Here is a 1,153,433-nt window from a genome sequence, read left to right on the forward strand (position 1 = left end):
CTAATGGACCTCACTCTCAAGGGAGCTGATGTAAAAAATTGGTCTGTGGCTGCAAAAAATTCTTTCATGACATTAAAAAAATGCTTTTCTTCAGCCCCTGTATTGGTACAACCCGACCCGTCAAGACCTTTTGTCGTGGAGGTTGACGCCTTGGAAGTAGGGGTGGGGGCAGTTTTGTCTCAGGGCTAGTGTTGAGCGATACCGTTCGATACCCAAAAATATCGTATCGGATGGTATTGCCCGATACGAAAAAAATATCGGTATCGACGATTCCGATACCGGAAGTCCAATGCAAGTCAATGGGACTTCCGGTATCAGAATTAAAAAAAAGCCCTTTATTTCCTTGTTGGCTAATTCTACATAATTGAAAACAAATAAGAATCATGTAGAATGTATTGTGGGAGGGGGAGGAGACATTAAAGGCATAGTGGTTTATTCATATCACATGGCATAACATTAATTCCAATTTTTTTTTTCAAGACGTTCGGAGTTAAAAAGATATTGACTATGTTAACTTTTTTATATTTTGTCAGATATGTATGTTTCACAACTTCCATGCTCTTCACCTTCTTTTGTACTTCTCCCACACTTTCTCCTTCATGATCCGCAGCAGTAGCATTTTTTTATCAACTTTTTCTTCACCTTATTCATCTTCTTCTTCACCACCTTCTTCCCATTAATTTTTTTTTTCCATTCTTCATATTCTTCTTATTCAGCTATTATTAATTTTCATATGCTATTTCTTCATCTTCTTCCTATTCTTCTTTTTCTTCATTTTCTTATGGTGACAGGCATTCCTGTAGTACTTATCTATAAAAGTTATAAGATTACACCTTACGTTCTGCCTGTCACAAAAGATTTACAACAGGATTTGTCCGCGTTCAGTTTGGCCTGCAGCAGCAGGCATTTTCCAGGGGCACCACGAGGAGGAACGGACTCACCCCCATTTACTGCTTAGTCTTCTTCTGCTTATAATTTTGATATCTTCTATGCTGAATTTTAGTCTTATGCTTAATGTTCTTCTGCTTTTGCTTCTTCTGCTTCTTGTTCTTCTGTCTTTTGTTCTGTATCTTGGTGGTTGTCTTCATGTTCTTTGTCCTCTTGGTCATATTATTTAGGGTCATATTTCTGGTCTTCTTTGTTGTGGTCTTCAGAGTCGTCGTCATCAGGGTCGTCGTCATGGAGATCAATAAGGATTACCAAAGACAATTTCAAAAAGCTTGATCTTGGAAATGTAGCAGAAGGTACAAGAAGGCTGAGAAACTGGCGAGAACCAGCTGACAGTACTGGAACCCGTAGTGGCAGCAGAAGGAACAAGAGCCAATGGTACTACTGAGGAACAGCTGACGGTGCTGGACCCCGGTTACTATGCAGGAGGTACTTGTGCTAGAAACCACTACCAAGGACCAGCTGACGTTGCTGGACCTCGGATACCGAGATGGAGGCACCTAGGCCAAAGGCTCTGGCGAGAACCAGCTGACAGTGCTGGAACCCGGATGGGTAGCAGAAGGAACAAGAGCCAATGGCACTACCGAGGACCAACTGACGGTGCTGGACCACAGTTACTAGGCAGAAGGTACCTGTGCTAAAAAGCACTACCAAGGACCAGCTGACGGTGCTGGACTTCGGATACCGAGATGGAGGCACCTAGGCCAAAGGCTCTGGCGAGAACCAGCTGACAGTGCTGGCACCCGGATGGGTTGCAGAAGGAACAAGAGCCAATGGCACTACCGAGGACCAACTGACGGTGCTGGATCACGGTTACTAAGCAGAAGGTACCTGTGCTAAAAAGCACTACCAAGGGCCAGCTGACGTTGCTGGACCTCGGATACCGAGATGGAGGCACCTGGGCCAGAGGCTCTGGCGAGAACCAGCTGACAGTGCTGGAACCCGGATGGGTAGCAGAAGGAACAAGAGCCAATGGCACTACCGAGGACCAACTGACGGTGCTGGATCACGGTTACTAAGCAGAAGGTACCTGTGCTAAAAAGCACTACCAAGGACCAGCTGACGTTGTTGGACCTCAGATACCGAGATGGAGGCACCTAGGACAAAGGCTCTGGCGAGAACCAGCTGACAGTGCTGGCACCCGGATGGGTAGAAGAAGGTACCCATCCAAAGCAAAGTAGCCAGGCCGCAAGCCGGCCGCAGTTACCGAAACCCACAGTCCTACAGGGGGTCCATGTCCCATTGGCACTACGGAACCAGCCTTCGGTGCCAGATCCCGCAGTCCACATAGGAGTCACCTAAACTGCAGGCACCGTAGAGACGGCTAACCCGGCCGCAAGATGACAGGACAACGGATTGGTGGCAAAGTGACCTTGACACTACCCGGAAACAGCTGGCGTGCTGAAAACAGGCTGGGCAACAGGGAGTACCCATGCCAAAACACTGCCGAGAACCAGCTGACGGTGCTGGAACCCAGATGGGTAGCAAAAGCTACAAGAACCAATGGCACTACCGAGGAACAGCTGACGGTGCTGGACTACGGTTACTAGGCAGGAGGTACCTGTGCTAGAAAGCACTACCAAGGACCTGCTGACGTTGCTGGACCTCGGATACCGAGATGGAGGCACCTAGGCCAAAGGCTCTGGTGAGAACCAGCTGACAGTGCTGGAACCCGGATGGGTAGCAGAAGGAACAAGAGCCAATGGCACTACCGAGGACCAACTGAGGGTGCTGGACCACAGTTACTAAGCAGAAGGTACCTGTGCTAAAAAGCACTACCAAGGACCAGCTGACATTGCTGGACCTCGGATACCGAGATGGAGGCACCTAGGCCAAAGGCTCTGGCGAGAACCAGCTGACAGTGCTGGAACCCGGGTGGGTAGCAGAAGGTACCCATCCAAAGCAAAGTAGCCAGGCCGCAAGCCGGCCACAGTTACCGAAACCCACAGTCCTACAGGGGGTCCATGTCCCATTGGCACTTCGGATCCAGCCTTCAGTGCCAGTTCCCGCAGCCCACATAGGAGTCACCTAAACTGCAGGCACCGTAGAGTCGGCTAACCCGGCCGCAAGACGACAGGACAACGGATTGGTGGCAAAGTGAAATTGACACTACCTGGAAACAGCTGGCGTGCTGGAACCAGGCTGGGCAACAGGGAGTACCCGTGCCAAAGACACTGCCGAGCACCAACTGGCGTTGTTGGAGCCCAGGGACAATCATGGTGTAGGCGGAGGCCTACTTGGTGGTAGTTTTATATCGGTTCCGGACTACAGCTGACTGTCAACGTGCTCCAATTAGGCATCTGTCTCCACTCTGTTTCCAGGATTTAACCTGACCACCAACACCGCCAGTTTATGCGCACAGTAGCCGTCAGCCCAATCCACACGTGTTCCTGTGTTACTGGGGTTCTGTAATGTCAGCAGATCCCCTGATGTTTGTCTGGCAATGTCTCCTGCTCTGTCCACATTCCCACCACTTGTAGTGGGAAGGTGGACAGCGCAGGAAACAGTGCCGGACACACATTGGTGGATCAGCTCACGTAACAGAACACCAGGAACACAGGAACAAGTGTGGAATGCGTGGACGGCAACTGTGAGCAGGAACTGGCGGTGTTGGAGGTCAGGGGAAATACTAGAGACAGAGAGGAGACAGAGGCCAAATAAGAGAATGTTTAAATCAGAAGTAGTTACAATTTGGAGGCAGCAGCAGTTTGCCCTCCACACAGCAGGAGATCAGCTGATGTTACTGACCCCCACTTTCACATGAACAAGTGTTTTTTTCTGTGTGGACAGCACTTCCGAGCAACAACTGACGATGTTGGAGCCCAGGGATAGTCATTTTGTAGGCTGAGGCCTACTTGGAGGCAGTTTAAGATAAGACATTGTTTGAATTTGGAGGCAGCAGGAGAGTTTGCCGTACACACAGCAGGGGATCAGCTGACGTTACCGAACCCCACTTACACATGAACAAGTGGTTTTTCTGTGTGGACAGCACTTCTGAGCACCAACTGGCGGTGTCGGAGCCCAGGGAAAATCAGGTAGTAGGCTGAGGCCAACTTGGAGCCAGGTGTAAATCTGAGGTTGTTTGACTGTGGAGGGAGCAGGACACTTTGCCATACACACAGCAGGGGATCAGCTGACGTTACCGAACCCCACTTACACATGAGCGAGTGTTTTGTCTGTGCGTACAGCACTTCTGAGCACCAACTGGCGGTGTCGGAGCCCAGGGAAAATCAGGTAGTAGGCCGGCCGAGGCCTACTTGGAGCCAGGTGTAAATCTGAGGTACTTTGAGTTTGGAGGGAGCAGGACACTTTGCCATACACACAGCAAGGGATCAGCTGATGTTACCGAACCCCACTTACACATGAACAAGTGTTTTGTCTGTGCGTACAGCACTTCTGAGCACCAACCGGCTGTGTCGGAGCCCAGGGAAAATCAGGTAGTAGGCCGCGGCCTACTTGGAGCCAGGTGTAAATCTGAGGTACCTTGAGTTTGGAGGGAGAAGGACACTTTGCCATACACACAGCAGGGGATCAGCAGACGTTACCGAACCCCACTTACACATGATCAAGTGTTTTTTCTGTGTGGACAGCACTTCTGAGCACCAACTGGCGGTGTCAGAGCCCAGGGAAAATCAGGTAGTAGGCTGAGGCCCACTTGGTGGCAGTTTTAGATTGTTTCTACACTACTACTAACTGTCAACGTACTCCAATTAGGCCTCTGTCTTCACTCTGTTTCGAGCATTTCCTCTGGCTTCCAACCACGCCAGTTGCTGCTCTGAAATGCCGTCTGCACAACCAACACTTGTTCCTGTGTTACTGGGGTTCTGTAACAGCAGCTTCTCCCTAGAGGTGAGTCAGGCAATGTCTCCTGCTCTGTCCACTTTTCCACTACAAGTAGTGGGAATGTAGACAAAGCAGGAGACATTGCCGGACTCACCTCTGGAGATGAGCAGATGTTACAGGACCCAGGTAACACAGGAACAAGTGTTGATTGTGCAGACGGCACTTGAGAGCAGAAACAGGCGGTGTTGTAGGCCGGAGGAAATACTCAAAACAGAGTGGAGACAGAGGGCAAATCAGAGAACATATTAAATCAGAGGTAGTCAGAAGTTGTAGGCAGCAGGAGAGTTTGCCGTACACACAGCAGGGGATCAGCAGACGTTACCGAACCCCACTTACACATGAACAAGTGTTTTTTCTGTGTGGACAGCACTTCTGAGCACCAACTGGCGGTGTCGGAGCCCAGGGAAAATCAGGTAGTAGGCCGAGGCCTACTTGGAGCCAGGTGTAAATCTGAGGTACTTTGAGTTTGGAGGGAGCAGGACACTTTGCCATACACACAGCAGGGGATCAGCTGATGTTACCAAACCCCACTTACACATGAGCGAGTGTTTTGTCTGTGTGGACAGCACTTCTGAGCAACAACGGGCGTTGCTGTAGCCCAGGAAATAAAGTTCAGGTCATAGAAACATGAACACAACAGGAGACCTGGATCCTGTTGCCAGGCAATTATTTATTCTGGAAGAGGACTGGCAAATTCAGGTGAGATCCAGGCCTTGTTCATTTTCACAAAAGTAAGCCGGTCAACATTATCGGCGGATAGTCGCGTTCGACGGTCTGTTACCACACCACCTGCAGCACTAAAGACACCTTCCAATAATACACTGGCAGCAGGGCAAGCCAGCACCTCCAATGCATACTGACTAAGCTCTGGCCATGTATCCAGCTTAGAGACCCAAAACTTGAACAGGGAAGAGCCGTCTGGGAGTACACTAACAGGGCAAGACAAGTAGTCTGTCACCATCTGACGGAAACGTTGCCTCCTGCTGACTGGAGCCGTCTGTGATGGTGTAGCCGTTTGTGGCGGTCCCACAAAACTTTTCCACATTTGGGCAATACTGGCCTTGCCTTGTCCTGCGGCACTGCCTCTGCTACCTCTTTGTGCAGTGCTTCCTCCACTGCCTCTACCCACATGGCTGCTTTGAAAAGCACTACCAGCAACACTTGCGGAGGGAATGGAGAACATGATGGCCTGCACAAGTGTTTCTTGGTACTACCGCATTTTACGCTCCCGGTTCAACTGTAGTATGAGGCTTTGTAAGTTGTCCCTGTAGCGAGGATCTAGGAGGGTGTACACCCAATAATCAGCCGTGTGGAGAATGTTGGCGATGCAGCGGTCATGTAACAAGCACTGCAGCATGAAATCAACCATGTGCTGCAGACTACCAACTGGACCGGAAACGCTGTCCCCAGCTTGAGGCAGCATCTCAGCCTGCTCAGCATCACCCCACCCTCGCTGTACACACTGACTACTAGGGCCTTGTGTACCTCCCTCCTCTGGAGAGATGTGTTCCTCCTCCTCCATTGACTCCTCGTCATCCTCCTCACTAAGTGTCCCCTGCCTGGGCCTTTGTGTGGAAGCACGTTGCGCAGACTTGCCAGACGCAGATGGCATTTCTGACTCCTCATCCTCGACCTCTTCAAAAACCTCCTCACTTAGTGTTTGTAAGGTTTTTTGAAGCAGACTGATAAGGGGGACAGTCATGCTGACTAGTGCGTCATCTGCACTGGCCATCCGCGTGGAGTCATCGAAGGCACGCAAAACTTGGCAGATGTCCCTCATAGTGGCCCACTCAGTGGTGGTGAAGTGTGTCCGGCGCACAGTGCGACTTGTTTGCGCCTGATGCAGCTGGTACTCCATTACTGCTGCCTGCTGCTCAAACAACCGCTCCAACATATGTAACGTTGAATTCCACCTGGTGGGGAGGTCACATATGATGCGATGTTCTGGCAGGCGGAATCGGCGTTGCAGAGTTGCAATGCGCGATCTTGCCATGCTGGAACGCCGCAAGTGAGCACACTCTAGGCGAACCTTGTGGAGCAGTGCATCAAGATCCGGATAGTCCCTCAGAAAGCTCTGCACGACCAAATTGAGCACGTGTGCCAGACATGGTATGTGAGTGAGGTTGCCTAGGCCCAGAGCTGCAACTAGATTTCGGCCATTGTCACTCACTACCAAACCTGGCTGGAGATTCGCTGGCACAAACCACACGTCGCTCTCCTGCTTGATGGCATTCCAGAGCTCCTGTGCTGTGTAGCTCCGATTCCCCAAAGAAATTAATTTAACCCCTTCCTGACATCCGACGTACTATCCCGTCCACGGTACCCGGGCCCGTATGACCGTGGACGGGATAGTACGTCTACCGCGATCAGCGGCGCCCACGTGGTGAGCGCCGCTGATCGTGGCCGGGTGTCAGCTGATTATCACAGCTGACACCCGGCACTATGTGTCAGGGGCAGTTACGGACTGCCCCCGACACGTTAACCCCTTGCACACCGCGATCAAACATGATCGCGGTGTACCGGGAGTTAAAGGGAAGCATCGGCAGGGAGGGGGCTCCCTCCGTGCTTCCCTGAGCCCCCCACGGCAGCGCAATGTGCAGCGCTGCTGCGGGGGGGCTCCTATCCTCCAGGCCCCCGAATCCAAGATGGCGACGGGGGCCTTCGGGGACCTGAGGAAGCTGGCTTCCTCAGTGCCTGCAAAGCGCAGGCAAGAGGAAGTCTTCTTCAATGCCTGTGACAGATTGCTGATCTGTCACAGTGATCTGTGATGTGACAGATCAGCGATCTGTCACAGGACAGTGATGTCCCACCTGGGACTATGTAATAAAGTAAAAAAAAAAATTAAAAATAAATTTAAAAAAAATCGCCAAATAAATTAGAAAAAAAAAAAAAAATATTCCCTCAATAAATCCATTTTTTGGAAATAATAATAAAAAAAAACAATAAAAGTACACATATTAGGTATCGCCGCGTCCGTAATGAACCGCCCTATAAAACTGTTCCATTAGTTAACCCTTTTAGCAAACCCCTTAAAAAATAAAAATAAAAAACGAAGCAAAAAATAATGATTTATTATCATACTGCCAAACAAAAAGTGTATTAACGCGCGATCAAAAAGACGCATATAAATATTCATGGTACCGCTGAAAACGACATCTTGTCCCGCAAAAAACGAGCCACCACACAGCATCATCAGCAAAAAAATAAAAAAGTTATAGCTCACAGAATAAAGCGATGCAAAAATAATTATTTTTTATATAAAATAGTTTTCATTGCATAAAACCGACAAAAACATAAAAAAACGACCTAAATGAGGTATCGCTGTAACCGTACTGACCCGAGGAATAAAACCGCTTTATCAATTTTACCGCACGTGGAACGGTGTAAACGCACCCCCCCAAAAGAAATTCATGAAACGCTGGTTTTTGTTCATTCTGCGTCCCAAAAATAGGAATAAAAAGCGATCAAAAAATGTCACGTGCCCGAAAATGATACCAATAAAAACGTCAACTCGTCCCGCAAAAAATAACACCTCACATGACTCAGTGGGTCAAAATACGGAAAAATTATAGCTCTCAAAATGTGGGGATGCAAAAACTATTTTACAATAAAAAGCGTCTTTTAGCGTGTGACAGCCGCCAAACATAAAAACCGCCATAAATAGTAAGTCAAACCCCCCGTTATCACCCCCTTAGTTAGGGAAAAATAATAAAACTAAAAAAAAAGTATTTATCTCCATTTTCCCGTTAGGGTAAGGCTGTGTGCACACGCTGCGGATTAGGTGCGGATTCATCCGCGCGGATTTTGTAAAATCCGCAGGTGAAACCGCAGGTCAAAAGATCTGCGGTTTTACCTGCGGATTGCTCTGCGGTTTTGTCCTGCGGTTTTTCATCTCCTCAATAGAGGAGATGGCAAACCGCAGGAGAATCCACAGAAAGAATTGACATGTCAATTCTTTCTGCGGATTGAAAACCGCAGATAATCCGCGCGGAAAATTCCGCACCGTCTGCCCTGCGGTTTTTGATTCCCATAGGGAATCATGGTACTGTACACCGCAGCAGAAACTGCTGCGGGTCCGCAGCAGCCAAAACCGCTGCGGAACCGCAGCAAAATCCGCAGTGTGTGCACACAGCCTTAGGGTTAGGGCTAGGGTTAGGGCTAGGGCTAGGGTTAGGGCTAGGGTTAGGGCTAGGGCTAGGGTTAGGGCTAGGGTTAGGGTTAGGGTTAGGGCTAGGGTTAGGGTTAGGGCTCAGATTAGGGTTAGGGGTGTGTTGGGGTTAGGGTTGGAGTTATAATTGGGGGTTTCCACTGTTTGGGCACATCAGGGGCTCTCCAAATGCAACATGGCGTCTGATCTCAATTCCAGCCAATTCTGAGTTGAAAAAGTCAAATGGTGCTCCTTCCCTTCCAAGCTCTGCCATGCGCCCAAACAGTGTTTTACCCCCACATGTAGGGTATCAGCCTACTCAGGACAAATTGCAAAACAATTTTTGGGGTCCAATTTCTCCTGTTACCCTTAGGAAAATAAAAAATTGGGGGCAAAAATATCATTTTTGTGGAAAAAAATGATTTTTTTATTTTCACGTCCGAGTGTTATAAACTTCTGTGAAGCACTTGGGGGTTCAAAGTGCTCACTACACATCTAGATAAGTTCCGTGGGGGGTCTAGTGTCCAAAATGGGGTCACTTGTGGGGAGTTTCAATAGTTTAGGTACATCAGGGGCTCTCCAAACGCACATGACACCCGCAGACCATTCCATCAAAGTCTGCATTCCAAAACGTCACTGCTTCCCTTCCGAGCCCCGACGTGTGCCCATACAGTAGTTTTCTCCCACATATGGGGTATGAGCATACTCAGGACAAATTGGACAACAACTTTTGGGGTCCAATTTCTCCTGGTACCCTTGGGAAAATAAAAAAATGGTGACTAAAAGATCATGTTTGTGGAAAAAATACGAATTATTTATTTTCACGCCCGGGCATTATAAACTTCTGTGAAGCACTGGGGGGGTCAAAGTGCTCACCACACATCTAGATAAGTTCCTTAGGGGGTCTAGTTTCCAAAATGGTGTCATTTGTGGGGGGTTTCCACTGTTTTGGTACATCAGGAGTTTTCCAAACGCGACATGGTGTCCGATCTCAATTCCAGCCAAAAACGTCAAATGGCGCAGCTTCCCTTCCGAGCTCTGCCATGCGCCCAAATAGTGGTTTACCCCCACATGTGGGGTATCAGCGTACTCAGAACAAATTGCACAATAACTTTTATGGTCCTGTTACCCTTGGAAAAATAAGAATTGAGGGTGAAAAGATCATTTTTGTGGAAAAAATATGATTTTTTAATTGTATTGCTTTATGTTATAAACTTCTGTGAAGCCCTTGGGGGTTCAAAGTTCTCACCACACATCTAGATAAGTTCCTTAGGGGGTCTAGTTTCCAAAATGGTGTCATTTGTGGGGGGTTTCCACTGTTTTGGTACATCAGGGGTTTTCCAAACGCGACATGGTGTCCGATCTCAATTCCAGCCAAAAACGTCAAATGGCACTGCTTCCCTTCCGAGCTCTGCCATGCGCCCAAATAGTGGTTTACCCCCACATGTGGGGTATCAGCGTACTCAGAACAAATTGCACAATAACTTTTACGGTCCTGTTACCCTTGGAAAAATAAGAATTGAGGGTGAAAAGATCATTTTTGTGGAAAAAATATGATTTTTTAATTGTATTGCTTTATGTTATAAACTTCTGTGAAGCCCTTGGGGGTTCAAAGTTCTCACCACACATCTAGATAAGTTCCTTGGGGGTCTAGTTTCCAAAATGGGGTCACTTGTAGGGGGTTTCCACTGTTTAGGTACATCAGGGACTCTCCAAACGTGACATGGCGTCCGATCTGAATTCCAGCCAATTTTGCATTGAAAAAGTCAAACGGCGCTCCTTCCATTCTGAGCTCTGCCATGCGCTGAAACAGTCGTTCCCCCCCCACAAATCAGGTATCAGCGTACTCAGGACAAATTGCACAATAACTTTTGCAGTCCAATTTCTCCTGTTACCCTTGGTAAAATAAAAAAAATTGAACCTGAAGTATTTTTTTTGTGAAAAAAAGTTAGATGTTCATTTCTTTTTAAATATTCAAAAAAATTCCTGTGACGCACCTAATGGGTTAATAAACTTCTTGAATGTGGTTTTGAGCACCTTAAGGGGTTCAGTTTTTAGAATGGTGTCAATTTGGGGTATTTTCTATCATATAGACCCCTCAAAGTGGCTTCAAATGTGATGTGGTCCTAAAAATAAAATGTTGTTGTAAAAATGAGAAATCGCTGGTCAACTTTTAACCCTTATAACTTCCTAACAAAAAAAAATTTTGGTTCCAAAATTGTGCTGATGTAAAGTAAACATGTGGGAAATGTTACTTATCAAGTTTTTTGTGTGCCGTATCTCTGTGATTTAGGGGCATAAAAATTCAAAGTTGGAAAATTGCAAAATTTTCAAAATTTTTGCCAAATTTCCATTTTTTTCACAAATAAACGCAAGTTATTTGAATGAAATTTTACCACTAACATGAAGTACAATATGTCACGAGAAAACAATGTCAGAATCACCGGGATCAATGGAAGCGTTCCAGAGTTATGACCTCATAAAGGTACAGTGGTCAGAATTGTAAAAATTGGCCCGGTCATGAATGTGCAAACCACCCTTGGGGGTGAAGGGGTTAAGGACGGCCTGTTGACGTTTGGCCACACCTGTGCTCATATCTGGCCTAACAGGCTCATGCAGTGCTGATTCCGAGGAACTAGAGTAGGAGGACTCAATATGTACAGACTGCATTCCTGCAATCCTTGGAGTTGGCAGAGTACGTACAGAGCCACTCTCCAGATCTGTACCCGGCTCCACAACATTGACCCAATGGGCAGTGAGGGAAAGGTATCGTCCCTGTCCATGGCTACTGGTCCACGCATCGGTGGTCAGGTGGACCTTGCTACTGTAGTAGTTTAGTAGTGCATTTTTAATTTTTCCCTCCACATGCTTTTGCAGGGCAGGGACGGCTTGCCTGCAGAAATAAAAGTGGCTGGGCACATTGTATTGTGGAACTGCCAATGACATCAAGTTCCGGAAGGTGTCAGTCTCCACCAGCCTGAATGACAGCATCTCAAGGGCCAGTAGTTTGGCAATGCCGGCATTCAGAGCCAGTGCTCGGGGATGGTTTGCAGAGTATGGCTGCTTTTTCACCCATGCCTGTGCTACCGATTGCTGGTGAGTGGCCTGGGAGTGTGCTGATGACTGAGAACGTGGTTCAGTGGGTGGAATTTCACTGGGCCTCTGGACAACAGTGGCAGAGGTTCTTCCATGGCGTTCCAGTGAGGAAGCCGAACCAGCTGTGTGTGAGCTGGAGGAAGAGGCCCCAACAAGAGCTGAAGAGGTGGTAGGTGCTGCTGAAGGTTGGCCTACATCTTCAGTGTGTCTGTGTAACTCCACCTCGTGCTTGGTACGCACATGTTTCCACATATTTGTGGTATTGAGGTTGCTCACATTTTTCCCTCGTTTAACTTTCTGATGACACAGCTTGCATTTGACAAATCAAATGTCATCTGCAACTGTGTCAAAAAAAGACCACACACTGCAAGTCCTGGGAGCGCCCGTTTTGTGTTTTGGAAGAGGATTGCTCCTCACAGGTACCAAAGTGGAGGCTACAGGCAACCAAGTCTGCCCCCGCCCTCTCCCTCCTCTTTTGGCCGTTCGGGGAATCTCTTCCTCAGAGCTCCTCCCACCACCTTCCTGTGGCTGACGCCATGATGGGTCAAGGACCTCATCATCTCCACTCCCCTCTTCAAGCACCGGCTGGTCCTGGGTTGTCTCGCCAGCACTGTACGCATCAGAAATTAGCAAATGAGTCTCATCATCATCAGATGAGTACTGAGGTGTGCTGACAATAGGCACTGGCCCACCCGCCTCTTCAGATTCAGAGGGACAAAGCAGTTGCACATTACTGCATACTCCCTCTTCTTCACGCTCTAGAATGCTGCTTGGCTGGCCACCTCTTTCCAAGCCAACAGATTCTGAGAACAGATGTAAAGATTGAGATGGCTCCTGTCCAGGGCTCTCAGACTGCCTGGGCAATTTGGCAGGTGGTGAAGAGACAGATGGTTGCTCTTCAGTGCTCTGGCCCTGAGAGGATGCGGAAGTCATTGAAGTGGATGTGTTAGCTGCCATCCATCCGACAACGGCTTCAATTTGTTCGTCACGCAGCAGTGGGGTACGGCGAGGTCCTACAAAGCTGCGCATGAAGGACTGTTGCCTGGTAAAAGTGGGGGATGCCGGGTCACTGGTGGCCGCAGCAGACACCGAATCCCCACGTCCTCTCCCTGCTGAATCCCCCCGTCCTCTCCCTGCTGAAACTCCACGGCCACGACCACGTGCCTTACTCCCTGCCTTCTTCATCTTGGTAGACTGTTAAAGATAGGCAGAAAAGTAAAAAAGGGCGGGCTTAGTGTTCTTATTCCTGAACACCTGCTAACCAGTATAAGAAACACTAATTTTGCTAAGAGTGTGTGTACTACACTTTAATATGATCTAATGTGGCCTACACAACTCTAAAGTGGAGTGTTTGGTGAACTTTATTTCCTTTTTTTTTTTGGGGGGGGGGAATAAAAGGATGTGACCAAAGTTTGAAAGCTATAGTATCACAAACTTTTTGGAGCGATTACAATGCAGAAAGCTAACCTACAATGCAATTGATGAGGCTCCAAAAAATAGGGTGATACTAGTCTGGCTGGCCCTGAAGGGCACAAGCCAGCAAAAAGGCTCCTCTATCTAATCCTATATAGTGTTTGCAACCAACCAATGACAATGGATGCGGATGGAAGCACACTAATATAGGAGCAAAAATCTGGACAAATTAGCTGCAAAAAAAGGACTATGTATGAGGCAGTGACGCACGCTGAGCGGATTACAACCAGCGGTGGCTGTAGAACACACTGCAATGTGAGCTGCACTCACACACAGAGAGACCTATCAGACAGCCAAAAACAGTGCAGAGAAATGGGCTATAGCACTGAAAGGCTGCTGAAAGGCTCCACTGTCCACTCCTTTAGTGTTTGCAACCAACGTATATGGATACGTATGGAAGCACACTATACAGGAGAAAAAAAAAGCAGCAATAAAAGAAAAATGTGTATGAGGCAGAGACACACGCTGGGCGGCCTACAAGCAGATGTGCCTGCAGGACACATTACACAGCGTGGGTCTGCACTCACACAGCCCTTGCAGACAGCTATTAAAACAGCGCTGCTGGGCTAATAAAATGCTACAGTGGTGGATTATGTAGCCTGGGTAGAGCAATAGATATGTTTGATGATCGCTATTTCTAGCTGTCCCTCACAGTCTTCAACAGCAGCCTGTCCCTAACTGAATTCACAGCAGAGTGAACCCAAAATGGCGGCTGCTGCGGTATTTATAGTGCATCATGACATCATTTCAGCAGCCAATCACAGCCATGCCAGTAGTTAACATCAGTGGCGGGTCTTAATAGGGGCGGATGGGGCGGTTTTTTGGGGGCCCAGGGGCAGGGGCGGGCTGGGCCGGGTGGCAGAGAGGCAAATGCCCCCCGGGCCGCTCCCCCAGCACCTGTACAGGGCCGGCCGTGCCCTGTGCTGTGACGCCGCCGCCCGCCGGCAGCAGACAGCCGCCCGTGTCACATTCTATGAGGGGCCGGGAGCTGTGCACGGCGCACGGTGCACGGCTGTCACCTTGACGGCTGCTCAGCTCCGGCTCCCTCCGGCTGTACTTCCGGGTCAGATGTCGGGCATGCGCGATGACGTCATCGTGCACGCGCCGACATGTCCCGGAGGATGCTGAAAGCAGAGGCGCTGCTGGGGAGCGAGCCGGCTGTGAGGTAAGTATGGGGAACTTTTTTTATTTTTTTTTATTTATAAAATGAATTAAATGGGGGAGGGGGTGAGTGGGGGCTGTACACAATGAAGGGGGGGTGACTGGGGCTGTACATGATGAAGGGGGGGTGACTGGGGCCTGTATATGATGAAGGGGGGGTGACTGGGGGCTGTACATGATGAAGGGGGTGACTGGGGGCTGTACATGATGGAGGGGTGACTGGGGGCTGTACATGATGGAGGGGTGACTGGGGGCTGTACATGATGAAGGGGGGGTGACTGGGGCCTGTATATGATGAAGGGGGGGTGACTGGGGCCTGTATATGATGAAGGGGGGGTGACTGGGGGCTGTACATGATGAAGGAGGGGTGACTGGGGGCTGTACCTGATGAAGGGGGGGTGACTGGGGGCTGTACACAATGAAGGGGGGTGACTGGGGCCTGTATATGATGAAGGGGGTGACTGGGGGCTGTACATGATGAAGGGGGGGTGACTGGGGCCTGTATATGATGAAGGGGGGTGACTGGGGGCTGTACATGATGAAGGAGGGGTGACTGGGGCTGTACATGATGAAGGGGGGTGACTGGGGGCTGTACACAATGAAGGGGGGTGACTGGGGTCTGTATATGATGAAGGGGGGTGACTGGGGGCTGTACATGATGAAGGGGGGGTGACTGGGGCCTGTACATGATGAAGGGGGGTGACTGGGGCCTGTATATGATGAAGGGGGGGTGACTGGGGCTGTACATGATGAAGGGGTGACTGGGGCCTGTATATGATGACGGGGGGTGACTGGGGGCTGTATATGATGAAGGGGGTGACTGGGGGCTGTATATGATGAAGGGGGGTGAGTGGGGTCTTCACATGATGAAGGGGGTGAGTGGGGCTACACAGGATGAAGGGGGTGAGTCGGGGCTACACATGATGAAGGGGGTTGAGTGGGGCTAGACATGATGAAGGGGGTGAGTGGGGTTGTACAGGATGAAGGGGGTGAGTGGGGGCTTCACATGATGAAGGGGGTGAGTGGGGCTGTACAGGATGAAGGGGGTGACTGGGGTTGTACAGGATGAAGGGGGTGAGTGGGGGCTTCACATGATGAAGGGGGTGAGTGGGGCTGTACAGGATGAAGGGGGTGACTGGGGTTGTACAGGATGAAGGGGGTGAGTGGGGGCTTCACAGGATGAAGGGGGGATGAGTGGGGGCTTCACATGATGAAGGGGGGTGAGTGGGGCTGCACATGATGAAGGGGGGGTGAGTGGGACTGCATATGATGAAGGGGGATAAGTGGGGCTGCACATGATGAAGTGGGGGATAAGGGGGACTGCACATGATGAATTAAGGGGTAAGTGGGACTGCACATGATGAATTAAGAGGTAAGTGGGACTTCACATGATGAATTGGGGTAAGGGGAACTGCACATGATGAATTAAGGGGTAAGTGGGACTGAACATGATGAATTGGGGGTAAGGGGCACTGCACATGAAGTGGGGGTAAGGGGGACTGCACATGATGTGGGGGTAAATTTAACTGCACATGATGATGGGGGAGTGGGGCTGCACATGAAGTTGGGGGGGAAGGGGACTGCACATGATGAAATGGAAGGGGGGATAAGGGGCTGCAAATGATGAAGCGGCACTGCAGATGAAGTGAGTGGGTGATAGGGGACTGCAATGGATGAAGTAAGGGGACTTCAAATTAAAGTGGGGACATTAAAGTGGATCCCCTATGGCCAGGATCACGTTGGGCGATTTTGTGCGTATTGGCTGTAGGCCTACAGCTTATGTGCAACGTCTTTTTAGGCCATGTCCACACGTGGTGGAATGGTGGCGGGTTTTCCGTATGGACCCGCAGCAAACCAAGTGCTGCGGTCCGTACGGCTGTCAATTCCCGCACGGGGACCGCGGCGCTCAGGTGGGAAGGGGGGTACAGGGGCCCAGGTTTTGTGAACAGCCCCGGGCCCATAGTCCACTTAATCCGCCACTGGTTAACATGCCTACATGCCTAACACGATGTGCCCACACTTCTGAGGATCCCCATTGGCTGAATCAAATCGAGCGGGCTCCTAGCATTATGGGAACTTCCGATTCCGGTATTCGATATGAAAAAAGTATCGGAACTAAGTATCGGAATTCCGATACAGCTAATATCGGCCAATACCCGATACTTGCGGTATCGGAATGCTCAACACTACTCAGGGCCCGTCTACCCTTACTAATCTGAGGCCTTGCGCCTTCTTCTCTAAAAAATTTTCCTCTACCGAGAGAAATTACGATGTCGGCAATAGAGAGTTGTTGGCGGTAAAGTTGGCTTTTGAAGAATGGAGGCATTTTCTGGAGGGGGCCGTTAATCCCATTACAGTCATCACTTATCATATATTTTGGCCTATGTCGAGTCTGCCAAGAAATTGACCCCCAGACAGGCTCGGTGGGTGCTTTTTTTTTCTCGATTTCAGTTTACCATCACATTCCGCCCGGGATCTAAAAACATCAAGGGTGATGCCTTATCCCGAAGCTTTGATTCGGTGTCCCCTCCAGAACTTCCCTCCTCCATTCTTCAGCCAGGAGTAGTGGTGGCTAGTGTTGAGCATTCTGATACCGCAAGTATCGGGTATCGGCCGATATTCACTGTATCGGAATTCCGATACTGAGTTCCGATACTTTTAGAATATCGAATACCGGAATCGGAAGTTCCCATAATGCTATGAGCCAGTTTGATTTGATTCAGCCAATGACAATCCTCAGAAGTGTGGGCACATCCTGTTAGGCATGTAGGCATGTTAACTAATGGCATGGCTGTGATTGGCTGCTGAAATGATGTCATGATGCACTATAAAAGCCGCCGCCATTTCGGGTTCACTCTGCTGTGAATTCAGTTAGGGACAGGTTGCTGTTCAAGACTGTGAGGGACAGTTAGAGATAGCGATTTTCACAATCATAGTGTGCTTTACCCAGGCTACATAATCCACCACTGTAGCTTTCTTTTGCCTTGCAGCACTGGCGTAACTACCAGGGTAGCAGCCGAAGTGGTTGCTTTGGGGCCCGGCCTATATAGGTGCCCGGGTCCCCGGCTCCGATCAGCGCTACCCGGGTAGTGCAATTAAGTACATACCTCTCCTGCATGTCTCTTGCAGCCCCCTCTGCTTATTCCATCTTCTCAGCACTGTTCTTCCTGCTTTCAGTGGCTGCTCATTACATATGCGCATATGTAATGAGCGGCTCAATACATATGCGCATATGTAATGAGCGCCATCACGTGGACACTGAAAGCAGGAAGAGCAGCGCTGAGATGGAATAAGCACGGGGGGCTGCAAGACACATGCTAGGAGAGGTGAGTATAACGGAGGGAGCCATATTTACCTGTCCCCCATTCCACTGCTTCGCATCGCTCTGCTGTCTTACTTCCTCTGGCATGACGTAGTTAGCAGGCGCCCTCTGCCTGAACAGTCACTGTGCAGGGCCGGCAACGCTGAGGAGCAGCAGCTGCAGCTGCAGAGACGAGGTGAGTATATAGATTTTTTTTTCTTTAATTGAGGCAGCGGCAGCAGCATTGTAAGGGGCCACTAATGACCGTGCAGCATTGTAAGGGGCCACTAATCACTGTGCAGCATTACAAGGGGCCACTAATCACTGTGCAGCATTACAAGGGGCCACTAATCACTGTGCAGCATTACAAGTGGCCACTAACCACTGTGCAGCATTACAAGGGGCCACTAATCACTGTGCAGCATTACAAGGGGCCACTAATCACTGCAGCATTACAAGGGGCCAATAATCACTGTGCAGCATTACAAGGGGCCACCAATCACTGTGCAGCATTACAAGGGGCCACTAATCACTGCAGCATTACAAGGGGCCACTAATCACTGTGCAGCATTACAAGGGGCCACCAATCACTGTGCAGCATTACAAGGGGCCACTAATCACTGTGCAGCATTACAAGGGGCCACTAATCACTGTGTAGCATTACAAGGGGCCACTAATCACTGCAGCATTACAAGGGGCCACCAATCACTGTGCAGCATTACAAGGGGCCACTAATCACTGCAGCATTACAAGGGGCCAATAATCACTGTGCAGCATTACAAGGGGCCACTAATCACTGCAGCATTACAAGGGGCCACCAATCACTGTGCAGCACTACAAGGGGCCACCAATCACTGCAGCATTACAAGGGGCCAATAAACACTGTGCAGCATTACAAGGGGCCACTAATCACTGTGCAGCATTACAAGGGGCCACTAATCACTGCAGCATTACAAGGGGCCACCAATCACTGTGCCGCACTACAAGGGGCCACCAATCACTGCAGCATTACAAGGGGCCAATAAACACTGTGCAGCATTACAAGGGGCCACTAATCACTGTGCAGCATTACAAGGGGCCACTAATCACTGCAGCATTACAAGGGGCCACCAATCACTGTGCAGCATTACAAGGGGCCACCAATCACTGCAGCATTACAAGGGGCCAATAATCACTGTGCAGCATTACAAGGGGCCACCAATCACTGAGCAGCATTACAAGGGGCCACTAATCACTGCAGCATTACAAGTGGCCACTAATCACTGTGTAGCATTACAAGGGGCCACTAATCACTGTGCAGCATTACAAGGGGCCACTAATCACTGTGCAGCATTACAAGGGGCCACCAATCACTGTGCAGCATTATAAGGGGCCACCAATCACTATGCAGCATTATAAGGGGCCATCAATCACTGCAGCATTACAAGGGGCCACTAATCACTGTGCAGCATTACAAGGGGCCACCAATCACTGCAGCATTATATGGGGCATATGTTATTATGGAGCATGTTATAGGGCCACCATTATTCACTGTGCAGCATTATTAGGCATATTTTTGTATGGAGCATCTTATGAAACCCATCATGAACTTTATGGAGCATCTTATGGGGCCCATTTTATTTTTGGAATTTACCAGTAGCTTCGGCATTTTCCACCCTAGGCTTATACGCGAGTCAGTAAGTTTTCCCAGTTTTTTGTGACAAAATTAGGGGGGGTCGGCTTATACACGGGTCGGCTTATACACAAGCATATACAGTACATTACTGCGGTGCTCCGGTGGGTGCTTTGGCCAACGCTGTCTTGGGGGCCCGCCGGCCTGGTGCGTGTAGTGTAGGGGATCCAGGACCCTGGTGGAAAAAAAGTACACTATGATTTCGCAGCCTACGCTGCATTTCTGTGCCTGCTGTGCGGAGCGAAGCACATATTGGGCCCGCCTCCCTGCCTACAGCCAGTGTATTGCTTCAGACTAGTTCAGTCCCACCCTTTCCCTGAGCCCTCACTGTCTATTAGCTCTTTGCAGAGCTGTCTGCCGCATGGACCTCTGGGAAATGTAGTTCCTGGAGGTTGGTTTGCGCGGAGGAAGGCAGGCAGCCCTCACTGTCTCAGTTTAATTAATGACAGGCCAGCCACTCAGCCAACTCTAGCATGCATTATCGGTAAGAGGGTGTGTCTTGGAGGGGGTGTGTCTTGAAGGGGGTGTCTTGAAGGGGTTGTGTCTTTGAGGGGGCCCTGTTTAAAAGTTTGCTATGGGGCCCAATCAGTTCTAGTTACGACCCTGCCTTGCAGCAGTGTTCACAGCTGTCTGCAAGGTCTGCGTGAGTGCAGCTCATGCTGAGTAGTGTGTCCTGCAGCCACGTCAGGTAGTAGGCCGCTCAGCGTGTGTCACTGCCTCATACATATTTTTCTATTTTTGCTGCTCATTTTTCATTCTCCTATTAGTGTGCACTGTGCATCCATCCGTATCCATATACGTTGGATGCAAACACTATAGGAGTAGACAGCGGAGCCTCTCTGCAGCCTTTCAGTACTAGTGCCCAGCTTGCTGCACTGTTCACGGCTGTCTGAGAGGTCTCTGTGTGTGAGGGCAGCTCACGCTGAGTAGTGTGTCCTTCAGCTACGTCTGGTTGTAGGCCGCTCAGCATGCGTCACAGCCTCACACATATTTTTCTTTTATTGCAGCTCATTTTTTATTCTCCTATTAGTGTGCATCCATCCGTATCCATATACGGTGGTTGCAAACACTATAGGAGTAGACAGCGGACCCTCTCTGCAGCCTTTCAGTGCTAGTGCCCACTTATCTGCACTGTTCACGGCTGTCTGAGAGGTCTCTGACTGTGTTTGAGTGCAGCTCACGCTGAGTAGTGTGTCCTGCAGCTATGTCTGGCTGTAGGTCGCTCAGCGTGCGTCACTGCCTCACACATATTTTTCTTTTATTGCAGCTCATTTTTTATTCTCCTATTAGTGTGCATCCATCCGTATCCATCTACATTAGTTGGTTGCAAACACTATATAAGAGTAGATAGAGGAGCCTTTTTTCTGGCTTGTGCCCTTCAGCTGCAGCCAGATTACTATTACCCTATTTTTTGGAGCCTTATCTTTTGCATTGTAGGTTACCTTCCTGCATTGTAATAGCTCCAAAATGTTTGTGATACTATCGCTTTCAAATCTTTGGTCACATCCTTTTAGTTTTTAAAAAAAAATAAATAAATAAAGTTCACTAAACACTCCATTTGACAGTTGTGTAGGCCACATTAGCTCCTATTAAAGTGTAGTCCACACACACACTTCATAAAATTAGTGTTTCTTATACCTGTTACCAGCTGTTCAGGAATAAGCACACTAAGCCCCCCTTTGTACTTTTCTGCCTATCTTTATCAGTCTACCAAGATGAAGAAGGCAGGGATTAAGGCGCGTGAGTGTGGAGTTTCAGCAGGGAGAGGACGTGGGGATTCTGCAGGGAGAGGACATGGGGATTCTGTGCCTGCTGCGGGCAACAGTGAGTCAGCATCCCCCAGTTTTAGCAGGCAACAGTCCTTTATGCGCAGCTTTGTAGGACCTCGCCGTACCCCACTGCTGCGGGTGGAACAAATTGAAGCCATTGTCGGATGGATGGCAGCTAACGCATCGACTTCAATGACTTCCACGTCCTCTCAGGGCCAGAGCACTGAAGAGCAACCATCTGTCTCTTCACCACCTGCCATAGTGCCCAGGCAGTCAGAGAGCCCTGGACAGGAGCCATCACAGTCTCTACTTCTGTTCTCTGAATTTGTTGGCTTGGAAAGAGGGGGCCAGCCAAGCATCAATCAAGAATGTGAAGAAGAGGGAGTATGCAGTGATGCTCAACTTCTTTGTCCCTCTGAATCTGAAGAGGCGGGTGGGCCAGTGCCTATGGTCAGCACACCTCAATACACATCAGATGATGACGAGACTCAGGTGCCACTTTCTGGTGCGTACGGTGCTGGTGAGACAACCCAGGAGAAGCAGGTGTTTGAAGAGGGGAGTGTAGATGATGAGGTCCTTGACCCATCATGGCATGAGGAACAGGAAGGTGGTGGGAGCAGCTCTGAGGAAGAGATTCCCCGAACGGCCAAAACAGGAGGGAGAGGGAGGGGGCAGACTTGGTTGCCTGTAGCCTCCACTTGAGCACCCGTTAGGAGCATTCCTCTTTCAAAAGCCAAAACTGGCGCTCCCAAGACTTGCAGTGCATGGTCCTTTTCTGACACAGTTGCAGATGACATTTGCTTTGTCAAATGCAAGCTGTGTCATCAGAAAGTCAAAAGAGGGAAAAATGTCAGCAACCTCAATACCACTAATATGTGGAAACATGTGCGGACCAAGCATGAGGTGGAGTTACACAGACACACTGAAGACACAGGCCAACGTACAGCACCACCTACCACTTCTTCAGCTCGTTTTGGGGCCTCTTCCTCCAGCTCACACACAGCTGGTTTGGCTTCCTCACAGGATCGCCAAGGAAGAACCTCTGGCACTGTTGTCCGGAGACCCAGTGACATTCCACCCACAGCACCACGTTCAAAGTCATCCTCACACTCCCAGGCCACTCTACAGCCATCGGGTAGCACAGGCATGGGATAAAAGGCGGCCATACTCGGAAAACCATCTCTGAGCACAGGCTCTGAATGCTGGCATTGCCAAACTACTGGCCCTTGAAGTGCTCTAATTCAGGCTGGTGGAGACTGACACCTTCTGGAACTTCATGGCATTGGCAGTCCCACAATACACCGTGCCCAGCTGCTTTTATTTCAGCAGGCAAGCCGTCCCTGCCCTGCAAAAACATGTGGAGGGAAAAATAAAACATGCGCCACTAAACGACATCAGTAGCAAGGTCCACCTGACCACCGATGCGTGGACCAGTAACCATGGACAGGGACGATACCTTTCCCTCTCTGCCCATTGGGTCAATGTTGTGGAGCCGGGTACAGATCTGGAGAGTGGTGCTGTACATGTTCTGCCAACTCCACGGATTGCAAGAATCCAGTCTGTACACATTGACTCCTCCTCCTACTCAAGTTCCTCAGAAACAGTGCTGCAGTGCTGCAGGAGCCTGTTAAGACCTATATGAGCACAGCCGTGGCCAAACGTCAACAGGCCGTACTCAAATTAATTTCATTGGGGAATCGAAGCCACACAGCGCAGGAGCTCTGGAATGCCATCAAGCAGGAGAGCGACGTGTGGTTTGTGCCAGCGAATCTCCAGCCGGGCTTGGTAGTGTGTGACAATGGCCGAAATCTGGTGGCAGCTCTGGGCCTAGGCAACCTCACTCACATCCCATGTCTGGCACATGTGCTGAACTTGGTCGTGCAGAGCTTTCTGAGGGACTATCCGGATCTTGATGCATTGTTGCACAAGGTCCGCATAGAGTGCGCTCACTTGCTGCGTTCCAGCACGGCAAGATCGAGCCTTGCTGCTCTGCAGCACCGATTACACCTTACGGAACATTGCATCATATGTGACCTACCCACCAGGTGGAATTCAACGTTACATATGTTGGATCGGTTGTGTGAGCAGCAGGCAGCAGTCATGGAGTACCAGCTGCATCAGGCGCAAACAAGTCGCACTGTGCGCCGGTCACACTTCAGCACTACTGAGTGGGCCTCTATGAAGGACATCTGCCTCGTTTTGCGTGCCTTCGATGATTCCACGCGAATGGCGAGTGCAGATGATGCAATAGTCAGCATGACTGTCTCCATTGTCTGCCTGCTTCAAAAAACACTGCAAGCACTAAGGGAGGAGGCTTTGGAAGAGGTGGAGGGTGAGGAGTCACAAATGCCATCTGCTTCTGGACAGTCTGCGCTATGTGGTTCCTCACAAAGGCCTAGGCAGGGGACACTTTGTGAGGAGGATGAGGAGGAGTCAATGGAGGAGGAAGACATCTCTCCAGAGGAGGAAGGTACACAATCCTCTAGTCAGTATGTACAGCGAGGGTGGGGTGATGCAGAGCAGGCAGAGATGACGACTCAAGCAGGGGACAGCGTTTCTTTGGCATGTGGGAGTCTGCAACACATGGTTGATTTCATGCTGCAGTGCCTGAGAAACGACCGCCGCATCGCCCACATTCTCAACACGACTGATTATTGGGTGTACACCCTCCTAGATCCTCGCTACCGGGACAACTTACAAAGCCTCATACCACCGTTGAACCGGGAGTGTAAACTGCGGGAGTACCAAGACACACTGGTGCAGTCCATCATGTTCTCCATTCCACCCGACAGCAGTGCTGCTAGTGCTTTACAAAGTAGCTCTGCGCATCGAGGCAGTGGAGGAAGCTCGGCACAAAGAGGGAGCAGAGGCAGCGCCTCAGCACAAGGCAAGACCACCATGGCCCAAATGTGGCAAAGTTTTGTGTGTCCACCACAAATGTCTACACCATCACAGACGTCTCCATTCAGCAGGAGGCAATGTTTCTGTTAGATGGTGACAGACTACATATCTTGCCCTGTCAGTGTACTCCCAGATGGCTCTTCCCCCTTCAAGTTTTGGGTCTCAAGACTGGATACATGGCCAGAGCTTAGCCAGTATGCATTGGAGGTGCTGGCATGCCCTGCTGCCAGTGTATTAACGGAACGTGTCTTTAGTGTCGCAGGTGGTGTACTAACAGACCGTCGCATGCGACTATCCTCCGATAACGTTGACAGGCATACTTTTCTGAAAATGAACAAGGCCTGGATCTCGCCAGAATTTGCCAGTCCTCTACCAGAATAAATAATTGGTTGGCAACAGTATCCAGGTCTCCTGTTGTGTTCATGTTTCTACCACCTGAACTGTAATCCCTGGGCTTCAACACAGCCAGTTGTCGCTCAGAAGTGCCGTCTGCACAGAGAAAAACACTAGCTCCTGTGTTAGTGGGGTTCAATCAATCAATCAATCAAATTTATTATCGCCAAGTACATATTACATATATACAAGGAATTCTTTGTGGCAAAGAGGCAACATAATATATAACAACAGATAGAACAAGTAACATCTAACAAGACAGATACAGTATATAGTCTACACATGACGATTTAATTGTTGAACAGAGAGTGTATAGAAGCTGTTCATATGGCGGTTGGTGCTGTATTTGGGGACTCTGAAGCGACGTACTGAAGGGAGTAGTTGGAATGAGGAGTGTCCCGGGTGAGAGGGATCGGATGAAATTTTCAATGCGTGGGATCGAATACTCTTATCATAAAGATCCTGGATTTTAGGCAGGGGGGAACCTATAATTCTCTCTGCTGTTCTGAAAGTCCTTTGTAAGCGGAGTTTGTCATGCGCAGTGGCTCCCCCATACCAGACTATCAGAGAGGAACAAATCACAGATCTGATGACAGCATTAAAGAATAAGATCAGCAGATTCTTAGACAAACCATATCTTTTCAGCTGACGCAGGAAGAACATCCTCTGTTGTGCTTTTCTTATAACAGCATCCACGGTTTTCTCCCATTTAAGATCATGAGAGATGATAACACCAAGGAATTTGGTCTCTGTGACCCTAAGAACCATTTCGTCATGGATGTAGATTGGAAGTATCTCATGTTGATCTTTCCTAAAATCCACAACCATCTCAGCAGTTTTTTTAGTGTTGAGTACAAGATTACTGGCTTTACACCAGTCACATATTCTTTTCACCTCACTCCGATACAAGTCTTCAGCATTTCCCCTGATGAGACCAATCAGTGTCATATCATCGGCAAATTTCAAGATTTTTACTGAGTCTGCTGAAGAGATGCAATCATTCGTATAGAGAGAAAACAGTAACGGGGACAAAACACACCCCTGAGGTGCCCCGATGTTTGTGACCAAGGTGTCCGAAGTGAATTGTCCAACTTTTACACTCTGTATCCTGGCTGTCAGGAAGTTATAAATCCACAAGCATAAGTTGAGAGGGACTCCAAGAGCTACCATTTTCTTATGAAGTAAATTCGGATCAATGGTATTGAACGCTGAGCTAAAGTCCATGAAAAGAATCCGGACATATGAGTGCAGTTCATCTGTATGATCCAAAATATACTGCAGTGCCAGATTGACAGTGTCGTTTGCCGAACGATTCTCCTTATAGGCAAACTGAAGCGGGTCCCATAGCTTCTGCGTGAATTTTATCAGGAGGGACATCATAATTCTTTCGAAGACTTTCATAGTTACAGATGTGAGTGCTACTGGTCTATAGTCGTTCAACTCAGAGGATCCCACTTTCTTGGGGACAGGGATAATTGTGGAACTTTTCCAACACTGAGGTACAACGCACTCTTTCAGTGACACATTGTATATATTTGTCAGTATAGGGGCAAGCTGGGTAGCACATACTTTCAGACACATTGGAGATACACCATCAGGGCCAGGTGCCTTTTTGACGTTAAGTCCCTTCAGGATGCGTATCACCTCTGCCTCGGAGATCACTACTTGGGTGTTGCACAATGAATGGTCTTTATATGAACAGACTGAGGAGCTTAGAGATGAATAGCCACTGTGTGTAGAGCTTGCCTCAAATCTGCAGTAGAATTCATTTAACTCTGCTGCCAGACTTCTGCTGGGGTTCACTATAGTGGGGTGGCTTTTATAATTGGTGACCTCTCTTAATCCTCTCCATGCAGATCTAGTATCTTTTGATGAGAACCATTCCTCCAGAATCTTTGCATACTCGTGTTTGGCTAACTTGATCTCTTTAGATAGCGAGTTCCTAAGTTTCTTGAATTCAGTAATATCGCCTGCTTTATAAGCCTCCTCTTTTCTCTTACGGATCAACCTGACTTTATTTGTAAACCACGGCTTCAGTAACGCCACCTGCTCCCCTGCTGTGTGGACGGCAAAGTCTCCTGCTCCCTCCACAATCGAACTACTACTGATTTTTAACCGTGCTCCACTTAGGCCTCTGGCTCCTCTGTCTCTAGTATTTCCCCTTGCCTCCAACCCCACCAGTTGCTGCTCTGAAGTGGCATCTGCACAATCCACACTTGTTCCTGTGTTAGTGGGGCTCAGTCACGTCAGTTGATCCCCTGATGTGTGTCCGGCAATGTCTCCTGCTCTGTCCACATTCCCATTACTAGTAGTGGGAATGTGGACAGAGCAGAAGACCTTGCCGGACACACATCAGGGGATCAACTGACGTGACTGAGCCCCTGTAACCCAGGAACAAGTGTGGATTGTGCAGACGCCACTTCAGAGCAGCAACTGGCAGGGTTGGAGGCCAGGGGAAATACTAGAGACAGTAGAGCCAGAGGCCTAAGTGGAGCACGGTTACAATCAGTTGTAGTGTACAACCGATATAAAATTTGCTTCAAGTAGGCCTCAGCCTGCTCCATGATTGATCCTGGGTTTCAACACAGCCAGTTGTTGCTCAGAAGTGCCGTCTGCACAGAGAAAAACACATGCTCCAGTGTTAGTGGGGTTCAGTAACGCCAGCTGCTCCCCTGCTGTGTGGACGACAAAGTCTCCTGCTGCCTCCAAAATCACACTACATCTTATTTACTACTTGCTCCAAGTAGGCCTCAGCCTGCTGCATGATTGACCCTGGGCTCCAACATCGCCAGTTGCTGCTCAGAAGTGTCTTTGGCACGGGTACTCCCTCCTGCCCAGCCTGGTTCCAGCACGCCTGCTGTTTCCGGGGATTGTCAACGTCACTTTGCCACCAATACGTTGTCCTGTCGTGTTGCGGTCGGGTTAGCCGAGTCTATGGTGCCTGCAGTTTCGGTGCTTCCTATGTGGGCTGCGGGTTCTGGTAATAAAGGCTGGTTCCGTAGTGCCAATAGGACAAGCACCCCCTGTTGGACTGTGGGTTTTGGATACTGCGTCCTGCTCGGGGCCTTGCAACTTTGTTTATTATGGGTACCTTGTGCTACCCATCTGGGTTCCAGCACCGTCAGCTGGTTCTCGGCAGTGCCTTTGGCCTAGGTGCCTCCTTCTCGGTATCCGAGTTCCAGCAACGTCAGCTGGTCCATGGTAGTGCTTTGTAGCCCAGGTACCACCTGCTTATTAACCATTTTCCAGCACCGTCAGCTGGTCCACGGTTGTGCCATTGGCTCTTGTTCCTTCAGCTGCCACTCTGGGTTCCAGCACCGTCAGCTGGTTCTCGCTAGTTCCATAGACTCTTGTAGCTTCTTCTACCCATCCGGGATCCAGCACCGTCAGCTGGCTCTTGGCAGTGTCTTTGGCACGGGTACTCCCTCCTGCCCAGCCTGGTTACAGCACGCCTGCTGTTTCCGGGTAGTGTCAACATCACTTTGCCACCAATACGCTGTCCTGTCGTGTTGCGGTCGGGTTAGCCGAGTCTATGGTGCCTGCAGTTTCGGTGCTTCCTATGTAGGCTGCGGGTTCTGGTAATAAAGGCTGGTTCCGTAGTGCCAATAGGACAAGCACACCCTGTTGGACTGTGGGTTTTGGTAACTGCGTCCTGCTCGCGGCCTTGCAACTTTGTTTATTATGGGTACCTTGTGCTACCCATCCGGGTTCCAGCACCGTCAGCTGGTTCTCGGCAGTGCCTTTGGCCTAGGTGCCTCCTTCTCAGTATCCTAGTTCCAGCACCGTCAGCTGGTCCATGGTTGTGCCATTAGCTCTTGCTCCTTCTGCTGCCCCTCTGGGTTCCAGCACCGTCAGCTGGTCCTCGCTAGTTTCATTTGCTCTTGCAGCTTCTGACACCCATCTGGGTTCCAGCACCGTCAGCTGGTTCTCGGCAGTGCCTTTGGCCTAGGTGCCTCCTTCTCGGTATCCAAGTTCCAGCTACGTCAGCTGGTCCTTGGTAGTGCTTTGTAGCACAGGTACCGCCTGCTTAGTAACCGTGTTCCAGCACCGTCAGCTGGTCCACGGTTGTGCCATTGGCTCTTGTTCCTTCTGCTGCCCCTCCGGGTTCCAGCACTGTCAGCTGGTCCTCGCTAGTTCCATTTGCTCTTGTTCCTTCTGCTACCCATCCGGGTTCCAGTACCGTCAGCTGGTTCTCGGCAGTTCCTCAGCCTTCTTGTACCTTCTGCTACTTTTCCAAGTTCAAGCTTGTGGAAATGGTTTTTGGTTCTTACTCTGGATCTCCCTGACGATGACTCTGAAGACGACGACCCTGAAGACCACACCGAAGAAGACCAAAAAGATGACCCTCAAGAAGATGACCAAGAGGACAAAGAACATGACAACAACCACCAAGATGCAGAACAACAAGAGACAGAAGACGAAGAAGCAGATGAACAAAAAGCAGAAGAACCAAAAGCAGAAGAACATTAAGCATAAGACTAAAAATCAGAGCAAAAAATATTATCTAAATTATAAGCAGAAGAAGACTAAGCAGTGTATGGGGGTGAGTCCGTTCCTCCTCGTGGTGCCCCTGGAAAATGGCTGCTGCTGCAGGCCAAACTGAACGTGGACAAATCCTGTTGCAAATCTTTTGTGACAGGCAGAACGGAAGGTGTAATCTTCAAACTTTTATAGATAACAACTACAGGAATGCCTGTCACAAATAAGAATATGATGAAGAAGAATAGGAAGAAGATGAAGAAGTAGAATATGAAGAAGAATAATCGTTGAATAAGGAGAATATGAATAATGTACCAAAAAAGAATAATAGGAAGAAGGTGAAGAAGAAGAAGATGAATAAGGTGAAGAAGAAGTTGATGAAAAAGATGCTGCTGCTGCGGATCATGAAGGAGAAAGTGTGGGAGAAGTAAAAAAGAAGATGAAGAGCATGGAAGTAGTGAAACATACATATCTGACAAAATGTAAAAGAGGTTAACATAGTCAATATCTTTGTTACTCCGAACGTCTTTAAAAAAAAAAAATTTAATTCCTGCTATTCCATTTGATTGGGCTAAACCTCTATGGCTTTAATGTCTCCTACACCTCCCACAATACATTCTACATTATTATTAGCTGTTTTTCTTCATGTAGAATTAACCTACAAGGAAAGAAAGGTTTTCTTTAATTCCGATATTTCTGTTCCATTGACTTGAATGGGACTTCTGGGATCGGAATCGGCGATACCCGATACTTTTTTGATATCGGCCGATCCACTCCGATCCGATATTTTTCAATATCGGGTGGTATCGCTCAACACTAGTGGTGGCCGAAATCTCATCTGAGTTACAGAGAGAGATATTGGAGGTCCAGGCTCGGGTTCCGGGTGGTAAACCCCCGGGTAAATTGTTTGTACCGGAAGGTTTCCATCTCGGACTTATGCAGGAATTTCACGATTCCATGTTGAGTGCTCATCCTGGGATTGCAGCTACCCAGGGGGCAATTGCGAGGGGTTTCTGGTGGTCCTCTATGCTAACAGATATTAAAAAGTTTGTGACTGCATGTGGGGTGTGCGCTCGTTCTAAAAGTTCTCAGGTCCGGCCGGCCGGGGAGTTGGTGCCTTTGCCAATTCCGGATAGACCATGGACACATTTGTCCATGGATTTTATCACAAATCTTCCTCCTTCCAGGGGCAACTGAGTGATGTGGGTGGTGGTGGATAGGTTTTCAAAACAAGCCCATTTTGTACCTCTCCCTGCGTTACCATTTGCTGAAACCCTGGCCCGTTTATTTATTCAGCATATAATTCGATTGCAAGGAGTGCCTATGAATGTGGTGTCAGACAGAGGGGTACAGTTTGTGGCCAGGTTCTGGAGGGCTTTTTGCAAAAAGCTGAGGATTTTGTTGTCCTTCTCCTCTGCCTACCACCCAGAGTCTAATGGACAGACTGAGCGCATGAACCAATCATTGGAGCAGATTCTGAGATGCTTGGCCTCTTCAAGGCAGGAGGACTGGTGTGAGGTATTGCCCATGGCAGAGTTTGCATTCAACGGTCGTGTGAGTCAATCTACTGGGAAGTCTCCCTTTCTGATCAACTATGGGTTTAACCCACATTTTTGACAGTTTTCCCTCATAGATTCAGGTTGTCCTGGAGCTGAGGGTGCAACACAATGTCTTAGAATTCTTTGGAGGGAGATTCAGAGGAATATTTCCAAGGCCCAGGAAAACTATAAGCGGTTTGCTGACAGGAGGGGGACAGGTCCAGCATTTTCAGTAGGGGAGAAGGTGTGGCTATCCACCCGCAATATCAAGCTTAAGATACCATCTATAAAGCTGGGCCCCAAGTTTATTGGCCCATACAAAGTTGTGGAGGTTGTTAACCCAGTAGCCTAACAACGACTGCAGCTACCCACCTCCTTTAAAATTGCTGATGTCTTCCACAGGTCCCTGTTAAAGCCTGTGGGGATGGTGAGAGAGGATTCCTCAGCCAATGCTCCACCAGTACTGGTAGAGGGGCAGCTGGAGTATGAAGTAGGGTGCATTGTTGACTCCAGGTGGGTGCGCAGGAGACTCCAGTATCTGATAAACTGGAAGGGGTACTCTCTAGAGGATCGGTCATGGGTTCCGGCCAGTTCGGTGCATGCCGATTGTCTGGTGCGGGCTTTCCACGCCAGATACCCAGACAAGCCTGGGGGTCCAGTGGCCCCCAGTTAAGAGGGGGGTACTGTCATGGTTTGGACAGGGTTCTTGCCCTGCACTCACAGGGTTAAGTGTACGTGGCCTCTTTCTGGATCTGGGAGGGGTATTTAGACTCACTCTTTACCAGGGTTCTATGTCAGCTATACTGTTGTTCTGGCTGTGTGTCTGACCCCTGGTGGGCGTGCATACTGCATTGCTTGTTTGCTTCCCGTGTGTGACCCGGTCTGTCCCCTTACTCTGTACTTCGTCTCTCATTTTGGTACTATTGTCTTCTCCGGTTCTGACCTCCTGGCTTGGCTATCGTTACTCTGTTACAGTTTGTCCCTATTGTACCGTTTATTGCCCGTTCTGGTTTTCTGATTTATTGCTACGTCCTATCCATTCTGCCTAACCCTTTGGTACTGTTGTGCTATCTCATGCTTTGACACCGGCTTGATCTGGCTTCTGTCTCTGTCCATGCCCATTGGTAACAATGTCCAGTAATTACCCTTTTAGGAGTTTTCCTCAGCTCCTAGCTCTCTGGAGTTTAGACCACGCCCTCAGCAGTCACATGCTTCAGGTCCTGTGAGCCTGGAGCATGCATCGTCACCACTGTTACCCCACTCCACAGGTATCTTTGTGCACAGTTTTTGTACTCTGGACACGCGCACTGGCTCAGTGAGCAAATTCAGCACATGAGAACCTAGAGCTAATATTGGCTAGCAAACAAGCAATTCTGGTAAACAGGTTGTTTGAGACATTCCCAGCACACAGCAGCGGAGCTGGTTCTCCCACGAGCTGTAGTGGGCAAAATGGAAGAGGTGTTCGTGGTGCACACAGCCGAACTGGCGTTGGAGACAGGGGTTTCCTGACCATGTTGTGGTCTGATTTCTCAAGTCCCGCGCACACGACAGCTAATACAGAATCGATTGCAAGTGACAGGAGACGGCATTTGTCAACTATGGTTACAAACTACTTCTCCCATATCGAGGTTCTCCCTCACAGGTCATTCCCCTTTGATTATTGGGCCTCAAAACTGGACACATGGCCTGAATTGGCACAATGTGCCTTACAGGAGCTCGCTTGCCCTGCTGGTCGTGTGCTATCTGAAAGAGTCTTCAGTGCTGCTGGATCAATCCTGACAGAAAAAAGGACCCATCTGTCGACCCAAAATGTTGATGATCTAACCTTCAGTAAAATGAACCATGCATGGGTTTCAAAAGATTTTGTCCCACCCTCCCCTGATAACACATAGGTTGCCAGAAAAAAGGCTCGCTTTTGTCCTCCTCTTCCTCTGACTTCTCCAATTGCTCCATTTACAGCAGCTGAAAATCCAGCCTACACATCAACATATGCCATTTTTTAAACCACCCTAAATGGGCTGTCCCCCCCACCCCAGGCCCGGGATCAACACCTGCCACACCCGGGCAAGTGCTGTTGTCCTGATCAGGTGTGTGGGCCCACCCTTGGGTGACGGCACTGGCACAGAGCCTCTCATAGTACAATAATGTGTCTCTGATGGTGGGGCGGCCCACTCACCGTCAGACACACTGGCGTACTATGAGGGGCCCTGTGCCAGTACCAGTGCCCATGAGTGTGTCCCCCTGCTTGCTCAGGGACACAGCACTTGCAATACTTACCTCTCCCTGCTCCTCCACTGTGTAGTCTGGCCAGTTTAATCTGTCACAGGATCGGCCACTACAAATTTGGTGTACTGATCGATGATGATTAAGATGTAGCTATGTCCTGTCCTGTTGGCCTCTACCTTCAGATTACCAATGGCTACTATTTGTAATGGATGTCAACTCCCAATTGGATGCAGTGTTGCTTTATGATCACCTTTCACATTTTTCATAGTCACAGACTTGTGACATTCCTGCCACCATTTTTCAATGTCTCCTCTCATGGCAATCCAATAGAATCCCCTACGGCCTGTGGCTTGTGTGTTTTGCACTCAAAAGAGACCAGACAGATCATGATAGGCAGTGAGGACCATGTCTACAGCTCTCCCTGTGATCACAATTTGATGGAGACGAGTTACGGTGATGGGATCAATGCTACTGCGATACAGCAACCCTTTCTTCACCAATTTGCATTTTAGCTGTATCTACAGTTAAAGTTATTGAGGGTCAGCATCGCCTCTGCGAATTCTCCCGGGAGGTTTTCCTGTGATTACTAATTCCAAAACATCTACAATCACTTGACTTTACGTCTGTACTTTTATCCATCTACCTTCCTCTAGCGGAGAGTCTGGACTTGCTGACTGACACTGAAATATAAATGAAGATTTCAAAGTACTCCAACACTGTATACTGGTGTATGTTTCGAATACATTTCCCTTTTTTCTCATTTTTATATTCGGGTGTAATCCATACTGAGCCAGTGAGAGTCTGTTTCTGACTCTGGAAATATCTACTGAGATTTACAATTACCCCAACACTGTATGCAGCTGTACGCTTCTGATCCATTACTCTTTACTGCTTTTTATATTGTGTAATCCATACTGACCCTGAGAGCGTCTGTGTCTGCCTCTTGAAAAAAATAAGGAGATTTATAATGTTTAAACAATACTACATGTACTTTGTTTCTGGTGATACAGTAACCTTTGTATACTTTTTATATTCTTGGCTAATGCATACTGGGACTGAGAGAGTCTGTGTCTGCCTCATGCAATGTCTACGGAGATTTAGAATGTTTAAACTATACTATATATACATTGTATCTGGTCATACTGTACCCTTTTTCAACTTGTGACATTATTGCCAAATCCATACTGAGCGTGTGAGCATATGTGTCTGCCTCCAGAAATACATACGGAGATTTTTGTGTATTTTAAGTATACTAAATATACCTTGTATCTGCTGATCCAGTACACTTTGTGCCCGAAATTCATCCTCCACCCACCACTCAAAGTGCCTCATTGACACCTGGAACATTGGCCCATATGTGTGATTATTTCTTGCGGATCTTCTTTTTATATTATGGTGTGATCCATACTGAGCCTGCGAGAGGCTGTGTTACTCTTGACACACAGTATGTAGATCGCCAAATGACCACAACACTGTATACAGCAGTATGCTTGGGATCCATTCCCCTTTTACTGCTTTTTATATTGATGTGTAATCCATACTGGGCCTCAGAGCGTCTGTGTCTGCCTCTTGAAATAAATACGGAGTTTTTGAGTGTTGAAACTATACTATATATACCTTGTATATGGTGATATTGTACCCTTTTTCTACTTTTTAGATTGTTGTCGAAACCATACTGGCCATGACAGCGTCTGTGTCTGCCTCCTCAAATATATAGGTAGATTTATAATGTTGAAACTATACAATATATCCCTGTTATCTGGTGTTAAAATGAAAAGCCACGCAGGGCCGGGGGATACTCAGTACCGGGCCTTTCAGGCTCTTTTAAGGGGAAAGTATGTCACGGTCCTGATGGGTGTCCAATAAAGAAGATGACAGTTCAGATGAGGGGGAAGATGGTATGATAATTAATTTGGAAAAGGGGGATCGTTACGCCACCCGTAGGACTCGGCTAGGGTAGCCGACGCTGCAATGCAGATCCTCTGGGCTGGTGTTAAAGCAGACAAGATGATGAAGCTCTCCACGGGAAGAGCTGTATCCCAGGGCAGTTGAGATGGTGTTTATGAGCCGGTGATGGTGAGTGTAGCGTGTGTAGGAGGTGAGTTTTAAAAGCCACCAAGGACTCAGTTGGGTGCAGGTTCTGAGTTTTTCCTCAAAAATTTTGTGCACAAGATGACCCGATTGGTACTGTGCCATCCGAGGGAAGGGTCCGACAAAATCAAAGGTAGATAAGGAACACCTGTTCAAGACTCCTCCTTGTGTATCCTTTCTAGGCCGTGTCTCTGCGCTGATCTCTCCCTTCCTTCCTGCTGTGGGCCTTCACAAACAGTGTCCCAAGCCGGCAGCCACGGATCACACCGGGCGACGTGGGTCAGGCTCCGGGGTCCTTTAATCCAACTGCTGCCTTTTTGAGTATTGAATGTATATATACAGAGATTTACAATTATCCCTAGACTGTATAGCGCTGTCTGCTTCTGAAACAGTACCACATATCTCCTGGTATTTTGAGTCCATTTTCACAAAAATTATTATGTATGGTGGAAGAGGCTGTGGACGTGGGTGGGGGGGCAGCTGGTACTGATGGTGGTGGTGGTGCATCTGCTGGTAGTGCCAAAAGAACAATAGCAGCTAAGGCTGGAGGTGTTGAGCCTACATCATCAGCTGCCACAAGAAGGCCTTTAAGGCTCCCTTTTCTGGGAGTAGGTAAAGCCGGAGCATCAGGAACTGGTTTTGCCTTACATTGCCGAAAAAACCTCCAGCTCTATCGCCTCCTCTTCTGAAGTTTCAAAAAATGCAAGCACTGAGTCGTCAGCGCAGGCTTCTGGTCAGGAACCACCCCTTTCCTTGTCTCCTTCACCCCCACTAAAAGTGAAGGATGCGGCAGCCCACACTTAAGATTACTACATGGAGCTCTTTTCACAGGCCATGCCTGTTTTATCAAGTGAAATTCTGAATTCCCCAGTCCAACATGAATCGGAGATGGAGTGCACTGATGCACAGCCACTGCTAGATGATTCTGCTGATACATTGACCCACAGCACTACATTCCCCTTGCACTCTACAGAGCCAGAATGTGACACTGATGAAACTCGGGTGCCCCTTCCCGCATACTATACCACCTTACATGGTGACACAGAGGAAGGTGCAGATGAAAGTACCGGTTCCCTGAGCAGGTGGGGGGGTCCAACTCGTGGGCGACGGCAGTGGCACAGGGCCCCTCATAGTACGCAAAAGTGTCTCTGCCGGTGGAAGGACCCACTCGCCGTCAGACATACCGTCGTACTATGAGGTGCCCTGTGCCAGGGCCGTCGCCCAAGAGTGGGCCCACCATGCTGGCTCAGGGCCACAGCACGTGCAATACTTACCTCTCCCAGCTCCACCGCCATGATGTCTTCCGCCTTTCCTGATAGTGACATTCAGGTTACAGAGCGCAATTACATCACATCTGTATGCCCTCTACCGAAACAGTACAAGTGCCGAGAGCGTTAAAATGGCAATGCTGAGGAGTCGAGAGTAGAGCAGTGCCCAGCGAGGAGAGGTATTTAATTTTTTTAAATGTTGGGAGCATTTTTTGGGGAGAAATATACACTGGAGAATGATATATGGGGCCCATCATACACTGGAGCATCATCCATTTGGCCCATCATATACTGGAGCATTCCAAATGAGGGATATCAGACACTGGAGTAGCATTTACGGGCCCAATTAAACACTGGAGCATTAGAAATGGGGCCCATTATATATGGAGCATAATTTGGACCCATAACAAACTGGAGCATCGTCCATGGGGACCAACATATACTGGAGCATTCCAAATGGGGGACATCAGACACTGGAGCAGCATTTACAGGGCCCATTATACACTGGAGCATTAGAAATGGGGCCTATTATATATGGACTCTATGGAGCATTATTTTCGCCCATAAGACAGTGGAGCATCATCCATGGGGACCAACATATACTGTAGCATTATGTGGAGCTCATCATATACTGTATGGAACATTATATGGGACCAATTATTCTGTCTGGAGAAATATCTGGTGCTCATTATTCTGTATAGCGCACTAGGTGGTTGCCATAATACTGTATTGAGTAATATACTGTCCGTTTTTTGAGCTATTGTAGAATTTAAAATAGATAGCAGTCATGTCATGTAAGCAGTGAAGTATTTTTCATTGTACTATACCTGTTTCTGTGCCGTATCGGAGCATTATGAATTGTGGTATGTGTTATGATTGAGTGACCGTAGGAGGCAGACACAAAAATAGAAGCTACGTCCAGAAAACCAGAGGAGCTGGCAACTATCCGATTGCAGACCCCTGAACCTATCAACACAACTAGCAGTAGCCGTGGGGGGTTCCTACGGTGCCCTAGACCCCTCGATCACAGCCGGAGAAACTAAATAGCCTAAAGACAGAAAAGGAAATCTAAACTGCCCCAGAGCAGACCCCAAAGTAAAAGGCAGCCCCCAACATATAATGACGGTGAAGCAAGATGAAAAAACACTGACACAGATAGAAAGATAGGCTGAGCAAACGTTGGGGCCCAATCTAATCTAAACAGGAAAGGAAAGGAAAGCTGCTGTCTGAAATCGGCAAAAAACCCTATCAAAAACATAAGCCAGCAAGCTGAAATGGAAAAAGACCCTGAAGCAACTAAGCTTCAAAACTAAATCAGCACTCTGGTATTTTCAGGAGACAGAGCTAAGGAGTTCAGCTCACCCCAGCAGGGGATGGCTGAAATCCAGAAAAAACAAAGCAAGGCACAAATGCAAAAAGCAAGGAAGAAAACTTAGCTTTAGCAGAGCAGGAATTCAGACTGGACTCCAAGGATACCACAGAGAAATCACCCGCAGGGAGAATGGGCGTATGCAGCCTTATATCCAGTCTGTGACTCCACTCAGCCAGTCATCATCATTAATCTCAGGTGTCTGATAATCAGACTCACTACCTCTCCTTAGCAGAAGAGGGAGTTCCTCGGGCCTCAGTGATGCAGGGGAAAATGAACTCACAACAGGTATGTGTTAAAAGGGCACACTGACACTCTTTGGCCCAGGGCACACGAAAACCTGGCGCCAGCCCTACCCCCCCACAACTTGAGCCAAATAACCCCCAGTTTTCAATGCGTAACTATTATTATAAAGTAATTAAGTTTGACAAGCTTAAGTAATAAGAATTGATGTTGTTGGCATTGAAAAGTGCACTGTAGGTGTGTTTACTGTCCTCCACTCCCTGCTGACTTTGCTTCCCCATTGACTTGCATTGGGTTTCGTGTTTCAGACGGACCCCGTCTTTTCCCTATAGTCGGCTGATTTCGTTCGACCCGACTTTCAAGAAAGTCAGGTTTCATGAAGTCCAACTCGACCCGAAAAAAGGCAAAGTCGCTCATCTCTACCCATGACCAATAGTGCAGGCAATTGAGAGGACATGCCTGACAGGAAACAGTTGGTTTGGTGGCCATCATTATGAGAGTGAGATGAGCGCTGGAAGGAGGATATGTGACTTCTCCATCGAGTATCATCCGTTAAGTCAGGATCATATGCGAGGGTTGATATGTATCCCCCAGGATGTGCATAGATGCATAGGCCGCTGGAGTGCATTGCAGTCACAGGCATAGCTGTGGTTGCTGTGCAAAATAAAAGTAAGTGTGGACCTGGTCAAGTTATTTGGCAAAGGCAATGTACAGGAAAACCCGTTAAGAGCTTTTATTTTTGGATCGAACTACAGGATGTAGTGGTGCTGTTCACTCCTTCCAGCCAGGTCTTACAAGTAGCCTATAGCCACAGGTTCCATTTAAAAACCCTGCAGCAAAGGGTTGGGTGTGTCAGAGTTTGTTAGCAAAATGCAAAGTATTTGACTCTGCAACATCCGGCTTAGATGTGCAGTAACAAAGAGCCAAGGGAAGCAAATGCCTGGCGACACCTCAGTGGACATGGTGGTTCAGTCTCCCATGACAACCGGTCTCTGGTATGGACTGTTTTGACTCCCCAGTTGCTATTCGGAGGATAACATTGTTTTCCATTTGTAAGTTTCATTTGGACATTAAATGCACTTTCCTGTGGTCCCTGCCTATCTGTAGGACTTTAGCGTGCGCTGCGCACTTTTGAAGGTGCGCCGAGCGCCAAAATGCAACATGGTGTGTTCGGCGCACACCGGCGCACCTTCAAAAGTGAGCAGCGCAGGCTAAAATCCGACTAGCGCACGGTCTGCGCATCCTATGCTAAAGATAGGGTGCGCAGATCGCATGCAGCCGTGTGCGATAGTAAGTGGCGATGACCGGATGGGGCGGGCAGGGAGCCGGCAGGGGGCGGGGCTTAGCGGCGCCGAGCGCTACGTGGAAAATAAGCTAGTGTGAAACTAGCCTTAACCTGTTATATTTTGTTAGTTGGTGGAAGTGCACTCACTCTGAGTTTAACAGTAAAAGTTAATTTGACAAGGTTAGTGTTTACTGCTTTCCTTGTCCATGGCTTCTCGGTATCGTGGGGAGCCCACTGCCATCCATGGATTACTAGTTGCTGTATGCTGACACATAGTATATGTATACATCTATTCATGCTTTATTCAATAAAGCATGCCGAATCTTTCCACTCCTACCTAAACAATAACATTTTGACATGTGTCAACAAAGCATTTTTTTCTACTGTATTTCAAGATATACTTCTATCTTGGAATATGTAAGTATAAATTAGGAAGAGAAACTGCTGACTACAGAATAAAACTACCGTATTCACATCAAAGCGAGATTGAGATATTTAATACAGTTGTATATTTTATTAATGAACAAGCAAATAAATCTTGGTAGACGAGTGTATACCAGCTATGTGTACAAGATAGAAAACAGTTGTGATGTGATCTAAGTTGCTCCACTTCCACTTGATAGCACTAGTAGAAGCTCAGTTACCAATGAAACCTACACTGCAGGCGACACGTACGTCTTGGGAGACCTTACAGCACTTGTCATCACCTCTTCTATTAGCAGCAGTCAGTGGTGCCTCCATCTAATTATCAGCAAACCTTACTTTGTCCACCTATCTCTGCACTTTATTTACACACATCATTTTATTATTGATACATGACTTTTCTCAATATCATCAAGACATTTCATCAACCCAGTCTTACTGACAAATAACAATGATTTAACCCTTTTCAAGAGAGTTAAATTTACAGAGCTTTAAAGGATACAAAATGCGGAGGAATTTAAGAAATTGTCATTACAACATGGCAAGAACGTAGTAAGAAACTGCTACTTCTTAAAGCATATATATTGTTCTCATTAAGTTATTTTGTTTGGTTAGTGCATCAGATACTATACATTTTCTGCATTTTAATACTTAAATACTTTTTTTTTCTTTAATGGCCGTGTATCTTGTTACCATTAATTCTTGGGAGCTGTGGTTGAAGCATATGAGAGATTCATACCTTACCATTTATGGCCAAAAGATGAGTTTAATTGTTGTGATAAATGGAAGCAGAGTGAAACCAGCCAAGAATAGGCATTCTGTGTATGTAGCTCTTTCTTTTACTGGACACTTTTTCACTTTGTCTTCACTGGAATATGGAAAAGTGAGGAAAATATCCAAAAACAACAAGACACTGTAAGTATTATTTACTTACTGAAATAAGTATAATAATTTAATAATTATGTATTAAAAACATGTGTTAAATTCTTTCTTAAAAGTTGCACTCATTAATATTACATGTGTATTGTTTATGTATTTCCTCATTTCATACCATACTGTACAGGACTATGACACTATGTAATTAGATAATTAACAATAATGCAGCATGTCAAAAGTGAAATTCTAATTACATCTAACTAGAAAAAAAGATTGAGTATATTAGAGTAGTAAATATCTATTAAACAAAATCTACAATATCAATTCAATAATTACAGAACAAATTATAAGATATTTATAAAGTGCAATCCAAAAATATAACTCTTTCCACGATGCATTATAAGGAAATATATTAGGTACTGAAGGTAATCCTACAAGTACTACAAGGGGATTCATTGTGGGATCTTATGTTAATATCCCTTTCACAGTTCTATAGCATGTTACTTGTAGTTTAAACATTTTATTTTAGTGCATTGATCAAAAATACCAATTAGATGCAAGGTGTTTTAGAAAAGTAAATACAACAGTGAAAAAGCTAGAGTAACTAACAGTGACCTGTATAGAAATATAGAGAGATGATAGATACATAGATATGTGAATGGAAGATATCTATAATATGACCGGCTAAGCGTCTCTCTGTCCGAAGCCTTTATAGACTGCGCAAGCGCGACGCTCCTGCGCAGTCTGGCTCCAGACAGAATGAGGCAGCCAGTGGTGAGGAGTGTGTATGGCGTCGGAGATGGCGGTACGCATACACACTGCATACCGCAATGTCAGGCGCCATACTTACATACTTACCTGACAGGGAGGAGAGTTGCTGTGGCGCTTCTCTTCGGCCGGAGACCGGGGCAGGAGTGCGTCCGGAATCGCGCATGCGCATAGCGCAATCCGGCTCCATTTTACTGAAGACACATTTGCAGTGCGTCTTCAGTAATATGGCGCTGGACAGTGCTATGGGCATGTGCGTACTCCGGCGCCAGACTCCTCCCCCAGTCTCCAGCAGAACGTGACAGGCAGCGCTGGAGTACAGGGAAGAAGGGTGAGTATAAATTTTTTTTGTATATGTGTGTAGTTTAATAGGGGTGAGAGGGACCATGCATACCAGGAAAGGGGGTAAGGGGACTACGCATACCAGGAAAGGGGGGTGAGGGGACCACACATACCAGGAAAGGGGGTGAGGGGACCACGCATACCAGGAAAGGAGGGTGAGGGGACCACGCATACCACGAAAGGAGGGTGAAGGGACCACGCATACCACAAAAGGGGAGTGAGGGGACCACGCATACCTTGAAAGGAGAGTGAGGGGACCATGCATACCACGAAAGGATGGTGAGGGGACCATGCATACCACAAAAGGGGGGTGAGAGGACCATGCATACCATGAAAGGGGAGTGAGGGGACCATGCATACCACGAAAGGGGAGTGAGGGGACTATGCATACCATGAAAAGGGGTGAGGGGACCATGCATACCATGAAAGAGGGGTGAGGGGACCATGCATACCACGAAAGGAGGGTGAGGGGACCATGCATATCACTAAAGGATTGTGAGGGGATCATGCATACCACGAAAGAGGAGTGAGAGGCCATGCATACCACGAAAGGAGGGTGAGGGGACCATGCATACCACAAAAGTGGAGTGAGGGGACCATGCATACCACGAAAGGAAGGTGAGGGGACCATGCATACCATGAAAGGGGGGTGAGAGGACCATGCATACCACAAAAGGGGAGTGAGGGGACCATGCATACCATGAAAGGGGAGTGAGGGCACCGTGCATACCATGAAAGGGGAGTGAGGGGACCATGCATACCATGAAAGAGGAGTGAGGGGACCATGCATACAATGAAAAGGGAGTGAGGGAACCATGCGTACCACGAAAGAGGAGTGAGGGGACCATGCATACCATGAAAGGGGAGTGAGGGGACCATGCATACCATGAAAGAGGAGTGAGGGGACCATGCATACAATGAAAAGGGAGTGAGGGAACCATGCGTACCACGAAAGAGGAGTGAGGGGACCATGCATACCATGAAAGGGGAGTGAGGGGACCATGCATACCACGAAAGGAAGGTGAGGGGATCATGCTTCCATGAAAGAGGGGTGAGGGGCACATGCATACCACGAAAGGAGGGTGAGGGGACCATGCATACCACGAAAGCGGATGAGGGGACCATGCATACCATGAAAGGGGGGTGAGGGGACCATGCATACCACGAAAAGGGGGGTGAGGGGACCATGTATACCAGGATTGGGGGGTGAGAGGGCCATGCATACCAGGATGGGGGGTGAGGGGTAGCATGCATGCCAGGATTGGGGGGTGAGGGGTCGATGCATACCATGATAGGGGGTGAGGGGACCATGCATACCACGAAAAGGGGGTGAGGGGACCATGTATACCAGGATTGGGGGGCAAGGAGACCGTGCATACCAGGATTGGGGGGGGCGAGAGGACCATGCATACATGGATAGGGGGGTGAGAGGACCATGTATACGAAGATAGGGGGGTGAGAGGACCATGCATACCAGGATTGGGGGGGTGAGGGGACCATGCATACAACGAAAGGAGGGTGAGGGGACCATGCATACCATGGATAGATAATGTTATAGATAGATATGCGATTGATAGATAGATATATAGATATGAGATAGATAGAGGAAAAAAGGTTTTTGGAACAGCACCATTTAATAATTACTTACAAGTGGGTGCCAGACCTCCAAGCAAATGTCAATTTTGTTTCATATTAAAAATCCCATGGAAGGCAGCACCCCAAGCAAAACAAAAGGAAATTGAAAAAAATTGACTTTATTGAGCCCAGATGGCCATTTGGGCTCAATAAAGTCTATTTTTTTAAAAATATTCAGGATTGAGAGTCCTCAGTAGTTGATACCTTTTAATGGCTAACTGAAAAGATGGTAATACATTGCAAGCTTTCGAGACTACTCAGGTCTCTTCATCAGGCTAGACTAATACAAAATCTGAAGTCACATATTTATGCACAATACAGCCTAGAAAAAATGCAATAGATAAGACAAGTGACGTGAAGCAGAACTATCAATATGGGAGAGGGAGAAACATAAATATAAACATTGGACCAGTTCATAGATAAGGAGTCTGGATGTTTTATGGTCCTCTGATTGGGGTCTAGTTCTGTGTTGCCCCGCAAGGTTTTAAAAGGAAATTCCTTAATTGATGTAAAAAGACATAAATCCATGCGACACATTCATTCCAGCACTGAGAGTGTCAAAGTTCGTCATAAATTTGTACTCCCAAACTCGTCTCTCTCTCTGAGATGTGAAGTTACCTTTCAATACCAGTAATTTCATATCCATGCTGCTGTGATCAGGGATACAGAAATGTTTTGCCACAGGTAGATCCATTCTTTTTTCTCTTATAGTGTGACGATGAATGCTCATCGTCACACTATAAGAGAAAAAAGAATGGATCTACCTGTGGCAAAACACTTCTGTATCCCTGATCACAGCAGCATGGATATGAAATTACTGGTATTGAAAGGTAACTTCACATCTCAGAGAGAGAGACGAGTTTGGGAGTACAAATTTATGACGAACTTTGACACTCTCAGTGCTGGAATGAATGTGTCGCATGGATTTATGTCTTTTTACATCAATTAAGGAATTTCCTTTTAAAACCTTGTGGGGCAACACAGAACTAGACCCCAATCAGAGGACCATAAAACATCCAGACTCCTTATCTATGAACTGGTCCAATGTTTATATTTATGTTTCTCCCTCTCCCATATTGATAGTTCTGCTTCATGTCACTTGTCTTATCTATTGCATTTTTTCTAGGCTGTATTGTGCATAAATATGTGACTTCAGATTTTGTATTAGTCTAGCCTGATGAAGAGACCTGAGTAGTCTCGAAAGCTTGCAATGTATTACCATCTTTTCAGTTAGCCATTAAAAGGTATCAACTACTGAGGACTCTCAATCCTGAATATTTTTCTATCCACTGGCTAACACGGTACAAAGATATACATCTTTCCTGTATTTTTTTAAATGTACTTTTGTTTTGCTTGGAGTACTGCCTTCTATGGGATTTTTAGATAGATAGATATGTGATAAATAGATAGATATGTGATTGATAGATAGATATAGATAAATATTAGTGAAGGGCGAGCACTAAAATACTCGGGTACTCGTTGTTCGGGTCGAGCAAATTGGAATACTTGGGTACTCGGACAGAACAATGAGCCCAATGTAAGTCTATGGAAGACCCGAGCATTTATACTGCGATCCCCCCAGGGGTCCTTTTAAGGTATAAAAACATCAGAAAATTATGGAAACACTGCTCAAAAGACACGGGGACATCATGGGGATCGCCCCTAGAAGCATTAATGACTCCTCGTTCACAACTTTAAACAATTTTTTCAGAGTTTCACGGCATTTTTACCGGAGCACCAAAAAACATAACAAAACGAAACCAAAACGGATTTTACTGGGAAATATGTCAAGGTACATTCTTTCCAGGTTAATGACTTGTATATAAGTCAAAATAATTAACCCCAGATCGAAATGTACCTCCACCACTTGGGCTATGTTCAGGCACAGCGTTTTTGAAGCTTTTTTCAACTTTAACATTGCTTTCAACCAATACTAATGCATTCACTGTGAAATGTCATTGTAAAATTTAACAACCCTAGCTGGCCATGTGTTGTGTGACACAGAAAGAGACACATCTTGTTTCATTTCTGAAGGAGGGACTGTTAAAGTCACAAAGGCTATTTTTAGAGGGGCATCAGGGGGGATTAATCTGTTTAAAGGGCCATTATTAAACAGTGGGTCTCCTATGCTGTTATTGCCTATGCAGTGAGTGGCTGGGCTGCCAAGAATTACAACGCACCCCAATACCCCTTTCACGAGAGGTACAGGAGGGCCTCCTGAAAAAATGTTGCAATGAATGGAAGGTCTGCCCTGATATCAATACATATGCACCCCAATATGCCTTTGAACCCAGATACTGGAAGGCCACATGAAAACCTACTTCACAGCCTTCAGTTGGTCCTGCCATACAGTTTCCTTATGCATTGAATGCAAGGGCCGCCTTGACCCAAATTTGCACGCACCCCAATTCCCCCTTGGATGAAACATGGAGGAGGGCCTCCTAAAAAAAATGTCCCATTACAAAGGAGCGGGTCTCCTAGACTCGTCTTGCCCATAAACTAAGTGCATGGGTTGACAAACATTTCCCCATGGGGGGCACATTTCTTAAAAGTACACTATGGGCATCATAGACACCCTTGCCAAAAATTGGACTGCCTTTGGCAACACAGAACACGTTAACCCTGGTGATCTTGTGGCGGAGAATGAGGAGACATTGATGAAGGCATCAGTAAAAACTATGGCCAATTTAAAGGAGCTGATCTCCTAGACTTGGAATGCCCATACACACAGTGAATGGGCTGACAAACACTTCCCCATGGAGGGCACATTATTTAAAAGTATACTATGGGTATCATAGACACCCTTGCCAAAAATTAAACTGCCTGTAGCAGCCCAGAACAAGTTAACCCTTGTGATCTAGTGGTGGAGAATGAGGAGAAATAATGAGAAATAATGAAATAAAAAAAAAAAATTAAGAATGTGAATCCACCTATGAAAGAAAATAACAAAAGGGAGGGGCGAACAAAGGTTCATAAATATGAAGTCAGAATGTGTCTAACGAGATATGTTTGTCCCTAGCAACAGCTCAGAGACAGGGATATAAATAAAAATATAGTGACTTTTGCATCATGGAATACTTTGAGCCAGGCAAGGTACGTGTGTGAGCTCACCTTGCCTCAGAGCCGCCGCCAGGTTCTGGCCATTGTCACACACGACGATGCCTGGCTGTAGGTTCAGCGGTTTCAGCTCTTGCAGCGCTGTCCACAACTCTTCTGCATTGTGTGATTTGTCACCTATGCAGAGTAGCTTCAGCAAAGCCTGTTGCAGCTTGGCTGAAGCAGTGATGCAGTGCTTCCAGATTCTGACTGATGTGTTCATTTCAGAGATGGAGGCTGAAGAAGAGGAGGAGGTGCAGGAGCTGTATACTGTGGGGGCAACCCTGATTGACGTAGGGCCCGCAATCCTTGGCTTGGGGAGGATGAGTTCCAGCCCAAGGTCCGACAGGGTCCCAGCTTCCACTGTTTTAACCCAGTGTGCTGTTAGTGAGCTGTACCGTCCCTGCCCACAGGTACTTGTCCACGTGTCCATGGTTAGGTGAACTTTCCCAGTAACAGCATTGTTGAGGGCACGGGTAATGTTGTGGGACACATGCTGGTGTAATGCCGGTACAGGAGAAATAGTGGCGACTGGGGACTGAGTACCTTGGGACGGCCACCACAATCAGGTTCTGAAAAGCTTCCTTCTCAACAAGCCTAAAATGCAACTTTTTGAGCGCAAACAGGTGAGAAATGTGCAAATTAAGTACTGTGGCCTGTGGGGCATTGGCTGCATATTTCCGCTTGCATTCCAATGACTGGGGTATAGACAACTGAAGGCTGGGACAAGGACGTGGACGGGTTTGATGATGGTGATGGTTGACTGTGGGCAACAACAGGTGCAGGGCCTGAGGCATCTTCACAGGCATGGTGAACTGGGGATTGGCTTGGATGCGAAACAGTGGAAGAAGCAGTGTTGTCACCTGCAGACAGTGTTCCTGGAGCCTGGGGTTCAGCCCACAAAGTCGGGTGATTTTCTGCCATGTGCCTAGTCATGCCGTTGGTGATCAGGCTGGTAGTTTTGCTACCCATGCTGATGCGGGCATGGCAAGTGCTGCAAATGGCCTGTTTGGGGTTATCAGCAGAGTCTTTAAAAAATAACCAGACTCAGGAAAATCTAACAGAAAGAATGGCAATTTCCGTCCTGTTGGTGATGCGTGGAACGGATGTACGCCATTTGTCTGCGGCCACCACACTGCTTCTTCCTGCCTGTTGTGGTGATATGCCTCCTTCTCCATGTGTGCTGCCTTTCTCACTCTGCATGTCTTCCTGCCAGGTTGGATCAGTCACTATGCCATCCACCACCTCGTCTTCCACATCCGCACCCTGCTCCTCCTGACTTTCGAGCAATTGTGTCTCATCATCATCCACCTCAGGTGACCGAGGCTGCTCAAAGATTTGTGCATCGCTACATGGAATATCCTCTTGCCCCGCTTCAAGTGGAGCGGGCGAGAGGCACGAATCTCCAAATGGATAACTGAACAGCTCTTCGGAGTGTCCGAGTGTGATATGAGTTGTCTCAGAACTCTCAGCATGGTGGGAGGATGGAGGATCAGAGTGAGTAATATCTGGTCCACAATCACAGCTACTCAAACTTGACCGTGTGGAAGACATGGTGGTGGTGCTGATGGCTAAGTGACTGGAAGCATTATCCGATATTCAACCAACAACTGTTTCACACTGCTCTGGATTCAATAGTAGTGTGGTGCGGTCCCCTAGAAACTGGGACAGGAAGGTCGAGGGCGACGATGTGGGTCATTGCTGTGACCCGCTTTCTGCATGATGACGGCCTCATCCTCTGCATGCACCATAAGCATCACATCCACTTCCCCTTCCCGTGCCCCTTACCTGGCCCATTTTAAAGGTACTACTGAAATATTTGAAAAGCTCAATACAAATGGATTTTTTGGGAGAAAAATTAGATGTGATAAGTATGCCTGCAAAGCAAACAATTTTCTACCACAGATACACCAGGCCTCAGCCTGAGATAACAGACTGTATTAATTTTTTTTTTATTTTTGGGATACAAAAGACTGCTGGATATAATGAATGTGACAGCCAGGCCAAAAAAGGAAACCAAAGTAAACAAGCCAAATTTTCAACACACACAGAGATGAGCTGGCACAGAGAAACCTCGACAAAAAATGTGTGGTCTGTATGTTTTTTTGGACTAAATACTGCTTTATTTAACCAAAACTAACAGCCAGGCAAAAAAGAGAAAAAAGACGAAAACTGGCCAAACTTGCACCATGCACAGATATGAGCTGGCAAGATAATGGGTCGCCCCATCCCAGGGTTGTGGGGTACTCGGTACCGGCCGGTGTCAGGGGAACGTGTCACAGCAGCGGGGACCCGGTCCGTGGCCCTGAGCGCCCAAATCAATGGTGGTTTGTAGTTAATGAAATGGAATAGTTCGTAACGCCACCTGTGGTGTTTGGCAAGCAAGATGTTAAGCCAACGCTGCGTGCAGATTCTCTGGGGCTGATGGTGTGTTGCAGCATAGATGGTGTAGCTCCCCACAGGTGAAGCTGTAACCCCAGGGCAGTGTGTAGACGCAGACTGTGTGAGGAATGTTGGTACCAGATGTAGCAGTGCTGACGGTGTTGGCGCACAAATGAATGGAGGACACCAGGGCATGTAGTTCCAAGGCTTTACTCACAGTTCGTGGTACACACTGGTGCCTGCCTCCGTGCCGTGTCCTCCAGGGTAGAGACTCAATCAACCTCCCGAGCAAGTCAGGATTCTCCTCTCCAACACCCCGCCAACATGTACCTCTCCTGAATGACTCCTCTATTGTGCCTAGTAGTGTGAAGAGCTCCAGTACCGTGGTACTCTGAAGTTCCTCCTGTCAGATGTTCCTAACAGTTCTCCTTGTACGACAGACAGCTATAGCCTACTTTGGGGACTCCCTTTATCCTGAGTCACGGCTCTCTATACAGATGCTGTTGTGCTACAAGTCTTGGATGGGAGTAGTGCATTTACAGCCAACTACTCCACAGGTGTCTGCTGCAGAACCATAAGTGTCCATACAACCTCGGGGACCGGGCCCCGGCCTTGCGCTGAGAACCTATAGGCAGGGTTCCTCTTCCAAACCTCAACTCCTCTCTGTTCTCCTACTCCTTCATTCCGCGCTGTTCCTTCTCTCTCTTATGGAAGCTTAGGTTGCAGTTCTACGTCTTTCTCCTTCTGTTCCTTTCCTAGGGAGCTCGTTCCACTAAGACCAGTCCTCAGCCTCGCCTGATTGACTGTCTTCCTCCACCTTGAGCTCCCCTCAGGCTGACCTCCTGTCAGACTGCTCTCTGCCTCAGACTCCCCATCTGACTGCTTTGTAATTCTAAACTTTCCCACTCTTTTATATCTAACTCCACCCACCTCCCAGCACATCTCATGTTATGAAGCAAGGACCCACGAAAGGTGCTCTGCTATCCTCTAAGCATGGAGCCGCAATCTGGTCCATTGCTGAACTATCCTGTGTGTGGGTGCAGGTGTTGGAGGGTGGAAAGGAGTTCCCAACTTACCTAGGTGGTGGGGCACTACACCTTAGGAGAAGGTGCAGTACCTCTGTGGCGACTGAGACTCAGGGGCGCCACAATACCACACCAAAAAATGTGCGGCATGCATGTGTTTTTTTGACCTAAATACTGCTTTATTTAGCCAAAACTAACAGCCAGGCAAAAAAGAGAAAAAAGCCGTAAACTGGCCAAACTTGCACCATGCACAGATATGAGTTGGCACGAAGATACCGCACCAAAAATGTGTGGCATGCATTTGTTTTTTTGGCCTAAATACTGCTTTATTTAACAAAAAAATTCAGTTACAAACCAGACAGGCCCAAATGCATCTGCACTAATCCAGGGTGCAGCGGACCCAAGTAAAATGGCAGCTGCACAGGTGCATAAATACCAAACCTAACAGCCAGACAAAAAGAGAAAAAAGACGTAAACTGGCCAAACTTTCACCACGCACAGATATGAGCTGCCACGGAGATACCGCACCAAAAAATGTGTGGCCTGTATGTGATTTTTTGCCTAAATACTGCTTTATTTAACCAAAACTAGCAGCCAGGCAAAAATGAGAAAAAAGCTGTAAACTGGCCAAACTTGCACCATGCACAGATATGAGCTGACATGAACATACTGCACCAAAAAATGTGTGGCATGTATGTGTTTTTTTTGCCTAAATACTGCTTTATTTAGCCAAAACTAACAGCCAGGCAAAAAAAGAGAAAAAAATCTGTAAACTGGCCAAACATTCACCACGCACAGATAAGAGCTGGCACGGAGATAAAACATCAAAAAATGTGGGGCCTGTATGGTTTTTTTTTTGGCCTAAATGCTGCTTTATTTAACCAAAACTAACAGCCATGAAAAGAGAGAAAAAAGCCGTAAACTGGCCATACTTTCACCGCGCACAGATATGAGCTGACATGGAGATACAGCACCAAAAAAGGGTGACCTGTATGGTTTTTTTGGCCTAAATACTCCTTTATTTAACCAAAACTAACATCCAGGCAAAAAAGAGAAAAAAGCCGTAAACTGGCCAAACTTTCACTATGCACAGATATGAGCTTCACGAAGATACCGCACCAAAAAAAGTGTGGCCTGTATGTTTTTTTATTGCCTAAATACTGCTTTAACCAAAAGTGATAGCCAGGCAAAAAAGAGAAGAAAGACGTAAACTGACCAAACTTTCAGCACGCACAGATATGATATATGCAATGCTATATATACACACATGCAGTGCCTGCAGGCCTTGCATTGATGTGTATACAGCGACGCACACTCCCCTGCCTGCCTAACACTGGAACCTATATACTTCAGAATTAGTCCTTAAAAGGACTGGTGGTTTAGCTGGATGTGAGTATTTAGGATGGTAGGCCCCATACTAACTAAGAAATCCTCAATTCTGACCCTATCAAGGCAGCCGCTCTCCCTACACTCTCTCAATCCGGAGCTGAATGCGCCGAGCAGGGCTGCATCAGGTCCCTTATACCCCCTGATGATGCTGTGCGGCCAGCCAATCACTGCACGACCACAAGAAAGATGGCTGCGGTGTTTCATAGCCTGGCAGACAATCTCTGCACCGTGATTGGGTCTATAAAGTCCGCCAAAAATGCTGGGTGGAGACTCGAGTTCCCGACAAGTGATCCTAAAATACTCGGTAGTCGCCGAGTACCCCGAGCACAGTGATACTCGGGTGAGTACCGAGTAGTGGTGAGCATGTTCGCTCATCACTAATAAATATGTGATAGACAGATAGTGTTGCATACTTACTGTATCAAGCCACTGCAATTTGAACCCTGACATATACCTGTGAGGTGGAGCTGGAAATGAACCCGGTCTAAAGGAGCACACACACCAGTGGTTAGTTAATAAAGGACTGTAATTTTTTTACTTCTAACACCCTCCAGTGTGTGCGCTCCTTTAGACCGGGTTCATTTCCAGCTCTGCATTTTTTTTTCCTCTGTTGAGGTTCCCGGCTGGAGCTGCACCTTTTCCTTAATCACGCCTGGCTGGCACTCCTTTTTGGACTGTCTCACTTATCGCCTGGATATACCTGTAAGATGACACATACAGTAAAAATGTATTTGCATCAGTTTTGCTTTGTTTCTTTTTTCTGTGGTGAGCTACATAAATCTTCACCCAAACATTGTATGTAGTATGCATGCACACCAAGGGAAAAAAAAGTAAATGGAGTCTGTGTATGCAGCATCTCTGCACTTACTATACCACGCAAACATTAGGATCCATTCAGACCATATTCAATGAATATACTGATCAAATCTTCCCAAATATAATTAAACAATTAGTTTTGACTTGCCTCACAAATCTTTTTTTTTTTATCTGGATTTCAAGGTTTAGTTTTATCTGATAATATGTAAATATAAATTATCTACTTGGATTAAAAACTGTTCTCATCAAAGTGGGATTGAGAATTACAATACAGTTGTATATTTTAAAAATGACCAAGCCAATAAATCTTGGTAGGTGAGTGTATACCAGCTATTTGTACAAGATAGAATACTTTTGTGATGTGATCTAAGTTGTTCCAGAATTCTGGTGTAATTTGCATAAAAAGATGTTTGTTATAGCTTGCATCTTAGTTATTATGTGTTTTAGACACGTCTAGGTATATTTATCCCCTTTCTGACCTTTGACGTATTATTCCGTCCATGTACCCTGGGCCTTAATGACCATGGACAGAATAGTACGTCATACGCAATCAGCTGTGCTCAAAGGGGGAGTACGGTTGATCGCGGCCGGGTGTCAGCTGATTCTCACAGCTAACAACCGACACTAAGTGCCAGGAGTGGTCACGGACCGCTCACGGCACTTTAACCCCCGGAACAATGTGATCAAACATGATCACAGCATTCCGGAAGCAGGTAGAGGGGCTGTCAGCTCTGACAGCCCCTCTGCCTTTGGATCGGAGACCCCACGGCATGCCGTGGGGTCCCGATCGCTCCCATGGTAACCCGATGTTGTCATGACAACATCCGTGTTACCAGAGCTCAGAGACTTCCTGTCATGCGCAGTGCATGTCAGGAAGTCTGCGGTCAGTGTGACTTATAAGCGATCAGCCTGCACAAAATGAGTGTCCCATAGTGGGACACAGTATAAAAGTTAGAATGAAATAACAAATGTTTTTAAATAATTGTAAAAATATTTAAAAAAAATAAAAAATAATAATAAAAAAAATCAGTATTTATTCAATCAATAAATATTTAAATAAAACAAATCTAAACAATAAAAGTACACATATTTAGTATCACCTCGTCCGTAACGACCTGTCCTATTAAACTGTCCACTAGTTGACCCCTTTAGTGAATACCATTAAAAAAAAAACAAGGCAAAAAAGCAATGCTTTATCATCATACCGCCGAACAAAAAGTGGAATAACATGCAATCAAAAAGATGGATATAAATAAACATGGTACCGCTGAAAATGTCATCTTGTCCCACAAAAAACAAGCTGCCATATAGCTCCATCACTGGAAAAATAAAAAAGTTATAGCTCTCGGAGTAAAGCGATGCAAAAATAATTATTTTTTCTATAAAATAGTTTTTGTATAAAAGCGCCTAAACATAAACAATTATATAAATGAGGTATCACTGTAATCGTACTGACCCGAAAAATAAAACTGCTTTATCAATTTTACCACACAAGGAACTGTTTAAATGCCTCCCCAAAAGAAATTCATGAATTACTGGTTTTTGTTCATTCTGCCTCCCAAAAATTGGAATAAAAAGTGCTCAAAAAATGTCATGTGCCCGAAAATGGTACCAATGAAAACGTCAACTCTTGTGATGGGCGAGCACTAAAATGCTCGGGTGCTCGTTGCTCAGGTCAAGCAAATTGGAATACTCGGGTACTTGGACAGAACAGCGAGCCCAATGTAAATCCATGGGAGACCCGAGCATTTTTACCACGATCGCCCCGGGGCTCCTTTTAAGGTCTAAAAACATCTGAAAATGATGGAAACACTGCTCAACTGACACAGGGACATTATGGGGATCACCACAGTAAGCATTCCTGACTCCTAGTTCACAGCTTTAAACAATTTTTTCAGAATTTCATGCCATTCATACCGGTGCACCAAAAAACATACCAAAACGGATTTTGCTGGGAAATATGTTAACCCCTTTCTGACATCAGATGCACTATCCTGTCCATGGGACCTGGGCCCCTATGCCCATGGACGGGATAGTACGTCTAGCGTGATTAGCGGCGCCCATGTGGTGAGCGCCGCTGATAGCGGCCGGGTGTCAGCTGATTATCACAGCTGACACCCGGCACTATGTGTCAGGGGCGGTCACGGACCGTCCCCGACACGTTAACCCCTTGGACACCGCGATCAAACACGATTGCGGTGTACCAGGGTTTAAACTGAAGCATCTGCAGGGAGGGGGCTACCTCCGTGCTTCCCTGAGCCCCCCACAGCAGCACAATGTGCAGCGCTGCTGCGGGGGGCTCTTTCCCTTCAGGTCCCCGGATCCAAGATGGCGACGGGGACCTTCGGGGGCATGCAAAGCGCAGGCAAGGAGGAAACCTGCACACTGCCTGTGACAGATTGCTGATCTGTCACAGATATCTGTGATGTGACAGATCAGTGATCTGTCACAGGACAGTGATGTCCCCCCTGGGACAACCTAATAAAGTTAAAAAAAAAAAGTGTAAAAATAATTTTAAAAAAAATCGCTAAATAAATTAAAAAAAATATTACCTAATAAATTCATTTTTTGGAAATAGAAAAAACAAACAATAAAAGTACACATATTGGTATCGCTGCGTCCGTAACGACCTGCCCTATAAAACTGTCCCATTAGTTAACCCCTTTAGCGAACCCCTTAAAAAATAAAAATAGAAAACGAAGCAAAAAATAATGATTTATTATCATACCGCCGAACAAAAAGTGCAATAACTCGTGATTAGTGTTGCGCTTTCCGATAACCGCAAGTATCGGGTATCGGCCGATATTAGCTGTATCGGAATTCCGATACTGACTTCCGATACTTTTTTCATATCGGATACCGGAATCGGAAGTTCCCATAATGCTATCAGGCTGCTCGTTTTGATTCAGCAAATGGGAATCCTCAGAATTGTGGGCACATCCTGTTAGGCATGTAGGCATGTTAACTATTGGCATGGCTGTGATTGGCTGCTGAAATGATGTCATGATGCACTATAAAAGCCACTGCCGCCATCATTTCTGGTCACTCTGCTGTGAATTCAGTTAGGGACAGGCTGCTGTTGAAGACTGTGAGGGACAGTTAGAAATAGCGATTCTCAAAACAATATTGTGCTTTACCCAGGCTACATAAACCACCACTGTAGCTTGCTTTTCCCTAGCAGCAGTGTTCACAGCTGTCTGCAAGGACTGTGTGAGTGCAGCTCACGCTGTGGAGTGGGTCCTGCAGCCACATCTGGTTGTAGGCCGCCCAGCGTGCCTCACTGCTGCCTCATACATATTTTTCTTTTTGAGCTGCTTATTTTTCAAAAATTCTATCTAGTGTGCTTCCATCCGTATCCATATACGTTGGTTGCAAACACTAGTAGTAGACAGCGGAGCCTTTCTGCAGCCTTTCAGTGCTAGTGCCCACTTAGCTGCACTGTTCACGGCTGTCTGAGATGTCTCTGACTGTGTGTGAGTGCAGCTCACGCTGAGTAGTGTGTCCTGCAGCTACGTCTGGTTGTAGGCCGCTCAGCGTGTCACTGCCTCACACATTTTTCTTTTATTGCAGCTCATATTTTCTCCTATTAGTGTGCATCCATCCGTATCCATATACGGTGGTTGCAAACACTCTAGGAGTACACAGTGGAGCCTTTCTGCAGCCTGTCAGTGCTAGTGCCCACTTAGCTGCACTGTTCACGGCTGTCTGAGAGGTCTCTGACTGTGTGTGAGTGCAGCTCACGCTGAGTAGTGTGTCCTGCAGCTACGTCTGGTTGTAGGCTGCTCAGCGTGCGTCACTGCCTCACACATATATTTCTTTAATTGCAGCTCATTTTTTCTTCTCCTATTAGTGTGCATCCATCCATATCCATCTACATTGGTTGGTTGAAAACACTATATAGGAGTAGATAGAGGAGCCTTTTTTCTGGCTTGTGCCCTTCAGCTGCAGCCAGATTAGTATTACCCAATTTTTTTTGGAGCCTCATCTTTTGCATTGTAGATTACCTGCCTGCATTGTAATAGCTCCAGAAAGTTGGTGATACTCTGACTTTCAAATCTTTGGTCACATCCTTTTAGTTTTTCCCCCCCCCCAAAAAAACAACAAAGTTCACCAAACACTACATTTGAAAGTTGTGTAGGCCACATTAGCTCCCATTAAAGTGTAGTCGACACACACACTTCATAAAATTAGTGTTTCTTATACCTGTAACCAGCTGTTCAGGAATAAGAACACTAAGGCCCCCCTTTGTACTTTGCTGCCTATCTTTCTCAGTAGAGTTGAGCGAAACGGGTCGAAAAATTTCAAAAGTCGCCGACTTTTGGCAAAGTCGGGTTTCATGAAACGAAACCCGACCCTAGGATGAGGTCGGCCACGAGGTCGGCGACTTACGCGCCAAAGTCGCGTTTCAAAAGTTTGTTTTGCGCTCTTTTTCAGCCAATCAGGATCCATGGACACTGTGGGCAACGTGATGACATAGGCAGGGGTCACCACCATCTTTCAGAAGGGCATGCAAGTGATTGGCTTGCTTTGGTGGGCGTCACAGGGGGTATAAAAGGGCGTGCACGCCGACCGCCATCTTACTTCTGCCGATCTTAGCATAGGGAGAGGTTGCTGTTGCTGATTCTGTAGGGAGAGCGTTAGGCAGGGAAGAAGAAAAAAAACTGCTTCTGCTGCTAGCAATTTTGCCTGTACAACACACCAGTCATTGTGTGTGCAGTGCAAGGGGAGGCTATATTTTAATGGTTGTTAGGCTGCCTTCTAAGGCTTCCTGACGGCTGCATTGCTGTTTACCCACTGCTCTGCAAACTGCTTTTTTAAAATCCACAGTGAAGCTATCTGTGTGTCACTCTGTGAGAATAAGTCGAGGACATGTTCCGTTCTTACAGACCTGCACCTTCTAGTTTTGTCTAGCTTTCAAACAGTTAAATATATTTGCTGTTTGATCACATTCAAAACTATAGAGAGACAGCGTGTGTCAGTCCGTATACTTAAAAAACACGGAGCTTGACAATTTTACGTACACCGGACAGCCGTGTACGTGCACGCTCCTCTCAGTACCGTGTAACGGCTGTTATCACGGCCACAGTGAAGCTATCTGTGTGTCACTGTGGAATGATAAGTGGAGGACTTGTTCCGTTCTTACAGACCTACACTCTAGGGAGATTACTATTCTGCCCAATTCTATATACACCTTGTAGTTTGTGATACACTAGCCAATTTCTGCCTGTGACATAGCGCTGTGATATTCAGTGGGCCTCACACAATCCAAAAGTGTCCAGTGTCCACTAGTGTGTGCAGAAATTCAAAATCTCCGTGATCCTGTAGTCACTTTTTTCACACCTGTGCCATCGAACCTGTGACATAGCGCTCTGATATTCAGTGGGCCTCACACAATCCATAAGTGTCCACAAGTGTGTGCAGAAATTCAAAATCTCCCCTGTCCTATAGACACCTTGTACCTTGTTTTACATTACTATATAGTTTGTTGGATTTTGTCTACATTTCTACCAAAAATGAGGAAGGCTGGTGGAAGAGGCCGTGGAATTGGGCGGGAGTTGGCAGCTGGTAATGATGGTGTTGGTAGTGGATCTGATGGTAGTGGCAAAAGCAAAATAGGACCGAATGCAGGAGGTGTTGAGCCTGTGTTATCGTCTGGCTCCACAAAGCCTCAAAGGCTTACTTTTCTAGGAGTTGGCAAACCGCTTTTAAAGCCAGAGCTGCAGGAAAAAGTTTTGGCTTACATTGCTGACTCAGCCTCCAGCTCTATCGCCTCCTCTTCTGAAGTTGTAAAAAGTAAAAGCACTTATGAACCACACCTTTCCTTGTGTCCTTCACCCCAACCAAGATTGAAGGATGACGCAGGCCATACTACTGATTACTCCATGGAGCTGTTTTCACATACCATGCCTGGATTATCAAGTGAAATGGTGAATTACCCAGGCCAAGATGAATCTGACATGGAGTGCACTGATGCACAGCCACTGATAGATGATTCTGCTGGTACATTCACTCAGAACACTACATTGTCCTCGCAGTGTACAGAGCCAGATTCTGACCCTGATGAGACTCAGGTGCCCCTTCCCGCACACTATACCACTATACACGGTGACACAGAGGAAGGTGCACATGACATTGAAGAGGAGGTGATGGATGACCCAGTTGTTGACCCAGATTGGCATCCATTGGGGGAAGAGGGTGCTGCTTCCAATAGCTCAGATGAGGAGCATCCACAGCAGACATCGACATCGCAACAGCTGTTATCTGGCAGGCACGGAGCACTCCAAAGACAGGTTCCAAAAATCAAAAGAGTTGCTGGACAGCTTGTCCAGAGGGTCAAAATATCACAGCGTGCTAGGCCGCAAAATGTCTGGCAAAGTAGGAAGAGTGCAGTGTGGCACTTTTTTGAACAAAATCCTCATGATCAGGCCAAGGTTATCCGTAAGAAGTGTGCAAAGACCTTTAGCCGAGGGAAAAATCTGAAAAATTTGAATACCAGTTGCATGCTTAGACATTTAACCACCATGCACTTGCAAGCGTGGACACAACACCAAACCTCAAGTACCACATGTGCAACTGATCACAAAGAAGGTAGTCAGCAATGCTACATTGTTTCCCCCACTGTAAGCCCACCGGTCAGCACAGCAGCAAATGTTGAGGTGTCGTTGCAAGGCCACAGCAGTCAGGGAATCCCACTGTTATATCAACAAAATACTGAATCTAGGCAATCAGAAAGAACACCAAGTCCATCACCATCATCAACCCTCTCTCAGTCCGCCCTGTCCACCGCTACTTCCACCATATGCAGCTCTAAAGTCCAGCTCACCCTCCCAGACACTATGAGTAGGTCAAGAAAGTACTCAGTCTCTCATCCGCGTACACTGGGTTTGAACGCCCACATTGCCAAACTAATCTCGTTTGAGATGATGCCCTATCGGTTGGTGGAAAGCGCAGCTTTCCGCGAACTCATGGCCTATGCAGTACCACGCTATGACCTACCCAGTCGCCACTTCTTCTCTCACAAAGCCATCCCAGCCCTCCACCATCATGTGAAAGACCGCATTGTCCATGCACTCAAGCAGTCAGTGAGTGGAAAGGTGCACCTCACAACTGATGCATGGTCCAGTCGGCACGGCCAGGGCCATTACGTGTCCATCACTGCGCACTGGATTAATGTGGTGGATGCAGGGTCCACAGGGGACAGCGATGGTGGGACAGTGCTGCCTAGCCCACGGTATAGGAAACAGTTGGCTGTAGGCGTTCGACCCTCCTCCTCCTCCTCCAGAAGCGAAAGCTCGTCCACAGAGCGCAGTCGTACGAGCACTCCATCTGCAGCTGCCACTGTTGCACACAAGGTGTCCCCCTATCGAGCAGCTAGTGGAAAGCATCAGCAGGCTGTGCTGCAGATGATGTGTTTGGGCGACAGACACACCGCCGAGGTGCTGGCCGAGTACTTTCAGCGACAAACTGAGTAATGGCTGGGCAGTGTACATCTTGAGGCAGGCAAGGTAGTTAGTGATAATGGCCGTAATTTTGTGGCAGCCATAGCCCTTTCAAAACTCAGCCACATACCTTGCTTGGCTCACACCTTGAACCTGGTGGTGCAGTGCTTCCTCAAAAATTATCCGGAGTTAACAGCCCTGCTCCAGAAGGTGCGAAGACTGTGCGCGCACATCCGCCGGTCGCCTGTACACTCCATTCGTATGCAGAAGCTGCAGCAATTGCTCCACCTTCCCAACCACCACCTCATTAACGACATTGCAACAAGGTGGAACTCCACCCTGCACATGGTTGAGCGGCTGTGCGAGCAGAGGCAGGCCATAATGCATTTGTGTGAGGATACACGGCCAGGCACTTTGAGAGTAGACATGGAGTTGACAGGTGTGCAGTGGTCGAAGCTGAAAGACCTCTGTAAAGTCCTTCAGTGTTTTGAGGAATGCACACGGCTGGTAAGTGCAGACGACGCCATCCTAAGCATGAGCATCCCACTTATGCGTCTGCTCATGCAAACTTTAACGCACCTTAAGGAGCAGGCGTCTGCAGCCAATGTTGACGAGGAGGGAATCCTTGATGACATTCAGCCATTGTCTGCTCAGGGACCTCTCCTGGATGAGGTGGAGGAAGAAGAGGAGGAGGAGGATGATGATGGGGATGATTACTTAGGGGAGGAGGATGCATCTCCTGGGCCCAAGTGAAAATGTTGGTGTGGCAAGGTCTGGTACAGGGTTTGTGCGTGACTGGAGGGATGTGGATTTGCCAGAAAGTGCTCCTAAAACCAGCACTCGCAGTGCATCATTGACACCGGGAACATTGGCCCACATGTCAGATTATGCCTTGCAGATCCTAAAAAGGGACCCCCGCATTGCCAAAATGATGAACGATGATGACTACTGGTTGGCCAGCATCCTGGATCCACGCTATAAAGGCAAATTACAAAACATCATGCCACAGGAGAACCTTGACCTAATATTGGCTAATAAACAAGCAACTCTGATAAATCGGTTGCTTGAGGCATTCCCAGCACACAGCAGCGGTGATGGTTCTCACACGAGCCGTACGGGCCGGGGGCAGCTTGGCAGAGGTGTTCATGGTGCATACAGCAGAAGTGGCGTTGGAGACAGGGGTTTCATGACAATGTTGTGGACTGATTTTTCAAGTACCGCTCACACAACTGGTAATACTGCATCGATGGAAAGTGACAGGAGACAGCAGTTGTCAACTATGGTTACAAACTACTTTTCCTCCCATATCGATGTTCTCCCACACAGGTCATTCCCCTTTGACTATTGGGCCGCTAAACTGGACACCTGGCCTGAATTGGCACAATATGCCTTACAGGAGCTCGCTTGCCCAGCTGCAAGTGTGCTATCGGAAAGAGTCTTCAGTGCAGCTGGATCAATCCTGACAGAAAAAAGGACCCGTCTGTCAACCCAAAATGTGGATGATCTAACCTTCATTAAAATGAACCATGCATGGGTTTCCAAGGATTTTGTCCCACCTTCCCCTGATGACACATAGAGTGACAGAAAAATGGCTTGCTTTGGTCCACCTCTTCCTGGGACTTGACCTATTTCGCATTTTGCATCAGCTGAATGTCCAACATCAACATATGCCACTTTCTAAAACTCCCTAACTGTGCTGCCTCCCCCCCCCCCATGGCCGGGGTCACCACCTAGCGCACGACACCGTGAGAGTGCCGTTGCCCTGGACAGGTGGGTAGGCCGACTCTTGGGCGCGGGCACTGGCACAGGGTCCCTCATAGTGCAATCAAGTGTCTCTGACGGTGGTGGTGCACATCCGCCGTCAGACACACCGCCGTACTATGAGGGGCCCAGTGCCAGTACCGACGCCCACGAGTGGGCCCCCCTTGCTTGGGTAGGGCCCCAGCATTTGCAATCTTTACCTCTCCCTGCTCCTCCGCTGTGTAGTCTGGGCCGTCAAATCCATACTGTCCCTGACACCGTCTGAGCCTGCCTCCTGATGTATAGACATATATTTTGAATGTGTACACTATGCTATCCATACATGTTATCCAGGGATACGGTACCCTTTCTCACCTTTGTGCAATCACGTGCAATCCATACTGGGCCTAACACCGTCTGAGCCTGCCTCCTGATGTATAGACATATATTTTGAATGTGTACACTATGCTATCCATACATGTTATCCGAGGATACGGTACCCTTTCTCACCTTTGTGCAATCACGTGTAATCCATACTGGGCCTGAGAACGGCTGGCGAGCTGTTAAGCAATCTACAGCACCTGTGGTTTGCACACGTAAGTTTTTCATTTTTTCAGGAATGATGGTTAGGCCTAATTCCGGAACTGTGGTTGACCTGCACTTACTGGGAAATCATTGTTCGCGGGTAATAATTGTAATCACAGATCCCCATCACTAACGTTGTTCAGCGGGTTATCTGCACCTGTAAGCGACAAACGCTGGCCTTTTCAGTGTAGCGCACATGCAGCCACGGACATGTAAGGGCATGACACACCAGTTATTGGCCAATCTCATGTGCCAGAGCCTCACGTGTCCCTCTAGTAAGCCGGACTCGGACCGCGGGGCATGACGGAGTCTCGTTCGTTAACAGAATTAAGCTTGCAATGTGTGCATCTTTTCTGTAGCTGGCATGGTTGAGGTTTCCCAGGTGGAGTCGAATTAAACCGTAGGCTCCACTCCTGGTGGTGCCCTACTGGACATTCCTTTAAGGTTCAGCTTTGCAACCATACTGCCCACGTAAAACAAACACTTTGCCTTCATGAACGCTGTTTGGAGGGTCATGACTCGTGGGAATAACGCCGCCCAATCAGTTAACCTGCTAGAGAGATCCTTCGTTGCTCCCAAGCATGACATCACTCTCCCTAGGAGGAAGGTAATGCCACTGTGGCGACCGTACTCCTGGGGGCGACACAAGTGCACTGACGCCCAGCCACTGCTCGATGAATCTGCTGGTACATTGACCCAGACCACTACATTCCCCTCGCACGCTACACGGCCTGAATCTGACCCTGATGAAACTCAGGTTACCCTTCCCATATACAGTTCCATCTTACACGGTGACAAAGAGGAAGCTGCAGATGAAAGTGCAGGTTCGGCCCACCTGCCATCAGACACACCACCGTACTATCAGGAGCCCTGTGCCAGTGCCGTCGCCAACGAGTGGACCCCCCCGCTTGCTCAGGATCACAGCACTTGCAAGGTTGAAATACTGTGCAGTGAGATGGAAGATGGGAACGACGAGGAGTCCAGACTAGTACAGGGATTCCCTAGCGAGGAGACTTATTTCATTGTTTTCAATGTTGGGACAGCAATTTTTGGGGAGCACTATACTCTGGAGAATGATAGATGGGGCCCACCATACACTGGAACATTCCAAAGGTGGACATCAGACACTGGAGCAGCATTTACAGGGCCCATTATACACTAGAGCATAAGAAATGGGGCCCATTATGTTTGGAGCATTATTTGGGCCCATAAGACAGTGGAGCGTCATCCATGGGGACCAACATATACTGTAGCATTATGTGGAGCTCATCATATACTGTTTCAAACATTATATGGGACCAATGATTCTGTATGGAGAAATAGATGGGCCTTGTCATGAGATGTAAAAAGTGAAGTATTTTTCATTGTACTATACCGCTATTTCTCTGCCGTATCGGAGCATGATGAGTTGTGGTATGTGTTAAAGGGGCGCTCTTTCGCCCAGGGCACATGAAAACCTGGAGCCAGCCCTACCCCCCACAACTTTAGCCAAATAATCCCCATTTTTCAGTGTGTAACTTGTATTATGAAGTTAATTAAGGTTGACAAGCTTAAGTAAGAAGAATTGATGCTTTTGGCATTCAAATGGGCACTGTAGGTGTGTTTCCTGTCCTCCTCTCACTGCCGACTTTTATTCCCCATTGACTTACATTGGGTTTCGTGTTTCGGGACGACCCCGACTTTTCCCTATAGTTGGCCGATCTTGCTCGACCCGACTTTTGGAAAAGTCGGGTTTCACGAAACGAAACTCGAACCTAAAAAACCAAAAGTCGCTCAACTCTATTTCTCAGTCTAGCAAGATGAAGAAGGCAGGGAGTAAGGCACGTGGCCGTGGGCATGGAGTTTCAGCAGGGAGAGGACGTGGGGATTCTGCAGGGAGAGGACGTGGGGATTCTGCAGGGAGAGGACGTGGGGATTCTGCAGGGAGAGGACGTGGGGATTCTGTGCCTGCTGTTGGCACCAGTGAGTCAGCATCCCCCAGTTTTAGCAGGCAACAGTCCTTTATGCGCAGCTTTGTAGGACCTCACCGTACCCCACTGCTGCGGGAGGAACAAATTAAAGCCGTTGTTGGATGGATGGCAGCTAACGCATCGACTTCAATTACTTCCACATCCTCTCAGGGCCAGAGCACCGAAGAGCAACCATCTGTCTCTTCACCACCTGCCAAAGTGCCCAGGCAGTCAGAGAGCCCTGGACAGGAGCCATCACAGTCTCTACTTCTGTTCTCGGAATCTGTTGGTTTGGAAAGAGGGGGCCAGCCAAGCAGCATTCAAGAATGTGAAGAAGAGGGAGTATGCAGTGAATCATAGAATCATAGAATCATAGAATCGTAGAGTTGGAAGGGACCTCCTGGGCCATCTGGTCCAACCCCCTGCTCAAAGCAGGATTCGCTAAATCATCCCAGTCAGATGTCTATCCAGCCTCTGTTTGAAGACTTCCATTGAAGGAGAACTCACCACTTCTCATGGCAGCCTGTTCCACTCATTGATCACTCTAACTGTCAAAAAGTTTTTTCTAATATCTAATCTGTGTCTCCTCCCATTCAGTTTCATCCCATTGCTTCTAGTCTTTCCTTGTGCAAATGAGAATAAAGTTGATCCTTCTACAATGTGACAGCCCGTTAGATATTTGTAGACAGCTATTAAGTCTCCTCTCAGTCTTCTCTTTTGCAAACTAAACATTCCCAAATCCTGCAACCTTTCCTCAGTGATGCGCAACTTCTTTGTCCCTCTGAATCTGAAGAGGCGGGTGGGCCAGTGCCTATGGTCAGCACACCTCAGTACGCATCAGATGATGACGAGACTCAGTTACCACTTTCTGTTGCGTACGGTGCTGGCGAGACAACCCAGGAGAAGCAGGTGTTTGAAGAGGGGAGTGTAGATGATGAGGTCCTTGACCCATCATGGCGTGAGGAACAGGAAGGTGGTGGGAGCAGCTCTGAGGAAGAGATTCCCCGAATGGCCAAACCGGAGGGAGAGGGAGGGGGCAGACTTGGTTGCCTGTAGCTTCCACTTCAGCACCCGTTAGGAGCATTCCACTTTCAAAAGGCAAAAAGGGCGCTCCCAAGACTTGCAGTGCGTGGTCCTTTTTTGACACAGTTGTAGATGACATTTGCTTTGTCAAATGCAAGCTGTGTCATCAGAGAGTCAAAAGAGGGAAAAATGTCAGCAACCTCAATACCACTAATATGTGGAAACATGTGCGGACCAAACACGAGCTGGAGTTACACAAACACACTGAAGACATAGGCCAACGTACAGCACCACCTACCACCTCTTTAGCTCGTGTTGGGGCCTCTTCCTCCAGCTCATAAACAGCTGGTTCGGCTTCCTCACAGGATCGCCAAGGCAGAACCTCTGGCTCTGTTGTCCGGAGACCCTGTGACATTCTACCCACAGCACCACGTTCCAAGTCATCCTCACACTCCCAGGCCACTCGGCAGCCATCGGCAGCACAGGCATGGGAGAAAAGGCGGCCATACTCGGCAAACCATCCCCGAGCACAGGCTCTGAATGCTGGCATTGCCAAACTACTGGCCCTTGAAAGGCTGTCATTCAGGCTGGTGGAGACTGACACCTTCCGGGACTTCATGGCATTGGCAGTCCCACATTACACTGTGCCCAGCCGCTTTTATTTCAGCAGGCGAGCCGTCCCTGCCCTGCAGAAACATGTGGAGGCAAACATGAAACATGCGCTACTAAACGCCGTCAGTAGCAAGGTCCACCTGACCACCGATGCGTGGACCAGTAACCATGGACAGGGACGATACCTTTCCCTCACTGCCCATTGGGTCAATGTTGTGGAGCAGGGTACAGATCTGGAGAGTGGCGCTCTACGTGTTCTGCCAACTCCACGGATTGCAGGAATCCAGTCTGTACACATTGACACCTCCTCCTACTCCAGTTCCTCTGAAACAGCGCAGCAGGAGCCTGTCACGACCGATATGAGCACAGCCGTGGCCAAACGTCAACAGGCCGTACTCAAATTAATTTCATTGGGGAATTGAAGCCACACAGCGCAGGAGCTCTGGAATGCCATCAAGCAGGAGAGCGACGTGTGGTTTCTGCCAGCGAATCTCCAGCCGGGCTTGGTAGTGTGCGACAATGGCCGAAATCTGGTGGCAGCTCTTGGACTTGGCAACCTCACTCACATCCCATGTCTGGCACATGTGCTCAACTTGGCCGTACAGAGCTTTCTGAGGGACTATCCGGATCTTGATGCACTGCTGCACAAGGTCCGCATAGAGTGCGCTCACTTGCGTAGTTTCAGCACAGCAAGATCGCGCCTTGCTGCTCCGCCTTCCGGAACATCACATCATATGTGACCTACCCACCAGGTGGAATTCAACGTTACATATGTTGGAGCGGTTGTGTGAGCAGCAGGCAGCAGTCATGGAGTACCAGCTGCATCAGGCGCAAACAAGTCACAATGTGCGCCGGTCACACTTCAGCACCACTGAGTGGGCCTCTATGAAGGACATCTGCCTCGTTTTGCGTGCCTTCGATGATTCCACGCGGATGGCGAGTGCAGATGATGCACTAGTCAGCATGACTGTCCCCCTTATCTGCATGCTTCAAAAAACACTGCAAGCACTAAGGGATGAGGTTTTGGAAGAGGTGGAGGATGAGGAGTCCCAAATGCCATCTGCTTCTGGACAGTCTGCGCTATGTGCTTCCTCACAAAGGCCTAGGCAGGGGACACTTTGTGAGGAGGATGAGGAGGAGTCGATGGAGGAGGAAGACATCTTTACACAGGAGGGAGGTACACAAAGCTCTAGTCAGTATGTACAGCGAGGGTGGGGTGATGCAGAGCAGGCAGAGATCACGCCTCAAGCAGGGGACAGCGGTTCTTTGGCAGTTGGGAGTCTGCAGCACATGTTTGACTTCATGCTGCAGTGCCTGAGAAACGACCGCCGCATCGCCCACATTCTCTACACGGCTGATTATTGGGTGTACACCCTCCTAGATCCTCGCTACCAGGACAACTTGCAAACCCTTATACCAACGTTGAACCGGGAGCGTAAAGTGCTGGAGTACCAAGACACACTGGTGCAGTCCATCATGTTTTCCATTCCACCCGACAGCAGTGGTGCTAGTGCTTTACAAAGCAGCTCTGTGCGTCGAGCCAGTGGAGGAAATTCGGCACAAAGAGGGAGCAGAGGCAGCGCCTCAGCACAAGGCAAGAACACTATGGCCCAAATGTGGCAAAGTTTTGTGTGCCCGCCACAATTGTCTACACCATCACTGACGGCTCCAGTCAGCAGGAGGCAACGTTTCCGTCAGATGGTGACAGACTACATGTCTTGCCCTGTGAGTGTACTCCCAGATGGCTCTTCCCCCTTCAAGTTTTGGGTCTCTAAGCTGGATACATTGGCCAGAGCTTAGCCAGTATACATTGGAGGTGCTGGCTTGCCTTGCTGCCAGTGTATTATCGGAACGCGTCTTTAGTGCCGCAGGTGGTGTACTGACAGACCGTCGCACGTGACTTTCTTCCAGTAACATCGACCGGCTTACTTTTCTGAAAATGAACAAGGCCTGGATCTCCCCAGAAATTGCCAGTCCTCTGCCCGACTAAATAATTGGTTGGCAACTGTATCCAGGTCTCCAGAAATGGCCGGAGTGAGCCTCCCAACCCCCTGGAGGAGGCGTGGGCGGAGGCCAACATGACGGGGGGTTGGAAGTTAGTGAGGGAAGGGGAAGGGTTAAAGGGGAGGGGGAGCTAGGGGGTATTTAAGGCAGGGGCTGGGGGGAGCCCGCCCTCTGTTCCTGTTGTCCCAGCTCCTGAGCAGTTCCCACAACTTACCGGGATGTCGGGTGTGGACCAGGCCCTGGACAGGCTGCGGGCGGCAGCAGCGAGGCAGCCTTCTGGCTGGCTGGAGGCGCAGGTGGCCGGCCTGCTTCGCCGAGCGCCGAGGTGAGAGAACGGAGGCCCCGGCGGGCGCGGCCTCCAGAACACCTGTCCCCCGACAGCGCTCCCCGGGTCTTGCGTCGCCGCCGGAGCCCCTCCCAGGACCCTCCAGGCCGCGCTATGCAGCCTTCCCCGTCCGGGGGTGCGCGGCCTGGGAGGAATCCAGCCTCGCGGCGAGGCCCTGCGGCGGCGTCCGGACCTTCGCCCCGGGGCAGGAAGGGGGTGGGGCCGGCGCGCGCCCGACTTACGGCGACACCAGGTCCTGCGGGGGGCCGCGGCGGTGGTGGACGAGCCGCGCGGCCTGCTTCAGCGGGCGCTTCGGCCGCGGATAGAGGGGCGGCCTGCCAGGAGGCAGGGCCGAGCCGGGTCGCATCCCCCGGCTGTGGGGGGGAACGTGCAGTAATGGGGGGGCGCTGCTGTGGTGCCCCTGCAGCGGCGCTTGCCTCTGACCCCCCGAGAAGGTGCCACAGCCCTATGGCTGCAGCGGGATCAGAGGGCAGTCCGGCGGAGTCGGTGCCAGCTGCCAGAAGACTGGAGCGGAGGACACTGTCGGGCTCCCAGTTGCCGTGGGGGGCTCCGAGCGACCGGGTGCCTCGCGATGGCGGGGCCGAATTGATGCTCGGCGGGGGGAGGCAGGAGCCTTCCTTTGTGGGGGTGTCCCGGCCCAGTTCCATCGGGGGGTTTAGGCCTCTCATCCCGGCTCAGTCTGCATCGGTGTTCGGGCCGCAACAACATGGCGTTGAGTTCGTCGCCGGGAGGCACGAGGTCCACGAGGCGTCAACGTCTGGGGATCCAGGATTTCCGGCTGGAGGGTACACAGCCCCCTCGCAGCCTGGTGAGTATGAGTCTATGTCCCCTGTTTGTCACCCGCTTTTGTCTTCATCTGCGGTGGTAGGGGGCCCCTTAGCAGAGTCCGGGGGCGGTGGGGTTGAGGCTGGTTTTAATAGTTCAGGGTCGGCTGGGGGAGTATGTGATATGTTGGCGGATGTGCGTAGCTTGCTTTTACGTTTGGAGCAGGGTTTCGTGGGGTCGTCGCCGGTAGCAGCGTGGGTTGGGCCACAGGGTGGCGGGTCAGGGCGCGGCTGCGTCGGGCCCTTGTGTCAGTACGCCGGTGTCGGTGCAAACCGAGAAGGAAAAGGAGTGTCGTGTGCATCTGGATGATCGTGCGCATGGCGAGGTGTATGTGTGTTTTGAGGGTTCGTTGGGGGCCCATTTGAAAAAGGAGGTGAAAGAGCGGATTTGGAAGGATGAATATGTGGAAATATTTTCGCTATTGCCTCTTGCGAAGTTTAATTTGGACAAAAGTAAGAAAGAGGATAGCAAAAAAGAAGAGGAGGAAAAGCGGAGGTGGCGCTTGATTCCTCAGACATTTGTAAATTGGCAGCAGGCGTTTGCTATTTTGGCGAGTGTTATCGGGGAATAGGCCCCTGATAATTGCTCCGCATTATTTTGTTATTTGGATGCTATCGGGGAGGCTTATAGAGTTTACGGCGGTCAGGCGTGGCTGCGGTATGACGAGCAGTTTTGTCAGAGGAAAGCTGTGCGTCCAGCTATCCGCTGGGACCAAAAAGACATTGGCTTATGGATGCGTGTGATAGCGCAAAACAAGTCTGGGAGTTCCTTTCTTTGGGGGGCTGGAAGCACCAGCCAGAATAGCGGCACTGCCGGCTCTACGGGTGGTGGGGGTCAGGGGCAGTCGGGAACGCACAAGGCGGGCGTTTGCTGGCAGTTTAATGACGGCCAGTGCAAGTTTGGGGCCAACTGTAAATTTAAACACCTCTGCTCAAACTGCAACGGTGCTTCACATGGGGCATCGAAGTGTTTTAAGAAAGGGAAGTCAAAATCCGGCGGGGGTAATTCGCAAGGAGGAGACTCCGGTGAATCTGGAAAGGATGGTCCCCTATCTAAATAGATACCCTGATGGGGTAAGAGCGGGGCTGTTGTATTCGGGTTTTCAGGAGGGTTTTCGGATTCCGGATCCTCCGTTTGAAATCCCGTTGGTTTTGAGAAATTTGCGCTCTGCTTTGGAGCATCCGTCAGTGGTTTCGGAAAAGATCCAAAAAGAAGTTTCATTGGGGCGCATGGCGGGCCCTTTCGTGTCTCCTCCTTTTTCCGAATTTGGTCGTTTCCCCGTTGGGGGTGGTTCCGAAAAAAGAGCCCAATAAGTTTCGGCTCATTCAGCATTTGTCCTACCCACGGGGGAGGTCGGTTAACGACGGTATTGATCCGGAGATTTGTTCAGTGGTTTACTCTTCATTTGATGAAGTGGCGAGTTGGGTCCGGCAGTGTGGTCGCGGGGCCCTGCTGGCTAAGACTGATGTTGAATCCGCTTTCCGTTTGCTTCCGGTTCACCCAGACAGCGTGAGGTTGTTGGGCTGTTTCTGGGAAGGCAGGTTTTTTGTAGATAGGTGTTTACCTATGGGTTGTTCTTTGTCTTGTGCGTATTTTGAGGCTTTTAGTTCTTTTCTTGAATGGGTCGTGTGCGATGTCTCTGGTTGCGATTCAATAGTTCATTATTTGGACGATTTCTTGTGCATTGGCCCAGCGGATTCTTTACATTGTCTTAGGATTTTGAAAGCGATTGAGTGGGTGGCGGACCGGTTCGGGGTTCCGCTGGCGCCCGGGAAAACTGAGGGCCCTAGTACGTGTTTGCGTTTTCTGGGGATTGTCATCGATACTGTTGAATGGGAATTTCGGTTGCCGGAGGACAAGCTAGATGATTTAAGGTCTGAGGTGGTTCGTGCACGTCGGTTGCGAAAAATATTGTTGCGGGACCTTCAGTCGCTGTTGGGAAAGCTTAACTTCGCTTGTCGGGTGATGCCGATGGGTTGAGTTTTTTCACGTAGGCTGGCTAGCGCTACTTCGGGGGTTCGGGCTCCCCATCATTTTGTGAGATTGTCGGCGGAGCTCAGGGCCGATTTGGTGGTTTGGGAGTCCTTTTTGGAGAAGTACAACGGTCGTTCGTTGGTAATGGCTGATGTGGTCTGCAACGATGCTTTGGATTTGTTTACGGACGCGGCGGGTGGATTCGGTTTTGGTGCCTATTTTGGAGGGCAATGGTGCGCCGCTCAGTGTCCCACTGCTTGCGTTTCGGCGGGGTTGGTGCGTAACATCACGTTGTTGGAAATTTTTCCGATTCTGGTGGCTGTTCATTTGTGGGGTCAGGAGTTTCGGAATCGGCGCGTTCGTTTTAATTGCGACAACATGGGCGTTGTGAGTGCGATTAACGGTCTTACTGCATCGTCCCCTCCAGTGGTCAGAGTTTTGCAGAAGTTGGTGCTAGTATGTTTATCTTTGAATGCGCATGTGACGGCGACACATGTGCCTGGGGTGAAGAATGAGATAGCTGACTCTCTTTCTCGTTTGCAGTGGGATCGTTTTCGTTCCTTGGCCCCGGACGCAGAGTTCGAGGGTCTGATTTGTCCGGAGGAATTGTGGAGGGTGGCTTACGAGCCGCTGAGTCACTGATCGTATCATCTTTGGCACCGAAAACCTGGGAGGCCTACCGGAAGGTGTGGTGTGCGTGGGAAGAGGTCCTTAAGGCTGGCTCCATCAGTGGGGCCAGGCTTGAGCAAGAGGGTCTGTTGTTGTCATGGTTGGGGCAGGGCGCGAACGAAGGTTGGTCTCGGGCAAAGGTGACACGTTTGTTGGCCGGATTGTCTTTCGGTTTTCGATTGCGCGGGTACAGGGATTTGACAAAAACGTTTTTGGTCAGACAGGCGGAGAAAGGTTTTCACCGTTTTCGGGGGGGGGGTGATTTAAGGCGGCCCGTGTCGTTTAATATGCTTGAGCAATTGGGTCTGGTTTTGGGATCGGTATGCGCGGATGGTTATGAGGTTGCGTTGTTTCGTCTAGCTTTTTCCTTTGCATTCTTTGGGGCGCTGCGGATTGGGGAACTCGTGTCTCACAATAAAGAGTCTGTGGGCGGGTTGTTAGCCAGGGATGTGACTTTGACCGCTCAGGGCGTCGAATTTTGGCTGCGCAGGTCAAAAACGGACCAGTCTGGGAATGGCCGTCGAGTTGTGTTGGGGGTTGTCTCTGGTTCCGGGATGTGCCCGGTTCAGTGTTTGGGTACATTTTGGGACCTTCGTCCTAGTCTGGGCGGATCTTTGTTGTGTCACGCAGACGGTGGGAGTCTGTCTCGGTATCAGTTTGGTGCGGTGTTTAAGAAGTCAATTCGGCTTTTGGGCTTGGATGATTCTAGGTTTGCTTCGCATTCTTTTCGGATTGGTGCGGCGACTGAGGCAGCTGGGCGCGGTTTGGGTCCCTCTTTCATTCAGTGTATCGGAGGGTGGAGGTCGAATCGTTATCGTAGTTATGTTCGGCCTTAAGGCGTGTAGAAGGTGTGTCTGGTTGGCGTGGTCCAAGGGGTAGACTCAATATTGCAAGTGTGGAGCGTTTCTTTGCGATATGTTTCTGTGAGTGTTGTTTTGTGTTTCAGGTATGGGACTGCTGCTGGTCTGGATATTTGGTCACTCCTTTGTTTACTGGGGAGCGGTGAGAGCCGATGTCAGGACTGACGGCAGACAGTTGGGAATTTCCAGATCGGCGGCGGTGGTGCGGTGGATCGGTTTTCGGGGCCTGACATGGCGTCGGGTGTTGCCGGAAATTCAAGAGTGTGTTCGTTTGGACCGAGCACCAGATGTTCTCGTTATTCATGCTGGGGGTAATGATCTGGCTGTCCGTCCCTTCCGGACGTTGATCAGGAACATTAAGCAAGATTGCTAGCGGTTGTGGGTGACTTATCGGGAAGTCACGATTGTGTGGTCGGAGATCGTGCCACGCAGGCGTTGGTGGTCCATGAGATCGTTGGAGAAGGTCAACCGGGCCAGGATCAAGGTTAACAGAGCAGTGTCCACTTTTATAGTTAAAAACGGGGGAGTTGCCGTGCGACATTTTGATTTGGAGTAGGGTGAGGGCGATTACTGGTTGGTGGACGGGATTCATTTGAATGCAGTGGGTTCCGATATTTGGGCCCTTGCCCTTCAGGAGGGTATAGAGAAGGCTGTCGCTTGACGGGTTGTGGGGGGTCTCAGGTCATTGAGGTGTTCAAAGGCCCCTCGTTGTGGTGGTTTTGGGGGAGGGGGAGTCCTTGAAGTTGGTGGAAATTGGTTTGGGAGACTCTCTGGGTAGGGTCTCCTTCATTTAAAGGTATGCTGGTCGTGATCTGGTGAAAGGTGGATGGGGAGTTTTCCGTCGGAAGAGGGCGGATCCCCAAGGAGTTTGTGGACAACATCTATTGGTGTGCTGGTGCTCCCGAGCCTGTGGGGTAACGGCTGGGAGCAAATGGTCGGGGGTTGTCCACGTTATCTGGTCTATTTCACCACGATCTTGTGGCTTCAAGGACTTCTCCTTCCAGGGGTTAATTTCATTGTACTCATGTTGTTTATGATACAGTGTTTATTGTTTGTGTATTGTTATAATAAAAGGCTGCTGTGGCCATAAAATTCCAAAAGAAATATCGGTGTCTGTGTATTAGTTGGCGCCGAGGTGGGGGTGGTCATTTTATGGTCACGGTGGGGTTTTGGGGGTAAGTCAAGATGCTTGATATCCCCTTACGAGGTAAATACTTGACAATACCAATGTCATGTTGTGTTCATATTTCTATCACCTTAACTATAATCCCTGGGCTTCAGCACAGCCAGTTGTCGCTCAGATGTGTCGTCTGCACAGAGAAAACACTAGCTCCTGTGTTAGTGGGGTTCAGTAACGCCAGCTGCTCCCCTGCTGTGTGGACGGCAAAGTCTCCTGCTCCACCCACATTCAAACTACTACTGATTTTTAACCCTGCTCCACTTAGGCCTCTGGCTCCACTGTCTCTAGTATTTCCCCTGGCCTCCAACCCCGCCAGTGACAGCTCTTAAGTGGCGTCTGCATAATCCACACTTGTTCCAGTGTTATTTGGCCTCAGTCACGTCAGTTGATCCCCTGATGTGTGTCCGGCAAGGTCTCCTGCTCTGTCCACATTCCCATTACTAGTAGTGTGAATGAGGACAGAGCAGGAGACCTTGCCGGACACACATCAGGGGATCAACTGACGGGACTGAGCCAAGTAACACAGGAACAAGTGTGGACTGTGCTGACGCCACTTCAGAGCTGTCACTGGCAGGGTTGGAGGCCAGGGGAAATACTAGAGACAGTGGAGCCGGAGGCCATAGTGGAGCACGGTTACAACCAGTTGTAGTCTACTACCTCTATAAAACGTGCTGCAAGTTGGCCTCAGCCAGCTCCATGCCTCATCCTGGGCTCCAACAACGTCAGTTGGTGTTCAGAAGTGCCGTCTTCGCAGAGAAAAACACACTCGCTTCTGTGTCTGTGGGGTTCAGTAATGCCAGCTGTTCCCCAGCTGTGTAGACAGCAAAGTCTAGTGCTGCCTCCACATGCCAACAACATCAGGCCTGAGCCTGCTCCATGACTCATCCTGGGCTCCAACAACGCCAGTTGGTGTTCAGAAGTGCCGTCTTCGCAGAGAAAAACACACTCGCTTCTGTGTCTGTGGGGTTCAGTAATGCCAGCTGTTCCCCTGCTGTGTAGACGGCAATGTCTCCTGCTCCATCCACATGCCAAAACAATCAGGCCTCAGCCTGCTCCATGCTTCATCCTGGGCTCCAACAACACCAGTTGGTGTTCAGAAGTGCCGTCTTCACAGAGAAAAACACACCAGCTCCTGTGTCAGTGGGGTTCAGTAATGCCAGCTGTTCCCCTGCTGTGTAGATGGCAAAGTCTCCTGCTGCCTCCACATGCCAACACCATCAGGCCTCAGCCTGCTTCATGCCTCATCCTGGGCTCCAACAACGCCAGTTGGTGTTCAGAAGTGCCGTCTTCACAGAGAAAAACACACTCGCTACTGTTTCTGTGGGGTTCAGTAATGCCAGCTGTTCCCCTGCTGTGTAGACGGCAAAGTCTCCTGCTGCCTCCACATGCCAACACCATCAGGCCTCAGCCTGCTCCATGCCTCATCCTGGGCTCCAACAATGCCAGTTGGTGTTCAGAAGTGCCGCCTTCACAGAGAAAAACACACTAGCTCCTGTGTCAGTGGGGTTCAGTAATGCCAGCTGTTCCCCTGCTGTGTAGACGGCAAAGTCTCCTGCTGCCTCCACATGCCAACACCATCAGGCCTCAGCCTGCTCCATGCCTCATCCTGGGCTCCAACAACGCCAGTTGGTGTTCAGAAGTGCCGTCTCCGCAGAGAAAAACACACTAGCTCCTGTGTCAGTGGGGCTCAGTAATGCCAGCTGTTCCCCTGCTGTGTAGACGGCAAAGTCTCCTGCTGCCTCCACATGCCAACACCATTGCTCCATGCCTCATCCTGGGCTCCAACAACGCCAGCTGGTGTTCAGAAGTGCCGTCTTCACAGAGAAAAACACACTAGCTCCAGTGTCAGTGTGGTTCAGTAATGCCAGCTGTTCCCCTGCTGTGTAGACGGCAAAGTCTCCTGCTGCCTCCACATGCCAACACCATCAGGCCTCAGCCTGCTCCATGCCTCATCCTGGGCTCCAACAACGCCAGTTGGTGTTCAGAAGTGCCGTCTTCACAGAGAAAAACACACTCGCTACTGTTTCTGTGGGGTTCAGTAATGCCAGCTGTTCCCCTGCTGTGTAGACGGCAATGTCTCCTGCTCCATCCACATGCAAACTACTACAGATTTGTAACTTTGGTGAACTTAGGCCTCTGGCTCCACTGTCTCTAGTATTTCCCCTGGCCAACAACCACGCCAGTTACAGCTGTGTAGTGGCATCTGCACAATCCACACTTGTTCCTGAGTTACTGTGGCTCATTCCCGTCAGTTGATCCCCTGATGTGTGTCCGGCAAGGTCTCCTGCTCTGTCCACATTCACATTACTAATAGTGTGAATGAGGACTGAGCAGGAGAGTTTGCCAGACACACATCAGGGGATCAACAGACAGGATTGAGCCACAGTTACACAGGAACAAGTGTGGATTGTGCAGACGCCACTTCACAGCTGTAACTGGCGGGGTTGTTGGCCAGGGGAAATACTAGAGATAGTGGAGCCGGAGGCCATAGTGGAGCACGGTGACAATCAGTAGTAGTCTACAACCTCTATAAAACCAGCTGCAAGTTGTCCTCCGCCTGCTACATGCTTCATCCTGGGCTGCAACACAGCCAGTTGTAGCCTGGAAGTGCCATCCGCACAGATAGAAACACTCGCTCCTGTGTTAGTGGGGTTCAGTAACACCAGCTGATCCCCTGCTGTGTGAACGGCAAAGTCTCCAGCTGCCTCCAAACTCACACTACAACACTTTTTCTCCTCGCTCCAAGTAGGCCTCAGCCTGCTTGGAGCATTGATCCTGGGCTACAACACAGCCAGTTGTACCCTGGAAGTGCCGTCCGCACAGATAGAAACACTCGCTCCTGTGTCTGTGGGGTTCAGTAACGCCAGCTGTTCCCCTGCTGTGTGGACGGCAAAGTCTCCAGCTGCCTCCAAACTCACAGTACAACACTTTTTCTCCTCGCTCCAAGTAGGCCTCAGCCTGCTCGGAGCATTGATCCTGGGCTACAACACAGCCAGTTGTAGCCTGGAAGTGCCATCCGCACAGATAGAAACACTCGCTCCTGTGTCTGTGGGGTTCAGTAACGCCAGCTGTTCCCCTGCTGTGTGGACGGCAAAGTCTCCAGCTGCCTCCAAACTCACTACAACGCTTTTTCTCCTCGCTCCAAGTAGGCCTCAGCCTGCTCGGAGCATTGATCCTGGGCTACAACACAGCCAGTTTTAGCCTGGAAGTGCCATCCGCACAGATAGAAACACTCGCTCCTGTGTTAGTGGGGTTCAGTAATGCCAGCTGCTACCCTGCTGTGTGGACGTCAAAGTTTCCTGCTCCATCCACATTCAAACTACTACTGATTTTTAACCCTGCTCCACTTAGGCCTCTGGCTCCACTGTCTCTAGTATTTACCCTGGCCTCCAACCCCGCCAGTGACAGCTCTGAAGTGGCGTCTGCACAATCCACACTTGTTCCTGTGTTACTTGGCCTCAGTCACGTCAGTTGATCCCCTGATGTGTGTCCATAAAGGTCTCCTGCTCTGTCCATATTCCCATTACTAGTAGTGTGAATGAGGACAGAGCAGGAGACCTTGCCGGACACACATCGGGGGATCAACTGACGGGACTGAGCCCAAGTAACACAGGAACAAGTGTGGATTGTGCTGACGCCACTTCAGAGCTGTCACTGGCGGGGTTGTAGGCCAGGGGAAATACTAGAGACAGTGGAGCCAGAGGCCTAAGTGGAACACGGTTACAATCAGTAGTAGTCTACAACCTCTATAAAACGTGCTGCAAGTTGGCCTCAGCCAACTCCATGCCTCATCCTGGGCTCCAACAATTCCAGTTGGTGTTCAGAAGTGCCGTCTTAACAGAGAAACACACACTAGCTCCTGTGTTAGTGGGGTTCAGTAATGCCAGCTGTTCCCCTGCTGTGCGGATGGCAAAGTCTCCTGCTGCCTCCAACATCACACTACATGTTATTTTCCACTTGCTCCAAGTAGGCCTCAGCCTGCTCGGAGCATTGATCCTGGGCTTCAACACAGCCAGTTGTAGCTTGGAAGTGCCGTCCGCACAGATAGAAACACTCGCTCCTGTGTCTGTGGGGTTCAGTAACGCCAGCTGTTACCCTGCTGTGCGGATGGCAAAGTCTCCTGCTGCCTCCAACATCACACTACTACTGACTTTTATCCGTGGTCCACTTAGGCCTCTGGCTGTACTGTCTCTAGTATTTCCCCTGGCCTCCAACCCCGCCAGTGACAGCTCTGAAGTGGCGTCAGCACAATCCACACTTGTTCTTGTGTTACTGGGGCTCAGTGACGTCAGCTGATCCCCTGTGGTGTGTCCGGCAATGTATCCTGCTCTGTCCCCATTCCCATTAATAGTTGTGGGAATGTGGACAGAGCAGGACACCTTGCCGGACACACATCAGGTGATCTACTGACGTGACTGAGCCCCAGTAACTCAGGAACAAGTGTGGATTTTGCAGACAACTCTGCAGAGCAGCAACTGCCGTGGTTGGAGGCCAGGGGAAATACTAGAGACAGTAATGCTAGAAGCCAAAGTGGATCACGGTTACAATCAGTAGTTGTGTACAACCAATATAAAACTCGCTTCAAGTTGGCCTCAGCCTGCTGCATGATTGACCCCTGGGCTTCAACATCGCATGTTGCTGCTCAGAAGTGTGTTTGCCACGGGTACTCCCTCCTGCCCAGCCAGGTTCCAGCACCGTCAGCTGTTTCTCGGCAGAGCCTTTGGCCTAGGTGCCTCCTTTGTGGTATCCGAGTTCCAGCAACGTCTGCTGGTCCTTGGTAGTGCTTTTTAGCACAGGTACCTCCTGCTTAGAAACCGTGTTCCAGCACCGTCAACTGGTCCACGGTTGTGCCATTGGCTCTTGTTCCTTTTGCTGCCCCTCCGGGTTCCAGCACCATCAGCTGGTTCTCGGCAGTGTCTTTGGCACGGGTACTCCCTCCTGCCCAGCCTGGTTACAGCATGCCTGCTGTTTCCGGGTAGTGTCAACGTCACTTTGCCACCAATACGTTGTCCTGTCGTGTTGCGGTCGGGTTAGCCGAGTCTATGGTGCCTGCAGTTTCGGTGCTTCCTATGTGGGCTGTGGGTTCTGGTAATAAAGGCTGGTTACGTAGTGCCAATAGGACAAGCAACAAGCACCCCCTGTAGGACTGTGGGTTTCAGTAACTGCGGCCGGCTCACAGCCTTGCAACTTTGTTTTTTCCTGGGTACCTTCTGCTACCCATCCGGGTTCCAGCACCGTCAGCTGGTTCTCGGCAGAGCCTTTGGCCTAGGTGCCTCCTTCTTGGTATCCGAGTTCCAGCAACGTCTGCTGGTCCTTGGTAGTGCTTTGTAGCACAGGTACCTCCTGCTTAGAAACCGTGTTACAGCACCGTCAGCTGGTCCACGGTTGTGCCATTGGCTCTTGTTCCTTCTGCTGCCCTACCGGGTTCCAGCACCGTCAGCTGGTCCTCGCTAGCGTCATTTGCTCTTGCAGCTTCTGCTACCCATCCGGGTTCCAGCACCGTCAGCTGGTTCTCGGCAGTGCCTTTGGCCTAGGTGCATCCTTCTTGGTATCCGAGTTCCAGCAACGTCTGCTGGTCCTTGGTAGTGCTTTGGAGCACAGGTACCTCCTGCTTAGTAACCGTGTTCCAGCAACGTCAGCTGGTACACGGTTGTGCCATTGGCTCTTGTTCATTCTGCTGCCCCTCCGGGTTCCAGTACAGTCAGCTGGTTCTCGGCAGTTCCTCAGCCTTCTTGTACCTTCTGCTACTTTTCCAAGTTCAAGCTTGTGGAAATGGTTTTTTATTCTCACTCTGGATCTCCCTGACAATGACCCTGAAGACGACGACCCTGGAGACCACACAGAAGAACACCTAAAAGATGACCCTGAAGAAGATGACCAAGAGGACAAAGAACAGGAAGACAACCACCAAGATGCAGAACAACAAGAGACAGAAGACCAAGAAGCATAAAAACCAAAAGCAGAAGAACATGAAGCATAAGACTAAAAATCAGAGCAAATGATATTATCTAATTTATAAGCAGAAGAAGACTAAGCAGTGTATGGGGGTGAGTCCGTTCCTCCTCGTGGTGCCCCTGGAAAAGGCCTGCTGCTGCAGGCCAAACTGAACGCGGACAAATCCTGTTGTAAATCTTTTGTGACAGGCTGAACGGAAGGTGTAATCTTCAAACTTTTATAGATAACAACTACAGGAATGCCTGACACAAATAAGAATATGATGAAGAAGAATAGGAAGAAGATGAAGAAGTAGAATATGAAGAAGAATAAAAGAAGAGTAAAAGAAAAAGAATAAAAGAAGAATAAAAGAATAAAAGAAGAATAAAAAGAAGAAGAAGAAGAAGAAGAAGAAGAAGAAGAAGAAGAAGAAGAAGAAGAAGAAGAAGAAGAAGAAGAAGAAGAAGAAGAAGAAGAAGAAGAAGAAGAAGAAGAAGAAGAAGAAGAAGAAGAAGAAGAAGAAGATACTCCTGCTGCTGAAGATGATGAAGGAGAAAGTGTGGGAGAAGTTAAAAAAGAAGGTGAAGAGCATGGAAGTAGTGAAACATACATATCTGACAAAAAATTAAAGACTTTAACATAGTCAATATCTTTGTAACTACGAACGTCTTTAAAAAAAAAAAAAATCCTGCTATTCCATTTGATTGGGCTAAACCTCCATGGCTTTAATGTCTCCTACACCTCCCACAATACATTCTACATTATTATTATTAGCTGTTTTTCTCCATGAAGAATTAACCAACAGAGAAAGAAAGGTTTTTTTTTGAATTCCGATATTTCTGTTCCATTGACTTGAATGGGACTTCCGGGATCGGGATCGGCGATACCCGATACTTTTTTTAGATCGGGAGATCCATTCCGATACGATATTTCTCAGTATCGGGTGGTATCGCTCAACACTACTTGTGATCAAAAAGACGCATATAAATATCCATGGTACCAATGAAAACGTCATCTTGTCCCAGAAAAAAACGAGCTGCCACACAGCAACATCAAAAAAAAATAAAAATAAATTATAGCTCGCAGAATAAAGCGATGCAAAAATAATTATTTTATATATAAAATTGTTTTTATTGCATAAAAGCGCCAAAACATAAAAAATGACATAAATGAGGTATCACTGTAACCGTACTGACCCGAAGAATAAAACCGCTTTATCAATTCTACCACACACGGAATGGTGTATATGCACCCCCAAAAAGAAATTCATGAAACGCTGGTTTTTGTTCATTCTGCATCCCAAAAATCAGAATAAAAAGCGATCAAAAAATGTCACGTGCCCGAACATGATACCAATAAAAACGTCAACTCGTCCCGCAAAAAATAAGACCTCACATGACTCACTAGGTCAAACTACGGAAAAATTATAGCTCTCAATATGTGGTGATGCAAAAACTATTTTTACAATAAAAAGCGTCTTTTAGCGTGTGACAGCTGCCAAATATAAAAACCGCCATAAATAGTAAATCAAACCCCCCGTTATCACCCCCTTAGTTAGGGAAAAATAATAAAATAAAAAAAATGTATTTATTTCCATTTTCCCATCAGGGTTAGGGCTAGGGTTAGGGCTAGGGTTAGGGGTGAGATTAGGGTTAGGGGTCTGTTGGGGTTAGGGTTGGAGTTAGAATTGGGGGGTTTCCACTGTTTGGGCACATCAGGTGCTCTCCAAACGCAACATGGCATCTGATCTCAATTTGAGCCAATTCTGCGTTGAAAAAGTCAAATGGTGCTCCTTCCCTTCCAAGCTCTGCCATGCGCCCAAACAGTGTTTTACCCCCACATATGGGGTATCAGCCTACTCAGGATAAATTGCAAAACAAATTTTAGGAGCCTATTTCTCCTGTTGACCTTAGGAAAATAAAAAATTGGGGGCAAAAATATCATTTTTGTGGGGAAAAAAATGATTTTTTTATTTTCACACCTGGGCGTTATAAACTTCTGTGAAGCCCTTGGGGATTGCAACTGCTCACTACACATCTATATAAGTTCCTTAGGGGGTCTAGTTTCCAAAATGGTGTCATTTGTGGGGGGTATCCACTATTTAAGTACATCAGTGGCTCTCCAAAGGCAACATGACACCCGCAGACCATTCCATCAAAGTCTGCATTCCAAAACGTCACTACTTCCCTTCCGAGCCCCGACGTGGGCCCATACAGTAGTTTTCTCCCACAAATGGGGTATCAGGGTACTCAGGACAAATTGGACAACAACTTTTGGCGTCCATTTTCTCCTGGTACCCTTGGGAAAATAAAAAAAAATGGGGACTAAATGATCATGTTTGTGGAAAAAATACGACTTTTTATTTTCACGCCCTGGCGTTATAAACTTCTGTGAAGCACTGGGGGAGTTCAAATTGCTCACCACACACCTAGATAAGTTCCTTACGGGGTCTAGTTTCCAAAGTAGTGTCATATGTGGGGGGTTTCCACTGTTTAAGTACATTAGGGGCTCTCCAAATGCAACATGACATCAACAGACCATTCCATCAAAGTCTACATTCCAAAACGTCACTACTTCCCTTCCGAGCCCCGACGTGGGCCCATACAGTAGTTTTCTCCCACATATGGGGTATCAGGGTACTCAAAACAAATTGGACAACAACTTTTGGGGTCCATTTTCTCCTGGTACCCTTGGGAAAATAAAAAATGGGGACTAAATGATCATATTTGTGGAAAAAATACGATTTTTTTATTTTCATGCCCAGGCGTTATAAACTTCTGTGAAGCCCTTGGGGGTTCAAAGTGCTCACCACACATCTAGATAAGTTCCTTAGGGGGTCTAGTTTCCAAAATGGTGTCATTTGTGGGGGGTTTCCACTGTTTAAGTACATCAAGGGCTCTCCAAAGTCAACATGACACCCGCAGACCATTCCATCAAAGTCTGCATTCCAAAACGTCACTACTTTCCTTCCGAGCCCCGACGTGTGCCCATACAGTAGTTTTCTCCCACATATGGGGTATCAGTGTACTCAGGACAAATTGGACAACAACTTTTGGGGTCCATTTTCTCCTGGTACCCTTGGGAAAATAAAAAAATGGTGACTAGAGTTGAGCGACTTTGCCTGTTTTTGGGTCGAGTCGGGTTTCATGAAACCCGACTTTCACAAAAGTCGGGTCGAACGAAATCGGCCAATTTTTGTGAAAAGTCGAAGGCCGACTGAAACACGAAACACAATGCAAGTCAATGGGGAAGCAAAGTCGGCAGGGAGTGGAGGTCAGGAAACACACCCACAGTGCCCTTTTGAATGCCAAAAACATCAAATCTTATTACTGAAGCTTTTCAACCTTAATTTACTTCATAATACTAGTTACGCACTGAAAAATGGGGGTTATTTGGCTAAATTTGTGGGGGGGGGGTAGGGCTGGCTCCAGGTTTTCATGTGCCCTGGGCCAAAGAGTGCCCCTTTAACACATACCACAACTTATGATGCTCCGATACGGCAGAGAAATAGCGGTATAGTACAATGAAAACTAGATGTGTATTTCCTGAAGGAAGTACAGATAGTGGTTTGAAATGGTGCCCGGGCTGCCCCTTTAAGAGAGACTTGCCTGCTGCCCCTACAAGACATTCAACTCAGGATCCGTTTTAACTGTGAGTGCCTCTCAGGGGCCACTTTGGCCTCATGGTCTGATTTGGTGGGTGGGGCCCCTCAGGATCTGATTCCTTGGCCTGGGCTCCTCAGAGATTGAATTGTTGGCCGGGATCCCTCAGGCTCCAATTCTGTGGGTGTGGCCCCTCAGCGTCTGATTTTCTGGGTGGGGCCCCTCAGGGTTTGATTTTTTGAGTGGGGCCCCTCAGGGTCCGATTTTGTCGCTGGGGCCCCTCAGGGTCTGATCTTGTGGCCGGATCCCCTCAGGGTCTGATTTTGTGGGTGGGGCCCCTCAGTGTCCGATTTTGTGGCCAGGGCCCCTCAGGGTCCGATTTTGTGGCTGGGCATCCTCAGGGTCCGATATTGTGGATGGGGCCCCTCAGGGTCCGATTTTGTGGGTGGGGCCACTCTGGCTCCGATTTGTTGGGTGGGGCCCTCAGGGTCCGTTTTGTTGGGCAGGGCTACTCAGGGTCCGATTTGGTGGGCAGGCCCTTTAGGGTCCAATTTGATGGGTGGGGCCCCTCAGGGTCCATTTCGGTGGGCGGGGCCCCTCAGGGTCTGATTTGGTGGGCGGGGCCCCTCAGGGTCTGATTTTCTGGCCGGGGCCCCTCAGGGTCCGATTTTGTGGGTTGGGCCCCTCAGGGTCCGATTTTGTGGCCGGGGCCCCTCAGGGTCCGATTTTGTGGCCGGGGCCCCTCATGGTCCCATTTTGTGACTGGGGCCCATCAGGGTCCGATTTTCTGGCCGAGGCCCCTCAGGGTCCGATTCTGTGGCAGGGGCCCCTCAGGGTCCGATTTTGTTGGAGCCCCTCAGGGTCTAATTTTGTGGGTGGGGCCCCTCAGGGTCCGATTTTGTGGTTGGGGCCCCTCAGGGTCCGATTTTGTGGGCGGGGCCCCTCAGGGTCCGATTTGGTGGGCTGTGCCACTCTGGGTCCGTTTTGGTGGGCTGGGCCACTCAGGGTCTGATTTTTTTAGCGGGGCCACGCTGGGTCCGATTTGGAGGCAAGGGTGGATCAGCCTCCGATTTGGAGGTCGGGGTGGCTCAGCCTCCGATTTGGAGCCTGGGGTCACTCAGCTTTCGATTTGGCGCCCCGGCCCTTTAAGACTCATTTCGGTGCACCGGCCCTTTAAGAATCACTTTGGAGTGTCGGCCCTTTAAGAGCCAGTTTGGCTCACTGGGCTTCTAAATCCACTTTGGCGCACATTCTCTCTCAGTGGCATGCGTCATGTGATGAAGCTAGATTTGCATTTAAGCTGTTGGTTTTGCTTTAAGAGCTGAAATTATCTGCCAGAAACGCTGTCCTAGAGAGGTTATGTGAAGTTCGTAGGCATTGGCATAGTAACTGGGTGAGCCTGCGCATATCAATGAGCTTAACTGTCACCTCACGACTGTCCCATGTTTTCCCTATGGCAACATTTTCCCATTGAAATGCATTGAGGAAAATGTTTTTTCAAACGCAAATTGCGCAAAAACTCCAAATCCGATCGACATGAAAAATACTTAGCACACCACTCGAGGACGCTGGCTTTGAAACGAGGCCTCAACGGAGTCTGTGCGTGTAGCGGTTCGGGCCGCATTAATTGCGGAAATCAACTGAATAGTAATAATAATACTAGATGTGTATTTCCTGAAGGAAGTACAGATAGTGGTTTGAAATGGTGCCCGGGCTGCCCCTTTAAGAGAGACTTGCCTGCTGCCCCTGCAAGACTTTCAACTCAGGATACGATTTAACTGTGGGTGCCTCTCAGGGGCCACTTTGGCCTCATGGTCTGATTTTGTGGGTGGGGCCCCTCAGGGCCTGATTTTGTGGGTGGGGCCCCTCAGGGTCCGATTTTGTGGTTGGGTCCCCTCAGGGTCCGATTTTGTGGCAGGGGCCCCTCTGGGTCCGATTTTGTGGGTGGGGCCCCTCTGGGTCCAGTTTGGTGGGCGGGACCACTCTGGGTCCAATTTGGTGGGCGGGGCCTCTCAGGGTCCGATTTTGTGGTTGGGTCCCCTCAGGGTCCGATTTTGTGGTTGGGGCCCCTCAGGGTCCGATTTTGTGGCCGTGGTCTATCAGGGTCCAATTTTGTGACTGGGGCCCATCAGGGTCCGATTTTGTGGGTGGGGCCCCTCAGGGTCTGATTTTGTGGCAGGGGCCCCTCTGGGTCTGATTTTGTGGGCGGAGTCCCTCTGGGTCCAATTTGGTGGGCGGGAACACTCTGGGTCCAATTTGGTGGGCGGGACCACTCTGGGTCCGATTTGGTGGGCGGGGCCTCTCAGGGTCCGATTTGGTGGGCGGGGCCCCACAGGGTCCGATTTGGTGGGCGGGGCCACTCAGGGTAAGATTTGGAGGCTGGGGTCGCTCAGCCTCCAATTTGGAGGCCGGGGTCGTTGAGCTTCCGATTTGGAGGCCGAGGTCAAAGAGCCTCTGATTTGGAGGCCGGGGTCGATGAACTTCCGATTTGGAGGCCGGGGTCGATGAGCCTCCGATTTGGAGGCCGGGGTGGCTCAGCCTCCGATTTGGAGGCCGGGGTGGATCAGCCTCCGATTTGGAGGCCGGGGTGGATCAGCCTCCGATTTGGAGGCCTGGGTCGATCAGCCTCCGATTTGGAGGCCTGGGTCGATCAGCCTCCGATTTGGAGGCCGGGGTGGATCAGCCTCCGATTTGGAGGCCGGGGTGGATCAGCCTCCGATTTGGAGGCCGGGGTGGATCAGCCTCCGATTTGGAGGCCGGGGTGGATCAGCCTCCGATTTGGAGGCCGGGGTGGATCAGCCTCCGATTTGGAGGCCGGGGTGGTTCAGCCTCCGATTTGGAGGCCGGGGTCGATCAGCCTCCGATTTGGAGGCCGGGGTCGATCAGCCTCCGATTTGGAGGCCGGGGTCGATCAGCCTCCGATTTGGAGGCCGGGGTCGATCAGCCTCCGATTTGGAGGCCGGGGTGGCTCAGCCTCCTATTTGGAGGCTGGGGTGGCTCAGCCTCCGATTTGGAGGCCGGGGTGGATCAGCCTCCGATTTGGAGGCCGGGGTCGATCAGCCTCCGATTTGGAGGCCGGGGTCGATCAGCCTCCTATTTGGAGGCCGGGGTGGCTCAGCCTCCTATTTGGAGGCCGGGGTGGCTTAGCCTCCGATTTGGAGGCCGGGGTGGCTCAGCCTCTGATTTGGAGGCCTGGGTCGATCAGTCTCCGATTTGGAGGCCGGGGTGGATCAGGCTCTGATTTGGAGGCCGGGGTGGATCAGCCTCCGATTTGGAGGCCGGGGTGGCTCATTGTCCGATTTGGAGGCCGGGGTGGCTCAGTCTCCGATTTGGTGTGTCGGCCCTTTAAGACTCATTTGGGTGCGCTGGCCCTTTAACAATCACTTTGGCGCGTTGGCTCTTTAAGAGCTAGTTTGGCTGACTGGGCTTCTTTTAAATCCACTTTGGCGCACACATTCTCAGGGGCATGTGTCATGTGATGAAGCTAGATTTGCATTTGTGCTGTGGGTTTCGCTTTAAGATCTGATATTATGTGGCAGAGGCTCTGTGCTGGGGTTCAAGTGAAGTTCGTAGGCATTGGCATAGTAACTGGGTCTGCCTGCGCATATCAATGAGCTCAACTGTCATTTCAATCGCCTCAGGGCACGTTTTGCCATTTCCTATTGAAAAGCACTGAGACAGTGCATTCCAATGACTGGAAAAAAAATTTTCAAACGCAAATTGCGCAAAAACTACAAATCCGATCGACACGAAAAATACTTAGCACACCTCTCATGGACGCTGGCTTCGAAACGACACCTCAACGGAGTCTGTGCGTGTAGCGGTTCGGGCCGCATTAATTGCGGAAATCAACTTAATAATAATAAGAAGTAAGATGTGTATTTCCTGAAGGAAGTACAGATAGTGGTTTGAAATGGTACCCGGGCTGCCCCTTTAAGAGAGACTTCCCTGTTGCCCCTGCAAGACTTTCAACTCACGATCCGTTTTAACTGTGGGTGCCTCTCAGGTGCCACTTTGGCCTGTGGGGCCCCTCAGGGTCTGATTTGGTGGGTGGGGCCCCTCAGGATCCGTTTCCGTGGCCTGGGCTCCTCAGGGCTTGAATTGGTGGACGGGATCACTCAAGGTCTGATTTTGTGGGTGGGGCCCCTCAGGGTCCAATTTGGTGGGCGGGGCCCGTCAGGGTCCAAATAGTTGTGCGGGGCCCCTCAGGGTCTGATTTGGTGGGCGGGGCCCCTCTGGGTCTGATTTGGTGGGCGGGGCCCCTCAGGGTCCAAATTGTTGGGCGGGGCCTCTCAGGTCCGATTTGGTGGGCGAGGCCCCTCTGGGTCTGATTTGGTGGGCGGGGCCCCCCTGGGTCCGATTTGGTGATTGGGGCCCCTCGGGGTCCGATTTGGTGAGTGGGACCCCTCGGGGTCCGATTTGGTGGGCGAGGCCACTCTGGGTCCGATTTGGTGGGCGGGCCCCCTCATGGTCCGATTTGGTGGGTGTGGACCCTCAGGGTCTGATTTGGTGGGCGGGGCCCATCAGGGTCTGATTTGGTGGGCGGGGCCCCTCGGGGTCCGATTTGGTGGGCGGGGCCCCTCGGGGTCCGATTTTGTGGGTGTGGCCCCTCAGGGTCCGATTTTGTGCGTGTGGTCCCTAAGGGTCTGATTTGGTGGGTGGGGCCCCTCAGGGTCCGATCTGGTGGGCGGGGCCCCTAAGGGTCCGATTTTGTGGGCGGGGCCACTCTTCGTCCAATTTGGTGGGTGGGGCCCCTCGGGGTCCGATTTGGTGGGTGGGGCCCCTCTGGGTCCGACTTGGAGGCCGGGGTCAATCAGCCTCCGATTTGGAGCCTCGGGTCACTCAGCTTTCTATTTGGCGTGCCGGCCCTTATAGACTCATTTTGGTGCGCCGGCCTTTAAGAATCACTTTGGCGCATCGACCCTTTAAGAGACAGTTTGGCGCACTGGGCTTCTAAATCCACATTGGTGAACATTCTCTCTCAGGGGCATGCGTCATGTTATGAAGCTCGATTTGCATTTATGCTTTGGGTTTCGCTTTAAGAGCTGATATTATCTGGAAGAAACTGTGTCCTGGATGGGGTCATGTAAAATTAGTAGGCGTTGGCATAGTAACTGGGTCTGCATGCGCATATCCATAAGCTTAACTGCTGCAACTGGTCCTCAAATTTGAATCGCCTCACGACTGCCCCATGTATTCCTATGGCAAAATTTTCCCTTTGAAATGCATTGAGACAATGCATTCCAATGACGGGAAAAAAAATTTTCAAACGCAAATTGCGCAAAAGCTACAAATCCGATCGACACGAAAAATACTTAGCACACCACTCGTGGATGCTGGCTTCGAAATGACGCCTCAACGGAGTCTGTGCGTGTAGCGGTTTGGGGCGCATTAATTGCAGAAATCAACTGAATAAAGATAACAAAATTAACACTAGATGTGTATTTCCTGAAGGAAGTACAGATAGTGGTTTGAAATGCTGCCCAGGCTGCCCCTTTAAGAGAGACTTGCCTGCTGCACCTGCAAGACTTTCAACTCAGGATCTGTTTTAACTGTGGGTGCCTCCCAGGGGCCACTTTGGCCTCAGGGTCCGATTTTGTGGGTGGGGCCCTCAGGGCTCGATTTTGTGGGTGGGGCACCTCAGGGTCAGATTTGGTGGGTGGGGCCCCTCAGGGTCCGATTTGGTGGCCGGGTCCCCTCAGGGGCTGATTTGGTGGGTGGGGCCCCTAAGGGTCAGATTTTGTGGCCGGGGCCCCTCAGGGTCTGATTTGGTGGTTGGGGCCCCTCAGGGTCCAATCTTGTGGCCGGGGCCCCTCAGGGTCCAATTTTGTGGGTGGGGCCCCTCAGGGTCCGATTTTGTGGCCGGGGCCCCTCAGGGTCCGATTTGGCGAGCGGGGCCCCTCAGGGTCCGATTTGGCGAGCGGGGACCCTCAGGGTCCAATTTGGTGGGCTGGGACCCTCGGGGTCCGATTTGGTGGGTGGGGCCCCTCGGGGTCCGATTTGGTGAGCGGGGCCACTCTTGGTCTGATTTGGTAGGCGGGCCACTCTGGGTCCGATTTGGTGGGCGGGGCCCCTCAGAGTTCAATTTGGTCAGCGGGGCCCCTCAGGGTCCGATTTTGTGGTTGGGGCCTTTCAGAATCCGATTTAGTGGGCGGGGCCCCTCAGGGACCAAATTGGTGGGCGGGGCCCCTCAGGGTCCGATTTTGTGGGTAGGGCCCCTCAGGGTCCGATTTTGTGGGTAGGGCCCCTCAGGGTCCGATTTTGTGAGTGGGGCCCCTCAGGGTCCGATGTTGTGGCCGGATCCCCTCAGGGTCCGATTTTGTGGGTGGGGCCCCTCAGGGTCCAATTTTGTGGCCGGGGCCCCTCAGGGTCCAATTTTGTGGATGGGGCCCCTCAGGGTCCAATTTTGTGGATGGGGCCCCTCAGGATTTGATTTTGTGGGAGGGGCCCCTCAGGGTACAATTTGGTGGGCGGGGCCACTGTGGGTCTGATTTGGTGGGCGGGGCCACTCTGGGTCCGATTTGGTGGGCGGGGCCACTCTGGGTCCGATTTGGTGAGCTGGGCCCCTCAGGGTCTGATTTGGTGGGCGGGATCTATCAGAGTCCGATTTGGTGGGCGGGGCCATCAGGGTCCAATTTGGCTGGCGGGGACCCTCGGGGTCCGATTTGGTGGGCGGGATCCCTCGGGGTCCGATTTGGTGGGCGGGGCCTCTCAGGGGCCGATTTTGTGGTTGGGGCCTTTCAGAATCCGATTTACTGGGCGGGGCCCCTCAGGGTCCCATTTGGTGGGCGGGGCCCCTCAGGGTCCCATTTGGTGGGCGGGGCCCCTCAGGGTCCCATTTGGTGGGCAGGGCCCCTCAGGGTCCCATTTTGTGGCCGGGGCCCCTCAGGGTCCGATTTTGTGGCTGGGGCCCCTCAGGACCGATTTTGAGGGTGGGGCCCCTCAGGGTCTAATTTGGTGGGTGGGGCCCCTCAGGGTCCGATTTTGTGGGTGGGGCCCCTCAGGGTCCGATTTTGTGGGTGGGGCCCCTCAGGATTTTGTGGGTGGGGCCCCTCAGGGTCCGATTTTGTGGCTGGGGCCCCTCAGGGTCCGATTTTGTGGCTGGGGCCCCTCAGGGTCCGATTTTGTGGGTGGGGCCCCTCAGGGTCCGATTTTGTGGGTGGGGCCCCTCAGGGTCTGATTTTGTGGGTGGGGCCCCTCAGGGTCTGATTTTGTGATCGGGGCCCCTCAGGGTCTGATTTTGTGGTTGGGGCCCCTCAGGGTCCGATTTTGTGGCCGGGGTCTCTCAGGGTCCGATTTTGTGGCTGGGGCCCCTCAGGGTCTGGATTTGTGGGTGGGGCCCCTCAGGGTCCGATTTTGTGGCTGGGGTCCCTCAGGGTCTGATTTTGAGGGTGGGGCCCCTCGGGGACTAATTTGGTGGGCGGGGCCCCTCAGGGTCCGATTTTGTGGCTGGGGCCCCTCAGGGTCCGATTTTGTGGCTGGGGCCCCTCAGAGTCTGATCTTGTGGGTGGGGCCCATCAGGGTCCGATTCTGTTGGTGGGGCCCCTCAGGGTCCGATTTTGTGACCGGGGACCCTCAGGGTCTGATTTTGTGGGTGGGGCCCCTCAGGGTCCGATTTTGTGGCTGGAGTCCCTCAGGGTCTGATTTTGTGGGTGGGGCCCCTCAGGGTCTGATTTTGTGGCCGGGGCCCCTTAGGGTCCGATTTTTGGGGCCGGGGCCCCTCTGGGTCCGATTTTGCGGGTGGGGCCCCTCAGGGTCAAATTTTGTGGGTGGGGCCCCTCAGGGTCTGATTTTGTGGCCGGGGCCCCTTAGGGTCCGATTTTTGGGGCCGGGGCCCCTCAGGGTCCGATTTTGCGGGTGGGGCCCCTCAGGGTCAAATTTTGTGGGTGGGGCCCCTCAGGGTCCGATTTTGTGGCCGGGGCCCCTTTGGGTCCGATTTTGCGGGTGGGGCCCCTCAGGGTCCGATTTTGTGGCCGGGGCCCCTCAGGGTCTGGATTTGTGGGTGGGGCCCATCAGGGTCCGATTTTGTGGGTGGGGCCCCTCAGGGTCCGATTTTGTGGCTGGGGCCCCTCAGGGTCCGATTTTGAGGGTGGGGCCCCTCAGGGTCTAATTTGGTGGGCGGGGCCCCTCAGGGTCCGATTTTGTGGGTGGGGCCCCTCAGGGTCCGATTTTGCAGCTGGGGCGCCTCAGGGTCTGGTTTTGTGGGTGGGGCCCCTCAGGGTCTGATTTTGTGGGTGGGGCCCCTCAGGGTCCTATTTTGTGACTGGGGCCCCTCTAGGTTCGATTTTGTGGCCGTGGTCTCTCAGGGTCCGATTTTGTGGTTGGGGCCCCTCAGGGTCTGATTTTGTGGCCGGGCCCACTCAGGATCCGATTTTGTGTGTGGGGCCCCTTAGGGTCTGATTTTGTGGGTGGAGCCCCCTGGGTCCATTTTGGTGGGCGGGGCCACTCTGGGTCCGATTTAGTGGGCGGTGCCCCTCATGGTCCGATTTGGTGGGCTGGGCCCCTCATGGTCCGATTTGGTGGGCGGGGCCCCTCTGGGTCCGATTTGGTGGGCGGGGCCCCTCTGGGTCCGATTTGGTGGGCGGGGCCCTTCAGGGTCCGATTTGGTGGGCGGGGTCAATCTGGGTCCGATTTGGTGGGCGGGGCTCCTCGGGGTCCGATTTGGTGGGCGGGGCCCCTCAGGGTCCGATTTGATGGGCGGGGCCCCTCAGGGTCCGATTTGGTGGGCGGGGCCACTTTGGGTCCGATTTGATGGGCGGGGCCCTTCAGGGTCCGATTTGGTGGGCGGGGTCACTCTGGGTACGATTTGGTGGGCGGGGCTTCTCAGGGTCTGATTTGGTGGGCGGGGCTCCTCAGGGTCCGATTTGGTGGACGGGGCCCTTCAGGGTCCGATTTGGTGGGCGGGGCCCCTCAGGATCCGATTTGGTGGGCTGTGCTACTCTGGGTCTGATTTTTTGAGCGGGGCCACACTGGGTCCGATTTGGAGGCCGGGGTGGTTCAGCCTACGATTTGGAGGCCGGGGTGGTTCAGCCTACGATTTGGAGGCCGGGGTCGCTCAGCTTTCGATTTGGCGCGCCGGCCCTTTAAGACTCATTTCGGTGCGCTGGCCCTTTAAGAATCACTGTGGCACGTCGGCCCTTTAAGAGCCAGGGTGGCTCACTGGGCTTCTAAATCCACTTTGTCGCACATTCTATCTCAGGGGCATGTGTCATGTGATGAAGCTAGATTTGCATTTGCGCTGTGGGTTTTGCTTTAAGAGCTGATATTATGTGGCAGAAGCTCTGTCCTTGGGATGTCATGTGACGTTCGTAGGCGTTGGCATAGTAACTGGGTCTGCCTGCGCATATCAATGAGCTCAACTGCCATTTCAATCGCCTCAGGGCACGTTTTGCCATTACCCATTGAAAAGCATTGGAGACAGTGCATTCCAATGACGGGAAAAAAAAATTTAAAACGCAAAATGCGCAAAAACTACAAATCCGATCGACACGAAAAATACTTAGCACACCTCTCATGGACGCTGGCTTCGAAACGACACCTCAACGGCGTCTGTGCGTGTAGCGGTTCGGGCTGTATTAATTGCGGAAATCAACTTAATAATAATAAGAAGAAGAACTAGATGTGTATTTCCTGAAGGAAGTACAGATAGTGGTTTGAAATGGTGCCGGGCTGCCCCTTTAAGAGAGACTTGCCTGCTGCCCCTGCAAGACTTTCAACTCAGGATACGATTTAACTGTGGGTGCCTCTCAGGGGCCACTTTGGCCTCAGGGTCTGATTTTGTGGGTGGGGCCCCTCAGGGCCTGATTTTGTGGGTGGGGCCCCTCAGGGTCCGATTTTGTGGGTGGGGCCCCTCAGGGTCCGATTTTGTGGGTGGGGCCCCTCAGGGTCCGATTTTGTGGCCGGGGCCACTCAGGGTCCGATTTGGTGGCCGGGGCCCCTCAGGGTCCGATTTGGTGGCCGGGGCCCCTCAGGGTTTGATTTGGTGGGTGGGGCCCCTCAAGGTCCGATTTTGTGGCTGGGGCCCCTCAGGGTCCGATTTTGCGGCCGGGGCCACTCAGGATCCGATTTTTGTGGCCGAAACCCCTCAGGGTCCAATTTTGTGGGTGGGGCCCCTCAGGGTCCGATTTTGTGGCCGGGGCCCGTCAGGGTCCGATTTTGTGGGTGGGGCCTCTCAGGGTCCAATTTGGTGGGCGGGGCCCCTCAGGGTCCAATTTGGTGGGCAGGGCCCCTCAGGGTCCGATTTTGTGGGTTGGGCCCCTCAGGGTCTGATTTTGTGGCCGGGGCCCCTCAGGGTCCGATTTTGTGGTTGGGGCCCCTCAGGGTCCGATTTTGTGGCCGGGGCCTATCAGGGTCCGATTTTGTGACTGGGGCCCATCAGGGTCCGATTTTGTGGCCGCGGCCCCTCAGGGTCTGATTCTGTGGCAGGGGCCCCTCTGGGTCTGATTTTGTGGGCGGAGCCCCACTGGGTCCAATTTGGTGGGCGGGACCACTCTGGGTCCAATTTGGTGGGCGGGACCACTCTGGGTCCAATTTGGTGGGCGGGGCCTCTCAGGGTCCGATTTGGTGGGCGGGGCCCCACAGGGTCCGATTTGGTGGGCGGGGCCCCTCAGGGTCCGATTTGGTGGGTGGGGCCGCTCTGGGTAAGATTTGGAGGCTGGGGTCGCTCAGCCTCCGATTTGGAGGCCGGGGTGGCTCAGCCTCCGATTTGGAGGCCGGGGTGGCTCAGCCTCCGATTTGGAGGCCGGGGTGGCTCAGCCTCCGATTTGGAGGCCGGGGTGGCTCAGCCTCCGATTTGGAGGCCGGGATGGCTCAGCCTCCGATTTGGAGGCCGGGGTGGCTCAGCCTCCGATTTGGAGGCCGGGGTGGCTCAGCCTCCGATTTGGAGGCCGGGGTGGCTCAGCCTCCGATTTGGAGGCCGGGGTGGCTCAGCCTCCGATTTGGAGGCCGGGGTGGCTCAGCCTCCGATTTGGAGGCCGGGGTGGCTCAGCCTCCGATTTGGAGGCCGGGGTGGCTCAGCCTCCGATTTGGAGGCCGGGGTGGCTCAGCCTCCGATTTGGAGGCCGGGGTGGCTCAGCCTCCGATTTGGAGGCCGGGGTGGCTCAGCCTCCGATTTGGAGGCCGGGGTGGATCAGCTTCCGAATTGGAGGCCGGGGTGGCTCAGCTTCCGAATTGGAGGCCGGGGTGGCTCAGCTTCCGATTTGGAGGCCGGGGTGGCTCAGCCTCTGATTTGGTGTGTCGGCCCTTTAAGACTCATTTGGGTGCGCTGGCCCTTTAACAATCACTTTGGTGCGTTGGCCCTTTAAGAGCTAGTTTGGCTCAGTGGGCTTCTTTTAAATCCACTTTGGCGCACACATTCTCTCTCAGGGGCATGTGTCATGTGATGAAGCTAGATTTGCATTTGTGCTGTGGGTTTTACTTTAAGAGCTGATATTATGTGGCAGAATCTCTGTTCTGGAGATGTCATGTGACGTTCGTAGGCGTTGGCATAGTAACTGGGTGTGCCTGCGCATATCAATGAGCTCAACTGTCATTTCAATCGCCTCAGGGCACGTTTTGCCATTTCCTATTGAAAAGCATTGGAGACAGTGCATTCCAATGACGGGAAAAAAAATTTTCAAACGCAAATTGCGCAAAAACTACAAATCCGATCGACACTAAAAATACTTAGCACACCTCTCATGGACGCTGGCTTCGAAACGACACCTCAACGGAGTCTGTGCGTGTAGCGGTTCGGGCCGCATTAATTGCGGAAATCAACTTAATAATAATAAGAAGAAGAAGAAGAATAAGTTAGCAGCGTTCGGATTACAATATAGTGGTTTTTTCAAACCACTATAACTAGATGTGTATTTCCTGAAGGAAGTACAGATAGTGGTTTGAAATGGTGCCCGGGCTGCCCCTTTAAGAGGGACTTGCCTGCTGCCCCTGCAAGACTTTCAACTCAGGATTCGTTTTAACTGTGGGTGCCTCTCAGGGGCCACATTCGCCTGTGGGGCCCCTCAGGGTCTGATTGGGTGGGTGGGGCCCTTCAGGTTCCGATTCGGTGACCTGGGCTCCTCAGGGCTTGAAATGGTGGACGGTATCCCTCAGGGTCAGATTTTGTGGCCGGGGCCTCTTGGTCCAATTTTGTGGGTAGGGCCCCTTAGGGTCCGATTTTGTGGGCGGAGCCCCTCTGGGTCCAATTTGGTGGGCGTGGCAGCTCTGGGTCTGCTTTGGTGGGCGGGGCCCCTCAGAGTCTGATTTGGTGGGTGGTGCCACTCTGGGTCCGATTTGGTGGGCGGGGCCACTCTGGGTCCGATTTGGAGGCCGGGGTGGCTCAGCCTCTGATTTGGAGGCCGGGGTGGCTCAGCCTCCGATTTGGTGGCTGGGGTGGCTCAGCCTCAGATTTGGAGGCCGGGGTGGCTCAGCCTCAGATTTGGAGGCTGGGGTGGCTTAGCCTCCGATTTGGAGGCCGGGGTGGCTCAGCCTCAGATTTTGATGCCGGGTTCAATCAGCCTCTGATTTGGAGCCTGGGGTCACTCAGCTTTTGATTTGGCACGCTGGCCCTTTAAGACTTGTTTTGGTGCGCTGGCCCTTTAAGAATCACTTTGATGCGTCGGCCCTTTAAGAGCCAGTTTGGCTCACTGGGTTTCTAAATCCACTTTGGCGCACATTCTCTCTCAGGGGCATGCGTCATGTGATGAAGCTGCCTCATGTCTTCCTATGGCAAAATTTTCCTATTGAAATGCATTGAGACAATGCAAAATGCAAAAAATTTTCAAACGCTTATTGTGCAAAAAGTACAAATGCGATCGACACGAAAAAATACTTAGCACACCACTCGTGGACGCTGGCTTCGAAACGACACCTCAACAGAGTCTGTGCGTTTAGCGGTTCGGGCAGCATTAATTGCGGAAAATCAACTGAATAATAATAATACTAGATGTGTATTTCCTGAAGGAAGTACAGATAGTGGTTTGAAATGGTGAACGGGCTGCCCCTTTAAGAGAGACTTGCCTGCTGCCCCTGCAAGACTTTCAACTCAGGATTCGTTTTAACTGTGGGTGCCTCTCAGGGACCACTTTGGCCTCAGGGTCTGATTTGGTGGGCGGGGCCCCTCTGGGTCCGATTTGGTGGGCGGGGCCCTTCAGGGTCCGATTTGGTGGGCGGGGTCAATCTGGGTCCGATTTGGTGGGCGGGGCTCCTCGGGGTCCGATTTGGTGGGCGGGGCCCCTCAGGGTCCGATTTGATGGGCGGGGCCCCTCAGGGTCCGATTTGGTGGGCGGGGCCACTTTGGGTCCGATTTGATGGGCGGGGCCCTTCAGGGTCCGATTTGGTGGGCGGGGTCACTCTGGGTACGATTTGGTGGGCGGGGCTTCTCAGGGTCTGATTTGGTGGGCGGGGCTCCTCAGGGTCCGATTTGGTGGACGGGGCCCTTCAGGGTCCGATTTGGTGGGCGGGGCCCCTCAGGATCCGATTTGGTGGGCTGTGCTACTCTGGGTCTGATTTTTTGAGCGGGGCCACACTGGGTCCGATTTGGAGGCCGGGGTGGTTCAGCCTACGATTTGGAGGCCGGGGTGGTTCAGCCTACGATTTGGAGGCCGGGGTCGCTCAGCTTTCGATTTGGCGCGCCGGCCCTTTAAGACTCATTTCGGTGCGCTGGCCCTTTAAGAATCACTGTGGCACGTCGGCCCTTTAAGAGCCAGGGTGGCTCACTGGGCTTCTAAATCCACTTTGTCGCACATTCTATCTCAGGGGCATGTGTCATGTGATGAAGCTAGATTTGCATTTGCGCTGTGGGTTTTGCTTTAAGAGCTGATATTATGTGGCAGAAGCTCTGTCCTTGGGATGTCATGTGACGTTCGTAGGCGTTGGCATAGTAACTGGGTCTGCCTGCGCATATCAATGAGCTCAACTGCCATTTCAATCGCCTCAGGGCACGTTTTGCCATTACCCATTGAAAAGCATTGGAGACAGTGCATTCCAATGACGGGAAAAAAAAATTTAAAACGCAAAATGCGCAAAAACTACAAATCCGATCGACACGAAAAATACTTAGCACACCTCTCATGGACGCTGGCTTCGAAACGACACCTCAACGGCGTCTGTGCGTGTAGCGGTTCTGGCTGTATTAATTGCGGAAATCAACTTAATAATAATAAGAAGAAGAACTAGATGTGTATTTCCTGAAGGAAGTACAGATAGTGGTTTGAAATGGTGCCGGGCTGCCCCTTTAAGAGAGACTTGCCTGCTGCCCCTGCAAGACTTTCAACTCAGGATACGATTTAACTGTGGGTGCCTCTCAGGGGCCACTTTGGCCTCAGGGTCTGATTTTGTGGGTGGGGCCCCTCAGGGCCTGATTTTGTGGGTGGGGCCCCTCAGGGTCCGATTTTGTGGGTGGGGCCCCTCAGGGTCCGATTTTGTGGCTGGGGCCACTCAGGGTCCGATTTGGTGGCCGGGGCCCCTCAGGGTCCGATTTGGTGGCCGGGGCCCCTCAGGGTTTGATTTGGTGGGTGGGGCCCCTCAAGGTCCGATTTTGTGGCTGGGGCCCCTCAGGGTCCGATTTTGCGGCCGGGGCCACTCAGGATCCGATTTTTGTGGCCGAAACCCCTCAGGGTCCAATTTTGTGGGTGGGGCCCCTCAGGGTCCGATTTTGTGGCCGGGGCCCGTCAGGGTCCGATTTTGTGGGTGGGGCCTCTCAGGGTCCGATTTGGTGGGCGGGGCCCCTCAGGGTCCGATTTTGTGGGTTGGGCCCCTCAGGGTCTGATTTTGTGGCCGGGGCCCCTCAGGGTCCGATTTTGTGGTTGGGGCCCCTCAGGGTCCGATTTTGTGGCCGGGGCCTATCAGGGTCCGATTTTGTGACTGGGGCCCATCAGGGTCCGATTTTGTGGCCGCGGCCCCTCAGGGTCTGATTCTGTGGCAGGGGCCCCTCTGGGTCTGATTTTGTGGGCGGAGCCCCACTGGGTCCAATTTGGTGGGCGGGACCACTCTGGGTCCAATTTGGTGGGCGGGACCACTCTGGGTCCAATTTGGTGGGCGGGGCCTCTCAGGGTCCGATTTGGTGGGCGGGGCCCCACAGGGTCCGATTTGGTGGGCGGGGCCCCTCAGGGTCCGATTTGGTGGGTGGGGCCGCTCTGGGTAAGATTTGGAGGCTGGGGTCGCTCAGCCTCCGATTTGGAGGCCGGGGTCGCTCAGCCTCCGATTTGGAGGCCGGGGTGGCTCAGCCTCCGATTTGGAGGCCGGGGTGGCTCAGCCTCCGATTTGGAGGCCGGGGTGGCTCAGCCTCCGATTTGGAGGCCGGGGTGGCTCAGCCTCCGATTTGGAGGCCGGGGTGGCTCAGCCTCCGATTTGGAGGCCGGGGTGGCTCAGCCTCCGATTTGGAGGCCGGGGTGGCTCAGCCTCCGATTTGGAGGCCGGGGTGGCTCAGCCTCCGATTTGGAGGCCGGGGTGGCTCAGCCTCCGATTTGGAGGCCGGGGTGGCTCAGCCTCCGATTTGGAGGCCGGGGTGGCTCAGCCTCCGATTTGGAGGCCGGGGTGGCTCAGCCTCCGATTTGGAGGCCGGGGTGGCTCAGCCTCCGATTTGGAGGCCGGGGTGGATCAGCCTCCGATTTGGAGGCCGGGGTGGATCAGCTTCCGAATTGGAGGCCGGGGTGGCTCAGCTTCCGAATTGGAGGCCGGGGTGGCTCAGCTTCCGATTTGGAGGCCGGGGTGGCTCAGCCTCTGATTTGGTGTGTCGGCCCTTTAAGACTCATTTGGGTGCGCTGGCCCTTTAACAATCACTTTGGTGCGTTGGCCCTTTAAGAGCTAGTTTGGCTCAGTGGGCTTCTTTTAAATCCACTTTGGCGCACACATTCTCTCTCAGGGGCATGTGTCATGTGATGAAGCTAGATTTGCATTTGTGCTGTGGGTTTTACTTTAAGAGCTGATATTATGTGGCAGAATCTCTGTTCTGGAGATGTCATGTGACGTTCGTAGGCGTTGGCATAGTAACTGGGTGTGCCTGCGCATATCAATGAGCTCAACTGTCATTTCAATCGCCTCAGGGCACGTTTTGCCATTTCCTATTGAAAAGCATTGGAGACAGTGCATTCCAATGACGGGAAAAAAAATTTTCAAACGCAAATTGCGCAAAAACTACAAATCCGATCGACACGAAAAATACTTAGCACACCTCTCATGGACGCTGGCTTCGAAACGACACCTCAACGGAGTCTGTGCGTGTAGCGGTTCGGGCCGCATTAATTGCGGAAATCAACTTAATAATAATAAGAAGAAGAAGAAGAATAAGTTAGCAGCGTTCGGATTACAATATAGTGGTTTTTTCAAACCACTATAACTAGATGTGTATTTCCTGAAGGAAGTACAGATAGTGGTTTGAAATGGTGCCCGGGCTGCCCCTTTAAGAGGGACTTGCCTGCTGCCCCTGCAAGACTTTCAACTCAGGATTCGTTTTAACTGTGGGTGCCTCTCAGGGGCCACATTCGCCTGTGGGGCCCCTCAGGGTCTGATTGGGTGGGTGGGGCCCTTCAGGTTCCGATTCGGTGACCTGGGCTCCTCAGGGCTTGAAATGGTGGACGGTATCCCTCAGGGTCAGATTTTGTGGCCGGGGCCTCTTGGTCCAATTTTGTGGGTAGGGCCCCTTAGGGTCCGATTTTGTGGGCGGAGCCCCTCTGGGTCCAATTTGGTGGGCGTGGCAGCTCTGGGTCTGCTTTGGTGGGCGGGGCCCCTCAGAGTCTGATTTGGTGGGTGGTGCCACTCTGGGTCCGATTTGGTGGGCGGGGCCACTCTGGGTCCGATTTGGAGGCTGGGGTGGCTCAGCCTCTGATTTGGAGGCCGGGGTGGCTCAGCCTCCGATTTGGTGGCTGGGGTGGCTCAGCCTCAGATTTGGAGGCCGGGGTGGCTCAGCCTCAGATTTGGAGGCTGGGGTGGCTTAGCCTCCGATTTGGAGGCCGGGGTGGCTCAGCCTCAGATTTTGATGCCGGGTTCAATCAGCCTCTGATTTGGAGCCTGGGGTCACTCAGCTTTTGATTTGGCACGCTGGCCCTTTAAGACTTGTTTTGGTGCGCTGGCCCTTTAAGAATCACTTTGATGCGTCGGCCCTTTAAGAGCCAGTTTGGCTCACTGGGTTTCTAAATCCACTTTGGCGCACATTCTCTCTCAGGGGCATGCGTCATGTGATGAAGCTGCCTCATGTCTTCCTATGGCAAAATTTTCCTATTGAAATGCATTGAGACAATGCAAAATGCAAAAAATTTTCAAACGCTTATTGTGCAAAAAGTACAAATGCGATCGACACGAAAAAATACTTAGCACACCACTCGTGGACGCTGGCTTCGAAACGACACCTCAACAGAGTCTGTGCGTTTAGCGGTTCGGGCAGCATTAATTGCGGAAAATCAACTGAATAATAATAATACTAGATGTGTATTTCCTGAAGGAAGTACAGATAGTGGTTTGAAATGGTGAACGGGCTGCCCCTTTAAGAGAGACTTGCCTGCTGCCCCTGCAAGACTTTCAACTCAGGATTCGTTTTAACTGTGGGTGCCTCTCAGGGACCACTTTGGCCTCAGGGTCTGATTTGGTGGGCGGGGCCCCTCTGGGTCCGATTTGGTGGGCGGGGCCCTTCAGGGTCCGATTTGGTGGGCGGGGTCAATCTGGGTCCGATTTGGTGGGCGGGGCTCCTCGGGGTCCGATTTGGTGGGCGGGGCCCCTCAGGGTCCGATTTGATGGGCGGGGCCCCTCAGGGTCCGATTTGGTGGGCGGGGCCACTTTGGGTCCGATTTGATGGGCGGGGCCCTTCAGGGTCCGATTTGGTGGGCGGGGTCACTCTGGGTACGATTTGGTGGGCGGGGCTTCTCAGGGTCTGATTTGGTGGGCGGGGCTCCTCAGGGTCCGATTTGGTGGACGGGGCCCTTCAGGGTCCGATTTGGTGGGCGGGGCCCCTCAGGATCCGATTTGGTGGGCTGTGCTACTCTGGGTCTGATTTTTTGAGCGGGGCCACACTGGGTCCGATTTGGAGGCCGGGGTGGTTCAGCCTACGATTTGGAGGCCGGGGTGGTTCAGCCTACGATTTGGAGGCCGGGGTCGCTCAGCTTTCGATTTGGCGCGCCGGCCCTTTAAGACTCATTTCGGTGCGCTGGCCCTTTAAGAATCACTGTGGCACGTCGGCCCTTTAAGAGCCAGGGTGGCTCACTGGGCTTCTAAATCCACTTTGTCGCACATTCTATCTCAGGGGCATGTGTCATGTGATGAAGCTAGATTTGCATTTGCGCTGTGGGTTTTGCTTTAAGAGCTGATATTATGTGGCAGAAGCTCTGTCCTTGGGATGTCATGTGACGTTCGTAGGCGTTGGCATAGTAACTGGGTCTGCCTGCGCATATCAATGAGCTCAACTGCCATTTCAATCGCCTCAGGGCACGTTTTGCCATTACCCATTGAAAAGCATTGGAGACAGTGCATTCCAATGACGGGAAAAAAAAATTTAAAACGCAAAATGCGCAAAAACTACAAATCCGATCGACACGAAAAATACTTAGCACACCTCTCATGGACGCTGGCTTCGAAACGACACCTCAACGGCGTCTGTGCGTGTAGCGGTTCTGGCTGTATTAATTGCGGAAATCAACTTAATAATAATAAGAAGAAGAACTAGATGTGTATTTCCTGAAGGAAGTACAGATAGTGGTTTGAAATGGTGCCGGGCTGCCCCTTTAAGAGAGACTTGCCTGCTGCCCCTGCAAGACTTTCAACTCAGGATATGATTTAACTGTGGGTGCCTCTCAGGGGCCACTTTGGCCTCAGGGTCTGATTTTGTGGGTGGGGCCCCTCAGGGCCTGATTTTGTGGGTGGGGCCCCTCAGGGTCCGATTTTGTGGGTGGGGCCCCTCAGGGTCCGATTTTGTGGCCGGGGCCACTCAGGGTCCGATTTGGTGGCCGGGGCCACTCAGGGTCCGATTTGGTGGCCGGGGCCACTCAGGGTCCGATTTGGTGGGTGGGGCCCCTCAAGGTCCGATTTTGTGGCTGGGGCCCCTCAGGGTCCGATTTTGCGGCCGGGGCCACTCAGGATCCGATTTTTGTGGCCGAAACCCCTCAGGGTCCAATTTTGTGGGTGGGGCCCCTCAGGGTCCGATTTTGTGGCCGGGGCCCGTCAGGGTCCGATTTTGTGGGTGGGGCCTCTCAGGGTCCGATTTGGTGGGCGGGGCCCCTCAGGGTCCAATTTGGTGGGCAGGGCCCCTCAGGGTCCGATTTTGTGGGTTGGGCCCCTCAGGGTCTGATTTTGTGGCCGGGGCCCCTCAGGGTCCGATTTTGTGGTTGGGGCCCCTCAGGGTCCGATTTTGTGGCCGGGGCCTATCAGGGTCCGATTTTGTGACTGGGGCCCATCAGGGTCCGATTTTGTGGCCGCGGCCCCTCAGGGTCTGATTCTGTGGCAGGGGCCCCTCTGGGTCTGATTTTGTGGGCGGAGCCCCACTGGGTCCAATTTGGTGGGCGGGACCACTCTGGGTCCAATTTGGTGGGCGGGACCACTCTGGGTCCAATTTGGTGGGCGGGGCCTCTCAGGGTCCGATTTGGTGGGCGGGGCCCCACAGGGTCCGATTTGGTGGGCGGGGCCCCTCAGGGTCCGATTTGGTGGGTGGGGCCGCTCTGGGTAAGATTTGGAGGCTGGGGTCGCTCAGCCTCCGATTTGGAGGCCGGGGTGGCTCAGCCTCCGATTTGGAGGCCGGGGTGGCTCAGCCTCCGATTTGGAGGCCGGGGTGGCTCAGCCTCCGATTTGGAGGCCGGGGTGGCTCAGCCTCCGATTTGGAGGCCGGGGTGGCTCAGCCTCCGATTTGGAGGCTGGGGTGGCTCAGCCTCCGATTTGGAGGCCGGGGTGGCTCAGCCTCCGATTTGGAGGCCGGGGTGGCTCAGCCTCCGATTTGGAGGCCGGGGTGGCTCAGCCTCCGATTTGGAGGCCGGGGTGGCTCAGCCTCCGATTTGGAGGCCGGGGTGGCTCAGCCTCCGATTTGGAGGCCGGGGTGGCTCAGCCTCCGATTTGGAGGCCGGGGTGGCTCAGCCTCCGATTTGGAGGCCGGGGTGGCTCAGCCTCCGATTTGGAGGCCGGGGTGGCTCAGCCTCCGATTTGGAGGCCGGGGTGGATCAGCTTCCGAATTGGAGGCCGGGGTGGCTCAGCTTCCGAATTGGAGGCCGGGGTGGCTCAGCTTCCGATTTGGAGGCCGGGGTGGCTCAGCCTCTGATTTGGTGTGTCGGCCCTTTAAGACTCATTTGGGTGCGCTGGCCCTTTAACAATCATTTGGTGCGTTGGCCCTTTAAGAGCTAGTTTGGCTCAGTGGGCTTCTTTTAAATCCACTTTGGCGCACACATTCTCTCTCAGGGGCATGTGTCATGTGATGAAGCTAGATTTGCATTTGTGCTGTGGGTTTTACTTTAAGAGCTGATATTATGTGGCAGAATCTCTGTTCTGGAGATGTCATGTGACGTTCGTAGGCGTTGGCATAGTAACTGGGTGTGCCTGCGCATATCAATGAGCTCAACTGTCATTTCAATCGCCTCAGGGCACGTTTTGCCATTTCCTATTGAAAAGCATTGGAGACAGTGCATTCCAATGACGGGAAAAAAAATTTTCAAACGCAAATTGCGCAAAAACTACAAATCCGATCGACACGAAAAATACTTAGCACACCTCTCATGGACGCTGGCTTCGAAACGACACCTCAACGGAGTCTGTGCGTGTAGCGGTTCGGGCCGCATTAATTGCGGAAATCAACTTAATAATAATAATAAGAAGAAGAAGAATAAGTTAGCAGCGTTCGGATTACAATATAGTGGTTTTTTCAAACCACTATAACTAGATGTGTATTTCCTGAAGGAAGTACAGATAGTGGTTTGAAATGGTGCCCGGGCAGCCCCTTTAAGAGGGACTTGCCTGCTGCCCCTGCAAGACTTTCAACTCAGGATTCGTTTTAACTGTGGGTGCCTCTCAGGGGCCACATTCGCCTGTGGGGCCCCTCAGGGTCTGATTGGGTGGGTGGGGCCCTTCAGGTTCCGATTCGGTGACCTGGGCTCCTCAGGGCTTGAAATGGTGGACGGTATCCCTCAGGGTCAGATTTTGTGGCCGGGGCCTCTTGGTCCAATTTTGTGGGTAGGGCCCCTTAGGGTCCGATTTTGTGGGCGGAGCCCCTCTGGGTCCAATTTGGTGGGCGTGGCAGCTCTGGGTCTGCTTTGGTGGGCGGGGCCCCTCAGAGTCTGATTTGGTGGGTGGTGCCACTCTGGGTCCGATTTGGTGGGCGGGGCCACTCTGGGTCCGATTTGGAGGCCGGGGTGGCTCAGCCTCTGATTTGGAGGCCGGGGTGGCTCAGCCTCCGATTTGGTGGCTGGGGTGGCTCAGCCTCAGATTTGGAGGCCGGGGTGGCTCAGCCTCAGATTTGGAGGCTGGGGTGGCTTAGCCTCCGATTTGGAGGCCGGGGTGGCTCAGCCTCAGATTTTGATGCCGGGTTCAATCAGCCTCTGATTTGGAGCCTGGGGTCACTCAGCTTTTGATTTGGCACGCTGGCCCTTTAAGACTTGTTTTGGTGCGCTGGCCCTTTAAGAATCACTTTGATGCGTCGGCCCTTTAAGAGCCAGTTTGGCTCACTGGGTTTCTAAATCCACTTTGGCGCACATTCTCTCTCAGGGGCATGCGTCATGTGATGAAGCTGCCTCATGTCTTCCTATGGCAAAATTTTCCTATTGAAATGCATTGAGACAATGCAAAATGCAAAAAATTTTCAAACGCTTATTGTGCAAAAAGTACAAATGCGATCGACACGAAAAAATACTTAGCACACCACTCGTGGACGCTGGCTTCGAAACGACACCTCAACAGAGTCTGTGCGTTTAGCGGTTCGGGCAGCATTAATTGCGGAAAATCAACTGAATAATAATAATACTAGATGTGTATTTCCTGAAGGAAGTACAGATAGTGGTTTGAAATGGTGAACGGGCTGCCCCTTTAAGAGAGACTTGCCTGCTGCCCCTGCAAGACTTTCAACTCAGGATTCGTTTTAACTGTGGGTGCCTCTCAGGGACCACTTTGGCCTCAGGGTCTGATTTGGTGGGCGGGGCCCCTCTGGGTCCGATTTGGTGGGCGGGGCCCTTCAGGGTCCGATTTGGTGGGCGGGGTCAATCTGGGTCCGATTTGGTGGGCGGGGCTCCTCGGGGTCCGATTTGGTGGGCGGGGCCCCTCAGGGTCCGATTTGATGGGCGGGGCCCCTCAGGGTCCGATTTGGTGGGCGGGGCCACTTTGGGTCCGATTTGGTGGGCGGGGTCACTCTGGGTACGATTTGGTGGGCGGGGCTTCTCAGGGTCTGATTTGGTGGGCGGGGCTCCTCAGGGTCCGATTTGGTGGACGGGGCCCTTCAGGGTCCGATTTGGTGGGCGGGGCCCCTCAGGATCCGATTTGGTGGGCTGTGCTACTCTGGGTCTGATTTTTTGAGCGGGGCCACACTGGGTCCGATTTGGAGGCCGGGGTGGTTCAGCCTACGATTTGGAGGCCGGGGTGGTTCAGCCTACGATTTGGAGGCCGGGGTCGCTCAGCTTTCGATTTGGCGCGCCGGCCCTTTAAGACTCATTTCGGTGCGCTGGCCCTTTAAGAATCACTGTGGCACGTCGGCCCTTTAAGAGCCAGGGTGGCTCACTGGGCTTCTAAATCCACTTTGTCGCACATTCTATCTCAGGGGCATGTGTCATGTGATGAAGCTAGATTTGCATTTGCGCTGTGGGTTTTGCTTTAAGAGCTGATATTATGTGGCAGAAGCTCTGTCCTTGGGATGTCATGTGACGTTCGTAGGCGTTGGCATAGTAACTGGGTCTGCCTGCGCATATCAATGAGCTCAACTGCCATTTCAATCGCCTCAGGGCACGTTTTGCCATTACCCATTGAAAAGCATTGGAGACAGTGCATTCCAATGACGGGAAAAAAAAATTTAAAACGCAAAATGCGCAAAAACTACAAATCCGATCGACACGAAAAATACTTAGCACACCTCTCATGGACGCTGGCTTCGAAACGACACCTCAACGGCGTCTGTGCGTGTAGCGGTTCTGGCTGTATTAATTGCGGAAATCAACTTAATAATAATAATAAGAAGAACTAGATGTGTATTTCCTGAAGGAAGTACAGATAGTGGTTTGAAATGGTGCCGGGCTGCCCCTTTAAGAGAGACTTGCCTGCTGCCCCTGCAAGACTTTCAACTCAGGATACGATTTAACTGTGGGTGCCTCTCAGGGGCCACTTTGGCCTCAGGGTCTGATTTTGTGGGTGGGGCCCCTCAGGGCCTGATTTTGTGGGTGGGGCCCCTCAGGGTCCGATTTTGTGGGTGGGGCCCCTCAGGGTCCGATTTTGTGGCCGGGGCCACTCAGGGTCCGATTTGGTGGCCGGGGCCCCTCAGGGTCCGATTTGGTGGCCGGGGCCCCTCAGGGTTTGATTTGGTGGGTGGGGCCCCTCAAGGTCCGATTTTGTGGCTGGGGCCCCTCAGGGTCCGATTTTGCGGCCGGGGCCACTCAGGATCCGATTTTTGTGGCCGAAACCCCTCAGGGTCCAATTTTGTGGGTGGGGCCCCTCAGGGTCCGATTTTGTGGCCGGGGCCCGTCAGGGTCCGATTTTGTGGGTGGGGCCTCTCAGGGTCCGATTTGGTGGGCGGGGCCCCTCAGGGTCCAATTTGGTGGGCAGGGCCCCTCAGGGTCCGATTTTGTGGGTTGGGCCCCTCAGGGTCTGATTTTGTGGCCGGGGCCCCTCAGGGTCCGATTTTGTGGTTGGGGCCCCTCAGGGTCCGATTTTGTGGCCGGGGCCTATCAGGGTCCGATTTTGTGACTGGGGCCCATCAGGGTCCGATTTTGTGGCCGCGGCCCCTCAGGGTCTGATTCTGTGGCAGGGGCCCCTCTGGGTCTGATTTTGTGGGCGGAGCCCCACTGGGTCCAATTTGGTGGGCGGGACCACTCTGGGTCCAATTTGGTGGGCGGGACCACTCTGGGTCCAATTTGGTGGGCGGGGCCTCTCAGGGTCCAATTTGGTGGGCGGGGCCCCACAGGGTCCGATTTGGTGGGCGGGGCCCCTCAGGGTCCGATTTGGTGGGTGGGGCCGCTCTGGGTAAGATTTGGAGGCTGGGGTGGCTCAGCCTCCGATTTGGAGGCCGGGGTGGCTCAGCCTCCGATTTGGAGGCCGGGGTGGCTCAGCCTCCGATTTGGAGGCCGGGGTGGCTCAGCCTCCGATTTGGAGGCCGGGGTGGCTCAGCCTCCGATTTGGAGGCCGGGGTGGCTCAGCCTCCGATTTGGAGGCCGGGGTGGCTCAGCCTCCGATTTGGAGGCCGGGGTGGCTCAGCCTCCGATTTGGAGGCCGGGGTGGCTCAGCCTCCGATTTGGAGGCCGGGGTGGCTCAGCCTCCGATTTGGAGGCCGGGGTGGCTCAGCCTCCGATTTGGAGGCCGGGGTGGCTCAGCCTCCGATTTGGAGGCCGGGGTGGATCAGCCTCCGATTTGGAGGCCGGGGTGGATCAGCTTCCGAATTGGAGGCCGGGGTGGCTCAGCTTCCGAATTGGAGGCCGGGGTGGCTCATCTTCCGATTTGGAGGCCGGGGTGGCTCAGCCTCTGATTTGGTGTGTCGGCCCTTTAAGACTCATTTGGGTGCGCTGGCCCTTTAACAATCACTTTGGTGCGTTGGCCCTTTAAGAGCTAGTTTGGCTCAGTGGGCTTCTTTTAAATCCACTTTGGCGCACACATTCTCTCTCAGGGGCATGTGTCATGTGATGAAGCTAGATTTGCATTTGTGCTGTGGGTTTTACTTTAAGAGCTGATATTATGTGGCAGAATCTCTGTTCTGGAGATGTCATGTGACGTTCGTAGGCGTTGGCATAGTAACTGGGTGTGCCTGCGCATATCAATGAGCTCAACTGTCATTTCAATCGCCTCAGGGCACGTTTTGCCATTTCCTATTGAAAAGCATTGGAGACAGTGCATTCCAATGACGGGAAAAAAAATTTTCAAACGCAAATTGCGCAAAAACTACAAATCCGATCGACACGAAAAATACTTAGCACACCTCTCATGGACGCTGGCTTCGAAACGACACCTCAACGGAGTCTGTGCGTGTAGCGGTTCGGGCCGCATTAATTGCGGAAATCAACTTAATAATAATAATAAGAAGAAGAAGAATAAGTTAGCAGCGTTCGGATTACAATATAGTGGTTTTTTCAAACCACTATAACTAGATGTGTATTTCCTGAAGGAAGTACAGATAGTGGTTTGAAATGGTGCCCGGGCTGCCCCTTTAAGAGGGACTTGCCTGCTGCCCCTGCAAGACTTTCAACTCAGGATTCGTTTTAACTGTGGGTGCCTCTCAGGGGCCACATTCGCCTGTGGGGCCCCTCAGGGTCTGATTGGGTGGGTGGGGCCCTTCAGGTTCCGATTCGGTGACCTGGGCTCCTCAGGGCTTGAAATGGTGGACGGTATCCCTCAGGGTCAGATTTTGTGGCCGGGGCCTCTTGGTCCAATTTTGTGGGTAGGGCCCCTTAGGGTCCGATTTTGTGGGCGGAGCCCCTCTGGGTCCAATTTGGTGGGCGTGGCAGCTCTGGGTCTGCTTTGGTGGGCGGGGCCCCTCAGAGTCTGATTTGGTGGGTGGTGCCACTCTGGGTCCGATTTGGTGGGCGGGGCCACTCTGGGTCCGATTTGGAGGCCGGGGTGGCTCAGCCTCTGATTTGGAGGCCGGGGTGGCTCAGCCTCCGATTTGGTGGCTGGGGTGGCTCAGCCTCAGATTTGGAGGCCGGGGTGGCTCAGCCTCAGATTTGGAGGCTGGGGTGGCTTAGCCTCAGATTTGGAGGCCGGGGTGGCTCAGCCTCAGATTTTGATGCCGGGTTCAATCAGCCTCTGATTTGGAGCCTGGGGTCACTCAGCTTTTGATTTGGCGCGCTGGCCCTTTAAGACTTGTTTTGGTGCGCTGGCCCTTTAAGAATCACTTTGATGCGTCGGCCCTTTAAGAGCCAGTTTGGCTCACTGGGTTTCTAAATCCACTTTGGCGCACATTCTCTCTCAGGGGCATGCGTCATGTGATGAAGCTGCCTCATGTCTTCCTATGGCAAAATTTTCCTATTGAAATGCATTGAGACAATGCAAAATGCAAAAAATTTTCAAACGCTTATTGTGCAAAAAGTACAAATGCGATCGACACGAAAAAATACTTAGCACACCACTCGTGGACGCTGGCTTCGAAACGACACCTCAACAGAGTCTGTGCGTTTAGCGGTTCGGGCAGCATTAATTGCGGAAAATCAACTGAATAATAATAATACTAGATGTGTATTTCCTGAAGGAAGTACAGATAGTGGTTTGAAATGGTGAACGGGCTGCCCCTTTAAGAGAGACTTGCCTGCTGCCCCTGCAAGACTTTCAACTCAGGATTCGTTTTAACTGTGGGTGCCTCTCAGGGACCACTTTGGCCTCAGGGTCTGATTTGGAGAGTGGGGCCCCTCAGGGTTCGATTTGGTGGGCAGGGCCACTCTGGGTCCGATTTGGTGCCCGGGGCCCCTCAGGGTCCCATTTGGTGGGCGGGGCCCCTCAGGGTCTGATTTGGTGGGCGGGGCCCCTCAGGGTCCGATTTGGTGGGCAGGGCCACTCTGGATCCGATTTGGTGAGCGGGGCCACTATGAGTCCGATTTGGAGGCCAGGGTGTCTCAGCCTCCGATTTGTAGGCCATGGTCGATCAGCCTCCGATTTGGAGCCTGGGGTCACTCAGCTTTCGATTTGGCGCGCCGGCCCTTTAAGACTCATTTTCGTGCGCTGGCCCTTTAAGAATCACTTTGGCGCGTCGGCCCTTTTAGAGCCAGTTTGGCTCACTGGGCTTCTAAATCCACTTTGGCGCACATTCTCTCTCAGGGGAATGCGTCATGTGATGAAGCTAGATTTGCATTTGTGCTGTGGGTTTCGCTTTAAGAGCAGAAATTATCTGGCAGAAACTGTGTCCTGGGGGGTCTTGAGAAGTTCGTAGGCGTTGGCATAGTAACTGGGTGTGCCTGCGCATATCAATGAGCTTAACTGCCACCTCACCACTGCCCCATGTTTTCCCTATGGCAACATTATCCCGTTAAAATGCATTGAGACAATGCATTTCAATGACAGGAAAATGTTTTTTCAAGCGCAAATTGCGCAAAAACTACAAATCCGATCGACACGAAAAATACTTAGCACACCACTCGTGGATGCTGGCTTCGAAATGACGCCTCAACAGAGTCTGTGCGTGTAGCGGTACGGGTTGCATTATTTGCGGAAATCAACTGAATAGTAATAATAATACTAGATGTGTATTTCCTGAAGGAAGTACAGATAGTGGTTTGAAATGGTGCCCGGGCTGCCCCTTTAAGAGAGACTTGCCTGCTGACTCTGCAAGACTTTCAACTCAGGATCCGTTTTAACTGTGAGTGCCTCTCAGGGGCCACTTTGGCCTTAGGGTCTGATTTGGTGGGTGGGGCCCCTCAGGATCCGATTCCTTGGCCTGGGCTCCTCAGGGCTTGAATTGTTAGTGGGGATCCCTCAGGCTCTGATTTTGTGGGTGGGGCCCCTCAGGGTCTGATTTTGTGGGTGGGGCCCCTTAGGGTCTGATTTGGTGGGTGGGGCCTGTCAGGATCCGATTCCATGGCCTGGGCTCCTCAGGGCTTGAATTGTTAGCGGGGATCCCTCAGGCTCCGATTTTGTGGGTGGGGCCCCTAAGGGTCCGATTTTGTGGGTGGGGCCCCTCAGGGTCCGATTTTGTGGGTGGGTCCCCTCAGGGTCCGATTTTGTGGGTGGGGCCCCTCAGGGTCTGATTTTGTGGCCGGGGCCCCTCAGGGTCTGATTTTGTGGGTGGGTCCCCTCAGGGTCCGATTTTGTGGCCGGGGCCCCTCAGGGTCCAATTTTGTGGGTGGGGCCACTCTGGATCCGATTTTGTGGGTGGGGCCACTCTGGATCCGATTTTGTGGGTGGGGCCACTCTGGATCCGATTTGGTGGGTGGAGCCACTCTGGGTCTGTTTTGTTGGGCGGGGCTACTCAGGGTCCGATTTGGTGGGCGGGGCCCCTCAGGGTCCGATTTTGTTGGGCCCCTCAGGGTCCGATTTTTTGGGTGGGGCCCCTTATTGTCTGATTTGGTGGGCGGGACCACTCTGGGTCCGATTTGGTGGGCGGGACCTCTCAGGGTCCGATTTGGTGGGCGGGGCTACTCTGGGTCCGATTTGCTGGGCGGGGCCACTCTGGGTCTGATTTGGTGAACGGAGCCCCTCTGGGTCCGATTTCTTGAGCGGGTCCACGCTGGGTCCGATTTGGAGGCCAGGGTCGATCAGCCTCCAATCTGGAGGCCGGGGTGGCTAAGCCTCCGATTTGGAGCCTGGGGTCACTCAGTTTTCGATTTGGCGCGCTGGCCCTTTAAGAATTACTTTGGCGCGTCGGCCGTTTTAGAGACAGGGTGGCTCACTGGGCTTCTAAATCCACTTTGGCACACATTCTCTCTCAGGGGCATGCGTCATGTGATGAGGCTAGATTTGCATTTGTGCTGTGGGTTTCGCTTTAAGAGCTGATATTATGTGCCAAAAGCTCTGTCCTGGGGGCGTCATGTGACGTTCGTAGGCGTTGGCATAGTAAATGGGTGTGCCTGCGCATATCAATGAGCTTTACTGCCATTTGAATTGCCTCTGGGCAAGTTTTAAGTTGCCAATTGAAAAGCATTGAGACACGCATTCCAATGACGGGGAAAAAAAATTTTCAAACGCAAATTGTGCAAAAATTACAAATCCGATCGACACGAAAAATACTTAGCACACCTCTCGTGGACGCTGGCTTCGAAACAACACCTCAACGGAGTCTGTGCGTGTAGCGGTTCGGGCCGCATTAATTGCGGAAATCAACTGAATAAAAAGAAAAAGTTAGCAGCGTTCGGATTACAACATTAATACTAGATGTGTATTTCCTGAAGGAAGTACAGATAGTGGTTTGAAATGGTGCCCGGTCTGCCCCTTTAAGAGAGACTTGCCTGCTGCCCCTGCAAGACTTTCAACTCAGGATCCGTTTTAAATGTGGGTGCCTCTCAGGGGCCACTTTGGCCTCAGGGTCTGATTTGGTGGGTGGGGCCCCTGAGGATCCGATTCGGTGGCCTGGGCTCCTCAGGATTTGAATTAGTTGCCGGGATTCCTCAGGGTCCAATTTTGTGGGTGTGGCCCCTCAGGGTCGGATTTTGTGGGTGTTTGCCCCTCAGGGTCCGATTTTGTGGGTGGGTCCCCTCAGGGTCTGATTTTATGGGTGGGGACCCTCAGGGTCCGATTTTGTGGGTGGGGCCCCTCATGGTCTGATTTTGTGGGTGGGGCCCCTCAGGGTATGATTTTGTGTCCGGGGCCCCTCAGGGTCCGATTTTATGGCCGGGGCCCCTCAGGGTCTGATTTTATGGCCGGGGCCCCTCAGGGTCTGATTTTGCGGGTGGGGCCTCTCAGGGTCCGATTTTGTGGGTGGGGCCCCTCAGGGTCCGATTTTGTGGCTGGGGCCCCTCAAGGTCCGATTTTCTTGATTGGGCCCCTCAGGGTCCGATTTTGAGGGTGGGGCCCCTCAGGGCTTGAATTGTTGGCCGGGATCCCTCAGGCTCCTATTTTGTGGGTGTGGCCTCTCTGGGTCTGATTTGGTGGGTGGGGCCACTCTGGGTAAGATTTGGAGGCTGGGGTCGCTCAGCCTCCAATTTGGAGGCCGGGGTCGTTGAGCTTCCGATTTGGAGGCCGAGGTCAAAGAGCCTCCGATTTGGAGGGCGGGGTGGATCAGCCTCCGATTTGGAGGCCGGGGTGGCTCAGCCTCCGATTTGGAGGCCGGGGTGGCTCAGCCTCCGATTTGGAGGCCGGGGTGGCTCAGTCTCCGATTTGGTGTGTCGGCCCTTTAAGACTCATTTGAGTGCGCTGGCCCTTTAGCAATCACTTTGGCGCGTTGGCCTTTTAAGAGCTAGTTTGGCTCACTGGGCTTCTTTGAAATCCACTTTGGCGCACACATTCTCTCTCAGGGGCATGTGTCATGTGATGAAGCTAGATTTGCATTTGTGCTGTGGGTTTCGCTTTAAGAGCTGATATTATGTGGCAGAGGCTCTGTGCTGGGGTTCAAGTGAAGTTCGTAGGCGTTGGCATAGTAACTGGGTCTGCCTGCGCATATCAATGAGCTCAACTGTCATTTCAATCGCCTCAGGGCACGTTTTGCCATTTCCTATTGAAAAGCATTGGAGACAGTGCATTCCAATGACGGGAAAAAAAAATTTCAAACGCAAATTGCGCAAAAACTACAAATCCGATCGTCACGAAAAATACTTAGCACACCTCTCATGGACGCTGGCTTCGAAACGACACCTCAACGGAGTCTGTGCGTGTAGCGGTTCGGGCCGCATTAATTGCGGAAATCAACTTAATAATAATAATAATAAGAAGAAGAAGAAGAAGAAGAAGTTAGCAGGGTTCGGATTACAATATAGTGGTTTTTTCAAACCACTATAATAAGTTAGCAGCGTTCGGATTACAATATAGTGGTTTTTTCAAACCACTATAACTAGATGTGTATTTCCTGAAGGAAGTACAGATAGTGGTTTGAAATGGTGCCCGGGCTGCCCCTTTAAGAGAGACTTGCCTGCTGCCCCTGCAAGACTTTCAACTCAGGATCCGTTTTAACTGTGAGTGCCTCTCAGAGGCCACTTTGGCCTCAGGGTCTGATTTGGTGGGTGGGGCCCCTCAGGATCCGATTACTTGGCCTGGGTGCCTCAGGACTTGAATTGTTGGCGGGGATCTCTCAGGCTTCGATTTTGTGGGTGTGGCCCCTCAGGTTCCGATTTTGTGTGGGGCCCCTCAGGGTCCGATTTTGTGGCTGGGGCCCCTCAGGGACCGATTTTGTGGTTGGGACCAATCAGGGTCCGATTTTGTGGTTGGGGCCCCTCAGGGTCAGATTTTGTGGGTGGGGCCCCATAGGGTCTGATTTTGTGGGTGGAGACCCTCTGGGTCCTATTTGGTGGGCGGGACCACTCTGGGTCCGATTTGGTTGGCGGGACCACTCTGGGTCCGATTTGGTGGGTGGGGCCTCTCAGGGTCCGATTTGGTGGGCGGGGCCACTCTGGGTCCGATTTGGTGGGCGGGGCCACTCTGGGTCCGATTTAGTGGGTGGGGCCCCACAGGGTCCGATTTGGTGGGCGGGGCCCCTCAAAGTCTGGTTTGGTGGGCAGGGCCTCTCTGGGTCCGATTTGGTGGGTGGGGCCACTCTGGGTAAGATTTGGAGGCTGGGGTCGCTCAGCCTCCGATTTGGAGGCCAGGGTCGATGAGCTTCCGAATTGGAGGCCGGGGTCAAAGAGCCTCCGATTTGGAGGCCGGGGTGGCTCAGCCTCCGATTTGGAGGTCGGGGTGGCTCAGCCTCCGATTTGGAGGCCGGGGTGGCTCAGCCTCCGATTTGGAGGCCGGGGTGGCTCAGCCTCCGATTTGGAGGCCGGGGTGGCTCAGCCTCCGATTTGGAGGCCGGGGTGGCTCAGCCTCCGATTTGGAGGCCGGGGTGGCTCAGCCTCCGATTTGGAGGCCGGGGTGGCTCAGTCTCCGATTTGTTGTGTCGACCCTTTAAGACTCATTTGGGTGCGCTGGCCCTTTAACAATCACTTTGGCGCGTTGGCCCTTTAAGAGCTAGTTTGGCTCACTGGGCTTCTTTTAAATCCACTTTGGCGCACACATTCTCTCTTAGGGGCATGTGTCATGTGATGAAGCTAGATTTGCATTTGTGCTGTGAGTTTCGCTTTAAGAGCTGATATTATGTGGCAGAGGCTCTGTGCTGGGGTTCAAGTGAAGTTCGTAGGCGTTGGCATAGTAACAGGTTCTGCCTGCGCATATCAATGAGCTCAACTGCCATTTCAATCGCCTCAGGGCACGTTTTGCCATTTCCTATTGAAAAGCATTGGAGACAGTGCATTCCAATGACGGGAAAAAAAATTTTCAAACGCAAATTGCGCAAAAAGTACAAATCCGATCGACACGAAAAATACTTAGCACACCTCTCATGGACGCTGGCTTCGAAACGACACCTCAACGGAGTCTGTGAGTGTAGCGGTTCGGGCCGCATTAATTGCGGAAATCAACTTAATAATAATAATAAGAAGAAGAACTAGATGTGTATTTCCTGAAGGAAGTACAGATAGTGGTTTGAAATGGTGCCCGGGCTGCCCCTTTAAGAGAGACTTGCCTTCTGCCCCTGCAAGACTTTCAACTCAGGATCCGTTTTAACTGTGGGTGCCTCTCAGGGGCCACTTTGGCCTGTGGGGCCCCTCAGGGTCTGATTTGGTGGGCGGGGCCACTCTGGGTCTGATTTGGTGGCCAGGGTGGCACAGCCTCCGATTTGTAGGCCAGGGTCGATCAGCCTCCGATTAGGAGGCCGGGGTGGCTCAGCTTTCGATTTGGCGTGCCGGCCCTTTAAGACTCATTTTGGTGCGCCGGCTCTTTAAGAATCAATTTGGCGCATCGGCCGTTAAAGAGCCAGTTTGGCGCACTGGACTTCTAAATCCACTTTGGCGCACACTCTTTCTCAGGAGCATGCGTCATGTGATGAAGCTAGATTTGCATTTGTGCTTTGGGTTTCGCTTTAAGAGCTGATATTATCTGGTAGAAACTGTGTCCTGGCGGGGTCATGTAAAGTTCGTAGGGGTTGGCATAGTAACTGGGTGAGTCTGCGCATATCAATGAGCTTAACTGCCACCTCACAACTGTCTCATGTTTTCCCTATGGAAACTGTCAGAGACACCGCACTGAACTTGCTCACTGAGCCAGTGCACGTGTCCTGAGTAAAGCGAACAGTGCTCAAAGCTACCTGTGGAGCGGGCAGCAACCGAATAGATGCGTACTTCAGAGCTGCAGGACCTGAAGCACGTGACTGCTGGGGGCGTGGCCTAAACTCCACAGAGCTAGGAGCTGCAAGACAATTCCTAGCAGAGTAACTGCGAGACAAAGTTACCAAGGGGAATAGACAGTGAGAATAGTCAGGACGTAGCCAATGAGTCACACACAGAGATAGCTGTAGGGTACCAAAGGGGGTGAGCAGAGAGTAGTCAGGTCACATGCAATGAGTCATACACAGATAGTTGCAAGGTACAAGAGGGGCGAGCAGAGAGTAGTCAGGTCACATGCAATGAGTCATACACAGATAATAACGCAGTACAAAATCAACAGGCAAACTCACAACGGGAAACAGAATCGGGTCAGAACCATATAAACAAGCTATAGCAACAAACAGGCACACGGGGGTCAGCACACTAGGCCAATGGCAAAAGTATAACTGGCAGGGATTGAAGCTACCCAGGGGTTTATGAAGCTCTCCCAGAACCAGAAAGAGGCCACAATCATTAACCCCAAGTGTGCAGGTCAAAATCTGCACAGAGCTCCAGACATTAACCCCCGGTGTGCAGCTCAAAAACTCACACTGGGATCATGACAGTACCCCCCTCTCAACGGGGGGCCTCCGGACCCCCAGGCTTCCCCGGGTACTTGGCATGGAACGCCTGAACCAGGCGATCTGCATGTACCGAGCGAGCAGGGACCCATGAGCGCTCTTCTGGTCCATATCCCTTCCAGTGGACCAGGTACTGCAAAGAGCGGCGCACCCGCCGAGAGTCCACAATATGTCCGACCTCATACTCCAATTGACCCTCCACCAGCACTGGAGGAACAACAGTCTCAGAGTTCTCTTTGACAGATCCTGCTGGTTTCAACAGAGACTTATGGAACACATTAGATATTTTTAAGGAGGCGGGGAGACGCAACCTATATGCCACTGGGTTGACTATCTCCATAATCACGTACGGACCAATGAACTTTGGTCCCAACTTAACTGATGGTACCTTTAAGTTGATGTTACGCGTGGAGAGCCAAACCTTCTCTCCCACCTGAAACATGTCTCCCGAGGCTCTCTTTTTGTCCGCAAAATATTTGTATCTCCCCTGGGCTCGAGAGATATTACGCTGGACCTCAGCCCAGAGGTCTTTTAACCGTTGAACAGACCCCTCTGCTCCTGGACAACCGGAATCCACCCGAGAAAACTCCCCAAAATGTGGATTAAAGCCATAGTTAATCAGGAATGGGGACATGTTGGTGGACTGACTCACCCGGTTGTTAAAAGCGAATTCAGCCAACAGTAAAGCATCACACCAATCCTCCTGTCTGGCGGAGGTCAGACACCTGAGAATTTGTTCCAGGGATTGATTGGTGCGTTCTGTCTGACCATTACTCTCCGGGTGATATGCCGACGAGAAGGAGAGTGAGATGCCCAATTTCATACAGAACGCCCTCCCAAATTTTTCCACAAACTGCACACCTCTGTCAGACACAACATTCAGGGGTACCCCATGCAATCGGACCACATGCTGCACAAACAATCTTGACAACGTTTCTGCTGAAGGTAATGCTGCCACGGGAATGAAATGGGCCTGTTTAGAAAACCTATCCACCACCACTCAGATCACGGTATTGCCCCTGGAAGGTGGAAGGCCGGTAATAAAATCCATGGAAAGATGAGCCCATGGCCTATCAGGAACCGGCAAAGGTATGAGTTCCCCAGCCGGTCGGTTATGCGAGCTTTTGGAACGGGCACATATGCCACAAGCAGAAACAAATTCCTTGACATCGGACCTTAATGAAGGCCACCAAAAACCCCTGGCTACTGCCTCTCTAGTGGCCGTGATACCTGGATGAGCACTCAGCCTAGAATCATGAAACTCCTGCAGAAGTCTAGGCCGCAATGAGTCTGGAACAAACAGTTTATCGCTTGGCCTGGTTGCCGGAGCTAGGGCCTGAGCCCTTAGGATTTCTTGTTCCAACTCAGTTGAGACCCCCGCCAATACCACCCCTGGGGGAAGAATGGAGGACGGCGGCTCAGGGGGAGACACTGGATCAAAACTTCTGGACAGGGCATCCGCTTTAACATTTTTGGACCCCGGTCGAAAAGTAATTGAGAACTGAAATAGTGAAAAAAAAAGTGACCAACGGGCCTGTCTAGGAGTAAGCCTCTTAGCAGATTCAAGGTATGCCAAATTTTTGTGATCCGTGACAACCGTGATAGGGTGAGCTGCCCCTTCCAAAAAGTGCCTCCATTCCTAAAACGCCAGCTTGACCGCAAGAAGTTCTCTATTGCCTACATCATAGTTTTTCTCAGCTGAAGAGAACTTCTTGGAGAAGAAGGCACAGGGTTTGAGATTGGTAAGGGTGGCTGGACCCTGGGACAGCACAGCCCCCACCCCCACTTCAGAAGCATCCACCTCCACAATGAATGGTTTGGACGGGTCAGGTTGCACCAACACCGGGGCAGACATAAAACATTTCTTAATCGCTGAGAAGGATTCCTTAGCGAGTACAGACCAATTTTTTACATCAGCTCCCTTCTGGGTAAGATCCGTGAGTGGTTTCACCACTTGTGAGAAACCTTTAATGAATCTCCGGTAATAGTTCGCAAATCCTAAGAAGCGCTGGAGCCCCTTGAGATCTCGAGGCTGAACCCAGTCAGCGATCGCCAGCACCTTCTTAGGATCCATACGAAACCCCTCACAGGACACAATCAACCCCAAAAAAGACAGCTCCTGTACAAAAAACGAACATTTTTCCAATTTGGCGAACAATTGGTTCTCCCTGAGTCTCTGGAGAACTGTCTTTAGATGTTGCAAGTGAGATTGACTGTCCGGGGAATACACCAAAATATCATCCAAATAAATAATAACAAAACGGCCTATCAGATCAGAAAACACAACATTGATGAAATTTTGGAAAATAGCGGGTGCATTAGTTAACCCAAATGGCATTACCAGGTTCTCAAAGAGTCCTTCTGATGTGAGGAATGCCGTTTTCCACTCGTCCCCTTCCCGAACCTTTATCAGATTGTAGGCCCCCCGCAGATCTAACTTGGAGAACCATTGGGCCCCAGCTAACTGGTTACATAAGTCTGGGATGAGGGGAAGCGGGTAAGAGTTCCTTACCGTTATCTTGTTCAGTTCCCGAAAGTCGAGGCACGGCCACAAACCACCATCTTTTTTCTTCACAAAGAAGAACCCTGCTGCCACAGGTGACACAGAAGGCCTGATATGCCCTTTCCGGAGACTCTCAGCTATGTACTCCTTCATGGCTTGGCGCGCAGGCCAAGACAAATTGAACAATCGAGCCTTAGGTAACTTCGCTCCGGGTACTAAATCAATGGCACAATCATAGGGTCTATGCGGTGGCAGTGCCTCAGCCTCACTTTCGGAAAACACGTCTTCGAAATCTTTCAGGTACTCCGGAATACCTTCCAGATCGACAGACGACACAGACACGGATTTAACAGCGTTAACAAGATGTCCCCGGTTACCACATTTATTATTGCATCCCCATTGAGTGATTTCCCCTGTAACCCAATCAATGGTAGGATTATGGCGTTGAAGCCAAGGCATCCCCAGTACCAGTCCTGCAGGCAAGTTATCTAGCACCAGACAACTTAGTTTCTCCACATGAGTGGAACCCACTTTTAGAGAAAAAAGTTCAGACCTGCAACAGATACCATCTTGGTTAAGAGGAGATGAGTCAATTGCCATAAGTTTAACAGGATCATGAAGCCTGACTGTCCCTATCTTATTAAGAGTCGTAACCTTGGTATCAATCAGGTTCACAGCCGAACCGCAGTCAATAAAAGCAGTAGTCTGAACAGGACCATAACCAAGTTCCAGTTCCACCTGCAGCACCATTTTTGCACATGAGGAAAATTGTACCTGAAGGTCTGGGTAGCCTCCTCGATTACTACCCAGACCTAGTCGTTTCCCGCCATCTTGGAGGATGACGGACAGGAGGGGCAGTCCTTCTTCCAATGTCCAGATTTCCCACAATAGAAGCACAACTGCTTTTCCCAGCGGCGTCTTCTTTCCTTTCCCTCACAGGTGACAGCGCTCACCTCCATAGCCATAGGAAGAGACTGGGTCTCATCTCCACTGAAGAATAAGGGCGATTCCCGTTGCATAATGCCTCTAGCCCGCAGCCTGCGATCCATGCAAACCGCTTGGACCATGGCATCCTCCAGGGAGTCAGGCGGAGGATGGAGTGCCAAAGTATCCTTCAGACGTTCACACAGGCCTCTGTGGAACAGCCCCCGAAGGGCGGCATCACTCCAGGAAATCTCCGCAGCCCAACGTCTGAATTCAGTACAGAACCATTCGGCCGAGTGCTTCCCCTGACAGACACTCATTACTTTGTCCTCAGCCAACCGCACTCTATCAGGCTCATCATAAATAAGCCCTAAGGCTTCAAAAAATGCATCCACAGACATTCTCTCAGGGGCAGAAGAGGAAAGCGAGAACGCCCAGGCTTGTGGGGACCCCCTAAGCAGGGACATCACCACCCCCACTCTCTGTTTCTCATCCCCAGAGGAGCGTGGTCTCAAAGAAAAAAAAAGCTTACAGCCCTCCTTAAATGCCCTGAACTCATCCTTGTTACCAGAAAATATATCTGGCAATTTAACCGGGGATTCAGGTGGGATTAAAATGACATCTCTATTCCCCACCTGCTGGAAGCCTGCGGAAAGTACCCCCTGAACTGAGTCCTCAACCCGCCGTTGGGACTGGGCCAGAGCTTGGTGTTCCAAACCCAAGCTTCTGCAGTGACTGAGTCAAGCTTTTCACCTGCTCAGATAAAGCACACATTGGGTCCATGCTGCAGAAGTGAGGAGAGAAAAAAAAATTGTAGGCCAGTTATAATGTCAGAGACACCGCACTGAACTTGCTCACTGAGCCAGTGCACGTGTCCTGAGTAAAGCGAACAGTGCTCAAAGCTACCTGTGGAGCGGGCAGCAACCGAATAGATGCGTACTTCAGAGCTGCAGGACCTGAAGCACGTGACTGCTGGGGGCGTGGCCTAAACTCCACAGAGCTAGGAGCTGCAAGACAATTCCTAGCAGAGTAACTGCGAGACAAAGTTACCAAGGGGAATAGACAGTGAGAATAGTCAGGACGTAGCCAATGAGTCACACACAGAGATAGCTGTAGGGTACAAGAGGGGCGAGCAGAGAGTAGTCAGGTCACATGCAATGAGTCATACACAGATAATAACGCAGTACAAAATCAACAGGCAAACTCACAACGGGAAACAGAATCGGGTCAGAACCATATAAACAAGCTATAGCAACAAACAGGCACACGGGAGTCAGCACACTAGGCCAATGGCAAAAGTATAACTGGCAGGGATTGAAGCTACCCAGGGGTTTATGAAGCTCTCCCAGAACCAGAAAGAGGTCACAATCATTAACCCCAAGTGTGCAGGTCAAAATCTGCACAGAGCTCCAGACATTAACCCCCGGTGTGCAGCTCAAAAACCCGCACTGGGATCATGACAGAAACATTTTCCCATTGAAATGCATTGAGGAAAATGTTTTTTCAAACGCAAATTGTGCAAAAACTACAAATCCGATCGACATGAAAAATACTTAGCACACCACTCGTGGACACTGGCTTCGAAACGTCGCCTCAACGGAGTCTGTGCGTGTAGCAGTTCGGGCCGCATTAATTGCGGAAATCAACTGAATAGTAATAATAATACTAGATGTGTATTTCCTGAAGGAAGTACAGATAGTGGTTTGAAATGGTGCCCGGTCTGCCCCTTTAAGAGAGACTTGCCTGCTGCCCCTGCAAGACTTTCAACTCAGGATCCGTTTTAAATGTGGGTGCCTCTCAGGGGCCACTTTGGCCTCAGGGTCTGATTTGGTGGGTGGGGCCCCTCAGGATCCGATTCGGTGGCCTGGGCTCCTCAGGATTTGAATTAGTTGCCGGGATTCCTCAGAGTCCAATTTTGTGGGTGTGGCCCCTCAGGGTCTGATTTTGTGGGTTTTTGCCCCTCAGGGTCCGATTTTGTGGGTGGGTCCCCTCAGGGTCCGATTTTATGGGTGGGGACCCTCAGGGTCCGATTTTGTGGGTGGGGCCCCTCATGGTCTGATTTTGTGGGTGGGGCCCCTCAGGGTATGATTTTGTGTCCAGGGCCCCTCAGGGTCCGATTTTATGGCCGGGGCCCCTCAGGGTCTGATTTTATGGCCGGGGCCCCTCAGGGTCTGATTTTGTGGGTGGGGCCTCTCAGGGTCCGATTTTGTGGGTGGGGCCCCTCAGGGTCCGATTTTGTGGCTGGGGCCCCTCAGGGTCCGATTTTGTTGATTGGGCCCCTCAGGGTCCGATTTTGAGGGTGGGGCCCCTCAGGGCTTGAATTGTTGGCCGGGATCTCTCAGGCTCCTATTTTGTGGGTGTGGCCACTCTGGGTCCAATTTGGTGAGCGGGGCCCCACAGGGTCCGATTTGGTGAGTGGGGCCCCACAGGGTCCAATTTCGTGGGCGGAGCTCCTCTGGTTCCGATTTGGTAGACGGGGCCTCTCAGGGTCCGATTTGGTGGGCGGGTCCCCTCAGGATCCGATTTGGTGGGTGGGGCTCTTCAGGGTATGATTTGGCAGGTGGGGCCCATGAGGGTCTGATTTGGTGGGCGGTGCCCCTCATGGCCTGATTTGGTGAGCGGGGCCACTCTGGGTCTGATTAGGTGGGTGGGGCCCCTTAGGGTCAGATTTGGTGGGTGGGACCCCTCAGGGTCTGATTTGGTGGGTGGGGCCACTCTGGGTCCAATTTGGTGGGCGGGGCCCTTCAGGGTACAATTTGGTAGGCGGGACCAATCTGAGTCTGATTTGGTGGGAGGGGCCCCTCAGGGTTCAATTTGGTGGGCGGGCCACTCTGGGTCCGATTTGGAGGGCGGGGCCACTACGGGTCTGATTTGGTGAGCGGGGCCCCTCAGGGTCCAATTTGGTGGGCGGGGCCTCTCTGTGTCTGATTTGGAGGGCGGTGCCACTCCGGGGCCAATTTGTTGGCCTGGGTGGCTCAGCCTCCGATTTGTAGGCCAGGGTCGATCAGCCTCCGATTTGGAGCCTGGGGTCACTCAGCATTCGATTTGGCGCGCCAGCCCTTTAAGGCTCATTTTGGTGCGCCGGCCCTTTAAGATTCACTTAGGCGCGTCGGCTGTTTAAGAGCTAGTTTGGCGCACTGGGCTTCTAAATTCACTATGGCGTACATTCTCTCTCAGGGGCACGCGTCATGTGATGAAGCTAGATTTGCATTTGTGCTGTGGGTTTCGCTTTAAGAGCTGATATTATCGCCAGAAACTGTGTCCTGCTGGGGTCATGTGAAGTTCTTTGGCGCTGGCATAGTAACTGGGTCTGCCTGCACATATCAATGAGCTAAACTGCCATTTGAATCGCCTCAGGGCATGTTTTCTCTAAGGCAAAATTTCCCCATTGAAAAGCATTGAGACAATACATTCAAATGACGGGAAAAAAAAATTTCTAATGCAAATTGCGCAAAAACTACAAATCCAATCGACACGAAAATTACTTAGCACACCTCTCATGGATGCTGGCTTCGAAACGACACCTCAACGGAGTCTGTGCGTGTAGCGTTTCGGGCCGCATTAATTGCGGAAATCAACTGAATAATAAGAATAAGTTAGCAGCGGTCAGATTACAACATTAATACTAGATGTGTATTTCCTGAAGGAAGTACAGATAGTGGTTTGAAATGGTGCCCGGGCTGCCCCTTTAAGAGAGACTTGCCTGCTGCCTCTGCTAGACTTTCAACTCAGGATCCGTTTTAACTGTGAGTGCCTCTCAAGGGCCACTTTGGCCTCAGGATCTGATTCCTTGGCCTGGGCTGCTCAGGGCTTGAATTGTTGGTGGGGATCCCTCAGGCTCCGATTTTGTGGGTGTGGCCCCTCAGGGTCCGGTTTTGTGGGTGGGGCCTCTCAGGGTCCGATTTTGTGGGTGGGGCCCCTCAGGGTCTGATTTTGTGGCCGGACTCCCTCAGGGTCTGATTTTGTTGGGGCCCCTCAGGGTCTGATTTTGTGGCCGGGGCCCCTCAGGGTCCGATTTTGTGGGTGGGGCCCCTTAGGGTCTGATTTTGTGGGCGGAGCCCCTCTGGGTCCAATTTGGTGGGCGGGGCCACTCGGGGCCCATTTGGTGGGCGGGGCCACTCGGGGGCTGATTTGGTGGGTGGGGCCACTCGGGTGCCGATTTGGTGGGCGGGTCCACTCGGGGGCCGATTTCTTGAGCGGGGCCACGCTGGGTCCGATTTGGAGGCCAGGGTCGATCAACCTCCAATTTGGAGGCCGGGGTGGCTAAGCCTCCGATTTGGAGCCTGGGGTCACTCAGTTTTCGATTTGGCGCGCTGGCCCTTTAAGAATCACTTTGGCGCGTCGGCCATTTTAGAGACAGGGTGGCTCACTGGGCTTCTAAATCCACTTTGCGCACATTCTCTCTCAGGGGCATGCTTCATGTGATGAGGCTAGATTTGCATTTGTGCTGTGGGTTTCGCTTTAAGAGCTGATATTATGTGCCAGAAGCTCTATCCTGGGGGCGTCATGTGACGTTCGTAGGCGTTGGCATAGTAAATGGGTGTGCCTGCGCATATCAATGAGCTTTACTGCCATTTGAATTGCCTCAGGGCACGTTTTAAGTTGCCCATTGAAAAGCATTGAGACATGCATTCCAATGACGGGAAAAAAAATTTCCAAACGCAAATTGTGCAAAAACTTCAAATCCGATCGACACGAAAAATACTTAGCACACCTCTTGTAGACGCTGGCTTCGAAACAACACCTCAACGGAGTCTGTGTGTGTAGCGGTTCGGGCAGCATTAATTGCGGAAATCAACTGAATAAAAAGAAAAAGTTAGCAGCGTTCGGATTACAACATTAATACTAGATGTGTATTTCCTGAAGGAAGTACAGATAGTGGTTTGAAATGGTGCCTGGGCTGCCCCTTTAAGAGAGACTTGCCTGCTGCCCCTGCAAGACTTTCAACTCAGGATCCGTTTTAACTGTGGGTGCCTCTCAGGGGCCACTTTGGCCTCAGGGTCTGATTTGGTTGGTGGGGCCCCTCAGGATCCGATTCGGTGGCGTGGGCTCCTCAGGGTTTGTATTGGTGGCCGGGATGCCTCAGGTTCCAGTTTTGTGGGTGGGGCCCCTCATGGTCTGATTTTGTGGGTGGGGCCCCTCAGGGTCCAATTTTGTGGGTGGGGCCCCTTATGGTCCGATTTTGTGGGTGGGGCCCCTCAGGGTCCGATTTTGTGGCCGGGGCCCCTCAGGGTCCGATTTTGTGGGTGGGGCCCCTCAGGGTCCGATTTTGCGGGTGAGGCCCCTCAGGGTCCGATTTTGCGGGTGGGGCCCCTCGGGGTCCAATTTTGTGGCCGGAGCCCCTCAGGGTCCGATTTTGTGGCCGGGGCCCCTCAGGGTCCGATTTTGTGGCCGGGGCCCCTCAGGCTCCGATTTTGTGGCCGGGGCCCCTCAGAGTCCGATTTTGTGGCCGGGGCCCCTCAGGGTCCGATTTTGTGGCCGGGGCCCCTCAGGGTCCGATTTTGTGGCCGGGTCCCCATCAGGGTCCGATTTTGAGGGTGGGGCCCCTCAGGGTCTAATTTAGTGAGCGGGGCCCCTCAGGGTCCGATTTTGTGGGTGGGGCCCCTCAGGGTCCGATTCTGTGGGTGGGGCCCCTCAGGGTCCGATTTTGTGACCGGGGCCCCTCAGGGTCTGATTTTGTGGTTGGGGCCCCTCAGGGTCCGATTTTGTGGCCGGGGTCTCTCAGGGTCCGATTTTGTGGTCGGGGCCCCTCAGGGTCTGGATTTGTGTTTGGGGCCTCTCAGGGTCCGATTTTGTGGGTGGGGCCCCTCAGGGTCCGATTTTGTGGCTGGGGCCCCTCGGGGTCTGATTTTGTGGCTGGGGCCCCTCTGGGTCCGATTTTGAGGGTGGGGCCCCTCAGGGTCTAATTTGGTGGGCGGGGCCCCTCAGGGTCCGATTTTGTGGGTGGGGCCCCTCAGGGTCTGATTTGGTGGGTGGGCTCCTCAGGGTTTGTATTGGTGGCCGGGATGCCTCAGGTTCCAGTTTTGTGGGTGGGGCCCCTCATGGTCTGATTTTGTGGGTGGGGCCCCTCAGGGTCCAATTTTGTGGGTGGGGCCCCTTATGGTCCGATTTTGTGGGTGGGGCCCCTCAGGGTCCGATTTTGTGGCCGGGGACCCTCAGGGTCCGATTTTGTGGCCGGGGCCCCTCAGGGTCCGATTTTGCGGGTGAGGCCCCTCAGGGTCCGATTTTGCGGGTGGGGCCCCTCGGGGTCCAATTTTGTGGCCGGAGCCCCTCAGGGTCCGATTTTGTGGCCGGGGCCCCTCAGGGTCCGATTTTGTGGCCGGGGCCCCTCAGGCTCCGATTTTGTGGCCGGGGCCCCTCAGAGTCCGATTTTGTGGCCGGGGCCCCTCAGGGTCCGATTTTGTGGCCGGGGCCCCTCAGGGTCCGATTTTGTGGCCGGGGCCCCATCAGGGTCCGATTTTGAGGGTGGGGCCCCTCAGGGTCTAATTTAGTGAGCGGGGCCCCTCAGGGTCCGATTTTGTGGGTGGGGCCCCTCAGGGTCCGATTCTGTGGGTGGGGCCCTCAGGGTCCGATTTTGTGACCGGGGCCCCTCAGGGTCTGATTTTGTGGTTGGGGCCCCTCAGGGTCCGATTTTGTGGCCGGGGTCTCTCAGGGTCCGATTTTGTGGTCGGGGCCCCTCAGGGTCTGGATTTGTGTTTGGGGCCTCTCAGGGTCCGATTTTGTGGGTGGGGCCCCTCAGGGTCCGATTTTGTGGCTGGGGCCCCTCGGGGTCTGATTTTGTGGCTGGGGCCCCTCTGGGTCCGATTTTGAGGGTGGGGCCCCTCAGGGTCTAATTTGGTGGGCGGGGCCCCTCAGGGTCCGATTTTGTGGGTGGGGCCCCTCAGGGTCTGATTTGGTGGGCGGGGCCACTCTGGGTCTGATTTGGTGGGCGGGGCCACTCTGGGTCTGATTTGGTGGGCAGGGCCCCTCAGGGTCTGATTTGGTGGGTGGGGCCACTCTGGGTCTGATTTGGTGGGCGAGGCCGCTCTGAGTCCGATTTTTTGGTCGGAGCCCCTCAGGGTCCGATTTAGTGGGCGGGGCAACTCTGGGTCTGACTTGGTGGGTGGGGCCCCTCAGGGTTTGATTTGGTGGCGGGGCCCCTCAGGGTCTGATTTGGTGGGCTGTGCCACTCTTGGTCCGATTTGGAGGCCAGGGTGGCTCAGTCTCCGTTTTGTAGGCCAGGGTCGATCAGCCTCCGATTTGTAGGCCAGGGTCAATCAGCCTCCGATTTGGAGCCTGGGGTCACTCAGCTTTCGATTTCGCGCGCCGGCCCTTTAAGACTCATTTTGGTGCGCCGGCCCTTTAATAATCACTTAGGCGCGTCGGCCGTTTAAGAGCCAGTTTGGTGCACTGGGCTTCTTAATCTACTTTGGCGCATATTCTCTCTCAGGGGCATGCGTCATGTGATGAAACTAGATTTGCATTTGTGCTCTGGGTTTCGCTTTAAGAGCTGATATTATCTGCCAGAAACTGTGTCCTGGAGGGCTCATGAAAAGTTTGTAGGCGTTGGTATAGTAACTGGGTGTGCCTGCGCATATCAATGAGCTTAACTGCTATTTGAATCGCCTCACGACTGCCCCATGTTTTCCCTATGGCAAAATTTTCCATTTGAAATGCATTGAGACAGTGCATTCCAATGACAGGAAAATGTTTTTTCAAACTCAAATTGCGCAAAAACTATAAATCTGATCGACATGAAAAATACTTAGCACACCTCTCGTGAACGCTGGCTTCGAAACGAAACCTCAATGGAGTCTGTGCGTGTAGCGGTTCAGGCCGCATTAATTGCGGAAATCAACTGAATAGTAATAATAATACTAGATGTGTATTTCCTGAAGGAAGTACAGATAGTGGTTTGAAATGGTGCCCGGGCTGCCCCTTTAAGAGAGACTTGCCTGCTGCCCCTGCAAGACTTTCAACTCAGGATACGATTTAACTGTGGGTGCCTCTCAGGGGCCACTTTGGCCTCATGGTCTGATTTTGTGGGTGGGACCCCTCAGGGCCTGATTTTGTGGGTGGGGCCCCTCAGGGTCCGATTTTGTGGTTGGGTCCCCTCAGGGTCCGATTTTGTGGTTGGGTCCCCTCAGGGTCCGATTTTGTGGCCGCGGCCCCTCAGGGTCCGATTTTGTGGCCGGGGCCCCTCTGGGTCCGATTTTGTGGCAGGGGCCCCTCTGGGTCCGATTTTGTGGGTGGGGCCCCTCTGGGTCCAATTTGGTGGGCGGGACCACTCTGGGTCCAATTTGGTGGGCGGGGCCTCTCAGGGTCCGATTTTGTGACTGGGGCCCATCAGGGTCCGATTTTGTGGCCACGGCCCCTCAGGGTCTGATTTTGTGGCAGGGGCCCCTCTGGGTCTGATTTTGTGGGCGGAGCCCCTCTGGGTCCAATTTGGTGGGCGGGACCACTCTGGGTCCAATTTGGTGGGCGGGACCACTCTGGGTCCGATTTGGTGGGCGGGGCCTCTCAGGGTCCGATTTGGTGGGTGGGGCCCCACAGGGTCCGATTTGGTGGGCGGGGCCACTCTGGGTAAGATTTGGAGGCTGGGGTCGCTCAGCCTCCAATTTGGAGGCTGGGGTCGTTGAGCTTCCGATTTGGAGGCAGAGGTCAAAGAGCCTCTGATTTGGAGGCCGGGGTCGATGAACTTCCGATTTGGAGGCCGGGGTCGATGAGCCTCCGATTTGGAGGCCGGGGTGGATCAGCCTCCGATTTGGAAGCCGGGGTGGCTCAGCCTCCGATTTGGAGGCCGGGGACGATCAGCCTTCTATTTGGAGGCCGGGGTCGATGAGCCTCCGATTTGGAGGCCGGGGTGGATCAGCCTCCGATTTGGAGGCCGGGGTGGCTCAGCCTCCGATTTGGAGGCCGGGGTGGCTTAGCCTCCGATTTGGAGGCCGGGGTGGCTCAGCCTCCGATTTGGAGGCCGGGGTGGATCAGCCTCCGATTTGGAGGCCGGGGTGGCTCAGCCTCCGATTTGGAGGCCGGGGTCGATCAGCCTTCTATTTGGAGGCCGGGGTCGATCAGCCTCCGATTTGGAGGCCGGGGTCGATCAGCCTCCGATTTGGAGGCCGGGGTGGATCAGCCTCCGATTTGGAGGCCGGGGTGGCTCAGCCTCCGATTTGGAGGCCGGGGTCGCTCAGCCTCCGATTTGGAGGCCGAGGTCGCTCAGCCTCCGATTTGGAGGCCGGGGTGGCTCAGCCTCCGATTTGGAGGCCGGGGTGGCTCAGCCTCCGATTTGGAGGCCGGGGTGGATCAGCCTCCGATTTGGAGGCCGGGGTCGATCAGCCTCCGATTTGGAGGCCAGGGTGGCTCAGCCTCCTATTTGGAGGCCGGGGTGGCTCAGCCTCCAATTTGGAGGCCGGGGTCGATTAGCCTTCTATTTGGAGGCTGGGGTCGATCAGCCTCCGATTTGGAGGCCGGGGTCGATCAGCCTCCGATTTGGAGGCCGGGGTGGCTCAGCCTCCGATTTGGAGGCCAGGGTGGCCCAGCCTCCTATTTGGAGGCCGGGGTGGCTCAGCCTCCGATTTGGAGGCCTGGGTCGATCAGCCTCCAATTTGGAGGCCTGGGTCGATCAGCCTCCGATTTGGAGGCCGGGGTGGATCAGCCTCCGATTTGGAGGCCGGGGTTTATCAGCCTCCGATTTGGAAGCCGGGGTGGCTCAGCCTCCGATTTGGAGGCCGGGGTGGCTCAGCCTCCGATTTGGAGGCCGGGGTGGATCAGCCTCCGATTTGGAGGCCGGGGTGGCTCAGCCTCCGATTTGGAGGCCGGGGTGGATCAGCCTCCGATTTGGAGGCCGGGGTGGATCAGCCTCCGATTTGGAGGCCGTGGTCGATCAGCCTCCGATTTGGAGGCCGGGGTGGCTCAGCCTCCGATTTGGAGGCCGGGGTGGCTCAGCCTCCGATTTGGAGGCCGGGGTGGCTTAGCCTCCGATTTGGAGGCCGGGGTGGCTCAGCCTCTGATTTGGAGGCCTGGGTCGATCAGCCTCCGATTTGGAGGCCGGGGTGGATCAGGCTCTGATTTGGAGGCCGGGGTGGCTCATTGTCCGATTTGGAGGCCGGGGTGGCTCATTGTCCGATTTGGAGGCCGGGGTGGCTCAGCCTCCGATTTGGAGGCCGGGGTGGCTCAGTCTCCGATTTGGTGTGTCGGCCCTTTAAGACTCATTTGGGTGCGCTGGCCCTTTATCAATCACTTTGGCGTGTTGGCCCTTTAAGAGCTAGTTTGGCTCACTGGGCTTCTTTTAAATCCACTTTGGCGCACACATTCTCTCTCAGGGGCATGTGTCATGTGATGAAGCTAGATTTGCATTTGTGCTGTGGGTTTCGCTTTAAGAGCTGATATTATGTGTCAGAGGCTCTGTGCTGGGGTTCAAGTGAAGTTCGTAGGCGTTGGCATAGTAACTGGGTCTGCCTGCGCATATCAATGAGCTCAACTGTCATTTCAATCGCCTCAGGGCACGTTTTGCCATTTCCTATTGAAAAGCATTGGAGACAGTGCATTCCAATGACGGGAAAAAAAATTTTCAAACGCAAATTGCGCAAAAACTACAAATCCGATCGACACGAAAAATACTTAGCACACCTCTCATGGACGCTGGCTTCGAAACGACACCTCAACGGAGTCTGTGCGTGTAGCGGTTCGGGCCGCATTAATTGCGGAAATCAACTTAATAATAATAATAAGAAGAAGAATAAGTTAGCAGCGTTCGGATTACAATATAGTGGTTTTTTCAAACCACTATAACTAGATGTGTATTTCCTGAAGGAAGTACAGATAGTGGTTTGAAATGGTGCCCGGGCTTCCCCTTTAAGAGAGACTTGCCTGCTGCCCCAGCAAGACTTTCAACTCAGGATCCGTTTTAAGTGTGGGTGCCTCTCAGGGGCCACTTTGGCCTCAGGGTCTGATTTGGTGGGTGGGGCCCCTCAGGATCCGATTCGGTGGCCTGGGCTCCTTAGGGTTTGAATTGGTGGTCGGGATCCCTCAGGGTCCAATTTTGTTGGTGTGGCCCCTCAGGGTCTGATTTTGTGGGTGGGGCCCCTCAGGGTCCTATTTGGTGGGCGGGGCCCCTCAGGGTCTGATTTTGTGGGTGGGACCCCTCAGTGCCTGATTTTGTGGGTGGGGCCACTCAGGGTCCGATTTTGTGGCCGGGGCACCTCAGGGTCCGATTTGGTGGGTGGGGCCCCTCAGGGTCCGATTTTGTGGCCGGGGCACCTCAGGGTCCGATTTGGTGGGTGGGGCCCCTCAGGGTCCGATTTGGTGGGCGGGGCCACTCAGGGTCCGATTTTGTGGGTGGGGCCCCTCAGGGTCCGATTTTGTGGGTGGGGCCCCTCAGGGTCCGATTTTGTGTCCGGGCCCCTCAGTGTCCGATTTTGTCGTTGGGGCCTTTCAGAATCCGATTTGGTGGGCGGGGCCCCTCAGGGTCCGATTTGGTGGGCGGGGCCCTTCAGGGTCCGATTTGGTGGGCGGGGCCCTTCAGGGTCCGATTTGGTGGGTGGGGCCCCTCAGGGTCCGATTTGGTGGGCTGTGCCACTCTGGGTTCGTTTTGGTGGGCGGGGCCACTCAGGGTCTGATTTTTTTAGCGGGACCACGCTGGGTCCGATTTGGAGGCCAGGGTGGATCAGCCTCTGATTTGGAAGTCGGGGTGGCTCAGCCTCCGATTTGGAGCCTGGGGTCACTCAGCATTCGATTTGGCGCCCCGGCTCTTTAAGACTCATTTCGGTGCGCCGGCCCTTTAAGAATCACTTTGGCACGTCGGCCCTTTAAGAGCCAGTTTGGTTCACTGGGCTTCTAAATCGACTTTGGCGCACATTCTCTCTCAGTGGCATGCGTCATGTGATGAAGCTAGATTTGCATTTAAGCTGTTGGTTTCGCTTTAAGAGCTGAAATTATCTGCCAGAAACGCTGTCCTAGAGAGGTCATGTGACGTTCGTAGGCGTTGGCATAGTAACTGGGTGAGCCTGCGCATATCAATGAGCTTAACTGCCACCTCACGACTGTCCCATGTTTTCCCTATGGCAACATTTTCCCATTGAAATACATTGAGGAAAATGTTTTTTCAAGCGAAAATTGCGCAAAAACTCCAAATCCGATCTACATGAAAAATACTTAGCACACCACTCGAGGACGCTGGCTTCGAAACGAGGCCTCAACGGAGTCTGTGCGTGTAGCGGTTCGGGCCGCATTAATTGCGGAAATCAACTGAATAGTAATAATAATACTAGATGTGTATTTCCTGAAGGAAGTACAGATAGTGGTTTGAAATGGTGCCCGGTCTGCCCCTTTAAGAGAGACTTGCCTGCTGCCCCTGCAAGACTTTCAACTCAGGATCCGTTTTAAATGTGGGTGCCTCTCAGGGGCCACTTTGGCCTCAGGGTCTGATTTGGTGGGTGGGGCCCCTGAGGATCCGATTCGGTGGCCTGGGCTCCTCAGGATTTGAATTAGTTGCCGGGATTCCTCAGGGTCCAATTTTGTGGGTGTGGCCCCTCAGGGTCGGATTTTGTGGGTGTTTGACCCTCAGGGTCCGATTTTGTGGGTGGGTCCCCTCAGGGTCCGATTTTATGGGTGGGGACCCTCAGGGTCCGATTTTGTGGGTGGGGCCCCTCATGGTCTGATTTTGTGGGTGGGGCCCCTCAGGGTATGATTTTGTGTCCGGGGCCCCTCAGGGTCCGATTTTATGGCCGGGGCCCCTCAGGGTCTGATTTTATGGCCGGGGCCCCTCAGGGTCTGATTTTGTGGGTGGGGCCTCTCAGGGTCCGATTTTGTGGGTGGGGCCCCTCAGGGTCCGATTTTGTGGCTGGGGCCCCTCAGGGTCCGATTTTGTTGATTGGGCCCATCAGGGTCCGATTTTGAGGGTGGGGCCCCTCAGGGCTTGAATTGTTGGCCGGGATCCCTCAGGCTCCTATTTTGTGGGTGTGGCCTCTCTGGGTCTGATTTGGTGGGTGGGGCCACTCTGGGTAAGATTTGGAGGCTGGGGTCGCTCAGCCTCCAATTTGGAGGCCGGGGTGGTTGAGCTTCCGATTTGGAGGCCGAGGTCAAAGAGCCTCCGATTTGGAGGCCGGGGTCGATGAGCTTCCGATTTGGAGGCCGGGGTGGCTCAGCCTCCGATTTGGAGGCCGGGTTGGCTCAGCCTCCGATTTGGAGGCCGGGTTGGCTCAGCCTCCGATTTGGAGGCCGGGTTGGCTCAGCCTCCGATTTGGAGGCCGGGGTGGCTCAGCCTCCGATTTGGAGGCCGGGGTGGCTCAGCCTCCGATTTGGAGTGCGGGGTGGCTCAGCCTCCGATTTGGAGGCCGGGGTGGCTCAGCCTCCTATTTGGAGGCCGGGGTGGCTCAGCCTCCTATTTGGAGGCCGGGGTGGCTCAGCCTCCGATTTGGAGGCCTGGGTCGGATCAGCCTCCGATTTGGAGGCCGGGGTGGCTCAGCCTCCGATTTGGAGGCCGGGGTGGCTCAGCCTCCGATTTGGAGGCCGGGGTGGCTCAGCCTCCGATTTGGAGGCCGGCGTGGCTCAGCCTCCGATTTGGAGGCCGGGGTGGCTCAGCCTCCAATTTGGAGGCCGGGGTGGCTCAGCCTCCGATTTGGAGGCCTGGGTGGCTCAGCCTCCGATTTGGAGGCCGGGGTGGCTCAGCCTCCGATTTGGAGGCCGGGGTGGCTCAGTCTCCGATTTGGTGTGTCGGCCCTTTAAGACTCATTTGAGTGCGCTGGCCCTTTAACAATCACTTTGGCGCGTTGGCCCTTTAAGAGCTAGTTTGGCTCACTGGGCTTCTTTTAAATCCACTTTGGCGCACACATTCTCTCTCAGGGGCATGTGTCATGTGATGAAGCTAGATTTGCATTTGTGCTGTGGGTTTCGCTTTAAGAGCTGATATTATGTGGCAGAGGCTCTGTGCTTGGGTTCAAGTGAAGTTCGTAGGCGTTGGCATAGTAACTGGGTCTGCCTGCGCATATCAATGAGCTCAACTGTCATTTCAATCGCCTCAGGGCACGTTTTGCCATTTCCTATTGAAAAGCATTGGAGACAGTGCATTCCAATGACGGGAAAAAAAATTTTCAAACGCAAATTGCGCAAAAACTACAAATCCGATCGACACGAAAAATACTTAGCACACCTCTCATGGACGCTGGCTTCGAAACGACACCTCAACGGAGTCTGTGCGTGTAGCGGTTCGGGCCGCATTAATTGCGGAAATCAACTTAATAATAATAAGAAGAAGAACTAGATGTGTATTTCCTGAAGGAAGTACAGATAGTGGTTTGAAATGGTGCCTGGGCTGCCCCTTTAATAGAAACTTGCCTGCTGCTCCTGCAAGACTTTCAACTCAGGATCCGTTTTAACTTTTGGTGCCTCTCAGGGGCCACTTTGGTCTCAGGGTCCGATTTTATGGGTGGGGCCCCTTAGGGCCCGATTTTGTGGGTGGGGCCCCTCAGGGTCTGATTTTGTGGCCGGGGTCTCTCAGGGTTCGATTTTGTGGCCGGGGTCTCTCACGGTTCGATTTTGTGGCCGGGGCCTCGCAGGGTCTGATTTTGTGGGTGGGGCACCTCAGGGTCTGATTTTGTGGGTGGGGCCCCTCAGGGTCCGATTTTGTGGCTGGGGCCCCTCAGGGTCTGATTTTGTGGCTGGGGCCCCTCAGGGTCTGATTTTGTGGGTGGGGCCCCTGAGGGTCCGATTTTGTGGCCGGGGCCCCTCAGGGTCCGATTTTGTGACTGGGGCCCATCAGGGTCCGATTTTGTGGCAGAGGCCCCTCAGGGTCTGATTTTGTTGGGGCCCCTCAGGGTCTGATTTTGTGGGTGGGGCCCCATAGGGTCTGATTTTGTGGGTGGAGCCCATCTGGGTCCGATTTGGTGGGCGGGACCACTCTGGGTCCAATTTGGTGGGCGGGGCCACTCAGGGGCCGATTTGGTGGGCGGGGCCACTCGGGGGTCGATTTGGTGGGTGGCGCCACTCGGGGCCCGATTTGGTGGGCGGGGTCCCTCAGGGTCCAATCTGGTGGGCGGGGCTACTCTGGGTCTGATTTGATGAGCGGAGCCCCTCTGGGTCCGATTTCTTGAGCGGGGCCATGCTGGGTCCGATTTGGAGGCCAGGGTCGATCAGCCTCCAATTTGGAGGCTGGGGTGGCTAAGCCTCCGATTTGGAGCCTGGGGTCACTCAGTTTTCGATTTGGCGCGCTGGCCCTTTAAGAATCACTTTGGCGCGTCGGCCGTTTTAGAGACAGGGTGGCTCACTGGGCTTCTAAATCCACTTTGGCGCACATTCTCTCTCAGGGGAATGCTTCATGTGATGAGGCTAGATTTGCATTTGTGCTGTGGGTTTCGCTTTAAGAGCTGATATGTGCCAAAAGCTCTGTCCTGGGGGCGTCATGTGACGTTCATAGGCGTTCGCATAGTAAATGGGTGTGCCTGCGCATATCAATGAGCTTTACTGCCATTTGAATTGCCTCAGGGCACGTTTTAAGTTGCCCATTAAAAAGCATTGAGACACGCATTCCAATGACGGGAAAAAAAATTTTCAAACGCAAATTGCGCAAAAACTACAAATCCGATCGACACGAAAAATACTTAGCACACCTCTCGTGGACGCTGGCTTCGAAACAACACCTCAACGGAGTCTGTGCGTGTAGCGGTTCGGGCTGCTTTAATTGCGGAAATCAACTCAATAAAAAGAAAAAGTTAGCAGCGTTCGGATTACAACATTAATACTAGATGTGTATTTCCTGAAGGAAGTACAGATAGTGGTTTGAAATGGTGCCCGGGCTGCCCCTTTAAGAGAGACTTACCTGCTGCCCCTGCAAGACTTTCAACTCAGGATACGATTTAACTGTGGGTGCCTCTCAGGGGCCACTTTGGCCTCAGGGTCTGATTATGTGGGTGGGGCCCCTCAGGGCCTGATTTTGTGGGTGGGGCCCGTCAGGGTCCGATTTTGTGGGTGGGGCCCCTCAGGGTCCGATTTTGTGGCCGGGGCCACTCAGGGTCCGATTTGGTGGCCGGGGCCCCTCAGGGTCCGATTTGGTGGCCGGGGCCCCTCAGGGACTGATTTGGTGGGTGGGGCCCCTCAAGGTCCGATTTTGTGGCTGGGGCCCTTCAGGGTCCGATTTTGTGGCCGGGGCCACTCAGGATCCGATTTTTGGGCCGGAACCCCTCAGGGTCCAATTTTGTGGGTGGGGCCCCTCAGGGTCCGACTTTGTGGCCGGGGCCCGTCAGGGTCCGATTTTGTGGGTGGGGCCTCTCAGGGTCCGATTTGGTGGTCGGGGCCCCTCAGGATCCGATTTGGTGGGCGGGGCCCCTCAGGGTACGATTTTGTGGGCTGGGCCCCTCAGGATCCGATTTTGTGGCCGGGGCCCCTCAGGGTCCGATTTTGTGTCAGGGGCCCCTCAGGGTCCGATTTTGTGGTTGGGTCCCCTCAGGGTCCGATTTTGTGGTTGGGGCCCCTCAGGGTCCGATTTTGTGGTTGGGGCCCCTCTGGGTCCAATTTTGTGGGTGGGGCCCCTCTGGGTCCAATTTGGTGGGCGGGACCACTCTGTGTCCGATTTTGCGGATGGGTCCCCTCAGGGTCCGATTTTGTGGTTGGGGCCCCTCAGGGTCCAATTTTGTGGCCGGGGCCTATCAGGGTCCAATTTTGTGACCGGGGCCCATCAGGGTCCGATTTTGTGGCCGCGGCCCCTCAGGGTCTGATTTTGTGGCAGGGGCCCCTCTGGGTCTGATTTTGTGGGCGGAGCCCCACTGGGTCCAATTTGGTGGGTGGGACCGCTCTGGGTCCAATTTGGTGGGCGGGACCACTCTGGGTCCAATTTGGTGGGCGGGACCTCTCAGGGTCCGATTTGGTGGGCGGGGCCCCACAGGGTCCGATTTGGTGGGCGGGGCCCCTCAGGGTCCGATTTGGTGGGCAGGGCCTCTCTGGGTCTGATTTGGTGGGTGGGGCCACTCTGGGTAAGATTTGGAGGCTGGGGTCGCTCAGCCTCCAATTTGGAGGCTGGGGTCGTTGAGCTTCCGATTTGGAGGCCGAAGTCAAAGAGCCTCTGATTTGGAGGCAGGGGTCGATGAGCTTCCGATTTGGAGGCCGGGGTCGATGAGCCTCCGATTTGGAGGCCGGGGTGGCTCAGCCTCCGATTTGGAGGCCGGGGTGGCTCAGCCTCCGATTTGGAGGCCGGGGTGGCTCAGCCTCCGATTTGGAGGCCGGGGTGGCTCAGCCTCCGATTTGGAGGCCGGGGTGGATCAGCCTCCGATTTGGAGGCCGGGGTGGCTCAGCCTCCGATTTGGAGGCCGGGGTGGCTCAGCCTCCGATTTGGAGGCCGGGTGGCTCAGCCTCCGATTTGGAGGCCGGGGTGGCTCAGCCTCCGATTTGGAGGCCGGGGTCGCTCAGCCTCCGATTTGGAGGCCGGGGTGGCTCAGCCTCCGATTTGGAGGCCGGGGTGGCTCAGCCTCCGATTTGGAGGCCGGGGTGGCTCAGCCTCCGATTTGGAGGCCGGGGTGGCTCAGCCTCCGATTTGGAGGCCGGGGTGGCTCAGCCTCCGATTTGGAGGCCGGGGTGGCTCAGCCTCCGATTTGGAGGCCGGGGTGGCTCAGTCTCCGATTTGGTGTGTCGGCCCTTTAAGACTCATTTGGGTGCGCTGGCCCTTTAACAATCACTTTGGCGCGTTGGCCCTTTAAGAGCTAGTTTGGCTCACTGGGCTTCTTTTAAATCCACTTTGGCGCACACATTCTCTCTCAGGGGCATATGTCATGTGATGAAGCTAGATTTGCATTTGTGCTGTGAGTTTCGCTTTAAGAGCTGATATTATGTGGCAGAGGCTCTGTGCTGGGGTTCAAGTGAAGTTCGTAGGCGTTGGCATAGTAACTGGGTCTGCCTGCGCATATCAATGAGCTCAACTGTCATTTCAATCGCCTCACGGCACGTTTTGCCATTTCCTATTGAAAAGCATTGGAGACAGTGCATTCCAATGACGGGAAAAAAAATTTTCAAACGCAAATTGCGCAAAAACTACAAATCCGATCGACACGAAAAATACTTAGCACACCTCTCACGGACGCTGGCTTCGAAACGACACCTCAACGGAGTCTGTGCGTGTAGCGGTTCGGGCCGCATTAATTGCGGAAATCAACTTAATAATAATAATAATAAGAAGAAGAAGAATAAGTTAGCAGCGTTCGGATTACAATATAGTGGTTTTTTCAAACCACTATAATAAGTTAGCAGCGTTCGGATTACAATATAGTGGTTTTTTCAAACCACTATAACTAGATGTGTATTTCCTGAAGGAAGTACAGATAGTGGTTTGAAATGGTGCCTGGGCTGCCCCTTTAAGAGAGACTTGCCTGCTGCCCCTGCAAGACTTTCAACTCAGGATCCATTTTAAATGTGGGTGCCTCTCAGGGGCCACTTTGGCCTCAGGGTCTGATTTGGTGGGTGGGGACCCTCAGGATCCGATTCGGTGGCCTGGGCTCCTCAGGATTTGAATAAGTGGCCGGGATTCCTCAGGGTCCAATTTTGTGGGTGTGGCCCCTCAGGGTCCGATTTTGTGGGTGGGGCCCCTCAGGGTCCGATTCGGTGGGCGGGGCCTCTCAGGGTCCGATTTTGTGGGCGGGGCCCCTCAGGGTCCGATTTTGTGGGCGGGGCCCCTCAGGGTCCGATTTTGTGGGTGGGGCCCCTCTGGGTTCGATTTTGTGGCCGGGGTCTCTCAGGTTCCGATTTTGTGGCCGGTGCCCCTCAGGGTCCGATTTTGTGGACGGGGGCCATTCTGGATCTGATTTGGTGGTCGGGGCCCCTCAGGGTCCGATTTTGTGGGTAGGGCCCCTCAGGGTCTAATTTTGTGGCCGGGGCCCCTCAGGATCCGATTTTGAGGCCGGGGCCCCTCTGGGTTCGATTTGGTCGGCGGGGCCCCTCAGGGTCCAATTTGGTGGGCGGGGCCCCTCTGGGTCCAATTTGGTGGGCGAGGCCTCTCAGGGTCTGATTTGGTGGGCGGGCGAATAGGACCCTGAGGGGCCCCGCCCACCAAATTGGATTTGGTGGTTGGGGCCTTTCAGAATCCGATTTGGTGAGCGGGGCCTCTCAGAGTTCAATTTGGTGAGCGGGGTCCCTCAGAGTTCAATTTGGTGAGCAGGGCCCCTCAGAGTTCAATTTGGTGAGAAGGGCCTTTCAGGGTCCGATTTGGTGGGCGGGGCCCCTCAGGGTCCGAAATGGTGGGCGGGGCCCCTCAGGGTTCCATTTGGTGAGCGGGGTCCCTCAGGGTCCGATTTGGTGGGCGGGGCAGCTCAGGGTCCGATTTTGTGGGTGGGAGCCCTCATAGTCCGATTTTGTGGGTGGGGCCCCCTGGGTCTGATTTGGTGGGCGGGGCCCCTCAGGGTCCGATTTGGTGGGCTGGGCCCCTCAGGGTCCGATTTGGTGGGTGGGGCTCCTCAGTGTCCGAATTTGTGGTTGGGGCCCCTGAGGGTCTGATTTTGTGTGTGGGGCCCCTCATGGTCCGATTTTGTGTCCGGGACCCCTCGGGGTCCGATTTTGTGGTTGGGGCCCTTCAGAATCCGATTTGGTGGGCGGGGTCCCACAGGGTCTGATTTGGTGGGTGGGGCCCCTCAGTGTCCGATTTGCTGGGCGGGGGCCATTCTGGGTCTGATTTGGTGGGCGGGGCCCCTCAGGGTCCGATTTTGTGGGCGGGGACCCTCAGGGTCTGATTTTGTGGCCGGGGCCCCTCAGGGAACGATTTTGTGGCCGGGGCCCCTCTTGGTCCGATTTTGTGGGTGGGGCCCCTCAGGGTTCGATTTTGTGGGTGGGGCCCCTCAGGGTCCGATTTGGTGGGCAGGGGCGCACTTTGGCGCACATTCTCTCTCAGGGACATGCGTCATGTGATGAAGCTAGATTTGCATTTGTGCTGTGGGTTTCGCTTTAAGAGCTGATATTATGTGGCAGAAGCTCTGTCCTGGGGGAGTCATGTGACGTTCGTAGGCGTTGGCATAGTAACTGGGTGTACCTGCGCATATCAATGAGCTTTACTGCCATTTCAATCGCCTCAGGGCACGTTTTAAGTTTCCCATTCAAATGCATTGAGACACTGCATTCCAATGACAGGGAAAAAAAATTCAAACGCAAATTGCGCAAAAACTACAAATCCGATCAACACGAAAAATACTTAGCACACCTCTCGTGGACGCTGGCTTTGAAACGACACCTCAACGGAGTCTGTGCATGTAGCGGTTCGGGCCGCATTAATTGCGGAAATCAACGGAAAAATAAGAATAAGTTAGCAGCGTTCGGATTACAACATTAATACTAGATGTGTATTTCCTGAAGGAAGTACAGATAGTGGTTTGAAATGGTGCCCGGGCTGCCCCTTTAAGAGAGACTTGCCTGCTGTCCCTGCAAGACTTTCAACTCAGGATACGATTTAACTGTGGGTGCCTCTCAGGGGCCACTTTGGCCTCAGGGTCTGATTTTGTGGGTGGGGCCCCTCAGGGCCTGATTTTGTGGCCGGGGCCCGTCAGGGTCCAATTTTGTGGGTGGGGCCTCTCAGGGTCCGATTTGGTGGGCGGGGCCCCTCAGGGTCCAATTTGGTGGGCAGGGCCCCTCAGGGTCCGATTTTGTGGGTTGGGCCCCTCAGGGTCCGATTTTGTGGCCGGGGCCCCTCAGGGTCCGATTTTGTGTCAGGGGCCCCTCAGGGTCCGATTTTGTGGTTGGGTCCCCTCAGGGTCCGATTTTGTGGTTGGGGCCCCTCAGGGTCCGATTTTGTGGCCGCGGCCCCTCAGGGTCCGAGTTTGTGGCCACGGCCCCTCAGGGTCCGATTTTGTGGCAGGGGCCCCTCTGGGTCCGATTTTGTGGGTGGGGCCCCTCTGGGTCCAATTTGGTGGGCGGGACCACTCTGGGGCCAATTTGGTGGGTGGGGCTCCTCAGTGTCCGAATTTGTGGTTGGGGCCCCTCAGGGTCTGATTTTGTGGGTGGGGCCCCTCATGGTCCGATTTTGTGTCCGGGACCCCTCGGGGTCCGATTTTGTGGTTGGGGCCCTTCAGAATCCGATTTGGTGGGCGGGGTCCCACAGGGTCTGATTTGGTGGGTGGTGCCCCTCAGTGTCCGATTTGCTGGGCGGGGGCCATTCTGGGTCTGATTTGGTGGGCGGGGCCCCTCAGGGTCCGATTTTGTGGGCGGGGACCCTCAGGGTCTGATTTTGTGGCCGGGGCCCCTCAGGGAATGATTTTGTGGCCGGGGCCCCTCTTGGTCCGATTTTGTGGGTGGGGCCCCTCAGGGTTCGATTTTGTGGGTGGGGCCCCTCAGGGTCCGATTTGGTGGGCAGGGGCGCACTTTGGCGCACATTCTCTCTCAGGGGCATGCGTCATGTGATGAAGCTAGATTTGCATTTGTGCTGTGGGTTTCGCTTTAAGAGCTGATATTATGTGGCAGAAGCTCTGTCCTGGGGGAGTCATGTGACGTTCGTAGGCGTTGGCATAGTAACTGGGTGTACCTGCGCATATCAATGAGCTTTACTGCCATTTCAATCGCCTCAGGGCACGTTTTAAGTTTCCCATTCAAATGCATTGAGACACTGCATTCCAATGACAGGGAAAAAAAATTCAAACGCAAATTGCGCAAAAACTACAAATCCGATCGACACGAAAAATACATAGCACACCTCTCGTGGACGCTGGCTTTGAAACGACACCTCAACGGAGTCTGTTCGTGTAGCGGTTCGGGCCGCATTAATTGCGGAAATCAACTGAAAAATAAGAATAAGTTAGCAGCGTTCGGATTACAACATTAATACTAGATGTGTATTTCCTGAAGGAAGTACAGATAGTGGTTTGAAATGGTGCCCGGGCTGCCCCTTTAAGAGAGACTTGCCTGCTGCCCCTGCAAGACTTTCAACTCAGGATACGATTTAGGGGCCACTTTGGCCTCAGGGTCTGATTTTGTGGGTGGGGCCCCTCAGGGCCTGATTTTGTGGCCGGGGCCCGTCAGGGTCCAATTTTGTGGGTGGGGCCTCTCAGGGTCCGATTTGGTGGGCGGGGCCCCTCAGGGTCCAATTTGGTGGGCAGGGCCCCTCAGGGTCCGATTTTGTGGGTTGGGCCCCTCAGGGTCCGATTTTGTGGCCGGGGCCCCTCAGGGTCCGATTTTGTGTCAGGGGCCCCTCAGGGTCCGATTTTGTGGTTGGGTCCCCTCAGGGTCCGATTTTGTGGTTGGGGCCCTCAGGGTCCGATTTTGTGGCCGCGGCCCCTCAGGGTCCGAGTTTGTGGCCACGGCCCCTCAGGGTCTGATTTTGTGGCAGGGGCCCATCTGGGTCCGATTTTGTGGGTGGGGCCCCTCTGGGTCCAATTTGGTGGGCGGGACCACTCTGGGTCCAATTTGGTGGGCGGGGCCTCTCAGGGTCCGATTTTGTGGTTGGGGCCCCTCAGGGTCCGATTTTGTGGCCGGGGCCCATCAGGGTCCAATTTTGTGACTGGGGCCCATCAGGGTCCGATTTTGTGGCCGCGGCCCCTCAGGGTCTGATTTTGTGGCAGGGGCCCCTCAGGGTCTGATTTTGTGGCAGGGGCCCCTCTGGGTCTGATTTTGTGGGCGGAGCCCCTCTGGGTCCAATTTGGTGGGCGGGACCACTCTGGGTCCAATTTGGTGGGCGGGACCACTCTGGGTCCAATTTGGTGGGCGGGGCCTCTCAGGGTCCGATTTGGTGGGCGGGGCCCCACAGGGTCCGATATGGTGGGCGGGGCCCCTCAGGGTCCGATTTGGTGGGCAGGGCCTCTCTGGGTCTGATTTGGTGGGCGGGGCCACTCTGGGTAAGATTTGGAGGCTGGGGTCACTCAGTATCAAATTTGGAGGCCGGAGTCGTTGAGCTTCCGATTTGGAGGCCGAGGTCAAAGAGCCTCCGATTTGGAGGCCGGGGTCGATGAGCTTCCGATTTGGAGGCCGGGGTCGATGAGCCTCCGATTTGGAGGCCGGGGTGGCTCAGCCTCCGATTTGGAGGCCGGGGTGGCTCAGCCTCCGATTTGGTGTGTCGGCCCTTTAAGACTCATTTGGGTGCGCTGGCCCTTTAACAATCACTTTGGCGTGTTGGCCCTTTAAGAGCTAGTTTGGCTCACTGGGCTTCTTTTAAATCCACTTTGGCGCACACATTCTCTCTCAGGGGCATGTGTCATGTGATGAAGCTAGATTTGCATTTGTGCTGTGGGTTTCACTTTAAGAGCTGATATTATGTGGCAGAAGCTCTGTCCTTGTGATGTCATGTGACGTTCGTAGGCGTTGGCATAGTAACTGGGTCTGCCTGCGCATATCAATGAGCTCAACTGTCATTTCAATCGCCTCAGGGCACGTTTTGCCATTACCCATTGAAAAGCATTGAGACAGTGCATTCCAATGAAGGGAAAAAAAAATTTCAAACGCAAATTGCGCAAAAACTACAAATCCGATCGACACGAAAAATACTTAGCACACCTCTCGTGGACGCTGGCTTCGAAACAACACTTCAACGGAGCCTGTGCGTGTAGCGGTTCGGGCCGCATTAATTGCGGAAATCAACTTAATAATAATAAGAAGAAGAATAAGTTAGCAGCGTTCGGATTACAATATAGTGGTTTCTTCAAACCACTATAACTAGATGTGTATTTCCTGAAGGAAGTACAGATAGTGGTTTGAAATGGTGCCTGGGCTGCCCCTTTAATAGAAACTTGCCTGCTGCTCCTGCAAGACTTTCAACTCAGGATCCGTTTTAATTGTTGGTGCCTCTCAGGGGCCACTTTGGTCTCAGGGTCCGATTTTATGGGTGGGGCCCCTCAGGGCCCGATTTTGTGGGTGGGGCCCCTCAGGGTCTGATTTTGAGGCCGGGGTCTCTATATGGTTCGATTTTGTGGCAGGGGTCTCTCACGGTTCGATTTTGTGGCTGGGGCCTCGCAGGGTCTGATTTTGTGGGTGGGGCCCCTCAGGGTCTGATTTTGTGGGTGGGGCCCCTCAGTGTCCGATTTTGTGGCTGGGGCCCATCAGGGTCCGATTTTGTGGCCGAGGCCCCTCAGGGTCTGATTTTGTTGGGGCCCCTCAGGGTCTGATTTTGTGGCCGGGGACCCTAAGGGTCTGATTTTGTGGGTGGGGCCCCATAGGGTCTGATTTTGTGAGCGGAGCCAATCTGGGTCCGATTTGGTGGGCGGGACCAATCTGGGTCCAATTTGGTGGGCGGGGCCACTTGGGGGCCGATTTGGTGGGTGGGGCCACTCGGGGGCCGATTTGGTGGGCGGGGCCACTCGGGGCCCGATTTGGTGGGCGGGGCCACTCGGGGCCCGATTTGGTGGGCGGGGCCACTCGGGGCCCGATTTGGTGGGCGGGGCCACTCGGGGGCCTATTTGGTGGGCGGGGCCCCTCGGGGGCCGATTTGGTGGGCGGGGCTACTCTGGGTCTGATTTGATGAGCGGAGCCCCTCTGGGTCCGATTTCTTGAGCGGGGCCACGCTGGGTCCGATTTGGAGGCCAGGGTCGATCAGCCTCCAATTTGGAGGCTGGGGTGGCTAAGCCTCCGATTTGGAGCCTGGGGTCACTCAGTTTTCGATTTGGCGCGCTGGCCCTTTAAGAATCACTTTGGCGCGTCGGCCGTTTTAGAGACAGGGTGGCTCACTGGGCTTCTAAATCCACTTTGGCGCACATTCTCTCTCAGGGGCATGCTTCATGTGATGAGGCTAGATTTGCATTTGTGCTGTGGGTTTCGCTTTAAGAGCTGATATTATGTGCCAAAAGCTCTGTCCTGGGGGCGTCATGTGACGTTCGAAGGCGTTCGCATAGTAAATGGGTGTGCCTGCGCATATCAATGAGCTTTACTGCCATTTGAATTGCCTCAGGTCACGTTTTAAGTTGCGCATTGAAAAGCATTGAGACACGCATTCCAATGAAGGGAAAAAAAATTTTCAAACGCAAATTGCGCAAAAACTACAAATCCGATCGACACGAAAAATACTTAGCACACCTCTCGTGGACGCTGGCTTCGAAACAACACCTCAACGGAGTCTGTGCGTGTAGCGGTTCGGGCCGCATTAATTGCGGAAATCAACTGAATAAAAAGAAAAAGTTAGCAGCGTTCGGATTACAACATTAATACTAGATGTGTATTTCCTGAAGGAAGTACAGATAGTGGTTTGAAATGGTGCCCGGGCTGCGACTTTAAGAGAGACTTGCCTGCTGCCCCTGCACGACTTTCAACTCAGTGTCCGTTTTACCTGTGGGTGCCTCTCAGGGGCCACTTTGGCCTGTGGGGCCCCTCAGGGTCTGATTTGGTGGGTGGGGCCCCTCAGGATCCGATTCAGTGGACTGGGCTCCTCAGGGCTTGAATTGGTGGGACGATTTGGTGGGCGAGGCCCCTCAGGGTCCGGTTTGGTGGGCACCGCCCCTCAGGGTCTGATTTGGCGGGTGGGACCCCTCTGGGTCCGATTTGGTGGGCGGGGCCCCTCAGAGTTCAATTTGGTGGGTGGGGCACCACAGGGTCCGATTTGGTGAGTGGGGCCCCACAGGGTCCAATTTCGTGGGCAGAGCTCCTCTGGTTCCGATTTGGTAGACGGGGCCTCTCAGGGTCCGATTTGGTGGGCGGGTCCCCTCAGGATCCGATTTGGTGGGTGGGGCTCTTCAGGGTATGATTTGGCAGGCGGGGCCCATGAGGGTCTGATTTGGTGGGCGGTGCCCCTCATGGCCTGATTTGGTGGGCGGGGCCACTCTGGGTCAGATTTGGTGGGTGGGACCCCTCAGGGTCTGATTTGGTGGGCGGGGCCACTCTGGGTCCAATTTGGTGGGCGGGGCCCTTCAGGGTACAATTTGGTAGGCGGGACCACTCTGAGTCTGATTTGGTGGGAGGGGCCCCTCAGGGTTCAATTTGGTGGGCGGGCCACTCTGGGTCCGATTTGGAGGGCAGGGCCACTACGGGTCTGATTTGGTGAGCGGGGCCCCTCAGGGTCCAATTTGGTGGGCGGGGCCTCTCTGGGTCTGATTTGGAGGGCGGGGCCACTCTGGGGCCAATTTGTTGGCCTGGGTGGCTCAGCCTCCGATTTGTAGGCCAGGGTCGATCAGCCTCCGATTTGGAGCCTGGGGTCACTCAGCATTCGATTTGGCGCGCCAGCCCTTAAAGGCTCATTTTGGTGCGCCGGCCCTTTAAGATTCACTTAGGCGCGTCGGCTGTGTAAGAGCTAGTTTGGCGCACTGGGCTTCTAAATTCACTTTGGCGTACATTCTCTCTCAGGGTCACGCGTCATGTGATGAAGCTAGATTTGCATTTGTGCTGTGGGTTTCGCTATAAGAGCTGATATTATCGCCAGAAACTGTGTCCTGCTGGGGTCATGTAAAGTTCTTTGGCGCTGGCATAGTAACTGGGTCTGCCTGCGCATATCAATGAGCTAAACTGCCATTTGAATCGCCTCAGGGCATGTTTTCTCTAAGGCAAAATTTCCCCATTGAAAAGCATTGAGACAATACATTCAAATGATGGGAAAAAAAAATTTCTAATGCAAATTGCGCAAAAACTACAAATCCAATCGACACGAAAATTACTTAGAACACCTCTCATGGATGCTGGCTTCGAAACGACACCTCAACGGAGTCTGTGCGTGTAGCGGTTTGGGCCGCATTAATTGCGGAAATCAACTGAATAATAAGAATAAGTTAGCAGCGGTCGGATTACAACATTAATACTATATGTGTATTTCCTGAAGGAAGTACAGATAGTGGTTTGAAATGGTGCCCGGGCTGCCCCTTTAAGAGAGACTTGCCTGCTGCCCCTGCAAGACTTTCAACTCAGGATCCGTTTTAACTATGGGTGCCTCTCAGGGGCCACTTTGGCCTCAGGGTCCGATTTTGTGGGTGGGGCACCTCAGGGTCCGATTTGGTGGCTGGGGCCCCTCAGGGGCTGATTTGGTGGGTGGGGCCCTCAGGGTCCGATTTTGTGGGTGGGGCACCTCAGGGTCCGATTTGTTGGCCGGGGCCCATCAGGGGCTGATTTGGTGGGTGGGGCCCTCAGGGTCCGATTTGGTGGCCGGGGCCCCTCAGGGGCTGATTTGGTGAGTGGGGCCCCTCAAGGTCCGATTTGGTGGCCGGGGCCCCTCAGGGTCCGATTTTGTGGCCGGGGCCCCTCAGGGTCCGATTTTGTGGCCGGGGCCCCTCAGGGTCCGATATTGTGGCCGGGGCCCCCAGGCTCCGATATTGTGGCTTGGGCCCCTCAGAGTCCGATTTTGTGGTCGGGGCCCCTCAGGGTCCGATTTGGTGGCTGGGGCCCCTTAGGGTCCCATTTGGTGGTTGGGGCTCCTCAGGGTCTGATTTTGTGGTTGGGGCCCCTCAGGGTCTGATTTTGTGGTTGGGGCCCCTCAGGGTCTGATTTTGTGGGCGGGGCCCCTCAGGGTCCGATTTGATGGGCGGGGCCCCTCTAGGTCCGATTTGGAGGGCAAGGTGGCTCAGCCTCCGATTTGGAGCCTGGGGTCACTCAGCTTTCGATTTGGCGCGCCGGCCCTTTTAGACTCATTTCGGTGCGCCGGCCCTTTAAGAATCAATTTGGCACGTCGGACCTTTAAGAGCCAGTTTGGCGCACTGGGCTTCTAAATCCACTTTGGCGCACATTCTCTCTCAGGGGCATGCGTCATGTGATGAAGCTAGATTTGCATTTATGCTGTGGGTTTCGCTTTAAGAGCTGAAATTATCTAACAGAAACTCTGTCCTGGAGAGGTCATGTGACGTTCGTAGGCGTTGGCATAGTAACTGGGTGAGCCTGCGTTTATCAATGAGCTTAACTGCCACCTCAACCGACAGCCCCATGTTTTCCCTATGGCAACATTTTCCCATTGAAATGCATTGAGGAAAATGTTTTTTCAAACGCAAATTGCGCAAAAACTCCAAATCCGATCGACACAAAAAATACTTAGCACATCACTCGTGGACGCTGGCTTCGAAACGACACCTCAAGGGAGTCTGTGCGTGTAGCGGTTCGGGCCGCATTAATTGCGGAAATCAACTGAATAGTAATAATAATACTAGATGTGAATTTCCTGAAGAAAGTACAGATAGTGGTTTGAAATGGTGCCCGGGCTGCCCCTTTAAGAGAGACTTGGCTGCTGCCCCTGCAAGACTTTCAACTCAGGATCCGTTTTAACTGTGGGTGCCTCTCAGGGGCCACTTTGGCCTCAGGGTCCGATTTTGTGGGTGGGACCCCTCAGGGCCCGATTTTGTGGGTGGGGCCCCTCAGGGCCCGATTTTGTGGCCGGGGCACCTCAGGGTCCGATTTTGTGGGTGGGGCCCCTTAGGGTCAGATTTGGTGGACGGGGCCACTCAGGGTCCGATTTGGTGGGCGGGGCCACTCAGGGTCCAATTTGGTGAGTGGGGCCCCTCAGAGTTCAATTTGGTCAGCGGGGCCCCTCAGGGTCCGATTTTGTGGGTGGGGCCCCTCAGGGTCCGATTTTGTGGTTGGGGCCTTTCAGAATCTGATTTAGTGGGCGGGGCCCCTCCGGGTCTGAATTGGTGGGCGGGGTCCCTCGGGGTCCGATTTGGTGGGCGGGGCCCCTCAGGGTCCGATTTGGTGGGTTGGGCCCCTAAGGGTCCGATTTTGTGGGTTGGGCCACTCAGGGTCCGATTTTGTGTCTGGGGCCCCTCAGGGTCCGATTTTGTGGCCGGTGCCTCTCAGGGTCCGATTTTGTGGTTGGGGCCCCTCAGGGTCCGATTCTGTGTCCGGAGCCTCTCAGGGTCCGATTTTGTGGTTGGGGCCCCTCAGGATCCGATTTTGTGGCCGGGGTCCCTCAGGGTCCGATTTTGTGGCCGGGGCCCCTCAGGGTCCAATTTTGTGGGTGGGGCCCCTCAGGGTCCAATTTTTTGGCCGGGGCCCCTCAGGGTACGATTTTGTGGTTGGGGCCCCTCAGGGTCCGATTTTGTGGTTGGGGCCCCTCAGGGTCCGATTTTGTGAATGGGGCCCCTCAGGGTCCGATGTTGTGGCCGGGGCCCCTCAGGGTCTGATTTTGTGGCCGGATCCCCTCAGGGTCCGATTTTGTGGGTGGGTCCCCTCAGGGTCTTATTTTGTGGCCGGGGTCCCTCAGGGTCCAATTTTGTGGGTGGGTCCCCTCAGGGTCTGATTTTGTGGGTGGGGCCCCTCAGGGTCCGATATTGTGGGTGGGGGCCCTCAGGGTCCGATTTTGTGGTTGGGGCCCCTCAGGGTCCGATTTTGTGAGTGGGGCCCCTCAGGGTCCGATTTTGTGGCTGGGGCCCCTCAGGGTCCGATTTTGTGGCCGGGGCCCGTGAGGGTCCGATTTTGTGGCCGGGGCCCCTCAGGGTCCGATTTTGTGGTTGGGGCCCCTCAGGGTCCAATTTTGTGGTTGGGGCCCCTCAGGGTCCGATTTTGTGGTTGGGGCCCCTCAGGGTCTGATTTTGTGAGTGGGGCCCCTCAGGGTCCGATGTTGTGGCCGGGGCCCCTCAGGGTCTGATTTTGTGGCCGGATCCCCTCAGGATCCAATTTTGTGACCGGGGCCCTCAGGGTCCGATTTTGTGGCCGGGGTCCCTCAGGGTCCGATGTTGTGGCCGGGGCCCCTCAGGGTCTGATTTTGTGGCCGGATCCCCTCAGGATCCAATTTTGTGACCGGGGCCCTCAGGGTCCGATTTTGTGGCCGGGGTCCCTCAGGGTCCGATTTTGTGGCCGGGGCCCCTCAGGGTCCAATTTTGTGGGTGGGGCCCCTCAGGGTCCAATTTTTTGGCCGGGGCCCCTCAGGGTCCAATTTTGTGGGTGGGGCCCCTCAGGGTCCAATTTTGTCGGTGGGGCCCCTCAGGGTCCGATTTTGTGGTTGGGGCCCCTCAGGGATCGATTTTGTGGTTGGGGCCCCTCAGGATCCAATTTTGTGACCGGGGCCCTCAGGGTCTGATTTTGTGGGTGGGGCCCCTCAGGGTCCGATTTTGTGGCCGGGGCCCGTGAGGGTCCGATTTTGTGGCCGGGGCCCCTCAGGGACCGATTTTGTGGCCGGGGCCCCTCAGGGTCCGATTTTGTGGCCGGGGCCCCTCAGGGTCCGATTTTGTGGTTGGGGCCCCTCAGGGTCCAATTTGGTGGGTGGGGTCACTCTGGGTCTGATTTGGTTGGCGGGGCCACTCTGGGTCCGATTTGATGGGAGGGGCCACTCTGGGTCCAATTTGGATGCCAGGGTGGCTCAGCCTCCTTTTTGTAGGCCAGGGTCTATCAGCCTCCGATTTGGTAGCCTTGGGTCACTCAGCTTTCGATTTGGCGCGCCGGCCCTTTAAGACTAATTTTGGTGCGCCGGCTCTTTAAGAATCACTTTGGCGCGTCGGCCCTTTAAGAGCCAGGGTGGCTCACTGGGCTTCTAAATCAACTTTGGCACACATTCTCTCTCAGGGGCAAGTGTCATGTGATGAAGCTAGATTTGCATTTGTGGTGTGGGTTTTGCTTTAAGAGCTGATATTATGTGGCAGAAGCTCTGTCTTGGAGAGGTCATGTGACGTTCGTAGGCGTTGGCATAGTAACTGGGTCTGCCTGCGCATATCAATGAGCTCAACTGTCATTTCAATCGCCTCAGGGCACGTTTTGCCATTTCCTATTGAAAAGCATTGGAGACAGTGCATTCCAATGACGGGAAAAAAAAATTTCAAACGCAAATTGCGCAAAAACTACAAATCCGATCGACACGAAAAATACTTAGCACACCTCTCATGGACACTGGCTTCGAAACGACACCTCAACGGAGTCTGTGCGTGTAGCGGTTCGGGCCGCATTAATTGCGGAAATCAACTTAATAATAATAATAAGAAGAAGAAGAATAAGTTAGCAGCGTTCGGATTACAATATAGTGGTTTTTTCAAACCACTATAATAAGTTAGCAGCGTTCGGATTACAATATAGTGGTTTTTTCAAACCACTATAATAATAATAATAATAAGAAGAAGAAGAATAAGTTAGCAGCGTTCGGATTACAATATAGTAGTGTTGAGCATTCCGATACCGCAAGTATCGGGTATCGGCCGATACTTGCTGTATCGGAATTCCGATACCGACTTCCGATATTTTTTCAATATCGGAATTCGGCATCGGAATCGGAAGTTCAAAGTTGATTGACAGACTGACGTCATCATGATGCGCGGTGTGTGCGCATCATGATGCGCCGTCATTTCGGGCCTTCCGGGGGTCTCTGCCGGCCTGCCGGGGGGCTGTGCCGGCCTGCCGGGGGGCTGTGTGGACTGCCCGGGGTCTGTACCGGCCTGCCGGGGGGCTGTGCCGGCCTGCCGGTGGTCTGTGCACCCTGTGGGGGTCTGTACCGGCCTGCCGGGGGGCTGTGCCGGCCTGCCGGTGGTCTGTGCACCCTGTGGGGGTCTGTAGCAGCCTGCCGGGGGGCTGTGCCGGCCTGCCGGTGGTCTGTGCACCCTGTGGGGGTCTGTGCCGGCCTGCCGGTGGTCTGTGCACCCTGTGGGGGTCTGTACCGGCCTGCCGGGGGGCTGTGCCGGCCTGCCGGGGGGCTGTGCTGATGTCCGGGGGTCTGTGCAAGCATCGTCCGATGGGACTACAAGTCCCATCTGGCGATGCCTGCTACCATGACAGTGATTGACACATTAGCCAATGATGGGACAGTAGTAGTCCCATCATCCGGCTAATGTGTTAAATGTTAAAAAAAAAAAAAAATACTACATACATACTACATGCATGCTACATACATACTACATACATACTACATGCTACATACATACTACATACATACTACATGCATGCTACATACATACTACATACATACTACATGCATGCTACATACATACTACATGCTACATACATACCACATACATACTACATACATACTACATGCTACATACATACTACATATATACTACATACATACATGCTACATACTACATACATACTACATACATACTACATACATGCTACATACATGCTACATGCATGCTACATACATACTACATGCTACATACATACCACATACATACTACATACATACCACATATATACTACATACATACAATACATTCATACAATACATACATAGACATACAGTACATATAACATAGAGTAACATACTTACCAATACTTGTCACATTGTTCCCCGAAGCCATTGTCTTTTCCGGAATAAATATTAACATAACAAACCACAAAAATACTCACCCACGATCCGAAGCAGTCCACGAGTGTGTCCCACGACGATCTTGGGTAGAGAACTGCAGCATCAGATGATGCTGCCGTTCTCTACGGGCTGCAGGAATCCAATGACGGAAGGTAGGTATCCTTCCGCACTGTATTCCTCCGCCACTTAAAAAAAAAAGTCCCTAGTCTCACTTTATGCCATTGCTGCGTGGGAAATTCCCACACAGCAATGGCATAAAGTGAGACTAGGGACTTTTTTTTTTTTAAGTGGCGGAGGAATACAGTGCGGAAGGATACCTATCTTCCGTCATTGGATTCCTGCAGCCCGTAGAGAACGGCAGCATCATCTGATGCTGCAGTTCTCTACCCAAGATCGTCGTGGGACACACTCGTGGACTGCTTCGGATCGTGGGTGAGTATTTTTGTGGTTTGTTATGTTAATATTTATTCCGGAAAAGACAATGGCTTCGGGGAACAATGTGACAAGTATTGGTAAGTATGTTACTCTATGTTATATGTACTGTATGTCTATGTATGTATTGTATGAATGTATTGTATGTATGTAGTATATATGTGGTATGTATGTAGCATGTAGTATGTATGTAGTATGTATGTGGTATGTATGTAGTATGTATGTAGCATGCATGTAGTATGTATGTAGCATGTATGTAGTATGTATGTAGCATGCATGTAGTATGTATGTAGTATGTATGCATGTAGTATGTATGTAGTATGTATGTAGTATGTAGCATGTATGTAGTATGTATGTAGCATGCATGTAGTATGTATGTAGTATGTATGTAGTATGTAGCATGTATGTAGTATATATGTAGTATGTATGTAGCATGTAGTATGTATGTAGCATGCATGTAGTATGTATGTGGTATGTATGTAGCATGTAGTATGTATGTAGCATGCATGTAGTATGTATGTAGCATGCATGTAGTATGTATGTAGTATGTATGTAGCATGCATGTAGTATGTATGTAGTATGTATGTAGTATGTATGTAGTATGTAGCATGTATGTAGTATGTATGTGGTATGTATGTAGCATGTGGTATGTATGTAGCATGCATGTAGTATATATGTAGTATGTATGTGGTATGTATGTAGCATGTAGTATGTATGTAGCATGCATGTAGTATATATGTAGTATGTATGTAGTATATATGTAGTATGTATGTTGCATGTAGTATTTATGTAGTATGAATGTAGCATGTATGTAGTATGTAGTATGAATGTAGCATGTATGTAGTATGTAGTATGAATGTAGCATGTATGTAGTATGCATGTTGTATGTATGTAGCATGTAATTTTTTTTTTTTTTTTTTTTTTACATTTAACACATTAGCCGGATGATGGGAGTACTACTGTCCCATCATTGGCTAATGTGTCAATCACTGTCATGGTAGCAGGCATCGCCCGATGGGACTTGTAGTCCCATCGGACGATGCCTGCACAGACCCCCGAAGCCTGCACAGACCACCGGCAGGCCGGCACAGCCCCCCGGCAGGCTGGCACAGCCCCCCAGCAGGCCGGTACAGACCCCCGGAGCCTGCACAGACCACCGGCAGGCCGGCACAGCCCCCCGGAGCCTGCACAGCCCCCCGGCAGGCCGGCACAGCCCACCGGAGCCTGCACAGACCACCGGCAGGCCGGCACAGACCACCGGAGCCTGCACAGACCCCCTGGCAGGCCGGCACAGCCCCCCGAAAGGCCCGTACAGACCCCAGAGAGGCTGTACAAGGGCAGGAAAGGGTTTTTCTTATTCCGATACCGGAAGTCCCATCGGAATCTTTGAAAATTCTTGGAGAACAGGAGAAGTGCCAGAAGACTGGAGAAGAGCAAATGTTGTTCCTATCTTCAAAAAGGGGAAGAAGGTGGACCCAGGCAACTATAGGCCAGTGAGTCTGACTTCTATACCAGGAAAGATCTTTGAACAAATTATTAAACAACATGTAAGTCAATACCTGGATAAGAATGAAGTGATCAAACAGAGTCAGCATGGGTTTGTAACTAATAAGTCATGTCAGACTAACTTAATTTCCTTCTATGACGGTATCACTGATTGGGTGGATCAAGGAAATGCTGTAGATATAGTATATCTTGACTTCAGCAAAGCATTTGACAAAGTCTCTCATACAATCCTTATTGAAAAAATGACTAAGTATGGAATGGACAAGGCAACTGTTAGGTGGATTCATAGCTGGCTTAGTGATCGGACCCAAAGAGTGGTCGTAAATGGCTGCACATCCAGTTGGAAGAATGTCTCAAGTGGGGTACCACAGGGCTCTGTCCTGGGCCCTGTATTGTTCAACATCTTTATCAATGATTTAGATGAAGGAATTGAGGGTAAACTGATTAAATTTGCTGATGACACAAAGCTAGGAGGGATAGCTAATACTAGAGAAGAGAGAGAGAGGATTCAAAAAGATTTAAATAAACTGGAGAAGTGGGCAGTAACTAACAGAATGGTTTTTAACAGGGAGAAATGCAAAGTACTACATCTGGGCAATAAAAATGAAAAAAGCATATATAGAATGGGAGGAATAGGGCTAAGTGACAGCACATGTGAAAAAGACTTGGGTATACTAATAGATCACAGACTGAATATGAGTCAACAGTGTGATGCAGCAGCAAAAAAGGCAAATGCAATTCTAGGATGTATTAACAGAAGCATACAGTCTAGATCACGTGAAGTCATTATTTCCCTCTACTCCTCTTTGGTCAGACCTCATCTGGAATATTGTGTCCAGTTTTGGGCACCACATTTTAAAAAAGACATCAACAAACTGGAGCAAGTTCAGAAAAGAGCGACCAGAATGGTGACCGGTCTGCAAACCCTGTCTTATGAGGAAAGGTTGCAGGATTTGGGAATGTTTAGTTTGCAAAAGAGAAGACTGAGAGGAGACTTAATTGCTGTCTACAAATATCTAAAGGGCTGTCACATTGTAGAAGGATCAACTTTATTCTCATTTGCACAAGGAAAGACTAGAAGCAATGGGATGAAACTGAATGGGAGGAGACACAGATTAGATATTAGAAAAAACTTTTTGACAGTTAGAGTGATCAATGAGTGGAACAGGCTGCCACGAGAAGTGGTGAGTTCTCCTTCAATGGAAGTCTTCAAACAGAGGCTGGACAGACATCTGACTGGGATGATTTAGCGAATCCTGCTTTGAGCAGGGGGTTGGACCAGATGGCCCAGGAGGTCCCTTCCAACTCTACGATTCTATGATTCTATGATTCTATGACTTCCGGTATCGGAATCGGCGATACCGATACTTTTTTTAAAGATCGGCCGATACCATCCGATACGATACTTTGAAGTATCGGACGGTATCGCTCAACTCTACAATATAGTGTTTTTTTCAAACCACTATAAAAAATACTTCACTTTTTACATCTCATGACTGATATCCATTTTAAATTCTCCAATAGCTCCAAAAACAGACAGTATCTTACTCCATACAGTATTATGGCCACCGCATAATGCACTATACAGAGCAATGAGGCCCATATATTTCACCATACAGAATCATTGGTTCCATATAATGTTTTAAACAGTATATGATGAGCTCCACATAATGCTACAGTATATGTTGGTCCCCATGGATGAAGCTGCACTGTCTTATGGGCCCAAATAATGCTCTATATATAATGGGCCTCATTTCTGATGCTCTAGTGTATAATGGGCCCTGTAAATGCTGCTCCAGTGTCTGATGTCCACCTTTGGAATGCTCCAGTGTATAGTGGGCCCCATATATCATTTTCCAGAGTATAGTGCTCCCCAAAAATTGCTGTCCCAACATTGAAAACAATTAAATAAGTCTCCTCAAATAAGTCTCCTCGCTAGGGAATCCCTGTACTACTCTGGGTGTACAGACGTGATGTCATTGCGCTCTCTGATTAGAATATCACTGTCAGGAAACGCGGAAGACGTCATGGCGGTGGAGCAGGGAGAGGTAAGTATTTCAACTTTGCAAGTGCTGTGATCCAGAGCAAGCAGGGGGGGCCCACTCGTTGGCGACGGCACTGGCACAGGGCCCCTCATAGTACGGCGGTGTGTCTGATGGCGGGTGGGCCGAACCTGCACTTTCAGCTGCACCTTCCTTTTTGTCACCATGTAAGGTGGCACAGTATATGGGAAGGGTAACCTGAGTTTCATCTGGGTCACATTCAGGCTGTGTAGAGTGCGAGGGGAATGTAGTGGTCTGGGTCAATGTACCAGCAGAATCATCTGCAGTGGCTGGGCCTCAGTGAACTTGTGGCACCCCCAGGAGTACGGTCGCCACATTGGCATTACCTTCCTCCTAGGAAGTGTGATGTCATGCTTGAGAGCAACGTAGGATCTCTCTAGCAGTTAAACCAACACACAACACATTTCCCACTCCAGGCCAGCAGGGAGACCTCTGAACCTGACTGCTGAGGAGCTGCTGTCTGTGGTCGGGAGGAGGTAAGTTAGGGCAGTCTGTGAAGGGAAGGTGAAGTGTGTGGACGTGAGAAGCGGAGCTGGAGGATGAGCAGAGTTAAGGCTCACTCCTAGCTTGAGCGCATGGTCCGGATTCCGGTCTCCGAGTTTGTAGGGACACTGACATTCCTGCAGCAGAAACCGGAGGAAGTAGCGCTGTAAATGTTCTGTACCCAACTAAGGCTTGGAGGCCCCAGCAGCGACGTGTGGGAGCCAGAAGGAAAAGGCTATGGCTGCCTGCCATGCGAGAAAGTTCCAAGAGAGAGTCAACAGGGGGAACTTCATTGAACTCAGCACTGCGAGTACCTCAGATAAGCGCTAGAACGGAGGCCACACTACCTATCTGCAGAGAGAGAATTCCAAATTGGCTTCCAGGCTGACCAACTCCTTCTCCATCTGTACTCTGGGTCCTGGACGGCACTTACCAAGTACAGGTAAAAGAACTGCACGACTGTGTCTGTCATCTTTCTCCTGTGCCTGGCGCATGGCTCTGCTACATCCTGCACTGCACATCATCTACCAACTCTTTCATGTGCCCTGCGACAATGGCCATACCTGTGCAGGGCTTCTACATCTTAACTGCACCACAACTTCTGTCCCAGAGAAGCGCCACTGCAGCGCTGGTCAATCTACTCAGAAACCACAGATGGGGTCACGTATCATTCACCTATAAACGTAATTCACCCCTTTGCATGGACGCCCATGGCCACGGAACGGGTTACCACCACTGTGACACATCCCAGGGAGACACCGTCCCGGTACCGATTAACCCCACTGCCCTGCCTGGCCACCCACACTCCATGTCAGATTCATCTTGGACTGGGGAATTCACGATTTGACTTGATAACCCATGCATGGTATGATAGAAAGAGCTACATGGACTAATGTGAAGTGTGGCCTGCTGCATCATTCACTGTGGGTGGGGGTGCAGGAGACAAGGAAAGGGGTTCTTCCTGACCAGGAGCCAGCACTTGGCAACTCAGTGCTTGCATTTTTTGAAACCTCAGAAGAGGAGGGCATATTTGCTGGAGTCTGTTTCGACAGTGTAAGCCCAAAGCAGTTCCTCATGCTCCGGCTTTAAAAACGGTTAACCCACTCCCAGAAAAGGTAGCCTTCTAGGCGTTCCGTAGACAGACCATGACGCAGGCTCAACACCTCCTGCCTTAGCTGCTATTGTGCTTTTGCCACTACCAGCAGATGCACCACCAACATCAGCACCAGCTAGCCCCCCCACGCCCACGTCCGCGGCCTCTTCCACCAAACTTCCAAATTTAGCACAAAATAGACACAAAATAACATCACATATATGGTACTGTATCAGAAGCGTACAGCTCTATTCAGTCAAAGGATAATTGTCAATCTCCATATATATTCCATCAGTCACACACAGACACTCCCAGGCTCAGTATGGATTAGATAAGAATATGAAAAGTAGACAAAGTGTACAGTATCATCAGATAGCAGGTATATATAGCATAGTTTAAACATTAACAATGTACGTCTATATATCATGAGTAGTGTTGAGCCACCCCGCTAGTGTTTTGGTTCGTCGCACAGGAGGCAAGTTCGTCGAATGTTCGTCGAACCACACTGAAAACAATGGCAGGCAAACACAAACCCATACTAACACATACAAAACAATTACAAAACACCTTAAAAGGTGTCCCAAAGCCGACAAAATGCTCAGAAGCCAAAAATAACATATGGAAAAGGGCAGCTACATTTACAAAAGAGGTGGAGGAGTAAAAGGAGGAGGTGGAGGAGACACAGATTAAGGCTTGTCATGCCCTTATGAAGTCAAGAAAGTCTGGACTAAAAATGTAAAAACCAAACCCAAAAAAACAAAATCTGAAAACGAACATGATCATATACCATCATACTTCCCACCAATAAATTATGGCAACTGGTGATCTGGCGGAGCTATTCCCATGAACCTCCAAACTGCGTCCATGAAGCCAAAGTGTTTGCTTTCCAGGGGCAGTATGATTGCAAAGCTGAACCTTAAAGGAATGTCCAAAAGGGCACCACCAGGAGTGGAGCCTGCGGCTTAATTGGACTCCACCCGGGAAACCACAACCATGCCACCTCAAAAAAAGGTGCAGATAACCCGCTGAACACTGTTAGTGATGGGGATCTGGGATTCCAATAATTTGCCGTGACTCCGTGAACGATGATTTCCCAGTAAGTGCAGGTTAACAGCAATTCCTGATTTCGGCCTAACCGCCATTCCAGAAAAAATGCAAAACATTACGTGTCCAAACCACAGGTGCTGTAGCTTGCTTAACAGCTCTGCAGCCGTTCTCAGGCCCAGTATGGATTCTACAAGATTCGAGAAAAAGTCTAGTGATTGCAGAAATCTACGAATTACTATTCACGGGAACAACTTCCGTCACAATTCTCAGAGGTGATGCTGACCCTCAATTAATTAGTGTGTGGACACAGCAAAAACCTTTCTTTGTGAAGAAAGTGTTGCTGTATCGCAGTACCGTTGATCCCATCGCCGTTACTCATATCCATCCAATTTTGATCACAGGGAGAGATGTAAACATGGTGCTCACTGCCTATCATGATCTGTCACGTTACTTTGGAGTTCAAAACAGAGAAGCCACAGGCCGTAGGCGATTCAATTGGATTGGCATGAGAGGGAGGGCACATTTAAAAATGTGCGCTGGAATGTCACACGTCTGTGGGTAGGAAAACTGTTAAAGCTGATGAGAAACCATTGTGAGTCAGCGTCCATAAGAAATGGAAGCCTTTGATCACCTGAAGCTGGATCCCGGCCAGTGGGACAGGGCATAGCTACGTCTTAACCATCATCTTCTATCAGTTCACCAAATTTGAAGTGTCAGTCCCAGTGATGGATTTGACAGCCCAGACTACACAGCGGAGGAGCAGTGAGAGGTAAACATTGCAAATGCTGGGGCCCTGCCCAAGCAACGGGGCCCACTCGTGGGCGTCGGCACTGGCACTGGGCCCCTCATAGTACGGCGGTGTGTCTGACGGCGGGTGTGCATCACCACCATCAGAGACACTTGATTGCACTATGAGGGACCCTGTGCCAGTGCCCGCCCCCACGAGTCGGCCCACCCACCTGTCCAGGGCAATGGCACTCGCACGGTTGTGTGCGCTCGGTGGTGACCCCGGCCATTGGGGGGAGGAGGCTGCCCAGTTAGGGAGGTTTACAAAATGGCATATGTTGATGTGGGACATTCACCTGCTGCTAAAGGCGAAATTGGTCAAGTCCCAGGAACAGACGGACCAAAGAAAACAATTTTTCTGGCAACCTATGTGTCATCAGGGAAAGGTGGGACAAGATCCTTGGAAACCCATGCACAGTTAATTTTAATGAAGGTTAGATCATCCACATTTTGGGTCGACAGACGAGTCCTTTTTTCTGTCAGTATTGATCCAGCAGCACTGAAGACTCTTTCCGATAGCACACTTGCAGCTGGGCATGAGAGCTCCTGTAAGTCATATTGTGCCAATTCAGGCCAGGTGTCCAATTTAGCTGCCCAATAGTCAAATGGGAATCACCTGTGAGAGAGAACATCGATATGGGAGGAAAAGTAGTTTGTAACCATACTTGACAAGTGCTGTCTCCTGTCACTTTCAATCGATGCAGTATTTCCAGTCGTGTGAGCGGGACTTGAAAAATCTGTCCACAAAATGGTCATGAAACCCCTGTCTCCAACGCCACTTCTGATGTGTCTATCATCAACACCGCTTCCAAGTTGCCCCCGGCCCCTAAGACTCGTGTGAGAACCATCATCGCTGCTGTGTGCTGGGAATGCCTCAACCAACCGGTTTACCAGAGTAGCTTGTTTGTTAACCAATATTAGGTCAAGGTTCTCCTGTGGCATGATGTTTTAGAATTTGCCTTTATGGCGTGGATCCAGGATGCTGGCCAACCAGTAGTCCTCATCATTCTTCATTTTGGCAATGCGGGGGTCCCTTTTCAGGATCTGTAAGGCATAATGTGACATGTGGGCCAATGTTCCCAGTGTCAATGATGCACTGCGAGTGCTGAGTGGAGGAGCACTTTCTGGCAAATCCACATCCCTCCAGTCACGCACAAACCCTGTACCAGACCTTGCAAAGCCAACATTTTCTCTTGCCCCACAAGAAGCATCCTCCTCCCCTAAATAATCATCCCCATCATCATCCTCCTCCTCTTCCTCTTCTTCCTCCACCTCATCCACGACAGTTCCCTGACCAGACAATGGTTGACTGTCATCAAGGCTTCCCTCCTCCTCTTCCTCCTCATCAACCACGGCTGCAGACGCCTGCTCCTTAATGTGCGTCAAAGTTTGCATGAGCATATGATGGTGTCATCAGCGCTTACCAGCCGTGTGCATTCCTCAAAACACTGAAGGACTTTGCAGAGGTCTTTCAGCTTCGACCAGTGCACACCTGTCAACTCAATGTCTGCCCTCAAAGTGCCTGTCCGTCTATCCTCCCACAAATGCCTTACGGCCTGCCTTTGTTCGCACAGCCGCTCAACCATGTGCAGGGTGGAGTTCCACCTTGTTGCAATGTCGATAATTAGGCGGTGCTTGGGAAGGTGGAGCAATCGCTGCAGCTTCTGCATACGACTGGAGTGTACCGGCGACCAGCGGATGTGCGAGCACAGTCTTCGAACCTTAAGGAGCAGGCCTATTAAATTTGGATAATTAGTGAGGAAGCATTGCATCACCAGGTTCAAGGTGTGATCCAAGCAAGGTATGTGTCTGAGTTTTGAAAGGGCTATGGCTGCCACAAAATTCCGGCCGTTATCACTAACTACTAGAGTTGAGCGACTTTTGGTTTTTTAGGGTCGAGTTTCGTTTCGTGAAACCCGACTTTTCCAAAAGTCGGGTCGAGCAAGATCGTCCGATTATAGGGAAAAGTCGGGGTCATCCCGAAACACGAAACCCAATGTAAGTCAATGGGGAATAAAAGTCGGCAGTGAGAGGAGGACAGGAAACACACCTACAGTGCCCATTTGAATGCCAAAAGCATCAATTCTTCTTACTTAAGCTTGTCAACCTTAATTAACTTCATAATACAAGTTACGCACTGAAAAATGGGGGTTATTTGGCTAAAGTTGTGGGGGGGGAGGGCTGGCTCCAGGTTTTCATGTGCCCTGGGTGAAAGAGCGCCCCTTTAACACATACCACAACTCATCATGCTCCGATACGGCAGAGAAATAGCGGTATAGTACAATGAAAAATACTTCACTTTTTACATCTCATGACGAGGCCCATCTATTTCTCCATACAGAATCATTGGTCCCATATAATGCTTGAAACAGTATATGATGAGCTCCACATAATGCTACAGTATATGTTGGTCCCCATGGATGAAGCTCCACTGTGTTATGGGCCCAAATAATGCTCCAAACATAATGGGCCCCATTTCTAATGCTCTAGTGTATAATGGGCCCTGTAAATGCTGCTCCAGTGTCTGATGTCCACCTTTGGAATGTTCCAGTGTATGGTGGGCCCCATCTATCATTCTCCAGAGTATAGTGCTCCCCAAAAATTGCTGTCCCAACATTGAAAACAATCAAATAAGTCTCCTCGCTAGGGAATCCCTGTACTAGTCTGGACTCCTCGTCGTCCCCATCTTCCATCTCACTGCACAGTATTTCAACCTTGCAAGTGCTGTGATCCTAAGCAAGCAGGGGGGACCCACTCGTTGGCGACGGCACTGGCACAGGGCCCCTGATAGTACGGTGGTGTGTCTGATGGCGGGTGGGCCGAACCTGCACTTTCATCTGCAGCTTCCTCTTTGTCACCGTGTAAGATGGAACTGTATATGGGAAGGGTAACCTGAGTTTCATCAGGGTCAGATTCAGGCCGTGTAGCGTGCGAGGGGAATGTAGTGGTCTGGGTCAATGTACCAGCAGATTCATCGAGCAGTGGCTGGGCATCAGTGCACTTGTGTCGCCCCAGGAGTACGGTCGCCACAGTGGCATTACCTTCCTCCTAGGGAGTGTGATGTCATGCTTGGGAGCAACGAACGATCTCTCTAGCAGCTTAACTGATTGGGCGGCGTTATTCCCACGAGTCATGACCCTCCAAACAGCGTTCATGAAGGCAAAGTGTTTGTTTTACGTGGGCAGTATGGTTGCAAAGCTGAACCTTAAAGGAATGTCCAGAAGGGCACCACCAGGAGTGGAGCCTACGGTGTAATTTGACTCAACACGGGCAACCTCCACCATGCCAGCTACAGAAAAGATACACACATTGCAAGCTTAATTCCGTTAGCGAACGAGACTCCGTCATGCCCCGCGGTCCGAGTCCGGCTTACTAGAGGGACACGTGAGGCTCTGGAACATAAGATTGGCCAATAACTGGTGTGTCATCCCCTTACATGTCCGTGGCTGCATGTGCGCTACACTGAAAAGGCCAGCGTTTGTCGCTTACAGGTGCAGATAACCCGCTGAACAACGTTAGTGATGGGGATCACTGATTACAATTATTACCCGCGAACAATGATTTCCCAGTAAGTGCAGGTCAACCGCAGTTCCGGAATTAGGCCTAACCGTCATTCCTGAAAAAATGAAAAACTTACGTGTGCAAACCACAGGTGCTGTAGCTTGCTTAACAGCTCGCCAGCCGTTCTCACGCCCAGTATGGATTACACAAAGGTGAGAAAGGGTACCGTATCCCCAGATAACATGTATGGATAGCATAGTGTACACATTCAAAATATATGTCTATACATCAGGAGGCAGGCTCAGACGGTGTTAGGCCCAGTATGGATTGCACGTGATTGCACAAAGGTGAGAAAGGGTACCGTATCCCCGGATAACATGTATGGATAGCATAGTGTACACATTCAAAATATATGTCTATACATCAGGAGGCAGGCTCAGACGGTGTTAGGCCCAGTATGGATTGCACGTGATTGCACAAAGGTTAGAAAGGGTACCGTATCCCCAGATAACATGTATGGATAGCGTACACATTCAAAATATATGTCTATACATCAGGAGGCAGGCTCAAACGGTGTCAGGCACAGTATGGATTTGACGGCCCAGACTACACAGCGGAGGAGCAGGGAGAGGTAAAGATTGCAAATGCTGGGGCCCTGCCCAAGCAAATGGGGCCCACTCGTGGGCGTCGGTACTGGCACTGGGCCCCTCATAGTACGGCGGTGTGTCTGACGGCGGGTGTGCACCACCACCGTCAGAGACACTTGATTGCACTATGAGGGACCCTGTGCCAGTGCCCGCGCCCAAGAGTCGGCCTACCCACCTGTCCAGGGCAACGGCACTCGCACGGTGTCGTGCGCTAGGTGATGACCCCGGCCATGGGGGGAGGCAGCACAGTTAGGGAGTTTTAGAAAGTGGCATATGTTGATGTTGGACATTCAGCTGATGCAAAAGGTGAAATAGGTCAAGTCCCAGGAAGAGGTGAACCAAAGCAAGCCATTTTTCTGTCACCCTATGTGTCAACAGGGGAAGGTGGGACAAAATCCTTGGAAACCCATGCGTGGTTCATTTTAATGAAGGTTAGATCATCCACATTTTGGGTTGACAGACGGGTCCTTTTTTCTGTCAGGATTGATCCAGCTGCACTGAAGACTCTTTCCGATAGCACACTTGCAGCTGGGCAAGCGAGCTCCTGTAAGGCATATTGTGCCAATTCAGGCCAGGTGTCCAGTTTAGCGGCCCAATAGTCATAGGGGAATGACCTGTGTGGGAGAACATCGATATGGGAGGAAAAGTAGTTTGTAACCATAGTTGACAACTGCTGTCTCCTGTCACTTTCCATCGATGCAGTATTACCAGTTGTGTGAGCGGTACTTGAAAAATCAGTCCACAACATTGTCATGAAACCCCTGTCTCCAACGCCACTTCTGCTGTGTGCACCACGAACACCTCTGCCAAGCTAACCCCGGCCCGTACGGCTCGTGTGAGAACCATCACCGCTGCTGTGTGCTGGGAATGCCTCAAGCAACCGATTTACCAGAGTTGCTTGTTTATTAGCCAATATTAGGTCAAGGTTCTCCTGTGGCATGATGTTTTGTAATTTGCCTTTATAGCATGGATCCAGGATGCTGGCCAACCAGTAGTCGTCATCGTTCATCATTTTGGCAATGCGGGGGTCCCTTTTTAGGATCTGCAAGGCATAATCTGACATGTGGGCCAATGTTCCCGGTGTCAATGATGCACTGCGAGTGCTGGTTGGAGGAGCACTTTCTGGCAAATCCACATCCCTCCAGTCACGCACAAACCCTGTACCAGAACTTGCCACGCCAACATTTTCACTTGCCCCACGAGATGCATCCTCCTCCCCTAAGTAATCATCCCCATCATCCTCCTCCTCCTCTTCTTCCTCCACCTCGTCCAGGAGAGGTCCCTGAGCAGACAATGGCTGAATGTCATCAAGGATTCCCTCCTCCTCTTCCTCCTCATCAACATTGGCTGCAGAAGCCTGCTCCTTAAGGTGCGTCAAAGTTTGCATGAGCAGACGCATAAGTGGGATGCTCATGCTTAGGATGGCGTCGTCTGCGCTTACCAGCCGTGTGCATTCCTCAAAACACTGAAGGACTTTACAGAGGTCTTTCAGCTTCGACCACTGCACACCTGTCAACTCCATGTCTGCTCTCAAAGTGCCTGGCCGTGTATCCTCCCACAAATGCATTATGGCCTGCCTCTGCTCGCACAGCCGCTCCACAATGTGCAGGGTGGAGTTCCACCTTGTTGCAATGTCGATAATGAGGCGGTGATTGGGAAGGTGGAGCAATCGCTGCAGCTTCTGCATACGAACGGAGTGTACAGGCGACCGGCGGATGTGCGTGCATAGTCTTCGCACCTTCTGGAGCAGGGCTGTTAACTCCGGATAATTTTTGAGGAAGCACTGCACCACCAGGTTCAAGGTGTGAGCCAAGCAAGGTATGTGGCTGAGTTTTGAAAGGGCTATGGCTGCCACAAAATTACGGCCGTTATCACTAACTACCTTGCCTGCCTCAAGATGTACACTGCCCAGCCATGACTCAGTTTGTCGCTTCAAGTACTCGGCCAGCACCTCGGCGGTGTGTCTGTCGCCCAAACACATCATCTGCAACACAGCCTGCTGACGCTTTCCACTAGCTGCTCGATAGGGGGACACATCGTGTGCAACAGTGGCAGCTGCAGATGGAGTGCTCGTACGACTGCGCTCTGTGGACGAGCTTTCGCTTCTGGAGGAGGAGGAGGAGGGTCGAGCGCCTACAGCCAACTGTTTCCTATACCGTGGGCTAGGCAGCACTGTCCCACCACCGCTGTCCCCTGTGCACCCTGCATCCACCACATTAACCCAGTGCGCAGTGATGGACACGTAACGGCCCTGGCCATGCCGACTAGACCATGCATCAGTTGTGAGGTGCACCTTTCCGCTCACTGACTGCTTGAGTGCATGGACAATGCGGTCTTTCACATGATGGTGGAGGGCTGGGATGGCTTTGCGAGAGAAGAAGTGGCGACTGGGTAGGTCATAGCGTGGTACTGCATAGGCCATGAGTTCGCGGAAAGCTGTGCTTTCCACCAACCGAAAGGGCATCATCTCAAACGAGATTAGTTTGGCAATGTGGGCGTTCAAACCCAGTGTACGCGGATGAGAGACTGAGTACTTTTTTGACCTACTCATAGTGTCTGGGAGGGTGAGCTGGACTTGAGAGCTGCATATGGTGGAAGTAGCGGTGGACAGGGCGGACTGAGAGAGGGTTGATGATGGTGATGGAGTTGTTGTTCTTTCTGATGGCCTAGAATCAGTCTTTCATTGATATAACAGTGGGATTCCCTGACTGCTGTGGCCTTGCAACGACACCTCAACATTTGCTGCTGTGCTAACCGGTGGACTTACAGTAGGGGAAACATTGTAGCGTTGCTGACTACCTTCGTTGTGATCAGTTGCACATGTGGCACTTGAGGTTTGGTGTTGTGTCCACGCTTGCAAGTGCATGCTGGTTAAATGTCTAAGCATGCAACTGGTATTCAAATTTTTCAGATTTTTCCCTCGGCTAAAGGTCTTTGCGCACTTCTTACAGATAACCTTGGCCTGATCATGAGGATTTTGTTCAAAAAAGTGCCACACTGCACTCTTCCTACTTTGGCAGACATTTTGCGGCCTAGCACGCTGTGATCTTTTGACCCTCTGGACAAGCTGTCCAGCAACTCTTTTGATGTTTGGAACCTGTCTTTGGAGTGCTACAGGCCTGCCAGATAACAGCTGTTACGATGTCGATGTCTGCTGTGGATGTTCCTCATCTGAGCTATTGGAAGCAGCACCCTCTTCCCCCAATGGATGCCAATCTGGGTCAACAACTGGGTCATCCATCACCTCCTCTTCTATGTCATGTGCACCTTCCTCTGTGTCACCGTGTATGGTGGTATAGTGTGCGGGAAGGGGCACCTGAGTCTCATCAGGGTCAGAATCTGGCTCTGTACACTGCGAGGACAATGTAGTGCTCTGAGTGAATGTACCAGCAGAATCATCTATCAGTGGCTGTGCATCAGTGCACTCCATGTCAGATTCATCTTGGCCTGGGTAATTCACCATTTCACTTGATAATCCAGGCATGGTATGTGAAAACAGCTCCATGGAGTAATCAGTAGTATGGCCTGCGTCATCCTTCAATCTTGGTTGGGGTGAAGGACACAAGGAAAGGTGTGGTTCATGAACATGAGCCTCCAATGACGACTCAGTGCTTTTACTTTTTACAACTGAAGAATTGGAGGCGATAGAGCTGGAGGCTGAGTCAGCAATGTAAGACAAAACTTTTTCCTGATGCTCTGGCTTTAAAAGCGGTTTGCCAACTCCTAGAAAACTAAGCCTTCGAAGCCGTATGGAGCCAGACGATGACGCAGGCTCAACACCTCCTGCATTCGGTCCTATTTTGCTCTTGCCACTACCATCAGATCCACCACCAACACCATCATTACCAGCTGCCAACCCCCGCCCAATTCCACGGCCTCTTCCACCAGCCTTCCTCATTTTTGGTAGAAATGTAGACAAAATCCATCAAACTATATAGTAATGTAAAACAAGGTACAAGGTGTCTATAGGACAGGGGAGATTTTGAATTTCTGCACACACTAGTGGACACTGGACACTTTTGGATTGTGTGAGGCCCACTTAATATCTGAGCGCTATGTCACAGGCTCGATGGCACAGCTGTGACCAAAGTGACTAGTTGATAAGGGAGATTTTGAATTTCTGCAGACACTTGTGGACACTGGACACTTTTGGATTGTGTGAGGCCCACTGAATATCTGAGCGCTATGTCACAGACTCGATGGCACAGCTGTGACCAAAGTGACTAGAGGATAAGGGAGATTTTGAATTTGTGCTCACACTAGTGGACAATGGACACTTTTGGATTGTGTGAGGCCCACTGAATATCTGAGCGCTATGTCACAGGCTCGATGGCACAGCTGTGACCAAAGTGACTAGAGGATAAGGGAGATTTTGATTTTCTGCTCACACTAGTGGACAATGGACACTTTTGGATTGTGTGAGGCCCACTAAATATCTGAGCGCTATGTCATAGGCTCGATGGCACAGCAGTGACCAAAGTGACTAGAGGATAAGGGAGATTTTGAATTTCTGCTCACACTAGTGGACAATGGACACTTTTGGATTGTGTGAGGCCCACTGAATATCTGAGCGCTATGTCACAGGCTCGATGGCACAGCTGTGACAAAAGTGACAAGAGGATAAGGGAGATTTTGAATTTCTGCAGAAACTTGTGGACACTGGACACTTTTGGATTGTGTGAGGCCCACTGAATATCACAGCGCTATGTCACAGGCAGAAATTGGCTAGTGTATCACAAACTACAAGGTGTATGTAGAATTGGGCAGAATAGGAATCTCCCTAGAGTGCAGGTCTGTAAGAACGGAACATGTCCTCGACTTATTCTCACAGAGTGACACACTGATAGCTTCACTGTGGCTGTGATAACAGCCGTTACACGGTACTGTGTGAGGAGCATACACCGCTGTATGGTGTGAAAAAATGCACGCTCAGTACCTCAGCAGGACAAAAAAAAAAATTGGGATTGCTTTTAAAAAAGCAGTTTGCAGAGCAGTGGGTAAACAGCAATGCAGCTGTCAGGAAGCCTTAGAAGGCAGCCCAACAACCAACACCACTGATACACCACTATATAGCCTCCCCTTGCACTGCACACACAATGACTGGTGTGTTGTACAGGCAAAATCGCTAGCTGCAGAAGCAATTTTTTTATCTTCTTCCCTGTCTAACGCTCTCCCTACAGAATCAGCAGCAACCTCTCCCTATGCTAAGATCGGCAGAAGTAAGATGGCGGTCGGCGTGCACGCCCTTTTATACCCCCTGTGACGCCCACCAAAGCAAGCCAATCACTTGCATGCCCTTCTGAAAGATGGTGGTGATCCGTGCCTATGTCATCACGTTGCCCACAGTGTCCGTGGATCCTGATTGGCTGAAAAAGAGCGCAAAACAAACTTTTGAAACGCTACTTTGGCGCGTAAGTCGCCAACCTCGTGGCCGACCTCATCCTAGGGTCGGGTTTCGTTTCATGAAACCCGACTTTGCCAAAAGTCGGTGACTTTTGAAATTTTTCGACCCGTTTCGCTCAACTCTACTAACTACCTTGCCTGCCTCAAGATGTAGACTGCCCAGCCTTGACTCAGTTTGTCGCTGAAAGTAGTCGGCCAGTACCTCTGCGGTGTGTCTGTCGCCCAAACACATCATCTGCAACACAGCCTGCTGACGCTTTCCACTAGCTGATCGATAGGGGGACACCTCGTTTGCAACACTGTTATCTGCGGATGCAGTGCTCGTGCGACTCCGCTCTGTGGACCAGCTTTCGCTTCTGGAGGAGGAGGAGGAGGGTCGAGCGCCTACAGGAGAGAGCAATTAGTTCCAGCTGCATGTAAAATTCTTTCTTTATTTCTTCAATAAAAATACATAAATCTTCATAATGTGTGCCCCAACATGGACAACGGCAACGCGTTTCGATCTAAAAGATCTTTGTCAAAGCCATAAAGACACATTGGTCTTCTTGGAGAACAGGAGAAGTGCCAGAAGACTGGAGAAGAGCAAATGTTGTTCCTATCTTCAAAAAGGGGAAGAAGGTGGACCCAGGCAACTATAGGCCGGTGAGTCTGACTTCTATACCAGGAAAGATCTTTGAACAAATTATTAAACAACATGTATGTCAATACCTGGATAAGAATGAAGTGATTAAACAGAGTCAGCATGGGTTTCTAACTAATAAGTCATGTCATACTAACTTAATTTCCTTCTATGACGGTATCACTGATTGGGTGGATCAAGGAAATGCTGTAGATATAGTATATCTTGACTTCAGCAAAGCATTTGACAAAGTCTCTCATACAATCCTTATTGAAAAAATGACTAAGTATGGAATGGACAAGGCAACTGTTAGGTGGATTCATAACTGGCTTAGTGATCGGACCCAAAGAGTGGTTGTAAATGGCTGCACATCCAGTTGGAAGAATGTCTCAAGTGGGGTACCACAGGGCTCTGTCCTGGGCCCTGTATTGTTCAACATCTTTATCAACGATTTTGATGAAGGAATTGAGGGTAAACTGATTAAATTTGCTGATGACACAAAGCTAGGAGGGATAGCTAATACTAGAGAAGAGAGAGAGAGGATTCAAAAAGATTTAAATAAACTGGAGAAGTGGGCAGCAACTAACAGAATGGTTTTTAACAGGGAGAAATGCAAAGTACTACATCTGGGCAATAAAAATGAAAAAAGCATATATAGAATGGGAGGAATAGGGCTAAGTGACAGCACATGTGAAAAAGACTTGGGTATACTAATAGATCACAGACTGAATATGAGTCAACAGTGTGATGCAGCAGCAAAAAAGGCAAATGCAATTCTAGGATGTATTAACAGAAGCATACAGTCTAGATCACGTGAAGTCATTATTTCCCTCTACTCCTCTTTGGTCAGACATCATCTGGAATTTTGTGTCCAGTTTTGGGCACCACATTTTAAAAAAGACATCAACAAACTGGAGCAAGTTCAGAAAAGAGCGACCAGAATGGTGACCGGTCTGCAAACCCTGTCTTATGAGGAAAGGTTGCAGGATTTGGGAATGTTTAGTTTGCAAAAGAGAAGACTGAGAGGAGACTTAATAGCTGTCTACAAATATCTAAAGGGCTGTCACATTGTAGAAGGATCAACTTTATTCTCATTTGCACAAGGAAAGACTAGAAGCAATGGGATGAAACTGAATGGGAAGAGACACAGATTAGATATTAGAAAAAACTTTTTGACAGTTAGAGTGATCAATGAGTGGAACAGGCTGCCACGAGAAGTGGTGAGTTCTCCTTCAATGGAAGTCTTCAAACAGAGGCTGGACAGACATCTGACTGGGATGATTTAGCGAATCCTGCTTTGAGCAGGGGGTTGGACCAGATGGCCCAGGAGGTCCCTTCCAACTCTACGATTCTATGATTCTATGGTCATGTCTACTTTATATAATACATGTAGTCCAATGGCATTCAAAGAATACAATCATGTGACAATCTATAAAACTACAAATCACAAATTTAAATATAAAAATTAAAACATATTGTGAAAAGACAATATTCCACTCTTTAACAGTAATGGAGCATTAGGTCATTTCTTTTGTTCAGACCTTGCGGAGATCGAGTATTAAGGTGATAAATCCAGAAAGCCTCTCTTGTTAAGAGACGTCGCTTGGAGTCTCCACCACGGAAAGGAATTTTAACCTGTTCTATTCCCTGCACTCTGAAACCAGAGATATTGTGGGCATGATGTGTGATGAAGTGCTGGGATACAGCTGACAAATTGCGATTTAAATTATTCATGTTGTAAATGTCAGATAAATGTTCCCTAATGCGCACCTTCATTTTTCTAGAGGTGCAACCTATATATGACAATTTACATATTGTGCAATCTATTTTATATATTATATTGGTAGAATTGCAATTTATGTATTGTTTTATATTGTAATACACTGTCTCCCCAGCATTAGAAAAATTCTTAGTGACATTTGCATATCTACATGTCTTGCAATTAGTTGTTCCACACCTAAAAAAACCCTTATATGTCAACCATGTTTTATCTGATTTTCTATTATTACTGTTATCAGAGAATAAATTTGGCGATAGTTTATCACCCAGTGTGGGAGCTCTCCTCGATACTATATTTATACCCGGCGCCTCGATCTCCGCAAGGTCTGAACAAAAGAAATGACCTAATGCTCCATTACTGTTAAAGAGTGGAATATTGTCTTTTCACAATATGTTTTAATTTTTATATTTAAATTTGTGATTTGTAGTTTTATAGATTGTCACATGATTGTATTCTTTGAATGCCATTGGACTACATGTATTATATAAAGTAGACATGACCAATGTGTCTTTATGGCTTTGACAAAGATCTTTTAGATCGAAACGCGTTGCCGTTGTCCATGTTGGGGCACACATTATGAAGATTTATGTATTTTTATTGAAGAAATAAAGAAAGAATTTTACACGCAGCTGGAACTAATTGCTCTCTCCTACTTGTCTCACGTCAGTCCAGACGGAGTTCCGAGGTCTGCGGTGGAAGTGTGGTGAGCTGGCTTATGTTGCTTTTGATTGTCTATAGTGGATTGCCTTGCCCCCTACTTCGTGCTATTAACATTACAGACATTGTGAACTTTATTGTATCATAATTAGTGTTGCCCACACGGAACAGTATTTTTTAAGGTCACGTTTTTGATATGGCCACAGACCTGAAAAGAGATCGATCGAAAAAAGCTGCAGAGGTCTTTTCCAATCAGCAAGAGCTGAATAGCAATGTGTCAGGTTTCAACGAGTGTTTAAGCAAACTGGAAAAACTCCTCGTGCAGGAAACTAAATTGTGGTGGGATCATGCAACGCTCAATAATTATTTATCTAAGGAAATGGTACCAAGAGGTCTGTGTATTAAAAAAATCCCTACTACGTTTTATTCTGATGAATTCAGAGAACAATGGAATACTATTCTAAGTAACTGCTCTCTAAATCTAATGAAATTGATTGTACGGCAGGAAGAGAGCAAACTCAAAGATATTCAACAGGAGATGGAAGCAATAAATTTATCTATGCTGGAATATAAGACATTGACACAATTTGATTCCTCCATAGAAAAAATGAATGATAAGGTTACGGCTTTGGAGGAATTAATTATGACTCGCAAGAAGAAAAAATTTTCGAGAGATATAAATGATTATACCAGCAACAAAGTATATGAATGGGGCGATTGGGATAATTTCAATCTAACTCCCAAATCTATACTAAAGCAAAGCCATGCTCATAAGAAACGCAGATACTTTAAATCAAGAGCACCTAAACCGCATGTTTCTTTTACGTCTTCTGACCCGGACTCCTCTGATAATAATCTAAGTGCTTCAGATGTATCATCAAATGAAAATGCATCAGGCACTACAAGCAGAGATCACCATCATTCAAAAAACGCAAGAGACGCGGGGGTAGAAAGCACCATAAACGTACTAGGAATTACCACCCGCAAGAAGAAGTACCTGATCAAGTAGTCAAGAATGTGTTAAATCTGTCATCTAGAAATTTATCTACGGAACAAATACAAGTCTTATCTCTGGGATTGAACTTTGCTCCAGATCAGGACTTTGACCTTTTTACAACTATATTAGATGTGAACAAATTTATGCGTAACTTGACTGTTAAAAAACACTTTATGAATGATCCATCAACAAACATGTCTGAGGAAGAAGATTTTAATCATTCTACCCAGCAAGTGACAAATGAATTCCTGCACATGAATTTTCAGGAGCAGGTTTCTCTAGTATCTTTACAAGATTTGGACACGGAAAAAGATAGGGATATGGATTATACAAATCAGTCATTAAATTTTCTTACAAAAAATCCTTATTTTTATCCGATCCAGACGAGATCTGAATGTATGAATCGTTTTCAGGATATAGTGGAAAAAGAATTGCAGGCTCTATTCAACCAGGATAATAATAAATTGGATAAATATAAAAATCTATCTATGAAACAATCAGTAGCCGTGAGAGAACTCAAATTAATGACAGATGTAGTCATAAAGATGTCAGACAAAGGTGGGGTGGTGGTGGTCTTAGATTCCAAAGATTATCGTGATAAAATGAAAGAGATGTTATCAGATCAACAAACATATAAAGAATTGCATTACAATCCTCTTCAGAAATTCAGTGAGAAAACTAATAAAATTATAGCAGAGGGTCTAGAATTGGGAGTCATTACCAAAAAACAAGCAGATTTTCTACAAGTTGATAAACCGGTGCTCCCAATTATTTATGGAGTACCCAAGATACACAAATATGCTGGCATTCCTCCGATGCGTCCAATTGTTTCGGGCATTGGCTCAGCTCACGAGCGTTTATCACAATGGGTGGATACATTATTGCAACCCCTTGTACAAAGGATGCCTGGTTATATTAGGGACTCTAAGCAGATTTTACAAATCTTTTCTGATAAAATTTGGTTGTCCTCATATTCTTGGTTGAGCTGTGACGTAGTATCATTATATACATGCATTCCTCACACATTAGCGATGAGGGCGCTACAATTTCATTTGGAAAAATTTAGTAACTATTCTTCAGATTTGATTAATTATGTCTTGCAAGTAGTCATATTTCTAATGTCACACAATTTTTTCTCGTTTAATCAGCGTTATTATTTACAGTTAAAAGGAGTGGCGATGGGAGCCAAATTTTCACCATCTCTGGCTAATTTGGTTATGTCTTATTGGGAATATGAATTTATTTTTTCCAGTTCTAATCCTTTTTATAGTCAAATGATATGGTATGGTAGATATATCGATGATACCCTAATAATTTGGGATGGAGATGTATCTGCCATACCACAGTTTATTCATTATCTGAATTCTAATGAGTATAACATTAAATTTACATATGAATCCAATTTGGAGCATATATCTTTTTTGGATTTGGATTTGGCAGGTATTGAAGGCCAAATAATTTCCACCAAAACGCATCATAAACCCTATAGTGGGAACACTATCCTTCATGCGACTAGTGGACATGACAAGCATACTCTCAAAGCAATACCGGTGGGGGAATATACGAGGGTTAAACGCAATTGTAGTGAAGAAAGCAATTTAAATGGTGAATTGGCACATATGAGTAAAAAACTTAAAAATCGTATGTATCCGAACTGGTCCTTAAATCGAGCACGAAAGATAATAGAAAGTAAAAATCGAACTGATATGATTTCTACTAGCAGAAACATTAATGAGTCTAGTATAGGTAAAAAACCGTATATTTGTTTTCAGTTTAGTCGACAATTTTCTCATATTAAAAAAAATCATAAACAAATATTTACCTATTCTATATGAGGACACTAAATTAGCAGAAATTTTGGCGCCGGGTATAAATATAGTATCGAGGAGAGCTCCCACACTGGGTGATAAACTATCGCCAAATTTATTCTCTGATAACAGTAATAATAAAAAATCAGATAAAACATGGTTGACATATAAGGGTTTTTTTAGGTGTGGAACAACTAATTGCAAGACATGTAGATATGCAAATGTCACTAAGAATTTTTCTAATGCTGGGGAGACAGTGTATTACAATATAAAACAATACATAAATTGCAATTCTACCAATATAATATATAAAATAGATTGCACAATATGTAAATTGTCATATATAGGTTGCACCTCTAGAAAAATGAAGGTGCGCATTAGGGAACATTTATCTGACATTTACAACATGAATAATTTAAATCGCAATTTGTCAGCTGTATCCCAGCACTTCATCACACATCATGCCCGCAATATCTCTGGTTTCAGAGTGCAGGGAATAGAACAGGTTAAAATTCCTTTCCGTGGTGGAGACTCCAAGCGACGTCTCTTAACAAGAGAGGCTTTCTGGATTTATCACCTTAATACTCGATCTCCGCAAGGTCTGAACAAAAGAAATGACCTAATGCTCCATTACTGTTAAAGAGTGGAATATTGTCTTTTCACAATATGTTTTAATTTTTATATTTAAATTTGTGATTTGTAGTTTTATAGATTGTCACATGATTGTATTCTTTGAATGCCATTGGACTACATGTATTATATAAAGTAGACATGACCAATGTGTCTTTATGGCTTTGACAAAGATCTTTTAGATCAAAACGCGTTGCCGTTGTCCATGTTGGGGCACACATTATGAAGATTTATGTATTTTTATTGAAGAAATAAAGAAAGAATTTTACACGCAGCTGGAACTAATTGCTCTCTCCTACTTGTCTCACGTCAGTCCAGACGGAGTTCCGAGGTCTGCGGTGGAAGTGTGGTGAGCTGGCTTATGTTGCTTTTGATTGTCGAGCGCCTACAGCCAACTGTTTCCTATACCGTGGGCTAGGCAGCACTGTGCCACCACCGCTGTCCCCTGTGGACACTGCATCCACCACATTAACCCAGTGCGCAGTGATGGACACGTAACGGCCCTGGCCATGCCTACTGGACCATGCATCAGTTGTGAGGTGCACCTTTCCACTCACTGACAGCTTGAGTGCATGGACAATGCGGTCATTCACATGAAGGTGGAGGGCTGGGATGGCTTTGCGAGAAAAGAAGTGGCGACTGGGTAGTTCATAGCGTGGAACTGCATAGGCCATTAGTTCGCGGAAAGCTGCGCTTTCAACCAACCGATAGGGCATCAACTCTTATGAGATTAGTTTGGCAATGTGGGTGTTCAAAGCCAGTGTACGCGGATGAGAGGATGAGTACTTTTTTGTCCTACTCATAGTCTCTGGTAGGGTGAGCTGGACTTGAGAGCTGGATATGGTGGAAGTAGCGGTGGACATGGCGGACTGAGAGACGGTTGATGATGGTGATGGAGTTGGTGTTCTTTCAGATGGCCTAGATTCAGTCTTTCGTTGCAATAACAGTGTGATTTCCTGAATGATTTGACCTTTCTATGACAACTCAACATTTGCTGCTGGTGGTGTGCTTACAGTGGGGGAAACAATGTTGCGTTGCTGACTACCTTCTTTGGGAGAAGTAGCACATGTGGTACGTGAGTTTTAGTAGTCCATCCACGCTTGCAAGTGCATGGTGGTTAAATGTCTTAGCATGCAACTGGTATTCAAATTTCTGAGATTTTTCCCTCGGCTAAAGGTCTTTGTGCACTTCTTACAGATTACCTTTGCCTGATAATTATGATGTTGTTCAAAAAAGTGCCACACTGCACTCTTCCTACTAGGGAAGACAGTTTGAGACCTTGCACGCTGTGCTTTTTTGACCGTCTGGCCAAGCTGTCCTGCAATTTTTGGGGTTTTTGTAACCCGTTTTTGGACTGCTCCGGGCCTGCCAGATAACAACTGTTGCGATGTCGATGCCCGCTGCAGATGCTCCTCCTCCTCTTCTGAGCTATTGGCAGCGGCACACTCTACCCCCAATGGATGCCAATCTGGGTCAACAACTGGGTCATCAATCACCTCCTCTCACCGTGTATGGTGGTATAGTATGCGGGAGGGGGCAACTGAGTTTCATCAGGGTCAGATTCTGGCTCAGTACACTGCGAGGACAATGTAGTGCTCTGAGTGAATGTACCAGCAGATAAATCTAGCAGTGGCTGTGCATCAGTGCACTCCATGTCAGATTCATCTTGGCCTGGGTAATTCATGATTTGACTTGATAACCAAGGCATGGTATGTGAAAACAGCTCCATGGAGTAATCTGAAGTGTGGCCTACCGCATCCTTCAATTTTGGTAGGGGTGAAGGACAAAAGGAAAGGTCTGGTTCATGACCATGAGCCTCCAATGACGACTCAGTGCTTTTATTTTTTGAAACTTCAGAAGAGGAGGCGATAGAGCTGGAGGCTGAGTCAGCAATGTAAGCCAAACCTTGTTCATGAAGCTCCGGCTTTAGAAGCGGTTTACCTACACCCAGAAAAGGGAGCCTTCGAGGCCTTGTGGAGCCAGACGATGACGCAGCCTGAACACCTCCAGTATTAGGTGCTATTTTGCTTTTGCCACTACCAGCAGATCCACCACCAACACCAACACCATCATTACCAGCTGCCAACCCCCGCCCACTTCCACGGACTCTTCCACCACACTTCCTCATTTTTTGGAAAAATTTACCCAAATTTACACCAACTCTCTGGTACTGTAAAACAAGGTACAAGGTGTATATAGTACTGGGGAGAATTGGAATGTCTCTACACTTCACGACACTGTCGGATTCAGTCAGGCCCTGTTTATTTAACGCCGCAATATGACAGGCAGATTCTCTATGCTGTTACAAGGGTGTATAGAGGACTGTGGAGAATTGGAATGTCTCTACACTTCAGGACACTGTAGGATTCAGTCAGGCCCTGTTTATTTAACACCGCAATATGACAGGCAGATTCTCTATGCTGTTAGAAAGGTGTATAGAGGACTGTGTAGAATTGGAATGTCTCTACACTTCAGGACACTGTGTGATTCAGTCAGGCCCTGTTTATTTAACACCGCAATATGACAGGCAGATTCTCTATGCTGCTAGAAGGGTGTATAGAGGACTGTGGAGAATTGGAATGTCTCTACACTTCAGGACACTGTGGGATTCAGTCAGGCCCTGTTTTTTTAACACCGCAATATGACAGGCAGATTCTCTATGCTGTTAGAAGGGTGTATAGAGGACTGTGTAGAATTGGAATGTCTCTACACTTCAGGACACTGTGGGATTCAGTCAGGCCCTGTTTATTTAACACCGCAATATGACAGGCAGATTCTCTATGCTGTTCGAAGGGTGTATAGAGGACTGTGTAGAATTGGAATGTCTCTACACTTCAGGACACTGTGGGATTCAGTCAGGCCCTGTTTATTTAACACCGCAAAATGACAGGCAGATTCTCTATGCTGTTAGAAGGGTGTAGAGAAGGATTGTGGAGAATTGGAATGTCTCTACACTTCAGGAGACTGTGGGATTCAGTCAGGCCCTGTTTATTTAACACCGCAATATGACAGGCAGATTCTCTATGCTGTTCGAAGGGTGTATAGAGGACTGTGTAGAATTGGAATGTCTCTACACTTCAGGACACTGTGTGATTCAGTCAGGCCCTGTTTATTTAACACCGCAATATGACAGGCAGATTCTCTATGCTGCTAGAAGGGTGTATAGAGGACTGTGGAGAATTGGAATGTCTCTACACATCAGGACACTGTGGGATTCAGTCAGGCCCTGTTTTTTTAACACCGCAATATGACAGGCAGATTGTCTATGCTGTTAGAAGGGTGTATAGAGGACTGTGTAGAATTGGAATGTCTCTACACTTCAGGACACTGTGGGATTCAGTCAGGCCCTGTTTATTTAACACCGCAATATGACAGGCAGATTCTCTATGCTGTTCGAAGGGTGTATAGAGGACTGTGTAGAATTGGAATGTCTCTACACTTCAGGACACTGTGGGATTCAGTCAGGCCCTGTTTATTTAACACTGCAAAATGACAGGCAGATTCTCTATGCTGTTAGAAGGGTGTAGAGAAGGATTGTGGAGAATTGGAATGTCTCTACACTTCAGGAGACTGTGGGATTCAGTCAGGCCCTGTTTATTTAACACGGCAATATGACAGGCAGATTCTCTATGCTGTTAGAAGGGTGTAGAGAAGGATTCTGGAGAATTGGAATGTCTCTACACTTCAGGAGACTGTGGGATTCAGTTAGGCCCTGTTTTTTTAACACCGCAATATGACAGGCAGATTCTCTATGCTGTTAGAAGGGTGTATAGAGGACTGTGTAGAATTGGAATGTCTCTACACTTCAGGACACTGTGGGATTCAGTCAGGCCCTGTTTTTTTAACACCGCAATATGAAAGGCAGATTCTCTATGCTGTTAGAAGGGTGTATAGAGGACTGTGTAGAATTGGAATGTCTCTACACTTCAGGACACTGTGGGATTCAGTCAGGCCCTGTTTATTTAACACCGCAATATGACAGGCAGATTCTCTATGCTGTTCGAAGGGTGAATAGAGGACTGTGTAGAATTAGAATGTCTCTACACTTCAGGACACTGTGGGATTCAGTCAGGCCCTGTTTATTTAACACCGCAATGTGACCGGCAGAAATTGCCTAGTGCATGACAAACTACAAGGTGTATATAGAATTGGGCAGAACTGGAATCTCCCTACAGTGTAGGTCTGTAAGAACGGAACAACTCCTCGACTTATCCTTACAGAGTCACACACAGGTAGCTTCACTGTGGCCGTGATAACAGCCGTTACATGGTACTGAGAGAGGAGCGTGCACGTACACCGCTGTCCAGTGTATGTAAAATTGTCAAGCTCCGTGTTTTAGTATACGGACTGACACACGCTGTCTCTCTATAGTTTTGAATGTAATCAAACAGCAAATATAGCAAACTGTTTGAAAACCAGACAAAACTATAAGGTGGAGGTCTGTAAGAACGGAACAACTCCTCGACTTATCCTTACAGAGTCACACACAGATAGCTTCACTGTGACCATGTTAACAGCCGTTACATGGTTCTGAGAGAGGAGCGTGCACGTACACCGCTGTTGTGAGTTCATTTTTCCCTTCACCATTGAGGTCTGATGAACTCCCTCCTCTAGTGAAGGAAGGTAGTGAGACTGATTACCAAACACCTGGGCAGCTAGATGATGACTGGGTGGCTGGAATTGAGGACTGGATATAAGGCTGCTGACTCCAGTCTTCCTGGCTGGTGATTTTCCTGCTGGATTCTTGGAGACCAGTCTGATTCCTGCATCTCAAGCTAAGTTTTTCTGCTCTGCTTTGTACTCTTCAGCTTTGTTCTTGTTTTGCCTTGTTTTTTGGGAGTTCTACCATTCCCGGCCGGGGGTGAGCTGAATTCCATTTTTGTCTCTGATCTGTTGATATTTTGCTCTGTCTTCAAAATATACCTGAGTGCTGATATAGTCTTTTTGAAGCCTAGCGACTTCAGGGCCTGTTTTTCCTATCAGTCGGTTGGCTCATTTTGATAGGGTTTTTGCGGATGGCAGACAGCAGCTTTCCTGTCCTATGTAGTTAGCTTGGGCCCCATCATTTGCTCAACCTATCTTTCTATCTGTGTTAGTGTTTTCATCTTGCTTCACCGTCATTATATGTTGGGGGCTGCCTATTGCTTTGGGGTCTGCTCTGGGGCAGTTTAGTTTTTCCCCTTTTTGTCTTTAGGCTATATAGTTCTCCGGCTGTGATCGAGGGGTCTAGGGCACCGTAGGAACCCCCCACGGCTACTGCTAGTTGTTGTGGATAGGTTCAGGGGTCTGCAATCCGATAGCTGCCAACCTCTCTGGTTTTTCTGGACTTAGCTGGTATTTTATTTTTTCCTCCTGCGGTGACTCATCATAACACACCGCTATCCAGTGTATGTAAAATTGTCAAGCTCCGTGTTTTAGTATACGGACTGACACACGCTGTCTCTCTATAGTTTTGAATGTAATCAAACAGCAAATATACTAAACTGTTTGAAAACCAGACAAAACTATAAGGTGGAGGTCTGTAAGAACGGATCAACTCCTCAACTTATCCTTACAGAGTCACACACAGATAGCTTCACTGTGGCCATGATAACAGCCATTACACGGTACTGAGAGAGGAGCGTACACCGCTGTACGGTGTGTGAAAAATGAACGCTCAGTAACTCACAAGGACAAAACAATAAAATCTGGATTGCTTTGAAAAAAGCAGTTTGCTCAGCAGTGGGCACACAGCAATGCAGTTACCAGGTAGCCTTAAAAGGCAGCCTAATAACCAACAGAGCTGATGCACCAAAATATAGCCTCCCCTTGCACTGCACAGTGACTGGTGTGTTGTACAGGCAAAATCGCTAGCAGCAGAATCAGTTTTTGGTATCTTCTTCCCTGCCTAACACTCTCCCTACAGAATCAGCAGCAGCTCTCTCTATTCTGAGATCAGCATGCGTAACATGGCGGTCGGCGTCCCCGCCCTTATATACCCCCTGTGATGCCCCACAAAGCAAGCCAATCACTTGCATGCCCTTCTCCAAGATGGTGGTGACCGCTGCCTATGTCATCACGTTGCCCACAGTGTCCATTCTTCCTGATTGGCTGCAAAAAGGGCGCTCAAGCATCTTTTGAAACGCGACTTTGGCTCTAAAGTCGCCGACCTCGTGGCCAACCTCACGTGAAGGTCGAGTTTCGTTTCATGAAACCCGACTTTGGCGAAAGTCGGCGACTTTTCAATTTTTTTGACCAACTCTAATCACGGGAAAATCTTCTGTCACAATTCTCAGAGGCGATGCTGACCCTCAATTAATTTGTGTGTGGAGACAGCGAAAACATTTCTTTGTGAAGAAAGTGTTGCTGTATCGCAGCACCGTTGATCCCATCAGCGTTACTCATCTCCATCAAATTTTTATCACAGGGAGAGATGTAAACATGGTGCTCACCGCCTATCATGATCTGTCACGTAACTTTGGATTGCAAATGACAAAAGCCACAGGCTGTAGGCGATTCTATGGGATTGGCATGAGAGGGCACATTTAAAAATGTGTGCCGGAATATCACATGTCTGTGAGTAGGAAAACTGTGAAAGCTGATGATAAACCACCACTGCATGTTACTGTGAGTCGATGTCCATAAGAAATGGAAGCCATTGATCATCTGAATCTAGAGCCCGGCCAGCGGGACAGGGCATAGCTAAGTCTTAACCATCATCTATCAGTTCAACAAATTTGTAGTGGCAGTCCCAGTGAAGGATTTGACAGCCCAGACTACACAGCGGAAGAGCAGGGAGAAGTAAACATTGCAAATGCTGTGGCCCTGCCCAAGCAAGGGGGGCACACTCGTGGGCATCGATATTGGCACTGGGCCCCTCATAGTATGGCGGTGTGTCTGACGGCGGGTGTGCACCCCCACCGTCAGAGACACTTGATTGCACTATGAGGGACCCTGTGCCAGTGCCCGTGCCCAAGAGTCGGCCTACCCACCTGTCCAGGGCAATGGCACACGCACGGTTGCGTGCGCTAGGTGGTGACCCCGGCCATGGGGGGGAGGCAGCCCAGTTAGGGAGGTTTACAAAATGGCATATGTTGACGTGGGACATTTAGCTGCTGCTAAAGGCGAAATTGGTCAAGTACAAGGAAGAGGAGGACAAAAGCAAGCCATTTTTCCAGCAACCTATGTGCCATCAGGGTAAGATGGGACAAAATCCTTGGAAACCCATGCATAGTTCATTTTAATGTAGGTTAGATCATCCACATTTTTGGTCGACAGACAGGTCCTTTTTTCTGTCAGGATTGATCCAGCTGCACTGAAGACTCTTTACGATAGCACACTTGCAGCTGGGCAAGCGAGCTCCTGTAAGGCATATTGTGCCAATTCTGGCCAGGTGTCCAGTTTAGCGGCCCAATAGTCAAATGGGAATGACCTGGGAGAACATCGATATGGGATGAGAAGTAGTTTGTAACCATAGTTGACAACTGCTGTCTCCTGTCACTTTCAATCGATGCAATATTACCAGTCGTGTGAGCGGGACTTGAAAAATCAGTCCACAACATGGTCATGAAACCCCTGTCTCCAATGCCACTTCTGCTGTGTGCACCACGAACACCTCTTCCAAGCTGCCCCCAGCCCCTACGGCTCGTGTGAGAACCATCACCGCTGCTGTGTGCTGGGAATGCCTCAACCAACCGGTTTACCAGAGTTGCTTGTTTTATAGCCAATATTAGGTCAAGGTTCTCCTGTGGCATTATGTTATGGAATTTGCCTTTATAGCGTGGATCCAGGATGCTGGCCAACCAGTAGTCGTCATCGTTCATCATTTTGGCAATGCGGGGGTCCCTTTTTAGGATCTGCAAGGCATAATCTGACATGTGGGCCAATGTTCCCGGTGTCAATGATGCACTGCGAGTGCTGGGTGGAGGAGCACTTTCTGGCAAATCCACATCCCTCCAGTCATGCACAAACCCTGTACCAGACCTTGCCACGCCAACATTTTCTCTAGCCCCACGAGAAGCATCCTCCTCCCCTAAATAATCATCCCCATCATCCTCCTCCTCCTCTTCTTCCTCTACCTCGTCCACAAGACTTCCCTGACCAGACAATGGCTGACTGTCATCAAGGCTTCCCTCCTCCTCTTCCTCCTCGGCTGCAGACGCCTGCTCCTTAAGGTGCGTCAAAGTTTGCATGAGCAGACGCATAAGTGGGATGTTCATACTTATGATGGCATCGTGTGCGCTTACCAGCCGTGTGCATTCCTCAAAACACTGAAGGACTTTACAGAGGTCTTTCAGATTCGACCAGTGCACACCTGTCAACTCCATGTCTGCCCTCAAAGTGCCTGCCCATGTATCCTCCCACAAATGCATTACGGCCTGCCTCTGTTCACACTGCCGCTCAAACATGTGCAGGGTGGAGTTCCACCATGTTGCAACGTCGATAATTAGGCGGTGCTTGGGAACGTGGAGCAATTGCTGCAGATTCTGCATACGACTGGAATGTACCGGCGACCGGCAGATGTGCGAGCACAGTCTTCGAACCTTATGGAGCAGGCCTGTTAACTCCGGATAATTATTGAGGAAGCATTGCACCACCAGGTTCATGGTGTGAGCAAGGCAAGGTATGTGTGTGAGTTTTGAAAGGGCTATGGCTGCCACAAAATTCCGGCTGTTATCACTAACTACCTTGCCTGTTTCAAGATGTAGACTGCCCAGCCATGACTCAATTTGTCGCTGAAAGTAGTCGGCCAGCACCTCCGCGGTGTGTCTGTCGCCCAAACACATCATCTTCAACACAGCCTGCTGACGCTTTCCACTAGCTGATCGATAGGGGGACACCTCGTGTACAACACTGGCAGCTGCGGATGGAGTGCTCGTGCGACTGTGCTCTGTGGACAAACTTTCGCTTCTGGAGGAGGAGGAGGAGGGTCGAACGCCTACAGCCAACTGTTTCCTATACCGTGGGCTAGGCAGCACTGTCCCACCACCGCTGTCCCCTGTGGAGCCTGCATCCACCACATTAACCCAGTGCGCAGTGATGGACACGGAACGGCCCTGGCCATGCCTACTGGACCATGCATCAGTTGTGAGGTGCACCTTTCCACTCACTGATTGCTTGAGTGCATGGACAATGCAGTCTTTCACATGAAGGATGAGGGCTGGGATGAAAAGAAGTGGCGACTGGGTAGGTCATAGCGTGGTACTGCGCAGGCCATGAGTTCGCGGAAAGCTGCGCTTTCAACCAAGCGAAAGGGCATCATCTCTAACGAGATTAGTTTGGCAATGTGGGCGTTCAAACCCAGTGTACGTGGATGAGAGGATGAGTACTTTCTTGTCCTACTCATAGTCTCTGGTAGGGTGAGCTGGACTTGAGAGCTGCATATGGTAGAACTAGCGGTGGACATGGCCGACTGAGAGAGGGTTGATGATGGTGATGGAGTTGGTGTTCTTTCTGATGGCCTAGATTCAGTCTTTCGTTGATATAACATTGTGATTCCCTGACTGCTTTTGCCATGCGACGACACCTCAACATTTGCTGCTGGTGGTGTGCTAACCGGTGGGCTTACAGTGGGGGAAACAATGTAGCCTTGGTGACTACCTTCTTTGTGAGCAGGTGCACATGTAGTACGTGAGGTTTGGTAGTCTGTTCATGCTTGCAAGTGCATGGTGGTTAAATGTCTAAGCATGCAACTGGTATTCAAATTTCTCAGATTTTTCCTTCGGCTAAAGGTCTTGGCGCACTTTTTACAGATAACCTTTGCCTGATCATTAGGATTTTGTTCAAAAAAGTGTCACACTGCACTTTTCCTACTATGGAATACATTTTAAGGCCTTGCTCGCTGTGCTTTTGACCGTCTGGCCAAGCTGTCCTGCAACTCTTTTGGTTTTGTAACCCGTTTTTGGACTGCTCCAGGACTGCCAGATAACAGCTGTTGTGATGTCGATGCCTGTTACGGATGCTCCTCCTCCTCTTCTGAGCTATTGTCAGCGGCACCCTCTTCCCCCAACGGATGCCAATCTGGGTCAACAACTGGGTCATCCATCACCTCCTCTTCTATGTCATGTGCACCTTCCTCTGTGTCACCGTGTATGGTGGTATAGTATGCGGGAGGGGGCAACTGAGTTTCATCAGGGTCAGTTTCTGGCTCAGTACACTGCGAGGACAATGTAGTGCTCTGAGTGAATGTACCAGCAGAATCATCTAGCAGTGGCTGTGCATCAGTGCACTCCATGTCAGATTCATCTTGGTCAGGGTAATTCGCGATTTGACTTGATAACCCAGGCATGGTATGTGAAAACAGCTCCATGGAGTAATCTGTAGTGTGGCCTGCCGCATCCTTCAATTTTGGTTGCGGTGAAGGACACAAGGAAAGGTGTGGTTCATGACCATGAGCCTCCAATGACGACTCAGTGCTTTTATTTTTAAAAACTTCAGAAGAGGAGGCGATAGAGCTGGAGGCTGAGTCAGCAATGTAAGCCAAACCTTGTTCCTGAAGCTCCGGCTTTAAAAGAGGTTTACCTAATTCCAGAAAAGGGAGCCTTCGAGGCCTTGTGGAGCCAGATGATGACGCAGGCTCATCACCTCCTGCATTTGGTGCTATTTTGCTTTTGCCACTACCAGCAGATCCACCACCAACACCATCATTACCAGCTGCCAACCCCCGTCCACTTCCACAGACTCTTCCACCACACTTCCTCATTTTTGGGGAAAATGTACGCAAAATACCACCAACTATATGGTACTGTAAAACAAGGTAGAAGGTGTATATAGTAGTGGGGAGTATTTGAATCTCTCTACAGACTTCAGGACACAGTTGTATTCTATCAGGCCCTGTGTATTTTACACCTCAAAGTAACAGGCTGATTCTGGATGGTGTATAAAAGGTTTATAGAGGACTGGGGAGAAATGGAATCTCTCTACAGACTTCAGGACACAGTTGTATTCTGTCAGGCCCTGTGTATATTACACCTCAATGTAACAGGCTGATTCTGGATGGTGTAAAAAAGTTTATAGAGGACTGGGGAGAAATGGAATCTCTCTATAGACTTCAGGACACAGTTGTATTCTGTCAGGCCCTGTGTATATTACACCTCAAAGTAACAGGCTAATTCTGGATGGTGTAAAAAAGGTGTATAGAGGACTGGGGAGAAATGGAATCTCTCTACAGACTTCAGGACACAGTTGTATTCTGTCAGGCCCTGTGTATTTTACACCTCAAAGTAACAGGCTGATTTTGGATGGTGTAAAAAAGGTGTGTAGAGGACTGGGGAGAAATGGAATCACTCTAAAGACTTCAGGACAGTTGTATTCGGTCAGGCCCTGTGTATTTTACACCTCAAAGTAACAGGCTGATTCTGGATGGTGTAAAAAAGGTGTATAGAGGACTGGGGAGAAATGGAATCTCTCTACATACTTCAGGACACAGTTGGATTCTGTCAGGCCCTGTGTATTTTACACCTCAAAGTAACAGGCTGATTCTGGATGGTGTAAAAAAGGTGTATAGAGGACTGGGGAGAAATGGAATCTCTCTACAGACTTCAGGACACAGTTGTATTCTGTCAGGCCCTGTGTATTTTACACCTCAGTGTAACAGGCTGTTTCTGGATGGTGTAAAAAAGGTTTATAGAGGACTGGGGAGAAATGGAATCTCTCTACAGATTTCAGGAAACAGTTGTATTCTCTCAGGCCCTGTGTATTTTACACCTCAAAGTAACAGGCTAATTCTGGATGGTGTAAAAAAGGTGTATAGAGGACTGGGGAGAAATGGAATCTCTCTACATACTTCAGGACACAGTTGGATTCTGTCAGACCCTGTGTATTTTACACTTCATAGTAACAGGCTGATTCTTGATGGTGTAAAAAAGGTTTATAGAGGACTGGGGAGAAATGAAATCTCTCTACAGACTTCAGGAAAAAGTTGTATTCTGTTAGGCCCTGTGTATTTCACACCTCAAAGTAACAGGCTGATTCTGGATGGTGTTAAAAAGGAGTATAGAGGACTGGGGAGAAATGAAATCTCTCTACAGACTTCAGGACAAAGTTGTATTCTGTCAGGCCCTGTGTATTTTACACCTCAAAGTAACAGGCTGATTCTGGATGGTGTGAAAAAGGTGTATAGAGGACTGGGGAGAAATGTAATCCCTCTACATACTTCAGGACACAGTTGGATTCTGTCAGGCCCTGTGTATTTTACACCTCAGAGAAACAGGCTGATTCTGGATGGTGTAAAAAAGGTTTATAGAGGACTGGGGAGAAATGGAATCTCTCTACAGACTTTAGTACACAGTTGGATTCTGTCAGGCCCTGTGTATTTTACACCTCAAAGTAACAGGCTGATTCTGGATGGTAAATAGAAGAAAAACTAGAGTAACCATAAACCACAACAAGAAAGTATGAAAAAAGTGAGAACAATCTTTATTTTTTCACATTAAAAGAGAATATCAAACATTCATAAATAAATTTGAGGTGAAAATAGGAAAAAGACAGTCCTGATGACAGAGAAGGTAATCACCCCTACCTATAATCTGAGTGACAGTGGGCCATAAAACCACATGCATAAGTGAAGTCATTACGCATGAAAAATGCTTTAAATATTAGACTCAATAATAAGTAACTAGCCCAAAAAAAGTTACATGCGGTATCAAATACCATAGATGACAGCAACATGTACATCCATGAGTTAATCTGTTTGTGCCAAGATCATGCCCAGTACCTAACTGCCATAATCACTCACCCATAATATCGTTGTGAAGGAGAGGAGCCAGCCCACTCAACCCCGACACGCGTTTCGCCACGGCTTTCTCAAGGGGAGGTGTCTGTCTGGCGTCATCTACCCATATTATATACGCGGCGTCCTCGGTGTGGATAATCAAAGCGGCGCTGTCATGTCGGACACTGTTCACACCAGGGTGTCCGGCAGACAGCGGTAATACCCTGTTTGGTATTCTGTTCCAGTCGGGATAGGGTTAACCAGGTTGTCATGCTGACTGAGGGCTGGGCCACGCCCTTGGTCTTTAAATGGTTCGTCCTGACTGTGGGCGTCGCCGACTATAGCTTTAGCCTAGTGCTAGCAATACCGGTCAGCAGTGGTGGTGTTGGAGCGTCTGATATCTGGTGCAGTATATCCCTCAGTGGTTCTTTCTCCAATCTGTTATATATATATTTGGTTGCCCTTGCACATTATTGTATTCCCTTGTGTATTAACTGTGTGGTGTTTCTTTTACCCCTGTCCATACGTATTTGTGGGGTCTGGTGTCTGGTCCCCTCACTGGGTGGAGGGAGGTGGGTTCAGCTTAGGGCTGGACAGGAGACAGGGACAGGGTGGAGGCTCAGGCAGGCACACCTTCAGTGTAAACCCTGGGTAGAGGGACAGACAGGGTTCCCCTAGTCTGAGGGACATCGCAGGGGTCCCGGGGTTTTTGCCTAAAGTAACCTAGGCATACCATGACATTATAGTCGGCCCAAATAATAAAGTGAGAAAAAAAAAAAAAGTATAGATAGGGAATATTGGGGTTACTTACTATGGATCCTATACTTTCCCTAACCAAGCAGCTGGAGGCTCTATCCATACAGGTCACTGAACTCAGGGGGGCGGTCCAGCAGCAAGGCCTGTCAGCTCCTGCAGTACCTGCTGAGGCTGCAGCCAGGGCAGCTGAGTCCAAGTTTCCCCTTCCTGAACGATTTGCTGGTGATCGTGGTAAGTTCACGGTGTTTCGTGAATCATGCAAATTGTATTTCCGTATGCGTCCACATTCCTCAGGTAATGAGGCTCAACGCGTGGGCTTGGTGATTTCTTTGCTGAGTGGTGACCCAGAGGCCTGGGCCTTTTCACTCCCTTCAGACTCATCGGCATTTGAATCTGTAGATTTTTTTTTCTCTGCTCTGGGTTTGATCTATGACGATCCGGATAGATTAAACTTAGCAGAGTCTAAGATACGCTCACTGCTACAGGGTGATCGACCAGCTGAGGATTACTGCACGGAATTCCGGCGCTGGGCGGTGGACACGCAGTGGAATGACCCTGCGCGTAGAAGTCAATTTTTGCATGGGGTTTCTGGAAGGGTTAAACAGACTCTCCTAATGTACGAGACTCCCGCCTCTCTGGAGGCTGCGATGGCACTTGTAGTACGCATAGACCGACGTCTCCGTCAGGGGGCGCTGGTTTCGTTGCCTCCGGGAGGTGGGGGAGTGGTCGGTGAGGTTGCCGCGGGTGAATCCGTGGAACCCATGCAGATCGCTGGTATAGCACAGTCACCGAGTAACAAGCCTAAACGTCCTTGGCACAGAAGGCAGGGGCTCTGTTTTTTTTGTGGCAAAGGAGGACATTTTATTAACGCTTGCCCCCTGGTACCTAAGAAGGGCGCGCCGGCGGAAAACTGATAGGCTCAGAGGGTTTGGAGGAGTCTAGTCTGAGCCTTTGTGTATCCTCCGTCATGGTTTCCCAGTGTATGCTCCCTGCTAGGGTGGTACTTGGGGGGCAAATGCTCTCTATTACAGTATTTATTGATAGTGGCTCAGCTGCCAATCTCATTGATGAAAGGTTCCCGCATACAGCGGGATTTCCGGTGGAGAAATTGCCGAACCCCATCCAGGTGGTTACCATCAATGCTTCCCCGTTGTCTCAAGGGGAGATCACAGAGTGTGTGTTGGATATACAACTCCACATCGGAGTATTACACTCACAGCGGGTAACTTGTAAGGTGCTTAGTAACTTACCGGCTCAGATGGTTCTCGGCTTTCCATGGTTGTCAATGCATAATCCTGTTATTGATTGGAAGACCCAGGACATAATTCAGTTTAGCAGGGAGTGTCAGGAGAGGTGCCTGGCTACATGTATTTCCGCTTTGACCCCCAGTATCCCGGAGCCGTTGCTGGACTATGCGGATGTATTTTCTGAGAAGGGTTGTTCAGAACTACCACCGCATCGCCCCTATGACTGTGCTATTAGGTTGAAACCAGGGGCCAAGTTACCTAAAGCTAGAATGTTTAATATCTCAGGTCCCGAGAGGCTAGCTCTCAAGGAATACATTGCGGATAGCCTGAGCAAGGGTCATATTAGACCTTCCTCTTTTCCTCTGGCTGCTGGCTTCTTCTTTGTTAAAAAGAAGGATGGCGGTTTACGCCCGTGTCTGGATTTCAGAGAACTCAACCAGATTACGGTCCGTGATCCTTACCCTATGCCACTTATACCCGATTTATTCAACCAAGTGGTTGGTGCCAGGTGGTTCTCCAAACTGGACCTCAGGGGGGCGTACAATCTTATAAGAGTCCATCAGGGGGATGAGTGGAAGACGGCGTTCAATACCCCTGAGGGTCACTTTGAGAGTTTGGTAATGCCGTTTGGGTTGACTATGGCACCGGCGGTCTTTCAACACTTCATTAATGATGTCTTCTCTCAGCTGTTGGGGAGGTTCGTTATAATTTATCTTGACGACATCCTCATTTTCTCTCGCGACCATGATACACATATAGAGCATGTTAGACAGGTTCTGCAGTTGCTCAGAGAGAACAGGCTCTATGTCAAGCTTGAAAAATGTGTGTTTTTCGTACAGGAGCTACCGTTCTTGGGTTATATAATCTCCGCCTCAGGTTTTAAGATGGACACCGCAAAGGTGCAGGCGGTACTACATTGGGATCGGCCTGATAATCTTAAGGCGCTTCAGCGATTTCTTGGCTTCTCCAATGACTATAAGAAATGTATTAAGAATTTCTCTATGATTGCCAAACCATTGACTGACATGACTAAGAAGGGTACCGACTTTTCTGACTGGTCTGAGCCTGCGGTACAGGCGTTTGAATTCCTCAAGAATAGTTTTGCCGTAGCGCCCATTCTGGTGCAGCCCGATGTCTCCTTACCGTTTGTCGTGGAGGTGGATGCGTCGGAGGTTGGAGTGGGGGCTGTACTGTCTCAGGGCCCTTCTTGGGCCAAGTTGCATCCGTGTGCCTTCTTCTCCAAGAAGCTGTCGCCTGCGGAGCGTAATTATGATATTGGCAACAGGGAATTATTGGCCATCAAATTGGCATTTGAGGAGTGGCGACACTTCTTGGAGGGGGCTGTTCATCAGATTACTGTGATAACCGACCATAAGAATTTGCTTTATCTAGAATCTGCTAAGCGCCTGTCCTCCAGACAGGCTCGCTGGGCATTATTCTTCACCCGGTTCAACTTCATTGTTACCTATCGACCTGGGTCGAAGAATGTTAAGGCAGACGCTTTATCCAGGTGTTTTCCTGGTGGAGAGTTATGTGAAGAGCCGGTGCCTATTCTCCAAAAGGGTGTGGTGGTATCTGCCATCACGACAGAGATTGAGGCAGAGATTGCGGAGGCTCAGGAGGTGGTACCGCCGGGGTTGCCTGCTAATAAATCTTTTGTGCCGCTACATCTACGCTCTAGAGTGTTGGGCGAACATCACGACACGGTACTGGCAGGTCATCCAGGGGTTAAGAGCACTCTGGAACTGGTATCGCGTCGTTTTTGGTGGCCTAAAATCCGTCAGGATGTGGCCTCTTATGTGGCTGCCTGTACCACGTGCGCATGGGCCAAGACTCCTCGTTCCCGTCCCGCTGGTAGCTTGCAGCCTTTCGGGGTGCCCAGTAAGCCATGGACTGAGATTTCCATGGATTTTATTACGGACTTGCCCGCCTCGGCAGGGAACTCGGTCATTTTGGTAATTGTTGATAGGTTCTCCAAAATGTCACATTTCGTTGCTTTACCGTCTTTGCCCAATGCTAAGACTCTTTCTCAGATATTTATTCGCGAGGTGGTCAGACTTCACGGTGTCCCGTCTGACATTGTGTCTGATCGAGGTATGCAGTTTGTGGCAAAGTTTTGGAGAGCTTTTTGTTCTCGCCTTGGGATCAAATTGTCTCATTCATCGGCTTTCCACCTTCAGTCGAATGGGCAGACTGAGCGGATGAACCAAAACCTTGAGCAATACTTGCGCTGCTTTATTTCCGACAATCAGGAAGAGTGGTCAGCGTTTCTTCCTCTGGCAGAATTCGCAATAAACAACCATTGCCAGGAATCGTCTGGGGAATCTCCTTTTTTTGTGTGTATGGTCAACATCCCCAATTTTGCACCTTGCATCAGGGGTGCTCAGTTGGCGTCCCTGAGGAGGACCAGTTGGAAGCTCAATTGTCGTCTGTTTGGAGGAGAGGCAAGCAACGCTTGTTGAAGGTGGGTTCCAGGTACAAACGGGTGGCTGACTGAAGACGTGTGCCAGGTCCGGACCTGTGTGTGGGTGATTGGGTGTGGTTATCTACTAGGAACATTAAGCTCAAGATACCGTCACTTAAGTTGGGTCCCAGGTTCATTGGCCCATTTAGAATCTCCGCAGTGATCAACCCCGTGGCATTTCGTTTGGAGTTGCCGGCTGTGTATAAGATTCATAATGTATTTCACAAAGCATTGCTAAAGAAGGTCGTGGGTTTGGTGGATGGTTCCCCCGGGCCACCACCTCCCGTCTTGGTGGATGGCGCGTTGGAATTTGAGGTGTCCAAAGTGGTGGACTCTAGGGTTGTGCGTCGCACTCTACAGTACCTGGTCCACTGGCGTGGCTATGGTCCTGAGGAGAGGACATGGGTGCCGGCCTCTGACATTCATGCTGATCGACTGGTTACTATGTTCCATCGTCGCCATCCGGACAAGCCAGGTCCTCGACATGGTGAGGTTCCGGAGGTCCCTCGTAGAAGGCGGGGTACTGTCATGTCGGACACTGTTCACACCAGGGTGTCCGGCAGACAGCGGTAATACCCTATTTGGTATTCTGTTCCAGTCGGGATAGGGTTAACCAGGTTGTCATGCTGGCTGAGGGCTGGGCCACGCCCTTGGTCTTTAAATGGTTCGTCCTGACTGTGGGCGTCGCCGACTATAGCTTTAGCCTAGTGCTAGAAATACCGGTCAGCAGTGGTGGTCTTGGAGCGTCTGATATCTGGTGCAGTATGTCCCTCAGTGGTTCTTTCTCCAATCTGTTATATATATATATTTGGTTGCCCTTGCACATTATTGTATTCCCTTGTGTATTAACTGTGTGGTGTTTCTTTTACCCCTGTCCATACGTTTTTGTGGGGTCTGGTGTCTGGTCCCTTCACTGGGTGGAGGGAGGTGGGTTCAGCTTAGGGCTGGACAGGAGACAGGGACAGGGTGGAGGCTCAGGCAGGCACACCTTCAGTGTAAACCCTGGGTAGAGGGACAGACAGGGTTCCCCTAGTCTGAGGGACATCGCAGGGGTCCCGGGTTTTTTGCCTAAAGTAACCTAGGCATACCATGACAGGCGCATGCCCAGCTGGACCGAGTGGTAATCATGCGATGACTCACCGCCATCCATGAGTCGCGCGCATAGGTGGTAAACTATCCACTCAGACATCATCAATATACACGCGACCCATGCCATGATGGCCCGAGCATCGCGCACAATATTCGGCCATCCAGCGAATGCGCACATAATCAGCGCCATTTTTGTGAAGACTCACTGGAAGCAGCCATAATAAAGATGTTAAATAAAAACACAGTGCCACCCTAAATCATGCTATATTCTAACTTTGGGATTTAATGTAATGTATGAATAATTAATCCTCACAAAATCTTAATAGCCCACAGTATAATAGCCCGGACAGTATGTGACATATCTGTGTAGATAACGCGCACATATTCGACGTCATATTTAGGGGGACTTTTTGTTAATCACCATAATGGCAACGGCAAATAAGAGACACTATAACCCCACTAAAAAGAATTACAACAAGACAAAGTGCTTAATACATGGAGCTCTCCCTAACTAATAATACAATAGAGAGAGTGCTTAATCATAGGCACAGATAATGCAATTAATGCACAATGTTGTCATAAAACACAAACTTCTATATATACAATAATAAATAACATTTAACATTATATATATATTAAACATCACAGGCTAAAAAAACATTCAGGCTTATAACTGTAAACTAATCATAGAAATATCAGCCCAAGCAAAATAACATCCCCACCCAGACGAGTTACATCTCCTCCATGGATGGAAGATGGCAAGAAGAGATTCCCGAAGATATTCAATTCTCGAATTCTTGAAATGTCCACTTCAACATAGCTTCATGTGGTTGTATCCAAAATGTAGGGAACCAGACACTATGCCATATCCCGGAATAAGGCTTCCATAACAAGCTGCTGATCCAAAGAACCCTGAAACGTACCGAGGAATCAACCCGCATATCAACATGGATAGAAAGGAAATATAAATGCCTGATAATTTAAAAAAAAAAAACTAGACAAACACAAATTAAAATCACAACAAGGGCACACACATATATAATAGCAGAACAACAGAAACTTGAAATTGAACACATGATTGAGGACTGGGAAAACACATGAACATCCTAAAGATGTACCACGCCGGTCCAAACCCTTATTCATAGGAAAGATTGAAAATTATTGGTCTCGTTTAGACCAGCAGGGGCCAGGGTGTCAAGTGTTACGATCCATCTGCCCTTGTGTTGTGCAAGGATTTTCTTGGTATTACTCACCCGGACACCACAATCAATTCTATCAATCCCACGAACCATCAGGCCCTTGGGATTGGCATTGTGGAATAATTTAAAATGTTTTGGGAGAGTTTTTAGGATAGAGATATCCTGAATGTCTTTAGAGGCCACTATGTACCTGACGTGTTCTCGTACCCGAACCTTAAGTTCGCGGGATGTAAGTCCAACGTAGACTTTGTTACACGGGCAGGTAGCATAATATACCACGTTGGACGTGTTACATGTAATAAAACACCTTATATAAAAGGTTTTCTTCCCATCAGATGAGATAAAGGACCGAGTCTTACAAATATTAGGGCACGCAACACATCTACCACAGGGAAAGCATCCCTGTGTGCGGGTTGAAATCTGAGTAGATGAAATTACAGTTATGTAATGGCTTTTAACCAAATGATCCTTGAGGTTCATGCTACGTCTAGGGATTCTTCTAGGCTGTTGTGGTAAACATGGTGACAGAGTAGTATCAGTATGCAAAATAGGCCAACATTTGGCAAAAATATCCCGAATGCGATCCCACTGACAATTGGATGTAGACACAAAACAAATCGTGTCATTCTTCTTATCCTGCTGAGCATTGGAATTGGCCAGTAGATTGACACGTGGGTTTTTTTTGGCCCTTCGGTACCCTCGTTTAATGCATCTATTGCTGTAATCTCTAGCTCTGAATCGTTGGCCCAACTCCCTGGCCTGTAATTCAAACATTCTCTCCGTAGAGCAAATGCGCCGTGTTCTTAAAAACTGGCCAGTAGGAATAGCGCGGATGACTGGTGGAACATGCGCAGAGGAAGCGTGTAATAATGAATTCACTGCCATTTCTTTACAAAACAGATCAGTTTGGATCAACCCTTTAGTAACATAGTAACATAGTTATTAAGGTTGAAGGGAGACTTTAAGTCCATCTAGTTCAACCCATATCCTATCCTAACTTGCCCTAACATGTTGATCCAGAGGAAGGCAAAAAAAACCCATGTGGCAAACAGTAAGCTTCACATTGGGGAAAAAAATTCCTTCCCGACTCCACATACGGCAATCAGACTAGCTCCCTGGATCAACGCAATATTAAGGAAACTAGTGTATATACCCTGTAATATTATACTTTTCAAGAAAGGCATCCAGTCCCTTCTTAAATTTTAGTAGGGAATCACTCATTACAACATTATATGGCAGAGAGTTCCATAGTCTCACTGCTCTTACAGTAAAGAATCCGCGTCTGTGAGTATGCTTAAACCTTCTTTCCTCCAGACGTAGAGGATGCCCCCTTGTCCCCGTCACAGGTCTAAGAGTAAAAAGATCATTAGAAAGGTCTTGGTATTGTCCCCGCATATATTTATACACTGTAATAAGATCACCCCTAAGCCTTCGATTCTCCAAACTAAATAACCCCAAGTGTAATAACCTGTCTTGGTATTGCAGACCCCCTAGTTCCCTAATAACCTTGGTCGCTCTTCTCTGCACCCGCTCCAGTTCAGCTATGTCTTTCTTATACACCAGAGACCAGAACTGTACACAGTATTCTAAGTGTGGTCGCACTAGTGACTTATATAGAGGTAAAATTGTGTTCTCCTCATGAGCATCTATGCCTCTTTTAATGTATCCCATTATTTTATTTGCCTTTGCAGCAGCTGCCTGACACTGGCCGCTAAATGTGAGTTTGTCGTCCACCCATACACCCAGGTCTTTTTCAGTGACTGTTTTGCCCAGTGTTTTACAATTAAGCAAATAAATATACATCTTGTTCGTTCTACCCAAGTGCATGACCTTACATTTATCCCCATTAAAGCTCATTTGCCATTTATCAGCCCAAGATTCTAGTTTACATAAATCCTCCTGTAATATAAAATTGTCCTCCTCTGTATTGATTACCCTGCAGAGTTTAGTGTCATCTGTAAATATTGAAATTCTACTCTCTATGCCCCCTTCAAAGTCATTAATAAATATGTTAAAAAGAAGCGGGCCCAAAACTGACCCCTGTGGTATCCCACTGCTAACCGTGACCCAGTCTGAGTGTGCTCCATTAATAACCACCCTTTGTTTCCTATCCCTGAGCCAGCTCTTAACCCACCTACACATATTTTCCCCTATCCCCATTGTTCTAATTTTATGTATCAACCTTTTGTGTGGCACCGTATCAAACACTTTTGAAAAGTCCATGTACACCACATCCACTGCATTTCCTTGGTCCAGTCCGGAACTTACCTCTTCATAAAAGCTTATCAGATTAGTCTGACAGGAACGGTCCCTTGTAAACCCATGTTGATATTGGGTCATAAGGTTATTCTTCTCCAGATACTCCAGTATAGTATCTCTTAGAAAACCCTCCAGGACTTACCCACAGTTGAGGTTAAACTTACTGGCCTATAATTTCCAAGTTCAGTTTTTGTCCCCTTTTTGAATATTGGCACCACATGTGGTACAGACCCTGTTATTATGGAATCTTTAAAGATTAAAAATAATGGTCTATCTTTGACTGTGCTTAATTCCTGCAGTACTCGGGGGTGTATCCCATCCGGGCCCGGGGATTTGTCAATTTTAGTGATTTTTAGACGCCGCCGTACTTCCTGCTGCGTTAAGCAGGTGACATTTAACGGAGAATTTTTATCCCTGATCATGTTATCCGTCATGGGATTTTCTTGTGTAAGTACTGATGAAAAAAAGTCATTTAGTATATTGGATTTTTCCTCATCCTCATCCACCATTTCACCCAGACTATTATTAAGGGGACCAACACTATCATTTTTTAGTTTCTTACTATTTATGTAGTTAAAGAATATTTTGGGATTACTTTTACTTTCTCTGGCAATGAGTCTCTCTGTCTCAATCTTTGCTGTCTTGATTTGCTTTTAACAGAATTTATTTAATCTTCTGTATTTAGTTAATGCCTCATCACTACCTACTTGCTTTAATTCTAGAAATGCTTTATTTTTATCTCTTATTGCACCCCTTACAGCTTTATTTAGCCATAGTGGTTTCCTGCTATTTCTAGCATGTTTATTCCCATATGGTATATATTGTGCACAGGTCCTATTCAGGATGCTAATAAACGTCTCCCATTTTCTTTGTGTATTTTTATGTCTCAGAATATCGTCCCAGTTAATTGCACCAAGATCATCTCTCATCCGTTGGAAATTTGCCTTCCTGAAGTTTAGTGTCCTTGTAACCCCTCTACTACACATCTTATTAAAGCATACATGAAAACTTATTAATTTGTGATCACTATTACCCAAGTGACCCTCAACCCTTACATTTGATATGCGGTCTGACCTGTTGGTTAATATTAGGTCTAGCAGTGCCCCCCCTCTTGTTGGGTCCTGAACCAGTTGTGAAAGGTAATTGTCTCTCATAGTAGTCAAAAACCTATTACCTTTGCTGGAACTGCAGGTTTCGGCTCCCCAATGTATTTCAGGGTAGTTGAAGTCCCCCATAATAATGACTTCTCCTTGAGTCGCAGCTTCATCTATTTGCTTTATGAGGATATTCTCTGTTGCTTCCATTATTTTTGGAGACTTATAACAAACCCCTATCAGTAACTTATTATTTTCCCCCCTCCCCTTATCTCTACCCACAGGGACTCTACATTTTCATTAGATTCATATATATTATCACGAAGGATGGGTTTTAAGGATAATTTTACATATAAACACACACCTCCCCCTCGCATATTTGTTCGGTCATTTCTGAACAGACTATAGCCCTGTAAATTAACTGCCCAGGTCTCTATCTGCACTGTCTTCCCCTCCTATAAAAGGAATACCCTCCCCCCCGTCCCTAGTTTAAACACTCCTCCAACCTTCTAGCCATTTTCTCCCCCAGCACAGCTGCACCCTCCCCATTGAGGTGCAGCCCGTCCCTAGAGTAGAACCTGTAGCCAACTGAGAAGTCGGCCCAGTTCTGCAGGAACGCAAACCCCTCCTTCCTACACCAATTCCTGAGCCACTTATTAACCTCCCTAATCTCCCATTGCCTCTCTGGCGTGGCACGTGGTACAGGAAGTATTTCCAAAAATACCACCTTGGAGGTCCTTGCTTTAAGCTTACAGCCTAATTCCCTGAAATCATCTTTAAGGACCTTCCACCTACCTCTAACTTTGTCATTTGTGCCAATGTGCACCATGACCGCTGGATCCTTACCAGCCCCTCCCAGTAATCTGTCAACCCGATCAGCGATGTGTCGGACTCGAGCGCCAGGTAGGCAGCACACCGTTCGACGATCCCTGTCTTTGTGACAGATTGCCCTATCTGTTCCCCTAATAATTGAGTCTCCCACTACCAGAACCTGTCTGACCTGCCCTGCTCTCCTATTTCCCCCCTTACTGGAGCAGACACTCCTCTGGCTTTCAGAGGACATGCCTTGCTGCAGCAGTGCTACTCCTGCACTAACACTCCCCTCATCTGCCAACTTAGCAAACTTATTGGGGAGTGCCAGATCAGGACTAGCCTCCCTGGTGCTCTTCCCTCTACCCCGCCTTCTAACTGTCACCCAGCTAGCTGCTTCATTGTCCTGCAGCTCCAACCTAGCATCCCCCCTCATCTATCCCATTGAGCATCTGCTCAGTGAGCAGAAGACTCCTTTCCATATTGTCTATGGATCTCAGTGTTGCCAGCTGCACATTTAGATCCAGTATCTGGGCTTCCAAATGCACAACGTGCTCACATCTCGCACAGCAGTATGCACCCTCGACCGGCTGTTCAAGGATTTCATACATGCGGCAAGACGTGCACTGGATGGCATTGGCAATAGTGGAGCACATCCTAATGGGGATTGCACCAGACAATAAGATAAGCAAAAATAAATTAAAAAAAAAAAGTATTAATATAATATAACAGCAATTCAGTAAGACCTCCCTTGGAAACTACCTGAATCCAAAGTCACTGAATCTCAAGTCACACACTTACCACAGTTCGCACTTACGCTCATTCACACTCGGCTCGTTCACACTCAACTCGTTCACACTCACTCAGGCAGAAGATTTAAAAGAGTTTTTCTCCCCTTTTACCAGCACACCACCTTGCTGCTCAATGCACTTCCAAAAGGAAAAAGGATCGACCCTAATTATAACATCCAGGAATTCAATGGTCGACTTATGCCACTTAGAGGTAAACTTTAAATTAAGGTTATTAGAATTTAGGTCACACATGAATTCCTGGAGTTCAACTGATGACCCCTGCCAAATGACGAAGACGTCATCAATATAACGGTGCCAGCACTGCACATGGTCAGCGGCATGCGCTCCATCCCCCAAGAAAACCTGTCTCTCCCAGAACCCAAGAAAGAGGTTCGTGTAGAACGGAGTGCAGGCCGCACCCTTGGCAGTGCCGCGCCTCTGTAAAAAAAAAGTGGTCCTTAAAAACAAAATAATTATGGTGAAGAGCAAATTCCAAGAGCTCCACAAGAAATTCGCACCAATGGCCATCCTGATCGGTCATTTCCAAATAGAATTGTACTGCTGCCAGTCCATCAGCATGATTGATGGAGGTGTACAAAGATTCTATATCAATGGCCACAAGGATCATGTCATCCTCCAGGGTGATCCCATTGATCTTATTTAACAAATCAGTCGTGTCCCTGACATAGGAGGGCAGCGTCTCGACTATAGGATTCAAGTAATAGTCAATAAATTTACACACCATGTCACACATCCCCTATGCTGGCAACAATGGGACGACCCGGAGGATTGTCCTGATCCTTGCAGACCTTAGGCAGCAGATACAAAGTTGGTACCCCCGGATTCCTGGTCATGAGTCCATCAAAGATCTTTTTAGGATTTAGGCCAGCCTCAAATGCATTATGCAGGATTTTTTGTAAGGACTGGGTAAATAATACAGTGGGATTATTCGCTAACTGCTGATACTATCCTTATTTTTGAGCTGGTTAAAAGCCTCCTTTTCATACTTATCAATGGGCCAGATCACGACATTTCTGCCCTTTTCTGCTGCCTTAATAACCACATCAATGATTTGTTGTAACTCTTTCAATGCCTTTCTCTGCTTAAATGACAAATTATCCCCACAAATATTTGTGGGGATATTTTTAAATTCTTCAATAACCATTTTGCAGAATATCTCAACCTGTGGGCAAACAGATAGGGCAGGAAATGTCGTAGATCTGGGCATCACTATTTCTGGAAACATACCTGTCGGCTCGGCCTGTTGCTCCCTTAACAGATCCTCAAGGGCCATAAGTGCTTGGTGCTCGGTAACATCATCCAAACCCGTGTGTGATCGCCGTGCATTATGCAACTTGGTGAGTATTAATTTTCGACAGAATAAATTTATATCTTTTACGGCTGTAAAAAAATTAAAGCCGTTACTTGGTGCGAAAGACAAGCCCAAACTTAAGAGGTCACGTTGATCATCAGAAATGACATGATTAGATAAATTAATGAACTCCATATTTTTGGGCTTGGATTTGGCCACATGGGAGGGTGATGAATTTGCCTTCCTCCTCCCTGCGTACCGACTCCTAGTATTGGGTGTATTCCTATTGTAAATATGTTTGTCCTTAGTAATTGCTCCAGTTTTAGAAGTCTGCCTTGAGACCTCCGCTGAAGAAAATGAGGACATGGACTCAGATCTCACAACTGATGGTGATCGATCACGTTTAGGTGTTGCCTTCCACCTGTATACTCTGTTGTCCTGGAAGGTAAAAAAAAGAAAATTTTTTCAGCTCACCCCAAAGAAGACAGCTATAAGTCCGATCGGTGCACGGAATGTGGAAACAGGATCCCTCTGCAGCAAAGCGTAATATGGAAAAAAATTCCAGCATCCAGATCAGTAATTAGATTAAAAAATTTTTTATTCCTTTATTCCAAAATTTAAAAAAATCATAAGATTCTCCATCATGATAAGAGACGCATCAGGACGTGTAGTTGGACGCGTTTCGGACAAAAAAACAGTCCTTATTCTAAGAATAAGGACTGTTTTTTTGTCCGAAACGCGTCCAACTACACGTCCTGATGCGTCTCTTATCATGATGGAGAATCTTATGATTTTTTTAAATTTTGGAATAAAGGAATAAAAATTTTTTTAATCTAATTACTGATCTGGATGCTGGAATTTTTTTCCATATTACGCTCTGTTGTCCTGGAAGTCAAGGACATCCCTCTGAAATTTCTTGGACTTATTAGTACATATGTCTTGCTCCCATTTAGCAAAGTCTTCATCTAAATCCTCCTGAAGTTTAGTTAAAGCCTCAGAAGAAAGATTCTTTTTTAAATCGGATTGAAGAACCTCAATCTCGGTCTCAAGTGTATTTAATTTCACGCTATCCAATTTAATTAGTAGCTCCATATACTCCCTGGAGGATCTTGTTGAAATCTTTTCCCAATTATCTCTAAAGGAAACATCGTCCATGGGAAAAGCAGGAAATAGCTGAATACGCAATCCCCTGGGTGTCAGCCCTTTACTGAGATATTTCTCCAAAAACGCTCTGTTCCACCATAATTTGGTTCTTTTCAATTAAAGATTTTTTAACCGTGTGGTCTGTTCCTTAGTGTCCTTAAGCTGTGAATCTAAAACCACAGGAGCCTTATCCTTAAACACCTCATTAACCCCTTCATGACCCAGCCTATTTTGACCTTAATGACCAGGCCATTTTTTGCAATTCTGACCAATGTCCCTTTATGAGGTAATAACTCAGGAACGCTTCAACGCATCCTAGCGATTCTGAGATTGTTTTTTCGGGACATATTGGGCTTCATGTTAGTGGTAAATTTAGGTCGATAATTTTTGCATTTATTTGTGAAAAAAATGGAAATTTGGCAAAAATTTTGAAAATTTTGCAATTTTCAAATTTTTAATTTTTATTCCGTTAAACCAGAGAGTTATGTGACACAAAATAGTTAATAAATAACATTTACCACATGTCTACTTTACATTAGCACAGTTTTGGAAACAACATTTTTTTTCATTAGGAAGTTATAAGGGTTAAAAGTTGACCAGCGATTTCTCATTTTTACAACAAAATTTACAAAACCATTTTTTTTAGGGACCACCTCACATTTGAAGTCACTTTGAGGGGTCTATATGGCAGAAAATTCCCAAAAGTGACACCATTCTAAAAACTGCAACCCTCAAGCTACTCAAAACTACATTCAAGAAGATTATTAACCCTTCAGGTGCTTCACAGGAGCTAAAGCAACATGGAATGAAAAAATGGACATTTTAATTCTTCCAACCAAAATTTTTTTTAGCATCAGTTTTTTCATTTTCTCATGGGTAACAGGATAAAATGTATCCTATTATTTGTTGGGCAATTTCTCCAGAGTACACAGATACCTCATATGTGGTCATAAACCACTGTTTGGGCGCACGGCAGGGCTCAGAAGGCAAGAAGCGCCATTTGACTTTTTGAATGGAAAATATGCTTGAATAATTAGCGGTTGCCATGTCGCGTTTGGAGAGCCACTGTGCGCCTAAACATTGGAGCTCCCCCACAAGTGACCCCATTTTGGAAACTAGACCCTCCAAGGAAGTTATCTAGATGCATAGTGAGCACTTTTAACCCCCAGGTGCTTCACAAATTGATCCGTAAAAAAAAAAGTACTTTTTTTTTCACAAAAATTTTATTTAGCCTCAGTTTTTTCATTTTCACATGGGCAACAGGATAAAATGGATCCTAAAATTTGTTGGGCAATTTCTCCTGAGTACATCGATATCTCATATGTGGTCATAAACCACTGTTTGGGCGCACGGTAGGGCCCAGAATGGAAGGAGCGCCATTTGACTTTTTGATTGGAAAATTAGCTCCAATCGTTAGCGGACACCATGTCGCATTTGGCGAGCCCCTGTGTGCCTAAACATTAGAGCTCCCCGACAAGTGACCCCATTTTGGAACTAGACCCCCGAAGGAACTTATCTAGATGTGTGCTGAGCACTTTGAACCCCCAAGTGCTTCACAGTAGTTTGTAACACAGAGCAGTGAAAATAAAAAATAATTTTTTTTTACTCAAAAATGATTTTTTAGCCTGCTATTTTTTATTTTCACAAGGCTAACAGGAGAAATTGAACCACAAAAGTTGTTGTGCAATTTGTCCTGAGTACACCGATACCCCATATGTGGGGGGGAACCACTGTTTGGGAGCACGGGAGAGCTCAGAAGGGAAGGATCGCCATTTTGGAATGCAGACTTTGATGGAATGTTCTGCGGGCGTCATGTTGCGTTTGCAGAGCCCCTGTGTGCCTAAACAGTAGAAACCCCCACAAGTGACCCCATTTTGGAAACTAGAACCCCCAAGGAGCTTATCTAGATGTGTAGTGAGCCCTCTGAACCCCCAAGTGCTTCACAGAAGTTTATAAACACAGAGCCATGAAAATAAAAAAATATTTTTTTTCCCTCAAAAATGATTTTTTTTAGCCCGCTATTTTTTATTTTCCCAAGGGTAACAGGATAAATTGGACCCCAAAAGTTGTTGTCCAGTTTGTCCTGAGTACGCTGGTACCCCATATGTGGGGGGGAACCACTGTTTGAGTGCACGGCATGGCTCAGAAGGGAAGGAGCATCATTTGACTTTTTGAATGGAAAATTAGCTACAATCGTTACCGGACACCATGTCGTGTTTGCAGAGCCCCTGTGTGCGTAAACTTTGGAGCTACCCCACAAATGACCCCATTTTGGAAACTAGACCCCCTAAGGAACTTATCTAGATGCATAGTGAGCACTTTGAACCCCAAGGTGCTTCACAGAAGTTTATAACGCAGAGCCGTGAAAATAAAAAATATTTTTTTTCCTCAAAAAATGATTTTTAGTCCACTATTTTTTATTTTTGACAAGGGTAACAGGATAAATTGGACCCCAAAATTTGTTGTCCAGTTTGTCCTGAGTACGCTGGTACCTCATAAGTGGGGGGGACCACTGTTTGGGCACACGTTGGGGCAGTGACGTTTTGAAATGCCGACTTGATGGAATGGTCTGTGGGCGTCATGTTACGTTTGCAGAGCTCCTGATGTACCTAAACAGTGGAAACCCCCCACAATTGACCCCATTTTGGAAACTAGATCACCCAGGGAACTAATCTAGATGTGAGGTGAGCACTTTGAACCCCCAAGTGCTTCACAAAAGTTTATAACGCAGAGCCGTGAAAATAAAAAATATTTTTTTTCCTCAAAAAATGATTTTTAGTCCACTATTTTTTATTTTTGACAAGGGTAACAGGATAAATTGGACCCCAAAATTTGTTGTCCAGTTTGTCCTGAGTACGCTGGTACCCCATAAGTGGGGGGGGACCACTGTTTGGGCACACGTTGGGGCAGTGACATTTTGAAATGCCGACTTGATGGAATGGTCTGTGGGCGTCATGTTACGTTTGCAGAGCTCCTGATGTACCTAAACAGTGGAAACCCACCACAAGTGACCCCATTTTGGAAACTAGATCACCCAGGGAACTAATCTAGATGTGAGGTGTGCACTTTGAACCCCCAAGTGCTTCACAGAAGTTAAATAACGCAGAACCGTGAAAATAAAAAATCATTTTTTTTCCAGAAAAATAATTATTTTAGCCCCCATTTTTTATTTTCCCAAGAGTAACAAAAGAAATTAGACTCCCAAAGTTGTTGTGCAATTTTTCCTGAGTATGCTGATACCCCATAAGTGGGGATACACCACTGTTTGGGCACACGTCGGGGCTCGAAATGGAGGGAGCACCGTTTGACTTTTTGAATGCAAAATTGGCTGGAAAAAATGGTGGCTCCATGTCGCGTTTGGAGACCCCGTGATGTGCCTAAACAGTGGAAACCCCTCAATTCTATCTCCAACCCTAACACACCCCTAACCTTAATCCCAACCCTAATCATAACCCTAACCACAACCCTAATCCCGACACACCCCTAACGAAATCCCAACTCTAACCCTAACCACAAGCCTAACCGTAATCCCAATTACAACCCTAACCCTAATCTCATCCCTAATTCCAACCCTAACCCTAATTCCAACCCTAACCCTAATTCCAACCCTAACCCTAAGTCCAACCCTAACCCTAAGTCCAACCCTAACCCTTAGTCCAACCCTATCCCTATTTCTAACCCTAACCCTAATTCCAGCCCTAACCCTAGCCCTAACCCTAACCCTAGCCCTAACTCTAGCCCTAACCCTAGCCCTAACCCTAGCCCTAATGGAAAAATAAAAAAATATTTTTTTTTTATTTTATTATTTGTCCCTACCTATGGGGGTGATAAGGGGGGCAGTGATTTACTTTTTTTTATTTTGATCACTATGAAAGTTTATCATAGTGATCAAAATAAATGAATGAATCTGCAGCGTTGCAGATTCCATTCAGCGCACTGCGCATGCGCCCGCCATCTTCCAAGATGGCGGCGCCCATGATGCTGGACGGTGGGACACCGGGACGGGAGGTCGGAGGCACAAAGGAGGGTGAGAGGGAGTGATCGGAGGGTGAGAGGGGATGATCGGAAGGCGGGGGGGCAGATTATGACGGCGGCTGCCGATCGGTGCCGTCAGACGGTGGCAGCAGCCGATCGGTCCCGTCAGTCGGTGTGGGGGGTGTCGGGTCTCGGTCTCCAGCCATGTCCGATGCTATTTCAGCATCGGCCATGGCTGGATTGTAATATTTCACCAATTTTCATTGGTGAAATATTACAATCGCTCTGATTGGCAGTTTCACTTTTAACAGCCAATCAGAGCGATCGTAGGCACGTGAGGGCTAAGCCACGCCCCCAGGTGTTAACTCTGAAGGGTCCTTTGTGTGCGGGTCGGGTGACCTTTCAGTGACCCCAGTCACCCGACCCGCAGGGGGGCAATCAATTCATGACGCCACATAGGCATCATGGGTCGTATTGTCACGACTTTTCATGACGCCTACGTGGCGTCAAAGGTCGTGAAGGGGTTAAGCCGTGTCAGCCAAGATTGGTCGCGGGCACGAAAGTCCATCTGTTTTGAAGCGCCAGCTGTGAATAACACAGTAAATAACAATATTGAAAAAAAATTCAAAACAATCATATTAGTCAGAAGTGGCCAGGAACCAGTTTAGAAAACAGTAATAGTCCCCCACCAAATAGTAAGGACTGGCCATAAATCGTGGAGTACTGACAACAACATGCAAATAGAAGAAAAAATAGAGTAACCATAAACCACAACAAGAAAGTATGAAAAAAGGGAGAACAATCTTTATTTTTTCACATTAAAAGAGAATATCAAACATTCATAAATACATTTGAGGTGAAAATAGGAAAAAGACAGTCCTGATGACAGAGAAGGTAATCACCCCTACCTATAATCTGAGTGACAGTGGGCCATAAAACCACATGCATAAGGGAAGTCATTACGCATGAAAAATGCTTTAAATATTTGACTCAATAATAAGTAACTAGCACAAAAAAAGTTACATGCGGTATCAAATACCATAGATGACAGAAACATGTACATCCATAAGAGTTAATCTGTTAGTGCCAAGATCATGCCCAGTACCTAACTGCCATAGTCACTCACCCATAATATCATTGTGAAAGAGGGGAGACAGCCCACTCAACCCCGACGCGCGTTTCGCCACGGCTTTCTCAAGGGGAGGTGTCTGTCTGGCGTCATCTACCCATATTATATACGCGGCGTCCCCGGTGTGGATAATCAAAGCGGCGCATGCCCAGCTGGACCGAGCGGTAATCATGCGATGACTCGCCGCCATCCAAGAGTCGCGCGCATAGGTGGTAAACTATCAACTCAGACGTCTCATGCCATGATGGCCCGAGCATCGCGCACCATATTCGGCCAAGTCGCGCATGCGCACATGATCAGCGCCATTTTTGTGAAGACTTACTGGAAGCAGCCATGTGGCATGTTGTTGTGAGTACTCCACGATTTATGGTCAGTCCTCACTATTTGGTGGGGAAACTATTACTGTTTTCTAAACTGGTTCCTGGCCACTTCTGACTAATATGATTGTTTTGAATTTTTTTTCAATATTGTTATTTACTGTGTTATTCACAGCTGACAAATCAAAACAGATGGACTTTCGTGCCCGCGACCAATCTTGGCTGACGCGACTCAATGAGGTGTTTAAGGATAAGGCTCCTGTGGTTTTAGATTCACAGCTTAAGGACACTAAGGAACAGACCACACGGTTGAAAAATCTTTTATTGAAAAGAACCAAATTAAGGTGGAACAGAGCGTTTTTGGAGAAATATCTCAGTAAAGAGCTGATACCCAGGGGATTGCGTATTCAGCTATTTCCTGCTTTTCCCGTGGACGATGTTTCCTTTAGAGATAATTGGGAAAAGATTTCAACAAGATCCTCCAGGGAGTATATAGAGCTACTAATTAAATTGGATGGCGTGAAATTAAATACACTTGAGACCGAGATTGAGGCTCTTCAATCCGATTTAAAAAATAATCTTTCCTCTGAGGCTTTAACTAAACTTCAGGAGGATTTAGATGAAGACTTTGCTAAATGGGAGCAAGACATATGTACAAATAAGTCCAAGAAATTTCAGAGGGATGTCCTTGACTTCCAGGACAACAGAGTATACAGTTGGAAGGCAACACCTAAACGTGATCGATCACCATCAGTTGTGAGATCTGAGTCCATGTCCTCATTTACTTCAGCGGAGGACTCAAGGCAGACTTCTAAAACTGGAGCAATTGCTAAGGACAAACATATTTACAATAGGAATACACGCAATACTAGGAGTCGGTACGCAGGGAGGAGGAAGGCGAATTTATCACCCTCCCATGTGGCCAAATCCAAGCCCAAAAATATGGAGGTAATTAATTTATCTAATCATGTCATTTCTGATGATCAACGTGACCTCCTAAGTTTGGGCTTGTCTTTCGCACCAAGTAACAGCTTTAATTTTTTTACAGCCGTAAAAGATATAAATTTATTCTGTCGAAAATGAATACTCACCAAGTTGCATAATGCACGGCGATCACACACGGGTTTGGATGATGTTACTGAGCACCAAGCACTTATGGCCCTTGAGGATCTGTTAAGGGAGCAACAGGCCGAGCCGACAGGTATGTTTCCAGAGATAGTGATGCCCAGATCTACAACATTTCCTGTCCTATCTGTTTGCCCACAGGTTGCGATATTCTGCAATATGGTTATTGAAGAATTTAAAAAGATCCCCACAAATATTTGTGGGGATAATTTGTCATTTAAGTAGAGAAAGGCATTGAAAGAGTTACAACAAATCATTGATGTGGTTATTAAGGCAGCAGGTAAGGGCGGAAATGTCATGATCTGGCCCATTGATAAATATAAAAAGGAGGCTTTAAAGCAGCTCAAAAATAAGGATACGTATCAGCAGTTAGCGAATAATCCCACTGTATTATTTACCCAGTCCTTACAAAAAATCCTGCATAATGCATTTGAGGCTGGCCTAATTCCTAAAAAGATCTTTGATGGACTCATGACCAGGAATCCGAGGGTACCAACTTTTTATCTGCTGCCTAAGGTCCACAAGGATCAGGACAATCCTCCGGGTTGTCCCATTGTTGCCAGCATAGGGGGGCTGTGTGACATGGTGTGTAAATTTATTGACTATTACTTGAAACCTATAGTCGAGACGCTGCCCTCCTATGTCAGGGACACGACTGATTTGATAAATAAGATCAATGGGATCATCCTGGAGGATGACATGATCCTTGTGGCCATTGATATAGAATCTTTGTACACCTCCATCAATCATGCTGATGGACTGGCAGCAGTACAATTCTATTTGGAAATGACCAATCAGGATGGCCATTGGTGCGAATTTCTTGTGGAGCTCTTGGAATTTGTTCTTCACCATAATTATTTTGTTTTTAAGGACCGTTTTTTTTACAGAGGCGCGGCACTGCCAGAGGTGCGGCCTGCGCTCCATCCAACGCGAACCTCTTTCTTGGGTTCTGGGAGAGACAGGTTTTCTTGGGGGACGGAGCGCATGCCGCTGACCATGTGCAGTGCTGGCACCGTTATATTGATGACTTCTTCGTCATTAGGCAGGGGTCATCAGTTGAACTCCAGGAATTCATGTGTAACCTAAATTCTAATAACCTTAATTTAAAGTTTACCTACAAGTGGCATAAGTCGACCATTGAATTCCTGGATGTTTTAATTAGGGTCGATCCTAAAGGGTTGATCCAAACTGATCTGTTTCGTAAAGAAATGGAAGTGAATTAATTATTACACGCTTCCTCTGCGCATGTTCCACCAGTCATCCGCGCTATTCCTACTGGCCAGTTTTTAAGAACACGGCGCATTTGCTCTACGGAGAGAATGTTTGAATTACAGGCCAGGGAGTTGGGCCAACGATTCAGAGCTAGAGGTTACAGCAATAGATGCATTAAACGAGGGTACCGAAGGGCCAAAAAACCCCACTTGTCAATCTACTGGCCAATTCCAATGCTCGGCAGGATAAGAAGAATGACACGATTTGTTTTGTGTCTACATCCAATTGTCAGTGGGATCGTATTCAGGACATTTTGGCCAAATGTTGGCATATTTTGCATACTGACACTACTCTGTCAGCATGTTTACCACAACAGCCTAGAATAATCCCTAGACGTAGCATGAACCTCAAGGATCATTTGGTTAAAAGCCATTACGTAACTGTAATTTCATCTACTCAGATTTCAACCCGCACACAGGGATGCTTTCCCTGTGGTAGATGTGTTGCGTGCCCTAATATTTGTAAGACTCGGTCCTTTATCTCATCTGATGGGAAGAAAACCTTTTATATAAGGTGTTTTATTACATGTAACACGTCCAACGTGGTATATTATGCTACCTGCCCGTGTAACAAAGTCTACGTTGGACTTACATCCCGCGAACTTAAGGTTCGGGTACGAGAACACGTCAGGGACATAGTGGCCTCTAAAGACATTCAGGATATCTCTATCCTAAAAACTCTCCCAAAACATTTTAAATTATTCCACAATGCCAATCCCAAGGGCCTGATGGTTCATGGGATTGATAGAATTGATTGTGGTGTCCGGGGGCGTAATACCAAGAAAATCCTTGCACAACACAAGTGCAGATGGATCGTAACACTTGACAACCTGGCCCCTGCTGGTCTAAATGAGACCAATAGTTTTCAATCTTTCCTATGAATAAGGGTTTGGACCGGCATGGTACATCTTTAGGATGTTCACGTGTTTTCCCAGTCCTCAATCATGTGTTCAATTTCAAGTTTCTGTTGTTCCGCTATTATATATGTGTGTGTCCTTGTTGTGATTTTTAATTTGTGTTTGTCTTGTTTTTTTGTAAATTATCAGGCATTTATATTTCCTTTCTATCCATGTTGATATGCGGGTTGATTCCTTGGTACGTTTCAGGGTTCTTTGGATCAGCAGCTTGTTATGGATGCCTTATTCCGGGATATGGCATAGTGTCTGGTTCCCTACATTTTGGATACAACCACATGAAGCTATGTTGAAGTGGACATTTCAAGAATTCGAGAATTGAATATCTTCGGGAATCTCTTCTTGCCATCTTCCATCCATGGAGGAGATGTAACTCGTCTGGGTGGGGATGTTATTTTGCTTGGGCTGATATTTCTATGATTAGTTTACAGTTATAAGCCTGAATGGTTTTTTAGCCTGTGATGTTTAATATATATATAATGTTATTTATTATTGTATATATATAAGTTTGTGTTTTATGACGACATTGTGCCTTAATTGTATTATCTCTGCCTATGATTAAGCACTCTCTCTATTGTATTATTAGTTAGGGAGAGCTCCATGTATTAAGCACTTTGTCTTGTTGTAATTCTTTTTAGTGGGGTTATAGTGTCTCTTATTTGACGTTGCCATTATGGTGATTAACAAAAAGTCCCCCTAAATATGGTGTTGAATATGTGCGCGTTATGTACAAAGATATGTCACATACTGTCCGGGCTATTATAATGTGGGCTATAGAGATTTTGTGAGGATTAATTATTCATATATTACATTAAATCCCAAAGTTAGAATATAACATGATTTAGGGCAGCACTGTGTTTTTATTTAACATCTTTATTATGGCTGCTTCCACTGAGTCTTCACAAAAATGGCGCTGATCATGTGCGCATGCGTGGCTTTGCCGAATATGGTGTGCGATGCTTGGGCCATCATGGCATGGGTCGCGCGCATATTGATGACTTCTGAGTGGATAGTTTACCACCTATGCGCGCGACTCATGGATGGCGGTGAGTCATCGCGTGATTACAGCTCGGTCCAGCTGGGCATGCGTCGCTTTGATTATCCACACCGGGGATGCCGCATATATAATATAGATAGATGACGCCAGACAGACACCTCCCCTTGAGAAAGCCGCGGCGAAACGCGCGTCGGGGTTGAGTGGGCTGTCTCCCCTCCTTCACAACGATATTATGGGTGAGTGACTATGGCAGTTAGGTACTGGGCATGATCTTGGCACTAACAGATTAACTCTTATGGATGTACATGTTGCTGTCATCTATAGTATTTGATACCGCATGTTATATTTTTTTGGGCTAGTTACTTATTATTGAGTCTAACATTTAAAGCATTTTTCATGCGTAATGACTTCACTTATGCATATGGTTTTATGGCCCACTGTCACTCAGATTATAGGTAGGGGTGATTACCTTCTCTGTCATCAGGACTGTCTTTTTCCTATTTTCTCCTGAAATGTATTTATGAATGTTTAATATTCTCTTTTAATGTGAAAAAATAAAGATTTTTCTCACTTTTTTCATACTTTCTTGTTGTGGTTTATGGTTACTCTATTTTTTCTTCTATTTGCATGTTGTTGTGAGTACTCCACGATTTATGGTCAGTCCTCACTATTTGGTGGGGGAACTATTACTGTTTTCTAAACTGGTTCCTGGACACTTCTGACTAATATGATTGTTTTGAATTTTTTTTCAATGATTCTGGATGGTGTAATAAAGGTTTATAGAGGACTGGGGAGAAATGGAATCTCTACAGACTTCAGGACACAGTTGTATTCTGTCAGGCCCTGTGTATATTACACCTCAAAGTAACAGGCTGATTCTGGATGGTGTAAAAGAGGTTTATAGAGGACTGGGGAGAAATGGAATCTCTCTAGAGACTTCAGGACACAGTTGTATTCTGTCAGGCCCTGTGTATATTACACCTCAAAGTAACAGGCTGATTCTGGATGGTGTAAAAAAGGTGTATAGAGGACTGGGGAGAAATGGAATATCTCTACAGACTTCAGGACACAGTTGTATTCTGTCAGGCCCTGTGTATATTACACCGCAATGTAACAGGCAGAAATTGCCTAGTGTATGACAAACTACAAGGTGTATGTAGAATTGGGCAGAATTGGATTCTCCCTAGAGTGTAGGTCTGTAAGAACGGACAAACTCCTCGGCTTTTCCTTACAGAGTCACACACAGCTTCAATTTGGCCGTGATAACAGCTGGTACACGGTACTGTGTGAGGAGCATACACGTACAACGCTGTACGGTGTGTGTATGTAAAATTGCAAGCTCCGTGTTTTTGTATACGGACTGACACACGCTCTCTCTAGTTTTGAATGTAATCAAACAGCAAATATACGAAACTGTTGGAAAAATGGACAAAACTCTAAGGTATAGGTCTGTAGGAACGGACAAACTCCTCGGCTTTTCCTTACAGAGTCACACACAGATTGTCAAGCTCCATGTTTTTGTATACGGACTGACACACGCTGTCTCTCTCTAGTTTTGAATGTAATCAAACAGCAGATATACAAAACTGTTTGAAAAATGGACAAAACTCTAAGGTGTAGGTCTGTAAGAACGGACAAACTCCCCAGCTTTTCCTTACAGTCACACACAGATTGTCAAGCTCCGTGTTTTTGTATACGGACTGACACACGCTGTCTCTCTCTAGTTTTGAAAGTAATCAAACAGCATATATACGAAACTGCTTGAAAAATGGACAAAACTCTAAGGTGTAGGTCTGTAAGAATGGACAAACTCCTCAGCTATTCCTTACAGAGTCACACACAGATAGCTTCAATTTGATAACAGCCGGTACACGGTACTGTGTGAGGAGCATACACCGGTGTACGGTGTGTGAAAAAATGAAAGCTCTGTACCTCACCAGGACAATACAATAAAAGTTGGATTGCTTTTAAAAAAGCAGTTTGAACACCAGTGTGCACACAGCAATGCAGCTAGTCTTAAAAGGAAGCCTAATCACCACCAGCGCTGCTGCACAAAAGCAAAAATATTCACCTTTCACTGCACACTAACTACAGTGAAAAGCGCTATCAACAGAAACTTTTTTTTTCTTTTGGCCTTCCTAACGCTCTCCCTACAGAATCAGCAGGAGCAGCAGCTCTCCCTATTCTGAGATCAGCATAAGTAACATAGCGGTCGGCGTGCACGCCCTTTTATACCCCCTGTGACGCCACACAAAGCAACCAATCACTTGCATGCCCTTCTCAAAGATGGTGGTGACCGCTGCCTATGTCACCACGTTGCCCACAGTGTCCATTCTTCCTGATTGGCTGAAAAAGGGTGCAAAGCATCTTTTGAAACGCGACTTTGGCGCGATGGTCGCCGACCTCGTGGTCGACCTCACGCTAAGGTCGGGTTTCGTTTCATGAAACCCGACTTTAGCGAAAGTCGGCGACTTTTGAATTTTTTTGACCCGTTTCGCTCAACTCTAATTATCAGCCATCATAGTTGGATGCAAATGTGGCCATAAGCCATGTGGAATCCTATGTATCTTATAGTATTTACATAACGTAGTGGCATGTAGCTCAAAGGAAATGAGTCTCCTTTTCTCACTCTCATATTTCTTCCTGAGCATGTCTGCAGTGGGTTTATTTAAAAAAGACATATCAACGTGAGTGCCAGATAGAATCCATATTGCATCATCCTCTGTGTATGAAAATGTCATGGCAGTATCCAGTTCACCCACCTCTGGATTGATAGAGTCCATAGTATATCCAGTGCACGCTTGCCAAGGTCCACAGCAGTAGTGAAAAAACACAGCCAACAGCACACGAACTTGATGGAATGCACGTTCCAAGGATCCCAGGACCTGATGGGAACAATAAAGCAGCCAAGTGAAGAGAAAGGAACAGCATCCACTCCAGGTGAAGAAATAAATCTCTTTATTCTGCCAGTGGTAGATACAACGTTTCGACCATAAGGTCTTTATCAAGTACAACAAATGGCAAATGGAGCTGCCATATATAGCGTGGATAAACCAATCACCATAATGGAAACGCCCCTATATCAAAATACATACACAACATTTCAAACAAGACATCAAGTGTATAAAATAGACAATATAGTGTATTAAACTTAGTATAAAATTATACAAATCTGAGAAGTCACATCAGTATAGGAGAAAAGGTATAGATAAACAAAAAGCGGGCAATCTCCCAATCAGCTTATAGCGTCATCATTGCTATGACAATGTCCCATCAATCCCCGTTCTCCTAACATAATCAATGTGTACCAGCCAATAAAGGCGCCATGCACCGTTAGCGCCAAAATGTGACCAATCAATGCACTCTTTATAGAACACAGAGCAAAATAACTGTCATAGATACCTGTAAATGAGCTAACCAATAGCTGGCGGTGGCGCCGCATAGCCGCAGGAGACGCCGGGACAAGGCGAGATCTCGCAACAAGTCCACGTCAGGAGTATCGCGCAAGCGCGATCTCAAAGACGGGACATCATCACCAAGGGCCCGCCTCGCTCAGCCCGCCCACAACTACGCATGCGCAAAACCACCACCGTGTCATTAGGTCAAATCCATAGTGCAGACACATCAGCTCAGTGAAGGATGCCTTTCAGGGGCAGAAGAAAGTCACATGACCAGTCACATGTACCGTCATATAAACAAATCCACTACCACCAAAAAAGGCATCCACAAACCGAACTGTACAATTGGATCCAAGGCTCAATATAAAAAAAATTTTTATAAAGATGCAAAAAGCATCAAATTACAAAAGGTATCTAAGAGAGTCAGTCAAATATTAAAAAGTTTAACAATCTTTATTTAACTTATTAAGTACAACATTGGCACATAAAAAGAAGAACAGCAATGGAACATCAGAAAATAGAGGGCACAGGGACCGGACAGTAGGCCCCAATAATCACGTCTATACCTTCAGGACTGTTCAGTCCCTATGTCCTCCAATCACTTCCCAGACGCCAACTGCAATACAAAATTATAAAAACAATAGAGAAAATTAAAAAATTCCCTCATAGACAAACTTGATATTAAAAGAGGATGTCAACACCTATAGAGAGTAGGTGGATTTTAACGAATACATATATGCAAATTATAATCAACATTCACACCCCTCGGTTGTAATGTATTCAAAATAGATATCCATCTTAATTCTTTTTTCTTTAGAAGTTTAACCCTGTCACCACCACGTCTCAATAATGGTACCCCATCGATCACTCTAAATCTCAATTGGTTGACTGAATGTTTGCAATCAACAAAATGCTTTGGTACAGGTAAATCTAGAAGTTTAATCCTAATGGTACTCTTATATTTACTGATCCTCGCCCTGATCTCCATGGACGTCTCACCCACATACATAAGCCCACAAGGGAAGTGATCAAATAGATTACAAAACTTGAGGAACATGTGTATCTCTCTTTAATGTAAAATTTTCTGCCCGACCGTGGGTGACTAAAGCTGTCACCCTTAATCATATTCCCACAGCTTGCACACCCTAAACATGGGAAATTACCAAACCTAGGTGGACATAAGGTTAACTGAAGTGAACCATTTTTAGTAGGTCCTATATCCGCCTTTACAAGTTTGTCTTTCAAATTACAACCCCGTCTATAAGACAGAATTGGTCTATTGTTAAATTCACTAACCTGTGGTAGACCCTTTTGTAAAAGACTCCAGTGCCTATTCAGAATCCCCCCCAATTCTACCACTCACTGGGCAAAAGATGGATGCAAATGGAATACGTTTAGGAGTGCCTACATCTTTTTTGTGTCTAATTTTATCAGGGGCCAAAACCAACGCTTTTTCTTTGTAACGTTTGACCTCCTTGATCGGGTAATCCCTTCTGATAAATTTATCACACATTTCCTCAAGTCTGGAATCCATTAAAGTCTCATCTTTGACAATTCGCCTAACCCACAACATCTGACTCCAAGGTAATGACCCAACCACCCTCCTTGGATGATTGCTATTGTACAGGAGAAGACTATTCCTGTCTGTTTCCTTTACAAAAAGATCAGTACATAAAACACCATCGTGTTTGTAAACCATAGTGTCAAGAAATTGTACTCGATCGATAGAGTATGTTAAAGTAAATTTCAATTCAGGAATAATGCCATTAAGTTCCTCTTGAAACTTCAGCAAATCATTGCAACTACAATCCCAAATGCAAAAAATGTCATTGATGTAGCGCCATCAGGCCCTGACATGGCACCAGTGGTTGGAACAATACACATCCTGGTCCTCGAATACCGCCATATAGATGTTAGCATAAGTGGGGGCCACATTGCACCCCATGGCGGTACCCCTGACCTGTAGGTAAAAATCATCCCCAGAAAGAAAATAATTCTTCCTGAGGATGAAACCTAACAGGGAAAGGACCAGTTGTGCACAACCGGAAGCCATGTCCGAGCCCGATAGCACCACATAATGCATTAAGATGGCATTAAGTCCTCTGTCGTGTTCTATGGATGTGTAAAGAGACACCACATCAAAGGAAGCCAACACAGTATCAGAAGTCACTGGACAATTGTTAATTAATCATTAATGTCAACAATATATGATTTCGCAGATATAGCAAAATTCAAAACCTTATCCAAGAAAATAGATATATTACTAAAAATTGAACCCCTCCCTGATACTATGGGATGACCAGGAGGGTTCAAAAAATCCTTATGTATCTTTGGTAAGATATATGAATGGTATCACAGGATTTTCAATCAACAAAAAATTATAAAGTTTATAATCAATGAGTCCATCAAACAGGTGCTCACTGATCAAAAGTTGTAACTCATTCAAGAACTGTGTAGTAGGGTCACATGCTAATTTAGTATATACTGCCGTATCCATTAACTGGCGCAAAATTTCTGCCTTATATTTGATGGTGTCCATTATCACCATCGCCCCACCTTTGTCTACACTCTTGATTGATATAGCAGGGTTTTTGGGCAATTGTGTTAAAGCCTTCCTTTCAGCAACATTGAGGTTTCCCCTTCCAAAGCTGCAAGCATCCTTCCTCAACTGAAGAAAGTCTTTTTCTACCAATTGTATATAGGCTTCCACAAAATTGTTTTTAACCGGGGGCTGAAAATTACTTTTGTTATATAGACCCACATTTTGTAGGGTAAAACCATCAGACACAATAACATCAGATGTGAGAGATGTCCCTTGTTTTTCAGAAAAATAAGTGGCCAACCTGAGCCTCCTAAGAAAAGCAAAAAGATCACATTCGATTTCGAACCAGTCCGGCAAATTCGTAGGGCAAAAAGTCAAACCTTTAGACAACACATTTACCTCAGTATCGGTTAATTTGTATGAAGATTAGTGTTGAGTGATACCATCCGATATTGAGAAATATCAGATCGGACTGAATCGGCCGATACCCAAAAAGTATCGGGTATCGCCGATTCCGATACCGGAAGTCCCATTCAAGTCAATGGGACAGAAATATAGGAATTAAAAAAAAAACCTTTCTTTACTTGCACATCATGTTCGGAAGGGGGGAAAAGTGTGGGCGGTGCGTGGGCGGACACTGTTCGTGTCTGTGTGTGCGGGCGGGGTCTGTGCGGTCCTGCCGGGGGTCTGTTCGGGCCTGCCGGGGGTCTCTGCGGGCCTACCAGGGGTATGTACGGGCCTGCCGGGGGTCTGTGCGGACTACCGGGGGTCTGTGCCAGCTGCCGGGGGTCTGTGTGGACTGCTGGGGGTCTGTACGGGCCTGCTAGGTGTCTGTGCCGGCTGCCGGGGGTCTGTGCGGGCCTGCCGGGGGTCTGTGCCGGCTGCCGGGGGTCTGTGCGGACTGCCGGTGGTCTGTGTGGGCCTGCTGGGGGTTGTGTTTGTGTGCAGGCATCGTCCGATGGGACTACAAGTCCCATCGGGCTATGCCTGCTACAATGACAGTGATTCACACATTAGCCAATGATGGGACAGTAGTAGTCCCATCATCCGGCTAATGTGTTGAATGTAAAAAAAAAATACTACATACATACTACATACATACTACATATATACAACATTCATACAACATACATACATACTACATACATACTTCATATATACTACATTCATACAACATACATACATGTTACATACATACTACATATATACTACATTCATACAACATACATACATACATACATACATACATAGTACATACTACATATATACTACATTCATACAACATACATACATACATACTGCATATATACTACATTCATGCAACATACATACATGCATACTACATACTACATACATACTACATATATACTACATTCATACAACATACATACATAGTACATACTACATACATACAACATAGATACAACATGCTACAGACTTACAAAATACATACTACATACATACTACAGACATACTACATACTACATACAATACATTCATACATTCATACAATACATACATACAGACATACAGTACATACAACATAGAGTACATACTAACCATCACTTGTCACTTTGTTCCCCGAAGCCAGTGTCATCTATAAAAAATATGAAAATAACAAACAAGCGATATACTCCCTGATCCGCAGAAATCCATGAGTGTCCCACGACGATCTCCCATGGAGAACAGCAGCATCAGCTGATGCGACCGCTCTCTAGGGGCCCCAGGAATGCAATGACGGGAGGTAGGTATCCTTCCGCACTGTATTCCTCCGCCACTGTAAAAAAATAGTCTCTAGTCTCACTTTTGACATTGCTGGGTGAGAAAGTTCCCACGCAGCTTTTGCCATAAAGTGAGACCAGTGAACTATAGTAACCTCTCAGTGATGCAGTGCAGGAGATCATCGTGAGAAAATCGTGGATTTCTGCGGATCAGGGAGTATATTGCTTGTTTGTTTTTATCATATTTTTTATAGATGACACTGGCTTCGGGGAACAAAGTGACAAGTGATGGTGAGTATGTACTCTATGTTATATGTACTGTATGTCTATATGTATGTATTGTATGAATGTATGAATGTATTGTATGTAGTATGTATGTAGTATGTATTTTGTTTGTATTTTGTATGTCTGTAGCATGTTGTATGTATGTTGTATGTATGCAGTATGTACTATGTACGTATGTAAGTTGTATGAATGTAGCATATATGTAATATGTATTAAAAACACATGTGACATGCACAATGTGAACAAGTCGGTAAGACAACGTTCACACCACCCACTAACTGAGATACAACAAGAAAACAGATTTGCAAAAATACTCTGCAGTAAAATATATGACAGTAATCAGCAAGTGCTGGATAACAAATACAGGGTATTTAGTTGATACTTTTTTTGCAAAAAAATGTATACCAAGCTGCTTCACCGCGTCAAGGTAACCCGTATTGAAGCAGTCCCTATCTAATGTATTTAAAACCTGAACATCTGAACATCGTCTAAAATTAACAGGATTAGGACAGGCACTTCTTGGTATGGGCTTGTGGTGCAAGACAGCTCTTTAGTGCATGCCACACAAGAGAGGGGTGGGGTCTCCCAAACCATGCTAGGCAAAGAAAAAACAGATTAAAAACACATGTGACATGCACAATGTGAACAAGTCGATAAGACAACTTTCACACCACCCACTAACTGAGACACAATAAGAAAACAGATTTGCAAAAATACTCTGCAGTAAAATATATGACAGTAATCAGCAAGTGCTGAATAACAAATACAGGGTATTTAGTCGATACGTTTTTTTGCAAAAAAATGTATACCAAGCTGCTTCACCGCGTCAAGGTAACCTGTATTGAAGCAGTCCCTATCTAATGTATTTAAAACCTGAACATCTGAACAGTGTCTAAAATGAACAGGATTCGGACAGGCGCTTTTTGGTATGGGCTTGTGGTGCAAGACTGCTCTTTTGTGCATGCCACACAAGAGAGGGATGGGGTCTCTCAAACCATGCTAGGCAAGGAAAAAACAGATTAAAAACACATGTGACATGCACAATGTGAACAAGTCGGTAAGACAATGTTCACACCACCCACTAACTGAGACACAACGAGAAAACAGATTTGCAAAAATACTCTGCAGCAAAATTTAATGACAGTAATCAGCAAGTGCTGGATAACAAATACAGGGTATTTAGTCAATACTTTTTTTGCAAAAAAATGTATACCAAGCTGCTTCACCGCGTCAAGGTAACCCGTATTGAAGCAGTCCCTATCTAATGTATTTAAAACCTGAACATCTGAACAGTGTCTAAAATGAACAGGATTCGGACAGGCACTTCTTGGTATGGGCTTGTGGTGCAAGAGAGCTCTTTTGTGCATGCCACACAAGAGAGGGATGGGGTCTCTCAAACCATGCTAGGCAAGGAGAAAACAGATTAAAAACACATGTGACATGCACAATGTGAACAAGTCGGTGAGACAACGTTCACACCACCCACTAACTGAGACACAATGAGAAAACAGATTTGCAAAAATACTCTGCAGTAAAATATATGACAGTAATCAGCAAGTGCTGATAACAAATACAGGGTATTTAGTTGATACTTTTTTTGCAAAAAAATGTATACCAAGCTGCTTCACCGCGTCAAGGTAACCCGTATTGAAGCAGTCCCTATCTAATTTATTTCATTTATTTCATTTTATTTATTTTATTTATTTATTCATTTATTTAAATCATACTTCCCTTGAGAAAGCGTGCTTGTAGTCACGCGAAACGCGCGTCGGGCATTTTCCTCACCTGGTCCTGGGTTCACTCAGCCTCCATGTACATTTGGTAAGATATCTCCTCAAATTGGCTACGCTAAATTTATCTATGCACACTAGGTGATTACAATGGATTCATAATGTGGCGCAGTGATCTCCAAATGGGGAGATGGGGAATTAGCAGATACTGGTTATTTATATAGATGTGGCTACTCTCTATATATACTGCTGTATCACTTGATATCCTGTGGCTGGGTGTTTTTCCTGGGTTATTCTGTTTCTTCATCATGTGGTGTCATTTTAATCTCTGTATTTTTGTATTAAGTGATATATATGTTAACTAATAAAGACGTATTTTTACTATATTCACCTAGTTACTCAATTTTTCTCTTTGCATGTATACTAATTTATTTAAAACCTGAACATCTGAACAGATGCAAAAAAAGTATCGACTAAATACCCTGTATTTGTTATCCAGCACTTGCTGATTACTGTCATATATTTTACAGCAGAATATTTTTGCAAATCTGTTTTCTTGCTGTGTCTCAGTTAGTGGGTGGTGTGAACGTTGTCTTACTGACTTGTTCACATTGTGCATGTCACATGTGTTTTTAATCTGTTTTTTCCCTGCCTAGCATGGTTTGAGAGACCCCATCCCTCTCTTGTGTGGCATGCACAAAAGAGCAGTCTTGCACCACAAGCCCATACCAAAAAGCGCCTGTCCGAATCCTGTTCATTTTAGACACTGTTCAGATGTTCAGGTTTTAAATACATTAGATAGGGACTGCTTCAATACGGGTTACCTTGACGCGGTGAAGCAGCTTGGTATACATTTTTTTGCAAAAAACCGTATCGACTAATTACCCTGTATTTGTTATCCAGCACTTGCTGATTACTGTCATATATTTTACTGCAGAGTATTTTTGCAAATCTGTTTTCTTGTTGTGTCTCAGTTACTGAGTGGTGTGAACGTTGTCTTACCGACTTGTTCACATTGTGCATTCAAACTAAAGGAACAAAAAAGCGCAATAGGGTCTTATCCGGGTTATTATTAGAAGAATAAATTAGAATGTACTCACCCTTTTCAGGAGAGGTTCAGGCATATAAGATCAGTAGTCTGCTTGCTGCACGTCCAAGGGTCAGCTCTGTGACCGCTTAAAGCTTCAAATTTTGGAATAAATTCATGGAGTTCAGTGCGCTGCTAAACAAATTCACTAATCCAGGTTATGAGAAAGATTAACTGTTTATTTCCCAACGCGTTTCAAAGTGTATACCACTTCTTCCTCCGGGGATGATATATGTCATCCCCTGAGGAAGAAGTCACATTGTGCATGTCACATGTGTTTTTAATCTGTTTTTTCCTTGCCTAGCATGGTTTGAGAGACCCCACCCCTCTCTTGCGTGGCATGCACAAAAGAGCTGTCTTGCACCACAAGCCCATACCAAGAAGCGCCTGTCCAAATCTTGTTCATTTTAGACACTGTTCAGATGTTCAGGTATTAAATACATTAGATAGGGACTGCTTCAATACGGGTTACCATGACGCGGTGAAGCAGCTTGGTATACATTTTTTTGCAAAAAAACGTATTGACTAAATACCCTGTATTTGTTATCCAGCACTTGCTGATTACTTTCATATATTTTACTGCAGAGTATTTTTGCAAATCTGTTTTCTTGTTGTGATATGTATTATGTATGTAGTATGCATTTATGTATGTTGTATGAATGTAGTATATATGTAGTATGTATGTAGTATGCAGTATGAATGTAGTAAATATGTAGTATGTATGTAGTATGTATGTATGTTGTATTAATGTAGTATATATGAAGTATGTATGTAGTATGTAAGTAGCATGTATGTATGTTGTATGAATGTTGTATATATGTAGTATGTATGTAGTATGTATGTATGTATGTTGTAAGAATGTTGTATATATGTAGTATGCATGTATGTATGTTGTATGAATGTAGTATATATGTAGTATGTATGTAGTATGTAGTATGCATTTATGTATGTTGTATGAATGTAGTATATATGCAGTATGTATGTATTATGTAGTATGAATGTATGTTGTATGAATGTAGTATAAATGTAGTATATATGTAGTATGTATGTATGTTGTATTATTGTAGTATATCTGAATTATGTATGTAGTATGTATGTAGTATGTATGTATGTTGTATGAATGTTTTATATATGTAGTATGTATGTAGTATGTATGTATGTTGTATTATTGTAGTATATATGAATTATGTATGTAGTATGTATGTAGTATGTATGTATGTTGTATGAATGTTTTATATATGTAGTATGTATGTAGTATGTACTGTATGTATGTATGCTGTATGAATGTTGTATATATGTAGTATGTATGTATACTGTATGAATGTAGTATGTATGTACTATGTATGTATGTTGCAAGAATGTAGTATATATGTAGTATGTAGTATGTATGTTGTATGAATGTAGTATATATGTAGTATGTATGCAGTATGTATGTATGCTCTATGAATGTAGTACATATGTAGTATGTATGTAGTATGTATGAATGTAGTATATATGAAGTATGTTTTTAGTATGTATGCATGTTGTATGAATGTTGTATATATGTAGTATGTATGTAGTATGTATGTAGTATGTATATTTTTTTTACATTCAACATATTAGCCAGATGATGGGACAACTACTGTCCCATCATTGGCTAATGTGTCAATCACTGTCATTGTAGCAGGCATAGCCCGATGTGACTCGTAGTCCCATCGGACGATGCCTGCACACAGACACAAAGACCCCCGGCAGGCCTGCACAGACCCCTGACAGGCCCGCACAGACCCCGGGCAGGCCCGTACAGACCCCCGGCAGTCCGCACAGATCCCCCGCAGCCGGCACAGACCCCCAGCAGGCCCGCACAGACCCCATGCAGGCCCGTTCAAACCCCCGGCAGCCAGCACAGACCCCCGGCAGGCCCGTACAGACCCCCGGCAGTCCGCACAGACCCCCGGCAGCCGGCACAGACCCCTGGCAGGCCCGAACAGACCCCTGGAAGGCCCACACAGACCCCCGGCAATCCGCACAGACCCCCGGCAGCCGGCACAGACTCCCGGCAGGCCTGTACAGATCCCCGGCAGTCCGCACAGTCCCCCCTCAGCCGGCACAGACCCCCGGCAGGCCCGCACAGACCCCAGGCAGGCCCATACAAATCCCCGGCAGCCAGCACAGACCCCCGGCAGGCCCGAACAGACCCCCGGCAGTCCGCACAGACCCCCGGCAGCCGGCACAGACCCCCCGGCAGACTCGAACAGACCTTCGGCAGGCCCACACAGACCCCCGGCAGTCCGCACAGACCCCCGGCAGCCGGCACAGACTCCCGGCATGCCCGTACAGACCCCCGGCAGGCCCGCACAGACCCCCGGCAGGCCCGCACAGACCGCGCATCATGATGCGCACAGACCGCACATCATGATGACATCATTTCAGCAGCCAATCACAGCCACAACAGTGGCTCATGGCTTTATGGGAACTTCCGACTCCGGTATCCGATATTGTAAAAATATCGGTACTTGGTATTGGAATGCCGATACAGCGAATATCGGCCGATACCCGATATTTGCAGTATCGGAATGCTCAACACTAATGAAGATATATTTACCACCAAATTCTGACACTTCACAAGGCCTTCTTCTTCACCTCCATGTTGCGTGTCCTCACTGGGCTGTTTTGCGTGTAGCTCCCTGTATACTTCTTCCTCCTGTGTTTCCTCCCCCCACGGCGGGACCTCCTTTTATTATGTGTCTGTCCATCTTTTCTTTCCCTAAAAAATTAGACGTAGATGGCACACTCACACTAGAATCATCAGTGGAATCGGACTCTGCTGTAGTGAAACCAAATTTCTTATGTTCCTTGATCTGTTGTTTCCTTCTCCTTCCAGACTTGACAAATCTATCTCTCCTACTAAATGGAGGATTCTGTGCACCACTATGCCATGAAAAAACACGTCCAGGTTTATAGTCCTCCGCATCACGGAACCATTTGATTCTCTTACTTTCCTCTATATCACTGCGATATTTGACCAATTTCTCGTCCAATTGGACCTTAAAGGCATCCATATCGTGTGCTGTCATCTGGGCTGATAGCTGCTGTTCAGAATCAGATATCTTCTTGCTGATAACCACCATTTCACTATGGAGAAACTCGATGTTGAGAAGCATTAAATCAAATGCAAATTTGTTTGAAATAAACTCAAATCTCTTGCAGAACTGTACATTATCAGCCATCATAGTTGGACGCAAATGTGGCCGTAAGCCACGTGGAATCCTATGCATCTTATAGTATTCACATAACGTAGTGGCTAGTGTTGAGCATTCCGATACCGCAAGTATCGGGTATCGGCCGATACTTGCTGTATCGGAATTCCGATACCGACTTCCGATATTTTTTCAATATCGGAAGTCGGCATCGGAATCGGAAGTTCAAAGTTGATTGACAGCCTGACGTCATCATGATGCGCGGTGTGTGCGCATCATGATGCGCCGTCATTTCGGGCCTTCCGGGGGTCTCTGTCGGCCTGCCGGGGGGCTGTGTGGACTGCCCGGGGTCTGTACCGGCCTGCCGGGGGGCTGTGCCGGCCTGCCGGTGGTCTGTGCACCCTGTGGGGGTCTGTACCGGCCTGCCGGTGGTCTGTGCACCCTGTGGGGGTCTGTACCGGCCTGCCGGGGGGCTGTGCCGGCCTGCCGGGGGGCTGTGCTGATGTCCGGGGGTCTGTGCAAGCATCGTCCGATGGGACTACAAGTCCCATCTGGCGATGCCTGCTACCATGACAGTGATTGACACATTAGCCAATGATGGGACAGTAGTAGTCCCATCATCCGGCTAATGTGTTAAATGTTAAAAAAAAAAAAAAAAATACTACATACATACTACATGCATGCTACATACATACTACATGCTACATACATACTACATACATACCACATACATACTACATACATACCACATACATACCACATATATACCACATACATACTACATACATAACACATATATACTACATGCATGCTACATACATACTACATGCTACATATATACTACATACATACTACATACATACATACATACTACATATATACTACATGCATGCTGCATACATACTACATGCTACATTCATACATATATACTACATACATACCACATACATACTACATACATACTACATGCATGCTACATACATACTACATGCTACATACATACTACATATATACTACATGCATGCTACATACATACTACATGCTACATACATACTACATATATACTACATGCATGCTACATACATACTACATGCTACATACATACTACATATATACTACATACATACTACATACATACTACATGCATGCTACATACATGCATGCATGCATACATACTACATATATACTACATGCATGCTACATACATACTACATGCTACATACATACTACATATATACTACATACATACTACATACATACTACATGCTACATACATACCACATACATACTACATACATACTACATGCTACATACATACTACATATATACTACATGCATGCTACATACATACTGCATGCTACATGCATACTACATACATACTACATGCATGCTACATACATACTACATATATACTACATGCATGCTACATACATACTACATGCTACATACATACTACATATATACTACATACATACTACATACATACTACATGCTACATACATACCACATACATACTACATACATACTACATGCTACATACATACTACATATATACTACATGCATGCTACATACATACTACATGCTACATACATACTACATATATACTACATACATACTACATACATACTACATGCATGCTACATACATACTACATGCTAAATACATACTACATATATACTACATGCATGCTACATACATACTACATGCTACATACATACTACATATATACTACATACATACTACATGCTACATACATACCACATACATACTACATACATACTACATGCTACATACATACTACATATATACTACATGCATGCTACATACATACTGCATGCTACATGCATACTACATACATACTACATGCATGCTACATACATACTACATATATACTACATGCATGCTACATACATACTACATGCTACATACATACTACATATATACTACATACATACTACATACATACTACATGCTACATACATACCACATACATACTACATACATGTATGTATTGTATGAATGTATTGTATGTAGTATGTATGTAGTATATATGTGGTATGTATGTAGCATGTAGTATGTATGTAGTATGTATGTAGCATGCATGTAGCATGCAGCATGTATGTAGCAGGCATGTAGTATATATGTAGTATGTATGTAGCATGTAGTATGTATGTAGTATGTATGTGGTATGTATGTAGCATGTAGTATGTATGTAGCATGCATGTAGTATGTATGTAGTATGTATGTAGCATGTAGTATGTATGTAGTATATATGTAGCATGTAGTATGTATGTAGTATGTATGTGGTATGTATGTAGCATGTAGTATGTATGTAGCATGTAGTATGTATGTAGCATGCATGTAGTATGTATGTAGTATTTTTTTTTTTTTTTTTAACATATAACACATTAGCCGGATGATGGGACTACTACTGTCCCATCATTGGCTAATGTGTCAATCACTGTCATGGTAGCAGGCATCGCCCGATGGGACTTGTAGTCCCATCGGACGATGCCTGCACAGACCCCCGAAGCCTGCACAGCCCCCCGGCAGGCCGGCGCAGCCCACCGGAGCCTGCACAGCCCCACGGCCGGCCGGCACAGACCACCGGAGCCTGCACAGACCCCCTGGCAGGCCGGCACAGCCCCCCGAAAGGCCCGTACAGACCCCAGAGAGGCTGTACAAGGGAAAAACAGGATTTTTCTTATTCCGATACCGGAAGTCCCATAGACTTGAATGGGACTTCCGGTATCGGCATCGGCGATACCGATACTTTTTTTTAAGATCGGCCGATCCATTCCGATCCGATACTTTGAAGTATCGGACGGTATCGCTCAACTCTAGTAGTGGCATGTAGCTCAAAGAAAATGAGTCTCCTTTTCTCACTCTCATATTTCTTCCTGAGCATGTCTGCAGTGGGTTTATTTAAAAAAGACATATCAACCTGAGTGCCCAGCAAAGTATATCTTCATACAAATTAACCGATACTGAGGTAAATCTGTTGTCTAAAGGTTTGAATTTTTGCCCTACGAATTTGCCGGACTGGTTCGAAATCGAATGTGATCTTTTTGCTTTTTTAGGAGGCTCAGGTTGGCCACTTATTTTTCTGAAAAACAAGGGACATCTCTTACATCTGATGTTATTGTGTCTGATGGTTTTACCTTACAAAATGTGGGTCTATATAACAAAAGTAATTTTCAGCCCCCGGTTAAAAACAATTTTGTGGAAGCCTATATACAATTGGTAGAAAAAGACTTTCTTCAGTTGAGGAAGGATGCTTGCAGCTTTGGAAGGGGAAACCTCAATGTTGCTGAAAGGAAGGCTTTAACACAATTGTCCAAAAACCCTGCTATATCAATCAAGAGTGTAGACAAAGGTGGGGCGATGGTGATAATGGACACCATCAAATATAAGGCAGAAATTTAGTGCACCAGTTAATGGATATGGCAGCATATACTAAATTAGCATGTGACCCTACTACACAGTTCTTGAATAAGTTATGACTTTTGATCAGTGAGCCCCTGTTTGATGGCCTCATTGATCATAAACTTTATAATTTTTTGTTGATTGAAAATCCTGTGATACCACTCTCATATACCTTACCAAAGATACATAAGGATTTATTGAACCCACCTGGTCGTCCCATAGTATCAGGGAGGGGTTCAATTTTCAGTAATATATCTATTTTCTTGGATAAGGTTTTGAGGAATTTTGCTATATCTGCGAAATCATATATTGTTGACACTAATGATTTTTTGAGTAAAATTAACAATTGTCCAGTGACTTCTGATACTGTGTTGGCTTCCTTTGATGTGGTGTCTCTTTACACATCCATAGAACACGACAGAGGACTTAATGCCGTCTATGTGGTGCTATCGGGCTCGGACATGGCTTCCGGTTGTGCACAACTGGTCCTTTCCCTGTTAGGTTTCATCCTCAGGAAGAATTATTTTCTTTTTGGGGATGATTTTTACCTACAGGTCAGGGGTACCGCCATGGGGTCCAATGTGGCCCCCACTTATGCTAACATCTATATGGCGGTATTCGAGGACCAGGATGTGTATTGTTCCAACTACTGGCGCCATGTCCGGGCCTGGTGGCGCTACATCAATGACATTTTTTGCATTTGGGATTGTAGTTGCAATGATTTGCTGAAGTTTCAAGAGGAACTTAATGGCATTATTCCTGAATTGAAAGTTACTTTAACATACTCTATCGATCGAGTACAATTTCTTGACACTATGGTTTACAAACACGATGGTGTTTTATGTACTGATCTTTTTGTACAGGAAACAGACAGGAATAGTCTTCTCCTGTACAATAGCAATCATCCAAGGAGGATGGTTGAGTCATTACGTTGGAGTCAGATGTTGTGGGTTAGGAGAATTGTGAAAGATGAGACTTTAATGGATTCCAGACTTGAGGAAATGTGTGATAAATTTATCAGAAGGGGTTACCCGATCAAGGAGGTCAAACGTTACAAAGAAAAAGCGTTGGTTTTGGCCCCTGATAAAATTAGACACAAAAGAGATGTAGGCACTCCTAAATGTATTCCATTTGTGTCCATCTTTTTCCCAGTGAGTGGTAGAATTGGGGGGGATTCTGAATAGGCACTGGAGTCTTTTACAAAAGGGTCTACCACAGGTTAGTGAATTTAACAATAGACCAATTCTGTCTTATAGACGGGGTTGTAATTTGAAAGACAAACTTGTAAAGGCGGATATAGGACCTACTAAAAATGGTTCACTTCAGTTAACCTTATGTCCACCTAGGTTTGGTAATTTCCCATGTTTAGGGTGTGCAAGCTGTGGGAATATGATTAAGGGTGACAGCTTTAGTCACCCACGGTCGGGCAGAAAATTTTACATTAAAGAGAGATACACATGTTCCTCAAGTTTTGTAATCTATTTGATCACTTCCCTTGTGGGCTTATGTATGTGGGTGAGACGTCCATGGAGATCAGGGCGAGGATCAGTAAACATAAGAGTACCATTAGGACTAAACTTCTAGATTTACCTGTACCGAAGCATTTTGTTGATTGCAAACATTCAGTCAACCAATTGAGATTTAGAGTGATCGATGAGTTACCATTATTGAGACGTGGTGGTGACAGGGTTAAGCTTCTAAAGAAAAAAGAATTAAGATGGATATCTATTTTGGATACATTACAACTGAGGGGTTTGAATGTGGATAATAATTTACATATATGTATTTATAAACAAGAAGCGGGCGGCACCGCAGTTACCGTACTAGGATCCGTGGCTTGCAGCAGGCGGTGAGCTCACATACAGGATTCCCGGGTGCTTGACCTCATAGCGATTCACTTGTAGTAGCCAAGAAGAAAAAAGGTCGCACTCGTGGAAGCGCTCGAGTAGCGCGAAACGGCCGTTGTCAGCCATCTGACACTCTTGTTATCACATCCCCGACGTGACATGTAATTATGTGTCAATAAATCTTCACCATTATCTCGCAGAGTGCAACCTTTTTTCTTCTTGGCTACTACATATATGTATTTGTTAAAATCCACCTAGTCTTTAAAGGTGTTGACATCCTCTTTTAATATCAAGTTTGTCTATGAGGAAATTTTTTAATTTTCTCTATTGTTTTTATAATTTTGTATTGCAGTTGGCATCTGGGAAGTGATTGGAGGACATAGGGCCTGAAGAGTCCTGAAGGCATAGACGTGATTACTGGGGCCTACTGTCCGATCCCTGTGCCCTCTATTTTCTGATGTAACATTGATATTCTTCTTTTTATGTGCCAATGTTGTACTTAATAAGTTAAATAAAGATTGTTAAACTTTTTAATATTTGACTGACTCTCTTAGATACCTTTTGTAATTTGATGCTTTTTGCATCTTTATAAAAAAATCTTTTATATTGAGCCTTGGATCCAATTGTACAGTTCGGTTTGTGGATGCCGTTTTTGGTGGTAGTGGATTTGTTTATATGACGTTACATGTGACCTGTCATGTGACTTTCTTCTGCCCCTGAATGGCATCCTTCACTGAGCTGATGTGTCTGCGCTATGGATTTGGCCTAATGACATGGTGGTGGTGGTTTGTGCGCATGCGTAGTTGCGGGCGGGCTGAGCGAGGTGGGCCCTCGGTGATGATGTCCCATCTGTGAGATTGCGCTTGCGCAATACTCCTGACGTGGACTTGTTGCGAGATCTCGCCTTGTCCTGGCGTCTCCTGCGGCTTATGCGGCGCCACCGCCAGCTATTGGTTAGCTCATATACAGGTATCTATTACAGTTATTTTGCTCTGTGTTCTATAAAGAGTGCATTGATTGGTCACATTTTGGCGCTAACGGTGCATGTCGCCTTTATTGGCTGTTACACATTGATTATGTTAGGAGAACAGGGATTGGTGGGACATTGTTATAGCTATGATGACGCTATAAGCTGATTGGGAGATTGCCCCGCTTTTTGATTATCTATACCTTTTCTATACCTATACTGATGTGACTTCTCAGATTTGTATAATTTTATACTAAGTTTTATACACTATATTGTCTATTTTATACACTTGATGTCTTGTTTGAAATGTTGTGTATGTATTTTGATATAGGGGCGTTTCCATTTTGGTGATTGGTTTATCCACGCTATATATGGCAGCTCCATTTGCCATTTGTTGTACTTGATAAAGACCTTATGGTCGAAACGTTGTATCTACCACTGGCAGAATAAAGAGATTTATTTCTTCACCTGGAGTGGATGCTGTTCCTTTCTCTTCACTTTGCTGCTTTATTGTTCCCATCGGGTCCTGGGATCTTTGGAACGTGCATTCCATCAAGTTCGTGTGCTGTTGGTAGTGTTTTTTCACATCACATTTGAAGTCACTTTGAGGGGTCTATATGATAGAAAATACCAAAAAGTGACACCATTCTAAAAACTGCACCCCTCAAGGTGCTCAGAACCAGATTCAAGAAGTTTATTAACCCTTCAGGTGTTTTATAGGAATTTTTTGAATGTTTAAAAAAAAATGAACATTTAAACAAAAATAATTACTTCAGGTTCAATTTTTTTATTTTACCAATGGTAACAGGAGATATTGGATGGGAAAAGTTATTGTACAATTTGTCCTGAGTACGCTGATACCTGATATGTGTGGAGAACCACTGTTTGGGCGCATGGCATAGCTCGGAAAGGAAGGAGCGCCGTTTGACTTTATCACTGCAAAATTGGCTGGAATTCAGATCGGATGCCATGTCAAGTTTGGAGAGCTCCTGATGTGCCTAAACAGTGGAAACCCCCCACAAATGACCCCATTTTGGAAGCTAGACCCCCCAAGGAACTTATCTAGATGTGTGGTGAGCACTTTGAACTCCCAAGGGCTTCACAGAAGTTTATAACGTACAGCCGTACAATTAAAAAATCATATTTTTTCCACAAAAATGATCTTTTCACCCCCAATTATTATTTTCCCAAGAGTAACAGGACCCCAAAAGTTATTGTGCAATTTGTCCTGAATATGCTGATACCCCATATGTGGGGGTAAACCACTATTTGGGCGCATGGCAGAGCTCGGAAAGGAAGCAGCGCATTTGACTTTTTTGGCTGGAATTAAGATCGGACACCATGTCACATTTGGAAAGCCCCTGATGTGCCAAAACAGTGGAAACCCCCCAATTCTAACTCCAACCCTAACCTCAACACACCCCTAGCCCTAACCCTAGCCCTAACCCTAGCCCTAACTCTAACCCTAGCCCTAACCCTAATGGGAAAATGGAAACAAATACATTTTTTTTATTAGTATTTTCCCCTCATGAAGGGGGTGAAAATGGGGGGTTTGATTTACTATTTATGGCGGGTTTTTATTTTTGGCAGCTGTCGCACGCTAAAAGACGCTTTTATTGTAAAAAATAGTTTTTGCATCACCACATTTTGAGAGCTATAATCTTTCCATATTTTGACCCACTGAGTCATGTGAGGTCTTATTTTTTGCGGAACGAGTTGATGTTTTTATTGGTACCATTTTCAGGCACATGACGTTTTTGATCGCTTTTTATTCCGAATTTTGGGACGCAGAATGAACAAAAACCAGCGTTTCATGAATTTCTTTTGGGGGGTGTGTGTACACCGTTCCACATGCGGTAAAATCGATAGTGGTTTTTAGTCTTTGGGTCAGTAAGGTTACAGCGATACCTCATTTATGTTTTTTTTATGTTTTGGCGCTTTTATGCAATGAAAACAATTTTATATAAAAAATAATTATTTTTGCATCGCTTTATTCTGCAAGCTATAACTTTTATATTTTTTCGCTGATGATGCTGTTAGGTGGCTAGTTTTTTGTGGAACAAGATGATGTTTTCAGCGTAATCATTGATATTTATATCCGTTTTTTGATCGCGCGTTATTGCACTTTTTGTTTGGCTGTATGATGATAAAGCTTTATTTTTTGCTTTGTTTTTTATTTTTATTTTTTAAGCAGTTCAATAAAGGAGTTAACTAGTGGGACAGTTTTATAGGGCGGGTCTTTACGGACGCGGCAATACCAAATATGTGTACTTTTATTGTTTTTTTTATTTTCTTTATTAGGGAATATTTTTTTTTTAAATTTATTTAGCGATTTTTTTATAAATTATTTTTACACTTTTTTTAACGTTATTACAATGTCCCAGGGGGGACATAACTGTCATGTGACAGATTGCTGATCTGTCACATCACATATTGCTGTGACAGATCAGCGATCTGTCACAGGCAACGCTGCAGGCTTCCTCATGCCGGCACTTTGCAGGCATGAGGAAGCCGCCTCCCTGCAGGCCCCCGAAGGTCCCCGCCGCCATTTTGAATTCGGGCACCTGCAGGGAAGGAGACCCCCGCAGCAGGGCTGCACATCGCGCTGCTGTGGGGGTCTCAGAGAAGCACGGAGGGAGCCCCCTCACTCCCGATGCTTCTCTAAACCCCGGTACACTGCAATCGTGTTTGATCGCAGTGTGCCAGGGGTTAACGTGTCAGGGGCAGTCCGTGACCACCCCTGACACATAGTGCCAGGTGTCAGCTGTGATAATCAACTGACACCCAGCCGCAATCAGCTGCGCTCCCCCCGTGAGTGCAGCTGATCGCGCTAGGCGTACTATTCCGTCCTTGGGACTTAGGTCCCAGGTCACATGGACGGAATAGTACGTCTAATGTAGGAAAGAGGTTAATATATGGAGGACTATGGGGAGTGTATTATACTGTATGGAGGACTGAGGAGTGTATTATACTATATGGAGGACTATGGGGTACATTATATTATATGGAGGATTATAGGGAGTGTATTATACAATATGGAGAACTATGGGGAGTGTATTATACAATATGAAGGACTGAGGAGTGTATTATACTATATGGAGGAATATGGGGCACATTATATTATATGGAGGACCATGGGGTGTAAACTGTAGATGTGCTGCTGATAACATGATACTGTATAGTGATCTGTTAGTGATCAATTAGTGATGGTTCTGTCCCCATCATTCTTTCTCAAATGGTGGAAAGAGGCCTAGAAACAAGTGTTGAACGACTTCATTATTGTCGCTCACACTCATTTAGCGGCCTGAACTCAGCGCATGTAAATACAACCGAAATGCTTCTGTGTGATGTGCAATAAGTTAGCTTTTGGGGCCCCATTTTAATCTTTGCCTAGGGCCCCAATTTCCCTAAAACCGGCCCTGAGTATGGAAGTACCAAATGAATAATGTGAATTTGGCTTTTCTGTGCCCATCCAGTACGTGTGTTTAAAGGCTTGTTGGGGTGCGTGTAACTTTGGTGCAGGGCAGGCTTTGCACTCAATGTGCATAAGTAAATAGTATAGAAGTACCAAATGAATAATGTGAACTTGGTTGTCCTAAGGCCATCTAGTTCTTGTGTTCAAAAACTTATTGGGGTGCGTGTAACTTTGGTGAAGGGCAGGCCTTGCCTTCAATGCACAAACAAACAGTATGGAAGTATGAAATGAATAATATGAACTTGGTTTTCCTGTAGCCATCCAGTACATGTGTTCATAGGCTTATTGGGGTGCGTGTAATTTTGGGACAGGGCAGGCCTTGCATTCAATGCATAAGCAAACAGTATGGGAGTAGAAAGTGAAAACTGGGAACTTTGGTTGCATTTGTCCATCCAGTTCCTGTATGCAAATGCCTATTGGGATGCGTGTAACTTTGGTGCAGGGCAGGCCTTGTATTCAGTGCATGAGCAAATAGTATGGGAGTACCAAATGAATACTGGCAACTTTGGTTGCATGTGGCTGGGTCTCCCTCCCAGGGCCATGGGGTACTCGGTACCGGGCCAGTGTCAGGGGAAGGTGTCACAGCAGGGGTGACCCGGTCCGTGGCCCTGGGCGCCCAAGTAATGGGGAAATGTAGTTAATGGAATGGAATAGTTTGTGACCCCACCTGTGGTACTTGGCAAGGGAGGTGTTAAGTCGACGCTGCAGACAGATCCTCTAGGACAGATGGTATGGTGCAGCAGTGATGGTATAGACATCCACAGGCAAGGCTGATGCCCCAGGGCATTGTAGTTGTAATGGTGGAGGAGAGGCGCAGGCAGTGTAAAGGATGGCACCGAGATGTAGCAGTGCTGAGCGGGTTGGCGCAAGAATGAATGGAGGACACCGGGGCTTGTAGTTCCAAAGCTTTACTCACAGTCTGCGGTACACAATGGTGCCTGCCTCCGGGCCGTGTCCTCCGGGTCAGAGACTCAGCCAACCTCTAGGCAAGATGGAGAGCTCCTCTCCAACACTCCGCCAATATGTATCTTTCCTGAATGACTCCTCTATTGCACCCTAAAGTGTGAAGATCTCCAGAACCGTGGTACACTGGAGTTCCTCCTGTCAGATGTTCCCAAGAACTCTATTTGTATGGCAGACAGCTGTAGCCTGCTTCGCGGACTCCCTTCTCCTGAGTCCTGGCTCTCTAACCAGTTGCTGTTGTGCCCCAAGTCTTAGATGGGAGTAGTGCATTTACAGCCAACTACTCCACCGGTGTCTGCTGCAGAACCATAAGTGTCTATGCAACCTCGGGGAGTGGGCCCTGGCCTTGCGCTGAGAACCTATAGGCAGGGTTCCTCTTCCAATCCACGTCCTCTCTGTTCTCCTTATTCCTTCGTTCTGTACTTGTCTTTCTCTCTCTTATGAAAGCTTAGGTTTCTGTTCTATGTCTTTCTCTTTCTTTTCCTTTCCCGTGCCAGCTGGCTCAGATCACTGAGGCAGCTGCATCACTCCTTCCTCTATCCCTTCTTCCAGGGATCTTCACTCCTGTCCGAGTGACTTCCTACCCGACTGACCTTCTGTCAGACTGACCTGTCATCCTACACTTTCCCACACTTTTATATATCTCAACTCCACCCACCTCCCAGCACATCCAGTGTTTCAAGCAGGGAACCACCAAAGGTGCTCTGCTACTCTCTAAGCACTGACCCGCAATGTGGTTGTGCAGAACTACCCTGTTGTGTGGGGTGCGAGTGTTGGAGTGTGGAAAGGAGTTCCCACCTTACCTGGATGGTGGGGCACTACACCTTAGGAGAAGGTGCAGTACCTCTGTGGCGACTGAGCCTCAGTGGCGCCACATACCCCCATTTAAACACAGCACATCCGCGGGCTGCAAGATAAACAAAGTTGACAGCACAGGAACATACAAAATTTTTATAATGCTGCATAAACATTTCTTATACTAAACTTCCTAATATAGGAGTCATTGTTTCTTGAACATTGCAAACAATTCTTAATTAACTATCTAAATTTCAAGTCAAAAAGTGCAATTTTTCATACTTTACGTAATTCTAAGTGCTATTATCTGGGACTCACTATCACTTCAGCATTCTTCATCTTTCTTTCTCTAGTACACATTTCTTCTTCTCTTTCTAGTGCACATTTTCTACTCTTTATTCATATCGCTCATCTCAAAAACATTCTTAATTCTATATAAAAGCCTTTTCCTAGTTTCTAATACTCTCATAAGATACATCATTATCAATTATTCTTGTAAGTGCTGGACACCGCTCCCAGCTGAGATCTCTTGCAGTGTCCTTTGAGGTAGACATCATCTTCGCAAAGTGTCCTTATGTAAAATCTTGACATCATCTTCGCAAAGTGTCCTTATGTAAAACCAAGAGAGGGCACCTAAAGAGGTGCAACTATTTACAAGTAAGAGTTTTTGGATCACTCCAAGTTCATGATCGCTAATTCACTTTGAAGAACGCTGCCAATCCAAACAGGGCAACTCTGGGAAAAACAAAACCATGGTAGAAAAACAAAAAGGCACAACGGTGCTAAACAAACCCTCCTAGGTCACAAGAGTTACAACTTATTTACGGTGATCCCCTCCTGGGGTGAAAAACTAATTGACTTTCTGCAGGTACTCTTCCTCCCAAGGCGTGAAATTGGCGGCCTCCTGTACCTTTGGCTTAGGCTGCTTCCAGGGGAGATGCTCTGGGTTACCACCTCCTGGTGGATTGATGACTTTCCGATCCATTGCTGCCTGAGGTACAACAGGGGCGGCAACAGGTACCAGGGAAAGAACACGCGCTTTCTCCTTCAGGTAAGTAGACAGTAACTCTTCTGGTATACGACGGATGTTCAACGCGTACCAGCCACAGAGTCCTTCATGCCGGGTGTAGGAGACATATTCCCCTGGCTGCAGGTCTCGCGCGGGATGTCCCTTCCGGAGGTGAGACTCCACGTTCCTCCAGCTGAAGAATAAATCGGAGATCCTCTGGGGTCTGCAATGAACCCAAACCCCCTTTCACGGTTCACGTTGAGGACCTGTCCCCATCCAGCCGAGTCCCGGGGACCATAGCGACCCGCACGGGCCTTCTCCTTCCAGTTCAGATCTGGGCCCAGTACCGCTAGCTGGCGCTGCTCCCTCTCCCTGCGTTCAGCTGCCAGTTGCCGGATGGTCTGCTGACAGTAGGCCTCAGTCTTCTCTTCCTCCTCCCGGGACCTGCTTTTACCCACTGGGGACCGCGGCACCACCGTTAGGGGTTCAGACATCTCCCCCTTGGGACTAGCATCCCGGTCCCAGACAAGGTCCAGCACGACCTGTCCCGCCGCTACCACAGGCATACACCCCAGGGCATTCCCAGGAGCAGGGGCTGCAGTCATACCTGGGGCCTCCTGGCGGTGATCTGGCTCCGGTGCAGGTCTGAAAAGGTTGTCCGCTGCAGGGATATCCACTGGAATGGCTGGTCTAGGTGCCGGTGGTGGTGGAGCGTATGGCGCCTCCGGGTCCGCAGGGGCCTCCAGTGGGACCTGCGCAGCCGCATCAGGTCCATGCGAGAGCACGGCCTCGACTCCCGGGGTCTCCGGTGACTCCTCCAGGCAGGCCGCGATCAGCTGTATGGACAGCATGGAGGTGTACACTGGCGCTGCCTGGGGACAGTCCGTTGCAGCGGTGGCAGGTACCGTTGGTGAAGGTACCGAGTCCAGAGGTGCCGGTGGTGTAGGCCCCTCCTGGGCTTGCGGCCTGCTCAGCCTCCATAAGGCCTCCTGCCGCAGTCGCAGACGGCATGTCAGCTGGGCGATGTCATCTTCCAGTTGCTGGCGGCTCATCTCAGAGATGGGGTCGGAGCCTTCAGCCATGGCGCCGTGGAGATCCAACTCAACCTCCGCGTGCTCTACAGGCCTCCTTCCCTCCCTCTCAAAAATGGCGTTCTGGCGTTCTTCTTCCTGCCTCGGCCCCTTTCCCGCCACTGGCTTCTTCTGCCCCTCCTTCCGGGGGCGGCGTCTCCTTCCAGAGCCTCCATACTAAGCCAGTATACGAACCCCTCGGGGGGTGGGCCATGTCGCTGTCACATAGTAATTCAGGCAAGGAAGACCCAAGACTCTTCGCGGTTTTTTCCTCGGACCTCCTATCTCTTCACGCCCTTCTTCTCCGCGCAAGCGGCCATTTTTAATATTCATGTCACAGTCTATTAAATTGGGTCTTCTGCACATTTTCAAAAGTTCAAAGTCTAGCAAATCTCAGGTACACAGAACCGGATGGCATCGGGTGTCGTCATCCTGTTCGTGACGCCAAGTTGGGTCGCCCTCCCTGGGCCGTGGGGTACTCGGTACCGGGCCGGTGTCAGGGGAAGTTGTCCCAGCAGTGGTGACCCGGTCCGTGGCCCTTGGCGCCCAAGTAATGGGGAAATGTAGTTAATGGAATGGAATAGTCCGTGACGCCACCTGTGGTTCTCGGCAAGGGAGGTGTTAAGCCGACGCTGCAGACAGATCCTCTGGGACAGATGGTATGGTGCAGCAGTGATGGGTATAGCCCTCCACAGGCAGGGCTGATGTCCCAGGGAAGTGTAGTTGTAATGGTGGAGGAGAGGCGCAGGCAGTGGAAAGGATGGCACCCAGATGTAGCAGTGCTGAGCGGGTTGGCGCAAGAATGAATGGAGGACACCGGGGCTTGTAGTTCCAAAGCTTTACTCACAGTCTGCGGTACACAATGGTGCCTGCCTCCGGGCCGTGTCCTCCGGGTCAGAGACTCAGCCAACCTCTAGGCAAGATGGAAAGCTCCTCTCCAACACTCCGCCAACATTTACCTTTCCTGAACGACTCCTCTATTGCGCCCTAAAGTGTGAAGATCTCCAGAACCGTGGTACACTGGAGTTCCTCCTGTCAGATGTTCCCAAGAACTCTATTGTTACGGCAGACAGCTGTAACCTGCTTCGGGGACTCCCTTCTCCTGAGTCCCAGATCTCTAACCAGCTGCTGTTGTGCCCCAAGTCTTAGATGGGATTAATGCATTTACAGCCAACTGTTATGAATGAGTCACCGTAGGAGGCAAAAACAGAAATACTAGCTAAGTCCAGAAAACCAGAGAAGTTGGCAGCTATCGGATTGCAGACCCCTGAACCATCAACAACAACTAGCAGTAGCCGTGGGGGGTTCCTACGGTGCCCTAGACCCCTCGATCATAGCCGGAGAACTACATAGCCTAAAGACAGAAAAGGAAATCTAAACTGCCCCAGAGCAGACCCCAAAGCAATAGGCAGCCCCCAACATATAATGACGGTGAAGCAAGATGAAAAAACACACACACAGATAGAAAGATAGGCTGAGGAAATGATGGGGCCCAACCTAACTAGATAGGGCAGGATAGAAAAGCTGCTGTCTGTAATCCGCCAAAACCCTATCAAAACAAGAGCCAACAGCTGATAGGGAAAAAAGCCCTGAAGATGCTAGGCTTCAAAAAGACTATATCAGTACTCAGGTATTTTCTGAAGATAGAGCAAAAAGGAATTCAGCTCACCCCAGCAGGGAATGGCAGATATCAAGGAAAAAAATGCAAAACAAAACTAAAATACAAATGCAAAAAGTAGAGCAGAAAACTTAGCTTTTAAGGAGCAGGAATCAGACTGGTCTCCTAGAATCCCTCAGAGAGATCACCAGCAAGGCAGAAGGGCGTCGGCTGCCTTATATCCAGTCAGTAATTCCCGTCACCCAGTCATCATCATCCTGCCCAGGTGCTTGGTAAACAGCCTCACTACCTTCCTTCACCAGAAGAGGGAGTTCATCAGACCTCAATGGTGAAGAGGAAAATGAATTCACAACAGTACCTCCCCCTTGAGGAGGGGTCACCGAACCCTCATCCACGCCACCAGGGCAATCAGGGTGAGCCCGATGAAAGGCACGCACCAATCTTTTGGCATGAATATCAGAGGCAGAGACCCAGGAATTATGCTCCTGACCATAGCCCTTCCACTTAACCAAATACTGGAGTCTCCGTCTAGCCAGACGGGAATCCAGTATCTTCTCTACCTCATATTCCATGTTACCTTCAACCAATACAGGGTTCAGAGGTGCCACCCCAGGAACTACTGGTTCAACAAACCTCTTCAACAAGGACTTATGAAACACATTATGGATTTTATATGTAACAGGAAGAGCCAAACGAAAAGAGACCGGATTAATAATCTCCAAAATCTTGTAAGGTCCAATAAATCTAGGCTTAAACTTAGGAGAAGCCACCTTCATAGCGATATTTTTTGATGATAACCATACCATATCACCAACCTTAAACTGGGGACCAATGGTCCTATGTCGGTTGGAAAACCGCTGGGCCTTTTCCTGGGAGAGAGATAACTTATCCACCACTTGGTCCCAGATCTGGTGCATTCTCTCCACCACAGTGTCAACACCTGGGCAGGCAGAAGGCTCCACCTGCCCTGAAGAAAATCGAGGATGAAACCCAAAGTTACAAAAAAAAGGTGACATCAAAGTGGCAGAACTAGCTCTATTATTTAAAGCAAATTCGGCCAAGGGCAAAAATGAAACCCAAACATCCTGATCAGCGGAAATAAAACATCTCAAATACGACTCCAAGGTCTGGTTTGTTCTATCCGTCTGCCCATTGGTCTGAGGGTGAAAAGCAGAGGAGAAGGACAACTGAATTCCCAGCTTGGAACAGAAAGTCCTCCAAAATCTAGACACAAACTGAACTCCTCTGTCAGATACAATGTTCTCAGGAATCCCGTGCAAGCGAACCACCTGTTGCAAAAACAGGGGCACCAACTCAGAGGAAGATGGCAACTTAGGGAGTGGTACAAGATGAACCATCTTAGAGAACCTATCACAAATCACCCAAATAACAGTCATTCTCTGAGAGACAGGCATATCAGAGATGAATTCCATTGAAATATGGGTCCATGGCCTCCTGGGAACCGGCAAAGGCATCAACAACCCACTAGAGCGAGAACAAGGTTTAGACCGGGAGCAAGTCCCACAGGACTGCACAAAAGTCCTGACATCACGAGACAAGGCGGGCCACCAAAAAGACCGACTCACCAGATCTCTAGTACCAAAAATACCTGGATTACCAGCTAATGCAGAGCAATGAACTTCAGACATCACTCTCTTCTTCCACTGGTCAGGAACATACAACTTTCCACTGGGACAATGCTCAGGTTTGTCCTCCTGGAACTCTTCCAGAGCACGTCTCAAATCGGGCGAGATGGCAGAAAGAACTACCCCTTCACCTAAGATGGTAGCAGGCTTGGTCACCACAGGAGAATCAGCAAAGAAGCTCCTAGAGAGAGCGTCAGCCTTGACATTCTTAGTGCCAGGAAGAAAAGAGACCACAAAATCAAAACGTGTAAAAAACAAGGCCCACCTAGCCTGTCTAGGGTTCAAGCGTTTGGCCGACTCCAGGTAAATCAAATTCTTGTGGTCAGTGAGGACCACGACTTGATGTTTAGCTCCCTCCAACCAATGTCTCCACTCCTCAAATGCCCATTTCATGGCTAACAGTTCCCGATTCCCCATATCATAGTTACGTTCAGATGGAGAGAACTTTCGGGAAAAGAAAGCACAGGGATTCATTTTAGTTGTTACAGGATCCTTTTGGGACAAAACAGCTCCTGCACCAAACTCAGAAGCATCCACCTCTACCTGAAACAGGAGTGAGACATCAGGTTGCCGCAAAACCGGGGCAGAAGTGAATCTTCGCTTCAGCTCCTGAAAGGAAGAAACAGCCTCCGGAGACCAATTCAACACATCAGCACCCTTCTTAGTCAGATCAGTCAATGGCTTGGCAATACTAGAAAATTTTGCTATAAATTTCCAATAAAAATTAGCAAAACCCAAAAACTTCTGGAGGGCCTTCAAAGAAGTGGGCTGAACCCAATCATAAATGGCCTGTACCTTGGCCGGGTCCATTTCAATAGTTGACAGAGACAAAATAAATCCCAAAAAATAAATCCTCTGTACCCCAAAAAGGCATTTCGATTCCTTGACATACAGGGAATTCTCCCTCAAGATCCGGAACACAGTCCGAACATGTTCCACATGAGAATCCCAATCCTTGTAGAAGATCAAAATATCATCCAGATAGATAATCAAAAATTTATCCACAAAGTCTCGGAAAATATCATTCATGAAGCACTGGAAGACAGAAGGGGCATTAGTGAGCCCAAAAGGCATCACCAGGTACTCAAAATGTCCCTCTGGAGTATTAAACGCCGTCATCAATTCATCCCCATGCTTAATGTGGATACGATTATACGCCCCCCTGAGGTCAAGCTTGGTAAACCAGCAAGCACCTTTAACTCTGGAGAATAGATCCGAAATCAGGGGTAACGGATACTGATATTTAATAGTAATTTTGTTGAGGGCACGATAATCAATACAAGGCCTTAATGAACCATCCTTTTTGGCCACGAAAAAAAAAACAGCACCTAAGGGTGAAGAGGATAGTCTAATATGACCCTTCTCCAACGCCTCCTTAACATAGGATCGCATAGCCTCGTGCTCGGGTACAGATAAATTGAAGAGCCGACCCTTGGGAAATTTACACTCCGGGCTCAGTTCAATTGCACAGTCATAACTCCTATGAGGAGGCAAAGACGCAGACTCATTCTCACTAAATACATCATAAAAATCCGCCAAATAGTCAGGAACATCATGCGACTGAGGAGAGGTGGAAAAAAACGGAGCCTCACTAAGGGCACACCGACAACCCCAACTCACCACAGACACAGATTTCCAAAACTGGATTATGAATTTGCAACCAGGGAAACCCCAGAACAATGGTATCATGCAAATTATGCAACACCAAAAATCTGCAATTTTCTTGATGGTCTGGGGCGACCCGCATTACCACCTGAGTCCAAAACTGAGGTTTATTTTTCGCCAAAGGAGTAGCATCAATCCCCCTCAAAGGGATAGGCGTCCGCAGAGGTGTCATAGGAAATCCACAACGTTTAGCAAAATCCAAGTCCATTAGGTTCAGGGCTGCTCCCGAAACCACAAAAGCCTTGGCAGAAAATGTGGACAGGGAGCAGATCAGAGTAATTGCCAGAAGAAACTTAGGTTGAACACCACCCACAGAAAACGTGTGTGCAAAACGTTTCTCTCGTTTAGGACAGACAGAAATAATATGCGAGACATCTCCACAAAAAAAACACAGCTTATTATGCCTTCTGAACTCCTGACGTTGCTCCCTGGACAAAACTCTATCACATTGCATAGGTTCAGACATTTGTTCAACAGGTGGCAACACCTCTCGTGCAGTCCTGCGTTCACGTAAACGCCGATCAACCTGAATGGCTAATGACATAGAATCGTCAAGACCAGAGGGAACAGGAAATCCCACCATAGTATCTTTTACGGCTTCTGCCAACCCCTTCCGAAAGAGAGCTGCAAAGGCATTATCATTCCAGGTAGTAAGGACCGCCCACTTTCGGAATTTTTGACAGTACAATTCTGCAGAATCTCGACCCTGGCTCAATGCCAACAGGGTCTTTTCAGCCTGATCAATAGCATTAGGTTCGTCATACAACAACCCCAAGGCTTGAAAAAATGTGTTCACATTAGTCAGAATAGGATCATCTGGTTTCAAAGAAAACGCCCAATCCTGGGGATCGCCACGCAGCAAGGAGATGACAAGTTTAACCTGCTGCGCGGAGCTCCCTGACGAGTTAGGCTTCAAGGCAAAAAATAATTTACAATTATTTTTGAAATTCAAAAATTTAGACCGATCCCCAAAAAACACATCAGGAGTAGGGATCTTTGGTTCAGCAGCATGTGAATGAGCAAGGCAGGCGGAAATTCCCCGTACTTCCGCAGCAAGCTGCTCCACATGATCAGACAATTGCTTTATCTCCATTGAGAGAAAAAAAATTCCCCCTACGGCCTCAGAGATATAGAGGAAAAAATATACACACCTTTTTTTTTTTTTTTTACAATTCTTTCCTGCTATTGAGTACCCTAGGATCTGCTTTATGGCTGGTGATTCTGTTATGAATGAGTCACCGTAGGAGGCAAAAACAGAAATACTAGCTAAGTCCAGAAAACCAGAGAAGTTGGCAGCTATCGGATTGCAGACCCCTGAACCTATCAACAACAACTAGCAGTAGCCGTGGGGGGTTCCTACGGTGCCCTAGACCCCTCGATCATAGTCGGAGAACTACATAGCCTAAAGACAGAAAGGGAAATCTAAACTGCCCCAGAGCAGACCCCAAAGCAATAGGCAGCCCCCAACATATAATGACGGTGAAGCAAGATGAAAAAACACACACACAGACAGAAAGATAGGCTGAGGAAATGATGGGGCCCAACCTAACTAGATAGGACAGGATAGAAAAGCTGCTGTCTGTAATCCGCCAAAACCCTATCTAAACAAGAGCCAACAGCTGATAGGGAAAAAAGCCCTGAAGACGCTAGGCTTCAAAAAGACTATATCAGTACTTAGGTATTTTCTGAAGACAGAGCAAAAAGGAATTCAGCTCACCCCAGCAGTGAATGGCAGAAATCAAGGAAAACAATGCAAAACAAAACCAAAACACAAATGCAAAAAGTAGAGCAGAAAACTTAGCTTTTAAGGAGCATGAATCAGTCTGGTCTCCTAGAATCCCTCAGAGAGATCACCAGCAAGGCAGAAGGGCGTCGACTGCCTTATATCCAGTCAGTAATTCCCGCCACCCAGTCAACATCATCCTGCCCAGGTGCTTGGTAATCAGCCTCACTACCTTCCTTCACCAGAAGAGGGAGTTCATCAGACTTCAATGGTGAAGGGGAAAATGAACTCACAACAGCCAACTACTCCACCGGTGTCTGCTGCAGAAGTGTCCATACAACCTCGGGATCGGGCCCCGGCCTTGCGCTGAGAACCTATAGGGAGGGTTCCTCTTCCAACCCACATCCTCTCTGTTCTTCTTACTCCTTCGTTCCGTACTTGTCTTTCTCTCTCTTATGGAAGCTTAGGTTTCAGTTCTACGTCTTTCTCCTTCTTTTCCTTTCCCGTGCCAGCTGGCTCAGATCACTGAGGCAGCTGCAGCACTCCTTCCTCCATCCCTTCTTCCAGGGATCCTCACTCCTGTCCGAGTGACTTCCTACCGGACTGACCTTCTGTCAGCCTGACCTGTCATCCTACACTTTCCCACTCTTTTAAATATCTCAACTCCACCCACTTCCCAGCACATCCAGTGTTCCATGCAGGGAACCACCAAAGGTGCTCTAGTACTCTCTAAGCACTGAGCCGCAATGTGGTTGTGCAGAACTACCCTGTTGTGTGGGGTGCGAGTGTTGGAGTGTGGAAAGGAGTTCCCACCTTACCTGGATGGTGGGGCACTACACCTTAGGAGAAGGTGCAGTACCTCTGTGGCGTCTGAGCCTCAGGGGCGCCTCATTGCCATCCAGTACGTTGGCTCAAAGGCTTAAATGGGTGCATGTACCTTTGGTGAAGAGCAGGCCTTGCATTCAATGCATAAGCAAAAAGTTTGGGAGTACCAATTGAAGAATGTGAACTTGTTTTTCCTGTGGCCATCCAGTATGTGTGTTCAAAGGCTTATTGGGGTGCGTGTAACTTTAGCGCAGGGCAAGCCTTGCATTCAATGCATAAGCAAACAGTATTGGATTACTAAATGAATAATGTGAACTGGATTTTCCATGGCCATCCATTATGTGCGTTCAAAGATTAATTGGAGTGCATGTAACTTTGGGGCAGGGCAGACCTTGCATTCAATGCATAAGCAAAAAGTATTGGAATGCCAAATGAATAATGGGAACTTTGGCTGCATGTGGCCATCCAGTACCTCAGTTCAAAGGCTTATTGGGGTGCGTGTATCTTTGGTTCAGGGCAGGCTTTGTATTTAATTTAAAAGCACAGTATGGGAGTACCACATGAATACTGTGAACTTTGGTTGCATGTGGCCATCCAGTACTTTGGCTCAAAGGCTTGTACTGTAGGCGTGCATGTAAATTTTGTGCAAAGCAGGCTTTGCATTCGATGCATAAGCAAAAAGTATAGGAGTACCAATTGAAGAATGTGTACTTGGTTCTCCTGTGGCCATCATGTACGTGTGTTCAAAGGCTTATTGTGGTGCGTGTAAATTTAGTGCAGGACGAGCCTTGCATTCAATGCATAAGCAAACAGTATCGGAGTACTAAATGAATAATGTGAACTGGATTTTCCTGTGGCCATCCAGTACCTCGGTTCAAAGGCTTATTGGGGTGTGTGTAATTTTGGGGCAGGACAGGCCTTGCATTCATTGCATAAGCAACCTGGATGGGAGTACCAAATGAATAATGTGAACTTGGTTTTCCTGTGGCCATCCAGTACGTGTGTTCAGAGGCTTAATCGGGGTGCATGAAACTGTGGTGCAGGGCAGGGCTTGCATTCAATGCATAAGCAAACAGTATTGGAGTACCAAATGAATAATGTGAACTTGGTTTTCCTGTGGCCATCCAGTACATGTGTATAAAGACTTATTGAGGTGCATGTAACTTTGGTGCAGGGCAGTCCTTGTATTCAATGCATAAGCAAATATTATGGGAGAACTAAATGAATCATGCGAGCTTGGCTTTCCTGTGTCCATCCAGTACGTGCATTCAAAGGCTTACTGGGGTGCGTGTAACATTTGGTGCAGGGCAGACATAACGTTCAATGCATAAGCAAACATTTTGGGGGAGCGCAGCTGATTACGGCCGGGTGTCAGCTGGTTATCATAGCTGATACCCGGCACTATGTGTCAGGGGCGGTCATGGACCGCCCCCAGCACGTTAACCCCTGGCACACTGCAATCAAACATGATCGCAATGTATCGGGGATTAGGGAAGCCTCGTCAGGGAGGGGGCTCCCTCCGTGCTTACCTGAGACCCACAGCGTAGCACGATGTGCTGTGTTGCTCTGGGGGCCTCCTTCCCTGCATGCCCCCCAGATCCAAGATGGCGGCGGGGGCCTTCGGGGGCCTGCAGGAAGGCGGCTTCCTCAGTGCCTGCAGAGTGCAGGCATGAGGAAGCCTTGTGCAGCGCCTGTCAGATCGCTGATCTGACACAGCGCTGTGTGACGTGTCTGATCAATGACCTGACACATGACAGTGATGTCCCCCCTGGGACAATGTAATAAAATTAAAAAGAAAGTGTAAAAATAATTTATAAAAAATCGCTAAATAAATAATAATAAAAAAATACCCTAATAAATTCATTTTTTGGAAATAAAAAAAACAAAAAAACAATAAAAGTACACAAATTTAGTATCGCCGCATCCGTAACGACCCGCCCTATAAAACTGTCCCATTAGTTAACCCCTTTAGCATACCCCTTAAAAATTAAAAATAAAAGACAAAGCAAAAGCCAATGCTTTTTCATCATACCACCGAACAAAAAGTGCAATAACGCGCAATAAAAAAACGGATATAAATAACCATGGTACAGTTATAAACGTCATCTTGTCCCGCAAAAAACGAGCTGACATACAGCATTATCAGTGAAAAAATGAAAAAGTTATAGCTCGCAGAATAAAGCGATGCAAAAATAATTATTTTTTATATAAAATTGTTTTATTGTATAAAAGCGCCAAAACATAAAAAAAGACATAAATGAGGTATCGCTGTAATCGTACTGACCTGAAGAATGAATCAGCTTTATCAATTTTACCACACGCAGAATGGTGTAAACACACTCCCCAAAAAAATTCATGAAATGCTGGTTTTTGTTCTTTCTGTGCCCCAAAAATCTATTTGTGCGATCAAAAAATGTCACGTGCCCCAATATGGTACCAATAAAAACGTCAACTTATCCCGCAAAAAATAAGACCTCACATGACTCAGTGGGTCAAATTGTGGAAAAGATAGCTCTCAAAATGTGGTGTTGCAAAAACTATTTTTACAATGAAAAGAATCTTTTAGTGTGCGACAGCTGCCAAACATAAAAACCCGCCATAAATAGTAAATCAAACCCCCCTTTATCACCCCATTAGTTAGTGAAAAATAATAAAATTAAAAAAAATGTTTATTTCCATTTTCCTATTAGGGTTAGGGCTAGGGTTAGAGATAGGGCTAGGGTTATGGCTAGGGTTAGGGCTATGGTTAGGACTAGGGTTAGGGCTGAGATTAGGGTTGGGGTGTATTGGGGTTAGGGTTGGGGGGTTTCCACTGTTTAGGCACATCAGTGGCTCTCCAAACGCAACATGACGTCTGATCTCAATTCCAGCCAATTCTGCGTTGAAAAAGTCAAACGGTGCTCCTTACCTTCCAAGCTCTGCCACGCACCCAAAGAGTGGTATAACCCCACATATGAGGTATCAGCCTACTCACGACAAATTGCAAAACAACTTTTGGGGTCCAATTTCTCCGGTTACCCTTAGGAAAAAATGAAATTGGGGGCAAAAATATTTTTGTGGAAAAAAATATGATTTTTTTATTTTCACACCCGGACGTTATAAACTTCTATGAAGCACTTGGGGGTTCAAAGTGCTCACCACACATCTAGATAAGTTCCTTGTGAGTCTAGTTTCCAAAGTGGGGTCACTTATAGGGGGTTTCCACAGTTTAGGTACATCAGAGGCTCTCCAAACGCGACATGACACCCATAGACCATACCATCAAAGTCTGCATTCCAAAACCTCACTACTTCCCTTCCGAGCCCTGACGTGTCCATACAGTAGTTTTCTCCCACATATGGGATATCAGCGTACTCAGGACAAATTGGACAACAACTTTTGCGGTCCAATTTCTCCTTTTACCATTGGCAAAATAAAAAAAATGGGGACTAAAAAATCATGTTTGTGAAAAAAATATGATTTAATTATTTTCACGCCCGGACGTTATAAACTTCTGTGAGGCACTTGAGGGTTCAAAGTGCTCACCACACATCTAAATAAGTTCCTTGGGGGGTCTAGTTTCCAAAATAGGGTCACTTGTGGGGGATTTCAACAGTTTAGGCACATCAGAGGCTCTCCAAATGCGACATGACACCCGCAGACCATTCCATCAAAGTCTGCATTCCAAAACGTCACTACTTCCTGTTAGGCATCGGATTCCTGCAGCGGCACAGCAGGAATCCAGAGCCTTGCATTCAGCGGTCTTCCATTCTCCATCGACTGTAGAGGAGCTTGCTCAGAAGCCCCGTCGTTCCCGACTCTCTGCTCAGACCTGCTCTGCGGGGCTGGCTGTTGCTGCCACCTCTTGGCCTACAATAGCAACGCAGGCTGCTCAGCAGCAAGCCACTCCAGAGGCAAAGTCTTTCCATCTCTCCACTGAGCATGCTCACGAGACGATCTCCCATTGGAGATCGGTAGTCACATGCACAGGTCTTTCTCCATAAAAAGTTTGCATGGTCACTCGGCCACGCGCTAGTATAGACTCTAGTTGCTACCTGTGTGAATGATGATGGATGCATGGACATGCAAATGACTCATTAAGATTCCCCTCCCTCTGATATTACGTGTGTGGATAGGGAACTAGTGATAGAGTCAGCGCCAGTCAGTGGCAAGCTACAGGCCACAGTGCATATCATCCACGGTACTATCGTCCGAATATAGCCCCCTATTGAGGTAGCCAGTACGGCGAAACGGCGCTGTCAGGGTAGCCGGGTACACGAGTGAAAGGGCCACGTAAGCTGCATTCATGTAAGTCGCATTCAATCTTGAGCGCTGTGCATTATACACTGCTCCATCCAGCAAAAGTTTTCTCTGCTCCTAGCCATTCTGGCAGGCATTTTTTGCAGGGAACATAGCGAAGTTATAACTAATCTCTAGCACTATGCACTTTATGCTGTTGAATTGAGGAGTGTTCATAGCCATTATGGCAGGCATATTATGCAGGGAATATAGCGAAGCAATTAATCTTTAGCACTATGCACTTTATGATGTTTATTTAAAGACTAGTTCCCTTTGCTACTAAAGCTATTTAGGACACTGATGGTATATACAGCTAAGCGAGTTTACGTGTGAGGAGCTCACTTTTGTTATAACAGTTTTTGGAAGCACTGATTTTTTGATCATGTAACATGGTACACTGGTATAAGTATGTTTGAAGTTTGATATAACTCATGATCATATGACATTATATTTATTTCTGTGTGCTCCTTAACTATGTTCATACCTGGTCTTTTTCTGAGAAATTTCCTTGTTACTATTTTATGAAATTATATGAATAAATAATTGATTTTATTGATTTATCCATTTGCCTATTGCCTTTTTGTCTGCACAGTAGTGGCAGAAGTTGTAATATTGTCGTACAGCAGCAGTGTCTGTCACCGCACTGCAGTCAGCAGTTCTTATTGGCGTCCGCGGTTGTGACGCCACACGCATGGTAGGCCTAGAAGGACGCTGACCCTGTGTCTTGCGCCCGAGTCCTGTGACCATATACTGTGCGTGCATTCCGCTGAGTTCTGTGACGTCAACAGGCTCAGTCTTTGTATTTATCGCCTTGGCGTCTCTGTGAAGTAACAGAGACCGCCTAGCGCACACCGGGTGACGTTCAACCCGCGTGCGTTATTCTGCCATATTGTGCGTCTGCCATTACATAGCAGCATTGTAACACCTCTGCATGTTGGACCCCGAGCGGCGAACGCACTTACAGTTATTTATTATTTAGTGCGTTCCGCCGTCCCTAACGTTATACTAGCGCCAGGGTCTGGCTAGTAATGGCGGACCAACAGCAGCTACTGCAGTATGTTATGCAGCTGGAGGGCAGGTTGGCGGCTCTCAAGAGTCCCACCTCAGCTGCGAAGGTTACTGCGGCCGCTGCCCAGGCAGTCGCAGAGGCAGTCTCGCGTGTGTCCACGTCCACGCCTGCGCCGACAATAAATTTTCTGGTGACAGCACCACCTGTAGGGGTTTCATAAGCCTGTGCTCTATCCAGCTCGAGTTACTGGCCGCGCGATTCCCTACAGAGCGGGCTAAAGTGGGGTTTATCGTCTCCCTCCTGTCGGGCAGGGTGTTAGAATGGGCCATACCACTGTGGGAGCATGGTGACCCTGTGGTTCTGAGTGCGGCTCAGTTTCTAATGTCCCTAAAACAGGTCTTTTTGGGGCCCCGGGTAACTCACGACACCTTTCTCCAGTTACTTACTTTAACACAGGGATCCCTTCCAGTCAGCCAGTACGCCGTCCGTTTCAGGACACTGGCTTCCGAGCTGGAATGGCCTGATAGAACACTTGTCCCTGTGTTCTGGAGAGGTTTGGCGGAGCATGTCTAGGATGCTCTACCTACCAGGGAGGTTCTCGTAAGTCTGGAGGAGCTGATTGCTATTTCCACCCACACTGATCTCCGTTTTTCAGAGCGCTGGCTGGAGCGTGCTCAATCCAGACAGAAGGTTAGCTTGGCTCCCAACTTCTCTGAACCTCTTTGAACCCCCAAGCTGGAAATTATACCTCCTGAGCCCATGGAGGTGTCTTGCACCGGTCCCAAGCCACGCCCGGCACAACGCTCCGCACGCTGTTACCGGTGTCAACAGCCTGGTCACCTGGCTAACAGGTGTCCGCAGTGGTCGAAAAAACGATCACGTCCAGTGGTAGTTGGTGGGGGTCTATTTGATATAGAGACTTTCTCCCCCAAACTGGCATTCTGATGGAGGTTAGATAGCGGTGCTTCGTCCTGGGAGGTAGAGGTCACGGTGGACTCCGGGGCAGAAGGGAATTTTATGTCCTCGGCCTTCGCCCAACAGCACGCAATTCCGTTGGTGCCACTTCCTCACCCCGTGCCCACCAGGGTGGTCAACGGTTCGACCTTACCGTCCCAGATTAACCACCAGACAGCACCCCTTAGGCTCTCAATCCCATCATCTCACCATGAGACGCTGTCCCTGCTCATTATGCCAGTGTTAGGAGTGGCAGAAGGCATTAAATAAAAATATAATTAAAGTGCCTTCGCCACTCGGGGTCCACCGTGCGGAAGCTGGAAAAACCGCATCTAAGTGAAGGCAGAGCAATCTGGCGACAGTGTGCAAAGGGTTAAACTGCACCCAATTGCACTAAGCAAGCTCTGATACAATCACAGAAGCTGCAAGCAAAAACCAAACACAGAAACGCTGAATCTGTTTACGGTCACAGAATCTCAGCGATGCACATGCGGTATTTATGGTCACAGGAGTAGCTTTAGACAGCAGGACTACTCCGTCTAGACCTACTGTAGAGACACATGTGCTTGGCGTCGCAACTGCAAACGCCCGGCAGGACTGCAATCGCAGTGCGGCGATAGCTGCGCCGCTGGCAAAATGCCGCTATCACGCTGGCGCAATGCAGACACTAAGCTGCTGAGATAGATGGAGCAAATGCACGCTGGCGCTACCGCTGCTACTGGCAGAACTCAAACACTCACACAGACGTAGTATCAGAGGAATGGGGGTTTCAAATGAGTCATTCAACAGTCCAAGCATCCATCAACAAACATACAGCAGCAAGTATGAATATACTAGCACATGGCGGAACAGCCATGTGCGCTTTTTATAGCGAACGGGACCTTACGGAAATCTCCAAGGCTCCAGGAAGAGCCAATGGGATTCGACACAGGACCTGAGCACCTGACTCCCGAACTCCAATGGGAGTTCGTCCCATGAGCATGCTCAGATGAGGGAACAAAGGACTTAGCCTCTGGGGAGAGTTGCCGCAGGGCAATCTCTTCTGCAATCTCCTCTGCAGCAGGAAAAGCGCAGGAGACTGCAGAATGTGAGGATCTAGATTTCAGCAAAGGAGAGGCAGAAATCTAACTCCTAACAGCCAGAGGGCATCGACCAGGTGCTCCTCGGAGTTCCCTGGCTCCGTTGCCATTCCCCTCATATAGAGTAGTCCTCGGGGAGAATACTGGGATGGAGCAAGGACTGTGAGGGAAGGTGCATGGGGGGCAGTGTCCAAGTAGCCCCTGCGGAGGTGCCCGCGGATCTTTCCGCGCCCCCCACTGAGAATCTGAGGACCGTGGCTCCGGTCGCCCTCGAGTCAGTGCCGCCGGGCAAGAACTTTGTCCCTCCTCGCCTGTGGCCAAAAGTTCTCGCGTGAGCACACGCGTCCATGGTGGGTGGTCACTTTGGCTACAAGCGGACCACAGAACTCCTGGCAAGGTCTTACTGGTGGACGCACAGGGCTTGGGACATGAAAGAATACATTCAGGCATGCGCCTCTTGTGCTCGGAACAGGTCCTTTAGGCAGAGGCTGGCTGGGTTACTGTATCCCTTGCCGGTGGCAGACTCGGCAATGGAGGCTCGCAACATTTGGGATCACGCCCAGCATGCCATTCTAGCCTCTAAGGAGAGAATGAGGGCATCCGCCGACACACATCGGTGCCCCACTCCTACTTTTGCCCCTGGTGACTTAGCGTGGCTCTCTGCCCGAAATATCAGGCTGCGGGCCGAGTCCACCAAGTTCGCACCATGATACATTGGTCCCTTCAAAATCCTCGAGTGGATCAGCTCGGTGGTCTATCGTCTGGCTCTTCCACCACACTTGGCCATCTCTCACGCCTTCCATGTGTCCCTTCTCAAACCTGTCTACATGTCCTGGTTTTCCGAGTCATCTGCCGGAACAGCAGACTTGTCTTCGGATGAGTTTGAGGTCAATGCCATTGTGGGATGTAGGGTGATGCGTGGCAAAAAGTTTTATTAGGTGGATTGGAAGGGTCATGGTCCAGAGGTCCAGACCTGGGAAGCAGTGGAGAACATCCACGCCCTGCTTCTTATCGCGGCATTTGAGCATAGCGAGGCTCAGAGGGGAGGGGGACCTAGGAGGGGGGGGTAATGTTAGGTGCTGGGTTCCTGCAGAGGCACAGCAGGAATCCAGAGCCTTGCATTCAGCGGTCTCACATTTTACATCGACCATAGAGGAGCTTGCTCAGCAGCTCCGTCGTTCCCGACGCTCTGCTCAGACAAGCTCTGTGGGGCTGGCTGTTGCTGCCACCTCTGGGCCAACAATAGCAATGCAGGCTGCTCAGCAGCAAGCCACTCCAGAGGCTAAGTCCTTCCGTTGCTCCACTGAGCATGCTCACGAGACGATCTCCCATTGGAGATCGGGAGTCACATGCACAGGTCCTTCTCCAGATCTGATTGGTCCATCTCAGGGATCTGGAAGCTTCCGGGAAGGTCCCGGCTATAAAAGGTTTGCATGGAGGCTCGGCCATGCGCTAGTATAGACTCTAGTTGCTACCTGTGTGAATGATGATGGAGGCATGGACTTGCAAATGACTCATTAAGATTCCCCTCCCTCTGTTATTACGTGTGTGGATAGGGAACTAGTGATAGAGTCAGCGCCAGTCAGTGGCAAGCTACAGGCCACAGTGCATATCATCCACGGTACTAGCGTCTGACAGTGTGCCTGCTGCCGGGCATTGTCGTACAGCATTAGTGTCTGTTGCCATGCTGCAGTCAGCAGTACTTATTGGCATCCGCGGTTGCGACGCCGCACGCACGGTAGGTCTAGAAAGATGCTGACTCTGTGTCTTGGGCCTGAGTCCTGTGACCATATACCGTGCGGGCATTCCGCTGAGTTATGGGGCGTCAACAGGCTCGGTCTTTGTATTTAACGCCTAGGCGTCTCTGTGAAGTAACAGAGACCGCCCAGCACACACCGGGTGACGTTCAACCCTCGTGCGTTATACCACCATATTGTGCGTCTGCCATTACGTAGCAGCAGTGTAACACATCTGCACGGTGGACCCCGGGCGGCGAACGCATTTACTATTATATGTTACTAAGTGCGTTCCGCCGTCCCTAACAACTTCCCTTCCGAGCCCCGACATGTGCACATACAGTAGTTTTCTCCCACATATGGGATATCAGCATACTCAGGACAAATTGGACAAGACCTTTTGGGGTCCATTTCACCTGTAACCCTTGGCAAAATAAAAATGGGGACGAAAATTCATGTTTATGGAAAAAATATGATTTTTTTTATTTTCTCGCCCGGGTGTTATAAACTTCTGTGAAGCACTTGGGGGTTCAGAGTGCTCACCACACATCTAGATAAGTTCCTTGGGGGGTCTAGTTTCCAAAATGGGGTCATTTGTGGGGGGTTTCCACAGTTTAGGTACATTAGGGGCTCTCCAAAGGCAACATGGCACCCACAGACCATTCCATCAAAGTCTGTATTCCAAAACGTCACTACTTCCCTTCCGAGCCCCGACGTGTGCCCATGCAGTAGTTTTCTCCCACATATGGGATATCACAATACTCAGGACAAATTGGACAACTAGAGTTGAGAAAAGCAGGTCGGTCAAATTCAAAAGTCGCTGACTTTTTCTAAAGTCGGGTTTCGCCAATCGAAAACCAACCATAGCGTGAGGTTGGCCATGCGGTTGCCTACTCGAGCGCCAAAGTTGCGTTTCCCATAAAGCTTTCAGGCGCCTTTTCGCTGGCAATGAGCAAGGACCAGTGGCGGATCTTAATAGGGGCGGATGGGGCGGTCGCCCCGGGCCCAAGGTTTTTTGGGGGCCCAGGGGCAGGGGCGGGCTGGGCCGGGTGTCAGAGAGGCAAATGACTCCCGGGCCACTCCCCCAGCACCTGTACAGTGTCGGCCGTGCCCTGTGCTGTGACGCCGCCGGCAGCAGACAGCCGCCCGCGTCACATTCTATGAGGCCGGGGCCGGGAACTGTGCACGGCCGTCACCTTGACGGCTGCTCAGCTCCGGCTCCCTCCGGCTGTACTACCGGGTCAGATGTCGGGCGTGCGCGATGACATCATCGTGCACGCGCCGACATGTCCCGGAGGATGCTGAAAGCAGAGGCGCTGCTGGGAGCGAGCCGGCTGTGAGGTAAGTATGGGGAACTTTATTTATTTTTTTATTTATAAAATGAATTAAATGGGGGAGGGGGTGAGTGGGGGCTGTACACAATGAAGGGGGGGTGACTGGGGGCTGTATATGATGAAGGGGGGTGAGTGGGGCTACACAGGATGAAGGGGGTTGAGTGGGGTTGTACAGGATGAAGGGGGGTGACTGGGGTTGTACAGGATGAAGGGGGGTGACTGGGGTTGTACAGGATGAAGGGGGGATGAGTGGGGGCTTCACAGGATGAAGGGGGGATGAGTGGGGGCTTCACATGATGAAGGGCGGTGAGTGGGGCTGCACATGATGAAGGGGGGTGAGTGGGGCTGCATATGATGAAGGGGGGGTGAGTGGGGCTGAACATGATGAAGTGGGGGATAAGGGGGACTGCACATGATGAATTAAGGGGTAAGTGGGACTGCACATGATGAATTAAGGGGTAAGTGGGACTGCACATGATGAATTGGGGTTAAGGGGGACTGCACATGATGAATTGGGGGTAAGGGGGACTGCACATGATGAATTGGGGGTAAGGGGGACTGCACATGATGAATTGGGGGTAAGGGGGACTGCAAATGATGAATTGGGGGTAAGGGGGACTGCACATGATGAATTGGGGGTAAGGGGCACTGCACATGAAGTGGGGGTAAGGGGGACTGCACATGATGTGGGGGTAAAATTAACTGCACATGATGATGGGGGAGTGGGGCTGCACATGAAGTTGGGGGGGAAGGGGACTGCACATGATGAAATGGAACGGGGGATAAGGGGCTGCAAATGATGAAGCGGCACTGCAGATGAAGTGAGTGGGTGATAGGGGACTGCAATGGATGAAGTAAGGGGACTTCAAATTAAAGTGGGGACATTAAAGTGGATCCCCTATGGCCAGGATCACGTTGGGCAATTTTGTGCGTATTGGCCGTAGGCCTACAGCTTATGTGCAACGTCTTTTTAGGCCATGTCCACACGTGGTGGATTGGTGGCGGGTTTTCCTTATGGACCCGCAGCAAACCAAGTGCTGCGGTCCGTACGGCTGTCAATTCCCGCACGGGGACCGCAGCACTCAGGTGGGAAGGGGGGTACAGGGGCCCAGGTTTTATGAACAGCCCCGGGCCCATAGTCCACTTAATCCGCCACTGGCAAGGACACACACTGTGGGCAACGTGATGACATGGGCAGCGGCCACCACCATCTTAGAGAAGGGCATTGCAGTGATTGATTTGCTTTGTATGGCATCACAGTGGCTATACAAGCCCTGAACGCCGACCGCCATCTTACTTCTGCCGATCTTAGCATAGGGAGAGGTTGTGCTGCTCGTTCTCAATAGGGAGAGTGTTTAGGCAGGAAAGAAAAAAAAATCTGTGCTTCTGATGATAGCAATTTTCACTGTACACTACAGTTAGTGTGCAGTGACAGGGGAGGATTTTTTTTCTGTGCAGCAGTGCTGGTGGTTATTAGGCTGCCTTATAAGGCTCCCTGATAGCTGCATTGCTCTGTGCACACTGCTGTGCAGACTGCTTTTTTCAAAGCAAAAATACGTTTATTCCTTTTTTCTGCACAGTTACCGAGCGTTCATTTTTTCACACACTGTATAGAGGTGCACACTCCTCACACACTACAGTGTACCGGCTGGTATCATGGACAAATACATGCTATATGTGTGTGAGTCTGTGAAAAAAAAACGGAGATTTACATTTTTCCATACATACACCGTATAGAGGTGTCCGCTTCTCAAACAGTATCGTACATCTGCTGTTTGAATTACGGTCACATCTATACAGAGACAGCGTGTGTGTGTGAGACTCCATAAATACATATACGGACATTTCTATTTTTCCATACACCGTATAGAGCTGTCCGCTTCTAAAACAGTATCGTATATCTGCTGTTCGCATTACGGTCACATCTATACAGAGACAGCGTGTGTGTGTGAGACTCTGGAAATACATTTACGGACATTTCCATTTTTCCATACACCGCATAGAGCTGTCCGCTTCTCAAACAGTATTGTATATCTGCTGTTCGCATTACGGTCACATCTAAACAGAGACAGCGTGTGTGTGAGAGACTGCGGAAATACATATACGGACATTTCCATTTTTCCATACACCGTATAGAACTATCCGTTTCTCAAACAGTATCGCATATCTGCTGTTCGCATTATGGTCACATCTATACAGAGACAGCGTGTATGTGTGAGACTCCATAAATACAAATACGGACATTTCCATTTTTCCATACAACATATAGAGCTGTCCGCTTTTCATACAGTACCGTATATCTGCTGGTTGTATTACGGTCAAATACATACTGGCAGAGCGTCTGTGTGTGACTCCGGAAACAAATATACGGAGATTGACATTTTCCCCAAAAACGTATACAGCTGTACACTTCTGATACAGTACCGTATATCTGCTGGTTGGATTACGGTCAAATACATACTGGGAGAGCATCTGTGATTAAGGAAATATATATGGAGATTTACATTTTTCCATACACCTTATACAGCTGTACACTCCTCATACAGTACCATATCTCTGCTGGTGTTTTTGGTACATTTTCACAAACATGAGGAAGTATGATGGAAGAGGGTGCGTACATGGGCAGGGGGGCGCAGCTGGTACTGATGGTGGTGGTGGTGCATCTGCTGGTTATGGCAAAAGCACAATAGCAGCTAAGGCAGGAGGTGTTGAGCCTGCGTCATCATCTGGCACAAGAAGGCCTTTAAGGTTTCTGTTGTGAACTCATTTTCTGCTCCTCCTTCCGCTCTCCCTCTGGTGGTGACAGGAGGTAGTGAGGTTGGTTTAATTGATAGTGGTCTGCCACCTGATGAGGAGGATAACGATTGGATCTCTGGAGTATCTGGCTGGATATAAGACAGCCAACGCCCTATCCTGGTGCTGGTGATTCAGTCTGCTTCTTAGGTCTTGGACTTCAGCTCTGTTCCAGTCTTCTCAAGTTAAGTTTGTTTTTGCTATTGTTCACACTTGCTCTTGTTGGTCAATTCAGTTTTTTGTGGTCAGCCAGCCCCTGCTGGGGTTGTGCTGAATTTCCACTCCTATTTATCTGTATTTGCCTTTTGGTCCCTTATTAGATTGGCCTCTTTTTGCTCTGTCTCAGAATATTTCAGAGTGCTGATATAGTGGGAGAAGTCTAGTGACTTCAGGGTTAATTTTGCTATCAGAAGTGTTGGACATTATTTTGGTAGGGTTTTTGGCAGATTGCAGACAGTGTCTTTCCTGTCCTTTCTAGTTAGTCGGGCCCCATCGTTTGCTCAGCCTATTTTTCTGCCTTTGTTTGTGTTTTCATCTTGTTTCACCGTCAATACATGTAGGGGGCTGTCTTTCCTCTGGGGTCTGCTCTGGGGCAGTTAGTTTTCCTCTTTTCCTGCTTTAGGCTTATGTAGCTCTCCGGTTGTGATGAGGCGTCTAGGATCATCGTAGGTACGCTCCACGACTGCTGCTAGTTGTGTGGTAAGATCAGGGATCTGCAATCTGCATAGTTACCAGCCCCTCTGGTTTTCTGAGACTTGGCTTGTGTTGTTTTTTCCTCCTTGGTGACCCATTCATAACAGGTTCCCTTTTCTGGGAGTAGGTAAACCGCTTTTAAAACCGGAGCATCAGGAACAGGTTTTGACTTACTTTGCCGAAAAAGCCTCCAGCTCTATTGCCTCCTTTTCTGAAGTTTCAAAAACTGCAAGCAGTCGTCAGTACAGGCTTCTGGTCAGGAACAACACCTTTCCTTATGTCCTTCACCCACACCAAAAGTGAAGGATGCGGCAGGCCACACTTCAGATTACTCCATGGAGCTCTTTTCACATACCATGCTTGGGTTATCAAGTCAAATCCTGAGTTCCCCAGTCCAAGATGAATCTGACATGGAGTGCACTGATGCACAGCCACAGCTAGATGATTCTGCTGGTACATTGACCCAGAGCAATACATTTCCCTTGCAGTCTAGTGAGCCAGAATCAGACCCTGATGAAACTCAGGTGCCCCTTCCCGCATACTATACCACCTTACACGGTGACACAGAGGAAAGTGCAGATGAAAATGAAGAGGAGGTGATGGATGACCCAGTTGTTGACCCAGATTGGCATCCATTGGGGGAAGAGGGTGCCGCTGTCAATAGCTCAGAAGAGGAGAAGGATCCTCAGCAGGCAAAACTTGGTAAAATAAACAAAAGACTTGCAGGACAGCTTGGCCAGACGGTCAAATTAGCACAGTGTACAAGCCCTGAAAATTTATACCATAGTAGGAAGAGTGCAGTGTGGCACTTTTTTGACCAAAATCCTATTGATGAGGCAAAGGTTTTCTGTAAGAAGTTTGGAAGGACCTTTAGCCGAGGTAAAAATCTCCAAAATTTGAACACCAGTTGCATGCTTAGACATTTAACCACCATGCACTTGCAAGCGTGGACGGACTACAAAACCACATGTGCACCTGCTCCAACTGAAGGTAGCCAGCAACGCTCCATCGCTTTCCCCACTGAAAGCCCACCGGTAAGCACACCACCAGCAAGAAATGTTGAGTTGTCGTTCCAAGGCCAAAGCAGTCAGGGAATCACAATGTTTTTCCAACGAAAGACTAAATCTAGGCCTTAACCACCATCACCATCACCAACCCCCTCTCAGTCCGTCAGGTCCACGGCTAGTTCCCCCATATGCAGCTCTCAAGTCCAGCTCACCCTACCAGACACTCTGAGTAGGACAGGAAAGTACTCATCCTCTCACGTACACTGGCTTTGAACACATACATTGCCAAACTGATCTCATTAGAGATGATGCCCTACTGTTTGGTTGAAAGCGAAGTGTTCCGAGAGCTCATGGCCTACGCTGTCCCACGCTATGACCTACCCAGTCGGCACTTCTTTTCTCGAACCCTCCACCTGCATGTGAAAGACCGCATTGTCCATGCACTCAAACAATCAGTGAGTGGAAAGGTGCACCTCACAACAAAAGCATGGGCCAGTAGGCATGGCCTGGGCCGTTTCGTGTCCATCACTGCGCACTGGGTTAATGTGGTGGATGCTGGCTCCACAGGGGACAGCGGCGGTGGAACAGTGCTGCCTAGCCCATGGTATAGGAAATAGTTGGCTGTAGGCGTTTGATCCTCCTCCAGAAGCGAAAGCTCGTCGACAGAGTGCAGTCGCACGAGCACTCCATCCGCAGCTGCCAGTGTTGCACGCGAGGTGTCCCACTATCGAACAGCTAGTGGTAAGCGGAGGTACTGGCCGACTACTTGCAGCGACAAACTGAGTCACGGCTGGGCAGTCTACATCTTGAACCAGGCAAGGTAGTCAGTGATAATGGCCGGAATTCTGTGGCAGCCGTAGCCCTTGCAAAACTCAGACACATACCTTGCCTGGCTCACATTTTGAACCTGGTGGTGCAGTGCTTCCTAAATAATTATCTGGAGTTAACAGCCCTGCTCCATAAGGTGCAAAGACTGCTTGCACATCCAACGCTCGCCCGTACACTCCAGTCGTATGCAGAAGCTGCAGCGATCGCTCCACCTCCCCACCCATAGAAGTTGCAACAAGGTGGAACTCTACCATGCACATGGTTGAGAGGCTGTGTGAACAGAGGCAGGCTGTAATGCATTTGTGGGAGGATACACGGGCAGGCAGTTTGAGGGCAGACATGGAGTTGTCGGTTGTGCAGTGGTCAAAGCTGAAAGACCTCTGTAAAGTCCTTTAGTGTTTTGAGGAATGCTCATGGCTGGTAAGTGCAGACGACACCATCATACAGTTTTGGCCAAAAGTATTGACACCCCTGAAATTCTGTCAGATAATACTCAGTTTCTTCCTGAAAATGATTGCAAACACAAATTCTTTGGTATTATTATCTTCATTTAATTTGTCTTAAATGAAAAAACACAAAAGGGAATGAAGTAAAAAGCAGAACATTGATCATTTCACACAAAACTCCAAAAATGGTCCAGAAAAAAGTATTGGCACCCTCAGCCTAATACTTAGTTTCACAACCTTTAGCCAAAATAACTGTGACCAACCGCTTCCGGTAACCATCAGTGAGTTTCTTACAATGCTCTGCTGGAATTTTAGATCATTCTTCTTTGGCAAACTGCTCCAGGTCCCTGATATTTCAAGGGTGCCTTCTCCAAACTGCCATTTTTTAGATCTCTCCACAGGTGTTTTATGGGATTCGGGTCTGGACTCATTGCTGGCCACCTTAGAAGTAATTGAGGGTAAACTGATTAAATTTGCTGATGACACAAAGCTAGGAGGGATAGCTAATACTAGAAAAGAGAGAAAGAGGATTCAAAAAGATTTAAATAAACTGGAGAAGTGGGCAGCAACTAACAGAATGGTTTTTAACAGGGAAAAATGCAAAGTACTACATCTGGGCAATAAAAATGAAAAAAGCATATATAGAATGGGAGGAATAGGGCTAAGTGACAGCACATGTGAAAAAGACTTGGGTATACTAATAGATCACAGACTGAATATGAGTCAACAGTGTGATGCAGCAGCAAAAAAGGCAAATGCAATTCTAGGATGTATTAACAGAAGCATACAGTCTAGATCACGTGAAGTCATTATTTCCCTCTACTCCTCTTTGGTCAGACCTCATCTGGAATATTGTGTCCAGTTTTGGGCACCACATTTTAAAAAAGACATCAACAAACTGGAGCAAGTTCAGAAAAGAGCGACCAGAATGGTGACCGGTCTGCAAACCCTGTCTTATGAGGAAAGGTTGCAGGATTTGGGAATGTTTAGTTTGCAAAAGAGAAGACTGAGAGGAGACTTAATAGCTGTCTACAAATATCTAAAGGGCTGTCACATTGTAGAAGGATCAACTTTATTCTCATTTGCACAAGGAAAGACTAGAAGCAATGGGATGAAACTGAATGGGAGGAGACACAGATTAGATATTAGAAAAAACTTTTTGACAGTTAGAGTGATCAATGAGTGGAACAGGCTGCCACGAGAAGTGGTGAGTTCTCCTTCAATGGAAGTCTTCAAACAGAGGCTGGACAGACATCTGACTGGGATGATTTAGCGAATCCTGCTTTGAGCAGGGGGTTGGACCAGATGGCCCAGGAGGTCCCTTCCAACTCTACGATTCTATGATTCTATGATAAGTCTCCAGTGCTTTCTTTCAAACCATTTTCTAGTGCTTTTTGAAGTGTGTTTTGGGTCATTGTCCTGCTGGAAGACCCATGACCTCTGAGGGAGACCCAGCTTTCTCACACTGGGCCCTACATTATGCCGCAAAATTTGTTGGTAGTCTTCAGACTTCATAATGCCATGCACACGGTCAAGCAGTCCAGTGCCAGAGGCAGCAAAGCAACCCCAAAACATCAGGGAACCTCCGCCATGTTTGACTGTAGGGTCCGTGTTCTTTTCTTTGAATGCCTCTTTTTTTCTCCTGTAAACTCTATGTTGATGCCTATGCCCAAAAAGCTCTACTTTTGTCTCATCTGACCAGAGAGCATTCTTCCAAAACGTTTTAGGTTTTTTCAGGTAAATTTTGGCAAACTCCAGCCTGGCTTTTTTATGTCTCGGGGTAAGAAGTGGGGTCTTCCTGGGTCTCCTACCATACAGTCCCTTTTCATTCAGATGCCGACGGATAGTACGGGTTCATATTGTTGTACCCTCGGACTGCAGGGCAGCTTGAACTTGTTTGGATGTTAGTCGAGGTTCTTCATCCAACATCCGCACAATCTTGCTTTGAAATCTCTTGTCAATTTTTCTTTTCCGTCCACATCTAGGGAGGTTAGCCAGAGTGCCATGGGCTTTAAACTTCTTGATGACATTGCGCACGGTAGACACAGGAACATTCAGGTCTTTGGAGATGGACTTGTAGTCTTGAGATTGCTCATACTTCCTCACAATTTGGTTTCTCAAGTCCTCAGACAGTTCTTTGGTCTTCTTTCTTTTCTCCATGCTCAATGTGGTACACACAAGGACACAGGACAGAGGTTGAGTCAACTTTAATCCATGTCAACTGGCTGCAAGTGTGATTTAGTTATTGCCAACACCTGTTAGGTGCCACAGGTAAGTTACAGGTGCTGTTAATTACACAAATTAGAGAAGCATCACATGATTTTTCGAACAGTGCCAATACTTTTGTCTACCCTCTTTTTTATGTTTGGTGTGGAATTATATCCAATTTGGCTTTAGGACAATTCTTTTTGTGTTTTTTCATTTAAGACAAATTAAATGAAGATAACAATACCAAAGAATTTGTGTTTGCAATCATTTTCAGGAAGAAACTGAGTATTATCTGACAGAATTGCAGGGGTGTCAATACTTTTGGCCACAACTGTAAGCATGAGCACTGCGCATGCAAACTTTGACGCACATTAAGGATCAGGCGTCTGCAGCAGAGGAGGAAGAGGAGGAGGGAAGCCTTGATGACAGTCAGCCATTGTCAGCGAGGGCAACTGACCTGGCCGAGGTGGAGGAAGAAGAGGAAAAGGACGGGGAGGATGAGGGGGATGATTATTTTGGGGAGGATGCTTCTCAGGGGGCAAGAGAAAATGTTGGCATGCCAAGTTTAGATACAGGGTTTGTGCGTGCCTGGAGGGATGTGGATTTGCCAGAAAGTGCTCCTCCACCCACCACTGGCAGAAAGTGCTCCTCTACCCACCTCTGGCAGTGCATCATTGTCACCTGGAACATTGGCCCACATGTGTGATTATGCCTTGCGGATTCTAAAAAGGGACCCCTGCATTGCCAAAATGATAAAGTTGGCCAGAGTCCTCGATCCATGCTATAAAGGCAAATTACAGAACATCATGCCACAGGAGAACCTAGAGATTCTATTGGGTAATAAACAAGCAACTCCGGTAAACCATTTGTTGGAGGCATTCCCAGCACACAGCAGCGGTGCTGGTTCTCCCATGAGCCGTAGAGGGCAAAATGGAAGAGGTGTTCATGGTGCACACAGCCGAACTGGCATTGGAGACAGGGGTTTCATCACCATGTTGTGGACTGATTTCTCAAGTACTGCTCACACGACTTGGTAATACTGAATCGATTGCAAGTGACAGGAGACAGCAGTTGTCAACTATGGTTACAAACTACTTCTCCTCCCATATCGATGTTCACCCTCACAGGTCATTCCTGAATTGGCACAATATGCCTTACAGGAGCTCGGTTGCCCTGCTGGAAGTGTGCTATCTGAAAGAGTCTTAGTGTTGCTGGATCAATCCTGACAGAAAAAAGGACCTGTCTCTCGACCCAAAATGTTGATGATCTAACCTTCATTAAAATGAACCATGCATGGGTTTCAAAGGATTTTGTCCCACCTTCCCCTGATGACACATAGGTGGCAATAAAAATGGCTCGCTTTTGTCCTCTTCCTCGGACTTCTCCACTTCCTCCATTTGCAGCTGCTGAATGTCCAGCCTACACATCAACATATGCCATTTTTTCAATCTCCCTAACTGGGCTGCCCTCCCCCAGGGCCGGGGTCACCACCTGGCGCACCCGGGCAAGTGTCGTTGCCCTGAACAGGTGGGTGGTCCAACTCTTGGGTGACGGTACTGGCACAGGGCTCCTCATAGTACAATAAAGTGTCTCTGATGGTGGGGGGCCCACTCGCCATCAGACACACCGGCATACTATGAGGGGCCCTGTGCCAGTGTCGCCACCCACGACTGGACCCCCCCACTTGCTCAGGGCCCCAGCACTTGCAATACTTACCTCTCCCTGCTCCAATGCTGTGTAGTCTGGGTTGTTAAATCCTTCACAGGGACAGGCACTACAAATTTGATGAACTGATCGATGATGGCTAAGACGTAGCTATGGCCTGTCCTGCTGGGCTTTACCTTCAGATCAATGGCTACCATTTGTAATGGACGTTGTCTCACAATCGGATGCAGTGGTGCTTTATGATCAGCTTTCCCAGTTTTCCTAGTCAAAGACGTGTGACATTTCTGCCGCCATTTTTCAATGTCTCCTCTCATGCCAATCCAATACAATCGCCTACGGCCTGTGGCTTCTGTCTTTTGCACTCCAAAGTGAACAGACAGATCATGATAGGCAGTGAGGACCATTTCTACATCTCTCCCTGTGATCACAATTTGATGGAGACGATTAACAGTGATGGAATCCATGCTACTGTGATACAGCCACCCTTTCTTCACAAAGAACCATTTTCGCAGTCTCCACAGACATAGTAATTGAGGGTTAGCATCGCCTCTGCGAATTCTCTCGGGAGGTTTTCCCGTGATTAGTAAATTCAAAAATTTCTACAATCACTCCACTTTCCGTCTGTACTTTTATCCATCTAGTTTCCTGTAGTGGAGAGTCTGGACTGGCTTACTGACACTGAAATATATACGAAGATTTAAAAGTACCCCAACACTGTATACTGGTGTACGCTTCAAATACATTTCCCTTTTTCTACTTTTTATATTCTGGTGTAATCCATACTGAGCCTGTGAGAGTTTGTGTCTGACTCTGGCAAACTATAAGGAGATTTAAAATGACACCAACACTGTATGCAGCTGTACGCTTGTAATATATTACCCTTTTTGGACTTTTTATATTCTTGTCTATTCCATACTGAGCCTGTGAGTGTATTTGTCTGACTCTGGAAATATAGACTGATAGTTACAATTATCCCTGGACTGGATACACCTTGTATCTGCTGATAAAGTACTTTTTTCAACATGTTTGAGTACGGTTAATTCCATACTGACTGAGTGAGCATGTGAGGTTGATATCCCTGGACTGGATACACGTATCTGCTGATAAAGTACCTTTTTTCAACATGTTTGAGTACGGTTAATTCCATACTGACTGAGTGAGCATGTGAGGTTGAATCCGGTGGTTGGAAAAAATAATGGAAACACCTGGAAACTTCAGCAAAAGTTAGGTTAACATGGTGTAGGGCCACCTTTTGCGGCGATTACAGCCTCGATTATCCAAGGTATGGATTCATACAAGGTGTGAATTGTTTCCAAAGGAATTGTAGCCCATTCTTCAGTTAAAACACCCTCCAGTTCTTTGAGTGACGATGGCGGCGGAAATCGACATCTAACTTGAATCTCCAAAATCAACCATAAATGCTCAATAATGTTGAGGTCTGGGGATTGTGGGGGACAGATGAGATGCTCAACTTCATTACAATGTTCCTTGTGCCATGCTTTAATGATTCTAGCTGTATGAATCAGTGCATTATCATTCTGAAAGATGGCGTTCCCCTCTGGGAACAGTGCTTGATCCATAGGATGCACTTGGTTGCCCAAAATGCCTAAATAATCGCGGCTGTTAATTCTTCCATGAAGGGATATCATTGGCCTGGCGGATCTCCACGAAATAGCACCCCAGATCATCACAAAACATCCGCCATGTTTTACAGTTGGGAGAGGGCAGTCTGGATGGAATGCTTCTTTCGGCTGTCTCCAAACGTACACTCGGCCGGAGGTCGGAAATAGGGTAAACGATGATTCGTCTGAGAATATCACATGTTTTCACTGCTCGAGGGACCTATTCTGGAGGTTTCTACACCACTCTAAACGCTTGGAAACATTTGTCATTGATAGCAGCATTTTTAATATTGCAGCTCTTCCGTGGAATCCAGATTTGTGCAGCTCGCGAAGAACATTTTTTGTGGAAACTTTGTTCTGTAGGTGTTCATTGAGCTCTGCATTGATTTTCCGAGCACTGATCTTGCGATCCTCTCTCACAATTTGCTTTACAGTCCGACAGTCTCTCTCAGTCAACTTCAACTTTCGGCTGGACCTGTGCTTTGCTGTGGACGTTTTTCCTTCTCTTTCAAACACAGTCATTACTTTGGAGACAGTACCTCTTGACACGCCAAGCATACGGGCACTTTCTGTTACACTAGCGCCTGCCATACCAGCATCAACAATTTGGCCTCTTTGAAAATCAGAGAGGTCTGCCATTGGTATCAGGTTTTCCTCAATGTTCTTATAATTAAGCAAAACAAACAGTTAATTTACATACACATATCACATGACACAAATAATCAACTACAAAACATTAACATATGTCACGGTTTGCATGTTTATAACCTGTTTGAAGATTATGATGCCAAAACGTTAGGTGTTTGCATTATTTTGTCCAATCCCTGTATATACGGAGCGTGTATAAAAGCCTTCACCGCCGACCACCATTTTTCTTCTGCCCATCCTTACATTAGGGTGAGGTTGCTGATGCTGTTTATCATTTGGGAGACACTTAGGCCTTTAAACAGAAGTTCTTATGTGCTTGTGCTGAACACAATTGTTGTGTACAGTTAGTGTGCAGTGACAGGGAATGATTTTCTTGTGTGCAGCAGCGTTGATTATTAGCCTGTCTTATAGCACTATTGCTGTGTGTACACTGCTGTGTAGACTGCTTTTTACACAGCACTCCTACTTTTATTCTGTTATTCTGCACAGTGAATGAACGTTCATTATTTGCCACACCGTACAGAGCTGTACGCTCCTCATACACTACCGTGTACCGGCTGGTATCACGGAGAAATTCATGCTGACTATCTGTATGTGACTCCGGAAATATATATGCAAATTGCCTCTTCAGAAAGAAAGAGGACTTTTACTCTACAGCGCCACCTATTGGTAGTAGCGATCCTACAAGTCACAATCAACCCTTTAACGAGTCTTGTAGTATGACTTAGGATACAAGCCAAATCAGAATCTCAATTTGCAGACACGGTGTTTCGAGCTGTTGGCTCTCGTCAGTGCAAAGTATGAGATCTGATTTGGCAAGGTGAGAGGCTCTGGACTAGGGTCTAAGAAGTAAGGTTTCTCCTTGCGGAGAGTGACATGCCAGCTGTGGCTTGTCAAGGTAAGGAGACTTATTCGCCGTGCAATGCTCCTCTGGGAAAATAATATGCAAATTGCCTCTTCAGAAAGAAAGAGGACTTTTACTCTACAGCGCCACCTATTGGTAGTAGCGATCCTACAAGTCACAATCAACCCTTTAACGAGTCTTGTAGTATGACTTAGGATACAAGCCAAATCAGAATCTCAATTTGCAGACACGGTGTTTCGAGCTGTTGGCTCTCGTCAGTGCAAAGTATGAGATCTGATTTGGCAAGGTGAGAGGCTCTGGACTAGGGTCTAAGAAGTAAGGTTTCTCCTTGCGGAGAGTGACATGCCAGCTGTGGCTTGTCAAGGTAAGGAGACTTATTCGCCGTGCAATGCTCCTCTGGGAAAATAATATGCAAATTGCCTCTTCAGAAAGAAAGAGGACTTTTACTCTACAGCGCCACCTATTGGTAGTAGCGATCCTACAAGTCACAATCAACCCTTTAACGAGTCTTGTAGTATGACTTAGGATACAAGCCAAATCAGAATCTCAATTTGCAGACACGGTGTTTCGAGCTGTTGGCTCTCGTCAGTGCAAAGTATGAGATCTGATTTGGCAAGGTGAGAGGCTCTGGACTAGGGTCTAAGAAGTAAGGTTTCTCCTTGCGGAGAGTGACATGCCAGCTGTGGCTTGTCAAGGTAAGGAGACTTATTCGCCATGCAATGCTCCTCTGGGAAAATAATATGCAAATTGCCTCTTCAGAAAGAAAGAGGACTTTTACTCTACAGCGCCACCTATTGGTAGTAGCGATCCTACAAGTCACAATCAACCCTTTAACGAGTCTTGTAGTATGACTTAGGATACAAGCCAAATCAGAATCTCAATTTGCAGACACGGTGTTTCGAGCTGTTGGCTCTCGTCAGTGCAAAGTATGAGATCTGATTTGGCAAGGTGAGAGGCTCTGGACTAGGGTCTAAGAAGTAAGGTTTCTCCTTGCGGAGAGTGACATGCCAGCTGTGGCTTGTCAAGGTAAGGAGACTTATTCGCCGTGCAATGCTCCTCTGGGAAAATAATATGCAAATTGCCTCTTCAGAAAGAAAGAGGACTTTTACTCTACAGCGCCACCTATTGGTAGTAGCGATCCTACAAGTCACAATCAACCCTTTAACGAGTCTTGTAGTATGACTTAGGATACAAGCCAAATCAGAATCTCAATTTGCAGACACGGTGTTTCGAGCTGTTGGCTCTCGTCAGTGCAAAGTATGAGATCTGATTTGGCAAGGTGAGAGGCTCTGGACTAGGGTCTAAGAAGTAAGGTTTCTCCTTGCGGATCGCTACTACCAATAGGTGGCGCTGTAGAGTAAAAGTCCTCTTTCTTTCTGAAGAGGCAATTTGCATATTATTTTCCCAGAGGAGCATTGCACGGCGAATAAGTCTCCTTACCTTGACAAGCCACAGCTGGCATGTCACTCTCCGCAAGGAGAAACCTTACTTCTTAGACCCTAGTCCAGAGCCTCTCACCTTGCCAAATCAGATCTCATACTTTGCACTGACGAGAGCCAACAGCTTGAAACACCGTGTCTGCAAATTGAGATTCTGATTTGGCTTGTATCCTAAGTCATACTACAAGACTCGTTAAAGGGTTGATTGTGACTTGTAGGATGGCTACTACCAATAGGTGGCGCTGTAGAGTAAAAGTCCTCTTTCTTTCTGAAGAGGCAATTTGCATATTATTTTCCCAGAGGAGCATTGCACGGCGAATAAGTCTCCTTACCTTGACAAGCCACAGCTGGCATGTCACTCTCCGCAAGGAGAAACCTTACTTCTTAGACCCTAGTCCAGAGCCTCTCACCTTGCCAAATCAGATCTCATACTTTGCACTGACGAGAGCCAACAGCTCGAAAAACCGTGTCTGCAAATTGAGATTCTGATTTGGCTTGTATCCTAAGTCATACTACAAGACTCGTTAAAGGGTTGATTGTGACTTGTAGGATCGCTACTACCAATAGGTGGCGCTGTAGAGTAAAAGTCCTCTTTCTTTCTGAAGAGGCAATTTGCATATTATTTTCCCAGAGGAGCATTGCACGGCGAATAAGTCTCCTTACCTTGACAAGCCACAGCTGGCATGTCACTCTCCGCAAGGAGAAACCTTACTTCTTAGACCCTAGTCCAGAGCCTCTCACCTTGCCAAATCAGATCTCATACTTTGCACTGACGAGAGCCAACAGCTCGAAACACCGTGTCTGCAAATTGAGATTCTGATTTGGCTTGTATCCTAAGTCATACTACAAGACTCGTTAAAGGGTTGATTGTGACTTGTAGGATGGCTACTACCAATAGGTGGCGCTGTAGAGTAAAAGTCCTCTTTCTTTCTGAAGAGGCAATTTGCATATTATTTTCCCAGAGGAGCATTGCACGGCGAATAAGTCTCCTTACCTTGACAAGCCACAGCTGGCATGTCACTCTCCGCAAGGAGAAACCTTACTTCTTAGACCCTAGTCCAGAGCCTCTCACCTTGCCAAATCAGATCTCATACTTTGCACTGACGAGAGCCAACAGCTCGAAAAACCGTGTCTGCAAATTGAGATTCTGATTTGGCTTGTATCCTAAGTCATACTACAAGACTCGTTAAAGGGTTGATTGTGACTTGTAGGATCGCTACTACCAATAGGTGGCGCTGTAGAGTAAAAGTCCTCTTTCTTTCTGAAGAGGCAATTTGCATATTATTTTCCCAGAGGAGCATTGCACGGCGAATAAGTCTCCTTACCTTGACAAGCCACAGCTGGCATGTCACTCTCCGCAAGGAGAAACCTTACTTCTTAGACCCTAGTCCAGAGCCTCTCACCTTGCCAAATCAGATCTCATACTTTGCACTGACGAGAGCCAACAGCTCGAAACACCGTGTCTGCAAATTGAGATTCTGATTTGGCTTGTATCCTAAGTCATACTACAAGACTCGTTAAAGGGTTGATTGTGACTTGTAGGATCGCTACTACCAATAGGTGGCGCTGTAGAGTAAAAGTCCTCTTTCTTTCTGAAGAGGCAATTTGCATATTATTTTCCCAGAGGAGCATTGCACGGCGAATAAGTCTCCTTACCTTGACAAGCCACAGCTGGCATGTCACTCTCCGCAAGGAGAAACCTTACTTCTTAGACCCCGGAAATATATAGGGAGATTTACATTTTCACTTATACAATATACACCTGGTATCTGCTGATACAGTACCTTTTGTTTTAAATTTTTATTACGGTATAATCCATACTGAGTGAGCATGTGTGGTTTACTCCTTCAATATATATGGAGATAAACATTTTACCCTATACTATATACACCTCCTATCTTGTGATACAGTACCTTTGTTAGACATTTTGTATTACGGTCAAATCCATACTGAGTGAGCATCTGAGGGTGACTACGGAAATATATACGGAGATTTAAATTGTACCCTACAATAAATCTGCTCCCCACCACCAAGTCCTTTGACTCCCATCCCTTCCTGCATCTCCCCTGGCTCACTTTCCACATTTGATCCCATCACAGAAGAAGTCTCCAGACTCCTCTCTTCTTCTCGTCCGACTACATGCACTATGGACCCCATTCCCTCACACCTCCTCCAGTCTCTCCAGTCGTCACAACTCACCTAACTACAATCTTTAACCTCTCCCTCTCCTCATGCTTTTTCCCATCCTCCTTCGAACACGCCATCGTTACTCCATTACTAAAGAAACCCTCTCTCGACCCATCCTGCACAAACAACTACAGACCAGTCTCCAATCTCCCCTTCATCTCTAAACTTTTGGAGCACCTAGTTTACTCTCGCCTTACCCGTTACCTCTCCACTCACTCCCTTCTAGTCCCTTCACAGTCCGGTTTCCGCCCCCTACATTCGACTGAAACTGCACTTATCAAGGTGACCAGTGATCTTCTGACAGCAAAACGTAACGGTGACCACTCTCTGCTCATTCTTCTTGACCTATCTGCAGCTTTCGACACTGTTGACCACCATCTCCTACTCTCTAGCCTCCAGTCACAAGGCATTAAGGACACTGCTCTCTCCTGGTTCTCTTCCTATCTCTCTGACCACTCCTTCAGTGTTTTGTTCTCTGGCTCGAAGTCATCTCCTCTTCCTCTTGCTGTTAGGGTACCTCAGGGCTCACTCCTTGGCCCCCTTCTTTTCTCCCTCTACACGGCCCCAATTGGACAGACAATCAGCAGATTTGGCTTTCAGTACCATCTTTATGCTGATGACACACAACTAAATAAGTCTTCCCCTGACCTTACCGCTGTACTACAGAACGCCAGTGACTGTCTGTCCGCAGTCTCCAACATCATGTCCGCTCTCTATCTAAAACTCAACCTCTCCAAAACTAAACTTCTTCTGCTCCTGCCATCTACTAACCTCCCTAAACCTGACATTTTCCTTTCTGTGGATGGCGCCACAATAACACCCCAGCAGCAGGCGCGCTGTCTTGGTGTTATGCTTGACACCAATCTCTCCTTCACATCCCATATACAATCTCTTGCCCACTCTTGCCGCTTACACCTAAAGAACATCTCTAGAATCCACCCTTTTCTCACCATGGAAACAACAAAAACCCTCACTGTAGCATTGATCCACTCCCGCCTGGATTACTGCAACACTCTATTAATTGGCCTCCCCGTCACTCGACTATCCCCTCTCCAGTCCATACTTAATGCAGCAGCCAGGGTCATCTATCTGACTAATTGGCACTCGGACACGTCCGCTCTTCGCCAGTCCTTACATTGGCTGCCCATTCATTATAGGATCCAATTCAAAGTACTTGTTCTCACCCACAAAGCTCTCCACAGTGCAGCACCCCCCTACATCTACTCCCTCATTTCTGTCCTTAGGCCTAACCGACCGCTGCACTCTGCAAACGACTTTCGACTAACCTCTGCACTAATCCGTACCTTCCTCTCCCGACTCCAAGACTTCTCCCTATCCTCTGTAATGCTCTACCCCAAGAAATCAGGACTATCCACAATTTGCATAGTTTCAGGTGCTCCCTCAAAACTAATTTGTTCAGAGCGGCCTATCACGTTCACTAATCAAAGTCATTCTATGTGTAAGTGTGCGTGTGTAGCCCATTCATTATCTCCATCCATCCCTCACTCCCTCAAGATGGCTGGCCGATCATTGTAAATACACCATTGTAAATACACACTTGTACTTTCTATCTCCCTCACCTAATTGTAGATTGATAACTCTCACGAGCAGGGTCGTCTTATTTTGCTTTAATTATTGTATTGTTAACGTTGTTGTTTATTACTTGTGTTTTGAAACTGTTAAACTGTAAAGCGCTGCAGAATATGTTGGCGCTATATAAATAAAGATTATTATTATTATTATTACTTGCTATCTTGTTATCCAGTACCTTTTTTAAACATTTTGTATTATGGTAAAATCCAGACTGAGTAAGCGTCTGAGGGTGACTCCGGAAATATATACCGAGATTTAAATTTAGCCAACACTCTCTACAGCTGTATGCTTCTGATACAGTACCCTTTTTTGCTATTTAGATTCTAGTGTAATCCAGACTCAGCCTGTGAACGTTTGTCTGTTACTCCTGAAATATATTTGGAGATTTACGATTACCACCACACTGTATACAGCTATACGCTTGTGATACATTAGGCATTTTTTACTGCTTTTTATATTCTGGTCTAATGCATACAGAACCAGTGAGAGTCTGTTTCTGACTCTGGAAATATATACAGAGATTTACAATGACCCCTACACTGTATAAAGCTGTATGCTTCTGATCCATTACCCTTTTACTGCTTTTTATATTGTGGTGTAATCCATTCTGAGCATGAGAGCGTCTGTGTCTGCTTACTGAAAAATACAAGGAGATTTAGAATGTTTAAACTATACTATATATAACTGGTATCTGGTGTTACTGTACCCTTTCTAAACTTTCTATATTCTTGTCGAATCGATACTGGGCCTGAGAGCATCTGTGTCTGCTTCCTGAAATATATACGGAGATTTAGAATGTTTAAACTATACTATATATACCTGGTATCTGGTGATACTGTACCCTTTTTCAACTTTTTATATTATTGTCTAATCCATACTGAGCCTGAGAGCGTCTGTGTCTGCCTCCTGAAATACATTCAGAGATTTTTTCTATTTTCACAATACTATATATACCTGGTATCTGTTTATACAGTACCCTTTGTGCCAGAAAATCCTCCTCCACCCACCACTCTAACTGCATCATTGACACCTTGAACATTGGCCCACATGTTTGATTATTTCTTGCGGATCTTTTTATATTATGCTGTGATCCATACTGAGCCTGTGAGAGTGTGACGCCTCTGGCTAATACGTCCAAGAGTGGACCCTCTGGATCGCGGATCCGGAGCCCCTGGGCCGAGCACACCTGGTGAAGACCGACCCCTGTACAGGGATCGTTAGGGGCAGGACCGCAGGGGGCGGAACCGCGACAGCCGGAGCCAGCAGGGACGACTCGGAGGACAGGCAGACAGAGTAGGAGTAGCGAGGTGGAGGGCAGTAGGAAATGGCTGGGAGCCTACAGGAAAGGTACAGCGAGGGCCACAGGGAGGAGACAGGCAGACGGACACGGACCAAGAACAGGGCAGACAAAGGAACAGCAAGGATAGGCAGGGTACACTGAAGAAGGTAGGGCCGATGGGTGCTGCAAGTCACAAACAATCATCAGGCGCCCTCAGAATAGAGCGGACGCCTGATATATGCGGAGACCGGAAGTGCGCCCTACAGACCCTCCCCTAGCGACGCCCCCTGCCAACAGAAGAGGCCGGGGGAACGCGCGTGCGCGGCCTAAGGCCGTCGCGGTTACCCGCAGCAGAGCGGCAAGCAGCGCGGAGGAACGCGCGAACCGGGGGGCGCAGGTGAGAGGAAGCTGCGGCGGGCACCGCCGCTAAAGGGGCATCGGCGGGCACGGCCGCCGATGTCACAGTACCCCCTCCCATATGCCCTCTCCTTCTGAGGTTGGTTAGAAATCTTTTCATGATAAGGGGGGCATCGACATTCTCTCGGGGCTCCCAGGACCTCTCCTCTGGGCCAAAACCCTTCCAGTCGATAAGAAAAAGAGTCTTACCCTTGACCCTTTTCATAGCCAGAATGTCCTTTACTTCAAAGACATTGTTAGAACAAATTGGCGAGGGAGGGGACATGGAGGTTGGTTGAAACCGATTCAAGACCACAGGTTTAAGGAGCGAGATATGGAAGGCGTTGGGGACCCGGAGTGACGCCGGCAACCTCAATTTGTAGGCTACCTGGTTAATGCGCCCAAGTACTTCAAAAGGCCCGATGTACCGAGGACTTAATTTGTAAGCAGGGACTTTCAGGCGGATATGTTTGGTAGAAAGCCAGACTTTGTCCCCGGGCTGGTACGGGGGTAGATCCCTTCGTCTTTTGTCCGCGTGTTTCTTAATTCGGACGTTGGCTAGCTCGAGCGCCTCTCTGGTCTCCTTCCAAATTTGCGAAAACTCCTTGGCGAGAGTGTCTGCTGCAGGAACTCCGGACGATGCGGAAAAGGGCAATGGAACCCCAGGATTTAGCCCAGTTACCACAAAGAACGGTGTCTTGGACGTTGATTCGCTGGAATGATTATTATGAGCGAATTCCGCCCATGGTAGAAGAGAGACCCAATTATCTTGATGGGCGTTAGAAAAGTGGCGTAGGTAGGTGGTCAGAATTTGGTTAATCCGTTCCACTTGGCCGTTGGTTTGAGGATGATACGCTGAAGAGAAGTCGAGAGACGTGCCCAGGAGCCGACAGAGGGCCCTCCAGAATCGGGAAGTAAACTGGACCCCTCGATCGGTCACGATTCGCAGAGGGAGACCATGTAGCCTGAACACGTGGTGGATAAAGATTTCGGCCAACTTTGGGGCAGATGGCAGTCCGACCAAGGGAATAAAGTGGGCCATCTTGGAAAAGCGGTCAGCGACGACTAAGATGGTAGTACACCCAGCCGAGCGAGGCAGATCAGTCACGAAATCCATGGCGATTTGCTGCCAAGGAGCCTCTGGAACAGGCAACGGATGAAGGAGGCCGGAGGGGAGAGTCCTTGGAACCTTGTTCTGAGCACAAGTCCTGCAGGAGGCTACAAAGTCCTTTGCATCCTGGTGGAGAGAGGACCACCAGTAATACCGGGAAAGAAGCAAAAGAGTCTTCTTAATCCCAACGTGCCCAGCAACCTTGGAAGAATGTCCCCAGCGCAGTACTTCCAGGCGTTTGTTTGGAGGAACGAAGGTCTTGCCAGGCGGAGGGTTAGAGAATCTCACGGGGGCCACGGAGATAACCTTAGCCGGCTCGATGATATATGATGGATCCTCCTCCCTCTCCGGTGGCTGCAAAGACCTGGAAAGCGCATCGGCTTTGATGTTCTTACTGCCGGGCCGGAAGTGGAGCTTAAACTCAAAACGGGAAAAATACAGAGCCCACCTGGCTTGTCTGGAGTTGAGTCTCTGGGCAGATTGCAGGTAGGCCAGGTTCTTGTGGTCCGTGAAGATAATAAAGGGGTGCACTGCCCCCTCGAGCAGATATCGCCATTCCTCCAGCGCCATTTTAATGGCCAATAATTCCCGGTCCCCAATGGAGTAGTTGCACTCCGCCGGAGAAAAGGATTTGGAGAAGAACCCGCAGGGGACAAGACGTCCAGATGGAGCCTGTTGGGAGAGAACTGCCCCAGCTCCAGTGGAGGAGGCATCAACCTCTAGAATGAAGGGCCTACTGGCCACTGGACGGTGTAAAATCGGAGCAGAAGCAAACGAGCGTTTCAGGGCAAGAAAGGCGTCCTCGGCTTCAGAAGGCCAGACGTTAGGCTTCGTCCCCTTACGGGTCAGGACCGTAATGGGCTTGGTGACTGTAGAGAAGTGGGGTATAAACTGCCGGTAATAATTAGCGAAGCCGAGGAAAGGCTGGATGGCCTTTATGCCAACCGGACGAGGCCACTGGAGTACCGCGGACAGCTTGTCCGGATCCATCTTAAGACCGGAATCCGTGATGATATACCCCAAGAAGGGTAACGCTGTTTGCTCGAAGAGGCACTTCTCGATCTTGGCGTAAAGACGATTTTCTCGAAGGCGCTGCAGGACCATGCGTACACTTCTCCGATGGGAGGAGAGGTCGGTCGAGAAAACGAGGATATCGTCCAAATACACCACCACGCAGGAATAGAGTAGGTCTCGGAACACCTCATTTACGAATTCCTGAAACACCGCTGGAGCATTGCAGAGACCGAACGGCATGACCAAGTATTCATAATGGCCGTCCCGGGTATTGAAGGCCGTCTTCCACTCGTCCCCCGCTCGGATTCGGATTAAGTTGTAAGCTCCCCGCAGATCCAACTTCGTGAAGATTCTGGCCCCCCTCAGCCGGTCGAAGAGTTCAGGAATCAGCGGGAGCGGGTACCGGTTTTTAACCGTGATGTTGTTCAGGCCCCGGTAGTCAATACAGGGTCGCAGGGACCCATCTTTCTTCCGGACGAAGAAGAAACCTGCGCCCGCAGGGGACGAGGACTTCCGGATGAACCCCTTGGCCAGATTTTCCTGTATATATTCCGACATAGCCGAGGTCTCTGCTGGGGACAGAGGATAAGTTCTCCCTCTGGGAGGAGTGGCACCAGGAACTAGGTCGATAGGGCAGTCATAGGAGCGATGAGGGGGTAAGGAATCCGCCTCCTTCTTGCTGAACACGTCGGCAAACGTGTGAAAGGGTGCGGGTAAGCCCGGGAGGTCGGCAGGCTTCAAGCATGGACGAGGACGCGTGAGAGCCCGTAGGCAGTGCTCCTGGCAGGAGTGCCCCCAACGGAGAATTTCCCCAGAGCGCCAGTCAATCACAGGCTCGTGCCGTCTGAGCCAGGGCAGTCCTAGGAGAACAGCATGGGCTAGTTGTGGCAGGACATAAAAGGCTATCTTTTCGAGGTGGAGAGCTCCGATTTGAAGGTCTACTTCGACGGTAACCATGGTGATGAGTCCGGGTAAAGGTTTACCATCAACGGAGGAAATAGCGCGAGGGTTCTTCAATACCAACACCGGAATCTGGAGTTTGTCAACCTCCTCCTGGCGGATGAAATTACCGGCAGCACCCGAGTCCACATACGCCTCCACAGACCCACGCCCCCGACCTGTAATTAGCAAAGCTGAAAGAGTAAGGGGAAGAGAGGAATTTTGATCACCTAGGGGGTCCTCTCTTACCTGACCTAGGTGGAGGCATTTCCCGACCTCTCTGGCTTCTCTGGACAGGAACGCACAAAATGGTTGGCTCCTCCACAGTACAGGCAGAGACCCTTGGTCATCCTCTCCCTGCGGCGTTGCTCGGACAGTCTGACACGATCAACCTGCATAGGCTCAGAAGCGGCGCTAACAGGAGATACAGGGAAACGGGGGACAGGAGCCTGATACAGCCTAAAGGACCTTCTCTCTCCGACTGCCTCTCGAGCGCGCTCCTGAAAGCGTAGGTCTATGCGAGTGGCCAGCGAAATAAGGTCCTCCAGAGTGGTGGGGGTGTCTCGCCCGGCAAGCTCATCCTTGATCTTACTGGAGAGGCCTCTCCAAAAGGCTCCCACAAGAGCCTCATTGTTCCACCCCAACTCAGAAGAGAGGGTCCGGAAGCGGATGGCGTATTGCCCCACTGTGAGGGAACCCTGGCGGAGGTTAAAAAGGGCCTCAGTGGAGGATGCTAAGCGACCCGGTTCATCGAATACCTTGCGAAAGGTTTCTAAGAAGGTCTGTATACTTAACACTACGGGGTCATCTCTCTCCCACAAGGGGTTCACCCAGGACAGGGCCTCACCCTCAAGATGGGACACAACGAACGCCACTTTGGCGCGGTCAGTAGGGTACTGAAGGGGGGCAAGCTCAAAATGTAGCCTGCATTGATTTAAAAAACCCCGGCATAACTTGGGATCTCCGCTGTACCTGGGGGGTTTACCCAGACGGGGGGCCGGAGTAGAGGCTACATCCGGGGAGGAAGTTGCAGCGGCAGCAGAGGATTGCAGGGCCAGCAATCGGTCATCCACGGATGCCATGTAACCCAAGATGTGGGATTGGGCGTCGCGCTGCTGCGCGAGCTCCTGCTGAAGGCTGACTAAGAGGGGAGCGTGCCCGGGGTCAGAGGTCTGCAGGGCGGACAACCGGGTGTCCATAGACTTCATAAAGGACATTATCCGGTTCTGATTTTCACGAAGGAAAAGCAATTCCTTTTGTGTGGCGGCTGCGGCACCGGTGGGATCCATGGCCTGATGATACTGTGACGCCTCTGGCTAATACGTCCAAGAGTGGACCCTCTGGATCGCGGATCCGGAGCCCCTGGGCCGAGCACACCTGGTGAAGACCGACCCCTGTACAGGGATCGTTAGGGGCAGGACCGCAGGGGGCGGAACCGCGACAGCCGGAGCCAGCAGGGACGACTCGGAGGACAGGCAGACAGAGTAGGAGTAGCGAGGTGGAGGGCAGTAGAAAATGGCTGGGAGCCTACAGGAAAGGTACAGCGAGGGCCACAGGGAGGAGACAGGCAGACGGACACGGACCAAGAACAGGGCAGACAAAGGAACAGCAAGGATAGGCAGGGTACACTGAAGAAGGTAGGGCCGATGGGTGCTGCAAGTCACAAACAATCATCAGGCGCCCTCAGAATAGAGCGGACGCCTGATATATGCGGAGACCGGAAGTGCGCCCTACAGACCCTCCCCTAGCGACGCCCCCTGCCAACAGAAGAGGCCGGGGGAACGCGCGTGCGCGGCCTAAGGCCGTCGCGGTTACCCGCAGCAGAGCGGCAAGCAGCGCGGAGGAACGCGCGAACCGGGGGGCGCAGGTGAGAGGAAGCTGCGGCGGGCACCGCCGCTAAAGGGGCATCGGCGGGCACGGCCGCCGATGTCACAGAGAGTCTCTGTGTTACTCCTAAAATATACATGTAGATTTAAAAATTACCCCAACACTGTATACAGCTGTACGCTTGTGATACATTACCCATTTACTGCTTTTTATATTCTGGTCTAATGCATACAGAGCCAGTGAGAGTCTGTTTCTGACTCTGGAAATATATACGGAGATTTACAATGACCCCTACACTGTATAAAGCATACGCTTCTGATCCATTACCCTTTTACTGTTTTTTATATTGTGGTGTAATCCATACTGAGCCTGAGAGCGTCTGTATCTGCTTACTGAAATATATACAGAGATTTAGAATGTTTAAACTATACTATATATACCTGGTATCTTGTCTTACTGTACCCTTTTTCAACTTTTTATATTCTTGTCTAATCCATACTGGGCCTGAGAGCATCTGTCGTAGCTGTTTTCGTTCTGACCAAAATCAGGTCTGCCCGATCACCAGTGAGTCCGAATTAGGAGTTTTGCGCCCTTAATTTACAAGCGCTTGGAGACAAAAGAGACTGCTCACACGGGCTGTGGGCAAAATCACTTTATCTGACGTAATGAAATACAAGGCAATCTTTTATGCCATTTACAACAATATGTAACTCTATGGAGCTCATGTGGCCCCCACCATCACTTCAAGGTCAAACATTGTTTATAATGTACCCAGAACATGTTGTGGCTGACTATTGAGAACATACATGATAAGAAGCATATTTCCCTTGAAGAGGAGACAGCCAAAACTATAGTGTCATAAGAATAAGAAAACATAGCAATGAAAGGCAAAAGGCAATTGAAGTATTAAAGGCAATTAAAGGGATATGAAGGCAAACCTTCTATATCAATTTCCCCCTTTTGTAAATGGTATAACCTTTGCCACAGGGTCAACTGATGTCCACAAAGGAGCTACTGTCTCATGGGTCTAGTACCCATAAGGGGGCTTCCTACCTGCTTCGCCTATCCACCCTCAGTGTGGACACTCACTTTCCCCATCAGCTATGGCTATCTGGGGTCTATGATACACTACAGAAGGTTCAGCCTTAGATTCTTTTTCACACATACATTATTCAGTAGCTTAAGTAATACATATATTAGTGCTTTTACGACTACATAAAACAATAAGAAAAACAACAAAATTTGCATACAAGTCTACAATGGCAAAAAAAAATCCATCCTGCTGCGCCATTAAACCAATTTGCTGGATTAAAAAAAAATGTGTTACCTCACCAGGAGTCTCTGTTTGCACTGTGTTGTTATAACCATTCGTCTCTAAGTTCAGCTATTTTGTCTATACTGGCCCTGATCTGGAGATTGCCAGCAGGGTCGATATAATTACAACAGGTCGGACCAATTATTTGACACATTCCTCCTTCACATTTGTACCTTAGGCCGCGTTGTATTAAACTGAAACCAGGGATTAGCGGCCCATCCGATTATAGCCAGTGAGGCAGATATATCACGGGGCACATCTTTTCCCCAAAACCTAGATTGAGTCCAAGTCTCATTGTGTATGCAGTGTGGGGTTAATACCTTCCATGGCTCCAGAGATAAGGCTAAGTACGGCATAGTCCTTGCAGATACTGAGCTGTGTGTACAGATCCAACAGTCTTTCGGTTTCTGTCCTTCCATGTCCTTTATGAGAAGAGCATGATGCCGGATAAGTTTGTTGTCCCAGTCAGCATTTAAGAGTTTGTCCTGTGTCTCTGCAGAGTGCAGTAACCCTGTCACTGCCAGCAAGGTGATTAGGAGAACAGACATTCTGCTGTTAAAAGGACCTTCTAGCAGTGACTGGCGTGGATCCAGGTGGGCTTTCCCTCAAGTTTTACTGAGGTGGATGTGGTCAGCTGGACTTGGAAGGGGCCGTCAAATCGTGGGTCTACACTCTTTCTCATATGTCTGCGTATGACCACCCAATCACCTGGATTCAGCTGATGCACATCTGCACTTGCATTAGGATCTGGAATGGATGAAAACATATGTTTATGCACCACATTAAGTCTTTTCTGCAAGGCCTGGACATAGGCTGTCCTAGCACCCTGTTGCATTTGTAGCACCTGTGGGAAGTACAGACCAGTCATTGGTGCACTACCAAACAGGACTTCAAAAGGAGACAAACCTATGTTTCTATTTGGAGTGTGTCTGACTGAAAAGAGTGCAAGAGGCAATCACTCTACCCAGCTCTTCCCTGTGTCTGCCATGCCCTTTTGAATTTTCAGCTTGTGTCCCAATTAGTCTTTCCACTTTCCCACTACTTTGTGGTCTATATGGTGTATGAAATGCTTGCTGTGCACACAGGGCCTGCATGACTTACCTCATTATTTCTCCTGTGAATTGTGTACCCCTATTGGTTTCTATGGTTTCTGGGACACCATACCTGCAGATCAGTTCTTTCATCAGTTTGTCTGCAGTCGTTTTATCAGTTGCACATTTTACAGGATATGCTTCCGCCAACCAGAGAAGAGATCTACACATACTAGGACATTTGCATACACTCCTACCTTGAATACAAATCCAGAAAAAAGGGGTTAATTCAGTAAATTATACCACTAAAAAGGGTATACTCCAAAATAGAATCATATAAGCAACAGAAAAAGGAGTACAATTACCCATAAAAATTATATAAACTTTATAACATAACAATAAATGTTCAATCCAAAAATAGAAAAATTAAAATACATAAAAAGTGAAGGATACATGACAGAATATCTGACATATTCACCAAATTGTATAGACCCGGGCTTCAGAGACTATAAAGTATAAGTAACAATATAATCTACACATAGATCAATATAACATTATTAAAGTGCTGGGCATTCACAGAGACCAGTGTATATATAGTCAGCTCAATCTATATCACCATAAATATGGTCCTATAAACCTCCTTAAATTAGCCAAACAAACCACCCAACACACAAAAAAATTGTCACCCAAATTGGTCACAGTGAAAGGTCAGAAGCGTGCAGCCCCAACGCGCATTTCGCATGGGCTTCCTACCTTGGTACCTGTATGTAGTTAATCTGCAGTCTCTGAAATGGGTAGAGAGGCCTAGGTGTCACTTTCTTAGGGACTTTTACTGTTTTTTTTACCTGGGTTGTGCTGTGCACAGATGAGGCATGATTATACGAGTTTCGCAGCTGCGTAACTGAAACCAGGAGCGATCCAGAAGGCATCTACCATGGCACACATGTGACTTTTGAGGCGTGAGTGGGGCCATGTGTTGCTTGCACCATGATTGGGAACAGGGACTTCGGTAGGCACAACTTATTCTTATTCTCCCATACTCCGTTTGAGTTCAGCTCAGCTCCCAGTCTACCCCAGTGTTCCTTCTCTGTTTGGGCAGCCTGTTGGTGGAGAGATTTCAGGACATCTAGGCTCAGTGTGGCTGGAATACGCTGACTCCCCGCCACCGTCCACTGTTCCCTAGGCCGCCATGCTGCTACTTTAGCAGCCTCGTCCGCCATTCTGTTGTCCTCTACCTCCACGGAGTCACCTTTTGTGTGTGCTTTTACCTTGACAATGCCAACCTAGACTGGTAACATCAATGCCTCCATTAATTATTTCACCAGCTCCGCATTTTTAATGGGCTTACCGGCTGATGTAAGGAACGCTCTGCTTCTCCAGATAGGGCCATAATCATGGGCTATTCCCAAAGCATAATTCGAATCAGTGTAAATATTAGCGACTTTACCTGCGGCGGCTCTACACGCCTTAGTGAGTGCCCTCAACTCTGCCTCCTGTGCCGACATGTGAGGAGGGAGTGGTTCAGCTCGGATTACCTCATGCAAGGATATTACTGCATATCCAGTGTAGAATCATCCATCCTGGTGGTATCTGGAGCCATCTACAAAAAACTCAAAATCTGCATTAGGAACAGGTTTTTCATGAACGTGTGCTAAACCCACTGCCTCCTGACTCATCAGTTCTATGCAGTCATGTTCATACGTCATGTCAAAGTATTCCTCCTCACTTGCTAATACGGTCACCAATTCCCCCTTTTCTGAATCCACAGGCAGGAGGGTGGCTGGATTCAGAACGTTACACCTTTTGAGGATGACTTACTTAGGAATTAGTAGAGCACATTCAAGTCGGAGCTGTCTGGCCACAGACAGATGTTTTGGTTCAACTTGTACGAATATGGAGTGGATGTCATGTGGGGAACAAATTGTCAAATGAAGTCATCGTGATCTCACATGCCTTTCCTAGTAGTAGTGCAGCTGCTCTTACCGCACGGACACACGTAGGTGATCCTCTGATCACTGGGTCTAATTGTGCTGAGTAGAGTTGAGCGAAACGGGTCGAAAAAATTCAAAAGTCGCCGACATTTTGGCAAAGTCGGGTTTCATGAAACGAAACCCGACCCTAGGATGAGGTCGGCCACGAGGTCGGCGACTTACGCGCCAAAGTCACGTTTCAAAAGTTTGTTTTGCGCTCTTTTTCAGCCAATCAGGATCCACGGACACTGTGGGCAACGTGATGACATAGGCACGGGTCACCACCATCTTTCAGAAGGGCATGCAAGTGATTGGCTTGCTTTGGTGGGCGTCACAGGGGGTATAAAAGGGCGTGAACGCCGACCGCCATCTTACTTCTGCCGATCTCAGTATAGGGAGAGGTTGCTGCTGATTCTGTAGGGAGAGCGTTAGGCAGGGAAGAAGACCAAAAAACTGCTTCTGCTGCTAGCGATTTGGCCTGCACAACACACCAGTCACTGTGTGTGCAGTGAAAGGGGAGGCTATATAGTGGTGTATCAGTGGTGTTGGTTGTTGGGCTGCCTTCTAAGGCTTCCTGACAGGCTGGCATTGCTGTTTACCCACTGCTCCGCAAACTGCTTTTTTAAAAGCAATCCAATCTCCCTTATCCTCTAGTCACTTTGGTCACAGCTGTGCCATCGAGCCTGTCACATAGCGCTCAGATATTCATTGGGCCTCAAACTGCTTTTTTAAAAGCAATCCCAATTTTTTTTTTTTTGTCCTGCTGAGAAGAAAAAAAAACTGCTTCTGCTGCTGATAGCAATTTGGCCTGCACAACACACCAGTCAATGTGTGTGCAGTGCAAGGGGAGGCTATATTGTGGTGTATCAGTGGTCTTGGTTGTTGGGCTGCCTTTTAAGGCTTCCTGACAGGCTGGCATTGCTGTTTACCCAATGCTCCGCAAACTGCTTTTTTAAAAGCAATTCAACCTCCCTTATCCTCTAGTCACTTAGGTCACAGCTGTGCCATCGAGCCTGTCACATAGCGCTCAGATATCAGTGGGCCTCACACAATCCAAAAGTGTCCAGTGTCCAAAAGTGTGTGCAGAGATTCAAAATCTCACTTACCCTCTAGTCACTTAGGTCACAGCTGTGCCATCGAGCCTGTCACATAGCGCTCAGATATTCATTGGGCCTCACACAATCCAAAAGTGTCCAGTGTCCAAAAGTGTGTGCAGAGATTCAAAATCTCACATATCCTCTAGTCACTTAGGTCACAGCTGTGCCATCAAGCCTGTCACATAGCGCTCAGATATCAGTGGGCCTCACACAATCCAAAAGTGTCCAGTGTCCAAAAGTGTGTGCAGAGATTCAAAATCTCACTTATCCTCTAGTCACTTAGGTCACAGCTGTGCCATCAAGCCTGTCACATAGCGCTCAGATATCAGTGGGCCTCACACAATCCAAAAGTGTCCAGTGTCCAAAAGTGTGTGCAGAGATTCAAAATCTCACTTATCCTCTAGTCACTTAGGTCACAGCTGTGCCATCGAGCCTGTCACATAGCGCTCAGATATTCATTGGCCCTCACACAATCCAAAAGTGTCCAGTGTCCAAAAGTGTGTGCAGAGATTCAAAATCTCACTTATCCTCTAGTCACTTAGGTCACAGCTGTGCCATCAAGCCTGTCACATAGCGCTCAGATATCAGTGGGCCTCACACAATCCAAAAGTGTCCAGTGTCCAAAAGTGTGTGCAGAGATTCAAAATCTCACTTATCCTCTAGTCACTTAGGTCACAGCTGTGCCATCGAGCCTGTCACATAGCGCTCAGATATCAGTGGGCCTCACACAATCCAAAAGTGTCCAGTGTCCAAAAGTGTGTGCAGAGATTCAAAATCTCACTTATCCTCTAGTCACTTAGGTCACAGCTGTGCCATCGAGCCTGTCACATAGCGCTCAGATATCAGTGGGCCTCACACAATCCAAAAGTGTCCAGTGTCCAAAAGTGTGTGCAGAGATTCAAAATCTCACTTATCCTCTAGTCACTCAGGTCACAGCTGTGCCATCGAGCCTGTCACATAGCGCTCAGATATCAGTGGTCCTCACACAATCCAAAAGTGTCCAGTGTCCAAAAGTGTGTGCAGAGATTCAAAATCTCACTTATCCTCTAGTCACTTAGGTCACAGCTGTGCCATCGAGCCTGTCACATAGCGTTCAGATATCAGTGGGCCTCACACAATCCAAAAGTGTCCAGTGTCCAAAAGTGTGTGCAGAGATTCAAAATCTCACTTATCCTCTAGTCACTTAGGTCACAGCTGTGCCACCGAGCCTGTCACATAGCGCTCAGATATTCATTGGGCCTCACACAATCCAAAAGTGTCCAGTGTCCAAAAGTGTGTGCAGAGATTCAAAATCTCACTTATCCTCTAGTCACTTAGGTCACAGCTGTGCCATCAAGCCTGTCACATAGCGCTCAGATATCAGTGGGCCTCACACAATCCAAAAGTGTCCAGTGTCCAAAAGTGTGTGCAGAGATTCAAAATCTCACTTATCCTCTAGTCACTTAGGTCACAGCTGTGCCATCGAGCCTGTCACATAGCGCTCAGATATCAGTGGGCCTCACACAATCCAAAAGTGTCCAGTGTCCAAAAGTGTGTGCAGAGATTCAAAATCTCACTTATCCTCTAGTCACTTAGGTCACAGCTGTGCCATCAAGCCTGTCACATAGCGCTCAGATATCAGTGGTCCTCACACAATCCAAAAGTGTCCAGTGTCCAAAAGTGTGTGCAGAGATTCAAAATCTCACTTATCCTCTAGTCACTTAGGTCACAGCTGTGCCATCGAGCCTGTCACATAGCGCTCAGATATCAGTGGGCCTCACACAATCCAAAAGTGTCCAGTGTCCAAAAGTGTGTGCAGAGATTCAAAATCTCACTTATCCTCTACTCACTTAGGTCACAGCTGTGCCATCGAGCCTGTCACATAGCGCTCAGATATTCATTGGGCCTCACACAATCCAAAAGTGTCCAGTGTCCAAAAGTGTGTGCAGAGATTCAAAATCTCACTTATCCTCTAGTCACTTAGGTCACAGCTGTGCCATCAAGCCTGTCACATAGCGCTCAGATATTCATTGGGCCTCACACAATCCAAAAGTGTCCAGTGTCCAAAAGTGTGTGCAGAGATTCAAAATCTCACTTATCCTCTAGTCACTTAGGTCACAGCTGTGCCATCGAGCCTGTCACATAGCGCTCAGATATTAATTGGGCCTCACACAATCCAAAAGTGTCCAGTGTCCACAAGTGTCTGCAGAAATTCAAAATCTCCCCTGTCCTATAGACACCTTGTACCTTGTTTTACATTACTATATAGTTTGTTGGATTTTGTCTACATTTCTACCAAAAATGAGGAAGGCTGGTGGAAGAGGCCGTGGAATTGGGCGGGGGTTGGCAGCTGGTAATGATGGTGTTGGTGGTGGATCTGATGGTAGTGGCAAGAGCAAAATAGGACCGAATGCAGGAGGTGTTGAGCCTGCATCATCGTCTGGCTACATAAGGCCTCGAACGCTTAGTTTTCTAGGAGTTGGCAAACCACTTTTAAAGCCAGAGCATCAGGAAAAAGTTTTGTCTTACATTGGTGACTCAGCCTCCAGCTCTATCGCCTCCTCTTCTTCAGTTGTAAAAAGTAAAAGCACTGAGTCGTCATTGGAGGCTCATGTTCATGAACCACACCTTTCCTTGTGTCCTTCACCCCAACCAAGATTGAAGGATGACGCAGGCCATACTACTGATTACTCCATGGAGCTGTTTTCACATACCATGCCTGGATTATCTAGTGAAATGGTGAATTACCCAGGCCAAGATGAATCTGACATGGAGTGCACTGATGCACAGCCGCTGATGGATGATTCTGCTGGTACATTCACTCAGAGCACTACATTGTCCTCGCAGTGTACAGAGCCAGATTCTGACCCTGATGAGACTCAGGTGCCCCTTCCCGCACACTATACCACCATACACGGTGACACAGAGGAAGGTGCACATGACATAGAAGAGGAGGTGATGGATGACCCAGTTGTTGACCCAGATTGGCATCCATTGGGGGAAGAGGGTGCTGCTTCCAATAGCTCAGATGAGGAGCATCCACAGCAGACATCGACATCGCAACAGCTGTTATCTGGCAGGCCCGGAGCACTCCAAAGACAGGTTCCAAACATCAAAAGAGTTGCTGGACAGCTTGTCCAGAGGGTCAAAAGATCACAGCGTGCTAGGCCGCAAAATGTCTGCCAAAGTAGGAAGAGTGCAGTGTGGCACTTTTTTGAACAAAATCCTCATGATCAGGCCAAGGTTATCTGTAAGAAGTGCGCAAAGACCTTTAGCCGAGGGAAAAATCTGAAAAATTTGATTACCAGTTGCATGCTTAGACATTTAACCAGCATGCACTTGCAAGCGTGGACACAACACCAAACCTCAAGTGCCACATGTGCAACTGATCACAACGAAGGTAGTCATCAATGCTACATTGTTTCCCCCACTGTAAGCCCACCGGTTAGCACAGCAGCAAATGTTGAGGTGTCGTTGCAAGGCCACAGCAGTCAGGGAATCCCACTGTTATATCAACGAAAGACTGATTCTAGGCCATCAGAAAGAACACCAACTCCATCACCATCATCAACCCTCTCTCAGTCCGCCCTGTCCACCGCTACTTCCACCATATGCAGCTCTCAAGTCCAGCTCACCCTCCCAGACACTATGAGTAGGTCAAGAAAGTACTCAGTCTCTCATCCGCGTACACTGGGTTTGAACGCCCACATTGCCAAACTAATCTCGTTTGAGATGATGCCCTTTCGGTTGGTGGAAAGCACAGCTTTCCGCGAACTCATGGCCTATGCAGTACCACGCTATGACCTACCCAGTCGCCACTTCTTCTCTCGCAAAGCCATCCCAGCCCTCCACCATCATGTGAAAGACCGCATTGTCCATGCACTCAAGCAGTCAGTGAGCGGAAAGGTGCACCTCACAACTGATGCATGGTCCAGTCGGCATGGCCAGGGCCGTTACGTGTCCATCACTGCGCACTGGGTTAATCTGGTGGTTGCAGGGTCCACAGGGGACAGCAGTGGTGGGACAGTGCTGCCTAGCCCACGGTATAGGAAACAGTTGGCTGTAGGCGTTCCACCCTCCTCCTCCTCCTCCAGAAGCGAAAGCTCGTCCACAGAGCGCAGTCGTACGAGCACTCCATCTGCAGCTGCCACTGTTGCACACGATGTGTCCCCCTATCGAGCAGCTAGTGGAAAGCGTCAGCAGGTTGTGTTGCAGATGATGTGTTTGGGCGACAGACATACCGCCGAGGTGCTGGCCGAGTACTTGAAGCGACAAACTGAGTCATGGCTGGGCAGTGTACATCTTGAGGCAGGCAAGGTAGTTAGTGATAACGGCCGTAATTTTGTGGCAGCCATAGCCCTTTCAAAACTCAGCCACATACCTTGCTTGGCTCACACCTTGAACCTGGTGGTGCAGTGCTTCCTCAAAAATTATCCGGAGTTAACAGCCCTGCTTCAGAAGGTGCAAAGACTGTGCGCGCACATCCGCCGGTCGCCTGTACACTCCGTTCGTATGCAGAAGCTGCAGCGATTGCTCCACCTTCCCAACCACCGCCTCATTATCGACATTGCAACAAGGTGGAACTCCACCCTGCACATGGTGGAGCGGCTGTGCGAGCAGAGGCAGGCCATAATGCATTTGTGGGAGGATACACGGCCAGGCACTTTGAGAGCAGACATGGAGTTGACAGGTGTGCAGTGGTCGAAGCTGAAAGACCTCTGTAAAGTCCTTCAGTGTTTTGAGGAATGCACACGGCTGGTAAGCGCAGACGACGCCATCCTAAGCATGAGCATCCCACTTATGCGTCTGCTCATGCAAACTTTGACGCACCTTAAGGAGCAGGCGTCTGCAGCCAATGTTGATGAGGAGGAAGAGGAGGAGGGAATCCTTGATGACATTCAGCCATTGTCTGCTCAGGGACCTCTCCTGGACGAGGTGGAGGAAGAAGAGGAGGAGGAGGATGATCATGGGGATGATTACTTAGGGGAGGAGGATGCATCTCGTGGGGCAAGTGAAAATGTTGGCGTGGCAAGGTCTGGTACAGGGTTTGTGCGTGACTGGAGGGATGTGGATTTGCCAGAAAGTGCTCCTCCAACCAGCACTCGCAGTGCATCATTGACACCGGGAACATTGGCCCACATGTCAGATTATGCCTTGCGGATCCTAAAAAGGGACCCCCGCATTGCCAAAATGATGAACGATGACGACTACTGGTTGGCCAGCATCCTGGATCCACGCTATAAAGGCAAATTACAAAACATCATGCCACAGGAGAACCTTGACCTAATATTGGCTAATAAACAAGCAACTCTGGTAAATCGGTTGCTTGAGGCATTCCCAGCACACAGCAGCGGTGATGGTTCTCACACGAGCCGTACGGGCCGGGGGCAGCTTGGCAGAGGTGTTCGTGGTGCACACAGCAGAAGTGGCGTTGGAGACAGGGGTTTCATGACAATGTTGTGGACTGATTTTTCAAATACCGCTCACACAACTGGTAATACTGCATCGATGGAAAGTGACAGAAGACAGCAGTTGTCAACCATGGTTACAAACTACTTTTCCTCCCATATCGATGTTCTCCCACACAGGTCATTCCCCTTTGACTATTGGGCCGATAAACTGGACACCTGGCCTGAATTGGCCCAATATGCCTTACAGGAGCTCGCTTGCCCAGCTGCAAGTGTGCTATCGGAAAGAGTCTTCAGTGCAGCTGGATCAATCCTGACAGAAAAAAGGACCCGTCTGTCAACCCAAAATGTGGATGATCTAACCTTCATTAAAATGAACCATGCATGGGTTTCCAAGGATTTTGTCCCACCTTCCCCTGATGACACATAGGGTGACAGAAAAATGGCTTGCTTTGGTCCACCTCTTCCTGGGACTTGACCTATTTCGCCTTTTGCATCAGCTGAATGTCCAACATCAACATATGCCACTTTCTAAAACTCCCTAACTGTGCTGCCTCCCCCCCCATGGCCGGGGTCACCACCTAGCGCACGACACCGTGCGAGTGCCGTTGCCCTGGACAGGTGGGTAGGCCGACTCTTGGGCGCGGGCACTGGCACAGGGTCCCTCATAGTGCAATCAAGTGTCTCTGACGGTGGTGGTGCACACCCGCCGTCAGACACACCGCTGTACTATGAGGGGCTCAGTGCCAGTACCGACGCCCACGAGTGGGCCTCCCTTGCTTGGGCAGGGCCCCAGCATTTGCATTCTTTACCTCTCCCTGCTCCTCCGCTGTGTAATCTGGGCCGTCAAATCCATACTGTGCCTGACACCGTCTGAGCCTGCCTCCTGAGACATATATTTTGAATGTGTACGCTATCCATACATGTTATCCGGGGATACGGTACCCTTTCTAACCTTTGTGCAATCACGTGCAATCCATACTGGGCCTAACACCGTCTGAGCCTGCCTCCTGAGACATATATTTTGAATGTGTACGCTATCCATACATGTTATCCGGGGATACGGTACCCTTTCTAACCTTTGTGCAATCACGTGCAATCCATACTGGGCCTAACACCGTCTGAGCCTGCCTCCTGAGACATATATTTTGAATGTGTACGCTATCCATACATGTTATCCGGGGATACGGTACCCTTTCTAACCTTTTTGCAATCACGTGCAATCCATACTGGGCCTAACACCGTCTGAGCCTGCCTCCTGAGACATATATTTTGAATGTGTACGTTATCCATACATGTTATCCGGGGATACGGTACCCTTTCTAACCTTTGTGCAATCACGTGCAATCCATACTGGGCCTAACACCGTCTGAGCCTGCCTCCTGAGACATATATTTTGAATGTGTACGCTATCCATACATGTTATCCAGGGATACGGTACCCTTTCTAACCTTTGTGCAATCACGTGCAATCCATACTGGGCCTAACACCGTCTGAGCCTGCCTCCTGAGACATATATTTTGAATGTGTACGCTATCCATACATGTTATCCGGGGATACGGTACCCTTTCTAACCTTTGTGCAATCACGTGCAATCCATACTGGGCCTAACACCGTCTGAGCCTGCCTCCTGAGACATATATTTTGAATGTGTACGCTATCCATACATGTTATCCGGGGATACGGTACCCTTTCTAACCTTTGTGCAATCACGTGCAATCCATACTGGGCCTAACACCGTCTGAGCCTGCCTCCTGAGACATATATTTTGAATGTGTACGCTATCCATACATGTTATCCGGGGATACGGTACCCTTTCTAACCTTTGTGCAATCACGTGCAATCCATACTGGGCCTAACACCGTCTGAGCCTGCCTCCTGAGACATATATTTTGAATGTGTACGCTATCCATACATGTTATCCGGGGATACGGTACCCTTTCTAACCTTTGTGCAATCACGTGCAATCCATACTGGGCCTAACACCGTCTGAGCCTGCCTCCTGAGACATATATTTTGAATGTGTACGCTATCCATACATGTTATCCGGGGATACGGTACCCTTTCTAACCTTTGTGCAATCACGTGCAATCCATACTGGCCCTAACACCGTCTGAGCCTGCCTCCTGAGACATATATTTTGAATGTGTACGCTATCCATACATGTTATCCGGGGATACGGTACCCTTTCTAACCTTTGTGCAATCACGTGCAATCCATACTGGGCCTAACACCGTCTGAGCCTGCCTCCTGAGACATATATTTTGAATGTGTACGCTATCCATACATGTTATCCGGGGATACGGTACCCTTTCTAACCTTTGTGCAATCACGTGCAATCCATACTGGGCCTAACACCGTCTGAGCCTGCCTCCTGAGACATATATTTTGAATGTGTACGCTATCCATACATGTTATCCAGGGATACGGTACCCTTTCTAACCTTTGTGCAATCACGTGCAATCCATACTGGGCCTAACACCGTCTGAGCCTGCCTCCTGAGACATATATTTTGAATGTGTACGCTATCCATACATGTTATCCGGGGAAACGGTACCCTTTCTAACCTTTGTGCAATCACGTGCAATCCATACTGGGCCTAACACCGTCTGAGCCTGCCTCCTGAGACATATATTTTGAATGTGTACGCTATCCATACATGTTATCTGGGGATACGGTACCCTTTCTAACCTTTGTGCAATCACGTGTAATCCATACTGGGCATGAGAACGGCTGGCGAGCTGTTAAGCAAGCTACAGCACCTGTGGTTTGCACAAGTAAGTTTTTCATTTTTTCAGGAATGACGGTTAGGCCTAATTCCGGAACTGCAGTTGACCTGCACTTACTGGGAAATCATTGTTCGCGGGTAATAATTGTAATCAGTGATCCCCATCACTAACGTTGTTCAACGGGTTATCTGCACCTGTAAGCGACAAACGCTGGCCTTTTCAGTGTAGCGCACATGCAGCCACGGACATATAAGGGCATGACACACCAGTTATTGGCCAATCTTATGTTCCAGAGCCTCACGTGTCCCTCTAGTAAGCCGGACTCGGACCGCGGGGCATGATGGAGTCTCGTTCGTTAACGGAATTAACTCCTGGTGGTGCCCTTCTGGACATTCCTTTAAGGTTCAGCTTTGCAACCATACTGCCCACGTAAAACAAACACTTTGCCTTCATGAACGCTGTTTGGAGGGTCATGACTCGTGGGAATAACGCCGCCCAATCAGTTAACCTGCTAGAGAGATCGTTCGTTGCTCCCAAGCATGATATCACACTCCCTAGTTAGAAGGTAATGCCACTGTGGCGACCGTACTCCTGGGGGCGACACAAGTGCACTGATGCCCAGCCACTGCTCGATGAATCTGCTGGTACATTGACCCAGACCACTACATTCCCCTCGCACGCTACACGGCCTGTATCTGACCCTGATGAAACTCAGGTTACCCTTCCCATATACAGTTCCATCTTACACGGTGACAAAGAGGAAGCTGCAGATGAAAGTGCAGGTTCGGCCCACCCGCCATCAGACACACCACCGTACTATCAGAGGCCCTGTGCCAGTGCCGTCGCTAACGAGTGTGCCCCCCCTGCTTGCTCAGGATCACAGCACTTGCAAGGTTGAAATACTGTGCAGTGAGATGGAAGATGGGGACGACGAGGAGTCCAGACTAGTACAGGGATTCCCTAGCGAGGAGACTTATTTGATTGTTTTCAATGTTGGGACAGCAATTTTGGGGGAGCACTATACTCTGGAGAATGATAGATGGGGCCCACCATACACTGGAACATTCCAAAGGTGGACAGCAGACACTGGAGCAGCATTTACAGGGCCCATTATACACTAGAGCATTAGAAATGGGGCCCATTATGTTTGGAGCATTATTTGGGCCCATAAGACAGTGGAGCTTCATCCATGGGGACCAACATATACTGTAGCATTATGTGGAGCTCATCATATACTGTTTCAAACATTATATGGGACCAATGATTCTGTATGGAGAAATAGATGGGCCTTGTCATGAGATGTAAAAAGTGAAGTATTTTTCATTGTACTATACCGCTATTTCTCTGCCGTATCGGAGCATGATGAGTTGTGGTATGTGTTAAAGGGGCGCTCTTTCGCCCAGGGCACATGAAAACCTGGAGCCAGCCCCCCCCCACAACTTTAGCCAAATAACCCCCATTTTTCAGTGCGTAACTTGTATTATGAAGTTAATTAAGGTTGACAAGCTTAAGTAAGAAGAATTGATGCTTTTGGCATTCAAATGGGCACTGTAGGTGTGTTTCCTGTCCTCCTCTCACTGCCGACTTTTATTCCCCATTGACTTACATTGGGTTTCGTGTTTCGGGACGACCCCGACTTTTCCCTATAATCGGACGATCTTGCTTGACCCGACTTTTGGAAAAGTCGGGTTTCACGAAACGAAACGCGACCCTAAAAAACCAAAAGTCGCTCAACTCTAGTGCTGAGTATTAAGCTATTGGTCTCTTTTTCCCTCCATGTTGTTGTGTCAGTACTGTGGTAGCATGTCCTCCCTGCTCTGTGCAAAACAAGAGAAATGGCTGGTCATAGTTTGGCATGCCTAAGGCCAGGGCTGACACAATGAGGGAGTGGAAGGAACCAATTGCTTCTTGAGTAAGATCATTAGGGGTCTGTTGACAAGCAGTCATAAAGTGGTTGCATCATTTTGTGAAGCAGACCTTATCCAAGGCCTGCAGTAGGTCACCAAACCTAGGAAGGTGCGTCGATGCTGATGTGACCTGGGTAGAGGGAGATTTTGAATTGCCTGTTTTCTGTCTTCAGTCAGGTGCCTCATACCTTCGGCAATACAATGTCCCAAAAATGTCACCTTTTGTTTGTAATACTGTAATTTCTCACCTTGCAGCTCTTTTCTGCTAAAAAAAAACATAGCAAGGAAACTGTAGTTTCCCTGCAGGACCTTTGGTCCAGGCATAACAGCAAAAGATCATCCACATACTTTAATAGTACAATCTGTGGATGAGGTGATTGCCACTACTCAAGGATCCCTGCCATCGCTGCTGATTAGATGGTAGGGGATTTATTTCCCCCCTTTGTGGGAGGATTGTCCAACAATATTGTTTACCTTTATGAGTAAAGGAAAAGATACTGTCAGCTAGGGTGCAGGGGAACAGAGAAATGCACCCGCTAAATCAATGACTGTGAAACATTTTGACATCACTGGGATCTGTGACAGATGTGTGTGGGTTAGAGACAATTGAGGTCACACTTTCTGTAACATCATTAATAGCCCTTAAGTCATGAACCATTCTATAAGTGTCAGGGGAACCCTTCAGTCCTTTTTTCTTAATGGGATACAAAGGGGTGTTGCAGGGGGGAAGATCTTTGCACCAGAACCCCTGCCTTAACATACTCTTTAATATCCCTGCTCAGGGCCATTGATTTGACTAGGCTCAAGGGGTATTGCTTTAAACAAGGAGGAGTGGTTACTCTTTTTTTTTCCCAATTAAATCATGACAGTAAATTCATAGGGGTATTGTCACTAACAATAAGTTTTATAAGCACCACAATTCCAGCACTTCACTGTTTCTAGGTCCCTTGGTCCCTTATTACGTCTCCACTGTTTTCCTTGTGCTCCAGCATACATGACAGGTTGTCTTATCGTCCTTGTTTGCTCAACTACTTTAGCTACCTTAAGGAGGTCTTTCGGATCTACATATCTCCATTCAGGTCTGGCTGTCTGTACTGTGTCTCGTAAGTCTTTGTTCATACCATTAATGAATGCATTCACCAGCATTCTAACATCAAGTGGGTTTATGCAAATGTACCCCATGTCTGCCCATTTCAGCTGTAACCGTCCAAAGTACATCTACACTCTCTCCTTTTTACTGTGTCACGTTAGTCAGGAGTAAAGACTGCTCTGTTTGTTCCACTGTGTAGCCCACTGTTTTCGTGACTCACAGTACGTCTCCCCAGACCGTGCAGATTTATCATCCATGCCCTAAGCCTGATTTTTTGCCACATCTGTGTGTGTCTTAATTATATGTCCTAGTGCGTCACCTGCCTTTAAACTCACCAACCTCTCTAGGTCTGCCCAGGTACACTTATATGTCTCCTGTATTTCTTTTATGTGTCTGTAAAACGGGAATGGTGGTTTTCAGGGTCAGGCAGCTGCTCCAGCAAAGCTAGCTGGTCAGAGGGGCTCCAAGGATAATACACCTGTATCTTTCTTATTCTAGTTGCCCTTCTAGGTCCTGATGTGGTTGGTCATCTGATGTCTACTGTCAGCTTACTCCTCAAAGGTCAATATCCCCACTACCCACACTATTATGTCAGCTTCTTATGTCACTACAAAAGGTCTTGTCTGGACAGGATTTAGCGCAACTTGTTTAGGTCGGTAGCACAGGTCACACAAGTAGCTATTCAGTCTGGGTTTGTCTGAGTCTGACCACAGTGTTGTAAACACTGTTTTGTCTGGGTTTCTGGTTAAACTTTGTCAATCAAAACATTCATAATACATCCTCCATACTGCTGCACATTCTCAAACATCATTTATTCACTTGCTATTTTCTTCCCTTGTCTGTGCCTTTTTGTTCATTCAAACATTCACACTCTGTTTTTTTTTTGCCTTTTTCAATATTGGTCCCACTTGTTTTACTGCTTCCTTTCTTCTCTGTCATTTACAATTTGCATAGCTGTCTTGCATCCCATTGGGGGCACCAACTGTACACAGAAAATGTTGCCCATGGCTTCAGCCTTTTCTCCTGACAGCTCACCTTTCTTCTGAAATACCCCTCTGTGTGCCTGGACCTTTGTCATACAGGCCACACATAGCAATTCAGAGAGAGCCTGTCAAGGTGTAGCAGGAAGGCTCCTTGCCTCTCACTCGGTAGACCTACAGGATATAACGAGAAGGCTCTCTGCCTCTCACCCATTAGATCAGCTGGCTAGAATAGGAATAGGCCTTGCCCCCTGAAGAAGCAAGAAGCGAAACACGCGTAGGGGTCCCGCTGTCCACATATCAGATAGGTTGGTACTTCCTTACATTTTCATGTCTGATACTTAGGCATTTATATATCCTTGGCTGTCTCTCCTCCTTACCATTTTGGTTCATTCATGCTAGCTGACAGTCTCTTTTACTTGTGGTCTTCAGACTTCTACCTTATAATTGTGTATATTTTTTATATATACTCTACTTTGTATAATTTTCTGTGACCGTTCCCTATACACTTTATGGGAGATATTGCATGCTATTACATTTAAGAGCTAACTGAGAGGGAGTTGATTATGTTATTGCTATCTTGCCTTTGCCTAAATAATATTAATTGTACCATGACCTTTACTTATATGTGGTAACTGAATGTCGCTGATTCCCTTATTTTGTATTTATCCACATCTCTTTTTTTCTACATATTGTATTTTACCCTATTGAGTATAATAAAAATCTTATATTTTATTTACTGCTCTTGATTCCATTTTTTCTTTGGACTAACAGAATGTAGTTGTTCTTTTAGATTTAATCAAAATAAATTTCTACCAAACCCTCAAAATCACTTGATTTCACTGTAAGAGCAGGTAACTGTATAATGTGAGTAACTGAGCCTTGCCCTTTTCTGGCCAAATGCATCCAGGAAACTTTACAATGTAATGCCACATATAACATGAGCTATATCATTACTCAATTCATTCAGTCTCAGATGTAGATTAGAAATATCTATAACGCATCTGTCCGGGATCTCCCACAAGAACTAGAAAGGTAACAATCTCTTGACCCAAAATGATGTGTGATGATTCATTCATACATGCTCATTCAGGGATTTTTTTTTCTTTCACTTTTCAGTGTTCATTTGATTTTACAAAGAGAAGATAACAAAAATCCCTTATCCTCAATTACTCCTCTCTCATCTCATTCAGAGGTTCTCATAGACATACATACAAGGATTCAAACAGCCTGCCTATCTTGCACTTTGGATTTGACACCTTAAACTACTGCAGTGTCCACTGACACTCTGAGAACAAAGCCGACTTCTTAAAAACCAAAACAACCAAAAACCACAGCCCTATACAAAATACAGCCTCATATGATTTACTGCCAATCCAAAATGACCAAAATAACAACACTGCACAGAGTTTATCCCAGGCTCTGTGCTACACAGTACACCAGTACACAAAAGGTTAGTATATTAGTATATTGCCAGAATAGATTGATAGATTTATAGATAATACAGATGACAATTGTTATCTTATTACTATATTATTCACCTCTCAAATGGACATACTCACCGCTCACTGGTGATGTGGGTTCTTTTGAACCGTGCTGTACAGCCTTACCCAGAGATACTGTATGTAGAGATCCAGAGAGAGATTGCAAAATGCAAAATCAATGTAGGAATAAAATTTTCTCACCTGCTGCAGTTGCTGGATTTTGCATGTTTCCATCTCCCAGGAAGCTCCCACATACGGATTCCAAATACGCTGGTTTCCACTGTTCCCATTGGGCGTCAAACCTTCTATATAACGTCTGTGTCTGCCTCATGAAATATATGCGGAGATTTAGAATGTTTAAACTATGCTATATATACCTGGTATCTGGTGTTACTGTACCTTTTCTCAACTTTCTATATTCTTTTTGTATCCATACTGAGCTTGAGAACGTCTGTGTCTGCCTCCTGAAATATATACAGAGATTTAGAATGTTTAAACTATACTATATATACCTTGTATCTGGTGATACTGTGCCCTTTTTCAACTTTTTAAAATATTGTGTAATCCATACTGAGCCTCAGAGCATCTGTGTCTGCTTCCTGAAATATTTATGCAGATTAAGAATGTTTAAACTATGCTATATATACACCAGGTATCTAGTGATACTGTACCCTTTTTCAACTTTTTATATTCTTGTCTAATCCATACTGGGGCTGAGAGCATCTGTGTCTGCCTTCTGAAATATATACAGAGACTTAGAATGTTTAAACTATGCTATATGTATTTGGTATCTGGTGTTACTGTACCCTTTCTCAACTTTCTGTATTCTTTTTGAATCCATACTGAGCCTGAGAGCATCTGTGTCTGCCTCCTGACATATATACAGAGATTTAGAATGTTTAAACTATGCTATATATACCTTGTATCTGGTGATACTGTACCCTTTTTCAACTTTTTAAATTACTGTCTAATCCATACTGAGCCTCAGAGCGTCTGTGTCTGCTTCCTGAAATATATACGGAGATTTAGAATTTTTAAACTATACTATATATACCTTGTATCTGGTGATACTGTACCCTTTTTCAACTTTTTAAATTATTGTGTAATCCATACTGAGCCTCAGAGCATCTGTGTCTGCTTCCTGAAATATATACAGAGATTTAGAATGTTTAAACTATGCTATATATACCTGGTATCTGGTGATAATGTACCCTTTTCCAACTTTTTACATTCTTGTCTGATCCATACTGGGCCTGAGAGCATCTGTGTCTGCCTCCTGAAATATATACAGAGATTTAGAATGTTGAAACTATGCTATATATACCTGGAATCTGGTGTTACTCTACCCTTTCTCAACTTTCTATATTCTTTTTGAATCCATACTGAGCCTGAGAGCGTCTGTGTCTGCCTCCTGAAATATATACTGAGATTTAGAATGCTTAAACTATACTATATATACCTTGTATCTGGTGATACTGTACCCTTTTTCAAATTTTTATAGCATTGTCTAATTCATACTGAGCCTGTGAGCGTCTGTGTATGACTCATGAAATATATGCGGAGATTTACAATTATCCATTGACTGGATACAGCTGTATGCTTCTGTTACAGTACCATATATCTGCTGGTATTTTGGGTCCATTTTCACAAAAATTAGGAAGTATGGTAGAAGAGGCCAAGGATGTGGTCGTGGGGGGACCAGCTGGTACTGATGGTGATGGTGGTCATCTACTGGTAGTGCCAAAAGCACAATAGCAGCTAAGGCAGGAGGTGTTGAGACTGCGGTATGGTCTGGCTCTGGAAGGCCTGGAATGCTCCCTTTTCTCGGAGTATATAAACCGCTTTTAAAGCCGGAGTGTTATGAATGGAAAACCGAGGAGGAAAAAAAAAGACAACAAGCTAAGTCTCAGAAAGCCAGAGAATTTGGTAAATATGCAGATTGCAGATCCCTGATCTTAACTGCAACAACTAGCAGCAGTCGTGGAGCGTTCCTACGTTGGTCCTAGACGCCTCGTCACAACCGGAGAACTACATAAGCCTAATAGCAGGAAAAGAGGAAAACTAACTGCCCCAGAGCAGACCCCAAAGGAAAGACAGCCCCCCACATGTATTGACGGTGAAACAAGATGAAAATACAAACAAAGGCAGGAAAATAGGCTGAGCAAACGATGGGGCCCGGCTAACTAAAAAGGACAGAAAAGGAAAGACACTGTCTGCAATCTGCCAAAAGAAACCTACAAAAATATTGTCTAACACTTCTGATAGCAAAATTAACCCTGAAGTCACTAGACTTCTAAACCTATATCAGCACTCTGAAATATTCTGAGACAGAGCAAAAAAGAGGCCAATCTAATAAGGGACAAAAAGCAGATTAGCAAATACTGATTAACAGGAGTGGAATTTCAGCATAGCCCCAGGAGGGGCAGGCTGATTACACAAAAAACTGAATTGACCAACAAGAACAAGTGTGAACAATAGCAAAAAACAAACTTAACTTGAGAAGACTGGAAGAGAGCTGAAGTCCAGGACCTGAGAAGCAGACTGAATCACCAGCACCCAGAAAGGGCGTCGGCTGACTTATATCCAGTCTGATACTCCAGAGATCCAATCGTTATCTTCCTCATTAGGTGGCAGATCACTACCACTTAAACCAACAGAACTTCCTCCTGTCACCACCAGAGGGAGAACGGAAGGGGAACTCTCAACTGGTGGAGCAGAAAATGAGTTCATGACAGTACCCCCCCTTGAAGAGGGTCACCGAACCCTCATCCATGCCACCAGGCAGATCAGGATGGGCCCGGTGAAAAGCACGAACCAATTTATTGGCATGAATATCAGAGGCAGAGACCCAAGAAATATCCTCCTGGCCATAACCCTTCCATTTGACCAAATACTTGAGTCTCCGTCTAACCAAACGAGAATCCAATATTTTCTCTACCTCATATTCCACATTGCCTTTAACCAATACAGGATCAGGAGGTGCCGCCACAGGAACTACTGGCTCAACAAACCTCTACAACAGTGACTTGTGAAATACGTTGTGGATTTTGAACGTAACTGGAAGAGCCAATTGAAAAGAAACAGGATTAAGAATCTCCAAAATCTTACAAGGTCCAATAAATCTTGGCTTAAATTTTGGAGATGCAACCTTCATAGGAATATTCTTAGATGACAGCCAAGCCATATCACCCACTTTAAACCGGGGACCAATGGTCCTACGCCAGTTGGAAAAACGCTGGACCTTTTCCTGAGAGATTGACAACTTATCCACCACTTGGTCCCATATCTGCTGCATTCTCACAACCACAGTGTCCACACCTGGGCAGGACGAAGATTCCACTTGCCCTGAAGAGAATCGAGGATGAAACCCAAAAATTACAGAAAAAGGGTGACATCAGAGTGGCAGAACTAGCTCTATTGTTCAGCGCAAATTCGGCCAAGGGCAAAAATGAGAACCGATCATCTTGATCAGCAGATATAAAACATCTCAAATAAGACTCCAAGGTCTGGTTTGTTCTCTCAGTCTGTCCATTGGTCTGGGGATGAAACGCGGAGGAGAAGGATAACTGAATTCCCAGATTGGAACAAAAGGCTTTCCAGAATCTGTAAACAAACTGGACCCCTCTATCGGACACAATGTTCTCAGGAATCCCGTGTAACAAAACCACCTGTTGTAAAAACAAGGGCACCAACTCAGTGGAAGATGGCAACTTTGGGAGTGGTACAAGATGGACCATCTTCGAAAATCTATCACAAATCACCCAGATAACAGTCATTCTCTGAGAGACAGGAAGATCAGAAATAAAATCCATTGAGATATGGGTCCATGACCTTTTGGGCACCAGCAGAGGCATCAGCAACCCACTAGAACGAGAACAGGGTTTAGACTGAGAACAAGTCCCACAGGACTGTACAAAATTCCTGACATCACGAGATAAGGCAGGCCACCAAAACGACCGACTCACCAAATCTCTGGTACCAAAAATACCCGGTTGACCAGCCAATGCGGAGCAATGGACTTCAGACATCACTCTCTTTCTCCACTGGTCAGGTACATACAATCTTCCCATAGGGCAATGCTCAGGTTTATCCTCCTGAAATTCCTCCAGGGTGCGTCTCAAATCGGGCGAAATGGCAGAAAGAACTACCCCCTCACCTAGGATGGTAGTAGGCTCGGTCACATTAAGAGAATCAGTAAAGAAGCTCCTAGAAAGGGCATCTGCCTTAACATTCTTAGTGCCAGGAAGAAAAGAGGCCACAAAATTAAAACGCGTGAAAAACAAGGCCCATCTAGCCTGTCTGGGATTCAAGCATTTGGCCGACTCCAGATAAATCAGATTCTTTTGATCGGTGAGGACCACAAATTGATGTCTAGCTCCCTCCAACCAATGTCTCCACTCTTCAAATGCCCATTTCATGGCCAACAATTCCCGATTCCCCATGTCATTGTTGCGTTCAGATGGGGAAAACTTTCGAGAAAAGAAGGCACAGGGATTCATCTTAGAAGTCACAGGGTCTTTTTGGGACAACACAGCTCCTGCACCAATCTCAGAAGCGTCCACCTCCACTTGAAATGGAAGTGAGACATCAGGTTGCCGTAAAACTGGAGCTGAAGTAAATCTCCGCTTAAGCTCCTGAAATGCTGAAACAGCCTCAGGAGACCAATTCAGCACATCAGCTCCCTTCTTGGTCAGATCAGTCAGTGGTTTGACAATACTAGAAAAATTACCTATAAATTTACAATAGAAATTAGAAAAACCCCAAAACTTCTGGAGAGCCTTCAAAGAAGTAGGCTGAACCCAATCATAAATGGCCTTTACCTTGGCCAGGTCCATTTCAATAGTCGATGGAGACAAGATAAATCCCAAAAATGAAATCCTCTGTACACCAAAGAGGCACTTCGATCCCTTAACAAACAGGGAATTCTCCCTCAAAATCCGGAACATAGTCCGGACTTGTTCCACATGGGAATCCCAATCACTAGAAAAGATCAAAATATCATCCAGATAGATGATCAAAAACTTATCCACAAAGTTTTGGAAAATATCATTCATAAAGGATTGGAAGACAGAAGGGGCATTAGAGAGCCCAAAAGGCATCACCAGGTACTCAAAATGTCCCTCCGGAGTATTAAACGCCATCTTCCATTCACCCCTGTGCTTAATGTGAATAACATTATACGCCCCCTGAGGTCAAGCTTAGTAAACCAGCAGGCACTCTTAACTCTGGAGAATAAATCAGACATCAGAGGTAACGGGTACTGATATTTAACCGTCATCTTGTTAAGGGAACGATAATCAATACACGGTCTTGATGAACCATCTTTCTTGGCCACAAAAAAAAACCCAGTGCCTAATGGTGACGAGGATGGTCTAATATGACCCTTCTCCAATGACTCCTTTTATATAGGATCGCATAGCATCATATTCGGGTACAGATAAGTTGAAAAGCCGACCCTTGGGAAATTTACACCCAGGTATCAACTCAATTGCACAGTCATAACTCCTATGAGGAGGCAAAGACGCAGACTTACTCTCACTAAAAACATCAGAGAAATTAGCCAGATAATCAGGAACATCATGAGACTGAGGAGAGGTGGAGAAAACAGGAGCGTCCCTAAGAACACACTGACAACTCCAGCTCACCACAGACACAGATTTCCAATCCTAAACTGGGTTATAAGTTTGCAACCAGGGGAACTCCAGGACAATAGTATCATGCAAATTATGCAGCACCAAAAATTTACAATTTTCTTGGTGGTCTGGGGCAACTCGCATTATCACCTGGGTCCAAAACTGAGGTTTATTCTCCGCCAAAGGAGTGGCATCAATACCCCTCAAAGGAATGGGCGTCTGCAGAGGCATCATGGACAAACCACAAAGTTTAGCAAAGTCCAAATCCATCAGATTCAGAGCTGCTCCTGAATCCACAAAAGCCTTAGTGGAAAATGTGGACAAGGAGCATATCAGAGTAATTGCCAAAAGGAACTTAGGTTGTATACTGCCCACAGCAAATGTGTGTGCAAAATGTTTCTCTCGTTTAGGGCAGACAGAAATAGTATGAGAGGCAGCTCCACAGAAAAAACACAGCTTATTACGCCTTCTAAACTCCCGACGTTGCACCCTAGACATACAGTAGGTTCAGACATTTGTTCAAAAGGTGGCAGCGCCTCCCGTGTAGTTTTACGTTCATGTAAACGCTGATCAACTTGAATGGCTAATGACATAGAGCCATCCAGACCAGAGGGAACAGGAAATCCCACCATAATATCTTTTACGGTCTCAGACAAACCTTTCCATGTAGTAAGGACCGCCCACTTTCGGAATTCTTGACTGTACAGCTCTGCAGGATCCTGACCCTGGTTTAATGCCAACAGGGTTCTCTCAGCTTGATCAACGGCATTAGGTTCATCATACAACCCCAAGGGCTGAAAAAATGCATCCACATTAGTCAGAGTAGGATTTTCAGGTGTCAGAGAAAAAGCCCAATCCTGGGGATCGCCGCGCAGCAAGGAGATGACAATTTTAACCTGCTGCACAGAGCTCCCCGATGAGTTAGGCTTCAAAGCAAGAAATAATTTACAATTATTCTTAAAATTCAGAAATTTAGACCGATCCCCAGAAAACACATCAGGAGTAGGAATCTTGGGTTCAGCAGCATGTGACTGAATAAGGTAGGTGGAAATTCCCTGTACTTCAGCAGGAAGCCGCTCCACACGATCAGACAGTTGCTTCATCTCCATTAGGAAAAAAATCCTCCTACGGCCCCAGAGAAAAAGAGGAAAAAATATAAAAAAAAATTCTGACACTTTTTTTTAACAACTTTTTCCTGCTTTTGAATACCCTAGAATCTGCGGTATGGCTGGTGATTCTATTATGAATGGGTCACCGAGGAGAAAAAAACAAAACAAGCTAAGTGACAGAAAACCAGAGAGGTTGGTAACAATGCAGATTGCAGATCCCTGATCCTAACCACACAACTAGCAGCAGCCATGGAGCGTACCTACGATGATCCTAGATGCTACTCCTTTGGTGGAGAATAAACCTCAGTTTTGGACCCAGGTGACAATGCGAGTTGCCCCAGACCACCAAGAAAATTGTTAATTTTTGGTGCTGCATAATTTGCATGATACTATTGTTCTGGGTTTTCCTTGGTTGCCAACTCATAATCCATTTTTGTATTGGAAATCTGGGTCTGTGGTGAGTTGGGGTTGTCAGTGTGTTCTTAGGGGCGCTCCTGTGTTCTCCACCTCTCCTCAGTCTCATGATTTTCCTGATTATCTAGCCTATTTTTCTGATGTATTTAGTGAGAGCAAGTCTGCGTCTTTGCCTCATCATAGGAGTTATGACTGTGCAATTGAGTTGATGCCTGGGTGTAAATTTCCCAAGGGTCGGTTTTTCAACTTATCAGTACCCGAACATGATGCTATGCGATCCTATATTAAGGAGTCGTTGGAGAAGGGTCATATTAGACCATCCTCGTCACCGTTAGGTGCTGGTTCTTTTTTTGTGGCAAAGAAAGATGGTTCATTAAGACCGTGTATTCATTATCGTTCCCTTAACAAGATGACGGTTAAATATCAGTACCCGTTACCTCTGATATCTGATTTATTCTCCAGAGTTAAGAGTGCCTGCTGTTTTACTAAGCTTGACCTCAGGGGGCGTATAATCTTATTCGCATCAAGCACGGGGATGAATGGAAGATGGCGTTTAATACTCCGGAGAGACATTTTGAGTACCTGGTGATGCCTTTTGGGCTCTCTAATGCCCCTTCTGTCTTCCAGTGCTTCATGAACGATATTTTCCGAGAGTTTGTCGATAAATTTTTGATTATCTATCTGGATGATATTTTGATCTTCTCCAAGGATTGGGATTCTCATGTGGAACATGTTCGGACTGTGTTCCGGATCTTGAGGGAGAATTCCCTGTATGTTAAGGGATCGAATTGCCTCTTTGGTGTACAGAGGATTTCATTTTTGGGATTTATCTTGTCTCCATCAACTATTGAAATGGACTCGGCCAAGGTACAGGCCATTTATGATTGGGTTCAGCCTACTTCTTTGAAGGCCCTCCAGAAGTTTTTGGGTTTTGCTAATTTCTATCGTAATTTTTTAGGTAATTTTTCTGGTATTGTCAAACCACTGACTGATCTGACCAAGAAGGGCGCTGATGTGCTGAATTGGTCTCCTGAGGCTGTCTCAGCATTTCTGGAGCTTAAGCAGAGATTTACTTCAGCTCCAGTTTTACGGCAACCTCATGTCTCACTTCCATTTCAGGTGGAGGTAGATGCTTCTGAGATTGGTGCAGGAGCTGTTTTATCCCCAAAAGACCCTGAGACTTCTAAGATGAATCCCTGTGCCTTCTTTTCTCAAAAGATCTCCTCAGCTGAACGCAACTATGACGTGGGGAATCGGGAATTGTTGGCCATGAAATGGGCATTTGAAGAGTGGAGACATTGGTTGGAGGGAGCTAGACATCAATTTGTGGTCCTCACCGACCACAAGAATTTGATTTATCTGGAGTTGGCGAAACGCTTGAATCCTAGACAGGCTAGATGGGCCTTGTTTTTCATGCGTTTTAATTTTGTGGTCTCTTTTCTTCCAGGCACTAAGAATGTTAAGGCAGACTCCCTTTCTAAGAGGTTCTTTGCCGATTCCCTTAGTGTGACCTAGCCTACTACCATCCTTGGTGAGGGGGTAGTTCTTTCTGCCATTTTGCCCGATTTGAGGCGCCACCCTGGAGGAATTTCAGGAGGATAAACCTGAGCGTTGCCTTATGGGAAAATTGTATGTTTCTGACCAGCGGAGAAAGAGAGTGATGTCTGAAATTCATTGCTCCGCATTGGCTGGTCATCCAGGTATTTTTGGTACCAGAGATTTGGTGAGTCGGTCTTTTTGGTGGCCTGCCTTATCTCATGACGTCAGGAATTTTGTACAGTCCTGTGGGACTTGTTCTCGGTCTAAACCTTATTCTCGTTCTAGTCGGTTGCTGATGCCCCTGCCGGTGCCCAAGAGGCCATGGACCCATATCTCAATGGATTTTATTTCTGATCTTCCTGTCTCTCAGAGAATGACTGTTATCTGGGTGATTTGTGACAGATTTTCGAAGATGGTCCATCTTGTTCCTGTCCCAAAGTTGCCATCTTCCGCTGAGTTGGTGCCCTTGTTTTTACAACAGGTGGTTCGGCTACATGGGATTCCTGAGAACATTGTGCTCGACAGAGGAGTCCAGTTTGTTTCTAGATTTTGGAAAGCCTTTTGTTCCAATCTGGGAATTCAGTTATCCTTCTCCGCGTTTCATCCCCAGACCAATGGACAGACTGAGAGAACAAACCAGACCTTGGAGTCTTATTTGAGATGTTTTATATCTGCTGATCAGGATGATTGGGTCTCATTTTTGCCCTTGGCCGAATTTGCACTGAACAATAGAGCTAGTTCTGCCACTTTGATGTCACCCTTTTTCTGTAATTTTGGGTTTTATCCTTGATTCTCTTCAGGGCAAGTGGAATCTTCGTCCTGCCCAGGTGTGGACACTGTGGTTGAGAGAATGCAGCAGATATGGGACCAAGTGGTGGACAAGTTGTCACTCTCTCAGGAAAAGGCCCAGCAATTTTCCTACCGGCATAGGACCATTGGTCCCCGGTTTAAAGTGGGTGATATGGTTTGGTTGTCGTCTAAAGAATATTTCAATGAAGGTTGCATCTCCAAAATTTAAGCCAAGATTTATTGGACCTTATAAGGTTTTGGAGATTCTTAATTCTGCTTCTTTTCACTTGGCTCTTCCAATTACATTCAAGATCCATAACGTATTTCACAAGTCTCTGTTGAAGAGGTTTGTTGAGCCAGTGGTGCCTATGGCAGCACCTCCTGACCCTGTGTTGGTTGAAGGCAATGTGGAATATGAGGTAGAGAAAATATTGGATTCTCGTTTGGTTAGACGGAGACTCCAGTATTTGGTCAAATGGAAGGGTTATGGCCAGGAGAATAATTCTTGGGTCTCTGCCCCTGATATTCATGCCAATAGATTGGTTCGTGCTTTTCACCGGGCCCATCCTGATCGGCCTGGTGGCATGGATGAGGGTTCGATGACCCCTCCTCAAGGGGGGGTACTGTTGTGAGTTCATTTTCTGGTCCACCAGTTGTGAGTTCTCCAGCCAGGCTCCCTCTGGTGGTACAGGAGGTAGTGAGGCTGATTTAATCAGTAGAGATCTGCCACCTGATAATGAGGATGACGATTGGACCTCAGGAATCTCAGACAGGATTTAAGACAGCCGACTCCCTATTCTGGTGCTGGTGATTCCTTCTGGTTTGTCAGGTCTTGTTTTTCAGCTCTGTTCCAGTCATCTAAAGCTAAGTTTTTCTGCTAATATTCACACTTGATTTTGTTGGTCTATTCAGTCTTTTGTGTGGTCAGCCAGCCCCGGCTGGGGCTGTGCTGAATTTCCACTCTTATTTACCTGTATTTGCCAATTTGCTTTTTGTCCCTTATTAGATTGTCCTCTTTTTGCTCTGTCTCAGAATATTTCAGAGTGCTGATATAGTGGTAGAAGTCTAGTGACTTCAGAGTTAATTTTACTATTAGAAGTGTTGGACATTATTTTTGTAGGGTTTTTTGCAGATTGCAAGTGTCTTTCCTTTCCTATCCTTTCTAGTTAGTTTGGGCCCCATCGTTTGCTCAGCCTATTTTCCTGCCTGTGTTTGTGCTTTCATCTTGTTTCACCATCAATACATGTGTGGGGGCTGTCTTTCCTTTGGGGTCTGCTCTGGGGCAGTTAGTTTTCCCCTTTTCTTGCTTCAGGCTTATGTAGTTCTCCAGCTGTGATGAAGCGTCTAGGATCATCGTAGGTACGCTCCATGGCTGATGCTAGTTGTGTGGTTAGGATCAGGGATCTGCAATATGCATAGTTACCAACCTCTCTGGTTTTCTGTGACTTAGCTTGTTTTGTTTTTTTCTCCTCGGTGACCCATTCATAACAGATGACATCATGTCTGTATGCCCTCTGCCTAAACAGTCATTGTGCAGAGAGCTGGAAGATAGTGATGCTGAGGAGTCCAGAGTAGAGCAGTGCCCAGTGAGGAGAGTTATTTAATTTTTTTAAAGGTTGGGAGCAATTTTTGAGGAGCACTATACACTGGAGAATGGGATATGGGGCCCATCATACACTGGAGCATCATCCATGGGGCCCATCATATACTGGAGCATTCTAAATTGGGCAGATTATATATGGAGCATTATTTTGGCCCATCATACACTAGAGCATCATTCATGAGGCCCATCATATTCTGGACCATTCCAAATGGGGGACATCAGACACTGGATCAGCATTTACGGGCCTATTATACACTTGAGCATTAGAAATGGGGCCCATTATATATGGAGCATTATTTGGGCCCATCATACACTGGAGCATCATCCATGAGGCCCATCATATACTGGAGCATTCCAAATGGGGGACATCAGACACTGGAGCAGCATTTACGGGGCCCATTATACACTGGAGGATTAGAAATGGGCCCATTATATTTGGAGCATTATTTGGGCCCATAAGACACTGGAGCATCATCCATGGGGACCAACAAATACTGTAGCATTATGTGGAGCTCGTCATATACTGTATGGAACATTATATGGGACCAATTATTCTGTATGGAGAAATATATGGGGCTCATTATTCTGTATGGCGCACTATGTGGTGGCCATAATACTGTATGGAGTAATATACTGTCCGTTTTTTGGGCTATTGTAGAATATAAAATAGATATCAGTCAAGTCATGTAAGAAGTGAAGTATTTTTCATTGTACTATTCCAATATTTCTCTGCCATATCGGAGCATCATGAATTGTGGTATGTTTTAAAGGGGCCCACTGACACTCTTTGGCCCAGGCCACACGAAAACCTGGAGCCAGTCCTACCCCTCACAACTTTAGCCAAATAACCCCCAGTTTCATGTTTCAGTCGGACCTCCGACTTTTCCCTATAGTCGGCCGATTTCGTTCGACTCGAAACCCGACTCGACCCTAAAAAAGGCAAAGTCACTCATCTCTATGGACAACAACTTTTGCGGTCCAATTTCTCCTGTTACCCTTGGCAAAATAAAACAATTGGGGACTAAAAGATCATGCTTGTGGAAAAAAACATGATTTTTTTATTTTCACACCTGGGCATTTTAAACTTCTCTGAAGCCCTTGGGGGTTCAAAGTGCTCACCACACATCTATATAAGTTCCTTGGAGGGTCTAGTTTCCAAAATGGTGTCATTCGTGGGGGGTTTCCACTGTTTAGGCACATCAGGGGCTTTGCAAATGCGGCATGGCGTCCGATCCCAATTCCAGCCAAACAAGTCAAATGGCACTGCTTCTCTTCTGAGCTCTGCCATGTGCCCAAATAGTAGTTTACCCCCACATGTGGTGTATCAGCGTACTCAGGACAAATTGCACAATAACTTTTGGTGTCCTGTTACCCTTTGTAAAATAAAAATTGGGGGTGAAAAGATATTTTTTTGGAAAAAATGTGATTATTTTAATTTTACGGCTGTATGTTATAAACTTCTGCGAAGCCCTTGGGGTTTCAAAGTTCTCACCACACATATAGATAAGTTCCTTGGGTGGTCTAGTTTCCAAAATGGGGTCACTTGTGGGGACTGTTTAGGCACATCAGGTGCTCTCCAAACGTGACATGGCGTCCGATCTGAATTCCAGACAATTTTGCATTGAAAAAGTCAAACGGCACTCCTTCCCTTCTGAGCTCTGCCATGCGCCGAAACAGTGGTTCCCCCCACATGTCAGGTATCAGCGTACTCAAGACAAATTGCACAATAACTTTTGCAGTCCAGTTTCTCCTGTTAAATAAAATAAAATAATTGGACATGAAGTAATTTTTTTTGTGAAAAAAAGTTAAATGTTCTTTTTTTTTTTAAAACATTCAAAAAATTCCTTTGAAGCACCTGAAGGGTTAATAATCTTCTTGAATGTGGTGTTGAGCACCTTGAGGGGTGCATTTTTAAAATTGGTGTCACTTTTGTGTATTTTCTATCATATAGACCCCTCAAAGTGACTTCAAATGTGATGTAGTCTGTAAAAATAAAATGGTGTTGCAAAAATGAGAAATCGCTGGTCAACTTTAACCCTTATAGCTTCCTAACTAAAAAAAATTTTGGTTCCAAGATTGTGCTGATGTAAAGTAAACATGTGGAAAATGTTATTTATTAAGTTTTTTGTGTGCAATATCTCTGTGATTTAAGGGCATAAAAATTCAAATTTGGAATATTGCGCAATTTTCAAAATTTTTGCAAAATTTCTATCTTTTTCACAAATAAACGCAAGTTATATGAATGAGATTTTACCACTAACATGAAGTAGAATATGTCACGAGAAAACATTGTCAGAATCACTGGGATCCATGGAAGCGTTCCAGAGTTATTACCTCATAAAGGGACAGTGGTCAGAATTGTAAAAATTGACCTGTCATGAACGTGCAAACCACCCTTGGGGGTAAAGGGGTTAAATTATTATTGTTGTGCATGTAACTTTGAGGCAGGGCAGACCTTGCATTCAGTACATAAGCAAACAGTATGGAAATACCAAATGAATACTGGGATCTTTGGTTGCATGTTGCCATCCAGTACCTCTGTTCAAAGGCTAAGGCTGCTTTCACATTTGCGTCTGTTTGCGCAGCGTGTTATCTGCAGCAATCTGTATGCTTCATGTTTCCCTATCTTTAACATGGTGTACCCAGGGGCATGCGTTTCCATCAGTTCGCATGTGTCAGCATACACATTCGTTGTTTTTCGGTGTGCGGCGGGGTCCGGCGAACGCAACATGTTGGATTTTTGTAAGCGGCAAAAATCTGTCAGATATGCGCATTGTACAGTGGTTGGCTCCTGGTTGGCTCGTGTTTGGCTCCTGATGCAGTTTCTCCAGTTTGTTTGCTAGTGCTGCTTTCTGTCATGGTGAGGACAACACTGTCTATGTAAGTATACAGTAGAAGCTTTGGAAATGTCTGTCTATCTGAATGCTTTTCCTTTTCGACTTGCCGATTCGCTCTGGCGCAGTAGGTTTCTCCTGATGCAGTGGTTTTCTCCATTTCGTCTCCTGGAGCTGCTTTCTGTCGCTGTGAGGACAACACTGTCTATGTAAGTATAGAAGCTTTGGAAATGTCTGTCTCTCTGAATGCTTTTTCTGTTCCTTGTAGACTGGCCGATTCTCTCGAGCACAGTGGGTGTCTCCTGGTGCAGCGGATTTCTCGTCGTCGTCTCCTGGTGCTGTGGTTGGCTCCTGTTGCTGCTGTCTGTCCCTGGCCTGTGCTGACTGCTGTGGTGTTGGACTATTGCCTGTAATGTAAGTATTGTTGCACTTTTTTTGTCTACATTGTTTTTTGATCTTTACAAGTTAAATTTTTCCTCTGTTCTTTTTCTGTATTGCTTCACTTGACTGCTGCCTGCTCTTCAAAATGTCCTCAAGTGAAGAACAGACTTCTTCCCAGGGTGGAACAGACAAAGATTATTTAATCACATTTGCTATACTAATTGGTATGTATTGACTGGCAATACTCCACGTGTTAAATCATGTAATTTCTTTAAAGGTACCTGGCAGTGATGAAGAGCAGGAGCAGTCCAGTGGAGAGGATTCTTCCCACGGTCATCGGGCTCATGTGTCTAAGGAGGAAAGGCGGGGTGTAAGTATTCCTTTCATCAGAGTTATAATACAATTTTTTTCAGCCTTACTTAAAATTCTTTTTTTCTATTTTATCTATAGGTTTTACAATGGGAAGAAGCCACACAGGATATAGACAATGAACAGCTAATCCACATTGTTCAAGAGCGAGCAGGGCTGACATTAGGAATTTCCAGGCCCCATACTGTAAACATTTTTGTGCCCCTTTGAGACTCCGTCCAGGCTCCACCTCAGCCCCGCCTCCACCCCTCAAATCTTCCACAGTCCCACTACCCACTCTTGGAAAAACTCCACATCTGCACCACATCCTCACCAATCACACATTAAAATTTCCCAGATAACACAAAGAGCCATCAGCTTTAGGTCTGGCCAAAAGAATTTTAAGTAGCCACCACAACAAGGTAGACTCTTTTGGCTGAGCACTACTCTACTGTAACCTACTAATCATTTCTTATAATACCCAATACTCTTTTTAGGTATATTTTTCTTTTTCTTTAAGGAAATGAGTCACATACATTTTTTTAAAATAATTGAAACCAGATTGTGACTTTTTTTTATAATATGTATTTCTGATTGCAGATTATTGTTTTCTGTTTTCTGTATTTGTATGAAGCTGTCGATGGATATCGATCTGCGCTCGGATCACAGTACATGGACCAGCTGCGGGTCTCTTGACTAGAACTCAGCAGCCTCACAACAGGTATGAGGATGCAGGACAGGAGATTGGCGCCCATCCATGCACTGCAGTGCGAGCGTAGAACAATTTCCCAAATAAAGATGTTTCCCAATCATATATACACTTTTTATCTTTCCATCAATATGACCATGTGAGGGCTTGTTTTTTTGTGGGACAAGTCGTACGTTTGAATGACATGATTGGATTTACCAAGCAGTGCACTGGAAAATAGGAAAAAAATTCAAAGTGCGGTGAAATTGAAAAAAAGTGGAATTCTACACTTTTTTCGGTCGTTTCAGCAGCCTCCCATCTCCCCACCTCAGCAGCTTCCCATCGACTCACCTCAGCAGATTCCCATCTCACCTCTGCAGCCTCCCATCTCCTCACCTCAGCCGATTCCCATCTCCTCACTTCAGCAGCATCCCATCTCCTCACCTCAGCAGCCTCCCATCTCCTCACATCAGCAGCCTCGCATCTCCTCACCGCAGCAGATTCCCATCTCTTCACTTTAGCAGCCTCCCATTTCCTCACCTCAGCAGATTCCCATCTCCTCACCTCTGCAGCCTCCCATCTGTAGCAGAGTGTATCTTTTGAGAATCCACCGGTACACAGAAGAACTTCACTGAGCAAGATATCTTGAGTAAACAGCTTTTACTTTTCATGGGTAAACATGAGATAAGAATTCAGAAGCACACAGCTGTGCTGCTGGTATAATACAGTCAAAAGCGAGAGTAAAACTAACTAGAACAAGAAAGCTTCCCTCCCCACAATACAGCAAACATTTAACTTCACACTATCGCCATCTGCTGTCAGGTTAGTGAAAAGTCCTCCTTTATATAAACAATAAGTCCATTTCTGTTGCATATGCCAACACCCTTTCTCAACAGTAAGGGCTTATTCAGTCAAACCCAACTTTTTTATTAGTCTCTGGTGTTTATCAGCATTCAACACCTTTGTGAAGATGTCTGCTGTCATTTCTTCAGTAGGATAATCCTTCAAGAAATTATACTTCACATTTCCCAAGTCTTTGATTTCAAAATGTCGCTTCAGGATTTTTAGAATGTTTTCTTTATCCCTTTCTTGTTCAGAACAAATCAAAATGTCGTCTCCATATATGAGTACATAAATCCATCTATTTATCAGCCTTTTTGTGTACAAGCATGGATCAGCTTTGCTTCTCCTCACCTCAGTAGCCTCCCTACTCCTCACCTCAGCAGATTTCCATCTCCTCACCTCAGCAGATTCCCATCTACTTACTTCAGCAGCCTCCCATCTCCTCACCTCAGCAGCCTCCCATTTCCTCCCTCAGCAGCCTCCATTCTCATCTCAGCAGCCTCCCATCTCCTAACCTCAGCAGATTCCAATCTCCAAATTTCAGCAGCCTCTCATTTCCTCACCTCAGCAGATTCCCATCTCCTCACCTCAGCAACTTCCCATCTCCTCACCTCAGCAGCCTCCCATCTTGTCACTTCAGCAGATTCCGACCTCCTCACCTCAGCAGCCTCCCATCTCTGTACCTCAGCAGCCTCCCATCTCCTAACCTCAGCAGATTCCAATCTCCAAATTTCAGAAGCCTCCCATATTCTCACCTCAGCACATTCCCATTTCAGCTCAGCAGATTCCCATCTCCTCACCTAAGCAGCCTGACACCTCCGCACCTCTGCAGCCTCCCATTTCCGTACCTCAGCAGCCTCCCATCTTCTCACCTCAACAGATTACCTTCTCCTCACCTCAGCAGACTCTCATCTCCACACCTCAGCAACCTCCTATCTCCTCACCTCAGCAGCCTCTCATCTCCACACCTCAGCAGCCTCCCATCTCCTTACCTCAGCAGCCTGCCATATCCTCACGTCAGCAGCCTTCAATCTCCTCACCTCAGCAGATTCCCATCTCCTCACCTCAGCAGCCAAACATCTCCTGACTTCAACTAATTCCCATCTCCTCACTTCAGCCGATTCTCATCTCCTCACCTCTTCATCATCCCACCTCCTCACGTCAGCAGCCTCCCATCTCCACACCTCAGCAGATTCCCTACTCCTCATCTCAGCAGATTCCCATCTCCTCACATCAGCAGATTCCCATCTCCTCACATCAGCAGATTCCCATCTCCTCACATCAGCAGCCTCCCATCTCCTCACATCAGCAGCCTCCCATCTCCACACCTCAGCAGCCTCCCATCTCCTCACCTCAACAGATTCCCATCTCCTCACCTCAGCAGTCTCCCATCTCCTCACCTCAGCAGCCTCCCATCTCTTCATATCAGCAGCCTCCAATCTCCACACCTCAGCAGTCTCCCATCTCCTCACCTTAGCAGCCTCCCATCTCCTCACTTCAGCAGCCTCACATCCCCTCACTTCAGCAGATTCCCATCTCCTCACATCAGCAGCCTCCCATCTCCTCACATCAGCAGCCTCCCATCTCCATACCTCAGCAGCCTCCCATCTCCTCACCTCAACAGATTCCCATCTCTCACCTCAGCAGTCTCCCATCTCCTCACCTCAGCAGCCTCTCATCTCCTCACCTCAGCAGCCTCCTATCTCCTCACCTCAGTAGCCTCCCATCTCCCCACCTCAGCAGATTCCCATCTCCTCACCTCAGCAGATTCCCGTCTCCTCACGTCAGCAGTCTCCCATCTCCACACCTCAGCAGCCTTCCATCTCCTCACCTCAGCAGATTCTCATCTCCTCACGTCAGCAGTCTCCCATCTCCACACCTCAGCAGCCTTCCATCTCCTCACCTCAGCAAATTCCCATCTCCTCACCTCAGCAGATTCCTATCTCCTCACCTCCGCTGCCTGACATCTCCGCACCTCAGCAGCCTCCCATTTTCTCACCTCAGCAGCCTCCCATCTCCTCACCTCAACAGATTACCATCTCCTCACCTCAGCAGCCTCCCATCTCCATACCTCAGCAGCCTCCTATCTCTTCACCTCAGCAGCTTCCCATCTCCACACCTCAACAGCCTTCCATCTCCTCAAATCAGCAGTCTCCCTTCGCCTCACTTCAGGAGCCTCCCATCTCCTCACCTCAGCAGATTCCCATCTCCTCATGTCAGCAGCATCTCATCTCCTCACCTAAGCAGATTCACATCTCCTCACCTCAGCAGCCTCACATCTCCTCACCTTAACAGCCTCCCATTTCCTCACCTCAGCAGCCCCCAGCTCCTCACATCAGCAGATTCCCATCTCTTCACCAAAGCAGATTCCCAAATACTCACTTCATCAGCCTCCCATCTCCTCACCTCAGCAGCCTCCCGTCTCACCTCAGCAGCCTCCCATCTCCTCACCTCAGCAGACTCCCATCTCCTCACCTCAGCAGCCTCCCATCTCCACACATCAACAGATTCCCGACTCCTCACCTTAGCAGCCTCTCATCTCCTCACCTCAGCAGCCTCATCTCCTCACCTCAGCAGCCTCCCATCTCCTCACCTCAGCAGCCTCCCATCTCCTCACCTCAGCAGATTCCCATCTCCTCACCTCAGCAGCCTCCCATCTCCTCACCCCAGCAGCCTCCCATCTCTTCACTTCAGCAGCCTCCCATCTCCTCACTTCAGAAGATTCCCATCTCCTCACCTCAACAAATTCCCATCTCTTCTCCTCAGCAGCTTCCCATCTCCACTCCTCAGCAGCCTCCTTTCTCCTCTCCTCAGCAGCCTTCCATCTCCACATCTCAGCAGCATCCCTTCTCCTCACCTCAGCAGCCTCCCATCTCTTCACTTCAGCAGCCTCCCATCTCCTCACTTCAGAAGATTCCCATCTCCTCACCTCAGCAGCCTCTCATCTCCTCACCCAAACAGATTCCCATCTCCTCACCTCAGCAGCCTCCCATCTCCTCACCTCAGCAGCCTCTCATCTCCTCACCTCAGCAGCCTCCCAACTCCTCACATAAGCAGATTCCCATCTCTTCACTTCAGCAGATTCCCATCTTCTCACCTCATCAGCCTCCCATCTCCTCACTTCAGCAGCCTTCCATCTCACCTCAGCAGCCTCCCATCTCCTCACTTCAGCAGCCTCCCATCTCCTCACCTCAGCAAATTCCCATCTCTTCACCTCAGCAGCCTCCCATCTACTCACCTTAGCAGTTTCCCATCTCCTCTCCTCAGCAGCCTCCCATCTACTCACCTCAGATGCCTCTCATCTTCTCACCTCAGCAGATTCCCATGTCCTCACCTCAGCAGATTCCCATTTCCTCACCTCAGCAGATTCCCATCTCCTCACCACAGCAGCCTCCCATCTCCTCACCACAGCAGCCTCCCATCTCAACTCAGCAGCCTCCCATCTCAACTCAGCAGCCTCCCATCTCCACACCTCAGCAGCCTACCATCTCCTCACCTCAGCAGCCTCCCATCTCCTCACTTCAGCAGCCTCCCATCTCCTCATCTAAGCAGCCTCCCATCTCCTCACCTCAGCAGATTCCCATCTCACCTCAGCAGCCTCCCATCTCCTCACCTCAACAGTTTCCCATCTCCTCACCTCAACAGCCTCCCATCTCCTCACTTCAGTAGCCTTTCATCTCCTCACCAAAGCAAACTTGCATCCCCTCACCTCATCAGCCTCCCATCTCCTCACCTCAGCAGATTCCCATCTCCTCACCTCAGCAGATTCCCATCTCCTCACCTCAGCAGCCTCCCAACTCCTCACCTCAGCAGCCTCCCATCTCTCCTCAGCAGCCTCCCATCTCCACACCTCAGCAGCTTCCCATCTCCTCACCTCAGCAGATTCCCATCTCCTCACCTCAGCAGATTCCCATCTCCTCACCTCAGCAGCCTCCCATCTCCACACCTCAGCAGCCTCCCATCTCCTCACCTCAACAGATTCCCATCTCCTCACCTCAGCAGTCTCCCATCTCCTCACCTCAGCAGCCTCTCATCTCCTCACCACAGCAGCTTCCTATCTCCTCACCTCAGCAGCCTCACATCTCCCGACCTCAGCAGATTCCCATCTCCTCACCTCAGCAGATTCCCATCTCCTCATGTCAGCAGTCTCCCATTTCCACACCTCAGCAGCCTTCCATCTCCTCACCTCAGCAAATTCCCATCTCCTCACCTCAGCAGATTCCTATCTCCTCACCTCCGCTGCCTGACATCTCCGCACCTCAGCAGCCTCCCATTTTCTCACCTCAGCAGCCTCCCATCTCCTCACCTCAACAGATTACCATCTCCTCACCTCAGCAGCCTCCCATCTCCATACCTCAGTAGCCTCCTATCTCTTCACCTCAGCAGCTTCCCATCTCCACACCTCAACAGCCTTCCATCTCCTCAAATCAGCAGTCTCCCTTTGCCTCAATTCAGGAGCCTCCCATCTCCTCACCTCAGCAGATTCCCATCTCCTCATGTCAGCAGCATCTCATCTCCTCAGCTAAGCAGATTCACATCTCCTCACCTCAGCAGCCTCACATCTCCTCACCTTAACAGCCTCCCATTTTACTCACCTCAGCAGCCCCCAGCTCCTCACATCAGCAGATTCCCATCTCTTCACCTCAGCAGATTCCCATATCCTCACTTCATCAGCCTCCCATCTCCTCTTCTCAGCAGCCTCCCGTCTCACCTCAGCAGCCTCCCATCTCCTCACCTCAGCAGCCTCCCATGTCCTCACCTCAGCAGATTCCCATCTCCTCACCTCAGCAGCCTCCCATCTCCACACATCAACAGATTCCTGACTCCTCACCTTAGCAGCCTCTCATCTCCTCACCTCAGCAGCCTCATCTCCTCACCTCAGCAGATTCCCAACTCACCTCAGCAGCCTCCCATCTCATCACCTCAACAGTTTCCCATCTCCTCACCTCAGCAGCCTCCCATCTCCTCACTTCAGTAGCCTTTCATCTCCTCACCTCAGCAAACTCACATCTCCTCACCTCATCAGCCTCCCATCTCCTCACCTCAGCAGATTCCCATCTCCTCACCTCAGCAGATTCCCATCTCCTCACCTCAGCAGCCTCCCAACTCCACACCTCAGCAGCCTCCCATCTCTCCTCAGCAGCCTCCCATCTCCACACCTCAGCAGCTTCCCATCTCCTCACCTCAGCAGATTCCCATCTCCTCACCTCAGCAGATTCCCATCTCCTCACCTCAGCAGCCTCCCATCTGCATACCTCAGCAGCCTTCCATCTCCTCACCTCAACAGATTCCCATCTCCTCACCTCAGCAGTCTCCCATCTCCTCACCTCAGCAGCCTCTCATCTCCTCACCTCAGCAGCCTCCTATCTCCTCACCTCAGCAGCCTCCCATCTCCCCACCTCAGCAGATTCCTATCTCCTCACCTCAGCAGATTCTCATCTCCTCACGTCAGCAGTCTCCCATCTCCACACCTCAGCAGCCTTCCATCTCCTCACCTCAGCAAATTCCCATCTCCTCACCTCAGCAGATTCCTATCTCCTCACCTCCGCTGCCTGACATCTCCGCACCTCAGCAGCCTCCCACTTTCTCACCTCAGCAGCCTCCCATCTCCTCACCTCAACAGATTACCATCTCCTCACCTCAGCAGCCTCCCATCTCCATACCTCAGCAGCCTCCTATCTCTTCACCTCAGCAGCTTCCCATCTCCACACCTCAACAGCCTTCCATCTCCTCAAATCAGCAGTCTCCCTTCTCCTCACTTCAGGAGCCTCCCATCTCCTCACCTCAGCAGATTCCCATCTCCTCATGTCAGCAGCACCTCATCTCCTCACCTCAGCAGCCTCACATCTCCTCACCTTAACAGCCTCCCATTTCCTCACCTCAGCAGCCCCCAGCTCCTCACATCAGCAGATTCCCATCTCTTCACCTCAGAAGATTCCCATATCCTCACTTCATCAGCCTCCCATCTCCGCACCTCAGCATCCTCCCATCTCCTCACCTCAGCAGCCTCTCATATCCTCACCTCATCAGTCTCCCATCTCCTTACCTCAGCAGATTCCCACCTCCTCTCCTCAGCAGATCCCCATCTCCTCACCTCAGCAGATTCCCATCACCACACCTCATCAGCTTGACTTCTCCGCACCTCTGCAGCATCCCATTTCCGTACCTCAGCAGCCTCCCATCTCCTCACCTCAACAGATTCCCATCTCTTCTCCTCAGCAGCCTCCCATCTCCACTCCTCAGCAGCCTCCTTTCTCCTCTCCTCAGCAGCCTTCCATCTCCACATCTCAGCAGCCTCCCATCTCCTCACCTCAGCAGCATCCCATCTCCTCACCTCAGCAGCCTCCCATCTCCTCACCTCAGCAGCCTCCCATCTCCTCACCTCAACAGTTTCCCATCTCCTCACCTCAGCAGCCTTCCATCTCCTCACTTCAGTAGCCTTTCATCTCCTCACCTCAGCAAACTCGCATCTCCTCACCTCATCAGCCTCCCATCTCCTCACCTCAGCAGATTCCCATCTCCTCACCTCAGCAGATTCCCATCTCCTCACCTCAGCAGCCTCCCAACTCCTCACCTCAGCAGCCTCCCATCTCTACTCAGCATCCTCCCATCTCCACACCTCAGCAGCTTCCCATCTCCTCACCTCAGCAGATTCCCATCTCCTCACCTCAGCAGATTCCCATCTCCTCACCTCAGCAGCCTCCCATCTCCTTACGTCAGCAGCATCCCATCTCCTCACCTCAGCAGCCTCCCTTCTGCTGACTCAGCAGATTCCCATCTCCTCACCTGTGCAGCTTCCCATCTCCTTACCTCAGCAGCCTCCCATCTCCTCACCTCAGCAGCCTCCCACCTCCTCATCTCAGCAGATTGCCTTCGCCATATCTCACTCCCCTCTGCAACTTCCTCCAACTCCTCACACACTGCCCGCCTCATCTGCCTCATCGCCGACTTCAGTATCTTCTGTCTCCTGGGAACATGACATGCTGCTGCTCTGCTCCAGAATGAAGAAGAACGCACAGCGCGTCACATGACCTGCGTCAGGACCATGTTGCACTTGGTCCTGCTCTTGCTTAAATGTACAGCACCTTTTTTTTGGCCACCGGATGCACTAACAACACTCTAGGTGTATCTTTAAATCACCGCAGTGTTGTTATGTATCTGGCTTGCAACAGCCATTATCTATTGCGCCTGTAGCCCGAACAGCAGTAGCAAGAGAGGAGTGCCCGGGTTGCCAGTGCATCCGGGCCCCCCTTTTTGCTACTGTTCATCGGACCCCATACAGTAGTAAGGGCAGTGATGCCCTGATGGCGGCCCTGAGAGAGAATACCGTTGTTGGACACCCATGACCGTCAGCACTCCGACAATATGTTGATTCGACGGCTCTGGGAAGAAGTGGCAACATCGCTGCTGCCTGGTTGGGAGCCTGCCACGCCATGTGCCAGAACAGATTTTGGTAAGTATTGCAATGTGGTCTGAAACAGCAGTGAACCTGTGAATGGATGTGCATTGTTTTCTATTTTATTTTTCCCCTTCACATTGAAGCAAAACAAAATCCGTTGGCACTTGATGAAGGACAGCTTCAACAAGGACATGAGAGAGGAGCTTTGGGTTCGAAATGGTTCAGCTGAAAGGTTCCACAAATCCAAGTACCACTGGGACCTTGCCTTTCTGAGGCCTGCACTTGCTCAGAGAACGTAAGCATAGAATTTTTTTTTTCTTTTGACTAATGTTTAATTTTTTTCCACACACAGAACCTGGAGCAGCATAACACTGGGATGATTTAGTGAATCCTGCTTTGAGCAGGGGGTTGGACCAGATGGCCCAGGAGGTCCCTTCCAACTCTACGATTCTATGATTCTATGAACACCAACTTGATTTTTTCACTAATGTTTTTCTCTTTTCTACACAGAACCTGGTGCAGCACCACACAACCCGGATCATCCTCGGTTGAAGTGGCCCCTCATCTACCATCCACTGAACAGATGCAGTCCCAGTCATCCACCAGCGATGGAGTAACCTTGTAGGTTTCACAGGCTGGGGAAGAGGCAGCCGATCCATCAGGTTTCCCCCCTCCCAGCCCTCTGCCTCTGCTTTTGCTGAGTCTTCTCCTCAGCTGCAGAGGGCCTGAGAGAGATCAGGCATGCCCGAGTTTCTGCAATTAAGCTTGATCTTCCAGGATTGAGTTAGGTTGGTTGCTAACAGAGTGTAGTGGATTCAAGAAAGTCAACAGTTTCTTAGACCGCCTGGAAGCTGACCTTAATAGACTGGCACAACAATTTTTTTCTGCAATTGAGCGGAGCGTGTCGGAAAACCTTACGTCTCAACTCCAGCTCCACCAGGTTGCATACAGCCAGGCACTATAGCAACAGCAGCAGCAGTCGCAGCAGTGACAATCCTACAATCAACAGGCTGGAGGATACTACCAGCAGCCAATCTACTATCCAGCTCCCACAGCACCGAGCTATCCACCACCACCACTTCCTCCAGTTTACCGAACGACCACACTGTCAAGTGTATCAACTCTGCAGCTGGCATCATCCACCATGCTCCAGAGTCCAGCACCCCTGCAGCCAGCAGTATCCACTAGAGTTGAGAGACTTTTGTTTTTTTAGGGTCGAGTTTCGTTTTGTGAAACCCGACTTTTCCAAAAGTCGGGTCGAGCAAGATCGGCCGATTATAGGGAAAAGTCGTGGTCGTCCCGAAACACGAAACCCAATGTAAGTCAATGGGGAATAAAAGTCAGCAGTGAGAGGAGGACAGGAAACACACCTACAGTGCCCATTTGAATGCCAAAAGCATCAATTCTTCTTACTTAAGCTTGTCAACCTTAATTAACTTCATAATACAAGTTACGCACTGAAAAATGGGGGTTATTTGGCTAAAGTTGTGGGGGGAAGGGCTGGCTCCAGGTTTTCATGTGCCCTGGGCGAAAGAGCGCCCCTTTAACACATACCACAACTCATCATGCTCCGATACGGCAGAGAAATAGCGGTATAGTACAATGAAAAATACTTCACTTTTTACATCTCATGACAAGGCCCATCTATTTCTCCATACAGAATCATTGGTCCCATATAATGTTTGAAACAGTATATGATGAGCTCCACATAATGCTACAGTATATGTTGGTCCCCATGGATGAAGCTCCACTGTCTTATGGGCCCAAATAATGCTCCAAACATAATGGGCCCCATATCTAATGCTCTAGTGCATAATGGGCCCTGTAAATGCTGTTCCAGTGTCTGATGTCCACCTTTGGAATGTTCCAGTGTATGGTGGGCCCCATCTATCATTCTCCAGAGTATAGTGCTCCCCAAAAATTGCTGTCCCAACATTGAAAACAATGAAATAAGTCTCCTCGCTAGGGAATCCCTGTACTAGTCTGGAGTCTGGACTCCTCGTCGTCCCCATCTTCCATCTCACTGCACAGTATTTCAACCTTGCAAGTGCTGTGATCCTGAGCAAGCAGGGGGGGCCCACTCATTGGCGACGGCACTGGCACAGGGCCCCTGATAGTACGGTGGTGTGTCTGATGGCGGGTGGGCCGAACCTGCACTTTCATCTGCAGCTTCCTCTTTGTCACCGTGTAAGATGGAACTGTATATGGGAAGGGTAACCTGAGTTTCATCAGGGTCAGATTCAGGCCGTGTAGCGTGCGAGGGGAATGTAGTGGTCTGGGTCAATGTACCAGCAGATTCATCGAGCAGTGGCTGGGCATCAGTGCACTTGTGTCGCCCCCAGGAGTACGGTCGCCACAGTGGCATTACCTTCCTCCTAGGGAGTGTGATGTCATGCTTGCGAGCAACGAAGGATCTCTCTAGCAGGTTAACTGATTGTGCGGCGATATTCCCACGAGTCATGACCCTCCAAACAGCGTTCATGAAGGCAAAGTGTTTGTTTTACGTGGGCAGTATGGTTGCAAAGCTGAACCTTAAAGGAATGTCCAGAAGGGCACCACCAGGAGTGGAGCCTACGGTTTAATTCGACTCCACCTGGGAAACCTCAAACATGCAAGCTACAGAAAAGATGCACAGATTGCAAGCTTAATTCCGTTAACGAACGAGACTCCGTCATGCCCCGCGGTCCGAGTCCGGCTTACTAGAGGGACACGTGAGGCTCTGGCACATGAGATTGGCCAATAACTGGTGTGTCATGCCCTTACATGTCTGTGGCTGCATGTGCGCTACACTGAAAAGGCCAGCGTTTGTCGCTTACAGGTGAAGATAACCCGCTGAACAACGTTAGTGATGGGGATCTGTGATTACAATTATTACCCGTGAACGATGATTTCCCAGTAAGTGCAGGTCAACCGCAGTTCCGGAATTAGGCCTAACCGTCATTCCTGAAAAAATGAAAAACTTACGTGTGCAAACCACAGGTGCTGTAGCTTGCTTAACAGCTCGCCAGCCGTTCTCAGGCCCAGTATGGATTACACGTGATTGCACAAAGGTGAGAAAGGGTACCGTATCCCCGGATAACATGTATGGATAGCGTACACATTCAAAATATATGTCTATACATCAGGAGGCAGGCTCAGACGGTGTTAGGCCCAGTATGGCTTGCACGTGATTGCACAAAGGTGAGAAAGGGTACCGTATCCCCAGATAACATGTATGGATCGCGTACACATTCAAAATATATGTCTATACATCAGGAGGCAGGCTCAGACGGTGTCAGGCACAGTATGTATTTGACGGCCCAGACTACACAGCGGAGGAGCAGGGAGAGGTAAAGATTGCAAATGCTGGGGCCCTGCCCAAGCAAGGGGGGCCCACTCGTGGGCGTCGGTACTGGCACTGGGCCCCTCATAGTACGGCGGTGTGTCTGACGGCGGGTGTGCACCACCACCGTCAGAGACACTTGATTGCACTATGAGGGACCCTGTGCCAGTGCCCGCGCCCAAGAGTCGGCCTACCCACCTGTCCAGGGCAATGGCACTCGCACGGTGTCGTGCGCTAGGTGGTGACCACGGCCATGGGGGGGGAGGCAGCACAGTTAGGGAGTTTTTGAAAGTGGTATATGTTGATGTTGGACATTCAGCTGATGCAAAAAGCGAGATAGGTCAAGTCCCAGGAAGAGGTGGACCAAAGCAAGCCATTTTTCTGTCACCCTATGTGTCATCAGGGGAAGGTGGGACAAAATCCTTGGAAACCCATGCATGGTTCATTTTAATGAAGGTTAGATCATCCACATTTTGGGTTGACAGACGGGTCCTTTTTTCTGTCAGGATTGATCCAGCTGCACTGAAGACTCTTTCCGATAGCACACTTGCAGCTGGGCAAGCGAGCTCCTGTAAGGCATATTGTGCCAGTTCAGGCCAGGTGTCCAGTTTAGCGGCCCAATACTCAAAGGGGAATGACCTGTGTGGGAGAACATCGATATGGGAGGAAAAGTAGTTTGTAACCATAGTTGACAACTGCTGTCTCCTGTCACTTTCCATCGATGCAATATTACCAGTTGTGTGAGCGGTACTTGAAAAATCAGTCCACAACATTGTCATGAAACCCCTGTCTCCAACGCCACTTCTGCTGTGTGCACCACGAACACCTCTGCCAAGCTGCCCCCGGCCCGTACGGCTCGTGTGAGAACCATCACCGCTGCTGTGTGCTGGGAATGCCTCAAGCAACCGATTTACCAGAGTTGCTTATTTATTAGCCAATATTAGGTCAATGTTCTCCTGTGGCATGATGTTTTGTAATTTGCCTTTATAGCGTGGATCCAGGATGCTGGCCAACCAGTAGTCGTCATCGTTCATCATTTTGACAATGCGTGGGTCCCTTTTTAGGATCTGCAAGGCATAATCTGACATGTGGGCCAATGTTCCCGGTGTCAATGATGCACTGCGAGTGCTGGTTGGAGGAGCACTTTCTGGAAAATCCACATCCCTCCAGTCACGCACAAACCCTGTACCAGACCTTGCCACGCCAACATTTTCACTTGCCCCATGAGATGCATCCTCCTCCCCTAAGTAATCATCCCCATCATCCTCCTCCTCCTCTTCCTCCACCTCGTCCAGGAGAGGTCCCTGAGCAGACAATGGCTGAATGTCATCAAGGATTCCCTCCTCCTCTTCCTCCTCATCAACATTGGCTGCAGACGCCTGCTCCTTAAGGTGCGTCAAAGTTTGCATGAGCAGACGCATAAGTGGGATGCTCATGCTTAGGATGGCGTCGTCTGCGCTTACCAGCCGTGTGCATTCCTCAAAACACTGAAGGACTTTACAGAGGTCTTTCAGCTTCGACCACTGCACACCTGTCAACTCCATGTCTGCTCTCAAAGTGCCTGGCCGTGTATCCTCACACAAATGCATTATGGCCTGCCTCTGCTCGCACAGCCGCTCAACCATGTGCAGGGTGGAGTTCCACCTTGTTGCAATGTCGATAATGAGGGGGTGGTTGGGAAGGTGAAGCAATTGCTGCAGCTTCTGCATACGAATGGAGTGTACAGGCGACCGGCGGATGTGCGCGCACAGTCTTCGCACCTTCTGGAGTAGGGCTGTTAACTCCGGATAATTATTGAGGAAGCACTGCACCACCAGGTTCAAGGTGTGAGCCAAGCAAGGTACGTGGCTGAGTTTTGAAAGGGCTATGGCTGCCACAAAATTACGGCCGTTATCACTAACTACCTTGCCTGCCTCAAGATGTACACTGCCCAGCCATGACTCAGTTTGTCGCTTCAAGTACTCGGCCAGCACCTCGGCGGTGTGTCTGTCGCCCAAACACATCATCTGCAACACAGCCTGCTGACGCTTTCCACTAGCTGCTCGATAGGGGGACACCTCGTGTGCAACAGTGGCAGCTGCAGATGGAGTGCTGGTATGACTGCGCTCTGTGGACGAGCTTTCGCTTCTGGAGGAGGAGGAGGAGAAGGGTCGAACGCCTACAGCCAACTGCTTCCTATACCGTGGGCTAGGCAGCACTGTCCCACCACCGCTGTCCCCTGTGGACCCTGCATCCTCCACATTAACCCAGTGCGCAGTGATGGACACGTAACGGCCCTGGCCGTGCACCTTTCCGCTCACTGACTGCTTGAGTGCATGGACAATGCGGTCTTTCACATGATGGTGGAGGGCTGGGATGGCTTTGCGAGAGAAGAAGTGGCGACTGGGTAGGTCATAGCGTGGTACTGCATAGGCCATGAGTTAGCGGAAAGCTGCGCTTTCCACCAACCGAAAGGTCATCATCTCAAACGAGATTAGTTTGGCAATGTGGGCGTTCAAACCCAGTGTACGCGGATGAGAGACTGAGTACTTTCTTGACCTACTCATAGTGTCTGGGAGGGTGAGCTGGACTTGAGAGCTGCATATGGTGGAAGTAGCGGTGGACAGGGCAGACTGAGAGAGGGTTGATGATGGTGATGGAGTTGTTGTTCTTTCTGATGGCCTAGAATCAGTCTTTCGTTGATATAACAGTGGGATTCCCTGACTGCTGTGGCCTTGCAACGACACCTCAACATTTGCTGCTGTGCTAACCGGTGGGCTTACAGTGGGGGAAACAATGTAGCGTTGCTGACTACCTTCGTTGTGATCAGTTGCACATGTGGCACTTGAGGTTTGGTGTTGTGTCCACACTTGCAAGTGCATGGTGGTTAAATGTCTAAGCATGCAACTGGTATTCAAATTTTTCAGATTTTTCCCTCGGCTAAAGGTCTTTGCGCACTTCTTACAGATAACCTTGGCCTGATCATGAGGATTTTGTTCAAAAAAGTGCCACACTGCACTCTTCCTACTTTGGCAGACATTTTGCGGCCTAGCACGCTGTGATCTTTTGACCCTCTGGACAAGCTGTCCAGCAACCCTTTTGATTTTTGGAACCTGTCTTTGGAGTGCTCCGGGCCTGCCAGATAACAGCTGTTGCGATGTCGATGTCTGCTGTGGATGCTCCTCATCTGAGCTATTGGATGCAGCACCCTCTTCCCCCAATGGATGCCAATCTGGGTCAACAACTGGGTCATCCATCACCTCCTCTTCAATGTCATGTGCACCTTCCTCTGTGTCACCATGTATGGTGGTATAGTGTGCGGGAAGGGGCACCTGAGTCTCATCAGGGTCAGAATCTGGCTCTGTACACTGCGAGGACAATGTAGTGCTCTGAGTGAATGTACCAGCAGAATCATCTATCAGCGGCTGTGCATCAGTGCACTCCATGTCAGATTCATCTTGGCCTGGGTAATTCACCATTTCACTTGATAATCCTGCCATGGTATGTGAAAACAGCTCCATGGAGTAATCAGTAGTATGGCCTGCGTCATCCTTCAATCTCGGTTGGGGTGAAGGACACAAGGAAAGGTGTGGTTCATGAACATGAGCCTCCAATGACGACTCAGTGCTTTTACTTTTTACAACTGAAGAAGAGGAGGCGATAGAGCTGGAGGCTGAGTCAGCAATGTAAGACAAAACTTTTTCCTGATGCTCTGGCTTTAAAAGCGGTTTGCCAACTCCTAGAAAACTAAGCCTTCGAAGCCTTATGGAGCCAGACAATGACGCAGGCTCAACACCTCCTGCATTGGGTCCTATTTTGCTCTTGCCACTATCATCAGATCCACCACCAACACCATCATTACCAGCTGCCAACCCCCGCCCAATTTCACGGCCTCTTCCACCAGCCTTCCTCATTTTTTGTAGAAATGTAGACAAAATCCAACAAACTATATAGTAATGTAAAACGAGGTACAAGGTGTCTATAGGACAGGGGAGATTTTGATTTTCTGCACACACTTGTGGACACTGGACACTTTTGGATTGTGTGAGGCCCACTGAATATCAGAGCGCTCTGTCACAGGCTCGATGGCACAGGTGTGAAAAAAGTGACTAGAGGATAAGGGAGATTTTGAATTTCTGCACACACTTGTGGACACTGGACACTTTTGGATTGTGTGAGGCCCACTGAATATCTGAGCGCTATGTCACAGGCTCGATGGCACAGGTGTGAAAAAAGTGACTAGAGGATAAGGGAGATTTTGAATTTCTGCACAAACTTGTGGACACTGGACACTTTTGGATTGTGTGAGGCCCACTGAATATCTAAGCGCTATGTCACAGGCTCGATGGCACAGGTGTGAAAAAAGTGACTAGAGGATAAGGGAGATTTTGAATTTCTGCACACACTTGTGGACACTGGACACTTTTGGATTGTGTGAGGCCCACTGAATATCTGAGCACTCTGTCACAGGCTCGATGGCACAGGTGTGAAAAAAGTGACTAGAGGATAAGGGAGATTTTGAATTTCTGCACACACTTGTGGACACTGGACACTTTTGGATTGTGTGAGGCCCACTGAATATCAGAGCGCTCTGTCACAGGCTCGATGGCACAGGTGTGAAAAAAGTGACTAGAGGATAAGGGAGATTTTGAATTTCTGCACACACTTGTGGACACTGGACACTTTTGGATTGTGTGAGGCCCACTGAATATCTGAGCGCTATGTCACAGGCTTGATGGCACAGGTGTGAAAAAAGTGATTAGAGGATAAGGGAGATTTTGAATTTCTGCACACACTTGTGGACACTGGACACTATTGGATTGTGTGAGGCCCACTGAATATCTGAGCGCTCTGTCACAGGCTCGATGGCACAGGTGTGAAAAAAGTGACTAGAGGATAAGGGAGATTTTGAATTTCTGCACACACTTGTGGACACTGGACAATATTGGATTGTGTGAGGCCCACTGAATATCTGAGCGCTCTGTCACAGGCTCGATGGCACAGGTGTGAAAAAAGTGATTAGAGGATAAGGGAGATTTTGAATTTCTGCACACACTTGTGGACACTGGACACTTTTGGATTGTGTGAGGCCCACTGAATATCTGAGCGCTATGCCACAGGCTCGATGGCACAGGTGTGAAAAAAGTGACTAGAGGATAAGGGAGATTTTGAATTTCTGCACACACTTGTGGACACTGGACACTTTTGGATTGTGTGAGGCCCACTGAATATCTGAGCGCTCTGTCACAGGCTCGATGGCACAGGTGTGAAAAAAGTGACTAGAGGATAAGGGAGATTTTGAATTTCTGCACACACTTGTGGACACTGGACACTTTTGGATTGTGTGAGGCCCACTGAATATCAGAGTGCTCTGTCACAGGCTCGATGGCACAGGTGTGAAAAAAGTGACTAGAGGATAAGGGAGATTTTGAATTTCTGCACACACTTGTGGACACTGGACACTTTTGGATTGTGTGAGGCCCAGGCAGAAATTGGCTAGTGTATCACAAACTACAAGGTGTATGTAGAATTGGGCAGAATAGGAATCTCCCTAGAGTGTAGGTCTGTAAGAACGGAACAAGTCCTCCACTTATCCTTCCACAGTGACACACAGATAGCTTCACTGTGGCCGTGATAACAGCCGTTACACGGTACTGAGAGGAGCGTGCACGTACACGGCTGTCCGGTGTACGTTAAATTGTCAAGCTCCGTGTTTTTTAAGTATACGGACTGACACACGCTGTCTCTCTATAGTTTTGAATGCGATGAAACAGCAAATATATTTAACTGTTTGAAAGCTAGACAAAACTAGTAGGTGCAGGTCTGTAAGAACGGAACATGTCCTCGACTTATTCTCACAGAGTGACACACAGATAGCTTCACTGTGGCTGTGATAACAGCCGTTACACGGTACTGTGTGAGGAGCGTACACCGCTGTATGGTGTGAAAAAATGCACGCTCTGTACCTCAGCAAGACAAAAAAAAAAATTGGGATTGCTTTTAAAAAAGCAGTTTGCAGAGCAGTGGGTAAACAGCAATGCAGCTGTCAGGAAGCCTTAGAAGGCAGCCTAACAACCAACACCACTGATACACCACAATATAGCCTCCCCTTGCACTGCACACACAGTGACTGGTGTGTTGTACAGGCAAAATCGCTAGCAGCAGAAGCAGTTTTTTTTTCTTCTTCCCTGCCTAACGCTCTCCCTACAGAATCAGCAGCAACCTCTCCCTATGCTAAGATCGGCAGAAGTAAGATGGCGGTCGGCGTGCACGCCCTTTTATACCCCCTGTGACGGCCACCAAAGCAAGCCAATCACTTGCATGCCCTTCTGAAAGATGGTGGTGACCCGTGCCTATATCATCACGTTGCCCACAATGTCCGTGGATCCTGATTGGCTGAAAAAGAGCGCAAAACAAACTTTCGAAACGCGACTTTGGCGCGTAAGTCGCCGACCTCGTGGCCGACCTCATCCTAGGGTCGGGTTTCGTTTCATGAAACCCGACTTTGCCAAAAGTCGGCGACTTTTGAAATTTTTCGACCCGTTTCGCTCAACTCTAGTATCCACAATGTGGTCCTGTCCAGCACCATGCCACATGACTGCTACAGAGCCCAGCACTCCCACTCGGCCAAGAAAAGCGAGGTCCAAAGAAAAAATCTTGGCATCAGGACCAAAATGAGAAGCTGAAGAAATCTGCCCACCTTGAACCCACCACCTCCACCCTCACCTACCAATTTGTCACTACCTTCCCTTGTGTTTCAGTCTGTTCCTTCCGATTCCCATGATTCCACTTTGTCATCTATCCCCAATGTCTCCACTGCCATCCCTGATCTAATCCTTCAATTTGTTGCTCCTTCCCCTGTAGACCCTTCCCCTGTAACCCCTTCCTCATCAACTACCACCCAATCCTCATAGCTACACACCCCAAAGGTCCTCCTCATTTCAACCTCACGTAAACCCTGAAGAAAAAACAAATCACCCCATCCTTAACCATTTTTTTTGTCAAAGTGTTTAAAATAAAAGTTGTTTGTAAAAGTGTTGAAAATAAAATTTGCATTTTGTTAGCACTATGTCTTGTGCATTTTTTATCTTTATGCGCCGCCGCCGACACAAGCACACTTTATTTTTGAGGTAAGGTATGACACAAACACTCTTTATTTTTAAGGGAAGGTAGTTTATATTTAAGTCAGCAAACATTAGGGGTAAATTACATTACATGTACATGGTAACATCACAGGTACATTTAAACATAACAGGTACAGTATGTAATGTTTGACATTAAAGGTATGTTTTAAATATAACAGGTACAAAACATAACAGGTACATTTAACTTAACTTAGCAGCTTAAATAATTTCATCTTTCCATGCCACACGTCCATTATCTGAAAAAAAGTAAGTGGCAAACTTATCCCTCATCTGGGCAACTTCCACTGTGATTCTCATAGGGTGAAATTGGTTATCATGAGGGTTCCTCAGGTTTTAAGCTTGGTAGCTCTTTTACCATTATGTAGTTGTGCACAAGAACACATGCTTTCACAACCTCATCAATAGTGTCAATTTTTAGATTAATTGATGTGCACAAAATGCGCCATTTCGATACCAGTAATCCAAAAGCACACTCCACAGTTCTTCGCGCCCTTGTCAGTCTGTAGTTGAAAATTTTTTTGTGTGATTTTAGTTCCAACTTGAGTATAGTTTTATGAGGATGGCACACATTTGGAACACCTCATCACCAACAACAACAAAAGGCAGTGGCAGTCCATCAGTGTTCGGCAGAGGTCGTGGCGGTGGAAAATTAAAATCAATCCCATACAGACTTTGGCCCATGCCTGAGTTTTTGAACATCTGAGAGTCATTGACTCGTCCAAATGAGTCAATGTCCATGCCAATGAATCTACAATCGGCATCCGCAATAGCCATTAGAACAATGGAAAAATATTTTTTATAACTGAAGTACTCTGATCCACTTTCTGATGGTTTCATAATCCTAATGTGTTTGCCGTTCACAGCCCCCACACAGTTAGGAAAATTGCAAATTTCCTGTAATGTGGAAGCATTTTCAATCCAGAGTTCACTTGTGGGTTGGGGGAGGAATTCTTGCTGCAGAATGCTAACTAAAGCATGACAAGTGTCTACAATAATCCCAGAAAGGGTGGATATTCCAATCTGGAATTGGAAATACAATGAGGGCAATGTCTCTCCAGTAGCCAGGAATCTGCGGAAAAGAAAATGAAAAACAAAAATCAGTACACTGCTTAGGGAGAGGGTTAGGGAAAGGGTTAGGGTTAGAGATAGGGTTAGGGATAGGGTAGGGTTAGGGTTCAACACTACGTACCTCATGGTAACCACGAGACATTCCTCAGCAGGAATTGCTCGATGCAGCTGTGTATCCTGCCTGGCGATGGATCCTTGGACATGTAGCAGCAAGTCATGGAAGCTCTGTTGCGACATCCTTGTGTAGTCAAAAAACTTCTCCGGGTTTTGCTGCAGCTCGGTGTACAAAGAGTGGAAGGCTCCACGGCTCTCTCGGAGTTCAAGGATGGGGTGTTGCCAATAGTAATGATGACATCTTCTCAGTCATTATCTTCTTCTGTGTTCTTGACAAGCAAAAGCAAAGGCAGCAGCCAACTTCAATTGTAAATCCAGATCTTCTAGGAAGCTGTCCAGGTCAAGATCCATCTTGCTGCTATATACAGCAGCCGAAGACAAAGATTTCCTTAGTGCAGTGGGTCTATATATATATAGAAATCCCATGAGGCATGCCTACTGGGTGTCTGATGTCAAGGAAAAGCTATTGGAAAAAATTGGAAATTTCAGACGCATGCGCATAAAAAACAACGCATGCAAAAATGCATACACATGCATGTAAATGCTGCGTTTTATTGACGTCATGCGTAAGAAGATGCGGATAAAAAACGCTGCTTAAACATGTGTTTTTGCATGCGTTTGGGAAGGTGGATGATACTCTGTGGACTCAACCGCAAATGTGAACCTAGCCTTATTGAGGTGCGTGTATCTTTCATGCAGGACAGTCTTTGCATTCAATGCATAAGCAAACAGAATGGGAGTACCAAATGAATACTGAGAGTTATGCTTGCATGTGGCCATCCAGTACCTCAGTTCAAAGGCTAATTGGGGTGCATCTAACTTGGGTGCAGGGCAGGCCTTGCTTTCAATGCATAAGCAAGCAGTATGGGAGTACCAAATGAATAATGTGAAGTGGGCTTTCCTGTGGCCATCAAGTATGTGTGTTCAAAGGCTTATTGGGGTGCGTGTAACTTTGGGACAGGACAGGCCTTGCATTTAATGCATAAGCAAACAGTATGGGAGTAGCAAATGAATACTGGTAACTTTGGTTGCATGTGGACATGAAGTATATGTGTTCAAAAACCTATTGGGGTGCGTGTAACTTTGGTGCTGGGCAGGCCTTGCATTCAATGCATAAGCCAACAGTATGGGAGGACCAAATGAATACTGGTACTTTTGTTGCATGTGGCCATCCAGTACCACAGTTCAAAGGCTTATTGGGGTGCGTGTAACTTTGGTGCAGAGCACTACTTGCCTTCATTGCATATGCAAACAGTTTGGAAGTACCAAATGAATAATGTGAACTTGGTTTTCCTGTGGCCACCCAGTACGTGGGTTCAAAGGCTTATTGGGGTGTGTGTAATTTTGGTGCAGGGCAGGCATTGTATTCAATGCATAAGCAAACAGTATGTGAGTATCAAATGAATAATGTGAACTTGGTTCTCCTGTGGCCATCCATTACATCTGTTCAAAGGCTTATTGGGGTGCGTGTAACTTGCAGGGCAGGGCCTTGGAATAGGGCTAAGCAACAGCACATGTGAAAAAGACTTGGGTATACTAATAGATCACAGACTGAATATGAGTCAACAGTGTGATGCAGCAGCAAAAAAGGCAAATGCAATTCTAGGATGTATTAACAGAAACTTACAGTCTAGATCACGTGAAGTCATTATCGCCATCTACTCCTCTTTGGTCAGACCTCATCTGGTCCAGGTTTGGGCCCCACATTTTAAAAAAGACATCAACAAACTAGAGTAAGTTTAGAAAAGAGCGACCAGAATAGTGACCGGTCTGCAAACCCTGTCTTATGATGAAAGGTTGCAGGATTTGGGAATGTTTAGCTTGCAGAAGAGAAGACTGAGAGGAGACTTAATAGCTGTCTACAAATATCTAAAGGGCTGTCACATTGTAGAAGGATCATCTTTATTCTCATTTGCTCAAGGAAAAAGTAGAAGCAACGGGATGAAATTGAATGGGAGGCGACATAGATTAGAAATTAGAAAAAACTTTTTGACAGAGTGATCAATGAGTGGAACAGGCTGCCACGAGAGGTGGTGAGTTCTCCTTCAATAGAAGTCTTCAAACAGAGGCTGAACAGACATCTGTCTGGGATGATTTAGCGAATCCTGCTTTGAGCAAGGGGTTGGACCAGATGGCCCAGGAGGTCCCTTCCAACTCTACCATTCTATGATTCTATGATTTATTCAGTGCATAGGCAAACAGTATGGGAGTACCAAATAAATAAAATGAAATTGGTTTCCCTGTGGCCATCCAGTACATGTGTTCAAAGGCTTATAGGGGTGCGTGTAAGTTTGGTGCAGGGCAGGCCTTGCATTCCATGCATAAACAAACAGTATGGAAGTACTAAATTAATACCGGGAACTTTAGTTGCGTGTGGCCATCCAGGAACTCGGTTCAAAGGCTTAATGGGGTGCGTGTAACTTTGGTGCAGGGCAGGTCTTGCCTTAAATGCATAAGCAAACAGTATTGGAGTACAGAATGAATAATGTGAACTTGGTTTTCCTAAGGCTAGCCAGTACGTGTGTTCAAAGGCTTATTGGTGTGCGTGTAACTTTGGTACAGGGCAGAACTTGCCTTCTTTGCAAATGCAAACAGTAAAGAAGTACCAAATGAATAATGTGAACTTGGTTTTCCTATGGCCATCCAGTACGTGAGTTCAAAGGCTTTTTGGGGTGCGTGTAACTTTGGTGCAGGGCAGGCCTTATACTCAATGCATAAGCAAACAGTATAGGAGTACCAAATGAATAATGTGAACTTGGTTTTCCTGTGGCCATCCTGTACATCTGTTCAAAGGCTTATTGGGGTGTGTGTTCTGCCCATTCTGGGCAGCAAGATATTTTAAGTACTGTTCCAGCTATTGCCATTAGGTGTCATACAGTTGTGACCAAAAGTATTGATACCCCTGCAATTCTGTCAGATAATATTCTTCTTCCTGAAAATGATTGCAAACACAAATTCTTTGGTATTATTATCTTCATTTAATTTGTCTTAAATGAAAAAACACAAAAGAGAATGAAGCAAAAAGCAAAACATTGATCATTTCACACAAAACTCCAAAAATGTGCCAGACAAAAGTATTGGCACTCTCAGCCTAATATGTGGTTGCACAACATTTAGCCAAAATAACTGCGACCAACCACTTCCGGTAACCATCAATGAGTTTCTTACAATGCTCTACTGGAATTTTAGACCACTCATCTTTGGCAAACTGCTCCAGGTCCCTGATATTTGAAGGGTGCCTCCTCCAAACTGCCATTTTTAGATCTCTCCACAGGTGTTCTATGGGATTCAGGTCTGGACTCATTGCTGGCCACCTTAGAAGTCTCCAGTGCTTTCTCTCAAACCATTTTCTAGTGCTTTTTGAAGTGTGTTTTGGGTCATTGTCCTGCTGGAAGACCCATGACCTCTGAGGGAGACCCAGCTTTCTCACACTGGGCCCTACATTATGCTGCAAAATTTGTTGGTAGTCTTCAGACTTCATAATGCCATGCACACGGTCAAGCAGTCCAGTGCCAGAGGCCGCAAAGCAACCCCAAAACATCAGGGAACCTCCGCCTTGTTTGACTGTAGGGACCGTGTTCTTTTCTTTGAATGCCTCTTTTTTTCTCCTGTAAACTCTATGTTGATGCCTTTGCCCAAAAAGCTCTACTTTTGTCTCATCTGACCAGAGAACATTCTTCCAAAATGTTTTAGGCTTTTTCAGGTAAGTTTTGGCAAACTCCAGCCTGGCTTTTTTATGTCTTGGGGTAAGAAGTGGGGTCTTCCTGGGTCTCCTACCATACAGTCCCTTTTCATTCAGATGCCGACGGATAGTACGGGTTGACACTGTTGTACCCTTGGACTGCAGGGCAGCTTGAACTTGTTTGGATGTTAGTCGAGGTTCTTTATCCAACATCCGCACAATCTTGCGTTGAAATCTCTTGTCAATTTTTCTTTTCCGTCCACATCTAGGGAGGTTAGCCAGAGTGCCATGGGCTTTAAACTTCTTGATGACACTGCGCACGGTAGACACAGGAACATTCAGGTCTTTGGAGATGGACTTGTAGCCTTGAGATTGCTCATGCTTCCTCACAATTTGGTTTCTCAAGTCCTCAGACAGTTCTTTGGTCTTCTTTCTTTTCTCCATGCTCAATGTGGTACACACAAGGACACAGGACAGAGGTTGAGTCAACTTTAATCCATGTCAACTGGCTGCAAGTGTGATTTAGTTATTGCCAACACCTGTTAGGTGCCACAGGTAAGTTACAGGTGCTGTTAGTTACACAAATTAGAGATGCATCACATGATTTTTCGAACAGTGCCAATACTTTTGTCTACCCTCTTTTTTATGTTTGGTGTGGAATTATATCCAATTTGGCTTTAGGACAATTCTTTTTGTGTTTTTTTCATTTAAGACAAATTAAATGAAGATAATAATACCAAAGAATTTGTGTTTGCAATCATTTTCAGGAAGGAACTGAGTATTATCTGACAGAATTGCAGGGGTGTCAATACTTTTGGACACAACTGCAGTTGCCTTTCTCTATTTATTCATATGTTTGGAATCTTCTGTTCCCCCAAATGGTTAACTGTTCAGAACCGCCCCTTCTTCCTGCCCTGGTCAACAACATGTAACGATTTTCAGCCACTTCTGAGTAGCCCACATCTGCTCAGCTCCATGCAAAACCATTGCTTATAACAAGTGGATTCCGGTAAAGTTTAATGCATTTAGGTAAACTATGCTATGCACCTGTGTTAGCAGCCATAATGCAGCCCCCCATGATGTTTGCAATGCATGTTAGTTATATGCATCCTCTGGATATGCATCCTCTGTTCAGTCAGTGCAAAGCTTGCAGCCATTAGTTGTTTAGACATCTTTCTCTTTTACAGCTGTGTATGTTGTACTGCTCAGCTTCTATATAATGCATGCTGCCGATATAACAGCATCCTGTATTAATGATACTGTTGTAATAGTACCCTGTATTGCTGTGATTACCTGCCAGTATTTGTGTATTGTATATTATCTACCAGTACTGACATGCTGCATTATCTGTCTCATAGTTTTTACCTGAATCATTCACATTTTGTACAACAATCTGCTGAATCATCCATAACTGTGCTCAACAATCTCTGAATCATCCATAACTGTGTTCAACAATCTCTCACATCATCTACAACTTTGTACAACAACCCCTGATCTCATCTACTACTGTGTTCTACTATACCATATTTTATCATCTCCCATTGTTGTCCATATCATCCCAATAAATATAGACTTAAGCACCCATACAGTCTTGTTTCTGGGAGTGGATGAAAGGTTAAGCCGTATGCTGGAATCCACAAAGCGTCATACGTGGAAGAAGGCAGAACAGTGCTTGTAACTTTGGTGCAGGGCAGGCCTTGCATTCAATGCATAGGCAAACAGTAATTGGAGTACCAAATGAATAATATGAAAATGGTTTCCCTGTGGCCATTCAGTTTGTGTGTTCAAAGGCTTCTTGGGGTGCGTGTAACTTTGGGGCACGGCGTGCCTTGCATTACATGCATAAGCAAACAGTATGGGAGTAGAAAGTGAAAACTGGGAACTTTGGTTGCATGTGGCCATACAGTACATGTGTTCAAAGGCTTACTGGGGTGCATGTAGCTTTGGTGCAGGGCAGGTCTTACATTCCATGCATAAACAAACAGTATGGGAGTACTAAATGAATACTGGGAACTTTCGTTGCATGTGGCCATCCAGTACCTCAGTTCCAATGCTTATTGGGGTGCGTGTAACTTTGGTGCAGGACAGGCCTTGCATTCAATGCATAAGCAAACAGTATGGCTGTACTAAATGAATACTGGGAACTTTGCTTGCATGTAGCCATCCAGGACCTCGGTTAAAAGACTTCTTGGGGTGCATGTAAATTTAGTGCAGGGCAGGCTTTGCATTCAATGCATAAGCAAACAGTATGGCAGTACCAAATGAGTAATGTGAACTTGGTTTTCCTGTGGCCATCCAGTACTTGTGTTCAAAGGCTTATTGGGGTGCGTGTAAAATTGGTGCAGGGCAGGCCTTGCATTTAATGCATAAACAAACAGTAAGGGATTACCATATGAATACTGGGAACTTTGGTTGCATGTGGCAATCCAGTACCTCAGTTCAAAGGCTAATTGGGGTGCATCTAACTTTGATGCAGGGCAGGCCTTTCTTTCAATGCTTAAGCAAACAGTATGGGAGTACAAAATGAATAATATGAAGTGGGTTTTCCTGTAGCCATCCAGTGTGTTCGTTCAAAGGCTTACTGGAGTGCTTGTTTCTTTGGTGCAGGGCAGGCCTTGCATTCTATATATAATCAAGCAGTATGGAAGTACCAAATGAATACTGGGAACTTTGGTTGCATGTTGCCATCCAGTATGTGTGTTCAAAGGCTTTTTGGGGTGTGTGTAACTCTGGTGCTGTGCAGACCTTGCATTCAATGGATAAGCAATCAGTATGGGAGTACCAAATGAATAATGTGAACGTGATTTTCCTGTGGCCATCTAGTACGTGTGTTCAAAGGCTTATTAGGGTCCATGTAACTTTGGTATAGGACAGGCCCTGCATTCAATGCATAAACAAATAGTATGAGAGTACCAAATAAATAATGTGAACTTGGCTTTCCTGTGGCTATCAAGTACCTTGGTTCAAAGGCTTATTGGAATGCGTGTAACTTTGGTGCCGAGAAAGCCTTGAATTCAATACATAAGAAAACAGTATGGGAGTACCAAATGAACACTGGGAATTTTGGTTGCATGTGGCCATCCAGTACCTTGGTTCAAAGGCTTATTGGGGTGCGTGTAACTTTGCTGCAGGGCATGCCTTGCCTTCAATGCACAAGCAAACAGTATGGGAGTACAAAATAATTAATATGAAGGTTTTTACTGTGGCCATCCAGTACCACTGTTCAAAGGCTTATTGGGGTGCGCGTAACTTTGTTGCAGGGCCAACCTTGCATTCAATGCATAAGCAATCAGTATGGGAGTACCAAATGAATAATGCAAAGTGGGTTTTCCTGTGACCATCCAGTACATGTGTTGAAAGGCTTATTGTGGTGCAGGGCAGGCATTGCATTCAATGCATACGCAAACAGTTTGGGAGTAGCAAATGAATACTTGGAATTTTGGTGGCATGTGGTCATCTATGACGTCTGTTTAATGTGTTGTTGGGGTGCGTCCAAATTTTGGGCAGCCCTGCCACTTACTGCATGCGCAATAACAGTATAAGGGACCCAATGTTTAATAATTGGAACAACAAAGTATACCAGGCTAATGGCTCTCTAAGAATAGTGAGGGCCAACTGCTGGCCCTATAAAAATAGACTTTCAGAGTCCCTCCTTCATAAATGAAACAGGATGTGTCAGATGATGTGTCACACACCACATGGCCAAATAAGGCTGTTAAAATGACATTTCCCAGTGAATGCATTTGCCATGGTTGAAAGCAATGGTAAAGTTGAAAAATGCATCAAAAATGCTATGTGTGATCTTAGCCCAAGTGGTAGAGAAACATTTTTATTTTGGGTATATAAAAGTCATTACCCTGGAAAGGATGTTCCTTAACATATTTCCCAGGAAAATCCATTTTGGTTTCGTTTTTGTATGTTTTATTGTGCACCTGTAAAAATGGCGTAAGACTCTGACAACCTTCTTCACAGCTGTGACCTGGGAGTCAGAAATGCTTCCAGGGGTCTTCCCCATGATGTTCCTATGTCATTTGAGCACTGTTTCCATCATTTTCAGACGTTTTTAGACCCTAAAAGGACAGTTGTGGTAAAAATACTCGGATTTCCCATACACTTACGTTGGGTTCGTTGCTCAGGTCGAGCACCCGAGCATTTCAATTTGCTTGACCCGAGCAATGAGCACCCGAGCATTTTAGTGCTCGTTCATCACTAATAGGCAGCTGTTTCTAAGTCAGAGAGTTTAGATAGCTAGTGTCCTGTGTGGCTGTGAAATCGACCTTCCGGCATTTTGTTTTTTTGTGCCATTAGTGAGGTCTGCAGACAAAGACAGCAGGGCACATTTCATAGAAGTATGTTCTGCACTGCTTCTATCATGCTCCATGAATGAGTAGACCTTTCAAAATCTTATTTCTTCAGTTGCTAAATGTGATACAGCATGCCACATACTGTATCACTTTGACATATAGTGGTGGCAAAATTTTTCTGTGATTTGAGCCGTTGCACAGTGAAAAAAAAATTTTTTGCACTTCTTAACATAATTCAGCACACCATATCACACCTTGTCATTTAGTGGCGGTGAAATTGTTCTGTGTGCAGAACTGTTTTACAGTAAAAAAAATATTTTTTGCAGTTGCTAACGGGATTCAGCATGCCATATATCAAATTGTCATTTAGTGGTGGTGAAATTGTTCTGTGTGCAGAGCTGTTGCACAGTAAATGAAAAATATTTTTTTCTGTGACAAACGTGATTCTGCAGGTTAGATCAGAGTTTAGAATAGTTTGGAGCATATCTTCTAGTTTATACAGGCCTCATCCAGACTAAAAAAATACATTTTTTTTACTAAAGTGATACAGTAGAGGAGATCTCTGTTTGATATTGTTTGGAGCATATAGTCTATGTTACACAAGCCTCATCCACACACACAAAGAATCTCCTGTTATTAAAGTGAGACAGTAGGGGAGATCTCAGTTTGAAATTGTTTGGAGCATTTCTTATTTGTCATAAAGTCCTCATCCACCTTGAAACAATTCTATATTCTGTGACTAATGTGATACAGTAGTGGAGATCTCATTTTTATAATTGTTTGAAGCATATTTTCTTTGTTATACAGGCCTCATCCACACTGAAACAATTATTTCTTCTGTTACTAATGTGATACAGTAAAGGAGATATCATTTTTATAACTGTTTGGAGCATATCTTCTTTGTCATGCAGGCCTCATCCACACTGAAACAGTTATTTCTTCTGTGACTAATGCGATTCAGCACACCATAATTCACCTTGTAATTTAGTGCAGCTGGAATTCAGCTGTGTGCAGAGCTGGTGCAGAGTAAAAAATTTAATTTCTTGTTGCTCATATTGTGCTCCTACCACACTCTCTGAGAAACATGACTGGAAAAAAGCTAGGTCGTGGTGGAAGGGGGATTAGGCTTGGTATTCAAGGTGTAGGTGGTAATGTTAGTGACAGCACTAGTGAACCAACAACGTCACGTCCTATACAAACACAAATGACAACTTCTGCTACTGGACAGGCTACTCCACAACTTTTTTTTGGCAGCCGCACAGTGGTACGTCTTGTTGATGAGGCCTAAAAAGAGTGTGTGCTTGAGTGGATGCAAGAAGTGATGGGTGAGCACTAAAATGCTTGGTTGCTCGTTGCTCGGGTCGAACAAATTCTGATGCTCGGGCGCTCGACCCGAGCAACGAGCCCAATTCTATGGGAAACTCGAGCATTTTTACCGTGACCCCCCTCCGGCGGTCTGCAGATGGACTAAAAATTGCTGAAATCAATGGGAAGAGTGCTCAAATAACATGGGAACAGCATGGGGAAGCATTTCTGACTCCCAGGTCACTGCTGTGAACAATGTTGTCACAGTTGTATGCCACTATAACAGACTCACACTAAAACATACAAAAACCAAAATGGATTTTCCTGGGAAATATGTTAAGGAACAACCTTTCCAGGGTACTGACTTGAATTTTAAGTAAAATAAATAACCAAAAATAAAATGCTCCTCCACACCATGGGCTATGTTCATACATAGCATTTTTGATGCATTTTTCAACTGTAACATTGCTTTCAATCAAATTTGAACAGACATACTGGATACCTGAAAGCATTGTTCCCATTATTAGTGATTTGGTACTCCCATACTACTTTCCTATGCATTGAATGCAAGGCCTGGCCTGCCCCAATGTTACACGCACTCTAATAACCCTTCGAACAGACATAGTGGATGGCCACCTGAAAGCATTGTTCCCATTATTAGTAATTTGTTTCTCGCATACTGTTTTCCTATGCACTGAATGCAAGGTCGGTCCTGCCCCAAAGTTAGACACACCCCAATAACCATTTGAACAGACGTACTGGATGGCCATCTGAAAGCATTGTTTCCATTATTAGTAATTTGACACTTCCATACTGTTTTCCTCTGCATAAATTGCAAGGCCTGGCTTGCCCCAAAGTTTCACACACCTCAATAACCATTTGAACAAACGTATTGGATGGCCACCTGAAAGCATTATTCCCATTATTAGTAATTTGTTACTCCCATACATTTTTTCTATACATTGAATGCAAGGCCTAGCCTGCCCCAAAGTTACATGCACCCCAATAAACCTTTGAACAGATGTAGTGGATGGCCACATGAAAACTTTGTTCCCATTATTAGTAATTTGGTACTCCCATATTCTTTGCCTATGCAGTGAATTGCAGTGTTGAGTCTGAAGAACCAGCATTGGAGCATTGCAGTGTTCAGGCTGAAGGCCCGGCATTGGTGCATTGCAGTGTCGAGGCTGAAGACCTGGCATTAGTACAATGCAGTGTTGAGGCTGAACACTAGGCAGTGGAGCATTGCAATGTTGAGTCTGAAGACCTGGTAGTGGAGCATTGCAGTGTTGAGTCTGAAGACCTGGAAGTGGAGCATTGCAGTGTTGAGGAAGAATACCCGGCATTGGAGTGTTGCAGTGTTGAGCCTGAAGAAACAGCAGTGTCCCCACTGTAGTGTTGAGGCTGAAGAACATGCAGTGGAGAATTTCATTTTTTTAGCTGAACACTTGGCAGTGAAAAATTGCAGTGTTGAGCCTGAAAAACCTGCATTGGAGCATTGTAGTGTTGAGGCTGAAGACCCTCATAGAATCATAGAATCATAGAATCATAGAATCGTAGAGTTGGAAGGGACCTCCTGGGCCATCTGGTCCAACCCCCTGCTCAAAGCAGGATTCGCTAAATCATCCCAGTCAGATGTCTGTCCAGCCTCTGTTTGAAGACTTCCATTGAAGGAGAACTCACCACTTCTCGTGGCAGCCTGTTCCACTCATTGATCACTCTAACTGTCAAAAAGTTTTTTCTAATATCTAATCTGTGTCTCTTCCCATTCAGTTTCATCCCATTGCTTCTAGTCTTTCCTTGTGCAAATGAGAATAAAGTTGATCCTTCTACAATGTGACAGCCCTTTAGATATTTGTAGACAGCTATTAAGTCTCCTCTCAGTCTTCTCTTTTGCAAACTAAACATTCCCAAATCCTGCAACCTTTCCTCATAAGACAGGGTTTGCAGACCGGTCACCATTCTGGTCGCTCTTTTCTGAACTTGCTCCAGTTTGTTGATGTCTTTTTTAAAATGTGGTGCCCAAAACTGGACACAATATTCCAGATGAGGTCTGACCAAAGAGGAGTAGAGGGAAATAATGACTTCACGTGATCTAGACTGTATGCTTCTGTTAATACATCCTAGAATTGCATTTGCCTTTTTTGCTGCTGCATCACACTGTTGACTCATATTCAGTCTGTGATCTATTAGTATACCCAAGTCTTTTTCACATGTGCTGTCACTTAGCCCTATTCCTCCCATTCTATATATGCTTTTTTCATTTTTATTGCCCAGATGTAGTACTTTGCATTTCTCCCTGTTAAAAACCATTCTGTTAGTTGCTGCCCACTTCTCCAGTTTATTTAAATCTTTTTGAATCCTCTCTCTCTCTTCTCTAGTATTAGCTATCCCTCCTAGCTTTGTGTCATCAGCAAATTTAATCAGTTTACCCTCAATTCCTTCATCTAAATCGTTGATAAAGATGTTGAACAATACAGGGCCCAGGACAGAGCCCTGTGGTACCCCACTTGAGACATTCTTCCAACTGGATGTGCAGCCATTTACGACCACTCTTTGGGTCCGATCACTAAGCCAGTTATGAATCCACCTAACAGTTGCCTTGTCCATTCCATACTTAGTCATTTTTTCAATAAGGATTGTATGAGAGACTTTGTCAAATGCTTTGCTGAAGTCAAGATATACTATATCTACAGCATTTCCTTGATCCACCCAATCAGTGATACCGTCATAGAAGGAAATTAAGTTAGTCTGACATGACTTATTAGTTAGAAACCCATGCTGACTCTGTTTAATCACTTCATTCTTATCCAGGTATTGACATACATGTTGTTTAATAATTTGTTCAAAGATCTTTCCTGGTATAGAAGTCAGACTCACCGGCCTATAGTTGCCTGGGTCCACCTTCTTCCCCTTTTTGAAGATAGGAACAACATTTGCTCTTCTCCAGTCTTCTGGCACTTCTCCTGTTCTCCAAGAATTTTCAAAGATTATGGAGAGGGGTTCAAAAATTTCTTCTGCTATCTCCTTCAGTACTCTGGGGTGTAATTCATCTGGACCTGGAGACTTGAATTCATTTAGGTTAGCTAAGTGTTTCCTCACTATCTTTCTGTTTATAGATATCCTGGATTCTTCTATTCCCTTAATAGGACAGTGAATAACAGTTGATGTTGCATTTCCTTTCTGAGAGAAAACAGATGCAAAATAGGAATTTAAAAGTTCAGCCTTCTCAACATCCTGTCTTACCATTTCATCATTTTCATCCTGTAAAAATCCTATAGCATCTTTGACTTTTCTTTTACTTTTGACATATCCCCAAAATCCTTTATTATTGCTTTTGACATCTCTTGCAAGCCTCAGTTCATTTTCAGCTTTGGATAATCTGATTTGTGCCCTGCAGGTTCTGCAGACAGCATTATATTCTTCTTTAGATATGCCTCCCTCTTTCCATTTTATAAACATTTTTTTCTTCCTTTTTAGCATGTGCTTAAGTTCTGTGTTCATCCATCCTGATTTCCTTAAATGCTTCCTATTCTTCCCTCTTTTCGGAATTGTTAACAACTGTGCTTTGAGAATTTCATTTTTCAAGATTTCCCATCCTTCCTGGACATTTTTGTCTTTAAGGATATCCAGCCATTGGATCCCTCCAATTCTCTTTCTGAATCCCTTAAAATCTGCCTTTCTGAAATCTAACCTTGATGTCTGAGTCTTCACAGGTCTTCCACCTCTAGTAATCCAAAATTCTAAAATAGCATGGTCGCTACCTCCTAGGGTCCCAGCCACTTTTACCTCCTCAACCATTTCCTCCCTGTTTATAAGGATTAGATCCAAGGTAGCAGTTCCCCTTGTTTTCTCCCTTACCTTTTGGAAGATAAAGTTGTCAGCAAGAGAGGATAAGAATTTCCTTGACCTGTTAGTTTTGCCTGAGAGAGATTCCCAACAAATGTCTGGATAGTTGAAATCTCCCATGACAACTATGTCATATTTTTTGGAGAACTTGGCCATCTGATGCATAAAGAGTTCATCTATATCTTCGGCTTGCACAGGCGGCCTGTAGTAAATGCCTACAATGGTGTCCTTTCCATTGTTCTGTCCTTGTATTCTTACCCAAACAGTTTCCACAGAACTCCCAGTCTCTGAAGCTTCAATCTCTGTGCAGATATACGCGTTTCAAACATACAATGCGACACCCCCTCCTCGTTTATCAAGTCTATTTCTTGCAAATAAGTTGTATCCTTCTAGTCTTGTATTCCAATCATGTGTATTGTCCCACCAAGTTTCAGTGATTCCAATTACATCATATTTCTGTTCCTGTGTTAGTAGTTCCAATTCTCCTTGTTTGTTGCCCATGCTTTGTGCATTAGTATAGAAACATTTTAGTTTGTGATTGGTTTCTCTTTCTCCAATATTTTTATTGATTCGATTCTTTCGTCTTTGTTCTTCCTTTCCACTTCTAATAGCAGAGTTCTCAATAGAATTTGTCAGGTGTATGGCTTTTTCTGGTCTTTTGCTTCCCTTCCCATGTTGTTCTAGTTTAAAGCTCTCCTTACAAGTGTAGCAAGGCGACTTCCAAATACATGCTTTCCAGTCTTCGTAAGGTGCACCCCATCTCTAGCAAGTAGTCCATCGTATAAGTAGTTCACTCCGTGATCCAGAAATCCAAATCGTTGCTGACGGCACCATCGACGTAGCCAGTTGTTCACCTGCAGAATCTTATTCCACCTCCTTGTTCCATGGCCATCCACTGGGAGGATGGAAGAGAAGACCACCTGCGCTCCCAGTTCTTTCACTTTCTTGCCTAAGTCTTCAAAGTCTCTGCAGATGATTTCCAGGTCGTTTCTTGCGGTGTCATTTGTCCCCACATGTAGTAGCAGGAATGGGTAGTCATCTGTAGGTCTGAAGAGTCCTGATATCCTGTCAGACACATCTTTAATTTTTGCACCTGGAAGACAGCACATTTCTCTTGTAGTTATATCCGGTCTGCAGATAGCGGCCTATGTTCCTCTCAGCAGGGAATCCCCCATGACCACCACTCTCCGTTTCTTCTTCACAACATTTTTCTTTCTCCATCCAGGAGGACTCTGAGGGCGTACAAGGTTGCTGTTTGTTGGCAAAGTCTTATCCTGATGTATTTCTTCATCGTTTTCCTGCGTGAGAGCCTGGTACTGGTTCCTGAGCAGTATGGGTGCTGACTGCCTCCTGATCCTCCTGCTTCTCTGGGTCACATGTCTCCATTCCTCTGTTTCTTCAGGTGCACTTCGAATTTCTTCTCTTTCTGTAACATGAAGAGATAATTCTGCTCTGTCCAAGAACTCTTCACCTTCCTTAATGATCTTCAACGTAGCTAACCTCTCTTCGAGATTTTGCAACTTTTCCTCCAACAGGGACACAAGCTTGCATTTGTGGCATGTGAAGTTTGGCTTTTCCACTGGTAAATCTGTGAACATGTAGCAAGAAATGCAGCTCACCAAATGGCTCCTGGCCTCTTCCATCTTGAGATTTCTTAAAAACGATGAAAGATGAGCCAAATTTTTCCAATTTCCTCTTTTCAGCTGCAACGGCCAAAACCCAGTGATCGTTGAGCTCGCGGAGACTCTTCACTTATCCCAGAAGGCACTGGGAATATGCAAATGATCTCCTCAAGACTCTTCCCCTGGTTTTGGAGCATTGCAGTGTTCAGGCTGAACACCTGGCATTGGTGCATTGCAGTGTTGAGGCTGAATATCGGGCACTGGAGCACTTCAGTGTTGAGGCTGAAGATCCGGCAGTGGAGCATTGCATGTTGAGTCTGAATTCCCGGCAGTGGAGCATTTCAGTGTTGAGCCTGAAAAACCTGCTTTGGAGCATTGCATTGTTGAGGTTAAAGACCCGGCATTGATGCATTGCAGTACTGAGTCTGAAAACCCAGCAGTGGAGCATTTCAGTGTTGAAGCGTAAGACCCAGCACTGGGACATTGCGTGTTGAGATGAAGACCTGGCAGTGGAGCATTGAAGTGTTGAGGAAGAAAACTTGGCAGTGGAGCATTGCAGTGTTGAAGAAGAACACCAGGCAGTGGAGCATTTCAGTGTTGAGGCTGAAAACCCAGCAGCGGAGCATTGCATGTTAAGTATGAAGACCCGGCAGTGGAGCATTTCAGTGTGAAGCCTGAAAAACCTGCACTGGAGAATTGCAGTGTTGAGGCTGAAAACCTGGCATTGGTGCATTGCAGTGTTGAGGCTGCAGACATGGCATTGGTGCATTGCAGTGTTGAAGCTGCAGACCTGGCATTGGTGCAATGCAGTGTTGAGGCTGAACACCCAGCAGTGGAGCATTTCAGTGTTGAGGCTGAAGACCCAGCAGTGGAGTATTGCGTGTTGAATCTGAAGACCCGGCAGTGGAGCATTGCAGTGTTAAGGAAGAACACCCGGCAGTTGAGCATTGCAGTGTTGAGGCTGAACACCCGGCAGTGGAGTGTTTCGGTGTTGAACCTGAAGAACCTGCATTGGAGCATTGCAATGTTGAGGATGAACAACCGGCATTGGAGTATTATAGTGTTGAGCCTGAAGAACCTGCATTGATGCATTGCAGCGCTGAAGCTCAGGCATTGGTGCATTGCAGTGTTGAGTCTGAACACCCGGCAGTGGAGCATTGCAGTGTTGAGTCTGAAGACCCCGTAGTGGAGCATTGCAATGTTGAGTCTGAACACCCGGCAGTGGAGCATTGCAGTGTTGAGCCTGAATAACCAGCAATGGAGAATTGCATTGTTGAGGATGAAGAACATGCAGTGGAGAATTTCATTGTTAAGGCTGAGCACCCGGCAATGAAGAATTGCAGTGTTAAGGCCTCTTTCACACTTCAGTTTTTTACAATCAGTCACAATCCGCCAGGTTTTGAAAAAAACGGATCCTCAATTTTCTTTTGAGGATCCGTTTTTTTTCCCCATTGACTTTCATTAATGGCGGATTGTGACGGATTGCTGTCCGTTGCATCTGTTTTTTTTGAGGATCCGCCAAAAGTTGCTGTCCGTCACCATCCTCAAAGATTTCAAAACGGAGCTTGCAACGTTTTTTCCTCTGGCGGAGACTCATTTAACCCGAAATTCTTTCTGGGTGCCGGAAAAAACAAGAAAAAAATTCTCTCTCTCTCTCTCTCTCTCTCTCTCTCAATAATTATAAGGCACAGAGGAATCATGGAGGACGTTGGTACGATCAGCAAGGTACTCCCTCAGCATCGTCGCAAACTTTTTACTCCTTGTTAGAGTACCCCGCGCCGCATGGCCTGTGCGATTGGAAGGACTGAGAAAACTCTCCCAGATTATTGACTGTGTTCCCCTGCCTCTGCTCGATTGAAGTTGTGTCTTTCTCACCTGTACTCCTTGGTTGTCTAAGGAACTGCGATCTCTGCCACCAGCATTGTCCTTTGGGAATTTTTTCAGATATTCCACAACAAGGGACTTCTGGTACTGCCCCATTTTAGTTGACCTGTCAGCCTCAGGAATAAGAGACACAAAGTTCTCCTTGTAGCGTGGGTGTAGAAGCGTCACCAACCAACCAACCTGTCACTCAAATTTTTGAGAACACAAGGGTCACGGTCAAGGCAGCGTAACATAAACTTCACTATGACTGCCAGACTGCTAACAGGAAAGACTTCCGTGTCCTCACCAAGAAGACGACTGACCATGCTCTCCTCCTAGTCCTCGTCCCTGTCTTTGCTCAACAGACAGTATGACAGTTGTGCAGGCAGTACCGTGTATAGCGCATGAAAATACCTCCTGTTCTTCTTCCTCCTCCTCCTCCTCCTAACTGTCTCCCAGTTCACGTAGTGATAAGATGAGGCTGGGCTGTGTATAAACACCCTGTATGGTTGCTTGCTCCATCTCATCGTGCGCCGCCTGCAATGCATCCTCTTTGCATCCTATTTGATTGTGAGCAGAGAGCATTTCACAAGACAGAGAAGTGGGATGGTGATGCTAATTATGGTATCATCGCCACTCACCATCTTGGTGGAGTCCTCAAAGTTTTGGAGGATGGTATATTTTTTACATCCATGTCCACTCCTGAGGTCTTATGTGTGTAGTCTGAACTAAATGCATTGTTGATGCTGGTACTCAATAACTGCCATGTTCTGCTCATAAATCCTCATCATGATCTGCAGTGTAGAGTTCCAATGCCTCAGGACATCACACACCAGTCGGTGATCCGGATGTTGCAAATGCTGCTGAAGCATAGCAACAGTGGTGGAAGCTGTCACTGATTTTCTAAAGTGGGCACACAGGTGGCGTACTTTCAGAAGCAGATCTGGCAGCTCTGGTTAGGTTTCGAGAAACCGCTGAACCACAAGGTTAAGAAAATGGGCCAGGCATGGTATGTGTGTGAGCTTGCCTCGCCTCAGAACCACCACCAGGTTCCGGCCAATGTCACAAACGAGCATGCCTGGTTGTAGGTTCAGCGGTGTCAGCCACAGATCTGCCTGCTCTTTCAGAGATATCCACAACTCTTCAGCATTGTGCAGTTTGTCACCTAAGCATATTAGCTTCACCACAGCCTGTTGACTCTTGGCTGAGCCATTGCTGCAGTGCTTCCAGCTTATGTCTGCTGTGGTCATTTCGGAGTTGGAGGCTGAAGAGGAGGATGAGGAGAATGTGGGGCAGGAGGTGTACACTGTGGGGGCTACCCTGATTGACCTAGGGTCCATAATCCTCGGCGCTGTGAGGACGCGTTCCATCCCAAGGTCCGACTAGGCTCCGGCTTCCATTTTGTTAACCCAGGCATCTTCACATGCACCATGGACAGGGGATTGGCTTGCATGCATAACAGCAGAGAGTTGTCACCCACAGACACTGTTCCTGAACCCTGGTTTTTGGCCTGCAAAGTTGGGTGTTTTGCTGCCTTGTACTTGATCATGCTGGTGGTGGTCAGGCTAATAGTTTTGCTACCCCTGCTGATGCTGGCCTGGCAGGTGGTGAAAATGACTTTTTTGGTTTATCGGCAGAGTATTTAAAAAACAACCAGACTCGGGTAGACCTAACAGTTTACTGGCAACTTCCATCATGTTTATGTTACGGGGAATGGTTGCCCGCCTTCGGTCTGCGACCACCACACTGCTTCTTCCTGCCTTTTGTAGTGCTATGCCTACCTCCCCCTGCTTGCTGCTGTCCTAACTCTGAATGTCCTCCTGCCAGGTTGGGTCAGTTACTATATTATCCACCACCTCTTCTTCCACGTCCACACTCTGGTCCTCCTCCTGACTTTCTGGCAATTGTGTCTCATCATCATCCACCTCTTGTGACACTTTCCCACCATCGCCTTTGTATGACCGTGGCTGCTCAAATATTTGGGCATTGTTACTTGCGATCTCCTCTTGCCCGGTCAATGTGAATCTCTAAATGTAAAAGTGAACAGCTCTTTGGAGTGTCCAAGTGAGGGATCAGTTGTCTCTGGGCACTTGGCATGGTGGGAGGAAGGAGGATCAGGATGAGGAATATGCATTCCAGTCTCACTGCTACTCAGACTTGACCATGAGGAAGACAGGGTGGTGGTGGTAGCAAACTGACTGGAAGAATTAGCCACTATCCAACCAACAACCTTTTGACACTGCTGAGTTCAATAGTGGTGTGCTGCTGCAGTCCCCTAATAATTATGACAGGAAGGTCGGCCGAGAAGATGTAGATGTTTGTTGTGGCACAATTTCAGCTTGCCCACGGCCTTGACCTCATCTCTGCATGCACCATCACCATCACGTCCAGTTTCCCGTCCCTTGCCACACACCTTGCACATTTTAAATGGAGGACAATATTTTGCATGGTCAATACAAGTTGCTGAGTTTAAAATAGCTGGCCTCTAGGTAACAATTTTTTAAGCAAAATGGTGTCAGTAACTTGTATAAGACATTACTAAAGAAATTTCCAGTAGCCCAGAAATGGCAGAATTTTCTGCAAACTCAGATGTGATGGCATTGACGGCCAAACCCCTTTTCAAAAGAAATGCCCTGTAGTTAAAAAAAAAATTCTGCAAAATGGTGTAAATAACTTGTATAAGACACAATAAAATAAATTCCAGCAGCCCAGAAATGGCACAATTTTCTGGGCACTCAGATGTGATAGCTGTGACAGCCAAACCCCTGTTCAAAATAAATGCCCTGTAGGTTTTGTTTTCCCCCAGCAATCTTTTGTCAAGAACTTGTGTAAGACACTCCAACAAAATTTTACAGTAGCCCAGAAATGGCAGAATTTTCTGTGCACTCAGATGGGATGACTGTGAGGGCCAAAACCCTGTTAAAAATAGTGTACTTTTCATGCTGTCATATGGAAAGGATCTGGCTGTATTCTGCAGTGCCAAAAAGCAAATGGAGCAAAAAAGGTGTGCTCTGAATTGCTTTTTAAGGCTGGAGTCACACACAACATTTAAAAAATCGGACCGTTTTTGACGGACTAGAATCGCACAAATGTTTCATGAACAGTGATCCTTATGTCATACGATTGTCATGCGAGGATGTGATTTTGTCACATCTAAGCATCCTTGTAACATCCGTATGGCATCCGTATGATGAGATTTTCTCACTGCCTTGCAAAATGGACATATAATGGAGCCCAAAGATAGATTAAAACACAAGCGAAAGAATAGATATAGACACATAGAATACATATATATATATATATATATATACAGTATATATATATACATACACATGTCATTGAGACACATATGCATATTTATATTTCATAGAGTTCTACAAAGCAGAATAGCCACTAAATCAATTGCCGGCTTCTGCAAAATCAATGCCAAACCCGATATGAAATGACACATAGTTTACATACAGTAAACCATTTCATTTCATTTAGTTTTTTACATGTCTTTGACTAATAATTACATTAGGGTTTGTGTGTAAAATTTGGGACATCAAGGTGTTAAATTAAGGGGTTAACTCATTGGAAAAAAAATGCGTGGGCTCCCGTGGTAAAATCGCAACCAGAGAGGAAAAGCCAGTGAGTGAGGGCAGATTTTAATAGCCTTGAGAGGGATGATTGTTTTTGCCTCCCCCTGGCTACAAAAATCTGCCCCCAGACACCCCAGAAAAGGTGCATCTATAAGATGCGCCTTTTCTGGCACTTATGCTCTCTATTCCCATTGCCCTGTAGCGATGGCTAATGGGTTAATATGTAAGGGTTAATGTCACCTTATTATTGGAAGGTGACATTAAGCCAATAAAAAATGGAGATGTGTCAATAAGACACTTATCCATTATTAACCCTAGACTATTAAAGGGTTAAAAAACACACAGACATCAATTAAAAATTCTTTTAATGAAATAAAGACACCAAGTTTTTGACCATATTTATTCCTCGGCTAATCCATAAATAAACCATGGTCCTGTAACAAAAATCAAACAAAAAAGCAATAATATCCTTACCTCTCTGCTGGTCAGTCAGGTCCCTCACTGCAATCCATCAGAAGGAGTTAAGTGGTTTACACCGGGACCAGTGCTAATGCAACCAGCCCAATGCAAACCACTTAACCCCTGATTAATTGCAGCAGGGGACCTGACTGACGGAGAGGTAAGGATATTGTTGCTTTTTTGTTTTATTTTTGCTGTAGGCACTTTGATTAATCCTCAGAAGGACTGTTGGTTTAGATGGATTTGTGTATTTGTATTTAAGATGGTATTGGTATACCCACACTACCTAAAACAACACCAAATCTGTCCTTATCTCTGCAGCAACTCTTCCTACACTGCCTAAGTCCGGAGCTGACTGTGATGAGCACACAGCGCCCGGTCCACTAGAGACCTGATGACGCTGTGCAGCCAGCGAATCACTGTAATGCCACAACTAGCATGGTTGCAGCATTGCAGTGTGTGGCAGCCAAGCCCTGCACATTGATTGGCTCTGTAAAGAGTACCAAATTTGCAGGGCGGGGACCCAAGCTCCCGCCGAGCAAACCCGGAAGTGCTCGGCGCTCGCCGAGCATCTAGAGCAGTGAGATGCTCGGCAAGCACTGAGCACTACCGAACATGCTCGGCAAGCACTGCTTCAAGTGGCCTCTCCTCCTCTTCCTCCATCTCAAAATCACATCCAGTACAGTCCACAGAAGTGGCACAGCAGCATTTGTGGGTCTGCAGCTCGCAGGGGCAGCAAGGGTTGTCTAGCATGGGCCTTTTTTAACACTGCAAAGGTGAGCCAATTCACGTTATCTGCCAACTTTGCTAAAAAAAACTGAGTAGAGGGAAAAAGTGCAATAAATTGTCTACTACATGCATGAACTTCACATGCACAGATTCCACAACACACCACAAAATGGGATATGGCAGGCTGTATCACGTTTTGCAACAGAACAAAATGTTTGTTTTTTTAATCTGTATAAGCTATGCAGAAATCTGAATTTCACCGCCATTAAATCACAAGGTCAGATATGGCATGCTGAATCACCATAGCAACTGCTCAAAAAATACTTTTTCCTGGCCAATAGCTCAAATCACAGAACAATTTCACCACCACTAAATGACATGTTGACATATGCCTTGCTGTATCACATTTAGCAACTGAAAACATTTTGAAGATTTTGAAAGGCCTACTTGTGCATGGAGCACAATAGAAGCAGTGCACAACACACTTCTATGAAATGTTTCCTGCAGTCTCTTTGTCTGTGGACCTCAGTAATGGCCCCCTAAAAACTGCTGGAAGGTCAGTTTTACAGCCAAACAGGACACTAACTATATAAACTATCTGACTTAAAAACAACCTCCTAGCTAACTAGCTACAATCGATCAGCAACCAGTCCCAGCATCAGAAGCTGCCTCTCTGTGCTGTTAAATTGTCAAAATGGTAAAACAAGATGTCTGCTCTTACTGTAACATGGAGAGGGACATGTGATTTCAGCAGCCAATATCACAAGCTGTTGTGCCTTGACATTGTGGATGTTTCCTGCACCCTTACTGGCTAACCGCAATGTGCACATATAAAGTTAGAAAAAAAAAGTTTACAAGTACGCCGCTCCTCTAAACTCTGCAAACCCTCTACCTTCATCATACATGTTCCCCACACTCTTCATACACTGCCATTATCCTAACCATAGTGCTCAAAATACTTTATTATGTATAACACCATGCTTTTTTACATAGTTTCCTCTTTTATTATGCATAATACTGTCCCTTATTGCGTACCACCCTCTCTAGTTATGTATGGTGCTGTCCCTTATTATATAGCTTGCTCTGCTGTTATGTACAGTGCTGTCTGTTACATAGTGTATTCTTGTTATTTTTGCTATTTACAATGCCCTCTTTTATTACATAGTTCCATCTCTTGCTAGAATCTAAAATTATTGCTGATGGGGCAGTCGGTAACCAGACGACCAATTCATCAGCTCCTCCATTAGAAAAAAAGGTTTCCCATGCTCCATCAGTCATAATTGCATTATATATCTAACAAAACAGAATGGTACATAATAAAGAACAGGGCTCTATATAATCCGATATGTAACGGAGACTATGTAATATACTAGATGGAGACCCGATGCTATTGCATCAGGAGGGCGGTAATGTCATGATGGGGGCAGGCTTTGCAGCGTTGATAAACTCTCCCCCCATGTGCTCACCCACCTATCCACTCTCTCTTTCCCCATGTGCTGACTTCTCCCATCTGTACTCTCTTCTTTGACCTATCTACCCCATGTGATATGCCCCTTGTCTGCTGTCTCTTTCCATCCTGTGCTGTTTTCTCCCTTCATGTGCTGTCCCATTTGAGCTGTCTCCCCCCTCTGCTCTGTCTCTCTCAATCCTGTGCCAGACCATGTACAGAGCATACCACAGCTCCTGGGCAGGGGAGGAAACAAAAGTCATTATTGACATTACAGCAGGAGATCGCAGAGGATACATTTTGTGAGGTAAAAGGTTGTTTAAAAACAGTCAGTGAAATATTTTACTTCACAAAATGAATCCTCTGTGATCCCCTGCTGTAATGTCAGTTTTGTCTTTTGCTTCCTCCCTTGCCCAGGAGATGTGGTATGCTCCTTACATGGTCAGACACAGACAATTTTTAAAATGAACATCTATTCGTGGGAAAACCACTTTAATGTGATGGGCTTCCTCTGCCTGTAGACATGCCGTGCCTCTGCCGCAGGGTATCAGCCAAATGATTCACTGCACCTGCACGGAATTTGTGCAGGAGCAGTGCGACAGTGTTCCGCTGGTGGTACCACACAAGAGGCTGTGTGAGAGAGAGCATGTGAGAGTGTGATTGTGTTAGGTGCCAGATTCCTGGCACTGCACAGCGGGAATCCCGAGCCAGACATCATGCGGTCTCTCATTCTCCTCCGACCTCTCAGACTCCTGCTCAGCAATCACGGCGGGCCAGGCATTTCCCTCAGACTCGTTCTGTGAGCCTGGATGTTGCTGCCACCTCTGGTGCAGCAATGGTAGCGCAACCTGCTTTGCAGGGAACTGCTCCAGAGGCTAAGTCCTCATGCCGTGCTACTGGGCATGCCCGCAACTTCTCCTCTCAGTGGAGAGCAGGGGTCACATGTGCAGGTCCTATGTCGGATCTGATTGGTCCTTCCCAAAGTACTGGAAGGTCCCGGAAGCGCATGGCTATAAAAAGCCCGCATGGCGGCTCGGCCATGCGCTAGTGTAGCATATTATTCTGTGTGTGTATGGTGATGGATGTATGGACTGGTGTCTGACTCATTATGAAACCCCTACCCTCTGATATTACGAGTGGTGACCGAGTGTGAATAGTCAGCTCCAGGGTTGTGGCAAGCTACACGCCACTTGCTCCACACCTACACTAGCATCCGTCGGTGCCCGGTCCTCGGCGCCAACGCTTGCGGCTTTTCTCTGCCGCTGCGCTGTAGCAACAGCAACTATTGGTGTTCGCGGCTGCGACGCCCCACGCAGGCCTCTGTGACGCGAACAGGGCCTGTGCCTTTGCCTTAGCGTTTGGGTGACGTTAACCCGAGCGCAGTCGCGCACCTATTAGGTGCATCTGCCATTGTTCAGCAGCGGTCTTGTCACCTACCGCACGGTGGACCCCGGGCGGCGAACGCACCTACTATTATTTATATTTGGTGCGTTCCGCCGACCTTAACATTACACTAGCGCCTGGGTCTGGCTGGCAATGGCAGACGTGCAGCAGCTGCAGCGCTACATTCGGCAGCTGGAGAGCAGGTTGGCGGCTATTGAGAGCACCAACTCAGCTGCGAATGCTGCGCTAGCTGCTGCTCAGACAGTCGCTGAGGCTGTCTCACGTGCGCCCACACTTTTGCCCTTGCCGACAATGTCTCGCCTCCCGCTCCCCGATAAGTTTTCGGGTGATAGTGCCTCCTGTAGGGGATTCGTTAGTCAGTGCTCCATTCAGCTGGAGTTGCTGGCTGCACGGTTTCCTACAGAGCGGGCTAAGGTGGGATTTATTGTCTCCCTGTTGTCTGGCCGGGCATTACAGTGGGCCACGCCATTGTGGGAACGTGATGATCCCGTGGTACAGGGAGCTGCTCAGTTCCTCGCGGCTCTGAAGCAAGTCTTCTTGGGACCACGGGTCACACACGATACGGCTCTCCAACTGTTATCCTTAACACAAGGGTCACTTTCGGTTAGTCATCATGCTGTCCAGTTTCGGACACTGGCTTCCGAGTTAGAGTGGCCGGACAAAGTGTTGGTCCCGGTGTTTTGGAGAGGCCTGGCTGAGCACGTAAAAGATGCTCTAGCTACTAGGGAAATTCCCACAAGTCTGGAGGAGTTGATTGCCGTTTCCACCCGCATTGATCTCCGCTTCACGGAGCGCGGGTTGGAACGAGCGCAATCCAGACGTAGGGTTAATTTGGCTCCCACCTTTACCGAGCCGCTGATATATCCCGCACAGGAGCTCCCTTCCTCTGAGCCTATGGAGGTGTCTCGCACCGGCACTAAGTCATGTCCGATGCGAAGCTCTGTGCGCTGTTATCAGTGCCGACAGTTTGGCCACTCGGCTGGCACATGCCCTCAGCGGCCGAAAGGACGACCACGTTCAGTGGCCGTAGGTGGTGGTCAATCCAAGGTGGGACCCTTTTCACCCAAACCGGTGTTCCGGGGTACGTTAGATAGTGGGTCCTCCACCTGGGAGGCAGAGGTCACCCTGGATTCCGGGGCCGAGGGGAACTTTATGTCCTCGACTTTTGCCCAGAGACACGCTATCCCTCTGGTGTTACTCTCCCAACCTCTGACCATTATGGTGGTAAATGGGGCACCGTTACCATCTCAGGTGACCCATCAGACAGCCCCACTCGGACTCTCTATTTCACCCTCACATCAGGAGACTCTGTCCCTGCTTATTATGCCCAATGGTATCGATCAGGTGCTCCTCAGAGTTCCCTGGCTTCGTTGCCACTCCCCTCATATTGACTGGGCTTCGGGGAAGATACTGGGCTGGGGCAAGGACTGTGAGGGAAGGTGCCTGAGGGGCAGCGTTCAGGTGGCTTCCACTGAAGTGCCTGCGGATCTCTCCGCGCTCCCCAAACCCTACCACCAGTACGCGGACGTCTTCTCTAAGAAGTCTGCGGAGACGCTCCCGCCGCACCGTTCCTATGATTGCCCGATTGATCTCCTGCCAGGCACAGAGCCACCCCGGGGCTGTGTTTACCCCTTATCACTCCCTGAGACGGAGGCTATGTCCCAATATATCCGGGAGAACCTGGCTAGGGGTTTCATCAGAAAATCTGTGTCACCGGCTGGTGCAGGGTTCTTCTTCATACAGAAGAAGAACGGAGAGTTACGCCCCTGCATTGACTACCGAGGTCTCAATGCTATCACGGTTAAAAACAAATACCCCCTACCGTTGATCTCGGAGTTATTTGACAGGTTGCGGGGGGCCCGGATCTTTACTAAATTAGATCTGCGGGGTGCATACAACCTGATCCGCATTCGCGAAGGAGACGAATGGAAGACAGCTTTTAATACCAGGGATGGCCATTACGAATACCTGGTTATGCCCTTTGGCCTTTGTAATGCGCCAGCTGTCTTCCAAGACTTTGTCAACGACGTCTTCCGCGACATGCTCTCTACCTCGGTGGTGGTCTATCTGGATGACATACTCATCTTTTCGCCATATTTGACCACCCACCGGAGAGACGTCTGCAGGGTCTTCGACCGTCTGCGGGCAAACTCGCTATTTGCCAAGCTGGAGAAGTGCCAGTTTGAGCAGGAGTCCTTGCCATTCCTGGGCTATATCATCTCGGCCCAGGGGCTGGCCATGGATCCTGCCAAACTACAAGCGGTAATGGACTGGCAGGAACCCCATTCCCTCAAAGCGGTGCAGCGTTTTTTGGGGTTCGTGAATTACTACCGCCAGTTCATACCACACTTTTCCACAATGGTGGCTCCTTTGGTTGCTCTCACCAAGAAAGGAGCTAACCCCAATGCTTGGTCAGAACATGTCTCCAAGGCCTTCTCGGCTATAAAATCACATTTTGCTGGCGCTCCCATATTACATCATCCCGATGTGGATAAGCCGTTTATCCTTGAGGTAGACGCTTCTTCCGTCGGTGCAGGAGCAGTCCTTTATCAAAAGGATGCTCAAGGTCGGAAGCATCCCTGCTTCTTCTATTCCAAGACCTTCTCACCGGCGGAGAAAAATTACTCCATCGGCGACAGGGAGCTGCTAGCCATGAAGTTGGCTTTTTCTGAGTGGAGACATCTCCTGGAGGGAGCCCGGTTTCCCTTTCAGGTATATACGGACCATAAAAACCTGGTCTATCTACAGACGGCCCAACGTCTGAATTCCCGTCAGGCCAGGTGGTCGCTCTTCTTTTCCCGATTCCGCTTCACCTTCCACTACCTCTCTGGAGAGAAGAACGTCCGTGCGGATACTCTCTCACGTTCAGTGGTCTCAGCGGAAGAAGGAGAAGCTGAGCCTCGGTTAATTCTCCCGCCGGAGAGTTTTACGACCGTGGCCCCAGTTGCTCTCGAGTCGGTACCACCAGGCAAGACCTTGGTGCCTCCTCAGCTACGGCTGGAGGTCCTCGCCTGGGCACATGCCTCCAGGGTGGGTGGCCATTTTGGTAATAAACGGACCGCCGAACTCCTGGCAAGGTCATATTGGTGGCCACATATGGCTCGAGATGTCAAGGAATACGTGCAAGCATGTGTGTCGTGTGCTCGGAACAGACCCTCTAGACAGAGGCCGGCGGGGCTGTTGTTTCCCCTGCCAGTGGCGGATAGACCTTGGGAGATGGTTGGCATGGATTTCATAGTTGGCCTGCCCAAGTCTGGTGGCAGTACGGTCATCTTGGTGGTCACCGACCATTTTTCTAAAATGGTGCATCTGGTGCCACTCGCACGCCTGCCTTCCGCTCGAGGTCTGGCCACATTGTTCATTAAGCACATATTCCGTTTACATGGCATGCCGGACAAAATTGTGAGTGACCGCGGTCCCCAGTTTGCGTCTTGGTTTTGGAGGGAGCTCTGCAGTTTACTCAGCATCGAGCTAAATCTATCCTCCGCTTACCATCCCGAGACGAATGGCTTGGTCGAGAGAGCCAATCAGACCTTGGTCGCCTATTTACGGCATTTTGTTTCTGCCAGGCAGGATGACTGGGCATCCTTGCTACCTTGGGCTGAATTTGCCCTAAACAATGCGGTGGCTGATTCCACTGGTCAGACACCCTTTCTCCTAAACTATGGTCAACATCCACGCGTCCCTGTCCCGATGCCAATGTCCTCCACCGACTCCAGGGTGGCAGACTGGGCAGTGGAGGCCCGGGACATTTGGGATCGCACTCAGGATGCTATCCGGGCATCTAAAGAAAGGATGAGGGTGTCCGCCGACACGCACCGGCGGCCCGCGCCAAGCTTCTCCCCTGGCGACATGGTATGGCTCTCCACCCGAAACATTAAACTGCGGGTCGAGTCTCCCAAGTTCGCACCGCGATACATTGGACCATTCAAGGTCCTCGAGCGACTTAGCTCGGTGGTCTACCGCCTGGCTCTTCCTCCACATTTGGCCATTTTGGACGTGTTCCATGTGTCCCTCCTCAAACCAGTTCACATGGTCCGGTTTTCTGAGTCATCTGCCAGGTTATCAGACTTATCGTCTGATGAGTTTGAGGTTAACGCCATCGTGGGGCGCAGGTTTGTCCGTGGCAAAAAATTTTATTTGGTGGACTGGAAGGGTCATGGTCCCGAGGCTCGGACTTGGGAGCCGGTGGAAAACATTCATGCACCGCTCCTGATTGCGGCCTTTGAGCGCAGTGAGGCTCAGAGAGGGGGGGGCGCCCTAGGAGGGGGGTAATGTTAGGTGTCGGATTCCTGGCACTGCACAGCGGGAATCCAGAGCCAGACATCATGCGGTCTCTCATTCTCCTCCGACCGCTCAGACTCCTGCTCAGCAATCACGGCGAGCCAGGCATTTCCCTCAGACTCATTCTGTGAACCTGGATGTTGCTGCCACCTCTGGTGCAGCAATGGTAGCGCAACCTGCTTTGCAGGGAACTGCTCCAGAGACTAAGTCCTCGTGCCGTGCTACTGGGCATGCCCGCAACTTCTCCTCTCAGTGGAGAGCAGGGGTCACATGTGCAGGTCCTATGTCGGATCTGATTGGTCCTTCCCAAAGTACTGGAAGGTCCCGGAAGCGCATGGCTATAAAAAGCCCGCATGGCGGCTCGGCCATGCGCTAGTGTAGCATATTATTCTGTGTTTGTATGGTGATGGATGTATGGACTGGTGTCTGACTCATTATGAAACCCCTACCCTCTGATATTACGAGTGGTGACCGAGTGTGAATAGTCAGCTCCAGGGTTGTGGCAAGCTACACGCCACTTGCTCCACACCTACACTAGCGTCCGTCGGTGCCCGGTCCTCGGCACCGACGCTTGCGGCTTTTCTCTGCCGCTGCGCTGTAGCAACAGCAACTATTGGTGTTCGCGGCTGCGAAGCCCCACGCAGGCCTCTGTGACGCTAACAGGGCCTGTGCCTTTGCCTTAGCGTTCGGGTGACGTTAACCCGAGCGCAGTCCCGCACCTATTAGGTGCATCTGCCATTGTTCAGCAGCGGTCTTGTCACCTACCGCACGGTGGACCCCGGGCGGCGAACGCACCTACTATTATTTATATTTGGTGCGTTCCGCCGACCTTAACAGAGTGTGAGTGTGAATGTGAGTGTGTGAGTGGGACTGTGAGTGCGATAGTGTGAATGTGAGTATTTGAGTGTGAGTATGAGTGTGTCAGTGTGAGTGTGTGAGCGTGAATGTGAGCGTGTGTGTGAGTGCGAGTGTATTTGTGAGTGTGGGAGTGTGGGAGAGTGTGTGAGTGAGGGTGTGATTGTGACTGTGAGTGTGTGACTGTGTGAGTGTAAGTGTGAATGAGTGTGAGTGTGTGAGTCTGAGTGTGTGAGTGTAAGTGTGAATGTGAGCGTGTGTGAGTTTGTGAATGTGAGTGTGAGAATGTGAGTGTCAGTGTGTGAATGTGTAAGTGTGTGAGAGTGTGAGTGTGAGTGAGTGTCTGAGTGTGTGAGTTTGTGCATGTGTGAGTGTATGAGTGTGAGAGTGTGCGAGTGTGTGTGTGTGTTTGGTACGTACGGTGTAGAGAGCGTGTGTGTGTGAGGTGCAATGGTGTTCCTTTGGTGGTACCATGCAATAGGTTGGTACCAGCAGCAGTTTCCATATTGAGACACTCATCACTTGGGTGCCCCAATATGGCGTTCGGTGAACTTCCTCCGCTTGGAATTCTGGGATATGCTGACATTTGGACAGAACAGGAAATGAAAACATTACAAGGCAATTAAATAGATATACATGTATGTGTGTTTTGCTGTGTATATATACTGAATCATAGAATCATAGAATCGTAGAATCGTAGAGTTGGAAGGGACCTCCTGGGCCATCTGGTTCAACCCCCTGCACAAAGCAGGATTCGCTAAATCATCCCAGTCAGATGTCTGTCCAGCCTTTGTTTGAAGACTTCCATTGAAGGAGAACTCACCACTAGAGTTGAGCGAAACGGGTCAAAAAAATTCAAAAGTCTCCGACTTTTGGCAAAGTCGGGTTTCATGAAACGAAACCCGACCCTAGGATGAGGTCGGCCACGAGGTCGGCGACTTACGCGCCAAAGTCGCGTTTCAAAAGTTTGTTTTGCGCTCTTTTTCAGCCAATCAGGATCCACGGACACTGTGGGCAACGTGATGACATAGGCACGGGTCACCACCATCTTTCAGAAGGGCATGCAAGTGATTGGCTTGCTTTGGTGGGCGTCACAGGGGGTATAAAAGGGTGTGAACGCTGACCGCCATCTTACTTCTGCCGATCTTAGCATAGGGAGAGGTTGCTGCTGCTGATTCTGTAGGGAGAGCGTTAGGCAGGGAAGAAGGAACAAAAACTGCTTCTGCTGCTAGCGATTTGGCCTGCACAACACACCAGTCACTGTGTGTGCAGTGCAAGGGGAGGCTATATAGTGGTGTATCAGTGGTGTTGGTTGTTGGGCTGCCTTCTAAGGCTTCCTGACAGGCTGGCATTGCTGTTTACCCACTGCTCCGCAAACTGCTTTTTTAAAAGCAATCCAATCTCACTTATCCTCTAGTCACTTAGGTCACAGCTGTGCCATCGAGCTTGTCACATAGCGCTCAGATATTCATTGGGCCTCACACAATCCAAAAGTGTCCAGTGTCCAAAAGTGTGTGCAGAGATTCAAACTCTCACTTATCCTCTAGTCACTTAGGTCACAGCTGTGCCATCGAGCTTGTCACATAGCGCTCAGATATTCATTGGGCCTCACACAATCCAAAAGTGTCCAGTGTCCAAAAGTGTGTGCAGAGATTCAAACTCTCACTTATCCTCTAGTCACTTAGGTCACAGCTGTGCCATCGAGCCTGTCACATAGCGCTCAGATATTCATTGGGCCTCACACAATCCAAAAGTGTCCAGTGTCCAAAAGTGTGTGCAGAGATTCAAACTCTCACTTATCCTCTAGTCACTTAGGTCACAGCTGTGCCATCGAGCTTGTCACATAGCGCTCAGATATTCATTGGGCCTCACACAATCCAAAAGTGTCCAGTGTCCAAAAGTGTGTGCAGAGATTCAAACTCTCACTTATCCTCTAGTCACTTAGGTCACAGCTGTGCCATCGAGCTTGTCACATAGCGCTCAGATATCAGTGGGCCTCACACAATCCAAAAGTGTCCAGTGTCCAAAAGTGTGTGCAGAGATTCAAAATCTCACTTATCCTCAAGTCACTTAGGTCACAGCTGTGCCATCGAGCCTGTCACATAGCGCTCAGATATCAGTGGGCCTCACACAATCCAAAAGTGTCCAGTGTCCAAAAGTGTGTGCAGAGATTCAAAATCTCACTTATTCTCTAGTCACTTAGGTCACAGCTGTGCCATCGAGCTTGTCACATAGCGCTCAGATATTCATTGGGCCTCACACAATCCAAAAGTGTCCAGTGTCCAAAAGTGTGTGCAGAGATTCAAAATCTCACTTATTCTCTAGTCACTTAGGTCACAGCTGTGCCATCGAGCCTGTCACATAGCGCTCAGATATCAGTGGGCCTCACACAATCCAAAAGTGTCCAGTGTCCAAAAGTGTGTGCAGAGATTCAAAATCTCACTTATTCTCTAGTCACTTAGGTCACAGCTGTGCCATCGAGCTTGTCACATAGCGCTCAGATATTCATTGGGCCTCACACAATCCAAAAGTGTCCAGTGTCCAAAAGTGTGTGCAGAGATTCAAACTCTCACTTATCCTCTAGTCACTTAGGTCACAGCTGTGCCATCGAGCTTGTCACATAGCGCTCAGATATCAGTGGGCCTCACACAATCCAAAAGTGTCCAGTGTCCAAAAGTGTGTGCAGAGATTCAAAATCTCACTTATCCTCAAGTCACTTAGGTCACAGCTGTGCCATCGAGCCTGTCACATAGCGCTCAGATATCAGTGGGCCTCACACAATCCAAAAGTGTCCAGTGTCCAAAAGTGTGTGCAGAGATTCAAAATCTCACTTATTCTATAGTCACTTAGGTCACAGCTGTGCCATCGAGCTTGTCACATAGCGCTCAGATATTCATTGGGCCTCACACAATCCAAAAGTGTCCAGTGTCCAAAAGTGTGTGCAGAGATTCAAAATCTCATTTATTCTCTAGTCACTTAGGTCACAGCTGTGCCATCGAGCCTGTCACATAGCGCTCAGATATCAGTGGGCCTCACACAATCCAAAAGTGTCCAGTGTCCAAAAGTGTGTGCAGAGATTCAAAATCTCACTTATTCTCTAGTCACTTAGGTCACAGCTGTGCCATCGAGCTTGTCACATAGCGCTCAGATATTCATTGGGCCTCACACAATCCAAAAGTGTCCAGTGTCCAAAAGTGTGTGCAGAGATTCAAACTCTCACTTATCCTCTAGTCACTTAGGTCACAGCTGTGCCATCGAGCTTGTCACATAGCTCTCAAATATCAGTGGGCCTCACACAATCCAAAAGTGTCCAGTGTCCAAAAGTGTGTGCAGAAATTCAAAATCTCCCCTGTCCTATAGACACCTTGTTTTACATACTATATAGTTTGTTGGATTTTGTCTACATTTCTACCAAAAATGAGGAAGGCTGGTGGAAGAGGCCGTGGAATTGGGCGGGGGTTGGCAGCTGGTAATGATGGTGTTGGTGGTGGATCTGATGGTAGTGGCAAGAGCAAAATAGGACCGAATGCAGGAGGTGTTGAGCCTGCGTCATCGTCTGGCTACATAAGGCCTCGAACGCTTAGTTTTCTAGGAGTAGGCAAACCGCTTTTAAAGCCAGAGCATCAGGAAAAAGTTTTGTCTTACATTGCTGACTCAGCCTCCAGCTCTATCGCCTCCTCTTCTTCAGTTGTAAAAAGTAAAAGCACTGAGTCGTCATTGGAGGCTCATGTTCATGAACCACACCTTTCCTTGTGTCCTTCACCCCAACCAAGATTGAAGGATGACGCAGGCCATACTACTGATTACTCTATGGAGCTGTTTTCACATACCATGCCTGGATTATCAAGTGAAATGGTGAATTACCCAGGCCAAGATGAATCTGACATGGAGTGCACTGATGCACAGCCGCTGATGGATGATTCTGCTGGTACATTCACTCAGAGCACTACATTGTCCTCGCAGTGTACAGAGCCAGATTCTGACCCTGATGAGACTCAGGTGCCCCTTCCCACACACTATACCACCATACACGGTGACACAGAGGAAGGTGCACATGACATAGAAGAGGAGGTGATGGATGACCCAGTTGTTGACCCAGATTGGCATCCATTGGGGGAAGAGTGTGCTGCTTCCAATAGCTCAGATGAGGAGCATCCACAGCAGACATCGACATTGCAACAGCTGTTATCTGGCAGGCACGGAGCACTCCAAAGACAGGTTCCAAACATCAAAATAGTTGCTGGACAGCTTGTCCAGAGGGTCAAAAGATCACAGCGTGCTAGGCCGCAAAATGTCTGCCAAAGTAGGAAGAGTGCAGTGTGGCACTTTTTTGAACAAAATCCTCATGATCAGGCCAAGGTTATCTGTAAGAAGTGCGCAAAGACCTTTAGCCGAGGGAAAAATCTGAAAAAATTGAATACCAGTTGCATGCTTAGACATTTAACCAGCATGCACTTGCAAGCGTGGACACAACACTAAACCTCAAGTGCCACATGTGCAACTGATCACAACGAAGGTAGTCAGCAACGCTACATTGTTTCCCCCACTGTAAGCCCACCGGTTAGCACAGCAGCAAATGTTGAGGTGTCGTTGCAAGGCCACAGCAGTCAGGGAATCCCACTGTTATATCAACGAAAGACTGATTCTAGGCCATCAGAAAGAACACCAACTCCATCACCATCATCAACCCTCTCTCAGTCCGCCCTGTCCACCGCTACTTCCACCATATGCAGCTCTCAAGTCCAGCTCACCCTCCCAGACACTATGAGTAGGTCAAGAAAGTACTCAGTCTCTCATCCGCGTACACTGGGTTTGAACGCCCACATTGCCAAACTAATCTCGTTTGAGATGATGCCCTTTCGGTTGGTGGAAAGCACAGCTTTCCGCGAACTCATGGCCTATGCAGTACCACGCTATGACCTACCCAGTCGCCACTTCTTCTCTCGCAAAGCCATCCCAGCCCTCCACCATCATGTGAAAGACCGCATTGTCCATGCACTCAAGCAGTCAGTGAGCGGAAAGGTGCACCTCACAACTGATGCATGGTCCAGTCGGCATGGCCAGGGCCGTTACGTGTCCATCACTGCGCACTGGGTTAATGTGGTGGATGCAGGGTCCACAGGGGACAGCGGTGGTGGGACAGTGCTGCCTAGCCCACGGTATAGGAAACAGTTGGCTGTAGGCATTCCACCCTCCTCCTCCTCCTCCTCCAGAAGCGAAAGCTCGTCCACAGAGCGCAGTCGTACGAGCACTCCATCTGCATCTGCCACTGTTGCACACGATGTGTCCCCCTATCGAGCAGCTAGTGGAAAGCGTCAGCAGGCTGTGTTGCAGATGATGTGTTTGGGCGACAGACATACCGCCGAGGTGCTGGCCGAGTACTTGAAGCGACAAACTGAGTCATGGCTGGGCAGTGTACATCTTGAGGCAGGCAAGGTAGTTAGTGATAACGGCCGTAATTTTGTGGCAGCCATAGCCCTTTCAAAACTCAGCCACATACCTTGCTTGGCTCACACCTTGAACCTGGTGGTGCAGTGCTTCCTCAAAAATTATCCGGAGTTAACAGCCCTGCTCCAGAAGGTGCGAAGACTGTGCGCGCACATCCGCCGGTCGCCTGTACACTCCGTTCGTATGCAGAAGCTGCAGCGATTGCTCCACCTTCCCAACCACCGCCTCATTATCGACATTGCAACAAGGTAGAACTCCACCCTGCACATGGTGGAGCGGCTGTGCGAGCAGAGGCAGGCCATAATGCATTTGTGTGAGGATACATGGCCAGGCACTTTGAAAGCAGACATGGAGTTGACAGGTGTGCAGTGGTCGAAGCTGAAAGACCTCTGTAAAGTCCTTCAGTGTTTTGAGGAATGCACACGGCTGGTAAGCGCAGACGACGCCATCCTAAGCATGAGCATCCCACTTATGCGTCTGCTCATGCAAACTTTGACGCACCTTAAGGAGCAGGCGTCTGCAGCCAATGTTGATGAGGAGGAAGAGGAGGAGGGAATCCTTGATGACATTCAGCCATTGTCTGCTCAGGGACCTCTCCTGGACAAGGTGGAGGAAGAAGAGGAGGAGGAGGATGATGATGGGGATGATTACTTAGGGGAGGAGGATGCATCTCGTGGGGCAAGTGAAAATGTTGGCTTGGCAAGGTCTGGTAACCCTGTGCGTGACTGGAGGGATGTGGATTTGCCAGAAAGTGCTTCTCCAACCAGCACTCGCACTGCATCATTGACACCGGGAACATTGGCCCACATGTCAGATTATGCCTTGCGGATCCTAAAAAGGGACCCCCGCATTGCCAAAATGATGAACGATGACGACTACTGGTTGGCCAGCATCCTGGATCCACGCTATAAAGGCAAATTACAAAACATCATGCCACAGGAGAACCTTGACCTAATATTGGCTAATAAACAAGCAACTCTGGTAAATCGGTTGCTTGAGGCATTCCCAGCACACAGCAGCGGTGATGGTTCTCACACGAGCCGTACGGGCCGGGGGCAGCTTGGCAGAGGTGTTCGTGGTGCACACAGCAGAAGTGACGTTGGAGACAGGGGTTTCATGACAATGTTGTGGACTGATTTTTCAAATGCCGCTCACACAACTGGTAATACTGCATCGATGGAAAGTGACAGGAGACAGCAGTTGTCAACCATGGTTACAAACTACTTTTCCTCCCATATCGATGTTCTCCCACACAGGTCATTCCCCTTTGACTATTGGGCCGCTAAACTGGACACCTGGCCTGAATTGGCACAATATGCCTTACAGGAGCTCGCTTGCCAAGCTGCAAGTGTGCTATCGGAAAGAGTCTTCAGTGCAGCTGGATCAATCCTGACAGAAAAAAGGACCCGTCTGTCAACCCAAAATGTGGATGATCTAACCTTCATTAAAATGAACCATGCATGGGTTTCCAAGGATTTTGTCCCACCTTCCCCTGATGACACATAGGGTGACAGAAAAATGGCTTGCTTTGGTCCACCTCTTCCTGGGACTTCACCTATTTCGCCTTTTGCATCAGCTGAATGTCCAACATCAACATATGCCACTTTCTAAAACTCCCTAACTGTGCTGCCTCCCCCCCATGGCCGGGGTCACCACCTAGCGCACGACACCGTGCGAGTGCCGTTGCCCTGGACAGGTGGGTAGGCCGACTCTTGGGCGCGGGCACTGGCAGGGTCCCTCATAGTGCAATCAAGTGTCTCTGATGGTGGTGGTGCACACCCGCCGTCAGACACACCGCTGTACTATGAGGGGCCCAGTGCCAGTACCGACGCCCACGAGTGGGCCCCCCTTGCTTGGGCAGGGCCCCAGCATTTGCAATCTTTACTTCTCCCTGCTCCTCCGCTGTGTAATCTGGGCCGTCAAATCCATACTGTGCCTGACACCGTCTGAGCCTGCCTCCTGAGACATATATTTTGAATGTGTACGCTATCCATACATGTTATCCGGGGATACGGTACCCTTTCTAACCTTTGTGCAATCACGTGCAATACATACTGGGCCTGACACCGTCTGAGCCTGCCTCCTGAGACATATATTTTGAATGTGTACGCTATCCATACATGTTATCCGGGGATACGGTACCCTTTCTAACCTTTGTGCAATCACGTGCAATCCATACTGGGCCTGACACCGTCTGAGCCTGCCTCCTGAGACATATATTTTGAATGTGTACGCTATCCATACATATTATCCGGGGATACGGTACCCTTTCTAACCTTTGTGCAATCACGTGCAATCCATACTGGGCCTGACACCGTCTGAGCCTGCCTCCTGAGACATATATTTTGAATGTGTACGCTATCCATACATGTTATCCGGGGATACGGTACCCTTTCTAACCTTTGTGCAATCACGTGCAATCCATACTGGGCCTGACACCGTCTGAGCCTGCCTCCTGAGACATATATTTTGAATGTGTACGCTATCCATACATGTTATCCGGGGATACGGTACCCTTTCTAACCTTTGTGCAATCACATGCAATCCATACTGGGCCTGACACCGTCTGAGTCTGCCTCCTGAGACATATATTTTGAATGTGTACGCTATCCATACATGTTATCCGGGGATACGGTACCCTTTCTAACCTTTGTGCAATCACGTGCAATCCATACTGGGCCTGACACCGTCTGAGCCTGCCTCCTGAGACATATATTTTGAATGTGTACGCTATCCATACATGTTATCCGGGGATACGGTACCCTTTCTAACCTTTGTGCAATCACGTGCAATCCATACTGGGCCTGACACCGTCTGAGCCTGCCTCCTGAGACATATATTTTGAATGTGTACGCTATCCATACATGTTATCCGGGGATACGGTACCCTTTCTAACCTTTGTGCAATCACGTGCAATCCATACTGGGCCTGACACCGTCTGAGCCTGCCTCCTGAGACATATATTTTGAATGTGTACGCTATCCATACATGTTATCCGGGGATACGGTACCCTTTCTAACCTTTGTGCAATCACGTGCAATCCATACTGGGCCTGACACCGTCTGAGCCTGCCTCCTGAGACATATATTTTGAATGTGTACGCTATCCATACATGTTATCCGGGGATAAGGTACCCTTTCTAACCTTTGTGCAATCACGTGCAATCCATACTGGGCCTGACACCGTCTGAGCCTGCCTCCTGAGACATATATTTTGAATGTGTACGCTATCCATACATGTTATCCGGGGATACGGTACCCTTTCTAACCTTTGTGCAATCACGTGTAATCCATACTGGGCGTGAGAACGGCTGGCAAGCTACAGCACCTGTGGTTTGCACACGTAAGTTTTTCATTTTTTCAGGAATGACGGTTAGGCCTAATTCCGGAACTGCAGTTGACCTGCACTTACTGGGAAATCATTGATCGTGGGTAATAATTGTAATCACTCAGTGATCCCCATCACTAACGTTGTTCAGCGGATTATCTGCACCTGTAAGCGACAAACGCTGGCCTTTTCAGTGTAGCGCACATGCAGCCACGGACATGTAAGGGCATGACACACCAGTTATTGGCCAATCTCATGTTCCAGAGCCTCACGTGTCCCTCTAGTAAGCCGGACTCGGACCGAGGGGCATGACGGAGTCTTGTTCGTTAACGGAATTAAGCTTGCAATGTGTGCATCTGTTCTGTAGCTGGCATGGTTGAGGTTTCCCAGGTGGAGTCGAATTTAACCGTAGGCTCCACTCCTGGTGGTGCCCTTCTGGACATTCCTTTAAGGTTCAGCTTTGCAACCATACTGTCCACGTAAAACAAACACTTTGCCTTCATGAACGCTGTTTGGAGGGTCATGACTCGTGGGAATAACGCCTCCCAATCAGTTAACCTGCTAGAGAGATCCTTCGTTGCTCACAAGCATAACATCACACTCCCTAGGAGGAAGGTAATGCCACTGTGGCGACCGTACTCCTGGGGGCGACACAAGTGCACTGATGCCCAGCCACTGCTCGATGAATCTGCTGGTACATTGACCCAGACCACTACATTCCCCTCGCACGCTACACGGCCTGAATCTGACCCTGATGAAACTCAGGTTACCCTTCCCATATACAGTTCCATCTTACACGGTGACAAAGAGGAAGCTGCAGATGAAAGTGCAGGTTCGGCCCACCCGCCATCAGACACACCACCGTACTATCAGGGGCCCTGTGCCAGTGCCGTCGCCAACGAGTGGGCCCCCCCTGCTTGCTCAGGATCACAGCACTTGCAAGGTTGAAATACTGTGCAGTGAGATGGAAGATGGGGACGACGAGGAGTCCAGACTAGTCCAGGGATTCCCTAGCGAGGAGACTTATTTGATTGTTTTCAATGTTGGGACAGCAATTTTTGGGGAGCACTATACTCTGGAGAATGATAGATGGGGCCCACCATACACTGGAACATTCCAAAGGTGGACATCAGACACTGGAACAGCATTTACAGGGCCCATTATACACTAGAGCATTAGAAATGGGGCCCATTATGTTTGGAGCATTATTTGGGCCCATAAGACAGTGGAGCTTCATCCATGGGGACCAACATATACTGTAGCATTATGTGGAGCTCATCATATACTGTTTCAAACATTATATGGGACCAATGATTCTGTATGGAGAAATAGATGGGCCTCGTCATGAGATGTAAAAAGTGAGGTATTTTTCATTGTACTATACCGCTATTTCTCTGCCGTATCGGAGCATGATAAGTTGTGGTATGTGTTAAAGGGGCGCTCTTTTGCCCAGGGCATATGAAAACCTCCAGCCAGCCCTCCCCCCCCCACAACTTTAGCCAAATAACCCCCATTTTTCAGTGCGTAACTTGTATTATGAAGTTAATTAAGGTTGACAAGCTTAAGTAAGAAGAATTGATGCTTTTGGCATTCAAATGGGCACTGTAGGTGTGTTTCCTGTCCTCCTCTCACTGCCGACTTTTATTCCCCATTGACTTACATTGGGTTTCGTGTTTCGGGATGACCCCGACTTTTCCCTATAATCGGCTGATCTTGCTCGACCCGACTTTTGGAAAAGTCGGGTTTCACGAAACGAAACGCGACCCTAAAAAACCAAAAGTCGCTCAACTCTACTCACCACTTCTCGTGGCAGCTTGTTCCACTCATTGATCACTCTGTCAAAAAGTTTTTTCTAATATCTAATCTGTGTCTCCTCCCATTCAGTTTCATCCCATTGCTTCTAGTCTTTCCTTGTGCAAATGAGAATAAAGTTGATCCTTCTACAATGTGACAGCCCTTTAGATATTTGTAGACAGCTATTAAGTCTCCTCTCAGTCTTTTCTTTTGCAAACTAAACATTCCCAAATCCTGCAACCTTTCCTCATAAGACAGGGTTTGCAGACTGGTCACCATTCTGGTCGCTCTTTTCTGAACTTGCTCCAGTTTGTTGATGTCTTTTTTAAAATGTGGTGCCCAAAACTGGACACAATATTCCAGATGAGGTCTGACCAAAGAGGAGTAGAGGGAAATAATGACTTCACGTGATCTAGACTGTATGCTTCTGTTAATGCATCCTAGAATTGCATTTGCCTTTTTTGCTGCTGCATCACACTGTTGACTCATATTCAGTCTGTGATCTATTAGTATACCCAAGTCTTTTTCACATGTGCTGTTACTTAGCCCTATTCCTCCCATTCTGTATATGCTTTTTTCATTTTTATAGCCCAGATGTAGTACTTTGCATTTTTCCCTGTTAAAAAACATTCTGTTAGTTGCTGCCCACTTCTCCAGTTTATTTATATCTTTTTGAATCCTCTCTCTCTCTTCTCTAGTATTAGCTATCCCTCCTAGCTTTGTGTCATCAGCAAATTTAATCAGTTTACCCTCAATTACTTCATCGAAATCGTTGATAAAGATGTTGAACAATACAGGGCCCAGGACAGAGCCCTGTGGTACCCCACTTGAGACATTCTTCCAACTGGATGTGCAGCCATTTACGACCACTCTTTGGGTCCGATCACTAAGCCAGTTATGAATCCACCTAACAGTTGCCTTGTCCATTCCATACTTAGTCATTTTTTCAATAAGGATTGTATGAGAGACTTTGTCAAATGCTTTGCTGAAGTCAAGATATACTATATCTACAGCATATATTTTGAATGTGTACGCTATCCATACATGTTATCCGGGGATACGGTACCCTTTCTAACCTTTGTGCAATCACGTGCAATCCATACTGGGCCTGACACCGTCTGAGCCTGCCTCCTGAGACATATATTTTGAATGTGTACGCTATCCATACATGTTATCCGGGGATACGGTACCCTTTCTAACCTTTGTGCAATCACGTGCAATCCATACTGGGCCTGACACCGTCTGAGCCTGCCTCCTGAGACATATATTTTGAATGTGTACGCTATCCATACATGTTAACCGGGGATACGGTACCCTTTCTAACCTTTGTGCAATCACGTGCAATCCATACTTGGCCTGACACCGTCTGAGCCTGCCTCCTGAGACATATATTTTGAATGTGTACGCTATCCATACATGTTATCTGGGGATACGGTACCCTTTCTAACCTTTGTGCAATCACGTGTAATCCATACTGGGCGTGAGAACGGCTGGCAAGCTACAGCACCTGTGGTTTGCACACGTAAGTTTTTCATTTTTTCAGGAATGACGGTTAGGCCTAATTCCGAAACTGCAGTTGACCTGCACTTACTGGGAAATCATTGATCGCGGGTAATAATTGTAATCACTCAGTGATCCCCATCACTAACGTTGTTCAGCGGGTTATCTGCACCTGTAAGCGACAAACGCTGGCCTTTTCAGTGTAGCGCACATGCAGCCACGGACATGTAAGGGCATGACACACCAGTTATTGGCCAATCTCATGTTCCAGAGCCTCACGTGTCCCTCTAGTAAGCCGGACTCGGACCGAGGGGCATGACGGAGTCTTGTTTGTTAACGGAATTAAGCTTGCAATGTGTGCATCTGTTCTGTAGCTGGCATGGTTGAGGTTTCCCAGGTGGAGTCGAATTTAACCGTAGGCTCCACTCCTGGTGGTGCCCTTCTGGACATTCCTTTAAGGTTCAGCTTTGCAACCATACTGTCCACGTAAAACAAACACTTTGCCTTCATGAACGCTGTTTGGAGGGTCATGACTCGTGGGAATAACGCCGCCCAATCAGTTAACCTGCTAGAGAGATCCTTCGTTGCTCACAAGCATAACATCACACTCCCTAGGAGGAAGGTAATGCCACTGTGGCGACCGTACTCCTGGGGGCGACACAAGTGCACTGATGCCCAGCCACTGCTCGATGAATCTGCTGGTACATTGACCCAGACCACTACATTCCCCTCGCACGCTACACGGCCTGAATCTGACCCTGATGAAACTCAGGTTACCCTTCCCATATACAGTTCCATCTTACACGGTGACAAAGAGGAAGCTGCAGATGAAAGTGCAGGTTCGGCCCACCCGCCATCAGACACACCACCGTACTATCAGGGGCCCTGTGCCAGTGCCGTCGCCAACGAGTGGGCCCCCCCTGCTTGCTCAGGATCACAGCACTTGCAAGGTTGAAATACTGTGCAGTGAGATGGAAGATGGGGACGACGAGGAGTCCAGACTAGTCCAGGGATTCCCTAGCGAGGAGACTTATTTGATTGTTTTCAATGTTGGGACAGCAATTTTTGGGGAGCACTATACTCTGGAGAATGATAGATGGGGCCCACCATACACTGGAACATTCCAAAGGTGGACATCAGACACTGGAGCAGCATTTACAGGGCCCATTATACACTAGAGCATTAGAAATGGGGCCCATTATGTTTGGAGCATTATTTGGGCCCATAAGACAGTGGAGCTTCATCCATGGGGACCAACATATACTGTAGCATTATGTGGAGCTCATCATATACTGTTTCAAACATTATATGGGACCAATGATTCTGTATGGAGAAATAGATGGGCCTCGTCATGAGATGTAAAAAGTGAGGTATTTTTCATTGTACTATACCGCTATTTCTCTGCCGTATCGGAGCATGATGAGTTGTGGTATGTGTTAAAGGGGCGCTCTTTTGCCCAGGGCATATGAAAACCTCCAGCCAGCCCTCCCCCCCCACAACTTTAGCCAAATAACCCCCATTTTTCAGTGCGTAACTTGTATTATGAAGTTAATTAAGGTTGACCAGCTTAAGTAAGAAGAATTGATGCTTTTGGCATTCAAATGGGCACTGTAGGTGTGTTTCCTGTCCTCCTCTCACTGCCGACTTTTATTCCCCATTGACTTACATTGGGTTTCGTGTTTCGGGATGACCCCGACTTTTCCCTATAATCGGCTGATCTTGCTCGACCCGACTTTTGGAAAAGTCGGGTTTCACGAAACGAAACGCGACCCTAAAAAACCAAAAGTCGCTCAACTCTACTCACCACTTCTCGTGGCAGCTTGTTCCACTCATTGATCACTCTGTCAAAAAGTTTTTTCTAATATCTAATCTGTGTCTCCTTCCATTCAGTTTCATCCCATTGCTTCTAGTCTTTCCTTGTGCAAATGAGAATAAAGTTGATCCTTCTACAATGTGACAGCCCTTTAGATATTTGTAGACAGCTATTAAGTCTCCTCTCAGTCTTTTCTTTTGCAAACTAAACATTCCCAAATCCTGCAACCTTTCCTCATAAGACAGGGTTTGCAGACTGGTCACCATTCTGGTCGCTCTTTTCTGAACTTGCTCCAGTTTGTTGATGTCTTTTTTAAAATGTGGTGCCCAAAACTGGACACAATATTCCAGATGAGGTCTGACCAAAGAGGAGTAGAGGGAAATAATGACTTCACGTGATCTAGACTGTATGCTTCTGTTAATGCATCCTAGAATTGCATTTGCCTTTTTTGCTGCTGCATCACACTGTTGACTCATATTCAGTCTGTGATCTATTAGTATACCCAAGTCTTTTTCACATGTGCTGTTACTTAGCCCTATTCCTCCCATTCTGTATATGCTTTTTTCATTTTTATAGCCCAGATGTAGTACTTTGCATTTTTCCCTGTTAAAAAACATTCTGTTAGTTGCTGCCCACTTCTCCAGTTTATTTATATCTTTTTGAATCCTCTCTCTCTCTTCTCTAGTATTAGCTATCCCTCCTAGCTTTGTGTCATCAGCAAATTTAATCAGTTTACCCTCAATTACTTCATCGAAATCGTTGATAAAGATGTTGAACAATACAGGGCCCAGGACAGAGCCCTGTGGTACCCCACTTGAGACATTCTTCCAACTGGATGTGCAGCCATTTACGACCACTCTTTGGGTCCGATCACTAAGCCAGTTATGAATCCACCTAACAGTTGCCTTGTCCATTCCATACTTAGTCATTTTTTCAATAAGGATTGTATGAGAGACTTTGTCAAATGCTTTGCTGAAGTCAAGATATACTATATCTACAGCATATATTTTGAATGTGTACGCTATCCATACATGTTATCCGGGGATACGGTACCCTTTCTAACCTTTGTGCAATCACGTGCAATCCATACTGGGCCTGACACCGTCTGAGCCTGCCTCCTGAGACATATATTTTGAATGTGTACGCTATCCATACATGTTATCCGGGGATACGGTACCCTTTCTAACCTTTGTGCAATCACGTGCAATCCATACTGGGCCTGACACCGTCTGAGCCTGCCTCCTGAGACATATATTTTGAATGTGTACGCTATCCATACATGTTAACCGGGGATACGGTACCCTTTCTAACCTTTGTGCAATCACGTGCAATCCATACTTGGCCTGACACCGTCTGAGCCTGCCTCCTGAGACATATATTTTGAATGTGTACGCTATCCATACATGTTATCTGGGGATACGGTACCCTTTCTAACCTTTGTGCAATCACGTGTAATCCATACTGGGCGTGAGAACGGCTGGCAAGCTACAGCACCTGTGGTTTGCACACGTAAGTTTTTCATTTTTTCAGGAATGACGGTTAGGCCTAATTCCGAAACTGCAGTTGACCTGCACTTACTGGGAAATCATTGATCGCGGGTAATAATTGTAATCACTCAGTGATCCCCATCACTAACGTTGTTCAGCGGGTTATCTGCACCTGTAAGCGACAAACGCTGGCCTTTTCAGTGTAGCGCACATGCAGCCACGGACATGTAAGGGCATGACACACCAGTTATTGGCCAATCTCATGTTCCAGAGCCTCACGTGTCCCTCTAGTAAGCCGGACTCGGACCGAGGGGCATGACGGAGTCTTGTTCGTTAACGGAATTAAGCTTGCAATGTGTGCATCTGTTCTGTAGCTGGCATGGTTGAGGTTTCCCAGGTGGAGTCGAATTTAACCGTAGGCTCCACTCCTGGTGGTGCCCTTCTGGACATTCCTTTAAGGTTCAGCTTTGCAACCATACTGTCCACGTAAAACAAACACTTTGCCTTCATGAACGCTGTTTGGAGGGTCATGACTCGTGGGAATAACGCCGCCCAATCAGTTAACCTGCTAGAGAGATCCTTCGTTGCTCACAAGCATAACATCACACTCCCTAGGAGGAAGGTAATGCCACTGTGGCGACCGTACTCCTGGGGGCGACACAAGTGCACTGATGCCCAGCCACTGCTCGATGAATCTGCTGGTACATTGACCCAGACCACTACATTCCCCTCGCACGCTACACGGCCTGAATCTGACCCTGATGAAACTCAGGTTACCCTTCCCATATACAGTTCCATCTTACACGGTGACAAAGAGGAAGCTGCAGATGAAAGTGCAGGTTCGGCCCACCCGCCATCAGACACACCACCGTACTATCAGGGGCCCTGTGCCAGTGCCGTCGCCAACGAGTGGGCCCCCCCTGCTTGCTCAGGATCACAGCACTTGCAAGGTTGAAATACTGTGCAGTGAGATGGAAGATGGGGACGACGAGGAGTCCAGACTAGTCCAGGGATTCCCTAGCGAGGAGACTTATTTGATTGTTTTCAATGTTGGGACAGCAATTTTTGGGGAGCACTATACTCTGGAGAATGATAGATGGGGCCCACCATACACTGGAACATTCCAAAGGTGGACATCAGACACTGGAGCAGCATTTACAGGGCCCATTATACACTAGAGCATTAGAAATGGGGCCCATTATGTTTGGAGCATTATTTGGGCCCATAAGACAGTGGAGCTTCATCCATGGGGACCAACATATACTGTAGCATTATGTGGAGCTCATCATATACTGTTTCAAACATTATATGGGACCAATGATTCTGTATGGAGAAATAGATGGGCCTCGTCATGAGATGTAAAAAGTGAGGTATTTTTCATTGTACTATACCGCTATTTCTCTGCCGTATCGGAGCATGATGAGTTGTGGTATGTGTTAAAGGGGCGCTCTTTTGCCCAGGGCATATGAAAACCTCCAGCCAGCCCTCCCCCCCCACAACTTTAGCCAAATAACCCCCATTTTTCAGTGCGTAACTTGTATTATGAAGTTAATTAAGGTTGACCAGCTTAAGTAAGAAGAATTGATGCTTTTGGCATTCAAATGGGCACTGTAGGTGTGTTTCCTGTCCTCCTCTCACTGCCGACTTTTATTCCCCATTGACTTACATTGGGTTTCGTGTTTCGGGATGACCCCGACTTTTCCCTATAATCGGCTGATCTTGCTCGACCCGACTTTTGGAAAAGTCGGGTTTCACGAAACGAAACGCGACCCTAAAAAACCAAAAGTCGCTCAACTCTACTCACCACTTCTCGTGGCAGCTTGTTCCACTCATTGATCACTCTGTCAAAAAGTTTTTTCTAATATCTAATCTGTGTCTCCTCCCATTCAGTTTCATCCCATTGCTTCTAGTCTTTCCTTGTGCAAATGAGAATAAAGTTGATCCTTCTACAATGTGACAGCCCTTTAGATATTTGTAGACAGCTATTAAGTCTCCTCTCAGTCTTTTCTTTTGCAAACTAAACATTCCCAAATCCTGCAACCTTTCCTCATAAGACAGGGTTTGCAGACTGGTCACCATTCTGGTCGCTCTTTTCTGAACTTGCTCCAGTTTGTTGATGTCTTTTTTAAAATGTGGTGCCCAAAACTGGACACAATATTCCAGATGAGGTCTGACCAAAGAGGAGTAGAGGGAAATAATGACTTCACGTGATCTAGACTGTATGCTTCTGTTAATGCATCCTAGAATTGCATTTGCCTTTTTTGCTGCTGCATCACACTGTTGACTCATATTCAGTCTGTGATCTATTAGTATACCCAAGTCTTTTTCACATGTGCTGTTACTTAGCCCTATTCCTCCCATTCTGTATATGCTTTTTCATTTTTATAGCCCAGATGTAGTACTTTGCATTTTTCCCTGTTAAAAAACATTCTGTTAGTTGCTGCCCACTTCTCCAGTTTATTTATATCTTTTTGAATCCTCTCTCTCTCTTCTCTAGTATTAGCTATCCCTCCTAGCTTTGTGTCATCAGCAAATTTAATCAGTTTACCCTCAATTACTTCATCGAAATCGTTGATAAAGATGTTGAACAATACAGGGCCCAGGACAGAGCCCTGTGGTACCCCACTTGAGACATTCTTCCAACTGGATGTGCAGCCATTTACGACCACTCTTTGGGTCCGATCACTAAGCCAGTTATGAATCCACCTAACAGTTGCCTTGTCCATTCCATACTTAGTCATTTTTTCAATAAGGATTGTATGAGAGACTTTGTCAAATGCTTTGCTGAAGTCAAGATATACTATATCTACAGCATTTCCTTGATCCACCCAATCAGTGATACCGTCATAGAAGGAAATTAAGTTAGTCTGACATGACTTATTAGTTACAAACCCATTCTGACTCTGTTTAATCACTTCATTCTTATCCAGGTATTGACATACATGTTGCTTAATAATTTGTTCAAAGATCTTTCCTGGTATAGAAGTCAGACTCACCAGCCTATAGTTGCCTGGGTCCACCTTCTTCCCCTTTTTGAAGATAGGAACAACATTTGCTCTTCTCCAGTCTTCTGGCACTTCTCCTGGTCTCCAAGAATTTTCAAAGATTATGGAGAGGGGTTCAAAAATTTCTTCTGCTATCTCCTTCAGTACTCTGGGGTGTAATTCATCTGGACCTGGAGACTAGAATTCATTTAGGTTAGCTAAGTGTTTCTTCACTATCTTTCTGTTTATAGATATCCTGGATTCTTCTATTCCCTTAATAGGACAGTGAAGAACAGTTGATGTTACATTTCCTTTCTGAGAGAAAACAGATGCAAAATAGGAATTTAAAATTTCAGCCTTCTCAACATCCTGTCTTACGATTTCATCATTTTCATCCGGTAAAAATCCTATAGCATCTTTGACTTTTCTTTTACTTTTGACATATCCCCAAAATCCTTTATTATTGCTTTTGACATCACTTGCAAGCCTCAATTCATTTTCAGCTTTAGCTAATCTGATTTGTGTCCTGCAGGTTCTGCAGACAGCATTATATTCTTCTTTAGATATGCCTCCCTTTTTCCATTTTATAAACATTTTTTTCTTCCTTTTTAGCATGTGCTTAAGTTCTGTGTTCATCCATCTTGGTTTCCTTAAATGCTTCCTATTCTTCCCTCTTTTCAGAATTGTTAACAACTGTGCTTTGAGAATTTCATTTTTCAAGATTTCCCATCCATCCTGGACATTTTTGTCTTTAAGGATATCCAGCCATTGGATCCCTCCAATTCTCTTTCTGAATCCCTTAAAATCTGCCTTTCTGAAATCTAACCTTGACGTCTGAGTCTTCACAGGTCTTCCGCCTCTAGTTATCCAAAATTCTAAAATAGCATGGTCGCTACCTCCTAGGGTCCCAGCCACTTTTACCTCCTCAACCATTTCCTCCCTGCTTATAAGGATTAGATCCAAGGTAGCAGTTCCCCTTGTTTTCTCTCCTACCTTTTGGAAGATAAAGTTGTCATCAAGAGAGGATAAGAATTTCCTTGACCTGTTAGTTTTGCCTGAGAGAGATTCCCAACAAATGTCTGGATAGTTGAAATCTCCCATGACAACTATGTCATATTTTTTGGAGAACTTGGCCATTTGATGCACAAAGAGTTCATCCATATCTTCAGCTTCCACAGGCGGCCTGTAGTAAATACCTACAATGGTGTCCTTTCCATTGTTCTGTCCATGTATTCTTACCCAAACAGTTTCCACAGAACTCCCAGTTTCTGAAGCTTCAATCTCTGTGCAGATATACGCGTTTCTAACATACAATGTGACACCCCCTCCTCGTTTATCAAGTCTGTTTCTTGCAAATAAGTTGTATCCTTCTAGTCTTGTATTCCAATCATGTGTATTGTCCCACCAAGTTTCAGTGATTCCAATGACATCATATTTCTTTTCCTGTGTTAGTAGTTCCAATTCTCCTTGTTTGTTGCCCATGCTTTGTGCATTAGTATAGACTGTGTATATATATCTAATAAATAAAGCTCAATGTGTGTGTGTGTATGTATGTATGTGTGTATGTCCGGGATTGGCATCTGCACCGTTGCAGCTACAGCCACAAAATTTGGCACAGTCACACGTCTGGACCCCGAGAGCGTCATAGGCTATGTTGAGAGGCAAAATTTTAACCCCGTGCATTCCAATTCACCAAACAATTTGGCCTATTATTCTTATCATTTCTATGGTGTTATCATCCTTCTGTAAAGCTGGAAATAACACAATTTATTACCGTGCCAACACAGACCACCCTCTGACACAGACTGCAGTGGGAGCCCAGTATCACACAGGATAGGATTAGATACACGGCTCAGCAGTCAGTATCACACAGGATAGGTTTAGATACACAGCTCAGCAGTCAGTATCACATAGGAGAGGATTAGACACATGGCTCAACAGTCAGTATCACACAAGATAGGATTATATACACAGGACAGCAGTCAGTATCACACAGGATAGGATTAGATAAACAGCTCAGCAGTCAGTATCACACAGGATAGGAATAAATACACGGCTCCGCAGACAGCATCACACAGGACAGGATTAGATACAGAGCTCAGCACACAGTATCACACAGAATAGTATTAGATAGGTGGCTCAGCAGACAGTATCACACAAAATAGGATTAGATACACGGCTCAGCAGTCAGTATCACACAGGATAGGATTAGATACACAGCTGAGCAGTCAGTAACACACATGATAGGATTAGGTACACGGCTCAGCAGTCAGTATCACACAGGATAGGGTTAAATACACGGCTCATCAGACGGTATCACACAGGATAGGATTAGATACACTGCTCAGCAGTCAGTATCACACAGGATAGGATTAGATACACAGCTCAGCATAAAGTATCACACAGGATAGGGTTAGATATACAGCTCAGAATCAGGATGTGCCAAAGGAGAGGACATTTTCATTCCAAGAATTCCACTCATTCCATCTGATTTGTTTTTTGATTTTAAACGCCTCCAGTTTCCAGTTCAAACAGAATAGGATTAGATACACGGCTCAGCAGCCAATATCACACAGGATAGGATTAGATACGCAGCTCAGCAGTCAGTATCACACAGGATAGGATTAGATACATGGCTTAGCAGTCAGTAACACACATGATAGGATTAAGTACTCGGCTCAGCAGTCAGTATCACACACGATAGGATTAGATATACTGCTCAGCAGTCAGTATCACACAGGATAGGATTAGATACACAGCTGAGCAGTCAGTAACACACGATAGGATTAGATGCACAGCTCAGCAGAAAGTATCACACAGGATAAGATTAGGTACACAGCTCAGCAGACATTATCACACAGGATAGAGTTAGATACACAGCTCAGAAACAGGATGTGCCAAAGGAGAGGACATTTTCATTCCAAGAATTCCACTCATTCCATCTGATTTGTTTTTTTATTTTAAACGCCTCCAGTTTCCAGTTCAACTGCTATTTGCAATGTCCATTAACAATGCTCAGGGACAGTCCTTGAAAGTAGTAGGGATCGATTAGCAATCTCCATGCTTTTCTCATGGTCAACTTTACGTGGTCTGTTCAAGAGTTGGAACTGCCAAAAATCTGTTCATCTTTGCACCGAAAGGAAAAACCAAAAATGTTGTTTATCGAAAGGCTCTTGAATGAGTTGAAAATAAAATACTATCAATACTTGGGTAATTGTTTAGTTAATTTGTGTTGCAAATCTGTAGTGTTGAATATATGATGTGAAATGTTTTTATGTGCAATATAATCATTATAATTTGTTATAACTAACCACAGTTGGTTACTATGCCCAGGCAACGCCGGGCTCTTCAGCTAGTGTGTATATATATATATATATATATATATATATATATATATATATATATATATATATAAAAATAAATATGTATATATACAGAGTGGGCCATTTTCATGGATAAACCTAAATAAAATGGGAATGGTTGGTGATATCAAATTCCTGTTTGTGACACATTAGTATATGGGAGAGGGAAAACTTTTCATGATGGGTGGTGACTTATGAAGAGTGAACGCACTCGCCACTACTCATTACTTGCCCGAGTATCACGGTACTCGGTGTGCTCAGTGAGCACCGAGCATTTCCGGGATTACTCGGCGGTAAATTGGGTCTCCACCCAGCTTTTTTGTGGACTTGAGAGACCCAACCACGATGCAGGGATTGTCTGCCAGGCAATGAAATGCCGCAGCCATCTTTGTTGTGGTCGTGCAGTGATTGGCTGGCCACACAGCATCATCAGGGGTTTAAGAGATCGGATGCCGCCCTGCTCGGCGCATTCAGCTCAGGACTGAGATAGCATAGGGAGAGCTGCTGCCGAGATAGGATCATATTTGGGGATTTATTAGTTAGTGTGTGGTCTACCATCCTAAACTACTCAAATACAACTAAACCAACAGTCCTTGTAAGGACTAATTCCGGAGTATATAGGTTGCAGTGTTAGGCAGGCAGGGTAGTGTACGTTGCTGTATGCACATCAGTGCAAGGCCTGCAGGCACTGTATGTGTGCATATAGATATCATTGCGTACATCAAGAGGGTCCGTTACCTTCCTGGGTGCTGGTGCTGTTTCTGCTACCTGCAGGAAAAAATTGTGTTTAGCTAGCCCCAGGTCTAATTGGCTTGGAAATAAATTTTTGCCAGGTTTAATAGAGCTTTCTTTATTGCAAATTAATCCTGAGCCCTTTTTTTTTCTCCACTTGCTTTTTGACAGTACACAATACAGCCAGATCTTATTCCTAGCACAGCGGGAAAATCCTGCAATTTTAAAGCGGTCCCAAAAATCACTTTTGACTGCACAGAGAAATATTAATTTTTATGTGGTACACTTGAGTAGATTTTTTTTGAGTGTCTTACACAATTTCTTGACACCATTTTACTGAACCCAAAAAATACGTACAGGCCACATATTTTACTGTTTGGTATATATCTGTGACACGCCTCATCCATCTGTCTGCTAAAAATTATGGTCATTTTAGCCCTAAATTCATTTTTTTTTCTGTCTCTCAGTGTAGTTATATACTGTACAGCACTATTAAGCCTAAAAAAGCTAAAAATACATGCCACAGATTTGTCAGTGTGGTATCTCTGTGCAGCTCATATCTGGGCATGCTCCAAGTTTGGCCGGTTTTACATTTTTGTCCTGTGTGTCACTGTACTCATATACAGCACTATTTAGCCAAAAAAAGCAAAAAATACAGGCCACAGATTTGTTGGTTTGGTATCTCTCTAACCAGCCTCATTTACAGTTGTGGCCAAAAGTATTGACACCCCTGCAATTCTGTCAGATAATACTCAGTTTCTTCCTGAAAATGATTGCAAACACAAATTCTTTGGTATTGTTATCTTCATTTAATTTGTCTTAAATGAAAAAACACAAAAAGAATTGTCCTAAAGCCAAATTGGATATAATTCCACACCAAACATAAAAAAGAGGGTAGACAAAAGTATTGGCACTGTTCGAAAAATCATGTGATGCTTCTCTAATTTGTGTAATTAACAGCACCTGTAACTTACCTGTGGCACCTAACAGGTGTTGGCAATAACTAAATCACACTTGCAGCCAGTTGACATGGATTAAAGTTGACTCAACCTCTGTCCTGTGTCCTTGTGTGTACCACATTGAGCATGGAGAAAAGAAAGAAGACCAAAGAACTGTCTGAGGACTTGAGAAACCAAATTGTGAGGAAGTATGAGCAATCTCAAGGCTACAAGTCCATCTCCAAAGACCTGAATGTTCCTGTGTCTACCGTGCGCAGTGTCATCAAGAAGTTTAAAGCCCATGGCACTCTGGCTAACCTCCCTAGATGTGGACGGAAAAGAAAAATTGACAAGAGATTTCAAAGCAAGATTGTGCGGATGTTGGATGAAGAACCTCGACTAACATCCAAACAAGTTCAAGCTGCCCTGCAGTCCGAGGGTACAACAATATGAACCCGTACTATCCGTCGGCATCTGAATGAAAAGGGACTGTATGGTAGGAGACCCAGGAAGACCCCACTTCTTACCCCGAGACATAAAAAAGCCAGGCTGGAGTTTGCCAAAACTTACCTGAAAGAACCTAAAACATTTTGGAAGAATGCTCTCTGGTCAGATGAGACAAAAGTAGAGCTTTTTGGGCATAGGCATCAACATAGAGTTTACAGGAGAAAAAAAGAGGCATTCAAAGAAAAGAACACAAACCCTACAGTCAAACATGGTGGAGGTTCCCTGATGTTTTGGGGTTGCTTTGCTGCCTCTGGCACTAGACTGCTTGACCGTGTGCATGGCATTATGAAGTCTGAAGACTACCAACAAATTTTGCGGCATAATGTAGGGCCCAGTGTGAGAAAGCTGGGTCTCCCTCAGAGGTCATGGGTCTTCCAGCAGGACAATGACCCAAAACACACTTCAAAAAGCACTAGAAAATGGTTTGAGAGAAAGCACTGGAGACTTCTAAGGTGGCCAGCAATGAGTCCAGACCTGAATCCCATAGAACACCTGTGGAGAGATCTAAAAAATGGCAGTTTGGAGAAGGCACCCTTGAAATATCAGGGACCTGGAGCAGTTTGCCAAAGAAGAATGATCTAAAATTCCAGCAGAGCATTGTAAGAAACTCACTGATGGTTACCGGAAGCGGTTGGTCGCAGTTATTTTGGCTAAAGGTTGTGAAACTAAGTATTAGGCTGAGGGTGCCAATACTTTTGTCTGGCCCATTTTTGGAGTTTTGTGTGAAAAGATCAATGTTTTGCTTTTACTTCATTCCCTTTTGTGTTTTTTCATTTAAGACAAATTAAATGAAGATAATAATACCAAAGAATTTGTGTTTGCAATCATTTTCAGGAAGAAACTGAGTATTATCTGACAGAATTGCAGGGGTGTCAATACTTTTGGCCAAAACTGTATTTGTTTCAAAAATTTGTCCAATTTAGGCCTACATATTGTAGTTTTTTTGCAGTCTGTTACCGTACTTATTGACACAAATCTGATAAGCCACATAACAATTTTTCCTACAGTCCAGATAGGTAAAAGTGTGGTTTTCCCGCACAAGTATCACATACAAGTTGGCTCCCAAATCAGCCATTTGTAGTGAAAGTGTATAATATTCCAGTCCATTTACAATGGACAAGGTGCGTGGCAAGGGATGGGGAAGTGGACGTGATAGTAATGGTGCATGCCGAGGCCATGGCAAAACTAAAATTGGACCACCAAATACACCCACATCTTCTCGCTGGACCTTAGTGTCCAAAGTCTTAGAGGAACACGGCAAGACAGCACTATTGAAGCCCGAGCAGTGTGAAAAGGTTGTTGGTTTTATAGCAGATAATACTTCCAGTTACTTATCCACCACCACAAGCATCCTGTCTTCCACACGGTCAAGTCAAAGTAGCCGTGAATCTGGCCCGCATATTCCTTACCCTGATCCTCCTTCCTCCCACCATGCTGAGTGCTCTGAGACAACTGATCCCACACTCGGACACTCCAAAAAGCTATTCAGTTTTCTATTTGGAGATTCATGCCTCTCGCCCGCTCCACTTGAAGTGGGGCAAGATGATATTCCATGTAGCGATGCACAATTATTTGAGCAGCCACGGTCACAAGAGGTGGACGATGATGAGAAAAAATTGCTGGAAAGTCAGAAGGAGGACCAGGGTGAGGAAGTGGAAGATGAGATGGTGGATGATATAGTAACAGACCCAACCTGGCAGGAAGACATGCAGAGCGAGGACAGCAGCACACAGGGGGAGGTAGGCGTAGCACCACTTCAGGCAGGAAGAATCAGTGTGGTGGCTGCAGACAGAAGGCGTGCAACCATTCCCCATAACACCAACAAGATGGAAGTTGCCTGTCCAACTGTTAGGTCTTCCCGAGTCTGGATATTTTTTAAAGACTCTGCTAACCCCAAAATAGGCCATTTGCAACACCTGTAATGCCAGCATCAGCAGGGGTAGCAAAACTACCAGTCTTACCACCACCAGCATCATCAAGCACATGGCAGCAAAGCACCCTACTTTGTGTGCCCAACCCCATTCTGCAGGAACAGTGTCTGCAGGTGACACCACAGCTTCTTCCACTGTTGTGCGTGCAAGCCAATCCCCTGTCCATGGTGCATGTGAAGATGCCTCCTGCCCTGCACCTGCCATTGCCCACAGTCAAATAGCACCATCATAATGCACATCCAAGTCCTTGTCCCAGCGCAGCCTTCAGTTGTCCATACCCCAGTCATTGTAATGTAAGCTTAAATACGCAGCCAACGCCCCCCAGGCTACATTACTCAGGTCTCACATTTCTCGTCTGCTTGCACTTGAAATATTGCCTTTTTGGCTCGTGGAGATGGAAGCTTTCCGCAACCTGATGGCGGCGGCCATCCCAAGGTACTCAGTCTCCACCCACCCCTATTTCACCTGCTGTGCTGTCCTGGCATTACACAAGCACGTGTCCCACAACACTACCCGTGCCCTCAACAATGCAGTTACTGGGAAAGTACACCTAACTTTGGACACGTGGACAAGTGCTTGTGGCCAGGGATGGTACATCTCGCTGACGGCACCACACTGAGTTAACATAGTGGAAGCCGGGACCCAGTCAGACCTTGGGATGGAACACGTCCTCCCGACGCCAAGGATTGCGGACCCTACGTCAATCAGGGTTGCCCCCACTGTGTACAGCTCCTGCACCTACTCCTTCTCTTCAGCCTCCATCTCTGAAATGAGCACATCAGTCACAAGCTGGAAGCACTGCCAAAGCCAAGCGGCAACAGACTGTGCTTAAGCTAATTTGCTTAGGTGAAAAACTGCACAATGCTGAATAGTTGTTGACAGCTCTGAAAGAGCAGGCAGATGTACAGCTGACACTGCTGAATCTCCAGCCAGGCATGGTTGTGTGTGACAATGGCATGACCCTGGTGGCAGCTCTGAGGCGAGGCAAACTGACCACATACCATGCCTGGCCCATGTTGCTTAACCATGATGTTCAACGGTTTCACAAAACCTACCCAGAGCTGCCGGATCTGCTTGTCACAGTAAGCTGCCTGTGTGCCTATTTTAGGAAGTCACCTCCAGCTTCCACCGACCTTGCCGTGCTTCAGTAGTAATTGCAGATTCCAGCTCACTGACTGGTGTGTGATGTCCCCACGAGTTGGAACTCTACACTGCATATGTTGGAAAGGATTTATGAGCAGAAGATAGCTGTTGTTGAATACCAACATCAACAAGGCCGTCGTTATTCAGGTTTGACTCCACACATAAGACCTCAGAAGTGGACATGGATGTCAGATATATGTACTGTAACATCCTCCAAAACTTTGAGGAGTCCACAAGGATGGTGAGCGGCGTTGACACCATAATTAGCATCACCGTCCTGCTCATCTGCATTCTGAAAAGCTCTCTGAACACAATGAAAGAGGATGCATAACAGGCGGAGCATGAGGACATGGATCAAGGAACTATACAGGGTGATTACACACAGTCCAGCCTCATGTCATCCCAACGTGGATTGGTTGACAATGGGGAAGAGGAGGAGGAGGAACAGGAGCTACTTTCATGTGCTATAGACGGTACTACAAGCACAATTGTCATAATAATAATAATCTTTATTTTTATATAGCGCTAACATATTCCGCAGCACTTTACAGTTTGCACACATTATCATCACTGTCCCCAATGGGGCTCACAATCTAAATTCCCTAGCAGTATGTCATACCGTCTCTTCAGCGTGGATGGCCTGAGGACAGGGAGGAAGAGGAGGAGGACACCTTATTCAGTTGTCCTGTTGGTGAGGAAAAGGAAGGCTTGCCTATCACCAGTCTGGCACGCATGCTTGACTTTATGTTGCGCTCCCTTTCCCGTGACCCTAGTATTGTAAAAATATTGGGTAACAATCATTACTGGGTAGTGACACTTTTAGACCCACGCTACAAGGAGAACTTTCAATCTCTTGTTCCAGTGGCAGACAGGTGTACTAAAATGGTGCAGTACTAGAGGACCATTTTTGCAGAATTATTAAAAAAATTCCCATCTCAAAACACTGGCGGCAGAGATAACAGTTCGTTGGCCAACCAAGGAGGACAGGCGAGAGAGACACAACTCTAATTCAGCAGAGGCAGGGGAACACTGGCAAAGTTCTGGGACAGTTTTCTCAGACCCTCCCATCGCCCTGGCACTGAGGCGTGGGGTAATCTCACAAGGAATGCAATGTTTTCTAAGATGCTGAGGGAGTACCTTGCTGACCATACCAATGTCCTCCATGATTCCTCAGTTCCTTTCAATTATTGGGTATCCAAGCTGGACATGTGGCATGAACTTGCTCTCTACACCTTGAAGGACCAGGCCTGCCCTGCCGCTAGCGTTTTGTCAGAGCGAGTTTTTAGGGCCGCTGGTGGAATTATCACAGATAAGCGCATTCGCCTTTCAATGGAAAATGCAGACCGGCTGACTCTTATAAAAATGAACAAGGGATGGGTTGGGCCAGACTTCTCGATACCACCAAATGATGACAGCAAAACATAAACTCCAATGTAGTGTCTTTCCCATGCATCTCTTCACAACCAAACAGGGGTATACGCTTCCTGATTTTGGCTATTTGGTGTACTCCTCCGCCTTCTCCTCATCCCCACCGTCCACCACAACTTGAACACCAGGGTGAACGTATTCCGTCATGCTCCATCCACTCTATTTCTTGGCAAGGGTGTTATGATGCCCGTTACCAAATTTCAAAAAATATGTACCCCCAAGGGGAAATGTTTACCAGCCCATACACTTAGTGTATGGGCATTCCAAGTCTAGGAGACCCTCTCCTATAAATTGGGCCTATTTTTTAATCAGGCCTTCCTCCACGTCTCATCATCCACTGCCACTACATCAACAGGGTTAACGTATTCCATGCTGCTACAGTCAGTGTCAAATTATTAACAAGGGTCATTGGTTATACTGGGCGTAAAATAATTGTTCAGAAAAAGGTTGAGGTGTACCCCACAGGGGAAATGTTTGTCAGCCCATATGCTTAGTGTATGGGCATTACAAGTCTATGAGACTCACTCCTTTATATTGGGAGTATTTTTTAATGAGGCCTTCCTCCACTTGTCATCATCCACTGCCACTAGATCAACAGGGTTAATGTGTTCCGTGCTGCTACATCAAGTGTCGAATTATTAACAAGGGTCGGTGGTTATGCTGGGTGTAAAACACTTGTTCAGAAAAAAGTTGAGGTGTACCCCATAGGGGAAATGTTTGTCAGTCCATATACTTAGTGTATGGGCATTACAAGTCTAGGATACTAACTCCTTTACAATGGGCCTATTTTTTAGACAGGCCTTCCTCCACGTCTCATCATTCACCGCCACTAGATCAACAGGGTTAACGTGTTCTGTGCTGCTACAGCAAGTGTTGAATTCCAAACAAGGGAGGGTGGTTTTGCTGGACGTAAAATACTTGTTATGGAAAAGGTTGAAGTGTTCACCACAAGGGAAACATTTGCCAGCCTATACACTTAGTGTGTTGGCGTGGGTGGTCAGGAGCCGGAATCTCCAGGAGTGGACCCTCTGGACCGTGGCACTGAGGGGCCCCAGGCGAGCTGCCAGGTGGAACCGACCCCTATACAGGGACTGCTAGGAGCGGGCCCAGGGGTTCAAGTACCATGGTAGCCGGTACCGAGAAGGGCGGCTCAGGATGGACTGGAGTAGGAGTGTGGGACTGAAGTGTAGACTGTAAGGCTGGAACGTGGAGAGATGGCTGGAGCGGAACACAGGAGACAGGACTGGAGTAGGACTGTAGGAGTGTGGATAGCTGGATGGAACAGGAACACTGGAGGCAGGACTGGAGTGGGATGGAACAGGAACACAGGAACAGGACTGGAGTAGGACTGTAGGAGTGTGGATAGCTGGATGAAGCAGGAACACCGGAGGCAGGTCTGGAATAGGATGGAACAGGAACACAGGAACAGGACTGGAGTAGGACTGTAGGAGTGTGGATAGTTGAGTGGAGCAGGAACACCGGAGGCAGGGCTGGAGTAGGATGGAATAGGAACACAGGAACAGGGCAGGAGATGGAGGAAACAGGAACACTGGAGCAGGAGTGAGAATACTGCAGGGAACACAGAAGACAGGCTGCGAGAATGCTGCAAAAAACACCGAGGATGGCACCGAGAGGCTGCAGAGAGCACAGGAGGAAGCAGGGCCCAGTGCGCAAGGTAACACAAGGACCGGGCGCCTCCCTCAGGGGGAAGCATCCTGATATGGCCCAGTCTGGTATGCCAATGGTCCGAAGGTGCTTCCGGGTAAGAGCACAGCCGGAGCACAAGAAGCAGTGGGGAGGCGCGGCCGCGGCCTATGGCGCATGCACATTGCATGCAGACATGGCGTCGGCCGCGAGCCTGTCAGAGGTGACCGCCGTGGCCGTCGGGTGGCGAGAGACTGCGGTGTGGGAGCGGAGACCAGGTGAGTATGCAGAGATGGCGTGGGAGTGGAGGCCGGGTGAGTATGTCGGAGTGGTGTAACAGTACCCCCTCCCCTAAGCCGCCATCCCCGGAGATTAGCAAGAAATCTCTTGAGGATATGGGGAGCATTGATATTCTCCCGAGGTTCCCAGGATCTCTCCTCAGGACCAAAGCCCTTCCAATCAAAAAGAAAGAATGTCCTACCTCTAACCCTCTTCATAGCGAGAATGTCCTGCACTTCAAAGACATCATCAGCACCCACCGGCTGAGGAGCAGGATCAGGCAAGGAATGGAAGCGATTCAGCACCACAGGTTTCAGGAGAGAGACGTGGAAGGTGTTTGGGACCCGGAGCGAAGAAGGCAATCTCAATTTGTAGGCGACCTCGTTGATACGTCCAAGAATTTCAAACGGACCGATGTAGCGTGGTCCCAACTTGTAGGAGGGCAGTTTCAACCGGATGAATTTGGAGGAGAGCCAGACTTTATCGCCGACACGATATGGTGGAGGATCCAATCTCCTTTTGTCGGCATAATTCTTCATCTGATCAGCGGACCTCTTGAGTAGTGTTGAGCATTCCGATACCGCAAGTATCGGGTATCGGCCGATATTCACTGTATCGGAATTCCAATAATTTTAGCATATCGAATACCGGAATCGGAAGTTCCCATAATGCTATGAGTCACTTTGATTTGATTCAGCCAATGACAATCCTCAGAAGTGTGGGCACATCCTGCTAGGCATGCAGGCATGTTAACTAATTGCATGGCTGTGATTGGCTGCTGAAATGATGTCATGATGCACTATAAAAGCCGCCTCCGCCATTTCGGGTTCACTCTGCTGTGAATTCAGTTAGGGACAGGCTGCTGTTCAAGACTGTGAGGGACAGTTAGAGATAGCAATTTTCACAATCATGGTGTGCTTTACCCAGGCTACATAATCCACCACTGTAGCTTTCTTTTGCCTTGCAGCAGTGTTCACAGCTGTCTGCAAGTTCTGTGTGAGTGCAGCTCACGCTGTGTAGTGTGTCCTGCAGCCACGACTGGTTGTAGGCTGCTCAGCGTGTGTCACTGCCTCATACATATTTTTCTTTTCTTGCTGCTCATTTTTCATTCTCCTATTAGTGTGCATCCATCCGTATCCATATACGTTGGTTGCAAACACTATAGGAGTAGACAGCGGAGCCTCTTTGCAGCCTTTCAGTGCTAGAGCCCAGTTTGCTGCACTGTTCACGGCAGTCTGAGAGGTCTCTGTGAGTGAGTGCAGCTCACACTGTAGTGTGTCCTACAGCTACGTCTGGTTGTAGGCGCTCAGCGTGCGTCACTGCCTCACACATATTTTTCTTTTATAGCAGCTCATTTTTCATTCTCCTATTAGTGTGCATCCATCCATATCCATCTACATTGGTTGGTTGCAAACACAATATAGGAGTAGATAGAGGAGCCTTTTTTCTGGCTTGTGCCCTTCAGCTGCAGCCAGATTAGTATTACCCTATTTTTTGGAGCCTCATCTTTTGCATTGTAGGTTACCTTGCTGCATTGTAATAGCTCCAAAAAGTTTGTGATACTATCGCTTTCAACTCTTTGGTCACATCCTTTTTGTTTTTTTGAAAAAAACAAACAAAATAAAGTTCACCAAACACTCCGTTTGACAGTTGTGTAGGCCACATTAGCTCATATTAAAGTGTAGTCCACATACACACTTCATAAAATTTGTTTTTCTTATACCTGTTAGTAGCTGTTCAGGAACAAGCACACTAAGCCCCCCCTTTGTACTTTTCTGCCTATCTTTATCAGTCTACCAAGATGAAGATGGCAGGGAGTAAGGCACGTGGGCGTGGAGTTTCAGCAGGGAGAGGACGTGGGGATTCTGCAGGGAGAGGACGTGGGGATTCTGTGCCTGCTGCGGGCACCAGTGAGTCAGCATCCCCCAGTTTTAGCAGGCAACAGTCCTTTATGCGCAGCTTTGTAGGACCTCGCCGTACCCCACTGCTGCAGGAGGAACAAATTGAAGCCATTGTCGGATGAATGGCAGCTAACGCATCGACTTCAATGACTTCCACGTCCTCTCAGGGCCAGAGCACTGAAGAGCAACCATCTGTCTCTTCACCACCTGCCAAAGTGCCCAGGCAGTCAGAGAGCCCTTGACAGGAGCCATCACAGTCTCTACTTCTGTTCTCTGAATCTGTTGGCTTGGAAAGAGGGGGCCAGCCAAGCAGCATTCAAGAATGTGAAGAAGAGGGAGTATGCAGTGATGCACAACTTCTTTGTCCCTCTGAATCTGAAGAGGCGGGTGGGCCAGTGCCTATGGTCAGCACACCTCAGTATGCATCAGATGATGACGAGACTCAGGTACCACTTTCTGGTGCATACGGTGCTGGCGAGACAACCCAGGAGAAGCAGGTGTTTGAAGAGGGAGTGTAGATGATGAGGTCCTTGAATCATCATGGCGTGAGGAACAGGAAGGTGGTGGGAGCAGCTCTGAGGAAGAGATTCCCCGAAAGGCCAAAACAGGGGGGAGAGGGAGGGGGCAGACTTGGTTGCCTGTAGGCTCCACTTCGGCACCCATTAGGAGCATTCCTCTTCCAAAAGCCAAATCGGGCGCTCCCAAGACTTGCAGTGCGTGGTCCTTTTTTGACACAGTTGCAGATGACATTTGCTTTGTCAAATGCAAGCTGTGTCATCAGAAAGTCAAAAGAGGGAAAAATGTCAGCAACCTCAATACCACAAATATGTGGAAACATGTGCGGACCAAGCACGAGCTGGAGTTACACAGACACACTGAAGACGTAGGCCAACGTACAGCACCACCTACCACCTCTTAAGCTCGTGTTGGTGCCTCTTCTTCCAGCTCACACACAGCTGGTTCGGCTTCCTCACAGGATCGCCAAGGAAGAACCACTGGCACTGTTGTCCGGAGACCCAGTGACATTCCACCCACAACACCACGTTCCCAGTCATCCTCACACTTCCAGGCCACTCTACAGCCATCGGTAGCACATGCATGGGATAAAAGGCGGACATACTCGGCAAACCATCCCCGAGCACAGGCTCTGAATGCTGGCATTGCCAAACTACTGGCCCTTGAAATTCCCTCATTCAGGCTGGTGGAGACTGACACCTTCCGGAACTTCATGGCATTGGCAGTCCCACAATACACCGTGCCCAGCCGCTTTTATTTCAGCAGGCAAGCCATCCCTGCCCTGCAAAAGCATGTGGAGGGAAAAATAAAACATGCGCTACTAAGCGCCGTGAGTAGCAATGTCCACCTGACCACCGATGCGTGGACCAGTAACCATGGACAGGGACGATACCTTTCCCTCACTGCCCATTGGGTCAATGTTGTCGAGCCGGGTACAGATCTGGAGAGTGGTGCTGTACGTGTTCTGCCAACTCCACGGATTGCAGGAATCCAGTCTGTACACATTGACTCCTCCTCCTACTCAAGTTCCTCAGAAACAGCGCTGCAGGAGCCTGTTGTGACCGATATGAGCACAGCCGTGGCCAAACGTCAACAGGCCATACAGAAATTAATTTCCTTGGGGAATCGAAGCCACACAGCGCAGGAGCTCTGGAATGCCATCAAGCAGGAGAGCGACGTGTGGTTTCTGCCAGCGAATCTCCAGCCAGGCTTGGTGTGACAATGGCAGAAATCTTGTGGCAGCTCTGGGCCTAGGCAACCTCACTCACATCCCATGTCTGGCACATGTGCTGAACTTGGTCGTGCAGAGCTTTCTGAGGGACTATCCGGATCTTGATGCACTGCTGCACAAGGTCCGAAAAGAGTGCGCTCACTTGCAGCGTTCCAGCACGGCAAGATCGCGCCTTGCTGCTCTGCAGCGCCGAATACGCCTTCCGGAACATCGCATCATATGTGACCTACCCACCAGGTTGAATTCAACGTTATATATGTTGGAGCGGTTATGTGAGCAGCAGGCAGCAGTTATGGAGTACCAGCTGCATTAGGCGCAAACAAGTCGCACTGTGCGCCGGTCACACTTCAGCACCACTGAGTGGGCCTCTATGAAGGACATTTGCCTCGTTTTGTGTGCATTCGATGATTCCACGTGGATGGCGAGTGCAGATGTGTTATGAATGAGTAACCGTAGGAGGCAGACACAAAAATAGAAGCTACGTCCAGAAAACCAGAGACGCTGGCAACCATCAGATTGCAGACCCCTGAACCTATCAACACAACTAGCAGTAGCCGTGGGGGGTTCCTACGGTGCCCTAGACCCCTCGATCACAGCCGGAGAGCTAAATAGCCTAAAGACAGAAAAGGAAATCTAAACTGCCCCAGAGCAGACCCCAAAGTAAAAGGCAGCCCCCAACATATAATGACAGTGAAGCAAGATGAAAAAACACTCACACAGACAGAAAGATAGGCTGAGCAAACGATGGGGCCCAAACTAACTACACAGGACAGGAAAGGAAGGTTGCTGTCTGCAATCTGCCAAAACCCTATCAAAGACATAAGCCAACAGGCTGATATGGAAAAAGACCCTGAAGCAGCTAGGCTTCAAAAGCTATATCAGCACTCAGGTACTTTCTGAAGACAGCGCTAAAGGAATTCAGCTCACCCCAGCAGGGAATGGCAGAAATCCAGAAAAACAAAGCAAAACAAAGTCAAATGCAAAAGGAAGAGCAGAAAACTTAGCTTTAGAAGAGCAGGAATTCAGACTGGTCTCCAAGGATCCCACAGAGAAATCACCCGCAGGGCAGAAGGGCGTCGGCGGCATTATATCCAGTCCGTCACTCCACTCAGCCAATCATCATCATTAGGCTCATGTGCTTGATAATCAGGCTCACTACCTCTCTTTACCAGAAGAGGGAGTTCATCGGGCCTCAGTAGTGAAGGGGAAAATGAACTCACAACAGTACCTCCCCCTTGAGGAGGGGTCACCGAACCCTCAACCACGCCACCAGGGTGATCAGGGTGAGCCCGATGAAAGGCATGCACCAATCTTTTGGCATGAATATCAGAGGCAGAGACCCAGGAATTATCCTCCTGACCATAACCCTTCCACTTAACCAAATACTAGAGTCTCCGTCTAGCCAGACGGGAATGCAGTACTTTCTCTACCTCATATTCCATGTTACCTTCGACCAATACAGGTTCTGGAGGTGCCACCCCCGGAACAACAGGTTCAACAAACCTCTTCAACAAAGACTTATGGAACACATTATGGATTTTAAAAGTGACAGGAAGAGCCAAACGAAAAGAGACCGGATTAATAATCTCCAAAATCTTGTAAGGTCCAATAAATCTAGGCTTAAACTTAGGAGAAGCCACCTTCATAGCAATATTTTTTGATGATAACCACACCGTATCACCAACCTTAAACTGGGGACCGATGGTCCTATGTCGGTTGGAAAACCGCTGGGCCTTTTCCTGGGAGAGAGATAACTTATCCACCACTTGGTCCCAGATCTGGTGCATTCTCTCCACCACAGTGTCAACTCCTGGGCAGGCAGAGGGCTCCACCTGCCCTGAAGAAAATCGAGGATGAAACCCAAAGTTACAAAAAAAAGGTGACATCAAAGTGGCAGAACTAGCTCTATTATTTAAAGCAAATTCGGCCAAGGGCAAAAATGAAACCCAATCATCCTGATCAGAGGAAATAAAACATCTCAAATATGACTCCAAGGTCTGGTTTGTTCTCTCTGTCTGCCCATTGGTCTGAGGGTGAAAAGCAGAGGAGAAGGACAACTGAATTCCCAGCTTGGAACAGAAAGTTCTCCAAAATCTAGACACAAACTGAACTCCTCTGTCAGATACAATGTTCTCAGGAATCCCGTGCAAGCGAACCACCTGTTGCAAAAACAGGGGCACCAACTCAGAGGAAGATGGCAACTTAGGGAGTGGTACAAGATGAACCATCTTAGAGAACCTAACACAAATCACCCAAATAAGAGTCATCCTTTGAGAGACAGGCATATCAGAGATGAAATCCATTGAAATATGGGTCCATGGCCTCTTGGGGACAGGCAAAGGCATCAACAACCCACTAGAGCGAGAACACGATTTCGACCGGGAGCAAGTCCCACAGGACTGCACAAAATTCCTGACATCACGAGACAAGGAGGGCCACCAAAAAGACCGACTCACCAGATCTCTAGTACCAAAAATACCTGGATGACCAGCCAAAGCAGAGCAATGAACTTCAGACATCACTCTCTTCTTCCACTGGTCAGGAATATACAACTTTCCACTGGGACAACGCTCAGGTTTGTCCTCCTGGAACTCCTCCAGAGCACGTCTCAAATCGGGCGAGATGGCAGAAAGAACTACCCCTTCGCCTAAGATGGTAGCCGGCTTGGTCACCACAGGAGAATCAGCAAAGAAGCTCCTAGAGAGGGCGTCTGCCTTGACATTCTTAGTTCCAGGAAGAAAAGAAACCACAAAATCAAAAAGTGTAAAAAACAAGGCCCACCTAGCCTGTCTAGGGTTCAAGCGCTTAGCCGACTCTAGGTAAATCAAATTCTTATGGTCAGTGAGGACCACGACTTGATGTTTAGCTCCCTCCAACCAATGTCTCCACTCCTCAAATGCCCATTTCATGGCCAACAGTTCCCGATTCCCCACATCATAGTTACGCTCAGATGGAGAGAACTTTCGGGAAAAGAAGGCACAGGGATTCATTTTAGATGTTACAGGATCCTTTTGGGACAAAACAGCTCCTGCACCAATCTCAGAAGCATCCACCTCTACCTGGAACGGAAGTGAGACATCAGGTTGCCGCAAAATCGGGGCGGAGGTGGATCTTCGCTTCAGCTCCTGAAAGGAAGAAACAGCCTCCGGAGACCAATTTTACACATCAGCACCCTTCTTAGTCAAATCAGTCAATGGCTTGGCAATACTAGAAAATTTTGCTATAAATTTCCGATAAAAATTAGCAAAACCCAAAAATTTCTGGAGGGCCTTCAAAGAAGTGGGCTGAACCCAATCGTAAATGGCCTGTACCTTGGCCGGGTCCATTTCAATAGTTGACGGAGACAAAATAAATCCCAAAAAAGAAATCCTCTGTACTCCAAAAAGGCATTTAGATCCTTTGACATACAGGGAATTCTCCCTCAAGATCCGGAACACAGTCCGAATATGTTCCACATGAGAATCCCAATCCTTGGAGAAGATCAAAATATCATCCAGATAGTTAATCAAAAATTTATCGACAAAATCTCGGAAAATATCGTTCATGAAGCACTGGAAGACAGAAGGGGCATTAGTGAGCCCAAAAGGCATCACCAGGTACTCAAAATGTCCCTCCGGAGTATTAAACGCCGTCTTCCATTCATCCCCATGCTTAATGCGAATAAGATTATACGCCCCCTTGAGGTCAAGCTTGGTAAACCAGCAAGCACCTTTAACTCTAGAACGTAGATCCGAAATCAGGGGTAACGGATACTGATATTTAACAGTAATTTTGTTGAGGGCACGATAATCAATACAAGGTCTTAATGATCCATCCTTTTTGGCTACAAAAAAAAAAAACGGCACCTAAGGGAGACGAGGATGGTCTAATGTGACCCTTCTCCAACGCCTCCTTAATATAGGATCGCATAGCCTCCTGCTCGGGTACAGATAAATTGAAGAGCCGACCCTTGGGAAATTTACACCCCGGGCTCAGTTCAATTGCACAGTCATAACTCCTATGAGGAGGCAGAGACGCAGACTCATTCTCACTAAATACATCATAAAAGTCCGCCAAATAATCAGGAACATCATGTGACTGAGGAGAGGTGGAAAACACTGGAGCCTCACTAAAGGCACACCGACAACCCCAACTCACCACAGACACAGATTTCCAATCCAAAACTGGATTATGAATTTGTAACCAGGGAAACCCCAGAACAATGGTATCATGCAGATTATGCAGCACCAAAAATCTGCAATTTTCTTGATGGTCTGGGGCGACCCGCATTACCACCTGGGTCCAAAACTGAGGTTTATTTTTCGCCAAAGGAGTAGCATCAATCCCCCTCAAAGGGATAGACGTCTGCAGAGGTGTCATCGGAAATCCACAACGTTTAGCAAAATTCAAGTCCATTAGGTTTAGAGCTGCTCCCGAATCTACAAAAGCCTTGGCGGAAAATGTGGACAGGGAGCAGATCAGTGTAATAGCCAGAAGAAACTTAGGTTGAACACCACCAGCAGAAAACGTGTGTGCAAAGCGTTTCTCTCGTTTAGGACAGACAGAAATAATATGCGAGGCATCTCCACAGAAAAAACACAACTTATTACGCCTTCTGAACTCCTGACGCTGCTCTCTGGAGAAAACTCTATCACATTGCATAGGTTCAGACATTTGTTCAACAGGTGGCAACACCTCTCATGCAGTTTTGCGTTCACGCAAACGCCGATCAACCTGAATGGCTAATGACATAGAATCGTCAAGACCAGAGGGAACAGGAAATCCCACCATAGTATCTTTTACGGCTTCTGACAAACCCTTCCGAAAGAGAGCAGCCAAGGCATTATCATTCCAGGTAGTAAGTACCGCCCACTTTCGGAATTTTTGACAGTACAATTCTGCAGAATCTCGACCCTGGTTCAATGCCAGCAGGGTCTTTTCAGCCTGATCAATGGCATTAGGTTCATCATACAACAACCCTAAGGCTTGAAAAAATGCATTCACATTAGTCAGAATAGGATCATCTGGTTTCAAAGAAAACTCCCAATCCTGGGGATCGCCACGCAGCAAAGAGATGACAATTTTAACCTGCTGCGCGGAGCTCCCTGACGAGTTAGGCTTCAAAGCAAAAAATAATTTACAATTATTTTTGAAATTCAAAAATTTAGACCGATCCCCAAAAAATACATCAGGTGTAGGAATCTTTGGTTCAGCAGCATGTGAATGAGCAAGGTAGGCGGAAATTACCCGCACTTCCGCAGCGAGCTGCTCCACACGATCAGACAATTGCTTTATCTCCATTGAGAGAAAAAAAAATTCCCCCTACGGCCTCAGAGATATAGAGGAAAAAATATACACACTTTTTTTTGTTTGTTTTTTTTTACAATTCTTTCCTGCTACTGAGTACCCTAAGATCTGCGGTATGGCGGGTGATTCTGTTATGAATGAGTAACCGTAGGAGGCAGACACAAAAATAGAAGCTACGTCCAGAAAACCAGAGAAGTTGGCAACTATCAGATTGCAGACCCCTGAACCTATCAACACAACTAGCAGTAGCCGTGGGGGATTCCTACGGTGCCCTAGACCCCTCGATCACAGCCGGAGAGCTAAATAGCCTAAAGACAGAAAAGGAAATCTAAACTGCCCCAGAGCAGACCCCAAAGTAAAAGGCAGCCCCCAACATATAATGACGGTGAAGCAAGATGAAAAAACACTCACACAGACAGAAAGATAGGCTGAGCAAACGATGGGGCCCAAACTAAATACACAGGACAGGAAAGGAAGGTTGCTGTCTGCAATCTGCCAAAACCCTATCAAAGACATAAGCCAACAGGCTGATATGGAAAAAGACCCTGAAGCAGCTAGGCTTCAAAAGCTATATCAGCACTCAGGTACTTTCTGAAGACAGCGCTAAAGGAATTCAGCTCACCCCAGCAGGGAATGGCAGAAATCCAGAAAAATAAAGCAAAACAAAGTCAAAGCACAAATGCAAAAGGAAGAGCAGAAAACTTAGCTTTAGAAGAGCAGGAATTCAGACTGGTCTCCAAGGATCCCACAGAGAAATCACCCGCAGGGCAGAAGGGCGTCGGCGGCCTTATATCCAGTCAGTCACTCCACTCAGCCAGTCATCAATAGGCTCATGTGCTTGATAATCAGGCTCACTACCTTTCTTTACCAGAAGAGGGCGTTCATCGGGCCTCAGTAGTGAAGGGGAAAATGAACTCACAACACAGACGATGCACTAGTCAGCATGACTGTCCCCCTTATCTGCCTGCTTCGAAAAACACTGCAAGCACTAAGGGAGGAGGTTTTGGAAGAGGTGGAGGATGAGGAGTCACAAATGCCATCTGCTTCTGGACAGTCTGCACTACATGGTTCCTCACAAAGGCATAGGCAGGGGACACTTTGTGAGTAGGATGAGGAGGAGTCAATGGAGAAGGAAGACATCTCTCCAGAGGAGGGAGGTACCCAATTCTGTAGTCAGTATGTACAGGGAGGGTGGGGTGATGCAGAGCAGGCAGAGATGACGACTCAAGCAGGGGACAGCATTTCTTTGGCAGTTGGGAGTCTGCAGCACATGGTTGATTTCAAGCTGCAGTGCCTGAGAAACGACCGCTGCATCGCCCACACTCTCAACATGGCTGATTATTGGGTGTACACCCTCCTAGATCCTCGCTACCGGGACAACTTACAAAGCCTCACACCACCGTTGAACCGGGAGCGTAAAATGCAGGAGTACCAAGACACACTGGTGCAGTCCATCATGTTCTCCATTCCACCCGACAGCAGTGCTGCTAGTGCTTTACAAAGCAGCTCTGTGCGTCGAGGCAGTGGAGGAAGCTCTGCACAAAGAGGGAGCAGAGGCAGCGCCTCAGCACAAGGCAAGGCCACTATGGCCCAAATGTGGCAAAGTTTTGTGTGTCCGCCACAAATGTCTACACCATCACAGATGGCTCCAGTCAGCAAGAGGCAACGTTTCCGTCAGATGGTGACAGACTACATGTCTTGCCCTGTCAGTGTACTCCCAGACGGCTCTTCCCCCTTCAAGTTTTGGGTCTCTAAGCTGGATACATGGCCAGAACTTAGCCAGTATGCATTGGAGGTGTTGGCTTGCCCTGCTGCCAGTGTATTATCGGAACGCGTCTTTAGTGCCGCAGGTGGTATACTAACAGACCGTCGCACGCGACTATCCTCCGATAACGTTGACCAGCTTACTTTTCTGAAAATGAACAATGTCTGGATCTCGCCAGAATTTGCCAGTCCTCTTCCAGAATAAATAATTGGTTGGCAACAGTATCCAGGTCTCCTGTTGTGTTCATGTTTCTACCACCTGAACTGTAATCCCTGGGCTTCAACACAGCCAGTTGTCGCTCAGAAATGCTGTCTGCACAAAGAAAAACACTAGCTCCTGTGTTAGTGGGGTTCAGTAATGCCAGCTGATCCCCTTCTGTGTGGATGGCAAAGTCTCCTGCTCCCTCCACACTCAAACTACTACTGATTTTTAACTGTGCTCCACTTAGGCCTCTGGCTCCTCTGTCTCTAGTATTTCCCCTGGCCTCCAACCCCGCCAGTTGCAGCTCTGAAGTGGCGTCTACACAATCCACAATTGTTCCTGTGTTACTGGGGCTCAGTCACGTCAGTTGATCCCCTTACTAGTAGTGGGAATGTGGACAGAGCAGGAGACATTGCCGGACACACATCAGGGGATCAACTGACGTGACTGAGCCCCAGTAACACAGGAACAATTGTGAATTGTGTAGACGCCACTTCTGAGCAGAAACTGGCGGGGTTGGAGGCCAGGGAAAATACTAGAGACAGTGGAGCTAGAGGCCTAAGTGGAGCACGGTTACAATCAGCAGTAGTCTACAACCGATATTAAACTTGCTGCAAGTTGGCCTCCGCCTGCTGCATGATTGATCCTAGGCTTCAACACAGCCAGTTGTCACTCAGAAGTGTTGTCCGCACAGATAAAAACACTATCTCCTGTCTTAGTGGGGTTCAGTAACGCCAGCTGCTCCCCTGCTGTGTGGACGGCAAAGTCTCCTGCACCCTCCACATTGACTCAACATCCGATTTTCTACTTGTTCCAAGTAGGCCTCAGCCTCCTGCATGATTAATCCTGGGCTTCAACACAGCCAGTTGTCGCTCGGAAGTGCTTTCCGCACAGAGAAAAACACTAGCTCTTGTGTTAGTGAGGTTCAGTAACGCCAGCTGCTCCCCTGCTGTGTGGACGGCAAAGTCTCCTGCTCCCTCCACATTGACACATTCGATTTTCTACTTGTTCCAAGTAGGCCTCAGTCTGTTGCATGATTGATCCTGGACTTCAACACAGCCAGTTGTCGCTCAGAAGTGCCGTCTGCACAGAGAAAAACACTAGCTCCTGTGTTAGCGGGGTTCAGTAATGCCAGCTGCTCCCCTGCTGTGTGGACGGCAAAGTCTCCTGCTCCCTCCACATTGACACAACATCCAATTTTCTACTTGTTTCCATAGGCCTCAACCTGCTGTATGATTGATCCTGGGCTTCAACACAGCCAGTTGTCGCTCGGAAGTGCTGTCCGCACAGAGAAAAACACTAGCTCCTGTCTTAGTGGGGTTCAGTAACGCCAGCTGCTCCCCTGCTGTGTGAACGGCAAAGTCTCCTGCTCCCTCCACAATCAAACTACTACTGATTTTTAACCGTACTCCACTTAGGCCTCTGGCTCCACTGTCTCTAGTATTTCCCCTGGCCTCCAACCCCGCCAGTTTCTGCTCATAAGTGGCGTCTGCACAATCCACACTTGTTCCTGTGCTACTGGGGTTCAGTCACGTCAGTTGATCCCCTGATGTGTGTCCGGCAATGTCTCCTGCTCTATCCACATTCCCATTACTAGAAGTGGAGCCAGAGGCCTAAGTGGAGCACGGTTACAATCAGTAGTAGTCTACAACCTATATAAAACTTGCTGCAAGTAGGCCTCTGCCTGCTGCATGATTGATCCTGGGCTTCAACACAGCCAGTTGTCGCTCGGAAGTGTCGTCAGCACAGAGAAAAACACTAGCTCCTGTGTTAGTGGGGTTCAGTAACGTCAGCTGCTCCCCTGCTGTGTGGACGGCAATGTCTCCTGCTGCCTCCACATTCAAGCTAGATCATATTTTCAACTTGCTCCAAGTAGGCCTCAGCCTGCTGCATGATTGATCCTGGGCTTCAACACAGCCAGTTGTCGCTCGGAAGTGCCGTCCGCACAGAGAAAACCACTAGCTCCTGTGTTAGTGGGGTTCAGTAATGCCAGCTGCTCCCCTGCTGTGTGGACAGCAAAGTCTCCTGCTCCCTCCACATTGAAACAAAATCCAATTTTCTACTTGATCCAAGTAGGCCTCAGCCTGCTGCATGATTGATCATGGGCTTCAACACAGCCAGTTGTTGCTTGGAAGTGCCGTCTGCACGGAGAGAAACACATGCTCCAGTGTTAGTGGGGTTCTGTAATGCCAGCTGCTCCCCTGCTGTGTGGACGGCAATATCTCCTGCCTCCACATTCAAAATACATCACCTATCAGACTTGCTGCAATTAGGCCTCAGCCTACTCCATGACTGATCCTGGGCTTGAACAGAGCCAGTTGTTGCTTGGAAGTGCCGTCTGCACGGAGAGAAACACATGCTCCAGTGTTAGTGGGTTCAGTAATGCCAGCTGCTCCCCTGCTGTGTGGACGGCAAAGACTCCTGCTCCCTCCACATTGACACAACATCCGATTTTCTACTTGTTTCAAATAGGCCTCAGCCTGTTGCATGATTGATTCTGGGCTTCAACACAGCCAATTGTCGCTCAGAAGTGCCGTCTGCACAGAGAAAAACATTAGCTCCTGTGTTAGAGGGGTTCAGTAGTGCCAGCTGCTCCCCTGTTGTGTGGACGGTAATATCTCCTGCTGCCTCCCCATTCAAACTCCATCACCTATAAAACTTGCTGCAATTAGGCCTCAGCCTGCTCCATGACTGATCCTGGGCTTCAACACAGCCAGTTGTTGCTCGGAAGTGCCGTCTGCAAAGAGAGAAGCAAATGCTCCAGTGTTATTGGGGTTCAGTAATGCCAGCTGCTCCCCTGCTGTGTGGACGGCAATATCTCCTGCTGCCTCTACATTCAAACTACATCACCTATAAAACTTGCTGCAATTAGGCCTCAGCCTGCTCCATGACTGATCCTGGGCTTCAACACAGCCAGTTGTTGCTTGGAAGTGCCATCTGCACAGAGAGAAGCACATGCTCCAGTGTTAGTGGGGTTCAGTAATGCCAGCTGCTCCCCTGCTGTGTGCACGGCAATATCTCCTGCTGCTTCCATATTCAAACTACATCACCTATAAAACTTGCTGCAATTAGGCCTCAGCCTGCTCCATGACTGATCCTGGGCTTCAACACAGCCAGTTGTTGCTTGGAAGTGCCGTCTGCACAGAGAGAATCACATGCTCCAGTGTTAGTGGGGTTCAGTAATGCCAGCTGCTCCCCTGCTGTGCGGATGGCAATATCTCCTGCTGCCTCCACATTCAAACTACATCACCTATAAAACTTGCTGCAATTAGGCCTCAGCCTGCTCCATGACTGATCCTGGGCTTCAACACTGCCAGTTGTTGCTTGGAAGTGCCGTCTGCACAGAGAGAAGCACATGCTCCAGTGTTAGTGGGGTTCAGTAATGCCTACTGCTCGGCTGCTGTGTGGACGGCAATATCTCCTGTTGCCTCCACATTCAAACTACATCACCTATAAAACTTGCTGCAATTAGGCCTCAGCCTGCTCCATGACTGTACCTGGGCTTCAACACATCCAGTTTTTGCTTGGAAGTGCCATCTGCACAGAGAGAAACACATGCTACAGTGTTAGTGGGATTCAGTAATGCCAGCTGCTCCCCTGCTGTGTGGACGGCAATATCTCCTGCTGCCTCCACATTCACACTACTACTGATTTTAAACGTGCTCCAACTAGGCCTCTGGCTCCACTCTGTCTCTAGTATTTCCACTGGCCTCCAACCCCGCCAGTTGCTGATCAGAAGTGGCGTCTGCACAATCAACACTTCTTCCTGTGTTACTGGGGCTCAGTAACATCAGCTGAACCCCAGATGTGTGTCCGGCAATGTCTCCTGCTCTGTCCACATTCCCACTAATAGTAGTGGGATTGTGGACAGAGCAGGAGACATTGCCAGACACACATCAGGGGAACAGCTGACGTTACTGAACCCCAGTAACACAGGAACAAGTGTTGATTGTGCAGACGCCACTTCTGAGCAGAAACTGGCGGGGTTGGAGGCCAGGGGAAATACTAGAGACAGAGTGGAGTCAGAGGCCTAGTTGGAGCACATTTAAAATCAGTAGTAGTCTACAACAGATATTAAACTTGATGAATTTAGGCCTCAGCCTACACCCTGATTGACCCTGGGCTCCAACATCGCCAGTTGCTGCTCAGAAGTGTCTTTGGCACGGGTACTCCCTCCTGCCCATCCTGGTTCCAGCATGCCTGCTCTTTCCGGGTAGTGTCAACATCACTTTGCCACCGACTCGTTGTCTGGTCTTGCTGCGGTCTGGTTAGCCGAGTCTATGGTGCCTGCAGTTTAAGTGCTTCCTATGTGGGTTGCGGGTTCTGGTAATAAAGGCTGGTTCCGTAGTGCCAATAGGACAAGCACCCCCTGTAGGACTGTGGGTTTCGGTAACTGCGGCCTGCTCGCGGCCTTGCAACTTTGTTTATCATGGGTACCTTCTGCTACCCATCCGGGATCCAGCACCGTCAGCTGGTTCTCGGCAGTACCTTTGGCCGAGGTGCCTCGCTCTCGGTATCCAAGTTCCAGCAACGTCTGCTGGTTCTTGGTAGTGCTTTGTAGCACAGGTACCTCCTGCTTAGAAACCGTGTTCCAGCACCGTCAGCTGGTCCACGGTTGTGCCATTGGCTCTTGTTCCTTCTGCTGCCACTCTGGGATCCAGCACCATCAGCTGGTTCTCGGTAGTTCCATTGACTCTTGTAGCTTCTGCTACCCATCCGGGTTCCAGCACCGTCAGCTGGTTCTCGGCAGTGTCTTTGGCACGGGTACTCCCTCCTGCCCAGCCTGCTTCCAGCACGCCTGCTCTTTCCGGGGAGTGTCAACTTCACTTTGCCACCAATACGTTGTCCTGTCGTGTTGCGATCGGGTTAGCCAAGTCTATGGTGCCTGCAGTTTAGGTGCTTCCTATGTGGGCTGCGGGTTCTGGTAGTAAAGGCTGGTTCCGTAGGGCCAATAGGACAAGCACCCCCTGTAGGACTGTGGGTTTCGGTAACTGCGGCCTGCTCACGGCCTTGCAACTTTGTTATCATGGGTACCTTCTGCTACCCATCCGGGTTCCAGCACCGTCAGCTGGTTCTCGGCAGTGCCTTTGGTCGAGGTGCCTCCTTCTCAGTATCTGAGTTCCAGCAACGTCTGCTGGTTCTTGGTAGTGCTTTGTAGCACAGGTACCTCCTGCTCAGAAACCGTGTTCCAGCACCATCAGCTGGTCCACGGTTGTGCCATTGACTCTTGTTCCTTCTGCTGCCCCTCCGGGTTCCAGCACTGTCAGCTGGTCCTCGCTAGTTCCATTGGCTCTTGCAGCTTCTGCTACCCATCCGGGTTCCAGCACCGTCAGCTGGTTCTCGGCAGTGTCTTTGGCACGGGTACTCCCTCCTGCCCAGCCTGGCTCCAGCATGCCTAATGTTTCCGGGGAGTGTCAACTTCACTTTGCCACCAATACGTTGTCCTGTCGTGTTGTGGTCGGGTTAGCCAAGTCTATGGTGCCTGCAGTTTAGGTGCTTCCTATGTGGGCTGCGGGTTCTGGTAATAAAGGCTGGTTCGTAGTGCCAATAGGACAAGCACCCCCTGTAGGACTGTGGGTTTCGGTAACTGTGGCCTGCTCACGGCCATGCAACTTTGTTTATCATGGGTACCTTCTGCTACCCATCCGGGTTCCAGCACCGTCAGCTGGTTCTCGGCAGTGCCTTTGGATGAGGTGCCTCCTTCTCGGTATCCGAGTTCCAGCAAAGTCTGCTGGTCCTTGGTAGTGCTTTCTAGCACAGGTACCTCCTGCTTAGTAACCGTTTTCTAGCACCATCAGCTGGTACACGGTTGTGCCACTGGCTCTTGTTCCTTCTGCTGCCCCTCCAGGTTCCAGCACCGTCAGCTGGTCCTCGCTAGTTCCATTGGCTCTTGCAGCTTCTGCTACCCATCCAGGTTCCAGCACCATCAGCTGGTTCTCGGTAATGCCTTTGGCCTAGGTGCCTCCTTCTCGGTATCCGAGTTCCAGCCTCGTCTGCTGGTCCTTAGTAGTACTTTGTAGCACAGGTACCTCCTGCTTAGTAACCGTGCTCCAGCACCGTCAGCTGGTCCACGGTTGTGCCATTGGCTCTTGTTCCTTCTGCTGCCCCTCCGGGTTCCAGCACCGTCAGCTGGTCCTCGCTAGTTCCATTTGCTCTTGTAGCTTCTGCTAACCATCCGAGTTCCAGCACCATCAGCTGGTTCCAGGCAGAGCCTTTGGCCTAGGTGCCTCCTTCTCGGTATCCGAGTTCCAGCAATGTCTGTTGGTCCTTGGTAGTGCTTTCTAGCACAGGTACCTCCTGCTTAGTAACCGTGTTCCAGCACCGTCAGCTGGTCCACGGTTGTGCCATTGCCTCTTGTTCCTTTTGCTGCCCCTCCGGGTTCCAGCACCGTCAGCTGGTCCTCGCTAGTTCCATTTGCTCTTGCAGCTTCTGCTACCCATCCGGGCTCCAGCACCGTCAGCTTGTTCCAGGCAGAGGCTTTGGCCTAGGTGCCTCCTTCTCGGTATCTTAGTTCCAGCAATGTCTGTTGGTCCTTGGTAGTGCTTTCTAGCACAGGTACCTCCTGCTTAGTAACCGTGTTCCAGCACCGTCAGCTGGTCCATGGTTGTGCCATTGGCTCTTGTTCCTTATGCTGCCCCTCTGGGTTCCAGCACCGTCAACTGGTCCTCGCTAGTTTCATTTGCTCTTGTTCCTTCTGCTAACCATCCGGGTTCCAGTACCGTCAGCTGCTTCTCAGCAGTTCCTCAGCCTTCTTGTACCTTCTGCTACTTTTCCAAGTTCGGGCTTGTGGAAATGGTTTGTGGTTCTCACTCTGGATCTCCCTGACGACGACCCTGAAGACGACGACCCTGAAGACGATGACCCTGAAGACCACACCGAAGAAGATCAAAAAGATGACCCTGAAGAAGATGACCAAGAGGACAAAGAACATCAAGACAACCACCAAGATGCAGAACAACAAGAGACAGAAGACCAAGAAGCAGAAAAACCAAAAGCAGAAGAACATTAAGCATAAGACTAAAAATCAGAGCAAATGATATTATCTAAATTATAAACAGAAGAAGACTAAGCAGTGTATTGGGGTGAGTCCGTTCCTCCTCGTGCGTGGTGCCCCTGGAAAATGCCTGCTGCTGCAGGCCAAACTGAACGCGGACAAATCCTGTTGTAAATCTTTTGTGACAGGCAGAACGGAAGGTGTAATCTTCAAACTTTTATAGATAACAACTACAGTAATGCCTGTCACAAATAAGAATATGATGAAGAAGAATAGGAAGAAGATGAAGAAGTAGAATGTGAAGAAGAATAATAGTTGAATAAGAAGAATATGAAGAATGAAAAAAAAAGAATAATAGGAAGAAGGTGAAGAAGAAGAAGATGAATAAGGTGAAGAAGAAGTTGATGAAAAAGATGCTGCTGCTGAGGATGATGAAGGAGAAAGTGTGGGAGAAGTAAAAAAGAAGGTGAAGAGCATGGAAGTAGTGAAACATACATATCTCACAAAATATAAAAGAGGTTAACATAGTCAATATCTTTGTAACTCCGAACGTCTTTAAAATAAAAAAATAATTCCTGCTATTCTATTTGATAAGGCTAAACCTCTATGGCTTTAATGTCTCCTACACCTCCCACAATACATTCTACATTATTATGTGTTTTTCTTCATGTAGAATTAACCTACAAGGAAAGAAAGGGTTTTTTTAATTCCGATTTTTCTGTCCCATTGACTTGAATGGGACTTCCGGGATCGGAATCGGCGATACCCGATGCTTTTTGGATATCGGCCGATCCAATCCGATCCGATATTTTTCAATATCGGGTGGTATCGCTCCACACTACAAGAGAGTGACGTATTGGTCTCGGCCCAAACTTGGAAAATTCAGAGGACAAGGCGTTGGCCGTGGGTACCTCGGAGGCAGGGGTTATCGGAAGGGGAACACCAGGATGTCTGCCAAAAACAATGAAGAGCGGAGACTTGGCCAAGGACTCGCCAGCATGGTTATAAGCGAACTCTGCCCAGGGGAGTACGTCGACCCAATCGTTGTGGTGGGCGTTGGAGAAATGACGTAGGTATCCAGTCAACGTCTGGTTCATACGCTCTACCTGTCCATTGGACTGTGGATGGTAGGCCGAGGAGAAGTCAAGGGAAACCTTCATGAGCTTACAAAGTAATCGCCAGAACTTGGAGGTAAACTGAACCCCTCGGTCAGACACAATGCATTGAGGTAGTCCATGGAGTCTGAAGATTTGGTGAATGAAAACTTTGGCCAGCTCCGGCGCCGAGGGAAGATTGGGCAGAGGGACGAAGTGAGCCACTTTGGAAAAACGATCCACCACCACCTAAATGACTGTGCAGCCCGAAGAGCAGGGTAGGTCGGTGATGAAATCCATGGCGATGTTCTCTCAAGGGACCGCAGGGACGGGCAGCTGAAGCAACAAGCCAGACGGAGGTCTTCGTGGCACTTTGTTTTTAGCACAGGATGGACAAGAAGCCACAAAGTAGAGTACATCTTGGCGAAGCGTGGGCCACCAGTAGTGACGCGTGATAAGGTCAAGGGTCTTCTTGGTTCCGGCATGGCCGGCCAGTTTGGAGGAGTGCCCCCATAGGAGGACTTTTCACTTGAGGTTCTCAGGCACAAGCGTCTTGCCTGGAGGAGGAGCCAACCAGTTCACTGGAGCCACTGTGATGATCCTAGTGGGATCAATGATATGCGAAGGTTCCTCCGTGGTTTTGTGTGGCTGGAAAACCCTGGACAGGGTGTCGGCTTTGGTATTCTTGTTGCCAGGATGGAAACGGAGCTCGAAGTCAAATCGGGCAAAAAATAAGGACCATCTGGCCTGACGAGGGTTGAGTCTCTGGGCAGACTGGAGATAGGCCAGATTCTTGTGGTCCGAGAAGATGACAAAGGGATGGACAGCTCCTTCCAGGAGGTGACGCCATTCCTCCAAGGCCAAGTTCCTGGTCACCGATTGAGTAGTTATATTCGGATGGAGAAAAGGTCTTCGAGAAGAAGCCACAAGGATGCAGGTGACCGGAGGTGGATCTCTGGGACAATACTGCCCCGGCACCTGTCGAGGAAGCGTCCACCTCGAGTACAAAAGGTCGATTGCTATCAGGGCGATGCAGGTCCGGAGCCGAGGAGAAAGCCTGTTTTAGGGTCAGAAAGGCCTCTTCCGCCTCAGGAGTCCAATCTTTGGGGGTAATCCCTTTACGGGTGAGAGCAGAAATGGGTCTTGTGATCGCGGAGAAGTGTGAGACAAATTGCCGGTAATAATTGGCAAATCCGAGAAAGCGTTGTATCGCCCTTACTCTGACGGGGCAAGGCCATTTGAGAATGGCAGACAACTTCTCGGGATCCATCCTTAGTCCAGCATCAGAGATAATGTATCCCAGAAATGGCAGAGAGGTCTGTTCGAAGAGACATTTCTCTATCTTCGCATACAGGCGGTTCTCCCGAAGATGCTGTAGCACCAGGTGGACACTCTTTCTGTGGGACGAGAGGTCCGGCGAGAAGACGAGGATGTCGTCTAAGTACACGACCACACAGGAGTACAAGAGATCCCGGAATATCTCATTGACAAACTCTTGAAACACCACAGGAGCATTGCAGAGACCAAAGGGCATGACCAGGTACTCGTAATGGCCATCTCGAGTGTTGAAAGCGGTCTTCCACTCGTCACCTGCACGGATACGGACCAGATTATAGGCTCCTCTGAGATCCAGCTTGGAGAAGACCCGAGCCCCCCCTGAGACGGTCAAACAGCTCCGGAATGAGTGGAAGAGGGTACCGGTTCTTGATGGTAATTTCATTCAAGCCCCTATAGTCAATGCATGGCCGTAGAGTTCCGTCCTTCTTTTTGACGAAGAAAAACCCGGCTCCCACGGGCGAAGAGGATTTCCGTAAAAAGCCTTTGGCGAGGTTCTCTCGGATGTACTCGGACATGGCGGTGGTCTCTGCGAGAGACAGGGGGTAGATTCTGCCCCTTGGAGGGGTTGAATCGGGAACAAGTTTAATTGGGCAGTCAAACGGCCGGTGTGGAGGAAGGGCCTACGCTTCCTTCTTATCAAAAACATCGGCGTAGGAGCTGTAGGCTGGAGGAAGACCCGGAAGGTCTGGAGGTGACTGAGGAGCAGCAGCCAGGCGGACAGGAGTCAGACAGCGAGCTTGGCATGGGTGCCCCCAGCGGAGCATCTCCCCACAAGACCAGTCGAGAACAGGCTGATGAGTCCTTAACCATGGAAGACCGAGTAGAATGGCATGAGAGAGCTTAGGCAAAACGTAAAAGGCTATCTTCTCTCGGTGTAAGGCTCCGACTTGCAACTCCACCTCTTCAGTGACCAAGGTGACGGTCACCTGTAGCAGTTTGCCATCCACTGTGGCAATCTGGATAGGGTTAGAAAGAGTAACCACGGGAATTGGGTATTTGTCCACCTCTTCAGGTCGAATGAAGTTACCTGCCAAGCCCGAATCCACGTAGGCCACCTCGGAACCACGTCTCTCCTCTGAAACCAAAAGCACATAAATTGTAAGAGGTTGAGAGGGATCATCATCACCTAGGGAGGCCTCTCTTACCTGACCTAGCTGGAGTAGTTTCCCTGTCTCTTAGGACAGGTGCGGACATAGTGTGACGAATCATCGCAATAGAGGCACAGACCTTGTGCCCGCCTCTCTCTCTGCCGCAACTCGGCCAACTTTAGGCGATCTATCTGCATAGATTCAACCGAGGAGGGAGAAGAGGCTGAACGGGGACTGGCAGAACAGGTGTAAAGGGGAACTGGCCTGGTGGACCTCCTGTCTCTCGCTGACTCCCGAGCACGCTCCTGGAAGCGTAGGTCAATGCGGGTAGCCAGCGAGATAAGGTCCTCTAAGGTGGATGGGGTGTCTTGACCTGCGAGTTCATCTTTTAGTCTGCCTGAAAGACCGCGCCAGAATGCCCCTACCAAAGCCGTGTTATTCCAGCTAACCTCGAGGAGATAGTGCGAAAGCGAATAGCGTACTGTCCGACCATGGGGGGCATTCTCTAACCCTGTTGTAAGTTAAAGTGACTCAGTGAGAGAGAATAACCGACCCGGCTCATCGAAGACTCTGCAAAAAGTATCTAGGAAAACCTGGAGACTCGAGACTACAGGGTCGTCACGTTCCCAGAGGGGATTCAACCAAGACAGGGCCTCCCCTTCCAGATGGGACATGATAAAGGCCACCTTGGCCCAGTCAGAGGGTTATTGCTGCGGCAACCATTCAAAGTGGAGGCTACACTGATTTAAGAACCCCCTACAAAGCTTGGGATCCCCGGTGAAGCGAGGCGGTTTGGCGAGGCGGGGCGTCGGGAGAGCTGTAGACGTGGAGAGAGGAGTCGGGGCTGCGGTGGCAGCTTGGAGGGCCGGCAAGCGACTGTCAAAGGAGGCCATGTAAGACAAAATGTTGGCTTGAGTATCTTGTTGCTGACCGAGCTCCTGTTGGAGACTGGCCAGTTGAGTGGCATTTCCAGGATCGGCCACCTGCAGGGCCGACAATCGGGTGTCTATAGACTTCATGACCGACATAATGCGTCCCTGGTTCTCCCGCAGGAAGAGCAACTCTTTCTGGGTAGCAGCAGTAGTACCGGCGGAGTCCAAGGCCAGATCGTACTGCTGGCGTGGGTGGTCAGGAGCCAGAATCTCCAGGAGTGGACCCTCTGGACCGTGGCACCGAGGGGCCCCAGGTGAGCTGCCAGGTGGAACCGACCCATATACAGGGACCATTAGGAGCAGACCCAGGGGTTCAAGTACCATGGTAGCCGGTACCGAGGGGGGCGGCTCAGGATGGACTGGAGTAGGAGTGTGGGACTGAAGTGTAGACTGTAAGGCTGGAACATGGAGAGATGGCTGGAGCGGAACACAGGAGACAGGACAGGAGTAGGACTGTAGGAGAGTGGATAGCTGGATGGAACAGGAACATGGAGGCAAGACTGGAGTAGGATTGAACAGGAACACAGGAACAGGACTGGAGTAGGACTGTAGGAGTGTGGATAGCTGGATGAAGCAGGAACACCGGAGGCAGGGCTGGAGTAGGATGGAACAGGAACACAGGAACAGGGCAGGAGATGGAGGAAACAGGAACACTGGAGCAGGACTGAGAATACTGCAGGGAACATGGAAGACAGACTGCGAGACTGCTGCAGGAAACACCGAGGATGGCACCGAGAGGCTGCAGAGATCACAGGAGGAAGCAGGGCCCAGTGTGCAAGGTAACACAAGGATCAGGCGCCTCCCTCAGGGGGAAGCAGCCTGATATGGCCCCGTCTGGTCTGCCATTGGTCCGAAGGTGCTTCCGGGTCAGGGCACAGCCAGAGCACAGGAAGCAGAAGGGAGGCGCGGCCGCGGCCTATGGCGCATGCGCATTGCATGCAGAGATGGTGTCGGCAGCGAGCCTGTCAGAGGTGACCGCCGTGGCCGTCGGGTGGCGAGAGGCTGTGGCGTGGGAGCTGAGGCCGGATGAGTATGCAGAGACGGCGTGGGAGCGGAGGCCGGGTGAGTATGTCGGAGTGGTGTAACATAGTGTATGGACATTACAAGTCTAGGAGACCCACTCCTTTTTAATGGGACATCTTTTGTTAAGAGGCCCTCCTCCATGTTTCTTCCAAGGGGGGATTGGGGTTATTGGGGTGCATATGACTTGGTAGCAGGGCAGGCCTTGCAGTCAATGCATAAGAAAACAGAATGGGCCCATCAAAGGCATATTGGGGTGCAGATGACTTGGTAGCAGGGCAGGCCTTGCAGTCAATGCATAAGAAAACAGTTTGGGATTACGAAATTAATAATGTGAACTGGATTTTCCGATTGCCATCCAGTACGTGGCTTGAAAATCTTATTGGGGTGCATGTAACTTTGGGTTAAGACAGACCCTGCATTCAATGCAACATTTTTTCAGGAAGCCCTCCTGTACCTCTTATGAAAGGGATATTGTGGTGTATCGCAATTCTTGGCAGCCCATCCATTCACTGCATAGACAATAACAGTTTAGGAGACCCACTCTTTAATCATGGCCCTTTAAGAAGATTAATGCCACCTGATGCCTTGGTAAAAATAGGCTCTGTGACTTTAACAGTCCCTCTTTCATAAATGAAACAAGATGTGTCTGCTTATGTGTCACACACCACATGGCCAGCTAGGGTTGGTAAATGTTACAATGACATTTCCCATTGAATGCATTTGTATTGGTTGAAAGCAATGTTAAAGTTGAAAAATGCTTCAAAAAATGCTGCGTCTGAACATAGCCCAAGTGGAGGAGGAACATTTTGGTCTGAGGTTAATTATTTTGCCTTACATACAAGTCATTAACCTGGAAAGGATGTACCTTAATATGTTTCCCAGCAAAATCTGTTTTAGTTTTATTTTGGTATGTTTTTTGGTGCACTGGTAAAAATGGCATGAAACTCTGACAACATTGTTTAAAGCTGTGAACTAGGAGTCAGAAATGCATCCAGGTGCGATCCCCATATCATTTGAGCAGTGTTTACATCATTTTCAGACGTTTTTAGACCTTAAAAGGACCCCCAGGGGGAGCGCGGTAAAAATGCTCAGGTCTCCCTGTTAGGCGTCCAGTTTCCCCCCACTGCACAGGGTGAATCTCAAGCCAGGTCCTCTTTGGTCTCCCACTCCTCTGCAGCCACAGAGAATCCTGCTCAGCAAAGATATTGGTCCAGGCATCTTGCTCAGGATAATGCTAGGTGTATGGTTGCTCCTTCAGACTTTGCTGTAACACCATGCTTGAGTCGGCAGCAAACAGACGCTCCAGGGACTAAGTCCTGTATTTTGCCTACTGAGCATGCCCATGGGACAACCTCTCATTGGAGGTCGGGGGTCACATGCGCAGGTCCCGTTCCTGCTCTGATTGGTCCACTACTGGAAAGGTCCTGGAAGGATGCTGCTATAAAAGAGCCGCATGGCCGAATGGCCATGCGCTAATATAGCCTCTTATGTGTATGGTGTGTTACCACCCTGTGTCCACGTGTGCCGTTACTAGCACAGCGAGTGTGTGTCTAGATAGGCAGTGTAGGGTGGGAACCCCGCTTGGCTCAGCATCTGCACGGGGCGTCCTAAGTCGCATGTGCCTTCAGCACAAACCATGTAGCAGAGCGAGTTCAACCACCAGTCTAGTCTCCCTGGGGAGGGATAGCTATAGGGACCTCATCTAGCATCGTAACCTCTTTGCACCTGTTACGCTTAACAGGGCATAGCTGTCAGTGCGCTCAGTTGATGTACTGCTCTGTGGGGCAACAGAGCCAGATACTTTGCACTCCGTTCACACCGAGTGACGTTTTAACTCGACATGCTTACAGTGTTTGCGCGTAGCTCCACTCCGCCATTGTTCACTTTAGCTGCAATTTAAAATCTCTGCACGGTGGACCCTAGGCTGCGAATGCACCTCATTATTATTTTATTATTTGGTGCGTTCCACTAGCCTAACAGTATACTAGCGCCAGGGTCTGGCTTAGTAATGGCGGACGAGCAGCGACTCCACAGGTGCATCCAGCAGCTGGAGGGCAGATTGGCAACTCTCAAGTGTTCAACCTCAGCTGTGGATCTTACTGCAGTTGCTTTTCAGGCAGCCACGGAGGCTGTCTCCCGTGTGCCCACTGCCACTCCTGCCCCGACTTTATCCTACCTCCCACTGCCCAAGAAGTTCTCAGGCGATAGTGCCTCTTGTAGGGGTTTCGTGAGCCAGTGCACTATACAGCTGGAGCTGCTGACTGCATGATTTCCCTCCGAGCGGGCTCGACTTTGGTAACCCTCTTGGTAGTCCTCACCAAGAAGGGTGCAAATCCCAAGATGTTTTCAGAACCTGTCTCCAAGGCCTTCTCCTCCAATAAGACCCATTTCGCTAGCGCTCCCATTCTACATCGCCCAAATGTAGATAAACCCTTCATTCTGGAGGTGGACTGGTCCTTTTCCAGAAGGACTCGCAAGGTCTGAAGCACCCATGCTTCTTCTTCTCCAAAACCTTCACACCAGCGGAGAGGAATTATTCCATTGGGGACAGGGAGTTGCTAGCGATGAAGTTGGCCTTCTCGGAGTGGAGACACCTCCTGGAGGGGGCTCGCCACCCTTTCCAGGTATTCACTGACCACAAGAACCTGGTGTATTTGCAGATGGCCCAGCGGCTAAATTCTCGCCAGGCCAGATGGTCCTTGTTCTTCTCCCAGTTCCATTTCATGCTCCATTTCCTATCCGGTGAGAAGAACGTCAGGGTCGACGCTCTCTTCCGCTCCGTGGTGTCATCGGAGGAGGATGAGGAGCCTTTGCTGATCGTCCCGTCCAAGAGCCTGAGGACCGTGGATCCGGTCACGCTTGAGTCAGTACCTCCAGGCAAGACATTTGTCCCTGCCCATCTATGACCGGAGGTCCTCTCTTGGGTTCATTCATCCAGGGTGGGTGGACATTTCAGGACAAAACTGACATCTGAGCTTCTGGCGAGGACGAACTGGTGGCCGCATATGGCCCATGATGTGAGGTACTATATTCAGGCGTGCGACTCTTGCGCCCAGAGTAGGTCCTCTCGGCCACCGCCCGCTGGGCTACTTTACCATCTGCCTGTAGCGGACAGGCCCTGGGAGATGGTCGGTATGGACTTGGTGGGACTGCCCAAGTCCAGTGGCAGCACGGTCTGTTATGAAACGAGTCACCGTAGGAGGCAGACACAAAAATAGAAGCTAGGTCCAGAAAACCGGAGAAGTTGGCAACTATCAGATTGCAGACCCCTGAACCTATCAACACAACTAGCAGTAGCCGTGGGGGGTTCCTACGGTGCCCTAGACCCCTCGATCACAGCCGGAGAACTACATAACCTAAAGATAGAAAAGGAAATCTAAACTGCCCCAGAGCAGACCCCAAAGTAAAAGGCAGCCCCCAACATATAATGACGGTGAAGCAAGATGAAAAAACACTCACATAGATAGAAAGATAGGCTGAACAAACAATGGGGCCCAAGCTAACTACAAATAGGACAGGATAGGAAAGCTGCTGTCTGCAATCTGCAAAAAACCCTATAAAAGACATAAGCCAACAGGCTGATATGGAAAAAGGCCCTGAAGCAGCTAGGCTTCAAAAACTATATCAGCACTCAGGTATTTTCTGAAGACAGAGCTAAAGGAATTCAGCTCACCCCAGCAGGGAATGACAGAAATCCAGCAAAACAAAGTCAAAGTACAAATGCAAACGGCAGAGCCGAAAACTTAGCTTTAGAAGAGCAGGAATTCAGACTGGTATCCAAGGATCCCACAGAGAAATCACCCGCAGGGCAGAAGGGCGTCGACAGCCTTATATCCAGTCAGTAACTCCACTCAGCCAATCATCATCATTAGGCCCAGATGCTTGATAATCAGGCTCACTACCTTTCTTTACCAGAAGAGGGAGTTCATCGGGCCTCAGTGGTAAAGGGGAAAATGAACCCACAACAGTACCTCCCCCTTGAGGAGGGGTCACCGAACCCTCAACCACGCCACCAGGGCGATCAGGGTGAGCCCGATGAAAGGCACGCACCAATCTTTTGGCATGAATATCAGAGGCAGAAACCCAGGAATTATCCTCCTGACCATAACCCTTCCACTTAACCAAATACTGGAGTCTCCGTCTAGCCAGACGGGAATCCAGTACTTTCTCTACCTCATATTCCATGTTACCTTCAACCAATACAGGGTCTGGAGGTGCCACCCCCGGAACAACAGGTTCAACAAACCTCTTCAACAAAGACTTATGGAACACATTATGGATTTTAAATGTGACAGGAAGAGCCAAACGAAAAGAGACCGGATTAATAATCTCCAAAATCTTGTAAGGTCCAATAAATCTAGGCTTAAACTTAGGAGAAGCCACCTTCATAGCAATATTTTTTGATGATAACCACACCATATCACCTTAAACTGGGGACCGATGGTCCTATGTCGGTTGGAAAACCGCTGGGCCTTTTCCTGGGAGAGAGATAACTTATCCACCACTTGGTCCCAGATCTGGTGCATTCTCTCCACCACAGTGACAACACCTGGGCAGGCAGAGGGCTCCACCTGCCCTGAAGAAAATCGAGGATGAAACCCAAAGTTACAAAAAAAAGGTGACATCAAAGTGGCAGAACTAGCTCTATTATTTAAAGCAAATTCGGCCAAGGGCAAAAATGAAACCCAATCATCCTGATCAGCGGAAATAAAACATCTCAAATATGACTCCAAGGTCTGGTTTGTTCTCTCTGTCTGCCCATTGGTCTGAGGGTGAAAAAGCAGAGGAGAAGGACAACTGAATTCCCAGCTTGGAACAGAAGGTTCTCCAAAATCTAGACACAAACTGAACTCCTCTGTCAGATACAATGTTCTCAGGAATCCCGTGCAAGCGAACCACCTGTTGCAAAAACAGGGGTACCAACTCAGAGGAAGACGGCAACTTAGGGAGTGGTACAAGATGAACCATCTTAGAGAACCTATCACAAATCACCCAAATAACAGTCATCCTTTGAGTGACAGGCATATCAGAGATGAAATCCATTGAAATATGGGTCCATGGCCTCTTGGGGACAGGCAAAGGCATCAATAACCCACTAGAGCGAGAACACGATTTAGACCGGGAGCAAGTCCCGCAAGACTGCACAAAATTCCTGACATCACGAGACAAGGAGGGCCACCAAAAAGACCGACTCACCAAATCTCTAGTACCAAAAATACCTGGATGACCAGCCAAAGCAGAGCAATGAACTTCAGACATCACTCTCCTCTTCCACTGGTCAGGAACATACAACTTTCCACTGGGACAACGCTCAGGTTTGTCCTCCTGGAACTCTTCCAGAGCACGTCTCAAATCGGGCGAGATGGCAGAAAGAACTACCCCTTCGCCTAAGATGGTAGCAGGTTTGGTCACCACAGGAGAATCAGCAAAGAAGCTCCTAGAGAGGGCGTCTGCCTTGACATTCTTAGTTCCAGGAAGAAAAGAAACCACAAAATCAAAACGTGTAAAAAACAAGGCCCACCTAGCCTGTCTAGGGTTCAAGCGCTTAGCCGACTCTAGGTAAATCAAATTCTTGTGGTCAGTGAGGACCACGACTTGATGCTTAGCTCCCTCCAACCAATGTCTCCACTCCTCAAATGCCCATTTCATGGCCAAAAGTTCCCGTTTCCCCACATCATAGTTACGTTCAGATGGAGAGAACTTTCGGGAAAAGAAAGCATAGGGATTCATTTTAGATGTTACAGGATCCTTTTGGGACAAAACAGCTCCTGCACCAATCTCAGAAGCATCCACCTCTACCTGGAACGGAATTGATACATCAGGTTGCCGCAAAACAGGGGCGGAGGTGAATCTTCGCTTCAGCTCCTGAAAGGAAGAAACAGACTCTGGAGACCAATTTAACACATCAGCACCCTTCTTAGTCAAATCAGTCAATGGCTTGGCAATACTAGAAAATTTTGCTATAAATTTCCGATAAAAGTTAGCAAAACCCAAAAACTTCTGAAGGGCCTTCAAAGAAGTGGGCTGAACCCAATCGTGAATGGCCTGTACCTTGGCCGGGTCCATTTCAATAGTTGACGGAGACAAAATAAATCCCAAAAAAGAAATCCTCTGTACTCCAAAAAGGCATTTAGATCCTTTGACATACAGGGAATTCTCCCTCAAGATCCGGAACACAGTCCGAATATGTTCCACATGAGAATCCCAATCCTTGGAGAAGATAAAAATATCATCCAGATAGATAATCAAAAATTTATCGACAAAATCTCGGAAAATATCGTTCATGAAGCACTGGAAGACAGAAGGGGCATTAGTGAGCCCAAAAGGCATCACCAGGTACTCAAAATGTCCCTCCGGAGTATTAAACGCCGTCTTTCATTCATCCCCATGCTTAATGCGAATAAGATTATACGCCCCCTTGAGGTAAAGCTTGGTAAACCAACAAGCACCTTTAACTCTAGAGAATAGATCCGAAATCAGGGGTAACGGATACTGATATTTAACAGTAATTTTGTTGAGGGCATGATAATCAATACAAGGTCTTAATGATCCATCTTTTTTGGCTACTAAAAAAAAAACGGCACCTAAGGGTGACGAGGATGGTCTAATATGACCCTTCTCCAAAGCCTCCTTAATATAGGATTGCATAGCCTCGTGCTCGGGTACAGATAAATTGAAGAGCCGACCCTTGGGGAATTTACACCCCGGGCTCAGTTCAATTGCACAGTCATAACTCCTATGAGGAGGCAGAGACGCAGACTCATTCTCACTAAATACATCATAAAAGTCCGCCAAATAATCAGGAACATCATGCGACTGAGGAGAGGTGGAAAACACCGGAGCCTCACTAAAGGCACACCGACAACCCCAACTCACCACAGACACAGATTTCCAATCCAAAACTGGATTATGAATTTGCAACCAGGGAAACCCCAGAACAATGGTATCATGCAGATTATGCAACACCAAAAATCTGCAATTTTCTTGATGGTCTGCGGCGACCCGCATTACCACCTGGGTCCAAAACTGAGGTTTATTTTTTGCCAAAGGAGTAGCATCAATCCCCCTCAAAGGGATAGGCGTCTGCAGAGGTGTCATCGGAAATCCACAACGTTTAGCAAAATCCAAGTCCATTAGGTTTAGAGCTGCTCCCGAATCCACAAAAGCCTTGGCGGAAAATGTGGACAGGGAGCAGATCAGAGTAATAGCCAGAAGAAACTTAGGTTGAACACCACCAACAGAAAACGTGTGTGCAAAGCGTTTCTCTCGTTTAGGACAGACAGAAATAATATGCGAGGCATCTCCACAGAAAAAACACAACTTATTACGCCTTCTGAACTCCTGACGCTGCTCTCTGGACAAAACTCTATCACATTGCATAGGTTCAGACATTTGTTCAACAAGTGGCAACACTACTCGTGTAGTTTTGCATTCGCGCAAACGCCGATCAATCTGAATGGCTAATGACATAGAATCGTCAAGACCAGAGGGAACAGGAAATCCCACCATAGTATCTTTTATGGCTTCTGACAAACCCTTCCGAAAGAGAGCAGCCAGGGCATTATCATTCCAGGTAGTAAGTACCGCCCACTTTCGGAATTTTTGACAGTACGATTCTGCAGAATCTTGACCCTGGTTCAATGCCAGCAGGGTCTTTTCAGCCTGATCAATGGCATTAGGTTAGTCATACAACAACCCCAAGGCTTGAAAAAATGCGTTCACATTATTCAGAATAGGATCATCAGGTTTCAAAGAAAACGCCCAATCCTGGGGATCGCCACGCAGCAAAGAGATGACAATTTTAACCTGCTGCGCGGAGCTCCTGACGAGTTAGGCTTCAAAGCAAAAAATAATTTACAATTATTTTTGAAATTCAAAAATTTAGACCGATCCCCAAAAAATACATCAGGTGTGGGAATCTTTGGTTTAGCAGCATGTGAATGAGCAAGGTAGGCGGAAATTCCCCGCACTTCTGCAGCGAGCTGCTCCACACGATCAGACAATTGCTTTATCTCCATTGAGAGAAAAAAAAATCCCCCTACGGCCTCAGAGATATAGAGGAAAAAATATACACACTTTTTTTTTTTTTCTTTACAATTCTTTCCTGCTATTGAGTACCCTAGGATCTGCGGTATGGCGGGTGATTCTGTTATGAAACGAGTCACCGTAGGAGGCAGACACAAAAATAGAAGCTACGTCCAGAAAACCGGAGAAGTTGGCAACTATCAGATTGCAGACCCCTGAACCTATCAACACAACTAGCAGTAGCCGTGGGGGGTTCCTACGGTGCCCTAGACCCCTCGATCACAGCCGGAGAACTACATAACCTAAAGATAGAAAAGGAAATCTAAACTGCCCCAGAGCAGACCCCAAAGTAAAAGGCAGCCCCCAACATATAATGACGGTGAAGCAAGATGAAAAAACACTCACACAGATAGAAAGATAGGCTGAACAAACAATGGGGCCCAAGCTAACTAAAAATAGGACAGGATAGGAAAGCTGCTGTCTGCAATCTGCAAAAAAACCCTATAAAAGACATAAGCCAACAGGCTGATATGGAAAAAGGCCCTGAAGCAGCTAGGCTTCAAAAACTATATCAGCACTCAGGTATTTTCTGAAGACAGAGCTAAAGGAATTCAGCTCACCCCAGCAGGGAATGACAGAAATCCAGCAAAACAAAGTCAAAGTACAAATGCAAATGGCAGAGCCGAAAACTTAGCTTTAGAAGAGCAGGAATTCAGACTGGTATCCAAGGATCCCACAGAGAAATCACCTGCAGGGCTGAAGGGCGTCGACAGCCTTATATCCAGTCGTAACTCCTCTCAGCCAATCATCATCATTAGGCCCAGATGCTTGATAATCAGGCTCACTACCTTTCTTTACCAGAAGAGGGAGTTCATCGTGCCTCAGTGGTAAAGGGGAAAATGAACTCACAACAACGGTCATTTGGGTTGTCACCGACCACTTCTCCAAGATGGTGCACCTGGTACCTCTCTCCCAGTTACCTTCTGCACGAGACCTGGCAGCGTTGTTTATTAAACACGTTTTCTGCCTACACGGCATGCCGTATAAGATTGTCAGCGACCGGAGTCCTCAGTTTGCATCTCGGTTCTGGAGAGAGCTCTGTACGCTGCTCAGCATTGAGCTAAATCTCTCCTCGGCCTATCATCCCGAGACGAATGGGTTGGTAGAGTGAGCCAACCAGACCTGGGCACATATCTCTGACATTTTGTCTCAGCCAGGCAGGATGACTGGGCATCCTTGCTGCCATGGGCGGAGTTCGCTTGGAACAACACTGTGTCCGACTCCACCGGTCAGACCCCATTCCTCCTAAATGACGGCCAGCATCCGCGCGTCTCTGTGCCCATGCCCGTGTAATCCACCGACTCTAGGGTGGCAGACTGGGAAGTGGAGGCACGTGACATTTGGGATCACACTCAGGATGCTATCCGGGTCTGATGCACACTGGCACCCTGCTCCGACCTTTGCCCCAGGCGGCTTAGTGTGGCTCTCCACCCGAAACATCAGGCTGCAGGTTGAGTCTGCTAAGTTCGCACCTCGCTACATTGGCCCCTTCAAGGTCCTTGAGCAGATCAACCCTGTGGTCTACCGTCTGGCTCTTCCACCACACTTGGCGATCGCTGACACCTTCCACGTGTCCCTCCTTAAGCATGTTCACATGTCGCGGCTCTCCGAGTCATCTTCCGGGACATCAGACCTGTCTTCAGACGAGTTTGAGGTCAAAGCCATTGTGGGATGCAGGGTGGTGCGTGGTAAAAAGTTTTATTTGGTGGACTGGAAGGGTCATGGTCCAGAGACTTGGACCTGGGAGCCAGTGGAGAACATCCAGGCTCCGCTTCTCATTGCGGCATTTGAGCGTAGCGAGGCTCAGAGGGGAGGAGGCCCTAGGTGGGGGGGTAATGTTAGGCGTCGGGTTCCTGACGCTGCACAGCAGGAATCCTGGGCCTTGCCTTTGGCAGTCTCCCATTCCTCTCTGGCCGCAGAGGAGGCTGCTCAGCAGACTCATCGATCCCAGCAGTCTGCTCTGACCAGCTCTGTGGGTTTGGTTGCTGCTGCCACCTGTTGTCCAGCTACTGTATAGCAACGCATGCTGGTCAGCAGTGAGCTACTCCAGGGACTAAGTCCTACTTTCAGTCCACTGAGCATGCTCATGCCATTCTCCAGCTCGGATTGCACCATCAGGAAGGTCCCGGAAGGACGCTGCAATAAAAGGTTCGCATGGCCGCTTAGCCATGCGCTAGTACAGACTGCATTACCGGACTATGAGGAGTGAGTGTTGTATGCATGTATGAATCTCTCTGGTGAATGACTCATTAAGAAACCCCTACCCTTGGTACCCATGTGTTGTGCAGCCTAGCCTGTTAAGCGCCCATGCTTAGGTGTAGGTAGAGGCAGAGTCTGAGACAGGCATCAGTGTCCACAGGTGGCTTTGCACGCCACGGTGCACGTGCTCGACACTCCACCATAGTCAGCGTCTATAGTGGTGTCCCCAGGTGCAACACCGCGCTCTTAGAAGGTCTAGAGGGACTCTGACCCCGTGTCCTTGGGGCAGAGTTCTGTGACCGCATTCTGTGTGCTCCGTTCCTGAGCTCTGTGAGCTAAACAGGCTCCGGCATTTATGTTCTGCGGTAGTGCGGCTCTGTGAGGTAACAGAGTTCGCCCTGTTCACACTGGGTGACGTTAACCCACGTGTGACCTTTTGTATACCGCTTTATACTTCCGCCATTACTAAGCAGCAGATTACCACCCCTGCACGGTGGACCCCGGGCTGCTAACGCACCTTACTATTATTTTATTATTTGGTGCGTTCCGCCAGCCCTAGCATTATACTAGCGCCATGGTCCGGCTAGTAAGGGTGGACGAACAGCAACTGCTGCAGTACATCCGGCAGCTGGAGGACAGGCTGGCGGCTCTCGAGCGTTCAACCTCAGCAGCGGATGTTACTGCGGTCGACGTCCAGGCAGCCACAGAGGCTGTCTCCCATGTCCCCACTATCATCCCTGCACTGATGTTTTCCTGCCTCCCGCTGCCCGAGAAGTTCTCGGGCGATAGTGCCTCCTGCAGGGGCTTTGTGAGCCAGTGCGCTATTCAGTTAGAGCAGCTGGCTGCGCGATTCCCCTCTGAGCGGGCTAAGATGGGATTCATCATTTCCCTCTTGGCTGGCAGGGCTCTGGAGTAGGCCACTCCACTGTGGGAGAGTGGTGACCCCTTGGTACAGAGAGCCTCTCAGTTCCAAGTCTCTCTGAAGCAGGTTTTTCTGGGACCAAGGGTCACACACGCTCTGTTGGCTCTGACACAGGGTTCGTCCCCGGTCAGCCAGTATGCCATCCATTTTCGGACGCTTGCTTCCGAGTTGGAATGGTCAGACAAGGCCCTTATACCAATTTTTTGGAGGGGTTTGGCTGACCACGTTAAGGATGCCCTGGCCACTCGGGAGGTTCCTGTCACTCTGGAGGAGCTTATTACCATCTCCACCTGCATTAATCTCTGCTTCTTAGAGAGAGGGTTGGAGCGCTCCCTGTCCAGACAGAGGTTTAGGTTGGCACCAACCTTGTCTAAACCTCTGGAGCTACCTGATCGAGAGTCCGAGCCGTTGGTGGCTATGGAGGTGCCTTGCACGGGCTCTAAGTCCCGCTCTGCTCGTACCTCCACAGCTCGTTTCCATTGCCGACAGTCTGGTCACTTAGCCAATAGGTGCCCACAGCGCTCGGAGAAACGCCCACTTCTAGTGGCAATAGGAGGAGGCCTACTAGACACCTCACCATTCTCCTCCATGCTAACCTTCAAGGGGATGCTAGAGTTCGGTTCCTCCACTCTGGCGGTAGAGGTTTGAGTTGATTCTGGAGCGGAGGGTAATTTTATGTCCTCAGCCTTCGCCCTTCGGCACGCAATCTGCTTGGTTATGCTACCTCAGCCTGTCACCTTCAGAGTGGTGAAAGGCTCGACACTACCCTCACAGATTACCCATCAAAACGCTCCAATAAGGCTCTCACTGTCTCCATCTCATCACGAGACAGTGTCCCTCCTTATAATGCCTGAGGGTATTGATCAGGTTCTCTTGGGAGTTCCGGTTGCGTTGTCACTCTCCCCATATAGAGTGGTCCTTGGAGAGAATTCTTAGTTGGAGTAAGTCCTGTGAGGGTAGATGTCTGAGCGAATGTGTACAGGTTGCCTCCACTGTGGCTCCCGCAGATCTTTCTTCTCTCCCTAAACACTATCAGCAGTACGCAGACGTGTTCTCCAAGAGAGCGGCAGAGACTTTTCCGCCGCACCGCCCCTATGACTGTCCAATAGACCTCATGCCTGGTGCAGAGCCTCCCTGGGGTCGTGTGTATCCCCTGTCTCTCCCGGAGACAGAGGCAATGTCACAGTATATCAGAGAGAATCTGGCAAGAGGATTTATTAGGATGTCGCTGTCACCAGCAGGGGCAGGATTCGTCTTTGTTCAGAAGAAGAATGGAGAATTACGGCCTTGCATCGATTACAGGGGTCTTAACGCCATCACCGTTAAGAATAAGTACCCTCTGCCCCTGATATCAAAACTGTTTGATAGGTTGCGGGGAGCGAGAGCGTTTTCCAAGCTCGATCTGCGGGGGGCTTACAACCTGATACTTATACGTGAGGGAGACACCTCCTGGAGGGGGCTCGCCACCCTTTCCAGGTATTCACTGACCACAAGAACCTGGTGTATTTGCAGATGGCCCAGCGGCTAAATTCTCACCAGGCCAGATGGTCCTTGTTCTTCTCCCAGTTACATTTCATGCTCCATTTCCTATCCGGTGAGAAGAACGTCAGGGTCGACGCTCTCTTCCGCTCCGTGGTGTCATCGGAGGAGGATGAGGAGCCTTTGCTGATCGTCCCGTCCAAGAGCCTGAGGACCGTGGATCCGGTCACACTTGAGTCAGTACCTCCAGGCAAGACATTTGTCCCTGCCCATCTATGACCGGAGGTCCTCTCTTGGGTTCATTCATCCAGGGTGGGTGGACATTTCAGGACAAAACTGACATCTGAGCTTCTGGCGAGGACGAACTGGTGGCCGCATATGGCCCGTGATGTGAGGTACTATATTCAGGCGTGCGACTCTTGCGCCCAGAGTAGGTCCTCTCGGCCACCGCCCGCTGGGCTACTTTACCATCTGCCTGTAGCGGACAGGCCCTGGGAGATGGTTGGTATGGACTTGGTGGGACTGCCCAAGTCCAGTGGCAGCACGGTCTGTTATGAAACGAGTCACCGTAGGAGGCAGACACAAAAATAGAAGCTAGGTCCAGAAAACCGGAGAAGTTGGCAACTATCAGATTGCAGACCCCTGAACCTATCAACACAACTAGCAGTAGCCGTGGGGGGTTCCTACGGTGCCCTAGACCCCTCGATCACAGCCGGAGAACTACATAACCTAAAGATAGAAAAGGAAATCTAAACTGCCCCAGAGCAGACCCCAAAGTAAAAGGCAGCCCCCAACATATAATGACGGTGAAGCAAGATGAAAAAACACTCACATAGATAGAAAGATAGGCTGAACAAACAATGGGGCCCAAGCTAACTACAAATAGGACAGGATAGGAAAGCTGCTGTCTGCAATCTGCAAAAAACCCTATAAAAGACATAAGCCAACAGGCTGATATGGAAAAAGGCCCTGAAGCAGCTAGGCTTCAAAAACTATATCAGCACTCAGGTATTTTCTGAAGACAGAGCTAAAGGAATTCAGCTCACCCCAGCAGGGAATGACAGAAATCCAGCAAAACAAAGTCAAAGTACAAATGCAAACGGCAGAGCCGAAAACTTAGCTTTAGAAGAGCAGGAATTCAGACTGGTATCCAAGGATCCCACAGAGAAATCACCCGCAGGGCAGAAGGGCGTCGACAGCCTTATATCCAGTCAGTAACTCCACTCAGCCAATCATCATCATTAGGCCCAGATGCTTGATAATCAGGCTCACTACCTTTCTTTACCAGAAGAGGGAGTTCATCGGGCCTCAGTGGTAAAGGGGAAAATGAACCCACAACAGTACCTCTCCCTTGAGGAGGGGTCACCGAACCCTCAACCACGCCACCAGGGCGATCAGGGTGAGCCCAATGAAAGGCACGCACCAATCTTTTGGCATGAATATCAGAGGCAGAAACCCAGGAATTATCCTCCTGACCATAACCCTTCCACTTAACCAAATACTGGAGTCTCCGTCTAGCCAGACGGGAATCCAGTACTTTCTCTACCTCATATTCCATGTTACCTTCAACCAATACAGGGTCTGGAGGTGCCACCCCCGGAACAACAGGTTCAACAAACCTCTTCAACAAAGACTTATGGAACACATTATGGATTTTAAATGTGACAGGAAGAGCCAAACGAAAAGAGACCGGATTAATAATCTCCAAAATCTTGTAAGGTCCAATAAATCTAGGCTTAAACTTAGGAGAAGCCACCTTCATAGCAATATTTTTTGATGATAACCACACCATATCACCTTAAACTGGGGACCGATGGTCCTATGTCGGTTGGAAAACCGCTGGGCCTTTTCCTGGGAGAGAGCTAACTTATCCACCACTTGGTCCCAGATCTGGTGCATTCTCTCCACCACAGTGACAACACCTGGGCAGGCAGAGGGCTCCACCTGCCCTGAAGAAAATCGAGGATGAAACCCAAAGTTACAAAAAAAAGGTGACATCAAAGTGGCAGAACTAGCTCTATTATTTAAAGCAAATTCGGCCAAGGGCAAAAATGAAACCCAATCATCCTGATCAGCGGAAATAAAACATCTCAAATATGACTCCAAGGTCTGGTTTGTTCTCTCTGTCTGCCCATTGGTCTGAGGGTGAAAAGCAGAGGAGAAGGACAACTGAATTCCCAGCTTGGAACAGAAGGTTCTCCAAAATCTAGACACAAACTGAACTCCTCTGTCAGATACAATGTTCTCAGGAATCCCGTGCAAGCGAACCACCTGTTGCAAAAACAGGGGTACCAACTCAGAGGAAGACGGCAACTTAGGGAGTGGTACAAGATGAACCATCTTAGAGAACCTATCACAAATCACCCAAATAACAGTCATCCTTTGAGAGACAGGCATATCAGAGATGAAATCCATTGAAATATGGGTCCATGGCCTCTTGGGGACAGGCAAAGGCATCAATAACCCACTAGAGCGAGAACACGATTTAGACCGGGAGCAAGTCCCGCAAGACTGCACAAAATTCCTGACATCACGAGACAAGGAGGGCCACCAAAAAGACCGACTCACCAAATCTCTAGTACCAAAAATACCTGGATGACCAGCCAAAGCAGAGCAATGAACTTCAGACATCACTCTCCTCTTCCACTGGTCAGGAACATACAACTTTCCACTGGGACAACGCTCAGGTTTGTCCTCCTGGAACTCTTCCAGAGCACGTCTCAAATCGGGCGAGATGGCAGAAAGAACTACCCCTTCGCCTAAGATGGTAGCAGGTTTGGTCACCACAGGAGAATCAGCAAAGAAGCTCCTAGAGAGGGCGTCTGCCTTGACATTCTTAGTTCCAGGAAGAAAAGAAACCACAAAATCAAAACGTGTAAAAAACAAGGCCCACCTAGCCTGTCTAGGGTTCAAGCGCTTAGCCGACTCTAGGTAAATCAAATTCTTGTGGTCAGTGAGGACCACGACTTGATGCTTAGCTCCCTCCAACCAATGTCTCCACTCCTCAAATGCCCATTTCATGGCCAAAAGTTCCCGTTTCCCCACATCATAGTTACGTTCAGATGGAGAGAACTTTCGGGAAAAGAAAGCATAGGGATTCATTTTAGATGTTACAGGATCCTTTTGGGACAAAACAGCTCCTGCACCAATCTCAGAAGCATCCACCTCTACCTGGAACGGAATTGATACATCAGGTTGCCGCAAAACAGGGGCGGAGGTGAATCTTCGCTTCAGCTCCTGAAAGGAAGAAACAGACTCTGGAGACCAATTTAACACATCAGCACCCTTCTTAGTCAAATCAGTCAATGGCTTGGCAATACTAGAAAATTTTGCTATAAATTTCCGATAAAAGTTAGCAAAACCCAAAAACTTCTGAAGGGCCTTCAAAGAAGTGGGCTGAACCCAATCGTGAATGGCCTGTACCTTGGCTGGGTCCATTTCAATAGTTGACGGAGACAAAATAAATCCCAAAAAAGAAATCCTCTGTACTCCAAAAAGGCATTTAGATCCTTTGACATACAGGGAATTCTCCCTCAAGATCCGGAACACAGTCCGAATATGCTCCACATGAGAATCCCAATCCTTGGAGAAGATCAAAATATCATCCAGATAGATAATCAAAAATTTATCGACAAAATCTCGGAAAATATCGTTCATGAAGCACTGGAAGACAGAAGGGGCATTAGTGAGCCCAAAAGGCATCACCAGGTACTCAAAATGTCCCTCCGGAGTATTAAACGCCGTCTTTCATTCATCCCCATGCTTAATGCCAATAAGATTATACGCCCCCTTGAGGTAAAGCTTGGTAAACCAACAAGCACCTTTAACTCTAGAGAATAGATCCGAAATCAGGGGTAACGGATACTGATATTTAACAGTAATTTTGTTGAGGGCATGATAATCAATACAAGGTCTTAATGATCCATCTTTTTTGGCTACTAAAAAAAAAACGGCACCTAAGGGTGACGAGGATGGTCTAATATGACCCTTCTCCAAAGCCTCCTTAATATAGGATTGCATAGCCTCGTGCTCGGGTACAGATAAATTGAAGAGCCGACCCTTGGGGAATTTACACCCCGGGCTCAGTTCAATTGCACAGTCATAACTCCTATGAGGAGGCAGAGACGCAGACTCATTCTCACTAAATACATCATAAAAGTCCGCCAAATAATCAGGAACATCATGCGACTGAGGAGAGGTGGAAAACACCGGAGCCTCACTAAAGGCACACCGACAACCCCAACTCACCACAGACACAGATTTCCAATCCAAAACTGGATTATGAATTTGCAACCAGGGAAACCCCAGAACAATGGTATCATGCAGATTATGCAACACCAAAAATCTGCAATTTTCTTGATGGTCTGCGGCGACCCGCATTACCACCTGGGTCCAAAACTGAGGTTTATTTTTTGCCAAAGGAGTAGCATCAATCCCCCTCAAAGGGATAGGCGTCTGCAGAGGTGTCATCGGAAATCCACAACGTTTAGCAAAATCCAAGTCCATTAGGTTTAGAGCTGCTCCCGAATCCACAAAAGCCTTGGCGGAAAATGTGGACAGGGAGCAGATCAGAGTAATAGCCAGAAGAAACTTAGGTTGAACACCACCAACAGAAAACGTGTGTGCAAAGCGTTTCTCTCGTTTAGGACAGACAGAAATAATATGCGAGGCATCTCCACAGAAAAAACACAACTTATTACGCCTTCTGAACTCCTGACGCTGCTCTCTGGACAAAACTCTATCACATTGCATAGGTTCAGACATTTGTTCAACAAGTGGCAACACTACTCGTGTAGTTTTGCATTCGCGCAAACGCCGATCAATCTGAATGGCTAATGACATAGAATCGTCAAGACCAGAGGGAACAGGAAATCCCACCATAGTATCTTTTATGGCTTCTGACAAACCCTTCCGAAAGAGAGCAGCCAGGGCATTATCATTCCAGGTAGTAAGTACCGCCCACTTTCGGAATTTTTGACAGTACGATTCTGCAGAATCTTGACCCTGGTTCAATGCCAGCAGGGTCTTTTCAGCCTGATCAATGGCATTAGGTTAGTCATACAACAACCCCAAGGCTTGAAAAAATGCGTTCACATTATTCAGAATAGGATCATCAGGTTTCAAAGAAAACGCCCAATCCTGGGGATCGCCACGCAGCAAAGAGATGACAATTTTAACCTGCTGCGCGGAGCTCCTGACGAGTTAGGCTTCAAAGCAAAAAATAATTTACAATTATTTTTGAAATTCAAAAATTTAGACCGATCCCCAAAAAATACATCAGGTGTGGGAATCTTTGGTTTAGCAGCATGTGAATGAGCAAGGTAGGCGGAAATTCCCCGCACTTCTGCAGCGAGCTGCTCCACACGATCAGACAATTGCTTTATCTCCATTGAGAGAAAAAAAAATCCCCCTACGGCCTCAGAGATATAGAGGAAAAAATATACACACTTTTTTTTTTTTTCTTTACAATTCTTTCCTGCTATTGAGTACCCTAGGATCTGCGGTATGGCGGGTGATTCTGTTATGAAACGAGTCACCGTAGGAGGCAGACACAAAAATAGAAGCTACGTCCAGAAAACCGGAGAAGTTGGCAACTATCAGATTGCAGACCCCTGAACCTATCAACACAACTAGCAGTAGCCGTGGGGGGTTCCTACGGTGCCCTAGACCCCTCGATCACAGCCGGAGAACTACATAACCTAAAGATAGAAAAGGAAATCTAAACTGCCCCAGAGCAGACCCCAAAGTAAAAGGCAGCCCCCAACATATAATGACGGTGAAGCAAGATGAAAAAACACTCACACAGATAGAAAGATAGGCTGAACAAACAATGGGGCCCAAGCTAACTAAAAATAGGACAGGATAGGAAAGCTGCTGTCTGCAATCTGCAAAAAACCCTATAAAAGACATAAGCCAACAGGCTGATATGGAAAAAGGCCCTGAAGCAGCTAGGCTTCAAAAACTATATCAGCACTCAGGTATTTTCTGAAGACAGAGCTAAAGGAATTCAGCTCACCCCAGCAGGGAATGACAGAAATCCAGCAAAACAAAGTCAAAGTACAAATGCAAACGGCAGAGCCGAAAACTTAGCTTTAGAAGAGCAGGAATTCAGACTGGTATCCAAGGATCCCACAGAGAAATCACCTGCAGGGCTGAAGGGCGTCGACAGCCTTATATCCAGTCGTAACTCCTCTCAGCCAATCATCATCATTAGGCCCAGATGCTTGATAATCAGGCTCACTACCTTTCTTTACCAGAAGAGGGAGTTCATCGTGCCTCAGTGGTAAAGGGGAAAATGAACTCACAACAACGGTCATTTGGGTTGTCACCGACCACTTCTCCAAGATGGTGCACCTGGTACCTCTCTCCCAGTTACCTTCTGCACGAGACCTGGCAGCGTTGTTTATTAAACACGTTTTCTGCCTACACGGCATGCCGTATAAGATTGTCAGCGACCGGAGTCCTCAGTTTGCATCTCGGTTCTGGAGAGAGCTCTGTACGCTGCTCAGCATTGAGCTAAATCTCTCCTCGGCCTATCATCCCGAGACGAATGGGTTGGTAGAGTGAGCCAACCAGACCTGGGCACATATCTCTGACATTTTGTCTCAGCCAGGCAGGATGACTGGGCATCCTTGCTGCCATGGGCGGAGTTCGCTTGGAACAACACTGTGTCCGACTCCACCGGTCAGACCCCATTCCTCCTAAATGACGGCCAGCATCCGCGCGTCTCTGTGCCCATGCCCGTGTAATCCACCGACTCTAGGGTGGCAGACTGGGAAGTGGAGGCACGTGACATTTGGGATCACACTCAGGATGCTATCCGGGTCTGATGCACACTGGCACCCTGCTCCGACCTTTGCCCCAGGCGGCTTAGTGTGGCTCTCCACCCGAAACATCAGGCTGCAGGTTGAGTCTGCTAAGTTCGCACCTCGCTACATTGGCCCCTTCAAGGTCCTTGAGCAGATCAACCCTGTGGTCTACCGTCTGGCTCTTCCACCACACTTGGCGATCGCTGACACCTTCCACGTGTCCCTCCTTAAGCATGTTCACATGTCGCGGCTCTCCGAGTCATCTTCCGGGACATCAGACCTGTCTTCAGACGAGTTTGAGGTCAAAGCCATTGTGGGATGCAGGGTGGTGCGTGGTAAAAAGTTTTATTTGGTGGACTGGAAGGGTCATGGTCCAGAGACTTGGACCTGGGAGCCAGTGGAGAACATCCAGGCTCCGCTTCTCATTGCGGCATTTGAGCGTAGCGAGGCTCAGAGGGGAGGAGGCCCTAGGTGGGGGGGGTAATGTTAGGCGTCGGGTTCCTGACGCTGCACAGCAGGAATCCTGGGCCTTGCCTTTGGCAGTCTCCCATTCCTCTCTGGCCGCAGAGGAGGCTGCTCAGCAGACTCATCGATCCCAGCAGTCTGCTCTGACCAGCTCTGTGGGTTTGGTTGCTGCTGCCACCTGTTGTCCAGCTACTGTATAGCAACGCATGCTGGTCAGCAGTGAGCTACTCCAGGGACTAAGTCCTACTTTCAGTCCACTGAGCATGCTCATGCCATTCTCCAGCTCGGATTGCACCATCAGGAAGGTCCCGGAAGGACGCTGCAATAAAAGGTTCGCATGGCCGCTTAGCCATGCGCTAGTACAGACTGCATTACCAGACTATGAGGAGTGAGTGTTGTATGCATGTATGAATCTCTCTGGTGAATGACTCATTAAGAAACCCCTAACCTTGGTACCCATGTGTTGTGCAGCCTAGCCTGTTAAGCGCCCATGCTTAGGTGTAGGTAGAGGCAGAGTCTGAGACAGGCATCAGTGTCCACAGGTGGCTTTGCACGCCACGGTGCACGTGCTCGACACTCCACCATAGTCAGCGTCTATAGTGGTGTCCCCAGGTGCAACACCGCGCTCTTAGAAGGTCTAGAGGGACTCTGACCCCGTGTCCTTGGGGCAGAGTTCTGTGACCGCATTCTGTGTGCTCCGTTCCTGAGCTCTGTGAGCTAAACAGGCTCCAGCATTTATGTTCTGCGGTAGTGCGGCTCTGTGAGGTAACAGAGTTCGCCCTGTTCACACTGGGTGACGTTAACCCACGTGTGACCTTTTGTATACCGCTTTATACTTCCGCCATTACTAAGCAGCAGATTACCACCCCTGCACGGTGGACCCCGGGCTGCTAACGCACCTTACTATTATTTTATTATTTGGTGCGTTCCGCCAGCCCTAGCATTATACTAGCGCCATGGTCCGGCTAGTAAGGGTGGACGAACAGCAACTGCTGCAGTACATCCGGCAGCTGGAGGACAGGCTGGCGGCTCTCGAGCGTTCAACCTCAGCAGCGGATGTTACTGCGGTCGACGTCCAGGCAGCCACGGAGGCTGTCTCCCATGTCCCCACTATCATCCCTGCACTGATGTTTTCCTGCCTCCCGCTGCCCGAGAAGTTCTCGGGCGATAGTGCCTCCTGCAGGGGCTTTGTGAGCCAGTGCGCTATTCAGTTAGAGCAGCTGGCTGCGCGATTCCCCTCTGAGCGGGCTAAGATGGGATTCATCATTTCCCTCTTGGCTGGCAGGGCTCTGGAGTAGGCCACTCCACTGTGGGAGAGTGGTGACCCCTTGGTACAGAGAGCCTCTCAGTTCCAAGTCTCTCTGAAGCAGGTTTTTCTGGGACCAAGGGTCACACACCCTCTGTTGGCTCTAACACAGGGTTCGTCCCCGGTCAGCCAGTATGCCATCCATTTTCGGACGCTTGCTTCCGAGTTGGAATGGTCAGACAAGGCCCTTATACCAATTTTTTGGAGGGGTTTGGCTGACCACGTTAAGGATGCCCTGGCCACTCGGGAGGTTCCTGTCACTCTGGAGGAGCTTATTACCATCTCTACCTGCATTAATCTCTGCTTCTTAGAGAGAGGGTTGGAGCGCTCCCTGTCCAGACAGAGGTTTAGGTTGGCACCAACCTTGTCTAAACCTCTGGAGCTACCTGATCGAGCGTCCGAGCCGTTGGTGGCTATGGAGGTGCCTTGCACGGGCTCTAAGTCCCGCTCTGCTCGTACCTCCACAGCCCGTTTCCATTGCCGACAGTCTGGTCACTTAGCCAATAGGTGCCCACAGCGCTCGGAGAAACGCCCACTTCTAGTGGCAATAGGAGGAGGCCTACTAGACACCTCACCATTCTCCTCCAAGCTAACCTTCAAGGGGATGCTAGAGTTCGGTTCCTCCACTCTGGCGGTAGAGGTTTGAGTTGATTCTGGAGCGGAGGGTAATTTTATGTCCTCAGCCTTCGCCCTTCGGCACGCAATCTGCTTGGTTATGCTACCTCAGCCTGTCACCTTCAGAGTGGTGAAAGGCTCGACACTACCCTCACAGATTACCCATCAAAACGCTCCAATAAGGCTCTCACTGTCTCCATCTCATCACGAGACAGTGTCCCTCCTTATAATGCCTGAGGGTATTGATCAGGTTCTCTTGGGAGTTCCGGTTGCGTTGTCACTCTCCCCATATAGAGTGGTCCTTGGAGAGAATTCTCAGTTGGAGTAAGTCCTGTGAGGGTAGATGTCTGAGCGAATGTGTACAGGTTGCCTCCACTGTGGCTCCCGCAGATCTTTCTTCTCTCCCTAAACACTATCAGCAGTACGCAGACGTGTTCTCCAAGAGAGCGGCAGAGACTTTTCCGCCGCACCGCCCCTATGACTGTCCTATAGACCTCATGCCTGGTGCAGAGCCTCCCTGGGGTCGTGTGTATCCCCTGTCTCTCCCGGAGACAGAGGCAATGTCACAGTATATCAGAGAGAATCTGGCAAGAGGATTTATTAGGATGTCGCTGTCACCAGCAGGGGCAGGATTCGTCTTTGTTCAGAAGAAGAATGGAGAATTACGGCCTTGCATCGATTACAGGGGTCTTAACGCCATCACCATTAAGAATAAGTACCCTCTGCCCCTGATATCAAAACTGTTTGATAGGTTGCGGGGAGCGAGAGCGTTTTCCAAGCTCGATCTGCGGGGGGCTTACAACCTGATACTTATACGTGAGGGAGACGAGTGGAAGACGGCTTTTAATACCAGGGATAGCCATTATGAGTATCTGATCATGACCTTTGGCCTCTGTAATGCCCCGGTGGTCTTCCAAGACTTTGTAAACGACATCTTCCGAGAAATGCTTTCCTCTTTGGTGGTGGTCTATCTGGATGATATCCTCATCTTCTCTCTAGATATGGAGTCCCACTGGAGAGACGTTTGCAAGGTCTTCGACTTGTTTACGGGCGAACTCCCTCTACGCCAAGTTGGAGAAGTGCTTGTTTGAGCAGGAATCCTTGCCCTTCCTGGGCTATCTCATCTCGGCCAAGGGTTTGGCTATGGATCCTGCCAAACTGAAAGCAGTAATGGACTGACAGGAACCCCACTCCCTCAAGGCGATGCAGCGCTTTTTGGGGTTCATAAACTACTACCGTCAGTTCATTCCTCACTTCTCCACCTTGGTAGCTCCCTTGGTTGCCCTCACTTCACCCTATATTTCCTTTCCGGTGAGAAGAATGTCAGGCCGATGCGCTCTCTCACTCTGTGGTATCAGCAGAGAAGGAGGAGCCTCGGTTAATTGTACCATCTGAGAGCCTGAGGACAGTGGCTCCAGTCGCCCTTGAGTCTGTACCCCCCTGAGCAAGACTTTTGTCCCTGTCCCTTTGCATCCGGAGGTCCTCTCTTCTGCTCACACGTCCAGGGCGGGTGGACACTTTGGTACTAAGTGAACAGTTGAGCTTTTGGCGAGGACGTACTGTTGGCCGCATATGGCTCGTGACGTCAGAGACTATATTGAGGCGTGCGTCTCCTGCACCAAGAATAAGTCTTCCTGGCAACGACCCGCAGGGTTACTTTACCCCTTACTGATGGCAGACAGGCCCTGGGAGATGGTTGGCATGGACTTTGTGGTGGGTCTACCCAAGTCCAGTGGCAGCACAGTTATTTGGGTCATCGCTGACCATTTTTCTAAAATGGTGCATTTGGTGCCTTTCTCTCGGCTACCTTCCGCACGGTTTGTGAATTTCCACAAAAATTTAAAATAACCAATAAATTTCGTTCAACTTCACAATTGTGTCCCACTTGTTGATTCTTCACCAAAAATTTACATTTGGTATCTTTATGTTTGAAGCATGATATGTGGGAAAAGGTTGAAAAGTTCCTGGTGGCCGAATACTTTTGCAAGGCACTATAAATTTTCTTATAAAGCATTAACAATATAAGTTCTGTATACCAGCAAAACATAAGCAAAGCAAAACAAATGAATTCCAAATAATAATCTAGAATGTGCGAATGCAGACACAATACACAAGAAAACCATCAGTGAATGTATGATGGTCAAGAAAGAAAATAATGTGTCATAGCTTTACATAGGAGGCTTCCTAAAATTTCTTGACAGTTTTACCAAACGATAAAGCATGATGCAGATTTTTTTCTGCCTTCCAAAAGGAGCCTATCATAATTAATGGCTTATGTTTTTTGGCGTTTTTATCCATCATGGGAGTTCCATTTTTGTGTTTCTAAAATATTACAGACCCAAAAATAAGAACTCCAAATGGTAATTTCATGCCCATTCTTATATCATAGATTTATTCATATGGCATCTATGTTTTATGTTTCCTCTCAACAGTAATCAATACATTCTGAATTCTACAGCTACAAGAAGAAGGATCACATTTTGTCCTTGGACAACTAAAAAAGTACGGAAATTGAAGGAAGAGATAAATGATTGAAGAATGGGAAAGAAACTATTCATGGCCCAAAAGAGAGGGGAAACACGTGCAGTTTGTTTGGGTATCGGAATGATTATTTGTTCCGTCATGATGTTTTTTCTACTGGGAGTGACTGTGCTGCCTAAATATATAAAAAGGTATGTATCTTGAATTTATTTATCTTTTTTATCATTAAGGAAGCAATACTTATTTCTTAATATGATAGTCACACTGTGTAGAATTTAAATAATTTTCAGCTATACATTTTTCAATGAATTAAATGAACTAATTTACTGGTGAACAAAAATGGATGCTATAACAAAGTATTTCAGCTCTGCTACATCTGGGTATATGAAGGAGAGATTGTTAGGTGTCAGGTTCTGCCACTGCACAGCAGGAATCCAGAGCCTTGCACTCGGCAGTCTCCCATTCTCCTTTGGCCGCAGAGGAGACTGCTCAGCAGACTCGTTGTTCTCAGCGCTCTGCTCAGACCAGCACTGTCAGCTTGCTGGCTGCTGTCACCTCTGGTCCACATATAGCACCGCAGGCTGGCCAGCAGCGAGTCTTTCCAGGGGCTAAGTCCTCCTTTTGGTCCCCTAAGCATGCCCGTGGAGTGATCACTCATTGGAGATCGAAGGTCATATGCTCAGGTCCTTCTCCAGCTCAGATTGGTCCATCCGAAAGGCCAGGAAGGTCCATGAAGCACGCGGCTATAAAAGGTTTGCATGGCCGCTCAGCCATGCGCTAGTATAGACTGCATTATCAGACTATGAGGAGTGAGTGTTGTATGCATGTATGTATGTCTCTGGTGAATGACTCATTAAGAAACCCCTACCCTTGGTATGCATGTGTTGTCCAGCCTAGCCTGTTAAGCACCCAGGCTTAGGTCTAGGTAGGACAGCGTCTGAGACAGGCATCAGTCTCCACCAGTGACTCGGCACACCTCAGTGCACGTGCTCTACACTCCATAGTCAGTGTCTATACCGGCATCCGCAGTTGCAATGCCGCGCGCTCAGAAGGTCTAGAGGGACTCTGACCCCGTGTCGTTGGGGCAGAGTTCTGTGACTGCTTTCTGTGCGCTCTTTGGCCGGGCTCTGTGAGCTAAACAGGCTCCGGCATTTATGTTCAGCGGTAGTTCACTTCTGTTCACACTGGGTGACGTTTTACCCATGTGTGACCTTTCCACACCGCTTTATACTCCTGACATTACCTAGCAGCAATGTACCACCTCTGCACGGTGGACCCCGGGCTGCGAACGCACCTACTATTATTTTATAATTTGGTGTGTTCCGCCAGCCCTAACATTATGCTTGCGCCAGGGTCTGTCTAGTAATGGCGGATAAACAGCAAATACTGCAGCACATTCGGCAGCTGGGGGGCAGGTTGGCGGCTCTTGAGCAATCAACCTCAGCTGCGAATGTTACTGCGGCCGCTGCTAAGGCAGTCGCGGAGGCTGTCTCCCGTGTTCCCACTTCCATCCCTGCACCGATGTTATCCCACCTCCCGCTGCCCGAAGTTCTCGGGTGATAGTGCCTTCTGTAGGGGATTCGTGAGCCAGTGTGCTATTTAGTTAGAGCTGCTGGCCGTGCGATTCCTCTCTGAGCGGGCTAAGGTCGGATTCATCATTTCCCTTCTGGCTGGCAGGGCTCTGGAGTGGGCCACCCCACTGTGGGAGCGTGGTGACTCCGCAGTTCAGGGAGCCTCTCAGTTCCTAGGCTCTCTGAAGCAGGGCTTTCTGGGACCACGGGTTACACACGATACCGCGCTCCAGCTGTTGGCTCTGACACAGGGTTCATCCCCGGTCAACCAGTAAGCCATTCGTTTTTGGACACTGGCTTCGGAGTTGGAGTGGTCAGATAAGACCCTAATACCAATCTTTTGGAGGGGTTTGGCTGACCACGTTAAGGACGCTCTGGCCACTCGGGAGGTTCCCGGCACTCTGGAGGAGTTTATTACCATCTCCACCCGTATTAATCTCCACTTCTTAGAGCGAGGGTTGGAGTGCTCCCAGTCCAAAAAGTGGTTTAGGTTGGCTCCAACTTTCTCTAAACCTCTGGAGCTACCTGAGTCGTCGGTGGTTATGGAGGTGCCTCGCACGGGCTCTAAGTTCCGCCCAGCTCGAACCTTCATAGCTCACGCCCACTGCCAACAGACTAGTTACCTTACCAATCGGTGCCCACAGAGCTCGGAGATACGCCCGCGTCTAGTGGAAACAGCAGGAGGATTACGAGACACCACACCAGTTTCCTCTAAGCTAATCTTCAAGGGGATGCTGGAGTTCAGCTCCTCTACTCTGGCGGAGACTCTGGAGCAGAGGGTAATTTTATGTCCTCAGCCTTCGCGCTCCAGCATGCAATCCCCTTGGTTATGCTATCTGAGCTGCTCACCATCAGAGTGGTGAATGGTTCGACATTACCCTCGCAGATTACCCATCAGACTGCTCCATTAAGACTCTCACTGTTTCAGTCCCATCACGAGACAGTGTCCCTCCTTATTATGCCCGAGGGCGAGGGTATCGATCAGGTTCTCCTGGGAGTTCCCTGGTTGTGTTGCCACTCTCCCCATATTGAGTGGTCCTCGGGGAAAATTCTTAGTTGGAGTAAGTCCTGTGAGGGTAGATGACTGAGCAAATGCGTTCAGGTTGCTTCTACTGTGCTCCCTAAACACTATCAGCAGTACACAGATGTGTTTTCCAAGAGAGAGGCAGAGACTCTCCTGCCACACCGCCCTTACGACCGTCCTATAGACCTCTTGCCTGGTGCAGAGCCTCCCCGGGGTCGTATGTATCCCCTATCTCTCCCGGAGATGAAGGCCATGTCACAATACATCAAGGAGAATCTGACCAGGGGATTTATTACGAAGTCGGTGTCACCAGCAGGCGGGATTCTTCTTTGTGCAGAAGAAGAGCGGTGAATTGCAGCCGTGCATCGATTACAGGGGTCTTAATGCCATCGCTGTTAAGAATAAGTACCCTCTGCCCCTGATATCGGAGCTGTTCGATAAGTTGCGGGGAGCAAGAGTATGTACCAAACTCGATCTGCGGGGAGCCTACAACCTGATACGCATACATGAGGGAGACAGCTTTTAATACCAGGGATGGCCATTATGAGTATCTGGTCATGCCCTTTGGCCTATGTAACGCCCCAGCCGTCTTTCAAGACTTCGCAAATGATATCTTTCAAGATATGCTTTCCTCTTCAGTGGTGATCTATCTGGATGATATTCTCATCTTTTCTCCAGATTTGGAGTCCCACCGGAGAGAGGTTTGCAAAGTCTTCAATCACCTACAGGCAAACACCCTATATGCCAAGTAGGAGAAGTGCGTGTTTGAGCCTTTCCTGGGCTATATCATCTCAGCCCAAGGGTTGGCCATGCATCCTGCCAAACTGCAGGCGGTAATGGATTGGCAGGAGCCTCACTCCCTTAAAAGCGGTGGAGCGCTTTATGGGGTTTATTAACTATCACTGCCAATTCATCCTGCACTTCTCAACTTTGGTAGCTCCCTTGGTTGCCCTCACCAAGAAGGGAGCGAATCCTAAAGTGTGGTCTGAGGAGGTGTCTAAGGCCTTCCACTTCATCAAGTCTCACTTGTTTGATGTCGGGTTTCTGCCGCTGCACAGCAGGAATCCCGAGCCTTGCATTTGGCGGTCTCCCATTCTCCTTCGGCCGCAGAGCAGCCTGCTCAGCCGACTCGTCGTTCCCAGCGCTCTGCTCAGACCAGCACTGTGGGCTTGCTTGCAGCTGCCACCTCTGGTCCACCTTTAGCAACGCAGGTTTGCCAGCAGCGAGTCTCTCCAGGGACTAAGTCCTCCTTGCGGGCCACTGAGCATGCCCGTGGTGTGATCTCTCATTGGAGATCGAAGGTCACGTGCTCAGGTCCTTCTCCAGCTAGGAGTGGTCCATCCAAAAGGCCAGGAAGGTCCCGGAAGCACGCAGCTATAAAAGGTTTGAATGGCCGCTCGGCCATGTGCTAGTATAGACTGCATTAGCTGACTATGAGGAGTGTTGTATGCATGTATGTATGTCTCTGGTGAATGACTCATTAAGAAACCCCTACCCTTGGTATGCATGTGTTGTACAGCCTAGCCTGTTAAGCGCCCAGGCTTAGGTGTAGGTAAGTCAGAGTCAGTGACAGGCATTGGTCTCCACCAGTGGCACGTGTTCTACACACTGAAGTCAGCGTCTATACCGGCGTCCGCAGTTGCGATACCGCACGCTCAGAAGGTCTAGAGGGACTCTGACCCCATGTCCTTGGGACAGGGTTCTGTGACCGCTTTCTGTGCGCTCCTTGGCCGGGCTCTGTGAGTTAAACAGGCTCTGGTGTTTATGTTCAGCGGTAGTGTGGCTCTGTGAGTTAACAGAGTCGCTGCTGTTCACACTGGGTGACGATGACCCTCCCACGCTGCTTTCCACTTCCGTCTTTACTTAGCAGCAGTGTACCACCTCTGCACGGTGGACCCCGGGCTGCGAACACACCTACTATTATTTTATAATTTGGTGCATTCCGCCAGCCCTAACATCACTTCTCTAGTGCGCCCATTTTACATCGCCCCAATGTGGATAAGTCGTTTATTTTAGAGGTGGATGCCTCATCCGTCGGTGCTGGAACAGTTCTGTTTCAGAAGGATGCTCAAGGTCAGAAGCATCCTTGCTTCTTCTTTCCAAGACCTTTTCATGGGCAGAGTGGAACTATTCCATTGGGAACAGGGAGTTGCTAGCCATGCAATTGGCCTTTTCTGAATGGAGACACCTCCTTGAAGGGGCTCGCTACCCTTTCCAAGTTTACACTGACCACAAAAATTTGGTCTATCTCCAAACCGCCCAACTGTTAAATTCTCGCCAAGCTCGATGGTCTCTATTCTTCTCCCGGTTCCACTTCACCCTACCTTTCCTTTCCAGTGAGAGGAATGTCCAAGCCGACGCGCTCTTCCGCTCCGTGGTATCAGTGGAGGAGGAAGAGGAGGAGCCTCAGTTAATCGTACCATCGGAGAGTCTGAGGACAGTGGCTCCGGTCGCCCTTGAGTCTGTACCCCCTGGAAAGACTTTTGTCCCTGCCCGTTTGCATCCGGAGGTCCTCTCTTGGGCTCACGCGTCCAGGGTGGGTGGACACTTTGGTACTAAGCGGATAGTTGAGGTCCTGGCAAGGACGTATTGGTAGCCGCATAAGGCTGGAGACGTCAAAGACTACATACAGGCTTGCGTCTCCTGCGCCAAGGATAAGCCTTCCCAGCAACGTCCTGCTGGGTTACTCTACCCCTTACCGGTGGCGGCAGGCCCCGGGAGATGGTTGGCATGGACTTTGTGGTGGGTCTACCCAAGTCCAGTGGCAGCACAGTTATTTGGGTTGTCACCGACCATTTTTCTAAAATGGTGCCCTTGGTGCCTCTCTCTCGCCTACCTTCCACACGGGGTTTAGCAGTGCTGCTTATCAAACACGTTTTCAGCTTACACGGCATGCCTGACAAGATTGTCTGTGACCGGAGTCCCCAGTTTGTGTCTCGCTTCTGGAGAGAGCTCTGTCGCTTGCTCAGTATTGAACTGAATCTCTCCTCGGCCTATCATCCCGAGACGAACGGGTTGGTAGAGAGTGCCAACCAGACCCTTGTCACATATCTCTGACATTTTGTCTCGGCCAGGCAGGATGACTGGGCATCTTTGTTGCTGTGGGCAGAGTTTGCCTTGAACAACACCCTGGCCGATTCCACTGGCCAGACGTCATTCCTCCTTAACTACAGCCAGCATCCTCGTGTCCCTATGCCCATGCCCATGTCATCCATCGACTCTAGGGTGGCAGACTGGGAGGTGGAGGCACATGATATTTGGGACCGCACCCAGGATGCCTTTCAGGCCTCTAAGGAGTATATGAGGTCCTCAGCGGATGCTGATCGGCGTCCTGCTCCAACTTTCTCCCCTAGCGGCTTAGTGTGGCTCTCCGCCTCTGTAACATCAGGCTGTGAGTCGAGTCCACTAAGTTTGCTCCTCGCTACATTGGCCCTTTTATAGTCCTTGAGGGGATCAGCTCTGTGGTCTATCGTCTGGCTCTTCCACCACACTTGGCTATCTCAGACGCCTTCCACGTGTCCCTCCTTAAACCGGTTCACATGTCCCGGTTCTCCGAGTCATCTGCCAGGACATCGGACCTGTCTTCGGACTAGTTTGACGTCAATGCCATTATGGGATGCAGGATGGTGCATGGTAAAAAGTTTTATTTAGTGGACTGGAAGGGTCATGGCCCAGAGGCTCAGACCTGGGAGCCAGTGGAGAACATCCACGCTCCGCTCCTCAATGCAGCATTAGAGCATAGCGAGGCTCAGAGGGGAGGAGGTGCTAGGAGGGTGGTAATGTTAGGCATCAGGTTCCTGCCACCACACAGCAGGAATCCAGAGCCTTGCACTCAGCGGTCTCCCAATGTTAGACGTGGGGTTCCTGCCACTGCACAGCAGGAATCCAGAGCCTTGCACCCATCAGTCTCCCATTCTTCTTCAACCGCAGTGGAGACTGCTCAGCAGACTCGTCGGTCCAGGCACTCTGCCCAGACTAGCAGTGTAGGATCGGTTGCTGCTGCCACCTCTGGTTCAGGTTTGACAATGCAGCCTGGCCAGCAGCAAAAGACTCCAGAGCCTAAGTCCCTCCGTCGCTCCACTGAGCATGCTCATGGGACGATTCCCCATTCGGGATCGGGAGTCACATGCTCAGGTCATTCTCCAGTTCTGATTGGTCCATCAAGGGGATCTGGAAGGTTCCAGAGGGTCTCGGCTATAAAAGACTCGCATGGCCGCTCGGCCATGCGCTAGTATAGACTTTTGTTATTATGTGTGTGAGTGAAGATGGATGCATGAGACTGGTGACTGACTTATTATGATTCCCCTCCCTTGGATATTACGAATGTGGTTAGGGAATTAGTCATCAGAGTCTGCGCCAGCAGTGGCTTAGTCTATGTGCCACTGAGCATCCCACCCTCCACACGAGCGTTAGCGTCACAGTGCCATTCAGCACAAGGCACCTGTGCACCGCACTAACACCCGCGATCCTTTTAGCGGCGCCGGGCGCAAGTTTAGTGCTTTCCCCCGCTCTGGAGGTTAGTGGCATCCGCTGAGGCAGTGCAGTGCACACCTGGTGCAATTCACATTCAGCATTGCTATTCCTGACTCCGCAGTTGCGGTGTCGAGCACTCGTGGGTCTAGAAGGACTCTTCCCAGCATCTCAGGGGCCGAGTCCTGTGACCATACACTAGTGCTCCTATAGCCGAGCTCTGTGAGCCCAAACAGGCTCCGGCGTTTATGTTCAGCGGTAGTGTGGCTCTGTGAAGCAACAGAGTCTGCCCCTGTACACACTGGGTGACGACAATCCGCGTGTGTTTCTCTAGTATACTGCCATATAGCATCCGCCATTACTGAGCAGCAGTTTACCACCCCTGCATGGTGGACACCGGGCGGCGAACGCACCTTATTACCATCTTTATTATTTGGTGCGTTCTGCTAGCCCTAACACCCATTCTCCTTCAGCCGCAGTGGAGCCTGCTCAGCAGACTCGTCGGTCCCGGCACTCTGCCCAGACCAATAGTGTGGCATCAGTTGCTGCTGCCACCTCTGGTGCAGGTATGTCAATACAGCCTGGCCAGCAGCAAAAGACTCTAGAATCTAAGTCCTTCCGTCGCTCCACTGAGCAAGCTCATGGGATGATCCCCCATTGGGGATCAAGAGTCACATGCTCAGGTCCTTCTCTGGTTCTGATTGGTCTATCATGGGGATCTGGAAGGTTCCGGAAGGTCTCAGCTATAAAAGACTCGCATGGCCGCTCGGCCCTGCGCTAGTATACATTAGACTCTAGTTGCTATATGTGTGGATGATGACGTATGCATGTACCTAGTGAATGACTTATTAAGATTCCCCTCCCTTGGATATTATGCATGTGGTTAGGGTATCAGTATTAGAGTCAGCGCCAGTCAGTGGCTAAGCTATTGGCCACGTGCACATCAGTCCACAGCACTAGCGTCCGATGGTGTCACCTACTACAGGGTACTATCGTACCGCGGCAGTCACAGTCACTCTGTGACAGTCAGCCTCAGTTAGCGGTGTTCGCGGTTGCGTTTCCGCATGCTCAGTAGGTCTAGAAGGACGCCGGCCCGTGTCCTTGGCTCCGAGTCCTGTGACCATATACTGAGCGTTTATCTCCCCGAGCTCTGTGAGCTTGAACAGGCTCAGTATTTGTGTTTAGCGGTTCGGTGGCTCTGTGAAGCAACAGAGTTCACCCTGTGCACACCAGGTGACGTTTAACCCGCCTGTGTTCCACCATTATACCGCCATATTGTGCTTCCGCCATCATTAAGCAGCAGTGTACCACCTCTGCACAGTGGACCCCGGGCTGCGAAAGCACCTACTATTATTTTATAATTTGGTGCTTTCCACCAGCCCAAACAGCTTGAGTCTCACCGGATGATACTGTCGGTGTTGGGGGTTGTTTTGAAAAATGTGCCTTTAGACGGAGGTTACGATGGAATCTCTGTAGATCCATGTTTAAGTCAAAAGTATTAAACTTATGCATTGGACAGAAGGAATGACCCTTCTGTAAGAGAGGCACACTAAGACTTTTAGAAGAGATATTGATCACAAAGGGGGGGTGCACCTGTGATCGAGTTGGCATCGGGTTTCTGGAGTCCCCAGCGGCATTGCCCCCCCCAGGCGGCATTGGCCCCCCGCCTCATCTTCAGCGGGAACGGCCCTGGTTGTGTCCTAAAAAAGAACTCCTAGTTGGGGAATTTGAACTGGATCTGCTGTCGGACGAACCAGAAGAGCTTTGGGAGGTGCGCCACTTGGTGAAACGCTGAGTGTCGTGCCAATGGTATACACGATTCTGGAGGTAGTCTCCTGTGTCCCTCAAAAATATTGTTCTTTTTCTCTTCTCTAACTCCATTCTGTGAGAGCGTAGAGTTTCCTGGTTTTTCGTTTTGAACTCTTGAAACTGCCTGGGGCATGGTGTTGGTGAGTTGATTCTCGATTGTGCTTATCTGTGCATTTACTGAGTCCAAGTTCTTCTGTAGGAAGGAATGTGTGAGGGTTATCAAGTCAAAGGAGCATTTGTTATATATATATATATGCTCAAAAGTGGTGCAGTAATCCTTATCGTCCCAAAAGAACGTTGGTTGCAACGGGACCCTCAGTCCCCTAGGAATACGCTGCACTCGGAGATATTCCGCAAAGAGTAACGATGTGTAACTCCAGATTCACAACTCTCTTGGATTCACGTTCCAAATCTCTGTTTTTAATTTCCTGAGTAGGAATTTGGAAAAATTCACTGGAAACGGTAACCTTGGATAAGATTTCAGCCGTTTCTGCGGCGTTAAAGAAAAAGGTCTCACTGGACATGCTTCCGGTGCTCATGTTTGGAAAATTACAAATGGAAGTAGAGAACACAGCATTCAGGAATAACTCGGGTGTTGGTGCTCAAGTAGGGTATCCAACCAATCAACTCAGTATGAAAATAATCTTGGCACTTAATGTATGAAAAATTCAGATTCTTTTATTTCGTGCATCCAGACAGAAAAAGTTAAACGTTTTCGGTCCTACATGGGACCTTCATGAGAATAATTTCGTCTACTGAAATATACATACAAAAGGAGAGCAAAAGAAAGCATTAAATGCTGTCCGCAACATCACAAAATGCATACAAACACGAAAAAAACAGGACAAAATAAATATTCCAAGTCTGTCACTATACTTCGGAAAAGAAAGAAATGGCTATAGAAATTTTATCCTTATTTATATTTATACTTGGCTGAGTCAAGGTGGAAACTCCATCCGTGCTGTGCTTGTCATTAACGAAGAGGGAACCTATGAGTGAGTATGGATAAACCTGAAAAGACCTACTGTAAAAGGACCGATTACTCGTGGAACTATTGTGCGTCCTTGTGCAGTAAAGGATGCAGGTATACCGGTGTATCATATATGGGTAACCTAGTGTTTCCAGGATGATTAAGAGTAGAAATCATACCAGTACCTGGAAAATTATTGATCCTTTTCAATAATAGCCAAATAGTGCAAAGCAGAGTATCTATAACCAGAATAGAGGCTATAATCACACGATGCAATAACTGTGACACAATGTATATGGCAGTCAAATTGCAGCATAGTACCAGCTAGAGTTGAGCGAAACGGGTCGAAAAATTTCAAAAGTCACCGACTTTTGGCAAAGTTGGGTTTCATGAAACGAAACCCGACCCTAGGATGAGGTCGGCCACGAGGTCGGCGACTTACGCGCCAAAGTCGCGTTTCAAAAGTTTGTTTTGCGCTCTTTTTCAGCCAATCAGGATCCACGTACACTGTGGGCAACGTGATGACATAGGCAGGGGTCACCACCATCTTTCAGAAGGGCATGCAAGTGATTGGCTTGCTTTGGTGGGCGTCACAGGGGGTATAAAAGGGCATGCACGCCGACCGCCATCTTACTTCTGCCGATCTTAGCATAGGGAGAGGTTGCTGCTGATTCTGTAGGGAGAGCGTTAGGCAGGGAAGAAGAAAAAAAAACTGCTTCTGCTGCTAGCGATTTTGCCTGTACAACACACCAGTCACTGTGTGTGCAGTGCAAGGGGAGGCTATATTTTGGTGGATCAGCGGTGTTGGTTGTTAGGCTGCCTTCTAAGGCTTCCTGACAGCTGCATTGCTGTTTACCCACTGCTCTGCAAACTGCTTTTTTAAAAGCAATCCCAATTTTTTTTTTTGTCCTGCTGAGGTACTGAGCGTGCATTTTTTCACACCATACAGCGGTGCACACTCCTCACACAGTACCGTGTAACGGCTGTTATCACAGCTACAGTGAAGCTATCTGTGTGTCACTCTGTGCGAATAAGTCGAGGACATGTTCCGTTCTTACAGACCTGCACCTTCTAGTTTTGTCTAGCTTTCAAACAGTTAAATATATTTGCTGTTTGATCACATTCAAAACTATAGAGAGACAGCGTGTGTCAGTCCGTATACTTAAAAAACACGGAGAATGACAATTTTACGTACACCGGACAGCCGTGTACGTGCACGCTCCTCTCAGTACCGTGTAACGGCTGTTATCACGGCCACAGTAAAGCTATCTGTGTGTCACTCTGTGAGAATAAGTTGAGGACATGTTCCGTTCTTACAGACCTGCACCTTCTAGTTTTGTCTAGCTTTCAAACAGTTAAATATATTTGCTGTTTGATCACATTCAAAACTATAGAGAGACAGCGTGTGTCAGTCCGTATACTTAAAAAACACGGAGCTTGACAATTTTACGTACACCGGACAGCCGTGTACGTGCATGCTCCTCTCAGTACCGTGTAACGGCTGTTATCACGGCCACAGTGAAGCTATCTGTGTGTCACTGTGGAAGGATAAGTGGAGGACTTGTTCCGTTCTTACAGACCTACACTCTAGGGAGATTCCTATTCTGCCCAATTCTATATACACCTTGTAGTTTGTGATACACTAGCCAATTTCTGCCTGTGACATAGCGCTGTGATATTCAGTGGGCCTCACACAATCCAAAAGTGTCCAGTGTCCACTAGTGTGTGCAGAAATTCAAAATCTCCGTGATCCTGTAGTCACTTTTTTCACACCTGTGCCATCGAGCCTGTGACATAGCGCTCTGATATTCAGTGGGCCTCACACAATCCATAAGTGTCCAGTGTCCACAAGTGTGTGCAGAAATTCAAAATCTCCGTGATCCTGTAGTCACTTTTTTCACACCTGTGCCATCGAGCCTGTGACATAGCGCTCTGATATTCAGTGGGCCTCACACAATCCATAAGTGTCCAGTGTCCACAAGTGTGTGCAGAAATTCAAAATCTCCGTGATCCTGTAGTCACTTTTTTCACACCTGTGCCATTGAGCCTGTGACATAGCACTCTGATATTCAGTGGGCCTCACACAATCCATAAGTGTCCAGTGTCCACAAGTATGTGCAGAAATTCAAAATCTCCCCTGTCCTATAGACACCTTGTACCTTGTTTTACATTACTATATAGTTTGTTGGATTTTGTCTACATTTCTACCAAAAATGAGGAAGGCTGGTGGAAGAGGCCGTGGAATTGGGCGGGGGTTGGCAGCTGGTAATGATGGTGTTGGTGGTGGATCTGATGGTAGTGGCAAAAGCAAAATAGGACCGAATGCAGGAGGTGTTGAGCCTGCGTCATCGTCTGGCTCCACAAGGCCTCGAAGGCTTGCTTTTCTAGGAGTTGGCAAACCGCTTTTAAAGCCAGAGCTGCAGGAAAAAGTTTTGGCTTACATTGCTGACTCAGCCTCCAGCTCTATCGCCTCCTATTCTGAAGTTGTAAAAAGTAAAAGCACTGAGTCGTCATTGGAGGCTCATGTTCATGAACCACACCTTTCCTTGTGTCCTTCACCCCAACCAAGATTGAAGGATGACGCAGGCCATACTACTGATTACTCCATGGAGCTGTTTTCACATACCATGCCTGGATTATCAAGTGAAATGGTGAATTACCCAGGCCAAGATGAATCTGACATGGAGTGCACTGATGCACAGCCACTGATAGATGATTCTGCTGGTACATTCACTCAGAGCACTACATTGTCCTCGCAGTGTACAGAGCCAGATTCTCACCCTGATGAGACTCAGGTGCCCCTTCCCGCACACTATACCACCATACACGGTGACACAGAGGAAGGTGCACATGACATTGAAGAGGAGGTGATGGATGACCCAGTTGTTGACCCAGATTGGCATCCATTGGGGGAAGAGGGTGCTGCTTCCAATAGCTCAGATGAGGAGCATCCACAGCAGACATCGACATCGCAACAGCTGTTATCTGGCAGGCACGGAGCACTCCAAAGACAGGTTCCAAAAATCAAAAGAGTTGCTGGACAGCTTGTCCAGAGGGTCAAAATATCACAGCGTGCTAGGCCGCAAAATGTCTGCCAAAGTTGGAAGAGTGCAGTGTGGCACTTTTTTGAACAAAATCCTCATGATCAGGCCAAGGTTATCTGTAAGAAGTGCGCAAAGACCTTTAGCCGAGGGAAAAATCTGAAAAATTTGAATACCAGTTGCATGCTTAGACATTTAACCACCATGCACTTGCAGGCGTGGACACAACACCAAACCTCAAGTACCACATGTGCAACTGATCACAAAGAAGGTAGTCAGCAATGCTACATTGTTTCCCCCAGTGTAAGCCCACCGGTCAGCACAGCAGCAAATGTTGAGGTGTCGTTGCAAGGCCACAGCAGTCAGGGAATCCCACTGTTATATCAACGAAATACTGAATCTAGGCCATCAGAAAGAACACCAAGTCCATCACCATCATCAACCCTCTCTCAGTCCGCCCTGTCCACCGCTACTTCCACCATATGCAGCTCTCAAGTCCAGCTCACCCTCCCAGACACTATGAGTAGGTCAAGAAAGTACTCAGTCTCTCATCCGCGTACACTGGGTTTGAACGCCCACATTGCCAAACTAATTTCGTTTGAGATGATGCCCTATCGGTTGGTGGAAAGCGCAGCTTTCCGCGAACTCATGGCCTATGCAGTACCACGCTATGACCTACCCAGTCGCCACTTCTTCTCTCGCAAAGCCATCCCAGCCCACCATGTGAAAGACCGCATTGTCCATGCACTCAAGCAGTCAGTGAGTGGAAAGATGTACCTCACAACTGATGCATGGTCCAGTCGGCATGGCCAGGGCCGTTACGTGTCCACCACTGCGCACTGGGTTAATGTGATGGATGCAGGGTCCACAGGGGACAGCGGTGGTGGGACAGTGCTGCCTAGCCCACGGTATAGGAAACAGTTGGCTGTAGGCGTTCGACCCTCCTCCTCCTCCTCCAGAAGCGAAAGCTCGTCCACAGAGCGCAGTCGTACGAGCACTCAAGCTGCAGCTGCCACTGTTGCACACGAGGTGTCCCCCTATCGAGCAGCTAGTGGAAAGCGTCAGCAGGCTGTGTTGCAGATGATGTGTTTGGGCGACAGACACACCGCCGAGGTGCTGGCCGAGTACTTTCAGCGACAAACTGAGTCATGGCTGGGCAGTGTACATCTTGAGGCAGGCAAGGTAGTTAGTGATAACGGCCGTAATTTTGTGGCAGCCATAGCCCTTTCAAAACTCAGCCACATACCTTGCTTGGCTAACACCTTGAACCTGGTGGTGCAGTGCTTCCTCAAAAATTATCCGGAGTTAACAGCCCTGCTCCAGAAGGTGCGAAGACTGTGCGCGCACATCCGCCGGTCGCCTGTACACTCCATTCGTATGCAGAAGCTGCAGCGATTGCTCCACCTTCCCAACCACCGCCTCATTATCAACATTGCAACAAGGTGGAACTCCACCCGGCACATGGTTGAGCGGCTGTGCGAGCAGAGGCAGGCCATAATGCATTTGTGTGAGGATACACGGCCAAGCACTTTGAGAGCAGACATGGAGTTGACAGGTGTGCAGTGGTCGAAGCAGAAAGACCTCTGTAAAGTCCTTCAGTGTTTTGAGGAATGCACACGACTGGTAAGCGCAGACGACGCCATCCTAAGCATGAGCATCCCACTTATGCGTCTGCTCATGCAAACTTTGACGCACCTTAAGGAGCAGGCGTCTGCAGCCAATGTTGACGAGGAGGGAATCCTTGATGACATTCAGCCATTGTCTGCTCAGGGACCTCTCCTGGACGAGGTGGAGGAAGAAGAGGAGGAGGAGGATGATGATGGGGATGATTACTTAGGGGAGGAGGATGCATCTCGTGGGGCAAGTGAAGATGTTGGCGTGGCAAGGTCTGGTACAGGGTTTGTGCGTGACTGGAGGGATGTGGATTTGCCAGAAAGTGCTCCTCCAACCAGCACTCGCAGTGCATCATTGACACCGGGAACATTGGCCCACATGTCAGATTATGCCTTGCAGATCCTAAAAAGGGACCCCCGCATTGCCAAAATGATGAACGATGACGACTACTGGTTGGCCAGCATCCTGGATTCACGCTATAAAGGCAAATTACAAAACATCATGCCACAGGAGAACCTTGACCTAATATTGGCTAATAAACAAGCAACTCTGATAAATCGGTTGCTTGAGGCATTCCCAGCACACAGCAGCAGTGATGGTTCTCACACGAGCCGTACGGGCCGGGGGCAGCTTGGCAGAGGTGTTCGTGGTGCACACAGCAGAAGTGGCGTTGGAGACAGGGGTTTCATGACAATGTTGTGGACTGATTTTTCAAGTACCGCTCACACAACTGGTAATACTGCATCAATGGAAAGTGACAGGAGACAGCAGTTGTCAACTATGTTTACAAACTACTTTTCCTCCCATATCGATGTTCTCCCACACAGGTCATTCCCCTTTGACTATTGGGCCGCTAAACTGGACACCTGGCCTGAATTGGCACAATATGCCTTACAGGAGCTCGCTTGCCCAGCTGCAAGTGTGCTATCGGAAATAGTCTTCAGTGCAGCTGGATCAATCCTGACAGAAAAAAGGACCCGTCTGTCAACCCAAAATGTGGATGATCTAACCTTCATTAAAATGAACCATGCATGGGTTTCCAAGGATTTTGTCCCACCTTCCCCTGATGACACATAGGGTGACAGAAAAATGGCTTGCTTTGGTCCACCTCTTCCTGGGACTTGACCTATTTCGCCTTTTGCATCAGCTGAATGTCCAACATCAACATATGCCACTTTCTAGAACTCCCTAACTGTGCTGCCCCCCCCCATGACCGGGGTCACCACCTAGTGCACGACACCGTGCGAGTGCCATTGCCCTGGACAGGTGGGTAGGCCGACTCTTGGGCGCGGGCACTGGCACAGGGTCCCTCATAGTGCAATCAAGTGTCTCTGACGGTGGTGGTGCACACCCGCCGTCAGACACACCGCCGTACTATAAGCGGCCCAGTGCCAGTACCGACGCCCACGAGTGGGCCCCCCTTGCTTGGGCAGGGCCCCAGCATTTGCAATCTTTACCTCTCCCTGCTCCTCCGCTCTGTAGTCTGGGCCGTCAAATCCATACTGTGCCTGACACCGTCTGAGCCCTGCCTCCTGATGTATAGACATATATTTTGAATGTGTACACTATGCTATCCATACATGTTATCCGGGGATACGGTACCCTTTCTCACCTTTGTGCAATCACGTGCAATCCATACTGTGCCTAACACCGTCTGAGTCCTGCCTCCTGATGTATAGACATATATTTTGAATGTGTACACTATGCTATCCATACATGTTATCCGGGGATACGGTACCCTTTCTCACCTTTGTGCAATCACGTGTAATCCATACTGGGCCTGAGAACGGCTGGCGAGCTGTTAAGCAAGCTACAGCACCTGTGGTTTGCACACGTAAGTTTTTCATTTTTTCAGGAATGACGGTTAGGCCTAATTCCGGAACTGCGGTTGACCTGCACTTACTGGGAAATCATCGTTCGCGGGTAATAATTGTAATCACAGATCCCCATCACTAACGTTGTTCAGCGGGTTATCTGCACCTGTAAGCGACAAACGCTGGCCTTTTCAGTGTAGCGCACATGCAGCCACGGACATGTAAGGGCATGATACACCAGTTATTGGCCAATCTCATGTGCCAGAGCCTCACGTGTCCCTCTAGTAAGCTGGACTCGGACCGCGGGGCATGACGGAGTCTCGTTCGTTAACGGAATTAAGCTTGCAATGTGTGCATCTTTTCTGTAGCTGGCATGGTTGAGGTTTCCCAGGTGGAGTCGAATTAAACCGTAGGCTACACTCCTGGTGGTGCCCTTCTGGACATTCCTTTAAGGTTCAGCTTTGCAACCATACTGCCCACGTAAAACAAACACTTTGCCTTCATGAACGCTGTTTGGTTGAATCTGCTGGTACATTGACCCAGACCACTACATTCCCCTCGCACGCTACACGGCCTGAATCTGACCCTGATGTAACTTAGGTTACCCTTCCCATATACAGTTCCATCTTACACGGTGACAAAGAGGAAGCTGCAGATGAAAGTGCAGGTTCGGCCCACCCGCCATCAGACACACCACCGTACTATCAGGGGCCCTGTGCCAGTGACGTCGCCAACGAGTAGACCCCCCCGCTTGCTCAGGATCACAGCACTTGCAAGGTTGAAATACTGTGCAGTGAGATGGAAGATGGGAACGACGAGGAGTCCAGACTAGTACAGGGATTCCCTAGCGAGGAGACTTATTTAATTGTTTTAAATATTGGGACAGCAATTTTTGGGGAGCACTATACTCTGGAGAATGATAGATGGGGCCCACCATACACTGGAACATTCCAAAGGTGGACATCAGACACTGGAGCAGCATTTACAGGGCCCATTATACACTAGAGCATTAGAAATGGGGCCCATTATGTTTGGAGCATTATTTGGGCCCATAAGACAGTGGAGCTTCATCCATGGGGACCAACATATACTGTAGCATTATGTGGAGCTCATCATATACTGTTTCAAACATTATATGGGACTAATGATTCTGTATGGAGAAATAGATGGGCCTTGTCATGAGATGTAAAAAGTGAAGTATTTTTCATTGTACTATACCGCTATTTCTCTGCCGTATCGGAGCATGATGAGTTGTGGAATGTGTTAAAGGGGCGCTCTTCCGCCCAGGGCACATGAAAACCTGGAGCCAGCCCTACCCCCCCACAACTTTAGCCAAATAACCCATTTTCAGTGCGTAACTTGTATTATGAAGTTAATTAAGGTTGACAAGCTTAAGTAAGAAGAATTGATGCTTTTGGCATTCAAATGGGCACTGTAGGTGTGTTTCCTGTCCTCCTCTCACTGCTGACTTTTATTCCCCATTGACTTACATTGGGTTTCGTGTTTCGGGACGACCCCGACTTTTCCCTATAGCCGGCCGATCTTGCTCGACCCGACTTTTGGAAAAGTCGGGTTTCACGAAACGAAACTCGACCCTAAAAAAACAAAAGTCGCTCAACTCTAGTACCAACTATGCATGGTCATGTAGAGAAAGGCTACATAGCTGAAATACCTGGATGGCTTGTAAGTGTGTTAGGCTGCTGGTGCCTGGGCAGCGTGTAAGGACAATGGGGTCCAGTAATAGAAAAGGCAGATGTAAAATAAATGGCTTGTCAAGTAATGAACTGCAAACGTGAGACAGGGAACAGACTGAGAAAAGTAATTGTACCTGTGCACCCTGGGGCTACCAAAGCAGGGCCTCCAGGATTCCTGAGGCAGGGAGAGAAGTCAGCACAAATAGAAATGGGTATTATAACCTTGAAAGAGAACGGCGCTGTAACACCACAAAATGAGAGAATGGTGACTGAAGAGTTAATTTACAGGAGTCCAGCCTAGCACCTCATCTCCTGATGTAATTACCTTGTGAAGCCCCGGTCCATGGTGTAGCTGCCCCATGTGGAAGACACTGTGGGGAAGCAGCGCTTCCGGATTTAAGGGCCGACACGGAGCGTCCTTACACGCAGCCCAGGCGCCAGTATGCATATTGATATGCCCATGCTCCTCACACCTAGTATTATCCTTCCATCTTATTCTGCCTCTTTCTCCAGCTTTGATGCTAGTCAAATGTCCTATTAACTGCAATCTGTTAATTGCTCCCTGCTGTGAACTGTCCTCCACCCCCCTTCTCCTCCTCCCTCTCTCACTCACCTGGCTTCATTTCATGGACATTTGAATGGTATAAGTTGAACAGAGCAGGTCAGATATCACCTTGGTCAAATTTGACATCACTTGAAGTGTGACATCTTTTAAAGTGTTACATCAGAAATATTCCAGAAATAGTCCAGAAATCGGTCAGAAGGTAAGAAGAACCACTGCTTTCTAATTTTAATTGCCTTTCTTCTCTTACGCTGCTCTTTAATCATACTCACATTTGCCATCACTATTTTTGCTCCACTAATCTTCACTCTCCTTCACTATCCCCAAACCCCTGCACCCTTGAACCAAATAACTCCCTCACCCTCTCTCTTACCCCCCATCTCGCTTCATCTGCAGACATACTCCTTAACCTCAGACCTCTCCAACTAAAATACAATACAAGATGATCACTCTCCCTCACCCATCCCCTTTCCCTTTCTCTGCTTATTCTCATTGCTGGTGACATATCCCCCAATCCTGCCCCCCCTGCCTCATGCATCCCACTAATCCTCACCCCTATCTTTCAGAACACTAAGAGAAACTGCCGCAATCCCTTACACTTAAAACCTGTGCCACTGACTCCCACTTCCACCCTCTCTCTGGAGCACTATGGAATGCTCGCTCCGTCTGCAACAAGCTCCACGTGATCCACGACCTTTTTACTTCCCACAACCTTTCCTTCCTGGCCCTCACTGAGACCTGGCTGACACCCTCTGACACAGCCTACCCGGCCACACTGAGTTATGGCGGCCTCCACTTTACCCACACTCCTCGCCCTGACAACAGACATGGTGGAGGAGTGGGTTTCCTCCTTTCTAAAAACTGCTCCTTCAACTCTATCCAACCCCCCAACCTCCCTTATCCTCCCTTCCTTCGAGGTTCACTCTGTCCGTATCTACTCTCCCTCTAATCTCCAAATGGCTGTCATATACTGACCACCGGGTTCAGCCACAGCCTTCATGGACCAATTCTCCACCTGGCTCCTCCACTTTCTCTCTGTTAACATCCCCACCATCATCATGGGGGACTTTAACATCCCCATTGACACCCACCAGCCAGCAGCCTCCAAACTCCTGTCACTTACTTCATCCTTTGGACTTACTCAGTGGTCCTCCACAGCCACCCACACAGACGGACATATATTAGACCTCATCTTCACCCGCCTCTGTTCCCTACCCAATCTCACAACCTCTCCCTTCCCCCTATCTGACCACCATCTACTCACCTTCTCATCCTTGTCCTTCTCACCTGCCCCCCATGTTCAGCCACTAGCACATCCTCGCAGAAACCTCACACACCTAGACATTCACAGACTCTAAGACTCTCTTCTACCTCTGTCCTCCATATCTTCACTCCACAACATGGACAGTGCCACCACTTTCTACAATACCACCCTCACATCAGCCATAGGCTCAGTCGCCCCTCTCATGCATGGCAAAGTGTGACAAATCAATAGGCAACCCTGGCACAACAACCTCACCAAAAATCTTCGACAAGCATACAGGGTCGCAGATCGGCGTTGGAAGAAAACACGCCTGCCAGACGACTTCACTGCTTTCAAACAAGCTACACTTGCCTTCAAATTATCCCTCACCTCTGCTAAACAGACCTATTTCACAAACCTTGTATCTTCGCTATCCCACAACTGTTCAGCACATTTAACTCTCTCCTCCACCCACCACTGCCACCTCCAACTCCCCTCATCTCTGCTGAGGACTTTGCCACCTACCTCTAAAACAAGATTGACCAAACAAGGTAAACCTTTACTGTTCCACCACCCCAACCACTCCATATACCAGACCTCAGCCCTTCCCTAATAACCTCCCTCTCCAACATCTCTGTAGGAGAACTTACTCATCTCTTTTCCAAATCACACCTCACCACCTCTGCACTTGACCCCATCCCTTCCCACCTGCTCCTCAACCTCACTAACATGATCATTCCAGCCCTAACCCATCTCTTCAACCTATCCCTATCTTCTGGTACCTTCTCCTCTGCCTTCAAACATGCCACCATAACACCCATCCTCAAAAAATCAAACCTTGACCCAACTGCTATGCCCAGCTATTGTCCCATATCTCTGCTCCCGTTTGCTTCCATATCCCTTGAACAGCATGTCCATGCTCAACTTTCTGCACACCTCTCATCTAACTCCTTGACATCCTCCAATCTGGCTTCCGCCCCCACCACTCCACTGAAACTGTCCTCACCAAAATTACTAATGACTTACTCACAGCCAAAGCTAACAGACAGTTCTCCATCCTCCTCCTTCTCGACCCATCCTCTGCCTTCGACACAGTCGACCACTGTCTACTGCTACGGATTCTTTCTTCCCTTGGCATCAAAGACCTTGCCCTGTCCTGGATTGCCTCATACCTTTCTGACTGCACATTCAGTGTTTCCCACTCCCACACTACCTCCTCATCCCTCCTTGTGAGGCGTCAGGTTCCTGTCGCTGCACAGCAGGAATCCCGAGCCTTGCATTCACAGTCTCCCATTCCTCTCCGGCCTCAGAGGAGGCTGCTCAGCAGACTCGTCGATCCCGGCGCTCTGCTCAGACCAGCTCTGTGAGTTAGGTTGCTGCTGCCACCTCTGGTCCAGCTATAGCAAAGCATGCTGGTCAGCAGTGAGCTACTCCAGGGACTATGTCCTCCTTTCGGTCCACTGGGACGATTTCTCATTGGAGATTGGAGTTCACATGTTCAGGTCCTTCTCCAGCTCGGATTGGACTATCAGAAAGATCAGGAAGGTCGCAGAAGGACGCTGCTATAAAAGGTTCGCATGGCCGCTCGGCCATGCACTAGTATAGACTGCATTACCAGACTATGAGGAGTGAGTGTTGTATGCATGTATGAATGTCGCTGGTGAATGACTCATTAAGAAACCCCTACCCTTGATATGCATGTGTTGTGCAGCCTAGCCTGTTAAGCGCCCAGGCTTAGGTGTAGATAGAGGCAGAGTCTGAGACTGGCATCAGTGTCCACCGCTGGCACTGCACGCCATGGTGCACGTGCTCGACACTCCACCATAGTCAGCATCTATAGTGGCACCCGCAGGTGCGATGCCATGTGCCCAGAAGGTCTAGAGGGACTCTGACCCTGTATCCTTGGGGCAGAGTTCTGTGACCGCATTCTGTGCGCTCCCTTGCCGAGCTCTGTGAGCTTTAAACAGGCCCCGGCATTTATGATCTGCGGTAGTGCGTCTCTGTGAAGCGACAGAGTCTGCCCCTGTACACACCGGGTGACCCTAACCCACATGTGTTTTTTTTTCCTTTCAAGCCTGGAAGCTTAATATGGGTTTTTGCCCCCGGTGGCCATAGGTGTTATTGCATGTCTGTTGGTTTCCCTGCTGATGTGACCACTCCCTTGGCTATATAAGGTCACATGGTGTATCAGCAGGTGTTGGTAATAGCACGTCCTTTTTGGATTCCAACCACAGTGAAGTTGGCAGCTGGCTCTGAGGTGTTGAGCCACTGCTGAAACTTGAATGGTGCTGAACTCTGCCTGGCCGGTGTTTGCAGCAGAGAAAGAGGTGAAGGCAGCAGCTGACTCTGAGGTATCGAGCCACTGCTGAAAGTTAATCTGGTGATGAACTCTGCTGCCTGGTGACTGCAGCAGAGAAAGATGGTGAAAGTAGCAGCTGGCTCTGAGGTGTCGAGCCACTGCTGAAAGCTGATCTGGTGCTGCACTCTGCTGCCTGGTGACTGCAGCAGAGAAAGATAAGTCTTTTGGTGTTTTCCCCTTTTTCCTTCGTGTGTATTAGTGCAGTGGTGGGACCAGTGTCCTCACTAACCAGTTCCCTTGCAAGGGATAGCTGCAGGGCAGGTGAGGGATTCAGGTATCCTGCTCAGCAACAGAAGAGCCTATATAGGGAACGTTAGGAGTGTTCAGGGACACTGCCTCAGGGAAGTGCAGGAGGTCTCCACGTCCCCGTTCCCTATTGCAGGGCCCATCGCTGTAACTGTTTCCCCGGTGTTCCCCTATTGTCTTGTTGTTTCAGTTGCCGACCTGCGGGTCGTGTCACACAGGACAGGTACACGTGACAAGCAGTACATCCATCAGTTGGAGGGTAGGCTGGCTGCTCTTGAGCATTCAGTCTCAGCTGTGGATGTTACCGCGATAGTGCTTCTTGTAGGGGTTTCATGAGCCAGTGTACCATACAGCTGAAGCTGCTGGCTACACGATTCCCCTCCGAGCGGGCTGAAGTGGGATTTGTTATTTCTCTCTTGTCGGGCAGGGCTCTGGAGTGGGCCACACCGCTGTGAGAGCGTGGTGATCATGTGGTGCAGAGTGCCTTGCGGTTCTTGGGCACTCTGAAGCAGGTCTTTTTGGGACCCTGAGTAATCCAGGATACTGCGCTCCAGCTGCTGGTGTTATCACAGGGCTCATCTCTGGTCAGCCATTATGCCATCCAGTTCCGGACGCTGGCTTCAGAACTGGAGTGGTCAGACAAGACCCTCATTCTGGTGTGCTGGAGAAGTCTGGCTGGCCATGTTAAGGGCACCCTGGCCACCAGGGAGATTCCCGCCACACTGGAGGAGCTTATCACCATCTCCACCCGCATAGACCTTCGTTTTGTAGAGCGAAGGTTGGAGTGGTCCCAGGGTAGGCAGAGGTTTAGGTTGGCACCTAGTTTTACAAAACCTCCGGAACCTCCTGATCGGGCGTCCGAGCCCCAAGAAGCCATAGGGAATTCTTGCGCGGGATCCAGGTCCCGGTCTATGCGAGCACCTGTGGTCTGTCACATTTGCCAGCAGTCTGGTCACCCTGCGAACAGGTGCCCACAGCGGCCAGGAAAACGCTCACGTCTAGTGGCTGTTGGAGGCCTACTAGAAACTGCAACGTTTTAATGCAAGTTGTCCTTTGAGAGCACGCTTGAGTTTAGCTCTTCCACTCTGACGGTGGAGGTTTGTGTGGATTCTCGGGCGGAGGGCAATTTCATGTCGTCTGCCTTCGCCCAATGGCATGCAATTCCTCTGGTGAATGGACCGACACTACCCTCTCAGTTGACCCACCAGACCACTACGCTGATACTCTCGCTGTCTCCTTCCCATCAGGAGACGCTATCTCTCCTTGTCATGCCCGAGGGTATCGACCAAGTCCTCTTAGGGGTCCTCTGGTTGTGTTATCACTCTCCCCATATAGAGTGGTCCTCAAGGAGAATTCTTTGGTGGAGTAAATCCTGTGAGGGTAGATGTCAGAGGGAGTGCGTTCAGGTTGCCTCCACTGAAGTCCCCGCAGATATTTCCTCTCTCCCCAAATGCTATCGACAGTATGCAGACGTATTCTCCAAGAAGGTGGTGGAGACCCTTCCACCTCACCACCCCTACGACTGTCCTATTGACCTCTTGCCTGGTGCTGAGCCTTCCCGGGGTCGAGTCTATCCCCTTTCTCTCCCGGAGACAGAGGTCATGTCTCAGCATATCAGGAAAAATCTGGCAGGAGGATTCATTAGGAAGTCAGTGTCACCAGAGGGGGCGGGATTCTTCTTCGTCCAGAAGAAGAATGGAGAATTATGTCCCTGCATCGATTACAGGGGTCTTAATGCCATCACCGTTAAGAATAAGTATCCTCTGCCCCTGTTATCGGAACTGTTCGATAGGCTACGGGGAGCGAGAATGTTTGCTAAGCTTGATCTGCGGGGGGCTTACAACCTGATTCGCATCCGTGAGGGGGACGAATGGAAGACAGCTTTTAAAGCGCACACCCAAGGCAATAAAGTATGTGACCAATACATATAAATTTTATTGAGAGACAAACAGGTATACAGAATAAAAACATTTAAAAAGGAAGGCACGCCCCCAAATGTCCCAAACAGATCTAATAATAAATGCTGATAGGCAAAGACCACTTATGGAAAATTACACAAAATTCACCAAAATGTACGTAATAATACATAGGGCATGACCCATCAACCCCGAATCTGGGCATCCACAGAGAAAAGTAGCTATTTACTCGAAATATTTATATTTATAGATAGACCAAAAGGTACTATAAGCAAGGTGACCATCCATGATAAGAATAGAGGGGATATCGTACCGACACTCACTCTGGAAGACCCCATAAGATCTGAGGAGCCCTGTAAATAGCCCTGATATAGGAGGGAGCAGGGAACCATCCAATATGAGGATGGTTAGGAGATCTAGACCCAAATAGAATATTGAGGGCAAGAAAAAAAAAATTGGACATAAATGCCACAGTATACAGTAGAAAGTAAAGAAATGGTCACCATAAAGAGTAGTGCAAAATGGAACGTCGGGGGTCAGGTCATCAAGAAAAGGTGGTCCCGGGACAGAGGAGGTGTGGGGAGCCCCACACGTATCGCTGCTGGGTGCAGCGTCGTCAGGGGAAGTCAGAGATTTAGCAATCAGTCAGTCTTTAAATAGCGGTCAACCAAGACAGGGGAGGGAAAAAAGTGTGTAAAAGTGTGAGGGTAATAGGTAACATACCAATCAGCGTCAGCACACAGGCAGCTTCAGATAGCAGGCAATAATCAAAGAGGAAGTGCTACAGGCTGATGACGTGTCAGCCAGTTCGGACCTGCTGACTAAAATCCTGGGAGCGGGCAATCGGAAGAAAAAAAAAAGCAGTTAAAAAAAGGCAGACTGCGCATGTCAGAGCTCAGCTTTGACAGGCTTGTGACGTGTCAGCTAGTTCGCGCCTGCTCACTGGAATCCTGGGAGCGGGCGTTCAGAAGGAGGGCAGTAATAAAACAAACTGCGCATGTCAGGGCTCAGCTATGGAATAGAAGCACCAGGGGGAAGAAAATGGTTAGACTGCACATGTCAATAAAAAGGGCTATGACATGAAAGCACCAATATGCAGGCATATGTAGCAAAACCTTGATGAAGACCTGCTAGACATGGCAGAGAGTAAATGAGACCAGATCCACAGGGCGTGGAGTGAGTATGGAAATAATGCATGCGAAATTAGCACCAAAAAGCAACAAGATGGCGCTCAGAAGAAGGGAACATAATAACCCCAATTGAATAAAAAACATAAGAAAAGTAACACAAATACATTGAGGCCAAAGGGCAAGATGACGCCACGATCAAGGCTGTAAGAAACAAGCGGCAATGTAATGTTCAGGCGGCAGAAGGTGCACAGATCTCCTGTGGGTTTGAGACTTAAACAGAAGCAAGGAATCAGGGCACCAGAATACTGAGGTCAAAAAGAAGGAACGGGCGAGTGCAGAATACACATAAGCACATCTCCACTTACACACATCAAATAAAGTGAAGATGTGTGAAGACGTTAACCCTGACTAATGGTGGTACCCACAAAATACAGAATAATAATAGAAAATAATGATAAACTGAACCCATTTTATTATTGAAAGGTTATGACGCGTGCAATACGCAAAAAATATATAGAAATATACTGATTAATAGTGAATAAAGTATCAATGTATAAAAATAGAACATCCAGAAATGGGTATAATATAAACAAAAAAAGTATTCAGCCGAGAAAACTCGTGAATAGAAGTTCTTCGTTTAATCCCTTAGGTGACAAACTTTGTAAGTTGAATATCCAGCGAGATTCTATCTGGAGTAGGAGTTTCTTAGAATTCCCTCCTCTGGCATTCAAAAGGATCTTCTGCAAACCAGGAAATGAAATATTAGAGAATTTTTGCACTTCTAGCTTATGAAAATATCAAGCTACCTGGTTTTGTTATCATACTATGTATTCCAGAAATACAAGAGAGAAGTGCAGTAATGTGAAGATGTTCGGAAAAAGAACTGTGACCATGCCAAATTTTCTCTAACTGTTCCTTTCAGCTTTGGAGTCAATATTGGACACAGCATAGGTGATCACAGAGGGTTTCAACAAAGTAATTTAGAAATAATAAGATCATTTCTTTATTTTCCTGTTATAATCCAGTAAAGAAGTAACATGCAGTCTCACAAATAGAAGTTATTGCTTCAAAAATTGATTAAGTCCTCAGCATCTACAAGCATTCAGCCATCACTGTTTTGTATTGAACTCTTAACATTTCATACAGCCAAAGTTATGCCTCTCAAGGAGATAAGCAAATATAGTGGACAAAGAAATATTAGTAATGAAATACTGAGTCTACATAACGGCATTGCTTTTTCAAATTAATATGAAGTGTATTGTGTCCAATGTGAGCAACCAGGCCACAAAATAGGAGCTTTCCAAGTTAACTATTTAAGTTACATAAATTTTATGAGGGAACGTGACGAGACCGGCCTATGCTGAGGAGTGAACGCTAATAGGGCGAGGTTAGAACCGGGCCGGTAGGAACTGTTGGAGTTCCTATTGTAGTACATGGGCAGACCACCATAAGCTCCTTTTACTGGCAGACCAAGAAAGAAAGATACAACATGGATACACGGCTTAGTGTGAACCCATCAGAGCCAGATGATCGCTATTGTCACAGTCCACTGGGCTTGTTTAAGAAATTCATGGTGGAAATCCCTCCAGAAACTGCATCTTTTCCTGTTACTGACATTCAGAATCTCCTTCCACATGGGAGTCCAAACATTCCATGGTCACCCCAAATTCTCAATATGTCAGGGCATCCAGCTTATTATGGAGAATGTGCTTGGTGATGAATGCAGGCTCTGCTGTCAGGAATAGAGCAGAAGATGAATCTTGCATTCTGTTGCGATCCTGGAATGTAAATTCCCAGAAGGTGAAGATGCTGGATGAGTTAGAGAGACCTTCTGACCAGCCAGAATTGGACCTTCCGATAATAGTACAGGAGGTGTCCGATGATGACGATGTTGTCATTTGCAGGGAAGACACACATGTTATAAAGGTTAAAAATCTGGTTCACTCTTAAAGGTCAACTGACAATCTGCTGGATTCTGTTCCTCCAACAAATTCAAAGGTGAAACTAGCAAAAAGAAAGTAAAAAAAGTAGACATTTGATATAGAAAATCCACGTGATTCTCTTATCCTGTTTTCAGCAAAGTCCCCTATAACTGCTTGCATGCATACATGCATTGTATGAAGTCCTGATGAGAAGCACATTGCCTAGAAGACCGAGCACCACTTCTGTCTGACTTGTTTAAGGAGACAAAGAATATTGAGTTGCCTGAGGAAACATTGAAAAAAATGTCAGAAAATGTAGAAGAAGAAAGATTTGGCTTGTATCGTGATACTAGTATAAGATACAATACTAAGTATAGAAGTCTTCTTTTCAATCTGAAGGACCACAAAAATAAGGGTTTCTTTCAGCGTGTGGTATTAGGTGAGACAAATCACCCCACAACATTTGGTTCTGATGAGTCCTGCAGAAATGGCTCACCAGGAGCTAAGTGACTGTAGAGACCAGGAGAGGCAGCACACATTGGAGATGATTCAGAAAGCAGAGAAGGAACTAAATCAAAAACAGCAGATGATAAAGCTCACACACAAGGGGTTGATTGAAATTGATACATCACCAGATCAAATGTTTACCTTGGAGGAACTGTTTCATGCATCTTGGAAAACCAATGATTCACTGAGTTCAGATATTAATAACATAAATGAGATCACAACAGATACAATAGTTCATCACAAAATTTAACCTTATGGACCTCCATTACCTCATTTGCATGGGAAAAAATCAAACCTTCGTATATGAATAATATGGGCCAAAGGGCAAAAATAAAATCAACAATCACAAATGCCAAGGAAAAGAGTTATAGACAGAAGCTACAATCCTCACAGGCAGCAGAGACCATTGATTGCATGGAAAATGATGTCTTAGGCATAAAAAGTGATAACGCATCTGTGGCACCCCAGAGTTCGGTTGCCACAGTGACATTGCCTCCCTCTAAGGGGTGATGTCATGCCTGGAGGCAGGAGGGGGGTCCCCATGCCAGGTAACACAGTGTACATGACAATTCCTGCTGCAGGCCAGAGCGGGAAGCTTCCTTATAAATTCTGGCCAGCAGGTGGGGTTAGTGAGTCAGTAAGAAGACAGCTGAGAGCGTAAACAAGAGAGATGTAATGGAAACGAGAGCAGTTGGAGCTCACGACAAGACAGTTGGAGTTGGTCTGTGGAGAGGGAAGGGGCAGGATCTGAGGCAAGGGCTCTGGGGAACTAAAATTGCATATGGCTGAACACAGAGCGAAGCGCTGATAAAAAGGGATGCCAGAGTCCTTTGCTGGGCAGGAGCTGTATGCACTGAGAGCCAAATCTGGAGTGCATGGTACTGCAAGTTCCTTGGCCACACTCAACGCCTGAAGGCATGGCAGCAGACAAAGAGCCTGGGGCTGACAGTGAGCAAGACAGTGCCCGTGATATAGGCTCACGCTGTCAGCCATACAGGTTAGCAATCATCACACAGGAGAGGGCCGCAGCTTAACTACAAGCAGCAGGGACCCAAAAAGAGAGCGCCGAAGGAAGGTTCCCAACCACACCAGGCATGGTGGATCCCCTGAATGCCTCCAGGTCTCCAGGTGAGCTGGACTCAATCCATCATATGTATGTGGTACCCCAGATTGCATTTACATTCAAGTAAAAGGTAAATAAAACTGCACCTCTCTGTGTCCTTCACTTTGCCTCTGCACCACAACGTTCACCACCATCTAAGCAATCAAATATATTTACCCTGGGGCCCTGCTCTACCTGTGAGGAGCAGAACCATCTTTGCTGCATCACCATCAGCCCCAGTGGACCAAAAATGCAACGTTGGCCGCCCATTGCCAAACAACACAGGTGGCGTCATGACCAAACACCACATAATTATCCTCTATTTATTACTGGATGCCCAGGGCGGCAAAATGGTAGGGTCGGAGAAAATTTTCCCAGGACTTTGCCATTGTTCCCCTGCCTGACCTGGATTGTACTTCTGTCTCTCTTGTTTGGACTCCTTGGCTGTACAATAAACTCTGACATCTGCTGCCAGTGTTCTCAATTGGGAATTTTTTAATAATTCCGATACAAGGGCCCTATGGTAATGCACCATTTTTAGACCCCTGTCTGACTCTGGAATAAGAGATTGAAAATTTTCAAATTTTCCTTGTAGCGTGGGTATAAAAGTGTCACCAACCAGTAATGAGTGTCCACGAAAATTTTTATAATGTGAGGGTCACGGGAAACGCAGCACTACATAAAGTCAGCCATGCGTGCCAAACTACTAACAGACATGCCTTCCATGTCCTCACCAACCGGACAACTGACCATGGTGTCCTCCTCATCCTCATACTCCTCCTCCCTGTCCTCAGGCCATCCCCGCTGAACAGACGGTATGACAGCTGTGCTTGTAGTACCGTCTACATCGCATGAAAGTAGCTCCTGTTCTTCCTCCTCCTCCTCTCCATTGTCTACCAATCCACGTTGCGACAACATGAGGCTGGGCTGAGTTTAATCACCCGGTATGTTGCCTGGCTCAATGTCCTCATGGTCTTACTGCAATGCATCCTCTTTTATTGTGAGCAGAGAGGTTTTCAGAATGCTGAGAAGCGGGATGGTCACGTTAATTATGGCATCATCGCCGCTCACCATCTTGGTGCAGTCCTCAAAGTTCTGAAGGATGGTACATATGTCTGACATCCATGTCCACGCCTGAGGTCTTATATGTGGTGTCTGACCTGAATATCGATGTCCTTGTTGAAGCTGGTACTCAACAACTGCCCTCTTCTGCTCACAAATCCTTTGCAACTGATGCAGTGTAGAGTTCCAAAGCGTGGGATCTAGAGTTGAGCGAAACGGGTCGATCAAATTCAAAAATAGCCGACTTTTGCTAAAGTCGGGTTTCGCCGATCGAAACCCGACCATAGCGTGAGGTCGGCCATGAGGTCGCCGATCCGAGCGCCAAAGTCGCATTTCAAATAATGCTTCCAGCGCCTTTTCTCAGCCAATGATGGAGTACGCACACTGCGGGCAACACGATGACATGGGCAGCAGCCACCACCATCTTAGAGAAGGGCATTGAAGTGATTGACTGGCTTTGTGTGGCGTCACAGTGGGTATAAAAGGCTGTGACCGCCGACCGCCATCTTACTTCTGCCGATCTTAAAATAGGGAGAGGAGCAGCTGCTGATTCTGAACAGGGAGAGCGTTAGGCAGGGGAGAAAAAAAAAAAACCTCCTTCTGCTGATAGCGCTTTTCACTGTACAGTTAGTGTGCAGTGAAAGGGGAGGATTTTTGTTGTGTGCAGCAGCGCTGGTGGTGATTAGGCTGCCTTTTAAGGCTACCTGCTAGCTGCATTGCTGTGTGCACACTGCTATTCAAACTTCTTTTTTCAAAGCACTCCAACTTTTATTATTTTGTCCTGGTAAGTTACTGAGCGTTCACTTTTTCACACACCGTATAGCGGTGTACGCTCCTCACACGCTACCGTGTACCTGCTGGTATCACGGACAAATAGAAGCTATCTGGGTGTGACTCTGGAAGAACAAGCCGAGGAGTTTTTCCATTTTTCCAGACCTACACCTTGGAGAGCTGTCCGTTTTTCAAACAGTTTCGTATATCTGCTGTTTGATAACGGTCAAAACAAGACAGAGACAGTGTGTGTCAGTCCGTATACAAATAGACAGAGATTGACAATTTTCCATACACACACTGCATAGCGGTGTACGCTCCTCACACACTACCGTGTACTGGCTGGTATCACGGACAAATAGAAGCTATCTGTGTGTGACTCTGGAAAAAAAAGCTGAGGAGTTTTTCCATTTTTCCAGACCTACACCTTAGAGGGCTGTCCATTTTCCAAACAGTTTCGTAGATCTGCTGTTTGATAATGGTCAAAACTATACAGAGACAGTGTGTGTCAGTCCGTATACAAATACACGGAGATTGACAATTTTTCATACACACACCGTATAGCGGTGTACACTCCTCACACACTACCGTGTACTGGCTGGTATCACGGACAAATAGAAGATATCTGTGTGTGACTCTGGAAAAAAAAGCCGAGGAGTTTTTCCGCTTTTCCAGACCTACACCTTAGAGTCCTGTCCGCTTTTCAAAGAGTTTCGTATATCTGCCGTTTGATAACGGTCAAAACTAGACAGAGACAGTATGTGTCACTCCGTATAAAAATAGACGGAAATTGACAATTTTCCATACACACACCGTATAGAGCTGTCCGATTCTCAAACAGTATTGTATATCTGCTGTTCGCATTACAGTCACATCTATACAGAGTCAGCGTGTGTGTGTGACACTCCGTAAATACATATACGGAGATTGTTAATTACACAGAAAACATATACAGCTGTACACTTCTGATACAGTTCCGTATATCTGCTTGTTTGATTACGGTCCAATACATACTGTGAGAGCATCTGTGACTATCAAACTATATACGTAGATTTCATTTTTTAATACACCTTACACAGCTGGATGCTCCTCATACAGTACCTTCTCGCTGCAGGTATTTTTGGTACATTTTCCCAAACATGAGGAAGTATGGTGGAAGAGGCCACGGACGTGGGCAGGGGGGAGCAGCTGGTAAAGATGGTGGTGGTGCATCGGCTGGTTCTGGCAAAAGCACAATAGCAGCTAAGGCAGGAGGTGTTGAGCCTGCGTCATCATCTGGCCCAAGAAGGCCTGTAAGGTTCCCTTTTCTTGGAGTAGGAAAATCGCTTTTAAAGCCGGAGCATCAGGAACAGGTTTTGGCGTACATTGCCGAAACAGCCACCAGCTCTATTGCCTCCGCTTCTCTTCTGAACGTTTGAAACCTACAAGCACGTTGTCATCAATGCAGGGTTCTGGTCAGGAAAAACACCTTTCCTTGTGTCCTTCACCCCCACCAAAAGTTAAGGATGCGGCAGCCCACACTTCAGATTACTCTATGGAGCTCTTTTCACATACCATGCCTGGGTTATCCAGTCAAATCCTGAAATCTAGAGATGAGCGACTTTGCCTTTTTTCGGGTCGAGTCGGGTTTCTTGAAACCCGACTTTCGCAAAAGTCGGGTCGAACGCAATCGGCCGATTATCGTGAAAAGTCGAAGGCTGACTGAAACACGAAACCCAATGCAAGTCAATGGGGAAGAAAAGTCAGCAGTGAGTGGAGGACAGGAAACACACCTACAGTGCCCATTTTAATGCCAAAAACATCAATTCTTATCGCTTAAGCTTGTCAACCTTAATTTACTTTATAATAGTAGCTAGGCATTGAAAACTGGGGGTTATTTGGCTAAAGTTGTGGGGGGTAGGGCTGGCTGCAGATTTTCGTGGGCCCCGGGTCAAAGAGTGTCAATGGGCTCCTTTAACACATGCCACAATTCATGATCCTCTGATACGGCAGAGAAATAGCGGCATAGTACAATGAAAAATACTTCACTTCTTACATCACATGACTGATATCCATTTTAAATTCTCCAATGGCTCCAAAAACGGACAGTATATTACTCCATACAGTATTATGGCCACTGCATAGTGCGCTATACAGAGTAATGAGGCCCATATATTTCTCCATACAGAATCATTGGTCCCATATAATGTTCGATACAGTATATGATGAGCTCCACATAATGCTACAGTATATGTTGGTCCCCATGGATGAAGCTCCACTTTCTTATGGGCCCAAATAATGCTCCACAGATAATGGGCCCCATTTCTAATGCTCCAGTGTATAATGGGCCCTGTAAATGCTGCTCCAGTGTCTGATGTCCACCTTTGGAATGCTCCAGTGTATGGTGGGCCCCATATATCATTCTCCAGAGTATAGTGCTCCCCAAAAATTGCTCCCAACCTTTAAAACAATTAAATAAGTCTCCTCGCTAGTGAATCCCTGTACTAGTCTGGACTCCTCGTCGTCCCCATCTCCATCTCTCTGCACTTGGACTGTTTAGGCAGAGGGCATACAGACGTGATGTCATCGCGCTCTCTGACCAGAATGTCACTGTCAGGAAACGTGGAAGATGTCATGGCGGTGGAGCAGGGAGAGGTAAGTATTTCAACTTTGCAAGTACTGTGATCCTGAGCAAGCAGGGGGGGCCCACTTGTTGGTGATGGCACTGGCACGGGGCCCCCCATAGTACGGCGGTGTGTCTGACGGCGGGTGGGCCCTCCGGGTGGGCCCTCCCACCAGCAGATACTCTTTTGCGTACTATGAGGGGCCCTGTGCCAGTGCCGTTGCCCATGAGTATGCCCCCCACCTGCTCAAGGAACATGCACTTTCATCTGCACCTTCCTCTTTGTCACCGTGTAAGGTGGTATAGTTTGCGGGAAGGGGAACCTGAGTTTCATCAGGGTCAGATTCTGGCTGTGTAGAGTGCAAGGGGAATGTAATGGTCTGGGTCAATGTACCAGCAGTGCACTTGTGGCGCCCCCAGGGAGTACGGTCACCACAGTGGCATTACCTTCCTCGTAGGGAGTGTGATGTCATGCTTGGGAGCAACGAAGGTTCTCTCTAGCAGTTAAACCAACACACAACACAGTTCCCACTCCAGGCCAGCAGGGAGAGCTCTGAACCTGACTGCTGAGGAGCTGCTCTCTGTGGTCGGGAGGAGGGAAGTTAGGGCAGTCTGTGAAGGGAAGGGGAAGTGTGTGGACGTGAGAAGGGGAGCTGGAGGATGAGCAGACTTAAGGCTCACTCCTAGCTGGAGCGCATGGTCCTGATTCCGGTCTCCGAGTTTGTAGTGACCCTGATGGTCCTGCAGCAGAAACCGGAGGAAGTAGCAGCTGTAAATGCTCTGTTCCTAACTAAGGCTCGGAGGCCCCAGCAGCGACGTGTGTGAGACAGAACGAAAAGGCTACGGCTGCCTGCCATGCGAGAAAGTTCAAAAAGAGAGTCAACAGGGGGAACTTCAGTGAACTCAATACTGGGAGTACCTCAGATAAACACTAGAACGAAGGCCACAATACCTATCTGCAGAGAGAGAATTCCTAATTTGCTTCCAGGCTGACCAACTCCTTCTCCATCTGTACTCTGGGTCCTGGACGGCACTTACCAAGTACAGGTAAAGGAACTGCACGACTGTGTCTGTCATCTTTCTCCTGCACATGGCGCATGGCTCTGCTACATCCTGCACTGCACACCATCTACCAACTCTTTCATCTGCCCTGTGACTATGGCCCTACCTGTGCAGGGCTTCTACATCTTAGCTGCACCACAACATCTGTCCCAGAGAAGCGACACTGCAGCGCTGGTCAATCTGATCAGAAACCACAGGTGGCGTCACATATCATTCACCTATAAACGTTATTCACCCCTTTGCATGGACCCCCAGGGCCATGGACCGGGTCATCACCACCATGACACATCCCTGTGAGACACCGGCCCAGTACCGATTAACCCCACTGCCCTGGCTGGCGACCCACACTCCATGTCATATTCATCTTGGACTGGGGAATTCACGATTTGACTTGATAACCCAGGCATGGTATGTGAGAAAGAGCTACATGGACTAATGTGAAGTGTGGCCTGCTGCATCATTCACTTTTGGTGGGGGTGAAGGACACAAGGAAAGGGGTTCTTCCTGACCAGGAGCCAGCACTTGATGACTCAGTGCTTGCATTTTTTGAAACTTCAGAAGAGGAGGGCATATTAGCTGGAGTCTGTTTCAGCAATGTAACCAAAACCAGTTCCTGATGCTCCGGCTTTAAAAGCGGTTAACCTACTCCCAGAAAAGGTAGCCTTCCAGGTCTTCCGGAGCCAGGCCATGATGCAGGCTCAAAACCTACTGCCTTAGCTGTTATTGTGCTTTTGCCACAACCAGCAGATGCACCACCACATCAGTACCAGCTGGCCCCCCCACGCCCACGTCCGCAGCCTCTTCCACCATACTTCCAAATTTTGGAGAAAATGTACCCAAAATAACATCAGATATATGGTACTGTATCAGAAGCGTACAGCTGTATACAGTCAAAGGATAGTTGTAAATCTCTATATATTTCATGAGTCACACAGAGACGCTCACAGGCTCAGTATGGATTAGACAAGAATATAAAAAGTAGAAAAAGGGTATAGTATCATCAGATAGCAGGTACTGTATATATAGTATAGTTTAAACATTGTAAATCTCCGTATATATTTCAGGAGGCAGACACAGACACTCTCAGGCTCAGTATGGATTACAACACAATATAAAAAGCCATAAAACGGTAATGGATCTGAAGCGTACAGCTGTATACAGTGTAGGGGTCATTGACATTGTTAATCTCAGTATTTATTTCCACAGTCAGAAATTAACTCTCACTTGGTCAGTTTGGATTAGACCAGAATATAACAAGCAGTAAATGGGTAATGTATCACAAGTGTAGAGCTGTATACAGTGTTGGGGTAAATTTTAAATCTACATATAAATTGCCGGAGTAACCCACAGACTCTCACACGCTCAGGATGGACCACACCACAATATAAAAAGAAGATCCGCAAGAAATAATCACACATGTGGGCCAATGTTCCAGGTGTCAATGATACACTTAGAGTGGTGGGTGGAGGAGGACTTTCTGGCAGAAAAGGTACAGTATCACCAGATACCAGGTATATATAGCATAGTTTAAACATTAAAAATGTACGTCTATATATCACGAGTAGTGTTGAGCCACCCTGCTAGTGTTCGAGTTCGGTTCGGTTCGTCAAACAGGAGGCAAGTTCGTCGAATGTTCGTCAAACGTTCGGCGAACACCGTCGAACCCCATTGAAAACCATGGCAGGCAAACACAAACACATGCAAACACATAGAAAACACATACAAAACACCTTAAAAGGTGTCCCAAAGAAGACAAAATGCTCAGAAGACACAAATAACATATGGAAAAGGGCAACTACATATAGAAAAGAGGTGGTGGAGTAAAAGGAGGAGGAGGAAACACAGATATAGGCATGGCATGCCCTTATAAAGTCAAGAAAGGCTGGAATAAAAATTTAAAATACCAAAAAAATTCTACAATTGTAAAATCGAAGATGATCTTATACCGTTGGACTTCCCACCATAAATTATGCCAACTGCCGAACGGGCGGCATTATTCCCACAACCCTCCGAACAGTGTCTATGAAGGCAAAGTGTTTGTTTTACGTGGGCAGTATGTTTGCAAAGCTGAACCTTAAAGGAATGTCCAGAAGGGCACCACCACAAGGAGTGGAGCCTGCGGCTTAATTGGACTCCACACAGGCAACCTCAACCATGCCAGCTACAGAAAATATGGACAGATTGCAAGGTTTCTTGATTATGTGGGTGGTGGTGCATGGCCGTTTTTAGTTGTGCGAGCGATTTGTCAGCTTAATTCTGTTAACGAACGAGACTCCGGCATGCCCCCGTGGTCCGCGTCCAGCTTACTAGAGGGACACGCGAGGCTCTGGCACGCAAGATCGAGCAATAACTGTCATGCTCTTACATGTCGGGGGCTGCACGCGCGCTACACTGAAAAGACAAGCGTGTGTCGCTTACAGGTGCGGATAACCCGCTGAACCCTGTTAGTGATAGGTACTAGGCCCAAAGTATTCACTGGGCTAAATGGAGTTAAAAAATGGTTCTTACATAAACAGGTGGCACAGCTTGGCTCACGGGTGGGCAACTCTGCTGAGTAGCAGACACGGTTATTAGGCCCAAAGTATTAACTGGGCTAAATGCAGTCAAAAACTGGTTCTTTCATAAACAGGCGGCATAGCTTGGTTCACGGGTGGGCTCCTCTGCTGAGTAGCAGACAGTGCTACAAGGCCCAAAAGGATTTTCTGGACAAGATGCGGTAAAAAATTATTAGAAACACACACGATGTAGCTCCTTTACAGGTGTACTACACCGCTGGCTACCAGACACCGCTACTATGCCATGAAACTGTCTATTAACATTGAAAACCATTATTAATGTGAAAATAAAGTTACACTTTTGGTGAATGAGCCGTTCTTGAACGTAACCTCGAACAGACGAATTTTAAGCAAAGTGTTCGAGTTCGACAAACGGCTCGAACACCGCCCAAAACAGCTCGAATTTGAACTTGGCAAAAAGGTCAACTCAAACACCGCTCATCTCTAATCAGGAGGCAGACTCAGACGGTCTCTGGCCCAGTATGGATTCTACAAGATTCTAGAAAGTTGAGAAAGGGTACAGTATCACCGGATAACAGGTATATATGTAGCATAGTTTACACATTAAAAATCTATGTCTATATATCCAGGAGGCAGACTCAGACAGTCTCAGGCCCAGTATGGATTCTACAAGATTGTAGAAAGTTCAGAAAGGGTACAGTATCACTGGATACTAGGTATATATAGCATAGTTTAAATGTTAAAATCTCCTTGTATATTTCCGGAGTCTGACAAAGACACTCACAGCCTCAGTATGGATTAGACAAGAATCTAAAAAGTAGAAAAAGGGTAATGTATTTGAAGTGTACACCAGTATACACTGTTGGGGTATTTTCAACCTTCATATATATTTCAGTGTCAGTAAGACAGTCCAGACTCTCAGCAAGAGGAAACGAGATGGATACAAGTACAGATGGAAAGTCGAGTGATTGCAGAAATTTTGGAATTCCTAATCACGGGAAAAACTCCCGGGAGAATTCTCAGAGGCGATGCTGACCCTCAATTACTTTGTCTGCGGAGACAGCAAAAACAGTTCTTGTGAAGAAAGGTTTGCTGTATCGCAGTACCGTGGATCCCATCACCGTTACTCATCTCCATCAAATTGTGATCACAGGGAGAGATGTAGACATTGTCCTCACTGCCTATCATGATCTGTCAGGTAACTTTGGAGTGCAAAAGACAGAAGCCACAGGTCGTAGGCGATTCTATTGGATTGGCATGAGAGGACACATTTAAAAATGTGGGCAGGACTGTCACACATCTGTGAGTAGGAAAACCGTGAAAGCTGATGATAAACCACCACTGCATCTCATTGTGAGTCGACGTCCATAACAAATGGAAGCCATTGAACATCTGAAGATAGAGCCCAGCAGGACAGGGCATAGCTGCGTCTTAACCATCATTTATCAGTTCACCAAATTTGTAGTGGCAGTCCCAGTGAAGGATTTAACAGCCCAGACTACACAGCGGTGGAGCAGGGAGAGGTAAGTATTGCAAGTGCTGGGGCCCTGACCAAGCAGGGGGGCCCACTCATGGGCGGGGGTACTATCACAGGGCACCTCATAGTACGGCGGTGTGTCTGACGGCAGGTGTTCACCCCCACTGTCAGAGACACTTGATTGTACTATGAAGGACCCTGCTCCAGTGCCGTCGCCCAAGAGTGGGACCACCCACCTGTCCAGGGCAGTGGCACTCGCACGGGTGCGAGTGCCAGGTGGTGACCCCGGCCCTGGGGGGGAGGCAGCCCAGTTAGGAAGGTTGAAAAAATGGCATATGTTGATGTTGGACATTCAGTAGCTGCAAATGGAGGAATTGGAGAAGTCCGAGGAAGAGGAGGACAAAAGCGAGCCATTTTTCTGGCAACCTACGTGTCAGCAGGGGAAGGTGGGACAAAAACCTTTGAAACCCATGCATGGTTCATTTTAATGAAAGTTAGATCATCAACATTTTGGGTCGACAGACGTGTCCTTTTTTCTGTCAGGATTGATCCAGCAGCACTGAAGACTCTTTCGGATAGTACACTAGCAGCAGGGCAAGCGAGCTCCTGTAAGGCATATTGTGCCAATTCAGGCCAGATGTCCAGTTTACAGGCCCAATAGTCAAAGTGGAATGACCTGTGAGGGAGAACATCATTATGGGAGGAGAAGTAGTTTGTAGCCATAGTTGACATGACAACTGCTGTCTCCTGTCACTTTCAATCGATGCAGTATTACCAGTCGTGTGAGCGGTACTTGAAATATCAGTCTACAACATGGTCATGAAACCCCTGTGTCCAACGGCAGTTCAGCTGCGTGCACCACGAACACCTCTTCCATGTTGCCCCCTACGGCTCGTGGGAGAACCATCACCACCGCTGTGTGCTGGGAATGCCTCAAACAAATGATTTACCAGAGTTGCTTGTTTGTTAGCCAATATTAGCTCTAGGTTCTCCTGTGGCTTGATGTTTTGGAATTTTCCTTTATAGCGTAGATCCAGGATGCTGGCCAACCAGTAGTCGTCATCGTTCATCATTTTGGCAATGCGGGGGTCCCTTTTTAGGATCTGCAAGGCATAATCACACATGTGGGCCAATGTTCCAGGTGTCAATGATGCACCGAGTGCTGGGTGAAGGAGCACTTCCTGGCAAATCAACATCCCTACAGTCACGCACAAACCCTGTACCTGACCTTGCCACACCAACATTTTCTCTTGCTCCCTGAGAAACATCCTCCTCCCCTAAATAATCATCCCCCATCATCCTACTCCTCCTCCTCCTCTTCCTCTTCTTCCTCCACCTCGTCCAGGAGAGTTCCCTGAGCAGAAAATGGCTGACTGTCATCAAGGCTTCCCTCCTCCTCTTCTTCTTTGGCTGCAGACGCCTGCTCCTTAATGTGCGTCAAAGTTTGCATGAGCAGACGCATAAGTGGGATGCTCATGCTTATGATTTCGTCGTCTGCCCTTGACAGCCGTGTGCATTCCTCAAAACACTGAAGGACTTTACAGAGGTCTTTCAGCTTCGACCACTGCACACTAGACAACTCCATGTCTGCCCTCAAACTGCCTGCCCGTGTATCCTCTCACAAATGCATTACAGCCTGCCTCTGTTCGCACAGCCTCTGAACCATGTGCAGGGTGGAGTTCCACCTTGTTGCAATGTCGATAATTAAGCGGTGCTTGGGAAGGTGGAGCATTCGCTGCAGCTTCTGCATATGACTGGAGTGTACGGGCGACCGGCGGATGTGCGAGCACAGTCTTCGCACCTTATAGAGCAGGGCTGTTAACTCCGGATAATTAGTGAGAAAGCACTGCACCACCAGGTTCAAGGTGTGAGCCAGGCAAGGTATGTGTCTGAGTTTTGAAAGGGCTATGGCTGCCACAAAATTCCGGCCATTATCACTAACTACCTTGCCTGCCTCAAGATGTAGACTGCCCAGCCATGACTCACTTTGTTGCTGCAAGTAGTCGGCCAGTACCTCCGCGGTGTGTCTGTTGTCGCCCAAATACATCATCTTCAACACTGCCTGCTGACGCTTACCACTAGCTGTTCGATAGTGGGACACCTCGTGTGCAACACTGGCAGCTGCGGATGGAGTGCTCGTGTGACTGCGCTTTGTGGACGAGCTTTCGCTTATGGAGGAGGAGGAGGGTCGAACGCCTACAGCCAACTGTTTCCTATAATGTGGGCTAGGCAGCACTGTCCCACCGCCGCTGTCCCCTGTGGAACTTGCATCCACCACATTAACCCAGTGCGCAGTGATGGACACGGAACGGCCCTGGCCATGCCTACTGGACCATGCATCTGTTGTGAGGTGCACCTTTACACTCTCTGATTGCTTGAATGCATGGACAATGCGGTCTTTCACATGCAGGTGGAAGGCTGGGATGGCTTTTCGAGAAAAAAAGTGCCAACTGGGTAGGTCATAGCGTTGTACTGCGTAGGCCATGAACTTGTGGAAAGCTTTGCTTTCAACCAACCGGTAGGGCATCATCTGTAACGAGATTAATTTGGCAATGTGGGCGTTCAAACACGGTGTACGCGGATGAGAGGATGAGTACTTTCTTGTCCAACTCAGAGTCTCTGGTAGGGTGAGCTGGACTTGAGAGCTGCATATAGTGGAACTAGCGGTGGACATGGCGGACTGAGAGAGGGTTGGTGATTGTGATGGTGTTGGTGGTCTTGCTGATGGCCTAGATTCCGTCTTTCATAGCAATAACATTGTGATTCCCTGACTGCTTTGGCCTTGCGATGACACCTCAACATTTGCTGCTGGTGATGTGCTAACCGGTGGGCTTATAGTGGGGGAAGCGATGTAGCATTGCTGACTACCTTCATTGGTAGCAGGTGCACATGTGGAACGTGAGGTTTGGTAGTCTGTCCATGCTTTCAAGTGCATGGAAGTTAAATGTCTAAGCTTGCAACTGGTATTCAAATTTCTCAGATTTTTCCCTCGGCTAAAGGTCTTTGCGCACTTCTTACAGATAAACTTTGCCTGATCATTAGGATTTTGTTCAAAAAAGTGCCACACTGCACTCTTCCTACTATGGAAGACATTTTGAGGCCTTACACACTGTGCTAATTTGACCGTCTGGCCAAGCTGTCCTGCAAGCCTTTTGGATTTTGTAAACCGTTTTTGGACTGTTACGGGCCTGCTAGATAACAGCTGTTGCGATGTAGATGCCTGCTGCGGATCCTCCTCCTCCTCTTCTGAGCTATTGGCAGCGGCACCCTCTTCGCCCAATGGATGCCAATCTGGGTCATCCATTACCTCCTCTTCAATTTCATGTGCACCTTCCTCTGTGTCACACGTGTAAGGTGGTATAGTATGCGGGAAGGGGCACCTGAGTTTCATAAAGGTCAGATTCTGGCTCAGTACACTTCGAGGACAATGTAGTGCTCTGAGTGAATGTACCAGCAGAAAAATCTAGCAGTGGCTGTGCATCAGTGCACTCCATGTCAGATTCATCTGGGACTGGGGAATTCACGATTTGACTTGATAACCCAGGCATGGTGTCATGGTTAGGACATGGTTAATGTCCTGTTCTCACAGGGTTAACTTTTGCCGGCCTCTCTTTGGATCTGAGAGGGGTATTTATACTCACTCCAAACTAGCATTCTCTGTCAGTTATACTGCTGTTCTGGTGTGTCTGACCCCTGGTGTGCGTGTACTCTGCGTTGTTTGCTTGCTTCCCGTGTATGACCTGGCTTGTTCCTCCACTCTGTACTCCGTCTCTCGTTTTTTGTACAATTGTCTTTTCTGGTTCTGACCTCCTGGCTTGGCTATCGTTACTCCGTTACAAGTTACCCCTATTGTACTGTCTAATGCCCATTCTGGTTTTCTGATCTATTGCTATGTCCTGACTGTCCTTTCTGTCTAATCCTTTGGTACTGTATTGCTATCTCGTGCTTTGACCTCGGCTTAATCTGGTTTCTGTCTCTGTCTATGCCCCTTGGTAACATTGTCCTGTAGTTACCTTTCTAGGAGTTTCCCTGCAGCTCCTAGCTCTGTGGAGCTTAGGCCATGCCCCCAGCAGTCACGTCCTTCAGGCCCTGGAGCATGCATTATCACCACTGCTGCCCGCTCTGCAGGTATCTTTGTGCACAGTCTTTGTACTCAGAACACGCACACTGGCTCAATGAGCAAGTGCAGTGCGGTGTTCCTGACACATGGTATGTGAAAAGAGCTCCATGGACTAATCTGTAGTGTGGCCTGCCGCATCCTTCACTTTTGGTAGGGGTGAAGGACCCAAGGAAAGGTGTTGTTCCTGACTAGGAGCCTCCACTGACGACTCTGTGCTTTTATTTTTTGAAACTTCAGAAGAGGAGGCGATAGAGCTGGAGGCTGTGACAGCAATGTAAGCCAAAACTTGTTCCTGAAGCTCCGGCTTTAAAAGCGGTTTACATACTCCCAGAAAAGTGAGCCTTCGAGGCCTTGTGGAGCCAGACGATGATGCAGGCTCAACACCTCCTGCCTTACGTGCTATTGTGCTTTTGCCACTACCAGGAGATCCACCACCATCAGCACCAGGTTTCAACCCCCGCCCACTTCCACAGCCTCTTCCACCATACTTCCTCATTTTTGGAAAAATGTGCACAAAATACCACCAGCTATATGGTACTGTAAAACAAGGTACAAGGTGTATATAGTATTGGGGAGAATTGGAAGCTCCCTAGAGATTTTAGGAGGCTGAACTATTATCTCAGGCCCACTAATGATTACACCTCAATTTAACAGGCTGAAATAGGCAGGTGTATGACCAGGCACAAGGTGTGTATATAGTATTGGGGAGAATTTGAATCTCCCTACAAATATTAGGAGGCTGAACTATTATCTCAGGCCCACTATAGATTACACCTCAATTTAACAGGCAGAAATTGTCGGGTGAATGACCAGGCACAAGGTGTGTATATAGTATTGGGGAGAATTGGAAGCTCCCTACGGATTTTGGGAGGCTGAACTATTATCTCAGGCCCACTATAGATTACACTTCAATTTAACAGGCTGAAATAGGCAGGTGTATGACCAGGCACAAGGTGTGTATATAGTATTGGGGATAATTTGAATCTCCCTTCAGATTTTAGTAGGCTGAACTATTATCTCAGGCCCACTATAGATTACACCTCAATTTATCAGGCTGAAATAGGCAGGTGTATGACCAGGCACAAGGTGTGTATATAGTATTGGGGAGAATTGGAAGCTCCCTAGAGATTATAGGAGGCTGAACTATTATCTCAGGCTCACTATAGATTACACCTCAATTTAACAAGCTGAAATTGGCAGCTGTATGACCAGGCACAAGGTGTGTATATAGTATTGGGGAGAATTTGAATCTCCCTTCAGATTTTAGTAGGCTGAACTATTATCTCAGGCCCACTATAGATTACACCTCAATTTAACAGGCTGAAATAGGCAGGTGTATGACCAGGCACAAGGTGTGTATATAGTATTGGGGAGAATTGGAAGCTCCCTAGAGATTTTAAGAGGCTGAACTTGTAACCGCTGCGGCTGTGGCCGCCGCCTTCCCACGGGCACTGGGTTCCCCTGCGGCAGTCACCACCTGACACCTTGCGCGCTCCCTCCTTCCTCCGGCTCACGCGCTCTCTCTCCTCCTGCTCCCCGCCTGCACATGTGCACTAGGGAATGGGCGCGCGCCCGTCATGATGTTTAACCCTGCGGTGGGTGGCGGCCGATTAGCGGTCAGCCAGTCGCCTGCCGGCAGGGGATTTATCAGGCGTCTTCCATAAGGGGAAGATGCCTGGTTCTTGTGTGAAATCCTTTACACTATTTGGCCGCCTATAGGTTCCCTATAGGTTTCCCCTCTGTTTAGTGCTTTCCCCAGTCTCTGTCTTGTTGTCTCTGCCTCTGTTTGTCTCCTTGTCTGCCCTCCGTCCTGCCTGGTCCGTGCTCCTTAGCCTTCGCTTCTGTCCCACTCCCTAGTCTCTGGCCTTTTCCCAGTCCTGTCCTTTTGCCTGCTGTCCATCTGTCTTCCTCGTTGCTTCAGGCTCCACTGCTCTGCATCTCTCCTCAGCCGCTCCACAGGGAGCTCCGTACTTTGGTTCTGGTGCAGCCTTCTCTCCTGTTTGTGGTCTCTCCAGTCCTTCGAGCCGCCCCTCTTGGTTCCAGAAGTCGCGGTGTTTGATCCCCCACGGGCCTGCCTCTAACGGTCCCTGTATAGGGGTTGGTTCCACCTGGTGCGCTCGCCCCGGGGGGCCTCAGTTCCGCGACCCAGAGGGTCCACTCTCGGACGCTGCCAAAACCCCAGAAGCGTCACAGTAGAACCAGGCCATGGACCCCACTGGAGCCGCGGCCGCTATGCAAAAAGAGTTACTTTTCTTGCGGGAGAACCAAGCCCGGATAATGTCCTTCATGAAGTCCATGGACACCCGGCTATCTGCCCTTCAAACCACTGATCCAGGGCATGCTCCCATGTTAGCAGGCCTCCAGCAGGAGCTCGCGCAGCAGCGCGACGCCCAGACCCACATATTAAATTACAAGGCATCCGTCGATGACCGACTGCTTTCCCTACCGTCCTCGGCAGCCGCCTCTGTCCAACCCTGGGATCCGATATCTCATCCGCCACCCCGCCTGGGAAAGCCTCCTAGGTATAGCGGGGATCCCAAGCTATGCCAGGGCTTCTTGAACCAGACTGCACTTTGAGCTGTTACCCCAGCAATACCCCTTTGACTGTGCCAAGGTGCGTTTATTGTGTCCCATCTTGAGGGAGAGGCTTTGGCCTGGGTGAATCCGTTGTGGGAAAGGGATGACCCTGTGGTTTCTAATATTCAGAATTTTTTTTGACATGTTCCGCAAGGTATTTGACGAACCCGGGCGGTTGGCTTCTACTACTAAGGCTCTGTTTAACCTCCGTCAGGGTTCGCTCACCGTGGGACAGTTTGCCATCCGCTTCCGGACAATGTCTTCAGAACTTGGGTGGAATAATGAGGCCCTGGTGGGAGCTTTGTGGAGGGGCCTTTCTGTCAAAATAATGGACAAGCTTGCTGGATGGGATACCCCTACCACCTTGGAAGATCTCATATCCCTGGCCACTCGTATAGATCTCCGGTTTCTCGAACGTTCCTGGGAGGCAGCCAGAGAAAGGAGACACTTTAGGCTCTATCAAGCCCATATTCCACGTTCCTCCACAACCTCTGCCAGTTCCGCCCCTGAGCCCATGCAAATAGACTATGTCAGATTGTCTGAGCAACGGCGCAGGGAGAGAATGACGGAGGGTCTTTGTCTGTATTGCGGCGGTGCCAATCATTTTCTGCGCACCTGTCCTGTGAGACCAGGAAACGCCTCCACCTAGGCCAGGTAAGAGAGGACGCCCTGGGTGACCCTAATTCCTCTCTGCCCCTTACCATTTCGGCTTTAATTATTCTAGGTCGGGAGTGTAGATCTGTGGAGGCATATGTTGACTCGGGTGCGGCTGGTAATTTCATTCGGCTGGAGGAGGTTGACAAGTTCAAGATTCCGGTGATTACCTTGGAAAACCTGCGTGCGATTGCCTCTGTGGATGGCAGACCACTTCCAGAGCTCATCACCATGGTTACTGTCGAAGTAGAGTTTCAAGTGGGAGCTCTTCATCTGGAGAAGATAACTTTCTACGTACTGCCCAATTTGTCCCACGCCGTCCTCCTTGGATTACCCTGGCTCAGGTTGCATGAACCGGTTCTGGATTGGCGCTCTGGGGAGATTCGGTGCTGGGACCATAATTGCCAGGAAAGCTGTCTGTTGTCAGTGGCCCATTCTCTTCCGCTACAGGAGCCACCCGATCTTCCGGGACTCCCAGCACCGTATCACGCGTATGCCGACGTCTTCAGTAAGAAGGAGGCAGATTCATTGCCGCCACACCGGTTTTTCGACTGCCCCATTGAGTTGATTTCGGGAGCCATTCCCCCCGGGGGGAGAACGTATCCTCTGTCTCCTGCAGAAACCTCGGCCATGACAGAGTGTATACAAGAAAATTTGGCCAAGGGCTTCATTCGGAAGTCTTCGTCCCCAGCTGGTGCGGGTTTTTTCTTTGTCTGGAAGAAAGACGAATCCCTCAGGCCATGCATTGATTATCGAGGCCTGAACAATATCACCGTTAAAAATCGGTATCCTCTTCCGCTGATCCCAGAGCTCTTCGGCTGACTGAGAGGGGCCCTAGTCTTTACCAAACTGGATCTACGAGGAGCCTATAATTTGATCCGAATCCGCCCCGGGGACGAGTGGAAGACGGCTTTCAATACTTGCGATGGCCATTATGAATGTTTGGTCATGCCGTTTGGACTCTGCAATGCCCCGGCAGTGTTCCAGGAATTCGTCAACGAGGTTTTTCGGGATTTATTGTACCCCTGTGTTGTGGTGAACTTGGATGATATTCTCATCTTTTCACCTGATCTCTCCTCGCATCGAAAAAGCGTTCGCCTGGTCCTGCAACGCCTTCGGGAGAATCGTCTCTATGCGAAATTGGAGAAGTGCCTGTTTGAACAAACCTCGTTGCCTTTTCTGGGTTACATCATCACGGATTCGGGACTGAAGATGGATGCCGAGAAACTCTCTGCTGTACTCAAATGGCCTCGTCCTGTCGATGTGAAGGCCATTCAGCGCTTCTTGGGCTTTGCTACTTATTACAGAAAGTTTGTTCCTCACTTTTCCTCAGTGACCAAGCCCATCACACTTCCGACCCGAAAAGGAACCAAAACAAACACCTGATCTCCTGAGGCTGAAGATGCCTTTCTTGCCCCGAAGCGCTGCTTTGCGTCAGCACCAATTTTGCATCGCCCTGTAGCCAGCAGGCCCTTCATTCTACAGGTAGATGCCTCCTCCACCGGGGCTGGGGCAGTGCTTTCCCAGCGGGCATCATCTGGACATCTGGTTCCCTGTGGGTTTTTTTCCAAATCCTTTTCCTCTGCTGAGTGTAACTACTCTATCGGAGATCGGGAGTTGCTCGCTATAAAGATGGCTCTGGAAGAATGGCGGTATCTGCTCGAGGGGGCGGTTCACCCCTTTATTATAATTCATGGACCACAAAAACTTAGCCTATCTTCAGTCCGCCCAAAGACTCAACGCCCGGCAAGCCCGATGGTCCCTATACTTTTCTCGCTTTGATTTCAAGCTCCATTTTCGACCCAGGAATAGGAACACCAAGGCGGATGCACTCTCTAGGTCGTTGCAGTCACCAGAAATGGAGGAGGTCCCATCAGATATCATCGAGCCTGCGAAAGTTATTACCGTGGCTCCCATAAGCCTCTCTACCCTTCCGCCAGGCAGGACCTTCGTTCCTCAGACCAAAAGACTGGAGGTGCTACGATGGGGGCACTCGTCCAAGATTGCAGGACACATCGGGACCAAGAAGACCCGCTTGCTTCTCTCCCGCTACTATTGGTGGCCCTCTCTCCGCCAGGACGTGACGGATTATGTAGCTTCCTGTTCTACCTGTGCGCAGAACAAGGTGCCTAGGAACCTGCCCTCCAGTCATCTTCATCCGTTACCTATTCCAAAGGTCCCTTGGCAGCAAATTGCCATGGATTTCGTGACAGACCTGCATTCCTCTTCTGGGTGCACCACTATCCTCGTGGTAGTAGATCGCTTCTCCAAAATGGCCCATTTCATCCCATTACCCGGTTTGCCTTCGGCTCCTAAATTAGCCGAGATCTTCCTCCATCAGATCTTCAAGCTGCATGGACTCCCTCAACGGATCATGTCTGATCGGGGAGTGCAGTTTACCTCTCGTTTCTGGAGAGCCCTCTGTCAGCACATGGGTACGTCTTTGGATTTCTCCTCCGCCTACCACCCTCAGACCAAAGGGCAAGTGGAGCGGGTCAATCAAGTACTGACGTCCTTTTTGCGTCACTTCACCAACGCACACCAGGACAATTGGGTCTCGTTTGTTCCTTGGGTGGAATTTGCCCACAATAACCATCCTAATGAGTCCACCTCCACGTCACCGTTTTTTGTGGTCTCAGGCCAGAACCCCGGCATCCCGCTGCCTATTTCAACGTCTTCGGGTGTTCCCGCGGCAGATGCTGTCGCCGCTGACTTTGCGCAAGTCTGGAAGGAGACCAGAGAAGCTCTTGTGAACTCCAGTGCCCGGATGTGAAAAGCATGCGGACAAAAGATGAAGAGACCTTCATCCATACCATCCTGGTGACAAAATCTGGCTTTCAACTAAACACATCCATCTGAAAGTCTCCTCTTACAAGTTGAGCCCCCGGTACATTGGGCCCTTTGAAGTACTTGGACGCATTAACAAAGCTGCATACAAATTGAGGTTGTCGGCTTCACTTCGAGTCCCTAATGCCTTCCATGTCTCGCTCCTTAAACCTGTCATTCTCAACCGGTTCCGTCCTGTCCCTATCACTTCCCCTCAGCCGATTGGGGATGATAACATCTTTGAAGTTAAAGACATTTTGGCCATGAAAAAGGTCAGGGGTAGAACCTTCTTCCTTATCGAGAGGAAGGGATTTGGTCCCGAGGAAAGGTCCTGGGAGCCTCGGGAGAATGTAAATGCCCCGCAAATTCTGAAAAAGTTTTTGGCCAATCTCTGAAGGGGGAGATATAAGGAGGGGGGTACTGTAACCGTTGCGGTCGTGGCCGCCGCCGTCCCACGAGCACCGGGTTCCCCTGTGGCAGTCACTCACCCAACGCCTCGCACGCTCCCTCCTTCCTCTGGCTCACGCGCTCCCTCTCCTCCTGCTGCTCCCCACCCGCACATGCGCACTAGGGCGCGGGTGCGTGCCCGTCATGATATTTAACCCTGCGGTGGGTGGCGGCCGATTAGCGGTCAGCCAATTGCCTGCCGGCAGGGGATTTATCAGGCGTCTTCCATAAGGGGAAGACGCCTGGTTCTTGTGTGAAATTATTTACACTATTTGGCCGCCTATAAGTTCCCTATAGGTTTCCCCTCTGTTTAGTGCTTTCCCTTGTCTCTGTCTTGCTGTCTCTGCCTCTGTTTGTCTCCTTGTCTGCCCTCCGTCCTGCCTGGTCCGTGTTCCTTAGCCTTTGCTTCTGTCCCACTCCCTAGTCTCTGGCCTTTTCCCAGTCCTGTCCTTTTGCCTGCTGTCCATCTGTCTTCCTCGTTGCTTCAGGCTCCACTGCTCTGCATCTCTCCTCAGCCGCTCCACAGGGAGCTCCGTACTTTGATTCCGGTGCAGCCTTCTCTCCTGTTTGTGGTCTCTCCAGTCCTTCGAGCCACCCCTCTTGGTTCCAGCAGTCACAGTGTCTGATCCCCCGCGGGCCTGCCCCTAATGGTCCCTGTATAGGGGTCAGTTCCACCTGGTGCGCTCGCCCCGGGGGCCTCAGTTCCGCGACCCAGAGGGTCCACTCTCGGATGCTGCCAAAAACCCCAGAAGCATCACAGAACTATTATCTCAGGCCCACTATAGAGTACACCTCAATTTAACAGGCTGAATTAGGCAGGTGTATGACCAGGCACAAGGTGTGTATATCATATTGGGGAGAATTGGAAGCTCCCTTCAGATTTTAGTAGGCTGAACTATTATCTCAGGCCCACTATAGATTACACCTCAATTTAACAGGCTGAAATTGGCAGGTGTATGACCAGGCACAAGGTGTATATTGTATTGGGGAGAATTGGAAGCTCCCTAGAGATTTCAGGAGGCTGACAATGATGCTCGCAGTCAAAGTATGGCAGCAGGCAGCCTGGGGCTAAGTGCACACGTACCGGAACTCTCGCGGAAATTACCGCGAGAATTCCGGAATTCCAGTCCGCGGGAAAATCGCATTTTAAATTCCCGCGATTTTCCCGCGGAAAAACTAGCATTTTGCAAGCGTATTTAGCTTTCAGAATACTAGCGTTTTCCAAGCGATCTGGAGCATCGCTTGGAGAACTGATTGACAGGTTGGTCACACTCGTCAAACATAGTGTTTGACAAGTGTGACCAACTTTTTACTACTGAGGCCGCCTATGCGGCATCAGTAGTAAAAGATAGAATGTAAAAAAAAATAAAAAATGGTGTTATTCTCACCCTCCGACGTCCCGTGCATCCGTTCCCAGTAATCCTTTGCGAAAATGCCCGCGATGACGTCAGTTCTCGCGGGATCGCGACGTCTCGCGGTCATTCGCGATGACGTCGCGCGAATGACCGCGAGACTTCGCGATCCCGCGAGAAAGAACGCCATCGCGGGCATTTTCGCAAAGGACTACTGGGAACGAGAGCGTGAAGAGAAGCGGGAAGACTGCGCGGGACGTCGGAGGGTGAGAATAACAATATTTTTTATTTTAAATTCTATTTTTTACAGGAATATGGTACCCAAAGCCCGGAGGACAGTCTCCTCTCCTCCGGACCGTGGGTACCATCCGCAAATGTTCTGCTTACTTTCCGCATGGTGTGCACAGCCACATGCGGGAGGTAAGCGGAACAATGCATTCCTATGGGTGCGGGATCGCCGCGATTCCGCAAATTAATGAGCATGCTGCGGTTTTTACCGCGAAGCGATTCCGCCGCGGTAAAAACCGCAGCATTAGTACAGCATTGCGGAATCCCATAGGAATGCATGGGATGCTTATTTTTCGCGTTTTCGCGGCAAAATCGCGCGGTTAAAACCGCCGCGGAAAAGCGAAAAAAATGCCACGTGTGAACTCAGCCTGATAAGTAGGACTTCTGCACACAAAAGTGTGGAAAAATGAACGCTTGGTAACTGTGCAGAAAAGAGGAAGAAAAGTATTTTTGCTTTTAAAAAAGCAGTTTGCACAGCAGTGTGCAAACAGCAATGCAGCTATCAGGGAGCCTTATAAGGCAGCCTAATAACCAACAGAGCTGATGCACAAAAATCACTTGCATGCCCTTCTCAAAGATGGTGGTGACCGATGCCCATGTCATCGCGTTGCCCACAGTGTGCGTCCTCCATCATTGGCTGAAAAAGGGCGCTGGAACATCATTTGAAACGCGACTTTGGCGCTCTGTCGCCGACCTCGTGGCCGACCTCGCGCTATGGTCCGGTTTCGTTTCATGAAACCCGATTTCAGCGAAAGTCAGCGACTTATGAATTTGACCGACCCATTTCGCTCAACTCTACTGAACTCCCCAGTCCAAGATGAATCTGACATGGAGTGCACTGATGCACAGCCACTGCTAGATGATTCTGCTGGTGCATTGACCCAGAGCACTACATTGCCCTTGCAGTCTATTGAGCCAGAATATGAACCTGATGAAACTCAGGTGCCCCTTCCCGCATACTATACCACCTTACACGGTGACACAGAGGAGGGTAAAGAGGAAGGTGCAGATGACTTTGAAGAGGAGGTGATGGATGACCCAGTTCTGGACCCGGATTGGCATCCACTGGGGGAGGAGGGTGGCGCTGGCAATAGTTCAGATAAGGAGAAGGATCCGCAGCAGGCATTGACATCGCAGCAGCGGTTATTTGGCAGGCCCGTAGCTGTCCAAAAGTGTGGAACAAAAACTAAAAGAGATGCAGGACAGCTTGACCAGACGGTCAACTTAGCACAGCATGCAAGGCCAGAAAAAGTTTACCATAGTAGGAAGAGTGCAGTGTGGCACTTCTTTGTCCAAAATCCTACTGATGAGGCAAAGGCTCCAGAGGCGTATCTAGGCTTCGTGGCACCCGGGGCAAGAATTTGGTTCGGCGCCCCCCCCCCCCCAAGTACATATGCGACTTGCACAGTTAGTCATGTACCCACGAGCTGCTCTCCCTAATGCTCTCAATGTTCAGTAAAAAACTGAAAGCAGGAAGAGAAGCTCGTTGTCACAGGACCATAACTATGAAAATCGCATATGAGTGAAATGTCCATGTGATGACACTGGAACCTGCAGAGCTGAATCCTGACATTGCAGCTTCTGAATTCTCACAACGAATGCACTGCACACTTTTAGGATTCTCCCTTGCCGATATACAGTCATGTCAGCACAAGTATGTGATTTATATACTTCTGGCTACATTCCGACTAGACGTGCCCGGCCTCGCTCCGTTCATTTTCATGTGACCGCATATATGTAAATTACCGGCACGAGAGAATCCTGACAGCATTCAGTGAGCACTGTGAGAATTCAGAAGTCTGCAGTCACATAGAATGACTGCAGACTCAGCACAAACCTGGACAACCCCTTTAATGCTCCTAAAAAATAAAAACATGAGAATTAGTCAGTGTCACAAATAATATTTACATCCAGGTACCTTATAGATGACGTCGTCTCTGCAGTCGTTCTCCTTTTCTTCTTCTTGTCCAGAACCCATGATGAGTTTTCTCATCCACAGCCGTCTCTGTAGACTTCCATCTTCTCCGGTCTTCTGCAGCAAATCCCCACACGATGCCCTTAAAGATAGAAGTGTCATTATAATGCTCCTTAATAAAAATGTCTGCAATATACTGTCTCCTCACACTATTCCCCTCCCTCCTCATACTGTCTCCTCATATATTTACCCCCTCACTCTCTATACTGTCTGCTCACACATACCCCTGACTCCCCATACTGTGTCCACATACATTCACCCGTTCGCACCCCTTACTGTCTGCACCCATCCCCCATACTGTTTCCTCATACTCTTCATTTTGTGTCCTCAAATCTCCCCACACACATTAAATACCATCCCCACTCCAAATCCCCCATCCCTAATCCCCCACACACATTAAGTACCCCCCCATCCCCACTCCAAATCCCCCACACACATTAAGTACGCCCCCATCCCCACTCCCAAATCCCCCCACACATTATGTACCCCCACTCCAAATCCCCACACACATTAACCCCCATCCCCACTCATTAACCCCTCCACACATTAACCCCATCTCCACTAATTAACTCCCACACTCATTAACCCCATCTCCACTCATTAACCCCCCAATCATTAACCCCATCACATCAATCCCATCTCCACACATTAACCCCCATCTCCACACATTAACCCCCACTCATTAACCCCCACACATTAACCCCCATCTCCACACATTAACCCCCATCTCCACTCATTAATCCCCCACTCATTAACCCCCATACATTAACCCCCATCCCCACATTAACCACCATCTCCATCCATTAACCCCCATCTCCACTCATTAACCCCCTGGCCCCATCCCCACATTAACCCCCATCTCCACTCATGAACACCCCCCCATCTCCCATCTTCGGTGGTTCTTCAGCTCCACAGAGGAGCACACTTACCACCAGCGTTTGCTCTGGGCGCCGGGGAGTGACGTCAGCAGCGTGATCACATGACCTGATCACTCTGCTGACGTCGCTCTGACGGCGGTCAGAGCTTCAATTGTACTGGCGTCTGTATAGACGCCAGTACAATTGCTGCCTGGGAGTCGGCGCGGCCTCCTTCTCTGCGTCGGCTGTCAGCTTGACAGCTGACACAGAGAACAGCTGACACACAGGACAGTGGGCGGCAGAACGCAGCCGCCGGGGGGGAGACACTGCCGACCGCTGCAAGGCGGCCGGGCGGCCCGACTGCGCCCCCCTGCTGCCTGCGCCCGGGGCAACTGCCCCGGCTGCCCCCCCCTGGATACGCCACTGAAAGGCTCCCTGTAAGAAGTGCGGAAGGACCTTTAGCCGAGTTAAGCAACTCAGAAATTTGAATACCAGTTGCATGCTTAGACAATTAATCAACATGCACTTGCAAGCGTGGACGGACTACAAAACCTCAGGTAGCACATGTGCACCTGCTCCGACTGAAGGTAGCCAGCAACGCTCCATCGCTTCTCCCACTGTAAGACCACCGCCACCGTTAAGCACACCACCAGCACTAAATGTGGAGGTGTTGTCGCAAGGCCAAAGCACTCAGGGAATCACAATGGTTTTGCAACACCACACTGAATCTAGGCCATCACCACCAATACCATCACCAACCCCCTCTCACTCCGTCCGGTCCACCACTACTTCTCCCATATGCAGCTCTCCAGTCCAGCGCACCCTACCAGACACTCTGAGTAGGACAAGAAAGTACTCATCCTCTCATCCGCTTACACTTTGTTTGAACGTCTACATTGCCAAACTAATCTCATTAGAGATGATGCCCTACCGTTTGGTTGAAAGCGAAGCTTTCCGCGACCTCATGGCCTATGCTGTCCCATGCTATGACCTACCCAGTCGGCACTTCTTTTCTCGCAAAGCCATCCCAGCCCTCCACCTTCATGTGAAAGACCGCATTGTCCATGCACTCAAGCTGTCAGTGAGTGGAAAGGTGCACCTCACAACTGATGCATGGTCCAGTAGGCATGGCCAGGGCCGTTACGTGTCCATCACTGCACACTGGGTTAAGGTGGTGGATGCAGGCTCAACAGGGGACAGCGGCGGTGGAACCGTGCTGCCTAGCCCACGGTATAGGAAACAGTTGGCTGTAGGCTTTCGCTCCTCCTCCTCTATCAGCAAAATCTTTTCCACAGAGCGCAGTCGCATGAGCACTCCATCCACAGCTGGCAGTGTTGCACACAAGGTGTCCCACTATCGAACAGCTAGTGGTAAGCGTCAGCAGGCTGTGTTAAAGATGATGCCTTTTGGCGACAACAGACACACCGCGGAGGTACTGGCTGACTACTTTCAGTGACAATCTGAGTCATGGCTGGGCAGTCTACATCTTGAGGCAGGCAAGGTAGTTAGTGATAACGGCCATAATTTTGTGGCAGCCATAGCCTGTGCAAAACTCATACACATACCTTGCCTGGCTCACACCTTGAACCTGGTGGTGCAGTGCTTCCTTAATAATTATCCTGAGTTAACACCCCTGCTCCATAAGGTGCAAAGACTGTGCTCGCACATCCGTCTCTCAAACGTCCACTCCACTGGTATGCAGAAGCTGCAGTGATTGCTCCACCTCCCCGAGCACCGCCTAATCATAGACGTTGCAACAAAGTGGAACTCCACCCTGCACATGGTTCAGAGGCTGTGCGAACAGAGGCAGGCTGTAATGTATTTGTGGGAGGATACACGGGAAGGCAGTTTGAGGGTCAAAGCTGAAAGACCTCTGTAAAGTCCTTCAGTGTTTTGAGGAATGCACACGGCTGGTAAGCGCAGACGACGCCATCATAAGCATGAGCATCCCACTTATACATCTGCTCATGCAAAGTTTGACGCACATTAAGGATCAGGCATCTGCAGCGGAGGAGGTGGAGGAGGAGAGAAGCCTTGATGACAGTCAGCCATTGTCTGGTCAGGGAACTGTTCTGGACGAGGTGGAGGAAGAAGAGGAAGAGAAGGAGGAGGAGGATGAGCGCGATGATTATTTTGGGCAGGAGGATGCTTCTCAGGGGGCAAGAGAAAACGTTGGCATTCCAAGATCAGGTACAGTGTTTGTGCGTGACTGTAGGGATGTGGATTTGCCAGAAAGTGCTCCTCCACCCACCACTGGCAGTGCATCATTGACACCTGGAACATTGGCCCACATGTGCGATTATGCCTTGCGGATCCTAAAAAGAGACCCCCGCATTGCCAAAATGATGAAGGATGACAACTACTGGCTGTCCAGCATCCTCGATCCACGCTACAAAGGCAAATTACACAACATCATGCCACAGGAGAACCTAGAGATAATATTGGCTAGCAAAAAGCAACTCTGGTAAACTGTTTGTTTGAGGCTTTCCCAGCACACAGCAGCGGTGCTGGTTCTCCCATGATCCGTAGTGGGCACAATGGAAGAGGTGTTTGTGGTGCACGCAGCTGAAGTGGCGTTGGAGACAGGGGTTTAATGACCATGTTGTGGAATGATTTCTCAAGTACCGCTCACACGACTGCTAATACTGCATCGATTATAAGTGACAGGAGACAGCAGTTGTCAACTATGGTTACAAACTACTTCTCATCCCATATTGATGTTCTCCCTCACAGGTCATTCCCCTTTGACTATTGGACCTCTAAACTGGACGCCTGGCCTGAATTGGCACAATTTGCCTTACAGGAGCTCACTTGCCCTGCTGCTAGTGTGTTATCTGAAAGAGTCTTCAGTGCTGCTGGATCAATCCTGGCAGAAAAATGGACCCGTCTGTATACCCAAAATGTTGATGATCTAACCTTCATTAAAATGAACCATGCATGGGTTTCAAAGGATTTTGTCCCACCTTCCCCTGATGACACATAGGTTGCCAGAAAACTGCCTCGCTTTTGTCCTCCTCTTCCTCGGACTTGCCCAATTCCGCCCTTTGCAGCAGCTGAATGTCCAGCCAACTCATCAACATATGCCATTTTTTAAACCTCCCTAACTGGGCTGCCCACCCCCCCAATGGCTGGGGTCAACACCTGGTGCACCCGGGCAATTGCCGTTGCTCTGATCAGGTGGATGGGCCCACAGATGGCCGACGGCACTGGCACAGGGCCCCTCCTAGTACAATACAGTGTCTCTGATGGTGGGGGGCCCACTCGCCATCAGACACACTAGCGTACTATGAGGGGCCCTGTGCCAGTACCATTCACCATAAGTGTGCCCCCCTGCTTGGTCATGGCCACAGCACTTGCAAGTTGCAATACTTACCTCTCCCTGCTCCACCGCTGTGTAGTCTGGACAGTTAAATCCTTCATAGGGATGGCCACTAGAAATTTGGTGTATTGATCGATGATGGTTACGATGTAGCTATGCCCTGTCCTGCTGGCCTCTACCTTCAGATGATCAATGGCTACCATTTGAAATGGACATCAACTTACAAGCGGATGCAGTGGTGCTTTATGATCACCTTTCACAGTTGTAATAGTCACAGACATGTGACATTCCTGCCACCATTTTTCAATGTCTCCCCTCATGCCAATCCAATAGAATCGCCTACGGCCTGTGGCCTCTGTCTTTTGCACTCCAAAATGACCAGACACATCATGATAGGCAGTGAGGACCATGTCTACATCTCTCCCTGTGATCACAATTTGAAGGAGATGAGTAACGGTGATGTGATCCACGCTACTGCGATAAAGCAATCCTTTCTTCACAAAGAACTGATTTCACTGTCTCCACAGACACAGTAATTGAGGGTCTGCATTGCTTCTGCAACATGTACCGGGAGGTTTTCCCGTGATGAATAATTCCCAAATTTCTGCTAACACTCGACTTTCCATCTGTACTTGTATCCATGTAGTTTCCAGTAGCGGAGAGTCTGGACTGGCTTACTGAGATTGAAATATATACGAAGATTTAAAAGTACCACAGTAACACTGTATACTGTTGTACGCTTCGACTACCTTTCCCTTTTTCTACTCATTAAATTCTGGTGTAATACATAGTGAGCCTGTGAGTGTCTGTGTTTGACTCCGGAAGTATGGACGGAAAGTTACAATTACCCCTAGACTGGATACACCTGGTATGTGCTGATACAGTACCTTTGTTCAAAATTTTGTATCATCCATAGTGAGTGAGCGTGTGTGGTTTACGCCTTCTATATATACGGTGAATCGGAGATACCAATTTTTACCCTATACTCGATACAGCTTGTATCTTGTTATACAGTACCTTTGTTCGACATTAAGTATTACGGTCAAATCCATACTGGGTAAGCGTCTGAGAGTGACTACAGGACTATGTATACGGAGATTTCAATTGTACCCTATAATATATACACTTGCTATCTTGTTATCCAGTACCTTTTTTACAACATTTTTTCTTATGGTCAAACCCAGGCTGAGTGAGCGTCTGAGGGTGACTCCGGAAATGTATGCAGAGATTTCAAATTTGGCCAACACTGTATACAGCTGTACGCTTGTGTTACATAACCCATTTACAGCTTTTCATATTCTGGTGTAATCCATACTGTGCCTGAGAGCATTTGTGTCTGCCTCCTGAAATGTATACGGAGATTCAGAATGTTAACACTATACTATACATACCTTGTATCTGATGATACTGTGCCCTTTTTCACCTTTTTATTTTATTCGGTAATCCATACTGAGCCTGTGAGAATCTGTGTATGACTCATGAAATATATACGGAGATTTACTGTTATCCCTAGACGGTATAGAGCTGTACGCTTCTGATACAGTATCATATATCTGCTGGTACTTTGGGTCAATTTTCAAAAACATGAGGAAGTATGGTGGAAGACGATGCGGACATGGGCGTGGGGGGCCACCAGGTACTGATGGTGGTGGTGGTGCATCTGCTGGTAGTGCCAAAAACACAATAGCAGCTAAGGCAGGAGGTGTTGAGCCTGCATCATGGTGTAGCTCTGGAAGGCCTGTAAGGCTCCATTTTCTGGGAGTAGGTAGACTGCTTTTAAAGCCGGAGCATCAGGAACTGTTTTTGGCTTACATTGCTGAAACAGCCTCCAGCTCTATCGCCTCCTCTTCTGAAGTTTAAAAAAATGCAAGCACTGAGTCGCGTAAGTGCAGGCTTCTGGTCAGGAGCAACCACTTTATTGTGTCCCTCACCCACACCAAAAGTGAAGGATGCGGCAGCACACACTTCAGATTACTCCATGGAGCTCTTTTCACATATCATGCCTGAGTTAATTAAAAATGGGGCCCATCATATACTGGAGCATTCAAAATGGCGGACATCTGACACTGGAGCATCATCCATGAGGCCCATCTTATACTGGAGCATTCTAAATAGGGCAGATCAGACACTGGAGTAGCATCTATGGGGCACATGATACACTGGAGCATTAGAAATGGGGCCCATTATATATGGAGCATTATTAGGGCCCATAAGACACTGGAGCATCATCTATGAGGCCCATCATACACTGGAGCATCATCCATGAGGCCCATCATATACTGGAGCATTCTAAATAGGGCAGATCAGACACTGGAGCAGCAACTATGGGGTACATGATACACTGGAGCAACAGAAATGGGGCCCATTATATCTGTAGCATTATAAGGGCCCATAAGACACTGAAGCATCATCCATGAGGCCCATCATACACTGGAGCATCATCCATGAGGCCCATCATATACTGGAGCATTACAAATGGGGGACATCAGACAGTGGAGCAGCATTTACGGGGCCCAATATACACTGGAGCATTCAAAATGGGGCAGATCAGACACTGGAGCAGCATTTACGGGGCCCATTATACACTGGAGCATTAGAAATGGAGCCCATTATATGTGGAGCATTATTTGGGCCCATAACACACTGGAGCATCGTCCATGGGGACCATAATATACTGTAGCATTATATGGAGCTCATCATATACTGTATGGAACATTATATGTGGCCAATTATTCTGCATGGAGAAATATATGGGGCTCATTATTCTGTATGGTGCACAATGTGGTGGCCATAATACTGTATGGAGTAATATACTGTCCTTTTTTGAGCTATTGTACAATTTAAAATAGATCAGTCATGTCATGTAAGCAGTGAAGTATTTGTCATTGTACTATACCTATATTTCTGTGCCATATCGGAGCATCATGAGTGTTAAAGGGGCGCACTGACACTCTTTGGCCCAGGGCACACGAAAACCTGGAGCCAGCCCTACCACCCCACAACTTTAGCCAAATAACCCCTTGTTTTCAATGCGTAACTATTAGGCTGTGTTCACACACAGCGTTTTTTTAGCGGTTTTTACCGCGGTTTTCGCTATAAAACCGCTAAAAATAAGCTGCACAGTCATTTCTAGGCATTTTGCACTTTTTGTGCACATTGATGCGTTTTTTACCGCGAAAAAACCGCATCGCGGTAAAAAACGCAGCATGCTCATTAATTTTGCGGATTTTCCCCGTTTTAGGCCTCTTCCATGCGGTTTTAAACCGCTGCGGAAAAAATACGCATCAAAAACGCATCAAAACTGCGCAAAAAACGCAAGCGGAAAAATAGGTGCGGTTTCTGGGAAGGGATTCAGGTTTTTGAGCAGAAAATTTCTGCAACGTGTGCACTTAGCCTTATTATGAAGTAAATTAAGGTTGACAAGCTTCAGTAATAAGAATTAATGTTTTTGGCATTGAAATGGGCACTGTAAGTATGTTTACTGTCCTCCACTCCCTGCCGACTTTGCTTCCCCACTGACTTGCATTGGGTTTCGTGTTTCCCTATAGTCGGCCGATTTCGTTCGACCCAACTTTTGAGAAAGTCGGGTTTCATGAAACCCGACTCGACCCTAAAAAAGGCAAAGTCGCTCATCTCTAGTGGGGACATCACACACCAGTCAGTGAGGCGGAAGCTGCAAACCCTTCTGTAGGCCAGCAAAGGCTGCTGAAGCTGTCGCTGACTTTCGAAAATGGGCAGACATACGGCGTACTTTCAACAGCTGGTCAGGCAGCTCCGGGTAGCTTTTGAGAAAACGTTGAACCATGAGGTTAAGTACATCGGTCAGGCCAGGTGTGCTCACGTGTGTGAGCTGACCTTGACTCAGAGCTGCCACCAAGTTCCGGCCATAGTCACACATGACCATGCATGGCTGTAGGTTCAGTGGGGTCAGCCAAATAACTGACTGCTCCTTCAGTGCTGTCCACAACTCTTTTGCATTGTGTGGTTTGTCACCTATGCAGATTAGCTTCAGCACAGCCTGTTGCCGCTTGGCTGAGGCAGTGCTGCAGTGCTTCCAGCTTCTGAGTGATGTGTTCATTTCAGAGATGGAGGCTGAAGAAGAGAAGGAGGTGCAGGAGCTGTAGACTGTAGGAGCAAACCTGACTGATGTAGGGCCAGCAATCCTCGGCATGGGAAGGATGTGTTCCATCCCAAGGTCCGACAGGGTGCCGGCTTCCACTATATTAACCCATTGTGCCATCAGTGAGATGTACCATCCCTCCCCACCGGCACTCGTCCACGTGTCCGTGGTTAGGTGGAGATTACCAGTATCAGCATTGTTGAGTGCACGGGTAATGTTGTGGGACACTTGCTGGTGTGAGGCCGTAATCAGAGAGAGTAGTGATAGCTTCTGCCGATATAGGGTTAGAATTGGTGCTTTATAAGTGTGGGTTCTGGCATCCTATATCATCACATCCAGCTAAACCCACAGTCCTTCTAAGGACTAATTGCAGAGTATATAGGTTCCAGCTCTAGGCAGGCAGGATAGTGTACGTCACTCTATACACATCAGTGCAAGGCCTGCAGGTACTGTATATGTGTATATACAGCATTACAATCATCAAGAGGGTCCATTCCCTTCCTGTTTTCTGGTGCTGTTGCTGCTACCTGTGGGCTATATTATCCGTATCTAGCTAGCACCGGGTGATATAGGGTCAGAACTGGTGCTTTATAAGTGTGGGGTCTAGCATCCTATATCCTCACATCCAGCTAAACCAAAAATCCTTGTCAAGACTAATTCTGGAGTATATAGGTTCCAGTATTAGTCAGGCAGGGGAGTGTAAATGTGGCGCCCCCACCCCCAGGAGTATAGTCGCCACAGCGGCATTACCTTCCTCCTAGGGAGGGTGATGTCATGATTGGAAGCAATAAAGGGTCTCTCTATCAGGTAAATTCATCACACAGCACAGTTCCCACTTCAGGCCAGCAGAGGGAGCTCTGAACCAAGCTGGGGAAGGAGCTGCCCTCTGTGGGCCAGGAAGGGGAAGTTAGGCAGTTCTGTGAGGAGGGAAAAGAGTGCAGACGTGGAGAGAGTAGCTGGAGGATTGAGCAGAGTTCAGGCTCACTTCTAGCTGAAGCGCATGGTCCAGAGTCCGGAATCTGAGGCTATATGGATGCTGATGGTCCTGCAGCAGAAACCAGAGGAACAGAAGGCAGCAAATGCTCTGTTCCCCACTAAGACTCGGAGGCACAGCAGTAACGTGTGTGAGCCAGAAGAAATAAGAGGCTACGACTGCCTGCCATATGAGGGGTGTTCTAAAGAGAGCAAGCAAGGGGAACTTCAGTGTAACTCAGTACTGCAAGTACCTCAGATAAGCACTAGGAAGGAGACTATACAACCCATCTGCATAGAGAGATTCCTAAGTTGTTTCCAGGCTAATCAACTCATGTTCCATCTGTAATCTGGATCCTGGACTGCACTTACAAAGCACAGTAAAGGTAAAGGAAACTGCACCCTGTTGTGTCATTGCCTTCTTCCTGCAACCCCTTCAGCACTGCTACATCTCTGTGCCTATTACTACTGCCCTGGGATTACAGCTCTACCTGTGGGGAGCTCTTACATCTTGCTGCCTTATACCATCTGTCCCAGAGGATCTGCCTGCAGCGTCGGCTTAACCCCTTCATTGCTGAGCACCACAAGTGGCGTCACGTATCATCCATCTATAAACTTTATTCAGCCACGTTTCATCCCTTTTGCATGGACGCCCAGGGCCACGGACCGGGTCACCGCCACTGTGACACATCCCTCTGAGACACCGACCCGGTACAGAGTAACCCCACTGCCCTGGTGGGCGATCCATTTTGGCATCACAAACAGGAATTACGAAGCCCGGTGCCACCGGGTCCTGTGTGCCAGAGACTGTATTGTGTGCCATAGGCTTATTGTGCAATTGCCGCCATTACCCCGCCACTTGGCATGCGCAGGAAGCCAAAGGGGGGTGCCATCGTGGGCGGAGCCTGCCAAAAAGCATGAAAAGTGAGATGCTGCGTGGGAAGAGACCAGCAGGCGGGAAGTGAGGAGCAGAGGCCTGCAGTCCCAGTGTCTCCTGATCATCCAGCCTTCGGAGCGGCAATCGGTAAGCCAGCGCAACACAGGGCCTGGCCAACGTTAATTGGGGGGGAAGAGAATGTCTGAGGCAAGAGAAGATGCAGCGGTGAATGCCACCACACCCCCCACAGCGCCGCAAGATGCAGCCAGCGCCGCCTCCAGAGCACCGCAAGAACCAGTACCCACCGGCGCAGGAGGAGGCCACAATACCTCGGTATGCCACAGTTGCTAAGCTGTTTACTGTCAGTAACAACACAATACAGGCAGCAGAGCCCTTGGTGTCATCCGACCAGGCAGGGGACAATGGTTCTGTAAAGCAGCTGGAGGAGTGGTGTCAGCAGCTGCATGTGGGAACTGACTCCACCCCTTCATACCAAAAGAATGGGGTTTACCGAGTGGCTCAGGAGTATGAGCGGGTATTCAGCAAACACCCTCTAGACTTTGGGAAGGCAAAAGGGATTCAACACCATATCCCCACTGGAGATCATCCACCCATTAAGGAAAGGTTCCGGCCTATACCCGAACACAATATCAATGTGCCAAAAGTATGTTGCGGGAAATGAAGGAAGCTGGGGTGATCAGAGATAGTTGTAGCCCCTGGGCAGCTCCAATAGTCTTTGTGAAAAAGAAAGATGGAACCATGAGAATGTGTTGATTACAGAAAAATAAACAGCATTACACATAAGGATGCCTACCCATTACCCAGAATTGAAGAGTCATTAGCTGCACTTAAAACTGCTAACTATTTTTCCACCTTAAATCTCACTAGTGGGTATTGGCAGGTTCCAGTGGCAGAGGCAGACAAGGAGAAAACAGCATTTACTACATCAATGGGTCTCTGCGAGTTCAACTACATGCCGTTTGGGCTCTGCACCGCCCCAGGGACATTTCAATGTCTAATATAGTGCTGTCTTGGACACAAGAACTTCGAGACAGTTCTGTTGTACCTTGATGATGTCATTGTTTTCTCCAAGCCTTATGAAGACCATCTGGAGCATCTGGATGAGGTGTTTGAAGCCTTGGCCAAGTTTGGCCTGAAAGTGAAGCCATCCAAATGCCACCTCCTGAAGCCCAAGGTACAGTACCTTGGTCATGTGGTGAGCGCAGAAGGTGTGGCACCAGATCCTCACAAAGTCACTGTCATCCGGGACTGGCAGAAGCCCAGCAACCTCCATGAAATACGTCAATTCCTCGGGTTGGTAAGCTACTACTGAAGGTTCATCAAAGGCTTCACTGAGATAGCCACGCCTATGCAAAATCTTCTGGTGGGCCAGCCCAAGAAAGCTAGGAGTCCTACATTTGAATGGAATGAGGAACTGGAGAGGTCCTTCACTCGACTGAAAATGACTCTCACAGGAGATGAAGTTCTGGCCTACCCAGATTATGACCAACCATTTGTTCTGTATACTGATGCCAGCAACGTGGGACTGGGAGCAGTACTGTCACAGGTACAGAATGGCAAAGAAAGAGTGATCTCCTACGCCAGCAGGAAGCTTCGTCCCACTGAAAGGAACCCTGACAACTAGAGTTGAGCGAAACGGGTGGAAAAAATTCAAAAGTCGCCGACTTTCGCCAAAGTTGGGTTTCATGAAACGAAACCCGACCTTAGCGTGAGGTCGGCCACGAGGTCAGCGACCATCGCGCCAAAGTCGCGATTCAAAAAATGCTTTAGCGCCCTTTTACAGCCAATCGGGAAGAACGGACACTGTGGGCAACATGATGACATAGGCAGCGGTCACCACCATCTTTGAGAAGGGCATGCAAGTGATTGGCTTGCTTTGTGTGGCATCACAGGGGGTATAAAAGGGTGTGCACGCCGACCGCCATTTTACTTATGCTGATCTCAGAATAGGGAGAGCTGCTGCTGCTGCTGCTGATTCTGTAGGGAGAGCGTTAGGAAGGCCAAAAGAAAAAAAAACACTTCTGCTGATAGCGCTTTTCACTGTAGTTAGTGTGCAGTGAAAAGTGAAGATTTTTGCTTCTGTGCAGCAGCGCTGGTGGTGATTAGGCTGCCTTTTAAGGCTACCTGCATTGCTGTGTGCACACTGGTGTTCAAACTGCTTTTTTAAAAGCAATCCAAATTTTATTTTTTTGTCCTGCTGAGGTACTGAGCGTTCATTTTTTCACACACCGTACACCGGTGTGCGCTCCTCACACAGTACCGTGTACCGGCTGTTATCACGGCCAAATTGAAGCTATCTGTGTGTGATTCTGTAAGGAAAACCCGAGGAGTTTGTCCATTCTTACAGACCTACACCTTAGAGTTTTGTCCGTTTTTCAAACAGTTTAGTATATTTATATAACCAAGACAGAATTCCACATGGTCAGGTGGGAAGAAGCCTCTAGACCGCAAACATGAAAACCGAAAAAAGAGACCGTTGAGGTCAAAAGAAGTCAAGGGTAAACAGGATTCTTCTATGGTGAAAGAGAAGAATATATGTATCTGTCAAGAGTTATCAATGAAGTCTCATAGATAGATGTCCTTCACCAGTTCATAACCACAAATATAACTGTATAATGGTATTACTCCTTGATATAATAGAGGCTCCATACATAATTGATAATCAGCATAGAAGAATTTTTTTTATTAAGCATAATACATAAATAGTGACAACATGAGAGCAAAAAAGACGCGGGACAATGAAAATTATGGGTATGGAATATCATAAATACCCAAGACAAGGAGAACATACAGTGGGGCAAAAAAGTATTTAGTCAGTCAGCAATAGTGCAAGTTCCACCACTTAAAAAGATGAGAGGCGTCTGTAATTTACATCATAGTTAGACCTCAACTATGGGAGACAAACTGAGAAAAAAAAATCCAGAAAGTCACATTGTCTGTTTTTTTTTCATTTGATTTGCATATTATGGTGGAAAATAAGTATTTGGTCAGAAACAAGCAAACAAGATTTCTGGCTACCTATGATGTAAATTACAGACGCCTCTCATCTTTTTAAGTGGTGGAACTTGCACTATTGCTGACTGACTAAATACTTTTTTGCCCCACTGTATATGTCCTTCATACACAGCAGTGTATTCAAGCACAGCAGATAAATGCATAGAATATTCACAAAAAATATAGGCTTAAATAGCTAAATATACACATGAAGGCGTGCAAGAGCATATGAAGAGGACATATGTCTCCCTATGCAGGGTATATGAACATAAGAAAAGGGAAACTGTCTCACACTGCCTTACATAGTCACTGCAGCTGCTCTCAATAGGGTTAAATGCTCCCCTTTAACATATCTAGCATAGCTATTATGAAGATCTCATGAGCAAATGAAGTAATCGCTATGTCATACATTATAAAACGTAAGTGGGAGCAGATGAGTAGATATACCCATATACTAAATACCTTCAGTCATGGTGTGGCAGAGAGTAGGTATAGCAGGCACGTGTGGGACACCGGGAGCCTCGACGCACGTTTTGCCTATGGCTTCGTCGGGAGGCGTGACCAATTAAAAGAGGCATGGGCTTTTTAAATACATAAGCTGAAGCTTCAGCCAATCATGAATCATCGCGTGTAAGTGTCCGCCCACTACAAGGAGGCGGCAACGCGCGCCCCAGCCAACAGGAAGGAGGACAGCATCGTCACTGATCAACGTCACAGCGACGTGCACATCCCCCAACAGGGCGGCGCGAAGGTATACCGCCGCAGTGGCACAGGTGTGGGATCAAGTCCAACATGTCGGCGCGCATCCTGTGTGATGCGCCCGTCCGCGGCGTAGGGTGGCGGGCGCGCGCCCCAGCAATAGAGGGGAGGACAATCGTCATCCCCATCCATTACCTCAGCAACGCGCATGCCACCCGAACGCCACGGAGTGGGCGCAGCACACACATAGAGCGCGTCTGCACCAACAAAGTAAAAGTCAGGTGACGGAGCTTATATCTATATATCAGATTCTGAATAGGGGACTGAATAGACGGATATAATATCCATCCTATAGACTCCATAGGATATTGATGTGGCATACTATAAAGGCGTACATAAAGAGTAGACTAATAGAGTTATTCAAAATATAGGGGCAAAAAATGCAGATATATATAGTACTTAAGTTTATAAATTTGCTTATACCAGCCCATATCCAAAGTTTCTCTATGCCATAATATTCACCCATATAAATATCAGCAGAGACTAATTCCTATATTTTATATCTCCACTTAGTAATCATGGTATCTTTCTCTGATTATAGTACAGGAATACTATAATCAAATTATTTAATTTCATCACCAAGATAGGGGTTACAATAAAAAAGATATTCATAGAGGATTTATGCGAGCAGTCCATTCCGAGAGACAATTTTTATCGAACAAATCATCTAAAGGTAGACAAAAAACTAACGATCCCAAACCGCGCTTTATTACAAAGTTTAATTCAAACTGGGCTGAAATTAGCAATATCTTTAAAAACATTGGCCAATACTGCTGACGGATAGAGATCTAAATTACCAGCTGACCCCCTACCCCTCAATTACGTGGCGAAAATCACAATCTTTAGGAGATATCCTTTGTCGCAGCCACTACGTCCCACCACAGGTTAAATCACCATTCACCTCGAGTAAAGGCCCTCCTCGGGGCAGTTTCCCATGTGGGGATTGTTCAATATGTTCTAATATATTACGGACTAAAGAATTTTGGGATTCTTCTAAGACTAAAAAATTTAAAATTGTCCACCATATCACATGTAGAACAGAAGCAGTGATATATCATGCCTGCTGTCCCTGTGATTTTATATATATTGGCATGATTACTGGGTCCCTTAAAGTTCGCATTCAAGAACATATCAGGGACATTAAAAATGCATTGGACTGTACCGAACCCCATCTTTTGCAAACTATCCCTAAACATTTCTTTGAGGCCCATAAATGTGATCCGAAAGGCCTGAAAGTATGTGGCATTGACCGCATATACATGGGAATCCGCTGCGGAAATCTTAAACAGAAACTGCTTCAGAAGGAGACTCGGTGGATTACAATTCTTGACACGGTGGCCCCAAAAGGTCTCAATGAAACTGTCAGCTTCAAATCCTTTTTATGAATATATTTTAACCGTGGCATGTGGTTTCTTTTTTATCTTCTTTTGTTATATTTACTTTTTTGTTAATTATTTTCTTTTGTATTATAGATGCTTTTCGTCCTTGTTCCTTTCACCTTGCATTTTCTTGGATCATCTCAGCAATATAATATACAGAGCATATTGCGAAGTCGGAAGAAGATCATTTCCGTCCGTGGTCACTGTGTGGATGCCGACACCCCTGATCCCTATATATAATTTGTATAGACATCTATTTAGAAATGCTTTATATTATTTTATATCTCCACTTAGTAATCGTGGTATCTTCCTCTGATTATAGTATGGGAATTAGTCTCTGCTGATATTTATATGGGTAAATATTATGGCATAGAGAAACTTTGGATATGGGCTGGTATAAGCAAATTTATAAACTTAAGTACTATATATATCTGCATTTTTTGCCCCTATATTTTGAATAACTCTATTAGGCTGTGTGCCCACGTAGCGATTTTTAAGTGTTTTTGCCTCGATTTTCGGCGCGAAAACGTTTAATAATCGTGTACAGAACGTCCCCCATGCATTCCTATGGCATTCCGCACATGCTGTGCTAATTCTGGGCTTTTTTCCGCGGCGGAATCGCATCGCGGAAAAAATCGCAGCATGCTCAATCTTTTGTGCGGAATCGCAAAGAATTGCCGCGATTCCGCACCCATAGGAATGCATGAGAATCGCTGACTTCCCGCATGTGGCTATGCCAACCATGCGGGAAGTTAAGCGTCTCATGTGCGGTTGGTACCCACGGTGTGGAGGAGAGGAGACTGTCCTCCAGGCCCTGGGTACCATACCCCTGTAAAAAAAAGAATAAAAAATCGGGGTATATTTACCTTCCGATGTCCCGCGCTGCATTCCCGGCCTAAGCGTTCCCAGTAATGCCTTGCAGCAAGGCCCTGTAATGACGTAGTCTCGCGTGATCGCTATAGCAACGCGAGACTACGTCATCACAGGTCTCGCAAGGCATTACTGGGAACGCTGTGGCCCGGGATGGCAGCGCGGGACGCCGGAAGGTAAGTATACCCCGATTTTTTTATTTTTTTTAGCATTTTAACATCCTATCTTTTACTATTGATGCCGCATAGGCAGCCTCAATAGTAAAAACCTGGTCACACTTGTCAAACACTGTTTGACGAGTGTGACCAACCTGTCAATCACTTTCCAAGCGATGCTTCAAATCGCTTGGAAAGTGCTTGAATATCGCACACGAAAATCGCGGCAAAATCGCGATCATAATCGCGGTAAAATCGCGGTGAAATCGTGCGGAAAAAACCGCTCGATTTCTGGGAAGGAGTCCGGTTTTTAGTGAGCATTTTAAAACGCTACGTGGGCACATAGCCTAAGTCTACTCTTTATATACGCCTTTATAGTATGCCACTTCAATATCCTATGGAGTCTATAGGATGGATATTATATCCGTCTATTCAGTCCCCTATTCAGAATCTGATATATAGATATAAGCTCCGTCACCTGACTTTTACTTTGTTGGTGCAGACGCGCTCTATGTGTGTGCTGCGCCCACTCCGTGGCGTTCGGGTGGCATGCGCGTTGCTGAGGTAATGGATGGGGATGACGATTGTCCTCCCCTCTATTGCTGGGGCGCACGCCCACCGCCCTACGCCACGGACGGGCGCATCACACAGGATGCGCGCCGACATGTTGGACTTGATCTCACACCTGTGCCACTGCGGCGGTATACCTTCGCGCCGCCCTGTTGGGGGATGTGCACGTCGCTGTGACGTTGATCAGTGACGATGCTGTCCTCCTTCCTGTTGGCTGGGGTGCGCATTGCCGCCTCCTTGTAGTGGGCGGACACTTACACGCGATGATTCATGATTGGCTGAAGCTTCAGCTTATGTATTTAAAAAGCCCATGCCTCTTTTAATTGGTCACGCCTCCCGACGAAGCCATAGGCAAAACACGCGTCGAGGCTCCCGGTGTCCCACACGTGCCTGCTATACCTACTCTCTGCCACACCATGACTGAAGGTATTTAGTATATGGGTATATCTACTCATCTGCTCCCACTTACGTTTTATAATGTATGACATAGCGATTACTTCATTTGCTCATGAGATCTTCATAATAGCTATGCTAGATATGTTAAAGGGGAGCATTTAACCCTATTGAGAGCAGCTGCAGTGACTATGTAAGGCAGTGTGAGACAGTTTCCCTTTTCTTATGTTCATATACCCTGCATAGGGAGACATATGTCCTGTTCATATGCTATTGCACGCCTTCATGTGTATATTTAGCTATTTAAGCCTATGTTTTTTGTGAATATGCTATGCATTTATCTGCTGTGCTTGAATACACTGCTGTGTATGAAGGACATATATGTTCTCCTTGTCTTGGGTATTTATGATATTCCATACCCATAATTTTCACTGTCCCGTGTCTTTTTTGCTCTCATGTTGTCACTATTTATGTATTATGCTTAATAAAAAAATTCTTCTATGCTGATTATCAATTATGTATGGAGCCTCTATTATATCAAGGAGTAATACCATTATACATTTATATTTGTGGTTATGAACTGGTGAAGGACATCTATCTATGAGACTTCATTGATAACTCTTGACAGATACATATATTCTTTTCTTTCACCATAGAAGAATCCTGTTTACCCTTGACTTCTTTTGACCTCAACGGTCTCTTTTTTCGGTTTTCAAGTTTAGTATATTTGCTGTTTGATTACATTCAAAACTAGAGAGAGACAGCGTGTGTCAGTCCGTATACAAAAACACGGAGCTTGACAATTTTACATACACACACCGTACAGCGTTGCACGTGTACGCTCCTCACACAGTACCGTGTACCGGCTGTTATCAAGGCCAAATTGAAGCTGTGTGTGACTCTGTAAGGAAAAGCCGAGGAGTTTTTCCGTTCTTACAGATCTACACTCTAGGGATATTCCAATTCTGCCCAATTCTACATACACCTTGTAGTTTGTCATACACTAGGCAATTTCTGCCTGTTACATTGCAGTGTGATATACACAGGGCTTGACAGAATACAACTGTGTCCTGAAGTCTGTAGAGAGATTCCATTTCTCCCCAGTCCTCTATACACCTCTTTTACACCATCCAGAATCAGCCTGTTACTTTGAGGTGTAAAATACACAGGGCCTGACAGAATACAACTGTGTCCTGAAGTCTGTAGAGAGATTCCTTTTCTTCCCAGTCCTTTATACACCTTTTTACACCATCCAGAATCAGCCTGTTACTTTGAGGTGTAATACACACAGGGCCTGACAGAATACAACTGTATCCTGAAGTCTGTAGAGAGATTCCATTTCTCCCCAGTCCTCTATACACCTTTTTTACACCATCCAGAATCAGCCTGTTACTTTGAGGTGTAATATACACAGGGCCTGACAGAATACAACTGTGTCCTGAAGTCAGTAGAGAGATTCCATTTCTCCCCAGTCCTCTATACACCTTTTTTACACCATCCAGAATCAGCCTGTTACTTTGAGGTGTAAAATACACAGGGCCTGACAGAATACAACTGTGTCCTGAAGTCTGTAGAGAGATTCCATTTCTCCCCAGTCCTCTATACACCTCTTTTACACCATCCAGAATCAGCCTGTTACTTTGAGGTGTCAAATACACAGGGCCTGACAGAATACAACTGTGTCCTGAAGTCTGTAGAGAGATTCCATTTCTCCCCAGTCCTCTATAAACCTTTTTTGCACAATCCAGAATCAACTTGTTACTTTGAGGTGTAAAATACACAGGGCCTGACAGAATCCAACTGTGTCCTGAAGTCTGTAGAGAGATTCCATTTCTCCCCAGTCCTCTATACACCTTTTTTACACCATCCAGAATCAGCCTGTTACTTTGAGGTGTAATATACAAAGGGCCTGACAGAATACAACTGTGTCCTGAAGTCTGTAGAGAGATTCCATTTCTCCCCAGTCCTCTGTACACCTTTTTTACACCATCCAGAATCAGCCTGTTACTTTGAGGTGTAATATACACAGGGCCTGACAGAATACAACTGTGTCCTGTAGTTTGTAAAGAGATTCAAATACTCCCCACTACTATATACACCTTGTACCTTGTTTTATAGTACCATATAGTTGGTGGTATTTTGGGTACATTTTCCCCAAAAATTAGGAAGTGTGGTGGAAGAGTCCGTGGAAATGGGAGGGGGTTGGCAGCTGGTAATGATGGTGTTGGTGTTGGATCTGCTGGTAGTGGCAAAAGCAAAATAGCACCAAATGCAGGAGGTGTTGAGCCTGCATCATTGTCTGGCTCCACAAGGCCTCGAAGGGTCCCTTTTCTGGGAGTAGGTAAACCGCTTTTAAAGCCGGAGCTTCAGGAACAAGTTTTGGCTTACATTGCCAACTCAGCCTCCAGCTCTATCGCCTCCTCTTCTGAAGTTTTAAAAAATAAAAGCACTGAGTCATCATTGGAGGCTCATGGTCATGAACCATACCTTTCCTTGTGTCCTTCACCCCAACCAAAATTGAAGGATGCGGCAGGCCACACTATAGATTACTCCATGGAGCTGTTTTCACATACCATGCCTGGGTTATCAAGTCAAATCGTGAATTACCCAGGCCAAGATGAATATGACATGGAGTGCACTGATGCACAGCCACTGCTAGATTTATCTGCTGGTACATTCACTCAGAGCACTACATTGTCCTCGCAGTGTACTGAGCCAGAATCTGACCCAGATGAAACTCAGTTTCCCCCTCCCACATACTATACCACCATACACGGTGACACAGAGGAAGGTGCACATGACATTGAAGAGGAGGTGATGGATGACCCAGTTGTTGACCCGGGGGCAGCTTGGAAGAGGTGTTCGTGGTGCACACAGCAGAAGTGGCATTGGAGACAGGGGTTTCATGACCAAGTTGTGGACTGATTTCTCAAGTCCCACTCACACGACTGGTAATATTGCATCTATTGAAAGTGACAGGAGACAGCAGTTGTCAACTATGGTTACAAACTACTTCTCGTCCCATATCGATGTTTTCCCTCACAGGTCATTCCCATTTGACTATTGGGCCGCTAAACTGGACACCTGGCCAGAATTGGCACAATATGCCTTATAGGAGCTCGCTTGCCCAGCTGCAAGTGTGCTATCGGAAAGAGTCTTCAGTGCAGCTGGATCAATCCTTACAGAAAAAATGACCCATCTGTCGACCGAAAATGTGGATGATCTAACCTTCATTAAAATGAACCATGCATGGGTTTCCAAGGATTTTGTCCCACCTTACCCTGATGACACATTGGTTACCAGAAAAATGGCTTGCTTTTGTGCTCCTCTTCCTCAGACATGACCAATTTCGCCTTTAGCAGCAGCTGAATGTCCCACATCAACATATGCCATTTTGTAAACCTCCCTAACTGGGCTGCCTCCCCCCCATGGCCGGGGTCACCACCTAGCGCATGCAACCGTGCGAGTGCCGTTGCCCTGGACAAGTGGGTAGGCCGACTCTTGGGCGCGGGCACTGGCACAGTGTCCCTCAGTGCAATCAAGTGTCTCTGATGGTGGGGATGCACACCCGCCGTCAGACACACCACCGTACTATGAGGGGCCCAGTGCCAGTACTGACGCCCACGAGTGTGCCCCCCTTGCTTGGACAGGGCCCCAGCATTTGCAATGTTTACCTCTCCCTGCTCCTCCGCTGTGTAGTCTGGGCTGTCAAATCCTTCACTGGGACGGCCACTACAAATTTGTTGAACTGATAGATGATGGTTAAGACGTAGCTATGCCCTGTACCGCAGGCCAGGCTCTAGCTTCAGATGATCAATGGCTTCCATTTCTTATGGACATCGACTCACAGTGAAATGCAGTGGTGGTTTATCATCAGCTTTCACAGTTTTCCTACTCACAGACGTGTGACATTCCGGCGCACATTTTTAAATGTGCACTCTCATGCCAATCCCATAGAATCGCCTACGGACTGTGGCTTCTGTCTTTTTCACTACAAAGTTACGTGACAGATCATGATAGGCAGTGAGCACCATGTTTACATCTCTCCCTGTGAAAAAAATTTGATGGAGATGAGTAACGCTGATGGGATCAACAGTACTGAGATACAGCAACACTTTCTTCACAAAGAAATGTTTTCGCTGTCTCTACACACAAATTAATTGAGGGTCAGCATCGCCTCTGAGAATTGTGACGGAAGTTTTTCCCGTGATTCTTAATTCCTAGATTTCTGCAATCACTAGACTTTATGTCAGTAATTGTATGCATCTCATTTCCTATTGCGGAGAGGCTGGACTGTCTTACTGAGACAGAAATATATATGAATATTTAAAAATACCACCAAAAGTGTATACTGGTGTATGCTTCTAATACATTTCCTTTTTTCTACTTTTTAGATTGTTGTCTAATCCATGCTGAGAACACAGAGATTTTAAATGTTTAAACTATGCTATATATACCTGCTATCCTGTGATAATGTACCCTTTCTCAACTTTGTACTATCTGGTCAAATCCATACTGGGCCTGAGACCGTCTGAGCCTGCTTCCTGATCTATAGACATAGGTTTTTAATGTGTAAACTATGCTATACATACCTGTAATCCGGTGATACGTTACCCTTTCTCACCTTTGTCCAATCACGTCTAATCCATACTGGGCCTGAGACCGTCTGAGCCTGCCTACTGATCTATAGACATAGGTTTTTAATGTTTAAACTATGCTATATATACCTGCTATCAAGTGATAATGTACCTTTTCTCAACTTTGTACAATCTGGTCAAATCCATACTAGGCCTGAGACCGTCTGAGCCTGCCTCCTGATCTATAGACATAGGTTTTTAATGTGTAAACTATGCTATACATACCTGTAATCCGGTGATACGTTACCCTTTCTCACCTTTGTCCAATCACGTCTAATCCATACTGGGCCTGAGACCGTCTGAGCCTGCCTCCTGATCTATAGACATAGGTTTTTAATGTTTAAGCTATGCTATATATACCTGCTATCCAGTGATAATGTACCCTTTCTCAACGTTGTACAATCTGGTCAAATCCATACTGGGCCTGAGAACAGCTGCCTAGCTGTTAAGCAAGCTACAGCACCTGTGGTTTGGACACATAATTTTTTCATTTTTTCAGGAATGCCGGTTAGGCCTAATTCTATAATTGTGGTTGACCTGCACTTACTGGGAAATCATCGTTCGCGGGGAATATTTGGAATCCCAGATCCCCATCACTAACTGTGTTCAGCGGGTTATCAGCACCTGTAAGCGACAAAAGCTGGTCCTTTCAGTGTAGCGCGCATTCAGCTCCGGACAAGTAAGGGCATGATAAACCTGTTATTGCTCGATCTCGCGTGCCAGAGCCTCGCGTATCCCTCTAGTAAGCTTGACGCGTACCGCGGGGGCATGCCGGAGTCTCGTTCGTTAACGGAATAAAGCTGAGAAATCTCTAGCACAACTACAAACGGACATACCACACCACACACAGAATCAACAAAGCTTGCAGTCTGTCCATCTTTTCTGTAGCTTGCATGGTTGTGGTTTCCCAGGTGGAATCCAATTAAGCCACAGGTGTCACTCCTGGTGGTGCCCTTTTGGACATTCCTTTAAGGTTCAGCTTTGCAATCATACAGCCCCTGGAAACCAAACACTTTGCCTTCATGGACGCTGTTTGGAGGTTCGTGGGAATAACGCCGCCCCATCGGCATTTGGCATAATTTATTGGTGGGAAGTCTGACGATATATGATCGTGTTCGATTTCAGAATTTTTATTTTACATTCTTATTCCAGCCTTTCTGGACTTCATAAGGGCATGACAAGCCTATATCTGTGTCTCCTCCACCTCCTCCTTTTACTCCTCCACCTCTTTTCTAAATGTAGTTGCCCTTTTCCATATGATATTTTTGTCTTCTGAGCATTTTGTATGCTTTGGGACACCTTTTATAGGTATTTTGCAATTGTTTTCTATGTGTTTGTATCTGTTTGCGTTTGCCTGCCATTGTTTTCAATGGGGTTCGATGGTGTTCTTCGAACGTTCGACGAACATTCAATGAACTTGCCTCCTGTGAGACGAACCAAAATACTAACGGGGTGGCTCAACACTACTCCTGATATATAGACGTACATTGTTAATGTTTAAAGTATGCTATATATACCTGGTATCTGGTGATACTGTACCCTTTCTGCCAGGAAGTCCTCCTCCAACCAACACTATAAGTGTATCATTGACACCTGTAACATTGTCCCACATGTGTGATTATTTCTTGCGGATCTTCTTGTTATATTGTGGTGTGATCCATCCTGAGCGTGTGAGTGTCTATGGGTTACTCCTGCAATTTATATGTACATTTAAAAATTACCCCAACACTGTATACAGCTCTATGCTTGTGATACATTACCCATTTACTGCTTATTATATTCTGGTCTAATCCAAACTGACCAAGTGAGAGTTAATTTCTGACTGTGGAAATAAATACTGAGATTGACAACAATGACACCTACACTGTGTACAGCTGTACTCTTGAGATCCATTACCGTTTTATGGCTTTTTAGATTGTGTTGTAATCCAATACTGAGCCTGAGAGTGTCTGTGTGTGCCTTCTCAAATATCTACGGAGATTTAGAATGTTTAAACTATGCTATATATACCGGCTATCTGATGATACTGTACACTTTGTCTAATTTTTATATTCTTGTCTAATCCATACTGAGCCTGTGAGCGTCTCTGTGTCACTGATGGAATATATAGGGAGATTGACAATTATCCTTTGACTGAATAGAGCTGTACGCTGCTGATACAGTGCCATATATCTGATGTTATTTTGGGTCTATTTTCTGCAAAATTTTGAAGTTTGGTTTAAGAGGCCGCGGATGTGGGCGTGGGGGGACCAGGTGGTGCTGATGGTGGTGGTGCATCTGCTGGTAGTGGCAAAAGCACAATAGCAGCTAAGGCAGGAGGTGTTTAGCCTGCGTCATGGTCTGGCTCCGGAACGCCTGGAAGGCTGCCTTTTCTGGGAGTAGGTTAACCGCTTTTAAAGCCGGAACATGAGGAACTGGTTTTGGGTTACATTGTCGAAACAGACTCCAGCAAATATGCCCTCCTCTTCTGAAGTTTCAGAAAATGCAAGCACTGAGTAGTCAAGTGCTGGCTCCTTGTCAGGAAGAACCCCTTTCCTTGTGTCCTTCACCCCCACAAAAAGTGAATGATGCAGGAGGCCACACTTCATTTTAGTCCATGTAGCTCTTTCTATCATACCATGCCTGGGTTATCAAGTCAAATCGTGAATTCCCAAGTCCAAGATGAATCTGACATGGAGTGTGGGTGGCCAGCCAGGGCAGTGGGGTTAGTCGGTACCAGGCCGGTGTCTCACAGGGATGTGTCACGGTGGTGTTGACCCATTCCGTGGCCCTGGGCATCCATGCAAAGGGGTGAAATACGTTTATAGGTGAATGATACGTGACGCCACCAGTGATTTCTGATTAGATTGACCAGCGCTGTAGTGTCGCTTCTCTGGGACAGATGTTGTGGTGCAGCTAAGATGTAGAAGCCCTTCCCAGGTAGGGCCGTAGTCGCAGGGCAGATGAAAGAGTTGGTGGATGGTGTGCAGTGCAGGATGGAGTAGAGCCATTTGCCAGGCGCAGGAGAAAGATGACAGACACAGTCGTGCAGTTCCTTTACCTGTACTTGGTAAGTGCCGTCCAGGACCCAGAGTACAGATGGAGAAGGAGGTGGTCAGCCTGGAAGCCAATTTCGAATTCTCTTCCTGCAGATAGGTAGTGTGGCCTCCGTTCTAGCGCTTATCTGAGGTACTCGCAGTGCTGAGTTCAATGAAGTTCCCCCTGTTGACTCTCTTTTGGAACTTTCTCGTATGGCAGGCAGCCGTAGCCTTTTCCTTCAGGCTCCCACACTTCGATGCTGGGGCCTCCGAGCCTTAGTTGGGTACAGAGCATTTACAGCTGCTACTTCCTCCGGTTTCTGCCGCAGGAACGTCAGTGTCCCTACAAACTCGGAGACCGGAATCCGGACCATGCGCTCCAGCTAGGAGTGAGCCTTAACTCTGCTCATCCTCCAGCTCCCCTTCTCACGTCCACACACTTCCCCTTCCCTGCACAGAGTGCCCTAACTCACCTCCTCCCGACCACAGAGAGCAGCTCCTCAGCAGTCAGGTTCAGAGGTCTCCCTGCTGGCCTGGAGTGGGAAATGTGTTGTGTGTTTGTTTAACTGTTAGAGAGATCCTTCGTTGCTCCCAAGCATGACATCACACTCCCTAGGAGGAAAGTAATGCCACTGTGGCGACCGTACTCCTGGGGACGCCACAAGTGCACTGATGCCCAGCCACTGCTAGATAATTCTGCTGGTACATTGACCCAGACCACTACATTCCCCTCACACTCTACACAGCCAGAATCTGACCCTGAGGAAACTCAGGTTCCCCTTCCCGCATACTATACCACCATACACGGTGACAAAGAGGAAAGTGCAGATGAAAGTGCAGGTTCTTTGAGCAGGTGGGGGGGCATACTTATGGGCGACGGCACTGGCACAGGGCCCCTCATAGTATGCAAAAGTGTCTCTGCCGGTGGGGGGGCCCACCACCCGCCGTCAGACACATCGCCACACACCGCTGTACTATGAGGGGCCCTGTGCCGGTGCCATCGCCAACGAGTGGGCCCCCCCTGCTTGCAAAGTTCAAATACTTACCTCTCCCTGCTCCAACCACGATGACGTCTTCCGCGTGTCCTGACAGTGATATTCTGATCAGAGAGCACAATGACATCACATTTGTATGCCCTCTGCCTAAACAGCCAAGTGCAGTGAGATGGAAGATGGGGATGACGAGGAGTCCAGACCAGTACAGGGATTCCCTAGTGAGGAGACTTATTTAATTGTTTTCAATGTTGGGACAGCAATTTTTGGGGAGCACTATACTCTGGAGAATGATATATGGGGCTCACCTTACACTGGAGCATTCCAAAGGTGCACATCAGACACTGGAGCAGCATTTACAGGGCCCATTATATACTAGAGCATTAGAAATGGGGCCCATTATATATGGAGCATTATTTGGGCCCATAAGACAGTGGAGTTTCATCCATGGGGACCAACATATACTGTAGCATTATGTGGAGCTCATCATATTCTGTTTCAAACATTATATGGGACCAATGATTCTGTATGGAGAAATATATGGGCCTCATTACTCTGTATAGCGCACTATGCGGTGCCCATAATACTGTATGGAGTTATATACTGTCTGTTTTTGGAGTTATTGGAGAATTTAAAATGAATATCAGTCATGAGATGTAAAAAGTGAAGTATTTTTCATTGTACTATACCGCTATTTCTCTGCCGTATCGGAGCTTCATGAGTTGTGGTATGTGTTAAAGGGGCACTCTTTGGCCCAGGGCACATGAAAACCTGGAGCCAGCCCTACGCCCCCCACAACTTTAGCCAAATAACCCCCAGTTTTCAGTGCATAACTATTATTATGATGTAAATTAAGGTTGACAAGCTTCAGTAATAAAAATTGATGTTTTTGCCATTCAAATGAGCACTGTAGGTGTGTTTAATGTCCTTCACTCCCTGTCGACTTTGCTTCCCCATTGACTTGCATTGGGTTTCGTGTTTCAGTCGGCCTTCAACTTTTCACGATAATCGGCCGATTTCGTTTGACCTGACTTTTGAGAAAGTCGGGTTTCATGAAACCCGACTCGGCCCGAAAAAAGGCAAAGTCGCTCATCTCTACTGACAACTACAGTTCCTTCAAACTGGAGTTCCTCACCAAAGTCTTGGCTGTGACTGAACGATTCAAGCATTACCCAGCTTCAGCCAAGTTTGCCATCTTCACGGACAACAATCCGTTGACACTTGGAAACTGCAAAACTAGGTGCCCTGGAGCAGCGATGGATGGCCCAGCTGTCTAACTATGAATTTACCATCAAGTACTGAGCGGGCACAAGAATGCCAATGCTGATGCACTGTCCAGGATGCCCAATCTGCCAGATGGGGGAGAAGACCTGAGGCACTTGAAGAAATAGAGTTACCTGCCTTCCACCGGCCAATTGCGGCCCAACGTGCCCAAGGAGTGAGAAACAGACGATCCATCGTGAAAGAAGCCACCCTAAATCCGTTGCCTCATCGTGACTGGGCAGAAATGCAGGATAGCGACCCCGCAGTCCACCTGGTAAAGGAGCTACTGTCACAAGCTGACTTACGCCCAGGTCCAGATGCTCCTGAAGAAACCCAGCAGTTGTGGAAGGAAAGAGGCAGGCTGTTCATATAAGAGGGAAAGTTGTGTCGGAGGAGTATCAATGCCTGCACTCATGAGTTGGTCTGGCAGGTGGTAGTCCCAAAGAGGGAGGCATCAATGGTCTTGGAAGCATATCACAATGGAGCTGGACACTTCAGATGGAAGAAGTTGGAGGCCTTGCTCTGGGAGAGATTCTACTGGGTTGGTATGAGGAAGGCCATTGAAAATTGGTGCCGATAGTGTGGACAATGTAACCTGCGCAGAAAGGACCGTAACAGCTAGCGAGCTCCTTTGCATCCAATAATAACTAAACAGCCACTCGAGTTGGTAGCCCTGGACCATGTGAAGCTGGTCCCAAGTCGTTCAGGCTACGCGTATGCTCTTACCATTGTTGACCACTATTCGAGATTCCTTGTAGTCGTGCCTGTCAAGGATCAAGCAGCCAGGACAGCAGCCAGAGCGTTCCAACAGCACTTTTGTCGACCACACGGATATCCCGAGCGAGTGCTTACAGATCAAGGTCCAGCCTTGGAGGCAGAAGTGTTCCAGGAATTCTGTAACTTGTACGGTTGCAAGAAGATCAGGACAACACCATACCATCCACAGACCAATGGCATGTTTGAAAAGATGAATCAAGTGGTGATCGATCTACTGAAGACCTTGCCTTTGGAAGAGAGGAATCTGTGGCCAGAGAAGTTGCCCGATCTGGTAGACCTCTACTATCACATTCCTGTGAATTCCACCAACTGCACTCCAGCCTACCTAATGAGAGCGAGGCCTGGCAAGCTGCCTATTGATTTGGATATGGGAGTCCTTACACCTGAGGTGACATCACCAGATGCTGACTGGGATACAGAATGGCAGCAGCAGTACCGTTAAGTACAAGAGTGTGTAGAAAAGTGTCTAGCGCAGGCAAGACAAAAACAGGAAAAGAACTACAATCAGCATGCACCTGTAGTTCCCTTGTCACCAAAAGAACAAGTCCTAAAGAGGAAAAGGAGGATACGTAAATTGGATGACCAATGGGAAGCTGAACCCTACACCGTCCTACCATCAAACTTTGACAACATCAAAGTGTGTCTTATCAGTAAGGATGGAGGAGAAACCTCATCAGCAGTATCGAGGGATCATCTAAATCTGTGCCCTGACCAACTAAAGGACGGGATGGAAGAGCAAAACAACCTTCAGCCCATAGAGGAAGAAGAAGAAGAAAAGGTCAGCACTGTACTCGGAGAATTCCCTGCAAATTGGACAAGAGCGAATCAGGCCATTGTGGTGCCAGTTTTGACCTTTCCCCAACTGGTAGTGCAAGAAGAAGTGACTCAAAACCACCATGAAAACCAGCAAGTACAGGCAGCGAATGCCACACCAGCAGTGGAGCAAGAGAACCCTCACCCTGCCAGTGGTGAATCTGTCATGCCCACAGTGAGTAGAAGTGGTCCTAGGAAATCTAGTATCCCTGTGCTACGCAGAACCAACAGTAGTGTAGCCAGTACAACACGCACTACACCAGTAGTAGTTAACACATGGCATCCAATAAGGTCCACAACATCACCAGTGCTACGTAGGTCTGTCTGTAGTACCCAAGGAATACCACCCATAAGGTTTCATATATAAATAAGTTATGTAAATGGTAAAATGTAAATATGCAACTTTTCAAGCTTATGTGCCTACAGAGACTCTGTAAGAATATTTTGAGCAATCTCAGTTTGTTTTTGATGGACAATTGGGCCACAGGACTATGTGTGGCCAAAACTCTGTTTGTAAATAGTTTACCAACTGCTCAGGAATTGGACCATAGACATTGACGCATGGACTAATCATCACAAGAACTATTTTTGAGCTTTCTTTTGTGGAATTTTTCATTTTTGAAATCTTGTTACAGTTACAATTGTTCATTTGTTAATATGTTTGCATGTTTTCTCAGTCCAGGAGTACTGAATTGCACTAGGGGGGAATGTGGTGCCCCCAGGAGTATGGTCGCCACAGTGGCATAACCTTCCTCCTAGGGAGGGTGATGTCATGCTTGGAAGCAATAAAGGGTCTCTCTATCAGGTAAATTCAACACACAGCACAGTTCCCACTCCAGGCCAGCAGAGGGAGCTCTGAACCAAACTGATATCTGTGCATGCTATACCTATAGCCATCTTATGGCTGTTTCATTTTTGGGGCTATCTGTACCTTTTTTAAAGACAGCAGCATTTAGCCCCCCAAAAAGTAAAAAAAAAACCAACATATTCATTTTAGTGGTATCTTGGTGCCAGCTGATATCTGTGCGTGCTCAAACTACAGCAATTTCACGGCTCTTTCATTTTTTGGGCTTTCTGTACCTTTTTTAAATACAGTAGCATTTAGCCCAAAATAAATGACCAAAAAAAACAACAAATTCATTGTGCGTGGTAAAATTATAGCCATTTTACAGCTCTTTCATTTTTTGGGCTATCTGTATCTTTTTTAAATACAGCAGCATTTAGGCCCAAAAATCTTTTAAAAGACCAAACACATTCATTGTATTGGTATCTTGGTGCCAGCTGATATCTGTGTGTGCTCAAACTATAGCAATTTTACAGCTTTTTCATTTTTTGGGCTATCTGTACCTTTTGTAAATACAGCAGCATTTATCCCAAAATAATTTAAAAAACCCCAAAACATTCATTGTAGTGGTATCTTGGTGCTAGCTGATATCTGTGCGTGCTAAAACTATAGCCATTTTACAGCTGTTTCATTTTTGAGGCTATCTGTACATTTTTAAAGGGAAGGTGCCGCAATTTTATATAATTTGCAAAAAAATAGTAAGTTACAAAACATGTTGTTTCAGCAAATGTTGTACTAACCAGGATTTATGGTTTGTTTGTAATAATGTTTTCATGTAGCCACTGGGCGCTGACATCTTGATTTGCAGATCTGTGGAGGACTCATACAGTCTGCAAATATGGCCGTCCCTGCACATAGGAAACTGCGGTCGGCTTCCGACCGCACATTGCAGCCTCAGTAGCAGAGAACTGGGCACGCCCCTGTGGGCTGCACCATTCACTGCTGTAGGTGTGGCTGGGCGCCATTGTACCGTAGCCCAGTGCTATCTGCTGAGCTCCACTTACCCTCTATCACAGGACCACTTGTGGCATAACAGGCCCTGTGTTGTGAGGAGAGGCTGAAGAAAAGGAGAAGGTGGTCAGCAGAGGAGAGAAGCGCTCACTGGAGCCGGAGGATGGAGAGTGGTGAGTGCGGGTGACTTTTATCTATGCTCCTCTGTCCTGCTTACTCCAGGCTCAGCCCTGTGCTTCCTGCTCCAGCGTCCTCCTGCTCTGTCTCCGCCTCCTCACACACAGCCCCAGTGATCTCCAGTAATCTGACACCTTTGCTTTTATGGCTGTCTGAGGAGGACAGTGACTTATACAGCCCATAGTCTTGTGTATAATTGGGGGGGGCTGGAAGTTTCACCAGTGTGGTCATATCTGTAATACTGTCTGCTGAGCCGTGCATCTAATCCTCTTCTGTGTGATACTGCCTGCTGAGCCGTGCATCTAATCCTCTTCTGTGTGATACTGCCTGCTGAGCCGTGTATCTAATCCTCTCCTGTGTGATACTGCCTTCTGAGCCGTGTATCTAACCCTATCCTGTGTGATACTGCCTGCTGAGCCGTGTATCTAATCCTCTCCTGTGTGATACTGCCTGCTGAGCCGTGTATCTAATCCTCTCCTGTGTGATACTGACTGCTGAGCCGTGTATCTAATCCTCTCCTGTGTGATACTGCCTGCTGAGCCGTGTATCTAATCCTATCCTGTGTGATACTGACTGCTGAACCGTGTATCTAATCCTCTCCTGTGTGATACTGCCTGCTGAGCCGTGTATCTAACCCTATCCTGTGTGATACTGCCTGCTGAGCCGTGTATCTAATCCTCTCCTGTGTGATACTGCCGGCTGAGCCGTGTATCTAATCCTCTCCTGTGTGATACTGACTGCTGAGCCGTGTATCTAATCCTCTCCTGTGTGATACTGCCTGCTGAGCCGTGTATATAATCCTATCCTGTGTGATACTGCCTGCTGAGCCGTGTATCTAATCCTCTCCTGTGTGATACTGCCTGCTGAGCCGTGTATCTAATCCTCTCCTGTGTGATACTGCCTGCTGAGCCGTGTATGTAATCCTATCCTGTGTGATACTGACTGCTGAGCCGTGTATCTAATCCTATCCTGTGTGATACTGTATTCTGAGCCGTGTATCTAATCCTCTCCTGTGTGATGCTGCCTGCTGAGCCGTGTATCTAATCCTATCCCGTGTGATACTGCTCTCCTGAAATACTCTGTGCTGCTGTCACTCTGCTCCCAGAATCCTTGCTGCCTGCCATCCTCGGTGACCAAAGACCCCATTCCTCTCCTCAGATCCCGTCCTGGCGATGTGTGAAACCGAGGGGACAGGGGCCTGATGTATGGTGGAAGGAGCAGGGCGACAGCAGCACAGAGTATTTCAGGAGAGCAGTGTGCTGGTCTGTGGGGGGCGCCCTGTTCGGTGCCAGGGATTGTACAAAGAGCGCTGTGTTTTATTCACATGGATGGACCGTCTGCTTGTCTGCTCCACAGAAATCCAGGAAACATGTCTGCTGATTGATGGCCTGTTCTGATCCAGACTTTACATGCAAAGACAGTCAGTAACTTTGCAAGCCCCATCAAAATGGCTGCTCACTGTGTCTATAGATGTCATAGGTTTTTGTGCCAGATTTCAGTAGCTGCTCTACTTTTTAAAATTATTTTTCATATTTTGCAAAATTAAAAACAAACGATAATATTTTTTAAGAAAATGTAAACATTAATTCTTTACATTTTTTCAATTGCTGAAAAAAAATTTTTTGGATGGCACCTTCCCTTTAAATACAGCAGCATTTAGGCCCAAAAATTTTTTAAAAGACCAAACACATTCATTGTATTGGTATCTTGGTGCCAGCTGATATCTGTGTGTGCTCAAACTATAGCAATTTTACAGCTTTTTCATTTTTTGGGCTATCTGTACCTTTTGTAAATACAGCAGCATTTAGCCCCAAAGAAAACTAAAAAAACAAAACACATTCATTGTAGTGTTATCTTGGTGCCAGCTCATATCTGTGTGTGCTCAAAGTCTTGCCAGTTTACGGCTGTTTTATTTTTGGATTATGCCTGTTACTTTGATTTAAATACACAAGAATTTAGCCCACAAAATGAAAAGGGACAACCAAACATTGTAGTGTTATCTGCGTGCCAGCTCATATCTGTGTGTGCTCAAACTCTGGCCAGTTTACGGCTGTTTTATTTTTGGGGGCTGCCTGTAAATTTGCTTTAAATACACGAGAATTTAGCCCACAAAATAAAAAGGCCACACAATCATTGTAGTGGTCTCTCCGTGCCAGCTACTATCTGTACGTGCTCAAATTTTGGCCAGTTTATGGCTGTTTGATTTTTCGCCTGCCTGTCACTGTTGTTATATCCAGCAGTCTTTTGTATCCCAAAAAAATATAAATTAATAAGGAATACAGTCTGCTATCTCAGGCAGAGGCCTGGTGTATCTGTGGTGGAAAAATCTTCGCTTTGCAGGCCTACAGTACTTACCAAATCCAATTGTTCTCCAAAGACATCCATTTGTAGGCAGCTTTTTATCTCTTTCATTACTCTTTTTAAAATGGGCAAGGCAAGGGGCAAGGGACGGGGAAGTGGAAATGATGCTGATTGTGCATGCAGAGGATGAGGCCGTGGCAAAGCTTACAGTGGGCCACAGCAAAGGCCCACATCTTTGCGATCGAAATTCCTGTCCCAGTTTCTAGAGGACCGCACCACAACACTATTGAAGCCAGGGCAGTGTGAAACGGTTGTTGATTAGATAGCGGATAATGCTTCAAGTCAATTAGCCACCAACACCACCATGTCTTCCAGACGGTCAAGTCATGGTGTGGATGTGGAAGACGAGGTGGTGGATGACATAGTGACTGACCCAACCTGGCAGGAGGACATGCAGAGCGAGCAAAGCAGCACACATGGCGAAGGAGGCGTATCACACCAACAGGCAGGAAGAAGCAGTGTAGTGGCCGCAGACAGACGGTGTGCATCCGATCCCCGTCACACCAACAGGCCAGCAGTTGACATTCAAAGTGTTAGATCTTCCCGAGTCTGGTTATTTTTTAAGGACTCTGCAGATAACCCAAAACAGGCCATTTGCAGCACTTGCCATGCCCACATCAGCAGGGGTAGTAAAACTACTAGCCTGACCACCACTAGCATGATTAGGCACATGGCAGCAAAGCACCCAACTTTGTGGGCAGAACCACAGTCTCCAGGAACACTGTCTGCAGGTGACAACACTTCTTTCACTGTTTGGCGTACATGCCAATCCCCAGTTTCCACGTGCCTGTGAAGATGCCTCGAGCCCTGCACCTGTTGTTGCCCACAGTCAACCAGCACCATCATCAAGCCCATCCACGTCCTTGTCCCAGCCCAGCCTTCAATTGTCTATACCCCAGTTATTGAAACGCAAGCGGAAATACCCAGCCAATGCACCACAGGCCACATTAATTAATTCGCACATCTCTCGTCTGCTTGCTTTTTAGGCTCGTGGAGATGGATGCTTTCTGCATCTTGATGGCGGCGGCCGTCCCAAGGTACTCGGTCCCCAGTCGCCACTATTTCTCCCATTGTGCCATACCGGCTTTACTCCAGCATGTGTCCCACAACATCACCCGTGCCCTCAACAATTCTGTTACTGGTAAAATCCACCTAACCACGGACACGTGTACTAGTGCCGGTGGGCAGGGATGGTACATCTCACTGACGGCACACTGGGTTAATATAGTGGAAGCCGGCACCCTGTCGGACCTTGGGATGGAACACATCCTTCCCACGCCGAGGATTGCTGGCCCTACATCAGTCAGGTTTGCTCCCACAGTCTACAGCTCCTGCACCCTCAGCCTCCATCTCTGAAATGAACACATCAGTCAGAAGCTGGAAGCACTGCTGCACTACCTCAGCCAAGCGGCAACAGGCTGTGCTGAAGCTAATCTGCATAGGTGACAAACCATGCAATGCAGAAGAGTTGTGGACAGTGCTGAAGGAGCAGTTATTTGGCTGACCCAGCTGAACCTACAGCCAGGCATGATCGTGTGTGACAATGGCCGGAACCTGGTGGCGGCTCTGAGGCAAGGTCAGCTCACACACGTACCTTGCCTGGCCCATGTGCTTAACCTCGTGGTTCAACGTTTTCTCAAAAGCTACCCGGAGCTGCCTGATCTGCTGTTGAAAATACGCTGTATGTCTGCCCATTTTCGAAAGTGAGTGACAGCTTCAGCAGCCCTTGCTGGCCTTTAGCATTGTTGCAGCTTCTGCCTCACCGACTGGTGTGTGATGTCCCCACGCGTTGGAACTCTACACTGCATAAGTTGCAAAGGATTTGTGAGCAGAAGAGGGCAGTTGTTGAGCACCAGCTTCAACAAGGCCGTCAATATTCAGGTTAGACACCACATATAAGACCTCAGGAGTGGACATGTATGTCAGACATATGTGCCGTCCTCCAAAACTTTGAGGACTGCATCAAGATGGTGAAGGGGGATGATGCCATAATTAGCATGACCATCCCGCTTCTCAGCATTCTGAAAATCTCTCTGCTCTCAATAAAATAGGATGCATTGCAGGAAGACCACAAGGACATTGAGCCAGGAAACATACCGGGTGATTACACTCTGCCCAGCCTCATGTCGTCGCAATGTGGATTGGTAGACAATGAAGAGGAGGAGGAGGTGGAAGAACAGGAGCTACTTTCATGCGCTGTAGACAGTACTACAAGCACAGCTGTCATACCGCCTGTTCAGCGAGGATGGCCTGAGGACAGGGAGGAGTATGAGGAGAAGGAGAAGGAAACCATGGTCGGTCGTCCTGTTGGTGAGGATATGGAAGGCATGTCTGTTAGTAGTTTGGCACGCATGGCTGACTTTATGTTTTGCTGCGTTTCCCATGACCCTCACATTATAAAAATTTTCGTGACACTCATTACTGGTTGGTGACACTTTTAGACCCACGCTACAAGGAAAATTTTCAATCTCTTATTCCAGAGTCAGACAGGGGTCTAAAAATGGTGCATTACCATAGGGCCCTTGTAGCGGAATTATTAAAAAAATTCCCATCTGAGAACACTGGCAGCAGGCGTCAGAGTTTGTTGTACAACCAAGGAGTCCAAGCAAGAGAGACAGAAGCACAATCCAGGTCAGGCAGGGGAACAATGGCAAAGTTCTGGGAAAATTTTCTTCAACCCTCCCATCGTGCTGCCGCAGAGGCAAGGGGTGCCGTCACAAGAAGTTAATGTTTGGGAAGATGGTGAGGGAGTACCTTGCAGATCGTACAAACATCCTCTGAGATTCCTCTGTGCCTTTTAGTTATTGGGTATCCCAGCTGGACATGTGGCATGAACTGGCTCTCTACGCCTTGGAGGTCCTGGTCTTCCCTGCTGCTAGCGTTCTGTCAGAGGGGGATTTTAGTGCCGCTGGGGGAATTATAACAGATAAGCGCAACCGCCTGTCAACTGACAATGCTGACAGGCTGACCCTTATCAAAATGAACAAGGGCTGGATTGGACAAGACTTTGGTAGACCTCCAAACCTTAAATGCATTGTCTTTTTTGGGGAGATGTATTATCAGGCACTTCTTGACAAGCACTCATGGGTATCTATCCGATTCCTGGGTTGGTCTGTTTGCTGTTAGCCTCCTCCTTATCCTCATCATCCACAACCAGTAGAACACCAGGCCGAAGGGATTGTGTGATGCAAAAGTAACTCAACTTTTGGCAAGGGTATTAGATAATATTTCTATTTATAGCACTGTCTACGAGCAGTTGCTAGGGACAAACCTATCTTGTTGCACACATTGTGGACTGATATCTGTGTACACGCGTTCACCCCTCCGTTTTGTTATTTTCTTTCATACGTGGCTTCACATCTGTAATTTAGTTTTTTAATTTCAGTATGGTTTCTCATTATGTCTCCTCATTGTCCACGGCTACATGACCAGGGTTAACTTGTTCTGTGCTGCTACAGGCAGTCAAATTTTTTGCAAGGGTTTCCAAGTTGCCCATAGTCTATTTTTTAAAAAAGGTAACCCCCATTGGGGAATTGTTTGTCAGGTCATGCACTCCATTACAAGTCTCATAGACCCACACAGCTACATGGACCCTACTTCTTAACTGTGTTTCTTGCAATGTCTCTTCCTTATCTCAGACTACCTGACCTAGATGAACGTGTTCTGTACTGCTATAGGCAGGTGAATTTGGAGCAAGGGGAAGCTGTGATGGCACTAGTAGATTTTTAAAAAAGGAATCCACCCTTGGGAAATTGTTTGTTAGCTCATGCACTCCATTACACATCTCAGAGACCCACACCCCTACATTGGGCCTTCTTCTTAACTCGGTTTCCTGCAATGTCTCATCATTGTCTCACACTACCTGACCTAGAAGAACGTGTTCTGTACTGTTATAGGCCAGTGATTTTGGAGCAAGAGGGGGCTGTGACGGCAATAGTATATTTTGCAAAAAGGAACCCACCCTTGGGGAATTGTTTGTCAGCTCATGCACTTCATTACAAGTCTCAGAGACTCACACACCTACATTGGGCCTCCTTCTTAGCTGTGTTTCCTGCAATGTCTCTTCCTTATCTCAGACTACATGACCTACATGAACATGTTCTGTACTTTTATAGGACAGTGAATTTTGGTCAAGGGGGCTGTGATGGCACTAGTATATTTTTAAAAAAGGTACCCCCATTGGTGAAATGTTTGTCAGCCTATGCACTCCTTTACAAGTCTCAGAGACTCACACCTCTACATTGGGCCTACTTCTTAACTCGGTTTCCTGCAATGTTTGTTCCTTATCTCAGACTGCATGATCTTGGTGAACGTGTTGTGTACTGTTATAGGAGAGTGAATTTTGGGCAAGGGGGGTTGTGATGGCAATAGTATAATTTTTAAAAAGGTACCCCCCCATTGGTGAAACCACATCCTTGTTGGCAAAGACTTGATAACTTTTATGAGATTTAGATTTTAATATCCTTTGTGAACAATACAAACATTAACCAATGGAAAAAATATGGGTGGGTGCCATAGTACATGATGGCCAAACAGGGGCTGCTGCTGGTATGGGGTTTGGCTGTTTAGTTTGGGGACATAGACTGAAAATTATTGCTGTATTGTTCAGTAATTTTCTGCAGGTTATTTGACAGATAATAAAACAAAACAAAATAACAGAGGCGCTAAGCGCTAATTACCGGAAGCTGCAGTAGCAAATGTGAACAAAACCACCTAATTTGTCCAAAAGCCAAAAGCCAATTAACATAAAAAAACTATTTGCGCTAGCATAATATCCGGAAGGGAGATCTGAAAGAAAAATAATATGTGCAGCAATACAATTTACATAAATGTGCACACACACATGCCTGCAGGGAAATACTTCCAAATACTAAATTATCAGAAGAAGCAGCAATAGAGTTAATCGCAATACATACACAGCGGGACCTTCCTTCCAGCAGAGCGTAGAGCAATAAAAAGTTCCTAGCTCCGGAGGTCCTAATGGAGGAGCAGCGGTACAAGCGACAGTCCAGATAAGGGTATAAATTTCCAAATGCTCAAAGCGCAGAGTGATACCGTAGGTATTGGACGCTGTCCCGGCCAGTGACAGACGTCCCACTTACCGCGTGCCTGCTGCTATTAGGAAGCGGTGAGAGCACCGCGTGTAAGCTGCAGCCAACACGTGTGAAGTCTGAGGAAGGAATCCGATGATTCCAAAATGTATAAGATAGCACTGTGGTCTATTCAGCGCTCCTTAGCCAGTCACGTAACACCACACGTGACCGTGACGTCACGCAAGGTCCTGCGGGGCTCCGCTTCACCTTGTTGGCTGCAGCTTATATGCGGTGCTCTCACCGCTTCCTAATAGCGGCAGGTATGCGGTAAGTGGGACGTCTGTCACCGGCCGGGACAGCGTCCAATACCTACGGTATCACTCTGCGCCTTGAGCGTTTGGAAATTTATACCCTTATCTGGACTGTCGCTTGTACCAGTGCTCTTCCATTAAGACCTCAGGAGCCAGGAACTTTTTATTGCTCTATGCTCTGCTGGAAGGAAGGTACCGCTGTTATGAATGAGTCACCGAAGGAGGAAAAAACAAAAATACAAGCTAAGTCCAGAAAACCGGAGAGGTTGGCTATCGGATTGCAGACCCCTGATCCTATCCACAACAACTAACAGTAGCCGTGGGGGGTTCCTACGATGCCCTAGACCCCTCGATCACAGCCGGAGAACTAAATAGGCCTAAAGAAAGAAAGGGGAAATCTAAACTGCCCCAGAGCAGACCCCAAAGCAATAGGCAGCCCTCAACATATAATGACGGTGAAGCAAGATGAAAACACTAACACAGATAGAAAGATAGGTTGAGCAAACGATGGGGCCCAAGCTAACTAGAAAGGACAGGATAGAAAAGCTGCTGTCTGCAATCCGTAAAAAACCCTACCAAAAAATGTCCTAACCGTCTGATAGGAAAAACAGGCCCTGAAGTCGCTAGGACTTCAAAAAGACTATATCAGCACTCAGGTAAATTCTGAAGACAGAGCAAAGAGACAAACTGATCAGAGACAAAAATGGAACTCAGCACACCCCCGACCGGGATGGCTGAACTCCAAAAAACAAGGTAAACAAAACAAAACTAATAAGTTCAAATAGCAGAGCAAAAACTTATCTTTGGAAGCAGGAATCAGACTGGTCTCCAAGAATCCAGCAGAGAAATCACCAGCGACTCAGAAGGGCGTCGGCTGCCTTATATCCAGTCAGAATTTCCTGTTACCCAGTCATCATCTACCAGATCAGGTGTTTGGTAATCAGCCTCACTACCTTCCTTCACCAGAAGAGGGAGTTCATCAGACATCGACGGTGAAGGAGAAAATGACCTCACAACAGTACCTCCCCCTTGAGGAGGGGTCACCGAACCCTCATCCACGCCACCAGGGCGATCAGGATGGACACGATGAAAGGCACGAACCAATCTTTCGGCATGAATATCAGATGCAGGGACCCAAGAATTATCCTCCTGGCCATATCCCTTCCATTTAACCAAATACTGGAGTCTCCGTCCAGCCAGGCGAGAATCCAGTATCTTCTCAACCTCATATTCCACATTACCTTCAACCAATACCTGGTCAGGAGGTGCCACCACAGGAACTACTTTCTCAACAAACCTCTTTAACAGAGACTTATGAAACATCTTATGGATCTTAAATGTAACAGGAAGAGCCAATCGAAAAGAGCCTGGATTAAGAATCTCCAAAATCTTGTAAGGTCCAATAAATCTAGGTTTAAACTTTGGAGAAGCCACCTTCATAGTGATATTCTTTGATGACAACCAAACCATATCACCCACCTTAAACTGGGGACCAATGGTCCTATGCCGGTTGGAAAACCGCTGGGACTTTTCCTGGGAGAGAGACAACTTACCCACCACTTGGTCCCAGATCTGGTGCATTCTCTCCACCACAGTGTCAACACCTGGGCAGGCAGAAGGCTCCACCTGCCCTGAAGAGAATCGAGGATGAAACCCAAAGTTACAAAAAAAAGGTGACATCAAAGTGGCAGAACTAGCTCTATTATTTAAAGCAAATTCGGCCAAGGGCAAAAATGAAACCCAATCATCCTGATCAGCAGAAATAAAACTTCTCAAATACGACTCCAAAGTCTGGTTTGTTCTCTCCGTCTGCCCATTGGTCTGAGGGTGAAACGCAGAGGAGAAGGACAACTGAATTCCCAGCTTGGAACAGAAAGTCCTCCAAAATCTAGACACAAATCTTTCAAAAAGATTTAAATAAACTGGAGAAGTGGGCAGCAACTAACAGAATGGTTTTTAACAGGGAGAAATGCAAAGTACTACATCTGGGCAATAAAAATGAAAAAAGCATATATAGAATGGGAGGAATAGGGCTAAGTGACAGCACATGTGAAAAAGACTTGGGTATACTAATAGATCACAGACTGAATATGAGTCAACAGTGTGATGCAGCAGCAAAAAAGGCAAATGCAATTCTAGGATGTATTAATAGAAGCATACAGTCTAGATCACGTGAAGTCATTATTTCCCTCTACTCCTCTTTGGTCAGACCTCATCTGGAATATTGTGTCCAGTTTTGGGCACCACATTTTAAAAAAGACATCAACAAACTGGAGCAAGTTCAGAAAAGAGCGACCAGAATGGTGACCGGTCTGCAAACCCTGTCTTATGAGGAAAGGTTGCAGGATTTGGGAATGTTTAGTTTGCAAAAGAGAAGACTGAGAGGAGACTTAATAGCTGTCTACAAATATCTAAAGGGCTGTCACATTGTAGAAGGATCAACTTTATTCTCATTTGCACAAGGAAAGACTAGAAGCAATGGGATGAAACTGAATGGGAAGAGACACAGATTAGATATTAGAAAAAACTTTTTGACAGTTAGAGTGATCAATGAGTGGAACAGGCTGCCACGAGACGTGGTGAGTTCTCCTTCAATGGAAGTCTTCAAACAGAGGCTGGACAGACATCTGACTGGGATGATTTAGCGAATCCTGCTTTGAGCAGGTGGTTGGACCAGATGGCCCAGGAGGTCCCTTCCAACTCTACGATTCTATGATTCTATGAACTCCTCTGTCAGATACAATGTTCTCAGGAATCCCGTGCAAGCGAACCACCTGTTGCAAAAACAAGGGCACCAACTCTGAGGAAGATGGCAACTTAGGGAGTGGTACAAGATGGACCACCTTAGAGAATCTATCACAAATCACCCAAATAACAGTCATTCTCTGAGAGACAGGCATATCAGAGATAAAATCCATTGAAATATGGGTCCATGGCCTCCTGGGCACCGGCAAAGGCATCAACAACCCACTAGAGCGAGAACAAGGTTTAGACCAAGAGCAAGTCCCACATGACTGCACAAAATTCCTGACATCACGAGACAAGGAGGGCCACCAAAAAGACCGACTCACCAAATCTCTAGTAACAAAAATACCTGGATGACCAGCCAATGCAGAGCAATGAACTTCAGACATCACTCTCTTCCTCCACTGGTCAGGAACATACAATTTTCCAATGGGACAGCGCTCAGGTTTGTCCTCCTGAAATTCTTCCAGAGCACGTCTCAAATCGGGCGAGATGGCAGAAAGAACTACCCCCTCACTTAAGATGGTAGCAGGCTTGGTCACAACAGGAGAATCCGCAAAGAAACTCCTAGAGAGGGCATGTGGCTTGACATTCTTAGTGCCCGGAAGAAAAGAGACCACAAAATCAAAACGTGTGAAAAGCAAGGCCCACCTAGCCTGTCTAGGATTCAAGTGTTTGGCCGACTCCAGGTAAATCAAATTCTTGTGGTCAGTAAGGACCACGACTTGATGTTTAGCTCCCTCCAACCAATGTCTCCACTCCTCAAATGCCCATTTCATGGCTAACAGTTCCCGATTCCCCACATCATAGTTACGTTCGGATGGGGAGAACTTTCGGGAAAAGAAAGCACAGAGATTCATTTTAGATGTTACAGGATCTTTTTGGGACAAAACAGCTCCTGCACCAATCTCAGAAGCGTCCACCTCTACCTGAAACGGGAGTGAGACATCAGGTTGCCGCAAAACCGGAGCAGAAGTTAACCTTCGCTTCAGCTCCTGAAAGGAAGAAACATCCTTTGGAGACCAATTCAGCACATCAGCACCATTCTTAGTCAAATCAGTCAATGGTTTGGCAATACCAGAAAAATTAGCTATCAATTTACGATAAAAATTAGCAAAACCCAAAAATTTCTGGAGGGCCTTCAAAGAAGTGGGCTGAACCCACTCATAAATGGCCTGTACCTTAGCCGGGTCCATTTAAATAGTTGACGGAGACAAAATAAATCCCAAAAATGAAATCCTCTGTACACCAAAAAGGCATTTTGATCCCTTGACATACAGGGAATTCTCCCTCAAAATCCGGAACACAGTCCGAACATGTTCCACATGAGAGTCCCAATCCTTGGAAAAGATCAAAATATCATCCAGATAGATGATCAAAAATGTATCCACCAAGTCACGGAAAATATCATTCATGAAGCACTGGAAGACAGAAGGGGCATTAGTGAGCCCAAAAGGCATCACCAGGTACTCAAAATGTCCCTCCGGACTATTAAACGCCATCTTCCATTCATCCCCATGCTTAATGCGAATAAGATTATACGCCCCCCTGAGGTCAAGCTTTGTAAACCAGCAAGCACCTTTAACTCTGGAGAATAGATCAGAAATCAGGGGTAACGGATACTGATATTTAACAGTAATTTTGTTGAGGGAACGATAGTCAATACAAGGCCTTAATGACCCATCTTTCTTAGCCACGAAAAAAAACCCAGCACCTAAGGGTGAAGAGGATGGTCTAATATGACCCTTCTCCAACGACTCCTTAATATAGGATCGCATAGCCTCGTGTTTGGGTACAGATAAATTGAAAGGTCGACCCTTGGGAAATTTACACCCAGGGCTCAGGTCAATTGCACAGTCATAACTCCTATGAGGAGGCAAAGACGCAGACTCATTCTCACTAAATACATCATAATAATCAGCCAAATAGTCAGGAACATCATGCGACTGGGGAGAGGTGGAGAAAACAGGAGCATCACTAAGGGCACACCACCGACAACCCCAACTCACCACAGACACAGATTTCCAATCCAACACTGAATTATGGATTTGCAACCAAGGAAACCCCAGAACGATGGTATCATGCAAATTATGCAACACCAAAAATCTGCAATTCTCTTGATGGTCTGGGGCGACCCGCATTACCACCTGGGTCCAAAACTGAGGTTTATTCTTCGCCAAAGGAGTAGCATCAATACCACTCAAAGGGATAGGCGTCCGCAGAGGTGTCATAGGAAACCCACAACGTTTAGCAAAATCCAAGTCCATCAGGTTCAGAGCTGCTCCCGAATCCACAAAAGCCTTAGCGGAAAATGTGGACAGGGAGCAGATCAGAGTAATTGCCAGAAGAAACTTAGGTTGAACACCACCCACAGCAAATGTGTGTGCAAAACGTTTCTCTCGTTTAGGGCAGACAGAAATAATATGCGAGGCATCACCACAGAAGAAACACAGCTTATTACGCCTTTTGAACTCCTGACATTGCGCCCTAGACAAAACTCTATAACACTGCATAGGTTCAGACATTTGTTCAACAGGTGGCAACACCTCTCGTGCGGTTTTGCGTTCACGCAAACGCCGATCAACATGAATGGCTAATGACATAGAATCGTCAAGACCAGAGGGAACAGGAAATCCCACCACAGTATCTTTTACGGTTTCTAACAAACCCTTCCGAAAAAGAGCTGCCAAGGCACCATCATTCCAGGTAGTAAGGACCGCCCACTTTCGGAATTTTTGACAGTACAACTCTGCAGAATCCCGACCCTGGCTCAATGCCAACAGGGCCTTTTCAGCCTGATCAATAGCATTAGGTTCATCATACAACAACCCCAAGGCCTGAAAAAATGCATTCACATCAGTCAGAATGGGATCATCAGGTTTCAAAGAAAACGCCCAATCCTGGGGGTCGCCGTGCAGCAAAGAGATGACAATTTTAACCTGCTGCGCTGAGCTCCCCGACGAGTTAGGCTTCAAGGCAAAAAATAATTTACAATTATTCTTAAAATTCAAAAATTTAGACTGATCCCCAAAAAACACATCAGGAGTAGGGATCTTTGGTTCAGCAGCATGTGAATGAGCAAGATAAAACCGGAGAGGTTGGTAGCTATCAGATTGCAGACCCCTGAGCCTATCCACAACAACTAACAGTAGCTGTGGGGGTTCCTATGATGCCCTAGACCCCTCGATTACAGCAGGAGAACTAAATAGGCCTAAAGAAAGAAAGGGGAAATCTAAACTGCCCCAGAGCAGACCCCAAAGCAATAGGCAGCCCCCAACATATAATGACGGTGAAGCAAGATGAAAACACTAACACAGATAGAAAGATAGGTTGAGCAAACGATGGGGCCCAAGCTAACTAGAAAGGACAGGATAGAAAAGCTGCTGTCTGCAATCCGTAAAAAACAATGCCAAAAAATGTCCCAACCATCTGATAGGAAAAACAGGCCCTGAAGTCACCAGGACTTCCAAAAGACTATATCAGCACTCAGGTAAATTCTGAAGACAGAGCAAAGAGACAAACTGATCAGAAACAAAAATGGAACTCAGCACACCCCCGACCGGGGAAGGCTGAACTCCAAAAAACAAGGTAAACAAAACAAAACTAATAAGTTCAAATAGCAGAGCAAAAACTTATCTTTGGAAGCAGGAATCAGACTGGTCTCCAAGAATCCAGCAGAGAAATCACCAGCGACTCAGAAGGGCGTCGGCTGCCTTATATCCAGTCAGAATTTCCTGTTACCCAGTCATCATCTACCAGATCAGGTGTTTGGTAATCAGCCTCACTACCTTCCTTCACCAGAAGAGGGAGTTCATCAGACATCGATGGTGAATGGGAAAATGAACTCACAACATACCGCTGTCTATGTATTGCGATTAACTCTATTGCTGCTTCTTCTGCAACTCCAACTGTCTTGTCATGAGCTCCAACTGCTCTCATTTCCATTACATCTCTCTTGTTTATGCTCTCAGCTGTCTTCTTACTGACTCAATAATCCCACCTGCTGGCCAGAATTTATAAGGAAGCTCCCCTCTCTGGCCTGCAGCAGGAATTGTCATGTACACTGTGTTACCTTGCATGGGGACCCCCCTCCTGCCTCCAGGCATGACATCACCACTTAGAGGGAGGCAATGTTACTGTGGCAACCGGACTATGGGGTGCCACAGATGCGTTCTCACTTTTTATGCCTAAGACATCATTTTCCATGCAATCAATGGTCTCTGCTGCCTGTGAGTATTGTAGCTTCTGTCCATAACTCTTTCCCTTGGCATTTGTAATTGTTGATTTTATTTTTGCCCATTGGCCCATATTATTCATATCCGAAGGTTCGATTTTTCCCAAGCAAATGAGGCAATGGAGGTCCAGAAAGTTAAGTTTTGTTATGAGGTATTATATCTGTTGTGATCTCATTTCTGTTATTAATATCTGAACTCAGTGAAACATTGGTTTTCCAAGGTGCATGAGACAGATTCTCCAAGGTAAACATTTGATCTGGTGATGTATCGAATTCAATCAATCCCTTGTGTGTGAGCTTTATCATTTGCTGTTTTTGATTTAGGTCCTCCTCTGCTTTCTGAATCATCTCCAATGTGTGCTGCCTCTCCTGGTTTCTACAGTCACTTAGCTCCTGGCCAGCTATTTCTGCAGGACTCATCAGAACCAAACGTTGTGTGGTGATCTGTCTCACCTAATACCACACGTTGAAAGAAACCCTTATTTTTGTGGTCCTTCAGATTGAAAAGAAGACTTCTGTACTTAGTTTTGTATCTTATACTAGTATCACAATACAAGCCAAATCTTTCTTTCTCTACATTTTCTGACAGTTTCTTCGATGTTTCCTCAGGCAACTCAATATTCTTTGTCTTCTTAACCAAGTCAGACAAAAGTGGTGCTCGGTCTTCTAAGCAACGAGCTTCTCCTCAGGACTTTATACAATGCATATACGGTGCTTACGCGACCAGTTATAGGGGACTTTGCTAAAAACAAGATAAGAGAATCATGTGGATTTTCTATATCAAATGTCTGCTTTTTTTACTTTCTTTTTTCTAGTTTCACCTTTGAATTTGTTGGAGGAACAGATTCCAGCAGATTGTCAGTTGACACCTCAGGATAATGGGGAAGGAGTTTGCAGAGGCAGAGGAGCAAAAAAATCGCTAGAAAAATGCACAGAGCGAAAGCTGTAGCAGAAAAACATCTTAACAGCGGTATTTTTTCTTTGGCTTAGGATTAGTTGGGGTAGGATTAGGGTTTATGGTTAGTAGGGTAAGGGTTAGGGTAAGGGTTAGGGGTTAGGGATAGTTAGGGTTAGTGATTTTACATTATTAATTAAAACTGCCGGTGGTGGTGTCAATATGTCCTTTGACTGACATGTGTCCGCGTTCAGCTCACCTTGCTTTGCAGGGAGTTTCCAGGAGCACCACGTGGAGGAATGGATACACTCCCTTTAAGCCATGCTTAGTCTTCTTCTGCTGATTATATTACTGTTATTCAGTAATTCTGCATATTGATATTCTGCTTTTGGTTCATGTACATCTGCTCCTACTGCTTCCTAAACCTCTGTCTATGGTTATCCTGCTATTGGCTGGTCGCAGAATGTCCCAAACCCAGAGGAAATACGCAGAAGTAACAGTAGGCACAGGAACTTGAGAGAACCAGCTGGTGAGTCTGGAACCCGTATAGGCAGCAGAAATCAGCATAAGAGCCAATGGAACTAACGGGCACCAGCTGACGCTACCGGAGGCCGATAACTAAGTAGGAGGTAACCTGTGCCAGAATACACTACCAAGGACCAGCAGACGTTACTGGAACTCGGATACCACAAAGGAGGGACCTAAGCCATTGACTCTACTGAGAACCAGCTGACGTTACTGGAACCCAGATAAGCAGCAGAAGGTAAAACTGCCAGTGGCTGTACTGGGCAACAGCTGACATTACTGTAGCCCGGATACCACAATGTAGTAGTGACATAAGCCAAAAGCACTGCCGAGAAGCCCAAAAAAACCCCACAAAGATGCAAGTTCAAGAGCAAAATGACAGGAGTCCGGGGACATCTCCATCTGTCTTCTTGTCTTGGGTCTTCTGCATCTGTCTTCCTGTCTTGGGTCTTCTACTGGAGTAATGTCTTCTCGGCAGAAGGTGCAAGAGCCACATTTGCCCCCGCAACCCGGACACAGTCTTCTTTACTCCTCAGTCGCAGCAGGGGAGGAGGAGGGCCTACTGGAACTGTCGAGACCAGCCTTGAGCGCCAGGTCCCGGAGTCCACGTAGGGGGCTCCTACACTGCTGACACCACAGACAACAGCAAACTGAGCCAGAATGATGTACGGCGGGGGCGTGGAACAGTGCGGCGGACACAACCATGTAAGGGCGAGCGTTGTCGAAGCACGGTTTGGAGCAGGAGGTACCCGTGCCCTTGGGCACTCCCGAGAACCAGCTGGCGATGCTGGAATTTGGTTTACCCCTCGGGGGAGGCACCTGTGTCCGCACTTCACTTCCAGGAAACAGCCGGCGTGGCTGGATCCCGCCTTTTGTGCTTCTGCCTATAGGTGTTTGGCATCTGTCGTCCTTTTTTTTCCACTTGCTGTGAAAGTGGCAGTCACGTCAATGGGCACTAGCTGGCTGTACTAGAGCCCAGAAACACGGCATGCTGTGAAATCAGCAGTCACGGAAATGGGCACTAGCTGGCGGTACTAGAGCCCATGGAAAACAGTATGAAGTGAAAGAGTCAGTCACAGAACCAGGAGCTAGATGTTGGTAGTAGAGGCCATAGCACTGGCATAACAGATTACGCTGTGTGCAACATAGGCACATGACAGAGCATGCAAACTGCTACCAACCATGCATATAACCTGTCTACTCTGGCCCAGGGCAGCAAAAGTCACCAGAAATCCAGGCCTGGTTCATTTTTAGGAAAGTAAGCCGGTCCACATTTGCAGCGGATAGTCTGGTATGTTGGTCTGTTAGTACATTGCCAGCTACACTAAAGACACATTCAGAAATCACACTGGCACCAGGACAAGCCAGGACCTCCAAGGTATACTGGCTAAGCTCGGGCCATGCATCCAACCTGGAGACCCAAAACTTGAAGGGGGCAGATCCATCCTGAAGCACACTGACAGGGGTGGAGAGGTATTGTGCCACCATGTCACGGTAATGTTGCCTCCTAGTGCGTTGCACTGTCTGTGCTGATGGTGCCCGAACTGTTTGCGGGTTCAGAAACCGTTAGAACAGGTTGGGTTTACTGAACCTGTCAATAGCAGATGTACTGCTTCTGCTACCGGCTTCTGAACGGATTCCGCTGGGCCCAGGGCGCACTGAGGTGCCTGCTAGTGCACGCGCATCACTGCTATTGTCACGCGGCGGCTGCCGTGCGCTCCTCTCTCTGCCTCCTCCCGGCCGCAGCTTACCCTTCCTCCGGCATCCTGCTTCCTTCTGCGCCGGCGTCCGCGGTCTTCTCCACGGTCCTCCCCGGCTCCTCTTCTCCGTCCGGCGGTCCAATTCGTCCGGTCTTCCGGACCGCTCCGGGTGCACGCCCCCGCCTCCCCCTCCTCCTACTGAGGACGCGCGCCTGCTCTCCCTCCTTTAGGTCACGACCCGGAAGTCCTCCTACCAGTCCCTATATCTGGCCGCCTCTCCCTGCCAGCGGTGCCTGAGTATCACTGTTCTTTCCTAGTGATTCTGGCCGTCCTCTTTGCACGCCTTCTCGCCCTGCCCATCCGTTGCTCGTTCACCTCTCCATTTTCCTCTCTCCTAGGTCCTGTGTCTTCCAGCCATGCCCGCCTATCCTGTGTCTCCCAGCCGTGCCCGCCTATCCTGTGTCTTCCAGCCGTGCCCGCCTATCCTGTGTCTCCCAGCCGTGCCCGCCTATCCTGTGTCTCCCAGCCGTGCCCGCCTATCCTGTTTCTCCTAGCCGTGCCGCCAGTTCTGTGTCTCCCAGGCCGTATCCACCTGTCTCGTGTCTCTAAGCCGTGGCTGTCTGTCCTGTGGTTCCCAGCCGGTACCGTCAGTCCTGTATCCCCAACTCGGCTCTAGCAGTCTGTCTGTCGTTACCTCCCAGGGTACCAGCTGCCGTGGTAATAGTTACCCGCGGGCTTGCCCCAAACGCTCCCTGTATAGGGGGTGGTCCACCTGGTCAGCTCGCCCCCCGGGAGGTTCGTTGCCACGGTCTAGCGGGTCCACCCCAGGTGTACCTTACAGCTATGTGGTGGAAAAGAGTACATGAGTGAATTAACCAGTGCATCTTGGTACTCCTGCATTTTACGCGCCCGGTTCAACGGTGTAAATAGGCTTTGAAGGCTGTCCCGGTAATGTGGATCTAAGAGGGTGGCCACCCAGTAGTCGTTTGTGTGGAGAATACGAGCCATGTGTGGATTTTTTCTCAGACACTGCAGCATGAAGTCACTCATGTGCTGAAGGCTGCCAACTGGCCATGCATTGCTGTCACCAGCTGGAGGAATGTGCTCTGGCTGCTCTGCATCACCCCATCCACGCTCTATCTGGTGACTACTAGTAGAGCGCTGTGTACTTTCCTCCTCTGGCTCATCCTCATAATCCTCCTCATCCTCCTCGCTTGCTGTGTCGTGCCTGGACCTTTGTGAGGCACCCACAGAGCTTTGTACCAACCGGGCCGATGAAGATTGCCTGGTTGGTCCAAGTGTCTCATCACACTCCTCCTCCTCCAGAGAAACCTCATCCCTTAGTCCTTTAAGTGATGATTCTATAAGGCATATAATGGGAATAGTCAGGCTGAGTAGGGCAGCATCCGCGCTCACCATCAGAGTGTAGTCCTCGAAGCACTTCAAAATGGTGCATATGTCCTTCATGGATGCCCACTCTGTGGTTGTAAAGTGGGAGGGCTGAGATGTGTGTCGCCTACTTTGCGCCTGCTGCAGCTGCAACTCCATAATTGCAGGTTGCTGCTCACACAACCTCCGCAGCATATGCAAAGTCGAATTCCACCTGGTGGGGAGGTCAACAATGATGCAGTGCCCGGGCAGGTCCAATCTGTGCTGCCTGGCTGAAAGGCGCGATGCAGCCATGCTTGAATGCCGCAAATGAGAGCACTCGTATCTGACTTTGTGCAGCAGCTCCTCAAGGTCAGGATAGATCCTAAGGAAACTCTGCAACACCAAGTTTAGGACATGGGCAAGTCATGGAATGTGAGTCAGACCACCTTGGCCCAGAGCCCGACCAGGTTTCGGCCGTTGTCACACACCACCATACCTGGCTGGAGGTTGAGCGGCGCAAGCCACATGTCGCTCTGCTCCTTGAGTGTGTTCCACAGCTCGGTTGCGGTGTGGCTAACATCACCCAGATAAACCAATTTCAACACGGCCTGTTGATGTTTGGCCGATGCAGTGCTGAAATTGGTTGTTGTGGTACGTCTGGGTGCAGGTGAGTCTGATGAGGAGTATGAGGAGGAGTCAATTTGTACGGAGGAGAGGCCTGCAATCCGTGGAGTTGGCAGGACCCGCGCACTTGCACTGTCTACTTCAGATCCAGGCTCAATTACATTTAACCAATGGGCGGTGATGGAAATATAGCGTACCTGGCCATGCTGACTGGTCCACGCGTCGGTGGTCAGGTGGACCTTGCTACTAACTGCATTTTGTAGCGCATGCTTAATTTTACGCTCCACATGCTGTTACAGGGTGGGGACGGATTGCCTGCTGAAGTAGAAGCGGCTGGGAACGTTGTATTGTGGGATTGCAAACCCCAACATATTGATAAAGGCTGGCTTGCTCACCAGCCAGAATGGTAGCATTTCCACTGCAAGCAGTTTGGCAATGTGAGAATTCATGCCCTGTGCTCATGGGTGGTTTGCCGAGTACGGGCGCCTTTTCTCCCACACCTGTGTGACAGATGGCTGCACACTGGATTGGGAGTGTGAGGATGCCAGCGATTGGGATGCTGATGCTGACGAAGTACAGACAGTATGCCGCCGCACAACACTGCCTGCAGATGCACCCTGGCATTCTGACAAGGAAGCGGGAGCAGCTGTTTGCGAGCTGGAGTAAGAGGTGGCCGCTGTGGCTGAAGAGGTGGAAGGTGGGGAACCAGCTGCAGGTGGCGAATAATCTTGGGTGGGATGCTGCCACTCCGCAGGGTGCCTCTTCCTGACATGCGTCAGCATATTGGTGGTATTAAGGTTGCTGACGTTCTTCCCTCTCCGCACAGTTTTTCGACAAAGCTTGCATCTGACTACTGTAAAGTCATCTGCAACTTGGTCGAAAAGGGCCCATGCACCACAACTCTTGGGCGCACCCCTTGTGTTTTTTAAAAGAGCCCTGCTCCTAACGGGTGCTGAAGTTGAGGGAGCTGACAACCAATTTTTCCCTCTTCCTCTCCCACGTGGACGGCCACGCTGCGCCACACCTGCAAGCTCTTCCTCTGAGCTATCCCCACTTGCTTGCTGCCCCTCAGCATGCCATGATGGGTCAAGGACCTCATCATCCAATACACTTTCGTCAGCAGAAACTGGCAGCTGAGTTTCATCATCATCTGCTGACTGGGGTCTGGTCACTGTGGGCACTGGCCCACCCTCCACTTCTTCCTCAGACGGACACAGTGGTTGCGCATCAGTGCACACTACCTCTTCTTCAGCTGCAGGTGTGCTGTCTGGATGGCACTGTAACAACCCTGCTGGCATCACTGCATGGCCTCCCATCCCCTGCACATCAACTTACTCACTGCTCCGGGTCATGCTGTGAATTCTGTCTGTTGCCAGTCCTGTGCTCTGTGCCTCTGCTCTTCTGTATGTTTCCTGGCTATGTGTGTATAGGGGGGCGGCACAAGAACTCTCTGGTTCTTATGCAGTCAGGGTGCACCTGTCTAATCTGTCCCTGACCAATTACCTAGAGCCCTTGACTATTTAGTTCCGCCACACCCACTGAAACATTGCCTGTGCAATGTCTAAACTCAGTTAGCTCCTTGCTGCTGAGCTAGCCAGGCCCTGCCCTATGTCTTGCCTTCTCTGAAGGCTCTTATTGCGTATTCCTGTGTCTTGGTAACTTGCCTAGTACTTCTCTGTCCGCCTGCCAGGAGGCAGAATATCCTGGTCCTTGTGTCTTTGTCCCTGTGTCTCTGTCTGAACTCAGTCTTACCTCTGTCTGTCAGTCTCCTTGTCTGTGGTTCCTTCTCTGCTGTGTCTTTCCTTGTGTCATCCCTATCTGAGGCTCTGCACCCTTGCAGCTCTGCCTGATCTGCTCTCTTGCAGCTCTGCCTGCTCGGCTCCTTTGCCGCTCTGCCTGCTCGGCTCCCTTGCCACTCTGCCTGCTCGGCTCCCTAGCCGCCCTGCTTGGCTCCCTAGGCACTCTGCCTGCTTGGCTCCCTAGCCGCTTTGCCTGCTTGGCTCCCTAGCCGCTCTGCCTGCTTGGCTCCCTAGCCGCTCTGCTTGCTTGGCTCCCTAGCCGCTCTGCCTGCTTGGCTCCCTAGCCGCTCTGCCTGCTTGGCTCCCTAGCCGCTCAGCCTGCTCGGCTCCCTTGCCGCTCAGCCTGCTCAGCTCCCTTGCAGCCCAGCCTACTCTGCACTCCTGCAGCTCCGCCTACGTCGCACTTCTGCGGCTCAGTTCCTAACCTGTTCCAACATATTCCACTCCTTCCTGCCTGTATCCATATCTGCACCTCCTGTGTGAACAGGTCCAAACCTGTTCCTTCATATTTCACTCCTTCCTGCCTGTATCCATACCTGCACCTCCTGTGTGAACAGGTCCAAACCTGTTCCTTCATACACCACACCTACTTGCCCTGTGTCTACAAGCCATACCTGCTTGCCCTGTGTCTCCAAGCCATGCCTGCTTGCCCTTTGTCTCCAAGCCGTGCCTGCTTGCCCTGTGTCTCCAAGCCGTGCCTGCTTGCCCTGTGTCTCCAAACCGTGCCTGCTTGCCCTGTGTCTCCAAGCCGTGCCTGCTCGCCCTGTGTCTCCAAGCCGTGCCTGCTTGCCCCGTGTCTCCAAGCCATGCCTGCTTGCCCTGTGTCTCCAAGCCGTGCCTGCTTGCCCTGTGTCTCAGCCGTGCCTGCTTGCCCAGTGTCTCAGCCTGTCTGTTAGTCACACCTGTCCAAGTGACATGTCCCCGAGTGGGATCAGCAGCCACAGCCAGACACCACCCTGGAGTGACACCCGACAGTTACTTGCTGCACAAGCCTGACCTCACCATCAGAGGCTCCAGTGAAGACCGAGGTAGCTGTCGTAGTCACGCCCCTTCTAGCGTAGTCTGGTTTGTGGCACAGTGGGGCCACAACCCCCTGGCTCATGCCATTCAGCCAAGGCACGAGCGTGACAGTTTGCACAGGCCATGGTCCCCGCTGAGTCCCATATCCTTCCGCTCGCAGAGCATAATTAACTTTCTCCCTGCCAGTGTGAGCCACCGGAAGAGTTTGTTCCGCCTTGCGTGGTTCCAATTATTGAGACTTCTGAACCACTCATAGTCTCCAAGGCCATCTATGAGCAGCTCCTGGCCTATGAAGAGCGCGACCCAGCAGACCCACCTAGGTTCTATGGGGACCCCAAAGAGTGCCAACGGTTCCTGAAAAAGTGCCTGCACTACATCCTGCAGAATGAAGCTTGTTTCCCCTCTGACCGGGTCAAGGTGGGATGCATCATGTCCTACCTAGCTGGTGATGCCTTGATATGGATCTGTCCCCTTTGGGAAGCAGGGGATCCTGTCGTCTTGAGCCTGGGGGCCTTCCTGGTGGTCTTTCGTAAAGTGTTCGACATGCCTCGTCCTGCTGCTGGTGAAAAGTCTTCCTCTCCAAGCTTCCAGAGACAAACCAGCCAAGAGGAACCTGTGGGTGAAACGTGTCCAGCCATCACCTGTTCCACAGTCTGCCGATGCGGCCTCCCGTGCAAGATCCAAGAGGTCTAAAAAGAAGAAGCGGGCCAAGTTGCAGCTGGAATCTGGCCTCTGCCCTGTGAAGCCTGCACTCCAAAACCCTGGGCCAGTAGGAGAGGTTGTCCCTGGCGAGAGTACTCCCTCTCCATTAAACTCTTTGACTGTTTTTCTGCCTTCAGGGAGCTTTGGTGTGTTTAAGTCACCAGTCATACAGAGTCAGTGTGTGGTCTCTGTCATACAGCTCCCGAAGCCGGCGTGGGAATCGTCTAAAGGTGGCCGAGCCCTCTTTGAGAACAGTCTAGTCCTACAAGGACAACTACAGCTCCAGGTCAGAGCTTTGTATACGAAGAAGTTCATCTTCCTCTTGCTGACTGGTATGCCCATAGGTCATTCTGATCCAGAGATTCTAGTACCCGTTTATGTCTGGAGACCCAGCAGGGCACCACACTGGAAACAACCTAGTGACAAGAGGTGTCTGGTTCCCTTGCGTCACATTCAGTCAGCAAGGCCGTCTTCTTCGCCTGGTTGGCTAGTCGCCGAGTCAAGGTGTGAGGATGCCTCTGAAGAGGGGGAGGCGGTCTCAGTCTCCTCACACATCCCCAGCGACTATACCAGTGTTCTGCTCCCAAGAGCACCCCTGCCTCTTGATTGTCTTCCCCAGGATAAAGGGCTGAAGATGGATCCAGAGTGTATGCCTTCAGCTCCCCTGTGGCCTAGGGGTGAAGGTCCCAAGACAGAGCTTCACTCATCCTCTAACCAGGAAGATGTGGTCCAGTTTTTTCAGGGTAACAGGCTGAAATGGCTCCTTGTATGTATGCCTCCAGCTTCCATGTGGCAGGTGGATGAAGAGGTTGGAACAGTGGCCTACGTATCTCCGTTTCTCACCCTCCTGGAGGAGATCAAATTTTCTTTTTACAACGGGCTGAAATTGGACTTATTGAAGGTGTCTTCAGTTTCCAGCTGGCCAGCTGATGTAGGGATCAAGTCTGAAGCTTCCAGGTCCCTACTTTCTGACAATCAGGAGGAAGAAGTCCTTGTACCCTCTGTATTGGAAGCTGTTGGGCACCAAGAGACTGGGCACTCAGTGATTCCGGATGGCACGCCTACTTCACATCACCTGAAGGATGCCCTGTCAGCCTGGACTGTGTGTGGTCCAGTACTCCTTCTTCTGGTCATTCTGGCAGGCTTGAGGAAGAGGGGACGTAAAGGGGGGGGTACTGTAACAACCCTGCTGGCGTCACTGCATGGCCTCCTATCCCCCGCACATCAACTTACTCACTGCTCTGTTGTGAGTTCATTTTCCCCTGCATCACTGAGGCCCGAGGAACTCCCTCTTCTGCTAAGGAGAGGTAGTGAGTCTGATTATCAGACACCTGAGATTAATGATGATGACTGGCTGAGTGGAGTCACAGACTGGATATAAGGCTGCATACGCCCATTCTCCCTGCGGGTGATTTCTCTGTGGTATCCTTGGAGTCCAGTCTGAATTCCTGCTCTGCTAAAGCTAAGTTTTCTTCCTTGCTTTTTGCATTTGTGCCTTGCTTTGTTTTTTCTGGATTTCAGCCATCCCCTGCTGGGGTGAGCTGAACTCCTTAGCTCTTTCTCCTGAAAATACCAGAGTGCTGATTTAGTTTTGAAGCTTAGTTGCTTCAGGGTCTTTTTCCATTTCAGCTTGCTGGCTTATGTTTTTGATAGGGTTTTTTGCCGATTGCAGACAGCAGCTTTCCTTTCCTTTCCTGTTTAGATTAGATTGGGCCCCAACGTTTGCTCAGCCTATCTTTCTATCTGTGTCAGTGTTTTTTCATCTTGCTTCACCGTCATTATATGTTGGGGGCTGCCTTTTACTTTGGGGTCTGCTCTGGGGCAGTTTAGATTTCCTTTTCTGTCTTTAGGCTATTTAGTTTCTCCGGCTGTGATCGAGGGGTCTAGGGCACCGTAGGAACCCCCCACGGCTACTGCTAGTTGTGTTGATAGGTTCAGGGGTCTGCAATCGGATAGTTGCCAGCTCCTCTGGTTTTCTGGACGTAGCTTCTATTTTTGTGTCTGCCTCCTACGGTCACTCAATCATAACAGAATCACCCGCCTGACCGCAGATCCTAGGGTACTCAATAGTAGGAAAGAATTGTAAAAAAAAAAGTGTGTATATTTTTTCCTCTATATCTCTGAGGCCGTAGGGGGAATTTTTTTTTTCTCTCAATGGAGATAAAGCAATTATCTGATCGTGTGGAGCAGCTCGCTGCGGAAGTGCGGGGAATTTCCGCCTACCTTGCTCATTCACATGCTGCTGAACCAAAGATTCCTACACCTGGTGTGTTTTGTGGTGATCGGTCTAAATTTTTGAATTTCAAGAGTAATTGTAAATTGTTTTTTGCCTTGAAGCCTAACTCGTCAGGGTTAAAATTGTCATCTCTTTGCTGCGTGGCGATCCCCAGAATTGGGCGTTTTCTTTGAAACCAGATGATCCTATTCTGACTAACGTGAACGCATTTTTTCAAGCCTTGGGCTTGTTGTATGACGAACCTAATGCCATTGATCAGGCTGAAAAGACCCTGCTGGCATTGAATCATGGTCGAGATTCTGCAGAATTGTACTGTCAAAAATTCCGAAAGTGGGCGGTACTTACTACTTGGAATGATAATGCCTTGGCTGCTCTCTTTCGGAAGGGTTTGTCAGAAGCCGTAAAAGATACTATGGTGGGATTTCCTGTTCCCTCTGGTCTTGACGATTCTATGTCATTAGCCATTCAGGTTGATCGGCGTTTGCGCGAATGCAAAACTGCACGAGAGGTGTTGCCACCTGTTGAGCAAATGACTGAACCTATGCAATGTGATAGAGTTTTCTCCAGAGAGCAGCGTCAGGAGTTCAGAAGGCGTAATAAGTTGTGCTTTTTCTGTGGAGATGCCTCGCATATTATTTCTGTCTGTCCTAAACGAGAGAAACGCTTTGCACACACGTTTTCTGTTGGTGGTGTTCAACCTAAGTTTCTTCTGGCTATTACTCTGATCTGCTACCTGTCCACATTTTCCGCCAAGGCATTTGTGGATTCGGGAGCAGCTCTAAACCTAATGGACTTGGATTTTGCTAAACGTTGTGGATTTCCTATGACACCTCTGCGGACGCCTATCCCTTTGAGGGGGATTGATGCTACTCCTTTGGCTAAAGATAAACCTCAGTTTTGGACCCAGGTGGTGATGCCCCAGACCATCAGGAAAATTGCAGATTTTTGGTGTTGCATAATCTGCATGATACCATTGTTCTGGGGTTTCCCTGGTTACAAATCCATAATCCAGTTCTGGATTGGAAATCTTTGTCTGTGGTGAGTTGGGGTTGTCGGTGTGCCCTTAGTGATGCTCCTGTTTTCTCCACCTCTCCCCAGTCACATGATGTTCCTGACTATTTGGCTGACTTTTATGATGTATTTAGTGAGAATGAGTCTGCGTCTTTGCCTCCTCATAGGAGTTATGACTGTGCTATTGAGCTGAACCCGGGGTGTAAATTCCCCAAGGGTCGGCTTTTCAATTTATCTGTACCCGAGCACGAGGCTATGCGATCCTATATTAAGGAGGCATTGGAGAAGGGTCATATTAGACCATCCTCTTCACCCTTAGGTGCTGGGTTTTTTTTTGTAGCCAAAAAGGATGGATCATTAAGACCTTGTATTGATTATCGTGCCCGCAACAAGATTACTGTTAAATATCAATATCCGTTACCCCTGATTTCGGATCTATTCTCTAGAGTTAAAGGTGCTTGTTGGTTTACCAAGCTTGACCTCAGGGGGGCGTATAATCTTATTCGCATTAAGCATGGGGATGAATGGAAGACAGCGTTTAATACTCCGGAGGGACATTTTGAGTACCTGGTGATGCCTTTTGGGCTCACTAATGCCCCTTCTGTCTTCCAGTGCTTCATGAACGATATTTTCCGAGATTTTGTGGATAAATTTTTGATTATCTATCTGGATGATATTTTGATCTTCTCCAAGGATTGGGATTCTCATGTGGAACATGTTCGGACTGTGTTCCGGATCTTGAGGGAGAATTCCCTGTATGTCAAGGGATCTAAATGCCTTTTTGGGGTACAGAGGATTTCATTTTTGGGATTTATTTTGTCTCTGTCAACTATTGAAATGGATCCAGTCAAGGTACAAGCCATTTATGATTGGGTTCAGCCCACTTCTTTGAAGGCCCTCCAGAAGTTTTTGGGTTTTGCTAATTTTTATCGGAAATTTATAGCAAAATTTTCCAGTATTGCCAAGCCATTGACTGATTTGACTAAGAAGGGTGCTGATGTGTTAAATTGGTCTCCGGAGGCTGTTTCTTCCTTTCAGGAGTTGAAGCGAAGATTCACCTCCGCCCCGGTTTTGCGGCAACCTGATGTCTCACTTCCTTTCCAGGTAGAGGTGGATGCTTCTGAGATTGGTGCAGGAGCTGTTTTGTCCCAAAGGGATCCTGTAACATCTAAAATGAATCCCTGCGCTTTCTTTTCCCGAAAGTTCTCTCCATCTGAACGTAACTACGACGTGGGGAATCGGGAACTGTTGGCCATGAAATGGGCATTTGAGGAGTGGAGACATTGGTTGGAGGGAGCTAAGCATCAAGTCGTGGTCCTCACCGACCACAAGAATTTGATTTATCTAGAGTCGGCTAAGCGCTTGAACCCTAGACAGGCTAGGTGGGCCTTGTTTTTTACACGTTTTGATTTTGTGGTTTCTTTTCTTCCTGGAACTAAGAATGTCAAGGCAGACACACTCTCTAGGAGTTTCTTTGCTGATTCTCCTGTGGTGACCAAACCTGCTACCATCTTAGGCGAAGGGGTAGTTTTTTCTGCCATCTCGCCCGATTTGAGACGTGCTCTGGAAGAATTCCAGAGAGACAAGCCTGTGCGTTGTCCCAGTGGAAAGTTGTATGTTCCTGACCAGTGGAAGAAGAGAGTGATGTCTGAAGTTCATTGCTCTGCTTTGGCTGGTCATCCAGGTATTTTTGGTACTAGAGATCTTGTGAGTCGGTCTTTTTGGTGGCCCTCCTTGTCTCGTGATGTTAGGAATTTTGTGCAGTCCTGTGGGACGTGCTCCCGGTCTAAATCATGCTCCCGCTCTAGTGGGTTGTTGATGCCTTTGCCTGTCCCCAAGAGGCCATGGACCCATATTTCAATGGATTTCATCTCCGATATGCCTGTCTCTCAAAGGATGACTGTTATTTGGGTGATTTGTGATAGGTTCTCTAAGATGGTTCATCTTGTACCACTCCCTAAGTTGCCGTCTTCCTCTGAGTTGGTGCCCCTGTTTTTGCAACAGGTGGTTCGCTTGCACGGGATTCCTGAGAACATTGTGTCTGACAGAGGAGTTCAGTTTGTGTCTAGATTTTGGAGAACTTTCTGTTCCAAGCTGGGAATTCAGTTGTCCTTCTCCTCTGCCTTTCACCCTCAGACCAATGGGCAGACAGAGAGAACAAACCAGACCTTGGAGTCATATTTGAGATGTTTTATTTCCGCTGATCAGGATGATTGGGTTTCATTTTTACCCTTGGCCGAATTTGCTTTAAATAACAGAGCTAGTTCTGCCACTTTGATGTCACCTTTTTTTTGTAACTTTGGGTTTCATCCTCGATTTTCTTCAGGGCAGGTGGAGCCATCTGCCTGCCCAGGGGTTGACACTGTGGAGGAGAGAATGCACCAGATCTGGGACCAAGTGGTGGATAAGTTATCTCTCTCCCAGGAAAAGGCCCAGCGGTTTTCCAACCGACATAGGACCATTGGTCCCCAGTTTAAGGTTGGTGATTTGGTGTGGTTATCATCAAAAAATATTGCTATGAAGGTGGCTTCTCCTAAGTTTAAGCCGAGATTTATTGGACCTTACAAGTGTCATGATCTCAGTGCGGGTTTGACTCGCACACGTGGGGTTAATGTTTGGAACCAGTGCTGATGACTGGCATTTCTGGGGTTAAAGGTTGTGATCCCGATGCAGGCTTACCTGCACACCTGGGGCTATGATTGTGGCCTCTCCCTGGTTCTGGGGGAGGCTTCTTATAGCCTCAGGACGCTCCCATCCCTGTCAGTTATACTCTTGCCCTTGGCATTTGTGTGGTGACCCCTGAGTGTGTTTGTGCTGTGTTCTGGTTACTTGATTCTCTGTGTATGACTCGGTCTGTTCTCTGGATATCGCTTTGGATTCTGCCTGGTACCTCCTATGTCTGTTTGGTTTTGATCTCTGCTTGGCCCTGATTATCCGCTCTGTCTCATCCCTGGTACTGTACTGTGATCCTGTGTATGACCTTTGGCTTTGTCTGACCTCCCGTCTGTTTATTCCTCCTGTACCTCATTTAGCACTGCTTCTGTACTCAGGACACGTGCACTGGCTCTATGAGCAAGTGTAGTGCGGTGTCTCTGACAACAAGATTTTGGAGATTATTAATCCGGTCTCTTTTCGTTTGGCTCTTCCTGTCACATTTAAAATCCATAATGTGTTTCATATGTCCTTGTTGAAGAGATTTGTTGAACCTGTTGTTCCGGGAGTGGCACCTCCAGACCCTGTATTGGTTGAAGGTAACATTGAATATGAGGTAGAGAAAGTACTGGATTCTCGTCTGGCTAGACGGAGACTTCAGTATTTGGTTAAGTGGAAGGGTTATGGTCAGGAGGATAATTCCTGGGTCTCTGCCTCTGATGTTCATGCTAAAAGACTGGTGCGTGCCTTTCATCAGGCACACCCTGATCGCCCTGGTGGCGTTGTTGAGGGTTCAGTGACCCCTCCTCAAGGGGGAGGTACTGTTGTGAGTTCATTTTCCCCTGCATCACTGAGGCCCGAGGAACTCCCTCTTCTGCTAAGGAGAGGTAGTGAGTCTGATTATCAGACACCTGAGATTAATGATGATGACTGGCTGAGTGGAGTCACAGACTGGATATAAGGCTGCATACGCCCATTCTCCCTGCGGGTGATTTCTCTGTGGTATCCTTGGAGTCCAGTCTGAATTCCTGCTCTGCTAAAGCTAAGTTTTCTTCCTTGCTTTTTGCATTTGTGCCTTGCTTTGTTTTTTCTGGATTTCAGCCATCCCCTGCTGGGGTGAGCTGAACTCCTTAGCTCTGTCTCCTGAAAATACCAGAGTGCTGATTGAGTTTTGAAGCTTAGTTGCTTCAGGGTCTTTTTCCATTTCAGCTTGCTGGCTTATGTTTTTGATAGGGTTTTTTGCCGATTGCAGACAGCAGCATGCCTTTCCTTTCCTGTTTAGATTAGATTGGGCCCCAACGTTTGCTCAGCCTACCTTTCTATCTGTGTCAGTGTTTTTTCATCTTGCTTCACCGTCATTATATGTTGGGGGCTGCCTTTTACTTTGGGGTCTGCTCTGGGGCAGTTTAGATTTCCTTTTCTGTCTTTAGGCTATTTAGTTTCTCCGGCTGTGATCGAGGGGTCTAGGGCACCGTAGGAACCCCCCACGGCTACTGCTAGTTGTGTTGATAGGTTCAGGGGTCTGCAATCGGATAGTTGCCAGCTCCTCTGGTTTTCTGAACGTAGCTTCTATTTTTGTGTCTGCCTCCTACGGTCACTCAATCATAACACTGCTCCGGGTCATGCTGTGAATTCTGTCTGTTGCCAGTCCTGTGCTCTGTGCCTCTGCTCTTCTGTATGTTTCCTGGCTATGTGTGTATAGGGGGGAGGCGCCAGAACTCTCTGGTTCTTATGCAGTCAGGGTGCACCTGTCTAATCTGTCCCTGACCAATTACCTAGAGCCCTTGACTATTTAGTTCCGCCACACTCACTGAAACATTGCCTGTGCAATGTCTAAACTCAGCTAGCTCCTTGTTGCTGAGCTAGCCAGGCCCTGCCCTATGTCTTGCCTTCTCTGAAGGCTCTTATTGCGTATTTCTGTGTCTTGGTACCTTGCCTAGTACTTCTCTGTCCGCCTGCCAGGCGCAGAATATCCTGGTCCTTGTGTCTTTGTCCCTTTGTCTCTTTCTGAACTTAGTCTTACCTCTGCCTGTCAGTCTCCTTGTCTGTGGTTCCTTCTCTGCTGTGTCTTTTCTTGTTTCCTCCCTATCTGAGGCTCTGCACCCTTGCAGCTCTGCTCTCTTGCAGCTCTGCCTGCTCTGCTCTCTTGCAGCTCTGCCTGCTCGGCTCCCTTGCCACTCTGCCTGCTCAGCTCCCTTGCCACTCTGCCTGTTCGGCTCCCTTGCCGCTCTGCCTGCTCGGTTCCCTAGCTGCCCTGCTTGGCTCAGCTCCCTAACCGCTTTGCCTGCTTGGCTCCCTAGCCGCTCTGCCTGCTTGGCTCCCTATCCGCTCTGCCTGCTTGGCTCCCTAGCCTCTCTGCCTGCTTGGCTCCCTAGCCGCTCTACCTGCTTGACTCCCTAGCCGCTCTGCCTGCTTGGCTCCCTAGCTGCTCAGCCTGCTTGGCTCCCTAGCTGCTCAGCCTGCTTGGCTCCCTTGCCGCTCTGCCTGCTCGGCTCCCTTGCCGCTCTGCCTGCTCAGCTCCCTAGCTGCCCTGCTTGGCTCAGCTCCCTTGCTGCTCTGCCTGCTCAGCTCCCTAACCGCTCTGCCTGCTCGGCTCCCTAGCTGCCCTGCTTGGCTCAGCTCCCTAGCTGCTCTGCCTGCTTTGCTCCCTAACCGCTCTGCCTGCTTGACTCCCTAGCCTCTCTGCCTGCTTGGCTCCCTAGCCGCTCTGCCTGCTTGGCTCCCTAGCCGCTCTGCCTGCTTGGCTCCCTAGCCGCTCAGCCTGCTTGGCTCCCTTGCCGCTCAGCCTGCCCGGCTCACTTGTAGCCCAGCCTACTCCGCACTCCTGCAGCTCCGCCTACGCCGCACTCCTGCGGCTCAGTTCCTAACCTGTTCCAACATATTCCACTCCTTCATGCCTGTATCCATACCTGCACCTCCTGTGTGAACAGGTCCAAACCTGTTCCTTCATACACCACACCTGCTTGCCCGGTTTCTCCAAGCCATGCCTGCTTGCCCTGTGTCTCCAAGCCGTGCCTGCTTGCCCTGTGTCTCTAAGCCGTGCCTGCTTGCCCTGTGTCTCCAAGCCGTGCCTGCTTGCCCTGTGTCTCCAAGCCGTGCCTGCTTGCCCTGTGCTCATTGCATTTATTTGTGAAAAAAATGGAAATTTGGCAAAATAACAGTGGGATTCCCTGACTGCTGTGGCCTTGCAACGACACCTCAACATTTGCTGCTGTGCTAACCGGTGGGCTTACAGTGGGGGAAACAATGTAGCGTTGCTGACTACCTTCGTTGTGATCAATTGCACATGTGGCACTTGAGGTTTGGTGTTGTGTCCACGCTTGCAAGTGCATGCTGGTTAAATGTCTAAGCATGCAACTGGTATTCAAATTTTTCAGATTTTTCCCTCGGCTAAAGGTCTTTGCGCACTTCTTACAGATAACCTTGGCCTGATCATGAGGATTTTGTTCAAAAAAGTGCCTCACTGCACTCTTCCTACTTTGGCAGACATTTTGCGGCCTAGCACGCTGTGATCTTTTGACCCTCTGGACAAGCTGTCCAGCAACTCTTTTGATGTTTGGAACCTGTCTTTGGAGTGCTCCGTGCCTGCCAGATAACAGCTGTTGCGATGTCGATGTCTGCTGTGGATGCTCCTCATCTGAGCTATTGGAAGCAGCACCCTCTTCCCCCAATGGATGCCAATCTGGGTCAACAACTGGGTCATCCATCACTTCCTCTTCTATGTCATGTGCACCTTCCTCTGTGTCACCGTGTATGGTGGTATAGTGTGCGGGAAGGGGCACCTGAGTCTCATCAGGGTTAGAATCTGGCTCTGTACACTGCGAGGACAATGTAGTGCTCTGAGTGAATGTACCAGCAGAATCATCCATCAGCGGCTGTGCATCAGTGCACTCCATGTCAGATTCATCTTGGCCTGGGTAATTCACCATTTCACTTGATAATCCAGGCATGGTATGTGAAAACAGCTCCATGGAGTAATCAGTAGTATGGCCTGCGTCATCCTTCAATCTTGGTTGTGGTGAAGGACACAAGGAAAGGTGTGGTTCATGAACATGAGCCTCCAATGACGACTCAGTGCTTTTACTTTTTACAACTGAAGAAGAGGAGGCGATAGAGCTGGAGGCTGAGTCAGCAATGTAAGACAAATGATGCTCTGGCTTTAAAAGCGGTTTGCCAACTCCTAGAAAATTAAGCCTTCGAAGCCTTATGGAGCCAGACGATGACGCAGGCTCAACACCTCCTGCATTCGGTCCTATTTTGCTCTTGCCACTACCATCAGATCCACCACCAACACCATCATTACCAGCTGCCAACCCCCGCCCAATTCCACGGCCTCTTCCACCAGCCTTCCTCATTTTTGGTAGAAATGTAGACAAAATCCAACAAACTATATAGTAATGTAAAACAAGATACAAGGTGTCTATAGGACAGGGGAGATTTTGAATTTCTGCACACACTAGTGGACACTGGACACTTTTGGATTGTGTGAGGCCCACTGAATATCTGAGCGCTGTCACAGGCTCGATGGCACAGCTGTGACCAAAGTGACTAGAGGATAAGGGAGATTTTGAATTTCTGCACACACTTGTGGACAAAAAAAAAAAATTGGGATTGCTTTTAAAAAAGCAGTTTGCGGAGCAGTGGGTAAACAGCAATGCAGGAATGTCAGGAAGCCTTAGAAGGCAGCCCAACAACCAACACCACTGATACACCACTATATAGCCTCCCCTTGCACTGCACACAGTGACTGGTGTGTTGTACAGGCAAAATTGCTAGCAGCAGAAGCAGTTTTTTTTCCTTCTTCCCTGCCTAACGCTCTCCCTACAGAATCAGCAGCAACCTCTCCCTATGCTAAGATCGGCAGAAGTAAGATGGCGGTCGGCGTGCACGCCCTTTTATACCCCCTGTGACGCCCACCAAAGCAAGCCAATCACTTGCATGCCCTTCTGAAAGATGGTGGGGACCCGTGCCTATGTCATCACGTTGCCCACAGTGTCCGTGGATCCTGATTGGCTGAAAAAGAGCGCAAAACAAACTTTTGAAACGCGACTTTGGCGCGTAAGTCGCCGACCTCGTGGCCGACCTCATCCTAGGGTCGGGTTTCGTTTCATGAAACCCGACTTTGCCAAAAGTCGGCGACTTTTGAAATTTTTCGACCCGTTTCGCTCAACTCTAATTATAATTGATTTGGGAAAAACACACTTTTCTGACATCTGAAAATAATCTTTTGAAACTACGCCTTGTGTAACGTCCACCAGTTTCACAGTTCACTGAATGCTGCTATTTGCCACCAGAAGACTATTTCAGTGAAGCCACATTAATTTCTTTATCTGATACACTAATATTTGAAAAAAAAAAAGATCTTCAAGTGTTTCTGGTCAGAAAAAGAACACTTTGCATGGATATGTAATTAATTTTTTTTTTTGGCGTGAAAATGCCATTTACTTTCATATGTTGAAAATCTTGCACCGAAGCCCCATTATTCATCACTTGGGTAGATTAACTTAGACCTTTTATGTCTATCATTGGTGACTTCTGGATTTACCAAATGAATATGGTAAAATGGATTTTCCTGGGCCCTTCCAGTATGTGGGTTCCAAGGTGAAATGGGGTGCATATGTGTAAAACAAAGGGTACGGGAGTATCAAATGAATATGGTGACATGGATTTTCCTGGGCCCATCCAGTATGTGGGTTCCAAGGCATAATTGGGTGCATATGACTTTGCAGCAGGCAGACATTGCTGTCAATGTTTGCAAGCAAGAGTACGGTATTACCAAATGAATATGGTGAAGTGGATTTTCCTGGGACCTTCCAGTATGTGGGTTCCAAGGTGAAATGGGGTGCATATGACTATGCAGCAGAGATGGCCTTGCTGCCAATGTGTAAAACAAAGAGTACAGGAATATCAAATGAATATTGTGAAGTGGATTTTCATGAGCCCATACTGTATGTGTTTTCAAAGGTGTAATGGGGTGCATATGACTATTAGGGAGAGCTGGCCTTGCTGCCAATGTGTATAACAAAGAGTACAAGAATTCCAAATGAATATGGTGAAGTGGCTTTTCCTAGACCCATCCAGTATATGGGTTCCAAGGTGTAGTGGGGTGCATATAACTATGCAGCAGAGTTGGCATTGCTGCCAATGTGTATAACAAAGAGTACAGGAATTCCAAATGAATATGGTGAAGTGGATTTTCCTGGATCCATCCAGTATGTGGGTTCCAAGGTGAAATGGGGTGCATATGACTTTGCAGCAGGGCAGACATTGCTGTCAATGTTTAAAAACAAGAGCACGGGAGTACCAAATGAATATGGTGAATTGGATTTTCCTGGGCCCATCCAGTATGTGGGTTCCAAGGTGTAATGGGGTGCATATGACTTTGCAGCAGGGCAGACATTGCTGTCAATGTTTAATGAAAAGAGTATGAGAGTACCAAATTAATATGGTGAAGTGGATTTTCCTGGGCTCATCCAGTATGAGGGTTCCAAGGCATAATGGGGTGCATATGACTTTGCAGCAGGGTAGACATTGCTGTCAATGTTTAAAAAAGAGCACGGGAGTACCAAATGAACATGGTGGTGTGGATTTTCCTGGGCCCATCCAGTATGACCAAGGTGTAATGGGGTGCATATGAATTGGTAGCAGGGCAATGCTACCTTTTTCATGGAGGCCCTCCTGGACATCTTATGAAAAGGGTATTGGGGTGCTTCGTTATTCTTGGCAGCCCATTCACTCGCAGCATAGGCTAAAACATTTTAGGAGACCAACTCTTCAGCACATGGGCTTTTCGGAACTAAAACTTTGGAGCGTGTTTTGGTGTTGGAGCGGCATGTGTGTAGTTCTTCACCCTCCTACGGGACCGAAGCCTGGTCAGGATACAGTGTCCCATCGGGCTGCAAAGACACACAAATATCTTCAGGAGCCTTGCGCATTTTCTGGAAAACTTTAATAGGAACAAGTTCTCTTTTCATAATCATAGTCCATCTGCTCCCGTAAGAAGACACAAGCATGACATCTCGTGTACAGTTTCTGGTGTGGCCCTGCCATTTCTTGTCCTGCATATTCTGGACACTCCCCATCTACATTGCCCATCTTTGGCAAAAGTACCAGACTGCCGCTTGCAGTCTCAACTGGACCTTAAGTCCCTGTCAGTTCCAGACGGTGTCCCCATACTCCAACCCAAGATACTATTCCTGGCCTCTCCCTGAGAGTGCTCCCCAGAAAGCCAATTCCAACTTTCTTCCATATATTCCAGAGCACTGAACTGCATCTTGCCTGCTCTCACACTCCACTCCAACTGACTTGACTCCTCCCACACATTTTACCTAATCAACTATATCCTATCTACATTTCTCTATATCTATGGCAACGACTTATATTCGAACCCTACAGTGCCCCCTAGTGTCCCAATGTCCTTACTACATACCTATGCTGTCCCTACATTACTTTATTACTGCAACAACACATTTTACACATATACATTTGTGGCGGCCCTGAGGCTCACTCGCCACAGAGGTACTGCACCTTCTCTCCTAAGGTGTAGTGCCCCACCAACTAGGTAAGTTGGGAACTCCTTTCCACACTCCAACACCTGCATCCCACACACAGGATAGTTCAGTAGGTCCGCCTAGCAGCTTCAGGCTGGGGGTAGCCTGGCACCCTTCGTGGAACCCTGCTTCGTAACACGAGATGTGCTGGGAGGTGGGTGGAGTTAGTATAAAAGAGAGGGAAAGTGAAGAATTGTAGGTCAGTCTGACAGAAGGTCAGCCTGGGGTGAGTCCCAGAGAAGAGTTCAGTTCTGAAGTTAGTTTTGAGTTCAGTTTAGAAGGAGTGCTGCAGCTGCCTCAGTGATCTGAGCCAGCTGGCATGGGAAAGAGAAGAGAAGGAGAAAGACGTAGACCTGCAACCTAAGCTTCCATAAGAGAGAGAAGGAACAGCATGGAACGAAGGAGTAAGAGTACAGAGAGGAGTTGTGGGTTGAGAGAGTATCCTGCCTATATGTTCTCAGCGCAAGGCCGGGGCCCGGTCCCCGAGATTGTATGGACACTTATGGTTCTGCAGCAGACACCGGTGGAGTAGTTGGCTGTAAATGCACTACTCCCATCCAAGACTTGGGACACAACAGCAACTGATTCGCGAGCCAGGACTCTGAAAGGAGTCCCCGATAGAGGCTACAGCTGTCTGTCATACAAGTGAGGTTCTAGGAACATCTGACAGGAGGAATTCCAGAGAATTCACCAGCGATATGACGCGGTCAGGAAGTGGTCGCTAGTGAGCTGCCACACAGGCAGATCTCACCAGCGACATCGCAGGGGTCGGGGGTCGCAACTTACCTGTCAGACGAGGTGATCCTGACGTCCTCCCGCCTGCGTCCACGCGTCGCTCGTCTCCACAGCAGGAAGCTGACAACGAGAAACGGCCCAGGACGTTCTCGCGCGATCAGCGATAACCAGCGGGGGAGCGGTCGGAGGTAAGTATCAGTCATAGTGATATCGCTAGCAATATCGCTATAACGTCACAAAAACCAGTGATGTTATAGTGATATTGCTAGCGATATCGCTTAGTGTGACAGGCCCTTAAGGGTTTATAGCCTCTCGTCTGATGACTCCATGATATCTCAGTTTCATCTGACCTTGAAAGCTGGCCACTTGAAGGGCTGGGTGAAACTAGAGTTACTACATAGTGTAAATCACTATATAAGACCAGAGAAACATGACTAAGACAGAAGCAAAAACTGGGCTACCTGTACATGAACAGTGTGTTCATACCTGCATAACTGGGGATGCCCATGCAGTTTAATGAATCTCCCAGGGGTTCTCTGTCTTGGTGTTGCTTCTCTGATATTCCAGACGGATGATGTTTAAAAACCTCTTGGTGATGATGTAAGTATACTGTATGTAGTTAATCTTTATATATACTTAATCATTATATGTATGTAATCCTTATATGTACTTAACCTTTGTATGTTAAAATATACAAAAGTGTATGCACTCATACTATTCAATCATACTATTCCTTGAATTTTGTGCTTTGAAATAAAATTGCGTTATTGCGTTGCCTTCTTTAACCCCTTCACCCCCAAGGTTGGTTTGCACGTTCATGACCGGGCCAATTTTTACAATTCTGACCACTGTACCTTTATGAGGTCATAACTCTCGAACGCTTCCATGGATCCCGGTGATTCTGACATTGTTTTCTCGTGACATATTGTACTTCATGTTAGTGGTAAAATTTCATTCAAATAACTTGCGTTTATTTGTGAGAAAAACGGAAATTTGGCGAAAATTTTGAAAATTTCGCAATTTTCCAACTTTGAATTTTTATGCCCTTAAATCACAGAGATACGGCACACAAAAAACTTGATAACTAACATTTCCCACATGTTTACTTTACATCAGCACAATTTTGGAACCAAAATTTTTTTTTGTTAGGAAGTTATAAGGGTTAAAAGTTGACCAGCGATTTCTCATTTTTACAACACCATTTTATTTTTAGGACCACATCACATTTGAAGCCACTTTGAGGGGTCTATATGATAGAAAATACCCAAAAGTGACACCATTCTAAAAACTGCACCCCTTAAGGTGCTCAAAACCACATTCAAGAAGTTTATTAACCCTTTAGGTGCGTCACAGGAATTTTTTTGAATATTTAAAAAAAAATGAACATCTAACCTTTTTTCATAAAAAAAATACTTCAGGTTCAATTTTTTTTATTTTACCAAGGGTAACAGGAGAAATTGAACTGCAAAAGTTATTGTGCAATTTGTCCTGAGTACGCAGATACCTGATATGTGGGGGGGAACGACTGTTTCGGCGCATGGCAGAGCTCAGAATGAAAGGAGCGCCGTTTGACTTTTTCAATGCAAAATTGGCTGGAATTCAGATTGGACGCCATGCCATGTCACGTTTGGAGAGTCCCTGATGTACCTAAACAGTGGAAACCCCCTACAAGTGACCCCATTTTGGAAACTAGACCCCCCAAGGAACTTATCTAGATATGTGGTGAGAACTTTGAACCCACAAGGGCTTTACAGAAGTTTATAACGTACAGCGGTACAATTAAAAAATCATATTTTTTCCACAAAAATGATCTTTTCACCCCAATTTTTATTTTCCCAAGGGTAACAGGACCCTAAAAGTTATTGTGCAATTTGTCCTGAGTACGCTGATACCCCACATGTGGGGGTAAACCACTATTTGGGCGCATGGCAGAGCTCGGAAGGGAAGCAGCGCCATTTGACGTTTTTGGCTGGAATTGAGATCGGACACCATGTCGCGTTTGGAAAACCCCGATGTACCAAAACAGTGGAAACCCCCCACAAATGACACCATTTTGGAAACTAGACCCCCTAAGGAACTTATCTAGATGTGTGGTGAGAACTTTGAACCCCCATGGGCTTCACAGAAGTTTATAACATAAAGCCATACAATTAAAAAATCATATTTTTTCAACAAAAATGATCTTTTCACCATCAATTCTTATTTTTCCAAGGGTAACAGGACCCTAAAAGTTATTGTGCAATTTGTCCTGAGTACGCTGATACCCCACATGTGGGGGTAAACCACTATTTGGGCGCATGGCAGAGCTCGGAAGGGAAGCAGCGCCATTTGACGTTTTTGGCTGGAATTGAGATCGGACACCATGTCGCGTTTGGAAAACCCCTGATGTACCAAAACAGTGGAAACCCCCCACAAATGACACCATTTTGGAAACTAGACACCCTAAGGAACTTATCTAGATGTGTGGTGAGAACTTTGAACCCCCATGGGCTTCACAGAAGTTTATAACATAAAGCCATACAATTAAAAAATCATATTTTTTCAACAAAAATGATCTTTTCACCATCAATTCTTATTTTTCCAAGGGTAACAGGACCCTAAAAGTTATTGTGCAATTTGTCCTGAGTACGCTGATACCCCACATGTGGGGGTAAACCACTATTTGGGCGCATGGCAGAGCTCGGAAGGGAAGCAGCGCCATTTGACGTTTTTGGCTGGAATTGAGATCGGACACCATGTCGCGTTTGGAAAACCCCTGATGTACCAAAACAGTGGAAACCCCCCACAAATGACACCATTTTGGAAACTAGACCCCCTAAGGAACTTATCTAGATGTGTGGTGAGAACTTTGAACCCCCATGGGCTTCACAGAAGTTTATAACATAAAGCCATACAATTAAAAAATCATATTTTTTCCACAAAAATGATCTTTTCACCCTCAATTCTTATTTTTCCAAGGGTAACAGGACCCTAAAAGTTATTGTGCAATTTGTCCTGAGTACGCTGATACCCCACATGTGGGGGTAAACCACTATTTGGGGGCATGGCAGAGCTCGGAAGGGAAGCAGCGCCATTTGACGTTTTTGGCTGGAATTGAGATCGGACACCATGTCGCGTTTGGAAAACTCCTGATGTACCAAAACAGTGGAACCCCCCACAAATGACACCATTTTGGAAACTAGACCCCCTAAGGAACTTATCTAGATGTGTGGTGAGCACTTTGACCCCCCCAGTGCTTCACAGAAGTTTACAACGCCCGGGCGTGAAAATAAAAAATTCGTATTTTTTCCACAAACATGATCTTTTAGTCACCATTTTTTTATTTTCCCAAGGGTACCAGGAGAAATTGGACCCCAAAAGTTGTTGTCCAATTTGTCCTGAGTATGCTGATACCCCATATGTGGGAGAAAACTACTGTATGGGCACACGTCGGGGCTCGGAAGGGAAGTAGTGACGTTTTGGAATGCAGACTTTGATGGAATGGTCTGCGGGTGTCATATTGCCTTTGGAGAGCCCCTAATGTACCTAAACAGTGGAAACCCCCCACAAATGACACCATTTTGTAAACTAGACCCCCCAAGGAACTTATCTAGATGTGTGGTGAGCACTTTGACCCCCCCAGTGCTTCACAGAAGTTTACAACGCCCGGGCGTGAAAATAAAAAATTTGTATTTTTTCCACAAACATGATCTTTTAGTCACCATTTTTTTATTTTCCCAAGGGTACCAGGATAAATTGGACCCCAAAAGTTGTTTTCCAATTTGTCCTGAGTACGCTGCTACCCCATATGTGGGAGAAAACTACTGTATGGGCACACGTCAGGGCTCGGAAGGGAAGTAGTGACGTTTTGGAATGCAGACTTTGATGGAATGGTCTGCGGGTGTCATGTTGCCTTTGGAGAGCCCCTAATGTACCTAAACAGTGGAAACCCCCCACAAATGACACCATTTTGTAAACTAGACCCCCCAAGGAACTTATCTAGATGTGTGGTGAGCACTTTGACCCCCCAGTGCTTCACAGAAGTTTACAACGCCCGGGTGTGAAAATAAAAAATTCGTATTTTTTCCACAAACATGATCTTTTAGTCACCATTTTTTTTATTTTCCCAAGGGTACCAGGAGAAATTGGACCCCAAACGTTGTTGTCCAATTTGTCCTGAGTACGCTGACACCCCATATGTGGGAGAAAACTACTGTATGGACACACGTCGGGGCTTGGAAGGGAAGCAGTGACGTTTTGGAATGCAGACTTTGATGGAATAGTCTGCGGGTGTCATGTGCGTTTGGAGAGCCCCTGATGTACCTAAACTATTGAAACTCCCCACAAGTGACCCCATTTTGGACACTAGACCCCCCACGGAACTTATCTAGATGTGTGGTGAGCACTTTGAACCCCCAAGTGCTTCACAGAAGTTTATAACACTCGGACGTGAAAATAAAAAAATCATTTTTTTCCACAAAAATGATATTTTTGCCCCCAATTTTTTATTTTCCTAAGGGTAACAGGAGAAATTGGACCCCAAAAATTGTTTTGCAATTTGTCCTGAGTAGGCTGATACCCTACATGAGGGGGTAAAACACTGTTTGGGCGCATAGCAGAGCTTGGAAGGGAAGGAGCACCATTTGACTTTTTCAACTCAGAATTGGCTGGAATTGAGATCAGACGCCATGTTGCATTTGGAGAGCCCCTGATGTGCCCAAACAGTGGAAACCCCCAATTCTAACTCCAACCCGAACCCCAACACGCCCCTAACCCTAGCCCTAACCCTAGCCCTAACCCTAGCCCTAGCCCTAACCCTAACCCTAGCCCTAACCCTAGCCCTAACCCTAACCTAACCCTACCCCAAGACACCCCTAGCCCTAACCCTAGCCCTAACCCTAATGGAAAAATGGAAATAAATACATTTTTTTTATTTTATTATTTTTCCCTAACTAAAGGGGTGATAACGGGGGGGTTTGATTTACTATTTATGGCGGTTTTTATGTTTGGCGGCTGTCGCACGCTAAAAGACGCTTTTTATTGTAAAAATAGTTTTTGCATCACCACATATTGAGAGCTATAATTTTTCCGCATTGTGACCCACCGAGTCATGTGAGGTCTTATTTTTTGCGGGACGAGTTGACGTTTTTATTGGTACCATTTTCGGGCACGTGAAATTTTTTGATCGCTTTTTATTCCGATTTTTGGGACGCAGAATGAACAAAAACCAGCGTTTCATGAATTTCTTTTGGGGGGGGGTGCGTTTACACTGTTCCGCGTGCGGTAAAATTGATAAAGCGGTTTTATTCTTCGGGTCAGTACGGTTACAGCGATACCTCATTTAGGTCGTTTTTTTATGTTTTTGTCGGTTTTATGCAATGAAAACTATTTTATATAAAAAATAATTATTTTTGCATCGCTTTATTCTGCGAGTTATAACTTTTTTATTTTTTCGCTGATGATGCTGTGTGGCGGCTTGTTTTTTGCGGGACAAGATGACGTTTTCAGCGGTACCATGGATATTTATATGCGTCTTTTTGATCGCGCGTTATTACACTTTTTGTTTGGCGGTATGATAATAAATCATTATTTTTTGCTTCGTTTTTTATTTTTATTTTTTAAGGCAGTGGTCCCCAACCTTTTTTGCACCAGGGACCGGCTTGAACCAAGACCACTCTTCCATGGCCCGGCAGGGCGGGGATGGAGGTGTGACAGGGGCGGGGCTTTGGTCATAAGGGGGCGGGGCTATGGACGCGGTTGTAGTTTAGCAGTGCATATTTATCATTTAATTATAACATTTTTAATGTGACTCAACTCACCATAGGTTTTGAATGAGTGTGAGCACCTGGCTTGTTTCTCTGTTTCAGTGGGAGCACTGGGCTACTTCTACTGATGACCGTCACTGCTAATGATGATTGGAACCTACAAGGAAATGGAGCATTGAGCACTTAAGAACAATTGTACTGGAGTACTGTACATGCTGATTATTTTCTAATCATCAGAAAATGTATGTGTGGTCCCCCCCGTCCAGCTCTGTGTGGCTCCCCCTGTTGTATGCATGGCTCCCCTGTCCCATCCTGTATACATGGCTCCGCTCCCATCCTCCCATCCTGTATGCATGGCTCTGCTCCCACTCTTCTATCCTGTATACATGGCTCCCCTGTCCCATCCTGTATGCATGGCTCCGCTCCCACTCTCCCGGCCTCCCTTGTATATATGGCTCCACTCCCACTCTCCCTCCCTTGTATATATGGCTCTGCTCCCACTCTCCCTCCCTTGTATATATGGCTCCGCTCCCACTCTCCCTCCCTTGTATATATGGCTCCGCTCCCACTCTCCCTCCCCTGTATATATGGCTCCGCTCCCACTCTCCCTCCCTTGTATATATGGCTCTGCTCCCACTCTCCCTCCCTTGTATATATGGCTCCGCTCCCACTCTCCCTCCCCTGTATATATGGCTCGGCTTCCACTCTCCCTCCCTTGTATATATGGCTCGGCTTCCACTCTCCCTCCCTTATATATATGGCTCCGCTCCCACTCTCCCTCCCTTGTATATATGGCTCCGCTCCCACTCTCCCTCCCTTGTATATATGGCTCCGCTCCCACTCTCCCTCCCCTGTATACATGGCTCCCCTCCCACTCTCCCTCCCTTGTATATATGGCTCCGCTCCCACTCTCCCTCCCCTGTATATATGGCTCGGCTTCCACTCTCCCTCCCTTGTATATATGGCTCGGCTTCCACTCTCCCTCCCTTATATATATGGCTCCGCTCCCACTCTCCCTCCCTTGTATATATGGCTCCGCTCCCACTCTCCCTCCCTTGTATATATGGCTCCGCTCCCACTCTCCCTCCCCTGTATACATGGCTCCCCTCCCACTCTCCCTCCCTTGTATATATGGCTCCGCTCCCACTCTCCCTCCCTTGTATATATGGCTCCGCTCCCACTCTCCCTCCCTTGTATATATGGCTCCGCTCCCACTCTCCCTCCCTTGTATATATGGCTCCGCTCCCACTCTCCCTCCCCTGTATACATGGCTCCGCTCCCACTCTCCCATCCTGTATACATGGCTCCCCTGTCCCATCCTGTATACATGGCTCCCCTCCCACTCTCCCTCCCTTGTATATATGGCTCCCCTCCCACTCTCCCTCCCTTGTATATATGGCTCCCCTCCCACTCTCCCTCCCTTGTATATATGGCTCCCCTCCCACTCTCCCTCCCTTGTATATATGGCTCCCCTCCCACTCTCCCTCCCTTGTATATATGGCTCCCCTCCCACTCTCCCTCCCTTGTATATATGGCTCTGCTCCCACTCTCCCTCCCTTGTATATATGGCTCCGCTCCCACTCTCCCTCCCTTGTATATATAGCTCCACTCCCATTCTCCCTCCCCTGTATATATGGCTCCGCTCCCATTCTCCCTCCCTAGTATATATGGCTCCACTCCCACTCTCCCTCCCCTGTATATATGGCTCCGCTCCCATTCTCCCTCCCCTGTATATATAGCTCCACTCCCAATCTCCCTCCCTTGTATATATGGCTCCGCTCCCATTCTCCCTCCCCTGTATATATGGCTCCGCTCCCACTCTCCCTCCCTTGTATATATGGCTCCGCTCCCACTCTCCCTCCCCTGTATATATGGCTCCGCTCCCACTCTCCCTCCCTTGTATATATAGCTCCACTCCCATTCTCCCTCCCCTGTATATATGGCTCCGCTCCCATTCTCCCTCCCCTGTATATATGGCTCCACTCCCAATCTCCCTCCCTTGTATATATGGCTCCGCTCCCACTCTCCCTCCCCTGTATATATGGCTCCGCTCCCATTCTCCCTCCCCTGTATATATGGCTCCACTCCCAATCTCCCTCCCTTGTATATATGGCTCCGCTCCCATTCTCCCTCCCCTGTATATATGGCTCCACTCCCAATCTCCCTCCCTTGTATATATGGCTCCACTCCCAATCTCCCTCCCTTGTATATATGGCTCCGCTCCCACTCTCCCTCCCCTGTATATATGGCTCCGCTCCCACTCTCCCTCCCCTGTATATATAGCTCCACTCCCATTCTCCCTCCCTTGTATATATAGCTCCACTCCCATTCTCCCTCCCCTGTATATATGGCTCCACTCCCAATCTCCCTCCCTTGTATATATGGCTCCGCTCCCACTCTCCCTCCCCTGTATATATGGCTCCGCTCCCACTCTCCCTCCCTTGTATATATAGCTCCACTCCCATTCTCCCTCCCCTGTATATATGGCTCCGCTCCCATTCTCCCTCCCCTGTATATATGGCTCCACTCCCAATCTCCCTCCCTTGTATATATGGCTCCGCTCCCACTCTCCCTCCCCTGTATATATGGCTCCACTCCCAATCTCCCTCCCCTGTATATATGGCTCCGCTCCCATTCTCCCTCCCCTGTATATATGGCTCCACTCCCAATCTCCCTCCCTTGTATATATGGCTCCGCTCCCATTCTCCCTCCCCTGTATATATGGCTCCACTCCCAATCTCCCTCCCTTGTATATATGGCTCCGCTCCCATTCTCCCTCCCCTGTATATATGGCTCCACTCCCAATCTCCCTCCCTTGTATATATGGCTCCACTCCCAATCTCCCTCCCTTGTATATATGGCTCCGCTCCCACTCTCCCTCCCCTGTATATATGGCTCCACTCCCAATCTCCCTCCCTTGTATATATGGCTCCGCTCCCATTCTCCCTCCCCTGTATATATGGCTCCACTCCCAATCTCCCTCCCTTGTATATATGGCTCCACTCCCAATCTCCCTCCCTTGTATATATGGCTCTGCTCCCACTCTCCCTCCCCTGTATATATGGCTCTGCTCCCATTCTCCCTCCCCTGTATATATGGCTCCGCTCCCACTCTCCCTCCCTTGTATATATGGCTCCACTCCCAATCTCCCTCCCTTGTATATATGGCTCCGCTCCCATTCTCCCTCCCCTGTATATATGGCTCCGCTCCCACTCTCCCTCCCCTGTATATATGGCTCCGCTCCCACTCTCCCTCCCCTGTGTATATGGCTCCGCTCCCATTCTCCCTCCCCTGTATATATGGCTCCGCTCCCACTCTCCCTCCCCTGTATATATGGATCCGCTCCCATTCTCCCTCCCCTGTATATATGGATCCGCTCCCATTCTCCCTCCCCTGTATATATGGCTCCGCTCCCATTCTCCCTCCCCTGTGTATATGGCTCCGCTCCCATTCTCCCTCCCTTATATTTATGGCTCCGCTCGGCTCCCCCATCCTCCCCATCATACTTACCCTCACGTCGCTGAACTTCCTTCCCGTCGCTGCACGTCCCTGCATCTCGCGGCGCTTCAGCTTCTTCCTGTGCGGAGCGGTCACGTGATACCGCTCATTAAGGTCCATGAATATGGACGCCACGCCTATGGGAGATGAGTGGCGTCCATATTCATGACCTTAAATGAGCGGTAGCACGTGACCGCTCAGCGCTGGATGAAGCCGCCGCGGGATGAAGCCGCCGCGGGATGCAGGGTGAGTATCAGCTGCTGCACCGCCCCCCGGCTCCCCTTGTGTCCGCGGACCGGCAAGGGCACTGCAACGGCCCGGTGCTGGGCCGCGGACCGGCGGTTGGGGACCCCTGTTTTAAGGGGTTCGCTAAAGGGGTTAACTAATGGGACAGTTTTATAGGGCAGGTCGTTACGGACGCGGCGATACCTAATATGTGTACATTTATTGTTTTTTTTTATTATTATTTTAAAAAAATGAATTTATTGGGGAATATTTTTTTTTTTTTTTACTAATTTATTTGGCGATTTTTGTTAATTTATTTTTACACTTTTTTTTTAATTTTTTTTTACTTTATTACATAGTCCCAGGTGGGACATCACTGTCCTGTGACAGATCGCTGATCTGTCACATCACAGATCACTGTGACAGATCAGCAATCTGTCACAGGCAGTGCACAAGGCTTCCTCATGCCTGCGCTTTGCAGGCACTGAGGAAGCCAGCTTCCCCAGGCCCCCGAAGGCCCCCGTCGCCATCTTGGATTCGGGGGCCTGGAGGATAGGAGCCCCCCGCAGCAGCGCTGCACATTGCGCTGCCGTGGGGGGCTCAGGGAAGCACGGAGGGAGCCCCCTCCCTGCCGATGCTTCCCTTTAACTCCCGGTACACCGCGATCGCGTTTGATCGCGGTGTGCAAGGGGTTAACGTGTCGGGGGAGGTCCGTGACCGCCCCTGACACATTGTGCCGGGTGTCAGCTGTGATAATCAGCTGACACCCGGCCGCGATCAGCGGCGCTCACCACGTGGGCGCCGCTGATCGCGGTAGACGTACTATCCCGTCCCCGGTCATACGGGCCCGGGTACCGTGGACGGGATAGTACGTCTCATGTCAGGAAGGGGTTAAAGCAGTATCTGAACCTTAGTGTTAAAAACTTGGAAAATCGAATAGCCTAATTCACCAGTAAATAATTCTGCAAAGAGGGAACCATTATACCATTAAAAAGTACAAAAAATTGATCGTCCATCAATGTTGTGCATCCTGCTCTCTACATATTGTTGGGATTCCATTACTATTTGAAAACAAAGAAAGGGTTTGACAGCTTGTGGTTTCATGGTACACTTTTTTTTTAACTAACAGTCTCCAATTACTAAAAAAACCTAACTGTCTCCAATTACATCATTCAGACTGCATTGTTGGTTATTCTCAAAAGCTTTACAGAAAACAGACATCATTTTATGTTACATTATTAAACTTTATATTCTTGCAAGGATTTTAAGTAATCTGTTTCACTCGCTTTTGGAGTAATTGGTGAGATTTTTATCAGCCACAACTCAGAAGTGTTAGGGTATGTGCAAACAGAGTTTTTTGGATCTGCAGATTTTGTAGTGAAAACCGCAGATAAATCCGTCCTGCGGTTTATCTGCGGTTTTTCCTGCGGCTTTGCCCTCATAATGGATGATGTGTGAAACGGCAGCGTTTTTGCACTAAAGAATTGACATGTTGCGGATTGTAAACCGCAGCAAAACAGCACGGAAAAATCTGCAGCATGTGCACAGCTTTTTTTTTTCCCATAGAAAATAAAGGTACTGCAATGCAGCAGAATCTACTGCGGACTCGCAGAGCCAAAACCGCTGCGGATCCGCAGCAGAATCCGCAACGTGTGCACATACCCTTAGCAAGTTTTGGTGGAAGAGATGCAGATTCTTTCCTTTTTTTCCTTGCAGTCAGATTTCCTTAACTCTGTGTGATTTTTTTATGTTATTTTTTATTTGAACATTGAAAAATGGATTTGGTAAGTGAAAAACGCACTTTTCTGATGTTTAAAAAAAATCTTTTGGAACCATGCCTTGTTTAATGTCCATCATCTTGCAATGTACGATCTTTGCCTACAGTTTCACAGTTCACTGAATGCTTTTCTTTGCCATCAGTAGACAATTTCAGGGAAGGAACATTATTTTCTTTTTCTGATACAATAACAGTCAAAAAATAATATTATAATCTTCAAGGGTTTCGGTGGAGAAAACGCACACTTTGCATGGAGGTGTAAGTAATTTTTTTTGCATGGAAATACCATTTACTTTGATATGTTGGAATTCTTTCACTGAAGCCCCATTGATCATCACTTGTGTAGATTAACTTAGACCTTTATGTCTATCATTGGCGACTTCTGGATGTACAAAATGAATATTGTGAAGTTGATTTTCGTGGGTCCTTCCAGTATGTGGGTTCCAAGGCGTAATGGGGTGCATATGACTATGCAGCAGGGCAGACATTGCTGTCACTGTGTAAACAAAAGAGTACGGGAGTACAAAATGAATATTGTGAACTTGATTTCCATGGGTCCATACTGTATGTGGGTTCCAAGGCATAATGGGGTGCATATGACTATGCAGCAGGGCTGGCCTTGCTGCCAATGTGTAAAACAAAAAGTATGAGAGTACAAAATGAATATGGTGAAGTGGATTTTATGGGGCCCATCCAGTATGTGGGTTCCAAGGCATAATGGGGTGCATATGACTATGCAGCAGGGCTGGCCTTGCTGCCAATGTGTAAAACAAAGAGTATGAGAGTACAAAATGAATATGGTGAAGTGGATTTTATGGGGCCCATCCAGTATGTGGGTTCCAAGGCATAATGGGGTGCATATGACTATGCAGCAGGGCTGGCCTTGCTGCCAATGTGTAAAAAAGAGTACAGGAGTGCAAAATGAATATGGTGAAGAGGATTTTATGGGGCCCATACAGTATGTGGGTTCCAAGGTGTAATGGGGTGCATATGACTATGCAGCAGGGCAGACATTGCGGTCAGTGTGCAAAACAAAGAGTATGTTAGTTCAAAATGAACGTTGTGAACTTGATTTTCCTGGCTCCATACTGTATGTGGGTTTCAAGGCATAAAGTGGGGCATATGACTATGCAGCAGAGCAGATATTGCTGCCACTGTATAAACAAACGAGTACGGGAGTACAAAATGAATATGGTGAAGTGGATTTTACAGGGCCAATCCAATATGTGGGTTCCAAGGTGTAAAGGGGTGCATATGACTATGCAGCAGGGCAGACATTGCTGTCACTGTATAAACAAAAGAATACGGGAGTACAAAATGAATATGGTGAAGTGGATTTTACGGGGCAAATCCAGTATGTGGGTTCCAAGGCGTAATGGGGTACATATGACTATGCAGCAGGGCTGGCCTTGCTGCCAATGTGTAAAACAAAGACTACAGGAGTACAAAATGAATATTGTGAAGTAGATTTTCATGGGCCCATCCAGTATGTGGTTTCCAAGGCATAATGGGGTGCATATGACTATGCATCAGGGTAGACATTGCTGTCAATGTGTAAAATAAAGAGTACGGGAGTACAAAATGAATATTGTGAACTTGATTTTCCTGGGTCCATACTGTATGTGGGTTCCAAGGTGTAATGGGGTGCATATAACTATGCATCAGGGCAGACATTGCTGTCACTGTGTAAACAAAAGAGTACGGGAGTACAAGATGAATATTGTGAACTTGATTTTCATGGGTCCATACTGTATGTGGGTTCCAAGGCATAATGGGGGGCATATGACTATGCAGCAGGGCTGGCCTTGCTGTGAATGCGTCACAAAAAGAGTATGTGAGTACAAAATGTATATTGTGATCTTGATTTTCCTGGGCCCATCCAGTTTGTGGGTTCAAAGGCCTATTGGTGTGCATATGAATTGGTAGCAGGGCAGGCCTTGCATTCAATGCTACATTTTTATGGAGGCCCTCCTGGACATCTTATGAAAGGGGTATTGGGGTGCGTCGTAATTCTTGGCAGCCCATCCACTCACAGCATAGGATAAAACAGTTTAGGAGACCCACTGTTTAATAATGGCCCTTTAAGAAGGTTAATCCTGCCTGATGCACCAGTAAAAATAGGCTCTGTGACTTTAAGAGTACCTTCTTCATAAATGAAACAAGATGTGTCTGCTTATGTGTCACACACCACATGGCCAGCTAGGGTTGTTAAATATTACAATGACATTTCCCAGTGAATGCATTTGTTTTGGTTGACAGCAGTGCTAAAGTTGAAAAACGCTTCAAAATCGCTGCGTCTGACCTAAGCCCAAGTGGGGGAGGAACATTTCGGTCTGGGGTTAATTATTTTGCCTTACAGGCAAATCATTAACCTGCAAAGGATGTACCTTAACATATTTCCCAGCAAAATCCGTTTTGGTTTCGTTTTGGTGTGTTTTTTGTTGCACCAGGAAAAATGGCATGTGTCATGATCTCAGTGTGGGTTTGACTCGCACACGTGGGGTTAATGTCTGGAACCAGTGCTGATGACTGGCATTTCTGGGGTTAAAGGTTGTGATCTCGGTGCAGGCTTACCTGCACACCTGGGGCTATGATTGTGGCCTCTCCCTGGTTCTGGGAAAGGCTTCTTATAGCCTCAGGACGCTCCCATCCCTGTCAGTTATACTCTTGCCCTTGGCATAGTGTGGTGACCCCTGAGTGTGTTTTTGCTGTGTTCTGGTTGCTTGATAATCTGTGTATGACTCGTTCTGTTCTCTGGATATTGCTTTGGATTCTGCTTGGTACCTTCTATGTCTGTTTGGTTTTGACTGCTGCTTGGCCCTGACTATCCGCACTGTCTCATCCTTGGTACGTTATGGCTATCTCTGTGTATGAACCCCGTTTTGCCTGACTCTGAGTAATTCTGTATAGTGTCTTTCCATCTCACTAAACAGGACGCTAAGCCCCGCACCCTTGCAGTCACATGACCGTAGGTCCCGTGTCTGCTTGCTAAACTTCAGCATCCACAGGTCCTGTGCATCGGTACTTTCTGGCTGTACCTGACCCCAGTACCCCTACAGTGCGGGTGAGTCCCTGCTCAGCAGAGGCTGCACGCCGGCGCTGACCGTATCCTGACACTCAGGACACGCGCTTTGGCTCAGTGAGCAAGTACAGTGCGATGTTCCTGACAGCATGAATCTCGGAAAAAATTGTTTAAAGCTGTGAACTAGGATTTAGGAATGCTTCCAGGAGCCATCCCCATGATATCCCCGTGTCATTTGAGCAGTGGTTCCATCATTATCAGACGTTTTAGACCTTTAAAGGACCCCCGGGGGGGATCACGGCAAAAATGCTCGGGTCTCCCATAGACTTACATTGGGCTCGTTTTTCTGTCCGAGTACCAGAGTATTCCAATTTGCTCGACCCAAGCAACGAGCTCTGAGCATTTTAGTGCTCGCTCATCACTATAGGGGACTAAACTAGTAGACAACTGGGCTTGGAGAAATACTGTATAATACCTAGTTTTGGAGAAATAAACCACTGCACACTAAGGAATGGTGAACTATATCACTAGACAGCAAATCTTGGCATCCCCAAGTCTTGCTGGACAGACCTCTGTTTCTAACTCTTCCTCCACTGCTTCTGCATTCTCCACCTCCTGTAGGCCTCCAACTGTGCCCTCAACCTCTCCCTTAATGAGACAGGCTTTCCAGCAATGCAGAGACAATCCCACTCCTTCCTACTGTGCAGCCAAGAAAAAATGCAATCAGGTAGTCACAGCTCAAGCATTGTGGATAGCTATCCAGGCCAAGTTTGAGCAATAATAACCAATTAAGAAGTAATCAACTAGATCCAGTGAGCATGTGCATCACACATACAGTAGATAAAGAGATCATCTCTGAAAAGACAATACCTAATCAATAACTTGACGTTGGTATTTTCAAGTTGTTTACCTCAGGGGAGACCACCATCTTGACTTTCCCCCGTTACCCCCGCGTGACCATGGAAAACCCCCACCACCTCACCGGTGCCAACTAAGACACGGACACGAGTATTTTCTTTGGAATTTTAATGGCCCCAGCAGTCTTTTTTATTAAACCAACAAAACAACAATAAACACTGTATCATAAATAACATAAGAACAATGACTTAAACACTGAAAGGAGGAGTCCTTGAAGCCACAAGATCATGGTGAAGTAGTCCAAATACTGTGAACAACCCGTCCATTTGCTCCCAGCCGTTACCCCACATGCTCGGGAGCACCAGCACACCAATAGATATTGTCCACGAACTATTTGGAGATCCGCCTACTTCCGACGGAATCTCCCCATCCACCTTTCACCAGATCACGACTAGCATACCTTTTAATGGAGGAGACCCTACACACCTAGTCTCCAAAACCAGTTTCCACCGACTTCAAGGACTCCCCCCTCCTCCAAAACCGCCATGACCCAAAATTAAAATAACGCTCCCAGCTGTCAAAAAGAAAGGGAGGGAGGGTGGGACTGCTTTGGTGCAAGGAGAGTGGGAACAGAGGGTAGGCACACCCCCGACCCTCACCTAAATACCCCCTGGCTCCCTCTCCCTGTTAACCCCTCCCCCCACTAAACCCTCCAACCCCCCCGGCATGATGGCCTCCGCCCACGCCTCCTATGGGTGGGGCTGGGAGGCTTGCTCCGGCCACTTCTTGACGTTGGTATTGTCAAGTTGTTTACCTCAGGGAAGACCACCATCTTGGCTTTCCCCCCGTTACCCCCGCGTGACCATAGAAAACCCCCACCACCTCACCGGCGCCAGCTAAGACACGGACACGAGTATTTTCTTTGGAATTTTAATGGCCACAGCAGCCTTTTTTATTAAACCAACAAAACAACAATAAACACTGTATCATAAATAACATAAGTACAATGACTTAAACACTGAAAGGAGGAGTCCTTGAAGCCACAAGATCATGGTGAAGTAGTCCAAAATACTGTGAACAAACCCCGTCTATTTGCTCCCAGCCATTACCCCACAGGCTCGGGAGCACCAGCACACCAATAGATATTGTCCACGAACTATTTGGAGATCCGCCTACTTCTGACGGAAACTCCCCATTCCCCTTTCACCAGATCATGACCAGCATACCTTTTAACAGAGGAGACCCTACACACCGAGTCTCCAAAACCAATTTCCACCGACTTCAAGGACTCCCCCCTCCTCCAAAACCGCCACAACGAGGGGGCCTTGAACACCTCAATGACCCGAGACCCCCCCAGCCCGCCATGCGACGGCCTTTTCTATACCATCCTGAAGGGCGAGGGCCAAAATATCGGAACCGACAGCATTTAAATGGATCCCGTCCGCCAACCGAAAATCACCCTCACTCTTTTCCAAATCGAAATGCCGCACGGCAACTCCCCCATTTTGAACAATAAAAGCAGACACCGCTCTGTTACCTTTTATCCTGGCACGATTAACCTTCTCCAACGATCTCATAGGCCGCCAACGCCTGCGTGGCACAATCTCAGACCACACAATGGTGACCCCCCCGGTACAACGACCACAACCTTAAGCAATCCTGCTTAATGTCCTTGACCAATTCCCGAAAAGGCCGAACCGCCAGATCATTACCCCCAGTGTGAATGACGAGAATATCAGGTGCCTGGTCCAACCGGGCGCATTCATGGATTTCCGGCAACACCCTTCGCTACACCAGGCCCCTGAAACCGAGCCACCGCACCACCGCCACGGCCCTGGGAATCCCCAGCTGTCTGCCTTCGTTCCTGACATTGGCTCACAATGCTCCCCAATAAACGAAGGAGTGCCCAAAAATCCAGACCAGCAGCGGCTCGGCACCTGAAATACAAAACAACACTAGCAGAAAAACATACTTGCAGCATAAATTTAACGCCAACCCACTCAAACTCCTGTACATACCCATGTTGACGACCAACCAACCCCCCCTACTTTTTCAAATTAAGGCCGAACATAACTGCGGTACCGATTAGACCTCCACCCGCCAATACGCTGTATTAAAGAGGGACCCAAACCGCGCGCTGCCGCCTCGGTCGCTGCGCCTATCCTGAATGAGTGAGAGGTAAAGCGGGAATCATCTATCCCCAAACACCGAATGGATTTTTTAAAAACCACGCCAAACTGTTTCCAGGACAAACTACCACCGTCTGCGTGGCACAACAAAGAGCCGCTCAAACTGGGACAAAGCTCCCAAAAACTCCGCAAACATTGAACAGGACACATTAAAGAACCAGACACGCCACCCAACACCACTCGACCGCCTTTTCCGGACTGGTCCGTTTTGGACCGTCGCAGTCAGAATTCAACCCCCTGTGAGGTCAATACCACATCCCTGGCTATCAAGCCACCCATTGATCCTTTATTGGGAGACACAAGCTCACCCACCCGCAAAGCCCCAAAAAATGCAAATGAGAAGGCCAGGCGAAACAACAAAACCTCATATCGATCCGAACAAACCGACTCCAGGACCCGACGCAATTCCTCCAATAGATTAAAAGATACTGCCCGTCTTAAATCATCCCTGCCTCTGAAGCGGCAGAAACCTTTTGCTGCCTGCTTGACCAAAAATGTTTTCGTCCAATCCCTGCTCCCGCGCAATCGAAAACCAAAAGACAAACCTGCTAATAAGCGTGTTACCTTTGCACGGGACCAACCCTCCCTCGCACCTCGCCCCAACCAGGAGAACAACATACCCTCCTGATCAAGCCCGGCCCAACTGGTTTGGCCAGCCGTAAGGACCTCTTCCCACAGCCGCCACACTGCCCGGTAAGCCTCCCAAGTTTTTGGTGCCAATGACGATTCAATCAACGACTCTGCGGCCCATAAGCCACCCTCCACAGCTCCTCCGGACAAGTTAGACCCTCGATCTCTGCTTCCGGAGCCAAAGAACGAAAGCGATCCCACTGCGAACGAGAGAGAGAGTCAGCGGTCACATGAGCATTCAAAGACAAACACAATAGCACCAATTGCTGTAAAACTCGAACGACTGGAGGGGACGACGCGGTAAGACCATTAATCGCACTCACAACGCCCATGTTGTCTCAATTAAAACGAACACGCTGGTTCCTAAAATCCCACCCCACAAATGCACCTCCACCAGTATAGGAAAAATCTCCAACAACATGATGTTGTGCACCAGACCGGCCCAAACCAACGTGTCAGGCCATTGAGCCGCACACCATTGCCCTCTGAAATAGGTACCAAAACCGATCCCGCCAGCCGCGTCCGTAAACAAATCCAATGCATCGGTACTTACCACATCCGCCATCACCAAAGAACGACCGTTGTACTCTTCCAAAAGGGACTCCCAGACCGCCAAATCAGCCCTAAGCTCTGATGACAACCTAACAAAATGGTGGGGAGCCCGCATCCCCGCAGTAGCGCTAGCCAGCCTACGAGAAAAAACTCAACCCATCGGCATAACCCGACAAGCAAAGTTAAGCTTCCCCAACAACGACTGAAGATCGCGCAACGATAACTTCCTCAAATGTCGCGCTCGGACCACTTCCGACCTAAAATCCACCAGCTTGTCCTCAGGCAACCTGAACTCCCATTCAACTGTATTGATGACGATCCCCAGAAAACGCAAACATGTGCTAGGGCCCTCCGCTTTTTCGGACGCCAACGGGACACCGAAACGATCAGCCACCCACGCAATGGCTTTCAAAATCCTGAAACAATGCGATGAATCGGCCGGACAAACGCACAAAAAATCGTCCAAATAATGAACAACCGAGTCGAAACCGTAAACGTCGCACACGACCCACTCGAGAAAGGAACTAAATGCCTCGAAATACGCACGGGAGAATGAACAACCCATAGGTAAACACCTATCCACAAAAAACCTGCCCTCCCAAAACCAACCCAGCAGCTTCACGCTTTCAGGATGAACCGGTAATAGACGAAAAGCGGATATGACATCAGTCTTTGCCATAAGGGCACCACGACCACATTTTCGCACCCACCGAGCCGCCTCGTCAAACGAAGAGTATACCACCGAACAAATCTCCGGATCAATACCATCGTTAACCGACCTCCCACGAGGATAAGACAAATGTTGAATGAGCCGATACTTATTCGGTTCCTTCTTCGGAACCACCCCCAACGGAGAAACCACCAAATCTGGAAAAGGAGGGGAAACGAAAGGGCCAGCCATACGGCCCAACACAACGTCTTTGCTAAGTTTCTCAGAAACAACTGCGGAATGCTCCAAGGCTGAGCGCAAATTTTTCAAACTTAACGGGATTTCAAACGGAGGACTCGGAATGCGAAAACCCTCCTGAAAACCTGTATACAACAACCACGCTCTTTCCCTATCCGGGTACCTATTTAGATAGGGAACCATCCTTTCCAGATTCACTGGAGTCTCCCCTTTGCCTATTTCCACCCCCGACTCTGGACTTCCCTTTCTTGAAACACTTTGACGCTCCATGTGAGGCGCCGTTACAATTAGAGCAGAGGTGTTTAAATTTACAGTTCGCCCCGAACTTACACTGGCCGTCATTAAAACCCCTGCCTTGTGCATCCCTGTCTGCCCCTGACCTCCGCCACCCGCAGAGCTTGAGCTGCCGCTACTCTGGCTGGTGCTTCCAGCCCCCCCATGAATGGAGCTCCCAAACTTATTTTACGTTATCACGCTCATCCACAATCCAATATCTTTCTGGTCCCAGTGAATAGCCGGATGCACAGCCTTCCTCTGACCGGATTGCTCATCATACCTCAGCCACGCCTGACCGCCATACATTCTGTAAGCCTCCCCTATAGCGTCTAAATAACAAAACAACGCTGAACAATTTTCAGGGGCCTTTTCCCCAGTAACGCTTGCCAAAATGGCAAAAGCTTGCTGCCGATTCACAAACGTCTGAGGAATCAAACGCCACCTGCGCTTTTCCTCATCCTCCTTTTTGCTGTCCTCTTTCTTGCTCTTATCTAAATTAAACTTCTCAAGAGGCAGCAACGAAAATATTTCAACATACTCATCCTTCCAAATTCGCTCTTTCACCTCTTTTTTTAAGTGAGCACCCAACGAACCTTCGAAGCATACGTACACCTCGCCATGCGCCCAATCATCTAAATGCACACGACACTCCTTCTCTTTTTCAGTTTGTACCAACACGGACACTGGCTCGCCAGAGCGGGGGCCCGACTCCAAACCGCAATGACCAGATGACCCCCCCAACCTGCGCCCCGACCCACGCTGTTACCAGCGATGACCCGACAAAGCACCTCTCCAGCCGTGACAGCAAACTACGTACATCCGCAAGCATATCACACACTCCCCCAGCTGAAACTAGACCGCTCAACCCTGCCCCCACCCCGACACCACTACCTTCAGCCAAGGGCCCCCTTTCCACCACTGACGAAGACAAAAGTGGGTGACAAACAGGGGACATTGACACATACTCACCGGGCTGCAAGGGGGCTGTGTGCCCTCCAGCCAGAAAGCCTGGATCCCCCGAAGCCTCGAAGACATAGCGACTCCCGGTGGCGGACTCACCGCCGCGTTGCTGGCCCCCGAAGATCCCCACAGGGAGGACTGGGGTGGGAGGCCTGAACCCCTGGAGTGATCGAGGCTGTGGTGCCCCGAAAGCTGACGCCTCCTGGTGCCCCCCGCCGGGAGCTCCTGGTGGTGTGCCGTACTGTTGCACCTGGGCGTCCTGGGCCCCCCACGACGTCTGGGAGCCCGAAATCATCCTCCTGCCTCCGAGCCTTCTTGCAGCAGGCGCCAACCCCGCCATGCTGCATACCACTCCCGCTGCGGCCCCGGAGCTGAGGTTACTGGTGACCATGTCAGTGGCAGTCGCAGCTGCGGGACCCACGCAGCGGCACCACCCCTGCAGAAGCCAATGCCCCCACACTGCTGGGGGACGACAAAGCAGGCCCTGACGCCTGGCAGGCCGCCACTCTGCCGGCAGCCGACATCCTCCGAGGAGAAAAGGCAGGCCGCGCGGCATCTCCGTCCCCGCCGAAGGAGCAGGTAAAGTGTGATGCCCGGCGCGTGCTGGCTCCGCCCCCTTCCCAGAATGAGGCGGAGGCCTAGACACCGCCGCAGGGCCTCGCCGCACCCGAGGATTCCTTGCAGGCTGTGACACGCTGGAAGGGGGATTAACCGTCGCGTGTTGTGAGTTCATTTTCCCCTGCATCACTGAGGCCCGAGGAACTCCCTCTTCTGCTAAGGAGAGGTAGTGAGTCTGATTATCAGACACCTGAGATTAATGATGATGACTGGCTGAGTGGAGTCACAGACTGGATATAAGGCTGCATACGCCCATTCTCCCTGCGGGTGATTTCTCTGTGGTATCCTTGGAGTCCAGTCTGAATTCCTGCTCTGCTAAAGCTAAGTTTTCTTCCTTGCTATTTGCATTTGTGCCTTGCTTTGTTTTTTCTGGATTTCAGCCATCCCCTGCTGGGGTGAGCTGAACTCCTTAGCTCTTTCTCCTGAAAATACCAGAGTGCTGATTTAGTTTTGAAGCTTAGTTGCTTCAGGGTCTTTTTCCATTTCAGCTTGCTGGCTTATGTTTTTGATAGGGTTTTTTGCCGATTGCAGACAGCAGCTTTCCTTTCCTTTCCTGTTTAGATTAGATTGGGCCCCAACGTTTGCTCAGCCTATCTTTCTATCTGTGTCAGTGTTTTTTCATCTTGCTTCACCGTCATTATATGTTGGGGGCTGCCTTTTACTTTGGGGTCTGCTCTGGGGCAGTTTAGATTTCCTTTTCTGTCTTTAGGCTATTTAGTTTCTCCGGCTGTGATCGAGGGGTCTAGGGCACCGTAGGAACCCCCCACGGCTACTGCTAGTTGTGTTGATAGGTTCAGGGGTCTGCAATCGGATAGTTGCCAGCTCCTCTGGTTTTCTGGACGTAGCTTCTATTTTTGTGTCTGCCTCCTATGGTCACTCAATCATAACAGAATCACCCGCCTGACCGCAGATCCTAGGGTACTCAATAGCAGGAAAGAATTGCAAAAAAAAAAAAAAAAGTGTGTATATTTTTTCCTCTATATCTCTGAGGCCGTAGGGGGAATTTTTTTTTCTCTCAATGGAGATAAAGCAATTGTCTGATCGTGTGGAGCAGCTCGCTGCGGAAGTGCGGGGAATTTCCGCCTACCTTGCTCATTCACATGCTGCTGAACCAAAGATTCCCACACCTGTTGTATTTTGTGGTGATCGGTCTAAATTTTTGAATTTCAAAAATAATTGTAAATTATTTTTTGCCTTGAAGCCTAACTCGTCAGGGAGCTCCGCGCAGCAGGTTAAAATTGTCATCTCTTTGCTGCGTGGCGATCCCCAGGATTGGGCGTTTTCTTTGAAACCAGATGATCCTATTCTGACTAATGTGAACGCATTTTTTCAAGCCTTGGGCTTGTATGACGAACCTAATGCCATTGATCAGGCTGAAAAGACCCTGCTGGCATTGAATCAGGGTCGAGATTCTGCAGAATTGTACTGTCAAAAATTCCGAAAGTGGGCGGTACTTACTACTTGGAATGATAATGCCTTGGCTGCTCTCTTTCGGAAGGGTTTGTCAGAAGCCGTAAAAGATACTATGGTGGGATTTCCTGTTCCCCCTGGTCTTGACGATTCTATGTCATTAGCCATTCAGGTTGATCGGCGTTTGCGCGATCGCAAAACTCCATGAGAGGTGTTGCCACCTGTTGAACAAATGACTGAACCTATGCAATGTGATAGAGTTTTCTCCAGAGAGCAGCGTCAGGAGTTCAGAAGGCGTAATAAGTTGTGCTTTTTCTGTGGAGATGCCTCGCATATTATTTCTGTCTGTCCTAAACGAGAGAAACGCTTTGCACACACGTTTTCTGTTGGTGGTGTTCAACCTACCGTATATACTCGAATATAAGTCGAGTTTTTCAGCCCCCTTTTTGGGCTGAAAAACACCCCCCTCGACTTATATTCGGGTCACGGTTCAAACTTACCTGGTCCCCGTCGTCTCCACGTTCCCAGGTACTTGTCTGCGGTCCCCTGCAGCCTGTCAGTGTCCCGGCGGCGGGTGATAGGGCCGTGGCGGTTGCGGGGCATAAGTTGTGCAGCATTTCAATATTTGGGCCACCATTATTCATGTGCAGCATTTATGGGGCATAAGTTGTGCAGCATTTCAATATTTGGGCCACCATTATTCATGTGCAGCATTTATGGGGCATAAGTTGTGCAGCATTTCAATATTTTGGGCCACCATTATTCATTATTCATTCTTATCTATTTTTATTTTTGAAATTTACCAGTATCTTCGGCAATTCCCACCCTAGACTTATACTCGAGTCAATAAGTTTTCCCAGGTTTTTGAGGCAAAATTAGGGGGTCGACTTATACTCGGATCGACTTATACTCGAGTATATACGGTAAGTTTCTTCTGGCTATTACTCTGATCTGCTCCCTGTCCACATTTTCCGCCAAGGCATTTGTGGATTCGGGAGCAGCTCTAAACCTAATGGACTTGGATTTTGCTAAACGTTGTGGATTTCCTATGACACCTCTGCGGACGCCTATCCCTTTGAGGGGGATTGATCCTTTGGCTAAAGATAAACCTCAGTTTTGGACCCAGGTGGTGATGCGGGTCGCCCCAGACCATCAGGAACATTGCAGATTTTTGGTGTTGCATAATCTGCATGATACCATTGTTCTGGGGTTTCCCTGGTTACAAATCCATAATCCAGTTCTGGATTGGAAATCTTTGTCTGTGGTGAGTTGGGGTTGTCGTTGTGCCCTTAGTGATGCTCCTGTTTTCTCCACCTCTCCCCAGTCACATGATGTTCCTGACTATTTGGCTGACTTTTATGATGTATTTAGTGAGAATGAGTCTGTGTCTTTGCCTCCAAATAGGAGTTATGACTGTGCTATTGAGCTGAACCCGGGGTGTAAATTCCCCAAGGGTCAGCTTTTCAATTTATCTGTACCCGAGCACGAGGCTATGCGATCCTATATTAAGGAGGCATTGGAGAAGGGTCATATTAGACCATCCTCTTCACCCTTATGTGCTGGGGTTTTTTTTGTAGCCAAAAAGGATGGATCATTAAGACCTTGTATTGATTATCGTGCCCTCAACAAGATTACTGTTAAACATCAGTATCCGTTACCCCTGATTTCGGATCTATTCTCTAGAGTTAAAGTTGCTTGCTGGTTTACCAAGCTTGACCTCAGGGGGGCGTATAATCTTATTCACATTAAGCATGGGGATGAATGGAAGACAGCGTTTAATACTCCGGAGGGACATTTTGAGTACCTGGTGATGCCTTTTGGGCTCACTAATGCCCCTTCTGTCTTCCGGTGCTTCATGAACGATATTTTCCGAGATTTTGTGGATAAATTTTTGATTATCTATCTGGATGATATTTTGATCTTCTAAAAGGATTGGGATTCTCATGTGGAACATGTTTGGACTGTGTTCCGGATCTTGAGGGAGAATTCCCTGTATGTCAAGGGATCTAAATGCCTTTTTGGGGTACAGAGGATTTCATTTTTGGGATTTATTTTGTCTCCGTCAACTATTGAAATGGATCCAGTCAAGGTACAGGCCATTTATGATTGGGTTCAGCCCACTTCTTTGAAGGCCCTCCAGAAGTTTTTGGGTTTTGCTAATTTTTATCGGAAATTTATAGCAAAATTTTCTAGTATTGCCAAGCCATTGACTGATTTGACTAAGAAGGGTGCTGATGTGATAAATTGGTCTCCGGAGGCTGTTTCTTCCTTTCAGGAGTTGAAGCGAAGATTCACCTCCGCCCCGGTTTTGCCGCAACCTGATGTCTCACTTCTGTTCCAGGTAGGTGGATGCTTCTGAGATTGGTGCAGGAGCTGTTTTGTCCCAAAGGGATCCTGTAACATCTAAAATGAATCCCTGCGCTTTCTTTTCCCGAAAGTTCTCTCCATCTGAACGTAACTACGACGTGGGGAATCGGGAACTGTTGGCCATGAAATGGGCATTTGAGGAGTGGAGACATTGGTTGGAGGGAGCTAAGCATCAAGTCGTGGTCCTCACCGACCACAAGAATTTGATTTATCTAGAGTCGGCTAAGCGCTTGAACCCTAGACAGGCTAGGTGGGCCTTGTTTTTTACACGTTTTGATTTTGTGGTTCCTTTTCTTCCTGGAACTAAGAATGTCAAGGCAGACGCACTCTCTAGGAGTTTTTTTGCTGATTCTCCTGTGGTGACCAAACCTGCTACCATCTTAGGCGAAGGGGTAGTTCTTTCTGCCATCTTGCCCGATTTGAGACGTGCTCTGGAAGAATTCCAGAGAGACAAGCCTGAGCGTTGTCCCAGTGGAAAGTTGTATGTTCCTGACCAGTGGAAGAAGAGAGTGATGTCTGAAGTTCATTGCTCTGCTTTGGCTGGTCATCCAGGTATTTTTGGTACTAGAGATCTTGTGAGTCGGTCTTTTTGGTGGCCCTCCTTGTCTCGTGATGTCAGGAATTTTGTGCAGTCCTGTGGGACGTGCTCCCGGTCTAAATCATGCTCCCGCTCTAGTGGGTTGTTGATGCCTTTGCCTGTCCCCAAGAGGCCATGGACCCATATTTCAATGGATTTCATCTCCGATATGCCTGTCTCTCAAAGGATGACTGTTATTTGGGTGATTTGTGATAGGTTCTCTAAGATGGTTCATCTTGTACCACTCCCTAAGTTGCCGTCTTCCTCTGAGTTGGTGCCCCTGTTTTTGCAACAGGTGGTTCGCGTGCACGGGATTCCTGAGAACATTGTGTCTGACAGAGGAGTTCAGTTTGTGTCTAGATTTTGGAGAACTTTCTGTTCCAAACTGGGAATTCAGCTGTCCTTCTCCTCTGCCTTTCACCCTCAGACCAATGGGCAGACAGAGAGAACAAACCAGACCTTGGAGTCATATTTGAGATGTTTTATTTCCGCTGATCAGGATGATTGGGTTTCATTTTTACCCTTGGCAGAATTTGCTTTAAATAACAGAGCTAGTTCTGCCACTTTGATGTCACCTTTTTTTTGTAACTTTGGGTTTCATCCTCGATTTTCTTCAGGGCAGGTGGAGCCGTCTGCCTGCCCAGGGGTTGACACTGTGGTGGAGAGAATGCACCAGATCTGGGACCAAGTGGTGGATAAGTTATCTCTCTCCCAGGAAAAGGCCCAGCGGTTTTCCAACCGACATAGGACCATTGGTCCCCAGTTTAAGGTTGGTGATTTGGTGTGGTTATCATCAAAAAATATTGCTATGAAGGTGGCTTCTCCTAAGTTTAAGCCGAGATTTATTGGACCTTACAAGATTTTGGAGATTATTAATCCGGTCTCTTTTCGTTTGGTCTTCCTGTCACATTTAAAATCCATAATGTGTTTCATAAGTCCTTGTTGAAGAGATTTGTTGAACCTGTTGTTCTGGGAGTGGCACCTCCAGACCCTGTATTGGTTGAAGGTAACATTGAATATGAGGTAGAGAAAGTACTGGATTCTTGTCTGGCTAGACGGAGACTCCAGTATTTGGTTAAGTGGAAGGGTTGTGGTCAGGAGGATAATTCCTGGGTCTCTGCCTCTGATGTTCATGCTAAAAGACTGGTGCGTGCCTTTCATCAGGCACACCCTGATCGCCCTGGTGGCGTGGTTGAGGGTTCGGTGACCCCTCCTCAAGGGGGAGGTACTGTTGTGAGTTCATTTTCCCCTGCATCACTGAGGCCCGAGGAACTCCCTCTTCTGCTAAGGAGAGGTAGTGAGTCTGATTATCAGACACCTGAGATTAATGATGATGACTGGCTGAGTGGAGTCACAGACTGGATATAAGGCTGCATACGCCCATTCTCCCTGCGGGTGATTTCTCTGTGGTATCCTTGGAGTCCAGTCTGAATTCCTGCTCTGCTAAAGCTAAGTTTTCTTCCTTGCTTTTTGCATTTGTGCCTTGCTTTGTTTTTTCTGGATTTCAACCATCCCCTGCTGGGGTGAGCTGAACTCCTTAGCTCTTTCTCCTGAAAATACCAGAGTGCTGATTTAGTTTTGAAGCTTAGTTGCTTCAGGGTCTTTTTCCATTTCAGCTTGCTGGCTTATGTTTTTGATAGGGTTTTTTGTCGATTGCAGACAGCAGCTTTCCTTTCCTTTCCTGTTTAGATTAGATTGGGCCCCAACGTTTGCGCAGCCTATCTTTCTATCTGTGTCAGTGTTTTTTCATCTTGCTTCACCGTCATTATATGTTGGGGGCTGCCTTTTACTTTGGGGTCTGCTCTGGGGCAGTTTAGATTTCCTTTTCTGTCTTTAGGCTATTTAGTTTCTCCGGCTGTGATCGAGGGGTCTAGGGCACCGTAGGAACCCCCCACGGCTACTGCTAGTTTTGTTGATAGGTTCAGGGGTCTGCAATCGGATAGTTGCCAGCTCCTCTGGTTTTCTGGACGTAGCTTCTATTTTTGTGTCTGCCTCCTACGGTCACTCAATCATAACAGTCGCGTGACCTGGAGGGTCCCAGGAGGGGCTCATGCGGCGACACGAGGCTCGGGGAGTGGTGTCGGGTGAGAGCCGTTCTGGAGGCCTCACCCGCCTTGATCTGCGCTCCCTCCCGTCAGCCTGCCTGGAGGTACCTGGGAGCAGGCCGGCGACATGTGCCTCCAGCCATCCTGGAGGCTGCCCCAGCGCTGCCGCCCGCAGCCTGTCCAGTGCTTCTTCAACACCTGCCACCCTGGTAAGTGGACTGCTTTGGTGCCGGGAGAGCGGGAACAGAAGGTGGACACACCCCCGACCCTCACCTAAATACCCCCTGGCTCCCTCTCCCTGTTAACCCCTCCCCCCACTAAACCCTCTAACCCCCCGTCATGATGGCCTCCGCCCATGCCTCCTATGGGGGGGCTGGGAGGCTTGCTCCGGCCACTTCTTTGTATCAATATAATATTTTATTGGTGAAATATCATGCAAAGTTTATATACAAAAATGGCAATATAAGTAAGTGGGAGCTGGTAAAAGACATAACTAGACACAACACGACAACTAGGGCTAAGCAGAGAGGTCACTGCCTTATAGCAAATCCAAAATCGGATCAAAATATGGGGAAAATAAGTAAAATAGTGATGACAAAATCTTAGTACATAGATTATTTATCAAGCAAGATAATATATAGAAAAATGATATATGCTATACAGATATCATAGGCTATCCTAAATTAGCATAAATTACATAATATGGAAACTCCCAATCAGACAGAAATCAAATTGATAGTCTAAAAATGCTATTGTATTCACTACACATACATATTATATTATAAAGAGTGAAATACCTTGCCAATCCATGTGGTTTAAACATATAGCCTAAACTATATGGGCTGTATGGATAGTGAAACTCTTGGTCAAAACATGGATATACCTAAGTGAAAACATGAATATACCTGATGTCATGATTCCTATGTGTAAGGCAGAAAGACACTACAATGCCCCACTCAGCTGCACCTTGACGCACGTGTGGGGAGGAGGACTCCCAGACAGTGAAGGGGCAGGTTCCAGGGGACCGCCATCAGGGTTCCTGGGGAAAGACCTGGCTGGTCATTGCTTGCGTTGAGAAACATGTGATGGTGTCTCCGCAGCTTCTGTTTTGCATGTTTTGCATATTTCCCATAAGGGATGGGGGCAGTGCTCTAGAATCACTGCGTTGAGAAACACGTGATGGTGTCTCCGCAGTGTTGGATGTTGATCTCCATGAGTTCATTCATCCTCATTTTTCACAGTCTTTTACTAGGCATTGCTCCTACCAGCCAGTTTCCTACTCCACACTGATGAGGGGCAATACCCTGAAACAGCTGTCTGTGGATGGATACCATGTTTTGGCATAGGTGGTTTCCTTCATTGGAGACTGCCCTTCCCGTGGTTGTTCCTTCCCGGGGAAAGACCTGGCTGGTCATTGCTTGCGTTGAGAAACATGTGATGGTGTCTCCGCGGCTTCTGTTTTGCATGTTTTGCATATTTCCCATAAGGGATGGGGGCAGTGCTCTAGAATCACTGCGTTGAGAAACACGTGATGGTGTCTCCGCAGTGTTGGATGTTGTCATCACCGGCCCCAGGGAGCGCCACCTCACTGCAGGCGGCAGTAGAGGCCCCCATCTGGTTTGCTGAGGGACTCTGGGCAGAGACTGGTGAAGGGTAGATTTAGAGACTGCGTCATCACCGCGCCCCTCCGGCATCATTTCTTCAGGGCCTGTTGCGCCCCACCGGCATCATTTCTTCAGGGCCTGTTGCGCCCCACCGGCATCATTTCTTCAGGGCCTGTTGCGCCCCACCGGCATCATTTCTTCAGGGCCTGTTGCACCCCACCAGCATCAATTCTTCAGGGCCTGTTGCGCCCCACCAGCATAATTTCTTCAGGGCCTGTTGCGCCCCACCGGCACCGTTACTTCAGTGCCTGTTGTGCCCCACCAGCACCGAATCTTCAGGGCCTGTTGTGCCCCGCCAGCACAGATTCTTCAGGGCCTGTTGTGCCCCACCAGCACTGATTCTTCAGGGCCTGTTGTGCCTCGCCAGCACGGATTCTTCAGGGCCTGTCGTGCCCCGCCAGCACGGATTCTTCAGGGCCTGTCGTGCCCCACCGGCACAGATCCTCCAGGGCCCGTCGAACCCAAATCATCCCGGGACATCGGGGCGTCAAGGCAGCCGCATCAGCGACCTCTGAGCGACCGCATCTGCGATCCTGAACGACGCCTGGAAGGATAAGTTGTCCATAGGAAATAAGGACCCTTATTTCGGCCGTACGTGGCCTACAACACCCGGACTAGCCGGATTAGTCGCATTTAGTATAAGGAAAAGTGTTGTAAATGTTATTGAGTCCCTGCGAGGACAGTTTGTTGTTGCCCATTTGATTTCTTCAGCACAGCCCCAGCGGCACCAATTTATAAATATTTATTTTAATAATCACACTCAGTCTCGTGTCTTGTCACTGCATCCTGAGAACCTGTCTGAACCCTACACTTGTCATAGTCGGCAGGATGCAGTCTCCGAACACAGACAGTGGTGCCCCAGATCAGGGTAGAGCTGTAAACTCTACAAATGAGGAGGGTCCCCGTACCAGCATATCATTGGGGGCCATGCTGAACAACCTGCCTAGATTTTCCGGCTCCAATACTATGTTATCGAGCTGGACAGAGCAGATGCGGGGGCTCTTCCGGATGCACCCAATGACCCCTGATCTGGAGGCCGAGGTGGCACTGGATGGGGAGGCGCGGAGGTCAGTGATGTTGAAACCTCCAGGGCACCGTAACACTTTTGAAAAAGTGTTACAGATAGAAGAACAGACCCATGGGGACCCTACTGATGTGGGAGAATTAAGAACCCGCTTGTTTAGTCGGATGCAACTAGAGGGGGAGATGATCACAGAGTATATGAATGTCCTCCAAGAATTGCATACGGCTATGGAAAGAAAGGACGGGGTAGGGGCAGGACCTGTTGACATTACCCTACGTAACCTACTGGTGACTGGTTTGCGAGATCAATTAGTCAAACAGGCACTGCGGGAACAGATCAGAATGAATCCCCAAATAGATTTTTCAGAGGTGGGAAGTCAGGCACGTGCTCGAGAGCGGGAGGAGGGGATGGCGGTCCCCGTGGGGAAAGTCCGAGGTGTGGAGGCCTCCGCGAATGTAGTCGAGGAGCCTCAGTGGGTGGAAGAGATGAAGCAAGAGCTGAAAAGTATTAAGGGCGAGTTGGCCGAAGTAAAGAGAAGAACCGAGACCGGGACTGGACGATCTCGTTTTAACCCCGGCTCCTGGGGATCACGCTCCCCGCAGAGTGGTCAGCCTACACAGGCCAGGTGTTTTGAGTGTGGAGAACCAGGCCACTTTGCCCAAGAGTGTCCATGGCGTGGGAGATACCCACCCCGGCTGCCATTCAACTAAAGGGCTCCGGGCTGGGGGGACTCCGCTCGGAGCCGAAAACCACAACTAGGGGTGGTGGAAGTCCCGATCATTTGGTAGCAAAATGTCCGGTGGTTTGGGCAGAAGTGGAGGGCCGGGCCATCCGGTGCCTGGTGGCCACGGGGGTCACAAGTAACCACTATGCCTGCAACATACTTTCAACAGAACTTCCCGGAAGCAGCCAGGTCTCAGTGGGGGCCCGTGATCAGACTAGTAGCTGCCAACCAACTTCCGGTCCCAGTTGCCGGGGTGGTGTGGGTGTAAGTGACGCTGTGCGGTAAATCCCTTTGTCGCAGAGGGGTGGTACTGACTCAAGGAGAAGCTGATAAGCAACACCCTGTCACCCTAGGCATGAATGTCCTACGAGAGTTCGGCAACCTACTGCTCAATGACCCTACACAGAGGATTCTGAAGCAGTGGGGTTCTCGCACAGCCCAGTGACAGGTACTCCAGCAGCTGGTGCGGAGAGCACGGGTACATCAGGACTGTCAGGAAGGCGAGGCTCTGGGTAAGGTCATCACGCCAGCGACTTCCCTGCTTGTGTTACCTCCTGGACAGACTGTGGTGGCCTTACCCATTCGAGCCCTTCAACCCTTGGAGGTTGTGGAGGTGCAGGTGGAGCCGTGTCACTCAGAGCGCTTACCTCCTGGCATACTGGTGGCCCGTTCCCTGGCTACTGTGCAAAAAGGAGCCGTCCTGGTGCGCTGCATTAACCATGAAGACCGAGACACCATTCTGAAAGCACAGACAGTACTGGCCAAACTAGTAAGGCCTTTAGAAGAAGTGCTGCCAGCTCCTGCGGTTCAATTACGAGTACACCCCGAGGATCCTTGGGAAGTAACAATACGAACCTTACAGGCCCACGAAGTCTCGGCACAAGAGAAGGGCCGAAATATCTTGGAGCAGATGCGGGCTGAGCTTTCTGGATTAACTGCAGCCCAGCTTTCACAGATAAAAACATTGCTGGGACAGTACCATGAAGTATTTGCTAGTCATGAGGACGATTTTGGGTGTACCACCGCCATCACTCATGAAATCCCCACAGCAGGAGCGGCCCCTATCTGGGAATGATATCGACAGATTCCGCCACAACTCTATCAAGAGGTGAAAACTTTGCTGGCCCAAATGCTGCGAAAAGGGGTGATACGGGAAAGTCAAAGCCCCTGGGCGGCCCCAATCGTGTTGGTCCCGAAGAAAGATGGTACACTATCATTCTGTGTGAATTATCGTAAACTGAATGCTTGCACTATTAAAGACTCATACCCACTGCCCCGCATAGAAGAACCCCTGTCCGCCTTGGGGAAGGCAACATATTTTTCGACCCTGGACTTGGCCAGTGGGTACTGGCAGGTGCCCATGTCAAAGGAAGATAGAGCCAAGACGGCGTTCATATTGCCCATGGGACTTTTGAGTTTAATCGGATGCCGTTTGGGCTGGCCAATGCCCCCGGGACCTTGGAGTGGTGTCTGGGAGATCTCAATTTTGAGGCTACGTTGATCTATCTGGACGACATCATCGTCTACGCCGCCACCTTTGAGGACCACCTGAAGCGGTTGGGACAGGTACTCAGCCGGTTGCAAAAGTACAGGTTGAAGGTGAAGCCTCAGAAATGCCACCTATTTCGCTCTCAGATTAAGTATCTGGGTCGTGTCGTTTCGGCAGAGGGTGTGAGGCCATCCCGGGAGAAGGTGGCTGCTATCCAGGAATGGCCTACCCCCGAGACAGTGAAAGATGTGCGGGCTTTTCTGGGGTTAGCCGGATATTACCGTCGCCCCAGCGGCACCAATTTATAAATATTTATTTTACCAATCACACTCAGTCTCATGTCTCGTCACTGCATCCTGAGAACCTGTCTGAACCCTACACACGTTTCACCTTAGCAACTGACAAAGCCCATATACAGCCCATATAGTTTAGGCTATATGTTTAAACCACTTGGATGTGCAAGGTATTTCACTCTTTATAAAATAATATGTATGTGTAGTGAATACAATAGCATTGTTAGACAAATTTGATTTCTGTCTGATTGGGAGTTTCCCTATTATGTATTCTATGCTAATTTATGATAGCCTATGATATATAGGTTTTTCTATACATAATCCTGCTTGATAAATAATCTATATTCCAAGATGTTGTCATCACCCTTTTACTTATTTTCCCGGTATTTGGATCCAATTTTGGATCTGCTATAAGGCACTGACCTCTCTGGTTAGCCCTAGTTGTCGTGTTATGTCTAGTTATGTCTTTTATCAGCTCCCACTTAATTACATTGCCATTTTTGTGTATAAACTTTGAATGATATTTCAGTAATAAAATATTATATTGATACAAAGTTATTGATTAGGTATTGTCTTTTCAGAGATGATCTCTTTGTCTATGTATGGTGCACATGCTCACTGGATCTAGTTGATTATCTCTTATTTGGTTATTATGATTAACATTTTTTGTGTTTTTGGGAAGCTATAGTTTTGTTTGGAGAGGATAGTTCTTTTTGGTGGCAAGTAAGAGCAATAGCTGTCTTCACTGAAGTCAGTGGAGTCAGTGAAGGCTGTGTGCGATAATTTGCAAACCTGATGGTGAACCTACGCCGGCAACCTCACACACGCGATTTGCATGGCTTATTTCCTCAACCTGATGGTACAGCAGTTTCTTTGCCACTATCCCAGCCTGGATGCGCTTCTTCAGAAAACACAAAAACACAGCCGCTGTAGCTCATTTCTGGCGTCTGCACCACTTGTGTCATCGATTTACATTGCTACAGTGGTCTTTTGGGCTACCGCTGTCCTGACACAGTGGAATTCCACTCTGCACATGTTGCAGTGACTGTGGCAGCATGTAAAGGATGACATTTTGCATAGTCTGTCCCAACGCAGTACAGACTTGTAAAAAATCACGCTTGTGGAGTGGGCACAGATAAAGGAGCTCTGCACCTTTTGCACAGTATCAAAATGGCTACTAAGATGGTTAGCGCTGAAGTCACCATAAACATCATCACTATTCCAGTCATCTGCATGCTGCAGCATACTTTGAATAGTCTGCAGGAGGAGTTGGGGGTCGCAGATGAAGAGGAGAAAGCAGAGGAGGATGCAGAAGTAATACAATATCTTTGTTTTGGACTGTCATTGCACAGTAAGGTGCCATGGGAGTGTGGAATAATGTGATAGAGGGGGACTGAAGGTACCAGACAAACTTGTTAGTGAAGGTGCAGAAGCCGATGAACAAATATTGGTGGACGAGGCGGAAGAGGTAATAGGTGTGCAACAGGCAGGAGATGAAGAGGATAATGGTCCCTTATCTGTTTTGCGTGTTTGGAGGGAGGATGGAGGAAGCTAGCTTAAGCCTTTCCCCGCCACGAACACACCATGCTCTTCGACCTCCTTGGAAGCGGCCGACACATGAGCGCCTTCTTGCTGCACTATCTGCAACATAATTGTTAGCCGTAGGATTAGAAATAGCGCTGTTTACTGGGTTGCCACTCAGTTAGATCCTCGATACAAGAGTAAGTTTTACTAGATGCTTTGTAATAAACGTGCAGGTGCTGGTATGTCACCACGGAACCAAGACAGATCAAAAGTTAAAGGGTTTTATTTACAGGGATATGATACTCCTCGCAGAGAGAAAGCAGTGTGGGTTAAACTGGTTTTAAAGCAGTATATCAAACAGTCAAAAAGAATAACAATTAGAAACAGGTGTTCTTGGAACTTATCAGTCCGCTGAGTACTCGCTTGTAGGGTCGTCTTCTCCCCCCGTGTCGGCGCCGTCAGCAACGGCACTTGTCATCCCTCTAGTCGTTGTAGTGTGGGGAGGAGGACCCCCACATAGTGATTGGGCCGGAACCAAGGGGACCGCCATCAGAGTTATTGAAGGAATCACATCAGGAGGATTACAAAGGGAGACATGCGACTGAAGTTGTCAGGGTGACAGGGGGCGGGGCTAGGGTAAAAGGAGCAGGGGACGCGCTGAAGTGGCAGTGTGGGGTTGAGCAGGTTCGCAGGATGCAGTGACGAGACACTACACGACTGATGGTTTGCAAAATAACTTTTATCTAGCTTTAGCCACTGGGCTTGTCTGAACAAACATACAATTAAGAACAAAACAAACAGTCCAGGCAGGGACTCAACAATCTTATCCAAATTCTAATGCCACTTAGCCTTCCAGGGACTGCTGCTTTCGTGAGCGTGGCAGTGTTGAGGTCGCTGAGGCGGCTGTCCTGAAGTCTCTCTTCCCCGGGAAGGAATGGGGCTCAACAGGCCCTGAAGAAAGTGATGACGTGGGGCGCAACAGGCCATGAAGAAAGCAATACCGTTGGGGCGCAACAGGCCCTGAAGAAAGCGATGCCGTTGGGGCGCAACAGGCCCTGAAGAAAGCGAGGCCGTTGGGGCGCAACAGGCCCTGAAGAAAGAGCTGCCGCTGGGTCGCAACAGGCCCTGAAGAAAGCGATGCCGTTGGGGCGCAACAGGCCTTGAAGAAAACGCTGCCGCTGGGGCACAACAGGCCCTGAAGAAAGCGATGCCATTGGGGCGCAACAGGCCCTGAAGAAAGCGATGCCATTGGGGCGCCACAGGCCCTGAAGAAAATGATGGAGGTGGCGCGCGGTGATGACGCAGTTCCCCAGATGACCTGTAGCCGTCCTTTATCAAGGAGTCTCTCCCAAAGCCAGGGTAGCGAGCCTTTTATCTCGCCTGTGACGAGGTGGCGTATCTTCAGGCCGGTGACGGCTGGGTCAGCGTGATGGGGGAAGGCTGGAGGGAAGTGCCCAGGCCACTGTGGCCTGGTTATGGGTACTCACGGCCACAACCTGAGGTAAAGTTCCTCTCTCACCAAAGCGGGGGGTAGCGGGGATGATTCTCTCAGAACGGGAGCGGGGAGCAGTCTCTGGGAACAGTCTCTCACATCTCTCTTGTCGGTAAATATCCAGCTTTCTCCTCGCAGGCTCCTCTCGGTGCCCCAGCAAGTCACCCTGCGTCCTGCCTTCACTCTCTCTCTTCCCCAACTGCCACTTCAGCGCGTCCCCTGCTCCTTTTACCCTAGCCCCGCCCCCTGTCGCCCTGACAACTTCAGTCGCATGTCTCCCTTTGTAATCCTCCTGATGAGATTCCTTCAATAACTCGGATGGCGGTCCCCTTGGTTCCGGCCCAATCACTATGTGGGGGTCCTCCTCCCTACATTCCCCCACCCTGTAACTCACCAGTCCTCGAGCGAGGGAGTTAGTCTATTGAGATTGGTCTGTAAAGGTGTCAATATTCATTGCCATACGAACTGGTCTTGTTCATACCGTTCGGGGGGTTTGCCGGCTGTTGACCGCTCGGAGCGTCTAAGTTCGACTGGGGTGGAATCTTCTGGGGTGGTGGACGTCGGTGGGCTGCATGATGCCGGTGGGTTAATTGTGTCAACTGGCTCATTATTGGGTGGAGGGCCCTTGGGAACTGGAGGGAAATCCTCGTCGTCCGAGTCCCAGCATATGGACTCCGGTTCAGATGTCTTCGGGACGGGTTCCAGTTGCTTCGGGTCGGTGGAAATACACGGGCGTAACATATTACAATGTGGGTGGGCAGTGTTTCATCCTGCTCGGGCCGTATTTTGTACACAGGTCCTTCTGGATGGATACGGCGTAGTACCCGATAAGGACTCTCTTCCCAACGTGACTCCAGTTTATTCTGGGGGCGTTGATCTAGTACAAGCACACGGTCCCCGCTTTGGAGATGGGGAGGGGAGGTTGTATTCTTCCCTGGGTGTTCCCAGTCTTGAAGTTTGGTATGTACAATTCGGTGAAGAGTTTGCAGCCTGTGGCGATGATTTCGGACCCAAGACGACACTCCGGTCCAGGGCCGAGGCTCTTCGGGGTCCAACTCTACCTCCGTGATCCCTTTACCCTCTCGTCCGAACAGGAGGAAATAAGGAGTATAGCCCGTAACTCGATGTACCCGATTATTATAAACCTATACTAATTCAGAAACATATTCAGGCCAACGAGCTTTCTTGTCACTCTCCAGAGTGCGTAGCATTTGAATCAATGTCCGATTAAATCGCTCACAAGCCCCATTCCCTTGCGGGTGATATGGTGTGGTCCAGGATTTATCAATCCCATAAAGATGATGTAGTTCCTCCATAACTTTCCCCAAAAAACATGCTCCCTGGTCGGAATGTATACGTTGAGGACAGCCGTACACTTGTATAAAGTTTCTGCAAATTGCGGAGGCGGCTGACTCCGCGGTCTGGTCTCGAGTAGGGGTGACCACAGCGAACTTGGTGAAATGATCCACCATGACAAGGCAGTGTTCGTATCCCTGGAATGCAGGACCAATGTGCAGATAATCCACTGTTATGATTGAGTCACCGTAGGAGGCAAAAACAGAAACGCTAGCTAAGTCCAGAAAACCAGAGAAGTTGGCAGCTATCGGATTGCAGACCCCTGAACTTATCAACACAACTAGCAGTAGCCGTGGGGGATTCCTACGATGCCCTAGACCCCTCGATCACAGCCGGAGATATAAATAGGCCTAAAGAAAGAAAGGGGAAATCTAAACTGCCCCAGAGCAGACCCCAAAGCAAAAAGCAGCCCCCCACAAATAATGACGGTGAAGCAAGATGAAAACACAAACACAGACAGAAAGATAGGCTGAGCAAAGACGGGGCCCAAACTAACTATATAGAAAAGGACAGGAAGGCTGCTGTCTGCAATCCGTGAAAAACCCTATGAAAATAAGAGCCAACAGACTGACAGTGAAAAATGCCCTGAAGATGCTAGGCTTCAAAAAGCTATGTCAGTACTCAGGCATATACTGAAGACAGAGCTACAGGAAAAAGTAGATTCAGCTCACCCCAGCAGGGAATGGCAGAATCCAGAAAAAAAAGGAAAACAAAAACTAAACACAAATGCAACAGGCAAAGCAAAAAACTTAGCTTTAGGAGAGCAGGAATCAGACTGGTGTCCTAGGAGTCCACAGAGAAATCATCCGCAGGGCAGAATGGGCGAGGCAGCCTTATATCCAGTCTGTGACTCCACTCAGCCAGTCATCATCATTAGTCTTAGGTGTCTGATAATCAGTGTCACTACCTTTCCTTACAAGAAGAGGGAGTTCCCCGGGCCTCAGTGATGAAGGGGAAAATGAACTCACAACAATCCACCGTCAGGAGCTCAAAGGGTGCTGAAGTCACAATCGTCTGTGTTGCGGCCCTCTGAGCAGGCGGTTTGGCCAATTCACATGAGCGGCAGGTACGGCAAACTTCGTCCACAACAGCCGACAAGCATGGGTGATAAACTTTCTGTTGTAACCATTGCAAAGTCTTTTTGACTCCAAAGTGGGCCCCTTTTTCGTGAGCCTCTCGAGCCAGTTCGTGTAGTTGAGCTCCGGGCGTAACCACCTGCCAAACAGTCGTTGATAGAGTTGAGCGACTTTTGTTTTTTTAGGGTCGAGTTTCGTTTCGTGAAACCCGACTTTTCCAAAAGTCGGGTCGAGCAAGATCGGCCGATTATAGGGAAAAGTCGGGGTCGTCCCGAAACACGAAACCCAATGTAAGTCAATGGGGAATAAAAGTTGGCAGTGAGAGGAGGACAAGAAACACACCTACAGTGCCCATTTGAATGCCAAAAGTATCAATTCTTCTTACTTAAGCTTGTCAACCTTAATTAACTTCATCATACAAGTTACGCACTGAAAAATGGGGGTTATTTGGCTAAAGTTGTGGGGGGGGAGGGCTGGCTCCAGGTTTTCATGTGCCCTGGGCGAAAGAGCGCCCCTTTAACACATACCACAACTCATCATGCTCCGATACGGCAGAGAAATAGCGGTATAGTACAATGAAAAATACTTCACTTTTTACATCTCATGACAAGGCCCATCTATTTCTCCATACAGAATCATTGGTCCCATATAATGTTTGAAACAGTATATGATGAGCTCCACATAATGCTACAGTATATGTTGGTCCCCATGGATGAAGCTCCACTGTCTTATGGGCCCAAATAATGCTCCAAACATAGTGGGCCCCATATCTAATGCTCTAGTGTATAATGGGCCCTGTAAATGCTGCTCCAGTGTCTGATGTCCACCTCTGGAATGTTCCAGTGTATGGTGGGCCCCATCTATCATTCTCCAGAGTATAGTGCTCCCCAAAAATTGCTGTCCCAACATTGAAAACAATGAAATAAGTCTCCTCGCTAGGGAATCCCTGTACTAGTCTGGACTCCTCGTCGTCCCCATCTTCCATCTCACTGCACAGTATTTCAACCTTGCAAGTGCTGTGATCCTGAGCAAGCAGGGGGGCCCACTCGTTGGTGACGGCACTGGCACAGGGCCCCTGATAGTACGGTGGTGTGTCTGATGGCGGGTGGGCCGAACCTGCACTTTCATCTGCAGCTTCCTCTTTGTCACCGTGTAAGATGGAAATGTATATGGGAAGGGTAACCTGAGTTTCATCAGGGTCAGATTCAGGCCGTGTAACATGTGAGGGGAATGTAGTGGTCTGGGTCAATGTACCAGCAGATTCATCGAGCAGTGGCTGGGCATCAGTGCACTTGTGTCGCCCCCAGGAGTACGGTCGCCACAGTGGCATTACCTTCCTCCTAGGGAGTGTGATGTCATGCTTGCGAGCAACGAAGGATCTCTCTAGCAGGTTAACTGATTGGGCGGCGTTATTCCCACGAGTCATGACCCTCCAAACAGCGTTCATGAAGGCAAAGTGTTTGTTTTACGTGGGCAGTATGGTTGCAAAGCTGAACCTTAAAGGAATGTCCAGAAGGGCACCACCAGGAGTGGAGCCTACGGTTTAATTCGACTCCACCTGGGAAACCTCAACCATGCAAGCTACAGAAAAGATGCACACATTGCAAGCTTAATTCCGTTAACGAACGAGACTCCGTCATGCCCCGCGGTCTGAGTCCGGCTTACTAGAGGGACACGTGAGGCTCTGGCACATGAGATTGGCCAATAACTGGTGTGTCATGCCCTTACATGTCCGTGGCTGCATGTGCGCTACACTGAAAAGGCCAGCGTTTGTCACTTACAGGTGAAGATAACCCGCTGAACAACGTTAGTGATGGGGATCTGTGATTACAATTATTACCCGCGAACGATGATTTCCCAGTAAGTGCAGGTCAACCGCAGTTCCGGAATTAGGCCTAACCGTCATTCCTGAAAAAAGGAAAAACTTACGTGTGCAAACCACAGGTGCTGTAGCTTGCTTAACAGCTCGCCAGCCGTTCTCAGGCCCAGTATGGATTACACGTGATTGCACAAAGGTGAGAAAGGGTACCGTATCCCCGGATAACATGTATGGATAGCGTACACATTCAAAATATATGTCTATACATCAGGAGGCAGGCTCAGACGGTGTTAGGCCCAGTATGGCTTGCACGTGATTGCACAAAGGTGAGAAAGGGTACCGTATCCCCAGATAACATGTATGGATAGCGTACACATTCAAAATATATGTCTATACATCAGGAGGCAGGCTCAGACGGTGTTAGGCCCAGTATGGCTTGCACGTGATTGCACAAAGGTGAGAAAGGGTACCGTATCCCCGGATAACATGTATGGATAGCGTACACATTCAAAATATATGTCTATACATCAGGAGGCAGGCTCAGACGGTGTTAGGCCCAGTATGGCTTGCACGTGATTGCACAAAGGTGAGAAAGGGTACCGTATCCCCGGATAACATGTATGGATAGCGTACACATTCAAAATATATGTCTATACATCAGGAGGCAGGCTCAGACGGTGTTAGGCCCAGTATGGCTTGCACGTGATTGCACAAAGGTGAGAAAGGGTACCGTATCCCCGGATAACATGTATGGATAGCGTACACATTCAAAATATATGTCTATACATCAGGAGGCAGGCTCAGACGGTGTCAGGCACAGTATGGATTTGACGGCCCAGACTACACAGCGGAGGAGCAGGGAGAGGTAAAGATTGCAAATGCTGGGGCCCTGCCCAAGCAAGGGGGGCCCACTCGTGGGCGTCGGTACTGGCACTTGGCCCCTCATAGTACGGCGGTGTGTCTGATGGCGGGTGTGCACCACCACCGTCAGAGACACTTGATTGCACTATGAGGGACCCTGTGCCAGTGCCCGCGCCCAAGAGTCGGCCTACCCACCTGTCCATTGCAACGGCACTCGCAAGGTGTCGTGCGCTAGGTGGTGACCACGGCCATGGGGGGGGAGGCAGCACAGTTAGGGAGTTTTTGAAAGTGGTATATGTTGATGTTGGACATTCAGCTGATGCAAAAGGCGAAATAGGTCAAGTCCCAGGAAGAGGTGGACTAAAGCAAGCCATTTTTCTGTCACCCTATGTGTCATCAGGGGAAGGTGGGACAAAATCCTTGGAAACCCATGCATGGTTCATTTTAATGAAGGTTAGATCATCCACATTTTGGGTTGACAGACGGGTCCTTTTTTCTGTCAGGATTGATCCAGCTGCACTGAAGACTCTTTCCGATAGCACACTTGCAGCTAGGCAAGCGAGCTCCTGTAAGGCATATTGTGCCAATTCAGGCCAGGTGTCCAGTTTAGCGGCCCAATAGTCAAAGGGGAATGACCTGTGTTGGAGAACATCGATATGGGAGGAAAAGTAGTTTGTAACCATAGTTGACAACTGCTGTCTCCTGTCACTTTCCATCGATGCAGTATTACCAGTTGTGTGAGCGGTACTTGAAAAATCCGTCCACAACATTGTCATGAAACCCCTGTCTCCAACGCCACTTCTGCTGTGTGCACCACGAACACCTCTGCCAAGCTGCCCCAGGCCTGTACGGCTCGTGTGAGAACCATCACCGCTGCTGTGTGCTGGGAATGACTCAAGCAACCGATTTACCAGAGTTGCTTGTTTATTAGCCAATATTAGGTCAAGGTTCTCCTGTGGCATTTGGCAATGCGTGGGTCCCTTTTTAGGATCTGCAAGGCATAATCTGACATGTGGGCCAATGTTCCCGGTGTCAATGATGCACTGCGAGTGCTGGTTGGAGGAGCACTTTCTGGAAAATCCACATCCCTCCAGTCACGCACAAACCCTGTACCAGACCTTGCCACGCCAATATTTTCACTTGCCCCACGAGATGCATCCTCCTCCCCTAAGTAATCATCCCCATCATCCTCCTCCTCCTCCTCCTCTTCTTCCTCCACCTCATCCAGGAGAGGTCCCTGAGCAGACAATGGCTGAATGTCATCAAGGATTCCCTCCTCCTCTTCCTCCCCATCAACATTGGCTGCAGACACCTGCTCCTTAAGGTGCGTCAAAGTTTGCATGAGCAGACGCATAAGTGGGATGCTCATGCTTAGGATGGCGTCGTCTGCGCTTACCAGCCGTGTGCATTCCTCAAAACACTGAAGGACTTTACAGAGGTCTTTCAGCTTCGACCACTGCACACCTGTCAACTCCATGTCTGCTCTCAAAGTGCCTGGCCGTGTATCCTCCCACAAATGCATTATGGCCTGCCTCTGCTTGCACAGCCGCTCAACCATGTGCAGGGTGGAGTTCCACCTTGTTGCAATGTCGATAATGAGGCGGTGGTTGGTAAGGTGGAGCAATCGCTGCAGCTTCTGCATACGAATGGAGTGTACAGGCGACATAATGAGGCGGTGGTTGGTAAGGTGGAGCAATCGCTGCAGCTTCTGCATACGAATGGAGTGTACAGGCGACCAGCGGATGTGTGCGCACAGTCTTCGCACCTTCTGGAGCAGGGCTGTTAACTCCGGATAATTATTGAAGAAGCACTGCACCACCAGGTTCAAGGTGTGAGCCAAGCATGGTATGTGGCTGAGTTTTGAAAGGGCTATGGCTGCCACAAAATTACGGCCGTTATCACTAACTACCTTGCCTGCCTCAAGATGTACACTGCCCAGCCATGACTCAATTTGTCGCTTCAAGTACTCGGCCAGCACCTCGGCGGTGTGTCTGTCGCCCAAACACATCATCTGCAACACAGCCTGCTGACGCTTTCCACTAGCTGCTCGATAGGGGGACACCTCGTGTGCAACAGTGTCAGCTGCAGATGGAGTGCTCGTACGACTGTGCTCTGTGGACGAGCTTTCGCTTCTGGAGGAGGAGGAGGAGGAGGGTCGAACGCCTACAGCCAACTGTTTCCTATACCGTGGGCTAGGCAGCACTGTCCCACCTCCGCTGTCCCCTGTGGACCCTGCATCCACCACATTAACCCAGTGCGCAGTGATGGACACGTAACGGCCCTGGCCATGCCGACTGGACCATGCATCAGTTGTGAGGTGCACCTTTCCGCTCACTGACTGCTTGAGTGCATGGACAATGCGGTCTTTCACATGATGGTGGAGGGCTGGGATGGCTTTGCGAGAGAAGAAGTGGCGACTGGGTAGGTCATAGCGTGGTACTGCATAGGCCATGAGTTCGCGGAAAGCTGCGCTTTCCACCAACCGAAAGGGCATCATCTCAAACGAGATTAGTTCGGCAATGTGGGCGTTCAAACCCAGTGTACGCGGATGAGAGACTGAGTACTTTCTTGACCTACTCATAGTGTCTGGGAGGGTGAGCTGGACTTGAGAGCTGCATATGGTGGAAGTAGCGGTGGACAGGGCGGACTGAGAGAGGGTTGATGATGGTGATGGAGTTGTTGTTCTTTCTGATGGCCTAGAATCAGTCTTTCGTTGATATAACAGTGGGATTCCCTGACTGCTGTGGCCTTGCAACGACACCTCAACATTTGCTGCTGTGCTAACCGGTGGGCTTACAGTGGGGGAAACAATGTAGTGTTGCTGACTACCTTCGTTGTGATCAGTTGCACATGTGGCACTTGAGGTTTGGCGTTGTGTCCACGCTTGCAAGTGCATTGTGGTTAAATGTCAAAGCATGCAACTGGTATTCAAATTTTTCAGATTTTTCCCTCGGCTAAAGGTCTTTGCGCACTTCTTACAGATAACCTTGGCCTGATCATGAGGATTTTGTTCAAAAATGTGCCACACTGCACTCTTCCTACTTTGGCAGACATTTTGCGGCCTAGCACGCTGTGATCTTTTGACCCTCTGGACAAGCTGTCCAGCAACTCTTTTGATTTTTGGAACCTGTCTTTGGAGTGCTCCGGGTCTGCCAGATAACAGCTGTTGCGATGTCGATGTCTGCTGTGGATGCTCCTCATCTGAGCTATTGGAAGCAGCACCCTCTTCCCCAATGGATGCCAATCTGGGTCAACAACTGGGTCATCCATCACCTCCTCTTCAATGTCATGTGCACCTTCCTCTGTGTCACCGTGTATGGTGGTATAGTGTGCGGGAAGGGGCACCTGAGTCTCATCAGGGTCAGAATCTGGCTCTGTACACTGCGAGGACAATGTAGTGCTCTGAGTGAATGTACCAGCAGAATCATCTATCAGCGGCTGTGCATCAATGCACTCCATGTCAGATTCATCTTGGCCTGGGTAATTCACCATTTCACTTGATAATCCTGCCATGGTATGTGAAAACAGCTCCATGGAGTAATCAGTAGTATGGCCTGCGTCATCCTTCAATCTTGGTTGGGGTGAAGGACACAAGGAAAGGTGTGGTTCATGAACATGAGCCTCCAATGACGACTCAGTGCTTTTACTTTTTACAACTGAAGAAGAGGAGGCGATAGAGCTGGAGGCTGAGTCAGCAATGTAAGACAAAACTTTTTCCTGATGCTCTGGCTTTAAAAGCGGTTTGCCAACTCCTAGAAAACTAAGCCTTCGAAGCCTTATGGAGCCAGACGATGACGCAGGCTCAAAACCTCCTGCATTCGGTCCTATTTTGCTCTTGCCACTACCATCAGATCCACCACCAACACCATCATTACCAGCTGCCAACCCACACCCAATTCCACGGCCTCTTCCACCAGCCTTCCTCATTTTTTGTAGAAATGTAGACAAAATCCAACAAACTATATAGTAATGTAAAACAAGGTACAAGGTGTCTATAGGACAGGGGAGATTATGATTTTCTGCACACACTTGTGGACACTGGACACTTTTGGATTGTGTGAGGCCCACTGAATATCTGAGCGCTCTGTCACAGGCTCGATGGCACAGGTGTGAAAAAAGTGACTAGAGGATAAGGGAGATTTTGAATTTCTGCACACACTTGTGGACACTGGACACTTTTGGATTGTGTGAGGCCCACTGAATATCTGAGCGCTCTGTCACAGGCTCGATGGCACAGGTGTGAAAAAAGTGACTAGAGGATAAGGGAGATTTTGAATTTCTGCACACACTTGTGGACACTGGACACTTTTGGATTGTGTGAGGCCCACTGAATATCTGAGCGCTCTGTCACAGGCTCGATGGCACAGGTGTGAAAAAAGTGACTAGAGGATAAGGGAGATTTTGAATTTCTGCACACACTTGTGGACACTGGACACTTCTGGATTGTGTGAGGCCCACTGAATATCACAGCACTATGTCACAGGCAGAAATTGGCTAGTGTATCACAAACTACAAGGTGTATGTAGAATTGGGCAGAATAGGAATCTCCCTAGAGTGTAGGTCTGTAAGAACGGAACAAGTCCTCCACTTATCCTTCCACAGTGACACACAGATAGCTTCACTGTGGCCGTGATAACAGCCGTTACACGGTACTGAGAGGAGCGTGCACGTACACGGCTGTCCGGTGTACGTTAAATTGTCAAGCTCCGTGTTTTTTAAGTATACGGACTGACACACGCTGTCTCTCTATTGTTTTGAATGCGATCAAACAGCAAATATATTTAACTGTTTGAAAGCTAGACAAAACTAGTAGGTGCAGGTCTGTAAGAACGGAACATGTCCTCGACTTATTCTCACAGAGTGACACACAGCTTCACTGTGGCTGTGATAACAGCCGTTACACGGTACTGTGTGAGGAGCGTACACCGCTGTATGGTGTGAAAAAATGCACGCTCAGTACCTCACCAGGACAAAAAAAAAAATTGGGATTGCATTTAAAAAAGCAGTTTGCAGAGCAGTGGGTAAACAGCAATGCAGCTGTCAGGAAGCCTTAGAAGGCAGCCTAAAAACCAACACCACTGATACACCACAATATAGCCTCCCCTTGCACTGCACACACAGTGACTGGTGTGTTGTACAGGCAAAATCGCTAGCAGCAGAAGCAGTTTTTTTTTCTTCTTCCCTGCCTAACGCTCACCCTACAGAATCAGCAGCAACCTCTCCCTATGCTAAGATCGGCAGAAGTAAGATGGCGGTCGGCGTGCACGCCCTTTTATACCCCCGTGACGCCCACCAAAGCAAGCCAATCACTTGCATGCCCTTCTGAAAGAAGACGTGTCAGTGTCCGTGGATCCTGATTGGCTGAAAAAGAGCGCAAAACAAACTTTCGAAACGCGACTTTGGCGCGTAAGTCGCCGACCTCGTGGCCGACCTCATCCTAGGGTCGGGTTTCGTTTCATGAAACCTGACTTTGCCAAAAGTCGGCGACTTTTGAAATTTTTCGACCCGTTTCGCTCAACTCTGGTCATTGAGGTTGTTTGCGAAGTGATTTTACGGTACAGTAGTCCCTTTCGAATAATCAGTCTCTCCCATTGTCGCAGCATCAGCGACAGGTCTTGGGTCAAAGTTTGTCGTTGAGTATCAGTGGGTAATTGACCAGCGGCGACCCATGTCCGGAGAAGTCCAACTTCTTCATCTTCTTGTTGCTGTTGTACCCACTTATCCCGAGATTGTTCCAGGATGCCCCTGTGGGCCTCTGGGGAAGATACTTTTACATCAACATTGGTGAGCACGGCAGCGGTAAGAGAGAACGGTATTTCCTCTCCTTCTATTTCTTCATCTCGATTCTGTCCGGGAGTTGTATGTCGAATCCTGGAGAGAGCATCTGCATGAACATTCTCGGCCCCTCTTTTGTAAATAATCTTGTAATTGTACTTCGCCATTCGGGCCACCCATCGCTGCTCCAAAGCCCCCAACTTGGCGTTTTCCAAATGAGCCAGTGGGTTGTTGTCAGTTCGCACTACCACCTCGGAGCCTGCTAGGTACTCTGCGAATCTCTCCGTCATAGCCCACACCACTGCGAGGAGCTCGAGCTTAAAAGAGCTGTAATTGTCAGGGTTACGCTCGGAGTCATGGAGTGAACGGCTTCCATATGCGATCACCCTCTCCCGGCCATCCTGAACCTGTGACAACACAGCCCTTAGCCGTGAAGACTCCCGTCAGTGTGCAGGATGAACGGCTGAGAGAAATCCGCATAAGCCAACACTGGGGCATCCGAGAGTGCAGCCTTGAGATCTCGGAAGGCCTCTTCCTGAGGGTGTTGCCACTGGATTTTTCGCCCATTGGCCCCAGCGGGAGCTCCCTTCAGCAGGTCATGCAGGGCTCGAGCTCGACATGCAAAATTCTTTACGAAACGACGGTAATATCCAGCTAACCCCATAAAAGCCCGCTCGTCTTTCACCGTCTCGGGGGTAGGCCATTCCTGGATAGCAGCAATCTTCTCCCGGGATGGCCTCACACCCTCTGCCGAAACGACATGACCCAGATACTCAACCTGAGAGCGAAATAGGTGGCATTTCTGAGGCTTCACCTTCAACCCGTACTTTTGCAGCCGGCTGAGTACCTGTCCCAAACGCTTCAGGTGGTCCTCGAAGGAGGTGGCATAGACAATGATGTCGTCCAGGTAGATCAACGTGGCCTCAAAATTGAGATCCCCTAGACATCGCTCCATCAATCACTGAAAGGTCCCGGGGGAGTTGGCCAGCCCGAATGGCATTCGATTTAACTCAAACAGTCCCATGGGCATTATGAACGCCGTCTTAGCTCTGTCCTCTTCTGACATGGGCACCTGCCAGTACCCACTGGCCAAGTCCAGGGTCAAAAAATATGTTGCTTGCCCAATGCAGACAGAGATTCTTCTATGCGGGGCAGTGGGTATGAGTCTTTAATAGTGCAAGCATTCAATTTACGATAATCCACACAGAATCGTAGTGTACCATCTTTCTTCCGGACCAACACGATGGGGGCCGCCAAAGGGCTTTGACTTTCCCGTATCACCCCTTTTTGCAGCATCTGAGCCAGCAAAGTTTTCACCTCTTGATAGAGTTGTGGCGGGATCTGTCGATATCGTTCTTGGATAGGGGCCGCTCCTGCTGTGGGGATCTCATGAGTGATGGCGGTGGTACACCCAAAGTCGTCCTCATGGCTAGCAAATACTTCATGGTACTGTCCCAGCAATGCTTTTACTTGTGAAAGTTGGGCCGCAGTTAGTCCAGAAAGCTCGGCTCGCATCTGCTCCAAAATATTTCGGCCCTTCTCTTGTGTCGAGACTTCGTGGGCCTGTAAGGTTCGTATTGTTACCTCCCGAGGATCCTCGGGGTGTACTCGTAATTGAACCGCAGGAGCGGGCAGCACTTCTTCTAAAGGCTTTACTAGTTTGGCCAGTACAGTCCGTGCTTTCAGAATGGTATCTCTGTCTTCAAGGTTAATGCAGCGGACCAGGATGGTTCCTTTTCGCACCGTAGCGAGGGAACGGGCCACCCGTATGCCAGGAGGTAAGTGCTCTGAGTGACACGGCTCCACCTGCACCTCTACGCCCTCCAAAGGTATCGTGGCCCGAATTGGCAGGGCCACCACTGTCTGTCCAGGAGGCAACACAAGCAGGGGTGCCGCTGACATGATGACCTTGCCCAGAGCCTCACCCTCCTGGCAGTCCCGATGCACCCGCGCACCTCGCACCAGCTGCTGGAATACCTGTCCCTGAGCTGTGCGAGAACCCCACTGCTTCAGTGTCCTTTGTGTGGGATCATTAAGCAACAGGTTACCAAACTCTTTTAAAATATTCATGCCTAGGGTGACGGGGTGTCGTTGATCAGCTTCTCCTTGAGTCAGCACCAACCTCTGCGGCTGAGGGGTATACCACACAACGTCACCTGCACCCACACTACCCCGGCAACCGGGACCGGCAGTTGGTTGGCGGCTACTAGTCTAATCATGGGCCCCCACTGAGGCCTTGCTGCCTCCGGAAAGTTTTGTTGAAAGTACGCTGCGGGCATAGTGGTTACTTGTGACCACGTGTCCACCAGACACCGGACGGCCCGGCCCTCTACTTCTGCCCAAACTACCGGACACTTTGCTACCAAATCTTCGGGACTTCCACCACCCCTAGTTGTGGTTTTCGGCTCCGAGCGGCGTCCCCCCAGCCCGGAGCCCTTTAGTTTAATGGCCGCCGGGGTGGGTATCTCCCACGCCGCGGACACTCTCGGGCGAAGTGGCCTGGTTCTCCACACTCATAACACCGAGCCGGTATAGATTGACCACCCCGCGGGACCGGGATTAACACTGGGTCGTCCAGTCTCCGGTTCGGTTCTTCTCTTTACTTCAGCCAACTCGCTCTTAATATTTTTCAATTCTCGCTTCATCTCCTCCGCCCTCTGAGGTTCCTCAACTGTGTTCGAGGAGGCCTCCACACCTCGGATCTTCTCCACGGGGACCGCCATCCCCTGCTCTTGCTCCCGAACCCGTGCCTGACTTCCCACTTCTGAAAAGTCTATTTGGGGATTCATTCTGATCTGTTCCCGTAATGCCTGCTTTATCAGTGGATCTCGCAGTCCAGTCACCAGTAGGTCACGTAGGGTAATGTCAACAGGTCCTACCCCTACCCCGTCTTTTCTTTCAATAGCCGTATGCAATTCTTGGAGTACATTCATATACTGAGTAATCGTCTCCCCCTCTGCCTGCATCCGGCTAAACAGACAGGTCCTTAACTCTCCCACATTAGTGAGATCCCCGTGGGTCTGTTCCACTATCTGCAACACCTTTTCAAAAGTGTTGCGGTGCCCCGGAGGTTTCAACATCACTGACCTCCGCACCTCCCCGTCTAGGGCCATGAGTGCCACTTCAGTTTCCAGGTCAGGCGTCATTGGGTGCATCCGAAAGAGCCCCCGCATTCGCTCTGTCCAGCTCCATAGCATAGTATTGGAGCCAGAGAATCTAGGCAGGTTGTTCAGCATGGCCCCCAATTAAATGCTAGTATGGGGCCCTCATTATTTACAGAGTCTACAGCTTCCCCCTGACCTGCGCCACCACCATCTACGCTCGGAGACTGCATCCTGCGAACCTGCTCAACCCCACACTTAAAAAAGGGGGAGACAGAAGTGCACAATAGGGTCTTATCCAGTGATATAAACGTTTCACAGATATGGATCCACTCACCTGGTTCAGTTGTGTGAAACACAACAACCATAAGCACAAATGGGTAGGATCCGATGAACTGCAGCAATCAGACGGTCACTAGAATTGCATATATAAGAAGAAAGGAAAGGAAAAGAAATCCGGCTTTCAGGATCCTTCAGTACTAAATCAGAAAATGTTTTTAAATGATGTCCTTGGTTCTGTATCGGGTAAAAATTAGATTTATTCCTCAATATAGTGTGTAATATTCCATTTTCAGTTTGCTGTAATGAAACTTCCTCATCTAAAGACACTTTTTTACTATCCTGTATCAGGAAGTGTCTTTTTACCGTTAATTTTCTGATAAAAGTTTGCAAATCAATAAAAAGATCCAGTTCCTGTGAATTCGTGACAGGACAAAAGGATAATCCTTTTTGCAGCACCAAAATTTCTGCTGTATTTAATATCATAGATGATAAATTAAAAATATTATTTATTGTTTTGTTTTCTGGTGTCGGTATCTTTATTCTGTTTTGTTGCGTTTGCCCCCCTCTACAGCCTCTGTAACACTTTTTCTTTTTCTTGGCTGGTTTGAAAAAAAGTGCGTTATTACATTCTGCTGGTTTTTTCCTTTCACTAAAAAAGACGGTACATCATCTTGGAAGGATTGTTTGTTCTTTTGTTCACTAATGTTAAATTTTGGAAGAAAAGGGACCAAACTACTCTGATTTTTAGAGTTATCAATAATACACATTTTGTTCAACTCTTGTAAGTTTTCACATACAATGGACTCATTCTCTGCAACTGCAATATCTGTCGCTCCCACAATTAAATTATTAACCAACCCCACTTGCGGGAGAATATAAATATTCTGTCTATGATCATCAATTTTATCCAGAAGATTGCTCTTCATGTTATCATCTGAAAAATTAATCATATCCGGGGGTTCAATCCTCATAGGAGTCATAGGAGGTGGCAAGCTTTTATTTCCATCTTTCCTATTCACCTGTTTTTTATCCTGATTTTTCCCACTTTTCTTTATTGCATCTATTTGTTCTGTTATATTCTTAATCTGCATCTGTGAGTCTATAACTTCCCCAGTAACATTAGTATTATTGGTGGTATTTATATCAACTATTTTTACTAGTGCACCCAAATCCTTATTTCTTGAATTATCCGTTACATCCATTTTATCATTGTCACTAATGTCACTAATGATCCGCAGTACGCTTACTTCAGCTGTCATATCATTAATATTTTCATTTCCATTTTTATTTTCATTTCTATTCTTATTAATGTAATTTTCAGTAATCACTGTTTCACATAAAACCGTCTGTTTTACTTGTGCATCCGTGTTTTTGGGGACCTCACTTGCTATAGTTTCTAAAGAAGGTAATTGTGTAACCTTCAAATTAGTCTTTATAAAATTTGGATTATTTTCACTATTAAAAACTTTTTTATTTCCATATCTGGGTGTGCGTATAGGCACCATAGGAATTTGTGGGGTGTTTTTATGTATACTCCCATCTCCCTTATTCACATTCATTATATTGTTGTTCCCACTATCTAGTATGTTTTTATCAGTGCTAGTCGCTTTCTTATAATCATCTCTATCTCTATATAATTTGCGTGCCTTTCTCTTAATAGTTTCTTGCTCAGCTTGTAAGAGCCTAGATGTAATAGCTGTATTAATCCTATTAAATTCCGGGTGTGTCCCAAAATGAAGGAGTTCTAATGATAAATTAGAGATCCTTTCTACTAATGCCTCTGCCAAAGACGTTCTTTTTTTAAAAAGAAGTTGCAGTAAACCCTGCATGCATTTAAATAAAACCTCATTCCATTCAGAACAAAAACTTAAATCATGTGGAAAAGGGGACGAATGATTGACCCTCAACCCCCTTGGGCATAAATTCTCATCTAAATATATATAGAGAAACCTGGCATCAGTGTAAAAATGCAATTCATCCTTCAAAAAATCTTCTAGCTGATTAAACAGTTTTTTCATTTTAGCCGTGTCTTCCCCTGTAAAGGGTGTCGTATCATCCACATTAATAGTCTTATTTGCTCCAGTCCCAATAGTCTGTACAATAAGTCGTTCCCGGGAGGAAAGGCGATGAGGAAAATATTCCATATTTCAGCCCTAGTGCAGCTATCCAAAGAGGAAATTCAATTTCCAATGTGAACTATAAAAAAGGGGGAGACAGAAGCGCACAATAGGGTCTTATCCAGTGATATAAACGTTTCACAGATATGGATCCACTCACCTGGTTCAGTTGTGTGAAAGTTTATATAGAAAATTCCATTTTTTCAGAGCATATTATATTTTTTAAACGTTACATAGATGATCTGATGATAGTTTTTGATAATAAATGTAATAACATAGAACAATTTCTGGAGAGTATTCAGAGGAATGATTGGGGTCTCACCTTTTCATGGGTATATAATATGGAGAGCATAGATTATTTGGATCTGACCATTTTCCATTTAGAAGGGAAGATTTTTACTAAAACTTTTTTTAAGAAGTGTGATGCAAATAGTCTGTTAGATTTTAATAGTGGCCATTATTATAAATGGTTAATCAATGTTCCGAAGAACCAGTATAAAAGGATTAGGAAAAATTGTAGTTTAGAGTCAGATTTCGTATCACAAGCCAAGGAATTGAAAAACAGGTTTATTGAGAAAAACTACCCAAAAAAACTGCTAGAAAAAGCATATGAGTGTGCGGGTTTAGAACAGATGGACCTAGTAAATCCTAAGAAGAAAGAAAAAGAGAATGATAGTTTCTCTTTAAACTTTTTAACTAATTTCACTAAACAAAATCAAAAAATTAGGAACATTTTACAGGATCATTGGTCTGTTCTTCTTAATGATCCAGTGTTGGGGAGTATGCTACCGAATAAACCAGGATTAACCTTTAAAAGATCCTCTACTCTTAGAAATATACTGGCCCCCAGTCGCCTGAAAAAAGAAAAAATTAGGGATGAACAATGCAAAAAAACAGGAGTTTTTAAATGTAATACCGCTCGGTGTCTGTGTTGTGGCATGATTATGCATAATAAGACCACATTCAGTTCAATTCAGAATAATAAGGTGTTTGATATAAAGTTTTCCCTGAATTGTAAAAGTAGTTTTGTGATATATCTGATAGAATGCGAATGTGGTTTGCAGTATGTGGGTAAAACCACACAAGAACTGCATAACCGCATGAATTCGCACAGACACAGTATAATTGAAGGTTTCATGTTTCATGGAGTATCAAAACATTGCACTTTAACCCCTTCCCGACATCCGACGGTATATCCCGTCCATGGGACCTGGGCCCCTATGCCCATGGACGGGATAGTACGTCGGGCGCGATCAGCGGCGCCCACGTGGTGAGCGCCGCTGATCGCGGCCGGGTGTCAGCTGATTATTGGGGTATCAGCATACTCAGGACAAATTGGACTACAACTTTTAAGGTCCAATTTCTCCTGGTACCCTTGGGAAAATAAAAAAATGGTGACTAAAAGATCATGTTTGTGGAAAAAATATGAATTTTTTATTTTCACGCCCGGGCGTTATAAACTTCTGTGAAGCACTGGGGGGTTCAAAGTGCTCACCACACATCTAGATAAGTTCCTTGGGGGGGTCTAGTTTACAAAATGGTGTCATTTGTGGGGGGTTTCCACTGTTTAGGTACATTAGGGGCTCTCCAAAGGCAACATGACACCCGCAGACCATTCCATCAAAGTCTTCATTCCAAAATGTCACTACTTCCCTTCCAAGCCCCGACGTGTGCCCATACAGTAGTTTTCTCCCACATATGGGGTATCAGCATACTCAGGACAAATTGGACAACAACTTACAAAATACGAATTTTTTATTTTCACGCCCGGGCGTTATAAACTTCTGTGAAGCACTGGGGGGGTCAAAGTGCTCACCACACATCTAGATAAGTTCCTTAGGGGGTCTAGTTTCCAAAATGGTGTCATTTGTGGGGGGTTTCCACTGTTTTGGTACATCAGGGGTTTTCCAAACGCGACATGGTGTCCGATCTCAATTCCAGCCAAAAACGTCAAATGGCGCTGCTTCCCTTCCGAGCTCTGCCATGCGCCCAAATAGTCATTTACACCCACATATGGGGTTTCAGCGTACTCAGGACAAATTGCACAATAACTTTTAGGGTCCTGTTACCCTTGGAAAATAAGAATTGAGGGTGAAAAGATCATTTTTGTGGAAAAAATATGATTTTTTAATTGTATGGCTTTATGTTATAAACTTCTGTGAAGCCCATGGGGGTTCAAAGTTCTCACCACACATCTAGATAAGTTCCTTAGGGGGTCTAGTTTCCAAAATGGTGTCATTTGTGGGGGGTTTCCACTGTTTTGGTACATCAGGGGTTTTCCAAACGCGACATGGTGTCCGATCTCAATTCCAGCCAAAAACGTCAAATGGCGCTGCTTCCCTTCCGAGCTCTGCCATGCGCCCAAATAGTGGTTTACCCCCACATGTGGGGTATCATCGTACTCAGGACAAATTGCACAATAACTTTTAGGTTCCTGTTACCCTTGGGAAAATAAAAATTGGGGTGAAAAGATCATTTTTGTGGAAAAAATATGATTTTTTAATTGTACCGCTGTACGTTATAAACTTTTGTAAAGCCCTTGTGGGTTCAAAGTTCTCACCACATATCTAGATAAGTTCCTTGGGGGGTCTAGTTTCCAAAATGGGGTCACTTGTAGGGGGTTTCCACTGTTTAGGTACATCAGGGACTCTCCAAACGTGACATGGCGTCCAATCTGAATTCCAGCCAATTTTGCATTGAAAAAGTCAAACGGCGCTCCTTCCATTCTGAGCTCTGCCATGCGCCGAAACAGTCGTTCCCCCCCACATATCAGGTATCTGCGTACTCAGGACAAATTGCACAATAACTTTTGCAGTCCTATTTCTCCTGTTACCCTTGGTAAAATAAAAAAAATTGAACCTGAATTATTTTTTTTATGAAAAAAAGTTAGATGTTCATTTTTTTTTAAATATTCTAAAAAATTCCTGTGACGCACCTAAAGGGTTAATAAACTTCTTGAATGTGGTTTTGAGCACCTTAAGGGGTGCAGTTTTTAGAATGGTGTCACTTTTGGGTATTTTCTATCATATAGACCCCTCAAAGTGGCTTCAAATGTGATGTGGTCCTAAAAATAAAATGGTGTTGTAAAAATGAGAAATCGCTGGTCAACTTTTAACCCTTATAACTTCCTAACAAAAAAAAATTTTGGTTCCAAAATTGTGCTGATGTAAAGTAAACATGTGGGAAATGTTAGTTATCAAGTTTTTTGTGTGCCGTATCTCTGTGATTTAAGGGCATAAAAATTCAAAGTTGGAAAATTGCGAAATTTTCGCCAAATTTCCGTTTTTCTCACAGATAAACGCACGTTATTTGAATGAAATTTTACCACTAACATGAAGTACAATATGTCACGAGAAAACAATGTCAGAATCACCGGGATCCATGGAAGCGTTCCAGAGTTATGACCTCATAAAGGTTCAGTGGTCAGAATTGTAAAAATTGGCCTGGTCATGAACGTGCAAACCACCCTTGGGGGTGAAGGGGTTAAGACATGGGAAGAAACCATGTATTAAAGTGGCCCCAATTGATTATGTTTCAGAAGACACCGTGAACAGGAGTGTCATTCTGAGAAGAAAGGAAATTTATTGGATTCATAGGTTGCAGACTTTGCAACCATACGGTTTAAATGAAATATCTGACATTTTTAAATAATTTTGGTGCTTTTCATATTTGTCTGCTAAGGATTGGCGTAGTATTGGCATCTGATAATTGTGTGATGTCCATGCTATATCATTACAGCAAGGGAATGATCATATCGCTAACATATAAAGAGATATAATCGGCGGTATTTTATTATGATTGGAATAGTTGGCTGGTGCCTTGAAAAGGTAGTGATAGCTCTGGATATGTGGAGCCTATGGCTGAGAGAACAGAAAAGTTTCTTGAGTGCAGAGCATCGGTCTACTGTGCAGGATCTAATCCGCATAGGAGTACATGCATTAATTAGTATATGATCATCTGCCTGAAATATAAGGAAAGTAAAAGTATAATATGTTGGATGAAGTGTTAATTTGAAAGGAAAATATAAGTGCGGTTATATAAGAGATTTGTGAATGTTGTTCTGCTAATTGATATGATGCACAAAGAATTTTAGATTTTTATTGAGTATAATCATAAAAATGTTATACTGTTATAATGTTTTACATTTTTTCTAGTATGAAGCTTCACATTTGTGTGTTTCTACAGAAGTGTGTTTTTTATAGGTGAATTTTAGTGATTTTTGTGATTTTATATTATGTTGATAGTTATGTGTGAATTTTTTGAGTGCAATGAGCATCTACCTCACTTCCTGGGGAAGCTAGTATATAAGGAGAATGGAATGTGATGCCAGTGTAACTTTTGCTCCTGAGGAAGTGTACAGTGTGTACACAAAACGCGTAGAGTTTATGGAATAAAAAGGAAGTTATTATCACTGCTTGGTCCTTGGATTAACTCCTTGTGAACTTTGGACTGGAACAGCGCGATCCTGAAAGCCGGATTTCTTTTCCTTTCCTTTCTTCTTATATATGCAACCCCACACTTGGCGTCTCTAAGGACCCACAACAGGGGTCTCGGGGGTTAATGAAGAAAGGCAGGGGGAACACAAGGCATTCTGGGTGTCACCTGCTCTGAGTCTTTGCTCCAAAACTAAACAGTCTTTCTGCAGGAATCAAGGGCTCTGTGTCTCTATAAGTCTCTCAACAGGAGTCAGGGGCTCTGCACCAACACCGCAGGTACCAGGGCTACGCACAGGGATCACTGTCTCTGCACAGGGTCAAAGCGCACCTCTCCAGTCACTGCAGGCTCTGGTCTCACGTACTCACAAGATGCAGTCTCTCTGCACAGTCCCCCTGGATTTGTTCTCTGAACGGGAGCTGGCTCTTCTCCCCTGCGTGTAGCTGCATCCTGCCCTGTCCCCTGCACACGCTGCTCTAAGCTTTGTGCGCTCTCAGGCTGCCCTTCTTCCTGTTCCTCTCTCCTCCCAGCAGTCACATGACCTAGCACGTCCAGGGCAGAAAATCTTCCCCCTAGCAAGCGTGCTGTCTGGCTAAGTGGTTCCAGATCAGGAGCGGAGAAGGTAACCCCCCTCTGAGACTTCTTGTGCTTCACCCCCTTACAGCTTCATCCCTTTAAAAGGGACGCGCGTATTCTTGAGTATCAAAACACACTAGTAAAAAATCTTAAGAGTGATTTTTCCCAAGACATACACGGTATGCATCGCAGTTATAAGCTTCCAACCTCGGGAACGTCGTGTTGTCAACGCAAAAACATTAGCAGCAGCAGTGCAAGTGGCAGGGGCAGCACAGTGGCTTAGTGGTTAGCACTGCAGTCTTGCAGCACTGGGGTCCTGGGTTAAAACCCCACCAAGGACAACATCTGCAAGGAGTTTGTATGTTCTTCCTGTGTTTGCATGGATTTCTTCCGGGTATGCCATATTTCTCCCACACTCCAAACCTATACTGATAGGAAATTTAGGTTGTGAAACCCATTGGGACAGTGCCGAAAAAGTCTGTGAAGTGTAATTAATGGCACTATATAAGTGAGTAAAATAGCAAAAAATTAAAAACAGCAATTTCTGGGATGTTTCACACATTTTAGACCAGCCTACGCACCAGCAGAACAGAGTACAAGTCTGACACGTAATGAACGACTGGAGAACATGGGGCAGGAGTATCTCAAGGTGAATGTCAATGTAATCAGGGTGAGTTTGGACCCTTTGCATTTTGGTCTTCAAAAATGTAATAGTGGCCTGAGCTTGCTTGTCAAACCTTGGAGGTTTTGATATGCTCGGCAGACAACGTTCTCTTAAGGGCCTGTCACACTAAGAGATATCGCTAGCAATATCGCTATAACTAGTGACGTTATAGCGATATTGCTAGCGATATCTCTGTGTCTGATACTTACCTACGACCGGCTCCCCCGCTGGTTATCGCTGATCTCACGAGAACGTTCAGGACTGTTTCTCGTCGTCAGCTTCCTGTGGCGCTTCCTGCTGTGAAGACGAGCGACGCGTGGAGCCGGGCGGGAGGACGCAGGATCGCCTGGTGTGACAGGTAAGTAGCGATCCCCGTCCCCAGCGATGTCGCTAGTGAGATCTGCCTATGTGGCAGCTCACTAGCGACTACTTAGCGATGTACCAGCGATCCTGACCGCGTCATATCGCTGGTCGGGATCTCTGGTACATCGCTAAGTGTGACAGTACCTTTAGAAAGTATCTTCAGCACTGCTGGTGGTGTCCTGACAGATAAGCACATCCACCTTTCCCCTGAATGTGTAGACCACCTAGCTTTCATCAAGATGTACAAGTCATGGATCTCCAATGACATTTGCACCCCAGTCTCAGACTGGGCAATTGTGTCATTTTTAGTGTGCTGCATTGATCTCAAGTTATTGCAGTCTGTGACACCTTTGTCGTGTCTTCTGTTGGTACTAGTGCTGATGTTACAAACAATTTTATGAAATGTGTAGACTCCAAGTTGGATTTCAATCTGCCTGTAGTGGTGTTAGGCGTCGGGTTCCAGGCGCTGCACAGCGGGAATCCCGAGCCTTGCCACCTTCAGTCTCCCATTCCTCTCCAGCCGCAGTGGAGTCTGCTCAGCAGACTTCACGATCCTGGCGTTCAGCCCACACCAGCATTGTGGGTTCAGTTGCGGCTACCACCTCTGGTTCAATTATGGCAATGCGGCCTTGCCAGCAGCAAAAGACCAGAGGCTAAGTCCTTCCTTCGGCCCACTGAGCATGCTCATGAGATGATCTCCCATTGGGGATCGGGAGTCACATGCTCAGGTTCTTCTCCTGTTCCGATTGGTCCATCTGGAGCATCAGGAAGGTCCCAGAAGCGCATGGCTATAAAAGGTCCGCATGGCCGCTTTGCCATGCGCTAGTATAGACTCTAGTTCAGAGACGTAGCTAGGGGTTTAGCTTAGGGAGGACGAAAAATCTTAGAGGGCCCCTAGCCGGTAACCCTGATTACAACTTAGGTTGGCAGATGACTGCACTGTGACTAAAACAAATCTCTATACAAAAAACAATACTGATATTACCGCCATATGGTGACCTCATAGTGGTAGATGCCAGTCCTGCAGAATATACAAGAGTTTAGTATACAGTTACAGATGATAACTTACAGGTTATGTTCTTTCTGATAATCGTTCACTTTTGTATCTTACTCAGACTGACATGACGACTTCTGCAACCATGACTCATCTGCAGAGATTACAACAAAGACACATCTGACTTATCACATTTCCAGCCCAGTACCCATCTATCTCCAACGTGCACAAACTACTCAACCCAATACTGAGCCCCTGCTGCCGTATTTGTCCCTATTATTGTACCTGATACCCCAATACTGAGCCCCTGCTGCTGTATGTGTCCATACTATTGTACCTGCTGTGTGGTACTAAAGCAGAGCTCCTCTAACTGCTTCACATAATAATGTCCTATACATAGCAGAATGTCTCTGTTGTGCCCTCAAAATAGCTCCCATACTGTATATAACCCCCAGTTTGACAAACCCTACAGTATCTCCCACACTGTATATAGGCCCCCATACTGTATGATAGCCCCCACAGTAGCCTTTAAATTGTACTGTATAATGACCCCTACATTTGCTCCCATGCTGTACAATGACCCCCGCATTAGCTCATCGGCTGTGTAATGGCCCCCAAATTAGCTCTAACACTGTATAATGGCCCCTGCATTAGCTCCCATACTGTATATTGACCCGTGCATACACTGGCCCCACATTAGCTCTCATACTGTATAATGACGCCTGCATTAGCTCTCACGCTGTATATTGGCTCTCGCATTAGCTTTTCCATTGTACAATGACCCCCGAATTAGCTCGAACACTGTATAATGGCCCCCATTGTAGCTCCCATTCCTTTGATTCTGGTCTCTGTCGGTCTCTATCTGTGGGCTGCAACTTGCACAGCTCTGATATATAAGGCAAAGAACTAAATAGAAGAAAATAGAAACAGATAGTGGGTGTGTATAGAGGCCAGCATATGGGAATAGCTCCCTGAATGTACCCAGGTGACCCTAAAAGAAATACTCTTGTCTGGACAAGACCCCAAAGAGGGAACTGGAAAGAAAGAGGGAATTAGAAGTGAGTGAGGTAAAATATTACTCATGTAAAGAAGAAACTGTGCCCCCCTGGTACGTCTTCTCTTTTATTCCCTTTTCTGCTTTTGGGGGGTCTTATCCAGACTGAGTATACGTTCAGGGGTCTATATGTGATCAGCTATACGCACCTGCTGGCTTTTTATATTTTCTTCTATTTGGCTCTTTATCATATACGTATATACTGTATATTCATCCTCAACTTTGTGGGGATTATTTTTTTTTTTATAAAAAGTAATATACTATAATTGGGTTTTCATGCTTGCCACCCTGGATTTACAATATGAGATGATAGGACCCTCACCCTGGCTACAGGACCAAGTCACAGGGTGTGTGTGTGTATATACTGTATATGTAGAGAAATATTTAAAATATAAGGCTGCCAAACATTCCAGGCATTTACCGATCTTCAATATAGCAGCAAAAAAAGAAGGCGGCTCACCATTTAGACAAAATGGAAAAAAAAAAGTGTTTTGGTTCTCCTGGGAAAAGGTTCTCAGTAGAGCCAAAATGTTGCTGAGCCCCAATGAGCTATTAAAACACAATTTTTTAATTTTGTTAATGGTGCTCTGCCTTCATTTTCTTGCTACTATAGATTTGTACATTTATCTGTGTATATATTATATATATGTATATGAAGAGGGAAAGTCACATATTCTTCTCTGTGCTGTCCTGCAGCCGAGGTGACATCTATTAGGGCAGTGCATGATATTGACCACTCATGTCAGTGGCTCTGAGACACAAGGAGATTTATGGCAGCTGATTTGCATTGACAGAGATGCCTTCTGAGCTGTATAAAAGTTCAAGTAGCCACCACAAATCTACTGTGCCTCAGATACAAGACCACAAACACAAACAATAAACCATCCAGGAATTGCAAGGAGGGGAGCATCGTCTTGCCCCTCATCACTGCACAGACACCTCAGGGCCCCTGATGCATGCAGCAGCCCGAGTTCTTACTCACAGCATCTTGTCTTGCTCTGAAGGCTGTGGTGATGTCTCTCCTGCAGACACACAGGGTGCAGTGTGGGCATGTCTACAGTTTGCTGGAGGAAGCTTAAAGGTATAGTGTCCCTGCACTATACAGAGAAGCTTAACTGCATCGGTGAGCTGCACACTCTGACATGGTTAACACTGGCAGAAGCTCTGGATGTGGGTGGGCCCCCTCAGAGCAAGGGGCCTGGGGCGACCACCCCCTCTGCCCCCCTGCTAGCTATGCTACTGCTCTAGTTGCTATATGTGTGGATGATGACGGATGCATGCACCAGGTGAATGACTCATTAAAATTCCCCTCCCTTTGATATTAGGTATGTGGTCAGGGAATTAGTTGCAGAGTCAGCGTCAGCTAGTGGCTAGCCATAGGCCACAAGTGCTCGTCACTTCCCAGCACTAGCGTCTGATGGTGTCGCCTGCCTTAGGGCACCATCGTACCACGGCAGGCACTGTCGCTTCACGGCAGTCAGCTTCTGTTAGCAGCGTTCACAGCTGTGACACCACACACTCGGTAGGTCTAGAGGGACACTGGTCCTATGTCCTGGGGCCAGAGTCCTGTGACCATATACCAAGCGGTGATCTCCCCGAGCACTGTGAGTGTGAACAGTCTCGGCCTTTGTGTATTAGCATTAGTGCGGCTCTGTGAGGTAACAGAGTTTGCCCAGCACAGAGTACTGACGTCTAACCCGCGTGTGCCATATTGTGCATCTGCCATTATTTAGCAGCAGCATACCAACTCTGCACGGTGGACCTCGGACGGCGAACGTGCCTACTATTATTTTATAATTTAGTGCGTTCCGACAGCCCTAACAAGTGGAAGGGGTGTCAGAGACCTATTATACTATTTCTACTCAAGGGACATTGATAATGTCTGTAAGGCGCTATGGAATTACTGGCGCTATATAAGTCAATAAAATAAATATATAAAATAAATTCATGCCATGTTAGTGGTGTCTGCCCTTAAATGTTTAAATTGTTTGCACTCCAATTTGGGTTTCCTTCATGTGTCTTGCCTGAATTTAGCAGTGCTCTCAGACCACCAGGCATAAACCTCTCACTCATCAACTGGTTACTGGTCAATCTTTAAGCTAGAAATGCTGGTCCAAGCCCTGTCACATGCTGAAATGTGGCCTACTGACTGGGCCACATAATTAGCCCAAAGAATTTATATACTGAAATGTAGCCTGTTTTCTGGAGCATACTATTAGTCCAAACAATTTAGATTTAGAAATATGGACTCCTGGCTGGAGAAAAACTAGTAGCACTAAATATTTCTATGCTGAAATGTGGCCTTGTTTCAGTAACAGTCTATTAGCACAAACAATTTGTATTTTCAAATGTGGATTCATGCATGGCCAAAAATATTACCAGCACAAAATATTTTTCTCGAGAAATGTGGCCTTAGTCCTATACCACAGTATTACCACAAAGAATTTATATTTTCAAATGTGGACTTCTGCCTAGGCCTAAATATTATCAGCACAAAATATTTTTCTGCTGAAATGTGGCATGCCTTCTGGAGCACGGTATTAGAACACACAATTTCTATTCTCAAATCTAGACTCCTGGACAGAGTAAAAATATCAGCACAAAATTATTAGCTATTGAAATATCCCCTGAATTGAGGAGCACTGTATTAGAGCAAACAATTTAGATTTTTAAATATCTCTCGGGCAGAGAAAAAATATGAGCAAAAATTGATTAGATACTAAAATGTGGCCTGCTTTCTGGAAGACAGTATTACAACAACAAGAAATAAAATTTATTATTATTAACTTTTATTACAACAGCAAACTAGATTCTCTAATGTGGGCTCCTGGCTCACGCACAATATTAGCAGCACAAAAGAGTTTCATGCTGAAACTAGATGGAGGCCCAATACTATCGCATTGGGAGTGTGATAATGTCATGATGGGGGCAGGCTTTGCAGCGTTGAGAATCTCTCACCCATCTATCCACTCTCTCTTTCCCTATGTGCTAACTTCTCCTGTCTGTGTTCTCTTCTTTGACCTGTCTACCCCATGTTGGCGTTGATATTTGCTTTTTAAAGGGGTTTTCCTACGAGCGAAAGATAATTTTAAAAATTGTCTGTGTCTGACCATGTACAGAACATACTAGAGCTCCTGGGCAGGGAAGGAAGTAAAAGACAATACTGACATAACAGCAGAATATCGGACTGGATACATTTTGTGAGGTAAAATATTTTTTAAAAACAGTCAGTGAAATATTTACCTCACAAAATTAATCCTCTGTAATCCCCTGCTGGGACATGTGACTTCAGCAGCCAATGACGCAAATCCTTGTGTCTGGACGTTGTGGATGGTTTAGGCTCCCTGATTGGTTGCCGGAATCAACACACATAAAGTTAAGGGGGGGAAGAGAGCACTGCTCCTCTAACCACTCAACACCCCCCTCATCAAACACATCCCCCCAACACCATCATAGAGCACCACTATCATAGCCAATGTAATAACAAAAGCATTAATAGAAATGCGATGATTTACCGAACTGTGACCAAATTTTGTCAACGTTGAATAAAAATGCTTATCAAAGCAAACAGTAATCCGAATCTGCTACGTTTGCGCCAAATTTCAAACTGGTGAACATTTTCTGAACACATTCGCTCATCTCTAATCTGGACCAAAGACACATAAATCAGTCTGCTCATTTCTAGTTCCATCTGTCCTGGACACAGCAAATAGTCTCGGATTTGGGTCTATGCCCTGCAATCTCGGGGGCCTGCTGAATTTCACTCACTGTCAGTTACAAATCCTCCTGCCAGGGGAGAAAGAAATGCTAATTTTTGGTGGATTGGGGTCTGGCTATTGGTATGGTGAAAATTTGCCATGGCGCCTGTAACACACGGCTTCATCTGTCCCTCTTTCTATTCTTCAAACATTGGAAGATACAGTATGTGACCGTAACTTGTGTGTCAAATGTTACATGAACTGCTTTGCATAAATTAACGCCCTACTTTTAAAATAGCAAAACCTAATTTGATGATTATTTTCATAGCGTATGGACTGCAGAAAGTAACTGTACCCTTGTTCAAGCTGCTTTAAAAGATGGAGTCAACTGTATTCATAATTCCAACACAAAGCCTGAGAGTATAATAAAATACCCATGCCTGGAGGTATTGGTGAATGTGAATTTTTCAGAAGATGTGTTCATGCTATATCACACAGAGGAATCCTCAGAATGGAATGACAAGGTAATTTGAGCCAAAGTTTGTTTGTCTGTATAATAATATAATAATAATATAATATTCTTTATTTAACATATTCCGCAGCGCTTTACAGTTCCAAACACAACAGTCATAAGTAGAGTTGAGCGAAACGGGTCGAAAAATTTCAAAAGTCGCCGACTTTTGGCAAAGTCGGGTTTCATGAAACGAAACCCGACCCTAGGATGAGGTCGGCCACGAGGTCGGCGACTTACGCGCCAAAGTCGCATTTCGAAAGTTTGTTTTGCTCTCTTTTTCAGCCAATCAGGATCCACGGACACTGTGGGCAACGTGATGACATAGGCACGGGTCACCACCATCTTTCAGAAGGGCATGCAAGTGATTGGCTTGCTTTGGTGGGCGTCACAGGGGGTATAAAAGGGCGTGCACGCCGACCGCCATCTTACTTCTGCCGATCTTAGCATAGGGAGAGGTTGCTGCTGATTCTGTAGGGAGAGCGTTAGGCAGGGAAGAAGAAAAAAAAACTGCTTCTGCTGCTAGCGATTTTGCCTGTACAACACACCAGTCACTGTGTGTGCAGTGCAAGGGGAGGCTATATTGTGGTGTATCAGTGGTGTTGGTTGTTAGGCTGCCTTCTAAGGCTTCCTGACAGCTGCATTGCTGTTTACCCACTGCTCTGCAAACTGCTTTTTCAAAAGCAATCCCAAATTTTTTTTTGTCCTGCTGAGGTACTGAGCGTGCATTTTTTCACACCATACAGCGGTGTACGCTCCTCACACAGTACCGTGTAACGGCTGTTATCACAGCCACAGTGAAGCTATCTGTGTGTCACTCTGTGAGAATAAGTCGAGGACATGTTCCGTTCTTACAGACCTGCACCTACTAGTTTTGTCTAGCTTTCAAACAGTTAAATATATTTGCTGTTTGATCACATTCAAAACAATAGAGAGACAGCGTGTGTCAGTCCGTTTACTTAAAAAACACGGAGCTTGACAATTTAACGTACACTGGACAGCCGTGTACGTGCACGCTCCTCTCAGTACCGTGTAACGGCTGTTATCACGGCCACAGTGAAGCTATCTGTGTGTCACTGTGGAAGGATAAGTGGAGGACTTGTTCCGTTCTTACAGACCTACACTCTAGGGAGATTCCTATTCTGCCCAATTCTACATACACCTTGTAGTTTGTGATACACTAGCCAATTTCTGCCTGTGACATAGCGCTGTGATATTCAGTGGGCCTCACACAATCCAAAAGTGTCCAGTGTCCACAAGTGTGTGCAGAAATTCAAAATCTCCCTTATCCTCTAGTCACTTTTTTCACACCTGTGCCATTGAGCCTGTGACAGAGCGCTCAGATATTCAGTGGGCCTCACACAATCCAAAAGTGTCCAGTGTCCACAAGTGTGTGCAGAAATTCAAAATCTCCCTTATCCTCTAGTCACTTTTTTCACACCTGTGCCATCGAGCCTGTGACAGAGCGCTCAGATATTCAGTGGGCCTCACACAATCCAAAAGTGTCCAGTGTCCACAAGTGTGTGCAGAAAATCAAAATCTCCCTTATCCTCTAGTCATTTCTTTGACACCTGTGCCATCGAGCCTGTGACAGAGCGCTCAGATATTCAGTGGGCCTCACACAATCCAAAAGTGTCCAGTGTCCACAAGTGTGTGCAGAAATTCAAAATCTCCCTTATCCTCTAGTCACTTTTTTCACACCTGTGCCATCGAGCCTGTGACAGAGCGCTCAGATATTCAGTGGGCCACACAATCCAAAAGTGTCCAGTGTCCGCAAGTGTGTGCAGAAAATCATAATCTCCCCGTCCTATAGACACCTTGTACCTTGTTTTACATTACTATATAGTTTGTTGGATTTTGTCTATATTTCTACAAAAAATGAGGAAGGCTGGTGGAAGAGGCCGTGGAATTGGGCGGGGGTTGGCAGCTGGTAATGATGGTGTTGGTGGTGGATCTGATGGTAGTGGCAAGAGCAAAATAGGACCGAATGCAGGAGGTGTTGAGCCTGCGTCATCGTCTGGCTCCATAAGGCTTCGAAGGCTTAGTTTTCTAGGAGTTGGCAAACCGCTTTTAAAGCCAGAGCATCAGGAAAAAGTTTTGTCTTACATTGCTGACTCAGCCTCCAGCTCTATCGCCTCCTCTTCTTCAGTTGTAAAAAGTAAAAGCACTGAGTCGTCGTTGGAGGCTCATGTTCATGAACTACACCTTTCCTTGTGTCCTTCACCCCAACCAAGATTGAAGGATGACGCAGGTCATACTACTGATTACTCCATGGAGCTGTTTTCACATACCATGGCAGGATTATCAAGTGAAATGGTGAATTACCCAGGCCAAGATGAATCTGACATGGAGTGCACTGATGCACAGCCGCTGATAGATGATTCTGCTGGTACATTCACTCAGAGCACTACATTGTCCTCGCAGTGTACAGAGCCAGATTCTGACCCTGATGAGACTCAGGTGCCCCTTCCCGCACACTATGCCACCATACACGGTGACACAGAGGAAGGTGCACATGACATTGAAGAGGAGGTGATGGATGACCCAGTTGTTGACCCAGATTGGCATCCATTGGGGGAAGAGGGTGCTGCTTCCAATAGCTCAGATGAGGAGCATCCACAGCAGACATCGACATCGCAACAGCTGTTATCTGGCAGACCCGGAGCACTCCAAAGACAGTTTCCAAAAATCAAAAGAGTTGCTGGACAGCTTGTCCAGAGGGTCAAAAGATCACAGCGTGCTAGGCCGCAAAATGTCTGCCAAAGTAGGAAGAGTGCAGTGTGGCACTTTTTTGAACAAAATCCTCATGATCAGGCCAAGGTTATCTGTAAGAAGTGCGCAAAGACCTTTAGCCGAGGGAAAAATCTGAAAAATTTGAATACCAGTTGCATGCTTAGACATTTAACCAGCATGCACTTGCAAGCGTGGACACAACACCAAACCTCAAGTGCCACATGTGCAACTGATCACAACGAAGGTAGTCAGCAACGCTACATTGTTTCCCCCACTGTAAGCCTACCGGTTAGCACAGCAGCAAATGTTGAGGTGTCGTTGCAAGGCCACAGCAGTCAGGGAATCCCACTGTTATATCAACGAAAGACTGATTCTAGGCCATCAGAAAGAACAACAACTCCATCACCATCATCAACCCTCTCTCAGTCCGCCCTGTCCACCGCTACTTCCACCATATGCAGCTCTCAAGTCCAGCTCACCCTCCCAGACACTATGAGTAGGTCAAGAAAGTACTCAGTCTCTCATCCGCGTACACTGGGTTTGAACGCCCACATTGCCGAACTAATCTCGTGTGAGATGATGCCCTTTCGGTTGGTGGAAAGCGCAGCTTTCCGCGAACTCATTGCCTATGCAGTACCACGCTATGACCTACCCAGTCGCCACTTCTTCTCTCGCAAAGCCATCCCAGCTCTCCACCATCATGTGAAAGACTGCATTGTCCATGCACTCAAGCAGTCAGTGAGCGGAAAGGTGCACCTCACAAATGATGCATGGTCCAGTCGGCATGGCCAGGGCCGTTACGTGTCCATCACTGCGCACTGGGTTAATGTGGTGGATGCAGGGTCCACAGGGGACAGCGGAGGTGGGACAGTGCTGCCTAGCCCACGGTATAGGAAACTGTTGGCTGTAGGCGTTCGTCCCTCCTCCTCCTTCTCCAGAAGCGAAAGCTCGTCCACAGAGCGCACTCCATCTGCAGCTGCCACTGAGTCATGGGGGGCAGTGTACATCTTGAGGCAGGCAAGGTAGTTAGTGATAACGGCCGTAATTTTGTGGCAGCCATAGCCCTTTCAAAACTCAGCCACATACCATGCTTGGCTCACACCTTGAAACTGGTGGTGCAGTGCTTCCTCAATAATTATCGGGAGTTAACAGCCCTGCTCCAGAAGGTGCGAAGACTGTGCGCGCACATCCGCCGGTCGCCTGTACACTCCATTCATATGCAGAAGCTGCAGCGATTGCTCCACCTTCCCAACCACCGCCTCATTATCGACATTGCAACAAGGTGGAACTCCACCCTGCACATGGTTGAGCGGCTTTGCGAGCATGGGCAGGCCATAATGCATTTGTGTGAGGATACACGGCCAGGCACTTTGAGAGCAGACATGGAGTTGACAGGTGTGCAGTGGTCGAAGCTGAAAGACCTCTGTAAAGTCCTTCAGTGTTTTGAGGAATGCACACGGCTGGTAAGCGCAGACGACGCCATCCTAAGCATGAGCATCCCACTTATGCGTCTGCTCATGCAAACTTTGACGCACCTTAAGGAGCAGGCGTCTGCAGCCAATGTTGATGAGGAGGAAGAGGAGGAGGGAATCCTTGATGACATTCAGCCATTGTCTGCTCAGGGACCTCTCCTGGACGAGGTGGAGGAAGAAGAGGAGGAGGAGGATGATGGGGATGATTACTTAGGGGAGGAGGATGCATCTCGTGGGGCAAGTGAAAATGTTGGCGTGGCAAGGTCTGGTACAGGGTTTGTGCGTGACTGGAGGGATGTGGATTTTCCAGAAAGTGCTCTGCCAACCAGCACTCGCAGTGCATCATTGACACCGGGAACATTGGCCCACATGTCAGATTATGCCTTGCAGATCCTAAAAAGGGACCCACGCATTGCCAAAATGATGAACGATGACGACTACTGGTTGGCCAGCATCCTGGATCCACGCTATAAAGGCAAATTACAAAACATCATGCCACAGGAGAACCTTGACCTAATATTGGCTAATAAACAAGCAACTCTGGTAAATCGGTTGCTTGAGGCATTCCCAGCACACAGCAGCGGTGATGGTTCTCACACGAGCCGTACGGGCCGGGGGCAGCTTGGCAGAGGTGTTCGTGGTGCACACAGCAGAAGTGGCGTTGGAGACAGGGGTTTCATGACAATGTTGTGGACTGATTTTTCAAGTACCGCTCACACAACTGGTAATACTGCATCGATGGAAAGTGACAGGAGACAGCAGTTGTCAACTATGGTTACAAACTACTTTTCCTCCCATATCGATGTTCTCCCACACAGGTCATTCCCCTTTGACTATTGGGCCGCTAAACTGGACACCTGGCCTGAATTGGCACAATATGCCTTACAGGAGCTCGCTTGCCCAGCTGCAAGTGTGCTATCGGAAAGAGTCTTCAGTGCAGCTGGATCAATCCTGACAGAAAAAAGGACCCGTCTGTCAACCCAAAATGTGGATGATCTAACCTTCATTAAAATGAACCATGCATGGGTTTCGAAGGATTTTGTCCCACCTTCCCCTGATGACACATAGGGTGACAGAAAAATGGCTTGCTTTGGTCCACCTCTTCCTGGGACTTGACCTATTTCGCCTTTTGCATCAGCTGAATGTCCAATATCAACGTATACCACTTTCAAAAACTCCCTAACTGTGCTGCCTCCCCCCCGCATGGCCGTGGTCACCACCTAGCGCACGACACCATGCGAGTGCCGTTGCACTGGACAGGTGGGTAGGCCGACTCTTGGGCGCAGGCACTGGCACAGGGTCCCTCATAGTGCAATCAAGTGTCTCTGATGGTGGTGGTGCACACCCGCCGTCAGACACACCGCTGTACTATGAGGGGCCCAGTGCCAGTACCGACGCCCACGAGTGGGCCCCCTTTGATTGGGCAGGGCCCGAGCATTTACAATCTTTACCTCTCCCTGTTCCTCCGCTGTGTAGTCTGGGCCATCAAATCCATACTGTGCCTGACACCATCTGAGCCTGCCTCCTGATGTATAGACATATTTTTTGAATGTGTACGCTATCCATACATGTTATCCGGGGATACGGTACCCTTTCTCACCTTTGTGCAATCACGTGCAAGCCATACTGGGCCTAACACCGTCTGAGCCTGCCTCCTGATGTATAGACATATATTTTGAATGTGTACGCTATCCATACATGTTATCTGGGGATATGGTACCCTTTCTCACCTTTGTGCAATCACGTGTAATCCATACTGGGCCTGAGAACGGCTGGCGAGCTGTTAAGCAAGCTACAGCACCTGTGGTTTGCACACGTAAGTTTTTCCTTTTTTCAGGAATGACGGTTAGGCCTAATTCCGGAACTGCGGTTGACCTGCACTTACTGGGAAATCATCGTTCGTGGGTAATAATTGTAGTCACAGATCCCCATCACTAACGTTGTTCAGCGGGTTATCTTCACCTGTAAGCGACAAACGCTGGCCTTTTCAGTGTAGCGCACATGCAGCCACAGACATGTAAGGGCATGACACACCAGTTATTGGCCAATCTCATGTGCCAGAGCCTCACGTGTCCCTCTAGTAAGCCGGACTCGGACAGCGGGGCATGACGGAGTCTCATTCGTTAACGGAATTAAGCTTGCAATGTGTGCATCTTTTCTGTAGCTTGCATGGTTGAGGTTTCCCAGGTGGAGTCGAATTAAACCGTAGGCTCCACTCCTGGTGGTGCCCTTCTGGACAATCCTTTAAGGTTCAGCTTTGCAACCATACTGCCCACGTAAAACAAACACTTTGCCTTCATGAACGCTGTTTGGAGGGTCATGACTCGTGGGAATAACGCCGCCCAATCAGTTAACCTGCTAGAGAGATCCTCGTTGCTCGCAAGCATGACATCACACTCCCTAGGAGGAAGGTAATGCCACTGTGGCGACCATACTCCTGGGGGCGACACAAGTGCACTGATGCCCAGCCACTGCTCGATGAATCTGCTGGTACATTGACCCAGACCACTACATTCCCCTCGCATGCTACACGGCCTGAATCTGACCCTGATGAAACTCAGGTTACCCTTCCCATATACAGTTCCATCTTACACGGTGACAAAGAGGAAGCTGCAGATGAAAGTGCAGGTTCGGCCCACCCGCCATCAGACACACCACCGTACTATCAGGGGCCCTGTGCCAGTGCCGTCACCAACGAGTGGGCCCCCCCTGCTTGCTCAGGATCACAGCACTTGCAAGGTTGAAATACTGTGCAGTGAGATGGAAGATGGGGACGACGAGGAGTCCAGACTAGTACAGGGATTCCCTAGCGAGGAGACTTATTTCATTGTTTTCAATGTTGGGACAGCAATTTTTGGGGAGCACTATACTCTGGAGAATGATAGATGGGGCCCACCATACACTGGAACATTCCAAAGGTGGACATCAGACACTGGAGCAGCATTTACAGGGCCCATTATACACTAGAGCATTAGATATGGGGCCCATTATGTTTGGAGCATTATTTGGGCCCATAAGACAGTGGAGCTTCATCCATGGGGACCAACATATACTGTAGAATTATGTGGAGCTCATCATATACTGTTTCAAACATTATATGGGACCAATGATTCTGTATGGAGAAATAGATGGGCCTTGTCATGAGATGTAAAAAGTGAAGTATTTTTCATTGTACTATACCGCTATTTCTCTGCCGTATCGGAGCATGATGAGTTGTGGTATGTGTTAAAGGGGCGCTCTTTCGCCCAGGTCACATGAAAACCTGGAGCCAGCCCTCCCCCCCCACAACTTTAGCCAAATAACCCCCATTTTTCAGTGCGTACCTTGTATTATGAAGTTAATTAAGGTTGACAAGCTTAAGTAAGAAGAATTGATGCTTTTGGCATTCAAATTGGCACTGTAGGTGTGTTTCCTGTCCTCCTCTCACTGCCGACTTTTATTCCCCATTGACTTACATTGGGTTTCGTGTTTCGGGACGACCCCGACTTTTCCCTATAATCAGCCGATCTTGCTCGACCCGACTTTTGGAAAAGTCGGGTTTCACGAAACGAAACTCGACCCTAAAAAAACAAAAGTCGCTCAGCTCTAGTCATAAGTAACAGAATTAGCAATAATACAATAATTAAAGCAAAATAAAACGACCCTGCTCATGAGAGCTTACAATCTACAATGAGGTTGAGAAGATACAAAGTACAGGTGTGTATTTACAATGATGGTCCAGCCATCTTGAGGGAGTGGAGGATAGACAGAGATAGTGAATGGGCTACACACACACTTAAACATAAAATTACTTTGATTAGTCAATGTGATAGGCTGCTCTAAACAAATGTGTTTTGAGGGAGCGCCTAAAACTGTGCAAGTTGTGGCTGGTCCTAATTTCTTAGGGTAGAGCATTCCAGAGGATTGGCGCAGTGCGGGAGAAGTCTTGAAGTCAGGAGTTGGAGGTTCGGATTAGTGCAGAGGTTAGTTGAAAGTCAATGATAAAACATTTAAAAAATTCACTGGCGCTAAACTCAAGTGAATAATTGTTTTTAGCAGCCTGCTTGAAGGACAATAACTACCTATTGTCAAAATGATACAAGAATATGTAAAATAGATGAGGAACCAAACGACGTTTCAAAACCAATTAAACTGCCACAAAAAATGCTTTAACCGAGAAAGCAGTATGCTGTAGAGACAGTGTGCTGATATTGCCACCAGGGGATAACACCTCCTCAGTCTGATGAGTGCTGTGTGGGGAAGGTGACTTGACGGACAGACGTGACTGGCAGTAGGAGGAGATGGTTTGTGCAAGAGAGACGGAGATTGACAGGATAGAAGGGTGACAAGTGGGAAAGGTAGATAGGATAGGTGTAGTACCGAGAAATGACCACAAGATGGCAGGGGAGAGTAGTTGAGGACTAAACATCAGCTTAAGGCTGGTTTCACATTTGCGTTTTTTTGCGCTTTAAAAAAACGCATACGTGCGCATGCGCTTTTTTCCCCTATATTTAACATGGGCGCGCACATGTGCGCATTGGCATGCGCACATATGCGTTTTTTGTGCGCTGCGTTTTTTTGTGGTGTGCGACTGTATTGTCCAGACGCTACATGTTGCATTTTTTGGTCCGCCCAACCACTTCAAAAAAGCGCATGCGCACGTATGCGCACGTTTTGCGCTAAAAAAGGCCATTATGGCCTATGGATGCGCATACGTGCGCACTGGCATGCGCATGTATGCTTTTTTTAGCGCTGCGTTTTTTTGGTGGTGTCCACTATTTAGACAAGTTATAAAATTCTAAAGTAAAAAAAAAAAAAAGTCTATATAAGGAGGTGTCTGCCAACACTCTACCACAACTACAGTGACAGATTGGAGAGCAGACATTCACCACCAAACATATCTTCTATCAGCGTCAAGAATGTGAGTATTATTACATCGTATGTCTGTCCTTTTCAATTGTGTATGTACTAATGATTTTTATTATTTTTACATGCAGCATGTCTTCGGAATCAGAATATTCCCCATCGCGGCAGGAATTGGCGCAAGCAGACCGTGAGGTGATTATTTTCGTGCATCTGGTAAGTATATCTGCTGCTACTCCAAATCTCTTACTTTTGTTTTTATTTTTTTTAAGACATCATCATCATCATCTTCTGCGGACGGGACTACTGAGGGCGAAGAGCAGGAGCAGCGAAGCCAAGTCCCGGTGGTGATACGGAATGTATGTATGAAATGATTTGTAATGTTCTTTATATTTTATCTTCTATTTTTCATCTTTTCTGTATTTTTTTTTAACTCTTTATTCAATTTAAGTATGATTATTTTAATGAATGTGTTTTGTCTAGGTTCCACAACGGGATGAAGACGTCTACCTGGATAATGAGCAGCTCATCAGCCTGGTCCAGGAGCGTGCCCCGTTGTGGGACAGCCGTGACCGGCTGTACAAGGACAATGTGGTGACACGGCGGCTATGGAATGAGGTGGCCGCAGCGTTGATGGATGGCTGGGACAGCGCCACAGCATCCTACAAAAAGGCGTTTAGTAAGTATTTCCCTGCTCTGTATTGTGCCGCAGTGACTGTTGTCCTTGATGGCACTGTTGGGTTTCGTGCTAGATATATTCTAGCAGGAAACCCAACAGTGTCATTGGGCTCTACAGTGACTGCTTTGAGTATTGTATTGCTGTATTGTGCCGCAGTGACTGTTGTCCTTGATGGCACTGTTGGGTTTCGTGCTAGATATATTCTAGCAGGAAACCCAACAGTGTCATCGGGCTCTACAGTGACTGCTTTGAGTATTGTATTGCTGTATTGTGCCGCAGTGACTGTTGTCCTTGATGGCACTGTTTATTTTTTTCCAACAGTGGACAAAGTCCGAACACGTTGGCGTTCGATCAAGGACCGCTTCAACAGTGATGTTCGTGCTGAGGGCCAGGTTCGCAGTGGATCTGCGTCAAGGACCAGAACTAGATACCGTCACTATCACGCGTTGTAGTTCCTAAGACCGGTCCTTGCCACGAGATCGTAAGTATTCAAAATTTTAGGTTTTTATTTTTATTAATCTGGGTTTTTCTAATCCACAGCTGATGCTTCTTGTAAAGGCATGATAGTAATGATTTTCCTTTCTTCCACAGCACCTGGAGCAGCACCCTGCAGCCTGGCCCTGGAGCGGTCCTTCCTCGGACGTCCTCTGACCCGTCCCAGCCATCCGACAGCCAGGAAGCACCTTGCAGGTCAGCCACACACACAGCTGGTGACCAGGAAGCTGGGCCATCAGGTGTTCCCCTGTCCCAGGTCTCTGCCACTGGTTATGCGGGCACTACCCGCCAGCGGCAGAGGGCCTTGGACAGGAATGTCTTGCCCGAGTTTATGCACTTGAGCGAGGCCTTTAATGCCAGCCTCAAGTCGCTGTCCGACAGAGTTGAAAGCGGTTTTGCACTCATGGAACGTTGTTTTAACCACTTTGAACACCGCTTCAATTCTGTCGAACAGCGCCTTGACCGTCTGGAGGCTGACCTCAACAGACCAGCGCACCATTTTTTTAGTAAGATTGAAAAGGGCATGGCGGAACACCTTAGTCCTGAGCAACAGCTGAATGTGCTGCAGGCCTGCAACAATGCTTTCTTGCAGGCTATGCAGCATAATCGGTACGGTCAGCAGTCAGTGGTGTCATTTCCACCTGTGCCACCATTGACTCGTTTCACCACACTACCGACTTGTGCTGCATACCACTGCAAGGACACCTCTATTCAAAGCCAGGACACCCACCATTACACCACCACAAGTCTGAGTGCAGCTGGTCAGTTCACCAACACCACCATGGCAAGCGCTGCTCCTGTCTGGAGCACCACCGCCACCCCCATGCATGCGTGGAGCTCAGCCACCACTAGTCATACGTGGAACAGCCCTGCCGCTACAACAACATGTAGTAGCCCTGCCACCACCACTCCGCAAACCTGGACCATCACTGCCGCCACCAGTCCTCCTGCAAGGACGGGCACTGCCAACCAAGAGCATCAGCAGCATCAGCAGCAGCCACCGCAGCAGCCACAGCAGCAGCAGCAGCCACCTCAGCAGCAGCCACCTCAGCAGCAGCCAACGCAGCAGCAGCCACCACAGCAGCCACAGCAGCAGCAGCAGCCACAGCAGCAGACGGGGGACCTCCATTCAATCTTTGCCCCAAGTTCTAGGCAAAATCAATCAAGGCGGGCATTGGGGCAAAGTAGGTCAAGGCAGACAAGCCTAAGGCGACATGCACTTCGAAGAAATGTTCCTGAACCTATTTCCTCTCCTCCAAGTGTTCCTAGTTTAATTCCCTTAACTGGACTACCTTCCCCCACAAGTTTTGTTGCCCCTTCCCCTCAAACACCGTTTTCAACTGCAAGTGTTGCATCTTCCCTGCACACCCCCAAATTGAAACCATGTGCCCCCAAACGCCGAAAAAAATAAAGGTTTTTTATATTTTTGTGGTTAAAAATAAATTTTCATTTGTGGTTCACCATTACAAATTTTGATTAATGTTTTTGGCGCCGCTCACACACACTGATGGGTAAATACACGTATATGTTAAAAACCAAGGTATAGTCATATGACTGTACTAGGCCTTTGTATTGAACATATGTTAAATACAAAGGCCTAGTATAGTCATATGTGAAATAACAAGGCCTAGTATAATAAATACCAAGGCCTAGTATAATCATCTTTTAAATACCAAGGCCTAGTATAGTCATATGACTATACTAGCCATTTGTATTTAACATATGTTAAATACAAAGGCCTAGTATAGTCATACCAAGGCCTAGTATAATAACTCGAGTTTTACCGACTAGGATCTGGTTTCCTGAAAAACAAACTGGTGAAACTTGTATAAAAAAATAAGTTTCTTTATAAATAAATAATTTTTTTTCTAAACACTACCACAATTTTAGTTAATGTTAAATAAAAGTTGGAATTGAGCTGATTACATTCATCCACTCAATGCTGACTTTTATTCCCCATTGACTTGCATTGGGGTTGGGTTTTGAACGAATCACATACTTTTTTTTACACTAGTTGGACAATTTTCTTTTGAAAAAATTTGGTTTCCTGAAACCCGATCCTACCAACGTCACTCAAAAGTCATAATCATAACTATTTATCAATCATGGCCTAGTTATAGTTATCAATCATGGCCTGGTTAATACACATCATATTTAACATGCAGCTTTGCTTACGTTACAATATATTTCACGCAGACTAGCAATGCTGCATTTTAACTCATATGTGTATTTACCTGCCCAGGTGTGAGAATATCAAAAAATTCACCGGTATACATGGGAAGTTTTTTATTTAATTGGAGTGTAAAAAATATAGTGCACACAGTAATGGTATCAAATAAGGTTTTTTATTACCATAAACAAACGAAAACATTCTTACAACATTTCATCTTGCCAGTGCACCCGTCCTACATCAGAAATAAAGTAGGCCGCAAATTGGTCCCTCATTTGGCCAACTTCAACGGATGACCTGAGAGGGTGCTGAGTGAATTCAGGCAATGGGTTAGGAGCATCATCGTCCAGCTCAAAGGTCGGGTGCTCTTTAGCCATCACAAAATTATGTAGAACCACACAGGCCTTCACCACCTCATCGACTGTTTCAAGTTTAAGATTAATGGCCGTGCCGAGAATTCACCATCTGGAGACAAGAATCCCAAAAGCACACTCGACAGTTCTTCTGGCCCTGGTCAGCCTGTAATTAAAGATTTTTTTGGTGTGGTCCAAGTCCCGGCTGGAGTAGGGTTTCAGTAAGTTTGCGCACATTTGAAAAGCCTCATCCCCAACCATTTCAAAAGGCAGTGGTGGAGCTTCGGTGTGAGGAAGAGGCCGTGGCATAGGGAAATTAAATTGGTTGCCATACAACCTCCGGCCCATGTCTGAGTTTTTAAAAGCCTGTGAGTCATTACCACGGCCAAATGCTCCAATGTCCACTGCTACAAACATACATCCGGCATCCGCAATGGCCATGAGTACTATTGAAAAGTACTTTTTGTAATTATAGTACTCAGATCCTGTTCGTTTGGGTTTGATGATCCGTATGTGTTTACCATCAACAGCTCCCAAACAGTTGGGGAAATTGCATACTGTCCAGAATTTGTCAGCAATTTCCATCCACTTTTCAGCGTTGGGCAGGGGCATACATTCTCTACAAAGAACATTCCAGAGAGCCCGGCAGGTGTCCGCAACAATTCCAGACAAGGTAGAGATTCCAATACGGTACTGGAAGTGTAGTGAAGATAGGGTTTCTCCAGTCACCAGGAATCTGTGAACAGACAAAGAAGTAAAATTAATATTTATATTTATTATTTTAAAAAACTATAAAATAAAATATTATGACATTCATGAAAATTAATTACCCAAGGTTTTGAATACTAAATTTAAAAAAACCCATCAGACCGCACCCCTTGGTTTTTAAATATTACGTACCGTAATGTCACCAGTAGCCGTTCCTCAGGAGGAATCGCACGACGGAGCTGTGTGTCCTGTCTCCGGATGGATTGTTGGACACGAGCAAGCAAATCCCTGAAGCTTTCTTGGGACATCCGGATATAATCTGTAAATTTCTCCAGGTTTGCCTGTAGCTCACTGTAGAGGGTGTGGTATGCCCCACGGTTCTCCCGGAGTTCAACAATCGGATGTATCCACATACGCCGCCGCTGCCGTCTTCGCTGTCTCTCTCTCTTCCTTTGTTCATGGCAAGCAACTGCATACGCCTGAGCCATCGCGATGTCCAAATCCAAGTTGAAGTGAAAACTCTTCCAGCGCAGATCCATGGTGACACGAGAAGAATCAAGCAAATCGGAAGAATACTGTAGACAGGGTCTATATATTAACATACCACACCGACAGTGACGTCCCATTGGTCTTGTGTGTTGTTGAATGTTTTTTTTTTCTTTTTTGGGGGTTGTCCAAAAATCTGTAAAAAACGCAAACGCACTAAAAACGCATACAAACGCATAAAAAAGCTGCTTTTTTTACTGCATGTGCATAAAAATGTTTGAAAAAAACGCAGCGTTGTATGCATTTGTATGCGTTTTTCCTGTGCGTTTTTTTGCGCTAAAAAAGCGCTGCAAAAAAAAGCAAGTGTGAAATTAGCCTAAGGCTCAAGAAAACGCTTAGTCATGGGGGGCGGGGAGATGGGAACCCAGGAGGGGAATTCCCCTGTGAGAGAGGGGATAAATAGAACTGGTTGGGGTTCCAGAGGAGGCTAGTCCCGGGAGGAGCTCAGCAGAGGAAGAAGCAGGACAGAAGACGGAGACCGCTGAAGAGCTCGACCAGGGGACTGACAGAGAAGAGACAGTCGGGGGTGGCCCTGACCCGACGGACCGCAGGACAGAAGAAGCCCCGGGGGTACCGATTGGATGACGACCTCGGACAGGTGAAGCGCTGGGGGTAGATTGGTCTAGGACAGCCCCCAGCGAAATATCCGCGAGGTGCGTTACTGTGACTGGAGCGAAAGTGCAAGTACCCGGGCCTGGAGACAGTGTGAAGAAGCTGTGGTGCGTGTTCGGTGGTCGTCAGGAGGACGACGAATAAATCCGGAACTGTTACAAGTGAAATCTGTCTCCGCCTCGTCCTTGAGTCGCCTGGTGTCTGCGGCGTCCGAACAGGGTAAGCAGTGGTCCACCCCCCAATCCCGGCCCCGCATTTATTTATTGTTTTAGATATACACCATCTGAATTGTGCATAGGGCGTGAGAATAGGACAATAGGATTATACCTTAACAAATTACTAGCTATTTAAAATGGCTGGATAGCAGTCACTGTTGTAGAAATCGCATGAATCTACTTGTTGAAGGGAGTAGTGCGCGGTCACCGTCGGGATAGCTTAGTGCCGTAGCTCAGTCGTAGAGAAGGCTGGGTGGTAATGGTGACAATCCACACTATGGTGATTATAAATGTAGATATAGTTCTGTTAGGATGCTGTAAAAAAGCCACTAGAAGGTATATATAATTTTCAAAGGTGGTGTATATTATAGAAAAACAATAGAAAAATGGTAGGGTAAAGAATTGTGAAAGAGAAAGGCACCACCTTATTCTAGTAGATGCTCAAAAAGTAAAATTACCTTATTTTCAACACTAGATAATTGTATGGATGATAGTGCTAATTGTATGCACCATCTAATGGCAAAAAACGTGTTGCTATGATAATAAGATGTTACCTGAATCATTGTTATTCAATAGCTGGCTGTAAAAAAGATTACGTGCGTAGGCTTAATGTGGTATGCGATCACGAGTAGGCAAGCTGGGGGCCGCAGTTCAATCATAGTTGAAGAGGAAATTTGGATGAGAGAGTGGCGATCCGATCTTCCAGCCGGCGTTGCAGTCTGAGTAGTGTGTGTGCTTTGAGATGCACGTGGTGCTGGTTAGCGTGTGTCAGCGCTCGGGCATTGGCTGCCGGGCACAGGAAAGACAGGTGATGGAGCTTGGAGCAATCACGCACTAGAGACAAAGAGAGGCACGGTCTATAAAGGAGTACTGAATGAACGTAGATTACTGCTCGGCAATGGTAATAGAGGTTCCTGCTATTGCTGATGTCTGTCTGTATGGCAGGTACGAAGTAGAAGTTCACAAAATGCTGCACAGACTAGGAAGGGGCAGTGCTAGTAAGAAATCTTGCAGCGGGCATTTGTGCGCGATTTGGGACGCACAAGGTATTGGTGGGTATGTATCAGCACTCGTGCACCGGCCCTTGGACACAGAAAAGACAGTTGATAGAGCTTGGAGCAGTCAGGCGCTGCAGACAAGGAGAGGCATAGTCTTTAAAGCGGTAGTGGTATGAATATATAATACACGGCAATGGTGGTAGAGGTACGTGTCGCTGCTAATGTCTGTCAGTTTGACAGGTATGGACTTAATCTGGTTGACTGGGACAATATCCCCAGAAATAAGAATACAGAAAATAAATGGGAAATGTTTAAGAACATCCTTAATAGGCACTGTAAGCAGTTTATACCTTGTGGGAATAAAAGGACAAGAAATAGGAAAAACCCATTGTGGCTAAACAAAAAAGTAAGAGGGGCAATTAACAGTAAAAAGAAAGCATTTAAACTACTAAAGCAGGATGGCACCATTGAAGCTCTAAAAAACTATAAGGAGAAAAATTCTTTATCTAAAAAAATAATTAAAGCTGCCAAAAAGGAAACAGAGAAGCACATTGCTAAGGAGAGAAAAACTAATCCCAAGCTGTTCTTCAACTATATCAATAGTAAAAGAATCAAAAATGAAAGTGTAGGCCCATTAAAAAATTGTGAGAAAAGTATGGTTGTAGATGATGAGGAAAAAGCTAATATATTAAACACCTTCTTCTCATGGTATTCACGGTGGAAAATGAAATGATAGGTGAAATGCCGAGAGACAAAGAAAACCCTATATTAAGGGTCACCAATCTAACCCAAGAAGAGGTGCAAAACCTGCTAAATAAGATTTAAATAGATAAATCTCCGGGTCCGGATGGCATACACCCACGAGTACTAAGAGAACTAAGTAATGTAATAGACAAACCATTATTTCTTATATTTAGAGACTCTATAGCGACGGGGTCTGTTCCACAGACTGGCGCAAAGCAAATGTGGTACCAATATTCAAAAAGGGCTCTAAAAGTGAAGCTGGAAATTATAGGCCAGTAAGTCTAACCTCTATTGTTGGTAAAATATTTGAAGGGTTTCTGAGGGATGTTATTCTGAATTATCTCAATGAGAATAACTGTTTAACGCCATATCAGCATGGGTTTATGAGGAATCGCTCCTATCAAACCAATCTAATCTGTTTTTAAGAAGAGGTAAGCTGTAGACTGCACCAAGGTGAGTCATTGGATGTGGAATATCTTGATTTTTCCAAAGCGTTTGATACCGTGCCACACAAGAGGTTGGTACACAAAATGAGAATGCTGGGGGAAAATGTGTGTAAATGGGTAAGTAACTGGCTTAGTGATAGAAAGCAGAGGGTGGTTATAAATGGTATATTCTCTAACTGGGTTGCTGTGACCAGTGGGGTACCGCAGAGGTTGGTGTTGGGACCTATTCTCTTCAACATATTTATTAAAGATCTGGTGGAAGGTTTGCACAGTAAAATATCGATATTTGAAGATGATACAAAACTATGTAAAGCAGTCAATACAAGAGAAGATATTATTCTGCTGCAGATGGATCTGGATAAGTTGGGAACTTGGGCCGAAAGGTGGCAGATGCAGTTTAACAATGATAAATGTAAGGTTATAAACATGGGAAGAAGGAATCAATATCACCATTACACACTGAACGGTAAACCACTGGGTGAATCTGACATGGAGAAGCACTTGGGGATCCTAGTTAATGATAAACTTACCTGGAGCAGCCAGTGCCAGGCAGCAGCTGCCAAGGCAAACAGGATCATGGGGTGCATTAAAAGAGGTCTGGATACACATGATGAGAGCATTATACTGCCTCTGTACAAACCTCTGGTTAGACCGCACATGGAGTACTGTGTACAGTTTTGGGCACCGGTGCTCAGGAAGGATATAATGGAACTAGAGCGGGTACAAAGGAGGGCAACAAATTAATAAAGGGGATGGGGCAACTACAATACCCAGAGAGATTAGCAAAATTAGGATTATTTAGTCTAGAAAAAAGACAACTGAGAGGCGATCTAATAACCATGTATAAGTATATAAGGGGATAATACAAATATCTCTCTGAGGAACTGTTTATACCAAGGAAGGTGACGGTCACAAGGAGGCATTCTCTGCATCTGGAGGAGAAAAGGTTTTTCCACCAACATAGAAGAGGATTCTTTACTGTTAGGGCAGTGAGAATCTGGAGGAGGTGGTGATGGCGAACTCAGTCGAAGGGTTCAAGAGAGGCCTGGATGTCTTCCTGGAGCGTAACAATATTGTTTCTTACAGTTATTGTTAGGTTCTTTAGAAGAACGTAGATCTGGGGATTTATTCTGACAGAATTTTATAGGCTGAACTGGATGGACTAATGTCTTTTTTCGCCCTTACTAACTATGTTACTATGTTACTATGTATGAGTAGGAGTTCAAACAAACTGCACAGACTTGGAGAAGGCAGTGTTAATAGGAGGAGAAGGAATTAAACGCTGCCCCAGTCAGTGGCAAGCATGATAAATCACTGCCAATGGATATGATTGATTTAACGCTTCAAAAATGGGGTAGTGAAGTCACTCTCCAAGTCTGTGAGGATTTTTTGATCTTGGTCAAGGGTGCTTCTGACCAGTTCTCATTTCAATGCCAGAACACCCCCCCCCCCCCCCCCCGGACGTTCTGAGCAGAAGTATCTGAAGATAGCTACAAAACCGTGCAAACTGGCCACAGAAGGTAAATTACTTATTTTCACCATTCTGCAGCCCAGATATGCACTGAGATTATGTGAAAAGCCCGCACAACCCCTTTAATGGCATGTAGATTTCTCAATGTGTGGTAGGTAGGAGTGTGCTGGCGTGGGTGAGGATTTGTGAGCATGAAGGAGAAAATGTTGTAGTCAGAGAGGGGAAGCAGTAAGTTATCTAGGTAGGAGATTGAACAGAGTCGGACAAAGACCAGGTCAAGAGTATTACCGTCTTTGTGTGTTTTAGAGGTTGAGAGCTATTGCAAAAGAATGGGGAGACAAAAAAGCACAATAGGGTCTTATCCATGTTACAGAGGAGAGAATATACCAAGAAATTTGCTCACCTTGTTAGGATGAGATAAGAGCATATAGGCTGGCGGCTGCTGCAGATCCACAGTTCATCAATGACCAGAAGAAGTCATGTATTCAATGGAAATTTGTAGTTAAACTCTGCGCTGCTGCAAGGAAAAATTCCAGGAGAATGTCAAGGATTCACAGTGGTTTATTCAATGCGTTTCGGGATTCCCATGCCCCCTTCATGTGCTTCCCTACCCATTCCCTGCACTCCCCTCATCGCCGGAATCTGCCGGCTGCAGATTCATTCATTCATTTTGCTCACTGTTATGAGCTCATTTTCTGCTCCACCAGCTGGGAGTTCTCCTTCCGTTCTCCCTCTGGTAGTGACAGGAGGTAGTGAGGTTAGTTTAATTGGTAATGGTCTGCCACCTGACGAGGAGGATAGTGATTGGATCTCTGGAGTATCAGACTGGATATAAGACAGCCAACGCCCTATCCTGTTGCTGGTGATTGAGTCTGTTTCTCAGGTCTTGGACTTTAGCTCTGCTCCAGTCATCTCAAGTTAAGTTTGTTTTTTGCTCATGTTCACACTTGCTCTTGTTGGTCAACTTAGTTTTTGTGTGGTTAGCCAGCCCGGCTGGGCTGTGCTGAATTTCCACTCTTATTTATCTGTATTTGCCAATTTGCCTTTTTGTCCTTTATTAGATTGGCCTCTTTTTGCTCTGTCTCAGAATATTCCAGAGTGCTGATATAGTGGGAGAAGTCTAGTGACTTCAGGGTTAATTTTGTTATCAGAAGCGTTGGACATTATTTTTGGTAGGTTTTTTGGCAGATTGCAGACAGCATCTTTCCTTTTCTGTCCTTTCAAGTTATTTTGGCCCCATCGTTTGCTCAGCCTCTTTTTCTGCCTTTGTTTGTGTTTTCATCTTGCTTCACCGTTAATACATGTGGGGGGCTATCTTTCCTTTGGGGTCTGCTCTGGGGAGTTAGTTTTCCTCTTTTCTTACTTTAGGCTTATTTAGCGCTCCGGTTGTGACGAGGCGTCCAGGACCACCGTAGGCACGCTGCACGACTGCTTCTAGTTGTGTGTTAAGATCAGGGCTCTGCAGTCTGCATAGTTACCAACCTCTCTGGTTTTCTGAGACTTAGCGTTGTGTTGCTTTTTTCCTCCTCGGTGACCGGTTCATAACAGTTCACTGTGATAAACTCTCACAGTGATCAAAATAAAAAAGTAAATAAACACCCCCTTATCACCCCCATTGGTAGGCACAAATAATAAAATTAAAAAAAAATATTTATCCATTAGGGTTAGAATTAGGGTTAGGGTTGGAATTAGGGTTAGGGTTAGAAATAGGGTTAGGGTTGGAATTAGGATTAGAGTTGGAATTAGAGTTAGGTTTGGAATTAGGGTTAGGGTTGGAATAAGGGTTAGGGTTGGGATTAGGGTTAGGGTTGTAATTAGGGTTAAGGTTGGAATTAGGGTTAAGATTAGGGTTAGGGGTGGGTTGGAGTTGGGATTAGGGTTAGGCTTGTGGTTAGTGTTAGAGTTGGGATTAGGGTTAGGGGTATGTTGGGGTTAGGGTTATGATTAGGGTTGGGATTAGGGTTATGGGTGTGTTCGGGTTAGGGTTGGAGTTAGAATTGAGGGGCTTCCACTGTTTAGGCACATCACGGGGTCTCTAAACGCGATATGGCGCCATCATTTATTCCAGCCAATTTTGCGTTCAAAAAGTCAAACAGTGGTTCCTCCATTCCGAGCCCTTTTGTGTGCCCACACAGTGGTTTACCCTCACATATTGGGTATCAGCGTACTCAGGAAAAATTGTACAACTTTGGGGGTCTAATTTCTCCTGTTACCCTTGGGAAAATAAAAAAATTGGGGGCTAAAAAATTATTTTTGAGGAAAAAAATGATTTTTTATTTTCATGGCTCTGCGCTATCAACTTCTGTGAAGCAATTGGAGGTTCAAAGTGCTCACCACACATCTAGATTAGTTCCTTGGGTGGTCTAGTTTCCAAAATGGGGTCACTTGTGGGGGGATTCCACTGTTTAGCCACATCAGGGGCTCTTCAAATGTAAAATGATGCCGCAGACCATTCCATCAAGTCGGCATTTCAAAACGTCACTACTTCCCTTCCGAGCCCCGACGTGTGCCCAAACATTGGTTCCGCTCCACATATGGGGTACCAGCGTACTCAGAACAAACTGGACAACAACATTAGAGGTCCAATTCCTCCTGTTACCATTGTGAATATAAAAAATAGCAGGCTAAAAAATCATTTTTGAGGAAGGAAATTTTTTTTTATTTTTATGGCTCTCTGCTACAATTTCAAATATATCGTGGCACTACTGAGTAGGTGCACAAAAAGAAGGTTCGCACACCAGAATAAGTAATTGAAAAAATTTTTGGCACTCAACTTTTGCGATATGTGAAGGATTTTATTTGCAGTCACAAGTATTAGATGTTTCTGCTATGACAATAAGCCTTCATCAGTACACAAGACTGCTCATGTTCAAAGAATCATTGAATATTTGAATGAAGCACCACTCATAAGAAAAATATGGGCCAAAATGTCCACAAAAGATCTGGAGATCTGGGCATAAAATTAGAAGAATGGACATCAGTATAATAACCTCAGTATATGTGTATTATAAAGTGGAATCCCTTGAAAGGTCAATCTCACACATGGGATTAATATATTTATATCAGCTATTGGAAGGTGACAGCTTTGGTAGTGTGTGGATAGCGGTCGTTGGTGGGTGGTGGCGCTGTGTGGCCTGGAGGAACGCGGTATCCACCGCTAGTGCCACCTAGCCTGTACTGATGAAGGCTTATTGTCATAGCTGAAACGTCTAATACTTGTGACTGCAAGTAAAATCCTTCACATATCGCAAAAGTTGAGTGTCAAAATTTTTTTCAATTACTGGCTCTGTGTTATAAACTTCTATGAAGTACCTGGGGGTTCAAAGTGCTCACTATGCATCTAGATAAGTTCCTTAGGGGGTCTAGTTTCCAAAATCGGGACATTTGTGGGGGAGCTCCAAAGTTTAGTCACACAGTGGCTCTCCAAACACGACATGGTGTCAGCTAACGATTGGAGCTAATTTTCCATTCAAAAAGTCAAATGGCGCTCCTTCCCTTCTGAGCCCTGCCGTGCGCACAAACAGTGGTTCCCCCCACATATGGGGTACCAGCGTACTCAGGACTAACTGGACAACAACTTTTGGGGTCCAATTTATCCTGTTACCCTTGGGAAAATACAGAATAACAGGCTAAAAAATCATTTTTGAGGAAAAAAAATGTTTTTTTATTTTCATGGCTCTGCGTTTATAAACTTCTGTGAAGCACTTGGGGGTTCAAAGTGCTCACTACACAGCCAGATAAGCTTCATGGGGGGGTCTAGTTTCCAAAATGGGGTCACTTGTGGGGATTTTCTACTGTTTAGGCACATCAGGGGCTTTGCAAATGCTACATGACGCCCACAGAACTTTCCATCAAAGTCTGCATTCCAAAATGGCACTCCTTACCTTCTGAGCTCTCCCTTGCGCCCAAAAGTGGTTCGCACATATGGGGTACTGGTGTACTCAGGACAAATTGCAAAAAAACTTTAGTGGTCCAATTTCTCCTGTTAGCCTTGTGAAAAAAAAAAATAGCGGGCTAAAAAAATCATTTTTCAGGAAAAAAATGATTTTTTATTTTTACTGCTCTGCGTTATAAACTTCTGTTAAGCACTTGGTGGTTCAAAGTGCTCACCACCATCTAGATAGTTTCCTTCGGGGGTCTAGTTTCAAAAATGGTGTCACATGTGGGGGGCTTTTCACTGTTTAGGCACACGGGGGATCTCCAAACGCAACATGGTGTCCACTAATGATTGAAGCTAATTTTCCATTCAAAAAGTCAAGTGGTGCTCCTTCCCTTCCAGGCCCTGCCGTGCGCCCAAACAGTGGTTTATGACCACATATGAGGTATCGGTGTACTCAGGAGAAATTGCCCAACAAATTTTAGGATCCATTTTATATTGTTGCCCATGTGAAAACGAAAAAACCGAGGCTAAAAAAAATTTTGTGAAAAAAGTACTATTTTTTTACCGATCAATTTGTGAAGCACCTGGGGGTTCAAAGTGCTCACTATGCATCTAGATAAGTTCCTTGGAGGGTCTAGTTTCCAAAATGGGGTCACTTGTGGGGGAGCTCCAATGTTTAGGCACACAGGGACTCTCCAAGCGCGACATGGCAACCACTAAATATTCCAGCATATTTTCCATTCAAAAAGTCAAATGGCGCTCCTACCCTTCTGAGCCCTGCCGTGCACTCAAACAGTGGTTTATGACCACATATGAGGTATCAGTGCACTCAGGAGAAATTTGCCCAACAAATTTAAGGATCCATTTTATCCTGTTACCCATGTAAAAATGAAAAAATTGATACTAAAAGAAAATTTTTGTTGAAAAAATTAAAATGTCCATTTTTTCCTTCCATGTCGCACGTCGTTCCTGTGAAGCACCTGACGGGTTAATAAACTTGTTGAATGTAGTTTTGAGTAGCTTGAGGGGTGCAGTTTTTAGAATGGTGTTACTTTTGGGTATTTTCTGCCATATAGACCCCTCAAAGTGACTTCAAGTCTGAGGTGGTCCCTAAAAAAATGGTTTTGTAAATTTTGTTGTAAAAATGAGAAATTGATGCTCAAATTTTAACCCTTATAACTTCCTACAAAGAAAAATTTTGTTTCCAAAATTGTGCTGATGTAAAGTAGACATGTGGGAAATGTTATTTACTAACTATTTTGTGTCACATAACTCTCTGGTTTAACAGAATAAAAATTCAAAATTTGAAAATTGAGAAATTTTCAAAATTTTTGCCAAATTTCCATTTCTTTCACAAATAAACGCAAAAATTATTGATCTAAATTTACCACTATCATGAAGCCCAATACAGTATGTCACGAAAAAACAATCTAAGAATCTCTAGGATCCATTGAAGCATTCCTGAGTTATTACCTCATAAAGGGACACTGGTCAGAATTGTAAAAAATGGCCAGGTCATTACGGTCAAAATAGGCTGGGTCATGAAGGGGTTAACAAACCTAACAACAAGAGGAAATTTGACAAATAAATAACAAACATCTGCAAGGAGTTTGTATGTTCTCCCCGTGTTTGCGTGGGTTTCCTCCGGGTACTCCGGTTTCCTCCCACATTCCAAAGACATATTGATAGGGAATTTAGATTGTGAGCCTCATCGGGGAAAGTGATGATAATGTGTGCAAAATGTAAAGCGCTGTGGAATACGTTAGCGCTATATAAAAATAAAGATTATTATTATTATTATTATTATTATTATTAACAAAAAAGAAAAAAAAGGTTTTACTTTTGGGATCTGCGGGAGGGAGTTTTATTGTGTCCCTGGGGTGTGGTGGGCTGTGGAGTTATGCTAGGAGTGGTTGGGGAAGTTGTTACTGGGGAAGTGGCAGTCAATTGGAGGATTGGGTCAGAAACATTGGCAGAGGACAAATTGGGGGAAGAGGACACATTAGGAGTGGAATATAAGTTGGATGGGATTAACACATTGAATGGGATAGAACCAAGGGAAGGTGGGGGAGAGACTTGGAAATGGAGACATATTCAGAGGTGAGGGTGGAGGGGGTGGGTAATGTTTTCTTGCTACTTTTCTTTTCCTGCCCTTCGCTTTGCTGGTTCCTCAGCATTTTTTTTCCTATTCTTGGGGTGCTGAACTCGGCTGCGTGGTGGAAGTGGAAGACTGGGGTGCTGCACTCTGCTTGCATGGTGGAAGTGGAAGGCTGGGCTGCTGCACTCGGCTGCATGGTGTTGCTGGGTACTGTTGGAACAGTCCTATTGTGCAGCGGTGGTTGTGGTGGTGGATAGGTCATTTGATGAGCAGACTGTTATCCAAGTCCTTGTGATGTTGGGAAAGGTGCTGGCAGATTCTGCCACTGATGCTGTGCTGGAGCTTGTTGACCTGTGTGGAAAGAACTTTGGGCATGCTGTTGATATTGGGACTGCTGCAATGCCTTGCTGTAAGCAGCCTGGAAGGCCTGCATCATATTCAGCTGGAGATCAAGCGGTAGGTTTTCCATCTCGCACCGCTTTATTGAGGAAAAAAATGTTGTGCTGGTCTATTAAGGTCGGCTTCCAGACGGTCAAGGCATCTGTGGAAATCCTGGAAGAGTGTGTTCACCTGAGTGAACCCACTGTCCATTCTTTCTACAACCGCCTTCATCCCATCCTGGAAAGTCGAGCTTAAGTGAATAAACTCAGGCATGAGTGACTTCTCCAAAGACCTCTGCCGCTGGCGAGCAGACCCAAGTAAAGTAGAGGCAGAGGGCTGGGAGAGGTGAAAACCTGTGGACCGACTGCCTGTTCCTCAGCCTATGAAGCCTGCTTGGTTGCTCCATCGCTGGTGGATGTTTGGGATTGTGCTGGTCCGTTGCCTGGTCGACGAAGGGTCGCTCCAATTGAAGACGATCCAGGTTCTGTTGTGCTGTTCCAGGTTCTGTGTGGAAAATAAATGAAAAACATAAGTAAAAAAAATAAAAAGTTTAAATCATAGTAAGACAACACAAAAGATGATCACGTTTGCTGAGCAAGCGCAGGCTTCAAAAAAGAAAGCTGCTGATGGTACTTACATTTTCTGATTTTTTTTGAGCAGCACCACTTGGAACCCGAATGTCCTCTCATGTCCTTATTGAAGCGATCCTTCATCAAGCGCCAACGGACTTTTATTCTCTTCACTGTGAAGGAAAAAATTAATTGTAAAGCAATGCACCTACAGGTTCACTGCCACGTCAGACCACATTGCAATACTTGCCAAAATCCTTTCTGGCATGTGGTGTGGCACGGTCCTAATCATCCAACATCGATGTTGCCACTTCTTCCCAGAGTCGTCGGATCAAGGCTGAGTCGGAATGATTCCAATCATGGGGGTCCCACAATGCTGCTCGCTCTTGCACAGCTTGAATAAGAAGGTTGTTATCTGTGTCACACTGTCATTCCTCTCGTTGTGGAACCTATAAATGAAATACAAAAAAAGAATTTGTAAGTAAAACTGAAAAAAAATTCAATAACAACTCTGATAAAGGCTACTTACACCCCGTCTTTCCTCCTCAGCAACTTGAGGCCGACGACCCTGGAAAGATTCATTTCCACTGCATTTTCTAACAGAGATGAAGAGCAATTGCGTGCATAGATGGGGAGCAGTGCCATCCAAGATGTAGAAGAGACATTCATGTCTAATATAAGCGGCTCTGGAATGTAGAAAAGGAAAAAATAACTATTATTAGTGGCTTCTACATCTTGGATAGCACTGCTCCTCATCTAAGCACGCAATTGCACTTCATCTCTGTTAGGCTGGTTTCACATTTGCGTTTTTTTGCGCTGGAAAAAAACATATATGTGCGCATACGCTTTTTTCCTCTATATTTAACATGGGCGCGCACGTATGCGTTTTTCGTGCAATGCGTTTTTTTGTGGTGTGCGATTTTATTTTCCAGACGCTACATGTTGCATTTTTTGGTCCGCGCAACCACTTCAAAAAAGCGCATGGCCTATGGCGGCGCATACGTGCGCACTGGCATGCGCATGTATGCGCTTTTTTAGCGCTGCGGTTTTTTTTTTTGGTGTCCACTATTTAGACAAGTTATCAAATTCAAAAGTAAAAAAAAAAAGGCTATATAAAGGAGGTGTCTGCCAACACTATACCACAACTACAGTGACAGATTGGAGAGCAGACATTCAGCAACGAACCCATCTTCTATCAGCGTCAAGAATGTGAGTATTATTACATCGTATGTCTGTCCTTTTAAATTGTGTATGTACTAATGAGTTTTATTATTTTTACATGCAGTATGTCTTCGGAATCAGAATATTCCCCATCGTGGCAGGAATTGGCGCAAGCAGACCGTGAGGTGATTATTTTCGTGCATCTGGTAAGTATATCTGCTGCTACATCTGCTGCTACTCCAAATCTCTTACGTTTTTTTTTTTTTAAGACATCGTCATCTTCTGCGGACGGGACTACTGAGGGCGAACAGCAGGAGCAGCGAAGCCAAGTCCCGGTGGTGATACGGAATGTATGTATCAAATGATTTGTAATGTTCTTTATTTTTTATCTTCTATATTTCATCCTTTCTGTATTTTTTTTTTTTTGTAACTTTTTATTTAATTTAAATTTGATTATTCTAATGAATGTGTTTTGTCTAGGTTCCACAACGGGATGAAGACGTCTACCTGGATAATGAGCAGCTCATCAGCCTGGTCCAGGAGCGTGCCCCATTGTGGGACAGCCGTGACCGGCTGTACAAGGACAATGTGGTGATCCGGCGGCTATGGAATGAGGTGGCCGCAGCGTTGATGGATGGCTGGGTCAGCGCCACTGCATCCTCCAAAAAGACATTTAGTAAGTATTTCCCTGCTCTGTATTGTGCCGCAGTGACTATTGTCCTTGATGTCACTGTTGGGTTTCGTGCTAGATATATTCTAGCAGGAAACCCAACAGTGTCATCGGGCTCTACAGTGACTGCTTTGAGTATTGTATTGCTGTATTGTGCCGCAGTGACTGTTGTCCTTGATGTCAATGTTGGGTTTCGTGCTAGATATATTCTAGCAGGAAACCCAACAGTGTCATCGGGCTCTACAGTGACTGCTTTGAGTATTGTATTGCTGTATTGTGCCGCAGTGACTGTTGTCCTTGATGTCACTGTTGGGTTTCGTGCTAGATATATTCTAGCAGGAAACCCAACAGTGTCATCGGGCTCTACAGTGACTGCTTTGAGTATGGTATTGCTGTATTGTGCCTCAGTGACTATTGTCCTTGATGGCACTGCTGGGTTTAGTGATAGCATATGTCGTGCATCAAAAACACAAGTGACATGTTGTTCTTTTTTTCCAACAGTGGACAAAGTCCGAACACGTTGGTGCTCGATCAAGGACCGCTTCAACAGTGATGTTCGTGCTGAGGGCCAGGTTCGCAGTGGATCTGCGTCAAGGACAAGAACCTGATACCGTTACTATTGCACATTGCAGTTCCTAAGACCTGTCCTTGCCACCAGAGCGTAAGTATTATAATTTATTTTTTATTTTTAATCTGTGATTTTCTAATCCACTGCTGATGCTTCTTGTAAAGGCATGATAGTAATGATTTTCCTTTCTTCAACAGCACCTGGAGCAGCACCCGGCAACCTGGCCCTGGAGCGGTCCTTCATGGGACATCCTCTGACCCGTCCCAGCCATCTGACAGCCAGGAAGCACCTTGCAGGTCAGCCACACAGACAGCTGGTGACCAGGAAGCTGGGCCATCAGGTGTTCCCCTGTCCCAGGTCTCTGCCACTGGTTATGCGGGCACTACCTGCCAGCGGCAGAGGGCCTTGGACAGGAATGTCTTGCCCGAGTTTATGCACTTGAGCGAGGCCTTTAATGCCAGCTTCAAGTCACTGTCCGACAGAGTTGAAAGCGGTTTTGCACTCATGGAATGTGGTTTTAACCACTTTGAACACCGCTTCAATTCTGTCGAACAGCGCCTTGACCGTCTGGAGGCCGACCTCAACAGACCAGCACACCATTTTTTTAGTAAGATTGAAAAGGGCATGGCGGAACACCTTAGTCCTGAGCAACAGCTGAATGTGCTTCAGGCCTGCAACAATGCTTTCTTGCAGGCTATGCAGCATAATCGGTACGGGCAGCAGTCAGTAGTGGCATTTCCACCTGTGCCACCATTGACTCGCTTCACCTCACTACCGACTTGTGCTGCATACCACTGCAAGGACACCTCTATTCAAAGCCAGGACACCCACCGTTACACCACCACAAGTCTGAGTACAGCTGGTCAGTTCACCAACACCACCATGGCAAGCGCTGCTCCTGTCTGGAGCACCACCGCCACCCCCATGCATGCTTGGAGCACAGCCACCACTCCGCAAATGTGGAACAGCCCTGCCACTACAACAACATGTAGTAGCCCTGCCACCACCACTGCACAAACTTGGACCATCACTGCCGCCACCAGTCATCCTGCAAGGACGAGCACTGCCACCGCCACCACAGAGCATCAGCCACAGCAGCAGCAGCCACCACAGCAGCAGCAGCCAGAGCAGCAGCCAGAGCAGCAGCCACAGCAGCAGCAGCCACAGCTGCAGATGGGGGACCTACATTCTATATTTGCCCCAAGTACAAGGCGACATCAAGCAAGGCGAGCATTGGGCCCAAGTAGGTCCAGGCAGTCAAGTTTGCGGAGACAAGCGCTTCGTACCAATGTCCCTGAACCTGTTTCATCTCCTCAAACTGTTTCTACTGCAAGTCCCATAACTGGACTCCCTTCCCCCACAAGTTTTTTGGCCCCTTCCCCTAGAACACCTTCTTCAACAGTTGGTTCTGCATCTTCCCTGCACACCCCCAACTTGCAACCATCTGCCCCAAACGCAGAAAAAAGTTTTTTTAAAATATTTCTGTTTCAAAATAAATTTACAATTTCTGGTTCACCATAACAAAGTTTGATTAATGTTTTTGGCGCCGCTCACACACACTGCGCCGTACACACAATGCAACTTAAACTTTGCAAGGTGTCATAAAAAGTGTTTGGAGGATTGGCTGTTTTTACCATCCTCATTTCACTTATTGTGATTCTAGGCAAGGTGATTCTAGGCAAGGGGGATTATTGATATACCTTATAATTAAAAACATACTCGTGTGTTTAGGATCCACTAATGGGTAAAATACACATCATATGTTAATATGTTACATAACATGGCCTAGTATAAGTGTAAAATAAACGTATGTTACATACCAAGGCCTTAAACGTATGTTACATACCAAGGCCTAGTATAAGTGTAAAATAAACGTAATCTGTTAATATGTTACATACCAAGGCCTAGTATAATAACGAGCGTTTTACCAACTAGGATCTGGTTTCCAGAAACACAAACTGGTGAAACTCGGTCAAAAAAAAGGCGAGTTTCTTTGATTCAAAATGAATGAATCTCCAGCTTGTTTTCCACTGGTTGGACAAGTTTTATTTGAAACTAATTTGTTTTCATGAAACCCGATCCAAACCCGCTCATTGTCATAATCAGAACTATTTATCAGTCATATGCCCAGGTTAATACACATACTGTATCATATTTAACCTGCAGCTTTGCTTACCAATATATTTAACGCAGACTAGCGATGCTGCATTTTAAATTGTGTATTTACCTGTGCAGGTGAATAAACATCATGAATTTACAGGTATACATGGGAAGTTTTTTATTTTATTGGAGTGTAAAAAACATAGTGCACTCGGTACTGGTATCAAATAAGGTTTTTTTATTAACAAACACAAACGAACATTATTACACCATTTCATCTTGCCAGTGCACCCGTCCTACATCAGAAATAAAGTAGGCCGCAAATTGGTCCCTCATTTGGCCAACTTCAACGGATTACCTGAGAGGGTGCTGAGTGAATTCAGGCAATGGGTTAGGAGCATCATCGTCCAGTTCAAAGGTCGGGTGCTCTTTAGCCATCACAAAATTATGTAGAACCACACATGCCTTCACCACCTCATCGACCTTTTGAAGTTTAAGATTTATGGCTGTGCCGAGAATTCGCCATCTTGAGACAAGAATCCCAAAAGCACACTCGACAGTTCTTCTGGCCCTGGTCAGCCTGTAATTAAATATTTTTTTGGTGTGGTCCAAGTCCCGGCTGGAGTAGGGTTTCAGTAAGTTTGCGCACATTTGAAAAGCCTAATCCCCAACCATTACAAAGGGCAGTGGCGGAGCTTCGGTGTGAGGAAGAGGCCGTGGCATAGGGAAATTAAATTGGTTGCCATACAACCTCCGGCCCATGTCTGAGTTTTTAAAAGCCTGTGAGTCATTACCACGGCCAAATGCTCCAATGTCCACTGCTACAAACATACATCCGGCATCCGCAATGGCCATGAGTACTATTGAAAAGTACTTTCTGTAATTATAGTACTCAGATCCTGTTCTTTTGGGTTTGATGATCCGTATGTGTTTACCATCAACAGCTCCCAAACAGTTGGGGAAATTGCATACTGTCCAGAATTTGTCAGCAATTTCCATCCACTTTTCAGCGGTGGGCAGGGGCATAAATTCTGGACAAAGAACATTCCAGAGAGCCCGGTAGGTGTCCGCAACAATTCCAGACAAGGTAGAGATTCCAATACGGTACTGGAAGTGTAGTGAAGATAGGGTTTCTCCAGTCGCCAGGTGAACAGAGAAAGAAGTAAAATTAATATTTCTGTATATTATTTTGTAAAACTATAAAATAAAATATTAGTACATTCACGAAAACTAATTACCCAAGGTTTTGAATACTACATGTAAAAAAAACCCATCAGACCGCACCCCTTGGTTTTTAAATATTACGTACCGTAATGTCACCAGTAGCCGTTCCTCAGGAGGAATCGCACGACGGAGCTGTGTGTCCTGTCTCTGGATGGATTGTTGGACACGAGCAAGTAAATCCCTGAAGCTTTCTTGGGACATCCGGATATAATCTGTAAATTTCTCCGGGTTTGCCTGTAGCTCACTGTAGAGGGTGTGGTATGCCCCACGGCTCTCCCGGAGTTCAACAATCTGATGTATCCACATACGCCGCCGCTGCCGTCTTCGCTGCCTCTCTCTCTTCCTTTGTTCATGGCAAGCAACTGCATACGCCTGAGCCATCGCGATGTCCAAATCCAAGTTGAAGTGAAAACTCTTCCAGCGCAGATCCATGTTGACACGAGAAGAATCAAGCAAATCCGAAGAATACTGTAGACAGGGTCTATATATTAACATACCACACCGACATTGATGTCCCATTGGTCTTGTGTGTTGTTGAATGTTTTTTTGTTTTTTTTTTGGGTGTGGACCAAAAAATGTGTAAAAAAATGCAAACGCACTAAAAACGCATACAAACGCATAAAAATGCTGCGTTTTTTTCCTGCATGCGCATAAAAATGCTTGAAAAAAACGCAGCGTTTGTATGCATTTGTATGCGTTTTTTCTATGCGTTTTTTGCGCTAAAAACGCGCTGCAAAAAAAAGCAAGTGTGAAATTAGCCTTAGAAAATGCACTTCCACTTTTCTTCACATCCATAAACGCAGTAGTATGCACAATAACATAGGTGGAATGCATCAGATGCCGCTGACACGCACGGCCATTACCTTTCGGGGACATCACGTCCGGGTTTTAGCTTACGGCCTCTTATTGGCCACGCCTGGCCTTCTGATCCCTCCCCTTCCCTATTTCACCGAGCACAGTATAGCGCTTTCTATTAAGGGACCAGCGGTGGACATCGCATCCACACTGCCACACAGGCACAGCGCACATCCTGCTACTATTATTAAGGTTAGTTCCCCACTTGCTCTACATACAGCGCATCTATCTGTCAGTGGAGTTTTAGTCTTCCAATTAGAAATAGTCCAGACCTGAAAACGCAAGATGTTTCTTTTTTTGGACATGCTGGCATGGAGGCAGAATGACAGCCACTCCAGAAGTGTGCAGGCATCTGTCTGACTTCATACAGATTCTTAGAGTTTAAGTAGAAGTGCCAAAAGGGCGTTTAAAATACTACGTTTGCAAAAATAGTACATACATTGAAATATGCTAAGCTGTTAGCAATCCTTATCTACGTTACCAGAGAAGCATGACATTTTATTTGCACGCAAGACAAGGAAAGCCAACTAAGCATTACACCCACGTCTTGTCATTACATCGGCTGAAAAGAGTTTCTAAGTCTAAGCATAATAATGGCATATATGCAATCATGTGTGTATATATATATATATATATATACATATATACACATGCACATAAAAGAGAGGACTTTATTACAATTATTATAACATTCCCTCATCTTGTAATAAAATCCTTTATCCGTACACATTGGAGACAGATTTTTTTTTGTCAGATTTCACAGAAGATCTTCATATAATCTAGAGGGAGAGTGATATGTTCAGTATATTTATCATTAAGTCCCAAAATTTTCATTCTTTCATTGGATTCCAAGGTCTCCATTCCTTGATACATAGTTTTTGTTATAGCAGAGTCAATCAGTCTTTGAACAAGTCCTCTAATGCATAGAATAGCACAGCATCCATAAACAATCAGAACTCTGGCCATAATGGTAAGAGATGTCAACGCAGGAGTGAATAATCCGGACCAATTCCCAAACCATTCTTCAGTCCAGGAATATATCGTCATATCCAGAGTTTCCAGCTAACTCATTAAACAGGGCAGTCAGTCCATCAAGAGCTTTGGAGATACTTCAATCAGGATCTGTATTAGGGATAAAGGTGCAACAAAATCCTCCAAACATTTTATATACACCTCCCGTTTCTGCTAAGAACTTGTCTAATGCCATCCTATTCTACCAAGCCATGAGAGAAGTTGGTCCTAATTACTCAACTCTCCTTTTAACTGCATCTCAGGTATAATTAATAAATCTCTGCTGGTTGTAGCATAAATACATGGAGGAAAAAACAAACAACCAAAAAATCTCACAAAATGTGTGGAAAGTACAAAATATAATTTATTAGTTAGTTAACAACCCAGGATATGTGAAAACACGGTGAAGAGGAAGATCCAAACCTGCTTATACATGCAGAAAAAAACCATAGGACACACATACAGGGGGAGAGGGGAGTAAATGTAAATCGCACATAGCGCCTAGCAAAAGAATGAATAAATTGCTCATGACAAAATTGCACATCTCCCAATAGGCGTAATGAGAGTCACCTAGCCAGAAATATGTCAATGATAAACAGCAGACAGTGCTGCAATAAAAATCTAATATATAAAGCTCAAAGTGTGTATGTATGTATGTATGTATGTGTGTATGTATGTATGTGTGTGTGTGTATATCCGGGATAGGCATCCGCACCGTCGCAGCTACAGCCACAAAATTTTGCACAGTCACACATCTGGACCCCGAGAGCGTCCTAAGCAATGTTGTGAGGCAAAATTTTAACCCCGCGCGTTCCAATACACCAAACAATTTTGCCCCCATCTACATAATGGGGAAATAGAGTGTGCGTGGCAAACCCCGCCCCTCATTATGATGTCATAATGCCCCTATTTGCATACTGGGGAAACAGTGTGTGCGTATCAAGCCCCACCCCTCATTATGATGTCACAAAGGTTGCCATGGTGACGCTGATGTCTCCATAGGTTGCAAGCCCTGCTGCTGCTCATTATGATGTCATAATGGTTGACTATGGGATGGAGGATGTGTTATGGGTATATGGGCACTGGACTATGGGATGGAGGATATGTATGAAGGGTATAAGGGCATGGGACTATGGGATGGTGGATATGTATATGGGCACGGGACTATGGGATGGAGGATGTGTGATGGGTATATGGGCACTGGACTATGGGATGAGGATAGGTATGTTGGGTATATGGGCACGGGCCTATGGGATGGAGGATGTGTGATGGATATATGGGCACGGGCCTATGGGATGAAGAATATGTATGATGGGTATATGGGCACGGGCCTATGGAATGGTGGATATGTATGATGAGTATATGGGCACGGGCCTATGGGATGGAGGATGTGTATGGCAGGTATATGGGCACGTGACTATGGGATGGTGGATATGTATATGGGCATGGGACTATGGGATGGAGGATGTGTGATGGGTATATGGGCACTGGACTATGGGATGGAGCCTAATGATGATGACTGGCTGAGTGGAGTGACTGACTGGATATAAGGCCGCCGACGCCCTTCTGCCCTGCGGGTGATTTCTCTGTGGGATCCTTGGAGACCAGTCTGAATTCCTGCTCTTCTAAAGCTAAGTTTTCTGCTCTGCCTTTTGCATTTGTGCTTTGACTTTGTTTTGCTTTGTTTTTCTGGATTTCTGCCATTCCCTGCTGGGGTGAGCTGAATTCCTTTAGCTCTGTCTTCAGAAAGTACCTGAGTGCTGATATAGCTTTTGAAGCCTAGCTGCTTCAGGGTCTTTTTCCATATCAGCCTGTTGGCTTATGTCTTTGATAGGGTTTTGGAAGATTGCAGACAGCAACCTTCCTTTCCTGTCCTGTTTAGTTAGTTTGGGCTCCATCGTTTGCTCAGCCTATCTTTCTGTCTGTGTGAGTGTTTTTTCATCTTGCTTCAACATCATTATATGTTGGGGGCTGCCTTTTACTTTGGGGTCTGCTCTGGGGCAGTTTAGATTTCCTTTTCTGTCTTTAGGCTATTTAGCTCTCCGGCTGTGATCGAGGGGTCTAGGGCACCGTAGGAACCCCCCACGGCTACTGCTAGTTGTGTTGATAGGTTCAGGGGTCTGCAATCTGATAGTTGCCAACTTCTCTGGTTTTCTGGACGTAGCTTCTATTTTTGTGTCTGCCTCCTACGGTGACTCTTTCATAACAGGAGGATATATATGATGGGTGTATGGGCATGGGACTATGGGATGGAGGATGTGTGATGGGTATATGGGCATGGGACTATGGGATGGAGTATGTGTGATGGGTATATGGGCACGGGACTATGGGATGGAGGATAATTATAATTTGTTATAACTAACCACTGTTAGTTACTATGCCCTGGCAGCGCCGGGATCTTCAGCTAGTATAATGTATAAATTTCATACCTGGTTAGGATAAGAGGAAGCCCGCCCGGTGTGTGTCCCTCCCGACGCGCGTTTCGGCATGAGATGCCTTTCTCAAGGCGTGATGGGAAGGGAAGGTGAGGGGAATTAAAAACACTGTGTCCACCAATCATTAGCAAAAGCGCCGCTCATTTGACTAATTCGGCCAATCAGATGAAGGCAATATCGGCTATTCAGTTGTAGTTACCGGTTGTCATGATATGTGAATATACACCGCTATGTCAACGTCATATCCGGACCACCTTCTGTGACGCATGCATCCCCGCAGCAACCTAGGACGCCAAGCGGCGTCGGCGTCAGCTGGCCGGTGACATCACAAGGGGTGTGACTAATCACCAGGTCAACGGAAGACGCCGAAAGCTGCCAGGCGCCACAGGAGCAGCAGAGCGCATGTGTACCGGCGGTCGGCATGAAGTGGCAGGAAAGCGGTGATAGCTACAGACCGGAAAAAAGATACTCTCAACGCTTGCACATAAAACAGTTGCTCAAAAACCAACATTATAAAAGTTAATATGGTCATATGGAAATTAGTATGTGTAATAATAACATGATATTGCAGACTTGGCAATAACTCAAATGCGATGGGTAATTAATTAATTGAGGGATGTGATTCAAAAAACCGAGGCAAGATAATGGATAGAAATCCCAATGTGCATAAAAATAGTAATATACAATTCCTGATATAATAAATTAAACATACATACAGCTATATCTACATTATCTCTCTGAATTGTTAATTATTGTTATCATAGTATTTGCAGAGATAATGGAAGATGTATATAGAAATATCAAAATTGGCCTGTTTGACCAAAGAAATTAATAGCTTAGTATCATCATTATACAGATCACCAATAATATGACATATCCTCAACTATACAATGATTTACATCAGAAAAAAAAAATAAAATATATATATATATATATATATATATATATATATGTAAAGGTTATATAAAATGTCCATGAGCTGAAAACTAGTACAGTGCAAAAAATGGGCAAATCCTACGACGTAGCTGGGTCTGTAATCGCATGATACACCACAATCCAACCTACGGCTCACACCAAATGAGGTGCAAATATACGAGGTGGACAAAAGCTGGATAAAAAATAAGAAGAAATAAAACAATGTTAAAAACAAATTTATAACTGCAATGTAAGAAGGAGATTATAGATGTCAAAGGCCAGAAATATGCTATAAAAATGGAAAAAAGCTATTTAATTCATTTAGGCCCTTAGCATGGTGTTATGAGCTCATTTTCTGCTCCACCAGTTGAGAGTTCTCCTTCCGTTCTCCCTCTGGTGGTGACAGGAGGTAGTGAGGTTGGTTTAAGTGGTAATGATCTGCCACCTAATGAGTAGGATAACGATCGGATCTCTGGAGTATCAGACTGGATATAAGACAGCCGACGCCCTATCCTGGTTCTGGTGATTCAGTCTGCATCTCAGGTCTTGGTCTTCAGCTCTCTTCCAGTCTTCTCAAGTTAAGTTTGTTTTTTGCTAATGTTCACACTTGCGTTTGTTTGTCAATTCAGTTTCTTGTGTGGTCAGCTTGCCCCTGCTGGGGCTATGTGGAACTTTCACTTCTATTTATCTGTATTTGCCAAATTGCCTTTTTGTCCCTTATTAGATTGGCCTCTTATTTGCTCTGTTTCAGAATATTTCAGAGTGCTGATACAGTGGGAGAAGAATAGTGACTAGAGTTGAGCGAAACACGTCGAAAAATTTCAAAAGTCACCGACTTTTGGCAAACTCGGGTTTCATGAAACGAAACCCGACCCTAGGATGAGGTCGGCCACGAGGTCGGCGACTTACGCGCCAAAGTCGCGTTTCAAAAGTTTGTTTTGCGCTCTTTTTCAGCCAATCAGGATCAACGGACACTGTGGGCAACGTGATGACATAGGCAGGGGTCACCACCATCTTTCAGAAGGGCATGCAAGTGATTGGCTTGCTTTGGTGGGCGTCACAGGGGGTATAAAAGGGCGTGCACGCCGACCGCCATCTTACTTCTGCCGATCTTAGCATAGGGAGAGGTTGCTGCTGCTAATTCTGTAGGGAGAGCGTTAGGCAGGGAAGAAGAAAAAAAAACTGCTTCTGCTGCTAGCGATTTTGCCTGTACAACACACCAGTCACTGTGTGTGCAGTGCAAGGGGAGGCTATATTTTGTTGGATCAGCGGTGTTGGTTGTTAGGCTGCCTTCTAAGGCTTCCTGACGGCTGCATTGCTGTTTACCCACTGCTCTGCAAACTGCTTTTTTAAAAGCAATCCCAATTTTTTTTTTTGTCCTGCTGAGGTACTGAGCGTGCATTTTTTCACACCATACAGCGGTGCACACTCCTCACACAGTACTGTGTAACGGCTGTTATCACAGCCACAGTGAAGCTATCTGTGTGTCACTCTGTGAGAATAAGTCGAGGACATGTTCCGTTCTTACAGACCTGCACCTTCTAGTTTTGTCTAGCTTTCAAACAGTTAAATATATTTGCTGTTTGATCACATTCAAAACTATAGAGAGACAGCGTGTGTCAGTCCGTATACTTAAAAAACACGGAGCTTGACAATTTTACGTACACCGGACAGCCGTGTACGTGCACGCTCCTCTCAGTACCGTGTAACGGCTGTTATCACGGCCACAGTGAAGCTATCTGTGTGTCACTCTGTGAGAATAAGTCGAGGACATGTTCCGTTCTTACAGACCTACACTCTAGGGAGATTCCTATTCTGCCCAATTCTATATACACCTTGTAGTTTGTGATACACTAGCCAATTTCTGCCTGTGACATAGCGCTGTGATATTCAGTGGGCCTCACACAATCCAAAAGTGTCCAGTGTCCACTAGTGTGTGCAGAAATTCAAAATCTCTGTGATCCTGTAGTCACTTTTTTCACACCTGTGCCATCGAGCCTGTGACATAGCGCTTTGATATTCAGTGGGCCTCACACAATCTATAAGTGTCCAGTGTCCACAAGTGTGTGCAGAAATTCAAAATCTCCCTTATCCTGTAGTCACTTTTTTCACACCTGTGCCATCGAACCTGTGACATAGCGCTCTGATATTCAGTGGGCCTCACACAATCCATATGTGTCCAGTGTCCACAAGTGTGTGCAGAAATTCAAAATCTCCCCTGTCCTATAGACACCTTGTACCTTGTTTTACATTACTATATAGTTTGTTGGATTTTGTCTACATTTCTACCAAAAATGAGGAAGGCTGGTGGAAGAGGCCGTGGAATTGGGCGGGGGTTGGCAGCTGGTAATGATGGTGTTGGTGGTGGATCTGATGGTAGTGGCAAAAGCAGAATAGGACCGAATGCAGGAGGTGTTGAGCCTGCGTCATCGTCTGGCTCCACAAGGCCTCGAAGGCTTACTTTTCTAGGAGTTGGCAAACCGCTTTTAAAGCCAGAGCTGCAGGAAAAAGTTTTGGCTTACATTGCTGACTCAGCCTCCAGCTCTATCGCCTCCTCTTCTGAAGTTGTAAAAAGTAAAAGCACTGAGTCGTCATTGTAGGCTCATGTTTATGAACCACACCTTTCCTTGTGTCGTTCACCCCAACCAAGATTGAAGGATGACGCAGGCCATACTACTGATTACTCCATGGAGCTGTTTTCACATACCATGCCTGGATTATCTAGTGAAATGGTGAATTACCCAGGCCAAGATGAATCTGACATGGAGTGCACTGATGCACAGCCACTGATAGATGATTCTGCTGGTACATTCACTCAGAGCACTACATTGTCCTCGCAGTGTACAGAGCCAGATTCTGACCCTGATCAGACTCAGGTGCCCCTTCCCGCACACTATACCACCATACACGGTGACACAGAGGAAGGTGCACATGACATTGAAGAGGAGGTGATGGATGACCCAGTTGTTGACCCAGATTGGCATCCATTGGGGGAAGAGGGTGCTGCTTCCAATAGCTCAGATGAGGAGCATCCACAGCAGACATCGACATCGCAACAGCTGTTATCTGGCAGGCACGGAGCACTCCAAAGACAGGTTCCAAAAATTAAAAGAGTTGCTGGACAGCTTGTCCAGAGGGTCAAAAGATCACAGCGTGCTAGGCCGCAAAATGTCTGCCAAAGTAGGAAGAGTGCAGTGTGGCACTTTTTTGAACAAAATCCTCATGATCAGGCCAAGGTTATCTGTAAGAAGTGCGCAAAGACCTTTAGCCGTGGGAAAAATCTGAAAAATTTGAATACCAGTTGCATGCTTAGACATTTAACCACCATGCACTTGCAAGCATGGACACAACACCAAACCTCAAGTACCACATGTGCAACTGATCACAAAGAAGGTAGTCAGCAATGCTACATTGTTTCCCCCACTGTAAGCCCACCGGTCAGCACAGCAGCAAATGTTGAGGTGTCGTTGCAAGGCCACAGCAGTCAGGGAATCCCACTGTTATATCAACGAAATACTGAATCTAGGCCATCAGAAAGAACACCAAGTCCATCACCATCATCAACCCTCTCTCAGTCCGCCCTGTCCACCGCTACTTCCACCATATGCAGCTCTCAAGTCCAGCTCACCCTCCCAGACACTATGAGTAGGTCAAGAAAGTACTCAGTCTCTCATCCGCGTACACTGGGTTTGAACGCCCACATTGCCAAACTAATCTCGTTTGAGATGATGCCCTATCGGTTGGTGGAAAGCGCAGCTTTCCGCGAACTCATGGCCTATGCAGTACCACACTATGACCTACCCAGTCGCCACTTCTTCTCTCGCAGAGCCATCCCAGCCCTCCACCATCATGTGAAAGACCGCATTGTCCATGCACTCAAGCAGTCAGTGAGTGGAAAGGTGCACCTCACAACTGATGCATGGTCCAGTCGGCATGGCCAGGGCCGTTACGTGTCCATCACTGCGCACTGGATTAATGTGGTGGATGCAGGGTCCACAGGGGACAGCGGTGGTGGGACAGTGCTGCCTAGCCCACGGTATAGGAAACAGTTGGCTGTAGGCATTCAACCCTCCTCCTCCTCTTCCAGAAGCGAAAGCTCGTCCACAGAGCGTAGTCATACGAGCACTCCATCTGCAGCTGCCACTGTTGCACACGATGTGTCCCCCTATCGAGCAGCTAGTGGAATGCGTCAGCAGGCTGTGTTGCAGATGATGTGTTTGGGCGACAGACACACCGCCGAGGTGCTGGCCGAGTACTTGAAGCGACAAACTGAGTCATGGCTGGGCAGTGTACATCTTGAGGCAGGCAAGGTAGTTAGTGATAACGGCCGTAATTTTGTGGCAGCCATAGCACTTTCAAAACTCAGCCACATACCTTGCTTGGCTCACACCTTGAACCTGGTGGTGCAGTGCTTCCTCAATAATTATCCGGAGTTAACAGCCCTGCTCCAGAAGGTGCGAAGACTGTGCACGCACATCCGCCGGTCGCCTGTACACTCCATTCGTATACAGAAGCTGCAGCGATTGCTCCACCTTCCCAACCACCGCCTCATTATCGACATTGCAACAAGGTGGAACTCCACCCTGCACATGGTTGAGCGGCTGTGCGAGCAGAGGCAGGCCATAATGCATTTGTGGGAGGATACACGGCCAGGCACTTTGAGAGCAGACATGGAGTTGACAGGTGTGCAGTGGTCGAAGCTGAAAGACCTCTGTAAAGTCCTTCAGTGTTTTGAGGAATGCACACGGCTGGTAAGCGCAGACGACGCCATCCTAAGCATGAGCATCCCACTTATGCGTCTGCTCATGCAAACTTTTACGCACCTTAAGGAGCAGGCGTCTGCAGCCAATGTTGACGAGGAGGGAATCCTTGATGACATTCAGCCATTGTCTGCTCAGGGACCTCTCCTGGACGAGGTGGAGGAAGAAGAGGAGGAGGAGGATGATGATGGGGATGATTACTTAGGGGAGGAGGATGCATCTCGTGGGGCAAGTGAAAATGTTGGCGTGGCAAGGTCTGGTACAGGGTTTGTGCGTGACTGGAGGGATGTGGATTTGCCAGAAAGTGCTCCTCCAACCAACACTCGCAGTGCATCATTGACACCGGGAACATTGGCCCACATGTCAGATTATGCCTTGCAGATCCTAAAAAGGGACCCCCGCATTGCCAAAATGATGAACGATGACGACTACTGGTTGGCCAGCATCCTGGATCCACGCTATAAAGGCAAATTACAAAACATCATGCCACAGGAGAACCTTGACCTAATATTGGCTAATAAACAAGCAACTCTGGCAAATCGGTTGCTTGAGGCATTCCCAGCACACAGCAGCGGTGATGGTTCTCACACGAGCCGTACGGGCCGGGGGCAACTTGGCAGAGGTGTTCTTGGTGCACACAGCAGAAGTGGCGTTGGAGACAGGGGTTTCATGACAATGTTGTGGACTGATTTTTCAAGTACCGCTCACACAACTGGTAATACTGCATCGATGGAAAGTGACAGGAGACAGCAGTTGTCAACTATGGTTACAAACTACTTTTCCTCCCATATCGATGTTCTCCCACACAGGTCATTCCCCTTTGACTATTGGGCCGCTAAACTGGACACCTTGCCTGAATTGGCACAATATGCCTTACAGGAGCTCGCTTGCCCAGCTGCAAGTGTGCTATCGGAAAGAGTCTTCAGTGCAGCTGGATCAATCCTGACAGAAAAAAGGACCCGTCTGTCAACCCAAAATGTGGATGATCTAACCTTCATTAAAATGAACCATGCATGGGTTTCCAAGGATTTTGTCCCACCTTCCCCTGATGACACATAGGGTGACAGAAAAATGGCTTGCTTTGGTCCACCTCTTCCTGGGACTTGACCTATTTCGCCTTTTGCATCAGCTGAATGTCCAACATCAACATATGCCACTTTCTAAAACACCCTAACTGTGCTGCCTCCCCCCCCAATGGCCGGGGTCACCACCTAGCGCACGACACCGTGCGAGTGCCGTTGCCCTGGACAGGTGGGTAGGCCGACTCTTGGGCGCGGGCACTGGCACAGGGTCCCTCATAGTGCAATCAAGTGTCTCTGACGGTGGTGGTGCACACCCGCCGTCAGACACACCGCCGTACTATGAGGGGCCCAGTGCCAGTACCAACACCCACGAGTGGGCCCCCCTTGCTTGGGCAGGGCCCCAGCATTTGCAATCTTTACCTCTCCCTGCTCCTCCGCTGTGTAGTCTGGGCCGTCAAATCCATACTGTGCTTGACACCGTCTGAGCCTGCCTCCTGATGTATAGACATATTTTGAATGTGTACACTATGCTATCCATACATGTTATCCGGGGATACGGTACCCTTTCTCACCTTTGTGCAATCACGTGCAATCCATTCTGGGCCTAACACCGTTTGAGCCTGCCTCCTGATGTATAGACATATATTTTGAATGTGTACACTATGCTATCCATACATGTTATCCGGGGATACAGTACCCTTTCTCACCTTTGTGCCATCACGTGTAATCCATACTGGGCCTGAGAACGGCTGGCGAGCTGTTAAGCAAGCTACTGCACCTGTGGTTTGCACACGTAAGTTTTTCATTTTTTCAGGAATGACGGTTAGGCCTAATTCCGGAACTGCGGTTGACCTGCACTTACTGGGAAATCATCGTTCGCGGGTAATAATTGTAATCACAGATCCCCATCACTAACGTTGTTCAGCGGGTTATCTGCACCTGTAAGCGACAAACGCTGGCCTTTTCAGTGTAGCGCACATGCAGCCACGGACATGTAAGGGCATGACACACCAGTTATTGGCCAATTTCATGTGCCAGAGCCTCACGTGTCCCTCTAGTAAGCCAGACTCGGACCGCGGGGCATGACGGAGTCTCGTTCGTTAACAGAATTAAGCTTGCAATGTGTGCATCTTTTCTGTAGCTGGCATGGTTGAGGTTTCCCAGGTGGAGTCGAATTAAACCGTAGGCTCCACTCCTGGTGGTGCCCTTCTGGACATTCCCTTAAGGTTCAGCTTTGCAACCATACTGCCCACGTAAAACAAACACTTTGCCTTCATGAACGCTGTTTGGAGGGTCATGACTCGTGGGAATAACGCCGCCAATCAGTTAACCTGCTAGAGAGATCCTTCGTTGCTCCCAAGCATGACATCACACTCCCTAGGAGGAAGGTAATGCCACTGTGGCGACCGTACTCCTGGGGGCGACACAAGTGCACTGATGCCCAGCCACTGCTCGATGAATCTGCTGGTACATTGACCCAGACCACTACATTCCCCTCGCACGCTACACGGCCTGAATCTGACCCTGATGAAACTCAGGTTACCCTTCCCATATACAGTTCCATCTTACACGGTGACAAAGAGGAAGCTGCAGATGAAAGTGCAGGTTCGGCCCACCCGCCATCAGACACACCACCGTACTATCAGGGGCCCTGTGCCAGTGCCGTCGCCAACGAGTGGGCCCCCCCTGCTTGCTCAGGATCACAGCACTTGCAAGGTTGAAATACTGTGCAGTGAGATGGAAGATGGGAACGACGAGGAGTCCAGACTAGTACAGGGATTCCCTAGCGAGGAGACTTATTTGATTGTTTTCAATGTTGGGACAGCAATTTTTGGGGAGCACTATACTCTGGAGAATGATAGATGGGGCCCACCATACACTGGAACATTCCAAAGGTGGACATCAGACACTGGAGCAGCATTTACAGGGCCCATTATACACTAGAGCATTAGAAATGGGGCCCATTATGTTTGGAGCATTATTAGGGCCCATAAGACTGGAGCTTCATCCATGGGGACCAACATACACTGTAGCATTATGTGGAGCTCATCATATACTGTTTCAAACATTATATGGGACCAATGATTCTGTATGGAGAAATAGATGGGCCTTGTCATGAGATGTAAAAAGTGAAGTATTTTTCATTGTACTATACCGCTATTTCTCTGCCGTATCGGAGCATGATGAGTTGTGGTATGTGTTAAAGGGGCGCTCTTTCGCCTAGGGCACATGAAAACCTGGAGCCAGCCCTACCCTCCCACAACTTTAGCCAAATAACCCCCATTTTTCAGTGCGTAACTTGTATTATGAAGTTAATTAAGGTTGACGAGCTTAAGTAAGAAGAATTGATGCTTTTGGCATTCAAATGGGCACTGTAGGTGTGTTTCCTGTCCTCCTCTCACTGCCGACTTTTATTCCCCATTGACTTACATTGGGTTTCGTGTTTCGGGACAACCCCGACTTTTCCCTATAGTCGGCCGATCTTGCTCGACCCGACTTATGGAAAAGTCGGGTTTCACGAAACGAAACTCGACCCTAAAAAAACAAAAGTTGCTCAACTCTATTAGTGACTTCAGGGTTAATTTTGCTATCAGACGTGTTGGACATTATTTTGGTAGGGTTTTCTGGCAGATTGCAGACAGTGGCTTTCCTTTCCTGTCCTTTCTAGTTAGTCGGGCCCCATCGTTTGCTCAGCCTATTATCCGGCCTGTGTTTGTGTTTTCATCTTGCTTCACCGTCAATACATGTGTGGGAGCTGTCTATTCCTTTGGGGTCTGTTCTGGGGCAGTTAGTTTTCCCTTTTCTTGCTTTAGGTTTATGTAGTCCTCCGGCGGTGACGAGGCATCTAGGAACATCGTAGGAACGCTCCACTGCTACTGTCAGTTGTGTGATTAAGATCAGGGATCTGCAATCTGCATAGCTACCAACCTCTCTGGTTTTCTGGGACTTAGCTTTTTTGTTGTTCCTCCTCGGTGACCCATTCATAACAGAATCACCAGCCATACCGCAGATTCTAGGGTACTCAAAAGCAGGGGAAAATGGTTTAAAAGAAAAAGAAAAGAAAAAAAGTGTCAGAATTTTTTTTTTTTTGTATATTTTTTCCTCTTTTTTTTCTGGGGCCGTAGGAGGATTTTTTTTTTCCCTAATGGAGATTAAGCAATTGTCTGATCGCGTGGAGCAACTTTCTGCTGAAGTGCAGGGAATTTCCACCTACCTCATTCAGTCACATGCTGCTGAACCTAAGATTCCTACTCCTGATTTGTTTTCTCGGGATCGGTCTAAATTTCTGAATTTTAAGGATAATTGTAAATTATTTCTTGCCTTGAAGCCTAATTCATCAGGGAGCTCTGTGCAGCAGGTTAAAATTGTCATCTCTTTGCTGCGCGCCGATCCCCAGGATTGGGCTTTTTCTCTGACACCTGAAAATCCTGTTTTGACTAATGTGGATGCATTTTTTCAAGCCTTGGGGTTGTTGTATGATGAACCTAATGCCGTTGATCAAGCTGAGAGAACCCTGTTGGCATTAGACCAGGGTCAGGATCCTGCCGAGTTGTACTGTCAAAAATTCCGAAAGTGGGCGGTCCTTACTACATGGAATGATAGTGCATTGGCAGCTCTCTTTCGGAAAGGTTTGTCAGAGACTGTAAAAGATGTTATGGTGGGATTTCCTGTTCCTTCTGGTCTGGATGGCTCTATGTCATTAGCCATTCAAGTTCATCGGTGTTTACGTGAACGTAAAACTACACGGGAGGCGCTGCCACCTTTTGAACAAATGTCTGAACCTATGGAATGTGATGGGGTTTTGTCTAGGGCGCAACGTCGGGAGTTTAGAAGGCGTAATAAGCTGTGTTTTTTCTGTAGAGACGCCTCTCATACTATTTCTGTCTGCCCTAAACGAGAAAAACGTTTTGCACACACATTTGCTGTGGGCAGTATACAACCTAAGTTCCTTTTGGCAATTACCTCTTCCGACAAGCCTATAACCTGCCGTAACCACCGATCGACCAAACCGCTGCATGACCAGCTCTACCCTCGCCTACTGTATTCTCACCCATCCCTTGTAGATTGTGAGCCTTCGTGGGCAGGGTCCTCTCTCCTCCTGCACCAGTTATGACTTGTATTGTTTAACATTATTGTACTTGTTTTTATTATGTATACCCCTCCTTACATGTAAAGCGCCATGGAATAAATGGCGCTATAACAATAAATAATAATAATAATAATAATAATAATAATAATAATAATCTGCTCCTTGTCCACATTTTCCACTAAGGCTATTGTGGATTCAGGAGCAGCTCTGAATCTGATGGATTTGGACTTTGCTAAACGTTGTGGTTTGTCCATGACGCCTCTGCAGACGCCTATTCCTTTGAGGGGTATTGATGAATAAACCTCAGTTTTGGACCCAGGTGATAATGCGAGTTGCCCCAGACCACCAAGAAAATTGTAAATTTGTGGTGCTGCATAATTTGCACAATACTATTGTTCTGGGGTTCCCCTGGTTGCAAACTCATAACCCAGTTTTGGATTGGAAATCTGTCTGTGGTGAGTTGGGGTTATTAGTGTGTTCTTATGGACGCTCCTGTTTTCTCCACCTCTCAGTCTCATGATATTCCTGATTATCTGGCTGATTTCTCTGATGTATTTAGTGAGAGTAAGTCTGCGTCTTTGCCTCCTCATAGGAGTTATGACTGTGCAATTGACTTGATGCTTGGGTGTAAATTTCCCAAGGGTCGGCTTTTCAACTTATCTGTACCCGAATATGATGCTATGCGATCCTATATTAAGGAGTCGTTGGAGAAGGGTCATATTAGACCATCCTCGTCACCTTTAGGTGCTGGGTTTTTTTTTGTGGCCAAGAAAGATGGTTCAATAAGACCGTGTATTGATTATCGTTCCCTTAACAAGATGACGGTTAAATATCAGTACCCGTTACCTCTGATGTCTGATTTATTCTCCAGAGTTAAGAGTGCCTGCTGGTTTACTAAGCTTGACCTCAGGGGGGCGTATAATCTTATTCGCATCAAGCACGGGGATGAATGGAAGACGGCATTTAATACTCCGAATGGACATTTTGAGTACCTGGTGATGCCTTTTGGGCTCTCTAATGCCATTTCTGTCTTCTAGTCCTTTATGAATGATATTTTCCGAGACTTTGTGGATAAGTTTTTGATCATCTATCTGGATGATATTTTGATCTTTTCTAGTGATTGGGATTCCCATGTGGAACATGTCTGGACTGTGTTCCGGATTTTGAGGGAGAATTCCCTGTTTGTTAAGGGATCGAAGTGCCTCTTTGGTGTACAGAGGATTTCATTTTTGGGATTTATCTTGTCTCCATCGACTATTGAAATGGACCCGGCCAAGGTACAGGCCATTTATGATTGGGTTCAGCCTACTTCTTTGAAGGCTCTCCAGAAGTTTTTGGGTTTTTCTAATTTCTATAGTAAATTTATAGGTAATTTTTCTAGTATTGTCAAACCACTGACTGATCTGACCAAGAAGGGAGCTGATGTGCTGAATTGGTCTTCTGAAGCTGTCTCAGCATTTCAGGAGCTTAAGCGGAGATTTACTTCAGCTCCAGTTTTACGGCAACCTGATGTCTCACTTCCATTTCAAGTGGAGGTAGACGCTTCTGAGATTGGTGCAGGAGCTGTTTTGTCCCAAAAAGACCCTGTGACTTCTAAGATGAAACCCTGGGCCTTCTTTTCTCGAAAGATTTCCCCATCTGAGCGCAACTATGACGTGGGGAATCGGGAATTGTTGGCCATGAAATGGGCATTTGAGGAGTGGAGACATTGGTTGGAGGGAGCTAGACATCAATTTGTGGTCCTCACCGATCACAAGAATCTGATTTATCTGGAGTCGGCCAAACGCTTGAATCCTATACAGGCTAGATGGGCCTTGTTTTTCACGCGTTTTAATTTTGCGGTCTCTTTTCTTCCAGGCACTAAGAATGTTAAGGCAGACGCCCTTTCTATGAGTTTCTTTGCTGATTCTCTTAATGTGACCGAGCCTACTACTATCCTAGGTGAGGGGGTAGTTCTTTCTGCCATTTCGCCCGATTTGAGACGCGCCCTGGAGGAATTTCAGGAGGATAAACCTGAGCGTTGCCCTATGGGAAGATTGTATGTTCCTGACCAGTGGAGAAAGTGAATGATGTCTGAAGTCCATTGCTCCGCATTGGCTGGTCATCCGGGTATTTTTGGTACCAGAGATTTGGTGAGTCGGTCGTTTTGGTGGCCTGCCATATCTCGTGATGTCAGGAATTTTGTATAGTCCTGTGGGACTTGTTCTCAGTCTAAACCCTGTTCTCGTTCTAGTGGGTTGCTGATGCCCCTGCCAGTGCTCAAGAGGCCATGGACCCATATCTTAATGGATTTTATTTCTGATCTTCCTGTCTCTCAGAGAATGACTTATCTGGGTGATTTGTGATAGTTTTTCGAAGATGGTCCATCTTGCACCACTCCCAAAGTTGCCATCTTCCGCTGAGTTGGTACCCTTGCTTTTACAACAGGTGGTTCGGTTACACGGGATTCCAGGGAACATTGTGTCCGATAGAGGGGTCCAGTTTGTTTCCAGATTCTGGAAAGCCTTTTGTTCCAATCTGGGAATTCAGTTATCCTTCTCCTCCGCATTTCATCCCCAGACCAATGGGCAGACTGAGAGAACAAACCAGACCCTGGAGTCTTATTTACGATGTTTTATATCTGCTGATCAAGATGATTGGGTCTCATTTTTGCCCTTGGCCGAATTTGCGCTGAACAATAAAGCTAGTTCTGCCACTTTGATGTCACCCTTTTTCTGTAATTTTGGGTTTCATCCTCGATTCTCTTCAGGGCAAGTGGAATCTTCATCCTAGCCGGGTGTGGACACTGTGGTTGTGAGAATGCAGCAGATATGGGATCAAGTGGTGGATAAGTTGTCACTCTCTCAGGAAAAGGTCCAGCGTTTTTCCAACCGGCATAGGACCATTGGTCTCCGGTTTAAAATGGGTGATATGGTTTGGTTGTCGTCAAAGAATATTCCTATGAAGGTTGTATCTCCAAAATTTATGCCCAGATTTATTGGACCTTATAAGATTTTGGAGATTCTTAATCCTGTTTCTTTTCGATTGGCTCTTCCAGTTACATTCAAAATCCATAACGTATTTCACAAGTCACTGTTGAAGAGGTTTGTTGAGCCAGTAGTTCCTGTGGCGGCACCTCCTGACCCTGTATTGGTAAAAGGCAATGTGAAATATGAGGTAGAGAAAATATTGGATTCTCGTTTGGTTAGACGGAGACTCCAGTATTTGGTCGAATGGAAGGGTTATGGCCAGGAGGATAATACTTGGGTCTCTGCCTCTGATATTCATGCCAATAAATTGATTCGTGCTTTTCACCGGGCCCATCTTGATTGGCCTGGTGGCATGGATGAGGGTTCGGTGACCCCTCCTCAAGGGGGGGTACTGTTATGAGCTCATTTTCTGCTCCACCAGTTGAGAGTTCTCCTTCCGTTCTCGCTCTAGTGGTGACAGGAGGTAGTAAGGTTGGTTTAAGTGGTAGTGATCTGCCACCTGATGAGGAGGATAACGATTGGATCTCTGGAGAATCAGACTGGATATAAGACAGCCGACGCCCTATCCTGGTGCTGGTGATTCAGTCTGCATCTCAGGTCTTCGTCTTCAGCTCTCTTCCAGTCTTCTCAAGTTAAGTTTGTTTTTTGCTAATGTTCACACTTGCGTGTTGTGAGTTCATTTTCCCCTTCACCATTGAGGTATGATGAACTCCCTCTTTTGGTGAAGGAAGGTAGTGAGGCTGATTACCAATCATCTGGGCAGGATGATGATGACTGGGTGACGGGAATTGCTGACTGGATATAAGGCAGCCGACGCACTTCTGCCTTGCTGGTGATCTCTCTGAGGGATTCTAGGAGACCAGTCTGATTCCTGCTCCACAAAAGCTTAGTTTTCTGCTCTCCTTTTTGCATTAGTGTTTTGGTTTTGTTTTTCCTTGTTTTTCTGGATTTCTGCCATTCCCTGCTGGGGTGTGCTGAATTCCTTTTTGCTCTGTCTTCAGAAAATACCTGAGTACTGATATAGTCTTTTTGAAGACTTCTGGGCTTTTTTCCCTATCAGCTGTTGGCTCTTGTTTTGATAGGGTTTTGGCAGATCACAGACAGCAGCTTTTCTATCCTGTCCTATGTAGTTAGCTTGGGCCCCATCGTTTGCTCAGCCTATCTTTCTATCTGTGTGAGTGTTTTTTCATCTTGCTTCACCGTCATTATATGTTGGGGGCTGCCTATTGCTTTGGGGTCTGCTCTGGGGCAGTTTAGATTTCCCTTTCTGTCTTTAGGCTATGTAGTTCTCCGGCTGTGATCGAGGGGTCTAGGGCACCGTAGGAACCCCCCACGGCTACTGCTAGTTGTTGTTGATAGGTTCAGGGGTCTGTAATCCGATAGCTGCCAACTTCTCTGGTTTTCTGGACTTAGCTAGTACTTCTGTTTTTGCCTCCTACGGTGACTCATTCATAACAGAATCACCAACCATACCGCAGATCCTAGGGTACTCAATAGAGGAAAGAATTGTAAAAAAAAAAAGTGGGTATATTTTTTCCTCTATATCTCTGAGGCCGTAGGGGGAATTTTTTTTCTCTCAATGGAGATAAAGCAATTGTCTGATCGTGTGGAGCAGCTCGCTGGGGAAGTGCGGGGAATTTCCGCCTACCTTGCTCATTCACATGCTGCTGAACCAAAGATCCCTACTCCTGATGTGTTTTTTTGGGAATCGGTCTAAATTTTTGAATTTCAAAAATAATTGTAAATTATTTTTTGCCTTGAAGCCTAACTCGTCAGGGAGCTAAATTGTCATCTCTTTGCTGCGTGGCGATCCCCAGGATTGGGTGTTTCTTTGAAACCAGATGATCCTATTCTGACTAATGTGAACGCATTTTTTCAAGCCTTGGGGTTGTTGTAAGAAGAACCTAATGCTATTGATCAGGCTGAAAAGACCCTGTTGGCATTGAGCCAGGGTCGAGATTCTGCAGAATTGTACTGTCAAAAATTTCAAAAGTGGGCGGTCCTTACTACCTGGAATGATAATGCCTTGGCAGCTCTCTTTCGGAAGGGTTTGTCAGAAGCCGTAAAGGATACTATCGTGGGATTTCCGGTTCCCTCTGGTCTTGACGATTCTATGTCATTAGCCATTCAGGTTGATCGGCGTTTACGTGAACGCAGGACTGCACGAGAGGTGTTGCCACCTGTTGAACAAGTGTCTGAACCTATGCAATGTGATAGAGCTTTGTCCAGGGAGCAACGTCAGGAGTTCAGAAGGCGTAATAAGCTGTGTTTTTTGTGTGGAGATGCCTCGCATATTATTTCTGTCTGTCCTAAACGAGAGAAACGTTTTGCACACACGTTTTCTGTGGGTGGTGTTCAAGTTTCTTCTGGCAATTACTCTGATCTGCTCCCTGTCCACATTTTCCGCCAAGGCTTTTGTGGATTCGGGAGCAGCCCTGAACCTAATGGACTTGGATTTTGCTAAAGGTTGTGGATTTCCGATGACGCCTATCCCTTTGAGGGGGATTGATGCTCCTCCTTTGGCGAAAAATAAACCTCAGTTTTGGACCCAGGTGGTAATGCGGGTCGCCCCAGACCATCAAGAAAATTGCAGATTTTTGGTGTTGCGTAATTTGCATGATACCATTGTTCTGGGGTTTCCCTGGTTGCAAATTCATAATCCAGTTTTGGATAGGAAATCTGTTTCTGTGGTGAGTTGGGGTTGTCGGTGTGCCGGTGTGCTCCGGTTTTTTCCACCTCACCTCAGTCGCATGATGTTCCTGACTATTTGGCGGATTTTTATGATGTATTTAGTGAGAATGAGTCTGCGTCTTTGCCTCCTCATAGGAGTTATGACTGTGCAATTGAACTGAGCCCGGGGTGTAAATTTCCCATGGGTCTGCTCTTCAATTTATCTGTACCCGAGCACGAGGCTATGCAATCCTATATTAAGGAGGCGTTGGAGAAGGGTCATATTAGACCATCCTCCTCACCCTTAGGTGCTGGGTTTTTTTTCGTGGCCAAAAAGGATGGTTCATTAAGGCCACGTATTGATTATCGTGCTCTCAACAAAATTACTATTAAATATCAGTACCCTGATTTCGGATCTATTCTCCAGCATTAAAGGTGCTTGCTGATTTACCAAGCTTGACCTCAGGGGGCGTACAATCTTATCCGCATTAAGCATGGGGATGAATGGAAGACAGAGTTTAATACTCCGGAGGGATATTTTGAGTACCTGGTGATGCTTTTTGGGCTCACTTATGCCCCTTCTGTCTTCCAGTGCTTCATGAACGATATTTTCCGATACTTTGTGGATAAATTTTTGATTATCTATCTGGATGATATTTTGATCTTCTCCAAGGATTGGGATTCTCATGTGGAACATGTTCGGACTGTGTTCCGGATCTTGATGGAGAATTCCCTGTATGTCAAGGGATCTAAATGCCTTTTTGGGGTACAGAGGATTTCTTTTTTGGGATTTATTTTGTCTCCGTCAACTATTGAAATGGACCCGGCCAAGGTACAGGCCATTTATGATTGGGCTCAGACCACTTCTTTGAAGGCCCTCCAGAAGTTTTTGGGTTTTGCTAATTTTTATCGGAAATTTATAGCAAAATTTTCTAGTATTGCCAAGCCATTGACTGATGTGACTAAGAAGGGTGCTGATTAGCGTTGAGCGATACCGTTCGATACCCAAAAATATCGTATCGGATAGTATCGCCCGATATGAAAAAAATATCGGGTATCGCCGATTCCGATACCGGAAGTCCCATTCAAGTCAATGGGACTTCCGGTATCGGAATTTAAAAAAGCCCTTTATTTCCTTGTTGGCTAATTCTACGGAATTGAAAACAAATAAGAGTCATGTAGATTGTATTGTGGGAGGTGGAGGAGACATTAAAGGCATAGTGGTTTATTCAAATCACATGGCATAGCATATTGACTATGTTAACATTTTTATATTTTGTCAGATATGAATGTTTCACAACTTCCATGCTCTTCACCCTCTTTTGTACTTCTCCCACACTTTCTCCTTCATGATCCGCAGCAGTAAAAATTTTTTCATCAACTTTTTCTTCACCTTATTCATCTTCTTCACCTTCTTCCCATTATTTTTTTTTTCCATTCTTCATATTCTTCTTGTTCAGCTATTATTAATTTTCATATGCTATTTCTTCATCTTCTTCCTATTCTTCTTTTTCTTCATTTTCTTATGGTGACAGGCATTCCTGTAGTACTTATCTATAAAAGTTATAAGATTACACCTTACGTTCTGCCTGTCACAAAAGACTTACAACAGGATTTGTCCGCGTTCAGTTTGGCCTGCAGCAGCAGGCATTTTCCAGGGGCACCACGAGGAGGAACGGACTCACCCTCATTTACTGCTTAGTCTTCTTCTGCTTATAATTTTGATTTCTTCCATGCTGATTTTTAGTCTTATGCTTAATGTTCTTCTGCTTTCTGTTCTTCTGCTTTTGCTTCTTCTGCTTCTTATTCTTCTGTCTTTTGTTCTGTATCTTGGTGGTTGTCTTCATGTTCTTTGTCCTCTTGGTCTTATTATTTAAGGTCATATTTCTGGTCTTCTTTGGTGTGGTCTTCAGGGTCGTCGTCATCAGGGTCTTCATCATGGAGATCAATAAGGATTACCAAAGACAATTTCAAAAAGCTTGATCTTGGAAATGTAGCAGAAGGTACAAGAAGGCTGAGAAACTGGCGAGAACCAATTGACAGTACTGGAACCCCTAGTGGCAGTAGAAGGAACAATAGCCAATGGCACTACTGAGGAACAGCTGACGGTGCTGGACCCCGGTTACTATGCAGGAGGTACCTGTGCTAGAAACCACTACCAAGGACCAGCTGACGTTGCTGGACCTCGGATACCGAGATGGAGGCACCTAGGCCAAAGGCTCTGGCGAGAACCAGCTGACAGTGCTGGCACCCGGATGGGTAGCAGAAGGAACAAGAGCCGATGGCACTACCGAGGACCAAGTGACGGTGCTGGACCACGGTTACTAAGCAGAAGGTACCTGTGCTAAAAAGCACTACCAAGGACCAGCTGACTGTGCTGGACCTCGGATACCGAGATGGAGGCACCTAGGCCAAAGGCTCTGGCGAGAACCAGCTGACAGTGCTGGCACCCGGATGGGTAGCAGAAGGAACAAGAGCCAATGGCACTACCGAGGACCAACTGACGGTGCTGGACCACGGTTACTAAGCAGAAGGTACCTGTGCTAAAAAGCACTACCAAGGACCAGCTGACGGTGCTGGACCTCGGATACCGAGATGGAGGCACCTAGGCCAAAGGCTCTGGCGAGAACCAGCTGACAGTGCTGGCACCCAGATGGGTAGCAGAAGGAACAAGAGCCGATGGCACTACCGAGGACCAACTGACGGTGCTGGACCACGGTTACTAAGCAGAAGGTACCTGTGCTAAAAAGCACTACCAAGGACCAGCTGATGGTGCTGGACCTCGGATACCGAGATGGACGCACCTGGGCCAAAGGCTCTGGCGAGAACCAGCTGACAGTGCTGGAACCCAGATGAGTAGCAAAAGCTACAAGAGCCAATGGCACTACCGAGGAACAGCTGACGTTGCTGGACCACGGTTACTAGGCAGGAGGTACCTGTGCTAGAAAGCATTACCAAGGACCAGATGACGGTGCTGGACCTTCGGATACCGAGATGGAGGCACCTAGGCCAAAGGCTCTGGCGAGAACCAGCTGACAGTGCTGGCACCCAGATGGGTAGCAGAAGGAACAAGAGCCGATGGCACTACCGAGGACCAACTGACGGTGCTGGACCACGGTTACTAAGCAGAAGGTACCTGTGCTAAAAAGCACTACCAAGGACCAGCTGACGGTGCTGGACCTCGATACCGAGATGGACGCACCTGGGCCAAAGGCTCTGGCGAGAACCAGCTGACAGTGCTGGAACCCAGATGAGTAGCAAAAGCTACAAGAGCCAATGGCACTACCGAGGAACAGCTGACGTTGCTGGACCACGGTTACTAGGCAGGAGGTACCTGTGCTAGAAAGCACTACCAAGGACCAGCTGACGGTGCTGGACCTTCGGATACCGAGATGGAGGCACCTAGGCCAAAGGCTCTGTCGAGAACCAGCTGACAGTGCTGGAACCCAGGTGGGTAGCAGAAGGTACCCATCCAAAGCAAAGTAGCCAGGCCGCAAGCCGGCCGCAGTTACCGAAACCCACAGTCCTACAGGGGGTCCATGTCCCATTGGCACTACGGATCCAGCCTTCAGTGCCAGTTCCCGCAGCCCACATAGGAGTCACCTAAACTGCAGGCACCGTAGAGTCGGCTAACCTGGCCGCAAGACGACAGGACAACGGATTGGTGGCATAGTGACCTTGACACTACCCGGAAACAGCTGGTGTGCTGGAACCAGGCTGGGCAACAGGGAGTACCCGTGCCAAAGACACTGCTGTGCACCAACTGGCATTGTTGGAACCCAGGGACAATCATGGTGAAGACCGAGGCCTACTTGGTGGTAGTTTTAGATTGTTTGTAGGCTACAACAGACTGTCAACGTGCTCCAATTAGGCATCTGTCTCCACTCTGTTTCCAGGATTTCACGTGACCACCAACACCGCCAGTTTATGCGTACAGTAGCCGTCTGCCCAATCCACACGTGTTCCTGTGTTACTGGGGTTCTATAATGTCAGCAGATCCCCTGATGTGTGTCTGCCAATGTCTCCTGCTCTGTCCACATTCCCTCCACACAGCAGGGGATCAGCTGACGTTACCAACCCCCACTTTCACATGAACGAGTGTTTTTTTCTGTGTGGACAGCACTTCCGAGCACCAACTGGCGTTGTTGGAGCCCAGGGACAATCATGGTGCAGGCTGAGGCCTACTAGGAGCCAGGTGTAAATCGGTGGTATTTTGCCTTTGGAAGGAGCAGGACACTTTGCCCTCCACACAGCAGGGGATCAGCAGACGTTACCGAACCCCACTTTCACATGAACAAGTATGTTTTTCTGTGTGGACAGCACTTCCGAGCACCAACTGGCGTCGTTGGAGCCCAGGGACAATTATGGTGTAGGCCGAGGCCTACTTGGTGGCAGTTTTAGATTGTTTGTAGGCTACAACAGACAGTCAACGTGCTCCAAATAGGCATCTGTCTCCACTCTGTTTCCAGGATTTCACGTGACCACCAACACCGCCAGTTTATGCGTACAGTAGCCGTCTGCCCAATCCATACGTGTTCCTGTGTTATTGGGGTTCTGTAATGTCAGCAGATCCCCTGATGTGTGTCTGCCTACTAGGAGCCAGGTGTAAATCGGAGGTATTTTGACTTTGGAGGAAGCAGGACACTTTGCCCTCCACACAGCAGGAGATCAGCCGACGTTACTGACCCCCACTTTCACATGAACGAGTGTTTTTTTCTGTGTGGACAGCACTTCCGAGCACCAACTGGCGTTGTTGGAGCCCAGGGACAATCATGGTGCAGGCCGAGGCCTACTAGGAGCCAGGTGTAAATCGGAGGTATTTTGACTGTGGAGGCAGCAGGAGAGTTTGCCGTACACACAGCAGGGGATCAGCAGACGTTACCGAACCCCACTTTCACATGAACAAGTGTGTTTTTCTGTGTGGACAGCACTTCCGAGCACCAACTGGCGTTGTTGGAGCCCAGGGACAATTATGGTGTAGGCCGAGGCCAACTTGGTGGCAGTTTTAGATTGTTTGTAGGCTACAACAGACTGTCAACGTGCTCCAATTAGGCATCTGTCTCCACTCTGTTTCCAGGATTTCACTTGACCACCAACACTGCCAATTTATGCGTACAGTAGCCGTCTGCCCAATCCACACGTGTTCCTGTGTTACTGGGGTTCTGTAATGTCAGCAGATCCCCTGATGTGTGTTTGCCAATGTCTCCTGCTCTGTCCACATTCCCACCACTTGCAGTGGGAAGGTGGACAGCGCAGGAGACAGTGCCGAACACACATTGGGGGATCAGCTCACGTAACAGAACACCAGGAACACAGGAACAAGTGTGGAATGCGTGGACGGAAACTGTGAAAAGGAACTGGCGGTGTTGGAGGTCAGGGGAAATACTAGAGACAGAGTGGAGACAGAGGCCAAATCAGAGAATGTTTAAAACTGAAGTAGTTACAATTTGGAGGCAGCAGCAGTTTGCCCTCCACACAGCAGGGGATCAGCTGACGTTACCGAACCCCACTTACACATGAGCGAGTGTTTTGTCTGTGCGTACAGCACTTCTGAGCACAAACTGGCAGTGTCGGAGCCCAGGGAAAATCAGGTAGTAGGCTGAGGCCTACTTGGAGCCAGGTGTAAATCTGAGGTTGTTTGACTGTGGCGGGAGCAGGACACTTTGCCATACACACAGCAGGGGATCAGCTGACGTTACCGAACCCCACTTACACATGAGCGAGTGTTTTGTCTGTGCGGACAGCACTTCTGAGCACAAACTGGCAGTGTCGGAGCCCAGGGAAAATCAGGTAGTAGGCTGAGGCCTACTTGGTGGCAGTTTTCGTTTGTTTCTAGACTACTACTAACTGTCAACGTACTCCAATTAGGCCTCTGTCTTCACTCTGTTTCGAGTATTTCCTCTGGCTTCCAACCACGCCAGTTGCTGCTCTGAAATGCCGTCTGCACAACCCACACTTGTTCCTGTGTTACTGGGGTTCTGTAACAGCAGCTTCTCCCTAGAGGTGAGTCAGGCAATGTCTCCTGCTCTGTCCACTTTTCCACTACAAGTAGTGGGAATGTAGACAAAGCAGGAGACATTGCCGGACTCACCTCTGGAGATGAGCAGATGTTACAGGACCCAGGTAACACAGGAACAAGTGTTGATTGTGCAGACGGCACTTGAGAGCAGAAACAGGCGGTGTTGTAGGCCGGAGGAAAAACTCAAAACAGAGTGGAGACAGAGGGCAAATCAGAGAACATATTAAATCAGAGGTAGTCAGAGGTTGTAGGCAGCAGGAGAGTTTGCCGTACACACAGCAGGGGATCATCTGACGTTACCGAACCCCACTTACACATGAGAGAGTGTTTTGTCTGTGTGGACAGCACTTCTGAGCAACAACGGGCGTTGCTGTAGCCCAGGAAATAAAGTTCAGGTCATAGAAACATGAACACAGCAGGAGACCTGGATCCTGTTGCCAGGCAATTATTTATTCTGGAAGAGGACTGGCAAATTCAGGTGAGATCCAGGCCTTGTTCATTTTCAGAAAAGTAAGCCGGTCAACATTATCGGCAGATAGTCGCGTGCGACGGTCAGTTACCACACCACCTGCAGCACTAAAGACACGTTCCAATAATACACTGGCAGCAAGGCAAGCCAGCACCTCCAATGCCTACTGGCTAAGCTCTGGCCATGTATCCAGCTTAGAGACCCAATACTTGAACGGGGAAGAGCCATCTGGGAGTACACTAACAGGGCAAGACAAGTAGTCTGTCACCATCTGACGGAAACGCTGCCTCCTGCTGACTGGAGCCGTCTGTGATGGTGTAGCCGTTTGTGGCGGTCCCACAAAACTTTTCCACATTTGGGCAATACTGGCCTTGCCTTGTCCTGCGGCACTGCCTCTGCTACCTCTTTGTGCAGAGCTTCCTCCACTGCCTCTACCCACATGGCTGCTTTGAAAAGCACTACCAGCAACACTTGCGGGGGGAATGGAGAACATGATGGCCTGTACAAGTGTTTCTTGGTACTCCCGCATTTTACGCTCCCGGTTCAACTGTGGTATGAGGCTTTGTAAGTTGTCCCGGTAGCGAGGATCTAGGAGGGTGTACACCCAATAATCAGCCATGTGGAGAATGTTGGCGATGCGGCGGTCATTTAACAAGCACTGCAGCATGAAATCAACCATGTGCTGCAGACTGCCAACTGGACCGGAAACGCTGTCCCCAGCTTGAGGCAGCATCTCAGCCTGCTCAGCATCACCCCACCCTCGGTGTACACACGGACTACTAGAGCATTGTGTACCTCCCTCCTCTGGAGAGATGTGTTCCTCCTCCTCCATTGACTCCTCGTCATCCTCCTCACTAAGTGTCCCCTGCCTGGGCCTTTGTGTGGAAGCACGTTGCGCAGACTTGCCAGAGGCAGATGGCATTTCTGACTCCTCATCCTCGACCTCTTCAAAAACCTCCTCACTTAGTGCTTGTAAGGTTTTTTGAAGCAGACAGATACAGTTGTGGCCAAAAGTATTCACACCCCTGCAATTCTGTCAGCTAATACTCAGTTTCTTCCTGAAAATGATCGCAAACACAAATTCTTTGGTATTATTATCTTCATTTAATTTGTCTTAAATGAAAAAACACAAAAAGAATTGTCCTAAAGCCAAATTGGATATAATTCCACACCAAACATAAAAGAGAGGGTGGACAAAAGTATTGGCACTGTTCAAAAAATCATGTGATGCTACTCTAATTTGTGTAATTAACAGCACCTGTAACTTACCTGTGGCACCGAACAGGTGTTGGCAATAACTAAATCACACTTGCAGCCAGTTGACATGGATTAAAGTTGACTCAACCTCTGTCCTGTGTCCTTGTGTGTACCACATTGAGCATGGAGAAAAGAACTTCTGAGGACTTGAGAAACCAAATTGTGAGGAAGCATGAGCAATCTCAAGGCTACAAGTCCATCTCCAAAAACCTGAATGTTCCTGTGTCTACCGTGCACAGTGTCATCAAGAATTTTAAAGCTCATGGCACTGTGGCTAACCTCCCTAGATGTGGACGGAAAATAAAAATTGACAAGAGATTTCAACGCAAGATTGTGCGGATGTTGAATAAAGAACGTCGACTAACATCCAAACAAGTTCAAGCTGCCCTGCAGTCCGAGGGTACAACAGTGTCAACCCGTACTATCCGTCGGCGTCTGAATGAAAAAGGACTGTATGGTAGGAGACCCAGGAAGACCCCACTTCTTACCCTGAGACATAAAAAAGCCAGGCTGGAGTTTGCCAAAACTTACCTGAAAAAGCCTAAAACGTTTTGGAAGAATGTTCTCTGGTCAGATGAGCTTTTTGGGCAAAGGCATCAACATAGAGTTTACAGGAGAAAAAAAGAGGCATTCAAAGAAAAGAGCACGGTCCCTACAGTCAAACATGGCGGAGGTTCCCTGATGTTTTGGGGTTGCTTTGCTGCCTCTGGCACTGGACTGCTTGACCATGTGCATGGCATTATGAAGTCAGAAGACTACCAACAAATTTTGCAGCATAATGTAGGGCCCAGTGTGAGAAAGCTGGGTCTCCCTCAGAGGTCATGGGTTTTCCAGCAGGACAATGACCCAAAACACACTTCAAAAAGCACTAGAAAATGGTTTGAGAGAAAGCACTGTAGACTTCTAAGGTGGCCAGCAATGAGTCCAGACCTGAATCCCATAGAACACCTGTGGAGAGATCTAAAAATGGCAGTTTGGAGAAGGCACCCTTCAAATATCGGGGACCTGCAGCAGTTTGCCAAAGAAAAATGGTCTAAAATTCCAGCAGAGCATTGTAAGAAACTCATTGATGGTTACCGGAAGCGGTTGGTCGCAGGTATTTTGGCTAAAGGTTGTGCAACTAAGTATTAGTTTGAGGGTGCCAATACTTTTTTCTGGCCCATTTTTGAAGTTTTGCTTCATTCTCTTTTGTGTTTTTTCATTTAAGACAAATTAAATGAAGAGAATAATACCAAAGAATTTGTGTTTGCAATCATTTTCAGGAAGAAACTGAGCATTATCTGACAGAATTGCAGGGGTGTCAATACTTTTGGCCACAACTGTAAGGGGGACAGTCATGCTGACTAGTGCATCATCTGCACTGGCCATCCGCATGGAGTCATCGAAGGCACGCAAAACTTGGCAGATGTCCCTCATAGTGGCCCACTCAGTGGTGGTGAAGTGTGTCCGGCGCACAATGCGACTTGTTTGCGCCTCATGCAGCTGGTACTCCATTACTGCTGCCTGCTGCTCACACAACCGCTCCAACATATGTAAAGTTGAATTCCACCTGGTGGGGAGGTCACATATGATGCGATGTTCTGGCAGGCGGAATCGGCGTTGCAGAGATGCAATGCGTGATCTTGCCATGCTGGAACGCAGCAAGTGAGCACACTCTAGGCGAACCTTGTGCAGCAGTGCATCAAGATCCGGATAGTCCCTCAGAAAGCTCTGCATGACCAAATTGAGCACGTGTGCCAGACATGGTATGTGAGTGAGGTTGCCTAGGCACAGAGCTGCCACTAGATTTCGGCCATTGTCACTCACTACCAAACCTGGCTGGAGATTCGCTGGCACAAACCACACATCGCTCTCCTGCTTGATGGCATTCCAGAGCTCCTGTGCTGTGTGGCTTCGATTCCCCAAAGAAATTAATTTAAGGACGGCCTGTTGACGTTTGGCCACACCTGTGCTCATATCTGGCCTAACAGGCTCCTGCAGTGCTGATTCCGAGGAACTAGAGTAGGAGGAGGACTCAATATGTACAGACTGCATTCCTGCAATCCTTGGAGTTGGCAGAATACGTACAGAGCCACTCTCCAGATCTGTACCCGGCTCCACAACATTGACCCAATGGGCAGTGAGGGAAAGGTATCGTCCCTGTCCATGGCTGCTGGTCCACGCATCGGTGGTCAGGTGGACCTTGCTACTGACGGCGTTTAGTAGCGCATTTTTAAGTTTTCCCTCCACATGCTTTTGCAGGGCAGGGACGGCTTGCCTGCTGAAATAAAAGCGGCTGGGCACATTGTATTGTGGAACTGCCAATGACATCAAGTTCCGGAAGGTGTCAGTCTCCACCAGCCTGAATGACAGCATCTCAAGGGCCAGTAGTTTGGCAATGCCGGCATTCAGAGCCAGTGCTCGGGGATGGTTTGCCGAGTATGGCCGCTTCTTCTCCCATGCCTGTGCTACCGATTGCTGGTGAGTGGCCTGGGAGTGTGCTGATGACTGAGAAGGTGGTTCAGTGGGTGGAATTTCACTGGGTCTCTGGACAACAGTGGCAGAGGTTCTTCCATGGCATTCCAGTGAGGAAGCCGAACCAACTGTGTTGGAGCTGGAGGAAGAGGCCCCAACACGAGCTGAAGAGGTGGTAGGTGCTGCTGAAGGTTGGCCTACATCTTCAGTGTGTCTGTGTAACTCCACCTCGTGCTTGGTATGCACATGTTTCCACATATTTGTGGTATTGAGGTTGCTCACATTTTTCCCTTGTTTAACTTTCTGATGACACAGCTTGCATTTGACAAAGCAAATGTCATCTGCAACTGTGTCAAAAAAAGACCACGCACTGCAAGTCCTGGGAGCGCCCGTTTTCTGTTTTGGAAGAGGATTGCTCCTCACGGGTGCCAAAGTGGAGGCTACAGGCAACCAAGTCTGCCCCCGCCCTCTCCCTCCTCTTTTGGCCGTTCGGGGAATCTCTTCCTCAGAGCTGCTCCCACCACCTTTCTGTGGCTGACGCCATGATGGGTCAAGGACCTCATCATCTCCACTCCCCTCTTCAAGCACCGGCTGGTCCTGGGTTGTCTCGCCAGCACCGTACGCACCAGAAATTGGCAACTGAGTCTCATCATCATCAGATGAGTGCTGAGGTGTGCTGACAATAGGCACTGGCCCACCCGCCTCTTCAGATTCAGAGGGACAAAGCAGTTGCGCATCACTGCATACTCCCTCTTCTTCACGCTCTAGAATGCTGCTTGGCTGGCCACCTCTTTCCAAGCCATCAGATTCTGAGAACAGAAGTAAAGATTGAGAAGCTTCCTGTCCAGGGCTCTCAGACTGCCTGGGCAATTTGGCAGGTGGTGAAGAGACAGATGGTTGCTCTTCAGTGCTCTGGCCCTGGGAGGATGCAGAAGTCATTGAAGTGGATGCGTTAGCTGCCATCCATCCGACAACGGCTTCAATTTGTTCGTCACGCAGCAGTGGGGTACGGCGAAGTCCTACAAAGCTGTGCATGAAGGACTGTTGCCTGGTTAAAGTGGGGGATGCCGGGTCACTGGTGGCCACAGCAGACACCGAATCCCCACGTCCTCTCCCTGCTGAATCCCCCCGTCCTCTCCCTGCTGAAACTCCACGGCCACGACCATGTGTCTTACTCCCTGCCTTCTTCATCTTGGTAGACTGATAAAGATAGGCAGAAAAGTAAAAAAGGGGGGCTTAGTGTTCTTATTCCTGAACACCTGCTAACCAGTATAAGAAACACTAATTTTGCTAAGAGTGTGTGTACTACACTTTAATATGATCTAATGTGGCCTACACAACTCTAAAGTGGAGTGTTTGGTGAACTTTATTTCCTTTTTTTTTGGGGAAAAATAAAAGGATGTGACCAAAGTTTGAAAGCTATAGTATCACAAACTTTTTGGAGCGGTTACAATGCAGGAAGCTAACCTACAATGCAATTAATGAGGCTCCAAAAAATAGGGTGATACTAGTCTGGCTGGCCCTGAAGGGCACAAGTCAGCAAAAAGGCTCCTCTTTGCAACCAACCAATGACAATGGATGCGAATGGAAGCACACTAATATAGGAGCAAAAATCTGGACAAATTAGCTGCAAAAAAAGGACTATGTCATAGAATCATAGAATCATAGAATCATAGAATCGTAGAGTTGGAAGGGACCTCCTGGGCCATCTGGTCCAACCCCCTGCTCAAAGCAGGATCCGCTAAATCATCCCAGTTAGATGTCTGTCCAGCCTCTGTTTGAAGACTTCCATTGAAGGAGAACTCACCACTTCTCGTGGCAGCCTGTTCCACTCATTGATCACTCTAACTGTCAAAAAGTTTTTTCTAATATCTAATCTGTGTCTCCTCCCATTCAGCTTCATCCCATTGCTTCTAGTCTTTCCTTGTGCAAATGAGAATAAAGTTGATCCTTCTACAATGTGACAGCCCTTTAGATATTTGTAGACAGCTATTAAGTCTCCTCTCAGTCTTCTCTTTTGCAAACTAAACATTCCCAAATCCTGCAACCTTTCCTCATAAGACAGGGTTTGCAGACCGGTCACCATTCTGGTCGCTCTTTTCTGAACTTGCTCCAGTTTGTTGATGTCTTTTTTAAAATGTGGTGCCCAAAACTGGACACAATATTCCAGATGAGGTCTGACCAAAGAGGAGTAGAGGGAAATAATTACTTCACGTGATCTAGACTGTATGCTTCTGTTAATACATCCTAGAATTGCATTTGCCTTTTTTGCTGCTGCATCACACTGTTGACTCATATTCAGTCTGTGATCTATTAGTTGTCATGTCGGACGCTGTTCACACCACAGCGTCCGGCAGGCAGAGGTAGTTCCACCTCCAGCCACTATAGCCTCAGTGGCGCCGGCCTGATCTTCAGGCTCTCGGGGGTTAATCCTGCTGGAGACCAGGTTGGATGGTTAGTCATGCCCACGGTCTTTAAATAGTCATGCTGGCCTATGGGCGTCGCCGATTATAGCTTGTGTTTCATACCAAGTGGTTCCGGTCTGGAGTGGAGGTGTTGCAGAGAGAGAGAGATTCGTATCTGGTGTCGTATGATCCGTCGTTATCCTTTCTCCTTCCCATATTTGTGTTTAGTTGTGCCCTGTTCACATTACTGTATATTCCTGTGTGTGTGCGGCGCAGTGCAGTTTAAGTTCTCCCTGTCTGTCTTTATTTGTGTGGGGGCTTTGGTGGTTTGTCTCCTCACTGGGTGGAGGGTGGAGGGTTAAGTGCAGGGCTGAGCAGGAGATAAGGAAAGGGTGGAGGCTCAGGCATTTGCACCTTCAGCAAAAACCCTGAGTTGAGGGTCAGACAGGGTTTCCCCTAGTGAAAGGGACACCACAGGGGCCCCGGGTATTTCTGCCTTAGTTGTCCTAAGCCCCGCGTGACATTATAATCGGCCCACATTTTTCAGGAGTCCATGGATTCCATGGATTCCATAACCCGCCAGTTGGCGGCGCTGTCCTTACAGGTCTCCGAGTTGAAAGGGGCAGTTCAGCAGCAGGGCCTGGTAGTAGCGAAGGTGCAAACGGCATCTGCAGGTGTCGGTGCAGAGCCGAAGATCCCGCTGCCAGAACGATTCTCAGGGGAACGCAGCAAATTTGTCATATTTCGGGAGGCCTGCAAGTTATACTTCCGCATGCGCCCGGTCTCCTCAGGTAATGAGGCTCAGCGGGTGGGCCTGGTGTTATCATTACTGAGTGGGGACCCCCAAGCATGGGCATTTTCCTTACCAGCTGACTCTGCTACATTTCATTCTGTCGATAATGTTTTTTCTGCACTCGGGCTCATTTATGATGATCCCGACAGATTAGCTCTAGCAGAATCTAAAATCCGCTCCCTCCGTCAGGGGGAACGTATGGCGGAAGACTATTGCTCCGAATTTCGCCGTTGGGCAGTAGACACACAGTGGAACGACCCAGCGCTGCGGAGTCAGTTTATTCATGGGGTTTCAGGAAGAGTTAAACAGGCACTCCTGATGTATGAGACTCCTGCATCGTTGGAGTCTGCCATGAGTTTGGTTATACGTATTGATCGCCGTTTGCGTCAGGGGGCACAGGAGACGCTACTCCTGGGGGAAAGCAGGGGTGCAAGTGTGGTTGCTGCAGGTGAGCCCACTGAACATATGCAAATTGCGGGGGTGTCACAGGTTAAGTGTCGCGTCCCTGGGTTCACGAAGCCCGGAGCATGTTTTTACTGTGGTAAAAGAAATCATTATGTTAACGCTTGTCCTGTGCTACCGAAGAAGGTCACACCGGCGGAAAACTACTAAGCTCAGTGGGTATGGAGGAGACCCAACTGAGCGTATGCATATCCTCCATGATGGTATCTCAATGTATGCTCCCTGCCAAGGTTATTATCGCGGGCAGAGAGCTACCAATATCAGTGTTTGTGGATAGCGGTTCCGCCACCAATCTCATAGATGAGGAGTTTGCACGCACTGCCGGGTTTAAGATCGAAAAACTCCCTCATCCTATTCAGGTGGTTACCATTAATGCCGCTCCCCTCCCTCAGGGGGAGATTACGGAGTTTGTGGCTGAGGTGAAACTCCACATTGGGGTCCTACATTCGGAGTGGGTTACATGTAGGGTCCTCCGTAATCTCCCAGCACAAATGGTCTTGGGTTTTCCATGGTTGTCCAGGCACAACCCAGTGATTGATTGGAAAACTCAGGACATAGTCCAATGGAGTGGTTTTTGCCAGGACAATTGCTTGGCCACATGTGTGTCCGCCGTGACGCCCAGCCTTCCGGAGGCTTTGCAGGATTTCGCGGATGTTTTCTCTGAGAAGGGTTGCTCAGAACTGCCTCCACATAGAGCCTATGACTGTGCGATTAGGTTAAAACCCGGGGCCAAATTACCTAAGGCTAGGATGTTTAATATTTCTGGTCCAGAGAGACAAGCTCTGAAAGACTACATCGCGGAGAGTCTGAGCAAAGGACACATCCGGCCTTCGTCCTCGCCTGTAGCAGCGGGGTTTTTCTTCATTAAGAAGAAAGATGGGGGGTTACGGCCGTGTCTGGATTTCCGGGAGTTAAACCAGATTACGATCCGTGATCCATACCCTATGCCTTTGATCCCTGATTTGTTCAACCAGGTGGCGGGGGCAAAGTGGTTTTCCAAGCTTGACCTCAGGGGGGCGTATAACCTCATAAGGGTCCATCAAGGGGATGAGTGGAAGACGGCCTTTAACACTCCTGAGGGTCATTTTGAGAGCCTGGTTATGCCATTTGGGTTGACAACCGCGCCTGCTGTTTTCCAACATTTTATTAATGACGTGTTTGCTCATGTCCTGGGGAGATTTGTGATTGTATACCTGGATGATATCCTCATTTATTCGAGCGACCGGGACATTCATTTAGAGCATGTCAGGCAGGTGTTACAGTTGCTCCGTGAGAATAAGCTCTATGCTAAGCTGGAAAAATGCTTATTTTTTGTTCAGGAGTTGCCTTTTTTGGGATATATTGTGTCCGCCGCAGGGTTTAAAATGGACACCGCTAAGGTGCAAGCGGTGCTACAATGGGAAAGGCCTGATAATCTGAAAGCGCTCCAGCGGTTCCTTGGGTTTGCTAATTATTATAGGAAATTTATAAAACACTTTTCTACTATAGCCAAACCGCTCACGGACATGACAAAAAAAGGTACCGATCTGACTAGCTGGTCTGAAGTGGCGATACGTGCATTTGAGCGTCTGAAGAACAGTTTTGCTTCAGCCCCCATCCTGGTGCAACCGGACGTGTCTAAACCTTTTGTGGTGGAGGTTGATGCGTCTGAGGTGGGAGTGGGGGCAGTACTGTCACAGGGCTCATCTTTGAGCGATATGCATCCATGCGCCTACTTCTCCAAGAAGCTGTCGCCGGCCGAACGGAATTATGATATCGGCAACAGGGAGTTGTTGGCCATCAAATTGGCTTTTGAGGAATGGCGACACTTCTTGGAGGGGGCGGCTCACCAGGTCACAGTCATCACCGACCATAAGAACCTGCTCTATCTTGAGTCGGCCAAACGTCTGTCTCCTAGGCAGGCCCGCTGGGCATTGTTCTTTACACGTTTCAATTTTCTGGTGACTTACCGTCCCGGGGCTAAAAACACCAAGGCGGATGCCTTGTCCAGGTGTTTTCCGGGGGTAGAACCTCGGGAAGAGCCGGTACCCATCCTCCAGGAAGGTGTAGTGGTTTCGGCTCTCACGACTGAGGTAGAGGCGGAGATTGCCGAGGCCCAAGAGGAGGTACCGCCAGGACTTCCCGCCAACAAATCATTTGTACCCCTTCATCTTCGTCTTAAGGTGTTGAGGGAACATCACGACTCAGTACTGGCTGGTCATCCAGGGGTTAAGGGCACCTTGGAGCTGGTATCGCGTCGTTTCTGGTGGCCCAAAATCCGGCAGGACGTGGTCTCGTACGTGGCAGCTTGCATCACGTGTGCAAGGGCCAAGTCGCCCCGAGCCCGTCCTGCTGGCACGCTACAGCCTCTGGGGGTACCTAATAGGCCATGGACAGAAATCTCCATGGATTTTATCACTGACTTGCCAGTCTCGGCGGGGAACACGGTCATCCTGGTGGTGGTTGACCGATTTTCAAAGATGGCGCATTTTGTCTCATTGCCCTCCTTGCCCAATGCGAAGACGTTGGCTCAGGTGTTTGTGCAGGAGGTGGTCAGACTCCACGGCATTCCGTCGGACATAGTATCTGATAGGGGAACTCAATTTGTTGCGAGGTTTTGGAAAGCTTTTTGCTCACGTTTGGGGATCAAGTTGTCACATTCATCGGCGTTTCATCCACAGTCAAATGGTCAAACTGAGCGCATGAACCAAAATCTGGAGCAGTATTTACGATGCTTTGTGTCCGACAACCAAGAGGAGTGGTCTACTTTCCTTCCTCTGGCCGAGTTCACGTTAAATAATCACCGTCAAGAGTCATCGGGAGAGTCTCCGTTCTTTTGTGTTTACGGTCAACATCCTCAGTTTTGTACCTTACGCCAGGGTGACTCGGGGCGCGTCCCGGAGGAGGACCAGCTAGGAGCTCAATTATCATCAGTCTGGAGGAGGGTGAAACAGCGATTGTTGAGCATGAGTGCGAGGTACAAGCGGGTGGCTGACAGTAGACGCGTGCCAGGTCCGGACCTGTGTGTGGGTGAATGGGTGTGGTTAGCGACTAAAAATATAAAACTCAAAATTCCATCTTTAAAATTGGGTCCAAGGTTTATTGGGCCTTTTAAGATTGCTGCCATCATTAACCCAGTTGCTTATCGGTTGGAACTTCCTGCGGTGTACAAGATACACAACGTGTTTCACAGGGCTTTATTGAAAAAGGTGGTAGGCTCTGTAGACACGACGCCGATGCCACCTCCAGTCATGGTGGATGGCGATTTAGAGTTTGAGGTCTCCAAGGTAGTGGACTCTCGAGTAGTGCGCCGTACTCTTCAGTATTTGGTACACTGGCGGGGGTATGGTCCGGAGGAGAGGTCTTGGGTACCAGCCTCGGACATACATGCAGATCGGCTGGTCAGTTCTTTTCACCGTCGTCACCCGGACAAGCAGGGTCCTATGAGTCTTGAGGGTCCGGAGGTCCCTCGTAGAAGACGGGGTAATGTCATGTCGGACGCTGTTCACACCACAGCGTCCGGCAGGCAGAGGTAGTTCCACCTCCAGCCACTATAGCCTCAGTGGCGCCGGCCTGATCTTCAGGCTCTCGGGGGTTAATCCTGCTGGAGACCAGGTTGGATGGTTAGTCACGCCCACGGTCTTTAAATAGTCATGCTGGCCTATGGGCGTCGCCGATTATAGCTTGTGTTTCATACCAAGTGGTTCCGGTCTGGAGTGGAGGTGTTGCAGAGAGAGAGAGATTCGTATCTGGTGTCGTATGATCCGTCGTTATCCTTTCTCCTTCCCATATTTGTGTTTAGTTGTGCCCTGTTCACATTACTGTATATTCCTGTGTGTGTGCGGCGCAGTGCAGTTTAAGTTCTCCCTGTCTGTCTTTATTTGTGTGGGGGCTTTGGTGGTTTGTCTCCTCACTGGGTGGAGGGTGGAGGGTTAAGTGCAGGGCTGAGCAGGAGATAAGGAAAGGGTGGAGGCTCAGGCATTTGCACCTTCAGCAAAAACCCTGAGTTGAGGGTCAGACAGGGTTTCCCCTAGTGAAAGGGACACCACAGGGGCCCCGGGTATTTCTGCCTTAGTTGTCCTAAGCCCCACGTGACATTAGTATACCCAAGTCTTTTTCACATGTGCTGTCACTTAGCCCTATTCCTCCCATTCTATATATGCTTTTTTCATTTTCATTGCCCAGATGCAGTACTTTGCATTTCTCCCTGTTAAAAACCATTCTGTTAGTTGCTGCCCACTTCTCCAGTTTATTTAAATCTTTTTGAATCCTCTCTCTCTCTTCTCTAGTATTAGCTATCCCTCCTAGCTTTGTGTCATCAGCAAATTTAATCAGTTTACCCTCAATTCCTTCATCTAAATCGTTGATAAAGATGTTGAACAATACAGGGCCCAGGACAGAGCCCTGTGGTACCCCACTTGAGACATTCTTCCAACTGGATGTGCAGCCATTTACGACCACTCTTTGGGTCCGATCACTAAGCCAGTTATGAATCCACCTAACAGTTGCCTTGTCCATTCCATACTTAGTCATTTTTTCAATAAGGATTGTATGAGAGACTTTGTCAAATGCTTTGCTGAAGTCAAGATATACTATATCTACAGCATTTCCTTGATCCACCCAATCAGTAATACCGTCATAGAAGGAAATTAAATTAGTCTGACATGACTTATTAGTTACAAACCCATGCTGACTCTGTTTAATCACTTCATTCTTATCCAGGTATTGACATACATGTTGTTTAATAATTTGTTCAAAGATCTTTCCTGGTATAGAAGTCAGACTCACCGGCCTATAGTTGCCTGGGTCCACCTTCTTCCCCTTTTTGAAGATAGGAACAACATTTGCTCTTCTCCAGTCTTCTGGCACTTCTCCTGTTCTCCAAGAATTTTCAAAGATTATGGAGAGGGGTTCAAAAATTTCTTCTGCTATCTCCTTCAGTACTCTGGGGTGTAATTCATCTGGACCTGGAGACTTGAATTCATTTAGGTTAGCTAAGTGTTTCCTCACTATCTTTCTGTTTATAGATATCCTGGATTCTTCTATTCCCTTAATAGGACAGTGAATAACAGTTGATGTTACATTTCCTTTCTGAGAGAAAACAGATGCAAAATAGGAATTTAAAAGTTCAGCCTTCTCAACATCCTGTCTTACCATTTCATCATTTTCATCCTGTAAAAATCCTATAGCATCTTTGACTTTTCTTTTACTTTTGACATATCCCCAAAATCCTTTATTATTGCTTTTGACATCTCTTGCAAGCCTCAATTCATTTTCAGCTTTAGTAATCTGATTTGTGCCCTGCAGGTTCTGCAGACAGCATTATATTCTTCTTTAGATATGCCTCCTTCTTTCCATTTTATAAACATTTTTTTCTTCCTTTTTAGCATGTGCTTAAGTTCTGTGTTCATCCATCCTGGTTTCCTTAAATGCTTCCTATTCTTCCCTCTTTTCGGAATTGTTAACAACTGTGCTTTGAGAATGTATGAGGCAGTGACGCACGCTGAGTGGACTACAACCAGCGGTGGCTGTAGAACACACTGCAACGTGAGCTGCACTCACACACAGAGAGACCTATCAGACAGCCAAAAACAGTGCAGAGAAATGAGCTATAGCACTGAAAGGCTGCTGAAAGGCTCCGCTGTCCACTCCTTTATGTCTGCAACCAACGTATATGGATACGTATGGAAGCACACTATACAGGAGAAAAAAAAAGCAGCAATAAAAGAAAAATGTGTATGAGGCAGAGACACACGCTGGGCGGCATACAAGCAGACATGCCTGCAGGACACACTACACAGCGTGGGTCTGCACTCACACAGCCCTTGCAGACAGCTATTAAAACAGCGCTGCTGGGCTACAAAAATGCTACAGTGGTGGATTATGTAGCCTGGGTAGAGCAATAGATATGTTTGATGATCGCTATTTCTAACTGTCCCTCACAGTCTTCAACAGCAGCCTGTCCCTAACTGAATTCACAGCAGAGTGAACCCGAAATGGCGGCTGCTGCGGTTTTTATAGTGCATCATGACATCATTTCAGCAGCCAATCACAGCCATGCCAGTAGTTAACATGCCTACATGCCTAACAGGATGTGCCCACACTTCTGAGGATCCCCATTGGCTGAATCAAATCTAGCGGGCTCCTACCATTATGGGAACTTCCGATTCCTGTATTCGATATGAAAAAAGTATCTTAACTAAGTATCGGAATTCCGATACAGCGAATATCGACCGATACCCGATACTTGCGGTATCGGAATGCTCAACACTAGTGCTGATGTGTTGAATTGGTCTCCGGAGGCTGTTTCTTCCTTTCAGGAGCTGAAGCAAACATACACTTCTGCCCCGGTTTTGCGGCAACCTGATGTCTCACTCCCGTTCCAGGTAGAGGTGGATGCTTCTGAGATTGGTGCAGGAGCTGTTTTGTCCCAAAAGGATCCTGTAACATCTAAAATGAATCCCTGTGCTTTCTTTTCCCGAAAGTTCTCTCCATCTGAACGTAACTATGATGTGGGGAATCGGGAACTGTTAGCCATGAAATGGGCATTTGAGGAGTGGAGACATTGGTTGGAGGGAGCTAAACATCAAGTCGTGGTCCTCACTGACCACAAGAATTTGATTTACCTGGAGTCAGCCAAACGCTTGAACCCTAGACAGGCTAGGTGGGCCTTGTTTTTTACACGTTTTGATTTTGTGGTCTCTTTTCTTCCTGGCACTAAGAATGTCAAGGCTGACGCTCTCTCTAGGAGCTTCTTTGCTGATTCTCCTGTGGTGACCAAGCCTGCTACCATCTTAGGCGAAGGGGTGGTTTTTTCTGCCATCTCGCCCGATTTGAGACGTGCTCTGGAAGAGTTCCAGGAGGACAAACCTAAGCGTTGTCCTAGTGGGAAGTTGTATGTTCCTGACCAGTGGAGGAAGAGAGTGATGTCTGAAGTTCATTGCTCTGCATTGGCTGGTCATCCAGGTATTTTTGGTACTAGAGATCTGGTGAGTCGGTCTTTTTGGTGGCCCGCCTTGTCTCGTGATGTCAGGAATTTTGTGCGGTCCTGTGGGACTTGCTCCCGGTCTGAACCTTGTTCTTGCTCTAGTGGGTTGTTGATGCCTTTGCCGGTGCCCAGGAGGCCATGGACCCATATTTCAATGGATTTCATCTCTGATATGCCTGTCTCTCAGAGAATGACTGTTATTTGGGTGATTTGTGATAGGTTCTCTAAGATGGTTCATCTTGTACCACTCCCTAAGTTGCCATCTTCCTCTGAGTTGGTGCCCCTGTTTTTGCTACAGGTGGTTCACTTGCACAGGATTCCTGAGAACATTATATCTGACAGAGGAGTTCAGTTTGTGTCTAGATTTTGGAGGACTTTCTTTTCCAAGCTGGGAATTCAGTTGTCCTTCTCCTCTGCTTTTCACCCTCAGACCAATGGGCAGACGGAGAGAACAAACCAGACCTTGGAGTCGTATTTGAGATGTTTTATTTCCGCTGATCAGGATGATTGGGCTTCATTTTTGCCCTTGGCCGAATTTGCTTTAAATAATAGAGCTAGTTCTGCCACTTTGATGTCACCTTTTTTTTGTAACATTGGGTTTCATCCTCGATTTTCTTCAGGGCAGGTGGAGCCTTCTGCCTGCCCAGGTGTTGACACTGTGGTGGAGAGAATGCACTAGATCTGGGACCAAGTGGTGGATAAGTTATCTCTCTCCCAGGAAAAGGCCCAGCGGTTTTCCAACCGACATAGGACCATTGGTCCCCAGTTTAAGGTTGGTGATATGGTTTGGTTATCATTAAAAAATATCGCTATGAAGGTGGCTTCTCCTAAGTTTAAGCCTAGATTTATTGGACCTTACAAGATTTTGGAGATTATTAATCCGGTCTCTTTTCGTTTGGCTCTTCCTGTCACATTTAAAATCCATAATGTGTTTCATAAGTCCTTGTTGAAGAGGTTTGTTGAACCAGTAGTTCCTGGGGTGGCACCTCCGGACCCTGTATTGGTTGAAGGTAACATGGAATATGAGGTAGAGAAGATACTGGATTCCTGTCTGGCTAGACGGAGACTCCAGTATTTGGTTAAGTGGAAGGGTTATGGTCAGGAGGATAATTCCTGAGTCTCTGCCTCTGATATTCATGCCAAAAGATTGGTGCGTGCCTTTCATCGGGCTCACCCTGATCGCCCTGGTGGCGTGGATGAGGGTTCGGTGACCCCTCCTCAAGGGGGAGGTACTGTTGTAAATTCATTTTCCCCTTCACCATTGAGGTCTGATGAACTCCCTCTTCTGGTGAAGGAAGGTAGTGAGGCTGATTACCAAGCATCTGGGCAGGATGATGATGACTGGGTGACGGGAATTGCTGACTGGATATAAGGCAGCCGACGCCCTTCTGCCTTGCTGGTGATCTCTCTGAGGGATTCTAGGAGACCAGTCTGATTCCTGCTCCTCAAAAGCTAAGTTTTCTGCTCTCCTTTTTGCATTAGTGTTTTGGTTTTGTTTTTCCTTGTTTTTCTGGATCTCTGCCATTCCCTGCTGGGGTGTGCTGAATTCCTTTTTGCTCTGTCTTCAGAAAATACCTGAGTACTGATATAGTCTTTTTGAAGCCTAGCGTCTTCAGGGCTTTTTTCCCTATCAGCTGTTGGCTCTTGTTTTGATAGGGTTTTGGCGGATTACAGACAGCAGCTTTTCTATCCTGTCCTAGGTAGTTAGCTTGGGCCCCATCGTCTGCTCAGCCTATCTTTCTATCTGTGTGAGTGTTTTTTCATCTTGCTTCACTGTCATATGTTGGGGGCTGCCTATTGCTTTGGGGTCTGCTCTGGGGCAGTTTAGATTTCCCTTTCTGTCTTTAGGCTATGTAGTTCTCCGGCTGTGATCGAGGGGTCTAGGGCACCGTAGGAACCACCCACGGATACTGCTAGTTGTTGTTGATAGGTTCAGGGGTCTGTAATCCGATAGCTGCCAACTTCTCTGGTTTTCTGGACTTAGCTAGTACTTCTGTTTTTGCCTCCTACGGTGACACATTCATAACACTTGCGCTTGTTGGTCAATTCAGTTTCTTGTGTGGTCAGCTTGCCTTTGCTGGGGCTATGCTGAACTTCCACTTCTATTTATCTGTATTTGTCAATTTGCCTTTTTGTCCCTTATTAGATTGGCCTCTTTTTGCTCTGTTTCAGAATATTTCAGAGTACTGATATAGTGGGAGAAGTCTAGTGACTTCAGGGTTAATTTTGCTATCAGACGTGTTGGACATTATTTTGGTAGGGTTTTTTGGCAGATTGCAGACAGTGGCTTTCCTTTCCTGTCCTTTCTAGTTAGTCGGGCCCCATCATTTGCTCAGCCTATTTTCCTGCCTGTGTTTGTGTTTTCGTCTTGCTTCACTGTCAATACATGTGTGGGGGCTGTCTATTCCTTTGGGGTCTGCTCTGGGGCAGTTAGTTTTCCCTTTTCTTGCTTTAAGTTTATGTAGTCCCCCGGCGGTGATGAGGTGTCTAGGAACATCGTAGGAACGCTCCATTGCTACTGTTAGTTGTGTGATTAAGATCAGGGATCTGCAATCTGCATAGCTACCAGCCTCTCTGGTTTTCTGGGACTTAGCTTTTTTGTTGTTCCTCCTCGGTGACCCATTCATAACAGGATGGACCGTATCCAGTGCCCAAATCCATCTTGTCTCACATTGAGACAATTTTTGACCGATATTACCACCACGGATATTTGGCTCAATGATATCAATGCCTCTGATCTTGAGTTATGAGCTATCACAGCCGTGGTGCAATTTGAAATGCCGGGGTAGTGTCCTAAGCGTGGCCGGATCATCATGGCCGGCTGCCGCCTGAATGCCCAGGATGTGTTCACGGGTACGTACTTTTAATTGACGGGTCGTCATACCTATATAAATTAAATTGCAGGGACATAAAGCAAAGTAAATCAGATAACGTGAGGTGCAAGAAATATGTCCCCTGATGTCATATGTCCTGGTGCCACTGGAATTAAAGAAAGAATCAGTACGTTCGATGTTAGGACAGGCGACACACTGGCCGCAAGGAAAGCAACCACTCTTAGGACCACCACCCCCAAAAATATTGGGCCTGGATTCACCATGATAATGACTATGCACCAAATAATCTCTGAGGTTCTTAGACCTCCTAATGGTTATGCTAGGTGCATCAGGAAGAATTTGCTTCAAAATCGAATCGGTTTGGAGAATGGGCCATGCCTTCTGAAGATAATGTTTCATTCGTGCAAATTGAGAGTGGTAGCTAGTGATGAATCTGACTTTCTGAGATGATCTTGTCACTCTCTTATTATACAGCAAAGATTGTCGTGTGGACTGTTTCGCTCTATTATAAGCTCGCTTTATACACCGTCTGCTGTACCCTCTCTCCTGGAATCGAGCTGAAAGATCCAATGCCTGTCTTTCAAAATCACAATCATCGGAACAGATTCTGCGTAAACGCAGAAACTGTCCGATGGGAATAGAATTAATGAGTGACTTTGGATGCGCAGAGGACGTATGAAGTAACATGTTAGTTGATGTTTCCTTCCTAAAAATGGTGGTCTGAAGGATATCATCAGAATTACGCCATACTGTAACATCCAAAAAATCAACTCAACTGGTATGCGCTTTGAATTCACTCAGTTGAGACAAGCATCCCTGCCAGATTAGGAAAATGTCGTCGATGTGCCGCACCCAAAAGGGAATGCGGTCCAACGATGACCCCCAATCCGACAGGGGGAGGTCCCTCTCCCACAGCCCCAGGAACAGCTTGGCATAGGATGGGGCAAATGATGCTCCCATGGTTGTACCATGGAGCTGCAGGTAGAAGGACCCCTTGAAGGTAAAGAAATTGTGTGTAAGTGAGAAGTCTAGGAGTTCCAGAATCAGGTCGATGATCCCCATCGGCAAATTGGACATGCTCAAAAAATACTTGGTGGCTGCCAAACCATCCACGTGCCTGATGTTTGTATAAAGGGACTCAACATCACCCGTTACAAGTATGGTATCTGTGCCAATATGGAGACCATCAACCCTTTTCAGGAACTCACCATTATCAAGGAGGAAGGAAGGGAGACTCTCTACAATCGGTTGTAACTTGGAATCAATCCAGCAATTTACCTTCTGTAGGTAATTGCCAGAACCCGAGATGATAGGGCGCCCTGGGGGAGACTCCACATTTTTGTGTACCTTTGGTAAAAGGTACAACGTTGAAATGATTGGTTCCTGAACCACTAGTGCTGAAGCCAGTTCTTTTGTAATAATACCAGTTCGTACAGTTCTATTCAAAATTTTGAGTAGCTGTTCCATAAATGACGACAAGGGATTATACGTAAGTGTCATGATCCAGGATGGGGTTTCGCTTTGGCCCGTCCTGATCAGACTGGGGGTTAATTGTTCCGCCTCTCTCTCTCATAGGGCAGCTATTTAATGCTCACTGGACCTAGGTCCGGTGTCAGTTATACTCCTGCTTTGGCTGAGTTAGTTGACCTTGTTGTACGTGTGCCTTGTGCCTGATATCTTGCTTGCTTGTTTGGTTTTGATCCGGTTCTGTCCCTGTTACGAGTTCTGCCTGCCCCTATTGTACTGTGCTACCTCTCGTGTATGACTCTCTGCTTGTGACCCGACTTCTCTCTGCTCGTCCCCTTGGTACCACGTCGCCCTCTTGTGTATGACCTTTGGCTTTGTCTGACTACCCGTCTGTTTGTCCCTCCTGTGCCTCGTTTGCCCGTACTGTGTGTGACCTACGTTTTGCCTGACTCTGAGTTGTTGTATGGTGTCCTGTCATATCTGAAAGCAGGACGCTAAGCCCCGCCCCCTTGCAGTCACCTGACCATAGGTCCTGTGCCAGCTTGCTAATTTCAGTGTCCGCAGGTCCTGTGCCTCTTTACTTTCCGGCGCTGACTGGACCCTGACACTAATAGTTTGAAGCACGCATTGTCACCTCTGCTGCCCTGCTCCACAGGTATCTTTTAGCACTGTTTCTGTACTCAGGACACGCACACTTGCTCTGTGAGTAGTGCGGTGTCTCTGACATTATAACTGACCCATACCATTTTTTTTCTCTGCTCCCATTCTCCTGTGTATGTGATGGACCCTATGCACGCTCTTTCTGAGCAGGTGAGGCACATGACGCAGATGTCTCAGAAACTCCTTGGAGAACAACGAGTCCTGGCTCAGTCGAAGCAGCTGATCGCTGACACTGTGCAGTGGGTATTTTCATCAGGGGCTCAGGATATTACATTAGTTTCCCCTGAGTCTCCGGTTAAGTTACCGGATACCTTTTCTGGAGATAAAAGGAAATTCAGAGTTTTCAAGGAGGGCTGTAAGCTTTTTTTTCATTGAGACCACACTCTTCTGGGGATGAAGGTCAGAGAGTGGGGGTCATTATGTCTCTGTTAAGGGGAGCCCCCCAAGCTTGGGCTTTCTCCCTTCTGACCACAGCCCCTGAGCGTATGAATGTGGATGCATTTTTTGAAGCCCTGGGGCATATTTATGATGAGCCTGATCGAATGCGTATGGCTGAGGACATGGTGATGAGTGTGTGCCAGGGAAAGCACTCAGCCGAGTGGTTTTGCTCAGAGTTCAGACGCTGGGCTGCTGAGGTCTGTTGGAATGACGCCGCCCACCGGTGTTTGTTCCGTAGAGGCCTGTCTGAACATCTGAAAGATGCCTTGGCTCTCCACCCTCCGCCTGATTCCCTGGAAGAGGCTATGACACAAGCCGTCCGAATGGATTGCAGGCTACGGGCGAGGGGAGTGGTGCAAATTGAGAGACCGTTATTCTCCCAAGGAAGGGGAGCCAGTCATACATTGGAAGCCACGGAGATGGGAACCACCGACCTCAAAGAAAATGAAAGGAGACAACGGTGCATGGAAAAATGCTGTTTTCACTGTGGCGATTCTGGACATTGGAAAAAGGATTGCCCCTCCGGTCCACTGACCAACAAGCGACTGAGCCCGGGTGATTGTCATGGAGGTCACCCAGGCTCTCAGGTACCCTTTTCTGCCTTCTCTAAAATGTTGTTAAAAGTGGAACTTTGTTGTGGGAGTGTCTCTACATCCACTTCTGCCTTTGTGGATTGCGGTTCATCATTGAACTTTATTGACTCGGACTTGGTGGCCAGGTGTAAGTTAGGGACAGTTAGGTTGGAGACTCCTATTCACATTGTTGCCATTGAAAAAACACCACTGGTTAAGAATAACGTTATGTTTCGCACTGAAGAGTTTCTCCTTAAAGTGAGTTCCTTACACCAGGAACATATTTCATGTTTTGTTATGGACAACCTGCCTGCGGGACTGATGTTAGGGTTCCCCTGGTTACAATTGCATAATCCTGTAATTAATTGGGAATATCAGGACATTGTTAAATGGGCTCCCTATTGTTCTGAAAAATGTCTTGTTACGGTGTCTGTGTCGTCCGTGGGTCTGGAAGGTATTCCGGAGTGCCTGAAAGACTATACGGACGTTTTCTCCGAAAAAGAGGCTGAGGTTTTACCACCACACCGCCCATTTGATTGTGCCGTTGACCTGGTTCCAGGTGCTAAATTTCCCAAAGCCCACTTGTATAACCTTTCGGGTCCAGAACGGGCCACGATGAAAGAATATATTTCCGAGAGTCTCCGTAAGGGACACATTTGTCCTTCTGTTTCTCCCGTAGCGGCGGGGTTCTTTTTTGTAAAGAAAAAAGACGGTGGTTTACGCCCATTCCTCGATTTTCGTGAGTTAAATAAGATAACTGTGAGGAATACGTATCCCCTTCCACTTATTCCTGATTTATACAATCAGTTGTCCGGAGCTAAGTGGTTTTAAAAGTTAGATCTACGGGGAGCATATAAGCTTATCCGAGTCCGGGACGGAGATGAGTGGAAAACCGCTTTTCTCACTACTGAAGGGTTGTTTGAAAACTTGGTCATGCCTTTCGGTCTGACCAATGCTCCAGCGGTTTTCCAAAATTTCATTAATCATGTGTTCTCTGATTTCATTGGACGTTTTATGGTGGTATATTTGGATGACATATTGATCTACTCTCCTGATAAACAGGCTCACATTGGTCATGTTCGGGCAGATCTCCAAAGGCTCCGGGAGAACTGTCTCTTTGCTAAATTAGAAAAATGCTTATTTTTTTTCCAGGAACTGTCTTTTCTGGGGTTCATTGTGTCTGCTGAGGGGTATCGCATGGATCCTAATAAGGTGCAGGCCATTGTCGAGCGGGTTCAGCTTTGTGATTTGAAGGCTCTGCAGCGTTTCCTAGGATTCGCCAATTATTACCTTAAATTTATAAGGGGTTCTCACAGGTGGTTAAACCCCACACAGACATGACTCAAAAGGGGGCCGATATCAAGAATTTGTCAATCGCAACGGTAGCGGCATTTCAGTTTTTAAAAAAATGTTTCATGTCTGCCCCGGTTCTTATTCAACCGGACCCGTCGGAACCATTTATTGTTGAGGTAGACGCCTTAGAGGTGGGGGTGGGGGAGGTATTGTCCCAGGGACCCGCCACTTTGACCAAGTTCAGACCTTGCGCCTTTTTCTCAAAGAAGTTCTCCCCTGCGGAGAGAAACTATGATTTGGGGAATCGAGAACTTCTGGCCGTAAAGTTGGACTTTGCAGAATGGTGGCATTTTTTGGAGGGGGCTGTCTATCCTATAACAGTAATTACAGACCACAAAAACCTAGCTTACATTGAGTCAGCTAAAAGGTTGACTCCCAGACAGGCTAGATGGTCACTTTTTTTTTCCCGGTTCAATTTCTCGATCACTTTTCGGCCAGGATCTAAAAATGTCAGAGCGAATGCCTTGTCACGCAGTCTAGATCCGGTGTCCCCCCCGGAACTTCCGTCCTCCGTTCTTCAGCCTGGTCTGGTGGTGGCAGATATTTCTAATATGTTGGAACGGGAGATTTGGGAGGCTCAGTCTGTGGCACCTCCGACTAAGCTGGTGGATAAGCTTTTCGTGCCAGCTCAGTTTTGCCTCAAGGTCCTCCGGGAGTTCCATGACTCAGTTCTGGGTGGACATCCAGGGATCTCAGCTACCCGGAAGGCCATTGCTAGAGTATTCTGGTGGACTGCTTTAGCCTCTGATGTTGAAGAATATGTGTCTGCTTGTGATTAGGGATGGGCGAATCTACTCGTTAGGACTCGTTACTCTGCGAGTAGTAGGGGACTCGCAGGAGTCGGTAATCTGCGAGTTTCCAAGCGATTACTCGCACAGTAACGAGTCCAATACAAATCAATGGCAATCCTAGTTTTTTCAGAGTTTAATACAAGCAATCCTAGTTTATTAGCGATTTTGTGTCCCACTGCTGACACAAAATCGCTAAGAAACTAGAATTGCTTGTATTAAAATCTGAAAAAAAAAAAAATAGGAGTCTTAGCGATTTTGTGTCCCCCTGCTGACTAGTGTTGAGCTTTCCGATTGGCTGCCGAAATGACATCATCATGATGCGCTGTCTGTGCGCATCATGATGCGCCGTCAGTTCGGGCCTTCGGGGGGGCTGTGCCGACTGTCCGGGGGTCTGTACCGGTCTGCCGGTGGTCTGTGCCGGCCTGCCGGTGGTCTGTGCAGGCTCCGGTGGTCTGTGCCGGCCTGCCGGGGGGCTGTGCCGGCCTGCCGGTGGTCTGTGCCGGCCTGCCGGTGGTCTGTGCCGGCCTGCCGGGGGGCTGTGCAGGCTCCGGTGGTCTGTGCAGGCATCGTCCGATGGGACTACAAGTCCCATCGGGCGATGCCTGCTACCATGACAGTGATTGACACATTAGCCAATGATGGGACAGTAGTAGTCCCATCATCCGGCTAATGTGTTGAATGTAAAAAAAAAATAAAAAAAAAATTACATGCTACATACATGCTACATACATACAACATGCATACTACATATATACTACATGCAACATACATACTACATACTACATGCATACTACATACATACTACATACATACAACATATATACTACATATACTACATGTCACATACATACTACATATATACTACATGCTACATACATGCAACATACACACTACATGCTACATACATACTACATACATACTACATACATGCAACATATATACTACATATATACTATATATACTACATGTAACATACATACTACATATATACTACATGCAACATACATACTACATACATGCTACATGCATACTACATACATACACTACATGCATGCAACATGCATACTACATATATACTGCATATATACTACATGCATGCAACATACATATATACTACATACAATACATACATATAGACATACAGTACATATAACATAGAGTACATACTTATCGTCACTTGTCACTTTGATCCCCGAAGCCATTGTCACCTGAGGGTTAAATATCAAAATAAAAAAACACCAATATACTTACCCCGATCCGCAGAAGTCCACGAGGGTCCCACGTCCATCTTGCGTGGAGAACAGCAGCATCAGCTGATGCTACCGTTCTCTACCAGCTCCAGGAATACAATGACGGAAGGTAGGTATCCTTCCGCACTGTATTCCTCCACCACTTTAAAAAAAAAAAAAAAAAAAGTCCCTAGTCTCACTTTATGCCATATTATATGAACTGTATGTCTATATGTATGTATTGTATGTAGTATATATGTATGTTGTATGCATGTAGTATATATGCAGTATATATGTAGTATGCATCTTGCATGCATGTGGTATGTATGTAGTATGTATGTAGTATGTATGTAGCATGTATGTAGTATGTATGTTACATGTAGTATATATGTTGTATGTATGTAGTATGCATGTAGTATGTAGCATGTATGTTGCATGTATGTAGCATGTAGTACATATGTAGTATGTATGTTACATGTAGTATATATAGTATATATGTTGTATGTATGTAGTATGTATGTAGTATGCATATAGTATGTAGTATGTATGTTGCATGTATGTAGTATGTATGTTGCATGTATGTAGCATGTAGTGTGTATGTATGTAGCATGTAGTATATATAGTATATATGTAGTATATATGTAGCATGTATGTTGCATGTATGTAGCATGTATGTAGTATGTTGCATGTATGTAGCATGTAGAGTGTATGTATGTTGCATGTAGTATATGTAGTATATATGTTGTATGTAGTATGTATGTAGTATGCATGTAGTATGCAGCATGTATGTAGTATGTATGTTGCATGTATGTAGCATGTAGTATATATGTAGTATGTATGTTACATGTAGTATATATGTAGTATGCATGTTGCATGCATGTAGTATATATGTTGTATGTTGCATGCATGTAGTATGTATGTAGTATGTATGTAGCATGTATGTAGTATGTAGCATGTATGTAGTATGTAGCATGTATGTAGTATGCATGTAGTATGTAGCATGTATGTAGTATGTATGTTGCATGTAGTATATATGTAGTATGTATGTTACATGTAGTATATATGTAGTATGCATGTTGTATGTATGTAGCATGTAATTTTTTTTTTTTTTTTACATTCAACACATTAGCCGGATGATGGGACTACTACTGTCCCATCATTGGCTAATGTGTCAATCACTGTCATGGTAGCAGGCATCGCCCGATGGGACTTGTAGTCCCATCGGACGATGCCTGCACAGACCACCGGAGCCTGCACAGACCACCGGCAGGCCGGCACAGCCCCCCGGAGCCTGCACAGCCCCCCGGCAGGCCGGCACAGCCCCCCGGAGCCTGCACAGACCACCGGCAGGCCGGCACAGCCCCCCGGCAGGCCGGCACAGACCACCGGAGCCTGCACAGACCACCGGCAGGCCGGCACAGACCACCGGCAGGCCGGTACAGACCCCCGGACAGTCGGCACAGCCCCCCCGAAGGCCCAAACTGACGGCGCATCATGATGCGCACAGACAGCGCATCATGATGACGTCATTTTGGCAGCCAATCGGAAAGCTCAACACTAGTCAGCAGGGGGACACAAAATCGCTAAGACTCCTATTTTTTTTTTTTCAGAGTTTAATACAAGCAATTCTAGTTTCTTAGCGATTTTGTGTCAGCAGGGGGACACAAAATCGCTAATAAACTAGGTTTGCTTGTAGTAATATCTCTCTCCCCAGCACAGGAATCGCTGCAATACTCGCATCCCGATTCCCTATTCATTAACATTGGACTTGCTAGACTTGCAACGAATAGCGAGTTTCCGACTCAGACTCGTTACAGTCTAGCGATTCCGAGTATTTCAGGATTCGCCCATCCCTACTTGTGATGTTTGTGCCCGTGCAAACACCCCCCATAACCGGCCGGCCGGGGAATTGGTACCACTGCCAATTCCTGAGAGACCATGGACTCATTTGTCCATGGATTTCATCACCAACCTTCCCCCCTCCAAGGGTAATACCGTCGTTTGGGTTGTGGTGGACAGGTTTAGTAAGCAGGCACATTTTGTACCTTTGGCAGCTCTACCTAATGCGGAAACGTTGTCCAGATTGTTCGTTGAGCATGTGGTGCGGTTGCATGGGGTACCCTTGAATGTGGTGTCTGATAGAGGAGTGCAATTTGTTTCCAGATTTTGGAGGTTTTTTTGCAAGAGGTTGGGTATTGGTCTGTCCTTTTCATCCGCTTATCATCCTGAGACTAATGGGCAGACCGAGCTGACCAATCAATCTCTGGAGCAAATTTTGCGTTGCTTGACCTCAGCCCGACAGGATGATTGGTGTTCTGTGTTACCGTTGGCCGAGTTTGCATTTAACAGCCGCATTAACCAGTCTACGGGTACATCTCCCTTTTTCTGTAATTATGGGTTTCATCCTCATTTTGGAGAATTTTCCCGTTTGAATTCTGGGTGTCCTGGGGCAGATGAGACGATCCAGCGGTTGGGGGAGGTATGGCGGGAGGTCCAGAGTAACATTACAAAGGTCCAGGACAAATTTAAGTTTTTTGCGGACAAAAAACGATCCGTGGGACCGGTGTTTCAGATTAGGGATAAGGTATGGTTGTCCACCAAGAATATAAGGCTCAAGGTCCCCTCTGCGAAGCTTGGACCCAAGTTTATAGGTCCCTATGTAATTACCGAAGCAGTGGTGGCTTTTCGGTTGCGGCTCCCGCCATCTCTGCGGATCCCAAATGCTTTCCATAAGGCCCTTTTGAAACCTGTGAGGTCCGGTGGGGAGGGATCATCAGCTTCCCCATGACCGGTTTTGGTAGACGGGCAGTCGGAGTACGAGGTGGAACGAATCGTCGACTCTAGGTTGGTCCGTCTTGCCCTTCAATATCTGATACATTGGAAAGGCTATGGTCCTGAAGAACGGTCGTGGGTTCCTGCTCGATCGGTCCATGCGGATCGGTTGGTCCGGGCCTTTCACGCCAAGTACCCTGAGAGACCTGGGGGTCCGGTGGCCCCCCATTGAGAGGAGGGTACTGTCATGATCCAGAACGGGGTTTCGCTTTGGCCCGTCCTGATCAGACTGGGGGTTAATTGTTCTGCCTCTCTCTGGAAGAGGGCGGCTATTTAATGCTCACTGGACCTAGGTCCGGTGTCAGTTATTGTCACGGTCCCTGGCCCTGCTGTCTCGGCCCCCGGGTCCCCTGCCACGCTCCCCGCCAGGTGTCCCAGCGCGCGCGGCCATACTTACCGTGTCCGGCAGCCGCGCTCCTCCCAGCCCCGACGCCGGCTTCCTCCTCTTTGCGGCCCGCGGTTGGTGACGTCACCACGGGCCTTGCGCATGCACCGTAGGCCACGGTCGGCTCTCCTCATCTGACCCGGCCTCCGGCGGCGCCCTGCCCTGATAGTGCCGCCGGGCCAATGGGGGCGCAGCGGCAGCTATATCAGGTCGTCCTCCCTTAGTGGAGGCACCTGACCGCTGTTGTTCCTTCAGCACTCTTAGGTCCGTGCGCTCACCTGTCATCAGGCTCCTTGTGGTAATCTCTCTTGTCTCCTCCAGCTCCAGCCCTGTGTCTGCACCTGTTCCAGTCCTGTGTCTGTACCTGCTCCAGCCCTGTGTCCACACCCGTTCCAGTCCTGAGTCCGTACCTGCTCCAGCCCTGTGTCCGTACCTGCTCCAGCCCTGTGTCCGTACCTGCTCCAGCCCTGTGTCCGTACCTGCTCCAGCCCTGTGTCCGTACCTGCTCCAGCCCTGTGTCCGTACATGCTCCAGCCCTGTGTCCGCACCTGCTCCAGTCCTATGGTCATACCTGTTCCAGTCCTGTGTCCGCACCTGCTCCAGTTCCGTGTTCGCACCTGTCCCAGTCCTGGGTCCGTACCAGCTCCAGTCCTGCGTCTGTACCTGTTCCAGTCCAGTCTCCGTACCTGCTCCAGCACTGCCTACCCGAGTCCATACCTGCTGTCTGTCACAAGCCGTGCCAACCCGGGTTCCAGCTCGCTGTCCTGTTCCAGTCCAGTCTACCGGATCCATTCTGAGCCGCCCCTCTTGGTTCCGGCTACCATGGCATTCGAACCCCCAGACTTGCGCCTAACGTTCCCTGTATAGGGGTCGGCCACATCTGGTTGCTCGTTCGGGGTCCCTCGGTGCCACGGTCCAGAGGGTCCACTCCGGAGAACTCCACCCTGCCTGGTGCGGTGCCCTGAGTAACAATGCGGTCAGGCCATGGATCCCGCCGGTATTTCTGCTCCCGGTCAAAAGGAGTTGCTCTTTTTACGGGAGAACCAGGGGTGCATCATGTCGGTCATGAAGTCCATGGAGTCCCATCTGTCCGCTCTTCAGGCCGCTCAGCTGGCTGGCCTCCAGCAGGAGTTGAGCCAGCAGCGGGACGCTCAGTCCCATATTTTGTCCTATATGGCCTCGGTAGACAGTCGTCTGGGAGATCTCCAGTCCGCCGCCGCAGCCTCGGCCGCCCTCCACAATCCCGCTCCGTTTCCCTCTCCTCGCTTGGCTAAACCACCCCGGTACAGTGGGGACCCCAAACAGTGTAGGGGTTCCTAAACCAGTGTGGCTGGCATTTCGAGCTTCAGCCTCACCAGTATCCCTCCGATAGGGCCAAGGTGGCCTTTATCATGTCCCATCTGGAGGGAGAGGTCTTGTCCTGGCTAAATCCGCTCTGGGAGAGGGACGATCCCATAGTCTCTAATATTCCGGTTTTCCTGGACACCTCTCGCAAGGTGTTCGATGAGCCTGGATGAATAGCCTCGCTTACGGAATCACTCTTCAACCTCCACCAGGGTTCCCTTACTGTTGGTCAGTACGCCATTCGGTTCCGCACCATGTACTCTGAGTTAGGGTGGAATAACGCGGCATTGGTCGGGGCCTTTTGGCGGGGGTTGTCGGGCAGAATTAAGGATGAGTTGGTGGGGCGGGATACTCCTACCACCCTCGAGGACCTCATCTCCCTGGCCACTTGAATTGACCTCCGGTTCCAGGAGCGCGCCCGGGAATCAGCGAGGGACAGGAGACCCATTCGGCCTGCTCCGACCGCTAGTCGGCCCTTTAGTCCACGCTCGCCTGGTCCTGTACATACTCCGCCTCCGAGCCTATGCAGGTAGATCAGGTCCAGATGACTGAGAGACGTCAGAGGGAAAGACGGTAGCAGGTCCTCTGTCTATATTGTGGAAGCGCATCACTTCATCCGCTCTTGTCCTGAGAGACCGGGAAACTCTTCCACCTAGGCCAGGTAAGAGAGGCCGTCCTAGGTGATTATGAGTCCTCTCAGGCCCTTGCACTTTCTGTTCTTTTACTTTCAGAGGAGAGGTGGGGGTCCGAGGTGGCCTATGTGGATTCGGGCTCAGCAGGCAACTTCATCCGGCGTGAAGTGGTGGATAAGTATCGTATTCCCGTGGTCACCCTGAAGAACCCCCGGCTTCTCGCTTCCGTTGACGGCAGACTGCTACAGGAATCCATCACCGCGGTCACAGAGGAGGTTGTCTTGCAAGTCGGCGCTCTCCACCGAGAAAGAGTGGCCTTCTACGTATTGCCCGACCTATCTCATGCCATTCTACTTGGCCTCCCGTGGCTACGGACACACCAGCCGGTACTCAACTGGTCAACCGGGGAGGTCTTGTGCTGGGGAGATCCGTATCATGGTCGCTGTCATCCGGTTGTTCCCACCCGCCCACCTCAGGAGCTCTCGGGACTTCCCTCAGCCTATTGGGCTTATGTCGGAGGTTCTCCCACCACATCGGTCCTTCGATTGCCCGATCGAGTTAATCCCTGGTTCTATTCCTCCTAGGGGCAGGATCTATCCACTGTCTCCTGCAGAATCCGCAGCCATGTCTGAATACGTTGCGGAGAACCTCGCCAAGGGATTCATTCGGAAGTCTTCATCTCCTGCGGGCGCCGGGTTCTTCTTTGTTAAAAACAAAGACGGTTCTCTGCGCCCTTGTATCGACTATAGAGGATTGAACAGCATCACTATCAAGAACCGGTACCCGCTCCCTCTTATCCCAAAGTTGTTTGACCGTCTCAGAGGGGCATGCATCTTCTCCAAATTGGACCTCAGGGGGGCGTACAACCTCATCCGCATCCGTGCCGGCAATGAATGGAAGACCGCCTTTAACACCCGTGACGGCCATTACGAGTACTTGGTGATGCCCTTTGGTCTGTACAATGCCCCGGCGGTGTTCCAGGAGTTCGTCAATGAAATCTTTCGGGACCTCCTGTACTCCTGTGTCATAGTATACCTGGATGACATCCTGGTCTTCTCCTCAGATCTTCCATCTCACAGGAGGACCGTCCGCCTTGTTCTTCGGCTTCTTCGGGAGAATCATTTATATGCCAAAATGGAGAAGTGCCTGTTCGAGCAGACCTCACTGCCATTTCTGGGTTACATCGTCTCTGATGCCGGGCTGCAGATGGACCCTGAAAAACTCTCAGCCATTCTCAAGTGGCCTCATCCCGTTGGCTTAAGAGCCATCCAACGTTTTTTGGGGTTCGCCAACTACTATCGGCAATTCATTCTGCATTTTTCCACACTCTCCAAGCCGATCTCTGCCCTTACCCGTAAGGGGATCTCTACTAATTCTTGGACACCCGAAGCCGAAGAGGCCTTCCAGTCGCTAAAACAAGTGTTTTCCACGGCTCCCGTTTTGATCCGTCCAGAGAGTGGCAAACCTTTTGTGCTGGAGGTGGACGCTTCCTCGACTGGCGCTGGGGCTATCTTATCCCAGAGAACCGGTTCAGGCCACCTACGTCCCTGTGGTTTCTTCTCCAGAGCCTTCTCCCCAGCTGAGTGTAACTACTCGATTGTCGACCGCAAGTTATTGGCCATCAAACTGGCATTGGAGGAGTGGCGTCACCTTCTGGAAGGAGCTGTCCATCCATTTGTTGTTTATTCTGACCACAAGAATCTAGCCTACCTCCAGTCCGCCCAGAGGCTCAATCCTTGAAAGGCTAGATGGTCCCTGTTTTTTGCTCGTTTTGATTTCAAGCTGCACTTTCGCCCCAGAGACAGGAACACTAAAGCCGATGCCCTAACCAGGGTCTTTCAGCCGACTGAATCTGGGGAAGAACCTTCCCATGTTATCGAGCCCACAAAGATAATCACAGTGGCCCCGCTGACGCTGCTGTCTCCATCCCCGGGCAAAACTCTTGTGCCAGAGAACGTCAGGAGGAGAGTTCTTCTGTGGGGTCATTCCTCCAAAGTGGCTGGTCATGCCGGAATTAGGAAAACCCTGGCCCTCATAACACGGTATTACTGGTGGCCCACTCTTCGTCAGGATGTGGCAGACTTCATCGCTTCCTGTTCCTCTTGTGCAAGGAATAAGACACCTCGTCGTTCTCCTTTTGGCCTGCTGCTTCCCTTACTGATACCGAAGTCTCCTTGGGAAAGTATCGCCATGGATTTTATCACGGATCTGCCCCGCTCGTCTGGCTGTACGGTGATCCTTGTGGTCATGGACCGCTTTTCTAAGATGGAACATTTCCTTCCGTTAAGTGGCCTTCCTTTCGCACCTGGTTTAGCCAAGATCTTCGTTCATCAGATTTTAAGATTACACGGCCTTCCTCAACGAATTGTGTCTGATCGTGGAGTACAGTTTACGGCTAAATTTTGGAGGGCGCTTTGCAAACTTCTGGACATATCCTTGGATTTTTCATCTGCCTATCATCCGCAGACCAATGGGCAAGTAGAACAAAATAACCAGACGCGGACTGCATACCTTCGGCATTTCTCCAACGCCCATCAAGATGACTGGGTTGAGCTGCTTCCATGGCCGGAGCTCGCCTATAATAATCATGCCGGCGAATTCTCTACCAAATCACCTTTTTTCGTAGTATTTGGCCAACATCCTAACATACCTCTTCCTGTCACCCCAGCCTCCGAGATATCGGCAGCCAATTCCCAGTTTCAGGAATTCTCTGAGATCTGGTCCGAGACCAACGCAGCCCTCAAGAGAGCCAGCGAGCGAATGAAGAGACACGCAGACAAGAGAAGGCTGGACCCCCCACCGTTTCACATTGGGGATAAAGTCTGGCTTTCGTCCAAGTATATCCGACTGAAACTACCCTCTTACAAGCTGGATCCCCGGTACATTGGTCCTTTTGAGATCCTGGAACAAGTCAACGAAGTCGCCTACAGGTTGAGGTTGCCTGCTTCGCTCCGTATCCCGAACACCTTCCACGTCTCTCTCCTGAAACCTGTAGTCATGAATCGGTTTCATCCTTCTCCTGCTCCAGCTCCTCTGCCGGTGGGTTCGGATGACACCTTCGAGGTAAGGGATATTCTTGCCATGAGGAGAGTTAGAGGGAGGACCTTTTTCCTTGTTGACTGGGAGGGTTTTGGTCCTGAGGAGAGATCCTGGGAGCCCTGGTAGAACATCAACGCCCCCCGCATTCTCAGGAGATTTTTTGCCAACCGCAGTAGGGGGCGGCGTGAGGGGGAGGGTACTGTCACGGTCCCTGGCCCTGTTGTCTCGGCCCCCGGGTCCACTGCCACGCTCCCCGCCAGGTGTCCCAACGCGCGCGGCCATACTTACCGCGTCCGGCAGCCGCGCTCCTCCCAGCCCCGACGTCAGCTTCCTCCTCTGTGCGGCCCACGGCTGGTGATGTCACCACGGGCCTCGCGCATGCACCGTAGGCCGCGGTCGGCTCTCCCCATCTGACCCGGCCTCCGGTGGCGCCCTGCCCTGATAGCGCCGCCGGACCAATGGGGCCCAGCGGCAGCTATATCAGGTCGTCCTCCCTTAGTGGAGGCGCCTGACCGCTGTTGTTCCTTCAGCACTCTTGGGTCCGTGCGCTCGCCTGTCATCAGGCTCCTTCTGCTAATCTCTCTTGTCTCCTCCAGCCCTGTGTCCGCACCTGTTCCAGTCCTGTGTCCGTACCTGCTCCAGCTCTGTGTCCGCACCCGTTCCAGTCCTGTGTCCGTACCTGCTCCAGCCCTGTGTCCGTACCTGCTCCAGCCCTGTGTCCGTACCTGCTCCCGCCCTGTGTCCGTACCCGCTCCAGCCCTGTGTCCGTACCTGCTCCAGCCCTGTGTCCGCACCTGCTCCAGTCCTGTGGTCGTACCTGTTCCAGTCCTGTGTCCGCACCTGCTCCAGTTCCGTGTTCGCACCTGTCCCAGTCCTGGGTCTGTACCAGCTCCAGTCCTGCATCTGTACCTGTTCCAGTCCAGTCTCCGTACCTGCTCCAGCACTGCCTACCCGAGTCCGTACCTGCTGTCCGTCACAAGCCGTGCCAACCCGGGTTCCAGCTCGCTGTCCTGTTCCAGTCCAGTCTACCTGATCCATTCCGAGCCGCCCCTCTTGGTTCCGGCTACCGTGGCATTCGAACCCCCGGACCTGCGCCTAACGGTCCCTGTATAGGGGTCGGCCACACCTGGTTGCTCGTTCGGGGTCCCTCGGTGCCACGGTCCAGAGGGTCCACTCCGGAGAACTCCGCCCTGCCTGGTGCGGTACCCTGAGTAACAGTTATACACCTGCCCTCGGCTGATTTAGTTGACCTTGTCGTACGTGTGCCTTGTGCCTGATATCTTGCTTGCTTGTTTGGTTTTGATCCGGTTCTGTCCCTGTTACGAGTTCTGCCTGCCCCTCTTGTACTGTGCTACCTCTCGTGTATGACTCTCTGCTTGTGACCCAACTTCTCTCTGCTCATCCCCTTGGTACCACGTCGCCTTCTTGTGTATGACCTTTGGCTTTGTCTGACTACCCGTTTGTTTGTCCCTCCTGTGCCTCGTTTGCCCGTACTGTGTGTGACCTACGTTTTGCCTGACTCTGAGTTGTTGTATGGTGTCCTGTCATATCTGAAAGCAGGAAGCTAAGCCCCGCCCCCTTGCAGTCACCTGAACATAGGTCCTGTGCCAGCTTGCTAATTTCAGTGTCCGCAGGTCCTGTGCCTCTTCACTTTCCGGAGCTGACTGGACCCTGACACTAATAGTTTGAAGCACGCATTGTCACCTCTGCTGCCCTGCTCCACAGGTATCTTTTAGCACTGTTTCTGTACTCAGGACACGCGCACTGGCTCTGTGAGCGAGTGTAGTGCGGTGTCTCTGACAGTAAGGCATTTGTAGCAGGTTTTGCTGCCAAGTTGTTTGAAAGCCTCCTTCTCATAAAGGGGCTTGGGCCATATTATGATATTTCCACCCTGGCTTCAGCACTACGTCAGGGAGAGCCCTCAGGACTTCCAACCTTTCTCGTTCCTGTGGACTTAAATTGTCTCAACCAATGCCTTTAGGGATGTTCATAAAATCATTGGCAACCACCTGTACAAAAAGGTCAATCTGTGCACAAGTGGATAAAGGAGGAAATTTTTTTGATTTTACTTATCGATGTTGGAATCTTACCTCCCTCACCCAATTCATGTTCAGTAGACAGATCATCTAATTCTTGTAAAGCTATATGTTCCTCCTCTGCAGGAAATAAAATTTGTAAGTCAGGATTAAAGAAATGCCTTTTAAAGATTAAGGATCTTGCAAAGAGGTGTAAATCTTTGATAGCCATAAATGTATTGAAATTAGATTTTGGAGAAAAGGAAAGTCCCCTACTTAATAAGGACAGGTCAGTGTGAGATAGGACATGAGTACTCAGATTTATTACCTTATTATTATTCTTTTGTTGTTTCCGTTCCGGGGATGCATGTTGCATCCGCTTATATGGATGGAATCCTGAATCCCTTGGATCTCGGTCCAGACCGTGTCGTCATAGAGGGAACAGACCACTCTGATGAATCACTCATGGCCGAGAGTGAACTCTCAGAATGCGCACCCATCAATCGGGAGGTTTGAGAATTAGATTTTCTCCAAAAATATATATTTTTGGTTGCAAAGTCCTTAATATCTCTTTGTAATTTCAAAGCTTGTCTATCATGTATTTTTTGGACACAAGTGTCCAGATTTTTGTCAATACGAGACTCATAATCAGCAACAGGGCATTTGGCTTTGAAATTACGTTCAGCGTCATCCAAAGATTATCAAGACTCAAGATCATCTTAGAATTATGGTCCACCAATAGCTTCATGAAGATGGAGGAGCATGAATTGCATGCTTCCTCCCAACAAGAAATAAACTCATTATCATCAATAGGATAAGTGGGAATAACCCGCACTCTCAGACCCCTAGGGATCAATTTGCACGAAATATACTTTTCCAGGAAAGCCCGATTCCACCACAACCTGGATCGCTTTGTTAGCAATCTTTCAGTCTCTAGGGCCAGGTCCTCAATAGTCTGGTCCACTGCTGGTTGGGGTCAGACCCACCGGTTCCAAAAACCTGGTCGATTTGGCCAAGCCAAGTTTTGTCCTTGGCTCGGAAGTCCATATCACAGAACAAAAAACCTGTGCAAAACACAGAGATTAAATACCATATGCACTTCATAGAAAAGAATCTCCTCAGATATATAAAATTGAATTCAATCAAGACCACTAATTGTCATTATAATACTGAGCAAAAAGAGATAAAATTTGGACACTAATGTGATAGTCGCACTTAGAACTAAATATATGGAGGAAAAAACAAACAACCAAAAAATCTCAGAAAATGTGTGGAAAGTACAAAATATAATTTATTAGTTAGTTAACAACCCAGGATATGTGAAAACACGGTGAAGAGGAAGATCCAAACCTGCTTATACATGCAGAAAAAACCATAGGACACACATACAGGGGGAGAGGGGAGTAAATGTAAATCGTATATAGCGCCTAGCAAAAGAATGAATAAATTGCTCATGACAAAATTGCACATCTCCCAATAGGCCTCATGAGAGTCACCTAGCCAGACATATGTCAATGATAAACAGCAGACAGTGCTGCAATAAAAATATCTAATATATAAAGCTCAAAGTGTGTATGTATGTATGTATGTATGTATGTATGTCCGGGATAGGCATCCGCACCGTCGCAGCTACAGCCACAAAATTTTGCACAGTCACACGTCTGGACCCAGAGAGGGTCCTAAGCAATGTTGTGAGGCGAAATTTTAACCCCGCGCATTCCAATTCACCAAACAAATTTGCCCCTATCTACATACTGGGGAAAAAGTGTGTGTGTGTCAAGCCCCGCCCCTCATTATGATGTCATAATGCCCCTATTTGCATAATGGGGAAGCAGTGTGTGCGTATCAAGCCCCGCCCTCATTATGATGTCACAATGGTTGCCATGGCGACGCTGATGTCATCATAGGTTGCAAGCCCCGCTGCCGCTCATTATGATGTCATAATGGTTGACTATGGAATGGAGGATGTGTGATGGGTATATGGGCACTGGACTATGGGATGGTGGATATGTATGACGGGTATATGGGCACAGGACTATGGGATGGAGGATGTGTGATGGGTATATGGGCACGGGACTATGCGATGGAGGATATGTATGATGGGTATATGGGCACGGGACTATGGGACGAAGGATATGTGATGGGTATATGGGCACGGCACTATGGGATGGAGGATATGTATGATGGTATATGGGCACGGGACTATGGGATGGCGGATATGTGATGGGTATATGGGCACGGGACTATGGGATGAAGGATATGTATGATGGGTATATGGGCATGGGACTATGGGATGGAGGATGTCTGATGAGTATATGGGCACTCGACTATGGGATGGAGGATATGTATGATGGGTATATGGGAATGGGCCTATGGGATCGTGGATACGTATGATGGGCATATGGGCATGGGACTATGGTATTGAGGATAATTGTAATTTGCTATAACTAACCACAGTTAGTTACTCTGCCCGGGCAGCGCCGGGCTCTTCAGCTAGTAATGTATAAATTTCATACCTGGTTAGGATAGGAGGCAGCCCGCCCAGTGTGTGTCCCTCCTCGACGCGCGTTTCGGCGTGAGATGCCTTTCTCAAGGGGTGATGGGAAGGGAAGGTGAGGGGAATTAAAAACGCTGTGTCCACCAATCATTAGCAAAAGCGCCGCTCATGTGACTAAATCGGCCAATCAGATGAAGGCAATATCGGCTATTCAGTTGTAGTTACCGGTTGTCATGGATATGTGAATATACACCGGTATGTCAACGTCATATCCGGACCACCTCCTGTGACGCATGCATCCCCGCAGCAACCTAGGACACCAAGCGGCGTCGGCGTCAGCTGGCCGGTGACATCACAAGGGGTGTGACTAATCACCAGGTCAACGGAAGACGCCGAAAGCCACCAGGCGCCACAGGAGCAGCAGAGCGCATGCGTACCGGCGGTCGGCATGAAGTCGCAGGAAAGCGGTGATAGCTACAGACCAGAAAAAAGATACTCTCAACGCTTGCACATAAAACAGTTGCTCAAAAACCAACATTATAAAAGTTAATATGGTCATATGGAAATTAGTATGTGTATTAATAACATGATATTGCAGACTTGGCAATAACTCAAATGCGATGGGTAATTAATTAATTGAGGGATTTGATTCAAAAAACCGAGGCAAAATAATGGATAGAAATCCGAATGTGCATAAAAATAGTAATATACAATTCCTGATATAATAAATTGAACATACATATAGCTATATCTACATTATCTCTCTGAATTGTTAATTATTGTTATCATAGTATTTGCAGAGATAATGGAAGATGTATATAGAAATATCAAAATTGGCCTGTTTGACCAAAGAAATTAATAGCTTAGTATCATCATTATACAGATCACCAATAATATGACATATCCTCAACTATACAATGATTTACATCAGGAAAAAAAAAAATATATATATATATATTTTTGTTCTCATATATATGGACTCTGTTATAGTTCTCTCTGGCATACCTTCCTTGGGTCTATGTATGCTGTTATTCTGAACTTCTATGTAGAAATGTCCTATTGGGTCTGTTCCTGACATATCAGCTCCTATAACCTTTGATCCCTCATCTTAGGGTTTTTAAAGTTCTCAGTTGCTGATTACAATTATTCTTATTTGTGTAAGGGGATCTCCTTTTTCCTAACGGAAAATCAGGCTTTAAAATCTATGTAGCCATAAGGCTTATACCTATAGTCTCGGGCTACAGTTTTCCATGCTGCTTTACTCCAGTCACACACATCCATCCCTTCTGCTATTAGAGCTCATAACTAGAGTTGAGCGACTTTTGGTTTTTTAGGGTCGAGTTTCGTTTCGTGAAACCCGACTTTTCCAAAAGTCGGGTAGAGCAAGATCGGCCGACTATAGGGAAAAGTCGGGGTCGTCCCGAAACACGAAACCCAATGTAAGTCAATGGGGAATAAAAGTCGGCAGTGAGAGGAGGACAGGAAACACACCCACAGTGCCCATTTGAATGCCAAAAGCATCAATTCTTCTTACTTAAGCTTGTCAACCTTAATTAACTTCATAATACAAGTTACGCACTGAAAAATGGGGGTTATTTGGCTAAAGTTGTGGGGGGGTAGGGCTGGCTAGAGGTTTTCATGTGCCCTGGGCGAAAGAGCGCCCCTTTAACACATACCACAACTCATCATGCTCCGATGCGGCAGGGAAATAGCGGTATAGTACAATGAAAAATACTTCACTTTTTACATCTCATGACAAGGCCCATCTATTTCTCCATACAGAATCATTGGTCCCATATAATGTTTGAAACAGTATATGATGAGCTCCACATAATGCTACAGTATATGTTGGTCCCCATGGATGAAGCTCCACTGTCTTATGGGCCCAAATAATGCTCCAAACATAATGGGCCCCATTTCTAATGCTCTAGTGTATAATGGGCCCTGTAAATGCTGCTCCAGTGTCTGGTGTCCACCTTTGTAATGTTCCAGTGTATGGTGGGCCCCATCTATCATTCTCCAGAGTATAGTGCTCCCCAAAAATTGCTGTCCCAACATTGAAAACAATGAAATAAGTCTCCTCTCTAGGGAATCCATGTACTAGTCTGGACTCCTCGTCGTTCCCATCTTCCATCTCACTGCACAGTATTTCAACCTTGCAAGTGCTGTGATCCTGAGCAAGCAGGGGGGGCCCACTCGTTGGCGACGGCACTGGCACAGGGCCCCTGATAGTACGGTGGTGTGTCTGATGGCGGGTGGGCCGAACCTGCACTTTCATCTGCAGCTTCCTCTTTGTCACCGTGTAAGATGGAACTGTATATGGGAAGGGTAACCTGAGTTTCATCAGGGTCAGATTCAGGCCGTGTAGCGTGCGAGGGGAATGTAGTGGTCTGGGTCAATGTACCAGCAGATTCATCGAGCAGTGGCTGGACATCAGTGCACTTGTGTCGCCCCCAGGAGTACGGTCGCCACAGTGGCATTACCTTCCTCCTAGGGAGTGTGATGTCATGCTTGCGAGCAACGAAGGATCTCTCTAGCAGGTTAACTGATTGGGCGACGTTATTCCCACGAGTCATGACCCTCCAAACAGCGTTCATGAAGGCAAAGTGTTTGTTTTATGTGGGCAGTATGGTTGCAAAGCTGAACCTTAAAGGAATGTCCAGAAGGGCACCACCAGGAGTGGAGCCTACGGTTTAATTCGACTCCACCTGGGAAACCTCAACCATGCCAGCTACAGAAAAGATGCACACATTGCAAGCTTAATTCCGTTAACGAACGAGACTCCGTCATGCCCCGCGGTCCGAGTCCGGCTTACTAGAGGGACACGTGAGGCTCTGGCACATGAGATTGGCCAATAACTGGTGTGTCATGCCCTTACATGTCCGTGGCTGCATGTGCGCTACACTGAAAAGGCCAGCGTTTGTCGCTTACAGGTGCAGATAACCCGCTGAACAACGTTAGTGATGGGGATCTGTGATTACAATTATTACCCGCGAACGATGATTTCCCAGTAAGTGCAGGTCAACCGCAGTTCCGGAATTAGGCCTAACTGTCATTCCTGAAAAAATGAAAAACTTACGTGTGCAAACCACAGGTGCTGTTGCTTGCTTAACAGCTCGCCAGCCGTTCTCAGGCCCAGTATGGATTACACGTGATTGCACAAAGGTGAGAAAGGGTACCGTATCCCCGGATAACATGTATGGATAGCATAGTGTACACATTCAAAATATATGTCTATACATCAGGAGGCATAGAATCATAGAATCATAGAATCGTAGAGTTGGAAGGGACCTCCTGGGCCATCTGGTCCAACCCCCTGCTCAAAGCAGGATTCGCTAAATCATCCCTGTCAGATGTCTGTCCAGCCTCTGTTTGAAGACTTCCATTGAAGGAGAACTCACCACTTCTCGTGGCAGCTTGTTCCACTCATTGATCACTCTAACTGTCAAAAAGTTTTTTCTAATATCTAATCTGTGTCTCCTCCCATTCAGTTTCATCCCATTGCTTCTAGTCTTTCCTTGTGCGAATGAGAATAAAGTTGATCCTTCTACAATGTGACAGCCCTTTAGATATTTGTAGACAGCTATTAAGTCTCCTCTCAGTCTTCTCTTTTGCAAACTAAACATTCCCAAATCCTGCAACCTTTCCTCATAAGACAGGGTTTGCAGACAGGTCACCATTCTGGTCGCTCTTTTCTGAACTTGCTCCAGTTTGTTGATGTCTTTTTTAAAATGTGGTGCCCAAAACTGGACACAATATTCCAGATGAGGTCTGACCAAAGAGGAGTAGAGGGAAATAATGACTTCACGTGATCTAGACTGTATGCTTCTGTTAATACATCCTAGAATTGCATTTGCCTTTTTTGCTGCTGCATCACACTGAGGCAGGCTCAGACGGTGTTAGGCCCAGTATGGATTGCACGTGATTGCACAAAGGTGAGAAAGGGTACCATATCCCCTGATAACATGTATGGATAGCATAGTGTACACATTCAAAATATATGTCTATACATCAGGAGGCAGGCTCAGACGGTGTTAGGCCCAGTATGGATTGCACGTGATTGCACAAAGGTGAGAAAGGGTACCGTATCCCTGGATAACATGTATGGATAGCATAGTGTACACATTCAAAATATATGTCTATACATCAGGAGGCAGGCTCAGACGGTGTTAGGCCCAGTATGGATTGCACGTGATTGCACAAAGGTAAGAAAGGGTACCGTATCCCCGGATAACATGTATGGATAGCGTACACATTCAAAATATATGTCTATACATCAGGAGGCAGGCTCAGACGGTGTCAGGCACAGTATGGATTTGACGGCCCAGACTACACAGCGGAGGAGCAGGCAGAGGTAAAGATTGCAAATGCTGGGGCCCTGCCCAAGCAAGGGGGGCCCACTCGTGGGCGTCGGTACTGGCACTGGGCCCCTCATAGTACGGCGGTGTGTCTGACGGTGGGTGTGCACCACCACCATCAGAGACACTTGATTGCACTATGAGGGACCATGTGCCAGTGCCCGTGCCCAAGAGTCGGCCTACCCACCTGTCCAGGGCAACGGACCTCGCACGGTGTCGTGCGCTAGGTGGTGACCCCGGCCATGGGGGGGAGGCAGCACAGTTAGGGAGTTTTAGAAAGTGGCATATGTTGATGTTGGACATTCAGCTGATGCAAAAGGCGAAATAGGTCAAGTCCCAGGAAGAGGTGGACCAAAGCAAGCCATTTTTCTGTCACCCTATGTGTCATCAGGGGAAGGTGGGACAAAATCCTTGGAAACCCATGCATGGTTCATTTTAATGAAGGTTAGATCATCCACATTTTGGGTTGACAGACGGGTCCTTTTTTCTGTCAGGATTGATCCAGCTGCACTGAAGACTCTTTCGGATAGCACACTTGCAGCTGGGCAAGCGAGCTCCTGTAAGGCATATTGTGCCAATTCAGGCCAGGTGTCCAGTTTAGCAGCCCAATAGTCAAAGGGGAATGACCTGTGTGGGAGAACATCGATATGGGAGGAAAAGTAGTTTGTAACCATAGTTGACAACTGCTGTCTCCTGTCACTTTCCATCGATGCAGTATTACCAGTTGTGTGAGCGGTACTTGAAAAATCAGTCCACAACATTGTCATGAAACCCCTGTCTCCAACGCCACTTCTGCTGTGTGCACCACGAACACCTCTGCCAAGCTGCCCCCGGCCCGTACTGCTCGTGTGAGAACCATCACCGCTGCTGTGTGCTGGGAATGCCTCAAGCAACCGATTTATCAGAGTTGCTTGTTTATTAGCCAATATTAGGTCAAGGTTCTCCTGTGGAATGATGTTTTGTAATTTGCCTTTATAGCGTGGATCCAGGATACTGGCCAACCAGTAGTCATCATCGTTCATCATTTTGGCAATGCGGGGGTCCCTTTTTAGGATCCGCAAGGCATAATCTGACATGTGGGCCAATGTTCCCGGTGTCAATGATGCACTGCGAGTGCTGTTTGGAGGAGCACTTTCTGGCAAATCCACATCCCTCCAGTCACGCACAAACCCTGTACCAGACCTTGCCACGCCAACATTTTCACTTGCCCTACGAGATGCATCCTCCTCCCCAAGTAATCATCCCCATCATCATCCTCCTCCTCCTCTTCTTCCTCCATCTCGTCCAGGAGAGGTCCCTGAGCAGACAATGGCTGAATGTCATCAAGGAATCCCTCCTCGTCAACATTGGCTGCAGACGCCTGCTCCTTTAAGTGCGTCAAAGTTTGCATGAGCAGACGCATAAGTGGGATGCTCATGCTTAGGATGGCGTCGTCTGCGCTTATCAGCCATGTGCATTCCTCAAAACACTGAAGGACTTTACAGAGGTCTTTCAGCTTCGACCACTGCACACCTGTCAACTCCATGTCTGCACTCAAAGTGCCTGGCCGTGTATCCTCACACAAATGCATTATGGCCTGCCTCTGCTCGCACAGCCGCTCAACCATGTGCAGGGTGGAGTTCCACCTTGTTGCAATGTCGATAATGAGGCGGTGGTTGGGAAGGTGGAGCAATCGCTGCAGCTTCTGCATACGAACGGAGTGTTCAGGCGACCGGCGGATGTGCGCGCACAGTCTTCGCACCTTCTGGAGCAGGGCTGTTAACTCCGGATAATTTTTGAGGAACCACTGCACCACCAGGTTCAAGGTGTGAGCCAAGCAAGGTATGTGGCTGAGTTTTGAAAGGGCTATGGCTGCCACAAAATTACGGCCGTTATCACTAACTACCTTGCCTGCCTCAAGATGTACACTGCCCAGCCATGACTCAGTTTGTCGCTGAAAGTACTCGGCCAGCACCTCGGCGGTGTGTCTGTCGCCCAAACACATCATCTGCAACACAGCCTGCTGACGCTTTCCACTAGCTGCTCGATAGGGGGACACCTCGTGTGCAACAGTGGCAGCTGCAGATGGAGTGCTCGTACGACTGCGCTCTGTAGACGAGCTTTCGCTTCTGGAGGAGGAGGAGGAGGGTCGAACGCCTACAGCCAACTGTTTCCTATACCGTGGGCTAGGCAGCACTGTCCCACCACCGCTGTCCCCTGTGGACCCTGCATCCACCACATTAACCCAGTGCGCAGTGATGGACACGTAACGGCCCTGGCCATGCCGACTGGACCATGCATCAGTTGTGAGGTGCACCTTTCCACTCACTGACTGCTTGAGTGCATGGACAATGCGGTCTTTCACATGATGGTGGAGGGCTGAGATGGCTTTGCGAGAGAAGAAGTGGCGACTGGGTAGGTCATAGCGTGGTACTGCATAGGCCATGAGTTCGCGGAAAGCTGCGCTTTCCACCAACCGATAGAGCATCATCTCAAACGAGATTAGTTTGGCAATGTGGGAGTTCAAACCCAGTGTACGCGGATGAGAGACTGAGTACTTTCTTGACCTACTCATAGCGTCTGGGAGGGTGAGCTGGACTTTAGAGCTGCATATGGTGGAAGTAGCGGTGGACAGGGCGGACTGAGAGAGGGTTGATGATGGTGATGGACTTGGTGTTCTTTCTGATGGCCTAGATTCAGTATTTTGTTGATATAACAGTGGGATTCCCTGACTGCTGTGGCCTTGCAACGACACCTCAACATTTGCTGCTGTGCTGACCGGTGGGCTTACAGTGGGGGAATCAGTGTAGCATTGCTGACTACCTTCTTTGTGATCAGTTGCACATGTGGTACTTGAGGTTTGGTGTTGTGTCCACGCTTGCAAGTTCATGGTGGTTAAATGTCTAAGCATGCAACTGGTATTCAAATTTTTCAGATTTTTCCCTCGGCTAAAGGTCTTTGCGCACTTTTTACAGATAACCTTGGCCTGATCATGAGGATTTTGTTCAAAAAAGTGCCACACTGCACTCTTCCTACTTTGCCAGACATTTTGCGGCCTAGCACGCTGTGATATTTTGACCCTCTGGACAAGCTGTCCAGCAACTCTTTTGATTTTTGGAAACTGTCTTTGGAGTGCTCCGTGCCTGCCAGATAACAGCTGTTGCGATGTCGATGTCTGCTGTGGATGCTCCTCATCTGAGCTATTGGAAGCAGCACCCTCTTCCCCCAATGGACGCCAATCTGGGTCAACAACTGGGTCATCCATCACCTCCTCTTCAATGTCATGTGCACCTTCCTCTGTGTCACCGCATATGGTTTTGTATGGTGGTATAGTGTGCGGGAAGGGGCACCTGAGTCTCATCAGGGTCAGAATCTGGCTCTGTACACTGCAAGGACAATGTAGTGCTCTGAGTGAATGTACCAGCAGAATCATCTATCAGTGGCTGTGCATCAGTGCACTCCATGTCAGATTCATCTTGGCCTGGGTAATTCACCATTTCACTTGGTAATCCAGGCATGGTATGTGAAAACAGCTCCATGGAGTAATCAGTAGTATGGCCTGCGTCATCCTTTAATCTTGGTTGGGGTGAAGGACACAAGGAAAGGTGTGGTTCATGAACATGAGCCTCCAATGACGACTCAGTGCTTTTACTTTTTACAACTGAAGAAGAGGAGGCGATAGAGCTGGAGGCTGAGTCAGCAATGTAAGACAAAACTTTTTCCTGATGCTCTGGCTTTAAAAGCGGTTTGCCAACTCCTAGAAAACTAAGCCTTCGAAGCCTTATGGAGCCAGACGATGACGCAGGCTCAACACCTCCTGCATTCGGTCCTATTTTGCTCTTGCCACTACCATCAGATCCACCACCAACATCATCATTACCAGCTGCCAACCCCAGCCCAATTCCAAGGCCTCTTCCACCAGCCTTCCTCATTTTTGGTAGAAATGTAGACAAAATCCAACAAACTATATAGTAATGTAAAACAAGGTACAAGATGTCTATAGGACAGGGGAGATTTTGAATTTCTGCACACACTTGTGGACACTGGACACTTATGGATTGTGTGAGGCCCACTGAATATCAGAGCGCTATGTCACAGGCTCGATGGCACAGGTGTGAAAAAAGTGACTACAGGATAAGGGAGATTTTGAATTTCTGCACACACTTGTGGACACTGGACACTTATGGATTGTGTGAGGCCCACTGAATATCAGAGCGCTATGTCACAGGCTCGATGGCACAGGTGTGAAAAAAGTGACTACAGGATCATGGAGATTTTGAATTTTTGCACACACTAGTGGACACTGGACACTTTTGGATTGTGTGAGGCCCACTGAATATCAGAGCGCTGTGTCACAGGCAGAAATTGGCTAGTGTATCACAAACTACAAGGTGTATATAGAATTGGGCAGAATAGGAATCTCCCTAGAGTGTAGGTCTGTAAGAACGGAACAAGTCCTCCACTTATCCTTCCACAGTGACACACAGATAGCTTCACTGTGGCCATGATAACAGCCGTTACACGGTACTGAGAGGAGAGTGCACATACACGGCTGTCCGGTGTACGTAAAATTGTCAAGCTCCGTGTTTTTTAAGTATACGGACTGACACACGCTGTCTCTCTATAGTTTTGAATGTGATCAAACAGCTAGACAAAACTAGAAGGTGCAGGTCTGTAAGAACGGAACATGTCCTCGACTTATTCTCACAGAGTGACACACAGATAGCTTTACTGTGGCTGTGATAACAGCCGTTACATGGTACTGTGTGAGGAGTGTGCACCGCTGTATGGTGTGAAAAAATGCACGCTCAGTACCTCAGCAGGACAAAAAAAAAAAATTGGGATTGCTTTTAAAAAAGCAGTTTGCAGAGCAGTGGGTAAACAGCAATGCAGCTGTCAGGAAGCCTTAGAAGGCAGCCTAACAACCAACACCGCTGATCCACCAAAATATAGCCTCCCCTTACACAGTGACTGGTGTGTTGTACAGGCAAAACCGCTAGCAGCAGAAGCAGTTTTTTTTTTCTTCTTCCCTGCCTGATGCTCTCCCTACAGAATCAGCAGCAGCAACCTCTCCCTATGCTAAGATCGGCAGAAGTAAGATGGTGGTCGGCGTGCACGCCCTTTTATACCCCCTGTGACGCCCACCAAAGCAAGCCAATCACTTGCATGACCTTCTGAAAGATGGTGGTGACCCCTGCCTATGTCATCACGTTGCCCACAGTGTCCGTGGATCCTGATTGGCTGAAAAAGAGCGCAAAACAAACTTTCAAAACGCGACTTTGGCGCGTAAGTCGCCGACCTCGTGGCCGACCTCATCCTAGGGTCGGGTTTCGTTTCATGAAACCCGACTTTGCTAAAAGTCGGCGACTTTTGAAATTTTTCGACCCGTTTCGCTCAACTCTACTCATAACACAAACATACTTAACAGACTCTGCTAGTTTGACAGCTTGTTCCCTATCTCTACACCATTTATACAACAGACAGAAATTCACTAATATGGCAGCCTTCTGCCTGATTTCAAAAGTAAGATTTAAAGTCTTAAATCTGAAACCACCCTGGACTTTCCTCTCCTGCTGGGTCTATTACCATCCAATCTCCCATCACCATGGTCAGGAAGAATAAACATGTGACTAACCCTGATGTACACATCCTAGATCTGACGGTCTTGTCCGGGTAGGGGATGAATGAAAGACTTCACCAGTTTGAGACAAGCTTTCCCTTGTGCAAAACCTTCCTTTGTAGCTGGATTTGACAAGCAAGTCAGATGCTACTCTGTCCCTACCTGACTGACAAGTTTACAGTGTGAGAGATGGACCCAAGAATCTTGACCGCAGCAGGAGTAGTCTACAGGACTTGGTAAGGACCTTCCCACTTAGGATAGTGTTGGTGTCTCTTCTTTATCACTTTCACAAGGACCCAGTCTGCAGGTTTCACAATCTCAGGTTTTGTTAGTGGGTTTCCTGGAACAAAACTACGAGTAGAAACTTCTTTGTGAGTTAATATCTTAGCCATATATTCTGCCAATGTGTAATCAACTTCCTCATTTATCCTTCTAAAGAGTTTTAGCTGAGGTAACAGAAAAGGTCTCCCATATATGATTTCAAAGGCTGTCAGCACTACAGATGTCCGTGTGACATACAGGTTTAGTACAACCAATAGGAGACAGTACAACCAATTTTTCCTGTTTCCTGCATGGTCTTTGTCAACCTATTTTTCAAGATCCCACTGTGTCTCTCAACCAGTCCGGCTGACTGAAGATGACAGGCACAGTGGTTTCCCAACTCAATTGACAATGTTTTTGCTAATAATGTCATTACTTAGTTTACTATATATTTTCTGGATCCCCAAATCTGGGTACGATTTCCTTTAGAAGGGCCTTCGGTACCATTAATGCATCAGGATGGACAGCTTACATTCACCTGCTGAAGGCATCTATAACAAGGCAGTACCTTTTCCCTCACACTTGTTCAATAAAATCCATACAAATGTGTTGGAATAAGTATTCAGGGTGAGGAAATTGTCCTCTCTTTGGTCTCAGATTCCCTTAGGAATTATTTTTTGCACAAGTAATTATACAAAAACTGTTAATAGTTAGTAAAGCCATACATCCTAAATACCTAAGATATGATCTCTACCATCCCTCCTGTTGAGACATAGCTTATGCCATGGCTCAATACTGTGAGATATCTTAGGAGGTTAATGGGCAGTTTATACATATAGGTCATCTATAAAGATAACCCCTTTTGTTACCAATTTTTTTTTTTTAAATGCCAATAGCATGTCATCCACATATTAGAGTATCTGGCTACTACTTCTGGTGTCTCAGATTGAGCTAGGTTAGCCGATTTTACCTGGAAAACAATAGTAGGTAGTTCACAGTACCCTTGTGGGATCCTGGTGAATGTATACCTGCTACCCTTATATGTGAATACAAACCAAAACTGGCTATCTGGATGTACCAGGATGCTGAAGAAGACATTACTGATATCTATCACTGTAAAGACCTTATTTTCCAGCCTCGTCATTCAGCAGAGTATGGGGGTCTGGCACTGTGGGGGCTCTTGGAATCACAACCTTGTTTACAGATGGGGGCGCCCTCCCTACTGAAAACAAGATTGTGTTACAAGGTGAGCTGGACAGGGTATAATCACCTCTTTTATCAATCCCACATCTGCAGGTCATGAGGACCACAAAAATTCTGGGTATGTGGTCAATTCTTCCTCTAATTCTAGGAAATGATCAACATTTCTCCACTCCTTCCCCTGCCTCGCTGCAGGTGGACACTGGGTTTAGAAATGGTGTTCCACGTTAGTACTTGTGAATATGCCTGCAGTCTGGCATTCTAAAATGAGCCATCACCCAAAACCTCCCATTGATACTTTCCTTACACTCAAAATCACCAAGGAATTTCCATGATCTACCTTTACATCTGGAGAGGGAAACGTGTGGCTTGGTGCCTCAAAAAAGCAAAAAACAGCAATTTAATTTGTTCTGAAAGTTTAAAACTGATACACAGTTCCCTTTATGATCTCAGTATAGAGTGTCCAAGAACAATCTAGAGTATGAAAATTCTCATATTTTACATCGGGACCCCTAAAATACCTGTAGTACATGGTGCAGTGTAGTTCTTCAGGTGTATGAACATCTACATTTGTATACCTTTATCTATTGCTTCCTTGATGAAGGACTCAGTAACTGAGGATGGTCCTGCAGTTATTAGATCTAGACTGTAATAATATCTAGATTCTCCATACCCCTGGAGCACCATTGTCTCAGCCATGGATTTTACCTATAGTCCTGCAGCAGTAGGAATTATTCCCAGGCTCAGGGCTTGCATAATATCCCTCCCACACAGTTGATAATATAATTTGTGCAACTGCACTTTTACCTGGGCCGGAGTCCTGTATCTCCACAGGCGTAGACAATGGTTCTCTGTGTCTTACCACTTGCTCCTTTTACCATTATGCAGGCAGCAGACAGTCCAATAGTAGGTATCTCTTCTGGATGTACTAAGGTTCTAGTGGCTTCTGAATCAATAAGAAAAGTGACCTCATGGCTTCCCACAAGGAGAGTTACTTCTGAAAATACAGTGTTTTATAAATTTATTTCTACTTTAGCCAAATTAAATTTTTCCTCTCATTACACTTTTCCATTTTTTGTACCAAATTTTTACATTTTATAAAAGTTTATCATCAAATACAACCCATCTGTCAAAGGACACACTCAGCTCTTCTAGTGGTCCCTTCTTATCTCAAAACCACAGCCAACCACATTCCAAGACAATTCTCATGTTAACAGCTTATCTCAATATCTCGAGACTGTTTGCTCTGGGTGGTGCCTTCTCCTAGTTGTTCAAAATTAAAAAGACAATATCAGGGATATACAATTTTTACGCTCTATTTGTTATAATATATAAGAGTTAGGCCTATAAGTTACCAATAAGGACACATTGCACATTTGATCTGAAGACTGTTATCTCTGGATACCTGATGAAAAAGGACCATATCCAGTTTCATTCCCAGGATACCCTCTTGGTACAATCTCATTAACTTTCCAGCCATCAGATGAAATGGACAATAACAATTTTGCCTCATAATGAGGACAAGGCCTTAAAACATAGCTATGGGACAAAGTCCCATAAGGATGTTACGTAAAATTCTTAAAGACAAACAAAATGAGGACTATACACAATATAAATCCTGGAGCACAATGGATTTCTACCCACTTATAGGAAGTCTGACAAATATCAGTGAAATTCATAAGTTAACAAGAAGATAAAAAACCAGTAGCAACAATTCAATTACTGTTACTAATATCCAGGATCTAAATAATCCTCACTGATTACACTATGTCCTAGGTATATACCAGCTTGTACCTCTATATCTTGCCACCTCCATCCGATGAAGGCCTGTAAGGGGCGAGTGTGACAACATAGTGTAATAAACATGAAAGGTCCCCAAGGAATGGGGTCACGATGATAAATGTGGTCACTGATATGAACGAGATAAATATACTCACAGGAACTTCTGACCAGTGTAACAGTACAACCAAGAAATGTACAATAGCTTCTACAGTTAGGGACTGGACATACACACGTACACAGAGATATGTATTGTCAGACAAGAGCACATAAGACAAGAGAGTAAAGTTCCCTCGTACTCCTATACCTGAAGTCCTGAGATAAAGTCCAATGACACCGCCTCTTTATATACAAAGACTCTCCCCTTCTTAAAATCAGGTATTCAGAGCACCACAGGTACAGACTCTCCTCAGTGATTTGACCGTCACAAATCTGACTTTGTGTCCACTTTTCAAACTAGGAGGGTTCAGTCACTCTGTGTTATTAAAAGAAAAACATATAAAAAAACGACATAGAATATTCTCTATGAGGATCAGGTGTCATGTACCTAGGTGTTTTATACCACTATAATAACCTATTACTTGTCTACAGTCCACAGGTGACTGTCAACCACACCTACTGGACTCCCTTATACAGTCAGGATTTTTTATATTTCAATCCTTATACATTCACTCAAGAGATAACATTCAAGGAGTCTCATATGTAACATAAAACATATATTTATGGCATTTTAGTGCTATATAATTTTAAAAAACAGACAAAACAGCACATTTAGCAGAAAACAACATTCAACAAAGTACAGAAGACAAAACAGAATACCGGCAAAAATTCATCTTATACTGGGTTCTATTTTAGGTTAATCCAGCGGATTCCTTAATCCGACAAGAATCTCCTCCCTCATTTCTTCTATCTAGATCAGTTTAACGTGCACACGGAGTTTTTTATTCCACAGTAGCCTTCTCACACTGGCTTTGTACCCATCCTATGAAATATCTTACAGGAACCAACAAACCCCAATCACATCTATGGAGCTTAGCAACATACAGGAGTTTTTATAACTCCAATTGCATGTAAACAACTTCCAACTTACAGGAGCCTCTCACAAACCCCAATTGGAAAAGTCCACAATCACAGTTCCCATTCAATTCCTAGAATAACATTCATAATGGATTAGCAAGGTTACTGAATATAATGAAAATTATTAAATGTTCTTACCTGTATTCAAATACAGACAATTCCCAGAGATTCTTAGACTATACGAAATCCGTCACTTTCCCTCAGTCTGGGATAACTGATAATGCCCCTGTTGACGCCTAATGTCAAGGCGGAGGACTTACATAAGGAGTTCCAGACTCCCCCGTGCACGGTTTACAGTACACACCGGTGAGGGAAAGGTGTTGGATTTCCCGGCCAATGCACCAAATGCCAGTGGAGTTTTAGTCTTCCAATTAGAAATCGTCCAGACCTGAATACATAAGATGTTTCTTTATTGGACATGCCGGCATGGAGGCAGAATGACAGCCACTCCAGAAGTGTGCAGGCATCTGTCTGACTTCATACAGATTCTTAGAGTTTAAGTAGAAGTGCCAAAAGGGCATTTAAAATACTACGTTTGCAAAAATAGTACATACATTGAAATATGCTTAGCTGTTAGCAATCCTTATCTACCTTACTAGAAAAGCATGACATTTTATTTGCACGCGAGACAAGGAAAGCCAACTAAGCATTGCACTGATGTCTTCTCATTACATCAGCTGAAAAGAGTTTCTAAGTCTAAGCATAATAATATGCAAATATGAAAAATGAATTGCATTACTGCATTAGAAATATGAAAAATTGAGAAAGTTTAGCACATAAAATGGCCAAGTTATATGTACCTGGAAGCCATGTTAAGGCATCTCTCATTTTACACATCCCTGTCTATGCCAATCTTCACTAAGACTGAAGTCTCCATCTGAATGGTAACCTATGAAAAATCCTCTGGTTAGACTGAAGTCTATATCTCTGTGGAGGGGAAGTGGCCCTGCTTTGATTAAAAACTCCTGCGGCTAACAGGTGGAGTGCTCAGTCAGAAAGTAAATGAATACAAATTTCAAAAACTGACCGTCACATCCAAGCAAAAACATTGTGTGAACAGGTGCTTAACCTAGAGTCACCAACTCATATACATTCAAGCAAAAAAGGAAGCACACTGTAGCGCCATAACATGCAAATATGAAAAATGAATTGCATTACTGCATTAGAAATATGAAAAATTGAGAAAGCTTAGCGCACAAAATGGCCAAGTTATGTGTACCTGGAAGCCACGTTAAGGCATTTCTTGTTTTCGAGGTCCCTGCCAATCCTCACTAAAGGGAGTTTTATACATAGCGATATCGCCAGCAATATCACTAAAGCATCATCGATTTGGTGACACAGCAGCAATATCGCTATGTGTGATACTTACCTTCCACCGGCTCCTCAGCTGTCCATCGCTGATCGCGCGAGATCATGCAGCTCCATTTCTCGTCGGGTACTTCCTGCTGGCGCAGATGAGCGACGCGTGGAGGCGGGCGGGAGGATGCCAGGATCGCCGCGTCTGAAAGGTAAGTATCGAGCGCTAAATCGCTGCTGCATCGCTGTGAGAGCTGCCTGTGTGGCAGCTCACTAGCGACCATTTAGCGATGCACCAGCAATCCTGACCTAGTCATATCGTGGTTGGATCGCTGGTGCATCGCTAAATGTAAAGGGGTCTTAAGAATGAAGTCTCCATCTGAATGGGAACCTATGAAAAATCCTCTGTTTAGACTGAAGTCTATATCTCTGTGGAGGGGAAGTGGACCTGTTTTGCTTAAAAACGCCTGCGGCTAACAGGTGGAGTGCTCAGTCAGAAAGTACCGTATTTTTCGGACTATAAGACGCACCGGACCATAAGACGCACCCCTATTTTCAGAAGGAAAATAGGGAAAAAAATAATAATGTGTCAAATGGGGGTCCGTCTTACAGTCCGAATTCAGCTTACCTGGGAAGGGATCCGGCACAGGTGGAGAAGTAGTCACAGGGGTCATTCAGTGGTCCAGGCTCGTGCGGTGGCGGCGGCTCTGTGCTGGGGCAGCTGCGCTGGGGCGGGTGGGCTGTGCTGGGGCAGCTGTGCTGGGGTAGGGGCAGCTGTGCTGGGGCAGCTGTGGCAGGGGCAGCTGTGATGGGGCAGGGGCAGCTGTGCTGGGGCAGGTGGGGTGGGGCAGCTGGGGCAGTTGTGCTGGTGCAGGGGGGCTGGGGCAGCTGTGCTGGGGCAGCTGTGGCAGGGGCAGCTGTGCTGGGGCATGGGGGCTGGGGCAGCTGTGGCAGGGGCAGCTGTGGCAGGGGCAGCTGGGCAGGGGCAGCTGTGCTGGGGCAGGGGTAGCTGTGCTGGGGCAGGTGGGGTGGGGCAGGGGCAGCTGGGGCAGGGGGGCTGGGGCAGCTGTGGCAGGTGCAGCTGTGGCAGGGGCAGCTGTGGCAGGGGGGCTCTGCGGTGCGGTGGTGGCAGCGGGCTGTGCTCCGGTGCAGGGGCGGCGGCTCCGCCGGCGTTTCTTCGCAACCCGGAAGCCCCCCGCACACCCCTTGCTGGGCGCCGCCATGTTGCGGTGGCCTCCGGGAGCATGGACGCTGGCAAGATGGCCGCCGGTCCGGGGACGGCGCATACGCAGCTTCAGATCTCGTCCCGAGATCTCGGGGGACGAGATTCAAATCTCGGCAACGAGATCTCGCCCCCGAGATCTCGGGACGAGATCTGAAGCTGCGCATGCGCCGTCCCCGGACCGGCGGCCATCTTGCCGGTGTCCATGCTCCCGGAGGCCACCGCAACATGGCGGCGCCCAGCAAGGGGTGTGCGGGGGGCCTCCGGGCTGCGAAGAAACGCCGGCGGAGCCGCCGCTCCTGCACCGGAGCACAGCCTGCTGCCACCACCGCGCCGCCCGCTGCCACCACCGCACCACAGAGCCTCGCCCGCTGCCACCAGCGCACCAGGTACCGTGCATTGCGACCATAAGACGCACCCCCCACTTTCCCCCAAAATTTTGGGGGGAAAAACTGCGTCTTATGGTCCGAAAAATATGGTAAATGAATACAAATTTCAAAAACTGACCGTCACATCCAAGCATTGTGTGAACAGGTGCTTAACCTAGAGTCATCAGCTCATATACATTCAAGCAAAAATGGAAGCACACTGTAGCGCCATAACATGCAAATATGAAAAATGAATTGCATTACTGCATTAGAAATATGAAAAATTGAGAAAGTTTAGCGCATAAAATGGCCAAGTTATGTGCACCTGGAAGCAATGTTAAGGCCTCTTTCACACATCAGTTTTTCGCCTTCGGGCGCGATCCGGCTCTTTTGACGAAAACCGGATCTGGCGAAATGCAATGCCGGATCCGGTTTCCCCCCCATTGACTTGCATTTGCGCCGGATCGCCATGCGTTTCGTCCGGTTTTCGACGGATCCGGCAATGTGTTGCAATCCGGCGTCTGGAAAAAACGGCTACTGTGACGTTTTTTGTCTCCGGCGAAAAAGCCGGCCACGCCGGATCCGGTGCATCCGGCTTTTACACACAATGAAAGTCTATGAGCGCCGCAATGCGCCGCATCCGGCGAATGCCGGATCCGGCGGCCAGATCAGGTTTTTTAGGTCTGAGCATGCTCAGTAGCTCTGCCCACATCACACATATATAAAAGCATGACAGTGGGACCCTCAGCCACACCCAACATGCCACCAAAGACAGCAACCAGGCGCAGGAGAAGGCAGGAGACCACTGCAGCACCATCAGCACCACCACCACCCCAAATGGAGCAGCAAAGCGACCATGCGGAACAACCGGAGGGGAGTCCACCAGCAGATGAGAGACGGTAATTATCAAATCCCCCATTCCTCAAAACTAGGGCCATGGAATATCAAGATATTCATTGGCCCTTTGTTTCTCTTTATTCAACAGCCGCCCAAGAGATGCAGCAGCAGCAGCAGCACTGGCAGCAGCAACAGCAGCAGCACTACCCACAGCCATGGAGTCTGGCCAGCAAAATGACAGCACATCTTCTTCTGGGAGCCCTCCCTCGCATCGTCAGCGTTTGATGGTAAGTTTTTATTTCCAAAATCCATCATCTCTGTAATATATGTCTATTCATTGCCTTTTATTTCAAAACAGGAATCACAAGCTGAAGAGGAGCTCCCAGAAGAAGAAGGAAGGGGTGGACAAACACCTGGAGTGGGCTCACAATTGGTAAGTTTTTTGCATCAAACGCAGAAACACAACATCACACTACACACAACACATAGAAAACAATGTACCGCAGACCTCACACAGCAAACAAATGCCAACATCCAAACACATACATTTTTTTTCTTTTCTTCTCTAGTCTTCCGAATCTGGTGCTCAGCCAAGAGGTCCTCGCAGTGCCTCCCAGGGTCGTCAGCGACAGCAACGCGGCGGTCACCAGCGTGTAAGTATAATATTTAAGTTTTAAATGTTGGTACACTTTTTATTTCATGTCTTAAAGTGTGGTGACTAATTTTGCTATTTTTCTCATTTACTTAACAGCCTTCACAGCGTGCTCCCGACTCAGACGGTGAGGATGGAGGAATTGATGTTGACCACCTCATCGATCTCGTCAGAGAAAGGGAGCCGCTATGGAATATGGCTGACCGCCGCCATGCTGATCTGATTGTTACCCGACGACTCTGGGAGGAAATCTGTTCGCTCCTTGTGGGCCGCTGGGAGGACCTCGATGCTCGGGCCCAGATTAAAGAGCGAAAGTATATACAGTACCGGTTGCTTGATGTAAACCAGTGTTTCCTGAACTCCAGTCCTCGTGGTCCCCACGGATCATGTGTTCAGGATTTCTATTTACTATGGAAATCCTGAAAACATCACCTCTGGGGACCATGGGGACTGGAGTTTGGGAAACACTGATGTTGTATACTAACCACTTTGTCCTTTCTCGTTTCAGGGGACAGAATTGTGAAGCGGTGGCGGTCTGTGAGGGATCGTTTCAAGAAGGAGTTCAATAAAGAGATGCGGGCCCCGAGTGGATCTGGAGGACGCAGGAGCAAGTACAAGTACGCACGAGCCCTGTCGTTCCTCCGGGATACAATGGTCACCAGAAGGTAAATATTACACACCACATGTGAAAAAAAAATGTTTAGATGTAACAATTTTTTTTCAGTCAGGGCCATGCCATGTCACTATTTTAATTGTTTTTTTTTCTCTTTATTCCACAGCACGGTGAGCAGCACTCGGGAGCCTGCACGGTTGGACCCTTCTGAGGCGATCCCTGAGGAGACCGGCACCGAGGGACACTTCGACCGCCCCGGTACATCTGCACCTTCCCACACATTCGACCCATCTGTCCCATCCACCAGCACAGGAGCATCGTGGCCACCTACATTACATGAAGCTGCTGGTGAGGAGATCGCTTTCCCTTTACCCCACCCTTCTGCCCCTGCCACCTCTAGTACACCTGCGGGTACTGGGCGGCAGCGGCAGAGGGGTCAGGAAAAGACGTATGCGCCAGAGTTCTTGCATCTGAATGCATCTTTCCAGAACTGTCTAAAAGTCTTGTCAGAGCAAATCTCCGCAGGCTTTCAGCAGATCAACTCTGGCATTCTGGAGTTAAAGACACTTCTGCAAACCATGCATTCAGAAGCAAGATCTTCGCCAAACCACACCTTTTTCAGGTCTGTGGTGGAGCGCATGGCAACGCTATCTCCTACCCAGCAGATGCATGTAATGCATTCGTGCCACGGTGCTCTCCAGCAAGTTACCTCCCAACCTCCTCCTCCCACTCCAGTAGTTCCTCCACCTGCACCCCCTCCACCCACTTTCCATCCTCCCCCTCCTATTACATACCAGCAACCTCCCCAGTACCAGCAACCTCCCCAGTACCAGCAACCTCCCCAGTACCAGACATCTCCCCACTTCCAGCAACCTGCCCCGTACCAAACTCCTTCCCCGTACCAGTTTCCATCCACATCATCTGCTCCTACAGTCCCTGCCCAATCCTCCACTCCACCACCCACCACCAGTTCTGCCTCCCACATATCCACCCATTCTGTAGCTTTTTCCACACCTTCACCTCTAACTGTTCCTTCCCCAACACGATCCCAGTCCTCTCTCCACACTCCCAGTGTCGAAGTGTCCCGCAGCCCCTCCAGCAGTATTTCCACCCCACACTACACCGACTTATAATTTTTTTTTGTAATAAAAATGCCCATTTGGTTGGTTTCAAACATTTATTAAAAAAGTTTTTTTGAACTTTAAAAACATTTTACAAAAAAAAAAATATTTTAAATAAAAGTTAAATTATCGTTTTACAATGGTTGTCTGTCATTTCTTTCTGCGGCGAAATATGTTTAAAAAAAGGTTAAATAATTTCAAAGGTCAAAAGGTATTCAAAACCTGGTATATAACTGTGGGTAAATTTTACCTTTTTGACACAGTTGTGTTCCTGGTTGTGTTTGAAGCAAAGTATTTCACCTAAAAAGTTGTGTTTATTGTTGGTGATTTCCTAACAATGTACACAACTTTTGTTAAAAGGTGAAATACTTTGCATAAAACACAACCAGGTACACACCTGTGGCCTAAAGGTAAAAATAGTAAAACCATGACAAGATAGCCAACTTTGGTTGGCAAAGGTATATACTGTTGGTACAGAAGGTACGTACACAAGCAGGGCACAAATCTTTCACACTCTGTCATCCTGCCAGTATACTTGAGGTGACATAAAGTATAGTGCAAAATTGTCCCTCATTACTGAAACCGTCACAGAACTTCTAGTGGTAATGTCCTGGTAATTTTGCAAGGTGGTTTCTTCAGAGGTGTCCTCAATGGAAATGGGTTCCTTGCAGATAACAAAATTGTGTAGTACCACGCAAGCTTTGATCACCTCGTCCACAGTTTCTGTCTTGAGGTTGATCGCAGTCAATAGGACCCGCCATTTGGCTGTCAGAATACCAAAGGTACATTCAACCATTCTTCTTGCTCTTGTGAGGCGGTAATTAAAAATGCGTTTTGTTCTTGACAATCCTCTGCTACCGTACGGTTTCAAAAGGTGTTCTGACAGCTGGAAGGCTTCATCCCCTACACAGACAAATGGCATAGGTGGACCAGATGTTTGCGGCAGCGGTCTAGGGGATGGGAACTGGAAGGTGTTTCAATACAGTTTACGCCCCATGGCAGACAGTTTGAAAACTTGAGAGTCATTGGAGCGGCCATAGGCCCCAATATCAACAGCAATAAATTTGTATTCCGCGTCAGCGATGGCCATGAGGACAATTGAAAAATATTTCTTGTAATTGAAATATTCCGATCCCGATCCGGCTGGCTTTACAATGCGGATATGTTTCCCGTCCACAGCGCCCAAACAGTTCGGAAACTGACATATCTGTTGAAACTTTTCTGAAATTTCAAGCCACCTCTCTGTTGTGGGCTCTGGTAAAAACTCTTCAGCTAAGGAGTCCCACAGTGCACGGCATGTGTACTTCACTATTCCAGATATGGTGGAAATCCAGAGTCTGTACTGGAAATGCAGTGACAAAAGGGATTCTCCAGTTGCAAGAAATCTGTGGGGAATTAAAAAACAATCAATTAGTTTAAAATCACAGCATTACATACCAAAACTCAGCTACCACCAACAAGATTGCAGTGAAAGTGTGCTCGGATGCGAGGCATATCCAATAAATGTGGCTTACCTTAAAGTCACCATCAGACGCTCTGCGGGTGAAACGGAGAAGCGGCAATAGGTGTCCGATTTTCTTATGAGGTGTCCAATGCGCTCCACCAAGTAATCAAAATTCTCCATTTTCATCCGAACATATCCAAAAAATTTATCCGGGTTTCGCCTAATGTCCATGCAGAGTGTAGAATAGACCCCACGTGTCATTCTCTTGGCTGTGATGGGGTGGATCCACAAATGTCGTCTACGAAGCCTGAAGCGCTGCTGTCTCGCTCTCTCCTTCTCCAGAACAATCACCCTCAAACGATTCGCCTCCGCTGTAAAATCCGCCAAATTCTTCAAAATATTTCCAATCACAACATCCATCTTCGCCAGTCACTTGTTCTTCTCTCCAACCTGCACTTTCTCCTCTACAACCTGTCAAAGAAGGGCTGTAGGAACACGCTATATATAGTTTTTCAGTAGCCAATCCCGTTCGGAAGGCCACAAGTGACGTTTTTAAAACCCGGATCCGGCGTAATCCATCGAAAAACGGATCGAAAACCGAATGAGACGGATCCGGTTTTGGCTGTCAAGCACAAGTCGGATCCGGCAGAAAAACGGATCCGTCACATCCGGTTTTACAAAACATTTGCCGGATCCGGCGCTCCGGCACGACGCCGGAACGCGCCTGACGCCGAAAACCTGATGTGTGAAAGTAGCCTAAGGCATTTCTCATTTTCCAGGTCCCTGTCTATGCCAATCCTCTCTAAGACTGAAGTCTCCATCTGAATGGGAACCTATGAAAAATCCTCTGTTTAGACTGAAGTCTATTTCTCTGTGGAGGGGAAGTGGCCCTGCTTCGATTTTGCTTGAATGTATATGAGTTGGTGACTCTAGGGTAAGCACCTGATAGCCGCAGGCGTTTTTAATCAAAGCAGGGCCAGTAACTATTTTTTTTTCCTTAAGCTGTGTGGTTTCAGTTCTAGTTTTGCCCCATGTGGCCGTTAGGGTCATTGCCCTTGATGTTTTCTTTGTTTTGCCTTTTGCCCCCGGTGGTCGCTGGGATTATAGCAGCTTTTGGCCCCTGATCATTTGACCATTCCCTTTTCCTATATAGGGTCACATGTCTATGAGCAGGTGTTGGTGATTTTGCTCATTTCCAACTAAGACTGGTGAAGGAAGGAACTACAGAGAGCAGCTCAGGGGAGCTCTGGTGTAAAGTCTGGTGAAGGAAGGAATTACACAGAGGTGTTCCTTGCAGCTCTGACAAAGCTTGGAGAAGTAGCAGCTAGTCTTGAGGAAAGCTGCATTCTGGAGGTGGACTCTGTTGCTGGGAGTGATAGCAACAGAGCAAAGCTAAGTGGTGTTTCCCTGTTTGTATTTTTCCCTGGTGTGTATTAGTGTGGGGCCAGTGCCTGCATCACCCAGCTCCCTAGCAAAGGATAGGTGTAGGGTGAGCTAGGTTGACAGGTATCCTGATCGGCGCCCGGTGTGGAACCGGCCTAGGGATCGGTAGGAGTGTAGAGACACTGACTCAGGGGAGTCCAGGATGTCTCCACGTCCCAGTTCCCTATTGCAGGGCCCACCGTTGTAACTGTTTCCCCTTCCTCCATGTCTTGTCATTTTAGTTACTGGCCTGCGGGTCGTGTCACACAGGACGGGTCCACGTGACATATCTATAACGAAAGTGAATGCAAATGAGTCCACCTTTTCTCGCGAGTAACAGTTGCTACTAGGTATGTCTCACATACACCATTTATAGCGCTGACCCTAGTCATCAATCCGACTGTCATCTCAGATCATTTTACCTTTATATTGTCTGCTCTTTGATACTTGAATCTCTGCAATTTCTGTAGATTGCTTATCTACATTAACCAAGATATCTTGTATATACTTTGTTTATATTTATTGTTTCTTTTACATTTATTGCCTCTTTATAATTTATTTTGTAGTGACTGATGAGGGTCCTGTTTTGTGACCGAAACTTTTTCTGTTAACGACATTTTTGTGGACATCATTAAAATTGTCTATTCTTGCACATACTTAAGTTGAGTGTCGAGTTTCTTGTATTAATAGGCAGAACCAGGAAGGTAGGACCAGGATGGCAGCTCCAGGAACCCAGCTTCAGGAAGGCAACTCGGGACCAGATTAGCAAACAGTCTACAAGGAACACAATGAAAAATTAGTGCAGAGTACAAAATGCAAAGACAGACAGACATTGTCAAAGCTTCTATACTTACATCCAGTGTATTGTGCTTGGATCCAAAGTCTTGAGTGGAATGAACTTGCTATTTCCTCACTATCTTTCATACCCCTGGGTGTGGCCGAAAGCAACTTCCTGGACATGTTCTGTCTGAAGTACGCATGCGTTTTGAATGCATGCATACACATGTCCTTGCGTACCAATGCTTTCCTATAGACAGTAATGCTTATTTTTATGCACTCATTCACATGTGCATGCCTGTGCATATTTGACAGATTTTTGATGCCTCAAAATGCAACATGTTGCATTTGCCGCGCCCCGCCGACACACCACAAAACGACGCATGTGAACTCATGCAAATGCATGTCCCTGCGTACACATGTTAAAGATATGGACGCATACGGATCTATGTGGATCAAACGCTGCGCACAGATAGGCAAATGCGAAACCAGCCTAAAGCCCCCGTCACACACAGCGTGATTGCTAGCTAAATTGCTGCTGAGCCACAAGTTTTGTGACGCAACAGCGATCTCACCCCGCCGGGTATCGCTGATCGTTTAGTAATGTCCAGGACATTTTTCTGATTGTTGGTCTCAAGCTGGCCAGCACGCATCGCTGCATTTGGCAGCGGGAGACCATCGATCAGCGAGCTTCCAGATCTGAAAGCAGATGATGGGAGCTGGTATCCAAGGTAAATATCGGGTAACTAAGCGCGCGCGTCGCTTACGATGTTTACCTTAGATACCAGCTCCCAGCGCAAGCCTGCTGGTATCCAAGGTACACAGCGGGTAACTAAGCGACGCGCGCACTTGTTATCCGCGTTGTCGCTGGTCCTGATCGCTGGTGAGATCTGCCTGTTTGACAGCTTACCAGCGATCGTGTAGCAACACACCAGAGATCCTGACCAGGTCATATCGTTGTCAGGATCGCTGGTGCGTCGCTATGTGTGACGGGGTCTTTGGAGAGTTGTTCAGAAAGTAATTGTGCAGGAAAGGAAGTTTGTTACATATAGATGGATTCCAGAGAGCACAATTAAAAGGAGATGAGGGAATGCAACTAATATTGATAAGGTTGGTAAGCTTTCATTGTGAGTTGGGATAGAGGTTCAGGTTGGGGAATGATGGACCAGGGTTGGGGGAGATGTCCCCTGAAATCACTAGGAGTAGGATGTAGGATGTGTGATGTGTTTGGGCAAGATGGGCTGAGTATTTTCAGGAAGGTGAGAAGTGCATGGGAGCTGTACATGGGAGAGGGAAGTATAGAGGGGCTGATGTGTATGAGTCATGATGGAGGGGGGATGGGGTGGTGAATGTGGATGGCAAAGGAACACAGGAGGATAGAAATAAAACACATGGCCAAAAGGGATATCAAAGTGTGGGTTACCTGTCTCCTGCCCTGACTAACTGACACGGATTAACTGCTTTTTCTAGATGCTTAGCTGCTGAGATGCTTTACTGAGGGGATGCGTGCATGCACCCCACACTGCGTGCACCCTTTAGAATGCTTCTAAATTTATTGGCCACACTACAGGGTCAGGAGAGGGGGATTGTGGGAGCTGGTTTGGTATAAATTAGCAACTGCTCAACACACTAGGGGGTGGATAGATGATCAAAAGCACTAGTCCTGGCTCCATCTTTGTGCTATAACACCTTTCCCAAGATAGTATCTACAGTGACCCCCATCCATGGATATAAAGCATTGAATACAATGCAACCGTTGAATTTTAGCAATGATTCAGCAGGCAATGTTATATACCATTAAAGTTGTTGCAGAATAACAAGGGAGTAGATGATAGACAGCAAGCAGAGTTCTATATCATTAAAGTTGTTGGAGGATAACAAGGGAGTAGATGATAGTCTGTAAACTAGTCAACAGTAAGTTTCCATACAGCTCAAGGAGTTGTCCTTTTCAGAACACTTTATGATATACTCTTACTTGGTTATGAAAAAGATATTGTGGTATGGTGACTGACCATGTGGTTAATGGGAAGTATGTATCACAGAGGTGAGTGGCCCTGTGATGGAAGCTTGGGCTTGTTTTGGCTCAGCAGATCTACTGCTGAGGTTTACTTTACATTGGGAAGGCTTTCAGGTGACTTGGAGAGATGGGTGGGTCCAGTCACCAACATACCCCACCCCAGGGGGTGTGTCTGAACACCCATAATGGAGGCTGTTATTTGGCACATGTACTGTGTGTAGGGAAGGAGAAGCCTTCCTGTGTGTGGGGCTCCAGATCAAATTGTCCCATTGTGTCAACAGGTCTGGAGGAGCAGAACCCGGCTAAGGACATTTGTGTTGTTTTGCCTGCTCTAAAGGCTGTGAACCCTTTGTTGTTGCTTAGGGGGTTTATGGAACAATTAAACCTGCACAGACTTTCTTTAACCCTGAGTATCCCAGCGTATTCCTCAATGACCAGCCAAGTGAGTACTCCTTGTCCACAGATAGTGGAGACACGTTACAGTTGTTGATAGACTGCGGCATCAGTCCAGGATGTACCTGCGAGGACTGCAACAGGTGTTTGCTGTGGATCGGTGAGTCCACGAACACCGGGCGGCTTGCTGTGGATCGGCGGGTCCATGAACTCCGGGTGGCTTGCTGTGGATTGGCAGGTTCAAGAAATCTGCAGAGCGGAGCCGTGCAGAGCAGTGCCAAGAGGGTCAGAGCTTTGCTGAGCCTGACAGAGCATTGCAGAGCAGTGCAGAGCCTTGCAGAGCTGTGCAGAGCCATGCGGAGCCTTGTTGTGTGGAGCTGGGCAGAGCCTTGTGGAGCTGTGCAGAGCTTCGGTGTGGAACTGTTGGGGCAGATAGGCCCCTCACCGCCTGTGCCCGGCAGTCTAAGAGGGCCATGAAGAGTCCACAGTGTACACCCCGAGGAGGGATGGTTGCACAAAAGGGGGTGGAGTCCCAAAAGGGGCGGTGACCCAAACAGGGATGGTTGCACACAAAGGGGTGGCATTTCAAAAGGGGCCGGTGACCCAAACAGGGATGGTGGCACAAAAAGGGGTGGAGTACCAAAAGGGGGCAGTGGCCCAAAAAGGGGTTTCGGCAAATGCGCCAAAGGACTGCTCCGGAAACAACGATCAAACAGCGCCTGTCCTAGATTATGTACTGTCTATCCATTGGACAAGATGCCACAGATTTGTACTGTGGAAGTCAATGGGGAGAGCGTGGCTGGACTTTTAGGCTCAGGGAGCTCGGTGACCCTGGTAAGTGCTACACTCACTACCTATCTTATTCCCGGAAGGCAGATGGAAGCCCACTGCATCCATGGGGTTGGATTATTCAGTGTCCAGAGTAATCATTGAGACACCCACTATTATTTCCAGCCATGACGTCCCTGTAGTCCCAGACTTGCCATACCCTGTTGCAATAGGCTAGGACTTTGAATGGTTTTGGGACTTGTGGGAGGAAAGGGAAGTGTCTGATAGCTCAGAGGGGAGCCGGAATGACCTTTCGGGAGCCCAACCACAGCAGGCAGTAGGGGTGTGATGCATAAAGAGGAGGAGGTGGCACCCCCTAAGGTCGGTGTTCCAGAGTTAGGGGTGACCGGACAGAAGGGTGGGTTTGACCAACTCTGAGACTTAGCAGAGGTGACCAACAGTCTGACCGTTGAAAACGAGGTAGCTCTAGGAGAGGGGTCTAACACCTGTTTAAGTGGGGATTACTTGTTCCAGGATGACAGGGTGAGTAGTGTGACTCCCATTCAGACTGTGACATGAGGGAAAAAGAATGAGGTAAGGTGGACCCGGGTACAAAAGGCAAGTCTTCCTCTCGTCACTGGGGACATAGCGGCCACAGAGAGACAGGGTCAGGTGTCAATTGGGTTAAAGTCCTTGATAAGGGGGTCACTTTACTACTGACAAACCCTAGCACAGAGGTAGTCGATGACGTGTGGAAGATAAAACTGAAACAGGGTGGCTGAAGAGATCCAACAGGAAAAATCACAGTAGGGGTAGGGGAAGAACTGCAAGCAAAAATGCAGACTCGGCAGGTGAAGCTGTCCGTATTGACCACTGCCACTCGGCAATGAGAGGATCAAATCAACAGCTTTCTCCAGGTGGAAAAGCATGTCCGAAGATTGGAAAACGAGCACGACGAGATCTGTCAGTACCTGGCAAACGAAAGATTGAAGGTCTCGAATATGGAAGCCGCTCGACGTCTGGAGCGTAGAAAGAAAGCCCAGGGTCGGTTCAAATTGGTGGGGGACATCATTCAAAGTGCCCAGGAATCTGGTGAGAAAAATCATTGGGAGAATTGGCAAAGTAATGCATTAGATTGTAGATAAGTCTGGTGTGGCGAGAGTGAGGATTCCGGTTGATGACGAGGCCCAGGTAACTGGTGAAGGTGGGGTATTTCCATTCTTCGTTGTCGGATCAATAGAGAGCCTGCAGAATATCTGAGTACTCCTGGAATATCGCATGGTGTACCTAAGAGAGGTAGAGCAGCTAAGACTTGAGGGACTGTAAATTAATAAACAGCTGCAGGAAATATGAAGAAGATGGCGGACACTTTCAACCTGAGGTATGGAGAGATGAAGGGGTTCTTTAAAGGGTGGAAGTACCCAGCCTGAAGATAAATGGAATGACTGCTCTCTGGGTAACAAAGACAATAGGAGAAATTGCCAAGAGAGAGACATCTGAAGGTGGCCTGATGGAAGAGTTAGAAGTAGTGACTAGTGAGCGAACGTGCTCTCACTACTCGTTATTCGCCCGAGTATCACGGTACTCAGAGAGCACCGAGCATTTCGGGGATTACTCGGCGGGAACTTGGATCTCCACCCAGCTTTTTTGGCGGTCTTTAGAAACCCAGTCACGATGCAGGGATGGTTTGCCAGGCAATGAAAAGCCATCTTTGTTGTGGTCGTGCAGTGATTGGCTGGCCGCACAGCATCCTCAATATAAGAGACAGGACGCCGCCCTGCTCGGTGCATTCAGCTCCGGATTTAGATAGTGTAGGGAGAGCTGCTGCCAAGCTAGGGTCAGAATTGGGAATTTATTGGAGAAATGAGGGTCTGCAATAGCAAGACAGGTTATTAAACTTGGGGTTATTTAGTTTGGAAAAACGAAGGCTTAGGGGTGACCTTATTACAATGTATAAATATATGAGAGGACAGTACAAAGACCTTTGTAATGATCTTTTTTCTCTTAGACCTGTGATGGGGACAAGGGGGCATCCTCTACGTCTGGAGGAAAGAAGGTTAAAGCATAATCACAGACACAGATTCTTTACTGTAAGAGCAGTGAGACTATGGAACTCTCTGCCACATGATGTTGTAAACAGTGATTCCAAACTAAAATTTAAGAAGGGTCTGGACGCTTTTCTTGAAAAGGAAGGATTTTTTCCCCCAATGTGAAGCTTACTGATTGCCACATGTATTTTTTTTTACTTCCTCTGGATCAACATGTTAGGGCAGGTTAGGATAGGATATGGGTTGAACTAGATGGACTTAAAGACTTCCTTCAACCTTAATTACTATGTTACTATGTTACTACAGTTAGGTCCATATATATTTGGACAGAGACAACATTTATCTAATTTTGGTTCTAGACATTACCACAATGAATTTTAAACAAAACAATTCAGATGCAGTTGAAGTTCAGACTTTCAGCTTTCATTTGAGGATATCCACATTAAAATTGGATGAAGGGTTTAGGGGTTTCAGCTCCTTAACATGTGCCACCCTGTTTTTAAAGGGACCAAAAGTAATTGGACAATTGACTCCAATGCTATTTCATGGATAGATGTGGGCAATCCCTTCATTATGTCATTCTCAATTAAGCAGATAAAAGGCCTGGAGTTGATTTGAAGTATGGTGCTTGCATTTGGAAGGTTTTGCTATGAAGGAAACATGCGGTCAAATGTGCTATATCTGTGACACGTCTCATACATCTGCGTGCTACATATGTGGGCATTTTAGGCCTACATACTGTATTCTAGTGGTTTTTTGCTGTTTGTTTTGGTAGTTAGTGGCACCAACTGGATAACCTAAAAAAATTTTTAACTACAGTCCAGATAGTTTAAAGTGTGAATTTTTCCATACACGTATCACAATTCGCTCCCAATTCAGCCATGTGTAGTGAACGTGTATAATATTTTAGTATACTTACAATGGGCAAGGTGCATGGCAAGAGATGGGGAAGTCACCCTGATGGTGAAGGAAGAGGCCGTGGGCAAGCTGAAATTGGTGCAAAAAAAAAACCACCCACATCTTCTCGCTGGACCTTAGTGTCTGAAGTCCTAGGGGACCACAGCAAGACAGCACTATTTAAGCCAGGGCAGTGTGAAAAGGTTGTTGGTTGGATAGTGGATAATGCTTCCAGTTACATGGCCACCACCATCAGCACCCTGTCTTACACACGGTCAAGTCTGAGTAGCCGTGAATCTGGACCGCATATCCCTCACCCTGATCCTACTTCCTCCCACTATGCTGAGTGCCCTGAGGCAACTGATCCGATCCCACCCTCTGACACTCCGAAGAGCTGTTCTGTTTTCCATTTATAGATTAGGGCCTCTCGCCCGGTCCACTTGAAGTGGGGCAAGATGAGATTCCATGTAGCGATGCCCAAATATTTGAGCAGCCACAAGCCCAAGAGGTGGACGATGATGACACACATTTGCTGGAAAGTCAGGAGTAGGACCAGGGTATGGAAGTTGTCGATGAGGTGATGGATGATATAGTAACTTACCCAACCTGGCAGGAGGACATGCAGAGCGAGGACAGCAGTACACAGGGGGAGGGAGGCATAGCACCCCTTCAAGCAGGAAGAAGCCGTGTGGTGGTTGCTGACAGAAGGCGGGCAACCGTTTCCTGTAACACCAACATGATGGAAGTTGCCTGTCCAGCTGTTAGGTCTTCCTGAGTCTGGTTATTTTTTAAAGACTTTTTTAAAAATAAAAAATACAGGCCACATATTGAGCAGTCTGATATCGCTGTCAGGCATCTGATGTATTTGTGGCCTACAAATTGTGGCAATTCAGGACTACATTCCACTGTATTTGCTATCTGTTACCCTAGTTCTCTACACTATTTTGGGGTAAAAATACAGGCCACATATTGAACAGTGTAGCATCTTGGTAAAAATACTTCTGTTTCAAGTTGTTATGGTTGCTTCATGACTGTCTTAAATGCTCCAACTACTACCATCATCATCATCTTCTGCCTAGAGACAGTCATTGCACAGACAGAAAGTCTGAGGAGCAGAGTGTGAATGTTTGCGCGGTGTGGTACTCTGTCTGTGATTACGAAGGTGAAATCTTCTAGATTAAATCATGACTGAAAGAGCCAGAGCAAGAGCACGTGAAAGAGCATGGCACCAGGACTTGCAACTACTGAAGCCTGGTGTTCCTGGGCTAGATTCTGACAAGCCATCACCTACTAATACTGAACTGGTTAGAAGATGATGTCAAAAAGGAGCCCCTGCAGTTTCTATAACAGAAGCTAGAGATTTCAACATTTTGTCTAAATTTCAAGAGGTGTCAATTGGAGAGCGTGGTGGTCGTAGATGTGACTTCTACACCACCACACGAGCTGACGCCTCTCCACCACCCGAGGTGCCGCACCCCTGACCTTCTTTCTCTTCCCCATTATCCCGTAGAATGTGAGCCCGCAAGGACAAGGTCCTCTCCCCTCTGTAGCAGCTATCATTGTAAATATGTTCACTGTAAATGATATCTATTACTTTGTATGTAACCCATTCTCATGTACAGCACCATGGAATTAATGGCGCTATATAAAAAAATAATAATAATACTCTATGGGTTTTTCCACTAGTCAATCCATCCAACATGTTATTGAGTCAAAATCTTGTTTTTCTGTCAACTCTCTTCAGCTGTGCACAAACTATGTCAAATTGGTAGCTAGACCCCAGTGGGTCTTGGCACAGTGTCATGTTGATTACAGTCCAAAGATGTTATCTAGAAGATCATTAATCTCACTTCTACTTTACCAGGATGATGAATTAATAGGAAAAGCACATGGTATTGATGGAGCTGTTGTTTTCTTGCCAAGAAACTCAATACGATCAATGAAGTGGTTAGCTGCAAATGGAATGGAAAAATAGTAAAGATGACAACTAATTTCACATTTGAGTTAAAACACACTTCACCATTTGCTTTCACTTTTACATTATATTCCAAAGCTTTGATGAAAAAGATGAATATATTGTGAAGCAAACAGGTATTGTAACGGGGTATTCTGTGCTGTAATACCTCTTACATTACCACCCCGTGTTTCAGGAGGTCCACTCTGTTTTTCCTCACTTCTGGATGAAGGACGCTGGCTCGAAAGGCTTTGTAACATGGGAACATATAAAAGATCACTGCTTCTCCACGTATTTCCAGTGTGACAACCTTTTACTCACCGGTCTCAGAATATATATACATACAGAGGACAGGACAATCAATATGTGACAGGCCAGTAGATAACAGGCTCCAATTAAGACGCCAGACATACATTACAATAGCCGCAGGTGGCCGGCGACCCCCGATCATTTACCGTGGGATTTACAAAGGTGGGGGGAGGTCAGAAGTGGGATATCTCATTTACCTCTGCCCAGGAATCACAGCCGGTCGGTCGCTGCATTAGGTGCAATGTGAGATGAATACCCTATCATACATGCATCTCCTATTCGGGGTGATGGGGGGTTCTGTAACTCGGCTCCCCTTTTCAGTGACGCGATCGGCATACACAGTCTGATCCTTAACAGATCAGCTTGGGGATGGCAGAAGTCTATGGGGTTGGTACAAGTTCCGTTTGTTGACTTAGTCCATCGGCATTACCATTTTGTTTGCCGGGTCTGTAGTGGATGGTGAAGTCTAGAGGTTGTAAGGCTAAACTCCACCGCAGTAATCCGGCATTGTCTCCAGAGACCCGATTAAGCCACACTAGGGGATTATGGTCCATTAGGAGGGAAAACTGTCGTCCATACAAATATGGTTGTAACTTCTTGAGTGCCCATACTACTGCCAGGCACTCCTTCTCAATGGCCGCATAGCTTACTTTGCGGGGCAGTAGTTTCAGACTCAGGTAAGCTACCGGGTGGTCTTGACCGTCCGGCCCGACTTGGCTCAGCACTGCCCCGAGTCCAAACATAGAACCATCTGTGTGAACAAGGAAACGTTTAGTTGGATCGGGTGCGGCCAATACCGGGGTATTTGTGAGGGCATCCTTTAGCTGGAGGAAGGCTTCCTCACATTTGGGGGTCCAGGTTACATGGCGGGGGAGGTTCTTACAGGTCAGATCAGTGAGGGGCTTGGCTATGCTGCTGTAATTGGGGATAAATTTCCTATGATACCCTGCTGTCCCTAGAAACGCCATGACCTGGGTTTTAGTGCGTTGAGTGGGCCATTTGGCTATGGTCTCAATCTTGGCAGGTTCTCGTCACTGTTTCCCACTTCCCACCCAATGTCCTAAATACTGAACCTCTGCTTTGCCCAAGTGACACTTGTTGGGGTTCAAGGTGATTCTGGCCTTGTGGATCCTGTCCAATACTGTCTCTAGGTGATTTAGATGCTCATCCCATTTTGCGCTGTAGATGGTGATGTCATCCAGGTAGGCACAAGCATAGTCCTGTGTTGTGAGCTCATTTTCTCATTCACCTTTGATGTCCGATGAGCTCCCTCTGCTGGTGAAAGGAGGTGGTGACAGGAGAAACCTGTCACCTGAACAGGTGTATTGCGATTGGACATCCGGAATCTCTGAGTGGATATAAGGCAGCCGACGCCCTGTAGGGTTGCTGGTGATCTCTCTGCTGTGAGCTCAGGCCTCCAGTTCAGTTCCTGTCTTCTAAAGCTAAGATTTGCTCTGTTATTATTCCATGAGATTTTGTCTGATTTGCTTAGTTTCATGTTCTGCCAGCCCCGGCTGGGGTCTGCTGAATTTCCATTTTTGTCCCTGATCGGTTAAATCTCTTTTCCTCTCTCTTCAGAATATATTGGAGTGCTGATATAGGGATTTTGAAGTCTAGTGACTTCAGGGCCGTTTTTCCTATCAGACATGTCGGGACATTTTTGGTAGGGTTTTTGCAGATTGCAGCCAGCATCTTTTATGTCCTTTCCTATCTAGTTAGTTGGGCCCCATCGTTTGCTCTGCCTGTCTTTCTGTCTGTGTTTGTGTTTTCATCTGTTTTCACCGACAATACATGTTGGGGGCTGTCTATTTGCTTTGGGGTCTGCTCTGGGGCAGTTTAGATTTCCCCTTTCTTTCTTTAGGCTTATTTAGTTCTCTGGCTGTGAAGAGGCGTCTAGGACCACCTTAGGAACGCTCCACGGCTACTGTTAGTTGTTGTGAATAGGATCAGGGGTCTGCAATCCGCTAGCTACCAACCTTTCCGTTTTTCTGGACTTAGCTTGCATTTTTGTTTTTTCCTCCTCCGGTGACTCATTCATAACAGTCCAGGAGACCATCCAGAAGCCGGTCAGCCAGCCTCTGGAAGGTCGCAGGGGCATTCTTCATCCCGAATGGCATAACTCGAAACTGGAAAAAGCCGAACGGGGTGACAAATGCAGACTTGGAAATAGCGTCAGGACTTAGGGGGATCTGCCAATAGCCTTTGCATAGATCGATGGTGGTCAAATACTTTGCCTGTGCCAGCCAGTCTAACAACTCATCCACACGCGGCATGGGATACGCATCTGTTGTGAGTTCATTTTCCCCTTCACCACTCAGGCCCGATGAACTCCCTCTGCTGGTTAAGAAAGGTAGTGAGCCTGATTATCAAACATCTGAGACTAATGATGATGACTGGCTGAGTGGAGTTACTGACTGGATATAAGGCTGCCGACGCCCTTCTGCCCTGCGGGTGATTTCTCTGTGGGATCCTTGCAGACCAGTCTGAATTCCTGCTCTTGTAAAGCTAAGTTTTCTGCTCTGCCTTTTTGCATTTGTGCTTTTACTTTGTTTTGTTGGATTTCTGCCATTCCCTGCTGGGGTGAGCTGAATTCCTTTAGCTCTGTCTTCAGAAAATACCTGAGTGCTGATTTAGTTTTGAAGCCTAGCTTCCTCAGGGCCTTTTTCCATATCAGCCTGTTGGCTTATGTTTTTCATAGGGTTTTTGCAGATTGCAGACAGCAACCGTCCTTTCCTGTCCTGTTTAGTTAGTTTGGGCCCCACCGTTTGCTCAGCCTATCTTTCTGTCTGTCTGAGTGTTTTTTCATCTTGCTTCACTGTCATTATATGTTGGGGGCTGCCTTTTACTTTGGGGTCTGCTCTGGGGCACTTTAGATTTCCTTTTCTGTCTTTAGGCTATTTAGTTCTCCGGCTGTGATCGAGGGGTCTAGGGCTCCGTAGGAACCCGCCACGGCTACTGCTAGTTTTGTTGATAGGTTCAGGGGTCTGCAATCTGATAGTTGCCAACTTCTCCGGTTTTCTGGACGTAGCTTCTATTTTTGGGTCTGCCTCCTACGGTGACTCGTTCATAACAGAATCACCCGCCATATCGCAGATCCTAGGGTACTCAATAGCAGGAAAGAATTGTAAAAAAAAAAAAAAAAAGTGTTTATATTTTTTCCTCTATATCTCTGAGGCCGTAGGGGGAATTTTTTTTTTTTCTCTATGGAGATAAAGCAATTGTCTGATCGCGTGGAGCAGCTCGCTGCGGAAGTGCGGGGAATTTCCGCCTACCTTGCTCATTCACATGCTGCTGAACCAAAGATTCCCACACCTGATGTATTTTTTGGGGATCGGTCTAAATTTTTGAATTTCAAAAATAATTGTAAATTATTTTTTGCCTTGAAGCCTAACTCGTCAGGGAGCTCCGCGCAGCAGGTTAAAATTGTCATCTCTTTGCTGTGTGGCGATCCCCAGGATTGGGCGTTTTCTTTGAAACCTGATGATCCTATTCTGACTAATGTGAACGCATTTTTTCAAGCCTTGGGGTTGTTGTATGACGAACCTAATGACATTTATCAGGCTGAAAAGACCCTGCTGGCGTTGAACCAGGGTCAAGATTCTGCAGAATCGTACTGTCAAAAATTTTGAAAGTGGGCGGTACTTACTACCTGGAATGATAATGCCCTGGCTGCTCTCTTTCGGAAGGGTTTGTCAGAAGCCGTAAAAGATACTATGGTGGGATTTCCTGTTCCCTCTGGTCTTGACGATTCTTTGTCATTAGCCATTCAGATTGATCGGCGTTTGCGCAAACGCAAAACTGCACGAAAAGTGTTGCCACTTGTTGAAAAAATGTCTGAACCTATGCAATGTGATAGAGTTATGTCGAGAGAGCAGCGTCAGGAGTTCAGAAGGCGTAATAAGTTGTGTTTTTTCTGTGGAGATGCCTCGCATGTTATTTCTGTCTGTCCTAAACGAGAGAAACGCTTTGCACACACGTTTTCTGTTGGTGGTGTTCAACCTAAGTTTCTTCTGGCTATTACTCTGATCTGATCCCTGTCCACATTTTCCGCCAAGGCTTTTGTGGATTCGGGAGCAGCTCTAAACCTAATGGACATGGATTTTGCTAAACGTTGTGGATTTCCGATGACACCTCTGCGGACGCCTATCCCTTTGAGGGGGTTGATGCTACTCCTTTGGCAAAAAATAATCCTCGGTTTTGGACCCAGGTGGTAATGCGGGTCGCCCCAGACCATCAAGAAAATTGCAGATTTTTGGTGTTGCATAATCTGCATGATACCATAGTTCTGGGGTTTCCCTAGTTGCAGATTCATAATCCAGTTTTGGATTGGAAATCTGTGTCTGTGGTGAGTTGGGGTTGTCGGTGTGCCTTTAGTGAGGCTCCGGTGTTTTCCACCTCTCCTCAGTCGCATGATGTTCCTGATTATTTGGCGGACTTTTATGATGTATTTAGTGAGAATGAGTCTGCGTCTCTGCCTCCTCATAGGAGTTATAACTGTGCAATTGAACTGAGCCCGTGGTGTAAATTCCCCAAGGGTCGGCTCTTCAATTTATCTGTACCCGAGCATGAGGCTATGCGATCCTATATTAAGGAGGCATTGGAGAAGGGTCATATTAGACCATCCTCGTCACCCTTAGGTGTCGGTTTTTTTTTTGTAGCCAAAAAGGATGGATCATTAAGACCTTGTATTGATTATCGTGCCCTCAACAAAATTACTGTTAAATATCAGTATCCGTTACCCCTGATTTCGGATCTATTCTCTAGAGTTAAAGGTGCTTGCTGGTTTACCAAGCTTGACCTCAGGGGGGCATATAATCTTATTCGCATTAAGCATGGGGATGAATGGAAGATGGCGTTTAATACTCCAGAGGGACATTTTGAGTACCTGGTGATGCCTTTTGGGCTCACTAATGCCCCTTCTGTCTTCCAGTGCTTCATGAACGATATTTTCCGAGATTTTGTCGATAAATTTTTGATTATCTATCTGGATGATATTTTGATCTTCTCCAAGGATTGGGATTCTCATGTGGAACATATTCGGACTGTGTTCCGGATCTTGAGGGAGAATTCCATGTATGTCAAAGGATCTAAATGCCTTTTTGGAGTACAGAGGATTTCATTTTTGGGATTTATTTTGTCTCCGTCAACTATTGAAATGGACCCGGCCAAGGTACAGGCCATTTACGATTGGGTTCAGCCCAGTTCTTTGAAGGCCCTTCAGAAGTTTTTGGGTTTTGCTAATTTTTATCAGAAATTTATAGAACAATTTTCTAGTATTGCCAAGCCATTGACTGATTTGACTAAGAAGGGTGCTGACTAGAGTTGAGCGAAACGGGTCGAAAAATTTCAAAAGTCGCCGACTTTTGGCAAAGTCGGGTTTCATGAAACGTTTCATGAAACGAAACCCGACCCTAGGATGAGGTCGGCCACGAGGTCGGCGACTTACGTGCCAAAGTCGCGTTTCAAAAGTTTGTTTTGCGCTCTTTTTCAGCCAATCAGGATCCACGGACACTGTGGGCAACGTGATGACATAGGCACGGGTCACCACCATCTTTCAGAAGGGCATGCAAGTGATTGGCTTGCTTTGGTGGGCGTCACAGGGGGTATAAAAGGGCGTGCACGCCGACCGCCATCTTACTTCTGCCGATCTTAGCATAGGGAGAGGTTGCTGCTGATTCTGTAGGGAGAGCGTTAGGCAGGGAAGAAGAAAAAAAAAACTGCTTCTGCTGCTAGCGATTTTGCCTGTACAACACACCAGTCACTGTGTGTGCAGTGCAAGGGGAGGCTATATTTTGGTGGATCAGCGGTGTTGGTTGTTAGGCTGCCTTCTAAGGCTTCCTGACGGCTGCATTGCTGTTTACCCACTGCTCTGCAAACTGCTTTTTTAAAAGCAATCCCAATTTTTTTTTGTCCTGCTGAGGTACTGAGCGTGCATTTTTTCACACCATACAGCGGTGTACGCTCCTCACACAGTACCGTGTAACGGCTGTTATCACAGCCACAGTGAAGCTATCTGTGTGTCACTCTGTGAGAATAAGTCGAGGACATGTTCCGTTCTTACAGACCTGCACTTACTAGTTTTGTCTAGCTTTCAAACAGTTAAATATATTTGCTGTTTGATCGCATTCAAAACTATAGAGAGACAGCGTGTGTCAGTCCGTATACTTAAAAAACATGGAGCTTGACAATTTTACGTACATCGGACAGCCGTGTACGTGCACGCTCCTCTCAGTACCGTGTAACGGCTGTTATCACGGCCACAGTGAAGCTATCTGTGTGTCACTGTGGAAGGATAAGTGGAGGACTTGTTCCGTTCTTACAGACCTACACTCTAGGGAGATTCCTATACTGCATAATTCTACATACACCTTGTAGTTTGCGATACACTAGCAAATTTCTGCCTGTGACATAGCGCTGTGATATTCAGTGGGCCTCACACAATCCAAAAGTGTCCAGTGTCCACAAGTGTGTGCAGAAATTCAAAATCTCCCTTATCCTCTAGTCACTTTTTTCACACCTGTGCCATCGAGCCTGTGACATAGCGCTCAGATATTCAGTGGGCCTCACACAATCCAAAAGTGTCCAGTGTCCACAAGTGTGTGCAGAAATTCAAAATCTCCCTTATCCTCTAGTCACTTTTTTCACACCTGTGCCATCGAGCCTGTGACAGAGCGCTCTGATATTCAGTGGGCCTCACACAATCCAAAAGTGTAGAGTGTCCACAAGTGTGTGCAGAAATTCAAAATCTCCCTTATCCTCTAGTCACTTTTTTCACACCTGTGCCATCGAGCCTGTGACATAGCGCTCAGATAATCAGTGGGCCTCACACAATCCAAAAGTGTCCAGTGTCCACAAGTGTGTGCAGAAATTCAAAATCTCCCTTATCCTCTAGTCACTTTTTTCACACCTGTGCTATCGAGCCTGTGACATAGCGCTCAGATATTCAGTGGGCCTCACACAATCCAAAAGTGTCCAGTGTCCACAAGTGTGTGCAGAAATTCAAAATCTCCCTTATCCTCTAGTCACTTTTTTCACACCTGTGCCATCGAGCCTGTGACAGAGCGCTCTGATAGTCAGTGGGCCTCACACAATCCAAAAGTGTCCAGTGTCCACAAGTGTGTGCAGAAATTCAAAATCTCCCTTATCCTCTAGTCACTTTTTTCACACCTGTGCCATCGAGCCTGTGACAGAGCGCTCAGATATTCAGTGGGCCTCACACAATCCAAAAGTGTCCAGTGTCCACAAGTGTGTGCAGAAATTCAAAATCTCCCTTATCCTCTAGTCACTTTTTTCACAACTGTGCCATCGAGCCTGTGACATAGCGCTCAGATAATCAGTGGGCCTCACACAATCCAAAAGTGTCCAGTGTCCACAAGTGTGTGCAGAAATTCAAAATCTCCCTTATCCTCTAGTCACTTTTTTCACACCTGTGCCATCGAGCCTGTGACAGAGCGCTCTGATATTCAGTGGGCCTCACACAATCCAAAAGTGTCCAGTGTCCACAAGTGTGTGCAGAAATTCAAAATCTCCCTTATCCTCTAGTCACTTTTTTCACACCTGTGCCATCGAGCCTGTGACATAGCGCTCAGCTATTCAGTGGGCCTCACACAATCCAAAAGTGTCCAGTGTCCACAAGTGTGTGCAGAAATTCAAAATCTCCCTTATCCTCTAGTCACTTTTTTCACACCTGTGCCATCGATCCTGTGACAGAGCGCTCTGATAGTCAGTGGGCCTCACACAATCCAAAAGTGTCCAGTGTCCAAAAGTGTGTGCAGAAATTCAAAATCTCCCTTATCCTCTAGTCACTTTTTTCACACCTGTGCCATCGAGCCTGTGACATAGCGCTCAGATATTCAGTGGGCCTCAAACAATCCAAAAGTGTCCAGTGTCCACAAGTGTGTGCAGAAACTCAAAATCTCCCTTATCCTCTAGTCACTTTTTTCACACTTGTGCCATCGAGCCTGTGACAGAGCGCTCTGATATTCAGTGGGCCTCACACAATCCAAAAGTGTCCAGTGTCCACAAGTGTGTGCAGAAATTCAAAATCTCCCTTATCCTCTAGTCACTTTTTTCACACCTGTGCCATCGAGCCTGTGACAGAGCGCTCTGATATTCAGTGGGCCTCACACAATCCAAAAGTGTCCAGTGTCCACAAGTGTGTGCAGAAAATCAAAATCTCCCCTGTCCTATAGACACCTTGTACCTTGTTTTACATTACTATATAGTTTGTTGGATTTTGTCTACATTTCTACAAAAAATGAGGAAGGCTGGTGGAAGAGGCCGTGGAATTGGGCGGGGGTTGGCAGCTGGTAATGATGGTGTTGGTGGTGGATCTGATGGTAGTGGCAAGAGCAAAATAGGACCGAATGCAGGAGGTGTTGAGCCTGCGTCATCGTCTGGCTCCATAAGGCTTCGAAGGCTTAGTTTTCTAGGAGTTGGCAAACCGCTTTTAAAGCCAGAGCATCAGGAAAAAGTTTTGTCTTACATTGCTGACTCAGCCTCCAGCTCTATCGCCTCCTCTTCTGAAGTTGTAAAAAGTAAAAGCACTGAGTCGTCATTGGAGGCTCATGTTCATGAACCACACCTTTCCTTGTGTCCTTCACCCCAACCAAGATTGAAGGATGACGCAGGCCATACTACTGATTACTCCATGGAGCTGTTTTCACATACCATGCCTGGATTATCAAGTGAAATGGTGAATTACCCAGGCCAAGATGAATCTGACATGGAGTGCACTGATGCACAGCTGCTGATAGATAATTCTGCTGGTACATTCACTCAGAGCACTACATTGTCCTCGCAGTGTAGAGAGCCAGATTCTGACCCTGATGAGACTCTGGTGCCCCTTCCCGCACACTATACCACCATACACGGTGACACAGAGGAAGGTGCACATGACATTGAAGAGGAGGTGATGGATGACCCAGTTGTTGACCCAGATTGGCATCCATTGGGGGAAGAGGGTGCTGCTTCCAATAGCTCAGATGAGGAGCATCCACAGCAGACATCGACATTGCAACAGCTGTTATCTGGCAGGCCCGGAGCACTCCAAAGACAGGTTCCAAAAATCAAAAGAGTTGCTGGACAGCTTGTCCAGAGGGTCAAAAGATCACAGCGTGCTAGGCTGCAAAATGTCTGCCAAAGTAGGAAGAGTGCAGTGTGGCACATTTTTGAACAAAATCCTCATGATCAGGCCAAGGTTATCTGTAAGAAGTGCGCAAAGACCTTTAGCCGAGGGAAAAATCTGAAAAATTTGAATACCAGTTGCATGCTTAGACATTTAACCAGCATGCACTTGCAAGCGTGGACACAACACCAAACCTCAAGTGCCACATGTGCAACTGATCACAACGAAGGTAGTCAGCAACGCTACATTGTTTCCCCCACTGTAAGCCCACCGGTTAGCACAGCAGCAAATGTTGAGGTGTCGTTGCAAGGCCACAGCAGTCAGGGAATCCCACTGTTATATCAACGAAAGACTGATTCTAGGCCATCAGAAAGAACAACAACTCCATCACCATCATCAACCCTCTCTCAGTCCGCCCTGTCCACCGCTACTTCCACCATATGCAGCTCTCAAGTCCAGCTCACCCTCCCAGACACTATGAGTAGGTCAAGAAAGTACTCAGTCTATCATCCGCGTACACTGGGTTTGAACGCCCACATTGCCAAACTAATCTCATTTGAGATGATGCTCTTTCGGTTGGTGGAAAGCGCAGCTTTCCGCGAACTCATGGCCTATGCAGTACCACGCTATGACCTACCCAGTCGCCACTTCTTCTCTCGCAAAGCCATCCCAGCCCTCCACCATCATGAGAAAGACCGCATTGTCCATGCACTCAAGCAGTCAGTGAGCGGAAAGGTGCACCTCACAACTGATGCATGGTCCAGTCGGCATGGCCAGGGCCGTTACGTGTCCATCACTGCGCACTGGGTTAATGTGGTGGATGCAGGGTCCACAGGGGACAGCGGTGGTGGGACAGTGCTGCCTAGCCCACGGTATAGTAAACAGTTGGCTGTAGGCGTTCGACCCTCCTCCTCCTCCTCCTCCAGAAGCGAAAGCTCATCCACAGAGCGCAGTCGTACGAGCACTCCATCTGCAGCTGCCACTGTTGCACACGAGGTGTCCCCCTATCGAGCAGCTAGTGGAAAGCGTCAGCAGGCTGTGTTGCAGATGATGTGTTTGGGCGACAGACACACCGCCGAGGTGCTGGCCGAGTACTTGAAGCGACAAACTGAGTCATGGCTGGGCAGTGCACATCTTGAGGCAGGCAAGGTAGTTAGTGATAACGGCCGTAATTTTCTGGCAGCCATAGCCCTTTCAAAACTCAGCCACATACCTTGCTTGGCTCACACCTTGAACCTGGTGGTGCAGTGCTTCCTCAATAATTATCCGGAGTTAACAGCCCTGCTCCAGAAGGTGCGAAGACTGTGCGCGCACATCCGCCGGTCGCCTGTACACTCCATTCGTATGCAGAAGCTGCAGCGATTGCTCCACCTTCCCAACCACCTCCTCATTATCGACATTGCAACAAGGTGGAACGCCACCCTGCACATGGTTGAGCGGCTGTGCGAGCAGAGGCAGGCCATAATGCATTTGTGGGAGGATACACGGCCAGGCACTTTGAGAGCAGACATGGAGTTGACAGGTGTGCAGTGGTCGAAGCTGAAAGACCTCTGTAAAGTCCTTCAGTGTTTTGAGTAATGCCCTCGGCTGGTAAGCGCAGACGACGCCATCCTAAGCATGAGCATCCCACTTATGTGTCTGCTCATGCAAACTTTGACGCACCTTAAGGAGCAGGCGTCTGCAGCCAATGTTGATGAGGAGGATGAGGAGGAGGGAATCCTTGATGACATTCAGCCATTGTCTGCTCAGGGACCTCTCCTGGACGAGGTGGAGGAAGAAGAGGAGGAGGAGGTGGATGATGGGGATGATTACTTAGGGGAGGAGGATGCATCTCGTGGGGCAAGTGAAAATGTTGGCGTGGCAAGGTCTGGTACAGGGTTTGTGCGTGACTGGAGGGATGTGGATTTTCCAGAAAGTGCTCCTCCAACCAGCACTCGCAGTGCATCATTGACACCGGGAACATTGGCCCACATGTCAGATTATGCCTTGCAGATCCTAAAAAGGGACCCACGCATTGCCAAAATGATGAACGATGACGACTACTGGTTGGCCAGCATCCTGGATCCACGCTATAAAGGCAAATTACAAAACATCATGCCACAGGAGAACCTTGACCTAATATTGGCTAATAAACAAGCAACTCTGGTAAATCGGTTGCTTGAGGCATTCCCAGCACACAGCAGTGGTGATGGTTCTCACACGAGCCGTACGGGCCGTCGGCAGCTTGGCAGAGGTGTTCGTGGTGCACACAGCAGAAGTGGCGTTGGAGACAGGGGTTTCATGACAATGTTGTGGACTGATTTTTCAAGTACCGCTCACACAACTGGTAATACTGCATCGATGGAAAGTGACAGGAGACAGCAGTTGTCAACTATGGTTACAAACTACTTTTCCTCCCATATCGATGTTCTCCCACACAGGTCATTCCCCTTTGACTATTGGGCCGCTAAACTGGACACCTGGCCTGAATTGGCACAATATGCCTTACAGGAGCTCGCTTGCCCAGCTGCAAGTGTGCTATCGGAAAGAGTCTTCAGTGCAGCTGGATCAATCCTGACAGAAAAAAGGACCCATCTGTCAACCCAAAATGTGGATGATCTAACCTTCATTAAAATGAACCATGCATGGGTTTCCAAGGATTTTGTCCCACCTTCCCCTGATGACACATAGGGTGACAGAAAAATGGCTTGCTTTGGTCCACCTCTTCCTGGGACTTGACCTATTTCGCCTTTTGCATCAGCTGAATGTCCAACATCAACATATACCACTTTCAAAAACTCCCTAACTGTGCTGCCTCCCCCCCCATGGCCGTGGTCACCACCTAGCGCACGACACCGTGCGAGTGCCGTTGCCCTGGAAAGGTGGGTAGGCCGACTCTTGGGCGCGGGCACTGGCACAGGGTCCCTCATAGTGCAATCAAGTGTCTCTGACGGTGGTGGTGCACACCCGCCGTCAGACACACCGCCGTACTATGAGGGGCCCAGTGCCAGTACTGACGCCCACGAGTGGGCCCCCCTTGCTTGGGCAGGGCCTCAGCATTTGCAATCTTTACCTCTCCCTGCTCCTTCGCTGTGTAGTCTGGGCCGTCAAATCCATACTGTGCCTGACAACGTCTGAGCCTGCCTCCTGATGTATCGACATATATTTAGAATGTGTACGCTATCCATACATGTTATCCGGGGATACGGTACCCTTTCTCACCTTAGTGCAATCACGTGCAAGCCATACTGGGCCTAACTCCGTCTAAGCCTGCCTCCTGATGTATAGACATATATTTTGAATGTGTAAGCTATCCATACATGTTATCTGGGGATACGGTACCCTTTCTCACCTTTGTGCAATCACGTGCAAGCCATACTTGGCCTAACACCGTCTGAGCCTGCCTCCTGATGTATAGACATATATTTTGAATGTGTACGCTATCCATACATGTTATCTGGGGATACGGTACCCTTTCTCACCTTTGTGCAATCACGTGCAAGCCATACTGGGCCTAACACCGTCTGAGCCTGCCTCCTGATGTATAGACATATATTTTGAATGTGTACGCTATCCATACATGTTATCCGGGGATACGGTACCCTTTCTCACCTTTGTGCAATCACGTGTAATCCATACTGGGCCTGACACCGTTTGAGCCTGCCTCCTGATCTATAGACATATATTTTGAATGTGTACACTATGCTATCCATACATGTTATCCGGGGATACGGTACCCTTTCTCACCTTTGTGCAATCACGTGTAATCCATTCTGGGCCTGACACCGTCTGAGCCTGCCTCCTGATCTATAGACATATATTTTGAATGTGTACTCTATGCTATCCATACATGTTATCCGGGGATATGGTACCCTTTCTCACCTTTGTGCAATCACGTGTAATCCATACTGGGCCTGAGAACGGCTGGCAAGCTGTTAAGCAAGCTACAGCACCTGTGGTTTGCACACGTAAGTTTTTCATTTTTTCAGTAATGACGGTTAGGCCTAATTCCGGAACTGCGGTTCACCTGCACTTACTGGGAAATCATCGTTCGCGGGTAATAATTGTAATCACAGATCCCCATCACTAACATTGTTCAGCGGGTTATCTTCACCTGTAAGTGACAAACGCTGGCCTTTTCAGTGTAGCGCACATGCAGCCACGGACATGTAAGGGCATGACACACCAGTTATTGGCCAATCTCATGTGCCAGAGCCTTACGTGTCCCTCTAGTAAGCCGGACTCGGACCGCGGGGCATGACGGAGTCTCGCTCGTTAACGGAATTAAGCTTGCAATGTGTGCATCTTTTCTGTAGCTTGCATGGTTGAGGTTTCCCATGTGGAGTCGAATTAAACCATAGGCTCCACTCCTGGTGGTGCCCTTCTGGACATTCCTTTAAGGTTCAGCTTTGCAACCATACTGCCCACGTAAAACAAACACTTTGCCTTCATGAACGCTGTTTGGAGGGTCATGACTCGTGGGAATAATGCCGCCCAATCAGTTAACCTGCTAGAGAGATCCTTCCTTGCTCGCAAGCATGACATCACACTCCCTAGGAGGAAGGTAATGCCACTGTGGCGACCGTACTCCTGGGGGCGACACAAGTGCACTGATGCCCAGCCACTGCTCGATGAATCTGCTGGTACATTGACCCAGACCACTACATTCCCCTCGCACGCTACACGGCCTTAATCTGACCCTGATGAAACTCAGGTTACCCTTCCCATATACAGTTCCATCTTACACGGTGACAAAGAGGAAGCTGCAGATGAAAGTGCAGGTTCGGCCCACCCGCCATCAGACACACCACCGTACTATCAGGGGCCCTGTGCCAGTGCCGTCGCCAACGAGTGGGCCCCCCCTGCTTGCTAAGGATCACAGCACTTGCAAGGTTGAAATACTGTGCAGTGAGATGGAAGATGGGAACGACGAGGAGTCCAGACTAGTACAGGGATTCCCTAGCGAGGAGACTTATTTGATTGTTTTCAATGTTGGGACAGCAATTTTTGGGGAGCACTATACTCTGGAGAATGATAGATGGGGCCCACCATACACTGGAACATTCCAAAGGTGGACATCAGACACTAGAGCAGCATTTACAGGGCCCATTATACACTAGAGCATTAGAAATGGGGCCCATTATGTTTGGAGCATTATTTGGGCCCATAAGACAGTGGAGCTTCATCCATGGGGACCAACATATACTGTAGCATTATGTGGAGCTCATCATATACTGTTTCAAACATTATATGGGACCAATGATTCTGTATGGAGAAATAGATGGGCCTTGTCATGAGATGTAAAAAGTGAAGTATTTTTCATTGTACTATACCGCTATTTCTCTGCCGTATCGGAGCATGATGAGTTGTGGTATGTGTTAAAGGGGCGCTCTTTCGCCCAGGGCACATGAAAACCTGGAGCCAGCCCTCCCCCCCCCACAACTTTAGCCAAATAACCCCCATTTTTCAGTGCGTAACTTGTATTATGAAGTTAATTAAGGTTGACAAGCTTAAGTAAGAAGAATTGATGCTTTTGGCATGCAAATGGGCACTGTAGGTGTGTTTCCTGTCCTCCTCTCACTGCCGACTTTTATTCCCCATTGACTTACATTGGGTTTCGTGTTTCGGGACGACCCCTACTTTTCCCTATAATCGGCCGATCTTGCTTGACCCGACTTTTGGAAAAGTCGGGTTTCACGAAACGAAACTCGACCCTAAAAAAACAAAAGTCGCTCAACTCTAGTGCTGACGTGTTGAATTGATCTCCGGAGGGTGTTTCTTCCTTTCAGGAGCTGAAGCGAAGATTCACCTCCGCCCCGGTTTTGCGGCAACCTGATGTCTCACTTCCGTTCCAGGTAGAGGTGGATGCTTCTGAGATCGGTGCAGGAGCTGTTTTGTCCCAAAAGGATCCTGTAACATCTAAAATGAATCCCTGTGCTTTCTTTTCCCGAAAGTTCTCTCCATCTGAACGTAACTATGATGTGGGGAATCGGGAACTGTTGGCCATGAAATGGGCATTTGAGGAGTGGAGACATTGGTTGGAGGGAGCTAAGCATCAAGTCGTGGTCCTCACTGACCACAAGAATTTGATTTACCTAGAGTCGGCTAAGCGCTTGAACCCTAGACAGGCTAGGTGGGCCTTGTTTTTTACACGTTTTGATTTTGTGGTTTCTTTTCTTCCTGGAACTAAGAATGTCAACGCAGACGCCCTCTCTAGGAGCTTCTTTGCTGATTCTCCTGTGGTGACCAAACCTGCTACCATCTTAGGCGAAGGGGTAGTTCTTTCTGCCATCTCGCCCGATTTGAGACGTGCTCTGGAAGAGTTCCAGGAGGACAAACCTGAGCGTTGTCCCAGTGGAAAGTTGTATGTTCCTGACCAGTGGAAGAAGAGAGTGATGTCTGAAGTTCATTGCTCTGCTTTGGCTGGTCATCCTGGTATTTTTGGTACTAGAGATTTGGTGAGTCGATCTTTTTGGTGGCCCTCCTTGTCTCGTGATGTCAGGAATTTTGTGCAGTCCTGTGGGACTTGCTCCCGGTCTAAATCGTGTTCTCGCTCTAGTGGGTTGTTGATGCCTTTGCCTGTCCCCAAGAGGCCATGGACCCATATTTCAATGGATTTCATCTCTGATATGCCTGTCTCTCAAAGGATGACTGTTATTTGGGAGATTTGTGATAGGTTCTCTAAGATGGTTCATCTTGTACCACTCCCTAAGTTGCCGTCTTCCTCTGAGTTGGTGCCCCTGTTTTTGCAACAGGTGGTTCGCTTGCACGGGATTCCTGAGAACATTGTATCTGACAGAGGAGTTCAGTTTGTGTCTAGATTTTGGAGAACTTTCTCTTCCAAGCTGGGAATTCAGTTGTCCTTCTCCTCTGCTTTTCACCCTCAGACCAATGGGCAGACAGAGGGAACAAACCAGACCTTGGAGTCATATTTGAGATGTTTTATTTCCGCTGATCAGGATGATTGGGTTTCATTTTTGCCCTTGGCCGAATTTGCTTTAAATAATAGAGCTAGTTCTGCCACTTTGATGTCACTTTTTTTTGTAACTTTGGGTTTCATCCTCAATTTTCTTCAGGGCAGGTGGAGCCCTCTGCCTGCCCAGGTGTTGACACTGTGGTGGAGACAATGCACCAGATCTGGGACCAAGTGGTGGATAAGTTATCTCTCTCCCAGGAAAAGGCCCAGCGGTTTTCCAACCGACATAGGACCATGGGTCCCCAGTTTAAGGTTGGTGATATGGTGTGGTTATCATCAAAAAATATTGCTATGAAGGTGGCTTCTCCTAAGTTTAAGCCTAGATTTATTGGACCTTACAAGATTTTGGAGATTATTAATCCGGTCTCTTTTCGTTTGGCTCTTCCTGTCACATTTAAAATCCATAATGTGTTCCATAAGTCTTTGTTGAAGAGGTTTGTTGAACCTGTTGTTCCGGGGGTGGCACCTCCAGACCCTGTATTGGTGGAAGGTAACATGGAATATGAGGTAGAGAAAATACTGGATTCCCGTCTGGCTAGATGGAGACTCCAGTATTTGGTTAAGTGGAAGGGTTATGGTCAGGAGGATAATTCCTGGGTCTCTGCCTCTGATATTCATGCCAAAAGATTGGTGCGTACCTTTCATCGGGCTCACCCTGATCGCCCTGGTGGCTTGTTTGAGGGTTCGGTGACCCCTCCTCAAGGGGGAGGTACTGTTGTGAGTTCATTTTCCCCTTCACCACTCAGGCCCGATGAACTCCCTCTGCTGGCTAAGAAAGGTAGTGAGCCTGATTATCAAACATCTGAGACTAATGATGATGACTGGCTGAGTGGAGTTACTGACTGGATATAAGGCTGCCGACGCCCTTCTGCCCTGCGGGTGATTTCTCTGTGGGATCCTTGCAGACCAGTCTGAATTCCTGCTCTTCTAAAGCTAAGTTTTCTGCTCTGCCTTTTTGCATTTGTGCTTTTACTTTGTTTTGTTGGATTTCTGCCATTCCCTGCTGGGGTGAGCTGAATTCCTTTAGCTCTGTCTTCAGAAAATACCTGAGTGCTGATTTAGTTTTGAAGCCTAGCTGCTTCAGGGCCTTTTTCCATATCAGCCTGTTGGCTTATGATTTTCATAGGGTTTTTGCAGATTGTAGACAGCAACCGTCCTTTCCTGTCCTGTTTAGTTAGTTTGGGCTCCACGGTTTGCTGAGCCTATCTTTCTGTCTGTGTGAGTGTTTTTTCATCTTGCTTCACCGTCATTATATGTTGGGGGCTGCCTTTTACTTTGGGGTCTGCTCTGGGGCACTTTAGATTTCCTTTTCTGTCTTTAGGCTATTTAGTTCTCCGGCTGTGATCGAGGGGTCTAGGGCTCCGTAGGAACCCCCCACGGCTACTGCTAGTTGTGTTGATAGGTTCAGGGGTCTGCAATCTGATAGTTGCCAACTTCTCCGGTTTTCTGGACGTAGCTTCTATTTTTGTGTCTGCCTCCTACGGTGACTCGTTCATAACACGCATCCGTCACTGTTTTCTCATTTAGGTTGCGATAGTCTACACAAAACCGGGTAGTCCCATCCTTCTTGGGTACTAACACTACGGGGGATGCCCAGGGACTATCTGACTCTTCAATGACCCCTAAACGCAACATATCTCTTGTCGCATCCCTTCTCGTACAGACTCAGGGACGTGGAAGAGGGGTTGTCTCAGGGGGGTCTGATCCTGGGTCTCAACCTTGTATTGTGCCAGGTGGGTGTACCCCGGTCTCTCTGAAAACATCCTCTGTCGCTGCCTCAAAAATGCCTCTGCCTGCTGTCTCTCCCCAGGTTTTCTCCCAAGTGTACCGGGTCCCATGTTTTAGACTGAGTCCTCTCCCCTAAGACATCAGGCAAGGGGAGTCCTGCTAAAACCTCTGCTTCAGGTGCACAGATGGCCACTACCTATTCAGGGCACTCCCGGTAGGGCTTCAGCATAATCACGTGGAACACGCGGAAAACCCTGGGGTTGTCACAATCGGTGACATTGTATTTGGTGTCGGCTATTCTCCCCACTACCTGGTAGGGCCCCTGCCATGCAGCTTTGAACTTGTTCTGCCTAGTTGGTTCTAACTCCAGGACCTTCTGTCCAATCTCAAAGGTGTGTTCTCTGGCCCTCCGATCTTACCACACACGCTGGCGCCATTGGGCCGCCTGCATGTTCCCACGTACAGCCTGAGTCAGCTCCTGTAGGCAGTCCCGGAATTTCAGCACATAGGGCATAATAGGTATCCCTTCTATGGTTCCCTACCCTTCCCAGTGTTCTTGCACTAAGTCTAGGGGTCCCCTTACCCACCTCCCATATAACAGTTCAAACGGGGAGAACCCTATGGATTCTTGGGGCACCTCCGGATAGGCAAACAGGAGGTGTGGCAAGAATTTCTCCCAGTCCCTGTAGGTCCTGGTAAAAGTCCCAATGAGTTGTTTTAATGTTCCATTAAAATGTTCACACAACCCATTGGTTTGCGGGTGGTACGGGGCGCTTCTAATGGACTTTACGCCGCACAGCTTCCACAGTTGGTTGGTCACCTCTGCTGTAAACTGGGTACCCTGGCCTGAGATAACCTCCAGGGGAAATCCAACCCGTGAGAAAACCTGGAGCAGGGCAGCAGCCACCATCTGACAGTATGTTAGGTAATGCAACCGCCTCTGGATACCGTGTGGCATAATCTACCACTGTCAATATATACTTTTTCCCTGACGGACTGGGTTTGGCTAACGGCCCTATCAGATCGACCGCTACTCGGCTAAATGGCTCCTCCACAATGGGGAGGGGATGTAATTTGGTCTTGCAGCGATCTCCCCTCTTGCCAATGCGCTGGCAACTGTCACAGGTCTGGCAGTACTGACGAACATCATAGGTTACCCCCGGCCAAAAGAAGTTTTGTGTCAGACGATGCCTGGTGCAACTGACACCGAGGTGCCCGGCCAAGGGTATGTCATGACAGATTCACAGTAGCTCCTGCCTATACTTCTTGGGCACTACCAACTTTCGTTTTATAGTGGGGCTCGTCCCTGTGTGGCGCTGCTCTGTAACCCGGTAGAGGAGTCCCTGATGCCATACAAACTGCTCCCCTTCCATTACTCCTCTCCCCTCCTGTGCCTTCCCACGATACCCCTGTAATTCGGGATTCTAAAGTACCTCCCTTTTAAACTCAGCTGGGGTAGCCCAAGAAATGTGTCTGGCTATGGGAATACATGTAGGGCTGGGGTGTCTTACCTAGGTCTCCTCTGAGTGTGATTCTGCCTCCGCAGCTTGAGCTTGTCTCCGGGTGGTCACAGGATAGGTCTCAGCTAGAGGGGCGACCGAGAATGCAGACAACATGGGCCCCAAGTCATTTCCCAGCAAGACATCTGCAGGCAAATCCTCCATCAGGCCGACCTCAGCAAGGCCATCCCCGACTCCCCAGTTCAGGTGAATCCTGGCAGTGGGCAGTCGATGTATGGCTCCCCCGGCTACCCGGACGGCCACTGTCCGGTCCATCTTCTCTTGGTCCCGGACGAGATGAGGCTTCACAAGGGTCAAAGTTGCTTCGGAATCTCTTTGTCCCTGCAAACGTTTCTCATTAACCCACACCACCTGTCGATGCTGTTGTCAATTATCTGCCCGGGCTGCCTGCACGGGGTCTACTTCATGCAGCACTTCCTCCATCTCTTGCATCCCCGGACTAGTCCTAGCCCCCAATGCCAGGTCAGCTTCGCCTTGGTAGTAGTGTACAGCGGCCCGGTTGACGGTAGCCGTTCCCACCTTTGGCCACTGGGTATGCTGAGTCTGGTTGGGACATTGTCTTTGCAGGTGCCCCAGCTGATGGCAGGTGTAACATCGCACCCCAGGGGGACTCTGGTAGGCTGGGGTTTTAGCTGGTTCCCAGACAATCTTTTGTGGTTTAGGGGCCTCCAGACCCATGGGAGGGCCCCTAGTGACAGTCTTTGTTCCCGGCAACTGAGACCTCCTGGCATCATGATGTTCATCAGCCAGACGAGCGGCCTCCTCAAGAATCTTTTGCCGTCTGTCCCGAAGCCATTCTTGTGTCTCGAGGTTTAGTCCAGTAAAGGATCGCTCTAACAAGAAGAGCTGGAGGACATCCTCCTTAGTGGTTCCTTGGCTCCCTTGTACCCACTGTAGCAGTGACCGCCGTAGTTTACAGGCCCATTTAGCATGGGTATCTGTTACCTGTTTTAAAAGTACGTGGAACTTTTGGCGGTAGGCCTCTGGTTTCAGCGCATACCGGGCCAAGATCACTTCTTTGACCCGCTCATAGTCCATGCAGTTCTCATCAGGTACCATGCGATAGGCATCCGCTGCCTGGCCTGTCAGCTTGCTGGCAAGAACCTGAACCCAATCCTCCGACTTCACTTGATGAAGGGCACACTGCCGCACAAAGTCCTGCAGAAAGCTATCAATGTCTTCCTCTGCCTCCCCCAACTGTCGGAAGGCATTATACTGGATTTTTTTGTGGCTTACTGCTGACGGTACCTGGGCGGAGGCCAGAGCTCCCCCTGCTCGCTGACGCTCCTCTCTCTGCTCTGCTATCTCCATCTTGACTAGCTCTATCTTGACTAGCTCTATTTTGGCCGGCTCTGCCATCTCCATCTTGGCTAGCTCTATCCTGGTCCGCTCTGCCATCTTTTCCTTCAGATCATTATGCACATCAGCCATCACCTCTCGTACGATCTCTACTGCAGGGTTTGGGCCATAGAACGCCAGTCTGCTCTTTACCTCCCTCTGGAATTCAGTCTCTTCCACATTCACATTGAGAGGTGCTGCACTGATGTGTTCCATGATGGCTGCTATCAAATCCGCTTTTTTTTTGTTGCTGGCGATTAACCCTCGAGCTTCCACCAGGTCTTTTAATGTATTCCTCTTTAACTTCAGGTAGTTGTATTCCATTCAGTCCTTTACTCCTATAGACTGGGTATCATATCCCACTGCTGCCACCAGTGTAATGTGGTCTTCTGTGCTGTAATACCTCTTACATTACCACCCCGTGTTTCAGGAGGTCCACTCTGCTTTTCCTCACTTCTGGATGAAGGACGCTGGCTCGAAAGGCTTTGTAACATGGGAACATATAAAAGATCACTGCTTCTCCATGTATTTCCAGTGTGACAACCTTTTACTCACCGGTCTCAGAATATATATACATACAGAGGACAGGACAATCAATATGTTGCGGGCCAGTAGATAACCAGGCTCCAATTAAGACGCCAGACGTACATTACAATAGCCGCAGGTGGCCAGCGACCCCAGATCATTTACAGTGGGATTTACAAAGGTGGGGGGAGGTCAGAAGTGGGATATCTCGGTTACCTCTGCCCCAGGGTCGCAGCCGGTCGGTTGCTGCATTAGTGGTATGCATCTCACATTGCACCTATCATACATGCATCTCCTATTCGGTGTGCTGGGGGGGTTCTGTAACAGGTATGAATAATTATTATCACCCAAATGATGTAACATATTCAGAACATACAAAACCTTTGAGTGGGGAAATGATTTTCCACCGAAATTTTGAAGTATGAGACTAGTTTCATCTTGTGGATTGATATGAGCCACAAAGTCCATCAAAGTAAAACTGTTCTGGATGTAACGTACAATTTTTTAATTGAAAATTGGAAGAATATGCCTTCTATGAAGCTTGCATTAAAGAACTGATTGGCTAGATATGTACTGAGTCAGGATGACCGGGCTGCAGGTACCTGTGCTGTGCGCCGGGTCCCAAACTGTCAAGGCTGCGTCCCCTGTTTCCCGGTGGAAGGAATAGGGGAACAGACAGGCCCCATTGCCTAGAAAGAGGGGGCATGTTTAGACAGAAGGCCTGGCCGGAAGCTGAGGGAAAAAAATGCAAAGCAGGAGTGAGTCCCCAGATATTAGCGTGTGAGCAGCAAGGGGGGCAGTGCACAGTGCATCTGAAGCACTGACTCTGCTGCGAAATGCAACAGACAGACCCAGTGACCAAGAGGCAGGGGGCCAGCTTAAGAGAAAGCGGGCACAACAGCAGAGATTTACCATTTACCAAGGCGCCGAGTGCCCAGTGACCGCCAGAGAGCCAACCGCCGTGCGCTCTTTGACCGTGAGTACAGCGCATGTGCGCAGCAGAGAGAGCCAGTTCATGCCACGTGTTAAGCGTGGTTAACCAATAATTATAAGGCACCGAGGAATGACAGAGGACTTTGGTACGGTCAGCAAGGTATGCCCTCAGCATTTTCCCAAACTTTGCATTCATTGTGAGATTCTCCCGCAACTCAGGGACAGGGTGATGGGAGGGTCTGAGAAAACTCTCCCTGAACTTTGCCAGTGTTCCACTGCCTCTGCTGGATTGGATTTGTGTCTCTCTCACCTGTACTCCTTGCTTGGAAAACAAACTGTGACCTCTGCTGCCAGCATTTTCATATGGGAATTTTTTTGAATAATTCTGCAAGAAGAACACTCTGGTCCTCCAACGTTTTAGTGCACCTGTCTGCCTCTGGAATGAGAGATATAAAGTTCTCCTTGTAGTGTGGGTCTAGAAGCGTCACCAATCAGTACTGTCTGTCACCCAAAATTTTGAGAATGCGAGTGACGGGAAAAGCAGCATAACATAAACTCAGCCATGCGTGCAAGACTGCTAACAGTCAATTCTTCCATGTCCTCACCAAGAGAACTACTGACCATTCTCTCCTCCTTTTCCTTGCCCTCAGGTATCCACAACTTTCGACTAACCTCAGTAATATCATTGTAAAAACATCATTGTAAATAAATTCTTGTAAATACAACCCTTTAGCTTTTACTGTATCTCCCCTATCTCATTGTAGATTGTAAGTTGTCATGAGCAGGTTTGTTTTTTTTGGGTTTAATTATTATTATCGTTGTTACTTAGTGTAGATTGTAAGCCATCACAAGCAGGGTCGTTTTATTTTGGATTAGTTATTGTATTATTGCTATTGCTGTTACTTAGGACTATTGTGTTTGAAACTGTTAAATTGTAAATATGTTTTCGCTATATAAATAATAATATTAGAAAACAGAGAAGCAGGATGGAGACATTAATAATGGCATCATTGCCGCTCATTATCTTGGTGGATTCCTCAAAGTTTTAGAGGATGATACATATGTCTGACATCCATGTCCACTCCTGAGATCTTATGTGTGAAGTCAGAACTGAACACCGACAACCTAGTTGATGCTGGTAGACTAATCATCAACTACCCTCTTCTGCTCACAAATCCTTTCCATATCTGAAGTGTAGAGTTCCTACGTCTGGGGACATTACACACCAGTCGGTGAGCCAGAAGCTGCAAGCGCTGCTGAAGTACGGCAAGGGCAGATAAAGCTGTAGCTGACTTTCTAAAATGGGTACGCAGAGCGTTGTACTTTTCCTAGCAGATCTGGCCACTCCGAGTTGCTTTTCAGAAAACATTGACCAATGAGGTTAAGGGCATGAGATAGGCATGGCACGTGTGTGAGTTTGCCTCGTCACCGAGCATCCACCAGGTTCCAGCCATTGTCACACACAACCATGCCTGGCTGTGGGTTCAGTGGTGTCAGACACAGATCAGCCTGCTCTTTTAAAGCTGTCCACAACTCTTCATCATTGTGCGGTTTTTCACCTAAGCATATGATTTTCAGCACAGCCTGTTGCAGCTTTGATGAGGCAGTGCTGCAGTGCTTCCAGCATTTGACTAATGTGCTACTTCTTGGAGATGGAGGCTGAAGAGGAATCAAGGAGGTGGAGGAGGTGCAGGAGCTGTAAACTGTGGGGTCAACCCAGATTGATGTAGGGCCTGCAATACTCGAGGTTTGGAGGAGGTGCATCATACTAAAGTCAGAGTGTGTCCCAGCTTCCACTATGTTAACCCAGTGTGCCTTCAATGAGATGTAACATCCATGACCACAAGCACTTGTCCACGTGTTTGTGGTTAGGTGGATTTTCCAAGTAACAGCATTGTGGAGGGCACGGGTAATGTTGTGGGACACGTGCCTGTGTAATGCTGGGACGGCACACCGGGACAAATAGCCCGTATGTTCATGGACTCTGGGTGATCCTCGACTCTGCCCTCTCTTTCAAGCTACATATCCAAGGCCTTGCCTCCTCCAGTCCACTACAACTCAAAAACATTTAATGGATCCATACATTCCAAGAAACTTAAAAAATGTTTGTGCACGCCTTCATGATCTCACGCCTCGACTATTGCAACCTTCTCCTCACTGGCCTCCCCTTTAGCACTCTTGTACCACTCAAATCTATCCTAAACTCTGCTGCCAGAGTAATCCAACTGTCCCTCTGTTATTCCCCAGCCTCTCCTCTCTGCTAGGTCTTTCACTGCCTTCCTATTGCCCATAGGCTACAGTTCAAAACCATAACTATGACATGCAAAGCCTTCCACTACCTGTCTCCTCCATACATCTGTGACATCATCTCCCAATGTCCGACTGGGTCATGACCTCTTCAATGCTAACCCAGGGTGCCGTCAGCAAGATGTACCACCTCTGCCCACAAGCACTTGTCCACATGTCCGTGGTTAGGTGCACTTTCACTGTAACAGCATTGTTGAGGGCCTGGGTAATATTGTGGGACATCTGCTTGCTTGTGTAATGTTTTGACGGCAGACCAGTAGAAATAATGGTGGGTGGGTTCGAGTACCTTGTTACAGTCACTGTCATCAGGTTGTGGAAAGCTTCCATCTCCCACGAGCCTAAAATGCAAAATATCAAGGGCAGGCAGACGAGAAATGTGTGAATTTAGTACTGTGGCATTGGCTGCGTATTTTCGCTTGCGTTATAATAACTGGGGTATGGACAACTGAACACTGCGTTGGGACAAGGAGGTGGACGTGATTGTTAATGTTGCTAGTTGAGTTTGTGTGCAACTACAGATGCAGGGCAGGAGGCAGCTTTGCATGGTCTATGGACAGTGGACTGGCTTGCACATACAACAGTGGAAGAAGCAGTGGTATCACCCGCAGACACTTTTCGTGGAGCCTGTTGTTCAACCAACAAAGTCGGGGGCTTTGCTACCACGTACCTGATCATACTGGTGGTGGTAAGGCTGGTAGTTTTGCTACCCCTGCTGATGTGGGCATGGCCGGTGGTGCAAATGGCCTTTTTGGGGTTATCGCCAGAGTCTTTAAAAAACAAGACTGTTAGGGCGTCATTCATTGTCTTCCTCTCCAACACCACCTCCTCACCTCAACACCTGTCTTTCGGTGTTCCCCTGTTAAATATACTTATTTCCGTATATTTATTTATTCAGGACTTGTTACCAGATGTGATACTCTAAAGGAAATTTCACAAAGTTTCTTTTAAAAAAAAGTAGTGTTTTTTTTAGATCGCCCACCAAAAAAAGATCATTATAGTAAAATATGAAAATGGGTAAAATAGTTATAAAGAGATTGTCCATTTGGTCTTAGCAAAGCTTGTTCCTTCTTTCCTGGAATTCTGAATGGAAAAGACCTCTGTCTCTGTCATAAGCTTCTCTTGAAGTCACACGTGGTGATTAAGTTACATACCTGCTCTCCATTCAACATAGTGGCTCTAGTGGCGAAGAGAGTGAAGAAGAGAGAGCCACCCCCTCCTTCCTGCAGGCCATTATATACGTCTCTCAGAGCATGTGGTCTCTATATATATGAGGTTGACATTTACCATGAGCTAAACTTACAGAAATAACATATGTAGTGTCAGCGGAAGGCAATGTGTTCAGTACAGAACTGAGTGTAATAATAATTAGAGTTGAGCGACTTTTGGTTTTTTAGGGTCGAGTTTCGTTTCATGAAACCCGACTTTTTCAAAACTCGGGTCGAGCAAAATCGGCTGACTATAGGGAAAAGTCGGTGGTCCGACCGAAACACGAAACCCAATGTGAGTCAATGGGGAATTAAAGTCGGCAGTGAGAGGAGATATAAAATAAATTTTTGGCACTCAACTTGAAATGATTGGTAGAATTTTATTCGCAGTCATAATAGACGTTTCGGTCAATTCATTCTGACCTTTCTCAATATACCGACTGCTCTTGAGATGTAGAGAAAAATTGTGTGGCAGATATATAAAGGTATAACAGGGAGCAAAAGGGTCCGTGAATCAATTGCCTACGGTCCGAATGAGGCCTGTGGTATATCATACAAAATTTCGTATGTCCTGCGACATGGGTCACTGGTATAAATGTACCATATTACCAATGCGGTCAGTAGTAGGCCCATGAACAAGCGGTGGATGCCGAGTTACATTGTGGCAGGAGACACTACTATCTACTACTGACCGCATTGGTAATCAGAGTTTTGGACCCGGGCCTCATTACCAAGTTCATTGATGATAGAAAAAGGAAATTACGGGGCAATACAGATTTGAATTGACAAGTACTTACAAGGATATCATGATCAGGGACATACAGACTTATCTCTAGTGTATTTATGGTCCGGGTCCCATCACCCTGCATATAGAGACATATATGGTACATTTATACCAGTGACCCATGTCGCAGGACATACGAAATTTTGTATGATATACCACAGGCCTCATTCGGACCGTAGGCAATTGATTCACGGACCCTTTTGCTCCCTGTTATACCTTTATATATCTGCCACACAATTTTTCTCTACATCTCAAGAGCAGTCGGTATATTGAGAAAGGTCAGAATGAATTGACCGAAACGTCTATTATGACTGCGAATAAAATTCTACCAATCATTTCAAGTTGAGTGCCAAAAATTTATTTTATATATTCTCTGGTGTGGGAACCTTTTTTGTGCACCATTTCAGCTGTGCCACGGTATCCATATCGGCAGTGAGAGGAGGACAGGAAACACACCTACAGTGGCCATTTGAATACCAAAAGCATCAATTCTTATTACTTAAGCTTGTCAACCTTAATTTACTTCATAATACTTGTTACGTACTGAAAAATGGGGGTTATTTGGCTACAGTTGTGGGGGGGTAGGGCTGGCTCCAGGTTTTCGTGGGCCGAGGGCCAAAGAGCGCCCCTTTAACACATACCACAACTCATGATGCTCCGATACGGCAGAGAAATAGCAGTATAGTACAATGAAAAATACTTCACTTCTTACATCTCATGACTGATATCCATTTTAAATTCTCCAATACCTCCAAAAATGGACAGTATATAACTCCATACAGTATTATGGCCAGCGCTTAGTGCGCTATACAGAGTAATGAGGCCCATATATTTCTCCATATGGAATCATTGATCCCATATAATGTTTCAAACCGTATATGATGAGCTCCACATAATGCTATAGTATATGTTGGTCCCCATGGATGAAGCTCCACTGTCTTATGGGCCCAAATAATGCTCCATATATAATGGGCCCCATTTCTACTGCTCTAGTGTATAATGGGCCCTGTAAATGCTGCTCCAGTGTCTGATGTCCACCTTTGGAATGCTCCAGTGTGTGGTGGGCCCCATATATCATTCACCAGAGTATAGTGCTCCCCAAAAATTGCTGTCCCAACATTGAAAACAATTACATAAGTCTCCTTGCTAGGGAATTCCAGCACTACTCTGAACTCCTTGTCGTCCCCATCTTCCATCTCACTGCACTTGGCTGTTTAGGCCCTCCCACCGGCAGAGAAACTTTTGCGTACTATGCGGTGCCCTGTGCCAGTGCCATCGCCCATGAGTATGCCACCCCCACCTGCTCAAGGAACCTGCACTTTCATCTGCACCTTCCTCTTTGCCACCTTGTAAGGTGGTATAGTATGTGGGAAGGGGAACCCGAGCTTCCTCTGGGTCAGATTCTGGCAGTGTAGAGTGCGAGGGGAATGTAGTGGTCTGGGTCAATGTACCAGCAGCATCATCCAGCAGTGGCTGGGCCTCAGTGCACTTGTGGCGTCCCCAAGAGTATGGTCGCCACTGTGGCATTACCTTCCTCCTAGGGAGTGTGTTGTTAAGCTTGGGAGCAACAAATGATCTCTCTAGCAGTGAAACCAACACATTTCCCACTCCAGGCTAGCAGGGAGACCTCTGAACCTGACTGCTGAGCAGCGGCTCTCTGTGGTCGGGAGGAGGTAAGTTAGGGCACTCTGTGCAGGGAAGGGGAAGTGTGTGGACGTGAGAAGGGGAGCTGGAGGATGAGCAGAGTTAAGGCTCACTCCTAGCTGGAGCGCATGTTCCCGATTCCGGTCTCCGAGTTTGTAGGGACACTGACGTTCCTGCAGCAGAAACCGGGGGAAGTAGCAGCTATAAATGCTCTGTACTGTTGTGAGTTCATTTTCCCCTTCACCACTCAGGCCCGATGAACACCCTCTGCTGGTTAAGAAAGGTAGTGAGCCTGATTATCAAACATCTGAGACTAATGATGATGACTGGCTGAGTGGAGTTACTGACTGGATATAAGGCTGCCGACGCCCTTCTGGCCTGCGGGTGATTTCTCTGTGGGATCCTTGGATACCAGTCTGAATTCCTGCTCTTCTAAAAGCTAAGTTTTCTGCTCTGCCTTTTGCATTAGTGCTTTGACTTTGTTTTGCTGGATTTCTGCCATTCCCTGCTGGGGTGAGCTGAATTCCTTTAGCTCTGTCTTCAGAAAATACCTGAGTGCTGATTTGGTTTTTGAAGCCTAGCTGCTTCAGGGCCTTTTTCCATATCAGCCTGTTGGCTTATGTCTTTCATAGGGTTTTTGCAGATTGCAGACAGCAGCCTTCCTATCCTGTCCTTTTTTTAGTTAGCTTGGTCCCCATCGTTTGCTCAGCCTATCTTTCTATCTGTGTGAGTGTTTTTTCATCTTGCTTCACCGTCATTATATGTTGGGGGCTGCCTTTTACTTTGGGGTCTGCTCTGGGGCAGTTTAGATTTCCTTTTCTGTCTTTAGGCTATTTCGTTCTCCGGCTGTGATCGAGGGGTCTAGGGCACCGTAGGAACCCCCCACGGCTACTGCTAGTTGTGTTGATAGGTTCAGGGGTCTGCAATCTGATAGTTGCCAACTTCTCCGGTTTTCTGGACGTAGCTTCTATTTTTGTGTCTGCCTCCTACGGTGACTCGTTCATAACAGAATCACCCGCCATACCGCAGATCCTAGGGTACTCAATAGCAGGAAAGAACTGTAAGAAAAAAAAAAAGTGTGTATATTTTTTCCTCTATATCTCTGAAGCCATAGGGGGAATTTTTTTTTCTCTCAATGGAGATAAAGCAATTGTCTGATCGCGTGGAGCAGCTCGCTGCGGAAGTGCGGGGAATTTCCGCCTACCTTGCTCATTCACATGGTGCTGAACCAAAGATTCCCACACCTGATGTATTTTTTGGGGATCTGTCTAAATTTTTGAATTTCAAAAATAATTGTAAATTATTCTTTGCCTTGAAGCCTAACTCGTCAGGGAGCTCCGCGCAGCACGTTAAAATTGTCATCTCTTTGCTGCGTGGCGATCCCCAGGATTGGGCGTTTTCTTTGAAACCTGATGATCCTATTCTGACTAATGTGAATGCATTTTTTCAAGCCTTGGTGTTGTTGTATGACAAACCTAATGCCATTGATCAGGCTGAAAAGACCCTGCTGGCATTGAACCAGGGTCAAGATTCTGCAGAATCGTACTGTCAAAAATTCCGAAAGTGGGCGGTACTTACTACCTGGAATGATAATGCCCTGGCTGCTCTCTTTCAGAAGGGTTTGTCAGAAGCCGTAAAAGATACTATGGTGGGATTTCCTGTTCCCTCTGGTCTTGACGATTCTATGTCATTAGCCATTCAGATTGATCGGCGTTTGCGCGAACGCAAAACTGCACGAGAAGTGTTGCCAATGTCTGAACCTATGCAATGTGATAGAGTTTTGTCCAGAGAGCAGTGTCAGGAGTTCAGAAGGCGTAATAAGTTGTGTTTTTTCTGTGGAGATGCCTCGCATATTATTTCTGTCTGTCCTAAACGAGAGAAACGCTTTGCACACACGTTTTCTGTTGGTGGTGTTCAACCTAAGTTTCTTCTGGCTATTACCCTGATCTGCTCCCTGTCCACATTTTCCGCCAAGGCTTTTGTGGATTCGGGAGCAGCTCTAAACCTAATGGACATGGATTTTGCTAAACGTTGTGGATTTCCGATGACACCTCTGCGGACGCCTATCCCTTTGAGGGGGATTGATGCTACTCCTTTGGCAAAAAATAAACCTCAGTTTTGGACCCAGGTGGTAATGCGGGTCGCCCCAGACCATCAAGAAAATTGCAGATATTTGGTGTTGCATAATCTGCATGATACCATTGTTCTGGGGTTTCACTGGTTGCAAATTCATAATCCAGTTTTGGATTGGAAATCTGTGTCTGTGGTGAGTTGGGGTTGTCGGTGTGCCTTTAGTGAGGCTCTGGTGTTTTCCACCTCTCCTCAGTCGCATGATGTTCCTGACTATTTGGCGGACTTTTATGATGTATTTAGTGAGAGTGAGTCTGCGTCTCTGCCTCCTCATAGGAGTTATGATTGTGCAATTGAACTGAGCCCGGAGTGTAAATTCCCCAAGGGTCGGCTCTTCAATTTATCTGTACCCGAGCACGAGGCTATGCGATCCTATATTAAGGAGGCGTTGGAGAAGGGTCATATTAGACCATCCTCGTCACCCTTAGGTGCCGTTTTTTTTTTTGTAGCCAAAAAGGATGGATCATTAAGACCTTGTATTGATTATCGTGCCCTCAACAAAATTACTGTTAAATATCACTATCCGTTACCCCTGATTTCGGATCTATTCTCTAGAGTTAAAGGTGCTTGCTGGTTTACCAAGCTTGACCTCAGGGGGGCGTATAATCTTATTCGCATTAAGCATGGGGATGAATGGAAGACGGCGTTTAATACTCCAGAGGGACATTTTGAGTACCTGGTGATGCCTTTTGGGCTCACTATTGCCCCTTCTGTCTTCCAGTGCTTCATGAACGATATTTTCCGAGATTTTGTCGATAAATTTTTGATTATCTATCTGGATGATATTTTGATCTTCTCCAAGGATTGGGATTCTCATGTGGAACATATTCGGACTGTGTTCCGGATCTGGAGGGAGAATTCCCTGTATGTCAAAGGATCTAAATGTCTTTTTGGAGTACAGAGGATTTCTTTTTTGGGATTTATTTTGTCTCCGTCAACTATTGAAATGGACCCGGCCAAGGTACAGACCATTTACGATTGGGTTCAGCCCAGTTCTTTGAAGGCCCTTCAGAAGTTTTTGGGTTTCGCTAATTTTTATCAGAAATTTATAGCAAAATTTTCTAGTATTGCCAAGCCATTCACTGATTTGACTAAGAAGGGTGCTGATGTGTTAAATTGGTCTCCAGAGGCTGTTTCTTCCTTTCAGGAGCTGAAGCGAAGATTCACCTCCGCCCCGGTTTTGCGGCAACCTGATGTCTCGCTTCCGTTCCAGGTAGAGGTGGATGCTTCTGAGATTGGTGCAGGAGCTGTTTTGTCCCAAAAGGATCCTGTAACATCTAAAATGAATCCCTGTGCTTTCTTTTCCCGAAAGTTCTCTCCATCTGAACGTAACTATGATGTGGGGAATCGGGAACTGTTGGCCATGAAATGGGCATTTGAGGAGTGGAGACATTGGTTGGAGGGAGCTAAGCATCAAGTCGTGGTCCTCACAAGAATTTGTTTTTTACATGTTTTGATTTTGTGGTTTCTTTTCTTCCGGGAACTAAGAATGTCAAGGCAGACGCCCTCTCTAGGAGCTTCTTTGCTGATTCTCCTGTGGTGACCAAGCCTGCTACCATCTTAGGCGAAGGGGTAGTTCTTTCTGCCATCTCGCCCGATTTGAGACGTGCTCTGGGGGAGTTCCAGGAGGACAAACCTGAGCGTTGTCCCAGTGGAAAGTTGTATGTTCCTGACCAGTGGAAGAAGAGAGTGATGTCTGAAGTTCAGTGCTCTGCTTTGGCTGGTCATCCAGGTATTTTTGGTACTAGAGATCTGGTGAGTCTTTTGGTGGCCCTCCTTGTCTTGTGATGTCAGGAATTTTGTGCAGTCCTGTGGGACTTGCTCCCGGTCTAAATCGTGTTCTCGCTCTAGTGGGTTGTTGATGCCTTTGGCTGTCCCCAAGAGGCCACGGACCCATATTTCAATGGATTTTATCTCTGATATGCCTGTCTCTCAGAGAATGACTGTTATTTGGGTGATTTGGGATAGATTCTCTAAGATGGTCCATCTTGTACCACTCCCTAAGTTGCCATCTTCCTCTGAGTTGGTGCCATTGTTTTTGCAACAGGTGGTTCGCTTGCACGGGATTCCTGAGAACATTGTATCTGACAGAGGAGTTCAGTTTGTGTCTAGATTTTGGAGAACTTTCTGTTACAAGCTGGGAATTCAGTTGTCCTTCTCCTCTGCTTTTCACCCTCAGTCCAATGGGCAGACAGAGAGAACAAACCAGACCTTGGAGTCATATTTGAGATGTTTTATTTCCGCTGATCAGGATGATTGGGTTTCATTTTTGCCCTTGGCCGAATTTGCTTTAAATAATAGAGCTAGTTCTGCCACTTTGATGTCACCTTTTTTTTGTAACTTTGGGTTTCATCCTCGATTTTCTCCAGGGCAGGTGGAGCCCTCTGCCTGCACAGGTGTTGACACTGTGGTGGAGACAATGCACCAGATCTGGGACCAAGTGGTGGATAAGTTATCTCTCTCCCAGGAAAAGGCCCAGCGGTTTTCCAACTGACATAGGACCATGTGTCCCCTGTTTAAGGTTGGTGATATGGTGTGGTTATCATCAAAAAATATTGCTATGAAGGTGGCTTCTCCTAAGTTTAAGCCTAGATTTATTGGACCTTACAAGATTTTGGAGATTATTAATCCGGTCTCTTTTCGTTTGGCTCTTCCTGTCACATTTAAAATCCATAATGTGTTCCATAAGTCTTTGTTGAAGAGGTTTGTTGAACCTGTTGTTCCGGGGGTGGCACCTCCAGACCATGTATTGGTGGAAGGTAACATGGAATATGAGGTAGAGAAAATACTGGATTCCCGTCTGGCTAGACGGAGACTCCAGTATTTGGTTAAGTGGAAGGGTTATGGTCAGGAGGATAATTCCTGGGTCTCTGCCCCTGATATTCATGCCAAAAGATTGGTGCGTGCCTTTCATCGGGCTCACCCTGATAGCCCTGGTGGCTTGGTTGAGGGTTCAGTGAACCCTCCTCAAGGGGGAGGTACTGTTGTGAGTTCATTTTCCCCTTCACCACTCAGGCCCGATGAACTCCCTCTGCTGGTTAAGAAAGGTAGTGAGCCTGATTATCAAACATCTGAGACTAATGATGATGACTGGCTGAGTGGAGTTACTGACTGGATATAAGGCTGCTGACACCCTTCTGGCCTGCGGGTGATTTCTCTGTGGGATCCTTGGATACCAGTCTGAATTCCTGCTCTTCTAAAAGCTAAGTTTTCTGCTCTGCCTTTTGCATTAGTGCTTTGACTTTGTTTTGCTGGATTTCTGCCATTCCCTGCTGGGGTGAGCTGAATTCCTTTAGCTCTGTCTTCAGAAAATACCTGAGTGCTGATTTAGTTTTTGAAGCCTAGCTGCTTCAGGGCCTTTTTCCATATCAGTCTGTTGGCTTATGTCTTTCACAGGGTTTTTGCAGATTGCAGACAGCAGCCTTCCTATCCTGTCCTATTTTTAATTAGCTTGGGCCCCATCGTTTGCTCAGCCTATCTTTCTATCTGTGTGAGTGTTTTTTCATCTTGCTTCACCGTCATTATATGTTGGGGGCTGCCTTTTACTTTGGGGTCTGCTCTGGGGCAGTTTAGATTTCCTTTTCTGTCTTTAGGCTATTTAGTTCTCCGGCTGTGATCGAGGGGTCTAGGGCACCGTAGGAACCCCCCACGGCTACTGCTAGTTGTGTTGATAGGTTCAGGGGTCTGCAATCTGATAGTTGCCAACTTCTCCGGTTTTCTGGACGTAGCTTCTATTTTTGTGTCTGCCTCCTATGGGGACTCGTTCATAACACTGTACCCAACTAAGGCTCGGAGGCCCCAGCATCGACGTGTGGGATCCAGAAGGAAAAGGCTACAGCTGTCTGCCATACAAGTAAAGTCTGAGGAACATCTGTTAGACAGGATGCGCGTCAGTGAACCACGGTCCTGTGAGTGCTTCCCCCACAAGCCCTAGAAAGGAGACGTTCAGGAAGGTACATGTTGGCGGAGTGTTGGAAGGGAGCTTTCCATTTTGGTCCCGGAGGTTGGCTGAGGTCCTGACCCGGAGGATCAAGCACGGAGGCAGTCATCTGTGTAACCTGCAGACTGTGAGTAAAGCTTTGGAACTGCACGCTCTGGTGTCCTACAGTTATTCCAGCACCGCTACATCTGGGTACCAGCACCTACACCGCCTGTGCCTTTCCCCCATCACTACATCTACACTTCCCTGGGACTCCAGCTCCACCTGTGGGGAGCTTCACCATCTTTGCTGCACAACACTATCAGTCCCAGAGGATCTGCATGCAGCGTCGGCCTAACATCTATGTTGCCGAACACCACAGGTGGCGTCAAACTATCTATATAAACTCTTTACCATTATACCACACCATTTACATGGGCGCCCAGGACCACCGTCCGGCTCACCGCTGCTGTGACACATCCCACTGACACCGGCCCGGTACTGAGTACCCCACAGCCCTGGGAGGGCGACCCATATGCCGACTGCCTCCAAACAGCGTCCATGAAGGCAAAGCTTTTGGTTTCCGGGGGCAGTATGATTGCAAAGCTGAACCTTAAAGGAATGTCCAAAAGGGCATCACCAGGAGTGGAGCCTGTGGCTTAATTGGACTCCACCCAGGAAACCACAACCATGCCACCTAAAGAAAAGATTCACACTTTGAAAGCTTTGTCGATTCTGTGTGTGGTGTGGTATGTGTGTTTGTAGTTGTGCTAGCGATTTCTCAGCTTTATTCCGTTAACAACTGAGACTCCGGCATGCCCACGCAGTATGCGTCAAGCTTACTAGAGGGATGAGCGAGGCTCTGGCACGTGAGATCGAGCAATAACAGGTCTAGCATTCCCGTACATGTCCAGGGCTGCATGCATGCTACACTGAAAGGACCAGCTTTTGTCGCTTACAGGTGCAGATAACCTGCTGAACTCCGTTAGTAATGGGGATCTGGGATTCAGGTTATTCCCCATGAACGAACGATGATTTCCCAGTAAGTTCAGGTCAACCGCAATTCTGGAGTTAGGCCTAACCGTCATTCCTGAAAAACTTACGTGTCCAAACCACAGGTGCTGTAGCTTGCTTAACAGCTCGGCAGCCGTTCTCAGGCCCAGTATGGATTCAACAACATTGTAGAAAGTTGATAAAGGGTACAGTTTGACCGGATAACACGTATATATGTAGCCTAGTTTACACATTAAAAATATATGTCTATAGATTAGGAGGCAGACTCAGATGTTCTCAGGCCCAGTATGGATTTGACCAGATTGTAAAAAGTTGAGAAAGGGTACTTTATCACTGGATAGCAGGTATTTATAGCATAGTTTAAACATGTAAAATTTTCGTGTTCTCAGTATGGATTACACAGCAATCTAAAAAGTGGAAAAAGGAAATGCATTTGAGGCGTACACAACTATATAGTTTTGGTGTTATTTTTAAATCTTCATATATATTTCTGTCTCAGTAATACAGTCCAGCCTCTCCGCAATAGGAAATGAGATGCATACAATTACTGACATAAAGCCTAGTGATTGCAGAAATCTAGGAATTACTATTCACGGGAAAAACTTCCGTCACAATTCTCATAGGCGATGCTGACCCTCAATTAATTTGTGTGTTCAGACAGTGAAAATATTTTTTTGTGAATAAAGTCTTGCTGTATCGCACTTCCGTTGATTCCATCACTGTTACTCATCTCAATCAAATTTTTATCACAGGGAGCAATGTAAACATGGTGCTCACTGGCTATCATGATCTGTCACGTAACTTTGGAGTGCAAAAGACAGAAGCCACAGGCCGTAGGCGATTCTATTTGATTGGCACGAGAGGGCACATTTTAAAATGTGCGCCGGAATGTCACACGTTTGTGAGTAGGAAAACTGTGAAAGCTGATGATAAACCACCACTGCATGTCATTGTGAGTCGACGTCCATAAGAAATGGAAGCCATTGATCATCTGGACCTAGAGCCCGGCCAGCAGGACAGGGCATAGCTACATCTTAACCATCATCTTTCAGTTCAATCAATTTGTAGTGGCACTCCCAGTGAAGGATTTGACAGCCCAGACTACACAGCGGAGGAGCAGGGAGAGGTAAACATTGCAAATGCTGGGGCCCTGCCCAAGCAAGGGGGGCACACTCGTGGGTGTCGGTACTGGCACTGGGCCCCTCATAGTACGGAGGTGTGTCTGACGGCGGGTGTGCACCACCACCATCAGAGACACTTGATTGCACTATGAGGGACCCTGTGCCAGTGCCCGTGCCCAAGAGTCGGCCTACCCACCTGTCCAGGGCAACGGCACTCGCACGGTTTTGTGCGCTAGGTTGTGACTCCGGCCATGGGGGGGGCAGCCCAGTTAGGGCGGTTTACACAGTGGCATATGTTGATGTGGGACATTCAGCTGCTGCAAAAGGCGAAATAGGTCAAATTTGTGGAATAGGAGGAGGACCAAAGCAAGCCATTTTTCTGGCAAACTATGTGTCATCAAGGGAAGGTGGGACAAAATCCTTGGAAACCCATGCATGGTTCATTTTAATGAAGGTTAGATCATCCACATTTTCGGTTGACAGACGGGTCCTTTTTTCTGTCAGGATTGATCCAGCTGCACTGAATACTCTTTCCGATAGCACACTTGCAGCTGCGCAAGCGAGCTCCTGTAAGGCATATTGTGCCAATTCAGGGCAGGTGTCCAGTTTAGCGGCCCAATAGTCAAAAGGGAATGACCTGTGCGGGAGAACATCGATATGGGAGGAAAAGTAGTTTGTAACCATAGTTGACAACTGATGTCTCCTGTCACTTTCCATCGATGCAGTATTACCAGTTGTGTGAGCGGTACTTGAAAAATCAGTACACAACATTGTCATGAAACCCCTGTCTCCAATGCCACTTCTGCTGTGTGCACCACGAACACCTCTGCCAAGCTGCCCCCGGCCCGTACGGCTCGTGTGAGAACCATCACCGCTGCTGTGTGCTGGGAATGCCTCAACCAACCGGTTTACCAGAGTTGCTTGTTTATTAGCCAATATTAGGTCAAGGTTCTCCTGTGGCATGATGTTTTGTAATTTGCCTTTATAGCGTGGATCCAGGATGCCGACCAACCAGTAGTCGTCATCGTTCATCATTTTGGCAATGCATGGGTCCCTTTTTAGGATCTGCAAGGCATAATCTGACATGTGGCCCAATGTTCCCTGTGTCAATGATGCACTGCGAGTGCTGGTTGGAGGAGCACTTTCTGGCAAATCCACATCCCTCCAGTCACCCACAAACCCTGTACCAGACCTAGCCACGCCAACATTTTCACTTGCCTCACCAGATGCATCCTCCTCCCCTAAGTAATCATCCCCATCATCATCCTCCTCCTCCTCTTCTTCCTCCACCTCGTCCAGGAGAGGTCCCTGAGCAGACAATGGCTGAATGTCATCAAGGATTCCCTCCTCCTCTTCCTCCTCGTCAACATTGGCTGCAGACGCCTGCTCCTTAAGGTGCGTCAAAGTTTGCATGAGCAGACGCATAAGTGGGATGCTCATGCTTAGGATGGCGTCGTCTGCACTTACCAGCCGTACAGCTGCATTGCTGTTTACCCACTGCTCTGCAAACTGCTTTTTTAAAAGCAATCCCAATTTTTTTTTTTGTCCTGCTGAGGTACTGAGCGTGCATTTTTTCACACCATACAGCGGTGTAAGCTTCTCACACAGTACCGTGTAACGGCTGTTATCACAGCCACAGTGAAGCTACCTGTGTGTCACTCTGTGAGAATAAGTCGAGGACATGTTCCGTTCTTACAGACCTGCTCCTACTAGTTTTGTCTAGCTTTCAGGAGTTAAATATATTTGCTGTTTGATCGCATTCAAAACTATAGAGAGACAGCGTGTGTCAGTCCGTATACTTAAAAAACACGGAGCTTGACAATTTAACGTACACCGGACAGCCGTGTACGTGCACGCTCCTCTCAGTACCGTGTAACGGCTGTTATCACGGCCACAGTGAAGCTATTTGTGTGTCACTCTGTGAGAATAAGTCGAGGACATGTTCCGTTCTTACAGACCTGCACCTACTAGTTTTGTCTAGCTTTGAAACAGTTAAATATATTTGCTGTTTGATCGCATTCAAAACTATAGAGAGACAGCGTGTGTCAGTCCATATACTTAAAAAACACGGAGCTTGACATTTTTACGTACACCGGACAGCCGTGTACGTGCACGCTCCTCTCAGTACCGTGTAACGGCTGTTATCACGGCCACAGTGAAGCTATCTGTGTGTCACTGTGGATGGATAAGTGGAGGACTTGTTCCGTTCTTACAGACCTACACTCTAGGGAGATTCCTATTCTGCCCAATTCTACATACACCTTGTAGTTGTGATACACTAGCCAATTTCTGCCTGTGACATAGCGCTGTGATATTCAGTGGGCCTCACACAATCCAAAAGTGTCCAGTGTCCACAAGTGTGTGCAGAAATTCAAAATCTCCCTTATCCTCTAGTCACTTTTTTCACACCTGTGCCATCGAGCCTGTGACATAGCGCTCAGATATTCAGTGGGCCTCACACAATCCAAAAGTGTCCAGTGTCCACAAGTGTGTGCAGAAATTCAAAATCTCCCTTATCCTCTAGTCACTTTTTTCACACCTGTGCCATCGAGCCTGTCACATAGCGCTGTGATATTCAGTAGGCCTCACACAATCCAAAAGTGTCCAGTGTCCACAAGTGTGTGCAGAAATTCAAAATCTCCCTTATCCTCTAGTCACTTTTTTCACACCTGTGCCATCGAGCCTGTCACATAGCGCTCAGATATTCAGTGGGCCTCACACAATCCAAAAGTGTCCAGTGTCCACAAGTGTGTGCAGAAATTCAAAATCTCCCTTATCCTCTAGTCACTTTTTTCACACCTGTGCCATCGAGCCTGTCACATAGCGCTCAGATATTCAGTGGGCCTCACACAATCCAAAAGTGTCCAGTGTCCACAAGTGTGTGCAGAAATTCAAAATCTCCCTTATCCTCTAGTCACTTTTTTCACACCTGTGCCATCGAGCCTGTCACATAGCGCTCAGATATTCAGTGGGCCTCACACAATCCAAAAGTGTCCAGTGTCCACAAGTGTGTGCAGAAATTCAAAATCTCCCTTATCCTCTAGTCACTTTTTTCACACCTGTGCCATCGAGCCTGTCACATAGCGCTCAGATATTCAGTGGGCCTCACACAATCTAAAAGTGTTCAGTGTCCACAAGTGTGTGCAGAAATTCAAAATCTCCCTTATCCTCTGGTCACTTTTTTCACACCTGTGCCATCGAGCCTGTCACATAGCGCTCAGATATTCAGTGGGCCTCACACAATCCAAAATTGTCCAGTGTCCACAAGTGTGTGCAGAAAATCAAAATCTCCCCTGTCCTATAGACACCTTGTACCTTGTTTTACATTACTATATAGTTTGTTGGATTTTGTCAACATTTCTACAAAAAATGAGGAAGGCTGGTGAAAGAGGCCGTGGAATTGGGCGGGGGTTGCCAGCTGGTAATGATGGTGTTGGTGGTGGATCTGATGGTAGTGGCAAGAGCAAAATAGGACCGAATGCAGTAGGTGTTGAGCCTGCGTCATCGTCTGGCTCCATAAGGCTTCGAAGGCTTAGTTTTCTAGGAGTTGGCAAACCGCTTTTAAAGCCAGAGCATCAGGAAAAAGTTTTGTCTTGCATTGCTGACTCAGCCTCCAGCTCTATTGCCTCCTCTTCTGAAGTTGTAAAAAGTAAAAGCACTGAGTCATCATTGGAGGCTCATGTTCATGAACCACACCTTTCCTTGTGTCCTTCACCCCAACCAAGATTGAAGGATGACGCAGGCCATACTACTGATTACTCCATGGAGCTGTTTTCACATACCATGCCTGGATTATCAAGTGAAATGGTGAATTACCCAGGCCAAGATGAATCTGACATGGAGTGCACTGATGCACAGCCGCTGATAGATAATTCTGCTGGTACATTCACTCAGAGCACTACATTGTCCTCGCAGTGTACAGAGCCAGATTCTGACCCTGATGAGACTCAGGTGCCCCTTCCCGCACACTATACCACCATACACGGTGACACAGAGGAAGGTGCACATGACATTGAAGAGGAGGTGATGGATGACCCAGTTGTTGACCCAGATTGGCATCCATTGGGTGAAGAGGGTGCTGCTTCCAATAGCTCAGATGAGGAGCATCCACAGCAGACATCGACATCGCAAAAGCTGTTATCTGGCAGGCCCGGAGCACTCCAAAGACAGGTTCCAAAAATCAAAAGAGTTGCTGGACAGCTTGTCCAGAGGGTCAAAAGATCACAGCGTGCTAGGCCGCAAAATGTCTGCCAAAGTAGGAAGAGTGCAGTGTGGCACTTTTTTGAACAAAATCCTCATGATCAGGCCAAGGTTATCTGTAAGAAGTGCGCAAAGACCTTTAGCCGAGGGAAAAATATGAAAAATTTGAATACCAGTTGCATGCTTAGACATTTAACCAGCATGCACTTGCAAGCGTGGACACAACACCAAACCTCAAGTGCCACATGTGCAACTGATCACAACGAAGGTAGTCAGCAACGCTACATTGTTTCCCCCACTGTAAGCCCACCGGTTAGCACAGCAGCAAATGTTGAGGTGTCGTTGCAAGGCCACAGCAGTCAGGGAATCCCACTGTTATATCAACGAAAGACTGATTCTAGGCCATCAGAAAGAACAACAACTCCATCACCATCATCAACCCTCTCTCAGTCCGCCCTGTCCACCGCAAATTCCACCATATGCAGCTCTCAAGTCCAGCTCACCCTCCCAGACACTATGAGTAGGTCAAGAAAGTACTCAGTCTCTCATCCGCGTACACTGGGTTTGAACGCCCACATTGCCAAACTAATCTCGTTTGAGATGATGCCCTTTCGATTGGTGGAAAGCGCAGCTTTCCGCGAACTCATGGCCTATGCAGTACCACGCTATGACCTACCCAGTCGCCACTTCTTCTCTCTCAAAGCCATCCCAGCCCTCCACCATCATGTGAAAGACCGCATTGTCCATGCACTCAAGCAGTCAGTGAGCGGAAAGGTGCACCTCACAACTGATGCATGGTCCAGTCGGCATGGCCAGGGCCGTTACGTTTCCATCACTGCGCACTGGGTTAATGTGGTGGATGCAGGGTCCACAGGAGACAGCGGTGGTGGGACAGTGCTGCCTAGCCCACGGTATAGGAAACAGTTGGCTGTAGGCGTTCGACCCTCCTCCTCCTCCTCCTCCAGAAGCGAAAGCTCATCCACAGAGCGCAGTCGTACGAGCACTCCATCTGCAGCTGCCACTGTTGCACACGAGGTGTCCCCCTATCGAGCAGCTAGTGGAAAGCGTCAGCAGACTGTGTTGCAGATGATGTGTTTGGGCGACAGACACACCGCCGAGGTGCTGGCCGAGTACTCGAAGAGACAAACTGAGTCATGGCTGGGCAGTGCACATCTTGAGGCAGGCAAGGAAGTTAGTGATAACGGCCGTAATTTTGTGGCAGCCATAGCCCTTTCAAAACTCAGCCACATACCTTGCTTGGCTCACACCTTGAACCTGGTGGTGCAGTGCTTCCTCAATAATTATCCGGAGTTAACAGCCCTGCTCCAGAAGGTGCGAAGACTGTGCGCGCACATCCGCCGGTCGCCTGGACACTCCATTCGTATGCAGAAGCTGCAGCGATTGCTCCACCTTCCCAACCACCTCCTCATTATCGACATTGCAACAAGGTGGAACTCCACCCTGCACATGGTTGAGCGGCTGTGCGAGCAGAGGCAGGCCATAATGCATTTGTGGGAGGATACACGGCCAGGCACTTTGAGAGCAGACATGGAGTTGACAGGTGTGCAGTGGTCGAAGCTGAAAGACCTCTGTAAAGTCCTTCAGTGTTTTGAGGAATGCACACAGCTGGTAAGCGCAGACGACGCCATCCTAAGCATGTGCATCCCACTTATGCGTCTGCTCATGCAAACTTTGACGCACCTTAAGGAGCAGGCGTCTGCAGCTAATGTTGATGAGGAGGAAGAGGAGGAGGGAATCCTTGATGACATTCAGCCATTGTCTGCTCAGGGACCTCTCCTGGACGAGGTGGAGGAAGAAGAGGAGGAGGATGGGGATGATTACTTAGGGGAGGAGGATGCATCTCGTGGGGCAAGTGAAAATGTTGGCGTGGCAAGGTCTGGTACAGGGTTTGTGCGTGACTGGAGGGATGTGGATTTTCCAGAAAGTGCTCCTCCAACCAGCACTCGCAGTGCATCATTGACACCGGGAACATTGGCCCACATGTCAGATTATGCCTTGCAGATCCTAAAAAGGGACCCACGCATTGCCAAAATGATGAACGATGACGACTACTGGTTGGCCAGCATCCTGGATCCACGCTATAAAGGCAAATTACAAAACATCATGCCACAGGAGAACCTTGACCTAATATTGGCTAATAAACAAGCAACTCTGGTAAATCGGTTGCTTGAGGCATTCCCAACACACAGCAGCGGTGATGGTTCTCACACGAGCCGTACGGGCCGGGAGCAGCTTGGCAGAGGTGTTCGTGGTGCACACAGCAGAAGTGGCGTTGGAGACAATGTTGTGGACTGATTTTTCAAGTACCGCTCACACAACTGGTAATACTGCATCAATGGAAAATGACAGGAGACAGCAGTTGTCAACTATGGTTACAAACTACTTTTCCTCCCATATCGATGTTCTCCCACACAGGTCATTCCCCTTTGACTATTGGGCCGCTAAACTGGACACCTGGCCTGAATTGGCACAATATGCCTTACAGGAGCTCGCTTGCCCAGCTGCAAGTGTGCTATCGGAAAGAGTCTTCAGTGCAGCTGGATCAATCCTGACAGAAAAAAGGACCCATCTGTCAACCCAAAATGTGGATGATCTAACCTTCATTAAAATGAACCATGCATGGGTTTCCAAGGATTTTGTCCCACCTTCCCCTGATGACACATAGGGTGACAGAAAAATAGCTTGCTTTGGTCCACCTCTTCCTGGGACTTGACCTATTTCGCCTTTTGCATCAGCTGAATGTCCAACATCAACATATACCACTTTCAAAAACTCCCTAACTGTGCTGCCTCCCCCTCCCATGGCCGTGGTCACAACCTAGTGCACGACACTGTGCGAGTGCCGTTGCCCTGGACAGGTGGGTAGGCCGACTCTTGGGCGCGGGCACTGGCACAGGGTCCCTCATAGTGCGATCAAGTGTCTCTGACGGTGGTGGTGCACACCCGCCGTCAGACACACTGCCGTACTATGAGGGCTCCAGTGCCAGTACCGACGCCCACGAGTGGGCCCCCCTTGCTTGGGCAGGGCCCCAGCATTTGCAATCTTTACCTCTCCCTGCTCCTCCGCTGTGTAGTCTGGGCCGTCAAATCCATACTGTGCCTGACACCGTCTGAGCCTGCCTCCTGATGTATAGACATATATTTAGAATGTGTACGCTATCCATATATGTTATCCTGGGATACGGTACCCTTTCTCACCTTTGTGCAATCACGTGCAAGCCATACTTGGCCTAACACCATCTGAGCCTGCCTCCTGATGTATAGACATATATTTTGAATGTGTACGCTATCCATACATGTTATCTGGGGATACGGTACCCTTTCTCACCTTTGTGCAATCACGTGCAAGCCATACTGGGCCTATACCGTCTGAGCCTGCTTCCTGATGTATAGACATATATTTTGAATGTGTACGCTATCCATACATGTTATCTGGGGATACGGTACCCTTTCTCACCTTTGTGCAATCACGTGCAAGCCATACTGGGCCTGAGAACGGCTGGCGAGCTGTTAAGCAAGCTACAGCACCTGTGGTTTGCACACGTAAGTTTTTCCTTTTTTCAGGAATGACGGTTAGGCCTAATTCCGGAACTGCGGTTGACCTGCACTTACTGGGAAATCATCGTTCGCGGGTAATAATTGTAATCACAGATCCCCATCACTAACGTTGTTCAGCGGGTTATCTTCACCTGTAAGCGACAAACGCTGGCCTTTTCAGTGTAGCGCACATGCAGCCACGGACATGTAAGGGCATGACACACCAGTTATTGGCCAATCTCATGTGCCAGAGCCTCACGTGTCCCTCTAGTAAGCCGGACTCGGTCCGTGGGGCATGACGGAGTCTTGTTCGTTAACGGAATTAAGCTTGCAATGTGTGCATCTTTTCTGTAGCTTGCATGGTTGAGGTTTCCCAGGTGGAGTCGAATTAAACCGTAGGCTCCACTCCTGGTGGTGCCCTTCTGGACATTCCTTTAAGGTTCAGCTTTGCAACCATACTGCCCACGTAAAATAAACACTTTGCCTTCTTGAACGCTGTTTGGAGGGTCATGACTCGTGGGAATAACGCCGCCCAATCAGTTAACCTGCTAGAGAGATCCTTCGTTGCTCCCAAGCATGACATCACACTCCCTAGGAGGAAGGTAATGCCACTGTGGCGACCGTACTCCTGGGGGCGACACAAGTGCACTGATACCCAGCCACTGCTCGATGAATCTGCTGGTACATTGACCAGACCACTACATTCCCCTCGCATGCTACACGGCCTGAATCTGACCCTGATGAAACTCAGGTTACCCTTCCCATATACAGTTCCATCTTACACGGTGACAAAGAGGAAGCTGCAGATGAAAGTGCAGGTTCGGCCCACCCGCCATCAGACACACCACCGTACTATCAGGGGCCCTGTGCCAGTGCCGTCGCCAACGAGTTGGCCCCCCCTGCTTGGTCAGGATCACAGCACTTGCAAGGTTGAAATACTGTGCAGTGAGATGGAAGATGGGAACGACGAGGAGTCCAGACTAGTACAGGGATTCCCTAGCGAGGAGACTTATTTCATTGTTTTCAATGTTGGGACAGCAATTTTTGGGGAGCACTATACTCTGGAGAATGATAGAATCATAGAATCATAGAATCGTAGAGTTGGAAGGGACCTCCTGGGCCATCTGGTCCAACCCCCTGCTCAAAGCAGGATTCGCTAAATCATCCCAGTTAGATGTCTGTCCAGCCTCTGTTTGAAGACTTCCATTGAAGGAGAACTCACCACTTCTCGTGGCAGCCTGTTCCACTCATTGATCACTCTAACTGTCAAAAAGTTTTTTCTAATATCTAATCTGTGTCTCCTCCCATTCAGCTTCATCCCATTGCTTCTAGTCTTTCCTTGTGCAAATGAGAATAAAGTTGATCCTTCTACAATGTGACAGCCCTTTAGATATTTGTAGACAGCTATTAAGTCTCCTCTCAGTCTTCTCTTTTGCAAACTAAACATTCCCAAATCCTGCAACCTTTCCTCATAAGACAGGGTTTGCAGACCGGTCACCATTCTGGTCGCTCTTTTCTGAACTTGCTCCAGTTTGTTGATGTCTTTTTTAAAATGTGGTGCCCAAAATTGGACACAATATTCCAGATGAGGTCTGACCAAAGAGGAGTAGAGGGAAATAATTACTTCACGTGATCTAGACTGTATGCTTCTGTTAATACATCCTAGAATTGCATTTGCCTTTTTTGCTGCTGCATCACACTGTTGACTCATATTCAGTCTGTGATCTATTAGTATACCCAAGTCTTTTTCACATGTGCTGTCACTTAGCCCTATTCCTCCCATTCTATATATGCTTTTTTCATTTTTATTGCCCAGATGTAGTACTTTGCATTTCTCCCTGTTAAAAACCATTCTGTTAGTTGCTGCCCACTTCTCCAGTTTATTTAAATCTTTTTGAATCCTCTCTCTCTCTTCTCTAGTATTAGCTATCCCTCCTAGCTTTGTGTCATCAGCAAATTTAATCAGTTTACCCTCAATTCCTTCATCTAAATCGTTGATAAAGATGTTGAACAATACAGGGCCCAGGACAGAGCCCTGTGGTACCCCACTTGAGACATTCTTCCAACTGGATGTGCAGCCATTTACGACCACTCTTTGGGTCCGATCACTAAGCCAGTTATGAATCCACCTAACAGTTGCCTTGTCCATTCCATACTTAGTCATTTTTTCAATAAGGATTGTATGAGAGACTTTGTCAAATGCTTTGCTGAAGTCAAGATATACTATATCTACAGCATTTCCTTGATCCACCCAATCAGTAATACCATCATAGAAGTAAATTAAATTAGTCTGACATGACTTATTAGTTACAAACCCATGCTGACTCTGTTTAATCACTTCATTCTTATCCAGGTATTGACATACATGTTGTTTAATAATTTGTTCAAAGATCTTTCCTGGTATAGAAGTCAGACTCACCGGCCTATAGTTGCCTGGGTCCACCTTCTTCCCCTTTTTGAAGATAGGAACAACATTTGCTCTTCTCCAGTCTTCTGGCACTTCTCCTGTTCTCCAAGAATTTTCAAAGATTATGGAGAGGGGTTCAAAAATTTCTTCTGCTATCTCCTTCAGTACTCTGGGGTGTAATTCATCTGGACCTGGAGACTTGAATACATTTAGGTTAGCTAAGTGTTTCCTCACTATCTTTCTGTTTATAGATATCCTGGATTCTTCTATTCCCTTAATAGGACAGTGAATAACAGTTGATGTTACATTTCCTTTCTGAGAGAAAACAGATGCAAAATAGGAATTTAAAAGTTCAGCCTTCTCAACATCCTGTCTTACCATTTCATCATTTTCATCCTGTAAAAATCCTATAGCATCTTTGACTTTTCTTTTACTTTTGACATATCCCCAAAATCCTTTATTATTGCTTTTGACATCTCTTGCAAGCCTCAATTCATTTTCAGCTTTAGATAATCTGATTTGATAGATGGGGCCCACCATACACTGGAACATTCCAAAGGTGGACATCAGACACTGGAGCAGCATTTACAGGGCCCATTATACACTAGAGCATTAGAAATGGGGCCCATTATGTTTGGAGCATTATTTGGGCCCATAAGACAGTGGAGCTTCATCCATGGGGACCAACATATACTGTAGCATTATGTGAAGCTCATCATACACTGTTTCAAACATTATATGGGACCAATGATTCTGTATGGAGAAATAGATGGGCCTTGTCATGAGATGTAAAAAGTGAAGTATTTTTCATTGTACTATACCAATATTTCTCTGCCGTATCGGAGCATGATGAGTTGTGGTATGTGTTAAAGGGGCGCTCTTTCGCCCAGGGCACATGAAAACCTGGAGCCAGCCCTCCCCCCCCACAACTTTAGCCAAATAACCCCCATTTTTCAGTGCGTAACTTGTATTATGTAGTTAATTAAGGTTGACAATAGAGTTGAGCGACTTATGGTTTTTTAGGGTCGAGTTTCGTTTCGTGAAACCCGACTTTGCCAAAATTCGGGTCGAGCAAGATCGTCCGATTATAGGGAAAAGTCGGGGTCGTCCCGAAACACGAAACCCAATGTAAGGCAATGGGGAATAAAAGTCGGCAGTGAGAGGAGGACAGGAAACACACCTACAGTGCCCATTTGAATGCCAAAAGCATCAATTCTTCTTACTTAAGCTTGTCAATCTTAATTAACTTCATAATACAAGTTACACACTGAAAAATGGGGGTTATTTGGCTAAAGTTGTGGGGGTTTCAAACTTTTGAAACGCGTCTTTGGCGCTAAAGTCCCCGAGCTCGTGGCCGACCTCACCCTAGGGTCGGGTTTTGTTTCTTGAAACCCGACTTTACTATAAGTCGGCGACTTTTGAAATTTTTCGACCCATTTCGCTCAACTCTAATAAGAATATAAATTAATAATATTTAAAATCCCCAAGGCTCTGTTCTTGGACCCACACTCTTCTCCATCTACAACTTTGACCTGGGCCAGCTGATGTAATGGCACGGTTTGCAATATCACCACTACGCCAATGACACTCAGATCTACCTATCTGTTATCTGTACCTGACATCACCTCCTTACTGATCAAAATCACACATCTTCCCACCTAATCATCCTTCTTTTCTGCTTGCTTTCAAAAAGTGGACATGGACAAATCAGATTACATCATCTTTCAAGCATCTCATGCTTAGTAGACATGAGAGCTGTGCATGCATCATTTGGTACTACTTTACTTAGAGGGAAAATTAGCCCTAGAGAAAATAATTTTGAAGACATTCACTGCCTTTTTTGCACAAGTTTTGCAAACGTGATCTTCATTTTCTTGGTGTGGATGTGGTAAATTTCAAAGTTGTCATCAATACTATCATCATCCATATCTTGTCAAGAGGAAATATGGTGTTTCCAAAGGTCATGGTTATGTACTTTTAGTGTCATTCCTTTTACAGTGTTCTTTACACTAGGAAAAATAATAGGAAAAATAATTTTCGACAGGGACATTTGGAAATTATTGGTAATATGTATGGGTGAAGATGAAGAAGCTTGTGCCACGGGTGTGTTTATAGTTACGGACGGTGCACTCCTCTTTAGTCCCTTTACTCCCAAGGGTGTCTTGCATGTCCCTTTATGAGGTAATAACTCTGGAACGCTTCCATGGATCCTGGGGATTCTGACATTGTTTTCTTGTGACATACTGTACTTCATGTTAGTGGTTAAATTTCATTCATATAACTTGCGTTTGTGAAAAAAACAGAAATTTGGAAAAAATTTTGAAAATTTCGCAATTTTCCAACTGTGAATTTTTATGCCCTGTGGTGTAGTAACCACTGAGTCCGCTAGGGGGCACTGTGTGGATGTCCCAGGAGAAAGGATGAATGGCAGAATACTGAATGGCCGTTTTGTATCTCAAAGTGGGTGGCTTTGGGATGGAGACTTATGCGTTATTCAGCAATGATATTGCTGAGGTGTTGTTCAATGTGTAAGGGAGAAGTCTCCAGGTAACTAGAGAGATGGGCGGACCTGGTTACCTACAAACCCACCCAGGGGGTGTGTTTAAAGCACTGTCATAATAAAGTGTATGTGTGGCTGTGTGTAATAGGACCTTTAGTGAGGTCATAGCCATGTGATCACCTGTGGGTGTGGTTATGGACCATATATGGTACCTGAGGACTGGTCACATGGGAGAATGCATGGATCTGATTGGGCCATGTGGAAGGTCCCGGCAGGCCTAAGTGGAGGAAGGGGTGCTACCTTCCTGAAGACCACGTGCTGAGGCTGCTGACCCAGTGAGGCCTATGTATACTGGCTGTATGTGAGGAGGGATAAGCCTCCTGTGTTTTGCTGAGGCTCCAGGACTGAGCCTGAAGTAATGGACATTTTATGTTTGCTTTCGCCTGAGCTAAAGGCAATTCCTGTGTCTGGCTGCAGATAGAGCTCTGCTATGGACATTGCCCTGGCCTGTGTGTGAACAGGGCCTGATGGAACACAGCCCAGCTAAGGACTGTTTATGTTGCTTTTGACTGCTGTGAAGGCTGGAAACCATGTTTTGTTAATGTGAGGTTTATGGAGCAAATAAATTGTAAGGACTCGTTTTAACCCTGAATGTGCCAGTGTTTACCTCCAAGACCTGCAAAGTGGGTAATCCCCGTCCACTCACATGGTGGAACATTACAGCCCTTAAATCAAAGATATATGGCACACGAGAAACTTAATAAATAACATTTCCCACATGATTACTTTACATCAGCACAATTTTGTAACCAAATTTTTTTTTTGTTAGTAAGTTATAAGGGTTATAAGTAGTGTTGAGCATTCCGATACAGCAAGTATCGGGTATCGGCCGATATTAGCTGTATCGGAATTCCGATACTTAGTTCCGATACTTTTTTCATATCGAATACTGGAATCGGAAGTTCCCATAATGCTAGGAGCCCGCTCGATTTGATTCAGCCAATGGGGATCCTCAGAAGTGTGGGCACATCCTGTTAGGCATGTAGGCATGTTAACTACTGGCATGGCTGTGATTGGCTGCTGAAATGATGTCATGATGCACTATAAAAACCACAGCAGCCGCCATTTCGGGTTCACTATGCTGTGAATTCAGTTAGGGACAGGCTGCTGTTGAAGACTGTGAGGGACAGTTAGAAATAGCGATCATCAAAAATATCCATTGCTCTACCCAGGCTACATAATCCACCACTGTACCATTTTTGTAGCCCAGCAGCGCTGTTTTAATAGCTGTCTGCAAGGGCTGTGTGAGTGCAGACCCACGCTATGTAGTGTGTCCTGCAGGCACGTCTGCTTGTAGGCCGCCCAGCGTGTGTCTCTGCCTCATACACATTTTTCTTTTATTGCTGCCTTTTTTTTCTCCTGTATAGTGTGCTTCCATACGTATCCATATACGTTGGTTGCAAACACTAAAGGAGTGGACAGCGGAGCCTTTCAGCAGCCTTTCAGTGCTATAGCCCATTTCTCTGCACTGTTTTTGGCTGTCTGATAGGTCTCTCTCTCTGTGTGTGAGTGCAGCTCACGTTGCAGTGTGTTCTACAGCCACTGCTGGTTGTAGTCCGCTCAGCGTGCGTCACTGCCTCATACATAGTCCTTTTTTTGCAGCAAATTTAGCCAGATTTTTGCTCCTATATTAGTGTGCTTCCATCCGCATCCATTGTCATTGGTTGGTTGCAAACACTATATAGGATTAGATAGAGGAGCCTTTTTGTTGGCTTGTGCCCTTCAGGGCCAGCCAGACTAGTATCACCCTAATTTTTGGAGCCTCATCAATTGCATTGTAGGTTAGCTTCCTGCATTGTAATCGCTCCAAAAAGTTTGTGATACTATAGCTTTCAAACTTTGGTCACATCCTTTTCTTTTTCCCCCCCTCCAAAAAAAAGGAAATAAAGTTCACCAAACACTCCACTTTACAGTTGTGTAGGCCACATTAGATCATATTAAAGTGTAGTACACACACTCTTAGCCAAACTAGTGTTTCTTATACTGGTTAGCAGGTGTTCAGGAATAAGAACACTAAGCCACCCCTTTTTTACTTTTCTGCCTATCTTTATCAGTCTACCAAGATGAAGAAGGCAGGGAGTAAGGCACATGGCCGTGGCCGTGGAGTTTCAGCAGGGAGTGGACGGGGGGATTCAGCAGGGAGAGGACGTAGGGATTCGGTGTCTGCTGCGGCCACCAGTGACCCGGCATCCCCCACTTTTACCAGGCAACAGTCCTTCATGCGCAGCTTTGTAGGACCTCGCTGTACCCCACTGCTGCGTGACGAACAAATTGAAGCCGTTGTCAGATGGATGGCAGCTAACGCATCCACTTCAATGACTTCCGCATCCTCCCAGGGCCAGAGCACTGAAGAGCAACCATCTGTCTCTTCACCACCTGCCAAATTGCCCAGGCAGTCTGAGAGCCCCGGACAGGAGCCATCTCAATCTTTACTTCTGTTCTCAGAATCTGTAGGCTTGGAAAGAGGTGGCCAGCCAAGCAGCATTCTAGAGCGTGAAGAAGAGGGAGTATGCAGTGATGCGCAACTGCTTTGTCCCTCTGAATCTGAAGAGGCGGGTGGGCCAGTGCCTATTGTTAGCACACCTCAGTGCTCATCTGATGATGATGAGACTCAGTTGCCAATTTCTGGTGCGTACGGTGCTGGCGAGACAACCCAGGACCAGCCGGTGCTTGAAGAGGGGAGTCGAGATGATGAGGTCCTTGACCCATCATGGCGTCAGCCACAGGAAGGTGGTGGGAGGAGCTCTGAGGAAGAGATTCCCCGAACGGCCAAAAGAGGAGGGAAAGGGCGGGGGCAGACTTGGTTGCCTGTAGCCTCCACTTGGCACCCGTGAGGAGCAATCCTCTTCCAAAACAGAAAACAGGCGCTCCCAGGACTTGAAGTGCGTGGTCTTTTTTTGACACAGTTGCAGATGACATTTGCTTTGTCAAATGCAAGCTGTGTCATAAGAAAGTTAAATGAGGGAAAAATGTGAGCAATCTCAATACCACAAATATGTGGAAACGTGCGTACCAAGCACGAGATGGAGTTACACAGACACACTGAAGATGTAGGCCAACCTTCAGCAGCACCTACCACCTCTTCAGCTCGTGTTGGGGCCTCTTCCTCCAGCTCACACACAGCTGGTTCGGCTTCCTCACTGGAACGCCATGGAAGAACCACTGCCACTGTTGTCCAAAGACCCAGTGAAATTCCACCCACTGAACCACGTTCTCAGTCATCAGCACACTCCCAGGCCACTCACCAGCAATCGGTAGCACAGGCATGGGAGAAAAAGCGGCCATACTCGGCAAACCATCCCCGAGCACTGGCTCTGAATGCCGGCATTGCCAAACTCCTGGCCCTTGAGATGCTGTCATTCAGGCTGGTGGAGACTGATATCTTCCGGAACTTGATGTCATTGGCAGTTCCACAATATAATGTGCCCAGCCGCTTTTATTTCAGCAGGCAAGCCGTCCCTGCCCTGCATAAGCATGTGGAGGGAAAAATTAAAAATGAGCTACTATACGCCGTCAGTAGCAAGGTCCACCTGACCACCGATGCGTGGACCAGTAGCCATGGACAGGGACGATACCTTTCCCTCACTGCCCATTGGGTCAATGTTGTGGAGCCGGGTACAGATCTGGAGAGTGGCTCTGTACGTATTCTGCCAACTCCAAGGATTGCGGGAATGCAGTCTGTACATATTGAGTCCTCATCCTACTCTATTTCCTCGGAATCAGCACTGCATGAGCTTGTTAGGCCAGATATGAGCACAGGTGTGGCCAAACGTCAACAGGCCGTCCTTAAATTAATTTCTTTGGGGAATCGGAGCCACACAGCACAGGAGCTCTGGCATGCCATCAAGCAGGAGAGCGATGTGTGGTTTGTGCCAGCGAATCTCCAGCCAGGTTTGGTAGTGAGTGACAATGGCCGAAATCTAGTGGCAGCTCTGGGCCTAGGCAACCTCACTCACATACCATGTCTGGCACACGTGCTCAATTTGGTCGTGCAGAGCTTTCTGAGGGACTATCCGGATCTTGATGCACTGCTGCACAAGATTCGCCTAGAGTGTGCTCACTTGCGGCGTTCCAGCATGGCAAGATCGCGCATTGCATCTCTGCAACGCCGATTCCGCCTGTCAGAACATTGCATCATATGTGACCTCCCCACCAGGTGGAATTCAACGTTACATATGTTGGAGCGGTTGTGTGAGCAGCAGGCAGCAGTAATGGAGTACCAGCTGCATCAAGCGCAAACAAGTCGCACTGTGCGCCGGACACACTTCACCACCACTGAGTGGGCCACTATGAGGGACATCTGCCAAGTTTTGCGTGCCTTCGATGACTCCACGCGGATGGCCAGTGCAGATGATGCAATAGTCAGCATGACTGTCCCCCTTATCTGTCTGCTTCAAAAAACCTTACAAGCACTAAGTGAGGAGGTTTTTGAAGAGGTCGAGGATGAGGAGTCAGAAATGCCATCTGCTTCTGGCAAGTCTGAGCAACGTGCCTCCACACAAAGGCCCAGGCAGGGGACACTTAGTGAGGAGGATAACGAGGAGTCAATGAAGGAGGAGGAACACATCTCTCCAGAGGAGGGAGGTACACAAGGCTCTAGTAGTCAGTGTGTACAGCGAGGGTGGGGTGATGCTGAGCAAGCTGAGATGCTGCCTCAAGCTGGGGACAGCGATTCCGGTCCAGTTGGCAGTCTGCAGCACATGGTTGATTTCATGCTGCAGTGCTTGTTAAATGACCGCCGCATCGCCAACATTCTCCACATGGCTGATTATTGGGTGTACACCCTCCTAGATCCTCGCTACCGGGACAACTTACAAAGCCTCATACCACAGTTGAACCGGGAGCGTAAAATGCGGGAGTACCAAGAAACACTTGTGCAGGCCATCATGTTCTCCATTCCCCCCGCAAGTGTTGCTGGTAGTGCTTTTCAAAGCAGCCATGTGGGTAGAGGCAGTGGAGGAAGCTCTGCACAAAGAGGTAGCAGAGGCAGTGCCGCAGGACAAGGCAAGGCCAGTATGGCCCAAATGTGGAAAAGTTTTGTGGGACCGCCACAAACGGCTACACCATCACAGACGGCTCCAGTGAGCAGGAGGCAACGTTTCTGTCAGATGGTGACAGACTACTTGTCTTGCCCTGTTAGTGTACTCCCAGACGGCTCTTCCCCGTTCAAGTATTGGGTCTCTAAGCTGGATACATGGCCAGAGCTTAGCCAGTATGCATTGGAGGTGCTGGCTTGCCCTGCTGCCAGTGTATTATTATCCAGAATAAATAATTGGCTGGCAACAGGATCCAGGTCTCCTGTTGTGTTTATGTTTCTATGACCTGAACTTTATTTCCTGGGCTACAGCAATGCCCGTTGTTGCTCAGAAGTGCTGTCCACACAGACAAAACACTCGCTCATGTGTAAGTGGGGTTCGGTAACGTCAGCTGATCCCCTGCTGTGTGTATGGCAAAGTGTCCTGCTCCCTCCACAGTCAAACAACCTCAGATTTACACCTGGCTCCAAGTAGGCCTCGGCCTACTACCAGATTTTCCCTGTGCTCCGACACCGCCAGTTGGTGCACAGAAGTGCTGTCCGCACAGACAAAACACTCGCTCATGTGTAAGTGGGATTCGGTAACGTCAGCTGATCCCCTGCTGTGTGTACGGCAAACTCTCCTGCTGCCTACAACTTCTGACTACCTCTGATTTAATATGTTCTCTGATTTGCCCTCTGTCTCCACTCTGTTTTGAGTGTTTCCTCCGGCCTACAACACCGCCTGTTTCTGCTCTCAAGTGCCGTCTGCACAATCCACACTTGTTCCTGTGTTACCTGGGTCCTGTAACATCTGCTCATCTCCAGAGGTGAGTCCGGCAATGTCTCCTGCTTTGTCTACATTCCCACTACTTGTAGTGGAAAAGTGGACAGAGCAGGAGACATTGCCTGACTCACCTCTAGGGAGAAGCTGCTGTTACAGAACCCCAGTAATACAGGAACAAGTGTGGGTTGTGCAGACGGCATTTCAGAGCAGCAACTGGCGTGGTTGGAAGCCAGAGGAAATACTCGAAACAGAGTGAAGACAGAGGCCTAATTGCAGTACATTGACAGTTAGTAGTCTAGAAACAATCAAAAACTGCCACCAAGTAGGCCTCGGTCTCCTACCTGATTTTCCCTGGGCTCCGACACCGCCAGTTGGTTCTCGGAAGTGCTGTCCGCACAGACAAAACACTCGCTCATGTGTAAGTGGGGTTCGGTAATGTCAGCTGATCCCCTGCTGTGTGTGGAGGGCAAAGTGCTGCTGCCTACAAATTGTAACTACTTCAGATTTAAACATTCTCTGATTTGGCCTCTGTCTCCACTCTGTCTGTAGTATTTCCCCTGACCTCCAGCACCGCCAGTTCCTGCTCACAGTTGCCGTCCGCGCATTCCACACTTGTTCCTGTGTTCCTGGTGTTCTGTTACGTGAGCAGATCCCCCAATGTGTGTCCGGCACTGTCTCCTGCGCTGTCCACCTTCCCACTGCAAGCGGTGGGAAGGTGGACAGAGCAGGAGACAGTGGCAGACACACATCCAGGGCCGGCGTTTGGACCAGGCAGACTAGGCAGATGCCTGGGGCCCCCACCTACAAAGGGGGCCCCCTGCATCTGCAGTCCATTTAAGAAGTGCCCAGAGGGTGTACAGCAGTGAATAATGCTGTGCATTGCTCTGAAGTCTTGGAGTGTCTCTCGCAAAGCCCCTTGAGCCCCCCTGTCTCTTTCTCGCTGCAGTCAGGTTAAAAGTTGAGAGTGAGGGGGAGGTGCTGATTACAGCACAGTGACACTGTATGTCTCCTCCTGAGTCCTGATCATGGCTGCTCCTAGCACTGTTCTGAGAATGAATATGCCTAAGTGAAGCCACAGAACCTAGTAACAGCAGCAATAACAGGTCTGAGTGCAGTGATTTACTCACTGTGGTCCGGAGCTCTGTGCTGATTGCTGTAGGATCAGTATCACAGCCACATACAGCAGAGATCAGCATCAGGGCGACCTCCTGTCACTACTGTCTGGATGACGCAAGACAGGGATATTGTCTGCTAAATCAGGGGATTTATGATATAGAAATAAATGAATTCCCATGTGAAATAATAAGGGTAAACCATACATATATATAGTACAGGTGTGCATAGGAATCAGCGTTTTTGTTTTTTTGCAGCCAAAGCCTGCTCTCTTGGCAGTAAAAACACTGCTTTCAAAATGCCCATTTTTTAGGGTATGTGCAGATGATCCGGAAATGGCAGCAGTTTGGACACAGCGGACATGTGCTTCGTCTAAAGTGCTGCCATCTTTTGAACGCAGGTGATTCCGCATGTGTTCATTGAACCGTGCGGAATCACCGCATCCTATGCATTGTAAGGGTGACATTTCTCTTGCAGAGAATCGCATCTATGGAAGATAAATTGACATGCTGCAGTCTGGAGAGTCGTGCTGCATGTCAGTCTCTGCGGGTGAGGTGCGGGCGTATGTGCACTCACAGAGGACATGGAATTTCTAGAAATCCCATCCACTATGCTGTAACATCTGGCCGCTGCGGGCTGAATGCTGCGGATGTACGCAGCATCCAGAGTTTACTGATTGTGGACACATACCATTAGAGCTTTTGCTGTTTTTTTTACAATATGCATTTTGTCTACAGTACATGTTTAATAAAGTTAGTTTTATTCACCAAAAACACAGCGGAAAAACAACGTTGCGACATTTGCAGCTTTTCTAAAACTTTTTCATTGCTTTCTACGGGTGAAAAAAATTGCTGAAAGAAGTGACACGCTGCAAATTTAAAAAACGCTGCAGTTGTGAAATTCAGTCAGGAGAAAATAAAAGGGTGTTCAGGAGAATCCTGAAAATCTCAGTCTTTGCTTGTGCTGTAAAATGCTGTAAACTTCTTATTTGCAGAAGAAAAAGCTTCAGAAATTCTGCCTATGAACATGGCCAAGAGCTGCTTTTTAAAGTGCCAGCAAAACATATGAGATTTCTGAAATCTCCTGCATGCGCTTGTTTTTTTTTCTGACTGAATTTCAGAACTGTAGCGCTTTTTATATCTGCAACGTGTCACTTCTTTCAGTGTGTTTTCACCCGTAGAAAGCAATGAAAGAATATAAGAAAGAAAAATGCAGATATTGAACGACATTTTTCGCTGCAATTTTTTAAGTGGTTTTGGTGAATTAAACTATTAGGTCTCGTTTACATGTTTAATATTTGGTCAGTATTTCACATCAGGATTTGTAATGCAGAAACAGCAGTGGAACAATGAGAGGAAAAGTATAGTAGAAACGCAGCACCACTTCTGGATTTATCACCCTCCTGGTTTTGACTTGTACATACTGATGTGAAATACTGACCGAATACTCAACGTGTGAACGTGGCCTTACACATACTGCAGACAAAGCAAACATCCTCACTTTAAAAAAAGCTGAAAAAAGTATAAAGAAAACAAGCAACTCAACAGAACAGGTTTTGGCTACTGAAAAAATGCTTGTGAACATAGCCATAGCGTTTCAGAGTAAGACTATCTGTGGTGTTACATAGGTCTGCAGGTGACATGTACTACATTATCTGTTCTCAAAGAGTTATCACTGTGCTATCTGTGGTGTTACATAGGATGAGGTCACAGTCATGTGACTAGTCACATGAGCCGGGGAGGGCTTCTGTTCTGCAGTGTGCTGTGCTGAGGGAATTGTATGGCGATCGGTACACACTCCTTTCTGAAATGACATGTGGGCGTGGTGGCTGATTCGCAGTGCGGGAAAACTACAATCCCGGCTGGGATAGCGGGTGGAAATGTCAAAATCGGGACTGTCCCGCTGGATCCAGGACAGTTGGGAGCCCTGCTGTGCTATCTGCAGTGTTAAAAAAAAAATTAAGAGGGGGTTGGGTTACAACTCTTTGTCTTGGGGCTTGGGCCCCCCAATCTTTTCTGACCATAGCAACGCTCCTGTGTAATGCTAATAGTGGCAGACCCATTGGCTGATATAAGGCCCCTGAATATGGGGGCCACAGTGCCAGCACAGGTCCCTCTGCCACCTGTATCCGCATACTGCTCATGTAATGTAACCTAAGTGTGTGATTTTACAATGTTAACATTTGGGGCCCCACTTTAAACTTTTGCCTAGGGCCCCACTTTGTCTAAAACCGGCCCTGCACACATCAGGGGATCTGCTGACATTACAGAGCCCCAGTAACACAGGAACACGTGTGGATTGGGCAGACGGCTGCTGTACGCATAAACTGGCGGTGTTGGTGGTCACGTGAAATACTGGAAACAGAGTGGAGACAGATGCCTAATTGGAGCACGTTGACAGTCTGTTGTAGCCTAACAATCTAAAACTGCCACCAAGTAGGCCTCGGCCTGCACCATGATTGTCCCTGGGTTCCAACAACGCCAGCTGGTACTCGGCAGTGTCTTTGGCACGGGTACTCCCTGTTGCCCAGCCTGGTTCCAGCACGCCAGCTGTTTCCGGGTAGTGTCAAGGTCACTATGCAACCAATCCGTTGTCCTCTCGTCTTGCGGCCGGGTTAGCCGACTCTACGGTGCCTGCAGTTTAGGTGACTCCTATGTGGGCTGCGGGAACTGGCACTGAAGGCTGGATCCATAGTGCCAATGGGACATGGACCCCCTGTAGGACTGTGGGTTTCGGTAACTGCGGCCGGCTTGCGGCCTGGCTACTTTGCTTTGAATGGGTACCTTCTGCTACCCACCCGGGTTCCAGCACTGTTAGCTGGTTCTCGCCAGAGCCTTTGGCCTAGGTGCCTCCATCTCGGTATCCGAGGTCCAGCACCGTCAGCTGGTCCTTGGTAGTGCTTTTTACCACAGGTACCTTCTGCTTAGTAACCGTGGTCCAGCACCGTCAGTTGGTCCTCGGTAGTGCCATTGGCTCTTGTTCCTTCTGCTACCCATCCGGGTGCCAGCACTGTCAGCTGGTTCTCGCCAGAGCCTTTGGCCTAGGTGCCTCCATCTAGGTATCCGAGGTCCAGCACCATCAGCTGGTCCTTGGTAGTGCTTTTTAGCACAGGTACCTTCTGCTTAGTAACCGTGTTCCAGCACCGTCAGTTGGTCCTCGGTAGTGCCATTGGCTCTTGTTCCTTCTGCTACCCATCCGGGTTCCAGCACTGTCAGCTGGTTCTCGCCAGAGCCTTTGGCCTAGGTGCCTCCATCTCGGTATCCGAGGTCCAGCACCATCAGCTGGTCCTTGGTAGTGCTTTTTAGCACAGGTACCTTCTGCTTAGTAACTGTGTTCCAGCACCGTCAGTTGGTCCTCGGTAGTGCCATTGGCTCTTGTTCCTTCTGCTACCCATCCGGGTGCCAGCACTGTCAGCTGGTTCTCGCCAGAGCCTTTGGCCTAGGTGCCTCCATCTCGGTATCCGAGGTCCAGCAACGTCAGCAGGTCCTTGGAAGTGGTTTCTAGCACAGGTACCTCTTGCATAGTAACCGGGGTCCAGCACCGTCAGCTGTTCCTCAGTAGTGCCATTGGCTATTGTTCCTTCTGCTGCCACTACGGGTTCCAGTACTGTCAGCTGGTTCTCGCCAGTTTCTCAGCCTTCTTGTACCTTCTGCTACATTTCCAAGATCAAGCTCTTTGAAATTGTCTTTGGTAATCCTTATTGATCTCCATGACGACGACCCTGATGACGACGACCCTGAAGACCACACCAAAGAAGACGAGAAATATGACCCTAAATAATAAGACCAAGAGGACAAAGAACATGAAGACAACCACCAAGATACAGAACAAAAGACAGAAGAACAAGAAGCAGAAGAAGCAAAAGCAGAAGAACAGAAAGCAGAAGAACATTAAGCATAAGACTAAAAATCAGCATAGAAGAAATCAAAATTATAAGCAGAAGAAGACTAAGCAGTAAATGGGGGTGAGTCCGTTCCTCCTCGTGGTGCCCCTGGAAAATGCCTGCTGCTGCAGGCCAAACTGAACGCGGACAAATCCTGTTGTAAATCTTTTGTGACAGGCAGAACGTAAGGTGGTGTAATCTTATAACTTTTATAGATAAGTACTACAGGAATGCCTGTCACCATAAGAAAATGAAGAAAAAGAAGAATAGGAAGAAGATGAAGAAATGGCATATGAAAATTAATAATAGCTGAATAAGAAGAATATGAAGAATGGAAAAAAAAATTAATGGGAAGAAGGTGAAGAAGATGAAGAAGATGAATAAGGTGAAGAAAAAGTTGATGAAAAAAATGCTACTGCTGCGGATCATGAAGGAGATAGTGTGGGAGGAGTACAAAAGAAGGTGAAGATCATGGAAGTTGTGAAACATACATATCTGACAAAATATAAAAAAGTTAACATAGTCAATATCTTTTTAACTCCGAACGTCTTGAAAAAAAAAATTGGAATTAATGCTATGCCATGTGATTTGAATAAACCACTATGCCTTTAATGTCTCCTCCACCTCCCACAATACATTCTACATGACTCTTATTTGTTTTCAATTACGTAGAATTAGCCAACAAGGAAATAAAGGGCTTTTTTAAATTCCGATACCGGAAGTCCCATTGTCTTGAATGGGACTTCCGGTATCGGAATCGGCGATACCCGATATTTTTTTCGTATCGGGCGATACCATCCGATACGATATTTTTGGGTATCAAACGGTATCGCTCAACACTAGTTATAAGTTGACCAGCGATTTCTCATTTTTACACCATTTTATTTTTAGGGACCACATCACACTTGAAGTCACATTGAGGGGTCTATATGATAGAAAATAACCAAAAGTGACACCACTCTAAAAACTGCACCCCTCAAGGTGCTCAAAACTACATTCAAGAATTTTATTAACCCTTCAGGTGCTTCACAGAAATTTTTTGAATGTTAAAAAAAATGAACATTTAACTTTTTTTCACAAAAAAATTATTCAGGTCCAATTTTTTTTATTTTACCAAGGGTAGCAGGAGATATTGGACTGCAAAGGTTATTTTGCAATTTGTCCTGAGTATGCTGATACCTGATATGTGGGGGTGGACCACTGTCATGGCGCATGGCAGAGCTCAGAAGGGAAGGAGCGCCGTTTTACTTTTTCAACTCAAAATTGGCTGGAATTGAGATTGGACGCCATGTCACATTTGGAAAGCCCCTGATGTGCCTAAATAGTGGAAACTCCCCACAAGTGACCCCATTTTGGAAACTAGACCCCCCAAAAAACTTATATAGATGTGTGCTGAGAACTTTGAACCCCCAAGGAATTCACAGAAGTTTATAACGTACAGCCGAACAATTAAAAAATCATTTTTTTTCTAAAAAATGATCTTTTCACCCCCAAATTTTAATTTTCCCAAGGGAAACAGGACATCAAAAGTTACTGTGCAATTTGTCCTGAGTACGCTTATACTCCATATGTGGGGGTAAACCACTATTTGTGCACATGGCAGAGCTCGGAAGGGAACCAGAGCCATTTGACTTTTTTGGCTTGAGTTGAGATCAGACGCCATGTTGCGTTTGGAGAGCCCCTGATGTGCCCAAACAGTGGAAACCTCCCCAATTCTAACTCCAACCCTAACCCCAACACACCCCTAACCCTAATCTCAGCCCTAGACCTAACCCTTACTCTAGCCCTAACCCTAACCCTAATAGGAAAATGGAAATAAATAAAAAAATTTTAATTTTATCATTTTTTCCTAACTAAAGGGGTGATAAAGGGGGTTTGATTTACTATTTATAGCGGTTTTTTATGTTTGGCAGCTGTCACACGCTAAAAGATGCTTTTTATTATAAAAATAGTTTTTGCATCACCACATTTTGAGAGCTATAATTTTTCCGTATTTTGACCCACAGAGTCATGTGTGTTAGGCATTGGGTTCCTGCCACTGCACAGCAGGAATCCCAAGTCTTGCACTCGGCGGTCTCCCATTTTTCTTTGGCCGCAGAGGAGCCTGCTCAGCAGACTTGTCGTTCCCAGCGCTCTGCTCAGACGAGCACTGTGGGCTTGCTTGCTGCTGCTACCTCTGGTCCACCTTTAGCAATGCAGGCTGGCCAGCAGTGAGTCTCTCCAGGGACTAAGTCCTCCTTGCAGTCCACTGAGCATGCCCGTGGTGTAATCTCCCATTGGAGATCGAAGGTCACATGTTCAGGTCCTTCTCCAGCTAGGATTGGTCCATCCGAAAGGCCAGGAAGGTCCCGGAAGCACGCCGCTATAAAAGGTTCGCCTGGCCACTCGGCCATGCTCTAGCATAGACTGCATTAGCTGACTATCAAGAGTGTGTGTCGTATGCATGTATGAATGTCTCTGGTGAATAACTCATTAAGAACTACTACCCTTGGTACCCATGTGTTGTGCAGCCTAGCCTGTTAAGTGCCCAGGCTTAGGCGTATGTAGGTCAGAGTCAGTGACAGGCATTGGTCTCCACCAGTGGCTCCGCACGCCACAGTGCACGTGCTCTACATACTGAAGTCAGCATCTATCCGGCGTCCGCAGTTACAACGCCGCGTGCTCAGAAGGTCTAGAGGGACTCTGACCCCGTGTCCTTGGGGCAGGGTTCTGTGACTGCTTTCTGTGCGCTCCTTGGCCAGGCTCTGTGAGTTAAACAGGCTCTGGTGTTTATGTTCAGCGGTAGTGCAGCACTGTGAGTTAACATAGTCGCTGCTGTTCACACTGGGTGACGTTCCCGCACTGCTTTATACTTCCGCCTTTACTTAGCAGTGGTGTACCACCTCTGCATGGTGGACCCCGGGCTGCGAACGCACCTACTATTATTTCATAATTTGGTGCGTTCCTCCAGCCCTAACAATGTGAGGTCTTATTTTTTGCGGGACGAATTGACGTTTTTAATGGTACCATATTCGGGCACGTAACATGTTTTGATCGCTTTTTATTCCGATTTTTGGGACGCAGAATGAACAAAAACCAGCATTTCATGAATTTCTTTGGGGGGGGGCGTTTACACCATTCTGAGTGTGGTAAAATTGATAAAGCAGCTTTATTCTTCAGGTCAGTGCGATTACAGCGATGCCTAATTTTTTCGTTATATTATGTTTTGTGCTTTTATACAATAAAACCAATTTTATATAAAAAATAATTACTTTTGCATCGCTTTATTCTGTGAGCTATATCTTTTTTATTTTTTCGCTTATGATGCTGTGTGGCAGCTCGTTTTTTGTGGGACAAGATGACGTTTTCAGCGGTACCATGGTTATTTATATCCGTCTTTTTGATCGCGCGTTATTAAACTTTTTGTTCGGCGGTATGATGATAAAGCATTGTTTTTTGGTTTGTTTTTGAAGGTGTTCACTAAAGGGGTTAACTAGTGGTACAGTTTTATAGGGTGGGCCATTACATACGCAGCGATACTAAATATGTGTACTTTTATTGTTTTTTTTGTTTTGAAAAGGAATTTATTAGGGAATTTTTTTATTTATTTTGTGATTTTTTGTAAAATTATTTTTACAAGTTTTTTTTTTTTACTTTATAATATAATAAAGTAAAAAAAAAACTTGTAAAAATAATTTTACAAAAAAATCACAAAATAAATAAATAAAAAAAATTCCCTAATAAATTCTATATATATATATATATATATATATATATATATATATATATATATATATATATATATATATTAGTCATATGTTAAAGTTTGGGCACCCCTATTAATGTTAACCTTTTTTCTTTATAACAATTTTGGGTTTTGCAACAGCTATTTCAGTTTCATATATCTAATAACTGATTGACTCAGTTATATTTCTGGATTCAAATGAGGTTTATTGTACTAACAGAAAATGTGCAATCTGCATTTAAACAAAATTTGACCAGTGCAAAAGTATGGGCACCCTTATCATTTTCTTGATTTGAACACTCCTAACTACTTTTTACTGACTTCCTGAAGCACTAAATTGGTTTTGTAACCTCATTGAGCTTTGAACTTCATAGCCAGGTGTATCAAATCATGAGAAAAGGTATTTAAGGTGGCCACTTGCAAGTAGTTCTCCTATTTGATTCTCCTATGAAGAGTGGCATCATGGGCTCCTCAAAACAACTCTCAAATGATCTGAAAACAAAGATTATTCAACATAGCTTTTCAGGGGAAGGATACAAAAAGTTGTCTCAGAGATTTAACCTGTCAGTTTCCACTGTGAGGAACATAGTAAGGAAATAGAAGAACACAGGTACAGTTCTTGTTAAGCCCAGAAGTGGCAGGCCAAGAAAAATATCAGAAAGGCAGAGAAGAAGAAAGGTGAGAACAGTCAAGGACAATCCACAGACCACCTCCAAAGACCAGCAGCATCATCTTGCTGCAGATGGTGTCACTGTGCATCGGTCAACAATACAGCGCACTTTGCACAAGGAGAAGCTGTATGGGAGAGTGATGTGAAAGAAGCCGTTTCTGCAAGCACGCCACAAACAGAGTCGCCTGAGGTATGCAAAAGCACATTTGGACAAGCCAGTTACATTTTGGAAGAAGGTCCTGTGGACTGATGAAACAAAGATTGAGTTGTTTGGTCATACAAAAAGGCGTTATGCATGGAGGTTAAAAAAACACAGCATTCCAAGAAAAACACTTGCTACCCACAGTAAAATTTGGTGGAGGTTCCATCATGCTTTGGGGCTGTGTGGCCAATGCCGGCACCGGGAATCTTGTTAAAGTTGAGGGTCGCATGGATTCAACTCAGTATCAGCAGATTCTTGACAATAATGTGCAAGAATCAGTGACGAAGTTGAAGTTACGCAGGGGATGGATATTTCAGCAAGACAATGATCCAAAACACCGCTCCAAATCTACTCAGGCATTCATGCAGAGGAACAATTACAATGTTCTGGAATGGCCATCCCAGTCCCCAGACCTGAATATCATTGAACATCTGTGAGATGATTTGAAGCGGGCTGTCCATGCTTGGTGACCATCAAAATTAACTGAACTGGAATTGTTTTGTAAACAGGAATGGTCACAAATACCTTCATCCAGGATCCAGGAACTCATTAATAGCTACAGGAAGCGACTAGAGGCTGTTATTTTTGCAAAAGGAGGATCTACGAAATATTAATGTCACTTTTATGTTGAGGTGCCCATACTTTTGCACCGGTCAAATTTTGTTTAAATGCAGATTGCACATTTTCTGTTAGTACAATAAACCTCATTTGAATCCAGAAATATAACTGAGTCCATCAGTTATTAGATATATGAAACTGAAATAGCTGTTGCAAAAACCAAAATTGTTATAAAGAAAAATGGTTAACATTAATAGGGGTGCCCAAACTTTAACATATGACTGTGTATATATATATATATATATATATATATATATATATATATATCCTTATATATATATTGCCCCAGGGGAACATCACTGTCTTGTGTCAGATCGCTGATCTGACACTTAGAATAGCGCTGTGTCAGATCAGCGATCTGACAGGCGCTGCTGCAGGCTTCCTCATGCCTGCTTTTAGGGGGCCTGCAGGGAGGAGGACTCTCGGAGTGACGCAGCACATCGCGTCGCAGGGAATCACGGAGGGAGCCCCCTCCCTGCGCACTTCTCTCCTATGCCCACGGTACACTGCGATCCTGTTTGATCACAGTGTGCCAGGAGTTAATGTGCCGGGGGCGGTCCATCACCACCCCTGACACATAGTGCCGGGTGTCAGCTGTGATAATCAGCTGACACCCGGCCGCGATCAGTGGCGCTCCCCCCGTGAGCGCCGCTGATCGCGTGTGACTTAATATTCCACCCTTGGGACTTAGGTCCCAGGTCACATGGACGGAATATTACGTCCAATGTAGGAAAGTGGTTAAACTTTGTGTGTCACGACCATCCATTAGTTTGTTTGCTTTCCTCTGACAATGATCTTTTTTCTCAAATTCAGCATCTCAAGAACATGTTGCAATTGCCCTTTATACAGCATGTTTGGCAACATATTTTGGACAGGCATTTCTTAGGCCGAGTCTCACGTGCCTCTGTTACACCAATCTTCTGCCGGGCATGAAACCCATTCTGGTAATTGATGGTGACTAAACAACGAATCTTTGTAGGCTGTATCCTGAATCTCATACTTCCTGCAGCCACTGCTGTTATTATAATGTACTTTCCCATTCTTGTCATCATCATGCCCCTTTTCCTGATCACTTCATCCAACGATTCGTCCACCATATTTTTAATAAAAAACAAGACCTTCCCAGCAGCAAATGTGTAGGAAACCATGCTACAGTTTTGAAAGGTGTTTATGACGACCCTAAAAAATAACATTTACACACTATGTTGATATCTACCCCCAGGGGGAAATGTTTGCCAGCCCATACACAGTGTATTGGCATTAGAAATTTAGGAGACCCGCTCCTTTAATTTGGGCATATTTTTTAATCAGTCCTTCCTCCACGTGTCATTATCTGCCGCCACTAGATCACCAGTGTTAACGTGTTCCATGCTGCTACAGCCAGTGTCGAATTCCTAACAAGGGTGTGTGGTTTTTCTGGATGTAAAATACTTGCTATAGAAAAGGTTGAGGTGTACCCCACAGGGGAAAATGGTTGACAGCCAATACACTTAGTGTATGGGCATGACAAGTTTAAGAGACCCACTCCTTTAAATTGGGCATATATCAGGCCTTCCTCCTTCTGTCATCATCCGCCATCACTAGATCACCAATGTTAACGTGTTCCGTGCTGCTACAGCCAGTGTTGAATTCCTAACAAGGGTGTGTGGTTTAGCTGGCCGTAAAATACTTGTTATGGAAAAGGTTTTGGTGTACCCCAGAGGGGAAAATGTTTGCCAGCCCATACACTTAACCCTCCGTCAGGAACAATGGATCTGACAGGCGCAGCTCTTCTACTTTCATTTCTCCCTTCTCACCAGATTTTCAGGAATCCCCCTCCCTCTAGATAGTCTCCTGGCTCTAGCTGCTGTGTGAAACCTGATGCCACAGTTCATCTGCAGAGCTTCAGGAAGGACAATATAGCTGTACTGGCTTCTCAGGCTCATTGGTCCCGAACACATCACACTTTATAAGGTTGGTATGTAATGTTTTTAGTCATTACTATTGTTTATTTAGCTTGTTTTATGAATGGATAGAGAAAGGTTTGTGGATATTTTATATAAATAAGGCAGATTTTCTTACAAATGAAAGTGTGCTTCTCAGGCACATTGTTCCCTAATGCATATTCTCTCTCTTGCTTCAGATTATCTTCTGAAATGGAGAAGAAAATGTATGATCTTTCAAAACCCCATCATGTTGAGGAAGTGGGAAATATGCTGTTAGATGATGATGATGATGCAGACCCAACAATGAATGAGGATTTTGAAGAAAGTGAGATTGATTCTCATGATGAGGTGGAAGTCTGTGAACTAAATTCTGAAACAGAGCAAGATGGTGACAGTGATGAGGAGGAAGAAGATATAGAATCTTATTATATGGGAAAAGATAAAAAAAGCAAATGGAACAAGAATCCACCCATAAAAAAACGTATGGAACCTCATAACATTATCACTCACCTTCCTGCAGTTATGGGAACAGCACGTAATGCAAAAAATGCAGCTGAATGCTGGAATACTTTTATCACAGATGACATTCTGGACTCTATTGTCATATACAATAATCAATATATAGACAATATAAAGCACAAGTTCATCTGTGACAGAATCCTGAAGCCCACGGATGAAATCGAACTGCGTGCATTTTTTTGGATTATTATACCTTGCAGGAGCTTATAGGGCAAATCGGCAAAGTTTGGAGGAACTTTGGGGTATAGAAAGTGATGGAATTGAAAAATTTAGCCTTGTTATGTCTCTAAAAAGATTCAAGATTCTAATTCGTTGCCTTCGGTTTGATGACAGAACTACCCGAACCGAACGTAAAACATATGACCGGCTTGCTCCAATTCGCGATGTATTCCAAAAATTTGTGGAAAACTGTAAGATAAACTATCGCCCTGGGGCATATGTCACAATTGACAAAATGCTCCCTGGTTTTCGTGGCAGATGCGCATTTCATCAATACATATCATCAAAACCTAGTAAATACGGAATAAAAATGTATGCCCTTGTTGATGCCAGTAAGACCTACACATACAACATTGAAATTTATGCTGGAAAACAGCCAGATGGTCCTTACTGTGTCAGCAACAAACCCACTGATGTTGTGAAAAGAATGTCTGAGCCCTTATTTGGATCAGGTCGCAATATAACTGCTGATAATCGGTTTTCAAATTGTGATCTTATTGATTATCTAAAAACTCAGAAGCTTTCATATGTCGGAACTGTAAGAAAAAATAAAAAAGAATTGCCGCCACAGCTTATTACTGTGACAGGGAGAAAACAGTACAGCAGTATGTTTGCATTCCATGATGGAAAGGTTTTGGTTTCCTATGTACCACGAGAAAAAAAAAACGTACTTCTTCTCTCAACGCTTCATAATGATGATGCCATCGATCCTAAATCTGAAGCACAACAAAAACCAGAGATTATTACATTTTATAATGAAACCAAAGGGGGTGTTGATACAGCTGATCAGATGTGCTGAACTTTCAGCGTCAGCAGAAACACCAAGCGCTGGCCAATGGTCATATTTTTCGCTATGCTAAATTTGGGTGGTATAAATTCACAAATCATTTACCTTGAAAAACAGCTTGAACCACTCCGTAGACGATTGTACCTGAAAAAATTGGCCCATGAACTAATGCTTAGAGAGCTACGCAGGAGAAGTATGAAAACCATCGGTATCCCCTCTGGCCTTCAAGTTAGGCTCAAAAGATTCGGCCAAATATTGATACTGAAAATCCAACACATGTACCACCTCCCAAAAGAAGGAGATGCACCACCTGCACCATGGAAAGCAGGAACAGAAGGCTTTATAATTATGAATGCATGATGACATTTGAGACAATCTGCCTAACACATGCAAAAATGTATTGCAATTCTTGCTCTTTGCTTTGCAAATGTGTTTTTTCTGGGGAACCTTCAGGATATAATTCAGATTAATTCTGTGTGTAATATTATTCTAGATGCCTAGAAAATGTTTTTGTGCCAACATTTTCTCTTTTTAATAACCGTTACTTGATATCATTGGGGGCTATTTGGTGGGAGTTTTGAAATTTGTGTATATCAAAGTTATTACTTTTATGTTGAGTAAATGGGTTTGTTTTGCACCTGATAATGTGTAGTCTCTTTTATTACATCCCTATTACATCCATGCTCTTCACCTTCTTTTTTACTTCTCCCACACTTTCGCCTTCATCATCCTCAGCAGCATCTTTTTCATCAACAACTTCTTCACCTTATTCATCTTCTTCTTCTACTTCTTCTTCACCTTCTTTTTTTTTTTACATTCTTCATATTCTTCTTATTCAACTATTATTCTTCTTCATATTCTACTTCTTCATCTTCTTCCTATTCTTCTTCTTCATCATATTCTTATTTGTGTCAGGCATTCCTGTAGTTGTAATGTATAAAAGTTTGAAGATTACACCTTCCGTTCAGCCTGTGACCACAGATTTACAACAGGATTTGTCCGCGTTAAGTTTGGCCTGCAGCAGCAGGCCTTTTCCAGGGGCACCACGAGGAGGAACGGACTCACCCCCATACACTGCTTAGTCTTATTCTGCTTATAAATTAGATAATATCATTTGCTCTGATTTTTAGTCTTATGCTTAATGTTTTTCTGCTTTTGGTTTTTATGCTTCTTGGTCTTCTGTCTCTTGTTGTTCTGCATCTTGGTGGTTGTCTTCCTGTTCTTTGTCCTCTTGGTCATCTTCTTCAGGGTCATCTTTTAGGCATTCTTCTGTGTGGTTTTCAGGGTCGTCGTCTTCAGGGTCATTGTCAGGGAGATCCAGAGTGAGAATCAAAAACCATTTCCACAAGCTTGAACTTGGAAAAGTAGCAGAAGGTACAAGAAGGCTGAGGAACTGCCGAGAACCAGCTGACGGTACTAGAACCCGGAGGGGCAGCAGAATGAACAAGAGCCAATGGCACAACCGTGGACCAGCTGACGTTGCTGGAACACGGTTACTAAGCAGGAGGTACCTGTGCTCCAAAGCACTATCAAGGACCAGCAGACGTTGCTGGAACTCGGATACCAAGAAGGAGGCACCTAGGCCAAAGGCACTGTCGAGAATCAGCTGACGGTGCTGGAACCCAGATGGGTAGGAGAAGCTGCAAGAGCAAATGACACTAGCGAGGACCAGCTGACGGTGCTGGAACCCGGTGGGGCAGCAGAAGGAACAAGAGCCAATGGGAGAACCGTGGACCAGCTGACGGTGCTGTAACATGGTTTCTAAGCAGGAGGTACCTGTGCTAAAAAGCACTACCAAGGACCAGCTGATGTTGCAGGAACCCGGATACCAAGAAGGAGGCACCTAGGCCAAAGGCTCTGCCGAGAACCAGCTGACGGTGCTGGAACCCGGATGGGTAGCAGAAGGTACCCAGGAAAAAAACAAAGTTGCAAGGCCGTGAGCCGGACGCAGTTACCGAAACCCACAGTCCTACAGGGGGTGCTTGTCCTATTGGCACTACGGAACCAGCCTTTATTACCAGAACCCGCAGCCCACATAGGAAGCACCGATACTGCAGGCACCATAGACTCGGCTAACCCAACCGCAACACGACAGGACAACGTATTGGTGGCAGAGTGACGTTGACACTACCCGGAAACAGCAGGCGTGCTGGAACCAGGCTGGGCAGGAGGGAGTGCCCTTGCCAAAGACACTTCCGAGAACCAGCTGACAGTGCTGGAACCCGGATGGGTAGCATTAGCTACAAAAGTCAATGGAACTACCGAGAACCAGCTGACGGTGCTGGAACCCAGAGTGGCAGCAGAAGGAACAAGAGCCAATGGCACAACCGTGGACCAGGTGATGTTGCTGGAACACGGTTACTAAGCAGGAGGTACCTGTGCTCCAAAGCACTACCAAGGACCAGCAGACGTTGCTGGAACTCGGATACCTAGAATGAGGCACCTAGGCCAAAGGCACTGCCGAGAACCAGCTGACGGTGCTGGAATCCGGATGGGTAGCAGAAGGTACCCAGGAAAAAAACAAAGTTGCAAGGCCGTGAGCCGGCCGAAGTTACCAAAACCCACAGTCCTACAGGGGGAGCTTGTCCTATTGGCACTATGGAACCAGCCTTTATTACCAGAACTCGCAGCCCACATAGGAAGCACCGAAACTGCAGGCACCATAGACTCGGCTAACCCGATCGCAACATGACAGGACAACGTATTGGTGGCAAAGTGACGTTGACACTACCCGGAAACAGCAGGCGTGCTGGAACCAGGCTGGGCAGGAGGGAGTGCCCGTGCCAAAGACACTTCTGAGCTGCAACTGGCGATGTTGGAGCCCAGGGATTACACTAGAAACAGAGTGTAGCCAGAGGCCTAATTGGAGCAAGTTTAATATCTGTAGTAGTATGAATGTGGACAGAGCAGGCGAAATTGCCGGACACACAACAGGGGATCAGCTGATGTTACTGAACCCCAATAACACAGGAGCAAGTGTTGACTGTGCAGATGGCACTTCTGAGCAGCAACTGGCGGTGTTGGAGCCAAGGGATTACAATTCAGGTGGTAGAAATCATGCAGCAGGCTGAGGCCTACTTGGAGCGATTTTTATATTGGTTGTACACAACTACTGATTTTAACCGGGCTTCACTTAGGCCTCTGGCTCTACTGTTTCTAGTATTTCCCCTGGCCTCCAACCCCGCCAGTCGCTGCTCTGAAGTGGCGTGTGCACAATCCACACTTGTTCCTGTGTGTCTGGGGCTCATTTATGTCAGTTGATCCACTGATGTGTGTCCGGCAAGGTCTCTTGCTCTGTCCACATTCCCACTACTAGTAATGGGAATGTAGACAGAGCGGGAGACCTTGCCGGACACACATCAGGGAATCAACAGATGGGACTGAGCCACAGTAACTCAGAACAAGTGTGGATTGTGCAGACGCCACTTCAGAGCAGCGACTGGCGGGGTTGGAGGCCACGGGAAAAACTAGAGACAGTGGAGCCAGAGGCCTAAGTGGAGCACGGTTAAATATCAGTAGTAGTGTGAGTTTGGAGGCAGCAGGAGACTTTGCCATCCACACAGCAGGGGAACAGCTGGCGTTACTGAACCCCACAGACACTGGAGCGAGTGTTTCAATCTGTGCGTACGGCACTTCCAGGCTACAACTGGCTGTGTTGTAGCCCAGGATCAATGCTCCGATCAGGCTGAGGCCTACTTGGAGCGAGGAGAAAATACAATGTAGTGTGAGTTTGGAGGCAGCAGGAGACTTTGCCATCCACAAAGCAGGGGAACAGCTGGCGTTACTGAACCCCACAGAAACCGGAGTGAGTGTTTTAATTTGTGCGGACGGCACTTCCAGGCTTCAACTGGCTGTGTTGTAGCCCAGGATCAATGCTCCGAGCAGGCTGAGGCCTACTTGGAGCGAGGAGAAAATATGATGTAGTGTGAGTTTGGAGGCAGCAGGAGACTTTGCCATCCACACAGCAGGGGAACAGCTGGCGTTACTGAACCCCACAGACACCGGAGCGAGTGTTTCAATCTGTGCGGACGGCACTTCCAGGCTACAACTGGCTGTGTTGTTGCCCAGGATGAAGCATGCAGCAGGCGGAGGCCAACTTGCAGCTGGTTTTATAGAGGTTGTAGACTACTACTGATTGTAACCGTGCTCCACTATGGCCTCCGGCTCCACTGTCTCTAGTATTTCCCCTGGCCTCCAACCCCGCCAGTTGCTGCTCTGAAGTGTCATCTGCACAATCCACACTTGTTCCTGTGTTACTGTGGCTCAGTCACGTCAGTTGATCCCCTGATGTGTGTCTGGCAAGGTCTTCTGCTCTGTCCTCATTCACACTACTAGTAATGGGAATGTGGACAGAGCAGGAGACCTTGCCGGACACACATCAGGGGATTAACTGACGTGACTGAGCCACAGTAACTCAGGATCAAGTGTGGATTGTGCAGACGCCACTACAGAGCAGCAACTGGCAGGGTTGGAGGCCAGGGGAAAAACTAGAGACAGTGGAGCCAGAGGCCTAAGTGGAGCACTTTTAAAAATCAGTAGTAGTTTGCATGTGGAGGCAGCAGGAGACATTGCCGTCTACACAGCAGGGGAACTGCTGGCATTACTGAACCCCACTAACACAGGAGCTAGTGTGTTTGGCTCTGTGAAGATGGCACTTCTGAACACCAACTGGCTTGTTGGAGCCCAGGATGAGGCATGGAGCAGGCTCAGGCCTGATGTTGTTGGCATGTGGAGGCAGCACTAGACTTTGCCGTCTACACAGCAGGGGAACAGCTGGCATTACTGTACCCCACTAACACAGGAGCTAGTGTGTTTTGTTCTGTGAAGACGGCACTTCTGAACACCAACTGGCATTGTTGGAGCCCAGGTTGAGGCATGGAGCAGGCTGAGGCCTGATTGTTTTGGCATGTGGATGGAGCAGGAGACTTTGCCGTCTACACAGCAGGGGAACAGCTGGCATTACTGTACCCCACTAACACAGGAGCTAGTGTGTGTTTGTCTCTGCGAAGACGGCACTTCTGAACACCAACTGGCGTTGTTGGAGCCCAGGTTGAGGCATGGAGCAGGCTGAGGTCTGATGTTGTTGGCATGTGGATGGAGCAGGAGACTTTGCCGTCTGCACAGCAGGGGAACAGCTGGCATTACTGTACCCCACTAACACAGGAGCTAGTGTGTGTTTGGCTCTGTGAAGATGGCACTTCTGAACACCAACTGGCGGTGTTGGAGCCCAGGATGAGGCATGGAGCAGTCTCAGGCCTGATGTTGTTGGCATATGGAGGCAGCACTAGACTTTGCCGTCTACACAGCAGGGGAACAGCTGGCATTACTGAACCTCACTAACACAGGAGCTAGTAGTGTTTTGCTCTGTGAAGACGGCACTTCTGAACACCAACTGGCGTTGTTGGAGCCCAGGTTGAGGCATGGAGCAGGCTGAGGTCTGATGTTGTTGGCATGTGGATGGAGCAGGAGACTTTGCCGTCTGCACAGCAGGGGAACAGCTGGCATTACTGTACCCCACTAGCACAGGAGCTAGTGTGTGTTTGGCTCTGTGAAGATGGCACTTCTGAACACCAACTGGCGGTGTTGGAGCCCAGGATGAGGCATGGAGCAGTCTCAGGCCTGATGTTGTTGGCATGTGGAGGCAGCACTAGACTTTGCCGTCTACACAGCAGGGGAACAGCTGGCATTACTGAACCTCACTAACACAGGAGCTAGTAGTGTTTTGCTCTGTGAAGACGGCACTTCTGAACACCAACTGGGGTTGTTGGAGAACAGGTTGAGGCATGGAGCAGGCTGAGGTCTGATGTTGTTAACATGTGGATGGAGCAGGAGACTTTGCCATCTACACAGCAGGGGAACAGCTGGCATTACTGAACCCCACTAACAAAGGAGCTAGTGTATGTTTGTCTCTGTGAAGACGGCACTTCTGAACACCAACTGGCGTTGTTGGAGCCGAGGATGAAGCATGGAGCAGGCTGAGGTCAACTTGCAGCACGTTTTATAGAGGTTGTAGACTACTACTGATTGTAACCATGCTCCACTTAGGCCTCAGGCTCCACTGTCTCTAGTATTTCCCCTTGCCTCCAACCCCACCAGTGACAGCTCTGAAGTGGCGTCAGCACAATCCACACTAGTTCCTGTGTTACTTGGGCTCAGTCCCATCAGTTGATCCCCGATGTGAGTCCGGCAAGGTCTCCTGCTCTGTCCTCATTCACACTACTAGTAATGGGAATGTGGACAGACCAGGAGACCTTGCCGGACACACATCAGGGGATCAACTGACGTGACTGAGCCCCAGTAACTCAGGAATAAGTGTCAATTGTGCAGACGTCACTTCAGAGCAGCAACTGGCGGGGTTGGAGACCAGGGGAAATACTAGAGACAGTGAAGCCAGAGGCCTAAGTGGATCACGGTTAAAAATCAGTAGTAGTTTGAATGTGGATGGAGCAGGAGACTTTGCAGTCCACACAGCAGGGGAGCAGCTGGCATTACTGAATCCCAATAACAGAGGAGCTAGTGTTTTTCTCTGTGCAGACGGCACATCTGAGCGACAACTGGCTGTGTTGAAGCCCAGGGATTATAGTTCAGGTGGTAGAAACAAGAACACAACAGGAGACATGGATACAGTTGCCAACCAATTATTTAGTCGGGAAGAGGACTGGCAAATTCTGGGGAGATCCAGGCCTTGTTCATTTTCAGAAAAGTAAGCCGGTCAACGTTATCGGAAGAAAGTCGCGTGCGACGGTCTGTTAGTACACCACCTGCGGCACTAAAGACTCGTTCCGATAATACACTGGCAGCAGGGCAAGCCAGCACCTCCAATGCATACTGGCTAAGCTCTGGCCATGTATCCAGCTTAGAGACCCAAAACTTGAAGGGGGAAGAGCCTTCTGGGAGTACAGTCACAGGGCAAGACATGTAGTCTGTCACCATCTGACGGAAACGTTGCCTCCTGCTGACTGGAGCCGTCAGTGATGGTGTAGACAATTGTGGCGGACACACAAAACTTTGCCACATTTGGGCCATAGTGGTCTTGCCTTGTGCTGAGGTGCTGCCTCTGCTCCCTCTTTGTGCCAAGTTTCCTCCACTGGCTCGACGCACAAAGGTGCTTTGTAAAACACTAGCACCACTGCTGTCGGGTGGAATGGAAAACATGATGGACTGCACCAGTGTGTCTTGGTACTCCCGCAGTTTACGCTCCCGGTTCAACGTTGGTATGAGGGTTTGCAAGTTGTCCCAGTAGCGAGGATCTAGGAGGGTGTACACCCAATAATCAGCCGTATAGAGAATGTGGGCGATGCGGCGGTCGTTTCTCAGGCACTGCAGCATGAAGTCAACCATGTGCTGCAGACTCCCAACTGCCAAAGAACTGCAGTCCCCTGCTTGAGGCGTGATCTCTGCCTGCTCTGCATCACCCCACCCTCGCTGTACATACTGACTAGAGATTTGTGTACCTCCCTCCTCTGGAGAGATGTCTTCCTGCTCCATCGACTCCTCCTCACCCTCCTCACAAAGTGTCCCCTGCCTAGGCCTTTGTGAGGAAGCACGTAGCGCAGACTGTCCAGAAGAAGATGGCATTTGGGACTCCTCATCCTCCACCTCTTCCAAAACCTCATCCCTTAAAGCTTGCAGTGTTTTTTAAAGCAGGCAGATAAGGGGGACAGTCATGCTGACTAGTGCATCATCTGCACTCGCCATCCGCGTGGAATCATCGAAGGCACGCAAAACAAGGCAGATGTCCTTCATAGAGGCCCACTCAGTGGTGCTGAAGTGTGACCGGCGCACAGTGCGACTTGTTTGCACTTGATGCAGCTGGTACTCCATGACTGCTGCCTGCTGCTCACACAACCGCTCCAACATATGTAACGTAGAATTCCACCTGGTGGTTAGGTCACATATGATGCGATGTTCCGGAAGGCGTAATCGGCGCTGCAGAGCACCAAGGCGCGACCTTGCCGTGCTGGAACGCCGCAAGTGAGCGCACTCTATGCGGACCTTGTGCAGCAGTGCATCAAGATCCGGATAGTCCCTCAGAAAGCTCTGCACGACCAAGTTGAGCACATGTTCCAGACATGGGATGTGAGTGAGGTTGCCAAGGCCAAGAGCTGCCACCAGATTTCGGCCATTGTCACACACTACCAAGCCCCGCTGGAGATTCGCTGGCAGAAACCACACGTCGCTCTCCTGCTTGATGGCATTCCAGAGCTCCTGCGCTGTGTGGCTTCGATTCCCCAAAGAAATTAAATTTCAGTACGGCCTGTTGACGTTTGGCCACGGCTGTGCTCATATCGGTCATAACGGGCTCCTGCTGCGCTGTTTCAGAGGAACTTGAGTAGAAGGAGGAGTCAATGTGTACAGACTGGATTCCTGCAATCCGTGGAGTTGGCAGAACACGTAGAGCGCCACTCTACAGATCTGTACCCGGCTCCACAACATTGACCCAATGGGCAGTGAGGGAAAGGTATCGTCTCTGTCCATGGTTACTGGTCCACGCATCGGTGGTAAGGTGGACCTTGCTACTGACGGCGTTTAGTAGCGCATGTTTTATGTTTGCCTCCACATGTTTCTGCAGGGCAGGGACGGCTCGCCTGCTGAAATAAAAGCGGCTGGGCACGGTGTATTGTGGGACTGCCAATGCCATGAAGTCCCGGAAGGTGTCAGTCTCCACCAGCCTAAATGACAGCATTTCAAGTGCCAGTAGTTTGGCAATGCCAGCATTCAGAGCCTGTGTTCGGGGATGGTTTGCCGAGTATGGCCGCCTTTTCTCCCATGCCTGTGCTACCGATGGCTGTCGAGTGGCCTGGGAGTGTGAGGATGACTTGGAACGTGGTGCTGTGGGTGGAATGTCACAGGGTCTCCGGACAACAGTGCCAGAGGTTCTTCCTTGGCGATCCTGTGAGGAAGCCGACCCAGCTGTGTGTGAGCTGGAGGAAGAGGCCCCAACACGAGCTGAAGAGGTGGTAGGTGGTGCTGTACGCTGGCCTACGTCTTCAGTGTGTCTGTGTAACTCCACCTCGTGCTTGGTCCGCACATGTTTCCACATATTAGTGGTATTGAGGTTGCTGACATTTTTCCCTCTTTTGACTCTCTGATGACACAGTTTGCATTTGACAAAGCAAATGTCATCTGCAACTGTGTCAAAAAAGAACCATGCACTGCAAGTCTTGGGAGCGCCCGTTTTGCCTTTTGAAAGTGGAATGCTCCTAACGGGTGCCGAAGTGGAGGCTACAGGTAACCAAGTCTGCCCCCTCCCTCTCCCTCCGGTTTTGGTCGTTCGGGGAATCTCTTCCTCAGAGCTGCTCCCACCACCTTCCTGTTCCTCACGCCATGATGGGTCAAGGACCTCATCATCTACACTCCCCTCTTCAAACACCTGCTTCTCCTGGGTTGTCTCGCCAGCACCGTATGCAACAGAAAGTGGCAACTGCATCTCGTCATCATCTGATGCGTACTGAGGTGTGCTGACCATAGGCACTGGCCCACCCGCCTCTTCAGATTCAGAGGGACAAAGAAGTTGCGCATCACTGCATACTCCCTCTTCTTCACATTCTGGAATGCTGCTTGGCTGGCCCCTGTCCAGTGCTCTCTGACTGCCTGGGCACTTTGGCAGGCGGTGAAGAGACAGATGGTTGCTCTTCGGTGCTCTGGCCCTGAGAGGATGTGGAAGTAATTGAAGTCGATGCATTAGCTGCCATCCATCCCACAACAGCTTCAATTTGTTCCTCCCGCAGCAGTGGGGTACGGTGAGGTCGTACAATGCTGCGCATAAAGGACTGTTGCCTGCTAAAACTGGGGGATGCTGACTCACTGGTGCCAACAGCAGGCACAGAATCCCCACGTCCTCTCCCTGCAGAATCCCCACATCCTCTCCCTGCAGAATCCCCATGTCCTCTCCCTGCTGAAACTCCACGCCCATGCCCACGTGCCTTATGTCATGATTTGTAGTTTTGCCCTGTCCTGTATTTTGTATAATATGTCATTTAACTTTCCTCTGGTTGTATTTGCTGTAAATTAACCATGTCTCCTTCCCCCAATACTTTGCAATGTCTTGTGATGTACCTGGACCATAATCTAATTAAGGCTTGTGTCAACAGCTAGTGGAACTTTGGCTATTGTTTTCCTAAGCAGAAGATAACCTACAATAGACATCCTGTAGACTCAGTGGAGCCCTTACATTTCTAGAATCTTCTGATGGACCAAACCATTGAATAGTAGGTGTGACCCCTACCCCCCTTCAGATGGGCTGATCCCAAGAGCCCTGACAATACATTCTTCTTTTAAGATCAGTTGTGATTTGCGTGTGGATGTGGAAGGAGTCAGGAACTGAGTTGAGGCCAGCTCGTGACATCCGTGGGATTGTGTGGAATCCTGTGGACTATTGAAGGATTATTGTTATCGTATTTGGCACAAGGACTATCGTGAGGTGCCCGGATTTGTTTCCATTGTGTGGACTTATCGTGGACTTCTCATGGACTCCAAGGACATTATGGATATTTGATGTTGTATGCTCCCTGCCTTAATAAATCTCGCTGGATCGTCCCTCGGCCTGTTGTCCCTTCTTGCTCTGTCGTATACCCCGTCACAAACTGGTGGCAGCAGTGGGATCAGAGCAGAAGGAATGGAGGACAACGGCCCATCAACATCTGGAACCAGCACCGCAGAGTACAAGAACTGGACTGCGGCCCTTGAACTGGGAGTCAGCTACAAGGGACTCTCCAAGGAGCAGCTGACTGAGGCTTTGGAAGGAGTTCGCCTGCAAGATGACGCTGAGGAAGGATCCCCACAGCAAATGGAGGAAAGACTGCAGCTGGAGGTAAATACCCAAAAAAGTCAGTGGGTTGTGTGGTGCTGGGAGAAGAGGCTACCATAGAAGATAAGAGGGAGGCCATTCATAGAGCTCAAGAGAGGGCATTGCTGGAGAGGCAGCTCGCTGTGGAACCAGCTAGAAGCTCCAGACAGACTGTAACCCCAGCATCCACCATGAGGGAACTCCCCAGAGTGTCCCGCAAAGACTTCAAGCCGTTTAATGAGGCTTTAGGTGACATTGAGGGCTTCTTCCAGGACTTTGAGCATCAGTGTCGATTAATGGAAGGAGCGAGTCTGACATCTGGTGGGGCTCTTAGAGGGTGGAGCTGCCGCAGCCTATAGAGCTATGGACCCTCGGTGGAACTGTGAGTATGCAGAGATTAAACAGACTATTCTAGAACATTATGCTGTGACCCCAGACACTTACAGGACCCAGTTCCGTAATTTAGCCTGTGATGAGGAAGTGTCCTTCAAGATGTATGCTCACAGACTCAAACAAATATGTCATCGCTGGCTGGAGGGAGAGAGGCCTTAACTTGGGAGACCTTCCTCCAAGTCATCCTAAAAGAGCAGTTTTACTTCAAGTGCCCCGCTGAGATCCGGGAATGGGTGCGTGAAAGGAGACCAGCCACTGTGGAGGAAGCTGCAGCTCTAGCTGATGAGGCTCTCACCATCAAGGCGCAGTGGAAAAACTACTACTCAGTGAGAGAAAAACTACCAGCCCCCCAACGCTCACCATCCCACTAGACCATCAACTCATGGTGACCTTCGTGTGACTGTGCCTCGCATTACTCCTGCTCCACCTTCGGGACTACGATGTGGAGGAAGAATCCCAGAGCGCAGATGTTATAGATGTGGGCAGCCTGGGCATCTGCAATTCCAATGTCCAGGTGTTCGGAGGCAGGACAGCTACAGACCGCCTTTGCCTGTTCATTATCTACAGACCCCCTCACCAGGAGAAGAGCTGGATTCAGTCCCTGCAGACATTCTTCTAGGAAATGATGTGGGAAATCTTCATTGCCACTTTGTCGGTGCGGTAACCAGAAGTCAAGCCAAGAGAGCAGCAAATGTGGACGTGTACAACCCATCCATGAAAATGAGGCCACCAGAACTGCCGTCACAGCCGGTGAGAGATTCTTCTTGTGGGGACAATGTGAGTGTTACTTGGGATAAAGTTCAGTTTAGACAAGAGGTGGATACTGACCCCACCCTAGCTACTTTTAGAGCTTGAGCTGAGATAGGGCAGTTGGGGGAGAACGGGGAAAGAATTATCAGAGAAAATGGACTTCTGTATCGGGTTACCAATGCTGACTCCCTAGATAAGCCCTGGACTTAAAGCAAACAGCTGATTGTTCCTCAGAAATACAGAATTCCCCTATTACACCTTGCTCATGACATTCCTACTGCTGGCCATCGATGCAAAACCCGCACTGAGAGATGATTGACTCAATCTTTCTATGGGCCTGGGAAACCAAGCTGTAGCGCATTTCTGCCGAACTTGCGACATATGTCAGCGTAGAGGGCGACCCGGAGATCACCCAAAGGCACCCCTGCAACCGCTCCCTATAATAGAAGAACCCTTCCAAAGAGTAGCTGTTGATATCATTGGACCTCTGGCTAAACCAAGTAAATCTGGAAAGCAGTACATTCTCACTGTTGTGGACTATGCCACCCGATATCCAGAAGCTGTGGCCTTGTCAAGTATTTCTGCAGCCAAGGTGGCCGAGGCCCTGGTTACCATTTTCACCAGAGTAGGATTCCCCAGTGAGATCTTGTCAGACCAAGGCTCCAAGTTCATGTTGGAGCTGGTCCAGTGTCTGTGGGGCACCTGTGGAGTATGAGCGATCCGAACGACCCCGTATCATCCCCAAACAAATGGACTTTGTGAATGATTCAATGGCACTCTGAAGGATATGCTGAGGGCCTTCACTGACGGAGATTCAAACTGGGAGAAGTGCCTACCCCATCTCTTGTTTGCCTATCTGGAAGTTCCCCAGGAGTCCACCGGGTTTTCCCCCTTTGAACTACTCTATGGAAGAAAGGTCCGAGGACCCTTAACCCTGCTAAAAGAATATTGGGAGGGACAAGTTGAAGATACAGGAGCCCCTGTTGTCCCTTATGTCCTAAAGTTGCGAGAAACCCTGGCTCAACTTGCTAGTTTAGCCCAGAGTCATGTGCGTATGGCTCAAACCAGACAGAAGGCATGGTATGACCGTAAAGCATGCTATCGGGAGTTTGTAGAAGGACAACAGGTCTTAATTATTGTTCCCCATCGGCAGAATAAACTGCAGACAACATGGGAGGGTCCCTTCCGGGTTCTCAGAAAACTAAATGATACCAATTATCTTCTTGCTTTAGATGATCAGGGGCTAAGACAAAAGACTGTCCATGTGAATATGGTTAAGGAGTACCATGACTGGAACCTTCCAATGATAGCAAGCTGTCGGTTAGCTTCAGAAGACGGTCAAGAGGATGAGGACTCCCTACCTGATCTCGTGGAAGCAGCGAGAGCACCATCCACTGTGGAACAGGTTCCTCTGGGAGATCACCTGGATTCCTTGCAGAAAAACCAGATGCTGGGAGTGCTTCAACAGAGACGGGCTGCTTTCTCATCCCAACCAGGTCGAACCACCGTCACCCAACATCATGTGGACACTCAGGGTATCCATTCCATACAACAGGCTCCTTACCGGGTACCTGAATCTGTTCGAAACACCATGCAGCACGAACTGGAGGAGATGTTACAGCTTGGGGTAATCCAGGCCTCCCATAGCCCTTGGGCCTCTCCTGTGGTGTTAGTACCCAAGAAGGATGGGAGTACTCGATTTTGTGTGGACTATCGACGACTAAACGACCATACCGTCAGCGATCCTTACCCAATGCCCTGTATTGACGAACTTCTAGACCGACTAGCTGGGTCCCGATAGGTCACTACCTTGGATCTCAGTAAGGGATACTGGCAAATCCCTCTCACGGAGGAAGGGAGAGAACGGTCCGCTTTTATAACCCCCTTTGGTCTGTATGAATTTCTAAGCATGCCTTTTGGAATGAAGAATGCCCCGGCAACCTTCCAGAGAATGGTGGACCAGATCCTCCGGGGATGTGGTGACTTTGCTTGTGCCTACTTGGATGATATCGTTATCTTCAGCCAGACATGGGAGGAACATCTGAATCAAGTAGCCATTATTCTTGACCTGATTCTTGCAGCCGGCCTAACCATTCGACCCGATAAATGAAAATTGGGGATGGGTGAAGTCCAGTACCTAGGGCATAGAGTAGGAGGAGGGAAGCTCCATCCTGAACCTGCCAAAAACCAGGCTGTTAGAGACTGGCCTGTACCCCAAACTAAGAAACAAGTTATGGCTTTTTTGGGCACTGCCAGTTATTACCGAAAATTTGTTTCTCACTTCAGCACTGTGGCCAAGCCTCTTACCGACCTGACCAAGAAAACGACGCCCCGGCTGGTGATCTGGACTCCAGCCTGTGATGAGGCTTTTAACCGGCTGAAGTACGCCCTGGTCTGCGACCCTGTTCTGGCTGCTCCAGATTACAAGAGGAGATTCATTGTGCAGACGCCTCTGCTTATGGTCTGGGAGCTGTCCTCAGCCAGGTGAATGCAGCTGGGGACGAACACCCCATCGCCTACCTTAGCAGGAAACTGCTGGACCGAGAAGTGGCCTATGCAACTGTTGAAAAAGAATGTCTGGCTGTAGTGTGGGCCCTTAGGAAACTAAGGCCGTATCTGTATGGACGAGAATTCACTGTCATTACTGATCACAATCCCCTCACTTGGCTGAACCGAGTCTCTGGGGACAATGGACGCTTACTACGATGGAGCATGGCTCTGCAGCCCTATAACTTTACCATACAGTATAGAAGAGGCAGCCAACACCAAAATGCAGATGGACTGTCCAGGCAGGAGGAGCCCTGAGTCTGGTCAGCCATGCCTGTGTGTACTTAACAAGCGACCTGTAGAGGTCCCTAGTATGTACACAAATTGGGAGGGGAAGGGATTGTCATGATTTGTAGTTTTGCCCTGTCCTGTATTTTGTATAATATGTCATTTCACTTTCCTCTGGTTGTATTTGCTGTAAATTAACCATGTCTCCTTCCCCCAATACTTTGCAATGTCTTGTGATGTACCTGGACCATAATCTAATTAAGGCTTGTGTCAACAGCTAGTGGAACTTTGGCTATTGTTTTCCTAAGCAGAAGATAACCTACAATACACATCCTGTAGACTCAGTGGAGCCCTTACATTTCTAGAATCTTCTGATGGACCAAACCATTGAATAGTAGGTGTGACCCCTACCCCCCTTCAGATGGGCTGATCCCAAGAGCCCTGACAATACATTCTTCTTTTAAGATCAGTTGTGATTTGAGTGCGGATGTGGAAAGAGTCACGAACTGAGTTGAGGCCAGCTCGTGACGTCCATGGGATTGTGTGGAATCCTGTGGACTATTGCAAGGATTATTGTTATCGTATCTAGCACAAGGACTATCGTGAGGTGCCCGGATTTGTTTCCATTGTGTGGACTTATTGTGGACTTCTCATGGACTCCAAGGACATTATGGATATTTGATGTTGTATGCTCCCTGCCTTAATTAATCTCGTTGGATCGTCCCTCGGCCTGTTGTCCCTTCTTGCTCTGTCATATACCCCTCACACCTTACTCCCTTCCTTCTTCATCTTGCTAGACTGAGAAAGATAGGCAAAAAAGTACAAAGGGGGGCCTTAGTGTGCTTATTCCTGAACAGCTGGTTACAGGTATAAGAAACACTAATTTTATGAAGTGTGTGTGTCGACTACACTTTAATGGGAGCTAATGTGCCATACACAACTTTCAAATGAAGTGTTTGGTGAACTTTGTTGTTTTTTTTTTTTTTGGGGGGGGGGAAACTAAAATGATGTGACCAAAGATTTGAAAGTGAGAGTATCACCAACTTTCTGGAGCTATTACAATGCAGGCAGGTAACCTACAATGCAAAAGATGAGGCTCCAAAAAAATTGGGTAATACTAATCTGGCTGCAGCTGAAGGGCACAAGCCAGAAAAAAGGCTCCTCTATCTACTCCTATATAGGAGCACCCAACCAATGTAGATGGATATGGATGGATGCACACTAATAGGAGAAGAAAAAATGAGCTGCAATTAAAGAAAAATATGTGTGAGGCAGTGACGCACGCTGAGCAGTCTACAACCAGACGTAGCTGCAGGACACACTACTCAGCGTGAGCTGCACTCACACACAGTCAGAGACCTCTCAGACACCCATGAACAGTGCAGCTAAGTGGGCACTAGCACTGAAAGGCTGCAGAAAGGCTCCGCTGTCTACTTCTAGTGTTTGCAACCAACGTATATGGATACGGATGGAAGCACACTAGATAGAATTTTTTAAAAATAAGCAGCTCAAAAAGAAAAATATGTATGAGGCAGCAGTGAGGCATGCTGGGCGGCCTACAACCAGACGTGGCTGCAGGACCCACTCCACAGCGTGAGCTGCACTCTCACAGCCCTTGCAGACAGCTGTGAACACTGCTGCTAGGGAAAAGCACGCTACAGTGGTGGTTTATGTAGCCTGAGTAAAGCACAATATTGTTTTGAGAATCGCTATTTCTAACTGTCCCTCACAGTCTTCAACAGCAGCCTGTCCCTAACTGAATTGACAGCAGAGTGACCAGAAATGGCGGCGGCAGTGGCTTTTATAGTGCATCATGACATCATTTCAGCAGCCAATCACAGCCATGCCAATAGTTAACATGCCTACATGCCTAACAGGATGTGCCCACACTTCTGAGGATTCCCATTGGTTTAATCAAAGCGAGCGGGCTGATAGCATTATGGGAACTTCCGATTCCGGTATCCGATATGAAAAAAGTATCGGAAGTCAGTATCGGAATTCCGATACAGCGAATATCGGCCGATACCCGATACTTGCGGTATCGGAAAGTTCAACACTATTCGCCACCACTAGATCACCAGCGTTAACGTGTTCCATGCTGCTACAGCCAGAGTCAAATTCCGAACTAGGGTGGGTGGTTTTGCTGGGCATAAAATACTTGTTATGGAAAAGGTAAAGGTGTACCCCACAAGGAAAAATATTTGCCAGCCCATACACTTAGTGTATGGGCATTGCAAGTCTAGGAGACCCCCTCCTTTTTAATGGGACTTTTTTTCGAAGAGGCCCTCCTCCATGTTTCTTCCAAGGGGAGACTGGGATTATTGGGGTGCATAAGACTTGGTAGCAGGGCAGGCCTTGCAGTCAATGCATAAGAGAAAAGTTTGGGATTACGAAATTAATAATGTGAAGTGGATTTTCCGTTGGCCATCCAGTATGTAGCTTTAAAGCTTATTGGGGTGCATGTAACTTTGGGGAAAGCCAGGCCTGCATTCAATGCAGCATTTTTTCAGAAAGCCCTCCTGTACCTATCGTGAAAGGGATATTGGGGTGCGTCATAATTCTTGGCAGCCCATCCACTCATTGCATAGCCTATAACAGTTGAGGAGACCCACTGTTTAATAATGGCCATTTAAGCAGATTAATGCTGCCTGATGCCCCTGTATGTATGCAGCCATAGACATAGTGTCTTCAAAACATTAGCCCTAGGGGCTGTCTCATGGTTGACGCAGGAAGGAGGCCTCAAAAGCTAGACAATTATGAAAGTAGACTACTAGCACAGTAGTTGCAGTGCCCAGTGTCCAGGCATAGCCATAGTGTCTTCTAAAATTAGCCCAAGGGGCTGTAGCATAGTTGATGAAGGAAGCAAGGCAGGTCTGATGGGCCAAACAATTATGAAGCTAGGAGGACTTCTAGCACAGTAGTTGCAGTGCCCAGTGTCAAGGCATAGCCATAGTGTCTCCAAAAATTAGCCCAAGGGGCATGATACCATGGTTGATGAAGGAAAAAGGGTCTCATCACAAGTGCCTCCGATGGGAAATATAAATTAATGAAACATTGCTTTTAGCTTATTGACCATAAGGCACATGTGGCAGAAGCAGGATTTGAAAACATGTGTCATAAGAAGGAAAGGGCTTTGTATGGGAAGGGATGGACGTGATTACCAGTTATTATTATTATTATTTTTATTATTATTTATTTATTTATTATTTTATTATTATTTTATTATTTTATTTATTATTTATTTATTTATTTTTTATTTTTTATTTATTCCATGGCGCTTTACATGTGAGGAGGGGTATACATAATACATACAAGTACAGTAATCTTAAACAATACAAGTCACAACTGGTACAGAATGAGAGCGGACCCTGCCCGCGAGGGCTCACAATCTACAACTGGATGGGTGAGGATACAGTAGGCGAGGGTAGAGCTGGTCATGCAGCGGTTTGGTGGATCGGTGGTTACTGCAAGTTGTAGGCTTGTCGGAAGAGGTAGGTCTTCAAGTTCTTTTTGAAGGTTTCCATGGTAGGCGAGAGTCTGATATGTTGTGGTAGAGAGTTCCAGAGTAGAGGGGATGTGCGTGAGAAATCTTGTATGCGATTGTGGGAAGAGGAGATAAGAGGGGAGTACAGAAGGAGATCTTGTGAGGATCGGAGCTTTCGTGCAGGTAAGTACCGGGACACTAGGTCACAGATGTACGGAGGACTCAGGTTGTGGATGGCTTTGTATGTCATGGTTAGGGTTTTGAACTGGAGTCTTGGGTAATGGGGAGCCAGTGCAGGGATTGACAGAGGGGAGAGGCCGGGGAATAGCGGGGGGACAGGTGGATTAGTCGGGCAGCAGAGTTAAGAATAGATTGGAGGGGTGCAAGAGTGTTAGAGGGGAGGCCACAGAGCAGGAGGTTGCAGTAGTGGGAGATGATGAGGGCATGGACTAGGGTTTTTGCAGATTCTTAGTTGAGGAATGTACGGATCCGTGAAATATTTTTGAGTTGAAGTCGGCAGGAAGCGGAAAGGGCTTGGATATGTGGTTTGAAGGAGATATCAGTGTCAAGGATAACCCCGAGGCAGCAAGCTTGTGGGACTGGAGAGAGTGGGCAGCCATTTACTTTAATGGATAGGTCTGTTGGGGGGGTCATGTGAGAGGGGCGAAAGATGATTAATTCTGTTTTGTCCATATTAAGTTTTAGAAATCTAGCGGAGAAGAAGGATGAAATAGCAGACAGACATTGAGGGATTCTGTTTAGTAGGGAGGTGATATCTGGTCCAGAGATGTAGATCTGTGTGTCATCAGCATAGAGATGATACTGAAAGCCATGAGATTCTATGAGCTGTCCGAGGTCGAAGGTGTAAACGGAGAAGAGCAGGGGCTCTAGGACTGAACCTTGCGGGACTCCGACGGATAGGGGGCGCAGTGAGGAGGTGGTGTGCGAATGGGAGACGCTGAATGTCCGGTCTGCTGAAAACACGCTCTGACATCACACTAGCAGCAAGGCAGGCCAGCACCTCCAAGGCATTTAAGGAGAGGTCTGGTCAACTATGCAGCTTTGATACCCAGTAATTAAATGAAACAGAAGCGTCAGGAAGGACGCAGGTATGTCACATAGTTGTTGACCATCTTGTTTAACTTCTCCCTCCTTGACATTGTTACTGTTCCAGCTAGTCCTTGGTGATGAGTCGGTTTATTGAAGATGACCCAGTTTGTGGACATTTTACCACCACCTCTGTTGGACCTGCTTGGCGTGTCTCTCCCCATTAATGCATGCTGTTGCACAGAGCTAGTACCTTTGCTAGCAGCAGTGTCTGAGGGTGCTGTTGCCATCAAATGATCGACAACAGCCTTCTTGAAGGAATCCATTGTGAAACCCCTTGGTGACTGCAAAAGTAGTGAGGGAAATTTGTCCTTGTACCGTGGGTCTAGAAAGGTGGCCAGCCAGTATTGGTTGCTATTGAAAATGTAGATTAAGCGAGGGTCTTGGCACAGACAGTCAGATATGAAGTGTGCCATGTGTGCCAAGATGCACAGAGGCAAATCTTCTGTGACCCCAGAAGGAGGAATAATACCCATCCTCTCCTCACACTGACTCTTCTCCTCCACCTCCTCCTCTCCAGCCCACCTATGCTGGACAGACATGAAGCTGGGGTTGGGATTCCCCTCTGTACCATGATGTTTCCCCACGGTACCACTGAAAAAGAAGTCCTCTCCCTCCTCGTTTTCATCATCATCTTCATCCCCCAATCTTGCTTGATGATATTGGCTGGGCTGGGTAGGATCACCCATTGTGAAATCTTGCTCCATACCCAGCTCCTGGGCATGCAAAGATTCCATTTTTAGATTCTGCAGCAATTTTTTTTTAAGCAGATATAGCATAGGGATGGTTACGCTGAAACTAGCCTGATCACTGCTCACAAGCTTGGTGCAGTACTCAAAGTTATCAAGCACCTCACAAATATCAGTGATCCACACCCACTCGACAGTTGTTTTGTGTCTTGGCTGAATCTCAGTGTGACGGGCATGTTTAAGCTGGTATTCAGCAAGTGCCCTCTGCTGCTCACTTATCCTTGCCAACATATGATATGTTGAGTTCCACCGTGTTGGCAGGTCGCAAATGAGTCGGTGGTTTGGCAAATTAAATTGCTTTTGAAGTGCTGCAAGACCGTCAACAGCAGTTGAGGAATGGCGGAAATGGGCGCAAATACGGCGCACCTTTTCAAGTTGGTAAGGCAAGTCCAGGTATGTTTTTATTAATTTCTGCACCTCTAGGTTCAGCATGTGAGCCATGCATGGCACGTGTACCAGCTTCCCGAGCTTTATAGCCGCCACCAGGTACGCCCATTGACGCAGACAACCAGACCGGGTTGGAGTTGCAGTGGGGAGAGCCACTGATCAGTCTGATGTTTTAGTCCTTGCCACAGCTCTGTTGCAGTGTGTGGTGTTTCACCTATGCAGATCAGCTTCAGCAGAGCGTGTTGCTGCTTTGCCGATGCGCTGCTGCACAGCTCCCAACTTGGGAGTGATGTGGAGGGTAATTTAGCATAGGATGACGAGGCAGAGGAGGAGGAGGAGGAAGATAGGAGACAGGACATATATGATGAGGCAGAAACCCTAACTGAGGTTGGGCTCATTCGTGGCATGGGTAGGATATGTGTTGATCCAGTTTGAGACTTTGTCCCACCCTCCACCAGGTTGAGCCAGTGTGCCGTGACAGGGATGTATCGTCCCTGGCCACAAGCACCTGTCCATGTTTCTGTTGTAAGGTGGACCTTCCCGTTACGGCGTTGGTGAGAGCACGCTTTAGATTGTTTAAGACGTGCTGGTGTAATGCGGGGACGGCACACCGGGAAAAATAGTGCCGGCTGGGAACCGAGTATCGTGGGACAGCCAACAGATCACGGAAAGACTGTGTCCCCACAAGCCTAAATGGCAACATCTCAGTGGCTAGCACCTTGGCAATGTGCACGTTCAGTATTTGTGCTTGTGGATGCGTGACTTGGTATTTACGCCTCCTTTCATACATCTTGGGCACTGACAATTGGACGCTTGGCTGGGACATCCAAAAGTGAATGAGCTTGTTGTGTCCTGTGTCTGTGAAACCACAGCTTGTGAGCAAGAGGTATGAGGATCACCTGCTTCTTGCCCAGCAGATTGGGAAGGACGGATCACAGGCGACATGGCTGTGGTTTGACCCGCAGACACCGATTTGGAACCTTGTTGTTCCACCCACCGACTAGGGTGCTTGACTGCCATGTGTTTCCGCATACTGGTGGTGCTTTGGTTGCCTTTGCCCTGGCCTCTGCTTAGCTTTGTATGGCAGATGCTATAGATGGCATTTGGTTCAGAAGGACTATCTGAAAAAAAATTTCAGACAGCGGCTGAACGCACCCTTGCCTTGACTTGGGGCACGAGGGATTGCTCTTGGCAACAGTTGACACACTTCGCACTCTGCTCAAACCAGTAGCCCTTGGTGCCTTTGTTGGTGCACCGGTTCCACCTTCTTCCTCTGTGCTGCTGTGCTGGCTATGCGTGCCAATGGTCCAGGTCGGATCGGTGGTCTCATCATCGACCACCTTGTCGTCCATGTCATCCTCCTTCCTTGTCGATATTGTCAACTGGCCAGATGCCAAATGTGTGTCATCACCATCAGCCTCTACCTTTTCACCTGGTATGTCATGTGGATGAAAGTGGCTTTTTTCTGGCAGTGGGGTTTCAAATATTTGGCCATCATCAATAGACGATACCCCCCACGTTTCTCTTCAATGTCACATGGTGAGAGGCCAGAGGAAAAGAAAGGAAATGGACCAAACAGATCCTCGGAGTGGCCAAGGTTGGGGTCAAATGTTTCCTGTGACTCCTGACGGGGTGATGAACTAGGAACAGGTTGAGAATAAGATGATCTAGCATTCTCTGTACGGACAGTAGACTGTTTTGTCATGGATGATTGGGTGCTACTAGAACATTTAGTTGAGGCCTTATCAGCCATCCAAGACAGTATCTGCTCTTGTTCTTCTGGCTTCCAGACCCATTTACGTTCCAGACCGGGAAATTTCACCAGGAATCTAAATGCATCAACCTTCTTCGGTCTCCCAGACTCTATGCCTTGTTGTGTACCAATGACAACCCCACGTCCACGTCACTGTCCCTTCACAACAGCCATTTTAGGAATTTGCGATTTTTCTGCCATAGTTGCAGATGTTCAGATACAGATATTGGGGAACAAGGAGCAGATAGTGATTTGTGGAAGGTAGCACTACAGCCTAGTACTGCTTTGTGCTTTACAAACAGCACCGCAACAGCACAAAAATATTACCCTGAGGTTTAAGTTGAGATTACGCACCCCAGTCACCACACAAGACAGCGGTGCTGCCACTAAAAAATTGCCCTGAGGATTAAGGTGAGATTACGCACCCCAGTAACCACACAAGACAGCAGTGCTGCCACTAAAAAATTGCCCTGAGGTTTAAGGCGAGATTACGCACCCCAGTAACCACACAAGACAGCACAGTGGTGCTGGCTGCAAGTCAGTTGTGCAGTACTGTGCGTCCTATTATCTGTGAACACAGCAGTGCAGCAACACAAAAAAAGTAGCTGGGAAAACTGTCACTACTCAGTCGCTGACCTTATACTTTCACCTCTGAAAAGAGATTTTAGGTTTTACAGAGGATTTATGGACGATTTGCACAAACACAACTCTCCCTAGCAGCTGCTCACACTCTCCCTACACTAGCTGTGTTCTGCATGCAATGTGCAGAAAATGAGGGTGGCAGGGCTTGTTTAGAGCCAGGCTATGACTCATGTATGACGCTGGGCGGCCAGCCAATCATAGTAATGCCACCCACAACCAAGAAGACTGCGGCATTTCTGTGATTGGCAAATGGTTAGCGGGAGATCCGAGTAGTGCGAGTCGAGTAGTGAAATACTCACTATGTTCTGAGAACTGCGAGTATTTCATTACTCACCGAGTACCGAATACCTACGATTATAATCGTTAATCCCTAATGGGGACATCACACACCAGTTGGTGAGCCGGAATCTGCAATCGCTGCTGAAAAGAGAAACCCCCAAGAAACATTTTAATTCATAATGTGCAAGTGCACAATGATGCCCCAATAGTAAATGGAGTAGGAACGACTCACAAAAGACTTGAAAAAGAAAGGAGAAACAGAGTTCAAAGCTACAGAAAAAATGACAACTTTATTAAATACAAAAAGACACAAAAGGGAACAGGATATGTAAAGGCACGAGTAAAATCCAATGAAGAGAAATAATGTCATCAGTATCAGGATACAAAAAAGAAACCTGAACAGTAGGGCCAATGGCACATGAGGACAGATTACCTAAATATCATTCAGTTATAAAGATAGAAAAACTATAGCATAGTAATAGCACTCTCTAAATCTCCAAATAGTAAATTCATGTGGAGGTATTAATACTCCTACATGATAGGCAAGGAGTAATAGAGGGTAAGCGGCTTAATCGCATAGTTGCACATTTGCCCGATACACCAGTAATTAGATGAAGTTATCGCATACCTATCACGTCAGCCACTGGCAAGCCACAGTCCAGAGAGACCCCAACGCACATTTCATGGTACACCCGCTTCCTGAAGCACAGTAAGGACAGATGAAGCTGTAGATGACTTTATAAAATGGGCACACAGGCGGCGTACTTTCATTAGCAGATCCGGCAGCTCCAGGTGGCTTTTTAGAACACGTTGAACAACGAGGTTAAGCATATGGGCCAAGCATGGTACGTGTGTCAGTTCGCCTCACCTCAGAGCCACCACCAGGATCCTGCCATTGTCACACACAAAGCATGCCTGGCTGGAGATTCAGCGGTGTCAGACAAACATCTGCCTGCTCTTTCAGAGCTGTCAACAACTCTTCAGCATTGTGCGGTTCATCATCTAAGCAAATTAGCTTCAGCACAGCATGTTGCCGCTTGGCTTTGGCAGTGCTGCAATGCTTCCAGCTTGTGACTGATATGCTCATTTCGGAGATGGAGGCTGAAGAGGAGGAGGAGGAAGGGCAAGAGCTGTTCACAGTGGGAGCAACCCTGATTGATGTAGGGCCCACAATCCTTGGCATCGGGAGGACGTGTTCCATCCCAAGGTCTGACTGGGTCCCGGCTTCCACTCTGAACCAGTGTGTCATCAGCAAGATGCACTGTCCTTGGCCACAAGCACTCGTCCACATGTACATGGTTAGGTGTACTTTCCCAGTAAATGCATTGTTGAGGGCACTGTTGTGAGACACGTGCTTGTGTAATGCCGGGTCGGCAAAGTGGGAGAAATAGTGGTGGCTAGGGACTGAGTACCTTGGGACAGCTGCCGCCATCAGGTTGCGGAAAGCTTCTATCTTCACAAGCCTGAAAGAGAACATTTTGAGTGCAAGCAGACGAGAAATATGAGAATGGAGTACTGTGGGGCGTTGGCTGCGTATTTCCGCTTACGTTCCAATGACTGGGGTATGGACTACTGAAAGCTGTGCTGGGACAAGGATGTGAACGTGCTTGATGATGGTGCTATTTGACTGTGGGCAATGGCACGGCAGGAGGCATCTTCGCTAGTGTTGAGCATTCCGATACTGCAATATCGGGTATCGGCCGATATTCGCGGTATCGGAATTCCGATACTGAGTTCCGATACATTTAGAATATCGAATACCGGAATCGGAAGTTCCCATAATGCAATGAGCCAGTTTGATTTTATTCAGCCAATGAGGAATCCTAAGAAGTGTGGGCACATCTTGTTATGCATGTTAGGCATGTTAACTAATAGCATGGCTGTGATTGGCTGCTGAAATGATGTCATGATGCCCTATAAAAGCCGCCGCAGCCATTTTGGGTAGAGTTGAGCGAAATGGGTCGAAAAAATTGAAAAGTCGCTGACTTTCGCCAAAGTCAGGTTTCATGAAACGAAACCCGACCTTAGCGTGAGGTCGTCCATGAGGTTGGCGAATTTATCGCCAAAGTTGCGTTTCAAAAGATGCTTGAGCGCCCTTTTTGCAGCCAATCAGGAAGAACGGACACTGTGGGCAACGTGATGACATAGGCAGCGGTCACCACCATCTTGGAGAAGGGCATGCAAGTGATTGGCTTGCTTTGTGGGGCGTCACAGGGGGTATAAAAGGGTGGAGACGCCGACCGCCATGTTACTCATGCTGATCTCAGAATAGGGAGAGCTGCTGCTGATTCTGTAGGGAGAGTGTTAGGCAGGGAAGAAAAAAACAAAAACTGATTCTGCTGCTAACGATTTTGCCAATACAACACACCAGTCACTGTGCAGTGCAAGGGGAGGCTATATTTTGGTGCAACAGCTCTGTCGGTTATTAGGCTGCCTTTTAAGGCTACCTGGTAGCTGCATTGCTGTGTGCCCACTGCTGAGCAAACTGCTTTTTTCAAAGCAATCCAGATTTTATTGTTTTGTCCTTGTGAGTTACTGAGCGTTCATTTTTCACAGACCGTACAGCGGTGTATGCTCCTCTCAGTACCGTGTAACAGCTGTTATCACGGCCACAGTGAAGCTATCTGTGTGTGACTCTGTAAGTATAAGTCGAGGAGTTGTTCCGTTCTTACAGACCTCCACCTTATAGTTTTGTCTGGTTTTCAAAAAGTTTAGAATATTTGCTATTTGATTACAATAAAAACTATAGAGAGACAGCGTGTGTCAGTCCGTATACTAAAACACAGAGCTTGACAATTTTACATACACTGGACAGCGGTGTACGCGCACGCTCCTCTCTCAGTGCCGTGTAACGGCTGTTATCACGGCCACAGTGAAGATATCTGTGTGTGACTCTGTAAGGATAAGTCGAGGAGTTGTTCCGTTCTTACAGACCTCCACCTTATAGTTTTGTCTGGTTTTCAAACAGTTTAGTATATTTGCTGTTTGAGTACATTCAAAACTATAGAGAGACAGTGTGTGTCAGTCCGTATACTAAAACACAGAGCTTGACAATTTTACATACACTGGACAGCACCAGCAGTGTACGTGCACGCTCCTCTCTCAGTGCCGTGTAACGGCTGTTATCACGGCCACAGTGAAGCTGTGTGTGACTCTGTAAGGATAAGTCGAGGAGTTGTTCTGTTCCTACAGACCTACACTGTAGGGAGATTCCAGTTCTGCCCAATTCTATATACACCTTGCAGTTTGTCATACACTAGGCAATTTCTGCCGGTAACATTGCGGTGTTAAATAAACAGGGCCTGACAGAATCCCACAGTGTCCTGAAGTGTAGAGACATTCCAATTCTCCACAGTCCCCTATACACCCTTCTAACAGCATAGAGAATCTGCCTGTCATATTACGGTGTTAAATAAACAGGGCCTGACTGAATCCCACAGTCTCCCGAAGTGTAGAGACATTCCAATTCTCCACAGTCCCCTATACACCCTTCTAACAGCATAGAGAATCTGCCTGTCATATTGCGGTGTTAAATGAACAGGGCCTGACTGAATCCCACAGTGTCCTGAAGTGTAGAGACATTCCAATTGTCCCCAGTATTATATACACCTTGTACCTTGTTTTACAGTACCAGAGAGTTGGTGTAAATTTGGGTAAATTTTTCCAAAAAATGAGGAAGTGTGGTGGAAGAGTCCGTGGAAGTGGCGGGGGTTGGCAGCTGGTAATGATGGTGTTGGCGGTGGATCTGCTGGTAGTGGCAAAAGCAAAATAGCACCTAATACTGGAGGTGTTGAGGCTGCGTCATCGTCTGGCTCCAAAAGGCCTCGAAGGCTTCCTTTTCTTGGAGAAGGTAAACCGCTTCTAAAGCCGGAGCTTCAAGAACAAGTTTTGGCTTACATTGCTGACTCAGCCTCCAGCTCTATCGCCTCCTCTTCTGAAGTTTTAAAAAATAAAAGCACTGAGTCGTCATTGCAGGCTCATGGTCATGAGCCACACCTTTCCTTGTGTCCTTCACCCCTACCAAAATTGAAGGATGCGGTAGGCCACACTACAGATTACTCCATGGAGCTGTTTTCACATACCATGCCTGGGTTATCAAGTCAAATCGTGAATTACCCAGGCCAAGATGAATCTGACATGGAGTGCACTGATGCACAGCCAATGCTAGATTTATCTGCTGGTACATTCACTCAGAGCACTACATTGTCCTTCAAGTGTACTGAGGCAGAATCAGACCCTAGTAAAACTCAGGTGCCCCTTCCCGCATACTATACCACCTTACACGGTGACACAGAGGAAGGTGCACATGACATTGAAGAGGAGGTGATGATGACCCAGTTGTTGACCCAGATTGGCATCCATTGGGGGTAGAGTGTGCCGCTGCCAATAGCTCAGAAGAGGAGGAGGAGCATCCGCAGCGGGCATCGACATTGCAACAGTTGTTATCTGGCAGGCCCGGAGCAGTCCAAAAACGGGTTACAAAAAGCCAAAAAATTGCAGGACAGCTTGGCCAGACGGTCAAAAAAGCATAGCGTTCAAAGCCTCAACCTGTATTCCCTAGTAGGAAGAGTGCAGTGTAGCACTTTTTTGAACAAAATCCTAATGAACAGGCAAAGGTAATCTGTAAGAAGTGCGCAAAGACCTTTAGCCGAGGGAAAAATCTGAGAAATTTGAATACCAGTTGCATGCTAAGACTTTTAGCCACCATGCACTTACAAGCATGGATGGACTACCAAAACTCACGTACCACATGTGCACCTGCTCCCAAAGATGGTAGACAGCAACGCAACATTGTTTCTCCCACTGTATGTCCACCGGTTAGCACACCACCAGCAGCAAATGTTGAGTTGTCGTCGCAAGGGCAAATCATTCAGGGAATCACACTGTTATTGCAACGAAAGACTGAATCTAGGCCATCAGAAAGAATACCAACTCCATCACCATCATCAACCCTCTCTCAGTCCACCATGTCCACCGCTACTTCCACCATATCCAGCTCTCAAGTCCAGCTCACCCTACCAGAGACTATGAGTAGGACAAAAACATGGATTTTTGTGAGTACTCACCGTAAAATCCTTTTCTCCGAGACGCTCATTGGGGGACACAGAGACTGTGGGGACACAGAGACTGTGGTGTGTGCTTCTGCCATCTGGAGGCTGACACTAAGTATACAAAAAAAGAGTTAGCTCCTCCTCCGCCGCATACACCCTCGCCCCCAGACCGGGCGTAACTCAGTTTAGTGCATAAGCAGTAGGAGAACGCGCCTTAAACTCAGGCAAGAAATTATATGTCTGAAAAAGGGGCCACCCTAAACCCTACACAAGGATTTGTATAACTCAAAATAAGTAAATGCCAACTGGCTAATAGGGTGGGTGCTGTGTCCCCCAATGAGCGTCTCGGAGAAAAGGATTTTACGGTGAGTACTCACAAAAATCCATGTTTCTCCTTCGTCTCATTGGGGGACACAGAGACTGTGGGACGTTCTAAAGCAGTCCTCTGGGCGGGATCTTAGCTCACCCAATCCATGCTAATTTGCGCCCCTGATTAGAGGTGCGCAACTGCTGCCTGGAGAATCTTTCTTCCCAGGCTTGCATCCGAGGATGCCTGGGTATGTACGTTATAATGTTTGACAAACGTATGCAAACTGGACCAGGTAGCTGCTTTGCACACCTGCTCCGCTGAAGCCTGGTATCGCAGTGCCCATGAGGCACCCACTGCTCGAGCCGAGTGTGCCTTGATCCCTGCCGGAACCGGCGTGCCACTGATTTCATAAGATTCTTGGATCGTCAGGCGAACCCATCTGGCCAAAGTCGCTTTGGACGCAGCGAGCCCCTTCCGCCGCCCTTCTGGAATCACGAATAGAGAGTCTGTCTGGCGGAATGGTGCTGTCCTTGTCACATACCTCCTAAGGGCTCTTACCAGATCCAGGGTGTGCAATGCCTTTTCTACCCTGTGCACCGGTGCCGGGCAAAACGAGGGTAAGACAATGTCTTCGTTGATATGGAACGCAGACACAACCTTCGGCAAGAAGGGAGGAGCTGGCCTTAAAACTACCTTATCTTTATAAAAGGTTAGGAACGGCGGTTTACAAGATAAGGCCGCCAATTCCGAAACCCGCCTAATAGACGTTATAGCAACCAGAAAAACGACCTTTCTGGACAGGTAAGGTAAGGAGACTTCTTGCAATGGTTCGAAAGGAGCCTCCTGAAGGGCTCTGAGCACCAAGTTCAGGTCCCATGATTCCGTTGGCGCCTTATAGGGGGGTACTAAATGTGCGACCCCCTGCATAAACGTCCTAACTTGCCAGACGGAAGCGACCTTTCGTTGAAAAAGCACCGACAGGGCCGAGATTTGCGTTCTGAGCGAACTCGGAGCCAATCCTGCGTCCAGCCCTGCCTGCAGAAAAGCAAGTACGTTGGGGATCGAAAAAACCAGAGGAGCCACTCCGCGATCTCTACACCAACGGAAAAAAACTTCCCAAGTCCGGTGATATACCTTCGCCGAGGAAGGCTTCCGGGCACTCACCATCGTGGCCGCCACATCGCGCCTGAATCCTGCCTGTGTTAACAGCCAAGATTCAATGGCCACACCGTCAAACACAGGGCCCCTAAGTTCGGATGGCAGATCGGCCCCTGGGACAGTAAGTCCGGCCGATCTGGGAGACGCCAAGGTACGTCCACCACTAGTTGAACCAGATCTGCATACCAGGCCCGCCGGGGCCAGTCTGGGGCCACCAGAATTGCTGGAACCTTCTCTCTCCTTATTTTTCTGATGACTCTTGGAAGCAGAGGCAGCGGGGGAAACAAGTACGGGAGACGAAACTGGCTCCACGGAAGCACCAGAGCGTCTGCTGCGATTGCCTGCGGGTCGAGGGATCGAGCGACGAACCTTTGTACTTTGGCGTTCTCTCTGGATGCTATAAGGTCCACGTCTGGTGTCCCACACCGTTGGCAGATCTGTTGAAAGACCTCGGGATGCAGGGACCATTCCCCTGCCGTGACCCCCTGTCGGCTGAGAAAATCTGCCGCCCAGTTTTCGACTCCCGGAATGTGCACCGCTGAAATTACCACGTGGTTCTTCTCTGCCCAACGCAGTACCAGCCCAACCTCGCGCATGGCTGCCTGGCTGCGCGTGCCCCCCTGATGGTTGACATATGCTACTGCTGTAGCATTGTCCGACTGAATGCGCACCGGCCGGTGTTTCAGCAACCGCTGAAAATGTTGCAGGGCCAATCGTATTGCCCGTATCTCCAGAATGTTGATCGGGAGATTTATCTCCCGAATGGACCACCGCCCCTGGGCTGTGTGACTCTGGAAAACTGCTCCCCAACCATGCAGGCTTGCATCGGTCGTCACCACCAACCACTGTTCCGGGGGAAAAGGTTTCCCCTGGACCAGAGACGAGTCGCGAGTCCACCATCGGAGTGATCGCCGGACCGGCGGAAGCAACTTGCACTGATGATTGAGAGACAGCAGCCCCCGGTCCCATGCTGACAAGAGCGCATGCTGAAGCGGACGGAGATGGAACTGGGCAAACGGGATTGCCTCCATCGCCGCCACCATTCTGCCCAACACACTCATGCCGTACCTGATGGATCTGGTGCCCGGCTGTAGAAGGTTCCGTACCCCCTGCTTGATCCTTCGCGCCTTGTCCTGAGGGAGGATCACCAGCCCCCGAGAGGTGTCGAAAACCATGCCTAGGAATACGATTCTCTGGGCTGGAACCAAGGACGACTTGTTTCGATTGATCAACCAGCCTAGACGGGCCAGGGTATCCAGAGTGATACTGACATTCCTCTGGCACGCCTGAAACGACGGACCCTTTACCAAAAGGTCGTCCAGGTACGGTAGTACCGTTATGCCCCTTGCATGCAGGATGGCCATAACCACCGCCATTATCTTTGTAAAGACTCTGGGGGCAGTGGCCAAACCGAAGGGCAGAGCCACAAATTGGAAATGTCGCCCTCCGATCGCAAAACGCAGGAACCTCTGGTGTGGAGGAAATGTCGGAATGTGTAGATATGCACCCTGCACATCGATCGAGGCCAGGAATTCCCCTGGATCCATGGCTGCAATGACCGAGCGGAGGGACTCCATCCGGAACCGCCTGACCCTGATGAATTTGTTCAGGATCTTTAGATCCAGTACCGGCCTCACAGTCGCGTCTTTTTTGGGGACCGAAAACAGGTTGGAGTAAAAACCCTGCGTCTCTTCGCCTTGCGGCACTGGGACAATGACCCCTTTGCGCTGAAGCGTCATTATGGCCTGTAATAAATCTTCCGCCTGCGATTCTGTCCCGGAAAGTCGGGAACGGAAGAATCGCTGTGGCGGGAGTCCGACAAACTCTATCTTGTACCCGGACGATATCAATTCCGCCACCCAAGCGTCGCGTGCCACTGCGACCCAAACGTGGCTGAACCCTAGTAGGCGTCCGCCCACTCTGTCGTCCGTAGGTACGAAGCGCCTCGTGTCATTTTGCCGGAGGCTTTTGGGATCTGGCCCCCCTTGCTCTGGGCAAACGGCCTCGGCCTCTACCCAGCGGATTGGCCCTGTAAGATGTTTGCCTTTCCCTACTCTGGCCATTGTTTGCGGAGGAGGATGCCCTGGCCGAAGTCCCCCCCCAGGGGCTACGAAAAGGCCGAAAACGCCTCTGCGTTTGCCTGAATGCCGGGCAACTCCTCTGCTGCGGGAGGAAACTACTTCTCCCCCCTGTGGCTTCTGAGATAAGCTTATCAAGCTTCTCACCGAACAACCGATTGCCCTGAAAAGGCAATGAGGTTAAGGATTTTTTAGAGATAGAATCCGCTTTCCACAACCTCAGCCATAATGCTCGCCTAATGGCGATCGCATTTGCTGCTGCCACAGCCGAACACTCGGCCGCGTCCAGTGAGGCGCTGATGAGATAATCACTCGCTCCTGATATCTGATTTGCAACTTCCAAGACCTCCGCGGGCAGATCCCTGTCTTGGAGGGCCTTATGCAGAGCGTCCGCCCATGAAACCATGGCCTTAGCCACCCAAGTTGCCGCAAAGGAGGGGGCCAGAGCCGACCCTGCAGCCTCATACACTGAGCGGGCAAGCCCCTCTATGAGGCGATCAGTTGGGTCCTTGATGGAAGAAACACTGGGTATCGGCAATAGCGACCTTGATGCTAAACGTGATACCGGTGGGTCCACTACTGGCGACTCCACCCATCCTTTATGGAGCTCAGGAGGAAACGGATACTTTGCTTGCAGCGCTTTTTGCATTGCAAAACGCTTATCCGGGTGTTCTCTATGTTTTTGGACTAGATCCTCGAACTCCGGATGCGTGGCAAACCTTCTATGTGGTCGCCTGGTTTTCTTGAAGGAGACCTTGTGACCTGAGGCAGGGGACACATCGTCCTAGATCTCTAATGTCTGGTTGACTGCCTCAATGAGGCTGTCCACCGAGTCTTGGTACCCCAGGCTTTCTAGATTCCAGGCCTCCTCCTCCTCGCCCTCATCCTGATCGCTCCCTGAGCTCAGCGACGGGGAACGAGATGCCCTAATACCCGCCGCCGAAGCCCCGGAGGGCCCGGCCGACGGGGAACGAGCTCTTTTGCCATGAGCTTGTCTGGAACTGGAGCGGCCTCTAACGGTCGGAGGGTCCTGAGACGTGGACGAGCTGTCTTCCGCTGGCAGACCACCATCCTTGTCCCTGCCCGGGCCTCGAAGGGATTCAATTGCCCTTGTAAGGGACAACATAGAATGTGATAAAGATACTGCCCATTCCGGGGGGTCCTGACCCCTGGGCTCTGAAACAGTGGGGGGCTCCTGGGCGCACTCCGACTCGCAGGCTTCACAAAATTTACCCGCCTGCGCCTTTGGCAGTCTGACCCCACAGGAAACGCAAACAGCGTATAGGAAAGAGTGAGCTTTCCCTTTGCCAGACATATTGCCCAAGCTTGAAGGTAGGGTAGAAGGAGGAGGAGGGTAACCCCTTCCCTGAGTACCAGTGCGGCTCTCGAAACGGGGTTGCACTCACCCACAGGTAACGTTCCACTCCTGTTGAACGACCGCGGAAATGCGAGGAGGGAGGGGGGTCGGGAGTTTCCGCTCCGGTACTGTGTGCGCCCGCCGCTCTCCACCCCCTGCGTACCGGAAGTCAGTGGGCGGGTCTTCCGGCTACCACCGGAAGTCGGCGGGCGGAGCCTCGCGCGATACCCACGGACTTCCTCATGCAGCGGGGGCCGCGGCCGCCGGCGGGGCTTCCGGCCGCACTCTGGTAGACGGGGCGTGCGGCGTTTACTCGCCGGGGGCAGCACCGGCCAGGAGAGAGGCGGACCTCCCCATTTATCAAAGGTGAGCAGGGCCTTCCACTCACCCATAGGTACGCCGTGGGGGCTCTCTTGGGGTGCTCTCAACTCCATCCCCGGGCAGGGAGGGGGAGGCTTCTGGTATCGGGACGAAACATCGATCCCTCGGCTCACCTGCGCCTCCAACTCAACCCCTGGTCTCACTACCTAGGGGAGGAAGGGCTCAATGAATCGCGTTGCAGGAGAGGAACAACGTGGAGGGTCGCTCACACGTGCTCGCCCGTTGAGGTTATGGGGAAACCGAATCCTCTTATCAGGATGCGTTGCCGCCTCTTTACAAAATAAAAAAGAAAAATGGTTGTCTGGGGAAAAGTCCCAGATGTGTCCCTCGGTGCGGGAGAGAAACACGTGGAGGGTTACTCACACGCGGTCGCCCGTTGATGATTTGGGGAGATCGGAACCTCTCTATAGGATCCGTCGCCCCTGTCTTATCTTCATAGAAAAGAAGGAAAAAAAAAAAAAAAATCTAGTCTGGAGCTCCAGACTGCGTGTGCCTCCATCAGACACTAAGCAAAAAACTGAGTTACGCCCGGTCTGGGGGCGAGGGTGTATGCGGCGGAGGAGGAGCTAACTCTTTTTTGTATACTTAGTGTCAGCCTCCAGACGGCAGAAGCACACACCACAGTCTCTGTGTCCCCACAGTCTCTGTGTCCCCCAATGAGACGAAGGAGAAAAGTACTCATTCTATCATCCGCGTACACTGGCTTTGAACACCCACATTGCCAAACTAATCTCGTTAGAGATGATGCCCTATCAGTTGGTTGAAAGCGCAGCTTTCCACGAACTAATGGCCTACGCAGTTCCACGCTATGAACTACCCAGTCGCCACTTCTTTTCTCGCAAAGCCATCCCAGCCCTCCACCTTCATGTGAAAGACCGCATTGTCCATGCACTCAAGCTGTCAGTGAGTGGAAAGGTGCACCTCACAACTGATGCATGGTCCAGTAGGCATGGCCAGGGCCGTTACGTGTCCATCACTGCGCACTGGGTTAATGTGGTGGATGCAGGGTCCACAGGGGACAGCGGTGGTGGGACAGTGCTGCCTAGCCCACGGTATAGGAAACAGTTGGCTGTAGGCGTTCGACCCTCCTCCTCCTCTAGAAGCGAAAGCTGGTCCACAGAGCGCAGTCGCACAAGCACTGCATCTGCAGTTGACAGTGTTGCAAACGAGGTGTCCCCCTATCGATCAGCTAGTGGAAAGCGTCAGCAGGCTGTGTTGCAGATGATGTGTTTGGGCGACAGACACACCGCAGAGGTACTGGCCGACTACTTTCAGCGACAAACTGAGTCATGGCTGGGCAGTCTATATCTTGAGGCAGGCAAGGTAGTTAGTGATAACGGCCGGAATTTTGTGGCAGCCATAGCCCTTTCAAAACTCAGCCACATACCTTGCTTGGCTCACACCTTGAACCTGGTGGTGCAGTGCTTCCTCACTAATTATCCTGATTTAACAGGCCTGCTCCTTAAGGTCGCCGGTACACTCCAGTCGTATGCAGAAGCTGCAGCGATTGCTCCACCTTCCCAAGCACCGCCTAATTATCGACTTGGCAACAAGGTGGAACTCCACCTTGCACATGGTTGAGCGGCTGTGTGAACAAAGGCAGGCCGTAATGCATTTGTGGGAGGATACACGGGCAGGCACTTTGAGGGCAGACATGGAGTTGACAGGTGTGCAGTGGTCGAAGCTGAAAGACCTCTGTTAAGTCCTTCAGTGTTTTGAGGAATGCACACGGCTGGTAAGCGCTGACAACGCCATCATAAGCAAGAGCATCCCACTTATGCGTCTGCTCATGCAAACTTTGACGCACATTAAGGAGCAGACATCTGCAGCCGAGGTTGATGAGGAGGAAGAGAAGGAGGGAAGCCAGCCATTGTCTGGTCAGGGAACTGTCGTGGACGAGGTGGAGGAAGAAGAGGAAGATGATGATGATGGGGATTTTTATTCAGGGGAGGAGGATGCTTCTCGTGGGGCAAGAGAAAATGTTGGCTTTGCAAGGTCTGGTACAGGGTTTGTGCGTAACTGGAGGGATGTGAACTTGCCAGAAAGTGCTCCTCCACCCAGCACTCGCAGTGCATCATTGACACCGGGAACATTGGCCCACATGTCAGATTATGCCTTGCAGATCCTAAAAAGGGACCCCCGCATTGCCAAAATGATGAACGATCATGACTACTGGTTGGCCAGCATCCTGGATCCACGCTATAAAGGCAAATTGCAAAACATCATGCCACAGGAGAACCTTGACCTAATATTGGCTAACAAACAAGCTACTCTGGTAAACCGGTTGGTTGAGGCATTCCCAGCACACAGCAGCGGTGATGGTTCTCACACGAGCTGTAGGGGCCGGGGGGCAACTTGGAAGCGGTTTTGGTGGTGGACACATCAGAAGTAGCGTTGGAGACAAGGGATTCATGAACGTGTTGTGGACTGATTTTTCAAGTCCCGCTCACACGACCGGTAATACTGCAACGATTGAAAGTGACAGGAGACAGCACTTGTTAAGTATGGTTGCAAACTACTTTTCCTCCCATATCAATGTTCTCCCTCACAGGTCATTCCCATTTGACTATTGGACAACTAAACAGGACACCTGGCCTGAATTGGCACAATATGCCTTACAGGAGCTCGCATGCCCAGCTGCAAGTGTGCTATCAGAAAGAGTCTTCAGTAGAGTTGAGCGATACCGTCCGATACTTCAAAGTATCGTATCGGATGGTATCGGCCGATCTTTAAAAAAAGTATCGGTATCGCCGATTCCGATACCGGAAGTCCCATTCAAGTCTATGGGACTTCCGGTATCGGAATAAGAAAAACCCTTTCCTGCCCTTGTACAGCCTCTCTGGGGTCTGTACGGGCCTTTCGGGGGGCTGTGCCGGCCTGCCAGGGGGTCTGTGCAGGCTCCGGTGGTCTGTGCCGGCCTGCCGGGGGGCTGTGCCGGCCTGCCGGTGGTCTGTGCAGGCTGCGGGGGGCTGTGCCGGCCTGCCGGGGGGCTGTGCCGGCCTGCCGGGGGGCTGTGCAGGCTCCTGGGGGCTGTGCCGGCCTGCCGGTGGTCTGTGCAGGCTCCGGGGGTCTGTGCAGGCATCGTCCGATGGGACTACAAGTCCCATCGGGCGATGCCTGCTACCATGACAGTGATTGACACATTAGCCAATGATGGGACAGTAGTAGTCCCATCATCCGGCTAATGTGTTAAATGTAAAAAAGAAAAAAAAAATTACATGCTACATACATACAACATGCATACTACATACATGCTACATTCATACTACATACTACATACATGCTACATTCATACTACATAAATACTACATGCAACATACATACTACATATATACTACATGCATGCTACATACATACTGCATGCTACATACATACCACATATATACTACATACATACTACATACATACTACATGCATGCTACATGCATGCTACATGCTACATACATAACACATATATACTACATGCATGCTACATACATACTACATGCTACATACTACATATATACTACATGCATGCTACATACATACTACATATATACTACATGCATGCTACACACATACTACATGCTACATACATACTACATATATACTACATGCATGCTACATACTACATGCTACATACATACTACATGCATGCTACATACATACTACATACATACTACATGCTACATACTACATATATACTACATGCATGCTACATACATACTACATATATACTACATGCATGCTACATACATACTACATGCTACATACATACTACATATATACTACATGCATGCTACATACATACTACATGCTACATACATACTACATATATACTACATGCATGCTACATACTACATGCTACATACATACTACATATATACTACATGCATGCTACATACTACATACATACTACATGCATGCTACATACATACTACATGCTACATACATACCACATACATACTACATATATACTACATGCATGCTACATACATACTGCATGCTACATGCATGCTACATACATACTACATACATACTACATATATACTATATATACTACATGCATGCTACATACATACTGCATGCTACATGCATGCTACATACATACTACATACATGCTACATACATACTACATATATACTACATGCATGCTACATACATACTACATATATACTACATGCATGCTACATACATACTACATATATACTACATGCATGCTACATACATACTACATACATACTACATACATACCACATACATACTACATATATACTACATGCATGCTACATACATACTGCATGCTACATGCATGCTACATACACACTACATATATACTACATGCATGCTACATACATACTACATATATACTACATGCATGCTACATACATGCTACATACATACTACATACATACTACATGCTACATACATACCACATATATACTACATACATACAATACATTCATACAATACATACATAGACATACAGTACATATAACATAGAGTAACATACTTACCAATACTTGTCACATTGTTCCCCGAAGCCATTGTCTTTTCCGGAATAAATATTAACATAACAAACCACAAAAATACTCACCCACGATCCGAAGCAGTCCACGAGTGTGTCCCACGACGATCTTGGGTAGAGAACTGCAGCATCAGCTGTTGCTGCCGTTCTCTACAGGCTGCAGGAATCCAATGACGGAAGGTAGGTATCCTTCCGCACTGTATTCCTCCGCCACTTAAAAAAAAAAAAGTCCCTAGTCTCACTTTATGCCATTGCTGTGTGGGAATTTCCCACGCAGCAATGGCATAAAGTGAGACTAGGGACTTTTTTTTTTTTTAAGTGGCGGAGGAATACAGTGCGGAAGGATACCTACCTTCCGTCATTGGATTCCTGCAGCCCGTAGAGAACGGCAGCATCATCTGATGCTGCAGTTCTCTACCCAAGATCGTCGTGGGACACACTCGTGGACTGCTTCGGATCGTGGGTGAGTATTTTTGTGGTTTGTTATGTTAATATTTATTCCGGAAAAGACAATGGCTTCGGGGAACAATGTGACAAGTATTGGTAAGTATGTTACTCTATGTTATATGTACTGTATGTCTATGTATGTATTGTATGAATGTATTGTATGTATGTAGTATATATGTGGTATGTATGTAGCATGTAGTATGTATGTAGTATGTATGTAGCATGCATGTAGCATGTAGTATGTATGTAGCATGCATGTAGTATATATGTAGTATGTATGTAGCATGCATGTAGTATATATGTAGTATGTATGTAGCATGTATGTAGTATGTATGTGGTATGTATGTAGCATGTAGTATGTATGTAGCATGCATGTAGTATATATGTAGTATGTATGTAGCATGTAGTATGTATGTGGTATGTATGTGGCATGTAGTATGTATGTAGCATGCATGTAGTATGTATGTAGTATGTATGTAGTATGTAGCATGTATGTAGTATGTATGTGGTATGTATGTAGCATGTAGTATGTATGTAGCATGCATGTAGTATATATGTAGTATGTGGTATGTATGTAGCATGTAGCATGCATGTAGTATGTATGTAGCATGCATGTAGTATGTATGTAGTATGTATGTAGTATGTATGTAGTATGTATGTAGCATGCAGTATGTATGTAGTATGTATGTAGTATATATGTAGTATGTATGTAGCATGTAGTATGTATGTAGCATGCATGTAGTATGTATGTAGTATATATGTAGTATGTATGTAGCATGCAGTATGTATGTAGCATGTATGTAGTATGTATGTAGTATATATGTAGTATGTATGTAGCATGTAGTATGTATGTAGTATTTTTTTTTTTTTTTTTTAACATTTAACACATTAGCCGGATGATGGGACTACTACTGTCCCATCATTGGCTAATGTGTCAATCACTGTCATGGTAGCAGGCATCGCCCGATGGGACTTGTAGTCCTATCGGACGATGCTTGCACAGACCCCCGGACATCAGCACAGACCACCGGCAGGCCGGCACAGCCCCCCGGCAGGCCGGTACAGACCCCCACAGGGTGCACAGACCACCGGCAGGCCGGCACAGCCCCCTGGCAGGCCGGTACAGACCCCCACAGGGTGCACAGACCACCGGCAGGCCGGCACAGCCCCCCGGCAGGCCGGTACAGACCCCCACAGGGTGCACAGACCACCGGCAGGCCGGCACAGCCCCCCGGCAGGCCGGTACAGACCCCGGGCAGTCCACACAGCCCCCCGGCAGGCCGGCAGAGACCCCCGGAAGGCCCGAAATGACGGCGCATCATGATGCGCACACACCGCGCATCATGATGACGTCAGTCTGTCAATCAACTTTGAACTTCCGATTCCGATGCCGAATTCCGATATTGATTAAATATCGGAAGTCGGTATCGGAATTCCGATACAGCAAGTATCGGCCGATACCCGATACTTGCGGTATCGGAATGCTCAACACTAGTCTTCAGTGCTGCTGGATCAATACTGACAGAAAAAAGGACCCGTCTGTCAACCTAAAATGTGGATGAACTAACCTTCATTAAAATGAACCATGCATGGGTTTCCAAGGATTTTGTCCCACCTTACCCTGATGACACATAGGTTGCCAGAAAAATAGTTTTCTTTGGTCCGCCTGTTCCTGGGACTTGACCAATTTCGCCTTTAGCAGCAGCACATCAACATATGCCATTTTGTAAACCTCCCTAACTGGGCAGCCTCCTCCCCCCAATGGCTGGGGTCACCACCGAGCGCACGCAACCGTGCGAGTGCCATTGCCCTGGACAGGTGGGTGGGCCGACTCGTGGGTGCGGGCACTGGCACAGGGTCCCTCATAGTGCAATCAAGTGTCTGACGGTGGTGGTGCACACTCGCTGTCAGACACACCGCCGTACTATGAGGGGCCCAGTGCCAGTGCCGACGCCCATGAGTGGGCCCCCCTTGCTTGGGCAGGGCCCCAGCATTTGCAATGTTTACCTCTCCCTGCTCCTCCGCTGTGAAGTCTGGCCTGTCAAATCCATCACTGGGACTGGCACTTCAAATTTGGTGAACTGATAGAAGATGATGGTTAAGACGTAGCTATGCCCTGTCCTGCTGGCTGGGATCCAGCTTCAGATGATCAATGGCTTCCATTTCTTATGGACGTCGACTCACAATGAGATGCAGTGGTGGTTTCTCATCAGCTTTAACAGTTTTCCTACCCACAGACGTGTGACATTCCAGCGCACATTTTTAAATGTGCCCTCCCTCTCATGCCAATCCAATTGAATCGCCTACGGCCTGTGGCTTCTGTGTTTTGCACTCCAAAGTTACGTGACAGATCATGATAGGCAGTGAGCACCATGTTTACATCTCTCCCTGTGATCAAAATTGGATGGATATGAGTAGTGTTGAGCTTTCCGATACCGCAAGTATCGGGTATCGGCCGATATTTGCCGTATCGGAAATCCGATACCGATTCCGATATTTTTTTTTATATCGGATACCGGAATCGGAAGTCCCAAATTGAACAGAGCCACTTTTGTGGCTCTGATTGGCTGCCGAAATGACGTCATCATGATGCGCGGTTTGTGCGCATCATGATGCGCCGTCACTTCGGGCCTTCCGGGTGGTCTGTACCGGCCTGCCGGGGGGCTGTGCAGGCTCCGGGGGGTCGGTGCCGGCCTGCCAGGGGGCTGTGCAGGCTCCGGGGGGTCGGTGCCGGCCTGCCGGGGGGCTGTGCAGGCTCCGGGGGTCTGTGCAGGCATTGTCCGATGGGACTACAAGTCCCATCGGGCGATGCCTGCTACCATGATGGTGATTGACACATCTGCCAATGATGGGAAAGTAGTAGTCCCATCATCCGGCCTATGTGTTGAATGTAAAAAAAAAAAATTACATACATACTACATACATACATGCTACATACATACTACATACATGCTACATACATGCTACATACATGCTACATACATGCTACATGCTACATACATGCTACATACATGCTACATACATGCTACATATTACATACATGCTACATACATGCTACATACATACTACATGCATGCAACATACATATATACTACATACAATACATTCATACAATACATACATATAGACATACAGTACATATAACATAGAGTACATACTTACCATCACTTGTCACATTGTTCCCCGAAGCCATTGTCGTCTGAGGATTAAAAATTAAAATAACAAACCACAAATATACTCACCCTTGCTCTGCAGAATTCCACGTATGTCCCACGATGATTTTGTGTGGAGAACAGCAGCATCAGCTGATGCTACCGTTCTCTACGAGCGCCAGGAATCCAATGACAGAAGGTAGATATCCTTCCGCACTGTATTCCTCCGCCACTGTAAAAAAAAGTCCCTAATCTCACTTTATGGCACTTTGCCATAAAGTGAGACTCGGGCCTTTTTTTACAGTGGATTCCTGGTGCTCGTAGAGAACGGCAGCATCAGCTGATGCTGCTGTTCTCCACACAAAATCGTCGTGGGACATACGTGGAATTCTGCGGATCAAGGGTGAGTATATTTGTGGTTTGTTATTTTAATTTTTAATCCTCAGACGACAATGGCTTCGGGGAACAATGTGACAAGTGATGGTGAGCATGTACTCTGTTATATGTACTGTATGTCTATATGTATGTATTGTATGAATGTATTGTATGTAGTATATATGTATGTTGCATGCATGTAGTATGTATGTAGCATGTATGTAGTATGTAGCATGTATGTAGTATGTAGCATGTATGTAGTATGTATGTAGCATGTATGTAGTATGCAGCATGTATGTAGTATGTAGCATGTATGTAGTATGTAGCATGTATGTAGCATGTATGTAGTATGTAGCATGTATGTAGCATGTATGTAGTATGTATGTAGCATGTATGTAGCATGCATGTAGCATGCATGTAGTATGTAGCATGTATGTAGTATGTAGCATGTATGTAGCATGTATGTAGCATGTATGTAGCATGTATGTAGCATGTATGTAGCATGTATGTAGCATGTATGTAGTATGTATGTAGCATGTATGTAGTATGTAGCATGTATGTAGTATGTAGCATGTATGTAGTATGTATGTAGCATGTATGTAGCATGTATATAGTATGTATGTAGTATGTAGCATGTATTTATGTAGTATGTATGTAGCATGTATTTATGTAGTATGTATGTAATTTTTTTTTTTTTACATTCAACACATTAGCCGTATGATGGGACTACTACTGTCCCATCATTGGCAAATGTGTTAATCACCGTCATGGTAGCAGGCATCGCCCGATGGGACTTGTAGTCCCATCGGACGATGCCTGCACAGCCCCCCGGCAGGCCGGCACCGACCCCCGGAGCCTGCACAGACCCCCGGGGAGTCAGCACAGCCCCCCGGCAGGCCGGCACCGACCCCCGGAGCCGGCACAGACCCCCGGGGAGTCGGCACAGACACCCGGCAGGCCAGCACAGCCCCCCGGCAGGCCGGCACCGACCCCCGGAAGGCCCGTACAGACCCTCGAAAGGCTGTACGTGGGAAAAAAAGGGTATTTCTAATTCCGATACCGGAAGTCCCATAGCCTTGAATGGGACTTCCGGTATCGGAATCGGCGATACCGATACTTTTTTTTAAGATCGGCCGATCCATTCCGATCCGATATTTTCAAGTATCGGCTGGTATCGCTCAACTCTAGATATGAGTAACGGTGATGGGATCAGCGGTACTGCGATACAGCAACACTTTCTTCACAAAGAAAGGTTTTTGCTGTGTCCACACACTAATTAATTGAGGGTCAGCATCGCGTCTGAGAATTGTGATGGAAGTTGTTCCCGTGAATAGTAATTCGTAGATTTCTGCAATCACTAGACTTTAGGTAAATAATTGTATGCATCTAATTTCCTATTGCAGAGAGTCTGGGCTGTCTTACTGAGACAGAAATATAAATGAAGATTTAAAAATACCACCAAAAGTGTATCATGGTGTACGCTTGAAATACATTTCCTTTTGTCTAGTTTTTAGATTGTTGTGTAATCCATGCAGAGAACACGGAGATTTTAAATGTTTAAACTATGCTCTATATACCTGCTATCCAGTGATAATGTACCCTATCTCAACTTTGTACAATCTGGTCTAATCCATACTGGGCCTGAGACCGTCTGAGCCTGCCTCCTGATCGATACACATAGGTTTTTAATGTGTAAACTATGCAACATATATACGTGTTATCCGCTGAAACTGTTCCCTTTATCAACTTTTTCGAATCTTGTAGATTCCATACTGGGCCCGAGAACGGCTGCAGAGCTGTTAAGCAAGCTACAGCACCTGTGGTTTGGACACGTAATGTTTTGCATTTTTTCTGGAATGGCTTTTAGGCCGAAATCAGGAATTGCTGTTGACCTGCACTTACTTGAAAATCATTGTTCATGGCGAATTATTGTAATCCCAGATCCCCATCACTAATGGTGTTCAGCGGGTTATCTGCACCTGTAAGCGACAAAAGATGGTCCTTTCAGTGTAGTGCGCATGTAGCCCCGGACATGGAAGGCCATGATAGCCCTGTTATTGCTCAATCGCGCGTGCCAGAGCCTCGCGTATCCCTCTAGTAAGCAGGGGCATGCCGGAGTCTCGTTCGTTAACGGAATAAAGCTGACAAATCGCTAGCACAACTACAAACGGACATACCACACCACACACACACAATCGACAAAGCTTTCAATGTGTGCATCTTTTTTTGAGGTGGAATGGTTGTGGTTTCCCGGGTGGAGTCGCAGGCTCCACTCCTGGTGGTGCCCTTTTGGACATTCCTTTAAGGTTCAGCTTTGCAATCATACTGCCCCCGGAAAGCAAACACTTTGGTTTCATGGACGCTGTTTGGAGGTCCATGGGAATAACGCCACCCGATCGCCAGTTGCCATAATTTATTGGTGGGAAGTACGATGGTATATGATCGTGTTCGTTTTCAGATTTTGTTTTTTTGGGTTTGGTTTTTACATTTTTAGTCCAGACTTTCTTGACTTCATAAGGGCATGACAAGCCTTGATCTGTGTCTCCTCCACCTCCTCCTTTTACTCCTCCACCTCTTTTGTAAATGTAGTTGCCCTTTTCCATATGTTATTTTTGTCTTCTGAACATTTTATCGGCTTTGGGACACCTTTTAAGGTGTTTTGTAATTGTTTTGTATGTGTTAGTATGTGTTTGTGTTTATCTGCCATTGCTTTCAGTGTGGTTCGACGAACATTCGACGAACTTGCCTCCTGTGCGACGAATCAAAACACTAGCGGGGTGGCTCAGCACTACTCATGATATATAGACGTACATTGCTAATGTTTAAACTATGCTATATATACCTGCTATCTGATGATACTGTACACTTTGTCTACTTTTTATATTCTTGTCTAATCCATACTGAGCCTGGGAGTGTCTCTTTGTGACTGATGGAATATATATGGAGATTGACAATTATCCTTTGACTGAATAGAGCTGTATGCTTCTGATACAGTATCATATATGTGATGTTATTTTGTGTCTATTTTGTGCTAAATTTGGAAGTTTGGTGGAAGAGGCCGCGGACGTGGGCGTGGGGGGGCCAGCTGGTGCTGATGGTGGTGGTGCATCTGCTGGTAGTGGCAAAAGCACAATAGCAGCTAAGGCAGGAGGTGTTGAGCCTGCGTCATGGTCTGTCTACGGAACGCCTGGAAAGCTACCTTTTCTGGGAGTAGGTTAACCGTTTTTAAAGCCGGAGCATGAGGAACTGGTTTGGGCTTACATTGCCGAAACAGACTCCAGCAAATATGCCCTCCTCTTCTGAAGTTTCAAAAAATGCAAGGACTGAGTCGTCAAGTGCTGGATCATGGTCAGGAAGAATCCCTTTCCTTGTCTCCTGCACCCCCACCCAAAGTGAATGATGCAGCAGGCCACACTTCACATTAGTCCATGTAGCTCTTTCTATCATACCATGCATGGGTTATCAAGTCAAATCGTGAATTCCCCAGTCCAAGATGAATCTGACATGGAGTGTGGGTGGCCAGGCAGGGCAGTGGGGTTAATCGGTACCGGGACGGTGTCTCCCTGGGATGTGTCACAGTGGTGGTGACCCGTTCCGTGGCCCTGGGCATCCATGCAAAGGGGTGAATTACGTTTATAGGTGAACTAGCTGAAGAGCCCGGCGCTGCCCGGGCATAGTAACTAACTGTGGTTAGTTATAGCAAATTATAATTATCCTCCATCCCATAGTCCCGTGCCCATATACCCATCATACATATCCACGATCCCATAGGCCCGTGCCCATATACCCATCATACATATCCTCCATCCCAAAGTCGACTGCCCATATACCCATCACACATCCTCCATCCCATAGTCCCATGCCCATATACCCATCATACATATTCTCCATCCCATAGTCCCATGCCCATATACCCATCATACATATCCTCCATCCCATAGTCGAATGCCCATATACCCATCACACATCCTCCATCCCATAGTCCCATGCCCATATACCCATCATACATATTCTCCATCCCATAGTCCCATGCCCATATACCCATCATACATATTCTCCATCCCATAGTCCCATGCCCATATACCCATCATACATATTCGCCATCCCATAGTCGAGTGCCCATATACCCATCACACATCCTTCATCTTATAGTCCCATGCCCATATACTCATCATACATATCCTCCATCCCATAGTCCCGTGCCCATATACCCATCATACATATCCGCCATCTCATAGTCCCGTGCCCATATACCCGTCATACATATCCTCCATCCCATAGTCCAGTGCCCATATACCCATCACACATCCTCCATCCCATAGTCCCGTGCCCATATACATATCCGCCATCCCATAGTCCCGTGCCATAAATCAAAGGCGGGGGCACCACAGTTGAAATAGAAAACAGGATCCAACCCAGGCCTATATGCAATTACTACAACAAACACAAAGAAGAAGATAGGCCATATGAGGGGGATCACCTCAAGCAAGGAAATGGCATTTAGAAACAGATTTTATTGGACATGAATGAACAAAAATAGACATTTAAAAACATTTAAAAATCACTCATGTGACATAACTGTAGCAAACATAGGATCATAATACAGCCAGCAACCTATGGAATTACTCCAAAAAAATGTGGTTTATACAAATAGCAGCAAATTAGTCATATGAACAGCATACCAATTGGAAATAAAGATTATAGATTATGCATACTAGGGAAATGACTAATCATATATTGTACCCTTTCTGAATGTGCAAAACAATTGTCAATAAAAGAGCACCATAAACCATGTACCTGACGCATAAAAGTTGTAAATACTGGCCAGAATAGAAATTAAATTATTAAGGTCATGAAGATGCCTATATGAGAAATGCATTCAGAAGCAAGGACATAATAATATATTAACCCTAGAAAGGCCGTGCAGGCATGCAGATATTAGAACAAAAAGCTGAAAAAGACACCCATGTCAAAGACATGAGAGAATAGTGCTAGATATAAAGACCCATATGGAGTAAAGCCAGGTGCAAAGCGTACCCATAGTCCCGTGCCCATATACCCGTCAAACATATTTTCCATACCATAGTCAAGTGCCCATATACCCATCACACATCCTCCATCCCATAGTCCTGTGCCCATATACATATCTGCCATCCCATAGTCCCGTGCCCATATACCCGTCATACAAATCCTCCATCCCATAGTCCAGTGCCCATATACCCATCACACATCCTCCATCCCATAGTCAACCATTATGTCATCATAATGAGCGGCAGCAGGGCTTGCAACCTATGATGACATCAGCGTCGCCATGGCAACCATTGCAACATCATAATGAGGGGCGGGGCTTGATGCGCACACACTGTTTCCCCAGTATGCAAATAGGGGCATTATGACATCATAATGAGGGGCGGGGCTTGACGCGCGCACACTTTTTCCCCAGTATGCAAATAGGGGCAAATTTGTTTGGTGAATTGGAACGCCCGGGGTTAAAATTTCGCCTCACAACACGTGACACCACCTGTGGCTTCTGAGTAGATTGACCAGCGCTGCAGTGGCGCTTCTCTGGGACAGAAGTTGTGGTGCAGCTAAGATGTAGAAGCCCTGCACAGGTATGGCCATTGTCGCTGGGCACATGAAAGAGTTGGTAGATGGTGTGCAGTGCAGGATGTAGCAGAGCCGTGCACCAGGCGCAGGAGAAAGAGTATAGGCACAGTTGTGCAGTTCCTTTACCTCTACTTGGTAAGTGCCGTCCAGGACCCAGAGAACAGATGGAGAAGGAGTTGGTCAGCCTGGAAGCCAATTTGGAATTCTCTCTCTGCAGATAGGTAGTGTGGCCTCCGTTCTAGCGCTTATCTGAGGTACTCGCAGTGCTGAGTTCAATGAAGTTCCCCCTGTTGACTCTCTCTTGGAACTTTCTCGTATGGCAGGCAGCCGTAGCCTTTTCCTTCTGGCTTCCACACGTCGCTGCTGGGGCCTCCGAGCCTTAGTTGGGTACAGAGCATTTACAGCTGCTACTTCCTCTGGTTTCTGCTGCAGGAACGTCAGTGTCCCTACAAACTCGGAGACCGGAATCCGGACCATGCGCTCAATCTAGGAGTGAGCCTTAACTCTGCTCATCCTCCAGCTCCCATTCTCACGTCCACACACTTCCCCTTCCCTTCACAGACTGCCCTAACTTACCTCCTCCCGACCACAGAGAGCAGCTCCTCAGCAGTCAGGTTCAGAGGTCTCCCTGCTGGCCTGGAGTGGGAAATGTGTTGTGTGTTGGTTTAACTGCTAGATAGATCCTTCGTTGCTCCCAAGCATGACATCACACTCCCTAGGAGGAAGGTAATGCCACTGTGGCGACCGTACTCCTGGGGGCACCACAAGTGCACTGAGGCCCAGCCACTGCTAGATGATTCTGCTGGTACATTGACCCAGACCACTACATTCCCCTCGCACTCTACACAGTCTGAATGTGACACAGAAGAAACTCAGGTTACCCTTCCCATATACTGTACCACAGTGACAAAAAGGAAGGTGCAGCTGAAAGTGCAGGTTCGGCCCACCTGCCGTCAGACACACCGCTGTACTATGAGGGGCCCTGTGCCAGAGCCGTCGCCAGCAAAGTGGGCCCCCCCTGCTGCTCTGGATCACAGCACTTGCAAAGTTGAAATACTTACCTCTCCCTGCTCCACCACCATGATGTCTTCCGCGTTTCCTGACAGTGATATTCTGATCAGAGAGCGCAATGACATCATGTCTGTACGCCCAGACTAGTACAGGGATTCCCTAGCGAGGAGACTTATTTGAGGAGACTTATTTAATTGTTTTCAATATTGGGACAGCAATTTTTGGGGAGCACTATACTCTGGAGAATGATATATGGGGCCCACCATACACTGGAGCATTCCAAAGGTGGACATCAGACACTGGAGCAGCATTTACAGGGCCCATTATACACTAGAGCATTAGAAATGGGGCCCATTATATATAGAGCATTATTTGGGTCCATAAGACAGTGCAGCTTCATCTATGGGGACCAACATATACTGTAGCATTATGTGGAGCTCATGATATACTGTTTCAAACATTATATAGGATCAATGATTCTGTATGGTGAAATATATGGGCCTCATTACTCTGTATAGCGCACTATGCAGTGGCCATAATACTGCATGGAGTAAGATACTGTCCGTTTTTGGAGCTATTGGAGAATTTAAAATGGATATCAGTCATGAGATGTAAAAAGTGAAGTATTTTTCATTGTACTATACCGCTATTTCTCTGCCGTATCGGAGCATCATGAGTTGTGGTATGTGTTAAAGGGGCGCTCTTTGGCCCAGGGCACATGAAAACCTGGAGCCAGCCCTACCTCCCCACAAATTTAGCCAAATAACCGCCATTTTTCAGTGCGTGATAAGTATTATGAAGTAAATTAAGGTTGAAAAGCTTCAGTAATAAGATTTGATGTTTTTGGCATTTAAAAGGGCACTGTAGGTGTGTTTCCTGGCCTCCACTCCCTGCCGACTTTGCTTCCCCATTGACTTGCATTGGGTTTCGTGTTTCAGTCGGCCTTCGACTTTTCACAAAAATCGGCCGATTTCGTTCGACCCGACTTTTGCGAAAGTCAGGTTTCATGAAACGCGACTCGACCCAAAAAAAGGCAAAGTCGCTCAACTCTAATTTTAGGTTCACTCTGCTGTGAATTTACTTACGGACAGGACGCTGCTGTTCTGACTCTGAGGGACAGTTTGAGCTAGCGATTTGCTTTATTGTGCTTTACCCAGGCTACTTTAGCAACCGCTGTGTGAGAAGCTTTCTTTTGCCTTGCAGCGCTGTTCACGGCTGTCTGCCAGGTCTCTGTGTGTGAGTGCAGCTCACGCTGTAGTGTGTTCTGCAGCCACCTCCGGTTGTAGTCCGCTCAGCGTGCGTCACTGCCTCATACATTCTCCTTTTTTGCATTAGTGCTGCTCATTTTTCCAGATTTCTCCTATTAGTGTGGTTCCATCCGTATCCAGCTAGAATATTTGCCAACACTATATAGGAGTAGATAGAGGAGCCTTTCTGCTGGCTTGTGCCCTGCAGCCCCAGCCAGATTAGTATTAGCCTATTTTTTGGAGCCTCATCTATTGCATTGTAGGTTACCTTCCTGCATTGTAATAGCTACAGAAAGTTAGTGATATTATCGGTTTTACATCTTTGGGCACATCCAGTGTCTTTTTGTGAAAAAAAAAAGTTAATAAAGTTCACCAAACACTCCACTTTACAATTGTGTAGGCCACATTAGCTCATATTAAAGTCTAGTCCACACTTTATAAAATTAGTGTTTCTTATACCTGTTAGCAGCTGTTCAGGAATAAGCACACTAAGCCCTTAGTACTTTTCTGCCTATCTTTATCAGTCTACCAAGATGAAGAAGACAGGAAGTAAGGCACGTGGTCGTGGGCGTGGAGTTTCTGCAGGGAGAGGACGTGGGGATTCTGTGCCTGCTGCGGGCACCAGTGACTCAGCATCCCCCAGTTTTACCAGGGAACAGTCCTTTATGCGCAGCTTTGTAGGAGCTTGCCGTAATCCACTGCTGCAGGACGAAGAAATTGAAGCCGTTGTCGGATGGATGGCAGCTAACGCATCGACTTCAATTAGTTCCAGATCCTCTCAGGTCCAGAGCACTGAAGAGCACCATCTGTCTCTTCACCACCTGCCAAATTGCCCAGGCAGTCAGAGAGCCCTGGACAGGAGCCATCTCTACTTCTGTTCTCTGAATCTGTTGGCTTGGAAAGAGGGGGCCAGCCAAGCAGCATTCGAGAATTTAAAGAAGAGGTAGTATGCAGTGATGCGCAACAGCTTTGTCTCTCTGAATCTGAGCCAGTGCCTATAGTCAGCACACCTCAGTACGCATCTGATGATGAGACTCAGGTGCCACTTTCTGGTGCGTACTGTGCTGTCGAAACTACCCAGGAGAAGCAGTCGTTTGAAGAGGATAGTGTAGATGATGAGGTCCTTGACCCATCATGGCATTAGGTACAGAAAGGTGGTGGGAGCAGCTCTGAGGAAGAGATTCCCCGAACGGCCAAAAAAGGAGGGAGAGGGAGGGGGCAGACTCGGTTGCCTGTAGCCTCCATTTCGGCTCCCATTAGGAGCATGCCTCTTCCAAAACCCCAAACAGGCGCTCCCAAGACTTGCAGTGCCTGGTCCTTTTTTGACACAGTTGCAGATGACATTTGCTTTGTCAAATGCAAGCTGTGTAATCAGAAAGTGAAAAGAGGGAAAAGTGTCAGCAACCTCAATACCTCAAATATGTGGAAACATGTGTGGACCAAGCACGTGGTGGAGTTATAAAGACACACTGAAGACCTAGGCCAACCTACAGCGCCACCTACCACCTCTTCAGCTTGTGCTGTATCCTCTTCCTCCAGCTCACACACAGCTGGTTCGGCTTCCTCACAGGATCGCCATGGAAGAACCACTGGCACTGTCATTCCACCCACAGCACCACGTTCCCTGTTAACCTCACACTCCCTGGCCAGTCTACAGCCATTGGTAGCACAGGCATGGGAGAAAAGGCGCCCATACTTGGTAAACCACCCCCGAGCACAGGCTCTGAGTGCTGGCATTGCAAAACTACTGTCCCTTGAAATGCTCTCTTTCAGGCTGGTGGAGACTGATACCTTACGTAACTTCATGGCATTGGCAGTCCCACAATATAATGTGCCCACCTGCTTTTATTTCAGCAGGCAAGCCGTCCCTGCCCTGCAAAAGCATGTGGAGGGAAAAATTAAACATGCACTACTAAACGCCATCAGTAGCAAGGTCCACCTGACCACCGATGCGTGGACCAGTAACCATGGACAGGGACGATATCTTTCCCTCACTGCCGATTGGGTAAATGTTGTGGTGCCGGGTACAGATCTTGAGAGTGGTGCTGTGCGTGTTCTTCCAACTCCAAGGATTGCAGGAATCCAGTCTGTACACATTGACTCCTCCTCATACTCCAGTTCCTCTGAATCAGCATTGCAGGAGCCGTCACATTCTACCTCCACATGGACCCGTGAACGCTTACCTGTTACGACCGATATGAGCACAGCCATGGCCAAACGTCAACAGGCCGTATTGAAATTAATTTATTTGGGGAATCGAAGCCACACAGCGCAGGATCTCTGGAATGCCATCAAGCAGGAGAGCGACGTGTGGTTTGTGCCAGCGAATCTCTAGCCAGGCATGGTAGTGTGTGACAATGGCCAAAATCTGGTGGCAGCTCTGGGCCTAGGCAACCTCACTCATATCCCATGTCTGGCACATGTCCTCAACTTGGTCGTGCAGAGTTTTTGAGGGACTATCCAGATCTTGATGCACTGCTGCACAAAGTCCGCATAGAGTGCGCTCACTTGCGTCGTTCCAGCATAGCAAGATCGCGCATTGCAGCTCTGCAGCGCCGATTCCGCCGTCTGGAACATCACATCATATGTGACCTAACCACCAGGTAGAATTCAACGTTACATATGTTGGAGAGGTTGTGGGAGCAGCAGGCAGCAGTAATGGAGTACCAGCTGCATCAGGCGCAAACAAGTAGCACTGTGAGCCGTTCACACTTCACCACCACTGAGTGGGCCTCTATGAAGGACATCTGCCACATTTTGGGTGCCTTCAATGATTCCACGCGGATGGCGAGTGCAGATGATGCACTAGTCAGTATGACTATCCCCCTTATCTGCCTGCATGAAAAAACACTGCAAGCACTAAGGGAGGAGGTTGTGGAAGAGGTGGAGGATGAGGAGTCACAAATGCCATCTGCTTCTGGACAGTCTGCGCAACGTGGTTCCTCACAAAGGCCTAGGCAGGGGACACTTTGTGAGGAGGATGAGGAGGAGTCAATGGAGGAGGAAGACATCTGTCCAGAGGAGGGAGGTACACAATGTTCTAGTAGTCAGTATGTAAAGCGAGGGTGGGGTGATGCAGAGTAGGCAGAGATGACGCCTCAAGCAGGGGATAGCGTTTCTTGGCCAGTTGGCAGTCTGCAGCACATGGTTGATTTCATGCTGCAGTGCCTGAGAAATGACCGCCACATCGCCCACATTCTCAACACGGCTGATTATTGGGTGTACACCCTCCTAGATCCTTGCTACGGGACAACTTACAAAGCCTCATAACACCGTTGAACCTTGAGCATAAAATGCGGGAGTACCAAGACACACTGGTGCATTCCATCATGTTCTCCATTCCACCCGAAGCAGTGCAGCTAGTGCTTTACAAAGCAGCTCAGTGCGTCGAGGCAGTGGAGGAAACTCTGCACAAAGAGGGAGCAGAAGCAGCGCCTCAGCACAAGGCAAAACCAGTATGGCCCAAATGTGGCAAAGTTTTGTGTCCCCGCCACAAATGTCTACATCATCACAGACGGCTCCAGTCAGCAGGAGGCAACATTTCCGTCAGATGGTGACAGACTACATGTCTTGCTCTCTCAGTGTTCTCCCACACGGCTCTTCCCCCTTCAAATTTTGGGTCTCTAGGGTGGATACATGGCCAGAGCTTAACCAGTATGCATTGGAGGTGCTGGCTTGCCCTGCTGCTAGTGCATTATCGGAACGCGTCTTTAGTGCCGCAGGTGGTGTACTAACAGACCGTCGCATGCGACTATCCTCCGATAACATAGACCGGCTTACTTTTCTGAAAATGAACAAGGCCTGGATCTCGCAGGAATTTGCCAGTCCTCTTCCAGATTAAATAATTGGTTGGCAACAGTATCCAGGTCTCCTGTTGTGTTCATGTTTCTACCACCTGAATTGTAATCCCTTGGCTCCAACACCGCCAGTTGCTGCTCAGAAGTGCCATCTGCACAGTCAACACTTGCTCCTGTGTTATTGGGGTTCAGTAACATCAGCTGATCCCCTGTTGTGTGTTCGGCAATTTCGCCTGCTCTGTCCACATTCATACTACTACAGATATTAAACTTGCTCCAATTAGGCCTCTGGCTACACTCTGTTTCTAGTGTAATCCCTGGGCTCCAACATCGCCAGTTGCTGCTCAGAAGTGTCTTTGGCATGGGTACTCCCTCCTGCCCAGCCTGGTTCCAGCATGCCAGCTGTTTCCGGGTAGTGTCAATGTCACTTTGCCTCCAATACGTTGTCCTGTCGTGTTGCGGTCGGGTTAGCCGACTCTATGGTGCCTGCAGTTTAGGTGCTTCCTATGTGGGCTGCGTGATCTGGCAATGAAGGCTGGTTCCATAGTGCCAATAGGACAAGCTCCCCCTGTAGGACTGTGGGTTTCGGTAACTCCGGCCGGCTCGCGGCCTTGCAACTTTTTTTTTCATGTGTACCTTCTGCTGCCTATCTGAGTTCCAGTACAATTAGCTGGTTCTTTGAAAGTCAATCTTGAATATGTCCCCCTGGGTTCCAGTAACGTCAGCTGGTTCCAGGCAGAGCCTTTGGCTTAGGTGCCTTCTTCTCGGTATCCGAGTTCCACCAATGTCTGCTGGTCCTTGGTAGTGCTTTCTGGCACAGGTACCTCCTGCTTAGTAACTGGGTTCCAGTACCATCAGCTGGTCCTCGGTAGTTCCATTGGCTCTTGTACTTTCGGCTACCCATCCTGGTTCCAGTACCATCAGCTGTTTCTCAGCAGTTCCTCAGCCTTCTTGTACCTTCTGCTACATTTCCAAGTTCAAGCTTTTTAAAATGGTTTTTGGTAATCACTCTGGATCTCCCTGATGACGACCCTAAAGACGATGACCCTGAAGAACACCCAGAAGAAGACGACGACCAAACTTTTATAGATAACAACTACAGGAATGCCTGTCACAAATAAGAATATGATGGAGAAGAAGAATATGAAGAAGATGAAGAAGTAGAATATGAAGAAGAAGAAGAATTGAATAAGAAGAATATGAAGAATGTAAAAAAAAAGAATAATAGGAAGAAGAAGATGAATAAGGAGAAGAAGTTGATGAAAAAGATGCTGCTGCTGAGGATGATGAAGGAGAAAGTGTGGGAGAAGTTAAAAAAGAAGGTGAAGAGAATGGAAGTAGTGAAACATACATATCTGACAAAATGTAAAAAAGCTTAACATAGTCAATATCTTTGTAACTCCGAACGTCTTAAAAAAAAAAAAATAATTCCTGCTATTCCATTTGATTGGACTAAACCTCTATGCCTTTAATGTCTCCTCCATCTCCCCCAATACATTCTACATTATTCTTAGTTGTTTTCCTTCATGTAGAATTAACCTACAAGGAAAGTAAGGGTTTATTTTCATTCCGATATTTGTGTCCCATTGACTTGCATTGGTTTCCGGTATCGGAATCGGCGATATCCGATATTTTTGGGGTATCGGTCCAATCCAATGCGATCCGATATTTCCCGATATCGGATGGTATCGCTCAACACTAATCTTCGCATGCACCGTGGACAGGGGATTGGCTTGCATGCACAACAGTGGAAGAAGCAGTGGTGTCACCTGCAGACACTGTTCCTGGAGCCTGGGGTTGGGCCCACAAAGTATGGTGCTTTGCTGCCATGTGCCTGATCATGCTGGTGGTGGTAAGGCTGGTAGTTTTGCTACCCCTGCTGATGTGGGCATGACAGGTGTTGCAAATGGCCTGTTTGGGGTTATCGGCAGAGTCTTTAAAAAATAACCAGACAAGGGAAGACATAACAGTTGGACTGGCAGCTTCCATCATGTTGGTGTGAGGAAAGGTTGCACGCCTTCTGTCTTCAGCCAGCACACTGCTTCTTCCTGCCTGAAGGGGTGCTACGCCTACCTCCCCTTGTATGCTGCTGACCTTGCTCTGCATGTCCTCCTGCCAGGTTGGGTCAGTTACTATATCATCCACCACCTCATCTTCCACTTCTGCACCCTGGTCCTCCTCCTGACTTTCCAGCAATTGTGTCTCATCATCGTCCACCTCTTGTGACCGTGGCTGCTCAATTATTTGTGCATCGCTAGGCGAAAGGCACAAATCTACAATTGGAAAACTGAACAGCTCTTCGGAGTGTCCGAGTGTGGGATCAGTTGTCTCAGAGCATGGTGAGAGGAAGGAGGATCAGGGTGTGGATTATGCAGTCCAGATTGGTGGATAAGTAACTGGAAATATCATCTGCTATAAAACAAACTGCTCACACTGCTCGGGTTTCAATAGTGCTGTCTTGCAGTGGTCCCCTATGACTTCGGACATTTAGGTCCAGCGAGAAGATGAGGGTGTTTTTGGTGGTGCAATTTCAGGTTGGCCACAGCCTCGGCCTCGGCATGCACCATCACCATCACGTCCACTTCACCGTCTCTTGCTACACACGCCTTGCCCATTGTAAATGTACTAGAATGTGATACTCGTTCACTACAAATGGCTGAATTGGAAGCGAACTTGTATGTGATACGTGTGCTTGAAAACCACACTTTTACCTATCTGGATTGTAGGTAAAAATGTTTTTAGAATTATCAAATTTGTGTCAATAAGTACGGTAACAGACTGCAAAAACACTAGAACATATAGGCCTAAAATGGCCAAATTTTTTGCACAGATAAATGAGGCCTGTTAGGGAGATACCACACTGCCAAATATGTGGCCTGTATTTTTTTTCTTTTTTTATGCTAAATAGTGCTGTATATAACTACAGTGACACACAGGAAAAAAATGAAAAACCGGCCTAAAATGGCCAAACTTGGAGCACACAAATATATGAGCTGGCACAGAGATACCACACTGACAAATATGTGGCCTGTATTTTTTCCTTTATTTATGCTAAATAGTGCTGTATATAACTACAGTGACACACAGGAAAAAAATGGAATACCAGGCTAAAATGGCCAAACGGAGCATGCAGATATATGAGCTGGCACAGAGATACAACAGTGACAAATGGAATTAAGACCTAAAATGCCCAAATTTTTAGTAGATGGATGGATGAGGTGTGCCACAGATATACTACACTGTAAAATATGTGGCCTGTATGTATTTTTTTGTGGGTTCAGCAAAATGGTGTCAAGAAATTGTATAAGACACTCAAAAATATTCTACTCTATCGTACCACATAAAAATGAAAGCTTTCTCTGCGCATTCAAAAGTGATTTTTGGGACCCCTTTTAAATTGCTGGATTTTCACGCTGTGCTAGGAAAAGGATCTGGTTGTATTTTGCAGTGTCAAAAAGCAAATGGAGAAAAAAAGGGCTCTGGATTGTTTTGCAATAAAATAAGCTCTATTAACCAGGCAAAAAAAAAATTCCTAGCCAATTAGACCTGGGGCTAGGTATATACGGACAATATATGCTATAGGTAGCAGCAGCAGACAGTTAGGAAATAGACCCTCTTGATGTATGCAATGATATCTACTTTATATACACACATACAGTGCCTGCAGGCCTTGCACTGATATGTATAGAGCGACATACAATCCCCTGCCAACCTAATACTGCAACCTATATACTCCAGAATTATTCCTTAGAAGAACTGTTGATTTAGGTGGAATTCAGTACTTTAGGATGGTAAACCCCAAACTGACTAATACAGTTGTGGCCAAAAGTATTGACACCCCTGCAATTCTGTCAGATAATACTCAGTTTCTTCCTGAAAATGATTGCAATCACTAATTCTTTGGTAATATCTTCATTTAATTTGTCTTAAATGAAAAAACACAAAAGAGAATGAAGCAAAAAGCAAAACATTGATCATTTCACACAAAACTCCAAAAATGGGCGAGCGAAAAGTATTGGCACCCTCAGCCTAATACTTGGTTGCACAACCTTTAGCCAAAATAACTGCGACCAATCGCTTCCGGTAACCATCAATGAGTTTCTTACAGTGCTCTGCTGGAATTTCAGACCATTCTTCTTTGGCAAACTGCTCCAGGTCCCTGATAATTGAGGGGTGCCTTCTCCAAACTGCCATTTTTAGATCTCTCCGCAGGTGTTCTATGGGATTCAGGTCTGAACTCATTGCTGGCCACCTTAGAAGTCTCCAGTGCTTTCTCTCAAACCATTTTCTAGTGTTTTTTGAAGTGTGTTTTGGGTCATTGTCCTGCTGGAAGACCCATGACCTCTGTGGGAGACCCAGCTTTCTCACACTGGGCCCTACATTATGCTGCAAAATTTGTTGGTAGTCTTCAGACTTCATAATGCCATGCACACTGTCAAGCAGTCCAGTGCCAGAGGCAGCAAAGCAACCCCAAAACATCAGGGAACCTCTGCCATGTTTGACTGTAGGGACCGTGTTTTTTTCTTTGAATGCCTCTTTTTTTCTCTTGTAAACTCTATGTTGATGCCTTTGCCCAAAAAGCTCTACTTTTATCTTATCTGACCAGAGAACATTCTTCCAAAACGTTTTAGGCTTTTTCAGGTAAGTTTTGGCAAACTCCAGCCTGGCTTTTTTATGTCTCGGGGTAAGAAGTGGGGTCTTCCTGGCTCTCCTACCATACAGTCCCTTTTCATTCAGACGCCGACGGATAGTACGGGTTGACACTGTTGTATCCTTGGACTGCAGGGCAGCTTGAACTTGTTTGGATGTTAGTCGAGGTTCTTTATCCAACATCCGCACAATCTTGTGTTGAAATCTCTTGTCAATTTTTCTTTTCCGTCCATATCTAGGGAGGTGCCATGGGCTTTAAATTTCTTGATGACACTGCGCACGGTAGACACAGGAACATTCAGGTCTTTGGAGATGGACTTGTAGCCTTGAGATTGCTCATGCTTCCTCACAATTTGGTTTCTCAAGTCCTCAGACAGTTCTTTGGTCTTCTTTCTTTTCTACATGCTCAATGTGGTACACACAAGGACACAGGACAGAGGTTGAGTCAACTTTAATCCATGTCAACTGGCTGCAAGTGTGATTTAGTTATTGCCAACACCTGTTAAGTGTCACAGGTAACTTACAGATGCTGTTAATTACACAAATTAGAGAAGCATCACATGAGTTTTCGAACAGTGCCAATACTTTTGCCCACCCTCTTTTTTATGTTTGGTGTGGAATTATATCCAATTTGACTTTAGGACAATTCTTTTTGTGTTTTAAAACAAATTAAATGAAGATAATAATAACAAAAAATTTGTGTTTGCAATCATTTTCAGGAAGAAACTGAGTATTATCTGACAGAATTGCAGGGGTGTCAATACTTTTGGCTACAACTGTAAATCCCCAAATCTGACCCTATATCAGCAGCAGCTCTCACTGCACTATCTAAGTCCGGATCTGAATGCACCGAATGCACCGAGCAGAGTGGGATCCGGTCTCTTATACCCCTGATGATGCTGTGCGGCCAGCCAATCACTGCATGACCCCAACAAAGATGGCTGCGGCGTTTCATTGCCTGGGGGACAATCCCTGAATCATGATTGGGTCTCTAAAGACTGCCAAAAAAGCTGGGTGGAGACCCGAGTTCCCGCCGAGTAATCCCGGAAATGCTCAGTGCTCGCCGAGTACAATGAGTACCGTGATCATTCACTCATCACTATTAGTCAGTGGAAGGGGGTGAGGTTTTCTCCTCTTCATCCGCACCCACCAGGTGCTGACCAGGGAATACTGACAGGCAGATTTTGGCGCCAAGAGATGTTGGCAACGCCCACAAAGGGCGTGGTTCTCGCTGTTGTTTGCTTCTTCTCTGCCATCTCCCGCCAATTCCTCAGCAGCCATCTTGGTCACAGTAGTAGTGCTAGATTTTCTCTTTAAACAAGTCAAGTCCAGCTCAGTAGTCAAGTCCGATGTTGTCACAAAAACAGTAATAGGCAAGTCCAGTGTTTCATTCACAAAATCTTCCCCAGATACAGCAACTACTTGCTCTTTCTCCCGGTCATCTTCCTGTGGCACAGCAGTTGCACAGACATCATCAGCTCTTCTTTCTCTAGGTTCTCTGCACTGTGAGGTAGTCGCATCCTGCCGACTACGCCAAACGTAAGGGGAGGCCAGGACTGTAGTCATGGCCAGAGACGCTGAAGCATCCTTGTCCCGACCTGCCCTCACAGAAAACTGTATTCCACTTCTCAGCGTACCTGCATCTCCAGGTTCAGGTCCCCCCAAGCACCTCTCAGGCAGCGACAACCCCTCTTCCAGGTGACCCCCAGTAAAGGAGTCCAGGATAACTTGAACACTCTCTTTACTCAGTTCTTCACGTTACATCCACAGTTGGTACATAATGGAATTCACTTGTTTCCTCATCTTTCCCTACTTCGCTGAAGCTTCTGTGCGGCACACGTCCGGATCGGACCGTCTTAGGCTGGATTCACATTTGCGGTTGTGTCCGCAGTGTTTATGCCGCATTCATTCGCATGCGTCGTGTTTTCCTATCTATAACGTTGTGGATGCAGGTATATGTGTTCATATGCTTTTAGCCACGTTTCACTATGCATGCGTCGCTTTGTGTTTTGCGGCGGGACATGGCTAACGCAACATGTAGTAATTTTGGAGGCGGCAATTTGCTGCCGCCAGAAGCATGTGGCTGCTTGCGGAAGGAATGCGTCGAAACAATGCATTACAGTCTATGAGACTGCAAGCTTGCGCTAGTACACGCGTTCGCTAGCGTTTCGTATATGTGTTTTTCCTGATTAAACCTGTCTAGACACTGGTTAGCCACCCCCCACGCCTAGATAGATAAAAAGAGGGGCTGGACAGTCATTGTCCATTACTCTACAGACACAGGAGACAGAAAGACTACAGAGAAAGCAAGACTTTACATCACTGAATTCCAGGCAAATGTAAGTATACAACCTAATGTCTGTGTGTATTTTGTAATTTTACTCCCTGCAGTCTGTAATGTTCTGTCTCTTTCTTGCAGCATTCTTCAGCATGGCCTCTAGCCCTGAGCAGACAGGACAGGAATCTGAAGTGAGTACCTTTGCAACTATGGTTGGTAAGTATCACTGTACATACAGTGGGGCAAAAAAGTATTTAGTCAGTCAGCAATAGTGCAAGTTCCACCACTTAAAAAGATGAGAGGCGTCTGTAATTTACATCATAGGTAGACCTCAACTATGGGAGACAAACTGAGAAAAAAAAATCCAGAAAATCACATTGTCTGTTTTTTTTTCATTTTATTTGCATATTATGGTGGAAAATAAGTATTTGGTCAGAAACAAGCAATCAAGATTTCTGGCTCTCACAGACCTGTAACTTCTTCTTTAAGAGTCCACTCATTACCTGTAGTAATGGCACCTGTTTAAACTTGTTATCAGTATAAAAAGACACCTGTGCACACCCTCAAACAGTCTGACTCCAAACTCCACTATGGTGAAGACCAAAGAGCTGTCAAAGGACACCAGAAACAAAATTGTAGCCCTGCACCAGGCTGGGAAGACTGAATCTGCAATAGCCAACCAGCTTGGAGTGAAGAAATCAACTGTGGGAGCAATAATTAGAAAATGGAAGACATACAAGACCACTCATAATCTCCCTCGATCTGGTGCTCCACGCAAAATCCCACCCCGTGGGGTCAGAATGATCACAAGAACGGTGAGCAAAAATCCCAGAACCACACGGGGGGACCTAGTGAATGAACTGCAGAGAGCTGGGACCAATGTAACAAGGCCTACCATAAGTAACACACTACACCACCATGGACTCAGATCCTGCAGTGCCAGACGTGTCCCACTGCTTTAAGCCTGTACATGTCCGGGCCCGTCTGAAGTTTGCTAGAGAGCATTTGGATGATCCAGAGGAGTTTTGGGAGAATGTCCTATGGTCTGATGAAACCAAACTGGAACTGTTTGGTAGAAACACAACTTGTCGTGTTTGGAGGAAAAAGAATACTGAGTTGCATCCATCAAACACCATACCTACTGTAAAGCATGGTGGTGGAAACATCATGCTTTGGGGCTGTTTCTCTGCAAAGGGGCTAGGACGACTGATCCGGGTACATGAAAGAATGAATGGGGCCATGTATCGTGAGATTTTGAGTGCAAACCTCCTTCCATCAGCAAGGGCATTGAAGATGAAACGTGGCTGGGTCTTTCAACATGACAATGATCCAAAGCACACCGCCAGGGCAACGAAGGAGTGGCTTCGTAAGAAGCATTTCAAGGTCCTGGAGTGGCCTAGCCAGTCTCCAGATCTCAACCCTATAGAAAACCTTTGGAGGGAGTTGAAAGTCCGTGTTGCCAAGCGAAAAGCCAAAAACATCACTGCTCTAGAGGAGATCTGCATGGAGGAATGGGCCAACATACCAACAACAGTGTGTGGCAACCTTGTGAAGACTTACAGAAAACGTTTGACCTCTGTCATTGCCAACAAAGGATATATCACAAAGTATTGAGATGAAATTTTGTTTCTGACCAAATACTTATTTTCCACCATAATATGCAAATAAAATGAAAAAAAAACAGACAATGTGATTTTCTGGATTTTTTTTTCTCAGTTTGTCTCCCATAGTTGAGGTCTACCTATGATGTAAATTACAGACGCCTCTCATCTTTTTAAGTGGTGGAACTTGCACTATTGCTGACTGACTAAATACTTTTTTGCCCCACTGTATGTGCCAAAATCATGTTTTACAGAACACTTCATCAAGTGACCAGGAACCAGACCATCTGGAGCAGGACCAGAGGGAGCAACAAGGAACAATGGGCAGATGGCGTGTAAGGTTTTTTTTTTCTTGGAGTGTTGCTAGTTTTTCTGCCTTTTTTTGGGGGGGATTTTCCCTGTTTTATCTTGAAAACAGTAATTTTTTTTCCATTTCTTTCTAGGTTCCACAATGGGAGGAGGACTACATTGAAAATGACATCCTCATCTCCCTCGTTCAGGAGAGACTCGCCCTGTGGGACCACTCGGACATGGTGATGCTTCGGTGGCAGTGGAATGCGGTGGCCAAAGATATGATGGATGACTGGGACAATGCTACGCCAAGAGCCAGAAAGGACTTTCGTAAATATTGCAATGTGGTCTGACATGGCAGTGAACCTGTAAAGGCCGTGAGCACACAACCGTGTGTGATGCGAGAAACTCCAGCGAGTTTCTTGCATCACATATGGTTGTGTGCTCACAGCTTAAAGTGCATTTTTTAACCCTTTTTTTTATCCCCCTTCACAGTGACCTAAGTCAGAACCCGGTGGCTTTCAATGAAGGATCGTTTCAATAAGGACCTCAGACATGAGAACCAGGCTCACAGTGGCAGTGGAGGTGGTGCAGCAAGGCTCAGGAAGTACAAGTATCACCGTATGCTGGCTTTCCTGTGGCCTGACCTTACTCAGAGAACATAAATATTTTTGTATTGTATTCCATTGTGTTCCCTAACCTGATTTTTTTTCTATTCCACAGGAGATGAAGCTTGCACAATTTATTGTTTTGTGGTACTAATGTTTGGCTTTTCTTTTCACAGCACCTGGAGCAGCACCCTGGAACCTGGTTCATCCTCTGGAGCGGTCTTTCAACTAACAACCTCGGAGGAGTCCCAGCCATTCACCAGTGATGCAGCAAGTAGGCCGGCGTCACAATCTGAAGAACAGGCAGCTGTGGCCCATCAGGTCTTCCCCTGTCCCAGGCCTCCTCCGCCTCTTTTTTTAATGTTGGATCTTCCCGACAGCTGCAGAAGGCCTCGGACAGGACAGTCATGCCCGAGTTTCTACACTTGAGCTCTGTTTTCCAGGATGGTATGAAGTCGATGGTAGATAGACTGGAAAGTGTTAGGAGCCATGTTGACACACTTTTCCAGTCTGTCCACCAGGGACTTGACCATCACAGAGCCGCCCGACCGCCAAACACAAAAGCCGCAGCCTGTTTATACTCACAGAGCTGGGGCAATGTGAGCACTGGTGTATAGACACAGGACTCCACCCCTGAGACACTGGGTTAAAGTCCCTCTAGTCACACTAGTGCTCGGCACCGCAACAGTGGTGCCAAGAAGAAACAAATTAAATAACTAAAGCGCACTTATGTGCGAACTGCACCACTCTGGCGGACGCCACTAACCACCCGGAACAATAAAGCGCTAGACTGGCGCACGGTGTCGCACTGGTGGATGCAGCTGCTTAATGCAGTACTGAAGGTGCCCAGCTCTGGACGGTACCATATGGTGCTGAGTGAGGTGGCGAGATGTGGAAGCACTGTGGCGCAGACCAAGCCACTAGTAGGTGCTGACTCTAACTCTATAGCCCTATACCATACTTATCCAAGGGAGGGGAGTCATAATGAGTCAGACACCAGATACATGCATCCATCATCACTCACACAATATACAATAAGAGTCTATACTAGCGCATGGCCGACCGGCCATGTGGCTCTTTTATAGCGGAGTCTTTCCAGGACCAACCCAGTAGTGGACCAATCCATGCAGGAACGGGACTTGTGCATGTGACCTCCGGCCTCCAATGAGAGGTCGTCCCACGGCATGCTCAGTACCCAAAAGATAGGACTTAGTCCCAGAAGCATCTACTTGCTGCTAACTCAAGGACGGAGTTATAGCAGAGCAAGAAGAAGCAACCAGACGCCTAGCATCAGCCTGGGAAAGACGACTGGACCGACGTCTTTGCTGAGCAGAAATCTCTGCAGCTGCAGAGGAATGGGAGACCGCAGAGGACATGGCTCAAGATTCCCCCTGTGCAGTAGGGGAAACTCGACGCCTATCATTACCCCCCCTCCAAGGGCCCCCTCCCTCCTGCGCCTGGCTATGCTCAAAGGCTGCAATGAGAAGGGGAGCACGAATGTTCTCAACAGGCTCCCAGGTCCTATCCTCTGGGCCATGACCCTTCCAGTCCACCAGATAATATTTGTTGCCCTGTACCACCTTACACCCCACGATGGCGTTCACCTCATACTCATCCGTGGACAAGCTTGATGTCCCAGTAGATGACTCCGAAAACCGGGACATGTGAACGGGCTTAAGGAGGGACACATTGAAGGTGTCAGTGATACCCAGGTGTGGAGAAAGGGCCAGAGGGTAAACCACAGGGTTAACCTGCTCCAGGACCTTGAAGGGACCTATAAAGCGAGGCGCCAACTTAGTGGACTCAATCCGCAGCCTGATGTTATGAGCGGAGAGCCACACCAAGTCGGTGGGAGCGGGGCGCCGGTGTGCATCAGCGGAGGACCTCATCCTCTCCTTGGAGGCCCGGATGGCATCCTGAGTGCGGTCCCAAATGTCACATGCCTCCACCGCCCAGTCTTCCACCCTAGAGTCGGTGGACGACACGGGCATGGGCACAGGAACGCACAGATGCTGGCCGTAATTAAGGAGTAATGGGGTCTGCCTGGTGGAGTCGGCCACAGCATTGTTCAAAGCGAACTCCGCCCATGGCAGCATGGATGCCCAGTCATCCTGCCTGACCGAGACAAAATGTCGCAGATATGTGACCAGGGTCTGGTTGGCCCTCTCTACCAACCCGTTCGTCTCGGGATGATAGGCCGAGGAGAGATTTAGCTCAATGCTGAGCAGGCTACAGAGCTCTCTCCAGAACCGAGATGCAAACTGAGGACCCCGATCGCTGACATTCTTGTCCGGCATACCGTGCACGCGGAAAATGTGCTTAATGAACAACACTGCCAGGCCCCGTGCAAAAGGTAAATGAGAAAGTGGTATCAGGTGCACCATCTTGGAGAAATGGTCGGTGACAACTCAAATAACGGTGCTGCCCCTGGACTTGGGCAGTCCCACCACAAAGTCCATACCGACCATCTTCCAGGGCCTGTCCACTACCTGCTGGGGGTAAAGTAGCCCAGCGGGCCGCTGCCGAGGGGACTTATTCTGGGCGCAAGAGACGTATGCCTGAATATAGTCCCTGATGTCACGGACCATATGCAGCCACCAGTATATCCTCGCCAGAAACACAGAGGTCCGTTTTGTCCCAAAATGTCCACCCACCCTGGACGAGTGTGCCCAAGAGAGGACCTCCGGTCGCAGACGGTCAGGGACAAATGTCTTGCCTGAAGGGACTGACTCAAGGGCGACCGGAGCCATGGTCCTCAGGCTCTCGGATGGGACGATCAGCCGAGGCTCCTCCTCCTCCGTTGACACCACGGAGCGAGAAAGAGCATCGGCGCAGACGTTCTTCTCCCTGGAGAGAAAATGTAGGATAAAGTGGAACCAGGAGAAGAACAGGGACCATCTGGCCTGGCGAAAGTTCAGCTGCTGGGCCGTTTGCAAATACACCAAGTTCTTGTGGTCGTTGAACACCTGGAAAGGGTGGCGCGCCCCCTCAAAGAGGTGTCTCCACTCCAAAAAGGCCAACTTCTTCGCTAGCAACTCTTATGTCCCCAATGGAATAATTCGTCTTCGCCGATGTGAAGGTCTTGGAGAAAAAGAAGCATGGCTGCTTCCAACCTTGCGCATTCTTCTGAAAAAGGACCGCTCCAGCACCGACGGAAGAGGCATCCACCTCCAGTATGAAGGGCTTATCTACATCGGGGCGATGTAGAATGGAAGCACTAGCGAAATGGGACTTAATGGAGGAGAAGGCCTCGGAGACCTGCACCGACCACAACTTGGGATTTGCGCCCTTCTTGGTGAGGGCCACCAAGGGGGCTACCAAAGTGGAGAAGTGGGGGATGAATTGTCGATAGTAGTTTATGAACCCCATAAAGCGCTGCACCGCTTTGAGAGAATGGGGCTCCTGCCAATCCATCACCGCTTGTAGCTTGGCATGATTCATAGCCAATCCCTGGGCGGAGATGATATAGCCCAAGAAAGGCAAACACACACTTCTCCAACTTGGCATAGAGGGCGTTTGCCCGCAGGAAGTCGAAAACTATGCGAACATCTCTCCGGTGGGAGTCGATATCTGGAGAGTAGATGAGAATATCATCCAGATAGACTACTACCGAGGTGGTAAGCATATCCCGGAATATATCGTTCACAAAGTCTTGGAAGATGGCCGGGGCATTACAGAGCCCGAAGGGCATCACCAGGTATTCATAGTGCCCATTCCTGGTGTTAAATGCTGTCTTCAATTCGTCCCCCTCGCTGATGCGAATCAGGTTGTAAGCCCCCAGCAGATCAAGTTTGGTAAACACTCTTGCTCCCCGTAGCCTATCAAACAGCTCCGATATTAGGGGCAGAGGGTATTTATTCTTAACGGTGATAGCATTAAGACCCCTGTAATCGATGCAGGAACATAGTTCTCCGTTCTTCTTCTAGACGAAGAAGAATCCCGCCCCAGCAGGTGACACCGACTTCCTAATAAACCCCCTTGCCAGATTCTCCCTGATATATTGAGACATGGCCTCTGTCTCTGGGAGAGAAAGGGGATAGAATCGACCCCGAGGAGGCTCAGCACCAGGCAAGAGGTCAATGGGACAGTCGTACGGGCGATGGGGCGGAAGAGTCTCCGCCGCTCTTTTGGAGAACACGGCTGCATACTGTTGATAGTGTTTGGGGAGAGAGGAAAGATCTGCGGGGACTTCGGTGGAAGCAACCTGAATGCACCCCCTCTGACATCTACCCTCACAAGCTTTACCCCAACCGAGAATCCTTCCCGAGGACCACTCTATATGGGGAGAGTGGAACCGTAACCAGGGGACCCCTAAGAGGACCTGATCGATACCCTCTGGCATGACGAGGAGGGATATCGTCTCCTGATCAGACGGAGGCACCGAGAGTATCAAAGGGGCAGTCTGGTGGGTAATTTGATAAGGTAAAGTCGCGCCGTTCACCACCCTGACAGTGACTGGCTTGGCCATCGTAACCAGGGGTATTGCGTGTTGTTAAGCTAAGGCTGAAGACATAAAATTGCCTTCCGCTACGGAGTCCACGCAAACCTCCACCGCCAGAGTGGAAGAACCAGCCTCAAGCATTCCTTTAAAGGTCAGCTTGGAGGAAAACGCCGCTGATTCTAGTGAACCCCCTCCTATGACCACTAGAGGCGAGCGTTTTCCCGACCGCTGTGGGCACCGGTTGGCAAGGTGACCAGACAGCCGGCAAACAGGACAGACCACAGGTACTCGAGCGGACCTTGATCTGAATCCTGCACGAGAAGACCCCATGGCCCCCTGAGGCTTGGACGCCCGATCGGGAGATTTCAGAGGTTTGGCAAAGCTAGGTGCCAACCTAAACCTCTGCCTACACAGGGATCGCTCCAACCTTCGCTTGGTAAAGCAAAGGTCAATACGGGTGGAGATGGTAATGAGCTCCTCCAGTGTGACGGGAACCTCCCTGGTGGCCAGGGCATCCTTCACATGGTCAACCAAACCTCTACAGAACGCTGGTATGAGGACCTTATCTGGCCACTCTAACTCAGAGGCCAGCGTCCTGAACTGGATAGCAAAGTGACTGACCAAGGACGAGCCCTGTGATGATAATGCCAGCAGCAGGAGCGCGGTGTCATGGGTGATTTGAGGTCCCAAGAAGACCTGTTTTAGAGTGGCCAAGAACAGAGTGGCACTCTGCACCACATGATCACCACGCTCCCACAGAGGTGTGGCCCACTCCAAAGCCCTGCCCGACCAGAGGGAAATGATAAATCCCACCTTAGCCCGCTCAGAGGGGAATCATGCAGACAGCAGCTCCAGCTGTATAATGCACTGGCTCACGAAACCTCTACAAGAGGCACTATTGCCCGAGAACTTCTCGGGCAGCGGGAGGTGGGATAAAGTCGGAGCAGGAATGGCAGTGGGCACACGGGAGACAGCCTCCGTGGCTGCCTGAATAGCGACCACGGTAACATCCACAGCTGAGGTTGATCGCTCGAGAGATGCCAACCTGCCCTCCAGCTGCTGGATGTACCTGAGGAGTCACTGCTCATCTGCCATTACTAGCCAGACCCTGGTGCTAGTATACTGTTAGGCTGGCGGAACGCACCAAATAATAAAATGATAATAAGGTGCGTTCGCAGTCTGGGGTCCACCGTGCAGAGATGGAATACTGCATCTAAGTAATGGCAGATACTATATGGCGGTATAGTAAGCGAACACATGCGGGTTAACATCACCCGGTGTGTACGAGGCGGACTCTGTTGCCTCACAGAGCCGCACTACCGCGAATATAATTGCTGAAGCCTGTTAAGCTCACAGAGCTCGGCGAAGTCACAGGACTCTGCCCCAAGACACAGGGTCGGAGCCCCACTAGACTCACCAGCACTCGGCGCCGCCGTAGATGCAGCACTTATGTGCCTAGCGATATATGGCACAATATGGCGCTACGTGAGGTGCTGACCTGGAGCACTGTGACCTAAAGCCTAGCCACTGACAGGCACTGACTCTAACCACTAGACACTAACAACAGGCACAACCAAGGGTAGGGGTTTCAAATGAGTCAGTCATCAGATACATGCATCCATCATCAAACACACCTTTAGCATAAGAGTCTATACTAGCACATGGCCGAGCGGCCATGCGGCTCTTTTATAGCGGCATCTTTCCGGGACCTTCCCAGTAGTGGACCAATCATAGCAGGAACGGGACTTGCGCATGTGACCTCCGACCTCCAATGAGAGGTCGTCCCACGGGCATGCTCAGTAGGCAAAATACAGGACTCAGTCCCTGGAGCGTCGGCTTGCTGGTGATTCAAGCATGGTGTTACAGCAGAGCCTGAAGGAGCAATCAGATGCCTAGCATTAGCCTGGGCAAGACGTCTGGACTTACGCCTCTGCTAAGTAGGCTGCTCTGCAGCCGCAGAGGAATGGGAGACTGCAGAGGACATGGCTTGAGATTCCCCCTGTGAAGTAGGGGAAGCTCGACGCCTAACAGAACTTGCACAATTGATGGCTGACTAAATACGGTTTTCCCCACTGTATTGTCGTAGCTGTTTTCGTTCTGACCAAAGTCAGGACTGCCAGATCACCAGTGAGGCCAAATTAGGAGTTTACCCCCTTAATTAACAAGCACTTGGAGACAAAGGAGACTGCACACACACACACACACACACACACACGTCGTGGGCAAATCACTTATCTGACGTAATGAAAAACAAGGCAATATTTTATACCATTTCCAACAATATGTAATTCTATGGAGCTCATGTGGCCCCCATCGCTTACACCAGGGTCATACCTTGTTTACCATGTACCCAGAACATGTTGTTACTGACTATTGAGAACATATATGATAACAAGTATAGTCTCCTTGAAGCAGAGACTAATAGTCTGCAGTGTCATCAGAATAAAAAAACATAGCAATGAAAGGCAAAAGGCAATTGAAGAATTAAAGGGAGGTAAAGGGATATAAAGGCAAACTATTAACCCTTCTATATCAATTCCCCCCTTTTGTAAATGGTATAACCTTTGCCACAGGGTCAGCTGATGTCCACAAAGGAGCTACTGTCTCATGGGTCTAGTACCCATAAGGGGGCTTCCTACCTGCTTCGCCCATCCACCCTCAGTGTGGGCACTCACTTTCCCCATCAGCAATGGCTATCTGGGGTCTGTGATACACTACAGAAGGTTCAGCCTTAGATTTTTTTTTTCACACATACATTATTCAGTAGCTTCAGTAACACATATATTAGCGCTTTTACGGCTATATAAAACAATAAGCAAAACAACAAAATTTGCATACAAGTCTGTACAATGCCAAAAAATCCATCCTGCTACGCCATTAAACCAATTTGCTGGATTTAAAAAAAGAATGTGTTACCTCACCAGGAGTCTCTGTTTGCACTGTGTTGTTTTAACCATTCGTCTCTAAGTTCACCTATTCTGTCTATACTGGCCCTGATCTGGAGATTGCTAGCAGGGTCGATATAATTACAACAGGTGGGCTAATTATTTGACACATTCCTCCTTCACATTTGTACCTTAGGCCACGTTATATTAAACTGAAACCAGGGATTAGAGGCCCATCCAATTATAGCCAATGAGGCAGATATATCATGGGGCACATCTTTTCCCCAAAACCTAGATTGAGTCCAAGTCTCATTGTGTATGCAGTGTGGGGTTAATACTCTCCATGGCTCCAGAGGTAAGGCTAAGTACGGCATAGTCCTTGCAGATACTGGGCTGTGTGTACAGATCCAACAGTCCTTCAGTTTCTGTCCTTCCATGTCCTTTATGAGAAGAGCATGATGCCAAATAAGTTTGTTGTCCCAGTCAGCATTTAAGAGTTTGTCCCGTGTCTCTGTACAGTGCAGTAACCCTGCCACTGCCAGCAAGGTGATTAGGAGAACAGTCATTCTGCTGTCGAAAGGACCTTCTTGCAGTGAGTGGCGTGGAGCCAGGTGGGCTTTCCCTCAAGTTTTTGCTACTTTGCAGCAAGTCACTCTTGAGGCTAAGTCCCGCTGCCGCTCCACTGAGCATGCTCACGAGACGATCTCACATTGGAGCTCGGGAGTCACGTGCTCAGGTCCTTCCCCTGATCTGATTGGGCCATCTCAGAGATCTGGAAGGTCCCGGCAGTGCACGGCTATAAAAATGACCGCATGGCCATTCGGCCATGCACTAGTATAGACATTACTTGCTAGATATGTGAATAGTGACAGATGTATGATTCTGGTAAGGCCTCTTTCACACATCAGTTTTTTGCCATCAGGCAGGATCCGGCTTTTTTTTGTAAAACCGGATCCGGCGAAATGCAATGCCGGATCCAGTTTTTCCCCATTGACTTGCATTAGCGCCGGATCGCGCCGGATGGCATTGCGTTTCATCCGTTTTTTGCCGGATCCGGCTACTTGTCTCATTCCGGCGTCTGGAAAAAACGGCTACTGTAACGTTTTTTGTCTCCGGCAAAAAAGCCGGAAGCACCGGATCCGACGCTTCCGGCTTTTTGCTACAATGAAAGTCTATGGGCGCCGGAATGCGCCGGATCCAGAAAAAGACGGATCCAGCCACCGGATCCATTTTTTTTACGTCTGCGCATGCTCAGATCCAATTGGCCAGCCCCCAGGAAACAGATATAACCTGCTAGACGGATCCAGCAGAAAAACGGATCCGTTTCTACAGTTCTCCAAAATTTATGCCGGATCCGTTTTTTCTAAAAATAGCCGGATCCTGCCTGACGGCAAAAAACTGATGTGTGAAAGTAGCCTAACTGACTCATTTGAAACCCCTTCCCTCTGATATTACGCATGTGGATAGGGAATTAGTTCAGCAGTCAGCGCCAGTCAGTGGCAAGCCTTAGGCCACTGTGCACACCGCGCCTCTACACTAGCGTCCGTTTGTGCTTGTCCACATGGTACTATCGTCTTCCGGCAGTGTCCTACGCCGCGCTGCAGTTGCAGCTCTCTTTGACGCCGCACACACGGTAGGTCTAGACGGATGCAGTTTCTTCTGCCTTTCGTCCTGCACCTTTGACCTGATACCGTGTGTGCATATATCTGAGACCTGTGACTGTAACAGGCTCAGCGTTTTTGTGCTTACTCCTACTGGCATCTCTGTGACTAAACAGTGATTGCTCTGCGCACCTGGGTGACGTTTAACCCCGTGTACATTATATCGCCATATTGTGCGTCTGCCATTACTCAGCAGCGGCTATTACACCTTCTGCAGGGTGGACCCCGAGGGGTGAACGCATTTACTTTATTTAGTGCGTTCCGCCGTTCTTAACACCATAGCACACATGTGACTTTTTGAGGCGTGAGTGGGGCCATGTGTTGCTTGCGCCATGATTGGGAACAGGGACTTTGGTAGGCACAATTTATCCTTATTCTCCCATACTCCATTTGAGTTCAGCTCAGCTCCCAGTCTCCCCCGGTGTACCTTCTCTGTTTGGGCAGCCTTTTTCAGGAGGGATTTCAGTGTGGCTGGAATACGCTGACTCCCTGCCACCATCCACTGCTGCCTAGGCCGCCTTGCTGCTACTTTAGCAGCCTCGTCCGCCCGTCTGTTGCCCTCTACCTCCACGGAGTCACCTTTTGTGTGTGCTTTTACCTTGACAATGCCAACCTGGACTGGTAACATCAATGCCTCCATCAATTGTTTCACCAGCTCTGTATTCTTAATCGGCTTACCGCAGGGGTGTAACTAGAACTGATTGGGCCCCATAGCAAACTTTTAAACGGGGCCCCCTTCAAGACACTCCCCCTTCAAGACACACCCCCTTCAAGACGCACCTTCTTACCGATAATGCATACTAGAGTCACATTAGGATCGCGGCGGAGCTGCTTACCTGACCTCTGCCTCGAACCCTGGCCTGAATTCCGCTGTGTACAGAGTGGCGGGGCCCTTGAGAGGACTATGTAATAAAAGAGGACACTGTAAATAACAAGAATACACTATGTAAGAGACAGCACTATACATAACAGCAGAGGAAGCTATATAATAAGGGACGGCACCATATATAAATAGAAAGGTTGGTACGTAATAAGGGATGGTGTTATACATAATAAAAGAGGAAACCATGTAACTAAGGATGGTGTTATACAGAATTAGTGAGTACACTATATACTAAGGGACTGTGTTAGACATAGTGAGTACACTATATATTAAGGGACTGTGTTAGACATAGAAAGCGCTAAGAATGTCTTCCTCCACCTCCCCCTGTTCCTAAGGCCATTATAAGTCCCCCTTACTCCAATCCCAATACTCCACACCCCTCATTGTCCTCCTCCCCTCGCATCCCATTATTGTCCTCTCCCCCACCCCATCATTGCCCTCTTCACCACCTCCATCATTTCCTCCTCCTCCACCACCACCATCATTGCATTCTCCCCCACCACCCCATCATCATTTCTTTGTCCCTCACCACCCCATCATTGCCCTCTCCATCACCCCCATCATTGCCTTCTCCTTCACCCCATCACTGCCTTCTCCCCATCACTCCCATCATTGCCTGCTCCATCACCCTATCACTCTCATCATTGCCTGCTCCATCACCCCAACACTCCCATCATTGCCTTCTCCATCACCCCATCACTGCCTTCTCCCCATCACTCCCATCATTGCCTGCTCCATCACTCCATCACTCCCATCATTGCCTTCTCCCTATCACTCCCATCATTGTCTTCTCCCATTACCCCCTCATGGCCTTCTCCCATTACCCCCTCATGGCCTTCTCCCATTACCCCCTCATGGCCTTCTCCCATTACCCCCTCATGGCCTTCTCCCATTACCCCCTCATGGCCTTCTCCCATTACCCACTCATGGCCTTCTCCCATTAACCCCTCATGGCCTTCTCCCATCACCCCAGGCATCATTATGCCTTCTCTCCCCATCGCGGTCTTCTCCTCATGTCCCCATCTCCTCCAGGGCCAGGCTAACCTACACACACACACAGACACACACACAGACATACATACATGCATACATACACACACAGGCATACATACATACATACATACACACAGACATACATACATACACACACAGACAGACATACACACACACAGACAGCCAGCCATACACACACATAGACACATACACACACAGACATACATACACATGCACACAGACACCACCTCTCTCCTCTCACCTGTCCGCAGCATCGCCCGCGCTTCCTCGCTTACACAGCAGCGGCCGCTGAATGATGACGTCATTCAGCGGCGCTCCTCTGTCAGACAGGAAGCGCGGCCTCCGGGCAGGCCGCTCCTGGCTCCTGCTATTCCCTCTTGGATCGCGGCACCGGTTGAACAGGCCGCAGCGGTATGTCCGCCCATTTGCTCTACCGGGTAGCGCCGATAGGAGCCGAGGACCCGGGCCCCTGTATGGGCCGGGCCCCAAAGCAACCGCTTCGGCTGCTACCCCGGTAGTTACGCCCCTGGCTTACCGGCTGATTAGCGACTTTACCTGCAGTGGCTCTACACGCCTCTGAGTGCCATCAACTCTGCCTCCTGTGCCGACATGTGAGGAGGGAGTGGTTCAGCTCAGATTACGTCATGCGAGGATACTACTGCCTATCCAATGTAGGATCGTCCATCCTGGTGGTATCTGGAGCCATCTACAAAAAACTCAAAATGTGCATTAGGAACAGGTTTTTCATGAACGTGTGCAAAACCCACTGACTCCTGACTCATCAGTTCTATGCAGTCATGTTCATGTGTCATGTCAAAGTATTCTTCCTCACTTGCTAATACAGTCACCAATTCCCCCTTTTCTGAATCCACAGGCAGGAGGGTGACTGAATTCAGAACGTTACACCTTTTGAGGGTGACATACTCAGGAATTAGCAGAGCACATTCAAGTCGCAGCTGTCTGGCCATAGACAGATGTTTTGGGTTGAACTTGTACGAATATTGAATGGATGTCATGTGGGGAATAAATTGTCAAAAGAAATGTCAGTGTGATCTCACATGCCTTTCCTAGTAGCAGTGCAGCTGCTCCTACCTCACGGACACATGTAGGTGACCCTCTGATCACTGGGTCTAATTGTGTGCATGTGTGTGTAAGCTATGGGTCTCTGTTTCCCTCCATGTTGTTGTGTCAGTACTGCGGTAGCATGTCCTCCCTGCTCTGTGCAAAACAAGAAAAATGGCTGGTCATATTTTGGAATGGGGCTGACACAATGAGCAGTTTGAGAGAATGGAAGGAATCAATTGCTTCTTGAGTGAGATCATAGGGGTCTAATGATAAGCAGTCATAAAGTGGTTGCATCATTTGTGAAGCAGACCTTATCCAAGGCCTGCAGTAGGTCACCAAACCTAGGAGGGTGCGTAGATGCTGATTAGAGTTGAGCGACTTTTGGTTTTTTAGGGTCGCGTTTCGTTTTGTGAAACCCGACTTTTCCAAAAGTCGGGTGGAGCAAGATCGTCCGATTATAGGGAAAAGTCGGGGTCGTCCCGAAACACGAAACCCAATGTAAGTCAATGGGGAATAAAAGTCGGCAGTGAGAGGAGGACAGGAAACACACCTACAGTGCCCATTTGAATGCCAAAAGCATCAATTCTTCTTACTTAAGCTTGTCAACCTTAATTAACTTCATAATATAAGTTACGCACTGAAAAATGGGTGTTATTTGGCTAAAGTTGTGGGGGGGAGGGCTGGCTGCAGGTTTTCAGGTGCCCTGGGTGAAAGAGCGCCCCTTTAACACATACCCAACTCATCATGCACCGATACGGCAGATAAATAACGGTATAGTACAATGAAAAATACCTCACTTTTTACATCTCATGACGAGGCCCATCTATTTCTCCATACAGAATCATTGGTCCCATATAATGTTTGAAACAGTATATGATGAGCTCCACATAATGCTACAGTATATGTTGGTCCCCATGGATGAAGCTCCACTGTCTTATGGGCCCAAATAATGCTCCAAACATAATGGGCCCCATTTCTAATGCTCTAGTGTATAATGGGCCCTGTAAATGCTGCTCCAGTGTCTGATGTCCACCTTTGGAATGTTCCAGTGTATGGTGGGCCCCATCTATCATTCTCCAGAGTATAGTGCTCCCCAAAAATTGCTGTCCCAACATTGAAAACAATCAAATAAGTCTCCTCGCTAGGGAATCCCTGTACTTGTCTGGACAGGTGCTGTAGCTTGCTTAACAGCTCGCCAGCCGTTCTCACGCCCAGTATGGATTGCACGTGATTGCACAAAGGTTAGAAAGGGTACCGTATCCCTGGATAACATGTATGGATAGCGTACACATTCAAAATATATGTCTATACAGCATGAGGCAGGCTCAGACGGTGTTAGGCCCAGTATGGATTGCACGTGATTGCACAAAGGTTAGAAAGGGTACCGTATCCCTGGATAACATGTATGGATAGCGTACACATTCAAAATATATGTCTATACAGCATGAGGCAGGCTCAGACGGTGTTAGGCCCAGTATGGATTGCACGTCATTGCACAAAGGTTAGAAAGGGTACCGTATCCCCGGATAACATGTATGGATAGCGTACACATTCAAAATATATGTCTATACAGCATGAGGCAGGCTCAGACGGTGTTAGGCCCAGTATGGATTGCACGTCATTGCACAAAGGTTAGAAAGGGTACCGTATCCCTGGATAACATGTATGGATAGCGTACACATTCAAAATATATGTCTCAGGAGGCAGGCTCAGACGGTGTTAGGCCCAGTATGGATTGCACGTGATTGCACAAAGGTTAGAAAGGGTACCGTATCCCCGGATAACATGTATGGATAGCGTACACATTCAAAATATATGTCTCAGGAGGCAGGCTCAGACGGTGTCAGGCACAGTATGGATTTGACGGCCCAGATTACACAGCGGAGGAGCAGGCAGAGGTAAAGATTGCAAATGCTGGGGCCCTGCCCAAGCAAGGGGGGCCCACTCGTGGGCGTCGGTACTGGCACTGGGCCCCTCATAGTACAGCGGTGTGTCTGACGGCGGGTGTGCACCACCGCCGTCAGAGACACTTGATTGCACTATGAGGGACCCTGTGCCAGTGCCTGCGCCCAAGAGTCGGCCTACCCACCTGTCCAGGGCAACGGCACTCGCACGGTGTCGTGCGGTAGGTGGTGACCCCGGCCATGGGGGGGGAGGCAGCACAGTTAGGGAGTTTTAGAAAGTGGCATATGTTGATGTTGGACATTCAGCTGATGCAAAAGGCGAAATAGGTGAAGTACCAGGAAGAGGTGGACCAAAGCAAGCCATTTTTCTGTCACCCTATGTGTCATCAGGGGAAGGTGGGACAAAATCCTTGGAAACCCATGCGTGGTTCATTTTAATGAAGGTTAGATCATCCACATTTTGGGTTGACAGACGGGTCCTTTTTTCTGTAAGGATTGATCCAGCTGCACTGAAGACTCTTTCCGATAGCACACTTGCAGCTGGGCAAGCGAGCTCCTGTAAGGCATATTGGGCCAATTCAGGCCAGGTGTCCAGTTTAGCGGCCCAATAGTCAAAGGGGAATGACCTGTGTGGGAGAACATCGATATGGGAGGAAAAGTAGTTTGTAACCATAGTTGACAACTGCTGTCTCCTGTCACTTTCCATCGATGCAGTATTACCAGTTGTGTGAGCGGTATTTGAAAAATCAGTCCACAACATTGTCATGAAACCCCTGTCTTCAACGCCACTTCTGCTGTGTGCACCACGAACACCTCTGCCAAGCTGCCCCCGGCCCGTACGGCTCGTGTGAGAACCATCACCGCTGCTGTGTGCTGGGAATGCCTCAAGCAACCGATTTACCAGAGTTGCTTGTTTATTAGCCAATATTAGGTCAAGGTTCTCCTGTGGCATGATGTTTTGTAATTTGCCTTTATAGCATGGATCCAGGATGCTGGCCAACCAGTAGTCGTCATCGTTCATCATTTTGGCAATGCGGGGGTCCCTTTTTAGGATCCGCAAGGCATAATATGACATGTGGGCCAATGTTCCCGGTGTCAATGATGCACTGCGAGTGCTGGGTGGAGGAGCACTTTCTGGCAAATCCACATCCCTCCAGTCACGCACAAACCCTGTACCAGACCTTGCCACGCCAACATTTTCACTTGCCCCACGAGATGCATCCTCCTCCCCTAAGTAATCATCCCCATCATCCTCCTCCTCCTCCTCCTCCTCCTCTTCTTCCTCCACTTCGTCCAGGAGAGGTCCCTGAGCAGACAATGGCTGAATGTCATCAAGGATTCCCTCCTCCTCTTCCTCCTCATCAACATTGGCTGCAGACGCCTGCTCCTTAAGGTGCGTCAAAGTTTGCATGAGCAGACGCATAAGTGGGATGCTCATGCTTAGGATGGAGTTGTCTGCGCTTACCAGCCGTGTGCATTCCTCAAAACACTGAAGGACTTTACAAAGGTCTTTCAGCTTCGACCACTGCACGCCTGTCAACTCCATGTCTGCTCTCAAAGTGCCTGGCCGTGTATCCTCCCACAAATGCATTATGGCCTGCCTCTGCTCGCACAGCCGCTCCACCATGTGCAGGGTGGAGTTCCACCTTGTTGCAATGTCGATAATGAGGCGGTGGTTGGGAAGGTGGAGCAATCGCTGCAGCTTCTGCATACGAACGGAGTGTACAGGCGACCGGCAGATGTGCGCGCACAGTCTTCGCACCTTCTGGAGCAGGGCTGTTAACTCCGGATAATTTTTGAGGAAGCACTGCACCACCAGGTTCAATGTGTGAGCCAAGCAAGGTATGTGGCTGAGTTTTGAAAGGGCTATGGCTGCCACAAAATTACGGCCGTTATCACTAACTACCTTGCCTGCCTCAAGATGTACACTGCCCAGCCATGACTCAGTTTGTCGCTTCAAGTACTCGGCCAGCACCTCGGCGGTGTGTCTGTCGCCCAAACACATCATCTGCAACACAGCCTGCTGACTCTTTCCACTAGCTGCTCGATAGGGGGACACATCGTGTGCAACAGTGGCAGCTGCAGATGGAGTGCTCGTACGACTGCGCTCTGTGGACGAGCTTTCGCTTCTGGAGGAGGAGGAGGAGGAGGGTCGAACGCCTACAGCCAACTGTTTCCTATACCGTGGGCTAGGCAGCACTGTCCCACCACCGCTGTCCCCTGTGGACCCTGCATCCACCACATTAACCCAGTGCGCAGTGATGGACACGTAATGGCCCTGGCCATGCCGACTGGACCATGCATCAGTTGTGAGGTGCACCTTTCCGCTCACTGACTGCTTGAGTGCATGGACAATGCGGTCTTTCACATGATGGTGGAGGGCTGGGATGGCTTTGCGAGAGAAGAAGTGGCGACTGGGTAGGTCATAGCGTGGTACTGCATAGGCCATGAGTTCGCGGAAAGCTGTGCTTTCCACCAACCGAAAGGGCATCATCTCAAACGAGATTAGTTTGGCAATGTGGGCGTTCAAACCCAGTGTACGCGGATGAGAGACTGAGTACTTTCTTGACCTACTCATAGTGTCTGGGAGGGTGAGCTGGACTTGAGAGCTGCATATGGTGGAAGTAGCGGTGGACAGGGCGGACTGAGAGAGGGTTGATGATGGTGATGGAGTTGGTGTTCTTTCTGATGGCCTAGAATCAGTCTTTCGTTGATATAACAGTGGGATTCCCTGACTGCTGTGGCCTTGCAACGACACCTCAACATTTGCTGCTGTGCTAACCGGTGGGCTTACAGTGGTGGAAACAATGTAGCGTTGCTGACTACCTTCGTTGTGATCAGTTGCACATGTGGCACTTGAGGTTTGGTGTTGTGTCCACGCTTGCAAGTGCATGCTGGTTAAATGTCTAAGCATGCAACTGGTATTCAAATTTTTCAGATTTTTCCCTCGGCTCAAGGTCTTTGCGCACTTCTTACAGATAACCTTGGCCTGATCATGAGGATTTTGTTCAAAAAAGTGCCACACTGCACTCTTCCTACTTTGGAAGACATTTTGCGGCCTAGCACGCTGTGATCTTTTGACCCTCTGGACAAGCTGTCCAGCAACTCTTTTGATGTTTGGAACCTGTCTTTGGAGTGCTCCGGGCCTGCCAGATAACAGCTGTTGCGATGTCGATGTCTGCTGTGGATGCTCCTCATCTAAGCTATTGGAAGCAGCACCCTCTTCCCCCAATGGATGCCAATCTGGGTCAACAACTGGGTCATCCATCACCTCCTCTTCTATGTCATGTGCACCTTTCTCTGTGTCACCGTGTATGGTGGTATAGTGTGTGGGAAGGGGAACCTGAGTCTCATCAGGGTCAAAATCTGGCTCTGTACACTGCGAGGACAATGTAGTGCTCTGAGTGAATGTACCAGCAGAATCATCCATCAGCGGCTGTGCATCAGTGCACTCCATGTCAGTTTCATCTTGGCCTGGGTAATTCACCATTTGACTTGATAATCCAGGCATGGTATGTGAAAACAGCTCCATGGAGTAATCAGTAGTATGGCCTGCGTCATCCTTCAATCTTGGTTGGGGTGAAGGACACAAGGAAAGGTGTGGTTCATGAACATGAGCCTCCAATGACGACTCAGTGCTTTTACTTATTACAACTGAAGAAGAGGAGGCGATAGAGCTGGAGGCTGAGTCAGCAATGTAAGACAAAACTTTTTCCTGATGCTCTGCCTTTAAAAGCGGTTTGCCAACTCCTAGAAAACTAAGCGTTCGAGGCCTTACGTAGCCAGACGATGACGCAGGGTCAGCACCTCCTGCATTCGGTCCTATTTTGCTCTTGCCACTACCATCAGATCCACCACCAACACCATCATTACCAGCTGCCAACCCCCGCCCAATTCCACGGCCTCTTCCACCAGCCTTCCTCATTTTTGGTAGAAATGTAGACAAAATCCAACAAACTATATAGTAATGTAAAACAAGGTACAAGGTGTCTATAGGACAGGGGAGATTTAGAATTTCTGCACACACTTGTGGACAGTGCCACTTTTGACGAGAGGATAATGGAGATTTTGAATCTCTGCGTACACTTTTGGATACTGGCCACTTGTGGATTGTGAGAGGCCCACTGATATCTGAGCGCTATGTGACACGCTCGATGGCACAGCTGCCTGTGACCAAAGTGACGAGAGGATAATGGAGATTTTGAATCTCTGCGTACACTTTTGGACACTGGACACTTGTGGATTCTGTGAGGCCCACTGATATCTGAGCGCTATGTGACACGCTCGATGGCACAGCTGCCTGTGACCAAAGTAACGAGAGGATAATGGAGATTTTGAATCTCTGCGTACACTTTTGGACACTGGACACTTGTGGATTGTGTGAGGCCCACTGATATCTGAGCGCTATGTGACACGCTCGATGGCACAGCTGCCTGTGACCAAAGTGACGAGAGGATAATGGAGATTTTGAATCTCTGCGTACACTTTTGGACACTGGACACTTGTAGATTGTGTGAGGCCCACTGATATTTGAGCGCTATTTGACACGCTCGATGGCACAGCTGCCTGTGACCAAAGTGACGAGAGGATAATGGAGATTTTGAATCTCTGCGTACACTTTTGGACACTGGACACTTGTAGATTGTGTGAGGCCCACTGATATCTGAGCGCTATGTGACACGCTCGATGGCACAGCTGCCTGTGACCAAAGTGACGAGAGGATAATGGAGATTTTGAATCTCTGCGTACACTTTTGGACACTGGACACTTGTAGATTGTGTGAGGCCCACTGATATCTGAGCGCTATGTGACACGCTCGATGGCACAGCTGCCTGTGACCAAAGTGACGAGAGGATAATGGAGATTTTGAATCTCTGCGTACACTTTTGGACACTGGACACTTGTGGATTGTGTGAGGCCCACTGATATCTGAGCGCTATGTGACACGCTCGATGGCACAGCTGCCTGTGACCAAAGTGACGAGAGGATAATGGAGATTTTGAATCTCTGCGTACACTTTTGGACACTGGACACTTGTGGATTGTGTGAGGCCCACTGATATCTGAGCGCTATGTGACACGCTCGATGGCACAGCTGCCTGTGACCAAAGTGACGAGAGGATAATGGAGATTTTGAATCTCTGCGTACACTTTTGGACACTGGACACTTGTAGATTGTGTGAGGCCCACTGATATCTGAGCGCTATGTGACACGCTCGATGGCACAGCTGCCTGTGACCAAAGTGACGAGAGGATAATGGAGATTTTGAATCTCTGCGTACACTTTTGGACACGGGACACTTGTAGATTGTGTGAGGCCCACTGATATCTGAGCGCTATGTGACACGCTCGATGGCACAGCTGCCTGTGACCAAAGTGACGAGAGGATAATGGAGATTTTGAATCTCTGCGTACACTTTTGGACACTGGACACATGTGGATTGTGTGAGGCCCACTGAAATCTGAGCGCTATGTGACACGCTCGATGGCACAGCTGCCTGTGACCAAAGTGACGAGAGGATAATGGAGATTTTGAATCTCTGCGTACACTTTTGGACACTGGACACTTGTGGATTGTGTGAGGCCCACTGATATCTGAGCGCTATGTGACACGCTCGATGGCACAGCTGCCTGTGACCAAAGTGATGAGAGGATAATGGAGATTTTGAATCTCTGCGTACACTTTTGGACACTGGACACTTGTGGATTGTGTGAGGCCCACTGATATCTGAGCGCTATGTGACACGCTCGATGGCACAGCTGCCTGTGACCAAAATGACGAGAGGATAATGGAGATTTTGAATCTCTGCGTACACTTTTGGACACTGGACACTTGTGGATTGTGTGAGGCCCACTGATATCTGAGCGCTATGTGACATGCTCGATGGCACAGTTGCCTGTGACCAAAGTGACGAGAGGATAATGGAGATTTTCAATCTCTGCGTACACTTTTGGACACTGGACACTTGTAGATTGTGTGAGGCCCACTGATATCTGAGCGCTATGTGACACGCTCGATGGCACAGCTGCCTGTGACCAAAGTGACGAGAGGATAATGGAGATTTTGAATCTCTGCGTACACTTTTGGACACTGGACACTTGTAGATTGTGTGAGGCCCACTGATATCTGAGCGCTATGTGACACGCTTGATGGCACAGCTGCCTGTGACCAAAGTGACGAGAGGATAATGGAGATTTTGAATCTCTGCGTACACTTTTGGACACTGGACACTTGTGGATTGTGTGAGGCCCACTGATATCTGAGCGCTATGTGACACGCTCGATGGCACAGCTGCCTGTGACCAAAGTGACGAGAGGATAATGGAGATTTTGAATCTCTGCGTACACTTTTGGACACTGGACACTTGTGGATTGTGTGAGGCCCGCTGATATCTGAGCGCTATGTGACACGCTCGATGGCACAGCTGCCTGTGACCAAAGTGACGAGAGGATAATGGAGATTTTGAATCTCTGCGTACACTTTTGGACACTGGACACTTGTAGATTGTGTGAGGCCCACTGATATCTGAGCGCTATGTGACACGCTCGATGGCACAGCTGCCTGTGACCAAAGTGACGAGAGGATAATGGAGATTTTGAATCTCTGCGTACACTTTTGGACACGGGACACTTGTAGATTGTGTGAGGCCCACTGATATCTGAGCGCTATGTGACACGCTCGATGGCACAGCTGCCTGTGACCAAAGTCACGAGAGGATAATGGAGATTTTGAATCTCTGCGTACACTTTTGGACACTGGACACTTGTGGATTGTGTGAGGCCCACTGATATCTGAGCGCTATGTGACACGCTCAATGGCACAGCTGCCTGTGACCAAAGTGACGAGAGGATAATGGAGATTTTGAATCTCTGCGTAGACTTTTGGACACTGGACACTTGTGGATTGTGTGAGGCCCACTGATATCTGAGCGCTATGTGACACGCTCGATGGCACAGCTGCCTGTGACCAAAGTGACGAGAGGATAATGGAGATTTTGAATCTCTGCGTACACTTTTGGACACTGGACACTTGTGGATTGTGTGAGGCCCACTGATATCTGAGCGCTATGTGACACGCTCGATGGCACAGCTGCCTGTGACCAAAGTGACGAGAGGATAATGGAGATTTTCAATCTCTGCGTACACTTTTGGACACTGGACACTTGTAGATTGTGTGAGGCCCACTGATATCTGAGCGCTATGTGACACGCTCAGTGGCACAGCTGCCTGTGACCAAAGTGACGAGAGGATAATGGAGATTTTGAATCTCTGCGTACACTTTTGGACACTGGACACTTGTAGATTGTGTGAGGCCCACTGATATCTGAGCGCTATGTGACACGCTCGATGGCACAGCTGCCTGTGACCAAAGTGACGAGAGGATAATGGAGATTTTGAATCTCTGCGTACACTTTTGGACACTGGACACTTGTAGATTGTGTGAGGCCCACTGATATCTGAGCGCTACGTGACACGCTCGATGGCACAGCTGCCTGTGACCAAAGTGACGAGAGGATAATGGAGATTTTGAATCTCTGCGTACACTTTTGGACACTGGACACTTGTAGATTGTGTGAGGCCCACTGATATCTGAGCGCTATGTGACACGCTCGATGGCACAGCTGCCTGTGACCAAAGTGACGAGAGGATAATGGAGATTTTCAATCTCTGCGTACACTTTTGGACACTGGACACTTGTGGATTGTGTGAGGCCCACTGATATCTGAGCGCTATGTGACACGCTCGATGGCACAGCTGCCTGTGACCAAAGTGACGAGAGGATAATGGAGATTTTGAATCTCTGGGTACACTTTTGGACACTGGACACTTGTGGATTGTGTGAGGCCCACTGATATCTGAGCGCTATGTGACACGCTCGATGGCACAGCTGCCTGTGACCAAAGTGACGAGAGGATAATGGAGATTTTGAATCTCTGCGTACACTTTTGGACACTGGACACTTGTGGATTGTGTGAGGCCCACTGATATCTGAGCGCTATGTGACACGCTCGATGGAACAGCTGCCTGTGACCAAAGTGACGAGAGGATAATGGAGATTTTGAATCTCTGCGTACACTTTTGGACACTGGACACTTGTGGATTGTGTGAGGCCCACTGATATCTGAGCGCTATGTGACACGCTCGATGGCACAGCTGCCTGTGACCAAAGTGACGAGAGGATAATGGAGATTTTGAATCTCTGCGTACACTTTTGGACACTGGACACTTGTGGATTGTGTGAGGCCCACTGATATCTGAGCGCTATGTGACACGCTCGATGGCACAGCTGCCTGTGACCAAAGTGACGAGAGGATAATGGAGATTTTCAATCTCTGCGTACACTTTTGGACACTGGACACTTGTAGATTGTGTGAGGCCCACTGATATCTGAGCGCTATGTGACACGCTCGATGGCACAGCTGCCTGTGACCAAAGTGACGAGAGGATAATGGAGATTTTGAATCTCTGCGTACACTTTTGGACACTGGACACTTGTAGATTGTGTGAGGCCCACTGATATCTGAGCGCTATGTGACACGCTCGATGGCACAGCTGCCTGTGACCAAAGTGACGAGAGGATAATGGAGATTTTGAATCTCTGCGTACACTTTTGGACACTGGACACTTGTGGATTGTGTGAGGCCCACTGATATCTGAGCGCTATGTGACACGCTCGATGGCACAGCTGCCTGTGACCAAAGTGACGAGAGGATAATGGAGATTTTGAATCTCTGCGTACACTTTTGGACACTGGACACTTGTGGATTGTGTGAGGCCCACTGATATCTGAGCGCTATGTGACACGCTCAATGGCACAGATGCCTGTGACCAAAGTGATGAGAGGATAATGGAGATTTTGAATCTCTGCGTACACTTTTGGACACTGGACACTTGTGGATTGTGTGAGGCCCACTGATATCTGAGCGCTATGTGACACGCTCGATGGCACAGCTGCCTGTGACCAAAATGACGAGAGGATAATGGAGATTTTGAATCTCTGCGTACACTTTTGGACACTGGACACTTGTGGATTGTGTGAGGCCCACTGATATCTGAGCGCTATGTGACACGCTCGATGGCACAGCTGCCTGTGACCAAAGTGACGAGAGGATAATGGAGATTTTCAATCTCTGCGTACACTTTTGGACACTGGACACTTGTAGATTGTGTGAGGCCCAATGATATCTGAGCGCTATGTGACACGCTCAATGGCACAGCTGCCTGTGACCAAAGTGACGAGAGGATAATGGAGATTTTGAATCTCTGCGTACACTTTTGGACACTGGACACTTGTGGATTGTGTGAGGCCCACTGATATCTGAGCGCTATGTGACACGCTCGATGGCACAGCTGCCTGTGACCAAAGTGACGAGAGGATAATGGAGATTTTGAATCTCTGCGTACACTTTTGGACACTGGACACTTGTAGATTGTGTGAGCCCCACTGATATCTGAGCGCTATGTGACACGCTCGATGGCACAGCTGCCTGTGACCAAAGTGACGAGAGGATAATGGAGATTTTGAATCTCTGCGTACACTTTTGGACACTGGACACTTGTAGATTGTGTGAGGCCCACTGATATCTGAGCGCTATGTGACACGCTCGATGGCACAGCTGCCTGTGACCAAAGTGACGAGAGGATAATGGAGATTTTGAATCTCTGCGTACACTTTTGGACACTGGACACTTGTGAATTGTGTGAGGCCCACTTATATCTGAGCGCTATGTGACATGGTCGATGGCACAGCTGCCTGTGACCAAAGTGACGAGAGGATAATGGAGATTTTGAATCTCTGCGTACACTTTTGGACACTGGACACTTGTGGATTGTGTGAGGCCCACTGATATCTGAGCGCTATGTGACACGCTCGATGGCACAGCTGCCTGTGACCAAAGTGACGAGAGGATAATGGAGATTTTCAATCTCTGCGTACACTTTTGGACACTGGACATTTGTAGATTGTGTGAGGCCCACTGATATCTGAGCGCTATGTGACACGCTCAATGGCACAGCTGCCTGTGACCAAAGTGACGAGAGGATAATGGAGATTTTGAATCTCTGCGTACACTTTTGGACACTGGACACTTGTAGATTGTGTGAGGCCCACTGATATCTGAGCGCTATGTGACACGCTCGATGGCACAGCTGCCTGTGACCAAAGTGACGAGAGGATAATGGAGATTTTGAATCTCTGCGTACACTTTTGGACACTGGACACTTGTAGATTGTGTGAGGCCCACTGATATCTGAGCGCTATGTGACACGCTCGATGGCACAGCTGCCTGTGACCAAAGTGACGAGAGGATAATGGAGATTTTGAATCTCTGCGTACACTTTTGGACAATGGACACTTGTGGATTGTGTGAGGCCCACTGATATCTGAGCGCTATGTGACACGCTCGATGGCACAGCTGCCTGTGACCAAAGTGACGAGAGGATAATGGAGATTTTGAATCTCTGCGTAAACTTTTGGACACTGGACACTTGTGGATTGTGTGAGGCCCACTGATATCTGAGCGCTATGTGACACGCTCGATGGCACAGCTGCCTGTGACCAAAGTGACGAGAGGATAATGGAGATTTTGAATCTCTGCGTACACTTTTGGACACTGGACACTTGTGGATTGTGTGAGGCCCACTGATATCTGAGCGCTATGTGACACGCTCAATGGCACAGCTGCCTGTGACCAAAGTGACGAGAGGATAATGGAGATTTTGAATCTCTGCGTACACTTTTGGACACTGGACACTTGTGGATTGTGTGAGGCCCACTGATATCTGAGCGCTATGTGACACGCTCGATGGCACAGCTGCCTGTGACCAAAGTGACGAGAGGATAATGGAGATTTTGAATCTCTGCGTACACTTTTGGACACTGGACACTTGTGGATTGTGTGAGGCCCACTGATATCTGAGCGCTATGTGACACGCTCGATGGCACAGCTGCCTGTGACCAAAGTGACGAGAGGATAATGGAGATTTTCAATCTCTGCGTACACTTTTGGACACTGGACACTTGTAGATTGTGTGAGGCCCACTGATATCTGAGCGCTATGTGACACGCTCAATGGCACAGCTGCCTGTGACCAAAGTGACGAGAGGATAATGGAGATTTTGAATCTCTGCGTACACTTTTGGACACTGGACACTTGTAGATTGTGTGAGGCCCACTGATATCTGAGCGCTATGTGACACGCTCGATGGCACAGCTGCCTGTGACCAAAGTGACGAGAGGATAATGGAGATTTTGAATCTCTGCGTACACTTTTGGACACTGGACACTTGTGGATTGTGTGAGGCCCACTGAAATCTGAGCGCTATGTGACACGCTCGATGGCACAGCTGCCTGTGACCAAAGTGACGAGAGGATAATGGAGATTTTGAATCTCTGCGTACACTTTTGGACACTGGACACTTGTGGATTGTGTGAGGCCCACTGATATCTGAGCGCTATGTGACACGCTCGATGGCACAGCTGCCTGTGACCAAAGTGACGAGAGGATAATGGAGATTTTGAATCTCTGCGTACACTTTTGGACACTGGACACTTGTGGATTGTGTGAGGCCCACTGATATCTGAGCGCTATGTGACACGCTCGATGGCACAGCTGACTGTGACCAAAGTGACGAGAGGATAATGGAGATTTTGAATCTCTGCGTACACTTTTGGACACTGGACACTTGTAGATTGTGTGAGGCCCACTGATATCTGAGCGCTATGTGACACGCTCGATGGCACAGCTGCCTGTGACCAAAGTGACGAGAGGATAATGGAGATTTTGAATCTCTGCGTACACTTTTGGACACTGGACACTTGTAGATTGTGTGAGGCCCACTGATATCTGAGCGCTATGTGACACGCTCGATGGCACAGCTGCCTGTGACCAAAGTGACGAGAGGATAATGGAGATTTTGAATCTCTGCGTACACTTTTGGACACTGGACACTTGTAGATTGTGTGAGGCCCACTGATATCTGAGCGCTATGTGACACGCTCGATGGCACAGCTGCCTGTGACCAAAGTGACGAGAGGATAATGGAGATTTTGAATCTCTGCGTACACTTTTGGACACTGGACACTTGTGGATTGTGTGAGGCCCACTGATATCTGAGCGCTATGTGACACGCTCGATGGCACAGCTGCCTGTGACCAAAGTGACGAGAGGATAATGGAGATTTTGAATCTCTGGGTACACTTTTGGACACTGGACACTTGTGGATTGTGTGAGGCCCACTGATATCTGAGCGCTATGTGACACGCTCGATGGCACAGCTGCCTGTGACCAAAGTGACGAGAGGTTAATGGAGATTTTGAATCTCTGCGTACACTTTTGGACACTGGACACTTGTGGATTGTGTGAGGCCCACTGATATCTGAGCGCTATGTGACACGCTCGATGGCACAGCTGCCTGTGACCAAAGTGACGAGAGGATAATGGAGATTTTGAATCTCTGCGTACACTTTTGGACACTGGACACTTGTGGATTGTGTGAGGCCCACTGATATCTGAGCACTATGTGACACGCTCGATGGCACAGCTGCCTGTGACCAAAGTGACGAGAGGATAATGGAGATTTTGAATCTCTGCGTACACTTTTGGACACTGGACACTTGTGGATTGTATGAGGCCCACTGATATCTGAGCGCTATGTGACACATTCGATGGCGCAGCTGCCTGTGACCAAAGTGACGAGAGGATAATGGAGATTTTGAATCTCTGCGTACGCTTTTGGACACTGGACACTTGTAGATTGTGTGAGGCCCACTGATATCTGAGCGCTATGTGACACGCTCGATGGCGCAGCTGCCTGTGACCAAAGTGACGAGAGGATAATGGAGATTTTGAATCTCTGCGTACACTTTTGGACACTGGACACTTGTAGATTGTGTGAGGCCCACTGATATCTGAGCGCTATGTGACACGCTCGATGGCACAGCTGCCTGTGACCAAAGTGACGAGAGGATAATGGAGATTTTGAATCTCTGCGTACACTTTTGGACACTGGACACTTGTAGATTGTGTGAGGCCCACTGATATCTGAGCGCTATGTGACACGCTCGATGGCGCAGCTGCCTGTGACCAAAGTGAGGAGAGGATAATGGAGATTTTGAATCTCTGCGTACACTTTTGGACACTGGACACTTGTGGATTGTGTGAGGCCCACTGATATCTGAGCGCTATGTGACACGCTCGATGGCACAGCTGCCTGTGACCAAAGTGACGAGAGGATAATGGAGATTTTGAATCTCTGGGTACACTTTTGGACACTGGACACTTGTGGATTGTGTGAGGCCCACTGATATCTGAGCGCTATGTGACACGCTCGATGGCACAGCTGCCTGTGACCAAAGTGACGAGAGGATAATGGAGATTTTGAATCTCTGCGTACACTTTTGGACACTGGACACTTGTGAATTGTGTGAGGCCCACTGATATCTGAGCGCTATGTGACACGCTCGATGGAACAGCTGCCTGTGACCAAAGTGACGAGAGGATAATGGAGATTTTGAATCTCTGCGTACACTTTTGGACACTGGACACTTGTGGATTGTGTGAGGCCCACTGATATCTGAGCGCTATGTGACACGCTCGATGGCACAGCTGCCTGTGACCAAAGTGACGAGAGGATAATGGAGATTTTGAATCTCTGCGTACACTTTTGGACACTGGACACTTGTGGATTGTGTGAGGCCCACTGATATCTGAGCACTATGTGACACGCTCGATGGCACAGCTGCCTGTGACCAAAGTGACGAGAGGATAATGGAGATTTTGAATCTCTGCGTACACTTTTGGACACTGGACACTTGTGGATTGTGTGAGGCCCACTGATATCTGAGCGCTATGTGACACGCTCAATGGCACAGCTGCCTGTGACCAAAGTGACGAGAGGATAATGGAAATTTTGAATCTCTGCGTAGACTTTTGGACACTGGACACTTGTGGATTGTGTGAGGCCCACTGATATCTGAGCGCTATGTGACACGCTCGATGGCACAGCTGCCTGTGACCAAAGTGACGAGAGGATAATGGAGATTTTGAATCTCTGCGTACACTTTTGGACACTGGACACTTGTGGATTGTGTGAGGCCCACTGATATCTGAGCGCTATGTGACACGCTCGATGGCACAGCTGCCTGTGACCAAAGTGACGAGAGGATAATGGAGATTTTCAATCTCTGCGTACACTTTTGGACACTGGACACTTGTAGATTGTGTGAGGCCCACTGATATCTGAGCGCTATGTGACACGCTCAATGGCACAGCTGCCTGTGACCAAAGTGACGAGAGGATAATGGAGATTTTGAATCTCTGCGTACACTTTTGGACACTGGACACTTGTAGATTGTGTGAGGCCCACTGATATCTGAGCGCTATGTGACACGCTCGATGGCACAGCTGCCTGTGACCAAAGTGACGAGAGGATAATGGAGATTTTGAATCTCTGCGTACACTTTTGGACACTGGACACTTGTAGATTGTGTGAGGCCCACTGATATCTGAGCGCTACGTGACACGCTCGATGGCACAGCTGCCTGTGACCAAAGTGACGAGAGGATAATGGAGATTTTGAATCTCTGCGTACACTTTTGGACACTGGACACTTGTAGATTGTGTGAGGCCCACTGATATCTGAGCGCTATGTGACACGCTCGATGGCACAGCTGCCTGTGACCAAAGTGACGAGAGGATAATGGAGATTTTGAATCTCTGCGTACACTTTTGGACACTGGACACTTGTAGATTGTGTGAGGCCCACTGATATCTGAGCGCTATGTGACACGCTCGATGGCGCAGCTGCCTGTGACCAAAGTGACGAGAGGATAATGGAGATTTTGAATCTCTGCGTACACTTTTGGACACTGGACACTTGTGGATTGTGTGAGGCCCACTGATATCTGAGCGCTATGTGACACGCTCGATGGCACAGCTGCCTGTGACCAAAGTGACGAGAGGATAATGGAGATTTTCAATCTCTGGGTACACTTTTGGACACTGGACACTTGTGGATTGTGTGAGGCCCACTGATATCTGAGCGCTATGTGACACGCTCGATGGCACAGCTGCCTGTGACCAAAGTGACGAGAGGATAATGGAGATTTTGAATCTCTGCATACACTTTTGGACACTGGACACTTGTGAATTGTGTGAGGCCCACTGATATCTGAGCGCTATGTGACACGCTCGATGGAAAAGCTGCCTGTGACCAAAGTGACGAGAGGATAATGGAGATTTTGAATCTCTGCGTACACTTTTGGACACTGGACACTTGTGGATTGTGTGAGGCCCACTGATATCTGAGCGCTATGTGACACGCTCGATGGCACAGCTGCCTGTGACCAAAGTGACGAGAGGATAATGGAGATTTTGAATCTCTGCGTACACTTTTGGACACTGGACACTTGTGGATTGTGTGAGGCCCACTGATATCTGAGCACTATGTGACACGCTCGATGGCACAGCTGCCTGTGACCAAAGTGACGAGAGGATAATGGAGATTTTGAATCTCTGCGTACACTTTTGGACACTGGACACTTGTGGATTGTGTGAGGCCCACTGATATCTGAGCGCTATGTGACACGCTCGATGGCACAGCTGCCTGTGACCAAAGTGACGAGAGGATAATGGAGATTTTGAATCTCTGCGTACACTTTTGGACACTGGACACTTGTGAATTGTGTGAGGCCCACTGATATCTGAGCGCTATGTGACACGCTCGATGGAACAGCTGCCTGTGACCAAAGTGACGAGAGGATAATGGAGATTTTGAATCTCTGCGTACACTTTTGGACACTGGACACTTGTGGATTGTGTGAGGCCCACTGATATCTGAGCGCTATGTGACACGCTCGATGGCACAGCTGCCTGTGACCAAAGTGACGAGAGGATAATGGAGATTTTGAATCTCTGCGTACACTTTTGGACACTGGACACTTGTGGATTGTGTGAGGCCCACTGATATCTGAGCACTATGTGACACGCTCGATGGCACAGCTGCCTGTGACCAAAGTGACGAGAGGATAATGGAGATTTTGAATCTCTGCGTACACTTTTGGACACTGGACACTTGTGGATTGTGTGAGGCCCACTGATATCTGAGCGCTATGTGACACGCTCAATGGCACAGCTGCCTGTGACCAAAGTGACGAGAGGATAATGGAAATTTTGAATCTCTGCGTAGACTTTTGGACACTGGACACTTGTGGATTGTGTGAGGCCCACTGATATCTGAGCGCTATGTGACACGCTCGATGGCACAGCTGCCTGTGACCAAAGTGACGAGAGGATAATGGAGATTTTGAATCTCTGCGTACACTTTTGGACACTGGACACTTGTGGATTGTGTGAGGCCCACTGATATCTGAGCGCTATGTGACACGCTCGATGGCACAGCTGCCTGTGACCAAAGTGACGAGAGGATAATGGAGATTTTCAATCTCTGCGTACACTTTTGGACACTGGACACTTGTAGATTGTGTGAGGCCCACTGATATCTGAGCGCTATGTGACACGCTCAATGGCACAGCTGCCTGTGACCAAAGTGACGAGAGGATAATGGAGATTTTGAATCTCTGCGTACACTTTTGGACACTGGACACTTGTAGATTGTGTGAGGCCCACTGATATCTGAGCGCTATGTGACACGCTCGATGGCACAGCTGCCTGTGACCAAAGTGACGAGAGGATAATGGAGATTTTGAATCTCTGCGTACACTTTTGGACACTGGACACTTGTAGATTGTGTGAGGCCCACTGATATCTGAGCGCTACGTGACACGCTCGATGGCACAGCTGCCTGTGACCAAAGTGACGAGAGGATAATGGAGATTTTGAATCTCTGCGTACACTTTTGGACACTGGACACTTGTAGATTGTGTGAGGCCCACTGATATCTGAGCGCTATGTGACACGCTCGATGGCACAGCTGCCTGTGACCAAAGTGACGAGAGGATAATGGAGATTTTGAATCTCTGCGTACACTTTTGGACACTGGACACTTGTAGATTGTGTGAGGCCCACTGATATCTGAGCGCTATGTGACACGCTCGATGGCGCAGCTGCCTGTGACCAAAGTGACGAGAGGATAATGGAGATTTTGAATCTCTGCGTACACTTTTGGACACTGGACACTTGTGGATTGTGTGAGGCCCACTGATATCTGAGCGCTATGTGACACGCTCGATGGAAAAGCTGCCTGTGACCAAAGTGACGAGAGGATAATGGAGATTTTGAATCTCTGCGTACACTTTTGGACACTGGACACTTGTGGATTGTGTGAGGCCCACTGATATCTGAGCGCTATGTGACACGCTCGATGGCACAGCTGCCTGTGACCAAAGTGACGAGAGGATAATGGAGATTTTGAATCTCTGCGTACACTTTTGGACACTGGACACTTGTGGATTGTGTGAGGCCCACTGATATCTGAGCACTATGTGACACGCTCGATGGCACAGCTGCCTGTGACCAAAGTGACGAGAGGATAATGGAGATTTTGAATCTCTGCGTACACTTTTGGACACTGGACACTTGTGGATTGTGTGAGGCCCACTGATATCTGAGCGCTATGTGACACGCTCAATGGCACAGCTGCCTGTGACCAAAGTGACGAGAGGATAATGGAAATTTTGAATCTCTGCGTAGACTTTTGGACACTGGACACTTGTGGATTGTGTGAGGCCCACTGATATCTGAGCGCTATGTGACACGCTCGATGGCACAGCTGCCTGTGACCAAAGTGACGAGAGGATAATGGAGATTTTGAATCTCTGCGTACACTTTTGGACACTGGACACTTGTGGATTGTGTGAGGCCCACTGATATCTGAGCGCTATGTGACACGCTCGATGGCACAGCTGCCTGTGACCAAAGTGACGAGAGGATAATGGAGATTTTCAATCTCTGCGTACACTTTTGGACACTGGACACTTGTAGATTGTGTGAGGCCCACTGATATCTGAGCGCTATGTGACACGCTCAATGGCACAGCTGCCTGTGACCAAAGTGACGAGAGGATAATGGAGATTTTGAATCTCTGCGTACACTTTTGGACACTGGACACTTGTGGATTGTGTGAGGCCCACTGATATCTGAGCGCTATGTGACACGCTCGATGGCACAGCTGCCTGTGACCAAAGTGACGAGAGGATAATGGAGATTTTGAATCTCTGCGTACACTTTTGGACACTGGACACTTGTAGATTGTGTGAGGCCCACTGATATCTGAGCGCTACGTGACACGCTCGATGGCACAGCTGCCTGTGACCAAAGTGACGAGAGGATAATGGAGATTTTGAATCTCTGCGTACACTTTTGGACACTGGACACTTGTAGATTGTGTGAGGCCCACTGATATCTGAGCGCTATGTGACACGCTCGATGGCACAGCTGCCTGTGACCAAAGTGACGAGAGGATAATGGAGATTTTCAATCTCTGCGTACACTTTTGGACACTGGACACTTGTGGATTGTGTGAGGCCCACTGATATCTGAGCGCTATGTGACACGCTCGATGGCACAGCTGCCTGTGACCAAAGTGACGAGAGGATAATGGAGATTTTGAATCTCTGGGTACACTTTTGGACACTGGACACTTGTGGATTGTGTGAGGCCCACTGATATCTGAGCGCTATGTGACACGCTCGATGGCACAGCTGCCTGTGACCAAAGTGACGAGAGGATAATGGAGATTTTGAATCTCTGCGTACACTTTTGGACACTGGACACTTGTGGATTGTGTGAGGCCCACTGATATCTGAGCGCTATGTGACACGCTCGATGGCACAGCTGCCTGTGACCAAAGTGACGAGAGGATAATGGAGATTTTGAATCTCTGCGTACACTTTTGGACACTGGACACTTGTGGATTGTGTGAGGCCCACTGATATCTGAGCGCTATGTGACACGCTCGATGGCACAGCTGCCTGTGACCAAAGTGACGAGAGGATAATGGAGATTTTGAATCTCTGCGTACACTTTTGGACACTGGACACTTGTGGATTGTGTGAGGCCCACTGATATCTGAGCGCTATGTGACACGCTCGATGGCACAGCTGCCTGTGACCAAAGTGACGAGAGGATAATGGAGATTTTGAATCTCTGCGTACACTTTTGGACACTGGACACTTGTGGATTGTGTGAGGCCCACTGATATCTGAGCACTATGTGACACGCTCGATGGCACAGCTGCCTGTGACCAAAGTGACGAGAGGATAATGGAGATTTTGAATCTCTGCGTACACTTTTGGACACTGGACACTTGTGGATTGTGTGAGGCCCACTGATATCTGAGCGCTATGTGACACGCTCAATGGCACAGCTGCCTGTGACCAAAGTGACGAGAGGATAATGGAGATTTTGAATCTCTGCGTAGACTTTTGGACACTGGACACTTGTGGATTGTGTGAGGCCCACTGATATCTGAGCGCTATGTGACACGCTCGATGGCACAGCTGCCTGTGACCAAAGTGACGAGAGGATAATGGAGATTTTGAATCTCTGCGTACACTTTTGGACACTGGACACTTGTGGATTGTGTGAGGCCCACTGATATCTGAGCGCTATGTGACACGCTCGATGGCACAGCTGCCTGTGACCAAAGTGACGAGAGGATAATGGAGATTTTCAATCTCTGCGTACACTTTTGGACACTGGACACTTGTAGATTGTGTGAGGCCCACTGATATCTGAGCGCTATGTGACACGCTCGATGGCACAGCTGCCTGTGACCAAAGTGACGAGAGGATAATGGAGATTTTGAATCTCTGCGTACACTTTTGGACACTGGACACTTGTAGATTGTGTGAGGCCCACTGATATCTGAGCGCTATGTGACACGCTCGATGGCACAGCTGCCTGTGACCAAAGTGACGAGAGGATAATGGAGATTTTGAATCTCTGCGTACACTTTTGGACACTGGACACTTGTAGATTGTGTGAGGCCCACTGATATCTGAGCGCTACGTGACACGCTCGATGGCACAGCTGCCTGTGACCAAAGTGACGAGAGGATAATGGAGATTTTGAATCTCTGCGTACACTTTTGGACACTGGACACTTGTAGATTGTGTGAGGCCCACTGATATCTGAGCGCTATGTGACACGCTCGATGGCACAGCTGCCTGTGACCAAAGTGACGAGAGGATAATGGAGATTTTCAATCTCTGCGTACACTTTTGGACACTGGACACTTGTGGATTGTGTGAGGCCCACTGATATCTGAGCGCTATGTGACACGCTCGATGGCACAGCTGCCTGTGACCAAAGTGACGAGAGGATAATGGAGATTTTGAATCTCTGGGTACACTTTTGGACACTGGACACTTGTGGATTGTGTGAGGCCCACTGATATCTGAGCGCTATGTGACACGCTCGATGGCACAGCTGCCTGTGACCAAAGTGACGAGAGGATAATGGAGATTTTGAATCTCTGCGTACACTTTTGGACACTGGACACTTGTGGATTGTGTGAGGCCCACTGATATCTGAGCGCTATGTGACACGCTCGATGGAACAGCTGCCTGTGACCAAAGTGACGAGAGGATAATGGAGATTTTGAATCTCTGCGTACACTTTTGGACACTGGACACTTGTGGATTGTGTGAGGCCCACTGATATCTGAGCGCTATGTGACACGCTCGATGGCACAGCTGCCTGTGACCAAAGTGACGAGAGGATAATGGAGATTTTGAATCTCTGCGTACACTTTTGGACACTGGACACTTGTGGATTGTGTGAGGCCCACTGATATCTGAGCGCTATGTGACACGCTCGATGGCACAGCTGCCTGTGACCAAAGTGACGAGAGGATAATGGAGATTTTCAATCTCTGCGTACACTTTTGGACACTGGACACTTGTGGATTGTGTGAGGCCCACTGATATCTGAGCGCTATGTGACACGCTCGATGGCACAGCTGCCTGTGACCAAAGTGACGAGAGGATAATGGAGATTTTGAATCTCTGCGTACACTTTTGGACACTGGACACTTGTGGATTGTGTGAGGCCCACTGATATCTGAGCGCTATGTGACACGCTCGATGGCACAGCTGCCTGTGACCAAAGTGACGAGAGGATAATGGAGATTTTGAATCTCTGCGTACACTTTTGGACACTGGACACTTGTGGATTGTGTGAGGCCCACTGATATCTGAGCGCTATGTGACACGCTCGATGGCACAGCTGCCTGTGACCAAAGTGACGAGAGGATAATGGAGATTTTGAATCTCTGCGTACACTTTTGGACACTGGACACTTGTGGATTGTGTGAGGCCCACTGATGTCTGAGCGCTATGTGACACGCTCAATGGCACAGATGCCTGTGACCAAAGTGATGAGAGGATCATGGAGATTTTGAATCTCTGCGTACACTTTTGGACACTGGACACTTGTGGATTGTGTGAGGCCCACTGATATCTGAGCGCTATGTGACACGCTCGATGGCACAGCTGCCTGTGACCAAAATGACGAGAGGATAATGGAGATTTTGAATCTCTGCGTACACTTTTGGACACTGGACACTTGTGGATTGTGTGAGGCCCACTGATATCTGAGCGCTATGTGACACGCTCGATGGCACAGCTGCCTGTGACCAAAGTGACGAGAGGATAATGGAGATTTTCAATCTCTGCGTACACTTTTGGACACTGGACACTTGTAGATTGTGTGAGGCCCACTGATATCTGAGCGCTATGTGACACGCTCAATGGCACAGCTGCCTGTGACCAAAGTGACGAGAGGATAATGGAGATTTTGAATCTCTGCGTACACTTTTGGACACTGGACACTTGTGGATTGTGTGAGGCCCACTGATATCTGAGCGCTATGTGACACGCTCGATGGCACAGCTGCCTGTGACCAAAGTGACGAGAGGATAATGGAGATTTTGAATCTCTGCGTACACTTTTGGACACTGGACACTTGTGGATTGTGTGAGGCCCACTGATATCTGAGCGCTATGTGACACGCTCGATGGCACAGCTGCCTGTGACCAAAGTGACGAGAGGATAATGGAGATTTTGAATCTCTGCGTACACTTTTGGACACTGGACACTTGTAGATTGTGTGAGGCCCACTGATATCTGAGCGCTATGTGACACGCTCGATGGCACAGCTGCCTGTGACCAAAGTGACGAGAGGATAATGGAGATTTTGAATCTCTGCGTACACTTTTGGACACTGGACACTTGTAGATTGTGTGAGGCCCACTGATATCTGAGCGCTATGTGACACGCTCGATGGCACAGCTGCCTGTGACCAAAGTGACGAGAGGATAATGGAGATTTTGAATCTCTGCGTACACTTTTGGACACTGGACACTTGTGGATTGTGTGAGGCCCACTGATATCTGAGCGCTATGTGACACGCTCGATGGCACAGCTGCCTGTGACCAAAGTGACGAGAGGATAATGGAGATTTTGAATCTCTGCGTACACTTTTGGACACTGGACACTTGTGGATTGTGTGAGGCCCACTGATATCTGAGCGCTATGTGACACGCTCGATGGCACAGCTGCCTGTGACCAAAGTGACGAGAGGATAATGGAGATTTTGAATCTCTGCGTACACTTTTGCACACTGGACACTTGTGGATTGTGTGAGGCCCACTGATATCTGAGCGCTTTGTGACACGCTCGATGGCACAGCTGCCTGTGACCAAAGTGACGAGAGGATAATGGAGATTTTGAATCTCTGCGTACACTTTTGGACACTGGACACTTGTGGATTGTGTGAGGCCCACTGATATCTGAGCGCTATGTGACACGCTCGATGGCACAGCTGCCTGTGACCAAAGTGACGAGAGGATAATGGAGATTTTCAATCTCTGCGTACACTTTTGGACACTGGACATTTGTAGATTGTGTGAGGCCCACTGATATCTGAGCGCTATGTGACATGCTCAATGGCACAGCTGCCTGTGACCAAAGTGACGAGAGGATAATGGAGATTTTGAATCTCTGCGTACACTTTTGGACACTGGACACTTGTAGATTGTGTGAGGCCCACTGATATCTGAGCGCTATGTGACACGCTCGATGGCACAGCTGCCTGTGACCAAAGTGACGAGAGGATAATGGAGATTTTGAATCTCTGCGTGCACTTTTGGACACTGGACACTTGTAGATTGTGTGAGGCCCACTGATATCTGAGCGCTATGTGACACGCTCGATGGCACAGCTGCCTGTGACCAAAGTGACGAGAGGATAATGGAGATTTTGAATCTCTGCGTACACTTTTGGACACTGGACACTTGTGGATTGTGTGAGGCCCACTGATATCTGAGCGCTATGTGACACGCTCGATGGCACAGCTGCCTGTGACCAAAGTGACGAGAGGATAATGGAGATTTTGAATCTCTGCGTAAACTTTTGGACACTGGACACTTGTGGATTGTGTGAGGCCCACTGATATCTGAGCGCTATGTGACACGCTCGATGGCACAGCTGCCTGTGACCAAAGTGACGAGAGGATAATGGAGATTTTGAATCTCTGCGTACACTTTTGGACACTGGACACTTGTGGATTGTGTGAGGCCCACTGATATCTGAGCGCTATGTGACACGCTCAATGGCACAGCTGCCTGTGACCAAAGTGACGAGAGGATAATGGAGATTTTGAATCTCTGCGTACACTTTTGGACACTGGACACTTGTGGATTGTGTGAGGCCCACTGATATCTGAGCGCTATGTGACACGCTCGATGGCACAGCTGCCTGTGACCAAAGTGACGAGAGGATAATGGAGATTTTGAATCTCTGCGTACACTTTTGGACACTGGACACTTGTGGATTGTGTGAGGCCCACTGATATCTGAGCGCTATGTGACACGCTCGATGGCACAGCTGCCTGTGACCAAAGTGACGAGAGGATAATGGAGATTTTCAATCTCTGCGTACACTTTTGGACACTGGACACTTGTAGATTGTGTGAGGCCCACTGATATCTGAGCGCTATGTGACACGCTCAATGGCACAGCTGCCTGTGACCAAAGTGACGAGAGGATAATGGAGATTTTGAATCTCTGCGTACACTTTTGGACACTGGACACTTGTAGATTGTGTGAGGCCCACTGATATCTGAGCGCTATGTGACACGCTCGATGGCACAGCTGCCTGTGACCAAAGTGACGAGAGGATAATGGAGATTTTGAATCTCTGCGTACACTTTTGGACACTGGACACTTGTGGATTGTGTGAGGCCCACTGAAATCTGAGCGCTATGTGACACGCTCGATGGCACAGCTGCCTGTGACCAAAGTGACGAGAGGATAATGGAGATTTTGAATCTCTGCGTACACTTTTGGACACTGGACACTTGTGGATTGTGTGAGGCCCACTGATATCTGAGCGCTATGTGACACGCTCGATGGCACAGCTGCCTGTGACCAAAGTGACGAGAGGATAATGGAGATTTTGAATCTCTGCGTACACTTTTGGACACTGGACACTTGTGGATTGTGTGAGGCCCACTGATATCTGAGCGCTATGTGACACGCTCGATGGCACAGCTGACTGTGACCAAAGTGACGAGAGGATAATGGAGATTTTGAATCTCTGCGTACACTTTTGGACACTGGACACTTGTAGATTGTGTGAGGCCCACTGATATCTGAGCGCTATGTGACACGCTCGATGGCACAGCTGCCTGTGACCAAAGTGACAAGAGGATAATGGAGATTTTGAATCTCTGCGTACACTTTTGGACACTGGACACTTGTAGATTGTGTGAGGCCCACTGATATCTGAGCGCTATATGACACGCTCGATGGCACAGCTGCCTGTGACCAAAGTGACGAGAGGATAATGGAGATTTTGAATCTCTGCGTACACTTTTGGACACTGGACACTTGTGGATTGTGTGAGGCCCACTGATATCTGAGCGCTATGTGACACGCTCGATGGCACAGCTGCCTGTGACCAAAGTGACGAGAGGATAATGGAGATTTTCAATCTCTGGGTACACTTTTGGACACTGGACACTTGTGGATTGTGTGAGGCCCACTGATATCTGAGCGCTATGTGACACGCTCGATGGCACAGCTGCCTGTGACCAAAGTGACGAGAGGATAATGGAGATTTTGAATCTCTGCGTACACTTTTGGACACTGGACACTTGTGGATTGTGTGAGGCCCACTGATATCTGAGCGCTATGTGACACGCTCGATGGAACAGCTGCCTGTGACCAAAGTGACGAGAGGATAATGGAGATTTTGAATCTCTGCGTACACTTTTGGACACTGGACACTTGTGGATTGTGTGAGGCCCACTGATATCTGAGCGCTATGTGACACGCTCGATGGCACAGCTGCCTGTGACCAAAGTGACGAGAGGATAATGGAGATTTTGAATCTCTGCGTACACTTTTGGACACTGGACACTTGTGGATTGTGTGAGGCCCACTGATATCTGAGCGCTATGTGACACGCTCGATGGCACAGCTGCCTGTGACCAAAGTGACGAGAGGATAATGGAGATTTTGAATCTCTGCGTACACTTTTGGACACTGGACACTTGTGGGTTGTGTGAGGCCCACTGATATCTGAGCGCTATGTGACACGCTCGATGGCACAGCTGCCTGTGACCAAAGTGACGAGAGGATAATGGAGATTTTGAATCTCTGCGTACACTTTTGGACACTGGACACTTGTGGATTGTGTGAGGCCCACTGATATCTGAGCACTATGTGACACGCTCGATGGCACAGCTGCCTGTGACCAAAGTGACGAGAGGATAATGGAGATTTTGAATCTCTGCGTACACTTTTGGACACTGGACACTTGTGGATTGTGTGAGGCCCACTGATATCTGAGCGCTATGTGACACATTCGATGGCGCAGCTGCCTGTGACCAAAGTGACGAGAGGATAATGGAGATTTTGAATCTCTGCGTACACTTTTGGACACTGGACACTTGTAGATTGTGTGAGGCCCACTGATATCTGAGCGCTATGTGACACGCTCGATGGCGCAGCTGCCTGTGACCAAAGTGACGAGAGGATAATGGAGATTTTGAATCTCTGCGTACACTTTTGGACACTGGACACTTGTAGATTGTGTGAGGCCCACTGATATCTGAGCGCTATGTGACACGCTCGATGGCACAGCTGCCTGTGACCAAAGTGACGAGAGGATAATGGAGATTTTGAATCTCTGCGTACACTTTTGGACACTGGACACTTGTGGATTGTGTGAGGCCCACTGATATCTGAGCGCTATGTGACACGCTCGATGGCACAGCTGACTGTGACCAAAGTGACGAGAGGATAATGGAGATTTTGAATCTCTGCGTACACTTTTGGACACTGGACACTTGTAGATTGTGTGAGGCCCACTGATATCTGAGCGCTATGTGACACGCTCGATGGCACAGCTGCCTGTGACCAAAGTGACAAGAGGATAATGGAGATTTTGAATCTCTGCGTACACTTTTGGACACTGGACACTTGTAGATTGTGTGAGGCCCACTGATATCTGAGCGCTATGTGACACGCTCGATGGCACAGCTGCCTGTGACCAAAGTGACGAGAGGATAATGGAGATTTTGAATCTCTGGGTACACTTTTGGACACTGGACACTTGTGGATTGTGTGAGGCCCACTGATATCTGAGCGCTATTTGACACGCTCGATGGCACAGCTGCCTGTGACCAAAGTGACGAGAGGATAATGGAGATTTTGAATCTCTGCGTACACTTTTGGACACTGGACACTTGTGGATTGTGTGAGGCCCACTGATATCTGAGCGCTATGTGACACGCTCGATGGAACAGCTGCCTGTGACCAAAGTGACGAGAGGATAATGGAGATTTTGAATCTCTGCGTACACTTTTGGACACTGGACACTTGTGGATTGTGTGAGGCCCACTGATATCTGAGCGCTATCTGACACGCTCGATGGCACAGCTGCCTGTGACCAAAGTGACGAGAGGATAATGGAGATTTTGAATCTCTGCGTACACTTTTGGACACTGGACACTTGTGGATTGTGTGAGGCCCACTGATATCTGAGCGCTATGTGACACGCTCGATGGCACAGCTGCCTGTGACCAAAGTGACGAGAGGATAATGGAGATTTTGAATCTCTGCGTACACTTTTGGACACTGGACACTTGTGGATTGTGTGAGGCCCACTGATATCTGAGCGCTATGTGACACGCTCGATGGCACAGCTGCCTGTGACCAAAGTGACGAGAGGATAATGGAGATTTTGAATCTCTGCGTACACTTTTGGACACTGGACACTTGTGGATTGTGTGAGGCCCACTGATATCTGAGCACTATGTGACACGCTCGATGGCACAGCTGCCTGTGACCAAAGTGACGAGAGGATAATGGAGATTTTGAATCTCTGCGTACACTTTTGGACACTGGACACTTGTGGATTGTGTGAGGCCCACTGATATCTGAGCGCTATGTGACACATTCGATGGCGCAGCTGCCTGTGACCAAAGTGACGAGAGGATAATGGAGATTTTGAATCTCTGCGTACACTTTTGGACACTGGACACTTGTAGATTGTGTGAGGCCCACTGATATCTGAGCGCTATGTGACACGCTCGATGGCGCAGCTGCCTGTGACCAAAGTGACGAGAGGATAATGGAGATTTTGAATCTCTGCGTACACTTTTGGACACTGGACACTTGTAGATTGTGTGAGGCCCACTGATATCTGAGCGCTATGTGACACGCTCGATGGCACAGCTGCCTGTGACCAAAGTGACGAGAGGATAATGGAGATTTTGAATCTCTGCGTACACTTTTGGACACTGGACACTTGTAGATTGTGTGAGGCCCACTGATATCTGAGCGCTATGTGACACGCTCGATGGCGCAGCTGCCTGTGACCAAAGTGACGAGAGGATAATGGAGATTTTGAATCTCTGCGTACACTTTTGGACACTGGACACTTGTAGATTGTGTGAGGCCCACTGATATCTGAGCGCTATGTGACACGCTCGATGGCACAGCTGCCTGTGACCAAAGTGACGAGAGGATAATGGAGATTTTGAATCTCTGCGTACACTTTTGGACACTGGACACTTGTAGATTGTGTGAGGCCCACTGATATCTGAGCGCTATGTGACACGCTCGATGGCACAGCTGCCTGTGACCAAAGTGACGAGAGGATAATGGAGATTTTGAATCTCTGCGTACACTTTTGGACACTGGACACTTGTGGATTGTGTGAGGCCCACTGATATCTGAGCGCTATGTGACACGCTCGATGGAACAGCTGCCTGTGACCAAAGTGACGAGAGGATAATGGAGATTTTGAATCTCTGCGTACACTTTTGGACACTGGACACTTGTGGATTGTGTGAGGCCCACTGATATCTGAGCGCTATGTGACACGCTCGATGGCACAGCTGCCTGTGACCAAAGTGACGAGAGGATAATGGAGATTTTGAATCTCTGCGTACACTTTTGGACACTGGACACTTGTGGATTGTGTGAGGCCCACTGATATCTGATCGCTATGTGACACGCTCGATGGCACAGCTGTGACAAAAGTGACTAGAGGATTAGGGAGATTGGATTGCTTTTAAAAAAGCAGTTTGCGGAGCAGTGGGTAAACAGCAATGCCAGCGTGTCAGGAAGCCTTAGAATGCAGCCCAACAACCAACACCACTGATACACCATAATATAGCCTCCCCTTGCACTGCACACACAGTGACGTGTGTTGTGCAGGCCAAATCGCTAGCAGCAGAAGCAGTTCTTTTGTCTTCTTCCCTGCCTAACGCTCTCCCTACAGAATCAGCAGCAACCTCTCCCTATACTAAGATCGGCAGAAGTAAGATGGCGGTCGGCGTGCACGCCCTTTTATACCCCCTGTGACGCCCACCAAAGCAAGCCAATCACTTGCATGCCCTTCTGAAAGATGGTGGTGACCCGTGCCTAGGTCATCACGTTGCCCACAGTGTCCGTGGATCCTGATTGGCTGAAAAAGAGTGCAAAACAAACTTTTGAAACGCGACTTTGGCGCGTAAGTCGCCGACCTCGTGGCCGAACTCATCCTAGGGTCGGGTTTCGTTTCATGAAACCCGACTTTGCCAAAAGTCTGCGACTTTTGAATTTTTTCGACCCGTTTCGCTCAACTCTAATGCTGATGTGACCTCGGTAGAGGGAGATTTTGAATTGCCTGTTTTCTGTCTTCAGTCAGGTGTTTCGTACCTTCGGCGATACAATGTCCCAAAAATGTCACCTTTTGTTTGCAATACTGTAATTTGTCACGTGAGACCTTGCTGCCCTTTTCTGCTAAAAAAAAACATAGCAAGGAAACTGTAGCTTCCCTGCAGGACCTCTAGTCCAGGCAGAGCAGCAAGAGGTCATCCACGTACTGTAATAGTACAATCTGCGGATGAGGTGATTGCCACTACTCAAGGATCCCTGCCATTGCTGCTGAATAGATGGCAGGGGATTTCTTTCCCCCTTTGTGGGAGGACTGTCCAACAATTTTGATTACCTTTATGAGTAAAGGAAAAAGATACTGACAGTCAGAGTGCAGGGGTACAGAGAAAAATGCTCCCGCTAAATCAATGACTGTGAAACATTTTAACATCACTGGGATCTGTGACAGTATTGTGTGTGGGTTAGGGACAATAAACATGCTAGAAATAGGAGGAAACCACTATGGTTAAATCGAGCTGTAAGGGGCGCAATAAGTGACAAAAAGAAAGCATTTAGAGAATTAAAGCAAGTAGGTAGTGATGAGGCATTAAATAAATACAGAAAATTAAATAAGTTCTGTAAAAAGCAAATCAAAATAGCAAAGACTGAGTCAGACAGACTGTTTGCCAGAGAAAGTACAAATAATCTCAAAATATTCTAACTACATAAATAGTAAGAAGCTAAAAAATAATAGTGTTGGTCCCCTTAAAAATAGTCTGGGTGAAATGGTGGATGAGGATGAGGAAAAAGCCAATATGCTAAATGACTTTTTTCAACAGTATTTACACAAGAAAATCCCATGATGGATAACATGATCAGGGATAAAAATTCTCCATTAAATGTCACCTGCTTAACCCAGCAGGAAGTACGGCGGCGTCTAAAAATCACTAAAATTGACAAATCCCCGGGCCCGGATGGGATACAACCCCGAGTACTGCAGGAAATAAGCACAGTCATAGACCATTATTTTTAATCTTTAAAGATTCCATAATAACAGGGTCTGTACCACAGGACTGGCGTATAGCAAATGTGGTGCCAATATTCAAAAAGGGGACAAAAACTGAACTTGGAAAGTAAGTTTAACCTCAACTGTGGGTGAAATCCTGGAGGGTATTCTAAGAAGAGAAGAATTAACCTCATGACCCAATATAAACATGGGTTTACGAGGGACCTACTGTCAAACTAATCTGATAAGCTTTTATAAAGAGGTAAGATCCGGACTGGACCAAGGGAATGCAGTGGACGTGGTGTACATGGACTTTTCAAAAGCTTTTGATACGGTGCCACACAAAAGGTTGATACATAAAGTGAGAACAATGGGGATAGGGGAAAATATATGAAAGTGGGTTATGAGCTGGCTCAGGGATAGGAAACAAAGGATGGTTATTAATGGAGCACTCTCTGACTGGGTTAGGGTTAACAGTGGGGTACCACAAGGGTCAGTTTTGGGCCCGCTTCTTTTTAACATATTATTAATGACCTTGCAGGGGGCATAGAGAGTAGAATTTCAATATTTGCAGATGACACTAAACTCTGCAGGATAATCAATTCAGAGGAGGACAATTTTTTATTACAGGAGGATTTATGTAAACTAGAAGCCTGGGCTTATAAATGGCAAATGAGCTTTAATGGGGATAAATGTAAGGTCATGCACTTGGGTAGAACGAACAAGATATATAATTATGTGCTTAATTGTAAAACACTGGGCAAAACTGTCACTGAAAAAGACCTGGGTGTATGGGTGGATGACAAACTCACATTTAGTGGCTAGTGTCAGGCAGCTGCTGCAAAGGCAAATAAAATAATGGGATGCATTAAAAGAGGCATAGATGCTCATGAGGAGAACTGTTATGATTGAGTCACCGAGGAGGAAAAATCAAAACACAAGCTCAGCCCAGAAAATCAGAGAGGTTGCAAACTAGCGGATTGCAGACCCCTGATCCTATCACACAACTAGCAGTAGCCGTGGAGTGTTCCTACAGTGATCCTAGACACCTCGTCACAGCCGGAGATCTACACAAGCCTAAAGAGAGAAAAGAGAAAAACTGACTGCCCCAGAGGAGACCCCAAAGCAATAGGCAGCCCCCAACATATAATGACGGTGAAGCAAGATGAAAACACTAACACAGATAGAAAGATAGGTTGAGCAAACGATGGGGCCCAAGCTAACTAAAAAGGACAGGACAGAAAAGCTGCTGTCTGCAATCCGAGAAAACCCTGCCAAAAATTACTACCAACACAACTGATAAGCAAAAAGGACCCTGAAGTCACTAGACTTCAAACCCTATATCAGCACTCAGAATATTCTGGAAGCAGAGCAAAAGAGAACACTGATCAAGGAAAAAGAATCCAGCACACCCCCGGCCGGGGATGGCTGAACTCAAAAAACAAGGTAAACAAAACCAAAACTAATAAGTTCAATAGCAGAGCAAAAACTTATCTTTGGGAAGCAGGAATTAGACTGGTCTCCAAGAATCCAGCAGAGAAATCACCAGCGACTCAGAAGGGCGTCGGCTGCCTTATATCCAGTCTGTAGTTCCCATTACCCAGTCACGATCCACCTGATCAGGTGTTTGGTTTCTTTCCTCCAAATCATCCTCACTACCTTCCTTCACCAGAAGAGGGAGATCCTCGGACACAAAAGATGAATGAACAGATGAACTCACAACAGTACCTCCCCCTTGATGAGGGGTCACCGAACCCTCATCCAAGCCCCCAGGCCGATCAGGATGAGCCCAATGAAAAGCACGCACCAATCTTTTGGCATGAATATCAGAGGCAGAGACCCAGGAATTATCCTCCTGACCATAACCCTTCCACTTAACCAAATACTGGAGTCTCCGTCTAGCCAGACGGGAATCCAGTATCTTCTCTTCCTCATATTCCATGTTACCTTCAACCAACACAGGGTCAGGAGGTGCCGCCATGGGAACCACTGTTTCAACAAACCTCTTCAACAAGGACTTATGAAACACATTATGAATCTTAAATGTGACAGGAAGAGCCAACCGAAAAGAGACCGGATTAATAATCTCCAAAATCTTGTAAGGTCCAATAAATCTAGGTTTAAACTTTGGAGAAGCCACTTTCATAGAGATATTCTTTGATGACAACGAGACCATATCACCCACCTTAAACCGGGGACCAATGGTCCTATGCCGGTTAGAAAACCGCTGGGCCTTTTCCTGGGAAAGAGACAACTTATCCACCACTTGGTCCCAAATCTGCTGCATTCTTTCCCACCACAGTGTCAACCCCTGGACAGGCAGAAGACTCCACCTGCCCTGAAGAAAATCGAAGATGAAACCCAAAGTTACAGAAAAAGGGTGACATCAAAGTGGCAGAACTAGTTCTATTATTTAAAGCAAATTCGGCCAAGGGTAAAAATGAGACCCAATCATCCTGATCAGCAGATATAAAACATCTCAAATAAGCCTCCAAAGTCTGGTTTGTTCTCTCCGTCTGCCCATTGGTCTGAGGGTGAAATGCAGAGGAGAAGGACAACTGAATTCCCAACTTGGAACAAAAGGTCCTCCAGAATCTAGAGACAAACTGAACTCCTCTATCTGATACAATGTTCTCAGGAATCCCGTGCAAGCGAACCACCTGTTGCAAAAACAAGGGCACCAACTCTGAGGAAGATGGCAACTTAGGGAGTGGTACAAGATGGACCATCTTAGAGAATCTATCATCACAAATCACCCAGATAACAGTCATCCTCTGAGAGACAGGCAGATCTGAAATAAAATCCATTGAAATATGGGTCCATGGCCTCCTGGGTACCGGCAAAGGCATCAACAACCCACTAGAACGAGAACAAGGCTTAGATCGGGAGCAAGTCCCACAGGACTGCACAAAATTTCTGACATCACGAGACAAGGCAGGCCACCAAAAAGACCGACTCACCAAATCTCTAGTACCAAAAATACTTGGATGACCAGCCAACGTGGAGCAATGAACCTCAGACATCACTTTCCTCCTCAACTGGTCAGGAACATATAACCTACCACTGGGACAACGCTCAGGCTTATCCTCCTGAAACTTCTCCAGAGCACGTCTCAAATCAGGCGAGATGGCAGAAAGAACCACCCCCTCACCTAAGATGGTAGCAGGCTTGGTCACAATAGGAGAATCGGCCTAAAAACTCCTAGAGAGGGCATCAGCCTTAACGTTCTTAGTGACCGGAAGAAAGGAGACCACAAAATCAAAACGTGTGAAAAACAAGGCCCACCTGGCCTGTCTCGGATTCAAGCGTTTAGCTGACTCAAGGTAGATCAAATTCTTGTGGTCAGTGAGGACCACAATTTGATGTCTAGCTCCCTCCAACCAATGTCTCCACTCCTCAAATGCCCACTTCATGGCCAACAGTTCTCGATTCCCCACATCATAGTTGCGTTCCGAAGGAGAGAACTTTCGGGAAAAGAAGGCACAGGGGTTCATTATAGATGTTACAGGATCTTTTTGGGACAAAACAGCTCCTGCACCAGTCTCTGAAGCATCCACCTCCACCTGAAATGGAAGTGAGACATCGAGTTGTCGCAAAACAGGAGAAGAAGTGAACCTCCGCTTCAGCTCCTGAAAAGAAGAAACAGCCTCTGGAGACCAATTCAGCAAATCAGCGCCCTTCTTAGTTAAATCAGTCAATGGTTTGGCAATAACAGAAAAATTGGCTATAAACTTTCAATAAAAATTAGCAAAACCCAAAAACTTCTGGATAGCCTTCAAAGAAGTGGGCTGCACCCAATCAAAAAATGGCCTGTACCTTGGCCGAGTCCATTTCAATAGTTGACGGAGACAAAATAAATCCCAAAAATGAAATCCTCTGTACACCAAAAAGACATTTCGATCCCTTAACATACAGGGAGTTTTCCCTCAAAATCCGGAACACAGTCCGAACATGTTCCACATGAGAGTCCCAATCCCTGGAAAAGATCAAAATATCATCCAAATAGATGATCAGAAACTTATCCACAAAGTCCCGGAAAATATCATTCATGAAGCACTGGAAGACAGAAGGGGCGTTAGTGAGCCCAAAAGGCATCACCAGGTACTCAAAATGTCCCTCCGGAGTATTAAACACTGTCTTCCATTCTTCCCCATGCTTAATGCGAATAAGATTATATGCCCCGCTGAGGTCAAGCTTGGTAAACCAACAAGCACCTTCAACTCTAGAAAATAAGTCAGAAATCAGGGGTAACGGATACTGATATTTAACAGTAATTTTGTTAAGGGAGCAATAGTGAATACAGGGCCTTAATGAACCATCCTTCTTGGCCACAAAAAAACACCCAGCACCCAAGGGTGAAGAGGATGGTCTAATATGACCCTTCTCCAATGACTCCTTAATATAAGAACGCATAGCCTCATATTCGGGTACAGATAAATTAAAAAGTCGACCCTTGGGAAATTTATACTCAGCTCAATTGCACAGTCATAACTCCTATGAGGAGGCAAAGACGCAGACTTACTCTCACTAAACACATCATAAAAATCAGCCAAATAGTCAGGAACCTCATGCGACTGGGGAGAGGTGGAGAAAACAGGAGTGTCACTAAGAGCACACCGACAACCTCAACTCACCACAGACACAGATTTCCAATCCAAAACTGGGTTATTGATTTGCAACCAGGGGAACCCCAGCACGATGGTATCATGCAAATTATGCAACACCAAAAATCTGCAATTTTCTTGATGGTCTGGGGCGACCCGCATTACCACCTGGGTCCAAAACTGAGGTTTATTCTTTGCCAAAGGAGTAGCATCAATACCCCTCAAAGGAATAGGCATCCGCAGGGGTGTCATAGGGAAACCACAACGTTTAGCAAAATCTAAATCCATAAGGTTCAAGGCCGCTCCTGAATCCACAAAGGCTTTAGCAGAAAATGTGGACAGGGAGCCGATCAGAGTAATTGCCAGAAGAAACTTAGGTTGTACACCTCCTACAGCAAATGTGTGTGCAAAACATTTCTCTCGTTTAGGGCAGACAGAAATAAGGTGAGAGGCATCTCCACAGAAAAAACATAGCTTATTACGTCTTCTAAACTACTGACGTTGCGCCCTAAACAAAACTCTATCACATTGCATAGATTCAGACATTTGTTCAACAGGTGGCAGCGTTTCCCATATAATTTTACGTTCAACCTGAATGGCTAATGACATAGAATCGTCAAGACCAGAGGGAACAGGAAATCCCACCATAGTATCTTTTACAGTTTCCGACAAACCCTTCCGAAGGAGAGCTGCCAAGGCACCATCATTCCAAGTGGTGAGGACCGCCCACTTTCAGAATCTTTGACAGTACAGTTCTGCAGAATCTTGACCCTGGCTCAGTGCCAACAGGGTCTTTTCAGCTTGATCAATAGCATTAGGTTCATCATACAACCCCAAGGCCTGAAAAAATGCGTCCACATTAGCTAGAATAGGATCATCTGGTACTAAAGAAAACGCCCAATCCTGGGGATCGCCGCGCAGCAAGGAGATGACAATTTTAACCTGCTGCGCAGAGCTCCCCGATGAGTTAGGCTTCAAGGCAAGAAATAATTTACAATTATTCTTAAAATTCAAAAATTTAGACCGATCCCCAAAAAACACATCAGGAGTGGGGATTTTTGGTTCAGCAGCGTGTGAATGAGCAAGATAGGCAGAAATTCCTCGCACTTCAGCAGCAAGCTGCTCCACACAATCAGACAATTGCTTAAACTCCATCAGAAAAAAAATATTCCTCCTGCAGCCTCAGAGAAAAAGAGGAAAAAATATACAAAAAAAAAAATTCTGACACCTTTTTTTTTTTTTTTTTTTTTAAAAAACAATTCCTTCCTGCTTTTGAGTACCCTAGAATCTGCGGTATGGCTGGTGATTCTGTTATGATTGAGTCACCGAGGAGGAAAAAACAAAACACAAGCTCAGCCCAGAAAATCAGAGAGGTAGGAAACTAGCGGATTGCAGACCCCTGATCCTATCACACAACTAGCAGTAGCCGTGGAGTGTTCCTACGGTGATCCTAGACACCTCGTCACAGCCGGAGATCTACACAAGCCTAAAGAGAGAAAAGAGAAAAACTGACGGCCCCAGAGCAGACCCCAAAGCAATAGGCAGCCCCCAACATATAATGACGGTGAAGCAAGATGAAAACACTAACACAGATAGAAAGATAGGTTGAGCAAACGATGGGGCCCAAGCTAACTAAAAAGGACAGGACAGAAAAGCTGCTGTCTGCAATCCGAGAAAACCCTGTCAAAAAATACTACCAACACAACTGATAAGCAAAAAGGACCCTGAAATCACTAGACTTCAAACCCTATATCAGCACTCAGAATATTCTGGAAGCAGAGCAAAAGAGAACACTGATCAAGGAAAAAGAATCCAGCACACCCCCGGCCGGGGATGGCTGAACTCAAAAAACAAGGTAAGCAAAACCAAAACTAATAAGTTCAATAGCAGAGCAAAAACTTATCTTTGGGAAGCAGGAACTAGACTGGTCTCCAAGAATCCAGCAGAGAAATCACCAGCGACTCAGAAGGGCGTCGGCTGCCTTATATCCAGTCTGTAGTTCCCGTTACCCAGTCACGATCCACCTGATCAGGTGTTTGGTTTCTTTCATCCAAATCATCCTCACTACCTTCCTTCACCAGAAGAGGAAGATTCTCGGACACAAAAGATGAATGAACAGATGAACTCACAACAGAGAACATAATTTTACCTCTATATAAGTCACTAGTGCAACCACACTTAGAATACTGTGTACAGTTCTGGTCTCCGGTGTATAAGAAAGACATAGCTGAACTGGAGCGGGTGCAGAGAATAGCGACCAAGGTTATTAGGGAACTGGGGGGGTCTGCAATACCAAGACAGGTTATTACACTTGGGGTTATTTAGTTAGGAAAATCGAAGGCTTAGGGGTGATCTTATTACAATGTATAAATATATGCGGGGACAATACAAAGACCTTTCTAATGATCTTTTTACTCTTAGACCTGTGACGGGGACAAGAGGGCATCCTCTATGTCTGGAGGAAAGAAGGTTTAAGCATACTCACAGATGCGGATTCTTTACTGTAAGAGCAGTGAGACTATGGAACTCTCTGTCATATGATGTTGTAATGAGTGATTCCCTACTAAAATTTAAGAAGGGACTGGATGCCTTTCTTGAAAGTATATTACAGGGTATATACACTACTTTCCTTAATATTGCGTTGATCCAGGGAGCTAGTCTGATTGCCGTATGAGGAGTCGGGAAGGAATTTTTTTCCCCATGTGAAGCTTACTGTTTGCCACATGGGATTTTTTTGCCTTCCTCTGGATCAACATGTTCGGGCAAGTTAGGATAATATATGGGTTGAACTAGATGGACTTAAAGTCTTCCTTCAACCTTAATAACTATGTTACTATGTTACTATGTAATTGAGGTCACACTTTCTGTAACATAAATCAATAGCCCTTAAGTCATAAACCATTCTATAAGTGTCAGGGGAACCCTTCGGTCCTTTTTTCATAAAGGGATACAAACGGGTGTTGCAGGGGGAAGATCTTTGCAACATAACTCCTGCCTTAAAATTCTCTTTAATATCCCTGCTCAGGGCCATTGATTTGGCTAGGCTCAAGGGGTATTGCTTTAAACAAGGAAGAGTGGTTCCTTTTTTCAATTTAATCATGACAGGGGGAATTGGCAGCTGACCCATATCAGTTTTTCCCCTTGCCCAAACAGTGTCTGGCACCTGTCCCATTTCCTCATCCTCAGGCATTTTGGTGTCAGGTTTTAGTTTCACTACTTTTGTCATATACACCATTGCTGCAATCTTACACAAATGTTTATCTGAGAGGGGACGTGTGACTGTAATACCCTCAGGAGAGTACTGTATGGTGGCCTGGATTGCACTCAAAACATCTGCTCCCAGTAAATTCATAGGGGTATTGTCACTAACAATAAGTTTTGCAAGCACCTCTTGGCTATCTCATAATTTTAATTTTATTTGTTTAGTCGTAGGGGCTTCTGTCACTTGCCCCTCTACCCCCACACATTCCACAATCTCATTAGTAATCATGTCTGGCATTATCAAATCTTTGTGTACCACAGTACCGGCTGCCCCAGTGTCAATCAAAAATTCTGCCTCTTTCCCTCCCAGCATTGTTATGGTGGTCATCAAGGCAGGGCCAGGTCCAGAGGGGACAAGAACAGGGCACACATGCGTCACTGGGTTGCCAGTTTCCTAGTCTGAATATGGAGGAGGTGGAAGATTGATCTGCTTACTCTCTTTTATAGGGTTTTTGCAGTGGTTGGCGTAGTGCCCATTCTCACCACAATTCCAGCACCTCACTGTTTCTATGTCCCTAGGTCCCTTGCTTCATCTCCGCTATTTTCCTTGTGTTCCAGCATACATGACAGGTCATCTTATCGTCCTTGTTTGCTCAACTACTTTAGCTACCTTAAGGAGGTCTTTCGGATCTCCATTCAGGTCTGGCTGTCTGTACCGCGTCTCGTAAGTCTTTGTTCATACCGTCAATGAATGCATTCACCAGTATTCTAACATCAAGTGGGTTTATGCAAATGTACCCCATGTCTGCCCATTTTAGCTGTAACTGTCCAAAGTACATCTCTAGACTCTCTCCTCTTTGCTGTGTAACGTTAGTCAGGAATACGGACTGCTCTGATTGTTCCACTGCAGCCCACTGTTTTAGTGACTCACAGTACGTCTCCCCAGACCATGCAGATTTATCATCCATGCCCCAAGCCTGATTCTTTGCCACATCTGTGTGTGTCTTAATTATATGTCCTAGTGCGTCACCTGCCTTTAAACTCACCAACCTCTCTAGGTCTGCCCAGGTACACTTATATGTCTCCTGTATTTCCTTTATGTGTCTGTAAAACAGGAATGGTTGGTTTTCAGGGTCAGGCAGCTGCTTCAGCAAAGCTAGCTTGTCAGAAGGGCTCCAGGGATAATACACCCGCATCTTTCTTATTCTAGTCGTCCTTCTAGGTCCTGATGTGGTTGGTCGTCTGATGTCTACTGTCAGCTTACTCTTCAAAGGTCAATGTCCCCACTACCCACTAACCACACTATTATGTCAGCTTCTTATGTCACTACATATGATCTTGTCTGGACAGTATTTAGCGGAACTCACTTAGGTCAGTAGCACAGGTCACACAAGTAGCTATTCAGTCTGGGTTTGTCTGAGTCTGACCACAGTGTTTACAAGTCCATTCTGTTTTGTCTGGGTATATGGTTAAACTTTGTCAATCAAAACATTCATAATACACCTTCCATACTGCTGCACATTCTCAAGCATCATTTATTCACTTGCTATTTTCTTCCCTTGTCTGTGCCTTTTTGTACATCCAAACATTCACACTCTGGTATTTTTGCCTTTTTCAATATTGGTCCCACTTGTTTTACTGCTTCCTTTCTTCTCTGTCTTTTACAATTTGCATAGGTGTCTTGGATCCCATTGGGGGCACCGACTGTACACAGACTAAGTTGCCCATGGCTTGAACCTTTTCTCCCATCAGCTCACCTTTCTTCTAAAATGCCCCTCTAGTGTGCCTGGACCTTTGTCTTACAGGCCACACATAGCAAGTCAGAGGGAGCCTGCCTAGGTGTAGCGGGAAGGCTCCTTGCCTCTCACCCGGTAGACCTACAGGATGTAACGAGAAGGATCTCTGCCTCTCACCTGTTAGATCAGCTGGCTAGAATAGGAATAGGCCTTTTTCCTTCCAGCCCAGCTCCATGGAACATGGGAAGGCTGCTTCAACTTAGACAGCTCACCTCTGTTCTGAAATGCCCTTCTGTGTGCCTGGACCTTTGTCTTACAGGCCACACATAGCAAGTCAGAGTGAGCCTGCCAAGACATATCCAGAAGGCTCCTTGCCCTCGCCTCTCACCCACAAAAAAAACCCACTGACTAAAGTAAGAAAGCCCAGGTGTGATAGGCCTCTAACCTACTTTACCAGCCATACAGTCGGCTACCTCCTTTGTTGATCCACAATTTGCTATACAAATCAATCACACAACTAGAAGCAGGTTCAAATGCATTAATGACCAAACAATCACTTACAATTTCCTTCTAAATTAGGCACCATATTTTACTTTCAACTTCCAACTTCAACTTACAAAATTTTATTCCACTTCAATTAAGTACTGTTACTTTAAAATGCACAAATCTCCTAGCAAGTATTTATGCCAAGGACAGAAACACAGAGAATCTTGAGCGCAGCTCCGTGAATCCTCCCATTAGACCCTCAGCAGAGATAACAACGGAGAGAGAGAAGAGAACCGCTCAGCCATATCATTCCCCCCTCCCATCAGAATTTTAGAAATGTAGCATTCTTCACACAGTAACAGAAGGCAGTAGTTCTTTTAGACTTAATCAAAATCAATCTCTGCAAAACTCTCAAAATCATGGGATTTCACTATAGAGCAGGTAACTGTATAATGTGAGTAACCGAGCCTTGCTCTTTTCTGGCCAAATGCATCCAGGAACCTTTACAATGTAATGCCACATATAACATGAGCTATATCATTTCTCAATTCATTCAATCTCAGATGTAGATTGAAATATCTGTAACGTACCCGTCCTGGACCTTCCACAAGAACTGGAAAGGTAACAATTATTAGGAGTCCATGAAAAAAATTCTGTAGGGCTATGCCTCTTGACTCAGTACCCCTAGAACTCCTCTGCAATCTTCACAGAATGGTGATGATTCATTCATGCGTGCTCATTCAGGATTTTTTTTCTTTCACTTTTCAGTGGTCATTTGAATTTACAAAGAGAAGATAACAAAAATCCCTTATCTCAATCAATCCACCTAATTCAGCTCAAAGTGAGTTGAATAATGTCCTCTGTCACATACAGAGGACCATTCCTAATTGGAACCCCTCATCAATCAGGGATTAATTTATATCCCTTATACTCAATTACTCATCTCTAGAGTTGAGCGAAACGGGTCGAAAAAATTCAAAAGTCGCCGACTTTTGGCAAAGTCGGGTTTCATGAAACGAAACCCGACCCTAGGATGAGGTCGGCCATGAGGTCGGCGACTTACGCGCCAAAGTCGCGTTTCAAAAGTTTGTTTTGCGCTCTTTTTCAGCCAATCAGGATCCACGGACACTGTGGGCAACGTGATGACATAGGCACGGGTCACCACCATCTTTCAGAAGGGCATGCAAGTGATTGGCTTGCTTTGGGGGGCGTCACAGGGGGTATAAAAGCCATGTTACTCATGCTGATCTCAATAGGGAGAGCTGCTGCTGCTGCTGCTGATTTTGTAGGGAGAGCGTTAGGCAGGGAAGAAGACACCAAAAACTGCTTCTGCTGCTAGCGATTTTGCCTGTACAACACACCAGTCACTGTGCAGTGCAAGGGGAGGCTATATAGTGGTGTATCAGTGGTGTTGGTTGTTGGGCTGCCTTCTAAGGCTACTTTCACACATCAGGTTTTCGGCGTCAGGCGCGATCCGGCGTCGTGCCGGAATGCCGGATCCGGCAAATGTTTTGTAAAACCTGAAGTGCCGGATCCGGTTTTCTGCCGGATCCGTCTTGTTCTTGACAGACAAAACCGGATCCGTCTCATCCGGTTCATCCGTTTTTCTATCCGTTTTTCGACGGATTACGCCGGATCCGGTTTTTAAAATTGACCCTTGTGGCCTTCCGAACGGGATTGGCTACTGGAAAACTAGATATAGCATGTTCCTACAGCCCTTCTTTGACAGGTTGTAGAGAAGAAAGTGCAGGTTGGAGAGAAGAGCAAGTTACTGGCGAAGATGGATGTTGTCATTGGAAATATTACCACTAGAAGTTCTGTGACGGTTTCAGGGACAATTTTCCACTATACTTTATGTCACCTCAAGGCAGAGTACACTGGGATGACAGAGTGTGAAAGATTTGTGCCCTAAACTTGTGTACCTTCTGGACCAACAGTATATACCTTTGCCAACCAAAGTTGGCTATCTTGTCATGGTCTTACTATTTTTACCTTTAGGCCACAGGTGTGTACCTGGTTGTGTTTTATGCAAAGTATTTCACCTTTTAACAAAAGTTGTGTACATTGGTAGGAAATCACCAACAATAAACACAACTTTTTAGGTGAAATACTTTGCTTCAAACACAACCAGGAACACAACTGTGGCAAAAAGCTAAAATTTACCCACAGTTATATACCTGGTTTTGAATACCTTTTTACCTTTGAAATACCCTGTATTTAACCTTTTTTTAAAACATAGTTCGCCGCAGAAAGAAATGACAGACAACCATTGTGAAACGATAATTTAACTTTTATTTAACTTTTTTTTTTTTTATGTTTTTAAAGTGAAAAAAACTTTTTTAATAAAGGTTTTAAACCCAATGGGCATTTTTATTACAACAAAAAAACATTACAAATCTGTGTACTGTGGGGTGGAAATACTGCTGGAGGGGCTGCGGGACACTTCGACACTGGGTGTGTGGAGAGAGGACTGGGATCGTGGTGGGGAAGGAACAGTTAGAGGTGAAGGTGTGGAAAAAGCTACAGAATGGGTGGACATGTGGGAGGCAGAAGAGGTGGTGGGCGGTGGAGTGGAGGGTTGGGCAGGGACTGTAGGAGCAGATGATGTTGATGGAAAGTTGTATGGGGAAGGAGTTTGGTACGGGGAAGGAGTTTGGTACGGGGAAGGAGTTTGGGACGGGGCAGGTTGCTGGAAGTGGGGAGATGTCTGGTACTGGTGAGTTTGCTGGTATGTAATAGGAGGGGGAGGATGGAAAGTGGCTGGAGGGGGTGCAGATGTAATAGGAGGGGGAGGATGGAAAGTGGCTGGAGGGGGTGCAGGTGGAGGAACTACAGTGGTGGGAGGTGGAGGTTGGGAGGTAACCTGCTGTAGAGCACCGTGGCACGAATGCATTACATGCATCTGCTGGGTAGGAGATAGTGTTGCCATGCGCTCCACAACAGACCTGAAAAAGGTGTGGTTTGGCGAAGATCTTGCTTCTGAATGCATGGTTTGCAGAAGTGTCTTCACCTCCAGAATGCTGGAGTTGATCTGCTGAAAGCCTGCGGAGATTTGCTCTGACAAGACTTTGAGACAGTTCTGGAAAGATGCATTCAGATGCAATAACTCTTGCGCATAACTCTTTTCCTGACCCCTCTGCCGCTGCCGCCCAGTACCCGCAGGTGTACTAGAGGCGGCAGGGGCAGAAGGGTGGGGTAAAGGGAAAGCGATCTCCTCACCAGCAGCTTCATGTAATGTAGGCGGCCACGATGCTCCTGTGCTGGTGGATGGGACAGATGGGTCGAATGTGTGGGAAGGCTGGGAAGGTGCAGATGTACCGGGGTGGTCGAAGTGTCCCTCGGTGCCGGTCTCCTCAGGGATCGCCTCAGAAGTGTCCAATCGTGCAGGCTCCAGAGTGCTGCTCACCGTGCTGTGTAATAAAGAGAAAAAAAACAATTAAAATACTGACATGGTATGGCCCTGGCTGAAAAAAAAAAGTTACATCTAACATTTTTTTCACATGTGGTGTGTAATATTTACCTTCTGGTGAGCATTGTTTCCCGGAGGAACGACAGGGCTTGTGCGTACTTGTACTTGCTCCTGCGTCCTCCAGATCCACTCGGGGCCCGCATCTCTTTATTGAACTCCTTCTTGAAACGATCCCTCACAGACCGCCACCGATTCACAATTCTGTTCCCTGAAACGAGAAAGGAGTGGTTAGTATACAACATCAGTGTTTCACAAACTCCAGTCCTCATGGTCCCCAGGGGTCATGTTTTCAGGATTTCCATAGTAAATAGAAATCCTGAACACATGATCCGTGGGGACCACGAGGACTGGAGTTCGGGAAACACTGGTTTACATCAAGCAACCGTTACTGTATATACTTACGCTCTTTAATCTGGGCCCGAGCTTCGAGGTCCTCCCAGCGGCCCACAAGGAGAGAACAGATTTCCTCCCAGAGTCGTCGGGTAATGATCAGGTCAGCGTGGCGGCGGTCAGCCATATTCCAGAGCGGCTCCCTTTCTCTGACGAGATCGATGAGGCGGTCCACATCAATCCCTCCATCCTCACCGTCAGAGTCGGGAGCACGCTGTGAAGGCTGTTAAAGAAAAAGACAAAAATAACATAATTAGCCTCCACAAAAGAAATGAAATAAAAAGTGCAAAAAAACAAAGCAAAAATATTTATACTTACACGCTGGTGACCGCCGCGTTGCTGTCGCCGACGACCCTGGGAGGCACTGCGAGGACCTCTTGGCCGAGCACCAGATTGGGAAGACTAGAGAAGAAAACAAAAAATGTTATGTCTTTGGATGTAGGCATTTGTTTGCTGTGTGTGGTCTGCAGAACATTGTTTTCTATGTGTTGTGTGTAGTGTGATGTTGTGTTTCTGCGTTTGATGCAAAAAACTTACCAATTGTGAGCCCACTCCAGGTGTCTGTCCACCCCTTCCTTCTTCTTCTGGGAGCTCCTCTTCATCTTGTGATTCCTGTTTTGAAATAAAAGGCAATGAATAGACATATATTACAGAGATGATGGATTTTGGAAATAAAAACTTACCGTCAAACGCTGACGATGCGAGGGAGGGCTCCCAGAAGAAGATGTGCTGTACTGTTGATGGCCAGACTCCATGGCTGTGGGTATTGCTGCTGCCAGTGATGCCATTTCTGCTGCTGCTGCTGCTGCATCTCTTTGGTGGCTGTTGAATAAAGAGAAACAAAGGGCCAATGAATATCTTGATATTCCATGGCCCTAGTTTGGAGGAATGGGGGATTTGATAATCACCGTCTCTCATCTGCTTCTGGACTCCCCTCCCGTTCAGCATGCTGCTCCATTTGGGGTGGTGCTGATGGTGCTGCTGCTGCAGATGTCTGCTGCCTTCTCCTGCTCCTGGTTCTTGGCTTGGGTGGCATGTTGGGTGTGGCTGAGGGTCCCATTGTCTTGCTTTTATATATCTCCTGTGGGTAGAGCTACTGAGCATGCTCAGACCAAAAAAACAGGATCCGGCCACCAGATCCGGCTTTCGCCGGATCCGGCGCATTGCGGCGCTCATAGGCTTTCATTGTGTGAAAAAGCCGGACGCGCCGGATCCGGCGGGTACGGCTTTTTCGCCGGAGACAAAAAACGTTACAGTAGACGTTTTTTCCAGACGCCGGATCGCGACACATTGCGACACATTGCCGGATCCGGCGAAAACCGGATGAAACGCATGGCCATCCGGCGCGATCCGGCGCAAATGCAAGTCAATGGGGGGGAAACCGGATCCGGCATTGCATTTCGCCGGATCCGGTTTCTGTCAAAAGCGCCGGATCGCGCCTGACGGCGAAAACCTGATGTGTGAAAGAGGCCTAAGGCTTCCTGACATTCCTGCATTGCTGTTTACCCACTGCTCCGCAAACTGCTTTTTTAAAAGCAATCCCAATTTTTTTTTTTTTGTCCTGCTGAGAAGAAGAAAAAAAACTGCTTCTGCTGCTAGTGATTTTGCCTGTACAACACACCAGTCACTGTGCAGTGCAAGGGGAGGCTATATAGTGGTGTATCAGTGGTGTTGGTTGTTGGGCTGCCTTCTAAGGCTTCCTGACATTACTGCATTGCTGTTTACCCACTGCTCCGCAAACTGCTTTTTAAAAGCAATCACAATTTTTTTTTTGTCCTGCTGAGGTACTGAGCGTGCATTTTTTCACACCATACAGCGGTGTACGCTCCTCACACAGTACCGTGTAACGGCTGTTATCACAGCCACAGTGAAGCTATCAGTGAGTCACTCTGAGAATAAGTCGAGGACATGTTCCGTTCTTACAGACCTGCACTCTAGGGAGATTCCAATTCTGCCCAATTCTACATACACCTTGTAGTTTGTGATACACTAGCCAATTTCTGCCTGTGACATAGCGCTCAGATACTCAGTGGGCCTCACACAATCCATAAGAGTCCAGTGTCCACAAGTGTGTGCAGAAATTAAAAATCTCCCTTATCCTCTAGTCACTTTGGTCACAGCTCTGCCATCGAGCCTGTGACAGAGCGCTCAGATACTCAGTGGGCCTCACACAATCCATAATGTCCAGTGTCCACAAGTGTGTGCAGAAATTAAAAATCTCCCTTATCCTCTAGTCACTTTGGTCACAGCTCTGCCATCGAGCCTGTGACAGAGCGCTCAGATACTCAGTGGGCCTCACACAATCCATAAGTGTCCAGTGTCCACAAGTGTGTGCAGAAATTCAAAATCTCCCTTATCCTCTAGTCACTTTGGTCACAGCTCTGCCATCGAGCCTGTGACAGAGCGCTCAGATACTCAGTGGGCCTCACACAATCCAAAAGTGTCCAGTGTCCACAAGTGTCTGCAGAAATTCAAAATCTCCCTTATCCTCTAGTCACTTTGGTCACAGCTCTGCCATCGAGCCTGTGACAGAGCGCTCAGATACTCAGTGGGCCTCACACAATCCATAAGTGTCCAGTGTCCACAAGTGTGTGCAGAAATTCAAAATCTCCCTTATCCTCTAGTCACTTTGGTCACAGCTCTGCCATCGAGCCTGTGACAGAGCGCTCAGATACTCAGTGGGCCTCACACAATCCATAAGTGTCCAGTGTCCACAAGTGTGTGCAGAAATTAAAAATCTCCCTTATCCTCTAGTCACTTTGGTCACAGCTCTGCCATCGAGCCTCTGACAGAGCGCTCAGATACTCAGTGGGCCTCACACAATCCAAAAGTGTCCAGTGTCCACAAGTGTCTGCAGAAATTCAAAATCTCCCCTGTCCTATAGACACCTTGTACCTTGTTTTACATTACTATATAGTTTGTTGGATTTTGTCTACATTTCTACCAAAAATGAGGAAGGCTGGTGGAAGAGGCCGTGGAATTGGGCGGGGGTTGGCAGCTGGTAATGATGGTGTTGGTGGTGGATCTGATGGTAGTGGCAAGAGCAAAATAGGACCGAATGCAGGAGGTGTTGAGCCTGCGTCATCGTCTGGCTACATAAGGCCTCGAACGCTTAGTTTTCTAGGAGTTGGCAAACCGCTTTTAAAGCCAGAGCATCAGGAAAAAGTTTTGTCTTACATTGCTGACTCAGCCTCCAGCTCTATCGCCTCCTCTTCTTCAGTTGTAAAAAGTAAAAGCACTGAGTCGTCATTGGAGGCTCATGTTCATGAACCACACCTTTCCTTGTGTCCTTCACCCCAACCAAGATTGAAGGATGACGCAGGCCATACTACTGATTACTCCATGGAGCTGTTTTCACATACCATGCCTGGATTATCAAGTCAAATGGTGAATTACCCAGGCCAAGATGAATCTGACATGGAGTGCACTGATGCACAGCCGCTGATGGATGATTCTGCTGGTACATTCACTCAGAGCACTACATTGTCCTCGCAGTGTACAGAGCCAGATTCTGACCCTGATGAGACTCAGGTGCCCCTTCCCGCACACTATACCACCATACACGGTGACACAGAGAAAGGTGCACATGACATAGAAGAGGAGGTGATGGATGAACCAGTTATTGACCCAGATTGGCATCCATTAGGGGAAGAGGGTGCTGCTTCCAATAGCTCAGATGAGGAGCATTCACAGCAGACATCGACATCGCAACAGCTGTTATCTGGCAGGCCCGGAGCACTCCAAAGACAGGTTCCAAACATCAAAAGAGTTGCTGGACAGCTTGTCCAGAGGGTCAAAAGATCACAGCGTGCTAGGCCGCAAAATGTCTGCCAAAGTAGGAAGAGTGCAGTGTGGCACTTTTTTGAACAAAATCCTCATGATCAGGCCAAGGTTATCTGTAAGAAGTGCGCAAAGACCTTTAGCCAAGGGAAAAATCTGAAAAATTTGAATACCAGTTGCATGCTTAGACATTTAACCAGCATGCACTTGCAAGCGTGGACACAACACCAAACCTCAAGTGCCACATGTGCAACTGATCACAACGAAGGTAGTCAGCAACGCTACATTGTTTCCCCCACTGTAAGCCCATCGGTTAGCACAGCAGCAAATGTTGAGGTGTCGTTGCAATGCCACAGCAGTCAGGGAATCCCACTGTTATATCAACGAAAGACTGATTCTAGGCCATCAGAAAGAACAACAACTCCATCACCATCATCAACCCTCTCTCAGTCCGCCCTGTCCACCGCTACTTCCACCATATGCAGCTCTCAAGTCCAGCTCACCCTCCCAGACACTATGAGTAGGTCAAGAAAGTACTCAGTCTCTCATCCGCGTACACTGGGTTTGAACGCCCACATTGCCAAACTAATCTCATTTGAGATGATGCCCTATCGGTTAGTGGAAAGCGCAGCTTTCCGCGAACTCATGGCCTATGCAGTACCACGCTATGACCTACCCAGTCGCCACTTCTTCTCTCGCAAAGCCATCCCAGCCCTCCACCATCATGTGAAAGACCGCATTGTCCATGCACTCAAGCAGTCAGTGAGCGGAAAGGTGCACCTCACAACTGATGCATGGTCCAGTCGGCATGGCCAGGGCCGTTACGTGTCCATCACTGCGCACTGGGTTAATGTGGTGGATGCAGTGTCCACAGGGGACAGCGGTGGTGGGACAGTGCTGCCTAGCCCATGGTATAGGAAACAGTTGGCTGTAGGCGTTCGACCCTCCTCCTCCTCCTCCTCCTCCAGAAGCGAAAGCTCGTCCACAGAGCGCAGTCGTACGAGCACTCCATCTGCAGCTGCCACTGTTGCACACGATGTGTCCCCCTATCGAGCAGCTAGTGGAAAGCGTCAGCAGGCTGTGTTGCAGATGATGTGTTTGGGCAACAGACACACCGCCGAGGTACTGGCCGAGTACTTGAAGCGACAAACTGAGTCATGGCTGGGCAGTGTACATCTTGAGGCAGGCAAGGTAGTTAGTGATAACGGCCATAATTTTGTGGCAGCCATAGCCCTTTCAAAACTCAGCCACATACCTTGCTTGGCTCACACCTTGAACCTGGTGGTGCAGTGCTTCCTCAAAAATTATCCGGAGTTAACAGCCCTGCTCCAGAAGGTGCGAAGACTGTGCGCGCACATCCGCCGGTCGCCTGTACACTCCGTTCGTATGCAGAAGCTGCAGCGATTGCTCCACCTTCCCAACCACCACCTCATTATCGACATTGCAACAAGGTGGAACTCCACCCTGCACATGGTGGAGCGGCTGTGCGAGCAGAGGCAGGATATAATGCATTTGTGGGAGGATACACGGCCAGGCACTTTGAGAGCAGACATGGAGTTGACAGGTGTGCAGTGGTCGAAGCTGAAAGACCTCTGTAAAGTCCTTCAGTGTTTTGAGGAATGCACACGGCTGATAAGCACAGACGACGCCATCCTAAGCATGAGCATCCCACTTATGCGTCTGCTCATGCAAACGTTGACGCACCTTAAGGAGCAGACGTCTGCAGCCAATGTTGATGAGGAGGATGAGGAGGAGGGAATCCTTGATGACATTCAGCCATTGTCTGCTCAGGGACCTCTCCTGGACGAGGTGGAGGAAGAAGAGGAGGAGGAGGATGATGATGGGGATGATTACTTAGGGGAGGAGGATGCATCTCGTGGGGCAAGTGAAAATGTTGGCGTGGCAAGGTCTGGTACAGGGTTTGTGCGTGACTGGAGGGATGTGGATTTGCCAGAAAGTGCTCCTCCAACCAGCACTCGCAGTGCATCATTGACACCGGGAACATTGGCCCACATGTCAGATTATGCCTTGCGGATCCTAAAAAGGGACCCCCGCATTGCCAAAATGATGAACGATGACGACTACTGGTTGGCCAGCATCCTGGATCCACACTATAAAGGCAAATTACAAAACATCATGCACAGGAGAACCTTGACCTAATATTGGCTAATAAACAAGCAACTCTGGTAAATCGGTTGCTTGAGGCATTCCCAGCACACAGCAGCGGTGATGGTTCTCACACGAGCCGTACGGGCCGGGGGCAGCTTGGCAGAGGTGTTCGTGGTGCACACAGCAGAAGTGGCGTTGGAGACAGGGGTTTCATGACAATGTTGTGGACTGATTTTTCAAATACCGCTCACACAACTGGTAATACTGCATCGATGGAAAGTGACAGGAGACAGCAGTTGTCAACTATGGTTACAAACTACTTTTCCTCCCATATCGATGTTCTCCCACACAGGTCATTCCCCTTTGACTATTGGGCCGCTAAACTGGACACCTGGCCTGAATTGGCCCAATATGCCTTACAGGAGCTCGCTTGCCCAGCTGCAAGTGTGCTATCGGAAAGAGTCTTCAGTGCAGCTGGATCAATCCTGACAGAAAAAAGGACCCGTCTGTCAACCCAAAATGTGGATGATCTAACCTTCATTAAAATGAACCATGCATGGGTTTCCAAGGATTTTGTCCCACCTTCCCCTGATGACACATAGGGTGACAGAAAAATGGCTTGCTTTGGTCCACCTCTTCCTGGGACTTCACCTATTTCGCCTTTTGCATCAGCTGAATGTCCAACATCAACATATGCCACTTTCTAAAACTCCCTAACTGTGCTGCCTCCCCCCCCATGGCCGGGGTCACCACCTAGCGCACGACACCGTGCGAGTGCCGTTGCCCTGGACAGGTGGGTAGGCCGACTCTTGGGCACGGGCACTGGCACAGGGTCCCTCATAGTGCAATCAAGTGTCTCTGACGGTGGTGGTGCACACCCGCCGTCAGACACACCGCTGTACTATGAGGGGCCCAGTGCCAGTACCGACGCCCACGAGTGGGCCCCCCTTGCTTGGGCAGGGCCCCAGCATTTGCAATCTTTACCTCTCCCTGCTCCTCCGCTGTGTAATCTGGGCCGTCAAATCCATACTGTGCCTGACACCGTCTGACCCTGCCTCCTGATGTATAGACATATATTTTGAATGTGTACGCTATCCATACATGTTATCTGGGGATACGGTACCCTTTCTAACCTTTGTGCAATCACGTGCAATCCATACTGGGCCTAACACCGTCTGAGCCTGCCTCCTGATGTATAGACATATATTTTGAATGTGTACGCTATCCATACATGTTATCCGGGGACACGGTACCCTTTCTAACCTTTGTGCAATCACGTGCAATCCATACTGGGCCTAACACCGTCTGAGGCTGCCTCCTGATGTATAGACATATATTTTGAATGTGTACGCTATCCATACATGTTATCTGGGGATACGGTACCCTTTCTAACCTTTGTGCAATCACGTGCAATCCATACTGGGCCTAACACCGTCTTAGCCTGCCTCTTGATGTATAGACATATATTTTGAATGTGTACGCTATCCATACATGTTATCCGGGGATACGGTACCCTTTCTAACCTTTGTGCAATGACGTGCAATCCATACTGGGCCTAACACCGTCTGAGCCTGCCTCCTGATGTATAGACATATATTTTGAATGTGTACACTATGCTATCCATACATGTTATCTGGGGATACGGTACCCTTTCTAACCTTTGTGCACCCACGTGCAATCCATACTGGGCCTAACACCGTCTGAGCCTGCCTCCTGATGTATAGACATATATTTTGAATGTGTACGCTATCCATACATGTTATCTGGGGATACGGTACCCTTTCTAACCTTTGTGCAATCACGTGCAATCCATACTGGGCCTAACACCGTCTGAGCCTGCCTCCTGATGTATAGACATATATTTTGAATGTGTACACTATGCTATCCATACATGTTAACTGGGGATACGGTACCCTTTCTAACCTTTGTGCAATCACGTGCAATCCATACTGGGCCTAACACCGTCTGAGCCTGCCTCCTGATGTATAGACATATTTTGAATGTGTACACTATGCTATCCATACATGTTATCTGGGGATACGGTACCCTTTCTAACCTTTGTGCAATCACGTGTAATCCATACTGGGCCTGAGAACGGCTGGCGAGCTGTTAAGCAAGCTACAGCACCTGTGGTTTGCACACGTAAGTTTTTCATTTTTTCAGGAATGACGGTTAGGCCTAATTCCGGAACTGCGGTTGACCTGCACTTACTGGGAAATCATCGTTCGCGGGTAATAATTGTAATCACAGATCCCCATCACTAACCTTGTTCAGCGGGTTATCTGCACCTCTAAGCGACAAACGCTGGCCTTTTCAGTGTAGCGCACATGCAGCCACGGACATGTAAGGGCATGACACACCAGTTATTGGCCAATCTCATGTGCCAGAGCCTCACGTGTCCCTCTAGTAAGCCGGACTCGGACCGCGGGGCATGACGGAGTCTCGTTCGTTAGCGGAATTAAGCTTGCAATGTGTGCATCTGTTCTGTAGCTGGCATGGTTGAGGTTGCCCGTGTTGAGTCAAATTACGCAGTAGGCTCCACTCCTGGTGGTGCCCTTCTGGACATTCCTTTAAGGTTCAGCTTTGCAACCATACTGCCCACGTAAAACAATTACTTTGCCTTCATGAACGCTGTTTGGAGGGTCATGACTCGTGGGAATAACGCCGCCCAATCAGTTAACCTGCTAGAGAGATCCTTTGTTGCTCCCAAGCATGACATCACACTCCCTAGGAGGAAGGTAATGCCACTGTGGCGACCGTACTCCTGGGGGCGACACAAGTACACTGATGCCCAGCCACTGCTCGATGAATCTGCTGGTACATTGACCCAGACCACTACATTCCCCTCGCACGCTACCCGGCCTGAATCTGACCCTGATGAAACTCAGGTTACCCTTCCCATATACAGTTCCATCTTACACGGTGACAAAGAGGAAGCTGCAGATGAAAGTGCCAACGAGTGGGCCCCCCCTGCTTGCTCAGGATCACAGCACTTGCAAGGTTGAAATACTGTGCAGTGAGATGGAAGATGGGGACGACGAGGAGTCCAGACTAGTACAGGGATTCTCTAGCGAGGAGACTTATTTGATTGTTTTCAATGTTGGGACAGCAATTTTTGGGGAGCACTATACTCTGGAGAATGATAGATGGGGCCCACCATACACTGGAACATTCCAAAGGTGGACATCAGACACTGGAGCAGCATTTACAGGGCCCATTATACACTAGAGCATTAGAAATGGGGCCCATTATGTTTGGAGCATTATTTGGGCCCATAAGACAGTGGAGCTTCATCCATGGGGACCAACATATACTGTAGCATTATGTGGAGCTCATCATATACTGTTTCAAACATTATATGGGACCAATGATTCTGTATGGAGAAATAGATGGGCCTCGTCATGAGATGTAAAAAGTGAAGTATTTTTCATTGTACTATACCGCTATTTCTCTGCCGTATCGGAGCATGATGAGTTGTGGTATGTGTTAAAGGGGCGCTCTTTCGCCCAGGGCACATGAAAACCTGGAGCCAGCCCTCCCCCCCCACAACTTTAGCCAAATAACCCCCATTTTTCAGTGCGTAACTTGTATTATGAAGTTAATTAAGGTTGACAAGCTTAAGTAAGAAGAATTGATGCTTTTGGCATTCAAATGGGCACTGTAGGTGTGTTTCCTGTCCTCCTCTCACTGCCGACTTTTATTCCCCATTGACGTACATTGGGTTTCGTGTTTCGGGACGACCCCGACTTTTCCCTATAATCGACCCGACTTTTGGAAAAGTCGGTTTTCACGAAACGAAACTCGACCCTAAAAAACCAAAAGTCGCTCAACTCTACTCATCTCTCATCTCATTTAGAGGTTCTCATAGACATATATACAAGGATTCACATAGCCTGCCTATTTTTCACTTTGGAATTAACACCTTATGAAACTACAGCAGTGTCCACTGACACTCTGAGAACACCAAAGCCAACTTCTTAAACAACAGAAACCAATACAACCAAAAACCACAGCCCTATACAAAAATACAGCCTCATAAGATTTACTGCCAATCCAAAATGACCAAAATAACAACACTGCACGGAGTATCCCAGCTCTGTGCTACACAGTACACCAGTACACAACCAGTTAGTAGTATATTAGTATATTGCCAGAACATATTGACAGATAATACAGATGACAATTATTATCTTATTACACTATTATTCAACTCTCATACGGACATACTCACTGCTCACTGGTGATGTGGGTTCTTTTGAACCGTGTTGTACAGCCTTACCCAGAGATATGTAGAGATCCAGAGAAAGATTGTAAATACAAACCAATGTAAGAATAAATTTTCTCACCAAACTGTTGTAGCTGTTTTCGTTCTGACCAAAGTCAGGTCTGCCAGATCACCAGTGAGGCCGAATTAGGAGTTTACGCCCTTAATTTACAAGTGCTTGGAGACAAAGGAGACTGCACACACACACACGTCGTGGGCAAATCACTTTATCTGACGTAATGAAAACAAGGCAATATTTTATACATTTGCAACAATATGTAATTCTATGGAGCTCATGTGGCCCCCATCGCTTACACCAGGGTCATAACTTGTTTAGCATGTACCCAGACCATGTTGTTACTGACTATTGAGAACATATATGATAACAAGTATAGTCTCCTTGAAGCAGAGACTAATAGTCTGCAGTGTCATCAGAATAAAAAAACATAGCAATGAAAGGTAAAAGGCAATTGAAGAATTAAAGGGAGTTAAAGGGATATAAAGGCAAACCATTAACCCTTCTATATCAGTATCATGGTAGGAATTTCCATTTTCTCTGCTTGAATAGTATAGAACTAAAGATCTATGAAAATGGTGAAACCTTTCTTTGTCTTAAAGCATGGTCATGGAAACAGCAAAGAAAAAGATCAGTGCATTGTTTATTAATCTGTAGTAATTAGATTATCCCTATGTATGTTCAGCTTGGCTACATGTCCTTTTTACTAGTGGATATTCAGAATTGTGATACTTTTTTTCTCTTTGCAGTGTACCTATATTCCTGACTGTAAGGAAAACAACACTGAAGTGGAAATTCATGTTCAAGAAACTCAGGGAAGATTCAATAAGACCTCTTCATTTACGTGCTATTTTGATCCTAAGGGAAGACAAAAAAGCATTATTTTAATAAGGAAGTTTGGACCTGAAAAGATGATCTCCTACTTTTTCTGGCCAGCATCAATGTTTATAGTTGGACTTTTTGTGGTTATTATTGTAAAAATAAGTCAGTATTCTGCCATGGCGTCTGTGCAAGTAAACTGAGCAAAGACCTGATTTTGTTATTTTTTTTCCTACATATAATCCATGTTTAATATTACCCACACATACTAATTATAGATCACTAACACAATTCTAATGATGTGGCATTACACAGTGCAGAAATATACAGTAGTTTAATCTGATTATACTATTCGTTTTATTCACTTATTGATGATTTTATATCTATACATGAAAGTGTGAATTCAAGTTCAGGTCAGGCAGCAAATTAATGAATATTAAAAACAGCTCCAGGCCCAAAACAGCAAGAGAGTTTGTCTTGCAGCTGGGGAACAATTTTCTAAAGCATTAAATAACTTAAGAATCACAGTAAATGCAGAGGAATCGAAACTGGAAGCCCACTTTAAATGTAAAAGTTCTGCTTGTCTACAGCATCCTGAAGATGTAATTTAAAGGTAAATGTAATTTCAAGAATATTTTCAGAATAAGCTGTCCTTTGTAGAATAATACTATTTTTGTACATGATTTCACTTATATCCTGCATTTTTATCAGTTCCCCTTCCTCCACAGGCTAGCTGCAATGATTTTTCTCATGCATAGCACAGCACACAGAGATGGATTTCTGCTCTTCATTCATTTTTTAATACACATTAAGACGCACCTTCAGCATGGAGGGCATTATACTGCAGTACTGCGCTGTATGGGTGTGAATCCAACTCTAGGTGAGATAAGAGTTGTGAGAGATCTCAGAAAGAGTGTCAACCACAGACAGTTTCCTGACTCTGCTCCTCATTACTCCTCACTCTTCTCCTTTCCATATAGTATAATAGTATAATAGAAAGTGCAACTTGGCACCATGGTGAACTGCAGTCTCTCTTGATGGAGTTGAGCTGTTTTTTTTTCCATAGTAGATTGGGAGTTCATGAGACGGGAAGAAGTGTCTCATAAGTGGAGAAAGAAGCTGCATTCTGAGATTTACTATAATTCATATATTCTTATATTTAACCTATACTATTAATTTATGCACGATTTCTTCAGGAATCTTCTAGAAACTTACAGAAATTCTTGAATTATGGGCCTTTTTATTTAGCATACCTAAGATGCTAATTTATATAGCCAAGCTGTCATTCCCAGCAGGATTCTAATGGGCATTTCATTAGACTGCTCTATATAATCATACTGTTAAATTCGTAAAAATTTGTATATTGGGGTACTAACTAAAAAGACTAATATTTCTGGAACTGTAAACTGTATGGACAATTCAAAAAATAAAATAAAAAATAAAAAACAATACCCGTGAGCTGTGAGAATAAAACAAGATCAGAAATTTGCCAATTTTGACCTGGTGGCAGGTCCTGTTTAATTGCTTATTGACCGCCAATATGCTTTTTTCAGCCATCATTAATTACATGGCATCACAGTCAGTTCTTGCTTTAAATATAAACTTTTTTTCCCCACTTTTTATTGTCGTAGTTCAGGAGCCATACATATTTTTTTCAACAATATAAACATAGGAGGGCTTGTATCTTTCCGAATGTGCTGTATTTTTAAGTGTAATCAATTACATATAAATTCCACTACATATATAACTTATTTTTGCAAAACTTTTATAATTTCTCTGACAGAATATAAACAAATTAGCATTTCTGAAACTGCTTTTTGCGTTTTAAATGTTATGCTTTTCAGCCTCTTGCAGAAACTGTAAGTGTTATTCTATGGGTCAGAACAACTATCCTGTGCTATATGCTGAGCACATTATGGTTTCCATCCTAAATCAGAAAAAAATGTGATTCAGATGAATACTGTTGACGGAATTATTCACTATAATGACAAATATGGAGTAACTTTGTACTCTGTCCTCTTTCTGTCAGTGTCCTGTCTGACTATATGGGCAGACAAGTGTGGTGGACCACAGTTTTGTGCATGTACTGTATAAAAGACAGGTCATGACTAAAATAGAAGCTACACAGAGTCCAAAGTAAGTACATCTGTCTTATTGTAATTGTACTTTCTGATTCCCATTTTTTGGGAACGTAGATGCAAACCCTGATGTAAGTGCTCAATAAAGGTTACAGATAAGCGAACCTTTCAAAGTTCGGTTCAGTTTGGATTGATGAATGTCTCTATGTTCGCCAAACAAGTTTGGCGAACAGTTCATCGTAAATTTATAAACCTCATTGAATTCAATGGGAGGCAAAACCAAAGGCATAGACAAGATTTTAGGGGGGCCAAAAAGCTGCCAAAACAGCTCAAATTAGGGATAGACAACAGGAAAAGTGGCATCAATTGACCCAGAGTACAATTAGTATAATTGTGCATCATAGATGCATTGGACAGGGCCTGGGACAGGGCTTGGACCAGCATTTCTAGCGTAAACAATGATCAGTAACAGGTGGATGAGTGAAAGGTGTAGGCCTGGTGCTCTGAGAGTCCTGCCACATTCAGGCAGCACATGAAGGAGACCCAACTTGTAGTCCAGACATTTCCAAAAATTAGGTGCAGACACCAGGAAAATTGGCATCAATTGACCAACAGAAGAAATTTGATAATGGCACAGCAGCAGTTTGACATGGACCATGCATGACGTAGCAGGGTGTGAGTCAGCATTTACAGCTTTGAATTTAAGTTAACATTAAGACGAGATTGGTGTGGGACCGCTGTAGGTCTGCTGTGCTGGGAACCATATCTCATGCAACAGCTCAAACTACTCTTCTGCTCAGCCACACCAAGGTGCCACAAACATCAGTTTCGTAGACGACTATTGGTAGAAAAATTCAAGAATAGTAACACAGGGAGTTGACTGATGATCTATTTACCCGCAGTAGAAATTTGATAATGGCGATGCAGCAGTCAGCCATGGGCCATGCATGAGGTATCAGGGTCTGGGCCAGCATTTACAGATTTGAGTTTAAGTTTACAATAAGACTAGGGAGAGGAACCGATGTAGGCCTGCTGTGCTGGGAGCCCTACCTCAAGCATCAGCTCAATCTGCTTTTCTGCTCAGCCACACTCAGATGCCACAAACATCTGCTTCATAGATTACTATTGTTAGAAACATTTAAGGATAGTAACACAAGTAGTTAACTGTAAGTAAGTGCAGGTCTGCCGGTCTGGGAGTCCTACTGCTAAAGGCAACACACATGAGGGAGACCCATCTTGGAGTCCAAACATTTAAAAAAATATTGCCACACACCACTAAAGTGGCATCAATTTCCCCAGTGTAGAAATAGTATAATGGGGCTCTGACACCCCTTCAACTACAGGCAACCCACTAGACGGAGACTCAACTTGGTGTCCCCATTTCAAAAAAATTGTTTGCAACATCAGCAGCAGTCGCAACAGCAGATGCAGAAGCCACGACAAATTTGTCAAAGACTGCAATAACTTGAGGTCAAAGCAGCACACTAAATACACTACAATACTAGTTACACCAATGCCTAGACTGCCCAGTCTGCGACTGGGGTATAAAAGTCATTGAAGATACATGACTTATTCATCTTGATGAAAGTTAGGCAGTCTACACTTTCAGGGGACAGTCTGATGTGCTTATCCAACAGGACACCACCAGCAGTGCTGAAGACACACACGTTCTATGAAAACGCTGGCTGCCAAGCATGACAAAACCTCCAAGGCATGACAGGTGAGCAAAAGCTACTGATACATTTTTAAAGACCAAAATGCTAAGAGATCTAAACTTAATGTAAACAACTCTGCCGGCATCACTGCATGGCCTCCCATCCCCCACACACCAACTTACTCACTGCTCCAGGCCATACTCTAACTTCTGTCTGCTGTCGGCTCCTTGCCTTGTGCCTCTTCTTTCCTGCCTGTTCTCTGCATGCTTCCTGGCTGGTTCTTATGGAATCAGTGTGCACCTGCCCAATGTGCTCCCGGCCAATCACCAAGAGGCCTCTAGTATTTAGGACAGCTCCACCCGGAGGAAGCTGCCTGTGCAATGCCTTAACTCAGTTAATATCTTGCTATTGAGTTGCCAGGTCCTGTTCTGTGTTTCGCCTTCTCTGGAGGCTTGATTCCTAGCTTTGCCTTGTACCTGTCTTTCTGCCCTCCAGGAGGCAGAATATTCGGGTCTCTGTGTCCTTGTCCTTAGACTTGCCTTGTACCTGTCTGTCCGCCCACAAGGAGACAGAATATCCTGGTCCCTGTGCTGTTGCTCACTACCTTGTCTTGTACCTGTCCTCTCTGCCCACCAGGAGGATGTGTGTCCTGGTCCCTATGTCTTTTGTCCTGTGCCTTGTTTCGTGCCATTACCTTGTCTGAACTCTGTCTTACATATGTCTCTCAGTCTCCTTGTCTGTGGCTCTTTTCCCAGCTGTGTCTTTCCCTGTGTCCTCTCCATCTGCCTGTGCTCTGCACTCCTGCGGTTCTGCCTGTGCTCCGCACTCCTGCGGTTCTGCCTGTGCTCCGCACTCCTGCGGTTCTGCCTGTGCTCCGCACTCCTGCGGTTCTGCCTGTGCTCCGCACTCCTGCGGTTCTGCCTGTGCTCCGCACTCCTGCGGTTCCGCCTGTGCTCTGCACTCCTGCGGTTCCGCCTGTGCTCTGCATTCCTGTGGTTCTGCCTGTGCTCCACACTCCTGCGGTTCTGCCTGTGCTCCGCACCCTTGCAGTTCTGCCTGTGTTCTGCACCCTTGCGATTCTGCCTGTGCTCCGCTGCTTTGCGGTTCCGCCTGTGCTCCACACCCTTGTGGCTCTGCCTGTGCTCCATGTCTTGCAGTTCTGCCTTGCTTTGTCCTTGCTACTCTCTGCAGCGTCTCTCCGCAGCCATGTGATTCCCCTCCAAGTCTGGACAGGTCCAAACCTGTCCCGTCATTCTCTACTCCTTCCTGTCAGTACCTGTGCCTGCACTTCCTGTGTGAACAGGTCCAAACCTGTTCCTTCGTATTCCTCTTCTTCCTGCCAGTACCCGTACCTGCACCTCCTGTGTGAACAGGTCCAAACCTATTCCTTCATACACCACTCCTTCCTGCCAGTACCCGTACCTGCACCTCCTGTGTGAACAAGCCTCTACCTATTCCCTACACCACTCAGCCATGCCCGCCTGCCAGTGTCTCAGCCATGCCCGTCTGCCAGTGTCTCAGCCGTGCCTCTCTGCCAGTGTCTCAGCCATGCCCGTCTGCCAGTGTCTCAGCCGAGCCCACCTGCCGTTGTCTCAGCTGTGCCCACCTGCCAGTGTCTCAACAACTCACATAAATTGCTTCTGCCACTTATAATAAAAGTAATCTTTGTTTATATCGTGCCAACATATTCCACAGTGCTTTACAGCTTAACAGTTTCAAACACGACAGTCATAAGTAACAACGTTAACAATACAATAATTAAAGCAAAATAAGACGACCCTGCTCGTGAAAACTTACAATCTACAATGAGGTGGGGGACATACTGTACAAAGTACAAGTGTGTATTTACAATTATGGTCCAGCCATCTTGAGGGAGTGGGGGATACATAGAGATAGTGCATGGGCTACACACACATAAAATGACTTTGATTAGGGAACATGATAGGCTGCTCTGAACAAATGCGTTTGGAGGGAATGCCTAAAACTGTGCAAGTTGTGGATGGTCCTAATTTCTTGGGGTAGAGCATTCCAGAGGATTAGCGCAGTGTGGGAGAAGTCTTAGAGTTGGGAGTGGGAGGTATGGATTAGTGCAGAGATTAGCCTAAAGTCATTTGCAGAGTGCAGCGATCAGCTAGGCAGATAGACAGAAATGAGGGAGGAGATGTAAGGAGATGCTGCACTGTGGAGAGAACAAATACTTTGAATTGGATCCTGTAGTGAATGGACAGTCAGAGTAATGACTGGTGAAGAGCGGACATGTCTGAATACCGATTAGCCAGATGGATGACCCTCCTTGCTGCATTAAGGATGGACTGGAGAGGGGAAAGTCAAGTGAGGGGGAGCCCAATTAATAGAGCATTACAGTAGTCCACACGGGAGTGGATCAAGGTGACAGTGAGGGTTTTTTTTGTTACCATGGTGAAAAGAGGGCAAATTCTAGAGATGTTCTTTAGGTGAAAGCGGCAAGAGTGGGTAAGAGATTATATATGGGAGGTGAAGGAGAGATTGGTGTCAAACATAACAGCCAGACAGAACGCCTGCTGCTGGGATGTTATTATGGTGCCACCTACAGTACGGAGAGGGTAATGTCAGATTTAGGGAGGCTAGTAGATGGCGGGAGCATAAGAAGTTCAGTTTTGGAGAGGTTGAGTTTCAGATAGAGGGCGGACATGATGTTGGAAACTACGTTCAGACAGTCACTGGAGTTCTTTAGTACAGCAGGGATAATATTAGGGGATGACTTGTATAGTTGTGTGTCATCAGCATAATGATGGTACTGAAAGCCAAAGCTGCTGATGGTCTGTTCAATTGCGGCCATGTAGAGAGAGAAGAGAAGGGGGCCAAGGACTGAGCTCTGAGATACCCCAACAGTGAGAGGAAGACGGGATAAAGTGGAGCCAGCGAACAAAACACTGAAGGAGAGGTCAGAAAGATAGGAAGAGAAGCAGGAGAGTGCGGTGTCCTTATTGCTTAGTGACTGGAGCCTAGAGAGTAGGAGACGGTGTTCAACAGTGTCGAAAGCTGCAGAAAGGTCGACAAGAATGATCAGAAAGTGGTCAATGTTGCATTTTGCTGTCAGAAGGTCATTGGTCACTTTGATGAGCGTAGTTTCTGTCGAATGTAGGGGGCGGAAGCCGGACTGTGATGGTTCTAGGAGGGAATGAGTGGAGAGGTAACAGGTAAGGCGGGAGTAGGCAAGGCGCTCCAAGAGTCTATACTCTATAAATGAAGGTGAGATTGGAGACTGGTCTGTAGTTGTTTGTGCAGGATGGGTCAAGAGCAGGTTTCTTTAATAATGGAGTAATGATAGAGTGTTTGAAGGAGGATGGGAAAATGCCCAAGGAGAGGGAGAGATTGTAGTTAGGTGAGTAGTGACGACTGGATAGAGAGACTGGAAGAGATGTGAGGGAATGGGGTCAGTAGTGCATGTAGTCAGACGAGAAGAAGAGAGGAGCCTGGAGACTTCTTCTTCTGTAATGGGATCAAATGTGTAGAGTGAGCCAAGGGAAATGCAGGGAGGGATGGAGTCACTGCACTTGGTGGCTGGGAGCGAATTTCCTGATGGATATTATCTATTTTCTCTATAAAGTGGGTGAGGCCAGGTCATCATCAAAAATGTCTGTGATAGGGGATTGGGCTTTTGGCCTGAGGAGGGAGTGGAAGGTGTCAAAAAGTTTCTTGAGGTTGTTGGATAGTGAGGAGATCAGGGTGGTGTAGTAGGTCTGTTTGGCGAGGTGGAGGACAGAGTTAGAGGTTCTTAACATAAATTTGTTACTGTCTTTGTGCGTCTCAGAGGATGAGAGCTGTCAGAGGCCTAGAAAAGTGGTTAGTGATAGAAGCTGGGATGCAGATGAGGAAGTGGGGCTGTTAATGGAGATGTTGAAGTCTCCCAGGATAAGAGATGGTAGTTCTGAGGACATGAAGTGCTGCCTCCAGGCGGAGAAATATTCAAGGAATTGGGTGGGTGAGCCTGGAGGCCGATATATGACTGCTAATCTGAGGAAGAGGGGACAGAAGAGCCTGATGGTGTGGACCTCAAAAGAAGGGAATGAGAGTGATGGAACTGGGGGGATGACATGGAAGGTACATTGTGGAGACAGGAGTATGCAGACTCCACCACCAGGTCTGTTTGGGGGTTTTGGGGAGTGGGAAAATTGTAAGCCACCATGGGAAATGGCAGCAGGAGAGACAGTGTCAGAATCCTGAATCCTGGTTTCAGTGAGGGCCAACAGATTAAGAGAGTTGGTCATAAAGTAGTTGTGCAGGAAAGGAAGTTTGTTACATACAGCCTGTGAATTCCGGAGGCACAATTAAAAGGAGTGCAACAAATGTTAATAAGGTTACTAAGTAGTGATGAGCGAGCAGGCTCGATAATGCTCGCTATTCACCCGAGTATCGCTGTACTCGCGGTACTCGGCGAGTGCCGAGCATTTCCGTTATTATTCGTCAGGAGCTCGGGTCTCCGTCCTCCAACTTTGGCACTCTTTAGAGCGCCAATCAACATGCAGGAATTGTCTGCCACACACTGTAAAGCTGCAGCCATCTTTGTTGTGGTATTACATTGATTGACTGCCGCCCTGCTCATCACAGTCACAGCCGGAATCAAACGGTGTAGGGAGAGCTGTTGCTGAGATAGGGCCAGATTTGGGGGTTTATAAGCTATTGTGGTATACCAGCATAGAATGCACAAATCCAGCTAAACCAACAGTCCTTCTAAGGACTAATAACAGGGTATATAGACTGCAGTGCTAGGTAGGCAGGAGAGTGTATGTGGCTATATACATATCAGTACAAGGCATGCAGGCACTTTATGTGGGTATATAGATATCATTGCAGACATCAAGAGGGTCCATTCCATTACTGTCTGCTGCTGTCTATTATACAGTGGGGAAAAAAAGTATTTAGTCAGTCAGCAATAGTGCAAGTTCCACCACTTAAAAAGATGAGAGGCGTCTGTAATTTACATCATAGGTAGACCTCAACTATGGGAGACAAACTGAGAAAAAAAAATCCAGAAAATCACATTGTCTGTTTTTTTTCATTTTATTTGCATATTATGGTGGAAAATAAGTATTTGTCAGAAACAAGCAATCAAGATTTCTGGCTCTCACAGACCTGTAACTTCTTCTTTAAGAGTCTCCTCTTTCCTCCACTCATTACCTGTAGTAATGGCACCTGTTTAAACTTGTTATCAGTATAAAAAGACACCTGTGCACACCCTCAAACAGTCTGACTCCAAACTCCACTATGGTGAAGACCAAAGAGCTGTCAAAGGACACCAGAAACAAAATTGTAGCCCTGCACCAGGCTGGGAAGACTGAATCTGCAATAGCCAACCAGCTTGGAGTGAAGAAATCAACTGTGGGAGCAATAATTAGAAAATGGAAGACATACAAGACCACTCATAATCTCCCTCGATCTGGTGCTCCACGCAAAATCCCACCCCGTGGGGTCAGAATGATCACAAGAACGGTGAGCAAAAATCCCAGAACCACGCGGGGGGACCTAGTGAATGAACTGCAGAGAGCTGGGACCAATGTAACAAGGCCTACCATAAGTAACACACTACGCCACCATGGACTCAGATCCTGCAGTGCCAGACGTGTCCCACTGCTTAAGCCTGTACATGTCCGGGCCCGTCTGAAGCTTGCTAGAGAGCATTTGGATGATCCAGAGGAGTTTTGGGAGAATGTCCTATGGTCTGATGAAACCAAACTGGAACTGTTTGGTAGAAACACAACTTGTCGTGTTTGGAGGAAAAAGAATACTGAGTTGCATCCATCAAACACCATACCTACTGTAAAGCATGGTGGTGGAAACATCATGCTTTGGGGCTGTTTCTCTGCAAAGGGGCCAGGACGACTGATCCGGGTACATGAAAGAATGAATGGGGCCATGTATCGTGAGATTTTGAGTGCAAACCTCCTTCCATCAGCAAGGGCATTGAAGATGAAACGTGGCTGGGTCTTTCAACATGACAATGATCCAAAGCACACCGCCAGGGCAACGAAGGAGTGGCTTCGTAAGAAGCATTTCAAGGTCCTGGAGTGGCCTAGCCAGTCTCCAGATCTCAACCCTATAGAAAACCTTTGGAGGGAGTTGAAAGTCCGTGTTGCCAAGCGAAAAGCCAAAAACATCACTGCTCTAGAGGAGATCTGCATGGAGGAATGGGCCAACATACCAACAACAGTGTGTGGCAACCTTGTGAAGACTTACAGAAAACGTTTGACCTCTGTCATTGCCAACAAAGGATATATCACAAAGTATTGAGATGAAATTTTGTTTCTGACCAAATACTTATTTTCCACCATAATATGCAAATAAAATGAAAAAAAAACCAGACAATGTGATTTTCTGGATTTTTTTTTCTCAGTTTGTCTCCCATAGTTGAGGTCTACCTATGATGTAAATTACAGACGCCTCTCATCTTTTTAAGTGGTGGAACTTGCACTATTGCTGACTGACTAAATACTTTTTTTCCCCACTGTATATACTGCTCAAAAGAAAAAAGGGAACACTTAAACATAGAATCCTATGTTTACCTGTTCCCTTTATTTTTTGAGCAGTATATATTGACCATATTTAACTAGCTCCAGGTATTTTAGCCCCTTTTTTCTCCTTTTGCTTGTTGACACTGCAGACTACAGCCAGATACTTTTCATAGTACAGCGTGAAAATCCAGCAATTTTAAACAGGTTAGCCCATCCCAGGCATCATATCTGAGTGTGCAGAAAAATCGGCCATTTTTTGTAGTACTGTAGAATTTTTTGGAATGTCTTATACTATTTTTTTACACTATTTTGCTGCCAAAAAATATTTAGCTACAATGCAGATATTTTATAGTAGATTTTGTCCGCCACACGGATCACATATCATTGCACTCAAGATTTTGCCATTTAAGGCCTCCATAAAAATTTTTTTGGTTGTGTCATAGCCTACGTATTGACACAGTTTTGCTGGCCAAAAAAAAAAAAATACAGGGCAGATATTTGAAAGTGGGCTATCCATGTCAGACCTGATGAAGCCGTTGGTGAAACGTGCGTTGGGAACGATGGACCTGCACCTGCACATGCACCTTAAGCCCCCCCCTTCCTTTTTACTGAAACACCATCTTCTTGTAAGTACTGTTTACATTGTTCTCTTACTAAGGCCGAGATCACACTACCACGAGTGATGCGAGACTCTCACATCAACAACCAGCGTTGCCACCGGCACTCAGGACCGGAGCTGCGGCTGCATGTATTTCTATGCAGCTGCAGCTTCGGTCCTGAGTCCCGGCGGCAGTGCCAGGTGTTGATGCGAGAGACTCATGTGAGTTTCTCGCATCACACACGGTAGTGTGATCCCGGCAATGGCGGATCTTAATAGGGGCGGATGGGGTGGTCGCCCCGGGCCCAAGGTTTTTTGGGGGCCCAGGGGCAGGGGCAGGGGTGGGCTGGGCCGGGTGGCAGAGAGGCAAATGCCACCCAGACCGCTCCCCCAGCACCTTGACGGCTGCTCAGCTCCGGCTCCCTCCGGCTGTACTTCCGGGTCTGATGTCGGGCGTGCGCGATGACGTCATCGTGCACGCGCCGACATGTCCCGGAGGATGCTGAAAGCAGAGGCGCTGCTGGGGAGCGAGCCGGCTGTGAGGTAAGTATGGGGAACTTTTTTTATTTTTTTTTATTTATAAAATGAATTAAATGGGGGAGGGGGTGAGTGGGGGCTGTACACAATGAAGGGGGGGTGACTGGGGGCTGTATATGATGAAGGGGGGTGACTGGGGGCTGTATATGATGAAGGGGGGTGACTGGGGGCTGTATATGATGAAGGGGGGGTGACTGGGGGCTGTATATGATGAAGGGGGGTGACTGGGGGCTGTATATGATGAAGGGGGGGTGACTGGGGGCTGTATATGATGAAGGGGGGGTGACTGGGGGCTGTATATGATGAAGGGGGGTGAGTGGGGGCTGTATATGATGAAGGGGGGTGACTGGGGGCTGTATATGATGAAGGGGGGTGACTGGGGGCTGTATATGATGAAGGGGGGTGACTGGGGGCTGTATATGATGAAGGGAGGGTGACTGGGGCCTGTATATGATGACGGGGGGGTGACTGGGGGCTGTATATGATGACGGGGGGTGACTGGGGGCTGTATATGATGACGGGGGGTGACTGGGGCCTGTATATGATGAAGGGGGGTGACTGGGGGCTGTATATGATGACGGGGGGTGACTGGGGGCTGTATATGATGACGGGGGGGTGACTGGGGCCTGTATATGATGAAGGGGGGTGACTGGGGGCTGTATATGATGACGGGGGGTGACTGGGGACTGTATATGATGACGGGGGGTGACTGGGGGCTGTATATGATGACGGGGGGGTGACTGGGGTTGTACAGGATGAAGAGGGTGAGTGGGGGCTTCACAGGATGAAGGGGGGATGAGTGGGGGCTTCACATGATGAAGGGGGTGAGTGGGGCTGCATATGATGAAGTGGGGGGTGAGTGGGGCTGCACATGATGAAGTGGGGGATAAGTGGGGCTGCACATGATGAAGTGGGGGATAAGTGGGGCTGCACATGATGAAGCGGGGGATAAGGGGGACTGCACATGATGAATTAAGGGGTAAGTGGGACTGCACATGATGAATTAAGGGGTAAGTGGGACTGCACATGATGAATTAAGGGGTAAGTGGGACTGCACATGATGAATTAAGGGGTAAGGGGAACTGCACATGATGAATTAAGGGGTAAGTGGGACTGAACATGATGAATTGGGGGTAAGAGGGACTGAACATGATGAATTGGGGGTAAGGGGGACTGCACATGATGAATTGGGGGTAAGGGGCACTGCACATGAAGTGGGGGTAAGGGGGACTGCACATGATGTGGGGGTAAAATTAACTGCACATGATTATGGGGGAGTGGGGCTGCACATGAAGTTGGGGGGGAAGGGGACTGCACATGATGAAATGGAAGGGGGGATAAGGGGCTGCAAATGATGAAGCGGCACTGCAGATGAAGTGAGTGGGTGATAGGGGACTGCAATGGATGAAGTAAGGGGACTTCAAATTAAAGTGGGGACATTAAAGTGGATCCCCTATGGCCAGGATCACGTTGGGCGATTTTGTGCGTATTGGCCGTAGGCCTACAGCTTATGTGCAACGTCTTTTTAGGCCATGTCCACACGTGGTGGAATGGTGGCGGGTTTTCCGTATGGACCCGCAGCAAACCAAGTGCTGCGGTCCGTACGGCTGTCCATTCCCGCACGGGGACCGCAGCGCTCAGGTGGGAAGGGGGGTACAGGGGCCCAGGTTTTATGAACAGCCCCGGGCCCATAGTCCACTTAATCCGCCACTGGATCCCGGCCTAAGGGTATGTGCACACGTTGCGTATTTGGCTGTGGATCCACAGCGGATTTGGCCCTGCGGATCCGCAACAGTTTTCCATGCGATGTACAGTACCATGTAAACCTATGGAAAACCAAATCCGCTGTGCACATGCTGAAGAAAATTCCACACAGATTTGCTACGGTTTATTTCTGCAGGATGTCAATTATTTGTGCGGAATCCGCAGTGTTTTTACACCTGCTCCATTATAGGAATCCGCAGGTGTAAAAATGCAGGCGAAATCCGCACAAAATCTGCAGAAAATCTGCAGGAAATCTGCATTAAATCCGCAGTTAAAATGCAGGTCATTTTACGCGGATTCAGCAAAATCTGCACGGAAAAATCCACAGCCAAATCCGCAATGTGTGCACATACCCTAAGGCTATGTGCACACGCTGCGGTTTTTGCTGCGGATCCACCGTGGTTTTGGCCGCTGCGGATCTGCAGCAGTTCTGCAGACAGTGTACAGTAGCACATAAGTCTATGTGATTTACATTCTGCTGTGCACATGCTGCAGATTTTAACTGCGGAAAAGCTGCGGTTTAGAATCTGCAGAAAGAAATGACATGTCACTTCTTTTCTGCGGATTCTGCTGCGGTTTACCATCTCCTCCATTGTAGAGGTGATAAACCGCAGGGGAAAACCGCAGGCCAATTCGCAGGTAAAACTGCAGGTCATTTTGCCTGCGGTCCCGCAGATACAAATCCGCAGACCAATCCGCAGCATGTGCATATAGCCTTAGAGTTAGTCTCAGCATTAGGCTAGTATGACTTAGGGTATAAACCTAAAACAATACCGTGGCCAACCGGAAAATCCCCTCAGGCCGAAAGCTCACACCAAACAAACAACCACAATAATCTTAATCAAGAAATATGTGAAAAAATTCCTAATGACATAAAAAATGTCCAATAAGTGGAAATATGACCACAATACAAGGAGGATTTTTATAAATGTATTCAATTTTATTACACATATATTATAAAGATATACTGTATATGGTATTAAATGATGAGGTAGATATAAAAATAGCAGCCAAGCAATAATGGCATAATGAACAGATAGAAATTAGGTGCCAGACAGACAATAAACATCTTAGGCTGGTTTCACATTTGCGTTTTTTTGCGCTGGAAAAAAACGCATACGTGCGCATGCGGTTTTTCCCCTATATTTAACATGGGTGCGCATACCTGCGCGCTGGCATGCGCACGTATGCGATTTTCATGCGCTGCGTTTTTTTGGGGTGTGCGTTGGTATTTTCCAGACGCAGCATGTTGCATTTTTTGGCCCTGCAAAAAAGCGCATGCGCACATATGCGCACGTTTTGCACTAAAAATGGCCATTATAGCCTATGGGTGCGCATATGTGCGCATTGGCATGCTTATGTATGCGCTTTTTTGCACAAGCGTTTTTTTTTTTTAACCATGGAATTTAGGGGTTTGGGTTAGAGTTAGGGTTAGTTAAAGGGGTTTAGGGTTAGGGTTAGGGTCAGGGTCAGGGTTAGGGTTGGGGTTAGGGTCAGGGTTAGGGTTAGGTATGGTTTGGTTAAGGGTTAGGGTCAGGGTTAGGGTTAGGGTTAGGGTCAGGGTTAGGGTTAAGTATGGTTTGGTTAAGGGTTAGGGTCAGGGTTAGCGTCAGGGTTAGGGTTAGGGTTAGTTAGGGTTTAGGGTTTGGGTTAGGGTTAAGTATGGTTTGGTTAAGGGTTAGGGTCAGGGTTAGGGTTAGGGTTAGGGTTAGTTAGGGTTAGGGTTAGGGTTAGGGTCAGGGTTAGGGTTAGTAAAGTCATGGTTTGGGTTAGTGTGAGGGGCCACCTAATGTTGGAAAAAAACGCAAACGCGGTAAAAACGCACTAAAAACGCATACAAACGCATAAAAACGCTGCGTTTTTTTCATGCATGCTCATAAAAATGCTTGAAAAAAACGCAGCAGTTGTATGCTTTTGTATGCGTTTTTTTAATGCGTTTTTTTGCGGGAAAAACGCGCTGCAAAAAAAGCAAGTGTGAAACTAGCCTAAGGGCTAGAATCTACAGTCAAACCGGGATGATGGTAACAACAGTTCCAAGCCTGTTTGTGATAGGCTGGAATATCAAGCATGAACAACTCCCATATAATTTAGAAAGTGAATAATCAGTTTCTATCAAAGTATTATCTCAGCATGCTCAATATATCCAAAAAATCTATGATGTAACAGTATCTTATCTAGCTGAGCAATATGGTCCCAACAGGTTAAAATAGTTGAGACAAGAAATCAGGCAAAGAGCTGTTCAACTGTATCTAGTCAAAATGACTATATTTATCAGATGCAAGGCTATAAAGCCGGACACAAGATAGAAATAGATAGTCTTCTGTGCTGAATAGTATTTAGGCTGATAGCTAGGGATGAGCTTTCCGATATTGAAATATCGGAAATCGGCCCGATATTTGCGATATCGGAATTCTGATTTCCGATTCCGATATTTTTTTCACATCAGAAATCGGAAAGCAGAAGAAGACTAAGCATGGTTTAAAGGGAGTGTATCCGTTCCTCCACGTGGTGCTCCTGGAAACTCCCTGCAAAGCAAGGTGAGCTGAACGCAGACACATGTCAGTCAAAGGGCATATTGACACCACCACTGGCAGTTTTAATTTAATAATGTAAAATCACTAACCCTAACCACTAACCTTAACCCCTAACCATTACCCTAACCCTACTAACCCTAAACCCTAACCCTAGCCCCTAACCCTGCTAACCATAAGCATAATTGTAACCCTAACCCTAACCCTAACCCTACTAATCATAAGCATAACCCTAAACCCTAACCCTACTAACCCTAACCCTACTAACTATAAGGATAACCCTAACCATAAACCCTGACTCTACTAACCCTAACCCCTAACCCTTACCCTAACCCTACTAACCCTAAACCCTAACCCCTAACCATAACCCTACTAATCCTAACCCCTAACCCTACTAACCCTAACCCCTAACCCTAACCCTACTAACATTAACCCCTAACCCTACTAACCATAAGCATAGCCCTAAACCATAACCCTAACCCCTAACCCTACTAACTATAAGCATAACCCTAACTGTAAACCCTGACTCTACTAACCCTAACTAACCCTAACCCCTAATCCTTACCCTAACCCTACTAACCCTAACCCTAAACCCTAACTCTACTAATCATAACCCCTAACCCTAACCCTACTAACCCTAACCCATAACCCTACTAACCATAACCATAACCCCTAACCCTAACCCTATTAACCTTAACCCCTAACCCTAACCCTACTAACCATAAGCATAGCCCTAAACCCTAACCCTAATAACCCTAACCCCTAACCCTACTAACTATAAGCATAACCCTAACCGTAAACCCTGACTCTACTAACCCTAACTAACCCTAACCCCTAATCCTTACCCTAAACCTAACCCTAAACCCTAACCCTTAACCATAACCCTACTAATCCTAACCCCTAACCCTAACCCTAACACTAACCCTTCTAACCATAACCATAACCCCTAACCCTAATAACCCTAACCCTACTAACCATAAGCATAACCCTAACCCTAGCTAACCCTAACCCATAACCCTTACCCTAACACTACTAACCCTAACCATAACCCTAACTCTAACCCTAAACCTTAACCCTACTAACCCTACTTACCCTAACCCTACTAACCATAAGCATAACCCTAACCCTAACTAACCCTAAACCCTAACCCTAACCCTACTATCCATAAGCATAACCCTAACCCTAACTAACCCTAACCCTTACCCTAACCCTAACCATAACCCTAACTAACCCTAACCCCTAACCCTAACCCTACTAACCCTAAACCCTAAACCTTACCCTACTAACCATAAACCCTAACCCTACCCCAACTAATCCTAACCCAAAGAAAAAATACCGCTGTTAAGAAGTTTTCCTGCTACAGCTTTCGCTCTGTGCATTTTTCTAGCGATTTTTTTGCTCCTCTGCCTCTGCAAACTCCTTACCCATTATCCTGAGGTGTTTCCCCTCCATTTTATCCATTATATAGCACTGTAGAGGTCATTTTGTAATTCCAATTTTTTTCTCCCATTGACTTGCATTGATATCGGAAATCGGAAATTCCGATATCCGATATTTTTTCAATATCGGAAATCGGAATTCCGATACAATATCGGGCAATATCGCTCATCCCTACTGATAGCATAAAATGAAGTACTATAGAATAAATGCTGTTTTATCAGCGTGCTCCAATATATTAAATATTATCTCGGTATGTTCAAAGTAAACCCGATAGTATAGATCACACTGATGAGTATATGCACACCGATTACCGGTAATACTATCTAAGTGCCAGTGTCAGGAGGCGAAACCGAGGACGGTGAAACGCGCATCGGGGCTTTCTTTGCATCTCTTGGGCGTCTCTGCACTCATCCGGGATTATGTCGCAAGGTAATTAACTGTCTATGGACGCTGGCACTTAGATAGTATTACCGGTAATCGGTCATCATAACGGGCATATTCTCTATGGACACTGGTATTTAGACAGCATTACCAGTAATTGGCTATTATGATGTGCATATACTCATCAGTGTGATCTATGCTATCAGTTTACTTTGAACATACCGAGATAATATTTAATATATTGGAGCACGCTGATAGAACAGCATTTATTCTAAAGTACTTCATTTCATGCTATCACCCTAAATACTATTCGGCACAGAAGACTATCTATTTCTAATTTTGTGTCCGGCTTTATAGCCTTGCAACTGATACATATAGTCATTTTGACTAGATACAGTTGAACAGCCTGATTTCGTGTCTCAACTATTTTAATCTGTTGGGACCATATTGCTCAGCTAGATAAGATACTGTTACATCATAGTTTTTTGTATATATTGAGCATGCTGAGATAATACTTTATGATAGAAACTGATTATTTATAGAGTTGAGCGAAACGGGTCGAAAAATTTCAAAAGTCGCCGACTTTTGGCAAAGTCGGGTTTCATGAAACGAAACCCGACCCTAGGATGAGGTCGGCCACGAGGTCGGCGACTTACGCGCCAAAGTCGCGTTTCATAAGTTTGCTTTGCGCTCTTTTTCAGCCAATCAGGATCCACGGACACTGTGGGCAACGTGATGACATAGGCAGGGGTCACCACCATCTTTCAGAAGGGCATGCAAGTGATTGGCTTGCTTTGGTGGGCGTCACAGGGGGTATAAAAGGGTGTGCACGCCGACCGCCATCTTACTTCTGCCGATCTTAGCATAGGGAGAGGTTGCTGCTGCTGATTCTGTAGGGAGAGCGTTAGGCAGGGAAGAAGAAAAAAAAACTGCTTCTGCTGCTAGCGATTTTGCCTGTACAACACACCAGTCACTGTGTGTGCAGTGCAAGGGGATGCTATATTTTGGTGGATCAGCGGTGTTGGTTGTTAGGCTGCCTTCTAAGGCTTCCTGACGGCTGCATTGCTGTTTACCCACTGCTCTGCAAACTGCTTTTTTAAAAGCAATCACAATTTTTTTTTTTTGTCCTGCTGAGGTACTGAGCGTGCATTTTTTCACACCATACAGCGGTGCACACTCCTCACACAGCACCGTGTAACGGCTGTTATCACAGCCACAGTGAAGCTCTCTGTGTGTCACTCTGTGAGAATAAGTCGAGGACATGTTCCGTTCTTACAGACATGCACCTTCTAGTTTTGTCTAGCTTCAAACAGTTAAATATATTTGCTGTTTGATCACATTCAAAACTATAGAGAGACAGCGTGTGTCAGTCAGTATACTTAAAAAACACGGAGCTTGACAATTTTACGTACACCGGACAGCCGTGTACGTGCACGCTCCTCTCAGTACCGTGTAACGGCTGTTATCACGGCCACAGTGAAGCTGTGTGTCACTGTGGAAGGATAAGTGGAGGACTTGTTCCGTTCTTACAGACCTACACTCTAGGGAGATTCCAATTCTGCCCTATTCTATATACACCTTGTAGTTTGTGATACACTAGCCAATTTCTGCCTGTGACATAGTGCTGTGATATTCAGTGGGCCTCACACAATCCAAAAGTGTCCAGTGTCCACTAGTGTGTGCAGAAATTCAAAATCTCCCTTATCCTGTAGTCACTTTTTTCACACCTGTGCCATCGAGCCTGTGACATAGCGCTGTGATATTCAGTGGGCCTCACACAATCCATAAGTGTCCAGTGTCCACAAGTGTGTGCAGAAATTCAAAATCTCCGTGATCCTGTAGTCACTTTTTTCACACCTATGCCATCGAGCCTGTGACATAGCGCTCTGATATTCAGTGGGCCTCACACAATCCATAAGTGTCCAGTGTCCACAAGTGTGTGCAGAAATTCAAAATCTCCGTGATCCTGTAGTCACTTTTTTCACACCTGTGCCATCAAGCCTGTGACATAGCGCTCTGATATTCAGTGGGCCTCACACAATCCATAAGTGTCCAGTGTCCACAAGTGTGTGCAGAAATTCAAAATCTCCGTGATCCTGTAGTCACTTTTTTCACACCTGTGCCATTGAGCCTGTGACATAGCGCTCTAATATTCAGTGGGCCTCACACAATCCATAAGTGTCCAGTGTCCACAAGTGTGTGCAGAAATTCAAAATCTCCCTTGTCCTATAGACACCTTGTACCTTGTTTTACATTACTATATAGTTTGTTGGATTTTGTCTACATTTCTACCAAAAATGAGGAAGGCTGGTGGAAGAGGCCATGGAATTGGGCGGGGGTTGGCAGCTGGTAATGATGGTGTTGGTGGTGGATCTGATGGTAGTGGCAAAAGCAAAATAGGACCGAATGCAGGAGGTGTTGAGCCTGCGTCATCGTCTGGCTCCACATGGCCTCGAAGGCTTACTTTTCTAGGAGTTGGCAAACCGCTTTTAAAGCCAGAGCTGCAGGAAAAAGTTTTGGCTTACATTGCTGACTCAGCCTCCAGCTCTATCGCCTCCTCTTCTGAAGTTGTAAAAAGTAAAAGCACTTATGAACCACACCTTTCCTTGTGTCCTTCACCACAACCAAGATTGAAGGATGACGCAGGCCATACTACTGATTACTCCATGGAGCTGTTTTCACATACCATGCCTGGATTATCAAGTGAAATGGTGAATTACCCAGGCCAAGATGAATCTGACATGGAGTGCACTGATGCACAGCCACTGATAGATGATTCTGCTGGTACATTCACTCAGAGCACTACATTGTCCTCGCAGTGTACAGAGCCAGATTCTGACCCTGATGAGACTCAGGTGCCCCTTCCCGCACACTATACCACAATACACGGTGACACAGAGGAAGGTGCACATGACATTGAAGAGGAGGTGATGGATGACCCAGTTGTTGACCCAGATTGGCATCCATTGGGGGAAGAGGGTGCTGCTTCCAATAGCTCAGATGAGGAGCATCCACAGCAGACATCGACATCGCAACAGCTGTTATCTGGCAGGCACGGAGCACTCCAAAGACAGGTTCCAAAAATCAAAAAAGAGTTGCTGGACAGCTTGTCCAGAGGGTCAAAATATCACAGCATGCTAGGCTGCAAAATGTCTGCCAAAGTAGGAAGAGTGCAGTGTGGCACTTTTTTAAACAAAATCCTCATGATCAGGCCAAGGTTATCTGTAAGAAGTGCGCAAAGACCTTTAGCCAAGGGAAAAATCTGAAAAATTTGAATACCAGTTGCATGCTTAGACATTTAATCAGCATGCACTTGCAAGCGTGGACACAACACCAAACCTCAAGTACCACATGTGCAACTGATCACAAAGAAGGTAGTCAGCAATGCTACATTGTTTCCCCCACTGTAAGCCCACCGGTCAACACAGCAGCAAATGTTGAGGTGTCGTTGCAAGGCCACAGCAAGTCAGGGAATCCCACTGTTATATCAACGAAATACTGAATCTAGGCCATCAGAAAGAACACCAACTCCATCACCATCATCAACCCTCTCTCAGTCCGCCCTGTCCAGCGCTACTTCCACCATATGCAGCTCTAAAGTCCATCTCACCCTCCCAGACACTATGAGTAGGTCAAGAAAGTACTCAGTCTCTCATCCGCGTACACTGGGTTTGAACGCCCACATTGCCAAACTAATCTCGTTAGAGATGATGCCCTATCGGTTGGTGGAAAGCGCAGCTTTCCGCGAACTCATGGCCTATGCAGTACCACGCTATGACCTACCCAGTCACCACTTCTTCTCTCGCAAAGCCATCCCAGCCCTCCACCATCATGTGAAAGACCGCATTGTCCATGCACTCAAGCAGTCAGTGAGTGAAAAGGTGCACCTCACAACTGATGCATGGTCCAGTCGGCATGGCCAGGGCCGTTACATGTCCATCACTGCGCACTGGGTTAATGTGGTGGATGCAGGGTCCACAGGGGACAGCGGTGGTGGGACAGTGCTGCCTAGCCTATGGTATAGAAAACAGTTGGCTGTAGGCGTTCGACCCTCCTCCTCCTCCAGAAGCGAAAGCTCGTCCACAGAGCGCAGTCGTACGAGCACTCCATCTGCAGCTGCCACTGTTGCACACGAGGTGTCCCCCTATCGAGCAGCTAGTGGAAAGCGTCAGCAGGCTGTGTTGCAGATGATGTGTTTGGGCGACAGACACACCGCCGAGGTGCTGGCCGAGTACTTTCAGCGACAAACTGAGTCATGGCTGGGCAGTGTACATCTTGAGGCAGGCAAGGTAGTTCGTGATAACGGCCGTAATTTTGTGGCAGCCATAGCCCTTTCAAAACTCAGCCACATACCTTGCTTGGCTCACACCTTGAACCTGGTGGTGCAGTGCTTCCTCAAAAATTATTCGGAGTTAACAACCCTGCTCCAGAAGGTGAGAAGACTGTGCGCGCACATCCGCCGGTCGCCTGTACACTCCATTCGTATGCAGAAGCTGCAGCGATTGCTCCACCTTCCCAACCACCGCCTCATTATCAACATTGCAAGAAGGTGGAACTCCACCCTGCACATGGTTGAGCGGCTGTGCGAGCAGAGGCAGGCCATAATGCATTTGTGTGAGGATACACGGCCAGGCACTTTGAGTGCAGACATGGAGTTGACAGGTGTGCAGTGGTCGAAGCTGAAAGACCTCTGTAAAGTCCTTCAGTGTTTTGAGGAATGCACACGGCTGGTAAGCGCAAACGACGCCATCCTAAGCATGAGCATCCCACTTATGCGTCTGCTCATGCAAACTTTGACGCACCTTAAGGAGCAGGCGTCTGCAGCCAATGTTGACGAGGAGGGAATCCTTGATGACATTCACCCATTGTCTGCTCAGGGACCTCTCCTGGACGAGGTGGAGGAAGAAGAGGAGGAGGAGGATGATGATGGGGATGATTACTTAGGGGAGGAGGATTCATCTCGTGGGGCAAGTGAAAATGTTGGCGTGGCAAGGTCTGGTACAGGGTTTGTGCGTGACTGGAGGGATGTGGATTTGCCAGAAAGTGCTCCTCCAACCAGTACTCGCAGTGCATCATTGACACCGGGAACATTGGCCCACATGTCAGATTATGCCTTGCAGATCCTAAAAAGGGACCCCCGCATTGCCAAAATGATGAACAATGACGACTACTGGTTGGCCAGCATCCTGGATCCACGCTATAAAGGCAAATTACAAAACATCATGCCACAGGAGAACCTTGACCTAATATTGGTGAATAAACAAGCAACTCTGATAAATCGGTTGCTTGAGGCAAGGTGATGGTTCTCACACAAGCTGTACGGGCCGGGGGCAGCTTGGCAGAGGTGTTCATGGTGTACACAGCAGAAGTGGCGTTGGAGACAGGGGTTTCATGACAATGTTTTGGACTGATTTTTCAAGTACCGCTCACACAACTGGTAATACTGCATCGATGGAAAGTGACAGGAGACAGCAGTTGTCAACTGTGGTTACAAACTACTTTTCCTCCCATATCGATGTTCTCCCACACAGGTCATTCCCCTTTGACTATTGGGCCGCTAAACTGGACACCTGGCCTGAATTGGCACAATATGCCTTACAGGAGCTCGCTTGCCCAGCTGCAAGTGTGCCATCGGAAAGAGTCTTCAGTGCAGCTGGATCAATCCTGACAGAAAAAAGGACCCGTCTGTCAACCCAAAATGTGGATGATCTAACCTTCATTAAAATGAACCATGCATGGGTTTCCAAGGATTTTATCCCACCTTCCCCTGATGACACATAGGGCGACAGAAAAATGGCTTGCTTTGGTCCACCTCTTCCTGGGACTTGACCTATTTCGCCTTTTGCATCAGCTGAATGTCCAACATCAACATATGCCACTTTCTAAAACTCCCTAACTGTGCTGCCTCCCCCCCCATGGCCGGGGTCACCACCTAGCTTACGACACCGTGCGAGTGCCGTTGCCCTGGACAGGTGGGTAGGCCGGCTCTTGGGCGCGGGCACTGGCACAGGGTCCCTCATAGTGCAATCAAGTGTCTCTGACAGTGGTGGTGCACACCCGCCGTCAGACACACCGCCGTACTATGAGGGGCCCAGTGCCAGTACCGACGCCCACGAGTGGGCCCCCCTTGCTTGGGCAGGGCCCCAGCATTTGCAATCTTTACCTCTCCCTGCTCCTCCGCTGTGTAGTCTGGGCAGTCAAATTCATACTGTGCCTGACACCGTCTGAGCCTGCCTCCTGATGTATTGACATATATTTTGAATGTGTACACTATTCTATCCATACATGTTATCCGGGGATACGGTACCCTTTCTCACCTTTGTGCAATCACGTGTAATCCATACTGGGCCTGAGAACGGCTGGCGAGCTGTTAAGCAAGCTACAGCACCTGTGGTTTGCACACGTAAGTTTTTCATTTTTTCAGGAATGACGGTTAGGCCTAATTCCGGAACTGCGGTTGACCTGCACTTACTGGGAAATCATCGTTCGCGGGTAATAATTGTAATCACAGATCCCCATCATTAACGTTGTTCAGCGGGTTATCTGCACCTGTAAGCGACAAACGCTGGCCTTTTCAGTGTAGCGCACATGCAGCCACGGACATGTAAGGGCATGACACACCAGTTATTGGCCAATCTCATGTGCCAGAGCCTCACGTGTCCCTCTAGTAAGCCGGCCTCGGACCGCGGGGCATGACGGAGTCTCGTTCGTTAACAGAATTAAGCTTGCAATGTGTGCATCTTTTCTGTAGCTGGCATGGTTGAGGTTTCCCAGGTGGAGTCGAATTAAACCGTAGGCTCCACTCCTGGTGGTGCCCTTCTGGACATTCCTTTAAGGTTCAGCTTTGCAACCATACTGCCCACGTAAAACAAACACTTTGCCTTCATGAACGCTGTTTGGAGGGTCATGACTCGTGGGAATAACGCCGCCCAATCAGTTAACCTGCTAGAGAGATCCTTTGTTGCTCCCAAGCATGACATCACACTCCCTAGGAGGAAGGTAATGCCACTGTGGCGACCGTACTCCTGGGGGCGACACAAATGCACTGATGCCCAGCCACTGCTCGATGAATCTGCTGGTACATTGACCCAGACCACTACATTCCCCTCGCACGCTACACGGCCTGAATCTGACCCTGATGAAACTCAGGTTACCCTTCCCATATACAGTTACATCTTACACGGTGACAAAGAGGAAGCTGCAGATGAAAGTGCAGGTTCGGCCCTCCCGCCATCAGACACACCACCGTACTATCAGGGGACCTGTGCCAGTGCCATCGCCAATGAGTGGGCCCCCCCTGCTTGCTCAGGATCACAGCACTTGCAAGGTTGAAATACTGTGCAGTGAGATGGAAGATGGGAACGACGTGGAGTCCAGACTAGTACAGGGATTCCCTAGCGAGGAGACTTATTTCATTGTTTTCAATGTTGGGACAGCAATTTTTGGGGAGCACTATACTCTGGAGAATGATAGATGGGGCCCACCAAACACTGGAACATTCCAAAGGTGGACATCAGACACTGGAGCAGCATTTACAGGGCCCGTTATACACTAGAGCATTAGAAATGGGGCCCATTATGTTTGGAGCATTATTTGGGCCCATAAGACAGTGGAGCTTCATCCATGGGGACCAACATATACTGTAGCATTATGTGGAGCTCATCATATACTGTTTCAAACATTATATGGGACCAATGATTCTGTATGGAGAAATAGATGGGCCTTGTCATGAGATGTAAAAAGTGAAGTATTTTTCATTGTACTATACCGCTATTTCTCTGCCGTATCGGAGCATGATGAGTTGTGGTATGTGTTAAAGGGGCGCTCTTTCGCCCAGGGCACATGAAAACCTGGAGCCAGCCCTCCCCCCCCACAACTTTAGCCAAATAACCCCCATTTTTCAGTGCGTAACTTGTATTATGAAGTTAATTAAGGTTGACAAGCTTAAGTAAGAAGAATTGATGCTTTTGGCATTCAAATGGGCACTGTAGGTGTGTTTCCTGTCCTCCTCTCACTGCCGACTTTTATTCCCCATTGACTTACATTGGGTTTCGTGTTTTGGGACGACCCCGACTTTTCCCTATAGTCGGCCGATCTTGCTCGACCCGACTTTTGGAAAAGTCGGGTTTCACGAAACGAAACTCGACCCTAAAAAACCAAAAGTCACTCAACTCTAATTATTTACTTTCTAAATTATATGGGGGTTGTTCATGCTTGATATTCCAGCCTATCACAAACAGGCTTGGAACTGTTGTTACCATCATCCCGGTTTGACTGTAGATTGTAGCCCTGAGATGTTTATTGCCTGACTGGCACCTAATTTCTATCTGTTCATTATGCCATTATTGCTTGGCTGTTATTTTTATATCTACCTCATCATTTAACACCATGTATATCTTTATAATATATGTGTAATAAAATTGAATACATTTATAAAAATTCTCCTTGTATTGTGGTCATATTTCCACTTATTGGACATTTTTTATGTCATTAGGAATTTTTTCACATAATTCTTGATTAAGATTATTGTGGTTGTTTGTTTAGTATGACTTAGGGTACCTTTGGTGGGGTGTTTTTTCAGTTTTAATGTTGTTTTGCACGCCTTTTTGCAATTTGTCTTTATTAACGTGCATTTGATATATATGATTTAGGTGCTCTGGTAAAACCCTATAGGAGTATTCTGTTTTTTGCACAATTCTCCATCTTTCTGTTATGTACATGTATGGATTTAATCCTTATTAATAAAATATACCCCAGTAGCACTCTTTTTGTTTTGAGTTGGTTTAATATATTTATTCTTAGCGCTCATAGTCACTTGCGAGAGACTCGCACGATTCTCGTGCGTGTCTCTCGCATGAAAACCTGGCACTGCCCCCAGGACTGGGACCGGAGCGTGCGGCTAACATAGAAATACATGTAGCCGCACGCTCCGGTCCGAGTGCCGGAGGCAGTGCCAGGTTTTCATGTGAGAGACTCGCACAAGAATCGTGCGAGTCTCTGGCAAGTGAGTATGAGCCCTTAGGCCGGAGTCACACTGGCGAGGAATACGGGAGAGTGAGAGGCGCTAAAAGCACGCATTAGACACGGACCAATGATTCTCTATGGGGTCCCTCGCACCAGCCGTATATTTCTCATCCGTATTCTACGCTCCGTGCCAATCGCAGCATGCTGCGATTGTCAGCGTACTACGGCCGTAATACGCCAATGCAAGTCTATGGGTGCGCAAAAATACGGATTACACACGGACCACACATGTGACTTGCGAGAAATACGCACCCGGTGTCTTTTAGCAAAGCCGGCAATTCAGTGCACGATACAGTAAACTCACACTGACAGGTTTAATAAAGAAACAAAAGAATAGATATATACACATAGAATACATATATATATATATATATATATATATATATATATATATATGTATTCTATGTGTATATATCTATTCTTTCGTTTCTGTTAGAAACCCTGTCATAGGGATCCATTATATATACGCGACCACACCTTGATTACGGATGACATCCGGAGCACTTTTTAGGGGTCATTCATCCTTATTACGCATGTAAACTATGGAGCGTATTTTGCGCAGGTTAGTGTGACTCCAGCCTTAGAGTGTGTCTCTTGCTATGATTTTCTTATGATTAGCTCAATCTCTTCTTGGTAGTTTTATCCGTCAGACACCTCATCTATATGTGGGCTACAAATTGTGGCATTTCAGGACTACATTCATCTTTTTTTGCTCTGTCTTATACTAGTTGTATAGACTATTTTGGATTAAAAAATAAAAAAATACAGGCCACATATTGAACAGTGTTTTACAGTCATATGTTAAAGTTTGGGCACCCCTATTAATGTTAACCTTTTTTCTTTATAACAATTTTGGTTTTTGCAACAGCTATTTCAGTTTCATATATCTAATAACTGATGGACTCAGTTATATTTCTGGATTCAAATGAGGTTTATTGTACTAACAGAAAATGTGCAATCTGCATTTAAACAAAATTTGACCGGTGCAAAAGTATGGGCACCTCAACATAAAAGTGACATTAATATTTCGTATATCCTCCTTTTGCAAAAATAACAGCCTCTAGTCGCTTCCTGTAGCTATTAATGAGTTCCTGGATCCTGGATGAAGGTATTTGTGACCATTCCTGTTTACAAAACAATTCCAGTTCAGTTAAGCTTGATGGTCGCCGAGCATGGACAGCCCGCTTCAAATCATCCCACAGATGTTCAATGATATTCAGGTCTGGGGACTGGGATGGCCATTCCAGAACATTGTAATTGTTCCTCTGCATGAATGCCTGAGTAGATTTGGAGCCGTGTTTTGGATCATGGTCTTGCAGAAATATCTATCCCCTGCGTACCTTCAACTTCATCACTGATTCTTGCACATTATTGTCAAGAATCTGCTGATACTGAGTTGAATCCATGCGACCCTCAACTTTAACAAGATTCCCAGTGCCGGCATTGGCCACACAGCCCCAAAGCATGATGGAACCTCCACCAAATTTTACTGTGGGTAGCAAGTGTTTTTCTTGGAATGCTGTGTTTTTTAGCCTCCATGCATATCGCCTTTTTGTATGACCAAACAACTCAATCTTTGCTTCATCAGTCCACAGGACCTTCTTCCAAAATGTAACTGGCTTGTCCAAATGTGCTTTTGCATACCTCAGGCGACTCTGTTTGTGGCGTGCTTGCAGAAATGGCTTATTTCGCATCACTCTTCCATACAGCTTCTCCTTGTGCAAAGTGCGCTGTATTGTTGACCGATGCACAGTGACACCATCTGCAGCAAGATGATGCTGCAGGTCTTTGGAGGTGGTCTGTGGATTGTCCTTGACTGTTCTCACCATTCTTCTTCTCTGCCTTTCTGATATTTTTCTTGGCCTGCCACTTCTGGGCTTAACAAGAACTGTACCTGCGTTCTTCCATTTCCTTACTATGTTCCTCACAGTGGAAACTGACAGGTTAAATCTCTGAGACAACTTTTTGTATCCTTCCCCTGAAAAGCTATGTTGAATAATCTTTGTTTTCAGATCATTTGAGAGTTGTTTTGAGGAGCCCATGATGCCACTCTTCATAGGAGAATCAAATAGGAGAACTACTTGCAAGTGGCCACCTTTAATACCTTTTCTCATGATTTGATACACCTGGCTATGAAGTTCAAAGCTCAATGAGGTTACAAAACCAATTTAGTGCTTCAGGAAGTCAGTAAAAAGTAGTTAGGAGTGTTCAAATCAAGAAAATGATAAGAGTGCCCATACTTTTGCACTGGTCAAATTTTGTTTAAATGCAGATTGCACATTTTCTGTTAGTACAATAAACCTCATTTGAATCCAGAAATATAACGGAGTCCATCAGTTATTAGATATATGAAACTGAAATAGCTGTTGCAAAAAACAAAATTGTTATAAAGAAAAAAGGTTAACATTAATAGGGGTGTCCAAACTTTAACATATGACTGTATCTCCATCAAACGCCTGATCTATCTGTGGGCTACAAATTGTGGCATTTCAGGCCTACAGTCATCTTTTTTTGGTGTGTATTACCGTAATTCTCTACAGTATTCTTCTATAGAAAAACAAAAATAGAGGCCACATACTGAACAGTGGTATGTCCGTCAAACGACTCTTCTATTTGTGGGCTAAAAATTGTGGCATTTGAGGGCTCTATTCAACTATTTTTGCTGCTTCTTACAATAATTCTATGCAGTATATTTCTGTAAAAAAACAAAAATACAGGCCATATATTGAACAGAGTGGTATCTCCGTCAAACGCTTCTATCTGTGGGCTAAAAATTGTGGCATTTGAGGGCACCATAAAATTGTTTTTATTGTGATTTACCCTAGTTCTATACAGCATTCTTCTGTAAAAAACAAAAATACAGGCTACATATTGAACAGTCTGGTATCTCTGTCAAACACCTCTTCTATCTGTTGGCTAAAAATTGTGGCATTTGAGGGCTCCATTCAGCTGTTTTTGCTGTGCCTTACCATAATTCTATACAGTATTTTTCTGTAAAAAAAAGACAAAAATACAGGCCACATATTGACCAGTGTGGTGTCTCTGTCAGACACCTCTTATATCTGTGGTTTAAAAATTGTGTCAGGCAATAAAGAAGAGATGGTGACACTCACCAGTCCATAAAAGTCAAAGCAGTTTTTTCATTCCGTTAAAACAGACACGGCAGGACAGTGGAAATTGGAGTGCAACGACGGCGGCAGTTTCACGCAATTGCGCTTCTGACCCGTAGACAGGACAGCGTACTTTAAAAGCAGATCCGGCAGCTCAGGTTCATTGTCACACACGACCATGGCTGGCTGTAGGTTCAGCGGTGTCAGCCACAGATCTGCCTGCTCTTTCAGAGCTGTCCACAACTGATGTGTTCATTTTGGAGATGGAGGCTGAAAAGAAGGAGGAGGAGGTGCAGGAGCTGTAGACTGGGTCAAGTGTGATTGATGTAGGGCCTGCAATCCTCGGCGTCAGGAGGACGTGTTCCATCACAATGTCCGACTGGGTCCTGGCTTCCATTGTGTTAAACCAGTGCTCCGTCAGCGAGATGTAGCATCCCTGCCCACAAGAACTTGTCTCCGTGTCCGTGGTTAGGTGGACTTTCCCAGTAACAGCTTGGTTGAGGGCCCGGGTAATGTAGTGGGACAAGTGCTTGTGTAATGCCGTGATGGAACACCAAGAGAAATAGTGGCGGCTAGGGTTAGCGTACTTTGGGTCGGACATTGAAATCAGGTTGCAGAAAGCTTCCGTCTCCACGAGGTTAAATGGCAACATTTTGAGTGCAAGCAAAAGATAAATATTTGAATTTAGTACTGTGTTCTTTGAGGCGTTGACTGGATATTTCCGCTTGCGTTCCAAGGACTCGGCTATGGACAACTGAACACTGTGCTGGGACTAGGACGTGGATGTGCTTGCTTTGCTGCCATGTGCCTGATCATGTTGGTGGTGGACAGGCTGGTGTTTTCTCTACCCCTGCTGATGCTGGCATGGCTTGTGGTGCAAAGGGCTTGTTTGGGGTTTTCGTCAGAATCTTTAAAAAAAACACCAGACTCGGGAAGTCTTAACAGTTGTACTGGCAACTTCCGTTGTGTTGATGTTATGGGGACATTTAGTGTCTCCCTCTCCCACACCACCTCCTCACCTCGCCCCCTGTGTTTCAGGGTTCCCCAAGGCTCAGTTCTAGGACCCCTATTCTTCTCCATCTACACCTTTGGCCTGGGACAGCTCATAGAATTCCACAACTTGCAATATCATCAATATGACCATGGCAAACAGATCTACCTATCTCGACCTGACATCACCTCCTTACTGACCAAAGTCACACAATATCTGTCTGCTATTTCATCCTTCTTTTCAGCTCGCTTTCTAAAAGTGAACATGGACCAAATAGCATTCATCATATTTCAACCATCTCACTGTATGCCTCCACCAGAACTATCCATCAATGTTAATGGCTAATCACTTCCCCAGTCCCGCATGCTCAGTGCCTCTGAGTGATCCTCGACTCTGCCCTCTGTTTCATGCCACATATCCAAGACCTTGCCTCCTCCTGCCGACTCCAACTCAAAAACATTTCCCAGATCCTTACATTCCTTGACCAAGAAACAGCAAAAACGATTTGCACCCCCTCATCATCTCCCGCCTCAGCTATTGCAACCTTCTACTCTCTGGCCTCCCCTATAGCACACTTGCACAACTCCATTTTATCCTAAACTATGCTGCCCAACTAATCCACCTGTCTCTCTGTTATTCCCCAGCTTTTCCTCTCTAAACCCTAAAACTATGACATACAAAGACATCCACAACTTGTCTCCTCTATAAATCTGTGACATGATCTTCCTGGACTTACCTACACACAACCTTTGATCCTCTCAACATCTTCTTCTCTACTCCCCTCTTACCTCTTCTTCCCCTTATCTCATACAAGACTTTTCCCATGCTTCACCCATACTTTGTAACTCTCTACCCTAACACATCAGACTACCGTCTACCACAAACACATTCAAAGCAAACCTGAAGAGCAACCTCTTCTGGTAAACCTACAACCTGCAGTGATCCACAGCCTACTGAACTGCGCGACCAGCTCTACTCTCTCCTAGTGTATCCACACCCATCCCTGGTAGACTGTGAGACCTCGCAGGAAGGGTCATCTCTCCTTCTGTTCTTGCGTGTGCCTTGTTTTGCTCATGTTTTGTTCACTTGTCTATGCATGCCCCTTTTTCACATATAAAGCGCCATGGAATAAATGGCACTATAACAATGACTAATAATAATATCATCCACAACCTCGTCTTCCACTTCCACACCCTGGTCCTCCACCTGACTTTCTGGCAATTTTGTCTCAACATCGTCCACCTCTTGTGACACGTTTCCATCGTCGCCTTTGTGTGACCGTTGCTGCCCAAATATTTGGGCAGCACTACATGCTATAGCATCTTGCCCCTCTTCAAGTGTATCATGTGAGATGCCCGAATCACAAAATGGTAAAGTGACCAGCTCTTGAGAATGTCCAAGCGTGGGATTATTTGTCTATAGGCAATTGGCATGGTGGGAAGAAGGAGGATCAGGGTGAGGAATATGCAGTCCAGACTCATGGCTACTCAGTCTTGTCCATGTGGAAGACAGGAAGCAGGTGGTGGTGGCAAAGTAATTGGAAACATTATCCGTTATCCAACCAACAACCTTTTGACACTGCTGTGGGTTCAATACATGGTGTGGGTGATGTGTTCCCCTAGTAATTGGGACAGGAAGGTCAAGTGAGAAAATGTGGGTGTTTAGTGTGGCCCAATTTCAGCTTGCCCACAGGCCTCAGCCTCTGCACGCACCATCACCATCACGTCCACTTCCCCGTCCTTTGCCACGCGCCTTGTCCCTTTTAAATGTACTACATTATTTTCCACGTTCACTCCAAATGGCTGAATCTGGAGTGAACTTTTATGCTATCCATGTGTGGGAAACTCACAGTTTAAAGTATGTGGCCTTTAGGTAATTTTTTTTTTCATCAAACTGGTGTCCTTAACGTGAGTAAGAGACAGGAAAAACAGAACAATGGAACACTCAAATGCCACATTTTGTAGCCCACAGATAAATGAGGCATCTGACGGAGACAGGCCACTCTCAAATAGCTTGCCTGTATTTTTTTTTTGGGGGGGGCAGAAAAATTGTGTGAATAAGTAGTCTAAGACACAACCTCAAAAAAAATCAATGGAGGCCTTATGCATCTTAAACTGAGCTGGGTTAACTGATGTAGCCTGGGAGGAGAAGATTAACCCTTTTTGTGCCACCTGTCAGCAGATTTCACAATGTATTTAAAATGCCTAGTCCACATAAAAATGCAAGCATTTATATGAAAACACACAATATATACGATATCCCATACAAATGGCTTCTTAGTGGGATACCACACATCTTCCACATCTCTTCAGACACCACCACTAGAACACCAGAGTGAACGTTTTCCGTGATTCAACAGCCATGATATTGTTTGCAAAGGGATGTTTATGGTCTCAGTAGAGTTCACCTATCGTTTCTTGTGTCCCCCCCTCCCAATGAGGAGTACAAATAAATATCAATTATTAAAAAATTATAGGGTTGTACAGGAAGAGCAAATAGCTAGTCGTGGTATGGCACTGCGCCCAATTCAACACTAAAGTACCTTTTTAAAAAAAAATAAAAAATTTCAAATGCAGATGAAGTTGATAGAAAACTACAATCTATATCCTCCCAGCATTCCTCTGTACACATCTCTTTATTTAGATCACTATTAGCGTGATCTATTTCCCTTTAACATTTCTCTGTCTTCAGATCACAGACAGCGTCGGACTGGAACACCTTGGGCCCACCAGAGAAAATCATTCTTGGGGCCCACTATGTAGCTGCATAGAGTTAAATACCAGACCACCAATTGTGCGGTAAAACACGCTAATATCCGGGTATAATATAAGGTTGTACATGTCTTAATTATGTAGCAGGAGTTGGGGTAGCCCCCTCATAGAATATAAAGCAGCCCCCTCATAGAATATAATGTAGACCCCTCATAGAATATAATGCAGCCATCTCATAGAATATAATGCAGCCATCTCATAGAATATAATACTGCCCCCATCATAGGGTATAATGCACCCCCTCATAGGGTATAATACTGCCCCCCTCATAGGGTATAATACTGCCCCCCTCATAGGGAATAATGCACCCCCTCATAGGGAATAATGCACCCCCTCATAGGGTATAATGCACCCCCTCATAGGGTATAATACTGCCCCCCTCATAGGGTATAATACTGCCCCCCTCATAGGGAATAATGCACCCCCTCATAGGGTTTAATGCACCCCCTCATAGGGTATAATACTGCCCCCCTCATAGGGTATAATGATAGGGTATAATGCACCCCCTCATAGGGAATAATGCACCCCCTCATAGGGTATAATGCACCCCCTCATAGGGTATAATACTGCCCCCCTCATAGGGTATAATACTGCCCCCCTCATAGGGAATAATGCACCCCCTCATAGGGTTTAATGCACCCCCTCATAGGGTTTAATGCACCCCCTCATAGGGTATAATACTGCCCCCCTCATAGGGAATAATGCTGCCCCCCTCATAGGGAATAATGCACCCCCTCATAGGGTTTAATGCACCCCCTCATAGGGTATAATACTGCCCCCCTCATAGGGTATAATGCTGCCCCCTCATAGGGAATAATGCTGCCCCCTCATAGGGAATAATGCTGCCCCCTCATAGGGTATAATACTGCCCCCCTCATAGGGTATAATACTGCCCCCCTCATAGGGTATAATGCACCCCGTCATAGGGAATAATGCTGCCCTCCTCGTAGGGTATAATGCTGCCTCCTCATAGGGTATAATACTGCCCCCCTCATAGGGTATAATGCTGCCTCCTCATAGGGTATAATGCTGCCTCCTCATAGGGTATAATACTGCCCCCCTCATAGGGAATAATGCGCCCCCTCTTAGGGTATAATGCTGCCTCCTCATAGGGTATAATGCTGCCCCCTCATAGGGTATAATGCTGCCTCCTCATAGGGAATAATGCACCCCCTTATAGGGTATAATACTGCCCCCCTCATAGGGAATAATGCACCCCCTCATAGGGTATAATGCTGCCTCCTCATAGGGTATAATACTGCCCCCCTCATAGGGAATAATGCTGCCCTCCTCATAGGGTATAATGCTGCCTCCTCATAGGGTATAATGCTATATAGATATATAGATATAGAGTTAGATAGATATAGATAGAAAGATAGATGTAGAAATAGATAGATATAGAGATAGATAGTAGATAATGGATAGAAAGTAGATAATGGATAGATATAGATAGAAAGATTCATAGAGATAGATAGAGATAGATAGAGATAGATATAAAGATAGATATAGAAAGAAATATAGATAGATAGATAGATCGATAGGTAGATAGATATAGAGATAGATAGAAAATAGATAATGGATAGATAGATAGATATAGAGATACATAGCTATAGATAGAAAGATATAGAGAGATAGATATATAGATAGAGATAGATATATAGAGATAGATAATAGATAGAGATATACAGATATAATAATAATAATAATATAGACATATATAGATAGATATAGAGATAAATATATATAGATAGATGGCTATAAATAAAAATAGATATAGAGATATATATATATAGAGAGATAGATAGATATAGAGATAATAGATAGAGATAGATAGATAGATAGATAGATATAGAGACAGATAGATATAGAAAGATAGATATAGAGATAGATGTAGAGATAATAGCTAGATATAGAGATATGTATAGAGATAGACAGATATAGAGTTAGAAAGATAGATAGATAGATATAGAGAGAGATATAGAGATAGATAGAGATAGCTAGATAGATAGATGGATAGATAGATATAGATAATAGAGATAATAGATAGATGTAATAGATAGATATAGAGATAGATGGATAGATCAATAGATAGATAAAGAGAGAGAGATAGAGATAGATAGATAATGAGATATAGAGATAGATATAGAGATATAGTGTTAGATAGAAAGATAGATATAGAGATAGATAGATATAGAGATAGATAGATAGATAGATATAGAGATAGATATGGATATAGAGATAACAGATAGATATAGAGATAGATAGATAGATATAGAGATAATATATAGATAGATAGATATAGAGATAATATATAGATAGCTATAGAGAGAGAGATATAGAGATAGATATAGAGAGAAACAGATATAGATATAGAGATAGATATAGAGTTAGATAGATATAGAGATAATAGATAGATATAGAGATAGATAGATATAGATATAAAGATAGATAGAGATAGAGAGAGCGGTAGATAGAGAGAGAGATAGATATAGAGAGAGATAGATACAGAGATCGATAAATAGATAGAGAGATAGATATAGATAATAGATAGAGATAGATAAAGATAGATAATAAATATAGAGATAGAGTAAGATAGAAAGATATAGAGATAGGTAGATATAGATAATAGAGATAGCTAGATAGATAGACATAATAGATAGATATAGATATAGATATAGATAGATATAGAGATAGATAGAAAGATAGATATAGAGATAGATGTAGAGATATAAAGATAGATATAGAGATAGAGCGATAGATAGATAGAGATAGATATAGATAATAGATAGAGATAAATAGATAGATAGATAGATAAAGATAGATAGATATAGAGATAGATATAGAGATAGAAAGATAGATAGATATACAGAGAGATAGATATAGAGATAGAGATAAATAGATAGATATAGAGAGAGATATAGAGAGAAATAGATATAGATATAGAGATAATAGATATATATAGAGATAAATATAGATATAGAGAGAGATAGATACAGAGAAAAGATATAGAGATAAATAGATAGAGAAAGATAGATAGATATATAGATATAGAGATAGAAAGATAGATATAGAGATAGAGCGATAGATAGATATACAGAGAGATAGATATAGAGATAGATAGAGAAATATAGATAGATAGCTATAGAGAGAGATATAGAGATATAGAGAGAAATAGATATAGATATAGAGATAGATATAGAGATAGATAGAGATAGATATATAGATATAAAGATAGATATAGAGATAGATATAGAGATAGAGCGATAGATAGCGAGAGATATAGAGATAGATAGATACAGAGAAAAGATATAGAGATAGATAACGGATAGATAAATAGATAGATAGGTATAGAGATAAATAGATATAGATATTAGATAGAGATATATATATAGATAAAGATAGATAGATATAGATGGTAGCTAGATAGATAATAAATATAGCGATAATAGATATAGAGATAGATAGAGTAAGATAGATAGATATAGAGATAGATAGACATAATAGATAGATATAGATATATATATATATATATATATATAGATAGATATAGAGATAGATGTAGAGATAGAAAGATAGATATAAAGATAGAGCGATAGATAGAGATAGATATAGAAATAGATAGATATAGATAATAGATAGAGATAGATAGATATAGATAATGGAGGTAGAAAGATAGATAGATATAAGAGAGATAGAGAGAGAGATATATATAGAGAGAGAGACAAATAGAGAGAGCGAGAGAGATATAAAAAAAAAAAAAAAAAAACACAATACTCACCTCTCCTCCTCGCTCCCACGCTGATCCCGGCTTCAGTGTCAGGAGCTGCCCCCTCTGCCAGACACACAGCGGGTGCGCGATGTAGTGACGTCATCGCGCACTGGCTGTGAGCCAGGAGCAGAGAGGACTGAGGGCGGCGCCGGCCCTGATTTACAGCTGTAGTCTGCAGAACGGCTTACTGGGCTGGGGGCGGGGCCTCTGGGGGTGGAGACCTGAAATGATATTCACTGCTTCGCAGTGAATATTCATTTCTCTTTAGAAGCGGGGACAGGGGCTCCTGCCTCCTGACACCCGCTGCTGCTCCGCTGGCAGGGGCCCCCATAGCAGCTGCATGGTGTGCGACACACCACTGGCTGGGGGCCCCTGGAGCAGCGGGGGCCCTAGGCAACTGCTGGCCCTGTATGCCTGCAGGTGCCAGGGCCCACCAGATGCCAGGGCCCACCGGAGAATCCACCGGTTCTCCGGTGGGCCAGTCCGACGCTGATCACAGATATCACAACATGCTTCAGCCATAGGGCAACGAGTATGGCCTACGATTGAACAGTTCTGGATGACATTTTTACAGTGTGAAACATTAATTAGTCGTAAAAAAAATATTTCTCTAGAACACAGTAGGTGGACACTTTGCAATTCCCACCCTATTTACTGGAATATGAAGGACTCGAGATCCATTTGTAGGAATCCAGATATTAAAGCTGCCAAACATCAAATACTAAGTTGAAACAGATTATTGAAGACATTTAAACAAGTTATTCACCATTTATTCAGCCTCCCTTGACAGAACAGTAGAACCATAATCGTGCTGTATACTAGAGCAAGGAGAAAACAGAAATTCTTGATGCAGTAACGCAACTGCCTCACAACAAAGGTGAACTATACTAAAATGCTGTGAACAGGATAAATTGTCTAATGTCTGATGCCAGACTCCTTCAAACATCAACTTCTTGCTGGTGTTCATCACCAAGGTAAAACAAAAAAACAAAAATAATTTTTTTAAAGGAATCTCTGGGCCCATATGTGAATTGTGAATCTCTGTTATTACAGTCTCCAAGTTGTGTTGGTGTCATCAGAGCTTAATCTTAAATGCAGGTGGTTGGATAATTGCTGATGACCCTGAGGATTTAAAGAGTGCTTTTAAGATGGTATCAGGATAAACTGGAGGATTTAAAGCAACACTGGAAGAGGAGGAGTTTGTGTTTTTTCAGCATTTAGCTTCGTTCTTTAATGGGGTGAAACTTAAGCTGGAGTCACACATAGCAACTTACCAGTGATCCCGACAATGATATCAGCGTGTCAGGATCGCTGGTAAGTCGCTATGTGATCGCTGGTGAGCTGTCAACCAGACAGCTTCACCAGCGATCAGCACAGCAATGCCGAGCGCGCCGCATCGCTGTGTTCGTTAGCGCTGATGCTATGGATCCATGTAAAAAATAGAATTAAAATAAAAAATATTGTTATTCTCACCTTCGGACGTCCCGCGCAGCAATCCCGCCTCTCTCTACGCTCCGGTCCCAGTAACCCTTTGCGAGAATGACCGCAATGACGTCCGTTCTCGCAGGATCGCGAAGTCTCGCGGTCATTCTTGCAAAGGATTACTGGGACCGGAGCGTTGAGATAGGCGGGAATGCTGCGCGGGATGCCGGAAGGTGAGAATAACAATATTTTTTATTTTTTTTATTATTTTACAGGTGATCGCTGGTCTCCTGCCTGTCACACGCAGCGATGCGTGCTGGCCAGCGGGAGATCAGCGAAGAAAAAAATGTCCAGAGGTTTCTTGCAGCGATCAGCGATACCGGCAGGGGGGCCGGTCGCTGATCGCTGTCACACACGACGATCTTGCTGGTGAGATCGCTTTTGTGTCACAAAAGTTGTGACTCAGCAGCGATCTCACTTGCAAGATTGCTATGTGTGACGGGGCCTTAAGACTAAGAAGTATGGGCTGGTCTGATGTTATCACACTACCATTCAAAGGAAGATTTCATTTAATTGGTTGTCCATCTAGGTATCTGTTATATTTTTTGTAGGCACCAACTGCATCTTGCTTTCTTACAAACACAACCTCTGCAACTCCGGAACTCAACAAGCAGGTGGGCTTCAATGCACCGCATACACAGAAAAGCTCTACGATATCTTCCTCTGTGACTCTTGGATGCAAATTATTAATGGTCATTTTTGTGCATTCTAAAGAGCTGAAGACAGACTCTTTAACCCCTTCACCCCCAAGGGTGGTTTGCACGTTCATGACCGGGCCAATTTTTACAATTCTGACCACTGTACCTTTATGAGGTCATAACTCTGGAACGCTTCCATTGATCCCGGTGATTCTGACAGTGTTTTCTCGTGACATATTGTACTTCATGTTAGTGGTAAAATTTCATTCAAATAACTTGCGTTTATTTGTGAAAAAAATGGAAATTTGGCAAAAATTTTGAAAATTTGGCAATTTTCCAACTTTGAATTTTTATGCCCTTAAATCACAGAGATACGGCACACAAAAAACTTGATAAGTAACATTTCCCACATGTTTACTTTACATCAGCACAATTTTGGAACCAAAATTTATTTTTGTTAGGAAGTTATAAGGGTTAAAAGTTGACCAGCGATTTCTCATTTTTACAACACCATTTTATTTTTAGGACCACATCACATTTGAAGCCACTTTGAGGGGTCTATATGATAGAAAATACCCAAAAGTGACACCATTCTAAAAACTGAACCCCTTAAGGTGCTCAAAACCACATTCAAGAAGTTTATTAACCCATTAGGTGCGTCACAGGAATTTTTTTGAATATTTAAAAAGAAATGAACATCTAACTTTTTTTCACAAAAAAAATAATTCAGGTTCAATTTTTTTTATTTTACCAAGGGTAACAGGAGAAATTGGACTGCAAAAGTTATTGTGCAATTTGTCCTGAGTACGCTGATACCTGATTTGTGGGGGGGAACCACTGTTTCGGCGCATGGCAGAGCTCAGAATGGAAGGAGCGCCGTTTGACTTTTTCAATGCAAAATTGGCTGGAATTCAGATCGGACGCCATGTCACGTTTGGAGAGTCCCTGATGTACCTAAACAGTGGAAACCCCCAACAAGTGACCCCATTTTGGAAACTAGACCCCCCCAGGAACTTATCTAGATATGTGGTGAGAACTTTGAACCCACAAGGGCTTTACAGAAGTTTATAACGTACAGCAGTACAATTAAAAAATCATATTTTTTCCACAAAAATGATCTTTTCACCCCAATTTTTATTTTCCCAAGGGTAACAGGACCCTAAACGTTATTGTGCAATTTGTCCTGAGTACGCTGATACCCCACATGTGGGGGTAAACCACTATTTGGGCGCATGGCAGAGCTCGGAAGGGAAGCAGTGCCATTTGACGTTTTTGGCTGGAATTGAGATCGGACACCATGTCGCGTTTGGAAAACCCCTGATGTACCAAAACAGTGGAAACCCCCCACAAATGACACCATTTTGGAAACTAGACCCCCTAAGGAACTTATCTAGATGTGTGGTGAGAACTTTGAACCCCCATGGGCTTCACAAAAGTTTATAACATAAAGCCATACAATTAAAAAATCATATTTTTTCCACAAAAATGATCTTTTCACCCTCAATTCTTATTTTTCCAAGGGTAACAGGACCGTAAAAGTTATTGTGCAATTTGTTCTGAGTACGCTGATACCCCACATGTGGGGGTAAACCACTATTTGGGCGCATGGCAGAGCTCGGAAGGGAAGCAGCGCCATTTGACGTTTTTGGCTGGAATTGAGATCGGACACCATGTCGCGTTTGGAAAACCCCTGATGTACCAAAACAGTGGAAACCCCCCACAAATGACACCATTTTGGAAACTAGACCCCCTAAGGAACTTATCTAGATGTGTGGTGAGAACTTTGAACCCCCATGGGCTTCACAGAAGTTTATAACATACAGCCATACAATTAAAAAATCATATTTTTTCCACAAAAATGATCTTTTCACCCTCAATTCTTATTTTTCCAAGGGTAACAGGACCGTAAAAGTTATTGTGCAATTTGTTCTGAGTACGCTGATACCCCACATGTGGGGGTAAACCACTATTTGGGCGCATGGCAGAGCTCGGAAGGGAAGCAGCGCCATTTGACGTTTTTGGCTGGAATTGAGATCGGACACCATGTCGCGTTTGGAAAACCCCTAATGTACCTAAACAGTGGAAATCCCCCACAAATGACCCCATTTTGAAAACTAGACCCACTAAGGAACTTATCTAGATGTGAGGTGAGCACTTTGAACCCCCAAGGGCTTCACAGAAGTTTATAATGCCAGGGCATGAAAATAAAAAAAATCGTATTTTTTCCAGAAACATGATCAATTAGTCCCCAATTTTTTCATTTTCCCAAGGGTAACAGGAGAAATTGGACCCCAAAAGTTGTTGTCCAATTTGGCCTGAGTACGCTGACACCCCATATGTGGGAGAAAACTACTGTATGGACACACGTCGGGGCTCGGAAGGGAAGCAGTGACGTTTTGGAATGCAGACTTTGATGGAATGGTCTGCGGGTGTCATGTGCGTTTGGAGAGCCCCTGATGTACCTAAACTATTGAAACTCCCCACAAGTGACCCCATTTTGGACACTAGACCCCCCACGGAACTTATCTAGATGTGTGGTGAGCACTTTGAACCCCCAAGTGCTTCACAGAAGTTTATAACACTCGGACGTGAAGATAAAAAAATCATTTTTTTCCACAAAAATGATATTTTTGCCCCCAATTTTTTATTTTCCTAAGGGTAACAGGAGAAATTGAACCCCAAAAATTATTTTGCAATTTGTCCTGAGTAGGCTGATACCCTACATGTGGGGGTAAAACACTGTTTGGGCGCATGGCAGAGCTTGGAAGGGAAGGAGCACCATTTGACTTTTTCAACACAGAATTGGCTGGAATTGAGATCAGACGCCATGTTGCATTTGGAGAGCCCCTGATGTGCCCAAACAGTGGAAACCCCCAATTATAACTCCAACCCTAACCCCAACACACCCCTAACCCTAATCTGAGCTCTAACCCTAGCCCTAACCCTAGCCCTAGCCCTAACCCTAGCCCTAACCCTAACCCTAACCCTAACCCTAGCCCTAGCCCTAAGCCTGTGTGCACACGCTGCAGATTTTGCTGTGGTTCCGCAGCGGTTTTGGCTGCTGCGGACCCCAGTACCATGATTCCCTATGGGAATCAAAAACCGCAGTGCATACGGTGTGGAATTTTCCGCGCGGATTATCTGCGGTTTTCAATCCGCAGAAAGAATTGACATGTCAATTCTTTCTGCGGATTCTCCTGCGGTTTGCCATCTCCTCTATTGAGGAGATGAAAAACCGCAGGACAAAACCGCAGAGCAATCTGCGGTTTTTACAAAATCCGCACCTAATCCGCAGCGTGTGCACACAGCCTTACCCTAACGGGAAAATGGAGATAAATACTTTTTTTTTAGTTTTATTATTTTTCCGTAACTAAGGGGGTGATAACGGGGGGTTTGACTTACTATTTATGGCGGTTTTTATGTTTGGCGGCTGTCACACGCTAAAAGACCCTTTTTATTGTAAAATAGTTTTTGCATCACCACATTTTGAGAGCTATAATTTTTCCGTATTTTGACCCACTGAGTCATGTGAGGTCTTATTTTTTGCGGGACGAGTTGACGTTTTTATTGGTACCATTTTCGGGCACGTGACTTTTTTGATCGCTTTTTATTCCTATTTTTGGGACGCAGAATGAACAAAAACCAGCGTTTCATGAATTTCTTTTGGGGGGGTGCGTTTACACCGTTCCGCGTGCGGTAAAATTGATAAAGCGGTTTTATTCTTCGGGTCAGTACGGTTACAGCGATACCTCATTTAGGTCTTTTTTTATGTTTTTGTCGGTTTTATGCAATGAAAACTATTTTATATAAAAAATAATTATTTTTGCATCGCTTTATTCTGTGAGCTATAACTTTTTTATTTTTTCGCTGATGATGCTGTATGGTGGCTCGTTTTTTGCGGGACAAGATGACGTTTTCAGCGGTACCATGGATATTTATATGCGTCTTTTTGGTCGCGCGTTATTACACTTTTTGTTTGGCGGTATAATAATAAATCATTATTTTTTGCTTCGTTTTTTATTTTTATTTTTTAAGGGGTTCGCTAAAAGGGTTAACTAATGGGGCAGTTTTATAGGGCGGGTCATTACGGACGCAGCGATACTTAATATGTGTACTTTTATTGTTTTTTTATTATTATTTCCAAAAAATGGATTTATTGGGGGAATATTTTTTTTTTTTTTTCTAATTTATTTGGCGATTTTTTTAAATTTATTTTTACATTTTTTTTTAATTTTTTTTTTACTTTATTACATAGTCCCAGGTGGGACATCACTGTCCTGTGACATATCGCTGATCTGTCACATCACATATCACTGTGACAGATCAGCAATCTGTCACAGGCATTGAAGCAGACTTCCTCTTGCCTGCGCTTTGCAGGCACTGAGGAAGCCAGCTTCCTCAGGTCCCCGAAGGCCCCCGTCGCCATCTTGGATTCTGGGGCCTGGAGGATAGGAGCCCCGCAGCAGCGCTGCACATTGCGCTGCCATGGGGGGCTCAGGGAAGCACGGAGGGAGCCCCCTCCCTGCCGATGCTTCCCTTTAACTCCCGGTACACCGGTGTGCAAGGGGTTAACGTGTCGGGGGCGGTCCGTGACCGCCCCTGACACATAGTGCCGGGTGTCAGCTGTGATAATCAGCTGACACCCGGCCGCGATCAGCGGCGCTCACCACGTGGGCGCCGCTGATCGCGGTAGACGTACTATCCCGTCCACGGTCATACGGGCCCGGGTACCGTGGACGGGATAGTACGTCGGATGTCAGGAAGGGGTTAAGAGAGGGCCCTACTGATGAACTGGCCTCCTTTATGACAAGTATCCGTGACACATTGGTTAGAGCCCTTGTGTGCAATAAAGGTGGCGATTGACAAAGTGTCGTGCTGAGTAGACATGTGAGCTGTGTATGCATCATTCTCTAAAGCAGGGTTCCCCAACTCCAGTCCTCAAGGCCCACCAACAGGCCATGTTTTCAGGATTTCCCTTGTATTGTACAGGTGATGCAATTATCACCTGGCCAATACTAAGGAAATCCTGAAAACAGGACCTGTTGGTGGGCCTTGAGGACTGGAGTTGGGGAACCCTGCTCTAAAGCATTAGTAAGAGGTAAAGTTTCCCAAGAGAAAATGAATTTCCAGACATTCACGGCCTTTTTTGCACATTGTTTGCAGTTGTCATCTTCATCTTCTTGATGGGGTTGTGATAAAGTTCCAAGTCATCATCAATAACTGTTAGGGACGGCGGAACGCACTAAATAAATAAATAATAATAATAAGTGTGTTCGCCGCCCGGGGTCCACCATGCAGTAGGTGTTACACCGCTGCTAGCTAATGGCAGACCCGCTATATGGCGGTATAACGCATGCGGGTTGAACGTCACCCATTGTACGCGGAGTGTACCCTGTTGACTCACAGAGACACTTAAAATATAGACATGAATACCGAGCCTGTTGACCTCACAGGACTCGGCGGCGTACACACACGGTAATCGGTCACAGGACTAGGCCCTAGACTCTGGGTCAAAGTCCGTCTTGACCTACCGTGCGTGCGGCATCGCTACCACGAACGCCCCAACTGCTGCTGACTGCAGCGTGGTGACTAAACTAGCCTCAATACGACAATGCCCGGACAGGCGCACCGTCGGACGCTAGCACTGTGAAGATGGAGATCGTGGCCTGTAACATGCCACTGACTGGCGCTGACTCTGACACTAGTTCCCTGTCCACATACGTAATATCAGAGGGAGGGAATGTATGCAGGTCCATACATCCATCATCATACACACAGTTAGCATCTAGTGCCTGTACTAGCGCATGGCCGAGCGGCCATGCGGGCCTTTCATAGCCGTGCACTTCTGGGACCTTCCAGATCTCTGAGATGGACCAATCAGATCAGGAGAAGGATCTGAGCACGTGACTCCCGATCTCCACTGGGAGATCGTCTCGTGAGCATGCCCAGTAGCGCAGCGAGAGGACTTAGCCTCTGGAGTGGCTTACTGCAGAGCAGGCTGCGCTATTATTGCTGGTCCAGAGGTGGCAGCAACAACCAGACCCAGAGAGCTGGTCTGAGCAGGGAGTCTGGATTACCCAGATTGTGTCATGGTATGCCTAGGTTACTTTAGGCAAAAACCCCGGGACCCCTGCGATGTCCCTCAGACTAGGGGAACCCTGTCCGTCCCTCTACCCAGGGTTTACACTGAAGGTGTGCCTGCCTGAGCCTCCACCCTGTCCCTGTCTCCTGTCCAGCCCTAAGCTGAACCCACCTCCCTCCACCCAGTGAGGGGACCAGACACCAGACCCCACAAATACATATGGACAGGGGTAAAAGAAACACCACACAGTTAATACACAAGGGAATACAATAATGTGCAAGGGCAACCAAATATATATATATATATAACAGATTGGAGAAAGAACCACTGAGGGATATACTGCACCAGATATCAGACGCTCCAACACCACCACTGCTGACCGGTATTGCTAGCACTAAGCTAAAGCTATAGTCGGCGACGCCCATAGTCAGGACAAACTATTTAAAGACCAAGGGCGTGGCCCAGCCCTCAGCCAGCATGACAACCTGGTTAACCCTATCCCGACTGGAACAGAATACCCAACAGGGTATTACCGCTGTCTGCCGGACACCATGGTGTGAACAGTGTCCGACATGACAGTACCCCGCCTTCTACGAGGGACCTCCGGAACCTCACCATGTCGAGGACCTGGCTTGTCCGGATGGCGACGATGGAACATAGTAACCAGTCGATCAGCATGAATGTCAGAGGCCGGCACCCATGTCCTCTTCTCAGGACCATAGCCACGCCAGTGGACCAGGTACTGTAGAGTGCGACGCACAACCCTAGAGTCCACCACTTTGGACACCTCAAATTCCAACGCGCCATCCACCAAGACGGGAGGTGGTGGCCCGGGGGAACCATCCACCAAACCCACGACCTTCTTTAGCAATGCTTTGTGAAATACATTATGAATCTTATACACAGTCGGCAACTCCAAACGAAATGCCACGGGGTTGATCACTGCGGAGATTCTAAATGGGCCAATGAACCTGGGACCCAACTTAAGTGACGGTATCTTGAGCTTAATGTTCCTAGTAGATAACCACACCCAATCACCCACACACAGGTCCGGACCCGGCACACGTCTGCAGTCAGCCACCCGTTTGTACCTGGAACCCACCTTCAACAAGCGCTGCTTGACTCTCCTCCAAACAGACGACAATTGAGCTCCCAACTGGTCCTCCTCAGGGACGCCAACTGAGCACCCCTGACGCAAGGTGCAAAATTGAGGCTGTTGACCATACACACAAAAAAAAGGAGAATCCCCAGACGATTCCTGGCAATGGTTGTTTATTGCGAATTCTGCCAGAGGAAGAAACGCTGACCACTCTTCCTGATTGTCGGAAATAAAGCAGCGCAAGTATTGCTCCAGGTTTTGGTTCATCCGCTCAGTCTGTCCATTCGACTGAGGGTGGAAAGCCGATGAATGAGATAATTTGATTCCAAGGCGAGAACAAAAAGCTCTCCAAAACTTTGCCACAAACTGCGTACCTCGATCAGACACAATGTCAGACTGGACACCATGAAGTCTGACCACCTCGCGAATAAATATCTGAGCAAGAGTCTTAGCATTGGGCAAAGACGGTAAAGCAACGAAATGTGACATTTTGGAGAACCTATCAACAATTACCAAAATGACCGAGTTCCCTGCCGAGGCGGGCAAGTCAGTAATAAAATCCATGGAAATCTCAGTCCATGGCTTACTGGGCACCCCGAGAGGCTGCAAGCTACCAGCGGGACGGGAACGAGGAGTCTTGGCCCGTGCGCACGTGGTACAGGCAGCCACATATGAGGCCACATCCTGCCGGATTTTAGGCCACCAAAAACGACGCGATACCAGTTCCAGAGTGCTCTTAACCCCTGGATGACCTGCCAGTACCGTGTCGTGATGTTCGCCCAACACTCTAGAGCGTAGATGTAGCGGCACAAAAGATTTATTAGCAGGCAACCCCGGCGGTACCACCTCCTGAGCCTCCGCAATCTCTGCCTCAATCTCTGTCGTGATGGCAGATACCACCACACCCTTTTGGAGAATAGGCACCGGCTCTTCACATAACTCTCCACCAGGAAAACACCTGGATAAAGCGTCTGCCTTAACATTCTTCGACCCAGGTCGATAGGTAACAATGAAGTTGAACCGGGTGAAGAATAATGCCCAGCGAGCCTGTCTGGAGGACAGGCGCTTAGCAGATTCTAAATAAAGCAAATTCTTATGGTCGGTTATCACAGTAATCTGATGAACAGCCCCCTCAAGGAAGTGTCGCCACTCCTCAAATGCCAATTTGATGGCCAATAATTCCCTGTTGCCAATATCATAATTACGCTCCGCAGGCGACAGCTTCTTGGAGAAGAAGGCACACGGATGCAACTTGGCCCAAGAAGGGCCCTGAGACAGTACAGCCCCCACTCCAACCTCCGACGCATCCGCCTCCACGACAAACGGTAAGGAGACATCGGGTTGCACCAGAATGGGCGCTGAGGCAAAACTATTCTTGAGGAATCCAAACGCCTGTACCGCAGGCTCAGACCAGTCAGAAAAGTCGGTACCCTTCTTAGTCATGTCAGTCAGTGGTTTGGCAATCATAGAGAAGTTCTTAATACATTTCCTATAGTAATTGGAGAAGCCAAGAAATCGCTGAAGCGCCTTAAGATTATCAGGCCGATCCCAATGTAGTACCGCCTGCACCTTTGCGGTGTCCATCTTAAAACCTGAGGCGGAGATTATATAACCCAAGAACGGTAGCTCCTGTATGAAAAACACACATTTTTCAAGCTTGACATAGAGCCTGTTCTCTCTGAGCAACTGCAGAACCTGTCTAACATGCTCTATATGTGTATCATGGTCGCGAGAGAAAATGAGAATGTCGTCAAGATAAATTATAACGAACCTCCCCAACAGCTGAGAGAAGACATCATTGATGAAGTGTTGAAAGACCGCCGGTGCCATAGTCAACCCAAACGGCATTACCAAACTCTCAAAGTGACCCTCAGGGATATTGAACGCCGTCTTCCACTCATCCCCCTGACGGACTCTTATAAGATTGTACGCCCCCCTGAGGTCCAGTTTGGAGAACCACCTGGCACCAACCACTTGGTTGAATAAATCGGGTATAAGTGGCATAGGGTAAGGATCACGGACCGTAATCTGGTTGAGTTCTCTGAAATCCAGACACGGGCGTAAACCGCCATCCTTCTTTTTAACAAAGAAGAAGCCAGCAGCCAGAGGAGAAGAGGAAGGTCTAATATGACCCTTGTTCAGGCTATCCGCAATGTATTCCTTGAGAGCTAGCCTCTCGGGACCTGAGATATTAAACATTCTAGCTTTAGGTAACTTGGCCCCTGGTTTCAACCTAATAGCACAGTCATAGGGGCGATGCGGTGGTAGTTCTTAACAACCCTTCTCAGAAAATACATCCGCATAGTCCAGCAACGGCTCCGGGATACTGGGGGTCAAAGCGGAAATACATGTAGCCAGGCACCTCTCCTGACACTCCCTGCTCCACTGAATTATGTCCTGGGTCTTCCAATCAATAACAGGATTATGCATTGACAACCATGGAAAGCCCAGAACCATCTGAGCCGGTAAGTTACTAAGCACCTTACAAGTTACCCGCTCTGAGTGTAATACTCCGATGTGGAGTTGTATATCCAACACACACTCTGTGATCTCCCCTTGAGACAACGGGGAAGCATTGATGGTAACCACCCGGATGGGGTTCGGCAATTTCTCCACCGGAAATCCCGCTGTATGCGCGAACCTCTCATCAATGAGATTGGCAGCTGAGCCACTATCAATAAATACTGTAATAGAGAGCATTTGCCCCCCAAGTACCACCCTAGCAGGGAGCATACACTGGGAAACCATGACGGAGGATACACAAAGGCTCAGACTAGACTCCTCCAAACCCTCTGAGCCTATCAGTTTTCCGCCGGCGCGCCCCTCTTAGGTACCAGGGGGCAAGCGTTAATAAAATGTCCTCCTTTGCCACAAAAAAAACAGAGCCCCTGCCTTCTGTGCCAAGGACGTTTAGGCTTGTTACTCGGTGACTGTGCTATACCAGCGATCTGCATGGGTTCCACGGATTCACCCGCGGCAACCTCACCGACCACTCCCCCACCTCCCGGAGGCAACGAAACCAGCGCCCCCTGACGGAGACGTCGGTCTATGCGTACTACAAGTGCCATCGCAGCCTCCAGAGAGGCGGGAGTCTCGTACATTAGGAGAGTCTGTTTAACCCTTCCAGAAACCCCATGCAAAAATTGACTTCTAAGCGCAGGGTCATTCCACTGCGTGTCCACCGCCCAGCGCCGGAATTCCGTACAGTAATCCTTAGCTGGTCGATCACCCTGTAGCAGTGAGCGTATCTTAGACTCTGCTAAGTTTAATCTATCCGGATCGTCATAGATCAAACCCAGAGCAGAGAAAAAAAAATCTACAGATTCAAATGCCGGTGAGTCTGAAGGGAGTGAAAAGGCCCAGGCCTGTGGGTCACCACTCAGCAAAGAAATCACCAAGCCCACGCGTTGAGCCTCATTACCTGAGGAATGTGGACACATACGGAAATACAATTTGCATGATTCACGAAACACCGTGAACTTACCACGATCACCAGCAAATCGTTCAGGAAGGGGAAACTTGGGCTCAGCTGCCCTGGCTGCAGCCTCCACCCTGTCCCTGTCTCCTGTCCAGCCCTAAGCTGAACCCACCTCCCTCCACCCAGTGAGGGGACCAGACACCAGACCCCACAAATACATATGGACAGGGGTAAAAGAAACACCACACAGTTAATACACAAGGGAATACAATAATGTGCAAGGGCAACCAAATATATATATATAACAGATTGGAGAAAGAACCACTGAGGGATATACTGCACCAGATATCAGACGCTCCAACACCACCACTGCTGACCGGTATTGCTAGCACTAGGCTAAAGCTATAGTCGGCAACGCCCATAGTCAGGACGAACTATTTAAAGACCAAGGGCGTGGCCCAGCCCTCAGCCAGCATGACAACCTGGTTAACCCTATCCCGACTGGAACAGAATACCCAACAGGGTATTACCGCTGTCTGCCGGACACCCTGGTGTGAACAGTGTCCGACATGACAGATTGCTGTGCAGGTCCCTGAGAGGTCGGAGGGGAATGGGAGACCGCTGGCTGCATGGCTCTGGATTCCAGCTGCAGGAACCCAATGCCTAACATTACCCCCCCAGGCCCCCCCCCTCTGAGCCTCGCTACGCTCAAAGGCCGCGATCAGTAGCAGAGCATGGATGTTCTCCACTGGCTCCCAGGTCCGGGCCTCTGGACCATGACCCTTCCAGTCCACCAAATAAATTTTTTTGCCACGCACAATCCTGCGTCCCACAATGGCATTAACCTCAAACTAATCTGAAGACAAGTCTAATGAGCCGGCAGATGACTCGGAGAACCGGGCCATGTGAACAGGTTTGAGAAGGGACACGTGGAAGATGTCAGAGATGGCCAAATGTGGTGGAAGAGCCAGGTGGTAGACCACCGAGCTGATTCGCTCGAGAACCTTAAAAGGTCCGATGTATCGCGGCGCGAACTTGGTAGACTCGGCCGGCAGCTTGATACTTCGAGCAGAGAGCAACACCAAGTCACCGGGGGAAAAGGTTGGAGCGGGACGCAGATGTGTGTTGGCGGACGCCCTCATTCTTTTTTTAGAGGCTCGAATAGCATCCTGGGTGCGATCCCAAATGTTGCGAGCCTCCACTGCCCAGTCTGCCACCCTGGAATCAGTGGAGGAAACTGGCATCGGGACAGGGACGCGTAGATGCTGGCCGTAATTAAGAAGGAGCGGCATCTGACCAGTGGAATCAGCCGCTGCATTATTCAGGGCAAATTCAGCCCATGGTAGCAAGGATGCCCAGTCATCCTGCCTGGCAGAGACAAAATGCCGCAAGTACGTGACTAATGTTTGGTTGGCTCTCTCAACCAACCCGTTCGTCTCGGGGTGATAAGCGGAGGACAGGTTTAGCTCAATGCTGAGTAGGCTGCAGAGCTCCCTCCAAAATCGGGACGCGAATTGGGGACCTCGGTCACTGACAATTTTGTCTGGCATGCCATGCAAACGGAATACATGTTTTATGAACAGTGTGGCAAGACCACGAACGGAAGGCAACCGCGCGAGTGGCACCAGATGCAACATTTTAGAAAAATGGTCGGTGACTACCCAGATGACCTTACTGCCACCAGACTTGGGCAGGCCAACCACAAAATCCATGCCAACCATCTCCCAAGGTCTGTCTGCCACCGGCAGAGGATACAATAACCCAGCCGGCCTCTGTCTAGAGGACCTGTTCCGTGCACACGAGATGCATGCTTGTATGTATTCCTTCGTGTCTCGAGCCATGCGCGGCCACCAATAAGACCTTGCCAGGAGTTCTGTGGTCTGCTTATTGCCGAAGTGACCACCCACCCTGGACGCATGTGCCCACGCGAGAACCTCCGGCTGCAGCTGAGGAGGGACAAAGGTCTTGCCCGGCGGCACTGACTCGAGAGCCACGGTCCTAAAACTCTCAGTAGGGAGAATTAGCCGAGGCTCAGCCTCCTCTTCCTCCGCTGAAACCACCGAGCGCGAGAAAGCATCCACACGGATGTTCTTCTCTCCAGAGAGATAGTGCAAGGTGAAGTGGAAGCGGGAGAAGAAGAGCAACCACCTAGCTTGACGAGAGTTCAAGCACTGGGCCGTTTGTAAATAGAACAGGTTTTTATGGTCCGTATACAGCTGGAAGGGAAATCGGGCTCCCTCCAGGAGATGTCTCCACTCAGAAAAGGCCAACTTCATTGCCAACAGCTCCCTGTCCCCGATGGAGTAGTTCTTCTCCGCCGGTGAGAAGGTCTTAGAGAAGATGAAGCAGGGATGCTTCCAACCTTGAGCATCCTTCTGGAAAAGGACTGCTCCTGCACCGACGAAAGAAGCATCCACCTCTAGGATAAAAGGTTTATCCACATAGGGACGGGGTAAGATGGGAGCGCCAGCAAAATGAAATTTTAGAGACGAGAAGGCCTTGGAGACTTGTTCAGACCAAGCCTTAGGATTAGCTCCTTTCTTTGTGAGAGCAACCAGAGGCGCTACCAGTGTGGAGAAGTGGGGGATGAACTGGCGATAATAGTTGATGAACCTCAAAAAGCGTTGCACCACTTTGAGTGAATGTGGTTCCTGCCAGTCCATTACTGCTTGCAGTTTGGCCGGATCCATAGCCAACCCCTGGGCCGAGATGATGTAGCCCAGGAACGGCAAGTACTCCTGCTCAAACTGGCACTTCTCCAGCTTGGCGAAAAGAGAGTTCGCACGCAGATGTTCGAAGACCCTGCAGACGTCTCTCCGGTGGGATGTCAAATCTAGCGAAAAGATGAGGATGTCATCCAGATAGACCACCACCGAGGTAGTGAGCATATCGTGGAAGACGTCGTTAACAAAATCCTGGAAGACAGCAGGCGCATTGCAGAGGCCGAAGGGCATGACCAGATATTCATAATGGCCGTCCCTGGTGTTAAATGCTGCCTTCCACTCGTCTCCTTCATAAATGCGAATCAGGTTGTACGTAGATCTAATTCACTTGGCAAGTGAAAAGGTTTTAAATACTAGAGTAGGGACTGTCCCACAAGGGTTGCCGTGACGTGGCGGGATGGCTTGTACCTTTTTTTTTTTTCTTTTTTTGATCAAAATTATGTTTACTAAATACCCTTATTATTATTATTACCTTTTATGCATTATTTGCAGTATATTTTTTACTTTTTAGTTCAGGATATTTGTGTTTTTTGCTTTTTGTTTTCTCTGGTTAATGGTCATGTGTTAATATGCACTTACATTGTGCATACACATTAACTTACTTTTCTCAGTTCAGATTTGTTTTTTTATTCATTTCATTGTGCATTCAGTGCATATATGGGTGTGACCGCCCTCTTTCTGAGCTGGGAAAGCCATCCAGTCTGGCCTAATCTGTTACTAGTGGTTCAGCCGCTCGACCGTTGTTCACATTCTCGCCACTTGGCAAGTGAAAAGGTTTTAAATACTAGAGTAGGGACTGTCCCACAAGGGTTGCCGTGATGTGGCGGGATGGCTTGTACATTTTTTTGATCAAAATTATGTTTACTAAATACCCTTATTATTATTATTATTACCTTTTATGCATTATTTGCAGTATATTTTTAACTTTTTAGTTCAGGATATTTGTGTTTTTGCTTTTTGTTTTCTCTGGTTAATGGTCATGTGTTAATATGCACTTACATTGTGCATACACATTAACTTACTTTTCTCAGTTCAGATTTGTTTTTTTATTCATTTCATTGTGCATTCAGTGCATATATGGGTGTGACCGCCCTCTTTCTGAGCTGGGAAAGCCATCCAGTCTGGCCTAATCTGTTGCTAGTGGTTCAGCCGCTCGACCCTTGTTCACATTCACGCCACTTGGCAAGTGAAAAGGTTTTAAATACTAGAGTAGGGACTGTCCCACAAGGGTTGCCGTGACGTGGCGGGATGGCTTGTACATTTTTTTGATCAAAATTATGTTTACTAAATACCCTTATTATTATTATTACCTTTTATGCATTATTTGCAGTATATTTTTTACTTTTTAGTTCAGGATATTTGGGTTTTTTGCTTTTTGTTTTCTCTGGTTAATGGTCATGTGTTAATATGCACTTACATTGTGCATACACACTAACTTACTTTTCTCAGTTCAGATTTGTTTTTTTTTTTTGTTTTTTTTTGTTTTTTTTTTTGTAGATCTAATTTTGTAAAGATCCAGGCCCCTCGCAACCTGTCAAATAACTCAGAGATCAACGGAAGAGGGTACTTATTTTTAACCGTTATGGCGTTGAGACGTCTGTAATCAATACAGGGACGTAACTCTCCTCTCTTCTTCTGTACGAAGAAGAACCCTGCACCTGCCGGTGACACCGACTTTCTGATAAAACCTCTTCCAGGATATATTGAGACATAGCCTCCATCTCGGGGAGTGATAGCGGATACATGCAGCCTCTAGGAGGTTCCGTGCCTGGCAATAGGTCTATCGGACAATCGTAAGGACGGTGCGGCGGAAGCGTCTCCGCAGATTTTTTTAGAGAAGATGTCCGCGTACTGATGGTACGGTTTGGGAAGCGCGGAGAGATCCGCGGGTACTTCAGTGGAAGCTACCTGAACACTGCCCCTCAGGCACCTTCCCTCACAGTCCTTGTTCCAACCCAGTATATTCCCTGAAGCCCAATCAATAAGAGAGGAATGGCAACGGAGCCAGGGAACTCCGAGAAGCACCTGGTCGATGCCATCAGGCAAAATGAACAAGGACAAAATCTCACGGTGGGACGGTGAGATTGAGAGACTGAGTGGTGCTGTCTGGTGGGTTACCTGAGATGGCAAAGGTGCACCATTAACCACCCTGATGGTCAGGAGTTGGGGCAATAACACCAGAGGAATAGCGTGCTTTAGGGCGAAGGTCGAGGACATAAAGTTCCCTTCTACCCCAGAATTCACCGTGACCTCTACCTCCCAGGTGGAAGCCCCTCTATCTAAGGTCCCTAGAAATAATGGTTTGGGAGAAAAGGGTTTCATATTAGTTTGACCACAACCTACGACCACTGGACATGATCGTTTTTTTGACCACAGAGAACACGTGCTAGCCGAGTGACCAAACTGCCGGCACTGGTAACAACGTGCGGAGCTTCGCACCGGACGTGGCTTGGGGCCGATGCGGGACACCTCCATAGGTTCTGAAGGTGTAAGCTCCTGAGCGGGAAATCTTAGCGGCACGAAGAAGGAGGGAGCCAAGTTAACCCTTTGCCTGGATTGCGCACGTTCCAGCCCGCGCTCCGTGAACCGGAGATCAATGCGGGTGGAGATGGCAATCCATTCCTCCAGACTTGTGGGTACCTCTCTGGTTGCTAGATCATCTTTGACATGCTCCGCTAACCCTCTCCAAAACACAGGGACAAGTGCTTTGTCTGGCCACTCCAGTTCAGAAGCCAATGTCCGGAATCGGACGGCATAATGGCTGACCGAGAGAGACCCCCTGTGTTAGGGCCAATAATTGGAGAGAGGTGTCGTGCATGATCTGTAGTCCCAAAAAGACCTGCTTCAGGGCCGTGAGGAACAGGGCAGCGCCCTGAACCACGGGGTCATCACACTCCCACAATGGCGTAGCCCACTCTAGCACCCTGCCCGACAGGAGGGAGACAATAAACCCCATCTTAGCCCCCTCTGTAGGAAATCCCATGGCCAGTAACTGACTCACGAAACCCCTGCAGGCGGTGCTGTCACCGAAATACTTATTGGGCAACGGGAGGCGGGTTGTCGGCATAGGCGTGGGTGTGGACACGCGTGAGACAGCCTCTGCGACTGCCTGAGCAGCGGTCACTGTAGTATTCGCAGCTGAGGTGGAGCTCTCAATAGCCGCCAACCTGCTCTCCAGCTGCTGAATGTACAGCTGTAGCTGCTGCAGGTCCGCCATTACTAGCCAGACCCTGGCGCTAGTATAATGTTAGGGAAGGCGGAACGCACTAAATAAATAAATAATAATAAGTGCGTTCGCCTCCCGGGGTCCACCGTGCAGTAGGTGTTACACCGCTGCTATCTAATGGCAGACGGGCTATATGGCGGTATAACGCACGAGGGTTGAATGTCACCCGTTGTGCACGGAGCGTACCCTGTTGACTCACAGAGACACTTAAAACATAAACATGAATACCGAGCCTGCTGACCTCACAGGACTCGGCGGCCTGCACACACGGTAATCACAGGACTAGGCCCTAGACTCTGGGTCAAAGTCCGTCTTGACCTACCGTGCGTGCGGCATCGCTACCGCGAACGCCCCAACTGCTGCTGACTGCAGCGCGGTGACTAAACTAACAGCAATACGACAATGCCCGGACAGGCGCACCGTCGGACGCTAACACTGTGAAGATGGAGACCGTGGCCTGTAATGTGCCACTGACTGGCGCTGAGTCTGACACTAGTTCCCTGTCCACATACATAATATCAGAGGGAGGGGAATCATAATGAGTCATTTGCAAATCCATACATCCATCATCATACACACAGCTAGCATCTAGTGTCTATACTAGCGCATGGCCGAGCGGCCATGCGGGCCTTTTATAGCCGTGCACTTCCGGGACCTTCCAGATCTCTGAGATGGACCAATCAGATCAGGAGAAGGACCTGATCACGTGACTCCCGATCTCCACTCTGAGATCGTCTCGTGAGCATGCCCAGTAGCGCGCGAAGAGGACTTAGCCTCTGGAGTGGCTTACTGCAGAGCAGGCTGCGCTACTATTGCTGGTCCAGAGGTGGCAGCAACAACCAGACCCAGAAAGCTGGTCTGAGCAGGGCGTCTGGATTGCCGAGATTGCTGTGCAGGTCCCTGAGAGGTCGGAGGGGAATGGCTCTGGATTCCTGCTGTGCAGCTGCAGGAAACCGACGCCTAACAATAACTTAATCGTCCATATCTTGTAAAGAGTTAATTAGTTGTTTACCAGGTTCGTGGTTAACTACATTTATTAGCATGACTTTAACCACTTCATGATCCAGCCTATTTTGACCTTAATGACCAGGCCATTTTTTGCAATTCTGTCCCTTTATGAGGTAATAACTCAGGAACGCTTCAACGGATCCTAGCGATTCTGACATTGTTTTTTCAAGACATATTGGGCTTCATGTTAGTGGTAAATTTAGGTCGACAGTTTTTGCAATTATTTGTGAAAAAAATGGAAATTTGGCGAAAATTTTGAAAATGTTGCAATTTTCAAGTTTTGAATTTTTATTCTGTTAAACCAGAGAGTTATGCGACACAAAATAGTTAATAAATAACATTTCCCACATGTCTACTTTACATCAACACAATTTTGGAAACAATTTTTTTTGTTAGGAAGTTATAAGGGTTAAAAGTTGACCAGCGATTTCTCATTTTTACAACAAAATTTACAAAACAATTTTTTTTAAGGACCACCTCACATTTGAATTCACTTTGAGGGTTCTATATGGCAGAAAATACCAAAAAGCGACACAATTCTAAAAAACGCACCCCTCAAGCTACTCAAAACTACATTCCAGAAAATTATTAACCCTTTAGGTGCTTCACAGGAACTAAAGCAACGTGGAAGGAAAAAATGGACATTTTACTTTTTCCAACAAATATGTTTTTTAGCATCAATTTTTTCATTTTCACATGGGCAACAGGATAAAATGCATCCTAAAATTTGTTGGGCAATTTCTCCTGAGTACCACGATACCTCATATGTGGTCATAAACCACTGTTTGGGTACACAACAGGGCTCAGAAAGGAAGGAGCGCCATTTGACTTTTTGAATGGAAAATATGCTGGAATATTTAGTGGTTGCCATGTTGCGTTTGGAGAGCCCCTGTGTGCCTAAACATTGGAGCTCCCCCACAAGTGACCCCATTTTGGAAACTAGACCCCCCAAAGAACTTATCTAGATGCATAGTAAGCACTTTGGAGCTCCAGGTGCTTCACAAATTGATCCGTAAAAAAAAAGTACTTTTTTTCACAAAACTTTATTTTAGCCTCAGTTTTTTCATTTTCACATGGGCAACAGGATAAAATGGATCCTAAAATTTGATGGACAATTTGTCCTGAGTACAGAAATACCTCATATGTGGTCATAAACCACTGTTTGGGCACATAGCAAGGCCCGGAAGGAGCGCCATTTGACTTTTTGAAGGGAAAATTAGCTCCAATGGTTAGCGGGCACCATGTCGCATTTGGAGAGCCCCTGTGTGCCTAAACAGTGAAAAAAAACCCACAAGTGACACCATTTTGGAAGCTAGACCCCTTAAAGAACATATCTAGATGTGTGGTGAGCACTTTGAACCCCCAAGTCCTTCACAGAAGTTTATAACGCAGAGCTGTGAAAATAAAAAATAATTTTTTTCCTCAAAAAAGATTTTCTAGCCCGCTATTTTTTAGTTTCACAATGCTAACAGGAGAAATTAGACCACAGAAGTTGTTGTGCAACTTTTCCTGAGTATTCTGATACCCCATATGTTGGGGTAAACCACTGTTTGGGCGCACGTCGGGGCTTGGAAGAGAGGGAGCACCGTTTGACTTTTTGAACGCAAAGTTGGCTAGAATCAATGGTTGCGCCATGTTGCGCTTGGAGACCCCCTGATGTGCCTGAACACTGGAAACCCCTCAATTCTAACTCCAACCCTATCCCCAACACACTCCTTACCACAAGCCTAACCCCAACACATCCCTAACCCTAGTCCCAACCCTAGCCATAACCCTAAACCCAACACACTCCTAACCTTAATCCAAACCCTAACCATAACCCTAACCACAAGCCTAATCCTAATCCCAACCGTAACCCTAATCTTAACCCTAATTCCAACCCTAATTCCAGTCCTAACCCTAATTCCAACCCTAACCCTAATTCCAACCCTAACCCTAATTCTAACCCTAACCCTAATAGAAAAATACAAATTAAAATAATGTTTTTATTTTATTATTTGTCCCTACCTATAGGGGTGATAAGGGGGAGTGATTTACCATTTTTTTTAATCGCTATGATAGGATCTATCACAGTGATCAAAATAAATGAATGGAATCTACCATTTGGCAGATTCGACAGGCGCACCTGCGCATGCGCCTGCCATTTTGGAACATGAAGACGCCCATGATCCCGGATGGCGGGACACCGGGAGCGACAGCGGCACTCAGAGGGTACCAAGGGGGGGAAGGTGGGTGATCAGAAGGTGGGGGGGAGCAGAGGGAAGGAGAGGGGGAGCAGATGATGACGGCAGCAGCAGATCGCTCCCGTCACTCGGTGGTGGGGGCCGATCGCCCCTGTCAGTCATGGATAGGGGTCGGATCGGTGTCTCCAGCCATGTCCAAAACTATTTCAGCATTGGCTGGATTGTAATTTTTCATCAAATCTCATTGCTGAAATATTATTATCGCTCTGATTGGCTGTTTCAATTTCAACAGCCAATCAGAGCGATCATAGTCACGGGGGGCTAAGGCACCCCCCCTGGGGTGAAGCACAAAGCCCCCTGTACCTGTGGGTCGGGTGACCTTTCAGTGACCCCGGTCACCCTACCTGCAGAGGGGCTTTCAATACATGATGCCACATAGGCGTCATGGGTCGGATTGGCACCGACTTTCATGACGCCAAAGTGACGTCAAAGGTCGGGAAGGGGTAAACAGTGTTCATTACACTGGAACAAATAGTTATCAGCTGTAACATTTGGATATTATTGGTAATATGTATTGGTGAAGATGAAGAACCTTGTGCAACGGGTGTGTTGATAGTTACGGGAGGTGCACTCCTCTTTAAACTTAGTTTTTCACGTGCATCCATCAGTTTGTTTGGTTTTCCTCCAGCCCTGATCTGCTTTCAAGAATTCAGCATCTCACGAGCATGTTGTACTTTGCCCTTTATACGGACATGTACGTCTTTGGCACCATATTTCTTATGGGCATCTTTTATGCAGAGATTCAGACGCGCATATACAACACCGATCTTCTGACGGGCATGAAACACTCTGGTAGTTGGTGGTGGCTAAATGACTAATCATTGTAGGCTGTATCCTGGATCTCATACCCATAGCCACCACTTTTATTAATCCCGTATGTTCCCATTCTTGCCATCACCATGCCCCTTTTCCTGATCACTTCATTCAACGACTCGTCCGTCATATTTTTGCTAAAAATCTGCACATATCCAGCAGCTACTGTGTAGGAAACAGCGTTACTGTTTTCCAGGGTGTTTATGATGCCCTTAAAAAAAAAAGTTTACACACTATGTTGATGTGTACCCTCCCCCTGGGGGAAATGTTTGTCAGCCCATACGCTTAGTGTACGTGCATTCCAAGTATAATAGACCGACTCCTTTGTAATGTGAAAAAAATTTTATGACACCCTCCTCCACGTTACTTCCAAGGGGCATTGTGGTGCATGCAAATTTGGGCCAGGTCTTGCATTCACTTCATAAGCAAACTTTATGGTAGTTAAAAAAAAATAATAATGGGAACTTTTGTTTCATGTGGCCAGTGAGTGAGTTCAAAGGCTTATTTGGGTTCATGTGACTTTGTGGCAGGGCAGGCCTCGCATTCAATGCATAGGCTAACAGTATGGCAGTACCAAATGAAAAATAATGAGAACTTTTGTTTCATGTGGCCATCCAGTACGTGTGTTCAAAGGCTTATTGGGGTGCGGGTGAATTTGGTGCAGGGCAGGCCTTGCATTCAATGCATAGGCAAACAGTATGACAGTACCAAAAGAATAATGTGAACTTGGTTTTCCTGTGGCCATCCAGTACATCGTTTCAAAGGGTTATTGGGGTGCATTAAACTTTGTGTCAAGGTGGGCCTTGCATTCAATGCATAGGCTAACAGTATGGAAGAACCAAAAGAATAATGTGAACTTGGCTTTCCTGTTGCCATCCAGCATGTGGGTTCAAAGGCTTATTGGGGTGCGTATGAATTTGGTGCAGGGTAGCCTTGCAATCAATGCATAGGCTAACAGTATGGCAGTACCAAATTAAAAATAATGGGAACTTTTGTATCATGTGGCCATCCAGGACGTCTATTCCAAGGGTAATTGGGGTGTGTATAACTTTGTGGCAAGGCAGGCCTTGCATTCAATGCATAGGCAAACACAATGGGAGACCCACTTTCTTTTAATAGTAACATTTTTTCAGGAAGCCCTCCTGTATGTCTCGTGAAAGGGGTATTGGGATGTATCCTAATTTTTGGCAGCTCAGCAACTCAATGCATAGGCAATAACTGTATAGGAAACCCACTGTTTAGTAATTGCCCTTTAAGAATAGTAATGCCGACTGATGCCCCAATAAAAATCAACTTTGTGACTTTAAGAGTCACTCCTTCATAAATGAAACCAGATGTGTCTGATGATGTGTCACACACTATGTGGCAGCTTTCAACTATGGTTACAAACTCCTTCTTGTCCCATATTGATGTTCTCCCTCACAGGTCATTCCCATTAGACTATTGGGCTGCTAAACTGGACACCTGGACAGAAATGGCACAATATGCCTTACAGGAGCTCACTTGCCCAGCTGCAGTTGTGCTATCGGAAAGAGTCTTCAGTGCAGCTGGATCAATCCTGACAGAAAAAAGGACCCGTCTGTCGACCGAAAATGTGGATGATCTAACCTTCATTAAAATGAACCATGCATGGGTTTCCAAGGATTTTGTCCCACCTTACCCTGATGACACATAGGTTGCCAGAAAAATGGCTTGCTTTTGTCCTCCTCTTTCTCGGACTTGACCAATTTCGCCTTTAGCAGCAGCTTAATGTCCCACATTAACATATGCCATTTTGTAAACCTGCCTAACTGAGCTGCCTCACCCCCATGGCCGGGGTCACCACCTAGCGCATGCAACTGTGTGAGTGCCGTTGCCCTGGACAGGTGGGTAGGCCGACTCTTGGGCGAGGGCACTGGCACAGGGTCCCTCATAGTGCAATCAAGTGTCTCTGACGGTGGGGGTACACACCCGCCGTCAGACACACCGCCGTACTATGAGGGGCCCAGTGCCAGTACCGACGCCCACGAGTGTGCCCCCCTTGCTTGAGCAGGGCCACAGCATTTGCAATGTTTACCTCTCCCTGCTCTTCCGCTGTGTAGTCTGGGCTGTCAAATCCTTCACTGGGACTGACACTACAAATTTGTTGAAATGATAGATGATGGTTAAGACGTAGCTATGCCCTGTCCCGCTGGCCGGGCTCTAGCTTCAGATGATCTATGGCTTCCAATTCTTATGGATATCGACTCAGTGACATGCAGTGGTGGTTTATCATCAGCTTTCTCAGTTTTCCTACTCACAGACGTGTGACATTCCGGCGCACATTTTTAAATGTACCCTCTCATGCCAATCCCATAGAATCGCCTACAGCCTGTGGCTTCTGTTTTTTGCACTCCAAAGTTACGTGACAGATCATGATAGGCAGTGAGCACCATGTTTACATCTCTCCCTGTGATAAAAATTTGATGGAGATGAGTAACGCTGATGGGATCAACGGTACTGCGATACAGCAACACTTTCTTCACAAAGAAATGTTTTCGCTGTCTCCACACACAAATTAATTGAGGGTCAGCATCGCCTCTGAGAATTGTGACGGAAGTTTTTCCCGTGATTCTTAATTCTTAGATTTCTGCAATCACTAGACTTCATGTCATAATTGTATGCATCTCATTTCCTTTTGCAGAGAGGCTGGACTGTCTTACAGAGACAGAAATATATATGAATATTTAAAAATACCACCAAAAGTGTACACTGGTGTACGCTTCAAATACATTTCCTTTTTTCTACTTTTTAGATTGTTGTCTAATCCATACTGAGAACACGGAGGTTTTAAATGTTTAAACTATGCTATATATACCTGCTATCCTGTGATAATGTACCCTTTCTCAACTTTGTACTATCTTGTCAAATCCATACTGGGCCTGAGACCGTCTAAGCCTGCCTCCTGATCTATAGACATAGGTTTTTAATGTGTAAACTATGCTATACATACCTGTAATCCAGTGATACATTACCCTTTCTCACCTTTGTCCAATCACGTCTAATCCATACTGGGCCTGAGACCGTCTGAGTCTGCCTCCTGATCTATAGACATAGGTTTTTAATGTTTAAACTATGCTATATATACCTGCTATCCAGTGATAATGTACCCTTTCTCAAATTTGTACAATCTGATGAAATCCATACTGGGCCTGAGAACGGCTGCCGAGCTGTTAACCCCTTCACCCCCAAGGGTGGTTTGCACGTTCATGACCGGGCCAATTTTTACAATTCTGACCACTGTACCTTTATGAGGTCATAACTCTGGAACGCTTCCATGGATCCCGGTGATTCTGACAATGTTTTCTCATGACATATTGTACTTCATGTTAGTGGTAAAATTTCATTCAAATAACTTGCGTTTATTTGTGAAAAAAACGGAAATTTGGCAAAAATTTTGAAAATTTCGCAGTTTTCCAACTTTGAATTTTTATGCCCTTAGATCACAGAGATAAGGCACACAAAAAACTTGATAACTAACATTTCCCACATGTTTACTTTACATCAACACAATTTTGGAACCAAAATTTTTTTTGTTAGGAAGTTATAAGGGTTAAAAGTTGACCAGCGATTTCTCATTTTTACAACACCATTTTATTTTTAGGACCACATCACATTTGAAGCCACTTTGAGGGGTCTATATGATAGAAAATACCCAAAAGTGACACCATTCTAAAAACTTCACCCCTTAAGATGCTCAAAACCACATTCAAGAAGTTTATTAACCCTTTAGGTGCGTCACAGGAATTTTTTTGAATATTTAAAAAAAAATGAACATCTAACTTTTTTCACAAAAAAAATACTTCAGGTTCAATTTCTTTTATTTTACCAAGGGTAACAGGAGAAATTGGACTGCAAAAGTTATTGTACAATTTGTCCTGAGTACGCTGATACCTGATTTGTGGGGGGGAACGACTGTTTCGGCGCATGGCAGAGCTCATAATGGAAGGAGCGCCGTTTGACTTTTTCAATGCAAAATTGGCTGGAATTCAGATCGGACGCCATGTCACATTTGGAGAGTCCCTGATGTACCTAAACAGTGGAAACCCCCAACAAGTGACACCATTTTGGAAACTAGACCCCCCCAAGGAACTTATCTAGATATGTGGTGAGAACTTTGAACCCACAAGGGCTTTACAGAAGTTTATAACGTACAGCGGTACAATTAAAAAATCATATTTTTTCCACAAAAATGATCTTTTCACCCCAATTTTTATTTTCCCAAGGGTAACAGGACCCTAAAAGTTATTGTGCAATTTGTCCTGAGTATGCTGATACCCCACATGTGGGGGAAAACCACTATTTGGGCGCATGGCAGAGCTCGGAAGGGAAGCAGCGCCATTTGACGTTTTTGGCTGGAATTGAGATCGGACATCATGTCGCGATTGGAAAACCCCTGATGTACCAAAACAGTGGAAACCCCCCACAAATGACACCATTTTGGAAACTAGACCCCCTAAGGAACTTATCTAGATGTGTGGTGAGAACTTTGAACCCCCAAGGGCTTCACAGAAGTTTATAACATAAAGCCGTACAATTAAAAAATCATATTTTTTCCACAAAAATGATCTTTTCACCCTCAATTCTTATTTTTCCAAGGGTAACAGCACCCTAAAAGTTATTGTGCAATTTGTCCTGAGTACGCTGATACCCCACATGTGGGGGTAAACCACTATTGGGCGCATGGCAGAGCTCGGAAGGGAAGCAGCGCCATTTGACGTTTTTGGCTGGAATTGAGATCGGACACCATGTCGCGATTGGAAAACCCCTGATGTACCTAAACAGTGGAAACCCCCCACAAATGACACCATTTTGGAAACTAGACCCCCCAAGGAACTTATCTAGATGTGTGGTGAGCACTTTGAACCCCCCAGTGCTTCACAGAAGTTTATAACGCCCGGGCGTGAAAATAAAAAATTCATATTTTTTCCACAAACATGATCTTTTAGTCACCATTTTTTTTATTTTCCCAAGGGTAACAGGAGAAATTGGACCCCAAAAGTTGTTGTCCAATTTGTCCTGAGTATGCTGATACCCCATATGTGGGAGAAAACTACTGTATGGGCACACGTCGGGGATCGGAAGGGAAGTAGTGACGTTTTGGAATGCAGACATTGATGGAATGGTCTGCGGGTGTCATGTTGCCTTTGGAGAGCCCCTAATGTACCTAAACAGTGGAAACTCCCCACAAATGACCACATTTCGAAAACTAGACCCCTAAGGAACTTATCTAGATGTGAGGTGAGCACTTTGAACCCCCAAGGGCTTCACAGAAGTTTATAATGCCAGGGCATGAAAATAAAAAAATCGTATTTTTTCCACAAACATGATAAATTAGTCCCCAATTTTTTTATTTTCCCAAGGGTAACAGGAGAAATTGGACCGCAAAAGTTGTTGTCCAATTTGTCCTGAGTACGCTGACACCCCATATGTGGGAGAAAACTACTGTATGGACACACGTCGGGGCTCGGAAGGGAAGCAGTGCCATTTTGGAATGCAGACTTTGATGGAATGGTCTGCGGGTGTCATGTGCGTTTGGAGAGCCCCTGATGTACCTAAACTATTGAAACTCCCAACAAGTGACCCCATTTTGGACACTAGACCCCCCCACGGAACTTATCTAGATGTGTGGTGAGCACTTTGAACCCCCAAGTGCTTCACAGAAGTTTATAACGCTCGGACGTGAAAATAAAAAAATCATTTTTTTCCACAAAAATGATATTTTTGCCCCCAATTTTTTATTTTCCTAATGGTAACAGGAGAAATTGGACCCCAAAAATTGTTTTGCAATTTGTCCTGAGTAGGCTGATACCCTACATGTGGGGGTAAAACACTGTTTGGGCGCATGGCAGAGCTTGTAAGGGAAGGAGCACCATATGACTTTTTCAACTCAGAATTGGCTGGAATTGAGATCAGACGCAATGTTGCATTTGGAGAGCCCCTGATGTGCCCAAACAGTGGAAACCCCCAATTCTAACTCCAACCCGAACCCCAACACACCCCTAACCCTAATCTCAGCCCTAACCCAAGCCCTAACCCAAGCCCTAACCCTAGCCCTAACCCTAGCCCTAATGGAAAAATGGAAATAAATACATTTTTTTAATTTTATTATTTTTCCCTAACTAAGGGGGTGATAACGGGGGGTTTGATTTACTATTTATGGCGGTTTTTATTTTTGGCAGCTGTCGCACGCTAAAAGACGCTTTTTATTGTAAAAATAGTTTTTGCATCACCACATATTGAGAGCTATAATTTTTCCGTATTTTGACCCACCGAGTCATGTGAGGTCTTATTTTTTGCGGGACGAGTTGACGTTTTTATTGGTACCATTTTCGGGCACGTGACATTTTTTGATCGCTTTTTATTCCGATTTTTGGGACGCAGAATGAACAAAAACCAGCGTTTCATGAATTTCTTTTGGGGGAGTGCGTTTACACCGTTCCACGTGCGGTAAAATTTATAAAGTGGTTTTATTCTTCAGGACAGTACGGTTACAGCGATACCTCACTTAGGTCGTTTTTTTATGTTTTGTCGGTTTTATGCAATGAAAACTATTTTATATAAAAAATAATTATTTATGCATCGCTTTATTCTGCGAGCTATAACTTTTTTATTTTTTTGCTGATGATGCTGTGTGGTGGCTCGTTTTTTGCGGGACAAGATGACGTTTTCAGCGGTACCATGGATATTTATATGCGTCTTTTTGATCGCGCGTTATTACACTTTTTGTTTGGCGGTATGATAATAAATCATTTTTTGCTTCGTTTTTTATTTTTATTTTTTAAGGGGTTCACTAAAGGGGTTAACTAATGGGACAGTTTTATAGGGCGGGTCGTTACGGACGCGGCAATACCTAATATGTGTACTTTTATTGTTTTGGTTTTTTTTTTATTTTCAAAAAATGAATTTATTGGGGAATATTTTTTTTTTTTTTTACTAATTTATTTGGCGATTTTTTTAAAATTATTTTTACACTTTTTTTTAATTTTTTTTTACTTTATTACATAGTCCCAGGTGGGACATCACTGTCCTGTGACAGATCGCTGATCTGTCACATCACAGATCACTGTGAGAGATCAGCAATCTGTCACAGGCAGTGCACAAGGCTTCCTCATGCCTGCACTTTGCAGGAAAGGAGTCCCCCGCAGCAGCGCTGCACATTGCGCTGCCGTGGGGGGCTTAGGGAAGCACGGAGGGAGCCCCCTCCCTGCCGATGCTTCCCTTTAATTCCCGGTACACCGCGATCATGTTTGATCGCGGTGTGCAAGGGGTTAACGTGTCAGGGGCGGTCCGTGACTGCCCCTGACACATAGTGCCGGGTGTCAGCTGTGATAATCAGCTGACACCTGGCCGCGATCAGCGGCGCTCACCACGTGGGCGCTGCTGATCGCGCTAGACGTAGTATCCCGTCCATGGGCATAGGGGCCCGGGTCCCATGGATGGGATAGTACGTCTGATGTCAGGAAGGGGTTAAGCAAGCTACAGCACCTGTGGTTTGGACACGTAATTTTTTCATTTTTTCAGGAATGCCGGTTAGGCCTAATTCCATAATTGCAGTTGACCTGCATTTACTGGGAAATCATCGTTCGCGGGGAATATTTGGAATCCCAGATCCCCATCACTAACGGTGTTCAGCGGGTTATCAGCACCTGTAAGCGACAAAAGCTGGTCCTTTCAGTGTAGCGCGCATTCAGCCCCGGACATGTAAGGGCATGATAGACCTGTTATTGCTCGATCTCGCGTGCCAGAGCCTCGCGTATCCCTCTAGTAAGCTTGACACATACCGCGGGGGCATGCCGGAGTCTCGGTCGCTAACGGACATACCACACCACACACAGAATTGACAAAGCTTGCAATCTATCCATCTTTTCTGTAGCTTGTATGGTTGTGGTTTCCCGGGTGGAATCCAATTAAGCCACAGGCGCCACTCCTGGTGGGACCCTTTTGGACATTCCTGTAAGGTTCAGCTTTGCAATTATACAGCCCCCGGAAACCAAACACTTTGCCTTCATGGACGTTGTTTGGAGGTTCGTGGGAATAACGCCGCCCCATTGGCAGTTGGTAGAGTTGAGCGAAACGGGTCGAAAAAATTCAAAAGTCGCCGACTTTCGCCAAAGTCGGGTTTCATGAAACGAAACCCAACCTTAGCGTGAGGTCGGCCACGAGGTCGGCGACCATCGCGCCAAAGTTGCGTTTCAAAAGATGCTTTAGCGCCCTTTTTCAGCCAATCAGGAAGAACGGACAATGTGGGCAACGTGATGACATAAGCAGCGGTCACCACCATCTTTGAGAATGGCATGCAAGTGATTGGCTTGCTTTGTGTGGAGTCACAGGGGGTATAAAAGGGCGTGCACGCCGACCGCCATGTTACTTATGCTGATCTCAGAATAGGGAGAGCTGCTGCTGCTGATTCTGTAGGGAGAGCGTTAGGAAGGCCAAAAGAAAAAAAAACGCTTCTGCTGATAGTGCATTTCACTGTAGTTAGTGTGCAGTGAAAGGTGAAGATTTTTGCTTTTGTGCAGCAGCGCTGGTGGTGATTAGGCTGCCTTTTAAGGCTACCTGCATTGTTGTGTGTAAACTGGTGTTCTAACTGCTTTTTTAAAAGCAATCCAAATTTTATTGTTTTGTCCTGGTGAGGTATTGAGCGTTCATTTTTTCACACACCGTACACCGGTGTACGCTCCTCACACAGTACCGTGTACCGGCTGTTATCACAGCCAAATTGAAGCTGTGTGTGACTTTGTAAGGAAAAGCCGAGGAGTTTGTCCGTTCTTACAGACCTACACCTTAGAGTTTTGTCCGTTTTTCAAACAGTTTCGTATACCTGCTGTTTGATTACATTCAAACCTAGAGAGAGACAGCGTGTGTCAGTCCGTATACAAAAACACGGAGCTTGACAATCTGTGTGTGACTCTGTAAGGAAAATCCGAGGAGTTTGTCCGTTCTTACAGACCTACACCTTAGAGTTTTGTCCGTTTTTCAAACAGTTTCATATATCTGCTGTTTGATTACATTCAAAACTAGAGAGAGACAGCATGTGTCAGTCCATATACAAAACATGCAAATATATAAGCCGCGGAGACACCATCACATGTTTCTCAACGCAGGCAGTGACTAGCCAGGTCTTTCACCGGGAAGGAACAACCACGGGAAGGGCAGTCTCCAATGAAGGAAACCACCTATGCCAAAACATGGTATCCATCCACAGACAGCTGTTTCGGGGTATTGCCCCTCATCAGTGCGGAGTAGGAAACTGGCTAGTAGGAGCAATGCCTAGTAACAGACTATGAAAAGAGGAGGATGAATGACCTCATGGAGATCAACATCCGACACTGCGGAGACACCATCACGTGTTTCTCAACGCAGTGATTCTAGAACACTGCTCCTATCCCTTATGGGAAATATGTAAAACATGCAAGTTTTGGCATAGGTGGTTTCCTTCATTGGAGACTGCCCTTCCCGTGGTTGTTCCTTCCCGGTGAAAGACCTGGCTAGTCACTGCCTGCGTTGAGAAACATGTGATGGTGTCTCCGCGGCTTATATATTTGCATGTTTTACATATTTCCCATAAGGGATGGGAGCAGTGTTCTAGAATCACTGCGTTGAGAAACACGTGATGGTGTCTCCGCAGTGTCGGATGTTGATCTCCATGAGGTCATTCATCCTCCTCTTTTCATAGTCCATATACAAAAACACAGAGCTTGACAATCTGTGTGTGACTCTGTAAGGAAAAGCCGAGGAGTTTCTCCGTTCTTACAGACCTACACCTTAGAGTTTTGTCCATTTTTCAAACAGTTTCTTATATCTGCTGTTTGTATACATTCAAAACTATAGAGAGACAGCGCCAAAGTTGCGTTTCAAAAGATGCTTTAGTGCCCTTTTTCAGCCAGTCAGGAAGAACGGACACTGTGGGCAACGTGATGACATAGGCAGCGGTCACCAACATCTTTGAGAAGGGCATGCAAGAGATTGGCTTGCTTTGTGTAGCGTCACAGGGGGTATAAAAGGGCGTGCACAACGACCGCCATGTTACTTATGCTGATCTCAGAATAGGGAGAGCTGCTGCTGCTTCTGTAAGGAGAGCATTAGGAAGGCCAAAAGAAAAAAAAAAAACGCTTCTGCTGATAGCACATTTCACTGTAGCTAGTGTGCAGTGAAAGGTGAAGATTTTTGCTTTTGTGCAGCAGCGCTGGTGATGATTAGGCTTCCTTTTAAGGCTACCTGCATTGCTGTGTGCACACTGGTGTAAAAACTGCTTTTTTAAAAGCAATCCAAATTTTATTGTTTTGTCCTGGTGAGGTACTGAGCGTTCATGTTTTCACACACCGTTCACCGGTGTACGCTCCTCACACAGTACCGTGTACTGGCTGTTGTCACGGTCAAATTGAAGCTGTGTGTGACTCTGTAAGGAAAAGCCGAGGAGTTTGTCCGTTCTTACAGACCTACACCATAGAGTTTTGTCAGTTTTTCAAACAGTTTCGTATATCTGCTGTTTGATTACATTCAAAACTAGAGAGAGACAGCGTGTGTCAGTCCGTATACAAAAACACAGAGCTTGACAATCTGTGTGTGACTCTGTAAGGAAAAGCCGAGGAGTTTGTCCGTTCTTACAGACCTACACTCTAGGGAGATTCCAATTCTGCCCAATTCTACATACACCTTGTAGCTTGTCATACACTAGGCAATTTCTGCCTTTTACATTGCGGTGTAATATACATAGGACCTGACAGAATACAACTGTGTCCTGAAGTCTGTAGAGTGATTCCATTTCTCCCAAGTCCTCTATAAACCTCTTTTACACCATCCAGAATCAGACTGTTACTTTGAGGTGTAAAATACACATGGCCTGACAGAATACAACTGTGTCCTGAAGTATGTAGAGAAATTCCATTTCTCCCCAGTCCTCTATAAACCTTTTTTACACCATCCGGAATCAGCATGTTACTTTGAGGTGTAAAATACACAGGGCCTGACAGAATACAACTGTGTCCTGAAGTCTGTAGAGAGATTCCATTTCTCCCCAGTCCTCTATACACCTCTTTTACACCATCCAGAATCAGCCTGTTACTTTGAGGCGTAAAATACACAGGGCCTGACAGAATACAAATGTGTCCTGAAGTCTGTAGAGAGATTCCATTTCTCCCCAGTCCTCTATAAACCATTTTACACCATCCTGAATCAGCCTGTTACTTTGAGGTGTAAATTACACAGGGCCTGACAGAATACAACTGTGTCCTGAAGTCTGTTGAGAGATTCCTTTTCTCCCCAGTCCTCTATAAACCTTTTTCACACCATCCAGAATCAGCCTGTTACCGTGTTTTTTGGACTATAAGGTGCACCGGACCATAAGACGCACCCCAATTTTCAGAAGGAAAATAGGGGAAAAAAAATAATGAGTCAAATGGGGGTCCGTCTTACAGTCCGAATTCAGCTTACCTGGGAAGGGATCTGGCACAGGTGGAGGAGTGGTCACAGAGGTCATTCAGTGGTCCAGGCACGTGCAGTGGCAGGAGGTTGGTTGTGCTGGAATAGCTGGGCTGTACTGGAGCAGCTGGACTGTACTGTGGCAGCCGGGCTGGGCTGTGCTGGGGCAACTGGGCTGTGGCAGCTGTGCTGGGGCAGCTGGGTTGGGCCAGCTGTGCTGTGCTGGGGCTGGGGCAGCTGTGCTGGTGCTGGGGCAGCTGTGCTGTGGCAGCTGGGCTGTGCTGGGGCAGCTGGGCTGTGCTGGGGCAGCTGGGCTGGGGCAGATGGGCTCTGAGGGTGAGGGTGGCGTCTCTCTGTGCTCCGGTGCAGGGGCGATGGCTCCGCCGGCATTTCCTCCAAGCCCGGAGGCCCCCGCAGATCCCTTGCTGGCCGCCGCCATGTTGCGGTGGCCTCCGGGAACATGGCCGCCGGTCCAGGGACGGCGCATGCTCAAGTTCAGATATCGTCCCGAGACCTCGGGGGACGAGATCTCGTTGCCAAGATTTGAATCTCGTCCCCCGAGATCTCGGGATGTGATCTGAACCTGCACATGCGCCGTCCCCGGACCGGCGGCCATCTTCCCGGCGGCCATGTTCCTGGAGGCCACCGCAACATGGCGGCGGCCAGCAAGGGATGTGCGGGGGCCTCCGGGCTTGGAGGAAATGCCGGCGGAGCCGCCGCCCCTACAACGGAGCACGGTCCGCTGCCACCACCGCACTACAGAACCCCCGTGGCACCCGCACCACCCTCACAGATTAGTACATTGCGACCATAAGACGCACCCCCACTTTGCCCCAAAATTTTTTGGGAAAAAAGAGCGTCTTATGGTCCGAAAAATACGGTACTTTTGAGGTGTAATATACACAGGGCATGACGGAATCCAACTGTGTCCTAAAGTCTGTAGAGAGATTCCATTTCTCCCCAGTCCTCTATACACCTCTTTTACACCATCCAGAATCAGCCTGTTACTTTGAGGTGTAATATACACAGGGCCTGACAGAATACAACTGTGTCCTGAAGTATGTAGAGAGATTCCATTTCTCCCCAGTCCTCTATACACCCTTTTTACACCATCCAGAATCAGCCTGTTATGTTGAGGTGTAATATACACAGGGCCTGACAGAATACAACTGTGTCCTGAAGTATGTAGAGAGATTCCATTTCTCCCCAGTCCTCTATAAACCTTCTTTACACCATCCAGAATCAGCCTGTTACTTTGAGGTGTAATATACACAGGGCCTGACAGAATACAACTGTGTCCTGAAGTCTGTAGAGAGATTCCATTTCTCCCCAGTCCTCTATACACCCTTTTTACACCATCCAGAATCAGCCTGTTACTTTGAGGTGTAAAATACACAGGGCCTGACAGAATACAACTTTGTCCTGAAATCTGTACAGAGATTCAAATACTTCCAACTACTATATACACCTTGTACCTTGTTTTACAGTACCATATAGTTGGTGGTATTTTGGGTACATTTTCACCAAAAATGAAGAAGTATGGTGGAAGAGTCTGTGGAAGTGGGTGGGGGTTGGCAGCTGGTAATGATGGTTTTTGTGGTGGATCTGCTGGTAGTGGCAAAAGCAAAATAGCACCAAATGCAGGAGGTGTTGAGCATGCGTCATCGTCTGGCTCCACAAGGCATCGAAGGCTCCCTTTTCTGGGAGTAGGTAAACCGCTTTTAAAGCCGGAGCTTCAGGATCAAGTTTTGGCTTACATTGCTGACTCAGCCTCCAGCTCTATCACCTCTTCTTCTGAAGCTTTAAAAAATAAAAGCACTGAGATGTCATTGGAGGCTCATGGTCATGAACACACCTTTCCTTGTGTCCTTCACCCCAACCAAAATTGAAGGATGCGGCAGGCCACACTACAGATTACTCCATGGAGCTGTTTTCACATACCATGCCTGGGTTATCAAGTCAAATCGTGGATTAACCAGGCCAAGATGAATCTGACATGGAGTGCACTGATGCAGAGCCACTGCTAGATTTATCTGCTGGTATATTCACTCAGAGCACTACATTGTCCTCGCAGTGTACTGAGCCAGAAACTGACCCTGATGAAACTCAGTTGCCCCCTCCCGCATACTATACCACCATACATGGTGACACAGAGGAAGGTGCACATGACATTGAAGAGGAGGTGATGGATGACCCAGTTTGGCATCCATTGGGGGAAGAGGGTGCCGCTGCCAATAGCTCAGAAGAGGAGGAGGAGCATCCACAGCAGGCATGGACATCGCAACAGCTGTTATCTGGCAGGCCTGGAGCAGTCCAAAAATGGGTTACAAAAACCAAAAGAGTTGCAGGACAGCTTGGCCAGACGGTCAAAATAGCACAGCGTGCAAGGCCTCAAAATGTCTTCCATAGCAGGAAGAGTGCAGTGTGGCACTTTTTTGAACAAAATCCTAATGATCAGACAAAGGTTATCTGTAAGAAGTGCGCAAAGACCTTTAGCCGAGGGAAAAATCTGAGAAATTTGAATACCAGTTGCATGCTTAGACATTTAACCACCATGCACTTGCAAGCGTGGACGGACTACCAAACCTCACGTACCACATGTGCTCCTGCTCCCAAAGAAGGTAGTCAGCAACGCTACATTGTTTCCCCCACTGTAAGCCCACCGGTTAGCACACCACCAGCAGCAAACGTTGAGGTGTCGCCGAAAGGCCAATGCAGTCAGGGAATCCCACTGTTATATCAACGAAAGACTGAATCTAGGCCATCAGAAAGAACACCAACTCCATCACCATTATCAACCCTCTCTCAGTCCGCCATGTCCGCCGCTAGTTCCACCATATGCAGCTCTCAAGTCCAGCTCACCCTACCAGAGACTATGAGTAGGACAAGAAAGTACACATCCTCTCATCCGCGTACACTGGGTTTGAACGCCCACATTGCCAAACTAATCTCGTTAGAGATGATGCCCTATCGCTTGGTTGAAAGCGCAGCTTTCCGCAAACTCATGGCCTACGCAGTACCACGCTTTGACCTACCCAGTCGCCACTTCTTTTCTTGCAAAGCCATCCCAGCCCTCCACCTTCATGTGAAAGACCACATTGTCCATGCACTCAAGCAATCAGTTAGTGGAAAGGTGCACCTCACAACTGATGCATGGTCCAGTAGGCATGGCCAGGGCCGTTACGTGTCCATCACTGCGCACTGGGTTAATGTGGTGGATGCAGGGTCCACAGGGGACAGCGGTGGTGGGACAGTGCTGCCTAGCCCACGGTATAGGAAACAGTTGGCTGTAGGCGTTCGAACCTCCTCCTCCTCCAGAAGCGAAAGCTCATCTACACAGCGCAGTCGCACAAGCACTCCATCGGCAGCTGCCAGTGTTGCACACGATGGGTCCTACTATCGATCAGCTAGTGGAAAGCGTCAGCAGGCTGTGTTGAAGATGATGTGTTTGGGCGACAGACAGACCACGGAGGTACTGGCCGACTACTTTCAGCGACAAAATGAGTCATGGCTGGGCAGTCTACATCTTGAGGCAGGCAAGGTAGTTAGTGATAACGGACGGAATTTTGTGGCAGCCATAGGCCTTTCAAAACTCACACACATACCTTGCCTGACTCACACCTTGAACCTGGTGGTGCAGTGCTTCCTCAATAATTATCCGGAGTTAACAGGCCTGCTCCATAAGGTTCGAAGACTGTGCTCGCACATCCGCCGGTCGCTGGTACACTCCAGTCGTATGCAGAAGCTGCAGCGATTGCTCCACCTTCCCAAGCACTGCCTAATTATCGACGTTGCAACAAGGTGGAACTCCACCCTGCACATGGTTGAGCGGCTGTGCGAACAGAGGCAGGCCGTAATACATTTGTGGGAGGATACACTTTGAGGGCAGACATGGAGTTGGCAAGTGTGCAGTGGTCGAAGCTGAAAGACCTCTGTAAAGTCCTTCAGTGTTTTGAGGAATGCACACGGCTGGTAAGCGCAGATGATGCCATCATAAGCATGAGCATCCCACTTATGCGTCTGCTCATGCAAATTTTGATGCACATTAAGGAGCAGGCGTCTGCAGCCGAGGAGGAAGAGGAGGAGGGAAGCCTTGATGACAGTCAGCCATTGTCTGGTCAGGGAAGTATCGTGGACGAGGTGGAGGAAGAAAATGAGGAGGAGGATGGTGAAGGGGATGATTATTTAGGGGAGGAGGATGCTTCTTGTGGGGCTAGAGAAAATTTTGGCGTGGCAAGGTCTGGTACAGGATTTGTGCGTGACTGGAGGGATGTGGATTTGCCAGAAAGTGATCCTCCACCCAGCACTCGCAGTGCATCATTGACACCGGGAACATTGGCCCGCATGTCAGATTATGCCTTGCAGATCCTAAAAAGTGACCCCCGCATTGCCAAAATGATGAACGATGACGACTACTGGTTGGCCAGCATCCTGGATCCGCGCTAGAAAGGCAAATTCCATAACATAATGCCACAGGAGAACCTTGACCTAATATTGGCTACCAAACAAGCAACACTGGTAAACCGGTTGATTGAGGCATTCCCAGCACACAGCAGCGGTGATGGTTCTCACACGAGCCGTAGGGGCCGGGGGCAGCTTGGAAGAGGTGTTTGTGGTGCACACAGCAGAAGTGGCGTTGGAGACAGGGGTTTCATGACCATGTTGTGGACTGATTTTTCAAGTCCCGCTCACACGACCGGTAATATTGCATCGATTGAAAGTGACAGGAGACAGCAGTTGTCAACTATGGTTACAAACTACTTCTCGTCCCATATCGATGTTCTCCCTCACAGGTCATTCCCATTTGACTATTGGGCCGCTAAACTGGACACCAGGCCAGAATTGGTACAATATGCCTTACAGGAGCTCGCTTGCCCAGCTGCAAGAGTGCTATCGGAAAGAGTCTTCAGTGCAGCTGGATCAATCCTGACAAAAAAAGGACCCGTCTGTCGACCGAAAATGTGGATGATCTAACCTTCATTAAAATGAACCATGCATGGGTTTCCAAGGATTTTGTCCCACCCTGCCCTGATGACACATAGGTTGCCAGAAAAATGGCTTGCTTTTGTCCTCCTCTTCCTCGAACTTGACCAATTTCGCCTTTAACAGCAGCTAAATGTCCTACATCAACATATGCCATTTTGTAAACCTCCCTAACTGGCCTGCCCCCCCCTTTGGCCGGGGTCACCACCTAGCGCACGCAACCGTGCGAGTGCCTTTGCCCTGGACAGGTGGGTACGCCGACTGGCACAGGGTCCCTCATAGTGCAATCAAGTGTCTCTGACGGTGGGGGTGCACACCCACCGTCAGACACACCGCCGTACTATGAGGGGCCCAGTGCCAGTACCGATGCCCACGAGTGTGCCCCCTTGCTTGGGCAGGGCCACAGCATTTGCAATGTTTACCTCTCCCTGCTCCTCCGCTGTGTAGTCTGGGCTGTCAAATCCTTCACTGGGACGGCCACTACAAATTTGTTGAACTGATAGATGATGGTTAAGACGTAGCTATGCCCTGTCCCGCTGGCCGGGCTCTGGCTTCAGATGATCAATGGCTTCCATTTCTTATGGACATCGACTCACAGTGACATGCAGTTGTGGTTTATCATCAGCTTTCACTTTCACAGTTTTCCTACTCACAGACGTGTGGCATTCCTGCGCACATTTTTAAATGTGCCCTCTCATGCCAATCCCATAGAATCGCCTACGGCCTGTGGCTTCTGTCTTTTGCACTCCAAAGTTACGTGACAGATCATGATAGGCAGTGAGCACCATGTTTACATTTCTCCCTGTGATAAAAATTTGATGGAGATGAGTAACGCTGATGGGATCAACGGTACTGCGATACAGCAACACTTTCTTCACAAAGAAATGTTTTCACTGTCTCCGCACACAAATTAATTGAGGGTCAGCATCGCCTCTGAGAATTGTGATGGAAGTTTTCCTGTGATTCTTAATTCCTAGATTTCTGCAATCACTAGACTTTATGTCAGTAATTGTATGCATCTCATTTCCTATTGCGGAGAGCCTAGACTGTCTTACTGAGACAGAAATATATATGAATATTTAAAAATACCACCAAAAGTGTATACTGGTGTACGCTTCAAATACATTTCCTTTTTTCTACTTTTTAGATTGTTGCCTAATCCATACTGAGGACACGGAGATTTTTAATGTTCAAACTATGCTATATATACCTGCTATCCAGTGATAATGTACCCTTTCTCACATTTGTACAATCTGGTCAAATCCATACTGGGCCAGAGACCGTCTGAGCCTGCCTCCTGATCTATAGACATAGGTTTTTAATGTGCAAACTATGCTATACATACCTGTAATCAGGTGATACGTTACCCTTTCTCACCTTTGTCCAATCACGTCTAATCCATACTGGGCCTGAGACCGTCTGAGCCTGCCTCCTGGTCTATAGACATAGGTTTTTAATGTTTAAACTATGCTATAAATACCTGCTATCCAGTGATAATGTACCCTTTCTCAACTTTGTACAATCTGGTCAAATCCATACTGGGCCTGAGACCGTCTGAACCTGCCTCCTGATCTATAGACATAGGTTTTTAATGTGTAAACTATGCTATACATACCTGTAATCCGGTGATACGTTACCCTTTCTCATCTTTGTCCAATCACGTCTAATCCATACTGGGCCTGAGACCGTCTGAGCCCACCTCCAAATCTATAGACATAGGTTTTTAATGTTTAAACTATGCTATATATACCTGCTATCCAGTGATAACGTACCCTTTCTCAACTTTGTACAATCTGGTCAAATCCATACTGGGCCTGAGAACGGCTGCCGAGCTGTTAAGCAAGCTACAGCACCTGTGGTTTGGACACGTAATTTTTTCATTTTTTCAGGAATGCCTGTTAGGCCTAATTCCATAATTGCGGTTGACCTGCACTTACTGGGAAATCATCGTTCGCGGGGAATATTTGGAATCCCAGATCCCCATCACTAACGGTTTTCAGCGGGTTATCAGCACCTGTAAGCGACAAAAGCTGGTCATTTCAGTGTAGCGCGCATTCAGCCCCGGACATGTAAAGGCATGATAGATCTGTTATTGCTCGATCTCGCGTGCCAGAGCCTCGCGTATCCCTCTAGTAAGCTTGATGCGTAACGCGGGGGCATGCCGGAGTCTCGGTCGTTAACGGAATAAAGCTGAGAAATCGCTAGCACAACTACAAACGGACATACCACACCACACACAGAATCGACAAAGCTTGCTATCTGTCCATCTTTTCTGTAGCTTGTATGGTTGTGGTTTCCCAGGTGGAATCCAATTAAGCCACAGGCGCCACTCCTGGTGGTGCCCTTTTGGACATTCCTGTAAGGTTCAGCTTTGCAATCATACACCCCCTGGAAACCAAACACTTTGCCTTCATGGACGCTGTTTGGAGGTTCGTGGGAATAACGCCGCCCCATTGGCAGTTGGTAGAGTTGAGCGAAACGGGTTGAAAAAATTCAAAAGTTGCCGACTTTCGCCAAAGTCGGGTTTCATGAAACGAAACCCGACCTTAGCGTGAGGTCGGCCACGAGGTCGGCGACCAACGCGCAAAAGTTGCGTTTCAAAAGATGCTTTAGTGCCCTTTTTCAGCCAGTCAGGAAGAACGGACACTGTGGGTAACGTGATGACATAGGCAGCGGTCACCACCATCTTTGAGAAGGGCATGCAAGAGATTGGCTTGCTTTGTGTAGCGTCACAGGGGGTATAAAAGGGCGTGCCCAACGACCCCCATGTTACTTATGCTGATCTCAGAATAGGGAGAGCTGCTGCTGCTGATTCTGTAAGGAGAGCATTAGGAAGGCCAAAAGAAAAAAAAAACGCTTCTGCTGATAGCGCATTTCACTGTAGCTAGTGTGCAGTGAAAGGTGAAGATTTTTGCTTTTGTGCAGCAGCGCTGGTGATGATTAGGCTTCCTTTTAAGGCTACCTGCATTGCTGTGTGCACACTGGTGTAAAAACTGCTTTTTTAAAAGCAATCCAAATTTTATTGTTTTGTCCTAGTGAGGTACTGAGCGTTCATGTTTTCACACACCGTTCACCGGTGTACGCTCCTCACACAGTACCGTGTACCGGCTGTTGTCACGGCCAAATTGAAGCTGTGTGTGACTCTGTAAGGAAAAGCCGAGGAGTTTGTCCGTTCTTACAGACCTACACCATAGAGTTTTGTCAGTTTTTCAAACAGTTTCGTATATCTGCTGTTTGATTACATTCAAAACTAGAGAGAGACAGCGTGTGTCAGTCTGTATACAAAAACACAGAGCTTGACAATCTGTGCGTGACTCTGTAAGGAAAAGCCGAGGAGTTTGTCCGTTCTTACAGACATACACCTTAGAGTTTTGTCTGTTTTTCAAACAGTTTCGTATATTTGCTATTTGATTACATTCAAAACTAGAGAAAGCGTGTGTCAGTCCGTATACAAAAACACGGAGCTTGACAATTTTACATACACACACCGTACAGCGTTGTACATGTACGCTCCTCACACAGTACCATGTACCGGCTGTTATCACGGCCAAATTGAAGCTGTGTGTCACTCTGTAAGGAAAAGCCGAGGAGTTTGTCCGTTCTTACAGACCTACACTCTAGGGAGATTCCAATTCTGCCCAATTCTACATACACCTTGTAGTTTGTCATACACTTGGCAATTTCTGCCTGTTACATTGTGGTGTAATATACACAGTGCCTGACAGAATACAACTTTGTCTTGAAGTCTGTAGAGAGATTCAAATACTCCCCACTACTATATACACCTTGTACCTTGTTTTACAGTACCATATAGTTGGTGGTATTTTGGGTACATTTTCCCCCAAAATGAGGAAGTGTGGTGGAAGAGTCCGTGGAAGTGGGCGGGGGTTGGCAGCTGGTAATGATGGTGTTGGTGGTGGATCTGCTGGTAGTGGCAAAAGCAAAATACCACCAAATGCAGGAAGTGTTGAGCCTGCATCATCGTCTGGCTCCACAAGGCATCGAAGGCTCCCTTTTCTGGGAGTAGGTAAATGGCTTTTAAAGCCGGAACTTCAGGAACAAGTTTTGGCTTACATTGCTGACTCCAGCTCTATCGCCTCTTCTTCTGAAGTTTTAAAAAATAAAAGCACTGAGTCATCATTGGAGGCTCATGGTAATGAACCACACCTTTCCTTGTGTCCTTCATCCCAACCAAAATTGAAGGATGCGGCAGGCCACACTACAGATTACTCCATGGAGCTGTTTTAACATACCATGCCTGGGTTATCATGTCAAATCGTGAATTATCCAGGCCAGATGAATCTGACATGGAGTGCACTGATGCACAGCCACTGCTAGATTTATCTGCTGGTACATTCACTCAGAGCACTACATTGTCCTCGCAGTGTATGGAGCCAGAATCTGACCCTGATGAAACTCAGTTGCCCCCTCCCGCATACTAAACCACAATACACGGTGACACAGAGGAAGGTGCACATGACATTGAAGAGGAGGTGATGGATGACCCAGTTGTTGACCCAGATTGGCATCCATTGGGGGAAGAGGGTACTGCTGCCAATAGCTCAGAAGAGGAGGAGGAGCATCCGCAGCAGGCATAAACATCGCAACAGCTGTTATCTGGCAGGCCCGGAGCAGTCCAAAAATGGGTTACAAAAACCAAAAGAGTTGCAGGACAGCTTGGCCAGACGGTCAAAATAGCACAGCGTGCAAGGGCTCAAAAGGTCTTCCATAGTAGGAAGAGTGCAGTGTGGCACTTTTTTGAACAAAATCCTAATGATCAGACAAAGGTTATCTGTAAGAAGTGCGCAAAGACCTTTAGCCGAGGGAAAAATCTGAGAAATTTGAATACCAGTTGCATGCTTAGACATTTAACCACCATGCACTTGCAAGCGTGGACGGACTACCAAACCTCACGTACCACATGTGTACCTGCTCCCAAAGAAGGTAGTCAGCAATGCAACATTGTTTCCCCCACTGTAAGCCCACCGGTTAGCACACCACCAGCAGCAAACGTTGAGGTGTCGTCGCAAGGCCAAAGCAGTCAGGGAATCACAATGTTATATCAATGAAAGACTGAATCAAGGCCTTCAGAAAGAACACAAACTCCATCACCATCATCAACCCACTCTCAGTCCGCCATGTCCGCCGCTAGTTCCACCATATGCAGCTCTCAAGTCCAGCTCACCCTACCAGAGACTATGAGTAGGACAAGAAAGTACCATACATGTATATGTATCGATCCTCTCATCCGCGTACTGTTGTGAGTTCATTTTCCCCTGCATCACTAAGGCCCGAGGAACTCCCTCTTCTGCTAAGGAGAGGTAGTGAGTCTGATTATCAGACACCTGAGATTAATGATGATGACTGGCTGAGTGGAGTCACAGACTGGATATAAGGCTGCATACGCCCATTCTCCCTGCGGGTGATTTCTCTGTGGTATCCTTGGAGTCCAGTCTGAATTCCTGCTCTGCTAAAGCTAAGTTTTCTTCCTTGCTTTTTGCATTTGTGCCTTGCTTTGTTTTTTCTGGATTTCAGCCATCCCCTGCTGGGGTGAGCTGAACTCCTTAGCTCTGTTTCCTGAAAATACCAGAGTGCTGATTTAGTTTTGAAGCTTAGTTGCTTCAGGGTCTTTTTCCATTTCAGCTTGCTGGCTTATGTTTTTGATAGGGTTTTTTGCCGATTGCAGACAGCAGCTTTCCTTTCCTTTCCTGTTTAGATTAGATTGGGCCCCAACGTTTGCTCAGCCTATCTTTCTATCTGTGTCAGTGTTTTTTCATCTTGCTTCACCGTCATTATATGTTGGGGGCTGCCTTTTACTTTGGGGTCTGCTCTGGGGCAGTTTAGATTTCCTTTTCTGTCTTTAGGCTATTTAGTTTCTCCGGCTGTGATCGAGGGGTCTAGGGCACCGTAGGAACCCCCCACGGCTACTGCTAGTTGTGTTGATAGGTTCAGGGGTCTGCAATCGGATAGTTGCCAGCTCCTCTGGTTTTCTGGACGTAGCTTCTATTTTTGTGTCTGCCTCCTACGGTCACTCAATCATAACAGAATCACCCGCCCGACCGCAGATCCTAGGGTACTCAATAGCAGGAAAGAATTGCAAAAAAAAAAAAAAGTGTATATTTTTTCCTCTATATCTCTGAGGCCGTAGGGGGAATTTTTTTTTTTTCTCTCAATGGAGATAAAGCAATTGTCTGATCGTGTGGAGCAGCTCGCTGCGGAAGTGCGGGGAATTTCCGCCTACCTTGCTCATTCACATGCTGCTGAACCAAAGATTCCTACACCTGATGTATTTTGTGGTGATCGGTCTAAATTTTTGAATTTCAAAAATAATTGTAAATTATTTTTTGCCTTGAGGCCTAACTCGTCAGGGAGCTCCACGCAGCAGGTTAAAATTGTCATCTCTTTGCTGCGTGGCGATCCCTTTCTTTGAAACCTGATGATCCTATTCTGACTAATGTGAACGCATTTTTTCAAGCCTTGGGCTTGTTGTATGATGAACCTAATGCCATTGATCAGGCTGAAGAGACCCTGCTGGCATTGAATCAGGGTCGAGATTCTGCAGAATTGTACTGTCAAAAATTCCGAAAGTGGGCGGTACTTACTACTTGGAATGATAATGCCTTGGCTGCTCTGTTTCGGAAGGGTTTGTCAGAAGCCGTAAAAGATACTATGGTGGGATTTCCTGTTCCCTCTGGTCTTGACGATTCTATGTCATTAGCCATTCAGGTTGATCGGCGTTTGCGCGAACGTAAAACTGCACGAGAGGTCTTGCCACCTGTTGAACAAATGTCTGAACCTATGCAATGTGATAGAGTTTTCTCCAGAGAGCAGCGTCAGGAGTTCAGAAGGCGTAATAAGTTGTGCTTTTTCTGTGGAGATGCCTCGCATATTATTTCTGTCTGTCCTAAACGAGAGAAACGCTTTGCACACACGTTTTCTGTTGGTGGTGTTCAACCTAAGTTTCTTCTGGCTATTACTCTGATCTGCTCCCTGTCCACATTTTCCGCCAAGGCATTTGTGGATTCGGGAGCAGCTCTAAACCTAATGGACTTGGATTTTGCTAAACATTGTGGATTTCCTATGACACCTCTGCGGACGCCTATCCCTTTGAGGGGGATTGATGCTACTCCTTTGGCTAAAGATTTGGACCCAGGTGGTGATGCGGGTTGCCCCAGACCATCAGGAAAATTGCAGATTTTTGGTGTTGCATAATCTGCATGATACCATTGTTCTGGGGTTTCCCTGGTTACAAATCCATAATCCAGTTCTGGATTGGAAATCTTTGTCTGTGGTGAGTTGGGGTTGTCGGTGTGACCTTAGTGATGCTCCTGTTTTCTCCACCTCTCCCCAGTCACATGATGTTCCTGACTATTTGATTGACTTTTATGATGTATTTAGTGAGAATGAGTCTGCGTCTTTGCCTCCTCATAGGAGTTATGACTGTGCTATTGAGCTGAACCCGGGGTGTAAATTCCCCAAGGGTCGGCTTTTCAATTTATCTGTACCCGAGCACGAGGCTATGCGATCCTATATTAAGGAGGCATTGGAGAAGGGTCATATTAGACCATCCTCTTCACCCTTAGGTGCTGGTTTTTTTTTGTAGCCAAAAAGGATGGATCATTAAGACCTTGTATTGATTATCGTGCCCTCAACAAGATTACTGTTAAATATCAGTATCCGTTACCCCTGATTTCGGATCTATTCTCTAGAGTTAAAGGTGCTTGCTGGTTTAACAAGCTTGACCTCAGGGGGGCGTATAATCTTATTGGCATTAAGCATGGGGATGAATGGAAGACAGCGTTTAATACTCCGGAGGGACATTTTGAGTACCTGGTGATGCCTTTTGGGCTCACTAATGCCATATCTGTCTTCCAGTGCTTCATGGGGAGGCGTGTGTTTATATGTAAAATCATCCTTAAAACCCATCCTTCGTGATAATATATATGAATCTAATGAAAATGTAGAGTCCCTGTGGGTAGAGATAAGGGGAGGGGGGAAAAATAATAAATTACTGATAGGGGTTTGTTATAAATCTCCAAAAATAATGGAAGCTACAGAGAATATCCTCATAAAGCAAATAGATGAAGCAGCGACTCAAGGAGAAGTCATTATTATGGGGGACTTCAACTACCCTGAAATACATTGGGGAACCGAAACCTGCAGTTCCAGCAAGGGTAATAGGTTTCTGACAACGATGAGAGACAATTACCTTTCACAACTGGTTCAGGACCCAACAAGAGGGGGGGCACTGCTAGACCTAATATTAACCAACAGGCCAGACCGCATATCAAATGTAAGGGTTGAGGGTCACTTGGGTAATAGTGATCACAAATTAATAAGTTTTCATGTATCCTTTAATAAGACGTGTAGTAGAGGGGTTACAAGGACACTAAACTTCAGGAAGGCAAATTTCCACCGGATGAGAGATGATCTTGGTGCAATTAACTGGGACGATATCCTGAGACATAAAAACACACAAAGAAAATGGGAGACATTTATTAGCATCCTGAATAGGACCTGTGCACAATATATACCATATGGGAATAAACATGCGAGAAATAGGAGGAAACCACTATGGCTAAATAGAGCTGTAAGGGGCGCAATAAGGGACAAAAATAAAGCATTTAGAGAATTAAAGCAAGTAGGTAGTGATGAGGCATTAACTAAATACCGAAGATTAAATAAATTCTGTAAAAAGCAAATCAAGACAGCAAAGATTGAGACAGAGAGACTCATTGCCAGAGAAAGTAAAAATAATCCCAAAATATTCTTTAACTACATAAATAGTAAGAAGCTAAAAAATGATAGTGTTGGTCCCCTTAAAAATAGTCTGGGTGAAATGGTGGATGAGGATGAGGAAAAAGCCAACATGCTAAATAACTTTTTTTCAACAGTATTTACACAAGAAAATCCCATGACAGATAACATGATCAGGGATAAAAATTCTCCATTAAATGTCACCTGCTTAACCCAGCAGGAAGTACGGCGGCGTCTACAAATCACTAAAATTGACAAATCCCCGGGCCCGGATGGGATACACCCCCGAGTACTGCATGAATTAAGCACAGTCATAGATAGACCACTATTTTTAATCTTTAAAGATTCCATAATAGCAGGGTCTGTACCACAGGACTGGCGTATAGCAAATGTGGTGCCAATATTCAAAAAGGGGACAAAAACTGAACTTGGAAATTATAGGCCAGTAAGTTTAACCTCAACTGTGGGTAAAATCCTGGAGGGTTTTCTAAGAGATACTATACTGGAGTATCTGGAGAAGAATAACCTTATGACCCAATATCAACATGGGTTTACAAGAGACCGTTCCTGTCAGACTAATCTGATAAGCTTTTATGAAGAGGTAAGTTCCGGACTGGACCAAGGGAATGCAGTGGACGTGGTGTAAATGGACTTTTCAAAAGCTTTTGATAAGGTGCCACACAAAAGGTTGATACATAAAATGAGAACAATGGGGATAGGGGAAAATATGTGTAGGTGGGTTAAGAGCTGGCTCAGGGATAGGAAACAAAGGGTGGTTATTAATGGAGCACACTCGGACTGGGTCACGGTTAGCAGTGGGGTACCACAGGGGTCAGTTTTGGGCCCGCTTCTATTTAACATATTTATTAATGACCTTGTAGGGGGCATAGAGAGTAGAATTTCAATATTTGCAGATGACACTAAACTCTGCAGGGTAATTAATACAGAGGAGGACAATTTTATATTACAGGAGGATTTATGTAAACTAGAAGCTTGGGCTGATAAATGGCATATGAGCTTTAATGGGGATAAATGTAAGGTCATGCACTTGGGTAGAACTAACAAGTTGTATAATTATGTGCTTAATTGTAAAACACTGGGCAAAACAGTCACTGAAAAAGACCTGGGTGTATGGGTGGACGACAAACTCACATTTAGTGGCCAGAGTCAAGCAGCTGCTGCAAAGGCAAATAAAATAATGGGATGCATTAAAAGAGGCATAGATGCTCATGAGGAGAACATAATTTTACCTCTATATAAGTCACTAGTGCGACCACACTTAGAATACTGTGTACAGTTCTGGTCTCCGGTGTATAAGAAAGACATAGCTGAACTGGAGCGGGTGCAGAGAAGAGCGACCAAGGTTATTAGGGAACTAGGGGGTCTGCAATACCAAGACAGGTTATTACACTTGGGGTTATTTAGTTTGGAGAATCGAAGGCTTAGGGGTGATCTTATTACAATGTATAAATATATGCGGGGACAATACAAAGACCTTTCTAATGATCTTTTTACTCTTAGACCTGTGACGGGGACAAGGGGGCATCCTCTACGTCTGGAGGAAAGAAGGTTTAAGCATACTCACAGACGCGGATTCTTTACTGTAAGAGCAGTGAGACTATGGAACTCTCTGCCATATGATGTTGTAATGAGTGATTCACTACTAAAATTTAAGAAGGGACTGGATGCCTTTCTTGAAAAGTATAATATTACAGGGTATATACACTAGTCTCCTTAATATTGCGTTGATCCAGGGAGCTAGTCTGATTGCCGTATGTGGAGTCGGGAAGGAATTTTTTTCCCCAATGTGAAGCCTACTGTTGCCACATGGGTTTTTTTTGCCTTCCTCTGGATCAACATGTTAGGGCAAGTTAGGATAGGATATGGGTTGAACTAGATGGACTTAAAGTCTCCCTTCAACCTCAATAACTATGTTACTATGTTACTATGTTACTATGAACGATATTTTCCGAGATTTTGTGGATAAATTTTTGATTATCTATCTGGATGATATTTTGATCTTCTCCAAGGATTGGGATTCTCATGTGGAACATGTTCGGACTGTGTTCCGGATCTTGAGGGAGAATTCCCTGTATGTCAAGGGATCTAAATGCCTTTTTGGGGTACAGAGGATTTCATTTTTGGGATTTATTTTGTCTCCGTCAACTATTGAAATGGATCCAGTCAAGGTACAGGCCATTTATGATTGGGTTCAGCCCACTTCTTTGAAGGCCCTCCAGAAGTTTTTGGGTTTTGCTAATTTTTATCGGAAATTTATAGCAAAATTTTCTAGTATTGCCAAGCCATTGACTGATTTGACTAAGAAGGGTGCTGATGTGTTAAATTGGTCTCCGGAGGCTGTTTCTTCCTTTCAGGAGTTGAAGCGAAGATTCACCTCCGCCCCAGTTTTGCGGCAACCTGATGTCTCACTTCCGTTCCAGGTAGAGGTGGATGCTTCTGAGATTGGTGCAGGAGCTGTTTTGTCCCAAAGGGATCCTGTAACATCTAAAATGAATCCCTGCGCTTTCTTTTCCCGAAAGTTCTCTCCATCTGAACGTAACTACGACGTGGGGAATCGGGAACTGTTGGCCATGAAATGGGCATTTGAGGAGTGGAGACATTGGTTGGAGGGAACTAAGCATCAAGTCGTGGTCCTCACCGACCACAAGAATTTGATTTATCTAGAGTCGGCTAAGCGCTTGAACCCTAGACAGGCTAGGTGGGCCTTGTTTTTTACACGTTTTGATTTTGTGGTTTCTTTTCTTCCTGGAACTAAGAATGTCAAGGCAGACGCCCTCTCTAGGAGCTTCTTTGCTGATTCTCCTGTGGTGACCAAACCTGCTACCATCTTAGGTGAAGGGGTAGTTCTTTCTGCCATCTCACCCGATTTGAGACGTGCTCTGGAAGAATTCCAGAGAGACAAGCCTGAGCGTTTTCCCAGTGGAAAGTTGTATGTTCCTGACCAGTGGAAGAAGAGAGTGATGTCTGAAGTTCATTGCTCTGCTTTGGCTGGTCATCCAGGTATTTTTGGTACTAGAGATCTTGTGAGTCGGTCTTTTTGGTGGCCCTCCTTGTCTCGTGATGTCAGGAATTTTGTGCAGTCCTGTGGGACGTGCTCCCGGTCTAAATCATGCTCCCGCTCTAGTGGGTTGTTGATGCCTTTGCCTGTCCCCAAGAGGCCATGGACCTATATTTCAATGGATTTCATCTCCGATATGCCTGTCTCTCAAAGGATGACTGTTATTTGGGTGATTTGTGATAGGTTGTCTAAGATGGTTCATCTTGTACCACTCCCTAAGTTGCCGTCTTCCTCTGAGTTGGTGCCCCTGTTTTTGCAACAGGTGGTTCGCTTGCACGGGATTCCTGAGAACATTGTGTCTGACAGAGGAGTTCAGTTTGTGTCTAGATTTTGGAGAACTTTCTGTTCCAAGCTGGGAATTCACTTGTCCTTCTCCTCTGCCTTTCACCCTCAGACCAATGGGCAGACAGAGAGAACAAACCAGACCTTGGAGTCATATTTGAGATGTTTTATTTCCGCTGATCAGGATGATTGGGTTTCATTTTTACCCTTGGCCGAATTTGCTTTAAATAACAGAGCTAGTTCTGCCACTTTGATGTCACCTTTTTTTTGTAACTTTGGGTTTCATCCTCGATTTTCTTCAGGGCAGGTGGAGCCGTCTGCCTGCCCAGGGGTTGACACTGTGGTGGAGAGAATGCACCAGATCTGGGACCAAGTGGTGGATAAGTTATCTCTCTCCCAGGAAAAGGCCCAGCGGTTTTCCAACCGACATAGGACCATTGGTCCCCAGTTTAAGGTTGGTGATTTGGTGTGGTTATCATCAAAAAATATTGCTATGAAGGTGGCTTCTCCTAAGTTTAAGCCTAGATTTATTGGACCTTACAAGATTTTGGAGATTATTAATCCGGTCTCTTTTCGTTTGGCTCTTCCTGTCACATTTAAAATCCATAATGGGTTTCATAAGTCCTTGTTGAAGAGATTTGTTGAACCTGTTGTTCCGGGAGTGGCACCTCCAGACCCTGTATTGGTTGAAGGTAACATTGAATATGAGGTAGAGAAAGTACTGGATTCTCGTCTGGCTAGACGGAGACTCCAGTATTTGGTTAAGTGGAAGGGTTATGGTCAGGAGGATAATTCCTGGGTCTCTGCCTCTGATGTTCATGCTAAAAGACTGGTGCGTGCCTTTCATCAGGCACACCCTGATCGCCCTGGTGGCGTGGTTGAGGGTTCGGTGACCCCTCCTCAAGGGGGAGGTACTGTTGTGAGTTCATTTTCCCCTGCATCACTTAAGGCCCGAGGAACTCCCTCTTCTGCTAAGGAGAGGTAGTGAGTCTGATTATCAGACACCTGAGATTAATGATGATGACTGGCTGAGTGGAGTCACAGACTGGATATAAGGCTGCATACGCCCATTCTCCCTGCGGGTGATTTCTCTGTGGTATCCTTGGAGTCCAGTCTGAATTCCTGCTCTGCTAAAGCTAAGTTTTCTTCCTTGCTTTTTGCATTTGTGCCTTGCTTTGTTTTTTCTGGATTTTAGCCATCCCCTGCTGGGGTGAGCTGAACTCCTTAGCTCTGTCTCCTGAAAATACAAGAGTGCTGATTTAGTTTTGAAGCTTAGTTCCTTCAGGGTCTTTTTCCATTTCAGCTTGCTGGCTTATGTTTTTGATAGGGTTTTTTGCCGATTGCAGACAGCAGCTTTCCTTTCCTTTCCTGTTTAGATTAGATTGGGCCCCAACATTTGCTCAGCCTATCTTTCTATCTGTGTCAGTGTTTTTTCATCTTACTTCACCGTCATTATATGTTGGGGGCTGCCTTTTACTTTGGGGTCTGCTCTGGGGCAGTTTAGATTTCCTTTTCTGTCTTTAGGCTATTTAGTTTCTCCGGCTGTGATCGAGGGGTCTAGGGCACCGTAGGAACCCCCCACGGCTACTGCTAGTTGTGTTGATAGGTTCAGGGGTCTGCAATCGGATAGTTGCCAGCTCCTCTGGTTTTCTGGACGTAGCTTCTATTTTTGTGTCTGCCTCCTACGGTCACTCAATCATTACAGCGTACACTGGGTTTGAACGCCCACATTGCCAAACTAATCTCGATAGAGATGATGCCCTATCGCTTGGTTTAAAGCGCAGCTTTCCGCGAACTCATGGCCTACGCAGTACCACACTATGACCTACCCAGTCACCACTTCTTTTCTCGCAAAGCCATCCCAGCCCTCCACCTTCATGTGAAAGACTGCATTGTCCATGCACTCAAGCAATCAGTGAGTGGAAAGGTGCACCTCACAACTGATGCATGGTCCAGTAGGCATGGCCAGGGCCGTTACGTGTCCATCACTGTGCACTGGGTTATTGTGGTGGATGCAGGGTCCACAGGGGACAGCGGTGGTGGGACAGTGCTGCCTAGCCCATGGTATAGGAAACAGTTGGCAGTAGGCGTTCGACCCTCCTCCTCCAGAAGCGAAAGCTCGTCCACAGAGCGCAGTCTCACGAGCACTCCATCCGCAGCTGCCAGTGTTGCACACGAGGGGTCCCCCTATCGATCAGCTAGTGGAAAGCATCACCAGGCTGTGTTGAAGATGATGTGTTTGGGCGACAGACACACCGCGGAGGTACTGGCCGACTACTTTCAGTGACAAACTGAGTCATGGCTAGGCAGTCTACATCTTGAGGCAGGCAAGGTAGTTAGTGATAACGGCTGGAATTTTGTGGCAGCCATAGCCCTTTCAAAACTCACACACATACCTTGCCTGGCTCACACCTTGAACCTGGTGGTGCAGTGCTTCCTCAATAATTATCCGGAGTTAACAGGCCTGCTCCATAAGGTTCGAAGACTGTGCTCGCACATCCGCCGGTCGCCGGTACACTCCAGTCATATGCAGAAGCTGCAGCGATTGCTCCACCTTCCCAAGCACCGCCTAATTATCGACATTGCAACAAGGTGGAACTCCACCCTGCACATGGTTGAGCGGCTGTGCGAGCAGAGGCAGGCTGTAATGCATTTGTGAGAGGATACATGGGCAGGCACTTTGAGGGCAGACATGGAGTTGACAGGTGTGCAGTGGTCGAAGCTGAAAGACCTCTGTAAAGTCCTTCAGTGTTTTGAGGAATGCACAAGGGTGGTAAGCGCAGATGATGCCATCATAAGCAAGAGCATCCCACTTATGCATCTGCTCGTGCAAACTATGACGCACATTAAGGAGCAGGTATCTGCAGCCGAGGAGGAAGAGTAGGAGGGAAGCCTTGATGACAGTCAGTCATTGTCTGGTCAGGGAAGTCTCGTGGACGAGGTGGAGGAAGAAGAGGAGGAGGAGAATGATGATGGGGATGATTATTTAGGGGAGGAGGATGCATTGCGTGGGGCAAGTGAAAATGTTGGCGTGGCAAGGTCTGGTACAGGGTTTGTGCGTGACTGGAGGGATATGGATTTGCCAGAAATTTCTCCTCCACCCAGCACTCGCAGTGCATCCTTGACGCCGGGAACATTGGCCCACATGTCAGATTATGCCTTGCAGATCCTAAAAGGGACCCCCGCATTGGCAAAATGATGAACGATGATGACTTCTGGTTGGCCAGCATCCTGGATCCACGCTATAAAGGCAAATTCCATAACATAATGCCACAGGAGAACCTTGACCTAATATTGGTTAACAAACAAGCAACTCTGGTAAACCGGTTGGTTGAGGCATTCCCAGCACACAGCAGCGGTGATGGTTCTCACACGAGCCGTATGGGCTGGGGGCAGCTTGGAAGAGGTGTTCGTGGTGCACACAGCAGAAGTGGCGTTGGAGACAGGGGTTTCATGACCATGTTGTGGACTGATTTTTCAAGTCCCGCTCACACGACTGGTAATATTGCATCGATTGAAAGTGACAGGAGACAGCAGTTGTCAACTATGGTTACAAACTACTTCTCATCCCATATCGATGTTCTCCCTCACAGGTCATTCCCATTTGACTATTGGGCCGCTAAACTGGACACCTGGCCAGAATTGGCACAATATGCCTTACAGGAGCTCACTTGCCCAGCTGCAAGTGTGCTATCAGAAAGAGTCTTAAGTGCAGCTGGATCAATCCTGACAGAAAAAAGGACCCGTCTGTCGACCGAAAATGTGGATGATCTAACCTTCATTAAAATGAACCATGCATGGGTTTCCAAGGATTTTTTCCCACCTTACCCTGATGACACATAGGTTGTCAGAAAAATGGCTTGCTTTTGTCCTCCTCTTCCTCGGACTTGACCAATTTCACCTTTAGCAACTGGCCTGCCTCCCCCCCATGGCTGGGGTCACACCTAGCGCACGCAACCGTGCGAGTGCCGTTGCCCTGGACAGGTGGGTAGGCCGACTCTTGGGCGCGGGCACTGGCACAGGGTCCCTCATAGTGCAATCAAGTGTCTCTGATGGTGGTGGTGCACACCCACCGTCAGACACACCGCCGTACTATGAGGGGCCCAGTGCCAGTACCGACGCCCATGAGCGTGCCCCCTTGCTTGGGCAGGGCCTCAGCATTTGCAATGTTTACCTCTCCCTGCTCCTCCACTGTGTAGTCTGGGCTGTCAAATCCTTTACTGGTACTGCCACTACAAATTTGTTGAACTGATATATGATGGTTAAGACGTAGCTATGCCCTGTCCCGCTGGCCGGGATCTGGCTTCAGGTGAGCAATGGCTTCCATTTCTTATGGACATCGACTCACAGTGACATGCAGTGGTGGTTTATCATCAGCTTTCACAGTTTTCCTACTCACAGACGTGTGGCATTCTGGCGCATATTTTTAAATGTGCCCTCACATGCCAATCCCATAGAATCACCTACGGCCTGTGGCTTCTGTCTTTTGCACTCCAAAGTTACGTGACAGATCATGATAGGCAGTGAGCACCATGTTTACATCTCTCCCTGTGATAAAAATTTGATGGAGATGAGTAACGCTGATGGGATCAACGGTACTGCGATACAGCAACACTTTCTTCACAAAGAAATGTTTTTGTGTCTCCACACACAAATTAATTGAGGGTCAGCATCACCTCTGAGAATTGTGATGGAAGTTTTTCCCATGATTCTTAATTCCTAGATTTCTGCAATCACTAGACTTTATGTCAGTAATTGTATGCATGAGTCCTATTGTGGAGAGGCTGGACTGTCTTACTGAGACAGAAATATATATGAATATTTAAAAATACCACCAAAAGTGTACACTGGTGTATGATTCAAATACATTTCCTTTTTTCTACTTTTTAGATTGTTGTCTAATCCATACTGAGAACACGGAGATTTTAAATGTTTAAACTATGCTATATATACCTGCTATCCTGTGATAATGTACCCTTTCTCAACTTTGTACTATCGGGTCAAATCAATACTGGGCCTGAGACCGTCTGAGCCTGCCTCCTGATCTATAGACATAGGTTTTTATTGTGTAAACTATGCTATACATACCTGTAATCCGGTGATACGTTACCCTTTCTCACCTTTGTCCAATCACGTCTAACCCATACTGGGCCTGAGACCATCTGAGCCTGCCTCCTGATCTATAGACATAAGTTTATAATGTTTAAACTACGCTATATATACCTGCTATCCAGTGATAATCTGCCCTTTCTCAACTTTGTACAATCTGGTCAAATCCACACTGGGCCTGAGACCGTCTGAGCCTGCCTCCTGATCTATAGACATAGGTTTTTAAAGTTTAAACTATGCTATATATACCTGCTATCCAGTGATAATGTACCCTTTTTCAACTTTGTACAATCTGGTCAAATCCATACTGGGCCTGAGAACGGCTGCCGAGCTGTTAAGCAAGCTACAGCACCTGTGGTTTGGACACGTAATTTTTTCATTTTCTCAGGAATGCCAGTTAGGCCTAATTCCATATTTGTGGTTGACCTGCACTTACTGGGAAATCATCGTTCGCGGGGAATATTTGGAATCCCAGATCCCCATCACTAACGGTGTTCAGTGGGTTATCAGCACCTGTAAGCAACAAAAGCTTGTCCTTTCAGTGTAGCGCGCATTCAGCCCCGGACATGTAAAGGCATAATAGACCTGTTATTGCTCGATCTCGCGTGCCAGAGCCTCGCGTATCCCTCTAGTAAGCTTGACGCATACCGCGGGGGCATACCAGAGTCTCGTTCGATAATGGAATAAAGCTGAAAAATCGCTAGCACAACTACAAACGGACATACCACACCACACACAGAATCGACAAAGCTTGCAATCTGTCCATCTTTTCTGTAGCTTGTATTGTTGTGGTTTCCCGGGTGGAATCCAATTAAGCCACATGCACCACTCCTGGTGGTGCCCTTTTGGACATTCCATTAAGGTTCAGCTTTGCAATCATACAGCCCCCGGAAACCAAACACTTTGCCTTCATGGATGCTGTTTGGAGGTTCTTGGGAATAACGCTGCCCCATCGGCAATTGGCATAATTTATTGGTGGGAAGTCCGACGGTATATGATCGTGTTCGATTTCAGATTTTTTTTTTTTTTTGGTTTGTATTTTACATTTTTATTCCAGCCTTTCTGGACTTCATAAGGGCATGACAAGCCTGTATCTGTGTCTCCTCCACCTCTTTTCTAAATGTAGTTGCCCTTTTCCATATGTTATTTTTGTCTTCTGAGCATTTTGTCTGCTTTGGGACACCTTTAAAGGTGTTTTGTAATTATTTTCTATGTGTTTGTATGTGTTTTTGTTTGCCTGCCATTGTTTTCAATGGGGTTCGACGGTGTTCTTCGAACGTTCGACGAACATTCGACGAACTTGCCTCCTGTGCGACGAGCCAAAACACTAGCGGGGTGGCTCAACTTTACTCCTGATATATAGATGTACATTGTTAATGTTTAAACTACACTATATATACCTGGTATCTGGCGATACTGTACCCTTTCTGCCAGGAAGTCCTCCTCCAACCAACACTCTAAGTGTATCATTGACACCTGTAACATTGTCCCACATGTGTGATTATTTCTTGCGGATCTTCTTGTTATATTGTGGTGTGATCTATCCTGAGCGTGTGAGTGTCTATGGGTTACTCCTGCAATTTAGATGTACATTTAAAAATTACCCCAACACTGTATACAGCTCTACGCTTTTGATACATTACCCATTTACTGCTTCTTATATTCTGGTCTAATTCAAACTGACCAAGTGAGAGTTATTTTCTGACTGTGGAAATAAATACTGAGATTGACAACAATGACACCTACACTGTGTACAGCTGTACTCTTGAGATCCATTACCGTTTTACGGCTTTTTAGATTGTGTTGTAATCTAATACTGAGCCTGAGAGTGTCTGTGTGTGCCTCCTCAAATATCTACGAAGATTTAGAATGTTTAAACTATACTATACAGTATATACCGGCTATCTGATGATACTGTACACTTTGTCTAATTTTTATATTATTGTCTAATCCATACTGAGCCTGTGAGCATCTCTGTGTGACTGATGGAATATATAGGGAGACTGACAATTATCCTTTGACTGCATAGAGCTGTACGCTGCTGATACAGTGCCATATACACTCACTGGCCACTTTATTAGGTACACCTGTCCAACTGTGTGTTAAGACTTAATTTCTAATCAGCCAATCACATGGCGGCAACTCAGTGCATTTAGGCATGTAGACATGGTCAAGACAATCTCCTGCAGTTCAAACCGAGCATCAGTATGGGGAAGAAAGGTGATTTGAGTGCCTTTGAACGTGGCATGATTGTTGGTGCCAGAAGGGCTGGTCTGAGTATTTCAGAAACTGCTGATCTACTGGGATTTTCACGCACAACCATCTCTAGGGTTTACAGAGAATGGTCCGAAAAAGAAAAAAAATCCAGTGAGCGGCAGTTCTGTGGCCGGAAATGCCTTGTTGATGCCAGAGGTCAGAGGAGAATGGGCAGACTGGTTCGAGCTGATAGAAAGGCAACAGTGACTCAAATTGCCACCCGTTACAACCAAGGTAGGCAGAAGAGCATCTCTGAACGCACAGTGCGTCGAACTTTGAGGCAGATGGGCTACAGCAGCAGAAGACCACACTGGGTACCACTCCTCTCAGCTAAGAACAGGAAACTGAGGCTACAATTTGCACAAGCTCATCGAAATTGGACAGTAGAAGATTGGAAAAACGTTGCCTGGTCTGATGAGTCTCGATTTCTGCTGCGACATTCGGATGGTAGGGTCAGAATTTGGCGTAAACAACATGAAAGCATGGATCCATCCTGCCTTGTATCAACGGTTCAGGCTGGTGGTGGTGGTGTCATGGTGTGGGGAATTTTTTCTTGGCACTCTTTGGGCCCCTTGGTACCAATTGAGCATCGTTGCAACGCCACAGCCTACCTGAGTATTGTTGCTGACCATGTCCATCCCTTTATGACCACAATGTACCCAACATCTGATGGCTACTTTCAGCAGGATAATGCGCCATGTCATAAAGCTCGAATCATCTCAGATTGGTTTCTTGAACATGACAATGAGCTCACTGTACTCAAATGGCCTCCTCAGTCACCAGATCTCAATCCAATAGAGCATCTTTGGGATGTGGTGGAACGGGAGATTCGCATCAGGGATGTGCAGCCGACAAATCTGCGCCAACTGTGTGATGCCATCATGTCAATATGGTCCAAAATCTCTGAGGAATGCTTCCAGCACCTTGTTGAATCTCTGCCACGAAGAATTGAGGCAGTTCTGAAGGCAAAAGGGGGTCCAACCCGTTACTAGCATGGTGTACCTAATAAAGTGGCCAGTGAGTGTATCTGATGTTATTTTGGGTCTATTTTCTGCAAAATTTTGAAGTTTGGTGTAAGAGGCCGCGGATGTGGGCGTGGGGGGGCCAGCTGGTGCTGATGGTGGTGGTGCATCTGCTGGTAGTAGCAAATGCACCATAGCAGCTAAGGCAGGATGTGTTGAGCCTGCGTCATGGTCTGGCTCCGGAACGCCTGGAAGGCTACATTTTCTGGGAGTGGGTTAACCGCTTTTAAAGCCGGAGCATGAGGAACTGGTTTTGGCTTACATTGCCGAAACAGACTCCAGCAAATATGCACTCCTCTTCTGAAGTTTCAAAAAATGCAAGCACTGAGTCATCAAGTGCTGGCTCCTGGTCAGGAAGAACCACTTTCCTTGTGTCCTTCACCCCCACCAAAAGTGAATGATGCAGCAGGCCACACTTCACATTAGTCCATGTAGCTCTTTCTATCATACCATGCCTGGGTTATCAAGTCAAATCGTGAATTCCCAAGTCCAAGATGAATCTGACATGGAGTGTGGGTGGCTAGCCAGGGCAGTGGGGTTAATCGGTACCGGGCCGGTGTCTCACAGGGATGTGTCACGGTGGTGGTGACTCGTTCCGTGGCCCTGGGCGTCCATGCAAAGGGGTGAATTACGTTTCTGATTAGATTGACCAGCTCTGCAGTGTCGCTTTTCTGGGACAGATGTTGTGGTGCAGCTAAGATGTAGAAGCCCTGTCCAGGTACGGCCGTAGTCGCAGGGCAGATGAAAGAGTTGGTAGATGGTGTGCAGTGCAGGATGTAGCAGAGCCATGCGCCAGGCGCAGGAGAAAGATGACAGACACAGTCGTGCAGTTCCTTTACCTGTACTTGGTAAGTGCCGTCCAGGACCCAGAGTACAGATGGAGAAGGAGTTGGTCAGTCTGGAAGCCAATTTCGAATTCTCTCTCTGCAGATAGGTAGTGTGGCCTCCGTTCTAGCGATTATCTGAGGTACTGGCAGTGCTGAGTTCAATGAAGTTCCCCCTGTTGACTCTCTCTTGGAACTTTCTTGTATGTCAGGCAGCCGTAGCCTTTTCCTTCTGGCTCCTACACGTCGATGCTGGGGCCTCCGAACCTTAGTTGGGCACAGAGCATTTACAGCTGCTACTTCCTCCGGTTTCTGCTGCAGGAACGTCAGTGTCCCTACAAACTCGGAGACTGGAATCGGGACCATGCGCTCCAGCTAGGAGTGAGCCTTAACTCCAGCTCCCCTTCTCTCGCCCACACACTACCCCTTCCCTGCACAGAGTGCCCTAACTTACCTCCTCCCGACCACAGAGAGCAGCTCCTCAGCAGTCAGGTTCAGAGGTCTCCCTGCTGGCCTGGAGTGGGTAATGTGTTGTGTGTTGGTTTAACTGCTAGAGAGATCCTTCGTTGCTCCAAAGCATGACATCACACTCCCTAGGAGGAAGGTAATGCCACTGTGGTGACCGTACTCCTGGGGACGCAACAAGTGCACTGATGCCCAGCCACTGCTAGATGATTCTGCTGGTACATTGACCCAGACCACTACATTCCCCTCACACTCTACGCAGCCAGAATCTGACCCTGAGGAAACTCAGGTTCCCCTTCCCACATACTATACCACCTTACACGGTGACAAAGAGGAAGGTGCAGATGAAAGTGCAGGTTCCTTGAGCAGGTGGGGGGGCATACTCATGGGCGATGGCACTGGCACAGGGCCCCTCATAGTATGCAAAAGTGTCTCTGCCGGTGGGAGGGCCCAGCCCCGTCAGACACACCTCCACACACCGCCGTACTATGAGGGGCCCTGTGCCAGTGCCATCGCCAACGAGTGGGCCCCCCTGCTTGCTCCAGATCACAGCACTTGCAAAGATGAAATACTTACCTCTCCCTGCTCCACTGCCATGACATCTTCCGCGTGTCCTGACAGTGATATTCTGATCAGAGAGCGCAATGACATCACGCTTGTACGCCCTCTGCCTAAACAGCTAAGTGCAGTGAGATGGAAGATGGGGACGACGAGGAGTCCAGACTAGTACAGGGATTCCCTAGCAAGGAGACTTATTTAATTGTTTTCAATGTTGGGACAGCAATTTTTGGGGAGCACTATACTCTGGAGAATGATATATGGGGCCCACCATACACTGGAGCATTCCAAAGGTGGATATCAGACACTGGAGCAGCATTTACAGGGCCCATTTTACACTAGAGCATTAGAAATGGGGCCCATTATATATGGAGCATTATTTGGGCCCATAAGACAGTGGAGCTTCATCCATGGGGACCAACATATACTGCAGCATTATGTGGAGCTCATCATATACTGTTTCAAACATTATATGGGACCAATGATTCTGTATGGAGAAATATATAGGCCTCATTACTCTGTATAGCGCACTATGCGGTGCTCATAATACTGTATGGAGTTATATACTGTCCGTTTTTGGAGCTATTGGAGAATTTAAAATGGATATCAGTCATGAGATGTAAAAAGTGAAGTATTTTTCATTGTACTATACCGCAATTTCTCTGCTGTTTCGGAGCATTATGAGTTGTGGTATGTGTTAAAGGGGCGCTCTTTGGCCCAGGGCACATGAAAACCTGGAGCCAGCCCTACCCCCCACAACTTTAGCCAAATAATCCCCAGTTTTCAGTGCGTAACTATTATTATGAAGTAAATTAAGGTTGACAAGCTTCAGTAATAAAAATTGATGTTTTTGCCATTCAAATGGGCACTGTAGGTGTGTTTAATGTCCTCCACTCCCTGCCGACTTTGTTTCCCCCTTTGACTTGCATTGGGTTTCGTGTTTCAGTCGGCCTTCGACTTTTCACGATAATCGGCCGATTTCGTTCGACCCGACTTTTGAGAAAGTCGGGTTTCATGAAACCCGACTCGACCCGAAAAAAGGCAAAGTTGCTCATCTCTAACCATTAGTGCTAGGTCCTAAAAAAAGTCAAAATTTACATCAGCGTTAGCGCATCCATTTAACGGATCCATTAAATGGATGCCCTAACGCAATGTGAACCTAGCATAAAATACCTTTTATAGTTTCCCACTTAGAGGGGGAGGCGTTAGCATGGGTAAATCCCCTTTGGGAGCGTAATGATCCACTCATCTCTCAGCTCTCCACCTTTTTGGACACCTTCCGCATTGTGTTCAACGAGCCGGGTCGTCTGGCTTCCACCACCGAATCCCTCTTTAACCTCAATCAGGGTACTTTATCGGTAGGACAATATGCCATCCGTTTTCGCACCTTGTCCTCTGAACTTGGTTGGAACAATGAGGCCCTTGTAAGGGCCTTCTGGCATGGCCTGTCCAGTCTGATTAAAGGTGAACTGGCAGTTTGGGATACCCCTACCTCTTTAGAGGATCTGATCTCTCTTGCGACACGCATTGACCTGCGCTTTCAAGAGCGTTTCCGTGAGGCAGCTAGAGAGAGAAGATCTCCCCGCCTCTCTCCGTCTCCTTGCAGTCCTCTCCATTCACGTCCCGTGCCTTCTTCTGTGGACCCCGCTCCTGAGCCTGTGCTGGTGGACCGTTTCAAGATGGCCGAACGGCGTCTTAAGGAGAGGCTTGCACATGGACTCTGTTTCTACTGCAGGAGTCCTTCTCATCTCATTTGCTCCTGTTCCGAGAAGCCGGGGAACTTCTCTGCCTAGAAGAGGTAGGAGAGGTCTCCCTTGGTATGCATGATTCCTTTCCTCCCATGATCGTGTCTTTATTGTTGAATTTGGACTTTAAGCCTTAATCTGAAGAGGTTTATATAGACTCATATGCGGCAGGGAACTTTATTAGGCTCCAGCCAGTTAAAAAATGCCAGATTCCTGTCAGATCCCTGGAGACTCCTCAGATGATTGCTTCGGTCGATGGTATACTCTTGCAGGAGACCATTACCCATATCACCAAAGAAATTGAGATGCAGATTGGAGCCCTGGACCAAGAGAAGATCTCCTTCCATGACTTGTCGACTATGTCTCACAGGCTTCTTCTTGGTCTTCCCTGGTTATGGACTCATGAGACAACCCTGGACTGGCGGTCGGGCTATATACTCCGCTGGGGACCATCCTGTCTTAAGAATATACCCGCTATCTCCTGCCAAAACCCAAGCTTTGTCGGAGTATATCCAAGAGAATCTTGCCAGAGGTTTCATTCATAAGTCCTCCTCACCCGCAGGAGTGGGGTTCTTCTTTGTCTAAAAGAAGGACAGCTCCCTCCATCCCTGCATAGACTACCGAGGGCTGAAAGACATCACGGTCAAGAACAAGTACCCACTGCCACTGATCCCGGAGCTCTAAGCTAAGAGGAGCATGAATTTTCACCAAGCTGGATCTTCGTGGGGCCTACAACTTGATCTGCATTCGTTCAGGTGACGAGTGGAAGACCGCCTTTAGCACACGAGATGGTCACTATGAGTATTTGGTCATGCCTTTCGGCCTTTGCAACACCCCTGCGGTATTCCAGGAGTTCATGAATGACGTCTTCTGGGATATGCTGTACTCTTGCGTGGTAGTCTACCTGGACAAAATCCTCATTTTTTCTCCAGATCTGTTTGCTCACAGAAAGAACATGCGTCAAGTACTCTTGCTCTTGAGGGAGAACCACCTTTACGCCAAGCTTGAGAAATGTGTCTTTGAACAGATGTCCTTGCTATTCCTGGGGTACATTAACTCAGACTCTGGTCTATGCATGAATCCGGCGAAAGTGTCTGCCGTTCTCGACTGGCCACGGCCCCATGGGGTGAAGGCAATCCAACGCTTTCTTGGCTTTGCGAACTACAACCGGCAGTTCGTCCCCCATTTCTCCTCATTGGTTCCCCCTATCTCAGCCCTTATCCATAAAGGGGCTAACCCAAATGTTTGGCCTTCTGAGGCAGAAGACACCTTCCAATCTTTGAAACAAGCCTTCGACTCTGCTCCAGCACTTCACCGTCCAGAGGTTAGTAAACCTTTTACTCTCAAGGTGGACGCATCCTCTACCGGCGCTGGCACAGTCCTTTTGCAGAAGTCTTCTTCAAGATGCCTAGTCACCTGTTGCTTATTTTCTATAGTATTCTTCCTGACTGAGTGGAATTACTCCATTGGTGATAAAGAACTCTTGGCCATTAAGTTGGCCTTGGAGAAATGGAGATGCTTACTAGAAGGTGCCTTACATCTGTTCAAAATCTTAATGGACCATAAGAACCTGGCGTACCTCCAGTCTGCACAAAGGCTCAATACCTGGCAAGCCAGGTGGTCTTTGTTCTTCGCCCACTTTGACTTTGAACTCCATTTTCGGCCCAGCGACAAAAACGTCAAAGCGGATGCGTTATCAATAATCTTCCAGTCGACTGATACTGAAGAGGACCCTTCTTATATCATCGACCCGTCCAAGATAATTACCGTGACTCCTGTCAAGTTGACCACGTTACCTCCGGGAAGAACCTTTGTGGATCAGAACAACTGAAAACAAGTGTTAGACTGGGGACATTTGTCCAAGTTTGCCGGCCACGTTGGTGTCAAGAAGACTCTTTCCCTAATCTCCCGCTACTATTGGTGGCCATCTCTTTCCAAAGATGTCAAAGACTTTGTGGCCTACTGTCCTTCCTGTGCCCAGATCAAAGTGCCCAGAACAAAGTACCCAGACAACCACCTTCCGGCCTGCTGCTTCCTCTTTCAGTACCTTCGGCTCCAATGCAGCACATTGCCATTGACTTTATCACCGATTTGCTTTTCCTCCGGTTGTATTGTGATCCTGGTGGTTGTAGACTGATTCTCAAAGATGGCCCAATTCATTTCCCTTCCTGGTCTACCCTCTACTCCAGAATTGGCGAAGGTGTTCATCACTCACATCTTCAGAATTCACGGCTTCCCCCTGCACATCGTGTCTGAAAGAGGGGTTCAATTCACCTCCCGGTTCTGGAGAGCTCTTTGTGGACTCATGAAAGTGACACTGGACTTTTCTTCCACCTATCACTCCCAAACCAATGGGCAGGTGGAATGTACCAACCAAATCCTTACATCGTATCTCTGGCACTTTTCAAATGCTCATCAGAACGACTGGGTCAGTTTGCTTCCTTGGGCTGAGTTTGCCTACAATAACCACTCCAGTCTCCATACTTCATCGTCTTCGTACAGTATCCCACTGTGCCTCTACCGGTACTTCCTGTCTGGGTTGTGCCTGCAACTGACTCTGTCCATGGAGTTCTCCAGTGTATGGCAGGAGACCAAAACCGCTCTTGAGAAAGCACAAGACAGGATGAAATTACATGCTGACAAGAGGCGCCTGGATGTTCCTCTTTATCTGCCTGGTGACAAGGTGTGGCTTTCCTCCAGATACATTCGCCTTAAGGTACCTTCTTACAAACTGGATGCCCATTACATTGGTCCTTTCGAGGTAATCAGGCGTATTAATGATGTATCGTACAAAATGAAGCTACCCGCCTCGCTCCATATTCCCAATTCCTTTCATTTGTCCCTCCTCAAATGCGTAGTTCTCAATTGGTTCCATCCTTCTCCAGGCCACACACCCTAGCCTGTTGGCATGGGAGATGAGTTTGAGGTGAAAGACATTCTGGCCATGAAGAAGGTAAGAGGGAAAACCCTTTTCTTAATTGATTGGAAGGACTTTGGCCCTGCAGAAAGGTCATGGCAACCCAGGTAAAATAACCACGCTCCTCAAATTTTGTCCAAGTTTCTTTCCGGCCTTAGAAAGAGGGGGCATAAAGGGGGGTACTATCATGCCGCCTGTCACGCCGCTCTCACCTGGGGTACTCTCACACCACTGTCACCACTTCCGGTGCCGCGTCCACTCCGGGGGTCCCGTCGGGTGCACACCCTCACCTCTCATACTTTGTTCCATGGCTGCACAACATTCACGGTTCTAGCTGCTGCCATGCACTCTCTATGGTCCTGGAGGACCCGACCCGGAAGTCCTAGCACTCATGCCCTATATCAGGCTACCTCTTCCTACGGGAGGTGCCTGATTATTGTTGTGCTTCCTGGCTTGGTTTGCTTGGTCTTTGCCTGGCTGTGTGCTGTATTTGGGTCCTCTGCCTTGTGCTCTGTTCCTGTACTCTGCCTTGCTGTGCTTCACAAGCACATGCTCCGTGCATACACTCTGCTCTGTGTTCTATCATGCTTCATTGCACATGCTCTGCCTCTGCTCTGTGCTCTGCTCAAACTTGCACTCAGGCGTGCTCTCTGCACATGCTCTGTCTAACTCTGTACTCAGGCGTGCTTCTTTTGCACACGCCCTGCTTTGCTCAGACCCGGTCGTGCTTGTGTGTGCATGCCATACGTGCTCTCGTGTACTTGCCTTGCACTATCCTGTATCTAGCACACTCCTGTGTACTCTCAGTGCTTCTGTACACTCGCCCTGTACTGTCCTGCACCCTGCGTGTCCCTGTGTCCATGCTTTACACACTCTTGTACTCTGCACATTTCCTGTTGATAGACACACTCACTCGTGTCTCCTGTGAGCCGGCCACCTGGTTCCAGCAGTCGTGGTACCTCACCCCTTTGGGCTTGCCCCTGACACTCCTTGTATAGGGGGTGGTCCTCTCTAAGTCAGGTCGCCCTAGGTGGGTTGGTGCCACAACCCAAAGTGTCCACTCCAGGAGTCGTCACAAATGCTTTGTGGACTGTAATGTTACTGATGTGTCCGGGACCGTTCAAGAGAAAAGTAAAATCATTTGCTTGGCATCTGAACAGGTATCTGTGTCCTGTCTTTCCGCACACTGCCCACCGAAACTGAGTGTACAGGAGCTGTGCTGCACCGCAGTGGAATCCCTGACAGTGAACCAGAACCCCAAACAGGTGCGCTGGCAGGAGCTGACAATTTTTCTATGGGAGGAGGCTAGAACACCAAGGTCCTGGTGTCCTCAGCTATGACAACTGTCCTGGCCAGGGGCGTAACTACCGCGGTCTTAACAGTCTCAGCTGCCATGGGACCCGGAGTACTTAGGGGCCCGTTTGTGAGTTTGCACTTCCAAGGTGAGCTGTGTAGTGGGCATGTCAGGGGAGTAGCAGCCTCTGGGAGATGCAGCCGCTCATTGGCTGAGCAGCTCCATGATTTGATTGGCTGCTAGGCAGGCTAGAAGGTGGAAGGCACGCATTCAGGAGTGCATGATGGTTGTTCTGCGCACAAAGGACCTGTGATGAGGTCACAGGAGGGGAGGAGTTAGGGGTCACATGATCAGGAGCCTCAGTGTATTCAAGACTCTGCTGTGCTGGTTGTCGTGGTGCTTGGTGAGGGTAAGTTTATGTGTGGAGTTAGGAGCGGTTTGCAGAGTGGATGTAGCAAAGCTGTGTGTGTACGAGGTGTATGGAGCAGAGCCATGTGTGTACAACATGTATGCAGCACAGCCGTGTGTATGAGGTGTACGGAGAGGAGCCGCGTGTGTACAGAGGAGCCGTGTGTGTACGGAGAGGAGCCGTGTGTGTATGAAGTGTACGGAGTGGAGCCGCATGTGTATGAGGTGGAAGGAGAGGAGCCGTGTGTGTATGAAGCGTATGGAGCGCAGCCGTGTCTGTACAAGGTGTGCGGAGTGGAGCCGTGTGTGTACGAAGCGGAGCCATGTGTACGAAGTGTATGGAGCAGAGCCGCATGTGTATGAGATGAACGGAGAAGAGCCGTGTGTGTACGAAATGTACGGAATGGAGTCGCATGTGTATGAGGTGGACGGAGAGGAGTCGTGTGTGTATGGAGTGGAGCCGCATGTGTGCGAGGTGTACGGAGCAGAGCGGTGTGTGTACGAGGTGTAAGTAGTGGAGATGTGCGTGTACGAGGTGTGCGGAGCGGAGCCGCATTTGTATGAGGTGTATGGAGTGGAGCTGCTTGTGTATAAGGTGTATGGAGTGGAGATGTGCATTTACGAGGTGTGCGGAGCCACGTGTGTACGAGATGTGCGGAGCGGAGCCGCGCATGTACGAGGTGTACAGAGTGGAGACGCATGTGTACGAGGTGTACGGAGTGGAGATGTGTGTGTACCAGGTGTGTGGAGCTGCGCGTGTGTGAGGTGTGCGGAGCCGTACTTGTACGAGGTGTATGGAGCGTAGCAATGTGTGTACGAGGTGTGCGGAGTGGAGATGTGCATGTATTTTGGCATGGGGGCCCATTTAAAAATTCGCACTGGGGCCCATAACTTTGTAGTTACGCCAATGGTCCTGGCCGATGCCTACATTTACACAACTGTAAGAGAGGTTTTCCCCAAGACTGCAGTGAGGCACACAGTGTGCATTGCAGCTCTAGACTTCCGATCTCTGGCACGTCAATTTGTCAGCGCCAAAATATTAGTAGCAGGAGCAGCTGAAGTAGTGTTAAGGGCCTGTCACACTAAGCGATATCGCTAGCAATATCGCTATAACGTCACTGGTTTTGTGACGTTATAGCGATATTGCTAGCGATATCGCTATGTCTGATACTTACCTCCGACCGGCTCCCCCGCTGGCTATCGCACGAGAACGTCCTGGGCCGTTTCTCGTCGTCAGCTTCCTGCTGGGCTTCCTGTGGCGCCGACGAGCGATGCGTGGACGTGGGCGGGAGGACGTCTTCATCGCATTGTCTGACAGGTAAGTAGGGACCGCCGATCGCTGCTATGTCGCTGGTGAGATCTGCCTGTGTGGCAGCTCACTAGCGACCACTTAGCGATGCACCAGCGATCCTGACCGCGTCATATCACTGGTCGGGATCGCTGGTGCATCAATAAGTGTGACAGTACCTTAAGTGGAAGAAGCAATTTCTGTAAGTCATTTGACACTTTTTTTTAGACCATCTCAACAGTGTCCAAGTCTTACAGCTTGTCAACAAATGGAGGGGATTGTGCAATATCTGAATATGAATACCATCAGGGAGGGTTTGGACCCTTTCACATTTTTGTCTTCCAAAATGGTTGAGTGGCCTGAGCTCGCCTAACACGCCTTGGAGGTTTTATCATGCATGGTAGCCAGCCATGCTGGTAAGCACAGCAGGTTGTCCCCTGAGAGTGTAGACCACCTAACTTTCATCAAGATGAACAAGTTATGGATCTCAAAGGACTTTTGCACCCCCATTGCAGACTGTACAGACTAGGCGATGTTGCATTTTTTAGTGTGCTGAATTAATATCACGTAACTGCACTCTGTGATATCTTTAGTGTGGTGTGGCTTCTGTGTCTGCTGTTGCTGCTGCTGCAGAAATTAACACAAGTTTGAGGAAAGGTGAACAGTCATGGTTGGTCTACACCTGCTAGGTTGGTTGTAGTGGAAGACGTGTCAGTCCCTATTGTGATATTTCTGATCTCGTGAAATTTATGCCACTTTGGTGGTGTCAGGCCCTCATTTTTTGAAATTTGAAAACTCCTGATTGAGTCTACTTCTGCTGGGTAGACTGTAGTGGAAGACGTGTAGGTCCCTATGATACTATTTCTACTCTTGTGAAATTCATGACACTTCAGTGGTGTCAGGCCTTTATTTTTGGAAACATGAACAATCCTGATTATGTGCCTACCTGCTGGTTTGGGTGCAGATCAGTGGAAGACCTGTCGGTCCCTATTATACTATTTCTAGTCTGGTGAAATTGATGCCACTTCAGTGGTGTCTTCCAATAATTTTGGTAAATGTGTAGACTCCTGGTTGGGTCTCTTTCATGCGTGTTGCCTGTAGCAGTAAGCCTCCGAGACCGTCAGTCTTCCACTTCTTTTGAGTCAACTACCGTGATACAACTATCCTTAGATTTTTCTGGCAATTGTACTCTCCGAAACTGATATTTGTGCCACCTGAGTGTGGCTGAGCATGAAACCAAGTTGAGCTGTTGCTTAGTAAGTGGTACGGGGGGGGCCTAGTTTAATGCCCTGCGTTCCTTGCATATGTTCCTGGTAAAAGCGGTATATTCCATATGTTGTGTAATGATGATATATTGTTTATTGCATTGTACCTATGTTTATGTGTTGTGAAGATACAGGGATAATGTAGGACTTAGACCAGTAGGGGGGGCACAATAGAATAGGATAGGGATTAGTTAGACCAATAGGATTTGTCTGGTTAGAAGGGGCTAAGAAATAGAAGGTTGGGAGCTTCCTAGAGTTAGTTTGTGTGAGCCGGGTGCAAGGACAGTACAGTCGTGTCTGGGGGAACGCAGAGGAGCCCAGCGGTCCAGGGCCTAAGAGCTAACAGTCAGACAGTAGTGGAGGAATATCAGGGCAGCATAAGAATGTTGTCCACGAAAATGCAGCCTTTCCACCTTGTGGATAGAAACGGTTTCTGAAAGCTGATCGCCATCGCAGTCCCCCAGTACCAGTGACCCAGTCACCATTACTTCTCTAAGAAAGATGTGCCTATGCTACACAAGCATGTCGCAGACAATGTCACTTGTTCCCTGAAAAACTCTATGTCTGCCAGTGTGCATTTCAACATTGATACTTGGATGAGCATGGACAGGAGTGTTACATCTTGCTGACTGGGCACTGGTTGACTCTGGTGGCTGTGGGGGCACATGGAGAAGGGGTTGCTCCACAATCCTTGGAATCCCCAATGCTACACATCATAAGTTAAAGAACTAAACTACTAAACAGCAAGGGTTGGAGAAATAAACTACTAAACAGCAGTAGTAACGGGCCTGTATTACTCATCAAAAAGAAATCTGACAGGTACTACGCCCCTATCAAAGTGTATCAAACACGCCCCTTTTATACAATTTGATATCAAATTGTTATAAAAGGGTTGTGTTTGATACACTTTTATATCAATTTGATATAATTTTGATATAAATATTTTGTCCTATGATACATCTTTTATATGTCCAATTATTTTCTCGTTTATAGGCCTTTTAATAAAGTAGAATAAAGGTAGAATAAAAGGATCGTGATTGAATCACTTTTATATCAATCGCTATTATTTAATATAAAAGGCAGTGTTTGATACACTTTTATATGGTCAATAAAGGGACCCTTTTACAGCCTTTTTATACTTTAATTAGTATTGATTCATTAGGCATATTATTTACATGGCCAATATTTTAATAAAGGAAACAAATAGGTGCCTTTTATAGACTTTTTATACTTTAGTTAGTATCGATTCATTGGGCATATTATTTATATCAGGATACAAATCCAGCTCACCAGACATGGCATTCCAACATCGGAGCACGAGACCGCTGTGTCAAAGCGCACAATCCAAGGCAATGAGAAAAAACTTTGTCCAGCTCCACGATGTAGTGAAAAATATTCTTTATTCACTCAGTAGAAATGAGGTTTAAAAGCCAGCATGAGTTACAAGGCATGCGATCGATCTACGCGTTTCGAGTGGCTAGGCACTCTTAATCATGATACGCAGCTTTGTCCATGGGTAGATCTTATATACTCTATCCGGTCTACACACCGGTTAAATAATTAATTAAAACAAATATAAAAGAAATAGAGAAAAAACTAACAATCACAATTAAATATAACAATTTGATTCATTAAGATACAATATTATCGCCTTCAGTAGTATTTTATCTTTTTTTATTTCTTAATTTTTATTCATTATTCTCTTATTATCCATGAAAAAATGAAGCAAACTTCTGAAATAGAAGAGAAACATAACAGATCTCAATGTTGCAACCATTCACAACAGTAAAATTCACATAGATACAATTTTTTCAAAATGCATGCGGTTTTCAATTACATGTCAAATTTTTGTTTCTTTTTTGTGCAATGTTAATTTTAGTACAACAAACCATTTTTTAGTATGCACATGTATAAAAAAAAAAAAAATTCAAGATTGGAAAGATTTTTTCAGGGACTATGTCAATTAGCGCACCAAATGTGCACACAGCCATAATATATTCGTTTAAAGAGGAGATAGAAAACTCCAATTTGCACTGTTCTAAAGAATTTTTTTCAGTGGATGTGATTTTTTTATTTATATACACAGCCAAAAAAACATTTAATTCTTTTATCCCCCATCATACACCAATCATAAAAAATCCGTTCTGATACATTTATTGAAAAGTCATTATCATAAACTTTCTCAAAACAGAAAGATGGAAAACTTCAATTTGCACAAAAAAATAAATAAATAAATAAATTTTGTTATGTTTAATTTTTAGTTTATATCTGCAACCCAAAAAAGGGGGGGGAGCATTTGATTATTATATTTCCCCTTCATGCACATATAGAAAGATTATCATAGACTCTCCCAAATAAATGAAGTATTTCCTAAATAACTGATCAACACAAAACTATATTGAATATTTTAGTTTTTATATTTTAAACATGCAGATTCGAAAAACAGCATGAAAATGCAGTTCTATGCACAAAAAATACCCTATGAAAAACCTTGCAAAAAACTACCATATTCCCACATATTTTAATATATATTTAATCAGAACATGAGGATTCATTATAAATGTAATAAAATAGATATTTCAAAGAGGAAAGGGTTGATAAATGCTAGTCTAATAAAAGAGCAGGGTGTCTTTTCTTTTATTCAAGCCTCGTGGCATACTGGTGTTTAATTTGAACATCCACCACGCCTCCCTATTCCTAAGCACAGGTTCTAAGTCCCCACCTCTGATCCGATTGTGGACTTTCTCAATCCCATATACTTTTAATGAGTCCAGTTTTTTACTGTGAGTCTCAATAAAATGTCGGGAGAGCTGCGATATGTTTCTATTCATATTAGCATTCTCTATATCGAGAATGTGCTTTCTAATCCTAGTTTTTAACGTGCGTTTTGTGCTACCCACATACTTTAGTCGGCATGAAGTACATTCCATGATATAAACTACATTTTTGGTGTTGCAGTTTATGAAATCTTTGATGTCAAATAGATTTTGAGGACAATAACCTCCAAATTTATCACACCTTTTGGTATAGGTACACATCTTGCACTGACTGGCAGCACATTTAAAAAAACCTCTCGTTTTCAACCAATTGCCCATATGTTCTTGCCGAGTACAAAGAAAACTTGGTGATAAACTATTTTTTAAGGATGGTGCTTTTCTGGAAACTATCCTTAGTCCTTTTTTTATTATTTTTTCAATATCTGGATCTTCTTTTAAAATTGCCAGGTTATCCTCAACTATTTTTTTAATATTGGAAAACTGATTACTAAATTTTAAAACCATTGTTATAGGATTAGCAGAATTTTTGGACAGTTTTTGCGAGTCTTTAAAACGAGATTTTTTTTAAACAATCTTTTCAGCCCTGTCTAGACTCCATCGATCATAACCTCTCCTACCCAAACGTTGTCTAATGTCAGAAACTTCTTTTTTATAATCAGAGGGACAACTACAATTTCTCTTAGCACGCGTCATTTCACCCACAGGAATACCCTTAATTGTGTGCTTGGGGTGAAGACTTTTTGCATGGAGAATTGTGTTCCCAGCTGTCTCTTTGCGATATGTACGAGAAATTACTATATTTTTGTAGATGAACTTTTTATGCGTTAATTGCTACTGTGTGTGGAATCGATGTGTAGAGAGAAACAACATCAGTAGTTATCCATGAGAATTTGGAATCCCAGATTAAACCATCCATTGAGTTTAATACTTCTGTACTGTCTCTAATAAAACCAGGGACCCTCTGAACCAAGGGTTGTAGAAGCAGATCTAAACATTCCCCTAGTTTCTCACTCACAGATCCTATCCCTGATAAAATCGGTCTCATGGGTGGAGGAAAGCTTTTTTTATGGGTTTTTGGTAATGCATAAAGCGTTGGTGTAACTGGATTTAACACCTTTAGATAATCCCTCTCTCTCATAGTAATAAAACCCATACAAAAGCCTTCATCAATAATCTGAAAAATGCGCTCTTTGATATTAAGAGAAGGATTCTCTAAAATACGTTTCTAAATCATGGGGTCATTAAGCATATTTTCAACCCAGTTCACATAATCATCCCTATTCATAAGGACAATCGATCCCTTTCCTCTTTGAAATATCTATTTTATTACATTTATAATGAATCCTCATGTTCTGATTAAATATATATTAAAATATGTGGGAATATGGTAGTTTTTTGCAAGGTTTCTCATAGGGTATTTTTTGTGCATAGAACTGCATTTTCATGCCGTTTTTCGAATCTGCATGTTTAAAATATAAAAACTAAAATATTCGATATAGTTTTGTGTTGATCAGTTATTTAGGAAATACTTCATTTATTTGGGAAAGTCTATGATAATCTTTCTATATATGCATTAGAACGTTTTTTTTCAGTGCATGAAGGGGAAATATAATAATCGAATGCTCCCCCCCCCCTTTTTTGGGTTGCAGATCTAAACTAAAAATTAAACATAACGAAAAAAATTTTTTTTTTTTTTTTTTTTGTGCAAATTGAAGTTTTCCATCTTTCTGTTTTGAGAAAGTTTATGATAATGACTTTTCAATAAATGTATCAGAACGGATTTTTTATGATTGTGTATGATGGGGAATAAAAGAATAAAATGTTTTTTTTGGCTGTGTATATAAATAAAAAAATCACATACACTGAAAAAAATTCTTTAGAACAGTGCAAATTGGAGTTTTCTATCTCCTCTTTAAACGAATATATTATGGCTGTGTGCACATTTGGTGCGCTAATTGAAATAGTCCCTGAAAAAATCTTTCCAATCTTGAATTTTTTTTTTTTTTTATACATGTGCATACTAAAAAATGGTTTGTTGTACTAAAATTAACATTGCACAAAAAAGAAACAAAAATTTGACATGTAATTGAAAACCGCATGCATTTTGAAAAAATTGTATCTATGTGAATTTTACTGTTGTGAATGGTTGCAACATTGAGATCTGTTATGTTTCTCTTCTATTTCAGAAGTTTGCTTCATTTTTTCATGGATAATAAGAGAATAATGAATAAAAATTAAGAAATAAAAAAAAAGATAAAATACTACTGAAGGCGATAATATTGTATCTTAATGAATCAAATTGTTATATTTAATTGTGATTGTTAGTTTTTTCTCTATTTCTTTTATATTTGTTTTAATTAATTATTTAACCGGTGTGTAGACCGGATAGAGTATATAAGATCTACCCATGGACAAAGCTGCATATCATGATTAAGAGTGCCTAGCCACTCGAAACGCGTAGATCGATCGCATGCCTTGTAACTCATGCTGGCTTTTAAACCTCATTTCTACTGAGTGAATAAAGAATATTTTTCACTACATCGTGGAGCTGGACAAAGTTTTTTCTCATTGCCTTGGATTGTGCGCTTTGACACAGCGGTCTCGTGCTCCGATGTTGGAATGCCATGTCTGGTGAGCTGGATTTGTATCCTGATTTATTGCTTCAAGTGTCTCCGTGCACCCAGAGGCTTCCCTTCTCTATTTCACAAGAGGTTTTAAAGTAAGTGCTGGCATTATAAAAGACTTTCTTATTTGGCTATTTGACCATGGAAAATGAAGCTAGACAGAATAAAGCTGCCAAACTGTTTGCTGAGTTTACCGCTGAATCTGCACATGTTTCTACAAGCTCGAATGTGGAGCTAGAGGATTTGTTAGCACTTATGCTAAAGGAAAATCGGATATGGTGTAATGTGAGTTTGTTAAGAAATTATAGAGATAAAAACATTATTCCAAGAGGACTTAGAGTTAAAAAAGTCCCTAGTACAGTGTACTCAGATGAGTTTGTACAAGAATGGAATAATATATTATCGGACTGCTCCTTGAAATTGATTTCCCTAATCATAAGAAATGAAGAAATTCTCTTGCAAGATTTACAAAAACAAATTGATATCTTGAAATCAAATACGCAAGATAAATTATCGAAAGAAGTTTATGAGGAATTTTTGCATAATACTACTATCAAGATAAATAAAACTGAGGAAAAGATTATGGATACTAAAAAACGAAAACTGGAGCGTGATTTATCTGATTATTCCAAAGAGCAGGTGTACGAATGGGGGAGATGTGAAAATGCTAACAAGTCTCGCAGGTCTATACTACGAAGACCTAAACGACACACCAGTGCTAATCAAACTCCCCGACAAGTGACTTTCAGTTCATCTGATGCTGAAACTTCGAATGGAGCCACATCAGACTCTGACATGGATGTGACGAGGCAGTCAAAAAACTCATATTACAAGAGAAACAGATCCAGAAAAAAAGAAGGAGAAAGGGAAGGAAGCATAGGAACATCAAGAATAACGCAAATATATCATCTGAGGACTCTACGTTAGGTGACTTTGATGTTATTATTTTTTCATCATTGAATCTAACTGCTGATCAACGTGAGTTACTTTCATTTGGACTTTCTTTTGTTCCTAGTTTTAATTTTAATCTTTTCTCCACAATATGTGATGTTAATAGATTTATTAGGAATATTACTTTGAAATTGCATTTTGATATTCTGATATTACTGATATTATTACTGATATTATTACTGATATTATTACTGATATTATTTGATATTCTGATATTACTGTGGAAAATGATGTGAATTTTGAAAATACTTATAGTAATTGTTCCTTTCCAGAATAAATGTCTATTATCAATTTGCAGGCTTTACAAAATGAAAGCGTGCCAAATGTTGATATTGCTGCTTCTTCAGTAAAAAGCATGAGTATTCCTAATCCAAACTATTATCCGGTTAAAGCAAGGAGACCTGTGATGGATAGGTTTCAAAGTGCTGTTGAAAATGATCTTAGACTATTATCTGAAAAAACGCATGGTGTGAATTGTGCCTGCAGTAACTTGAGGCCGTCCCTGAAAAAAGCACTGTTAGAACTGAAGGCAAATGAAAATATTATAATAAAGAATTCAGATAAGGGTGGATCGATTGTCCTTATGAATAGGGATGATTATGTGAACTGGGTTGAAAATATGCTTAATGACCCCATGATTTACAAACATATTTTAGAGAATCCTTCTCTTAATATCAAAGAGCGCATTTTTCAGATTATTGATGAAGGCTTTTGTATGGGTTTTATTACTATGAGAGAGAGGGATTATCTAAAGGTGTTAAATCCAGTTACACCAACGCTTTATGCATTACCAAAAACCCATAAAAAAGCTTTCCTCCACCCATGAGACCGATTTTATCAGGGATAGGATCTGTGAGTGAGAAACTAGGGGAATGGTTAGATCTGCTTCTACAACCCTTGGTTCAGAGGGTCCCTGGTTTTATTAGAGACAGTACAGAAGTATTAAACTCAATGGATGGTTTAATCTGGGATTCCAAATTCTCATGGATAACTACTGATGTTGTTTCTCTCTACACATCGATTCCACACACAGTAGCAATTAACGCATTAAAATTTCATCCACAAAAATATAGTAATTTCTCGTGTGACTTCCAAGATTTCATCTTGGATGTCACTTTTTTGTTGATTTCCAACAATTATTTTATATTCAATGAGAATTACTATATACAAGTAAATGGCATATCCATGGGAGCTAAATATTCCCCTTCCCTAGCAAATCTCGTTATGAGTTGGTGGGAAGAAATGTATATCTACAATCTTGATAATCCTTACACTGATTGTATACAGTTTTACGGTAGATACATTGATGATATTGTCATTATTTGGAAATCAGATATAATAACAGTAAAGAAGTTTGATGCGTATATCAATTGCAACTCTCTGAATCTAAGATTTCTAACACGACATGAAAAGACCACTATTGATTTTTTGGATTTAAATCTGACTGGTATACCTAATAAATCCGTTATTACTCGTACATATCGCAAAGAGACAGCTGAGAACACAATTCTCCATGCAAAAAGTCATCACCCCAAGCACACAATTAAGGGTATTCCTGTGGGTGAAATGACGCGTGCTAAGAGAAATTGTAGTTGTCCCTCTGATTATAAAAAAGAAGTTTCTGACATTAGACAACGTTTGGGTAGGAGAGGTTATGAGCGATGGAGTCTAGACAGGGCTGAAAAGATTGTTTAAAAAAAAATCTCGTTTTAAAGACTCGCAAAAACTGTCCAAAAATTCTGCTAATCCTATAACAATGGTGTTACAATTTAGTAATCAGTTTTCCAATATTAAAAAAATAGTTGAGGATAACCTGGCAATTTTAAAAGAAGATCCGATATTGAAAAAATAATAAAAAAAGGACTAAGGATAGTTTCCAGAAAAGCACCATCCTTAAAAAATAGTTTATCACCAAGTTTTCTTTGTACTCGGCAAGAACATACGGGCAATTGGTTGAAAACGAGAGGTTTTTTTAAATGTGCTGCCAGTCAGTGCAAGATGTGTACCTATACCAAAAGGTGTGATAAATTTGGAGATTTTGATGACAGTAACCTATTTGACATCAAAAATGTAGTTTATATCATGGAATGTACTTCATGCCGACTAAAATATGTGGGTAGCACAAAACGCACGTTAAAAACTAGGATTAGAGAGCACATTCTCGATATAGAGAATGCTAATATGAATAGAAACATATCGCAGCTCTCCCGACATTTTATTGAGACTCACAGTAAAAAACTGGACTCATTAAAAGTATATGGGATTGAGAAAGTCCACAATCGGATTAGAGGTGGGGACTTAGAACCTGTGCTTAGGAATAGGGAGGCTTGGTGGATGTTCAAATTAAACACCAGTATGCCACGAGGCTTGAATAAAAGAAAAGACACCATGCTCTTTTATTAGTCTAGCATTTATCAACCCTTTCCTCTTTGAAATATCTATTTTATTACATTTATAATGAATCCTCATGTTCTGATTAAATATATATTAAAATATGTGGGAATATGGTAGTTTTTTTGCAAGGTTTTTCATAGGGTATTTTTTGTGCATAGAACTGCATTTTCATGCCGTTTTTCGAATCTGCATGTTTAAAATATAAAAACTAAAATATTCGATATAGTTTTGTGTTGATCAGTTATTTAGAAAATACTTCATTTATTTGGGAAAGTCTATGATAATCTTTCTATATATGCATTAGAACATTTTTTTTCAGTGCATGAAGGGGAAATATAATAATCGAATGCTCCCCCCCTTTTTTGGGTTGCAGATATACAGTCATGGCCAAAAGTTTTGAGAATGACACAAATATTATATTTTCACATGATCTGCTGGCCTCTGGTTTTTATGTGTGTTTGTCAGATGTTTATCACATACAGAAATATAATTGCAATCATATTATGAGTAACAAAAGGTTATTGACAGTTAGAATGAGTTAATGCAGCAAGTCAATATTTGCAGTGTTGACCCTTCTTCAGGACCTCAGCAATTCTCCCTGGCATGCTCTCAATCAACTTCTGGATCAAATCCTGACTGATAGCAGTCCATTCTTGCAAAATCAATGCTTTTATTTTGTCTGAGTTTTTGTTTGTCCACCCGTCTCTTGATGATTGACCACAAGTTCTCAATGGGATTAAGATCTGGGGAGTTTCCACGCCATGGTCCCAAAATCTCTATGTTTTGTTCCCTGAGCCATTTAGTTATCACCTTTGCTTTATGGCAAGGTGCTCCATCATGTTGAAAAAGGCATTGTTGATCGCCAAACTGCTCTTGGACGGTTGGGAGAAGTTGCTCTTGGAGGACATTCTGGTACCATTCTTTATTCATGGCTGTGTTTTTAGGCAAGACTGAGAGAGAGCCCATTCGCTTGGCTGAGAAGCAACCCCACACATGAATGGTTTCAGGATGCTTGACAGCTGGCATGAGACAAGACTGGTGGTAGCGCTCACCTGGTCTTCTCCGAATAAGCCGTTTTCCAGATGTTCCAAACAATCGAAAAGGGGATTCATCAGAGAAAATGACTTTACCCCAGTCCTCAGCAGTCCACTCCCTGTACCTCTTGCAGAATATCAGTCTGTCCATGATGTTTTTCCTGGAGAGAAGTGGCTTTTTTGCTGCCCTCCTTGAGACCAGGCCTTGCTCCCAGAGTCTCCGCCTCACAGTGCGTGCAGATGCACTCACACCTGCCTGCTGCCATTCCTGAGCAAGCTCTGCACTGCTGGTAGCCCGATCCCGCAGCTGAAACACTTTTAAGAGATGGTCCTGGCGCTTGCTGGTCTTTCTTGGGCGCCCTGGAGCCTTTTTGGCAACAAGGGAACCTCTCTCCTTGAAGTTCTTGATGATGCGATAGATTGTTGACTGAGGTGCAATCTTTCTAGCTGCGATACTCTCCCTGTTAGGCCATTTTTGTGCAGTGCAATGATAACTGCATGTGTTTCTTTAGAGATAACCATGGTTAACAGAAGAGAAACAATGATGCCAAGCACCAGCCTCCTTTTAAAGTGTCCAGTGGTGTCATTCTTACTTAATCATGACAGATTGATCTCCAGCCCTGTCCTCATCAACACCCACACCTGTGATAATGGAGCAATCACTGAAACGATGTTAGCTGGTCCTTTTAAGGCAGGGCTGCAATGATGTTGAAATGTGTTTTGGGGATAAAGTTCATTTTCTAGGCAAATATTGACTTTGTAAGTAATTGCTGTTAAGCTGATCACTCTTTATAACATTCTGGAGTATATGCAAATTGCCATTAGAAAAAATGAAGCAGTAGACTTTGTAAAAATTAATATTTGTGTCATTCTCAAAACTTTTGGCCATGACTGTAAACTAAAAATTAAACATAACGAAAATTTTTTTTTTTTTTTTGCAAATTGAAGTTTTCCATCTTTCTGTTTTGAGAAAGTTTATGATAATGACTTTTCAATAAATGTATCAGAACGGATTTTTTATGATTGGTGTATGATGGGGAATAAAAGAATTAAATGTTTTTTTGGCTGTGTATATAAATAAAAAAAATCACATACACAAAAAAATTCTTTAGAACAGTGCAAATTGGAGTTTTCTATCTCCTCTTTAAACGAATATATTATGGCTGTGTCCACATTTGGTGCGCTAATTGAAATAGTCCCTGAAAAAATCTTTCCAATCTTGAATTTTTTTTTTTTTAATACATGTGCATACTAAAAAATGGTTTGTTGTACTAAAATTAACATTGCACAAAAAATAAACAAAAATTTGACATGTAATTGAAAACCGCATGCATTTTGAAAAAATTGTATCTATGTGAATTTTACTGTTGTGAATGGTTGCAACATTGAGATCTGTTATGTTTCTCTTCTATTTCAGAAGTTTGCTTCATTTTTTCATGGATAATAAGAGAATGAATAAAAATTAATAAAAAAAAAGATAAAATACTACTGAAGGCGATAATATTGTATCTTAATGAATCAAATTGTTATATTTAATTGTGATTGTTAGTTTTTTCTCTATTTCTTTTATATTTGTTTTAATTAATTATTTAACCGGTGTGTAGACCGGATAGAGTATATAAGATCTACCCATGGACAAAGCTGCATATCATGATTAAGAGTGCCTAGCCACTCGAAACGCGTAGATCGATCGCATGCCTTGTAACTCATGCTGGCTTTTAAACCTCATTTCTACTGAGTGAATAAAGAATATTTTTCACTACATCGTGGAGCTGGACAAAGTGTTTTCTCATATTATTTATATGGTCAATATTTTAATAAAAGAAACATTTTATTCGAATTGTAAATAAAAATGAGAGACGCCATTTCTAAGCAGGAGGATCAGGAGGCAGTCAGCACCCATACTGCTCAGAAACCAGTACCAGGCTCTCACGCAGGGAAACGATGAAGAAATACATCAGGATAAGACTTTGCCAACAAACAGCAACCTTGTACGCCTTCAGAGTCCTCCTGGATGGAGAAAGAAAAATGTTGTGAAGAAGAAACGGAGAGTGGTGGTCATGGGGGATTCCCTGCTGAGAGGAACAGAGGCCGCTATCTGCAGACCGGATATAACTACAAGAGAAATGTGCTGTCTTCCAGGTGCAAAAATTAAAGATGTGTCTGACAGGATATCAGGACTCTTCAGACCTACAGATGACTACCCATTCCTGCTACTACATGTGGGGACAAATGACACCGCAAGAAACGACCTGGAAATCATCTGCAGAGACTTTGAAGACTTAGGCAAGAAAGTGAAAGAACTGGGAGCGCAGGTGGTCTTCTCTTCCATCCTCCCAGTGGATGGCCATGGAACAAGGAGGTGGAATAAGATTCTGCAGGTGAACAACTGGCTACGTCGATGGTGCCGTCAGCAAGGATTTGGATTTCTGGATCACGGAGTGAACTACTTATACGATGGACTACTTGCTAGAGATGGGGTGCACCTTACGAAGACTGGAAAGCATGTATTTGGAAGTCGCCTTGCTACACTTGTAAGGAGAGCTTTAAACTAGAACAACATGGGAAGGGAAGCAAAAGACCAGAAAAAGCCATACACCTGACAAATGCTATTGAGAACTCTGCTATTAGAAGTGGAAAGGAAGAACAAAGACGAAAGAATCTAATTAATAAAAATATTGGAGAAAGAGAAACCAATCACAAACTAAAATGTTTCTATACTAATGCACAAAGCATGGGCAACAAACAAGGAGAATTGGAACTACTAACACAGGAACAGAAATATGATGTAATTGGAATCACTGAAACTTGGTGGGACAATACACATGATTGGAATACAAGACTAGAAGGATACAACTTATTTGCAAGAAACAGACTTGATAAACGAGGAGGGGGTGTCGCATTGTATGTTCGAAATGCGTATATCTGCACAGAGATTGAAGCTTCAGAGACTGGGAGTTCTGTGGAAACTGTTTGGGTAAGAATACAAGGACAGAACAATGGAAAGGACACCATTGTAGGCATTTACTACAGGCCGCCTGTGCAAGCCGAATATATAGATGAACTCTTTATGCATCAGATGGCCAAGTTCTCCAAAAAATATGACATAGTTGTCATGGGAGATTTCAACTATCCAGACATTTGTTGGGAATCTCTCTCAGGCAAAACTAACAGGTCAAGGAAATTCTTATCCTCTCTTGCTGACAACTTTATCTTCCAAAAGGTAAGGGAGAAAACAAGGGGAACTGCTACCTTGGATCTAATCCTTATAAACAGGGAGGAAATGGTTGAGGAGGTAAAAGTGGCTGGGACCTAGGAGGTAGCGACCATGCTATTTTAGAATTTTGGATTACTAGAGGTGGAAGACCTGTGAAGACTCAGACATCAAGGTTAGATTTCAGAAAGGCAGATTTTAAGGGATTCAGAAAGAGAATTGGAGGGATCCAATGGCTGGATATCCTTAAAGACAAAAATGTCCAGGAAGGATGGGAAATCTTGAAAAATGAAATTCTCAAAGCACAGTTGTTAACAATTCCGAAAAGAGGGAAGAATAGGAAGCATTTAAGGAAACCAGGATGGATGAACACAGAACTTAAGCACATGCTAAAAAGGAAGAAAAAAATGTTTATAAAATGGAAAGAGGGAGGCATATCTAAAGAAGAATATAATGCTGTCTGCAGAACCTGCAGGGCACAAATCAGATTAGCTAAAGCTGAAAATGAACTGAGGCTTGCAAGAGATGTCAAAAGCAATAATAAAGGATTTTGGGGATATGTCAAAAGTAAAAGAAAAGTCAAAGATGCTATAGGATTTTTACAGGATGAAAATGATGAAATGGTAAGACAGGATGTTGAGAAGGCTGAACTTTTAAATTCCTATTTTGCATCTGTTTTCTCTCAGAAAGGAAATGCAACATCAACTGTTATTCACTGTCCTATTAAGGGAATAGAAGAATCCAGGATATCTATAAACAGAAAGATAGTGAGGAAACACTTAGCTAACCTAAATGAATTCAAGTCTCCAGGTCCAGATGAATTACACCCCAGAGTACTGAAGGAGATAGCAGAAGAAATTTTTGAACCCCTCTCCATAATCTTTGAAAATTCTTGGAGAACAGGAGAAGTGCCAGAAGACTGGAGAAGAGCAAATGTTGTTCCTATCTTCAAAAAGGGGAAGAAGGTGGACCCAGGCAACTATAGGCCGGTGAGTCTGACTTCTATACCAGGAAAGATCTTTGAACAAATTATTAAACAACATGTATGTCAATACCTGGATAAGAATGAAGTGATTAAACAGAGTCAGCATGGGTTTCTAACTAATAAGTCATGTCAGACTAACTTAATTTCCTTCTATGACGGTATCACTGATTGGGTGGATCAAGGAAATGCTGTAGATATAGTATATCTTGACTTCAGCAAAGCATTTGACAAAGTCTCTCATACAATCCTTATTGAAAAAATGACTAAGTATGGAATGGACAAGGCAACTGTTAGGTGGATTCATAACTGGCTTAGTGATCGGACCCAAAGAGTGGTCGTAAATGGCTGTACATCCAGTTGGAAGAATGTCTCAAGTGGGGTACCACAGGGCTCTGTCCTGGGCCCTGTATTGTTCAACATCTTTATCAACGATTTAGATGAAGGAATTGAGTGTAAACTGATTAAATTTGCTGATGACACAAAGCTAGGAGGGATAGCTAATACTAGAGAAGAGAGAGAGAGGATTCAAAAAGATTTAAATAAACTGGAGAAGTGGGCAGCAACTAACAGAATGGTTTTTAACAGGGAGAAATGCAAAGTACTACATCTGGGCAATAAAAATGAAAAAAGCATATATAGAATGGGAGGAATAGGGCTAAGTGACAGCACATGTGAAAAAGACTTGGGTATACTAATAGATCACAGACTGAATATGAGTCAACAGTGTGATGCAGCAGCAAAAAAGGCAAATGCAATTCTAGGATGTATTAACAGAAGCATACAGTCTAGATCACGTGAAGTCATTATTTCCCTCTACTCCTCTTTGGTCAGACCTCATCTGGAATATTGTGTCCAGTTTTGGGCACCACATTTTAAAAAAGACATCAACAAACTGGAGCAAGTTCAGAAAAGAGCGACCAGAATGGTGACCGGTCTGCAAACCCTGTCTTATGAGGAAAGGTTGCAGGATTTGGGAATGTTTAGTTTGCAAAAGAGAAGACTGAGAGGAGACTTAATAGCTGTCTACAAATATCTAAAGGGCTGTCACATTGTAGAAGGATCAACTTTATTCTCATTTGCACAAGGAAAGACTAGAAGCAATGGGATGAAACTGAATGGGAAGAGACACAGATTAGATATTAGAAAAAACTTTTTGACAGTTAGAGTGATCAATGAGTGGAACAGGCTGCCACGAGAAGTGGTGAGTTCTCCTTCAATGGAAGTCTTCAAACAGAGGCTGGACAGACATCTGACTGGGATGATTTAGCGAATCCTGCTTTGAGCAGGGGGTTGGACCAGATGGCCCAGGAGGTCCCTTCCAACTCTACGATTCTATGATTCTATGATTCTATGAAAAAATAATAGTGTTTATTGAACAACAATCAAATACATTTTTATAGTGTTTATTGAACAACAATCAAATACATTTTTATAAAGCATTACATTTGACATTTAAACGTGTTACAATCATATATAACAATTTGTATATTTAATATTATAAATATATACATCACATTTCTTACATAATAATTTAATGCATTACAATTGAACAGAACCAATGTTACATAGTGAGCCACGTGGATTGTAGTAATGGAACAGTACTTTTTTTAGGCATCAGTGGACCTTGCGTGATACCTAATGGTGAGAAGTGTAAAGGACGGATCGCCCGCCTGGGGGTGGATAGGGCTCGAGGATTATACGCATCATCAGTTTCATTCATGGGCATTTTTAATTTATCTAAATGTGCTCTAGTAGTGGAATTTCCCACAACTGTGGATGGTATATTTAACTCGGCCATAGCGTGCATAAATGTATTCCAGCCCCTTGGTAAATTCCTGCCGGTTAGGGCATGGCTCTGAGTTGTGTTACGCACCAAATCCAGCATATTAGAGCCGGGTATTACAGTACCTTTGAAAATAAACTCTTTTATCATTCCACGATGTAATATTTGTGTTTTGCAACACCTTGTTTAGTAGAAGTTCTGCATTCTTTTTATATTGTGGATTTACATGACTTACAATTTCATTGAGAGCGGGGCTTTTATCAACGGGTGAATTTGACAATTGTTGGTGATCAGATTCTGGAGTGTTAATGATCTTTAAAGTTGATAGTTCCTTAGCATTTTGTTTAGAATGAACCAAGTATCTCTGCAGTGCATCACTATATTTTTTAATTTTCACGTCATTCGGCATGCCACGACGCTGTAAAGTCTCATTAATTTCACCATCAAGACGTTGGATAACACTTTGGCGAATGTCTGTAATAGGGGGCCGAAGTTTGATTAGCTCCTGCTTGGGAACAAGATACATTTTCTCGGTATGTTCCATTATTTGCCGGTAAGCAGGCTTGTTATTATTGGGATTGCAAAGCCTAAAAGAGGACCTATAAAGCCGCCAGTCTGCTTTAGTAGCCGCTTCTTTTTCTTTATGCTGTGAGATTTATTACTCATGGTTTTTATAGCTTTTCGCCACTTTTTTAGTATATTTTTTTGTCGCTCTTTCAGAGGGATTCGACTTTTTAAGATGTTTAACGCACTCTCCCCTAGAGCTGTAATTAAATCATGATTCGCATTGCACAAAATAGATTTTCTGATAGAAGGCAGGGCCTTCTCCAGTATTTTTAAGAGCTTCCAGTTACGCCGTATTCTCTCCCACATCTTTACAACACTATGGTCGCAGTGTAGAATGTCTGATTTTGTTTAATATTCACTTTTTAGAAGTATTTTTCTTTTGAACATACACAGCCGGTAACACTGGAGGAAACAGGCCCGTCCTCAAGCGAAGATCCTCAGGGGTATCAGCTCTTAAGTCTAGCAACAAATACCCATAAGGCACCCGCGTGACATCCTCAAAAGCCTCTTAGAAAATAGCGTGTTTTTCCTGGATACATTTGTCGCGCTAGTGTTACAATTTGCAATTTATCCCGAGGGTTATTAAAAAGGACCATGTACTTTGTGTTTAAATTTATAGTGCGGCTTTTCTTTCCTTGACAAAATATGTTTTGTACCAGGTAGAAAATACTGAGGTTTCTGTGGTGGACATACTTGGTAAATGCTTTTTCTATTTCGCAGTTATCACTAGCACTCTCCATGAGATCATCAACAATAGTCAAATTTACCTTTTCAGGAGGAAATAATTCATCATCTACGAATGTATGCGGCAGACCCTCCACAAATCTGATGAAGGGAAAAAAAAAAAAGAGAGATTTCATCATATAGCTTCTGCCAGCAGGAATAAAACCAAACAATATTATCAGGTTTATGAGAAAAATGACTGTCAATATTATGTAACAATTGTTTTACAAAGTAACTTTTTCCAGAATTAGACGGTCCTGCTAGAATACACGAGAATGGATGTTGCAGATGTGGGTCCATCACGAGTCACAATTAATATCCAAATGGCACGGTGGTAAAATCGTCTAATAGCCTGCGCTTTGTGTAAACACACTTTTGGGTTTTTCTTAATGACCTCGTCTGAACGGACCAGAACTTTTTATTTTTCACAATGCCGGGCTGCTCGACGACAATACGTTTCTGCGTTTCAGAATCAGAATTACGTGGGTAGTCCAGAACAAGATCTTTTAGACTGCTGAAATTAATAGATTGAGCATTACCAACATTTAATGTTATTCACTTCACTTTTAAGACAGTTTTACCGGTGTTGAGTTTGTATCCGTAGGTCTTTGGGACAGCAGATACAAACTCAGTGATGTAAGTGTCATCAGGTATCTCACTGGTCAATTCCCCCAGGTAATCACCTAAAGGAGGACTCCACTCACCTTCTCTCTGCACAAAGATAACAGAATCAGTATCGTGATAAAGGCACCTTTCCTGCAGCCTGTCCAGCAGAGAGTAAAGCTCTAGTCTAGCATACGCTGTTGTAAAACAGGCTATAAAAATGTTTGTGTTCTTGTTGATGGTGTGGTGCCCTTCTGTATATTTCCAATCAATTGTTGCAGTTTCATCTTCAATAAAATGCAACATCGAAACGTTATAATACGGTAAAAAAACATGTTGAAACAGTTCATCAGGACTGCTAATAATGCTGGTACATGGTAAATTAGATTTCTGGGCAAACTTCTGTCCCTTAGCAGGATTCTCTCCTATATTTTCAGAGCGTAATTGCACCCCTTTTTTGTTAAGAAAGGAATCAATGTACTGTTGTTTCTTTTTTTTTTTAAACCAGTTATTTTTATTTAGGTTTTAAAAGATTTTAAACAATAAACAGTGGATATCAATATACATGTAACAATTCACATATCTTGTAGTAATACAATCAAAGCCATCCGCCCCTCCCCCCTCCCCCAATACTCCTTATGCCGGGTATACTTGAGAGTCTTAGCAATCATATCACCGCCATCCAGGCGGACCATATTTTTTCGAAAGTTCTTTCACCATGCCTTCGCCTGTAAATGCTTTCCTCTAAATGCATTACCGTACGTGTCTGAGCAGTAAATTCCCTCCTAGTGGGGGGTTCCGAATCCTTCCATTTTCGTGCTATTAGTTTGCGTGCCACATACAGCAACCTCGCTATTGCCACTTTGTAATGTTCTGAGACAGGTATCCCATCCACCTCCCCCAAAACACACAGCACTGGATTCCTGTCGAGAGTACATGCATAAGCTCTCTCAATTTTGTTGATAACGACCAGCCAGTATGCCACCAGCCGCGGACACGACCATAGCATGTGTAACAGTCCGGCCTGGTCTGTGCCACATCTAGGGCAGCTAGAGTCTCCCCTCAAGCCCGCCTTGAATAGGACCAGCAGTGTTTTGTATGTTCTATGTATTACATATAATTGGGAGAGCCGTGCCTGCTCGCTTAGAGAGATCTTCGGGACATATTCAAGAATAGCCTCCCATTGTTCTGTTGTGAGGGTACCCACCTCCCTTTCCCATTTACTCTTTGCAGTGAGGTGATTGTCCCCCAGATAGGAGTGTAGTAGATCATGATATATGCTTGATATAACTCCCTTCGTCCCTCCCTTCATACACACAAAGTCTAGTACACTGTCGCCCTGAACCGTCATGGCTCCCAATCTACACTGTGCCCTCCAAGCATGTCGAAGCATATAGTATTGAAACCCCCATACCGAAGGCAAATCAAATTCCTCTCTCAATGTCTCAAAGGTCTTCAGGTCCGTTCCACTCTGCAGCTGGCACACATATCTCACTCCTTTCGCCTTCCAATTGCCCATTTGACGCAGCTTATTAAGTTCTGGCAGATGCTCATTGTCCCACACCGGTGAGTACCTAGTCAGCTCATCCACCCCTCTGATCCTTTTAATGGTGTCCCATACCTTCTGAATCATGCCTATGGTAGGATATAGTGCTCCCAGTTTCTTAAAGGTACCATCCTCTAGACCCTGGATAAGTGGGCGTCTCCCCGTCACATGTACCAGCACCCGGTGAGCTGCTCCTCCACAATCGAGCTCTCTCCATCCCCTGACATGCTGGCCCTGTACTGCCAAGAAATAGACCCATGGATTTGGTGCGGCCAGTCCTCCCTCTTCCTTTCCCTTTTGCAGAGTTCCAAATTTAATCCGTGCCTGCTTCTTGCCCCATATCAAGGATCTGAAGATAGAATCAATGCCCCGAAACCGTTTTTTTGGTAGCCATATCGGCGAATTGTGCAAAACGTACATTAGTTGTGGCATAAGGACCATCTTAATCAGGTTAGTTCTACCCGTTACCATTAAAGCCAATTTGCACCATGCACCTATTTTCCCTTTAAATTTCTCTAGCAGAGGAACCAAATTCAGACCCGTGAATCGGGACAGTGGAAGAGCTACCCATATCCCTAGGTATCTAAACTCTGAAACTAGCTGGAGTTGTTTCCACCTCTCATCTATCTCCTCCGCTTCTATTACTCTATCCACAGCCATGACATAAGACTTGTGCCAATTTATCTCCAGTCCCGAAATGCTCCCAAATTGTTTAATTACATCCATCGCGCACCCCAGTGACTCTCCTGCACTTTCTAAAAACAACAGGATGTCGTCGGCATACAATGATATTTTTTCTTCCAGCTTCCCAAATTTAAATCCGACCACTCCCCTCTCAGCTCTGATCTTGGCCGCCAGGGGCTCCACTGCCACCGTGAACAATAGCGGGGACAGCGGACACCCCTGCCTTGTGCCCCTATGCAAGTCAAACAGCCCGGACTGTTCTCCATTCACCTTAACTACCGCCTTTGGGGATGAGTACAATAACTTCACCCAGGCCATGAACGCGGGGCCGAATCCCATCAGTTCCATGATTTTCCATAAGTATTGCCATTCCACGCTATCAAATGCTTTCCTAGCATCCAATGACATCACTATTCTCCTGCCACCATTATCAGCAGGCAGTTGCATATTAAGAAATAATCTTCTTAAGTTAACAGCCGTGGAGCGGTTAGGCATAAAGCCCGACTGGTCCTCGTGTATAATGGTATGCGTAACCCCGGTGAGCCGGGTGGCCAGGATCTTAGCGAGTATTTTGACATCCGTTGTCAACAACGAAATGGGCCTGTACGACTCCGCATCCATGGGATCTTTTCCCTCCTTCGGCAGAACTACTATCACCGCTTCCTCCATTGATCTCGGCAGTGCCCCCGTCACTAAAGTCTCATCAAACACAGATTTCAATTTCGGAGCCAGCAGTTCCACTAACTCCCTGTACACCTCCCCAGGTAGACCATCGGCTCCCGGTGATTTGTTATTGGGCATAGACAGTATTGCACATTCCACCTCCTCCACACTCACAGGTTCTTCCAACCTCATCCTATCTTCCTCAGACAATTTAGGTAGTGAAATGCCTTCCAAAAATTTCTCCACATCCCCCTCTGTGTCCCGTGCTCTCGAAGTGTACAGTGCCATGTAATATGCCTTGAAGACCTCCAGTATGTCCTTTGTGTCTGTCAGAGTCGCCCCTGTTTGATCTCTCAGTTTATACACCCTGGAAGACTCCCTTTGTGCCGCAGATATCACCGCCAACAAGTGACCTACTCTCTCTCCTTCAAAGAATTGGGCTTGCTGAAATGCCCTTTTCCTCTCAGCTTGCATCATGTGCAGTTTATCAACTGCCTCCTGAGCCAATTTTAGTCTATTGTGAGCTTCACTCGTTGGCGCCAAAATCATGTCTGCCTCCGCTCTTGTCAGGTCATCCTTTATTTGTTGATCTGCCAATTTAGTTTTGGTCTTACACCTCGCAATCTCACTTATAAAAAGTCCCCTCGTAAACGCCTTCATGGCATCCCATACCGTTGTGGCCTCAGTACTCCCTTCGTTCATTTGGAAGAAGTGCTCTAGCTCTTTGGGTATGCAACCCATGTCCACCACTTTAAGCCACGTCGGGTGAAGACGCCAATCTCCCCTCTGACCCTGAGCAGATCTCACCAGAAGCGTGACCACCATAGGACCATGATCCGAGAGAGTCCTCTGTAGGTATTCCACCTCCCCCACCATCCCGTCCATAGCGGTATCCCCCAAAGCCAGGTCTATCCTCGACAGTGTTCCATGTGTTGCCGAATGACATGAAAAAGTCCTCTTACCCTCATTTCGTACTCTCCACAGATCTAACAGCCCAAGTTCCCCTACATACTTGCCAAAGGCAGTCATCCTGTCCTGTCCAGCTTCCGTACCTGCCGGTCTTACCGGATAAATCCCAATAATCATTCATAGTGTTGTTAACATCTCCCATAATCAACAACGGAGTCTCCCCCCATCTGCCCATCAGTTCCAGTACTGCTTGTAGTTTCTTTTTAGAGTAAGGTGGAGGGATACAGTATATAAAGTAACTAAAATCATTTTGTGTCCGAACAATCTGCAAGCAATCCATACATACTGCCCTTCACTGTCTACATGCACTTCCAGCTCTTCATAATGTGTGTTTTTGTGTATTAGGACTGACACCCCCCTGGAGTATGAGGAATAAGTAGAATGATATGTCTTTAGCATCCAGGCTCTTGACAACCAGTGCATAGTGTCTCTAGTGAGATGTGTCTCCTGCAAGCACGCGATCATAGGTTCACAGGATTTGATATGATTCAGAACAGCCGCCCTCTTAACCTTATCAGATATACCACGTACATTCCAACTTAACATCCGAACAGTACGGTTACTCATTGTGCATTAGAAAGAACAATCCATCATCAAGTAACATCATTACATTGTGGTCCCAATCATACCCGGTCAAACAGCATGAAAACCCCCATCTCCCTACAAATCCGCCCCACCCACCTCCCCACATCCCTCTCCGCTTCCTCTCCCCCCACCTTTCCCCTTTTGCAGTTGTCACTCTCTCCAACGCGAGAGTGGGAGCTCAAAGAACCTGAGCAACTTCTCAGTATTCCGCACTTCAACATGTATCGTGTCCTCCTCCATCATTGGCAGCCTCTCCGCCATATTCTCAACAGTATGCATAGTCCCGAACCATTAGTCAAACAATTAACCATAATACGTAGATCCCAGTGGGGAGTTCTCCCCCTACTCTGCACTCCTATTTCGCGAGTAAAGCAGCGCCACAACCCTGTCCAGTGATCAGTCTAGCAGGGTCATGTGGTCATATTGCCATTATCTTCTCTCAATTTGCTCCGGTTGCGCTCCAACCACGAAGCAGCCTCAACCGGTGACGGGAAAAAAAATGACCTTTCCAAAAGCTTCCACTCTTAATTTAGCAGGATAAATTGTAGAGTATTTCAAATGCAAAGAGCGGAGCTGTTTCTTCACTTCGCCATACCGCAGTCGCAACTTTTGCACCTTGGCTGAGTAATCCGGGTATACTTCGATTCGTTTGCCCTCCAGGTTAAGATCTGTCAACTTTCCAGCCTTTCGTAAGATAGTGTCCCTGTCTCTGCAATTCAGGATTCTGGCTAGCATAGTGCGAGGTCTGTTGTGAGTTCATTTTCCCCTTCACCACTCAGGCCCGATGAACTCCCTCTGCTGGTTAAGAAAGGTAGGGAGCTTGATTATCAAACATCTGAGACTAATGATGAGGACTGGCTGAGTGGAGTTGCTGACTGGATATAAGGCCGTCGACGCCCTTCTGCCCTGCGGGTGATTTCTCTGTGGGATCCTTGGATACCAGTCTGAATTCCTGCTCTGCTAAAGCTAAGTTTTTCTGCTCTGCCTGTTTCATTTGTGCTTTGACTTTTTTTTGCTGGATTTCTGCCATTCCCTGCTGGGGTGAGCTGAATTCCTTTAGCTCTGTCTTCAGAAAATACCTGAGTGCTGATTTAGTTTTTGAAGCCTAGCTGCTTCAGGGCCTTTTTCCATATCAGCCTGTTGGCTTATGTCTTTCATAGGGTTTTTGCAGAATGCAGACAGCAACCGTCCTTTCCTGTCCTGTTTAGTTAGTTTTGGGCCCCATTGTTTGCTCAGCCTATCTTTCTATCTGTGTGAGAGTTTTTTCATCTTGCTTCACCGTCATTATATGTTGGGGGCTGCCTTTTACTTTGGGGTCTGCTCTGGGGCAGTTTAGATTTCCTTTTCTGTCTTTAGGCTATTTAGTTATCCGGCTGTGATCGAGGGGTCTAGGGCACCGTAGGAACCCCCCACGGCTAATGCTAGTTGTGTTGATAGGTTCAGGGGTCTGCAATCTGATAGTTGCCAACTTCTCCGGTTTTCTGGACTTAGCTTCTATTTTTGTGTCTGCCTCCTACGGTGACTCGTTCATAACAGAATCACCCGCCATACCGCAGATACTAGGGTACTGAGTAGCAGGAAAGAATTGTAAAAAAAAAAAAAAAAAAAAAGTGTGTATATTTTTTCCTCTATATCTCTGCGGCCGTAGGGGGAATTTTTTTTACTCTCAATGGAGATAAAGCAATTGTCTGATCGCGTGGAGCAGCTCGCTGCGGAAGTGCGGGGAATTTCTGCTTACCTTGCTCATTCACATGCTGCTGAACCAAAGATTCCCACACCTGATGTATTTTTTGGGGATCGGTATAAATTTTTGAATTTCAAAAATAATTGTAGATTATTTTTTGCCTTGAAGCCTAACTCGTCAGGGAGCTCCGCGCAGCAGGTTAAAATTGTCATCTCTTTGCTGCGTGGCGATCCCCAGGATTGGGCGTTTTCTTTGAAACCTGATGATCCTATTCTGACTAATGTGAACGCATTTTTTCAAGCCTTGAGCTTGTTGTATGATGAACCTAATGCCATTGATCAGGCTGAAAAGACCCTGCTGGCATTGAACCAGGGTCGAGATTCTGCAGAATCGTACTGTCAAAAATTCCGAAAGTGGGCGGTACTTACTACCTGGAATGATAATGCCCTGGCTGCTCTCTTTCGGAAGGGTTTGTCAGAAGCGTAAAAGATACTATGGTGGGATTTCCTGTTCCCTCTGGTCTTGACGATTCTATGTCATTAGCCATTCAGATTGATCGGCGTTTGCGCGAACGCAAAACTGCACGAGAAGTGTTGCCACTTGTTGAACAAATGTCTGAACCTATGCAATGTGATAGAGTTTTATCCAGAGAGCAGTGTCAAAAGTTCAGAAGGCGTAATAAGTTGTGTTTTTTCTGTGGAGATGCCTCGCATATTATTTCTGTCTGTCCTAAACTAGAGAAACGCTTTGCACACACGTTTTCTGTTGGTGGTGTTCAACCTAAGTTTCTTCTGGCTATTACTCTGATCTGCTCCCTGTCCACATTTTCCGCCAAGGCTTTTGTGGATTCGGGAGCAGCTCTAAACCTAAGGGACTTGGATTTTGCTAAACGTTGTGGATTTCCGATGACACCTCTGCGGACGCCTATCCCTTTGACGGGGATTGATGCTACTCCTTTGGCAAAAAATAAACCTCAGTTTTGGACCCAGGTGGTAATGCGGGTCGCCCCAGACCATCAAGAAAATTGCAGATTTTTGGTGTTGCATAATCTGCATGATACCATTGTTCTGGGGTTTCCCTGGTTGCAAATTCATAATCCAGTTTTGGATTGGAAATCTGTGTCTGTGGTGAGTTGGGGTTGTCGGTGTGCCTTTAGTGAGGCTCCGGTGTTTTCCACCTCTCCTCAGTCGCATGATGTTCCTGATTATTTGGCGGACTTTTATGATGTATTTAGTGAGAATGAGTCTGCGTCTCTGCCTCCTCATAGGAGTTATGACTGTGCAATTGAACTGAGCCCGGGGTGTAAATTCCCCAAGGGTCGGCTCTTCAATTTATCTGTACCCGAGCACGAGGCTATGCGATCCTATATTAAGGAGGCGTTGGAGAAGGGTCATATTAGACCATCCTCGTCACCCTTAGGTGCCGGGTTTTTTTTTGTAGCCAAAAAGGATGGATCATTAAGACCTTGTATTGATTATCGTGCCCTCAACAAAATTACTGTTAAATATCAGTATCCGTTACCCCTGATTTCAGATCTATTCTCTAGAGTTAAAGGTGCTTGCTGGTTTACCAAGCTTGACCTCAGGGGGGCGTATAATCTTATTCACATTAAGCATGGGGATGAATGGAAGATGGCATTTAATACTCCAGAGGGACATTTTGAGTACCTGGTGATGCCTTTTGGGCTCACTAATGCCCCTTCTGTCTTCCAGTGCTTCATGAACGATATTTTCCGAGATTTTGTCGATAAATTTTTGATTATCTATCTGGATGATATTTTGATCTTCTCCAAGGATTGGGATTCTCATGTGGAACATGTTCGGACTGTGTTCCGGATCTTGAGGGAGAATTCCCTGTATGTCAAAGGATCTAAATGCCTTTTTGGAGTACAGAGGATTTCTTTTTTGGGATTTATTTTGTCTCCGTCAACTATTGAAATGGACCCGGCCAAGGTACAGGCCATTCACGATTGGGTTCAGCCCACTTCTTTGAAGGCCCTTCAGAAGTTTTTGGGTTTTGCTAATTTTTATCGGAAATTTATAGCAAAATTTTCTAGTATTGCCAAGCCATTGACTGATTTGACTAAGAAGGGTGCTGATGTGTTAAATTGGTCTCCAGAGGCTGTTTCTTCCTTTCAGGAGCTGAAGCGAAGATTCACCTCCGCCCCGGTTTTGCGGCAACCTGATGTCTCACTTCCGTTCCAGGTAGAGGTGGATGCTTCTGAGATTGGTGCAGGAGCTGTTTTGTCCCAAAAGGATCCTGTAACATCTAAAATGAATCCCTGTGCTTTCTTTTCCCGAAAGTTCTCTCCATCTGAACGTAACTATGATGTGGGGAATCGGGAACTGTTGGCCATGAAATGGGAATTTGAGGAGTGGAGACATTGGTTGGAGGGAGTTAAGCATCAAGTCGTGGTCCTCACTGACCACAAGAATTTGATTTACCTAGAGTCGGCTAAGTGCCTGAACCCTAGACAGGCTAGGTGGGCCTTGTTTTTTACACGTTTTGATTTTGTGGTTTCTTTTCTTCCTGGAACTAAGAATGTCAAGGCAGACGCCCTCTCTAGGAGCTTCTTTGCTGATTTTCCTGTGGTTACCAAGCCTGCTACCATCTTAGGCGAAGGGGTAGTTCTTTCTGCCATCTCGCCCGATTTGAGACGTGCTCTGGAGGAGTTCCAGGAGGACAAACCTGAGCGTTGTCCCAGTGGAAAGTTGTATGTTCCTGACCAGTGGAAGAAGAGAGTGATGTCTGAAGTTCATTGCTCTCTTTGACTGGTCATCCAGGTATTTTTGGTACTAGAGATCTGGTGAGTCGGTCATTTTGGTGGCCCTCCTTGTCTCGTGATGTCAGGAATTTTGTGCAGTCCTGTGGGACTTGCTCCCGGTCTAAATCGGGTTCTCGCTCTAGTGGGTTGTTGATGCCTTTGCCTGTCCCCAAGAGGCCATGGACCCATATTTCAATGAATTTTATCTCTGATATGCCTGTTTCTCAGAGAATGACTGTTATTTGGGTGATTTGTGATAGATTCTCTAAGATGGTCCATCTTGTACCACTCCCTAAGTTGCCATCTTCCTCTGAGTTGGTGCCATTGTTTTTGCAACAGGTGGTTCGCTTGCACGGGATTCCTGAGAACATTGTGTCTGACAGAGGAGTTCAGTTTGTGTCTAGATTTTGGAGAACTTTCTGTTCCAAGCTGGGAATTCACTTGTCCTTCTCCTCTGCGTTTCACCCTCAGACCAATGGGCAGACGGAGAGAACAAACCAGACTTTGGAGTCGTATTTGAGATGTTTTATTTCTGCCGATCTGGATGATTGGGTTTCATTTTTGCCCTTGGCCGAATTTGCTTTAAATTATAGAGCTAGTTCTGCCACTTTGATGTCACCTTTTTTTTTGTAACTTTGGTTTTCACCCTCGATTTTCTTCAGGGCAGGTGGAGCCTTCTGCCTGCCCAGGCGTTGACACTGTGGTGGAGAGAATGCAACAGATCTGGGACCAAGTAGTGGATAAGTTGTCTCTCTCCCAGGAAAAGGCCCAGCGGTTTTCCAACCGGCGTAGGACCGTTGGTCCCTAGTTTAAGGTTGGTGATATGGTGTGTTTATCGTCAAAAAATATTGCTATGAAGGTGACTTCTCCTAAATTTAAACCTAGATTTATTGGACCTTACAAGATTTGAGATTGTTAATCCGGTCTCTTTTCGTTTGGCTCTTCCTGTCACATTTAAAATCCATAATGTGTTCCATAAGTCTTTGTTGAAGAGGTTTGTTGAGCCTGTTGTTCCGGGGGTGGCACCTCCAGACCCTGTATTGGTGGAAGGTAACATGGAATATGAGGTAGAGAAAATACTGGATTCCCGTCTGGCTAGACGGAGACTCCAGTATTTGGTTAAGTGGAAGGGTTATGGTCAGGAGGATAATTCCTGGGTCTCTGCCTCTGATATTCATGCCAAAAGATTGGTGCGTGCTTTTCATCGGGCTCACCCTGATCGCCCTGGTGGCTTGGTTGAGGGTTCAGTGACCCCTCCTCAAGGGGGAGGTACTGTTGTGAGTTAATTTTCCCCTTCACGACTCAGGCCCGATAAACTCCCTCTGCTGGTTAAGAAAGGTATAAAAAACAAATCTGAACTGAGACAAGTAAGTTAATGTGTATGCACAATGTAAGTGCATTTTAACACATGACCATTAACCAGAGAAAACAGAAAGCAAAAAACACAAATATCCTGAACTAAAAGTAAAAAATATACTGCAAATAATGCATAAAGGTAATAATAATAATAAGGGTATTTATTAAACATAATTTTGATCAAAATAATGTACAAGCCATCCCGCCACGTCACGGCAACCCTTGTGGGACAGTCCCTACTCTAGTATTTAAAACCTTATCACTTGCCAAGTGGCGTGAATGTGAATAAGGGTCGAGCGGCTGAACCACTTGTAACAGCTTAGGCCAGACTGGATGGCTTTCCCAGCTCAGAAAAAGGGCGGTCACACCCCTATATGCACTGAATGCACAATGAAATGAATAAAAAACAAATCTGAACTGAGACAAGTTAGTTAATGTGTATGCACAATGTAAGTGCATTTTAACACATGACCATTAACCAGAGAAAACAGAAAGCAAAAAACACAAATATCCTGAACTAAAAGTAAAAAATATACTGCAAATAATGCATAAAGGTAATAATAATAATAAGGGTATTTAGTAAACATAATTTTGATCAAAATAATGTACAAGCCATCCCGCCACGTCACGGCAACCCTTGTGGGACAGTCCCTACTCTAGTATTTAAAACCTTATCACTTGCCAAGTGGCGTGAATGTGAATAAGGGTCGAGCGGCTGAACCACTTGTAACAGCTTAGGCCAGACTGGATGGCTTTCCCAGCTCAGAAAAAGGGTGGTCACACCCCTATATGCACTGAATGCACAATGAAATGAATAAAAAACAAATCTGAACTGAGACAAGTAAGTTAATGTGTATGCACAATGTAAGTGCATTTTAACACATGACCATTAACCAGAGAAAACAGAAAGCAAAAAACACAAATATCCTGAACTAAAAGTAAAAAATATACTGCAAATAATGCATAAAGGTAATAATAATAATAAGGGTATTTAGTAAACATAATTTTGATCAAAATAATGTACAAGCCATCCCGCCACGTCACGGCAACCCTTGTGGGACAGTCCCTACTCTAGTATTTAAAACCTTATCACTTGCCAAGTGGCGTGAATGTGAATAAGGGTCGAGCGGCTGAACCACTTGTAACAGCTTAGGCCAGACTGGATGGCTTTCCCAGCTCAGAAAAAGGGCGGTCACACCCCTATATGCACTGAATGCACAATGAAATGAATAAAAAACAAATCTGAACTGAGACAAGTAAGTTAATGTGTATGCACAATGTAAGTGCATTTTAACACATGACCATTAACCAGAGAAAACAGAAAGCAAAAAACACAAATATCCTGGACTAAAAGTAAAAAATATACTGCAAATAATGCATAAAGGTAGTGGCTGAGTGGAGTTGCTGACTGGATATAAGGCCTTCTGCCCTGCGGGTGATTTCTCTGTGGGATCCTTGGATACCAGTCTGAATTACTGCTCTGCTAAAGCAAAGTTTTTCTGCTCTGCCTGTTTCATTTGTGCTTTGACTTTGTTTTGCTGGATTTCTGCCATTCCCTGCTGGGGTGAGCTGAATTCCTTTAGCTCTGTCTTCAGAAAATACCTGAGTGCTGATTTAGTTTTTGAAGCCTTACTGCTTCAGGGCCTTTTTCCATATCAGCCTGTTGGCTTATGTCTTTCATAGGGTTTTTGCAGATTGCAGACAGCAACCGTCCTTTCCTGTCCTGTTTAGTTAGTTTTGGGCCCCATTGTTTGCTCAGCCTATCTTTCTATCTGTGTGAGTGTTTTTTCATCTTGCTTCACCGTCATTATATGTTGGGGGCTGCCTTTTACTTTGGGGTCTGCTCTGGGGCAGTTTAGATTTCCTTTTCTGTCTTTAGGCTATTTAGTTCTCCGGCTGTGATCGAGGGGTCTAGGGCACCGTAGGAACCCCCCACGGCTACTGCTAGTTGTGTTGATAGGTTCAGGGGTCTGCAATCTGATAGTTGCCAACTTCTCCGGTTTTCTGGACTTAGCTTCTATTTTTGTGTCTGCCTCCTACGGTGACTCGTTCATAACAGAGGTCCATCTCCTGGCACTGGGGGTCTCATGGGTACGCGATGGGCATGCTCCACCGCAAACACTCTCGACAAGTTATCAGCACCAAACTTGTCCAGCAGCCAGGTTTCAATAAAGGCTGTGGGGTCAGCACCCTCAGCTCTCTCAGGGATGCCCACAATGCGCAAATTGTTCCTACGTGACCGGTTTTCCAGGTCATCATTTTTATTGGCTACTACCGTGATCCTCTGAGTGTGCTGTTGTTCTGTCTTTTGCACTGAGGTTAAGTGATCTTCTGTTACACCAACTCTGTCCTCCACCTCAGTTAATCTGGCTGTAACTTTCTGCATAGATGTTTTTATGCCTCCCATTTCTTCTTTCAGGAAATTCACCTGCTTTGTTAGAGCAGTTAAGGCAGTCTTGCAGTATAAGACAGCTTGGAATACATCCCGCAGGGTGGGCTCTGCTACATCTGCACTTTCAGCTAACTGCACAGTGTCACCATCCCCCTCTTCCTCCTGCTCCAGCTCTGCATTCAGCACAGGCATCTCCTCATCGTCTTCCTCCTCATCTCTGTGCTTCTCACTCCCTCCATTTCCTTCTTCATCTGTCTCTATGCCCCACACATACCTGTTCAGCCGGGCTGAGACTTCCAGCCTCTGTGCATAGGCTGTGTTTATTCTTCCCCACCTCCTCCTCTCTCTCAGCACAATCTTGGACTGAGGCACTGCTGCAGGCTCCGGCATCTTTCTGCCTTTTGCGGCCCATGTCTGTCTATGTGAGTCTGGCAGAAGCTCGCCCCTGACTCCTGGGACCTTCAGACATCTGATCCTGGTAAAGGAATTAGCTGGTTCGGGCTCTGTGCAGGATAATTGAGGCTAATGGTGGCAGAGAAGCACAGCCACCCGACTTCGCACATCAAGAGCTAGGCCCCGCCCCTCATACTGTTGTTTCTTACTGGCATCAGTGCACCAGCTAGGATAACCTGATGCCTCCTGCTTATCCCTCAGATGTAACTTAATGTACCGAGAAAACAGGCGATCACTGGTTTTAGGAAAATCTCAAATTTCATAAATGTGGGCTATCCTATAACCTTTCTCTACGGCCATCTCAAGCTCTATAGTGCACCATGTACCTGTCAGAGCCCGCTCTTCATCACTATGTGTACATTCCTCTGTCTGCGAATTTACAGAGCATGTGTAGCATAGAGGAAGCAATAATTTTTTGTTGAGTTTTAACGGTAGAACAGGAAAAAATAAATCTCTCGGAGGGTAGACCTTGACTTTGGCAATACCAAAGTAATTTTTAATGAACCCAAAACCCTCATAGATAATGTGTGGATGACCAACGGGGTATGTTTTAGTTTTGTTTACAAAGGGATACAGGCTGGTGAAATCATAGTAATGTAGAGTCTCCCCAGGTTTCAGTTGGTGATAAAGTTTAATGGTGTTAGTACGTCCCCCATAAAGAGCATCGCGGGGGTCTAAAGGGGTAGGGAATTCCATTTGTAGGAGAAATGATTGAAGATTAGAATCTTTTTGAATCATTTCATTCCATTCATGTTCCCACAGTACTCTCACTGTGTAGCCACACCACTGCAGGCAACGTTTTTTAGCTAAAAAGGCATAATATAATTGACCATAGGAGGTGTTTGTGACCTTATTTGCATCGTATTCATTACAGCAGATTGGGCACCCATGATAAAAGCACCCCTGAAATTCGAATGCAATATGTCTGTCGTTAACATAGGTATAACCGTCTAAAAAATATTTCCCAACTCGTTTTTCACCCCCTCTTAAAGCATGCTGGATTACTATGTTCTCTGTGTGGGATACATACATGAGCCACTGTATAGCGGGGGAAGAAAAGCGTTTTTTGTCTTGTGATAATTATCACCCGGTAAAATGGCAATGGTCTTTTTTGGAAGAAATTTAAACCTGTACATTGACATACATACAGATGCAAGGGTTACGAGTTGAAAAGGATCAACACATCTGGACACTTCAATTTTTTTCTTTTCTCGCTTACAGTATATTTTAACATTTTTATGCGTCATTTCCATGACACGCTCCCTGTAAAGTTCACATGAGTGTCTCAGAATCTCAACATCTTGTTTGCAGTAAGACTTTAGTTCAGAATTAAAGTCAAAAGTTGTATTTTCCTGCGTCTCATACCACTCCATGAATTCCCCTTTCTCACTTGGTGACATGTACTCTACCCCATAATATTTTACAGCTGGTAGGGGACCCACATAGTTTTGATTTTCTTCGGTGTTAAAAAAGTGGGGGAAATGTCCTTTTGAACCTGAGAATCCCATAGCCTGCGGCACCTTACTAAGTTTCATCGGTATGAAATTTAGGGAGTCAATAAACCTCAGTTCCAAATCAGGCAGCGTTACACACAAGAGACGGCTGCCACGGGATATCAATTTCACGCAGAGTTTTTCAGAAATCAGTTCCTTAACAATAAAGTATGCGTCGTATCTTCCAGCATTGTGGGCTATAAACGTATATCCAGAAAATTTACCGGATGTAAAGAATTGCACAAAATCATGAGTTGCTGATTTACCTTCAAACTCCCAGGTTGGGCTACCATACAGCATTGTAGCATAAATATAATTTGGGATGTGAGTACCTGTCTCCTGCATACATTCAAAGTCATAAAATACATATTGATCTGTCGCCTCCTTTGGTATATACCGGCGCATGTAACAAAGGTGCTCATCAAATTTATTTAAACATCTGTGACAGACAGGACAACGCAATCCTTTACATTTATGTTCAGAATCACTTTCTCTGGGGACAAAATGATGACATTTATCACAAAATATTTTAAGTCTGCAGAATGTTGGATTATCTGCAGATAAACGAGTGTGGTGATCTAAGCACTCACTGGACCGACAAAACACACGACAAATTGGACAGCGAGGTGGTTGATTTGTGTCGGTTCTCTCCACACAACTCTCTTTGACAAGCCTTGCAAAAATATTGACACGAATGATTAAATTTATGATGAAACAACGAATTGCATCTTTCACAAAAGTAATCAGCACCGATAAAACCCTTCATATTTTTGATACTGTAGTAGTGATTATCATGATGCAATATGAAAATAGTTCTAGCACTAGGGGTATTACCTGTTTGAAAATATCGCCAGTCGCCCTGACTGTAGTATAATACTTTAATGTTGATACCCAGATGTTTCTCAAAAGCTTCAATATCACTAAAACTTATAAGTTGGTCCACAGGGTTAGCCAGGGCCGCGTGTATGGATTTAGCACGATTCAGTAAAACTGTATCACCAACATCAGTGTCGGTGATCAGGGCGCACACACTAGCTGCAAAGCACAGATTTGTGCTGTAATTATTATAGTTGTAAAGCCAGTGTTTCTTTTGCTTAATGATTTGACTACTGGCTAAAGATTTCAGACGTCTTTTTATACCTCCGCATCTGTTTTTAATAATTGTTACGACTAATTTCAGGGAGTTGTTTACTAAGCATTCAGCATTGCTTTGCAATGTGTGAGCTACGGCATTTAAGAATGCTTCAGAACTAAAATCCTCCCTTGTCTGTTTTGTAGTGAAAATGGGGTCTAACGTGTCACCGCCTTCAAGCCTTAACTGAACAAAGTCTCCAGGATCAATGTCTCTGATAACTCTGTCCAGTAAAGACTGAATGGCTCCATGAACGATGTTTAGGGCTTCTACAAATGATTGAATGCGGTCTAAATTTACAAATCTGAAATGATCAATATACATGCGATCATTGAAATTGCGGACATCTCTTTGATGGTGATAAAAATGTTGTAAAAATACTGAATGATCTACGTACTGTACATTATCATCAACATGACCATCAGATGCATCATCATGTCCATTTTCATCTACGTCCCGTACATTTTCATCAACATGACCATCAGCTGCAACATCATGTACATTTACAGCCTGTGTTTCAAGAGGCTCAAAGCTTTGAGCGATTGGAGACACATTGGTGCTAACACCCCTAGGGGGATCATGATGAAATCTCTCTTTTTTTCCTTCATCAGATTTGTGGAGGGTCTGCCGCATACATTCGTAGATGATGAATTATTCCCTCCTGAAAAGGTAGGTTTGACTATTGTTGATGATCTCATGGAGAGTGCTAGTGATAACTGCGAAACAGACAAAGCATTTACCAAGTATGTCCACCACAGAAACCTTAGCATTTTCTACTTGGTACAAAACATATTTTGGCAAGGAAAGAAAAGCCGCACTAATTGCAAATTGTAACACTAGCACGACAAATGTATCCAGGAAAAACACGCTATTTCTTAGAAGCTTTTGAGGATGCCACACGGGTGCCTTATGGGTATTTGTTGCTAGACTTAATAGCCGATACCCCTGAGGATCTTCGCTTGAGGACGGGCCTGTTTCCTCCAGCTTTACCGGCTGTGTATGTTCAAAAGAAAAATACTTCTAAAAAGTGAATATTAAACAAAATCAGACATTCTACACTGCGACCATAGTGTTGTAAAGATGTCGGAGAGAATACGGTGTAACTGGAAGCTCTTAAAAACACTGGTGAAGGCCCCGCCTTCTATCAGAAAATCTATTTTGTGCAATGCGAGTCATGATTTAATTACAGCTATAGGGGAGATTGCGTTAAACATCTTAAAAGGTCGAATCCCTCTGAAAGAGCGACAAAAAAATATACTAAAAAAGTGGCGAAAAGCTATAAAAACCATGAGTAATAAATCTCACAGCATAAAGAAAAAGATGCGGCTACTAAAGCAGACTGGCGGCTTTATAGGTCCTCTTTTAGGCTTTGCAATCCCAATAATAACAAGCCTGCTTACCAGAAAATAATGGAACATACATCTTGTTCCCAAGCAGGAGCTAATCAAACTTTGGCTAATCCCTGCAGGCCCCCGAATCCAAGATGGTGACAGGGGCCTTCGGGGGCCTGCAGGGAGTTGGCTTCCTCAGTGCCTGCAAAGCGCAGGCATGAGGAAGTCTGCAGCAGTGCCTGTGACAGATCGCTGATCTGTCACAGTGATCTGTGATGTGACAGGTCAGCGATCAGTCACAGGACAGTGATGTCCCACCTGGGACTATGTAATAAAGTTAAAAAAAAATTTAAGAAGTGTTAAAATAATTTAAAAAAAAATCGCCAAATAAATTAGAAAAAAAATAAATATTCCCCCAATAAATCCATTTGTTGGAAATAAAAAAAACCAAAACAATAAAAGTACACATATTAGGTATCGCTGCGTCCATAACGACCCGCCCTATAAAACGGTCCCATTAGTTAACCCCTTTAGCGAACCCCTTAAAAAATAAAAAATGAAGCAAAAAATAATGATTTATTATCATACCGCCAAAGAAAAAGTGTAATAACGCACGATCAAAAAGACGCATATAAATATCCATGGTACCGCTGAAAACGTCATCTTGTCCCGCAAAAAAAGAGCTGCCATACAGCATCATAAGCGAAAAAATAAAAAAAGTTATAGCTCGCAGAATAAAGCGATGCAAAAATAATTATTTTTTATATAAAATTGTTTTTATTGCATAAAAGCGCCAAAACATAAAAAAATGACCTAAATGAGGTATTGCTGTAACTGTACTGACCCAAAGAATAAAACTACTTTATCAATTTTACTGCACGCAGAACGGTGTAAACGCACCCCCCCAAAAGAAATTAATGAAACGCTGGTTTTTGTTCATGCTGCGTCCCAAAAATCGGAATAAAAAGCGATCAAAAAATGTCAAGCGCACAAAAATGGTACCAATAAAAACGTCAACTAGTCCCACAAAAAATAAGACCTCACATGACTCGGTGGGTCAAAATATGGAAAAATTATAGCTCTCAATATGTGGTGATGCAAAAACTATTTTTACAATAAAAAGCGTCTTTTAGCGTGTGACAGCTGTCAAACATAGAAACCCGCTACAAATAGTAAATCAAACCCCCCCGTTATCACCCCCTTAGTTAGGGAAAAATGATAAAATAAAAAAAAATGTATTTATTTCCATTTTCCCATTAGGGTTAGGGCTAGGGTTAGGTCCAGGGCTAGGGTTAGGGTTAGGGCTAGAGCTAGGGTTAGGGCTAGGGCTAAGGTTAGGGTTAGGGCTAGGGTTAGGGCTGATATTAGGGTTAGGGGTGTGTTGGGGTTAGCGTTGGAGTTAGAATTGGGGTTTTCCACTGTTTGGGCACATCAGGGGCTCTCCAAATGCAACATGGCGTCTGATCTCAATTCCAGCCAATTCTGAGTTGAAAAAGTCAAATGGTGCTCCTTCCCTTCCAAGCTCTGCCATGCGCCCAAACAGTATTTTACCCCCACATGTAGGGTATAAGCCTACTCAGGTCAAATTGCAAAACAATTTGTGGGGTCCAATTTCTCCTGTTACCCTTAGGAAAATAAAACATTGGGGGCAAAAATATCATTTTTGTGGAAAAAATGATTTTTTTATTTTCACGTCCGAGCGTTATAAGCTTCTGTGAAGCACTTGGGGGTTCAAAGTGCTCACCACACATCTAGATAAGTTCCGTGGGGGGTCTAGTGTCCAAAATGGGGTCACTTGTGGGGAGTTTCAATAGTTTAGGTACATCAGGGGCTCTCCAAATGCACATGACACCCGCAGACCATTCCATCAAAGTCTGCATTCCAAAACGTCACTACTACCCTTCCGAGCCCCGACGTGTGTCCATACAGTAGTTTTCTCCCACATATGGGGTGTCAGCGTACTCAGGACAAATTGGACAACAACATTTGGGGTTCAATTTCTACTGTTACCCTTGGGAAAATAAAAAAAATTGGGGACTAATTGATCATGTTTGTGGAAAAAATACAATTTTTTTATTTTCATGCCCGGGCATTATAAACTTCTGTGAAGCCCTTGGGGGTTCAAAGTGCTCACCACACATCTAGATAAGCTCCATGGGGGGTCTAGTTTACAAAATGGGGTCATTTGTGGGGGGTTTCCACTGTTTTGGTACATCAGGGGTTTTCCAATCACGACATGGTGTCCGATTTCAATTCCAGCCAAAAATGTCAAATGGCGCTGCTTCCCTTCCGAGCTCTGCCATGCGCCCAAATAGTAGTTTACCCCCACATGTGGGGTATCAGCGTACTCAGGACAAATTGCACAATAACTTTTAGCATCCTGTTACCCTTGGAAAAATAAGAATTGAGGGTGAAAAGATCATTTTTGTGGAAAAAATATGATTTTTTAATTGTACGGCTGAATGTTATAAACTTCTGTGAAGCCCTTGGGGTTCAAAGTTCTCACCACATGTCTAGATAAGTTCCTTGGGGGGTCTAGTTTCCAAAATGGGGTCACTTGTAGGGGGTTTCCACTGTTTAGGTACATCAGGGACTCTCCAAACGTGACATGGCGTCCGATCTGAATTCCAGCCAATTTTGCATTGAAAAAGTCAAACGGCGCTCCTTCCATTCTGAGCTCTGCCATGCGCTGAAACAGTCATTTCCCCCATATATCAGGTATCAGCGTACTTAGGACAAATTGCACAATAACTTTTGCAGTCCAATTTCTCCTGTTACCCTTGGTAAAATAAAAAAAAAATTGAACCTGAAGTATTTTTTTTGTGAAAAAAAGTTAGATGTTCATTTTTTTTTTAAATATTCAAAAAAATTCCTGTGACACACCTAAAGGGTTAATAAACTTCTTGAATGTGGTTTTGAGCACCTTAAGGGGTGCAGTTTTTAAAATGGTGTCACTTTGGGGTATTTTCTATCATATAGACCCCTCAAAGTGGCTTCAAATGTGATGTGGTCCGTAAAAATATAATGGTGTTGCAAAAATGAGAAATCGCTGGTCAATTTTTAAGCCTTATAACTTCCTAACAAAAAAAAATATTGGTTCCAAAATTGTGCTGATGTAAAGTAAACAAGTGGGAAATGTTAGTTATCAAGTTTTTTGTGTGCCGTATCTCTGTGATTTAAGGGCATAAAAATTCAAATTTGTAAAATTTTCAAAATTTTTGCCAAATTTCCATTTTTCTCACAAATAAACGCAAGTTATTTGAATGAAATTTTACCACTATCATGAAGTACAATATGTCACGAAAAAACAATGTCAGAATCACCGGGATCCATGGAAGCATTCCAGAGTTGTGACCTCATAAAGGGACAGTGGTCAGAATTGTAAAAATTGGCCCGGTCATGAACGTGCAAACCACCCTTGGGGGTGAAGGGGTTAAACAATAGCGATTGATATAAAAGTGATTCAATCACGATCCTTTTATTCTACTTTATTAAAAGGCCTATAAAAGAGAAAGTAATTGGACATATAAATATTTTGTCCTATGATACATCTTTTATATCAAAATTATATCAAATTGATATAAAAGTGTATCAAACACAACCCTTTTATAACAATTTGATATCAAATTGTATAAAAGGGGCGTGTTTGATACACTTTGATAGGGGCGTAGTACCTGTCAGATTTCTTTTTGACGAGTAATACAGCCCCCTTACTACTAACAGCTATAGTTGGAGAACGAAACAAATACACACCATAAGATGGAGAATTAAACTACTAGACAACACGGGTTAGAGAACTAAACTACTAAACAGCTGGGATTGGAGAACGAAACAAATACGCATCAGAACATTGAAAACTAAACTAATAGACAACAGGAGTCAGAGAGCTAAACTAGTACACACCAGGGGATGGAGAACAGGCCCGGATTGGTAATATGCCCAACCGGGAATTTCCCACTGGGCCGCTGTCATGTGGGCCACGGGCAACAGCGCCTGCTCATCGGGCCGCTTGCCAGCTGATGCAGCCACTGGTCTGGCTGTTCTTCCTGCCGCCGGCCCTCTGCGGGCACGGCGGTTACAGTTTCCAACCCTCCCGGGATTAAATTTCTATCCCGCACTGCAGGGAGATAAGCCGCCAGTTCCCCCCCACGCACCCCATCCTCGCCCTAGCATGAGACCTCACCCCCCCTGCAGCCACTCACCGCGTTGATTGCCTGCTCTCTTCTCTGTACACAGGACCTGTGATGAGGTCACAGGAGGGGAGGAGTCAGGGGTCACATGATCAGGAGCCTTTGTCCAGACCCCTGATCATGTGACCCCTGACTCCGCCCCTCCTGTGACCTCCTCACAGGTCCTGTGCGCACAGCCCTGCCTCTTGGTGTCTGCAGGACTCTGCTGTGCTGGTTGTCATGGTGCTGGATGAGGGAAGTATGTGTGGGGTCAGGAGGGGTTTACAGGGAAGATGTAGCAGAGCTGTGTGCGTATGAGGTGTACAGAGCGGAGCCGTGTGTGCACGAGGTGTACAGGGAGGAGCCATGTGTGCACGAGGTGTACAGGGAGGAGCCATGTGTGCACGAGGTGTACAGGGAGGAGCCGTGTGTGCACGAGGTGTACAGAGCGGAGCCGTGTGTGCACGAGGTGTACAGAGCGGAGCCGTGTGTGCACGAGGTGTACAGAGCGGAGCCGTGTGTGCACGAGGTGTACAGAGCGGAGCCGTGTGTGTACGAGGTGTACAGAGCGGAGCCGTGTGTGTACGAGGTGTACAGAGCGGAGCCGTGTGTGTACGAGGTGTACAGAGCGGAGCCGTGTGTGTACGAGGTGTACAGAGCGGAGCCGTGTGTGTACGAGGTGTACAGAGCGGAGCCGTGTGTGTACGAGGTGTACAGAGCGGAGCCGTGTGTGTACGAGGTGTACAGAGCGGAGCCGTGTGTGTACGAGGTGTACAGAGCGGAGCCGTGTGTGTACGAGGTGTACGGAGCAGAGCCGTGTGTGTACGAGCTGTACGGAGCAGAGCCGTGTGTGTACGAGGTGTACGGAGCGGAGCCGTGTGTGTACGAGGTGTACGGAGCGGAGCCGTGTGTGTACGAGGTGTACGGAGCGGAGCCGTGTGTGTACGAGGTGTACGGAGCGGAGCCGTGTGTGTACGAGGTGTACGGAGCGGAGCCGTGTGTGTACGAGGTGTACGGAGCGGAGCCGTGTGTGTACGAGGTGTACGGAGCGGAGCCGTGTGTGTACGAGGTGTACGGAGCGGAGCCGTGTGTGTACGAGGTGTACGGAGCGGAGCAGTGTGTGTACAAGGTGTACAGAGCGGAGCCGTGTGTGTACAAGGTGTACGGAGCGGAGCCGCGCATGTATGAGGTGTACGGAGCGGAGCAAAGCGTGTACGAGGTGTACGGAGACTCTATTCTTTCACTCTTTTCTTTACTTCTTTCTCTCTCTGTTCTTTCCCCCCTTTCTTTCTCTCTCTGTTCTTTCTTTCTCTCTCGCTTTCCTTTCTTTCTCTGATTTCTTTTTTCTCTCTCTCTGTTTTCTCTCTTCCTTAGTGCAGTGCCAGTCAGTGTGCCCATAATGCCAGCCACTGTGCCCTCAGTACCAGTCAGTGTGATCAGCAGTGCTAAATGGGTGTGGTTGGACGTGGACATGGGTGTGACTAGTTGCGAAATGGATGCGGCCGGGGCATGGCCTAAAATTTGCAGCGGCGCCGCAGTCTTTGTCCCCCTTTCCCTTCTTCAAAAGTTGGGAGGTATGATAAGGGCGGCTATGACCAGGTGGTATGGTTGCCCAATGGATAGTAGTTCTGCCAGGAATTCTGTCACCGTGCATACAAAAGGGGACAGAGCTTTGGGAGGAGTACTGCAACTAAAAGCAATAAATAGGACTGAGCTGAAATACTGGGCACAGCTCTGACTACATGTTATATACACTGTGTGCAGAATTATTAGGCAAGTTGTATTGGAGAGGATTCTTTTTATTATTGAACAGGAACTATGTTCTCAATCAACCCAAAAGACTCATAAATATCAAAGCTTAATATTTTTGGAAGTTGGAGTGGGGTTTTTTTTAGGCTGTTTTTTCAGGTAACTATGAGGCTATGTGCCCACGATGCAATTTTTAAGCGTTTTTGCCGCGATTTTTGGCGCAAAAACGTTTAAAAATCGTGTACAAAACGCCCCCATGCATTCCTATGGCATTCCGCACATGCTGTGCTAATGCTGCGCTTTTTTCCGCGGCGGAAACGCATCACAGAAAAAAAAAAAAAAAAAAAAAAAAAAAAAAAAAAAAAAAAAAAAAAAAAAAAAAATCGCAGCATGCTCATTCTTTTGTGCGGAATCGCAGAGAATTGCCGCGATTCCGCACCCATAGGAATGCATGAGAATCGCTTACTTCCTGCATGTGGCTATGCCCACCATGCAGGAAGTTAAGCGTCTCATGTGCAGTTGGTACCCACGATGTGGAGGAGAGGAGACTGTCCTCCAGGCCCTGGGTACCATACCCCTGTAAAAAAAAAAAGAATAAAAAAAAAAAAAAAAAATCGGGGTATATTTACCTTCCGACGTCCCACGCTGCATTCCCGGCCTAAGCGTTCCCAGTAATGCCTTGCGGCAAGGTCCTGTGATGATGTGGTCTCGCGAGATCGCTATAGTAACGCGAGACCAACGTCATCACAGGTCTCGCAAGGCATTACTGGGAACGCTGTGGCCCGGGATGGCAGCGCTGGACGTCGGAAGGTAAATATACCCCGATTTTTTTTTTTTTTTAATCATTTTTAACATTTTATCTTTTACTATTGATGCTGCATAGGCGGCCTCAATAGTAAAAAGTTGCTCACACTTGTCAAACACTATGTTTGATGAGTGTGACCAACCTGTCAATCACTTTCCAAGCGATGCTTCAAATCGCTTGGAAAGTGCTTGAGAAAGTTGCGGCAAAATCGCGAACAGAATCGCGGTGAAATCGCGCGGAAAAAAACGCGCGATTTCTGGGAAGGAGTCTGGTTTTTAGTGTGCGTTTTAAAACGCTACGTGGGCCCATAGCCTTATTGGGCAGAGTTATTAGGCAACTTAATAAAAACCAAATATATACCTATCTCACCTGTTTATTTTCACCAGGTAAACCAATATAACAACAAAAATTTAGAAATAAACATTTCTGGCATTCAAAAACAAAACATCAGTGACCAATATAGCCACCTTTCCTTACGATGACACTCAAAAGCCTTCCATCCATAGATTCTGTCAGTTGCTTGATATGTTTACGATCAACATTGCGTGCAGCAGCCACTACAGCCTCCCAGACAATGTTCCGAGAGGTGTACTGTTTTCCCTCCCTGTAGATCTCACATTTTATGAGGGACCACAGGTTCTCTATGGGGATCTGATCAGGTGAACAAGGGGGCCATGTCATTATTTTTTCTTCTTTTAGACCTTTATTGTCCAACCACGCTGTGGAGTATTTGGATGCATGTGATGGAGCATTGTCCTGCATGAAAATCATGTTTTTCTTAAATGATACCGACTTCTTCCTGTACCACTGCTTGAAGAAGGTGTCCTCCAGATACTGGCAGAAGGTCTGGGAGTTGAGCTTCACTCCATCCTCAACCCGAAAAGGTCCCACAAGTTCATCTTTGATGATACCAGCCCATACCAGTCCCCTACCTCCACCTTGCTGGCATCTGAGTCGGAGTGGAGCTCTCTGGCCTTTACTGATCCAGCCTCGGGCCCATCCATCTGGCCCATCAAGAGTCACTCTAATTTTATCTTTCTATAAAACCATAGAAAAATCAGACTTAAGATATTTCTTGGCCCAAGTCTTGACGTTTTATCTTATGTTTCTTGTTCAAAAGTTGGCGTTTTTCTGCCTTCCTTACCTCGGCCATGTCCCTGAGTATGGCACAACTTTTGCTTTTTGATACTCCAGTAACGTTGCAGCTCTGAAATATGGCAAAACTGGTGGCAAATGGCATCTTGGCAGCTAAACGCTTGATTTTCCTCAATTCATGGGCAGTTATCTTGCACCTTTTTTATCAGCACGCTTCTTGCGACCCTTCTGGCTATTTGCCATGAAACGCTTAATTGTTCGGTGATCATGCTTCAAAAGTTTGGCAATTTCAAGACTGCTGCATCCCTCTGCAAGACATCTCACAATTTTTGACTTTTCAGAGTCCGTCAAATCTTTCTTCTGACCCATTTTGCCAAAGGAAAGGAAGTTGCCTAATAATTAAGCACACCTTATATAGGGTGTTGATGTCATTAGACCACACCCCTACTCATTACAGAGATGCAAATAACCTGATTTACATAATTGGCAGTTGGCTTTCAATCCTATACAGCTTGCAGTAGGACAACATGTATATAAAGGATGATGTGATCAAAATACTCATTTGCCTAATAATTCTGCACACAGTATAGTTGTGTTAATCTCCTCTCACTTCTTGTAACCTACAAGTGTACAAAGATATTATATAGTCACCATGTGACTAGTGGACCTGTGTAACTTCAAATGCCAGGGCAGAATTTTAGTCCCAGTCTGAACCTGATGGAGAATTAAATCACTAGACACAAACCTCTGTTTCTAGAAGTTCCTCCCGTGTTTCTGCCTCCTCCACCTCCTCTAGGAACTCCAACTGTGCCCTCAACCTTAAGGCCCTGTTACACACAACGATATTGTGAACGATATCGTTGCAACGTCACCAGTTTGGTGACGTTGCAGCGATGTCGAAACGACATTGTTGCATGTGACATGTAGCAACAATCAACGATTAGTTGGCTGATCGTTAATCGTTGCCTAATGGTCTGGGCCATAATTCTATCGCTGGTCTCCCGCTGGGCAGCACACATCGCTGCGTGTGACAGTGAGAGACCAACGATCAGCGACGCTGGGAGCTGGTATCCAGGGTAAACAGTGGGTAACTAAGAGCCACGCAGCTCTTAGATACCGCTGTTTACCCTGAATACCTGCTTTCTCGCTGGTCCTGATCGCTGTTGAGTCTGTCTATGTGACAGCTCACCAGCGATCAGCTAACTATGTCCCAGCGATCCCATCCACGTCGGATCGTTGGTGGGATCACTGGGACATTGAAGCGTGTAACGGGGCCCTTAATGAGTCACACGTTCCTACACTGCAGAGATATTCCCCCCACCTCTGTACTGCACAGCCAGGGATCACCGCAATCAGGTATTGTTTAAATTAATATGCCTTAGAGATTGCAGTAATAGAGATGAAGAGTTGTCGACAGCTATCCATGCCGAGTTTGAGCAATGGATGTCTCCACTCAACTTTGAGCCAGGGAAGGCCATGTGTGATAACATTGTAAACCTGGTGGCAGCCCTACTCCAGGGCATCCTCACACATGTGCCTTGCATGGCTTGCATCCTCAACCTGATGGTACAACAATAACTCCACCATTGTCCCAGCCTGGATGTGCTTGTAGAAACTATTGTCATTATGTGCTCACTTCTTCCATTCCATTTAAGCTGGTATAGAGATCTTTTGGCCTACTGGTTGATATGCGATGGAATTCAACTCTGCACATGTAGCAGTGACTGTGGCAGTAGCGCTGAGACCTTGTGCAGTATGACATTTTGCATAGTCTTGCACAGTGCAGTATAGACGTGGTGCAATTCACACTTGCGGAGTGGACACAGATGAAGGACCTCTGCACCCTTCTGCACATTTTCAAAATGGCTACTAGGATGGTTAGCGCTGACGATGCTGTCATCAGCATCAGTATTACTGTCATCTACACGTTGGGCACACTTTGAATAGTCTGCTGGAGGAGGTGGCAGTGGTCCCAGGGGAAGAGGAGGAAGCAGAGGAGGATGCCAAAGGGTTAAAAATATCTCTAAGTTCAGGTCTGTCATCTCACAGGTGGATGCCATGGGAGGAACATTTGGAGAAGGATGAGGAGAAGGGCAAGAATAAAGAGGTGATGGACGCACAGCAGTTAGGAGATGAAGAGAATAATGATTCCCTCTCTGTTGTCTGTGTTTGCCAGGAGGGGATAGAGAAATCAAGCTTGAATGTTATCCCACCACCAAAACACTATGAACTTGTACCTCATGAAAGAGACCGACCCTTGTCGACCTTCTAGCAGCACTATCTGCAACATGATTGTTGCCCATATTGTAATGATTCAAAATAGTGCTGACTACTGGTTTGCCAGTCTGTTTGGTCCACTATACAAAAGTAAATTTTGCCAGTTGCTTTCCCCCATAGAAATGGATACGCCCATGGTACAGTATCAAAACATGCTTGTGTCATGATCCCAGTGCGGGTTGGACCTGCACGCTTGGGGTTAATGTCTGGAACCAGTGCTGGTGGACCTGCACTTCTGGGGTTAAATGTTATGATCTCAGTGCAGGCTCTTACCTGCACACCTGGGGCTTATTATTGTGGCCTCTCCTTGGTTCTGGGAAAGCTTTTTATAGCCTCAGGAAGTTCCAATCCTCGTCAGTTATACTTTCGCCCTTGGCAGAGTGTGTTGACCCCTGAGTGTGTTTGTGCTGTGTTCTTGTTTGCCTGATACTTTGGTTTTGACTCGGTCTGTTCTCTGGATACTGCTTGTTGGATTCTGCTTGGTACCTTCTATGTCTGTTTGGCTTTGACCTGCTGCCTGGCCCCGACTATCCGTTCTGTCTCATCCCTGGTACTTTTCTGCTATCTCTGTGTATGACCCCTGTTGGTCTGACCTGAGCATTCCTGTAGTTGTGTCCTGCCGATCTCTGGCAGCAGGACACTAAGCCCCACCCATTGCAGTCACATGACTGTAGGTCCTTCACTGCTTGCTAACTTCTGCCTGAGCTTCCCGGCCGTATCTGACCCCGGGCCCCCCTGCAGTGTGAGTGAGTCGCTGCTCAGTGGTGGCTGCACGCCGGCGCTGACAGGACCATGACAGCTTGAAGACAATTTTGACAGTGGTTTTCCCCAAGACAGCTGTGAGGCACACATTGTGCATCGCAGTGATAGGCTTCCAACCCCGGGAACATTGAGTCAAAAATGCAAAAATATTAGTAGCCTTGCAGCGCTGGAGTCCTGAATTTTAACCCCACCAAGGACATCCTATGAAAAGAATTTGTATGTTCTTCCCATGTTTGCAAGGGTTTCCTCCCAGTACTCATTTTTATTCTCACACTCCAAAGACAAACTGATGGGAAATTTAGATTGTGAACCCCATTGGGGCAATGATGATAATGTATAAAAAGCGCTGCAGAATAAGATAGCACTATATAAGCAAAGCATAATAAATAAATTAATTACCGTATTTTTCGGACTATAAGATGCACTTTTTTCCCAAAAATTTTTTGGGAAAAATGGAGGTGCGTCTTATGGTCGGGATGCACTTACCAGGAGTTTGGCAGATGATCGGTGGTGCGGTGCCGAGATCTCTTCTCCCGAGATCTCACTCTGCACATGTACCGCCTCTGGTAGCCATTTTCATGAAGCTCAACCCATCATTACAGCAATGGAAGTGCAGGGGCTCCGGCCTTTCACAAAAAGCCGGAGGAACCTCCGCTCCACCGATGATCTGCAATAGTGCTGCACCAGCCCAGGATAGATGTGCAGGGGCTCCAGAGCTGCCACTAATGCTGGCGGAGCCCCGACACCATTGATCATCTGTAAAACTGCCTCGCATAAGCCTGGGATGGATGTGTGGGGGCTTTCACAAAATGGCAGAGCCCTCGCACCACCAAACCTGCTGTACCAGCCTGGAATGAACCAGACCACCAAACACCTCCTGTGAACCCTGTCCCCAAGTGCTCCATATCACACCCTATCCCCCAGATAAGCTGAATAATTTGGACTATAAGACGGACCCTCATTTGACGCATTCATATTTTCTTCAGAAAATTTAGGGTGCATCTTATGGTCCGGAGCATCTTATAGTCCGAAAAATATGGTAATTTCAGAACAAAATGTGGCCTGCTTTATGTAGCACGGTAGTAATTGACAAAATAAGGTTTGTTACTGTGGACGAGCCTTGGATTCAGCAGAATCTGAGCACAAAAGAATGAAAACATCAGATGTGGCCAAATTTTTGGAGAATCGTAGCAACAGAACAAATTTATATTTTATCATGTGTACCCCTTTATGGAGAACAATATGTGCACCAAAGAATAAAAAGATGAAACATAGCCTGCTTTTGGTAGCATTATAATAAGAAAACCAATTTTATCATGTGTACTCCTGTATGGAGAACAATATCAGAACTCAAAATTTAAAACTGACATCTAGCCTGATGTTTAACATTACTAACAGAAGAAAGTATTTTTTAACTGTGGATGAGTCCTGTATACAATCAAATATATGCTCAAAGCAATTTCTAACTCAGATCTAGTCTGATGTTTCACGTTTGTAACAGAAATTTTTTTTAACTCTGCATGAGCTCTGCAGACAGCTTAATTTCACTGCCACAAAATTACATTATGGGAGATGGCATGCTGAATCACATTAGAAACTGACAAAAAATATTTTTTTTTATTGTGCAACAGCTCTACACACATTACAATTTCACAGCCACAAAAATACAATGTGGGATATGGCGGGCTGTATCGTGTTTAGCATCAGAAAATTGTATTATTTTAATGGGCATGAGATATGCAGACAGTTCAATTTCACTGCCATTAAATGACAAGGTGATATATGGCATAATGAATCACGTAAGGAACTGCAAAAATTTTTTTTTTTTTACTGAACAACAGCTCTACACACAATTTCACTGCCACCAAATTACAATCTGGGATATGGCGGAATGTATCACGTTTAGCATCAGAATTTTTTTTTTATTGTGCATGAGCTCTGCAGACAGCTTAATTCCACCACCATAAAATTACAGTGTGGGTTATATTGGGCTGTATTACGTTTAGCATCAGAAAAAAATGTTTTTGTTTTTTTAAAATCTGCATGACCTATGCAGACAGCTGAATTTCACCACCACTAAATTACAAGGTGATATATGGCATAGCTTTTTTTTAAATCTGCATAAGCGATGCAGACAGCTGATATTCACCACCACTAAATTAAGAGGTGATATATGGCTTGCTGAATCACGTTAGCAACTGACAAAAAAATTTTTCTCACTGTGCAACAGCTCTATACACAGAACAATTTCACCACCACAAAATTACAATGTAGGATATGGCAGTCAGCATCACATTTAGCTACAGATTTTTTTGTTAGGCTGGGGTCACACTAACCGACGCAAAATACGGTCCGTAGTTTACATGCGTAATACCGTAATACGGATGAATGACCCCTAAATAGTGCTCCGTATGTCATCCGTAAGCAAGGTGTGGTCGCGTATTTTACGCAGGTCAGCATCCGTATGGAATCCGTATGGAATCCGTATTGCGAGTTTTTCTTGCAGGCTTGCAAAATGGACATTTAACGGTTTCGAGGCCTGCTAACTATTTAAATCATTAGCCTGCACCCTATTTATTGCCTCAGGAACAGGTGGCTGCCTCCATTCTGTCCATTTGTGACCTTGCCTTCACTAGGTGTGTTGGTGTTGTATGTGCAACATGGCAGACAGTCTGACTTTCAACACAAGTGAGCAGGTTCTCTTCAACTGGCTTTTGTCACGCTGCTTTGGTCAACCATACCCAGTGATAGTGGATCCGCGGAGGAGGAGACGCATGTGGGTACATCCACTTTTGAGGCAACGACTCACAAGAGGTCATTTTCACCACCTCTATTCTTCTCTGCGGGAGCATCCTGCAAAATTCTACCAATACTGTCGCATGAGCCTTGCAACATTTGATCGACTCTTGGAGACAGTGCGCCCTGCGATAACCTTTCAGGACACAAGGATGCGCAAAGCTATATCTGCAGAGGAGTGACTTCTACTCACATTACGGTATGTACTACACAACCACATTCTCTATGTTCATGATGTGTTGCCCAAAGTATGTATTAATTGCTTCATGGACTAATTGTAATTCCCTCATATTATTCCAGATATGTTGAAACTTACAGACCAGAATGTTATGTGTAATATGTACTGAATATCACTTAGTCATTGTGCAACCAAATATCTGTGTTAGTAGATATGAAATCCTAACAAGTTTGGTATGTATGTACCAGTTTTTTGGATAATGTGTGCATTCTAAAATGTTCTTTTTCTGTTGTTCTTCAGCTTCCTGTCCACTGGCCTGTCTTATGCCGCCCTCCACCATGAGTTTCTGATTGGAAGATCTACCATTTCTGGCATAGTCAGGTCAACATGTAGTGAAATATGGTCAAGACTACATCAACTCGTCATGCCCAAGCCCAGGATGGAAGGCTGGTTAAGGATATCAAGGAACTTTGAGGATGAATGCCAGTTTCCTAATTGTATCGGGGCCCTTGATGGCAAATATATCCGGGTGCGTAAGCCGCCGAACTCTGGCTCCCAATTCTTCAATTATAAACAATACTTTTCTGTTGTATTGTTGGCTCTTGTCGACCCTCAATGCAAGTTTATAATTGTTGACATTGGGGCCTATGGAAGGACGGGAGACTCTAGAGTCTTCAATACTTCCATTATGGCTCGGCGGCTATGCACCAACCAGTTGGATCTACCACCACCACGCCAGCTACCAGGCTCCACTCAAGAATCTGTCCCTTATGTCCTTGTGGCAGATGAGGCGTTTCAGTTAACGCGCAATGTCATGAGGTCATATCCCCGGAGCAACCTTGACCACCGACGCAGAATTTTTAACTTGCGCCTATCACGTGCTCGGCGACTGGTGGAGTGTTCCTTTGGCATTCTTTGTGCAAAATGGCGGGTACTCCAGTCTGCCATTCAGCTGAGTGAACAAAATGTTAATGAAGTAGTTAAAGCCTGTGTGGTTCTTCATAACTTCACCAGGATACATGATTGTTCCTCCTCTGCTGGTGTTGTGCGTGGGTTGGACAATGTGCGTAGGGCGAGACCACCTATCAACCCTCAACGTAGACCTCTCTCTGGCCTCAAAGTGCGTGATATTTTCACAAATTACTTTATGTAACCTGAGGGGGAAACTTCTTGGCAAGAGCATGCTGTGTCTATGTTATAATATTTTGGTTTCAGTGTGTCTAAATATATATATTTCTTCCCCTTCTGATTCTATGACTGTTGAATTGCATTGGTAAGCATATGTTATTATGCTGACATAAAATGTAGTAGACAAATGTTTACTTTTGCCTTTTTTTTTTTTTTTTTTTTAAAGCAAAACATATTCTTGCCATATCAGAAATGTGGCAATGGCCCAAATTGGCCTTTTTGCAGATGTCAACATTGTGTGACAATAAAATTTTCACACATTGAAAACAACAAAAATAACATTAGGCAATAACAAAATGGAAATATTATATATGTTGGTGCGTTGGGGGAGGAGAAGGTGGAAGACCAGCCTGTGTTTGCTGCTGGCTACTTTGCCCAACTTGCCCATCGCCCTGTGTGGGGGCATACTGTTGCCCATGATGTGGGTAGTGTACTGCCTCCTGGGATTGGGCTTGGTACTGGCCAGAGTGATAATGAACAGGGGCATCTTGTTGGGTCGGGTAGGCCCGTGTCTCATACCCACCAATATAGCCATGTCGTCCCCAACCAGGTTGGAACCAGCCTCCAACACTGGGTGGGAAAAAGTGGTCATATTGGTGAGGTTGGCTAGAGGCAGACATATGTGGCTGCTGTTGGAAAAGTTGGGTAGGGGGAGGAAGGGGGTGAGGTGTAGGCCCACGTATTTGAGGATCCTCAGAGCCTGCTTGAGCAAGCTGGTGAAAGCTGCCACCTCTCCAGATATTCAAATAACTCATATGGAGTATTTGGGTGTGTGCTTGCATCAAGCAGGATCTGAAAACATCCTCGAATACGGAGCCTCACCTCAATGGAAAGGGCACGAAGATAAAGGGCCAGGCTGCATGAGTATGCCTCCTCACCATCATCATTATTCACTCTAGACAGATAGTTGAGGACCCCTGTGTCCACATTGGTACGGGTATCTTGGGCAGGGATATGGCGCCTTCTTCTTCCTCGCCGGGATGGTCCAGCAGGCTGTGGGGAGCCCCACATCTGGGCAGTTGGGCTGCTACTCATGTTGCCCTGTTCCTCCTGTATGGCTGATGGGGCAGCAGCAGACGGTCCTGGTTGTGGATGTGGTCCTGGTGGTGGGGTTTGTGGCGCAGGCAATGGGTTTTCCTGAGTGGATTCTTCACCCATGCGTCTTGTAGGGGGAGAAGATGGACCAGCCACCTCATCCCCTACAGGATCAATGATGGGCTCTGTATCTGAGCCAGGTCCTCTCTCCGTAAGGTTGGACTGAGTTCTGTTATGAAATAGAACAGAGCCAAAAATAAATCAATATTTTTAGCCCTGTAAAGTATGTGTAATGTGGTGTGAGGTATCTACTTAGGGTCTCAGATCCAGAATAGGGGCGAGGAAGGAGAGGCGGTCATAATATATGTATTTCCTCTTTAGGTGGCCCGCATCACCACTCCTGGACCTCTGCTGACATTCCTGCCTGTATTGGTCGCGAATGCTGCGCCAGCGTCTCATCACATCTTCCACTGCAATGTGACAGGAAATATTCTCAATTTCACATATTTGATAGGTCAAATTTGCTACCAGAAGCCTAGGCATGTGGCCTTCTGGGGTGTGCTTTCTACCCAGGGAGGCATATCTAATTGGGCCATCCAGGCCATATACACAGGGTCACAATAGTTCAGGTATGAAGTAACTACACTTAACTTGTTTGGCTAGGAGGATGAGGAGCTTGTGGCCTGTGCCAAATGATGGCAGTGTAAAACCATGGGTCACATCAAAATCTACCCGCCTCATGAGGAAAAAAGTACAAGCACAGGAAGGGGGGGGGGGGCTGATTCTATATGCATTTTTTGATGTGAGGTATTTTTAAACAGTTTTTGGATTGTACTTACTCAGTTGCTGCTGCTCCTCACGTGGGCGATCACCAAAATCATGGAACATCTGGCGACATATGCGCCTCCATGATGCCTCCTTTCTTGCCCGGTTGGCATAATGGGCATCACGTTGGTCCCAGAGTTCTGGCAGCTCCTGCACTAACACAATCAACATCTCCACATTCAGAAAATATGGCGCCATGACGCTGATGTACTCCATGGAGGCGTACTTCCTGGATGTCTGGAGTGCTTTTTGAGCTCATTTGCATGTCTAAGATTCCTGATGATGGATTGGCCCATTTCCTGTCACCAGCCAAAAGACCTGAATATTTCTCGCAAGTCACACGTGTGGTCTGTGTGTAATCCGTATTTTTTGTGCACCCATAGACTTGCATTGGCGTACTACGGACGTAGTACGCTGACAATCACAGAATGCTGCGATTGGCACGGTCCGTAGAATACGGGTGAGAATTATACAGCTGTTGGGAGCTGACCCATAGAGAATCATTTGTCCGTGTGTAATGCGTGCTTTTAACGCCTCACACTCGTCTGTATTCCTCTCTAGTGTGACCCCGGCCTCATGTGCTCTGCAGACAGCTTAATTTCACCGCCTCAAAATTCCAAGGCGATATATGGCGTGATGAATCATGTTAGCAATGGCCTCCAAATTTTCATTATTTACCATGCAACAGCTCTACAAACAGAACAATTTCACAAGCACAAAATTACAAAGTTTGATATGGCGGGCTGTTATGATTAGGTAACCGAGGAGGATAGCAGGTGAGTAGGCTAGGTTACCAGATAACCAGGGAGGTTGGTAGCTTAGCGGATTGCAGACCCCTAAACTGACGACACAACTAGAATTAGCAATGGGACGTACCTACGATGCCCTAGACGCCTCAGCACAGCCAAAGAATTAACTAAGCCTAAAGAGAGAAATGGGAAAGCTAAACTGCCCCGGAGTAGACCCCCAAAGGAATAGATAGCCCCCGAACATATATTGCCGGTGAGACAAGATGAGGCACAAAACACAGTCAGAAAATAGAGTAAGCAAATGATTGGGCCCAAACTGTCTAGATAGAACAGGACAGAAACGGATACTGTCTGCAATCACGCAAAAAAACCCTAAGAAAAATCCAACACATCTGATATGCAAAAATACTGAGGCCACACAACCTCTCCCCCACTAAATCTGAACTCTGGTGTGAACTGGGCGCAAAACAAAGATACTGATATAACAGGGGATTAGAGATACAGAAAAGACTGACACAAGCTGTGGCATATGAAACAGAGAGTCCAGCACAGGTCCCGACAGGGAACCCGGCTGAACTCACACCAGCAGAGCAAAAATCAGAGAACAGCAAAAATGAATGAAAATCCAAAAAAGATTCAAGCAGACAAATAACTTATCTGAAAGATGCAGGACGGCGCAGGAGGCAAGCAGACTTCCAAAATGCTCAGGAAGCAAACCAAATCACCAGTAACAATTAAGGGAAGGTTGCTCACTTAAATCTCTCCAGTCTTTAACACCTGACCTCCAATTATCATCCTCAGGTGACTTACTCCTGTCAGCAAGACCAGCTCAATTACCAGCAGCAACCACCAGAGGGAGCGCACACTCAGAAGCCAGGTCAAAGGTGATCCCAACAGCAGGCTGTAACACTTTTAACAATGGAAATTTTTTTTAATGTGCATGAGCTCTGCAGAAAGCTTAATTTCACCGCCACAAAATTATAACGTGGGATATAGTGTGCTGTATCATATTTAGCAACAGAAAAAAATAATTTTTTAAAAAAATCTGCATAGGCTATGCAGACAGCTGATATTCACCGCCGCTAAGTTAAGAGGTGATATATGGCATTATGAATGATGTTACCAACTGTCAATTTTTTTTTTCACTGTACAACAGCTCTACACACAGAACAATTTCACCGCCACAAAATTACAACGTGGGATACGGCGGTCTGTATCACGTTTAGCAACAATTTTTTTTAATGTGCATGAGCTCTGCAGACAGCTGAATTTCACCACCACAAAATTACAATGTGGGATATGATGGGCTGTAGCAACAAAAATTAATAGTTTTTTTAATATGCATGAGCTATGCAGACAGTTGAATTGAGATATGGCATGCCGAGTCACATTAGCAACTGCCTCCAAAATTATTTTTTCCTGGCCAGCAGCTCAAATCACAGATCAAGTTCATTACCATTAAATGGCAAGGTGACATATGTCTTGCTGTAACACATTTAGCAACTGCAAAAATAAGATTTAAAAAGGTCTACTCTTGCATGGAGCACAATAGAAGCGGTACACAACACACTTCTATGAAATGTGACCTGCTGTCTTTGTTCGTAGACCTCAGTAATGGTGAAAAAAAAATGCTGGAAGGTTGATTTCACAGCAACCCAGGACACTAGCTATCTGAACAATCTGACTGAGGGTATGTGAACACGGTGCGGATTCTGTTGCGGTTCCGCAGTGTTTCTGCAGCTGCGGGTCCGCAGCAGATTCTGCTGCGTTGTACAGTACCTTTATTTCCTATGGAAATTAAAAAACGCTGTGCACATGCTGTGGATTTTTCCGCGCGGTTTTGCTGCGGTTTACAATCCGCAGCATGTCAATTGTTTGGTGCAGAAACGCTGCAGTTTTACACCTCATCCGTTATGAGGTGTAACCGCAGGGCAAAACCGCAGGCAAAACCGCAGATAAACCGCAGGACTTTTGTCCTGCGGATTTACCTGTGGTTTTCTCTCCAAAATCCGCACACCAAAAAAACTACGTGTGCACATAGCCTTAGAAGCAACTCCCTTGGGGGTAAAGGGGTTAAACAATGTTTTCAGAGTTTCATGCCATTTTTACCGGTGCACCAAAAATCATACCAAAACGAAACCAAGAGGGATTTTGCTGGGAAATATGTTAAAGTACATCCTTTCCAGTTTAATGATTTGTACATAACGCAAAATAATTAACCCCAGACCAGAACACTTGGGCTATGTTCAGATGCAGCGCTTTTGAAGCGTTTTCAACTTTAACATTGCTTCCAACCAAAACAAATGCATTCACTGGGAAATGTCATTGTAACATTTACCAACCCTAGCTGGCCATGTGGTGTGTGACACATAAGCAGACACATCTTGTTTCACTTATGAAGGAGGGACTCTTAAAGTCACAGAGCTGCGCCCAGGTCTGCCACTGCCCTCCATTTCGGTGCACTCACCTCCAGCCACGCACGCTGTCCTTAGGTGACAGCTGGCCTCCTCTGGGTCCCATGCTGCTGCTCTGCATGCAGGCCTCTCTCTGGCCTCCACCTCCTGGCATCCTGTCAGCAGATCTGTGACTAGAGCTATTAGGGCCCGCCCGCCTGCTCTCCTGCCTTTTTAAAGGGACAGCGTGCATTTTTCAAAAATTGCAATTATCCAATGGTAATTGCTGCTATTGGTGCCCTCTCCTCCAGAGGGAGAGCACCGGAGCAGCGAGTATCAATCATTGCTACATCCGGTTCTCATGCTAATCTGTCTGCAGTCTCTGTGCATTGTCTAATGCTATCTGTCTCCACAGAGTATCAGTATCCTATGCTTCCTGGTTATATCTGCAACCATCTGGGTGAAAGCCATCTCGTTCCGCCAACAGTCATCCAAGTCCAAGGACTGTGCGAAGGTTACTGGAACCGACTCCTTACCAACTACCCGGATCCAGGACCCGTATCATTACGGACTCTGCTGTAACTGTTATCCCTTTTGGTCCCGCTGGGACAGCTGCCACATGTTTGGGGTCAAACTGGAGGTAGCACCTGTGTCCTCCGGGTATTCCATTCTGGCCCTCTTCGAGGGGCTTTACTACGGGTACCCGGGGCTCACTAGTCACGCCCCCTTCGGAGCCCCCCGGACCGTGGTCCCGAGGTTCCACTTTAAAAATAAAAACGAATGTGAACTTCACCACCTCTGCCTCCGCTTCCATTTGTTACAGATTGCTCCGGCCATGGAATCCGCTGGACCCGAGAGGCCTCAGACTATGGCGCTGTGCCAAGAGGTTACCCGTTTAAGAGATCAACAGGACAAGATCACGATGTATCTAGGTAACCTGTCCACCCGCATGGATTCTCTGCTGAACCCGGCTGCTTCTGATTCATCTATCAGCACTCAGGTACCTGCTGTCACAGCAAGCAAGGGTCCTCACCTAGCGGCTCCTACCCGCTTCCATGGTGATCCCACTCTGTGTCGGGGTTTTCTCAATCAGTGTACCATACACTTCGAGATCTTGGCACATGTTTGCTTCTGACCATGCCAAAGTGGGCTTCATTATGTCACATCTAGCAGGAGAGGTTCTTGCCTGGCTAAATCCGTTATGGGAGAGAAGAGACCCCCCGGTTAATGATCTTCAATCTTTTCTAGACACTTTTCGCAGGACCTTTGATGAACCTGGCCGGGTCACGTCGACTGCTTCTGCCCTGCTTCGTTTATGCCAAGGAACCCTCACGGTGGCTCAGTATGCTGTTTAGTTCCGCACCCTCTCGTCTGAGTTATCCTGGAACAATGAGGCCTTGCTAGCCACCTTCTGGGAGAGCCTATCTGGAAAAATTAAGGATGAGCTGGTGGGACGGACAGGCCTACCATCTTGGATGACCTGATTTCCTTGGCGACCTGGATTGACCTGCATTTTCAGGAGCGTTCCATGGAGATTAAGCGAGACAAGAGGTCCTACCACCTGGACTCTAATTCTTCCAAGACGGCTACCTCATCCTCTTCTTCCGAAGCCAAGGAGGTAGATCGAGTAAGTCGGGCCAGCCGCCGCCAGGAGGCGCGTTGCAAAGATGGAAGCTGTCTGCACTGTGGTAGTTCCAAACACCTGATCTGCTCCTGTCCAAAGAAGTCGGGAAACTCCTGTGCCTAGGCTCGGTAGGAGAGGTCACCCTAGGTAGAGAACACTCCTCTCCCACATTGCAGATCTCAGTCTCCGTGACCTGCTGAGCAATAACATTTTCTGGACTCTGTCTGTTGGATTCCGGAGCCGCCTGGAGCTTTATCCAGCAGACGCTTGTGGATTGCTACCACTTACCAGTTCAGGCTCTTCCCAATCCGTTGCGGGTGACCGCTGTCGATGTCCAGCCACTGACTGAACCCGTTCAGTTCCAGACTGAGCCAGTGGAACTCCGGGTAGGTCTTATGCATTCTGAAAGAATCCGTTTTTATGTGCACCCTGGTTTGTCTCACCCCTTGCTTCTAGGTTTGACTTGGTTTCAGAAACTCGAACCAGTCCTTTATTGGAGAACAGGCAAAATTCAACATTGGGGAGATTCCTGCTCGGACCGTTGCTTAACCCGGATTGAACCAGTTTCATCCCCAGTCCAACCTGCTACCCTGCCTGGATTACCATCTGCTTACTAGTCCTTCTCGGATGTCTTCGGGAAAAAGGAAGCTGAAAAACTCCCCCCCAAAAGGTCGTATGACTGTCCAATAGATCTTCTTCCTGGTACTTCTCCTCCCCGTGGGAGAGTTTACCCTCTTTCTCAGTCAGAGACTCAGGCTATGTCGGACTACATCCAGGAGAATTTGGCCAGAGGATTTATCCGAAAATCATCATCACCGGCAGGAGCAGGCTTCTTCTTCGTGAAGAAAAAGGATGGATCCTTGCGGCCCTGTATCGACTACCGGGGGGCTGAACCAGATCACGGTAAAAAACAGGTACCCTTTGCCTCTAATTTCAGAATTGTTTGACCATCTCCGAGGGGCCAAGATCTTCACCAAGCTGGATCTCAGAGGTGCTTAAAGTAAAATTTGATCCGAATCAGGGATGGAGATGAATGGAAAACAGCCTTCAACACCCGTGATGGCCACAAGTACCTGGTAAAGCCGTTTGGTCTAAGCAATGCACCTGCTGTTTTCCAAGAGTTCGTCAATGACATTTTCAGGGATCTGCTTTACACTTGTGTTGTTGTCTATCTAGACGACATTCTGATTTTTTCTACTGACTTGGTCTCTCACCGCAGGCAAGTACGCCTAGTCTTACAGAGGCTCAGAGAGAACAGACTGTATGCCAAGTTTGAAAAATGCCTCTTTGAACAATCCTCTTTGCCTTTCCTCAGTTACATTGTTTCCTCCACAGGATTAAAAATTGATCCAGAGAAGTTATCAGCTGTACTCAAGTGGCCTCGTCCGTCTGGACTGAAGGTCATTCAGTGATTTCTGGGCTTCGCCAACTACTGCAGGCAATTCCTTCCTAACTTTTCCACCCGAGTGGCGCCCATCTCTGCCCTGACACGGAAAGGTACAAATCCCAAGGATTGGCGTTCTGATGCTGAGGAGGCTTTTGTTTCTCTCAAAAAGGCCTTTGCTGTCGCACCTGTTCTTCATCACCCTAACTCCAATGAACAATTTTTTCTCGAGGTCGATGCCTCATCAGTAGGAGCAGGAGCCGTACCAACCCAAAGATCTCTCACTGGGCGAATGCACTCCTGTGGTTTTTTTGCCAAGGTTTTTTCTTCCGCAGAGAGGAATTATTCCGTTGGAGATCGGGACTTGTTGGCTATCAAATTGGCTCTGCAGGAGTGGAGACATCTTCTAGAAGGAGCTCTTCACCAGGTAGTCATATACAGTACACCGATCACAAAAACCTTGCTTACCTCCAAACTGCGCAAAGGTTGAATCCTCTTGCTCGCTTTAATTTTGTTCTTCATTTTCGCCCAGCTGTTAAAAATATCAAAGCAGATGCACTTTCCAGAGTCTTTCTACCTCCTGATCAAGAAGAAGAACCGCAGCCCATCATTGAACCCTCAAGGTTAGTCGCTGTCGCTTCTGCTGATCTTTCCCAGCTTCCCCCTGGGAAGACTTTCGTGTCAGCTTCTGAACGTACTCGTGCCCTTCGGTGGGGTCACTCATCCAAGTTGGCTGGTCACACCTGTCAGAGAAAGACTGCAACTCATCTCCCGGTACTACTGGTGGCCTGCTATGGCTAAGGACATTTTGCAAGTGTGGTGTTTTTAAAGTACCATTATATCTACAACCATAATTTCTCGAAGACTTTTCCTAAATTTTGTAGTCAAGCTAAGTGAATTCACTATCTAGCTTTCTGTTTTTTCTTAAGCAGTTACAATAATAGGCAGCCTCTCTGAAATACTGATGAAAATTTTACTTCTTTTCAACAACAGTGATCTTGCATCTACAGTAATTGTTTCTGTTCTAACTTAGCTTGTCTCATGACTTTTTATTCATTAATCACACAAGGAAATTTCCATTCTCTATCAAATATGTAGCGGCATGTCTCCCCCGTGCCAGACTAGGGTTTTTAGAGCCCAATAGACGAATGAGAAGGGTCACCCTTAGGCTATGTGCACACGTTCCGGAATTGCAGCGGGAATTCCGGAATTCCATTCCGTGGGAAATATACGAGCAAATCACATTTTAATTCCCGCAAATTTCACGTTGAAACACTAGCATTTTGCAAGCGTAATTACATAGTGTTTGACGAGTGTGACTAACTTTTTACTATTGAGGCTGCCTATGCAGCATCAGTAGTAAAAAGATCTAATGTTAAAAATAATAAAAAATTATAAAAAATCGAGATATTCTCATCTTCCGATGTCCCACGCAGCGTTCCCAATCATCGTGATGCTCCAGGCATGTCCCGTTCCCAGAGATGCATTGCGCCAATGCCCTTTGATAACGTCGCGGTCTCGCGAGCCCGCTACAGTCTCGTGAGGCCGCGACGTTATCAAAGGGCATTGGCGCAATCCAGAGGGCAACGCAACCCGCATGGAGCATCGTGGAGGGCTGGTGACGCTGCGAGGGACATCGGAAGGTGAGAATATAAGGTTTTTTTGTTATTTTAATTCTATTTTTTACAGGCATATGATTCCCAGAGCCTGGAGGACAGTTTCCTCTCCTCCACCCCCTGGGTTCCATCCGCAAATGTTCTGCTTACTTTTTGCATGGTGGGCACAGCCACATGCGGAAAGTAAGCAGAATAAGGCATTCCCATGTGTGCAGATTTTAGGGATTTTCCCGCGATTCCGCAAAGTTCATGAGCATGCTGCGTATTTTTCCGCGATGCAGTTCCGCTGCGGAAAAATCCACACCATTACCACAGCATTGCGGAATCCCATAGGAATGCATGGGATGGTTTATTTGGCGTTTTCATGTTAAAATCGCACGTTTAAAAACGCCGCAAAAAAACGCTACGTGGAAACGCAGCCCTACAGCTGCAACAAAATATTTTCTTTTTGCTCTGATGCTGAAGGAACAAGTGTTTTACCAATCAGTAAATGTGCAAAACAGGAATTTAATTTACATGCATGTGTGTGACGGCGATCAGAGACCGGCCCCCCTGCCGGGTGTCGCTGATCACCCAGGGCCGTTTTTTAATCGTTGTTCTCATGCTTGCCATCACGCATTGCTGCGTGTGGCAGCAAGAGACCAGCAATCTGCGACGCTGGTTCCCAAAGTAATCATCGGCTATCTAGGAGATGCCCGGCTCCTAGATACCTGATGTTTACATTGGAAACCAGCGTTCTCGCTGGTCCTGATCACTGGAGGAGCTGTCTATGTATGTAACAGCTCAACAGCGACCAGCCTAACGATGTCCCAGCGATCCCATCCTTGTCGCATCATTGGTGGGATCGCTGTGACATCTTTATGTGTAACGGGGGCTTTAGGCACAGGATGTAGAGGCAGGCTGATTTAAGTAATTACCAATTGAAGTTATGCTTGTGTGAACTTATGAGGACAGTGAGACAATAATCACTATTTGCAGAACAGTCTCCCTGTCTTCACACAACTGTATGTCTCCTTGGGACTCAATGACAGTTGAAATTTGTTGCCAAGGTTGTTTATAGGTTTCATAGTGGCCAAAGCTAAAATTTACTTGTTGTTTCAATCAATGGTATAAAGCTATCCATATATTTTCCAAAAAATTACATACAGTACCACATAACATTTAGATGTAGGGATCTTTCGTATTATGTAGATATTCGCTTTACCCATTTTATCTAATCATACCAGACCATTGTGGTGACTAATTTTATTTTTGCCTAGTGTTTTGGAGAGGTTCACTTGCATCCTTGATAGCTTCCTCAGTTTTCTGTTATTGACACCCTCCTAATGCTTCAACTGTGTCATATTCCAGCTATCGTCAGTACGGTGCCTTAAGTGGTCCTAATTATTTTACTAATAAAATAATAGTACCATTCTTAAAGTCACTCAATTTTAATACTGCTGCCAAAATTCAAATCAATGCCATTAATTCTTTACATGAATACATTGATTTAGAATATTGTGCCAATAATATTGCTGTCCACAGTATTAGTAATGATGCAGTTCTGATGCCGCCTTGCAGTTCCCCAAGGTTTGATAATTAGCTGCTCTAATGCCAACATTTTACATAATGCCTAAATGTAGTAACAATAGTATGACAATACTTTTGACAATAGTATGTCAAATAGTATGACAATAGTAACACAATACTTTTCTCTGTATTCATAATTCCATCCTGTATTGCACCCAGCACTTTACTAACCAAGTATTGATTTCAGTATGTTTAATCCTACCTTGTATTGCACACAATATGTATTCTGCACCCTGTGGTAGGAGTTCCCTGTGTGTGTTAGGCCGGGGTCACACTAACCGACGCAAAATACGGTCAGTATTTTACATGCGTAATACGGATGAATGACCCCTAAATAGTGCTCCGTATGTCATCCGTAAGCAAGGTGTGGTTGCGTATTTTGCGCATGTAAGCATCCGTATGTAATCCGTATGGCATCCGTATTGCGAGATTTTCTCGCCGGCTTGCAAAATGGACATATAATGGGGCCCTATGACAGGGTTTCTAACAGAAAACAAAGAATAGATATAGACACATAGAATGCATATATATATATATATGTATTCTATGTGTCTATATCTATTCTTTCGTTTCTTTATTAAAACTGTCAGTGTGAGTTTACTGTATAGTGCACTGAATTGCCGGCTTTGCTAAAAGACACCTGGTGCGTATTTCTCGCAAGTCACATGTGTGGTCCGTGTGTAATCCGTATTTATTGTGCACCCATAGACTTGCATTGGTGTACTACGGCCATAGTACGCTGACTTGGCACGGACCGTAGAATACAGATGAGAAATATACGGCTGGTGCGAGGGACCCCATAGAGAATCATTGGTCCGTGTCTAATGCGTGCTTTTGGCGCCTCTCACTTGGCCGTATTCCTCGCCAGTGTGACCCCGGCCTTAGTGTTTGCATATTTGTGACCTTATCAAGATATTTTGATGCACAATGACATCAATTAATTGGCCAATTCAGGATGTACCTTTAGATTGTAGTCTTCAGGTGTAACGGCCTTAGGCATATGACACAGAATAGCAGGGCTAATAAATATAGACTTTCATGTTCAAGGTGGCACCTGGCAGTTTAGCTGTCTGAAAGTCATTTGAAACTTATAATTGTTCATTAAATAATTTTACGTCATTCAAATATAATATATCATTTCCTTTGCCTTGTTGGAGCCCCCCCCAAAATTGGCTTAAATATATAGTGGTGTGAAAAAAGTGTTTGATAACTTCCTGATTTCTTATTCTTTTGCATGCTTGTCACACTGAAAAGTCCTGACCTTAATCCGACTGAGATGCTTTAGCCTGACTTTTTAGCCTGACTTTTATGCTCGGAAACCCTACAATGTTGGTGAATTAGAACAATTTGGCAACGATGAATGGCAAAAGTTGCTCCAGAATATTGTAAGACTCATTTCCATTTATCGCTAAAGTCCCCGTCTCACACAAAGCGATATCTCTAGCATTATCGCTAAAGCGTCACTGATTTTGTGACACAGCAGCGATATTGCTAGCGATATCGCTACACGTGATACTTACCTCCGACCGGCTCCACCGCTGGTTATCGCTGATCGCGCGAGAACAGCCTGTGCCGTTTCTTGTCGGCAGCATCCTGCTGGCGCCAACGAGCGACGCGTTGACGCGGGCGGGAGGACGTCTTCATTGGCGCGTCTTCATCGGCGCTGCTATGTTGCTGGTGAGATCTGCCTGTGTGGCAGCTCACTAGCGACCATTTAGTGATGCACCAGCAATCCTGACCTGGTCATATCATGGTCGGGATCGCTGGTGCATCGCTAAATGTGATGGCACCTTTATACTTGATTGAAGTTATCACTGCAAAGGGCGGTCGAATTAGTTTACCATTACATTTATGTGCCAATCACTTTTCCACACAGGAACCTGTAGGTTTCTATTTCTTTTACCATTAATAATAAAGACATTCCATTATAAACTGCATTTTGTGTTTTAAGTGTGTTATCTTTGTCTAATATTTACATTTGTTTGGTGATTTGAAACATTTAAGTGTGACAAACATTTAAAAAAAAGAAGAAATCAGGGTGGGGGCAAACACTTTTTGACACCACTGAATTAATAAGAAATTATTTACATAAATGATTCTACCACACATTTATTTGTTCTTCAAGGCGACTTAGTCATCCAAACATTGTGAGATTAATGGCAGCTGCAAAAACAGAGAATGCTATCTTGCTGGCCAGTGAATATATACATGGTGGAAGTCTTGATAAAATACTGCACAACGAGAATGCACCCACAAAGGTATTTTGATTATCAAGAATGAATTTTGATGTAAAAAAATTTAATAACTTTAGTACCGTATTTTTTAGTTTATAAAACGGGTGTGTTTTACAATCCGGATATAGCTTACTGGTGGGGTGTGTAGGTGTGGAACGGGTGACGTCACGCAGGGTGGCGGTGAAGATCGTCGTCTGTGGCTGCTGTGGTGGTGGAAATGATGCAGGGTTCCCAAAGCTGTGTGGATTGGGTGTCACCTGAAAGTGCTCACCGGCCGCCATTAATCTTGTTGTTCGTAGTGTGGCGATGGCGGCAGCACATACGCAGATTGAGATCTCGGCTACCCCGGGATCTCAAAGCGCGTGTGTTCTGCCTCCACAGCCATTTTTCTTTTGCTTACAGCAAGATTAATGGTGGACATTGAGCACTTGCTGGGGACAAAGCGTTGGGACCCAGGCAGCATTGCCTCACCATGACGCCACCATTGCCGACGAACACCGGACAAGGACACTGCTTCAAAACATTGTGCCCCACCACTGTGACCCTGCCTCCTGGTATCAGCTCCTCCAACTCCATGCCCCCCTAAATAAGCTACATTCAATATATAAGAGGGACATAGGATTATAAGATGGAACCCCTTTATTAAGCAAAAAATTTTTTCACCCTAATTTCATACTATGAAATTCGGGTGCGTTTTATAATCCGTTGCATTTTCAAAACCAAAAAATACAGTTCATACTGTAATATTGATACTGAATGTGACAAAGCTTGATAAACCACTTCATAATTTGAATATTTGTATTCTTTTTAGTTACTTTTTCTTCATTATTTTAACCATATTCTTAGCCATTTGCTTTTGATCAGTTTTAACTCTCTTTTTATTCTGTAGCTTTCTGAAGAAGAAAAACTATACATTGGGTTGGGGATTGCACTTGCAGTGGAGTACATTCACTCCCAAAATATTTTACATCAGGGTATCAAACCTGCAAATGTAATTGTAAGTATGTACTCTATATTTTCCTTTCATGTAATCTTTTGTCTTGTTTAATTTAGAAGAATCTAAAATGTAAGACTTTTGTAGACTTAAACAAAGCTGCTTAGGACATGTTCGTAGCTTTACATGCTGCATTGACCCCCAAAACATCGTTAAAGTGGTCAACACATGCTAGGTCTACCTTGTCAGTGGTTTCATCATATTATTCACGTGTCTTTTTTTAGTAACAATATTCTGGACCAGAAGCAGATTTAATAATTCACTATTTAATTAAGGGTATTTGAAAGTGAATTTTCATTTTTTTAATTATATTTTTATTAGTGAGCTTATGCAGGCCACCTCTCGTCCACCTAATATGACACTGGATCCTTCCATTAGGGTTAGGGTTGGAGAGAGGGTTAGGGTTGGAAAGAGGGTTAGGCTTGGAAATAGGGTTAGGGTTGGAACAAGGGTTAGGGTTGGAACAAGGGTTAGAGTTGGAACAAGGGATAGGGTTAGGGTTGGAAAGAGGGCTAGGGTTAGGGTTGGAATGAGGGTTAGGGTTGGAAAGAGGGTTAGGGTTGGAAAGAGGGTTAGGGTTGGAAAGAAGGTTAGGGTTAGGTTTGGAATTAGGGTTAGGGTTGGAATTAGGGATAGGGTTGGAATTAGGGTTAGGGTTGGAATTAGGGTTAGGCTTGTGGTTAGGGTTATGTTTAGGGTTGGGATTAGGGTTATGGGTGTGTTGGGGTAATGATTAGGGTTGGGGTTAGGGATGTGTTAGGGTTAGGGTTGAAGTTAGAATTGTGGGGTTTCCATTGTTTAGGTACATCAGGGGGTCTCCAAACGTGACATGGTGCAACCATTGATACTAGCCAATTTTGTGTTCAAAAAGTTAAACGGTGCTCTCTCCCTTCCAAGCCCCGACGTGTGCCCAAACAGTGGTTTACACCAACATATGGGGTATCAGTGTACTCAGGAAAAATTGCACAACAACTTTTGGGGACTAATTTCTCCTGTTACCCTTGGGAAAATAAAAATTGGGGGCTAAAAATTATTTTTGTGGAAAAAAAATGATTTTTTCATTTTCACGTCTCTGCATTATAAACTTCTGTGAAGCACTTGGGGGTTCAAAGTGCTCACAACACATCTACATAAGTTCCTTGGAAGGTGTAGCTTCCTAAATGGGGTCACATGTGGGGGGTTTCCACTGTTTAAGCACATCAGGGGCTCTGCAAACTTAATGACGACCGCAGACTATTCCATCAAAGTCGGCATTTCAAAACGTCACTGCTTCCATTCTCAGCCCTTACGTGTGCCCAAACAACGGTTCCTCCCCACATATGGGGTACCAGCGTACTCAGGATAAACTGTACAACAACTTTTGGGGTCCAATTTCTCCTGTTACCCTTGTGAAAATAAAAAATTGCGAGCTAAAAAATCATTTTTTGAGGAAAAAAAATGATTTTTATTTTCATGGCTCTGCGTTATAATCTTCTGTGAAGCACTTGGGGGTTGAAGGTGCTCACCACACATCTAGGCAAGTTACTTATGGAGTCTAGTTTCCAAAATGCGGTCACTTGTGGGGGGTTTCCACAGTTTAGGTACATCAAGGGCTCTGCAAATGTAACATGATGCCCGCAGACCTTTCCATCAAAGTGAGCATTTCAAAATGTCACTACTTCCCTTCCGAGCCCTGACGTGTGCCCATACAGTGGTTTACCACAACATATGAGGTATCAGTGTACTCAGAAAAAATTGCACAACAACTTTTGGGGACTTATTTCTCCTGTTACCCTTGGGAAAATAAAAAATTGGGGGCTAAAAAATTATTTTTGTGGAAAAAAAATGATTCTTTCATTTTCACGTCTCTGCACATATGGGGTATCAGCGTATTCAGGACAAACTGTACAACAACCTTTGGGGTCGAATTTATCCTGTTACCCTTGTGAAAAAAAAATTGCTGGCTAAAAATCATTTTTTTGAGGAAATTTTTTTTTTTTTTTTCACGGCTCTGCGTTATAAACTTCTGTGAAGCACTTGGGGGTTTAAGTTGCTCACCACACATCTAGATAAGTTCCGTGGGGAGTCTAGTTTCCAAAATGAGGTCACATGTGGGGGGTTTCCACTGTTTAGGCACACAGGGGCTCTGCAAATGTAACATGACGCCCGCAGACCATGCCATCAAAGTCAGCATTTCAAAATGTCACTACTTCCCTTCCGAGCCCCGACGTGTGCCCAAACAGTGGTTCCCCCCACATATGGGGTACCAACGTACTCAGGATAAACTGTACAACAACTTTTGGGGTCCAATTTATCCTGTTACCCTTGTGAAAAAAAAATAGAGGGCTAAAAATCATTTATTTTGAGGAAAAAAAATGATTTTTTATTTTCACAGCTCTGCGTTATAAACTTCTGTGAAGCACTTGGGGGTTCAAGGTGCTCACTACGCATCTAGATAAGTTCCTTGGGGAGTATAGTTTCCAAAATGAGGTCACATGTGGGGGGTTTCTATTGCTTAGGCACACAGGGGCTCTGCAAATGAAACATGACGCCCGCAGACCATGCCATCAAAGTCAGCATTTCAAAATGTCACTACTTCCCTGCTGACCCCCGACATGTGCCCAACCAGTGGTTCCCCCCACATATGGGGTACCAGCATACTCAGGACAAACTGTACAACAACTTTTGGGGTCCAATTTCTCCTGTAACCCTTGTGAAAATAAAAAAGTGTGGACTAAAAAATATTTTTTTTAGGAAAAAAAAAAATTTTTTATTTTCACGGCTCAGCATTATAAACTTCTGTGAAGCACCTGGGGGTTCCAGGTGCTCACTATGCATCTAGATAAGTTCCTTAGGGGGTCTAGTTTCCAAAATGGGGTCATTTGTGGGGGAGCTCCAAAGTTTAGGCACACAGGGGATCTCCAAACACGACATGGTGTCCGCTAACGATTGGAGCTAATTTTCATTTCAAAAAGTCAAATGGTGCTCCTTCCCTTCTGAGCCCTGCCGTGCGCCCAAACAGTGGTTCCCCCTCACATATGGGGTACCAGCGTACTCAGGACAAACTGGACAACAACTTTTGTGGTCCAATTTCTCCTGTTACCATTGTAAAAATAAAAAATAGCGTGCTAAAAAATAATTTTTGAGGAAAAAAATGATTTTTTATTTTCACTGCTCTACGTTATAAACTTTTGTGAAGCACTTGGGGGATCAAAGTGCTCACTATACATCTAGATAAGTTCCTTAAGGGGTCTAGTTTCCAAAATGGGGTCACTTGTGAGGGAGCTCCAATGTTTAGGCACACAGGAGCTCTCCAAACCCGACATGGTGTCCGCTAACGATTGGAGCTAATTTTCCATTCAAAAAGTCAAATGGTGCTCCTTCCCTTCTGGGCCCTGCCGTGCACCCAAACAGTGGTTTATGACCACATATGAGGTATTGGTGTGCTCAGGAGGAATTGCCCAACAAATTTTAGTATCCATTTTATCCTGTTGCCCATGTGAAAATGAAAAAACTGAGGCTAAAAGATAATTTTTGTGAAAAAAAAGTACTTTTTTTTTTACGGATCAATTTGTGAAGCACCTGGGGGTTCAAAGTGATCACTATGCATCTAGATAAGTTCCTTGGGGGGGTCTAGTTTCCAAAATGGGGTCACTTGTTGGGGAGCTCCAATGTTTAAGCGCACAGGGGCTCTCCAAACGCGACATTGCAAGCGCTAAATATTCCAGCATATTTTCCATTCAAAAAATCAAATGTGCTCCTTCCCTTCTGAGCCCTGCCATGCGCCCAAACAGTGGTTTATGACCACATATGAGGTATCAGTGTACTCAGGAGAAATTGCCCAACAAATTTTAGGATCCATTTTATCCTGTTGCCCATGTGAAAAAGAAAAAAATGATGCTAAAAAAAAATTTGTGTTGGAAAAATTAAAATGTCCATTTTTTCCTTCCACGTTGCTTTAGTTCCTGTGAAGCACCTAAAGGGTTAATAATCTTCTAGAATGTAGTTTTGAGTAGCTTGAGGGGTGCAGTTTTTAGAATGGTGTCACTTTTCGGTATTTTCTGCCATACAGACCCCTCAAAGTGACTTCAAATGTGAGGTGGTCCCTAAAAAAAATGGTTTTGTAAATTTTGTTGTAAAAATGAGAAATCGCTGGTCAACTTTTAACCCTTATAACTTCCTAACAAAAAAAAATTTGTTTCCAAAATTGTGCTGTTGTAAAGTAGACGTATGGGAAATCTTATTTAGTAACTATTTTGTGTCACATGCCTCTCTGGTTTAACAGTATAACAATTCAAAATTTGAAAATTGCGAAATTTTCAAAATTTTCGCCAAATTTCTGATTTTTTCAAAAATAAACGCAAAAATTATCAACCTAAATTTACCACTAACATGAAGCCCAATATGTCACGAAAAAAGAATCTCAGAATAGCTGGGATACGTTGAAGAATTCCTGAGTTATTACCTCATAAAGGGACACTGGTCAGAATTGCAAAAAATGGCCAGGTCATTAAGGTCAAAATAGGCTGGGTCATGAAGGGGTTAACAGTGCATCATGGCTTCTTTCCTATGTTACTCTTATAAAACCAAGGTGGCAGTTGCTCCTTTTATTAGTCTGAAAAATATGGTTTGCTCCTGTGTGGGCATGCCTGGTGTTTTCAGCCAACAAAGTTTCTGCAGGTCAGGGCTACTACAGACAGTGAATGACTAACCCCATCACCACTGAGTGTGTCATTGCAGGGCCGAGAGCAAGGTCTGTAGTTTTAGACATCTCAGATGCAGACTTGACATTTTTGGACGGCATCTTCTGAGTTAAAGGTGTGAAATCTGCATTATGGTTTATTGTAGACATTAGCCAGTTGTATCTGCTGTTTAAAACAGCATGCACCTTGTAGATATGCCCAATGCATCTATAAGCAAGCGCCATCTGTAAAACCGTGGCTTTTGCAATACATGTATGGCCATGTTGTTGAAGGAGTAGAACAAATGAGACCCATGCATAAACACTTTCCTTAAAATATTTCATAATTAAAGCTTAATTATTGCATGCTGATTAAACCATAGATGTACCTAATTTTTTTTTGGGTAACCAAACTGTTCTATTGTTCGAGGTTTTGCAGTGTATTGTGTGACTAACATTTTTTTAAACATCATAGTTGCTGCATAGAGTATATTTTATATTAAAAATTTGCACAATCATTTATTTAAACTTTTTGTATTCATTCTCAACTTCAACTACTAATTTCTTTTCAATTTTCAAAAATGTTTAAAAGACAGTTTTGTTCATACTGACATATACTATTGTATATTTATACAAACTTATTGTAAATGGATAATGCTTTTGTACTGAATATATTCTTCATTTTTTCAGATTGAACAAAAATCTAAAAAAAGCCTTTCTCACAGACTGGGGAATGGCGTACATTAGAGATACAGTGATTATAAAAATAGGAATCCAATCCTTTTCTCATAAAATTGGGCCTATTGGAGGAACTGCCATGTATATGTCACCAGTAGAGTTGAGCGACTTTTGGTTTTTTAGGGTCGAGTTTCGTTTCGTGAAACCCGACTTTTCCAAAAGTCGGGTCGAGCAAGATCGGCCGATTATAGGGAAAAGTCGGGGTCGTCCCGAAACACGAAACCCAATGTAAGTCAATGGGGAATAAAAGTCGGCAGTGAGAGGAGGACAGGAAACACACCTACAGTGCCCATTTGAATGCCAAAAGCATCAATTCTTCTTACTTAAGCTTGTCAACCTTAATTAACTTCATAATGCAAGTTACACACTGAAAAATTGGGGTTATTTGGCTAAAGATGTGGGGGGGGAGGGCTGGCTCCAGGTTTTCATGTGCCCTGGGCGAAAGAGCGCCCCTTTAACACATACCACAACTCATCATGCTCCGATACGGCAGAGAAATAGCGGTATAGTACAATGAAAAATACTTCACTTTTTACATCTCATGACAAGGCCCATCTATTTCTCCATACAGAATCATTGGTCCCATATAATGTTTGAAACAGTATATGATGAGCTCCACATAATGCTACAGTATATGTTGGTCCCCATGGATGAAGCTCCACTGTCTTATGGGCCCAAATAATGCTCCAAACATAATGGGCCCCATTTCTAATGCTCTAGTGTATAATGGGCCCTGTAAATGCTGCTCCAGTGTCTGATGTCCACCTTTGGAATGTTCCAGTGTATGGTGGGCCCCATCTATCATTCTCCAGAGTATAGTGCTCCCCAAAAATTGCTGTCCCAACATTGAAAACAATGAAATAAGTCTCCTCGCTAGGGAATCCCTGTACTAGTCTGGACTCCTCGTCGTCCCCATCTTCCATCTCACTGCACAGTATTTCAACCTTGCAAGTGCTGTGATCCTGAGCAAGCAGGGGGGCCCACTCGTTGGCGACGGCACTGGCACAGGGCCCCTGATAGTACGGTGGTGTGTCTGATGGCGGGTGGGCCGAACCTGCACTTTCATCTGCAGCTTCCTCTTTGTCACCGTGTAAGATGGAACTGTATATGGGAAGGGTAACCTGAGTTTCATCAGGGTCAGATTCAGGCCGTGTAACGTGCGAGGGGAATGTAGTGGTATGGGTCAATGTACCAGCAGATTCATCGAGCAGTGGCTGGGCATCAGTGCACTTGTGTCGCCCCCAGGAGTACGGTCGCCACAGTGGCATTACCTTCCTCCTAGGGAGTGTGATGTCATGCTTGGGAGCAACGAAGGATCTCTCTAGCAGGTTAACTGATTGGGCGGCGTTATTCCCACGAGTCATGACCCTCCAAACAGCGTTCATGAAGGCAAAGTGTTTGTTTTACGTGGGCAGTATGGTTGCAAAGCTGAACCTTAAAGGAATGTCCAGAAGGGCACCACCAGGAGTGAAGTCTACAGTTTAATTCGACTCCACCTGGGAAACAACCATGCCAGCTACAGAAAAGATGCACACATTGCAAGCTTAATTCCGTTAACGAACGAGACTCCGTCATGCGCCGAGGTCCGAGTCCGGCTTACTAGAGGGACACGTGAGGCTCTGGCACATGAGATTGGCCAATAACTGGTGGGTCATGCCCTTACATGTCCGTGGCTGCATGTGCGCTACACTGAAAAGGCCAGCGTTTGTCGCTTACAGGTGCAGATAACCCGCTGAACAACGTTAGTGATGGGGATCTGCGATTACAATTATTACCCGCGAACGATGATTTCCCAGTAAGTGCAGGTCAACCGCAGTTCCGGAATTAGGCCTAACCGTCATTCCTGAAAAAATGAAAAACTTACGTGTGCAAACCACAGGTGCTGTAGCTTGCTTAACAGCTCGCCAGCCGTTCTCAGGCCCAGTATGGATTACACGTGATTGCACAAAGGTGAGAAAGGGTACCGTATCCCTGGATAACATGTATGGATAGCGTACACATTCAAAATATATGTCTATACATCAGGAGGCAGGCTCAGACGGTGTTAGGCCCAGTATGGCTTGCACGTGATTGCACAAAGGTGAGAAAGAGTACCGTATCCCCGGATAACATGTATGGATAGCGTACACATTCAAAATATATGTCTATACATCAGGAGGCAGGCTCAGACGGTGTCAGGCCCAGTATGGCTTGCACGTGATTGCACAAAGGTGAGAAAGGGTACCATATCCCCGGATAACATGTATGGATAGCGTACACATTCAAAATATATGTCTATACATCAGGAGGCAGGCTCAGACGGTGTTAGGCCCAGTATGGATTACACGTGATTGCACAAAGGTGAGAAAGGGTACCGTATCCCCAGATAACATGTATGGATAGCGTACACATTCAAAATATATGTCTATACATCAGGAGGCAGGCTCAGACGGTATAGGCCCAGTATGGCTTGCACGTGATTGCACAAAGTTGAGAAAGGGTACCGTATCCCCGGATAACATGTATGGATAGCGTACACATTCAAAATATATGTCTATACATCAGGAGGCAGGCTCAGACGGTGTTAGGCCCAGTATGGATTACACGTGATTGCACAAAGGTGAGAAAGGGTACCGTACCCCCAGATAACATGTATGGATAGCGTACACATTCAAAATATATGTCTATACATCAGGAGGCAGGCTAAGACGGTGTCAGGCACAGTATGGATTTGACGGCCCAGACTACACAGCGGAGGAGCAGGGAGAGGTAAAGATTGCAAATGCTGGGGCCCTGCCCAAGCAAGGGGGGCCCAATCGTGGGCGTCGGTACTGGCACTGGGCCCCTCATAGTACGGCAGTGTGTCTGACGGCGGGTGTGCACCACCACCGTCAGAGACACTTGATTGCACTATGAGGGACCCTGTGCCATTGCCCGCGCCCAAGAGTCGGCCTACCCACCTGTCCAGGGCAACGGCACTCGCACGGTGTCGTGCACTAGGTGGTGACCCCGGCCATGGGGGGGGAGGCAGCACAGTTAGGGAGTTTTAGAAAGTGGCATATGTTGATGTTGGACATTCAGCTGATGCAAAAGGTGAAATAGGTCAAGTCCCAGGAAGAGGTGGACCAAAGCAAGCCATTTTTCTGTCACCTTATGTGTCATCAGGGGAAGGTGGGACAAAATCCTTGGAAACTCATGCGTGGTTCATTTTAATGAAGGTTAGATCATCCACATTTTGGGTTGACAGACGGGTCCATTTTTCTGTCAGGATTGATCCAGCTGCACTGAAGACTCTTTCCGATAGCACACTTGCAGCTGGGCAAGCGAGCTCCTGTAAGGCATATTGTGCCAATTCAGGCCAGGTGTCCAGTTTAGCGGCCCAATAGTCAAAGGGGAATGACCTGTGTGGGAGAACATCGATATGGGAGGAAAAGTAGTTTGTAACCATAGTTGACAACTGCTGTCTCCTGTCACTTTCCATCGATGCAGTATTACCAGTTGTGTGAGCGGTACTTGAAAAATCAGTCCACAACATTGTCATGAAACCCCTGTCTCCAACGCCACTTCTGCTGTGTGCACCACGAACACCTCTGCCAAGCTGACCCCGGCCCGTACGGCTCGTGTGAGAACCATCACCGCTGCTGTGTGCTGGGAATGCCTCAAGCAACCGATTTATCAGAGTTGCTTGTTTATTAGCCAATATTAGGTCAAGGTTCTCCTGTGGCATGATGTTTTGTAATTTGCCTTTATAGCGTGGACCCAGGATGCTGGCCAACCAGTAGTCATCATCGTTCATCATTTTGGCAGTGCGGGGGTCCCTTTTTAGGATCTACAAGGCATAATCTGACATGTGGGCCAATGTTCCCGGTGTCAATGATGCACTGCGAGTGCTGGTTGGAGGAGCACTTTCTGGCAAATCCACATCCCCCCAGTCACACACAAACCCTGTACCAGAACTTGCCACGCCAACATTTTCACTTGCCCCACGAGATGCATCCTCCTCCCCTAAGTAATCATCCTCCTCCTCCTCCTCCTCTTCTTCCTCCACCTCGTCCAGGAGAGGTCCCTGAGCAGACAATGGCTGAATGTCATCAAGGATTCCCTCCTCCTCTTCCTCCTCATCAACATTGGCTGCAGAAGCCTGCTCCTTAAGGTGCGTCAAAGTTTGCATGAGCAGACGCATAAGTGGGATGCTCATGCTTAGGATGGCGTCGTCTGCGCTTACCAGCCGTGTGCATTCCTCAAAACACTGAAGGACTTTACAGAGGTCTTTCAGCTTCGACCACTGCACACCTGTCAACTCCATGTCTGCTCTCAAAGTGCCTGGCCGTGTATCCTCCCACAAATGCATTATGGCCTGCCTCTGCTCGCACAGCCTTGTTGCAATGTCGATAATGAGGCGGTGGTTGGGAAGGTGGAGCAATCGCTGCAGCTTCTGCATACGAACGGAGTGTACAGGCGACCGGCGGATGTGCGCGCATAGTCTTCGTACCTTCTGGAGCAGGGCTGTTAACTCCAGATAATTTTTGAGGAAGCACTGCACCACCAGGTTCAAGGTGTGAGCCAAGCAAGGTATGTGGCTGAGTTTTGAAAGGGCTATGGCTGCCACAAAATTACGGCCGTTATCACTAACTACCTTGCCTGCCTCAAGATGTACACTGCCCAGCCATGACTCAGTTTGTCGCTTCAAGTACTCGGCCAGCACCTCGGCGGTGTGTCTGTCGCCCAAACACATCATCTGCAACACAGCCTGCTGACGCTTTCCACTAGCTGCTCGATAGGGGGACACATCGTGTGCAACAGTGGCAGCTGCAGATGGAGTGCTCGTACGACTGCGCTCTGTGGACGAGCTTTCGCTTCTGGAGGAGGAGGAGGAGGAGGGTCAAACGCCTACAGCCAACTGTTTCCTATACCGTGGGCTAGGCAGCACTGTCCCACCACCGCTGTCCCCTGTGGACCCTGCATCCACCACATTAACCCAGTGCGCAGTGATGGACACGTAACGGCCCTGGCCATGCCGACTGGACCATGCATCAGTTGTGAGGTGCACCTTTCCGCTCACTGACTGCTTGAGTGCATGGACAATGCGGTCTTTCACATGATGGTGGAGGGCTGGGATGGCTTTGCGAGAGAAGAAGTGGCGACTGGGTAGGTCATAGCGTGGTACTGCATAGGCCATGAGTTCGCGGAAAGCTGTGCTTTCCACCAACCGAAAGGGCATCATCTCAAACGAGATTAGTTTGGCAATGTGGGCGTTCAAACTCAGTGTACGCGGATGAGAGACTGAGTACTTTCTTGACCTACTCATAGTGTCTGGGAGGGTGAGCTGGACTTGAGAGCTGCATATGGTGGAAGTAGCGGTGGAAAGGGCGGACTGAGAGAGGGTTGATGATGGTGATGGAGTTGTTGTTCTTTCTGATGGCCTAGAATCAGTCTTTCGTTGATATAACAGTGGGATTCCCTGACTGCTGTGGCCTTGCAACGACACCTCACATTTGCTGCTGTGCTAACCGGTGGGCTTACAGTGGGGGAAACAATGTAGTGTTGCTGACTACCTTCGTTGTGATCAGTTGCACATGTGGCACTTGAGGTTTGGTGTTGTGTCCACGCTTGCAAGTGCATGCTGGTTAAATGTCTAAGCATGCAACTGGTATTCAAATTTTTCAGATTTTTCCCTCGGCTAAAGGTCTTTGCGCACTTCTTACAGATAACCTTGGCCTGATCATGAGGATTTTGTTCAAAAAAGTGACACACTGCACTCTTCCTACTTTGGCAGACATTTTGCGGCCTAGCACGCTGTGATATTTTGACCCTCTGGACAAGCTGTCCAGCAACTCTTTTTATGTTTGGAACCTGTCTTTGGAGTGCTCCGGGCCTGCCAGATAACAGCTGTTGCGATGTTGATGTCTGCTGTGGATGCTCCTCATCTGAGCTATTGGAAGCAGCACCCTCTTCCCCCAATAGATGCCAATCTGGGTCAACAACTGGGTCATCCATCACCTCCTCTTCTATGTCATGTGCACCTTCCTCTGTGTCACCGTGTATGGTGGTATAGTGTGCGGGAAGGGGCACCTGAGTCTCATCAGGGTCAGAATCTGGCTCTGTACACTGCGAGGACAATGTAGTGCTCTGAGTGAATGTACCAGCAGAATCATCTATAAGTGGCTGTGCATCAGTGCACTCCATGTCAGATTCATCTTAGCCTGGGTAATTCACCATTTCACTTGATAATCCAGGCATGGCATGTGAAAACAGCTCCATGGAGTAATCAGTAGTATGGCCTGCGTCATCCTTCAATCTTGGTTGGGGTGAAGGACACAAGGAAAGGTGTGGTTCATGAACATGAGCCTCCAATGATGACTCATTGCTTTTACTTTTTACAACTGAAGAAGAGGAGGCGATAGAGCTGGAGGCTGAGTCAGCAATGTAAGACAAAACTTTTTCCTGATGCTCTGGCTTTAAAAGCGGTTTGCCAACTCCTAGAAAACTAAGCCTTCGAAGCCTATTTTGCTCTTGCCACTACCATCAGATCCACCACCAACACCATCATTTCCAGCTGCCAACCCACGCCCAATTCCACGGCCTCTTCCACCAGCCTTCCTCATTTTTGGTAGAAATGTAGACAAAATCCAACAAACTATATAGTAATGTAAAACAAGGTACAAGGTGTCTATAGGACAGGGGAGATTTTGAATTTCTGCACACACTAGTGGACTCTGGACACTTTTGGATTGTGTGAGGCCCACATAATATCTGAGCGCTATGTCACAGGCTCGATGGCACAGCTGTGACCAAAGTGACTAGAGGATAAGGGAGATTTTGATTTTCTGCTCACACTAGTGGACAATGGACACTTTTGGATTGTGTGAGGCCCACTGAATATCTGAGCGCTATGTCACAGGCTCGATGGCACAGCTGTGACCAAAGTGACTAGAGGATAAGGGAGATTTTGAATTTCTGCAGACACTTGTGGACACTGGAAACTTTTGGATTGTGTGAGGCCCACTGAATATCTGAGCGCTATGTCACAGGCTCGATGGCACAGCTGTTACCAAAGTGACTAGAGGATAAGTGAGATTTTGAATTTCTGCACACACTAGTGGACACTGGACACTTTTGGATTGTGTGAGGCCCACTGAATATCTGAGCGCTATGTCACAGGCTCGATGGCACAGCTGTGACCAAAGTGACTAGAGGATAAGGGAGATTTTGAATTTCTGCAGACACTTGTGGACACTGGACACTTTTGGATTGTGTGAGGCCCACTGAATATCTGAGCGCTATGTCACAGGCTCGATGGCACAGCTGTGACCAAAGTGACTGGAGGATAAGGGAGATTTTGAATTTCTGCTCACACTAGTGGACAATGGACACTTTTGGATTGTGTGAGGCCCACTGAATATCTGAGCGCTTTGTCACAGGCTCGATGGCACAGCTGTGACCAAAGTGACTAGAGGATAAGGGAGATTTTGAATTTCTGCAGACACTTTTGGACACTGGACACTTTTGGATTGTGTGAGGCCCACTGAATATCTGAGCGCTATGTCACAGGCTCGATGGCACAGCTGTGACCAAAGTGACTAGAGGATAAGTGAGATTTTGAATTTCTGCACACACTAGTGGACACTGGACACTTTTGGATTGTGTGAGGCCCACTGAATATCTGAGCGCTATGTCACAGGCTCGATGGCACAGCTGTGACCAAAGTGACTAGAGGATAAGGGAGATTTTGAATTTCTGCAGACACTTGTGGACACTGGACACTTTTGGATTGTGTGAGGCCCACTGAATATCTGAGCGCTATGTCACAGGCTCGATGGCACAGCTGTGACCAAAGTGACTAGAGGATAAGGGAGATTTTGAATTTCTGCACACACTAGTGGACACTGGACACTTTTGGATTGTGTGAGGCCCACTGAATATCTGAGCGCTATGTCACAGGCTCGATGGCACAGCTGTGACCAAAGTGACTAGAGGATAAGGGAGATTTTGAATTTCTGCTCACACTAGTGGACAATGGACACTTTTGGATTGTGTGAGGCCCACTGAATATCTGAGCGCTATGTCACAGGCTCGATGGCACAGCTGTGACCAAAGTGACTAGAGGATAAGGGAGATTTTGAATTTCTGCAGACACTTGTGGACACTGGACACTTTTGGATTGTGTGAGGCCCACTGAATATCTGAGCGCTATGTCACAGGCTCGATGGCATAGCTGTGACCAAAGTGACTAGAGGATAAGGGAGATTTTGAATTTCTGCAGACACTTGTGGACACTGGACACTTTTGGATTGTGTGAGGCCCACTGAATATCTGAGCGCTATGTCACAGGCTCGATGGCACAGCTGTGACCAAAGTGACTAGAGGATAAGGGAGATTTTGAATTTCTGCACACACTAGTGGACACTGGACACTTTTGGATTGTGTGAGGCCCACTGAATATCTGAGCGCTATGTCACAGGCTCGATGGCACAGCTGTGACCAAAGTGACTAGAGGATAAGGGAGATTTTGAATTTCTGCAGACACTTGTGGACACTGGACACTTTTGGATTGTGTGAGGCCCACTGAATATCTGAGCGCTATGTCACAGGCTCGATGGCACAGCAGTGACCAAAGTGACTAGAGGATAAGGGAGATTTTGAATTTCTGCTCACACTAGTGGACAATGGACACTTTTGGATTGTGTGAGGCCCACTGAATATCTGAGCGCTATGTCACAGGCTCGATGGCACAGCAGTGACCAAAGTGACTAGAGGATAAGGGAGATTTTGAATTTCTGCAGACACTTGTGGACACTGGACACTTTTGGATTGTGTGAGGCCCACTGAATATCACAGCGCTATGTCACAGGTAGAAATTGGCTAGTGTATCACAAACTACAAGGTGTATGTAGAATTGGGCAGAATAGGAATCTCCCTAGAGTGCAGGTCTGTAAGAACGGAACATGTCCTCGACTTATTCTCACAGAGTGACACACTGATAGCTTCACTGTGGCTATGATAACAGCCGTTACACGGTACTGTGTGAGGAGCGTACACCGCTGTATGGTGTGAAAAAATGCACGCTCAGTACCTCAGCAGGACAAAAAAAAAAAATTGGGATTGCTTTTAAAAAAGCAGTTTGCAGAGCAGTGGGTAAACATCAATGCAGGAATGTCAGGAAGCCTTAGAAGGCAGCCCAACAACCAACACCACTGATACACCACAATATAGCCTCCCCTTGCACTGCACACGCAGTGATTGGTGTGTTGTACAGGCAAAATCGCTAGCAGCAGAAGCAGTTTTTTTTTCTTCTTCCCTGCCTAACGCTGTCCCTACAGAATCAGCAGCAACCTCTCCCTATGATAAGATCGGCAGAAGTAAGATGTCACTGTGGCTATGATAACAGCCGTTACACGGTACTGTGTGAGGAGCGTACACCGCTGTATGGTGTGAAAAAATGCACGCTCAGTACCTCAGCAGGACAAAAAAAAAAAAATTGGGATTGCTTTTAAAAAAGTTTGCAGAGCAGTGGGTAAACAGCAATGCAGCCGTCAGGAAGCCTTAGAAGGCAGCCTAACAACCAACACCACTGATACACCACAATATAGCCTCCCCTTGCACTGCACACACAGTGACTGGTGTGTTGTACAGGCAAAATCGCTAGCAGCAGAAGCAGTTTTTTTTTCTTCTTCCCTGCCTAACGCTCTCCTTACAGAATCAGCAGCAACCTCTCCCTATGCTAAGATCGGCAGAAGTAAGATGGCGGTCGGCGTGCACGCCCTTTTATACCCCCTGTGATGCCCACCAAAGCAAGCCAATCACTTGCATGCCCTTCTGAAAGATGGTGGTGACCCGTGCCTATGTCATCACGTTGCCCACAGTGTCCGTGGATCCTGATTGGCTGAAAAAGAGCGCAAAACAAACTTTTGAAACGCGACTTTGGCGCGTAAGTCGCCGACCTCGTGGCCGACCTCATCCTAGGGTCGGGTTTCGTTTCATGAAACCCGACTTTGCCAAAAGTCGGCGACTTTTGACATTTTTCGACCCGTTTCGCTCAACTCTAGTCACCAGAATGTTTGATTCATTATGCGCTTCCAAATATGAAGACTGACGTGTGGTCACTTGGAGCAACACTGCTTGAATTTTTTAGTAACCAAAAACCTTGGGCCACAAGGAATGCCAGGGAATTTAATGTGGCACTGAAATCGGAAATACCACCACATGCAACGGCTTTTGTAAATAGCTAAATTTTAACAATTATAAAAAGTTGTTTTGTATACAATGCAAATGACAGACCAACCCCTTCAGATATAATAGGGCAAATTAAATGTATGGGGGGTGTTAATTTACAATCCCATTATGGATATTCATGGTAGCATTATGACATTATGTAACATTGGCCCCATTAAATTTAAAAGATTCATAGTGTCTCTTCTGGACTTTTTCATATATATATATATATATATATATATATATATACAGCTGTATTTAAAGGGGTTGTCCAAGACTTGTAAAACCACGTTGAATACCCATGTGCATTCTTAAAAAAAATAAACCAAACAAAAACCTATCCTCAACTCTGGTGCGAGCATGGTTCCAGCGATGTCTGAAGTCACATACCTAGGGGCAACTTTACATAGTTATGACACTCATGCAACACAACCAATCACCGCCTGGCATTTGCCTCCCCACCTTTGGACTGTTAACAGGAAGTAGGCACTGCGACTCACATCCTGCTCAGCTTACCAAGGTGGAGAGGCAAACGCTGAGCGGTGATTGGTCACTGGGCTCATGTGTCATAACTCTGTAAAGTTGGCCCTAGGTATGTCACTTCAGACATCGCTGGAACCATGCTGGCACCAGAGGAGATTTTTTTTTTCAGTGTTATGAGGGCACAGAAGGGGCTTGGTAAGGTGTTGTACAAGTAGTGTTCAAGTTAAATTAGCTATCCTAATAAACTTTTTTATTCAAAGCCATCTATTAAACAAAATAATGTATTACTCTATTTGTTTTTTTAGCTATGTAGCATGTGTTGTTTCATTTGTTTTATTCATAAACATTGCAAAACAAGTAAAAACAGTACCATATCATCAATAAAGAATATGTTGTTACATTGCTTTCCGTGTTAAAATTTAATGTTAATAAGTCATAGAACCTTTACAAAGAAAGGAGAGGGGCAGTAATGTTGATGTTTCCCTATTTAAGTATAATTCGTAGTATTTAGTAAACAAATGTATAGTTAAAATAACACCAGGTACCGTTTCTTCCACTTTATACCTAAAGAGCACCATATCATCAGCATAAAAACCAACACTATGTAGCTGATCCGCTATAGTAATAACCTTAATAGTTCCGCTGGAGCATATCCTTATTGCCAGTGGCTCAATAGCAAGAACAAAAAGAGCTAGGGACAGAGGACATCCTTGTTGCCTTCATCTTTCTACTAAAAAGGGTTCAGATGTAATATTATTAATTACAATTCAGACCTGTGGGACACATACAACATATGAATCCATTAATGGAATCTGTGACCAAACGAAAACTATTGAAGAAAAGCGGATATCAAAGGTAAATCCAGGCAGTCAAAAGCCTTAGACGGGTCCAATGAAGGACACGGCCAAATTATTAAGATGTACAGTATTACAGAACTATATTTGTACAATGTACTGAAAACTTATAATATTAATAGACATGCTTATCCTGTGCATAAATCCATTTTATGGATGTCTTATTCCTAGGATGACTGAGTTAAGCCAAGTAGCTAATATGTTATTGAAAATGTTATCATCAAAATTGACAAATGAAATGTGGCCATACAACCCACATTCCATTGTTTACTTTCATTTTATTTTAACCCCTTACCTACAATTGACGTAATATTCCGTCCATGTGACCATGGACCTAATTACCATGGACGGAATATTACGTCATCGCGATCAGCGGCGCCCACGTGGTGAGCGCCGCTGATCGCGGCCGAGTGTCAGCTAATTATCATAGCTGACACCCGGCACAATGTGTCAGGGGCGGTCACGGACCGCCCCCGACACGTTAACCCCTTGCACACCGCGATCAAACGCGATCGCGGTGTACCGGGGGTTAAAGGGAAGCATCGGCAGGGAGGGGGCTCCCTCCGTGCCTCCCTGAGCCCCCCACGGCAACGCAATGTGCAGCGCTGCTGCGGGGGACTCCCTTCCTCCAGGCCCCCGAATCCAAGATGGCGACGGGGGCCTTCGGGGGCCTGAGGAAGCTGGCTTCCTCAGTGCCTGCAAAGCGCAGGCATGAGGAAGTCTGCAGCAGTGCCTGTGACAGATCGCTGATCTGTCACAGTGATCTGTGATGTGACAGATCAGCGATCTGTCACAGGACAGTGATGTCCCACCTGGGACAAGGTAATAAAGTAAAAAAAAAAAAAAAAAAAGTGTTAAAAATAATTTAAAAAAAATCGCTAAATAAATTAGTTAAAAAAAAAAAAATATTCCCCAATAAATCCATTTTTTGAAAATAAAAAAAAACCAAAACAATAAAAGTACACATATTTGGTATCGCCGCGTCCGTAATGACCTGCCCTATAAAACTGTCCCATTAGTTAACCCCTTTAGCGAACCCCTTAAAAAATAAAAATAAAAAACGAAGCAAAAAATAATGATTTATTATCATACCACCGAACAAAAAGTGCAATAACGCGCGATCAAAAAGACACATATAAATATCCATGGTACCACTGAAAACGTCATCTTGTCCCGCAAAAAACGAGCCACCATACAGCATCATCCGCAAAAAAATAAAAAAGTTATAGCTCGCAGAATAAAGCGATACAAAAATAATTATTTTTTATATAAAATTGTTTTCATTGCAAAAAACCGACAAAACATAAAAAAACGACCTAAATGAGGTATCGCTGTAAGCATACTGACCCGAAGAATAAAACCGCTTTATCAATTTTACCGCACGCGGAACGGTGTAAACGCACCCCCCAAAAGAAATTCATGAAAAGCTGGTTTTTGTTCATTCTGCATCCCAAAAATCGGAATAAAAAGCGATCAAAAAATGTCACGTGCCCGAAAATGGTACCAATAAAAACGTCAACTCGTCCCGCAAAAAATAAGACCTCACATGACTCGGTGGGTCAAAATATGGAAAAATTATAGCTCACAATATGTGGTGATGCAAAAACTATTTTTACAATAAAAAGCGTCTTTTAGCGTGCGACAGCCGCCAAACATAAAAACCGCCATAAATCGTAAATCAAACCCCCCGTTTTCACCCCCTTAGTTAGAGAAAAATAATAAAACTAAAAGAAAATGTATTTATTTCCATTTTCCGGCTAGGGTTAGGGCTAGGGTTAGGGCTAGGGTTAGGGCTAGGGTTAGGGCTAGGGTTAAGGCTAGGGTTAAGGCTAGGGTTAAGGCTAGGGTTAGGGTTAGGGCTAGGGTTAGGGCTAGGGTTAGGGTTAGGGATAGGGTTAGGGCTAGGGCTCAGATTAGGGTTAGGGGTGTGTTGAGGTTAGGGTTGGAGTTATAATTGGGGGTTTCCACTGTTTGGGCACATCAGGTGCTCTCCAAAGGCAACATGGCGTCTGATCTCAATTCCAGCCAATTCTGCGTTGAAAAAGTCAAATGGTGCTCCTTCCCTTCCAAGCTCTGCCATGTGCCCAAACAGTGTTTTACCCCCACATGTAGGGTATCAGCCTACTCAGGACAAATTACAAAACAACTTTTGGGGTCCAATTTCTCCTGTTACCCTTAGGAAAATAAAAAACTGGGGGCAAAAATATAATTTTGCGGAAAAAATTTTTTTTTTATTTTCACGCCCAGGCGTTATAAACTTCTGTGAAGCACTTGGGGGTTCAAAGTGCTCTCCACACATCTAGATAAGCTCCGTGGGGGGTCTAGTTTCCAAAATGGGGTCACTTGTGGGGAGTTTCAATAGTTTAGGTACATCAGGGGCTCTCCAAACGCACATGACACCCGCATACCAATCCATCAAAGTCTGCATTCCAAAACGTCACTACTTCCCTTCCGAGCCCCGACGTGTGCCCATACAGTAGTTTTCTCCCACATATGAGATATCAGCGTACTCAGGACAAATTGGACAACAACTTTTGGGGTCCAATTTCTCCTGTTACCCTTGGGAAAATAAAAAAAATGGGGACTAAAAGATGATGTTTGTTGAAAAAATACGATATTTTTATTTTCACGCCCGGTCGTTATAAACTTCTGTGAAGCACTGGGGGGTTCAAAGTGATCACCACACATCTAGATAAGTTCATTAGGGGGTCTAGTTTCCAAAATGGGGTCACTTGTGGGGGGTTTCCACTGTTTAGGTACATCAGGGGCTCTCCAAACGCAACATGACACCCGCAGACCATTCCATCAAAGTCTGCATTCCAAAACGTCACTACTTCCCTTCCGAGCCCCGACGTGTGCCCATACAGTAGTTTTCTCCCACATATGAGGTATCAGCGTACTCAGGACAAATTGGACAACAACTTTTGGGGTCCAATTTCTCCTGTTACCCTTGGGAAAATAAAAAAATGGGGACTAAAAGATCATGTTTGTGGAAAAAATACGATTTTTTTATTTTCACGCCCGGACGTTATAAACTTCAGTGAAGCACTGGGGGGTTCAAAGTGCTCACCACACATCTAGATAAGTTCCTTGGGGGGTCTAGTTTCCAAAATGGTGTCATTTGTGGGGGGTTTCTACTGTTTTGGTACATCAGGGGCTTTCCTAATGCGACATGGTGTCCGATCTCAATTCCAGCCAAAAACGTCAAATGGCGCTGCTTCCCTTCCGAGCTCTGCCATACGCCCAAATAGTGGTTTACACCCACATGTGGGGTATCAGCGTACTCAGGATAAATTGCACAATATCTTTTAGGGTCCTGTTACTTTTGGAAAAATAAGAATTGAGGGTGAAAAGATCATTTTTGTGGAAAAAATATGATTTTTTAATTGTACCGCTGTACGTTATAAACTTCTGTGAAGCCCTAGTGGGTTCAAAGTTCTCACCACATATCTAGATAAGTTCCTTGGGGGGTCTAGTTTCCAAAATGGGGTCACTTGGGGGGGTTTCCACTGTTTAGGTACATCAGGGGCTCGCCAAACGTGACATGGCGTCCGATCTGAATTCCAGCCAATTTTGCATTGAAAAAGTCAAACGGCGCTCCTTCCATTCTGAGCTCTGCCATGCGCCGAAACAGTGGTTCCCCCCCACATATCAGGTATCAGCGTAGTCAGGACAAATTGCACAATAACTTTTGCAGTCCAATTTCTCCTGTTACCCTTGGTAAAATAAAGAAAATTGAACCTGAAGTATTTTTTTTGTGAAAAAAAGTTAAATGTTCATTTTTTTTTTAATATTCAAAAAATTCCTGTGACGCACCTAAAGGGTTAATAAACTTCTTGAATGTGGTTTTAAGCACCTTGAGGGGTGCAGTTTTTAGAATGGTGTCACTTTTGGGTATTTTCTATCATATAGACCCCTCAAAGTGGCTTCAAATGTGAAGTGGTCCCTAAAAATAAAATGGTGTTGCAAAAATGAGAAATCGCTGGTCAAATTTTAACCCTTATAACTTCCTAGCAAAAAAAAATTTTGGTTGCAAAATTGTGCTGATGTAAAGTAAACATGTGGGAAATGTTATGTATTAAGTTTTTTGTGTGCCGTATCGCTGTGATTTAAGGGCATAAAAATTCAAAGTTGGAAAATTGCGAAATTTTCAAAATTTTCGCCAAATTTCCGTTTTTTTCACAAATAAACGCAAGTTATTTGAATGCAATTTTACCACGAACATGAAGTACAATATGTCACGAGAAAACAATGTCAGAATCACCAGGATCCATGAAAGCGTTCCAGAGTTATGACCTCATAAAGGTACAGTGGTCAGAATTGTAAAAATTGGCCCGGTAGTTAACGTGCAAACCACCCTTGGTAGTGAAGGGGTTAAGGCTATATTTGCCTCATAAAAGTACTGGGGAAGAGAATCCCCCACAGATGTCTGTAAGCATACCTCTAGTAGGAGAGGCACTAAAATATCTCGTAATGTACCATATAACTGTATGGAAAAACCCTGGTGGTTGATCTGAGGGCATGTTTGCAATGGGCATAGTTATTTTTATACAGCCCAAATTGCATCTAAAAAGGATTATTTACAAGGCTATTTACAAGGTTTCAGTATAGGGAATTCTATAAGACATAAATAAGTGAGACCCTCCAAAACATCACAATTGCTTCTAGAGTTATCTAACTATTTAAATGATTTAAAACATTCCTAAAAAGAAAAGAGAATGTAATCAGCAGAAGTAACTATAGACTACTTTGTTACAAATTTGAAGTATGGTATTAAGATACTTTAAGTTGAGGACCATATAATGGCATGACCTTACTCACTTTAGTCCCTATTTGAAAGTATAAAGGGTAATGTAAAAACAGTTTACAATCAGATTTAGTATCCTTGTGTTTTTTATAAAGTCTATAGCAACATAACCATTCTACTCTATTTTTATTACATTTCTCGCAATACACCTTAATTGTTCTTAAAGGGAACCTGTCAGCAGGTTTTGCCGGTATAAGATGCGGCCACCGCCTTAGAAGTCTTATCTACAGCTTTCTATAATGTTGTAGATAAGCCCTCAATAAAAACTGAAAGATAAGTAAAATAACTTGTTTTATACTCACCCCGGGGGGGCGGTCAAGTCCGATGGGTGTCACAGGTCCTGGTCTGGCACCTCCCATCTTCTTGCGACGCCAACTTCCTGGTTGCTTCATCACTCCGGGGCCATAGCGCTCTTGCACAGGCATACTTATCTGCCATGTTGAGGGCAGAGTAGAGTACTGCATTGCGCAGTCACCGGGAAAGGTCAGAGAGGCCCAGCGCCTGCGCACAGCCGGAATTTGCTCTGCCATCAACGGGGCAGATAAGTACACCTGGCACAAGCGCGATGCCGGGGAGCGATGAAGCAAGCAGGAGGGCAGCATCGCAAGAAGATGGTAGGTGCCGGTCCAGGACTCGCGACACCCATTGGACGGGCCGCCTCACAGGTGAGTATAATAAAACTTATTTTTCTTATCTTGAAGGTCGGATCAGGGGCTTATCTACAGCATTAAATAATGCTGTGTCTAAGCCCTGATAGACGGTGGCCGCATCTTATAGCAGCCAAAACAGGTGAGTAAAAATACATTTTTATGTTTTTATTACTTATTTATATTATTATGATATACAAAGTACTGTGTGGCTATCCGACTGTTTACAAAAAACAAAATGTTACAATAGAACATTACACTTTCACATTATGTTCAAGAAATGTATACATAGAATTGGCTTCACTAAAGTTCTTAGGAATGTCTGCTTTCATTATCTTGAGTTTGTTCATAAAATAGGATGCTAGATGTATATAGCTAGTTGTGGCATTTTGAATTGTCGATCGATCCTCAAATGTTGTTCCATGAAGTTGTGTGCAGCACAGCCATCTAAAAGATTTATTTCCAAGTTGAAAAGGCTCATCTGCATCACAACAATAGTTTGTGGCATATTCCAGGAGGTCCTCGTCAACACATTGTAATTGATTGTTTGAACCTAAGAAAAGATAGAGTTGAATATATTAACTAGCAAACTATCAGATTGATTGAAATTAATACATTTACTCAGAAAATGCGTACAATTACACTGTATTTTTTGAGCACCCACACCAAAATTTTCTATTAGTTTTTATCTTTATTTCTCTGTGTATGTAAGTTTCATACTTTTTTTTCCTTTATGAAATAGGACGATGGGAACCTGCTAGTTTAACATTGTATATGTTTAATACAAATTCAACTTGAATAAAAAACATAATTTCATAATATAATACTATTTTTTCTTTAATGTCAGATCTTTGGCAAATGATAAATTAAAAGATAGGTACAGTCAAACTTTTGGATAAGTGTACCCTTTAATACAGATGTGTCACTTCAACATATGGCATTCATCATGTACAGAAAGATAAAACAAGGCACTTAGTAATATATTGTGATTTTTCATATTGGCTCCTATGGGGGCTTGATTAATCAGATCATACACTGCTCATATCCAGGGATTACGATGAGGTGGAAATCCATTGGTTGTCATGCTTGTACACTACTAAAAAACTATACCTCTGTGCTGCAGAAATTATCACTTTCTGTGGATTACGGCGATCACCGGCCACTCACAGGAGGTAAGTCAGGACAGCGTCAGGATTACTCACGTGATCCCGCAATGTAATGGCAATGTAGCGGCAAACTCTGATTGCATCCTTGGGTCAGCGATGGTGGAGGGAACTGAGCATTCCCTGTTGGTGCATCTTAGATCATACTGTCAGTGTATTATAGCGCAATCTAAGAAGTTAACAAAGAAATGCCTGTACATGACGGTTTATGAGATCAGCTGCCATGCATGGGGAATGATGCGAGCTCAGTGAGTGAGCCCACATCTAATGGAGGGAAACAGCCTAGGACGTACTCCTACGTGCCATTGGGGAACAGATCATTTTGTATCAGTTCGCAATTATCCAGTGCTATATGCGAGGCATTTACATTCGGGTTTCAATCTATATCTACGAAATGTAAGATTGAGGTGAAACCCCCGATGTATATATTCACTAATGAGCCAGCAGAGTTACTCTGGACTCTGTTTGCCCTCACTTCAATGCTGTCATTCTTTGCAAAGGTGACTAAAACTGGTTGACAGCACTTTTCAGCAAACCTAAAAATTTGTTTTAAAAAAACATTGCCACATCACAGGTCTTATGGGAGATCAAAGTGACCCCCTCTGCCTGTTTAGAGTAAATTGTCCGTTGTTACCATTTGTATTAATATATTAATTTTTTATTGCATTTCAGTCCACTTTTTTGGACAGCTGTGTGTTAAAAAAGCATAGTTTATACTATGGTTTTATTTATTTTTTTAATGCATTCAATGAAGATGTTAACTAGTGAGACAGTTTTATGGAGAAGGTTGATATGTACACGATGATATGGAAGTTGTGTGTTTTTTCATTATTTTATTTTTACATAAATATAACTATGTATTGGAATATATTTTTTTATTTATCATCCATGTTTTTTGGTTAATTGTTTCCTTTTTTTTTAATTTTTCACTTAGACCCGATATGGGAAATTACATTTCACTGCTTTGATCGCAGCTTGACTGTATTATAATTCACGATCATTGCAATACAGTGCTGTTATTAAAGCTGCACTGTCAGAAGCTTCAAGGATAATGGTGCCAGTTAGTGATCATGATGACCTTGGGTCACTATGGTGATGATCTGGCCCTCACAATCGACGGGGCCACCGATCGTAGGAGAGAGGTAGCGGGATCCCTCTCAAAATTCAATAAATACCGCAATTGGTACAGATCGCATCAATAAGGTGTTTAAACAGCCAGGGAAGGCGTGGTGACAGTACTTGGCTGTGAGAGTCTAGGCACAGCTCTCAGGAAAGCCAAGTCCCCTTCCGTGCATTACCACATTAACAGCTGATAAATTCTTGAAGATAAATCTTAATCAAGGGATAATTAAATAGATTATCACTTGGCTGATAAATAGATAAGACGATGTTGGTGTCAATGTTGTCCATTCTGAGGAGAGTCAAGTTCAAAATGGTGGACATCAAGTGTCTGTACTTGATCCTATTAATTTTTATGCTTTTGTAAGTGACATAAGAGAAGGTTTAGAAGACATTTTTCCCAGTTTGCTGATGACAAAATTTGTGTAAAAGGGTACATATTACTGCCTGCATTAATAACATGGAAATATATTTAACTTGACTTAAATTTTCCAAAGAATAGAAAGTGCAGTTCAATGTGTCCAAAATAATTCACATAGTCACAAAGCACACTACATTTGACATGTATCTTCAGACCAGGCATGCAACTGGCTGCACTAGTGTTCCCCAGTACTTGCATGTGACAACTAATCAACAATATGTAAATAGTAATTAAATCTTCACCCCTACCTTGGCTGGCATTCCCTCCCTCCCCTCTGTGCTGATGTCAGTCACTCTGAAAAGCTGTTGACTACCTAAAGTTCTCCCTCTGCCTCAGAGGAACACAGTGCAGGACCTGAAGATTGCAAACTTACCATCTCAGATAACTAAGAATATCCCAGAAGTTAA

The 1,153,433-nt window shown here is 47.3% G+C and overlaps 2 protein-coding genes across 4 annotated transcripts; both read left to right on the top strand.

The window, feature by feature from the left end:
• Positions 1 to 40,250: 40,250 nt before the first annotated feature.
• Positions 40,251 to 958,038, top strand: LOC141087866 (putative calcium-activated potassium channel subunit beta). Of its 2 annotated transcripts, none has more exons than XM_073573696.1 (4): positions 40,251 to 40,541; positions 443,195 to 443,408; positions 628,565 to 628,760; positions 956,159 to 958,038. In XM_073573696.1, exons 2-4 carry the CDS (start codon positions 443,275 to 443,277, stop codon positions 956,429 to 956,431), a joined length of 603 nt encoding a protein of 200 aa, XP_073429797.1. In that variant the 5' UTR covers positions 40,251 to 40,541; positions 443,195 to 443,274; the 3' UTR covers positions 956,432 to 958,038. The 2 variants fall into 2 exon arrangements, with proteins under 2 accessions (XP_073429797.1, XP_073429796.1); XM_073573695.1 differs by having other exon boundaries at positions 40,254 to 40,541; positions 443,169 to 443,408.
• LOC141087865 (uncharacterized) lies at positions 637,846 to 640,465 on the top strand. 2 transcript variants are annotated; one of them, XM_073573693.1, is made up of 3 exons: positions 637,846 to 638,473; positions 638,795 to 638,954; positions 639,065 to 640,465. In XM_073573693.1, the coding sequence occupies exon 3, from the start codon at positions 639,300 to 639,302 to the stop codon at positions 640,377 to 640,379; it is 1,080 nt and encodes a 359-aa protein (XP_073429794.1). In that variant the 5' UTR covers positions 637,846 to 638,473; positions 638,795 to 638,954; positions 639,065 to 639,299; the 3' UTR covers positions 640,380 to 640,465. The 2 variants fall into 2 exon arrangements, with proteins under 2 accessions (XP_073429794.1, XP_073429793.1); XM_073573692.1 differs by lacking the exon at positions 637,846 to 638,473 and having other exon boundaries at positions 638,732 to 638,954.
• Positions 958,039 to 1,153,433: the final 195,395 nt, after the last annotated feature.

This window comes from Dendrobates tinctorius, unplaced genomic scaffold, assembly GCF_039654945.1.
Source record: "Dendrobates tinctorius isolate UK_male_01 unplaced genomic scaffold, ASM3965494v1 ptg000036l, whole genome shotgun sequence".
Classification (NCBI taxonomy): domain Eukaryota; kingdom Metazoa; phylum Chordata; class Amphibia; order Anura; family Dendrobatidae; genus Dendrobates; species Dendrobates tinctorius.

Bases quoted from the DNA above. Each gene is read 5' to 3' on its own strand.
- LOC141087866 (XM_073573696.1), top strand. From the start codon at position 443,275: ATGGGAAAGAAACTATTCATGGCCCAAAAGAGAGGGGAAACACGTGCA. The intron at 443,409-628,564 runs GTATGTATCTTG...TTATTTTCATAG, and splicing joins CTGCCTAAATATATAAAAAG to CGTATGGACTGCAGAAAGTA. The intron at 628,761-956,158 runs GTAATTTGAGCC...TTCTCTTTGCAG, and splicing joins CCTCAGAATGGAATGACAAG to TGTACCTATATTCCTGACTG.
- LOC141087865 (XM_073573693.1), top strand. From the start codon at position 639,300: ATGCACTTGAGCGAGGCCTTTAATGCCAGCCTCAAGTCGCTGTCCGAC.